The sequence below is a fragment of the Diabrotica virgifera genome, chromosome 5 (genome assembly GCF_917563875.1).
Source record: "Diabrotica virgifera virgifera chromosome 5, PGI_DIABVI_V3a".
NCBI classification, from domain to species: Eukaryota; Metazoa; Arthropoda; class Insecta; order Coleoptera; family Chrysomelidae; genus Diabrotica; species Diabrotica virgifera.
This window is the reverse complement of record NC_065447.1, coordinates 234,619,255-235,772,687: the sequence shown is the minus strand read 5'-3', so window position 1 is coordinate 235,772,687 and position 1,153,433 is coordinate 234,619,255. Positions and strand designations below refer to the sequence as shown.

At 32.6% G+C, this 1,153,433-nt stretch overlaps 3 protein-coding genes across 12 annotated transcripts in view; 2 read left to right on the top strand and 1 right to left on the bottom strand.

The window, feature by feature from the left end:
• Positions 1-225,446, top strand: part of LOC114331755 (probable multidrug resistance-associated protein lethal(2)03659) — a 243,736-nt gene extending 18,290 nt beyond the window's left edge. For 2 of the 3 annotated variants that reach the window (XM_028281392.2, XM_028281390.2), the window contains exons 2-14: positions 54,394-54,494; positions 57,398-57,613; positions 111,708-112,138; positions 141,665-141,821; positions 148,045-148,514; positions 165,023-165,456; positions 174,602-174,900; positions 177,017-177,332; positions 205,897-206,047; positions 214,229-214,459; positions 215,921-216,079; positions 221,345-221,600; positions 224,953-225,446. In XM_028281392.2, coding sequence (XP_028137193.2) covers positions 54,412-54,494; positions 57,398-57,613; positions 111,708-112,138; positions 141,665-141,821; positions 148,045-148,514; positions 165,023-165,456; positions 174,602-174,900; positions 177,017-177,332; positions 205,897-206,047; positions 214,229-214,459; positions 215,921-216,079; positions 221,345-221,600; positions 224,953-225,421 — 3,672 coding nt within the window. In that variant the 5' untranslated portion in view covers positions 54,394-54,411 and the 3' untranslated portion in view covers positions 225,422-225,446. Of the gene's footprint in view, positions 1-11,802; positions 11,948-54,393; positions 54,495-57,397; positions 57,614-111,707; positions 112,139-141,664; positions 141,822-148,044; positions 148,515-165,022; positions 165,457-174,601; positions 174,901-177,016; positions 177,333-205,896; positions 206,048-214,228; positions 214,460-215,920; positions 216,080-221,344; positions 221,601-224,952 lie in introns of those variants that run through there. The other variant, XM_028281391.2, reaches the window with a different exon arrangement.
• Positions 225,447-237,406: 11,960 nt separating this feature from the next.
• On the bottom strand, positions 237,407-424,661 carry LOC114331757 (ceramide synthase 5-like). 3 transcript variants are annotated; one of them, XM_050650882.1, is made up of 7 exons: positions 424,443-424,661; positions 330,986-331,093; positions 330,516-330,630; positions 299,647-299,834; positions 286,059-286,299; positions 275,638-275,756; positions 237,407-237,648 (listed from the first exon to the last, which is right to left on the bottom strand). In XM_050650882.1, the coding sequence occupies exons 2-7, from the start codon at positions 331,078-331,080 to the stop codon at positions 237,465-237,467; spliced, it is 942 nt and encodes a 313-aa protein (XP_050506839.1). In that variant the 5' UTR covers positions 331,081-331,093; positions 424,443-424,661; the 3' UTR covers positions 237,407-237,464. The 3 variants fall into 3 exon arrangements, with proteins under 3 accessions (XP_050506839.1, XP_050506840.1, XP_050506841.1); XM_050650883.1 differs by lacking the exon at positions 424,443-424,661 and adding an exon at positions 374,606-374,739; XM_050650884.1 differs by having other exon boundaries at positions 237,455-237,648; positions 275,642-275,756.
• Positions 424,662-531,633: 106,972 nt separating this feature from the next.
• On the top strand, positions 531,634-1,148,450 carry LOC114337069 (neuroligin-1-like). 6 transcript variants are annotated; one of them, XM_050650872.1, is made up of 14 exons: positions 531,634-531,821; positions 810,289-810,591; positions 943,449-943,666; positions 1,055,627-1,055,782; positions 1,067,990-1,068,178; positions 1,102,388-1,102,594; positions 1,111,188-1,111,515; positions 1,123,952-1,124,090; positions 1,124,783-1,124,934; positions 1,129,064-1,129,188; positions 1,137,357-1,137,506; positions 1,141,069-1,141,193; positions 1,142,995-1,143,238; positions 1,147,826-1,148,450. In XM_050650872.1, exons 2-14 carry the CDS (start codon positions 810,341-810,343, stop codon positions 1,148,221-1,148,223), a joined length of 2,682 nt encoding a protein of 893 aa, XP_050506829.1. In that variant the 5' UTR covers positions 531,634-531,821; positions 810,289-810,340; the 3' UTR covers positions 1,148,224-1,148,450. The 6 variants fall into 6 exon arrangements, with proteins under 6 accessions (XP_050506829.1, XP_050506831.1, XP_050506833.1 ...); XM_050650874.1 differs by lacking the exon at positions 531,634-531,821 and adding an exon at positions 533,618-533,682; XM_050650876.1 differs by lacking the exon at positions 531,634-531,821 and adding an exon at positions 535,493-535,542.
• The last annotated feature ends 4,983 nt before the right edge of the window (positions 1,148,451-1,153,433 follow it).

The window sequence follows — 1,153,433 nt, the reverse complement described above, 5'->3', positions numbered from 1 at the left end:
GAATCTTAATTTTTCACTTTTTGAATTTCATAATAATCATTTTTGATCAAGTTATGAAGCCTTGAAAATGGCCATTTTCGCATTTTTCAAATTTTTAATCGCATATAACTCGACAACAGTCAATTTTAGAGAAAAATGACTATAGACCTTTTTTGCTCAGAATGACCCAAATCATCTAAAAAAAAAATTTGGAAATAAAAAAATTATTTTTGTGGATTTGTTTAAAAAAAATTGTTTAAAAAATTTTTCGACCACGGCACCGCCCGGCACCCTGTGGATGTGTTATAAGCACCTCTTTTTGAGTAAGTCTGTGCAAAAAAATCGAATCGGAATAATTGCGCTAGCGGGGGCGACGATACTGCCCGGTCTATATCTAAATACAAAGAATCGCACAAGGATTATTTGAATCACACAAGGTAGTGTGATAGGACCAGTGCTCTATATATGATGAATTAGATCATAAAACAGCACAGTTCGTCTAATATACTTTCCGTTGCACGTCATTATCTACGTCAGAGATCTAAGTTGACATAGTTGCCAAAGTATAAAAAAATCCTGAATCTATTTTAAATCAAAGAGATCACATAATAATTGCGAAGTGGATTATACAACAAAACAAATTAATGTTCAATGTAAATAAATAAAACCGTTAGAAATAAAAAACAAGAATTAAGTTATAATCTTACATTAAAGTAAATACTTAATAAAAACAATAAATGTAATAAAATAAATACTTATAGTAAAGAATAAAAACAAATCTGAAATGTCAATATCGCAACTGTCAAATAAATGTTACCAATTTATGCCAAAATGTCACCTTCGTTCGATTACAGTTACAGTGTGTTCCGAACAAATGTGCTTCATAAAAACGTTTTATAATCCATTTATACAAATTAAATGAAACATATTGTTGTGTATTTCTTTAAGTTAACATTAATAAAAATATTCAAATATTATTTCTACGTGTATATAATAAAATATGTCTAGTGGCTGTAATGCCAGTATACTCGGCAAAGTGATTCTAAAAAAGAACATACCTACCGCCTAAATATTTCGTGTTGGTATCATGTGACTTCACGGGCTATGACGCAAATGACGTGCAACGGTAAGTATATTAGACGGAGTATAGCTATCTTTGCTGATAATAGCACCGTGTTGGCAGCAGGTGAAAATCGTGAAGAAGCAACAAGAAAACTAAAAATAGCTATCAATAATTTTAAATTCCAATATTAACGATGTGGTCAACATAAGTGATGTACTAGAGAAATCTATTTGAATCAATATTTATAATTATACTGAAAAATAATAATGCTCTGAAGCTGATAAAAATAGTGTTGTTAGTACATTTATCACGTTTATATTGTTACCATTGTCATGTAAATTTGTGGTTTATTTTCACTGTCAATATTTTTTTTTAATTTTTACCTTCTTAGTCAATTATTATGTAGCCGCAATGGTACTATGCAATGATTGAGGTTGGTTGTAAACTGGTTAATTATTGGTAATTTTTTTCACTTTTCATTGGTTGTAAGTAACAAAATTTATTATAACTTAATGTCAATACAGCGGTTTCGGCAGAGTGTCTTTCTTAAGTGTTGTATCTTACTATGTGTCTGAACTTTAAAGTCTTTAACCGACTAGGTTGAGGAGTGGGATGTTTGTCTTAAGTTGATTATTCAGAATTATATCTGTATTTTTTAATTTATTAATTTTCAAAGATTCTAAAAACGATAGCCTAAGGCCATTACTTTGAATATGAAGAATTTGAAACTGTTCATTGAAAGAATGATTATGATCTAAAAGGTGAGAGTCGTACGTATAATCTGTTTTCATAATATTGAAAACCCTTTTGTGTTCTGCTATCCGTTTGTCAAAGGTTCTGCCAGTTTGACCGATGTAAGTTTTTGTCAGTCACCGTCTGTTAGTTTGTTAACACCACACATAAAGTGCTGTTTTTTTCTGTCGTGGTGGGAAGACTAATTTCAGGGCTTTCTTATGCAGTTTTTGGTTTAAAATTTTGTTAATAATTGTTTGTGAGTTGTACATATTGTCTATTGTTATTTGCTTAATGATATTTTATCTTCTAGCTTCAATTCTATCTCGAAGTTGTTTTTCGACATGGGAATTTCTGTAAAGCTATCTAACATACGTGATGACGAGTTGTGTGTAGTTGTGCCAGTATGGGTAGGTTTATGAAATACGGAGAACACGTGTTTGTTTTGTAGTCTGGTGTTTCTTAACTCTAAAAAATTTTTATGGACGAATTCTCTTTTGTTTCTATTGTAAATTTGATATTACTGTGGAGTGGATTAATGTAAGCTAGTAATTTTTCAAGTTGCCTCTCAGTTCCTGTACCTAAAGCATACGATGTCAATTCACCAATATAAGAACTGCTTAAAGAATATGGGGTGATTTGAAATCGTCGTGTTTAGACTGTCCACAAAAATATCTGATAGCAATGGGCTTAGAAGATTGTCCATGATAAGTCATGCACTGTTGTTTGTGTAAAATTTCAAATGCAGATATTTGATCTGTAATATTATGGTTTAAATGGTTTTTACTAGAACAAACTTACCATGGGTAATTTTTAATATTTAATTTTAAGATACATACGTGATAATTTTTTTAAGAGAGAAAAAATTAGAAAAAATATGTAGAACGAAATTGTTTAAAATTTGCTGAAGGTTACCATGAGGCAACAATAAATAGCTTAAAATAAATTACCCGTGAATGGAACATCCTTTGAATTATTCAGACAGGTTTACGAATAGTTTTGTAAATCACCATACTCTTATTCATAAATTTATAAAACAGTTCTTTAACTTTTGGCAAATATTTAAAGTCGCATTTATTTTATTTGGCGAATGTTTAGATCTGGTTTTAATTTATTGTCCTCATTCTGTATACCGTAAAAACGTACAATTTAGACGGACATACATTCTAGAAATAAGCACATATAAATGATTTCCTTTCGGAATTAAGAAATTTTTATTATCTTAAAAAAACATGTTCATAAGAAATATTTAAATTCTGAGAGCAGGAGAGATTAAGTATATTAATTTTACTAGATTGCGCTCTGAATATAAAAAACGTTCATTAATTAACAAGTTGTTATATTGATTATGTGCAATGTTTCAGCTTTCTCTAGTTGTTGATAATAATGTCAATCAGTTATACAGTAACCGGCACGGTAGTAGACACACGGGAACATTGAGCTAATACAATCCTGCACCCTTCACTTGTTGCACTGTTTAATTTTATGACACTGTTTCTTACATAGAAGAAGTCCCTTGACGTAAAACAAGCAAGCAAGCAATAGTGATTTAACCCAGCCTAAGAAACTTGCTCACCCTTAGAGAATGACATTCGGGTGATACAATTCATTGGGACGAGGATAATTAACTCATGTAAGCAGGAATCATTCCACCCCGTTCCAATGCTCCAGACCACCCACTTCTCCCCTCGATAGCACTCTGATGTGCTATAGGGGCTCTCAATCAGCAAAGTGCTCATCATAGGGAGTCCTGGGTACACGGACTCCTACATGAAATTCTACCCAGATCAATGCAGGCCAGCGTGAGGCGCTCTATTCTCGCTATCTCTAGTGACTTATCTTCGATCTGTATTGATTCCTCGGGCGCTGAGTCCCCGCTCTGGGCTATGTCCAGTTCGGTGACTCGACGCTCGAGGAAATGGGCCCATCATGCCCGTTTTTTGGGTTTTGTTACTATTTTTTTATGGCGTGCGCCGATTGTTAATGTTTTATTGTTTTTGTTAGTGGCTGAAGCCGTTATTTTTTTTTAAATTTTGGAGATTTTTTTTTGAGGCATGTCTGAAACGGATAAAAATTAACATTAATTAATATAATGAGATGCCAAAGGTGAGAAAGTTGTCTTCTTTTGATTGAGCTAAGATTATCTAGCCGACGTAAAACAAGGATTAAGTTAGAGAATATTCAAGATGTCATTGAATAACCTAGAAATGTCCAGTGACATCTAGAACTTAATCCGGGAGTAGTCGCGCTCACTTCTGTAACGTGAATAGTCGCGTATTAGATTTCATCTTACAATACAAATTTAAATACGAATTTACATCAGATTTTTATTTTGTAGTATTTTTGTTTACTTGCTATGTTAGAATTATTATTTATAACAATTATTAAAGCTAATTAGCTCTCCCCAAAGCCATAAATTCGACAAAAAGAAGAAGAAAAAATACCTACCCATTACTACATATTTCCTGGAGGCACTTACGAATTTTTTTCAAAATTGCAAAATTTTTCATCAAGTTATCGCGAAAAAGGATAAAATGTGAGATTCTATCTAACGGCGCGACTACTCGCGGGTTAAGGTGTATTTGAAGTTTATAGTTGTCATTTTTGTCACGTGTTAAAGTTGAAATAGTTATAAAATACATAACATACATGACATGTCGGTCACATAACACGACAGACACATATGAAAAAGGGCCGGATTAGCCCATAAACCTAACAATTACATAGGTATCGTATATCTACTAGGAGGCGCTTACTGTATAATTTGGTGAATTCTAAACGTAAATATAACAGCTTAGCTCCAAATATTATGGTTTATGGTGCTCAACATTGTTCATTGAGCACTGATGTTACAAATTACAAGTTCGTTCAAATATTACGGATTTGGGAATCTATATTCACGTGGCGACTTTTCTTCTACTGTTTTTCGTTTAAAAATATTTACTTACCTTTTTGGCCGAAAGCCAATAAGTCTGAATTTTGGCATTTATGATGCCCACCTTGTATTATAAAATAGGCGTAAAAACTTGATTACGTTTAAACCAGAAACTACATTTAAATAAAGAAAAAAAGCATTAATTCAAAATGAAATCTTTTACCTTTTCATAATTACGGTATTTGAACGAGCAAATCATGTAGATTGATAGATTTGGGTTAATGCTGTAACCAAATCTAAAGTTAATAATCTAAGAGATAATTAATTTATCACAAGACTACACTTAATGAAGAAGGAGATGAAATCGTCTAGAAATTTAACAATTTCAATTCACGAAAATAAAAAAAAAAAAAATGTGTGTGTACTTTGTACGCACGTAAGAAGTTATACTTCTATTATATAGTGCGTAAATCGTTCAGCTGGACATAGGGAACATACATTGTATATATTTAGATACATAAATACATACATTGTATTATATTAAGATAATTGTGGCAACTTCGCTATCTCAATGACAATATAGTTGTTAGCATTAAGGGGCATTAACCACGGTTCTTAGACATTACTACGGTTGCCTAAATCGACTAACCAATGAACATTAAGGGTGAGATTACGTCACGAGAGTTTACTGTCATTTGAATCGTAATATGATTTTTTTCGAATCCTGAGAAAACCAAGTATTTTAGAAAAATTTAAACGCAGGATGCAAGATTACATTATTACCGAGGGCGGAAAGCCCCTTAGAATAAACAAGCAGATTCTATTGAATGAAATATTTGAAATTAAATATCACACTTCTCTTTTATTTTCAGCCCTGTAACTTATTAAAATAAACATTATAGAAGTTTTCAGGGACTTTCAGCCCTCGGTAATAATGTAGTCTTTCATTCTGAGTTTAAATTTTTCAAAAATATTTATTAGTTTTCTCAGGATTCGAAAAAAATGAATACAATTAAAACACATTGAGAATTTTGACATGCGTCAAAGTTTTGCATTAAATTAATGTAAAATTCTGAACTGTTGAATTCCAGCTTCCCTAATAATTATTTTACATCAAAAGACATTAGAAACTATTTGAAGAGGATTGAAATCTGTATTGGAAATAACTGTTAAAATTGATCTACGTAATTAAACATATTCCAAAATTTTGTAAAAATGTAATACCATTGTAATACATTTTAGTTTTCAGCCCAAACTTGGACCACACACAATGCAATAATGTTCACATTTTTGAACTGTCAATATTTTTATTTTATCATGTATTGTTTAAAAACAATACAGTTGATAAGATACCCTTAGTTGCGGAGAAAGGATTAATGATAAAGATTTTTTTATGCAGTCAATGGTGTGAGCACTGTCAGTTAAATAGTAACGTGTGGCCTTACTTTTACACGCATACCTATTGTGGCAAATGTATCATCATATTTTTCAAAATTTTGGAATGCATTTAAATCGTAGAACAATTTTAACTTTTGATTTTAATACAGATTTTCATTCTCTACAAGTATTCTCTCATGACTTTTGATGTAGAATAATTAGGGAAGCAGGAATTCAACAATTCAGAACTTTACATTGAGTTTTCTATGGCCCTTTTTACGATTCGCCACCCGGTATAAGATAAAATGTGTACTATTTGTCTTATTATTTCATAATAACACAAATAATACACATATATACACAATAACACACATTCAATGATCGAAAATAATTTAAAAATATGGGAATGTAAACTCTTGTGACGTAAAGTCAAAAATATAAGTCTCCCCACCACTGTCGGACAAGACAACCGTAATAAAGTCTAATAACCGTGGGCATTAACATCAAAATTGACAATTAATTTTGGGTGACACAAATAAACGTCAAAACATGACATTGTAGTAGAACTATTTTTGACCTAATGGGAAAACTGTGTCTGTTTAATTTGGAAATTAATTTTTAAATAAAAGATATTTTAAAAATTAAAGTAAAATTATTAATTGATCAGTCATAATCCTTGTTTTTGATTTATTTATGGACTGCCTTGCATTCAAAATCACTCATTCTATTCGTTGTAACAGCTCTATTGTACCAGAAACTCGTACTCGAACAGAAGTTTCAACTAACATAGGTTAGCGCAGTTGCCACAATGATCTCTATGTATATTCCCTATGTCCAGCAGAACGATTTACGTACTGTATGATTTAAACGAAATTAATATACTTTTTATTTATATTTTGTTTAAATATTAAACTAATTTATACTTACTACTTCTCAAACATTTTTATTAGAACAGTGCCAAAAATTAAAATAATAAAAGAATAAAACACACACAAACACATTAAACAAGCCACAGATGATGTCTGAACATTAATTGTCGAAAATTTTTTAACTAAATACGTATTTTCTGAAAATACAATTATATAATAAATATACTTACAATCATAAAATGTATTAAAAAAAAACAAAAAAGAAAGTTTCTATTGGGACTCGAACCAGCGCTAATAAGCGCGGTTGGTATTGGAATTCATTCGCCTTCAACGCTTAGCCACGGACACTATGTGTCATTATTTACGAAGATCGACTAACTAAACGGATTAAACTTGTGCTATTTTGATATTTTGAAAATTGATCAAATTATTTTAATTTTGAATTGAAATGATTTTGAATTGAAAAATACAACAAAACATATAGGTCTGGATCCCGCGTATGAAAAAAAGTTGATTAATAGCAAGCTGAAAATTTGGTAATAGCTTAAGGGTGTCTAGTCGGACAAACTTTGATATATGGGAATACTGGAACAGGGGAAGTTTTAATTGTGGAACAGGTTAAAAATTTGGAACGGTCAGACCACGAAAACGGCACATGTATTTTGTCCGACAGAACAGACTTAAACTCTCCGAACAGAGATTAAACTCTCATGCAAAAATCAGACTGCTATTTATCACCAAATGGGCGTTTTAATGAGTGGAACATGTAGAATATGTCAAATGACAGGAATTATGACAGGTGATAAATAGCAGTCTGATTTTTGCATGAGAGTTTAATCTCTGTTCGGAGAGTTTAAGTCTGTTCTGTCGGACAAAATAAATGTGCCGTTTTCGTGGTCTGACCGTTCCAAAATTTTAACCTGTTCCACAATTAAAACTGCCCCTGTTCCAGTGTTCCCAGATATCAAAGTTTATCCGACTAGACACCCTTAAGCTATTAACAAATTTTCAGCTTGCTATTAATCAACTTTTTTTCATACGCGGGATCCAGACCTAATAGAGTAAGAAAACAATATTTTAGGTGAATATTGATAGAAATTTTGATGGTAATCAAATTATATAAATAAAAGTATTACATACTATGTATTTTGGCAGATCAAATAGGTAGGTTTATACCCATGATACATTAACAATTATTACGTACATGTTGCTTTTAAAAACTATTTAAAAGTCACTACAGTATTATAAACTTTTTTTGTTTCTGTCCTCACAACAATAAAACTAATATATTATACATTTGTTTACCTTTACCTCCAAACCACAGCTGTCCTACAGCTGCCATATCGGATAATTTTTGACATGTCATTTGAACATCCAATCAGAACAAAGTTATAATGCGCATGCGCCGGGCTTATAGGTTTTAACATATAAAAATTCACCCTCTATCGCCGGTAAAGAAGTATAACTTCAAAAACTATTAAAAATAGAATACATTACTCTTAGACCTGGATCCCGCGTACAAAAAAAAGTTGATTAATAGCAAGCTGAAAATTTGTTAATAGCCTAACGGTGCCTAGTCGGACAAACTTTGATGTATGGGAACACTGGAACAGGGGAAGTTTTAATTGTGGAACAGGTTAAAAATTTGGAACGTCAGACTACGAAAACGTTCCATGTATTTTGTCGGACAGAACTTCCAATTGATTTGTTACCATTTCATTAAACTCTCATGCAAAAATCAGACTGATGTTTATCACCAACAGGGCATTTTAATAAGTGGAACACGAAGAACATGTCAAGTAACAAGAATCATGTTGGTTAGTAATAGCAGTCTGATTTTTGCATGATAGTTTAATGAAAGGGTAACAAATTAATTGGATGTTCTGTCCGACAAAATACATGGGACGTTTTCGTAATCTGAAGTTCCAAACTTTTAAACTTTTCCACAATTAAAACTTCACCTGTTCCAGTGTTCCCGTACATCAAAGTTTGTCCGACTAGACACCGTTAAGCTATTAACAAATTTTCAGCTTGCTATTAATCACCTTTTTTTTACGCGGGATCCAGGTCTATCTACATACAATCTAAATATCCACCGTAGGAAAATAACAATTTAAATATCACTTGCTTTTTGTCACCTGTATTCCTTTTAAACTCCATTACCTAAGGTGTCTTTTTGAACATACAGTACTCTCCAAAACTGACCCATCTGGAAGATATTTTTCTTCTGAACTGTTGACTGGATTTCCATTTTTTAAAACGTAGATACAGTGGAACCTCGATTATCCGTCTCTCTGTTAACCGTCACCTCTGTTAACCGTCAGGGTCCATACATACGTTATATTGACTACATAAGTAAAAATTTAGTCATCAATTCATTTTGTTTGAGCATTGCGATAAGCCAAACGAAATTTGTTGAAATGTACACGTGCAGTTATGCCACCATCGCATTTTTTATGTAAATCATTTTTGTTCTTATTCAGGGCTCTGGATTAAATTTCAATTTAAGTAGGTAAGGAGTAGGAATTGCAAGCCAAAAATAAAAACGCGCGGTACAATAATTATTAGATTTGATAATTTTACGTCGATTAAGAAATTCAGCCGTTGCAAAATGTAAAGTCAATAAAACAAACAAAGATTTCGGAAAATTTTAAATCAAATTGATTCGACTGTACTAACATAAATCCCTCTTATATTGACAAATAAAACATACAAATACAATTTGCGAGTTATATGTACTATTAATTTTCTTTTTTTTTTAATGTTCTGTTAACCGTCTTTTCGATTATCCGTCATACCCTTGGTCCGTTGCCCTGACGGATAATCGAGGTTCCACTGTATATGTTTTCTGACTATCCGTCGCTGTGAAATCAAACCAGCATAAATGCAAAAGAGACATTTTTCACCAGAGCGTTCCAAAGATTTTGCAATTAATTTTTTATCGTTTACTATCTTTTAGTTCAACTAGGGTTACTTAACTACGATTTGCTTGGATAAAATTATGAAAAGTCTTGCTTGTTGAAGTATAGTTAGCAAATAACTAGGTTATTTACGAAATTCAGAGAAATATGCAGATATGCCTCTATGACTTTAAAATGTGATTACTGCTTCCACTTAAGCCGCAGTGACACATGATTATCTGCCAATAATTCAGATCTAGGATGCGAGTTAACTCAGTTTTACACAAATATTTGTGTTAATGTCTTGGTGAGATCCGAAATTTGTTTTAAGTATTTTTCGTTCAAAATGTCCGAGCTTTTCTTAGTTTGTTTTGGTCATGGTCACGTTTCGCATCCATATGACCAATACAGGTCTAACGATGGATTTAGTAGATTTTGATCTTGGAACTTCTTGTAGGATTTTTTGATTTTATAAGCTTATCCAGTGCGAATAGACAGCGATTTGCCGCTTGGATTCTGTCTTTTATTTCTTCAGTAACATCGTTGTCAGCTGTGATTACGCCCCCAGATACTTAAGACGTAGTACTCTTTCAAACGTAAAATGTATGGCTGTTGCAATCACCTGAGAAAAAGTTATATGCCTGGACTATTATGGAGTCATTAACTTTAAATTAACAATTAAAATCTCACGGAAAAAGCGAATTATATATTTTAAAGTAGGTACCTTAAGTAAACAATTGTTACTAATAGCTGAGTAACCTTGAATTGTTTTATCAATTTCGTAATAACATTTTATTACAATAAGTCACCAACTTTTAAAAATCATCCACAAGAGAAAACGATCTTATAATAATAGTATTTAATTATGTGTTGAATCTAACCAAATAAAGTTCAGACAATGACGTGCTTAACTTGCCCCTTTAATGATAGGTAAAAAAGATAAATAATATAATAATGACACACCTCGTAGATAATGTAATTACAATATAAGTTAATAATTGTTTAACAGGTTTATGAAATGACCTTGACCGTTACCGGAAAGGTCACAATTTTGAACACAAATGAAAAGGTCTAGTCTTACAGATGATTATATGTAATCCCTATACATTTTTGTCATTTTAATCTAAGATATTATTATAATAAAAAAAATAACCTATCTAGTAATAATTACTTCGTTGTAAAACGAAAACAAGAGCCGTCTTATTTATGTCTAACTTCAGAGAGCGCCAAAAGAACTCTGACCAGTTTCCATCCTTGTTAGGATTTCCTCAGAGAGCGCATATTTAATGGGGGCTCCCATTTAAGATTTTAAAGTAACGGAGGTGGGGGGTCGTGTTTGATACCATTCGATAGATTTTTCAAAAATATTTAATAAGCGTAATATCGCGGGATTCGTATTTAAAATATTAAATTTACCCCCCCCCCCTATCCGTGGGAACTCGTGTTTGATATCATTCGATAGATTTTTGAAAAATATTGAGTACGTATTTTTTAGTTTTTCGATCTGTCTTTCATTTCGCGAAATATTCGCTTTTATCTTGTGAAACTTTGGGACTCGTCCATTTCCTTACGCCCCGCTCAAATCGTCAGATTTTTGAAATATACACTGTTTTGCATGTACTTAACTTACCTTATCTTAATCTGACGATTTCGAGTTTTTTTCGGCCTCCCCTTAACGAACTCCCCTGCATTAAGAGCCAATATACATATTGTAGAGGTACATTTTCAGGGTACAAGGTTTCTCGCCATGTAATAATCTCTCGAGTAACTGCAGAAATCCCCGCTTGGGCTCCCGTACAATTATGTTTTTTTATTTATTTGAAGTCATAAAAATATTTTATTCTTATTGAAAATTTAGTCATGAAACCAAATCAATCTAAATAAGTATTAACATTAAATGAATTATTATTTTTACCTATATTTTATGAGCTCATGATTACAATACAGAATTCCTTACATGCATTTCTTATCTAACTAACAACAAGGTAGTTTGGGTGCTACATACTAGTACAGTATTGTTTAGTAGCCGACATAATGAAAACAACTAATAATGATTCACTTGTATCTAATGTTTGTGAATAACATAGATTCCAAACTGAATGGTATAAATTTTTTTGGGTTTGTGTTGTAAGCGTTATCCTTTAAGTGAAAGGTAAGACAAATACATTTATTAATTTGATAAAAAAAATAAAAAAAAGAATTACTGCTTATTTTTTTTGAAAAAAACCGAAAAATTACTATACTAAATTCACAAGCAAGATGCAGTAGAAATAAACAAACCAAGACAATGTAAATGCTACTAAGAGCACTTTCGAATCATAGTTTACAATATATAAACTTTGTAAATCATGATTTGGGAAGTACAATGTGTATACATTGTAAATTATTATTTGGGAGTGCTCCTAGTAGCATTTAACGTGTCTTGGTTTGTTTATTTCTACTGCATCTTGATTTTAAATTTAGTATAGGTGCTATATTTTGACTGGAATATCTGGAATAAGTCAGTAGAAAAGGTGTAGTATCTCTAGGATATCGAAATTTTTATGCGTCATTGATTTTTTACACATAGACAAAATAAGCGAGTATTTCATTAATTTCAATGTTGTTAAAAAACTACACATTTTAGATGAAAATGTTCAATAAGCGCCTTGCTTGAGAATAAGTAAATGCTCTTTAACATGAGGTTTTTTAAATATCAAACAAATGTTTATAAAAAGCTATTTCAAATTAAACTTAAAAGTAAGCATTTTTTCAATTGTTTATAATTATTAAAATAAACAACAAAAATATTTAAAACAGATTTCACAATGTGAGTTTTTATGTATATGTAGTAACTACGAGCAAATTCACTCTTAACAATCGGTTTTGGAAAATTGGGAAGATCAATGGTTTAGAGGCATATCAAAATTGCATCAAATACAACCAATGATTCGACCACCGCAACTCTCCATACAGAAAAGAAGAGACAAAGCCATAATCAGACGAATAAGAATAGGTCATACCCGTCTGACGCATGGTTACCTCATGAGTTCTGGAAATCCACCAGTCTGCGAATACTGCAACAACACACGGCTTTCCATACAGCCTATAGTCTAAGATACAATATGAGATCAATTTGCTCCGATCTGTTTATAGTGCAGTAACTGAAGGTGGATATGAGCTGTTACCTCCGATTTCGTTGAACCTCCATCAATTTGCATGAAAATTGGTGAGTGGTTAGAGGATATCTCAAGGAACAAAGGTGACACTCCTTCTCGGGGGTGAAAATTATTTTATTGAAAATAACCCCATAATTCGATAGAGGGACAAATTTTAATTAAAATTTGTTATATAAAGTTATTAATATAAAACAAAACTTTTTGAGTTATTAAAGATCAAAGATTTTAATTTTTCTTGAGAAAAATGCATGTTTTGTATCGATTTTTCATCAATAACTCAAAAACTATAAGTTTTTGCAAAAAAATTATTATTGCCAAAATTGAAGCTAATAAAAATGAAATAAACCCCTTAGTAGAAAACCTTTTACTGTTAAATAAAAGTGAGTTATAGGTAATTGAATGTATATTTTTTCGGCGAGTAAAAATTTTTAAGTATTCAAGCTTACATAACGCGAAAATGATGCATTTTATAACATAAACTTATTAAAAATTTGTTAAAGTAAACTTGTAAAATATCTATCAAATGAGCCCTTGAACATGATAGCATTAGAAGTTACGCCCCAAAATTTTTTCAAAATTTATCTTTTAAAAATGTTTCCAAAAAATGTTATTTTTTTTAAATAGCTCCGTTTATTTCTACGATATCAGGCTCATCTAAAACCATTGAAAAGTTAATTACAATGGCTATTTAACCACGTTAAATTTAATCTTTTAAACCCCTTACTTAAAAAAAATGATTAAATAGCCTGGTTGCAGGGTTCTCACAGCAAAATTTAAGATTTAAACATTTCTATCTCGGTTATTTTTCACCCTATAGAAATAGTAAAACAGGCAAAAATATTTGACACTGAAAAAACTAAAATGTGGATATTTATACTTTTGTACGTATATTGAGAATTTTTGGAGTTTATTGAGTTGGAGTTGTAGTCTGGGCTGATTATCGGAGAATAGGCAATTTTTGGGAAAAGTTATTTACCAGCAATTTTATTGCTGGAATCGAATCTTATGATGGTATATATTAATAATATAGGTATGCAAAGTCCGCAGATAGTGTGCTACTTTTTTTATAAACAAAATGGCGCCCTAAAATCGTGTTTTTTTCAATTTTTGCTCTATAACTCCAAAGATTTTAATTTTACACGAAAAACACTCAAATAAAAATTCACCGCAATTAAATTCTGCATAGAGACGTGTCTCTCCTGATTCACTTCGACCAAAACTTTCCCCGGAAAAAGCGGGTTTTTCCAACAAAATCTTTAATTTTCAACTAAAATTTTAGATAAGTAATTGTTAATCAATAATTAAATAACTTGGTAATGTAAAAGCCCTTTTTGTATAGATTATAATTCCAGAAGCCGATAGAAATTGAATGAACCGTTTAGCAACAATTGAATTGTTAATTAAAAATTTACGGTCGCTATAATAACGACAATAATTATGGTGCATAAGAATAACTATGATTTTTTCATAAAAAGGTAATATACCTATCTAATGTACTTTACAGAATTAAAATTGGACTATTTAAGCGGCCTCAGGAGTATTTTAAAATTATAAAGAATTTTTTGGCTTATAAGCACATAGAATATATCGGGAAATATTAAACTAAATTTAATTCTGAAAAAGGTATTCGAAAAACAGCGGCAGGCCGCTTCTTTTAAAAGAAAAAATGTTTAATTATGATGAGTAGTTCCTGAGATACAACCAGTCAAAGTTGACCGGAACTTACGACAAAGATATAAACAATAGGATGATAATTTTCAAACCATCACCTTTTTATTTTTGTCCTCTTTCTCCACACCAATTTTCATAGTCTTAAAATACTCATAACATACATTATTATAATAAAAACTATCGATAATACGTGTGAAAATTGCCAAAAATAGCAAAATTTCAATCAAAAATTAGGTTGGAGAAAACACTCAAAGTTCAAAATCGGTATACGTTAAAAAAATGCATTTTCTCGGCTTCCCATGAAGCAATTTCCTTCATTCTTTTTTTGTTCCCAAGTAACTCGAGTAGAGCCATCGAACTAACGCATTATTAAATGTCAAACTTGCTTTTGTTTTGTTATAATAAATTTATTTATTTATTCTAACACAAAATTTTTATTTGTTTAAATAAAAATTGTTTAAATAATTGTACAGCTTTCAAATGAGAATATTTATGTTTTTAACTTTAAAAGGTACACTTGTAGTAAGTTTATCTAAAAAAAGCCTACAACTGGAAAAAGTATGTAGTTTTCTGTTCTTATAAATAAATTAATCTATTATAACAAAACAAAAGCAAGTTTGACATTTAATAATGCGTTAGTTCGATGGCTCTACTCGAGTTATTAGGGAACAAAAAAAGAATGAAGGAAATTGCTCCATGGGAAGCCGAGAAAATGCATTTTTTTAACGTATACTGATTTTGAACTTTGAGGGTTACGTTTTCTCCAACCTAATTTTTGATTGGAATTTTGCTATTTTTGGCAATTTTCACACGTATTATCGATAGTTTTTATTGTAATAATATATGTTATAAGTATTTTAAAGATATGAAAATTGGTACGGAGAAAGAGGACAAAAATAAAAAGATGATGGCTTAAAATTATGATCCTATTTTTTATATCTTTGCCGTAAATTCCGGTCAACTTTGACCGGTTGTATCTCAGGAACCACTCATCATAATTAAACGTTTTTTACTTTTAAAAGAAGCATCCTGCAGCTGATTTTCGAATGCCGTTTTTATAATTTAATTTAGTTTAATGTTTCCCGAGATATTCTATTTGATTTAAGCCAAAAAATTGTTTATAATTTTAAAATATTCCTGAGGCCGCTTAAATATACCAATTTTAATTCTGTAAAGTACATTAGATAGATATAGTGCATTTTTATGAAAAAATCACAGTTATTCTTATGCACCTTAATTATTGTCGTTATTATAGCGACCGTAAATTTTTAATTTACAATTCAATTGTTGCTAAACGGTTCATTCAATTTCCATCGGCTTCTGGAATTATAATCTATACGGAAATAGCTTTTATATTACCAAGTTATTTAATTATTGATTAACAATTACTTATCTAAAATTTTAGTTAAAAATTAAAGATTTTGTTGGAAAAACCCGCTTTTTCCGGGAAAATTTTTCGTGGAAATGAATCGGGAAAAACACATCTCTATCCAGAATTTAATTGCGGTGAATTTTTATTTGGGTGTTTTTGGTGTAAAATTAAAATCTTTGGATTTATAGAGCAAAAATTGAAAAAACACGATTTTCGCGCGCCATTTTGTTTATAAAAAAAGTAGCACACTATCTGCGGACTTTGCATACCTATATTATTAATACATACAATAATAAGATTTGATTCCAGCAATAAAATTACTGGTAAATAACTTTTCCTTGTATTTTGCTAATTAGCCCAGAGTATTGGATTATCAAAAGAATATGCAAATGACGATAATTTTAAAAATTATAATTTTTTTAAATTATATATTTTTTTCAAAAATATGCATTCTAAACAGGTCAAAATTATTGTATATTGTAAATTATTATAAATAAGTTTTTGTAAGGATTACTATAAATAAATTTTTGTGGAAATGGCGTATGTTTTCTCTTTCACTTTTTCCTAAAAAATTCGAAAGGGTTCTCTTATTTTCATCATAACTTGCTTAATTTTGACGCTATTAACTTGTTCTGAAGCTCATTTGATAGGTATTTCGAAGTATTTTGACCAGTGCTTAGCAGGTATATTTTATACATTGCATCGTTTTTCCGTTATTTAAGCTTGAATACTTAGATTTTAGTACTAATCGAAAAAAAATATACATTCAATTGGCAATAACTCACGTTGAATTAACATTAGTTTAGTTCTTTAAGTGAGGTGTGTATTCAGTTTTTTATTTTCTTCAATTTCAGTTATTATAACTTTTTTGTAAAAGCTTAGGTATAATTTTTGAGTTATACATGAAAAATCGCTTTAAAATATGCATTTTTTTTTTGAAAAAATTAAATTTTTTGTCTTTAATAATTCAAAAAGTGTTGATTTATTTTAATATCTTTATATAACAAATTTTGCTTATAATGTGCCCCTCTATGGATTTAAGGTATTATTTTTAATAAAATAATTTTCACCTACAAGGAGGGGTGGCATCCACCCCAGGGTAAAAGCGCAAGTTGGCATCATGTCACCTTTGTCCCTTGAGGTATCCTCTAGTTACTCACCAATTTTCATGAAAATCGATTTAGGTTCAACGAAATCGGAGGTGAAAACCTTCAGTGACTGCGCTATTAATGGATAAAAATGATTGGATATATGTAATTTAGCATGTTAACAATTACCAAAAACAAGAGTTGCCCGATCTAATCTTGTTCTAACTATAATTAATGAATAATTAAAAAATGACATTTTTTTATAGATTTAAAAAAAAATTTCGACCCGGGCAGATATTATTTTAGATTTTTTAGGCCATTCTAAACAAAAAAGGTATTCAGTAATTTTTCTCTAAAGTTGATCGTTTTCTAGTTATAAACAATTTAAAACTGAAAAAAGAACGAACGATGACGATTTTCAAGGTTCAAAAACATAAGTATAAAATATCATTTTTGAAATAACGAAGTACCTAAATTCAAGCTCGAAGCTTATTCCATCAGTTCTTCATAAGCCTTTTGGACTTATTTCATTTTGAAACATTGTTTTTTAGTTGTTAATGCCCGTCTCCCCATAAGAAACATTCCTCATTAACAATTAAAAAAATATGTTTTAAAATAAAACATGGCTAAAATTCTTATCGAGACCTGATAGAAAAACTTGAATTGATGTACTTAATGATTACAAAAATGATATTTTTTTACTTATGTTTTTGATCCTTGAAAATTGTCATCTTTCGTTCTTTTTTCAGTTTTAAATTGTTTATAACTCAAAAAAGATCAACTTTAGAGAAAAAAAAAACAAAATACCTTTTTTGTTTAGAATGATCCAAAAAATCTGAAATAATATCTGACCTGGTCGAAAATTTTATTTTAAAATTAATAAAAAAAATGTCATTTTTTAATTATTAATTAATTATAGTTACAACAAGATTAGATCGGGCAAACTTTATTTTTTGTAATTGTTAACATGCTAAATTACATATCCAATAATTTTTATCCATTAAACAGATCGGTGCTAATCGACCTTATATCGAATCCTCTACTACTACTTGACTGCAGTAATATCAGCTCCACCCGACGACGGCATTTAGTGGTACTCATAGAGATATAGTCAGTTTTAGTTCACCTGGTTCAATGAACTCTTTGATTCATTTTTTAAGAGACTCTAACTTGTATAATCTGATATAAAATATTGATAAATTTTGTAAATGTACCAAAGCCTGTAATTTAATCAATAAATATTGTAAATACCATTTTTTGTTCACGTGTGAATGACCATTAGTTGTCAAGACACGTAAATTTAAATAGTAGTTTTAAGTTCGAGTAGTTTTTAAATAATTGTATTTGTTGATCGTATTTAAGAAAAAAGAGGTAATTTTCAGAATTTCAAAACGGAGCGCGCTTGAAAAACTACAATACCTCGGGTTCTACGTAATGAATAGCCTTTTTTCTATTTAGAGTAGCTTGTCTAATGCCTAAATAATAGGTTATAATACACTTTCACCCCTATAAAACTACCACCAACTCTAAAAAAATTTTGACCGTTTTTTAAACCATTTTTTCTAAATTCATTTTATCGGTGGATTTAACAACCCTTGGAATATTAATCCTTTTTTTTTTAAATTTAAAAATGAATTATTATATATTAATAAATTTGAATCGTTAAAAATAATTTTAAAAATTATACAGGGTGGCTAAAGTATATCACAATAGATATTTTTCAATGTTTTTGGTCAAATTCATCCCAGCGGTCAAAGTAACCCCATTTTACGGTACCCTGTATAATATAACAAACCTTTATATTTTTGTGACGGAGCAGTTAACAGGATTTCGAATATAAAATAAAATATAGAGTGTTCCATTTAAAAAAACATAAGTTAGGTCTGCCACTGTGTTATCGAACACCCTGTAACATTCTAACTAATTTTGTAATGTGAAGCTCAAAGTTGGCTACAATTTTTGTTATTAACTTTTATTGCTATCTATTACTACAGCGGATCTATTGAGCTTTACCCTACTAATCAATCACCCTGTAGAGTCAAATTGACAAAAAACGTTGAACATTTTTTTGCAGAATTTTTACATTTATATTGTATTTTTTTATTTTAATTTTTTTTACATACGTGTGTATATATTTATTTATTTATAAATTAGAATATATTATAATTTAAATAACTTATATTAGATTAAACTTAATTTACATAATTGAGCTTTCAAAACACTTTTTTCCGGCACAATTTTTGTTGTTTTACATTACTTCCTATACATATTTTCTACAGGCCTATAAAACACACTAAAAACTCAATTTAAGCAAAGCGATACGATATTCTGATATTTTTATGTTTCTGTTCCATAGAAATATGATTATATTTTTTCATCTTTGAAGTAATCTATAAAAAGACACTCCTTTTTTGACATAAAACACGTCAAAGAGATAAAATGGAAACGTCTCTGCGTGTTTCTTTTAAGTAGACTAATTCTTTTTGATGAAAAAAGGTAATTATCCTGTTTATATATGAGGAAACTTTGGAAAATAAGCAAGATCATATTTTTTATATCTTGTACTTTGATGTTTATAAATGCATACCGTTTATATTAAATGGTTCGTCAAAACAAAAGGGATTTTTCTAGTTTAAAATGAAACATTATCTATCAAGAACTTTTGATTATTTTAAATTAAGTGGATGCTAAAGAAATGCCTTTTTATACGCTTCTTCAAATAAAACTCATCTTTGGTAAGGTTAGCCTTGGAAACAATTGTTTCACAATCACACAACTGACATTTTGCAATGTTAGTTATGTTTGTAATTTCCACATTGATCAGTTCCTATAATTTGTAGATATACTAGTAAAGTCGGGTTAGACGAATAACAGGCCTAACTTTGCATTAGGAGCTGCCCCAAATTGTATTTTTCTAATATTTAGAGGGGTCAATATTAGTGTAAAGGACATCGCACACATCTTATGGAAAATATAATGTCACTCAAATTCAATAAAATTTATACGAATAGATTCGTTTTAAATTAACGGTCAAATCTTATCATTGCGCCAACTCTTAATTATGATTAATTACGGCGCAAATTGCAATTAAAGTTTATCGAAATCAAATTTTTTAGTCAGTAAAAGTGTCAGTTACAATCACTATTGCTCTGGGTGCTATTCAAAAGAGCTTAAACCCCGCTGGGCCTAAGCGGATTAGTGAAACTAATCCGCTGATTTATGGAGTACCGACAATTTGGGTATTATAAAATATTTTTTCTCTCTCTAACTTATGTACGTATCCATTTGATTTCAGATTTATTTATATCAATTTCTGCTCTTATTATTGAAAATATGGAGTTGGCGCAATGATAAGATTTGACCGTTAATTTAAAACGAATCTATTCGTATAAATTTTATTGAATTTGAGTGACATTTTATTTTCCATAAGATGTGTGCGATGTCCACCGCACCGCATCGCATAAGAATGTCGATTAAATTCCACCGTTGCGTTAGTCGCCATATTGATTTTAAACGAGAACCGTTTTTGCTCAATAGCTTCGCCATCTTCAACTTTTCGACAAAAAGTATATCAACCAAAAGTGTTGAAAATGTGATTTTCTATCATTTTTATTGTTACAAATTTTTCGTGCCGTCGATATTTTCCGAGTTATGGCGGTGTCGTATTAGCTGAGTTAGAATAGAAGGAATTAAATGAATAAAATATTTTTAAGGACAAGTGTAGGTACCTAATTGTTATTAAAAAGTAATTACGGATGTAGACGAAAAGGAGAATCCTCAAATAATTTTAAATCCTTTTAGAAATAATCCCCATACAATTTAAGAAAAACCAATTTACGATTTTGAATAAATCTGTGGTTTTCCTTAACAGTATAATATTCAATATTTATTGAAAAATCAATAAATTTTAGTTTTATTCAAGTTTCCCGACTGCATAGAATAGAATCAATTGAAAGTATTTTTATCTTTACAACCAGGTCGACTGCTGAAATTGCTAATAAAATTTTAAGAGGACCAAAACTGATTTTTCTTTTAATTATAATGGAAAATCATAAAACTAGATTGTGTAACTTCTCAGAATTTACGTCCGATAAACTTATTTTCCTACTGTAAGCAGTTTCCTACTTTTAGTCTTCAAAAATTTGAAGACACTTGAATAAAATGTACTTGATTTTAATATTATAATACGTCGAAATGTGGCCAAAATGTGGTTTTATTTCGAATATGAAGAATTTGAAACTTTTCATTGAAAGAATGATTATAATCTAGAAGGTCAAGTGCGTATATAAAATCTGTTTTTCTATTATTGGAAGCCCTTGTGTGTTCTGCTATACATTTGTTAAAGGTGCCAGTTTGACCCATACGAGGATTGGGGCAGTCGCCACATATAAGTTCCCGTCTGTGTAAGTGGTCTTTCTTTTCACTCCTGTTGTTATAATATACAGGGTGAGTTTTTAGTGCGGGTTCGGTCGATAATTCCATTATGGTATAGAATATCGAAAAAAGTTATTTAGAAAAAATGTAGGTAATGATATTCTCTAGGCTTGGAAAATATGTACATTTCTACAGGGTGATTAGTAACTGCGTGGTATATCAAACATATAATTTTTTAAATAGAACACCCTATATATTTTTTGATATTTATGTTCCTCTCATAATTCCTGTTCGTAAAATATAGGGTTTTGCATTACTATACAGAGTATTTAACAATGTTATGACCATTTTTATTTCGAAATCCCTATGAGATTAACACCATGTATATAAAGAAATAATTCATGAACAATAATTTGTTTTCAATAATAAGATAAACAATGTACTGTAGTTTGTAAATTAAGTTTAATTGAAATCATTGACGAATATTTGTATACAGGATGAACTACAAAACCAAATTACGATTTTCTAATTTTTTTTAAATGGATCACCCTATATTTTATTTTTTAGACATATTGTATTTATGATATTCTTTCATTTTTATATAGCATTCCCTATATCTAAACTCATCACTTTCCGAGATATTTTCAGTTATTTTCAAATTTCGGGAACACATTCAATTTATCTTCTAGAAATAAGTTATTATTAAGTGAAACATAAAAAAATTATTTTTATTCAATACATAACTAACAAAAAATATAAACCATAACAATGTGCAACGAATATATCCATATTTCCATAATGTCCAAGAATCGTAAAATTCCAACAACAAAAAAGTTGTCTTGTATATAATAATATAACAAGATTATTTTTATTTAATAAATAACTCACATAAAACGTAATTCAAAACAATATACAACTGATGTAACAGTTTTTAGATTGTTATATAAACAGTATTCTGAGCCAAGAAATTTTTAGTAAAACATTCAATTTTATAAGCACTTAAACTACAAAACAAAATTACGATTTTCTCATTTTTTTAAATAGATATTATTATTTATTTTTTGGGAATGTTGTATTTATGATACTCTCTAATTTTTATAGAGCATCTTCTATAACTAAACTTCTTAGATTCTGAGATATTTTTAGTTTTCTTCATTTGTCGGAAATACATTAAATTTTTATAAGTAAAAATAACAACAAATTAGTATTGTGTAATAATAGGTATAACAAATATTTGCATTCAATAAATAGCTAACAAAATATATTATAAACCATAACAATATTTAGTGAATGTACCAGTTAATGTGATGTTAAAAATATAAGTCTAAAGTAAATGTAGAAAATGTTCACCTTCAACGTCTATGCAATTTTGTAACCGATTTTCAAACGACCGAGCCATATTTCTTAACATTTTTGTTAGTTCATATTATTAAAACCTTCTCGTATTCTATCAGCTTCTATTTTTCATATCATCGGGCGTTGTTGCATGCTTCTGATATACACATTTTTTTCACATGAAAAAATCAATTTTGGAAGAACTGGAGCACCGTCGGTCGTGTAAAAACCTTAATCGTAAAAAAAATGTGCGCCAATCAAATAATCGCCAAAATAGCACCTTAAATATTTATAGATCACCTAGTTTGACTATGAGTGTTAACAAATTAGAGATTTCTTGATGCATATTAATGAAAATTAGTATGAAAATTATAGTACTAATAACTGCGCGTCACAATCTGCAATTAGGGACGTGTTACTAAAACTTTTTGGCTTAGAATACTGTTGATATAACAATCTAAAAACTGTTACATCAGTTGTATATTGTCTTGATTTATGTTTTGTGTGAGTTGTTTATGAAATAAAAATAACCTTGTTATATTATTATACACAAGATAAATATTTTTGTCGGAATTTTACGATTATTGTATATTAGGGAAATTATGATAATTCCTTAATATCACATTTATTGATACATTCGTTGCATATTGTTATCGTTTATATTTTTTGTTAGTTACTTATTGAACAAAAATATTTTTTTTTATGTTTCACTCAATACTAACTTATTTCTAGAAGAAAAATTGAATGTGTTCCCGAAATTTAAAGAAAACTGAAAATATCTCGGAAAGTGATGAGTTTAGATATAGGGAATGCTATATAAAAATGAAAGAATAAGTACACTATGTCTAAAAAATGAAATATAGGGTGATCCATTTAAAAAAATTGAGAAAATCGTAATTTGGTTTTGTAGTTCACCCTGTATACAAATATTCGTCAATGATTTCAATTAAACTTAATTTACAAACTACAGTACCTACATTGTTTATCTTATTATAGGAAACAAATTATTGTTCATGAATTAGTTCTTTATATACATGGTGTTAATCTCATAGGGATTTCGAAATAAAAATGGTCATAACTTGTTAAATACTCTGTATAGTAATGCAAAATCCTATATTTTATGAACATGGATTATGAGAGGAATATAAATATCAAAAACTATATGGGGTATTCCATTTAAAAAATTATATATTTGATATACCACGCAGTTACTGATCACCCTGTAGAAATGAACATATTTTCCAAGCCTGGAGAATATCATTGTCTACATTTTTTCTAAATAACTTTTTTCGATATTCTATACCATAATGGAATTATCGACCGATCCCGCACTAAAAATTCACCCTGTATGTGCGTTTGTTGTTATTTTTTCTGATAGCTGATGTTATTCCTTTCTTTTTTATGTATAGATTTCTTGCCTCTACATGTAATCTAGCAGAAGGTAGTGAGATTTTTCCCTGGTGGGGGAAAGACTAATTTCAGGGCATTTTTCTGCAGTATTTGGTTTAAATCTTTGTCTATTGTTTGTTCGCTGTATCGGTTGTTTCTGCTGTTTGTGTAATGATATTCAATTGATTAACTATTTTGAATGGGAAATAAGCCACAATTAAATTAAAAAAATAATTCTAGTAACGTTTCGACGACCAAATCGGGTGTCGTCAAAAAAATTTTCTAATAATTTATTTAATCTGACTCATTTATATGGGCGATTCAGACATATATACCTATGTCTGATTATTTAATCTGATTAATATATAAAGTAGAAGACTTTCAAATGATATTACCAATATTTTTGAGTTGCGTTCCTGGGACGACTTTACTGAAAGATAGTATATTCGGTTACATGAAATAAGCCCCAACCCAAGAGTACCCGCCACAAAAAAATCATTGTATGTGATCTCTCTTTAACCCGGCACCTGCCACGTGGGGTGCTACCAGCACCCCATAACACATTTTCATCAAATATTTGGTATTTCAAATTTGTTGACCGTCCTGTGCGTCATAGTAGCTTTCAATAATATTATATAGCATAGATCTGTTTGTGTTTGAAGTGGTTATTTAGTGTCATTCTGAAATTGTAGCTCTAAATTCGAATTGGGGTGTCATCATCTGGCAGTAAATTTTTTTTATGTTTTTGATAAACAGGTCAGATTTACATTTTTTTATTGTAATAACTGATCTAAATTATTAATATATTCTCTATACTCAATAAATTTTAATTTTCTTAGATATTTTACATCACTTCATTTATTATGGGTTGGTACTTGCTAATTTGCTTATAACACCTTTTTAATTTTATTTTTTAACTTTTATAATATATTAGTAGCTAATAAGTTAATAAAATATGTTTTTTTTAAATTCTTGTGTAACTCAACACATTATTTTGTTTATAAACAAGTAGATCACAGAAAACTTTTAAGGGGTGCTGTGAGCACCCCACGTGGCAGTTGATGCCTTGCAAAGCCACGTGGCAGGTGCCGGGTTAAAAAGACAACCAAAATTATTTTTTCGATTTAATTGTGGCTTATTTCCCATTCAAAATAGTTAGCTAATTATAAAAACGCCACAAGGAAATAGCTTCAGAACAACATTAAGAGGAAACAGTAGCTATCAACAGGTAGCAAAAACGCGTTCCAAGATTGTGGCTGTAATTTTGAATATTTTTTCGAGATATTTGGCACACGTATTCGTAATATAATAAAGAATGGCGGTACAGAGCCCAATTTGAAAAATATATTAATATGTGGAAATTACTCTGTAATTAAATACAATATTAAAAAAACGAGCCTGTACCGCCATTAAGAAGAACAAAAAAATTACTAAAATTTTTTATTTCATTAGTAGTTCCAAAATAACACAAAATCTAGGCATCGGATAAAAAAGTTTATTTGAAGAAAGTGTATTTTTTTGTTCTTCTTAATGGCGGTACAAGCTCGTTTTTTTAATATTGTATTTAATTACAGAGTAATTTCCACATATTATTATATTTTTCAAATTGGGCTCTGTACCGCCATTCTTTATTATATTACGAATATGTGTGCCAAATATCTCGAAACAATATTCAAAATTACAGCCGCCATCTTGGAACGCGTTTTCGCTACCTGTTGATCGCTACTGTTTCCTCTTAAGAAACCGACATTCAATTATATCGCGAAGTTATTTTTTAAATGAGTTTTTAGTTTTACAAAGGAACCTGTATTTTTTTATTTATTTTTGTTAACCTATCTGACGTGCTGGAGAGATCAATTAAAAAATGGAGATATCAATGGAGACAAGACCTGACACATCTAAAACGAGATGACTACTAGAAATAACAGAGATGAAAATACTCCGACGAATATCAGGGAAAAGTCTGTTGGATAGGGAGAGAAGCGAAAACATAAGAAGATCATGCAATATAGAAGACATAAATGGATGGGTGACAAAACGGAAACAGGAGCGCAACGAACACATTAGTAGAATGGCAGATGATAGGATAGTACGAATAGCACGAGATAAGTCACCAAATGGACGAAGAAGTATTGGCAGACCAAGCAAAAGATGGTGCGATATCTCAAACAATTTAGGAGGCTAATATTGAAGAAGAAACATGGTTTAAATCCTACATACAAGAAGGTAGAAAAAGAAGAAGAAGAAGAAGAGATATCAATGATGGGAATAAGCTCAAGAAATAGAATAAGAAACGAGGAAGTTCGTATACGAATCGTAGTGGAAGATATTATCGAACGTATTACAATGCAAAAATGGAGATGAACATGACCTGTTGCAAGAGTGAAAGGTGGACAAAAATTGCTTGAATGGAGACCACAGGTAGACAAACAAAGCCAGAGAAGACCCTAACGGGATGTACCTACTGATGAGCTCAAAATAATTGTGACCAATTATTGGATAGCAGAGGCGCAGAACAGAATATCTGGAAAATATGATGGAAATATCTGGAGGAGGCCTACATTCATCAATGTATAAACCAGGGCTGATTGATGATGATGTAACATGCTATGGTTGGCTCCCAATTGAGGCGCTCAGAGCAACAGTGGCCTAACCCACAACCCAAAATTTTACCAAAACGCTTTTACTACATTAAACTTATACTTTATTTAAGTATTTTCAGATGAAAAGTGGCTCAAGCCAACAATGCAACATCTGAAATATACAATTTTAGAAGTTTGACATTTAAAAACTCAAACTTCTTGAATTCAAACCACAAAACTGTCAAAACTTTTGTTATATAATTATTTACTGCTCACATGTCATCACCATGACAACGCGAAAGCTAAGGATATTTGATTATATAAAAGTGTGCCACAAAAGAGTGCGAACAGTGCGAAAAAGTAAATACAGCGGAACCTCGATAAGTCGGATTAATCGGGTCCGCAGCCCATCCGGGTTATCGAAAATCCGGTTTAGCTGGAGAATATGGTAAAAATTAATAAAATAGATATAAATATTAAACAAATACACATTATAATTGCAAAAACATGAAATACATATGAACAGTAGGTTATATCTAAATTAAGTACAGTTGTATATAGTATTGTTTATTTCTTGTTATAAAACTAAGTCAAAGTGAAAAAATGTTTGTTTTGTCTGATGAAAATCGGTCCGGGTTAGCCGGATTTTCGGGTTCTCGGAGGCCGACTTATCGGGGTTCCACTGTCCTACCATTTAAAATACATTGTTACTTCACGTACACTTTAAACCCTTTACGTGCTGCTGTGTATACTGACAGTTTTCTCAAACTAAAAACTTATACATAATAGATAGAGTAGATAAACCAAGTTTTTTGGAATTTTTTTATTTGTAAGTTTATTTTTCTTTAATTTATTATAATAAATTATTAGAAATGATGAAAACAATTCTGTTTTGTATAACTTTCACATGGAAACTATTCTAGATTTAAATGAGGATTACGACTATAATATGTAGTTTTGGCAGTGTACTTAATTCAATAGTTACGGCACAACCTTTCTTTTTAGACACTTATTCGTCGTTTTAAGGTCAAGGTCAGACGCCCGACAAACAATTTTGTGCCATTTGTGTCTAGTTTATGTAGGGGGGAATAGTGTGACACTATAAAGCCGGCACTCGAAGCATTATACAAGGTTTACCTTTGTAGATCTTGGATATAGTTTTAATTATAAAGGATTATGTATACTCGTATTGTATGAGAGGTATTTATATTAAACCTCTTAAACTCATAATTAGGGAGCGGATTTTATGCTAAATGCATATTGCATGCATATTTCGCATATTTGAGAACTTTACTAAATTTTGCATATTTTTAAAGAAACAAGCATATTTTGTGCCTATTTAAAAACCTTTTAGTCAAAAAAAAATTAAATTTTTTAATTCAACAAAACATATTTCCCCGCACAGACTGTCCTATCTATTAATTCGAGAACTACCTGAAGAGAGACGGCTCATTCACTGCATTTTAATTGTATAGAAAATACCCGATCTTTACACAAAGTACTTATAGTGCTTATAGTACGCCTTTATGAAATGATTGTATTATAATGATGAAGGATGGTTTACCGGGAAATCCGAATTTTATTTACTTTTATTATATTTAGTACAATTTGTATCCCAATTTAATAGCTATAATTCTGGCGATTTTTTAAATCCCCTATTGTTAAGAGAATTTACACCTTTAACCATAGTTTTACGATTTTCTAACGGAAATTGAAATATTCATGCTTTAGATCAGATCCGGTCTTCAAACGGCTTTAAAATTTGGAGGACATAACATACGAAATTTTTAATGGAAATTTTGAAATTGATTTTGGTGCAGAATTTTTCGGCTTTAACAAGTTATTTTAAATACGCCCCAATTACTTCTGTTGATGTTAAAAGGAGTTTTTCTAGTTATAAAAACATTTTATCTGATCAAAGAAAATGTTTCCTCGTAAAAAATTTGGAAAAACACATTGTAGTGAATTATAATCGAATATAACAATAGTGATATTAGTCCTGTCGCCAGGGGGGTACAACGGCCTCCTGTATTCAGATGGACTTACCCAAGTTTTTTTTATGTATTTTGACTTGTAGAACACGAATTTTTTGGGTAACAGTTGATCCGGATGTCGATAAGATTGTTATAAACCAAGAAGTTGAGGAATCACATAACAGCGATTTCTCGCAAAACAAAACATTTTTTTGTATTTTTTGGGCCATTCTAACCAAAAAATGTTCCTACAATTTTTTTCGTAGGATGCATAGTTTTCGAGATAAACGGGGTTGAACTTTAAAAAAATCGAAAAATTGCAATTTTTGAACCCGAATAACTTTTGATTAAAAAATAAAATAGCAATTCTGCTTACCGCATTTGAAAGTTCAAGTCAAATTATATCGGTTTTAATTATTTGTATTGCTAAAAATTTATTATTTTATTGTTAAAACAAAGCTATAAACACCTAGTGCTTGAGTGATGTTTTCAATGATTTCTCATTTAAAATCAAACGAGTAGGTAGAGGTGATAAGAGTGCAAGGGGGGCTATTTCTACGTAGCATGCATTAAAACGCATGTATTAGGCACGGGAAACACTATGTGTTTATAGCTTTTTTTAGCAATCAAAAAATAAATTTTTAGCAATGCAAATATTCAAAACAGATATAATTTGACTCAAACTTTTAAAGCTGGTAAGCAGAATTGCTATTTTATTTTTTATTCAAAGGTTATTCGGGTTCAAAAATTGCAATTTTTCGATTTTTTGAAAGTTCAGCCGCGTTTATCTCGAAAACTATGCATCCTACGAAAAAACTTGTAGGAACATTTTTTGGTTAGAATGACCCAAAAAATACAAAAAAATGTTTTGTTTTGCGAGAAATCGCTGTCATGTAATTCCTCAACTTCTTTGTTTATAACAATCTTATCGACATCCGGATCAACCGTTACCCAAAAAAAAAAGAATGTGTGTGTACTTTGTACGCACGTAAGAAGTTATACTTCTATTATATGATTATATGATTATAAACGAAATTAATATACTTTTTATTTATATTTTATTTAAATATTAAATTAATTTATACTTACTACTTCTCAAACATTTTTATTAAAACAGTGCCAAAAAACACATTAAAAATGCCACAAATGATTTCTGAACATTAATTGTCGGAAAATTTTTTAACTAAATACGTATTTTCTGAAAATAAAATTATATAATAAATATACTTGCAATCATAAAATGTATAAAAAAAAAATAAAAAAATAAAAGTTTCTATTGGGATTCGAACCAACTTACCACGCGGCTGGTATTTGCGTTGTATTGGGATTCACCCGCATTAAAACTTCGCCACAGAGACAGCTTGTCATTATGTGCGAAGATCGTCTAACTAAACAGATTAACCTTTTGACATTTTTAACTTATGTAAATCAAATTATTTTGATTTTGAATTGAAATGATTTAGAATTGAAAAAATACAACAAAACATAGAGTAAGAAGACAATATATTAGGTGAATATTGATAGAAATTTTGATGGTAATCAAATTATGTAAATAAAAGTATTACATACTACTTATGTATTTTGGTAGGTTCAAGGTAGGTATCGGAGCCCGTATAACGACTAATAAATTTCGCAATCACTTGCGTCGTGCAAAGTGGCTATGTTCAAATATCATAACAAAATTTGATCAACTATTTATAAAACACTTACCAGTGAAAGATTCTTTAGCTTTGAATAAGCGAGATCTGCGGCACTCATACTAGGCACAGTTTGATGAGCTTTCACATTGGCATGCAACAATCATCTCTTCTATGTAAATAAGTTCAAAAATATAATATGAAAACTATTTAAAAAGGCAGTATAACCATTATCTAACTTTTTGTTTGTTGTTTCTCTTCCTACAAATTTTAAAACGCAACAAGCATACATTATAACCAAACCATGCACAGTCCCACAGCTGTGCCACAGCTGCCATATTGGATAATTTTTGTCATGTCATTTGAACATCCAATCAGAACAAAGTTATAATGCGCATGCGCCCGGTCGCTAGGTTTTCCCATATAAAATTTCACCGTCATTACGCCCGTAAAGTAGTATAACTTCAAAAATTCATATTCTACGGGCCAAAATACATAAAAAAAAACTTGGGTAAGTCCATCTGAATTAAGAAGGCCGTTGTACCCCCCCCTGGCGACAGGACTATATTGTTGTTTCATTTTAAATAGGTAACTATTGGTATCAGTTTTTGTAAAAAATGTAAATAAATTGCATATTATATAAAAAAAATAAGAAAATTTGTGGTTTCTAGATATGCGCATTTTGCGCATATTTCGTAATGTTTTACTGTATATATATGCGCATATTTCATCAAAATTTATCGCATATAAATCCGCTCTCTACTCATAATAGTCCTCAGTACATCGTCCTTTTTGGAAGATGATTACAAATGTATTAAAAATGGTTTAAGCTGCTTCGTTTGAGCGGGTCTACCACTTTCTGAAAAATTTCAGAGTGCAGGAAGGACGCATTTCCGCGTCTCGCGTCGTTAACATTTATTTACGTTGTCGGAATAAGGAAATGACGCTGTAAAGGGCCTAGCCGGGTAAGATGGTGAAAAGTGCCCCCAGCTCGATTTAAATTCCATATAGGCCACTTTTTAGCACATATGGAGGAACTCACTTTCTGAAATTTTTAGCCCCCTAGGTGGTCACGTGACCCCCCTAGAGCCTAATTAGGCATTTTATGTTTTTATTTTTTATCTCAGCCGCATCAAGAGCTAGCCAAAAACTTTATTTAAAAAAGTTGTAAGTTTCAAAAAGATCTATATGAAATTTTTTTTTTATTTTTTGGCGGGAAATTCGAATTTTTAGAACAATTTTAAACTTTTAAATAACTCTGAAAAAAAAACTAAGACACTCGTTTTTACGAAAATCAATTAATGTGTATTTTTGCACAATCTTTCACGCTGAATTTTTTCAGATTTTTAAAATTGGTGAAACGTACCTTTAAAAATAAAAAACCGCGTTTTTTCGGTTTTTTTTTTCGTTTTTTTGATACAATTTTATACATATTTTTCAAAAAAGGTAACACTGTCACTAGAATAGGTAAAAACTGAAAAATAATTGGGGTTTGCTTATTAAAAATTTTTTGTAACGCCATCGATTTTTAAGATACAGGGTGTTGAAGAAAACAAAATTTTACACATTTTTTACGATTTTGCTCAAACTACTGGCAACATTGTAATAAAACTTGGCGGGATTTAAGAGGTAGTTATTGTGCATGTTTTGACATACAATTAAGGATTTGATATTCATCATTGGCGCGCATAGTGGTAATGGTCTGAACTTTTTAAAGAATAAAGATAGTACGCCACTGACATATTTCAAATTAACAATGGTTTTTGAATTTCTCGTTCAATTTGTGACAAAAATGTATCGTCTTATTTTTTCATCCGACGCGCCATTTTTATTCAAAAAATAAAAGATCTTAACCCTTACAAAGTATTCGAACTTCTAGTACTTTCTACATCTACATAATAAACTCGTACATCCATTATCATATTATCAAAATTAATTCGAATACTTTGGAAGCGTTAAGATATTTTATTTTTTGCAGCAAAACGGCGCGTCGTATGAAAAAATGAGAAGATAGATTTTTTATTGAAAATTAAACGAGGAATTCAAAAATGATTGTTAATTTGAAATATGTCAGTGGCATACTATCTTTTTTTCTTTGAAAATTTCAGACCATTACCCCTATGCGCGCCAATGATGAATATCAAATCCTTAGTTGTATGTCAAAACATGCACAATAACTACCTCTTAAAACCCGCCAAATTTTATTACAATGTTGCCAGTAATTTCGGCAAAATCGTAAAAAATATGTAAAATTTTGTTTTCTTCAACGCCCTGTATCTTGAAAATGGATATCGTTACAAAAAATTTTTATTAAGCAAACCCCAATTATTTTTCAGTTTTTTACCTATTCTAGTGACGTGTTAAATTTTTTGAAAAATATGTATAAAATTGTATCAAAAAACTAAAAAAAAAACCGAAAAAATGCGGTTTTTTTATTTTTAAAGGTACGTTTCACCAATTTTAAAAATCTGAAAAAATTTAGGGTGAAAGATTGTTCAAAAATACACATTATAATTAATTTTCGTGAAAACGAGTGTCTTAGTTTTTTTTCAGAGGTATTTAAATATTTAAAATTGTTCTAAAAATTCTAATTTCCCGCCAAAAAAATAAAAAAAGTTTTTTTCATCTAGATCTTTTTTAAACTTACAACTTTTTTAAATAAAGTTTTTGGCTAGCTCTTGATGCGGCTGAGATAAAAAATAAAAACATAAAAAGCCTAATTAGGCTCTAGGGGGGTCACGTGACCACCTAGGGGGCTAAAAATTTCAGAAAGTGAGTTCCTCTATATGTGCTAAAAAGTGGCCTATATGGAATTTAAATTGGGTTGGGGGCACTTTTCGCCATCTTACCCGGCTAGGCCCTTTGTCGGACAAGAGCCGGCCGTTCATTTTTAGTCTGGGCAGATTATCGGAGAATAAGCCATTTTTGGGAAAAGCTATTTACCATCAATTTTATTGCTGGAATCGAATCGTATGATTCTATATATTAATAATATAGGTATGCAAAGTCCGCAGATAGTGTGCTACTTTTTTTATAAACAAAATGGCGCCCGAAAATCGTGTTTTTTTTTCAATTTTTGCTCTATTACTCCAAAGATTTTAGCTTTACACCAAAAACACTCAAATAAAAATTCACCGTAATTAAATTCTGTATAGAGACCTGTATTTCCCGATTTACTTCTACGAAAATTTTCCACGGGAAATGCGGGTTTTTCCAACAAAATCTTTAATTTTCAACTAGGATTTTAGATAAGTAATTGTTAATCAATAATTAAATAACTTGGTAATATAAAAGCTATTTTCGTATAGATTATAATTCCAGAAGCCGATGGAAATTAAATGAATCAATTGAATTGTTAATTAAAAATTTACGGTCGCTATAATAACCACAATAATGTTGTTCTGAAGGTATTTTCTTGTGGCATTTTTATAATAAATTACTTTTAATGGCAAATAAGACACAATTTTACCAAAAAAATGATTTTATTAACGTTTCGAAGCCCAAATCGGGTTTCGTTGTCAAAATACAAAATACTACTAAAATAAACAAAGAATGTTGTTGCTAAGTAAAAAAAAAAGAATGTGTGTGTACTTTTGTACGCACGTAAGAAGTTATACTTCTACTACATATTATGTGATTTTTAAGACAATACCAAAAATTTTAAAAAATTAAAGAATAAAACGCACACAAACACATTGAAAAATGCCACAAAGAAAAAATTATTTCTGAACGATAATAATTGTTGGCAAAAATTTTAAATACGCATTCTCTGAAAAAAAAAATTATATAACAAATATACTTACAATCATGAAATGGAAAAAAAAAATAAAAAAATAAAAACTTGCATCGGGAATCGAACCCGTGAACTTCAGGACGCTTTGATTCGTAATCGAAGCCTAGACTCACTCGTCCAATCCCACATTATTTCTCATGTGAAAAAATAGGGTAACTGAACGTTTTACTGTTTGACAGTTGTTTTAAATGTATATGTAATTAAATTATGTAGGTAGTTTAAATCTTGTGGAAGAAAATATTAAATAACAAAACAGTAAGAAAACAATATATTAGATGAAAATTGGTAGAACTTTTGTTGGTAATCAAATTAAGTATGTAAATCAAAGCATTACATGCCTACTAGATAAATAAATCTACGCCAAAATATCATAATTTAAAAATAAAAATCGGACCTAATTTGAAATTCCCCATTCTTGAGAAAATAAATGTATGTATTCCAACCTAATCCAAATGTTTAATTACAATATGATTATAATAAAAACTAATTACCAAATTAGAATGAGTTTTCCTTGTCCAAAATAGTCCAAAAGTCCAAAAATATAGGTATATGAAAACTATTTAAAAAGGCAGTATAACTATTAACTAACTTTGTTTCTTTTCACACAAATTTCAAAACGCAACAACCATAAATAATCAAACTACACTAGGTTCGCTTTCAAGATGCAGTAGAAAATAAACAAACAAAGACACGTTAAATGCTACTAGGAGCACTTCCGAATCATAATTTACAATGTATAAACTTTGGAAATCATGATTTGGAATGTACAATGTATATACATTATAAATTATGATCCGGTTGTGCTCCTAGTGGCATTTAACGTGTCTTGGTTTGTTTATTTCTATTTCTACTGCATCTTGAAAGCGAACCTAGTGTACAGCTGTGCCACAGCCGCCATTTGGAATAATTTTTGACATGTCATTTGAACATCCAATCAGAACAAAGTTATAATGCGCATGCGCCGGGCTGATAGGTTTTAACATATAAAAATTCACCCTCTATCGCCGGTATAGAAGTATAACTTCAAAAATTTCTAATAATTTATTTAATCTGACTCATTTATATTGGCAATTCAGACGTTTATTATACATTTTAAAGTAGAAGACTTTAAAATGATATCGCCAACATTTATGAGTTGCGTTCCTGGGACGACTTTACTAAAAGATAGTTCATTCGATTACATGAAATCAATCCCAACTCAAGAATATCCGTCACAAAAAAATCATAGATCTGTCTTTAAAAAGATCTTTTAAAGACAGATCACATGCTATGATTTTTTTGTGACGGATATTCTTGAGTTGGGATTGATTTCATGTAATCAAATGAACTATCTTTTAGTAAAGTCGTCCCAGGAACACAACTCATAAATATTGGCGATATCATTTTAAAGCCTTCTACTTTAAAATGTATAATATACGTCTGAATTGTCAATATAAATGAGTCAGATTAAATAAATTATTAGAAAAATTTTTTTACTTAGCAACAACATTTTTGTTTATTTAAGTAGTATTTTGTATTTTGACAACGAAACCTGATTTTAGCTTCGAAACGTTAATAAAATCATTTTTTTTAGTAAAATTGTGGCTTATTTCCCATTAAAAGTAATTTAACCACAATAATAATGATAGATACATAAGAATAACTATGATTTTTGTATAAAAAGACACTGTACCTATCTAATGTACTTTACAGAATTGAAATTGGACTATGTAAGGGGCCTCAAGAATATTTAAAATTATAAACAATTTTTTGGCTTATAAACAAATAGAATAGCTCGGGAACTTTTAAATTAAATTAAATCAAGAAAACGGTATTGGAGAAAAAGCGGCAGGACGCTTCTTTTAAAAGAAAAAACGTTTAATTTTGATAAGTGGTTCCTGAGATACAACCGGCAAAGTTGACCTGCATTTACGGCAAAGATATAAACAACAGGATCATCATTTTTGAACCATCACCTTTATATTTCGGTCCTCTTTCTCCACACCAATTTTCATATCTTTAGAATACTCATAACATATATTATTATAATAAAAACTATCGATATTACGAGTGAAAATTGTCAAAAATAGCAAAATTCCAATCAAAAATTAGGTTGGACAAAAATGTATTCTCAAAGTTCAAAATCGGTATACGTTGAAAAAATGCATTTTCTCGGCTTCCCATGGAGCAATTTTCTTCATTATTTTTTTGTTCCAAGTAACTCGAGTAAAGCCATCTAACTAACGCATTATGAAATGTCAAACTTGGTTTAAGCTGCGTAAACCAATTATAATTTCTATGTATATATACGTTATCTTCATTTTTAATTTTTGAAGATCCTAATAAGATTTTATCAAATAATTATTATAATTAAATCATCATACTGTACCTCGTTTCATTCTATTTACTTTGTCTTCTATTTTTTGTACTAAATGAGAAAACAAAAACATTAAAAACCAATATTTCAGAGATATAACTAAAAAGTAAGTTGATATTATTTATGAATACTATTTTTACAAACATTATCTTTCATGCATCTGCATCGAGATATACAGATAATCTCCGCTTTTTTACATCTGCATAAGTTCTTAGAGCAATTTTTACAGTTACACACATGGTGGAACTAAATCTGTTCTTTTAGGCAGTAAAACTAAAAGTTTCTGGGGCTTCAGAGTCTAATTATCTATATGATATCCATATAAAGTGAATCAAGTTCTTTTGCAACATCATCAAGGCACGTCAATTGTGTGTATGCCGCCACAACATAAATGCTCGTTTTATATGCAATGATGATGCTGTAAAAGAACTCGATTCATTTTTATATGGATATCACATATTGGCTCATTTGCATGCGTAAAAGCCGAGTTACGATCAATAAAGCGTCGAAAAATACTTACATACTTGAATCTGAGCCGATTTTGCGCCTCATAGTGCGCCATTAAAATATCGATATCTTGACCAAAAATAAACTTACGAACATTTTAAAAAGCTCAAAATGTTCCTTGTGATTTCTTCTATCATTATTGTTAATTAAAGTATAAATGTTTACAGCTCAACTTTACTTGAAACCCTTATAAACAAATTAATGTACAATTTTTTTAAGAAAATTATAAGTTCAAACGAGTATAACTTTAAATCAAATGAAGATAAAGTAATTTAACAAACTTTGTTTGGAAGCCTATAAATAAAGATTTAAAATGAGACCTTCTAGGGCTCATATGCCTGCGTAGAAACTGAGTTACGATGGATAAAGCTTCGAAAAATACTTATTTTGCAATTTGCAATTTGGATTGTGCTCTAATTTTACAATATATTGAGTTCTAACTATTGGATTTAAGTTTAGTAAAGGTTTTGTTCTTCGTTTTTTATTAACGAACAAATTTCATTTGAAATATTCTTTTTATCTCTTTTAGTTTATGAGCCAGAGGCCTTATAAACAATTTATAAACAATTAAATTGTTTATAACAATTTTTTGACCACTCGGATCGAAATCCACCCTCAAAATTCGTAATCAGCAGCCAAAAATCCATAAGAAACCGTTGAGTTTGTCCATCAGAATTAAAAAGGACACGGTGGTGACCCCTCTGGCGCCTAGACTATTATAGATATAGTTTGGCTCCAGTTTATTCGCCGTAGAATAGACAAATTCCAGAAAAGAAACCAAAAAAACGTCAACATATTATATTCTCAATCTCTTAGTCATTAGAATGTCTCACAGACATTTGTTTAATAAAAAAAACTTTAATATTGCTGTAAATAAATTCAAAACAGTTACGTATCTGCTTTAACAGTTTTCCGCTATTTCCGTTTTATCTCATATTTGTAAACATTAAACATGGTTCAAGATACAAAGGTTTTTATACTTATAAGTGTGAGTTTATATTGGAAATTACAGAAACAAGTAAATATGTACAAATACCAGATAAATTTAGTCCTATCGATTACCCACGTTTTTAAATAATGGATAAAACTCATTGTTATCTGTTATTGCTTATTATAAGAAAGACATTATAATTATGCGTTTTTATTCATTAATATGGCTATAAATATTACGAAATATAAATACAAAGTAATTTTAAAAACAATGTAGAATCTCGATGCTAACAAACAGGTACTGTTCTAAATATGTATTTAAGTAGTTTGTTATAATTTATAGTGCTTATTTACTATAAAAAGTGGTGGTGAAATGTCATATATGAGTGGCGACTATTATTACGGATTAATTTTATAGTTCAGAGAAATAAGGAAAAAAATATCCTGTTGGTGACACAACCCCCTCCAGGCCAAATAGTCCTGTCGCCAAGGGGGGTACAACGGCCTCCTGTATTCAGATGGACTTACCCAAGTTTTTTTTATGTATTTTGACCCGTAGAACACGAATTTTTTGGGTAACAGTTGATCCGGATGTCGATAAGATTGTTATAAACAAAGAAGTTGAGGAATTACGTAACAGCGATTTCCCGCAAAACAAAACATTTTTTTGTATTTTTTGGGCCATTCTAACCAAAAAATATTCCTACAAATTTTTTCGTAGGATGCATAGTTTTTGAGATAAACGCGGTTGAACTTTTAAAAAATCGAAAAATTGCAATTTTTGAACCCGAATAACTTTTGATTAAAAAAGAAAATTGCAATTCGGCTTACCGCATTTGAAAGTTTAAGTCAAATTATATCGGTTTTGAATATTTGCATTGCTAAAAATTTATTTTTTTATTGTTAAAAAAAAGCTATAAACACATAGTGTTTCCCGTGCCTATTACATGCGTTTTAATGCATGCTACATAGAAATAGCCTAGCTTGCACTTGTACCTACTCTACCTACTCGTTCAATTTTAAATGAGAAATCATTGAAAACATCACCCAAGCACTAGGTGTTTATAGCTTTTTTTAACAATAAAATAATAAATTTTAAGCAATGCAAATAATTAAAACCGATATAATTTGACTTGAACTTTCAAATGCGGTAAGCAGAATTGCTATTTTCTTTTTTAATCAAAAGTTATTCGGGTTCAAAAATTGCAATTTTTCGATTTTTTAAAAGTTCCACCGCATTTATCTCGAAAACTATGCATCCTACAAAAAAATTTGTAGGAACATTTTTTGGTTAGAATGGCCCAAAAAAATACAAAAAAATGTTTTGTTTTGCGAGAAATCGCTGTTATGTAATTCCTCAACTTCTTTGTTTATAACAATCTTATCGACATCCGGATCAACTGTTACCCAAAAAATTCGTTTTCTACAGGTCAAAATACATAAAAAAAGAATGTGTGTGTACTTTTTACACACGTAAGAAGTTATACTTCTATTATACGATTTCTTAAAAATAAATATACTTTAAACAGTTTGTTTTAATTTTTTTTAAACACCAAACTAATTTTGTGCTTACCGCTTTCAAAAAGATAAAAAAAAGTATAGGATTGCTCCGGATTCGAACTCAAGACCTCTCGATCTCTGGCCGAATGCTATACCAAATACGCTACGAGGACTGTCTGTATCGGTTTGGACGTACCTAATGACAATTCACGGTAACACACAGACAAGGTGAAGTATAATAAATATACAATAAAATGTTTTAATAATACTCATCTTACTCCTGAGGAAGACAAATCCAAAGACACAAAAATTATAATAAATATATTTACTAAAAACACTAATATAATTTTTCACAACTTTTCTTGCACTGATATATTTATACATAACACGAAAGATTTAACAACTAAACGCCATAATGTATGTGTGCGCATGCGCGCAGTATTATGAAATTTTACTCTCAGTCGCGCCTAAAGAAGTATAACTTCAAAAATTTGGGTAAGTCCATCTGAATACAGGAGTCCGTTGTACCCCCCCTGGCGACAGGACTAAAAACCAAATTTTTTGAGTAGTATGGACATCTATATTAATAACCTATAATATGTTTTCTGCAGCCGATTTTGATGATATACATAGTTATAAACAAATGAAGATAAAAAAACGGTAAATTTTCGCTTTTTTCGTCTATAACCAAAAGTTAAGTATTTTAAACAAATTTGAGAGTGAGAAACTCATAAATCGTATAAAAAACTTCAATATGGCGTTCGCTGAATATGTGTATCCTCATTGGTTGCTCAGAAAATTGCAAAATAAATCATAAATTTTGAGTTTTTATAAATATTCATAACTTATGTAAAAATTAACGTTCTTATTACACGGAATACTAATTTTTTGGCGCTTAAATCATACTCTAAATTTTAAAGCAATCGGTCAAATAGTTTAAAAGTTATTTAATTTATTTTTCGCAAATTAATTTTTTTGCAACACTATAAGTCAGAAAATGATGAAGTTACACTAATACTTTTAATAGTTTGTGGAAGAAGGAGATTTATACTATTAATTTAATTAAAAAAATGACAAAAAATAGTTCTAAATACTGCAAAATTATTTTGCAAAAGCATGTGAATTAAAAAAGGGAGGGCTAACTTCGTCCCTAATTGTCCTAGGACAATTGTTTTTTTTTTCTAAAGGTGTATAAAAATTCAGTCTTTCCAAATATGAAAAAATTATTTTTCTACGGGTAACGGTTAAAAAGTTATTCTAAGTGTTTTTGAGTAAGCAAAAAATCGACGTGTTTTGCAAAATAATTTTACACTGTTTAAAATTACTTTTTGTAATTTTTTTAAATTAAGTCAATAGTATAAATGTTCTTCTTCCATAAACTGTCAGAAGTCGTACTGTAACCTCATAATTTTCTGACTTATAGTATTGCAAAAAAATGAATTTGGGATAAACAAATTAAATAACTTTTAAATTACTTGACCAATTGCTTTAAAATTTAAAATATAGTTTAAGCCCCAGAAGTCTCAGCAATTCGTGTAATAAGAAGGTTCTAAGTTCATTTTTACATAAGTTATGAATATTTATAAAAACTGAAAATTTATGATTTATTTTGCAATTTTCTAAGCAACCAATAAGGATAGACATATTCAGCGAACGCCATATTAAAATTTTTTAGACGATTTATGAGTTTATTACTCTAAAATTTGTTTAAAATGCTTAACTTTTTAGTTATAGACGAAAAAAGCAAAAATTTACCGTTTCTTGATCTTCATTTGTTTATAACTATGTATATCATCAAAATCGGCTGCAGGAAACATAAAGGTTATTGATATAGATGTCCATAATACACAAAAAATTTGGTTTCGGCCTGGTGGGTGATGTGTCACGAGAAAAATCTTATTTCTCTGGACTATTAGAGAAGATCTGAAAAACCGTTACAAGGTACATACAAACTAGTCTTGTGAGTTCATAGCCATGATATTAGCCTTTATGGCACCTTGTCCTCAATATTTGCCCTTGTGTTTACAATTTGCAGAATACCTACTATCAGTAATTTGTCAGAAGTTAGGAATCAGTAATTAATGAAAATATTTTAAAACTATTTTCTTGAAGACCGTTTTAATCTGTTTTATAGCAGATGATATACATTGTGTTATCGCCCAACTAAGTACTACATACTTTGTAAATCATATTTATGTAGGTACAGGATGTTTCATTAATTATTGTCCATATAGTAACTGGAGAAACCTTAGCACAAAATACGAAGATTTAATGCAAAACACTTAAATAAAATGTGGTTCCATACTGAGTTACAGGGTGTTTTATCTAAAAATTTAAAAAATATTTTTGCTCAGCATTTTAAAACTATTCGACGTATCCTTTTACCGTACAAGCTACTAATTTGTGTTAAACAACCGTTTTTGGATATTACCAGAGGCGTATGACGGGGGAAAGTGAATGGTTGACCCTTTCCAAATTCTACGCCACTGATTAAATTGCTGTTTTAGTTCAATTTTTGGATTCTCCAATACTTTCTATGAAAATAATATACTCTTCATTCATAACGATAAAGTCATTAGTTTTCGAGATCTTTGAAGTTAAAAATGAAACGACTCTTCAATGAATGTCTCTTCAATGAAGAGTATATTATTTACATAAAAAGTATTGCAAAATCAAAAAAATTACACTAAAATAGCAATTTCGTCAGTGGCGTAGAATTTGGGAAGGATCAACCAGCCACTATCCCCTGTCGTTCGCCTCTGGTAGTAGCTAGAAACGTTTATTTATCTTAATTTAGTGAGGTGTACAGTACCTACACTTTCTGCCAAGTATGATAAGGATACGCCAAATGGTTTTAAAGTACTGGGTACAAATAGTTTTTAAATTTTAATCATATGAATCATATTATCATAAATGAATCCAAATAACTGTGCCGTTTCACATTTAACTTCAAATATCTCTTCAATGAAGAGTATATTATTTACGTGGAAAGTATCGGAGAATCTAAAAATGGCACTAAAATAGTTATTCCTGCAGTGGCGTAGAATTTGAGAAGGGTCAACCATTCACCATCCCCTGTCGTACGCATCTGGTAGTAGCTATAAACGTTTGTTGTTTCTCATTCTTTAGAAGGGTGTCTAGTAGTTGCACTTTCCGCCAAGTAGGAAAAGTATACGTCGAATATTTTTTAAATTTTTAGATAAAACACCCTGTAACTCAGTAAGGAACCACATTTTATTTGAGTGTTTTAGGTTAAATCTTCGTATTTTGTGCTAAGGTTTCTGCAGTTACTAGATGGATAATTATTAATGAAATATATAATAAATAATTGTCCTCTTTTCGTATCTGATTTCATTGAAGAATGTTTTTTAGCCATGAAACCTATTTTTATTCTACACATCTTCTTCTACATGTATTCTTTATCGATTTCCCTGCAGCATATTTTCGGGATAAGATATTTTCCGGACTTTAACAGTCTTTAGAATTATTTATCTTTGTAGACTCTCTTTAGTAGGTATTCCCTCGTTAATTTTCCTTGTTGTAGATATCACAATAAGGAAAATTGTAGATATTTTTCTTATCCATTTTTCTTTAGCCAATTTTATCTTTCCTCATCTTCAAATGTCTATATTATTTTGTTTCACTTTTATCTTTATCTTTGGTCATCCATTTAGTTTTCTTTATTTCGTTACTTCTATAATCGTTGTTTGTACGTATTTCGTTAACTTTCTTTCTGAATTAATCCCATAGTTTCTATGGATTTTCTATTTCTTCTCTGATATTCTTTATAATCGTGTTAAATTCTTGTTTAATGTTATTATCATCATGCATAATGTATTGAAATATCAATAAATAGTATGTTAAAAAGGAACATAAGGTGATCTCACATTGTGCACATTGCACTGTGTGTCATAAAAGAGTTAATATATTGACAAATAGTAGTTATTTAGCAATATAGTGGCTATTACTCACACCTCCTTAAAATTAATTGACTCGAAAATATGAGAATTTTAAACATCATGGTACCAACATCGACTTAAAACATATCTAATTCTTCGAATGCCAATATGACTATGATATTTATTGTTACAATTTTTGTTCTATTTTAAGGTTTTAGTGTTATTTATGACGTTAACTGCTGTTATATCGTCGTCGTTTAAAAATGCTCTTGCTCTTCTGGCTATTTATTCGTGGAATATGATGACTACATTCTCGTTTTCTCTTTATTCACCACCTTATAATATCCTATCTTTTACAGAAATCTTTTTGGTTATTGGGTATTTGTCTCTTAAGCACTGTATATTGATCAAAGTTCTATAAGACATTGGCTTGCATGGTAGAGACGTTCGCGTAATTGCAAATTTGTATTGGAATCAAACAACATCAGTTTTAGTGGACGGTTTGGAATCACAGGATTGTAATATTAAAAGAAGTGTGGCTGGGATGGCTCCTGTCCCTCTGCTTTTCAACGTTTAAAAAGAAAGTATTTTCAGAAATTATTTTTTCTGAAAAACAAGAAGAAATAATAATTGTGAACGGTGAAGTCATCAGTAGTTTGCGATATGCGGACAATACAGTACTTTCAGCTTCTACTCAAGAAGATTTGCAAACATTTCTTGGAATTGTTGTTGAGAGCTGTAAGGAGGCAGGTCTTAATCTGAACATATGGAAAACCAAAATACTCGTAATAACTAAACAACAGAATATAAAGCCGTCTATATTATGTCAATACTACCAAAATTGAGCAAGTTGATCAAATTGTTTACCTTGGATATCAGTTAAAAACTACAGAATTATAAGCCTTATGAGCCATTTACTTAAACCATTTCTAAAGGTCATTCACAAACGAATATATACAAAGTGCGAGGAACAACTAACAAGAACACAATTCGGATTTCGTGATGTTCTGGGAACACGGAAGGTTTTTTTTTGCTGTGCAAGTGCTATTTCAGAGATGACACTTTGCTATTCAAGAAACATAGACTTACTTACAAACATTTAATTTACTTCGCCGACCGGTTTCGATCTCTAAAATATACAGATCATCTTCAGGTCGGCGTCATAAGTGATTAAATGATGCCGTTGCAAGGGATGCTTTGTCAGTTCATCGATAACATTTTTAAAACGTCCAGATTATGTTAATAGGATAGCTAGGTGAGGGACTGGGTAAACGGACATGCTTTTTAGGTCAAAACACAGTGAATTGGAATGGATTCTGAAGGCAGATGTGTGATGTGTCCCTCACCTAGCTATCCTATTAGCATAATCTGGACGTTTTAAACATGTTATCGATGAACTTACAAAGCACCCCTTGTAACGGCATCATTTAATCACTTGTGACGCCGACCTGAAGATGATCTGTATATTGTAGAGATCGAAACCGGTCGTCGAAGTAAATTAAATGTTTGTGAGTAAGTCTGTGTTTCTTTACTTCATTTTAATTAGGTATTATCTCTTTATGCTTGTGTCAGAGACACAGTTTTTATATGCATTTACGAAACAGAAAACTATACTTGAAAATATATAGTTTTGGTGGAAAAGGCAAACTATTTAATAACAAAACCGTAAAATACCTAAAAGGCAATTTTGAATAGTTCAAAGTTGAAAAGAGCGACAAATCTTGCAGTGTAGCTTCAAACGATTTTGTTCACGTTTATCCAATACTAACCATGCATGTTTTCTGCATACCCGATTATGTGACCCTGATACAAATGCTCAGCGAAAAATCTATTTTTGTGCAATATATTTTCAAATAGTTTTTGACAGTATATCCAGGGCAGTCGAGAAATTATGGGGGCTGAAATTGTGATAAATGCATAGTGCGAGAACAGCAGCAAGGCGAAAAGGATTGAAATTGAATACAAAGGGGCTTTAATCTCAGGATGGTCAAGTTGAATTCTAATGCAGGGAAGGACATATACTTTATTCATTAAAAATAATACCAAAAATTATTTTTAATTAACATAATATATTACATGTTACAGTGCAGAAACATGACAGTAAATTAAAAACGACTAATGCTATTAAAAATCGATTAATATTGTATATGAATCCGAACACGTATATCGTCTTCTTCTTCTTATTCTTGACTGGCGTTACAACTCAGAGTGGATCATGGCCGCATCCACTATTTCCCTCCATTTTCTACGATCTTGTGCTTCCACTTCCCATTGTTGTACCTCAATCCTAGATAAATCGGCTTCAACATCATCCTTTCATCTTTTTCTGGAACGACCTATTGATTTTCCACCGCCTGGTCTCTCAAAAACACACTGTCTTTAAAACTCTGTTATCCTCTGATCTTATCACATGACCTGCCCACCTTATCCGGTTAGGTTTTACATGTCTGACGATGTTTTCAGTAAGATACAGAGTCACCAGTTCAACATTGAGGCGCCCTTTCCACGTTTCTGTCAATTCATCCCTTTGAGAGCCATATCATTCTGAGAACTTTCCATTCAAATACTACTAGCTTATTTATTTCCCGCTGATGTAGAGTATGTTCTTTATTTAGATTGTCTTTTTAGCATTTTTGATTCTAATAATAATGATAATAATGCTCTATTCCCCGCAGCTATCCTTGCTGAGACCTGTTTTCCTATGTGGTTGTCACTTGTGATTACCGTCTCCAGATATTTAAATTCGTTTACTACTTCGAAGTTGTGGTCATTAATAGTTATGTTCTGCCTAACTTTTGGTCTTGGATTTTTGATTACTAGTATTTATTAGATACGTATTCTCTTCATTTACTTGAAGACCCAGACTACCTGTTTCCTCCTCAAGTGGCGAAAACATCTCCATTACGTCTCTTTCATAATGAGCGACTGCATCTAGATAAGTGTTTTTCAATCTGTGGGTCGCGACCCCCAGGGGGTCGCGAAGCCTTGCTCGGGGGGTCGCCGACTGAAAGAAAAAGTTGAAGTTCTTAAAACACAATTTTAGTGGGAATGATGTGCTTGTTTGTTTTTCAAAAAATTTTTCCAATTATGGTACTATTTTTGAAGGTTTATTTCTCTTTTTAGTTTTAATGTCTACCAATTGACAATTTTTATTACCTTCTTGAGCACGTTATTTATATCAGAAGGTACTACCTTAGAGCCTGTCGATGAAGAAAACTGTGTCCACGATATGTTTGGCATTATCGATTTTCTTTTGCAATGAGTCCGCTATTTTTGCCATTCATAGCTTCAACGCCATCGCTACAAATAGCGATATATTTTTCCCTATCAATATTGTAGTTGCAAGTGCTTTCTAAAAACATATCGTACAAACACTGGCGAGTAGTGTTTGCAGCAAGTGCTTTGCAAAATAAGATTTTTTCCACGATATTTTCATCTGCTTCAAAGCGCACAAATACTGCAAACTGTACACAGTCGGAAACACCTGTAGATTCGTCAAACTGCAAAGCAAAATGTTGGCTGTTCTGTAATTTCTGGCCCTCGTGAAAATAAAAGATCAATGTATCAAAATACGAAAAAATTATTACCTAACGTATGTAGTTTTTAATTAAATTATTTCTTTGGCTTTCTATGACACCAGGGGGTCGCCAGAATATTTCAACCTGTAAAGGGGTCGCAAAATCAAAAAGATTGAAAAACACTGATCTAGATCATTATCAAAGGCCCAATGGAATAGCAACGGGTTGAAAGACGTATTCCCACTTCTAACTTTGGAAATCTATAAAAAAGTTTTTATCTAATATTTGTCGAATCGTAAATATTTGATCTATTGTTGACCTTCCAGCAAGAAAGCCGCATCGGTAGTCGCCTAGAACAGGGCTTCTCAAACTGTGCGTCGCGACTCCCTGGGGCGTCGCGACTTTGTTCCAGGGGAGTCGCTTGTCAGCGCGGATTTTTATTCGATATTTTAAACTGATATGACTGAAAATAATATTAACTGCGATAACTGTGTACTCTGTGTAGGCGTGCGTACGAATGGTGCCCGAGCGATGCCTGGACAGTATGGAGGACTACAAGCTCTCATCAAACCAAGGCTCCAAGTGTAAAATGGACACATTTGTCATACATAAAGAGGCCTTAGCAGCAAAGAAATTACACCTGAATTAAGTGTTGTGATGGATAGCATTATTAAAGTGGTGAACTACACACGACCCGTGAAATCAAGACTTTTCAAGAACTTTGTGAAGAAATGCCTTTAATTTATTAATACAACTCTCGTTGGCTGTCCAAAGGCAACGTACTCGCACATGTACACGAATTAGGAAATGAATTTTACACGTATCTACATACAGAATCGCATAATATTGCACAAAACTTTATTAATTCAGAGTTTATAATAAAATTAGCATACCTCTGGACATATCCTGCAATTGGCATATAAAATTACTGGGTTTCAGAAGAAGTTGCTCTTATGGAAGAGAAAATTAGAATATCAAGAAATTGACTGTTTCCCTGCTTTACACGGTATTCTACACGAAAAATCGATAGAAATCCTCGATCCCTCTTTAAAAAATATGTTTACGCAACACATGTCATCATTGAGCAAACACTTTGAGAAATATTTTCCCGAAGATCTGGAGCAATATGACTGAGTCAGAAACCCTTTCCAGTCATCAACACAATCGACACTTTCAACAGAGGAAGAAGAACAACTGACATTGAAAATTGACTGAAATTGTCCTGTGATTCTAGCCTAAAGCTTTTGGAGCTCAGTTCCTCATGAATATCATGCCATCAGTACTTCTGCATTAAAAATTTTATTACCATTTGCGAATTGCGACTTGCGACGTACCTGTGCGAAACGGGCTTTTCTGCAGTTGCAGTAGTAATTAAAAACAAGTAAAGGTCAAACATAAACGTAGAAAAAGAAATGAGAGTGGCAATTTCCAAACTGAAGCCCCGGTTTCATAAGCTGTGCTCAAAAAAGCAAGCACATCCCACATCTCTCATATTAACCAGGCAGTTACATAAATAAATATCCCTTTTTATCTTTGTGCCTATGATATAATAAATTTCTAACTCTTAATTTCTTATAAAAATTTGTTAATTTCTAATAAAATTTATAAATGTTCAAATAGTGTTTTTCTTATAACTATAACCTGTTACTAGGCTAGTACTAAAATTTGTAAGTATTATTGGGGGTTGGGTTGAGGGGCGTCGCAAAAAAATAGCAAAGTCTCAAGGGCGTCACAGTACGAATAAGTTTGGGAAGCCCTGGCCTAGAATATATTTCGAATACGGAGTAAGCGTCTATCTATAGTTGATAGAACTCTATATTATGTGCTAATATGCGATATTCCCATACCGTTTCCAAATTGTTTTTTATTTTCTTTCTTATATATGGGCATCATAACTCTTCCATTTCATTCCTTATACATTTTGTGTTGTTGCCAAACTGTCAGAATAATGTCAAAATACAGCTTTTGATGTAACACGTTTCCCCCTTTTTTACCAATTCTTCATTTATATCATCATTTCCTGGACCTTTGTGATCTTTAACAGATGCTATTGCATTCTTTACTTCTTGAATTGTTGGTGCTGGTATTTTCACATCTTCCTAATGAAATATAATACCTGCTTCAGCCATCTCACCTTCAATATTTAGTAAATTATAGTAATCAAAAAGAGGAGATATAAATATCCATGCATTTATGCATGGCATTCGATACGGTCTATTGAACGAACTATGGGTAATTTGGAGGTAGATGATACATTTTAACCGATACGTTATGGACTCATATTTGAAAGTAGCCGCCCAGTACCCTTCCGCGCCAGCCGCCACTGGTCAAGAGCACAAAATCCTTTTCTTTTCAGCTTTGTGAAGAGATCGTCAATCGCTATCGATCACAATAAATGTGATATTACTCCTCTTTTGTAGGATACATACTATTTTCATAAATAAGGTCGAATTTTGGGTAAAAGTTTGACACCTTGGCAAATTTCTATCATTCTATAATATAATAGTCCTTAAAATGTTGACATTTATTGTAAATAAATACATATTTTAGCCAAATCATTTTTACTAAAATAATAGTACCGGGTCCCGTGTACCAAAAAAAGTTTATTAATGGCAAGCTGAACATTTGTCCATAGATTAACGGTGCCGAGTCGGACAAACTTTGAGGCATGGGAACACTGGAACAGGGCAAGCTTTAGTAATTGTGGAACGTGATAAACGTGTCATCCTGACAAGTTTATGATTGTGAAAACTAGCAGGTTGTTTTTAAGTTTATTCAATAGCCAACATTATATGAAAAAATGTTTGTCCGACAAAAATGATTGGCCATTTTAACAAGTACGACACGTAGAACATGTCAAATGACAGGGATTATGTTCGTGATAACTAGCAGTCTGGTTTTTGCATGCGAGTTTAATGAAAGTTAGAGAGTTTTAATATTAATCAAATTTATTAAAATAAATAAAAAAATTTATGAATTTACTTTAATAAAGAGTTATTAAAATTTATTAATCAAAAATTTCCTCTGAAAACTTTTAAATTCCAAATTTTCTGGAAAATCCTCCAATCTAATCTGCATATATCGCTGTCAACATTATGAATTTCAATAAACTTAAGAATTTTATATATTAATTTTAATTATTTATAACAAAAATAGTTATTTTAAGTTTAAAGACAATAATAATATTGTTTTTAAATAATATTTTTTGATTTAAAATTCAATCATTTAAAATTTTCCGACATGGATAAACCCGTTATTGAAGTTTCAAAATTATTTCTTTAAATTTTCAGACTACAAAATCTTATCATTATTTTTTTCATAAGGAGTAGTTCACTTAATTAAATGGCGTTTTTGTCGGAAAGATATTTTGTTAAACAGAACTTCCAATTGATTTGTTACCCTTTCATTAAACTCTCATGCAAAAATCAGACTGATAGTTATCACCAAGATAATTCTTGATATTTGACATGTTCTACGTGTCCAACTTGTGAAAATGCTCAATATTATTGTCGGACAAATATTTTTTCGTATATTATATTTGGATATTGACTAAAACAAAAAACAACCTGCTAGTTTTTACGAGCATAAACTTGTCAGGATGACACGTTTATCACGTTCCACAATTATTAAAGCTTCCCCTGTTCCAGTGTTCCCATACTTTAGAGTTTTTTGTCCAACTCGACGCCGTTAAAGTCTGTTTTAGACTATAACATAAAATGATATAAGAAAATGGTATAACAAAAACTTACATGAAATGATTGTGTACAATATTAATACAAGAAGTTTTGTGTATTACATTGTCACATTTTGGTATCAAAATATGTTATGTGATTCTGCGCATTACATCCTAAAAAAGTACTTTTTTATATTTTTGTGGGTACATGTACTGTTAACTTCAATTTTCTTCTTCTTATTTTCTTTTAAGAATATTTTAACCTCATTTTCTCAACATTTAACTAGTTAGTTTTATCTTTGATATTTTATATTATAAAGAAAACCACTGCGCATCCGCTAGGAAAAATATTCCAATTCGGATTTTTTACACAATCTTACTCAAAAAGGACTCCTTTTAACAAATTTCCATGTTGCCAGGACCAAAAGGTGGTCAAAAATTTTTTAAACGTTTTTTTTTGTTTTTTTTTCTAAAATTATTTTTTTGCATGGAAAAAAGTTTTTTTAGGTTTTTTGGATCATTCCAAACAGAAAAGGTCTTTAGTGACTTTTCTATAAAAATTATAGTTTTTGACATACATATAAGCGATTAAAAATTGAAAAATTGCGAAATCGGCCATTTTTAACCCTCAAAAACTATGTGAAAAACTGAAAATTTGAATGTTGCCAAGGTAGGTAGATATTCTTTAAACATCGATTGATGAAATCCCGAAGAGTTTTTTGCAATACAATATTCAAAACTCCTTTGTTTTTTAATTGCTAATCAAGCGTGCGCGACACTATTTTCCACCGACCGACAGTATGGTACAAATGAAAGAATAAATTCGGTATTTCGTAAACCGGCGACTTTAAGGAAAAATCCCGAAATAGGTCGATTTTTATTTTTAAGTTATGATATTGTGGCATATATTATGGTATACTAGTGACGTCATCCGTCTGGGCGTGATGACGTAATCGATGACTTTTTAAATGAGAATAGGGGTCGTGTGGTAGCTCATTTGAAAGGTTCTTCAATTCTCTATTCAGTAATGTAAACATTTACATAATTATTTATACAGGGTGTCTATCTACTTCTTTTTTGTCAAATAATTTAATTTAATAAAAAATTTTTGGACGCCCTGTATAAATAATTATGTAAATGTTTATATTACTGAATAGAGAATTGAAGAACCTTTCAAATGAGCTAGCACACGACCCCTATTCTTATTTAAAACAATCATCGATTACGTCATCACGTCCAGATGGATGACGTCACTAGTATACCATATATGCCACAATATCATAACTTAAAAATAAAAATCGACCTGTTTCGGGATTTTTCCTTAAAGTCGCCGGTTTAAGAAATACCGAATTTATTCCTTTCATTTGCACTATACTGTCGGTCGGTGGAAAATAGTGTCGCGCACGCTTGATTAGCAATTAAAACACAAAGGAGTTTTGAATATTGTATTGCAAAAAACTCTTCGGGATTTCATCAATCGATGTTTAAAGAATATCTACCTACCTTGGCAACATTCAAATTTTCAGTTTTTCACATAGTTTTTGAGGGTTAAAAATGGCCGATTTCGCAATTTTTCAATTTTTAATCGCTTATATGTCAAAAACTATCAAAAGTCACTAAAGACCTTTTCTGTTTGGAATGATTCAAAAAACCTAAAAAAACTTTTTTCCATGCAAAAAAAATAATTTTAGGAAAAAAACAAAAAAAAACTTTTAAAAAATTTTTGACTACCTTTTGGTCCTGGCAACATGCAAATTTGTTAAAAGGAGTCCTTTTTGAGTAAAATTGTGCAAAAAATCCGAATCAGAATATTTTTCATAGCGGATGCGCAGTGGCTTTCTGGACTAATTATTATCAGCTGCTTTCATTGCAACATTTCTTGAAAGAAAATTAACCTTAAAAGAACCAATGTGACAGTATAACGAAAATAACCTAACTGCGCATGCCTGTGTACTAAAAATTGTTATCAAATAGGACATGTTCTAATTTGTATAACATTTTCTGTTAACAGATTTTGTTTCCTGTTTTACATTGTGACAAAACTTAGTATACCATTTTCTTATATCATTTTATGTTATAGTCTAAAACAGACTTTAGATATGAACAAATTTTCAGCTTGCTATGCATAACCTTTTTTGGTACGTGGGACTTTGGACTATAACCTGCGTTTTAATAAAAGTGTAAATTAATATCTCTATTTGCCATTGACGTGTTGTCAAGGTGTACAAACCACGTAGATCAAAATTATACATATATATTGGAAATCGGTAATTGCAATTTGAATATCTTTTGAAGGTTATACCTTTATATTTTATACTCGTGTTTTTAATATACTGACGAACAGACAGGAAATCGCAACAGGAAATAACAATATATTAAAATCGTCGCGTTTTTAATACATATAGTAATTTTTTTGAGATGAGTTTTCTAATAAGTTGTAATAAAATAATCTAGGGATATTGAAATTATGATGATGGAAATTTTTAATAAAGCTATTGTGCCCATTGAATAACAAAATAAATATAAAATTGGCAGGAAAGCTGATTATAAAAATCAAATTAAGAAATTAAAATAAGTACGTCAACTCAAAATGGAAATGTAATAATAAACACTTTGAGTAATCAAAATGAAAACTTATATGTATAGAGCTATTAAAAAACCGTAATTTTTTTGGGCCTTAGAGTAAGTGTCAATGAATAAATTACCGCATGACTAAGATATAACAACATAAAAGCCTCATAAATATTAAAAGCTTATATCAAATTCTCATTTTTTTAGACGGAAATTTTATTGCTGACTAGTATTTAAATTTACTAAATAACCAAATTATTCCTGCACTTTAACAGAATGGCCAGTTACCAGGAAGTTTTTGGTTTCCACAAGATGGAGCGTCTCCTCCCCACTATGATCGACGGGTTAGGGATTTTTCCAATTTTTTTTAGAGGTGAATTTTCCAAATCGATAGATTGGACCTAGAGGATTCATAAAGTGGCCCGCTCGTTCTCCGGAGCTCAACCCGTTAGATTTTTTTTCTTTGGGGTTATCTAAAATAACGTGCTTACTTTGTGCTGCCAACATGCTTGCAGGATTTGAGACAAAGAATAATTTTGAGGAATGTGGAATGAGGAATGTGAACTAATATATGAAGAAATATTGCAAAGAGTGACTCGCAAATTTATTTATAGGCTTGCACGTTGTTAGGAGGTGAAGGGCAGAAATTTTTAACATTTGAAATGATTTTTTTTATTTCTATTATCATTGGTCTAACGTAAATAAATTAACCTATTTTTAACTGTACAGAGAATTATTTCTTGTTTTAACAGTTTTTTACTCCAAACTTGGTATGTATGAATTAAAAATAACAACTTCTTTTAAAATCTGCAAAAATATACAGGGTGTTCCATTTAAAGTAAATAAATTAAGTGTATTTCCGGTGAAACCGGAAGTAATATGAATATGGAGTAGTAAGAAAAAATATGGCATCAGATGCATTTTGCGTCACTCTACTTGCATGCGAAGTTTCATAAATATTGTTCTTTTCATTTCAAAGATATTTGCTTGGTTCCATATTTTATCCCAACTCTGTATATTGCTCCACGTTGTCTATGATATTATGATTTTCTTAGCTTATTTTTCTTGTTTCATGGTAGGCTTATTATTCCTGTTTTGTTATAGTTCATTTTTAGGTCTATTGTTCCCTATACTTTGTAGCAATAATTTATTTGTTATGTAGTTAGTAAAATGCAGAAGAAATTTAGTTTTTAAGATTACCAAAAAATTATATATCTTTTACGAACAGTATCTAATAATAACTTTTTAATAATTACATTATTTTTATTTCAGATTTAATGGCTACCAGTCATGGTAAATAAGATTATGGAAAAACCAAAGGAGAAATTCAATCCTTTATCAAAAGTTAATATATTTTCATATTTGACATTTGGGTAAGTAAAAAACTAGATACTACTTAAATTAAAAATTAAAAGTAAATATTGCATATTTGACAACCAACATTATCAAAGCTTGTGTTTTGGCGATTTACTATCTGGATTCTTGTAAAATAGCCACTACCTGGTGCTATTTCTCTAGCTTCATCTAGTTAATTTTATAATCCGCTGTAAAACGCTATTATTTCTTCTTCTGTTGTTTCTTGCATTGGGCCGTATATTTTTACTATTGTTTTATTAATTGTATTCTCATAGTAATTATTCTTGAATTAACTAAATACAGTTACTCAAGATAATTTTTCTTTTATGTTTTCTGTTGTTATTATCTCTACTCATTTTTTGCTCTATTTATCGATTTTGCTTCTGAATAGTATAAAATATGTTTATTTGTTCTTTGCCAGCTTCGTTTTCCCTTCTTCGTTTGATTTATACCAAATACTGTCTTATTTTCCTACATTGACTTTGTCAGTTCAGTCTCTCCTATTACTTCTTTTATTATTAAATTGACTGCATTTTTATTAGTGATATGAAAAGTCTACGAAGATGAAGGGACACAACTCTATTTTCCTGTCATTATACTTGGGACTCATAGTATACCCTTATTCCTCAGTGTACATGTTGAACATGTTGATAAGTTTAGACCTAACTTTGCAAATTTTTTAACATTGTATCTTATATGGTTTAGTTAAATTATTTGTCTGCTTTTTGTGCAATAACAGCATAACTAAATCACAAATTAGTCCATTCGTTCACGGTTTTTGCTCTAAATTTTAAAGAACCGCTTGGATTGACATGAAATTTGGCATACGTATAGCTTACATGTCAAAGAAAATAAGGGATATTGTGCCGATGTGTGCTTTTGCCTTGGGGGTGAATTTCACCCCCTCATGGGGGTGAAAAAATATATGTCCAAAGTAAGTCCGGAAATGGGTAAACTGACTAATTTTAAGTAACTTTTGTTCTATAGAGCTTTTTCGCCAAGTCAACACTTTTCGAGTTATTTGCGAGTGAATATGTTCATTTTTCAACAAAATAACCACATTTTTAGACGGTTTTTCGCAAATAACTCAAAAAGTAAGTATTTTGTCGAAAAAAACGTTCTTAGCAAAAATATAGCTTATAAAAAAGTAAAAAAAATGGTGTGGCGTTAGGTCTCTGGATCTCGTAGAACCAGAGTTATAGCCAATGAAAAATAGATTCATATTCACCTAATTTCAAATAGAATATTTTGACGTGAAATATCCAAAAAATTAAGCACTTTTTGGGGAAAACCCATTAAAACTTTTTTAAAGTGTTTAAAAAAATCTTTATTTCTGTTTTTACAAAAAGTTTATAGCATTAAATTTAAGCTAGTTACGCTCAAAATTAAGTTGGCTCCTTTTGTTTTTGCAAAAAAAAATCGGGAAGACCACCCCCTAATTAGCAACTTAAATGAAAAAAATCGTTACAGCTCCACAAATTATTTTACTTATGTTGTATTTATATGATCTATAAGTTTTATCTTTTCAAAGTGCTTACTTTTGAAAAAATTTGGTTTAAAAGTAAAATTTTTAAAAATTTAAATTTTGAAAAATATGCTTTTTTTCAAAATAATTTAAAAATTGTTAGAGATACCAAAAATCTCGAAAAACAAAAAAAGTCAGATTTGCTATTCCGAATATCATGTATTTTTTTGTTTTTCTGTTAGACAAAAATTGATTAAGATTTAGTGTTTCTAAATTTGCATACATTCGTGATCAATGACTCGTTCAACCCCTTTTAACTACAGCCCTTTCAATAATGAGGACTTTAAACCGATGAAACTTACAGATTATATAAACAATATATACAGGAGTCAAGAAACTTGTGAAGTCGTAACAATTAAGTTCATTTAAGATACAAATTAGGGGGTGATTTTCTCGATTTTTTTACCAAAACCAAAAGGGACTAACTTTATTTTGAGCGTAACTTGTTTAATTTTGATGCTAGAAATTTTTTTTATAAAACAAAAATGAAGCTTTTTTTAAACATTTTAAAAAAGTTGTAATGAGTTTTCCCCGAAATGTGCTTTATTTTTGGTTATTTCACGTTAAAACATACCATTTGAAATTTGACAAATATGAACCTATCTTTCATTAGCTATAACTCTGCTTCTGCTAGGTGTAGAGACGTGATATATACACCATTTTTTAAAATTTTTTACAGGCTATATTTTTGCTAAGAATGTTTTTTCGACAAAATACTTACTATATGAGTTATTTGCGAAAAACTGTCTTAAAGCGTGGTTATTTTGTTGAAAAAATGAACATATTCACTGCCAAATAACTCGAAAAGTATTGACTTAGTGAAAAAACTCTATAGAACAAAAGTTACTTAAAATTAGCCAGTTTATCCATTTCCTGATATTCTTTGGACGAATATTTTTTCACCCCCAAGAAGGGGCGAAAACCACCCCCAGGGCAGAAGCACATATCGGCACAATATCACTTTTTTTCTTTGACTTATTAGCTATGTGTATGCCAAATTTCATGTCAATCCAAGCGGTTCTTTAAAATTTAGAGATTTTGCAATATTTTACCGTTAAAGAACGGACTAAATAGAGTAAATTATTTAGCAAATATATTCAGATTAGGTAAACATTTTATATAATATTATACAATATAGCAATCAATATAATATTCATCATTGTGTAATCGAAAAAGAAAAAAAAACGAATAAACTGTACCTACACCATACCACAAATATTTTTGATGTTTTTCATCGAGTGCATAATTCAGTTTATCTGATTTACCACACAACATTTAATTTTGCAATAAATGAATAATCATCTTTTTATGGCCGAATGGCCCATTAAAACATACAAGCCGCAGAACAGTTACACGAATACTAAATTTGTTTGAAACAGTGTGTTTGTTTTGCAGATATGTTTTGGAGCTAATAAAAAAAGGTTGGAAACATGATTTGAACGAGAGTGATTTATATGGATTACCAAAAAAATGTAAATCAAAATTTAACGGAGAGCGAGCAGTGAAGCAGTGGAATAAAAATCCGTCGTTATTTAAACTATTGTTGAGCAAATTCGGATTAGCCTACCTGTTATTTTGTTTAGCTCATGTAACATGGGTCGAAATCCGCAGGTAAGTAGAGAGCTACAAAAACAGATTTGTATATGTATTTATATATATTTTAATTAAAATAAAATGCACTTTATACACAAATAATTCAAACAAAAAAGGTTTTTAAAATATATGGTAGATATTGTTCTGAAACTATTTCCTTGTGGCATTTTTATGATTAATTGTTTAGTGGGAAATAAGCCAGAATTAAATTGAAAAAATAATTATCCTTTATCGTTTATAAATAAGGAATTGTCAATGGTAGGGGAGCCCAAGCGGGGATTTTTGCAGTTACACGAGCGCGTCAGATTAGCATATGGGAGAAACCTGGTACCCTGCAGATGAACCTCTACCATATATTGGCTCTTAACACAGGGGAGTTCGTTAAGGGGGGCCCGAAAAAAAAATCTATCCTTAAAAATACTCGAAATTGTCAGATTAAGATAAGGTAAGTTAAGTACATGCAAAAGAGTGTATATTTCAAAAATCTGACGATTTGATCCTGGCGTAAGGAAATGGGTGAGTCCCAAAGTTTCACAAGAAAAAAGCGAGTATTTAGCGAAATGAATGACAGATCGAAAAACTAAAAAATATGTGCCCAATATTTTTTAAAAATCTATCGAATGATACCAAACACGTCTTCCCGCGGAGAGGGGTGGGGGGTAAATTTAATATTTTAAATACGAATCCCGCGATATTTCGCGAAATGAACATCAGATCGAAAAACTGTAAAATACACTTATTCAATATTTTTGAAAAATCTATCGAATGGTACCAAACACGACCCCCCATGGATGTGGGGTGGGGGGTTACTTTAAAATCTTAAATAGGAGCCCTCATTTTTTTTGCAGATTTGGATTCCTTACGTAAAAATAAGTAACTTTTATTCGAAACATTTTTTTGAATTATGGACAGATGGCGTTATAATCGGAAAAAACGATTGTTGGAAATGGAAAATTAAATTAAAAAATGGCAAGCGCCCACTAAAATGGAAAATTTTACTTAACTTTTTTTGGTTTTAGGACCTACTCTTCACAACCCAATAGGTCCCCAAAGCGCTCGAGTGACTGCACATTTAGCATACTTTGCTCCCCTACCACAAGATTCGATCGAATGGAACAGAACAACTTAGAACGGGATCCTACAACATTCACAAGAAATAATACGAGGAAAATATCAATAACATAAATATATAAAAGGACTATCCGAGAAACTTAAAACAATAGGAAATAAATTCATCATTTCAACAACATTCAAAACAACAAACACATTGAGATCTATTTTATCTAAAACTAATCCTAACAATGAACAAGAAAAAACAAAGAATTGCATTTATAAAATACCTTGTGAATACGAACAAATTTATTTAGGTGAAACATCAAGACCATTAAACGTTAGAATAAGTGAACATCAGTCTTATATTAAAAATAGAGAATTTGATAGATCTCAAATATGTCAACATGCATGGGATAATGAACATAGAGTTCAGTGGAGAGATTCAAGTATAGTCCTGAAAGAATCAGGTAGTAAAAAGAGAAAAATCAAAGAAGCGGCTCTAATTATGCTAAATGAAACCAATTGTGTCGCAAATTCCTTGGTAGAATTTAGTAGGATGTGGTTACCAATACTGAAAGAGGAAGTCAATAGAAAGAAAATACCACGATTAGTAAGTCAATAACATATCGAGTTAGTACAAATTTTATATTTAAGTCTTACTTATTGTATATCTATGTATTATTAATATTATTTATAATTTAAACATATTAAAGTCAGAATTTGGTATTAGTATTTTGAAAGTAAATTAAATGTAAGACCAAATACTTACGATGTCGGGATAGTATCACGAGGTTTTTTCCTGGTTTTCCCTCGTGATTTACTATGGAATCACTAACGCGAGAATTTTACTGTCATCGTTGCATTTGTTTGTATTTTTAAAGACAAATCACATGCTATGATTTTTTGTGACGGATATTCATGAGTTAAGATTGATTTCATGTAATCGAATGAACTATCTTTTAGTAAAGTCGTCCCAGGAACGCAACTCATAAATATTGGCGATATCATTTTAAAGTCTTCTACTTTAAAATGTATAATATGAATTCTGAATTGACAATATAGATGAGTCAGATTAAATAAATTATTAGAAGAATTTTTTTACTTACCAACAACATTTTTGTTTATTTTAGTAGTATTTTGTATTTTGACAACGAAACCCGATTTGGACTTCGAAACGTTAATAAAATTATTTTTTCAGTTTAATTGTGGCTTATTTCCCACTAAATAGGTAGACAAATTACCTTTTTAAAACAAAACGAAATCCAAAAGCCGGAATTCTAAAGATTTCTTACGTTAGAAAACAAATTCTGGTTACAGCCTAAATCCGAACTTTTTATACCTTGTAATGCAAACGGACCGTAAATGAATAGACGTGGGGTATCTACAATTTGCATTCCAGGGCACGTCAATTTATCTAGGCCAAACTCCTTGGATCAGAGTACTCAATTTGTGAGTAAACTAAGGTAAAGGAAGACTGTTTAAGATGTAGTTTTGATACAGATACCACCATTCACTTATGTATATTTAATCCTCTTTGACTCCTTAGTGCTCTCTGAATAAAAGCTAAATCTCTCTGTCATGTTACTACGTTACTCTACTTCTTTGATGTTTTATGCAAACTAAAGTTGTCATATTTGTTGTGCAGGTCTTCTCTTTCCTTACGTATTTCTGGAAGATATCCTTCCTTTGCCTTTTATTTTCATTTGATTAGACTTTGTAACTTGATGTTTAGAATTTTCTTCTTTCATTTATCATCTACAACATTGCATGTCTCTTTCAGCCTTGTTTCTTGTATCTTGTTTCTGCAACATTCAATCTAAAAGCTCACGGTGTATAGTATTTTGAAGTATTTGCAATAATTACAAACACCTTTTATCAGCACGACTGACGTAGATTGTATACATAGCGCAGCCTAAGGCAAACAAAAAATCAAATAGATTACATCTATATAGGTTCATGATAAAAATTCTCGGCCATCAACTGTATAACATACCTGGGCGCATATTATGGAAGTGATCATCAACCCCTAGTATTAAATAATCATATTTATCTACCATCGTCGATCGAAAAGTTTAGACATTGAGCAATTCGAATTATATTATATTAAATTTGAATTAAACATTTGGTCCCTCGGGATAGGAGGATGAGGATTAGAAAGATTTTACGCAATTAAAAGTAAGGTGCGGTCAATCATAAGAAAAAAATAAGAGATTGGAGGCGGACGGATACAAGAAAGCAAAAATAGTATTTCCTTAAGTAAAAATACCCATAGGTCTGGATCCCGCGTATGAAAAAAAAGTTGATTAATAGCAAGTTGAAAATTTGTTAATATCTTAAGGGTGTCTAGTCGGATAAACTTTGATATATGGGAACACTGAAACAGGGGCAGTTTTAATTCTGGAACAGGTTAAAAATTTGGAACGGTCACACCACGAAAACGGCACATTTATTTTGTCCGACAGAACAGACTTAATCTCTTTGAACAGAGATTAAACTCTCATGCAAAAATCAGACTGCTATTTATCACCTGTCATAATTTCTGTCATTTGACATATTCTACATGTTCCACTCATTAAAACGCCCATTTGGTGATAAATAGCACTCTGATTTTTGTATGAGAGTTTAATCACTGTTCGAAGAGTTTAAGTCTGTTCTGTCGGACAAAATAAATGTGCCGTTTAGGTGGTGTGACCGTTCCAAATTTTTAACCTGCTCCACAATTAAAACTGCCCCTGTTCCAGTGTTCCCATATATCAAAGTTTATCCTACTAGACACCCTTAAGCTATTAACAAATTTTCAGCTTGCTATTAATCAACTTTTTTTTCATACGCGGGATCCAGACCTACCATCTTTGAGGGTGAATATTAATCATGGGCAATGTTCTGTTTTTTGTTCAAACGTTTGACACATGAGAAAAAAGTTGGAAACATAATTTGAACGAGAGTGATTTATATGGATTACCAAAAAATATAAATCAAAATTTAACGGAAAGCGAGCAGTGAAGCAGTGGAATAAAAATCCGTCGTTATTTAAACTATTGTTGAGTAAATTCGGATTGGGTTACCTACTTGTTATTTTGTTTAGCTCATGTATTGTTGTTGTTTGTTTGGGTTTATATGACTGCGGACACTAAATCCATTCGCCAATTTTACTATTTTTTATTTTATTAGTCATTTTTTCGTATCTTATCCTAAAACTAATACTAATATAATAAACAATTCTACTAATAAATAATTATTTTTGTATTTTTTTTTTAATAATTTTTTATATATATATATATATATATATATATTTTTATTAATTTTTTTCCAAATGATGTTCTCAGAGTTCCACAGCAAAAACTGCAACATTCTTCTTTAGCCCTCTACTTCATTCGAAAGCTATTTTACTATGGACTGTCCAAGTTCGTCATTCATTTTTATCTACATATTTTTTTTTATATTTTTTAATTATTATATTTTTTTTCTATTTTTTTATATATCTTTTTTATATTTTTTCTTTCTTTTTTTTTATTATTATTTTTTTTTTTATTTTTTTATTTTTTTTTTATTTTTATTTTATTATTTTTTTTATATTTCTTTTCTTTTTTTTTTCTTTTCTTTTTCTTTTAACATATAACAATTTACAAGAAATACTTACTCTATATTTTACAATTACAATTTAAGCTTAATATCTAAAATATGTTTATACAATAGTCGGTATACCAACTCTTTCTAATGTTAATAAATAATTTAAATTAATGGGATGGTGGACATCAGTCAAAGAATACAGTGAATTTAAAAACATATTAACTTTATTAGAGATAAGAGAACAGGTCAAAATTTTGTGTTGTAGATTGCCCAACTGTCCACAAATACATTGTGGACTATCAGCTATATTAATTTTAAATAAATATGATGGAGTAAGACAGTGGTCAAATCTCATTCTGCATATGGTTCTTATCATATCTTTTGTCGACTCCATTTTAGAAAACCAAGGTTTATCCGTTATATAGTTTCTGATTGATCTGTAGTGGTTTCCTGTATTTACGTTTTCATCAATATACCTTTCTTTCCATTCTTTCTTAATCTCTTTGAATAAATTTGATTCAATATCTTTTGGCGTACAAAGATAATGGGTTAATACTCCTTGTGTCACGCGATGTAACATGGATCGAAATCCGCAGGTAAGTAGAGAGCTACAAAAACAGATTTGTATATTATGTATTAATATATTTTAATTAAAATAAAATGGACTTTATAGAGAAGTAGTCCGTTGTTTAACGGTAAAATATTGCAAAACCTTTAAATTTTAAAGAACCGCTTGGATTGACATGAAATTTAGCATACACATAGCTAACAAGTAAAAGAAAAAAAGTGATATTGTGCCGATATGTGCTTTTGCCCTGGGGGTGGTTTTCACCCCCTCTTGGGGGTGAAAAACTATTCGTCCAAAGAAAGTCAGGAAATGGATAAACTGGCTAATTCTAAGTATTTTTTGTTCTATAGAGTTTTTTCACTAAGTCAATACTTTTCGAGTTATTTGGCAATGAATATGTTCATTTTTTCAACAAAATAACCACGCTTTTAGACGGTTTTTCGCAAATAACTCAAATAGTAAGTATTTTGTCGAAAAAAAATTCAAAGCAAAAAGAAAGCCTGCAAAAATTTAAAAAAAAATGGTGTATATATTACGTCTCTACACCTAGTAGAGGCAGAGTTATAGCTAATGAAAAATAGGTTCATATTAGTCAAATTCCAAATGGAATACTTTAACGTGAAATAACCAAAAATGAAGCACATTTCGGGGAAAACTCATTACAACTTATTTAAAGTGTTTAAAAAAAGCTTCATTTTTGTTTTATAAAAAAAATTTCTAGCATCAAAATTAAACAAGTTACGCTCAAAATAATGTTAGTCCCTTATGGTTTTGGTAAAAAAATCAAGAAAATCACCCCCTAATTAGTATCTTAAATGAACTTAATCGTTACGACTTCACAAGTTTCTTGACTCATGTATATATTGTTTATATGATCTGTAAGTTTCATTGGTTCAAAGTCCTTATTATTGAAAGGGCTGTAGTTAAAATGGGTTGAACGAGTCACTGATCACGAATGTATGCAAATTTAGGAACACCAAATCTTAATCAATTTTTGTCTAACAGAAAAACAAAAAAATACATGATATTCATAAAAGCAAATCTGACTTTTTTTGTTTTTCGAGATTTTTGGTATCTCTAACAATTTTTAAGTTATTTTGAAAAAAAGCATATTTTTCAAAAATTAAATTTTTAAAAATTTTACTTTGAAACCAATTTTTTTCAAAAATAAGTACTTTGAATCGATGAAACTTATAGACAAGGCGAAAACGGCGGGTTCGTTGAGAAAAATATTCTCATGAGATTTTTTTTGCATAATTACATTCGTGAGGCATCCCAGAATAAGGTTCAAGAAGTCGCCCACGTGAAAAGTGGGCCAAATTTTTTTTAACAATTTTTTTTTAATCAAGTTGCAAGAATCAATATTTTCTCCCGGACAATTTTTTTGCAGATTTCTTGGACTATTCTGGATAAAAAAGGTCTCTTATAATTTTTCTTTAAAGTTGACTGTTTTCGAGTTATAAGCAATTTAAAATTGAAAAAAACGAAAAATGGCGATTTTCAAGGCTTACTAACTCGGTTAAAAGTTTTTATTATGAAAGTCAGAAAGTGACTAAATCAAAGTTTAATGCCCCCCTACAAGATCCCGAAGAAACTTTTGTCATTATTTTATTACTAAGCTGTTATTTTTAAGTAATAATATTGAGCGCCATTTTAGGTAATGTGAGTGCAAGTAAGATGCACAATTGGACTGCTGGAGTGGCATCTCTCTCGCACTCAGCATTTACGGGTTGCTACCACGTGCATGGCGCTCAATATTATTACTTAAAAATAACAGCTTAGTAATAAAATAATGACAAAAATTTCTTCGGGATCTTGTAGGGAGGGCATTAAACTTTGATTTAGTCACTTTCTGACTTTCATAATAATAACCTTTAACCGAGTTATTAAGCCTTGAAAATCGCCATTTTTCGTTTTTTTCAATATTAAATTGCTTATAACTCGAAAACGATCAACTTTAAAGAAACATTATAAGAGACCTTTTTTATCCAGAATAGTCCAAAAAATTTACAAAAAAATTGTCCGGAAGAAAATATTGATTTTTGCAACTTGATTAAAAAAGTGTTAAAAAAAATTTGGCCCACTTTTCACGTGGGCGACTTCTTGAACCCTGAATCCCATGAGAATATTTTTCCCAACGAACCCGCCGTTTTCGCCTTGTCTATTACAGATCATATAAACACAACATAAGTAAAATAATTTGTGGAGCGGTAACGATTAATTTAATTTAAGTTGCTAATTAGGGGGTGGTCTTCCCGATTTTTTTTTGCAAAAACAAAAGGGACCAACTTTATTTTGAGCGTAACTTGCTTAAGTTTAATGCTAGAAACTTTTTGTAAAAACAGAAATAAAGAGTTTTTTTAAACTCTTTAAAAAAGTTGTAATAAATTTTCCCCAAAAAGTGCTAAATTTTTTGGATATTTCACGTCGAAATATTCTATTTGAAATTTGGTGAATATGAATCTATTTTTCATTGGCTATAACTCTGGTTCTACGAGATCCAGAGACCTAACGCGTAAACAATTTTTTTTTACTTTTTTATAGGCTATATTTTTGCTAAGAACGTTTTTTTCGACAAAATACTTACTTTTTGAGTTATTTGCGAAAAACCGTCTAAAAATGTGGTTATTTTGTTGAAAAAATGAACATATTCACTTGCAAATAACTCGAAAAGTGTTGACTTGGCGAAAAAGCTCTATAGAACAAAAGTTACTTATAATTAGTCAGTTTACCCATTTCCGGACTTATTTTGGTCATATATTTTTTCACCCCCAAGAGGGAGTGAAAGTCACCCCCAGGGCAAAAGCACACATCGGCACAATATCACTTTTTTTCTTTGGCATGTAAGCTATACGTATGACAAATTTCATGTCAATCCAAGCGGTTCTTTAAAATTTAGAGCAAAAACCGTGAAATAATGGACTAAAATAATTCAAACAAAAAAAGTTCTTCAACATACATGGTAAAATACTTTTTAAAATTTATGAATGAACCATATCACAATTAATCTGAAGCGTTTTATCTCTCTGATATACTAGGGCGGTCCAACTTCTTTCACCCGTCTGAAAAATGCGTTTCCTCGAGGTCTGGATCTCCTTATTCGTCATTAAATTTCTACCAAGCGAGTGACTTTGTTAAATTTGGAATCAAAAAGAACTTGCACAGGGCCAAATCTGGAGCACACGATGGACGGGATAGCAGTTCGTAGGCCAGTTCGACCAATTTGGCCATGCCGATGGCGTAGGTATGAGCCTGTGTATTGTTATGGTGGAAAAGTATCTTTTTCTTCGCCATCTGTGATAGTTTCGTCCCAGAAAGTTAATATAAATCATACGTTGAATCACACTTCACAAAACGGTGGCCTTCACCTTTTCGACCGATAGGACAATGTTTGCCTTCTTTGGAAGGTATTTACGGGCTGACGTCAATTGTTTCGTTTTCCTTGGTCTCTGGTGTATACCAGTGCATCAATGTTTCGTCAACGGTTATGAAATCTATCTAATCAGCCCTAAACATCCATCCTTGGATATAGGCCTCCTCTTCCTTCTTCCATGCCTTCCTATTTTGGGCAATTTGCATCCATTTTGACCCAGTGTGTTTCTTCAGGTCATCTGACCATCGCATCTGTGGCTTTCCCCTTTTTAGTTTGTGGTTCCACGGTCTCCAATGTATAATCATCTTAGTCCACCTTTCATCCTTCTGCCGTAGGGTGTGTCCGGCGAACTTCCATTTAAGCTTTGCTACTTGGGTAGAGACATCTTTCACTTTTGTTTTGTTACGGATCCATTCGTTTCTTTTCCTGTCTGATAGTTTAATGTTCAGCATTTGTCTTTCCATAGCTCTTTCTGTCTTTGCTATTTTTTCCATATTCTCTTTTGTAAACGTCCATGTTTGAGAGCCATATATTAAAACACGGAGTATACATTGATTGAAGACTCTTGTTTTTAGATGTTGAGGGTATTTTCTGTTCTTTAGAATATAAGACTGTTTTCCGAATGATGCCCAGGCCAATCTAATTCTTCTCTTTATTTCTTCGGTCTGATTTTCTTTATTTAATCTAGTGATTTGTCCTAGACATATATACCCTTTTACTTGTTCTATTCTTGTTTGTGCCACTGTAATTACTAGTTCTTCTTTTTGATTGGTCATGGTTTTTGTTTTACTGTAATTCATCTTCAGTCCTATCTTTGTCGATTCTCTATCTAGTTCTTCTATCATTCTTTGTAATTCTTCACTTCTTTCTGCAATTAATACAATATCATCGGCATATCGTAATTGATTCAGATATTGCCCGTTTATGTTTATACCCAAGCCATCCCAGTGCAGTTGTTTGAACACATCTTCTAGCGCTTGGTTGAATAGCTTGGGCGAGATGGTATCTCCTTGTCTTACTCCTCGGTTTATGTTAATAGGCTCCGTTTGTTTCATTACCTTAAGAGGAAACAGTAGCGATCAACAGGTAGCAAAAACGCGTTCCAAGATTGAGGCTGTAATTTTAAATATTTTTTCGAGATATTTGGCACACGTATTTGTAATTGTATAATAAAGAATGGCGACCCAATTTGAAAAATATATTAATATGTAGAAAATACTCTGTAATTAAATACAATATTAAAAAATCGAGCCTGTACCGCCATTTAGTCCTGTCGCCAGGGGGGTACAACGGCCTCCTGTATTCAGATGGACTTACCCAAGATTTTTTTATGTATTTTGACCTGTAGAACACGAATTTTTTGGGTAACAGTTGATCCGGATGTCGATAAGATTGTTATAAACCAAGAAGTTGAGGAATCACATAACAGCGATTTCTTGCAAAAGAAAACATTTTTTTGTATTTTTTGGGCCTTTCTAACCAAAAAATGTTCCTACAAATTTTTTCGTAGGATGCATAGTTTTCGAGATAAACGCGGTTGAACTTTCAAAAAATCGAAAAATTGCAATTTTTGAACCCGAATAACTTTTGATTAAAAAATAAAATAGCAATTCTGCTTACCGCATTTGCAAGTTCAAGTCAAATTATATCGGTTTTAATTATTTGTATTGCTAAAAATTTATTATTTTATTGTTAAAACAAAGCTATAAACACCTAGTGCTTAAGTGATGTTTTCAATGATTTCTCATTTAAAATCGAATGAGTAGGTAGAGGAGGTAAAAGTGCAAGCGGCGCTATTTCTACGTAGCATGCCTTAAAACGCATGTATTAGGCACGGGAAACACTATGTGTTTATAGCTTTTTTTAACAATCAAAAAATAAATTTTTAGCAATGCAAATACTCAAAACAGATAAAATTTTACTTAAACTTTTAAAGGCGGTAAGCAGAATTGCTATTTTATTTTTTAATCAAAAGTTATTCGGGTTTATCTCGAAAACTATGCATCCCAAGAAAAAATTTGTAGGAACATTTTTTGGTTAGAATGGCCCAAAAAATACAAAAAAATGTTTTGTTTTGCGAGAAATCGCTGTTATGTGATTCCTCAACTTCTTGGTTTATAACAATCTTATCGACATCCGGATCAACTGTTACCCAAAAAATTCGTGTTCTACAGGCCAAAATACATAAAAAAAACTTGGGTAAGTCCATCTGAATACAGGAGGCCGTTGTACCCCCCTTGGCGACAGGACTAATTAAGAAGAACAAAAAAATACACTTTCTTCAAATAAACTTTTTTATCCGATGCCTAGATTTTGTGTCATTTTGGAACTACAGTAGAGCGTCGATAATCCGAACCCTGGTAATCCGAACGTTCGCTAATCCGATCGCAAAAAAAATTATAAAATTAAAAAATATGACCGAATTCTTGGATTTAATATGACAATATGGGCAAAATATGACCGCGGATTTTTGTTTTGTTTATGCAGAAATGCATACAATTATTTGTTTATTATGTAGGTGTTTTATTCCTTATAACTAAAACGTATGTACATATGTACTATGTTTATGAGCTTTGTATGTATTTTGAACATATGTTCGATAATCCGAACTACCCCTGTACCAATTAGTTCGGATTATCGACGCTCTACTGTACTAAAATTTTTTATTTCATTAGTAGTTTCAAAATGACACAAAATCTAGGCATCGGATAAAAAGTTTATTTGAAGAAAGTGTATTTTTTTGTTCTTCTTAATGGCGGTACAGGCTCGTTTTTTTAATATTGTATTTAATTACAGAGAATTTCCACATATTAATATATTTTTCTAATTGGGCTCTGTACCGCCATTCTCTATTATATTACGAATACGTGTGCCAAATATCTCGCAAACATATTCAAAATTACAGCCGCAATCTTGGAACGCGTTTTCGCTACCTGTTGATCGCTACTGTTTCCCCTTAATAGTTGTTGTTGCCTTATTATATATATATATTTGTAATTAAGTCGGTATATCTGTAGTCTATTCTGCTGTTTTGTAGGGAATTCTTTACTGCCCAGTGTTCCACACTATCCAATGCTTTTTCGAAGTCAATAAATGCCATGTATAGCGGGGTATGATATTCGTTAGCTTTTTAGATTAATATCTTCATCGTTAAAAGGTGGTCACTTGTACTGAAATTCTTTCTAAATCCGGCTTGTTCTCTTGCCTGGTATCCATCTAATTATCCATTTGGTTATGAAATAATATAGAAAATTCTTTGGATCAAGCTTAAACATACTCAAATACAATTCCGAAGTGGTCTACTAATAGATGCGCTTGTTGTCAATGCTGTCTTTAGTTGGCAGATGCGGAACCCATGGCACCGACAGCTTTCTCGTATTCAAAATTTCACGCAGATTATGACTCATGCGATATTTTGAAATGCTTACTGCCTCAGTTATCTCGCGCATCTTCAGTCGGCGGTCTTCCAATACAAGATCATGGATAATTTTTATTCTATCCTCCATGGTAGTCTTTTTCGGACCACCTAGCCATGACTTATAAAAGACGGTCTACCCTCTATCAAAGACGAGAAGAGTCACCGTTCACAGCATTTGTACACAGTTTTTTTATTTCGCTGCGCGATTCCCCTTTCAAAAACAATATTTGAATCGCCGACCGATATTGCTGTTTTTTTTTATTTTCTTAAAATCCTCAAAAATGTCCACTTCTAATCGCGGTGAAAACAAACTACTAGTCCTATTCCGCTGAGATTTTGACACAGACCATCACGATAATGTACTATATCATAGTAGATTTCTTTTACGATAGTGGCGCCTTTGTGCAGAGAGACTAAGTACTTATCGAACCACCCACGTAAAAACTTACTGAGGCATAAATTGATATAAGCCATTTATCCCAGCCTGGAAAAAATATAGTAATCATCATCATTCTCTTTGCCTTATCCCTATGCGGGGTCGGCTTTTCTAATTGCATTTCTCCACACAATCCTATCTTGGGTCATATCAATGTTAATCCCCTTTACCAACATGTCCTGCCTTATCGTCTCCCCCAGGTCTTCTTTGGTCTTCCTCTCCTACTCCTTCCAGAAATCTGCACTTCAGCTATTCTTCGTATTGGGTGATTAACGTCTCGACGTTGAACATGACCAAACCATCTTAACCTATGCTCTCTCATTTTGGCATCAATTGGTGCCACACCTAGACTTCCCCTAATATACTCATTTCTAATTTTATTCTTCTTTGTCACTCCACTCATCCATCTAAGCATTCTCATTGCCGCCACATGCATTCGTTGTTCCTCTTTCTTTTTCACTGCCCAACATTCAGTTCCGTGCATCATAGCCGGTCTTATGGCTGTTTTATAGAATTTTCCCTTCAGCTTCATTGGAATTTTTCTGTCACACAACACACCACTTGCTTCTTTCCACTTCATCCATCCAGCCCTAATTCTACTGCATGCATCTCCATCTATTTCTCCATTACTCTGTAATACCGATCCTAGGTACTTAAAACTATTACTTTTCACAATCATTTCACCATCCAAAGATACCATTTTATTTGTAGTAACTCCATCTTTAAATGAACATTCCAAATACTCTGTTTTTTTCCTACTAAGTTTTAAACCTTTTTCCTCCAGAGCTTGTCTCCACTGTTCCAGTTTTTGTTCTAAGTCTCTTTCACTATTTCCTAATAATACTACATCATCAGCATACATTATGCACCATGGAATACTACCCTATAGTTTCGCTGTTATCTGGTCCAAAACTAATGAGAATAAATAAGGACTAAGCACCGAGCCTTGGTGCAATCCTACTTTCACCTGAAATTTATCAGTCTCTCCCACACCTGTTCTAACACTAGTCGTTACTCCCTCATACATATCTTTCACAATCTTTACATATTCGCCAGGGACTCCTTTCTTATTGAGTGCCCACCACAGAATCTCTCGAGGAACTCTATCATACGCTTTCTCAAGATCAATGAATAGGTACCATATGAGCGTTGCTCTCTTTATTCCTGTATTTTTCCATCAGTTTTCCAAGCTGTCTGTCAAATTCTTCATTTAATAAACTGTCAAAATACTTTCTCCATCTCTTTTTGACATCCTTTTCGTGAATTAGTATTTTATTATTTTCATCTAGGATACATCCAATCTGATTAAAATCTCTTGCTTTGTTTGCTCTCTGTTTGGCTATTTTATATATCTTTGCTTCGCCTTCCCTGCTATTAAGTTTATCGTATAGGTTGGAATACGCTTCTGCTTTAGCTTTTGCTACTGCTACTTTCGCTTCCTTTTTGGCGACCATATAGTTTTGAAGATCTATGTCCGATCTGGTTTCTTGCCACTTTTTATATAATTTTCTCTTCTCTTTTATTTTTCCTTGTACTTCATTTGACCACCACCAAGTCTCTTTATCCTCAAACTTCTTTCCTGACGTTTTCCCAAGTATTTCAATAGCCGTCTCTCTAATAATATTGGCCATTTTTCTCCAAATTGTGTTAGGGCTTCCTTTTATGTTCCAACATATATTTTCTACTATTCTTTCCCTGAATAGACCTTCCTTCTCATCATTTAACTTCCACCACTTGATTTTTTGTGGTCGTCTCCGATATTTTTGTTTAGTTTCGCTTTTTTACTTCGATGTCCAGAACAAGCAGCTTACGTTGTTGGCTTACTGTCTCACTAACTATTACCTTGCAGTCCTTGCATTCACGGAAAAAATATAGTAAATGACAAAAAAAATAACATCAATCCGATTATTTTGAGTTATATCATCATCGTCATTAACAGCTATTCCATCTACTGTCTCTAGTAGAAGTAGAAGTACTGTAGATCAGGTCACCACACTATGAGAAATATAGGCTGAAAGCAACGAACACAATTAAGACACGACTGTTCTTTTCATTTATTTTAAACAAGCTTTCGATCGAGTTAAAGCATTGCAAGATATGGATGTTTGTCCAAAGCTTATTAGAATGATACAATTATCTCTCCAAAGGACAGTGGATAAAGTCAAGGTAAACAGTAGTATAACAGAAAGCTTTGAGGTCAAAGAAGAAGTGCAGCAGGGTCATCCATTGTCACCTATAATGTTTAGTATAATATTAGAAAAGGTTATAAAGGAAGCAAACATTAATATAACTGGTTTGATCTATCACAAAAAACATCAGTGCTTAGCATTCGAGGACGATTTGGTTATCTTGTCTAGGAGCAAAATAGAACTGACGGAAACCGTTATGAAACTCAAAGAGAGGGCAGCAACCAAAGGATTGTGTCTTGTGTCTGAATGCATGCCAAAGATATTTTCCATTTTTTTATAATTTCTACAATTTCACGATCTCTATTCATACACCTTTAAACTTCTTTATTTCTAAATATGTTCAGTCCATGGAACCTTTAGAATGCGGCAGAATATCCACATCTTAAAGTATTCCAGGCGTCGTCGTAACGAGCTAATTGTCAGTATCCAGGCTTCCATGTCATGTAGTAGGCAGTCTTTCATGTGCAACCCAACAAAGAGTTATTCTCTTTTGCAATCCCAGCAGATTCATTTTCATTGATAATTTTGACCATATGTCCACGGTATACAGGGTGGGGCATTAGTGTGACAAAGTCCAATTACTCGTTTGTCATGAGAGATACAAAAAAAGTTATTTAGGTAGAAGTTGGAGCACGGATAGGACCATAAACTAAAAATATTTTCAGATATACAGGGTTACCCGTATTGACAGGGTGCCACAAAAATATGTTTTTTTAAATGGAATACCCTGTATATTTTTACATTTTTGGATTCTCCTCGATGTCTTCTTTCTCAAAATATAGGGTTTTATAATATTATACGAGCTAGTTTAAAAGATAATTACGTTGTTAATTTCGTAGCAATATTCACACCCTGTAGAATTGTAGTGATTTGACATCAAAGTTTCTATTTATGGTCAAACGATTTTTAATATAGTCTAATATTGTTCAACATTAATAGTATAGCGAAAAGTTTAATATTAATATACAGGGTTGGTCAAAACTCGGAATGAGTATTTTCTGAGTTTTCTTAAATGGAATACTCTGTATTTTAGTATTCTAATGAAAATATATTTCGCGGTACTTTTTTGATCCTTAATTTATTAATATTGGATGAGATATCCAAATACCTACGTAGTTAGATTGTTGGTGCGTAAAATATGCATAAAAACATACAAGATTTTTCCTAGTTCGCTATGACAATAAATTTGCTAAAACATTTGAGATTATACTATTTTTATAGTTCCAGTTGCTCTATTACCATTACTAATATTCATTTTTTTTTAATAAGTAACTGATGAGTAATTGATTAAAATGGTTTTTGTGCTAGGAGAGTATACCAAAAATGTGCTACTAGCAATAAGAATTTTTCATCAACAATTCCCTGATAAACGAAAACCAAGAAGGGAAACTTTTGAAAGTATACTAAATCGGTTTTAACGGACTGGATATTTAAATTACCAGAAACCTGATCGAATAAAAACTATTGTAAATGAGTAAAATGAATTAAATGTAATCGTTAGTGTAACTGATGATCTGCATATGAGGAAGAACGTTCTTATAATCTAACTATCTAGACCTAGACTGTTGAAATCGTTTTAGTGTACTTTCAAAAGTTTCTCTTCTTGGTTTTCGTCTATTAGGGAATTGCTGATGAAAAATTCTTATTGCTAGAAGCACATTTTTGTTATACTCTCCTAGCATAAAAACCATTTTGATCAGTTACTCATCAGTATAAAAAAATTCATATTAGTAATGGTAACAAAGCAACTGGAACTATAAAGATAGTATAATGTCAAATGTTTTAGCAAGTTTATTGTCATAGCCAACTAGGAAGAATCTTGTATCTTTTTGTTAATATTTTACACACCAACAATCTTAACTACGTATGTATTTGTATATCTCATCCAAAATTGATTAATTAAGGATCAGTCTAGATTAATATCTACTTTTTTTCGAAAAATTATTTTTGATTGGATATTTACACAGCCACCTAATAAAATTTCACGTAATTTTTGTTGCAATTAATGTTTGGATTAAAGAATCACAAATAACTCAAAAATTAAAGCACTTAGGTATAGGGAATGCTTAAGAAATAAAAAAGTACCATGAAATAGCATTTCCTTAGAATACTAAAATATAGGGTGTTCCATTTAAGAAAACTCAGAAAATACTCATTCCGAGTTTTGACCAACCCTGTATATTAATATTAATCTTTTCGCTATATTATTAATGTTTAACAATAGTAGACTATATTAAAAATCGTTTGATCATAAATAGAAACTTTGATGTCAAATCAGCACAATTCTACAGGGTGTGAATATTGCTACGAAATTAACAATAAAACGTAATTATCTTTTAAACTACCTCGTATAATATTACAAAACCCTATATTTTGAGAAAGAAAACGTCGAGGAGAATCCAAAAATGTAAAAATATACATGGTGTTCCGTTTAAAAAAACATAAGTTTGTGTCACCCTGTCAATATGGGTGACCCTGTATATCTAAAAGTGTTTTTAAATTATGGTCCTATCCGTGTTCCAACTTTTATATACAAAACTTTTTTTCGTATCTCTTACGACAAACGATTAATTGGACTTTGTCAGACTAATGCCCCACCCTGTATGTAAATCTAACAACTTCAAACTCAACATCTTCGTTCAAAAAATTGCTCGTTTATTTTGGATTTATCTGAATTATTATTGTTGTATAAATATAAAAATGGCCTCTCTGGAAAATACCTTGAACGGGTTTCATACTAACTACATGTTTCAATGCAGTTTTAGGATCGAATATAGTACAAGAATTTTCTACAAATGTTTGTACAATTATTCAAGGATCATCATCATCAGTAGCTCGACAACCCTTTTTGGGTCCTGGTTTGTTTTAGGATTTTCCGCCATTCTGTTCTGTTCCTTGCTTTGTTTTTCCAGTTGGTAATCTTTATTCAAGGACATTCTCATATATAATACATACAATATATTCCTAGTACGATCAATACTATGTTTCATTATTTAATTCTGTTTGGAAAACGATAATATTAACATATAATTAAAGAAATAATGGCATAAACAAAACACGTTTGAAATCATTATATTACTAATTATAATAGCAAATAATTACTCAAAATAAACTCAATAAATATGTTCCGATAACCTGATTGATTGAAAACAATTGCAAATAACGTTTTCAATTATTTTACTAATGTAATATACAGGGTGATTGATTAGTGGGATAAAGCGCAATAGATCCGGTATAGTAATAGCTAGCAATAAAAGTTAATAACAAAAATTTTAGCCACCTTTCAGCTTCATATTACAAAATTAGTTAGAATGTTACAGGGTGTTCGATAACACAGTGGCAGACCAAACTTATGTTTTTTTAAATGGAACGCCCTATATTTTATTTTAAATTTGAAATCCTGTTAACTTCTCCATTACAAAAATATAGAGGTTTGTTATGTTATATAGGGTATTTACAAAGTTATAACCAATTTTGTGTGAAAATCGTAACAAGTTAAACTTCCTGTATAAATAAAAATACGCACAACAGCAATGGTTTATTAATGCAATATTTTTTTATTTATTGTCAACATTTTCAAGAATTATTGATATTGCTAATATTCTTTATATCAAATACAGGGTGAGTCAAAACGCAAGTACATCATTTTCTCGGTAATGTTAAATGGAACACCCTGTAGTTTATATCATTATTGAAAAGTAACATTACCGTACTTTAAGTTTTATATAACATTTCCTGTGTCCAAATTTATTAGTTTTCGAGATATTTTAATTTTTCAGTGCAAATTATTTTAATTGTCTAAATTTATCTAAATTTTAAGTAAGCCATGACTGAATTCACAATAGGGCTTTTCATTCACAGTCATTTGTTTCGAGCTTCTGTCACATGTCGTATAATCTGTATATATTAATATTATTCACAGATTATACAACATATGACAGAAGCTCGAAACAAATGACAATCGATGAAAAGCCCTATTGACGATTACTGATTACACTGGGGAACACATTTTTTGTTGAGTTAGATCTGACACTTGTTTTTCACTAATTTTTGGCGTCTGAATCTGAGAATGACCTCAGATTTTCTCTATCACGTCAACTTTTTAAACTACAGGATATCCTCAAAAATCATGCATATAAAGGAACGTAAAATAAAAATCAGTTTACAATACAGTTTACAAATCATTTAATTTAAGTTAAATCGAGTTCATACAAATAAAATTGTTTAATAATGAACATTACTTACAAATTAAGAAAAAATTTGCGTTTAAGGCTTTTTCTTGAGTGTTCAGTTTGTGTACATTCGCGCTTGATGCTCCAAAAATAGTCAGCCATCAAATGTGCATCCCATCTACCTTGGTACCGTGCTTTCATGATGCAACAGAACCAAATAAATTTCCATTATGGAGAACATATTTCAAGCTCCACTTTGAGCTATCTATAAACAGTCTCGAATCAGATGCGTTATACATAGTTTGAAATTCCCAATTCTTTCATTAAACCACTTACATTATGGCAAAACACAAATCCACCTTCACTTTGAAAATAGTGCAGAAATGCCCTTTCTCGTGTTCGAAAATAGGATACCTTGGCTCCCTTTTCAAGCAAGTTTTTCTCATTGAGTCGTGATGCTAAGAGCTCTGAAGCTTTTTTGGATAGTCCCAAATCTAGCACCAAATCATTTAGCTCTTGTTGTTCGAATCCCTTACGTACGGAGTTATCTTCAATTTCGAAATCTTCATCGTTGGAGTCGCTGTCAACTGCACCATATCCGTATTCCTCTTCTTCCAAAGAGGGAAATTCATTGAAAACTGGCACGGGGTTTTCGGCTGAATACGGCACTGGGCGTGTAGCTGACAGTAAACTAGGATACTCTATTTTACATTTGTTTTTCTTGTTTATATCCTGATGTTTTCACTATACAAAAGTAACAATTACTTGAATGATCTTTGGGTTCACGCCAAATCATAGGTATACCAAATGGAAGTTTAGCACGTTCTCCCTTGGTCCACATCCGTAAACCCGGAAATGCACTTTATGAGGTGCCCATACTTTATCTTGATCACCAAGTTTCACTTTAAAATAGGCAAAATATGCTTGTCTGACAAATGTACTAATGTTTGTCCTTTGACTGGGAATGTAAAACTGCCACATATATAACAAAACGAATCGGGGCTGTTTTCGAACTTACGACATATAGGAGCAGAGGTAACCATGAGGAAACGTTTCAGTTCAAACACACTAAGCAGTTCTATACACTTCAGTAACAAAATACTAAATACTACTAACCGAAACACAACGGTTCACCACAATATAACAGACATAACTGAATTTAACAGGCAAGTCTAGACAAATTGCAGTTATCAGAGCGACATTACTCCCACCAGGCGCCCCACCCCCATAGAAAAAGAACGTGACGTGATGGAAGAAAACTAAAAACAGTTTTGAAATCAGCATGCCTAATTCTATAGAAAACAGCTAAAAAATCTAACTCAACAGAAATTAAGTTTCAAATTGTTCCCCAGTGTTATCAATCCGGTAATCAATGTAACAATGTAGCAAATAAAGAAATAAAAATAATTTATTAGTAATACATTTTACAAAAAAAGCACAACCACAACATACAACATTTTTGAAACAATTAAAAACTACTTTTTTATGTAAATTAACAAATAAAGAAAGAAAATTAGTAATAAATTTTACAAAAAACACACAAACACAAAATACAACATTTTGTGAAATCAACTAAACACTACTTTTGTATGTAAATGTAACAATGTAACAAATAAAGAACGAAAAATAATTTATCAGTAATACATTTTGCAAAAAGACATGTTTAAAAAAATTAGAAGCTACTTTTAATAAAATATTTTTAATATTTAATTACATAAGGTGTTCAAAATTACCTCCTAACACATTTATGCACGCCTATAAACGATCATTGAATGAGCTACTTACTCTTCGAAGCATATGTAAATTAACGCATCGAAATACACTTTGCATTCTATTTTTTATCTCATCACTTGTTGTTCGAGGAATTTTATAACATCATTAACGTAACCCCAAAAAAATCAGTCCAGTTTATTAAATTCTGTTGATCTGGGTGGCCCGCCACGCTATTGGTCCATGGAAAAATGAAAATATCTCGAAAACTAATAAATTTAGACATAGGGAATGTTACCTAAAAATTAAAGTACGGTAATATTACTTTTCAATTGTAATATAAAATTACTGAGAAAATAATGTACTTGCGTTTTGACTCACCCTGCATTTGATATAAAGAAAATTAGCAATATCAATGTTTCTTAAAAATTCTGACAGTAGGAAAAACAATACGGCATTAATAAACCATTGCTGTTTTGCTTATTTTTATTTATAAAGGGAGTTAAACTTGTTATGATTTTCATATAAAACTGGTTATAGCTTTGTAAATACCCTATATAACATAACAAATCTTTATATTTTTGTGATGGAAAAGTTAATAGGATTTCGAATATAAAATAAAATATAGGGTGTTCCATTTAAAAAAACATAAGTTTAGTCTGCCACTATGTTATCGAACACCCTGTAACATTGTAACTAATTTTGTAATATGAAGCTCAAAGGTGGCTAAAATTTTTTGTTATTAACTTTTATTGCTATCTATTACTATAGCGGATCTATTGAGCTTTATCCCACTAATCAATCACCCTGTAGTGGTTCCTAAACCCTTTTTTCAGTGCGTCATTAATTTTGACGTCGTATAAGATTTTAAGAGTGTCGCAAATCATTACATGACGTTTTATAGGGGAGTGCAATTAGAACGAAAACATGCATCGGAAAAATTCAAACAAGCTTATATTTTTCTAAAACATTTTTTGTTTTGTTAGTTTAAATACATGTTAAAGTAAAAAGTTCTACTCGCAGATTTGGCTGCTAATTGTTTATTAATTGTTTAAACAATAACAATAATTGTTTTGTATAAATAATTTTATAAATATCGTTGAATTCATCATTTTACTTTGATCAAATATGTTTCTATTTTGTTTTTGATTATGCTGAATCCGAATATGGCATTGAAATTTAAAAATTCTTATACAAAAGCTCTTACACAGTATGTCTGCGTAGCTTGGCACCACATGGGAAAATCTTTTATTATCAATTGTACGAAAAAAAGGGATTCTTCATAAAATGCTCTGAATAGTCAAAAATCTAAAACTCAACCATCATATATCAAATTTTATCAATTTTATACGAGTTATGTTAAAAATATAAATTTCGTTCAAGAGTAAAGTACCTCTTTATATTTCAGAATATCAAAAAATGCTATTATGAAAAGTTGTTTAAAATTAAGAACTAAGTTTTAATGTACAATTGCATCATTCTAATCGAAAAAAATTTTTTTTTTCATTTTTTTCTCAAATTACTAATATGTACCCATCATCATTTTATTACAATTATGATAACTATTTTATTATCAATTTTACGAAAAAAAGTTATTCTTCATAAAATGCTTTACCTAGTCTAAAATCTAAGATACAACCATCAGATATCAAACTTTTTTAATTTTATACGAGATATGTAAAAAATGTGAATTTTTCTTATGAGTTAAGTGCCTTCATTATTCACAATATTTTAATTAAAAGGATGTAATTAAACACTAAAACATATTTTTTAATTCCAAACTACTTTTCTTTATAACAATTTTCGATATTGTGAAATATAAAGGTACTTTACTCTTGAGTGAAATTCATATTTTTTGACATACCTCGTATAACATTAATAAAATTTGATATTTAATGGTTGCATCTTAGATGATATACGATACAGAGTATTTTATAAGGAATAACTTTTTTTCGTAAAACTGATAACAAAAAAGTTATCAAGAGGTACCAAGTTACGCAGACATACTGTGTATAAGAGCTAAAAAAAATTTGTTGAACATTTATTATTGTTGAAGCTTATTATTAAATTTAATTTAGGTAAGTTTTACAGAAAAAGTTTTAATCACTTTGTATAAACATTTTTTAGCTGGTAATTTTCGGTTTTTTTTATTACGTTTTTGTTATCTTTCTTATTTTTCTCAAAAAAAAAAATAGTTTATTTCATTTCTAAAGTAAAATAATTCAGTGAATTTTAAAGACTACATCCTAAGCTTTAAAAAAGCACTTACAAAACTGTACTAAATCTTTTCAAACTTGAGTAATACCGTCTTAAATTGGTGGTAATCCTGTAAAACCACGAAGTTTTCAAAAATTACATATTTTGAGACATCGTATCATTTGAATTAAATTTTTGAGATTTTTTGTAAATGAAGCAAGTGACAGTCACTCGCTGCCATACTTTCACCATGTGAACAAGTCCAACATAGCTCAGATGTTACCTGGGGCGTATTAATGAAATATTTTAAACATCCATGCTTAAGATAGCATTTTTAACCGATGTTTCCTTGACGGATTACTTGTAAAGGGCTTTGATCCACATATTTTTGTAAAACTATATCTTGGTGGTTAGCATGTAAACTTCACGTAAGCACTGATGATGATTGGTCAACCAATCGAAAACTAGTTCTGTGATGTAGCCCTTTTTAGGGATTTTAAATATATACCTTTTATGAATAATTTTATTGTTTTTTTATTTTTATTTAAGAGTCTTTGTAGATCTGTAATATTTTCTGCTGTTAGTATTATATCATCGGCATATTTTTTCTAATTTCACATATGGGTAGGCTATTTATTTTTATGCCTGCTATACTTCATCTTTTAATGCTTTTTTGAATATTTCCTCTCAGTATTATACAACGAAGACTGACCGAAGCTACCACGAATATCATAGGACATTATATCAATGCGGATTTGTTAAGGGAAAATACATACGGTTAAACAAATTATGGAAAAAGCTCATGGATATAAAATAGAAATTGAACTGCTTTTCATAGATTTTCAGCAAGCATTTGATACAATAAAAAGATCAAAATTAATGGTAGCTCTGAAGGAAATGGGAATACAAAATAAATTAAGAAGATTAATACAATGGCAATGAGTAGAACTGTAGTTAGTATAAAAACTCAAGTAGGCAGAAGAATTTGTCATCAATAAAGGCGTGAGACAAGGAGATTCATTATCAGAAACTCTGTTTAATCTTGCCCTAGAATACATCGTCAGGAAGATCAACAAAGGCACCCTCCGAACGAGAGAAGGACAAATAATAGCATACGCTGATGATATTGTGCTAATAACAAAAAATAGAAAAACAATGGAACGAATGTTAAAGGAAATGGTAACAGAAGGAAAAGTAATGGGATTAAAAATAAACCAAGAAAAAACCAAAATAATGAGATTTGACAAAAACTTTGAAAAGAGAAAGGTTAAAGTAGGAGAATACACTTTTGAAGAAGTCGAAAAATTTAAATATTTAGGAATATTAATAACAAATAATGGAGAAAGAGAAACCGAAATCAAAGAAAGGATTATTACAGCAAAAAAAGAGCTTCCATGCAAATAAAAAATTACTTAAAAATAAGTTATTGAGTAAGAAACCAAAAATGAAAGTATACAAAACAATAATTCGACCAACGATAATGTATGCTGCCGAAACTCTTAACATGACAAAAAAACAAGAGGAAAACCTTAGAGCACAAGAAAGAAAAATACTAAGAGCAATACTAGGACCAATAAAAATAAGTGAAAATGAATTTAGAAAAAGAACGAACCTTGAGCTACTGGATGAAATTAAGGAGGATATAGTGTGTAAAATAAAACAGCACAGAGGAAAATGGCTAGGACACATATGGAGATCCGGTTCAACTACGACGATATTCTCAATATTGGAATGGACACCAGCTGGCAAAAGAAGACGTGGAAGACCAAGATCTACATGGTTACAAGAAATAGTAAGTGATCTCAACAAGGTGGGAATACGACATTGGAAAGAAGAAAACCAGAGACAGGAAAGAGTGGAGAAAAATTACCGAGAAAATTAAATAACGAACATGAGGACTGATCTACCTCAAACCATAGATCTAGAGAGCCTAAGCGGCGTAACCCCGAAAGGGGTGTTTAGCCACTATATATATATGCATTAAACATTGATGGCGACAAGACTCGGCCCTGTCTAAACGTACTAGGTTAAACGTATAATGTAATTTATGTTAATTATAAACTTGATTTGGTTACGCCAATATTTAATACTTTTTTGTATACCTGCTATGTCCTAATAATAATACACTTAAATACCTTGGTATAATATTTCTAATCGAGTTTAAATAACCATATGCACATTTCCGCGTTTAAGTCATGATAATGAGGTTTGCATAATGCTCATATAGATCTGCAATTATTATTAAATTGCAACTTGAAATTGTGAAATTCCATAGCTACTTAGTTACGTGAATTTTTATTGGATTTAACGCATACAGTAGCTATTACTTCTACACAAAAATTACAGAAAATTAGCCATCATTAAATAATTTCTGTAAAAAAACTTGTATCGAAAAACTTAAGGGGACGGGTACATAATTTCGGCTGCAATGCTATTCAAATGGGGATTCATTTGTTTCGAATCCTGAGAAAACTAATAAATATTTTTGAAAAATTTAAACGCAGAATGAAAGATTACGTTATTAGCGAGGGCCAAAAGTAACTGAGAACTTCTATAATGTTTATTTTAATAAGTTACAGGGGTGAAAAACTAAGAGAAAATTTAGTGTGATTTTTAATTTCAAACATCTCATTCAAAATAAACTTTATATTAATTCTAAGAAACTTTCGGCCCTCGGTAATAATTTAGTCTTTCATTCTGCGTTTAAATTTTTCAAAAATATTTATTGGTTTTTTCAGGATTCGAAAAAAATGAACACAATGTCCGTGGTGATATTTTCCAAATCTATCTTTGTCTTACAACGCACTCAGTCGAATAGAATATTGTCAGCATATTGTCAGACAGTGACAGTCAGTGACAATGTTAAATAATTGACATGGGATCGGGGATATTTTGAGTTGTTGATTAAATAATATTGACATATTATAGTGCATTTGATAAATAATTGATTTAAGACGTGAACTTAATAAACAAGTTATTTATTGTATATTATTTGTGGAATCCAAGTATTTTGTTGTTAAAGATGTTCAAAATTGTAAGCGTTCCATAGTAACAATATATTATTAAAAAATCACTTTAACACTTTTCCTCTTTTCTCGATTGAGTATTAGTTTTTGTTGTACATACAGTCGGAAAAACGAAAGAATACCCATGAACGATCACATCAATCACTTATTTTGTATTTGCTGTCTTTTTCTATACCAAACGTTTGTTATTTGTAGAAAAAGACAGAAAATACAAAATAAGTGATTGATGTGATCATTCACGGGTATTCTTTTATTTTTCCGACTGTATAAATTATTACAATCACTGAATACATAGTTATTGAAAAGATTATCACATTTATTAGGTAACTGAATTAATAATTTGCAATTATACAAATGACAGTTATCCAAGAACATTCAAAAGCCATCTCTTTAAGTCAATGATGACATTTTCAAGTAGAATGACATTCTAGTAATGTTTACATATCCATACCAGTGTGAATTTTACTACACGTAATTTGCCGTGTAAAGACAGACAAAGTAGGGATAGCCGTAAAATGTTTGCGAATTATGTACCGACGGCCTTAAAAAAAACGTAAATTATAAAATCAGATATTATGATATATTAGATATGATGAATGAAATAAAACAGAGAAGGAAAGAAAAAAATAAAAAAGAAAAAAGAAAAAAAGAAAGAAAGAAATAAAGAATGAAAGAAAAAAGAAAGAAAGAAAGAAAGAAAGAAAGAAAGAAAGAAAGAAAGAAAGAAAGAAAGAAAAAATATAGAAAAAAAAGTATCACTAACTTACATGTACATACTCACTGAAAATAAAGATTTGGAAACCAAAACAGAGTTCTACGAAAAGATAAACACCATAATAGGGAATATAATAGAAATACACTATAAAAATAATCATTTGGGACACGAATGCCACAGTCAGAAACGATGAAATATGTAGAAGAATAACAGGGAAAAGGTTAACCGAATTTGGTACAGAGAATAAAATGAGAATAGCTAGTACAAGTTTTTGAAAGTAACCAATCAGATAGATCATATCCTAATAGAAAGCAAACATGATAATATGAGAATAGTTGATTGCAGGAGTTACACTATCAATAAACCAAACAAAAACGAAAAATATGGAAATCATAGCGGACATAACAAATAATAGCAAATAAGGAGAATATTCGGAGAAGACGAACAAATAAATAAATAATGAGAATGTATGTAAAACCAATAATTACTGCAAAAATACGAGCCCAAAGGGCTAGATACCTCTATCATATTATACGAATGCCGGAGAACTAAAATGTTAAAACAATCCCTAAAGGGGAGATATGGGGATAAAAAGAACAGGAGGTTCAAATAATAAGCAGTTCGAAAGAGTAAAGACTTATTAAAAATAGGTGTTAGAGATTGAAAAAAAAAAGCAGGGGACCTAAAAAAAAAGAGGGAAATAACCAATCGATTTATAAATGCGTTGGTTCCAGGTTGGTTCCAGGTTGTTACCAGGTTAATGTATAGCTTCTCTTCTATGTAGTCTATTATATTTGAGTACACTTCCATTTTTTTCTTAATATCTATGTTATTTATTTTATCTCTTCGTCTTCCTATGTAACTTCTCCTTAGTAATTCCATCTCTGTTGCTCTTATTTTGTTTTTGGTTTTCTTATTTATTACCCCATTTCACACCCATGTCAGGATACTTCTTGTCATGGTGTTAGGATTCTTTTGGTATTTATACTGATGTTCTTTATTTTGCATTTTGACAACGACACCCGACTTGGGCGTCGAAACGTTAATAAAATCAATTTTTTGGTAAAATTGTGGCTTGTAATTGATTATAAAAATGCCACAAGAAAATAGCTTCAGAACAACACTGATGTTCTTATCTCACAGTACCGGGTTCAATTTTTCTCTTGTTTGTCCTAGTCTATTTGTTATATCTTCTTCAGTTGTTCCTTTTTGTTTGATATTAAAATAAAACCTAAATACTTGTAGTTGTCTGTTCCTTTGATTTGTTTACCTTCGTCTATTTCCAGGTGTTTTATTTCTGTATTCGCTGTTGTTAGGTATTCAGTTTTATTTAGGTTTATTTCCATTCTATTCCTTGTATTCCAGTCTTCTAATCATATAAGTGAGGTCATCTTCGTCTTGTGCGATAACTAAAGCTCGGATTTATAGGCAACAAAAATTGAAGAAAAAGGCGCCTATATAGGCAAAGATTTTTATTAAAAAAGGCAGGAATATTAACATTTAGGCAAAATATAGGCAATAAAGGAATATAACTTATTATTTATTGTACAAAGTGAATTAACGTAATATTAACTTAAGGCAGGTATATTTACACATTAGTATAAATAAACTAATAACTAAATAACTGTTAATTAATAATTAAACATTGTAACCGCTTAAAATTTTATCATTAATAGAAACAACTAAATATTTTTCAATATTTTCGGTCTTAAAACTATGTCTTCGATCACTTAAAATTAATTTGTACATTGAAAACGAACATTCGACATCGACAGATGTAATTGGAGCATATTTCAGAGCGGATAATAAATCTGGCATAATTTGTAATTCCCCGGAAAATGTCCCATTCACAACTTTAGCAACATTTTATTAGATAAAAACGAAAAACCTTCATTCTTGTCGAAAATATATTTCATTTTTTTTTAAATTAATTGACCGTTACTTCCAGGTGCCGATTTAATTTTCGTCTTTAAATTATCTATTAATTTTACTGACTCACATAAATTTATCTTTTGTTTTTCTAATAAGGTAATTGTGGTAACTATTAATTTATAATTGTCATTGATATAAGCGAGTTCCTGTTTCAATTTGGGATTTTTAATATTTTTTTTTGCTTCTCGAATGGCTTCGGAAATATCATCGTCAAATTCTTACATAACTAATTCTATTTCATTGCAGTGTTCAAAGTAAAAAAAACTGCTTCGAGCCAGGTTCCCCACCTTGTAATTACTGGTTTAGGTGGCAAAGGGACACCGGGAAGTCTTTCTCTATATATTTGCACCCTCAACGGAGCCTTTACAAAAACTTTTTTCATAAAATTTATAAAATTATTTACCAACGGAAACAGATTTCTTATTTCTTCAGCAATTCTATTTACCCCGTGGACTACACAAGTGCAATGAATTAAATTAGGATAAAAAATCTTTTAATTAACAGCAGCTTTTAACATATATGCCGCAGCCTCTGAAAGCATTAAAAGATGTTTGTTAAACTATCTTGTATAAATCGACTTATTGTGAAATTGTTTATTTTTTCCAATTCTTTAACGGCAACTAAATAAGGTTTTCTCGCAAATTTTTCGTTCAAAATTCCAATCATTAAATTAGCTATATACCTGCCGCATACATCTGTCGTTTCATCCACGATAATATACAAAAAATTGCCCTCTAACTCCCGCTTAATTTTTGAAATACATTCCACATAACATTTTTCCACAGTATGTTTTCTTAATGTACTCTCGTCCGGTAAGGATTTATTAAGATATTTTTCGAAAAAGCAACTAGGGTTATTAGCTTTATATAGAGGAATGTTGGATGCAATTATCATCTGGCATAAATCAAATTTTAATGCGTCTTCTTCCTTTTTTTTGAACTGCTTAAACTATCCCGCATAGATATTTGGGCTAACTTAGAGGAATTTAATTTTTCCAAATTACGTTTATGAAGTGGGGTTCCACAATGCTGGTCAATAAAGTACTTTTTTCTACTTGAAATCTGATAATTAAAAAAAAAATTAGAATTCTAAAACCGCTTTAGAATTTAGTTATGTTGTGGGACGAGAAAAAAGAGAAAAAATAAAACTTACCGATTTGCCGCATGGTTTACAAAATGCTCCATCTCCTTCTAGAGAAAGTTCCAAATAAGGTGCGATCCATAGCCTTAATTTAGATGTCATCTTTTCACACAAATATCTAAAACGTTTTAAAACTGTTCTTTGCTTTTCGGTATACGCAACAACACTAAACTAGGATATAGCAATTTGTGACTAAACTCTCATACAGTAACCGACTGTACAACTGATAATAAACTAATAAAGCTTAGAGATTTCCAAATAGTTAACCCTCAAGTCTCGATCAGGTACATTTTCCTAGAAATTGTTATATAAACAAACCATTGATATTTTATTATTGACCCAAAATTTTATTATAGAATGGTTTAGTAATAGAATAATATCATGGGTAGTACCATGAAATTTTAAAAAAGGCGGAAAAAAGACAAATAGGCGGAATTTACAAAAAAAGTCAAAAAGTGCAAAAAACAATTATAATAGACAAAATAGGCAAAAAAAGGCATTTTGCCTATAATCCGAGCTTTAGCGATAACTATTTGTAGTAGTCGGTAAAACTTGTATATAGGTATTCGTTTCTTACTGGTATGCCCATTCCTTCGCACTTTCTTTTCATGGTTTTAGGATTTTTCCAGGTATTTTAAACAGGGTAGGGGATGTGAAGAAGCCCTGTAGCCCCCTTTTTTAATTCACATGTTCTTGCAAAATAATTTTGCAATATTTAGAATTATTTTTTGCCATTTTCTTTTAATTAAGTTAATAGTGTAAATCTTCTTCTTTCATAAACTATCCAAAGTATTATTGTTACTTCATCATTTTCTGACATATAGTATTGCAAAAAAAATTAATTTGGGATAAACGAATTAAATAACTTTTAAACTATTTGAACAATTGATGTGACATTTAGGGTATAATTTAAGCACTAGAAGTCTCACCATTTCGTGTAAAAAGAAGGTTCTAAGTTAATTTTTGCATAAGTTATGAATATTTATAAAAACTCAAAATTTATGATTTATTTTGCAATTTTCTAAGCAACCAATAAGGACAGACATATTTTGCGAACGCCATATTGAAGTTTTTTATACGATTTATAAGTTTCTTATCCTCAAATTTGTTAAAAATGCTTATCTTTTTGGTAATAGAAAAATCGAGAATTGACCGCTTTTTTTATCCTTATTTGTTTATAACTATGTATATCATCAACATCGGCTACAGGAAACATATAGGTTATTATTATAGATATCCATACTACTCAAAAAATTTGGTTTTGGCGTGGAGGGGGTTGTGTCACCAACAGGATATTTTTTTCCTTATTTCTCTGAACTATTAGTAGAGTCGGCACTATACTGCATTCCACGGTCAGCTTTCAGTACAGACTCTTATGAAGAACAGTGTTGCCATACTGGTAAGAACAGTGTTGCCAAGAGATATTAATATTTATATTAAATAAATTTTAAAGTATTTTTATACCTCACTTGGTCTATTAAATTTGTCAGAATGTATGAGAAATCTTGTAAGCTGTCAAAGCAAAGGTAGTTTAGCTCGGTGGTAGCGCGTTCGACCGGAGATCGAGAGGTCGCCGATTCGAATCCGTGTGCTATCTAACTTTTTTTTTATTTTTAGTATTGTTTTAATAAAAATTTTTGGAAAGTAGTAAGTAAAAATTAGTTTAATCTTTAAATACAAATAACCTGTTGAAAGTATATTTATTTCGTTGAAATCATATAATAGAAGTGTAACTTCTTACGTGCGTACAAAGTACACGTGTTAAAAAGTACATTTTTAAGGCACTCATGTGATTCGCTTCGCTCATTCGGCAAACTTTCACATGCGTGCCTTAAAATTGTACTTCTAACACTTACGCTCGGTTCCATATAATCAGTTAAAGTGGACATTACATTTTAAGTTGGTACCTTTATCAATGCAATTCTTATGGGTAAATGTCAACGTTAAAGTGAACTTTAGTTAATGGTCACTTTAAGTTGATTATGAAACTGGGCGTTATATCATAAATAACTATTAAATATAATATTAATCACAGGCTAATTATAATTAATATTCAAATGATATATCTTTAATATCGTAGTATATATATATATTAGAACAAAGAAATATAAGAGAAGAAATGATACAAGAATACCAAATAGAAGAAGAAAGAGAAATAGAGGAATTCACAGAAGAAGTATATGAAAGTATGAGAGAAATGAAAAGAAAGAAGGCACCTGGATCGGATAATATTCATGTTGAAATACTTCAAGCATTGTCGGAACAAATAATTCCAGTACTAACATCATTATATAATGATTGTCTTAGACAAAGAAGGTTTCCCAATAATTTTAAACAAGCAGAAGTTATAATAATACATTACCGAAATAATATAGACCGGTATGTTTATTGAATACAATGGGAAAATTATAAGAAAAATTACTATGTAAAAAATTAAATCAAATAAAAACAGAAATTGGACTACATCCTGGTCAGTATGGTTTTAGGAAAGGTAGACCAACAGAAGATGCAATAAATAAAGTATTTGAAATAGTAAATGAAAGCACAAAAAAGTATGTTTTAATGATCTTTATAGACGTGTCTGGGGCTTTTGACAATCTTTGGTGGCCGTCATTTTTCGAAAGACTTCGAAGAATGAGATATCCAAAGAATCTGTACGGAAGTCTCAGAAACTACTGTCAAGACCGATATGCAAGCCTAAGCTGTCCAACAGGAAAAAAGACAAAACATATCACAAAAGGATGTCCACAAGGATCAGTATGTGGACCTATGTTCTGGGATGTAATGCTAGAGGAACTGTTGGAACAATTGACTATAGATCCTGAAGTGCTTGGAAGCATAGCATATGCAGATGATTTGTTGTTGATCATAGATGCAAACTCAAGAAGAGAATTAGAAAATAAATCAAATGAAGTATTAATAAGAGTAAATGATTGGATGAATAAAGTAAAATTAACAATATCAGATTCAAAAACAACATATTATAGTTTAATGAAAGGAAATTTAGAAAGAGATCCAATTATAAAAATTAGAGGGAAAACAATAAAAAGAAAAATGGAAACAAGATATTTAGGTATTATAATAGACGAACAAAAATTATTTACAAAACACCTGAGTTGTGTCTGTGAAAAGGCAACAAAGATCATGCATAGCATTGCTAGTCTAGCACAGAAGGAATATAGAATTTCGTTCCGACAGATGAGAATATACCTAAGTACAATACTTGCATCAATTGTAGGGTACGGTTCAAGTGTATGGGCACATAGATTAATAAATAAAAAAAATGCAGTAAAATTAAATAGAGAGCTCAGAGAGGATTTCTTGTAAGAATGACGGGAGCATTTGGAACAACTGCAACACAGGCACTCACAGTTTTAACTGGAGTAATGCCAATGCATTTAGAAACACAAAAAAGAGCATGTAATCATTGGCTAAAAAAAGAAAAATATGAAAAAAAATACAATTAATAGGATTAGATATAAGAAATAAAAGAGAATTAAAAGAAATAATAAATAGAAAAAAAAAACAAAATGAATGGGAAAATTCAACAAAATCTAGACGTTTATACAATTTTATACCAATATTAGAAAACATTCCAAATTATTTTAATCCAAAACAAGGATTAGTACACTTTTTAACAGGACATGGACCGTACCCAACATATTTGGAAAGATTTAACTTAAAAGATGATGCATATTGTGAATGTGGAGAACTAGGTACACCAGAACATATTGTGAAAATACTATAGAAAATGAAGAATATAGAGAAATGAGAAGAAGATTAGAAAGAATTGAAATAAAAGATATATTACAAAATGAAGAATATTTTGGAATATTAAACAATCTAACATAAATAATATCTAAAAAACAACAAGAAATCTATAATAATAGAAGAAGACAACAAATAATCCAACCCTGATGAAGTTGAGTAAGATAAAGTTAAAATAAATAAAATAAAATATATATTCAAAAATAGATATTTACAATTATAATAATAATAATTCAATATAAAATAAATAAATAAAAATAATAATTCAATAAATAATTCATTAAATTAAAAAAAAAAGACTTCCAACTCTCTTCTGAAAATAGAGGGACTGTCTTTATAACTTAGAAGGGAGTTGATAGTACCAAAAATATTTTAACAAATGTATATTGTTTATTTAAATTTGTTAAATGTAATTACTAGATTATGGCAAATTAATTAATAAATTGTAAAAATAGATTAAGTTGTTTAGTAAAAAATGTAAAAATATAAAAAAATGTCTGTAATCCCATCAGGAAAAACGACCTGGATTAGTCACTAGAGGCCAGGTCATATGTATAAACAATAAATAAATAATAAAAAAGTATATATATATCATAGTACCTATCTATGAATTATTTAAAAATAATAAAACCCACAGATTTTCAAATCAAGATGTTTTGGACTTCTTGAATATTCTAATTAGACGAACTTTAAGTTCGTCTGCTTAAAACCGGCAACACTGAGCTGCAAGGTTCCATAAGTTTTATATTGGGATATGCTGACCACACTGCAAAATGACTGCGGAACGCAGAATGGAAGAAGAATAGGAATATAATTAATAGTAAAATTATATAATTTATTGATCGTATCACGCTTTTCGTTAACTTGTTTGAAAATAAATTCCATCATAAGACTTAATTAAAAGCTATAATATCTTGGTGATCTTTTACAACCCTATACGTATAAACTTTAAAAATAATTACAGAATCCTTAAGCGTAAACGTAAACTGATTCTGTAGAACGTTTAACTCTGTCGTAATTCAATTTTCAATTACTTCCTGGTGGAACTTTATTGTGAGATTTAGTTACTTGATTCCTTTGTAATTAAATTGTTGAACATCTCCTTTGTTTTTATAAATCTCAAGCTGCTATCCTGCTTATTTGGAAGCTCTCCAGTGCGATAAGGCCTTCTGCCAAATTTCCTGCACGTTTTATACAATTTTTACTCGCTTTGCATATATGAAGAGAAATGGCCGAAATAATTTTTAGAGTGAAGAGTTCATGTCCTCTTAGTTGCTCTATAAACTTTACAGTTTTTACTATATCCTACTTTATTTTTGTTGGTAAATATTTCAGAAAAGTTTAAAAGTACCTAGGTTATAAATATAATAATAGTAGGGGAAGAAAGTATGCTAAAAATGCAGTGATTCGAGCGCTTTGGAGACCTATTGGGTTGTGAAGAGTAGGTTCTAAAACCAAAAAAGGTTAAGTAAAGTTTTCCATTTTAGTGGGGACTTTCCATTTTTAATTTAATTTTCCATTTCCAACAATCGTTTTTTCCGATTGGAGCGCCATCTATCCATAATTCGAAAAAATGTTTCAAATAAAAGTTACTTATTTTTTCGTAGGGAATCCGAATCTGCAATAAAAAAATGGGGGCTCCTATTTAAAATTTTAAAGTAACCCCCCCCCCCACATCCGTGGGGTCGTGTTTGGTGCCATTCGATAGATTTTTCAAACATATTGAATAAGTGTATCATTCAGTTTTTCGATCTGATGTTCATTTCGCGAAATATTCGCGGGATTCGTATTTAAAATTTTAAATTTACCCCCCACCCCTCTCCGTGGACTGTAGTGTTTGGTATCATTGGATAGATTTTTGACAAATATTCGCTTTTTTCTTGTGACACTTTGTGACTCACCCATTTCCTTACGCCCCGCCCAAATCGTCAGATTTTTGAAATATACACTGATTTGCATGTACTTAACTTACCTTATCTTAATCTGACGTTTTCGAGTTTTTCTAAGGATAGATTTTGTTTCGGCCCCCCCTTAACGAGCTCCCCTGTGTTTAGAGCCAATATATGGTAGAGGTACATCTACAGGGTACCAGGGTTCTCCCCATATGATAATCTGACGCGCTCGAGTTACTGCAAAAATCTCCGCTTGGGCTCCCCTACCATAACGTTTTAACAAATAAAGGATGGAGAGATTCGCTACAAAATATAATATATTTTAGGAGTGATAACTATTTCATTTTGTTATTTACTGGTATATCCTATTCCACGAATATGCGACCCTCTTGGATTATCTCGACAACAAATATTTTGCTGTGCAAAATATGAAAAACGAAAGTAAATTGAAAATTACATTGTTGTTTATTGGAATGATTGTTAGAGCCATTTACTTTCGTATTTCTTATGTTGTACACTAAAATAATCGTTGTCGCGATAATCCAAGAGAGTCGTATATTCGTGGAATGACCCATAGATATTTATTGAACATTGTTTTAAAAAAATTATACCCTATCATTAGTAAACAATAATTCGGGCTTTTAGGATTAATAATACACACACATGCAAGAAAAATATAGTCATTTTAGACACCAGGGTGCATTTAGGTCCATAGGCAAACATACTACTATTAGCTATTCGTGCTGTAGATTTGGTAAACTCTATTGGTAACTCAGGTTTGTTCTTTCTGATAGTTCCTATTACAACCAAGTTGATAGCTTTCTATATATCGTCGGCTTACTGCCAAAACCAACCAACTCCACTTTTCAAAGTTTTGAGAAATCCACCTTTAAAACTTTAATTTAAAATGAAAAATCGTCTGAATTTAAAAAATAATTTAAGAACTGAAAAATATGTTGCATTTATTATTCAAAAATATATTTAATTTTTTAAATTCAGACGATTTTTCATTTTAAATTAAAGTTTAAAAGGTAGACTTCCCAAAATTTAAAAAGTGGAGTTAAAGGCATGCTAAGCTAAGATGAATTTTTCAGACGGTTTGCATGATAAACTCCGGCCAGGTACAGTAGCCCCTTCTTCTTTACGTGCCATCTCCGCGACGAAGGTTGGCAATCATCGTTGCCATTCTCACTTTTGACACTACAGTCCGAAAGATTTCAGTTGAGCTGCATCCAAACCATTCTCTGAGATTTCTCAGCCAGGACATTTTTCTCCTACCTATGCTGCGCCTTCCTTGAATCTTTCCCTGCATAATTAATTTTAGGAGTTCATATATGACGTGTTATATGACCAAATATTGAAGTTTTCTTATTTTGGTGGAATCCAGTATCTCCCTCCTGTTCTGTAATCTCCTTAGTACTTCCTCATTGGTTAATCTGTCTGTCCAGGAGATACTCAGTATTCTTCGATACGTCCACATCTCAAAAGCTTCCAATCTATTGAGGCAATGTTTATTGAGAGTCCATGTCTCCACACCATACAAAAGAACAGAAAATACATAACATTTTAGTACTCGCTTTCTAAGATTTAGGCTGAGGTCTCTATTACATAATAGTTGTTTCATATTAGTGAATGCACGTCTTTTTCTATTCTAATTCGGATTTCTTTGGTATAATCGTTTGTTTCACTAATGTTTGTCGCTAAATATTTATAATTCTGAACTCGTTCTATCGTATTTTTCTTTGACATAACCATGAATTTCGTTTTCTGTATGTTTAGTGACAGAACAAATTCTTCACTCGTTGCAACAACCTTATCTAAAATTATTTGTAGATCTGTAATAGTTTCGGCTATTAGTATTGTGTCATCGGCGCATCTAATTTCACATATGGGTAGGCTATTTACTCACAGTAGGCCCAGTAGTGCACAAATCTCAATCACATTTGAAGGTGCAGCATCCCATGGTCGGGAAAAATTGTGACGAACAGACGAGACATATTGATTTATTGTATATTGAAAAATCAAATTAATCATACCATCAAGAAAATATTCCCATATTTTTTAAATTCCTTTCAAAGGCATTGTAATTCGTTTCTGAGAAAGAAATGTTTATAATATTATAATATGCACTATAAAGTCTTAAGAATTGATGAACGTTTTTTTTTCAGTATATTATCTCATTCTTTTCAATAATCGATAATCTATTGTTCTCTGGAATATAGTCTTCATCCTTATAAGAAATATCTTGTTCAGATTAACTTCCCTCCAGATCTACTCTCCTTATGCTCTGAGTCTTCAGCATCAGATTCTCCATAGGCAGCTTCGTCACTGTCTGTCTTCACCTCTTGCATCAAGTTTTTTAACCTCTCCTCCTGTTTTTGGTAATAACTTATGTCTGTAACGAGTAACGAGTAGTGACTCTGGTATCACAGACCGTCTACTGTCACGAAACTTTTTAATTGTTCAAATATAGACATACACTTTTCACACTAACGCACAACGTTCCCTTAAAATAATTGGGAAGATACTGTGCTCCTAAGTTTCTTAGCTTCCCCATTTTCGCCAAAATCGATATTATTTTGATTTTCCAATACAATTAGTAGATCAAGTTACATGATAGCCCAGTCGGGATACCATTTGACCTTGCATTAGGAGCTGCCCCAAATTTTATTTTTCTAATCTTTAGAGGGGGTCAATAGTAGTGTAAATTTAAAATCTCGACTGAATTTGACCGTTGCGTTAGTGATTTTAAACGAGAACCGTTTTTGCTCAATATCTCCGCCATTTTCAACTTTTCGACAAAAAATTTACAAACTAAAATTGTTGAAAATGCGATTTTCTAAAATTTCGTTTATTATAATTTTTTTCGTGCCGTCCATATTTTCCGTGTTATGGGGAAAAACAATGTCAGTTAAAGCACCATTATTGATTTATTGAATTATCTCGTTTATTATTACTTTTACTGCAAATTTTAACCTATACGAAAATGAAGATAATTAAATTTTGTACAATTTTGATCTTTCATTTTTTTGATAAAATCAATATTTAAGGTAGTACGTATGCGCTAAAGGCGCGAGCGTAAGACCCGATTGATTTAAAGCAATGGCTTTTGTTCAATATCTTCCCCATTTTCAACTTTTCGACAAAAAGTGTAAGGACTGAAATTGTTGCAATTACGATTTACTACAATTTTTCGAGATTATAGTGGCGGGTCTAAGAGGGGGAGGGAATGGGAAAATTCCCCCCAACGGGGTCCAAAATTAAAAAAAAAAATGTTGAAATATTAAAATATGTTAGCTGACATGAAACTTAATTATCGACAGACAAATTCAAGCAATAAAACCCGCTAGTTAATAAAATTAAGTGAACTTAATGTATATGAGTTATTATTTATGTCTTTTATGTACTTAGTTTGGTTGGTGTTTCATTGGAAGTTTCAAAAGTTGCATAAAATATAATTCTCTTTTATTTTTGTTTATGTACAATTATGTCGTAAAGTTAATAATAAATGAGACAATTCAATAATTATGCTTCCCATCCGCTTTCACTATTTTCCTCCTTAACTCGGAGAATATTGATCGCATAAAAAATTGTGGAAAGAAAATTGTAGGAAATTGCGTTTCCAACAGTTTTAGTTCATACCGTTTTTGTCGAAAACTTGAAAATGGCGGAGATATTAAGCAACAACGGTTCTCCTTTAAAATCAATATAGCCTAATGCAACCGCGGAATTCAGCCGAGATTTTAAATTTACACTACTATTGATCTCCCCTAAAGGATAGAATTATAAAATTTGGGGCAGCTCGGAAAAAAGATTCAATTCAGTAATTATGCTCCCCCCAACACTTTTTATCATTTTCCCACTTAACTCGGAAAGTATCAACCGCATGAAAAAAATTGTTAAAAAGAATTTGTAGGAAATCATATTTGGAACAATTTAAGTTGAAAATGGCGTAGATATTGAACAAAAACAATTGCTACAAAATCAATCGGGTCTTACGCTCGCGCCATTATCGCATACATACTACCTTAAATATTAACTTTAGCAAAAAAATTAAATAAACTAAAATTGTGTAGAATTCAATTCTCTCTATTTTTGTATAGGAACATTTTTGTCGTAAAACTAACAATAAACGAGATAATTCAATAATTATGCTCTATTTATATATAACTGTCATTATTTTCCGATATAACTCGGAAAATATCGATGGCACGAAAAAATTGTAAAAATTGAAATGATATAAAATTACATTTTCAACAATTTTGGTTGTTATACTTTCTGTCGAAAAGTTGAAAATGGCGGAGATATTGAGCAAAAACGGTTCTCGTTTAAAATCAAGATGGCGGCTAACGCAATGGCGGAATTCAGACGATATTTTAAATTTACACTACTATTGACCCCCCTCTAAAATTAAAAAAAAATAAAATTTGGGGCAGCTCCTAATGCAAGGTTAGGCCTGTTATTCGTCTAACCCGACTGGACTATGAGTCACCCTCTCCAATTTGTTGTCGATCTATAGCGAAAACTAATTATTTTACAAAAAAAGTTAAAAACTTAAATCAAAAATCGTTCTCTACAAGTCCTACCTTCGAAAGTATTCAACTCGTAAGAGAATGGAGTGTTTCTTAGCTTTAAGAACGTGCTATATGCTCATCTACTGCGTTATACCAGAAAATATACTTATTCTAAGCCACCATAATGACGCCATTAACTTTCCACTAACATTTTTAAAATCACAGTTCAATTTTTGTTGATACTCTTCCCATTCCAACGCTCTTTGTAAACTCAGATTTCTGCAATCGTTAAAATGTCTTTCTTAAAATAAACCCTGATTATTTTTAGTTTTGTACTCGTTTTCGTTGTCGGTTGCAAGCCACATATTTAGCCTTATTTGAGTTAACAGTAATTCTTTTTGCTTTTCCGATGTGCGAATTCGATTTAGCCAACCTCCACGTTGTCAGACTAAATTACTGTATCAGCATATCTGATTACGTCAAGTAACTTGCCATTTATTTTGATGCTGCTACTCTAGATTTCCTCCGGAGTTTTAAATATTTGATTCGGATATACACTGAGAGAGCTAGCGACGGAGCGGATATATTGTCGGAGTTCTTAAAATGTTCACGAAATATTTTTGAAACAACAAGTTCATTATTCTCTAAATATGTAGCATTGTATTTTTCTTGAATTTAAATTTAAGTTAGGGATTTACACTGACGCATTATTCCTTGATTAATTTTTATATCGTTAATTTGCACTTGTGCATAATATGACGCCCGATAACTGCTTAAGCACTACAAGCCCTCTTTTTCGAACGTTCATATCTAATACTCTTTGAAAAATAATTAATCTACATAAAGCTATACATAGTCAAACACCCACGATTTGAGTTCAGTTCATAATTTACTGCCACGATGTCTGCTGACGTGAATTTATAGTTGTAATCGAGAACTCCTGTTTAAAGCGGTAAATTCATTACGTAAAATAGAAAATATAGAAAGATTTTCTTATCTTCTCAGGGTCCTCCACTGGACTAGCATTCAGTGGCGAATATTGTCGGAGTTTTAAAATATAGGAAATATTTTTTAAATAAAATATTCTTTATTTTCTAAATGTAGAATAAAAAAAGAGGGTGGATTCGGCCAATTCTTTAAAACTAGATGCAAAGTTTCTGTTATATATACACCAAATTATACTGTTTTCTATACTTTTATAATAGTATTTCCAAATATACTCAACCAAACTTACATGGAATCACTATGTATTTGAAACGTGCAGTTTTTAGAAGCTATAGGTCTAAGTATTTTAGTTGAAACGATAAGAAGAGTTATCGTGCCCAAGGAATATATAGCAGAAGAAAGGTATGGAATCCAAAATTAACTAAGTATCACAATACTGATCTCGTAGATTGGTGTCTTCAACACCAAATCTGGAACATTGAAAATTGGAAAAGTGTGCTATTTTCAAACGAAAGTAGGATGTAAAATCAGATGATTAACGAATTTGTGTACTTAGAGGACCAGGAAGACAAGCAAGAACGGAAAGTGACAGATTTGGTCACAAATATAAAAGAGGGAGGGTCATGTCCTGGGGAGGAATTATCATCGGTAAAAAAATCCCTTAATTTTCATACAACCAACTTTAATAGCTCGCAGGTATATTGATTTGGTTCTATAACCTGTAGTTAGGCTCCGGAGAGGTACAATGAAAGAAAATTAAATTTAGCTTTAGGTAATTCGTTTAAAATACTAAAAAATATCATAATATGGTTCCACATACATTTGTTTGAGTGTATTGCTTTATATGGGATTAAACAACAATTTATTGTAAATTACCTCCTCCATGAGACTTTTTTTATTCAGTTATTGATATCCTTTAATTTCCTCTTCTTGACCTTTTTTTGTTTAACTTAAGATTATTATATCTATACCTAGTCGTTATTATTACACAAATCCAGTATGTTGGGAGGGAAATGATAGGTCTGGATATGGACGGAGAGTAGGACAATGATTTCCACTGTATAGTATTAGAAGATACACCAAGGCTCCCGTAGATAAGAAACATACCCTGAAATACATCTGCCATCTATCGGTAGCTTCTTCTTCTACGGCACTACAGCCCAAATTGAGCCTTGGCCTCCTTTATTTTTTGCCTCCACTCTTGCTTGTCTGTGGCTGCTCTTCTCCATACACGGACTCCTAATAGGGCTTGTACGTCGCTATTTACTGTGTCTTCCCAGCGCTTTCTTGGCTTTCCCTGCATTCTAGCATTCAGTGCTCTATTTGGTACCCTATCCTCTCCCATTCTTATCACATGCCCGGCCCATTGCAATCTTTTTATTCTAACGAAGTCTGACAGGGGTGCTTCCTTATAAAGTTCGTTGTTGTACCGACTTCTGAAGATTCCGTTTTCTCTCACAGGTCCTAGTATTCTCCTCAGTACTTTCCTTTCGTATGTATCGAGTTTGTTTTTGGATGTTTCTTTCAGGACCCAGCCTTCACTGCCATATCATGTTATTGGTCGAATTAAAGTTTTATAGATTCTCATCTTTGTATTTCGGTGGACACTTTTAGACCGGAATATATGGGAGAGGGCAAAATAAGCTCTGTTTGCCTGCGTTATTCTCTTCCGTATTTCTCCATCTTCTGATCCGTCGGCATATATTTCTACCCCAGGTATGTAAACTTTCCAACCGTTCATTATTTTTGTTTTTTCTGTGTTAATTTCCAGACCTAGCATTTTTGTTTGTGTTTTTAGCTCTGCGTATGTTTCCTGTGCTCCTGTTGATGTTCTACTCATAATATTAATTGTTTTGGCCTCATTAAATTTATTTCATTCGAAGTACCTGGCCTATTTTCTTGCCCAGATATTGTACTAAATTTTTTGTTTTCTCTTTAATTACCTTTCGTTAGTACTAACTAGTCGTGGTCGTCAGTAAGTAAGAACAAATTGAATTGTTAAGTCGTTTCCTGTAGTTATCAAGTGTCGCCAAAAAACGCCGGTTTCAGTTATAGTAAAAAATAAATTAACCCTTTCTCCCTCCTTCCTTCACCTTACTAATAACTGAAGACTTCTCGACCTACCAGTTAAAATAAGGTAAGAATTTTTTTTGTTATTATTTCCATACAGTCCGCTTTAAATTCGATTGCGTAATAGACCAGCATAGCCCAATCGCCACCCCATAAGTTTGGCCTTCTAGCCGGATCGTCTTGAATCAATTTCGTTGTTGCTTTGCCGGTTCAAGATCTGATCTATCGTATTTTTCGCATTGGATAAATTTATTTAAAATTATAATTGTAATCGGTATATAGTATATTTGTCGTGTTAAAATCTAATTAAATCGTAGTGTACCCTTTTTTTGTCGTGTATCGAAAAACCTTGTTCTTCGGTCGACTATAGTTGGAACATTGAATTCGTGTTTTTGCTTCTGAACCCATCGCTTAGTGAAATCGATTTTGATTAAGTAAATATATTTGATTTGGATATTTTGCAAACCTAAAAATAATTTGTTTGGATTTAGTTTAATAAAATTTTAGTAATTGTTGAAAAAATATATACACCTAACTACTATTCTTGACATATTTTGGGTTTTGTTCCATTTTATTTCTTCATCATTGATAATTTTTTGAAAGAATTTCAATATTTATTATTAAACATGCCTAAAAGTCAAAACGAACTAAAATTGGAGCGATTATGCTCTAAACGTGAAACTATCTTTCGTAGGGCTCAATTATGTTACGATGCCGGGTCGGCCTTAGAAAAAGATCCAGAAAATGCCTCAAAAATGCGTAACTTTGCAGTTAGATATAGTACTTTCGAAAAAACTCTATCAGAATATGAGGAAATTGTTCAAGATATCGTTATATTAAAACAAGAGATGGAGCCAGATGCTGGCGTTGCATACCATACGCATTTAGATGCATTTTATGATCTCTACTCCAATATTGAATATTTAGCTTCATTATTAATAAATAAACCTGCTGTTTTGAGTAATAATCCCAATAGTACTAATAATTCTACTATTAAAATGCCCAAATTTGAATTAGTTAAGTTTGATGGTGAAGATATATCTCTGTGGCCTGTTTTCTATGAAAATTTCAAACAATTTGTTCATAACAAAATAGAATATCCCAAGTCCGATAAGCTACAGTATTTGTTGAGTTGTATTTCCGGGAAAGCCTTGAAAAGCTGTAGCTCAATAGAACCCATTCCTAATAATTATGACATTATTTGGAATATGCTTGTTGAAAGATATAATGATAAAAAATATTTGTTTAATCTCTATATGGATCGAATTGTTAATTTTCGCGGTTTGCAATCTAATAATCCATCATATTTGGAAATATTTTTGGAAAAGTTTGATACTAATGTTTCTGCACTAAAACGATTATATCTCGATAATTTAGATGATCATATTTTAACTTATTTAGCTATGTTAAAATTACCACAAGATACCATAGATTCATTTGATTTAATAAGAAATAATAATGATTTACCCGCTTATGATGATTTATTGAAATTTTTACGCCAACGTAGTAAATCTCTTATTAAAAATGATAGATCAAGGAATTCCAAAAATAATTTTTCGTTTCAAAAACCGAACAAATCGTTTCATTTGCAAGAACAGAATACGTATTCCTCCATAGATTGTGTTGTTTGTAAAAAAGGCCCACATTTAATTAAAGACTGTAAGCACTTTTTAGGGCTACCATTTGAATCCAGATTTAAATTAGTGAAGGAAAATAATTTATGTTTAAATTGTTTTTCTTCAAAGCATCGAGTATCCAATTGTCCGTCAAAATTTTCTTGTGTTGTGTGCAAAGCTAGGCACCATTCCAAGTTGCATAAGCCAAATACTACTCGGCCTAATGAGAATGTTCCATTTCCCTCCACTAGTACTGAGCCTACCTCTGGTTCTTCTGATAATCCTTCTAGTTTACATGTCCGCCATTCTAAAAATATCCCAAATGAATCAGAATCGAGTTCTGTTAGTCTGTTTGGGACAATAATGGTTAAAGTTGTTGATAAATGGGGTAGTGCTCACAAGGTTAGATTTTTGTTAGATAGTGGTTCTTCTGCTAATTTTCTTACTTTTGATTGTTCCCGAAAATTAGGCCTAAGTTATTCGAAATTAAATTTGACAGTTTCTGGTATAGGAGGATCAACCACCCCGATAGTAGGTAAAACCAACATTGTTATCTTTTCCCATTTTGATAAAAAAATACAATATCCTATAGAAGTGTTGCTTATAGACACAATCTCTAATAAGTTGCCAGATCAACCAGTTGACAAAGACTGTATTAACAGTATAGAACACTTGAAATTAGCTGACCCGAATTTCTTTTTTCCTGGCAAGATAGATGGTATTTTAGGCTTATCTGTCTTTTCAAATATCATTGGTTGTAATAGAGTGTCATGCGAAGATTCTCTATCAGCTATTGAGACTAGTTTAGGTTATGTAGTCATGGGCTCAGCTGCACCAAATTTTGAAAAAATCCACACATATTTGTCTTTCGTCTGTAACCCTTTGTTGAATTTAGATTCCTTGGTCGAAAGAATGTATGAATTAGAGGATTTGCCCACTGTTACTAATAGTTCATCAGAAGATGAAATTTGTGAAAATTTATTTTTAGAAAATGTATGTAGAGATGCAGATGGTAGATACACAGTTTCATTGCCGTTCCAAAATGATCCTAATGTACTGGGTGATTCTTTTGTTCTTGCTAAAAATAGATTGTTGTCCTTAGAAAATCGCCTAGCACCAAACCCAGAACTTAGAAAACTTTACTGTGATATCTTTCAAGACTATTTAGACCAAAAGCACATGAGTTTAGTTCCCATTCAAACCATTGATTCGTTGTCGTATTATATTCCCCATCATTGTGTTTTTAAATCAGATAGCCCTTCCACTCCTTGTAGAATAGTCTTTGATGCCTCTATGAAAACTAGTAAAGGACCGTCATTAAATGAAATTCTTTATAAAGGTCCAAAATTACAAAATAATCCTACCACAATATTGTTGAATTTTCGTCTTTTTCCAATCGCAATTGTCGCTGATTTGAAACAAATGTATAGGCAGGTTAAAGTGGTTGAATCTCATTGTTCGTTTCAAAGAGTTTTGTGGAGATTTGATACCAATGATCCTATTTCTATTTTCCAATTAAATACTTTAACTTTTGGAGTAAAAGCCTCACCATATCTTAGTCTCAGGGTAATAAAACAATTATGTAATGACGAATCTAAAAGTTTTCCTGATGCTATCATCCCAATTTTAAGAGATATGTATGTAGACGATTTTATTAGCAGTTTTCCAAATGTTTCTGAAGCTATAGTTACACACACTCAGTTAGTGAATTTGTTTCAAAAAGGTGGTTTTAAATTAACCAAATGGATGTCGAACTCGAACGATCTACTATCGACAATCCCCGAACCCCTTCAATTGGTCAAAACCAAACAATTTGATAAGTCAGTCTCCAAAGTGTTAGGATTGCAATGGGAAGAAAAATGTGACAATTTTAGTTTTGGGTTAGAAATACCCTCATCGACCCGTTGTACAAAAAGAAACATGCTCTCACTTGTTGCTCGTATGTTTGATCCCTTGGGATTCCTATCTCCTATAACCCTCTTGCTTAAAATTTGGATAAAGAAACTTTGGACTCTAAAGGTAGATTGGGATAGTACCGTACCAAAAGAAATCGAAATAGCATGGGAAAAGTTTCAAAATGAATTTCATGTCCTATACAAAATACAAATTCCACGCCATATAGCAGTTACACCTAATTCGTCGTTGTCTTTTGTAGGATTTTCAGACGCGAGTGCTGCTGGATATGCAGCCATTGTTTATTCCAGGGTTGTTAATTGTACAGGTCAAGTTAAAGTTACTTTACTGTACTCTCAATCTAAAGTATCTCCAATGTCTAAAATAACTCTTCCTCGATTAGAGCTTTGTGGAGCGCTTCTTCTCTCAAAGCTTCTTTCACATGCTATTGAAACTTATTCTCCTAGACATAATATTGATAAAATTTTTGCCTTAAGTGATTCCATGATTGTATTAAATTGGATAAAGTCCTCAGAGAAAAATCTCAAAATATTTGTTCAAAATAGAGTTGTTACAATTCATAAGATGGTTCCGTCAGAGTATTGGTTTTTTGTTCCTGGAAAGGAAAATGTTGTTGATTGCGCCTCTCGAGGTTTGTTTCCTTCTTCGTTAGTCAACCATTCCACATGGTTTACTGGTCCAAATTGGTTACTGTTGGAGCCAGAATATTGGCCTATTCAGTCTGTCAACGGACAGGAAATTATGATTTGTGATTCTGAATATAGATCACAAACCTTCTTTGGTAATGTCACTCGTGTAATTTCTCCGCTGTATACTCTTATTGAATATTTTTCCAGTTGGTCGAAACTTTTAAATTCCACAGTATACGTATTGAGATTTCTTAGAAAATTGTCTTTAAATAAACGGATATCTCTATTTGATTTAAAAATTGCAGAAATTGAATTAATTCGAGCTGTCCAGCAAAAGCATTTTTCTGAAGAATATAAAGCCCTTTCTCAAAATCTCGTTGTAAAATCTTCCATACGTCGTTTGAATCCATTTATTGAAAATGGAATAATTAGAGTAGGTGGACGTTTGTCCAACTCCCAATGTAGTTTTGAACAAAAACATCCGATTTTGTTGCCCAAAGCCGATCCTTTAACCATTTTGTTAATAGATTATTTCCATAAATTGCATTTACATGCTGGAGCGTATTTGTTGCAAAATCTTCTGAGAACTAATTATTGGATACTATCTAGTCGTCAGGCCATCAGAAATAGAATTTGGAGATGTAATCGTTGTTTTCGTCTTAATCCTAAACCTACCTATCCTATGATGGCTGACTTACCCGCCGTAAGAGTCAATCAGGCAAAAGCCTTTTTACACACTGGTGTAGATTATACTGGTGCGTTTTCCATTACTATAGGAAAATATCGTGGCGTAAAAACTCAAAAGGCTTACGTATGTTTGTTTGTTTGTCTAAGTACGAAAACCATACATCTTGAATTAGCCTCCTCGCTCTCTACAGATTGTTTCTTAGCCACTTTCAAAAGATTTTTATCTCGTCGTGGAACGACGTTTCAAAAGGTTTTATATTCAGATAATGGCACAAATTTTGTGGGTGCCAAGAGAGTCCTCGATGAAATATATCAATTAACTACTTCAAAAACTTATAAAGATGCATTCCAACAGGAACTTAATAATACCAAAATTTCTTGGAAAATGAACGTACCTTATGGCAGTCACTTCGGTGGTATTTGGGAAAGCAATATAAAAAGTGTAAAACTTCATTTAAATAGAGTTGTGGGGAATCAAATCCTTACTTACGAAGAATTTTTAACTGTTCTGACACAAATCGAGTGTCTTTTGAATTCGCGTCCTCTTTGTGTTCAAAGTAACGACCCTGAAAATCCAGTCGCGCTGACTCCATCGCATTTTTTATGTACAGAACCTTTAGTGTCATTACCCTCGATGGATATTGATCTTGATAAAAATATGAGTACTTTGAAAAAATATAAATTATTAGATTGCATTGTTCAACATTATTGGAAAAGATGGCATTCAGAATATTTGTCTTCTATGCAGTCTCGTTTAAAATGGAACACTAACTCGAACCCTCCCAAAGAGGGAATGGTAGTTATAATAAAAAATGAAACTATCCCACCTTTACAGTGGCCTCTGGCAGTCATAGAGACTTTGTATCCTGGAAAAGATGGGATTGTTCGAATCGTAAAAGTGCGAACCAAGCACGGTAGTTACATGCGCCCAGTCGTTAAACTGTGTCCTCTACCCAGTCAATAAACTGGAGAGGATTTTTTTATTTTATTTGATAGTTAAAATTTTAGTTTAGGGTGATGGGTTCATGTGCAGACTTAGCATATTAAAATTAAATTAGTTTTCGTTGATTTTTCGTTTATTTTAAAAATAAACTCGGGGGGGCAGGATGTTTTGGCCTCATTAAATTTATTTCATTCGAAGTACCTGGCCTATTTTCTTGCCCAGATATTGTACTAAATTTTTTGTTTTCTCTTTAATTACCTTTCGTTAGTACTAACTAGTCGTGGTCGTCAGTAAGTAAGAACAAATTGAATTGTTAAGTCGTTTCCTGTAGTTATCAAGTGTCGCCAAAAAACGCCGGTTTCAGTTATAGTAAAAAATAAATTAACCCTTTCTCCCTCCTTCCTTCACCTTACTAATAACTGAAGACTTCTCGACCTACCAGTTAAAATAAGGTAAGAATTTTTTTTGTTATTATTTCCATACAGTCCGCTTTAAATTCGATTGCGTAATAGACCAGCATAGCCCAATCGCCACCCCATTAATATCATCGGCATGAGCGGCCAGTTGTACCGTTCGGTTAGTCAGTAGGTTTCCTCGTCCAGTTTGCATTTGCCTAACCGCATACTCCAGTGCCAGGTTAAACAATGTTGGGGCCAGCCCACCTCCCTGTTTTAGTCCCGGCGAAATTTTGAAAAATCTCTCCGGTGGTTTTGTCAACCCCCTTTCTTCGGAGGGAAATGGTTCCTGCTTGTTAATCAAAAACATTTTCATATGCAATCTAGGGTCGTTATCATTACATCAATCCAACATATTGGGAGGGAAATGACAGGTCTGGATATGGACTGAGTGTAGGACAATGATTTTTCCTGTATAGTATTAGGAGATACACCAAGACTCCCGTAAATAATAGGCATCCCTGAAGTACATCTGTCATCTATCGGTATCGTAGACGAGTATCGTGATGGGTAGTTTTTTCATGACAACAGACTCAGTAAAACACAGGTTAAAATAAAATAAATGTATTGAGAATATTTATATACAGTTTAAAATTAAAATAACAAAATAAAATACCATTCTATCTTTGCCCCGTTCCAAACGTCTGCAAAAGAAAAAGAAAATTGTATTTACTACTGTTAAAGGACAATACAATTAATGTAATCCAAGAAGCAATTACGCACAAACTCACACCTTACACTTCATTTCAGTGTAAGCACAAACACTCCCCACAATCAAAATATTAATAACTATACAGACACCCATACAACTCCGAATTGGAGATGACGGTAACCGTTCACTCCACGGCTACACGGATCCTATTCAATTACGAGCGGCGCATCTTTTCACTACAGAGTTCCACCACTCAGCTTGGCCTACCTGTTTACTAAACTGGTTAATCAGGGAGTCTAGAAGTTGATCGCCGCAAGACTGATTGTTCCAGGGTTGCCAGATGAAATTTCAGAATATCCCTAGACGGGAGCTTCAATTTCCCCTAGAAATCCCTAAATCGTATTAATTTGACCTAAAAAAGAAGAAATTGACAGATGATAGCTGTCAATTTAATTTATAACCTATAAAACACTATGTTTAATCCACTTTAATCATTGATTAGGTAATGTTTTAATGTTTACTTAGGAATATTTATGTCAGGGAACAATAAATAATGACAATAATAATAATATTTGAACAAAAAGATATTAAATAGCAACAAAAAATGGCGCCAGCACAGTTTAATAAATCCCTAGATTCCAAAAAAAATCCCTCCAGAGCTCCAAAAGCTTCAAAAAATCCCTAGATTCGGGGAAAATCCCTAGACATGGTAACCCTGGATTGTTCCTCTGTTCTCTCCTTAAATCTCGACTGCCCTACTTGGATACCTCGGAGTAGAAGTGGACATGAGTGGGATTGCGCTGGTATCGAAGAGCGTGCGGTTGTCTGCTGTTGATTTTATTAATGCCAGTAGGCTATTGATTATGTTCAAAATAAGAGAGCTAAAAGGAACTACAACGTTAACGGGATTTTATTGTCTCATATGGTCAATGGACCTCTAAATTAGAAAAAACCGCTGAGTGCCGCCATTTTAAAGGGGTGCGTTTTTTTAGAAATAAACGGGGTGAACTAGTCCCTAGGCACAGGGTGAATTAGGGTGAGTTCTATTCACTTTTAGTACAAACACGTCTACAGGAAAATTGTTCCAGGTTAAATTTATCATCGAAATATCACATTTTAACGTCAAAAATATTTTTTTTACAAAAATATATTCAAAAGAAAAGCAAGAAAAAACACGAAAGAAAGTAATATTGTTTATTGCCCCATAACTTTTTTCCATATTGATATATGTATAGGCACTGCTTCAGCGAAAATAACTTTCATCCTTCCTATTTAAATTGAAGTTTGGTAAAATTCTCTAAGATTTATCATTTCCGAAATAGGATTTTTCAGAGTTCGCCGCTCACAGCATTTTTGGGCAATTTTCCCCATTATTTCGCAAACATTGTTCTGTAACTTTTTTTCTACGCATTTCTAGGTATATGCAATGGTACATAATTTAGTAGAAATAGAAGTCAATTACTTTTAAAATGGTCTACTGTATAAGGTTATACGGCTCTTTTTTAGAAAGTTATGCTTTTTCAAAATTTCATACTTTTAATGATTTTTGATATTTTTAATGATTATTTTTTTAAATTTCTTATTATGACTTTTATTCTTGTACATTTAGGTATATACATTGTTGAATAAAAAAAATCTTATTTTCTTTACTTTAAAATGGTGTATTGCAAAAGGACTATTTTTAAACAAGATATCTGTAGGATATTCAAGGGTATCCGTAATTAGAGAAAAATTTTAATTGTTTTTATTTTTTTCAATTAGAATAATATGATTACACATTATAACATAATTTTTAATTATAAACCACTTTTCTTAATAACACTTTTCGATATTATGAAATATAAAGATACTTTACTCTTAAACGAAATCCATATTTTTTAACATACCTCGTACACTATTGATAAAATTTTATATCTAATGATTGCATCTTAGATATTAGACTACGCAGAGCATTTTATAAAGAATAATTTTTTTTTCATAAAGTTTATATATAAATATATAATAATAAAAAAGTTTTCCACATGGTTCCAACTTAGTGGGACCTATTGCATGTGTATATGTCACATTTTGAAAAAGCATATCTTGTTTAAAAATAGTCCCAGAATTTTTTTACGATACACCATTTTAAAGTAAAGAAAATAAGCTTTGTTTTTGTTTTAGAAAATGTATATTTGTATAAACATCGAGAAAAGGAGTACGACCGTTAATCCAATATAAATTAAGGATCACTCGAAGAGTGGTGGGTTTTTCGGTCAATAGGTGGAGAAATAAGACAAAGAAGGTGGCTACTTCATCTATTTATTCGAAGACGTTTCGCTCTCTAATCAAAGAGCATGATCGGTTCATCTAAAAAGAATAATATGAAAAACCAAACATCCAAAGAGAAGTTAATACAACAGTGTTACCTCAAAAAGACATGTAGCAGTCAAAGGTATAAAATTGTAAAAAAAGCTTGAAACAATGAACCATTGAATCGTTAGGTTGTAGAAACAATCAATAAAAAGTACAGTTTACAGTTTAACAAAGACTTTGAACAGCAAAAGCAGCATGTGGTTATCATACATGTGATTAAAAAAAATATGTAAAAAACTTGTATTCGCCGAGAAACTAAGTAAGATCACAAGATCAACCTTCCAACAAAAGCATATTAATTTAGTTTGATTTTGACTTTAGGTAACATTATTAAAATGATTATAGAAGTTAATAGTAGTAAAATTTATAAAAAAGGTATTAAAAGTTACCACAAAAGCTTCTACACTATTCAAAACCACTCGGCAAAATGGGCATTTCTAAAGACAACGAACCATCCCGTAAAAGACAGTAACCTTGAAGTCAAAACTGACACAACAAGGCGAAATACTAACCGCTAATGCATTTGAGCGGTAAATTTGAAGATGTAATATAATATGGTAAGAAAAACTTGTTGTTTGTACGAAACATTATAAAGAAAGCAACAAATGGTTAGTAAACACCATTTAACTTTCAAGGAATGGTTCGAGGAAAAAACAAACTAGTGAGGACGATCTTTCCATATTACCATACAAGTGACTTGGCTTTAGCTGGCTAGCCAGCCAAAAACAAGTATAAATTTAATTTAACTTCCACAGTCCAAGGTTCATAATATTATAGAACTGAGTAAGTAATGAGAATTAATGAATCCAATTAATTTAAAATTTCATTAAACTATTTTATCAAAAATTTATTTCCAGCAATAAATATTTAGTTAATAATAGTTATGGTTAAAGTAAAAAATTTTTTAAATTGAATTTATTTAAGTGAAAATGTATACAGAAACACACCATAGGAGACAATATTACAGTAAACTGACAATGACTAATTCTGCAATATTAATGCATGATAAATTTGGCTCAGGTTACTAATGTCCATTCTTTTATTCGGGGCATTGGGGTGCTTCTTTGTCTTATTTCTCCACCTATTGACCGAAAAACCCACCACTCTTCGAGTGATCCTTAATTTATTTTGTATAGACATATATATACAATAAAAAAAGTTATAATGAGAAATTTAAAAATAATCGTTAAATACTTATATCAAAAATCATTAAAAGTATAAAATTTTGAACAACCATATCTTGCTTAAAAATAGTCATACAGCCTTTTACAATAGACCGTTTTAAAGGTAATTGACTTTTCTTCCTACTAAATGTAACATTGTATATACCTAAAGCTACGTAGAAAAAAGTCACAGAACAATGTTTGAGAAGTTACAAGGAAAATGGGCCAAAATCGCTGTGAGTGGCGAAATTTGAAAAATTATATTTTGGAAACTATAAATCATAGAGACTACTACTAAACGTCATTTTAAAGACTAAGGATGGAAGTTATTTTTTATATGAATCAATGCCTATACCTCTATCCCCGTGGAAAAAAGTTATGGGCCAAGAAACAAAATTGCTATCTTTTGTGTTTTTTTCTTGTTTTTCTTTTGAATATATTTTTGTAAAAAATATTTTTGACTACAAAATGTGATGTTTTGATAGTTAATTTAACCTGGAACAATTTTCCTGTAGATGTGTTTGTACCAAAAGTGCATAGAACTCCCTAATTCGTCCTGTGCCTAAGGACTAATTCACCCCTTTCTCAAAAACGCATCCCTTCAAATGGTAGCACTCCGCGGGTTTTTCATACTAAGAGGTCCATTGACTATATGAAACAATAAAACCCCGTTAACGTTGTAGTTCCTTTCTAAAATACCTAATCAATAGCCTACAGGCTGAAGGCATATTATTACAACCTGTCGAACTCAAATACTGGTCAAATTCAAACTGGTATATTCCTGCATTATCTTAGTGAATATTTGCCGAGATTTTTCTGTAAAAACATCAGTGATGTTGGACTACAGGGGTACCGGATTAAACAGGGGCTGCATTATCGGAGATCCATTGCATATACATTGAAAAAATATTAAAAGTCGTATTAATTAATCTCTTAATACTACATATATTATCTTATTATAATTCTCCATATGTATTTAAATTTACTTTTCTCTTATTATTGTTTTTCTTTTAGTATAGTACGACCGTATGGAATGAGCAAATTAATTGCATATTTCGACAAAAAACAGCAGACAATATCAGAAACACAGGCATTCTACTGCGCGAGTTTAGTAATATTTATCAAATTCTTCTCGGTATTTTACACCGCTAACATCAACGTATTCGAACTGAAATATTTATTAAGACTCAAGACATCACTGCAATCCCTCCTGTATGAAAAGTTGCTGAAGCTTTCCTCCAACTCGATCTTAGAGACCAGCTCTGGAAATCTAATAACAGTCATGACAAAAGATATCTACAGTATTGAGACGAATCTTTGGGTGTTTAAAGAATTTGTAATATTTTTCGTACAGACGACGACCGTGTTCTATTTATTATATAGCAGGATTGGGGTAACTGCATTCGTGGCCGTTGGAATGTTTGCCGTAGCTCTTCCCGTACAAGGTAAGAAATTATTTTATTTCTTTATTTAAGCTTATAAATATACCACATGTACCAAAAATACCGATAAATATAGAAACCTTGATCCAATAAGTAGAACCGGATTTATTGCAAACTTAGTGCAAACACATTGCAAAATTATAGGCGAGGAAATAAAGCCATTGCACCTCTAACTTTTTTAAAGTAAGACAGATCGTTATGCAACCTTATGTATTCGATTCAGGAGAGCTACTAGAATGGGTACGCCAGAACATCTAATCTATCTATTACAACAACTTTAAGTAAATTACACCGCTAATGTAAGAGTTAATAATGTGGTTTCGAAAAACTTCAAATTAAAATCTGGAGTGCCGTAGAGATGTATAATATAGGGATGGCGGTTTTTGACAAAACACCGGTTTTCGGTTATACTGGTTTTTTTTGCTTACGGTTTAACCTGGCGGTTATAACCGGCCAAAAAACCGGTTTTTGGAAAAACCGGTTTTAGGTTTTTTAATCCAATAGCTTACAAAGTTACATTTACAATACACTTTAGTTTGCGATACTCCATTCGACTCGATATCAATATGATCAAAATTAGTACTATCGAAAGAACATGTATTACTTTTAACACGTTTGTATATTTGTAGAATAGGTACATTTTAACTCATTTAATACTTCCTGTATGAGTGTATTGTTTTGAAAACGTAGCGAAATTCTTGGAGATTCGTATTCGTAATCAGTAATTAAATATTCATAGTCAGAGCATTATTTTTGGTAATCAGAAAAAGTCATTCACCCACTTTCAATGTCAAGAGTTAAGTGTGAAAAATAGATGATGTTTGCGTCTAATTCAACCAGATCACTTCTTATGTAAATATTATGATTACAAATACCTTTTCAAGGAAATATTATAATAAAACAATAATTGTTTCTGGCTGATGTGAGATTGCACTTTCAGTTTGCTTCTGTATTTTATAAAATAAAATAAAATTTGAATTATGGTTTTGTTTGGAATAATTACTTTTTTTTATTTATTTTTTTTATTAACATCCAAGTTTTTTTACAATCTGTTTTACAATGAAAACAATAAGTAAAATTGTTTGTCTTTACAATGGCAGAGAGATGTAAGGTCCAGTGACCAAAGCATCACGACACACACATTACCTTGTTTACCGGTGAGATGCGCACATACCCTGATACGCGAGCACGAAAACTAAAACTAAAACTGGCACAGAACACAATGGCTGGACGCTGTTGAAGGCGTAGCTTCGTCTGCTGTAGGCTCTGTCAGGATCGGTTAGGTAGGTCCAAGGGATCATATCGCTTCAATCTCTTCGCTTGTTGCTTGTTGAGAAGATTGTCTGCCAGGGTGTTTGGATGTACCCGCAACCTATTTTGATATTGTTCAGAAGATTTTTTGCACTCTTGGAGACTGATAGTACCTGAAGATCTCTATGTATTGCGTCATTATGGATGTACCAAGGAGCATTAGCGATTGTTCTTAGAGTTTTGGATTGAAATCTTTGCATTTTCATAATATTAGATTTGCTAGCTGATCCCCAGAGCTGCGAACCATATGTCCAAATGGGTTTTATTATTGTTTTGTGTATAAGCAGCTTGTTATCGATCGATAGGTGAGAGTTTTTTCCCAACATCCAGTAAAGTTTTCTGTATACAATTCCCAGTTGAAGTCTTTAAGTCTGCGAATGTTGCAAGTGTTAGGTCGTTGCTTGTTGGCAAGTCAGCCGTATATATTAGGTATAGGATCGGTCCGAGCACACTACCCTGAGGTACAACAGATAGGATGGGGTAGAGTTTTGTATAGGCTTCACTATATTTTACCAGATATCTCCTTTCTGTAAGGTATGATTGAAGCAGTTTGAAGTAAGTGTAAGTTACTTGAGAATAATAATTATAATTGGGATCCACAATAATACCTAATCTAATCCTAATCACCGTAAAAACCTAATAACCGGTTTTTACTTTAAAAAGAAAAAAACGGTTATAACCGGGACAAAAAACAACCGGTAAAACCGGTTATTGCGAAGTAAAAAAACCGGTTTTAGGTTTAAACCGGTAGGTTTTTCCCATCCCTAGTATAATATCCCCCATTCTATTCAATATATATAGTGAACACATTATGAGTCAAGTTTTTGAGGAATGGCAAGGTGGAGTAACGATAGGAGGAAGAAAAATAAAAAAACCTACGTTATGGTGATGACACTGTTATATTGGCGTCTTCACCAGAAGAACTGGAAGAAATTATGAATAGGCTAAGAACGGTGAGTACAAAATATGGTTTGAAAATAAATATACAGAAAACCAAAGTAATGATCATCGATAGAATCAGAAACAACCATCCGGAGATAAGAGACGTGGCAGGTTACGAAGTGGTCAGACAATTTAATTACTTAGGCTCCGTCATTACTAACAGTGAAGGATGCGAAGACGAAATCCGTAGGCGCATCATAATGGCCAGATCGGCAACAGGCAAACTCACAAAAATATGGAGAATACTGACATTACAAAAAACACAAAATTACGCCTTGTTCGAGCGTTAATATTTCCTATCACCACCTATGCTTCAGATACTTGGACTATCAAAAAAGCAGATTCAAAACGTATAATGGCATTTAAAATGTGGGTCTACCGGAGATTGTTGCGCATACCATGGACCGTACATCGCACAAATAATTCAATATTAGCCGAACTTAACATAAAAACTAGACTCAGCACAACTATCAACCAAAATATACTGAGATATTTAAGACATATAACTAGAAGAAAAATTAGGGACATGACTGGTTACTCTCCAAGAAGCAATTGGACGTAATATTACGACGTCTTAACGTTGGATTAAATGCCCCAACGTTAATACGCGACGTTGCGACGACGGTCAGAAAACCGCTATTTGCACCTAAGTGGGGAATAGAAATACGGATTGCCTCGACGTCCCCCTCTCGACTTCTCAGCTCGAGATATTTTATCGTCAAATTACGTTAGTTTTTCGGACTTTCGTCTTGTAAAGTAATAGTATAAAATTCTCTACCACAGAAGTACGGACGACACACTTCATTTTTACCAAATAGGTTAATAACGTTGGAGGATATTAAATCATCAGAAACTAAGATGCATGACGGCCTGTTGATACTTATTTAAGTAGGTTCCTACTCTATTCAGAATATAACCTAAGTGACTTGTATAATTATTTTATTAATCATCTGCCTCATTGCATAATGCGGTCGAAAATTTACAAACGCAAGGAAGTGTACTGTTAAACTAGGTATAAAAATTGCTAAAAACTGAAAGCGCCTCAGAAATTTACAGGTTAAATCGAACAAAACGGTAAAAATAGAAATAACCATCGTAATTAAAAAAACATATTATTATGTCCAGACTCATACAAAATTATCCTTGACTTATATATAAACAAAATTCGTTAATTAAAATCAAATATTCATTAAAATCTAGCAAAAAATTTGGCAAACATTATGTTTCAAAAAATGGCTGAACCATGGCGATCTTTCATTAATGGCGGATTTGACTCGCGACCTAAATTGCACTACATTTTAACTGATTTGGACAAGGACACCCCCTGCCGACCTTTAGTATAACCTATTTTTACCTTGCACACCTCGAATTTACCTATTGGTATACCTAATACGTCCTAAAGTAAGCGCAAACAACCTAATGTCTAAAAGCTTTTGATTTATTTTTTCCATGCATTTCCCCTTCATTTTGAGACATTGTTTTTCTCAAAGAACAACTTTATATTTTTTTAACTATATAGGTTTTTCATTCAATAAATTGTTATTGTTAATATACTGTTTATAGAAAAACTAGAAAAACCAAGTGTAAAAAAGTAAGGTTATGTTATGCAATGTAATATCTGTTATACTATAGTCATATAAGTCTAGATGAGTCAAGTCAGATAGGCCCTAATCAGCAAATTGTTATGTCGTTTTGTAGTTGGAAACTAAACAACCAATTGTCGAAAATTTACTTTACGACGTTGGATAGTCGTCGACGTTTTTTAGTAAATTACAGGTATCTTATAAAAAAGCTTTGACGTCAGGTTAACGTATACAACTTTACTTAAGTACTACGTTGTTATTACCTACGTTGTATTGTCGTTCTCACCTTGCCGCAAGTACACGCAGCAATCTACCATATACCTACTAAGAAAGCACCCTACGTCTCCTGAACGTTGGGTTCCATACTAATAAATACTCTGTAATCCCCGACGTTGAGCAGTCGTTAAATGTCTTCCAGTAAATTACATTGTAGTATAGAGGTTATACCCGACGTCAGCTTAACGTTAAACCTTAACCTAATAATTAACGTTGGTATTCTCAACGTTGGATTGTCGTTGTCCTCTTCCCGAAAAATACGTCTACCATACTCGATAAAACACCAACGTCCCTGAACGTTGGCATCTATCCTAAAAAATACGTTGTAATTCCCGACGTTGAGTAGGTAGTCGTTGATGTATGCCACTTAATTGCACTTATACTACAGATAGGTTAAGACCGACGTCAGCTTAACGTCAAACCTTATCCTAATAATTGACGTCGTTATTCCCGATGTCGGTTGGTCATCAGATTATATTACTTATTAGCAGCAACGTTGGTCCATAGGAAAAACAGACGTTGTCCTTGGTTAAGGCTTATTGTGAACCAATTTTGTCCTTAAATTTAACGTCCCATTAGGACAAAATTGGTTGCAGGTGGTAAAATTGCTACTTGGGTCGTTCTCCGAAGCAAAACAACACGCACAGGAGAGAGAGGATTGGATAGAAATAGTCAAACGACTTACATGACGCCACTACATCCTTACGAAGGAGAACAGATAGAGGAGGAGATCGATTCTGGAGAGCTTCAGGAAAGATGTTGACCTATTTGCATGAACGACAAATTAAAATTGCATTGTTGTAGGCGGAAAATGCATTTTCCAAAGTGCATATCAACGTGTTTAAAAAATAAAAATTCACAATTCGAAATAATTATGAAAATAAGTTCAATTTTTATATTCGAGGGTTTTTGAGGTCGCTGAACAGGAATATCATGTCGGCGAAGCTGGTGCCCAGTATCTACGTCGTCTCCTGGAGTTTAAGGGCCAAACCAGACGGGCCATTCTGCAGCGCTACTCTGTGGATCCACAGAGTGGTTGAAACAGGCGGTTTTCTAGCGCCAGCTACTGCGTTGCGAAGTGGATCGTTTGGAAGGGTGCGGCGTTTAATGTAATGGGTGAGAAAAAACATTAAGTTTGTTCAAATGATTAATAACTTGCCGGCTAATATTTTTTTAAAAAAGTGTATACATCAAAATCAGTGTTTGTAATGTCCATGGTTTTAAATATTTTATAAAATTTCCAAGCTTTTGAAAAAATACCAATAAATTTTAACTATTTATAATGGGAAATAAGCCACAATATTATTAAAAAATGATTTTTATTAACGTTTCGACTCCCAAATCGGGTGCCGTTGTCAAAATACAAAATACTACTAACAGCAAAAAAATGTTGTTGCTTAGTAAAAAAAAATTCTTCTAATAATTTATTTAATTTGACTCATTTATATCGGCAATTCAGATACATATGATACATTTTAAAGTAGAAGACTTTAAAATGATATTGCCAATATTTATGAGTTGCGTTCCTGGGACGACTTTACTGAAAGATAGTTCATTCGATTAATTTAAATCAACCCCAACTCAAGAATATCCGTCACAAAAAAAATCATAGCATGTGATCTGTCTTTAAAAAGACAACCACATGCAACGGTGATATTAAAATTCTCGCGTTAGAGATCTCATAGTAAATCACGAGGGAAAACCAGGAAAACCTCGTGATACTATCCCGACATCGTAAGTATTTGGTCTTACATTTAAATTACTCTCAAAATTAATACCAAATTCTGACTTTACTATAATTTTTGTTTAAATTAAAAATAATATCAATAATACATGGATATATAAGTAATACTAAAATATAAAATATGTACTAACTCGACTATTGACTTACTAATTGTGGTATTTTCTTTCTATTGACTTCCTCTTTCAATATGGGTATCCACATCCTACTGCATTCCACCGAGGAATTTGCGACACAATTGGTTTCGTTTAGCATAATTAGAGCCGCTTCTTTGATTTTTCTCTTTTTACTATCTGTTTCTTTCAGGACTATACTTGAATCTCTCCACTGAACTCTATGTTCATTATCCCATGCGTGTTGATATATTTGAGATCTATCAAACTCTCTATTTTTAATATAAGATTGATGTTCACTTATTCTAACGTTTAATGGTCTTGATGTTTCACCTATATAAAACTCTTCGCATTCACAAGGTATTTTATAAATGCAATTCTTTGTCCTTTCTTGTTCATTGTTTGGTTGAGTCTTAGATAGAATAGATCTCAATGTGTTGTTTGTTTTGAATGTTGTTGAAATGTTGAATTTATTTCCTATTGTTTTAAGTTTCTCGGATAGTCCTTTTATGTATGGTATTGATATTTTCCTCGTATTGTTTCTTGTGAATGTTGTAGGATCCCGTTCTATGTTGTTCTGTTCCATTCGATCCAATCTTGACAATTCCTTATTTATAAACGATAAAGGATAATCATTTTTTAATAAAACAGATGTTAAGAATTGTTTTTCTTCTAAAAATGAATTTTCTTTAGAACAAGTAATTTTGGCTCTATCATATAAGGATTTTATGATTCCCATTTTAACGTTGATGTTGTGATTTGATTTGTAACTGAGATATCTGTTGGTATGTGTTGGTTTTCTATACACTTGAGTCTCATATCCAGTATCCTTCTTTGAGACTAAAACATCGAGGAAAGGCAGGGTGTTATTATATTCCTTTTCCATTGTAAATTTTATTGTCTCTTCTTGATCGTTTATAATATTCAGGAATGTATCCAACAATTCTGATCTATGAGGCCATATTGAAAACACATCATCTACATATCTCCACCATACAGTGGGTTTTCAATTTTGTTTAGAAATGATATTAGTTTCGAAATCCTCCATAAATATATTAGCCAATAATGGAGATAAAGAGGAGACCATTGCTAGACCAAAATTTTGTTTATAAAATTCATTATTTAGTTGAAAATAGGTATTATTAGTAATAATGTCAATAACTCCATTAGAGCTGATACATTTAGTTTTGTCCTATTTGTCAATGTATCATCATTATCTAATTTAGTTTTGATTATGTTTAATCTAACAATAAAAAACTGAAAACGTTTGTTTTCTATACTTCCACAAAATTTATTATATCTAAGTGACTACAGCTGTTTCGGCGGAGTGCCTTTCTCAAGTAATATAGTTTACAATGTGTTTGCCTTTTTAATCTTCAACTGAAGAGGTTGAGGAGTGGGGAGCTGTTTGTCTCGAGTTGGTCATTCAGAATTATATCTGTATTTTTCAGTTTATTAATTTCCATAGATTCTAAAAAAAAATAACTTAAGGCCTTTATTTTGAATATGTAGAATTTTAAACTCTTCATTGAAAGAATGATTATGATCTAGAAGGTGAAGTGCGTATGTAGAAGTGTCTGTTTTTCTATTGTTGAATGCCCTTTTGTGTTCTGCTATCCGTTTGTCAAAAGTTCTGCCAGTTTGACCGATGTACGTTTTCGGACAGTCACCACAAGTTAGTTTGTACACACCACTCTGTAGTTGCTTTCTCTTTCGGCTTTTATTGTTCTTAATATATTTGCTTAAGTTGTTGTTAGTTCTGAAAGCTGGTGTTATTCCTTTCTTTTTTATGTATCTGGCTATTGTTGTTGTTATCTTGCCAGTATACGTGAGAGAGCAGAAGGTACTGGGTTCTTTCTGTGGTGGTGGATACACTAATTTCAGGGCTTTCTTATGGAGTTTTTGGTTTAAAATTTTGTTAACTGTTTGTTCGTTATAGCCGTTGTTTACTGCTATTTGTTAAACCAAATTTTTTAACCAAAATTTTTAACAAAATTTTAAACCAAAAACTCCATAAGAAAGCCCTGAAATTAGTGTATCCACCACCACAGAAAGAACCCAGTACCTTCTGCTCTCTCACATATACTGGCAAGATAACAACAACAATAGCCAGATACATAAAAAAGAAAGGAATAACACCAGCTTTCAGAACTAACAACAACTTAAGCAAATATATTAAGAACAATAAAAGCCGAAAGAGAAAGCAACTACAGAGTGGTGTGTACAAACTAACTTGTGGTGACTGTCCGAAAACGTACATCGGTCAAACTGGCAGAACTTTTGACAAACGGATAGCAGAACACAAAAGGGCATTCAACAATAGAAAAACAGACACTTCTACATACGCACTTCACCTTCTAGATCATAATCATTCTTTCAATGAAGAGTTTAAAATTCTACATATTCAAAATAAAGGCCTTAAGCTATCTTTTTTAGAATCTATGGAAATTAATAAACTGAAAAATACAGATATAATTCTGAATGACCAACTCGAGACAAACAGCTCCCCACTCCTCAACCCCTTCAGTTGAAGATTAAAAAGGCAAACACATTGTAAACTATATTACTTGAGAAAGGCACTCCGCCGAAACAGCTGTAGTCACTTAGATATAATAAATTTTGTGGAAGTATAGAAAACAAACGTTTTCAGTTTTTTATTGTTAGATAAAATGAACTTCCATCAAGTAACGGTCGAATCCATCAATCGATTATGTTTAAAGTTTTATCTAATGGCACATTTGTAAATAAACTGTTTATGTCAAAACTTACTAAAATATTATTTGGATTAAACTCAATAGTTGATAATTTGTTTAAAAAATGTTTTGTATTTTTTATAAATGTGTCATCATTATTAGCAAATGGTTTTATAATGTTTAATAAAAATTTTGATAGTTCACTACAAGGAGAACTGATGGTACTACAAATGGGTCTAAGTGGTATGTTCGCTTTATGAATTTTCGGCACTCCATAAAAATGTGGTGACTTACTGTAATGAGGTGTCATTAATTTTCTTTGATAGTATGTTAGATCATTTTTAAATTTGAATAAAGTTCTATAGATTTTGTTTTCCAGTGTTTTCGTTGGATCCTTCGTTAATTTGGTATAGGGTCCATTTGTAATTAGATCTGTAATTTTGTCCTCATATTGTATTTTATCCATTATTACAGTTGCATTTCCTTTATCCGCTGGTAGGATCGTTATGGAGTCATCATTTTTTAAAGTTTTTAAAGCTTTCATTTAATCTTTACTGATGTTCTGTTCAATTTTATTTGTCTTTTCCAATTCAAGTTTACATAGTACCCTATACTGTTCTTTTTCATGAGTTGGTAAACACTGGAATATTTTTTCCACTGAACTAATTATGTCTAATTTTGGAATAGATGGATGAGTAACAGCATAGTTTAAACCCTTTGACAATACCAAATTTTCCGTTGCATTTAACTGTCTATTTGATAGATTGACAACTGTCGCTAATATGTCATTATTTCTATTTAGGTTATCAAAAGTATGTATACTATTTTGTTCTAAAAGAAGATTAAATTTATTTAAACGTATATTTCAACAGCTATATCACAGAAAGACGCACATAAAATATCAATCAGTACATCTGGTATCCTTGATAACCTGACAACTGAGTGAAAGTGAAAAACATGTTAGCTTGCAACCCCCTTTTAACTGATATCTTATCGTTTTGTTTTCAACAAAAAACAATAAAACCTTTTTTGACCTAAAATGGGACCCCACTATTTAACATAAATAAACAAACAAGATTGTAAGTATTTGTTTTGTTCAGTTCAAATGCAACCAATGTATAATAAAAATGTAAATATAAATAGAGAAAACATTGCTTGGGGGATCTATTCTTTTTGATACGGTTATCTTCATTAAAATCGGAAACAAATATTTCAAAGATGGCAGTCCACGCTTTTCCTTTTAATGCCCTATAAATAAGCCCTCGGGTTATTGTATCACATATATCCGGTCTGTTTTGCACTTCAATCAAAAGCCGTTCCGAATCGAAATTCATTTTAGGTGCTCACCCTATAAACTCTCGTAAACATCTGCGGCAGCTACAAAAGTGGTCCGTCTGAATGGGTTTTGCCACTAGTGGACGCCACTAGCAGTGAGGCTCGGCGACTGTGGCTGGTCACAGTCGCTCGTCTGGGGTGCGACGTCCACTTCACATAAGAACCCACGGTAAATCATCGGAAGCTGCTTTGTGGATCCACAGAGTAGCGCTGCAGAATGGCCCGTCTGGTTTGGGCCTTATGGAAACTAGTTATGAAAATAGTTGAAATTTATTATATCGGGGATTTTGAAGTCGCCGAACCCAAATATTGCATCGAAGGTGCTGTACGAGGTACGTGGTACCCGGTATCTACGTCATATCCTGGAGTTTTTTGAAAATTCGCTATGAAAATAGTTGAAATTTTTATATTGTGGTCGGACCTCGGAGGTAAACTACACTGTGTCGACATGGTGTTATTTTGAACAAGTTCCTTTAATCCACTTATTATATTAGTTGGATTATATAGTCCTGTCGCCAGGGGGGGTACAACGGCCTCCTGTATTCAGATGGACTTACCTAAGTTTTTTTTATGTATTTTGACCTGTAGAACACGAATTTTTTGGGTAACAGTTGATCCGGATGTCGATAAGATTGTTATAAACCAAGAAGTTGAGGAATCACATAACAGCGATTTCTTGCAAAAGAAAACATTTTTTTGTATTTTTTGGGCCATTCTAACCAAAAAATGTTCCTACAAATTTTTTCGTAGGATACATAGTTTTCGAGATAAACGCGGTTGAACTTACAAAAAATCGAAAAATTGCAATTTTTGAACCCGAATAACTTTTGACTAAAAAATAAAATAGCAATTCTGCTTACCGCATTTGAAAGTTCAAGTCAAATTATATCGGTTTTAATTATTTGTATTGCTAAAAATTTATTATTTTATTGTTAAAACAAAGCTATAAACACCTAGTGCTTGAGTGATGTTTTCAATGATTTCTCATTTAAAATCGAATGAGTAGGTAGAGGAGGTAAAAGTGCAAGCGGGGCTATTTCTACTCAGCATGCATTAAAACGCATGTATTAAGCACGGGAAACACTATGTGTTTATAGCTTTTTTTAACAATCAAAAAATAAATTTTTAGCAATGCAAATATTCAAAACAGATAAAATTTGACTTAAACTTTTATTACGGGCGGTAAGCAGAATTGTTATTTTATTTTTTATTCAAAGGTTATTCGTGTTCAAATATTGCAATTTTTCGATTTTTTGAAAGTTCAACCGCGTTTATCTCGAAAACTATGCATCCTACGAAAAAACTTGTAGGAACATTTTTTGGTTAGAATGACCCAAAAAATACAAAAAATTGTTTTGTTTTGCGAGAAATCGCTGTTATGTAATTCCTCAACTTCTTTGTTTATAACAATCTTATCGACATCCGGATCAACTGTTACCCAATAAATTCGTGTTCTGCGGGCCAAAATACATAAAAAAAACTTGGGTAAGTCCATCTGAATTAAGAAGGCCGTTGTACCCCCCCTGGCGACAGGACTAATACTTATAATCCACTTATTTTATTATTATGGTCATACTGTTTTTCAACCAATTATGGGATATATCAGATTTTTATTAACCTTTCCGGAACCGTGCTATAAAATCTTACGCTGCAGGCCGTGCGGGGCAACTATGGTCCTCACTAAAATACTTTAATAATTCATTTAAATTTTACATTATTGTTTGGAAAGTTGTATAATAAAGTACTAGTAACTGAAACAATTTGTTTTATTATTAAAAAGATTTACATATTTTTATTTTTAGGCATAAAAATGTTTTACTTTCTTCTCGATGTATGGTGCAAATGGGATTTCTTCATGTACTGCATGATATTTTAGTCTTTCTATCACGTGTCTTGGCTCTGCATCTTCGACTTGTATATTGTTGAATGTCTCTGGCAGGGGTTTCTGGCACTGTGTGCCCCGAGGAGTTAATTTCAATTTTAGTATAAAATTTAAATTATATTTTATAATTTTTGTAAAAAAAAGATTTAGTAATATATTTTCTAAGATTACCGGGAGGGATAAAAAAGAATAAAAATATTTTGAAGAGTTATAAAGACAAAACCGCATCTGGGGTACCTAAGATGCCCCGCAGGGCTACGGAATGGTTAACATCCTAAGTCAGCGGTTTCCAAGCTTTTTTAGCTTGAGTTAACAATTTAATAATTATTGTAACATACTTGTACCCGTAATAAATAATAAATAAAATAAAAAATAATGAAAGCAAGGAAGAAAGAAAAAAGAAATGTACTAACCAAAGAATATCCCAAAATATTCTAAAAAACTCCAAAAAAATAATATAAACCAACTGCTTTGATCCTCCTTAACTATAATATTTTTATTCAACCTGTTGACGTCGTTTATGAGATTAAATGATGTGTTTATTTGCCTGTATATAAAGATATCCTTGACTGTGACATCAATTATATTTCCGAGTTGAAATAAAAAGGAATTTTCTTCTTTTCAAAGCAATACATTTCCAAGTTGGAATTTTATAGCAAGTTTCACGAATAAAAATATAAGACAAACACGTCTGATGCTTAAAAATACATCATATCTGTTATATTTAAGGAGTCGTCGGCGCCCCAGTATATGTGTAGAAAACAACAGATAAAAAGAGAGAGAGAGAAGGATGTTTAAAGTTATAAAACTTTATATAAAAGGCAACTGTTTTCAGCGGTTGACTTTGTTTTACTTCAAACCATTACTTAATTAATTGAAGTTTAAGTTTAAACTTCAAAATCATTTCTTAATTTTAAAAATGATGTACGAGCCCTAATTACTATTAAATAATAATATAATATATTTTAGGGGCAAATTTTGGAATAAATTAATTTTTTCGACAATGGGCGATTTTGGAGAGAAATTCTGAAACAGTATTTTTATTTTTAAATTATGACTTTTTGGCATTATGTATATCATATTATACAGGGTGAGTCATGAGGAACTGTACATACTCCTACCTCGTATAGAGGCTCCTATGGGGAATAAGAAATGACCATTAAAAAGTTTCTGCTCCCATTGTTTAATAATGTACAGGGCGAGTTTGACATTTTGACAGAAATTTGTATTCGTCATCATTTTTGAACGGTCAGATCGATGTGTCCCTTATTTTGGTCAATCGTTACACTGTTATCACCTAATCAACTGATTTATTAGAACTAAAAAAAAATCAGGTCCGGCTTTAAAAAAAAAATTAGTTCGTTTGGGTTTTAAAAAAAATTTCACCCTGTATACGCTTTTTGAAAACTCTAATATGAATTTTACAAATTAGACAAATAGGCAATTAAAATGGCATATTTATCTTTTTCTCCACACGATTACTTAATTTTTTAATAAAAAATGAAAATTGTCAAAATCGGAATTTTAACCTAAAAATGAAAAAAAAAAAATGATATCACGGTTTAACTCGCTGCAACTCTGTTCTATTTTAAAATTTTTTGTCTGAAATTTTTACAGCTCATATCTCTTACCATTGTGAAGACTATGAAAATTGTTGTAGAATTTCAGTCTTATTCTCTTAAAAGTTATGAATTTAAAAAAAAATAAAAGGTGCAGATTCGTGAATTGCAAAGTTAAATCGCAAAAATTAAGTAAAAAAATTTAAAATTTATCTATTTGATCACGTCTATGTTAAACTATAGAGTCCAAAGAGAAGTGTTATGGGGAGTTTTAGATCTAGACCTGTTATAGAAAAAAAAATGGTGATACTTTTATTTTTAAGAAAAACGTTGTTTAATTTTTTTTTATTTTTATGGTAAAATTGAGATTTTGACAAATTTGATTTTTTAATATAAAATTAAGTAATCGTCTGGGGAAAAAATAAATAAGCCAATTTAATTGCCTATTTGTCTAATTTGTAAAATTCATATTAGAGTTTTCAAAAAGCGTATCCAGGGTGAAATTTTTTCTAAGACCCAAACGAAATAATTTTTTAAATTCGGACCTGATTTTTTTCTAGTTTGAATAAATTAGTTGATTGGGTAGTAAAATAAATTAAATATTTGTTTAAAAAAATTAATTTTTGTAATAAAAGTTGATTGTTTTAAATCTATGGTTCATTTTACCAAACTTTTAATTCATAGTCAAAATTAATTTCTTTATAGAAAATAAAGTAATCGTGTGGGAAAAAAAATAAATATGCCAATTTAATTGCCTATTTGTCTAATTTGTAAAATTTATATTAGAGTTTTCGAAGAGCGTATACAGGGTGAAATTTTTTCTAATACCCAAACGAACTAATTTTTTAAAGCCGGCCCTGATTTTTTCTAGTTTGAATAAATCAGTTGATTAGGTGGTAATAGTGTAACGACTGACCAAAATAAGAGACACATCGATCTGACCGTTAAAAAATTATGACAAATAAAAATTTCTGTCAAAATGCGAAACTCGCCCTGTATATTATTAAACAATTGGAGCAGACACTTTTTAACGGCCATTTGTTTTTCCCCATAGAGGCCTCTATACGAGGTAGGAGTATGTACGTACAGTTCCTCATGACTTACCTCATGACATCCATTCTAAGCAAAAAATATTTTATACATATTTTTGATAAAATTGATAGTTTTCGATTTATTCCCTATCGAAAGTATTGGTTTTATATCGAAAAAATCATTGTTTTTAATAAGTTTTCTGCTAATAACTCCAAAAGTTTTCTTTTTATCAAAACAACTTACCTAAACAAAAATGTAACCTTTCGAAAAAATAAACAAAACCGTTTTTGACCGTTAACCGTAAAATTCTCTTTAAGATCAATAGTAATCGAGCTATACTTTATTATAATATGTATGTTGGCTATTCTTCGTCAAATGCTAAATATTGTAGTTTTAAAGTCAAAAGACGGGAAAGCTATGCATTTTTCGAGAACAACTTGTTTAAACTAATTTAAAGTACTTAAAAATAACTATCTCCAGAAATAAGAAAGGTTCCCAAGTCAAAAATGAAGTGACTTATAATGAGAAGAATATCAGTTCCTATTTTTTTCAGCGAAAAAGTGATCGTAAGCAACCCCCTACTCACCACCCTAATTAAAATTAGTCATTGACCCTATTTGGTCTTTTTCATTTATGTATTGTTAAGAGGTTCTAGAAGTTTTATTGGCTTATAATTATTAGTTTAAAAAAAATGGATTTAAAACTTAATAACGAATTTTTCTAGTTTGGAAAACAATGGTTTTTCTTCAGAATAGCAAGATTACCATCAGAGATACGGAAAAATGTTTAAATATGAAATTGTAGCTTGTTTAATTTTCAAGAACCTGGTTTGCAAAAATTTTTTTGCTACGACAAAAATTATTCAGTGAGCTATTGACAATAATTAAAACTTGTTAAAACATGCAAAAACCATCTTTACCAACCCTTTCAAAGTCACCTCTTTTTGTGAGTGAGGATTTTAAGGAGATTTAGTATTAATAGGCTTATAAATCTTGTAAAAACCTACAAAACTCTTTTTTACCAAACTTTCTAAGATAAAAAATAAAAAAATTATGGTTAAAAAATCAATATATTTGTTCGAAAAAAAAAGGAGAAATCAAATTGGAAGCATAATAATATAAGTTATTTTTTATAAAGCTGTATTTTTAGTCATTTGCCTTATTTATTTTTATTTATTTATGTAATATTAATAGATTTTAGAAGTTTGACTGGCTTAGAATGATTAGTTTTAAAAAAAACTGGGGTTAAAAGAGAATAACGAATTTTTGAAGTTTGGTAAAATATTATGCCATTTTTTTTTCAGAATAGAAAGATTAACATCAGAGATACGAAAAAATGTTTCAATATAAAACTATAGTTTATTTAATTCCTAAGAACATGGTTTGAAAAAATTTTTTCTACGGCGAAAATTGAGTGAATCATAAATGAGTATATATCGAAAAACATTAATTTTTTCTATATAAAACTAACACTTTCGATAGCGAATAAATCGAAAACTATTAATTTTATCAAAAAAATGTATAGAACCTTTTTTGCTTAGAATGAATGTTTTTATCAACTTTCTTGGTCAAAATATAATAAAAAATTTCCACCCCCAGAATGGGGTGGCAACCACCCCCATGGTAAACGCGCCTTTCAGAATCACATAGATTTTGATCCTTGGACTATCCACTACTTATCCTTAATTTTTCAAGCAAATCGTTCCATTCTGTAAAAATTGCGCGGTGAAAAGGTTCGGTTCCTGGCCTATTAATAGCGCCGTAATGGCTTGTTTTGTAATAATGTGTAATAGGTTTTATTGCAAACAAATATCTACGACATTCCGGGTTATCTTCCTCTCTGACGAAATGCCCCTCATGATGCTCTTTGAGGGAATGTACCTATACTTGGGCAATATTTAATAAATTACAGTGCTCGATATCTGCCTTTTATTTCTCTAAAATTATACTAAAATCACAATAAACATGCACTACGAGGAGCACTTTCGAATCATGATTTACAATGTATAAACTTTGTAAATCATGATTTGGGAGTGCTCCTTGTAACATTCAATGTGTTTTAGTTTATTTATATCTAGTGCAGCTTTATTGTGATTTTAGTATAGAAAATTGACATTTACAAATCAATATTTTAAAGCTTTAAACGTATTTTATCAAATAATTATCTTAAAGTCCGTACAAACTGCTTTACTTTTTACTGATAGACCATGATACTACGACAACCAGAGATAAAGCCACTTCGAGAACAACTTTTAACCGGTGCGCGCATGACGTCAGCGCCCGACAAACTTGTACGGAGACTTATGGGAAAGCATAGAATTTTTATACGGTTTTATACATTCTTGTGTTATTAAATACCTGAAATTGCCGTTCGTCTGTTCTGTTACACTGTTTAATTTATACTTTGATGAATTATTATAATCATACCAGTAAAATAATACAATATATTATCTAGGTACTTTACTAAAAAACGTAATAGTTTTTTTCACTGCAAAAATTTAAGAGGTTTCTTGACATGCAGAAAACTTTAAATAAACCGCGTCAAATAAAAGATGGTTTATTAACAAATAATAAAAAAACTAAAGTTTCAAAAAAGTATTAAAATTGCAAAAACAAAATTAAGTAGATATATTTAGATGGATTTAAAGAGGTGGCCGTTTAGCCTATTCCACTGCTGCCTTTTCAAATATATTGTGGTCCTCTAATTCTAGATTACATTCTTTAGTCTGGCCCTTTTTAAAAGGTATAATCAATAAGCCCCAATTCTCACCGCACATTCTTCTATATTTTCCCAAGGACGTAGTAGCTTTCTGTGTGGTTTTCAGGATTTGAGTATTCCATTTCAGCCTATGATCAGTATAAACCCCACGGTATTTTGTTTTTTTGGCAAATGAAATCTCTGTTCCTCCCAGCACCGGTAGTTTTAAGCCTTCTAGTGCTGTCCCTTGGGTGCAGTTGGCGATTTGTTTTCTGAGCATTAACTATCAGTCTCTCTTATTTACACCGGTCGTCAACTATATTTGGGGCTGCTTACGTTCTTCCAGACACCAGCTGAACAAACCTGCCCCTGATGAAGATTGATATATCGTCAGTGTATCCTAGACAAGAAAGTCTTCTGTGGAGAGATTTGTGATATCATCTACCAAGGTTGCTCAAAGTAGAGGTGACAGAACTCCTCCCTGTGGACAGCCTCCACCTACTCTTGCTTTGATGGTTGCTTTAACTAGAGTTGATATTACTATCCTATTCTCCAGGTATAACCAATGCATATTACCGCAGGGATTGTTTATCGACTATCTATGTAGTCTAGATCCGCTAAGTTTAGTTTCAACAGGGCCACCACGAGAAGGGTGAAATCAAAGATTACACACCCCCAACCAATGGTTTAAGGAGGTGCAAAGTCCTAAGGCTATCCAAGCAAAACTCATCCCCTGAGATTAGTTCTTTTCCCGCTCAGCTTTACGCCGACTAGAAAAAGAGCACATCCCTCGGCCCAAAAAAATCAAAACAAAAAAACAACAAAAAAACAGAACAAAAACAATATTACATTTGATTCATTTTACTTAACGATTTTTGCAATTTTTTTATGTATTTTAGACTTTTCTTTCAACTTTTGGTCCAAACTCGCATTCGAAAATACATCCGACATCTAAAAAATTAATTTTTTTTACATCACCAGATATTTTAACATTAACTGATCTTTCCAATAAAGATTTTTGATAATATTTGATGCCAACTTTAATAGTGTCCCCATTGAATTGGCAAAAAATATTTTCTAGTTCACGACATTTCGTAAGTAATATTTCTGAAGGCTTCACCAAACCCCCTTCTGAGAGATGATTTACCCACGAGGAAGAAGTGTTACTATTTGTAGAACTGCTCAAACTCTCTTTATTTCGTAGCTTGAAAGCTATGAAATCAGCTAAATGTTCTAGTCCATCATGATACAACTCTTCCATTTCAAAATCTGTTTGATGGTTTTCATTTTCTGAAGTTACTGGAAAATTTAATTGACTAAAGAGTGGTTCTTTTATCCTCACTGAATCTACTACGTCATTGTTGTAACAATCAAGATTCAAAGAGCTTCCTGCTTTCATGTTTTGTAGCGACATGTTTGTTGTTTTCGGTAGGTTACTTACATTAGCTGAGAGTGAAATAACTTCATCGTTCCGACCCATAATAAAATTACGAAGACGGTATTTAAATTGCAAAGGAGACGGATGATCATGTAAACCTCCAGTCGCACGTATTACTGAGAATAATCCGTCTAAGCAATTTTGATTTAAATTATATATGTTGTTATATAATTGATGTTGAAATCTTTTTTTAAATCTAGAAAAAGTAGTTGCAAAGATTTAATACTAACAATAATAGGTTTGTTCTAGCATCAGTTTCAAACGGTTTGAAACCATCAGCGAATACTGGACCAGCGCGAGTAGAGAGGATAGCACTGGTGACTGTATTATGTTCTCTCACTGACCAACTGTTTGCTGACGGTTTCTGACTAGTTTGACTGTTTGCTAGAACAAACCTAATACCATGCTGAAAGGGCAGTAATGACTATTTCTAATTATATTTAAGAATTTTATCCCGAAAATATAGCTTTATGCTTTCCGAAAACTGCATAAAAATAACAAACCCAAGTTAAAAATCGAACATTTGTCCTGGCGTTTGTCGGTCAGTGACGTAGGCGTAAAAGAGAGAGAGACATGCTTATTCATGCGCGTGGCTTTATCTCTGGTTGTCGTAGTATCATGCTGATAGACGAAGGTTCTTAACCCTCGTAAGGCGGTGCTTAGATACTTACGTAAACAACGGTGCGGGGTGCATTTGCGCCCCATCTGTATATCCATTTTTTTATATGTGAACGTGTCGGGAAATGAATTTGAAAAATAATTAGGACTTATTTATTATACAGAGTGAGTTTTATGTATGGAAACACTCAATTATCTCGAAAAATTCACGAATTTTATGGATTTTGGTAGATAGGGGTTTTCTAATGCGGACATTATTATGGTGCTAATTACATTGTTGTCATATTTTTCATTTTTCTGAAAATCTGATAAACTTTCTTATTTTAAATGGAATACCCTGTATATTTTTTGTGTTTTGAAGTCTTTAAGAAATACTGATTATTTTTCATGTTATATTCCCTATAGCTAAATGCCATAATTTCAGAATTATTGCTACATTTATATAAAAAAAAATTTAAACAAATTATAAAAACCATTTTTTTGGCCCGGGTAAACACTATTTTAGGTTGCTTGGATTATTGGGAACAAGAAAGATCTGTAATTTTCCTCTAAAATTAATCGTTTTCGAGTTATAAACAATTTAAAACTGAAAAGAAAAACGAATAATGACCTGATTTTCAGGGTTCAAGAACACAAATTAACAATATTATTTTTGAAACAGCGAAGTACGAAGTACCCGAATTCAAGCTCAAGCCTTATTTTTATTTTATCAGCTACTGATAAGTAATTTGAGATTGTTTCATTTTAAAACATTGATTTTTAGTTGTTAATACAACCCGATGGCCCGTCCACTTATAATATGCACTTCATTAAAAACTAAAAAGCAATATTTTAGAATAAAATGAGCCAAGAAATCTTAGCTATTAGAAAAAATGTTGTACTTGTATTTAGGTACTTTGTAATTTCAAAAATTATATTTTTTACTTGTGTTTTCGAACCTTGAAAATCGTCATTATTCGATTTTTTTTTTCAGTTTTAAATTGTTTATTACTCGAAAACGATTAACTTTACAGAAACATTACAAAAGATCTTTTTTGTTGCCAATGATCCAAAGAACCTAAAATAATGTCTACCCGGGCCGAAAAAATTGATTTTTATAATTTGTTTAAATTTTCTTTTAATAAATATCTCCGAAATTATGGCATTTAGGTATAGGGAATGTAACATGAAAAATAATTAATGTTTCTTAAGGACTTCAAAACGCAAAAAATATATAGGGTATTTCATTTGAAATAAGAAAGTTCATTAGATTTCCAGAAAAACGGAAGGTCTGACAACAATTTAATTAGAACTATAATATCGACTGCATTAGAAAACCCCTACTTACCAAAATCTATAAAAATTGTGAAAACTGTTTTCGAGATAATTGTGTGTTTCCATACATAAAACTCACTCTGTAGTACGAAACATAATTTTACAAAAAAAGTACTCATTTCTTCTTAAAAAAAACTATTATTGTCGCACGACAAACACATGGATTTTTTCCCAGAATGAGCAACACAAAGTTTTTACGCACAATACTAGGAACAATGCCGGGACTTTCGGTCTTTTTTCTCAGACATAAGTAACACCGACCTTGCCCCGTAGCTCTGTTAGCTCCAGGTGGAACATCAGGAACGTCCAACTCAGGATACGAAATTTGCATCATTTGCACCCAAAAGTATTTTTTTCCAAAAACCACGTAAACGCAAAGAATTTTAAATGCTGTAATGGGTGGAATACGTTCAGAATTGAATTTAATAGGAATAAAAAAATGGACAAAAATAAAAAAAATTTATTAAAAAAGATAGGTGAAAAAAACGAGGTCTGGGGTGCAGCTGCACCCCGCACCGCCTTACGAGGGTTAAAATGATGCAGTTTTACCTTAAATCCTCTGTACTTGCAGCCCCTTTTCTGCCTTTTTCTTCCCTTTTTCTGGCACAGTTTTTATGGATGTTTCTCGAAAACTTCCAATTTCCATTTATTTAAGATTTTTTAGCGCATAAACTTCAGTGACATACAGGGTGTAACAAAAATCCAGGTCATAAATTCAATCACATTTTCTGGGATAGAAAATAGATCGATTAAACCTAACTTACCTTAGTACAAATGTACACATAAAAAAAATTACAACCCTTTTAAGTTTAAAAATGAAAACCGATTTTTTCCATTTATCGAAAACTCTTAGAGATTTTTTTATTGAAAATGAACGTGTGGTATTCTTATGGTAGAAGCCTTAAAAAAATAACAGTGAAATTTGTACACCCCATAAATATTTTATGATGTTTTGTTCCACACCCCGCAAACTTCTGTGTGTCATTATTGTGGTACCATTAGTTAAACACAATGTTTTTAAAACTTTCTTGCCTCTTAGTATTTTTTCTATAAGCCAGTTTTTATCGAGATGCGGCTTCTTTTTTAATATGTTTACATAAAATTTTTTTGGATGTTTTGTTTATTTAAACCCCCCAAATGTTTATGTACGTTTCAATTAAACTATTATTACGGTACCGTTAGTTAAACACAGTATTTATAAAACTTTTTTGTCTCTTGGTTCAAAATACATATATCGAAAAAGGTATATTATAAATAAATCATATTGTTACCAGGTCTCTATACTCGTACTTGCATATATACAATAATATGTGGTGGACTTGAAAAATATTCAAAATATCTCTATAAAAACTGGCTTTTCGAAAAAGTAATAAGAGGCAAAAAATTTTAAAAACATTGTGTTTAACTAATGGTGTTACAAAAAAGGGGGAGGGTTTAAGGGAACAAAACCCCCATAAAATTTTTATGAGGTGCACAAATTTCACCGTTATTTTTTAAAAATATTCCTGCCATAAGAAAGCCACATGTCCTTTTTCAATAAAAAATCTCTAATAGTTTTCGATATATTCGACAAAATCGATTTTCATTTTGTAACTTCAAACGGCTGTAACTTTTTATGTGTACATTTGTACTAAGGTAAGTTAGGTTCCAGTTAGGTTCCATCGAACTATTTTTGGTCCCAGAATATACACCCTGTATAATATTGTGAAAAATGCATTTATAACTTTAAAAGCAAAAAAAAAACACTTTTATTATAAATCACAATATAATACAGGAATTAAAACACAAAAATATTGCACAAGATTAGTTATTACCTATTTATTTTTAAAGCTGTATCACTTCAAAGTTAGGTATATATTTTTAAGAGCTAAGGTACACATTTTCTTCAATCAAGCACATCTATGTAACCATCTGTAGTAAGATCTTCGTCACGCTCTTCATGACACTCTTTCGGTTCTAAATATGACCCACTTGAATTCGTTCTTCTATCTTCAACCACCATATAATCATTTTCAGGCAATACTTCTTTCTCTCTGATAACCACAGCATAATCATAATGTAGGTTAGGCACTAGAGGTACGCAATAACTGTTTTCTTCACATAAAGCGTCCGCTTTGGATGAGTCTCTGAAGTGTATATGGGAGGCCAACCAGTCAGTATAAGTTGATTTTATTTTGGAAAACGTAGTGGAGGGTTCCCCAGAAACTGTTCTTTTCTTACAAAAGTATATTAGTACACAAATTACAAATATCAAAAACACTACCAATGATATTAATATGACTAGTATCACTTTATTGCTTTCGCAGTTACATTTTGTGTTGTCTTCTACAGGAACATCTTGATTTGGAACTGTAGTGATCATTTGAGATGAAGATACTTCTGGAATTATAAGTCGAGAAAATAAACAATTAGCCGGTGCATCCGTTTCTTCTTTTTCTTTTTGGACATAGAAGGCTGTTTGGTCAGTTTTGTACAGACCGTTTCCAAATTCGTTTAAAATTTTTAGGTTGTAAGTATGATTGCAGGCACTAAATCGGATATTCGTAGCCTTTTGTTGGCTATCTAAAGTTTCATTGACCAAACCGTGATAAAACTGATAAAACGGAAATATTAAAAGATCCGCATGATTAGGAAACCATACTGTAAAATGTTTAGAATCGGAGTAGTAATAGCTTTTAGCTGTATTAACAGTTGTTGTACTGAAGCCGTGGGTCAAATATATATTGTTATCAAAATCTACTTCTGCCAATGACAAGGTATAATTCCCAAAAATGTTTTCTAATCCTCTAATTATAACTTTGTTGTTTCCATATATTTTTGTACTCCCACCATTTATCGATATATTGCAATCTCCAAGACGTCGTCGTTTAACCAAAATCGACTTGTCATCACCACACTTCACACTATCTACTTTACAGAATACGCATTCCTCATTTTGGGCGGTTTTATAGAATTGGTAAACTTCAGTGTATCGATAAGAGTAGAGCACACTATATGGCTGCAAGCTTTCACTGTACACTAATAACACTAACATCAGTTGCATGCAAATTAAAACTACTAAACTGCAATTTTTAGAAAACATAATAAGAATAGATCATTTGACTATTGCAAACAAACTGACTTTATATTGCATCGTTTATTTATGCATTTATACAAAGACAGATAAATAATAATTAGTTAGGTAGTGACCACAGGTAGTGACTATTCTTTTATCATTTCCATTTTTATTTTATCATATCCGTTTCTGTACTCTAGGCGATAGCGGGAAGTTAATAGTAAGGTATTTTATTAGACCAGGGCATTTAGCACAAATTTCTCCCCTTCAATGATCGTATCATGATGAATCAGCTGCAAAATAAACTATTGAATATTAATATAATATAAGTCTATGCACCAACAGCTGACAAACCAGATGAAGAAATTGAGCAATTATACAGCCAAATTAAACAAATTCTCCGGAGCGCAAAAAAACATGAAGCTACAATTATTATGGGAGACTGGAGACTTCAACTTAGAAGTTGGTGCTGAAATCACACAAGATATAACCGGAAAGTATGGACTTGGAGAAAGGAACGAAAGAGGGCAAAGACTAATACAGTTCTGCCAAGAAGAGAAATGCATTATAGCATACTTTGTTTCAGCAACCTAAAAGACGACTATATACCTGGAAATCTCCAGCTGATCAAGAGGGAAAGATAGTCAGAAATCAAATTGACTACATTGGCATTAACCTTCCGATGACCAACATTTTTTTGTTACACGGATGACCAAGGGGGGAAAATGACCCCAGGTCAAAATTGTCAAAAATGACAATTAACAAAAAATGAAGTTTTTTTTTCTTTGTGTCATTCAGCCAGTCACAACATGAGTATTAGTGTCATGTGTAGTGTGTATGTTGAGTAAGTGTCTTGTTACTTTGCAAAGTCGACGTCATTAGCGTAAAACTACTTGGAATTACACGTAATAGACGGTATTTTACTAAACATCAACTTCAGAATATATTTTTTATTCGTAAAATATAGAGAATTTTTTTATTTCAACATAGGAGGATATCTAGAATGATATTAAAGTCAAATAAAAAAAATGAGTTAAAAGTTGAAAATACTTTTGAAGTTATTAAAGAAAAACATACGCTGCGGTCAAAATTTTCCCCGCTTGGTCATCCGAAGGTTAATAGAAGGTTTAGAAACAGTATTAGATCTGTAAAAACATACCCAAGTGCAGACGCACCAACTAACCATAATCTGCTCTGTGCTGGATTCAAACTAAAACTAAAAAGAATAAAAGCCCACACAACGCAGAATAAACCTTATACTCGACTCCTAAGAAATGCCGTAATAGCAGATGAGTCCGGAAATAAGATAAATCGTGAGATTAAAAAAAGTTAGAAAGATCTGAAAAAGAAAATATCGGTCAAAATCTAGATATCATGAATTTCGCCATGGTCACCATAGCAAACGAAGTTTTGAAACCAGAAAAAGACCCAATAAAAAAAAAGGATTGGATGACCGATAAAATACTAGACCTTATTCAGCAAAGAAGAAATTGGAAAAACAAAGACCAGATTCGGTATAGAGAGATATATCGACAAATAAAATACGATGTTAAGCGAGCAAAAGAGGACTGGATGGAACAAAGATGCCGTGAAATGGAAGAACTACAAAGAAAACACGAGTTTAATATACATAAAAAGCTTAAAGAAATTACCTACACTCAGAAAAAAAGAACTCCTCACTTCAGGAGAAACTCCAAAGGTAAAATAATTCTCGACTTGGATGAAAAAAAGGAAGAATGGACTAACTATATAAAAGAGCTCTTCCTGGATAGAAGGCCACCACTTAACATCACAAAGTACATATACGAATACTGGTCCTAGTATTTTAAAAGCGGAAGTAGAGAAAGCCATCAAACAGAACAAAAATGGGAAATCTCCAGGCCCTGACAAATACCGTCAGACTGGCTCAAACTTCTGGATGACGACAATGTCTCACAACTAATAAACATTTATAACCATATATATGAGACTGGAATGATGCTACGGATATGGTTAGATTCTACATTTATTCCACTCCCAAAAAAGCCTAATACATCATCATGTAAAGACTTTAGACTAATTAGTCTCATGAGCCACTCTCTCAAGCTACTTCTTAAGATAATTCTTAATGGAATCAAGCAGAAATGTGAAGAGATAATGGGAAACAAACAATTCGGTTTCAGAGAAGGATTGGGAACAAGGGAAGCTTTGTTCTCAATGTTAACATTACTTCAACGATTATGGGAAGTACAGAAACCAATTTACGTCTGCTTTATAGATTTTGAGAAGGCGTGTGATAGAGTTCAACATGATAGGTTGTTTAAATATCTAGAAATGATTGGAAAAGATGATAAAGATCTGAGACTTTTACAACATCTATATTGGAATCAAGAAGCTTATATTCTGGTAGACGGCAAAGAAACAGACAAAATTTGCATTCAAAGAGGTGTCAGACAGGGTTATGTGTTATCCCCAACTTTGTTTAACGTATACTCAGAAATCATTTTTAATGAAGCCTTGGAAGGACAATGTGGAGTTCGAATCGGGGGAGAAACTATTAACAACATCAGATATGCAGACGACACCGCGATCATCGCTGAAAATATCGAAGATTTTCATTTCCTTATAGATCGAGTCACTAAAGAATGCTCCAATAACGGACTTAACATAAATGCAACAAAGACAAAATTACTTGTGGTTAGTAAACAAGACGTCGGCCCTATGCAACTAATTGTCAGTGATGAACCAATAACAAAAGTTAACTATTTTAAATACCTAGTATGTTGGATAAACGAGACACTAAATCCGGATGAAGAAATTAAAACTCGTATAGAAACTGCAAGAGGAGCATTTATGTAACTTAGATCTCTTCTGAGCAACTCTCAGCTGAACTTACAACTAAGAATCAAGTTCCTAAAATGTTATGTGTATCCTGTATTACTATATGGATGTGAAACCTGGATCATGAAGTTTAACATGATGAACAAATTAGAAGCCTTTAAGATATGGTCGTATCGTAGAATGCTCAGAATATCTTGGGTTCAACGCATTTCAAACAGAGAAGTCTTAAACAGAGTAGGTCAAGGCGAAGGTGATTTAACCAAGATGATAAAAAAGAGAAAACTTGAATATCTGGGGCATATAATGAGAGGTGGCAGATACAGGATGCTGCAGTTAATATTCAATGGAAATATCGACGGAAAAAGAGGAATTGGTCGAAACAAATATTCGTGGCTCCGAAACCTTCGTCAATGGACTGGCTTATCAGCAGATCAATTGTTACCTGCCGCACAAAGTTGAGAACGATATCGGCAACTTGTAATGGAAGCTACCCACGCCTAAAAATTTGGGCACGGTACTTAAAGAAGAAGAAGATTTGGCACAAAAATAAATCGATTTTTAAATACAGCACCCAGAAGCTTACAATTCTTTGTATTATGTTCAGGATGATGTTAAGAAAAAAGTCTAATATAGAAAAATGGGTGCAAATGCAGTTGCATTTTGAAGTCTATCCAAAAGTGCATAAACATGTCAAAATAAGTGTATTAAGGGCCATATTTTGTTACTCGGCGGTTTTTGGGGCCGCTGAATACGCATACGCGATCAGAACCGACCATCACTGGAGCACCTGGTGCCCGGGTTCGCTGCTAAGGCACGTTTTATGGAGTTTCGAGGGTATTCTTCACTAAATTGATGCAAAGAGATTACTCTGGGGGTATTTTGGGGTTGCTGATCAAGAATATGACATCGGAGCCGACTCCCCGGTGCAATCTGGGCAGTGACTTTGGGGACCAGGTAGTCTTTAGGTCAGTTGTGCAGAAATATTCGTATTCAACGACCCCAAAAAGCTTCGAAACTTTCAAAACTCCAGAATTTGATTTATATTAGCAGTGACGATAACACCAGGTGCTCCTGGGGTCGGTTCTGATAGTGAAAACGTCTTATGTAACCCTAAAAAACCCTCCAAAAAAATCTGTTTGTGCCAAAATCACCCGACACTCCAGAAGATGACGTGACCTTAGACACCAGGTGCTCCAGGTGTCGTTTTGATGGAATATTCATTTTCAGCAACTCCAAAACCCACCGAGAAATCTGTTTGCAATACATAATTTAATACCGAAAACTCTCGAAACTCAAAAAGATGACGTGCCTTAGTAATGCTACTGGATGCCAGGTGCTCCAGGGGTCGGTGCTGATCGCGCAGTCGTGTTCAGCTACCCCAAAAACCCGCGAGTAACAAAATCTGGGCCTTAGTATGCTTATTTTGACATATTTATGTACTTTTGGGTACATTTTATGCACTTTAAAATGCAACTATGCAATTCCACCCACTTTTCTATATTAGATTCTTTTACTGATATCATCCTGAACATAATGCAATACGTTGCAAGTCTCCAAGTTGCTGTGTTTAAAAATGGATTTTTTTTTAGCTTATGCCTCGACAACAAATGGCCATTGGTATGGTAGGTACGGTGAATTTTTGCAGTCAGGTACCTAGTGTCATGTGCAGTGTGTGTGTTGAGTAAGTGTCTTGTTACTTTGCAAAGTCGACGTCATTGTCTTTGCAAAGAGACGCTAATTGTATCCGAACGTCTGCGGTCCCTCCGGTTAGTACCGATCCCACAAGGACAGAAACTATTTTCATTTATTAATTTATAATAAACGAAAAATTTCTGACCCTGGTGAGATTCGAACTCACGACTATTCGGACCTTTCGATCCAAAGGTAGGCGCTTTTACCACTGAGTCACAAAGGGGGTTAAAAATGGAGTTATTCCGGTTTTTTGATGCTAAATGCTATGGTCTATATGGCTAATATCAATTTCTAGCTTTTTAGTCTATTTACTCACGGTTTTTACTGTGGATTTTAAAGAACAGCTCGAATTGACCTGAAATTTGGCATACACATAGATAACATGTCAAAGAAAAAAGTGGAAGTGTGTCTATGTGTGCTTTTGCCCTGGGGTGAGTTTTACCCCTTCTCGGGGGTGACCGTCTGATGGAAGCTATCGGAGCAGTGACAACGCAGGCAATATAACAAATAGATAAAATCGCTAAGCCACAAAACACTGTAAAACTTAATACAATAATTAATTTAAAAATTTATTACTGATAATATTAATAAATTAGGTACACCTACGATGGCAAAAGTGAACACCGTCAGAAAGTTGAAATTCATATCGTGTGTTGTAAAATTGTGCCGAGCACTTAGGGTATTAGTTTTCTTTAAGGTTTATTTCCACTCCATTCTTTGTATATTCATATTCCAGTTTTCTCATCAGCAGGATAAAAGGATGGCTCGAACGAGCGGAGATGAAAACCATTCGAAAAATCGATGGTAAGACTCTATAAGACAAAGCTAGAAGTACAGATATACGACGGAGTTACAAGGTGGACAACATTAACAACTGGTTGAGCAACTGAAGAATATAATGGAATGACCACAAGCCGAATGACAACAAATAGAGTAGTAAGGTCAGCGAGAGACGGTTTCCCAATAGGAAGACGATCGGTGGAAAACCACGAAAACGATGGAATGACAACTTACTTAAGGCACATTGAAAAAGAAGACAGAGACATGTCTATAAAAAAAGAAGAAGAAGAAGAAGTTTTCTCATCAGTTTTCTTATCAAGCTGAATTAATCTTCGTTTTGTGCGCTCATCATTTAATCGTCAAAAATTTACGGTATATAGATATTCGTTTCTTACTAATAGTACCTATACCTATTCCTTCGCACTTTCTTTACCATGGTTTCAGATTTTTTCAGAAATATTTTGAACAGGGTAGGGTATGTGGGGCCGTCACATAGCAGTTCCTTTGTCTTCTTAAATTTACTGCATATTCGATTGTCCGTTTTGATGGCTACGTCAAAGAATATAAAAATAGGAGTTTACTGGTCATAGCTGATAAGCTAAACGATATACATAAATATCTTTTAATTTTTATCTTTTTCTATTTTAGGATTTCTCTGTAAATTAGTAACAAAGCTGCGGCTAACAGTAGGAAAGCACTCTGATGAAAGGCTACAGATAACGCAGGAAGCACTTACAGCAATTCGTGTCATCAAAATGTATACTTGGGAAAGGTTTTTTATTGGAAAAATATCTAAAGAAAGAAGGTAAATTATATTATTGGAAAATATAGATTTGTTAAAATATGTAATTTAGTAGGGGCAAATTTATGGAATAAATTAATGTTTCGGGAATGGGCGACTTTGGAGACAATTACCCAAACAGGTCGATTTTTTGGCATACCTATATGTATAATATACTAGTGACGTCATCTATCTGGGCATGATGACGTAATCGACGGTCGCGTGATAGCTCATTTGAAAGGTTATTCAATTATCAAAAAATCATAATTTGAAAACAAAAATCGACTTGTTTCGGAATTTATCTCCAAAATCGCCTATTTTCTTTTTCTTCTTCTTCTTCTTCTTGTTCGCGCGACTAGGATTACTCCTGTTTGTCTGCCTCTTATTCTGTTTCAGTTGTTGTTGATTGTACATTGTCTTTCCACCTTTTCGGCGGCCTTCCAACGGGTCTTCTGCTATACGGCTTGTTGTTTTTACAGATGTTCGCTAATCTATCTGGTTCCATTCGGTTTACATGTTCGTTCCAGTTTTTATTTCTTGTTTTTATCCACCTGTTAATATTTTGAATTTTGCATCGTTCTTATATACTTCTGTTGCTTTGTCTGTCTCTTAATGATACGCCCGCTATTATCTTAATACTGTCATTTCTATATTGTTGATTTGTTGTTTCGTCTTTCTTGTATCGGTCCTTGTCTCCGCTGCATATGTTAGGATAGGTCTTACTGTTGTTTTGGATACTTTTATTTTGCTTTCCGTGGTCAGATATTTGTTTCTCCACATGGTTTCTCGGAGGCAACCACTTACTCCTGCCGCTTCTGTTGCTTGTGTTGTGGTCTCTGTTCTTATATTCCTATCACTAGTGATCTCTACTCCTAGGTAATTAAATTTCATTACTTGCTCTACAATTTTGCCGTATATTTCTAACTTGCATCTACGCGGCTCTTTACTTATCACTATACATTTAGTTTTTTCTACTGATATTCTCATATTAAGTTTATTTGCTGTGATATTGAAGGTGTGGAGCTGCCTTTGAAGGTCATCCTCGTTATCAGCAATTAGTACTGCATCATCGGCATAGCATAGTATCGTGATTTTATGCGCTCCCATGTGGTACCTATGTCGTTTTCTTACTTCGTGAATTATTTGATTCATCACCATATTGAATAACAATGGCCTGACCGAGTCTCCTTGGCGGATTCCTCATTTCAGTTCTATGCGTTCTGTTTCTCCTGTTGACATTATAACTCTTGTCTTGTTGTTCTTGTTAATTTCATTAATTAGCCTTATTATCTGGTGCTCTATTTTTCAGCTTGTAATAAATATAAGATATCATTTCGCCTCACCCTATCAAAAGCACTTTTTAAATCTACAAAGCACATGTATGCTGGATTTCCATATTCAATAGACTTTTCTACTATTTGCCTGATAATAAAAATTGCATCTATTGTGCTGCGGTTCTTCCGGAAGCCTTGTTGTTCATCTGCCATGTTCGATTTTTCCTCGATTTTATCTTTTATGACTGCCGTCAACAATTTTAATGTGCTGTTCATCAGACTAATGCCTCTATAATTTTCAGGATTTTTCGAGTATCCCTGTTTGAGTATCGGTAGCAGGAGGCTTTCTTTGCATTCCGCTGGTACTACTCCGATATTTATTATATCCACAAATAATTTTAGGAGCCATTTGAGCAGTGTTCCTCCTCCATATTTTAGCAGTTCATTATTTATCTTATCAGAACCAGGTGCTTTTCTATTTTTTAATTTTTTTATTCGTCTTTGTAGCTCTTCTTCTAATATTAGTACTCTATCATGGGTTTCATTAATGTTTATTTCTCTGTTCTCTTCTTCTCCTTCTCCATATAATTTCGTGAAATGCCTAGTTCATTGTGTCTCCGTAATGGTATCTATCCGTACAAATTCATTAATTTCTGTTATTTGACTCCTTATCATCTTCCACACCTTTTTCTGGGATCCATAGAGGTCGTATTCCATATCTTTGGTAAATTTCTCCCATGTTATGTATTTCTTGGTTTACTCTATTCCTGGTTGTCACGTAGTCGTCTCGTGCCTCTGGTGTCTTCACTCTTTTGTATGTTAGGAAAGATTGTTTCTTTTGATTTACTAGTGATTTCACCCTTTCGTCGTACCATGGAGTTTTGTATTTCCGTTTATTTCTGTTGACTTTTCTTTTACCTAAAGCTTCTTCTGCTGCTTGTAGAACACTTTTTCTAATAATTTTCCAGGTTTCTTCTATATCCTTTTTAGTCTCTAGGTTCTATTTTCGAAAACATTAATTTATTCCATAATTTTGCCCCTCTCTATATTATATTGTTATAATGCTATTTTCTTTTGAAAGTTAATGGGAATGAACCACAATAATTTTAGTTAAAAATATATATCTATTTAAAATAAAATTATTTTAAACTGAAATTGTTGCAAAGAGTTTTTTGGATTTTTTTCAAATAATCTGAAAATAAAAATAAAAACAGATTAATCTGGTTGGCGCAAAATCTTTGTATAATGCTATTTAAATGCATCATTTTTTTCGGATCTTAAGATAAATATTTTTGAAAAATTTAAATGCCGAATGAAACCGAGTGCTGAAAGTCGCTTAGGATAAACAAAAAGTTTCTTTTGAATTAAATATTTAAAACTAAAAATCACACTAATTTTTGTCTTTTTTTTTCACCCCTGGAACTTATTAAAATACACATTATAGAAGTTTTCAGGGGCTTTCGGCACTCGGCAATAATGTAATCTTTCACTCTGCGTTTAAATTTAAAAAAATACTTATTAGTTTTCTCAGGATTCGAAAAACATGAATCCAGTTAAATAGCATTGGACCAAGATTTTGCGCCTATTACCTTAAACTTATATTTTATTAAATATTACACCGAGCTATCTAAAAAAGTTATATCATTTATATTACAAAGTCTAGGGGAGAGTGGTACATAGTCGTCCAATTTTTTATATTATTCTGTCTAAAAAGGTAATATTCCAACATACATTAGTCAAAATAAGAAGTATTTCTTTGTTGATAATTGACATTCCTTATGAAAACACTTTGGTTACCTGATAATTAGAATATAAATATTATGATTATAAATATTGGATTATCTCTCTTCTTGCAGTATATCTAATTGGTATGTCCTCTTCAAATTATACTGCAAGCAATTTCTCTTAGAGGAAAATGCAATTCTACGAAGATCATCGTAAAATAAATTTCCCTATGCCTCTGAAAAAGAGTACGACGTGCTGGAAGAAATCTGGCAACACTGCCTTTCACATCAACTCTGTGTCATCGCCTCGCTGCATTGCTCAGTGTTGGCCAAGCAGCCTTCGAAGATGGAGATCCAAATTCATGTTGTGATATCTTTTTTAAATGCAAAAAGGATTTCACTTATTGACATTCATCGTCAGTTAATGGAAGTTTATAGATAAAAGTGTATAGCTGTTCAACTTATTCGCAACGAACGGAAATTCACGATGAAGATGGGAGTGGAAGACCTTAAGATTCATCGTGAATTTACGTTCCTCCTTCACTGAATTCGCTACATTCTTGGCGAGCATGTTGAAACAGATATTTAGAATTAAAATTAAACTCTAATTATCAAATTTTTAAATTTAAAAATAATCAATCAATTAAACAATAATTTGTTTAAAAATATGATCTTTTTTCAATTGTTTTTTGTGTTGCATATGTATTGGGTATGGGACTTGTGATGGTGTGTTCTGCATTCGGATATTGTAGGTATTTTCTTTCCAAAAACAAAGAACTCAAAAAGTGAAAAAGAAAAAGAGGAAAGTCAAAGAAGTAGCCCTTATCCTACTCAACGAAGAAACATGTGTAGCAAATCCATTAGCAGAATGCAGCAGGCTTTGGATACCAATATACTCCGGTCAACTTAAATATCCGAGGTTGCAAAAATTACCATCAAGCTGAAAATTGGCACAATTGTTCAAAATACCATCATAAATGAAATCTAAAAAGTCCTCATAAATCCGAGCCGAGCTAAAAAATTTACGCGGGGTCAAAAGGGGGTTACCAAATATGGTTTTTAGCGATTTTCAGCGAAACGGTAAGTTTTATCGTAAAATTAGTTCTAACAAAAAATGTAGATTAGATAATTATCTATAAAAAATGTCTTATTACTTTTTTTTCCTACGAGCCACCGTTTTTGTGATACAACGATTCAAAAAGTTGTAATCGTCATAATATGCGCACACGTTTCCACACCACCTTTGACGTAGTGTACTTAACACGTTTTTTTACCGTGGTTTCCTGAGTAGGCCTATTCGTCGGATCTGTTATGATTCTGTTTAATTTGAAGCTATTGAATAATTGATATTGGCAAGGGTTAAAAATAAAATGTTATAAAAAGCGGTATAAATTAAAAAAAGGAAAATTATCCAGCTGGTTCATAATTTTCTAATACTTCTGCTTTCTCTTCTCCTTGTTCTTCTTCTTCCTCACCTTCTAGTTCTTCTTCTCCTTCTTTTTGTTCGTCTTCGTCTTGTTTATCCTGGGTGCAAGTAAATTGCCCCAATAATGGCACATCGCATGGCTCCTCGATAGAATCAAATGAATCCTCAATTGTTGGTGATCCAACATTGGAGCACGACCGGTTTTGACAGTTAGTGCATGCTACCGAACAAAACATTCCAACTTTTTTTCAACCACATTTCGCGCTATATCCCTTTTTACAGTTGCAAAAAATTGTGTTCAGAAGTTTTTCCGGCCCAGGTGGGAGTAAAGTTTGAATTGGTTCTAATGAACTGTCGAAAAATTTCCATCCTCAGTCTCTTAGATCTAGCTGATAACCAAGCCACACTTGAACTTGGTAATATACCCGAAAAAGATGTTGATGGGCAGCCGTTGAGGTTGGAGGAAGACAAGATAATTGCACTTGTTTTTTATTTCGAGTATTTTTAAAGAAACATGCATATCGAAACTTATCTAAGCACGTAGTTTTTTTAGGCGCTCCATACATAGAGAGAAGAAAGCTAATTCCGTTGGAAATAACTTCTTGTGGAGTATAATTAGTTTTTTTTAAACTTCAGCACATTCAAGTAATATAGGTTTAGCATGTATTTTCACTCCGGAGTAGTACTCAAGACTAATTAATACCTCGAGGGTGTCATCTACCTGAAGGATTTCGCCACCCAGGGAGATAAAGGTGTAATTTGCATGATAGTATCTCAACAAACTAAATTTGCATAAAGTATATTGTATATTGAAATGTTTATTAGTACTTAGCAGTAAACATCTTGCCTAGAAAGTTGGCTTTCATGATTATGTTCAAACCCTTCTGAGAAAAGAATAGGTAGGGTGATTAGATTAGCCGAATTGAATTAGACACATAAGTAAGAAGAATTATTATAAGTTATTACTTTGTCATATCAATTTCCTATGTTTGTTGGGAATAAGCTGTAAAACTAAAATAATAATTCTTATTATTTTCGGGTACCATTCACCAATATTTTTTTGTTGGCACTGTAATATATGTATAATACAACTTATAGATTGCATCCCTCGGTAGACCGCAAGCTGTATAGTAGCAACATTATCAAATTTATAATATCTTATATTATTATGTGTATTATTAAGTTGACGATAGAATATTATGTTTACTTTTATTACAGCTTCAGTGATCTATATACTTGGTTCACTAATACATATTATGACGATTAGAACTCTTTCAACTCTTTGAATCGTTGTATCTTAAAAACGGTGGCTCTTACGAAAAAATGATCAAGATATTTTTTATAGATAATTGTCTAATCTACATTTGTTGTCACAACAAATTTTATGATAAAACTTACCGTTTCGCTGAAAATCGCTAAAAACCATATTTGGTGACCTTTGACGCAGCGTAAATTTTTTAGCTCGGCTCGGATTTATGAGGACTTTTTAGATTTTATTTATGATGGTATTTTGAACAATCCTGCCAATTTTCAGGTTGATGGTACTTATTGTAACCTCAGTCCTATTTTTGAGTCTAACTAAACCGGTCTAATACTAGAAGAAGAACAAGAAAATACCTACAATATCCGAATAAAGAAAACACCATCAAAAGTTCCATACCAAAATGTTCCATATATAAAACTCACAATTTTCCTCTTCAGAAAGTATACAGGCGGAAATTTCAAATAAAGGCCCGCTATGTACCCGAGGCACTGCGTACCACTATCCCCTACTCTGATTAGATTTTTTTATGGCTCAATATAGCGTTTACTACATTTTTTAGCAAAGAATTGTCAGCCCTTCTAAAGATGTTTTTTGTTCACTTCCTTATCGTCATCATCGGAATTTTTTTGTCAGGAATAGTTTTTCTGGCTTTGATTCTGACTTACACTGCGCTAGGTTACGATACCAACACCGAGTTGATCTTCTACATAGATTCCCTCTTCGGAGAACTCACATTGGCCATGGGGATAATGATCCCCATAAACATGAGTAGAACAGCAGAGTTGATTGCATCTTTGAAACGCATCAACAAAGTCTTCCAATGCCAAGAAATTTCGAAAATAGAAAAGATTTACAAGGATGCTTTGATTGATATTAACAATGTTTCGGTAGAAATCAAAAATCAGAAGGTTCTTGATGATGTTTCTCTAAAAATCTCGAAACCTGGACTGCACGTGATCACAGGAGTTGTTGGGTCAGGAAAGAGTTCGATATTTAAAGTTATCATTGGACTCCACAATTTGTCAGAAGGTAAGTTATTAGAAATATTTCTAACAAGTTATATTTGTGTGTTGTATCGAAAAATTTAGTATAATAGTCCATTTACTCCCGGTTTACGTTCAGAAATTTAAACAACCGATTGGATTAACATGAAAGGGCCTAGCCGGGTAAGATGATGAAAAGTGCCCCCAACTCGATTCGAATTCCATATATTTCACCGTTTAGCATATATATAGTGAAATTAACTTTTTGAAATTTTTAGCCCCCTAGGTGCTCATGTGACCCACCTAGAGCCTAATTAGAGTTTTTATGTTTTTATTTTTTATCTCAGCTGCATCGAGAACTAGCGAAAAACTTTAAATAAAAAAGTTGTAAGCTTTAAAAGTTCTCTCCGAAAATTTTTTTTTTTAATTTTTGGCGGGAAATTTAAATTTTAGAACGGTTTCAAAATTTTAAATGAGTATAAAAAAATAACTAAGACATTCGTTTTCACGAAAAAACTTTATAACGTGTATTTTTGCATAATATTTCATTCTGAATTTTTTCAAATTTTTAAAATTGGTTAAACGTACCTTTAAAAATAAAAAACCGCATTTTTTCGGTTTTTTTTTTTGGTTTTTTGATACAATTTTATACATATTTTTCAAAAAAGGTAACACCGTCACTGGAGTAGGTAAAAGACTGAAAAATAATTAGGGTTTGCTTAATAACAATTTTTTGTAACTCCATCCATTTTCAAGATAGAGGGCGTTGAAGAAAACAAAATTTTACACATTTTTTACGATTTAGCCGGAACTACTGGCAACATTGTAATAAAATTTGGCGAGTTTTAGAGATAGTTGTTGTGCATTTTTTGACATACAATTAAGAATTTTATATTTATCATTGGCGCGCATAGGGGTAATGGTCTGAACTTTTTAAAGAAAAAAGATAGTACGCCACTGACATATTTCAAATTAACAATCGTTTTTGAATTCCTCGTTCAATTTGTGACAAAAAATCTATCTTCCTATTTTTTCACACGAGGCGCCGTTTTGCTGCAAAAAATAAAATATCTTAACGCTTCCAAAGTATTCGAATTAGTTTTTATAATAGTTCAGAGAAATAAGGAAAAAAAATATCGTGTTGGCGACACATCCCCCTCCAGGCTGAAACCAAATTTTTCGAGTAATATGGTCATCTAGAATAATAACCTATATGTTTCCTGCAGCCGATTTTGATGACATACATAGTTATAAACAAATGAAGATCAAAAACGGTAAATTTTCGCTTTTTTCGTCTCTTACTAAAAAATTGGGCATTTTAAACAAATTTGAGAGTAATAAGCTCATAAACCGTATAAAAAACTTCAATATGGCGTTCGCTGAATATGTCTATCCTTATTGGTTACTTAGAAAATTGCCAAATAAATCATAAATTTTGAGTTTTTATAAATATTCATAACTTATGTAAAAATTGACTTAGAACCTTCTTATTACATGGAATGCTGAGACTTATGGTGCTTGAATTACACCCTAAATTCCAAAGCAATTGGTCAAATAGTTTAAAAGTTATTTAATTTGTTTATCCAAAATTAATTTTTTTTGCGACACTGTAAGTCAGAAAATGATGAAGTTACAGTAATATTTTGGATAGTTTATGAAAGAAGAAAATTTATAGTATTAATTTAATTTAAAAAAAATGACAAAAAATAATTATAGATATTGCAAAATAATTTTACAAAAACATGTGAATTAAAAATTGGGGGGGCTAACTTTGTCCCTAAATGTCCTAGAACAGTTGTTTTTCTTTCTAAATGAGTATAAAAATTCAGTCTTTCTAAATATGAAAAAATAATTTTTCTACGGGTAACGGTTAAAAAGTTATTCTAATTGTTGATAAGTAAGCAAAAAATGGACATGTTTTTGCAAAATAATTTTACACTGTTTAAAATTATTTTTTGTCATTTATTTTTAATTAAGGTAATAGTATAAATGTTCTTCTTTCATAAACTGTCCGAAGTATTATTGTAACCTCATAATTTTCTGACTTATAGTGTTGCAAAAAAAATGAATTTGGGAAAAATAAATTAAATAACTTTTAAACTATTTGACCAATTGCTTTAAAATTTAAAATCTAATTTAAGTACAAGAAGTCTCGGCACTCCGCGTAATAAGAAGATTCTAAGTTAATTTTTAGCTAAGTTACGAATATTTATAAAAACTTATTATTTATGATTTATTTTGCAATTTTCTAAGCAACCAATAAGGTTGGACATATTCAGCGAATGCCATATTGAAGTTTTTTATACGATTTATGAGTTTCTTACTCTCAAATTTGTTTAAAGTGCTTAACTTTTTGGTAATAGACGAAAAAAGCGATAATTTACCGTTTTTCGATCTTCATTTGTTTATAACTATGTATATCATCAAAATCGGCTGCAGGAAACATATAGGTTAATAATACAGATGTCCATACTACTCAAAAAATTTGGTTTCCGCCTGGAGGGGGATGTGTCACGAGAAAAACCTTATTTCTCTGGACTATAATGGATGTACAAGTTTATGTAGATGTAGAAACGACTAATATAATAGTAATAGTATTTTATTTCATAGAAGTTCGAATACTTTGTAACGGTTAAGATGTTTTATTTTTTGAATAAAAATGGCGCTTCGTATGAAAAAATAGGAAGATAGATTTTTGGTCACAAATTGAACGATTAATTCAAAAACGATTGTTAACTTGAAATATGTCAGTGGCGTACTATCTTTTTTCTTTAAAAAGTTCAGACCATTACCCCTATGCTCGCCAATGATAAATATAAAATTCTTAATTTTGTATGTCAAAAAATGCACAACAACTACCTCTTAAAACTCGCCAAATTGTATTACAATGTTGCCAGTAGTTTCGGCAAAATCGTAAAAAATGTGTAAAATTTAGTTTTCTTCAACGCGTATCTTGAAAATGCATGGCGTTACAAAAAATTTTTATTCAACAAACCCCAATTATTTTTCAGTTTTTTACATACTCCAGTGACGGTGTTACCTTTTTTGAAAAATATGTATAAATTTGTATCAAAACACGAAAAAAAAAACCGAAAAAATGCGGTTTTTTATTTTTAAAGGTACGTTTCACCAATTCTAAAAATTTGAAAAAACTCAGGGTGAAACATTATGCAAAAATACATGTTATATATTTTTTTCGTGAAATCGAATTTCTTAGTTATTTTTTTATACCCATTTAAAATTTTGAAATCGTTCTAAAATTTAAATTTCCCGCCAAAAATTAAAAACAAAATTTTTTTCAAACATAACTTTTTAAAGCTTACAACTTTTTTATTTAAAGTTTTTCGCTAGTTCTCGATGAGGCTGAGATAAAAAGAAAACATAAAACCCCTAATTAGGCTCTAGGTGGGTCACATGACCACCTAGGGGGCTAAACATTTCAGAAAGTTAGTTTCACTATATATGCTAAACGGTGACATATATGGAATTCGAATCGAGTTGGGGGCACTTTTCATCATCTTACCCGGCTAGGCCCTTTGGTGCACATATAACTAACATGTCAAAGAACAAGAAATGATATTGTGTCGATGTGTGCTTTTGCCTTGGGGGTGAGTCTCACCTCTTCTCGGTGTATTAAGGTTGTGTTAAGAATGCAATAACATAAAGTGACATTGCCAAGTCAGGTTTGTTGTGATAAAAATGTGTATATAAGCAAATCTTCCGTAATATAGAATAATTATAATAATTATTGTTTATTAACATAAAGACGATTGCGACATAATGTTGGAATAGGTCGCGATACTATTGTTGATGTTTATACTCGCAGTTCGAGTACCAGTAAATAAAGTATTATGTAGTTAAATTGAAATCTTATTTATGATACATTTAATTATTAAGGAATAAACGTGCCTGATCCCAACCAACAATTTTACCAGGGGGTAGGATCGCCATGTAACGGATTTTGGGATTGATCCCAACCAACAACCTATTGTCCCTTACGTCTTGGGTTGAAATATTTAACGTTAAAATATCCTCGGAAATCGATAGATAGTTAAATTTGAAGCAAAAAATATTTTATAGATTTTTCGGATTGTTGGTGTTTACTGAGTTATTCACGATCGAAATTGATTTAGTCCTGTCGCCAGGGGGGTACAACGGCCTCCTTAATTTGGTTGCCACTCACCATTCACCCAAGTTTTTGAAGTTATACTTCTTTACGCGCATATGAGGGTGAATTTTAATAGGATTAAAACCTTTGATTTCGGCGCAGTCGCATTACAACTTTTTTCTGATTGGATGTTCAAATGACATGACAAAAATTATCCAATATGGCAGCTGTATCACAGCTGTGGGACTGTGGTTTGGTTATGTATGGTGTATGGTTGTTGCGTTTTAAAATTTGTAGGAAGAGAAACAACAAACAAAAAGTTAGTTAATGGTTATACTGCCTTTTTAAATAGTTTTCATATTATATTTTTGGACTTATTAACATAGAAGAGATGATTGTTGCATGTCAATGTGAAAGCCCATCAAACTGTGAGTAGTATGAGTGCCGCAAAATTACTGATAAAAAACCTATTAGCTCGAAGGCGTAGAAAACTGTGGATAACAACAATACACTGGTAAGTGTTTTAAAAATAGTAGATCAAATTTTGTTATGATATTGTCGAATTGTGAAACGTCAAAATATTTATATTTCATTTATTAACATTAATACTAATTATACAACTTGCGCAATTTGAAAAATGTGGTTTAAAAGGCTTTTATTATAATTTTGTGTCTTTGGATTTGTCTTCCTTGGGCGTAAAATAATAAAACATTTATTTTTATATTTCACTTGTCACCGTGGTGTGTAAATATGTATATCTGACACGTTAATAGTATGTGCCTTGATGGTTTTGTTGGTAGAGCATTGAACAAGAGATTGAGAATTCGCGAGGTTGCGGGTTCAATTCCCGGACGATTCATACTTTTTTCGTTTTTCTTTTTAATATCTGGTATTGTTAAGTTTTGGTTAAATTTTGGTAATTATTGTTAATTTTTTGTATTGTAACTGTTAAGTAGGTATATTTATTTCGTTGAAATTATATTATAATAAAAGTATAACTTTTTACGTGCGTACAAAGTACACACACATTCTTTTTTTTTTATGTATTTTGTCCCGTAGAACACGAATTTTTTTTTTGTAACAGTTGATCCGGATGTCGATACGATTGTTATAAAAAAAGAACTTGAGGGATTACATAACAGCGATTTCTGGCGAAACAAAACATTTCTTTGTATTTTTTGGGTGATTCTCAGCAAAAAATGTTATACAAGTTTTTTTCGTAGTATGCATAGTTTTCGAGATAAACGCGGTTGAACTTTAAAAAAATCCAAAAAGTGCAATTTTTGAACCCGAATAATTTTGATTAAAAAATAAAATAGCAATTCTATTAGTTTTGATTATTTGCATTGCTAAATATTAATTTTTGTTATTGTTAAACAAAGCTATAAACACATAGTGTTTCCCGTGCCCAATGCATGCATTTTAACGTACATACATAATCTACGTATAAAATGCCTATGCGCGCCTACTCGTTCGACTTCAAATGAGAAACGCATTGAAAACATCATTCAATCACTAAGTATGTGTTTATAGCTTTGTTTAATAATAAAAAAATTAATTTTTAGCAATGAAAATAGTCAAAACCGATAGAATTTGACTTGAACTTTCAATAGTTATTCGGTTTAAAAATTGCAATTTTTCGATTTTTTGAAAGTTTAACCGCGTTTATGTCGAAAACTATGCATCCTACGAAAAAACTTGTAAAATCATTTTTTGCTTATAATGACCTATAAAATACAAAAACATGTTTTGTTTTGCGAAAAATCGCTGTTATGTGATTCCTCAAGTTCTTTGTTTATATCAATCTTATCGACATCCGGATCAACTGTTACCCAAAAAATTCGTATTCTACGGGTCAAAATACATAAAAAAACTTACGTAAGTCCATCTGAATTAAGGAGGCCGTTGTACCCTCACTGGCGACAGGACTAATTATTTCCCACATAAAAAATTACATACTTTTAAGTGGATTTTCAAATCTAAACCAGTAAAAATAAATAAAATAAAATAATAACCGAAATAACCTAAAAAATAAATCTAAACCAGTGCATTTTTACGAAAAAGCCTTTTTTCGATATATGATCCATTGTGACTTTAAGGAGTAGGCGCAAAATGTTGGTCAAATGCTATTTAAGTGCATTCATTTTTTTTTTCTAACCCTGAGAAAACTAATAAATAGTTTTAAAAAATTTTAACGCAAATGAAAGATTAGATTATTACCGAGGGCCGAAAGAACCTTAGAATAAACAAAAAGTTTCTTTTGAATGAAGTATTTGAAATTCAAAATCACAACTAAATTTTCTCTTTTTTTAACCCCTGTAACGGTGTCAATTTAGTATCCGACTAAACGGGTCGTCACATTTTGTTAGTTATATACTTTGGATTCAAAATACTCGCATATTTGTTAGTATCCGACCAGTCTCTTGTCGACGCGATTCTTGTTTCAGAGTTTTTAACTCTCGTATATTTAGTATAGATATTGTGTGTCTGCATAACTTATAATTTAAAAGCTACATGTTTCGCAAACACTAATATGATTAATAAAGTTTATTAATACTAAAGAAATTATCTTTGGTTCATGTGTCATCAGTGGCATTTAACTCTAACAGTTCTTTAGTGTGGTGGTCGCGGGCTAGTGTAAATTGGACATTAAAACGGCGGTTTAAATGTAAGAATTTTAAGCTAAAACTTTAACCAGATCTTAGTTATAGTAACAAAGTTAGTCATTAAATTACATATTTGCTAATTCTTGTGTTCGCATTTTCCACATGAGTGGCTGGTCCTTCGAATTGTAATTTATTACATGGCTTATTACGATCTAAATCGTAGTAAGATTGCGATCCTAATTTGTTGTTGATCTTTCTACATTTTTTTTAACAAATCTTTCGTTTATTTCTACCATTTTTGATGGTAGCCGTAGAACTTGATTTAGAACTCTTTTTTTCTGCAAGTATCTTCTGCCAAAATTCACTCTGTATACCTATACATATTCAAATTGTTTCAGACAGTACAATATTCTGCGACACAATAATCACGATAATATGATAATTATTTGGTTAATCACAGTACATCCATACTTAAATGGACGACATGAACTCTATTCAAATACGCACAGAAACATTTTCCATTATGTAGGTTTTGACCATTAACACACCGACCCAAAAGCTTCCAAAGCTTCCCCTATTAGATTTTAATTCTATAATAGACCGTTAATGATAAATTAAGTCGGCTTGTACTGTTTACATGTAACATGTAAAACGTACTTTTAACACCACGTCAACAATTTCACTTCCAACCAAAAATTAACGTAATTAAAATTTATGGTGGTAATACAAAATAAACGAAATAATTGATGTACGAATTAGTTATATATGAAGCAATTATAAGGTTGCTTGAAATAATAACTATCTAAAGGGTGATTCATTTAGAGGTATTTTTTTTGGTGAGGATTTGTTGGGAGGTCGTGCATGAATGGTATCACCTAAATCTGCTTTCTTATTTAGTATTGTTTGACATTTCATCCTAGAAAGACTTAACTCGGCACAACGTCTAGAAATTATTTAGCTGTGTTACGAAAATAGGCGTTCAATGAGGAATGTGTTTCGTGCGCTTACAGCAAAAAAAATGTTTTCCGATGAGGCCCGTTTTTGGCTCAATGAGGACGTGAATAAACCAAATGCCCGTATTTGCGTTGATGAGCAACCCAAAGAGCTTCAAGAGTTGCCAATACATTCAGAAAAAACTCTCTCTCTCTCTCTCTCTCTCTCTCTCTCTCGGTCTACCTTTTCTTCTTTTTTGTGATGGCTTTCGTGATAGTACTATTTTCGCATTCTGTCCTTTACAATTTTTTCAGTGTGTCGTATAAATTTCGTATTCTCTGTGCTTTGATTGCCTTCGTTATTTTGGGTTCATTATATACATGATTATTATCGTAATTCTTCAAGTTCATTATTATTTTTCTTTGCGTCTTTATCACCCATATTTATAAAAGGACTCTTTATGATTATTTCATTCGCAGGCATATACAGTTGTAGTCCTGATAATTGTTCTGTATATTCTAATTTTTGTTTTTCTCGAGATATTTGCATTTCGCTAATAATCTCAATGCTTCATACTTTCTATTTCCTTTTGCTATACTTGCCTTCACATCCTCTTCCTCTTTTTATCTAATTTTACACCCAGGTAAGTAAACTCTGAAACCCTTTTGTATATGCATGTATTTTGTCCTTCATCTCCAATTTTAAAGCTTCTTTATTTTTTTTATATGTTTCTCTTCTCACGTATTTTCTTTTCCTTATTTATTTCAAGGAACAAGCCTAACTTTTGCCCTCTTTATTATATTATTGATTAATTTTTATAGTTTATTCTTAGTCGTCGTTAATATTGTTAGATCTTCTGAAAATAATTGATAACCATTTTTAAAGGATGTTTCTTGCATACCAGTTTTTCTTTTTCTGATTATTCTTTCCAGTATCATATTGAAAACAGTCGTGAGTTTCCTTGTCGTAATCCTTCTTCTGTTTCAAAATGGATTAATTTATAACCCTTCCATGCTATTTTGTTTGTTATTTAATGTTGTCGTGTGTTGCTAGAGTACCAGTATTTAATGCTTCTTGTCATGTATCCAAAGATGCTGCGCAACTGTAACAGTTACGTTCAATATAATAATTATTGTCTTAGTAAATTTTGCATATTCCCCAAATATGTAGGTATAATGGGATTGAATTCACAATGGTAAGGGGACAATCTTAACATATTATGTATGTCCAAAACTATGTATAATAATTTGGTTTTATTGCACATTTAGCTAAATCCATGTTTTGTCAAAATAAACAAGTGAAGCATGTTACTTTTTAAAATTATTGGTTTTTTAATATCTAGATTCTTTTGTGAAAGTCTCTAGCCTTTTACCAAGATTTTTTGTTTTTCATTGTAAACCTAAACTCAATCTGTTTGAAGACTCTCCAGAAAATTCCTGGAAATTTCGAATGTGTTTCTGTCTCTTAATTTTTTTAACACCTTCTTTATAAAAACATGTTCTTTATTTTCAGGTATTTTATATATAATATCCCAAATTTTAAACTTATAACCCTCAGGAAGATCTTTAGTTTTAGAGTGTAGTCTAGGTTTATATTGTGCGACCTCTACTTTACAATTTACACTTTTCCTTTTTGGAAACTGACTTGAGTTTTGTCTCACTAATACACAATTCACCATATACACGTTTATGTATGTATTGAACTGTTTGAACATGACGTCCATTGTCTTTTTAAGCAGTTAGATAATATTTTATTGCATTTTGTCACTTGATTATGTCTAATACAGGTCTTTCGATGCCAATAATCGCCAATTAAATCAATACTGTAGTTTCTTTTAAAGCCGTATCTACGTAGAATTGTTACATTGTTTACCAATAGTCATTCTACCAATATTCATTTAATTTGCAATTATAATTGACCATCTTTGCAATTATTTTCTCTCTCAATAAGCCATAAATCTGTTGAGAAACAATGGCAATCAAACGTAATAATTTTAAAAAAATGTTAATGACCATATCCGTTAATCATCTTGTGATCATTGTGTTTACAGAATTCCTGCATACACATTATAGGACTACAATGTACTTATTATGCTAAAGTGGATTGTCGTTGTATATCTGTTATGTAATATATTCAGGGATAAAAAAGATGAATTTGATACACTACACAAAGTTAATATTCTTGAGATAACTGAGTTTTTCTTGTTTTTTTTTTCAAGAAATGTGTAAAATATTCAGATTGCCGACACGACAAATTTTAGATTACTTTTTGTATTATTCAAGCGTATACAGGGTGTCTCAATAACGTTGGCTTTAGGCAATGCGTTGGGACGTACCACAGGTAAAGTAAGTTTACAAATACGACTACTAGGGACGTAGTAGACAGTGAGAGCAATATAATTGAATCATAATTATTTAATAATTAACCCTGCTGTCCCGTTCGAGTCAACTATACTACACAAATGTACTGTTCGGGTCAATATGACCCAACTATGGTTTACGCTCCTTAATCGAAATAAAATAAGCTAATGGTGATAAATAAAACTTTATTAACAATAAATTATGGTTAAAAATGAATAACCATTTTCAATTTCGTTGCAAAACGAAAATACAGCCGAACCATATTCTAGTCCAATCAGAGAGTGCATCAAGCACCTCTACCGGTTTCGAAACTTATTAGTCTCTCATCAGGAGGCACATATGCTGCTCTCCCTGATCCAACCAAAACAAACCCCAGCGTGCAGTCCCGGATTGCAACGAACGAAATGGCATAGATGCCCTAGCGGCAACTGCTATGCTAACAAAAAGACTAAGTTTTCACTCTAATGGCATATAAAACAACATAATGCTATCCTACATCCCACCAGAATGAAAACAATGGGAACCTTCTCTGGTTACACCTCCGAGGCTTCTACAATTTGCAAGCCATACGGATGCTGAGACTAAGGAAGATGAGGGAATTCTACAATTTACAATTCACGTCCCATCTGCTCAGCGCGGTAAAGTTCCAACGAGAATGGTTCCCTTTGTACTCTAATCAGAGTAAATGTAAATCAAAAATGAATAACCATTTTCAATTTCGTTGCAAAACGAAAATACAGCCGAACCATATTCAAGTCCAATCAGAGAGTGCATCAAGCACCTCTACCGGTTTCGAAACTTATTAGTCTCTCATCAGGAGGCACATATGCTGCTCTCCCTGAACCAACCAAAACAAACCCCAGCATGCAGTCCCGGATTGCAACGAACGAAATGGCATAGATGCCCTAGCGGCAACTGCTAACAAAAAGACTAAGTTTTCACTCTAATGGCATATAAAACAACATAATGCTATCCTACATCCCACCAGAATGAAAACAATGGGAACCTTCTCTGGTTACACCTCCGAGGCTTCTACAATTTGCAAGCCATACGGATGCTGAGACTAAAGAAGATGAGGGAATTCTACAATTTACAATTCACGTCCCATCTGCTCAGCGCGGTAAAGTTCCAACGAGAATGGTTCCCTTTGTACTCTAATCAGAGTAAATGTAAATCAAAAATGAATAACCATTTTCAATTTCGTTGCAAAACGAAAATACAGCCGAACCATATTCAAGTCCAATCAGAGAGTGCATCAAGCACCTCTACCGGTTTCGAAACTTATTAGTCTCTCATGATGTCTAGTCATGATGAGAGACTAATAAGTTTCGAAACCGGTAGAGGTGCTTGATGCACTCTCTGATTGAACTAGAATATGGTTCGGCTGTATTTTCGTTTTGCAACGAAATTGAAAATGGTTATTCATTTTTGATTTACATTTACTCTGATTAGAGTACAAAGGGAACCATTCTCGTTGGAACTTTACCGAGCTGAGCAGATGGGACGTGAATTGTAAATTGTAGAATTCCCTCATCTTCCTTAGTCTCAGCATCCGTATGGCTTGCAAATTGTAGAAGCCTCGGAGGTGTAACCAGAGAAGGTTCCCATTGTTTTCATTATGGTGGGATGTAGGATAGCATTATGTTGTTTTATATGCCATTAGAGTGAAAACTTAGTCTTTTTTTTTTAAATCATGGTTAATTAAACGAAAAACTTATTAACAAAAATAAAAGGTATTTTTTTCTTTCAAGAAAGCCTAGTAACAAATATCTACAAAAATTTAAGTCAGTTTACAACTGGGACAGTAATAAAAAGAACGGATTTTACAAATATGTTTATGATATACACAACATAATTATTCTTGTTATCGTTTTTAGGGCAAGTTTACTGCGTGCTCGTTTAGCAGGCGGAGTTAGATTGTCAATAGGCGGTTCACTAGCATTTCCATCTTATCTACTTGTTTCTGCTCGTGTCCTTTTTACCAGTTCGTGAGAGCCTTTAGTTATTGGTATATTTTTTATGGAAATGATGACTGGGTTTATTAGTTTTTTCCTCAATTCCTCAAGAAAAATTCGCCGTTTTCCAGTTTATTGGTATTTCATTGGATATTTACTGATGCCCATAACACGAACGCGTTGTAGGCAGAAATGCCCAGCAGATTATAAAAAACAATCATTGGCAAGCGAACTAACTCTTCTCACATGTACCTATACGTATCAACAAGCTAATCTAGACATCTAGAATATCCACTGCTCCCTTATTGGAATTGTAATCTAAAATAACACTGGAGAACAATTTGAGACTTAATTTCTGTTGAGTTAGATTTCTTAGCTGTTTTCTATAGAATTAGGTATGCTGGTTTCAAAACTGTTTTTAGTTTTCTTCTATCACGTCAGGTTCGTTTTCTATGTGGGTGGGAGGAATGACGCGCTGATAACTGCAACTGGTCTAGACATGCCTGTTTCGGTTCAGTTAGGTCTGTTATACTCAGTTAATATTGTGGTAAAACGTTGTGTGTCGGTTAGCAGTATTTAGTATTTTGTTGCTGAAGTGTATAGAACTACTTAGTGTGTTTGAACTAAATCGTTTAATTATGGCTACATCTGCTCCTACACGTCGTAAGTGCGAAAACAGGCCCCATTCGTTTTGTTATATACAGGGTGTCCCGGAAAATAGTGCGTTCCTTTAAGGTATAGAGAGAATACACAATTTGTAACAAAAAAGTCCTATACCATTTTTTTCTAAAGTTAACCGTTTCAAAACAAAAGTTAACATTGTTTTCCATATACCTGTATTTTAATGTTTGGAAATTTTAATAAACTGGCAACAGCGTACGCACTACGGCATAATAACATAATAAAAACTCGTTTGTGATTGTGATTAACAGTATTTAAAATAATCCAACCTAATAGTAGGTAATACTTATGTATTTACTATTTGTTTACTAAAATTATTTTCTTTTGAAATGTATTGAAATACCTATTGCATAATTTTAAACGAATTACACATCTTTTAACATAAAAACACATCTTTTAACTAAACTAGTATTATGTTTTTAGTAAGGTTTAAATGGGTTGAATGCTGAGTATTGCTGAGGGCTTTAACTGAATTACATAGTTTTAATAGTTTACAGTGGAACTTCAATACACCAGATAATGTCTCAGTAATTTGTTTACATGTGAACTGAAATAACTAAGTTGTACTTACTTGAAAATAATTAATATACCGAATAGATGTTTCAAGTAACCTTTCACAAACACCATTCATAGGTAATAACATAATAGGTAATACACTCACTATTCGAAAACATTTTCGGCATTGACACTAAACAGGATTCTTTAAAACTATCTGTTTACTATCATCTTCTATCTATTTACATGGGACTGTCTATGCTTAAATTTGCGTACCGCACATAGTTGTCAGATTTAAATTTGGATACCAAAATACATTTTAATTTTTTGGTCAAACGGTTGCAGTTAGAAAAAAATGTTATAAGAGTTTTTTGTTCTACATGGCCTTCTACCTATACCTTTAAGGAACGCACTATTTTCCGGGACACCCTGTATGTGGCAGTTTTACCATTCCCAGTCAAAGGACAAACATCAGTACATTTGTCAGACAAGCATATTTTGCCTATTTCAAACTGAAACCTGGTGCTCAAGATAAAGCATCGGAACCTCATAAGTGAGCTAGGGGCACTCAATGGGCACCTCAGTTTAAAAAGTTGACGTGATAGACAAAATGTGAGGTTATTCTCAGATTCAGACGCCAAAAATTAGTGAAAAACAAGTGTCAGATCTAACTCAACAAAAAGTGTGTTCCCCAGTGTAATTTGGGGCTTTTTCATTTGATGAAAGTCATGCATGATGCATCGATTCATGATGCAAAGTACTCATAAGAACAACATTTTTATTATTTTTAGGTACACATATTGTCAACAACAGTGGCATCTTGCGTGAAGCAAAAAAGACGAGCTATGAACTTCTTTATTCGCGATTTTTGCTGAAAGCTCCGGTTTATTTTACTTATAGTCCCCGGCATTATATTTACTTTGTCTTCGAAGAAATTGTCCTAAATTTTACGATGTAAAAAAGTTATTACGCGTAATATTGTGGCCTTCCAAATCACTACTCAATAGATCTGCAATTTTAGAGCATAAGAAGTTTTACTATTCATAATTACATAAAACCCAAACTATTGTGCCATATTTCGCTGGCTTGCTTGGAATGTACCATTTGAAGGGAGAGCGGCATCTAAAGGTAACTAGTTGCTTATCGACGGTAACATTTTCGTCAGGGTTAAAAAATTTTGGTACATTTTCTACCTATGTTTCCTAAATTTCACGTATTGCAGCAAGTTTATCAAAACGTCTCCTATCCTGTCTAGTAGTTTTGTTATCAAAACGTATTACTTGTAAACTTTTTGTAAATATATCAAGCGACATTGTTTATTGAAATATACTACGACTCGTTTCTTCATTCCACAAACTTTTATTTGATTCACCATGGGACTTATGAAAGACCAATGTATGCTTGGAAACTAACTTTATTCATGTCTTTCCAGTTGGTACCAAAGACATGCTGTCCATCCGTGTTGGTCATATTTATAATTTGGTTTGCAACATCGCCCAGATATACCTACTACAGTTTATTTTACAAGTTCTAGCTTGCAGAAACCTGTTTTTATTTACAGCCGTACCCGGCTGGCAATCCCACAGGTACTGCCAATATAGAATACTGTCAACTAAACACACATACACAGATATTTTTTAACGGTTCAAATACGTGGGTCATATTGACCCGAACGTACCCTAGGTAACAATTTCATTTTTATCAAAAAAATCAGGAAGTTGATTGTTTACCACATATGCAATTGAAAGACCTCATATTAGGTAATAAACTCAAGAAACACCAAATCGTTTCGCCGCGTAATAATTTGTAAAATAAGAAATAAATTATTTTTTGGGTCAAATAGACCCTAACAGGAGAGCGGGGTTAAAATACTCCAGGATGTCATGCTTTTTCATTCCTGTCATTTATAACAATATGATGTGCTGCTGAATTTTGTCAAATGTACATTGCTCTAAATTATGAAATTGTCATCTGAGATATCAGCTTTTCTTAATTTTCATATACATAATATATAGGCCAGGTCAACTGATCTTAGAGGCCCAAGGCTTCCATAGCTTTCCTATGTTTCTTTTTCTCTGTCCTAAGTTTTTCCAATCTTCTATTCTTCATTTTTAGTTTCTTCGGGAATGTCCTACTTACCCTTTTTTTTAGCCAGTTCCAGTGTTCATAAATTCTTGGAGAATTCATTCCGTTAATCTAGCTACGTGACGCAGTCATAGTAATCTTTCAATTTTAGCAAGTATGCCAGCTCTTAACCGTGTTTTTTTTTAGTAATTTATCTGCCCTAAGCGTTTTTTCTTTACATTTTGAACTATTTCTATAGTCCCTATGTTATATATTCAATAAACTTACTTGAATGATTGTTATTTTACCTCTTTACTATATTTTTGTTTCTTCTACATTGTAAAAATTTGGTCTATTTGTAATACAAGGAAGACGAAAAGCCCCAGATACAAAGTTTACTACATTTAAACAATTCAAATAATTGAAATAAAAATAATAAACACTATTTTAAATCCACGAATTTTCGTTAAGAAACTGCTTTCTGGCTGCATCCCGTATCTCAACTCCAGCTTTTACATTATATAAGCACAAGAGACGACGAATATAGAAGAAAGCAAATAAAGGAGACTAGCCACGTATTTACCTTCTTTTCGTCTAGAAAAAGGACCGAAAGACAGTTTCAGGTACTCAAATCTGAGTAAATATGAAAAAGATAAAGGCAGGTTTTGTTTTTATTTGATTCAGAGTTGGACCACCATCTCCATATAGCTATTTCTGCATCTATGCGTCATCAGTGGAGCTATGAAGTCACCACTCTAAACCAAATATTAGCACCCTGCCTATTTAAGGGAAAACACCGCGATGCAATGATTCCACCTTTTGAGAGGCAAAACAGCGACATCGCTCGTAATACGAGGAAGACGAAAAGCCCTAGATACAAAGTTTACTACATTTAAAGAGATACCTTGATACAAAGTTTACTACATTTTATCTAGCGCTTTTCGTTGTGTTTTGCGTCTCAAAAGGTGGAATCATTGCATCGCGATGTTTTCCTTTAAATAGGTAGGGTGTTGATATTTGGTTTAGAGTTGTGACTGCATAGCTCCACTGATGACGCATAGATGCAGAGATAGCTATATTATGGAGATGGTGGTCCAAGTCTGAATCAAATAAAAACAAAATAAATATTCACCCAGATTATTTTTAACTTCGGTTTTGTTTTGTTCCTTATCGATATGGCCTAAACTTGTAAAAAAAGTACTTTAATTTTGAGCGAAATTCATATTATTTGACATATCTCGTATAAGATTGTTAAAATTTGACATCTACGGTTCCAACTGACGCAGACAGTTTTTTCTGTACTTCTTCTGATTAAACATTTTTTGTAATAAATTTTCTTTTATTTTTTCTAGGATACTGCAAATTAGGCGGTACCATATCGTTTGCAGCTCAAGAACCATGGCTATTTCCATCATCGATTAAAAACAACATTCTTTTCGGTGAAAAATATGACAAAGCTCGTTACGAAGAAGTTCTCAAAATTTGCGGTTTAGATTACGATCTAGCATTTATGCAAAACGGAGACGAGACTATTGTAGCTGAAGCTGGACTTAATCTTAGTAAAGGACAACAAGCTAGAGTTAATTTGGCCAGGTGTATATATAAAGACAGTGACATTTATTTGCTGGACGATCCGCTTACAGCTCTAGATGCCAACGTCCAAGATGTGATATTTGAACAATGTATTCTTAAATTCTTAAAAGAGAAGATTTGTATTTTGATTTCTCAGAATCCAAAACATATCGAAAACGCTGAGAATATTTTTACTCTAAGTCATGGAAAGCTGGTAAGAACTAATTGTAATAGTTATTTATGTATCAAGGAATTAGGTAGATGTTTATTAGTAAAGTCGTGTTAGGATATACACATCTATTAATCCCCATGGTACATGCAAACTTTTATGTCATAGTAGTTTTTATCGTATTCACAATTTAAATATTTTCAAAAATTCAGAAAATTTTGCATAGTAGAGTAGGCAATATCATCGTTAAGATAATGATGTCAAACATAAATGAACATCTGCTGCTGTCAAACCTAAACAATGAAAATGCAGGAAAGTTTTAAAATTCCCGACCAAATCGCAAATAGCGGAAAAACAACTACCAAACTGCTACCAAAGAAGTCGGGAGAAACATACGACAGAGAATACGACAAATTACTAAACTGGATGGCAGAAAACAGTACCTATTGAACATATTAATGAAACTGTGCTGCTTGGATACTTTGGCGATCTCTCTGAAACGTTTTCTCCGAGTTCCTTATGCCCGGCGCAAATTGAACCTAAGCGAGACACAACCTGCGCCGGCGGGACGGGTGACCCGTGCAGTTATTTTTCTAGCACACCGCATATTAAACCCAACCCGACCCAACCGTTGGCTGTCGCTGTGACGCATAGAGACGGGCAAAATCAGTGCGGAGCTGTAACGGTTACTTTTGATATCGGTTCTTAGTGGTACTGAGTACAAATACTGATTACAAAATACTGTATCTGATCCTTGTGCCTTGTACTGAATTGAGTAGGCAACTTTAAATCGGTATTTCCATACTTGTAACTCGTAACGTTTTAAAAATATCTTACACGTCCCTTAGTAGTCGTAGCGGTATGACATTCGAAAATATTGAATTTGATCATAAGCGGGTGCATAAAAGATATCTTACACTGAGTATTTTATTTCTGCGCATAATACCTACGTAATATGTAAAATATTCTCAGAGCTATTTAATAATCCCTCCGCTACTGATTGGTCATAAAAAATAACACTATCCGCATATTTCTTTTTTAAATTTTAAACAAAAATGTAATATGCCGACAAGTTGAATTTGAGGGTAATACGATATTTTTATCGATCACGGTTTTAAGTATTTAACATGAATCATTTTTTATCTCATTTTTCTAATAATGCGTTATTGTAAAGGCATAACTTTGATTATTAATTTCGTATCGCCGCTTATTTAGTCTACCAAAAGTTATCAGAATTTAATGACAAAGACAAAGTAGTTTTCACTCGGGGTTTTGACTATGCTAATATTTTTATTTATCACAATAAATTGTACTTAGGTACCATCCGCATTCATTTCATATACATCCATCTCGCAAACAAAAACAAGTAGAAATAAACAACTGGCAGTGGGTCACGCATCCCACGACCCAAGAAAACTGTACGCCGATGACAAACGTTCCCAAGCGAGACCTGCGAACGCATGCACTGATGGTAGGATGGGTTTAATTTTCGGTCTCTCGCTTATAAGCGTGCTTCACAAAACTGTCCACGCAGTTCGCCGGTGCAGGTTGTGTCTCGCTTATGATCAATTTGCGCCGGGGCTTATGGTCGAAATATTCAATGGTAAAGAAGACTTTAACGTTGAATAAGAATATTTACATATTTACCCATGAGGTACCGAATGAGACATTTTGAATCAACACAGTTACATAATATTTAGAGGATGTCACCAGCAAGAACTGGTGATTATACTAATAGGTCTGGATCCCGCGTATGAAAAAAAAGTTGATTAAAAACGAACTGAAAATTTGTTAATAGCTTAAGGGTGTCTAGTCGGACAAACTTTGATATATGGGAACACTGGAACAGAGGAAGTTTTAATTGTGGAACAGGTTAAAAATTTGGAACGGTCAGACCACGAAAACGGCACATGTATTTTGTCCAACAGAACAGACTTAAACTCTTCGAACAGAGATTAAACTCTCATGCAAAAATCAGACTGCTATTAATCACCAAATGGGCGTTTTAATGAGGGAACATGTAGAATATGTCAAATGACAGGAATTATGACAGGTGATAAATAGCAGTCTGAATTTTGCATGAGAGTTTAATCTCTGTTCGGAGAGTTTAAGTTGTTCTGTCGGACAAAATAAATGTGCCGTTTTCGTGGTGTGACCCTTCCAAATTTTTTAACCTGTTCCACAATTAAAACTGCCCCTGTTCCAATGTTCCCATATATCAAAGTTTATCCGTCTAGACACCCTTAAGCTATTAGCAAATTATCAGCTTGCTATTAATCAATTTTTTTTCATACGCGGGATCCAGAGCTATAATTACTCACGTAGTAGATAGAAAATCAGTTTTTGTGTTAAGGGGAACAGAGCAAAATTCAAAATTTTGACGCATGTAAAATCTTTAATGTATTCTTTTTTTTCGAATCTTGAGAAAAATAATAAATATTTTAAAAAAATTTAAACTCAGAATGAAAGATTACATTATTACCCAGAGAGGAACGTCCCTGAAAACTTCTATAATGTTTATTTTAATAAGTTACAGCTTATACAGTTATATAGTTACAGACTTTCAGCCCTCGATAGTAAAGTAGTCTTTCATTCTGCGTTTAAATTTTTCAAATATACATATTAGTTTTCTAAGAACTCGAAAAAAAAATTAATACATTTAAAACACATTGAAAATTTTGACATACGTTAAAATTTTGGATTTTGCTCCGTTCCCCTTACAGGAATCTGAGGCGAAAACTAACAAAAGGCGCGTTTTTTCTATTACTGACGATGAATAGTTTGAAGCTAATAAGATATTACTTTGCGGCCACGTGTTTGTTCAGAAAAAAATATTTTTTCTGATCTATAGACAATGTCACTGTACTGTACAACCAGATGGAAAAATACATTACGAAAAATCTCCTTTATCATTGCAAAATATCTCGGTTTGAGTGGTCCTGACAAGCATACAGGTCACTGTGTGCATATAACATCGGTAATGGTAACTCTTCTGGCAGACACTGGAGCAAGTAAGACAACGTTGAAGCGGCATGGTGAATGGAAGAGTACGTCAGTTGCTGGATCTTCTTCTGTGAGTACCGTGCGCAAATTTTAGGCGTGGGTAGATTCCATGACAATTTGCCGATATCGTTGTCGATCTTGCGCGGCATGTAATTGTTTATCTGCTGATAAACCAGTCCATTCACAAAGCTTTCGGAGCCATGAAGATTCTTTCCTACCAATTCCTGTTTTTCCTTCGATCTGATAGAGTTGATGGATAGAGGGAAGCATATCTTAAAAAAATGAGGTTTCGGAGATACTGGCAGCCATACCTTCTAGATCTGGCTTTTTATACTATCACTAGGGGTTCGCCCGTTATTAGGATATCTCTCCAAATCTCCTCTCGTCTTTCTGAATCAGCTTATATTTCGTTGTTATCCTTTGCTGCCAATATTTTTTTATTGTTTCTAAATTCGGGACACCTCTTTAATACTTGTATGAACTCTGTCATTATGCTCTACTTCCAGTTGTCCTATTTTCCTGCGTTTTTTCTCTAGTCATATTTTCTTTGATAGATTAATTTGTTGTCGTTTGTTTCTTTTCTTTTGTTTGTGTATATTTCCTGTTATGTTTTTTTATTTTACTTTATTTTATATTTTTCCACGAATTTTATGAGTTTGGTCAAAATTAATGTCACAAATAGGGTCAGCTTTGGACAAGAGTCCAAAACAGCAAAATGGAGGTCAACAAGGTATTTTCCCGCTGTTTCCTTATTGACAGCAGCAATGGGATATTTCGATGGTATCTAGACTAATCTAGAGAATTCTATATTTTAAATACTTCTAATTTTTCGTCAAGGATTTTTGTATATGGAATATATCTTACGGAACAACTGTAATTATGCTCGTTATTGCTAACACTCAGTTCCTGGTCTTAAACTTTCAGACAGTCAAAAATTGTCAAATTAATTTAGGGATTGTCAAAGGTATTTTATAAATGCAGTTCCTTCATCTTGTTTGTACACTTTTAGGTTTGATTATGTGTAGGATGTTTTACATATCGTTCTAATATTGTATTTATTTTCTATTCTGTTTAGTATTTTTCATAAGCCTATTGTTTTTTGTATAGTATTTTCATATCATTTTCGGTATATTTTTGAGGATCCCTTTTAATATTGTTTTATTTCATTTCTTGTATCTTTTAATATCCTTGTACACTTCCCGTCATATAAAACTGGTACACTCTTTTTTCCAATGTAAACCTGTGTTCAGACTTTACACAATGGTTCGTGAATCAATTGGTTGTTGCCATCACAGATAACTGAATTGCACTAAATCTAAATAAAAAAAAAAACGTTTAAAAATGTATAGTGTTTAGATACGTATTATATTTTGTGTTATATTATACGTATTAGTACTATATTTTGTCATTAGCAACAAAAAAACCGTATCTAATAAATTTAATAACCAGAGAGAGGGTTGAGTTAATGTCCAAAATGTTTGAAGGCTCTTTAAACAACTCAATACAGTTTTAGACCAGGGCGCATCTGTAAAAATATTAGTACATTTGGACGTTGAGAGGTGACTCAAATTTTTTTGCAGAAATTGCTTGAAAATAAATCAAATAATAATATTTGAGTTATCCTCCCTCTCAAAAAGGTCCGGAACATTGTTTAAATAATAAAAATGTCAAAAAATTAAGGAAAATTTCGATTTTTTTCTTGGTTTTTTTATTATAACTTTAAAAGTATTCATTTCCGAGAAAAGTTGTACTCACATAAAAGTTGCGTAATTAAATTTCCTATAATACAGAATTGGTTAAAAATTTAAGAAATAGTCACCCTTGTTGCAAAATAGCAATAATTGTGAAAAAAACATACCAAAACAAGGATTCGCATTTTACGTTTTTCAACCATTTATGCTACACTTAAGACCTTCATATTTCACCCTGAAAAATTTTATGATACAGTAAAACAATACTGTAAATTTAATTAAGATCGGTTCAATAGATTTTGCAAAATAAATTTTGCAATCCAGCTTTCGTAAAAAAAATTCATTTTTTCAAAATGTTACAGGACTGAAAATAAAGCAGATAGCAAGTTGAAGATTTTTTTGCATATAGAAGTGTACTGTACCTTTCATTTGCAATTTTGTAAAATTAAAATAGTTTAACACCACGGCCTCAGGAATTTTTTTAAATAAACATTAATTATTGGTGCTACGCGCAGTACAGCGGATAGGTTGCTCTGATTGGGCATTCTAATGACCTTTGATAATGATTGATCCATTTTAATTTTTATGACATTTCGATATAAATAAATAAATTTGTTTATTGCAAAATAAAAACACATACTCTATCCTTTGAAATAACACTTTTATTAGCAAAAACTTTCGTTGTTCATATATTTTAACTTAAATAATAAAAGTTTATTATTTTTAAACATTATGCAATTGTTTAAACAATATTTCACAAACAATAATAAAATTAGTTTGATTTTTGTGGAATTAAAAAATTAAAATACAACAAAATATAGAGTAAGAAAATAATATATTAGATAAAGATTGGAAGAAATTTTGGTGGAAATCAACCTGTGTGAATCGAACACCGCTGTCCTGCGCGTAGCACCAAAAATTATTGTTTATTTCAAAAATTTTCTGACGCCGTGGTAATTAATCGATTTTAATTTTGAAAATTGCAAATGAAAGGTACAGTACACTTCTATAAGCAAAAAAAATTCAACTTGCTATCTGCTTTATTTTCAGTCCTGTAACATTTTGAAAAAATGATTTTTTTTTTGCGAAAGCTGTATTGCAAAATTTATTTTGCAAAATCTATTGAACCGATCTTAATGAAATTTACAGTATTGTTTTACTGTATCATAAAGTTTTTCTGGGTAAAATATGAAGGTCCAAGTGTAGCATAAATGGTTTAAAAACTTAAAATGCGAATACTTGTTTTTGTATGGTTTTTTCGCAATTATTGCTATTTTGCAACTAGGGTAACTATTTTTTAAATTTTTAACCAAGTCTATATTGTAGTAAATTAAATTACGCAACTTTTATGTCAGTACAGCTTTTCTCGGAAATGAATACTTTTAAAGTTCTAATCAAAAACCGAAGAAAATAATCGAATTTTTCCTTCAATTCTTGACATTTTGATTATTTAAACAATGTTCCGGACCTTTTTGAGAGGGAGGATAACTCAAATATTATTATTTGATTTATTTTAAGCAATTTCTGCAAAAAAATTTGAGTCACCTCTCAACGTCAATCTCAAAACAGATCCGCCCTGGACTATTTTGCGCTACACTTCACGAGAAACCAATTACACCTCTCGATTTGAAATTAAACATAATAATTGAAAGTCGTGTCCAGATTTATTATCTATCGTTGTTTTTGAATTGAAATATTTTCATGAATTATAATAATAATTATAAAACACGAATCAATGTATGGGGGTATACTACTTAATTGAGATGATGGAAATTACAAAATTATTGGGAGAATTTTTTAGGATGCATGTTTAAATAAATCGACTGATTGATCGAGAATGGGAGAATGTTCGATATTGTTTTAGTTTTTAGTATACATAGTAATAGTCCAGGAACCGAAGCTTTTCACCTTGCAATTTTTACAGAATGGATTGATTTGTTTGAAAATTTGAGAATAAGTAGTAGATAGTCCAAGGATCAAAATCTATATGATGCCGAAAGGCGCTTTTACCATGGGGGTGGTTGCCACCCCATTTCGGGGGTGGAAATTTTTTATTATCTTTTGACTGCAAAAGTTGGTAAAAACATTCATTCTAAGCAAAAAACATTCCATACATTTTTTTGATAAAATTAATAGTTTTCGATTTATTCGCTATCGAAAGTGTTATTTTTTGTATCGAAAAAATCAATGTTTTTAATTATTGTTCTGCTAATAACTCCACAAGTTTTCGTTTTATCAAAGCAACTTTACTTAACAAAAATGTGCCTTTTGAAAAGATAAACAAAACCGTTTTTCTTAATTTTCTTTAAGACCAATAGTAATCTAGCTATACTGTATTATATATTAGCTCTTCTTCGTCAAATGCTAAAAATTGTAGTTTCAAAGTCAAAAGACGGGAAAACTATGCATTTTTCGAGGATAACTTGTTGAAACTAATTTAAAGTATTTAAAAATATCTATATGCAGAAATAAAACAAAGGTCTCTAGCTCAAAAATTAAGTGACTCACAATGAAAAGAATGTCAGGCCCTATTTTTTTCATTGAAAAAGTGATCGGAAGGAACCCCCTAATCACCACCCTAATTAAAATTCGTCTTTGACCTTATTTGATGTTCTTTATTTATGTATTAGTAATAGGCTCTAGAAGTTTGACTGGCTTACAATAATTAGTTTTTAAATAAATGGAGTCAAAAGAGAATAACGAATTTTTGAAGTTTGGAAAAAAAATGGCCGTTTCTTCAGAATAGAAAGATTAGAATCAGAGATACAAAAAAATGTTTAATATGAAATTGTACCTTATTAAATTTCCAAGAACCCGATTTGCAAAAATTTTATTTACAGTAAAAATTAAGTGAGCTATTGACAATTAAAACTTGTAATAACATGCAAAAACCACCTTTACCAACCCTTTCAAAGTCACCTAATTTTGCGACTGAGAATTTTAAAAAGATTTATTATCAATAGACATAAAGACCTCGCAAAAACCTACAAAATTCTTTTTTACCAAACTTTTTAAGATAAAAAAGAAAAAAGTTACGGTTAAAAAATCAATGTATTTTTTTGAAAAAAAAAAAGGAGAAATCCAATTGTAAGCATAATAATGTCAGTTAGCGGTGTGCTTAGTCATTGGCCTTATTTATTTTTCTTTGTTTATGTATTATTAATAGATCCTAGAAGTTTGACTGTCTTAGAATGATTATTTTTTTAAAAAACTGGAGTTAAAATAGAATATCGAATTTGTGTAGTTTGGTAAAAAATGCCATTTTCTTCAGAATAGAAAAATTAGCATCAGAGATACGAAAAAATGTTTAGGTATGAAATTGTTGGTTATTTAATTTGCAAGAAGATGGTTTAAATTTTTTTTTCTACGGCAAAAATTAAGTGAATCGCAAGTGAGCTTTTATCGAAAAACATTGATTTTTTCGATATAAAACTGACACTTTCGATAGCGAATAAATCGAAAACTATTAATTTTATCAAAAAAATGTATAGAACATTTTTTGCTTAGAATGAATGTTTTTATCAACTTTTACTGTCAAAATATGATATAAAATTTCCACCCCCGAGATGGGGTGGCAACCAGCCCCATGGTAAAAGCGCTTTTTGGCATCATATAGATTATGATCCTTGGATTATCCACTTCTTATTCTCAAATTTTCAAGCAAATCGATCCATTCTGTAAAAATTGCGAGGTTTTGTCCTATATTAAGCTTCATTACTTGGACTATAAAAACTTGTGGTCTGTCGCATAGCCTTGCTTTTAGCTGGTTTGATGTAATATTTTCGTTGAGCTGGCAACGTTGCCCTAGAAATTAAAATGTCACATGTGACAAGATCAACTTACACAACTTGAAAAACACGATTTTCGGTTCTAAGAGTTGTATTCTTTTTCTCATGAGCATCTTTCAGTTCGTCACAGTTTTTCGATTTCTTTCTAACGCATTAAATTGTATGTGACAGAAGAAAATGCACGTCTGTGATTAGAGATATTTATAACATTTATTCTAGTTGTCGACAGATGGCCTATAATCGAAAAAAAAAATATTTACGAATTATATAATATATGTACGAATATAATCTGTACAATTTATAAGACTATACAAATCAAAGAAAATACCGTTTTATAAATGCAATAAACACAATTGATTTGTTTTTATGCCAAATTGCAAATAAAATGTGACAACTGTCAGATTTAACTAAAATGTCATGTTAGAATAAATTTTATAAATGTGTATCATCACGGACTTACCTTTTTTTCTATCATTTGTGACGCACTGAAAAATGCCCATGAAAAGGACTTTACCAGTTTTTATGATGCGAAGTGTACCTATATAATTGGGAAGTACCTATAATAATTTTTTATTAGAACATGCTGGAGAAACTTAGATTTTGTTATATCATGACTTCATAATCCTATTTATTTTAATATTTATATTACAATTCGTTATTTCAAACACGAATAAAAAAATTCGATAGATAACACGACATAATTTTTAGGTAGGTGACACTAACATAATTCCGGCTCCCACCCCAGACATCGGTGAGGAACAAAAAGAACCCGTTCAGGTGTCTGAAGCTAAGAAACAATCAGAGGCCGCTAAATCTAGTCACGAAGACGATCAATATACAAATGACGATTTATTCGCCGAGAAAAATAACACGGGAAAGGTTGGGGCGGATGTATATAAGTCTTACATGAGATTCGGAGGAGGAATTTGCTTTGTCGTGTTCATAATTTTACTGTATACTGGCTCCCAAGTAGCTCATTTTACTTCAGAGAAATTAAAGGCAAAGTGGTGAGTTTAAGAAATGACCTACAAAACTATAATAATTATTAATTAATATTTTCTAAAATAGTCCATTTACGCACGGTTTTTGCTCCGAATTTAAAAGAACTGATTGGATTGGCATACAATGGGGCATGCCATAGCTAACATGTCAAAGAAAAAAAGTGATCATGTGCCGATGTGTGCTTTTGCCCTGGGAGCGAGTATCACCACTTCTCGGGGATAAAAAAACAATCGTTCAAAATAAGTCCTTAAGTGGATAAACTTTCTAAAAGTCTAAGCAAGCGAAAGTTTTAGTTTAATAAAATTAAAATAATATTACAAATAAAACTTTATTGGGACCAAGTTTTCTAGTAACACCTTCGAAAACTTTCTAAAATTTGCAAACCAACGAATGCTGGAGCAAAGAAGGCTGAGAGAGATCTAAAAGTTGCATCTCACTTCTCGCCTGCCCAGCGCGGTAAAATTCCAACGAAAAATGGTCCCCCCTACTCAGTTAGGAGTAAAACTGAAAAATAATAAATAAATAAATATTTCGTTGCAAAAAGAAACAAAAGTCGTCTCGAACGGTTACTTAGAATTAGTCAGTTTATCAACTTGCGGACTTATTTTGAACGTATATTTTTTACCACCGAGGAGGGGTGGTACTCACCCAGGACAAAATTACACATCGGCACAATATCACTTTTTTCTTTGACATGTTAGCTATGTGTATACAAAATTGCATGTCAGTCCAAGCGGCTCTTTAAAATTCGGAGGTTTTGCAATATTTTACCGTGTGTGAATGGACTAAAAAGCAAACCATCTATCAATGAGATATATAATAATAATAAAACTAGTGTGATGAAAATTGGTAATAATTTCACAAATATAATTTAATATTTAAGAATTATAAATTTTTTCTTCAAACGTCAAATAATGATGACATTACTTATCTAACTTGATCCTGTCAAAGTTTGATGTCTCCGCCGGCAGCAGTTTTTTTTCCCATTTCTTTACGGCGGAGGGAAAAATGTTGTCATGGCAACAATATGAAACATGTCACAAAGCAACAATAAAAATGTCATTAACAACAATTAAACATCATTTTTATTTATAGTAATATTAAAAGTACAATTAGTTAATGAGGCATTTTCAAAATTGAAACCGTGCAAAAATGTTCCCGACTCTTGATGCGCATTGGTAATTGTTGATGATACTGATGGTCGAGCACAACTTTCAGCAATCATTCCCGATGTTGGCGAATCATGAGGGTTTATCCCACCGACGACTTAATTATTTTAATTTCTAACATCTAGACGACTTTGATAGTTGTCACAGTTAATTTCGAGTAAAAATAGCGTATGAATTGTACTATTTATGCTTGAAAATTGTTACGTTTGAAGAAAAAATAGTATACTTTATTCGGCAAAGAAGCGACTTTTCTTGACTTGCCCTCTATTACGCGCCTCACTTCGTTCGGCGCGTAATATCGGGGGCGTCAAGAAAAGTCATGCTTCTCCGCCTCATAAAGTAATATACTATTATTAGATATCAAAGTATTATTTTTTTTCTACGTAAAGTTTTTTTATTATATTACGCAAATTATTTTACTAGAACAATTTTTATTTTTTATATTTTCATTTGTATTTTTCACATGGACTTGTGTTTATTTATTCGTTTTAGTAATTTTATAAAATATGCGGTATAAAAAGAATATAAAAAATTCACTAGATTGGTTCATGCAGTAAAATATTAAAAAACATTCACGTTTTACTCGATTACGTTTATTGGAATATTTTTTACACCCTAGCTTAATAACAAAAATACAATATTGGAATATACGGGGTATTCTATAACTAATTAATTGTTTGCAATTCATGTCACCTTGATGCGATTATATTCGTCATTTTACATAAGCATATAAACCATTTTTTTTTGTATAATTTGAACCCATTTTTAGAGTAATACTTTTAATTCCATAATTTCTCCATTATAAATTTATCTCCCGTCAAGATCTTATTGCAGTAATTGCCAATTAAGCTGCTTTATTTTTAAAAACGGAATTCTTTTTTAACTTTACTTAACTTATAAATTGGTTAATTAGTGAACTTTAACGTCTGTAAGGATATTTTTATTATTTTAGGGTTGACGTACAAGCTAACGATGGCAGCACAATGCTCCCCATTCTTGGAGGACCCTACAAAAAGCAAGATCTTCTGTTATTCACCACGTTTACCACTGTATTTTCTTCTCTGTACAATTTAGTGACTCTATACTCGTTGTTAAGATTTTGCAGGAATGCCTCCTACAATGTACATAAACTGATGGTTTCTCGAATCACAACAGCAGTAATGACATTTTTTGATACAAATTATTTAGGCAATGTGGTCAATAGGTTTTCGTATGACTTGAATATTTTAGACGAGAGGTTACCTATGATGTTTCTTCATCTATTTAGGGTAAGTTTTTTACTTTTATGTACTTCATGCATGTAATATTAATTTACAGATATATGATTACACATACATATGCAAATATTTTAAACTTACTTTTGTTTTTATCCATTTGTCATCATTGAGAAGATGGTGAAAACGTTGAATTAACGTTGAAACCTCTGTCCTTCCGTTATTACAGAAGATAAAGAAAAAAAGGTGTCAAATAAGTGTATTTAATAGGACAAGCCACTAAGGGTAAATGACTTCAGTTGGGACTTGCGGCTCCAGAGTTACAACAATATGGAAGTGGAAGTGACATATATTTCTAATATTCAAATATCGACTTCCTGTAACGTTGTAACGGGTCTCTTTCAGGACGGCAGACTCAGTAAACACAGGTTAAAAACAAAGTAAATATTTTTAAGATATTTATATACAGTTCAAAATAAATAAAATAAAATATAATTCTACCTTCTGCAAAGGAAAAATAACATTATACCTAATACTGTAATCAAAACATAATAGTAATATTAAAACGATGCAATACACAACACAATATATACAATAACAATCTCGCTACATGGAATAAACCTTTCTACACAATCAGACTCGGAGACATCGTATTTTAATTCAATGCGATACCATTGAACAGCGACAAACAGTCATCCTTCCATCGTTACTACCGCTCAATGCGGTAACGGTTCCGATAAAACGCCACGTCAATAGTGACGCGCCTACCTAGGCAGAGTATCACCTCAACCCGGTGCATCTCTGCCATTGAGCAATTCAACACGTTAGGAACAACTGATATTATGGTTCTCATCCTCGTCTTAAATACGTTTCGTCTAGTGGGGTATGAAAAAGGGATGAAGAAGTATGAAGAACACGGATACTCCTTCAATCGTCTACGGTCGACTGGCCCCGATCGCCAGCTGTAGCATCATATTATTACAACGTTGAGTGAAAACGTAGGAATTAGAAGTCGAATTACGCATGCCGTATCCATTTTAGTTATACGAGCTACACCGAGCACGGAGCGCCCTCATATGGATACCTACCTTTATACCAGTACTTACATACGGAGCGGAAACTGCAACTCTCAAAAACATCAGCGGAGAAATTGAGAAGAACACGACGTAAAATGGAGAGATCAATACTTGGAATGAGCTTAATAAAGGGACTAAGAAACGAGGAAGTTTATAGACGAACCCGAGTGGAAGATACTATCAAACATATTCCAAGGCAAAAATATACTTGCAAGAATGAAAGACGACAGGTAGGCAAAAAAATTGTTTGAGTGGAGATCACCGTAACGAATGAGAGACCGTATAGGTGTTTCTGAATATCTTTAGAAATAAAGAACCTGTTGTGTTTTTGAAGTTATACTTCCTTAGGCGCGATTGGAAGTAAATTTTTATTATTCTGCGCGCATGCGCACACAAACAGTATGGAGTTCGTTGCTAAATGTTTTAAGTTATGTATGTATTAATCCAAAAAAGGTGTGGAAAGAATATATTAGTATTTTTAGTAAATATATTTATTATAATTTTTGTATCTTTGGATTTGTCTACCTCGGGAATAAGATAATAAGTAATATTTAAAGTATTTTTATATTTCACTTGGTCTATTTGACACTATGTCTGAGAAATCTTGTAGTCCGCACCCTCACAAACAAAAGGAGTATAGCTCAGTGGTAGAGCGTTCGACTGGAGATCAAGCGGTCCCCGGTTCTAATCCGGGTGTTTTCTATTTTTTTAATTTTTGGTATTGTTTTAATAAAATTTTTTGGAAAGTACTAAATAAAAATTAGTTTAATCTTTAAATACAATATAAATAAACTGTTCGAAAGTATATTTATTTCGTTGAAATCATATAATAGAAGTATAAATTCTTTTACGTACGTACAAAGTACACACACATTCTTTTTTTATTAATCCTTTAAGTTAAGTAAAGTATATCAAATTATGTCCACTGCTATTTTAATACTGTTCTCCGTTTTTATTCACTACTTTTGAAATAGGCATATTGTCACCATTTATTCTTCTTCTTACCATGCCCTTTCCTTAACGAAGGTTGACTACTACAATTGCAAACTCTTCTGTCTTCATCTGTTTTTATTAAGTGTCCAAAATTTAGCCATGTCCACTGTCGGATGTTTCTTAGCCACGATAGTCTTTTCCTTCCCAGTATTCTCTTTTCCTCGGCCTTTTCTTTCAGTATAAGTTGAGTATATTGGTACTTATTTTTTCTCGGTGTGTATGTATCATATTTTTCCAACTTTCACTGTGTTAAAAAGTTTTCTTTTCTTGCCTATTTGTCATATATTTTTACAATTTTATGGACAAAGCTTACATACAGTCAAAAGAAAACATAATATCAATAACAAATAACAACTACAATTTACTAAAATTAGATAAATCGTCAATATATGTACAGTATAATATAGGATATAAAAGCCAAGACAAAATCAATTTATTGCAAAATTTATATAAATTACAAATTGAACATACTTACAAAAAATAAAATAAAATACATAAGGAACTGACAAGTTTATGCTACTGCCTATGAAACCCAATTTTCTTAGTTATTCATTAAGAAATTCTTCTATTGAATAGTATGGTCTTTTAGAGAGATAGGCTTGTGTCATTTTACGGAACTTTGGGAAAGATGTTGCAGATTTAAGTTGTAACGGGAGATGGTTGTACATACAGTTTATTTGCGGAATATAATATAGATTTCTTTACTAACTCAGAGGATGGAATCGGTAAATAAATGTCAAAGATTGAATTTCTGGTGGAGTAAAGATGTTTGGGCCTTGCTGGAAAGACATGAAGATGTTTACGAATTAAACAAACCGTTTCTAGAATATATCAAGATGGAAGTGTTAAAATTCCGTGACCACTGAAGTAACTTCTGCAATGTGTAGATCTTCTGAGGCCAAACAGATATCTTATTGCTCTTTTTTGGAATTTAAAAATAACATCAAATAGAGCAGCTGTACTAGAACTCCAAAAAGGAAGACCATATTGAAGATGAGACTCGAACAACGAAAAATATGTTATTTTAGAAGATGCTTAAGTTCCCTTGAGACAGATCTTATTGCATAGCAAGCTGAGGCGAGTTTCTTACTTAACAAATCGATATGAAGGGACTATTTGAGGTTGCTGTCTAAAAGAATACCAAGAAATTTTACAGAATCAACGGTACTGATCTGGCTGTTATTAAGAGGCAAAGGTTGAAGAGCTCCTTTCTAGGATAATGCTAATGTTTTATTTACGTTAAAAGAGAGTAAATTAGAGTCAGACCAGGTCTTTATCGTCAGTAGATCCGAAGTTATAGTTTCATGAAGAGATGCAATAGTTGAGTTGCTCCAAGTGATACTGGTATCATCAGCAAAAAGAAAAATTTTCCCCTCGATTTTTAAATTAGTGATGTCATTTATAAAGATAAGGAACAGAAGAGGACCCAATACTGAACCTCGTGGTACTCCACATACAATGTTTTTGAGACTAGAGTCAGTATCATTTGCTCTAACTAGTCCTACCTAAACGTCGGGTTTTTGAGGAGGGTTTGCTGAAGATGTTAAACTTCGTATACACTGCTTCATGATCAGATAGTCCCGCATTAATAACTGTAAAGCAGACATCAAGGGGTGAGAAATCGGAGAAAATATAATCGATTATGGTAGATGTAGTTTTTGTAATCCTTGGAGGAGAGTTAACGTGCATTGAGAGACCATACGATTCAAATATGTTGGCCAGGGACACTTGGGTAGCACAAGCAGCAGCATAATTAATGTTAAAATCACCGCATAGAATATTTCTGCTTTTACGAGGCAGGTCATCTAACAAATTTAGCAGGTCCTGAAAAAATAGTTCCACGGTAGAGTCAGGTGATCTATAAATGCAAATAATGTAAAGATTAAGATTTTTATTATAAACTAAGGAAAACTCAAAGAAGGATTCACTTAACAAAAAGTCATATGTTGTTACCACAGAAAAATCATTATTTCTAGAGAGAATTAGGGTGCCTCCATGAGCCGAACTTGGACGGGATCTTCATTTGTAAGCGATATCCATGAAATTTTGAAGACTCTCCACGTTTTATTACATGTGCTTTTATCTGTTTTAAAATCAAGTATTTTGAATCCATAAGCACAATGTCCAGAACAGCAAATACGAAATTGTAAAATATAATTATTAATCCAAAATTAGATTTATTTGATAAAATGAATGTTGACAGATATATTTATAAAATTAATATAAAATGAGAGTTAACCGCAATTGGTAATTATTGTGGTTAGTTTTTATTTAATATTCATAGTTAGGGTTAAACTCATTATAGATTAATTACAAAATCATATATATTTCTGGTGAAATTTAAACAAATTAAATGCAGAATTTTCGAAAATTAGTCAAAATAATTAAAGTATGCTAAAAATTCAATCACACATGCATTCATACAAGGCATATACAAAGGGTTTGCATGGACCCATCCAGCGCCAGCGGAGGTTACACGACATAAAAAATATAATTTTAGTTATTTTTTACATTTTTTGAAACTATAAATAACTTGCTGGGTGGGTTGACAGATAAGGGATATGACCAATCGACAGAGCTTTTCATATAGGGCTTTTCATCGATTGTCATTTGTTTCGAGCTTCTGTCATGTGTCACATAATATTAATATATCTACGCCATACGTCTTGGATTTGTATTATTGTATATACCAATAACGTATGACGTAGATATATTAATATTATGTGACACATGACAGAAGCTCGAAACAAATGACTGTGAATGAAAAGCCCTATTGGCATAATTTGTAAGCTGTCACAGTAAGAGCTTTTCATATTGGCATAATTTGTAAGCTGGATAAAGCACATTACCATTCTTATTATACAAAATACCATGTTGCAAAAAAAACTCATAACCTTTGCTTGCTATATGTCACTAAACCACTAAGTATATTCCATAGAAATTTCAGACCGAATTATGGGGGTATTATCTTAAAAACACTATACTTATGCAAAAAAGCAGAATATGTAGCAAATTTTTAACTTTTCAACTTTATAGAAATTAATTAGGCTTGATATTGGGCAAATTCTGGTTTTTCAACCTTTGTTTACATCATGACAGTCGTGATGTCACACTTCGACTGTCAGCCTTAAAGTCTCTTCGCATTTTTTTATATTTAAACTGTATTCATGTCTTATATCAGACATTTTCTACCATATAGAGTATTTATGGCAAATTTCTATTAATGTATTTATACACGAGTGAAGCATGAAATCATTGCTTATAGTCCTTGGGCCCACATATAAAATTATTATTTATGACCACACCGTCGAAACGTTTTGAATTTGATATTTGGGTGGAGTCGGACAAATTTGGAGCTTGGCGCATTATGGTAGTGGGGCGTTTGCCTGTCAAGCTTGTCACGAATTTGTCAATTTTATGCAAGAAAAAAATTTATAACCACATTGGTCATTTTTCATATAAACAGCGAAAACAAATTTGTCGGACAATAATATTGGGCCAAATCACGCGTGGGACACGCTAAATATGTGAAATTTATGAAAATAATAAATTTATTACCACATGGCTAATTTTAACAGAATCTACCATACATTTTTTTACAATAATGTGGTAACCTTGTGGGACAATTTTCACGGGGCATATGCGCAGTCGATATCAATTTCCTGGAATTTTTTCATTTAGTACCACAGATGTCATTTTTATTTTGTACTGTTTTTTTACATGTGTAATGCATATTGGATCACTTTTCGGACAAAAATAATGGGTCCAAAATTTTCAAAAAATTTTCCAAAATTTTCCCTCTTGTCGGAATTTTTTTTGAAAATTCGAGAAAAGAAATTACAGAACGATGTTTTTATTGTTCAAGGAGTATGTACACAAATTTTCAGATCAAAATTTTTCCAAAATTTTCCCACTTATCGGAAAATTTTTTAGAAAATTTTGGGTACAACCCTACGTCACTCCCTTTTAAATGTTGTACTTAGTGTGTGTACCAATTTTAAGCTAAATCGATTCAAAAGTACTCGAGAAAAACTGTTTTAAATTTTTTTTTGATAATGCCTCCTCTTAAGGGCGTCGATAACTAAAAAGAATTAAGTTTTCTGTTCGTTTGTCCCAATATTTTTGTCAGACAATTACATTTTTTGTTAAGAATATAATTACTTGTAACCTACTACTTTTGTCGGAAAAATGGTTGTGAAGATATGGGATGCAGGGATATAGTTTAAAAATTGTGGTTTACTAATAAAAATTAAATTTTTTGTCCGACTGTCGATTTGCCCCAATATTTTCGTCGGACACTTAGATTTTTTTATTTAGAATATAATTACTTTTAACCTTCTATTTTTGTGGAAAAATGGTTGTAAATAAAAAATTCCAGGAAATTGACATCTTCGGCGCATCCGACTGCGCATAAGCCCCGTGAAAATTGTCCGACAAGGTTACCACATTATTGTAAAAATGTTTTATGGTAGATTCTGTTAAAATTAGCCATGTGGTAATAAATTTATTATTTTCATAAATCTGACATATTTAGCGTGTCCGACGCGTCATATGGCCCAATAATTTTGCCCCACAAATTTGGTTTCGCTGTTTATATGATAAAAACCATTGATTAAAATAAAATGACCAATGTGGTTATAAATTTTTTCTTGGATACAATTGACAACTTTGTGACAGCTTGACAGACAAACGCCCCACTACCATAATGCGTCAAGCTCCAAATTTTTCCGACTCCACCCAAATAACAAGTACAAAAAGTTTCGACGGTGTGGTCATAAATAATAATTTTATATGTGGGCCCAAGGACTATTAGAGAATTTTTTTCTGGAAAGTTCTGGTAAATCAGTGTTTGAGTAGGAGTTAGGGAGGCCAAACACAAAACAAAAGGCAAAAATCCAAGATGTAAAAATACCTCCGAAGAATAAAAGGAGTCACACGAATGAACGAGATAAGGAATACCGTGATTAGAGATAACTCAGAATTAAAGTCCACTCATAAATTCTTAGAAATAAGATACCTAAGTTGGTGGGGACATCTACAGAGAATGAACGACTCCAGGCAAATAAAACAGGTATCGAAAACGAAAATAGAAAAAAAAATTAAAGAAAAACCAGGGCAGCCATGGGACAGAAGAGTGAAAAAGTATTTCAAGCAACAGGATCGACATGAGTGCAGACCCTATAAATACCTTCTTCTTCTTTAAGTGCCATCTCCGCGTCAGAGGTCGGCCATCATCACAGATATTCGGATTTTAGAGACGGCTACTCTGAAATATTCATTTGATATTTAAGATTTCCAGTCCTTTATTCATCTTTCTCAGAACCTCTTTGTTTGTGACGTGTTCTGTCCACGATATTTTCATAATTCTTTTATATACCCACAGCTCGAACGATTCTAGTTTTTCATTGATGCAGCATTCAAGGTCCAAGCTTCCATTCCATAAAACAAAGTCGAGAAAACGTAGCACATTGCCAACCTAATTAGTCCAGAAAGCCACTGCGCATCCGCTAGGAAAATATTCCGATTCGGATTTTTTGCACAATCTTACTCAAAATGGACCCCTTTTAACAAATTTGCATGTTGCCAAGACCAAAAGTGGGTCAAACATTTTTTAACCCGGCATTGGTCGCTAGGTAGATTGTTACGCGAGTGGTCGCGCGTGAGATTTTCTCTTACATATCCAAATTTTGCCTTTTTTACAAAATAAAATTTTTAAAACAGCTTTTGAACTTTTTTTTATTAACTAATAATAAGAAAACAATAATATAACATAATATAGATAATAATATAATAAAATAAAAAGAAATAATCGGAATTAAACCAATATTAATCAATCTCCGTATCTTGATGATTTACGGCACAGCACACAAATATAACAAGAATGCTCTGGAAAAATTGATTGATGACAATAATTACAATTTTTTTACATTATTTCAGGTTTTAAGTGCCAAAATAAAATTAATTATTATGTACAGTTCGTAACGCGGGTGGTCGCTTGATGAGAGAATGTCTCACTTGAAGCGCGCTGACTCAACAATTGGGTGATATTAGGTCAACTGAGTCACTATCTAAGCGGACGAGTCTATTAGATTGTCGAGGGAGGATAGTTAGGAGACTAGAAGGAACTACAGAGCGTATAATTTCCCAGAAAAACAATTCTGTGCAATTTTCTGAAACCGTGAGAGAAAATCTCATATAGCGACCACTGGCGGGTTAAACGTTTTTTTTTTGTTTTTTCCTAAAATTATTTTTTTTGCATGGAACAAAGTTTTTTTTTTGATCATTCCAAACAGAAAAGGTCTTTAGTGACATTTCTCTAAAGTTAATAGTTTTTGACATATTATAAGCGATTAAAAATTGAAAAATTGCGAAATCGGCCATTTTTAACCCTCAAAAACTATGTGAAAAACTGAAAATTTAAATGATGCCAGGGTAGGTTTATATTCTTTAAACATCTATTGATGAAACCCCGAAGAGTTTTTTGCAATACAATATTCAAAACTCCGTTGTTTTTTAATTGCTAATCAAGCGTGCGCGACACTATTTTCCACGACAGTATGGCGCAAATGAAAGGAATAAATTCGGTATTTTGTAAACCGGCGACATTAAGGAAAAATTGCGAAACAGGTCGATTTTTATTTTTAATTTATGATATTGTGGCATATATCGTATACTAGTGACGTAATCCGTCTGGGCGTGATGACGTAATCGATGACTTTTTTAAATGAGAATAGGGGTCACGTGCTAGCTCATTTGAAAGGTTTTTCAATTCTCTATTCAGTAATATAAACATTTATATAATTATTTATACAGGGTGTCCTTCTGCTTCCTTCTTTTTTTGTCAAATAATTAAATTTAATAAAAATTTTTGACCCACTTTTGGTTTGCAAACAACATGCAAACATACAAATTTGTTAAAAGGGGTCCTTTTTGAGTAAGATTGTGCAAAAAATCCGAATCGGAATATTTTTCCTAGCGGATGCGCAGTGGCTTTCTGGACAAAATTCTAAGCTGCAACTTCAAATCTCTTGTGCAGAGCACATTTCCCATTTTGTTAAAATTTGCTCTAGCCTTTTCTATTCTGATTTTGATTTCCTGTACGTATACTGTTTAATCTCCTGCGGAGTTGATCATTGTTCCAGGGTGTGCATATTGGTCGACTTGTTCCATATTGGATCCGTTTAAGAAGATATTCTCTTTATTTCGTTGAGTTTTCGATATTCTCATAAACTTTGTCTTCTTGACTTTCATTGTTAGACCGTATTCTTGTCCTAATTCCGCTTTTCTGTTCACCACCCTCTGAAGATACCCAATATTTTCAGCTAAGATGACAGTGTCATCTGAATATCTAATATTGTAAATGGAAACTCCATTCACCTTTATTCCAGCTGTTTCAGCCTCAAGTGCTGTTTTCAAGATTTCTTCTGAGTAGGCAATAACCCTCGTAAGGCGCTGCTTAGATTCTTACGTAAACAACGGTGCATTTGTACCCCATTCGTATATCCATTTTTTTTATATGTGAACATCGGAGAGATTGATTTGAAATATATTCAGGACTTGCTTATTATACTATGAAACATAATTTTAAAAACAAAGCACTCATTTCTTCTTAAAAAAAATATTATCCTTGCAAGACAAACACATGAAATTTTTCAGAGAATGCGCAACAAAAAGTTTTTACACAGTATACAGTTATGCCGGGACTTTTGGTTTTATTTTTCTGACATAAGTAACACTGACTTTGTCCCGTAGCTCTATTAGCTCCAGGTGGAACATCAGAAACGTCTAATTCAGGATATGAAATTTTTATCATTTGCACCTTACAGTCATTTTTTCAAAAAAAGCACGTAAACGCAAAGAATTTTAAATGCTGTAATGGGTGGAATGCGCTTAGAAATGAATTTAATGCGAATAAAAAAATGAACAAAAATCAAAAAAAATTATTAAAAAAGATAGGTGAGAAAAACGAGCTCTGGGGTGAGCTGCACCCCGCAACCCTTTACGAGGGTTAAAAGGAACTGGCGACAACATGCATCCCTATCTAACTCCACATACATACATACATAATCGGTTGCCTCTTTTACCATATTAGGTGTCGAGGATTCCTCCTTTATATAATACTTTCTGCAAATTTACGCCACTTCTTCCTATCTGCTGCTAAAACTTTTGCTTCTTGCCACGATGTTCCTCTTTTCTTGAGTATTTCGTTTACACTAGTGTTCCAGCTTTTCCTTGGTCTGCCCCTCCTGCTTTTACCCACGGCTTTGGCCTCCCATGTCATTTTCACTTGTCTCTCACCACTCATTCTTATCATGTGTCCAGCCCATTTTAACTTCTTTTCTTCAACTTTTTCGTTGAGCGATTTTACCTGTAATTCATGTCTTATATCTTCGTTTCTTCTTTTGTCTAATCTTCTTGCTCCCACCACTTTTCTTAAGTATCTCATTTCTGTAGCTTGTAATCATTTTCTTTGTCTGTCATTAAGTACCCAGTTTTCTGCCCCATATATTGTAATTGGCATATATACAGTTTTATATACTGTCATTTTGGTTTTCCTCGATATTTCTTTTTTGTTTAGGAAATTTTTATACAGTGAATAATAAGTTCTCGTAGCCAATTTTATTCTGTTTCCAATTTCATCTTCTTGTGTACCTTTGTTGTTTAACATTATTCCCAAATACTTAAAGAGGTCTACTTGCTCGATTTTTTGCCCTTCGATTTCAATATTTACAGTTGCTTCTTTGTTGGCTATTGTCATTACTTTAGTTTTCTCCATAGTTATTATTAAGTTGTAGTTTTTTAGTTCTTCAGCCCAGATTCTAATGTTATCTGCGAGAGCCTTTTCAGTTCTTGCAACTAATACAATGTCATCAGCAAATGCACAGGCTTCAATTTTTATTTGTTGCAAATTTCTATACCCTATAGCGCATTTTTTAGTTTTTTTTCCAACACTTTTTAATAACTTCATCCATAACGGAAATAAATAACAGTGGGCTCAACACTCCACCTTGTCTAACCCCGTCGTTATTAGAAAATTCGCCGGAGATTAAGTTACTTGTCCTGACCTGGTTTTTTGTGTTGACATACAAACTCTTTATTACACTTACAAGTTCTTCATCTACTTCCTTGTTTTTCAGGCTTTGCCATATTCCTTCTCTATTGACCATGTCAAAAGCCTTTTTCATATCTAAAAACGCCAGGTACAGTGTATCGTTTTTTAACAGTGTTTTTTCAGTAATTTGCTGTAGTGTGAATATATGATCTTGTACGCTGTGTGATGGTCTAAATCCACTTTGTATATCCGCCAGTCGAGGCTCAACATCTCACTCCACATTTAATTTCAATTTCCTCTGACAGCTGATCGTTAACACGTAATCTTGCTCGTTGCTTATAGTATAAATTCGATATAATCCTGAGGTCATTGTAGTCTAATAAATATCTACGTAGAGGTAATTTCTAAATGACTAGTTATCAAGTTCACATATGTATTATAAGTCATAAAAAAGTGTTATACAGTATAAGAATTCTATCTATCTCTATCTAATCAGTCTTAAACGCCCATTCCTGTGCAGAGGTTTCCCCTGTTAATCTCCATTGGTCTCTATTCTAGGCGATCTGCATCCAGTGCTTTCCTGCCGTTCTCTTAAGGTCGTCCGTCTATCTCATCTGTGGTCTTCGTGGTATAAGACCCAAACCAGACGGGCCACTCTGCAGCGCTACTCTGTGGATCCACAAAGCAGCTTCCGATGATTTACCGTGGATTCTTATGTGAAGTGGACGTCGTACCCCAGACGAGCGACTGTGGCTAGCCACAGTCGACGAGCCTCACTGCTAGTGGCGTCCACTAGTGGCAAACGCCATTTAGACGGACCACTTTTGTAGCTGAAGCAGATGTTTACGAGAATTTATAGGGTGAGCACCTAAAACGGATTTCGATTCGGAACGGTTTTTGATTGAAATGAAAAACAGACCGGATATATGTGATACAAGTACCGAAGGAAACCCGAGGGCATATTTATAGGGCATTAAAAGGAAAAGCGTGGGACGTCATCTTTGAATTATTTGTTTCTGATTTTAAAGAAGGTAGCCCTATCGAAAAGAATAAATCCCGTTAAGAAATGTTTCTCTATTTATTTTTACATTTTATTACACATTGGATGCATTTGAACTGAACAAAACAAATACTTACAATCTTGTTTGTTTATTTATGTTAAATAGTTGTTGAAAACAAAACGATAAGATATCAGTTAAAAGGGGGTTGCAAGCTAACATGTTTTTCACTTTCACTCAGTTGTCAGATTGTATCAAAATATTTTACACCTGTAGGATACCAGATGTACTGGTTGATTTTTATGTGCTTCTTTCAGTGATATAGCTGTTTTTGTCTCGTTCTCCTCAATTCCATTAATGAAGTTTATTGGTATTTTTTTAAAAGCGTTGAAATTTTATAAAATATTTAAAACTATGGACATTACAAACAATGATTTTGACGAACACACCTTTTTAAAAAAATATTAGCCGGCAAGTTTTTAATCATTTGATTAAACTTACTGTTTTTTCTCACCCATTACATTAAACGCCGCACCCTTCCAAGCGATCCATTTCGCAGCGTAGTCGTCTGGTTTGGCCCTAAGAATTAATAAACTTAATTAATGATTGTGCAAGCAAACTATTTTTTGCATGTTTTACATATATTTGTTGCATATTTTAAGTATTATTTAAATTTTCTTAGGGTCATATTTTTGCCTTATACAGGGTGTAACAAAAATACAGGTCATAAATTTAATCCCGTATTCTTGGACCTAAAATAGTTCGATTGAACATAACTTACCTTAGTATAAATGTGCACGGAAAAAAAGTTACAGCCCTTTGAAATTACAAAATGAAAATCGATTTTTTCCAATATATCGAAAACTATTTTGTATTAAAAATGGACATATGGTATTGTTATGGCGGTAGTATTTTAAGAAAAAATTATAATGAAATTTGGACACCCCATAAAAATTTTATGGGGGTTTGGTTTCTTTAAACCCCCCCAAACTTTTGTGTACGTTTCAGTTTAATTATTATTGTAGCGCCATTAGTTAAACACAAGTTTTTAAAAACTTTTTTGTCTCTTAATACTTTTTCCAAAAGTCAGTTCTTATCGAGATATTTGAATATTTGTCAAATCCACCACATATTTGTATATGGTAAAGAACGATTATGGAGACTTGGTAATAATATGAAAATTTATTTATGATTTACATTTTTAGGTATATTTTGAACCATATTAAAAAAGAAGCTACATCTCGATAAAAGATGCTTTATCAAAAAAATACAAAGAGGCAAAAAATTTTACAAACACTGTGTTTAACTAATGGTACCGCAGTAATAGTTTAATTGGAACGTACACAAACATTTGGGGGGTTTAAAGGAACAAAACCCTCATAAAATTTTTATGTAAACATATTAAAAAAGAAGCCGCAACTCGATAAAAACTGCCTTATCGAAAAAATACTAAGAGGCAAAAAAGTTTTAAAAATATTTAATTTAACTAATGGCACCAGAATAATAATTTATTTGAAACGGACACCAAAGTTTGGGGGGTTTAAGGGAACAGAACCCCCATAAAATTTTTAGGAGGTGCACAAATTTCACTATAATTTTTCTTTAAGATGTTCTTGCCATAAGAATACCACATGTCCATTTTCAACAAAAAATCTCTAATAGTTTTCGATATATTCGAAAAAATCGATTTTCATTTTGTAACTTCAAAGGGCTGTAACTTTTTTTGTGTGCATATTTGTACTAAGGTAAGTTAGGTTCATTCGAACTATTTTTGGTCCCAGAATATGTGGTTTAATTTATGACCTGTATTTTTGTTACACCTTGTATATTTAAGAACTTTAGTCAAAACTCATAACTTTTTGTTATGTCAGAGAGACAGATTTTGAACATTAGTTACTAAAAATTAGAAGAAATATTTACTATGCCAGAATAAAAACGAAATAAAATAAAAATATAAAATAGAAACAAGAAACAAAAAAGAAATCCCGGAAACAAATTATCTCAGTACCTTGTTTTTGCTACAATATTTTTACTTACTAATCCGATAGACAACTAAACCAATTAGAAACTGAAGTAAGCTGAATTTTTCGAAGCACTGGATAAATCTTAAAATCTGTCGGGTGTAAAAAGAAAATTCCTGGAGCTACTTACCTTTAATGAGATTTTTTAATTGCTCTTACTACCGTTAGAATTACTTCTACGTCGTAACGGTTGTTTCTGATTTCAGGAAGTAGAGTATAAGAAGTACTAACGTTTTCAAGTGGGACGCGAAAGGGAATTTAGTTCGTCCTAATTCATAACGGATAATGGCCAAAAACAATGGCTTTTCTAAGCTAACGAATATAAGCATAAATGTATTATTTACACTATACTTAACATATGTTAATACCAAAATGTACCTCTGGAGAATATGGTGATTTGATTCAAAAATATTTAATTAGATCAACAAATTATTGCCAAAGGTTTTTTGAAAACCTGCGAAAACTATAGTCCGGTTCCCATCGCTTAAATATTTTTTTATTTAGCTTAAAGCAGTGATACTCAACCTGCGGCCCGCGGGCCGCATGCGGCCCTCTAGCGAGTTTTATGCTGCCCGAAGCCTAACTAAAGGGCCCTGTAAATGATCAAATTATTAGTCCAAATTTCACGTGTTTTTCAAATTATTTAATAGCGTGCCAATGTGTCTGAGGCGTGTTTGTGCGTGAGGCACACAATGTAATGACTTTAATTTTGAAACTATATTGAAATTTTTAAAAACTCTGATATTAAAATGCAGGCATTATTAACTTTTAATAATAAATTAATAAAGTTAATGCACAAATACTCATTTTAAAAATAATCAATACTTATTTACTACAATGGAACGGACCATTTAGTAATTACAAGAAAAATCTAGGTCTGGATTAAAAAAAAACAAAGTAATTGTAACCTTGAAGCAACACTCTGTCTATTAGTCTAAGTAATGAGGCTTACAATAGTACAAAACCCCGAAATTTTTACAGAACGGATCGATTTGCTTGAAAATTTAAGAATAAGTATTGGATAGTCCAAGGATCAAAATCTATATGATGCCGAAAGGCGATTTCACCATGGGGGTGGTTGCCACCCCATCTCGGGGGAGTAAATTTTTTATTATATTTTGACCGAAAAAGTTTTCGATTTATTCGCTATCGAAAGTGTTAGTTTTTATCGAAAAAATCAATGTTTTTAATAAGTTTTCTGCTAATAACTCCCAAAGTTTTCGTTTTATCAAAACAGCTTCACTTAATAAAAATGTACATTTTGAAAAAATAAACAAAACCAGTTTTTTTTTTAATTTTCTTTAAGACCAATAGTAATCGAGCTATAATTTGTTATATTATGTTAGCTCTTCTTCGTCAAATATTAAATATTGTAGTTTCAAAGTCAAAAGACGGGAAAACTATGCATTTTTGGAGGATAACTTGTTGAAACTAATTTAGAGTATTTAAAAATATCTACCTCCAGAAATAAAAAAAGTATCTAGCTCAAAAATTAAGTGACTTATAATGAAAAGAATGTCAGTCCCTATTTTTTCAACGAAAAGTGATCGGGAGCAACTCCTAATCACCATCCTAATTAAAATTAGTCATTGACCTTATTTCGTCTTTTTTATTTATGTATTATTAATAGGTGCTAGAAGTTTGACCGGCTTAGAGTGATTAGTTTAAAAAAAAATGAGTTAAAACCAAGTAACGAATTTTGGTAATTTGAATAGAAAGTTTTGGAATAGAAAGATTAGCGTCAGCGATACAAAAAAAATGTTTAAATACAAGTTTGTAGCTTATTTAATTTCCACGAAAATGGTTTGCAACAAATTTTCTAGGCCAAAAATTGAGTGAGCTATTGACAATTAAAACTTGCAACAACATGCAAAAACCACCTTTACTAACCCTTTCAAAGTCACCTGTTTTTGCGACTGAGGATTTTAAAATAATTTAATATTAATAGGCTTATAGATCTTGTACCTACAAACCTACAAAAATTTTTTTACCAAACTTTCTAAGAAAAAAAATAAAAAAGTTACGTTTAAAAAATCAATATATTTTTTTGAAAAAAAAAGGAGAAATTAAATTAGAAGCATAATAATGTAAGTTAGCGGTGTTTTTAGTCATTGGCCTTCTTCATTCTTCTTTATTTATGTATTATTAATAGATTCTAGAAGTTTGACTGGCTTAGAATTATTAGTTTTTGAAAAACTGGAGTTAATACGAATAACGAATTTTTGTAGTTTGGTAAAAAATGCCATTTTCTTCAGAATAGAAAGATTAGCATTAGAGATACAAAAAAATCTTTAAATATGAAATTGTAGGTTATTTCATTCCCAAGATATTGGTTTAAAAAAAATTTTTCTACGGCATAAATTGAGTGAATCGTAAATGAGTATATCGAAAAACATTGATTTTTTCGATATAAAACTAACACTTTCGATAGCGAATAAATCAAAAACTGTTAATTTTAGCAAAAAAATGTATAGAACATTTTGCCGTCAAAATATAATAAAAAGTTTCCACCCACTTGATGGGGTGGCAGCCACCCCCATGGTAAAAGCTCCTTTCAGCATCATATAGGTTTTGATCCCTGAACTATCTACTGCTTATTCTCAAATTTTCAAGCAAATCGATCCATTCTGTAAAAATTGCGAGGTGAAACGCTTAGGTTCCTGGACTATATTGAAATTTTCAAAATTCGTTTGCATATTTGAAAAGAACATAAAAAAATGAGTTCGCTTAAATTTTGGGCGCATAAAATTAAATGACTTTAATTTTGAAATTAAATAAGTATATATTTTGAAATTTTTAAGAAATCTGAGATTAAAACCAGGCTTTAAAGCACTTTAAATAATAAAATAAATTATTAAATAATCAATAATTATTCACTACATTGGATTCTAATCCCTCATTCCACCACTACACCATTCCACCATTCTAATTATCCACATTCTAATCACAAGAAGAACCCAAATGCAGATTAACAAAAAAATTTAAAATAATTGTGACCCTGTATATTGAAATTTTCAAATTCATTTTGCACATTTGAAAAGAGCACAAAAAACTAAGTTTATCTACTCTACTTATGTCATAATATGTATAAGTTTTTAGTTTGTGAAAACTGTCATTATAGATAGAAGTGCGTGGAAGATTTAAAGTGTGAGTGAAGTAACAATGTATTTTAAATGGGATTTACTTTTTCGCACTGTTTTTGGCACACTTTCATATATTCAAATATCCTTAACTTTCGCGTTGTCATGGTGATAACATGTGAGCAATAAATTACAACAAAAGTTTTGACAGTTTTGTGGTTTGAAAGAAGTTAGAATTTTTAAATGTCAAAGTTCTAAAAATTGTAGAATAGAAATGAATTCCAGTGACGAAGAGTTACAGTTATTTTATTTATCGTAGATAAAATATTGTATGAAACTCTGCGTGAAGTACTTTTTGCGACTTACGCGATGTATAGCACTCGCCCCGCTATCGCTCGTGCTCTAAACATCGCGTGCGTTCGCAAAAACTGTACTTCACAAACTATTTCATAAATAACTATTAATTGTTCGCTTCAATTGTTTGCATAGACAATTTAATGACATAATTTTGAAATTATATCGAAAGTTTTGTTGAACTTCTTAAAATTTCGACATTCTAAAAATTTCGACATGGTTTCAAAATCAAAGTCATTGTCTGCGCAAAAAATGGAAGCAAACCATTAACTTAGTTTTTTGTGCTCTTTTCAAATGTGCAAACGGGTTTTGTACAGAGTGTAGTTTTTGTTGTGATTAGTAAGTGGGTCATTTCAATGTAGTAAATAAGTATTGATTATTTTTAAAATGAATATTTATTTATTAACTTTAATACTTTATTATTTATTAAGTTAACAAACCCTGCTTTTTAAACTCAAAGTTCTTAAAAATAAAAAGCCGTTAAATTTTCTGCTCAAACAATTGAAGCGAAGCATTAAACAAAGTTTTTGTGCTCTTTTCAAATATGCAAACAGATTTGGAAAATTTCAATATAGTCCATTCTTTAACGGTAAAATATTGCAAAACCTCTAAATTTTAAAGAACCGCTTGGATTGACATGAAATTTGGCATACACACAGCTAATAAGTCAAAGAAAAAAAGTGATATTGTGCCGATATGTGCTTTTGCCCTGGGGGTGGTTTTCACCCCCCCCCCCTTCGGGGTTAAAAAATATTCGTCCAAAGAAAGTCAGGAAATGGGTAAACTGGCTAATTTTAAGTAACTTTTGTTCTATAGAGTTTTTTCACTAAGTCAATACTTTTCGAGTTATTTGGCAGTGAATATGTTCATTTTTCCAACAAAATAACCACGCTTTTAGACGGTTTTTCGCAAATAACTCAAATAGTAAGTATTTTGTCGAAAAAGCATTCTTAGCAAAAATATAGCCTATAAAAAATTCAAAAAAATGGTGTATATATCACGTCTTTTTATTTAGTAGAAGCAGAGTTATAGCTAATGAAAAATAGGTTCATATTCGTCAAATTCCAAATGGAATACTTTAACGTGAAATAACCAAAAATGAAGCACATTTCAAGGAAAACTCATTACAACTTATTTAAAGTGTTTAAAAAAAGCTTCATTTTTGGTTTACAAAAAAAATTTCTAGCATCAAAATTAAACAAGTTACGCTTAAAATAAAGTTAGTCCCATTTGGTTTTGGTAAAAATATCGAAAAAATCACCCCCTAATTAGTATCTTAAATGAACTTAATCGTAACGACTTCACAAGTTTCTTGACTCGTGTATATATTGTTTATATAATCTGTAAGTTTCATCGGTTCAAAGTCCTTATTATTGAAAGGGCTGTAGTTAAAAGGGGTTGAACGAGTCACTGATCACGAATGTATGCAAATTTAGAAACACCAAATCTTGATCAATTTTAGTCTAATATGAAAACAAAAAAATACATGATATTCAGAAAAGCAAACCTGACTTTTTTTGTTTTCGAGATTTTTGGTATCTCTAACAATTTTTAAGTTATGTTGAAAAAAAGCATATTTTTCAAAATTTAAATTTTTAAAAATTTTACTTTGAAACCAAATTTTTTCAAAAATAAGTACTTTGACTCGATGAAACTTACAAATCATATAAACACAATATAAGTAAAATAATTTGTGGATTGGCAACGATTAATTTCATTTAAGTTGCTAATTAGGGGGTGGTCTTCCCGATTTTTTTTTTTTTGCAAAAACAAAAGGAACCAACTTTTTTTTGAGCGTAACTTGCTTAAATTTAATGCTAGAAAGTTTTTGTAAAAACAGAAATAAAGCTTTTCTTAAACACTTTAAAAAAGTTATAATGGGTTTTCCCCAAAAAGTGCTTAATTTTTTGGATATTTCACGTCGAAATATTCTATTTGAAATTTGGTGAATATGAATCTATTTTTCATTGGCTATAACTCTGGTTCTACGAGATCCAGAGACCTAACGCGTACACTATTTTTTTTTTTAAAATGAATAACCATTTTCAATTTCGTTGCAAAACGAAAATACAGCCGAACCATATTCTAGTCCAATCAGAGAGTGCTGCAAGCACCTCTACCGGTTTCGAAACTTATTAGTCTCTCATCAGGAGGCACATATGCTGCTCTCCCCGATCCAACCAAAACAAACCCCAGCGTGCAGTCCCGGATCGCAACGAACGAAATGGCATAGATGCCCTAGCGGCAACTGCTATTTTTTGCCATTTTTTTTTTACTTTTTTATAGGCTATATTTTTGCTAAGAACGTTTTTTTCGACAAAATACTTACTTTTTGAGTTATTTGCGAAAAACCGTCTAAAAATGTGGTTATTTTGTTGAAAATGAACATATTCACTCGCAAATAACTCGAAAAGTGTTGACTTGGCGAAAAAGCTCTATAGAGCAAAAGTTACTTAAAATTAGTCAATTTACCCATTTCTGGACTTGTTTTGGACATATATTTTTTCACCCCCAAGAGGGGGTGAAAGTCACCCCCAGGGCAAAAGCACACATCGGCACAATATCACTTTTTTCTTTGACATGTAAGCTATGCGTATGTCAAATTTCATGTCATTCCAAGCGGTTCTTTAAAATTTAGAGCAAAAACCGTGAAAGAATGGACTAATATACACGGTGTTGTTTCAAGGTCAAAATGACTTTATATATTTTTTTAGTCTGGACCTGGATTTTTCTTGTGATTAGTAGTTGGGCGGTTTGGATTCTAAATGAGGAATATGTGTACCAATAATAAAAAAATGTACAAGGTGGTTCTAAAGTTATGGGTGTAGCAAGAAATCGACAAAATCGATAAAACACCCTGTAACTCGGTCAAAAAATCGGTGGGGAAATAAATATAGTATATCTAGAACCGTCTCAGTGACCTCTATTCACCATTCAAGTATTTCTGTTTCCCAATGAAACACCCTGTATACTATTTCACCTATACTGCGGAACGCAAGCTGGGGCAATAGCTACTATTTGACCCAGGAAAAAAAAGGTTGAGTATCGCTGGCTTAAATGAATCGACAACTAAGGCCATTGGCATTTAAATTAATTACTGTTAACATATGAAAACAGAGAAATCTCCAATTGTATTTTTAGGTTAATTATATTAAATTATACATAAATTCTTCTTCTTCATGTGCCTCATTATTTAAGGACATTGGCGCATTTACATTGGCCCATTTTATTCCGACTGTCTTCAGCGGTCCTGAAGAGTTCTTTTGTTGTTTTGTCATTTGCAGGATATGCGTTGTCTTCCTGGTCCTTTTTTCCTTTCACTTTGTCTTTTATATCGAATCGCATTAACTCATATATTTCATTTCTTAGTATGTAATCAAAGTAACTAATTTTTCTTTCCTTCATATTGTTGAGTATTCCCTTTTCTGTTTTAATTTTTCTTAATGTTTCCGTGCTTTTTACGTGTTATATTTTCCACATTCTTCTATAACACCACATATCAGAGCTTTTTTCAGTTGCTTCTGTAATTGTCTAGGCTTCAACTTTGTAACAAAGTGTAGAGAATATTATTTAGCATCCAAATACCTTAGATGTATTTGTATCTGGGTAGGTACAGTCGGAAAAATGAAAGAATACCCATGAACGATCACATCAATCACTTATTTTGTATTTGCTGTCTTTTTATATAAATAACAAACGTTTGTTATAGAAAAAGACAGCAAATACCAAATAAGTGATTGGTGTGATCGTTCATGGGTATTCCTTCATTTTTCCGAGTGTATTTTCTCTAAAGATTTCCCTTTAACGTAGATTGTTTCATCTTTAATCTTGTTTTTTAAATTGAAAGAAAAAAATGTTTTTTTTTTTTAAAAATTTTTGTTCTTCAAAAAAGAAGACTTTTAAAATATGATGCTTCATCAATTTTTAATCAGTTGAATTTTGTAGGTATTGGGATGAACTCAGACATATTATTTCACCATAAATTTCATTAAATAATCTACTGGTATATTAATGTGATCCTCTGATAGTAGTCTTAAGATTTTTCTAGATATTTCATCCGATTCCATGGCTTTATATTTTTTTATACGTTTTACTGCTTCTTCAATTTGCTCTTGGGTAATTACTGGTCCATTTCTACCACTTAGTAGAAAGGTATTTATTGTCTCCATTCTTTCGTAGTTTTCAAACAACTCTTTTATTATATTTTTTCTATCTACTTATTTTCTCTGCACTTTCAATTATTACTTTGTTCTTTTTGTCCATTATCTTTCCAATATCTCTTTTATTTGTATATGCCAGCCCTTTCTTAGTTTTCCTGTATATATTAAGGCTTTCATGTTGTTCTTTAATCTTTCTATTTCTGCACATTTTTTGGACAGCCACAATTCCTCCGGTTCTTTGATTTTTTGTTTGGTTGTTTTATTTATTTTTTTTAATTGTTTTCGTCTTTATTGTTGTATCTACTCCTTTTCCATATCAAATTATTTATCCGACTTTATTTCTTGTGTTATCCATTGTTTGCTTTTAGGAGATGTATCGACCTCCAGTTATTTTTGTACAAATAATGTTCCTCAAAGTCTCCTCTAACTATCACCATTTTTCTGTAGCGTTAGCTTGTCACTCTCTGTCTACTTTCGGGACTTCCTTGTGTATCAGAATCTGTTCTTTGATCTGTGTTTTTTATTATATTTATATAAATATACGTATATATTAAATTATCAGTGTGTAAGAAAAATTTTAACACCCCGTATCTTGGAAAGGAAGTATTTGCAGACATACATTTATAAAGCAAACTGTCAATATTTTGCCATGCCTAATTACCCTCTAAAGTTTGTAGCACTTAATTACACTTATAACACCCTGAATATTATTCAAATGACCTAATAACCGATAATCGATACTTTAAAGCCGTGTAACTCAGAAACAATTGATTTTTGGATATAATGGAAACTTTTGATCATCATGACCAAAGCTACCCATATGCAACATTTCAACTAATTTAACTAAGACCACTTTTGATTAAGAAAAATGATTATGTAGTTAAAAATAGAAAAAAATCCCAAACACAGCGGTTTATCATATATACCATATACATCAAAAAATCCCAAACACATATACCATAATAGACCAGGGCGGACCTGTGAAAAAAGGTCTATTTTTGGATGTGCGAGGTGGCATTCGGATTTTTGCAGGTAAAGTTAGGTAACAACTTCAACAATAATAATTGACTTATTATAGCTCCTTCTCAAAAATGCACAGAACATTAATAAAAAAATGACAGTATTTAAAAATTTCGAAAAACATCGATTTTTTTTTCTATTGTCTTTGCTTATAACTTTAAAACGATTCATTTTGGAACAAAGTCTTGGGGAAATAAAATAAAGATTTGTATGACAAACGACTGGTTAAAAATGTCTTAAATTATTACCCTTTCTGCAAAATAGCAATAAATACAAAATAAGGGGGCAAAATAAGCCTGCTTTTATTTAATGTTTTTCAAGCACGTTGGTTGCGCTTAGAACTTTCCTAATTCGCTTAGAAAATTGTTACAACATACGTAAATCGTTCACCAAATTTCATTAAAATCGACCCGACAGATTTTGCAGAATAATTTTGCAATCTAAATTTTTTTAAAAAAGTTCAAATTTTTTAAAAACTTTCTGAAGAAAAAGTAGACCTTCTAGAAGTTTGCTAATTTTTTTTGCATATAAAGAAAATTTTCTACCTATCTAATACACGTTACAGAATTAAAATCGGATTATTTAAGCGGCCTCAGCACTGTTTTAAAGTTATAAAAATTTTTTTGGCTTATAAACAAATACAGTGAGAACGTTTGAGTCGGCATAAATTCATTTTCTAGAGAATAGTCATCTCTGGAGATAAATCCCGAAATAGGTCGATTTTAATTTTTAAATTCTAATTTTTTGGTATATATGTCATACTGACGTTTGAGTTGATATATGACGTTTGAGTTGGAATAAATTCATTTTGTTGAGAATGGGAGACTCTGGAGATAAATCCCGAAACAGATCGATTTTTATTTTTAAATTATAATTTTTTGGTATAAATATCATACTAGTGACGTCATCCATCTGGGTGTGATGACGTAATCGATGATTTTTTTAAATGAGAATAGGTGCCGTGTGATAGCTAAATCGAAAGGCTATTCAATTTTGTATTCACTAATATAAGCATTAACATAACTATTTATACAGGGTTTGAATTAAAAAAAAATTGAAATAAATTAGTTCCAATATTTAGATTACGTCATCACACCCAGATGGATGACGCCACTAGTATGATATTTATACCAAAAAATTATAATTTAAAAATAAAAATCGATCTGTTTCGGGATTTACCTCCAGAGTCTCCCATTCTGAACAAAATGAATTTATTCCAACTCAAACGTCCTCACTGTATTTTTGTTTATAATCCAAAATATTGTTTATAACTTTAAAACAGTGCTAATGCCGCTTAAATATTCACATTTTAATTCCGTAAAGTGTATTAGATAGGTAGAGAACCTCTTTATATGTAAAAAAAATTAGCAAACTTCTAAATGGTCTACTTTTGGTTCACAAAGTTTAAAAAAAAATTGAACTTTAAAAAAAAATTAGATTGCAAAATTATTATGCAAAATCTATTAGGTCGATTTTAATGGAATTTAGTGGACGGTTTAAGTATGCTGTAAGAATTTTCTAAGTTAATTATGAAGGTTCTAAGTGCAACTAAAGTGGTTAAAAAACATTGAATATAAACAGACTTTTTTGCCCCCTTATTTTCTATTTATTGCTATTTTGCAGAAAGGGTAATAATTTAAGACATTTTAAAGCAGTTCTATATTATCTATACAAAATTCAATTATCTTTATTTTCTTTCCCTACGAGTTTGTTCCAAAATGAATCGTTTTAAAGTTTACCTATGCAATGAAAGTAGAAAAAAGATATTTTTCGAAATTTTTTAATATTTAAATTTTTTTTATTAATGTTCCGGGCATATTTGAGAATGAGTATAAGTCAATTATAATTATTGAAGTTGTCACATAACTTTAACTTTAAAATCAGAATGCCATCTCTCACATCCGCCTCAAAACAGATTGGTCCTGGTCTATAAAAACATATTTTCAGAACCATAAGACCACAAAAAAAGGTTCTAGTTCTTACTCTGAAAATAAGTGTTCTAATGTAATAATTTTGTTTTGTTAGTAGTTATAATATAAGTGGGTAAGTTAGGTAAGTTGGTTTAAGTGGGTAAGTTAGTAGGATTAAGTTGTATGTGTTCTTTGACCATATCCATGTACAAAGTCTGTTTTGCTTTAGTTGATGTTTATTCAAAATATCTTATTGTACGCTAGAATATAGAATAACAATAGCGTTAGAATCTTAGTTGAATTACTTACTCCAAGTTTGCAGTAATTAGTCTCTCGGTTTCTTGGTAATAATTTAATTAATCATGTTAATAAATTAGTTCTACACAGTTTCTGCATATGTAGTTTGCTAAAAAGGTATATGAATTTGGCAATTCGTATTAATAATGGGAAAAATAATCCAATATAGGTAATTGTCAAAATTCAACATCGTCTTAAAATTTTGTAAAACATAGTAATTTCGTCTTAAATATTAATGGTCTAAGAGCTGTGAGACATTTTTGAGTAGGTATTTTAGGCAACCTGAAAATTTTTCAGGTGACTCTTCCACGATAGCCTAATACAAAAATGCCGGTCTGCTGGAGGGTAGCGGTTATTTTCCCCAAAAATCCCCCCAAAGTTAAAAAAGGGTAAAAATTGTTATTACAAAAAATATCATTGATGTGACTTTAAATTAATTTAAATATTCAAATATAAAGAAAATAAACAGGCGAGGCGATTTGAGGGTGATTTTAACTCTGCAAGATACTTGCATGGGCGCCCCAGGATTATTTTCAGGGGATGCATCTGAACTTCGGAAGATTTCATCTGAATCTCTACATACTATTAACTAGTATAAAATATAGCTGTACATGCATAGCTATGTACATTCCTTTCGGAGAGGGAGGTGCAATTGTTATTTTGACAGGGTATTTTTTAATATTAAAAATAAATATTCTAAAAAAGACAGTTTTTTTGGTGAAATTTTCCAACTGCCAGGTGATCAAACAAATTACGCGTGCATATAAATGAAAAGCGCTATAGGTAAGCAGCAGTGTGAGAAAGAGGGTATAGCTATAGCTGTTTGCTTCCTCTGTTGTAGCTGATCGAGTCCGTTTGCTCGAGAAAAATCACGTGACCTGGCGTTACCCACGTTGTTGTGCCTCGAAACGTTAGGGTAATTATTATATATTATAGTTTTTTAAGGAACTTTTTCTTAATTAACCCGGCACCTGCCACGTGGGGTGCTACCAGCACCCCATAACACATTTCCATCAAATATTTGGTATTTCAAATTTGTTAACCGTCCTGTGCGTCATAGTAGCTTTCAATAATGTTATGTAGCATAGATATGTTTGTGTTTGAAGTGGTTATTTAGTGTCATTCTGAAATTGTAGCTCTAAATTCGAATTGGGGTGTCATCATCTGGCAGTAAAATTTTTTTATGTTTTTGATAAACAGGTCAGATTTACATTTTTTTATTGTAATAACTTATCTAAATTATTAATATATTCTCTATACTCAATAAATTTTAATTTTCTTAGATATTTTACATCACTTCATTTATTATGGGTTGGTACTTGCTAATTTGCTTATAACACCTTTTTAATTTTATATTTTAACTTTTATAATATATTAGTAGCTAATAAGTTAATAAAACATGTTTTTTTTTATATTCTTGTGTAACTCAACACATTATTTTGTTTATAAACAAGTAGATCACAGAAAATTTTTAAGGGGTGCTGTGAGCACCCCACGTGGCAGTTGATGCCTTGTAAAGCCACGTGGCAGGTGCCGGGTTAAAGGAAAATAAAGCATACTATAGAATATAATTTGCAAATATGACAGAAAAAGACAAATTTATTATTATAAATATATAGGTAGAAAAGTATAAAACTAAACTAAATTAATTATGTGTCCGAATCTTGTATTTCGTCTTCAAACTCCTCATCTGAGCTTAAATATTCATTCTCTTCTTCTTCGTCAGACTTCCCTCGAGACTCAGATTCCTCTTCTACATGATCTGTAAATAGTTGTAATATGTAGGTATTTAGAATTAATTAAAAATTAATTAGTGAATAATTAATTGAGTCGCTACGTATTCTCTGTCCTTTTATACGGAGTCGAAAATAAATACAGGATGATATATATGAAATAGGATGAAATCAATACAGGAGTTTATACAATCACGGGCGCATCTTAAGAAAGGCTTGCCATTGTTGAGATGTGGTGTTATCGAAAAATGTAAAAAATATCATGGACACAACACGTAACAAACACGGAAACATCAAGAAAGATGAAAAAGGCAAACAAAATGTGATTGGTTATATAAGGAAAAGTATTAAGTACTGGTTATATAAGTAAGAATACGTAGTAACTCAATTAATTAATCACTAATTAATTTTTAATTAATTCGAAATACATACTATACCTATTTACAGATCAGGTAGAAGAGGAAACTTAGTCTCGAGGGGAGTCTGACGAAGAAAAAGAGAATGAATATTTAAGCTCAGATGAGGAGTTTGAAGAAGAAGTACAAGATTCGGACACATAATTAATTTAGTTTATAGTTTTATACTTTTCTACCTATATATTTATAATAATAAATTTGTCTTTTTCTATCATATTTGCAAAATATATTGTATAGTACCTATTATTTTCCTTCAATTAAGAAAAAGTTACTTAAAAGACTATAATATATAATAATTACTCTAACGTTTCGAGGCACAACATGGGTATTGCTATGTCACGTGATTTTTCTCGAGCGAACGGACTCGCTCAGCTACAACAGAGGACGCAAACAGCTATCGGTATACGCTCTTTCTCACACTGCTGCTTACCTATGGCGCATTTCATTTATATGCACGCGTAATTTGTTGGATCACATGGCAGTTGGAAAATTACACCAAAAAAAACCTGTCTTTTTTAGAATATTTATTTTTAAGATTAAAAAATACCCTGTCAAGATAACAATTACACCTCCCTGTCCGGAAGGAATGTACATAGCTATGCATGTACACCTATATTTTATACTCTTTAATAGTATGTAAAGATTCAGATAAAATCTTCTGAAGTTCAGATGCACCCCTGAAAATAATCCTGAGGCGCCCATGCAAGTATCTTGCAGAGTTAAAATCGCCCTCAAATCGCCTCGCCTGTTTATTTTCTTTATATTTGAATATTTAAATTTACTTTAAAGTCACGTCAATGATATTTTTTGTAATAACATTTTTTACCCTTTTTTTAAATTTTGGGGGAGAATTTTGGGGAAAATAACCGCTACTCTCCAGCCAGACCAGCATTTTTGTATTAGACTATCATGGAAGAGTCACCTGAGAAATTTTTAGGTTGCCCTGGTAGTAGGCAGAAACATTTATTTATCATAGTTTCTTAGGGTGTACAGTACCTATATTTTCTGCAAAGTATGATAAGGATACGTGAAATAATTTTAAATTAATGGGTAAAAATAGTTATTAAATGTTTAAATAAAACAGCCTGTAACTCAGTAACGAGCCACATTTTATTTAAGTGAATTGGGTTAAATCTTAATATTTTGAGGTCTAGAATCTATAACTCAGAGATTGGACATTCTTAATGAATCACCCTGTATATACAGTTAATGATTTTGGTATAACGCTCATCAACAAATTTATATTGAGTCAAATGCCTTCTCGTAATTTACCATAGCTATCCAGAGTGTAATACTGTATTCTTTTTTGTATGTTACTAATATATACAATTACCAACTACAGTTAAATACAGACTTATAAATATAGATGAAATCTTTTGCATAATAAAACTTAAACCAGATTAGAATAAAAAATCTTAATACCATACATCCTTTAAATGAATAAACTAAAAAAGCTTTTGTATAAATTTACATATAATCTTGTTTTTTAACTCTGTGTTCTTTTTCAGGCCGCATTTTACTGCTTAGGTATCCTGGTACTCATAGCAACAGTTAATTGGGTATTCCTCTTCCCTTCAATAATTTTTATCAGCCTCGTTGTGACGTTAAGAATTCTATATATCAACACGGGTCGTAATTTAAAAAGACTAGAAGCTGCAAGTAAGCATAATAAGCAGACTCTGGATTTTTAAGGGAATGCGGCAGGGTAGAACTCACACAAAATGGCCTATTGCTCTCGAGTAGGTCAATATTAGTAAATGGTTATTGAAAATTTTAGTTCACATTGTAACGGGTATATAATATGTATTTTTGGACAACAGACTCAGCAAAACAAAGGTTCAATTAAAATGAATACATATATTCTTCTTCTTTCGACACAAAGCAAAAAGCAAAAATATTAAAATCAAACAATATCTTTATAGACCAGGGCGCATCTGTAAAAATATTAGTACATTTGGACGTTGAGAGGTGACTCAAATTTTTTTGCAGAAATTGCTTGAAAATAAATTAAATAATAATATTTGAGTTATCCTCCCTCTCAAAAAGGTCCGGAACATTGTTTAAATAATCTAAATGTCAAAAAATTAAGGAAAAATTCGATTTTTTTCTTGGTTTTTTGATTATAACTTTAAAAGTATTCATTTCCGAGAAAAGTTGTACTAAGATAAAAGTTGCGTAATTAAATTTCCTATAATATAGAATTGGTTAAAAATTTAAGAAATAGTCACCCTTGTTGGAAAATAGCAAAAATTTTGAAAAAAACATACAAAAACAAGTATTCGCATTTTACGTTTTTCAACCGTGTATGCTACACTTAGGACCTTCATATTTCACCCTGAAAAATTTTATGATACAGTAAAACAATGTTGTAAATATCATTAAGATCGGTTTGATAGATTTTGCAAAATAAATTTTGCAATCCAGCTTTCGTAAAAGAAATTCATTTTTTCAAAATGTTACAGGACTGAAAATAAAGCAGATAGCAAGTTGAATTTTTTTTTGCATATAGAAGTGTACTGTACCTGTCATTTGCAATTTCGCAAAATTAAAATCGCTTAACAACACGGGGTCAGGAATTTTTTTAAATAAACATTAATTATTGGTGCTACGCGCAGGACAGCGGATAGGTTGCTCTGATTGGGCATTCCAATGACCTTTGATAATATTTGATAAATTTTAATTTTTATGACATTTCGATATAAATAAATAAATTTGTTTATTGCAAAATAAAAACACATACTCTATCCTTTGAAATAACACTTTTATTAGCAAAAACTTTCTTTGTTCATATATTTTAATTTAAATAATAAAAGTTTATTATTTTTAAACATATGCAATGGTTTAAACAATATTTCACAAACAATAATAAAATTAGTTTGATTTTTGTGGAATTAAAAAATTAAAATACAACAAAATATAGAGTAAGAAAATAATATACCTATTAGATAAAGATTGGAAGAAATTTTGGTGGAAATCAACCTGTGTGAATCGAACACCGCTGTCCTGCGCGTAGCACCAAAAATTATTGTTTATTTAAAAAATTGTCTGACGCCGTGGTAATTAATCGATTTTAATTTTGATAATTGCAAATGAAAGGTACAGTACACTTCTATAAGCAAAAAAAAATCAACTTCCTATTTGCTTTATTTTCAGTCCTGTAACATTTTGAATAAATGAATTTTTTTTGCGAAAGCTGTATTGCAAAATTTATTTTGCAAAATCTATTAAACCGATCTTAATGAAATTTACAGTGTTATTTTACTGTATCATAAAGTTTTTCTGGGTGAAATATGAAGGTCCTAAGTATAGCATAAATGGTTGAAAAACGTAAAATGCAAATACTTGTTTTTGTATGGTTATTTCGCAATTATTGCTATTTTGCAACTAGGGTGACTATTTTTGAAATTTTTAACCAATTTTATATTGTAGTAAATTGAATTACGCAACTTTTATGTCAGTACAACTTTTCTCGGAAATGAATACTGTTAAAGTTATAATCAAAAAACGAAGAAAAAAATCGAATTTTTCGTTCAATTCTTGACATTTTGATTATTTAAACAATGTTCCGGACCTTTTTGAGAGGGAGGATAACTCAAATATTATTATTTGATTTATTTTCAAGCAATTTCTGCAAAAAAATTTGAGTCACCTCTCAACGTCCATCTCAAAACAGATCCGCCCTGGACTATTACTCAAATCTGAGTAAAGATAGAAAAGTAAAAGATGGTTTTGATTGTTTTCGATTCAGGGGTATGCACAATCTCTGGACAGCTATTTCCACCATTGCAGGCTTCCTCAACAGTGCTAGCGTGCACACCTCTAAATCGAAAAACAGATCGACCATAATATATATTTATGGGGAATTTCAAAAATCATTGAAATTCCCATTGACACGCGATCCAGCGACATCTCTTAAACAAATTGAAAAGTCTCAGATACAGAATTCACCATTATAATAAAATTAGAATGGTAAATAGTTATTTAAATCTGAAACTTTTCTTGTTGAAACTTATTTCTGGTAGACGCTGGTCTTTCTGGTCTTTCCTAGATGAATGATGACGGAATGTGATTGCATATAGTGGAGTCTTTTTGTTTTATATATTCGTCGTCTGCGGTCTTATAAATTGTAATAGTCGCAGATTAGGAATGTACCAGTAAGAACTTTCAACAAGAAAAGTTTCATGGGGCTAGTAGACGTTGGGCCAATCAGTTAAGCCAAGGAGTTGGGCCAACGTGTACAGGACCACTTGGCATGAGTTTGCGATTGGCGGTCAGCGTTGGTCTACAAACCGAATTTTGTCGGTATTTGGTGCACAAATCAAAGGATTTTTGGGACTTGCGCGATCTGCCAAACAGCTGTTTGGTTATGAACACGTTGTTGTCGTTCAGTTTAAAATATTTGTTTTCTCTTCTCACAATACTGATACTGTTTATAAGTATTAATTTTTAATTTTAAGGTTGTGTTTTAATATGAATACTTTTTTCGGTATAAAAGCACCGTCGTTTGCGCCATTGTTTTTAATCACTCTTGTTTGGTACACTTTTCTATAAGCATTGAACGCGTTGTACAAATTAATTGCGGCGGCTGCTACAGTCTCCACATCCATATCCATAATCAGAGTTTGTTTTTAGTTTATCCACCAAGAAAGGTTAATGCAGACTGATAACTCCACCAACGTGTAATCACCATGTATTCATTGTTCTTACTTGGCCCAACTTATTGGCCCAACTCATTGGCCAACTAGTTGGCCCAACGTGTACTGGAGCCATCTCAGATTTAAATAACTATTTACCATTTTAATTTTATTATAATGGTGAATTCTGCATCTGAGACTCTTCAATTTGTTAAGAGATGTCGCTGGATCGCGTCCCAATGAGAATTTCGATGATCTTTGACATTTCCCTTATAGTCTAGGCGCCAAATAGAGGTCACCGTGTCATTTTCAATTCTGATGGACAAACTCAACGGTTTCTTATGGATTTTTGGCTGCTGATTACGAATTTCGAGGGGGGATTTCGATCCGAGTGGTCAAAAAATTGTTATAAACAATTTAATTGTTTATAAATTGTTTATTAGGCTCTGGCTCATAAACTAAAAGAGATAAAAAAAATGTTTCAAATAAAATTTGTTCCCGAATAAAAAACGAGGAAACAACCGTTTACTAAACTTAAATCCGACAATTAGAACTCCAGATATTGTAAAATTAGTGCACAATGCAAATTGCAAATTGCAAAATAAGTATTTTTCGAAGCTTTACCGATCGTAACTCGGCTTCTGCTCATGCAAATGAGCCTTATGAGGTGTGCTTTTAAAGCTAATTAAGAGGCTTCCAAACAAAGTTTGTTAAATTATTTGATCTTCATTTGTTTTAAAGTTATACCCGTTTGAAGTTATAATTTTCTTAAAAAAATTGTATATTAATTTGTTTATAAAGGTTTCAAGTAAACTTGAGCTATAAAAATTTACACTTTAATTAACAATAATGATAAAACAACTCAAAAGGAACAATTTGAGCTTACGAAAATGTTCGTAAGTTTATTTTTGGCTAAGATGTCGAAATTTTAATGGCGCGCTATGAGGCGCAAGATTGGCTCACAGTCAAGTAAAAGTATGTATTCTTCAACGCTTTATCGATCGTAACTCGGCTTCTACGCATGAAAATGAGCCAATATATGATATCTATATAAAAATGGATCGAGTTCTTTTGCAGCATCATCATTGCATATAAAACGAGCATTTATGATGTGGCGGCATACACACAATTGACGGGACTTGATGATGCTGCAAAAGAACTAGATCCACTTTATATGGATATCATATAGATAATTAGACTGTGAAGCCTCAAAAAGTTTTAGTTTTACTGCCTACAAGAACAGACTTGTACTACCATGTAACTGTTAAAATTTCGCTAAGAACTTATGCAGATGTAAAAAAGCTGATATTTCCTGTATATCTCTATGCAGATTTGCAGATGCATGAAAAAAATGTTTGTAAAAATAGTATTAATAAATAATATCAACTATCTTTTTAGTTATACTTCTGAAATATTAGTTTTTAATGTTTTTTTCTCATTTAATGCAAAAAATAGAAGACAGTGTAAATAGAATGAAAGGTGATACGAGGTACAGTATGATGATTTAATTATAAGAATTATATGATAAAATTTTATTAGGATCTTCAAAAATGAAAAATGAAGATAACGTATGTATACATAGAAATTATAATTTGCATCGAGAAGTTAGCGCGTGAACCTTTACGCGGTGAGCCGATCTTGCGCCTCATAGCGCGCGCCATTAAAATATCGACATCTTGGCCAAAAATAAACTTATGAACATTTTCATAACCTCAAATTGTTCTTTTTGAGTTTTTCTATCATTATTGTTCATTAAAGTATAAATGTTTATAGCTCAAATTTGCTTGAAACCCTTATAAACAAATGAATGTACAATATTTTTAAAAAAATTGTAATTTCAAACGGGTATAACTTTAAAACAAATGAAGATCAAGTAATTTAACAAACTTTGTTTGGAAGCCTGTTAATTAAGCTTTAAAACGACACCTTCTAACACTTATTTTCATGCGTAGAAGCCGAGTTACGATCGATAAAGCTTCGAAAAATACTTATTTTGCAATTTGCAATTTGCATTGTGCACTAATTTTAAAATATCTTGAGTTATAATTGTTAGATTTAAGTTTAGTAAACGGTTTTTTCTTGGTTTTTTATTAAGGAACAAATTTTATTTAAAACATTTTTTTTATCTCTTTTAGTTTATGAGCCAGAGCCTTATAAACAATTTATAAACAATTAAATTGTTTATAACAATTTTTTGACCACTCGCATTGAAATCCCCCCTCAAAATTCGTAATCAGCAGTCAAAAATCCATAAGAAACCGTTTAGTTTGTCCATCAGAATTGAATATGACACGGTGACCCCTCTGGCGCCTAGACTATTGACCCTTATCCGGGCAACACATTTTACTTACGTAACCGGGCAACTCGGGTTCGTTGGGCCCACCACTGTTCGGTGAATGTACTAATCATATTTACCCCTATATTTCTAATACTATTTTTTCATCTTTTACTAAAGTTAAATTTAAATTGTCTAGATTAATAAAATGTGCTACTACAGTATGCGGTCTACCTTGAGGGTGCGATCTACCTGAAGGATTTGCCATATTTTCATACCACACTTATCTGGCTTTGAAGGCATATACTGCTTGAAACGACACCTACCTCGATACGTAACAAGTTTCTCATCTACCATTATGCTTTTTCCTGGTAAATAATATTTCTGAAAGATTTGTTTGACTTGATTCCACACATCGGGTATTGCTGCTAATTTGTCGTTCCTTCTTCGTTCATACCTCGTGTCCTTATCGTCAAATCGAACAAATCTTAGCAAATTTTTGAATCCATGGTAGCTTTAAATATAGTAGGTCCATAAGACTTACTTTAAAGAATATCTACATTATGGATGTTGACATTTCTGATACGTTTAGAAGCCCAAAAAAAACAGCGTACAACTATTTTTAAACGATTTTCTTTAGTTCAATAGTTTGCTTCAAATCTTTAGATGTTAATTTGACATTTGCCTGCCTTTTCTTCAATGCAAATGAATGAAAATTTGCAGACATATATATTCGCGGGAACAATACACGAGTAGTCAATAAATTTTTTTTATGTTTATTAATTGTTTAAATAAAAAAAACGAATTTAATGGAAAATGCTTAAATTCTCTTGTTTTTTGGAATGTAGAAACTTAAAACTTTAACAGATTTTAGCTAATGATATGAACTATACATAATTTCACTTTTTACGTTAATTGTTTACGTTATGCTTCATAAATAAACAGTGAAGTTTCAAATTTTGAACGCTCATATATTTGCTTATATAAAAATCGGCGCTTATTCGTGTCAAATTTCAATACGATACAAAACAAAATTTCAACCAAAACTCGAATTAAAAAAATTCGTATTTTTATCGTAGTCTTAGAAAAACCACCGGTAGAGACGTTTTGTGCTACAATTAACATTAGAATTCATTTTGGTGTGTTAATTAATTAAACGCTTTTCTTTAGTTCAATCGTTTGGCTCAAATTTTTGGACGTTAATTTGACTGCCTTTTCTTCAATTCAAATGACTAAAAATTTGCGCAGACATTATTCACTCGCGGGAACAATGCACGAATAGTCAATAAAAAAATTTTTATGTTTATTAATTGTTTAAATAAAAAAAGATTTTAACGGAAATGCTTAAATTCTCTTGTTTTTTACAATGAAGAAACTTGAACCTTTTACAGATTGTAGCTAATTATATGAACTATAAAAAATTTCACTTTTTACGTTGATTGTTTACGTTATGCTTCATAAATAAACAATAAAGTTTCAAATTGTTTGCCGATTCCGACTACTTTTCATGTTTGTATATCATATCGCACCTTGAAAACCATATGGCAATATCTGCAATTTTTTCATGAAATGACCTTTGAATGTAGTCTAATAAGAAAAAAAATCAATTTTTTAATGCTATATAGCAGCGTCTGCAAAAAATTTTAAGTTCGGCACCAGAAAGATACATCCCTATGGCTTTTGTCAAAAATCGGTTCTTCTTTTTATACCATCAGGCATTATCTGCAGTAGTTGATGCTCTACGGTTCTAAAATTGGAAAAAAAAAACCCAGATCTATATGGCAATATGTGCAAAATGTGACCCACGCTCGTAAAATGAAAGCAAGATCTACTAAGGAAACATCCTTTGAATGCAACAAAACAGAGTGCTGCATAGAGATTTGATTGCAACACTGGAAATAAGCGACAAGACTATAACAAATTGATATACAACGTCGTACTGCAGATCCCAAAAGAAAAGCGAATTATAACCGACAGACATTATATAAGCGACAGATTATAATATGCAAGACTTTGATTAAGTGTTAACACTAAAAATTTGTAATAAATAAGTACAATCAATAAAAAAACTGTTATTTTATATGAATTTTTACTGTATCAGGTGTATCATGTGCGAAAATTGATATATTTTTTAATACCATATGGCCGTATGTGCTAAAATACCTATTTCCTGGGGGAAATTTTACGTACTTCTTAATTCATATAAAAATATGTAAAATTAAAGACAATTGTGCCAAATAACAGGTTTGCAGCTTAATTTTTGGAATTACAGTAAATAAAATTAACTTTACAAAAACTTAAAATGCTCATAACTCAATATTATGATTTTTGCAGTTACTGCCATATGGTTTTCAAGGTGCGATATATGTTTTATACATATTTTAATAAACATGACGATATATTTTAATGTTTTAAAAGTGTAAGACTAATAAGTAAAAAATAAAAAAAAAGAAATTTTTTTTAAGAAACGCTTTTTTTAGTTACGGGTGACTAAAATTAAAAATATTATAAAAAAAATCAACTAAAAAGCAAAAAAAAAAAAATTGAAAAAATCTAACACATTCATTAAAGAAAAACGTGGGGAGAAAACCGTTTATTCGATGAAAACGCGCCACCCTTTTCTTTGACAAATTTGTTAAATTTTTAAATTTTTTTTATTTTTTGCTTTTTAGTTGATTTTTTATAATATTTTTAATTTTAGTTACTCGTAACTAAAGAAAAGTGTTTCTTAAATTTTTTTTTTCATATTTTTTTATTAAAATTATGCTCGAAAGCACGTTTATCCGTCAATAAAACATGCGATTTTTGATCTGCCTTTCCTTCATGTAATAAAAACTGGGAGCCCTGCCCTGCCGCATCTATAAAAATGCTAAAATTCCGGAGTCTGGTAATAATTTTCGATGGCGACATTAATTAATAAGACGATTTTAGCGAGAAGCCCTTTGGTGGGCCACATTAATGCAACGCTCGATGGTTTGTCAACTATCCGAGCATTCGATGCTGAAAAAAGGCTGACAAATGAATTCTATCGACATCAGGATTTGTATTCGTCGGCAGTTTTCACTATGAGATTGAGCCATACTGCTTTGATATTTTATATGGGAGCACTCAGTGCTACGTTTTCCACCATCATTATGGCGAAATTCCTGTTTTTCCCAGACGGTAAGTGACTTCCAGCCTTCTAAAACAAGGTTTCTGTTTCTCTATTAAGGAAATAATTGGAATCGATTTTTTGTTTAAACGTAACAGATTTTTCAGGATAAAGTAGGCTGACTTTCAATTTTGTTTTTCTCCTACAATCTTTCTGTAAATACTGAAAGAGAAACCAATCAATGGTGATAAGTTTCAACGTATTTCAGCTATTTTCGATTACATGTTTTGATGGAAAAACGGAATTTTTTATCAAAGATATTTTATATTGGTATTATTTTGTAAACATAAAGCTTGCAGATAATATTTTCATCCGTAACATACCAAAAAATGGAAAAATAGTGCCGTAGTATGAGACAATAATTATAATAAGAGACCTGGATCCCGCGTTCCAAAATCAAAGTTGATTAATAGCAAGCTGAAAATTTGTTAATAGATTAAAGGTGTCTAGTCGGACAAACTTTGATGTATGGGAACACTGAAACAGAAGTTTAAATTGTGGAACGTGATTTTAACCGTGGAACGTGTCATCCTGACAAGTTTATGATTATGAAAACTATCAGGTTGTTTTTAAGTTTATTCAATAGCAAACTGTATATCATATATGAAAAAATATTTGCCCAACAAATACGTTGGACATTTTAATAAGTCCGACACGTAGAACATGTCAAGTGACAAGAATTATGGTTTTGGTAAATAGCAGTCCGATTTGTGCATGAGAGTTTAATGAAAGGGTAACATATCAATGGACCGTGATAGTGTGACGTCAAAACGTCAAAAAGGTTTCCAAACAAAGCAACTGTCAATTGATTATACGCGTGATTTGTGCAATCATTTTTAATTTTATTTTGTTTTAACAATCATCTGCACATTTTTTCTAAAGACACAATCCTTGTTAGTCATATCAATCATATTGCTTTTAATTTTATAAATCTCCTTACACAAAATCAAGGATTTACACTAGATAGTACTTACTGCGTTTCTTCAGGTTTTTAGCCAGTCTTAATTGGAAATATGGTGGGAAATATACTATGAGCATTGATTACAATCACGGGTACCCAACACATTACCATTTTGTAAAAATTAAACATCCTACAAGCAAATAAAAAGGAAAACAAACACCATGTCTGAATTTTTGCTTTATTTGGAAAACTTTTCAGAGTAGCCAACATTGATTTGACGTCACGACTATTACGGTCCATTGGAAGTTCTGTTACACCAAATACATGGTACGTTTTCGTAGTCTGACGTTCAAAACCTCTAACCTGTTCCACAATTAAAACTTCCCCTGTTCCAGTGTTCCCGTACATCAAAGTTTGTCCGACTAGACACCGTTAAGCTATTAACAAATTTTCAGCTTGCTATTAATAAACTTTTTTTTGGCACGCGGGATCCAGGCCTAATATGTAAATGTTTTTAAACGGTTCAGTAATCAGAAATAATAAATTACTAAAATATTACCTAAATTTACAGATACTTCCGCTGGAAACGTAGGGCTTGCGCTTACAAATATAATAAGACTCTCAGATATGATTTTATGGGGTATCAACGAGTGGATAGAAATAGAAACTAATATGACGTCAGTGGAACGTTGTTTGGAGTACACAAAAGTGAAACAAGAAGATGACTCAGGTAAACAAACGAAGACATTATTTGAATAATGCCTTTACTTTCCTTTCAGGTATTTCCTTTCCTAAAGGTATTTCAGATTTCGTTTCTTAATAAAACTTAGTAAATATAGTCCTTCCTAATGCAGAAAGAGGTGTATGCATAGTGTTTATAACGCTTTAATATTCTTTGATTATTTGTGTAGTTGCTACAATTTTGTGAATGTTTTCTTGTCCTGTATTTGTTTATTTTTTGCTTTATTTCTTTTATTTTTAACCAACATTTCTTTATAATTTGTCGAATCTTCTGTCATTCTTAGTTCTTAAAATATTTGATTTTTGTTCTCCAGTAACATTGTTGCAACGGTTCTACATATCGGTAGCTTCCACTGTTTTTTTTATCGAAAATGTCAAAAAAAAGTTATAGTCACTAAGATGTCCAAGGACCCTAATAACACCAAACATTCCATGTATGTTCCCAGAATGTACACAGAGGACATTGAAAAAATTCATGGAATGTCCTCAAAAGCACAAGAACGTCCCCTAAATGTCCCAGAAAAGTCCTGTGTCAGCATTTTAAATATTCCTTGAATGTCTTGTTGAAACATTCCGTGAATGTCTACGAATGTTCTTTTTACATTCACAGTAGATTTTCTAGACATTCCCTGGATATAGTCGCTGATGTGATATAATACCTCCGATTTGTTTTTTCATGAGTTTTGTAAGAGAGATTAAAACCTTTTTTTACAGTCACCTCCTGTTTTCATATGATACTTTTTGACAGGTTTTGTAGTAAATTCAACTATCTATTTACTACAAAACATGTCAAAATTTACATGTGAAAACAGGAGATGACCCTAAAAATGGTTTTTCTTCTCCTACAAAATTCATGAAAAAGCAGATAGGAGGTATTGTCACATCACCGACGATATACCAGAAGTATATGTGGCCATACCAGATAATATATCCTTGATAAATATTAACATTTTTATTGCACAAAATCTTGTCATATATTTTTTTCCATAATCATCACTACGATGATGATTTATTGTATTGAATTGTACATTAAAATTAGAATCTGGCCATCACTGACCAATGAGCAATTTTAATTTAACCAAATTACTACTGTTCCTTAAAATGAAGAGCTTACACCATAGCGTCTCTTATCTAATTTAACAAGATCATGCACTATTTTAACATACACAGACACACAAGCACTATGCTCTGCTTTTTACTATCACCTATCACTCAAACTAGTTCAAAAGGCTTTGTCCTCTTTAATCTTCTAGTTTGCCCAGTAGTATCAAGGAGCTGGATTTCCTCAATATTCTCGTACTTGTGAAGTTGTTGCTCGTGACTTCCTGCCATCTTCTTGATGATTATACCCAGGTTCCATTTCTATGTCCTTATGGAGGTCACTGTTTGTCACATACCAAGCAGCATCTACAATATTTCTCAGTATTTTGTTATGGATTCTTTATATAATTTTTATATTACTTGGTCTAGTAAGTACACCCCAATAGTGGGCATCCATAAGTCTATTCAGGTCTTAATATTTGTTTATAAATTACCTAATAACTTGTTGTGCATCGACAATGTGGAATTTATTCCAACTAGCCAATACACTTTTTACATAATATACCTTTCTTTTGCCTTTCATAGCCAGAAGGCTATACGTTTCCTTCCTGGTTTTTGTGTAGACCACTTTCAGCCTATTCTAAAAAAAAAAAATTAAAATGAATGGTAATTTTTCTATTCTTTACAATTAAAAATCAAAAGAAGTAGGTACTATTTACATGTAATAATATGCATACATAATTCGTTTTATAAAGAATAAAGAAAATTGAAAACGGATTTTATAATACTTACATAATTGTTTAAACAAAAGAGATCCAGCCAGAGCAAAACGTGGCCAAACTAACATACAGAACAGCTAAAAAAGCCACTAATTCTAATTTCCATTTTCCATCCAATCATAAATTTTTAGGTTATCATGAAATGTGAAAATGTGATGACCACGCGGCACGCGACCCTACTTACATAGACACCCAAATTTGAAAATGAACGCAAATTGAATAGTAAATGGCCTCACTTAAAATATAGGATATTGGTAGTATGTTCATAGAATGTCTTGTGGTAACATTCCACCAATAATTGAATTAGATGTTCACCGAATGTTCCTTGAACGTCCAGGACATTCAAACATTAATAGAACTTTGATAGTACATTCCTGGAATGTTTTGTGTTGTTAGGGGAACGTTGGGATTCATTAGCGTTATTAAGAACTTGTCCAATACCTTTGTGAACAATCATGTGCTGATGGTATATTAGTGTAAGAAAGTCAGACAATAAGTTTTGCGATGACCTAGACTATTCTTCTTCTTGTTGTAACACCACAATACGAGGTGGGTTTTGGCTGACTGCACAAGTTGCTTCCATCTCGAATGGTCGTCCATGCTGTTTGGGTCATTGGATAGCCCCATTGTTCTTAAATCTGACCATATGTTATCTCTCCATCGCATTCGTGGACGTCCTAAGGGCCTTCTTCCTGTCGGGGCTTCCTTCCAGATTAGCTTCGCAAGGCGGTTATTAGAGAGTCTATGGATATAACCTGCCCATCTTAGACTTGGCGATTTAATCTCGTGGATTACGTCGCTAGCCCTGTTCTTCAGCATTTTCTCTCATTCGGCCTTGGTAAGTGTTCGACCTACATTATTACCCTGCATAATAATAGCAACTTGGTATAGTTTGCTACTGTTTTTGTAACTCTTTGGATTCAACAAATTCGCAGCATACACCGGCATCGTCTGTAAGTGTCCATAATTTTAATATATTGAAGAAATAGCATCTGACCATACGGGGTCTACCCCAAAATCCCCGACAGCCACAATCCCGACGGCCAAAATCCCGACACGCCAGAATCCCGAGAAGCCAAAATCCCGACAGGCCAGAATCACGAGGGGTTTGATAAGTTTCTTTTTAACACATAATTACATTTATTTGTTGTTTTTTGTTTATGGCCACCTGTTTTTTATTTTTTGTTACTAAACAAAAATATTTTGTATTAAAATATTAAACAAAAGTCGGAATTTTTACTTATGCGAGGATTGTTGCATGTCGGGGTTTTGGCCTGTCGGGATTCTGGCGTGTCTGGATTCTGGCGTGTCGGTGCTTTGGCCGTCGGGATTCTGGCTTGTCGGGATTTTGGCCGTCGGGATTTTGGCTGTCGGGATTTTGGCTGTCGGAATTTTTGGGCGGCACCGGACCATACGAGTCTTCAAATGAGGATCCTATTGTGGCAACAGAGTACAATATTCATTTTTTATATACTTTTTAATTGGGACTTTATCTGTCGTATGCCATCTAGCTTTCATTAAATGTACCGTACACTGCCTCTGATTCTGACCTGATTCCTCTTTTGATTTTTATACATTTTATATCTTTGTGTAGTTTTTCGGTTATGCTTAAATTCTTGTATTATATTCGCGATCAATTCAGAGTACTGATAATCTATACGACTTTCCTTGGACGCTCTAATTACACTATTCATTTCTATCGTATCGCATCGAATACTTGAAAGTCTATGAAAGCCAGGATCAATGGTCGGTTGTATCAGATGGATTTTTCTATAATCTCTTTTATGCAGTGGAGAAAGTGCATCTCTTTTATTGCGAGTGCCGCAGTTTATCCTAAACCCTGTCTGTTCCTTAGGTTTGTAAAAATCTAACTTTGTTTCAGTCTAAATGTTTGTTATTATTCTAACGAGTAACTTATAGAGTTGGTTTAACAGGGTCGATATCTAGAGATCTATTGGATTGCCCTTTTTATGTAATAAAATGGTAAGTGTCCTGTGCCATCTTCTAGATGTGTCACTTTGGTGGAGACATAATAGACGGAGAGGCAGCGCCGAAAAATGTCTCTGAATTTACTAAAGCTAGTTTTTTCACAGTTGATTACCGTGATTGTGTAGAGAAACATACTGCGATCGGTCAAGCGAAACGTAGAACAGGTGGTTCTGACAGCTTGTCAAAGTTGCTTACCTGTGGAGGTAATTAAATTCATTTACTAAGGCTGAAAATCAGTACACACATTCTAAATTAAATATAAATAAAAGTTCTTATAGTCGATCAGCTGTATGACGGGACAGAGCCGGTCGGTCGGCCCCAATGAATGTACAGGGTTATTCACTATGTTTTGACCCCCTTGTTAACTGCTTTATTTACAGAATTAGAAAAAAATGTAAACTACAAAAGTTATTCGACTTTATAATTATGATTTTTTTGACATATATCGTACTAGTGACGTCGTCTATACCGTACTAGTGACACCCTGTATAAACAATCATGTTAATATTTATATTACTGAATAGGTAATTGAATAACCTTTCAAATTAACTAGCACGCGACCCCTATTCTCATTTAAAAAATAGTCGATTACGTCATCACGCCCAAATGGATGACGTCACTAGTACGATATATATGTCAAAAAATCATAATTTAAAAATTGAATAAGTTTTGTATATTACATTTTTTTCTAGTTCTGTAAATAAAACAGTATAGAGGGGGGTCAAGATATAGTGAATAACACTGTACATTCATTGGGGCCGACTGACCGGCGCTGTCCCGTCATACAGCTGACCGACTATAATAACTTTTATTTATATTCGATTTAGAATGCGTGTACTGATTTTCAGCCTTAGTAAATGGATTTAATTACCTCCGCAGGTAAGCAACTTTGACAAGCTGTCAGTACCACCTGTTCTATTGCGGCTATAACGATCTTCTTCTCCCGAAGCTTAATTTCTTTTTGTTGCCTTCAATGCGTTCTTTATTTCATCTGTTGATGTATCAGGCATCAATCCCTATCCTTGTTTACTAATCTCTTATCTGATTAGTCTAACTTGTATGCTCTTTGCTCGTCATAGTTTTGTTGACCTAGGTTCTATATTGTTCTGTATAGAAATCTTCCAACAACCTTTAGCAATTGATGTCTTGTTGATAATATTTCCATCGTTATCTTTTATTCTTTCTTTTTGCCATTTGTTAATTTTCTCTTCTCATTTTTTACGTTAGATATTATGGTAACGTGCAGAGTGCTACCTGCTATATAAAAATATAATTCCCAAAAAACTATTTTTTTTTTTGTTTTTCTTTGCGTTTTTTCTTTTTGGCTAATTATTGTAGGGTTTTTTAAGCCACAGATATTTTTATTATCTGCCCATAATGTATTTGTAACTTTATTATCCATTAAACTGTACTAATTTGGTATTCCTTTTACATTATTGTTATAGGCAAAACACCAAAGGACTGGCCAACAGAAGGTGGAGTCATTTACAAGCAAGTTGAATTAAAATACGGTGATAACAAGATTCCAGTCTTGAAAAATATTAATTTTACAATAAAACCCAAACACAACATTGGTATTGTAGGAAGAACTGGGGCAGGAAAATCTTCAATTATTTCAACGTTGTTTAGGCTATATGAATACGGAGGAAATATTGAAATTGATGGCGTGGATATCAAAACTATATCCTTGAGTTGCTTGAGGTAAGTTTTCCTTTTAGTAAAATTTTATATTTTGTACCTAGACCAGGGCGGATCTGTGAAAAAACGTCTATTTTTGGATGCGCGAGGTGGCACTCGGATTTTTGCAGATAAAGTTAGGTAACAACTTCAACAATAATAATTGAATTATGCTCCTTCTCAAATATGCCCGGAACATTAATAAAAAAATTAAAATATTTAAACATTTCGAAAAACATCGATTTTTTTCTACTTTCTTGCTTATAACTTTAAAACGATTCATTTTGGAACAAAGTGGTAGAAAAATAAAATAAAAATAATTAAATTTTGTATTATAAACGACTGGTTAAAATGTCCTTAATTATTATCCTTTCTGCAAAATAGCAATAAATACAAAACAAGGGAGCAAAACACTTTAGTTGCACTAGAACTTTATTAATTCGCTTAGAAAATCCTTACAACATACTTAAATCGTTCACCAAATTTCATTAAAATCGACCTCATAGATTTTGCAGAATAATTAGTCAATCTAAATTTTTCTTTAAACTTCCTGAAGAAAAAGTAGACAATTTAGAAATTTGCTAATTTTTTTACATACAAAGAGGTTCTCTACCTATCTAGAACACTTTACAGAATTGAAATCGGATTATTTAGGCGGCCTCAGCACTGTTTTAAAGTTATAAACAATTTTTTGGCTTATAAACAAATACAGTGAGGACGTTTGAGTTGGCATAAATTCATATTCTCCGAGAATATTCGTCCCTGGAGATAAATCCCGAAACAGGTCGATTTTTATTTTTAAATTCTAATTTTTTGGTATATATATCATACTAGTGACGTCATCCATCTGGGCGTGATGACGTAATCGATGATTTTTTTAAATGAGAGTAGGTGCCGTGTGATAGCTCAATCGAAAGGCTATTCAATTTTGTATTCACTAATATAAACATTAACATAATTATTTATACAGGGTATACATTAAACAAAATTTTTTGAATTAAATTAATTCCAATATTTATATTACGTCATTACACCCAGATGGATGACGTCACTAGTATATTTACTCCAAAAAATTATAATTTAAAAATAAAAATCGATCTGTTTCGGGATTTATCTCCAGAGTAGCCCATTCTCAAGAAAATTAATTTATTCCAACTTAAACGTCTTCGCTATATTTGTTTATAAGCCAAAACATTGTTTATAAATTTAAAACAGTGCTGAGGCCGTCTAAATAATCCGATTTTAATTCTGTAAAGTGTATTAGATAGGTCTAGATAGATAATAGTCTACTTTTTGTTCAGAAAGATTTTAAAAAATTTGAACTTTTAAAAAAAAAATTAGGTTGCAAAATTATTATTCAAAATCTTTTAAGTCGATTTTAATGAAATTTGGTGGAGGGTTTAAGTACGTTGTAAGAATTCTTTAAGCAAATTATGAAGATTCTAAGTGCAACCAAAGTGGTTGAAAAACATTGAATAGAAATAGTGTTTTGTGACCCCTTATTTTCTATTTATTGCTATTTTACAGAAACGGTAATAATTTAAGGCATTTTAAACCAGTCGTATATTATACAAGATTTAATTATCTTTATTTTCTTTCCCTACGACTTTGTTCCGAAATTGATCGTTTTAAAGTTATAAGCAATGAAAATAGAAAAAAATGAATATTTTTCGAAATTTTTAAATATTTAATTTTTTTTATTAATGTTCCGGGCATATTTGAGAAGGAGCATGTGTCAATTATAATTATTGAAGTTGTCACCTAACTTTATCTGCAAAAATCCGAATGCCACCTCTCACATCCACCTCAAAACAGATCCGCCCTGGTCTAACCGACATTATATTATATGCCCCTTGACCTGATATAATATACTCCTCGAAAGGGTCAAAAATTGCCTTTTTTGCCCTACGTTTGAAGAGCAATATCTCCGAGAACAATGGGACAAAAATCTGGGCCGGAGATGTGATAAGAATGGGAGAGAATAGGCTACCAAAAAGAGCGCTCAACGCTAGAATGCAGGGAATGAGACCTGTTGGAAAGCCAAGAAAGCGCTGGGAAGACACAATAAACAGCGACGCACAAGCCCTTTTTGGAGTCCATGTATGGAGAAAAGCAGCCACAGGCAGATAAGGGTAGAGGCAAAAAATTAAGGATGCCAAGACCGCAAAAGATATGTTTTATTTTAAAGTTTAAGAAGAACGAAAAGAAAACTTACAAAATTTTATGATTTTGTAATTTAACTAAGCAAGGTAAAATATGTACCAGCACATGAAAGGGTTTCAAAATACCTATCAAACCAGCATTTGGCAACTAAAATTCATCTTTATGTATGTCATAGTTAATTCGAAGTTACCGCAGTTTAAAAAATAGACAGTTTTCAAAAATAATTTTTTGTCATTTGTAAACTGATACTACTTTGGCCTGACAATATTAAATTGCTAAAAATTTAGGTGGAGGTAGTTTTATAAGTATACATAAATTTCTAGTCATTGCATTTCTTGGCTCGAGTTATTTGCATCATAAGTACCTAAGCCAACCTACGTTGTAGTTAATGATTTGTCTCATCTATTTGATTACTCTCCAGTATTCGAACTCAACGAAATATTAAAATAGATAACAAGACCTAGCAAGCCCTTAGGCGGTGGAGAACCAAAGTTGTGACAGTTTAAATTTTATTTTTAAACTGACGTATCAAATTAGCGCATTAGTTATTTAACCCTCCGAAGGTGACCTTATGTAGTGACGCATGGTTTGTCACTTTATATTGTAAGCAGAAACAGAGTTCACTTATCTGATACATCAGGCTAAAGTTAAAATTAAAACAGCCCTAAAATTGACTCTCAACCACTTAAAGGCATCTTAAACTCTTAAAACTTAGGTTTTGTTCTCTATTTTAATAATTAGTTGAGTTCTAATATTTGAGAATAATCCAACAGATGAGAGAAATCATTAAAGACAACGTGAGTTGGCTTACTTACGAAGCAAAGAGCTCAATTATTAGGTGGAAAAAAATAATTAAGGGCCCAGGCCAAGAAATATAATTAGTAATATAAATTGTTGCATACACCCGGTAGAACGACCTTCACCTAAATTTTTAGGCAAATTGAAATTGTCAGGCAAAAGTACTATCAGTTTAGGACTAAGAAAAGTGTGATTTTTGAAAAACTGGCTATTTTTTAAACAACTGTATCCTCGAATAGATGGTAGTATCTTTATTTAAGTGTTTAGGTTTTTATATAAAATGTTCTAGACCAGAATATACAATATACACACCCTGTAATAGATTTAAATTTACTTTTCTACTACCCAAGTGCATAATTTTTCTTGTACACTTTTGGAACTCTGTCAGACATCTCTAAAAGCTCATTTGTTTCAGGAAAAACATCGCCATAATACCGCAAGACCCTATATTATTCAGTGGCACACTTCGAGAAAACATAGATCCCTATAAAGAACACGCAGACGATAAGATTTGGTCTCTGCTTAACCAACTCTCGATTGAAAACATACAAACTTTGGACTCTACTGTTGCCAACTTTAGTGCAGGACAAAAACAGCTAATCTGCATGGCCAGAGCGGCTTTGAATAACTGCAGGATTATAGTCTTGGACGAGATTACCGCGAACATGGACACGGAAAATGATAACTTGATACATTCGTTGGTCGAGAAAATATTCAAGAATTGTACTATCTTGACGATTGCTCATAGGTTAAACTTCATTCTGAGCTGTGATATGGTAATTGTGATGGAAAATGGACAAATTGTTGAGTTCGATGAGCCGAAGACGCTATTAGAAAATGAAAAATCCTTATTTGCAAAAATTTGTGATAAAGCCAGTTCCTAATAAATATGATATTTTTATTACAAAATTATTTTATTTGTCTAAAATCCACAAACAAAATATGCAGAGGAACTTTAAATTCATGATAAGTTGTCTGTATCCCCTTTAAATAAAAGATTTGTTCTATAGTAGATCTGTCCTTTCTAAATCCGTCCTGATACTCGTGTAGGGTTCTTTTCGTATAGAAATTTAGTCTATTTCTCAATATTCTGGCCAAGATTTTCTATACAGTATCTAGTAAGGCTATTTATACCTCTATAGTTGCCACAATTCCGTTTGTCTCCTAGGCCTGGATCCCGCGTACCAAAAAAACTTGATTAATAGCAAGCTGAACATTTTTAAATAGCTTAACGATATCTAGTCGGACAAACTTTGATGTGCAGGAACACTGGAACACTGGAACAGGGGAAGTTTTAGTTGTGTAACAGTATAAAAATATGGAACGTCAGATTACGAAAACGTATTTTGTATTGTGTGTATTGTGTCGGACAAAACATCCAACTCATTTTTTACCCTTTCATTAAACTGTCATGCAAAAATCAGACTAATATTACTAACCACCACGATTCCGGTCATTTGACATGTTCTTCGTGTTCCACTCATTAAAATGCCCAGTTGGTGATAACACTACTCTGATTTTTGCGCGAGAGTTTAATGAAATGGTAACAAATTAATTGAAAGTTCTGTCCAACAAAATATATGGAACGTTTTCGTAGCCTGATGTTCCAAATTTTTAACCTGTTCCACAATTAAAACTTCCCTTGTTCCAGTGTTCGCATACATCAAAGTTTGTCCGACTAGACACCGTTAAGCTATTAACAAATTTTCTTACTTACTTACCTACTTAGTCCTAAGCCTTTCTACCTTTAGGTGTAAGGATGGTGGAGTTGAGTTTGGCATTATAGTCTCCATGCTCTCCGATCTTGCGTTAGCTTTCTTTCATTTTTTAATGTCAATGCCTTCTTCTCGACTACTTTCCTGATTTCATCTACCCACATAACTCTTGGTCTTCCTCTTTTGTTTTTCCCCTGCACTCTCGTTTCGAACACTAGTTTTGTTAGGCTCTCGTTCGACATTCTACACACGTGCCCGAACCATCTAAGTTGTCCCTCCATTATGTTTTCATTGATTGGTTCTAGTTTTAGGTTTTGTCTAATTGTTTCGTTTCGTATTTTGTCCTCTTTCTGTTTGCCATTTTCCTGAGGAACCTCATTTCCATAGAATTGACTGTGGATTTTTGTCTCCTCGTCAATGTCCATGTCTCGCTGCTATACATGATTGTTGGTCTAACTACTGATTTAACGACTGCCGTTTTTACTTTCTCCGGTATAATAAGCTTCCTGTTCGTCCCATTCTCTCGTTTATTTCCATGTCTTGTTTACCATTTGATTCGATTATTACTCCTAGGTACTTAAAATATTCCACTTGCTCTAGTTGTTTCCCGTCTAATTCTATTGCGTGTGTCTTCCTCGTATTTGAAATTATCATTGTTTTTGTTTTCTCTGTATTAATTTTCATATCTATGTTTGATAGTTCTTCTTCTAGGATTTCAAGATTGTTCTGTAAGTCTTCTCTGTTTTCTGCTATCAATACTATGCCGTCTGCAAATAGTAGCTCCGATAGTTCAGTCCGTTTCATTTGCCAGTATTCTAATGTTAGTTTTCTCATTCTTCTCTTGGCTTTCTTTATCGCTTCATCCAGTACCACTGAGAAGAGCAGTGGACTCAGCACGCATCCCTGTTTGACGCCTTGACTTGTAGTAAATTTTATGGATTCCTCGTTATTGGTTCTTACTGTATTTGGATTATTTTTGTACATATCCTTTATTACTTCTATTATGTGTCTGTCGACTCCCCTTTCTTTTAGTGTCTTCCATACATCCTTTCTTCGGATTATGTCAAAAGCCTTTTCCAGCTCAATGAAGCACATATGTATCTCTCAATTCTTTTTGAAAACCTTCTCACTTACCTGCCTTAATGTGAATATTAGGTCTTGCTTGCTTCTATCCTTCCTGAATCCACACTGTGTGTCTTCCATAGTTGTTTCTATTTGGGTTTTTATTCTTGTCTCTATTATTCTTGCGAATAAATTCCCAGGGATACTTGATATGGTGATACCTCGGTAATTATTACAGTTTCTCTTGCTATTAATCAACTTTTTTTGGTTCGCGGGATCCAGGTCTATTCTTTATGCAGCGGGAATATGCGAACTTCATACCAACCAGTTGCCGGTATCAGCAACTGGACCCCCTTTTACAATTCCCAGTTGTATTAAAGTGGTAAGGGACCGTTTTCTCTACGTACGAGTAATCATGCGTATTTGCAACAAACTAATACCTGGACTTTAAAGACTGTCTTTAAAGATTCCTTCCACCATAATTCGAACAACCGTCCAGTCTAATTGGTGGCACTTAGCTTTGGTAGTTGGACTCTAACAAGTGCTCCCTCGTTTGAAGTAATGCGTTCCATCATACATCTTGGTAGGTAGATTGGTCATGGACAGTGTATTTTGTTGCGAGCTGGCAGTTAGCATTGAAGTTCCGCCATTCGACCAAACTTCTTTCACCATGTCTTGCTTTACCGGTACCTCCGTAAGCCCCCATAAATTCCTCAAACGTGAGGTCAGGTACATCTTGAACTTGGTTTACTTCCACTTCTTTGTCTACGTCGTGGTCTCCCTCGAATGACATCAATCGGTTATGGTGTACTATCATCGGCTTCCCCCTAAGAATCATGGTTATTCGGTAGATAACGTTGTTATTTTCTTCATAACAATGTTCAATCCTTCCCAAAACTACTGCAAATTGGAGAACAACTCTTTCGATTCCGTGAATACGGTTAATTTTGGCTTTAGAGGCAAAAGCTAGTTAAAATTAGTCACAAATTTAAGAGCGAAACTGCTACTCTTGTGTGTAAATTATTACTTCTTCTTTTTTCTCGTGGAACTTTTTTTATATGGAATAAATAGAAGCAGATAAGTATGGTATATATTATTTACTGACAAATAAAACCCTCGATTTGTATCTGTATAAGGGTTTAAGAATTTTTTAAAACGTTTTTATATACTTGGCTTGGTCGGTGTCACGGACTCCGCAAATTTTGTAATCCATTTTAAAAATAGTTCTAGGCTACGTAGGTATCTGAAATTTTCAGAATAGCTTTGAACTAGCTAACAATGCAATAATTAATTGCTATTATACAGGGCGACTGATTAGTAGGGTAAAGCTCCGTAGATCTGTTATAGTAATGGATAGCGATAAAAGTTAATAACAAAAATTGTAGCCAACTTTGAGCTTCACATTACAAAATTAGTTAGAATTTTACACGGTGTTCGATAACATAGTGGAAGATCAAATTTATGTTTTTTTAAATGGAACACCCTATATTTTATTTTATATTCGAAATCTTCTTAACTTTTCCATTACAAAAATATAAAGGTTTGGTATTATATACAGGATATTTACAAAGTTATAACCAATTTTATATGAAAATCGTAACAAGTTCAACTCCCTGTATAAATAAAAATAAGCACAACGGCAATAGTTTATTGATGCCATATTTTTTTAATTATTGTCAAAATTTTCATAAATTATTGATATTCCTGATTTTCTTTATATTGAATACAGGGTGAGTCAAAACGCAAGTACATTATTTTCTCAGTAATTTTAAATGAAACACCCTGTACTTTATATCGTTATCGAAAAGTACTATTACCGTACTTTAGTTTATATATAACATTCCCTATGTCTAAATGTATTAGTTTTTGAGATATTTTCATTTCTCAGAGCAAATTATTGATTACGGGTCTAAATCTTTCCAAATTTTAGGTAAGCCATGACTGAATTGTCTAAAACTGTAAAAACTCTAATCAAAGTTGGCTACAATTTTTGTTATTAACTTTTATTGCTATCTATTACTATAACGGATCTACGGAGCTTTTCCCCACTAATCAATCACCCTGAATGGATAAATCGATTTTTTTTTTATTTCAAGCTATTTCAAAAATGTGACTAATGCAATGATATTTTAAAATAAGTTAATAAATCGATATCTACAAATTGATGGTGGGTCAGTGGCATTAGACTGCCGACCGAGAGTTCCCTAGTTATAATATACTTAAAATTCGTATTTTATAAGTTAATTATTATATAAATATTATATATACCATTTTAAACAACCGTGGTATTATAAAAAGTACTTTTTATACTAGTAGTCCATTCTTTCACAGTTTTTGCTCTAAATTTTAAAGAACCGCTTGGATTGACATGAAATTTGGAATACGTATAGCTTACATGTCAAAGAAAAAAAGTGATATTGTGCCGATGTGTGCTTTTGCTCTGGGGTGACTTTCACCCCCTATTGGCGGTGAAAAAATATATGTCCAAAATAAGTCAGGAAATGGGTAAACTGACTAATTTTAAGTAACTTTTGTTCTATAGAGCTTTTTCGCCAAGTCAACACTTTTTGAGTTATTTGCGAGTAAATATGTTCATTTTTCAACAAAATAACCACATTTTTAGACGGTTTTTTGCAAACAACTCAAAAAGTAAGTATTTTGTCGAAAGAAACGTTCTTAGCAAAAATATAGCATATAAAAAAGTAAAAAAATGGTGTTCGCGTTAGGTCTCTGGATCTCGTAGAACCAGAGTTATAGCCAATGAAAAATAGATTCATATTCACAAAATTTCAAATAGAATATTTCGACGTGAAATATCCAAAAAATTAAGCACTTTTTGGGGAAAACCCATTATAATTTTTTTAAAGTGTTTAAAGAAAGCTTTGTTTCTGTATTTGCAAAAAGTTTCTAGCATGAAATTTAAGCAAGTTACGCTCAAAATAAAGTTGGTCCCTTTTGTTTTTGCAGAAAAAATCGGGAAGACCACTCCCTAATTAGCATCTTAAATGAAATTAATCGTTACCGCTCCACAAATTATTTTACTTATGTTGTGTTTACATGATCTGTAAGTTTCATCGATTCAAAGTGCTTATTTTTGAAAAAATTTGGTTTCAAAGTAAAATTTTTAAAAATTTAAATTTTGAAAAATATGCTTTTTTCAAAATAACTTAAAAATTGTTAGACATACCAAAAGTCTCGAAAAACAAAAAAAGTCAGATTTGCTTTTCTGAATATCATGTATTTTTTTGTTTTTCTGTTAGACAAAAATTTATTAAGATTTGGTGTTTCCACCTCCTTGACTCGTTCAACCCCTTTTAACTACAGCCCTTTCAATAATAAGGACTTTGAACCGATGAAACTTACAGATCATATAAACAATATATACACGAGTCAAGAAACTTGTGAAGTCGTAACGATTAAGTTTATTTAAGATACTAATTAGGGGGTGATTTTCTCGATTTTTTTACCAAAACCAAAAGGGACTAACTTTATTTTGAGCGTAACTTGTTTAATTTTGATGCTAGAAATTTTTTTTATAAAACAAAAATGAAGCTTTTTTTAAACATTTTAAATAAGTTGTAATGAATTTTCCCCGAAATTTGCTTCATTTTTGGTTATTTCACGTTAAGTGTTCCATTTGGAATTTGACGAATATGAACCTATTTTTCATTAGCTACAACTCTGCTTCTACTAGGTGTAGAGACGTGATATATACACCATTTTTTAATTTTTTTACAGGCTATATTTTTGCTAAGAACATTTTTTCGACAAAATTCTTACTATTTGAGTTATTTGCGAAAAACCGTCTAAAAGCGTGGTTATTTTATTGAAAAAATTAACATATTCACTGCCAAATAACTCGAAAAGTATTGACTTAGTGAAAAAACTCTATAGAACAAAAGTTACTTAAAATTAGTCAGTTTATCCATTTCCTGACTTTCTTTGGACGAATATTTTTTCACCACCAAAAGGGGGTGAAAACCACCCCCAGGGCAAAAGCACATATCGGCACAATATCACTTTTTTTCTTTGACTTGTTAGCTATGTGTATGTCAAATTTCATGTCAATCCAAGCGGTTCTTTAAAATTTAGAGGTTTTGCAATATTTTACCGTTAAAGAACGGAAGTGTAATTTTTGGAATTATAATTTTAACAGTTAATACACCAACTAAAATTTCATATTTTATTTTTTCGAAACATGTTGTGTCCTATATAATATAGCAACACCGTGTTATTATAAAAAGTACTTTTTTATTATAGTGTAATTTTTGGAATTTTAAGCATTTTATATCGTCAAATTATTTTCTCTCCTATAAATAATAAAAACGTTTTATTATAAAAAAAGTTCTTTTTTATAAAAGTGTAATTATTTCAATTTAATTAACGACAAAAATCTTGGAAGTAGCTTATTTGTAAAAAATGGCAACCTTGCAACGCAACCGTCATTTTTGGATAAATTAAGAGTTGAAACAAGGACGTCATCTATCGCTGACTTTATTTAAGATAATATATGTAAATGGTGCTTTAGGAAATTGGATTCTCAAATAATGTCGAGGCAAGAAGGAGACGAAATTGGGGACAATTTTGTTTACACATTATTTGCTGACGATCAGCAACTTATACCCTCCTTTACGGGGAAGGTCAGGCTAATTGATAAAGGGAGCAACGAAAATTCTGGAATTTGGAGGATGTAAATACTAGTTTTATTTGTGCAGTTCGAATCCAATACCGGGCTTTTCGATAATAAAATGCATAAAGTATGGGTTTGGGATTCGATTTCTAAAGGAAATTCTTTCTTTATTCAGATCGTGCCTGGAAAATTAAGAGAAAATTAAAACAGAAGACTTTCCTAGTCAATTTAAAAACTAAGCGCAGTAACTTTATACATAGGAAATATGGTAAGGTTGCGGATTTTTTATTATTATTATCTCCTACACTTACTAAATTTCAGTACGACATGCAGTGCATGTAAACAGCGATTTTAGTTGTTAAAGGTGTTCAAATAGTCTAAGAGCTAGAGCCGAAAAATCATCGTCATAAGTAATATGGAGTTTGGCATGTGAAATGTGTCTACTGTATATTAATAATTATTTTGACCCCTTTCAGGCTGACACCTCAGTGGATACAGGAAGTAGGGGAGAGTCGGACAAAACCGGGTAGGTTGATAAAACCGGGTACACCTTAATTCCTCTAACTGTCTTCTGCTATATATTAGACAATGTTAAAATTAGTGTCCCTTTACCACCTACAGTCGTGTATATTCATTTCTACCTCATTTGAGTAATCTATTCCGGAGCAGTAAGATCTCACCTGTTTTTTGATGCAGGAAACTCGATTTTTAAGGTAAGTTTATAGCTGTTTTCTCCTCTAATGAATAACTAATGGCCATTTCAAAATTTAACACATGTAACCTAGTATATTTCCTTTAATTTGGCCAAAAATTTTGAAGATTATTTCATAACTTAAAAATCTAAATAACATTTAATGTCTTGTTTACGAGTTTGACAAAACCGGGTAGTCCGAAAATCGACAAAACCGGGTACCCAATTTTATCAGACCTGTTGTTACTTCCAGTTTCTGCAGTGGTTTTTTTTGCTTTTAGTTAACTACAACATTTGGCTTCTTCTGTTGAAGAAACTAATAAGAAAGCTAGTAGGAAAAATTAAAAAAAATCTCCAGTCGTAAAAAAAATAAAACTAAATGAACTGGACAAAAAAAAAAAAAGAAAAAACGTGGTAAAAAGGGCTGCACCAAAAACAAAATTTTGGAGAGTTTGGAGGAAGAAGATAATAATGACGATGCGTTTCTATATTACAATTAACTATTTTCAAATTATAATGCGAAGGAAAGCTGGATAAAATGTGTGTCTTGCACCAAATGGGCTTATAACGCCTGTAGTGTCTATGATGATGTAGATGAAGTTTTTATTTGTGACTTCTGTTCATAGATTTTCGATTTTTGTTCACATACTTTTAATAAATATTTTATTTTCTGCCCATTAGTCTTTTTACATGGTAATTAAATTACTACCCGGTTTTATCATACCGGTTGGACAAAACCGGGTATTTTGCAATATTTTCATAAAAATAAAAAAAATTAAAAACCTAAGAATATTTTTAAAAATTGACATTGGCATATCAAACTTAAGTCATTTGAGAATATTTCAATCTGCAGCAAAAATTTGCTACTCTCACATAGCAAAAGATACAGACGGTTTTTGGAGTGGTACCCGGTTCTGTCCAACTCTCCCCTACATAGCAATAAGGGATGAAAGGGGAAAGTTAGTGTAGTCTTTAAAGGTTTTCACCTCCTATTTTGTTAAACCTCCATCGATTTGCATGAAAATTGGTGACTAGTTAGAACATACCTCAGGAAATAAAAATGATTTGGTGCCAACTTGCACTTTTACCCTGGGGGTGGATACCACCCCTTCTCGGGGGTGAAAACGATTTTATTATAAATAACCCCACAAATCGATAGAGGGACAAATTATAAGTAAAATTTGTTTTATCATGTTATTAAAATAAATAAATACTTTTTAAATTATTAAAGATCAAAGATTTGTCTGTTTAAGAGCACATGCGTGAAGTTACGGATGATAAAAAGAACATATTAATTAATTGTTTGTTACTAAAATCTTATTTTTATATTTTTTAGATATTATAAATTTAGCAGAAGTGTATTCGGATATGTCAAATGTACCCATTATTGGACACCCCCAGTTTCTGGACATATTCAGTTTATAATAATAAATATTATTAATATAATAATTAAATATCGACATAATATAAAAATAATATTTTACTAACATACAATTAATTAATATGTTCTTTTTATCATCCGTAACTTCACGCATATGCTCTTAAACAGACAAATCTTTGATCTTTAATAACTCAAAAAGTCTTGATTTATATTGATTATAACATGATATAACAAATTTTACTTAAAATTTGTCCCTCTATCGATTTGTAGGGTAATTTTTAATAAAATAGTTTTCACCCGAGGGAAGGGGTGGTATTCACCACCAGGGTAAAAGTGCAAGTGGCACCAAATCAGTTTTGTTTCTTGAGATATGCTCTAACTAGTCACCAATTTTCATGCAAATCGATGGAGGTTTAACAAAATAGGAGGTGAAAACCTTTAATGACTGCACTAACTTTCCCCTTTCATCCCTTATTGCTACTTCCTGTATCCACTGAGGTGTCAGCCTGAAAGGGGTCATAATTGTCAATATACAATGGACACATTTCACAGAAAAAACTCCATATTACTTATGACGATGCTTTTTCGGCTCTATCTCTCCGTCTAAAAGTTTATCTACTCGTTCAATAGTAGCAGTATATTATTAATAAAAATTACTTTATCACTTTTTCTCTTTCCTCGATTATTAGTTTTATAATATATTTACTTATTATAATATATAAATTATTGTAATTACTGAATACATAGATGCTGAAAAATAGTTCATTATTTAAATTAATGAATAATTTACGCGGTTATATAAGTAACTGTTATCCAAAAATATTCAAAGCCTGAATCAAATAGTCATCTCGTTCGTTGCTGACGATGACATCGCTGGCAATTAATGTTTACATCTAATGCAGAGCTTATGCGAATAAACTTTAGAGAGATCTGCAATCTGCCTAGTAGGCAATATGCGTTTTTTTTACAATAAAATTGATCACATGACAATGTACAGTATCGTCCCAATGAATATTCTCTTTTAAAGTGATCTAAACCTAAGTTAAACATTGTATGAATTTATAAACATTTGCCTTAAAATCTAAACTAAAATCTATGTATGTGATGTAGATAGATCGAATTACAGTAGACTTTGTAGCCTACGGACTACATTGTCATCGCGCACGTTTAGTTGGGCGGCTAACCGCTTTGGGTGCACTGACACTATTTCACTATAGTTGACACTAAAACAATATATATAGCTTCTTTAATGGATTCTAAAGTGATATCATCCTTAATGACTTCGTTATTATTGACGTTGTAGGAAGCTCGCATTTTACAAGATGGATGTGGTTCCAGTTCCATCTCAGGGTGGCAATTCGGGAAATTACATCAGTAACTCCTGTTCTTCGTCTTAAGTCTTTATTTCTAACTCGGTCACGAAGCGATATACTCAGCATTGACCTTTCCATTTTCCTCTGAGCTATTTGCAGCATTTTAGAAGTTGTAGCTGTCAATGTCAAAGTTTCGGCACCATAAGTCATCACAGGCAACACACATTGGTGAAAGGTTTTACGTTTTAAAGAAATTGGTATATCACTTTTAAAGATGTCTTTGAGTTTTCCATAGGCTGCCCATGCTAGGTTTATTCTTCTTCGTAGTTCGCATGTTTGATTGTCTCTTTTGACCTTTATTTCGTGTCCAAGGTAAATGTATTTTTCCACTAGCTCTACTTCGTTGTCTCCAATATTGATATTTCCGCTAGGTACTAGGTTTGTCATGAATTTTGTTTTGGAGATGTTTATTTTAAGACCTATACTGGCACACACTAACTGAATAGTCCTGTCGCCGGGGGGGTACAACGGCCTCCTTAATTCAGATGGACTTACCCAAGTTTTTTTTATATATTTTGACCCGCAGAATACGAATTTTTTGGGTAACAGTTGATCCGGATGTCGATAAGATTGTTATAGATTATAGACAAAGAACTTGAGGAATTACATAACAGCGATTTCTCGCAAAACAAAATATCTTTTTGTATTTTTTGGGTCATTTTAAGCAAAAAATATTCCTACAAGTTTTTTCGTAGAATGCATAGTTTTCGAGATAACCGGGGTTGAACTTTCAAAAAATCGAAAAATTGTAATTTTTGAACCCTAATAACTTTTGATTAAAATATAAAGTAGCAATTCTGCTTACCGCATTTGAAAGATTAAGTCAAATTATATCGGTTTTGATTATTTGCATTGCTAAAAATTTATTATTTTATTGTTAAGCAAAGCTATAAACACCTAGTATGTGAGTGATGTTTTCTATGATTTCTCATTTAAAATCGAACGAGTAGGTAGAGTAGCTACAAGTGCAAGCGAGGCAATTTCTACGTAGCATGCGTTAAAACGTATGTATTAGGCACGGGAGACACTATGTGTTTATAGATTAGTTTAACAATAAAAAAATTAATTTTTAGCAATGCAAATAATCAAAACCGATATAATTTGACTTAAACTTTCAAATGCGGTAAGCAGAATTGCTACTTTATTTTTTAATCAAAAGTTATTCGGGTTCATAAATTGCAATTTTAACCGCGGTTACCTCGAAAACTATGCATTCTACGAAAAAACTTGTAGGAATATTTTTTGCTCAAAATGAACCAAAAAATACAAAAAGATGTTTTGTTTTGCGAGAAATCGCTGTTATGTAATTCCTCAAGTTCTTTGTCTATAACAATCTTATCGACATCCGGATCAACTGTTACCCAAAAAATTCGTATTCTACGAGTCAAAATATATAAAAAAAACTTGGGTAAGTCCATCTGAATTAAGAAGGCCGTTGTACCCCCCCTGGCGACAGGACTAGAAGTTCATGTAGCATTGAAAATATCTCCTTGAGATTGTCAGAGAATAAAACTATGTGGTCTGCGAATTTCAAATTTGTTAATCTTCTACCGTCAATATTCAGGCCTCGCTCTTCCAAGTTAAGTTTTTTACAAGCATATTATAGTACTGCGGTAAGCAGTTTAGGCGATAAGGTATCGCCCTGTCGGACTCCTGGACTCCTCTGCCGATTGGGATATGGTCCGTGTTTTTATGTAGTTTCACCGACATAGTTGCGTTTTTGTATGTATTGTAAATTAACCTTGTGTATCGGTAGTCAATGCGGCATGCTTTTAGTGCTTCCAGAATTTTGTCAAATTCTACTATGTGAAAGGCTTTATGGAAATCTACAATAGCCAAAAGGAGTGGTCGATTGTATTTGATAGTCTTTTCTTATACCGTTTTAATGCTCTAGAATCCAGCCCACTACAAGAAATTAAATTTTCCTTGTTTATATATTAGGAGCTATCTGAATCCGGGATAGGGAGAATGATAAACTTTTCAAAAGGATAAAATAAAAAAGATTTTTATTTGTATTTTTTTATTAAAACGTACAGTATACACTACCAATATTATTCTACAATACTAAATAATATTCAGCTATCGCCTTCAGAGTCTGACCGCGAATCCTCTAGCTCACCTTTATTCAATGCTTTACACAGGGCCCTAAAGATCATCACTGACCAGAAAATGTTTAATATCGACAATGAAAGTAATAAACTATTCAGTATATAGTAGGCCAAGGATCTCGATAATAGCTTTGGGACGTCAAATAGTGTGCTAAAACAAAATAAAATAAAAAGGATAAAAGTTTATGATGGAATAACCTTTGAAACAAACGAACATTAACGGAAATTAAACGTTAATGAATTAATTAAGGTTTTTGGGGAAGGCTGTAATTAATCATTTATAAAAACAGGCGCCATATGTATACAGAAGTAACTTTATGCTTCTATTTAAAACATAAAGACACCATTTTATAATAAAATATACCTGTATCAAACGTTTGGTTGTATAATGGCGATAAAAAAGTATCCAGGAAAAGAACGCATGACAATTTTTTTATTTATTATGGAACACTGCACCTAATACTATGGCTAACCAGAATTTTGTATCTAACCTAATCTGCTATTTTACTATCCTAAGTATTCCCAATGATTCATCTTAGAATCTAATCATTATTGTTATATATCACTATATCTGTATTTTGCAAAGTAGAATAGGCAAAATGCAACGTCTATAGACGTTAGGTCACATTATATCAATCGAAATTAGACGTCTATAGACGTTATGTCCGTCAACGTGTTAAATTGACATTTACGCCTCGTTGCACCAACAGATCTTAAGCTTAATGTCTTAGCGCCGGACTCCACTTGCGATTTGTAGTCGCACGATTGTTTTGTCGCGAAGATTGAACACATTGTTGCAAATACAAGTCAATCCATGATTATTTAGTCGCAAATGGACTGACTTGTATTTGAAACAATGTGTTCAATCTTGACGACAAAACAATCGCGCGACTACAAATCGCAAGTGGAGTCCGGCGCTTAAGCTCAGCTTACAAAACACACGCGTTGCACAACCGAGCCTTAGATCAATTTTCAGCTTGGCACAACGGATTGCCACGTGGATTGCATCTTAAGCTTCGTCTCAGTTAAGACGTGTTTAGATAAGACTCGAAAATTATGGTGCAACGTAAGTGAGACTTAAAACGGCTATATCTACAGGGTGATTGATTAGTGGGGTAACTCAATAGATCCTCTATAGTAATAGATAGCAATAAAATATTAATAACAAAAATTTTAGCCACCTTTGAGCTTCACATTACAAAATCAGTTAGAATGTTACAGGGTGTTCGATAACACAGTGGCAGACCAAACTTATGTTTTTTTAAATGGAACACCCCATATTTTATTTTAAATTCGAAATTCTGTTAACTTCTCCAACACAAAATTATAAAGGTTTGATATGTTATACAGGGTATTTACAAAGTTATAACCAATTTTATATGAAAATCGTAACAAGTTCAACTCCCTGTGTAAATAAAAATAAGCAAAACAGCAATGGTTTATTAATGCCATATTTTTTGACGTATTGTCAAAATTTTCAAGAATGATCGATATTGCTAATTTTCTTTATATCAAATGCAGGGTGAGTCAAAACGCAAGTACATTATTTTCTCAGTAATTTTAAAGCCTCGTTTTGTATATTATATCACGATTGAAAAGTACCATAACCGTACTTTAATTTTTAGATAACATTCCCTATGTCTAAATTTATGAATTTTTGAGATATTTTCATTTTTCAATGGACCAGTAGCGTGGCCACCCAAATCACCAGAATTTAATAAACTGGACTGATTTTTTTGGGGTTACGTTAATAATGGAAAATTTATAAAATACCTCCAACACCAAGGGATGAGGTGAAAAATAGAATTTTGATGTGTTAATATAGAAATGCTTCGAAGAGTAAGTAGCTCATTCAATGATCGTTTTTAGGCGTGCATAAATGTGTTAGGAGGTAATTTTGAACACCTTATGTAATTAAATAATAAAAATATTTTATTAAAAGTGGCTTCTAATTTTTTTAAACATGTATTTTTGCAAAATGTACTACTGATAAATTATTTTTCATTCTTTATTTGTTACATTGTTTTATTTACATAAAAAAGTAGTGTTTAATTGTCTTCACAAAATGTTGTATTTTGTGTTTGTGTCTTTTTCGTAAAATTTATTACTAATTTGTTTTCTTTATTTGTTACATTTACATAAAACAATAGTTTTTAATTGTTTCAAAAATGTTGCATGTTGTGTTTGTGTTTTTTTTTTGTAAAATGTATTGCTAATAAATTATTTTTATTTCTTTATTTGCTACATTGTTATATTCATTTCCGGATTGATAAGCAGTAATCGTCAATTGTCAATTCAGTCATGGCTTACTTAAAATTTAGGTAAATTTAGATATCTAAAATAATTTGCTCTGAAAAATAAAAATATCTCGAAAACTAATAAATTTGGTCATAGGGAATGTTATATAAAAAGTAAAGTACGGTAGTGTTACTTTCAATAATGATATAAAATACAGGGTGTTCCATTTAACATTACTGAGAAAATAATGTACTTGCGTTTTGACTCACCCTGTATTTGATATAAAGAAAATTAGCAATGTCAATAATTCTTGAAAATTTTGACAATAAATAAAAAAATATGGTATTAATAAACCGTTGCTGTTGTGCTTATTTTTATTTATACAGAGAGTTGAACTTGTTACGATTTTCATAAAAAATTGGTTATAACTTTGTAAATACCCTGTATAACATAAGAAACATTTATATTTTTGTGATAAAGACTTTAACAGGATTTCTTTTAACAGGAAGACTTAAAAAAAACATAAGTTTGGTCTGCCACTATGTTATTTATTTATTTATTTATTTATTATTCAAACAAACTATTAGTTTTTTTACATGAATAAATATTACTTATATGCATAGTTTCAAAGTACAGAGTATATATTCATCAGTAATTAATTAAAGAAAAGTAAACATCAATGAAAATTACATAGGACCTGAAAAAGGTCCTATGTAGCAAAGATTTAACATTAGCTCTTAAAGTACGCCTAACAAAATGTTACGTCTACAGTGTTCTATACTATGGAGTGGAATCATGGACGTTAAATGTAGAGACAATGAGACGACTTAACGCCTTTGAAATGTGGACCTATAGAAAAATTATGAGGGTTTCCTGGGTAGATAGAGTTACAAACAATGAAGTACTGAGAAGAATAGGTAAAGAAAAGGAAGTTGAACTTACAATTAAAGAAAAGAAGCTACAGTATCTCGGACATGTGATGCGGGGCGAGAAGTATGGTATCCTACGACTCATAATGCAGGGAAAGATAGATGGCAGAAGAAGCATCGGAAGAAGACGAATTTCATGGTTGAAGAACCTGAGAGAGTGGTTTGGATGCAGCTCGAAACAACTATTTAGAGCTACTGCCTCAAAAATTAAAATAGCTATGATGATTGCCAACCTCCGTAGCGGAGATGGCATCTGAAGAAGAAGAAACATCAATAAAAAAAAATAACAAATATATAGCTATTATGAAGAACTGTAGAGTATGAACACCATCAACGGTAGTGAAAGCTGTAAATTTATTAGATGGACAAATTAATAATTCCAGTTACTATTTTCGATCGAAACTTAGCAGGAGAATCAGCCAAATTTAAATTGAATAATTCATTAAAGTGGTTTGCCAACGGGAACATGGTTACAAGAGGTGATCTATTGGTCGAAAAAACTTGAGGTATGTGAAACATAGGGCTAGAGCGCATTCTTCTGGCTGGTACGTTAAATTTAACCAATTCAAGCAATTCGGTAGAATTAATTTTGTTATTAATGATCTTGTATAAAAAAAGTCAATACAGAGATTTGCCTCCTATTCTCTAGCGATAAAATTTTAAATTCTTTTCTTAGGCTGGATGTTCTAACAGTATGATAATCAGGATACCTACGGAATTTTCTTAAATAAAGGGACCTCAAAAATTTATTTTGTATTTTTTCTAACCGCTCTAAATTAGTTTGATACTCTGTGTACCACACTTGTAACCCAAATTCTAATTTGCTCCTTACTAGAGAATAATATAGTCTAAGAGCTAGTGAACCTTTTGACTAACGGTCGTCCTGTAAGGCTAGAAATTTGTAGAGTGATAATTCATAGCACACCAAAGCTAAAAACCATGACCTGGCAGGCCTCAGCGGTGCACGTGTATCTACCAGGTGAATCGAAAAGTGCAAATTTAGGGGGTAAAATAAACTTTCTCCTGTAAGGTTTAAATTTAAGTATGTGTTTGAGTAAGTCATTTAAAAGAAATGTGTAAAATGACAGGCGATTCTGAAGAGCATAAGACCTTGCCAGGCGAGGGGAAAGATTAGGGGTTTTTCCTAAATTTATTTTTTTTGCATCGAACAAATTTTTTTTAAGTTTTTTGAATCATTCCAAACAGAAAAGGTCTTTGGTGATTTTTCTCTTAAGTTAATAGCTTTTGTTATATAAGCGATTGAAAATTTTGAAAATTGCGAAATCGACCATTTTTAACCCCAAATCGGATATTTATCTAAAAATCTCAAAGTTGCCAAGGTAGGTACATATTCTTTAAACATTGATTGATGAAATCCCAAAGAGTTTTTTGCAATACAATATCGGAAACCCCTTTGTTTTTTAATTGCTAATCAAGCGGACGCTTCACTGTAGTATAAGTGAGGACGTTTGAGTTGGCATAAATTCATTATCTCGAGAATTGGAAAATTTCAAGAGCAATCTTCAGACAGGTCGATTTTTATTTTTAAATTAGAACTTTTTGGCATATATATAATACTAGTGACGTCATCCATCTGAGCGTGATGACGTAATCGATGATTTTTTTAAATGAGAGTAGGGGTTGTGTGATAGCTCATTTGAAAGGTTATTTAATTCTCTATTCACTAATATAAACAATAACATAATTATTTATACAGGGTGTACAAAAATTTTTTTTTATTAAATTAACTTTGATTAAATTTGACAAATAGAAGAAAAATTTTTTTTGTACACCCTGTATAAATAATTATGTTAATGTTTATATTACTGAATAGAGAATTAAATAACCTTTCGAATGAGCTATCACACAACCCCTACTCTTATTTAAAAAAATAATCGATTACGTCATCACGCCCAGATGGATGACGTCACTAGTATTATATATATACCAAAAAGTCCTAATTCAAAAATAAAAATCGACCTGTCTGAGGATTTCTCTTCAAATTTGCCCATTCTCGAGATAATGAATTTATGCAAGCTCAAACGTCCTCAATTATACTACAGTGTAGCGCCCGCTTGATTAGCAATTAAAAAAACAAAGCGGTTTTCGATATTTTATTGAAAAAACTCTTCGGGATTTCATCAATCAATGTTTAAGGAATATCTGCGTACCTTGCCAATATTGAAATTTTTAGATAAATGTCCGATTTGGGTTAAAAATGGCCGATTTCGCAATTTTCAAAATTTTCAATCGCTTATATTAACAAAAACTATTAACTTAAGAGAAAAATAACTAAGGACCTTTTCTGTTTGGAATGATTCAAAAAGCCTAAAAAAAATTTGTTCGATGCAAAAAGAATAATTTTAGGAAAAACCCCTAATCTTTCCCCTCGCCTGGCAAGGTCTTATGCTCTTCAGAATCGCCTGTCATTGTACACATTTCTTCTAAATGACTTACTCAAACACATACTTAAATTTAAACCTTACAGGAGAAAGTTTATTTTACCCCCTAAATTTGCACTTTTCGATTCACCTGGTAGATACACGTGCACCACTGAGGCCTGCCAGGTCATGGTTTTTAGCTTTGGTGTGCTATGAATTATCACTCTACAAATTTTTAGCCTTACAGGACGACCGTTAGTCAAAAGGTTCACTAGCTCTTAGACTAATATAATATTTTGAGCGTATTTATGTTAGTAAAGTTATTTGACTGTCTTATTATATAACCCAATGTTCTATTTGCAGATTTTGCGATATTTTTAATGTGGTTACTAAATGATAACATGCTATCGTACGTTATCCCTAAATCTGTTTTTTCTGAGTCCCGCTGTAGACTTTGTTCATTCATTAGGTAATCGAATAAGAACGGATTTTTTAAACGCGTTATTGACAATACAGAACATTTATTTATATTAAAATGCAATTTATTTTGACAACTCCATTCATACACCTTGTTATCGAACAACCTGTAACATTCTAACTAATTTTGTAATATGAACCTCAAAATTGGCTACAATTTTTGTAATTAACTTTTATTGGTATCTATTACTATAGCCGTTCTATTGAGCTTTACCCCACTAATCAATCACCCTATATAAGCTGAGTTGGGCAAAGCCGGGGCTAAGATTTTGTTGGTGCAACCAGACATTACCTATAGACCTGTAAAAATATTAGTACATTTGGACGTTGAGAGGTGAGTTTGCAGAAAGTGCTTGAAAATAACTCAAATAATAATATTTGAGTTATCCTTCCTCTCAAAAAAGTCCGGAACATTGTCTAAATAATCAAAATATCAAAAAATGAAGGAAAAATTCGATTTTTTTCTTCGTTCTTTGATTATACAGAGTGTCCCAAAAGTAGTGGAACGGTCGAATATTTCGCGAACTAAACATCGGATCGAAAAACTGAAAAATACGTGTTCAATCATTTTCAAAAATTTATCCAATGACATTAAACACCAACCCCCACTACACCCCCTGGAAGTGGGGTGGAGGGTAACTTTAAAATCTCAAATGGAAACCCCTAGTTTTTCTTACAGATTTGGATTCGGTACGTAAAAGTAAAAAACTTTTATTCAAGACATTTTTTCGAACTGTGGATAGATGGCGCTATAATTGAGAAAAACTATTTATCCTGATACCATAGGTAAATTATAGAAACGGTCTAATATTTCGAGAAATACACTTCCAAATGAAAAACCAAAAAAAAGGTTTTTAATACTTTTCGAAAATCTATTGAATAACACTAAACATGACCCTCCAACCCACCCCCTGGATTTGGGGTGGGGGATAACTTTAAAATCTTAAATAGCAACCCCCACTTTTTATTACAGATTCGGATTCGTCATGAAAAACTAAGTAACATTTATTCGAAACACTTTTTAGAATTGTTGATAGATGGCGCTTTAATTGGAAAAATACGATTTATTAGCGCCATCTATCAGCAATTTTAAAAAATGTTTCGAATAAATGTTGCTTAATTTTTCATGACGAATTCGAATCTGCAATAAAAAGTGAGGGTTGCTATTTAAGATTTTAAATTTACCCCCACCCCGTCTCCAGGGGGTGGGTTGGAGGGTCATTTTTGGTGTTAATCGATAGGTTTTCGAAAAATATTAAAAACCTGTTTTTTGGTTTCTCATTTGGAAGTGTATTTCTCGAAATATTAGACCGTTTCTATAATTTACCTATGGTATCAGGATAAATCGTTTTCCCCAATTATAGCGCCATCTATCCACAGTTCGAAAAAATTTCTTGAATAAAAGTTACTTACTTTTAGGTAACGAAATCAAATCTGCAAGAAAAACTAGGGGTTTCCATTTGAAAAAGAAAAATAAAATAATCGTTTTCGTTTTGATTCAATTCGAGTCTCTTGCCATCCTCTGACACATTGTTTCTGGGTCTCTACCCTTTGTCGAAGAGGCTATTGCAAGTAGACTGAATTGAATCAACTCGAGACGAAGAAGAACTGCATCTATTAAAATATCTGCAGTATATTGTGGTTAGACTGTCCTCTAACGGGGAATGACAAAATAAATAAAATAAATTTCGACCAAGAGTCAGGATTCCGTTAACCGAGATACCATAGTATCAAGCGGCGCCGCTAGGAGGAGCTTCTCCAACAATGCGTCTCAGAATACCTTAAGAACACTTGGTCATTTTGTACTCTAAACCGAGTAAAGTATGAAAGATTTGCATTTGAGAGCAATTGAGAGCATTTGAGAGCATTTGAGAGCATTTGAGAGCATTTGAGAGCATTTGAGATTTTAAAGTTACCCCCCACCCCACCTCCAGGGGGTGTAGTGGGGGTTGGTGTTTGATGTCATTGGATAGATTTTTGAAAAGGATTGAACACGTATTTCTCAGTTTTTCGATCCGATGTTTAGTTCGCGAAATATTCGACCGTTCCACTACTTTTGGGACACCCTATATATAGCTTTAAAAGTATTCATTTCCGAGAAAATTTGTACTAACATAAAAGTTGCGCAAGTAAATTTCCTACAATAGAGAATTAGTTAAATATTTATAAAATAGTCACCCTTGTTGGAAAATAGCAATAATTGCGAAAAAAATATACAAAAACAAGTATTCGCATTTTACGTTTTTCAACCATTTTTGCTAAACTTAGAAATTGCTTGAAAATAACTCAAATAATAATATTTGTGTTATCCTTCCTCTCAAAGAGGTCCGGAACATTGTTTAAATAATCAAATCAAAAAATGAAGGAAAAATTCGATTTTTTTCTTCGTTTTTTGATTACCTATATCTTTAAAAGTATTCATTTCCTAGAAAAGTTGTACTAACATACAAGTTGCGCAAGTAAATTTCCTACAATATAGAATTAGTTAAATATTTAAAAAATAGTCACCCTTATTGGAAAATAGCAATAATTGCGAAAAATCCATACAAAAACCAGTATTCGAATTTTACGTTTTTCAACCATTTTTGCTAAACTTAGAACCTTCATATTTCACCCAGAAAAACTTTATGATATAGTAAAACAATACTGTAAATTTTATTAAGATCGATTTAATAGATTTTGCAAAATAAATTTTGCAATCCAGCTTTCGCAAAAAAAATTCATTGTTTCAAAATATTACAGGACTGAAAATAAAGCAGATAGCAAGTTCAAATTTTTTTGCTTATAGAAGTTTACTGTACCTTTCATTTGCAATTTGCAAAACTAAAATCAATTAACTACCACGGCGTCAGAAATTTTTTTAAATAAGCATTTATTATTGGTGCTACGCGCAGGACAGCGGATATTTTGCTCTGATTGGGCATTCCAATGACTTTTGATAATGATTGATACATTTTAATTTTTATTAAATTTCGATATAAATAGATAAATTTGTTTATTGCAAAATAAAAACACATACTCTATCCTTTAAAATAACAATTTTTTTAGCAAAAACTTTCTTTGTTCATATATTTTAACTTAGAGAATAAAAGTTTATTATTTTTAAACATATGCAATTGTTTAAACAATATTTCACAAACAATAATAAAATTAGTTTGATTTTTGTGGAATTAAAATATTAAAATACAACAAAACATAGAGTAAGAAAATAATATATTAGATAAAGATTGGAAGAAGTTTTGGTGGAAATCAACTTGTGTGAATCGAACACCGCTGTCCAGCGCGTAGCACCAAAAATTAATGTTTATTTAAAAAATTTCCTGACACCGTGGTAATTAATCGACTCTAATTTTTCAAATTGAAAATGAAAGGTACAGTACACTTCTATAAGCAAAAAAAAAAAATTCAACTTGCTATCTGCTTTGTTTTCAGTCCTGAAACACTTTAAAAAAATGAATTTTTTTGCGAAAGCTGGATTGCAAAATTTATTTTGCAAAATAAATTAAACCGATCTTGACGAAACTTACAGTGTTGTTTTACTATATCATAAATTTTTTCTGGGTAAAATATAAAGGTCCTAAGTGTAGCATAAATGGTTGAAAAACGTAAAAGGCGAATACTTGTTTTTGTATGGTTTTTTCGCAATTATTGCTATTTTGCAACAAGGCGACTATTTTTTTGTTAATTTTTAACCAATTCCATATTGTAGGAAATTTAAGTACGCAACTTTTATGTCAGTACAACTTTTCTCAGAAATGAACAGTTTTAAAATTATAATCAAAAAACCAATAAAAAAATCGAATTTTTCCTTCATATTTTGACATTTTGATTATTTAAATAATGTTCCTGACCATTTTGAGTGGGAGGATAACTCAAATATTATTATCTGAGTTATTTTCAAGCAATTTCTGCAAAAAAAAATTATTTGAGTCACCTCTCAACGTCCATCTCAAAACAGATGCGCCTTGGACTACTATACATTTATCACTACCATGCAAGTTCAAAAAGTTTGTTGCGTTTGTGCCTGCTGACTAGGTCTTTATTATCTGGCATTTCTAACACTTCACGGTTTGTATGATTGTATAATCGGTTTTTGTGACCCTTGGCAATCTTGTTTACTTCTTCTTTAATTGTTGCCATACGGAGGTCTCGATGTAGGTCTTTGTTGCGAATATACCACAGAGTCTATTCCTAAGCACACCAACGAAACATGAAACGAAAAACATGAAACATGAAACGTAAAACACGTTTCATGAAAATTAAACACGGCTAAACAAATCTTGAAGTTCGCCTACCAATGAAACGAGTGTGATTCATGCTCATAACAAATTTTTATTTTCGGACAGTTTCATAAATGGCCGGACGTCTATTTGTTTAGCAGTGTTTATTTCCATGAAACGTGATTTACGTTTCATGTTTCTTTGATGTATCCTTAGTATCCGGTTTTGGAATTTTTTAAGGCAAGCATAGTTATTCTCAATAAGTCATTCGTCTAACAACTTTTGGATTATAATAACATCTCACTATTTTGTACAATAATCTTTTTTGGAAACAATTTCCGGAGTGGAAACAGTAACGTCAAATAACAATTATAGAATGTAATTTTCATTACAATTAATTGTATACATGTAAACATAATTTTAAATAATTGATGGATTCGACCGTTACTTGATGGAAGTTCATTTTATCTAAAAATAAAACACTGAAAACGTTTGTTTTCTATACTTTCACAAAATTTATTACAACTATTTGACTATAGCTGTTTCGGCAGAGTGCCTTTCTCAAGTGATTTAGTTTACTATGTGTTTGCCTTTTTAAATTCTTTAACTGAAGACGTTGAGGAGTGGAGAACTGTTTGTCTCGAGTTGGTCATTCAGAATTATATCTGTATTTTTTAATTTATTAATTTCCATAGGTTCTAATAAAGATAGCTTAAGGCCTTTATTTTGAATGTGCAGAATTTAAAACTGTTCATTAAAAGAATGATCATGATCTAGAAGGTGAAGTGCGTATGTAGAAGTGTCTGTTTTTCTATTGTTGAAAGCCCTTTTGTGTTCTGCTATCCGTTTGTCAAAGGTTCTGGCAGTTTGACCGATGTATGACCTGACCACACAATAAGGCCTGTAGTTTCTTTTTATACAGCTCCGTCACATAAACTTTCAAAAAAACTGTCAGATATTATCACAGAATACACTAAATTTTCACCTAAATTCACCGTAAAAAATACACTAGAACTAGTTAATAAAATACAAAATTTTCAATTGCCCAACAACTCGAGACTAATTCCATTTGACATAAAAATTTTTTTCGTAGTATTCCTCTTAAAGAAACTTTTGTTTTAGTTAAAAATCTTTTAGACATTAAGAGTACAAATCCGATCATTGCATCTGAAACTTTACACCCTCTTGAAATTTGCATAAATCAAGACTATTTCAAATTCAATAATCAAATATACACAAACAACCGTGCAGGACTTATTATGGGTAATCAGCTAAGCCCATTGCTATCAGATATATTTATGAACCAGCTTGAAACAACAATTTCTAAACATCCCGTATTTAAACAGGTCTTATATTGGTGGAGATACGTGGATGATATACTAGTATGCTTTACAGGAACTAACAGGCAACTTGACCAATTTCTATCATACATTTATTCACTTCATAGTAATATTGAGTTTACAATACAAACAGAACAGAATAAGTCCATAAACTTTCTAGATTTAACAATTACCAGACTACACAACAAACATGATTCGTATCTCCGTATATCATAAACCTACCCATACTAACACAACTATACACAATTCATCATACCATCCTACACAACACAAACTAGCAGCCTACTATAGCATGATACATACACTGACAGAAATTCCCATGTCAAAAAATAACTTCGAGATAGAACTGAACATCATTAAACAAATAACAGTAAACAATGGCTATAACGAACAAACAATTAACAAAATTTTAAACCAAAAACTCCATAAGAAAGCCCTGATATTAGTCTATCCACCACCACAGAAAGAACCCATTATCTTCTGCTCTATCACATACTGGCAAGATAACAACAAAAATAGACAGATACATAAATAAGAAAGAAATAACACCAGATTTCAGAACTAACAACAACTTAAGCAAATACATTAAGAACAATAAGAGCCGAAAGAGAAAACAACTACAGAGTGGTGTTTACAAACTAACTTGTAGTGACTGTTCGAAAACTTTCATCGGTCAAACTGGCAGAACCTTTGACAAACGGATAGCAGAACACAAAAGGGCTTTCAATAATAGAAAAACAGACACTTCTACATACGCACTTCACCTTCTAGATCATAATCATTCTTTTAATGAACAGTTTCAAATTCTGCATAGTCAAAATAAAGGCCTTAAGCTATTTTTATTAGAATCTATGGAAATTAATAAATTGAAAAATACAGATATAATTCTGAATGACCAACTCGAGACAAACAGCTCCCCACTCCTCAAGACTTTAAAAAGGCAAACACATAGTAAACTAAATCACTTGAAAAAGGCACTCTGCCGAAACCGCTGTAGTCACATAGTTGTAATAAATTTTGTGGAAGTATAGAAAACAAACGTTTTCAGGGTTTTATTGTTAGATAATTTTAAATATTCAGTTTTAAATACCTTTGGAAATTCTTTAAATTCAATGTCCCTTAGTAACATGTTGATTTTTGCATGATTCTAATTACATATACAGGGTGTCCCGAAAAGATTGGTCATAAATTATACCACACATTCTGGGGTCAAAAATAGTTCGATTGAACCTAACTTACCTTAGTATAAATGTGCTCATAAAAAAAGTTACAGCCCTTTGAAGTTACAAAATGAAAATCGATTTTATTCAATATATCGAAAACTATTAGAGATTTTTTATTGAAAATGGACATGGGGCATTTTTATGGTAGGAACATCTTAAAACAACTTTATAGTGAAATTTGTCCACCCCATATAGATTTTATGGGGGTTTTGTTCCCTTAAACCCCCCAAACTTTTGTGTACGTTCCAATTAATTCATTATTGCGGTACCATTAGTTAAACACAACGTTTCTAAAACTTTTTTGTCCCTTGGTATTTTTTAGATAAGCCAGTTTTTATCGGGATGCGGCTTCTTTTTTAATATGTTTACATAAAAAATTTATGAGGGTTTTGTTCTTTAAACCGCCCAAATGTTTGTGTACGTTCCAATTAAACTATTATTATGGTACCATTAGGTAAACACAGTGTTTTTAAAACTTTTTTGCCTCTTAATCTTTTTTTGATAAGTTACCTTTTATCAAGATGTGGCTTCTTTTTCAAAATATACCTAATAATGTAAATTATAAATAAATTTTCAGATATTAACAGATCTCTATAATCGTACTTACCATATACAAAAATATGTGGTGGATTCGAAAAATATTCAAAATATCTCGATAAACACTGGCTTATCGAAAAAGTACTAAGAGGCAAAAAAGTTTTAAAAATATTTTGTTTACCTAATAGTGCAACAGTAATAATTTAATGGGAACGTACACAAAAGTTTGGGGGGTTTAAGGGAACAAAACCCCCATAAAATTTTCATGGGGTGCACAAATTTCATTTTAATTTTTTTTAAGGTGTTACTACTATAAGAATGCCACATGTCCATTTAAAATAAAAAATATCTAAGAGCTTTCGATATATGAAAAAAAAATCGATTTCCAGTTTGTAACTTCAGAGGGCTGTAACTTCTTTTGTGTGCACTATTGTATATAGGTAAGTGAGGTTCAATCAACCTATTTTTGACCCCAGAATCTGTGGTATAATTTATGACCAATCTTTTCGGGACACCCTGTATATTTCATATTTAAAGAGGTCAATATAACATTCCAGGATCCCTTTAGAATTTGAACTTGACCTGTTTTAATCGCTCCATTATTATATAGCACTGTGTAAATTTGCATTTGTCCTTAGTCAAGTATTTTAAACCCTCATTTTCCTCTTCAAAGTAATTTATCAATAAATTTTCAAGTTTTCCTTTGTTGATTTCAAGAAGTTTTAGCATATATTATTTTATACAGTTGTTGTCTTATTTAATGGATTTAAGCTAGATCTGTAGGTACACAAATAATACTGTAATTTAATCAAATTCATTAGGGAATTTCACAACTCCTAGAGGCGTTTACTGCGAATCACGGTGTGGTGTAATAATATACGAATAATTAAAATAAAACTTCCTGTCGTCCTGAGAGTAGTTAGGTATACGACATTTCTACTCAGTTAAATAACTTATCCCTATTTAATAGTTTAATATACATTCAAAATTTACTTGACATTAGTACTTGAAATTAATTTAAATTAACTTATAGCACAATAGAAAAAAAACTGTTCAAATATTATCAATTTAAGGATAGAAGTACCAGTAGCAGGACCGTCCTTGTGATGACCCAGAATACAAAAAAGTACTAATATGAGTCAATGCCTTCTTCAGAATAATCCTCCATTATCCCTTGTCTCTAGCAGTCTCTTTAGTCTAGTCGCAACATAGGGGATCCCGTGGGCACTTTTAGCTCGCCGCGATTTGATGGTGGTATTATACGTTTTTTGGGTCGCTGAATCCAATGGAAGTGGTCTGGAAGCCCAAATGTGGTGCGTTTAATTGTTATTAACAAATTATGGTAAAATTAGGTGTTTTTCAGAAATTATTAGAAGCCCTGTAAATAAATTGATAGTGTTAAGGTCTTCTCTGGTGTATTTTTGGTCGCTGAATCGAATGTTCTTATTTTGTTCTTATTTTGTTAATAACAAAATAATTGTTTATTTGCCGAAAAGCTCGAAATGCGCTATCTACAGCAAGTTTGTAGTTTTTTCATAGTATTTTTATACGATAAATCTATTGCCGCTAGTCGTGATAGCTTAAACCACGTTCCAATTTTGTTATTAATAAATTATTGCAAAAATAACGGTTTATAGTACGCTCACTCACGGTTTTTGCTCTAAATTTTAAAGAACCACTTGGATTGACATTAAATTTGGCGCATACGTAGATAACATGTCAAACAAAACAAGTGATATTGTGCCGATGTCTGCTTTAACCCATGGAGGTGAGTTTCACCCTTTTTCGGGGGTGAGAAAAAAACCTTTAAAATAATTCCGGAAGTGGATACACTGATTAATTCTTAGCAACTTTTGTTCTATATAGTTTTTTCACTAAGTCAATACTTTTCGAGTTATTTGGTTTTTTTGTTGAGGAATATATTCACTCGCAAATAACTCGAAAAGTATTGACTTAGTAAAAAACTGTATAGAACAAAAGTTGCTTAGTTTATCAAATTCTGAACTTTTAAGGTTTCTTTTTCATCCCCGAAACGGGGTGAAACTCACCCTCAGGGCAAAAGTACGCATCGGCAAAATATCACTTGTTTTTTTGACATGTTAGCTACGTTCATGACAAATTTCATGTCATTCCAAGTGGTTTTTTAAAATTTAGAGCAAAAACCTTGAGTAAACGTACTATAAACCGTTATATAATTTATTAATAACAAAGTCGGAACGTGGTTTAAGCTATCACAACTTACAACAATTAAACGCAACACACTTGGGATTCCATACCACTTCCATTGGATTCAGCGACCCAAAAAACCTATAATACCACCATCAAATCGCTGCGAGCTAAAAGTGTCTACGGGACCCCCTATGTTGCGACTAGACTACTTCTTCGGATTCTCCGCTCGAAACGTTTTAGCAGTTCGTAGTCCTTCTGTGTAAGTGCTTTCTGCTTTACATTAGCACTAGCCTTATTATTATTTTACAGACAGTCACTTTAATTTTTTTGGATAGTTTTGAGGCTACATGTATTCTCAAGCCACAGTAACACTTATTGGAAAGCACTATTCTCCTTTCAGTTTCTTTGCTGACGTTGTTCTGTTTAATCAACAGCGAGCGTAGGTATTCGAAGGTGTCCACACCTTCCGGTTCTAAATCGTCAATTATTATTCTTCTCGGTGTCTAGTTGCTTATGTGGTACAACGAAGGTATTTGGTCTTTTGCACATTTTTTTATTTAGTTCCATTCTCTAGCTATGATGTCGATTACATCTGAATATCCAACAACTTATACATATTTGTTAAACATAACGTTATTTGTGTTTATATGGGACTCTCGAATTACCTTTCGAGGTTAAATAAAAAGACACGATAGATTATCACCCTATCTTAGTCCATTTTTGCAAGTGAGCTTACCATACCCTACGAATTATAGTTGGAGACTTCAACTAACACAACTACCTATGTCATTCCGCGAGACTAACTTTAGGTCAGAAAATAATTTCTCCTATTTGTGTAGGAGTCATTATTCCATTTCAAATCACTCAATTTTGGAGCAAAAAAAATTTTGGACCTCCGATTTGTCTGAAAATTGGTATATAGCTTCTGCGGGACGTAAAAATAAGATATTTAAGGTCAAAAAATCTTCTTCTTTTTTCTCAAAATGTTATTTTATGCGATTTTACAGTGATTTGGTGTTTATTTATACAAATTTGCATTTTCTATCGTAAAGTATCAATGGAAAACATAATATTTTAATAGAAGGGAATATTTTGATCAAATTTAATAGTGTAGAAAGCTTTAAAATACCGTTTTTTACATTTTTCTCCATTCCCAAAATACATCATAATCGATTTGGCTGAAAATTTTCCCACAGATAGACAAAACATAGGACAAAGTGGTGAGAAGGATTTGAATTATATTACAATACTAAAAAAGTTACATGCAATATTATAGTCAAAAATATAGGCGTCTACTCTAAGTACAATTAACTCGAAAATATCGACCTCACGACAAAAATTGTTAAAAAGAAATTGTAATAATTATAAATACGATTTATTTGGAACAATTTCAGTTCCTACCATTTTTGTCGAAAAGTTAAAAATGCCGGAGATATTGAGCAAAACAGGTTCTCCTTTAAAATCAAGATGGCGGCTAACGTAACGGAGGAATTCATTCGTGATTTTAAATTTAGGCTACTATTGACTCCTCTAAAGATCAGAAAAATAAAATTTTGGGCAGCTCGGCATTCAATTTCAAATGCTATCCCGACTGGACTAATATATACTTTTGAGTCTGATATTACTGCATGTAACTTTTTTGGTATTGTAATATAATTTAAATCCTTCTAACCACTTAAAGTCCTATCTTTTGGCTATCTGTGGGCAAATTTTCAGCCAAATCGATAATGATGTATTTTGGGAATGGAGGAAAATGTAAAAAACGGTATTTTATCGTTTTTTACACTATAAAATTTGATAAAAAACTTGTTTTGATTCAAAATAACTTATTATAATGCCATATAATGACATTTTTGAGTCCTTTCTATTAAAATATTATGTTTTTCATTGATACTTTACGACAGAAAATGCAAATTTGTTTAAATAAACACCAAATCACTGTAAAATCGCATAAAATAACATTTTGAGAAAAAAAGAAGAAGAAGATTTTTTGACCTTAAATATCTTATTTTTACGTCCCGCAGAAGCTATATACCAATTTTCAGACAAATCGGAGATCCAAAATTTTTTGCCTGAGTGATTTGACATGGAATGTACCGTAGACATGCCTCTCCCTGTTTATCAATATGCCTCCAGTAAGTTGTCAGTTCATCGTTATCTTGGCCTTCCAAATGATCAACTTTCTATTGGAGACCCGTGTCTCGCCGTCCTTACTAATCTATTTGTTGTTATTCTGCTTATATGATCATTCCATGAGGTATTCCCATCTCATCTCACTATAATCTTTTAGTCCTTTATGACACCCCAGGTACATTTTAAAAACCCCCCAGGTCGGCTCGAAGATTAACAGGTAGGCATTTCAGGTAGATTAACAGGTAGGGAAAATTTCTTCCCTCAATATTGTACAGAAATTTTGGGTTCTTTGCGAATTTAACGACGTTCTACCCCTTCGTTGCGTGGTATGCCTCTCAGAGGAAAGGGGGAAACTTATATGCAAGAGAAAGTTGGTAACAATGCATTTATAGCAGAATACTCAAATCATATGGTTCAGTATTGAATACTTTATAAAAATAAATTATAATAAATTACGGAAATTACGGAATACATTACGGAATTAATTATAATAAATAAATTAAAAATAAATGGTACGGTAAACAATCCTCATTTTTTAATATGTTAATCCTTACACAAAAACCTTTAATTTAAGCACAAATAATTAAAAATCGTATATTTGGGTCAAAAGTTATTAACTTTTTAAGAATTCCCATAAGAGCCCATGTTAAAACTTAACTTTGACCCTTAATAGTAATTAAACGGCACGGTAAAACAATTTTTAAAAAATCAAGTCTTAGTTTTTTGAAGTAAACTATAACATACTAAAATTTCATGCAAATCCTTAATTCTTTATCGAAGGTGTAGAACGTCGTTAAGAAATAGTTCCTCTTGGTTGGATATGTTGGCCGTGGAATCGATTTCGGTACTGATACATAGGATAAAGCTTGGTTAGATGTATGAGATATATTGACTGTTAGCACCATGATTTTATTAATACAAAAGTTAATGAATACAACAATAATATGTTATCGCAACTTGAATATGTTAAAATATTATCACATTATGATAATTTTTAATATTAGTTTTTATTTTTATTGGGTTATGTATAATTATATATCTGTTTAATAAAGTTATTCTATAAATGTATTTTTTTTTTCATCGAGATATAAAATTATTTGATAGTAACAATTAATATCCCATGAGCCGAGCTGGTATACATATTTTATATCTGGCAGTTTTAATCTTTGCGCCGACTTGGGACATTTTTAAAAGACGTACCTGTTTCTTGAGCCGAAATAGGCACTGCCCCATTCCATTCTACTTTCATATTTCTTACCCAGTCCTTGATGCCATCCGCTATGCATTTCTGTCTTATATTTGTACTTCTAGCTCTTTCCTATATCAATTTATCTTAGGGTCTTTATCTCTGCTCTTTGTCCTTTTTATTCTGTCTGTGCCAGCTTGTATTTCTGCCGCGGATATCATTATTGATGATGACTTTTTGTAAATCCTGCCTTTTGTTTCTTTCTAGATATTTTTATTTTTTCTTCATATTATTTTATTCGTGTATCCTGCGGCATTGTTTGCTCTATTTATTTGAGCTTCCACTTCTGTTTTGAGCTTTGATTAGTTGGATAGTGTAATATTTAAACTAAATCACTTGTTCTGTTATTTGAATCTCCAGCTTCAATTAACATATTAGTAGATTTGCTGTTAAAACCATGCATGTTGTCTTTTTTTGGGGAAATTACCTTGTTTAATTTTCTGGTAGTTATAGTAAAGTGGCGAGCCTACCTAGTAAATCATCTTCATTCTGAGGGTGTAGTATTGCGTCGTAGGTATGCATAGCAGATTATTTTAAGTTGTTTTTTTCTAAGTTGGTATCAGCTCAGGCTGTAGTCCTCACTGACTACATTAAATTTTTCCATTTCCTGTTGCAATTCATTGATTTCTAAGTTGGTATCAGCTCAGGCTGTAGTCCTCACTGACTACATTAAATTTTTCCATTTCCTGTTGCAATTCATTGATTACTGAAAATGTCTTATATTATGTTGTTCGTTAGCTCAGCGTTTATTTTTATGCCCTCTATTGAATTTTCTATACATTGTTTAAATATTTATATATATATATAAATTTGGGTTCAAAACGTCCTCCGACGTTGTCCGATGCCTTATTGCCAATATCTTCTATCATTGCAGTTTTCATCTTCTAATCCTCGTACACTCATTGATCGTCTTACTCCTTGTATAAATGTCGTTCTTGGCCTTCCTCTTTTCCTGTTTTCTGTAGGTATCTATTTCATAATTTTCTTTGACAGTCTTTCCTCCCCCATTCTCTGAACATGTCCGTACCACGTTAATTGTTTCTATTCAATGCATTCTACAACCGTTTTCTGTAAATTCATTCTTTGTTTTACTTCCTCATTTCTAACCCGGTCCAATCTCGATGTTCTACTTGCCCTTCTTAGGGCGTCCATCTCAGTAGCTTCTATTTTTCTTTTTGGTTTTCCTTTTTTCTCCATGTTTCGGATCCGTATACCAATGTGCTCTTAATCATGGTGTTGTATATTCTCATTTTTCTTTGTTTCCCTATCTCGGTACTCCACAAAACTCCGTTCAATGATTTAATTATCGTTCTTGCTTTATTTATTCTGCTCGTAATTTCTGCATCGTCAGTACCTTCCTTGTTGAAATTAATTCCCAAATACTTATATTTATCACAGCTAGTTATTTTCTGATTATTGTCCAATATAATATCAGTTGAATACTCACCTAGACATAGATATTGTGTTTTTTCTACATTCATCTGCAGTCCCCATTTTTCGTATTCTTCCTTAAATTTGCGAGTCATATACTCCAAATCTTCTTTATCGTTTGCACATATTTTTAAATCTGTTATTTTTTTTCCAATTTTACTGCAGATTTTATGTCACTGTATAAATTTTGGACAGCTTTTATGAGAGTAAAGTTAATGTTAAAGTTTTGTAGCACTTCCCATAGTTTCGGTATCGGTATATTGTCATATGCTTTTTACAAATCTATAAAAACTAGGTGTATTGGCCTATTCCGTTCTAATTTTTTTCGATGATTTGTTTTAACCAAAAAAACATTATCCGTACAGGACCTTCCAGCTCTAAACCCGCATTGTTCTTCTTCTTCGTATCCTGAGTATTCTTGTTCAATCAGTTCTCTTAAAATTTTTGAAATTATATATTCTGCTTATTGTATTTGTTTAAATATTTCCTCGGGGTAAATATTAAGGAGGAGTGGAGATTTGCCTATTTTTGATCTTGCTGTTTGACCCCAATATAGCTTGGCCGTAATAGGAATATCATTGTCGACAATACCTGTCTTGCTAAGAATATCTGATATTTCAAACAAATGTTCTAACCACTGTACATTAATACCAACCTTTCATTACAAACATGAAAATAAGTAGAATTATAACAATATCTGTAACTAATATATTTAAATATCTTTCCCTTTCGTATAACGATGCAACCTATTCAATCATAGATAACATTATCGCTACATTATAAAAACACATCATTCAATCTGTACAAGAAACATTATTTACTTAACAAGACACAGATTATCTTTATCCGATATTGCTGAAAAAGTTTTTACAAAAACTTTTACCCCTCTTTATCGAGCAAAGCAAAGAAAAAAACAAAAATATTTACCAAACCTTAAGGAGAAGCATAATAATATTATTCGTTCTCTAGAGTCAATTAAAGTCAAAATAGGGAACAGATTGCTGGCATTGATACTAAATTATACTGAAATACGAACGTCAATTTCCTGAAAACACGATATACTTTCAACATCTTATATGCTTACTACCAATATATTTTACATACAGTCGGAAAAATGAAAGAATACCCATGAACGAACATATAAAACACACTGTATTTTCCTGTCACCGTGTCACTAAAAAAATTGGCCAGCTCAAGTACATGTAATAATTATTGTTACATGTACTTGCACTGGACAATTTTCTTTGTGACACGGTGACAGGAAAATACAGCGTGCTTTATATGTTCGTTCATGGGTATTCTTTCATTTTTCCGACTGTACATTGATCTAACTCACATACTCAACTGCGTTGGATATTATACCCACAATTCAAAATTAAATAATAGCATCACCAGATTTGGAAAGAAGCTACACCTGAATAATATATATTCAGCGAAAGAGATAGATGAACCCGTAAAATTTTTAAATTATAAAATTTAATACTATAAATTTTGTTTCTCCACCATGCAGAAAGTTTTATTCCGTAACATATGCATTGAATGGTTCTTTTCATTGTTATAAACCGATTCTTAACGAACAACAGTGGTGTGCATTTGAAATTAAACGGAATAAAGAAAACAAACAATTTTCGGTTAGCTACTTTTTTATGCTTCTCATATTTCTCTGACCACCAATCTCTCATTGATTTAGGAAGTAGCTACTAGGTATGACAATAAATGTCTACTGTTTACACCAGTGCAGAATCACTACAAATAATAAAATGGTACATACATTCGAGCCCCATAAAATCAGAAAAATGGCAGAAGTAGTCCGAAGAAATGTATCAAGAAAGGGATATAGAAGAAGAAACAGAAACAATAATGAACTCAGAAAAAGGTGAAGAAGAAGAAATGACCTATACAGAAGTGAAAAATGAAACATGCAAACTAAAAAACGAGAAAACAGCTGGAGACGAGGGAATATGTGAAGATCTTATAAAATACGGAGTGGAGGCAGTATACGGAAAGATTTAGGAACTAATACAGAATATATTATGGAGTAAGGAAACAATGACCAAAGAATGGAAGAAAGGAATTGTAGTGACAATCCCAAAACAAGGAGACCACAGAGTATATAAAAACTACCGAGCAATTAATGAATGTAACATATTAAAGGAATGACTGCTATATAGTGCAGTCACTGAAGGTGGATATGAGCTATTACCTCCGATTTCGTTGAACCTCCATCGATTTGCATGAAAATTGGTGAGTGGTCAGAGGATATCTCAAGGAACAAAGGTGACATGCTGCCAACTTGCGCTTTTACCCTGGGGGTGGATGCCACCCCTTCTCTGGAGTGAAAATTATTTTATTGAAAATAACTCCATAATTCGATAGAGGGACAAATTTTAAGCAAAATTTGTTATATAAAGTTATTAAAATAAATCAAAACTTTTTGAGTTATTAAAGATCAAACATTTTAATTTTTCTTGAGAAAAATGCATGTTTTTAACCGATTTTTCATCAATAACTCAAAAACTATAAGTTTTTACAAAAAAGTTATTATTAACAAAACTGAAACTAATAAAAAACGAAATAAACCCCTTAGCAGAAAAACCTTTTACTTTTAACTAAAAGTGAGTTATAGGTAATTGAATGTATATTTTTTTCGGCGAGTAAAAAAATCTAAGTATTCCAGCTTAAATAACGGGAAAATGATGCATTTTATAACATAAACTTATTGAAAATGTGTTAAAGCACTTAAACATATCTATCAAATGAGCCCTTGAACATGTTAGCATTAAAATTTATGCCCCAAATATTTTTTAAAATTTATCCTTTAAAAATGTTTTCAAAAAATGTTATTATTTTTTAAACAACTCCGTTCATTTTTACGATATCAGGTTCATCTAAAAACCGTTGGAAATATAATTCCAATGGCTATTTAACCACGTTAAATTTAATCTTTTAGACCTCTTATTTTTTTAAATAAAAGGTTAAATGGCCCTGGTTGCACGGTTTTCACAGCAAAATTTAAGATTTAAACGTTTCTGTCTCGGTTATTTTTCACCCTATAGAAATAGTAAAACAGGTTAAATATTGATCTCTAAAAAAACTAAAATTTGGTTATTTATAATTTTTTACGTATATTAAGCATTTTTGAAGTTATTATCAAAAGAATATGAAAATAACGAAAATTTTAAAAATTATGATTTTTTTAAATCATACCTTTTTTCAAAAATATGCATTTTAAACCAGACAAAGCATTATAGAAAGCATGCCTTCTGCTAATATAAATAAGTTCTTTTAAGGATTACTATAAATTTTAATTTTTGTGGAAATTGCGTACGTCTATTTTTCACTTTTTCCTAAAAAATTAGAAGGAGTGCTCTTATTTTCATCATAACTTGCTTAATTTTGACGCTATTAACTAGTTCTAAAGCTCATTTGATAGGTATTCCAAAGTATTTTGACAAGTGTTTAGCAGGTATATTTTATACATTGCATCGTTTTTCCGTTATTTAAGCTTGAATACTTAGATTTGAGTACTCATCGAAAAAATATACATTTAATTGGCAATAACTCACTTTGAATTAACATTAGTTTAGTTCTTCAAGTGAGGTGTGTATTCAGTTTTATATAATCTTTAATTTCAGTAATTATAACTTTTTTGTAAAAGCTTATAGTTTTTGAGTTATACGTGTAAAACCGCTTTAAAACATGCATTTTTTTAAGAAAAAATAAAATCTTTGGTCTTTAATAACTCAAAAGTGTTGATTTATATCAATAACTTTATACACCTTTGTCCCTTGAGGTATCCTCTAGTTACTCACCAATTTTCATGAAAATCGATTGAGGTTCAACGAAATCGGAGGTGAAAACCTTCAGTGACTGCGCTAATAATTAGAAACCGACTAACAATATACACAGGACAAAGCATGGGACAAAACAAGCGATAGAGAAAACATACGACTACGACGGAAAATCAAGAGAACATAGTTAGAGCAATAAAAGCACAGATAATTACATGGTATGGACAGATAATGAGAAGAGAGAAGAACAATTCGTTAACAGGTACAACGGAATGGATACCACCAGATAAAAAATCCAGAGGCAGACCTAAACTGAGATGGAGACAACAGGTGGATGAAGACTTAAGAAGTAGATAGCTTCAGAACAATATTAAAAAACCGGTATGAGCCTAGCATGATTCAAAATTTTAGGAAATTGGCAACCTTGTATGAGAGACTGGCACATTGCCAAAATTCCATCAAGTTTTTAAGACGATGTAGAGATAACAACTTAATACCAAAGGCCTTTGGGTTACGTTTAGCAGTAGGTATTTAGATAGCGACCTCCGAAGTGGAAGTCGAATCGTCAATAAAATCATTTTTCAAGTTAAATTGTAGCTTATTTCCCAATTAGAGTAGTAAATTACACAAATCCCACAAAGAAACAGCTTCAGTACAATATTAAGAACCCGGATGGGCCTAGCATGATTCATAATCTTAGGAAATTGGAAACCTTGTATGATTGACTGGCACACTGCCAAAATTACATCAAATTTTTAAGACGATGTAGAGACAACAACCTAATACCAAAAGGCTTGAGGTTACGTTTAGCAGTAGGTATTTAGATAACGACCTTCGAAGTGGGAGTCGGAACATCAATAAAATCATTTTTCAAGTTAAATTGTAGCTTATTTCCCAATTAAAGTAGTAAATTACATAAATGCACACAGAAATAGCTTCACAAGAAACCCGTATTGGCCTAGCATGATACGAAATTTTAGGAAATTAAAAACCTTGAATGAGAGTGGCACACTGCCCAAATTCCATCAAATTTTTAAGACGATGTAGAAATAACAACTTAATACGAAAGTGTTTGAGGTTACGTTCATCAGTATTTATATAACGATCTCCGAAGTGAAAGTGAAACGTCAATACAATCATTTTTCAAGTTAAATTGTGGTTTATTTCCCAATTAGAATAGTAAACTAGATAGTAGGATGGTAATCTTTAAATCATTACCTTTCTCTTTCGCGATAAAAATTTTTATATCCTTAAGGCATTCATAACATATTAAAATTAATATGCTCACATTACCAACGTAGAGGTATTGCGCCGAATTGGAAAACAAAAAGAAATCTCTTTCACAATTAAGAAACGGAAACTTGAATACCTCGGTCATATTATGCGACATGATACATATCATATACTCCAACTGATAATACCGGGTAAAATAGAAAGCAAACGGGGACCCGGAAGAAGAAGTCACTCATGGCTTCAAAACTTACGCCAATGGTTTGGACTTACATCGATCGATTTATTCAGAAACGCCGCAAACAAAATTAAAATTGCTATGATGGTAGCCAAGGTCCGCAACGGACAAGACACATGCAGAAGAAGAAGATTAAAATTAATAAAAACTATTATACAGTCGAAGCCGTTATAGGAATAGTCTTCGTGCCAAATAAAAGTATTCCTATATCTGGGATAGGCTAATAACCGATCATTAACGGCTAGTAGAAACGTTTCGGGGCCTCAAATTTTTATTCCTTAAAGCGGGATATTCCTATAACCGGTATTCTAATAAGCGGGTTCGACTGTAATATATTAAAATGCCCGAAGGAATAGCTTAAAAATATATAAATATGTACTTTTTTATAAATAATAATCCCAATAAAAATATTATTAGGAACATTGAAAAGTGGACAAAGAAATGGCGAATAAAGATCAATGAATCAAAATCACAACATATCATATTTACAAAATGTCGTAAAATATCGCCTAATATAGAAATAAATAACAAAGCAATTCCACAAGCCGAAAGCGTTAAATACCTTGGTATGCACCTGGACAAAACTTTGACATGGAGAACACATATATGGAAAAAGCGCAAACAGTTAAATTTAAAATTTCGTAAACAGTATTGGATACTGGGCAGAACATCGAAGTTGTCAGTTGTCTATACGTAACAAACTGTTGGTATACAATACAATACTCAAACCGGTCTGGACCTATGGGATCCAGCTATGGGGTACAGCAGCAAAATCCAACATATCCATAATGGAAAGATTACAATCCAAAGTGTTACGCTCTATAACAGACGCCCCATGGTTCGTGTCAAACAAAGACATTTATTGTGATCTAGAAGTACCTACGATCAGTGAAGTGATAGTTCAGTGCAGTGTTCGGTACATAAAACGCCTAGAAAGCCATCCAAATGCCCTGGCAATAAACTTGCTTGATAATAGTCAACAAACTCACAGACTAAAACGTAAAAATCCACTGGACCTTATTTATAAATAAGTTTTATACCTCACCGTAATTGTGTTTATATTTTAGATATATGTATTGTTTGTAAAAGTGTAAAATGTATGTTTGTATGTAGCATATTATAGGAATGTCATGTTTGTTCCATACTAGAGGTCCAGTCATTGGACTGACCTCTCTAACGTCAATTTTTTTTAGTTCAAACCCCAAAGACGCTTATTGTTAGAATTTTTATAACTAACAGATTGCTGAATAAACATTAAAAAAAAATAAAATAAAAATAACTCTTCAATAAAAACAATAATTAAATAAAATAAAAATAGCTTTGTCGGTTTCGTTTTGACACTCATTTCAACAACAATTTTCTTATTAAAATAAAAATCTGCTGCATTAGTAGTCTCAAACGGAGGGAGCCTACACGGCAACATTTGGATACAAAACTTGTTTACGCTTATCGATGTGAAACTTTTTTGTTAGGTTAGGTCAAGATTGCTCTGAATTTTTTATTGTGCATTAACACAAAGACAATAGATCGGTACAGGCAAATAATATTATTTTAAGTTTCACCATTTAGAGTAATGTACGAATAAATCGAGCGTGGGTTATTATAGGTACAGGGTGGTGAATCGGAAAACGGGCCATAGGATACTCAATGTAAAATTCTAAACTGTTGAATTTCTGCTTCCCTAATTATGTTACATCAAAAGTCATGAGAAGTTATTTGTAGAGGATTGAAATCTGTATTAGAAACAGAAGTTACAATTGTTCTACGATTTAAACACATTCCAAAATTTTGAAAAATATAATGTATTTACCGCAGTAGGTATGTGTGGGCATGTTAGGCCACACGTTATTATTTAACTGACAGTGAGCACATTATTGACTGAAGAAGATATCTTTATTATTAATACTTCTCCTTAACTAAAGGTATCTTATCAACTTTATTGTGTTTTAAACAGTAATTGATAAAATAAATAAAAAAATTGACAGTTCAAATTGTTAATATAATAAATTTATTGTCAACAAATGCAACCTTATACACATTATGGTATTGCGTGTGGCCTAACTTTGGCGTATTACTCTGAAAAATGTATTATATTTTTACAAAATTTTGAATAATTATTGTTCGTAGAACAATATTAACAGTTGTTTTCAATACAGATTTCAATTCTCTACAAATAGTTTCTTATGACTTTTGATGTAAAATAATTAGGGAAGCAGGAATTCAACAGTTTAGAATTTTACATTGAGTTTCCTATGGCCCGCTTTCCAATTCACCACCCGGTATATTATTTGAATAATCGTGAAAATAACTTTGTAAAAGTGTAGAAATGACTGTTTTAATGTGTAATCTATTGTTTTGTGTGGAAGTTCTCTTCAGAAATGAATATTTTTGCTAGGTAAGTCTTATTTTTGTGTAATATGTTTATTACTTATACAGTATGTCCCTGTAAGTTGTATCCATATGGAAAACTTTTTTATTATTAATTTTACGAAAAAAAGTTATTCTTTATAAAAAGCTCTGCATGGTCCAAAACCTAAGATTTAATAATAAAATATCACATTTTTTGAATATTATACGAGGTATGTCAAAAAGTTTGAATTTCACTCAAGAGTAAAGTAGCTTTATTTTTCGTAATATTGGAAATTGCTATTATGAAAAGTTGTTTGGAATTAAAAACTATATTCTAATATGCAATTACATCCTTCTAACTGAAAAAGTTTTTTTTTGAGAAATTATGGATAACTATCATTATTTTTTCAGTTGTTTCAATTCTGATAACTCTTTTATTATTAATTTTACGAAAAAAAGTGATTCTTAATAAAAAGTTCTGGATAGTCTAAAACTGAAAATACAACCAGCTTATATTAAATTTTATCAATTTTATACGAGGTATGTCAAAAAAGATAAATTTAGATCAAAAGTAAAGTACCTTTATCGTTCAGAATATTTCAATTAGAAGGATGTAATTACATACTGAAACATAGAAACATAGTTTTTAATTCTAAATAACTTTTCATAATAACAATTTTCGATATTGTGAAAAATAAAGGTATTTTACTCTTGAGCGAAATTCATATTTTTTGACATACCTCGTATAAAATTGATAAAATTTGACAAAGGATGGTTGTATTTTAGGTTTTAGACCATGCAGAACTTTTTATTAAGAATCACTTTTTTTCGTAAAATTAATAATAAAAGAGTTATCTGAATTAAAATGACTGAAAATAATGATAGTTATCCATATTTTTCAAAAAAAAAAAAATTTCAATTAGAAGGATGTAATTGTATACTAGAATATAGTTTTTAATTCCAAACAACTTTTCATAATAGCAATTTTTAATATTGTGAAAAATAAAGCTACTTTACTCTTGAGTGAAATTCAAACTTTTTGACATACCTCGTATAATATTCAAAAAATTTGATATTTGATGGTTAAATCTTAGGTTTTGGACCATGCAGAGCTTTTTATAAAGAATAACTTTTTTTCGTAAAATTAATAATAAAAAAGTTTTCCATATGGATACAACTTACAGGGACATACTGTATGTAATATTATCTGGGTTACTAAAAGATTCTTAAGTATAAGCTTTTCAGGTAAAACCAGTGCCGGTGCTAGGGTGTACGGCGCCCGCCTGCAAAACTACCATAGCCGCCCTTCGGTCTCTTTTAAATTAGTATTTTTTATAAAACCAGCAGAAAAAAGCTCATTTGGCGCCCCCCAAACAAGGGCGCCCGCCTGCAGTGCATCCCGTGCAGGCCCGTTATCGCCGGCCCTGGGTAAAACTATCCACCTTAACACGTTGACGGACAGTGCGTCAAATGTATAAGCAATTGTTGTGACACTATATTATGTATTTTGCAAAGTAGAATAGGGAAAAATGCAACGTCTATGGACGTTGGGTCACATTACATCAATGGAAATTAGACATCTATATAGACGTTCTGTCCGTCAACGTGTTAAATAACTTTTGAACCTCTGATTTTTAGAAGAAACGCAAAAACACGTCAAATATTACTTAAAGGGGGATACATTATGCCATATTTAAGCTGGTCGGGAAGGCACCCTCTCATTCCCCGTATCATCACTTATTTTTTTTTTAATTACTTCCACCTTTTTTTATTTGTTATTTGGATTCTTCTCTTTGTACTGATTTCAAAAATGTATAATAGTTGATGCTTAAAGTGATTAGTTTATGAGAAAAATAAGTACAAAATCATAAAAACTGGATTGAATAGTAGTACATTGTGTACCTAGTAGGAAAAGCTTAACATTCCCGGACGATGTAAAAATTGCCGTCGAGGCGCAAGCCGAGCCAAGGCAATACTGAGTCCGGGAATGTGGCTTTTCCTACAGGGTATACACAGAAACTATTTTTCCGAAAATCGAACATTTAAATTATATTAGTGGAGTCACTGAAGGTTTTTACCTCCGATTTCGTTGAACCTCCATCGATTTTCATGAAAATTGGTGAGTAGTTAGAGTATACCTCAAGCAACAAAGGTGACATGATGCAAATTTGCGCTTTAACTTTGGGGTTGGAAGCCACCCCTTCTCGAGGGTGAAAATTATTTTATTAAAAATAATAGCACAAATCAATTTAAGGACAAATTCCAAGCAAAATTTGTTATATAAAGTTATTAATATAAATCAATGCTTTTTGAGTTATTGAGGATCAAAGATTTTATTTTTTCGTAAAAAATGCATGCTTTAAAGCTGTTTTTCACGTATAGCTCAAAAACTATAAGCTTTTAAAAAAGTTATTATTACCAAAATTGAAGATAATAAAAAACTGAATACAGTCCTCACTTAAAGAACTAAACTAATGTTAAGTCAAAGTGAGTCATGGGTAATAAAATGTAAATTTTTTTTCGGCGAGTGCTCAAATCTAAGTATTCAAGCTTAAATAACGGAAAAACGATGCAATTTATAAAATTAACCTGTTAAGCACTTGTCAAAGCACTTCGGATTACCTATCAATTGAGCTTCAGAAGAAGTTAATAGCATTAAAATTAAGCAAGTTATGATGAAAATAAGAGAACCCTTTCGAATGTTTTAGGAAAAAATGAAAAATAAAACATACGCCATTTCCACAAAAATTAAAATTTATAGTAATCCTTACAATAATTTCTTTATAATAGCATAAGTAATGATTTCAACAATTTTGACCGGTTTATATTGAAAATTTTTGAAAAAAAGTTATAAAATTTAAAATAATCTGAATTTTTAAAATGATCGTAATTTTCATTTTCTTTTGATAATAACTCGAAAAATACTCAATATACGTAAAAAATGATATATAACCAAATTTTAGTTTTTTCTATATCAAATATTTTGCCTTTTTTATTATTTCTGTAAAAAATAACCGAGATAAAAACGTTTAAAGCTTGTAACCGGGGCCATTTAACTTTTTATTTTTAAAAAAGTAAGGGGTTTAAAGGATTAAATTCAACGCCGTTTAATTGCCCTTGGAATTATGTTTCAAATGGTTTTTAGGTGAACGGAGCCTAAAAATGAACGGAGTTATTAAAAAAAACAATAACATTTTTTGGAAAACATTTTAAAAGATAAATTTTGAAAAATAAAAACTTATTTATGTGTACATTTGTAATAAAGTAAGTTAGGTTCAATCGAACTATTTTTGGTCCCAGAATATTTGATTTAATTTATGACCTTCCTGTTTGTTACACCCTGTACACATTAATAAAGCTGACGATATAAATCAGTAATGTATTTGTTTACAGTTAGGGTTTAAATATTAATTCAGATGACACATTTATACGACCATCAATTTATTAAATAATGTTATCTGTGTACCGACAATATTCCCTCATTTAGTATCCTCTGGTTAGAGTTGAATATCAATAATGCGCAGCCTTCTTAGCTCTCGAAGGGACACCGTAAATTGGGAATGTCTTCTACGAAATATTCCTCCAACTTCGGTAAATCCTCAAACCGTAATATTTCATAGTATGCTTGCTCATTTATAAAATAAGACATATTGCAGCAATACTTGGAAACGAGGACGTGCCATAATAAGGAGGCAGCTTGCCGCAAATACAAACAGGACCAGGTGTTAATAACGCAAATAATATTATAGTTTGTGATACTATTTACCCTTCCAAGGAAACTTATGGATATTCAATTATTTTTATATCACACAATGAATATTTGTGGTTTCTACATCAATGTAGAGTAATACATTATAATAAGTAATAATTTAGTAAGTAGTAAAGGGAATTAGTAAAAAATTCCCCACAAATCAGCAGAATAGGCTACATACCGGGTGCGCCAAACCTCTGATTTTCTTTGATTGCGGCTAAACTATGGGATATACGAAAAAATGTTTTTAACAAAACCAATGTTTATTAAAACCGTCTATAATTGAAAATTATTTTCGATTATACAGGATGAGACAGAACGACGGTATGAACCAAAGTTGTATTTTTTTAATGGAACACCCTATATATTAAATCATTTTTTAATATAGTTTTTAAAAACATTAAAAATTTGTATAAAGTCTTATAGGCCTAAAGTTAATAATTTTCGAAATATTTACATTTTTATTGAGAAAAATGGTAATATTTATAGGGCTGTGGATTATGTTTCGAAGGTAATACAGATTTAAATAGTAGGTCAAAGTTTTTATAATATAGTGTCATTTTTAAATAATTTAATATCTTTTACTTATAGCCATAAAATATACAGTGTGATCTTTATTTGCAAATTCAAAATTTTCTCATTTTTTAATGGAACACCCTGTATATTAGTATTGCATTTTGTAGTAAATATTACAACCTTTCTTTTGGTATGAGGTTGTATGTCCATAGCATGTTTGGTTTTGTAAATATTTAAAAAAGAACTATAGATTTTACGTTTCGCTAATATTTTATATCCGCGATAATTTTAATTAATTTTTTTTGCAAAAAAAAATTATAATCTGATTTTAGAAACATACACTAAAATATCAAAGATAAAAGTAAAAACGTAATTAAAGATTAAAATAAAACGTATTCAAGTTCAACTTGAATTTAATAACTGAATTGAATTTAATAACTTTAAAATTATGTGACAAACAATTTTTTACCATACTAATAAGTAATTAATATGGATAAATTAATTATTAAATTAAACAACCAATTTTAAAATCTATCCTGGAAATTTTTCTACCCTAGTACATTTATTGTACCCAATTTTGTTAGTTAAATAATTGTATTTACGAGTAAGATCAGTTAATAACTTTTTAATTTACCTACATCTTGAGAACGTATAAAGTAGGCTTTGAAACAAATAAACGTTATAGAAGTATATTATGAAGTAAGTAGTAGGTATCTATGTAGTCGTGTCACAAAAGCTGGTAATAATTTCTAATGGTTTCGACCAAAACAAATGTCATATCCATCAATTGTTCGGTTGCAAAATTAAAATTTAAGACATAAAAAATTGTTACAAAAATTTCAACTACAAAAGTATTACCAGCTTTTGTGACACCAGTTAATACTATTTATATTAATAAATAATTTGGCTGATACATTTAACATTCATTTTTTGTTTCAAAGCATACTTTATAATTATGTTCTGAAGATGTAAGTAAATTAAAAGTCTAACTGATCTTACTCGTAAATACAATATAACCAACAATTAATTTGGTACAGGAAAGTTGCTGTGGTAGAAAAATTACTAGGGTAGATATCAAATTTGGTTGTTTATTTAATTTAGTAACTAATTTATGCATTCATTAGTATGGTAGATTATTATTTGTAAAATAATTTTAAGTCATTAAATTCAATTGAATTGTACTAGTATACGATTTATTTTTATCTTTAATTATGTTTTTATTTTCATATTTGGTATTTTGATGTATGTTTCTAAAACCAGATTTTAATTATTTTTTTTGCAAAAAAATTTTTTAATAAAAAATTCGCAAAAACGTAAAATTTATAGTTTTTTTTTAATATCTACAAAACCAAACATGCTAGGTACATACAACCATATACCAAAAGAAAGGTTGGAATATTTACTACAAAAGGCAATACTACTATACAGGGTGTCTCATTTAAAAAAATGAGAACATTTTGTATTTGCAAATAGTGATTACACTGTATATTTTATGGCTATATGTCAAATATGTTAATTTATTTAAAAATAACAGTATACTAAAAAAACTTTGACATGTCATTTAAATTTTTATTACCTTGAAGGCTTAATTCACAGCCCTTTGAATATTACCATTTTTCTCAATAAAAGTGTAAATATTTCGAAAATTGTTAACTTTAGGCCTATAATACCTTATATGAATTCTTAAGATTTTAAAAAAATATGTTCAAAAATTATTTAATATATAAGGTGTTCCATTAAAAAAAAAAACAAAACTTTGGTTCGTACCGTCGTTCTGACTCACCGTGTATAATAGAAAATAATTTTAAATTATAGACAGCTTCGATATACCTTAATTTTGTTAAAAACATTTTTTTGTATATCCCACAATTTAGCCGTAATCAAAGAAAACCAGAAGTTTGACGCACCCTGTATATACGGATTTAATTGCAAATATATGTATAACAAGGCTTCTTCTCCTTCTTCTTATACTTGTTGTAGATCTGTCGATCTATTAATTCTGACGTTGAAGTATTTCTTGAAAAGCAGACTGCCAGCTATCTCTCCATCTTTTGGGGGGTCTCCCCGGTGGAAGCTTGCCAGCTGGTTTTCCTTCTAGCGCCATTTTTGGTGCTCTGTGCTCCTTCATTCTTTTTATATGACTGAACCATTCTCTTCGTCTTTGCCTACCCCATCTTACTACATCTTGCACGCCACATTGTTCCCTGATGATGTTGTTTCGTATTCTGTTCCTTCTTGTCTTCCCTGCAATTGCTCTTAGTGTCTTCATTTCGACTGTTCGTAGCATACTTTTGGTTTTATTGGTGTCTTCCCTTGATTCAATACCACTGGTCATAACAGGTCTGATTCAAGTTTTATAAATTCTAATTTTGCTCTCCATTCTCATTTATGGGTTATTCCAGACCACATCTCTCAAACATATCCGGACATGAGTGCGGCCTTGTTTATTTGTCCTCTTAGGTCTCTGGCTGCGTCATGATAACTTGATAAGATATTTGAACTGGTTTAGCTGTTCTATTCACGAACTTGCTACTAATTGGATCTTTCGCAATGGTAATGCATTTTTTTTTCTGAGTGGATACGTTTATGTTCAGTGGTCGACATGCTTAGTAGAATCGATAAAGTTATCTTTGTAGGTCATCACATATATTAAGGCAATAACAATTATTAAAATAATGAAACAAAGGGAGCCTATTAAAATGAAGTAGAGAGTCAAAGGTCACCAAATATGGTTTTTAGCGATTTTCAGCGAATCAATAAGTTTTATCATAAAATTAGTTCTAACAAACTATGTACATTAGATAATTTTCTATAAAAAATGTCTTATTACTTTTTTTCCTAAGAGCCACTGTTTTTGATATACAACGATTCAAAAAGTTGTAATCGTCATAATATGCGCACCACCTTTGAGGTAGTGTACTTAGCGCGTTTTTTAACGTGGTTTCCCCAGTAGGCCTATTCCACGGATCTGTTATGAATCTGTTTAATTTGAAGCTATTGAATAATAATTGATATTGGCAAAAATGATAAAAGTTATAAAAGCGGTATAAATTAAAAAAAAAGGAAATTTATGCAACTGGTTCATAATTTTCTTATATTTCTGCTTTATCTTCTCCTTGTTCTTCCTCTTCTTCTTCACTTTCTAGTTCTTCTCCTTATTTTTCTTCTCCTTCTTCTTCTCCTTCTTCTTGTTCTTCTTCTTCTTGTTTATCGTGGGTGCAAGTCAATTGCCCCAATAATGACACATCGCATGGCTCCTCGATAGATTCAAATGAATCCTCAATTGTTGGTGATTCAACATTGAAGCACGACCGGTTTTGACAATTAGTGCATGCTACCGAACAAAACAGTCAACTTTTTTGCAACCACGTTTAGCGCTACATCCCTTTATACAGTTGCAAAAAATTGTGTTCAGGACTTTTTCCGGCGCAGGTGCGAGTAAAGTTTGAATTGGTTCTAATGAACTGTCGACTAATTTCCATCCCCAGTCTTTTAGATCTAGCTGATAACCAAGCCACACTTGAACTTGGTAATATACCCGAAACAGATGTTGATGAGCAGCCGAGGTTGGAGGAAGCCAAGATAATTGCACTTGTTTTTTATTGAAGTTATACTTCTTTACGGGCGTAATGACGGTGAATTTTTATATGGTAAAACCTAGCGACCGGGCGCATGCGCATTATAACTTTGTTCTGATTGGATGTTCAAATGACATGACAAAAATTATCCAATATGGCAGCTGTGGCACAGCTGTGGGACTGTGGTTTGGTTATAATGTATGGTTGTTGCGTTTTAAAATTTGTGGGAAGAAAAAACAACAAACAAAAAGTTAGTTAATGGTAATACTGCCTTTTTAAATAGTTTTCATATTATATTTTTGGACTTATTTACATAGAAGAGATGATTGTTGCATGCCAATGTGAAAGCCCATCAAACTGTGACTAGTATGCGTGCCGCAGATCTCGCTTATTCAAAGCTAAAGAATCTTACACTGGTAAGTGTTTTATAAATAGTTGATCAAATTTTGTTATGATATTTGAACATAGCCACTTTGCACGATGCAAGTGATTGCGAAATTTATTAGTCGTTATACGGGCTCCGATACCTACCTATTTGAACCTACCAAAATACATAAGTAGTATGTAATACTTTTATTTACATAATTTGATTACCATCAAAATTTCTATCAATATTCACCTAATATATTGTTTTCTTACTCTATGTTTTGTTGTATTTTTTCAATTCTAGATCATTTCAATTCAAAATCAAAATAATTTGATTTACATAAGTTAAAAATGTCAAAAGTTTAATCCGTTTAGTTAGTCGATCTTCGCACATAATGACAAGCTGTCTCTGTGGCGAAGCTTTTAATGCGAGTGAACCCCAATACAACGCAAATACCAGCCGCGTGGTAAGTTGGTTCGAATCCCAATAGAAACTTTTATTTTTTTATTTTTTTTTATACATTTTATGATTGTAAGTATATTTATTATATAATTTTATTTTCAGAAAATACGTATTTAGTTAAAAAAATTTCCGACAATTAATGTTCAGAAATCATTTGTGGCATTTTTAATGTGTTTGTGTGTGTTTTATTCCTTTATTATTTTAATTTTTGGCACTGTTTTAATAAATCTGTTTAAGAAGTAGTAAGTATAAATTAGTTTAATATTTAAATAAAATATAAATAAAAAGTATATTAATTTCGTTTATAATCATATAATCATATAATAGAAGTATAACTTCTTACGTGCGTACAAAGTACACACACATTCTTGTTTCTAGTATTTTTAAAGAAACACGCATATCTAAACTTATCTAAGCACGTACTTTTTTTAGGCGCTCCATACATAGAGAAAAGGAAGCTAATTCCGTTGGAAATAACTTCTTGTGGAGTTGAATTAGTTTTTTTTAACTTTAGCACATTCAAGTAATATATATTTATAATACAACTTATACATTGCATCCCTCGGTAGACCGCAATCTGTATAGTAGAAACATTAGCATATTTATAATATCTTATATTATTATGTGTAATATAAGTTAAGTTGGCCGATAGAATATTATGTTTACTTGTATTACAGCTTCAGTGATGTATATACGTGGTGTACTAATACATATTATTACGATTAGAACCCTTTCAACTCTTTGAATCGTTGTATCTCAAAAACGGAGGCTCTTGCGAAAAAAGTATTAAAATATTTTTTATACATAATTATCTAATCTACATTTTTTGTTAGAACTAATTTTATGATAAAACTTACCGTTTCGCTGAAAATCGCTAAAAACCATTTGCGTGACCTTTGACCCCGCGTAAATTTTTTAGCCCGGGTCGGATTTATGAGGACTTTTTAGATTTCATTTATGATGGTATTTTGAGCAATCCTGCTAATTTTCAGCTTAATGGTGATTATTGCAACCTCACTCCTATTTTTGAGTCTAACTAGACCGGTCTAATTTGAAGGGATGAAAGCTGTTATTCGAGCTCGACAAGAAATACTCGAGTTTATTATCTAATTATCTATACCTATTTTAAAATAATTTTATCACTTCGATTTGAAAAATATCTTACTGCGGCATAAACAAAATTATAAATTTTTATTTGTTGTCAAATTAATCAATATTTTGGTACTTGTTTTTTATTGTATGGCTTATTATTCAACATGCCATAAAAATATTGGAATTTGAGCTTTTCTAATATTTTTTAATTTTGCTTAAAAATAAACTTTTCTTACTTTACTGTCTACAATTTACTTTAAAATAAAGTGTCCGATTAATTTTGTGCAGCAGTGTATAAGTGGATATGAAAAAATTATAAATCTCATATCAATCAACGATTAAAACTTCCACATGTTCTCATAGATCTTTTCCAAGTTTACTTCTTATTTTTTTTAATTTAATATTTACTTGTCTATTATTTCGTTATGACGAAAATACTTACTTACGTAGTATCCAAAAAGGAAAGACAACCAATCTCGAAGCAATCCATGCAACAGTAAACAGTCCAAAGCATATGTTACAGATATCCACCCGGTTTAAGTATTTAGCTATTTTGGCACTCTGAAAAGAAAAATAGGACACGTTATTGTAAGTTACACTTCGCTCACTTCGCAAAATAGCGAAAAATTTAGCAGAAAGTAAGTGGTAGCTTCTGGATGAAGTGGTGAGGCAATTCGTTTTAACTTGATGGAAAGACAATAGCTTTAGCCGAGACACTTTCAGTAGAACTTATGTTCAGGAAGTATTTCATTATTTGTTTCATATTAATAATGATTTTTATATTTTACAATTAAATTATCAATAACTAAAAAAAGACAGAAAAAGTAGAGAAATATTTATTTATTTATTTTATTAAAAATATAGTGTGTAGGGGAGCCCAAGCGGGGATTTTTTCAGTTACTCGAGCGCGTCAGATTTTCATATGCGGAGAAACCTGGTACCCTGCAGATGTACCTCTACCATATATTGGCTCTTAACACAGGGAAGTTCGTTAAGGGGGGCCCGAAAAAAAAATCCATCCTTAAAAATACTCGAAATTGTCAGATTAAGATAAGGTAAGTTCATTACATGCAAAAGAGTGTATATTTCAAAGACCTGACGATTTTAGCGGGACGTAAGGAAATGGGTGAGTCAAAAAGTTTCACAAAAAAAGCGAATATTTCGCGAAATGAACGTCAGATTGAAAAACTAAAAAAAACGTCTTCAATATTTTTCAAAAATCTATCGAAATGGTGCTAAACATGACCTTCCACTGAGAGGGGTGGGGGTAAATTTGAAATTTTAAATACAAACCCAGCGATATTTTGTAAAATGAACATCAGATCGAAAAACTGCAAAATACACCTTCAAAATGTTTTTGAAAAATCTATCGAATGGTATCAAACACGACCCACCACGGAGGCGGGGTGGGGGGTTACTTTAAAATCTTAACCTTTAACTACACGCGCTGGCGTATTTTGTACGCCAGATATAAGAATTCTACTGCAAATATATTTAAAAATTTAATTTTTGACCTTGTTTATCTCTCTAACCTATCACTCGAATGTGCTTTACAATTTGGTTTTAGCTTCATTATAATCGGCGTTCTGGGAAGATCGTAATTTACAGTTTATTATTTGTTGTTTCCGGTGGTGGACAATATACGCCACGATTATATTAATATAAGTAGTAATATAAGAACATATTTTAATTGTTTTTTAGTCATTATGGCACAAAATATATTTTTCTATATAGACAATACTTTTTCTCCTGTAAAAAATCACATTTCAAAAAATTTTTTATTCGTAATTTTGTTTATCATCATCCAGTTATTCCATGATTCTAGTTATAAATCCCAATTGGCTTACTGAGAAGGAGCTCCAAGTATTCACTGATGCCGAATAAGGTTTATAACAAACAACTATGTGTATTTTTTCAAAAAAAAAACAAATCCGCTGTTTTTAAGTGTATTTTCTTGTGGCGTATAAAGTACGCCACGCGTGTAGTTATGTTATAACTTGATGCGCGGGTAGGTAAAGGTTAAATGGGACCCCCAATTTTTTATTGCAGTTTTGGATTCTTTACGTAAAAATAGGCAACTTTTACTCGAGACATTTTTTTGGAACTATGGATAGATGGCGTTATAATCGGGAAAACGATTGTTGGAAATGGAAAATTAAATTAAAAAATGGAAAGCGCCCACTAAAATGGAAAATTTTACTTAATTGTTTTTGATTTTAGGACCCAATAATTACAACCCAATAGGTCCCCATAACGCTCGAGTGACTGCAAATTTAGCATACTTTGCTCCCCTACCATAATTAAGTCGGCACCATAATATGGGAAACTTTTATTTTCAGTTTCTTGAAAAAAAGTTATTCTTCACAAAAAGTTCTGCATTTTTGGTAACCCCAAATACAATCATCTATCTATCAGCGAGGTTCCTACAGCCTCTGCCGCTTCTCGCATTTCGACCGCCATCGTTTTCTGTCCATCCATTCGTCTTCTTTGATGGCTCTATCTTTCATGATGTGCCGTACATTTTCTTCTCAGGCAACTGAAGGTCTTCCCCTTCTTCTTCTTTGGTGTGGTATGTAATTTAAAGCTTTCTTTGGCCATCTATCTTCATTCATTCGTTTCACGTGACCATACCACACTAGTTGTCTAGTTTCAATTTTATCTACACTGGAATATACAGTATGTGTCCTCCTTCTAATATCTTCATTCCTGATGTGATCTTTTTTAGATATACCACACGCTCTCCTTAGATAATCCATTTCTACTACTTCTATTCTTTTCCTATCTTTTTTTGTCATCTGCCAAACTTCTGCCCCATAAGTCATAATAGGCTCTACCAAGGTACGATAGATTGTCAATTTCGTTTCTTGCCTTATATCTTTAGACCACAGTAGAGAGCTCAGAATGTTTACCGCTTTTTTGCCCTGCTGCGTTCTCTTTTCGATGTCTCTTTTGGTAGTGCCTTCTTTAGATATTATAGATCCGAGATATTTATATTCATTACATCTTTTCGTGGTTCTAATTTCTAACTCTGGATCTTCTTCATCATCCCCTATTTTAAGATACTCTGTCTTTGACACATTCATATTGAGGCCCCATTTTTCATATTTTTTCTTTAGTTTTCTAAACATGTAGTCCATGTCTTCCTCATCATTCGCTACGACTACCTGATCATCTGCAAAAAACAAAGTTGTTAGACATTTACCACAGCCTATGTCTATTCCCATTCCGGATACTTGTTTCCTCCACTGCTCTAGCGATGATTGAATATATATTTTAAATAAAGTCGGAGACAGACAACATCCTTGTTTAAGCCCCTTTGATATAGGGAATGATTCAGATATAAAGTTTCCTTCTTTAACGACACTTCTTGCATTTTTGTATATATTTGCGATAGCATCCACATACTCTCTACTGAGACCTACCTTCGTCAATGTTTGAAACAGTTTTTTCAAAGGTACCGTATCGTATGCCTTCTCCAAATCTACAAACAATAGGTGGGTAGATAGATTCCTTGCCTTCCGTTTTTCTATTACCTGCTGCAGAACGAATATATTATCAGTGCACAATCTTCCTGCACGAAATCCACTTTGTTCTTCCATGCCTTCGTATTCTGATTCTATTCTTTTCTTTATTATTCGACCGTACAACCTCCCTACTGAGCTGGTAACAGTTATTCCTCTATAATTAGAGCATATGCGTTTATCCCCTTTCTTGAATACTGAGCTGATGTATCCAACATTCCAATCATCAGGGATATTTTGTCCTTTTAAGCATTTATTAAATAGTTGAACCAACATCTCATGTAATATGTTTGGTCCGTACTTTACCAACTCAATTGGGATGTCTCCAGGTCCTGCTGCTTTACCGTTTTTAGATCTTTTGAGGGATTCGCTTAACTCTCCGGTTGTTATCTAAACTATTTGTGTATGTTCGGCTAATTCTTCCATTTCGATCTCTTGGAATTTACATCTATCTTCTGTCAGTAAAATCTCATAATGGTGTTTCCACTGTTTAAGATCTATTAACTTTATGTTAGATTTTTCCTTTCCTTCCCTCTGGAGAGACTTTATTACCTTCCACGCTTGCCCAACTCTTGTTCCACCCATATACCTATCTACTTCTGCGCATTTTCGTTCCCACATCTCATTTTTACTTTTCACTACTTCTCTTTTTACATCTCGATTTAATGCTGCATATCTCTTGTGATCTTCCTCCTTTCTTGTTGACATCCATTTCTGATAAGCAGTTTTCTTCTTGTTTACTAACGTTTGCATATTCTCCGACCACCATTCTGTATTTTTTATTTCATGTTTGTATTTATACCCCAAAGCTTCACTTGCAGCCTCATGAATGTATTTTTTAATTTGCTGTTATAATTCTTCCGCTTTTATATTTTCTCGTCCCACATTTTGTAATTTTGTGGCCAGTCGTAATTTATATAGAAATTTCGTTGAGTCTTCTTTCAAGATTTCTAGGTTATATTTATGAGATCTTACTTCTTGTCCCTTTTCTATATTCTGTACCTGAGTATTATTGTTTTTGCGATAATACGAAATACAATCGTTTTTGCGAAATACAATCATAAAATATTAAATTCTATCGGTTATATACGAAGTTTGTCAACAGATATGAACATAAAATTGATATTTTTTAAACATCGCGTATATGACTGAAAAATTGAGATTATTCAGATCAGATCTGAATCATATTATTGCATTATATGTTTTAAATCTAGGATCTGGGTAGCTGGCTGTATAAATCATCAATCACAAAAGTGTTATGAAAAATCCTTTGTAAAAGGTATATATATATATATATATATATATATATATATATATATATATATATATATATATTTTTAATTAAAATCCCTTTAAAGGCTATATCACAGACCGTTTTCGATTTAAAAAAATATCGTCAGTATTTAGTACTGGTTGAAGCTGAGCCACCAAAGAAATACCAGGGTATTAAACCTTTAAATTGTATAAAAATTTGTTATAATAGCATAGTTACTTAAAATTTCATAGGATGGATAATATTTATAAAGAATTATGTCCTTGAGCAAAGCATGACTCCCCGATCAGGTGGGTTTCTAAACGGTAGATATGTCTACATGAAGACTGTTAAATGGCTGATAGTAGAAATATATCTACATGACGATTGTTAAATGAGTTGCCAGCTAACAGTCTTCATGTAGAGAAATTTCTACCGTTTAGTAGCCCACGTGATGGGGGAGTTATGCTGTGCCTAAGGGCCTAATTCTTTATTAATATTATCCATCCTATGGAATTTTAAGCAACTATGCTATTATAACAAATTTTATAGCATTTAAAAGGTTCATACCCTAGTATTTCTTTGTTGGCTTAGCTTCAACCAGTTCTAAACACTGATGATGATGTTTCTAGAAATCGAAAACGGTCTATGATGTACCCCTTAAAAGGATTAAAAAAAATTATATCTTCTACAAAGGATTTTTCATTAAACTTTTGTGATTGATGATATATAGCCGGCTACAGTAAAACTTCTTTCTTTCTCTTATGGATTTTCTGGAAAGTTTAGTCAAAATTAAGGAGCAGACACTTGCATTAATCATAAAATTAAGCTTTTTCTTCAATTAAAGTTGTATGCAAGAGTAAGTTTATTTTAGCTATTAATTGGTAGGGGTAGGAAGCATGGTGACAATGGTTCTGTCAAAATATTCCCATCACAAGCTGAGTGAATGGACTATACCAAAAAGAACGTCAAAGTGGTAACCATAGTAATAATTATTCATCCATCTATGATCTATGAATCGACAGACACCTTCATTTTAAGGCCATCGGTACATAATTCGCAAATATTTTACGGGTATCCCTACTTTTTCTGTCTTTGCACGGCAAATTACGTGTAGTAAAATTCACACTGGTATGGATACGTAAATATTACTATAATGTCATTCTACTTGAAAATGTCATCAATAATTTAAAGAGATGGCTTTTTAAATGTTCTTGGATAACTGTTATTTTTAAAAAGAGCAAATTATTAATTCAGTTAATAAATGTGATAATTTTTTCACTAACTATGTATTCAGTGATTGTATTAATTTATATGTACAACAAAAACTAACACTCAATCGAGAAAAGAGGAAAAGTGTTAGTGATTTTTTAATAATATATTGTTACTATGGAACGCTTACAATTTTGAACATCTTTAACAACAAAATACTTGGATCACAGAATATATTATATATGATGTATTATCTGCTTGGATCTTCCACAAATAATACACAATAAATAACTTTTTATAAAGTTCACGTCTTAAGTCAATTATTTATCAAATACACTATATATCAATATTATTTAATCTACAACTCAAAATATCCCCGATGCCATGTCAAATATTTAAAATTGTCACTGATTGTCACTGTCTGACTGACAGTACGCTGACAATATTCTATTCGACTGTGCGTTGTATGACAAAGATAGATTTGGAAATATTACCACGGACATTGTGCTCATTTTTTTCGAATCCCGAAAAAACCAATAAATATTTTTGAAAAATTTAAACGCAGAATGAAAGACTATATTATTACCGAGGGCCGAAAGTCACTTAGAATAAATAAAAAGGTTATTTTGAATGAGATATTTTAAATTAACCCCTGTAACTTATTAAAATAAACATTATAGAAGTTCTCAGGGACTTTCGGCCCTCCAATAACGTAATCTTTCATTCTGCGTTTAAATTTTTCAAAAATACTTATTAGTTTTTTCAGGATTCGAAAAAAATGAATCCCCATTTGAATAGCATTGCAGCCGAAAATACGTACCCATCCTCTTAAGCATTATGGGGAAAAACATATAGACCTGGATCCCGCGTACCAAAAAAAGTTGATTAACCCTCGCAGGACCAACCTTTTAGTACAAACAGCGAGGACCAAAGAGGGTCAATAAATGTCCACACATAAATTAATCAAAAACGTGCTTCTTTATTTAAACCAATTTAAAAATATCACTTTTATATTATTCCTAGACGTTAATGCCACAGTTAAAATATACGAATTTATAATTTACCCGGAGTCTTCGGCTTCAGTGGAATTGGTATCATCGTAGGATGCAGAAACATTTTTGACTTCTTGGTGTGCTTACCGCATACATACCTGCATTTTGAACAAACTATGGTTATCTTTGCCCACTTATTGGCCTTTTTTCTTTTAGATTTTGCTAATTTGACACATGAATAATATCGTCTCTTTCCATTTTGGAATGGAAGATATTCAAGGGGATTATTTATAGTCCACTGTCAAGTTTTTATAAAAGTATGAGGAAATTAATTAAATTATAGAAATGCTAATTATGCCATCTAATAGGGCAGTAGTACGCCGACAAGTACTAATTATTTGAGATTTTTAGGAACAAAGGTATTCAGAAAATCGGATATAATGCAATGTTGTGGATACTTTTTAACCCTCCCTGGTCCTTCTAGGGTTAATAGCAAGCTGAAAATATGTTCATAGCTTAACGGTGTCTAGTCGGACAAACTTTGATGTATGGGAACACCGGAACAGGGAAAGCTACGGCCCCCCTTAAGGATAGCTATGACACGATTTTGATAGGCAACCCATGCTAGAAATATTTGTCTATGTATGAAATTTAATAAAAAAAAATGTTGCATCCGGCAAGCAGATGGGTACAGATCAACCTATATTCGGACCCCGTACTATTAGTTTGCTATTGAATAAACTTAAAAACAACCTGGACCTCGATTTTTGACCCTTTGCTTCGTTATCGATCATTCGCTATCTGTACACAAAACATATACGAAGCGAATACGTTCAATAACGAAGCGAAAGTCAAAAATCGAGGTCCTGCTAGTTTTCACAATCATAAAATTGCCAGGATGACACGTTCCACAATTAAAATCAAGTTCCTGTTCCAGTGTTCCCATACATCAAAGTTTGTCCGACTAGACACCGTTAAACTATTAACAAATTTTCAGCTTGCTATTAATCAACTTTTTTTTGGTACTCGGAATCAAGGTCAAATACAGTAAATTACGTAAATTTTGCGTAAAACCAATCTTGGTTTGAATGAAATATACGTAAGAGTATATTATAGTCTAGGCGCCAGAGCGGTCACCGTGTCCTTTTCAATTCTGATGGACAAACTCAACGGTTTCTTATGGATTTTTGGCTGCTGATTACGAATTTCAAGGGCGAATTTCGATCCGAGTGGTCAAAAAAATGTTTATAAACAATTTAATTGTTTATAAATTGTTTATAAGGCTCTGGCTCATAAACTAAAATAGACAAAAAAAATGTTTCAAATAAAATTTGTTCCTTACTAAAAAACGAAGAAGAAAACGTTTATTAGTCTCAAATCCGACAATTATAACTCAAGATATTGTAAAATTAGTGCACAATGCAAATTGAAAATTGCAAAATAAGTATTTTTTTGAAGTTCTATCAATCGTAACTCGGATTCTACGCAAAAAAATGAGCCTTAGAAGGTCTCATTTTAAAGCTTAATTAATAGGCTTCCAAACAAAGTTTGTTAAATTACTTTATCTTCATTTGTTTTAAAGTTATACCCGTTTGAAAGTATAATTTTCTTAAAAAAATTGTACATTAATGTTTATAAGGTTTTCAAGCAAATTTGAGCTATAAACATTTATACTTTAATTAACAATAATGATAAAAGAAATCAAAAGGAACATTTTGAGCTTACGAAAATTTAATGTTCTTCACTTTATTTTTGGCCAAGATATCGATATTTTAATAGCGCAAGCTCTGAGGCGCAAGATCGGCTCATAGCGTTAAGTTGTTCTATTGAGCTATTTCCTTGTGGCATTAATTATTCTAAATGGGAAATAAGCCACAATTTAACTAAAAAATGATTTTATTAACGTTTCCACGTCCAAATCAAACGTCGTTGTCAAAATACAAAATATTAATAAACTAAACAAAAATGCTGTTTCTTAGAAAAATATTATTTGCTAATATTAGCAAATTATTGCCAATAATTTAATTTAATCTGACTCAAAAGACTTTAAAATAATATTGCCAATATTTATGATTTCCGTTCCTGGGACGACTTTACTAAAAGATAGCTCATTAAATCTTTAAAAAAAAATTTGAGTTAGGGTTGGTTTCATGTAATCGAATGAACTATCTTTCAGTAATTTGGTCCCAGGAACGCCACTTATAAATGTTGGCAATATCATTTTAAACTACTTTAAAATGTATATGTCTGAATTCAGTCAGAATAAATTAAATTATTAGAAGAATTTTTTAATAAGCATCAACATTTTTGTTTAATTTATTAATATTTTTTATTTTGACAACGACGTCCGATTTGGGCGGCAAAACGTTAATAAAATAATTTTTTAGTTAAATTGTGGCTTATTTTCCATTTAGAATAATTAATGCCGCAACTAAATAACTTTACGCTGTCGATCTTGTGCCTCAGAGCTTGCGCTATCGATATCTTGGCCAAAAATAAAGTTACAAACATTTTCGTAGGCTCGAAATGTTTCTTTTGAGTTCTTCTATCATTATTGTTAATTAAAGTATAAATGTTTATAGCTCAAATTTGCTTGAAACCCTTATAAACAAATTAATGTACAATTTTTTTTAAGAAAATTAAAACTTCAAACGAGTATTACTTTAAAACAAATGAAGATAAAGTTATTTAATAAACTTTTTTTGGAAGCCCATTAATAGACCTTTAATGGCTCATTTGCATGCGTAAAAGTCGAGTTACGATCCATAAGCCTTGAAAAATACTTATTTTGCAATTTTCAATTTGCATTGTGCACTAATTTTACAATATCTTGAGTCCTAACTGTTGGATTTAAGTTTAGTAAATGTTTTTTTCTTCGTTTTTTATTAAGGATCAAATTTTATTTGAAACATTTTTGTTATATCTTTTAGTTTATGAGCCAGATCCTTATAAACAATTTATAAACAATTAAATTGTTTATACCAATTTTTTGACCACTTGGATCGAAATCCACCCTCGAAATTCGTAATCAGCAGCCAAAAATCCATAAGAAACCGTTGAGTTTGTCCATCAGAATTGAAAAGGACACGGTGACCTCTATTTGGCGCCTAGACTATTACTTCAATCTAACTTTTTTCTGGTATCTTTATTTTAAAATGTAACGTACGCAAAATGGATTTCCGTCTCGTGCTTCTTCAGGCTCTAAAACAAACCTGAATAATATATGTATGTATATACATGATTTGTTCACTCAAGACTTTCGAGGCTAAATAAAAGAAGGTCGCTGATTTTAAGGCTTATCTCCATGTTTAGATTTTTAGGGAGTTCGTTTTTGTTCCTTTGTGAGATGTGTTCAAATGTATATACGATATTTTTATTGGGTATATAGCGGTATAAAAGACGACTGTGATCAAATTTTTGCAGCTTTGCAGCGGTTAGTGCTTTTTGCGCCAAAAAGTTAGGGTTTTAGTGAAACATATTTTTTTCTTCTTTTCCCGTGTTCTATACTTTCTCACAACTGCATTTTTGCTATATAGATAATAAAAATATTTTTTCTACTTTACATAAAATAAATACTAAAAGCATAAAATAGTAATATGAAAAATAAAACATTGAAGATCAGTTGGTACTGACTTCTTTTTTATTTTTATCTTAAGCAGAAAAAAAAATTAGAGTGTTCTGAATGGCAGTGGTAATCAGTTTAAAATCCCATAGGTTTGTGTCATGAGAGTAATTTTGAAATCTCAAAATTGATCATTAAGCGGGGTGGAAATTTTTGACTAGTAACCGAAATGAGGACTTTTTACTGTATTTCTAACAAATTTTTACTTCAAAACAAACTCTTTTCATAAACACCTACACCTACATACATTCATCATTTACTTACCTCTAGAAAAATATCACTAACACTTAACACAACTAAAATAATAGTTCCAATCCTGAAAGCATTTAAGGTTAAGGAGATGTATATTAGTAGTATGGCAACACTGTGATGAACTAGATTCTCGTGGAAATCCTTTCGTCTTACACCAAGAACGATAGTGATCAACAGCGACCAATAGAAGGCCAGATTAACCACATAATATAGCCATATCTCGTTGGTAATGTCTTGTTGAGGAAAATCAGCCCTAAAAAGGTAAATTATTTATATACTTAATTGTTTATGACATCATTATAGGTTTTTATATAGTTGCTACAAAATCTATCACTAAAGGCGTCATAATACCAATTTCAATCGCAAAACAGCCAATTTGAATCAAAAAGCAAAATTGAAAATATTCAAATGTTAGACCGGAAATCGAATGGGAAAACCGTCATAAGAAAATCAAATCGGTATATAAGGAAAATATAAAAGAATTTTTATCAACTGCAAATAACTTAAAAATAAAGAAATCGAAGACAGAAGAGAATTAACAAAAGTAATACAAAAACTGAAACAACAAAGGAATCAGAACTAGGATCACAGCATGGGCTAGGTAGCATGGCAAGACAAGGAAGAGAAGAAGATAAATCTGATTACAGAAAAAATAGCAATATACACTAAGCATCAACATTAACGCACCACCTTAAAAATGGGACATTTTTGATGTATCGTATTTCCTATACCTGTTGTCCGATTTTAGTGATTTTTTTAGTATAGCTTTATTCTTCAAGAATATCGTTGTAATTGTTGCTAAATAGGTAAGTGTCATTGTATACCGGGTGTAACATTATAGTGTGTTTTTTCCTTAAAGTTCGGAACACCCTGTGGAATATTCTATTGTACATATATAAAATGTTAAAATTAAAACTCAACTGTAGCCTTAGGCTTTCTTAACATTCTGCTTTCTGATTCATTCGTTTATGTTGGATAATAAAAAAGTTAGGTACTTTCACAACTAGCAACGTTCTTCATCAATACATGGTGATTCTAAATAAATGCGACAAATTTTAAGGGGTAATTCTGCATGAAAAATAATAACCGTTTGATTTATAAACATATGTCCGCAAATGATACGTTTCCGAGATACGGGATGTTGAATTTTTTCTTACAAACTGACGATTTATTTACTGCTCTCAAACCGGTTGAGACATGCAAATGAAATTTGGTAGATTTTAAGATGTAGTTATTGCGCATTTTTTGGCAGTCAACTAAGAATTTTATATTCACTATTGGCGTGCATACGGGTAATATGACTAGGTAATATGACCTGTATTCACGCCAATGGTGAATATAAAATTCCTAATTGTATACCAAACAATGCGCAATAACTACCTCTTAAAACCTACCAAATTTCATTTGTATATCTCAACCAGTTTTAGAGCAGTAAATAAATCGTCAATTTGTAAAAAAATTAACATCATGTATCTCAGAAACGAAGCATTTGCGGACATATGGTTATAAATCAAACGGTCATTATTTTTCATGTAGAAGTACCCCTTAAAGTTTGTCGCACTTATTTAGAAACCCCCTGTATTGATAAAGAACGTTGCTAGTGGTTAAAGTACCTAACTTATTTATTATCCAACATAATCGAATGAATCAAAAAGCAAAATATTAAGAAATCCTAAGGCTACATTTGTATTTTAATTTCAATATTTTATATATGCTCGAATATTCCACAGGGTGTTTCGAACTTTGAGGAAAAAACACACTATAATATTAAACACACTACAATGACACTTACATGTTTAGCAACAATATTATTAGAACGATATTCTTGAAGAATTAAGCTACATATAACATACTAAAAAATACCTAAAATCGGACAACAGGTTTAGGAAACACGAAACATCAAACATGTCCCATTTTTAAGGTGGTGCGTTAATTTTGATGCTTAGTGTAGTTCCAAAAATTAGAAAGTGAAGAAATCCAAAGAAATCTCGAAAAACGTGGAAAACATTTCAAATAACAATAACCCATAAGGGGAAAGAAGTGTGCGGAATAAGAAAGTTTCACAAATATTTTAAGAGGACTTTGTTCAAGACTATTGTTGACCTTTACTGATCATCTAGATGCAGTCGTTCATTCTACAAGAGACGTGAGAGAGATTTTTTCACAACTCGAGGAGGAAACAGGTAGTCTGGATCTTCAAATAAAAGAAAAGAAGATAAAATACATGCTACAAACCAAAAATCCAAGACCAAGAGTTAGGCAGAACATACCTAAGTAAACTACAATGATCAATTGGTGACTTTTATGGTACTGAAGGTCATGTGGTAAGATCAGAGGAAGACAGAGTGGTAAAGAAAGTGCATTTTGAGAGACGAGATGGTAGAAGATCAGTAGGCCGCCCCAGAGAAAGATAAAAAGATGATATTAAAGCCAATTTGTCTAGAATTGAGATACAACAATGAGAAATGGAAGAGCAAGGTCGTGGAAGATGAAGTGCTATAACGGATGTGGTGAAGACCCCGAGTTTTAAAACAAGTCAGGAAGAAGAAGAAATATGAATCTTCTTCTTGATGTGCCTATCCGTGACGATTATTGGCGATCATCATGGCAATCTTCACCTTATCTGCAGCAACGCGGAAAAGCTGCACAGATGTTGTGTTGAACCAGGTTCTGAGGTTCTTTAACCAGGATGTTCTTCTTCTTCCTGGACCTCGCTTTCCAAATATTTTTCCTTACAGGACGGCTTGTAGAAGGGCATATCTGGATTCATTTCGCATATTGTGTCCAAAGTATTCCAACTTTCGAGATTTGATGGTGGTCATTAACTCTCGGTTCTTCCTCATTCTTCTAAGGACCTCCTCATTTGCGACCCGATCAGTCCATGGGATTTTAATAATTCTGCGATATAGCCACATCTCAAATGCTTCCAACTTTCGGCACATATCCTCGTTCAAGGTCCATGATTCAAAACCATAAAAGAGGACAGAGAAGACGTAACGTCTCAACATTCTTACTTTTATACCAAGAGAAAGGCTGTGGCTCTTGAAAAACGCGCCATTATGGCTAAAGATTGATCTAGCTTTTCAGATGCGCGCTCTTATCTCTTGGTTGTTGGTCCATTCTTCATTTATTATGGTGCCGAGTTAGTTGTAGTGCCTCACTCTTTCTACAGGGGTTTGGTTGATATAGAGTTGGCCCTCTGTTATCTTTTTCTTGCTGACGATCATAAGCTTAGTTTTCTTTACGTTTATATTGAGTCCACATTTTTTGACTATAATACGTGATTTTGTTCATGAGGACTTGTAGGTCTTCTAGGTTGTCCACAAATACTATGATGTCATCTGTATACCTGATGTTATTTAGCCGGTACCCGTTTAGTAGACTATCTTTTTCAGTTTTGTGCAAAACTTCGATAAATATTCTTTCAGAGTAAAGATTGAAAATAAGGGGGGACAAAATGCAGCCCTGCCTCACTCCACGCATGATTTTCACATATTCGGTGTGTCCATTGTCAATTCTGAGGTTTGCAGTCTGATTCGAGTAAAGGTTTCTAATTATTTTCAGATCTTGGTTGTTAATTCCAGCTTCTTTTAGTATTTGCATCATCTTGGCGTGTTGTACTCGATCAAACGCCTTCTCGTAATCAACCAGACATGCGTATATGTCGAAATTTACGTCACTGCATCTCTAGAATAAGACTTGTATTGAAAACAAAGCCTCTCTCGTACCAACAGCATTTATGAACCCGAACTGGTTGGGAGAAATTTGACTTTCACATAGCTTGTAAATTCTCGTATGGATTACCTTTAGAAACACTTTTAGGAGATGACTCATCAGGCTTATCGTACGGTAATCTTCGCATATTTTGGCTCCTGGTTTTTTTGGAAATGCAATAAACTCAGACTTCAGCCATTCTGTTGGTATTTCTCCAGAGTTGTATATGTTGTTGAATACCTTTGTGATTATTTCTATTGATTCGTTGTCCATCAGTTTAAGTAGTTGTGCTTGTACGATATCGGAACCTGCAGCTTTGCCATTATTTAGCTGTGTTATGGCAGAATAAACTTCCTGCTGTAATATTCTTGGCCCATCATTTACCTCTTCTTCTAACTCAAAGGTGTTATTTCTTTAGTCTTCAAATAGTTTTTCTAGATATTATTTCCACGTTCTAATTTGACTCTGTTTGTCTAAGATGATGTTTCCGTCAGAATCAGTTAGATTTCCTCTCTGTCTCCGTCGTAGTCCACCTGTGAGTTCTTTAACTTTCCTATATACATTGTGAGTATCTTACTTTGACTGTAGAGTCTCAATTTCTTGGCATCTCTCCACTGCTTCTTTTTCTTTCGCTTCTCTAATTTTCCTTCTTATTGATATATTGATTGTTTTATGTGTCGTGGTCATTTTTGGCATTTCTTCTTTCGTCCATTAGTTTCAGAATCTCATCTGTCATCCAAGATTTCTTCTTGGAATAAACAAGGAACATGAATAAACATGATTAATTAAAATAGGTCAGTCTTTAAGCAGTTATTTTTTTTTTGTTGAATAAAAAAGAATCTGCCTTTATATTATAGCACAGTTATCATTAGCAACTATTAACCCAAATTAAAATTCGTAATGTTCAAATAAGTGATTCGACTTGGAGCTGTCTGGTTAATCAGCATTTTATTAGAGATTTAGCTCTGCTCTCTTCGCTTTTCCATGATCCCTGGGGAAATATTTTTTTACTTTTTCCTTTTAAGTAACGATTGTATTAAACCTTCATGCTGAATTTTAAGTAGGGACGTGTTTAATAACTCAGATTTTTAATAATTCTATTTACAAGGGAGAGTTCGTCGAGGTGTACAGTATTAGCCGAAATGTTTGCACAATATCTAATGAAGTTTTAATTCGAGTTTAAAAAATTGGATTTTAGTACACTGTTAAATGAACAGTGTATAATAAAAGATACTGGAATAGTCAATTAACAATAAATATAAATAAACATAGTTTCAAAAGTTATGCTGTTCTGAAGCTATTTCCTTGTGGCATTTTTATAATGAACTATTTTAAATGGGAAATAAGCCACAATTTTACCAAAAAATTACAGATCTAATTACAAATGGACCTTATACCAAATTAACGAAGGATCCAACGAAGACACTGGAAAACAAAATCTATAGAACTCTATTCAAATTTAAAAATGATCTAACGTACTATCAAAGAAAATTAATGACACCTCATTACAGTAAGACACCACATTTTTATGGAGTACCGAAAATTCATAAAGCGAATATTCCACTTAGACCCATTTGTAGTACCATCAATGCTCCGTGTAGTGAACTTTAAAAAATTTTATTAAATATTATATAACCATTTGCAAATAATAATGACACATTTATAAAAAATACACAACATTTTTTAAACAAATTATCAAACATTGAATTTAATCCAAATAATGTTTTAGTAAGTTTTGACATAAACAGTTTATTTACAAATCGCACCTTGAAAATCATAGGGCAGTAACTGCAAAAATCATAATATCGAGTTATGGGCGTTTTAAGTTTTTGTTAAGTTAATTTTATTTCCTGTAGTTCCAAAAATTAAGCTACAAACCTGATATTTGGTACAATTGTCTTTAATTTTACATATTTTTATATGAATTAAGAAGTACATAAAATTTCCTCCGGGAAATAGGTATTTTAACACATACATATGGTTATTAAAAAATATATCAATTTTCGCAAATGACGCAGTAAAAATGCATATTAAATAACAGTTTTTTTATTTAAGATTGATGCAAGACTTTGATATTCAAAGTCTTGCATATTATAATCTATCTGTTCGGTTTCTATTGTTGCATTGGTCATGTGGAAATCTGCATAACACCTATGATAGTGCTCTTGAATAACATTAGCCTTACCATAGTGAGAATCTACATCTTGTTTTTTGAGATTGCATATTCCTGGTGGATGCTAATATGCTTTACTTTGTTCCATATTAGCCACATCCCTCGTTGTCTTTGCCTTGTATTAATGGTTCTGAACTCTATCGTTGAAGCTTGCCTTGACCTGAAACTTATTTTTAAATGTCTTCTCCACCTAGCTCATCTTATGTCATTCCAGACGACCTGATTTCCTTCTTCGTCAATGTTATAATTGTTCCCCATTTCCTTACATCGTTTTTTAAAGTCCAATATATCCGATGTACACCTTTCATTAATTTTATATAAGATTCACCTGGTTTTTCCGCTGTTTGAACTACTGTGAACCATTGCCCAGCCACGTAAATTGGTCATCTTTTAAAGCCTTTTTTTTTTGTTTCTCAATCAAAGAATGCACGTTATCTACCGTATTTTGGGAGTGACCCGTTATGAAAAATTTGTGGATAGTTTTAGGTATGTTCAATTTCTGGACTGCATACTGATAAAGATAGACGATATACTTGTTCTTATTTTGCCCACAGTAGTTATCTGAGTATACTGTTATTTCTTTTTCCCTGGCATGGTTCCTCAGAAATTGTAACAGGAGCGACGCTATTTCATTTGAATCACGATTAGCAATTCGCTCGAACCAAAGACAGAAGTGTCCTGCATTTGTGGTCAGGGAAAAAATTGTGAAATTAAATAATGTTGATAATCTCCTTTTGTAATAAAATAAAGAGACTTCGCCTGAAGGCGTCGGTAGTAATGATTGTAAATCAAAACAAGCAGTGATGCAAGAGTTGGATTTTGCAGATTTTAAGTCATTTATTTCTCTTTCCTATTGAATTCCACTTCCTGACGGTGAGTATTATAGGCTGTTTCTAATGTCGATTTATCTAATTAATTTCTGTAACTTTCTCACAGCAAGCAAAGGTATTTTTGGGCTTAAAGAAGTCTATATTAAATTCCGTGTGAAATGGTCATCATCGTAACGTAATTTCCGAACACCGAACCTTTTTCTTTGCAAAATTTTATATAATCGCGATGAATATCAACAAGAGTTTTGTCATCGCTGACGAATTACCTGGTAGTTTGTTTCCTTAGGTAGTGAGATTCCACTCTAGGAATGGACTCGATGTAAATCATTATGTTTTGTTTCACGACTTCGTTGATTCTTTTTCCATTCTTATGAGTTCCTCGCTTTCCTTTTGGGATAAACCCATCTGCAGTACGACATTATATATTAATTTGTTATATTCTTGTCGCTTATTTCCAGTTTTGCAATGAAATCTCTATGCACCACTCTATGTTTTGTTGCATGCAAAGGATTTTTCCTTATTACATCTTGCTTTTATTTTACGAGCGTGGGTCACATTTTGCACATATTGCCATATAGATCTGAGTTTTTGTTCCAATTTTAGAACCGTAGAGCATCAACTGCAGATAATGCCTGATGGTATAAAAATAAGGATCGATTTTTGAAAAAAGACATAGGGATGTATCTTTCTGGTGCCGAATTTAAATTTTTTTGAAGATGCTGCTATATAGCATTAAAAATAGATTTTTTTTTCTATTAGACTGCATACAAAGGTCATTTCATGAAAAAATTGCAGTTATTGCCATATGGTGTTCAAGGTGCGAAATGTGCCTTTAGATAAAACTTTAAACATAATCAAAACGAAATTAGAGAATGATAATACATTGACAACTAGGACAAGACTAAATGTAGCAGCTATAATTGAGTTATTGAGATTATGTACTAATAATACTTATTTTCAACTAAATAATGAATTCTATAAACAAAATTTTGATCTAGCAATGGGTTCTTCTTTATCTCCATTATTTTCTAATATATTTATGGAGGATTTCGAAACTAATATAATTTCTAAACCACAGTATGGTGAAGATATGTAGATAATGTATTTTCAATATGGTCTCATAGATCAGAATTGTTGGATACATTCCTAAATATTATAAACGATCAAGAAGAGACAATAAAATTTACAATGGAAAAGGAATGTAATAACACTCTACCTGTCCTCGATGTTTTAGTCTCAAAGAACGATACTGGATATGAGACTCAAGTGTATAGGAAACCAACACACACTAACAGATATCTCAATTACAAATCAAATCACAACATCAACGTTAAAAGGGGAATCATTAAATCCTTATATGATAGAGCCAAAAATTACTTGTTCTAACGAAAATTAATTTTTAGAAGAAAAACATTTGTTAACATCTGTTTTATTAAAAAATGATTATCCTTTATCGTTTATAAATAAGGAATTGTCAAGAATGGATCGAGTGGAACAGAACAACTTAGAGCGGGATCCTACAACATTCACAAGAAATAATACGAGGAAAATATCAATACCATATATAAAAGGACTATCCGAGAAACTTAAAACAATAGGAAATAAATTCAACATTTCAACAACATTCAAAACAAAAAACACATTGAGATCTATTCTATCTAAAACTAAACCTAACAATCAACAAGAAAGAAGAAAGAATTGTATTTATAAAATACCTTGTGAATGCGAAAAATTTTATTTAGGTGAAACATCAAGACCATTAGACGTTAGAATAAGTGAACATCAGTCTTATATTAAAAATAGAGAATTTGATAGATCTCAAATATGTCAACACGCATGGGATAATGAACATAGAGTTCAGTGGGGAGATTCAAGTATAGTCCTGAAAGAAACAGATAGTAAAAAGAGAAAAATCAAAGAAGCGGCTCTAATTATGCTAAATGAAAACAATTGTGTCGCAAATTCCTCGGTAGAATGCAGTAGGATGTGGTTACCCATACTAAAAGAGGAAGTCAATAAAAAGAAAATACCACGATAAGTAAGTCATTAACATATTTTAGTTTTATTTAAATAATATCTATGTATTATTAGCATTATTTTTAATTTAAAATAGCATACATACATTAAAGTCAGAATTTGCTATTAGTTTTGAGATTAAACTAAATGTAAGCCCAAATACTTACGATGTCCGGATAGTATCACGAAGTTTTTTCCTGGTTTTCCCTCGTGATTTACTATGGAATCTCTAGCGCGAGAATTTTACTGCCATCGTTGCATTTGTTGTCTTTTTAAAGACAGATCACATGCTATGATTTTTTGTGGCGGATATTCTTGAGTTGGGGTTGATTTCATGTAATCGAATGAACTATCTTTTAGTAAAGTCGTCCCAGGAACAACTCATAAATATTGGCAATATCATTTTAAAGTCTTCCACTTTAAAATGTATAATACATGCCTGAATTGCCGATATAAATGAGTCAGGTTAAATAAATTATTAGAAGAATTTTTTGCTAAGCAACAACATTTTGGTTTATTTAGTATTATTTTGTATTTTGACAACGACACCCGACTTGGGCGTCGAAACGTTAATAAATTCATTTTTTTTTTGGTAAAATTGTGGCTTATTTCCCATTTAAAATAATTAATTTCAAAAGTTATGCATCATCTAAAATTATGCTCATTTCCATCTTTGATTTCTTCATGAACAGATGAACGGATTCCGTTATTTTTTATTTATTTTATATTTTTCTTTGGTATTTACACACTTGGGAAAAGGATTACTAAAACATCTTTTTTTTACCTATTTATACCGGGTGGAAGAAAAGGAGATACGCTAGCTAGCGCATCTCCCGGTCGCAGCTCAACATGCTTTTCAAACTCCTGCTTTGCAAACAATTTTACGCATTGTAGCCTTAACCAATCTTATCAGTTTATCGGGGATATGGAATTCATCCATGGGTTCATACAATTTATTTGTTAGGACACTATGATAGGTCGATTTAAAATCTACGAACAGATGGTATTATATATGTTGATTTAGTGGTATTTTCCAGTATTTTCCTTAGCACAAAGACCTGATCTGTTGTTGATGGACCAGGCCTAAAACCATTTTGATATTCGCTCCTCTTAACATGCACTTAGGCGACCATATAAGATACTCGAAAATATTTTGTATGCTGTATTAACGAGGGTTATTCCCCTACAGTTTTTACATTCCAATTGATCACCGTTTTTGTGTAGCGGGCACACGATTCCAATACACCACTCTTCCGGGCTTCTTTTTGTTCCTTATTTCAGGGTCTCAGTATAGTATTATTTTATATATTTGATTAGACAGACTAGCACCTTCACATTTAATAAGTTTCGCGGATATACCATCACTTCCTGGAGATTTATTATTTTTTAGCTGTTTTATTGCATCCCGTACTTCTTGAATTGATGGAGGCTCTAATGGTGTATTGTATTGTTGCTTGCTCCTGGGTGTGGTTGATTTGGATCTTCTGCACCAAAATTTAAGACTGTATAATATACGTAGATAATAATTAAAAATAACTCATAATAATGTGTTGTCAATTTTTGTTTGCATATATCGCCGATCCTGAACAAGAATGACGCAACTGCAAATTTTGTCAGGTCCTGTTTATTGCGTAATAAATACTGTGCTACTAAAATACTGTGTACAGCGACAGAACTCTTACTATGTGCTGAGCCACTACAGGGTAGTTGCGTCGTTATTGGAATACGCACCATTTTAGACCTTATTTCAGATGAATAATGACGCAACTGTTAATAGCGTTGAAAATGGGGGAATGGATTAAGATAATGAAATTCGGACCAATAGGGATGAAAATAAAAGCCATCATTGTAAGAATAAACGCCATACCAATGCTGCGGCTGGTTACTCTTTATTTAACCACTATTTTAAACATTTAAAAATTTTTAGATGAAGAATGACGCAACTGTAAAGAGGGTTGAGAATGGGGTGATTAGATTAAAATAATGAAATTTTTTGGGGGAATGGATTAAGATAATGAAATTCGGACCAATAGAGATAAAAATAAAAACCATCATTGTAAGAATAAACGCTATCCCGATTCTTCTTCTTCTTCTTGCAGTACTGTCTCCTATCGGAGCTTGGCTACCATCACAGCAATCTTAACTTTGTTGGCTGCAGCTCTGAACAACTGTATTGAACTGCACACATACCACTCCCTTAAATTTCGCAACCAGGAAATCCTCCTACGTCTCACATTTATATTTCCCGAGATTTTTCCTTGGATTATAAGTCTTAGCAGAGAGTACTTTCTCCTCTCATTATGTGGCCTAGATATTCCAGTTTTTTCGTTTGTATGGTTTTTATGACTTCGCATTCCTTCCCCATCTTCAGCAAAACATCTTAAATTGTTACTCTTTCTGTCCATGGTATTTTCCACATTCTCCTGTAGCACCACATCTCGAATGTCTCAATGTTTTTGATGTTTATCTTTTTCAGTATCCAAGCTTCCATGCCGTACAGCAGAACGGAGAAAACATAGCACCTTAACATTCTCGTTCTTAGGTTTATATTTATGTCCCGCCTGCATAGGAACTTTTTCATTTTGAAAAACGATTGTCTCGCTATCTATATTCGCCTCTTGATTTCTCTTGTCCGGTCATTAGTATCAGTGATCCAAACCCCTAAATATTGTAGGGCGTAACTCTTTCAACTGGCTGATTATTTATGGTTAAATTCACACTGGTGTATAGCTTCTTTCTTAGTAGGCAGATGTCATTCGCAAATTCAAGATTTTCTATCTAGTTGCATAGAATGCTTATTCGATCGTCAGTTACTTTTGTCATTACCCAATCTATCATAGTAAGGAATAGTGTAGGGGATAGTAGGTACACAACAGTGGTGTCATGGCAAAATTAGCAGTGTGGGAACGCAGTGCCGGAACGCACTGCTAATTTTTGTTTACAAAACCCTAAATTCTCTATTATTTTTTTTCTTTTCTTAACCAGTGCGGGAACGGCGTTCCCACGCGTTCCCACACGATGACACCACTGGTACACAACCTACTCCACTTTGGGCCAATCTGTAGGTACCCTAGTTACACGGACAAGGGCCTTTTCAAAATCGATATAACTCATATTTATATCTATACTAAATTTAAAATCAAGATGCAGTAGAAATAAACAATCCAAGTCACGTTAAATGCTACTAGGAGCACTCCCGAATGATAACTTACGATCTAAAAACTTTGGAAATCATGATTTGGGATTTGCAATGTATATACATTGTAAATTATGATTTGGGAGAGCTCCTAGTAGCATTTAACGTGTCTTTGTTTGTTTATTTCTACTGAATCTTGATTTTAAATTTAGTATATATTCTATTCATTTGTTTATTTCAAGATAACTCTAAGGGTACAAATGTGGCCAATGGTGGAATGTTTGGCATGGAAGCATGCTTGGTTGCTTCACAGTTTTTTTATCTAGTTCTGGTTTCAATCTCCCTAATTACCCCAGGCTGTGGGTGAAAAAACGTGATATAATTCAGGAATTTTTGAAACCTATCAGGTGTTATAAAGGACGATGCCAGGAATAACTTCTACTAAAATGTAACCAAAAATATTGTGCGCTTTTTTTTTATTGCGATTTTCATTTGTTAAATTTGCAATTTTTAATGATTTTTATCTCGGCTTCAGTTGGTCGTGGAAATTTTTTATTTTTTTATAAATTTTCGTTTCATCTTCAGCAACAATAATTGTAAGTTAAAACTCATAGGATGAACAGGGCCGCTTCATCCCTAAATATTTATAACGAAATTTGCCCCCTTATTTTCAAACCCAAAAATTAGAGCTTTAAAAATGTTTTACGCATTTATTTATATCAGAATATGAAAACATAACTCTTTAGAAGGAGATTAGATGTTTCACCAACTCTCTACGATTTTTTTTCAAAAAGTTATAGCCTTCGACATTTGACCTCTTGGGATAAACAATTTATAATATCTAAGCAACAAATTCGTTAATCTGGCTTTACAATTTTTTTTATGTTTTGAATTGAAAGATCTTCATTTTAAAGCTTTAAAAAATAAAAAAAAATTATTTGTACAATAAATATTGCAATTGTAAAAAACGGCCATTTTGGACATTTCGCAGGCTCTTTTGCAATAACCAATTAACCAAATTAAACTTACCGTACCTCAAATTGTAGGTTTTTCAATTTACTACAACTTTCTGTTAAAAAGTTTTTCTCTAAAATCATTATCCTAAGCTGCAAAATTAAAAATCATTAAAAATTGCAAATTTAACAAATGAAAATCGCAATAAAAAAAGCGCACAATATTTTTGGTTACATTTTAATAGAAGTTATTCCTGGCATCGTCGTTTACAACACCTGATAGGTTTCAAAAATTCCTGAATTATATCCTGAAATCGACCTATTTTTCACCCACAGCCTGGGGTAAATATGATTTAGGTCAACACTTTGGATGTGGTGCTTAATAATGTTATTGCACGCCAATTATTGCATCTACTCAGGTCTCATTTTTTGGGTATTTTAATTAATTATCAATTCCTATATCCGCTCCTTTGGTAAATCTTCGTCAGTACATATTTTGTTCAAAAGTTTATCGTTTAACATTTCTATTGACTGCTCAGTATCTGCTTTTATTAGGTCAGTGGATATATTGTCGATTCCTGCGGCTTTTCCATTTTTTAGGAGTTTTAGTGTGTTTCCAATTCTTTTCTTTATAATTGTAATATAATAATATTGTAATTCCTTATAATAATATTGTAAGTATGTCTTATATTTTTTGTTAAGTTTGGTATTCCGAGTAAAAATTTCCCCTTTGGCTGAAAACGAAAACAAATAGCTCAATTAACTTTCTATTACTTACCAGCATTCACTGATATCCCAAAACCAGGACTTATCCCATAATATCTTCATGCCATGGATAACACAATAAGTATAAAATGTATGATTCCAACAGCTTTTACAAAATTTTTCCAACTTATTGGTCTTCAGTGATTTTTGTCTGTAGAAATTTTCAGAAGAAAAATCCAAATATTTACTGAGATTATAAACCTAAAAAATCAGATATGCGAGGATGAATATAAATATCGAAATGTCATCAAAATAATGCCATTGTAATTAGAATAAGTGTTAGAATAAGCCCAATTTTTTTGGGTGGTCTTTCATTCCCACATAAGGATTCATTATTTTGAATTATTCTGTAGAAACTATATACTATATCATAATAAACAAATTTCATGACATAATGGTAGGGAGCCCAAGCGGGGATTTTTGCAGTTACTCGAGCGCGTCAGATTATCATATGGCGAGAAACCTGGTACCCTGCCGATGTACCTCTACCATATATTGGCTCTTAACACAGGGAAGTTCGTTAAGGGAAGCTCGAAAAAAAACTCTATCCTTAAAAATACTCGAAATTGTCAGATTAAGGTAAGATAAGTACATACAAAAGAGTGTGTATTTCAAAAATCTGACGATTTGAGCGGGGCGTAAGGAGTCAAAAGGTGAGTCAAAAAGTTTCACAAAAAAAGCGAATATTTCGCGAAATAAACGTCAGATCGAAAAACAAAAAAATACGTCTTCAATATTTTTCCAAAATCTATCAAATGGGACTAACCATGACCCCACGGAGAAGGGTGGGGGTAAATTTAAAATTTAAAATTTTAAATACAAATCCCGCGATATTTCGCGAAATGAAAAACAGATCGAGAAACTGCAAAGTGCACTTTCAAAATGTTTTTGAAAAATATATCGAATGGTAACAAACACGACCCCCCACGGAGGTGAGGTGGGGGTTACTTTAAAATTTTAAATGGGAACCACAAATTTTTATTGCAGATTTGGATTGTTTACGTAAAAATAAGCAACTTTTATTCGAGACATTATTTCGAATTATGGATAGATGACACTATAATCGGAAAAAACGATTGTTGGAAATGGAAAATTAAATTAACAAATGGAAAGTCCCCACGCAGCATACTTTGCTCCCCTGCCATAACTTTCTAACCATCAAAACCGGAACTATTATTCGAACGCAATTTTTCAATACGAGTCGTTTGATTTATCATATATACTATTCCTTACATTATAATGTGGCACTTCCGGTTACAACTGTTTAACCGGAAGTGATATAAAAACCGAAAGAAAATATTTGTTCCCACTTTGCAAAAACGCGTCAAATAATATATCGCTTGCACTATTTCTGCGACGATAAAACAGTACTTCTGGTTGTAACTCTGAAACCGGAAGTCCGAGGTCAAATTTCTCATCTTTATGTTGTTCTGAAGCTATTTTTGTATATGTTACAGTTCAAGTTGATTATCCAGTTGGAGTTGACTCCAACTAGTTGGATAACGGCTGGTTTCAGTAAAAGTTGATTATAAATATAAAATGAAGATTTAAATTCAACATTTACTAGTAAAAGTAGACTCCAACTAGGAAAAGTATACTCTTCCCAATGCCATTTAGTAAAAGTTGATTCTGATTCACACAAACAGCCGATTCTAGAAATTAAATGTTACTGAATATGTTCAAATTAGTCTAGGCTGTATCGTCGCCCCCGTTAGGTAAATTACTCCGATTCGAATTTTTTGCACAAACTTACTAAAAAAGAGGTCCTTATAACAAATCTACTGGGTGCCAGGCAGTACCTTGATCGATAAATTGTTTAAACAATTTTTTTTAGACAAATTCACAAAAATAATTTTTTTACTTTGAGTAATTTTTTTTAGATCATTTGGGTTATTCTGAGCAAAAAAAGGTATTTTGTGATTTTTCTCTAAAATTGATTGTTGTCGAGTTATACGCGATTTAAAATTAAAAAATGCGAAAATAGCCATTTTCAAGGCTTAATAACTCAGTTAAAATCCATTATTATGAATGTCAGAAAGTGACCAAATCAAAGTTTATAGCCCCCTCTACAAGATCCAGCAGAAATTTTTTGTCACTATTTTATTACTAAGCTTTATCTATAATTATTAACAATGAGCGCTAAGTGTGTATTAGGCGGCCGTCAATGGTGAGTGCTAAAGAGATGCACCATTCTGGCTCCAATGGTGAATCTCACTCGCACTCACATTGACGGCCGCCTCAATACACGCTTAGCGCTCATTGTTGATAATTAAAAATAATATCTTATTAATGAAATAATGACAAAAATTTCTTCAGGATCTTATAGAGGTAGCTTTAATCTTTGATTTTTTTTTAGTTTCTGACTTCACTAAAATTATTCATTATTGTACTTATTTGACCTCATTTTCGGCAGTAAAGTAACACTTTGTTGTATTGAAAGAAGAATGTTACTTTACCTGCCGCGATTATTAATCAAATTAACCGAGATTGAATGTAAGTGGTCAATGGCAGCAATCGATTATTTATTTGAGTGAAATTAAAATTTATTTACTTTAATTATTAAAAATATTGAACAAAATTTATCTTATTATTAATCAAATTTATGTCAAAAAGTAAAATTCTGTAGTGTTTCGCAATTATATTCATACAAAATAGATTGTTACTTCAGACACAATTTAAACCCTTCATGTACTGCTATCTATATTTACAATTTTCACAAAATAAAACCTTTACATCAGCGGTTCTCAATCTTTTTGAGTCATGTACCATCTAAAGTTTCTTTTATTATATTTCTATATTTTTAGATTGTATAATCAAGACTAACTATGTACTACTATTTTAAGTTTTTGTGTGTTTTGTGTACCACCGCAAATAATGTTATGTACCACCGGTGGTACATGTACCACAGATTGAGAACCGCTGCTTTACATAATATGAGATAGAATAGATAAAAATTATTTTTGTGAATTTGGTTAACAAAAATTGGTTAAACAATTTTTCGACCGCGGTACCGCGTGACACCCTGTGTATTTGTTATAAGGATTGTTATACGGATGTATTTCTTTGAGTAAGTTTGTGCAAAAAATCGAATCAGAATAATTTACCTAAAGGGGGCGACGTTACAGACTATACTAATAAGTAGTTGAAACGGTCAAAACAAAGAAACGCACACTCATCAAAAATGCACTTGAGATTCTCGTATGATCAACATTTACTGAATCGATCCAGGAAGAGTCAACTCCAACTAGTAAAAGTTGATGTAAATTTTTAAAATCAACTTTTACTGCTCGTTTCAGTTGGAGTTGACTCCAACTAGTTGGAGTCAACTCTAACTGAGAATCAACTTGAACTGTAATATAATTGTGTCGCAAATTCCTCGGTAGAATGCAGTAGGATGTGGTTGCCTATACTGAAAGAGGAAGTCAATAGAAAGAAAATACCACGTCAATAACATATCGAGTTAGTACAAATTTTATATTTTAGTATTACTTATTGTACATCTATGTATTATTAATATTATTTAAAATTTAAACATATTAAAGTCAGAATTTGGTATTAGGTTTTTGAAGGTAAATTAAATGTAAGACCAAATACTTACGATGTCGGGATAGTATCACGAGGATTTTTCTTGGTTTTCCCTCGTGATTTACTATGGGATCTCTAACGCGAGAATTTTACTGACATCGTTGCATTTGGTTGTCTTTTTAAAGACAGATCACATGCTGTTTTTTTTTGTGACGGATATTCTTGAGTTGGGATTGATTTCATGTAACCGAATGAACTATCTTTTAGTAAAGTCGTCCCAGGAACGCAACTCATAAAATATTGGCGATATCATTTTAAAGTCTTCTACTTTAAAATGTATAATATACGTCTGAATTGCCAAGATAAATGAGTCAGATTAAATAAATTATTAGAAAAATTTTTTTACTTAGCAACAACATTTTTGTTTATTTTAGTAGAATTTTGTATTTTGACAACGAAACTCGATTTGGGCTTAGAAACGTTAAGAAAATCATTTTTTTGGTAAAATTATGGCTTATTCCCATTAAAAATAGTTGATTTCTCATCTTTAATACCATATTTGGGTTATAAGCTTTCATTCAGCACCTCATTTGTCATTCTGTCATTGTAAAATGGGTGAAAACAATATAATAATTTGTTTGTAAGTAGAAATTTAATAAAAGTATGTAAAATATATCAACCATGATTTTGTAATAATATGTTTTTATGTATTTATTGATTTATTTATTATATAATACTGTACTATATTATACACTGCATAAAAAGAAAATCCTTAAGGATGTGGAAACACCTATCAAATTTTTATCTAATAAACGAGGATGCTGCTTCACTTCCGTCATATGTCGTAGCTAAAGCCCTAAAGATATTTAAAAGAAATAAAGCTGTAGCGTAATAAATATTTTTCATCTAAAATATCGTCTCGACCCAGATAATAAAATAGAAAACAAAATGAATAAAACTTTTGGAAAAAAAAAAATGTTTTGGAACACAAAACTTTATAAAAGTAGCTATTTAAAAAATGGTCTCGATTAAGTGTAAAAATTACACAGGGATTTTACTGAATACAACTAACAAAATACGGACGAATATCTTAAAAAACTACATAGAAAATTACCCTAAAAACATCCATGTAACAGGTGGGATGAAAAGTTCGTAGGATGACACATAGTGATCAAGATCACTACTGGTGATCCACTACATCCATATGATTTTTAGTTAGTCTTAACCTTCAAAAGGCTTGTATAAATTTGACAGAGCTGTCGAACTATTAGTTTATGAGATATAACATTTTGAGTGAAACAACTTGTCGCAGGGCCGTCTTAAGCATACACGGCGCCGGGGTGCGAGACTCATCTTTGCGCCCCTTTTGTCAGAAGATTATAATATAGGTTATAGGTACGCAAAAATTAAAAATAATTATGTTTGCTTTCTTTATTTATGTTTAAAAAAAACATGGTTTGTGTATTCAAAAAAGATCAATCTTATAACACTATATCAAAGTCAACTTTTCTAGCTTTTAAGTTGGCAAAAGTTTTTATTACTTCGGTGATACTTTTTACTTGCTTTTCTACACTTATTAAAGCCAGGTTTGTTCATCTGCCTGTTTGTCTTGTTGAGCGCAGATAATGTTTGATTAATTTAAGTTTAGAAAAAGACCTTTCTCCTTCAGCTATTGCTACTGCAAATGTTAAATATATCCTTCGAAATATTTGGGAAAACGGAGAGTAAATTATTAGATTATTTAACTTAAAATATCGAGTGGAGTTGTGTCTTTATTTATAAAAAATATTGGTAACAATTATAACTCATGGAATAGATCTTCATCATCTACCTATGTCAGATCTCTTCCATGCGCTAGTTTTTTTTTTTGTAAATTAAACATTGCGTCTTTTTTAATAGAAAAAGACCTTTCTCCTTCAGCTACTGCTACTGCAAGTGTTAAATATATCCTTCGAAATATTTGGGAAAACGGAGAGTAAATTATTAGATTATTTAACTTAAAATATCGAGTGGAGTTGTGTCTTTATTTATAAAAAATATTGGTTACAATTCTAACTCATGGAATAGATCTTCATGATCTACCCATGTCAGATCTATTTCCATGTGCTAGTTTTTTTTTGTAAATTAAACATTGTGTCTTTTTTAAGTGTTCTTCGGAGTTTCTCCAACTCAATATATGTATTTTCCAAGAACGATAATTATGATAATGTTCCCTCAACATTTCAAATTTTTCACTTAATTTTGCAATGGCAATGTCCAATAAATAATAATATAAGTTAACTTTAAAATTTTGTTTTGGATCTAACAGAGGCTTGTCTGCAGCCTCTTATTTGAATGTGTTTTTCGGTGACGTGGACGAACAGTTTCAGAAAATTTAGTTTCGCAATCGAGTTCTTTAGCAATTGGTACTGAGTCAATTCATATCTGCTCAAACGCAGTGTCGGTGCGGTTGTTTGCTAAATCTTTACTAACTTGATCAAGCATCTTAACAGCTGCCAAAATAATAATATCCCGCTTTTGCAAAGTTTTATTGACAATATTGACCTTTTCTAAAATGTTTTACCAGTCACGACAGAGCAGATAAACTTAGTTCTTTAATTTTGTCATCAGTGAGCTTGCAATGTTCCTTGTGTCATTGTCGTACTTGTCAAAAATTCAATATAATGCATCGTAAATTTTGCCCATATTAAAACGAAGTATATTTTTAATGAGTCAATTCTACTCTCCCATCGCGTATTTAAAAGCGGTTTTAATGTAAAGGTGGGTATTTTCTTCATAATGACATTCCACCGTAATGTTGATGCGAAAAAAAAACATAAATTTCTCGAACAATTGAAAAAAATTTCTTATTTCCAATGAGCATTTAGCAGCTTCATTTAGCACTAAATTAAGACACAAATAACATAAAACGCACGAGGATTCATGTCTAAAATTTTTTTTGAAGGCCAACATTATTGCATCTCACTTGCCCCATTCACATACCCTTGGTCTCGTAAATCATCATAATCAATATTCCTTAATTTTAATAATTCTAATAAATAATTAGATAATCCTTGTCCGGTAGTATCAGTAAGCGGTAAAAAACCTAGAAAATTATCTTTAACTTCGGCAAGCTTTGTTGACGAATTGAGATAAACGAACCTAACAACAATAGTAAGTTGTTCCTTGTGTGAAATTCGACATTCAATATTGGTCAAAATTACGAGTCACCTTTTTGAAATTATTTTTGGAATAATCTAAATGGGTTTCATATTTCATTTGCATATCGTAGGTGTAGTAAGCATAATAGCCTTTGTAAAAAATACCGAAAGCGCACTTGTATATTTTTGTTATTTGTAGTTTTTTTTTAAAGAATTTTGAAAACCTTTAAAGAACAAAAAGCGTAAGTTTGAGCCTAGCAAATGTTCGGCTTGCGCCCCTTGAATTTGGCGCGCGTGTGCCTCGCACCCCTTGCACCCCCGGGTTGAGACGGCCCTTGTGTTAGTTAAAAAGGAATTTCGTGTCTTCATAAAGCATTGCTTTTTGGCGAAAAAAGATACTGTTAAACCCAAAGCTTGGCTTGATAAACATTATTCGGACTCTGCACCAGGAAAATCAACCGTTGAGGAATGGTTTGCTAAGTTTAAACGAGACGAAATGAGCACCGAGGACGATGCACCCAGTGGACGCCTAAAAGGGGCTGTTACCGACGAAAACATAAAAAAAGTCCACAAAATAATTTTGGATGACCGTAAAGTAAAGTTGTTCGAGATAGCTGAGACCCTAAAGATATCAAAGCAACTTGTTGGATATATTGTGCATGAATCTTTGTGTATGCGAAAGCATTGTGCAAAGTGGGTGCTACGAGAGCTTACAATTGATCAAAAACAACAACGAATTGATGATTCTGAGAAGTGATTGAAACTCTTCAATCGTAATAAAACCTAATTTTTGCGTCGATATATTACAATGGATAAAACATGGCTCCATCATTTCACGCCGGAGTCCAATCGACAGTCTGTCGGGTGGACTGCACGTGATAAACCGACTCCAAAGCGTGGAAAGACGCAACAGCCGGCTGGCAAGGTTGTGGAATCAGAATTTTGGGATGCACATGCGCATGGTATAATATTCATCGACTATCTTGAAAAGGAAAAACCATTAACAACGGCTATTGCATTGCGTTATTGGAGCGTTTGAAGAACGAAATCGCGTAAAAATTGCCCCATTTGAAGAAAAATAAAGTGCAATTTCATCAAAATAACGCACAATGTCAGAATTCAATGAAAACGATGACAAAATTTCATGACTTGGACTTCAAATTGCTTCAGCAGCCACCGTATTCACCAGATATGGCTACCAGTAACTACCATCTTTTCGCTAACCTTAAGGGAACTCTGGAAATAAATTTAGCGCCAATGAAGAGGTAATCGCCGAAATACTAATTGAGGCTAAAGACAAATTGTATTATAAAGTGGTATTGAAAAGTTGTATTGCTATAATCATTGTATCGCCCTAGTAAGTAACTACACTACGATGCAAAAAAATCGATCTACTAAAAACTCGGTCATATTTGAAGTTTCGAATTTCCTAAACCTGTTGTTCGATTTAAGTGATTTTCTACCACGTTATAGCCTTATTCATTGACAACATCGCTGTAATAATATTGTTGCTATACAGTCAAACTCTCATTGTATACCGAGTGTACGAATCAAACTGTGTCTTTTTCTCAAAGTTCGCATCACCTTGTGGAGTATTCTAGCACTTATAAAATACTGAAATTAAAACCAACTATAGTTAGGTACATCACCTTATAATAAAAAAGTTAGGTACTTTAATAACTGGCCATGTTCGTAATCAGTACAGGGTTTTTTGAAATAAGTGCGGCAAACTTTAAGGGGTAATTTTACACATGAAAATAATGACAGTTTGCTTAATATGTAATCATATATCCGCAAACGCTTCGTTTCCGAGATACGGGATGTTCAATATTCTTTTACAAACTGACGATTTATTTATTGTTTTAAAACCAGTTGAGATATGTAAATCAAATTTGGTGGGTTTTAAGACGTAGTTATTGCACATTTTTTGACATACAATTAAGAATTTTATATTCACCATTGGCGTGGGTACGGGTAATATTATCGGTCATAATACCCGTTTGCGCGCCAAAGGTGAATATAAACTTCTTAATTGTATGTCAAAAAATGTGCAATAAGTACGTCTTAAAACCCACCAAATTTGATTTGCATATCTCAACTGGTTTTAAAGCAATAAATAAATCGTCAGTTTGTAAAAAAATATTGAACATCCCGTATCTCGAAATCGAAGCGTTTGCGGACATTATGATTATAAAGCAAATTGTCATTATTTTCTCATGTAAAATTACCCCCTAAAGTTTGTCACACTTATTTAGAAACACCCTGTACTGATGACGAACATGGCCAGTTGTTAAAGTACCTAACTTTCTCATTAATCAACATAAGCGAATAAATCGAAAGACAAAATGTTAAGAAAACCTGGGGCTATAGGTAGGTTTTAATTTCAGTATTTTATAAATGCCAGAATATTCGACAGGGTGATGCGAACTTTGAGAAAAAGGCACAGTTTGATTCGTACACCCGGTATACAATGACAGTTTGACTGTCTAGCAACAATATTATTACAGCGACATTGTCAATGAATAAGGCTATAACGTGGTAAAAATATCACTTAAATCGAACAACAGGTTTAGGAAATTCGAAACTTCAAAAATGACCAAATTTTTAGTGGATCGATTTTTTTGCATCTGAGTGTATATTAAATAATAAAATAAAATTGCATCAAAAAAATTTCGCTCTATGTTAGCCTATGAACTTTTCAGCCCAACGGTTAAGTATTAGACCCCTTCCCACAATATATTAAGAATCGAAGTAGGAATCGATCATATATTTTTTATTTAACTCAAAGTGTACAGCAATATTTTGCTTTAGTTTTATTTGATACGTCGTACATTAAATTTAAATATACAATAAAATTAAATATAGTTTTCTTCAAAAACAGCTATTGGTCTGGATCCCGCGTATGAAAAAAAAGTTTATTAATAGCAAGCTGAAAATTTGTTAATAGCTTAAGGGTGTCTAGTCGGATAAACTTTGATATATGGGAATACTGAAACAGGGGCAGTTTTAGTTGTGGAACAGGTTAAAAATTTGGAACGGTCACACCACGAAAACGGCACATTTATTTTGTCCGACAGAATAGACTTAAACTCTCCTAACAGAGATTAAACTCTCATGCAAAAATCAGACTGCTATTTATCACCTGTCATAATTCCTGTCATTTGATATATATTCTACATGTTCCACTCATTAAAACGCCCATTTGGTGACAAATAGCAGTCTGATTTTTGCATGAGAGTTTAATCTCTGTTCGGAGAGTTTAGGTCTGTTCTGTCGGACAAAATAAATGTGCCGTTTTCGTGGTCTGACCGTTCCAAATTTTTAACCTGTTCCACAATTAAAACTGCCCCTGTTTCAGTGTTCCCATATATCAAAATTTATCTGACTAGACACCCTTAAGCTATTAACAAATTTTCAGCTTGCTATTAATCAACTTTTTTTTCATACGCGGGATCCAGACCTATTATGTAAACTAAGAATCTTTAAATAGTAATACCAAAATATCCAATCTACATCCTATACTGTAGCTAATTTGAACATCGGATGTGCAATGTATCTCATTCGCTCTCCAATTAGATACATGAAAACCATTATCACACAATTTCCTCGTTGAAATTGTTGGATAAAGGAAATTTGAATTTTAGAACTGGTAGATTTTATCAGATAAGGAATAACTAGACATGTTACAGTAAAACCTCTGTATATGTACCTAAATATGAAATTTTCTGTAGTAGTTATTAAGGTTTTTTCGGACCCTACAATATAATAATTTTAATAATAATTATTATAATGTTGTTCTGAAGCTATTTCCTTGTGGCATTTTTATAATCAACTATTTTTAATGGGAATAAGCCACAATTTTACCAAAAAATGATTTTATTAAGGTTTCGAAGCCCAAGTCGGGCTTCGTTTTCAAAATACAAAATACTACTAAAATAAACAAAAATGTTGTTGCTAAGTAAAAAAATTCTTCTAATAATTTATTTAATCTGACTAATTTATATTGGTAATTCAGACGTATATTATAAATTTTAAAGTAAAAGACTTTAAAATGATATCGCCAATATTTATGAGTTGCGTTCCTGGGACGACTTTACTAAAAGATAGTTCATTCGATTACATGAAATCAATCCCAACTCAAGAATATCCGTCACAAAAAAATCATAGCATGTGATCTGTCTTTAAAAAAGACAACCAAATGCAACGATGACAGTAAAATTCTCGCGTTAGAGATTCCATAGTAAATCACGAGGAAAAACCAGGAAAAATCTCGTGATATAATCCCGACATCGTAAATATTTGGTCTTACATTTAATTTACTTTCAAAAAACTAATACCAAATTCTGACTTTAATATGTTTAAATTATAAATAATTTTAATAATACATAGATATACAATAAGTAATACTAAAATATAAAATTTGTACTAACTCGATATATTATTGACTTACTAATCGTGGTATTTTCTTTCTATTGATTTCCTCTTTCAGAATGTGTAACCACATCCTACTGTGAATGCGAACAATTTTATTTATGTGAAACATCAAGACTATTAAACGTTAGAATAAGTGAACATCAGTCTTATATTAAAAATAGAGAATTTGATAGATCTCAAATATGTCAACACGCATGGGATAATGAACATAGAGTTCAGTGAAGAGATTCAAGTATAGTCCTGAAAGAATCAGATAGTAAAAAGAGAAAAATCAAAGAAGCGGCTCTAATTATGCTAAATTAAACCAATTGTGTCGCAAATTCCTCGGTAGAATGCAGTAGGATGAGGTTACCCATACAGAAAGAGGAAGTCAATAGAAAGAAAATTCCACGATTAGTAAGTCAATAACATATCGAGTTGGTACAAATTTTATATTTTAGTATTACTTATTATATATCTATGTATTATTAATATTATTTATAATTTAAACATATTAAAATCAGAATTTGGTATTAGTTTTTTGAAAGTAAATTAAATGTAAGACCAAATACTTACGATGTCGGGATAGTATCACGAGGTTTTTTCCTGGTTTTCCCTCGTGATTTACTATGGAATCTCTAGCGCGAGAATTTTACTGCCATCGTTGCATTTTGTTGTCTTTTTTAAAGACAGATCACATGCTATGATTTTTTTGTGACGGATATTCTTGAATTGGGATTGATTTCATGTAATAGAATGAACTATCTTTTAGTAAAGTCGTCCCAGGAACGCAACTCATAAATATTGGCGATATCATTTTAAAGTCTTCTACTTTAAAATGTATAATATACGTCTGAATTACCAATATAAATGAGTCAGATTAAATAAATTATTAGAAGAATTTTTTTACTTAGCAACAACATTTTTGTTTATTTTAGTAGTATTTTGTATTTTGACAACGAAACCTGATTTGGGCTTGGAAACGTTAATAAAATCATTTTTTGGTAAAATTGTGGCTTATTCCCATTAAAAATAATTAATTATTATAATTTTATTCTCCATTAAATTACTTATATGTATGATAGTTAGTTGTATGCTTTACATGGATATTGCTTATTTGGAGTGATGTAAATGTGTAGACAGGATTTGGTGGCCACACAGAATTTAAAAAAAATTAAAAATCGAAGAGAAATATTTTTTTAACTTCTGTCTGGAATGCAATATGCTTATAATAATCCTCCTCTTCCTCTATCTTTTAACCATCGTAAGAATTTTCTCCTTCGTCAAGATGTAGTGGCATCATGTAATTTGTTTGACTATTTCTGTCCAATTTACCTTTCTCATATGCGTGTTGTTTTGCTTCGAATAATGAGTAACCAGCCATGTTATTTATTTGGTCCGACCATCGTAATGGAGATCTTCCTCCGATTTATTGTCCGCTACCTTGCCGTCAACTATCATTCGTTCCATGCCTGCTCCTCTTCTAGTTATACGTCAAAAATATCTCAGTATATTTTGATTGATAGTTGTTGTGGTGAGTCTAGTTTTTATATTAAGTTCTTATCTCTCTCTCTCTCTCTCTCGTTCCATCACTTCTTGTGGAGTATTGGGCGCGTATGCGTTTCTTGGCCAAAAGTGTAAGATTACTGTCTGGCCGGGACAGCGCATCTTCTTTTGTATTTATTCTCTGGATAAATTGTGAACTAATTCCCTCCACTCTCTTCTATCTTTTGGTCTCTTTTTGACTTCGCCCCATCTTAGTCCAATTTTTTCGTGTTCTCTCGTTGTTGTTCTTTTCCAGCTGTTGTCTGGTCTGCCTCTCTTTCTTTTCCCCTCTGGTTGGTATTCAAGTGCTTGTCTTGCTATGCTGCTTTGGTCTTTCCTCAAAGTCTGGCCGATCCATTTCCTTAGTTTTCCTTGACTGTATATGTAGTAGATATGTTAGTTTGCTTCGTCCTTTCCCATAGTTCTGTATTAGTTATTTTGTTTAGCCAGTATATTTTCAGGATTTTTCTTAGAGATTTGTTTACAAATGTTTGTAGATTTTTAGTTGTATTTTCGTCCTGTTTCCATGTTTTTGCTCCATAAAGCAGTATACTTTTAATGCAACTATGAATGATATTAATTTTTGTTGTTTCCGATATTTCGTTTGTTTGCCAAATTCTATTTAAAGCGTTAAATGCATGTTGAGCCTTTGTTATTCTCGTCTGTATATCCTTTTTACGACTCTACGGCTCCTTTCCATGACATATCCCAGATATGTGAACTTGTCTACCTCTTCTACGTCTTTACCGTTTATCATTATTTTATTATTTGGATGGTTATTATTTTTTAGAAGCTTAGTTTTCGCTGTGTTTATTCGAAGTCCGATCGTGTCGGAGTACTGTGCCAATGTGTCAATTTTTGCTTGCATATTATTTCGGTGTTCAGTTATCAGGCAGATGTCATCTGCAAATTCGAAATCTTCTAACTGTTTGAATACGTGTTCAATATTTTTCAAAAATCTATCGAATGCTACCAAATACGACTTCCCACGGAGAGGGGTGGGGGTAAATTTAATATTTTAAATACGAATCTCGCGATATTTCGCGAAATGAACATCAGATCGGAAAACTGAAAAATACACTTATTCAATATTTTTGAAAAATCTATCCAATAGCACCAAACACAACCACCCATGGAGGTGGGGTGGGGGGTTACTTCAAATTTTTAAATGGGAGCCCCCATTTTTTAATGCAGATTTGGATTCCTTACGTAAAAATAAGTAACTTTTATTCGAGACTTTTTTCGAATTATGGATAGATGGCGCTATAGTCTAAAAAAACGATTGTTGGAAATGAAAAATTAAAAATTAAAAATTAAAACTAAAATGGAAAACTTTACTTAACTTTTTTTGGTTTTAGAATCGACTCTTCACAACCCAATGGGTCCCCATAACGCTCGAATTACTGCACATTTAGCATACTTTGCTCCCCTACCATTATATTTAAACACAACAATGTAAACATAATTGTATTATTTTTAAAGGGGTTTACCTACATATTCTAATTTTGATGGCTCAGCATATTATCATTCTGTTTCAGCACTGACGATGATCTTTTAAGATCAAAAACGTTCCGTGATTGTGTTGTAGCACTTTTAGAGACTTTTAATAAATATATACCTTTATGAAAAATATTACTAAATACATTTTTTATTGCAAATAATTGATATAAAGAAAATACGTTTGAAATTTTTTCGAATATATATTATTTAATAATCATTCTATTAAAATTATTTTACATTGTAAGTAAGTATGTCTCCATGTCTGTACTTTTTATATATTTCAAGCAATTAGAACAAGCACCGTGTTCTTTTTCTGTCTTTTTTTATAATTATTATTCTTAACCTTCAGGCGCTCAACGCAAAATTAAGACAGGACTAACTTGAAATAAGAACAATGGAGTGAGTAATTCATATTTTAAAAATGTACTTAATTAAATATTTTCATAAATGTCTTTATATAGCCTGGATTCTCCATTTCTTGCAAAATATACCGTAAGAATATAGAAAATAATTATAATAACAATTGGATTTAGTAGCGTAACCCCCAATATTTAAGAGTCAAGAAAAAATAAATAGTACATTTTTTTATATTCAGTCCTGTCGTTTACTGAAATAGACTAAGTGGTGGTCACTGCCAAAAACTTGCATCCGTCAAATTGACAGAACCTTTAACAAACGCATAGCAGAACACAGAAGGGCTATCAATAATATAAAAACAGATTCTAGATACGCACTTTACGTTTTAGATCATAATCATTCTTTTAATGACCAGTTTCAAATTCTCCGTATTGAAAACAAAGGCCTTAGCTACTTCTATTAGAATATAATGGTAGGGGAGCAAAGTATGCTAAATGTGCAGTCACCTCGAGCGTTATGGGGACCTATTGGGTTATGAAGAGTAAATACGTCTTCTTTTCCACACCGTGTTAATATTTTAATATTACCAAACATTATGTTATTAAATGACATTGAGTATTAAAAGCTCACTTTGTACTAACAGTCGAGGATTTTGGATCGCAATTTTTTCATCTAGCTTAGATTTACTTGAAATTTTCACAGAAGGTAGGGAATAGTCCAAGGATCATTTTCTATATCATGCCGCTGTACGCTAAAACATTGGTGGTGGTTGCCATCCCATCTCGGGGGTGGAAATTTTTTTATTAAATTTTAACCATGTAAATCGATGTAAAACGGAATTCAAAGAAAAAAACATTTTTTACATTTTTTTCGTAAAACTAATATTTTTTGAGTTAAGGCGGCTGCACAATTGACCGGGAACGGGAACGAGAACGGAAACGGGAACGAGAACGGAAACTGAAAGCATCAGCAGATTCACAATTAAATGGTAAACAGCTGTTTTGTGTCACTGTCACTTGTGCTATTAATTATTTTTCTTCTCAAAATAAATTTTGTGGAACTATCTTTTTCTAATTTTATTAAAAGAACATGTCTGTTAACTCTAAAAATATGGATTTATTTGATGACGAGCTTTTAATATTTTCGTTTTTTATGATCTTGGAACTAATTTACACAATATGTGTGCAATCGCAAAGGTTCGCCAGCATAAAGATAAAAAGCATATCATTCAAATATTTATATTATTATTGTATCTTATTACCATATAAGTACGTACTATGATCTACATCAATCATACGGATGAGGACATTTTTCCAATAAAGAAATCAATTGTTCGTCATTTATTTTAATGCAAAATGTATCAAAATTGTCACTAAGGCTTGGTCACACACTTCTAATAACAAATTTTTATTGGGCATTTGACAGTTTTTTTAATACTGCCTTCTGATTGGTTCCGGGAATACAACGGGAACGAGAAAGTTAAAACATGGTCAACTTTCCCGTTCCCGTTACCGGACTGCTTCTCGTTCTCAGTTATTGTGCATCTACAACATTAATTTACGTAGAGGTTAACTTTTTTCCCGTTCCCGTTTCCGTTCTCGTTCCCGTTCCCGGGCAATTGTGCAGCCGCCTTTATTCCTGTTAGAGTACACTGAATTGTGTGAACAAACCTTTAGAATGTTGTGTTGGTAACAGTTAATGACAAGTTCATGTTCTCTGTAAGAACTGTCATGTCAAATAATACATAAAATAATGTCAAAGAAAATGAGTAGCGTCCTTTTGTAATATTAAAATGTAACACGCCTAATATAAAAAATAAAATATATTTAACACATTTACCAAACATTAATTGTAGAACCTAACAATTCCCGGTTGAAAGTAACCGTTTTTCGACGAAAAAATCCACTTTTTTAGAGAGTTTTTTGAGAATAACTCGAAAAATATCCATTTAATCAAGAAAACTGTAGCTATCGTATTTTTGCCCTTCAGTAACACAAACCAAATTCTTCTTCTATAATATTTTTACAACCAACACAAACCGAGATAAGGCATGTTAAAAGTTAGATTTTTTCGTCAAATTTATAATTTGAAATATTCAAAGTCAAATAACGGGAAAACTTTGCATTTTTCTAGGAAAATTTAAATTATATTTTTTCAAGAATATAATTATACCTTTCAAACTAAAAAATCAAGAAGTTTCTATCATAAAAATTAAGTGACTTATGATGAAAAAAAGTTCGATACCTACTTTTCTTTATGACAAAATCAGTGAAAACAACCCCCTAACTACCCTCCTAATTAAAAATTGTGCTTAACCTTTCTGTAATTCCTTTTAAATCTGTAATAATAATACACACAAGAAGTTTGACCCATTTAAAAGGCCTTATTTTAGAAAAATTGGAGTTTCGAGAAAAATTGATTTTTTGCAATTTCGTATTTTTCACCATTTTTTTTCAAAATATATCCGAAAATACGAGAGAGATAAGAAAAAAATTATAAATTACTAAATTGTAGATTTTTCTAATAACTAAAATTTCCTTGTGCATTAATTTTCATTACAGTGAATAGTTAGCGAGATATAGCTGTTTAAAACCCCTATTTACGAGCAAACATCACCTTATCTAGCCCTTTAAACCCACCTCAATTAAAAACTAAGAGATCCTACGGAATTTAATTTACACAGTTTTATAGCTCTTCAAAAATTCTATAAAATCGTTTTTAAAAATACTTTGTATCTCCAAAAATAAAGAAGCTATGTGTATAAAACAAATTTTTTATTTTTCGAAAAATTCGAATAGTCCGCTTATAGAGCAAAATTGGAAAGAAATCCATTGTAAAAGGTATAAAAATTTTTTTATTAAAAATCCCTTAAAAGGGCTACATCACAACAAAACGTTTTCGATTTTTATAAAAAATCATCATCAGTGTTCGATAAACTGGATGCTAGCTGAGCCACAAAAGAAAAATATTTGGGTAAAAACCCTTTACATAAAATATAGATGCCTTAAAAGTGCATACTTCAGTAAAAAGGCCTGTGATGGTCACATGGCAAACAGGATAATGCCCTAAGGTAAGGTATACAGGTTTCCTTTTACCTTACAGGAAAAAAAGAAAACCTTTTTCTTTTCCTTGTGGATTTTGCTTATAGAGCGTTTTCAATGTATACAGTGAGCACGTAAAGGTTGGAATAAATTCATTTTCTCGAGAATGGACGATTTTGGAAAAAAATCCCGAAACAGGTCAATTTTTATATTTTAAATTGCGACTTTTTGACATATGTGTCATACTAGTGACGTCACCCATCTGGGCGTGATGACGTCATCTATAATTTTTTTAAATGAGAATAGGGGTCGTGTTATAGCTTATTTGAAAGGTAATTTTATTCTCTATCCAGTAATATAAACATTAATATAATTATTTATACAGCGTGTCCAAAAAAAATTATTTTAATTAAATTTATTGACATAAAAAGAAGAATGTGTGTAATTTATTTAACTCAAAATACATTTTACTGCTATCAGAAAACAGGAAATAAAGTTTATTTAACAAATAAATATCGTTTTAGCATTTTAGCCGCCCACTCACCTTCCTCTTTTTGAACATTTAATTTTTTTACATTTGAACATTTGATTTAAGGGAAAAGCAATGATTATTTTTCAAATAAACATTTTTTCTGTGTTCTAAGAACCTTAAAATGTATTTTGGACTAAATAAAAATTACATGCATTCTTCTTTTTATGTCAATAAAATTAATTTAAAACATTTTTTTTAGACACCCTGTGTAAATAGTTATGTAAATGTTTATATTACTGAATAGAGAATTAAATTACCTTTCAAATGAACTATCACACGACCCCTATTCCTATTTAAAAAAATCATCGATGACGTCATCACGCCCAGATGGGTGACGTCACTAGTATGACGTATATGCCAAAAAGTCGTAATTTAAAAATAAAAATTGACCTGTTCCGGGATTTTTTTCCCAAATCGTCCATTCTCGAGAAAATGAATTTATTCCAACCTTTACGTGCTCACTGTATAATACCACAGAACTAGTTCGTATACTAGAAGATGACTAAAATAGTTATTTATGAAACAGTTCGTGAACTATGCTTTTTGCGAACGCACGCGATGTTTAGAGCACGAGCGACAGCGGGGCGAGTGCTATACATCGCGTAAGTTTGCAAAAAGTACTTCACGCACAGTGTCATACAATATTTTATCTACGATAAATAAATAAAAAAAACTGTAACTCTTCGTCACTGGAATTCATTTCTATTCTACAATTTTTAGAACTTTGACATTTAAAAATTCCAACTTCTTTCAAACCACAAAATTGTCAAAACTTTTGTTGTAATTTATTGCTCACATGACATCACCATGACAACGCGAAAGTTAAGGATATTTGATTATATGAAAGTGTGCCAAAAACAGTGCGAAAAAGTAAATCCCATTTAAAATACATTGTTACTTCACGCACACTTTAAATCCTTCACGAATTGCTATCTATAATGACAGTTTTCACAAACGTAAAAACTTATACAGAATATGATATATTATTTTAACTATTTAGAATGGGAAATAAGCCACAATATTATTAAAAAATGATTTTTATTAACGTTTCGACGCCCAAATCGGGTGCCGTTGTCAAAATACAAAATACTATTGTTTAAAAATTTCTTCGCTTGATTAAAACGGCATAATATTTAGCCATCCTTTTAATTCTACCCCAAACGAGCAGATACCTACACCGAATAGTGATTCTAGGTCTGCTCACCGTGGCTGTTCCAACCGATTAGAAATACAGTCCGCTCTCAACCCCAAGAAATTAGAAGAGAACAGCCCGTTTCATGGTATATATTTCAATAGTATTTTGTATTTTGACAACGGCACCCGATTTGGGCGTCGAAACGTTAATAAAAATCATTTTTTAATAATATTGTGGCTTATTTCCCATTCTAAATAGTTAAAATTGTAAAAATGCCACAAGAAAATAGCTTCAGAACAACATTAATGATATATTATAGTAGATAAAACTATTTGTATTTGTATTTGTACTTTATTTGTAAATTCGTATTTTTCTGTAAATAGATGTTTTTGTAATTCTTTAATTATACTTTTTTTTCTGTATAGATCTATTAAATTATCTACTCATAACAATTGCAATGTTATTAAGGATGGTTTTAAGGGTTGAAATATGATACTATATCCTTTAGCATAAAACAATCATTATTTAACCCATCAAAACCAAATGTTACCCATATTAAAGTTTACAATGTTTGTATACCTATAATTTTTGACAATCAGGGGTAGTTTACACCCCTAAAAATAATCAACGTCCTTGAGCATGATATAGAATATGAAGTACAGGGTGAGATGATCCTAATCTCAAACTTTTATGTAAATCGATGCAAGCCGAAATTATTCTTTTAGGATAAGTCAATTTGTTATATATAGCTCCAACAAGGGTGGTTGTACGGGTTGAAATATTAGGATATTATATCTTAAAGCATAAAACAACCATTATGTAACAAATAAGAACCAAATGTTGACAATATTAAAGTTTAAAATGTTATTTTATAATTTTTTACAATTAGGGGTAGTTTTCACTCTTAAAAAACCAAAAGCGTACAACGGCTCGATATAGAAAATGAACTAGAAGGTGAAATGAGACTAATCCCAAATTTTTGTACAAATCGATGCTGGACGAAAAAATTGCGAGGTTTTGCCATTTTTTCAGTTTCATTTCCTCGACTATGAGTTCATAAAATAAATTGAGATGAACACTAAAAACATTTGCGATGGAGAAAAAACAAATTTCAGTTAAGCCGACGTCAGCATTTAACCGCCTCAAATTCATTACCGGACTACTATGCAAAAAACAGAGAAGAACTGGATAAGAGACGTAAGGGTGAAAAGGAGTTATGAAATTGGTAGTGACCACTATCTACTAGAAACCACATTCAAAAGCAAAAGAAAAGAAATAAAAAGAAATGAGAACATAAACAGAGAACACAAAGAAATAATAAAAATTTATAAACTAAGGGAAGAAACAACGAAAATAAGATACACAGAAGGGCTAGAGAAAGAAATAGACAATGAACATATAATAACAGAAACAATAGAAGAAGAATGGGGAAATTTAAAAATGCGATGATAAAAACAGCTAAATCAATATGTGGAACCACAAGAAATAACAACAGAGGGAAACGAACGTCTTGGTGGAACGATGAAGTGAAAAGAGAAATAAAAGAAAAGAAGAAATTATGGAAAGAATACATACAAGACAAAACACAACAAAAATATGAAAATTATAAGAGAAAAAGAACAAAAGTTAAAGAGATAGTTAGGAAAGAGAAAAAGAAAAGTTGGGAAAAATTCGGAGAAAAAATGAAGAAAACAGCACAGAAAACGTAAAATTATTTTATAGAACACTGAAAAACCTAAGAAGCAACAAAGAAACGAAACTGAAACAAATAATGAACAAGGAAGGAATAATAATAAATGACGATAAAACAATAATGGAAAGATGGAGAGAACATTTCCAGCTGTTACTGAATGGAAATCAAGTGAACACAATGGAGAAGGAAAGCCACATAAAGAGAGTATCCATAAGAAACACGGAAAATCCAGAAACTATAGAAAAAGAAGAACTAGAAGAAGCAATAAGAAAGATAAAGATTGGAAAAGCACCAGGAAGCGATGAAGTAGCACCAGAAATGATGAAATATATAGGAATAAAAGCAAAAGAAAAATTGTTATACATATATAACCTAATATGGAAGAGAAAAGTAATACCCAGAGAATGGACAAATGCAGTAATTATACCTATATACAAAAAAGGAAACACAAGAGACTGTAAGAACTATAGAGGTATATCACTACTATGTGTAGCAGCAAAAGTATACGAAACCATAATAGAAAGGAAAATCAGAAAAGAAATAGAACATAAATTAGAGGACGTACAAAGTGGATTCAGGAAAGGACACAACACACAAGACCATATATTTACCATGCAACAAGTAATAGAAAAAGCATTAAAGAAAAATAGAGAAATATACCTGAGCTTTATAGACATGGAAAAAGCCTTCGACTCAGTCAAAAGAAAAGATATATGGGAAAGCCTAAAGAAGAAGGAAGTAAGCGAAGAACTGATAGAAGCAACAAAGAGTATATACATGAAAACAACAAATACAGTAAGAATGTTAAATATACAGTCAGAACCATTTGAAACAACTCAAGGAGTTAGACAAGGGGGAAGTCTCAGCCCAGTGCTATTCATAAATGTAATAGATGAAATAGTGAAAGAATGTAAGAAAACTTTCAAGAAATACTGCATCGGTTGGAACAGAATGCAAATGATAAACGCTGAGATGTGTATATTTGCAGACGACATAGTATTAATTGCGGAAACAGCAGAAAAACTGAAATACAACTTAGAGAAATGGAACCTAGAAGCAAGCAAATACAACTTAAACGTAAACAAAGAGAAGACTCAGATAATGAAAATATCAAGGAAACAAGGGACGGAAGATCAAATAGAAATAATGATAGACCAACATCAATTAATACAGACAAATTCATACAAATACTTAGGAACAGTAATCAACAACAAAGGAGACATAGAGGACGATCTTAACAACAGAATGGAAAACACAGGAAAACTATTCCAATCACTAAATAGAGGATTCCTTAATAACAAAGAAATATCAACAAAGACCAAGATGACAATATACAAAACAATATATAGACCTACGGTGACATATGGAGCAGAAAATTGGATATTAAACAAAAGACACCAGAGCAGAATACAGGCAGCAGAGATGAGATACCTCAGAAGAACGATAGGAGTAAAAAGAACAGATAGAATCAGAAATGAAGAAATAAGAGAAAGACTCAAAATCAAGCCGATACTCGACTCAATCAAGAAGAAAAAATTGGCATGGTTCGGACATCTAACCCGGATGGACAATGATAGACAAGTGAAAAGAGTGTGGGAAGCCAAACCAATAGGTAAGAATAGAAGAGGAAGGCCCATCAAAGAATGGAACAGTGACATTTCGCAGATACTGCAGAGTAAGGGTAAGACTTGGCAGGAAGCAACACAGATGGCATCCAATAGGAAGGAATGGAGAAAGTTCGTTAAGAGCTAGGACAATTCAGAAGATTGTAAAATATTGTAATTTATTGAATTGTAATTTAATGAATTGTATTATAAATGGCCCTACACCGAAAGGTACAAATGGGTCTACTGATTAAGTAAAGTAAAGTAAAAGTTACTTCACGCACACTTTAAATCCTTCACATATTGCTATCTATAATGACAGTTTTCACAAACTAAAAACTTATACAGAATATGACATATTATAGTAGATAAAACTATTTGTATTTGTACATTATTATTTGTAAATTCGTATTTTTCTGTAAATAGATGTTTTTGTAATTCTTTAATTATACTTTTTTTTTTCTGTATAGATCTATTAAATTATCTACTCATAACAATTGCAATGTTATTAAGGGTGGTTTTAAGGGTTGAAATATGATACTATATCCTTTAGCATAAAACAATCATTATTTAACCCATCAAAACCAAATGTTACCCATATTAAAGTTTACAATGTTTGTATACCTATAATTTTTGACAATAAGGGGTAGTTTACAACCCTAAAAATAATCAACGTCCTTGAGCATGATATAGAATATGAAGTACAGGGTGAGATGATCCTAATCTTAAACTTTTATGTAAATCGATGCAAGCCGAAATTATTCTTTTAGGATAAGTCAATCTTTTATATATAGCTCCAAGAAGGGTGGTTGTACGGGTTGAAATATTAGGATATTATATCTTAAAGCACAAAACAATCATTATGTAACAAATAAGAACCAAATGTTGACAATCTTAAAGTTTAAAAAGTTATTTTATAATTTTTTACAATTAGGGGTAGTTTTCACTCTTAAAAAACCAAAAGCGTACAACGGCTTGATATAGAAAATGAACTAGAAGGTGAAATGAGACTAATCCCAAATTTTTGTACAAATCGATGCTGGACGAAAGAATTGCGAGGTTTTGCCATTTTTTCAGTTTCATTTCCTCGACTATGAGTTCATAAAATAAATTGAGATGAACACTAAAAACATTTGCGATGGAGAAAAAACAAATTTCAGTTAAGCCGACGTCAGCATTTAACCGCCTCAAATTCATTACCGGACTACTATTCATATTTCACTTTATAGCAAATCTAGCTATTAGGGTGGGTCGAAAAACAATAATGTTTCATTTTTTAATCGCTATACCGCGGAAAACTTGCCTTTGGGTTATAAAAGTAAAATGCAAAGTAAAATAAAGTTATATATTGAACCCCCAGCTAGCGCATCATACTTAAAGTTTAGTTTTTTTTCAGAAATCAAGACAGTTTTCAATTATTTTTACAATCTTTAGCTAATAATATTTGAACGTGCTATAGTGAAAACTGTTTAGTTAATAGCTTAAAAAATAGGAAATAAATTTGAAACAGACAATATCTTTTAATTTGCGGTAGCGCAAAATACTAAAAAATTATTAAAATTCACATATTATCACCTTAAAAGAAGGTGTGGTCTAGTATGTTGTGTTGGGTGTAAATAGCACAATCCATTTTTTGTTCTTTTACTTTACACCCCATTTAATTGGAATAGAATTATTATAGTGTGTTTAAAGTTATAAAGGATATAAATAAAACAACTTATAATTTTAATAACATGTTTAATTGAAACAAAAAAGAAACCAAATTGCAGCCAAACAATGTCAACAAATTAAATGAAATTTTGACTTTAGGAAGAGTCTTTTACTCATTATTTCTTAGTGGGTACGTTGAAGCTGCACTTGCTGTCAACCTTTGGCATCGAAGCTCTGGATGATACGACAGATCTTATGAAACCATCTCGTTCCTAATCACTAGGAGGACTAGTTAATCGCAATCTTTTGAGTAAAGATGAATAGTATCTTCTATAGATATAAGTTGTGCGATAAAGTCAGGCAACTGCCCTGTGAACTTATCTGTTCGAGAGCCGGGTCCATTTTCCCACTCTCGATGGTTGACTACAGCTAACAGAGTTTTGACGTCAGTCACCTTGACGTCAGTCGCCAGTGACTAACGTCATCGAGAGGATAGCCAGGTTGAAGTGGAGATGAGCAGGTCACATAGCCAGAATGACAGATGGGCGATGGACGAAGAGGTTATTGGAATGGAGGCCAAGAGAAGCGTCGGTCGACCGCCTACAAGATGGACTGACGACTTAAGAAAGGTAAATAAAAACTGGATGAGAGCGGCGCAGAATAGATTGGGTTAGAAACGAGGGGAGGAGGCCTATGTTCAGCAGTGGACTTTTGAGGCTGGATGATGAACAAAGTTTTGAGACTGTATGTAAATGTGGAAACGTCTTCAGTTGAACATAAATTGTTAGTATCCTTCATTTTTAAATCATGCATGCCTGTATGGTTCAAAATAAAGTACAGCAAATAAATAACAGATGGACCTGAACACGTTTTTGAGGCTATCAAATCAACCAGATTTCTACCAGAGAATTTGATTAAAGTAGTTGATCTTGTAATCGAAAGAAATGCATTTTTCTCACCCAGAAAATTTGCTACTGAGGATGATAGTGGATGAAGGGAAACACATAAGAGAATTAGGATTCCGAAGAATAATCAAAGCAAGGATGTTAGCTACAGAAACAGAAAGAATTAGGGTTTTTCGACCTCCAAAAATCACCTTTCATGCGACTGACTCTACTGAATTATTTGATTGGAACACCACTGAAATTACACCACCATCACTGTTACGGAGAGTCTCTGATGATGAAGTTTGGGTTAAAATCACTACTGGTGAAACACCCGAGGATTGGAACTTTGGAAAATTTTAAAGGTCATAGTCAAGCCGTGGAACGATGCGTCAAGTAAGTCACTGAAGCATCTAAAAAAGTCGTCGGTGCTAAGTAATGAGATGGTTTCATAAGATCTGCCGTAGCATCCAGAGCTTCGATGCCAAAGTTTGACAGCAAGCGCAGCTTCAACGTACCCACTCAGCAATAGTGAGTAAAAGACTCTTTCTAAAGTCAAAATTTCATTTAATTTGTTTACATTGTTTTTCTATAATTTGGTTTCTTTTTTTTTCAATTAAACATGTTATTAAAAGTATAAGTTGTTTTATTTATATCAATTATAACCTTAAACACACTATAATAATTATATTCCAATTAAATGGAGTGTAAAGTAAAAGAACAAAAAATGGATTGTGCTAATTACACCCAACACAACACACTAGACCACACCTTCTTTTAAGGTGCTAATATGTGAATTTTAACAATTTTTGAGTATTTTGCGCTACCGCAAATTAAAAGATATTGTCTGTTTCAAATTTATTTCTTATTTTTTAAACTATTAACTAAACAGTTTTCACTATAGCACGTTCAAATATTATTGGCTAAAGATTTTAAAAATAATAGAAAAATGTCTTGATTTCTGAAAAAAACTAAATTTTAAGTGTGATGCGCTAGCTGGGGGTTCAATATATAACTTTATTTGACTTTGCATTTTACTTATATACTCCAAAGGCAAGTTTTCCGCGGTATAGCGATTAAAAAATGAAACATTATTGTTTTTCGACCCACCCTACTAGCTATTTCATAAAATATTAATTCAGTTCTTTAAACAGAACTCGGCAAACTCAACCCTCAAACAAACCACCTTTTGTACCGAACGTAAAATTAAAATATATTTTAAGCAAATTTTTTTGCTCTTTTCGTTCCGCTGCCGGACTAGTGAATTTAAAGTTTGCTAGGATGAGCAACTATATTACACTCGGCCGGATTCGAGATCACTCAATATGCTTAAAAGTAATCCTTTTAGCACTTTCAGCATAATTATGCAACATCTCGCTTAAGTTCCTAACTAAAACTTGTTTAAGTTTGTCTCAAAGTAGAACCCTGAAATTTGAATTTTTAAAACATCGATTAAAAGAGAAATATTATAGTTTAAGAGCTAGTGAACCCTCTGACTAACGGTCGTCCTGTAAGGCTAGAAATTTTTATAGTGATAATTCCTAGTACACCAAGGCTAAAAACGATGACCTGGCAGGCATCAGCGGTGCACGTGTATCTACCAGATGAATCGAAAAGTGCAAATTTAGGGGGTAAAATAAACTTTCTCCTGTAAGGTTTCAATTTAAGTATGTATTTGAGTAAGTCATTAAGAAGAAATGTGTACAATGACAGGCGATTCTGAAGAGCATAAGACCTTGCCAGGCGAGGGGAAAGATTAGGGGTTTTTCCTAAAATTATTTTTTTTGCATCGAACAAATTTTTTTAAGTTTTTTGAATCATTCCAAACAGAAAAGGTCTTTAGTGATTTTTCTCTTAAGTTAACAGTTTTTGTTATATAAGCGATTGAAATTTTTGAAAATTGCGAAATCGCCAATTTTTAACCTTAAATCGGACATTTATCTAAAAATTTCAAAGTTGCAAAGGTAGGTAGATATTCTTTTAACATTTATTGATGAAATCCCAAAGAGTTTTTTGCAATACGATATCGGAAACCCCTTTGTTTTTTAATTGCTAATCAAGCGGGTGCGACACTGTAGTATAAGTGAGGACGTTTGAGTTGGCATAAATTCATTATCTCGAGAATCGTCAAATTTCAAGAAAAATTCTTAGACCGGTCGATTTTTATTTTTAAATTAGAACTTTTTGGCATATATATAATACTAGTGACGTCATCCATCTGAGCGTGATGACGTAATCGATGATTTTTTTAAATGAGAGTAGGTGTTGTGTGATAGCTCATTTGAAAGGTTATTTAATTCTCTATTCACTAATATAAACATTAATATAATTATTTATAGAGGGTGTACAAAAAAAAATTTTTATTAAATTAACTTTGATTAAATTTGACAAATAGAAGAAAAATTTTTTTGTACACCCTGTATTAATAATTATGTTAATGTTTATAGTACTGAATAGAGAATTAAATAACCTTTCAAATGAGCTATCACACAACCCCTACTCTTATTTAAAAAAATCATTGATTACGTCCTCAGGCCCAGATGGATGACGTCACTAGTATTATATATATGCCAAAAAGTCCTAATTCAAAAATAAAAATCGACTTGTCTGAGGATTTCTCTTGAAATTTTCCCATTCTCGAGATAATGAATTTATGCAAACTCAAACGTCCTCACTTAGACTACAGTGTCGCGCCCGCTTGATAAGCAATTAAAAAAACAAAGGGGTTTTCGATATTTTATTGCAAAAAACTCTTCGAGATTTCATGAATCAATGTTTAAAGAATATCTACGTACCTTGGCAACATTGAAATTTTTAGATAAATGTCCGATTTAGGGTTAAAAATGGCCGATTTCGCAATTTTCAAAATTTTCAATCGCTTATATAACAAAAACTATTAACTTAAGCAAAAAATCATTAAAGACCTTTTTTATATGGAATGATTCAAAAAACCTAAAAAAAAATGTTCGATGCAAAAAGAATAATTTTAGGAAAAACCCCTAATCTTTCCCCTCGCCTGGCAAGGTCTTATGCTCTTCAGAATCGCCTGTCATTGTACACATTTCTTCTAAATGACTTACTCAAACACATACTTAAATTTAAACCTTACAGGAGAAAGTTTATTTTACCCCCTAAATTTGCACTTTTCGATTCACCTGGTAGATACACGTGCACCGCTGATGCCTGCCAGGTCATGGTTTTTAGCTTTGGTGTGCTATGAATTATCACTAGACAAATTTCTAGCCTTACAGGACGACCGTTGGTCGGAGGGTTCACTAGCTCTTAGACTATTATGGAAAATATAAAGGAAATATTATTATATTATTACCTAGCATTTTCGAGCAGGGAAACATGTTGCCCTATAGGTATTTATTCTATTATATCTAACAACATCGACTTGTAGTCAACATATTCTATTATTATATAATATGTAAACCATATATTATGGGGTTACCACTTTAAATAGGGTGCTAGTTTAAAACTACTCTGAAGAATGTAAGTATTCCCACAGGTTTTTTCTTTCTAACAGTCACAATTTTAACTTTTTTGCTTTAAACTAACGTGGAAATACTTCATTCTAGGCACTGAAGATGTTCTGAATTAGAACGAAAACGTTTTGCAATCCATTTGGATGAGTTTTTAGATAGTTTTAATAAACAATTTTATACCAAAATACAATTTAAAGTTTTTACTTCTGTATGAGTTTTTTAAATGTTATGGACTCTATTTAAGGACTATGTATATAAATTACTATAAACGTTAGCAAACCAAAGATTTCTTACGTTTGAAATAAATTCATGGATTTGATAACGAACTGATTTCTATAGTCCAATTCAAACAATTTTGACCTGTACGTCATAGATTTAATGACACTCACCTACAAGAAAAAGTTAGTTTCCTTGGACATGTAATTTCATCCTCAGGAATTGCAGCAGATCAGGCAAAAATAAAAGCAGTATAGAAGTGGGCCACACCAAGAAATAAACACGATGCCCGAAGTGTCATTGGCCTTTGCAGTTCCTATCGTTATTTTGGAAAGATTGCCAAACCTCTCCGTAGTCTGACTGAGAGAAAGCTTTCATTTGACTGGACAACAGAGTGCCAACTTGCCTTCATCATACTCGAGCATACATTGAGTACGGCTCCAATCCTGGCATATCCGAAAGAGCAGGGTCTTTTCGTGCTTGATACAGATGCTTCTCAAAATGACATCGGGGTGGTGCTTTCCCAAGTGCAAGAGGGTGAGGAACACGTCATAGGACACTTCAGGAAAACTCTGGGAAAAGCAGAAAGAAACTTCTGTGTCACCAGAAAAGAGTTATTGGCAGTCGTCAAAGCAGAAGCATTCGTTCCTCTATGGCAAAAAATTCTTAATAAGAACCGACTATTCTGCCTTGCAATGGCTCCTCAATTTCAAGACACCTAAAGGCCAGATAGCTCGGTGCCTCAAGAAACTACAGGCCTATGATTTTGAAGTTCGCCACCTAGCGGGAAGAAGTCATGGGAATGCCGACGGTCTCTCGAGAAGACCATGCAAAGGGAGAAACTGCCGATTCTGCGAGCGCCAAGAAGAACGAGAGGGCCAGATTCTACAGTTGAAAACCATAGAGGATGGAAGTGACGAAGAAGTTCTAGAAAACCTTCAGGCTGAACAGAAGGAAGATACAGATCTAAAAAGAGTACAGGAGTGGCTGGACAACGGAGTTAGACCACAGTGGCAGGATATTGCAAAGTAAGGGCAAGCAGTGAAGCAGCGAATCCAGATGGAACAAGAACAGTGCCCCAAGTTATTCTCCCCCCAAAGTCATGTGTTAAGGACGTGCTTGGAGAACTCCACGATAATCGCTCCGGGGGGGGGGGGCATTTTGGAATCAATAGGACTCTGGCTAGAGTCCGTGAGAGGTATTATTGGGTTAAGTGGCAAGATGTGTAAGAATGGTGCAAACGATGTGACATGTGTGCATCCAAGAAGGGACCCAAAACAAGACTTAGGGGTAAAAGCCAACAATATATTCTGGAACTCCATGGGAAAGAGTTGCTATAGACACTCTGGGACCATTTCCCTTCCATCTCGCTTGTCTCTGGTCAACTGAGTAGGAAATGATAAGGTAGGTTTTATTTATCTTTATTATCTTTATTATATTATATCTTTATATTATTGTATTGAATTTATATTTATCTTGAGATAATTATTTATATTTAATTAATTTTCATTTGATTTGTTTATCTAAAGAGTTTTTCTTTGTGTTCCCTTTCAAATCTAAAAAACAAAGGGGCGCAATGTTGGCTTTATATTTCTCCATTATTTATTTTTTTGTCCATTATATCCTAGTTTAGCTCTAGTAGCTATTGTGCCTTTTTTTATTTTAGTCTATTATTTATCATGTATTTCCCAGCTAATAAGAAAATGTAAAGAACCACTCCCACATCTCTAACCGATTCTGAGCAACGGAGCCTTTGTTAATCCCATATGTGTTGACAACTTCTTCTTCTTCTTTCCTCTTAATTGCCACAAGTTATACACCCACGAGTCGGGTCTTACTCGAAAAAAAAAACTTTACTTTCGTTCCTGACATGCTGGAAGACGGACATCTTCGCTACAAGTTAGCAATCCTACTACCCTCCAATCAACATTTTATCCTGGTACCCTCACTTTATAGATCAAATGTTGATCTACAAATTAATGAAAAAAATTGTTAGGTTAATTCCTCTTCAAATTGCTTAAATGGAGTTTTTTCTACTTCCTGAAAAAAGTTGATTTGTGGGTTACAACCTTTTACCTTTCAACCATAGATATTATGATGCTTGCCTTGTTGAAATAAATAAGAAAAATAATATTTTAATTTATGTCTTAAATACTTACATGACTAGTTGACATCCAATCGGAGATGGTTGCTGTTTTTTTGGGATATATGTCTTTTTTTAAATCTATCGGTTGTTTTATGCCTAATTTAACACCAACTGGTTCATAACATAATCTAAAAAGTTAAACTCAAATAGAATATAATAAAAATTCAATATGTGTAGGTAACTACAGTGTTAAATTTGATATAAACAGACGAAACCGTGAAAAAACAGTCTTCAAAATTAACTACATATCAAAATTATTTACCTTTACCAAAGAAAAGAAAAAAGAGAAGAAAACAGTTTTTTTAGGAAAACGAAGTATTAATTCTAACACTGGTGCCACTGACAAAATTTACATACATACAAATTTGTAGACTACAGAAGATTCGTACCTGTGTCAACAACTGGTTTTTGTCGGTATTCTACTGTCTATTGTATTACACAATCAGAATCTTTTCTATGATTACCTAAATAAATCTTACTTACTTTTCAAGAAGACGTCTTAAGAGTAGCAAACTTATAGCCAGTGGAATAGGATAAAAGAAATTAAAGTTGAAACTAAAAATTTTTACCCTGTCCATTATGTTCAATTGTCTGAAACAAAAGTAAACTTTAAAAACTGCAATCGATTTTTACATAAAAACAAAAATATTTTATAGGTTAAAATGAATATAATATGAATATAATATGGTATAAAGTTTATATACAATGTATATAGGGTGAAGCAGATAACTGGCCTATTAGAAATATCTCGAGAACTAAAGACAACAGAATCATGAAAATTGGAATAGAGGGGTTTTGAAGGATGATCTATTAAATGAAAGTATTTTAATCTCTTTTCAACTTCCGTTTATACCGGAAGTTGCTTATAACTTCGTTTTTATTTAAATGAGACACCCTGTATATTTTTACATTTTTGGATTCTCCTCAATATCTTCATTCTTAAAATATGAGGTTTTGTAATATTATACAGGCTATTTTAAGAGATATTTACGTTTTTTTATTAATTCCGTAGCAACATTCACACCCTGTAGAATTGTAATAGTTTGACATCTAAAACTCTACTTACGTTCTAATGATTTTTAATATAGTCTACTATTGTTAATAATCATTAGTATAGATAATTTTGAAATTTTAGTATACAGTGTTGGTCGAAACTCGGAGTGAATATTTTCTGAGTTTTCTTAAATGGAACACCCTGTATTTTAGTATTGTAATGAAATGATATTTCATGGTACTTTTTTATTTTATAAGTATTCCCTATACCTAACTGCTTTAACCCTTTAACGCTCTCTGGTAGCTATATATACCATAAGCTATTACGGCTTAATTTGTCATCAGAGTTGCGGTGAAAACAATTTTTAGAGGCGAAGTCGATACACTGAATGCTTGCTGGTAGGTGTGAATATCGAAAACCTGTATGCGGCGTGGCAACCACGTGCTTTTCACAAAACTGGTATGATAAGCTACCAGTGCCCCTTTCTGCAACACTCTATGTAAAAAATCGTTCAATTTTATTTTTGTTTTTTGCACAAGTGTCATTTGCAATAAACTACTTGGACAAAAATTGAAGGTAAGTGTCAAGTGTACTTTTTTCATTATTTTTAACTAGCAGATAGTTCTTTAAAAGCACTGGCATAGTCATTGCAATAATAAATATGTTTTATGAGAATTGTAACCCCAAAATTCATTGTTTTTATTTATCCCGGCATACAAACAATTTTTATTTTTTCGTTTTGAAACTTATGCCTGTTATTAAACAATATTGTGGCAACTTTCTGTAAAAATCTAGTTGTTTGACATTAGCCATAGGAATAGTTATTTTCCTAACAAGTGCAGAAAGTCATTCTTTTCCGCACGCGACTGCAGTTTGCCGAACGACGCGAAGCGGGAGTTCGGCAAGCAGTCGAGTGCGGAAAAGAGACTTTCTGCAAGAGTTAGGAACAATATTTTTTCTAAGAGTCTTTAAAAAATTACCAAATCTTAATCAATTACTTTAATTAATATGAAAATACATACACAAATTAATTCTTTGACAAGGTTGTCAAAACCAAACTTTCAATATAATTAGTTAGCATGACGACGATCTTGGTTTCCATGACGATGATTCAAAATGACTGTTATTGTCTACCGATTTGACTTTCGAATATTATGTCAATATAATTTTATTTCATCGAATTGTCGCGTTAATTTCATTAAAACAGGAACACAATAAGATATATTTGAAATAAATTAGTAAATAATATCTTAATATTAGTTTATTGCATGTATTATAATTACTTTAAGGTCAAATTAACATATCTAAATTAACACGCGTGCGGAAAAGTAAAAACCGCGTGCGGAAAAGTAACACGCGTGCGGAAAAATGAAACTTTCTAAACTAAAATGCGTGCGCGAAAGTAGACATTTTTGCACGCTCGTAGAAAAAATTTTGTTAATCATTTTGAGGATTGTACCAAATAAGAGGTTATTTTTTCACATACTAAACCAAAAAATCTCGAGATCGTAGTTTACGCCCAATATAAAAATTTTTACGGATACATTAAAGAAAAGTTTAGTATTTATTTGCTAGACAAGGTTTTGTAAGACTTTAAATTATTTATTGGACCTATTAGTCATTGCAATTTTTCCAGTACATTATTTAGGTTTGGTTAGATTTTTCCAGTTTTTTTCCTATGTTTTTTTTTAAAGTCTAGAAACCGACCGCTTACAGAAGCTGAACTCCAGTATATAGTAGACCATCTAAGTGATGAAGAGTACTGTCTTTCCGAATTTGATGGCGATGAGGATGCAGACGACAATTTTCCTAAGGCAAGCTCAATTTCCAGAACTCTCCAGACTACTAGTATCGACAGCCATCCGACATGTTCCAGTACTTCAGTACAGCACTTGAAAAGGGTGCGCCAATGTACTCTTACAAGAAAGACAAATAATTCTAGCGGAAATGAAGATTTTGGTAATTCGGATCAAGATCCTCACTTTGATCCAGATTACGGATTTGGTTTCAAGCACAACAAGCTGGCTAGGTTATTTCCTAAAAACATTTTTTCTGATGAAGACGACGAAAAGGAACAACTGTTAACATTACCTCAAGCAACAAATTCTCTACCTTTTAGACGCAGCAATAGTAAACAGCTATATTTTATATAAGGAGACTCTGAAAAAAGAAACTCAAGTGCTAAGCCTATGACTGCATTACAGTTCCGCAGTGAACTAGCTGATCATTTGATTAGCACTTTTACTTTCAGAAAAAAGTCTGCACCACCATCAAACTCAACTTTGAATGCTGGTTCACACTTACCCACCAAAGGAACTTATAGGCGATGTGCCCTTTGTGCTTCATCTAAAAAGAAACAAACGCGCAGCAATTTGATTTGTCAAGTTTGTAACGTTACTCTATGAAAAGACTGTTTTGCACCCTACCATAGTAGATAGAAAGTTATTAGATAATAAATTTAAAATATTACTGTATTTAGTTTTTTTACATTTTCAAAATAAAGTATTTTTTTATAAATTTTTGTAATTGTTTTTACTGGTCGTTATATATACCATTGCCCTGTAAGTATTAGTTGTTTGTCAAAATGCACACTGGTAGCTATATCTACTACCCTTTCCAGCCCTTCTGGCACAGAAAAATTTTTTTTAAACATTTTTGAAGTTATACTTCTTTAGACACGAGGGTGAATTTTTACATTCCCTGGCGCATGCGCACACCGACAGTATGGTATTAGTCGCCACATCTTTTAAGTTAAGTAGCGCAAATAAGGTGTGCGTGAAAAGAATATATTATTAGTGTTTTTAGTAAATATATTTATTAAAATTTTTATGTCTGTGGATTTGCCTTCCTCCTAATAAGTATTATTGAAAATGTTCATTTTCAATTAATGTATCTGTCACCGTGATTGTAATTATGTCCTAGAAATGATCGACTGAATACAAAAGCGGTGGTAGCTGATCGGTAGAGCATTCGTCTAGGGATCGAGAGGTCCCCTGTTCGAATCCGGACAAAGTCATATCTTTTTTTTTTTAATTTTGGTATTCTTTTTGTTTTTTCCAAGATTAGTAATATTTAAATACAATACAAAAAAAAACTGTTTTAAAGTAGATGGGTATATTGATTTCGTTGAAATCATAATATGAAATTAGATTATATTATAATAGAAGTATAACTTCTTACGTGCGTACAAAGTACACACACATTCTTTTTTTTTGTCTTACTAACGATGCATAATGAACTACTTTTATTATTCAAAAGTATAGTTTTACAAAAACAATAGTTCTGCCTGTTAAAGGGTTAATTTGTGAGTTATTGGTGATCCAAACTAAACATTAATTGCAACAAAAAATATGTAAAATTTTATTAGGTTGGCCGTGAAAATATTCAATCACAATTAATTTTTCAAAAATAAATACATATTAATCCAGACTGATCCTTAAAATTAGTAATAATGGTTTAGCTATCAAAATACCTACGTACTTAAGATTGTTGGTGCGATTAACAATTAATCACAAATTAAAGCAGTTAGGTATAGAGAATGCTTAAGAAATAAAAAAGTACCATAAAATATCATTTCATTACAATACTAAAATACAAGGTGTTCCATTTAAGAAAACTCAGAAAATACTCATTCCGAGTTTCGACCAACCCGGTATACTAAAATTAAAAATTATCTATACTAATGATTCTTATAGGTCTGGATCCCGCGTATGAAAAAAAAGTTGATTAATAGCAAGCTGAAAATTTGTTAATAGCTTAAGGGTGTCTAGTCGGATAAACTTTGATATATGCGAACACTGGAACAGGGGCAGTTTTAACTGTGGAACAGGTTAAAAATTTGGAACGGTCACACTACGAGAACGGCACATTTATTTTGTCCGACAGAACAGACTTAAACTCTTCGAACAGAGATTAAACTCTCATGCAAAAATCATACTGCTATTTATCACCAACTGGGCGTTTTAATGGGTGGAACATGTAGAATATTTCAAATGACAGGAATAATGACAGGTGATAAATAGCAGTCTGATTTTTGCATGAGAGTTTAATCTCTGTTCGGAGAATTTAAGTCTGTTCTGTCGGAAATAATAAATGTGCCGTTTTCGTGGTGTGTCTGTTCCAAATTTTTAAGCTGTTCCACAGTTAAAACTGTCCCTGTTCCAGTGTTCGCATATATCAAAGTTTATCCGACTGGACACCCTTAAGCTATCAACAAACTTTCAGCTTGCTATTAATCAACTTTTTTTTCATACGCGGGATCCAGACCTATTAACAATAGTAGACTATATTAAAAATCATTTGAACGTAAGTAGAGTTTTAGATGTCAAACTACTACAATTCTACAGGGTGTAAATTTTGCTACGAAATTAATAAAAAAACGTAAATATCTTTTAAAATTCCCTGTAAAACATTACAAAACCTAATATTTTAAGAAAGAGGACATCGAAGAGAATCCAAAAATGTAAAAATATACAGGGTGTCCCATTTAAAAAAACGAAGTTATAAGCAACTTCCGGTATAACCGGAAGTAGCAAATAGATGAAAATATTTTCATTAAACAGATGACTCTTTAACCTTCCGATGACCAACCTTTTTTTGTTACACGGATAACCAAGGGGGGGGGGGGTTACACGGATAACTATAAAAATGTCAAAAATGACAATTAACAAAAAAATAAATTTTTTTTTTATTTTTTAATTTTTTTTTTGCATGGGCTTTATGTCATTCAGCCAGTCACAACATGAGTATTAGTGTCATGTGTAGTGTGTATGTTGAGTAAGTGTCTTGTTACTTTGCAAAGTCGACGTCATTAGCGTAAAACTACTTGTAATTACACATAATAGACGCTATTTTACTAAGCAATCAACTTGAGAATATATTTTTTATTCGTAAAATATAGGGAATTTTTTTTATTTCAAAATATGAGGATACCTAGAATGGTGTTAAAGTCAAATAAAAAAATAATGATTTAAAAATTAAAAACACTTTTGAATTTATTAAAGAAAAACATACGCTGGGGTCACAATTTCCCCCGCTTGGTCATCCGAAGGTTAAAACCCCTTAATTCAAATGTTCATGATTCTGTTGCCTTTAGTTCTCGAGATATTTCTAATAGTCCCTTTATTTGCCCCACCCTGTATACATTGTAAATTATGATTCGGGAGTGCTCCTCGTAATACTCAACGTGTCTTTATTTGTTTACTTCTAGTGCATCTTTATTATGATTGTAATATAGTTAACTATTATCTTAAAAATATGAAGAAATTTGCGGGGAATTAAAAATCAAATAAACCACAAATGCGTTCCCTTCATAATAAAATACTGTTGACATAAAAGTTCCTACGACATTTCTGTTTTCTTTTAACCGACGAAAGAAAACAGCAACAGATAAAAACAAAAAAAAACATATGACCATGTCATTTTGAAATAAAACTGGTAATGACAGGCAAACATTTTTCTTAAGCGTACCTAACCTATATTTTCACGGCGGCAAAGTTTTCCTGTGGAAATTTTATATGAAACAACTTTTGATTGAACCTTTTGTGTATCTTTTTAAAAAGTTTTTCTTCAAGCTGTGTGTATTTTTCACAATAAATTTCTTTATCGTACCCCTTATCGCTAATAATTTCCGTCGAGGGAAAATTTATGCGTAATAAGATTTTCTAATTTGCAATTCTTTCCTTATTTTGTTTCTCAATCACTTTTCTAACGGGGATGTATTTTTTTTTTAATATAGGATGCGTATTAGCATGTAAATAAGCTGATATAATACTGATTTTTTGAAGAAAAAAATATTGACAAAAATTTTAGATTAACCATCGTATTTGGAATATAGTATAGTATAGTTGATAAAAAAATATTGACAAAAATTTTAGATTAACCATCGTATTTGGAATATAGTATAGTATAGATCTTATGATGTAATCGTTTTTTTTAATGAGAATAGGGGTCGTGTGATAGCTCATGTGAAAGGTTATTTAATTCTCCATATAGTAATATAAACAATAACATAATTATTTATACAGGGTATTTGAAAAAAAATTGAATTAATTTAATTACACAAAACAAGGAAGTATGTTATTTAGTTAATTCAAAATGCATTTTACTGTTGTCACAAAACAGGAAAAAATATCGTGGGCGTACTGGGAAAATCCACTAACTCACAAAAGTAAAGTTTTGAGAAAAACGCATTTAAACATTATTATACCTTATGGCTTACCTCTTAAAACTCGGGTACACTGGCTGTTCAAGTTTTGGTATCTTGATATGATTTTGAATCAGGATGTTAACCACAGGTGGTGTGCACATACACGTACAAAAAATATTTAAAAAAACATTATTATATTCATAAAAACTTAGAAAATGATGGAGTTAGTTGATTTTCTTTGTCATTGAATGTACCGATTTAAGCACGGTGGATGACGAATTTGGAGATATAGAGTTTTTCCTGTTAACATATTGATGTTTGTGAATTTAATGCTATTAAAATGTCAAAATTAAAAATAATGGAGTTAGTGGATTTTCCCAGTACGCCCACGATATGTATTATACAAGTAAACATTGCTTTTCGCTTGAATTAAATGTTTAAACTGCCAAGAGACAGATGGGTGACAGCTTGAACATTGAATTTAAGCAAAAAGCAATGTTTATTTGTCAAATAAACATTTTTGTCTCTTTTTGACAGCATTAAAATGTATTTTGAATTTAGTATATAACATACATTCTTCTGATTGTGTCGATTAATTTAATTTAAAAAAAAATCTTGACACCGTGTATTAATAATTATGTTAATGTTTATATTGATTAATAAAGAATTAAATAACCTTTCAAACGAGATATCACACGACCCATATTCTCATTTAAAAAGATCATCGAATACGTCATCACGCCCAGATGGATGACATCACTAGTATGATATACAGGGAGCACGTAAAGGTTGGAATAAATTAATTTTTTCGTGAATGGGTGATTTAGGAAATAAATTCCGAAAGAAGTCGATTTTTATTTTTAAATTATAATTTTTTGGCATATATATCGTACTAGTGATGTCATCCATCTGGGCGTGATGACGTAATCGATGATTTTTTTAAATGAGAATATTGGTCGTGTGATAGCTCATTTAAAAGTTTATTCAATTCTCTATGCATTAATATAAACATTAACATAATTACTAATACATACTATATTTTGAATTAAATAAGTTAGAGACTTTATTCTTTTGTGTCAACTAAATTAATTAAAAAATTTTTTTTCCGACACCTTTTACAAATTATGTTACTGTTTATATTAGTATATAGAGAATTAAATAACCTTTCAAATGAGCTTCCACACGACCCCTATTCTCATTTGAAAGAATAGTCGATTACTTCATCACGCCAAGATGGATGCCGTCACTAGTATGATATATATGCCAAAAAGTAATAATTTATAAATAAAAATTGGCCTGTTTTGGGATTTATTTTCCAAATCGCACATTCCTGAAGAAATAAATTTAAACCAACCATTAATAAATTCCAACTTTTACTGCTTTACTACAAGTTTTAAAATATTTTATAATATACATATATCAATATCGTAAATATCGGACAACTGTAGTATTTTTCAGTAAATTTAATATTAGTAGGGTATAGTTAGACCCAAACCCAGACATCCAAAGTGAAAGTTATCCTCCAACACCAAATTGTTCTATATGGTCCAAATAATGTTCAGAAAAAAGTCACACCATTTTGAGGGTCGGGTTTGGGGGGGGGAGAGGGTGGAGAAATCTGCAAATTCGTAGTTTTTTACGTTTTTCGTCAATATTTCTAAAACTAAGCGGTTTAGCATGAACAATCTTCTATAGAAAATTGTTCTACATTAAATTTGAAATAAAAAAGGCCCTCTGCATAACCCTTCTAAAATGAACTGTTCCAAAGTTACGGAGGTAGTATAGTATAATTGGTCCAAAAAAATGCCTAACCCAGACATCCAAAGTAAAAGTTTTCCTTCAACACCAAATTGTTCTATATGGTCCACATATTGTTCAGTAAAAAGTTACACCGTTTTGAGCGTCCGGTTTGGGGGGGAGATGGGGGAGAAATCGGTAAATTAGTAGTTTTTTTAAGTTTTTCGTCAATATTTGTAAAACTATGCTTTATCGTAAGGAATGTTCTATAGAAAAATGTTATACATAAAATTTAAAACAAAAAAGATTCTACACATAATTGTTATAAAATCAACTGTTACAGAGTTACGGAGGGTGAAAAGTGGAGGTTTCCGATACTTTTTATATTAACCGATTTCTCCCACCTCTCCCCCCCAAACCCGACGCTCAAAATGATGTGACTTTTTTTTGAACATTATGTGGACCATATAGAACAATATGGTGTTGGAGGATAACTTTCACTTTGGATGTCTGGGTTTTTGGTATAGTTATATCATAAATATTGCCCAAAAAATACAAAAAGTATCGAAAACCTCGATATTTCACCCTCCGTAACTCTGGAACCGTTGCTTTTATAACAATTATGTATAGAACATTTTTTGTTTTAAATTTTATGTAGAATATTTTTTATATAACACTGTTTACGCTAAAGCATAGTTTTAAAAATATTGACGAAAAACTTAAAAAAACTCCCAAACCGGACGCTCAAAATGGTGTAACTTTTTACTGAACAATATGTGGACTATATAAAACATTTTGGAGTTGGAGGAAAACTTTTACTTTGGATGTTTGGGTTAGGTCTTTTTTTGGACCAGTTATACTATACTACCCCCGTAACTTTAGAACCATTCATTTTAGAAAGATTATGCATAGGGCCTTTTTTATTTCAAATTGAATGTAGAATAATTTTGTATAAAGGGTTGTCCATGCTAAACCGCATAGTTTTAGAAATATTGGCGAAAAACTTAAAAAACTACGAATTTACCGATTTCTCCCCCCTCTCCCCCCAAACCCGACGCTCAAAATGGTGTGACTTTTTTCTGGACATTGTGTAGACCATATAGAACAATTTGGTGTTGAAGGATAACTTTCACTTTGGAGGTCTGGGTTATGCCATCTTTTGGATCAAGTATGACGTCACTAGTATGATGTATATGCCAAAAAATCATAATTCAAAATAAAAATCGATCTCTTCTGGGATTTATTTCCCAAATCGGCCATTCACGAAAAAATTAATTTGTTCCAACATTTAGGTGCTCCCTGTACAAAGTTTTACTAGCTTATTTTATCCAAGTAGAGACTTTGCATAAAAATTAAACGGGTGGATAACGAAAAAAAACTAAATGTTAAAAATGTAAAAAACTTTAACAGAATGGCAGATAATACAATTTGTAACAATATGGACAGATAAACGATTTGCTGCTTTTTCGATGGTATGGTATACTGCTAGGATAGCAGTATCTAGTATGGCTCTAGTATTTTTCTAGTTCATTTATATCTTATATGTCCGACAGATATAGGACCGTAACTAGTGCGCTCCCTTGGGGGACTCCTGCTTTGATTTTTTTTAAATCTGTATACACGTCTTCTTGATTAATTCTGAAATATCTGTCAGATATGTCTTCTTCTTGATGTGCTTATCGGTGACGAATGTTGGAGATCATGATGGTAGTCCAAGTAATGAAGCTTAAAATAGGATAAAACCTCGCAATTTTTACGGAATTGATAGATTTGAAAAAATAAACATAACCGTTTTTTTTTATTTTCTTTAGGACCAATAGTAATCGAGCTATACTTTATTATATGTTAGCTCTTCTTCGTCAAATGCTAAATATTGTAGTTTCAAAGTGAAAAGACGGGAAAACTATGCATTTTTAGAGGATGATTTGTTGAAACTAATTTAAAGTATTTAAACATATCTATCCACATTTTTTTTTATTTATTAAACACCAATAAGATGCTTAAGGACATTACAATCTGATCAAATAATGTGATCAATGAGCAACTTATTTCTAACCTAAATTACTACTAAAAAACTTAAGACTAAGGACAAACTCGATAGTACCCCCTAGGTGCTGTTAATATATTGCACAAATTTTAACTTGTACTATCACTTGCACCGTGCACTATTTTTCACTTAACTAACTCGATGGGTTTCTTCCTCTTGAGTCTTCTAGCTAGATCCGTGTTGTCGAGGAGCTGGATGGCCTCAACATTGACGTGTTGAACAAGTCGTTGTTCGTGACTCTTGGCAAATTTTTCAATGGTCTTGTTAACAGTATCCATGTCTAGGTCCCTATGGAGATCACTGTTCCTATAGTACCATGGAGCGTTGACAATGCTCCTTAGCACTTTGTTTTGGAATCGTTGAATGATAATTAAATTTGTATTACTAGCGCAACCCCATAGTTGGATGCCATATGTGCATATAGGTTTTATAATCTGTTTATACAAAAGTATTTTATTGTAGATTGTAGTTTTATTGTAGGGCCTTCCAGCGTAGCCTAGCGTCTAGTGTAATACCCAAATACTTTGCGGTGTCGGCATATGGTATCTGAGTATTATTTAAGTTAACAGGAATGTATTGATTTTTCTTGTTTATAAAATTTATATGCACTGACTTCATTTCGTTTAATTTAATTCGCCAGCGTTTAGTCCACTCGTTAAATCTGTTAAGAGATATTTGTAATTTTCTTGCTGCTTCTTCATAGTTTTCACCTACGGCTAAGACGGCAGTGTCATCAGCAAAGGTAGCTATTGTATTATGTTGTACTTCAGGGATATCACTAGTGTATAATAGGTATAGGACCGGTCCTATCACACTACCTTGTTGTACCCCTGCATTGATTTCCTTTAGTTCCGAATAGGCTTCTTCTTGCTTAACCCTAAAAACTCTCTCTGATATATAAGATTCCAATAATTCTGTGTATTGTCTTGGCAAAATCCTGCTTAATTTGTACTTAAGTCCTTCGTGCCATACCTTATCAAAAGCTTGCGCCACGTCGAGGAAGACAGCGGAGCAAACTTTCTTTCCTTCTAGCGACCTCTCTATTATATCCGTTATTCTGGACTTGGTCGATAGTTGAATGACTTTCTCGAAACCCAAACTGGTGTGATGGAATTAGAGCCTCAGCATCTATAAGAGGTTTCAACCTTTTCAGCAAAAGCTTCTCGTACAGCTTTGAAATTACGGGTAGCAATGAAATCGGTCTGTACGATGATACTGTATTTGGTTGTTTTCCAGGTTTAAGGATCATTATGACCTCAGCCACTTTCCATATCTTGGGAATATATCTTAATCTGAACGAGGCATTTATGAGATATGTTAGTTTTACTATGGATTTTCTAGGAAGTTGTTTTAAGATTTCCCCAGTAATTAAGTCAAACCCAGGTGCTTTCCTGGGATTGATGTTTGATTTAATTTCGTCGGCCACTTCTTTTGGGATGACTAGTTTAATTTCACCTTCTTCCTGTGTGGCATTTTCCCATTGCAGTGTGTTATCACCTTCATTTGGCTGGAATGTTTCCTCGAGATATTCAGCAAATTTATTAGCCTTCTCTAAATTGCTTTTTGCCCAGCTTCCATCTGTATTTCTTAGTGGGGAATTTTGCATTATCGGTCGTTTTAACTTCTTAGTGGCTCTCCAGAGGGAATAATCAGTTGTGCTATCATTTGTCAATTCTCTTAGATAGTTACTAATTGATTCGTTTTTAATTTCTCTTTTAAGCTTTTGTGTAGCATTATTTAGTTTTGTTTTATCAGATGCAGCTCTAGAGCGTTGCCAGATCCTTCTGAGTTTTCTTTTCTCTTCGACTAGCTTTCTAATTTCTTTAGGGTAATTATTACCTTTAACTCTATGAATCAGTTCAGGTGAGTTATTCCAAGCGGCTTGTTGAACTTGTTTAACAAAACATTCCGTTTCTTCATCAAGTTCATCTCTAGTTATCTATACACATAAATAAAAAAAAAGTCTCTAGCTCAAAAAGTAAGTGACTTATAATGAAAAGAATGTCAGTCCATATTTTTTTCAGCGAAAAAGTGATCGGAATTAACCCCATAATCACCAGTCTAATTAAAATTATTCATTTAACTTATTCTGTCTTCTTTATTTATGTATTATTAATAGATTCTAGAAGTATGACCGGCTTAGAATGATTAGTTTTAAAAAGAATGGAGTTAAAAGCGAATAACGAATTTTTGTAGTTTGGTAAAAAATTCCATTTCCTTCCGAATAGAAAGATTAGCATCACAGACACGAAAAATTGTTTTAATATCAAATTGTAGTTTATTTAATTCCCAAGAACTTGGATTGCAAAAATTTTTTCTATGGCAAAAATTGAGTGAGATATTGATATTATAACTTGTAATAACATGCAAAAACGACCTTTACCAACCCTTTCAAAGTCACATGTTTTTGTGACTGAGTATATTAAATGGATTTAATATCAAGAGCCTTCCTTATAGATCTTGTAGGAACCTGCAAAATTATTTTTTACCAAAGTTTCTAAGATAAAAAATAAAAAAGTTACGGTTAAAAAATCAATATATTTTTTGAACAAAAAAAGTAGAAATCCAATTGGAAGCATAATAATGTAAGTTAGCGGTGTTTTTAGTCGTTGGCCTTATTCATTCTTCTTTTTTTATGTATTATTATCAGATCCTAGAAGTTTAACTAGCTTAGAATGATTAGTTTTTAAAAAACTGGAGTCAAAAGCGAATAACGAATTATAGCAGTTTGGTAAAAAATGCCATTTTCTTCAGAATAGAAAGATTAGCATCATAAATACAAAAAAATGTTTAAATATTAAATTTTAGGTTATTTAATTCCCAAGAACTTAAAAAATTTTTTTCAACGGTAAACATTGAGTGAATAGTAAATGAGTAAGTAATCGAAAAACGTTGAATTTTTCGATATAAAACTAACACTTTCGATAGCGAATAAATCGAAAACTCTTAGTTTTATCAAAAAAATGTATAAAATATTTTTTGCTTATGTTTTTATCACTTTTGCGGTCAAAATATAATAAAAAATTTCCACCCCCGAGATGGGTTGGCAAGCACCCCCATGGTAAAAGCGCCTTTCGGCATCATATAGATTTTGATCCTAGGACTATCCATTACTTATTCTCAAATTTTCAAGCAAATCGATCCATTTTGTAAAAATTGGGAGGTGAAAAGCTACGGTTCCTGGACTATGGCAATCTTTATCTTATCTGCAACAGCTCTGAAAAAGTTGCGCAAATGTCGTTTTGAACCTGGTTCTGAGATTCTGTTACCAGGACGTTCTTCTTCTTCCTGGACCTCGCTTTCCAAATATTTTTCCTTGCAGTATGGCTTGTACGGGAACATATTTGGATTCATTTCGCATAAAACATGGCACGAGGGATCCATGATGTGGTTAACTAAAGGAAATAGAAATATTCCAGATATGGATAGTATCCAAATGGGTTTTGTAAAGATCTGGAATCGAGTGAAGCCACCTGTTTTAATAATTGTGAAAAAGCAGGGCCCGGATTACGTACACTCGATACGCATCGTATCCGCCATGTTTTACTGTAGCGCCTTATGGGAAAACATGGCGGATACGATGCGTATCGAGTGTACGTAATCCGGGCCCAGATAGGTCTGGATCCCGCATAAGAAAAAAAAGTTTATTAATAGCAAGCTGAAAATTTGTTAATAGTTTAACGGTATCTAGTCGGACACACTTTGATATATGGGAACACTGGAACAGGGAAAGTTTTAATGGTGGAACAGGTTAAAAATTTGGAACGTCAGACTACGAAAACGTCAGATGTATTTTGTCGGACAGAACTTCCAATTGATTTGTTGCCCTTTAATTAAAATCTCATGCAAAAATCAGACTGGTGTGTATCACCAACTGGGCATTTTAATGAGTGGAACACGAAGAACATGTCAAATGACAGAAATCATGTTGGTTAGTAATAGCAGTCTGATTTTTGCATGAGAGTATAATGAAAGGGTAACAAATCAATTGGAATTCTGTCGGACAAAATATTACGTAGTCTGACGTTCCAAATTTTTAACCTGTTCCACAATTAAAATTTCCCCTGTTCCAGTGTTCCAATATATCAAAGTTTGTCCGACTAGACACCCTTAAGCTATGAACAAATTTTCAGCTTGCTATAATCAACTTTTTTTTGGTACGCGGGATCCAGACCTAAGAATTTTATGGTCATATAGATAAAATAGAAACACGGAAAAATGGGTCACGCACTACAACAAACACGACACTAAACAAACTTAAAATTTAAAAATTGCCAATTACACTATAACTGAAAATTTTTTGGGTCTTCTTCTTCTTCTTCTTCTTCGTCTACTAGGACTATGTACTATTTCTTCTGTAACAGTCTCTGCTGCGATCCGGCGCTCCAGCTCTCGTACCATCATTTTTTGGGTCTTCCTATGGGTCGCTTGATGTTGGGCTTCTGTGTCTTCGCCCATTTCGCCATACGTTCATGGTCCATCCGATCTACGTGGTCTCTCCACATGCGTCGTCGTGCTCTTGTCCATCTCATTACGTCTTGAACACCTAGCTTTCTCAATGTGTCTTCTGTTGTTCTCATTATTTGTTTGGTCTTTGTTATCTCGGCCCTTATCTCAGCTGCGTATGTCAGTACGAATCTAACAAATGTCTTATAAATGCGGACTTTGCTTTCGGTGCTCATATATTTATTCCGCTAGATTATATCCTTCAGGAAACCAGATATTCCCACTGCTTTCGTTGCCTGCTGTTTTGTTTCTTGCTACAGATGCCTGTTGCTAGATATTTCCACACCCAATTACCTACAATCTATTACCTGATCGATTATATGGTCGTCCACTACTGATTTACATCTAATAGGACTTATGTTTTTCTTTTAAAGGATAGTGAACACGTCCTTTAATCGTACTCTGTTAAATGCCTGGTTCAGACCTACAAAGCATGTGAACATGGGCTTGTCGAATTCTATTGATTTCTGAACTAATTGTCGCATGATGAAAATAACGTCTATTGTAGATCTGTTTGTGCGGAGACCCTGTTGTTCTTTCGTTGGATGTTCTTCCGTTTTTGTGTGTAATTAAGACAAAAGAAATTTTTCAACAAGACCAACACCACTTTTTTATGTAAAATTATTTGAATTCCGATATTTGTGTGTCCATTTTCCATAAAACACACATTTATATAATAATTATTTATTTAAGTTACCTGCTAGTGCAATATTTATACTCGTATAATTAACAGTAAAATTATTTTATGGTAAAACGGAAAAACAAATACAAATAGAGAATAATGGCCTCAATAATTGGGTTGAATATGCGTTGGTACCAATTAAGCTAAAACTAAAACTATTAATTAAATACGAGACTGTATAAAAAATGTTTGAAATAATTATTAATTAAATAGGCATCGAATGTATCATTATCGAAATCTAAGGGTTTATTATCCTAAACTAAACTTTACATAATTACAATAAATTATTATTTAAATTAAAAAAAGCTGATTGTATATACACTGCGCGTCAGAGAAAACGGGCACCCCAAAAATGGGTCATTTTTGATGTCTCGTATCTCCCAAACCTATTGTCCGATTAAGGTAATTTTTGAAGTTATACTTCTTTACCGGCGATAGAGGGTAAATTTTTATATGGGAAAACCTAGCGACCGGGCGCATGCGCATTATAACTTTGTTCTGATTGGATGTTCAAATGACAGGTCAAAAATTATTCAATATGGTGGCTGTGGCAAAGCTGTAGTTAGATTATTTATGGTTGTTGCGTTTTAAAATTTGTGTGAAAAGAAACAACAAACAAAAGTTAGTTAATAGTTATACTGCCTTTTTAAATAGTTTTCATATACCTATATTTTTGGACTTTTGGACTATTTTGGACAAGGAAAACTCATTCTAATTTGGTAAGTAGTTTTATATTATAATCATATTGTAATTATACATTTGGATTAGGTTGAAATACATACATTTATTTTCTCAAGAATGCGGATTTTAGAGAGAAATCTCAAATTAGGTTCGATTTTTATTTTTAAATTATGATTTTTTGGCGTAGATTTATTTATCTAGTAGGTATGTAATGCTTTGATTTACATACTTAATTTGATTACCAACAAAAGTTCTACCAATCTTCATCTAATATATTGTTTTCTTACTGTTTTGTTATATTTTTATATTTTCTTCCACAAAATTTAAACTACATAATTTTCAAAACAATTGTCAAACAGTAAAATGTTCAGTTACCGTATTCTTCCACATGATAAATAATGTGCGATTGGACGAGTGAGTCTACGCTTCGATTACGAGTCAAAGAGGCACGAAATTCAAGGGTTCAATTCCCGATGCAAGTTTTATTTTTTATTTTTTTATGCATATTATGATTGTAAGTATATTTGTTATATAATTTTTTTTTCAGCAAATGCGTATTTAAAATTTTTGCCTACAATTATTATCGTCCAGAAATCATTTTTTCTTTGTGGCATTTTTCAATGTGTTTGTGTGCGTTTTATTCTTTTATTTTTTTAAATTTTTGGTATAGTCTTAAAAATCACATAATATGTAGTAGAAGTATAACTTCTTACGTGCGTACAAAGTACACACACATTCTTGTTTTAATATGTTTTAGCTTTATTCTTTAAGGCTATGGGTACATAATTCGCAAATATTTTACGGCTATCCCTACTTTTTCTGTCTTTACACGGCAAATTACGTGTAGTAAAATTCTCACTGGTATGGAAACTGCAGATGTAAACATTAGGTTGACAGTGACATTGTCATTAGAAAGGTAGAGATGGCTATTTCGGTTTCGTTCAGATTTTGAATGTTCTTGGATAACCTTTACTTGTATAAATGATAGGATTATTTTTTCACTAATTATGTTTTCAGTGGTTACCATTATTTATATACTATACAAATAGTCGAAAAAAAAAGTTGTAAAGTTATTTTAATAATGTCCTGTTATCATGGAAAGCCTAGATAAGGTTTGAATATGTGAAGAACTGCGTTGTATAAATATAGTATTACTTAATTAATTTATAAAGACTTTATTTATTTCTTTATTTGCGCAAATTAAAATATGGGACGTTGTTACAAGAAATGTGTTACTGAAAAGCGAAGAAATAGACGGTTAGCTCAATTGAAATAAGTACTTTTTTACATAAATCAAATTAATTACTTTTGTATTTTTTAAATTAATTTTAAATTTATAGTGAAAATGTGATCTATAAAATCTATGGGTAAACCAATAATTTTCGCATTAAATTTTATTCTCGTTTAAACAAGTAAACTATATGTTGGATTGTTGGAAGTTAGGGATGGCGGTTTTTGAAAAAACACCGGTTTTCGGTTATACCGGTTTTTGCTTACGGTTTAACCCGGCGGTTATAACCGGCCAAAAAACCGGTTTTTGAAAAAACCGGTTTTAGGTTTTTTTAAACCAATAGGTTACAAAGTTACATTTACAATACACTTTAGTTTGCGTTAGTCCATTCGACTCGATATCAATATGATAAAAATAAGTACATACTATCGAAAGAACATGTATTACTTTTAACACGTTTGTATATTTGTAGAATAGGTACATTTTAACTCTTTTAATACTTCCTGTATGAGTGTATCGTTTTGAAAACGTATCGAAATTCTTGGAGATTCGTATTCGTAATCAGTAATTCGATATTCATTGTCAGAGCATTATTTTTGGTAATCAGAAAAAGTCATTCGCCCACTTTCAATGTCAAGAGTTAAGTGTGAAAAATAGATGATGTTTGCGTCTAATTCAACCAGATCACTTCCTATGTAAATATTATGATTACAAATACCTTTTCAAGGAAATATTATAATAAAACTTAATAATTGTTTCTGGCTAATGTGAGAGTGCACTTTCAGTTTGCTTCTGTATTTTATAAAATAAAATAAAATTTGAATTATGGTTTTGTTTGGAATAATAACTTGAGAATAATAATTATGATTGGGATCCAAAATAATACCTAACCTAATCCTAATCACCGTAAAAACCTAATAACCGGTTTTTACTTTAAAAATATAAAACCGGTTATAACCGGGACAAAAAACAACCGGTAAAACCGGTTATTGAGAAGTAAAAAAACCGGTTTTAGGTTTAAACCGGTAAGTCTTTCCCATCCCTAGTTGGAAGTTTTTGCCGATTGTAGATATGTTGGTGGTCATATCAAATGATCACATCAAATGATTTATTACTATGATCACTACAAAGCGTAGCGCCAGCCGTGTCTGCATTACACCAATCGTCAATCGTGATGGAATTAGTTTTCCATGTGCTTGTGATTTGTGAATGCACATTTTTACGTACCAAATTATTAGAATTGTACATTAGTAAAAATAAGTGACTCAGATCCGAAGCGACAAAAGAGTTACCCGAGAATAAAAATGAACAATTGTTATTTGTTAATCTTCTTCACAATTATTAAATTTTTTTTGATAAAAGAATGACTCCAAAAATTAAGAATCTTCTTCTTAGTTTGTAAATTTTTCTATGACACACATTCATAAATGCTGCCATATTGTAACAAAAAAATACCTACGCCGAAGACGTCTACCCACCAACTTCACTTAAACTGAAGCAAAATACTACTAAACAAGCACATACTTCAAAAGCGTAGTATATTCTTCTATGTAGGCTGGTAAATAGTAGCAAGTACTACGGAGAAAAGCAAATGCTTTTTAAGTGTAATGAAATCTTCAAAAATGTAGTACATACTTGAAGCATTAGCATTTACTACATTTTATGTAACCATGGGCACTTTAATTTATAGCTAAACTCGTACCTATTTACGGTTATCGGAACAAACTCTTATAAAATAATACTTTCATTTGAACTTTAATGACTTGAAATACTTGGATTTTCATACGATGATCGATTTCCACGGACATGGTGTCCATTTTTTTTTGAATTATGAAAAAACTAATAAATATTTTTAAAAAATTTAAACACAAAATGAAAGAGTAAATTATTATCGAGGGCCGAAAGTCCCTTATAATATATAAAAAGTCTCTTTCGAATGAGATATTTGAAATTAAAAATAACACTACATTTTCTCTTAGTTTTTCACCCCTGTAACTTATTAAACTAAACTTTATAGAAGTTCTCAGGGACTTTCGGTCCTCGCTAATAACGTAAAGTTTCATTCTGCGTTTAAATTTTTTCAAAAATACCTATTAGTTTTCTCAGGATTCGAAAAAAATGAATCCCCATTTGAATAGCATTGCAGCCGAAAATACGTACCGATCCTCTTAACAATATCGCTGTAATAATATTGTTGCTAAACAGGTAAATGTTCATTGTATACCGGGTGTACGAATCAAACTGTGTTTTTTTCGCAAAGTTCGCAACACTCTGTGGAATATTCTAGCTTTTATAAAATACTGAAATTAAAACCCAACTATACGCTGTGAGCTCGTACGTAGAGGGGATATTTATAAATTCGTGAGCGCCTGTAGTGACAAGTCTGTAAACGTTTACCGGAAATTTGACATAAATGTCAAAGTGATTAATTTAAAATTAAAATTAAAAACATTAATGTAGGTTTTCTTTAAAGACGATCGTAATAAAAGTTCGTTTGATGTTTAATAGTTTCAATTAATAAAATAGATGACTAAATTATTGTTACTATTAAATTATCGAAATGTAAAAGTGTAAAAGTGTACTTTGCGACCAAAATTCTACGTGTTCTTACTTTTACAAAAAGAAATGTATTTATCGATAATTTGCGTCTAATCAATATAATACCCGTCTTAGTATTATCCCTATGCGTCTTGTAATCAATAACACGTCTAATGTCGCTGAGATCTTAAAATCGACTGCATGTATTCGTTCCCACACAACCAAAATTCTCTTATTTACTGCTAATCTTCCCCTTTTCATGGTTTAATTCGCATTCGTGGGAATTAGCCTATTAGTAATAAAAATTGGGTCAAAGGGCTCTACTTTGTTATTTTTGTGTCTTAAAAATAAACACAAGCTGCTCACTAAACTACCCCTCGATTAGATACGCCCACCCATCTGTGCATTAGAGCCTCGCCGACAACCGCTCGTTTCGTGTTTGTAAAGAAATATTATATACAGGGTATCTTAAAAATTAAGATAAAATATTTACAATCCTACATTAATTATAAAAAATATTAGTTGATCAAAGCTGTGGTATATATTTTTACCTTAAATATACTAACGTTTTAAATACTGAATTTGCGTTTTTTGATGTTCTGTAATATGTAATTATAAATTAATCTTGGCGCCATCTACATGATAATTATTGTGAAAGTATCCGAAGTAAGAAATTAATATTTCATCAATAGAACGTCAAAATGATTAGCAAAATCTTAAAAAAATCTATAGATATATAGATTGGTATTTTCTCATTATATTCGTTGGTTCCCTGAAACATATGCAACCGACCATTCCCTATTGGCATTTCTTCCAATTCTACAGCTGCTACTCTATTAAAATATCATATTTTGATAAAAAAAATTTTAAAAATTTTCTATATAATTTTCAATAATATTCATTCATTATAACTTTGCTCAAATTAATATAATTATTATCAGTCCTATACAGTAGACAAACAGTCTATGACGTCACAGCATATGAGTAGAATTTTGCTTTTGTTTACGGTGCACTAATGAATATATTATTATAGCTTATTAACCTTTATTTACAATTTAGAATTCATATCAAACAAATTTAATAGTTGCATATTCACAATTGAATAATTAAGTTAAATATTAATGCACATTGTCAAAAAAATTTTTCGGTTGACATTTGAGAAATCCACCTATCTTCTTTGACATCTTGTCATGAATTTTCAGGCACCAATCTGTCTAATCAGTTGGTTGTTAACCTCTCACCTGATCACAACCTTGTGCTAATTCCGAGCAAGGATGACATACATCCACATGTGATACATTTTTAATCTTAAGACATCGACTTATTGTCGATTACTATACAGCTCATAATGTAGCAGTAATGTTATTTTGAGGTTTTACACCTATTCAAGTGGCTAGTTTCAATTACTTGTACACTGGACGTAAGTAACCACATTTTCTTTTTTTTAACTGTCAAAATTTCACCCTTTTGCATTTCTATCTAAGTGGTTCACTTATTTCCAGGTTTACACTGAGGATGGTCAGTTTGACCGAAAACGTTTTGTACAACCACTCCCTTGTGGATGAATTTAAAAAAAAAAAATTTTTAATAAATTTATAATATACCTATATACAACAGAAGTGTTTACTTCATTCTACGTTGTATTACATTTAATTAATTTTTAGCGTTGTAAATATTAAGCGATAACAATTAAATAATAAATTTAAAAATTACCGGTGAAAGTTGAATTAGTAACCGCTAGGAGCGACACCAGCGAAGCTCAAAGCGTATAGCTCAGTTTTTCTTAACATTTTGTTTTTTGATTCATTCGCTTATGTTGGATAATAAAAAAGTTAGGTACTTTAACAACTAGCAACGTTCTTCATCAATACAGGGTGGTTCTAAATAAGTGCGACAAACTTTAATGAGTAATTCTGCATGAAAAAATAATGACAGTTTGCTTTATAATCGTATTTCCGCAAATGCTTCGCTTCCGAGATACGTTGAATTTTTTCTTACAAAGTGACAATTTATTTTATTGCTTTTAAACCGGTTGAGATATGCAACTGAAATTTGGTGGATTTTAAGAGGTACTTATTTCACATTTTTTTATATACAAAGAAGAATTTTATATTTACCGTTGACGTACATACGGGTAATACGATCGGTCATACTACCCGTATGTGCGCCAATAGTGGATATAAAATTCTTAATTATTTGTCAAAAAATGCGCAATAACTACCTTTTAAAACCTACCAAATTTCATTTAGATATCCCAACAGGTCTTAGGGCAATAAATAAATCGTCAGTTTGTAAGATAAAGTTCAACATCCGGTATCTCGGAAAAGAAGCATTGGCGGACATACTACGATTATAAAGCAAACTGTCATTATTTTTTATTCCAAGGCTACCCCTTAAAGTTTGTCTCACTTATTTAGAAACACCCTGTACTGATGAAGAACATGGCTAGTTGTTAAAGTACCTAACTTTTGTATTATCCAACATAAGTCAATTAAGGCTATGGGTACATAATTGGCAAATATTTTACGTGTATCCCTAATTTTTCTGTCTTTACACGGCAAATTACGTTTAGTAAAATTCACACTGGTATGGATATGTAAACATTACTAGCATGTCATTCTACTTGAAAATGTCATCATTAATTTAAAGAGATGGCTTTTGAATGTTCTTGGATAACTGTTATTTTTATAATTGCAAATTATTAATTCAGTTAATAAATGTGATAATTTTTTCACTAACTATGTATTCAGTTATTGTAATGTACCTACAACATGTTATATGTACCTACAACAAAAACTAATACTCAATCAAGAAAAGAGGAAAAGTGTTAAAGTGATTTTTTAATAATATTTTGTTCTTATGGAACGCTTACAATTTTGAACATCTTTAACAACAAAATACTTGGATCACAGAATATATTATCGTGATGTATTCTCTGATTGGATCTTCCACAAATAATACACAATAAATAACTTTTTATTCAGTTCACGTCTTAAATCAATTATTTATCAAATACATTATATATCAATAATATTTAATCAATAACTCAAAATATTCCCGATGCAATGTCAAATATTTAAAATTGTCACTTATTGTCAGTGTCTGACTGACAATATATGCTGACAATATTATATTAGGCTGAGTGCGTTGTAAGACAAGATAGATTTGGAAAATATTACCACGGCATTGTGTTCATTTTTTTCGAATCCTGAAAAAACCAACAAATATTTTTGAAAAATTTAAAAGCAGAATGAAAGACTAAATTATTACCGAGGGCCGAAATTCCCTTAGAATAAATAAAAAGTTTATTTTGAATGAGATAATTGAAATTAAAAATCACACTGAATTTTCTCTTAGTTTTTCACCCCTGTAACTCATTAAAATAAACATTATAGAAGTTCTCAGGGACTTTCGGCCCTCGCTAATAACGTAATCTTTCATTCTGCGTTTAAATTTTTCAAAAATACTTATTAGTTTTCTCAGGATTCGAAAAAACTGAATCCCCATTTGAATAGCATTGTAGCTGAAAATACGTACCGATCCTCTTAAACCAAAAATAGAATTTTAACAAAAAGTGTGGCTATAGTTGGGCTTTAATTTCAGTATTTTATAAATGCTAGAATATTCCACAGAATGTTGCGAACTTTAAGAACACAACACAGTTTGATTAGTATACCCGGTATACAATGAAAATGTACCTGTTTAGCAACAATAAGTGATATTGCTAAAGAATAAGGCTATAACATATTAAAAAAATTACTGAAATCGGACAGGTTAGGAGATACGAGACATCAAAAATTACCCATTTTTGGGGTGCCCGTTTTCTCCAACGCGCAGTCTATAATATAGGGTATTTGTAAATAAGTATGAAAAACTTTAAAGATAATTTTATACATATAAAACAAATGATGACAGTGCTCGATAAACATATTTCCGCAAATGCTTCGTTTTCGAGATACGGGATGTTGAAGTTTCACTTATATATCTACTGGCGATTTGTTTGTTGTTCGAAAACCAGTTCAGATATATATAATATAATAAGCGAGTCTTCTTCAGCTGTCGCCGCTTCTCGCATCCTAATCTCCAGCGATTTCTGTCGAAGCAATCTTCAGTTTTTAAGTCTCTGGCGGTCATTGCATCTTCGACATCTTCTCTCCAGGATCGTCTTGGTCTACCTCGTTTTCTTCTTGTGGGTGGAGTCCATTTTTCTATTTTTTTCGGCCATCTATTTTCAGGCATTCTCTGAAGGTGTCCATACCAGTTAAGTCTTTTGGCTTCGATTGTGTCTATTATATCTAGATCGATTTCCATTTGTCTCCTAATATCTTCGTTTCTCACCCTATCAAGTCTAGTGAGTCGGCAACATCGTCTCTAATAGTTCATTTCCATCGCCTTGATTTTTGACTTGTTTCTTTGGTTGATTACCCAGAGTTCAGCGCCGTACAACCCAATACTTTCTATTATTTTTTTTATACATTCTTCTTTTATTTTCTTTTGTTATTTTATTACTCCACAATAGTCCATGTAGCTGTCTGGTGGCTGATCTTGCTTGGCCAATCCTGGAATGTATTTCGTCGTTACTCCCTGCTTTTGAAGATATCTGGTTCAGATATTAGTTCAGATATTTAAGTGAAATTCAGTGTATTTTAAGGAGTAATCATTGCACCTTATTTTAACATAAAATTAGGAATTTTTAATTCACCATTGGCGCGCATACTGGTAATGGTTTTAAATTAAAAAAAAAGTACGCCACTGAGATAATATTTCAAATTAAAAATTATTTTTGAATTCTTCGTTCAATTTAATGTTTCAGTAAAATATCTTAACGGTTACAAACTATTCGACATAAGTTTCTATATTATGTAATGTGAGCCTTCGAGACCACGCAAAAAACCAACAAATCATGCAAAGATCAAGAGTTCAAGAGGCCATCGAAAGAATCACGATGATTAAGGGAACTGGACAGGGCACTTAGAAAGAACACAAGATGGAAGGACAAGACGAATTATGGAATGGAGGACCAGAAACTGTAAAAGAAGCCGAAGACGACCACCGACTAGGTAGGAGTAAGCCCCGGCGCAAATTGATCCTAAGCGAGACATAACCTGCACCGGCGAACTGCGTGGACAGTTTTGTGAAGCACGCTTATAAGCGACAGACCGAAAATTGAACCCATCTTAACCCAGGCGTAAATTGATCCTAATCGAGACACAACCTGCACCGGCGAACTGCGTAGACACTTTTGCGCATCCTATTATCAGTGTATGCGTTCGCAGGTCTCGCTTGGGAACGTTTGTCATCGGCGTACAGTTTTCTTGGGCCGTGGAACGCGTGACTCACCGCCAGATGTTTATTTTTACTTGTTTTTTTTTGCGAGATGGACGTATCTGAAATGAATACGGATGGTACCTAAGTACAATTTATTATGATAAATAAAAATATTAGCAGTTAACACCCCGAGTGAAAACTGCGTTGTCTTGGTCATTAAATTCTGATAACTTTTGGCAGACTAAATAAGCGGCGATACGAAATTAATAATCAAAGTTATGCCTTTACAAAAACACATTATTAGAAAAATAAGGTGAAAAATTATTCATGTTACTTAAAACCGTGATCGATATAAATATCGTATTACCCTCAAATTCAACTTGTCGGCATATTACATTTTTGTTTCTTCTTCTTAACGTGCCCTATCAAGTCCCCTTGACGTTGGCGATTAACATGGCGAAACTGTCTCTGTCTCGAGCTATTCTAAATAGGTGTTCTGCTTTCTTTATTCCTGTCCACTCCCGGATATATCTTCAACCAAGAGGCCTGCTTTCTACCAATTCCTCTGCGTCCTTTGATTTTACCCATCATAATAAGTTGAAGAATATTATACCGGTCTCCCCTTACTACGTGTCCAAAATAGGCTATCTTTCTATATTTGATGTTATCAAGCAGCTCGCGGGTAGCATTTGCTCTCTTAAGGACTGCCACATTTGTCAGCATAGCCGTCTATGGTATTTTTAGAATACGTCTGTGCAGCCACATTTCAAAGGCCTCCAAACGGTTAATGGTGGATATTTTTAATGTCCATGCTTCGACACCATACAAGAGGACTGACCAAATGTAGCATTTAATCATGCGCTTTCGAAGTTGAAGTTGCAAGGTATCATTACAGAAGAATGACCTCATTTTTAAAAATGTCGTGCGGGCTATCTCGATTCTACATTTTATCTCTTTATCTGGATCTAGTTGTTCAGTAATATGGCAACCAAGATATTTAAAACTGGGTACTCTTTGAATCATATGACCATCAACATATAACCGTGAATCTTGATGGGCCAAACGGCTAAATACCATGTACTTTGTTTTTGAACAGTTTATATTTAGGCCAAACTCTGTTCCCACTCTGTCAATGGCATTTAAAAGGTGTTGTAATCCATTCATATCATCACTTAAAATAACTGTATCGTCTGCATATCTGATTGTATTTATCAGAATTCCATTAACCTTCACACCCCATTCCAAATTATGCAGCGCTTCCTTAAATATTCTATCTGAATACAAATTGAACAACAGTCACCTGTACAACCCTGTCTGACGCCTCTTTGTATTTTGCATATTTCTGTTGATTTTCCATTTATGCAAGCTGTCGCTGTTTGACGCCAGTATAATTTTTCTATGATTCGTACATCTTGACTATCAACTCCTTTATCCTTTAGTATTTTAATTAATTTGTGATGTTGTACTCGATCAAAGGCCTTCTCATAGTCAATAAATACAGCAAAGACGTCTTTCCTTTGATCTCGGCATTTCTGCAATAACACATTTAGTGCAAAGAGTGCGTCCCGGGTTCCCAGTCCATTTCTGAAGCCAAATTGTGTTTCATCCTGGTCTTCTTCACATTTATCTCTGATTCTACTGTGGATGATACGTAGAAAGATTTTCAAGGTGTGGCTCATAAGGCTTATCATTCTATAGTCTATAGTCGCTACAGTTTTTCGGACGTTGTTTTTTGTGTTTATGCTCAAAAATTAAAAACGAAATATGCAGATTATTTTTTTGTTATTTTTACGATCGATCAATAGCGGAGGGAGTATTAAATAATTCTGAGATTATTTTAAATATTATGTAGGTATTGTGTGAAGAAATAAAATACTAATGCCAATTTAACCAACGATACCTAAACAGTTGCCTTATTAAGTAATTCTTATTGATAGGAACTTCCTCAGTCAATACTTAAGAACAATAGCGTTTCACAACTAAAAGAACCTTAAAAGAACTGCTTATCTAGGAAATTCTTGCCTAGGTATTGATTCGAGTACGTTTGAACTATTTTTGATAAATAAAAAGAAGAATAAGATGACATTACCTTACTTTTCGATTATTTGTCATTATTGTTTATTTGCCAAGTTGGTTTCATTCAGTTTTGTACTGAATAAAACCAAATAAAAACAATTCTTATCGTATGGTGAAATACGTTTTAGAGTTAGGAAGTACCTAAACCCACTTACCTAGGTAATTCTTAAATATTTAGGTATCGTTGGTGAAATCGGGCATTAGTGTAAGATATCTTTTTATGCACCTGCTTATGATCAAATTCGATGTTTTCGAAAGTTATACCGCTAGTAAGGGACGTGTAAGGTATTTAAAACGTTACGAGTTACAAGTACGGAAATACCGATTTAAAGTTGCCTACTCAATTCAGTACAAGGATGAGATACATCAGTACTTTGTAATCAGTATTTGTACTCAGTACCAGTGAGAACCGGTATCAAAAGTAACCGTTACACGTCCGCACTGATTTTACCCGTCTCTATTTCCAACACCGACAGCCAACGCTTGGGTTAGGTTGTGTTCAATATGCGGTCCGGTAGAAAAATAAATGCACGGGTCACCCGTCCCGCCGACGCAGGTTGTATCTCGCTTAGGTTCAATTTGCGCCGGGCCTAAAAAGGAGTAGCGGGAAACTGGCTAAAAGCGGCCGTAGAGAATACTGGAAAGAACTGATAGAGGCCTTTGTCCAGCAGTCGCGATTGACTGATTGATGATTCTGATGATATATTATTTAGTATGCGTTAGCTACTTCTATGTAAAATTGTACTTAACTATTTCCATAACAAAATGAAATTATAAAGCCTGTAATTTAAAATCCAATTAAATATTAAAAATGTATTCCGTATATTTTAGCTTAAAAATATCATTACCATGGAAATTATGCAGATTGGTTTGAAGCTGTTACTTTAAAAGGTAATAATTTTATATACTGTGTTAAAATTGCAATTACTTTTCAATTAACTTAATTTTGACAGAACATGTACCGTTTTTATAGTAATAATTTGATTTTTAGAAAGTGCGAAATTGAATGTTGCCATTTTAATATTTGTTAAACCATATTAATATATATGTTACCGGCCAAACCCGATTTCAGCCAACTAGTATGGCCTAGGCCAAACTGGTTTGTCCTAGGCCAAACTAGTTTATGCTGATATCAATACACACACTTCAGGCCAAACTAGTTTTGCCTAGGTCAAATTAGTTTATCCTGATATAAAGACACACACTTCAAGCCAAACTAGTTTATCCTGAATTGTATGTTTTTATATCAGGATAAACTAGTTTGGCATAGTCTAAACCAATTTAATCTAGTCGAAAGTAATTAATTACAGATTTAGGTATTTAGGTAAATGACAAACCGAGATGGCACTTCTCTGAAAGATATAGAAATAAAAATAGTATGGGGAAAACAAGCCACAAAAGCACTCCATGGAGTTATATGGAAGAACACTCTAACTAAAGAAACCAAAAAAGGATTTTTCAGGGCATAGTGCTGAAAATTGCCCTACAAGAGCCGAAGAATGGCCAGTGATAACAATAATACGGAATAAAATACGAACAGTCGAATTGGATTTTATGAGAAGATGTCTACAAATTACCAGGTAGGATAAAATAAGACAGAGGAAATATGAAACAGAATAGAAGTAGAATGCCCAATTACAAAAAAGTTACGGTAGTAAAAGTAGAGCCCTGAAATGGTAGGGGCATGTACAAAGAATGACGGAGCACAGGTGGCGGAAAAGATTACAGGATTGGGACCCGCGGGGAGGAAGACGGAGAGGAAGACCTTGTGTAAGATGGAAAACTCACATAGGAAATGCTGTGATATATAGGGACCTCAGAGATAACGACTGGGAGAATAGAGTGCTATACAAGAAGAAAACGGCAAATTCATAATGGGAAAAAGCCAAGAAGGAGAGAGTAATTCAGCGAACTAGTACGGCTTATTAAAAATAATAAATTGAATAAAATACTTTGTTCTTTGAAAAAATATTCATTATTATTAAAATTATAATTATTCGTAAAAAACAAATAATAATATTGAGTTATATTCGCGGTCGGACAGACAGACAGTCTAGGTAAAATTTCTCACCTTTAGTACGAGTACCATCCTTGGATTATAAGCTTTCATTCGACACCTCATTTGTCATTCTACTTGGTATAATGACGGAGGAGTTGAGTTCACGGACAAACAGACAGACGGACAGACGGACGTGGATAATTCAACATTTTCACATTTTTTCAAAATTTGTGAAAACAATATATTAATTCGTACTCGATTTTATTTGTAAGTGTATCTTTTCTTTTAATTTTTGGAGAAAACCTCATCCTTTTATTTATTTTTTTTTTATTATTTTTGAAGTTATACTTCTTTACGGGCGTAATGACGGTGAATTTTTATATGGTAAAACCTAGCGACCGGGCGCATGCGCATTATAACTTTGTTCTGATTGGATGTTCAAATGACATGACAAAAATTATCCAATATGGCAGCTGTGGTACAGCTGTGGGACTGTGGTTTGGTTATAATGTATGGTTGTTGCGTTTTAAAATTTGTAGGAAGAGAAACAACAAACAAAAAGTTAGTTAATGGTTATACTGCCTTTTTAAATAGTTTTCATATTATATTTTTGGACTTATTTACATAGAAGAGATGATTGTTGCATGCCAATGTGAAAGCCCATCAAACTGTGACTAGTATGAGTGCCGCAGATCTCGCTTATTCAAAGCTAAAGAATCTTACACTGGTAAGTGTTTTATAAATAGTTGATCAAATTTTGTTATGATATTTGAACATAGCCACTTTGCACGATGCAAATGATTGCGAAATTTATTAGTCGTTATACGGGCTCCGATACCTACCTATTTGAACCTACCAAAATACATAAGTAGTATGTAATACTTTTATTTACATAATTTGATTACCATCAAAATTTCTATCAATATTCACCTAATATATTGTTTTCTTACTCTATGTTTTTTTGTATTTTTTCAATTCTAAATCATTTCAATTCAAAATCAAAATAATTTGATTTACATAAGTTAAAAATGTCAAAAGTTTAATCCGTTTAGTTAGTCGATCTTCGCACATAATGACAAACTGTCTCTGTGGCGAAGCTTTTAATGCGAGTGAACCCCAATACAACGCAAATACCAGCCGCGTGGTAAGTTGGTTCGAATCCCAATAGAAACTTTTATTTTTTATTTTTTTTATACATTTTATGATTGTAAGTATATTTATTATATAATTTTATTTTCAGAAAATACGTATTTAGTTAAAAAATTTTCCGACAATTAATGTTCAGAAATCATTTGTGGCATTTTTAATGTGTTTGTGTGTGTTTTATTATTTTATTATTTTAATTTTTGGCACTGTTTTAATAAAAATGTTTGAGAAGTAGTAAGTATAAATTAGTTTAATATTTAAATAAAATATAAATAAAAAAGTATATTAATTTCGTTTAAAATCATATAATCATATAATAGAAGTATAACTTCTTACGTGCGTACAAAGTACACAAACATTATTGTTTATATTGTTTAATTATACGAGAATATATTGATTTATATCATGTATCAATATCTTCATTTGATGTATCATAATATGATACAATATATCGATGTATAATTTTTTTGCCATCCCTGTTGGAACGTGATTTGGGAATTTCCCGCATGTAAAAGTCCTTACATGTTCGCTAAATTATTTTCGACTCTGCTAAATTGGTTTAGACTAGGCCGTACTAGTTTATTCTGAAGTGTGAGTCTTTATTATATCAGGATAAACTAGTTTGGCCTGAAGTGTGTGTATTTATATCAGGATAAACTAGTTTGGCCTAGGCCAAACTAGTTTGTCCTGAAATCGGGATTGCCGGTAACATATACATTTATACAGAAATAGCTGAATCTGCGAAGGTGACTAGGATAGCAAATCATGGGGAGAGGACTTCAGTTGAACGCATTGGTGCAAAGAGTAAACATCTATTTTAGAAGACATTATGTAATAAATCAGTGGTTTTCCGACAATGCCAGGTAAAATCTTCAAACAGTTGTTTAGTGTAATACATTTAATATATTTTTTTAATAAACATGAAAATTACAAGTGCCCTGAAAAATAAAAGTGTAGGTACCATCTCGTGAAATTATACACAATGTTTTAAAATTTACACCGGAGGACGTAGAAGGAAATTTTACCGTGAAGCAGGTAACACATAAAAAACCGAAAAACCTTTGAAACCCGATTGATCTGACAACGTCGAGCAACCAAAGTTTTCGGTCTGTCTGACCTTGGCGGTTTCAGATATTTCTGTCGTCTTGTAATTGAAAATTCTTTGATTAGTACAACCATAACAATAGATAAAAGAAAAGCCAAACAATAAGGAATGCCACGTAATCTTCCCCTTGTTGCCATATTCTAAATTTGAAAAAATATATAGGGAATAATCAGATTTTTTGACATAAGTACCATTTACTATTACAGCGAGCATTTCATTGGCTATACTTATATGACGTTATAGCGATACGCTTTAATTACTATTTTTGCTAAATTTTTAATAACTTCTCTCAAAACGAAATAACATTAGTCATTTAAATTTACATTTAATATACAAACCATGTGCTAACAAAGACCGTTGAGTTTAAGAAACGAAATGTATCCCTAAGCAGATTGTATAAAATTAATGTTTTTTTCAGGGAAACACTAATAGATTTCGAGGCCAGATTGCCACGCTCTTTATGCCAACTTCTTAAAATACAGAAAGGTTCCCATCTTTTAAAACGCAGATGTATGTAATTTATTGCCTTTCTAGCCATATTGTAAAACCGAAAGCATGATGGCATAATAGATTGTTGTGGTCTCGCATTATCGGCACAGCAGGCGAACGATTCAGACACACCACCCTTATGAGGCAATAAACGAAGCACGCTTGTTTACCCAAAATAAATAAATATATTACTGTTCGTTGTTACACTTTTTTTTAATTGATTCCATCAACACCCACCAACGGAATAACATCATTATATTTCGTGAGATTGTAAATGATAACTGACGTCTGTTATAAGATTGGAGGTTAAATATAATGCCAAATTATTGTTTTAAAATTATATTTTAGTTATCTAGTTTATATTTTAACGACAGTTTATTTTTAAACAACTTCACTTTCCCGTCCCTATTCATGATTGGTCGATTAGGTTTGTAATAGTTATTTTGTATGGTAGGTTTAGTTAGGTGTTAATTTTAAGAAATGTTGCTGGCTAACCGGGCACACATTTCAAAGGCCGTGCAAGAAGAAGAAAAAAATAAACAAACAAAAATTTTACATAGCCTATAGGCCAATATGACTTTGGCACTTATATTACAGATAATTATCTTTATTTTAAAAGACCAAAACACATAAAAGAGTGTAAAACGGTATATACAGAACAACTTGAATACCGTCATTCAATCGGATGTAATGGACCAGGAGATTGAAAAGTTGCATACAGTTTCACAATACATACGTGAGAAATTCCTCAAACCACCAAAAATAAAGAAGAAATCGTGGATGACAAATGAGATTTTAGATATGATGGAAGAGAGGTGAAAGTCCAAAGATCAGGACATGTCATTATACAAAAGAACAGATAAAGAGATCAAAAAAGCCATTAGAATAGCTAAGGATACACGATTAAGAGAACAGTGTGCGTAAATCCAGCAATTGCAACATAAACACGATTCATTAAATATGTACAAAAAAGTTAAAGAAGCTGCAGGCTTATACAAACCTAGAAGAGTTGGGTGTTTGGCAGATAACCAAGGCAAACCACTGTTAAATGTGGAAGAAAAACTAGACACGTGGAAGAAATATGTGGAAGTAACTTTTGCAGATGAAAGGCAGAATACCATTGAAGACACTGAATGCCAAACAGAACCCCTCATTACGATTGAAGGAAGAAGTCACGTCAGCTATTAAAACAACTAAAGATGGTAAAGCTGTAGGGCCTGACCAATTTTATGTAGAATTCCTAAAACTTATGGATGAACAATGAATAAAATGGATAACAACTGTATTCAGCAAAATATACGTAACTTGAAAAATACCCCAAAGCTGGTTAAAGTCGACCTTCGTAACTTTACCCAAAAAAGTAAATGTCAAAACATGTGAAGACTACAGAACAATTATTAGCCTAATGAGCCACTTACTCAAAACGTTTCCGAAAGTGATACACGGCAGAATATATAAAAAATGCGAAGAACTGATATCATGGACGCAGCATAGAGTCCAAGTGCTTATGCAAAGATGCAGGTATGTTGAGTGTGACGTGTATATTTGTTTTATCGACTACAAAAAAGCGTTTGATAGAGTAAAAAATGATAAACTCATAAACATCTTGAAAGGAGCGGGAGTAGATGATAGAGACTTGAGAATCATATATAATTTGTATTACAACCAAACTGCCAATATTAAAGTGGATGTCCAATTGAGAGAGGCAGTCTCCATAGATAGAGGAGTGAGGGAAGGATGCATCCTGTCCCCGGTGCTGTTTAATATATACTCTGAATGTATCTTCGAGCAAGCGCTGGGAGAACTACAGGATGGCGTATTAGTCAACGGAGTGCGTCTGAACAACATTAGATATGCCGACGACGCTGTAGTTTTTGCAGACAGTCTAGATGATTTGCAAAGAATAATGTCGCACATATCAGATATAAGTAGAGAATACGGACTTGATCTCAATACGAAAAAAATAAAGTACATGGTAGTCAGTAAGCGCGAAATATTAATGCGCAATAGCTGTGTATTAAATACACAGCTTTTGGTTAACCAACAACTAATCGACAGCTACACATACCTTGATACCAACATAAACAGCCAGTGGGACCACTCAAGTGAAATAAAATAACGCATAGGAAAAGCGAGATCAGCGTTCATAATGATGAAGTCTCTTTTCAGAAGCCACGATTTACCTCTTGCTACTAAAATCTCTATCATCAGATGCTATGTATTTTCTACGTTATTATGTGGAGTAGAGGCCTGGACACTTTCCGAGGCTTCTTTGAGAAAATTCGAGGCATTCGAGATGTGGTGTTACAGGCGCATTTTAAGAATTTCGTGTGACTAATGTTGAGGTTCTACGTAGAATAGGCAAGGAATGCCAGATTATTAACACAATCAAAGAGCGCAAACTAGAATATCTTGGCCATGTTATGAGGAATGAACAGAGATATGTCTTGTTGCAACTCATTCTTCAAGGCAAGGTATTTTGAAAGAGAGGACCAGGGAGAAGAAGAATATCTTGGCTTCAAAACCTGAGAATGTGGTTTAATACATCGACAACCGGACTATTCAGAATAGCAGCAAGCAAAGTTAGGATAGCCATGCTGATCGCCAACATCCTGAACGGAAAGGCACCTTAAGAATTATTTCACACTCTTAAAGAAAAAGAGAAGCAGTGTAGACGGATGTGGTAAATAAATATATGTTTTTTATTTGGCAACAGCGCTTTCCTGCTAATCTTAACGGTAGCGAAAAAACTAACATATGAGGAAAAATTTGTTGAATTTGTTTGTTTGCTGTCAAGTTTGTACCGGTGGGTTATGATGTCATTAAATCTATAACGTGCATGCCTAATTGTTTGACTTTTAGTTTATTACACAAGATAGACAAAATTACGTTATGTAAGAATGTGAACGAACACTACATTACACAGAGGAAAATTTGAAAATTTGAGCTAAGATACGAACAGTTAAAGAGAAATAATATGGCGATAAATGTTAAAACAAATATAAAGGTATAAAGTCATCGACGAAAATTGTAATTGACACACCTATGCCATGCAATATTTGGGGATGCCAATAATTTAATAGGTTAGTTCAGTGTTTCTCAACCTTGTACCATTTGCGACCCAATTTTCCATAATTATTTTCACCGCGCCCCCCTTGGTACAATAACAATCTATTTGTGCAATAATAATGTACCTTGAGTATTTTGACCAAAAACAGTATGATGTTTTCTGCACTGAAAACCAAAGCGTTTCGTATACTATTACCGTTTTCAACATCCTGCCTTTGCGAAACAGGATTTTCCGCGATAGCTGCTTTGAAGACCAAATATAGCTCACAGATAAATATAGAAAAAGAACGTATATTTCTTATATTTCACCCTGTTTCGATAAACTTTGCTCTGCAAAACAGGCCCAAGGAAGTCTATAATTTACATTAAACTTGTTGATAATTAATTTAGTATCTCTTTATAACTATAGCTCCTTATCAGTGTTCATGTGTATTTTATTCTTCATTTTGTCAGAATTTTGTTTTGATTTGATTTTAGTAAATTAGTTAATATTGTTGGCGTTTTTTCTTTGATATGCTCACGGCCCCCCATTACTAAAAGCGCGCCCCCCTAGGGGGGCGCGCCCCACAGGTTGAGAATCACTGGGTTAGTTACTCCTACACAAAAAATCCAAAACAAATATAAAAATAAGCTAACTTTAAAAAAATGTATACAATTATTGTCTGATATATTACTTATTATTAGGGAGCGGATTTATATGCGAGCAATTTTAATGAAATATGCGCATACATATGCAATAATAAAATTACGAAATATGCGCAAGATATGCACAATAATATCAAATAATGCGCATTTTGAGAAATCACATATTTATCTACAATAAAATAAATGTATCGATTTTCCACTTTATTCTTGATTTTTTTATGGCATCGTTGTAAATTTGAGGTACGTGATTTTTTCTCATTGTACATTCATCGGGAACACTTTTCTTGGAATACATTACCAAAAAAAATTTTAAAAATAGGATTTTCCAGTTTTTTAAAGAAAATTTGCACAAATCATCGCCTCGCATAAATCCGAATTAAATTTATACTATTCATTGAATGAAGTCATCAACGATTGTCTACTGTCAATGGGTAACTGATCAACTTTCGATTTGCACATCTTCTTGCATTTTGACTTATGTAGTTCTGTCCCGACATATCGTGTAACCGAAAATTTTCGCTGAGATGGTATCTATGACAATAACACATACTTTTTTAAACTGTTTAAACCTAAAATGTGGAAGAAGCAGCCAACTATTATTTATTAAAGAAAAAGAGAAAAAACGCAATCGTAAGCTCACCATTTTACTACATGCTTTGCAGAATAATTTTTCCGGGAATAAACCAGGCTAGAATTTTTCGGCATATTGCAATATTCACAAACAGAAGTACCCTTACACAAAAACTATACATTTGCATTGACCGCCTAAAGGTGACTAATTTTACTGATTTACGAGATCTGATTTACACCACTTAATAATAGGTTATTTAACATCCTACAATCATTTTATGACGGCGTACTATACGCACTTTTTGGGTAAAGATCGGGTGTTTTCTAAGAAAAACCGAAAAGGTAGCGAATGAGCCGACTTCAGGTAGTTCTCGAAACTATATGACAACATGTGCAGGGAAATATTTTGTGTCGAATTAAAAAATTTTAGAATTTTTTCGTTTGGACAAAAATGTTTTTAAATAGACACATAATATGCACGTTTCTTTAAAAATATGCAAAATTTGGTAAAGTTCTCAAATATGCGAAATATGTAAGCAATATGCATTTAGCATAAAATCCACTCCCTACTTATTATATAACTTTTTTCTACTCACCACTAGTTAGAAAAGTTTTCGTATGATAACATTTCCTAATGTCATGTCAATTAATTTTCTAAATATATACCTATATCTTCTTCATTTAAAGTGGATTTTAGTTCATAAACCTATTTTAATATTTGAATATTTTCTTGGTGTGGTACCTATTAAGTTGTTCTTCGCAGTGGACAATAAAGGTATACGTAAATAAAGTTTTCTGTTCAATTTATTTTTAACTTCAGTAATTTGTTTTAATAATTAAATATGTACATATTCGTAAATAATAATAGCCTTGATATTGCTAATTTTTTGATAATAATTATTAATTTGCTGGGGCGTCATGGCAAGGTAAGATATTTCTTTGTTTAATTAATTTTAAGTGTATTAATTTGTTTTAATATTTAAAAGGTAGAAATGTCAATGAATCCACTAAGTTGCTAAAAATATACTACGGGAAATAACAGAAAAAAAAAGCATGGCTGACGGAGAAATGTAAGGAGATTTTAAACATTACAACGCAAGCATGACGACTTTCATATGCACAAAAATATTTAAAAGCAAGATGCATACCAAATAACAGCTCTTACTGCTCAACTTAAGTTTTTCATATAGAAAATCATATATATGGTGTCCCAAAAGTAGCGGAACGGTCGAATATTTCGCGAAATAAACATAGGATCGGAAAACTGAAAAATACGTATTCAATAATTTTCAAAAATCTATCCAATGACACCAAACACCAACCCCCACTACACCCCCTGGAGGTGGGGTGGGGGGTAACTTTAAAATCTCAAATAGAAACCCCAGTTTTTCTTGCAGATTTGGATTCGTTACGTAAAAGTAAGCAACTTTTATTCAAGACATTTTTCGAACTGTGGATAGATGGCGCTATAATTGTAAAAAACGATTTATCCTGATACCATGGGTAAATTATAGAAACGGTCTAATATCTCGAGAAATACACTTCCAAATGAGAAACCAAAAAACGGGTTTTTAATATTTTTCCAAAACCTATTGATAAACACCAAACATGACCGTCCAACGCACCCCCTGGAGGTGGGGTGTTGGGTAACTTTAAAATCTTAAATAACAACCCCCACTTTTTATTGCAGATTCAAAATCGTCATGAAAAATTAAGCAACATTTATTCGAAACATTTTTTAAGATTGCCGGTAGATGGCGCTAATAAATCGTATTTTTCCAATTAAAGCGCCATCTATCAACAATTCTAAAAAATGTTTCGAATAAATGTTGCTTAATTTTTTATGACGAATCCGAATCTGCAATAAAAAGTGGGGGTTGCTGTTCAGGATTTTAAAGTTACCCTCCACCCCACCTCCAGGGGGTGGGTTAGGATAGTCCAAGTAATAAAGCTTAAAATAGGACAAAACCTCTCAATTTATACAGAATGGATCGATTTGCTTGAAAATTTGAGAATAAGTAGTAGATAGTCCAAGGATTAAAATCTATATAAGGCAGAAAGGCGCTTTTACCATGGGGGTGGTTGCCATCACATCTCGAGGGTGGAAATTTTTTATTTTATGTTGACCGCAAAAATTGATAAAAACAGTCATTCTAAGCAAAAAACGTTCTATACATTTTTTTGATAAAATTAATAGTTTTCGATTTATTCGCTATCGAAAATGTTGGTTTTATATCGAAAAAATCAATGTTTTTAATGAGTTTTCTGGTAAAAACTCAAAAAGTTTTCGTTTTGTCAAAACAACTTTGCTTAAAACAAATGTACCTTTTCAAAAAATAAACAAAACAGTTTTTTTTATTTTCTTTAAAACCAATAGTAATCGAGCTATACTTTATTATATGTTAGCTCTTCTTCGTCACAAGCTAAATATTGTAGTTTCAAACTCAAAAGACGGGAAAACTGTGCATTTTTCGAGGATAAATTGCTGAAAATAATTTAAAGTATTTAAAAATATATATCTACAGAAATATCAAAAAAGTCTCTAGCTCAAAAATTAAGTGACTTATTATGAAAAGAATGTCAGTCCCTATTTTTTTTAGCGAAAAAATTATGTGAAATTACCCCCTACTTACCACTCTAATTAAAGTTAGTCATTGACCTTATTTCGTCTTCTATATTTATGTATTATTAATAGGTTCTAGAGATTTGACCGGCTTAGAATGATTAGTTTTTAAAGAAATGGAGTTAAAAGCGAATAACGAATTTTTGTAGTTTTTTAAAAAATGCTCTTTTCTTCAGAACAGAAAGATTAGCATCAGAGATACGAAAAATAAGTTTATTTACTTCTCAAGAACGGGGTTAGCAAAAATTAAGTGAGCTATTGACAATTAAAACTCGTAATATCATGCAAAAACCACCTTTATCAACCCTTTTACAGTCACCTCTTTTTGCGACTGAGGATTTTAAAAGAATTTAATATTAACAGCCTTATAGATCTTGTAGAAACCTACAAAATTATTTTTTATCAAACTTTCTAGGATAAAAAGTAAAAAAGTTACGGTTAAAAAATCAATATATTTTTTTGAAAAAAAAAAGGAGAAATCCAATTGGAAGCATAATACTGTAAGTTAGCGGTGTTCTTACTCATTGGCCTTATTCATACTTCTTTATTTATGTATTATTAATAGATTCCAGAAGTTTGACTGGCTTAGAATGATTACCTTAACAAAACTGGAGTTAAAAGCGAATAACGAATTTTTATAGTGTGGTAAAAAATGCCATTTTCTTCAAAATAGAAAGATTAGCATCAGAGATACGAAAAAATTTTTAAATATGAAATTGTAGGTTATTTTGTTCCAAAGAACTTGGTTCGAAAAAAAATTTTTCTACGGCAAAAATTGAGTGACCGTAAATGAGTATAATATCGAAAAACATTGATTTTTCGATATAAAACTAACACCTTCGATAGCGAATAAATCGAAAAATATTAATCTTATAAAAAAATGTATGGAACATTTTTTTCTTAAAATGAATGTTTTTACCAACTTTTGCGGTCAAAATATAATAAAAAATTTCCACCCCCAAGATGTGGTGGCAACCAACCCCATGGTAAAAGCGCCTTTCGGCAATATATAGATTTTGATCCTTGGACTATCCACTACTTATTCTCAAATTTTCAAGCAAATCTATCCATTCTGTAAAAATTGCGAGGTAAAAAGCTTCGGTTCCTGGACTACTACGGAAAACCTACGATAGCGTTCCTCTGAAAAAGCTGTGGCACTCAATGGAAAGCAGGAATATTAATATAGAATCAATAAAAGCCGACAAAGTATTATACAATCAACTCATAACAAAAGTAAAAACAGGGACACAAGTAACAACAGGATTTGATCCGATGATGGGTGCTCGCGGTCGTTTGAGAAAATGGTTGCTATAGTCCAGAGTAATAAGAATTTTGTCGGGACACTACAAGATCCAGGTAGCTGACTACCTTTTTAGTTATTGTAGACTTATAGGAAGAAAACATATCTGGTTCCTGCCTAGAGTTCGCGTCCGTTTTTTAATTATTAACAATTTAGTGCAAAAATCGCGATTTATTTCCATTTTTTGCACTCCATTCAAAAGCTAAATAGTTGACATAAAATTACAAAATTCAGTTTTTTAGAACATTGAAAAACCTTCAAAATGCCGATTTTTCAAAAGTTAAAAAGTTAATTTGTTGCTACACAAACTTCAAAATAAGTGAAAATCGTTATTTGTCAATAACTTTTACTAAAACTACCTTAGAACTTTAGTGTTTCACCCAAAGTTGGATATTGGCGTACTTATAGACCAGGGCGCATCTGTAAAAATAGTAGTACATTTGGACGTTGAGAGGTGACACAAATTTTTTTGCAGAAATGGCTTGGAAATAAATCAAATAATAATATTTGAGTTATCCTCCCTCTCAAAAATGTCCGGAACATTGTTTAAATAATCAAAATGTCAAAAAATTAAGGAAAAATTCGATTTTTTTCTTCGTTTTTTGATTATAACTTTAAAAGTATTCATTTCGGAGAAAAGTTGTGCTGACATAAAAGTTGCGTAATTAAATTTCCTACAATACCGAATTGGTTAAAAATTTAAAAAATTGTCACCCTTGTTGCAAAATAGCAATAATTGCGGAAAGATCATACAAAAACAAGTATTTGCATTTTACGTTTTTCAACCATTTATGCTACATTTAGGACCTTCATATTTCACCCAGAAAAACTTTATGTTACAGTAAAACAATACAACAATACCGTAAATTTCATTAAGATCGGTTTAATAGATTTTGCAAAATAAATTTTGCAATCCAGCTTTCGCAAAAAAAATTCATTTTTTCAAAATGTTACAGGACTGAAAATAAAGCAGATAGCAAGTTGAAATTTTTTTTGCATATAGAAGTGTACTGTACCTTTCATTTGCAATTTTGCAAAATTAAAATTAATTAATACCACGGCGTCAGGAATGAATTTTTTTAAATAAACATTAATTATTAGTGCTACGCGCAGGACAGCGGATAGTTTGCTCTGATTGGGCATTCCAATGACCTTTGATAATGATTGATACATTTTAATTTTTATTACATTTTGATATAAATAAATAAATTTGTTTATTGCAAAATAAAAACACATACTTTGTCATTTGAAATAACACTTTTATTAGCAAAAACTTTCTTTGTTCATATATTTTAACTTAGAGAATAAAAGTTTATTATTTTTAAACAAATGCAATTGTTTAAACAATATTTCACAAACAATAATAAAATTAGTTTGGTTTTTGTGGAATTAAAATATTAAAATACAACAAAATATAGAGTAAGAAAATAATATATTAGATAAAGATTGAGAGAAATTTTGGTGGAAATCAACTTTTGTGAATCGAACACCGCTGCCCTGCGCGTAGCACCAAAAATTATTGTTTATTTAAAAAATTTCCTGACGCCGTGGTAATTAATCGATTTTAATTTTACAAATTGGAAATGAAAGGTACAGTATACTTCTATAAGCAAAAAAAATAATTCAACTTGCTATCTGCTTTAGTTTCAGTCCTGTAACGTTTTGAAAAAATGAATTTTTTTTGCGAAAGCTGGATTGCAAAATATATTTTGCAAAATCTATTGAATCCATCTTAATGAAATTTACAGTGTTGTTTTACTGTATAATAGAGTCTTTTTGGGTGAAATATGAAGGTCCTAATTGTAGCATAAATGGTTGAAAAACGTAAAATGCGAATACTTGTTTTGTATGGTTTTTTCGCAATTATTGCTATTTTGCAACTTGGATGACTATTTTTTAAATTTTTAACCAGTTCTATATTGTAAGAAATTTAATTACGCAACTTTTATGTCAGTACAACTTTTCTCGGAAATAAATACTTTTAAAGTTATAATCAAAAAACTAAGAAAAACATCGAATTTTTCCTTTATTTTTTTACATTTTGATTATTTAAACAATGTTCCGGACCTTTTTGAGAGGGAGGAGAACTCAAATATTATTATTTGATTTATTTTCAAGCAATTTCTGCAAAAAAATTTGGGTCACCTCTCAACGTCCATCTCAAAACAGTTGCGCCCTGGACTATTAATAAAACTTCAAAATTTGAGACCGGTTCATTAATTAGTTTAAGAATTATTCTATTTGTTTATCTGAGAGACCTTTATTTTGCAGTAAAATAAGACAGAAAATAATAAAGATAGGGCCATTCTGAGTATGCCAAATGAAAGTAGAAGAGTGATAGTATCAAAATGTATTAAAAAAAGTTAAAAAAATTAATATAATCAAAAATCTTAATGCCAATTTTTTGAAATTTTGTAGTTTATAAACATTTAGAATAACTTTAAAAATGTTGTCCGTAGAAGCAATATTTTTATATATTCGAAAAGATAGTATTTTAACACGAATTTTCAAATAAAACAATTTAGCCTGGGTTCATTTGGGACAAAGTTAGCCATATGTTTTTTTTTAATTCACAGCTAATTTGTTTATAATTACTAAGGAATCTCATTAATGCCATTTTAAAGAATGGGATTTGTATATTTTCTTAAAAAATTTGGCCAAACATTGTACCTTCACAGCACCCTCTGCGATTTTTCAAAAATATAGTTCAAACGATTACTAGGGGGAGAACCTACAAATCCACCGAGTTAAAATACTGGAAAAGCAATTTCAAACGAATATAATTTTCTGTAGCTCCGGATCAACTCAATAGATTTTGATCTTTCTTTTTTAATTTGTATGTAATTTCTACGTACATTACAAATATGCAATTTGTTTATAAATTTATTAACTAATAAACAGTCTAATTTGTTTAAACAGTTCTTAAAAAAATATTTTTTTTACAAAAATCTATTTTTTTCATTATTGATCATCGATGATGTCCGTCAACGTGTTAATTTTTAATGCAACCTTTCCTTTATTTTTATTTAGCTTAAATTCCTCGACAACTAAGGCCATTGGCGTGGTACAGTTTATTAAACAATTAGTTATAGTGTAATGGGTAATGTTTGTGTTGAGTAAATGTCTTGTTACTTAGTAAAGTCGACTTCATTGTCTTTACAAAGAGGCGCTAATTGTATCCGAACGTCTACGGTCCCTCAGGTGAGTACCGACCCCCCAAGAATAGAAATTATTTTTATTTATACTTACGAATTGAAATTGCAAATTTGAGATTTCTCACACTTTGTTTTTCACAATATTTGACAAACTATGTAAAGTTTAAATAAACTCACTCAGAAACTGATCACAATCAAACTTTCTAATGGCTGATATCCCATTCTACGTGCATTTCATATCAGATATATGTATATTTACTTTAAACAACTATTTTATGGTAGATAAACCATCATTAATAAATTATTGTAGAAACAACCATTTACTGGTAATTCATATCCATAATTTTTCTTAAGCATTGGCGTATCGAAAATAAGAAATATAAGGAAATTGATTCACAAAATAAAACAAATAACGAGAACAATACTAAATAAGACAAATAGGTACTAATAGTCCAAGTAATGAAGCTTAAAATAGGACAAAACCTCACAATTTTTACAGAATAGATCAATTTGCTTGAAAATTTGAGAATAAGTAGTTGATAGTCCAAGGATCAAAATCTGTATCATGCCAAAAGGCGCTTTTACCATGGGGGTGTTTGCCACCCCATCTCGGGTGTGGAAATTTTTAATATATTTTGATCGCAAGATTTGGTAAAAACATTCATTATAAACAAAAAACTTTCTATATATTTTTTTGATAAAATTAATAGTTTTCGATTTATTCGCTATCGAAAGTGTCAGTTTTATATCGAAAAAATTAATGTTTTTAATCAGTTTTCTGCTAATAACTTAAAAAGTTGTCATTTTACCAAAACAAATCTACTTAACAAAAATGTACCTTGATGAAAGAATAAACAAAACCGTTTTTTTATTTTCTTTAAGACCAATAGTAATCGAGCTATACCTACTTTATTATATGTTGGTTCCTCTTCGTCAAATACTAAATATTGTAATTTCAAAGTCAAAGGACGGTAAAACTATGCATTTTTCGAGGATAACTTATTGAAACTAATTTAAAGTATTTAAAAATATGTATCTCCAGAAATAAAAAAAAAACTCTAGCTAAAAAAATTTAGTGACTTAAATGAAAAGAATGCCAGTCCCTATTTTTTTTAAGCAAAAAAGTGATGGTAAACAACCCCCTAATCACCACCCTAATTAAAATTTGTCATTGACCTGATTTGGTTTTCTTGAATTATGTATTGTTAATAGGTTCTAGAAGTTTGATCGGCTTAGAATGATTAGTTTAAAAAAAATGGAGTTAAAAGCGAATAACGAGTTTTTGTAGTTTGGTAAAAAATGCCCTTTTCTTCAGAATAGAAAGATTAGCATCAGAGATACGAAAAAATATTTAAAAATTAAAATGGTAGCTTACTTAATTCCCAAGAAATTGGTTTTCAAAAATTTTTTTACTTCAATAATTGAGTGAGTTTTTGACAATTAAAATTTGTAAAATCATGCAAAAACCACCTTTACCAACCTTTTCAATGCCACCTCTTTTTGTGACTCAGAATTTTAAAAGGATTTAATATTAATACCCTTATAGATCTTCTAAAAACCTACAAAATTCTTTTTTAACGAACTTTCTAAGATGAAAAATAAAAAAGTTACGGTTAAAACAGTTATTTTCCTAACTAGTGCGGAAAGTGATACTTTCACGAACGAGACCGCTGTTGACCCGAACGACGCGATAGCGGAGTTCGGGCAAGCAGTCGAGTGCGGGGAAGACACTTTCCGCATGAGTTAGGAACAATATTTTTTCTAGGGCCGTACGTTTGGAAAAAGCCTCAAAAATATGAGCCATATCAATTTTTATTTAGAAGTGAAAATACACAAATTAATTCTTTGTCAAGAGTGTCAAAACCAAACTTTCAATATAATGGGTTACCACGACGACAATATTGGTTTCCATGACGACGATTTAAAACCATTGTAATTGTCTACTGATTTGACTTTTAAATATTATGTCAAAATAATTTTATTTCATCGAATTATTGCGTTAGTATCATTAAAACATGAACACAATAAGATACATTTAAAATAAATTAGTAAATAATATCTAAACATTAGTTTATTGCATGTATTATAGTATATTGTAATGCCATATTAGAAGGTATTCTACTTTTCATTTATTTACTTTTTTTTCATTTACTTTCACGCACGCCGTGCGGGAATGTGCAACTTTCGGAAACGAAATGCGTGCTAGAAGGTGGCTGTTTAAGCACGGCCGTAGGAAATAGTATATTGTGCAACAAGTGCAGAAAGATACTAATTTCTCACGAGTTTGAAAAGTTGCGGTACGAGCGCAAACGAGTCACACTATACTTTTCCTACAAGCACAGTTTTTCCTAAAAATTAAAATCACAATTTCCAAACGACGATTAATTATGATAGGTACCTATGTGATAAATTTTAAACTGTATTTAATTAATACCTACTAATCAATTTAAATTCCTTATACCTAAATAAATTGCACAGAAATCAGTTAAAAAATTAATGCACTGCCTTAATTTGTATAAATTTAAACAATTATTACACATTATTGACATTATATTTATGCAGTCACGGATTTACACAAAACCTACTTCATTCGACGTCTCTTGCACAGGTTGCTAAATCCTTATTGGTTATTTGATAATTATAAAATGTTTAATAAGAATAAAACTGTAAAATAAAACAGTTGTAACATCCATAGTTTAGTTTCTATGCTATAGTTAAATATAATAATTGTCTTATAGGTTATATATTTGTCTAATGTTTAACCACGGATGTAAACAGAATATAACGTTACTCAGAATGCGGTAGTCCACGGATGTAAACAGAATATAACGTTACTCAGAATGAGGTAGTCAACGGTGCAGAAAAGAACTTTTTCTACAACCACTATTCAAAGGGCACTTTTCTGCACGGTTTTATGTTAGCAAACTTGATATTTTCTCACAGTATAAGATATTTCACATTAGTGTGCAGAAAAGTGACGTTTCTGTGCCGCAAAGTGACGTTTCTGTGCCGCAAAGTGACGTTTCTGTGCCGCAAAGTTCTTTTCTGCACAGTTGACTACCTCATTCTGAGTAACGTTATATTCTGTTTACATCCGTGGACTACCGCATTCTGAGTAACGTTATATTCTGTTTACATCCGTGGTTAAACTTTAGACAAATATATAACCTATAAGACAATTATTATATTTAACTGTAGCATAGAAACTAAATTATGGATGTTACAACTGTTTTATTTTAAAATTTTATTCTTATTAAACATTTTATAATTATCAAATAACCAATAAGGATTTAGCAACCTGTGCACGAGACGTCGAATGAAGTAGGTTTTGTGTAAATCCGTGACTGCATAAATATAATGTCAATAATGTGTAGTAATTGTTTAAATTTAAACAAATTAAGGCACTGCATTAATTTTTTAACTGATTTCTGTGCAATTTATTTAGGTATAAGGAATTTAAATTGATTAGTAGGTATTAATTAAATACAGTTTAAAATTTATCACATAGGTACCTATTATAATTAATCGTCGTTTGGAAATTGTGATTTTTATTTTTAGGAAAAACTGTGCTTGTAGAAAAAGTATAGTGTGAAACACGTGCAGAAAGGTAATTTCTCACTCGTTTGAATTGCGGCACTCGCTTGCGCTCGTACCGCAACTTTTCAAACTCGTGAGAAATTAGTACCTTTCTGCACTTGTTGCACAATATACTATTGCGGCACAGAAACGTCACTTTGCGGCACAGAAACGTCACTTTTCTGCACACTAATGTCAAATATCTTATACTGTGAGAAAATATCAAGTTTGCTAACATAAAACCGTGCAGAAAAGTGCACTTTGAATAGTGGTTCTAGAAAAAATAAATATATTTTTTTGAAAATAAAACGAATGTTTGCAAATTGGTAAAAAATACAATTTTCTTCAGAATAAAAAGATTAGCATCAGATATACGAAAAAAAAAATATCAAATTGTAGGTAATTTATTTCCCAAGAATTTGGTTTGATAAAATTTTACAGCAAAAATTTAGTGAATCTTAAATGAGTATACCATCAAAAAACATTGATTTTTTAGATATAAAACCAACACTTTCTATAGCGAATTAATCAAAAACTATTAATTTTATCAAAAAAATGTATAGAACATTTTTTGCTTAGAATAAATGTTTTTATTAACTTTTGCGGTCAAAATATAATAAAAAATTTGCACCCTCGAGATGGGGTGGCAACTACTCCCATGGCAAAAGCGCCTGTCGGCATCATATAGATTTTGAGCCATGGATTATCCACTACTTATTCTTAAATTTTCAAGCAAATTGATCCATTCTGTAAAAATTGCGAGGTGAAAAGCTTTGGTTCCTGGAGTATAATAAAATCCACCGTTTGCCCTGTAATTTTTGAGACAAATTAAGAGAAGACTTTGGAAAAAAAATTTGTTTAATTTTAATCTTACATTATATTATTAATATTTACGGGTTGCACGACGAACGAAAATTTATCAAAAGCAGGAGACTAGAGAAAAAAAGGAAAAACACCAGTAGAAGACCGAACCTTCTTCTTCTGGTTTCTATTCGTTTCGGATCTTGGAAATCATACTAGCCCAGTCGGGATAGCATTTGACCTTGCATTAGGAGCTGCCCCAAATTTTATTTTTCTAATCTTTAAGGAGGGTCAATATTAGTATAAATTAATAATCTCGACTGAATTCCACCTTTGCGTTAGTCGCCATCTTGATTTTAAACGAGAACCGTTTCTGCTCAATATCTCCGCCATTTTCAATTTTTTGACAAAAAGTGTAGAAACTGAAATTGTTGAAAACGCGATTTTCTATAATTTCATTTATTATAATTTTTTTCGTGCGGTCGATATTTTCCGAGTTATGAGGGGAAAATAGTGACAGTTGTAGCATAATTATTGAATTATTGAATTATCTCGTTTATTATTAGTTGTACAACAAATATTTACGTATACAAAAATGAAAAGTATTAAAGTTTGTACAATTTTGATGCCGTTCATTTTTTTGATAAAATCAATATTTAAGGTAGTACGTATGTGGTAAAGGTGCGAGCGTAAGACCCGATTGATTTTGTAGCAATTGTTTTTGTTCAATATCTCCGCCATTTTCAACTTTTCGACAAAAAGTGTAAGAACTGAAATTGTTGCAATTACGATTTACTACAATTTTTCGAGAGGACCAGTGGCGGGTCTACAAGGGGGGAAATGGAAAAATTACCCCCAACAGGGTCCAAAATTAAAAAAAAATATTGGAACATCACGATATATTAGCTGACATAAAACTTAAAATATCGACAGACAAATTCAACCAATAAAACCCGCTAGTTAATAAAATTAAGTGAACTTAATGTATATAATGTCTTTTTATGTCTTTTATATACTTAGTTTGGTTGATGTTTCATTGGAAGTTTCAAAAATTGTATAAAATATAATTCTCTTTATTTTTGTTTATGTACAATTATGTCGTAAAGTTAATAATAAATAAGACAATTCAATAATTATGCTTCCCCTCCGCTTCCATTATTTTCCCCCTTAACTCGGAGAATATTGATCGTATAAAAAAATTGTGCCAAAAAAATTGTAGGAAATTGCATTTCCAACAATTTTCTTTTCCACCATTTATGTCGAAAAGTTGACAATGGCGGAGATATTAAGCAACAACAGTTCTCATTTAAAATCAATATGGCGGCTAATGCAACCGCGGAATTCAGTCGAGATTTTAAATTTACACTACTATTGATCTCTCCTAAAGGATATAATTATAAAATTTGGGGCAGCTCTGATACAAAATTCAATTCAATAATTATGCTCCCCCCACCACTTTTTACTATTTTCCCATGTAACTCGGAAAATATCAACCGCATGAAAAAAATTGTTAAAAAGAAATTATAGGAAATTATATTTTGAACAATTTTAGTTGAAAATAGCGTAGATATTGAACAAAAACAATTGCTATAAAATCAAGCCGGTCTTACGCTCGCGCCATTACCGCATCCGTACTACCTTAAATATTAATTTTAGCAAAAGAATGAAAGAGAACAAAATTGTGTAGAATTTAATTCTCTTTATTTTTGTACAGGTACATATTTGTTGTAAAACTAACAATAAACGAAATAATTCAATAATTATGCTCCAACTGTCACTATTTTCCCCTCATAACTCGGAAAATATCGACCGCACGAAAAAACTTATAATAAATGAAATTATAGAAAATCGTATTTTCAACAATTTCAGTTTCTACAATTTTTGTCAAAAAATTGAAAATGGCAGAGATATTGAGCAAAAACGGTTCTCGTTTAAAATCAAGATGGCGGCTAACGCAACAGTGGAATTCAGTCGAGATTTTAAATTTATACTAATATTGACCCTAATAAATAATAAATTAAGCTTTGTTGGTCTATCGGAAGTAAGATGGTTGGGCAATGGTGAACACCATACCCAAACAGGAGAACTTCTATTATATAGTGGTAAAGAAAATGGAAGTCACGAGAGCGGAGTGGGTCTTCTACTCAGTAAACAAGCCAAAAAAAGCCTCATTTCATGGAAACCCATTAATGACAGAATTATGACTGTCAGATTTTATACCAGATACCGTAAGATAACAGTTATTCAGTGCTATGCTCCTACGAACACATCTCTCCTCGAAGATAAAGACATTTTCTACGAACAACTAGAACAAACAACCCAACAAGTAAACAAAGGCGATATCCTAATAGTGATGGGCGATATGAACGCCAAAGTTGGAGAAGATAATATTAATTTAGAAACCGTAATGGGCAAACATGGCCTGGGAATGATGAATGAAAATGGAGAGCGCTTTACAAATTTTTGCTCCAATCACCGTTTAGTTATTGGTGGAACCATCTTCCCACATAAAAATATTCACAAGGTAACATGGACTGCCCCTGGTCATACCAGAGAAAACCAAATAGATCACATCGCCATATCAAAAAGATGGAGATCATCTCTTCTTGATGTACGAAATAAAAGAGGAGCAGACATCTCAAGTGACCACCATCTGTTAATTGGTACCATTAAAATCAAGATGGCAAAAAACAAAAACAAAATCACAAGAAACACCAACAGACCCACATATAACCTGAACAAATTAAAAACTCTTCCAGGAAAACACATGTTTAGGGAGGAGCTTAAAGTAAAAACAAGAGAACGTGAAGTAAATAGCTGGGAAGATTTGGCAAATGTTCTGACAGAAATAGCTGAAGACAAACTGGGTAAAAAAGAGAAATATAGAAAGGAATGGATATCAGATGAAACTTGGAATCTTATCGAGGAAAGAAAACAACGAAAAAAAGATATCTTGCAAGCAAGAACTATAGAAGGAAGAACGAACCGACAACAAGAATATGAAACACTAAATAAAGCAGTTAAAAGGAATGCAAGAAGAGACAAAAGAAGGTGGGCTGAAGAACTGGCAAAACAAGCAGAAACAGCTGCACAACACAACAGGACTAGAGAGCTGTACCAAATTACCAGACGATTAACAAAAAATGGGCCCAACTGTTCGAACATTGTAAGATCCAAGACAGGTGAATTACTTACTACAACGGATGATCAAGTAGAGAGATGGAAAGAGCACTTTCAGGAGATGCTAGGCACGCCCAGGGATAACGCGGATGAAATTGTCGAAAACCCGCAGAATGTAGACTTGCATATATCTTGCGAGTCCCCTTCCAAAATGGAGATAATAACAGCTATCAAATCTCTGAGAAATAACAGGTCCCCGGGAATCGATAACATTGCTGCCGAACTACTTAAAACTGACCCGCATCTAACCGCTGAACTTTTGCTCCCCATAATCCGGGAGGTGTGGGAAACAAACCGCATTCCAGCGGGCTGGAAAAAAGGTAATATTATTAAGCTTCCAAAAAAGGGCAACCTCACACTGTGCAAAAATTGGAGAGGAATAACCTTGCTTACCGTCATAAATAAAATTTTTACGATCATCATACATAAAAGATTAACAAACAAGGTTGAATTTCGAGCGAATCAAGCAGGTTTTAGACCAGAATCTTCCTGCATAGATCACATTAATACAGTGAGGGTAATAATGGAACAATCGGTTGAATGGAACACACCTCTATACATGGTCTTTGTCGATTTCGAACGTGCCTTTGACAGCCTGTCTCATGCTGCTATATGGAAAATTTTAGAGCTAAGAAACATTCCTCATAAAATAATTTCCATTATAAAGTCACTGTACACTGAGGCGACGTGCAGCGTGACACACAATGGGGTCAACAGTGACGAATTTGACGTACTTACTGGAGTCAGACAGGGATGTGTGCTTTCTCCGTTTCTGTTTAACATAGCTCTGGACTATGTTCTCTCCAAACTAGACTTCGACACAAAAGGGATACAATGGACGTTAACCACACGCCTAAGTGATCTGGAATACGCCGACGATATCTGCCTGTTAGGACAAAGGTTCCAGGATGTGGCCGACCAATTGGAAACACTATCCACTGAGGCCAATAAAATAGGTTTAAAAATCAATATTGGTAAAACCGAGTCGATGAGAATAAATGCAAGGAACAACACGCTATTTAATATCGACAACAAGCAGATTGAAAATGTGGAGAACTTCACGTACCTTGGAAGTGTCATAACAGAAAGCGGAGGTACAGAAGACGATATTCGTATGAGGATACGAAAAGCTCAACAAGCTTTCAGCATTCTTAACCCTGTTTGGAGGTCTGGAGAATATACTACAAGGACAAAGATCCGAATATTCCAGTCAAATGTTATGTCTGTTCTACTCTATGGATGTGAAACCTTGAAAGTGACAAAATACCTTACAGACAAATTGCAGGTCTTTGTTAACAAATGTCTACGAAGAATTGTTCGTATTTTCTGGCCAAACACCATCAGAAACGAAGATCTGCTACACCTGACCCAACAAAAGAGGGTAGAAAATGAAATAAAATACAGAAAGTGGGGGTGGATAGGTCACACACTCCGAAAAGATAGTTCCAGTATTGCAAAAAATGCCCTAGAGTGGAATCCCCAAGGAAAGAGAAAAAGAGGTCGCCCAGCACAAACTTGGAGAAGATCCATCATGGACGAGATAAGAAGTCAAGGAAAGTCTTGGAATGAGGTGAAGGCCCTAGCGCAAAATAGAACCCGATGGCGCGTTTTCACTGAAGCTCTATGCTCCACTTAGGAGTTCAAGAACATTGTATATATATATATATATATATATATATATATATATATATATTTATGCACAGATATCAAAGTGAGGTCCTGACATTACGCGCACTTAGTGAGGACCGGTAGAAAACGTAGACATAATCGTTTCAACTCTTCATAGTGACCTTGACAAGTAAATAGCAATTAAAAAATGACGAGTATACACAAAAAAAATTACGTATGTGTGCCCCGTATGGTTCAAGTATATTGCCACCCAAGTGAGGCCATTATACGCAGCTATTAAAGTGAGACTGTATATACTTTTTCGTTATGCGCACAAAATGAGGACAACTTTACGTGTATATTTCCTTACAGCTCATCAAGTGAGGACCATACAGTGTTGTCGATAAATATGAGATTAATCGTTTCTACTGCCTTTTTCTGTATAACACAGTAAGAATTATTATTGTTTCGATGTTTCAGTCACTTGTAGTTATAAGAAGGATGTGGACTCTTTGTTCTTGCTCGTACTGTTTGTTAATTTTATAACATTTTAGTACCTCAGCATTAAATCACGGTAGCCTTATCGGAGACTAGCGTTAATAAAGAAATAGTTTTATATTTTTTAATAATTTACGTTAAAGATGGATAGGAAAGCAAGAATTTTGAAAATAGCGTTAGTTGAGAACAATCATAATCAAAATGGAGGATACAGTGATAGTTCAGTTATGTGAAATTTATATTGAACTTATTTACGGTACATACATATCTGTCATTTGTCAACCCCCTCCCTTCCATTTCCCCCACCCCTTATTTTTAAATAGGGAAGAGGGGCGTGTGCTAGCTCATTTGAAAGGATATTCAATTCTCTATCCAGTATTATTAACATTGACATAATTATCTATACAGAGTGTATTTTAGTATAGGTACTGTTGCCCCTGTCGATTTTCATTTTGAAATGACAATTTTCCAACCTTAATTTTAGTATACAAGATGATTTACTTAATTTAATTAAACTTAATGTACCTTTTTTACTGACTTAATTTTACAGTTATTCCACTAGATGGCAAATACAGTGAATATGTGCATATGTTTTATTTCGAATAATCATTTTAAAATAGTTTTAGTTTTCTATTTTCTCTGAAAATTGTTGCAAGCTTCTTGTTCTTATACTTAAAATCATGTCACTACAAATTTATACGAGACTGCATATTAAGAGTATAGAAAGTATTATAATATATGACATACATGCTTTTTTCCATTTATTGAAGATATTTCACCTTATCCTGAAACAATGCAATGTGACCAAGTGTCCTCAACTAAAAAAATATATCCCACTATTTTGATATTAAATGTATAGTTTGTACTATAAACCGTATTGAAATAGATTGCAACATGTGTGTGTGGTTGGGATATTGACTGCGAAACCTAAGGCTTTATTCGCCTAATCATATTTACCTTTGATTCTTATAACAATAAATAAAATTGATTAACATTTTATATCAATATTATTAGTGTTTTTAAACAATATCAGTATGATCTATCAGTATGATAAAGTCAAGATAAACAATACTATAACAGAAAGCTTTGAGGTCAAACAAGGACTGCGACAGGGTGATCCATTATCGTCTATAATGTTTAGCATATTACTAGAAAAGGTTATACAGGAAGCAAACATTAATAGAACAGGTCTGATCTACCACAAAAAACATCAGTGCTTGGCATTCGCAGACGATTTGGTAATCTTGGCTAGGAGCAAAATAGAACTTATAGAAACACTCATGAAACTCGAGGAGAGGGCAGCAACCAAAGGATTGTATATAAATGAAGCAAAAACAAAGTATATGGAATGGACAAATAAGCAATTCGTTCGGGGGCAATACATAACAATGACAACAGCGAAGGGAACACAGTATAAATTCGAAGAAGTTGAGAGATCTGAGTACTTAGGAACTGTCTTCACAAGAGATCCTAACTGTGAAGAAAAAATACAAAAGAGAATTATGTCGGGCAACCGCGCTATATTTGCTTTTAATGGGTTGTTAAGAAGTAAACATATATCACGAAGAGCAAAACTAAGAACTTACAAGACCGTAATAAGGCCGATAGTAACGTATGCTTCTGAAACATGGGTCACAACAAAAAAACATCAAGAGTTGTTATTAGTTTGGGAGAGGAAAATACTGCGCAAAATCTTCGTTGGGAAAAACTTAAATGGACAATGGGTAAGAAGAACAAATCCTAACATACTAGCAGTAATTAAGGCGCAAAGACTTAGATGGTTGGGCCATGTGCAGAGGATGATTCCATCTAGAATTCCCAGAATGGTACTATCTAGTGCATTGGCAGGGAAAAGACGAAGAGGAAGACCGAGGTCACGATGGAGTAATGGAGTTAGAGAAGATATGAGAAGAATTAACTTAAGGAACTGGGAAACAAAAGCGACTGACAAAAGGGAGTGGAAAAGAATAGTACATCAAGCCATGGGCCTACTAGGCTCGTAGTGCTTACATATTATAATATCAGTTTTCTAATATTATCCAGTTCCATATCCAGTTCCGAATCCAGTGGTTATATTTCTTCCGTATTGTTTAGTTTCGCTTCCAGTGATTGTATTTTTTTTCTTGTTTTTTTTTTAAATATTTATTTATTATTTTATTACTATATTTTTTTATTGTGCTCATAATAGATTGCAACATTGTCTACAGACATGAATGCAGTAACAATAAATAAAAAAATCGGAGATCCACACCCCGGATTTGAAATCGAAACCTCTGCTTTACGAATCCGAGATCCGAGGTCTACCCACTAGGTCACTAGGCTATCGCTCTTAGACAATATTTTTTCCTGAAACGGGGAACTTTTAAAGCCGGGTCTAGACTATGTAACAAAACATGCTAATAACAAAGTTGTACAACAAATTTGTTGTACAACTTTGTTATGTAACTTGTTATAATATAGCATGAGTGTCCAGACTATATAACAAAAAACAAAACAACAACATGCGCATAAATTTTGCAGCATTTTAGATGGATAGCTGGTAGGTTAGGTAGTATATAAAATTGCGTCATATAAGTATGGAGGATCTCTTCATAGCAACAGCAGCTTGTGTAATATTATGGAGGCGACACCGGCGTGTTAAATTAATATTTTGGATGTGTCCTTCATTAGCAGCTCGAGCAAAATATAGGTAGTGGTACAGCTCTTTTAGCTGATCTGGAAAGAGATAACATAGACCCATCGACAGGAGACATTAAATGTGATGGCAGTTTTAAAAACTTCTTAAGAATAGAAAGTTCTGATTTTGAATTTCTTATAAATGAAATCGGCCATAAAATAGGCAGGAAAGACATTTCGAGATGCAATTCCAGTAAGAGAAGGATTAACAGTTATATTATTAGCAAAGTATATTTTTTAACCTTTTTACTCATTGTTTCAGAGAGGAAGTATAACATTTCTGTAAAATTTAATTCCTCAGTATTATCGTCTTCACCTGTTCATGATTGAGTGTCACTGTCTGTTTGAATTGGTGTAGCTGGAGAAGTAGCGGATGTAGGTGTAGTAGACGGAATAGAAAGGCTCAGATATATTGTATGATTGAGTGCCTGTTTGAGTAGCTGATGAAGCAGTCTGCATCTGTGTAGCGAATGAAGTGAATGTTACAGGTTTTATGTCTGAACACTCTGCTCTGTAGAGAATAGTATTTATGTCAAATTTAGAGTTGATTTGCACCGATTTGCTGTTAAGGTTCCGCGTACTGCTTTTCTTTTGTTGGCTTGAGTTATAGGCGTACGTGCATTAGTTTTAACTACAGTTTCTGTATCTATTTTCACTTCTATTTCAGTCTATTCATCGTGTTTTTTATTTGTTTTTTAAATCAATAAATGTAGCTCATCCCATAGCAGTCCCATAATACTCGTTACTTACGAAATAGCTCAATTAAATGAGTAGTCAGTTCTTTCGACAATTTCATCGCGTAAATAACCCTACGTGAACAGAGCAAAGAAAAATCTAGCACAATCACTCCAGAATGAACAAGGCGATATGACTCCAACGGTTGCTGCTCGCGTAGGTACTATGCCAGAGACATGTTTCAATAACATGTTTTTAGGTGTAGATCAGTCGCGGTGCGGTTTTATAACTTTCTTTGATGTTTACCGACATCTGTTGGATAACATAAAACATGCTATATAACCAGAAAAATGTTATACAACACTGTGTTTTAAAACTTGTTTATTTAAAATTTTGTAACAAGTTACAAAACTTTGTTATTTAACATGTTTTGTTACATAGTCTGGACCCGGCTTAACGGTAACTTCTTATAGGTAATACACTACAATTTCTGAATATTTTTTCTGAAATCTATCGAATGGTACCAAACACGACCCCCACGGAGGTGGGGGGGGGGTTACTTTAAAATCTTAAATAGGAACTCCTTTTTTTATTTCAGATTTGGATTCTTTGCGTAAAAATAAGGAACTTTTATTCGAAACGTTTTTTCTAATTACGGATAGGTGGCGCTATAATCGGAGAAAACGGGTGTCGGAAATGGAAAATTAAATTAAAATATGGAAAGTCCCCACTAGAATGGAAAATTTTACTTAACTTTTTTGGTTTTAGAACCTAATAATCACAACCCAATAGGTCCTCAAAGCGCTCGAGTGACTGCACATTTAGCATACTTTGCTCCCCTACTATATATGTATTATAAATAATATGCGAAGTAATTATTAACCCAAACAACCATAATTCAACTTTTATTTACTAATAAAGAACTGGACGAAAGTGTCACATCAGCTTTTATGAAACACATGAATATTTCCATAAAAAGGTAAGTGATCTGCTTGAAATCGATATTCCCAAAATCATCTAAAAATTGTTTATACTTGAGTACTTTGAGACTTGTATGAAATGTGAATACCGAAATACGATTAGGAATCTCCATTATGTAATTTTTAAATAATACATAATTCTTAGGAAATGAAAGGTATTATACAAACGTGTTAAAAAATACTACCTACTGAAATTTTTTGATGGCAATAAATGATAAATTGGTTTATCGAATTTATTTTTAAGGTGATACAGTAGCGATCAACAGGTAGCCAAAACGCGTTCCAAGATTGAGGCTGTAATTTTGAATATTTTTTCGAGATATTTGGCACACGTATTTGTAATATAATAAAGAATGGCGGTACAGAGCCCAATTTGAAAAATATATTAATATGTGGAAATTACTCTGTAAATAAATACAATATTAAAAAAACGAGTCTGTACCGCCATTAAGAAGAACAAAAAAATACACTTTCTTCAAATAAACTTTTTTATCAGATGCCTAGATTTTGTGTCATTTTGGAACTACTAATGAAATAAAAAATTTTAGTAGTTCCAAAATGACACAAAATCTAGGCATCGGATAAAAAAGTTTATTTGAAGAAAATGTATTTTTTTGTTCTTCTTAGTGGCGGTACAGGCTCGTTTTTTTAATATTGTATTTAATTACAGAGTAATTTCCACATATTAATATATTTTTTAAATTGGGCTCTGTACCGCCATTCTTTATTATATTACGAATACGTGTGCCACATATCTCGAAAAAATATTCAAAATTACAGCCGCAATGTTGGAACGCGTTTTCGCTACCTGTTGATCGCTACTGTTTCCTCTTAAGTAAAATATGTCATTTGGATATTTTTTTAAACTCGATAGATCCTAGGGACATGTCGGTAGATCGGTAGGATAATCACTTTTGGGAGTTTTGGGAATATCCCAATTGACAACGCAATATACACCGGCGCCGTCTACAACGAGCGACGAATCAGAGATGCCAGATTGGGGTACTTTCGCCCATTTTTAGGGTAATTTGAAAGCACATGGGAAAATTTTTATAGGTTGAATTGGTTGGGGAATTTTTCGGGAGGAAAATTGAGCAAACTGAATTGCAATATAAATGTATGTAACATATAACATTATATTAACATTATAACCTATCGAGTATTTGCTTCTGATTAAAAAAACCGAAAAATGGTTTTTGGAACAACCGCTTTTTTTGACCAGTTATAACCGTCAGGTTAAACCGTAAGTAAAAAACCGGTATAACCGAAAACCGGTTTTTTGTTCAACAACCGCCATCCCTACCTTGGTTGTTACAAATACAGTTCGCTGGAATAAGTTTTACCCCCCTTATTAACTTATTTATTTTTAGGACATAAGAAAAACGCTCGGATAGGTCGATTTTTAAAATAATCATAGTATATTATAGCGTCAATGTTTCGAACTTTACGCGATCCCTCTTCTTCAGGTGACAGGCACAACTTTGATTTTTTTAAATAGGAAAGTAAGTACATCATGTGACACCTCATTTAAAGGCTTTTTTCTACAACCGTGTTAAAAATGCAATTTTTAGAACTCCATACGTGCGTTAAAAATGCTACTTTAAGGCAGGGCCGGTTTTAGGGTTCTGAGCGCCCCTGGCAAAATAAAATTTGGCGCCCCTTCATATAAGAATATACAAATTTACTGCAAATATAAAAAAATAGGAAAAAATCAAAATTTTACCATAAAGAACTATGTAAAAATATATTTATTTAAAAAATAGTGGTTTTAGGTTTCTGAGCGCCCCTGGCAAAATAAAATTTGGGGCCCCTTCATATAAGAATATACAAATTTACTGCAAATATAAAAAAATAGGAAAAAAATCAAAATTTTACCATAAAGAACTATGTAAAAATATATTTATTTAAAAAATAGTAGGATAGTTATTACTTATAACTTATCCAACATAGGGCATAGCATAGCGAGCACATTTTAAGTTCAAGCGACGAAGAAGCGAGGTAAAAGATAAATGCACATTATCAACAACCAGTAAAAAATGTGTATAAATAACTATTTAGATGGAAAATAAGCCACAATTAAATTGAAAAAAATAATTTTATTATCGTTTCGACGCCCAAATCGGGTGTCGTTGTCAAAATACAAAATACTACTAAATTAAACAAAAATGTTGTTGCTTAGCAAAAAATTCGTCTAATAATTTATTTAATCTGACTCATTTATATCATTTAATGTGTATAAGTCTTCTACAAGACCAAAAAACATGTTGATTGTGCGCAAGATATAGCTGCATCCCCAATAACTAAATTGAGGGAGTGGCATCCACTTAGCATAAAATAGCATGCGGATATTCTTTGCAAACGCGAGCTTGTATATCTTTATTTTTTCTCTTCCTTTTAGAGCCGTTGTGATATCCTTGGCCTTACAATCATCTATGCAAATTCAAATAAAATCATTCATTATTTTTTTTTATTATCTCATGAGCTTTTTATTATCTCTATGACTCGATACCTATAGAACCAAGCTATGGTTTTAGGTATCGAGTTACTAGGACAAACAATATGCTGCATATTAAAATTAAACCCGGTACTGTGGGATAAGAACATCAGTATAAAAACAAAAAGAAGAATATAATATAACACCATGACAAAAAGTATTCTGAATAATGGGTGTGAAAATTGAATAAAAAATACGAAAACCAAATGCAAAATAAGAGCAACAGAGATCGAATACCTAAGTAGAAGCTGTAGAACGGATAGAATAAATAACATAGAGATTAAGAAAATAATGGTAATGAATTCAAGGGATAATAGACAACATAGGACAAAAGAGATTAACCTGGTACGGATATGGCAGAAGAGCAGACCAAAATCGTTGATAAACAGAATAACAGATTGGAGCCCGATAGGAAGAAGGAAGAGAGACAGACCCCGAAAATCTTTTAGAGATAAAATGGACGAAGCAATATTAGAAAAGAAACCTGCAGGACTGGAAAAACAGAAAGAACTAAAAATAACGGTCAAGTGAAATAATACAGGAAAAACTATGGAAATCCAGGGTGGTCAAGAAAAAACAGGATGTTTCTAAATAAATGCGACAAACTTTAACAGTTAATTCTATATGAAAAAATAATGACAGTTTGCTCTATAAGCGTATGTCAGCAAATACTTCGTTTCCGAGATATGGGGTTTTGACATTTTTCTTACAAACTGACGATTTCTTTATTGTTCTAAAACCGGTTCAGATATGCAAATGAAATTTGATGTGTTTTAAGATGTAATTATTGCGCATTTTTTGACATAAAATTAATAATTTTATATCTACTGTTGAAATGGTGTGAATTTTTTTAAACAAAAACATAGTATGCCACTGAGATATTTCAAATAACAAATCATTTTTGAATTACTCGTTCAATTTATGATATATACAAAAATCTATTATTCCTTTTTTTCATACGTCGTTCGTGCCGTTTTTATGCAAAAAGTGAAACATCTTAACGCGTACAAAGTATTCGAAATAAATTTCTATATATGTATTCATATTATGAAAAAGAACTTGTCAATTCTAATTCATATAGATATACCTGGTTTGTTTTTTTTTTATTTCAAATTACACACCCACGGACACACGACAATGTTGATAAAGCAAAGTTTACAGAACAGGAAGACAAAACTATTTAACCATTGAGGCTATAATGACAAGCAGCAGTATAATAATATCACTGACTATTCATAAATTTGTTGATACTTCGTAAATCTGATCTTCGTGTATTTTAATTATGTATGTATAACATTGTAATACCATAAAAGTGATAGGTATTACCTGACAAATGACCTTTAAAAGCCATAACAATTTTTAGGTTGCATTATTTTTATTAGAGAATTTTTGTGAGCTAGAAATAGTTTTCTTATTGTTACAATTATTTAATATTAATTGTCTTAGGAGTAATATTAGCCCAAAGATAATCTATAAAGTCCAAAAAAATAGTGAATGTAAAAAATATTATATTTTTTTTTGTTTAGCTAATGCCTCGGCAACTAATGGCCATTGGCATGGTAGGTACGGTAATTTTGAACAGTTAGGTACCTAGTTTCATGTGTAAGTAGTGTGTGTGTTGAGTAAGTGGCTTGTTACTTTGCAATGTCGACGTCATTGTCTTTGCAAAGAGACGCTAATTGTATCCGAACGTCTGCGGTCCCTCCGGTGAGAACCGATCCCACGAGGACAGAAACTATTCATTTATTAATTTATAATAAATGAAAAATTTCCGACCCTGGTGAGATTCGAACCCACAACCTTTCGGATTTTTTCGATCCAAAGACAGGCGCTCTTACCACTGAGCCACGGATAGGGGCAAATATTATATTTATATATCAGCGGCTCTCAAAATTTGGCGCCCCCAAATTCTGGCGCCCCGGGCGGTCGCCCGGCTCGCCCGCCCCTTTATCCGGCGCTGCTTTAAGGCACTAGTGCTTTAAAATTTTTATGGCACTGCAATTCGTATTGATCGTATAGGCAATTTTGATGTAATATCAAAAAAATATAAAAATGGAATGTCAGTCAAGTTCAAGTAAAAGTTTTTGTAGATATTGTCCTGTAATTACGTTTGTAGAAAAAATATTGCATGATATGCGTGTTAAAAAGTGCATTTTTAAGGCACTCATGTGAATTGCAGAACTCGCTGTCGCTCATTCTGCAAACTTTCACATGCGTGCCTTAAACGTGTACTTTTAACACTTATATCATAAATAACTATTGAAATACTGATTACAAAAATTTATAGTATTTTAAGCCTTTCTGAGAGCATATGCGCAAAAATTTCGCTCGAATTATTTTTAAATGCGTTCATTTTTTTCGAATACTGAGAAAACCTTAAGTATTTTTAAAACATTTAAACGCAGAAAGAAATATTACTCTATTATCCATGGTCGAAAGTCCTTGAGAACTTCTATAATATTTATTTTAATAAGTCACTGGAGTGAAAAAAAATAGTCTGATTTTTAATTTTAAATATATATTACAAAAGAAACTTTGTGTTCATTATAAGGGACTTTCTGCCCTCGGGAATAATGTAGTCTTCTATTTTGCGTTTAAATTTTTTAAAAATACCTATTAGTTATCTCAGGATTCGAAAAAAATTAATGCGTTTAAAAAGAACTCGACCGAAATTTTGCGCCTACGCTCTCAAAAAGGATTAAAGTATTAAACATTTTTGTACTGTTTGAATTTATGCGACGATTGACGATCCACTGTTTTAAAGATTGGTTGAACAGATGTTGCCAGTTGTATGGTCCTCACTATGTGTATCGTAAGTTATTCAACAGGGCATAGAATATACATGGTTAGAAAATATACGCCAAAGTCAGCGCCTCTATGCGGAAAATCTCTGAACTAAAAATTGATGTGGACCATACAAAGTGAGGTCCCACTTTTTTTTTGTAAAAAAACAGTGTTTGCTATCAGTACATGTCTACGAAAAAGTCTTACATTGATTGACTAAGTGAGGTCCGTATACTGGACCTCACTTTGTACAGGACCTCACTTCAACCGCAGTTTCTTTTGATATGTGGCTCACTTCATACGCTGGGAGTAAATATATATATATATATATATATATATATATATATATATATATATATATATATATATATATATATATATATATATATATATATATATATATATATATATAATATTGACCCTCCCTAAAGATTAGAAAATAAAATTTGGGGCAGCTCCTAATGCAAGGTTAGGCCTGTTATTCGTCTAACCCGACTTGACTATACTGGCAATCATAACCTTGCTCGCTGCGGCTCGAAACGGTTCCGTTGAGGTTTTCTTAAAACATGTTCTCAAATTCCTCATCCATGATATTCTCCTTCTATTCTTCTTCTCCTTCTAGAGCACCGAATACCGAACGAATTCCTAAAGTACGGTGTACCAGATCTAACCACACAATTATTAAAACTAATTAAAAAAAAATAATAGTAGAACAAAATTTAGATGTTACGTCTTAAGTGTCCTCTTCCACGGTGTAGAAATCTGGAGTCTGACAGAAGATGCCATAAAACGATTGGAGGCATTTGAAATGTGCTACCAACGTATGTTGAGGGTCTCACAGATCCACCTCAAAACTAACAAAACTATTCTCCAGAGGCTAAGAAAAGACAAATAAATTATTAACGCCGTAAAGAACAGAAAATTGGCTTATTTCGACTAAAGTACGCGTAATAATAAATATCGACTTCTACAATTGATTTTACAAGGCAAGATTAAGGGCAAGAGAGGCCCTCGACGTAGACGTATACAGGGTGAGGCAGATAAAGGGCCTATTAGAAATATCTCGAGAACTCAAGGTAAGAAAATTATGAAAATCGGAATACAGGGGTTTTGAGGTGTGAACTATTTAATGAAAATATTTTGGTCTCTTTGCTACTTCCGGTTATACCGGAAGCTGGTTGTAACTTCGTTTTTTTAAATGGGACACCCTGTATATTTTTACATTTTCGGATTCTACTTGATTTCTTCTTTCTTAAAATATAAGTTTTTGTAATAATATATAGGGTAGGTTAAAAGATAATTACGTTTTTTTATTAATTTCCTAGCAAAATTCACACCCTGTAGAATTGTAGTAGTTTGACATAATAAACTCTGTTTCTGTTCAAATGATTTTTAATATAGTCTACTATGTTAAGAATTATTGGTACAGTTAATTTTTTTCTTTTTTTGTATACAGGGTTGGTCGAAACTCAGAATGAGTATTTTCTGAGTTTTCTTAAATGGAACACCCTGTATTTTAGTATTGTAATAAAATGTTATTTTAGGATACTTTTTAATTTCTTAAGCAATCCCTATACCTAACTGCTTCAATTTGTGAGTTATTGGTGATTCAAGCCAAACATTAATTGCAACACAAAATACCTGAAATTTTATTAGGTTGGCCGTAAACATATTCAATCACAACTAATTTTTCGGAAATAAATATATACTAATCGAGACTGATACTTAAAATTGCCAATAATGGTTGAGCTATCAAAATATCTACGTAGTTAAGATTGTTGGTGCGATTAACAATTAAGCACAAATTAAAGCAGTGGGGTATAGGGAATGCTTAAGAAATTGAAAAGTACCATAAAATACCATTTTATTACAATACTAAAATATAGTGTGTCCCATTTAAGAAAACTCAGAAAATACACATTCCGAGTTTCGACCCACCCTGTATACTAAAATTCAAAATTTAGCTATACTAATAATTGGTAACAATTAATAGTAGACCATATTAAAAATCATTTGAACATATAAAGGGATTTTGATGTAAAACTACTACAATTCTACAGGGTGTGAGTTTTGCTACGAAATTAATAAAAAAAACGTAATTATCTTTTAATCTATCCTGTTTAATATTACAAAACCTTATATTTTAAGAAAGAATAAATCGAGGAGAATCCAAAAACGTAAAAATATACAGGGTGTCCCATTTAAAAAAACGAAGTTACAATAAACTTCCGGTATAACCGGAAGTAGCAAAGAGACCAAAATATTTTCATTAAATAGTTCACACCTCAAAACCCCTATATTCCAATTTTCATAATTTTCTTTACTTTAGTCCTCGAGATATTTCTAATAGGCCCTTTATCTGCCTCACTCTATATATACTGGCTGGGCAATCTTAGGAAGTGGACTGGTCTAACGTCAAAACTGATCTAATTCGAGCTGGTGTGAATAGAACAAGATGGGTTAATATGGTTCCCAACATCTCTAGAATCTAGGCTCCTTAAGACGAGGAACAAAACTGAATACCAGAAAAATAGAAATCAAGCAAATATCTCTCTTTAAAAAGGGAGACAAATCAGATTCGGAGAACTGCAGAGGAATTAACTCATTAAACACAATACTAAAATCAACAACCAAAGTGAAATTAAAAACCACCACAAAACGTCCCGTCAAATCCCGTCAAAATAGCCCGGTCAAAAATGCCCCGTCAAAATAGCCCGGACACAAAACAGCCTTGACAAAATAGCCCGCAAACAAAATAGCCCCGACAAAATAGATCGCACACAAAATAGCCCCGGTCAAAACCGCCCCCCGGCTAAAATAGCCCCGGCTAAAACAACTCCAATAAAAAGTTTTACCTTTTAACGGAATACCATTTATTTTAAATTACTATTCTAATTGGGAAATAAGCCACCATTTACTTAAAAAAATTATTTTATTAACGTTTCGACTTCCACTTCGGACGTCGTTGTCAAAATACAAAATATTACTAAATTAAACAAAAATGTTGTTGCTCAGTAAAAAATTTCTTCTAATAATTTAATTTAATCTGACTCATTCATATCAGCAATTCAGACGTACAGTATGGTGCAAATGGAAGGAGGTAAATTCGTTATTTCGTAAACCCGCGACGTTAAGGAAAAATCCTGAAATAGATCGATTTTTATTTTTAAGCTCATTTGAAAGGTTATTTAATTCTCTATTTAGTAATATAAACAATTACATAATTATTTATACAAGGTGTCCAAAAACTTTTTTTAATTTAAATTATTTGACAAAAAGGAAGAACGTATTTAATTTATTTAATTTAAAATGCATTTTAATGTTGCCCGAAAACAGAAAAAAATTTTATATCATAAATAAACATTGATTTTCGCTTAAATTAAATGTTCAAAATTCCAAGAGGCAGGGGAGACAGGACTCGAGTTCTCTGAAAAGACCATTATTATTTAATGTGGTTAAGATAAACATCTGAATTAATAGAGGATAATTACCATTTCCGAAAACATGTATTTTTAAGGAATTATTTCAAGATGAATTCTGAAGGGAGCTTTTTTGTCGGGGCTATTTTGTCGGGGCTATTTTGTCTGCAGGCTATTTTTTCGGAGCTATTTTGTGTGCGGGATATTATGTCGGGGCTATTTTATCGGAGCTTTTTCGACGGGGCTATTTTGACGGGGTACCACTCAACGACATTATAACACTAGCACAAGAACAACAAATTTTAAGATTGGGAAGGTCATGCACCGACACCCGACACTATATTTATAATGAGGTTCAAGGGGAATCATTAGAATACAGTAAACCGGCATATTTATGTTTCGTGGTTGTCAAGAAGGCATTTGACAAGGTCAAATTAAAGGATATTATCCACTTACTGTACGCAAGATAGAAACCTCTAGGAATAGTCAAAATGATCAACAATATCTACCAGAACAACAAAATATTGTAAAAGTAAAAGTAGAACTAATAGACTAAATTAAAACTGGCAATGTGATAAGGCAGAGGTATTCTCTGAGCTATCTATTGTTCAACCTAATTACGGATGAAATAAGTAAAAAGTAGGAACTAAAAAAGAATACCAAATGGGAGAAACACACGTTAAAATAATCTACTATTCAGACGATGCAATGCTAATCTCTCAAAGTGAAGATGATTTAGAATATATGCTGCACCAATTTAATATAACGCCAGAAAAACATAATTTCCCTATAGGAAAGAAGGAACATAATCCTACTTTCCTGAAGGTTAAAAATCAATAAAAGAGAAAAAGGATTACAACTGTCATAAATTTTAGATAGGTTAAAGTTTTCTACCAAACATAAGATTGGAAAATGAAAATAAATTTCATATTATTGATACCCCAACACTTTTATTATTGACTGCTAAGTAATCATCGAAATATTGTTTATCATAAAATAATAGTTTCAGTTTAACTTAAAACTAGAAAATTGGTATAGCATATATCAAATCAAATGTAATTATATATAATTTTGCAGAAAATGATTGGAAGAAAATGGCAAATAAGTATGATTTGCAAGTCGTTTTGAGTTTCTGACAGAGACAAAATATTCCTTTTAATGACACGTAAACGGATATTACATAGGTCGTAATAACGATAATGATAACTATAATAATACTGTGAGCTGTAAAAACTTTCTTATTAAATGTAACTTAAAAAACAGTCTATTAGTAATTTTTATGTATCTAATGTTTAATTTAAAACTACTATTTTGAGTTTAAAATTTTTTTTAAATCTTGGGATGGTAATAGGTGATATCCCTGAAGATTGGTTAAAGTTCGAATTCATAACCCTACCAAAAAAACATCGTCCGAAAAACTGTAGCGATTATAGAATGATAAGCCTTATGAGCCACACTTTGAAAATCTTTCTACGTATAATCCACAGTATAATCAGAGATAAATGTGAAGAAGACCAGGATGAAACACAATTTGGCTTCAGAAATGGACTGGGAACCCGGGACGCACTCTTTGCACTAAATGTATTATTGCAGAAATGCCGACATCAAAGGAAAGACGTCTTTGCTGTATTTATTGACTATGAGAATGCCTTTGATCGAGTACAACATCACAAATTAATTAAAATATTAAAGGATAAAGGAGTTGATAGTCAAGATGTACGAATCATAGAAAAATTATACTGGAGTCAAACAGCGACAGCTTGCATAAATGGAAAATCAACAGAAATATGCAAAATACAAAGAGGTGTCAGACAGGGTTGTTTACTGTCCCCACTGTTATTCAATTTATATTGAGATAGCATATTTAAGGAAGCGCTGCATAATTTGGAATGGGGTGTGAAAGTTAAAGGAATTCTGATAAATACAATCAGATATGCAGACGATACAGCTATTTTAAGTGATGATATGAATGGATTATAACACCTTTTAAATGCCATTAATACAGTGGGAAGATAGTTTGGCCTAAACATAAACTGTTCAAAAACAATAAGTATACATGGTATTTAGCCGTTTGGCCCATCAAGATTCACGGTTATATTTTGATGGTCATATAATTCAAAGAGTACCCAGTTTTAAATATCTTGGTTGCCATATTACTTAACTAGATCCAGATAAAGAGATAAAATGTAGAATCGAGATAGCCCGCACATTTTTAAAAATGAGGTCATTCTTCTGTAATGATAACTTGCAACTTTAACTTCGAAAGCGCATGATTAAATGTTACATTGGTCAGTCCTCTTGTATGGTGTCGAAGCATGGACATTAAAAATATCTACCATTAATCGTTTGCAGGCCTTTGACATGTGGCTGCATAGACGTACACTGAAAATACCATGGACGGCTATGCTGACAAATGTGGCAGTTCTTAAGAGAGCAAATGCTGTCCGCGAGCTGCTTGATAACATCAAGTATAGAAAGATGGCCTATTTTGGACACGTAGTAAGGGGAGACTGGTATATGGTTCAACTTATTATGATGGGTAAAATCATGACAGAGCAGCACACATGACACAAATGTGACAATTTTAATGTAGGTACCGGGTGTCCCAATAAGAATGGCTCTCGGCCATATCTCAGGAACCGTTTATAGTACAGCATTGGGAAAAAAATGTTATAACAAAAGTTACCTCCAGAAAAGCCTGGAAATTATTTTCATATTTGTAAGTCCACCGCTAGAGGGCGTAATTGAATGTCAAAAATTTAAAAATCAAAATTTTACAAAATTTACATAATGAAAAGGCACTGAAAATCCAATCATCGCATTCTTCGCAAAATTCTGCGAATATTTGATTTAACAAGTGAAACTCTACCTTTGCAAATAAGAGGTGGGGGTGAGTGGGAACCTTGTTATGAAAAATGGCTGTAAGTCCGGTTCTGCTTAATCGATTTTTGCAAACTTGGTCTCGTTGAAAACAGATCTTTTTCGTTAATGTAAGAGTTATAATTACAAAACAGCCTAATAAGTAATAATCCAGCTAGGGGGCGCTATTTTATGTTTTTCAGAAATCTAGTTTTCTTTGGAAAATATTAAATACAAATATGCACTTTTAACCCTGTATTATAAATTATTATACCTTTTTTTATCTCGAGATATCTTAAGAAACGTGTTAATTTTTAAACATAACTGATGATGTCTCCTGTAAACGAAGTTACGGAAATCAAAGTGGAAACAAGTAGTGTGCTGTGAAAAAAAAAATAAAAGCGTGACACTTGCGGAATGCCGACAGAAGTGAATACTTATTATAGATTCGATTATATTCGTTTAATTTAATTAGATTCCATTCGATTATATTTAATTTTATTTAATATATATTATATCTTTAATTTAATATAAATATATAATATATACCTAATTTAATACATAATATTATATACTAGTGATTTGACCCGTTAAGATTAGGATTAATAGGATATAACGATATATAAAGCTTTAAATTATTATTTTTCTTAATAATGTAACCGATAATTTTTAATTTAAAAATTTAATTACTGATAAAGTATAGTAAATACTTCGTGTAAATTTTAATCGTAAATAATCCATGGAAGAGTTTATTTACTATTAGATACTCTCATTAAAGGGGAGGCCGTTATAAAAAAGTGACTTTTTAAAATTTGTTGATTACATTATTCCTTTCAACCTACTTATCCTCAAATTGTATTTTTAAACATCCTATTTATTTTATATAATAATAAATAAATTCACTATCAAATTTGAAGTAACACTTCTTTTGAAAGTTTGTTAATTCTAAAATTAATGGGTAAAATCACTAGTACAGTTTGTCAAACTTAGCAAAAAGTTTAAAAATTTCGGCTATTGCAAGATTTTCAAACTCTTTTCTACGTTTTACAAACCATATATATTATGTATTAAATTGGGTATATTTTAAATTTATTAAATTATTAGCATAATTCTAATAAATAAAATTAAATCCAATTAAATGGAATCGAATTGAATCGAACCGAATATAATTGAATATATAAGAAATATTCACTTCTGTCGCCACTCCGTAAGTGTCTCGCTCTAATTTGTTTCCATAGCACACTACCTGTTTTCATTTTGATTTCCTTAACTTCGTTTACCCGTGACATTATCAGTTTGTTTACAATTTATACGTTTCTTAAGATATCTCGAGATAGAAAAAAGGTATCGACATGCGGTTTTCGATATTCTGTTGATAATTTCGTCTAATTTTGTAATACAGGGTTAAAAGTGCATACATGTATTTAATATTTTCCAAAGAAAACTAGATTTCTGAAAAACATAAAATAGCGCCCCCTAGCTGGCATATTACTTACTAGGCTGTTTCGTAATTATAACTCTTACATTAACGAAAAAGATCTGTTTTCAACGAGACCAAGTTTGCAAAAATCGATAAAGCAGAACCGGACTTACAGCCATTTTTCATAACAAGGTTCCCACTCACCCCCACCTCTTATTTGCAAAGGTGCAGTTACACTTGTGAAATCAAATATTCGCAGAATTTTGCGAAGAATACGATGATCGGATTTTCAGTGCCCTTTCATTATGTAAATTTTGTAAAATTTTGATTTTTAAATTTTTGATATTCAATTACGCCCTATAGCGGTAGACTTGCAAATATGAAAATAATTTCCAGGCTTTTCTCGAGGCAACTTTTGTTATAAATTTTTTTTCCCAAAGCTGTACTATAAACGGTTCCTGAGATATGGCCGAGAGCCTTTCTTATTGGGACACCCGGTACAAATTAAATTGTCCTCAGGAGAAACTAAAACCCAAATAATAGCCGAAAGAGACGAACATCATAGCATGAGAAAAGCAAGCAAGAGCAGAAAAGTCAAGACAAGACAATTGCTAAAGAAAATCAATCGAAAGGAGTTTATGCCTTTGAGTTGCAAAAGTGCCTGCCTACCCCTTACCTTACAACCTCAGTTTCTTTACAAAGGAGGCAGCTGTGGAGCTTTAACCTCACGGTGCATGACATGGTAACAGACAATCAGACAAAGCAACTTGCTATTTGTGGGATGAAACCATATCTGACAGGGGAGCCAATGAAATCGCCTCATGCCTTAATCATTTTTTAACACACTTGCTTTATGAAAAATGGAAGTAAAATTTTATTCCGATACGTGTGGTGGTCAGAATAAAAATAATGTCGTGGTATTAATGTTTCTTAATTTTGTTAATCAAAAAGCAAACCTGAAGATCAACCACAAATTTTTGATTAGTGGTGATACGCATATGGAGTGTGATACTGACCACTCCGTTATTGAAAGAGCAAGAAAAAAAAACCAATTTAAATAAATCATCTTGACGACTGGGTACAGGTAATCAGAATTCCTAAACATAAAATTCACTTTGAAATTGTGATGATGTTGAAAGATAACTTCTTCGATTTCAATTCACTTGTGATCATGGCAAGAGGTTTCTGTGGAAACCAGTCCAATGGCTTCAATATGTTAAAAGCGGCACCCAAATTTCATTTAAATGCTCATTAAAACAAGATCTTTTTAAAACAATAAATTTTTGCACATAGAAGACGTCCAACTATATTATTTTGTTTAACTAACATTAACATGGAATCAGTGCCGATAGCCACAGACAAGAAAAAAGACTTATTGTCTTTATTGCCTTTAATAGATCCTTCAATGCATTTTATCAAAATCTAAAAACGAAAAAGGATGTCGCCAATGATCCTGAGCTAGGGGAATTGGATCCTGACCAAGATAAACCACCTAATTCAGAATAAATGTTTTTTAAACTACATATACCTAAAACTGTTTTTGTTAAATTTTAAATAAAGAAATATTATATTTTAAGTCATCACACCGAAAAATAAAATACATAGATGGACTTATTTTCATTAACATATTGAGGTGAATAACTGGGTAAGTCGACGGTGAATAAATGATTAAGTCTCATATTTTATTAACCTAATCACTTAGCAGTTACAGAATGAGACTAATAATATGTTTGTATTCTATCTTAATTTTATGCAAAGTTTTAGCATTCTATCATATAAAATCGATTTATGACATGTTGTCAAAACTTGTAAGTCGTCTCATGAAAACTATGCAAAATTGACTTAACCACTTATTCACTGGAGTAACAGATACTTATATCAATACCTATACATAAAAGATAGATAAAAGAACTGCATCTATAAAATGCCCTGTAATTGCAACAATTTTTAGGCAGGAGAAGCAGTAAGACTACTTAATGTCAGTATAAATGAACATGAAATATACATAAAAAACAGAGACGTCACAGAGAAATCACATATGTATAAGCAAACATGATTGAAGCAATGAACACAGAGTAGATGGTAAGATGCGTTATTTATATTTTTTAAGCTTGTTATATTTTTGTTTGCTAGTTACTGATTCTACTGAGTTTTATTTTGCCACTCTCGTTTATGGCTATGCGTCATATTTCTTAAGACTTTTGTCTTTTATTCGTCCCTAGTGTCTAGGAATAGTTAACATTACACTTGAGCTTCTATCAAAATGTAGGGGTAGCTTGTGCTATAGTCCATTGGATGTAGTCTTACTATATTCGGTGCTTAAAATATAATATCAGAGACTTTTTGACAGGTAAAAAGTCTATAACTTTTCTTGTTATTAAAACAGAAAAAGTTTTCAAGTCTTACATGATAGTTGTAGGTAGTTGAATGTTCATGTCACCTAATAATTTAGCGATTAAAATATTTTTCAGCTATAAGCCTTAAGCTAGATTTGTAGGCAATTATTGTATGGTGTCATTTTATATTTAAGTGAATAATGCATGTCAATATTGTTAAATAGTCCATGTAGTGAGAATGCTTCCTTTTGAAAAAATGTCTGATTCGCTTTCTTTGTAGATTCCTATTCAAAAATGTCCCCTTCAAACAAATCTGAAGGGTGCTAAACGAAAATTTTTAGACAGAAACAATTTTTTTAAACCAATACAAAATATTGTGTTTTTTTGCTCTGGAAAATATTTTTTTTAGGTTTCATTCTAAACAAGAAAAGTGTCTTGTGATTTTTCTCAAAAATTGATAGTTTTCGAGTTATAGGCGATTTAAAATCTAAAAAATTACGAAAATACGCATTTTCGAGGCTTAAAAACTCATAATATTTAAAAAAAAAATAGTATTTTTGAGGTTGCCAAGTACTTCAGTTGTAGTTTAAACATTCATTTTCAAGTTTGTGAAGAGTGATCGGGCCTAACTTCAATTTACACCGTTGTTTTTTTTTAATTTAATTGTTAAATATATACATACGATTTTCTTGCCGGTGCGGCCCGCTCTATTTCAACAATCTCCTATTTTTCTCCGAAAATTATTTTTTATAGATTCTTTGGGATATTCTAAATAAAATAAATTTCTTGTCATTTTTCTCAAAAGTTAATAGTTTTAAAGTTATAAGCGATTTAAAATCGAAAAAATGCGAAAATACACATTTTCGGATTTTAAATAACTTATAACTTTAAACTTATTAACTTTTGAGAAAAATGACAAGAAACTTATTTTATTTAGAATGGCCCAACGAATCCATCAAAAACATTTTTCGGCGAAAAATAGGAGATTGTCGAAATAGAACGCGCCGCACCGGTAAAAAAATCGGATGGACACGCATATTTAACAATTAACTAAAAACGGTGTAAATTAAAGATAAATGCGATTGCTCTTCAGAATCTTGAAAATGAATGTTTAAACTATAATTTAAGTACTTGGTAACCTCAAAAGTACTATTTTAAATATGAGTTTTTGAGCATCGAAAATGCGTATTTTCGCATTTTTAGATATTAAATCGCCTATAACTCGAAAACTATCAATTTTTGAGAAAAATCACAAGTTACCTTTCTTGTTTAGAATTACCAAAGAAACCTAAAAAATATGCTCCAGAGCAAAAAAAGGTGACCTTTGTATTTGTTTAAAAAATTGTTTAAACAATTTCTGCCCAAAAATTCCGCCGGGCACCCTTCAGATTTGTTTTAAGGGGACATTTTTGAATAGGAATCCACAAAGAAACCGAATCAGAAATTTTTTCAGACGGGAGCGATCTCACCACATGGACTAAAATACATGTACATATAAACAATAACGTCTAGATATTTTTTAATGTTGTTCTGAAGCTATTTTCTTGTGGCATTTTTACAATTTTAACTATTTAGAATGGGAAATAAGCCACAATATTATTAAAAAATGATTTTTATTAACGTTTCGACGCCCAAATCGGGTGCCGTTGTCAAAATACAAAATACTATTGATTTGGGCGTCGAAACGTTAATAAAAATCATTTTTTAATAATATTGTGGCTTATTTCCCATTCTAAATAGTTAAAATAGATATTTTTTGTTCAAAATATTCCCATACCACTTAATACTGTCTTGACATTATCGCATTATAAAGAAATTAGAGAAATATCTAAACTGTGCTATAGTAAATTAGAGATATTAGAGATGATAACGTATTTCGTAATAAATAAGATAATAGATCTATTTTCTCTTTTATGTATGTCATAATGACGGTAAAATTTTCCGACTGGAAACAAAGAAAAAGCAGTATGTTTAGTGGCGTATTAAAATATAGTTCATGAAACCGTAAGATATTATTCTTCTTTTAGTGCCGACTCCAATAATGGAGGTTGGCTATAATAACCATTGCAAATTAGTCTCTACCTTCTGCTTTTCTGAAAAGCGTCTGTGTGCTTAACCCGGTCCCGTCGCGAATGTTTTTCAGCCAGGATATTTGTCGTCTACCAGAACCACTTTTAACTTCGATTTTACCCTTCATAATCAGCTTTAACACTGGATATCAGCGGAAACACTGGATATCAGATGAAATCTTTCAAATCATTGAGAATAGAAGAAATCTTTGTCAAAGTGGTGTGCATAGTGAAAGGGAAGAAGCTAGTTTAAGAAACCTCAATAAAGAAATAAAACAAAGATGCAAGGCAGATAAAAAACTGTACTATCAAAGTATATGCAAAGAAATTGAGAGACATGATCAGAATAATCAGCCGAGAGATATATTTAGAAAAATACGCTACTTAACAAGAGACTTCAAAGCCAGAACTTGGGCCATTGAAGACAACACTGGACCTCTGAGAACAAACAGAGAAGATATAGCACAGACATGGCCATCGTATTGCAGGGACCTATATAAAATGATCAACGCCAAGAACCTGTTAACCAGATCTCTGACGAGGTAGAAGAAGAACCTGACATACTTGAAAATGAAATAAGACTCGCGATCATTAAGCTCAAATATAATAAGTCACCAGGTCCAGATGTCATAACAGCAGAAATGCTCAAAGCCACAGCAGAAACTGGCGTAAAATTACTTCGTCTACCCTGTAACCAAATATGGCATTCTAAACAATGGCCTGAAGACTGGACAAAATCTACAATAACAACAATTCATAAAAAAGGCAGCTTCCATATATGCGACAATTATAGAACAATTTCTCTTATACCACATGCCAGTGAAATAATGCTACACATAATCCATGAGATACTAAAAGCATTCCCTCAAAGAGAAATTCCACAAGAGCAAACTGGATTTACCGAAGGTAGAGGTACTCGAGAACACCTGTTGAATATAAGACAAATAATCGAAAAATCTAGGGAACTCAATATTCCACTGTACATATATGCTTTATAGATTATCGTAAGGCGTTCGACAGGGTCAAGTGGAGACACTTATGGCGAATACTAAAAGAAGTAGGTGTACCTCAACACCTTATTTCGCTTATAACTGAACTATACGAACACACTACTGGATCAGTTAAAGTTCTTGACACACTTTCAAACGAATTTCATCCAGAACGGGGTGTCAGACAGGGATGTATGCTGTCTCCGCAGTTATTCAATATAAATGGAGAGCATATTATGAGAAGAGCACTTGAAGGATGGGAAAAAGGCATCTCAGTAAATGGTCATAAAATAAACAACCTACGTTTCGCAGATGACACAGCCCTTCTTGCAAATAATCAAGCAGAGCTGATTGATCTTATACGACTGGTTGAAAACGAAAGTCAAATATTTGGTCTGCAATTAAACATATCAAAGACAAAGATCATGATAGTGGATAGACTACATAACAATCATCCACACATAACCACAATTGATCGGTTTGAAGTTGTGAGCCCATACTTATATCTGGGATCATTAATCACAAACATAGGATCACTACAATAAGAAATAAAACGTAGATGTGATCTAGCAAAAGTTGCCACAGCAAAAATGAGCACAATATGGAAGGACTGTCAAATTTCAAGAGCGTTAAAGATGAGATTGATCAATTGCTTAATATTCCCAATACTGACCTATGGATGTGAATCTTGGACCCTGAGAAATTCGAAAAGAAGGAAGATAGACGCCACTGAAATGTTCTCTTGGAGACGAATGCTACGAATTCCTTGAACCGACCATAGAACCAATAATTCAATAATTTTAAGAGAGTTTAAAGTTAGCCAACGACTCTCCAGTAAATTCCATCTCCAACAATTAAAATATTTTGGACATGTTATGAGAGCAAATACAGAAAACATGGAAAGACTCATTATACTCATTATACTGCAATAGGCAATATGCCTTTTGCATTTCAACGAGTTGCCGTTCCGGCATTTATTTCAAACCCTGTAAGTGTTGATTGTGAATTATCAGACATTAATCGCAATCTTTTGAGTAAAGATCAACAGTATCTTCTAGACATAAGTTGTTCGATAAAGTCAGGCATCTGCCCTGTGAATTTAACTGTTCGAGAACCGGGTCCACTTTCCCACTATCGATGGTTGACTACTGCTAACAGAGTTTTGAGAATGTATGTAAGTGTGGAAACGCCTTCAGTTGAACATAAATTGTTAGTATCCTTCATTCAATCATACATGCCTGCATGGTTTAAAATAAAGGACAGCAAATACATAACAGATGGACCTGAACACGTTTTTGAGGCTATCAAATCAACCAGATTTCTACTAGAGAATTTGATTAAAGTTGTTGTTCCTGTAATCGAAAGAAATGCATTTTTTCCCACCTAGAAAATTTGCTACTGAGGATGATAGTGGATGAAAGGAAGCACATAAGAGAATTAGGATTCAGAAGAAAAACCAAAGCAAGAATGTTAGCTACAAAAACAGAAACAATTACGGTTTTTCGACCTCCAAAATTCAACTTTCATGCGACTGACTATACTGAATTAATTGATTGGAACACCACTGAAATTACACCACCAGCACTGTTACGGAGAATCTCTGATTATAAAGATTGGGCTAAAATCACTGCTGGTGAAACACCCGAGGATTGTAACTTTGGAAAATTTCCATGTCATACTCAAGCCGTGGAACGCTGCGTCAAGTTAGTGACTGAAGCATCTAAAAAAGTCGTCGGTGCTAAGGAACGAGATGGTTTCATAAGATCTGCCGTAGCATCCAGAGCTTCGATGCTAAAGTTTAACAGCAAGCGCAGCTTCAACGTATCCACTCAGAAATAGTGAGTAAAAGACGCTTTCTAAATTCAAAATTTCATTTAATTTATTGACATTGTTTGGCTACAATGTGGTTTCCTTTTGGTTCAATTAAACATGTTATTAAAATTATAAGTTGTTTTATTTATATCCTTTATAACTTTAAACACACTATAGTAATTATATTCCAAGTAAATGGAGTGTTAGGTAAAAGAACAAAAAATGTATTGTACTATTAACACCCAACAAAACATACTAGATCACACCTTCTTTTAAGGTGCTAATATGTGAATTTTTCCAATTTTTGAGTATTTTGCGCTACCGCAAATTAAAAGATATTCTCTGTTTCAAGTTTATTTCCTATATTTTAAACTATTAACTAAACAGTTTTCACTATAGCACGTTCAGATATTATTGGCTAAAGATTGTAAAAATAATTGAAAAAGGTCTTGATTTCTGAAAAAATCTAAATTTTAAGTATGATGCGCTAGCTGGGGTTCAATATATAACTTTATTCTACTTTGCATTTTACTTATATACCCCAAAAGCAAGTTTTCCGCTGTATAGCGATTAAAAAATTAAACATTATATTTTTTTCGACCCACCCTAGTCTGCAGGTCTTTCTCACTTTCAGCTATAACAACTGTATCGTCGGCATAACGGATGTTATTTATATTTTCACCATTTATCTTGATTCCGTTTGTGCATTCCACCCATTACAACATTAAAACTCATTTCGTTTACGTTTCCATAATATGTTAAAACTTGTCTTCAAGTGTGCTCTCCAGAGAATTATGTTACAATTTTACGTATTTTTTGTTTGAAATAGTAGGGTCAACTTGGTAATACAATTCGCAAGGTTTTACTAGAGTTGGTGCGGCTTCTTGTGTAGCAGGAGTTATCACACTCAGAAGCCTTTGTTAGCAACTGTCTCATGGGCTATTGATTATGTATTATAGAAAGGGACTACAACGTTAACGGAGTTTTATTGTTTAATATAGTCAATTGACTTCTAGATATGAAAAAAATCCGCGGAGTGCTACCATTTAAAGGGGTGCGTTTTTGAGAAAGGGGTGAATTAGTCCCTAGGCACAGGGCGAACTAGGGTGAGTTCTATGCACTTTTGGTACAAACACGTGTACGTGAAAATTGTTTCAGGTTAAATTTACTATTGAAATATCACATTTCAAAGTGAAAAAAATTTTTTTTGCAAAAATATATTCAAAAGAAAAGCAAGAAAACAACACGAAAAATAGCAATTTTTAGCAATAGGTATATAGGCATTGCTTCACAGAAAAAAAACTTCCATCCTTCTTCTCTAAAATGGTGTTTTCTAGATGTCCCTATAATTTACAGTTTCCAAAATATGATTTTTCAAACTTCGCTACTCACAGCGAATTTGACCCATTTTCCTTGTTACTTCGCAAACATTGTTCTGTAACTTTTTTCTACGCAGCTTTAGATGTATGCAATGGTACATTGTTTAGGAAGGAAACTCAATTATCTTTAAAATGGTCTATTGTAGAAGGCTGTGTGACTATTTTTAAGCAAGATATGGTTTTTGAAAATTGTATACTTTTATTGATTTTTGATATATTTTTCGATTATTTTTAAGTTTCCCATTATAACTTTTTTATTGTATATTTAGGTATATACATTGTTCAATAAAAAAAGAAAGCCTATTTTGTTTACTTTAAAATGGTGTATTGTAAAAAATTCTGGGACTATTTTTAAACAAGATATGCGTTTTCAAAATGTGAAATATACACATGCCACAGGTTCCACTAAGCTGGAACCATATGGAAACTTTTTTATTATTAACTTTGTGAAAAAAATATCCTTTATAAAATGCTCTGCACAATCTAAAGCCTGAGATACAATAATCAGATATAAAATTGTATCAATAGTGTACGAGGTACCTATATTTAAAAATATGAATTTTGCTCAAGGGTGAAGTACTTTTATATTTCACAATATCGAAAAGTGTTATTAAGAAAAGTTATTTGGAATTAAAAATTATGTTATAATATGCAACTATGTTCGTCTAATTGAAAAAAATTTAAAATTTTAAAATTTTTCTCAAGTTACGGATACCCTTGGATATTCTACGGATATCTTGTTTAAAAGTAGTCCTAAAATTTTTTGCAATACACCATTTTAAAGTAAAGAAAATAAGCTTTTTTTATTGCACAATCTATATACCTAAATGTACAAGAAAAAAGTCATAATAAGAAATTTAAACAATAATCATAAAAAATATCAAAAATCATTAAAAGTATAAAGTCTTAAAAAAGCATAACTTGCTTAAAAATAATCGCACAACCTTATACAACAAACCATTTTAAAGTCAATTGACTTATATTTCTACTAAATTTACCATTACATATTATACAGGACAATGTTTGCGAAATAATGGGTAAAATGGCCCTAAAAATGCTGTGAGCGGCGAAATTTGAAAAATCCTATTTCGGAAAATATAAATCCTAGTGACTTCTACCAAACGTCATTTTAAAGAGAAAGTACTGAAGTTATTTTTTGCTGAAGCAATACCTATACCTATATCACTGAGACAAAAAGTTATGGGGCAAAAAACAAAATTGCTTTTTTTCGTGTTTTTTTTGTTGTTCTTTTAAATATATTTTTGTAAAAAAAAATATTTTTGACTCTAAAATGTGAAATTTGGATAGTAAAGTTTAACCTGGAACAATTTTCCTGTAAACGTGTTTGTACCAAAAGTGCATAGAACTCACCCTAATTCACCCTGCGCCTAGGGACTAATTCGTCCCTTTCTCAAAAACGCACCTATTTAAATTGTGGCACTTTGCGTTTTTTTTTTAATTTAGAGGTCCATATGAGACAATAAAATCCAGTTAACGTTGTAGTTCCTTTTAGCTCTCTTATTTTGAACATAATCAATAGCCTATCAATCGAATCTGCGAATACATTTGTAAGAATTGTTTGTTTTCGTGAATTCAGTTTATACTTCAGTTTCTTCCCAAGTCCTGTTGAGTGTAGTAATTTGTTTTGTGCAAGTGACACTTCGAATTTTTTATTGATATGCGTTGGCTTATTCATCTAGTTTTCACGATTCTCGATTTTGTACCGAAGAAGAACAAAGATTTTCCATGGACAACGATGATCCGGTATTTGACCAAAAAGTGAAAAATCAAGAAAGTATTTTGCAGTAAATGAAATTTTATTCTGAAAAACTTAATAAATTGAAAATGTTATAAATAACTGTCCAATACAGACATTTTAAATGCACAGCGACAATGTGACCATATAATAGCGATTATTCACATAACCGAGAGGGCATACGAAATCGCTCAAATAAAACGGCCGTTCGAAATGTGCACCTTTTAATATACACGATAAAACTCCAATAATGCAGCTATTTTGACGATTCCAAATTTACAATCAAATAAAAACGCGCCCCTATAACTCATAATAATCCCGAATCGAACCGGCAACATTTCAAACTGCCTCATCGTACAACACTCGAATAAGGCCTCTCAAAAATATGTCGGAAAAATAACTAATAAACTGAATTTCATTATACGACAATCCGTATTTTTTACGAGCCTGTCCCGGAAAAAACAACACTGAAAAAATTGAATCGCTCTTCATACAGAATCAGTCCATTTTTTGATTTATTCCGTCAACATGCATATTTCCGCAACGGCCACAAACGCTTACTAATGAATATTTGCTCTTTTTAGTGCTAGGCTGGGAAAAACAAAAGATTTTCTATTTTCTTGCTGGTAGTTGGCATTGCAACAACGAGAATCATTATTATGGAGCTCGCGATGTTGCAATTATGAATATACAGGGTGTCCCGAAAAGATTGGTCATAAATTATACCACAGATTCTGGGGTCAAAAATAGGTTGATTGAACCTCACTTACCTATATACAATAGTGCACACAAAAAAAGTTACAGCCCTTTGAAGTTACAAAATGAAGATCGATTTTTTTTCATATATCGAAAACTCTTAGAGATTTTTTATTGAAAATAAACATGTGGCATTCTTATGGCAGTAACATCTTTAAAAAAAATTTAAGTGAAATTTGTGCACCCCATAAAAATTTTATGGGGGTTTTGTTCCTTTAAACCCCCCAAACTTTTGTGTACGTTCCAATTAAATTATTATTGTGGCACCATTAGTTAAACACAATATTTTTAAAACTTTTTTGTCTCTTAGCACTTTTTCGATAAGCCAGTGCTTATCGACATATTTTGAATATTTGTCGAATCCACCACATATTTGTATATGGTTAAGTACGATTATGGAGACCTGTTAATAATCTGAAAATTTATTTATAATTTACATTTTTAGGCATATTTTGAAAAAGAAGCCACATCTCGATAAAAGGTGAGTTGTCAAAAAAAGACTAAGAGGCAAAAAAGTTTTAAAAACACTGTGTTTAACTAATGGTACCACAATAATAGTTTAATTGGAACGCACACAAACATTTGGGGGGTTTAAAGGAACAAAATCCCCATAAAATTTTTATGTAAATATATTAAAAAAGAAGCCGCATCTCGATAAAAACTGGCTTATCGAAAAAATAGTAGGAGGCAAGAAAGTTTAAGAAACGTTGTGTTTAACTAACGGTACCACAATAATGAATTAATTGGAACGTACACAAAAGTTTGGGGGGGTTTAAGGGAACAAAACCCCCATAAAATTTTTATGGGGTGGACAAACTTCACTATAATTTTGTTTTATGATGTTCCTACCATATGAATGATACATGTCCATTGTCAATAAAAAATCTCTAATAGTTTTCGATATATTGAAAAAAATCTATTTTGATTTTGTAACTTCAAAGGGCTGTAACTTTTTTTATGAGCACATTTGTACAAAGGTAAGTTAGGTTCAATCGAACTATTTTTGATCCCAGAATGTGTGGTATAATTTATGACCAATCTTTTCGGGACACCCTGTATAACTCCTACAAAATTCATAGATTACATTGATCACTATCATTCATTTTGTTTTTATCCCTACACGGGGTCAATTTTTCTAATTACATTTCTACATAAATTTCCAGTTTGGGCATACCAATCATAATCGCAATTATCCATTGGAGTTTTACTTCAGAGTAAGGTAAAGACGACGAAACTTAACAAATAAGAAATATTCTTATATACCTGCCGTCTCTAATTTCTATAAATTCCTCCCTATCCTGTGCTTTTCTCATTAGCGTATGCAGGTCTAGTCCTACCCAATTCTTGATGTTACACACCCAGGTTATTTGTCGTCTGCCAGGACCACATTTTCCTTCTATTTTTCTATTTTTCTTTCCATTATTAATCAAATAAAGTTATATCTGTCTCGTATCTGACGATACACTAATAGCCAGGGAGGTAGTGTCAAATTTGACCGGAGCATTTTAGCATGGCTGGTTTCTTATTATTTAGGTAGGTGCTCCAAAGCTTATTAACAAATGATGTGTCAGCTGGCCCAAAACCGGGGATTTTAGTCAAATAAAGGTAAAACATAAAAGTTGATGGACCAACGCTACAGCTTAAATGTCAAATAATTATATACCTTACTCAGAACATTTAATGGACTTGCTTACTTGGCGCCTACCTTTCACTCAGGAGATCGGGGTTCAAATCCTGCCGCGGAAAATTCTTTTTGTTTTTTAAAATGACATTTTATTTTGAAAAATATTTATTTTTCTAATACCACGTTTTTATTATTTATACGAGACAATATAAAAAAATCTGTATGTCTTTTATAGAATCGCAAATTATGCATTTTTGGTCATATTATGATTGATCTTAATAAGCAAATGTGTTGTACATGAACCCCTGAAGGTTCCTGAGTTGGTAAGACCAACAATCTAAGTGAAAAGGGAGATATTATTTGTTATTTTTTTGGACAAACTGTTTTTTCTTAATTTTATATGTTGTAGAACCGAAAGATACAACCCTAAATTTTCACTTTTCTATCACCAACCCCCATGTTTTAATAGCAATCTAAATATTTCCCTATTCTCTATAATATATATAAAATATAATATACAAAAAACAGTTTGTCTAAAAAGATAAAAAATGTCAGGAGGGGGTGGGGTGGGGAGGCCAACCCCCGTTTTCACTTAGATTGGTCGTACTAACTCAGGAAGCTTCAGGGGTTCATGTACAGTAATTTTGCTTATTAAGGTGAATCATAATATTTATGATCAAATGTATATATTATGCTATTTCATAAGTTCTATGCATAATTCTATAAAAGACATACACATTTTTTATATTGTCTCGTATAAATAATAAAAACGTGGTATTATAAAAATAAATATTTTTCAAAATAAAATGTCAATTTAAAAAACAAAAAGAATTTTCCGCGCCAGGATTTGAACCCCGATCTCCTGAGTGAAAGGTAGGCGCCAAGTAAGCAAGTCCATTAAATGTTCTGAGTAATGTATATAAATATTCGACATTTAAGCTGTAGAGTTGGTCCATCAACTTTCATGTTTACCTTTTCTTGACTAAAATCCCCGGTTTTGGGCCAGCTGACACATCATTTGTTAATAAGCTTTGGAGCACCTACCTAAATAATAAGAAACCAGCCATGCTAAAATGCTCCGGTCAAATTTGACACTACCTCCCTGGCTATAATTCTTCCAGAAAATTTACAAGAATCCTAGACATTAGTTAATCTAGTCGGTGAAGCAAGTTATCGTAAAGGCCTTAAAATCAACATTTCAAAGACAAAGTAGATGGTAGTTGGAAATGTTAATATAGATCAAGGTCTGTTTTCTCTTAATGGAGAGGATATATAACGTGTAAACCATTTTAAATACCTTGTCAACTGTTTAAATGTTAATTGCGATTTTGATGAAGAGATAATAACCAAGATCTCGAAATACCGGTAAGGTTTTTTGTCACGACCTGTAAACCAGTTTTATGTAACAGAAACCTATCGATGCATATTCGGAAGAAGGTTCTGAAATGTCTTGTGTAATTTATCCTATTATATGGTTATGAGTAGGGAGCGGATTTTATGCTAAATGCATATTGCATGCATATTTCGCATATTTGAGAACTTTACTAAATTTTGCATATTTTTAAAGAAACATGCATATTTTGTGCCTATTTAAAAACATTTACGTCCAAAAAAATTTAAATTTTTAATTCCACACAAAATATTTCCCCGCACAGGCTGTTCTATCAATTCGAGAACAAGTAAAATGATGAAGGATGGTTTACCGGGAAATCCGAATTTTATTTACTTTTAATATATTTAGTACAATTTGCATCCCAATTTAGTAGGTGCCTATAATTCTGGTGATTATTTTAAATCCCCTATTGTTAAGAGAATTTACACCTTTAACCGTAGTTTTACGATTTTCTAACGGAAATTGACATATTCATGCTTTAGATCAGATCCCGTCTTTAACTGGCTTTAAAACTTTATGGACATATGCGAAATTTTTAATGGAAATTTTGAAATTGATTTTGGTGCAGAATTTTCGGCTTTAACAAGTTATTTTAAATCTCTCTCTTCAATCCTCACTCCCCGGAGGGAGTGTAGTGGTCGACGTGATGTCGTGTATTGTCTGTCTCCAAAGATCTCTGTCTCTGGTCATTTCTTTTAACTCATGCACAAGTCTTTTACATATTCCTGTAATCTGATCAAACCATCTTGTTGGGGATCTTCCTCGTGATCTTCGGCCTTCCACCTTTCCTTGTATAATGAGTCTTTCCATGTTTTCTCTGTTGGCTCTCATAACATGTACAAAGTATTTTAATTGTTGGAGATGGACTTTACTGGAGAGCCGTTGGCTAACTTTTAGCTCTCTTAAAATCGAATTATTTGTTCTATGGTCGGTCCAAGGAATTCGTAGCATTCGTCTCTAACAGAACATTTCAGTTGCGTCTATCTGTCTTCTTTCCGAATTTCTCAGGGTCCAAGATTCACATCCGTAAGTCAGTATTGGGAATATTAAGCAGTTAATCAACCTCATCTTTAACGCTCTTGAAATTTGACAGTCCTTCCATATTGTGGTCATTTTTGCTGTGGCGACTTTTGCTAGATCACATCTACGTTTTATTTCTTCCTGTAGTGACCCTGTGTTTGTGATTAATGATCCCAGATATAAGTATAGCTCACAACCTCAAACCGATGAATTGTGGTTATATGTGGATGATTGTTATGTAGTCTATCCACTATCATGATCTTTGTCTTTATTATGTTTAATTGCAGACCAAATATTTGACTTTCGTTTTCAACCAGTCGTATTAGATCAATCAGCTCTGCTTGACTATTTGCAAGAAGGGCTGTGTCATCTGCGAAACGTAGGTTGTTTATTTTATGACCATTAATTGAGATGCCTTTTTCCCATCCTTCAAGTGCTCTTCTCATAATATGCTCTCCATATATGTTGAATAATTGTGGAGAGAGTATACATCCCTGTCTGACACCCCGTTCTGGATGAAATTCGTTTGAAAATGTGTCAAACACTTTAACTGATCCAGTAGTGTGTTCGTTCAGTTATAAGCGAAATAAGGTGTTGGGGTACGCCCACTTCTTTTAGAATTTGCCATAAGTGTCTCCACTTGACCCTGTCGAACGCCTTACGATAATCTAAAAAGCATATGTACAGTGTAATATTGAATTCCCTAGATTTTTCGATTATCTGTCTTATATTTAACAGGTGTTTTCTAGTACCTCTACCTTTGGTAGAGGTACTAGAGATACTATTTTAAATACGCCCCAATTATTTCTGTTGATGTTGAAAGGAGTTTTTCAAGTTATAAACATATTTTATTTGATCAAAGAAAATGTTTCCTCGAAAAAAACTTGGAAAAACACATTGTAGTGAATTATAATCGAAGATATATATAATGACATTGTTATTTTATTTTAAATAGGTAACTATTGGTACCAGTTTTTGTAAAAAATGTGAATAAATTGCATATATTTATAAAAAATAATGATTTTATTTGAAAGATAATAAATAAGAACTCCACTGCCCCTATAAAAGAACCCCCTAGAATAGAATAGAACAGAAAATATGTGGTTTCTCGAAATGCGCATTTTTTGAATTTTTGTGCATATCTTGCGCATATTTCGTAATTTTTTACTGCATATATATGCGCATATTTCATAAAAATTTATCGCATATAAATCCGCTCCCTAGTTATGAGACATTTACGTTAAAAATCACAATGTTAAAAAAATTAGAAGCATTCGAATTGTGGTGCGATTGACGAATCCTAAAGACATCATGGGTTTCGCACACTCCCAATGAAGATGTTCTTCAAATGATGAATTCAGATCATCTGCTCAGAAGCAGTGGCGTCAATCCGAAAAAACCCAAACGTACCTGAATCTTACACAATAAATGGGAACATTTTAGAACAGGTAAATATATTTAAGTATCTGGGATGTTGGATCGATAGCAGCCTAAATCCTGATCTAGAAATAAGATCGAAAATAGAACAGGTCAGAAAATCTTTCGAAAAAATTAAAAACTGCTTTGTGATTATCGAATACACCTCGAAATTCGACTACGTTTTTCAAAATGTCGGCTGGTCGGCTCTTCTCTATGCAGTTGAGACATGGATCCTTAAAACATCAACCGTAAATAAATTGAGTCCTTTGAAATGTAGATTTAGCGGACAAAATTTCAAAATACATGAACATTGCATATCTCAAACGAACAAGTCATCATCAGCCTCTCTCAATCCACTGCTGGATATATGCCTCCCCTGTTTGTCCCCAAAGTGTTCTATCTTGTGCTTTCTGCATCCAGTTTTTTGTTGTCTTTCGTAAGTCGTCTTGCCATCGTGTTGGCGACCTTCCTCTGCTACGTGTATCGGCTCTTGGTCTCCAGTCAACTAGTTTGCGAGTTCGTCTTCCGGCAACGTGTCCAGCCCATTTAAACTTTAAGTTACAGCTTCTTTCAATGACGTCTATGACTTTGGTCTTAGCTCGTAGATCTTCGTTTCTAATCCTGTCTCGCAGAGTGGCCCCTATCGTTGATCGCTCCATTCTGCTCTAAGAAGAACGAACAAGTGCTGTATAGAATAGGCAAGGAAAGACAACTTTTGAACGCAGTGAAAGTTAGAAAAACGTATCTTGGCCACATACTGGGAAATAATAAGTTCCAATATGATCAACTAATAGTGAAAAGAAAGATCGAGGGAAAGAGAGGACTAGGTAGGAAAATACTATCGTGACTCAGAAACATCTGACAATGGGCAGGGCTAAATTTTGAACAGCTATTGAGAACAGCTGAAGACAGATAAAAAAATTGGAATTGTAGTAGCCAACCTTGATTGAGACGAGGACACTTTAAGAGAAGAAGAAGCTCAGAAGCATCGAAAAGAAGAGAAAAACAGAATACTTCGGCCACATTATTACAGGACCTGACTACTAGCTACTTCGTTTTAAACTACAAGGAAAAGTGGACGGAAAGAGATGTATTGGTCGAAAGAAACTTTCGTGACCCTGTAATATTCTAGACAATGGTGTGGTTCCACAGCAGAAGTATTATTTCTCACAGGAGCAGAATTTATTTCGGCTGCGACTTCCTTCAAGGTTGGTCATTTAAGGCCTCTCAAAAATATGTCGGGAAAATAACTAATAAACTGAATTTCATTATACGACAATCCGTATTTTTTACGAGCCCGTCCCGGAAAAAACAACACTGAAAAATTGAATCGCTCTTCATACAGAATCAGTCCATTTTTTTTATTTATTCCGTCAACATGCATATTTCCGCAACGGCCACAAACGCTTACTAATGAATATTTACTCTTTTAGTGCTAGGCTGGGAAAAACAAAAGATTTTCTTACGAGGAAAACGAAAAGCCCTAGATACAAAGTTTACTACTTTTTAAACAATTAGAATAATTGAAATAAAAATATAATAAACAATATTTTAAATCCAAGACTTTTCGTTAATAAACTGCTTTCTGGCTGCATCCCATATCTCCGGATTTTACAATATATAATCACATAGAGACGACGAAATAGGAGAAAGCAAATAGAGGACACTTAGGCCACGCATTTACCTCCTCTTCGTCTAGGAAAAGGACCGAAAGACAGTTTCTAAATACTCACAAATTGAGTAAAAATGAAAAAGATAAAAAAGGGTTCAAGGCAGGTTTTGTTTATATTCGATTCAGAGTTGGACTACCATCTCCATATAGTAACTATTTCAGCATCCTTATGCATCATCAGTGAAGATTATGCAGTCACAACTCTGAAGGGAATACAAACATTCTGCCTCTTTTAAAGCAAACCATCGCGATGCGATGAACCCGCCTTTTGAGACGCAATACAGCGACATCTCTCGTATTACGAGGAAAACGAAAAGCCCTAGATACAAAGTTTACTACTTTTTAAACAATTAGAATAATTGAAATAAAAATATAATAAACAATATTTTAAATCCAAGACTTTTCGTTAATAAGCTGCTTTCTGGCTGCATCCCATATCTCCGGATTTTACAATATATAATCACATAGAGACGACGAAATAGGAGAAAGCAAATAGAGGACACTTAGGCCACGCATTTACCTTCTCTTCGTCTAGGAAAAGGACCGAAAGACAGTTTCTAAATACTCACAAATTGAGTAAAAATGAAAAAGATAAAAAAGGGTTCAAGGCAGGTTTTGTTTATATTCGATTCAGAGTTGGACTACCATCTCCATATAGTAACTATTTCAGCATCCTTATGCATCATCAGTGAAGATTATGCAGTCACAACTCAGTAAAAAGATTTTCTATTTTCTTGCCGTTAGTTGGCATTGCGACAATGAGAACCATTTATATGGAGCTCGCGATGATGCAACTATGAATATATAAGTAGTAAGAAATTCATAGATTATTGATCACTATCATTCATTTTGTTTTGATCCCTATACGGGGTCCACTTGTCCAATTACATTTATACATTTCTTGGATAGATTAATATAAATCAAGGTTTGCTCGTAATGGAGAGGAGGAAGAACATGTAAACCGTTTAAGTACCTTGTTGTATATAATAGTGCACCCAAAATGAATTAATTGGAACGTACACAAAAGTTTGGGGGTGTTTAAGGGAACAAAACCCCCATAAAATATTTATGGGGTGGACAAACTTCACTATAATTTTGTTTTAAGATGTTTCTGCCATAATAATGATACATGTCCATTTTTAATAAAAAATCTCTAAGAGTTTTCGATATATGACAAAAAATCGATTTTCATTTTGTAACTTCAAAGGGCTGTAACTTTTTTTATGAGCACATTTGTACTAATGTAAGCTAGGTTCAATCGAACTATTTTTGACCGAGAATGTGTGGTATAATTTTTGACCAATCTTTTCGGGACACCCTGTATAATTGTGAGACATAGACGTTAAAAACCACAATGCTAAACATATTAGAATCATTTAGAATCATTAGAATCTGGGTTTCTCACTCTTCCAATGAAGATATTTTTAAAATGATGAACTTAGAACATTTGCACATAAACGTAATAAAGAGGAGAAAAACGGAATACTTCGGCCATATAATTAGAGGACATCTTTCTTTCTTCAATCCTGACCCCCCCCCCCGTGCGTTTTTGAGAAAGGGGTGAGTTAGTCCCTAGGCACAGGGTGAGTTGTATGCACTTTTGGTATAAAGACGTCTAAAGCAAAATTGTTCCAGGTTAAATTTACCATCTTAAAGTAAAAAATATTTTTTTTACAAAAATATATTCAAAAGAAAAGCAAGGAAAAAGCACGCAAGAAAGCAATTTTGTTTTTTGCCCCATCACTTTTTTCCACAGGGATATAGGCATAGGTATTGCTTCAGCGACTAAATAACTTTCATCATTTTTCTCCAAAATGACGTTTGGTAGAAGTCTCTAGGATTTATAATTCCGAAATAGGATTTTTCAACATCACAACATTTTTGAGCCATTTTCCCCATTATTTCGCAAACATTGTTCTGTAACTTTTTTCTACGCATTTCTAGGTATACGCAATGGTACATTTAGAACAAAGAGAAGTCAATTACCTTTAAAATGGTCTACTGTACAATCTTGTACGACTATTTTTAAGCAAGTTATGCTTTTTCAAGGTTTTATACTTTTAATGATCTTTGATATTTTTTGTGATTATTTTCTAACTTTCTCATTATGACTTTTTTTCTTGTTTTTTAGGTATATACATTGTAGAATAAAAAAAGCTTACTTTCTTTACTTTAAAATGGTGTATTGCAAAAAAAATATAGGACTATTTTTAAACAAGATATCCGTAGGATATTCAAGGGTATTCGTAATTTGAGAAAAATTAGAATTTTTTTAATTAGAAGAATATAATTACATATTATTACATAATTTTTAATTCCAAAAAACTTTTCTTAATAACACTTTTCTATATTGTGAGATATAAAGGTACTTTACTCTTGAGCGAAATTCATATTTTTTAACATACCACGTACACTATTAATAAAATTTTACATCTGATGATTGCATCTTAGGTTTTAGACTATGCAGAGCATTTTATAAAGAATAATTTTTTTCACAAAGTTAATAATAAAAAAGTTTTCCATATGGTTCCAACCTAGTGGGAACTATTGCATGTGTATATGTCACATTTTGAAAAAGCATATCTTATTTATAAATAGTCTTAAAATTTTTTATAATACACCATTTTAAAATAAAGAAAATAAACTTTATTTTTTTGCACAATGTATATACCCTCAATATACAATAAAAAAGTTATAATCAGAAATTTTAAAATAATCGTAAAATATATCAAAAATTATTAAAAGTATAAAAGTTTGAAAAACCATATCTTGTTCAAAAATAGTCATACAGCCTTCAGCAATAGATCATTTTAAAGATAATTGTCTGTTCTTATTAATTATTAAATGTAACATTGCATATACCTAAAGCTGCTTAGAAAAAAATTAGAGAACCATGTTTTCGAAGTAACAAGGGAAATGGCCCAAAGTCGCTGTGAGTGGCGAAATTTCAAAAATCATATTTTGGAAACTGTAAATCATAGGGACTTCTGCTAAACGCAATTTTATAGAGGAAGTATGGTAGTTTTTTTTCTGTGAAGCAATGCCTATACGTTTATGCCCGTGAAAAAAATTTATGGGGCATAAAACAAAATTGATATCTTTCGTGTTTTTTCTTGCTTTTCTTTTGAATATATTTTTGTAATAAAAAATATTTTTGACTTTAAGATGCGATATTTCGATAGTAAATTTATCCTGGAACAATTTTCCTGTAGACGTGTTTGAACCAAAAGTGCATAGTCATAGAACTCAAACTAATTCGCCCTGTGCCTAGGTACTAATTCACCCTTTTCTCAAAAACGCACCCCTTTAAATGGTAGCACTCCAAGGTTTTTTCACATTTAGAGGTCTATTGACTATATGAAACAATAAAACCCCTTTACGGTTGTAGTTCCTTTCTAAAATGCATAATCAATAGCCTACTATGTTACTTTGTATTTACTTGGTTTACATGCAAGACGTTTATGAACCCTTAAGTACCTACTAACACCCCGCCTCTCAAACAGCATCGCTTGTCGAAAGTGGGATATTTCCCTTCCTAGAAAATTTTGAAGATCACCCGTTTATGACTTTTCAAGTTGGTTTGTTCTTTAATAGTATTGAATTCGGCAATTTGCGGCAGGTTGTTATTCGAAAGATATTTAGGCTCAAAATGTGATTTCCGTCTAATAGACGCGGTGTTAGTGTTTGTGCCCAGTTCGTCATTAGGCAGGCCGCACATCAAAGAAACATGAAACGTAAATTACGTTTCATGGAAATAAACCACTGCTAAACAAATATACGTCCGGCTATTTATGAGACTCTCCGAAAATAAAAATGTGTCATGAGCATGAATCACACTCGTTTCATTGGTAGGCGGACTTTGAGATTTGTTTAGCAGTATTTTAGTTTCATGAAACATGTTTTTCGGTTCATGTTTCATGTTTTTCGTTTCATATGGTGTGCGGCTTGGCTTACACATAATGTGCCCCAGTTCGTCAAAAAATATCAAATAAGGGAATAAAGACCCTGAGGAACCTCTTTTGAAATGGTTTGATGAGGTAGAAGACGACATAAGCAAAGTGGAATCAATTTGAGATAAAAATATTGCCACTGACTACCATTGCTACACTGTACGAATTATATTACCTGTCAGTTTTTTTTGTTTTAACATTTTTTAAAAACCTTTTTATTTTCATTTTTCTTACTCCTTGTTTAACTCGATTATAAATTTTTATTAAGACTCTTTAATTTGTTTAATTTTGTTTAACTCGATTATAAATTTTTATTAAGACCCTTTAATTTGTTTAATTTTTATCACACTTTTTTTTCAGGAGTAAATAGGTACACAAACAATCCTCCCATTCTTGTTATAATGTTTTTTATCTTCATAAATACAGAAAAACTAGATTAATTACTGTATTTTTTAGATAATCAATACTTTCAGTAAGTCATCGAGATATTTTTTTGCAATAAAATATTTAACAAAAACAAAAATTACCACTAAAAGGTTAAAGCCGTCTGTCAGACGGTTAGTTAGTGTTTACGTCATTGATTTAAGATGTTAGTACTTAAGGGTTAATTTAAAAATTTAATTTTTCATTCTTTTGAAAATTGGTTGATCTTAAAATTTTTAAAAATTGAGTGGAGTGGGCACTTGATTGGATCTCCGTCGCATGACGGCAGGTAAAATCACTAGTATATAATAAAAAATTATATTTTACTAATTATTGGATATTTAAAATATTGTGGTTACTTACCAAGCAAAAGCTGAAAGCCCTAAGTCAACGAACGATACAGAACCTTTTCACAACAACAGTTCACAACAAAAAGAGCGAAATTATTTAATAAATTAACAACCGACGGTCCTTTATTCTTTGATCTATGTGGAAGATAAATTTTATTACACAAAATCTAATTTTTATCTAACCCTTCTGTATGTCAAGTTTAAATTGCATTTTGCAAGTTTACGTGATGAGTGTTTTGTTGATCTAATTTTTTAATAAACCTACCTACAGAATCTGGTCACGTTTGGGTGAAATCAAGACTAATACGCCTTAGGCCAGTCGTTTAGGATAAAATCCTGGCCACATAAATGTTTTTTTATTGAAACTTGTAAATATACATACGATATTTGCTTTGTATAAGAATTTAGGTCTTTGAACATGTTTAAAACTCTTTAGTTATCTGTAATATGACGGTCTAAACTATATGACACGAAAATTAATCAAAGAGTGTGACATATGGGGTCTAGAAGTGAATAAAATGAAAACCGAAGATGTTCATTGGAGGAGAATAAAAAGATCTCATATTAAACGACATGACCAAAATGAAGCACTGCTACTACAAATATCTAAATATAAGTATTTCGAACGATGAAACACTAGATAAAGCCATAAGAGAAAGAAATACGCCAGGAAAAAAAGCCATCACAATGTTAAACAGCATTTTATAGGACCAATCCATCAGCAAAGAAAACGAAAAGAGGATATATGAGACTATAGTGAAAAGTATCACTGTATATAGCTGTGAGGTATGGCCACTGAAAGAAAGGACACTAACAAGGATGAGAGCAATGGAAATCGATTTTTTGAGAAGAGCTCTAGGAAGATCTAGAGCAGAAAGTAATACCAACGAACGCATTAGAGAAATAATGGGAATCAAACAAACAATCACCAATGACTTATCGACACAACAACTTATTTGGTTCGGGCATATACAAAGAATGGATGAACAACGAATACCACAGGAAATGTTAAAATGACAACCAGAAGGAAAGGGAAAAGGAGGTAGATCGAGAAAAAGTTGGAGCGAAGGAATATACAAAAGTTGAGAGAAAGAAACATAGAAGAGGATCTAGGTAAGGAAAGAGCTGACTAAGTGACGATTAGAAGTCGGAAGGCCGCGGAGAACGTTATAAATTGATATGTAGTGGTAATATGGCAGTAGGTACTTAAATCAAAATAAAAATCAACTACTAAACTACACTAAGCATCAAAATTAACGCACCACCTTAAAAAAGGGACATTTTTGATATCCCGTTTTTCCTAAACGTGTTGTCCGATTTGAGTGATTTTTTAGTATATTATAGTTTTACTCTTCAAGAATATTGATGTAATAATATTATTGCTAAGGAGGTAAATTTCATTGTATACCGGGTGTAACAATGATAGTGTGTTTTTTCCTCAAAATTTGGAACACCCTGTAGAATATTCTAGCGTATATAAAATATTGAAATTAAAACTCAACTATAGCCTTAGGCTTTCTTTAATATTTTTTTAAGTATCCGCTTATATTGGATAATAAATTAGTTAGGTACTTTAACAACTAGCAATTTCAACATCAATACAGGATGTTTCTAAATAAGTGCGACAAACTTTAAGGGATAATTCTGCATGAAAAAATAATAACCGTTTGCTTTATAAATATACGTCCGCAAATGCTCTCTTTCCGAGATACGTGATGTTGATTTTTTTCTGACAAACTGACGATTTATTTATTGTTCTAAAACTTGTTGAGATATGCAAATGAAATTTAGTAAGTTATAAGAGGTAGTTATTCCGCATTTTTTGACAAACAATTAAGAATTGTATATTCACCATTGGCGCGCATACCGGTATAAACATTTTAGATACATCCCGTATGCACGCCAGTGGTGAATATAAAATTCTTAATTGTATGTCAAAAATGCCCAATAACTACCTCTTAAAACCTACCAAATTTCATTTGCATATCTCAACCGGTTTTAGAGCAATAAATAAATCGTCAGTCTGTAAGAAAAAATTAAACATCCCATATCTCGGAAACGAAGCATTTGTGGACATATGTTTATAAAGCAAACGGTCATTATGTTTTCATGCAGAATTACCCCTTAAAGTTTGTCGCACTTATTTAGAAACATCCTTTTTTTTTTTTTTTTTTCGAGGTGGGAATCTTCTTAAGACCGTCTGGGAAGGTGTCTCAGGTGTGTCGGATTCGGCCCGCCCTCTCTGTATCACGAGCCGCCTACCGACTAAACCCACCTCCTCTTTCTCCAGCCGACGGGTCTGGAACCGCTCTTAGCGAGCATATCTGACACGTCGACCTTACTCATAGCTCCCCTCCGGCACTTCTAGCGTGCATTCCATGGATTGGTTGGCCGCTCGGCCGCCCCCCGCGCACGCTTCGCACCAGACAGGCCGGTGAAGCGACCGCCTAGCTCAACCCGTGCGCGGGTAGGTCGACCGGGGTGTCCCCAGCCCAGGATGGAACGAACCAGAGAATGTCAGTTGGCAGTTACGAGCAACTCCAGTCATTCATACTTTCATCTATCCACGCTGTCTCATCCACCCATTCATACTTTCTTTCATTTAACCCCAAACATTCCTTACTTTCATCTATGCACACTTACTCGTCCACCCATTGATTCTGACATTTAGATGGGACAGTCTGTGTAGGTTGGATGTAAAAGGTCCTTCCCCACTGACTGTCCCAAAACGATACAAAACATGGTATAACATACAAAGAAAGAACTAGAGTAAAAGGAGATGAAAAGAAAAAGTGGAGATAGAATTAGAGAAGAGAGAAGAAAGAGAAAAGAAGAATAGGAAAGAAGCAAAAGAGAAAAGAAAAATTAAAGGTAGAGAACATAAACAGGAAATAGAAAGATAAAATTGATCAAAAGACGATTACTTGTATAGATAAAATTAAGTAAATAAATAAATAAACTACAATAAAATAAATAAATAAATAAATAAAACCATGTAAGAATAAAAATAGACAGTCAGTGTGGTTTGGATGTAAAGGGTCCTCCCCCTCTGACTGCCCGCCACGACACAAACACATTTTTTAAATAAATAAATATAGTGGTCATCCCGTCTGCAGACGCCTCTCCTTCTCTTCCTTGTGTTTCATTGTCTTGGTGACAAAAGCAATGACCAGGTCGAAGTCTCTCTTGCTATTAATGGCTTTGTCCATTAGCTCGTGTGGCTCACCTAGAGGGGATCCCAGACCCAGCTGCAGCTCGGCACGCCCCGCATGGTACGCGGGGCACACGAACACGACATGCCGCGCGTCATCAACCACCCCACACTCGGGACACAGATCGTCAGCGGTCTTCCCTATACGGTGGGTATATTTTCTGAACGATCCATGCCCCGTCAAAAACTGTGTGAAGTAGTAGTTGACGCGCCGATGCCGACACCCGCACCACCTCACCACATCCGGGATCAAGGATCTCGTCCAGACCGCCTTCTCGACTTCGGCGGCCAATTCCCTCTGCCACAACTCTATACTTCTCTTTCTTTCTAATGGTCCTGAACCTATTGCCCCGTTGCCCCGTTGGTACATTCGGACTCTCTCTCCAGCCAGGATGTGCACCGGTACAGAACCAGCCACCACCTGTAACGCAATGGTTGATACGGTTCTGTACGCACTGCACACCCTGATCAGAGGTTTCCTTTGTGCCCTGAGAAGCATGTCTTTATATTTTTTCATCCGGAGGACCTCGTACCATACCGGGGCCCCGTATAATACTATCGATAGAATGGATTGTAACATAACTGTTCTTTTCTGTGATCCTGGGCCCCCTATGTTTGGCATTAACTTGTTTAGTACCGAGGTCCTTTTTTCAGCCTTTCGACATTCTTCCTGAACGTGTTGTCCGAATGCTAGTCTATCGTCTAAAGTGATGCCTAAGTATTTCACGGTCTTTTGGGGTCTTATTTCGGAGCCATTGTACTCGAATATTATGTTGTTTCTGTATCTCGGTCCCCTCAAGATTATCGCTTCAGTTTTCTCTACTGCAAGTTTTAAATCGTTTTCTTCTATCCATTCCGCGGTTCTCTTTAGTGCTTGGTTTACTTTTTCTATTATGCCCCAATCGCCTTCGACTAGTAAGGCCAGATCGTCCGCGTATGCAATCGCTTTTACTCCTCTCTCTTTGTTTATTTCTAGTACCCCGTTATATAATATATTCCATAGTGAGGGTCCCAGGACTGACCCCTGGGGTACTCCCGCGGTCATTTTCATCTTCTTTTTCTTTGATATGCATACGGTTCTTTCAGATAGGTAGTCCTTTATTATGTTGGACAAATATTCCGGAGCTCCACATTCGACTATTCTGTCTACAATGAGGCCCCAGTTTGCTGAGTTAAAAGCGTTTTTTATGTCCAACAGAACAAGGACTACCCACCTTTTCTTGCTTGCCTTTGCCGAGTCCTTTATCCAGGTTGCGGCATCTACTGTCGATCTGCCTTTCCGGAATCCGTACTGTTGATTAGATAACGCTCTCTTATCTTCCAACATGACTTCCAGTCTCTTCTTGATAAGTCTTTCGTAGAACTTACCAAGGCAGTCCAGGAGGCATATTTGCCGATAAGAGGGCTTCCCAGGCTTCAGGAGTAGAACTAAGTTCGCTTCCTTTAAGTCCCTGGGAAACTCTTGCTTCTGCAGTAGGTCATTACATATTCTTCTGATCAAACCTGGTTTCTCTGTTGCTATTATCTTGATTGCCTCTGGAGGCAACCCGTCGGGGTTTAGAAACATCCTGTATTGATGAATAACATTGCTAGTTGTTAAAGTACCTAACTTTTTTATTATCCAACATAAGTGAATGAATCAAAAAGCAAAATGTTGAAAAATCCTAAGGCTACAGTTGAGTTTTAATTTCAATATTTTATAAACGCTAGAATCACAGGGTGTTCCAAACTTTGAGGAAAAACAGACTATCATTTTTACACCCGGTATACAATGACACTTACCACTTTAGCAATATTATTATTAAATCGATATTGTTGAAGAAGAAAGCTATAATATACTATAACAATCACTCAAATCGGACAACAGGTTTAAGAAATACGAGATATCAAATATGTCCCATTTTTAAGGTGGTGCGTTAATTTTGATGCTTGGTGTATAAGCAAATATACAAATGTATTATAAAAAATGAGAAAATTCCCCAACATTTGAGAAAAACACTGTTCGATCAATGTGTATTTCCAGCGATAACACACGAAGCCTAAATCTGAATACTAACAAAATAAATACATAGTAAACAAAATAAAAGTTGCATAAATATCATTGGAAAGAAAAATGGTAACAGTTACTCTAAAAGAGAGATAAGTGGTCAACTTACAAAATCATAAAATGCATTCCTTGGGATGGAAAAATTGGATGTCACAACGAGATGCCACAATGTCCTAAAAGATATAGGCGGTAAAACGGGAAAAAATGTGAAAAAAAAGATTTTTTATCAAAATTAATATTTTTTTATCATTTACACTTAAGCAGTTTTCCATCCAACCCACAAAGGGAAATAAAGAGGCGCACCATAATTGCAAATATTATATGATCATAGTCTCAAATAACCGCTTAAACCTTAAGGAAAAAACAATATAACAACTACTGTTTAAATGTGTGCAAAAGAGTGATCACAAATGGGATAATTTCAAAAAATAGTCAATTTAGAAAACATTTTTAGTCAAATACTGGCCTAAGTTTCAAATATAAATTCGATTAGTTCCTTAATGACATACTAATTAACAAAAAATTCGAACTATGAAGTTATTCCTTAAGGCTATGGGTACATAATTCGCAAAATATTTTACGGCTATCCCTACCTTTTCTGTCTTTACATGGCAAATTACATATAGTAAAATTCACACTGGTATGGATATGTACATATTACTAGAATGTCATTCTACTTGACAATGTTATAACTAGCTTAATGAGATGGCTTTTGAATGCTCTTGGATAACGGTTATTTTTTTTATAATTGCAAATTATTAATTCAGTTAATAAATGTGATAATTTTTTCACTAGCTATGTATTCAGTGATTGTAATAATTTATATATGTACCTACAACAAAAACTAATACTCAATCGAGAAAAGAGTAAAAGTGTTAAAGTGATTTTTTAATAATATATTGTTACTATGGAACGCTTACAATTTTGAACATCTTTAACAACAAAATACTTGTATCACAGAATATATCTTGATGTATTCTCTGCTTCTATCTTCCATAAATAATACACAATAAATAACTTTTTATAAAGTTCACCTCTTAAATCAATTATTTATCAAATACACTATATATCAATATTATTTAATCAACAACTACAAATATTCCCGATTCATGTCGTTGTTTGTTTGGGTTTATATGACTGCGGACACTAAATCCATTCGCCAATTTTACTATTTTTTATTTTATTAGTCATTTTTTCGTATCTTATCCTAAAACTAATACTAATATAACAAACAATTCTACTAATAAATAATTATTTTTGTATTTTTTTTAATAATTTTTTATATATATATATATTTTTATTAATTTTTTTCCAAATGATGTTCTCAGAGTTCCACAGCAAAAACTGCAACATTCTTCTTTAGCCCTCTACTTCATTCGAAAGCTATTTTACTATGGACTGTCCAAGTTCGTCATTCATTTTTATCTACATATTTTTTTTTATATATTTTTTTAATTATTATATTTTTTTTTCTATTTTTTTTTATATATCTTTTTTATATTTTTATTTTATTATTTTTTTTTATATTTCTTTTCTTTTTTTTTCTTTTCTTTTTCTTTTAACATATAACAATTTACAAGAAATACTTACTCTATATTTTACAATTACAATTTAAGCTTAATATCTAAAATATGTTTATACAATAGTCGGTATACCAACTCATTATTTTCTAATGTTAATAAATAATTTAAATTAATGGGATGGTGGACATCAGTCAAAGAATACAGTGAATTTAAAAACATATTAACTTTATTAGAGATAAGAGAACAGGTCAAAATTTTGTGTTGTAGATTGCCCAACTGTCCACAAATACATTGTGGACTATCAGCTATATTAATTTTAAATAAATATGATGGAGTAAGACAGTGGTCAAATCTCATTCTGCATATGGTTCTTATCATATCTTTTGTCGACTCCATTTTAGAAAACCAAGGTTTATCCGTTATATAGTTTCTGATTGATCTGTAGTGGTTTCCTGTATTTACGTTTTCATCAATATACCTTTCTTTCCATTCTTTCTTAATCTCTTTGAATAAATTTGATTCAATATCTTTTGGCGTACAAAGATAATGGGTTAATACTCCTTGTGTCACCGCGTTTTTAGCCAATTCATCTACCATTTCATTTCCAGTTATTCCACAGTGGCTTTTAACCCATGCCAACTTAACAGACTTTCCTTGTTGCTGAAGTTCTTTAATTTTATTTATGATATATAATTCAATGTAGTTCACTTTTGATTTAGGATTTATAGCACTAATTTTACTAAGAGAACTTTTACTGTCACTAAAAATTATAAACTTTGAATGATTTATATTAGATAAATATTTTAGTGCTTCCATTATCGCTATTAATTCAGCTGTGTATATACTCATAATAGAATTTAGTTTAAACATTTTACTAATTTTATTACTGCTATCCCAATAGGCACATCCCACACCTTCAATATTTTTTGATGCATCTGTATATAGCATACAATAATCTTTGAACATTTGTGAACTGTCGGAGATAAACACTAATTTTCTTAAAGATATAGGCAACTTGCTATAGTCCCTTAAAAAGTATACCTGAACTTGTTCCATACTATTAAAGTCAATATTATAATTTGGGTTTATGTCATATTTATAAAGTTGTTTATCATATATTGTCATTTTTGAATATAAATCTACCATATTTAGAGTTTTCTTTTTTATCCAATATTTTTCTGTCAAGTCTGCTAAAAACAGTTGATGTATTTTGGAAATTAAACTTGCCTTTTTTTCATACAATCTAACTAAAAGGTTGATGCCAAGTTTTTTTCGTCTTATATCCATCGGCATTTCACAGCATTCAACTTGTAGATTATTTATCGGTGTACTTCTTAGGGCTCCTATACACAATCTAAGGGATTTATTAATGATTTTGTCTATTTTATTTAAATGACACTGTGATGCGTCACTGTATAATATTGATCCGTAGTCGAATATAGCTCTTATATTATTTTTAAATAACAACAAAGAAATATTTGGATCTGCTCCCCAACGTAAGTGTGATACGAATCGAAGAAGGTTTATTCCTTTTTCTGTTTTTTTAACTATATTGTCTATATGTTCTTTCCAGAGAAGCTGTCTATCCAGAGTAATACCCAAATATTTAACATAACTTTGTACAGGATAGGATATATTGTTTATTAAGATGTGATTGGGTATTTCTTTTCGTTTTCTTGTAAAAATACATAATTTGGTTTTGGAATCAGATATATTTAGTCCATGTAATTCACTCCATATTTTAATATGTTTGTCTCCTTCTTCAATGGATTTGACTGCATTTTCTATTTTAATGTTTTCTTGATAAATAACTATATCATCTGCAAATTGTAAAATTTTTGTTGAGTTTAAATTTTTTTCTATATCAGAAGTGTAAATTAAATATAACAAAGGGCTTAATATTCCTCCTTGAGGTAAACCACCCATCGCTACTCTTGGACCAAATGTGTTATTATTTACCGATATATAAATTTTTCTACAGTCATACAATTTTATTATTTTTTGACAGAAGCATTCTGGCAGACCTATTTGTATCATTTTGTTATATAGTATATTTAAATTAACGTTGTCGTATGCTGCTTCAACATCTAATAAAAGAGCGATTACTGAAGAATTTTTCGTAAACGCTAAATTTATATCTGTTACCAAATGACTCACAGCTTCCACAGTAGAATGATTTTTTCGAAATCCAAATTGTGTTTGTGATAAATTATTGTTTTTTTCTAGCCAACTTTCGAGCCTAAGCCGATTCATGTCAAATAATTATTTAAAATTGTCACTGATTGTCAGTGTCTGACTGACAATATTCTATTCGACTAAGTGCGTTGTATGACAAAGATAGATTTGGAAAATATTACCACGGACATTTTGTTAATTTTTTTCGAATTCTGAAAAAACCAATAAATATTTTTGAAAAATCTAAACGCAGAATGAAAGACTAAATTATTACCGAGGGCCGAAAGTCTCTTAGAATAAATATAAAGTTTATTTTGAATGAGATATTTGAAATTAAAAATAACACTAAATTTTCTCTAACTTTTTTACCCCTGTAACTTATTAAAATTAACATTATAGAAGTTCTCAGGGACTTTCGGCCCTCGCTAATATCGTAATCTTTCATTTTGCGTTTAAATTTTTAAAAAATACTTATTAGTTTTCTCAGGATTCGAAAAAAATGAATCCCCATTTGAATAGCATTGCAGCCGAAAAATCGTACAGATCCTCTTAAGCAAATTGGAATTTTTGTTACAAATGTCAGGAAGGCAAAAAATATATTAACAAGACAACATAATCCAGTGGTCAGGGACAAAAATGCCACTGAAAATCTGAAAATGATGCAAACAAGCTGAATTGAGCTGAATTATTTTTGAAAATGTAAAAAATGTGATTTTGGGACCCCAAAAAAGATTCAAAAAAGTTTGCCATTCCTACAGAGCTCCATTGATTTACCGAGAATATGTACGTAATCTGTAGAAACATAGATGATAGTTTTAAACAAAAATAGTTATTATCACTTGAAGAATCAGAAGCTCTAACCTAATATATAACTGTCAGGAATAATGGGATTTTAAGTCTATCTGTCATTTAAGCTCAACAAGTCTTATTTCAGGAAAAAATTAAACCAGAAAAAACTAGTTTGGAAATGGCCCTTGCACAAGTCACAGTTGGTCAGTAATTACCGATTATTCTCAAGAATGTTGTACTTTTGACAATTCATGCTGACTTTATAGGTTAAATATTATAGATATAAAAACTCATAATTCGAAATTCAAACTTTGCTAAGTGCCATTATCAACATAACCTCTCAACTGCTCTCATCGCATTTGCTCCAGAGACATGTTAAAGATAGACCGGGCTAATCATATGTCACTCAATGCATCGAGGTGTAACGCCGACATAGGATTGAGTGGTGTAGCCATCTTTGTCTGTCACATGCGCGGGATTGTTTGGTTAAAAGAGATAGCCCAGACAACCAAATAACGTTTACAAAACGTTGAAAAAACGTCATAATTATCACCAAGCGACGTCATTTTATCACGTTTTTTCGACGTCGAAAATTACGTGAATATGTCCCACCATAATTTACGTCATTTTTATCACGTTTTAAATACGTGATATGAAAAACGTAGTTACATACACAACATTACATACATTACGTGCACAATAATTGAATGGGTACGCCACATGGTTTGTTTTTGAGAAGTCAAAGAAAAAGTTGTACATTGTGATAATACTAAGTTTATACATTTTAAAGGTGAGTAATACAGTTTGTATGTTTTATTTAAAAACTGTATTACTAACCCTTAAAATGTATAAACTCACCATTATCACAATATTAAAACTTTTTTTTGACTTCTCAAAAACAAACCATGTGGCGCTTACAACGTTATTCGGCAGACCCATTCAATTATTCCTATGGGCATTGTTGGTATTGCAATTTTTCCATTTAAGTAAAACCAAATGGAAGGCTGGTTAAAATGCATAGAATTACAATATCCTCAATGCAACATAAATATAGTCCGTCCGCTATAACTTTTCCCATGCGGTACGATTCATTTTCAATCAAATTAAGTCAAAATATAAATTGAAACGAACGTCGATGTGTATATACATTTTGTATACTGTATACTATATACTACACACATCGGCGTACGTTTCACTTTCTGTTTTGACTTAATTTGATTGAAAATGATTCATACCGCATGGGAAAAGTTATAGCGGATGGACTATAATATATAACATAGGTACATAGAATTTTCACTTTTTCTCACATACATAGAATTTTCAGTATCTACTGTGTCAAAAGTGAAACAATATATAAACTAATAAATCATTTATTAACAAATTAATCATTTAAGTCACAATTTAATAACAAATTTAAGTTTAAACCCTTTAAGTAATATAATATATATAATTATTATAATTATACCACACACTTTAAAGGTACGATTCCGACAACGACTGCAGACGGCAGTTACAGTTGTCACCATGACTGTCGTCATTATTTTGCACTATTAATTTGCATAATTATTAGCAACTGACGTTCTGCCGGACAGCAGTTGCAGTCAGATGTCGGAATCAGTCTCACACAGATCCATAGTGCAAAGTAGTAACGTCCATAACGCCAAAAACTGCAACTGACGTTTGCAGTTGCCGTCTGCAGTCGTTGTCGGAATCGTGCCTTTACTTAGAAATGAATACATACAAATAAGACCCAGTATATTAAATTTCAATGAAAACTATCTGTTTATATTTATAAATTTTAAGGAAGACGATTGAATGATAAAAAAATAGGACAAAACTATAATAGTCTGTGTTCTGACATATATTTTCATACTCTTATAATCCTCAAATTGATTTCAAATAATTATTACAAATTTTTGCATACAAAAAGATCTACAGACACCTTAAAAATATATTTTTTGATTAAGGGACTCTAATGACCAAATTAAAATGATAAAAACAATTTACACGTGATATCTGATAATACACATTTAAAAGACTAATAGGGCTTTTCATCGACTGTCATTTGTTTCGAGCTTCTGTCATGTGTCACATAATATTAATATATCTACGCCATACGTCTTTGGTTTGTATCATTGGTACCTACATATCAATAACGTATAACGTAGATATATATTAATATTATGTGACACATGACAGAAGCTCGAAACAAGTGATTGGTGGGCTAACTGTACTGTAAAATCCAATTCTGATGACTGAATTTTACCTATATGGATCTAAATCTCCAATTATTTTCAGTTTCAATGAATATCTAATTCAATAAAATAAATAAGGTTATTGCTTGCAAAATTCATCATTATTGATAAATATCAGAGAAAAAATAATAGTAAATAAAAATTGTTTCGCCTACCATTCTCCAACATCTGCGGAGTTTCCAATAATAATTTCCTTAAACTTTGCATTGTGGTAAATTTATAAAATTCACAAATGACAAACAAAAGTTTTAAGAAATACACAAAAAAACAGCCAACAAAATCTAAATGAATCCAAAATAGGCAAAGTACGACAAGACAAACAATGAAATGAAACGACGATACAAACATAACCTTTGTTTTGTAACTTTTGACTTTTAAGCTCCTCCCAATTTCGTGACGTCAGACTTAGGCTGTCTGAAATGAAAACGTCTTTTAAACGTATTTTAACGTCATTAATCTTACGTATTTAAAATCACCTACAAAAGACGTCCATATGACGTAATGTTCAACCACGTGTATATATTCCACCAAAAACTGACTTTTCCTCGACGTTTTTGACGTCACTTGGTTGCCTGGGAAATAGACCACCGATCGACTGTTTCCATGCTGTTTCCGCGTTACGCCTTTTTGGTGAGTATGCCTTGTCTTCGCTTAATATGAGAATGATTTGCTCACTTGCTAAGACCGGCCACTCACTATGAGGTACAACTGACAGGTACACCTGAACAGGTAGACCTGTCCGGAATTTTTTGTGATATATGGTAGATATACAGCCAGCTACTGGAAAACTGTTTCCTTGTGGATTTGTACCTGATAGTGTGTGGCCGAAATGAATAGCCTTTCAGGCGTCCTGAAGCCTACCGAAGACCTGATGAAAATTCTATCAGTTCTACTGAACAGGCGAGTACTCCTGATGTGTGTGTGGCCTCTGTGGCGGTTTTATCAGGTATACCTGAACAGGTCGCAGTTTTTAACAATCCTTTGTTGTGAACTGTTTAAATTATTAAATGAAGTAAAAGACAGACGTACTCACAATCATTTAATTACTAATGACGACCGGTTTCGATCTCTACAATATTCAGATCATCTCCAGGTCAGCGTTACAAGTGAGTAAATGCTACAATTAAAGAACACCCAGAGTTAAAACAATGTTTGGTTCTACTAAAAAATGCTAATAAGAAAGCAAAAATTTTGAAAAGTATGTAAATATGAAATTTTAGAACAACAAACAAATACATATGCAAGCACAAGCACACCCATAAACAAAACAAGTACATACTCATAAGCCTGCAAACACATGTAAATATATGAGGTTTATGACTATGTATTGAAATTTGATCTACTTACATGCCGTTGCAAGGGATGATTTTTAAAGTCATCAGTAACATGATTTCAAGTTCAAATTATGCTAGCAGGATAATAAGGACAATAAGGACTGGTTGGGTGGACACTGCTGCTGATGTTAACACATAATATAATATAAACGGGCTAGTTGTTGAGGGTGGAGAGATAATGTTAAACAAAAGAAAAAAGAAAGACAGCCAACAGTTTTGTAAGATATTTTGTTTGTAAGTTAGAATAAGAGACTATGTTAATTTTGAAATTTTAAAGTGTAACGGAATTAGGTTATATTTTTTGAAGATGCGCACGCAGACAGTAATAGTTCGTTGCTAATCTTTCCAGATAGGTATGTATGTATCTGTATCAGCGCAAATAAGTCATTAAAAGAATATATTAGTGTTTTTAGTAAATGTATTAGTTATTATAATTTTTGGATTTGTCTTTCTCTGTAGAAAGATAATAAAATATGTAGGTATAACATTTTTTTATGTCTATTTGTCACCGTGTTGTGTAATTATATCCGAAACTTACGTGTCATTTAAAGAAGCTCGGTGGCGTAGTTGGTAGAGCGTTGGATCACTGATTGGATGGTCGCACCGGTCGCGGGTTACAATCCTGGAAGATTCATATATTTTTTTAATTATTGGTTGTTTTCATAAAAAATTTAAGTTGTAGATAAGAAAGTTAGTTTAATATTTAAATAAAATAGAAATAACCTGTTAAGTATATTCACTTCTTTAAAATTATATAATAGAAGAATAACTTCTTACGTACGTACAAAGTACACACACATTCTTTTTATTTTAATTTATTAAACGAAGAGAACTATTAATTTTATTGTGTTATTAGTTGTGAGAAAGACAACGTTTGGATAGAACTGCTAATAAATGCAGATGAAGTGGTATTAACTCTGGTTATGCACTAGTAACCTCATTGTAAAGGTCATTTCTCCTAGACGTTTTGAGCTGCGAGCAAAGGTATTTTGTACAAACAAAATATCTTACAAAGAACTGTTGGCTGCCTTTCTTTTTTCTTTTGTTTAACATTATCTCTCCACCCTCAAGAACTAGCCTGTTTATATTATATTATGTGCTAACCTACTCACCAGTGTCCACCTAACCAATCCTTATTGTCCTTTTTATCTTGCTAGCATAATTTGGACTTGTAATCATGTTACTGATGACTTTACAAATCATCCCTTAAAACGGCATGTAAGTACATCAAATTTCAATACATAGTCATAAACCTCATATATATATATATATATATATATATATATATATATATATATATATACATATGTGTTTGCAGGCTTATGAGTACAGTGGAACCCCGAAAGTCGGCCCCCGGTAACCCGGAAGTCTTGCTAACCCGGACCGATTTTCATTACATTTTGATTTTCAGTACATTTGTATTTCGACGACACCCGATTTGGGCGTCGAAACGTTAATAAAATTATTTTTCAATAGTATTCCTTTACATATTTATTTCAAACTGTCTTAGCATTATTTAAAAAAGACTAAAAGACAATTAAAAAAATTATTTTTCAAACAATGGTCTTTCGTTTTCACTATTCTTAAATAACACAACATCGTTCCGATTGTGGTGACTGTATTGTGTCTAGTACAGTCTTGTATTGTTAGCTTCCGTTTGCTTACGTTTGTGTTTGCGTGTTTTTAGTAATTTAGATGTGTAATTACTGTGCATATTTATATATATTTCATGTTATTTCAATTCTAACGGAGTTTATCTGTAAGTACACCGTATTTTATTAATTTTTACCATATTCTCCGTCTAACCCAAATTTTCGATAACCCGGATCGGCCGCGGTCCCGATTAATCCGAGTTATCGAGGTTCCATTGTACTTGTTTTGCTTATGGGTGTGCATGCATATGTATTTGTTTGTTGTTCTAAAATTTCATATTTACATACTTTTCAAAATTTTGGCTTTCTTATTAGCATCCTTTAGTATAACCAGGCATTGTTCTAACTCTGAATTTTCTTTAATTTTAGCATTTAATCACTTGTAACGTTGACCTGAAGATGATGTGAATATTGTAGAGATCGAAACCGGTAGTCATTAGTAAGTAAATGATTGTCAGTACGTCTGTTTTTTACTTCATTTAAAATTAACTCACATAATATATGCAACCCATTCAACATTTAAATTATTTGTTTAAAGATTTAAATAAAATGTAATGAGTATCACAATTAGGACAAGAGAGATGCTGCATATAAAAAAATATTTAATAAATTGAAAGAAATAGAGCCTCAAGCAAACAAATTTTTTGTAGTTTGAGACCTTTTTGTGTAGGGATATAGCTGCTCTCATTTGTGTATCTTTCTTCTTAATCAATGGAGATATAAATGATAGTAACTCGTTATTAAGCGGATGCATCCATGCACATAAAATTGTTATACCTAGTCAGATTGTTCATATCTTAATCCATTACGGAGATTGATATGGCTAATTTATTTCTTCTCTGCAACCATTCTTTCAGCATTTTTAAATTTTTTCCGTCTGTTTTTACGTTTGGTAAAAATTACAAAAATTATGGAGACAAAGAGCTCATCATCTTCTGAAGAATCCATCCGTGAGCTTGAATTATCCATGAACTTGAAATATTTATATTTAATGACATAGATATCCATCGGGTATTGGGACCGTGCAAGTTCGGCAAAGCGACACCTATTTCTACGCTCTGCAACTTTATTCGCACTTTTAATTATATTTGCCAATTATATTAGTCCTGGTTACTTGATAATTGTCAAGTCCATATTCCAAAAAAATAATAAGAAGAAAAAATAAGATTCAGGTTATGTTATTAAAACGTAAACAATTGTATGTAATAAATAAAATTAGTTATTAAAATGCAGTACTGCAAGTAAAATACAATTAACTAAATTTACCTTTATATTATAATTGCATAACATATCGATATTGTGGAGCAACATATAATTTTTCTTCTTCAATGACAGTAGATATGAAATGTACGTCAATTTGACAATTTCAATTGACAATATGAATTATTTAAGAAAGTTGCAATATTTCTTCGCTATTCGCGCACGATCGTTTCTCAATTCCCTTCCAAGTACTAACTTGCACACCGCGAATACCTGAAGAGTGTGTGTGCTCCCGGTATGAACAGGTACACCGGACTACCTCTCCAGTAGTGTTCAGGTGTATCCGATAGTGAATGATCGGTCTAATAAACTTTAATTTTCCTTATTACTTTGTAACTGAATAAAACATTTAACTTTTTTTTAAGAAACGCAGATTGGTTGGTGGCTCCTAATGTAGAGAATTAAATCATTCGTACTCTAATAAATTTATTTTAGATCCTCTTGAATTAGCTCTAAATGCTGACATTTAAAAGAGCTTGGCGCTGCAAGTATATTTGAAATAAATGTATTGAATTTAATGAATTTTAATTAAATGTCCGCAAAACTGCATTAAAAAACGATTACAAATCCACTCCACAGAAAATCATTTTATTCCAATTAGAAAAACGGTTTTTCCATTAGATGAAAATTACCTGTTCCGGTATAGCAAATTTACTATCAATGTCTGTATGATAACGAAGTATTTTTTAGCTTAATGGGAATTTGATTTGGATTAAAAAACTTAACGTGCGAAATGTTTAATAATGATTTTTAAATATGGGTTGTTAGTCAAAGCGTCAATGGCTTCATTTCTAAAAAACGAGACAAATAAGTTAGACAAGGCGAAAACGGCGGGTTCAGTGGAAAAAATATTCCCATGAGATTTTTTTGCATAATCACATTTGTAATATACCCCAGAATAAGGTTCAAGAAGTCGCCCACGAGAAAAGTGGTCCAAATTTTTTTTTAACAGTTTTTTATAATCAAATTGCAAAAATTATTATTTTTGGTCTGGACAATTTTTTTTAGGTTTTTTAGACCATTCTGGACAAAAAAGGTCTCTTGCAATTTTTCTCTAAAGTTGGTGGTTTTCGAGGTATAATCAATTTAAAATTTGAAAAACGCAAAAATGGCCATTTTTAAGACTTAATAACTCGGTTAAAAATTATTACTATGAAAGTCAGAAAGTGACTAAATCAAAGTTTAAAGCCCCCCTACATGATCCTGAAGAAATTTGTGTCATTAATTTATTACTAAGCTGTTATTTTTAATTATTAACAATAAGCCGTAAGAGCGTATTGATGCGGCTGTAAATGTGAGTGCGAGTAAGATGCCCCATTGGACTGTCGAAATGGCATCTCTCTCGCACTCACCATAGACGGCCGCCTAATACGTGCTGGCGCTCAATATTATTACTTAAAAATAACAGCTTAGTAATAAAATTATGACAAAAATGTCTTCGGGATCTTGTAGGGGGGGCCTTAAGCTTTGATTTAGTCACTTTCTGACTTTCATAATAATAACGTTAACCAATTTATTAAGCCTTGAAAATCGCCGTTTTTCGTTTTTTTTTTCAATTTTAAATTGTTTATTACTCGAAAACGATCAACATTGAGAAAAATTACAAGAGACCTTTTTTGTCCAGAATGGTCCAAAAAACCTAACAAAAATTTTTACGGGCCAAAAATACTGATTTTCACAATTTGATTTAAAAAATTGTTAAAAAAATTGGACCACTTTTCACGTGGGCGACTTCTTTAACCTTATTCTGGGATGTCTCAGGAATTGATTATGCAAAAAATCTCATGGGAATAATTTTTCTAACGAACCCTCCGTTTTTGCCTTGTCTAAGTTGAATTTTTCCGAGAATGTCAAGTTTAGGACCCCAAAAAGTTGTAAAAAAGTTTGCCACTCCTACTACAAATGTAGCTGAGATAATTTTGAACAAAAATCTATTTTAGCACTTTTTGTGTAAAATGAACCGTTCTCTCAGAAATAACGCTTGAAGCGACAGGCGATTTTGAATGTCAGTTATGCGGGCAAAATCAATTTTTTATTTTTGTATCAACTCCATGGTAGAATTTCAAAATGAACAAAAGTGAAAATGCTTTTTAACTGCGAAGAGAGCAGCGTTCGTATGCAATTTTTGTATTTTGCCGCAAATAAAATCAGTTTCTATAAATAAGTTAATTAATTAAACCTTGCGGGAGTTTATGGAACCTTGCGGGAGTTTATGGAAGGAGTTAGAAGATCAATGAGCAAAAGAGGACTAAGAAAAGAAGATTGTAATAGTAGGACGCGGTGGAAATTGGGCATCGGACAACGTCGCAGGATGTTCTAACCCAATCTATATACATATTATATAATTTTGGGTTTTCAGAATTCTGGTCCTTTGTTATTGTTGTCCAATTGTAACAAAATTAAGAAAACTTCTGTTGGAGTGAAAGTAAAAAGAAAGATATACTCCAACAGAAGTAAGGAAAAAAAAAGAAAAGACTAGGTAACTAAATAGTTGTGGCTGAAAAGAAGAGAATGTGGGGTGTGTAAAGAAAAGGGTGAAGTGGCTTCTACGTTGAGAAGCCGCAATAGGAAAAATACTACTAAAGTGCAGTAGTACTGAAGAAAGGGGAATTAAAAGGGATAGAAGTAGAAGTATGAAGAGACAGAGGCAAACTGAATAGAGTTGGCTAGCAAGAGATACAAGAGAACAACTTGACACTCAAGGATGGATACGGCTCGTTTGCATGCCTGTCGAAGAACAGTAGCTCTATATAGATTGTAATGATGACTAAAAGGTGAAATAATAAAATAAGAATAATGTACTGAAAATGAGTGAATATGAATAATTGCTAAAGACGAACAAAATAAATAAAACTAACTAATCATGGGCGCCATGAAAATGATCTTCGATCATTTTCCCAGGTATCTTACACTGCTGTCAAATATTAAATATATTAAATCTGTAATAATGAATATAAAGGAGTAATAAAATAATTGATATACAAAATAAATTAATATTTATTAAAAATAACTACTAGATCTTTGACAATCTCTGAGTTACACAAAGTGCATATCATGTGACTCTAAAATGACAGAAGTTATACAGAAGCTATATCTGAGATAACAACAATAATGTTACCTGTTACAAAATTACAGGTATAAGTACCTCTCACTAACATATAGGGTACAACTCACATGAGTCTTCTACCAAATGGTTATAGTACGCCTGCTACGTACAACTAAATGAAACTGACAAAGATGAAAATACTACAAATAAATAGGCCCAAGCCTCACTAAGAGAAAATACCATAATGAATAAATAAAGTTAAATATACAAATGAATAAAGTGATAGTAATGAAGTCATTAATACCGAAACGATGACCTAAATTAACCGAGAAAATGCAATGAACTAAAGTAACGACGAATTAACCGAAAAGGAGCTGGAATGCTCCCAAAATGCTTGTTCCCAAAAAGATGTATTCCCTGGCGACTTATGGTTGGAGATTGGCCTCACGGTGTTTCGGGGTATTTTAAGTTCTTACATGGGTGGCTACAAAAAACATAACTCCCGGTTATTTCAATTTCCCAAGTATACAATAAATCAAGGAAAAGGAAGAAAAACTAGGAAAGTGTTTTTTTTGAATAGAAAGTAATGAAAAAAAACTCATTAGTTAGGCACAAGAAATTACTGAATACTTAACCTTGACAACTTTATGTGAGAATTTCTAATTACAGCCACGTGGATTTGGAATAAATATGATTTCTTTAAAGTAATTATTATAGGGTACTTATAAATGATATTGGAAGTTACTTTAGTATAACCAAAAAAAAATTAAAACTATTAGAATTTTCTCTGGATGAATATTATCTATAGATATGGAAATAATTAAAAGATATTACTTATAGATAGTAGAATAATTAAAAGAACAATTCCCTGATTAAATTTACACATCACACACATCAGAAAGAATATATATTTTGTCACCTGGAACAAGAGTGACAACAGGTGGTTATAAAAACTATTTATAAAAAACAGATATTGCTATTTACCGTGTGATACGATGATGTTGTGCAGAAATCCCATTGGATTAATTACTTATTCCGTCCCCAAATAAGTTTTTGGTGATCCAAACTCCAGAATTCACATATTGGAGGTCTAACCTCTAAATTTGACCTACTATTTGCACACGCCACCCATCCATGCTCGTTGAATCCCCAACCACCAGTGCCACGTGCAACGGAACTTCTCTCTCCCCTTCCAAGAGGAGCATCTCAAACGACCACAGAACATGAATTAAATGTCACGGAACGATTCGACAATTGTTCCGTCGGCCCCGACGTGTGACGTCACGTAAGAAGTCCTTTACGAGAAATTAAAGAATTTAAATGAGAGACCGAGGGAAAATAATTATAAAAATAATTAAAGAGCTAATTTTTAGAGCAAATAAGAAAAGAGCACGTAACGTGACCGTTACACAATCTTCTCCGTTCTTCTCGCATGCCGTTCAAAGTATTTTGATGTAGTTTTCTTATGCTTTCACTTTATCTTGGACCGATTCTAGCAGTTTGCCATCCGTGTTTAGCATCGTATGTAATGGACGTTACTCTTGTTAGTCGATGTGAGCTTTTTTTCCTTTCTATGTAAATTTAACCTTTTTCGAGCGGCATAATTTTACACCGTTATCAGATGTCATAGGTACAATTGTACCTGTTATATATTTTCTTAAAATTTCGTTAATCTAAAGGGAAATATATGTTAATTTTAATAAAACATTATTTATTACTAGCATAACTTTTAAAAAATTGTTGAATATTGCAATAAATAAATAATAATATTCGTTAATTTGTTCTTGTACGGATTTACAAACAAAGATTAGAAGCCGCTATAACGTGACCGCTCTTATCTATAGTAAATTGTTGAAATTACTACAACAATAAACTTGAAAATAGTGGTCGTAAACAAGTTCTAGGAAGTGTAGAATTGTATTGTATTTCAATTGGAAGCATAGATCTCATCCCCATTTAATTGTTTGGTGTTTATCAATACGTAAATACCTAAAAAGTATCATGAATAGTGATTATACGTACATCTAGTATACCGAAATGGCTACAAATTAGGTGCACATAGAAATAACAAAGAAAACTTGTGCGAGGTGAGGATGATAGAGTATCTGCCAATGATACGTGCAGACAACGAAAATATCCGCGAACAACGCAAAAAAAAAACGATAAAGCTGCACTCATACGAGATATCTAGACAGTGCTGAATAAAAGTTTGCAACAAGGCTCCAGACCATCCAAATGCATAACCACCGACTAACAATTGTGTCCATTTAGAGGCCTTACAAATTTTACACAATACCTTCCAAACTCGCTAAATACGGGATCCAAGTATTTTTGGCTTGTGATACATCAAAGCTCACACATGATCATCTTTATATTGAAAAAACAGCATATGGTTCCCGACAAGTTAACGTTGGCGTACAAACAGTTTTAGATCTGATCACGTGTATAAAAGTTACAAACAGAATGTTACCACAAATAACTTTGTTACCAGTATTAAATTTGCTAAATTCTTGAATTTATGACACATGACGTTAGTAGGGCTAGTAGGCACAGTTAGAAGAAATAAGAGATTTCTACGTACAAATATGCAAACAAACAAGGAAAGAGCTAGTTTTTCCACAAATTTTGCATTCAATCAAGTTGCTACTGTATGTTCTTAGTGCCAAAGAAAAACAATGCGGTAGTGTTACTGTCGCCAATGCATGTGATAAGAAAAGTAGAAGACAGTGAAATATCGGAGCCGGAAATAATTCAGTATTACAATAAAACCAAAGCAGGATTGATAACATGGATATTATGCTGGGTAAGTATTTGACCAAATACTCACCCAGCATTTTATGTCGAACATTGCGTTGGCCCTCTGCCTTTTTTTATAATATGATTGACGTCACTGGCTTAGCATGCTACATTATACATCGAAAGTATAATCCATTAAAAAAAACAAAGGACAAACCCAGGAAATTTTTGAAGGATCATTCTAAAGATATTAAGTTACCTTCATTTCAATCTCAAAGTAAAAACCGGATGATTATGAGGAGTCATTTTCTTCGTTGTGCTGTAGAAATGTTCATTTGTCGAAACAGAGTATGTATTTGCTGTAGATACTTCTTCTTAAGTATCTCACAGCATTCTTGGATCCACTCCAGTAACCGAAAGTTGTCATATTTGTCGAAACGAAAGGAAAAACAGCGTAAAACGAGAAATACTTGTGTAGTATGTTTTCTATCTGTGTGTGACGAACATTCTTTGTCTAAAACGATATGTGTGTGTTGCGAGAATCCACACTAACATTCATTTTTGTATTTTGATTCAAATAAGCTGTCATTTAAATACAAAATGTACTGTTTTTTAAATGGAGGTAGGAACTATTTAAGCCTCCTTCTGGGAATTGAATAAATATTTATTTGTTATATTCGGCTCACATAATCTACTGGATAAATGTAGAGGTGTCACAAAAGTTCAAGTCTCTACATCTTTGAAAAAAAAAGTTATCAAAATTTGAAAACTCAAAAGTTACAATTGTGCCTATGCCGCCCGACGAAGGTTAAAAAATCGTGCTATTGTTTCAGTTCTTCTGTTTCGACGCATTTTGTTTCCAACTATTTCTATTTTGTCTCGATTATTTTCTTCGAATTATTCTATTTAGTCTTTTGTATTCGGTATTATTGCCTTCGTTTGCTTTGGAATTTCTTCGTTTGCCCATTAATTGTAAATCTCTTCTGTTATCGATTCCTGTTCGTTATTTCTGGCCGTTGCTTTTAGGTTGAAAAAAATTTTTTGTTGTAGAAATGAAACTCTCAAATGTTTTTAATTTGTTGTTATTAATTTAGAATGATAATTATAGATTTCAATCAAGAGTAGTTTACTCAGGTATCAAATTTTCAGAACATATCGTTATACATTGAAATAAATCGAAACGTGTTTTATTCAAATTTTAAACGCATTTTTAACTCTGTTTATTTGTTTAATACCTTCGGTATGCTTGAATGCTTGAAATTAACAATAGAAGCCCTGCAACACATTTAAATCAATATTTCGTTTTCACACTAATCGTGTGGTTAAGTTACAATTTTATTGAAAAATAAACCATTTTCCATGATGTCCAATGCGGTTTTTTGTTCGCAAATATTTGCCTCAGGCTTCGATAATAAAAACGGACAGGCTTCAAAATAGTTACATAAAAATTATCAAACCAATTTAAGCAAGTCAAAAACCTCTTGTTTGTTCAAAAAAATATTCCCATGAGTTTTTTTACACAATCACTTTCATGGGATACTCCCAGAATAAGGTTCAAGAGGTCGCTCATGAGAAAAGTGGTCCTAATTTATTTAAACAATTAAAAAAAAATGTAAAAATCAATTTTTGCTCCGGACAAATGAAAGCGAAGGAAATAACATCGATACGAGATTTTTAGCAGAAACTACAAAAAGACCGAAATGTGGTTCAAACACTAGATTCATTACTTTGATCACCTAAAATTAGCTTATGAAAAAAATTATAGTCTATAAGTGGGTTTTAGAACCACTTTTGACGTACGCATCGGAATGTTGGCAAAATACGATGAAAGAGAAGGAGAAAACGGGAAGTGATAGAAATGGACTATTTAAGAAGACGTGTCAGATTTGAAGAAATGAAGAGATATGAAGAACAGGAAAGATTTAATACCGTAGATATAATAAAATCCAAACAACTTTTATGGCATGGGCATGTAATCAGAATAAGGGGTATTCCCATTTCGGCTCACTATAATCCTTTAGTCCTTTATGATACCCCAGGTACATTTTAAAAACCCCCAGGTCGGCTCGAATATTAACAGGTAGGTATTAGTACCCATTATAAGGTAGAATAATAATTTTATCTTGAAATTATCTTCTTCTTCTTGACTGGCTTTACAACTCGGGGTGAGTCTTCGCCGCATCCACTATGGCCCTCCATCGTCTGCGATCTTGCGCTTCGATTTGCCATTGTTGTACCCCAATCCTAGATAGATCGGTTTCAACATCATCCTTCCATCTTCTTCTGGGACGGCCCACTGATCTTCTACCGTCTGGTCTCTCGAAGAACACTGTCTTTAGCACTCTGTCTTCCTCTGATCTTACTACATGACCTGCCCATCTTATCCGATTAGCTTTTATATGTCTGACGATGTTTTCAGTACCATATAGAGTCACCAATTCAGCATTGCGGCGCCTTCTCCACTCTCCTGTCAATTCATCTCTTTGAGGACGAAATATCATTCTGAGGACTTTCCTTTCAAATATCAGCAATTTATTTATTTCTCGCTGATGTAGAGTCCATTTTTCACTCCCATATGTAACAACTGGGCGAATAATTGACATGTACAGTCTTAATTTAGATTGCCTTTTCAGCAGCTTAGATCTTAATAATGATGATAGGGAGTATAATGCTCTATTTCCCGCAGCTATTCTTGCTGAGACCTCTTTTTCTATGTGATTGTCCTTTGTGATTACTGCTCCCAGATATTTAAACTCTTTTACTACTTCAAAGTTGTGGTCATTAATAGTTACGTTCTGCCTAACTCTTGGTCTTGGATTTTTGGTCACCAGCATATATTTCGTCTTCTCTTCATTTATTCGAAGCCCCAGGTTACCTGTTTCCTCCTCGAGCTGTGAAAACACCTCTCTTACGTCTCTTGTAGAATGAGCGACTGCATCTAGATCATCGGCAAAGGCCAACAATAGTTTTGATCCTCGATTTGCGAATCTCCCTGTTAGTTCAGACGATATTTTACTTATTGCGTATTCTAAAGCCAAATTGAATAGCAATGGTGATAAAGGGTCTCCTTGTCTAAGCCCTGATGTTATACTAAATGGCATCGATGTTCTGTTTCCTATCTTTACCTGTGCATATGAGTCTGCCACGCACATTTGAGCGAGCTGCACTAATTTTCTTGGTATTCCCATTTCTAGCATTGCTAGCCATAGTCTGCATCTTTTTATCGAGTCATATGCTTGAAATTATAGATTAGGGAAAATTTCTTACTAACATAAGGCCTATTCGGAAATCGCAGGAAATCGATAACGTCCAATTTTGTAATGCGCAGGCGTTCTCCCTCTGGGTACGTTCGGGGTATACAGCACGAATAAGCCTATAAAAAAAGATCCTACCCTCAATACCCCTTCTTTCAATATTGTACAGAAATTTTGGTTTTTTTGCGAGTTTAAGAAACAGTTTCTCTTGGTTGGATATGCTGGCCGTGGAATCGATTTCGCTACTGATACATAGGATTAAGCTTGGTTAGATGTTTGAGACATATTGACTGTTTGTGTATCTGCTACGCCACTGGTCATGTAGTCAAAAGCAGTTACGTTTTTATCCTAAAATTTTACCAAAGTTAACTTCTATTTATTATGGTAAAGGTTCAGCTTTTCGTCCATTTTAAAATAAAAACAGATTGCCGATTGTTATGGCTAGAGCTCGGGAAATATGCACTTAAAAAACCCTAAAATATGCATGCAAATATGCACAAAAAACAGTTGAAATATGCACTTAAATATGCTTTTATGCATTTAATACATATAAATAAACAACACGGTAATCCTTGATTTTGAAGATATTTAATTATTTATTTGATGCCAATCGACTGTCGAGGTATTTAAGCTAAATAAAAAAAATATTTATACATATTTCTATAACCTACATCATTATGTTCATTTATTCTTTACATTTATCATCATTCTTTATTATTTATTATTACAATTATTATAACTGTACATTATTAAACGTTTTTCTAAATTTTCAACAGAAAACCAGCCGTAGGTATATCTGATTGTAATTGTTTAAGCATACACGGAAAAACTTCTTTCTACTTCACATGAAGTTAAAGAAGCAAACTTAAAATATTGTTTAATTGAGGGTTCTACCTATAAAATTAAATTATCTTCACATTTCTCCATCTTAATAATATATTTTTTAATTATTTTGTGATATTCCTCATTTTTCTTTAACGCCGTGCAGAATTTTTGATACACTTTGTTGGTTTCATCAAGGTGTTTAATTATTTCATTTAATGAATTGATAATTTCAATACTTTGGTCTAAAGAAATGTTTCGCTTTTCTAATTTAGTAATTGGCTAAGCAATATTTACAAAATTGGTTTGGATATGTGTCAAATTACTTTTTAATAACGTTTTTTTTAAACATCCCCACATATTTTATAGCACCTGAGTTACGTCTACATCGAAACTACAAATGACGTCTCTAATTCCCTCAAAATATCGGTTATAAAATTTACAGAATTTAACCATGTTCTCCATCTAGTTATCACAGGTTCAGGTGGTAAAGGCACATTAGGTAAACGATTTTTATACACCTATAATCCCAGAAGGGGTTTTAAAAATATGTTTTTATTTTTGATAGAAGGGTATTGACCATTGGAAATTCCATCCTTACAGTTTGTAGCCTCCTGCTACTCTATTTGTAGCAGAAGCGTGCTCTAGACAAGTAACAAATTTGAAAAAATATTTTTAAATGTTGTCCGTTTTTGGTCATATGGCGCAGCATCACTTAACAATAACAAAATGTTTTCATTAACAAAATGTGACTGCATATTGAAGAGTCACCGTTGTCTTCTTTATTCGTCGCCTTATAAATTGTAAAAGGCAGATATTAAGGATATTACCAGAAAGTGGTTCAACGAGAATTTTCAGATTTATTGTTTAGATCTGAGACTTCTCATTTCCCTTTAAAATGCATCTATCCAAAAAAATGCAAAAATGTCTAAAAATATGCAATTTTAATAAATGCATATGCACTTACCCAATTTATCCAAAATATGCAAATATGCACTTAATATGCATTTTGCATATTTCCCGAGCTCTAGTTATGGCAATCTTGTTTAAATTTTTCTTCTGTGTTTTTAACAGTTGAAACAAAAAATAAACCTTGACTAATATTGAGTAATTTATACATACATCTATTTCTAATTGAATGTACACTAATGTCACAGTGTTTGCACTATGTTCTACAAAGCACGACAAAATACAGAATGATGTTACTCGCTCGACACCTCGTAGTGGAATCAATTTATCTTTCAATTAACTATTATTCAGTATTCAGACAAAATAGAGTATAATGATATCTTAGAGTCCATAAATGAAATATTTAGGTAAAGACGAAAATTGTTATTAGTGTATGATCATCGGCTCGCATGAACCGAGCTGGTATGTTTTATATCGGGCAGTTTTAATCTTTCCGCTGACTTGGGACATTTTTAAAAGACGTACCTGATTCTTGGGCCGAAGGCACTGCCCGAGAATAAAAGATTAACGATGACACAAACAAGCCTTAAACTTTTTTTCATGGAATTTAAGAAGGAGAAGAAACCCAGCATTAGAATGAAGAGAAGGATTCAGAGGAATAAGGAGAGAAAAAGCCATAGACGTTGAGGAATGGATCAAGAGAAAAAGTTGGAGATTGAAATGTGGGATGCGATAAAAGTTCTAGGACCCACGTGTATACCCGTTTTAAGTCTTTTTAGAGGACTAGTTTTCACACAGTACAATTAATTTTAGTCGACCTAATATTTGACTACTTTGAGTAAAAATTATTTTTAAAATAAAGTATAGAAACTTCTATTATTTACGAAATGAAACAAGCAATATAAATTTGCTATTTAATTTGACACAATTTGGGATAAAATAAGATATTATACAGAGAGAGTCTGTAAAGTGGAATAAATTCAATATCTCAAATACTAATTGTTTTTTTGGAAAATGCTCAGACCCGTCGATTAGTATTTCAAATTGTCCTTTTGACATTCAATAATAATGTATACAGGGTGTCCCAATTTAGAGATATGACTTCATCGTCGATTTTCTTAAATGGCAACACTGTCATTTTGATAGCTAATTTGATAGGGTTTGTAAAGTTATACATAACTGCAAAATATCAAATTTTTATTCTCTACCATTTACAAGATAATAGAAAATAACAAAGTTATATCTGTAATTTGGAATATATTCAATAATTAAAATACTAACTGTTTTTTTGAAAAATGCTCAGACCCGTCGATTAGTATATCAAATTGTCATTTTTGACATATAATAATAATGTATACAGGGTGTCCCAATTTAGAGATATGACGTCATCGTTGATTTTCTTAAATGGCAACACTATCATTTTGATAGCTATTTTGATAGCGTGTGTAAAGTTATACACATCTGAAAAATTTCAAAATTTTATTCCCTACCATTTACAAGATAATAAAAAATAACAAAGTTATGAAGAACAAGAAGTAATCACATAATAATTGAATTTATTTATTTCAATTAAGCAAATGCTCATAACGTTGCCCATTGACAATTTGACAATAATTGAGGGCAACATTATGAGTTTTTGCTTAATTTATTGAAATAATTAAATTCAATTATTAGTTGATTACTTCTTTTTCATAACTTTGTTATTTTTTATTATCATCTAAATGGTAGAGAATACAAATTTGAAATTTTGCAGTTGTGTATAACTTTACAAACCCTATCAAATTAGCTATCAAAATGACAGTGTTGCCATTTAAGAAAATCGACGATGACGTCATATCTCTAAATTGGGACACCCTGTATACATTATTATTTAATGTCAAAAAGGAGAATTTGAAATACTAATCGACGGGTCTGAGCATTTTTCAAAAAAACAATTAGTATTTGAGATATTGAATTTATTCCACTTTACAGACTCTCTCTGTATAAAGAAGTTGCAATTGTTCCTCGGGTATTAATGTAGTCGTCCCAACAACACCTGCTCGAATATTGCCTTATTTGAATACGTTTTACCCAATTTATTCGTTTTTAATACTAAATTCAAGTAAACTGTGTTTTTGTTTCATTAGTATAAAAATGTATAAAATATGCATTATGCAAAGTACAAAAAGGGCTAATGATTTAATTTGATGTTTCCATTTCTTAAGCGTAAATAAGTTAAGGTAGAACATTAAATGACTTACTGTTGATTTACAAAAATAAAAAGTATGCCCACGCACTTTTATTTTTATGTTTGCAAACTCCGGAAATATTGAGAGGTATGTACTTAAAATTTTCAGATGTTCAATATCAGACCGGTTTCTTGCATAAGAAAAACTTAGACAAACATTTAAATGTAACAAAACAAAAAAAAAATAAATGTGTGCTTGAGTTTATGTGCATTGTGTAAAAGATGCGGCAGTTTAAATTGGACAAACAAAACGAAACTTGAAGGAATATAAAAAGAAAATTATATGTTGTTTATATTTTCCTACTTGGCATTTGTGATTGTGTTCAGAGAATGTAAAGATGTAAGACATTGCTTTAATTTTTAAAGCACCTTTGACAATTATTTGGAATCTGATACAGAGACATGCGACGATATGGAGGACATTTTAGAAGCAAGGAAAAAAATGCAAAATTATGTAGGTAAAAACGAACCGATATTAAATTAAAATATACAGGGTGTCCCAAAAAGATTGGTCATAAACTATACCAAACATTTTGAGGTCAAAAATAGTTCGATTGAACCTAACTTACCTTAGTACAAATTTGCTCATAAAAAAAGTTACAGCCCTTTGAAGTTACAAAATGAAAATCGATTTTTTTCAATATATCGAAAACTATTAGAGATTTTTTATTGAAAATGGGCATGTATCATTTTTACAGTAGGATAATCTTAAAACAAAATTATAATGAAGTAGCTCCACCCCATAAAAAATTTATGGGGATTTTGTTCCCTTAAACCCCCCCGAACTTTTGTGTACGTTCCAATTAATTAATTATTGTGGTACCATTAGTTAAACACAACGTTTTTAAAACTTTTTTGATTCTTAGTATTTTTTCGATAAGCCATTTTTTATCGAGATGCGGCTTCTTTTTCAATATATTTACGTAAAAATTTTATGGGGGTTTTGTTCCTTTAAACCCCCCAAATATTTGTGTACGTTCCAATTAAACTATTATTGTGGTACCATTAGTTAAACACAGTGTTTTTAAAACTTTTGCCTCTTAGTCTTTTTTTCATAAGTCACCTTTTATTGAGATATAACTTCTTTTTCAAAATATACCTAAAAATGTAAATTATAAATAAATTTTCAGATTATTAACAGGTCTCTATAATCGTACTTAACCATATACCATATACAAATATGTAGTGGATTCGACAAATATTCAAAATATCTCGATAAACACTGGCTTATCGAAAAAGTACTAAGAGGCAAAAAAGTTTTAGAAATATTGTGTTTAACTAATGGTGCCACAATAATAATTTAATTGGAACGTACACAAAAGTTTGGGGGGGTTTAAAGGAACAAAACCCCCATAAAATTTTTATGGGGTGCACAAATTTCACTTTAATTTTTTTTAAGATGTTGCTGCCATAAAAATGCCACATGTCCATTTTCAAGAAAAAATCTTTGAGAGTTTTCGATATATGAAAAAAAATCGATTTTCATTTTGTAACTTTAAAGGGCTGTAACTTTTTTTGTGTGCACTATTGGATATAGGTAAGTGAGGTTCAATCGACCTATTTTTGACCCCAGAATCTGTGGTATAATTTATGACCAATCTTTTCGGGACACCCTGTATATACCCCACAAATTATATAATTTCAGATGATAGAGTACGACAATACTTCGCAGAAGTTTTTTTTGATCATTTCAGAGTATCCTAGAAGCGTATTGGGAATGACAAGAACAAACATTTTGGCAGCGAATAAAGCTGATTTTGTAGAACAAATTACATTAAAGCAAAATACTGACGGACTAAGAAAACTAAACTAAACATATTTATAAAAATAATTAGACCAATAAGATGCAGAAACAATGACAATGAATAAAAAATATGACGAAGACTTACACAGAGTGGAAAGAAAGATCATGAAAACCATACTGGGACCAACAAAAAGAGATCAAAATGAATATACAGGGTGTTTGGTAAAGAATACAAAAGTTGATAATACCCGAAATACAGGGTGTCAAAGTTAAACTTTTATTTTATGTATTTTTGGATATTTCCTGACAGGTATGGGACAACAACACGAAATTTGGTAAGTGTTGCTGGTATGGTACAATATACTAAATTATGTTAAACAAACGTTTCTGGCTGCCACCAGAGACGTACGACGGGGGAAATTGAATGGTTGACCCTTCCCAAATTCTACGCCACTGGCGGAATTGGTATTTTAGTACAATTTTTTGATTCTCCAATATCTTCTATGTAAAAAACATACTCCTCATTCGTAACGATAAAGCCATTAGTTTACGAGATATTTGAAGCTAAAAACGAAGGAGCATAATAAATTAATCAAAATAAGTGTGCCTTTTCATTTTTAACTTAAAATATCTCGAAAACTAATGACTTTATCGTTACGAATGAAGAGTATATTATTTGCACATAAAGTATTGGAGAATCTAAAAATTATGCTAAAATAGCACTTTCATCAGTGGTGTAGAATTTGGGAGGGGCCAACCATTCACTTTCCCCTATCGTACGCCGCTGGTAGTAGCCAGAAACGATTATTTAACATAATTTAGTAGGGTGGACAGTGCCTACACTTTTTGCCAAGTATCACACGGATATGTCAAATTATTTTAAAGTATTCTTTTTTTTTTAATAATTTATTCTTTATTTGACATGTTCTTATAGTACTTGGCAGAAAGTTTAGGTACTGTACACTAGGGTGGAACGAAAGGATAGAAAAAAAAATTTTTCTTTAATAGAACTTTCTAATAGCACTCAAAAGTTGCCTTATCATGTTTACAAAAAAACTACAAAATATTTTTGTTCTATATTTACATCTTGAGGCGCCGCAAGGGCTTTGAAAAGATAGGTTTTTAATAAAAAAATACAGAAAATTTCAAATATTTTATATATTTAACCTGGTGCCGTAGCTAACATTTCTTAGTCAAATATTCTTTATAATAACAGTTAACATTGCTATCATTGCTATATGTACAAATTGCTATAAGATTTATTTAGTTATAATATTCATCTTGATATTTAATTACAATGGTTTTTTGTCTCAAACTTGGACATAATCTTTTGGGATGCAATCTTTGCTCTAACAAAGCCATTTTTGCTTCAAGACCACAGACACTAAGAGATGACTCAGTCACGAGTTTCATGACTCTTTTCACTGACTTTGTATGACAGGGAAAACACGGAAAATCCACACACTGTACCTGACAACTAGGGTCTCTTGCTTCACTTACTTATATACTTTTTAATATCTCGTCAGTTATATGTTTTGTCATAGGATACTCAGTAATTTATTCTTCCGTTCAGTTAATTTTATCTATATCAGTGTAGTCATTGGCATTAAAGTTAAGCTTCGGGAAAACAAACTTCCTTACACCATGTATGAGTTCCGATCTTGCCTTCAAAAGTCGCCGCAGACCTAGCTCCCTTATGTGTTATTTTCTCTTGTCACATTACATGGCACATTTTCTGGGTGGAAATAACCATTCCTTTGAATAGTTACTGGATAAATTATTTGGCGATGATCCTCACAAAGATAACGTGAAAATTTGATGAGTCTCCATAGATGTTTTGATCCATTTACATAAAATGGTTTCAGCTTGATATGAAACCAGACTGGGGCATACACCTTCGTCACATACATAGTTACAGTTTTCAGATTATTTAAAGGATTCTCTGTTGCAACATATAACAGAAGAAGGCAGTGGCGGTTCGTACCACTTTAAGAAGGTAGTGCCAGAACTCGGGCAGCCGCCAAAATTTTTAGTGACGGATTCACGATATTTTTAAAAAAAGGTATACTGACAACAAAAACTAAAAAAAATATGCGCGGATACTTTTATTTTATGTAGCTTAAGTTTATTGATCTGAGGTGCCAAGCAATTTTCCAACGTTGATCAAAACAGTTCCGTAAATTAATTAATAATAAAAACCTCTTAACCTACCACCAGCATTTACTGCTGATAATGCTTGAAAATTGTTATTACGATTTAGTCTCTATTTACCAATTTATAAAAATAATACTATTCCATTATTCACACACATGCACAAATTTTTGTAATGTCACTTTTAAAGTTTACGATATATGAAGTTCATTCTTCTATTTTTTGGTTGCAGAGTTTTCAATGACTTTATAATTAAAATTATCAATACAATTTACAAAATGGTTTTCTGCAGATAGCATACCTAAAGCACTATGTTTTAACATCGAAAAACAGCGTTCTGCTTCAGATGTTGATATAGGAATGGTAACTAAAATACTTAACAGTTTAATAGTTTCTTCAAATGTGCTTTTTAAACCTTCCCTCTACAATAAAACCGATAGCCAAACAGCCCCAGAGGTGGTAGGTACTTAATTCGTCTCGCTAATACAGTACCTACTTCTAATTCAGTTTTAAACCGAATTTTGCTTAAAAATTAAAATTGTCTCCATGTTTCATTAAGAAATGATTGGGAGAACTGATGCTTCTAAGCAGAAAACTTCTCCGACATAAATAAATTAGAAGCAACTAAATGTCCGGAGAAGGCAGACCTTTGAAAGGTCTGGTACTTTGAATAATATGAACCTTTAAGTCGTTGTCTAATTCGGCGCTAAAATTGACCAGCACCTTAAATTATGCCTCTATTTTCTGAATTTTCTTTCCGTCGTGACCTCTTAAAGCTAACTCGAAAGCTCCACAACACCTTATATCATTTGTAGTTTTTCTTCTAGCGAAAAACCACCAAAAAATTTTTTTAAGATGCTAATCTTCATTGTCAATTAATAAATTAAACTTAAGAAATAATCAAAATATTATCAAAATACCCACGATCATGATGCACTAAAAGTTTAGTTATAAATACAAAAACTTTTTAACAGAAAATATACATAATAAAAGCTACAAACCGGCACGTAAAGAAACTCAAAATAAATAGACCTGGCATCATACCCTCGTGCCTGGCACAGAGATTCTAATTTTAATGTATACTCATAGTCCAATATGGCTCTTTCTCTGTCACTTACATAGAATGCTCGTAAAATCATTCTCTCTTTAGTCGTGCCAGTACTGACTTCGGCACGAAGGAGATTCTCCTGTCGAATACTCTCCGCTGTCGGCAGGGATTGTATTACGCCCATAGTTGCCATATTTTATATAATTTATGAAGATCAAAAGAAATACACACAAAGAAATTAACAGGAATTAAAAAGTTTTGAAGATAAAAAATATTTTTCTGCATAGTTAGCAAGGTAGTGCCATTGCTCTATGGCACTACCTCACGGGCCGCCACTGGAAGAAGGCGATTGACCAACGTAAACCATCGTGAATGATCTAATTTCCCATGGGATTTTAAAGAAAGATCAGAAGGACATACACCACGGGAGATTGCTTTGCACATTTCAAGTAAATATTTTTGATCTGTGCTTAGATCGTCCTTAATCTCTAGAATAGGGAGGTTGTTTTGTATGGGAACGAAATTAACTACATGAAGCTGGTTAAAGATTTAAGTTCTTTGCCTAAAAGCCCTCCAAATTCAGTAGAGCCTTTAGTTTTTCTATCCAATGTGCAAAACAAATAATGCAAAGGCAATTATTAATTGGTATAGAACAAACAAATCAGCCACTTCAGCGGCTTATTTAGGTTTTTTTTTCTATAAAAGCAATTACACCATTGTTAATACCGGTGTTAGTGGCAGTTCCATGAAATCAGACAGCTGATATATTGGAAATGTTCAAAGGATTGTCCTCTTGAAAATGCTCCATTATCTTTTATAGCTTCACCTGTTCCGGAAGAAGAAGTTATATAACCTAGCAAGGTTGATCTAGGTTCCTCTACTATTGAAATGTGCTCTTCTACTATAGTCAGAAAATTAAATTGTAATATTTCTTTAAATGTGGAATTCAAGTTCAAATTTTGCCAGTTTTAGTAAAAATAAACATTAGATTGTTGTAAGCTAAAACTAAAATTATCTTGAAATAGTAGTTTTAGAGTGTGTATTTATCGTTTAAAATAAGAATTAAGACATTACAGCAGTTATTTTTTACCAAACCAAAATCATCAAAATTCGCAAAATTTAACTAAAAATTCTAACTTTTAACCCTTTTGCGGCACCTCTAAAAATATTTTGTTTGGAAAAATATTTTATTTGTGGCTTAACAATGGCTATAGACAACTTTCTATCACTATTACACATTAAAATTATGAAATCATTATTTTCGTTCCACCCTACTGTACACCCTACTAAATTATGTTAAACAATCGTTTGTGGTTAATTCAGAGGCGTACGACAGGGGAAAGTGAATGGTTGACCCTTCCCAAAATTCTACGCCACTGATGAAACCGCTATTTTAGCATAGTTTTTAGATTCTCCAATACTTTATATATTTCGAGATATTTGAAGTTAAAAATGAAAAGGCACATTTATTTTTATTAGCCTTCCGCCGGTAACGTGAATTCTTGTAACATAGTTGGTAACGTCGGTCTACGACACCGACTTTTTTAATAATGAATATCTTAGGTTGTGATTTTGTGTTAATATTTTGATGTGACTAAATGATTAATATAACTATATTTAAATAACAATATAGTAAGAAATGATCAATATTTATTTATATTCGGGAAAAAAAAGCACATTAAAAAAAGTGGCTTCTTTTAGATACTAACATAATTGACAAATAATTTACAAAAACATGTTAAGTTTTTGAATACAAAATATCAACAAACATATCTACAAGGGTTAAAATGTCACAAAAAAAATAAAATTATTCAACAAATGTCCAACACAAACTGAAATTATTGTCCGTTTGTTTCCTCACTTTTTTATACACTCCACTGCACCGCACTGTACGGTTCTGGTTCGGAATTAGCAACAATTTCGTCAAAAAGTTGTTGCAACCTGATTTGTTCTCTTTCATAATCAATATTCATATACAACTCCTAAAATTAACATCTATTATTTAAACTGACTATGGACCAAAAACGACAAAAACCCACCGTTAAGTATAACATAAATGGTAACCTCGGTCTCTCACACCGTCAGGTCAAATAACATATGAACTATCCACACTTGGCCACAGATTTTTCAAGACTAAATAGTGTGATGAGAATTTGAAAGCTACCTGGCCGCGGGGACAAAAAGGAATGCGCATTCGAGTTTTACCGCGAAAAATCCGCTACGTTGGTCTCAGGGACCGTACGTTACCACTCGAAGGTTAATGTATTATGCTCCTTCGTTTTTAGCTTCAGATATCTAGAAAACTGATGGCTTTATCGTTACGAATGAGAAGTATGTTTTTTACATATAAAATATTGGAGAATAAAAAAATAGCACTAAAATAGCAATTCCGCCAGTGGCGTAGAATTTGGGAAGGGTTAACCATTCATGTTCCCCGCCTCTGGTGGTAGCCAGAAACGTTTGTTTAACATAATTTAGTAGATTGTACAGTACCAGTACCACTTACCAAATTTCGTGTTGTTATCCCATGCCCGTCAGGAAATATTCAAAAATAAATAAAATAAAAGTTTAACTTTGACACCCTGAATATCGGTTATTATCAACTTTTGTACTAAGGTAAGTTAGCTTAAATCGACCTATTTTAACCTCAAGAATCTAAGGTTAAGCTATGGCCCATTCTTTACCAAACACCCTGTATAAGTAAAACAAATGTATGTTACCGGCAATGTGTACAATTCAGGCATTGTATGGAATACCTAGGCATTGTATACATTGCCGAGTGAATCCAGGCAAAGTATGAAATAAACTCATTTCTTAACAATTGTACAAACTTTGCCTAGGCATTGTGTATAATGCCTAGGCATTATATAGAATGTCGAAAGTTTTGCAGGCAAAGTATAAAATGAACAACATTGTTAAAAATTGTTTATTGCAAATAACAAACATGAAATGTATTAAACATAGGATCTGAAAATCCTCATATTTTACTAGAGTAAAATTTAAAAGTGAAATATTAATTTAAGAAATTACTTGTTACAGCAGGAAAGAGAACTATGGCACTTCGAGTTGCATTTTCGATTGTTTGGTTTGACACATTGTTTGACACAAGCACATTGTTTGGTTTGACATTTAGTTTTGCAAGTGCATCTCACAAATCCTTGGTCGCTTCCTGTTGACTGAGCTGTTGCAACGGTACGAAGTCCTGTTTCTTGATCATGCACGTCTTCTACTCGAACTAGGTTTTTTTGCAAACTGTAAACTGTGACCTTGCGTACAATTGTTTCAAAACTCCGTTGGCGGTCCCTAATTTGTAAAACCCATCTTCTGTCGTATCCATGACCACTGCCAGAATATTTCTCAAGTCACCTTTTCCTTTGTCAACGTCAGGAATTGGAACACGAACAGTGACTCCTTTGGTGACGGGGGGAAACTTTTTATCGGAATTAGCTTTCATTTTCTTAGCTTGTTTTTCAAGACAAGCTTTTGACCTCTTCCTCTCTTTATCAATATTTTCCGAATTAAAACAAGGGACACACAACAGGGTTTTTTCAGTATCATCACACCCCTGAATTGAATGGCCACATGAAATATGTATGTCCGCTAAACATTTTGTGCAGTTTTGTTTCTCATTAGTTTGCTGCAAACAAACGCTACACATTTGTAGAAGGCTAGAACTGACCGAGACATCAACGGTTGCCTCATTAACTTCTGAAGTGTTATGATCGGTTTGGAGTGGAGGTTCTAGACTTGAAATTTTTTTTTTGTTTCTGTTGTGTGCATGTTATTAACCACTCTTTCCAAATCTTCTTCGCTATTAATGGAAACCAAAATGTCTCGAGGCAGAGAAGATGTTGTAAGACCGACCTTTACTTTACAGCCGAAGAGAGTCTCATAGGGCGTTCTTTTGATTCCTGGATGTAAAGCTCTATTTTTCATAAGTTGCACAAATCTGAATCCCTCACTCCAACGGTCAGTTTTTTCATCTTGCATCCAAGTCGAAATCATGTTTTCAATATCTTGGTTTGCACGTTCTACACTACCCTGACTTTGAGAATGACGTGGTTTGCCATGAACGATTTTTAACGTAGGCCAATAATCTTTTAAATTGTAAACTATTTTGTTTGCAAACTCCCTTCCATTGTCTGACTGCAATATACTTGGTGCTCCAATGAGAGTAAAAATATCAACTAGGTGATATGCTACTTCCTCAGCGGTTTTAGTTTTGAGAGGCTTAAGAATCACAAATTTTGTCAAATGATCCTGATAGACCATTATGAACTTAAACTCCCTGTCGGGCTGTGACTGGAAATCAATCAAATCTACTTGACAACGAGAATTAAATTCTGATGAAATCAGGGGCTTTACTACCACTCCTCTTTTCGAACCCTTTTGTTTCTTCTGACATGGCTCACACAAACTAATATATAGCTCAACATCATGACGTGTAACATTTTTGTAGTTAATATCTAGCTCTTTTAACATTCGATCTCTTCCACCATGACCAATAGCTACATGAGCTTCATGGACAACAGTAAATAAATCTGAATCGTGGACATAAAATTTTACAACACTGTCTCCTTGTTTTAATGGGTGTATTAGTTTTTGCACATTTTCTACGATCATTACATCATACCTGTTGAGTAGCCAGTAGTGACGAGGTTCCTTTCTGGGCTTGGCCTTGGCATCTTCGACCTCCAACACCAGCTTCTTATAGTCGTCTTCAGTCAAAAAAACACTATTTTTAGCACTTGCATTCCGAATTTTTACAAGTTCGGCACTAAAACGAAGTTTCATTAGCGATAAACGATCACTAGAACTACTGATACTAGTGTTCACTTGTGACATTTTCAAGCAACAATACAGTGGCACGACAGAACAGAACTGAAGCGTAGGCCTAGCACAATACTTCGGCGTGACGGAACAGAACTGAGAGCAGCGTTATAGCGGGGATGGGCAGGGGGAGTAGGTGAGGCAAGCACGTTGTAACTCGAAAACAATGGAACAGACAGATTTTTAACTCTGCCTGAACTCCAGCAGGCATTCTATAGAATGCCTAGGCAAAGTATGAAATGTTTAAAATTTCACACTTTGCCTGCTTACTTTTGGCAATGTATAGAATGCCTAGGTATTCTATACAATGCCTGATTTTACACTTTGCCGGTAACATGTACAAAGAATGACCAAAATAAAGCAAAATAGAATTAGATGGCTAGGTCGCATCTGGTCAGCAGGAGATGAAGTGATGACAGGTGGAATATGCAAAGATAGGATGGAATCAAAAACGAAGAAAGAAAAGGCTAAGACCAAGAACTGGCCATAAAAAGTTAAAAAAAGACTTATCAAACGCAAAAGTAAGAGAATTACAGGGAATCATGAGACAGAAAAGGTTAAAGAGATATCGTTAAGAAGATTTCATGAGAAAAGTGACAAGACAAAATATAGAAACATCGTTAAGAAGATATTTCAAGAACGAAGATCTATAAAACTTATGAGAACTCTGTAGTACCCCGAAAAGGTAAGGTAATGTTCGGTAAATCATCTGCACAACCTGGGAATTGTTGTTGTTGTTTATTTGGGTTTATATGACTGCGGACACTAAATCCATTCGCCAAACCTGGAAATTAAAAGATTATTAAATATTTCACGAATCGATTAAATTTATAGAAATATTCTTATACCTACACTCTTCTCATATAAGTATATATTATAATTAAATTATTGATAAAAATCTTTAGGAAATTGATAAAATTTGGTTATTATCAAGAAACCACTACGTACCGAGATGCCACCGCATTTCCCTTTAAAAGGAAATTTAAAATTCTATATGACGTAGTTATTGGCCGGAATATGAGTTTGCAGTATTTTCTGGTTATTTAGATTCGTTGGATGCATGCGAGATTTGAATTGAGTGGATATGAGGCTCTCAAAAAATCACACGGTGGAATTAAAGCAGATTGAGATGAAAAAAATTATGACGTGAAATTACAAAATTGATGGGAATTTATTAAGAGGCTTGTTAAAATAAAAAAATTCAAGCAGAGGCATAAAGAGATAACAAGTATTAAAAATTGTTTTTCAGTATAAAATTGTATCATGTGTGTTCATTTTGTGCTTTTGAAACAATAAACCAAGAGCAAATAAATATAAAATTCCCACAGAATACATTTTCATGAGAAAAAATTTACCAAATATGAATTAACATGAAGAAGAATTTGAAAACAATTTCTGTGAATTTGATTTTTGAGCTGTTTTATAAGTATTGAGACATGCTGTTTTCAAAACTCTAATTAGCTTTCTCTAACATCATCATACAACCTCTTCGGTCCCCTGCTGGACATAGGTTTCTCTCATTTTTCGACACTCTCTGCGGTTCTGTGCTTCTTGTTGCCATTTCTTGGATATTCGTTTAATGTCGTCCGTCCAGCGTGTGGGTGGTAGTCCTCTGCTGCGTTTGTCTTCTTTTGGGCGCCAGTCAATTAGTTTTCTGGCCCATCTTGAGTCTTTTAGTCTCGCTATGTGACATGCCCAATTCCATATCAACTCGGCTCTACGTTGTTCTTTTCCTTAGGTTTTGATTCCTTATTTGGTCTTTTTTTTTGTCACGCCGAGAATGGATCTTTCCATGCGCCTTTATGCCACTCGCATTTTTATTGCTGTTGTTTTTGTGAGAGTGAGAGTTTCTGCTCCATACACTCAACGAAAAAGGTACGTAATATTAATAAAAATGTTAATTCAGACAACAAAAGCAATACTTAAAATTTGTCCAATTCTTGGTTTTATTGAAACAACAAAGCGATGTTCATTAATTCATTATTTTCGTTAGTTTATCCAATGTATTACGTTTATTGAATGGAAGAACATGCATTTATTAATATTACGAACACTTTTCACTGAGCCAGCGAACACTATTCATTGAAAAAACAACGTCGTTAATTGACCGACGAAGACTATTCGTTGTCTTAACAGTGTTATTTCTCCTAACGTATTTCGTTTATTTCTACAGTTACTTCCGTTTATTCTTTTAATTAATTCCGTTCATTGTATTGATAATTACTGAATGCATTAGCTCAATGTATGGTATTAATTAATTAATAATAATTTTGCAAATCCCCCTTTTTTATCCTAAACCTAATGGACTTTACACTGTGTGATTTCTCATATGATTATAAGATCGATGTTTCGAAATTTACGCGATCCCTCTTCAGGCGACAGCCACAACTTGGGTTTTTTTAAATGGGAAAGTACATCATGTAAAACTAATAAGTATTCTTGAAAAATTTAAGCGCAGAATAAAAGATTACATTATTACCGAAGGCTGAAAATCCCTTAAAATAAACTGAAATTATCTATATATCTATCTAATCAGCCCTAAACATCCATCCTTGGATATAGGCCTCCTCTTCCTTCTTCCATGCCTCTCTATCCTGGGCAATTTGCAAACTGAAATTATAGAATTTATAATTATAATTTATATTTAAACATATTTGAAATTAAAAATCATACTAAATTTTCTCTTTTTCACCCCTGTGACTTATTAAAATAATTATTATAGAACTTCTCAGGGACTTCAGACCCTTGATAATACTGTAATATTTTATTCTGCTTTTAAATTTTTCAAAAATACTAATTAGTTTTCTCAAGATTCGAAAAAAATGAAAACAATAATAGACACACGAAAACTTCTTTCCAGTACGGACTACACTTGGAAACGAAATGAAATTATTCGGCACTTCGGCAGAGGTAACAGCATTGTTTAACAAAGGACGATAAGGAAAAGCCGTTACATTTCAAATGGTCAAGCAAAACATTTATTGTTTCAACAACTTCGTTTATTGTTACCATGAACGCATTGATTGTGGTTATTAAACGCAGCAGTAGATTGATTAATACATTCGTTGTCACAACAATCAGTTTATATCTACGGAATAATCAAATATTACTCCATATTAACAACATTTGTACATTGTTTTATTGAAATCTGTACGTTGTCACGATAAACCAAGGTAACTGCTTATAATCAACAAAATCAAGGAAGTGCTTTGCTGCCAGAATTACCATTATTTATTAAATATACGAAACTAACTTATTGTCTGAATAAATTGAGTGTTATTGATTAATGTACTCTTTCTAGTTATTTTTACAATTATTATTTAATCATTGTGACAATAACCAAATACATTGATCAATGTCTAAAAGTTCGTTGAAACAAAAAATTAAATTGTTGTTACAACTAAATACTATTCAATAATCACTGTTAATCAATAATACGAACTAAATTTTTTTGAGTGTATGTCATAATAGGAAGAACGCATTGGTTAAAAATATCTTTCATTTCATAGCTATCGGGATGTTGCTCTTAAAGATAGTGAACCATACGCCGCCCAAGAATTGTTATTCGTCGTTGAAATTCGCAGATCGATTATCCTTACTTATTCTGATTTCGTTACCGAGATATAAATAGGTATGTACTTTTCTATCAATTCTACCACTTGATTTTGGTTGGTTGTGTGTTCGCTGGGAACTAAATTGGTGATAAGTTTGGTCTTACTAATGTTCATTTTTAGACCTATTGTTGAAAATAATACGTTGATATGAACGTTTTCTAAATTCTTGTAGCATTTCGTCGGCAAACAAAACGCATATGATTGAGCATTTCTCCATCTATTATTATTGCTCTATTTTCCCACTTTAGCATTTTAAAGGCGTATTTAAGGACCGTTATAAATAATTTAAGTGAGACGGTGTCGCCCTGTCTCACACCTCGTTTGATATGAGTTTCTCTGGTAGTATCATGTAAATTTACACGCATTGTGGCGTTTTGGTACAATGTTTGTACTAACTTTGTAAACCGGTAGTTTATTCAACTATTGTTCAGAGCAGTTATAATGCTGTCTAATTCCAAAGTGTCAAAGGCTTTGTGAAACTCTACGAAGATAAGTACCAATGATCTATTATATTCTATCGATTTTTCTATTAAGGTTTTTACTGTTTGTAGGTGATTGTTTGTTCCGAATTTTGAGCGGAAGCCAGCTTGTTTTCGGGGCTGGTAGAAATTCACCTTTTTTTCTAGTCTTGTCGTAATTATTCGGGTAAACATTTTATAGATGTGATTCAATAAGCTGATTGATGTATAGTTTTCTAGGTGTGCCTTGTCTCCTTTCTTGTGTAGTAAAACTGGTACTGCATTGTTCCATGTTTCCGGTATGCAACAATCTGTTAGACAAAGGTTAAACAAAATTTTTATTTGGTTGAGAAGGGCACGCTCACCCATCTTTAAAGCGTCTATTACGACTCCATCTTCTCCTGGTGCTTTGTTGTTTTTCATATTTTTCATTGCGTCCTGGATTTCGCTTAGTGTGATCCCTGGCATGAGCTCTGAACCCCAGTTGATAATTTTGCGTGATGCGGCGGCTTCCAAGTTCGTTTGGTCTTTTCTTTGACTTGTTTATAGTTCTTGATAGAAGTCTTCAACTATGTGTAGTCTCTAACATGTCAAGCTTTTTTCTAACTCATCAGCCTGGATCGTAGGAACCACTATGACTCTCCTATTGGCTGACACTCTTGGCTTTTTCGGTAGATGGGATTTAGTATGATTTAGTATGAGATTTAAGGCTATTCAAAAAAGCTTCAGAGGTCTTAGCATCAAGACTGCGTGATAGAAAATTGCTCGAAACGGGAGCTAAGTTAACCTATTTTTCGATCAAGGGAAACTATGTTTCTGCAATACTTTCTAAGTGATGGTGGATTTGTGGATTGCCATAATGCATGTACCTACATGGTTTAATAGGAGAATTAGGAATTTGCCTATAATGTAGCCTATATTTAATAATGGATGAAGGTATAAGTAGTGAATGAATGAATGAATTTATTTGACTACATTACACAATTACAAGGTTTGTAGCAAGTCAGACTTCAAAGATTTAAAATAAACAAGTAAAAACCTATCTATACATAAAATTAGAATATACCTAAAATACACAAAAAATACCTAAAATATACAAATAATAATTTCACACATAAGTATATCACAAAAATTTCACTTTCAAATAGTATAAAAATTATGTAAGTACCGTATCAGATCAGTAATAAAAGATATTAGATGAGTACTTTCCATGAACTTCAATGAAACTTGAAATATTCCACTGAATAAAAACAGTTCTTATTCAGTATTCTTTTCACGGTTTTTTTAAAAGCATTTAGACTTAAATTTTTTATATAACCTGGCAACACGTTGTAAAGCTTGTAATCTAAAGAATTTCTTTTGGACTTAGTTAGACGGTAACGATTAATTCTGATATTATCTGCCTGTCTGGTGTTGTAATTATGAATATCATGTTGTTTCACAAGAGATACAGATCTCCTGTGTATTTCAACAACAACACTAAAAATATACGGTAAAGGTAATATACTAAGTTTAAAAAACAAGGGGCGACAATGCTCCAAATAGCTCACGCCAGATATAATTCGTATTGCTCTTTTTTGTAGACGGAAAATCACCAAGGAGTCAGATGAATCACCCCAAAGAACAGTTGCATAGCTAATATGCGAATGAAATAGTGCATAATAAGTTGTTTTTAATGTATTTATAGTAGTAACTTTCCTTAATTGTCTTAAGAAAAACAAAGTAGAACTTAGTTTATTTCTTAAGTTAATTATATGAGGCCTCCAAGTCAAGTTACTATCCACTGTTATCCCAAGCAACTTTACGTTATCCAAGTTTGAGGTATCTGTCATACCTTTAAAACATAAATGTTGGGATTTGCCCTTATTAAGCTGAAGTTTATTCGCTAAAAACCAATTTTGTGCCTTATTTTCGACAAAATTTGAAATGTATGATCCTGTCCCACTTTCCTTAGCTGGATAAATAAAAGTAGTATCATCTGCGAAGGAAACTGTTTCCACAGGATGCATATAGTTACTTAGATCGTTAGTATATATTATAAATAATAGTGGCCCCAAGACAGAGCCTTGGGGAACGCCATAATTGATAGGTTTGAAATTAGAAATAGAATTATGTATACTTACAGCTTGAGAACGGTTTGACAAATACGATGTTATAAGCTTCGGGGCGATTCCCCTGACCCCATAGTAACCCAGTTTCTCCAAAGGTATATCATGCGAGACACAGTCAAATGCCTTAGAAAGGTCACAGAGAGTAATACCGGTTTGTATACCATCCTCAAGATTCGACACTATGTCAGTGACCACATTCATAACAGCATTTGGCGTGGAACGTTTTTGTCGAAATCCATATTGAGTCCCACTAAAGAAGTTTTTTGACTCAAAATATTGATACAAACGCTTTTTAATTAATTTTTCAATGATTTTTCCAAAAATAGACACAATTGAAATTGGACGATAGTTATCTACAATATTTTTGTCACCTTTTTTAAATAAAGGAACTACTTTGCTAGGTATGTTTAAAGCAGTCAGGAAAAACACCTGAATTAAAAATAGAATTTACAAGGTTTGTAATTGGAACTATAATGAAGTCACTAGTCTCTTTTATTACTTTGCTATTTAACTCATTAATATCTAAACATTTAGAATTTTTTAAACAAATTAATTGTGTCAGATACCTCTTCTGGCAAAACCGGATAAAGATAAAAAAAATCACTGGGATTCGGGAAATTTCTAAAATTTAACAAATCTTTGTTGCACACAAATGGCAGAGACTTAATTATATCAATTGCAATATTAACGAAAAAATCATTGAAAGCATCAGGAGATAGTTCAATAGGAGGTGGACCATTAACAGATTTATTCCTATCGAAATTGATTATTTTCCAGCAAGCTTTTGACTTATTATCAGACGAAGTTATAAATTTATCATATGCTGCTTTCTTTGCATTCTTTAATTGATTTTTGTATATTTTTTGAGTTGGGTGAAAACTTTAAAATCACAGATTTTTCTACTTACATCTGCCCTAATCTTAGCAGCAGTTAGTGAGTTTTCCATTAATCTCAGATCATCATTATACCAAACAACTGGAGAATTTTTGTTTTTGGAAATATACTTTTTGAATGGACAATAATCACATATTAAATGTTGATATTTAGTGATAAGAAAATTGAAACAGTAGTCTATGTCATGATCCGACTTAATTGAATTAAAAATAGACCAATCAATAAGACTTAAACAGTTTTTAATTTTTAATATTGAGTTATCTGTAAAAACCCTCCTGAACGATGCATGTGAAGATATTTCCATAGTTTTAAAAATTGATATAAACTGACCACGATGATCTGAGATGCCTGGTTCAAGTATACCAGTAACAATCGATGAGTCATCGAAGTTTGTAATTATGTTATCCAAGCACGAGGCAGAAGTAGCAGTAACTCTCGTGTAATCATCAATTTTTATGAAAAGTTCAAAAGTCAACAAAATGTATTTTAATTCATCTAGATGACTATGATTAATTTTAAAATCAATGTTAAAATCCCTAATATTACTATATTTTTTTCTGGAGTGAATATTGTGGATAGCATATTTTCAAAATTTTTAAGAAATACTTTTACATCACCCTTACCGGACCTATAAACTGTCACAACAATAAGATGCAGCTTACAAATCTCGATCGCACAAAACTCGCTTGACTGCTCTATATTAAAATCTTCTAGAGCTATTACACGAAAATTTACATGTTTTTTAGTAAAAATTACAACACCACCGTGAATTTTGTCGTTTCTAGAAAAGGAAGCTGCATTTATATAGCTATCAAAATTAATGGTTCTTAGGTTAATGTCAGTTTGCCAGTGTTCAGACACACAAAAAATATCAAAACTTTTTTCCCTGAGAAACACCTCAACCATTTCAATCTTGTTAGGTAAACATTGAGCATTAATATGGAAAATACTCACCTCATTCGTACATTTTATAATGTTTTGTACTGCTTTATTATAAATGCATAAGATTTTTTTGTGTTTCCACCTTCCAATTGCTGTGCACATCATCTAGACTATATCCATTTTTTATAGTTTTATGATTTTTAAAACTAATTTTACTAGCCTAACCGTTACCTGATCGTTATGGTAGAATAAAATTAAACGCCGATTACAAGAGAGTGCAAAACGGTCGATATAAGAAAATAATTAGCTATACATCTCCATTAAGAAAGTGTTAGAGCGCAAACCGGCCGATTTCAGGTAAGGGCGCAAAACGGTCGAGCGCATACCGGCCGACACCCTAAGAGGGACTTAGAGTGCCATGGAGAAAACCATGCTAGGCATCACAAGGACATACTAAATCATACCATCAGACAAAGAACAAAAATCAAAGGCATAGTAGAACATGTAGCAAAAAGGAAATGGAGATGGACAGGTCATGTGGCAAGAACACCGAACGACAGGTGGACTAGAAGATTATTGGAATGGCGACCGCGGGAGGACAAACGAAACAGAGGTCGGCCACCAACGTGCTGGAGAGACGACGTACAGAAAACTGCCGGAAACTTGATGATGGTAGCTTAAGACAGGGAGACATAGAGAAACTTAGAGGAGGCCTATGTTCACCAGGGGACGACAACGTCTGGATGATGATGATGCTCTTTACTCCGTCTTTACCAGCAAGTTTTGTCTAATGAGCTAATAATAACGAAACAAGGGTCACATACATATTTCGTAACTTTGTAATTTGGCTGAAGGCATAATGTTTTAATCATATCGATACATCAGTATCAGAGTGCACCATCTCAAAAAAAAATAGTTCTTCACAAATCAACTTTAACTTATTTTTTCCGAGAGCAAATATTTTTAATCTGTTGTAAATAGTCCATTTTTTTTTTTTCAAATAGAACAATATTTTGGAATTAGATGTTTATTTTATGGTTCTTTTAGATGATAATTTTTAATTATTTTTTTTAAGATTTAAGATTTTTTTTGAGTTGCTGCTTTAGGAAACGGTCAACACGTGATTTTTTTAATAGTTAGTGCGTTTGGTATAGGGTATTTGTATGAAAATCAAATAAAATTTATGGTATGGAAATTATAATAAAATCAAAATTATTCCGAATCGTCACTTTCTTTAGCATCGGCAGCTGTGGCAGAGGTTGGTAAGTTCTGGAAAAACTCACAGTAAATTCTGGGTATTGCACCTGAGGAGCGGAGCGACAATAAATCACGTTTTTAAGTTCTGGAACACCAGGAGGTTTATTAGAGAGGATGAGAGATGATTCTTCATAAGCCACTCTTGTTCTATTTTGTTGAATATTTATGACATTATATTTTTTGTCAAAATAAGATTTCTTATACATTATTTTGTATGGCTGGTCTTTCTAAAATCTTACAATTTGCATTTGGCTCCATTTTACTGTGTATCCGGCTTCATTTACATTAAAATTTTTCCCCATTTTTTGTAAATGTTTTACTTCATACACTTCGGCTATTGTTTCTGTAGTGTACGGCCGTCCAGTTTCCTTAGCCAAGCTAATTATCGGTACCAGTTGCGATGGAATATAGAGCGGGTTTCCCTTCAGGTATCTTTTTTTTTTCTTTTTTCTATGAGGGCATCACCCTCATTTTGAGTATGCCCAACTACTAAGAATTTGTGGGTTATGCTTTTTATTGGTAGATTTTGATAGCAATATAAAAACAAGCTAGCAATGAACTTATTTTTGTTTTGGCTCGGGCAATTATCAGAGTAAAATATTATGTGCTCATATTGAGCTGCGTGATTCTTTAGATACTACCAAAGACACGTACCTATTTCACTCACACCTCTGCTTGCGATACCTTCGTGCCACAAAAAACTATAGCCATGTTTATGGGAAATATCAAAAATAGTGAAGTTGTAACATGATAGGCGCCTCATATAAAAAAATCACTCCGATTTCCTGTTGGTAGTGACAATACAGCTTGGAGATTGAAGCAACAAACTACAGTATTTCCATCTTCCTTTGAATTATTGATATCAAACTCCTTCCCTAACAGACTCTGATTTTTTTCTGTAATATGTGCATCATAATTAAGTTGTTGTTATACTTTTTCATCTGCTGTTGGATTTTGAAATGAGTTGCAGAAACAACACTGGTCATTTTTTGGCTGAAAAAAGGAAATATTAAATTCAGTGTTGAAAATTATGGTGTAGTAATGGAGTTTTACGGGAATTTTCTGTTCTTCTCTAGATTTTTCTTGATACATTCTGTACATAGTAGCTAAATTTAGAGATCCGTCTAGGTACTATTTGTTTGTCCTTGCTCTGCAATAATGAGAGTCAATTAGTGGAAAAGATTTGATGTGGCACCTCACGAATTCTTTTTCATCATCTAGCACCCTTGGTCGCCCTGCCATTTTCTTTTCCTCCGCGATTGTCGTTCTGTACAAACCCTAACTCTGTTTTTTTCATTGCGGTAATTATTATCCTATTTGAAATTTGTTCATAAAGAAAACCCTACATAGGTACTCTAATTTTTTCATTTTTCACCTCAAAGTAATAAGCTCTATTTTCAGTTCTATGACTCCCTTCTTTCTTATATTGATATGTTGGCTTAACCGGCATTACACTTTTCAACTATAAAATCTCGCTGCCTATTTACATCACGAAGTCCCCAGTAGTTTTTTAACAGTTCTTCTGTTTCTGTATCACTAATTTTTTCTGAATATTTTATTTTGCAACGGTCAGTGCAAGCAGCTTTCACAGACCGTGCAGAGGTTTCGTTGCCTGCGGAATTTGTATAAGATTGTCGTCTGTTGCGTTCAAATTTTCTCTCGTTTGTTTCCACTTTGTAGGATTACGAACTCTCTTCCTTGACCGCACAACAATTGGTTCATTCTCACTCAGTGGCGGCTCGTATAACTTAAGGAAGGTAGTGCCAGAATCCGGGCAGCTGCCTAAATTTTTTGTGGCGGTTTTACGACATGGTCAAAAAGGATATAAAATATAAATAGAGTATCACGATAAGCTGAATTTAATTGGGTTTTTATATTTAACTTACCAAGCATTGAAAAGCTAAAAACGTTATTCATGTGCACTTTAGATTTTTCATGGGATTTCAATTTCTCCCATATATGTACAAGATCATCGGTGCCTTTGTTTGACCAAGTCTCGTCACCTCCAAACAAAACGCATACAAAACAGAAGAGTTTATTAGTTTGTTCGCAACCACACAACCAGCTATTTTTATCATAAATAATTTTATTAAACTTACGACAGCGAAGTTTTTGTCCATTTCCACTTTGTTTTTCAATTTTTAAATCGGGTAAAGGCCGACCGAGTTCTTTAATTTGTAGTTTTTTTTTCTAACGAAAAACCACCAAAAGAGTTTTTTAATATACTAATTTGATTCATTGTCAATAAATAAATTAAACGTAGAAAATAATCAAAATATTATTTTTATACCTACGACACCCACGATCACAACGCACTAACTAATAATTACAAATTAAAAAATATAGTAGAAGTAGAGTATAAACACAAATATACAATACAGTAGTAGACAATAAACACAATAGCGTCAAGCGAACGCGTAAAGAAACTAGAAATATGTAGATCTAAAACATTGTATCTTAAGATCCACTAACTTCCTTTTCGAGATTTCGAGCCTGGCACGGAGACTCCAATTTAAACGTATGTTAAAAGTGCAATACCGCTCTCTCTCTCTGTCACTTACACAGGATGCTCATACAATCTTTCTCTTTTCTCACGAGCCACTATGCCGTTCGGCACTGGGATTTTTATGATTTTCATCCTTTATCTGGTCAGCTGTGGGTGGCCAGAGTCGGTAGATTTGCATTGCGCTACACAGTTGCCAGATTTGATATAATTTATAAAAATAAAGAGAAATATTCACACAAAAATAAACAGGCATTAAAATGTTTTTAAGATAAAAAATATGTTTCTGCATAGTTAGCAAGGTAGTGCCATGGCTCTATGGCACTACCTCACGGGCCGCCACTGTTCTCACTCACAACTTGCACTTGAGCAGGCAATATTTCCGCTGGGGAAGGAGTAGCCGATATGACATCAGGTGAAGTGATTAGTCTTTTATCTTCAGAGCATTGTTCTGGAGTTCCGGAATGTAAACTTTCCCTGAACCAGAAGAAAAGTCAGAATTTTCAGAGTCTGAATTTTGTTGCACCTCATTTGACTCCTGTAAAAGAAAATGATAAGATTAGACAGTCCACGTAAAAATCTGTTTCTTATAGTTATAGTTATCAGACGCATCACCCATAAGAACGCGAGATCCCTCGGTGTACGAATGCGAATGTGCACCATTTATAGGGACAGGTGGCCAGCAACGATGCCCATCGGATACGATTAAAATGACTGATGCGGTCATAGGTTGAGCTGCCACAAAACAAACTTTCAATTCTAATTTTTATTAAAATCGCTTGAAAAAGTTGATCAACTAATATCACCTTCGTGAGAACTGGTGTTACCTGTCTAATGAAAAGTTGTGTAACCACAAATATATAGAAATAATTGCATGGTATAGTATTTTTACTACAAAAGCGATATTACGTAGGTCAAAATTTTTGACGTAAGAGAACTGTCAAAACATTAGAATGTGACTTTTCATTAATGCCATGTTTATAATAAACATAGCAATAATGAAAAGTCACATTCTAATGTTTTGACAGTTTTCTTACGTCAAAAATTTTGACTTACGTAATATCGCTTTTGTAGTAAAAATACTATAGATACTTACAGCATCATAACTACGTCCACCACGTTCTTCCATACATCCATTTGTAACTTTTAACATATACATTTTTCTGTTGATCCCTAACTTTTTCCATGGCTGAATATTCATTATGACGTTACTATTTTAGTTTTCGGCGCACTTTATAAAGTTAAATTTCAATTGTTTTTCACGTAAAGTATATTTATAATCATACACAATATAAAATAACTTCCAAAAGAGCCACCCAACACGAACACCTTAAACACAGAGAATACTCGCACACGAATGACAATGAAGATGCAGATTTTGCAGGTATTGACCGTTTCATACCGCACCATTATCAGTTAGCAGCTGAAAACAGTTCTACCGATCAAATTTCATTATGCACTATTTCACATGATGCGGTATGAAACTACCACGGTGTTAACAAAATATTCGATTGCGTATGTTGACAAGTCAAAATTTTTTTATGGTGTTGGATTTTTTAAATGGTGCAATTTGAAACTGATAAATAAACATATTTTAACCATTTCCTCATACTTATCTCAATATTGAAAAATTTTGAGTTGGTCCACTCTGATACTGATGTATCGATATGCCTAACTTTATTCGTGTCTAATAATTGTTCTTGCTGATTATGCTGTTTGGTTTCTAGTTTTAAATTTGTGAATTTTTTTCGTTTTTTTAAGCTTTGTTATAATCTAAATCCTTGTAATGAGAAACAACACTGTTGCATTATATCTGTTTACAGAGCGAAAGTAACAAGCAAAACCAACACTTCGCGCTTTGTACTCCCGCAACAACCTGCAAATAAAGATATTTCGCCGAAATTAAAAACCCACCTCAGGGTAAAATTACCATAATCATAAATTTTCTTTTTCGCCACACATGTTGTGAAACTAGTGTGACAGGAGGAGAACAAGAAGAGTAAGTATCACGTTGTAGCCTCTTTAATGGTGATTTACCGAATTTGCGAAAGCGCGGAATAAAAGCATTAAATATTTAGACTGGGAAAGCAGACTACGGTTGAAAAATTAAGCGAAAGTAAACAGTGCAGCCACTGAACGCACGCTCTTGAATAAAATTTTAAATTTTTCATCAATGTGCCGGCATTTATATACCAATTAGTTTTCGGTTTCGATTTTGATTTGCTTAAAAACGGAAAAATATAGATTTAATTTATGCACGTACGAACAAGGATGAAATTTAGCAATTTCATTCTTTTAGCCACTCTCGTTTCCCATCTAACGAGGATATAAATTTAGTCACTTTTTCAAGTTTTCAATCAAAAAACGATTTTGTTATACTGGCTGTAAGTAACTAAGCGCTATATACTTTAGAGAAAGATACCACATAAAAAAATGTTGACAGATTTTCATATGAACGTATATTCGTAAATTCTTCGGTTCTTTGGCAGTAGGTACATAAAGGTAGCGGTTGGGATGTACATAAAGGTAGCGAATCACTTCTCGCAAATATTATGGAAAGCACAATGGGAATTTGCCGCTTTTTTGCCGTTAATTAGTTGTGAAAAAAATTAATGTTGCCGCTTTTTATTTTTCTTAATATTCGATGTTTCCCTAACTTCATATGAAGTTAGCGAATCACAACAGCAAAAAATGTTTTAAATTCAAATCGAGTTGGTGCTGAATTTGCCGTTTTTTTTTGCCGCTCATTAGTTGTGAAAAAATTAATTTTGCCGCTCTTTTATTTTTTATAATATTCGATGTTTCGCTAACTTCATATGAAGTTAGCGAATCACAACAGCACAAACTAATTCAAATTCAAATCGAGTTGGGACTGAATTTGCCGCTTTTTTGCCGTTAATTAGTTGTGAAAAAATTCATTGTGCCGCTCTTTTATTTTTCTTAATATTCGATGTTTCGCTAACTTCATATGAAGTTAGCGAATCACAACAGCAAAAAATGTTTCAAATTCAAATCGAGTTGGTGCTGAATTTGCCGCTTTTTTGCCGTTAATTAATTGTGAAAAAATTAATTTTGCCGTTCTTTTATTTTTTTTTAATATTCGATGTTTCGCTAACTTCATATGAAGTTAGCGAATCACAACAGCAAAAACTGTTTCAAATTCAAATTGAGTTGGTGCTGAATTTGCCGTTTTTTGCCGCTCATTAGTTGTGAAAAAATTAATTTTGCCGCTCTTTTTTTTATAATATTCGATGTTTCGCTAACTTCATATGAAGTTAGCGAATTACAACAGCAAAAACTGTTTCAAATTTAAATCGAGTTGGTGCTGAATTTGCCGCTTTTTTGCCGCTCACTAGTTGTGAAAAAATTAATTTTGCCGCTCTTTTATTTTTTACAATATTCGATGTTTCGCTAACTTTATATGAAGTTAGCGAATCACAACAGCAAAAACTGTTTCAAATTCAAATCGAGTTGGTGCTGAATTTGCCGGTTTTTTGCCGCTCATTAGTTGTGAAAAAATTAATTTTGCCGCTCTTTTATTTTTCTTAAAATTCGATGTTTCGCTAACTTCATATGAAGATAGCGAATCACAACAGCAAAAAATGTTTTAAATTCAAATCGAGTTGGTGCTGAATTTGCAGCTTTTTTGCCGTTAATTAGTTTTGAAAAAATTAATTTTAAAACAATGACGATGACTAAAAAAGATGAAGAAAACTTAAGAATAGTGGAGAGAAAGATCATGAGAACCATACTGGGACCAATCAGAACAGAGCAAAATGAATATAGAAGCCGAATAAATGCAGAGATTAAGAAAGTACTAAAAGAAGTTATCGTGACCAAAATAAAGCAATGCAGAGTTAGATAGTTAGGTCACATCTGGCGGGCAGGAGATGAAGCAGTTATATATACTATGATAGAATGAAATCCAGTAGGAAGAAAAAAAAGAGGAAGACCAAGATCAAAATGGTAGCAAGAAGTTGAAGAAGACTTCATATGAAGATAGCGAAACATCGCATATCAAAAAAAATAAAAGAGCGGCAAAATTAATTTTTTCACAACTAATTAACGGAAAAAAAGCGGCAAATTCAGCACCAACTCGATTTGAAGTTAAAACGTTTTTTGCTGTTGTGATTCGCTAACTTCATATGAAGTTAGCGAAACATCGAATATTAAAAAAAATAAAAGAGCGGCAAAATTAATTTTTCCACAACTAATGAGCGGCAAAGAAGCGGCAAATTCAGCACCAACTCGATTTGAATTTGAAACATTTTTTGTTGTTGTGATTCGCTAACTTCATATGAAGTTAGCGAAACATCGAATATTATAAAAAATAAAAGAACGGCAAAATTAATTTTTTCACAACTAATTAACGGCAAAAAGCGGCAAATTCAGCACCAACTCGATTTGAATTTGAAACAGTTTTTGCTGTTGTGATTCGCTAAATTCATATGAAGTTAGCGAAACATCGAATATTATAAAAAATAAAAGAACGGCAAAATTAATTTTTTCACAACTAATTAACGGCAAAAAAGCGGCAAATTCAGCACCAACTCGATTTGAATTTGAAACATTTTTTGCTGTTGTGATTCGCTAACTTCATATGAAGTTAGCGAAATATCGAATATTAAGAAAAATAAAAGAGCGGCAAAATTAATTTTTTCACAACTAATTAACGGCAAAAAAGCGGCAAATTCCCATTGTGCTTGCCATAATATTTGCGAGAAGTGATTCGCTAACTTTATGTACAATGTACATGTTGTTGGGTGATAGTAAGCAGTGAATGAAATAGTTCGAGGTAATCAATATTTAGATTTAACTAAATATTTAACCTGGGAAAGTTGACTACGTTTGAATTTTTTTTCTTATTAACTCCTAGAGAGATCTGCAATGTGCCTATTAGGCAATAAGTGTTTTTTCTGACAATGAAGCTGATGACATGTAAAGTATCTAAACCTAAGTTAACACATTGCGTACCACGTCGCTCATATATGAGATACACAAATATTTTGCCAGGGCCAACGTCGCTCATTTTTGATATACACGTGTGACTAACTTTCATGACCGTGGATATCAATGGCCCCTGAGAGTAGTACCTCGATTAAAGCGTGGCAAGCAATGTGTTAAATTAAAGCGTTGCACGCAATGTGTTGAACATTGTTGGTACGAATTTATAAACATTTATAAACCTAAACTAAATTCTGTGTGATGTAGCTGTAGCTAGTTCGGATGGCAGTAGAAGTTTTAACCTACGGATTTCATTGGCATCGCTCACGTTTAGTTGGGCGGCTAACCGACTTGGGTGCACTGATAATATTTCACTATTGTTGACACTAAAACGATGTATGGCATCTTTGATGGATTCTAAAGAGATAGGTATCAAGGTGAATGATTTCGTTATTGACGTACTACGGGACATCAACAATAGTTCGCAGTACTTTATTTTGGAACCTCTGCAAGATGGATATGTTGGAGTTGGTAGCAGTTTCCCACAGCAGGATACCGTAGGTGAACACAGGTTTTATGATTGTTTTGTATAATAATATTTTATTGTTTATTGTGAGTTTTGATCTGCGACCGATGAGCCAATACATGTTTCTTAATTTGAGGCCAAATTGCTTGCGCAGATTGTGGAAGTTGACAATCAATACATTGAACAGATTGGCACGTTTCTTAGCGGAGGGAAACGTCACGTGTGTTGATTTCAATATATTTGCTTTAATCCGCCATCTTTATAGCTAGTTTTGGACCTTGTTTAGACTTGTTTGCAGGTTACTAGAGGCTGATGTTGGATCAGTATGAGGCTCCAAAATGGCTATATAATCAGAAAATGTCACAACAGTGGTAAGTCCTGTTTATGGCACGTCTGCAGTATAGGTTGAAAAATTAAACGAAAATAAACAGTGTAGCAACTGAACGTAACGAATAAACGCAAACTCTTGAATAAAATTCTAAATTGCTCATCAATGGGCCGGCATTTATATACCAATTAATTTTCGTTTTCGACTTTGATTTGCTTAAAAACGGAAAAATATACCTTTAATTTATTCACGTACGAACAAGAATATAATTTTAGCGATTTCATTCTTTTATCGGCTCTCATTTGTCATCTAACGTCGTATTTTTAGTATTTTTTGACGTTTCCAATGAAAATGTTATACAGGCTGTTTTTATTTTTTTGGTGACTCCCGATTTTTTTTGCGTTTCCAATGTAAAAACAATTTTATTATACAGGCTGTTAGTAAATAAGCGCGATAAATTTTAGAGAAACATTATGCATGAAAAAAGTATTGACAGAGTGTTATATGAACTTATAACCGCAAACTCTTCACTTCTTTGGCAGTAGGTAGTATTGTTTTGGTGATACTAAGCAGTCAAGGAAGTAGTGCTAGGAGAAAACATAGTTTGAAGCTGTTTCAGATTGCTAAAAAAGCATATAATATGATCCTAAGAAAAAGAAAAGAAGAAAAATAAGAATTGGAAAATCGATATAATCCTAAAATTTTTATGATACAGTCGAACCCGCTTATTGGAATAGCCTTCGTGCCAAGCAAAAACATTCCTATAACCGGCATATTCTAATAACCGATCATTGATGGCTGGTAGAAATAAGTGTACCTACTGAATATACCTACATAATAATAGTACATACTATGTATGTACCTACATTTACATTATATTTATATGGTTTTTGGCCCTTTTATGTCAATGATACAGCAGTGTAACTTATTTTATTAAAAAACCAAATTACATTTTCTGTGCATAAATCCATTAATAAACAAGAAATGTGTGCAATATGTAGACATGTATATATTATCTTATTTAAAATGCATACGCCAAAATTACTTCTCATTTTTTTTTGAAAAATCTTTAAGTTATACAAATTAGAAAAAATTACATTGAATTGGCCCTGCAGAAATCTTCTTATAATATTACAAACGGTTAGGACTTGCCATATTCGATGGAATATCCACAATATCGAAAAAATCTTCATCTTTTGTCTGATCTTTCCCTTTAATATTGAGTTGGGTGGTTTAATTGTCTTGTTCTAAATCTTCAGTATCTTCGAAAACCGATAAATTATCGCTAAAAGAAACAACTCTTAACCCGCCAGCTGCCACGTGGGGTGCTACTAGCACCCCATAACACATTTTTATCAAATATTTGGTATTTCAAGTTTGGCAACCGAGCTGTGCGTCATAGTAGCTTTCTATAATATTATATAGCATAGATGTGTTAGTGTTTGAAGTGGTTATTTAGTGTCATTCTGAACTTATAGCTCTAAAGTCGAATTGTTGTGTCATTATCTGGCACTTTAAGTTTTAAATTTTTTTTTGTATTTTTGATAAACAGGTCAAATTTACATTTTTTATTAAAATAACTGATTTAAATTATTAATATAGACTCTACACTCACTAAATCTTAATTTTTTTAGATATTTTACTTGACTTCATTTATTATGGCTTGGTACTTGCTAATTTGCTTATAACACCTTTTTCATTTCATTTTTTAACTTTTATAACATATTAGTGGCTAATAAGTTAATAAAACATGTTTTTTATATTCTTTTGTTACCCGACACATTAGTTTATTTTTTAAACAAGTAGATCACAGAAAATTTTTAAGGGGTGCTTTGAGCACTCCACGTGGCAGTTGGCGCCTTGCAAAGCCACGTGGCAGGTGGCGGGTTAAAAATATTCGTCCTTTATTTTGTCGAATTCTGTGTTTTGATGAATTGGCAGGCAAAAAACGGATTGTTAAAATATTCAAACTTATGTCGGGTTTATGGACAGGGCGGTTATCAATAACTAAGAGAACATTTATATTCTTGTCTGCCATTGTATTGTCGAAGTCAATAAGCCATTAACCAATAAAATTTATAATTGCAACGTGGTGGGTCGCAATAGAAATTTTTACAAGTTTTGTGCGACAAGTAAAAGTAGGTATTTTATGGCCTGTTGTATTTTGTAAAAGGGTCCAACTGGTACGTAATAAAGTATTTATTATTTGAAAAATAAATATAATAAACAAGACATAATTTTAATTTTTTTGGAAAATATGAATAAAAAGTTGTCCCTCCACTTGAATAATATTCGATTAAGCGGTATTAATTCATTAAAACGTATTGGTATAAGCGGATAAATTTATTAAGGAGTAAATGAAAACGTTTTGGGACCTCAAATTTCTATTCCTTAAACCGTGATATTCCTATAACCGGTACTCTAATAAGCGGATTCGACTGTAATATAAAAGATATATTTTATTTTTACATTTCTCTCCATTTTATATATGAAATGCATACATGTGAAAAATTACATTTTTGAAGTTTCAACCTGGATGAACAAAAATCAAACAATTTCAACTTTAAAAAAGTTCAGTAGATGATTTAAATATAAGTGAAACGCGAGACGATACCCCTACAATATAGGGCAGAAGTAATTATTTCCTTTTGTAAAATAGAAGCATTTGTGGGCTCAACACAAGTTTTAATACGCTCATTTCATATTCCAAGTGGAACTCTAAAATAATACGACCGTAGGTATATCACTTCTTTGAACACCTATGCATACTTCCGACCAAAATTCATTTTCATCAAAAAATGCAACTTTCTAATAAGTGTTGACTTAATCAAAAAATGTCTAGTGAATGTTAAATTATGTCAAACGATAAAAAAATATAAGCAATAGTTTGAAACTGTTTTAGACTGCTAAAAACCTGTCGCTCGCTGTTTGAAATAGTGGCACAATTCAAAAATCACTTGTTTTGGACTGGAAATATGTGTAAATGTTAATATACATATTACTTTCAGCATCAATACCAACACAATTCATAATTCAATATTAGGCCGTAAGATGTATTAGCAATGAAAACTTTAAACTTATTTAACTCAAAACCAGGGCCGGATTTAAGGGGTGGCAGGCTGGGCAGCTGCCCGAGGCCCTCACATTTCGAGGGCCCCCACAAAGTCCCAAACATAAGAGGTTCATTTAAACAGATATTGGCAGGAGATACAGGAACTCGACAATGCATGACATAAGTATAAAATGAAGGAGCGTAGGAGTGATAATATAATACATTGTTCATGGTTATGTTTTTCACCTTCCCCCGGGTGAGTGTATTGCTTCGTTTGTAAATTCTTATCTAGTGTTCGTACACATTTTAGCCACAGAGGATTTTGTGATTGGAAACATGCAGATAGTAGATTGGAAACATGCAGATTTAGCATTTCGCAGCGAAAATGAGTTGTCGAATTCATCACAAAATGAAAATTATTTGGGAATACTCCTGTTATTAGCTGAATATGATTAATTTTTGAAGCACCATATTAATAAATATTCAAATCCTGGAAGCGGACATGTCAACTATCTTTCATCAACTATATGTGACGAAATTGTACATCCGATGGGTCAAAATGTATTAAATGAAATAGTTTCAAGGATTAAGAAGCCAAAGTATTATTCAGTTCATATCAATCAATTAACAATCAATTTCTTAGAATAATTTCTTAGAATTTATTGTATTTTTCACTTCCTCTACATATAGATACAACTTAACAGAATGTTTAAAAACTGCGTCTTTAAGCGACAGCAACGCAGACCGTGGCAAAAATATTATTGTTTCTAAAAGAGCAAATACTACTAGATGGTCATGGAGGTAATCCCGCAAAAGGACTAGTTAAAGGTTATAATCAGATTAAAGGAGCATTATCCAAAATTTCGGAAGACTATGAGTAACAATTTAAAACTCGTAGCATTGCAAATGGTTTGTACCTATAATCGAATGTGTTTACTGAAAACAGAGAGGATATTAGGGAGGACAAGCAGCACAAGTCGTATTCTTCAAGATCCAAATATTGACCTTAATTCAGGACTGGCAGCACTTAGACCACTTACATAAATTATACAGTCAAGACGTGACAATTTCGAAAGATATGGGATGAGAACATCAGAGAAGTTTAAAACTCAAAATTTCAGTCACTTCATTGCCTCTTTAAGTCATAGGTTTTCTGCATATGGATCCATTCATTCCAATTTTTGATTTTTACATCATTTGGGAAAATTCGAAAATTTAACTCTCAATGAAATTGAAGCTCACTCACCAACATTATCATCAATTTACAGAACATTTATAGCAATGATCTAGATGAAAACTTATGTGTCCATCTGGTACAGTTTGTAAGACTCTTCAATTCATTTAAAGAGGGAATCAGCTCATCAAATATAAGCAAAGAACTTCAAATGTATCAACTGCTAACAGGTTACAGCTCTTGTAATTTTTATTATTTAAAATTATATTTATAAAAGTAGATCATCATTTTTTTAATGGTAGGAGGTAGGGCCCCCACACCAATTTTGCCCAGGGGCCCCCATTGCCTTAAATCCGGCTCTGCTCAAAACATTATTATTTGAGTTGTGCCGCTATTGCAGCCCATGAGCGCTATGATCTTAAGAATAAGAAAAAAAAAGAAGAAGATTTAGATCAATATAATTCTAAAATCTAAAATTACTATGACAATATACAAAAATATTTTATATACCTATGAATATCAATATGTACATATTTTTGTTAAATATTACTGTATACATATGAAAAATTACATTTGAAGTTTCAATCTGGACGAACAAAACTCAACAATTTCAACTTTAAAAAAAGTTCAGTAGAAGATTAAATATAAATGAAACGCGAGACCATATCCCTACAATGTAGGGCAGAAGTAATTATTTCCTTTTGTAAAATAGAAGCATTTGTGGGCTCAACACAAGTTTTAATACGCTCATTTCATATTCCAAGTGGAACTCTAAAATCATACGACCGTATATCACTTCTTTGAACACCTATGCATACTTCCGGCCAAAACTCATTTTCATCAAAAAATGCAACTTTCTAATAAGTGTTGACTTAGCATTTCCAAGTGGTAATGGTTTCATCTAATATTAATGGTGTTTGAATTGAAAAGGGCTTTTTAAATATTCTTTACAAAAGAAGTTGATTGGATTTTTAAGTACCGTGCTTACGATGTGTTTTCTAAATGCGTAGTTTACATTCCCTTTCGGGACATATTTGCCCGGTATTTTATAGAAACCAACAGAAAGGCTTATTTATTTTAGAAAACGGTACAATATTTTTTTGGGGTAGAGTGAAACACGTACTGATATGACATAAATAACGAAAAATTCGCAGCTGTCAATATGAAAATTTGTAATTGTAGAATTAATAATAACACTGCCTATTAATAAAATTATTAATAATGATAAAATTATTTTTAATAATTTTATTATTAATAATTTCGTTATAATAAAATTATTATAACGAAACGTTAATAAAATTATTTTTCCAATTTATTTGTGGCTTATTTCCCATCTAAAGAGTTAATCATAAAAATGCCACAAGGAAATAGCTTCAGAACAACACTACCTATAGGGCTTACAATACCGGGATTCCGGGATCCCGAATACCGGGATCCCGGACGATATTTTCCGGTATTCGATACCGGTATTTATAATAAAAATACCGGTATTTCGGTATTAGCTTAATTTATAAAAATGGAATTGATGCACAATAAACTTTCTTCTAAGATATTTTTTGCTATTACAAGAAATTATTTTTGAAGATAAACTACCAATATCAAATATCATTGTAAAAAATATTTATTAAACACATTCATTACACATACAAGTCAAGTATATCGCTTTCTAAAAGCGCGAATGTCGTTAATTTAAGGCGAACGGTGATACATATTATCAGCTTCTACAACCAAATTATTAAATCTCGTGTATACAAATATATAAAATGAGTTCAAAAATTCTTAAATATTTAAAATTAGACTACTTTATTTTATAAATAAGCCGAAAGATTTATTAATCAGAATTGTTTTTACATTTTCAGATCTATTTTTCATTTTTTTTTTTGTGTATTGTGGTATATAAATTAGGCTCACTTATTTTCTGAATTATTAATAATAATTGAAAATATATAGCGGTCTAAATACAGAGTAATCCATATAAAATATTTGTTACAGTAAGTTAATCTTTGTATTACTATATTTTAAAGTTAAATGAATTTACAAATAGCAAATTTCATGAGTAAAAGTACTATCCTATTAAGTATATGCAAAATTTATCCTAGAACCAAATACATAGTTTTTCTATTTGCACATTTTTTGTATCTATCTATTCCTACTCTCTAGGAATGTTATAAACAACATCTACTCATTTCAAAACAAAATTTAATAGGTTTCACATACAGTGATCAGCGTGCTAATAACCGGCAAAACAACGCAAAAGATGGAAACATTAAATTGTGAGATAAAGAGAAATAAAACTAGTAGAGTTGTTAAATTTAGCGATAGTAACATATAAATTGACATTATATTGATTTTTTCCCACCTTTAGACGTATCAGAGGAGTATGTCAACTAAAATTGTCACTGTGACAGTGGCATTTCTCAAATTCGTGCGATATGTCTAAAGGTGGGAAACAATCAATATATGTAATGTCAATCTATAAGTTACTATCGCTAAATTTAACACCTCCACTAGGTTCATACCTTTTATCTCACAACTTAATATGTTTTTCACTTTTTGCGTTTTTGTCGGTTATTAGCAAGCTCATCACTGTATTATTTAATAACAAGTCGATATAACAACTGAGGATAGTATAAATATAACGCGTATATTTTTTATTCATAATACCGGTTTTAATACCGGGATCCCGGTATTTGAAATTTTAAATACCAAATACCGGTATTGAGATTTTGGCTCGGTATTGTAAGCCCTAACTACCTATTAAAACTACTCTGCCAACTTACTCACCCGTGAGTAAAAAGTAGATACTCTTTTACGTTTCTAGTATAAGGTAGATCTACTTCAGGGTGGCGACCCTGCCACGTGAGCCATAATTATATCCCAATCTACTTGAACCTTAAAGAAATTCTGTTCTAGATCATTCTCTCACCTAATTACCAAAGTTTCCCTTCTTATATTGTTTCCATCTGTTATTGGGCAGCAGCAACATAACAACATAATTACCAAGAAAGGGCGTCAGGGAAATGATTCTGGATTGGTCTATTACTGAAACCTAGACGTTTTAATAGCATTTAAACTGCGACGGAGAAAGCAACGGAAAACTACTCCATTACTATTCCCCCGTATAATCATCATGACAATTGAAATATAAGATAAGGCTCTCAATCGCCAGCAGACTTTTGATAGTCAAAGAGTGCTAACCAGGCTACGTTTAGGACCATCAAGATCAACATATGAACATATACTTTTACCTTTTCACAAACAGTGACCCTCCCCGCATCAAGCATACCTATTTATGTTACAGGGTGTAACAAAAATGCATGTCATAAATTAAATCACATATTCTGGGACTAAAAATAGATAGATTTAACCTAACTTACGTTAGTACAAATGTGCACTTAAAAAAAGTTACAGCCCTTTAAAGTTACAAAATGAAAATCGATTTATTTCCATATATGGAAAGCCCTTAGAGATTTTTTATTGAAAATGGACAAGTGGCATTTTTATGACAGGAAAATCTTAAAAAAGGATTATAGGGAAATTTGTGCACCCAATGAAAATTTTATGAAGGTTGTGTTCCCTTAATTCCCACAAAAACTTTTGCGTACGTTTCAATTAAATTATTATTGTGGTACCATTAGCTAAACACAATATTTTTAAAACTTTTTGCCTGTTAGTATTTTTTCGATAATCTAATTTTTATCGAGATGCGCCTTCTTTTTTAATATGTTTACATAAAAATTTTATGGGAGTTTTGTTCCTTTAAACCCCCTAAATATTTGTATACATTCCAACTAAACTATTATTGGGGTACCATTAGTTAAACACAGTGTTTTTAAAACTTTTTTGCCTCAGGTCTATATAGGACCAGGTCTCTATATAGTCATACGTAACCATATACAAAAATGTGGTGGATTTGACAAATATTCAAAATATCTCGATAAAAACTGGCTTTACGAAAAAGTACTAGGAAGCAAAAAAGTTTTAAAAACATTGTGTTTAACTAATGGTATCACAATATTAATTTAATTGGAGGTTTGGGGGGGTTTGAGGGAACAAAACCCCCATAAAATTTTTATGGGTGTACAAATTTCACTATATCTTTTTTAAGATTTTCCAGCCATAAGAATACTACATGTTCATTTTAAATAAAAAATATTTAATAGTTTTCGATATATTGTAAAAAACCGATTTTCATTTTGTATCTTCAAAGGGCTATAACCTTTTTTATGTGCATATTTGTACTAAGGTAAGTTAGATTCAATCGAACTATTTTTGGTTTCAGAATATGTGGTACAATTTATGACCTGTATTTTTGTTACACCCTGTATATTAATATCTATACTGACAACATTATCAACAACAGCTCCAGTATTGCCTACCCAGCAACTCATCCGAGATGATGAGTGATATTATATATGTCCGATAGAGAATCTAATGGCACGTACTCATTACGTTGGTGCTTCGTGTTCCATATAACTGCTCCACATAGTGGATACGTTGGTGCTCCCGGAGCGGCGCTCACCTCGGCGATCCAATCGGAGGCGGGTTATATGGAGAGAAGCGCATGCCGTATTCATTGGAGCAGTTACACGGAGCACGGAGCACCAGCGTATTCTTATAGACCAGAGCATTTAGCACAAAATAAATCTATTGTTAAATCCAGCACCTAGAGACTTGCAACTGTTTGCATTGTGTTCAGGATGATGGCAGGAAAACAGTCTACTACAGAAAAATGAGTAAAAATGCATAGTTGCATTTTAAAGAGCATGAAATGCATCCAAAAGTGCATAAACATGCCAACTTAAGTGTGCTAAGGATAAGATTGTGTTACTCGGTGTTTTTGGGGTTGCTGAAGACAAATACGCCATAACCAAGCTAACAGTGTTCGTATATATAACGTCAAACAAACGTCAACATTTTGGGAGAAGTTACGACAAAAGTTACATCAAATTTTACCTAAAATATACGTAAAAAAGTCACAGCGATGTTACGTAACAATTTTACGTTATTTCTACGTAACCTTTTTAACGTCACAAAAACGTCACTTTTTAGGAGAATTTTCGGTATAAATGATATTTATAAATAGGAGTTAAAATTATTGTGTAAATAAAACCACATACATGATGCTGACACATTTATTAAATATTTGAAATAAACATTTATTATACAGTATGTCCCTGTAAGTTGTATCCATATGGAAAACTTTTTTATTATTAATTTTACGAAAAAAAGTTATTCTTTATAAAAAGCTCTGCATGGCCCAGAACCTAAGATTTAACCATCAAATATCAAATTTCTAGAATATTATACGAGGTATGTCAAAAAGTTTGAATTTCACTCAAGAGTAAAGTAGTTTTATTTTGCGTAATATTGGAAATTGCTATTATAAAAAGTTGTTTGGAATTAAAAACTATATTCTAATATGCAATTACATCATTCTAATTGAAAAAAAAATTTTTGAGAAATTATGGATAACTATCATTATTTTTTCAGTTATTTCAATTCTGATAACTCTTTTATTATTAATTTTACGAAAAAAAGTGATTCTTAATAAAAAGTTCTGGATGGTCTAAAACTTAAAATACAACCATCTTATATCAAATTTTATCAATTATATACGAGATATGTCAACAAAGATAAATTTAGATCAAAAGTAAAGTACCTTTATAGTTCAGAATATTTCAATTAGAAGAATGTAATTACATACCGAAACATAGTTTTTAATTTTAAATAACTTTTCATAATAACAATTTTCGATATTGTGAAAAATAAACGTATTTTACTCTTGAGGAAATTCATATTTTTTGACATACCTCGTATAAAATTGATAAAATTTGACAAAAGATGGTTGTATTTTAGATTTTAGACCATGCAGAACTTTTTATTAAGAATCACTTTTTTCGTAAAATTAATAATAAAAGAGTTATCAGAATTAAAATAACTGAAAATAATGTTAGTTGTCCATAATTTTTCAAAAAAAAAAAATTTTCAATTAGAAGGATGTAATTGCATACCAGAATACAGTTTTTAATTCCAAACAACTTTTTATAATAGCAATTTTCAATATTGTGAAAAATAAGGCTACTTTACTCTTAAGTGAAATTCAAACTTTTTGACATACCTCGTATAATATTCAAAAAATTTGATATTTGATGGTTAAATCTTAGGTTTTGGACCATGCAGAGCTTTTTATAAAGAATAACTTTTTTTCGTAAAATTAATAATAAAAAAGTTTTCCATATGGATACAACTTACAGGGACATACTGTATATTTGACTTTTATGTGAGAGAAAGAGACAAAATTATTAATAGCTACTTTATATTACAATACATAAACATACCCGTGAAGTAATCTTCATTCGTAAACTGCACACTTTCATATAAGGACTAGGCTGCTTCCCCATTTTTAGAAGATATTTCCATACATTTCGTTTTTCAACTAAACTGTCATTAATAGAATTCTATTTTGTTTATCCTATTTAGGGAAAGAATGAAACGATAAATTACTATTAGGTACGCTTTATCCAAGAATCACATTGAGGCACACAACAATAATAATTCGACTTTTTTTACATAACTCCATACTCCATAAAAACAAACACGATTTTAATCACGGAAATGTAAGGTTAAGTATTAATGAAAGGTTCAAAATAAATACGCGATGGCGCTGCAATCTAAAACGAGATCTTATACGTGTCTATACCTACCAAAAATCCACGTGTTATAGACGAATAAATTCATACGCGTTAAAACCTACCAAAGAGCCACGTTTGAGAAACGAATAAATTCATACGTATAATATACGTATTAAAATTTCGTATCAGTAACGTCATTTTTTGATGGATGTTACGTAACAATACAAAAAACCTAAATTTAACGTTAATGTAACGTTATCTTGCTAGCTGGGAAGAACCGACCATCGCAGCACCTGGTGCCCAGGTTCTCTGATGAGGCACGTCACCTGAAGTCTCGAGAGTTTTCGGCACTAAATTGATTACTCGGAGATTTTTGGGGTTGTTGAATAAGAATACGCCATCAGAACCGTCTACCCGGTGCACCTGGTGCCCAAAACCCCTCCACACTCCAGATGTTAATAAGCCTTAGCAATGACCTTGGGCAACAGGTAGTCCGGGGTTGGTTATGGTGGCGTATTCATGCGCAGTAACCCCAAAAACCTCTCATCAATTTAGTGCCGAAATTACTCGAAACTCCAGAAATGACGTGACCCTAGGTACCAGGTCCTCCGGGTGGCATCTAAACATTCCGTATATGTATTTGGACCATAGGAGTTTTCTATTGGTTCGTTACAGCACGCGGTAATATTTTAACAAATAGGCGGCGAGGTCCCAAACGCATATACGGAATGTTAGTCGATCCCAAATTCATATACGGAATGTTAAATATCGTACACCGAAAAGGATAAGTTTTTTTAGAGTCTTTTAAAAGGAGATTGATTTTAAAATACTTGTTACTGTATTATTTCTGTAAATATATTTTGTTTTATTTCCTATTGCATTGTGTTATTTCTCTTTAATTATTTAATAATACAAAAAAACGAATAAAGTCCTTTATAAAAGGTATTTATTTAAAATCCCTAAAAAGGGCTACATCACAGAACTAGTTTTCGATTGGTTGACCTTGACCAATCATTATCAGTGCCTTCCTAAAATGAATATAACCTGATACAATGATGCAAAGGTTTTAAAATTTTGACTACGGTTAAAAAAAGTTGTAGGTTATACTCACGTGACCTTACCATGCTAACCATCAAAATATACCTAATATTACAAATTTTATTTACATATATTACATAATTACAAATATTTTGGTGGTTAGCATGTAAGATCACGTGAGTATAACCTACAACTTTTTTTAACCGTAATCAAAATTTTAAAACCTTTGCACGATTTTATAAGATTATATTCATCTGAATATAATCACACACACTTATAACACAGCTAAAACAGGTCTAAACATACTTAACAACACGTGCAAGTCATTAAAAATTCTGAGAAAGCGAAACCTTAGTCAAATAAAGAAATATGTCTCTCAAATCTATACCATCCCATTTATGAATTTCGCACCAAATAGGTACCTAATCATTGTTTTATTTTTCTTTAATAATACATTAATAAAAAAGGTATTCTAAAATCAGTCTCCTTTAACTGATTAATAAAAAGTCCCATTTTTTGGTCTACGAATAACTAACATTCCGCATATGAATTTCGCACCAAATAACATTCGAAATACTATAATTGTTTTATTTTTATTTAATAATACAATAACAAGTATTTTAAAATCAATCTCCTTTTAAAAGACTCTAAAAAACCTATCTTTATCGGCGTACAATATTTAACATTCCGTATATGAATTTGGGACCGACTAACATTCCGTATATGCAACTGGAACTTCGCCGCCTATTGGTTAAAATATTACCGCGTGCTGCAACGAACCAATAGAAAACTCCTATGGTCCAAATACATATACGGAATGTTTAGATGCCTCCGGGTATCGGTTCTGATCGCGTATTCGTTTTAAGCAACACCAAAAACTGCCCGAGTAATCAATTTGCATCAATTTAATGCCGAAAACCACCAAAACCCCAGAAGATGACGTGCCTTAGCAGTGACACTGGGCACCATGTGCTCCAGGAATCGATTCTGATGGCGTTTTCGTGTTCAGCGACTCCAAAAGCCTCCAAGTAATCTATTTGCATCAATTTAGTGCCGATAATTGTCGAACCTCCAGAACCCTCCTGGGCACCAGGTGCTCCAGTGGTTTTTTCTGATGGCGTATTCGTCTTCAGCAATCCCAAAAACCCCCGAGTAACAAATTCTGAACCTTATTACATTTTTTTATGATTATGCAATTTGGATCCATTTTATGTATTTTAAAATTCAACTATGCATTTCTACCCATTTTTCTTAGTAGACTTTTTTTCTGGTATCATCCTGAACATAATGCAAAAAGTTGCAAGTCTCTAGGTGCCGTATTTAAAAATCTATTTATTTCGGTGTTTTTAGTGCTAAATTCCCTGGTCTATTAAATCTATACATTATTACAATGTATCATATGTAACATATCTTATGCAGTCAATAACCTATGGTTGATGCGACATTCTTCTTTAAATAAAAATAACTATATCTTTATCTTAATTTTACGTAATTTTTACATAATATACATGTTATACATTTTTACACTATATTTTACTAAAGTAAATCTTCTTTTTCTTCCTTCTTGTATGTAAGCTTTAAAGCCTGTTTCTTCTTCAATATTAGCCTCCTAAATTGTTTAAGTTATCGCACCATCTTTTTATTGGTCTGCCAATACTTTTTCGTCCATTTGGTGACTTATTTCGTACTATTCGTACTATCCTATACTCTGCCATTCTACTAATATGTTCGTTCCACTTCTGTTTCCGATTTGTCACCCATCCATTTACAGTCGAACCCGCTTATTGGAATAGCCTTCGTGCCAAGCAAAAATATTCTTATAACCGGGATATTCTAATAACCGATCATTGGTGGCTAGCCGTAATAAGTGTAGCGAATATACGTAATAATAGTACATACTATGTTAATATGTATATGTATATGATTTTAGGTCTTTTTATGTCAATAATACAATGGCGTAACGTATTTATTAAAAAACTAAATCACATTATTATATTATGTTGATGCATACAGTAATTAATATGAAATGTATGCAATATATAGATTATGTAAATATTTTCGTATTAAAATACATAATATACTTAATAAGAAAATTACTTATTTAGTCTTGAAAAATAATAGGTAATTGTAGCTTGTTTTCTTGTTACATAAAATACTAGTCACTTTTGTTGCTCTGAATTATAAAAATTAGAAAAATTTACAATGGTTTGGCCACCCCGAAAACGTTTTATAATTTTACAAGGTATTAGGATGGGCGAACTGTTTCTTAAAAATTGTATTACAGTCAACTGGGTGGCAATATCTAGACAAAGGAAATTATTTTACGACTGAATTTTTCGGTAAACGATTGAATTGGTACTCATAACAACGCAATAAAATATTTACTACCTATCTGACAAACCCAAATAATATAAAGAAAACAGCACTATTATACAGGCCTTCGAAAGCCCTTGGCGAGAAATTATAGTACAAGACATAATTTAAATTTTTAGGAATTTCGAAATTATAGGTAAAAATTTATTCGTTGACCTGAAATATTATTCTAATAAACGGTATTGTCTTATGAATACGTATGCCAATAAACGGATAAATTTATTAAGGAGTAAATGGAAACGTTTCTGGACCTCGAATTTATATTCCATAAACCGGGATATTCCTATAACCGGTACTCTAATAATCGGGTTCGACTGTATGTCTTCTACATTGCATGATCTTTTTATGTTTTCGCTTCTCTCTCTATCGAACAGACTTTTCCCTGATATTCGTCGGAGTATTTTCATATCTGTTGTTTCTAGTAGTCGTCTCGTTTTAGATGTGTCAGGTCTCCGCCGTGTATGTCGATAGAGGTCTAATTGCTGCTTTATAGATTATTGCTTTTGTGTCTTGTCTTAGGTGTTTGTTCTTCCAGATTGTGTCATTAAGAGATCCCGCCGCTCTACTTGCCTTTTAACCTTTGTTCTCGTACTTCCTCTTCAACATCTCCGTAACTGGTTATATCTATCTCTTCCCAGATATGTAAACCTTGCTTCCTTCTTTATTATTTACCAATCAATTTTGACTTTACATCGTAGTGGGTACTTTTCTGCTGATATTATCATATTGTATTTCTTGGCTGTTATATTGAAGATATGTGTTAGTTAATCTTTGGAGGCCGTCTTCTGTCTCGGCGATTATTACGCATGCGGCGTCGTCTGCATAACATAATATTTAGATTTCTTTGTTCCCCATTCTGTAACCATGACCTTTAGGTACTGCTTCTATTATTTCGTCCATTATTATATTAAATAGCAGTGGGCTTAACGGGTGACCTTGTCTGACTCTGCTTTGTACTGGTGTAAACTGCGTTAGTTGTCCATTTATCTTTGCCTGTATTCGATTATGAAAGTAGATGTTTTCGATGGTTTGTACAAAATTGATTGGTATGTTTCTTCTATACAGTAAAAGTAAGACGTCCTCGACTTGGATGCGATCGAAAGCCTTTGTCAGGTCTATAAAACACATATGCCAGTCTATTGTACTCAATGGCCTTTTATGTGATTTGTCTCAGTACAAATACGGCGTCTACGCATGCTCTTTCGGATCTGAACCATTGTTGTTCATCTGATAAAGGTGTTAGTTTATTGATTTTGCTGGTTAGAACTTTTGTGGTGAGCTTAAGTGCGGTGTTCAGTAGATTTATACCTCTATAATTGTTGGGGTCTTCTTTGTTACCTTTCTTGAACATTGGTATCATTATGCTGTTTCTCGTACTAAAGTAAATGAACTCGAAATTTACGTATTTTAACTTTATATTTAAAATACTGAAGTATAACCAACACAAATGTATACAAACTGAAATGCACTCAATTTTTCAAACAATTTTAGAAACGCCTGTATCCACGATACAACCAAATAAAAAATGATAATTGGTTTTGCTGATATACAAACATCGAAAAATATTTGATCCGGTTAAAAAACGTTATTTTCGTAAAAACGCTGTAAAAAACCCAGAATTCACAACATATTTTGTTTATTCTTTCACATAGAGGCGAGTATAAATAAATAAAAAAATTTAAAATTTAAAATGGCAAAAACTCATTCACATAACTCTTCGTGTTCTTTTTAAATGTTATGCGTTTAGTCACACTATTATTTGTTACTTATTTTTTTATTTTGTCTGATTATAGATCGCCGGTCCGGAACCAGAATGACGCAACTACAAAAAGCCAAATTTTTCAGAAGAGCAAAAATAACAAGGGCGGATCCAGGGAGGGGGCCATGGCCCCCTTCGGGAATTTAAAAAATATAAATTTAAATATTTGCCGTTCAAATGCTTTTAGTTTCACACATGTATATGTACATGTACATGTACAAAATAGGAGATAAATATGTTGTCTGGACTAGAATTGAACAAAATCAGTAACGAAAGCTTCAAGAATGACAGGATGTTTTGCAAATCAAAATGTTGATAATTTTACAAAGTGCCGATTTTTAGAACGACCTTGGCAGCCATCAAAATCGTATCAATTTCCATATTCTGTATACACATAGAAAAGAAATGAAGCATTACTTGGGTCTCCAGCACTTAGAACAAAGGAGTTTATTGGTACTTTCGCACAGTCAAAAGAGATTGTTTATCAAGATTGCGTTTTCTTTTTCTAACAAAAATCATGGTCAAAATAAAGGGATGACAGCTCAAAGTCTTGTCACGAAACCTTTAACGTGTTTAGCCAAATTCATCGTCAAAGACGGAGCCATACCAACCCATGAAAAAACATCATACCACAAGGAGTGCGTTCAGGTTGGGCTGGATTTTCTATAAAGTTATCGCAACCTGCAAAAGTCAGTCATTAACCAGATATACTCTTAGAGGTCTAAATAGGTACAAGAAAATAGAGAAAGACTACGACTAATAGTAGAGACTATAGTGTTCTTAAGTCGACAAAATACTCCTCTAAGAGGCTATCGTGATGATAGCCTTCTGCTTCTGGACGAAGATGCTGGACCTAACAATGAGGGGAATTGTTAAGGTTTAAAATCGCATCAGGAGATAAGACTCAAACAACACCTATCCACCGCATCTTCCCGAGCAACATACATTAGTAGCACCAGTCAAAATCAATGATAACATTTAACATGTTGTGGTGAAGAAATAATTGAACAAATAATGAATCAGGTTCAAAGTGCAAATTATTACTCTGTCATGTTTGACGAAATGACCGATGGATCCCACGTGGAACAGCTTTCTCTAAATGTGAGATACATACACAATAATAACAACATTCGTGAAAACTTTGTCAAGTTCATTGACGCTTATGAGAACATAAAAATAATTAGTGAAAATCAGAAAGAGGGGAAGAACAAGGCCTGACAGGTAAAGCACTGGAAAAATAGTATTAAACTTGTTGAAAGAACTGCACATAGATCCGAAGAAATGTGTCCTGACTTTAATAATACTTTAATACCTATAAGTTTGGAATGTTTTTATGGCACTCAAAAGTCTATGAAAAGTGCCTTAAAACTCACTATTATAACCATCATTTTTTAAAATTTTCCCCAGACCCTCCGGTACCACTCTCAAAAAAAATTTCAAGACAATTGTTTGGAGGAGGAGCGGAGCGACGACTCCAATTATTGTCTGAGATCGGTTACCCTTAACGTTCGACATGCTTATAACGTTTTTTGCACGATTGATACCATTATAAATTATAAAATTAAACATTTTCGTCATATTGACTAGTTTCATTCATTTTATCAAGATAGATACTTTGGTTGTTAGGTAGTAACTAGGGTGCATAACAACAATAGAGAATTGAGTTTTTATTTAGTTGTCAATAATTTTAAGCACAATTTTGATTATTATAAATTAAAATATGAGCGAAAGTGAATTTGAAGAAATTGAACGGGCTTGGGAAGAAGGGTGTTCCGCAATTATTCCCGAAAAATCCAAAATCCGTTATCAAAATACTTACCAAAGTTTTAAAAAATGGTGCGAAGGCAAGAATTTAAGAATCGAAGAAAAGATTCTATTGGCATATTTCGTTCATCGACAGTGGCAGAAAGCTATGTAGAAGATTCTCTTCAAAATAAAATAGATTTTGCCGAAAAAATATTATGCAATACTAGTAATACTACTAATGTATGCGATTCTGCAGGAGTTTCTGTTAGAAGTGAAACCACAGCCCAAACAAGTGGGATTTCATTAAATAATTTAACAAATTGTACCGTAAGTTTTAATATTAATAAATAATTCGTTAGTTTTCTTTATCCTTTCAAAAAATAAATTACAATTAAGGGATTTTTTAACTCGACGGTAAGTGAATTACTTACCGTCCAGTTGGAGTACTTACCGTCGAGTTGGATTACTTACCGTCGAGTTGCTAGTAAATGTCACCTACTGACGTAAAATATGTCACGGTAAACAGTCAAAAATGATCAATCGTGCAAAAAATGCTTTTTAATTATTTAAAATAGGGATTAAATGAGGAGTAATCTCCAGAAGCATCGGTAGGGCGTTTAATTTTACAATGATGGCTTATATTTTTATAACTATTGGTTCGAATTTTATTATCTTAATTTAATCCCGCCATTTTCAACCCTATCTACAGCTGCGTTAATATTCATCTAAAAAAATTTTTAATATTTAAAATAGTGATTAACTTAAGCTAACCCTCCTGGAACATCAGTTTGACGTTTATTCTTACAACGATGGCTTCTAGTTTCATCCCTATTGGTTCGAATTTCATTATCTTAACTTAATCCCCCATTTTCAACCTTATCTACAGTTGCGTCATTCTTAATCTTAAAATTTTTTCTTTACAAAGAAACGATTTTTAAATATTTAGTATGCCGTTTATTCTTGCAGCGATGGCTTTTATGTTCATCCCTATTGGTCCGTATTTCATTATCTTAATTTCATCCCCCATTTTCAATCCTATTTACAGTTGCGTCATTATTGATCTGAAACAAGGTCTAAAATGGTGCGTATTTCAATAACGACGCAACTTCCTTGAAGTGGTTCAGCACTTAATGACAGTTTTGTCGCTTTTGTACCTATCATATGTATACAGTATTTTAGAAGTTAATTAAGCAATAACTAATCATTGACAACATTTGCAGTTACGTCATTATTGTTCCGGACCGGCAATATTATTATTATAATTCAGGACCTGAGAATGGAGATTTTGTAAAAACCAAATTTAAAATTGTGCAAGTGAATACATAGATTAAAATTGGTTCTTGTGTTTCTCGGGAGAGCTTGTAACTCCTAGGGGTGCGTCCAAAAGTACGGATAAGGGAATGCCTCTTTAGTTCATACCAAACCTTTCTTTCAGCCAACGTCAACGATAACATGTCAAAATATACTAACCAAGAATGTCAATTTTAATTTTTCCCCTTGGCATTGTGAAAGTACACAACTGTGTGCAACTGTCCGTCAAATAATACATAATTTTCTCCTTTTCTAGGAGGTCTATGTATGTATATTAATCACTATAGAGAGAATTTGACAGACAATGATGCACTGCAAGAAGCATTTGTTATGAAATTTACCAGCCTAGACTGATGCATATATGGAAAAGAAAATACCACCAACTCAGCTTTATTAATCAGGACTGATGATGTTCTTAAGCTTCAAGGGAAACAAATTGTCTACGATCTGGTGTCGGACCCCTGCGCCAGGCCGCCTTTTTGCCGTCTTTTTCCACATCTTTCTAGTCCGAGATAGTAGAAATAGTCGATGTAGTAATTTTCAAAAGTGGTGTGTAAAACAGACTGTCAGGAACAAATTTTATTATACAGAAATGACGAAAAAACAATGTGATGAATTTCAAGCAAATATCAGATATAATATGAACAGTCGGGTTAAAAGGGAATCAACGAATAACCAGTAGTCTAAACGAAGAACCAGACCATTAGACTCAAAAGAAAAATGTATTAAACACAAGGAATGAAACTTAATCAAAACCAATAGAACAAGCAAAACAAAAGAATGGTACGATATGGAATGCCATAAAGTAGTTGAAGAAACTAGAAAAATAAGAAGAGAAAATTTAACAAATTAAAGTGACAGTAGCAGGCTAGAATTGAAAAGAACTATGAAGAACACACACAAAAACAAAAAAATTAAATACAACGAATACAAAAATAGAGAAATAAAAGCATAAGAAAAATTCCAAAAAAAATAATAAGATCCCGTTACCAGGAATGAAGGGAAAACTAAAGGAACTGATGAGAAATCGGCAAACTTACTTTACATAACAGTTAAACAAAACCTAAAATCAAAATAAAACAAAATACCTACCTAATATGATCAAGAAAAAAAAAACAGTTAATGTGACAAAATTAAATATTGGCGAGTATGAGTTTGAATAGGTAAAACATTTTCTATTGGGGTCTCAGTTAACGAAACTAATGATAGAAACATAGTGATCAATGCAAGGAACCTGACAGGAAAAAAGAAGAAAAAAGAACCTACTGGAAATACAACAACTTCCTCAAAGATAAGAAGTTTACTCGGAATACTACACTAAAAATTTCCATAGCAATAATTAAACCAGTAATCACATAATGATGCTGAAGTAATAATGTGCTTGACATAGAAAGATGAAGACAGATTGAGGATCCTAGAGAGAAAAATAATTCGGAGAATAACAGGCCGACTAAACTTAGGTAATAATGAGTTTAGCAAACTGATGAACTACGAAGTACGAGAACATTTTGCAAAAGAAGATGTCGTCAGATCTATCAAGTTAGAGAGACGGATGGATGGGAAAGTATTGAATTCGCGACCGTCATCGCTACGGGGAGATATTAGTAATTTATATACTATAGGTTGAATTGCGCATAAGTTCGACCGAAGTTATAATGGTTGGAGGAAGGATAGAATGTGTACCCGTAGGCGATTGCGAAGCAAGCGCCTGAAGTACACTTTTAGGCCCAGCGCAAATTGAACCTAAGCCAGACACAACCTGGCACCGGCGAGTTGCGTAGAGAGTTCTGCGGATCCTAATATCACTGAATACAGTGCCAGGTCTACACATGCGAACGATTGTCATCGAAACACAGTTTTCTGGTGTTGTGGGACGCGTGACTCAATTCTCAGATGTGGTTTTGGTTTCGAGATGGACGTAGAGAAGCTAATAGAACTCGTTCGGAATTATCCCTTTGTATATGATACCAGTCACAAGGATTACATGAGGACGAAACTTAAAGACGAAGTATGGGAGAAAATCGGAAATGAACTTAATACGAATGGTAAGTACAATTTACTGTGATAAATAAATATTAGTACAATATAATCAAAATCCAACACCGCTTTGTCATTAAAATTCTAATAACTTTATTAGGTACCTAGTCGTAGACAAAATAAACGGCGATAACAGATATGCCTTTACAAGAATACATTATTAGAAAAAAAAAAGGTTACTTAAAACGAATAGGCCCGGATCCCGCGTAACAAAAAAAGTTGATTAATAGCAAGATGAAAATGTGATAATAGCGTAACGATGCCTAGTCGGACAAACTTTAATGTATGGGAACACTGGAACAGGGGTAGATTTAATTGTGGAACAGATTAAAGATTTGGAACGTCAGACTACAAAAACTTCCCATGTATTTTATCGGACAGAACTTCCAATTGATTTCTTACCCTTTCATTAAACTCTCATGCTAAAATTAGACTGCTATTTATCACCTGTCATAATTCCTGTCATTTGACATGTTCTCTTGTCGGATTTATTAAAATGCCCAGTTGGTGATAAATACCAGTCTGATTTTTGCATGAGAGTTTAATGAAAGGGTAACACATCAACTGGAAGTTCTGTCCGACAAAATACATGGGAAGTTTTCGTAGTATGACGTTCCAAATTTTTAACATGTTCCACAATTAAAACTTCCCCTGTTTCAGTTTCAGTGTTCCCGTACATGAAAGTTTGTCTGACGAGACACCGTTAAGCTATTAACAAATTTTCAGCTTGCTATTAATAAACTTTTTGTTGGTACGCGGGATCCAGATCTAGAAATACAATGTCACAAATGATGGCGTAATCCCTTTTCTATAGGTATAAAAATTTTGTAAATATCATTCATTTCTTAAATCTACACAACATTATCATTAAGAATGATTCATTATTAAAAACCGTTAAGCATATCTGTGAATATCGCATTACCCTTAAATAAAATGTGTCATCATACCGGGCTTGTTTATGCTTAAAAACAAAATATGTAGACGAGATATAAATATATGGAATAGGTAAGCAGTTTTTGCAACGACAATCCAATCAAAATCAGTGTTGTTTATAATAATAGTATCGGTATCGGCTGATAAAATAGTTAGTTTTTAGCAAAGTTCGCACCTTTTTGGACACTGAGGTACATAAAAGCAAATTTGTTAATTGTTGAGAAAACGTAGGCATTTAAAGTTTTAAAAGGTACTTAAAGCCAAAAATAAGACGCAAATTACAAGAGGAAGTAGAAATCTATTGTCCACAGTCCTAGTTATTAGGATTTTAGGATTAGAATTTTTCTTAAACAACACCTCAAAGCCGCGTGCCTGAAAGGGAAGGAAATTAGCAAATATCTCATTGTATGGTTTCTCAAAAAATTAGAAAATAACTATTTCATTGTTCCCCGAAAAATTCCATAATTTTACCATTGCATACTAATGATGTGTCACGCATAACTGACAATCTGACATTCTTTGATATACACAGGTACCATTTGCCATTTAATTGCTCAGAGAGTGTTCTATTCATTACGTCTTCGAAATAGAGATTAAACAGGGTTGGTGACAGTATACACCCTTGTCTCACACCTCGCTTTATTTCAATTTCTTCAGTGGTATTATTCTCTACTCTCACTACTGCTTTCTGATTATTATACATATTTGCTATTAGTCGGATATCTCGTTTATCTAAATTCTTTTCTGCCAGGAGTCTGATTAGATGATCATGCCGCACTTTATCAAAGGCCTTGTTATAATCTATGAAACACATCAGATTCAGATACATCAGTATTTTGTAATCAGTATTTGTACTCAGCATCTACCACTGAGACCCGGTATCAAAAGTAACCGTTACACGTCCGCACTGATTTTGCCCGTCCCTCTATTCGTTGCAGAAACAGCCAACGGTTGGGTTTTGTTGTGAACAATATGCGGTGCGCTAGAAAAATAACTACACAGGTCACCCGTCCCGCCGGTGCCAGGTTGTGGTCGCTTAGGTTCAATAGGCGCCGGGGCTTAGGCCCGGCGCAAATTGAACCTAAGCGAGACACAACCTGCGCCGGCGGGACGGGTGACCCGTGCATTTATTTTTCTAGCGTGCTTCATATTGAACACAACCCAATCCAACCGCTGGCTATGGACGTGACGAATAGAGACGGGCAAAATTAGTGCGGACATGTAACGGTTTAACGGTTACTCTTGATACGGAGTACAAATACTGCTTACCAAATACTGATGTATCTGATCCTCGTACTGCATTGAGTAGACAACTTAAAATCGGTATTTCCGTACTTGTAACTAGTAACGTTTTAAAAATATCTTACACGTCCCTAGTAGTCGTAGTGGTATGACTTTCGAAAACATCGAATTTTATCATAAGCGGGTGCATAAAAAGATATCTTACACTGAATATTTTATTTCTGCACATAATACCTATATATTTAAAATAATCTCTCCCCTACTGCTCGGTCATAACCCATATTCCTCAAATTACTGCTCGGATCACAATCATTTACATTTACTGCAGGATCGCAATCATTTACATTTACTGCAGGTCATAGTTCATAATCCCTCTGTTACTGATTGGTCATAAAAAATAAAACTATCTGCATATTTCGTTTTCAATTTTTAAGCATAAACAAAACAGTAATATGCCGACAAGTTAAATTTGAGGGTAATACAATATTTTTATCGACAACGGTTTTAAGTAACATGAATCTTTTTCATCTTATTTTTCTAATAATGTGTTTTTGTAAAGGCATAACTTTGATTATTAATTTCGTGTCGCCGCTTATTTAGTCTACCAAAAGTTATCAGAATTTAATGACAAAGACAACGCAGTTTTCACTCGGGGTGTTGACTATGCTAATATTTTTATTTATCATAATAAATTGTACTTAGGTACCATCCGTATTCATTTCGGATACGTCCATCTCGAAAACAAAAACAAGTAAAAATAAACATCTGGCGGTGAGTCACGCGTCCCACGAAAACTGTACGCCGATGACAAATGTTCCCAAGCGAGCCCTGCGATTGCATGCACTAATAATAGGATGCGCAAAACTCTCTACGCAGTTTACCGGTGCAGGTTGTGTCTCGCTTAGGATCAATTTGCGCCGGGGCTAAGCCCCGGCACATTGAACTTAAGCGAGTCACAACCTGCGCCGGCCGGACGGGTGACCTGTGCAGTTATTTTTGTAGCGTGCCGCATATTTAACACAAGCCAACCCGACCGTCGGCTGTCGCCGTAACGAATAGAGATGGGCAAAATAAGTGCGGACGTGTAACGGTTACTATTGATACCGATGGTACTCAGTACAAATACTGATTACAAAATACTGATGTATCTGATCCTTGTACTGAATTGAGTTGGCAACTAAAAAACGGTAGTTCCGTACTTGTAACTAGTAACGTTTTAAAAATATCTTACACGTCTCTAATAGTCGTAGCGGTATGACTTTCGAAAACATCGAATTTGATCATAAGCGGGTGCATAAAAAGATATCTTACACTGAGTATTTTATTTCTACATACCTTTATAATAACAAGCATAAGTTAAACACTGCATTGATTGTGATTGCAAAAACGGTTCGTATGTTCGCAAAATCAGTGCGGAAATGTAACGGTTACTTTTTATACCGGTTCTAAGTTGTACTGATTACAAAATACTGATGTATCTGATCCTTGTATTTACTGAATTGAGTAGGCAACTTAAAATCGGTAATTCCGTAATTGTAACTAGTAACATTTTAAAAATATCTTACACGTCCCTAGTATCGTAGCGGTATGACTTTAGAAAACGTCAAATTTGATCATAAGCAGGTGCATAAAAAGATATTATACACTGAGTATTTTATTTCTACATACCTTTATAATCGCATAAGTTAAACACTGCAATAATTGTGATTGAAAAAACGGTTCGCATGTTTTAAATAGGATTTTTGCTGATTATGTATTTTGCTAAAATATTAAATAACACAAAAAATACAATTCACAACCATCATTTAATTTTTAACGATAAACAAAAGTCTAATATGATGATAAGTTTGAAATTGATCGACTTTGTCGATAACAGTGTCATTAACAGATATTTTTAAACACCATAAATCATTTTCCAATGATTGTGTGGATTTAAGAAATACATACTAAACAATGTTTTTACCTGTATAAAGGAGATTATAATTATGACACATTATGGTACTCCTTATTTTTCAAATAATATGCTCTTGTAAACGCATAACTTTGATTTATTGGCTAAACCTACATTAGATACGTCACAAGAAATTAAAAATAATTAACATGTAATAAATTCACTGTTCTAATCAGATATATTATATTCCCTACTATTGCAATGAAATATTAAAACGAATAAACGAAAACTTGTTGAGTACTACAATTTGTTGTATTGCTACAACAAAGCAATAAAATGTTATTCATAAAGATAGTGTAAAATATATCGCCGCTTATCTGGTCCGCTGGTATTAAATTTATCAGCATTTAATTGCAAAGCGGTCTCTTAGCTAGAGAAAATACTTGTAATTACCATCCGTATTCATTTCAGATACTTCCATCTCGCAAACAAACACACGTAAAAATTAACATCTGGCGCTGAGTCACCCGTCCCAGGCCCAAGAAAACTGTACGTCGACGACAAACCTTCCCAAGCTCGACCTGCGAACGCATGAACTGATAGTAGGATGCGCAGAACGCTCTACGCAGTCCGCCGACGCAGGTTGTGCCTGGCTTAGGTTCAATTTGCGCCGGGGCTTAATCATACTTTCATGAGCATACTTCCAATCACTATGTAACACGTTGTAGTTTCGGAGCACATGGTTTATGATAGATGGTTATTTTTTATAAAGTTTAATTCATAATTTGACAATTTGTTAGTATTTAAAGTGTATTAAAAATATTACAATTAATTAATAATAATGGATTCAAATAGTCCGAGTGATGAATTTGAAATACAAAGGTAAATATTATTGAAGTGAAAACTTGTTTAGCGACGTTGTGCACTTTTGGATGGAGAAAAAGCATTTAATTCTCGACAGTGATGACTTCGCCGAAAAAAAATTCTGTACGTACGTATATATACTCGAATCGAATATAATCGAATCTACAAGAAGATTTCACTTCTATCGACACTGCTACGAATGCAACATTAATTTTTTTAATCAAAAGTATACTGCAATATTTTATTAATATTATTATTTAAAGCTTTCAGTATTATGCCAAAAAATTATTGTACAATAAAGTGTTATTAATACTGACCATTTCAGAGTCACTAAAAGCATTTTTCCATAAGTTTATAACTTTTTTAACTCTTTCCGTCACGACAAATCCCAAAATAATATGCTTTTGTACTTTTTATACGGTTTCTGTAGCCAATAACGATAAATCGACTATCGGTCGCAGTTTATATTATGTAATCTCCAGTATATCGGATAACCTATAAAATTAATTACGAGAGATACGGGACTTTATTGAGTAAGAACATGTGGCAAAAGTTTTCGAGTGACTTTCATGTTACTGGAAAAACCTGAAGATCGATTAACTCCTGTTTGACCTATTAAACTTACATATACGTCTGCATCTTGTCTCTTTCGACTTTTTTGTGACCATCGAAATTTATTAGATAATATAGAAGAAAAATAAAAGGAATTTATTCTTTGTCATAAAAATGGGAAGGTTGGTTCCTTTTGTTGCAAATTTATTAAGATGTTTAAGTTGAGAAATAAAGTTATAGCTAATAGCAAAAAACTTTTATTTATTAAAACAAGTTATGTAATTAAAATAGTGTACAAATATGTTTAAGATACATACAAAATCGAAAATTTTATTTTAATAATATATTTTTTAGCAATGAGAAGGTGCTTTCTTTATCACAAAAGGAATCTGCAAACAGACGCCGGAGGTAAAAATTTCCGACAGTGCTGGGGTCCTACATCTACCATAATCCAAAACTACATCTACCATAATCGATTATATTGTCTCAAATTTCTCACCCCTTGATGTCTGCTCTACAGTTATTAATGCGGGACTATCTGATCATGAAGCAATGTATACGAAGTTTAACATCTTCAGCAAACCCTCCTCAAAAACCCGACGTTTGGGTAGGATTTTTTCCGCCCAGAATTTTCGAAAATTCCAAAATTTATGCTTAACTTCTGAGTGGCACTTTCCTTTTATAGACGTGGACTATAATTTCAGTATTTTTCTAGATAAGCTTCTCCACATCTTCAATAAGGCATTTCCTTTAATTCCTATTAAGCCAAAACATCGGAAATGCAATAAGATCTGTCTCAAGGGAACTAAATTTAGCATCTTCTAAAATATTATATTTTTCGTTTTTCGAGTCTCATCTTCGATATGGTCTTCCTTTTTGGGGTTCTAGTACAGCTGCCCAATTTGATGTTATTTTTAAATTGCAAGAAAGAGCAATAAGATATCTGTTTGGCCTCGGAAGATCTACACATTGCAGAAGTTACTTCAGAGATTACGGAATTTTAACACTTCCGTCTTTATATATTCTAGAAACGGTGTGCTTAATTCGTAAACACCTCCATGTCTTTCCCATCCACTGAGTTAGTAAAGAAATCTATACTATATTCCGCAAAAAAACTTTACAACCATCTCCCTTTACAACTTAAATCTCTGTAACATCTTGCTCAAAGTTCCGTAAAATGACAAAAGTATATCTATCTAAAAGACCATACTGTTCAATAGAAGAATTTCTTAATGAATAACTAAGAAAATTGGGTTTCATACGCAGTAGCTTAAACTTGTCAGTGCCTAATGTTGTATTTTATTTATTTATTTATTTGTTGTAAGTATATTCAATTTTCAATTTATATGTATCAATTTTGCAATAAATTGTTTTTTTCTTTGCTTTTATATCTTATACACTGTATATTGACGATTTATCTAATTTTAGAAAATTGTAGTTTTTATTATTTGTTTTGATATTATTTTTCTTTTGACTGTATGTAAGCTTTGTCCATAAAACTGTAAAAATTTTCAGTGGCAATAAAGCATATTCCTAAAACTTCTTCAGAGTCACATCGACCAGCTTGGCCCTAAGTCGGACCTCCCAGCCCTTCGTAACTCCGATGTGGTCGTGATCAGCTAAACCCCACCCCTTTCATACTAGGACATCAGGATGGACTCATCCGGTAGAGTATAACTTCTCCCCGATGTCCTTCTTTTGGCCGTTTCTCAGTCGCTCGCTATCACACACCAGCTTCCATCTCTCGTACTCCTCCGACCACCACGTTCGCCTCTGCCCTCTGCCTAACTAGATTTCTCCTTGGCTATCTTTCCTACACGCTCATACATACCTCCGGACCGTCGTTATTTCAGTCTCGTCGCGGGCCTACCATGAATTAAAAGCCAGAGCTGCGATAAGCTCTCTCCTGTAGTCTTTGTCATTGTCTGTCCGTCTGGACCTCGGTCGACACTCACCATATTCCACTTGCCCTGTCGCTCTCTCAGGCCTGCCGCCCTTTCGACTTCTCTCATTCTCTTACTGATGCTTCCCTTTACCGCTATGCTGTCAACCCACCTTCTTCCTACCTCTGCGGGCCCAGTTCTGCCTCCTCGATACCTGCTGGAACTGCATATAACTCCCGCTCTTCCTTCTCTTTTATCGACTACACCTTTCTAATATACTATATTTTGTTCCACCATCGCTCATCTATCACTATCTCCTCTACCATCTCCCTGGCCGACTCAAACACTCTCTCGAACTTATTTCTTTCTCTTGCCCATCTGACACACTCGAAAAAGTTATATGACACATTTTCCGGAAGCTCCATAATACAGACAATCGTCCGAATTGGCCTCTATGAATCTGTGTCCTATGAACACCTATGTCAAATAGTAGTCTAAGCGCATAATATGTCCGCAGTCCAGCCAGCTTCGTAGATTCGGTATCAGTGACTTCGTCCACTATGCCAAATCCTCCATTGCATCCCACTCGTCCTGCTCTCTCTCTCTGTTTCACCAACACAGATGTGTAAGAGGGCACTGCAGGTGATCACCCACAGGGCAGAAGCAGACGCAGTCCTGTAAGTACTTGTTACCCGTGACTAGTTTTGTCCGCGCGTACCAAGAGCCTCTTGAACGACTGTATTTTCACAGCCTCACTCCAGACTGGTGTCGCGTAGAGGATCATAGATTGAAAAATAGGGTGGAACGAAAAAAATGTTTTTATAATTTTAATGTTGTTCTGAAGCTATTTCCTTGTGGCATTTTTATAATTAAGTATTTTCTATGGGAAATAAGCCACAATTTTACTAAAAAATGAATTTACTAACGTTTCGAAGCCCAAATCGGGTTTCGTTGTCAAAATACAAAATACTATTAAAATAAATAAAAATATTGTTGCTAAGTAAAAAAAATATTCTTCTAATAATTTATTTAATCTGACTCATTCATATTGGCAATTCAGACGTATATTATACGTTTTAAAGTAGAAGACTTTAAAATGATATCGCCAATATTTATGAGTTGCGTTCCTGGGACGACTTTACCAAATTATTTTTTTTTTACTTAATGACAACATTTTTGTTTATTTTAATAGTATTTTGTATTTTGACAACGAAACCCGATTTGGGCTTCGAAACGTTAATAAATTCATTTTTTAGTAAAATTGTGGCTTATTTCCCATAGAAAATACTTAATTATAATTTTAATGTGTAATAGTAATAGAAAGTTGCCTATAGTAATTGTTAAGCCACAAATAAAATATTTTTCCTAACAAAATATTTTTAGAGGTGCCGGAAAAGGGTTGAAAGTTAGAATTTTTTCCTATTTTAAATGATAAATACACACTCTAAAACAACTCTTTCAAGATAATTTTAGTTTTAACTTACACTGAAAAAAAAGTACGTAAATATAATGAAAAAAACATTGATTCAAAAACGGGGAGCATTAATTTTCGTCAAAAGATCAGTATCATTGGTCCAATGTAAGTAGATACATTAACTAATGCTCAAAAACATTAATTTTTATGAATTAGAACGTTCATTCAATGTACTATCTAATTAAGAATCAATGTATCGGTACATTGAATCAATGTATCGGTACATTAAATCAATGGATCGGTACATTCAATCAATGTATCGGTACATTAATTCTTAACTAGAAAGTACATTGAATGGACGTACTAATTCATAGAAGTTAATGTTTTCGAGCATTAGTAGTTAATGTATCTACTTACATTGGACCAACGATACTGATCTTTGGACGAAAATTAGTGCTCCCCGTTTTTGAATCAATATTTTTTTCATTTTATTTACGTATTTTTTGGTTCAGTGAATGTCATCTTCATGTATATTTGTATACAACATACAAATAGTTAATAAGTAAACAAAATGACGACTTAATATCTACATAAATATTACAAAAAATATAGGTTGAAGCAACGATTTTTTGCCGTTTCTCAAACTAATGTTAAGTATTTATAAGTTTAAAGAAAAAAAAAAACATTATATTTTTGATTAACACAAACAGCTTTTTATAATGTAATTTGGAAGAAAACTAAATAACTAAATATAACAGAAATTGATTATTCTTATAACATATATAAAAATATATATAATATATTTATATTATATAAAAAAATGTATACCTGATATCGTGAAAACAAATACATCTACGATAACATCTCCATAAATACAACATCTCTCTGGGATTAATTATCACCACCCATACAAAAAACAAATGGTTGAATGGCATTTTTCTTTGATTTCAAAAATCGAATATGATCTTCGACTTCTTGCTGGGTATTCCCGATGTAAGAATGATTACTGGAAATCTCTGATGGTATATTTTATTATATATTTGGTTGTCCATTAAGATCTTTTTTTAAACATTTTAATAGTTCGTACAAAATATCGATGTAGAACCCAAAGAAGAACTGCATGTTAGCCATCTACAATTTATATTAATAAATAATTATTATAAAAAAATAAGTCTAAATAGTGAACATAGTTGTATTTTTGGGTATCATTTTTTCTTATAGAAATATTTTGATTTATTAATTTTATTTTAATTAATTTATTTTTACTTTGATATATACTACCGACTGCAAGAGTTAATCATATTTTTCAATTATTTACGGTTTAATCACCTAAAAATTTAATTTACTAATCTTTTATAAGATTATACCATTTAGAAATATTTTCAAATAGTTCCTATTTTCTTTTACCTATGTGTCGAATTAGCTTTTGAAAAAATTTACAGAGAACAAAAATTAATTAATACTAGATATGCAGGATTGAATAATGAAATATCCTTGATATGACTTTCACACCAAAGAAAGGAGATAATTCTTCCGAAATTGCTGTCCCATCCATCAATAAGTCCATTTCCATTTCCAAATGCCACTCCAAAGTCCATATCAATCTGCAAAAGTGGAAATAGAAGTACAGTGGAACCTCGATAACTCAGATTAATCGGGACCGCGGCCGATCCGGGTTAGCCGGAGAGCACGGTAAAAATTAATAAAATACGGTTTACTTATAGATAAAGTCCGTTATAATTAAAATAACATGAAATATATATGCACAGTACACATCTAACTTACCTATAGTTGTATAGAGTATAGTATAGATAGAGTATTGTTCATTTCTAGGTAAAAAAACTCAGTCAGTTTCGGTTGTGCCAAACGGAATGATGTTATGTTATTTAAGAACACTGGCTCTTTCATTGTTTAAAAGACCATTGTAAGAATTTTTTAAAAGACAGTTGGAAATAAATAAAAGAATAACAGGTGCCTGTTGTTTGCGATAGCCCCAGATAATGAACGTCGCGTCGCTCTGCCGCCGCAGCCGTGTACCATGAGTCATTTTTACTATCGTATAGTTCAAGTTACACAAATACACATTATCTATCAAATATTATATTCTGGTCAAAGCGAAGTTTTATCAATGAAACTCGATATTTTTAAGACATTCTAGAAGAGGCTACAGATAAAATGTTTTAACATAATACATACATTTTTATTATTGAAATGTTTGTTGACTTCCGGGTTATCGAGGGCCGACTTATCAAGGTTCCACTGTACAACTTTTTTTTATAGAAATCCAACAAAATCATTTAAAAATATATGTAAATACATACCTTAGAAAAATCAACCAAATCACTAGTGCCAAACGCCGCTCCTCAGAGTCTGCAGGGTGACTGTCTGCTAGGAGACTGCAACTGTTTTCACGTGATTTTTTTACACCAATAAAAACGCTTATAGAGTTTTAAGAAATGTATCGGTTTATGTAACGAAACACTCAAGGTAGAAGGGCCATATCTCAACTAAATAGTATTATTTGGGATCAACATATATCCAAAAAAAATAAACATCGAATATACAACACTATTATAAAGAGCATAGTAATGTATGGAAGTGACGTGGGGCAGTTAAAGACAACTACTGAAAGAACACTACAAGCCACGGAGATGGACTACTGGAGACGTGCCGCAGGAAAATCAAAACTCGAAAGAATTAATAACGAACGTATACGAGAGATTATGGGAGTCACACATACGATTGTCGAAGATATAAGAGTACAACAACTAAAGTGGTATGGACATGTGCAGAGAATGCCAGAACACCGTCTGCCAAAACAGATTCTAGAGTGGTCACCACATGGAAAGAGAAAAAGAGGCCGACCCAGAAAGAGCTGGAGAGAAGGAATACACAGAGAGATCCGAGAGAGAGGTTTAGACGAAGACCTTTGGGAAGATAGAGATGCATGGAGATTGGGCATCGGAAGACGTCGGAGGACGTTTTAAACCGATTATGTATATATGTATATCGGTTTATGTACAAGATAATTGCTACAATGTATTGATCATTGATTCAGGTATATTACATTAATACAATGATTGCGTTACATCAAAACAATGTATCGAGTTATTAATTAAAGTCGAAAATGTTAATTTAATGTTACGAAAACATTAATTCAATAAACGAGTTCGTAATTTAAAGAACACTGTACATTAGTGCAATGTTTTATATTCATTAATTTAACCGCATAATCCTGATGTATAGTTTCATATATACAATGAACAAATTATTAGTATTATGAAAAAAGTCATTGGATAGATAAAACGATTCATTGGATTAATGATTCTATTTATTATTTTTTAATGAATAGAATTACATTATAATAATGAATGTGGTCATTACTTAATGACTAGGTGTTCATAGTATTAACGAAATTTTCATTGAATCAATGTAAAAAGTCAATGATTGGCGTTCATTGGTACTATGTACAATATTTTTTTCAGTGTACAACAATCAAATCTTTCTTTTTACTAAAACTGGCAAAGTTTGAACTTGAACTCCACATTTAAGAAATGTTGAATAGTAAAAATTTATTTCATTCCTTAATATAACTTAATATTCTAACAGTAGAAGAGCACATTTTAATAGTAGAGGAACCTGTATTAACCTTCCTACGGCATATAACTCCTGCTTCCGGAACAGGCGAAGCTATAAAATATAGGGTAATGGAGCATTTTCAAGGTGACAATCCATTGAACATTTCCAATATAACAGCTGCCGGATGTGATGGAACTGCCACTAACACCGGTGTTAAGAATGGTGTAATAGCTTTGATAGAAAAAAAACCTAAATACGCCGCTGAAGTGGCTGATTTGTTTGTCCTATACCAATGAATTGCTTTTGCGTCATTTGTTTTGCATATTGGATGGAAAAACTAAAGGCCCTAATGAATTTGTTGGGCATTTAGGGAAACAACTTGAAATCTGTAACCAGCTTCCTGTGGTTAATTTCGCTCCCATACAAAACAACCTCCCTATTCTAGATATTAAGGATGATCTAATCACAGATCAAAAATATTTACTAGAAATAATAAGTAATCTCCAGTGGTGTATGTCGTTCTGATCTTTCTTTAACCTTCCGATGACCAAACTTTTTTGTTACACGGATGACCAAGGGGGGGAATGACCCCAGGTCAAAAATGTCAAAAATGACAATTAACAAAAAAATGAAGTTTTTTAATTTTTTTGCATGGACTTTATGTCCTTCAGCCACTCACAACATGAGTATTAGTGTCATATGTAGTGTGTATGTTGAGTAAGTGTCTTGTCACTTTGCAAAGTAGACGTCATTAGCGTAGAACTACTTGTAATTACACATAATAGACGGTATTTTACTAAACATCAACTTCAGAATATATTTTTTATTCGTAAAATATAGGAAATTTTTTTTATTTCAAAATATGAGGATATCTAGAATGATATTAAAGTCAAATAAAAAAATAATGAGTTAAAAATTGAAAAAACATACTTTTAAATTTATTAAAGAAAAACATACGCTGCGTTCACAATTTCCCCCGCTTGGTCATCCGAAGGTCAAAAACTCATGGGAAATTAAATCATTCACGATGGCTTACGTTGGCCAATCGCCTTCTTCGGATATATCTTGCAACAGAGAATCCTTCAAATAATCTGAAAACTTTAACTATGTATTTGATAAAGGTGTATGTCATAGTCTGGTTTCATATTAAACTGAAACCATTTTGTGTAAATGGATCAAAACATCTATGGAGACTCATCAAATTTTAGCGTTATCTTTTTTTGTAAGGAACATCTCCAAATAATTGATCCAGTAATTCAAAGGAATGGTTACTTCTCTCACCCAGAAAGTGTCCGTTATGTGACAAGAAAACACAAAAGAGCTAGGTCTGGATTTAACTGGAATTAACTGGAGGGAAAAAGAAATTACTGACCCTCCTATGACAAAACATATAACTGACGATGACTTAAAAAGGTATATAAGTGCAACAAGAGACCCTAGTTGTCAGGTGCAGTGTGTGGATTTTCCGTGTTTTCCCTGTCATACACAGCCAGTGAAAAGAGTAATAAAGCTCGTGACTGAGTCATCTCTTAGTGTCTGTGATCTTGAATGAAAAATTGCTTTGTTAGAACAAAGATTGCTTCCCAAAAGATGATATCCAAGTTTGAGATAAAAAAACAATTTGTTTAAGTATCAAGATGAATATTGTAACTAAAGAAATCTTATAGAAATGTGTACAAATAACAATGATAGCAATGGTAACTGTTATTAGAAACAATATTTGACTAAGAAATGTTAGCTATGGCACCAGGTTAAATATATAAAATATTTGAAACTTTCTGTATTTTTTGTTAAAAACCTGTCCTTTCAAAGCTCTTGCGGATCTCAAGATGTAAGCCTAGAACAAAACTATTTTGTAGTTTTATTGTAGACATAATAAAGAAACTTTCGAGTGCTATTAAAAAGTTATTTGAAAAAAATTTTTTTCCTATCCTTTCGTTCCACCCTATTGAACAACACCGTGTAGAACCCTCCTCCCTTATTGAGTAAGAACATGTGGTAAAAGTATTCGAGTGATTTTCATGTTACTAAAAAAATCAGAAGATCGTTTTAACCTGTTTAAACTCTAATAAATCTTTTTAAAAAGGAATTTTCGGTATTCTCAGATTTGAATGGCACAGTCAGTAGGATGGCCAAACGGATTTAAAGAATGTAAATTATGGTTCGTTTCAACGATTTCTTAACTCGGATGTGTTATATTCTTGTAGATTAATTGAGTAGCCGTGCATAATAGGAGTCGTGTTAAGTATAGACTTTTAAAATTTTGCAGCTGCAAAAACTGCCAATTATTCTTGAAACAAAAAAATTAAAGTATTTAAATATATTAAAAAGTAAGGATACGCTGCGAGTACCAAAGAAGACCGCCGAAAAGAATTAAGTAAACAGAAAACTTTTAATACAATTTGTGAATTTATGTAAAAGAAAGTAACGATTGAAAGTTTGAAAAACCGACTGTTACAAGATGTTCCCCAAAACTTTGTTTTCACGTCATTGACCAGATGTATAACCATAATTATACGGTTCTGATCTTACGTCGCTATTTAATCTTTCAAAGAACAGAGGGTGTAGAAAAATTGAAAACTGATGAAAATGTGTTTTTTATTACTCTTGTGGCAGAAAAGTGACAGTAACCAAAATTTGGGCTTTTTAAGGAAACTAAAAATAAGCTCGTGTAAGGGAAAAAATATGGCTTTGAGCTTTTTAGAATACAAATGTGTGAAACAAACGATATATACAGGGTGGGGCATTTGTGCGAGGAAAAAAAATTAAAGTAAAGGTTGCAGCATAGATAGGACCATACTATGAAAATATTTGTATGTATGTATGTATGTATACATGACATGTATGCATGTATGTATACATTGTATAGTGTTAATCTCTGATTCTCATCTCTCTGACTTTTCCATCACTACATCTCTCCATTTCTTTCTATTCTTTTTGTCCTTAGGTACTCTGCAACCAATATTCTTGACTTGTCTATTACCTTGCATTCTTTCTAGAGGTCCGAGTCTGTGTGTTTCACTACTTTTGTTATTGGAGGGTTAGTATACAATTGGTACATTCTACATTAGTTCGTCTTCTCCATTCTCCCTCTATTACTTTTCCACCAAATATTCTGTGAAATATATTTCTTTCCCATGCTTTGAATCTATTCTGAATGGTTTTGTTGGCCATGTTGACCATATAGCCAAAGCCAATGGCCATATTGACATGTTGGAACAAACTTATCTTTTTAATGTAATTCCCTCTATGTTTTTGATATTTTTGGACTCTTATCTATATTCTAGCTTATGCAATATAGGTACGGCTTTGTAATGTTGTATCAGGTACTTTAGAAGGTAATAGCGAAATATTTAATTTTTTAATACAGGATTGGTCAAAACTTGGAATCAGTTTTCTTAAATGAATCACCCTTTCTTTTAGTACTGTAATGAAATATTATTTTAGTGTGCTTTTTATTTTTTTAACATTCCCTTTACCTAATTGCTTTAATTTGTGAGTTATTGGTGACTCTGAGCCAAAAATTAATTGCAACAACTAGTACGTAAAATTTTCATTTTATAGGTTGGCAACGAAAATATTGAATCAAAAATAATTCTTGGCAAAGAATAAATACATAATAATCAAGATGGATTCTTAACTTTTAATATTGGATAAGATATCAAAATACCTAAGTAGTTAAGATTGTTATTACGTAATATTTTTCGAATTTGGTAATCTTTGGAAGTATACTATTAACAATATCGTGTTATATAAATATGTTTGGCATTGTTTGGTAATGGAGTAATGGAGAAATAGATGGAGGTGCATGTAGTAGAATTAGGGCTCGATGGATGAAGTGGAAAGGAGCGAGTGGTGTTCTGTGTGACAGGAGAATTCCAATGAAATTGAAGGAAAAATTCTATAAAACAGCCATAAGGCCGGCTATTATGTACAGAACTGAATGTTGGGCAGTGAAAAAGAAAGAGGAACAACGAATATATGTGGCGGAAATGAGAATGCTTAGATGGATGAGTGGAGTGACAAAAAAGGATAAAATTAAAAATGAGTATATTAGGGGAAGTCTAGGTGTGGCACCAATTGATGCCAAAATGAGAGAGCATAGGTTGAGATGGTTTGGTCATGTTCAACGTCGAGACGTTAATCACCTAATACGAAGAATTGCTGAAGTGCAGATTCTTGGAAGGAGTAGGAGAGGAAGACCAAAGAAGACGTGGGGAGAGACGATTAGTCAGGACATGTTGGTAAAGGGGATTAATATTGATATGACCCAAGATAGAATTGTGTGGAGAAATGCAATTAGGGAAGCCGATCCCGCATAGGGATAAGGCAAAGAGAATGATGATGATATGTTTGGCATTGTTTGTGAACAGAATTTCTATGATTAATTGGAAACTAAATATAGTGTGGTTAGTTTCACGGTTCACTACATTATATGGTCAGGTATTTATTACTATATTGTGTCTCATTATGCTTTGCCGAAAACTTATCTTTGCATTCGGTTTTTGTGATTGCTAAAGCAAACATATTTATTGAATTAATATTTTAATAAAAACATAATATGCATAGAAGAAAATTAAAATTTAAAATTTGCTGTCTTTACAATTTTTGTAAATGTATAAATTTAATTATTAATATTTAAATAAATATCATCATTTAAAATTGTTCCAGTAATTTGGGTTAATCTTCTTCAAAGTCTACCTTCTGTCACAAGTTAGATATCATCCGGGATATTATTGTTTTTTCCACTGCTGTTTTATATACCATTCCACAAAGTGCATTGGGTTATATGTAGGTAAGTATTGAAGTTTGCTTATTTACTCCTTCCTATTCTCTTCTTGTTCTTTGGTCCTTGTAGTAGTACCTACGTGGTGACCTTCTAGATATTGTTAGATTGCTGTTTTCATCGGCTACGATCCTATTCTAGATGGACGACTTCATGTAAGTTTCCAACTTCAGTCTTTATCGTGTCTGCCATGTGATCGTGTTGGAAATACATATTCCTCGTAGTTTTCCTCCTTCTACTGCCATTGTTCCACAGTCTTCGTTCTTGTGGCCCTGTGGTCAATATAATTTAGATATGATCGGTTTGCTTCTTTTAAGAAGATGTTTTTTATATGGAGCTCTTCCAGAATTAACAGGTTGGTTCTGTGTTTTGTCCAGGACACTCGTAAAATTCTTCTGTAGAACAACATTTCGAAGACTTCGATCTTACTTTTATCAACTTTTTTGTTGAAAATATGGGAAAAATAAGGGTCCTAACTAACCTGAGCTTAGTATTCATTGTTATATATATATATATATTGTTTAAATACTGGCATATGTTTAAAAATATTAATCTTTTATTCGACAAGTTAAAATATATGAACAAAGAAAGTTTTTGCTAAAAAAATATTATTTCAAAGGACAGAGTATGTGTTGTTATTTTCCAATAAAGAAATTTATTTATTTATATCGAAATGTACTAAAAATTAAAATTTATCAATCATTATCAAAGGTCATTGGAATGACCAATCAGAGCAAACCTATCTGCTGCCCTGCGCGTAGCACCAAAAATTAAGGTTTATTTAAAAAAATTCCTGACGCCGTGTTGGTTAACCGATTTTAATTTTGCAAATCACAAATGAAAAGTACAGTACTCTTCTATGTGGGAAAAAACTTTCAACTTCCTGTCTACTTTATTTTCAGTCCTGCAACATTTAGAAAAAAATGCGTTTTTTGCGAAAGCTGGATTGCAAAATTTATTTTGCAAAATCTATTAAACCGATCTTAATGACATTTACAGTATTGTTTTAGTATGTCATATAGTATTTCTGGGTGATACAGAAAGGTCCTAGGTGTAACATAAATGGTTGAAAAACGTAAAATGCGAATATTTGTTTTTTTTATGGTTTTTTTTCGCAACTATTGCTATTTTACAACGAGGGTGAAAATTTTTAAAATTTTTTAACTAATCCTATATTGTAGGAAATTTAATTACTTACGCAACTTTTATGTCAGTGCAACTTTTTTGGAAATGAATACTTTTAAAGTTATAATCAAAAAACGAAGAAAAAAATCGAATTTTCCTTCATTTTTTGATATTTTGATTATTTAAACAATGTTCCGGACCTTTTTGAGTGGGAGGAGAACTCAAATATTATTATATAAGTTGTTTTCAAGAAATTTCTGCAAAAAAATATGAGTCACCTCTCAACATCAAAATGTACTAATATTTTTACTGATGCACCTGGTCTATATACCTATACATAATTATTCCACAAAATAATCAATAATTTATTTTTACTACAAACAAATTTTTAGTGATACCTATCAGATCAGGTCTCTAACCTTGTTTTAGTTGCTTTATCTACGCTAAAAAATAACTTTATCCTTTGTTTTAGTTAATTCCGGATGTAGAGTGAGGATTAATACTTTTGTTATCCTTATTAAAACACCAACACACTGTACTTATAAAATACTGTGGACAGAGTAAGCTTACACCAAATCGTCTGCCTTGAAATATTACATAAATTTTGCGAAGATTAGAAAATAGTGGTTACTTTATTATTGTTAGAACCGATTAAAATTAGCCGTTTAAAACGTAAATTATGTTTGCTATAGCAATTTACCGGAAGTGGGTCATTTTTTTGCGTACCGTACTGCGACGAGATATAAATTTAAGCCAAGTTACAGTTGTACACCGACATCATCCCACAAATTTAAATCTAGATGTAAACTGCTCGTCAATAGTTAGGGATATTAGCACAAAATGCTTAAAAAACAAACAAATAATAAAAATCCTTTATTATAAAATAAATTAAGGTAACTCCATCTCTTTTGTAGCAAGAATCTTTTTCTTCTTCTTCTTCTTCAGTCTGTTTGCATCCACGCCTGGACAAAGACCTCCCCATGACTTCTCCACTCTTCTCTGTTTTGTGCTATTTGGTGCTAGTTTCTTCCCATTTTTGCTTTAATGTCGTCTAGCCATCCTTTTGTGGTCTACCGACTGTGCTGGCGTGTTCTCTAGTGTACAATGTTTCTCGTTGACCTTTCGATGTTTTGTCGTGCCACGTGTCCTCCCAGTTCCATTTCATTTGTGCAATTCCTCCGATTACATCTTTCATCTTCGTCCTTCTTCGCACTTTCTTATTTCGTATATCTTCCCTCAGAGATACTCCTACCATAGATCGTTCGACCGCCCTCTGTGACGTTCTCAGTCTATTGGCTGATAACTCTGTAAGTATCATGGTCTCCATTCCATATGTCATAACTGGTAGAACACAACTGTTGAATACACTATTCCTTAGATTTATTAGTATCTTTTTGTTCTTCAACATATCAATGATCTTTCTACTATGCACAAGCCATTCGGTTTCTTCTCGTTATCTTTGCCGTTTGGTCCTCTTTGCCTAGTTTTGTTACATAAAATAAAGATCGCGAGATGATACTGAATAAATAAAATCAATATTAATATATTCGACAATATATAATACAAAATTCAGTTAATCTCTCTATCTCATCTCAGGGATTTATTATGGGTTAGTAGAAGGTGACCCGGTTATTTCTGAGCATTAAAACAACCTATAACTACAAATATTCATTAAACGTAAGTGAAAAACATAAAATGAAACAAAATAGGGGGAATTGTATCAGAATATTAGGTACTATTAACTATAAAATATAAGGTACTGTTGAGATTTAGAAGACTTAGAAGATTTTAGGGGATTTAGAAGAAGGACTTAGGTCTGAACAAAGTAGTAGATATAGACACAGTATAGGATAGATGGTATATATAAGAATAGAGGTTATGTTGCCATTGGTACCGACTTATCTCTGTTCTTGCTTACGGTTTCGGGGTGGGTGTTCCAGTTGCGATGACTCTGGTTAAATTAACTAGGTCCTAGATATTAGTTGGTGGTATTGGGTGTTAGGACAGCCACGAGTCCCAAGTTGTGTCCTCAGGAAATTGGCCTACGAAGGAGAGAAAATACACTGTCAGTACGGACTATACGAGACAGTAGAAACACTAGAGGCTATAAGCCTAGTAATAGCTTTAGAGCTATTACCTGTGGTGGTATGTGGCCAACAGATACGGGTTGTTACCAGGACCTTACCTTACTCGATTGATGAAAGACAGCCTAGGAAAGACACAGGGCATTAGTCCAAGCCTGCCGCAACGACCAAAACTATTGATTATAGTATAAACTTCTAAAATACTCACGTGTCCCAAGCTAAGGTTATGTCACAGTAACTAATTAAAACTTTTCATCAGCTTACAAAATATTACTGGCTTTAAATCCGTTACTGGCATAAGCGCTTCAAATAACGATGAGTTTTCATAAACTCAGCTGAATTATCGCTGATGAATCGGATTTGCAAAGTTCTCCACTTTACAATGGCCGATGTCGTCAAGCGCCAATCAAAGAGACCGGATATCAACCGCCTTTCCTTAATATCATTCGAGTCCATGACTCAAAACGAACATCTGCGCACGGAACCACGGTTGATTTAGTTATGTGACAAGAACCTATACAAGGGTTGTGAGTCAGAAAAAGATAGCGGTACACACATTTCTACGTTCTCAGACATTCCTAAAACATCTCAACAGACCCATTTCGCGAACGAACCAACTATTTTATAGGAACTACCATAGGCGTAACCAGGGGGTTCTTAAGTTTTTAAATATCTCTCAATTAAATATATATAAAAGAATTGTGAAGGTTTAAAGAAAACCGTAACAGTTTGATTGTGTGACCTACGTATATGATATACTCCTCGACACTTTCGATCTCACTTCCATCTAAGTCGATTGAGGTATCTTGATTTTTCAACACTTTTGTTTTATTTAAGTTCATTTTTAAACCGACTTTTCAGATTATTATTTAAGCTCCTTTAGCATATAGATTAAAAAGATTCTGTATTGTTGCTTATGAGTACTATGTCATCGGCCATTCTTAGATAACTTAAAAATCTGCCATCAATTTTAATTTCACGTTTTTCCCAATTTAATTTCTTGAAAGAATCTTCTAATGCAAATAATTTTGGAGAGATCGTGTCTCCCTGTCGAACTCCTCTCTCAGTTCTTATTTTGCTTGTTGTTAGACCTTCTGATATATTTATTTGCATAGTTACATTGTCGAATATGTATTTGAGGAATATTTTATATCTATAATCAATCCTTGCGTTATCCATTCCTTGTAATACGCCCCAGAGTACTATGGAATCGAATGCCTTTTAATCCCGCTTATTGAACAGGCTGGTAACCATTGAATCTATTTGATAGTCTGTAATTATTTTGATAGATAAGCATTTTGTACGGATGTACTAATAGGCTTATTGCTCTGTAATTTTCGAGTTTTTGTTTGTCTCCTTTCTTGTGTAATAAAAGCATCTGCGCATTTTTCCAAGAAGTTGGAGTGGCACTTCCTTATAGACACTTTTGTTCATTAAGGTATTAACTACTTCCAAAATTATTTGACCATCAGCTGTAATTATCTCCAGGAGTTTTTCTATTTTCATCTGTTTTAAGGCAATTAGAACTTCCTAGTTAGTAACTGGTAGTGTTTCACATCCTACATTTAGTATTCTTCGTTCCACATCCTAGGTTTCAGGTTTTGCTAAACTGATCAAAATGTAGGTATTCTTTTTCTTATGAGCAGCTTTCAGTGCGTCACAATTTTTCGATTTCTTTCTAAATTAAATTGTATGTGACAGAAAAAAAGGCACGTCTGTGATTAGAGACATTTGTAACATTTATTCTAGTTGTCGATAGATGGCGCTATAATCGAAAAAAAAATTATTTATGAATTATATGTATAATATATCTACGAATATAATCTGTACAATTTATTAGACTATGTAACGCGGTCGTCCCGTTGCCGCTCCAGGTAACTAAATCAGTCAAAGAAAAAAGTTCGTTTTTTAAGACATTTTTATTTGGAATCAAGACATACAAAAGATAAGATAATTAGCCTTAATTACTCGTTAATTTCGTTAATAAAATATATTTATATTCTACGCATCGAGCTTTCTGTTGATGTGACGATATTGACCTGAATTTCCTCAAGCTGGCTGTATACCATTAATTACAAGAATTTGAAGAAGAATCTTCTACATAAAAGGTATATTTATTAAAAAAAACCTAAAAAAGGGCTACAAATACAACAGAACGTTTTCTGAGCATCATCAGTGTTCTTGCAAGCTTTACATGCTAAGCCACTAAAAATACATTAGTTAAAACCGTTTAAATGTCGACTACATATCTTCCATTAGAATGTTAAATGTTAAAACCAAATGATAGATGAAATCTCTAGGAATCTACCCTAAGGCAATATATTATGACCTTCCACGAAGCAAGTGAGTTTGAGCAAAATTCTATTTAACGTTTTTAACCGATGTATTTTTGGTGGATTGGCATGTAAAGCTTGCAAGAACACTGATGATGCTTTCTTTAGAGCAAAAACATTATGTTGTACTTGTAGCCCTTTTTTAGGGTTTTTTAAATAAATATACCTTTTATGCACAAGGCTTTTAATTCAAACTTTTTAAAACCAATATCCTTAACTTTTGACGAGCAGTTTATTAAAAATAAACTCGGATAAATTAAAAATAAAAGCTTCGTATCATTTAAATGCTTAAAATTGTAGATTATTGTACAATTTCCATATTTGTTGTCACGATTAATCCATATTTCAAATAAACAATCCATTCTGATATTGATGCTGTCGTTTATTTATATAGGATAAAGCGGGTAAAAAAACATCAGCACTAACTCTGATTGCGCCAATTCGGTAGGATATATAATATGTAGGGTGAGGCAAATAAAGGGCCTATTAGAAATATCTCGAGTACTGAAGGCAACAGAATCATGAAAATTGGAATAAAGGGGTTTTGAAGGATGATCTATTAAATGAAAATATTTTCATCTCTTTGCAACTTCCGGTTATACCGGAAGTTGCTTATAACTTCGTTTTTTTAAATTGGACACCCTGTATATTTTTACATTTTTGGATTCTCTTCGATGTCTTTTTTCTTAAAATATTAGGTTTTGTAATATTATACAGGGTATTTTAAAAGATAATTACGTTTTTTTATTAATTTCGTAGCAAAATTAACACCCTGTAGAATTGTAGTAGTTTGGCATCTAAAACTCTACTTACGTTTAAATGATTTTTAATATACTCTACTATTGTTAAGAATCATTAGTATAGCTAAATTTTTAATTTTAGTATACAGGGTTGGTCGAAACCATTTTGCTTTAAAACCAAATTTTTTCAAAAATAAGCACTTTGAATCGATGAAATTTCCAGATAATATAAACACAATATATATAAAGTAACTTGTGAAGCGGTAATCTTCCTGATTTTTTTTTGCCAAAACAAAAGGAACTAACTTTATTTTGAGCGTAACTTGCTTACATTTGATGCTAGAAACTTTTTTTTATAAAAACAGAAATAAGGATTTTTTTAAACACTTAAATAAGTTGTAATGTGTTTTCCCCGAGAATGCTTCATTATTTGGATATTTCACATTGAATTATTCTGTTTGGAATTTTTCGAATATGAACCTATCCTTCATTAGCTATAACTCTGCTTTTGCTAGGTACAGAGACCTAATATATGCACCGTTTTTTTCACTTTTTGATAGGCTATAATTTTGCTAAGAATATTTTTTCGACAAAATGCTTACGTTTTGAGTTATTTGCGAAAAACCGTCTAAAACATGGTTATTTTGTTGAAAACTGAACATATTCACTTGCAAATAACTCGAAAAGTATTTATTTGGTGAAAAAACTCTATAGAGTCAGTTTATCCATTTCGGGACTTATCTTGGACATATATTTTTTCACCCCGAGATAGGGTGAAACTCACCCCCAGGGTAAAAGCACTCATCGGCAACATATGTCTTTTTTTCTTTGGCATGTTAGCTATGCGTATGCCAAATTTCATGCCAATCCAAGCGGTTCTTTAAAATTTACAGCAAAAACCGTGGAAGAATGTACTATATTGTACACTGTATTCAACAAGTTTATTATAATGCCTAAGATTTCATCATTTATTCTTTTTAAGCTTTCTACAACATATCCCTGGATACACAAATGACTCATTTGAGATGTTATGTTTTCTTTATATTATTGTCCGGAGCGGAGGCGTGGACGCTTACAGACGGATTGAAAAACTTGAAGCATTTAAAACGTGGCTTTATAGAAGAGTGCTGAGAATATCATGGACAGCAAGGATCACGAACAAGGAAGTTCTACGAAGAATGAAGAAGGAACCGGGGATTGTGTTTACCATCAAACGCATAAAATTGCAGTATCTTCGACACGTTATGAGAAATTAGCACCGTTACTCCCTGTTGCAGATCATATTGCAACGTAAAATCAAAGGTAAGCGAGGATCCGATAAAAAGAGAATATCATGGCTGCGTAATTTGAGAAAATCGTTTAAGAAAACCTCAACAAAACTGTTTCGAGCCGTAGTGAGCAAGGTTGTGATTTTTGTAATTGCCGATATTTTTTCAACCTCCAAAACAGATAGGAACCAGAAGAAGAAGACTTGGATTTGCTCTGGACCTAGTTCTTTAACATTTTTGCTGTTTTTTAATGTCATGATTGAAAACCTCAAACAATTTTGCCAACCACACAAATGCTGTGGCTTATAAGATCTAGGCCAACTATGTCAATTTTTCAAGAAATCTACGTTATTCAATGTTTTTACAACATTTGTGTGGAGTGGAAATCGAAACATTTACATTAGATAATTAAAAATGTAATTTCCATTGCACCAATAATTGTGGTTCAATCATATACAGAGTTGGGATAAAGTATGGAACCAAGCAATTATCTTTGAAACGAAAAGAACAATATTTATGAAACTTTGCATGCATGTTTTTTTTACTACTGCACTTCCGGTTTCACCGGAAATACCCTTAACTTATTTACTTTAAATGGGACACCCTGTATATTTTTGCAGATTTTAAAAGAACTTGTTATTTTTAATTCATACATACCAAGCTTGGAAGAAAAAATATTAAAACAAGAAATAAATCTCTTTACAGTTAAAATAATAGGTTAATTTATTTACGTTAGACCAATAATATTAAAAATAAACAAAATAATTTCAAATGTTGAAAATGTTTACTGTTCACCTACTGACAACGTGCAAGCCTATAAATAAATCCGTGAGTCACTTTTTGCAAGACTTCTCCATGTATTAGTTCACAGTCATCAATTATTCTTTGGCTCAAATCCTGCAAGCATCTTGGTCGCCTAAAGTAAACACGTGATTTTAGATAACCCCAAAGAAAAAAAATCTAACGGGTTGAGGTCCGGAGAACGAGCGGGCCACTCTATGAATCCTCTACGTCCAATCAATCGATTTGGAAAATTCACTTCCAAAAAATGAAAATTCACCATAACCGATTATCATTAATATTTCAGTACGATTTTTGTCACTTAAATGAACCATTTTTAATACAACTTATTTCTGTCAATTAGTTCAGTAACAGTTTTACTTACTATACTAAATTCAAATAAATCATACAGTGCATGTAAACAACAATTTTAGTCTACAGTACAGATGGTACTTGCTTTTCTACCAAATTTGGTATGTTTGAATTAAAAATAACAAGTTCTTTTAAAATCCGCAAAAATATACAGGGTGTCCCATTTAAATTAAATAAGTTAAGGGTATTTCCGGTGAAACCGGAAGTGGAGTAGTAACAAAAATATGGCAACAGATGCCTTTTACGTCACTGTACTTGCGTGCAAAGTTTCATAAGTATTGTTCTTTTCGTTTCAAAGATACTTGCTTGGTTTCATACTTTATCCCAACCCAGTATACATAATAGCTTAATAAAATAAAAAAAAATCAAAATGTAATTCCGTACCTACAAGTTGAAATAAATTTTATATCAGAGTTTATGTGAACACAAAAGATATTTTCAAAAAAGTATACAAATCATATGAGGGGATCATTGTTTAAATAATTAAAAGGAGGTCATTTTTGCACAATATTTACTGCTTTAACTGTTGAGGTAATTTCCATTTTAATGGAGGTCTTTAGGATTTTTTTCTAGAAAGCTGAAGGATAAATCTTTCACCAAAGACTTACTAAATTAAATTTTACCCTGTATTTATTTAAATAGTTATATATAAAATTTAAAAATCAAATTTGCAAAAAAATATTATTTGCGTTTTAAATATGCCCTATAAATTTTACCAGTATTAGGCAAAAACACATTTTTTGTTAAAAAATATTAAATAATTTATGAGATATTTAATTTATTTATTAAATGTTGCCATATTTTCAATTGCATACACGCGGTTGTTACCAAAAAAATATTAATCTGAGTAAAACCTCATTACTTTTATTATTATGTATGTTTTCGACAAATTTATTGTTATGATCTGCTTTCTTATTACTTTGATATTAATTATTATTCACTTGATCAATTATTTAATTAACGCAAATCATACATAAAAATTAAGAAAGAATCTCAGGGTGGCCTTTTATAATATAAAAAAATGTCTAAATTATCTTATGTTATACTTATCTTCTCTCGTGGTTTCAGTATCTCTTAGTTGATCCTTATCGGGATAAAATAGGAAAAGGAAATAAATAGAGAAATCATAAATAAAAACATACACTTACCTTTATTATCAAAAGCAATTTTCTGTAAATTTATCAATTAAATTCTGTGGGCATAACTGTCCAAAACAAACTTTTACAATATAAATTAATCTAATTCAAACCAATATTTATCGCTTTGTTCTTGATACCATTAATAAACCCAGCTAAACAAACAAATTTGGTATTCGCAAAATTACTTATATTTCCTATTAAATTTTTGAAATGTTGGAATCTTAAATTCATATGCTTTTACGTAAAAAAATTAACTTCTGATTATAAAAAAAATCTATCACATAGGTTATTGACTGACCTTTTTGATTCACACACAATGATGTCTCCTCTTGACCCAAACAGCTCCTCCTTGTTGATTATGTTAGGCTACCAATCAAAGCCCTCTCCGTTCTCAGCAAACAATCCAGCAGGATACCAGCAACTATTTCTCCAAAACACAAGCCAGACTTCCTTTGACCAGGACTCGTTCAATAAACTCCAAATCTCTCTCATCTCTTTCTCTCAACAATAATATCCTGAGACCCAAGTATCTTTTTTACTTGGTGTCACAAATAATTTTATTAACGATAATTCTTGTAACTTACTCTCTTGGACTTTACAGAATCAAAGAGGTATTTCTTCTCGATTTGATTTGTCTCTCGTTCCACTTTTCAGCTACTCTCACTTATCAAACACAACCACTAGTACTTGCTTCTGAACTACTCACGAAAACTTTTGACTGCTCCTCTCGGCTGCCGGTAACACAATACCATGATCTTTTTTTTCCAAACTGTCTCAACATTCCAAACAAAACTTTCCCCATTCCAAATTTACAAGCCAATCAGAAACATTTCTCTCTCCCCATTCTTTTTTTCATTCGAAAACCCACTCATACTTTAAAAATTATTCCTACTATCATACTAATTACTTTCGGGAAATTCTACAAAATTTACTCGAGGTTAAACAAAAGGATTAAAAATTCCAAACTTTCTTTACCTTAATTTTCTAAGAACTAATTACCTATGGCTTCTATCTTTCCCGTAATAAACAATCGGTTTAAAATACTAATCCTAAATAACTTTCACTTCACTTTTATTTACAAAAATGTTTTTTAATAATCTGCATGGAAAAATTCATTAAGGAGAAACCATTTTGCGTTGAAAGCTAACTTCTAATAAATATTTACAAATCAATATACAGGGTGTATCAAATTTATGTGCCCGCGTTATATTAAAAAAATTAAAATTTTTATTCTATCTTTGATTGATAAATTGAAACACAATAGAATTGATAAATTTAAATTTCAATTTAACTCCCCTCTAAAATGGCATTTGAAAATTGTTCTAATTTGTTTATAATTTGTTTTTTTAATAACGTCGCGGGGATTAAACATTTTGAAATGCCGTTCCAATAATCGAGTTCCTGGGAATTTTTCACTAATTAAAAAATTTTTTTGTCGTTTTTTCTTCTTCTTTTTTTCCTTATAGTAAAAGATATAATTTTGCTTATAGAGGGGGTTTCATTAAGAATTTCCAATCTCTGAGTTGTCGATTCTAGACCTCAAAATGTTAAGATTTAACTAAAATCACTTAAATAAAATATGGCTCCTTATTGAGTTACAAGGTGTTTTATTTAAAAATTTAAAAATTATTTGTGCTCATTATTTTAAAACTATTCGACGTATCCTTTTCATACTTGGTAGAAGGTGTAGGTACTATACTATACACCCTGCATAAATTTTTAAATATTTTTTAACAAATGTTTTTTTGCTTAATACTGGTAATATAGCGCAACTTCTCCTATTAAACAAAACAATTTATAATGCTTATTTAAAACGCAAAAAATATTTTTTTGCAAATTTAATTTAGTTAGTCTTAAGTGAAAGACTTGTCCTTCAGCTTTGTAGAAAACTACTCTAAAGACCTTCGTTAAAATGTAAATTATCTCAGCAGTTAAAAAAGTAAATATTGTGCAAAAATTATCCCTTTTTAATTATTTAAACAATGATTCCCTTATATGATTTGGATACTTTCTTGAAAATATCTTTTGTACTCACCTAAATTTTGATATAAAATTTGTTCCAACCTGTACTAATTTACATTTTGATTTACATGTAGTGTAATCATAATTTACTAGACTATAATAAAATACTTAAATTACATATGCCACAAGAAAAACAGTTTCTGAAACTTGTCCATAGTAAAAAAGTTGTTAGTTTGAAGAAATTCAAAGGTTTACTTTTCTACAATTTTTTGTGATACCAAAAATCTTTTTTGTGCTTTTTATAAGTTTTCTAAACACTCTGTATATGACTATATGCCGCATAAATCCTCCGTATAGAGCGATTAGTCCCAAACCGGAAGCGCAGCGGAATAATTTGCCCCACACCACCCTACATGTGTAGTGCTATGATCAAGAGCGGATCCCCATACAAAAAGTGAATACCAACTCTTGAAGGAATCTTGAAAAAAAATGAATATATTCACTGGATCTAAAGCTCTAAATATTATCGATTGAAGCTGTGCGCAAGTCTAAGGATGAGACAGGACGTTGGTTCACGTCCACAGCATCCTGGCATCCTGGACCAGCCCGGGAGACGCGATGCGGCAGTCAGACGTGAGAAACTTGCCTGACGCGTCCTCTACTCCGGTTGTATACGTACGCTTACCTGTCAGGTGTTAACATACTTTTTGGACGGTGTGACATGACGCAAGGTCTGGCGCTCTCGCTTAAGGACGAATTTTGTGGTTAACGGGCTCTCTCGAAAAATCGGGTAAGTGCAATTTTGGCTCAATTCGACGAAGATCATTAAGTTTTATGACACTGCACGAGACCTTTGCAAATTTGCACTTTATAGCGGGGACTTGCGACTTTCTGGTTAGAGATTTTTTTAAATTTACAAAAAACGTAAAGCGACATTTTTTTTATAGAAAAAAATTGAAAAACAAGATTGGTACACTCATTATTATTCAAAAACAAAAAGTTTGAAAAAATACTTCGGTTTTTTTTGCATTTTTGGATTAGATTTACATATCTTTTACTGTTGCTCAAAGAAAAATTAGAGAAGTTTGACATTTATATTTCGATTGACCATTAAATTTTTTTGGTAAATATGAAATTGATGGTTTAAGTTTGTAAATACAGAATTTGAATTGATAGATTTTGTTACTGTTAAAAATTGTTCGTTTTCATTACATTAGGTCGAATCCTGTTTCGAGGAATCCTGATTTGAGGCTTTTTAAAAATCTCTTTGATTAATAGCCTTGTTTGTATTTAATTGGGGTTCGATATGTTAAAGTTCTTGCAACTTTTGGCTATTCTTTCTGTAAACAGGGATGCTGGGACTCTGTGTATGTAGCCGAACCATCCAATTGATTATGTGTTTATATGATTACCACTTACGTGATCCGTTTTTGTTATTAGTTTTTTTTTTCGGAAATATTGTTCTTTTTCGAATAAAATTTTTATAGTTGGTTTAAATTTTCACAATATTTTTTATTAACTGAACTGACAACACCTGTTTTAGTGACAAGACAACGTACTTACATAATTTAGGAAAGGTTTCGTTAAACATTTTGACACACGTTTGACACATGGTTTCGTTTTTCTTCTTCTTCTTCCCGTGCCTTCTCCACCGTGGATGTTGACAGTCATTGATACCTTTTATGTTTAAAGTCGCTGCCCAAAACAATTAAAGTGAATTGCATCCGAACTATAATCTAAGATTTCTCAACAAGAACATTTTTATGCGTTAGATTCCGCGTTTTCCTTGAATCTTGCCCTGCATTATTAACTGTAGGATGCTATATTTCTCACGATGCGCGATGGGTTACATTTCCCAAATATTGAAGTTTCCTCACTTTGACGGTAGACACTATTGCATTGGTTTTGATTAACATATTCGTACATACATAATCCTTCCTCTATCTTTTGATGTATTTTCTCCATTATTTGCTGTTCTTCACCATTTGTATTGCTTCTTGCCAAGATCTACCTTTATTTTGTAATGTCTCTTTTATGTCGCTGTTCCACTCTTGCATTCGTTTGCTTCTTCTGTTTTCCCCTTAGCTATTCACACTCTTTTCACTTGCCTTTTGCAGTACTGTCCATTCGTGTTGTATGCTCGAACCATGCTAATTTTTTCTTCTATATTTTTCTATATTGTCTCTAGTAATGGTGTAATTTTAAGTTTGCTTATCATTTCTTCATTTATGAGTCTGTCTGTCCGTCTTGCCCCTATCGTTCTTCTGAGGTATTTCATTACTGCTGTTTTTATGCTACTTTGGTTTCTTCTGTTAATGATCCATTTTCTGCCCCGTATGCAACGCTAACCTATATACCTATTGTTTGACCTATTTGTCACCTTCGTTTTTCTTGACGTATCTTTGTTGTTTATGAATCCTCTATTAAAGCCTGAAATTGTTTTCCTATATTCTCTAGTCTGCTGTTGAGACGTCCTCGATACTTTCCCTATTTATTGCTGTTTCCAGGTATATGTATTTATGTTGTTTTGCTTTATTTTCTGTTGTTATTTCACCACCTGTATACTTTTTGGACGGTGTGTCATGGCGCAAGGTCTGGCGCTCTCGCTTAAGGACGAATTTTGTGGTTAACGGGCTCTCTCGAAAAATCGGGTAAGTGCAATTTTGGCTCAATTCGACGAAGATCGTTAAGTTTTATGACATTGCACGAGACCTTTGCGCAAATTTGCACTTTATAGCGGAAACTTGCGACTTTCTGGTTAGAGATTTTTTTAAATTTACAAAAACCTAAAGCGACATTTTCTTTAATAGAAAAAATTCAAAAACTAGATAGGTAATCTCATTATTATTCAAAAACAAAAAGTTTAAAAAAAAAACTTTGGTTTTTTGCATTTTTGGATTAAAAAAAAATTTACATATTTTTTACTGCTGCTCAAAGAAAAATAAGAGAATTTTGACATTTATATTTTGATTGACCATTAAATTTTTTTGGTAAATATGAAATTGATGGTTTACGTTAGTAAATACAGAATATGAATTGATAGATTTTGTTACTGTTAAAAATTGTTCGTTTTCATTGCATTAGATTGAATCCTGTTTCGAGGATTACTGATTTGAGGCTTTTTAGAAATCTCTGTACTTAATAGCCTTGTTTGTATTTAATTGGAGTTCGATATGTTGAAGTTCTTGCAACTTTTGGCTGTTCTTTCTGTAAACAGGGTTGATGGGACTCTGTGCGCATTCTGTGTATGTAGCCGAACCATCCAATTGATTATGTGTTTATATGATTATCACTTACGTGATCAGTTTTGGTTATTAGCAAATATTGTTATTTTTCGAATAAAATTTTATAGTTTTAGTTTAAATTTTTACAATACTTTTATTAATTGAACTGACAACACCTGTTTTAGTGACAAGACAACGTACTTACATAATTTAGGAAAGGTTTTGACACATGGTTTCGTTTTTCTTCTTCTTTTTCCCTTGCGTTCTTTACAATGGACGTTGACAGTCATAATTGACATCTTTATCTTTAAAGTCGCTGCCCAAAATAATTGGAGTGAATTGATTCCGAACTATTATCAGAGATTCCTCAACCAGGATTCAATCCTCAATCTGCGTTCGATTCTACGTTTTCCTTAACTCTTGCCCTGCATTATCAACTGTAGGATGCTATACTTTTTACGATAGGTTACATTTCCCAAATATTGAAGTTTTCTCACATTGACAATAGACAATATTGCATTGTTTTTGATAGTTTAACATGTTGATATATACATAACATAGTCGTTCCACGAGCTTTTGATGCATTTTCTCCATTCTTTCCTGTTCTTCGCTTTTTGTATTGCTTCTTGCCAAGATCTGCCCTTATTTTGTAATATCTGTTTTATGTCGCTGTTTCAGTCTTGCATTGTTCTGCTTCTTCTGGTTTTCCCTTTTGGTTTAGCTTCTCACACTCTTTTTACTTGCGATTTACAGTACTGTCCATTCGTGTTGTATGATCGAACCATACTAATTTTTTCTTCTGTATTCTGTTAAGTAATGGTGAAATTTTAAGTTTGCTTCTTATTTCTTCATTTATGAGTCTGTCTCTCCGTCTTGTCCCTATCGTTCTTCTGAGTTATTTCATTACTACTGGTTTTATACTACTTTGGTTCCTTATGTTTGTGATCTATTTTTCTGCTCCGTGTGTCAACGCTAACCTATATATTGTAATATAGGCTAACCTATATTGCCACCTTCATTTTCCTTGATATATCTTTGTTGTTTTTGAATCCTCTATTTAGAGCCTGGAATAGTTTTGCTATATTCTCTAGTCTGCTGTTGAGGCGCCTCCGATACTTTCCCTGTTTATTGCTGTTTCCAGGTACATATTTGTATATGTTGTTTTGCTTTATTTTCTGCTGATTTTTCACCACCTCTATACCTTTTGGACGGTATGACATGACGCAAGGTCTGGCGATCTCGCTTAAGGACGAATTTTGTGGTTAACGGGCTCTCTCGAAAAATCGGGTAAGTGCAATTTTGGCTCAATTCGACGAAGATCATTAAGTTTTATGACACTACACGAGACCTTTGCAAATTTGCACTTTATAGCGGGGACTTGCGACTTTCTGGTTAGAGATTTTTTTAAATTTACAAAAAATGTAAAGCAGAATTTTTTTTGAATAGAAATAAATTGAAAAACAGGATAGGTACACTCATTATTATTCAAAAACAAAAAGTTTGAAAAAATACTTCGGTTTTTTTTGCATTTTTGGATTAGATTTACATATTTTTTACTGCTGCTCAAAGAAAAATTAGAGAATTTTGACATTTATATTTCGATTGACCATTAAATTTTTTTGGTAAATATGAAATTGATGGTTTAAGTTTGTAAACACAGAATTTGAATTGATAAATTTTGTTACTGTTAAAAATTTTTCGTTTTCATTACGTTAGATTGAATCCTGTTTCGAGGATTCCTGATTTGAGGCTTTTTAAAAATCTCTGTGATTAATAGCCTTGTTTGTATTTAATTGTGGTTCGATATGTTAAAGTTCTTGCAACTTTTGGCTATTCTTTCTGTAAACAGGGATGCTGGGACTCTGTGCGCATTCTGTGTATGTAGCCGAACCATCCAATTGATTATGTGTTTATATGATTACCACTTACGTGATCCGTTTTTGTCATTAGTTTTTTTTTCGGAAATATTGTTCTTTTTCGAATAAAATTTTTATACTTGGTTTAAATTTTCACAATATTTTTTATTAACTGAGCTGACAACACCTGTTTTAGTGACAAGACAACGTACTTACATAATTTAGCAAAGGTTTCGTTACACATTTTGACACAGGTTTGACACATGGTTTCGTTTTTCTTCTTCTTCTTCCCGTGCCTTCTCCACCGTGGATGTTGACAGTCATTGATACCTTTTATGTTTAAAATCGCTGCCCAAAACAATTAAAGTGAATTGCATCCGAACTATAATCTAAGATTTCTCAAACAGAACATTTTTATGTGTTAGATTCCGCGTTTTCCTTGAATCTTGCCCTGCATTATCAACTGTAGGATGCTATATTTCTCACGATGCGCGATGGGCAACATTTCCCAAATATTGAAGTTTTCTCACTTTGACGGTAGACACTATTGCATTGGTTTTGATTAACATGTTCGTACATACATAATCCTTCCTCTATCTTTTGATGTATTTTCTCCATTATTTGCTGTTCTTCACCATTTGTATTGCTTCTTGCCAAGATCTACCTTTATTTTGTAATATCTCTTTTATGTCGCTGTTCTACTCTTGCATTCGTTTGCTTTTTCTGTTTTCCCCTTAGCTATTCACACTCTTTTCACTTGCCTTTTGCAGTACTGTCCATTCGTGTTGTATGCTCGAACCATGCTAATTTTTTCTTCTATATTTTTCCATATTGTCTCTAGTAATGGTGTAATTTTAAGTTTGCTTATCATTTCTTCATTTATGAGTCTGTCTGTCCGTCTTGCCCCTATCGTTCTTCTTAGGTATTTCATTACTGCTGTTTTATACTACTTTAGTTTCTTCTGTTTATGATCCATTTTTCTGCCCTGTATGTCAACTCTAACCTATATACCTATTGTTTGACCTATTTGTCACCTTCGTTTTTCTTGACATATCTTTGTTGTTTATGAATCCTCTATTGGAGCCTGAAATTGTTTTCCTATATTCTCTAGTCTGCTGTTGAGACGTCCTCGATACTTTCCCTGTTTATTGCGATTTCCAGGTATTTGTATATATGTTGTTTTGCTTTATTTTCTGTTGTTATTTCACCACCTGTATACTTTTTGGACGGTGTGTCATGACGCAAGGTCTGGCGCTCTCGCTTAAGGACGAATTTTGTGGTTAACGGGCTCTCTCGAAAAATCGGGTAAGTGCAATTTTGGCTCAATTCGACGAAGATCGTTAAGTTTTATGACATTGCACGAGACCTTTGCGCAAATTTGCACTTTAGAGCGAAGACTTGCGACTTTCTGGTTAGAGATTTTTTTAAATTTACAAAAAACCTAAAGCGACATTTTTTTTAATAAAAAAAAATTCAAAAACTAGATAGGTACTCTCATTATTATTCGAAAACAAAAAGTTTGAAAAAAAAAACTTTGGTTTTTTGCTTTTTTGGATTAAAAAAACATTTACATATTTTTTACTGCTGCTCAAAGATAAATAAGAGAATTTTGACATTTTTTTTTGATTGACTATTAAATTTTTTTGGTAAATATGAAATTGATGGTTTAAGTTAGTAAATACAGAATATGAACTGATAGATTTTGTTACTGTTAAAAATTGTTCGTTTTCATTGTATTAGATTGAATCCTGTTTCGAGGACTCCTGATTTGAGGCTTTTTAGAAATCTCTGTACTTAATAGCCTTGTTTGTATTTAATTGGAGTTCGATATGTTGAAGTTCTTGCAACTTTTGGCTGTTCTTTCTGTAAACAGGGTTGGTGGAACTCTGTGCGCATTCTGTGTATGTAGCCGAACCATCCAATTGATTATGTGTTTATATGATTACCACTTACGTGATCCGTTTTTGTTATTAGCAGATATTGTTATTTTTCGAATAAAATTTTTATAGTTGGTTTAACTTTTCACAATATTTTTTATTAACTGAACTGACAACACTTGTTTTAGTGGCAAGACAAGGTACTTACATAATTTAGGAAAGGTTTTGACACATGGTTTCGTTTTTCTTCTTTTTCTTCCCTTGCGTTCTTTACAATGGACGTTGACAGTCATAATTGACATCTTTATCTTTACAGTCGCTGCTCAAAACAATTGGAGTAAATTGATTCTGAACTATTATCCGAGATTCCTCAACCAGGATTCAATCCTGAATCTGCGTTTTCCTTGACTCTTGCCCTGAATTATCCACTGTAGGATGCTATACTTTTCATGACAGGTTACATTTCCCAAATATTGAAGTTTTCTCGCATTGATGGTACACAATATTGCATTGTTTTTAATAGTTTAACATGTTCATACATACATAACATAGTCGTTCCACGAGCTTTTGATGCATTTTCTCCATTATTTTCTGTTCTTCGCCTTTTGTATTGCTTCTTGCCAAGGTCTGCCCTTATTTTGTAATACCTCTTTTATGTCGATGTTCCAGTCTTGCATTGGTCTGCTTCTTCTGTTTTTCCATTTTGGTCTAGCTTCTTACACTCTTGTTACTTGCGTTTTACAGTACTGTCCATTCGTGTTTTATAATCGAACCATACTAATTTTTTCTTCAATATTGTGTCAAGTAATGGTGTAATTTTAAGTTTGCTTCTCATTTCTTCATTTATGGGTCTGTCTGTCCATCTTGTCCCGATCGTTCTTCTGAGGTATTTCATTACTGCTTTTTTTTATACTACTTTGGTTTCTTCTGTTTATGATCCATTTTTTATGCCCCGTATGTCAACGGTAACCTATATAATTATTGTTTGACCTATTGTCACCTTCGTTTTCCTTGATACTTCTTTGTTGTTTCAGAATCCTATACCTAGAGCCTGAAATATTTTTCCTACATTATCTAGTCTGTTATTGAGAGGTGGTCGATGCTTTCCTTGTTTATTGCTGTTTCCAGTCATTGGTATATATTTGTTTGCTTTATTTTTTGCTGATCTATCACCACCTCTATACTTTTGGACAGTGTGACTTGGCGCAAGATCTGGCGCTCTCGCTTAATGACGAATTTTGTGGTTAACGGGCTCTCTCGAAAAATCGGGTAAATGCAATTTTGGCTCAATTTGAGGAAGATCATTAAGTTGTGTAACACTGCACGAGACCTTTGCAATTTAGAACTTTACAGCGGGGACTTACGACTTTCTGGTTAGAGTTTTTAAATTTACAAAAAATATAAGGCGACATTTTATTTTTGAAAAACAAAATACTAAGCATAGTATTTAAAAACAATGAATTTTTAAATGAAAAACTTGTTTGAATTTTTGGAACAATTATTGTAAAATTTACACATTTTTTACTGCTGTTCCAAGAAAAATAAGAGAGTTTTGACATTTATTGGCAATTAAATTTTTCTGGTAAATATGAAATTGATGGTTCAAGTTTAAAATACATACATAATTTGAAGTTATAGATTTTTTTAATTTTAAAAATTGTATGCTTTCATTATAATAGATTGAATTCTGTTTTGAAGGTACTTGATTTGTCGCTTTTTATAAGCCTCTGTCTTTAATACTCTTGTTTGTATTTGATTAAGCTTTGTGGAAGTTCTTGCAACTTTTGGCTGTTCTCTCTGTAAACAGGGTTGATGGGACTCTGTGCGCATTCTGTGTATGTAGCCGAACCATCCAATTGATTATGTGTTTATATGACTACCACTTACGTAATCCTTTTTTATATTAGCAAATATTGTTATTTTTAGAATAAAATTTTTATAGTTGGTTTAACTTTTCACAATATTTTCTATTAGCTGAACCGACAACACCTGTTTTAGTGGCAAGACAACGTACCTACATAATTTAGGAAAGGTTTTGACACATGGTTTCGTTTTTCTTCTTCTTCTTCCCTTGCGTTCTTTACAATGAACGTTGACAGTCATTCTTGACATCTTTATCTTTAAAGTCACTGCTCAAAACAATTGAAGTGAATTGCATCCGAACTATTATCTGAGATTTCTAATCCAGAACATTTCTCTTCGTTAGATTCCGCGGTTTCCTTGAATCTTGCCCTGCATTATTAACTGTAGGATGCTGTATTTCTCACGATGGGTTACATTTCTCAAATACTGATGTTTCCTCACTTTGATGATAGACATTATTGCATTGGTTTTGATAGTTTAACATGTTCATACATACATAATCCTTCCTCTAGCTTTTGATGCATTTTCTCCATTATTTTCTCTTCTTCACCATCTGTATTGCTTCTTGCCAAGATCTACCTTTATTTTGTAATAAGTATTTTATCTCGCTATTCCACTCTTGCATTCGTTTGCTTCTTATGTTTTCCCCTTAGCTTCTCACACTCTTTTCACTTGTCTTTTAGAGTACTACTGTCCATTCGTGTTATATAATTAAACCATGCTAATTTTTTCTTCTCTATTGTTTCAAGTAATGATGTAATTTTAAGTTTGCTTGTCATTTCTTCATTTATGAGTCTGTCCGTCTTGCCCCTATCGTTCTTCTGAGGTATTTCATTACTGCTGTTTTTATACTACTTTGGTTTCTTCTGTTTATGATCCATTTTTCTGCCCCATATGTCAACGCTAACCTATATAATTATTGTTTGACCTATTGTCACCTTATTTCCAAGCGCGGCTCCTCCTTAGGGTCAATTGGTCAATGACCCCCCTAAAATAATCTCATAAAAATACCAATTTTATTAAAAATATCTTTTATCTAAAACTTCACTCTGAAATATAAAATTTCCTCTCTCAGCACTCTGCATTGGCAAAACAAATATAATAGATATAATAACGTCGCGCCTCGCGCTATACACAAGCCCGTGGCTGGGCCGTATTTTAAATTGTCTATATACAGTTCTTATGGCTTATGGACAAATGCATGTAAAATAGAAAAGAGACGGCAGATAGCAATTTCGTGGGCGAGAGTGGGAGTGACCTTTCCGTCGTATACCTCTAGTAGAGTCGACGGCCTCACGTTTAGTTAGTTACCGTCTGCTGACCGCACTTCACGGCAGGTCTATATCGATCGCGGCGTATTTGCGTAATTTATTTTGTTTTGTTGGATTTTTTTGTGATTGTAACAAAAACAAGATGAGTGTTGTTGACGAAATAATTGCCTTAAAATCTGCTGGAACACTAAATTATGAACGGCGGCTTGAGAAAAAAGAAAGTGGTCGACCAAAACCAAACATGAATTTAAAACAAACAACAAAGGATAGGGGTAAGGACATTCAAAGATATTTTAAAGAATCAATGTACAATTTGTGTGATTGGATTTGTGGCTGCAGTGTGAGAAATGCATTTTTTTGCTATCCGTGTTTACTGTTTTCGAATGACGCTGTATGGGCGAAAAATGGAGTAACTGACATTAAGCATTTAAAAGTGAAAATTACAAAACATGCCTCTTCAACTACTCATATAAATTCATCAATGAGTTACGCAAGTTTAGGACGTGTTAACATAAGACAGCAACTTGATAGTGTATATCGTAAATCTGTGCATGACTTTAATGAATTGGTATCTAAAAATAGGTATATTTTAAACAAACTAATCGACTGTGTAAAATTTTGTGGAGTTTTCGAAATTGCATTGCGCGGTCATGACGAAAGTGACAGCTCCAATAATCGTGGAATTTTTCTGGGCCTTATCGATTTTGTTTCTGAACTGGATTTAATGTTTAAAGAACACATTGAAAAAAGTACAGTATTTAAAGGAACATCGAAAACAATTCAGAACGATATTTTAGAATCAATGTTAGCCATTGTGCATACTCATATCATGAAGGAGATTGGCCAGACAAATTTTGTGGCCATTCAAGTAGATGAGACCACAGACAGCTCCAATAAAACGCAGATGATTATCATATTGCGATATGTATTAACTGGTATTGTACATGAAAGATTTTGGAAATTTGTTAACCCCCTAGGTACTACAGCACAACATTTAACTAATGTAATATTGGAAGAACTTCAATTATTAAAAATTAATGAAGCACCTGAAAAATTGATTGCCCAAAGTTACGATGGTGCATCAGTCATGAGCGGTAAACTGGGAGGAGTACAAACAAAAATTAAAGAAATATACCCAAATGCACACTTCATTCACTGCTATGCCCATCAATTTAATCTTATCCTCCAAAAAGCGGCGAGTCAACACAAACCGATAAAAATATTTTTTGCAAATTTACACGGATTTTCGTCCTTTTTCGGCCGATCTCCAAAACGTACGATGGTTCTGGATAGAGTGGTTAAAGTAAGGCTACCTAAAGCTGCGCCTACTCGATGGGCTTTCAATACAAAATGTGTTGAAATTGTATACACTTATAAAGATGATTTAAAATCTTGCTTAGAGGAAATTATTGATGAGGAGCAAGATGGTAACAATATAAATCAAGCAACTGGTTTAAAAAGACATTTGGAAGATGAGCATTTTTTATTTTGGTTAAATTTTTTCCATAAAATAATGCCCCATGTTGATATATTGTTTAAACAATTGCAAATGCGAGACATTGATGTTATATCTGTCAAAAATTGTATCCTGTCTTTTAACAACAATATCCAAATAATTAGAAATACTATTTTGGAATCAGAAGTACCAAGCACATCAACAGCAAAAAAAAGAAAAACTACTGCAGAGGATCCAAAGCGACGAACTGCACTTGAAATTTGTGATATTATTATATCTGAAATAAATCACAGGTTTAGTTTCAATGATCATCTCATGATTTCACAGTTATTCTACATAGAGAAATTTGAAGCATACACTACCAACTTTCCGCAAAATATTTTAAAAATGGTGACGGCTAATTATCCCACAGTGAATATTTCCAAACTAAAATCGGAACTTGAAGTCTTATATTGTCGTGAGGATTTTCGCAATAGTGCTGGTGCAGTAGCCATACTTCAGCTTTTTATTAACATGAATTTGTCTGAAACATTTTCTGAAGCAGTGAAGTTATTAAATATTTTGTGCACACTCCCTATGACAACCGTGGAAAGTGAGAGATGTTTTTCTACTTTAAAAAGAGTAAAAACATTCCTGCGTAATACGATGGGACAACCTAGACTTAGTGCCTTGTCTATGCTGAGCATCGAGAAAACGCTTGTCAAGAGCATTCCAAATTTCAATGAGAAGGTCATAGACTATTTTGCAGAACTAAAGGATAGAAGAATTGACTTAAAATATAAAAATATTTAAAGTAAGTTTCGTTTTAATAAATTTACAATTTATTATACTATAAATATTCCTATCTATATATCAGTCAATAACCTGTTCATACCATTTTTCCTATATTTTTTAAAAGATTTACTCTAAAAAAAGACAAATTTAATTTTCGGAAAACTAGGGTAAATAGTATTGAGTTTTATCTAAGTCTGTATTTTTTATCTAAAATATAAATGCTAAAAGATCTTTTAAATACTTTAAAAAATCAACAGTTTGAAGTTTTCAAACCAAAATGACCCCCCTGAAGATTGACCCACGAGCCGCCGCTGCTTATTTCGTTTTCCTTGACATATTTTTGTTGTTTATACATCCTCTATTTAGAGCCTGGAATAGTTTTGCTATATTTTCTAGTCTGCTGTTGAGACGTTTTCGATACTTTCCCTGTTTATTGCTGTTTCCAGGTATTTGTATATGTTGTTTTGCTTTATTTTCTGTTGATATTTCACCACCTGTATACTTTTTGGACGGTGTGTCATGACGCAAGGTCTGACGCTCTCGCTTAAGGACGAATTTTGTGGTTAACGGGCTCTCTCGAAAAATCGGGTAAGTGCAATTTTGGCTCAATTCGACGAAGATTATTAAGTTTTATGACGCTGCACGAGACCTTTGCAAATTTGCTCTTCATAGCGGGGACTTGGGACTTTCTGCTAAAAGATTTTTTTAAATTTACAAAAAACCTAAAGCGACTTTTTTTTGAATAGAAGAAAATTGAAAAACAAGATAGGTACACTCGTTATTATTCGAAAACAAAAAGTTTGAAAGAAAAACTTCGGTTTTTTCATTTTTGGATTAAAAAAAAGATTTACATATTTTTTACTGCTGCTCAAAGAAAAATAAGAGAATTTTGACATTTATATTTTGATTGATCATTAAATTATTTTGGTAAATATGAAATTGATGGTTTAAATTTGTGAATAGAGAATTTGAATTGATAGATTTTGTTATTGTTAAAAATTCTTCGTTTTTATTACATTAGATTGAATCCTGTTTCGAGGATTAGTGATTTGAGGCTTTTTAGAAATCTGTCATTAATTGCCTTGTTTGTATTTAATTGGGGTTCGATATGTTGAAGTTCTTGCAAATTTTGGCTGTTCTTTTTGTAAACAGGGTTGATGGGACACTGTGCGCATTCCGTGTATGTATCCGAACCATCCAATTGATTATGTGTTTATATGATTACCACTTACGTGATCCGTTTTTGTTATTAGCAAATATTGTTCTTTTTCGAATAAAATTTTTATAGTTGGTTTAAATTTTCACCATAGATTTCATTAACTGAACTGGCAGCACCTGTTTTAGTGATAAGACAACGTACTTACATAATTGACCATTCCAAATCACGTGATATAATATGGCCGGCAGTGGGCAAAAATTTAGTAATATATGGTTTACATCAGTTTTTGTAAAGAATATCCTGTTTGGTTTTGTTTTTTATTGTTAATTGTGCACCGAAATTGTGATAGCAAGTAAATATAAACTAGTTTATCGCCTACAGAACTGAATTATCCCATAGTAGCTATTGACACAAACTGGTAACTAATATGGGATAATTCAGTTCTGTAGGCGATAAACCACTTCATATTTAATTTGTTATCACAATTTCGCAGATTTCCCTACACAATTAACATAAAAAAAAAACAACCAAACAGGATTTTCTTTACAAATTAATGTCGATGTAAGGTTAGATTTTGCCCACACCCGGCCATGTTTGACGTTTCATTGGAATGCCTAATTTAGAAAAGGTTTTGACACATGGTTTCGTTTTTCTTCTTCTTCCCGTACGTCCTTTACAATGGACGTTGGCAGTCATTATTGACATCTGTATCTTTAAAGTCGCTGCCCAAAACAATTGGAGTGAATTGATTCCGAACTATTATCTGAGATTTCTCAACAAGGATTCAATCCTCAATCTGCGTTCCATTCTGCGTTTTCCTTGACACTTGCCCTGCATTATCAACTGTATGATGGTGTACTCTTAACGATAGGTTACATTTCCCAAATATTGAAGTTTTCTCACGTTGGCGGTAGACAATATTGCATTGTTTTTGATAGTTTAACATGTTTATACATACATACATAGGTACATAGTCGTTCTTCGAGCTTTTGATGCATGTTCTCCATTCTTTTCGGTTCTTCACCTTTTGTATTGCTTCGTGCCAAGATCTGCCTTTATTTTGTAATATCTCTTTTATGTCGCTGTTCCAGTCTTGCATTGGTCTGCTTCTTCTATTCTTCCCTTTTGGTTTAGCTTCACACACTCTTTTTACTTGCGTTTTACAGTACTATCCATTCTTGTTGTATAATCGAACCATGCTAATTTTTTCTTCTATATTATCTCAAGTAATGGTGTAATTTTAAGTTTGCTTCTCATTTCTTAATTTATGAGTCTGTCTGTTCGTCTTGTCCCTATCGTTCTTCTGAGGTATTTCATTACTGCTGCTTTTATACTACTCTGGTTTCTTCTCTTTATGATCCTGTTTTCTGCTCCGTAAGTCAACGCTAGATATTGTTTGACCTATTGCCACCTTCGTTTTCCTTGATATTTGTTTGTTCTTTATGAATCCCCTACTATACTTAGAGCCTGGAATAGTTTTCCTATATTTTTTAGTCTGTTGTTGGGACGTCCTCGATATTTTCCTTGTTTATTTCTGTTTCTAGACATTTGTATATATCTTTGTTTGCTTTATTTTTTGCTGATCTATCACCACCTCTCTACCTTTGGACGGTGTAACATGACTTAAGAGCTGACGCTCTCGCTTAACACCGAATTTTGTGGTTAACGGGCTTTCTCGAAAAATCGAGTAAGTGCAATTTTGGCTTCAATTCGGCCAAGATCATTAAGTTTTATGACACTGCACGAGACATTTGCAAATTTTTACTTTACAGCGGGGACTTGCGACTTTCTGGTTAGACAATTTTTAAAATTTACAAAAAATATAAGGCAACATTTTTTTTGAGAAACAAAATACTATGCTTATAGTGTTCAAAAACAAAAAGTTGTAAATGAAAAATTTTTTGCATTTTTGGAAGAATTATTATAGTTATTAAGGTACCAAGAGTATTATAAGGATAATAACCCTTGAGTTCAATGGTGTATATACCGCTGGCCTTTGGCCAGAGGAATATACGTTGACCGAAAGCTATTACCTATAATACCCGTGGTGCCTTCAACGTTTAATGTCCGACTAAATTATTCTTTATATGCAAAAAATTTAAATGAATTTTGAATTAATTACTTTTCAAATAAGTACATTTACCAGCAATAGTCGTAACGTAATTGTGGTAGGTATAGTCGGTTCGCTAAACTCACAACTGGCAAATGATTTTAGTATGTAATTTTTTTATTTTTGGTCAATTTTGCCAAAATTGGCAAAAATTACTAACTATTTAGTAATTATTTAGGTTGTTATTTGTCAACTTGACAGTATTTAACTAGTTATTTGAATTTATTGCCCTAGGGCATTATTTTTCAAAATAACAACCCTTGGGCATTATATCATACTTAACTGACTTCGAAATGATGTAATTATTTGTTAAATAATATACCAGTCGAACATTACATCAGATTTGTGCATTTTTTAATGCCACTCAAAGTAAAAAGAAAGAATTTTGATATTTATGGGACGATGGACAATTAAATTTTTTTGGTAAATATGAAATTGATGGTTCAAGTTTGTAAATACAGGATTTGAATTGATAGATTTTGTTAATGTTAAAAATCGTTCGTTTTCATTGTTTTAGATTGAATCCTATATCAAGGATTTCCGATTTGACGCTTTTTATAAATCTCTGTGTTGAATAATTTGGTTAGTATCAGATTGAGTTTCGATTTGTTGAAGTTATTACAACGTTTTTCTGTTCTTACTGTGATTAGAGATGTTGGTGCACATTCTGTCTCTGTAGCCGAACCATCCAATTGATTATGTGTTTATATGATTATTACTAAGGTGATTTATTGTTATTAGCGAATATTTTTCTTTTACGAAAAAAATGTTCACAGTTGGATTTAAATTTTCATAATATTTATTAACTAAACTGACAACACCTGTTTTGGTGACAAGGCAACGTACTTACATAATTGGGGAAAAATGACACATGGTTTCGTTTTTCTTCTTCTTCTTTACGTGCTTTCTCCACCATCTTCTTCTTCTTAAATTTCCGCTCCTATCGGAGATTGGAAATCATCCTGGCAATTAAAATTTTGTTGGTTACGCGCCGGAATAGTTCAATTGAGCTGCATCCAAACCATTCACGGAGATTGCGTAGCCACGAGATTTTACGTCTTCCTACGCTTCTTCTGCTTTGGATTTTGCCCTGCATTTTATTCCTTAATAGTTCGTATTTTTCACCTCTCATGATGTGCCCCAAGTATTCCAACTTCCTGATTTTTATGGAATTTAAAACTTCGCATTTTTTTCCTAGTTGTTCGAGCACTTGTCCGTTTGTTTTACGATCTGTCCATGATATTTTCAGAATACGCCTATAACAGCACATTTCGAATGCTTCCAGATTTTTAATGTCGGATTGTTTTAGTGTCCATGCCTCAACCCCATACAAAAGGGTGAAGAAAATATAACAACGAAGCATTCTTATCCGGAGTGTTATATTGATATTGCGATTACAGAAAAGTTTCCTCATTCTGTTAAAAATGGATCGTGCAATTTCAACGCGGCATCTTATTTCTTTTGTCTGATCAGTATTTTCTGTGATCCATGCTCCAAGGTATTTGTACGAAGATATTTGCTCAATTTCTGTATTATCCAGTACTAGTCTAACTCTGATGTTTTGTGCTTTTATAAATACCATGAACTTGGCTTTCTTCAAATTTATTTTTAGTCCATAATCGTTGCAATGTATATTTAGTTGTTGAGCGAGGTGTTGCAATTCTTTCAGTGTTCCCGCTAGAAGTACGGTATCGTCAGCATATCTTACATTATTAAGTGGCTCACCGTTTATTATTAGGCCCTCATTGACTTCGGCCAACGCTAACTCTGAGATGGCTTAGAGCTTCTCCACCATAGAGGTTGGCAATCATAACTGCTATCCTTATCTTTGAGGTGGAAGCGTGAAACAACTGTATTGAACTGCATCCGAATCATTATCTGAGATTTCTCAACAAGAAAATTTGTTTCCGTCTTATGCTGCGTGTACCTTGAATCTTGCCTTGCATTGTCAACTCTAGGATGTTGTTTATTTCACCGTGGGTTATATTTCCCAAATATTAAAGTTTCCTTACTTTGACGGTATCCAATCTTTCATTGTCTTTGGTGGTTTCACTCCTTCTTTTCCTTTAATTTTCGTCTTCAAATCGGAGGTTGGATATCATGATCATGGATTTATGCTATGTCGTTTGTTGTGTTATCTGATCATTTTGATCATCCTGGTGATTTAGCTTGGTAGGTTCATCTCCTTCATTAGTTCGTACATGTATTGTCTGTTTATTTTTTTGTAGGTCTGTTTAAAGTCTACTTATAGGTCGCATTCTGCTGTTTTTTTTGTAGCATATTTTCTAGATTTCTTTTAGCCGAAATATTTGGTCTGTCGTCGACCTATTGTTTCCAGATCCTGCCTGATATTCTCTCCCAATATATCTTCCTTATATTGATTTGTCTTTTTTGTTAACATTTGTATCAAGGTTTGATAATCTGTTCTTAACAATATGATGCATCTATAGTTTTCACATCTCATTTTGTCACCTTCTTTGTGTATTGGGCATATCCTTGCTATGGCTCCCTCTCTATGGATAGAACCATTGTATTGCATATTGCATAGCATCCGAACCTTTATCTGAGATTTCTCAACTAGGAAATTTTTCTTCGTCCTTTTCTGCGTTTAGGATAAACGTTTCCATTCCAAACCATCTCGAGGTTAAAAAAGGCTGTCCACAATATGTCTCCAACGAATTCTGCAATTCTTCGGTCACATGGTTCACAGAGGTGACGATAGTTTGGAGAGAGTAATTGTTTCTGGAAACGTTCCGGGCAGAAGATCAAGAGGACGATCACCAACTAGATGGTCCGACCAAATTAAGAATTCAACTGGAAACTCATTCTGCGAAGCTCTTAGAGCAGCTGAAGGTAGAGACTAATGGAAAAAAATTGTTAAGAATATTGGAAGAAATCACGATCCTAAGTAATGGGGAAACGACAAGAGAGAGAGAGAGAGAGAGAGAAAGAGAGAGAGAGAGAGAGAGAGAGAGAGATGCTGCGTTTACTTTGAACCTTGCCTTACATTATGAACTGTAATACCATGGTTATATTTCCCAAATATTGAGTTCTCACTTTTATATTGGGTGCTCACTTTGACTGTATGCAATCTGTCATTGTCTTTGGTGGTTTCATGTGTTCATACATACATGCATAATCGTTCCTCTTCTTCTGTTAGGTGTCGAGTAAGGTGCTTTTTGCTTTTGATGACTTTTCTCTATTATTTTCTCTTCTTCGCCATTTGTATTGCTTCTTGCCAATATTTGCCCTTATTTTTTAATATCTCGGCTATGTCGCTGTTCCATTCTTTTATTGGTATGCTTCTTCTGATTTTCCCAGTTGGTGTAGCTTCCCACACTCTTTTCACTTACATGTTACTATCCATTCATGTATATCATTAAATCATGATAAATTTTTTCTTCGATATTGTGTCAAGTAGTGGTTTAGTTTTAAATTTGCTTTTTATTTCTTCATTTTTGAGTTTGTTTGTCTGTTTTGCCCCTACCTTTCTTCTGAGTTATTTCATATCTACTGCTTTTATCTTACTCTGGTGTCTTCTGTTTAAGATCCAGTTTTCTGCTCCGTATGTCAACTTTACTCTATATATTATTTGATATATATGTTACCTTTGTTTTCGTTTATTTTTTTTTATTTTTGACAAATCCTCTATTGGTACATTTTTTCACGGTTTTTGCTGTAAATGTTAAAGAACCGCTTGGATTGACATGAAATTTGACATACGCATAGCTAACATGTCAAAGAAAAAAGTGATATGGTGCCGATGTGTGAATTTTGCCCTGGTGGTGACTTCTACCGCATCTCGGGGGTGAAAAAATATATGTCCAAGATAAGTCCCGAAATGGATAAACTGACTAATTTTAAACAACTTTTGTTCTATAGAGTTTTTTCACCAAATCAATACTTTTCTAGTTATTTGCCAGTGAATATGTTCATTTTCCAACAAAATAACCACGTTTTTAGATGGTTTTTCGCAGATAACTCAAAACGTAAGCATTTTGTCAAAAAAATATTCTTAGAAAAACTATAGCCTATAAAAAAGTGAAAAAAACGGTGTATATAGTAGGTTATAGCTAATTAAAAATAGGTTCATATTCGAAAAGTTCCAAATAGAATAATTCAATGTGAAATATCCAAATAATGAAGCATTTAAGGGGAAAACACATTTCAACTTTTTTAAAGTATCAATGGGAAAATCCCAATAGTTGGCTGTATACCATAGTTTAAAAAACCAACACAGAAGTAAAAACTTCGAGATGTATTCTGGTATAAAATCGTTTATTTAAAACTATAAAATGTCATCGATTGCAGAACCTTTTCGTTCTAAACAGAACATCTTCAGTGCATCCTGCCGAGTATTTTGAAACTAGCACACTGTAAATAGTGTTAACATCATCATATATGGTTTACATAATGTAATATGTTAAAATGTTATGACTACAAGTCGATGTTAATGGATAAAGTGGAACACATGCTAAAAGGGTGCCATGGTTCCCTGCTCGAAGATACTAGGTACTTGCCAATTCAATGGGCACAGACCAACTGTTGCCATTGGATTGGCAAGTACCTAGTATCTTCGAGCAGGGAACCATGGCACCCTTTTAGCATGTGTTCCATTTTATCCATTAACATCGACTTGTAGTCATAACATTTTAACATATTACATTATGTAAACCATATATGATTATGTTAACACTATTTACAGTGTGCTAGTTTCAAAATACTCGGCAGGATGCACTGAAGATGTTCTGTTTAGAACGAAAACGTTCTGCAATCGATGACATTTTATAGTTTTAAATAAACGATTTTATACCAGAATACATCTCGAAGATTTTACTTCTGTATTGGTTTTTTTAAAGTGTTTAAAAAAAATATTTATTTCTGTTTTTATAAAAAAAATTTCTAGCATAAAATGTAAGCAAGTTACGCTCAAAATAAAGTTGGTCCCTTTTGTTTTGGCAAAAAAAATCAGGAAGATCACCCCCAATTAGCAACTTAAATGAAATTAATCGTTACCGCTTCACAAGTTACTTTACTTATGTTGTGTTTATATGATTTGTAAGTTTCATCGATTCAAAGTGCTTATTTTTGAAAAAATTTAGTTTTAAAATAAAATTCTTAAAAATTTTAATTTTGAAAAAATGCTTATTTTCAAAATAACTTCAAAATGATTAGAGATACCAAAAATCTTAAACAAAAAAAAAGTCGGCTTTACTTTTCTGAATACTTTGTATTTTTTTGTTTTTCTGTAAGACAAAAATTGGTTAGGATTCAGTGTTTCTAAATTTGCACACACTCGTGATAAGTGACTCGTTCAAGCCCTTTTAACTACAGCTCTTTCAAAAATAAGGACTTTGAATCGATGAAACTTACAGATAATATGATCAATACATACGCGAGTCAAAAACTTGTAAAGTGGTAACAATTAAGTTCATTTGAAATGCTAATTAGGGGGTGATTTTCCCGATTTATTACCAAAAAAAGGGACCAACTTTATTTTGAGCGTAACTTGTTTACTTTTGATGCTAAAATTTTTTTTTTAAAACAAAAATAAGCATTTTTTAAACACTTTAAAAAAGTTTAAATGAGTTATCCCGAAAAAAGTGCTTCGTTTTTTGGTTATGGCACATTAAAATATTCGATTTGGAATTTGACGAATATGAACCTATTTTTCATTACCTATAACTCTGCTTCTACTAGATATAGTCACCTAATATATACACCATGTTTTTCACTTTTTTCGTGCTATATTTTTGATAAGAATTTTTTTTTGGCCAAAGGTATAAGGTTTATATTTTGAGTTTATTTGCGAAAAACCGTCTGAAAACGTGGTTATTTTGTAGAAAAATTAACATATTCACTCGCAAATAACTCGAAAAGTATTAACTTGGTGAAAAAACTTTATAGAACAAAAGTTTCTTAGAATCAGTCATTTTATCCATTTCCTGGCTTATTTGGAACATATATTTTTACCCCCAAAAGGGGGTGAAACTCACCCCCAGGGCAAAAGCAACATCGGCACAATATCGCTTTTTTTTTCGGAATGGGACGTTTCATCGCCGCCGGTTCATCGCCGCCGTTTCGATGCCGCCGGTTCATCGCCAGTCCATTTCATCGCCGTCATATCTCGCATTTCCTAGAATTCCTAATTAATACTAAAAATAAATAATAATTGTAACTATCGAAAATTCGGAAATATAACAGATAGCGATTAATTGACTGGCGATGAATCGGCCGGCATCGGCATCGAACTGGCGGCATCGAAACGGCGGCGATGAAACGTCCTAGACCCCTTTTTCTATGACTTGTTAGCTATGTGTATGCCAAATTTCAAATCCAAGGGGTTCTTTAAAATTTAGAGGTTTTGCAATATTTTACCTTTAAAGAACGTACTATATTTAGAGTCTGGAATAGTTTTACTGTGCTCTCTAGTCTGTTGTTCAGATCGTCCTCAATGCCTCCTCTGTTATTTATTAGATACTGCTCCGAGGTATTTGTATATTATGTTTGTTTGCTTTATTTTTTGTTGATATATGGCCAGTCCGATTAGGTCATTAGTGTCTTTTTCCTTGTTATTTTCATTATCACCATCTTCTCTTTATGTAGTATTTTGCTTCTGAGCTTCATGTTTATAAATTTTGTTTAAGTGTGCCCACTGTTTCAGCGAATAATATCTACTATACCTTCTGCAAATAAGCATATATGCTCTGCATATATCATTTGCATTCTATCCCATCATATATATTATTGTATGACTTTTTTCCTTATAACGTGTAATTTTATCGAAAATCGTGACAAACCGTGTTGTACCCTTAAAAACTAACCCCGTGTTCACTTCTTAGATACATATTGTATTTTCTTTTAGAAAATATAATATCAATATAATTGTACAATTTAAATTAATAGGTTGCATAAATACCACTTATTTAGAAATACGTTTCTCCTTTATTGGATTGGATTCCGTCCGTTTTGGCTTTCCATTTATATAAATCACTTCCCTTTAAACCGTTTAATCTCTGGGCATGATTTTTCCAGTTTGATTAAAGTCGTTAAGGATTTCTCTTTTGTCCTTTTGTCGCTGGTGTTTCAGTTGGATTCTCAGACTGTTAAAACCATCGAATCATTTATTATATAATCAATATATAAACAGAAAGTTATAAATACGCAGCTAAGACAATGTGCCTCACAGAAAAAGATCAAAAAAAAAATAAAGAATATTCGAAAGGAAAATCCTCAGGCCCTCAGATCCTATCGGCCCGATAAAAACGGGAAACGAAGAAATGAGAAAAAGAATCAAACATGACCTAAGAGACATACTTAACGAAGAAGACATAGTTAGATTTTTTTATTCAAGCGCACAGACTGAGATGGTTGAGACACATAGAGAGACCAAAAAACGACCTACTAATTAAGAAGATCACCAGATGGAAGACAGAAACTTAAAGACCAAGGGGAAGACCCAAAAGAGATAAGAGGACCAAGCCATGAAAGATATCAGAATCCTGAAAATAAGAAACTGGAGGGAACTATACACAAATCGAAATGACTTGAAAAATTGTAACGAAAGCCAAGTCATACAACAAACTTTGACAACACATAAGAAGAATGCAGAATAATTCACCGCAATAAGCGAATCAGAGAGCTCTAAATAAAAGCGGTAAAAGTTCCGTCCGGAAAGAAAGGCCTTGATGATGATGAAATATTAAGGAAATCTGCAATCAACATTATGTGTTAATTGTACGGCCTAACGTTTTCGTGAATGTGTATTTACTTCTTCAGGGGTGAAATATAGAGAATATCTTAAGTATTATGTATATGTTTACCCAAATAAAATATTGTACGGCCTAACGTTTTCGTGAATGCTTATTTACTTCTTCAGGGCTGAAATATAGAAAATAGCTTAAGTATTATGTATATATTTTGGAGGAAAGGCAGGCCAAGGAAAAGATGGAAGGACAGTGTGTATGAAGACTTGAAGAAAAGTAACATTGAGAGATGGAAAGAACTAGCATTGGACAGAAGGAGATGGAGAGAGGTGGTGAAGGAGTGTATAAAAAAACTGAAGTGTAATTAAATAAAATTAATATGTTTTAGAAGTTATGTAAGTTATATTAAGTTATTTAGTATATTATTTATGTAATCAGAAATGTAAACATTTTAGCCCTAGGGCTACAAGGCCTGTTGCGCTTAATAAATAAATAATATTATGTATATACCCAAATAAAATCTGCTTCCTGTCCTAATGATCGGAATGAGTCTAGTTATTTCGTTTTTGATTGTTTGTAAAAAGAGTTTTTGGTAGATATCTGTTTCAATCCCAGTAATACATTATTTGATGAGTATGTTATGATAATGCACTTAATCGTTCTACTCTTTTTAAAGTAGATTAGGGCTCCAAAAATAACTATGGCCTCACCTATATTATGTATGTTACGGTTAAAACCCGAATTTACTAGGAAAAACTAGTTTTAACTATGCGCCTTAGACAATACTAGTTTTAACTAGTCAAAACTAAATTTGACTGCTAAATTCAGTTAAAACCAATAATCCTGAATACATTTCATTTATAATAGTTTATAAATAAACTTACGTGCATAGAAATCAGCCCACTTAAAAATTTGGTCATTTTTGATGTCTCGTATCTCCTAAACCTTTTTGGCCGATTCAAGTGATTTTTTTAATATGTTATAGCATGATTCTTTAACAATATCGCTGTAATAATATTGTTGCTAAACAGGTAAATTTTTATTTTATACCGGGTGTACGAATCAAACTGTGTTTTTTTCTCAAAGTTCGCATCGCCCTGTGGAATATTCTAGTATTTATAAAATACTGAAATTAAAACCCAACTACAGCTTCAGGTTTTCTTAATATTCTGTTTTTTGATTCATTCGTTTATGTTGGATAATAAAAAAGTTAAGTACTTTAACAACTAAACATGTTCTTCATCAATACACGGTATTTCTAAATAAGTGCGACAAACTTTAAGGGGTAATTCTGCATGAAAAAATAATGGCAGTTTGCTTTATAAACGTATGTTTGCAAATTTTTCGTCTTCGAGATACGGGTTGTTGAATTTTTCTTACAAACTGACGATTTATTTACTGCTCTAAAACCAGTTAAGATATGCAAATGAAATTTGGTAGGTTTTAAGAGATAGTTGTTGCCGATTTTATGAAGAGATAATATGATCGGTGACATTACCCGTATGCGCGCTAATGGTGAATATAAAATTCTTAATTTTATGTCCAAAAATCGGCAATAACTCTCTCTTAAAACCTACCAAATTTCATTTGCATATCTTAACTGGTTTTAGAGCAGTAAATAAATCGTCAGTTTGTAAGAAAAAATTCAACATCCCGTATCTCGGAAACGAAACATTTTCAAATATTAGTATATTAAGTATGGAGAACGGTAAGGATTTTATACCGATCGAAGACAATTGTTTGGAGGAGGAGCGGAGCGACGACTCCAATTATTGTCTGAGATCGGTTACCCTAACGTTCGACATGCTTATAACGTTTTTTGCACGATTGATACCATTATAAATTATAAAATTAAACACTTTCGTCATATTGACTAGTTTCATTCATTTTATCAAGGTAGATACTTTGGTTGTTAGGTAGTAACTAGGATGCATAACAACAATGGAGAATTGAGTTTTTATTTAGTTGTCAATAATTTTATGTACAATTTTGATTATTATAAATTAAAATTAAGAGATTTTTTAACTCGACGGTAAGTGAATTACTTACCGTCGAGTTGGAGTACTTACCGTCGAGTTGGATTACTTACCGTCGAGTTGCTAGTAAATGTCACCTACTGACGTAAAATCTGTCACGGTAAACAGTCAAAAATGATCAATCGTGCAAAAACGTTTATAAAGCAAACTGTCATTATTTTTTCATGCAGAATTGCCCCTTAAAGTTTGTCGCACTTATTTAGAAACACCGTGTATTGATGAAGAACATGTCTAGTTGTTAAAGTAACTAACTTTTTTATTATCCAATATAAACGAATAAATCAAAAAACAAAATATTAAGAAAACCTGAAGTTGTAGTTAGGTTTTAATTTCAGTTCCACATGGGGATGCGAACTTTGAGAAAAATACATAGTTTGATTCGTACACCCGGTATACAATAAAAATTTACCTGTTTAGCAACAATATTATTACAGCGATATTGTAAAAAATCAGGCTATAAAATATTAAAAAAATCACCTAAACCCTGCCAAAGGTTTAGGAAATACTAAACATCAAATATGACCAAATTTTTAAGTGGCCGATTTCTATGCACGTAAATTTAGTTCAAATTAGGTTTTACTGGAATTACTAGCGAATACCAGTTAAAATCGTTTCGAGAAGAGACAAATAATACGATTTGACTTGTTCGGGATAGGGTTAGTGACGAAGGCGGCTGGTTGGTAACAAACTAGTGTGTGCAAATGTTGATTTTTTCGCATCGTTTTTATTGGTTATACTTAGGCTTACCATAATTACGAAGAGCCAAACCGGGACGCAGAAGATGAAGAGGCTCATTTTCGTTTTGCTTTTCGTTTAGTTTGTGTAAAAAATGTGAATATATTTTTTATGAGAAAAAGAGATAAAGTACAATACAAACAACACTAAAAATTTGACCAGTTATATTATTTATTTATTTATTTTTATAAAATTATATTTGCCATAAAATTCAGTACATGACATGTTCAAGTTGAGTTTGCACGTAAACAAGGCATATTCTTCCTCCCGATCGTCAGACCACATTTTTTTCATCTGTGAAAAAATTCTCTCCAGTGGCGCTGAAGTACCGGGTAGACACATAGCAAACTCCATAATTTTTTTAATTCAGCACCTCAATACGCTACTTGTGAAAATGGGTGAATAGCTGGACCCATTTCTCGGAATAACTAGTTTCATTAGAATTTTGGAAGAAGCCTTTTACCACAGTATAAAGAGGGGCAGTAGAACCACTCTCCGAAAAATTGGAAGTAAAATCTGTAGTCGCGCATGGCGACCGCGCAATGTTCTTAGTCGCTTTTGCCCCACTCTCACATTGCTAGTCGCATAGAAACGTACGGGTTTTAACAGGGAAAACCCGCATCCACCACTGGTGAATTATCAAGTGCGTACTGCCGGTATTACTTCTTGAGATCAAAGTGCCGACAGAGAAGTGGTTTTACTGTCCCTTTTTATACTGTTCCTTTTACCATTAACACCTCATCAAATAACTCATCAATCTTTATTTGGGTTTTCGATTGAGGTTTTTGCATTTTATTTATATTTTTTGCTGCTTTTTCGATGTCACTCCAGTTAAGCTCATTTTTTCAAGCAGAACTACTCAAAATCTTCGGCTCCGCCGAAGATCTTTTCCCACAATTCTAAATAAGAAATGCAGCGCTCAAAGAAAGCGTGAACGTCACTAATGAAGTTTTCGACATTTATCAACATTTATCGACATTTCAACATTATCATTCAATTTATTTAAGAGTTTTAAAAAAATTTGTTTTTCATCCTGTTTTGAAGATTGTTTTTTAACTTTTGTGAACTCCATACCTACATCTGTCACAGTTGAGTTAGTCTTTTCCATAGACTAAACGGTTTTGTTGAATACATTTAACTGTCCGAGCACAAACCAAAAGTAAAGTGCTCCCAGTTCTGTTGTGAAGAAATTTAGCAATGCGAGAGGGTAGTTTACTTGAGCAAGAAAATAAGATTTCAAGCATTAGTGTAGCGGCAATATCCTTTCCACAGCTGGTAATAAAGACAGCAATCTTGTATTTCCATGTTTCACTAATTTTTTGAACTCGATGACAGCTGTCTCACAAAACTCTTTTAAGTTTGTAATGCGTACTATACGGTATATATACAAAAATATTTGTATATTTTTACAATGATTGCTTGTATTTCGACAGGAAGACCATTAACTGCATGTTGAATTATTTTGTGAACGATGTGTGCGCTGGAACAAATGCCTTTTATGGTAACGCCGATAACTTCCTTCAACCTGGAATGGACGTTGTTGGTGTCTCGCCAGTTTTCCCTCCGAAATTCGTATTACAGTTATCACCACAGAAAGCTGCCATCTTGTTTTCTATTTAGTGTTTTTTTATTATCGACATTATGTGATTTGCCAAGATTTGAGACGTTTCTCCGGCGACAAATTAAAAATCGAGTAACTTGACAGACAGATATTCTGTCTCAGGTACCAAGTACCTAACAACTTTTGGTGCCTGTAAATTGAACATCATGTATGTTTGATGTATCTGTTGAAATGCCCGAAAATTTGCATTCTTTTAGCTCGTTGTGTAGTTCATCTCTTGCCATCGGTGCAAGGTGCAATCACTCCCGTGATGATCGCTTAGCACTTGGTGCGTGTAGACCCCAATTTGGGCTCAAACAGCTTCGATATTTATTTTGAGGAGCAATCAGATGTTTTAAATTTATGTATTATTGTGGATTGCTATATGGAATGCAAAAGTAGCTTCTTTAGCAGCAATGGAAAGTTCATTTTCTACGGGTTCAGCATTTTTGAAAAACGATGTTATGGTAGATGAGCTTGTAATGGTACTTGCGCTGGACTTGTGTTTTGAGCACTTTGGACGATCCTTGATCAATGGCTTGGGTGTCGGTGTTGTTCAAGTTTGACCGGGACACTAATGCAAACCGGCCGGGACGCCGGGACAGGGATCTCAAACCGGGACCGTCCCGGTCAAACCGGGACGTATGGTAAGCCTAGTTATACTTAGTTATTACACTACTGTGTATTATTCACCGTGAGTGGTAATATCGAAGATCAGGTTGAGAGTAGAGATAAAAGAACGTGGAAATATCGTTTTTTGGAAAATATTTCACAATATGTTGCAAACAAAAGCACGTATAATAAATTAATAGCCGAAGTACAAGATGCGGAATAATTGTCTGCCAAGAAAACTCCAAAACGATTTAGAATTATTGAAGTTGGCGAAATAATATTCTAGAACTGGACCCATCAAATATTAATGTATGGTATGTTAAACAGTAAATGGTTAAGTTCAATTAGTTACCACTATAAACAGCCCGGATTAACCGATAATAGTATAAAAGGCCCGGTTTCAGGTAAAATTTATTTTAAGGCTTTATTATGGGAGTACAATCAAGTCAGTGTTAATTGCAAAAGACCAACTCTGTCTACCTCGGTGGCTTATCGCTCCGGGTGGGTCTTAACAATGGGCCAGGTCAGATAAATTTAATAATATTTACGACCGCACTAATTGAACTCAAACCATTTACTGTTGAACAAACCGTACCTGCTGAAGACATTTTTGACATAATTGAAGCAGCCCACGTTGCTGTGGGTCATTCGAGGTTGAGATAGGTTGAAGACTGAAACCGCCAGAAAATACGCAAATATGATAATTAGTATGTTCAATAATTTTATATCAATGTATAAAACCTGCTAACGTAAGAAGAGTAAAGCGAAGAATGTTCTTGAGTCGAAACGTATATTGCATTCACAAATGAATAGTCGCTGTTAGGTAGATTTGATCGATATGCAATCACAAGAGGATCACGGCTATAAGTTTAATATGGTTTATCAAGACCATTTAACAAAATTTGTTTTATTGAGACCATTACAAAGTAAGAGAGCGGCAGAAATTACTTATCAATAATTGATATTAACGGATATATTCTTGAGTTTTGGCGCACCACGCATTTTACATTCCAATAATGGCCGTGAGTTCGTTAATGCAGTTAAAAATGAGGTAATGTCATACTGGCCTGAGGCAAAATTAGTTCATGGAAAACCAAGGCACAGCAAGAGTCAAGGTTCAGTCGAGCGAGCTAACCAAGTCGAGAAAATGTTAGCAGCTTGGATGCAAAACAATAGCACAACAACGTGGTCAAAAGGACTGGCATTTTTTACGTTTATGATCTTATCAAGTAAGTAACGTTTACACGTATCCAGTAACTGGCGCCAGTCTCACTGGAATGCCAGTGGCATGAAAAATAGAGCACCTTTCTATTCGAGACAGCGCTGGTAGAGAGCGCTGGACTGGAACAAAAAAGCGTTTACATGATGCCACTACCATGCCAGCACTGTCGTTCCAGTGTGACTGGCGCCAGTTACTGGATACATGTAAACGCGCCATTATTTTACGTTTTTGAAAAATCATTTGCAAACAACCTCGGTAGCAAATTATTTACTGATTTTTATTTGAATCTGGAAATTACTGGAAAGTTTAGTAAAAACTAGTTTTGACTGAATTATGTTTAGTGTCACCTAGAATTAACTGAAAATATTTGATAGTTCTAGTTTTCACCAGTTAAAATTAGAGTTGTCTAAAGCCCATAGTTAAAACTAGCTTTTCCTAGTAAACTCGTGTTTTAACTGAAATCGGGTTTTTACGGTAACAAGTACAGTGCAGTTTGTAGGTATCAATATGCTAGAAGAATTTTTAATACAGTAGTATGCAGATATGTGAGCATTAGGAGTTTTAGATGCGTTTGTAAAGAGTTGCAAAAAGTTGGATAGTGGGTAAGAATTTCCATGAATAGATGTTTAATTATTGTAGAATTTGTAGTTGATTTGGGATAGATACTTTGAAAGTGTTAAGTCCACAAACCATACATACTTTAGACCTTTCACGTAAATGGTCTAGGTCAAAACAGCCAATTAGTTACCATTCCAATCCAGAGATGTCGCATTCAGTCAATTTTCTTGTCACATTTAACAATTGACAGTTGACAATTAAATTAATGGGTTATTTTTGTAATATTTACTTATTACTTTACAATTTGTCGTTTAATTATTATAGCGGTGTAATTCAGCGACAAAAACCAATATACTTATCTTTGACGATATAAACATAAAACATAACATTAATAAAGAATTTAACAATAGAATAAAAAACATCGGAGAACAACTAGAAAATCCAGAAGAACTATGGAGTGAATTTAAAAATCGAGTTAACGAAATCTCCACAAACAATGATTATAGAAAAAACTTAATTAAGAAAAATAAATGGATGGCAGACGACTGATCAAATCTAATGAAACAGAATATAGACACCTGCAGAGAATAATAAAAAAGGAGATCAAATTAGCCAAAGAAAAATGGATGAGAGAAAGGTGCGACGAAATGGAGGATGTTATATCTAGACACGACCTATTTAACCCATTTAGCGCCAAAGGTGCGAAAACGCACCATTTTTTTGTAGAATTTATTTTTGGCAATTCGTTAATTTTTTTTAAATCTTTGTATTTTTTAAGCAACCAGAAGATATAAGTGTAACTAAATTTAATTTTGTTTAATTTCCAAACTGATGCTTTCATCACAAAAATATTTTCTAAATGTCCGACATTTTCAATCCTTCGACGCAACTTTATTTTTACTGTAGTAATTTTATCGGCATAACACTTTTGTGGTCAAATAAATTAAAACATTATTTTTTTAACCTATTTGTACACCAATTGTTATAAAAATACAAAAAAAAATAATTTCTGAGTCATCAAATCTCGTGTTTAAAAATAATGGTTCGATAACGAACCATTGGCGGAAGTCGACATATAATCCTGTCTGATCAGGAATAAGTTCAAGGTGATGCACAGGCAGTAATTTGTTGGGATATTTCTTTATTATGTGTAAAAACACGTATCCACTATGCTTTCACTCCGAGCTCCTGCAACTGCTCCACATAGTGGACACGTTTGGCGCTCCCGGGCTGTGCAATTTTGCGCACTCTGCCTCGGCGCTCCAATCTGGGGCGGTTTATATGTAAGGGAGCGCATACCGTATCGATTGGAGCAGTTGCAGGGAGCGCGGAGCGCAAGAAGTTCGTGAACATAGTGGATAGTTGGCGCTCTCGGACGATGCAACAGTGTGCGCTCCGCCTCAACGGTCCAATAGGTGGCGGTTTATATGTAGAGGAGCGCATGCATGTAGATGGGAGCAGTTGCAGGGAGCGCGGAGCGCAAGAGGTTTGTAAACATAGTGAATGGTAGACACTCCCGGACCGTGCAACAGTGCGCGCTCCGTCTCGGCGTTCCAATTGGTGTCGGTTTATATGTAGAGGAACGCATACCGTATCGATTGGAGCAGTTGCAGGGAGCGCGGAGTGCAAGAGGTTCGTGAACATAGTGGATGGTTGGCGCTCCCGGACCGTGCAACAGTGCGCCAAAGACCGTGCGGCAGTGCCTCGGTGGTCCAATATTACAAACATAGTGGATACGTACCTTTAGAAAGACGGGTATTCTGGTATTCAGTTTTGTTATAATCTAGGGTGGGGGAGGGGGGGCTCCATAAGGGAGGATGTGTAGTGTTGTAGACAGTAGACAATATGTCGATTCGTCGAATTTATGCAACTGGCACAGTGCAAGATACAGGATTGGAAAGTGTAAACTTCAAATATATAAAATAATTTCTAAAAAGGATAGAGGGCCGTTCGACTTCATTTTTGACAAAGAAGCTGAAGAAGGTGTAGGCAATGTTCTAACCATATTATTTTTGTTTATGAAAACTTCCAGGTCCATTTACACTCTAAATGTTTTGAGACTTTTCACAACAAATAAAATTGTGTATTTCAATTTTTATATCTCATTTCCGCCAAAGGTTCGAAAACGAACCATTTTGTTGTTGTGACACCTGCCATTATCAAAGTGTAAAAAAATTTTTTTACGAATGTTTAAGTTTATTTTACTCTAGTTAATCAAATATATTACATATTATTGCAGTATTTCTTTGCTTGGCGGTTAATGGGTTAATGTGCACAAAAAACTAAAAGAAATAAGTAACATATTTAAGAAACGAGTTCCCCCTGTGCTCGTTAGCAATAATAACAAAATTATTGTAAATGAGCACGAAATAAGAAAAGAATGGCAACTGTATATATCAGAGTTGTTTGAAGATCACAGGAATAATATTGCCGCATTCTACCAAAACTGTACTGACGCCCAGAAATTATGAAATGAGAAGTAGAACACGCTATAAATAGTGCTAAAATTAGAAAAGCTTGTGGTCCAGATGATACACCAACTGAGTTGCTGAAACTAATAGAGGACGATAACATAAAAGTAGTAGTAAGACTTTTTAATTCAATATATAACACCGGAGTGATTCCCACAGATTGGCTCAAATCCATCTTTGTCGCAATACCTAAAAAACACATTGCGAGAAAATGCTCAGAATATCGATTAATTAGCATAATGAGCCACACTCTTAAGATTTTCCTAAGAATACTTCACAACAGAATTAGACGCAAATGCGAAGAAGATCTCGAAGATACCCAATTTGGTTTTAGAAATGCTATGGTTACCAGAGAGGCACTTTTTGCGTTTAACATCCTATTACAAAAATGCCGTGATCAAAGAAAAGATGTATTTGCATGTTTCGTGGACTTCGAAAAGGCATTCGATAAATAAAATTAACATGAAGTAAAACTCCCTAGTGTAGTTGGTATATTTAATAAAAATTCAAAAACTTTTAAAAATCCAAACGGATTACGTTCAAAACGTTTTCGGACTTATCAGTCCATCATCAGTTAACCTAAAAGTAAGTAATCTCACTTAGTAAAATTGAAAAAGGGTGAAATTTTGAATGTTAAAAATTGAAAAGTGTGGTTACGATTACTTACTCTCTGTCCTTGCTAAATAGCCACAATGCCAAACACTGGTCAAGATGTATGTTCTAACTACATGGTGAAATTTGTTAAACAATTTGGCTTACATTGGATCCCAACGGATTAGTACTAGGTACATGATGCTCTACTCCATTAATTAAGAGATTTTTTATTATGAATAGGTCTACATTGAACTATGTTTAGTCTGTCAATGATTTAGAAGGAAGTTGAAATACTTCAAATGTCAGTAACATTGACATCCAGGAAAGGGAATTTTTAAGGTATTAACCAAGGTCAAGATTCAATGTGGTTACGGAAATTTAAGTTTAAGACTGTGTTGGAATTTTAATTTTTGATATTAGAATTTAAAACTATTTTTTAAAAATATTACAACCATTACTATAAACTTGACTATAAAACTAAATTTGATTGAAATTATTGTCATAATATGGTAATGAAAACAAAATGTAAGATTGAATTATTGGTTAATGAAAGTTAAAAATTTTTTGGGCCTAAAATAGCCTTTGGGGTGAAAGTTAAAACATTGAAGTGATACAGAAGTTGTTTAGTGTGTATAGAAATGTAAATTTGTTAACTGTAATGTTGATTGTATAAGTCTAGTATGATATTGATTCTGTATGAAATTAACTATTTAAAAAAATTGGTGAGAATTGAGGTAACCGATATAAGATTGTTAGGCGAAAAATATAAATAATTGACGGAATGTGAAAATGTGTTAGTTATAGTCAAAAATATAGGAAATATTATAACATTATGCATAGAAAAGAAAATGGAATTATTTGAATTGTTAAATTAAAACGAAGTTGATAAAATATGTAAATGAACAAAAGATTCAAAAGAAGTGTGTCAGCCGGATGCACAAGACTGTATTTGGCAAACTGTATTTGGAAAATAATTAAAAGTTAAAAATAGTAAAATAAGAATAAAGTTGTAAAGTTAGATATTAGAGTGGCTAGAAAGTTAAATTCAGCAGATTAAAATTTTGAATTTTTAAGAAAAAATTAAAATGAAAAATAAAAAGGAAAAGAAAAATAAAAATACAAAGGAAAGAGGACCTGTATGAAAAAGAAGAATTAAATGAATAGCGAAGTAAAACATTTTGGAAAAGACCAACGAACGAAGTAAAGACCCAAGCGGCGAATAGACAAATAGATAAGGTCAATGATTTATGAAGGGAAAAGTAGGGTGAGAAAATGGCAAAGGGTGAATTAGTTGTGTTGATGTTACTGGGGGTTGTAGAGTATATGATTAGTATGAAAGGAGATTTTGGAAATAGCGGGAAGTGAAGTATGAAAAAGAAGGTTAAGTTAAAGGTTTTATGGGTGAGGTCAGGAAAGTTGCTAAGTGTGAAGGATAAATTGAAAAAACAAGGAATTTAGGAAAAAAGTTGACGGTGAATGGGAGTAAAATTGCGATTAAGGGAGGTTTGTCTATTCACACAATTGGGACTGGACCTCAAGTCTCGGATAATCTCCAAATCCTCATACAAGTCCAATCGGAGTGTGTTTTTCTGCTGTATATTGTGCACCAACTGGACACCCTCAGGAATCTTAAGTTCATGTCTATTGACTTTAAGGTGATGTGAGAAAGAGGAAGTAGTATCTCTCTTACTATGTTCTAGGGATCTGGTGGCAAGAGATCTACAAGTTCTACCGATGTAGGTAGCATCACAATCTGAGCAAGAGAGTTTATACACCACTACGGTTCATGTAGTGGATTGGATCTGTATTAAATAGTGTGTTGTTACTGCCTTCTGGTTCTAATTAATTAAAAAGACTAAACACGTCTTACTATACATTATATTTTATTCACTGGTATCCAATATCTAAACAATAACATTAATGATTCATAGCGCCTCGCCTTACTACATCCTAACTTCTAATAATTATTTGTATATCTATATCCATACTGATTGCTCAGCGTGTTTTTATACATATCTGAACCATAACAAATATAGTTCAAGTTCACTCGTAATAAACATGTGATACAAACTATAAGCTATTGTTTTTATGTATGTTCAATACCCTAAAAGTTAATAACATCATATTTAAATTATGATTTATACAGAGGGTTCATAATATACAACAGATCCTTAGTATTGGTCAAACTCTTGTTAAGGGTGTTATTAACTTTAAAAGAAATTTTTATATTATCACAGGAGTTGGTAATAATGTATTTAACTCTTTCAGATAGATTAGGGTTATGAAAAGGCAATGAAGCATAAATCGGAGTTGTTGTAGATGAAGTAGAAGAAAAAGCTGACTGTTGAAGTAATCTGAGCTCTCTTTTATGTTGGAGTTTATTGATGATATCAGGGTCATAACCATTGTTTATAGCAATCTGTTTAATGATGTTTAATTCTTTGTTAAATTCTGTAGATGAAAGAGGAATAGAATTTAATCTGTGGATAAAACTACAGCATACAGATAAAAAGTACAGCATGTAAAATTAATGCAAATACTGAAAAATATCGGAATAGGTGACAAAAATATTCGTGTCATTAAAAATTTGTACTGGAATCAAACTGCTACGGTTAAAATTGGAGATAACTACACCGATAAAATCTCCATACAACGAGAAGTCAGACAAGGTTGCATTTTGTCACCAACATTGTTTAATGTTTACTGGGACCAGTTATTTAAAAAGGCACTTAAGAGACAGCCATATGGAATAAAAATCAACGGAGAATTACTTAATGTGATAAGATATGCAGACGATACAGTAATTCTGTCAGATAATATTGAAGGTGTCCAAATTCTGCTTGATCGTATTCACGAGGTAGGAGAGGAAATGGGCATTAAAATAAACTCAAACAAAACCAAATTTTTACTGTTTAGTCGTGACCCACATCCCGATACAAAGCTTCAATTAAACGGAGTCCAAGTTGAGAAAGTTCACAAAATGACATATTACTTGGGAACTGTGATAACGGACCAACTAGATCCAGACATAGAAATAAAACGTAGAATAGCAATAACTAAAATTACTTTTATGAAAATGAAGTCATTTCTTTGCAATAATCATCTCATTTTAGAGATGATTAATGACAAATAATGGTAAAGTGCTATGTTTGGTTTGTACTTTTGTATAGTGCAGAAGTGTGGACGTTAAAAGTATCGATCATGAACAGAATTGAAGCATTGAAAATGTGGATTCATAGTCCAGGGAAGATACCCTGGACAGCAAGAAAAACTAATGAAGAAGTACTAAGGAAGGTCAACAAAGATAGAGAACTGCTAAAGACTGTTAAACATCGAAAAATGTCTTATCTGGGACATATAGTGAGGGGAAATCGATATAAAATATTACAACTGATCCTTAAAGGCAAAATAGAGGGCCGTAGAGATGTAGGAAGAAAACAAGTTTCTTGATTAAAAAACATTCGTCAATAGATTCAGATATCAAATGCAGGACAATTATTCCATATTGCAGAAGATCGAGAAGCCTTTGCAATGGTGATCGCCAACGTCAAATAATTCTGATATGGCACGTGAAGAAGAAGAAGTGGTGTTACGTTTTTAATCAGAGTTAGTCACAATTTTAATCAATTTTACAAGACCTACAAAGATTACTGCACGAATTCAAAATTAACCCAAACGAAATGAATATGAAAATATCATCCCAAAAAACAAAAATCTTAGTAATATCCAAAGAACCAATAAGATGCAAATTGGAGTAAGACCATCAAATTATACAATAAGTAATGACTTTCAAGTACCTGGGAATTAATCTATCAACCAACAACAATATCGAACAAGAGGTAAAAAACCAAATAATTAAAACCATTAGAACGGTTTACTGTAAAGAGACCGAAATCATTAGACCGAAAGCAGTAGACCGAACTCATTAGACCGAAAAGCACTTTACCGAAACCTCACTAGATCGAACAGCAGAAGACCGAAAAGCAGTTCCTTTTACTTGTCGCAGTAAAAGAAATAATACTAATGTAATTACAACTAAATGTTATTTGGATGGTTATTATAAACAGTTAAAATGGTGCTAACGTCACTCTACTCTTAATTTATTTTTACCTTCACTAATTTGTTTAACGGATGAGAATTTTTTTATATCAGACTGTACAGAGTAACAATTTACACAGTCCATAAATATGTATATAAAATAATACAAAAAAATACAATAAACAAAAAGACATATATACAAAATCTTAGCAAAATTTACTGCAATTTTTTTTTTAATTTATGTACCATTTCGATTTAATGCTGTTCGGTCTAGTGAGGTTCCGGTAAAGTGCTTTTCGGTCTAATGAGTTCGGTCTACTGCTTTCGGTCTAATGATTTCGGTCTAATTGTCGTGTACCCAGTAGAACGGCCGGATGCCTAAACCACACAATTTGGAAAAACAAACACCTAAGTTTGGAAACAAAGGCCCGAATATATAAGTCAGTTATTAGACCAGTTATGACTTACACGGCCGAAACAAGACCAGATACAAGCAAAGAACGCAGACATCTGGAGACCAACGAAATGAAGATCTTAAGAAGGATTTCTGGAAAAGGACTACAGGATAGGGTAAGAAGTGAGACAATCAGACCCATATGTGGGATAGACAATATAAATACCTGGGTAAAGAACAGAAAAGAAGAGTGGAATGAACACATAAGTAGGATGTCTGAATCAAGGATGGTAAGAATAGCCAGTGACAAGTCACCGTTCGGCAGAAGAAGTATAGGACGCTAAAGGAAAAGATGGAATGACAACTTAGGGGAAGAATGAAAGGCACCGTTGAAGAACAGGCAGTACTGCCTATATAAAAGAAGAAGAAGAAGAAGAAGAAGAAGAAGAAGAAGAAGAAGAAGAGGAAGAAAAGTCTCTTAATTTCATTTTAATTTTAACTTTTCAACCCCTTTTATCCAATTATAATAGTCTATGTTTCCGCATCAACAGTGATCAAATAACGAAGCTCTGGTAGATAGCAGGTGTATTTTTAAAGACGACGTATATTGTATATTGTCTTATTAAAATTCAACAGGAAGTTTTGTTGTTTAGGAGATATTGTATAAATAGACAATGCAACGCCTACGTAAGTCTTTAATACGTAAAAACAAGACCTAAATAGCATCTATCGACAATAACAACATATGCTTTTATAAATAAACTTGGCCTTAGGAAACTTTTAATCGGACTTTTCATTCCAAAGGGAAATAAATGAGGTGTTAAACGCTGATAAAATACAAGACAAAGAAAATTAAATTAGACTATTTAATTTGGGACTGGTCTTGACAATACACTGCTGTGTGATAGAATAAATGAGAGGTTAGATAAAAAGAGAGAACAAGAAATACTTTCTGCTGTGTTTCCAAAACAAATTAAGCCAACGTGTTTATTAAATTTGCTGTTGTCCACATTATTGTCTTTTATTTAAAGCCATTTCACATTTTATTTTCAAGTATTCCGTAATTCAGTCACTATTAACAAATTCTACGGAATTAATTCCAGGGAGAAATTAGACCAAATACAGGACGATAGTAAATTAATGCGATAAACTTTAGAAGTTGATTCTGCACTAAAAAATAATGACAGTTTGCTGGATAAAAAATGTATGTCTGCAAATACAGTGGAACCCCGACAAGTCGACCCCGATAACCCGTAAGTCCAGCTAAGCCGAACCGATTTTAATCAGACAAACATTTAAACAATAAAAATGTATGTAATATAATATGTATTTGAGTGATCATGTGTATGTGTGTAATTTGAATAATTTGAAAGTACTTACTTACTTACTTAGTCCTAAGCCTTTCTACCTTTAGGTGTAAGGCTGGTGGAGTTGAGTTTGGCATTGTAGTCTCCATGCTTTCCGATCTTGCGCTAGGTTTCTTGCACTTTCCAATGTCAATCCCTTCTTCTCGACTTCTTTCCTGATTTCATCTACCCACATAACTCTTGGTCTCCCTCTTTTGTTTTTCCCCTGCACTCTCGTTTCGAACACTCGTTTTGTTAGCCTCTCGTTCGACATTCTACACACGTGCCCGAACCATCTAAGTTGTCCTTCTACTATTTTTTCATTGATTGGTTCTAGTTTTAGGTTTTGTCTAATTGTTTCGTTTCGTATTTTGTCTGTCCTTTTTCTGTTTGCTATTTTCCTCAGGAACCTCATTTCCATAGCATTGACTCTGGATTTTTGTCTCCCCGTCAATGTCCATGTCTCGCTGCTATACATGATTGTTGGTCTAACTACTGATTTAACGACTGCCGTTTTTACTTTTTCCGGTATCCCTTTTTTCCCAAAAAATGTTGTTTTCATAGTGTTAAATAAGCTTCCTGTTCGTCCCATTCTCTCGTTTATTTCCATGTCTTGTTTACCATTTGATTCGATTATTACTCCTAGGTATTTAAAATATTCCACTTGCTCTAGTTGTTTCCCGTCTAATTCTATTGCGTGTGTCTTCCTCGTATTTGAAATTATCATTGTTTTTGTTTTCTCTGTATTAATTTTCATATTTATGTTTGATAGTTCTTCTTCTAGGATTTCAAGATTGTTCTGTAAGTCTTCTCTGTTTTCTGCTATCAATACCATGTCGTCTGCAAATAGTAGCTCCGATAGTTGAGTCTGTTTCATTTGCCAGTATCCTAATGTTAGTTTTCTCATTCTTCTCTTGGCTTTCTTTATCGCTTCATCCAGTACCACTGAGAATAGCAGTGGACTCAGCACGCATCCCTGTTTGACGCCTTGACTTGTAGAAAATTCTCTGGATTCCTCGTTATTGGTTCTTACTGTATTTGTATTATTTTTGTACATATCCTTTATTACTTCTATTATGTGTCTGTCGACTCCCCTTTCTGTTAGTGTCTTCCAAACGTCCTTTCTTCGGATTCTGTCAAACGCCTTTTCCAGGTCAATGAAGCACATATGTATCTCTCTATTTTTCTTGATTACCTTCTCACTTACTTGTCTTAATGTGAATATTAGGTCTTGCGTGCTTCTGTCCTTCCTGAATCCACACTGTGTGTCTTCCATAGTTGTTTCTATTTGTGTTTTTATTCTTGTCTCTAGTATTCTTGCTAATACCTTCCCAGGGATACTTGATATGGTGATACCTCGGTAATTATTACAGTTTCTCTTGTCTCCCTTTTTGTGTATTGGTAATATAATGTCTTTCTTCCAGTCCTTTGGTAATTCTGCTCTATTTATGATATCATTCATTAGTTCTTTCATGCTATCCATTCCCTCTATCCATTTGAAAGTAAATAGTAGTAAAATTTGAAAGTAAAAAGGTGACGATAGTAAAAATGACTCATGGCACACGGCGGCAGAGCAATGTTCATTTTCTCGGATTATCGGAAACAACAGGCACCTCTATTCCTTTATTTATTTCAAACTGTCTTAGCATTGTTTAAAAAAGACTAAAATACTATTTAAAAAATTCTTTTTTAAACAATGATAGTAGTATCCACTGTTCGTAAATAACATAACATCGTTCCGCATTGTGTGTAGTACCGAGTTTTTTACCAAGAAATGAACAATACTCTATACTCTATACAACTATACATAATTTAGATTTGTACTGTGCATATATATTTCATGTTATTTCAATTATAACGGATTTTATCTGTAAGTATACCGTATTTTATTAATTTTTACCATATTCTCCAGCTAACCCGGATTTTCGATAACCCGGATCGGCCGCGGTCCCGATTAATCCGAGTTATCGGGGTTCCACTGTACTTAGTTTACATGCCAGACATTTATTATTTTGTTTTGTGTATTTTGTATTATTATTTATTATTTAGCGTTTGTGGTTTTACTACCCTTCGCTTTACCAGTAGTCTAAAATTCGTCAAAAATTAGATTCATATAAAAATGCATATACGGTAAAAAAACTGTTTGAGACATATTAAGGCGAATAATTTAACATATAAGCATTTTTCTACGGCCGTGTTAAAGAACCACTTTCGCACGCACGAAAGTAATAATATGGCATTATAATATATTATAATAATACATGCAATAAACTAATATTTAGATATCATTTACTAATTTATTTAAAATTTATCTTATTGTGTTCATGTTTTAATGAAACTAGCGAGATAAATCGATGAAAGAAAATTATTTTGACACAATATTTAAAAGTCAAGTCACATTAAAAATTAAAGGAATTAATCCATGAAGAAGAAAACCATGGAATACAAGAATATTTAGAAAATTTAACACCAACTGAAGCTACAGATTATTCACTCTGGAAAGCCACGAAAAAGCTCAAACGGCCCCAACAGCATAACCCACCAATCAAAGATGAGGCAAACACCTGGGCTAGGAACGACAAAGAAAAAGCTGATCTTTTTGGCAAGCACCTTCAAAAAGTATTTACGCCATACCCTTCTACAGTATCTACAGAGGAAGAAACAGAACTAACCAGATTCCTAACAGCACCGTTTCAAATGGATCTGCCCCACACGAAATTTACAGTCAACCAAGTAAAACAAACAATAATAGATGAAATCAACATCAAAAAAGCCCCTGGATTTGACCTAATCTCTGGCAAGATTCTAAAAGAAGTCTCGGATAAGTGCATAAAACTAATCACCTTTATATTTAATGCAATTCTGCGCCTAAAGTACTTCCCTAGTTCATGGAAAGTGGCACAAATCCTAATGATCCTTAAACTAGGAAAAAGACCGGAAAATGCATCTTCATACCGGCCTATAAGCCTTTTGCCTATGATTAGCAAAGTCTTTGAAAAAATGTACGTAAAAAGGTTGAAAACGATAATAGACGAAAATAAAATAATTCCAGAACACCAATTCGGTTTCCGAGACAAACACGGAACCATAGAACAAGTGCATAGACTAGTCAACCAAATAAACAAGGATTTTAACTCCAAAAGATACTGTTCTGCTGCTTTCCTTGACATATCTCAGGCTTTTGACAAGGTATGGCACATAGGGCTACAAATAAAATTAAAGAAGCTCCTACCCTATCCTCACTTCCAGCTTTTAAAATCCTACATAGAAAATAGACACTTCCTTGTGAAGCACGGTACCGAGCACACCAAGATATATCCCATTCACTCAGGCATCCCACAAGGCAGCGTTCTCGGCCCAATTCTGTATCTTTTATACACAGCGGACATTCCAACATCTAGTACAACTACAGTTGCAACGTATGCAGACGACACTGCTATCCTGGCATCCCACACAGATCCAACAACAGCATCAAGGAATCTTCAATCAAACCTAAATAGAATTCAGCAATGGATGAAAGTATGGCGCATCAAATCTAATGGAACTAAATCATTACATGTAACATTCACGCTACGCAGAGAAACATGCTCCCCTGTATATATTGATAATTGTCTAATTCCTCAATCCGAGGACGCCAAATATCTTGGCATGCACTTGGACCGCCGCCTTACTTGGAAAAAACATATGTTTACAAAACGAAAACAGCTTGGACTTAAATTGAGAAATATGTATTGGCTCATTGGACGCAATTCCAAACTATCTCTGGATAACAAAATTTTACTCTACAAGTCCATCCTCAAGCCCATATGGACTTATGGGATTCAGCTATGGGGCACTGCTAGCGTCTCCAATACAAACATCTTACAGAGATTTCAAAACAAGGTGCTGCGTTCCATAGTCAATGCGCCATACTATGTATCCAACGAGGTGATTCAACACGACATCCCCCTAGAATCCGTGAAAGAAGCCATACAACGTTTTAGTGTTAAATACTTTGAACGAGTGTTAGTGCATCCTAATGCGTTTGCCAGACAATTAAATGTGCGGGACGTCTTTGAAGTGCGTAGACTAAAACGGCAACTGCCGTCCGACTTAACCAACTGAACGTAATCAAAAGTGTATTCAGACTGATAAAATTTTAGTTTTAGAATTGTAAAGAGGTTACTCACTGGAGTAACTCTCTACATGTCTATATTTTTTACCATAATAAATGCTTAAGGCCCAATGGGCAGATTGTTGTACTCAATGGAGTTAATAAAAAAAAAATATTTAAAAGTCAAATCAGTAGACAATTACAGGTTTTGAATCATCGTCATGGAAACCAATATAGTCGTCGTGGTAACCCATTATATTGAAAGTTTGGTTTTGACAACCTTGTCAAAGAATTAATTTGTGTATTTTCACTTCTAAATATAAATTGATATAACTCTATTTTTTGTGGCTTTTTTCCAAACGTACGGCCCTAGAAAAAATATTGTTTCTAACACATGCGGAAAGTGTCTTTCCCGCACTCGACTGCTTGCCCGAACTCCGCTATCGCGTCGTTCAGGTCAACGGCAGTCTCGTCCGTGGAAGTACCACTTTCCGCACTAGTTAGGAAAATAACTATTCTAATAGCATAAAAATTCCAACATTAGTTGTAATTTGATATTTTTAAATTAAATGTACAATCTAGTAATAATTTGACATTAACTAATTTAAAAAAATACAACCAGAGTCACACTATCAGAGTTTGTACAATATTTTTCCCCACTGGACCAAAAAAATTCTTTTATATTTTCTGATAAAATGATATTAAGCTATCATGGAGCTGAAGTACTTACATGAATGTACCTATATCTAGTTGGTCAGGTAAAGAATTTTTCACCTGATAGTGAAAATGAAAATTTATCTTTTTAAAACAGTTTTTCAACATAATTTACTGTATCTAATATTAATATATTAAGTATCAATAAATTCACAATTTACTGTAGTATTAATATATTCAGTACAATAGAAGCATGATCGATAAATCCGGATGGAAGTCCTTCGCATGGATAATCTTTAATATCAGTGGTAATCAATTTCGGCCATAAATACCTTGTATATCTATAGAGCCTCCTGTCAACAATAACTTCCAACTTTATATGGCATCCCTAATACGTGTACAAACATAATAGGCCAGTAAAGAAAAAAGGAGTGTGTGCACTTTGTACGCACGTAAGAAGTTATACTTCTATTATTATGATTTCAACGAAATTAATATACTTAACAGGTTAATTGTATTTTATTTAAATATTAAACTAACTTTCTTACCTACCACTTTTAAAAAGTTTTTATTAAAACGATACCAAAAATAAAAAAAAACAATATGAATCGTCCGGGATTCGAACCCGGAACCTCTCGATCTCCGATCACACCCTCAATCACTGAGCTATATTACCTTCGCTTTGAGAGGTTACAAGATTTCTCATACATACTGACAAATTTAATAGACCAAAATTGAAGTATACAAAAATACTTTAAATATACTTACTATTATTATAAAATATCTTATTCCCGAGGAAGACAAATCCAAAGACACAAAAATTATAATAAATAATACATTTACTAAAAACACTACTATATCCTTTTAATGACTTATTTGCGCTGACAGCGCTGATACATACATATCTTGAAAGATTAGCAACGAACTACATACTGCCTGTGTGCGCATGCGCCCGGCATTATAAAATTTCACTCTCGATCTTAAAGAAGTATAACTTCAAAAAACAGCTGAAAAAGTCTTATACAGGTTTTTGAAGGTTCTAAAATGTACAATAAGGGATAGCTGATGACACATCTGCTGATTTTGTTTTTTTTTAATAATCCTAAAGAGTGTAGAAATTATTTTTATCTTTAACATATTTCTTATACATTTTAGTGAAAAATGGTTCAAAAAAGATGTAGACCTTAAAAAGTTCTTTACTTCATTAATTTAAATATTTAAATATTTTATACGAAATAATAATTGTGTCTTTTCTATGGATCGGCTAGTTTGTACATTTTAAAACGACTAGAGGTGACACAAAACGCTGCTTTAAGACTGTGTTTGGGGGTTATGTGCTCTACCCCTAATGAACCTTTGCGGGCGGAAGCTTTGGAACGTCCTTTAGATCTCCGAAGACAAATGTTAGCGGAAAAGTTTGTTCTAAAATCATATATAAAAGACCCGAATTTGATCCATAAAATTTCTATGTTAAACACTTTCGATCTAACAATAAAGTATTGGTCAAAAGCCGTCTCCCACTTTATGCACAGCTTTTCGAAATACTTATAATATTAGAAACATTATTAAAAATCCACCGAATAGGCTGTGCTTTTTATATACCAGCACTTCATGTTGAAAAAAAAATTCAAACTTAATCCCATGACATCAATATTCTCCGCTGAAACTATAGCTATTATAAAAGCATGCCAATACGCTGACAACCGTGATATCAAAAAAATAAACATACTGTCTGACTCTTTATCAGTCCTAAAAAGATTCTCTAGCCAACTAGATGCAAATTCTGTAAGCAGTAATCCATTTATAGTAGACTTAAACATACTAATATCTGACCTAACGAGCAGACAACTCAAAATAATTTTTACTTGGGTTAAAGCGCACATTGGTCTCCAAAATAACGAAAAAGTAGATGAGTTAGCGAAAGACGGTAGTCCAAACGGAGAGGAAATTTCAAATGATATTGGGCTACAAGAATGCATTTCGATAAGTAAATATAATTTAAAGAATAGTTGGAAATTAAGATGGAAAAAATATTGCGTAAACTACCCGACAAGTTACACACTTTTAAGATTTGTCGAGATATGATATAGTTACCATAAGCCGATTTGGACATGCCTGTTTCCCGTCTCACTTGTTCAAGATTGGTCTAATAGAGTCTGATTTATGTGAAATATGTAATATACCAAGCGATTTAAATCACATTTAACATACATAGAAATAAACTATACATTCAGCTGATGCAAGAAGACCTTTCCCTCGTTACAATGTCATGAATTTACTGGCTTTAAATAAAATTTCAATCTTTAATATTCTTTTAGGTTTTCTCAAGTCGTGTAAATTAAAACTTTAGATTAGAATTAGCTTTGAATAACCTTTGTTTTTCTCCTGGTTGTTATAATATCCCTTGCCTCCGTGGTCTAACTATTCTGTGGTTAGTCACCCTGATCGATCCCTGGGTGTGAAAAGTGTTTTTCCATTTCCCATCCTTGCTCGTTTTGGTTTAGTCATAATCTCGCTGCTTGTTAGGATTAGATAGTTTTTATTTTAGGATTTGGTGCTGGCTAAATTGGCATAGCTCCCAAGGGCCAAAAAAAAATAATAATTGTAAAATTCAATAAGTTTTGTATGAAAAAATTAATTAATTTATTTTTCCAAATATTTTCTAATTTTTTCGGGAGGTTTAAGAAACCTCGTTCTTATTGTTTTCTAGAGCTAACCCAGTTTAAAAAAAATGAAGGTCCTGTGTGCCATAGAAGGCGTCTCTTTGCAGATTTTTTCAGAAGCACTTCAGTTTGAAGGTTAAAAAAATGGAGTTTGGAAAGTTCTCCACTCCTATTTATACCTTGGCATATACAGTAGACCTATACAAATTTATTACCCATTCTTTGTCAAACCAAAACCTTTCTCAGATTCTCTCTGTTTTCGGCAGCTGTATTCATAGATTACATTCTATACCTCCCTTATTAATTGAATTCAACAAAGGCCTGAACATTACCAAACAAATTGTAGTCAACAATAGCCATGACCTAAACATCATACAAAAACTTCAACACCAAAGAGAGCTTAGATTATTTCAACAGTCAGCCTTTCCTTCAGCTTCTAATGGCTCTCTCTTTAATGCTTTTGTGCCGTTTTATTAACCAAAATTATCTAAAAAAGTGAAAACGGTCATCACCGGTTTTTGTGACATCAAAAATTTCATTTAAAGTTTATAATACCCTCAATACGAGCCTAATTAGTACCATACGACTCCAATCCATTATATGAACCTAGTGGTGTATCCAAACATTCTTGTTCAGATTGCGATGCCATCTATATTGGTAGAACTTACAGAATCTTTATCCACCAGATTCTCAAAATGCTGTAAGGTACTACTTATGTTCACGTGGCTTCACTGAAGAGGTCTGGAGGGACCGAAACGTACCTATGGGGATGGTGGATCATCTCTGAACCTAAATGAAACATAAGCTGTCTTTAATTTTTCATTTTACTCATATTTTGAATACACGGAATCAAATTTCGTTGGAATTTTTCCTAGATGGATAGGCGGAATGTGGCTGCATATTGTAGAGTCCCTTTCCTCTTCGTTAGTCGTCGCATTCTTGCCTTATAAATAATTGTAAAAGACAGAGAGGCAGAGATTAATAATGTTAACAGAAAGTGGTAACATCCTCGATACTTTTCAGATTTATTGATTACATCTGAGACTATTTGCCCAAAAACTTTAAAATTTATAATCTCAAATCAGATTAGAGTAGCTGTGCAATTTACTGTCGATTTGTTTAGTTTTCCCATTTTTAATAATCAACCTCACGCTTTATTAAAAACGTAATGAATTGACTTCAAACAATTGAAACCTCCATACTCTGGGTATTGGGATATTGAAGAGGAAGAACTGACGAAATAAGGGAAAAATTGAAAGAGAAGTGATTTAAGATACTAATCAAGAGTGGCTTAGCTCAGAAGAACAAATCAAATGGGCAGAGAGACAGTAAGTGTCAAGTGAGTATTCGGGGTAGCTTCAATACACTGAATATTGGCTTTGATATATAAAAACAGAGGATACGGGATAATGAAATGATAGAAACAAGGAAGAAAATGAGACCTGTCAATACAAAAATTAAAGGCAATTAGATAAAAACGATGGAAATAGAATGATATGAAAAGTACGACAAGTAGAGAAGAAGAAGGGCGCCAACTCGAGACAGCTTGAGATTTTGAAGTAACGTACGACAAGAAATAAATGACACTTGATACGTAATGTATATATGGTGAACCAATACATAGCGTTGTAATAAAAATTAATACTCGTTTTTCACCTTAATGTAAAGTCATAAAGCTGCACGAAAAAAATAACATGAACTGCCCCATTTTTCTTCTTTTTAAATTCATCAACAAAAAGGCGCTGACTTTTATTACCGCAACTAAACCACGATCATGAAAAATATCTGCAACCAGGCTAAAGGATGTGAAATAATGCAGCCTAGTGTGACATACCTACATCATTCATCATCATTATTCATTACCATCCCTAGAGTTTATAGCTAACGCCATGACGTTCAAAATCCTATTGTTGAGTAAAGTGGATTACTCCTCTGTCATTTATAGCTTGCTGTGGGTCTTTGCTGATGTCGTGACTCTTTTCCATTTCTTCCTGTCCTTACACTAAACTTTCTAGTCTTGAGTAGTCTTTAACATTGATTGCTTTATATCTTTTTCTGCATCATCCGGCTATCTTCTTCTAGGCCTTTCTCTACACCTGGTCCATAATGGTGTCCAGTTAGTTATCCTTATCCACATAGCTGAGTGTGGGCGTCTCTATACAGAGAGGGGCTAAATTATGGAATAAATTAATTTTATCTAAAATGGACCACTTTGGAGAAAAATCGCGAAACAGGTCGATTTTTATTTTTAAATTACAATTTTTTTGCATATATTTCATACTAGTGACGTCATCCATCTGGGCGTGATGACGTAATCAATGATTTTTTTAAATGGGAATAGGGGTCGTGTGGCACCTCATTTGAAACGGTGTTCAATTCTCTATTCAGTAATATAAATAATAATATCATTATTTATAGAGGGTGACCAAAAAAATAATTTTTTAATTAAATTAATTGACGCAAAAAGAAGAATGTATGTAATTTATTTAACTAAAAATACATTTTATTGCTGTCAGTAAATAGAAAAAAATGCTTATTTCACAAATAAACATTTCTTTTCGCTTAAATTAAATCACAAACAGCCTCCCACCTACCACTTGGCAGTTTGAACATTTAATTTAAGCGAAAAGCAATGTTTATTTGCCAAATAAACATTATTTCCTATTTTCTGAAAGTGATAGAATGTATTTTGAGTTAAATAAATTGCATACATTCTTCTTTTTTCGTCAATTAATTTAATTCAAAAATTTATTTTTTGGCCACCCTGTATAAATCATGATATTAATGTTTATATTATTGAATAGAGAATTGAACACCCTTTCAAATGAGGTGCCACACGGCACCTATTCTCATTTAAAAAAATCATCGATTACGTCATCACGCCCAGATGAATGACGTCACTAGTATGAAATATATGCCAAAAAATTGTAATTTAAAAATCAAAATCGACCTGTTTCGGGATTTTTCTCCAAAGTCGTCCATTTTAGAGGAAATTACTTTATTCCATAATTTAGCCCTTCTCTGTATATGCCCCATCCATTCTAAGAGGAGATATTTTATATATCTGACTATATTTTCTCTCTATAATTCTTTTTCAATTTCGGAATTTGTTTTCATTCTTATTTCTCCGTCTATTTTCACATTGGGGTCCAGTATCGTTCTCATTATTTTTCATTCAAATTTCAGTAGGCTATCTTCCCCTTTCTTGTTAATTGTCGTTGTTTCCGTTTCATATTATGTCTGTAACAACAGACCCTATTAAGGTCCTATATATGTTAATCTTTGTTCTCTTTCTTTGTAACTTCCTGAAAATAGCAAGACCAGGACATTAAGCAACACCGCACTGCTGGGAGAAACCAAGGGAGGAATTCCTCGAACATCCCTTAGGATATTCAAAAGAAATACGTCCTCCGTTCCATCTATCAGAACATTGCTCTGCCCGACTGCTAATCCGTGGGATTATTCCATGTTCATTCTTCCTTCACACCCATCCCAGAAAGGTACAGGAAATAAAAAGTCTACCAAATTATGCTAAATACACTACATTTATTAAAATAAAAAAAAAATAACAAAAATCATTATATTATTAGGTACAGGCAATAAAACTAATTTTCTTAAACTCTTAGAGACCTTGCTGGTTACCGGTATAAAAATTATTAAGATAAAAAAGTATTCAGCTTTAAATCCTCCTGTCACACAGTTCTCAAGGGAGGTCCCCAAGCTCTGCAGAACTTGTTGCTGCTGCTAGTTATGGGAAGTCTAGGGCTACTTTGTATAACTCATTCTTCTGATGCATCAGGATATTGTGGGCGGTTGCGAGCCAGTTCTGCTCTCCAAGGTAGTGTGGGCTACAGTTTTCTTTCCCAGGTAGTATTTGACTATAACTTTCTTCCCGAGGTAGAGGCTAGAAAAATTCATACAAAGATCAGTTTTCTCCCAAAAAAAAGCCCGATCAGAAATAAAACTGATTATCCAAAGAAAAACGGTCTCAACAAAATCGCTAGTCACAGCGTGGCATTATAAAAATAAATAGAAACAAAAAGAATTCTATCAATAAAATATTATAACTATATACAAGAAATAAAGTACCTAATATATTTTATACCAAAGAAAAAGCAATAAAATTAGAAAAGTTTTTAAGCTTTATTTCAAGGAAGAAAGTAGGTATCTACCGTGCAAAAGAAATCAGTAAAAAAACAGGCTTAAACTAGATAATCAAACTTACCCGTATGTTTAACAGCCTAAACACAAACACAATAATTTATGCCGATATTATTGTTCATTTACGTGGTAATTGAAAAAGACCGTGTACAAATTTGTACCTGCTTAAATAACTTAGAATAATTGAACAAATTAATTTGACGATAGTAGGGCCGCTTGTAGAAATATGTAGTACAGCTTGGTGTAGGGTTCAATCGGTTGATTAAAACGTTACAACTTAGAGTCTTGCTTCTTAGCAGATTTCTATTCATTCCATATCTTTTTTTGTCTTTCAAATTCTTTCATCTGTTCTGTATTTTGCGGTTTTCTCTATTGTTACTCCCAAGTAGATAAAGGTGGATACCGTTTCAAATTTATGGTTCTTTGTTATTATATATTTCTGAGTTGTTGTGTCATCCTTCCTTATCGGTATGTATTTTGCTTTGTGCTGCTTTATCTCTAGCTCTACTCTCCTACATGCTATTACTTTAGGTTGATCTGTGATAATGTTGTTGTTTGCACAGTTTGTCCTCCTTATTATTGCTTCCAATATCAGTTTAAAACAGAGCTGGGACTATCTATGGAATTTTATAATAAAGAAAAAAGTTGTTATTGCTAAGGATATTATACATTTTAAGAGAGTCAAACTGCATTCAACCTCGTGATGGGTTTTCGGAGTAGAGCAGCTGTAAAATATACGCTCATTTATTTAATTTTCCCATTTGTTAATCAACCTCATGATTCATTAACACGTAATGTATATGGTGAACCAATATATATGGAGTAATAATAAAAATTAATACTCGTTTTTCACGTTTAGGTGAAGTCATAAAGCTACACGAGAAAAATAACTTGAAGTGACCCATTTTCCTTCTTTTTAAATTCATTTTTATTACCGTAACTAAACTACGGTCATGAAAAACATCTGCTGCCAGGCTAAAGGATGTGGAATATACAGCCTAGTGTGACATACATCATTCATCATCATTCTTCTTTTGGCATCATAACCCTGGATGGGTCTTTATATGTCTGGCTATGTCCTTCCATTAAGATCTCTCTTGCACCCTTCTCATCCATTGTCTTCTATTTAAGGTTTTCAAGTCGTCTTCTACGTCATCCAACCATCTCGTCCTGGGCCTTCCTTTTTTTTGCCTTCCTACTGGCTTCCACTGTAATATCTTCTTTGTTGTTTTCGTATCTTCTTGTCGCTGAACATGCCCCTAGCCATGAGAGTCTTTGACTTTTTACAAATCTTATAATATCGTACCCTTAATTCAGTTCATTAACCTCGTCGTTTCTCCTGATTCTCCATGTGCCGGCATCCTCTTGTACAGGGCCATATACTTTTCTCAGTATCTTTCTCCCGAATGTCCTGAGTTGGGCTTCATCTTTTTCGTCATAACCCAGGTTTCACAATCATAGGTTACTACGGGTCTAATCAAGGTTCTGTAGTTAATTCATTATTATTATTCATTACAATCCCTAGAGTTTATAGCTAAGGCCATGACCTTCAACATCCCATTCTTGAGTGAAGTAGACTACTCCTCTGTCATTTATAGCTTGCTGTGGGTATTTGCTGATGCCATGATCCTTTTCAATTTCATCTCTGCCTGTCCTTGTACTAAACTTTCTAGTCTTTAATAGTCTTTAACATTGATTGCTTTTATATCTTTTTCTACATTATCCGGCCATCTTCTTCTAGTCCTTCCTATATACCTGGTCCATAATGGGGTCCAGTTAGTTATCCTTCTCAACATATCTGAGTGTAGGCGTCTCTATATATGTCCCATCCATTCTAAGCGAAGGTATTTTATGTATCTGACTATATTTTTTCTACTCTCCTACATGCTATTACTTGAGGTTGATCTGTGATAATGTTTTTGTTTGCAAAGTTTATTCTCCTTATTATTGTTTCCAATATCAGTTTAAAACAGAACTGGGACTATCTTAGGAATTTTATTAGTAACGATAGAAGATTTTATTGTTATTAGGAAGAATATTATGCATTTTAAAAAGTCAAACTGCATTCAACCTCGTGATGGGTTCTCGGATTAGGGTAGCTGTAAAATATACGCTCATTTGTTTAATTTTCCCATTTTTTAATCAACCTCAAGCTTCACTAAAAACGTAATCTATATGGTCAACCAATATATGGAGTAATAATACAAATTAATACTCGTTTTTCACGTTTATGTGAAGTCATAAACTGCACGAGAAAAATAATCTGAACTGACCCATTTCCTTCTTTTTAAATTCATCAACAAAAAGGCGCTGACTGTTATTACCGTAACTAAACTACGGTCATGAAAAACATCTGCTGCCAGGCTAAAGGATGTGGAATATGCAGCCTAGTGTGACATACATACGGAAATACAAATGCTACCTCCTAATGTTATTCTCAAGCAAGCTTTGTCGTAAACTATGATTTGTGGGACGATTTGCAGGATGTAAATACCCACTTTAAAGAAATTTATTTTAGAATTATTACTACTGTAGTGGATAAACATGATTTAAGTTTACAACTTAGAGTAATCATAAAGATTGTACGTGATGGCTAAAATGGGACCTAATTAATTTAACGAAAAATAAACTATTTTTTACTGAAGAAACAGTTTAACCCACGCAGGACCAAGCTTTTAGTAGAAACAGCTAGGACCAAGGAGGGTCAATAAAAAATGTCCACATATAAATTAATCAAAAAGGTGCTTCTTTATTTAAACTAATTTAAAAATAACACTTTTATATTATTCCTAGACGTTAATGGAACTGTTCTTCTTCTTCTTCTTTTGCCCTTTAATTCGTCCTATTTTGAACATAGGCTTCCCCCAGTTTCCTCCATTCGCTTCTGTTTAGTGCTTTCTGTTTCCAGTGCGTTCCTTCTATCTTTTTAATGTCTTCTCCCCATCTCATCTGGGGTCGTCCTCTTGCTCTCTTTCCTGTCCATGGTCTCCATTATTGTATCGTGCTATTCCACCTATTGTCCGTTTGTCTAGCGTTATGACCTGCGAAGCTCCATTTTAGCCTGGCTATATGTTGGCCTGCGTCTTTGACCTTTGTTCTATTTCTGACCCAGTTGTTTTGCTTTTTGTCTGTCAATTTTACTCCTAACATTGCTCCCTCCATGGCTCTTTGTGTCTTCATTATTTTTGGAATAGTTAAAAGATACGAATTGTTAATTTACCCGGAGTCTTCGGCTTCAGTGGAATTGGCATCATCGTAGGATACAGAAACATTTTTGACTTCTTGCTGTATTTACAGCATACATACTTGCATTTTGAACAAACTGCTGTTTTTTTTGGCCCACTTATTAGCCTTATGTCTTTTAGATTTTGCTAATTTGACACATGAATGATATCGTTCCTTTCCATTTTGGGATGGTGTTGAAGGTATTCAAGGGGGTTATTTATAGTCCACTGTCAAGTTTTTACAAAAGTATGAGGAAATTAATTATAGAAATTCTAATTATGCCATCTAATAGGGCAGTAGTACGGCGACAACTACTAATTGTTTGAGACTTTTAGGAGCAAAGGTATTTAGAAAATCGGATGTAATGCAATGTTTCTGATACTTTTTAACCCTCCTTGGTTTTCTAGGGTTAAAAGACCTGCATTTCTCATTTTTAAGTGTCGGTGAGGAAAAATTTATACAGTTTCTCAGAAAAAGATACCACCATTTGGAGGTCACTGAAAAACAATGCACTATGAGAATTTGATGTAAACTCGTAGCACTTCTACGAGTATATAGTCAAGACGAAATATGTCAAAAAGTAGACCGAAATGGACATTTTCCATAGGAGTCTATTTTTTGCTGTAATCACTTTAAGATGTACCTTGAATCAATTATCACGCTATGTATCAGTCGCAAACCTTGTACTTCATTTTTTGCTTAACAAAATCTGAAAAAAAAATAAAAATTTCTGGGAAATAACTCGAGAGATATTAGTCCTGAAAAAAAATGATTGAAAATAAAAGTTTAGAGTTTTGTCCTTTCTACTTTCTTCTGTATTCGTCATCTCCGTACTTATAAAGCCGGAGATTCAGGATGTAACCAGAAAGCAGTTTCTTCCGACGAGAAGTCTTGGATTTAAAATATTGTTTATTTCAATTATTTAAATTGTTTTATTACAGTTAACTTTGCATCTGGGTATTTTCGTCGTCTTCCTGGTTTTACTAGAGATGTAGCTGTTTTGCGTCTCAAAGGTGGAATTACTACATCGCAGTGATTTCTCTTAAAAAGGCAGGATTGTTGATTTTTGTTTCAGAGTTGGGACTGCATAGCTACACTGATGAAGCGTAAGATGCAGAAATAGCTATCTGTAGATGGTGGTTCAACTCTGAATCAAATTAAAACAAAACTGACTTTCCCCCTTAAAAGTTTAGACTTTCAATTGACTAGGTATTAACTGAAAATTTAATTTTTATTATCACAAAATAAATATAGTTTATCATTTATATTTTTTCAATCCCTTAAGCATAACTTACAGTCTTCATAGTTTTTTTAGAAAAACTTTATAATACGACTGATACGTGTGCTAAATTGGGTTAGGATCAAATTAATAGTTTTGGAAAAATAATTTTTCAATCCAGGGTACGAAAAAAATTGTAAAGTACCCCGCACAAACCTTATGGAAATTAGGTCCCAGTGGATTTATTTATTTATTTATTTATTCACGGGCAACCCCTATTCAGATATAAATGTTACAGTGTTCTAAATTATATTTTCACATAATTATAATGTATATAACAGTATGTAGTGTATATAACATAATTATACAATTATATACCATTAATGTTAACCAATTATATAACATAAATTATCATAATATTATCATAATATTATCATAAATTATCATAATTTAGTTCATACTTTGGTAAAATACCCTTTGAAGCATTGGGATGAAAAGTTCTCATGGGCACAACTCGATCGTATGGAGGATTTTCAAGATATGGAGGCACAAACTCGGAAAATTACAAAAATTACTGGGTATTCCAATTCCCTGAGTTACTGGGTATCTGGCAACATGTAGAAGTTTAGATCAAAGAAAAGTAATAGTCGCCTAGGATTTTTTCCTGGCTATCCAATGGAGACCTTTACCTTGACCTCCAAAGGACGTCATCTTCTAGAGTTTCGAGGGTTTTCGGCATTAAATTGATATAAACAGATTACTGATCGGTTCTTGGGATCGCTAAACACGAATATGCCATCAGAATTGACCTCCGGAGCACGTGGTGGTCAGGGCCACTGCAAGGGACGTCATCTTCTAGAGTTTAGATGGTTTTCGGCATTTAATTAAGGCAAATGAATTACTGGAGAATTTTTTGAGGTCGCTAAATACGAATATGTCACTTGAACATTAATACAAAAGGATTAGTTATAGGTTTTTGGAGTTGTTGAACACGAATACGTGATCACATTGTACCGTAGGCACAATGTGATTTATGGGCCAGATCTGATAGTGTATGCAGGTTCAGCAGCCACAAAAACCTAAGAGAAATCCATTTGATACCTCCATTTAATTCCTTCGAAACTCCAGAATATAACCTGTCTTAGGCACCTGGTACTCCATTGTCTGTTCTGATGGGGTATTCTTGTTCAGCAACTAAAAAAACCTATGCGTAATCCGTTTGCACCAATGTAGTATCGAAGACCTTCGAAACTCAAGGGGCTCCTTTCATTGACCTTGGTTCTGGTGGCATACTCGTGTTAAGCCTTAAAAAAACCCTTCAGTAATTCATTTGCATCAATTAAATGCCGAAAACCATTGAAACTGTAGAAGATGATGTCCCTTGCAGTGGCTCTGGCCACCACGTCCTCCGGAAGTCAATTCTGATTGCATATTCGTGTTTAGCGATCCTAAAAACCGATGAGTAATCTGTTTATATCAATTTAATGCCGAAAACCCTCGAAACTCTAGAAGATGACGTCCGTTGAAGGTCAAGGTCAAAGTAAAGGTCGCCATTGGATAGCTAGGAAAAAATTCTAGACTACTAGTACTTTCATTTAATCCAAACTTCTACATCTTGCCAGATAACCAGTAACTCAGGGAATTGGAATACCCGGTAAATCTTATAATTTTCCGAGTTTGTGCCTCTATATCTTGAAAATCCTCCATAAGATTGAAATGTGCGCATGAGAACTTTTTATCAGGATGCTTCAAAGGTTATTTTCCCAAAGTATGAACTAAATCCACTGGGACCTAATCTCCATAAGGTTTGTGCGGGTTACTTTGTAAAATTTTGCCGGTTCAAAATAAGCTCTTTAAATACTCAAAAAATTTTACATAAATGTAGGTACAAACATAAAGAAAGGCTGCTTTCAAACTATGAAAAATTAAAATCGGTCAACTAGGTAGGAGACCATAGGGAATTTTGTAACAAATTAAAATTTTGGTGGAGGAGCCGGAGGAAAAAGTGAATCGGCGAGCTCAAAATCATAAAACGCTACAAAAATTGCATTTTCTCAGCTTTCCTTCATCCGATGTTGATATTTTATTTAAATCGATGTCTCGGATGACAAGGATTTCCAATAAAATATTTTCAGACACCTATTTTAATTGCAAAACGGAAATTTGCAATAAACAATTTTATGCTATTAAATAATCTCATTTTATTTCTATGCAGTTTTTGTTTCTGTACTCGCAAATTCCATAATAAAGTGTGCATTTTTACTATGGAATACAACTCTTTTTTGTTTTGTTTTTATAAATTATAAAAAAACTCTAAAATACGTAGATTTTTATATATCGCACCCCAATTTCAATATTGGCATAACACTTAAAAAATGAGAAATCCGTTTTTCGTCCTAACACGCTCCTTTAGGGGTGGCCTTTATAGCGGAATGTCATATAATTTAGTCCATCTGATTTTTGTAGATCTTAAGAAGGCCTATGACTCGATACCTAGAACCAAGCTATGGAAAGCAATGGAAGACATCGAAATTTCACGAATATTAATAAAAGCAGCAAAAGCACTCTACGAGAATAGCAAAGTAGCTATCAAAAAGGGCAATAGAAAATTCAGTCCACTTAAGTCGACAAAGGGACTGCTACAGGGCTGCTACACATCTCCTACCCTGTTCAAAATAATCCTGAAAGAAAACCTGAAATCATAAAAAAGAAAATACGAAGGAGTTGTCTTACCAGTAAGAAACGGATATCTACTTTACTTTTGAATACCGGTTTTGCTGACGACCAAATGGTAATCACATAAAACTAAGATGGCCTCAGCTTTATGATGAGAAAATCGAACAGGAATATACAAACAATGGAATGGGAATAAGCCTAAAGAAAACTGAATACCTAACAATGGAGAATATACAGAGTCGGTATTTTGTTATCGATGGTATGCGCATTTAATAAGAGCAACAAAGAGACATGTATTTATTATACATTTAAAACGGGTTAGAACATGTGGGACGGTCGAACGTGGCGGAAATGGGAAGGGTCACCAAAAAATTTCGGGTCGTAGGTAATGGCTTTGTCAGACAGTGTTGCCAAAGTTGGAAATTATCAAAAGAAAATATTAAAATAGAAAAAAATAATATATTTAACTTTTTGTAAACAGATATAATAAACAAATTATTTAAAAGAAAAAAACTTAAATAAAAAAATATTGTTTTCGCCAATTTTAAAAATGTGAAAACGTTGAATTATATTTCAACGTTTATTTTTTTATTAATTTTTTCTTTTAAATAATTTGGTTAGTACCTACACTATTTGTTAACAAAAATTAATATAATATGTTTTCTACTTTAATTATGCAAGTTTTTCTGTCCCAGAGACTTTGTAAACACAACTTTTCCGTCATAAGATCAGACAGAAGGACAAATGAGGTGTAAGAGTGAAAGCTCTTAACCCAAGGTTGTTATTAAAGTGAGAAACTTGATCGCACAAGTACTATTTTAAAGTCGCCGAAATAGTACAAGCGACATATTATTCGACGCGCCGTAGCAAGATGCTTCCGGTATTAGTCAAGTCCGACAAAAAAATAGAATGACAAATGATGTGTCGAATGAGAGCTTATAACCCAAAGATGGCATTAGAAGTAAGACATTTGACCTCGGACTTCCGTTTATAGAGTTACAACCGGGAGTACGGTTTTAATGACGCCGAATTAATACAAGCAATGTATTATTTAACACGCTTTAGCAAGACGAAAACAAATGTATTGTACTATTTCGGTGATTTTAAAACAGTACTTCCGGTTGCAACTGATACCATCTTTGGGTTATAAGATCTAATTTGATACCTTGTCTTCGTATTGCTAAAGCGCATCGAATAATATGTCGCTTGTACTATTTCGGCGGCTTTAAAACACTACTTCCAGTTTCAACTCTGCAACCGGAAGTGTGAAGTCCAATTTCTCAGCTTTAATACCATCCTCAATTCGACACCTCATACTTACTACGTACTACGTGGCGTTACAACCCTTCGTGGGTTTTAGCCCACTCGACAGCATGCCTTCACTCTTCTCTGTCTTAGACAATCTCTGTCCAGTTCTCCACGCCCGTAGCTTTCAGGTCTCCTGCTATATTATCTTGCTACCGGAGTTGAGTGTTTTAATAACGTAGGAGTTATATTCGAAAGACAGACGGAAGGACAGACTTGCACAAAGCCGGAAAAATATAATGGTTTTCGTCTTGCTAAAGCGCGTCCAATAATAAGTCGTTTATAATATCTATTGGGCGACTTTATAGGTTCCTATCGATAATTTTACATATCTACTAGTTTCATCTCTTTTTATTTCACAACGTATTATGCTTTCCATCTTTTGCGTTATTTTGCCGGTTCTTAATAGCGCACTCATTACTGTACCTATATTATTTTTTGTGAACAAATAAGTACATCTACTAAACAAATTATTTAAAAGAAAAATATAAGTAAAAAAATAAACGTTGAATTATAATTCAACGTTTTCACATTTTTTTAAAATGGATGAAAACAATATTTTGTTATTTTTAAATAATTTGTTTATTATATCTGTTTACAAAAAGTTAACTATATTATTTTTTCTACTTTAATATTTTCTTTTGATAATTTCCAAATTCGGCAACGCTGTCTGACAAAGCCATACCTACAACGCGAAATTTTTTGGTGGCTCTTCCTACTTCGGCTGCCCAATATCTTCTAACCCGTTTTAAATGTATAATAAATGCATGTCTCTTTGTTGCTCTTATTAAAAGTCCATACCATCGATAAGAAAATACCGACTCTGTAGAAATAAAACATTTGGAAATAGACGAAGGTAAACAAATCGAAGGAACAGACAAGTAAAAATATTTAGAATTCATAATATCAAACAAAGGAAAAACTGAAGAAAATGTACAAAATAGACTAGGACAAACAAAAGACTACATACGAAAATTGAACCCGCTACTGCGAGACAAGAACATCAGTACTTATATAAGGAAGAAGAAGAATATATAACACCATACCAAAGAGTATCCTGGTGTGAAATTTGGATAGTCAATAATAAAACCAAAAAAATAAGAACAGCAGAGATCGAATTCCTAAGAAGAAGCTGCAGAGTAACAAGAGCAGATAGAATTAAATAACATAGAGATTAAGAAAACAATAGGAATGAACTCAGATAAAACAGACTACATAAAACAGAAGTGATTAACCTGGTACGGACATGTCAGAAGAGCAGACAAAAAGGTTGTATAAACAGAATAACAGAGTGGATACCGATAGGAAGAAAGAAGAGAGGTATACCCTAAGATCTTCCAGAGATGAAGTGGATGAAGCAATGGAAAGGAGACATCTGCAGAAAGGCGACTGGCAAAACAGAAAGAACTGGAGAGAAACTGGTTACGTGAAAAAATACAGTGAAAACTGTGGAAATCCTTAACATACTTTTATAGATAGAAACTGTTTGTAATGTAGGTTTAGTTTTAGATATTATGTAAAAAGAAGACGAACATTCGGCTAACTTCACTTGTATCACGTCCATCTTGTATCAATTAAAACAGTAAACTAATTACAGTAATTGCTAGTTTTATTTAATATATTAAATTATAAAACAGAAAATACAGTCCAAAGTTGTTCGAAAAGCGCTCGCCTTTTATCGATTTTATCCAGTCAAGCTTTATTTTCTCGTATATAATTATATAAGTTATATAAAAATGCTTAAACGGGTATAACTTTTTAATTATATTCTCGTGTATGTTACTTTTATGAAACCCTAGCAGTATCCAATAATATTTTTTTATATTTCTCCGTTGCCTTCTAATGCCAACATCGAGTTTAAAAATAAACATTGTTAAGCTAACTTGAATTTTAAAACGTTTCAAATTTCCACCGTAAAGAGTAAGATCGGTATAGATTTAATCAAAAGCCTTTGTGCGATTCATTAAAACAAGGATTATAACATATATATCTGCGGGCGTATGTCTAGATGTTCCTCTTAATGAACAACGTTCTGTTGTAATTAATTGGGAAAAAGGCAGTCAAACCAGTTAGTTTATATGGAGGGAAATCGTGTATAACTTTTCTTTGAACGTTAATCATGTGTGTTTGTGCTGGTGTTTTATTCTGGTCCGCAATACTGTTTGAATATTAATTCAGTCAATTTGTAGGTACTCTACGAACCTCGTAGTGGAAAAGTTTCAGAGTAGTTCTGATTTTTTTCATTATACAGCGTGTCTACTTAAGTTGGAAACATATGGGAAACTTTTTTATTATTAATTTTACGAAAAAAAGTTATTCTTTATAAAAAGTTCTGCATGCCCCAAAACCTAAGATTCAATCATCAGATGTAAAATTTTCTCAATATTATACGAGGTATGTCAAAAAATATGAATTTCGGTCAAGGGTAAAGTACCTTTATTTCTCTCAATATCGAAAAATCTTAGGATAAAAAGTTGTTTGGAATTAAAAACTAAGATCAAATATGCAATTACAATTATTAACTCTTTTATTATCCATTTTACGAAAAAAAATTATTCTTCATAAAAAGCTCTGCATGGCCTAAAATTTAGGACACAATCATGATATATCAACTTTTATTAATTTTATACGAGGTGTGTCAAAAAATATGAAATTCACTCAAGATTATAGTATGTCCCTTTATATTTCACAATATTTTAATTAGAAAGATGTAATTGCATATTGAAACATAGTTTTTAATTCTAAACAACTTTTTTTAATAACCATTTTCAATATTGTGAAAAATAAAGGTACTTTACTCTTGAGTGAAATTCATATTTTTTGACATACCTCGTATAAAATTAATAAAGAGTGATATCTGATGGTTGCATCTTCGGTCTTAGGGCATACAGAGGTTTTTATAAAGAATACCTTTTTTTCGTAAAAGTAATAATAAAAAAGTTATCGTATGTGTAATAAATAAAAACGAAGTTCAGTATCAATAAATTTGAGAAAAATTTAGAAAATATGTTTTTCCAATTAGAAGCGTGTAATTGCATATTTGACCTTAGTTTCTATTTCCAAACAACTTTTCATAATAAGAATTTTCGATATTGAGAGAAATAAAGGTACTTTACTCTTGAACGAAGTTTATATTTTTTGACTTACCTCGTATAATATTGACAAAATTTGATATCTGATGATTGAGTCTTAGGTTTTAGAGCATGCAGAACTTTTTATAAAGAATAACTTTTTTTCGTAAAATGAATAACAAAAAGGTTTCCCATATGTTTCCAACTTAAGTAGACACGCTGTATATGTATTTTGGGCTGCTGAATCCGAATATGAGGTTTGCGGACAAAATTTCGTGACGGAACATTGAAAAAATCACGAAAAAAACAAAAAATTTCTGCTTTTTTCTGCTTTTCTGATTAAATCTCGAAAACTATTAACTTTTAGTAAATAGTCTGTTAACAGAAATGAAAGTACTTAAAATTCTCTACAAATATCACTATTTGCTTTTTTTTGAAACGCACCCTTCTATTCGGAGAGATAGAAGCGGATTTTGTGCGTGATAAGTAATATGGAAAAACTATACGGGGATGTGTTGAATTAGTTGTGTACATGACTTTCACCAACGGCCGGAAACCAGAGTGGATACCGACGGTAGTTATAAGGGGTCAAAGTCTCGTTTTTATTATTTTTTTTTGTGACGCTCATGATTGAGATACTGCACCAAAATTTGGGAATAAGTAGGTCATGACGTAACTAAGTAAAATATGGCAGACAAAGAAGTGGGGGTAGGGTGAATATAAAAAATATAAAGGGTTTTGTACGATGTTCGTGATTGAGATAGTGGACCAAAATTTGGGAATAAGTAGACCATGACATAAATAAGTACAATCCCCAAAGCTGGAAACCAAAGTGGGGGAGGAAGGTAGTTATAAGGGGTCAAACTCCCGTTTTTATTATTTTTCTTTGTGACGCTCATGATCGAGATAGTGCACCAAAATTTGGGAGTAAGTAGGTTATGAGGTAACTAAGTAAAATTTCCATTTGCGGAACGCTGCTTGGGGTACAAAGGGGTGGTAGGCAGGGGTGAGTTTCAAAATAGATGGGGGTTTTTTGCCGTTCGTGATTGAGATAGTGCTCCAAAATTTGGGAATAAGTAGACCATGACATAACTAAGTAATATCCCCAGAGGCGGAAACCAGAGTGGCGGACGAGGGTCGTTATAAGGGGTAAAACTCGCGGATTTTTTTTCCGAAAATATCCAGGGGCGAAAATATCCAGGGGCGGAACGCTGCTTGGGGTACAAAGGGGTGGTAGGCAGGGGTGAGTTTCAAAATATATGGGGGTTTTCTTGCCGTTCGTGATTGAGATAGTGCACCAAAATTTGGGTATATCACGAACTCTCATAAATCTCAATCACGAACGTCGCAAAAAACCCCTTATATTTTTTATATTAACCCCTACCCCCACCCCTTTGTCGGCCACGCAGCGTTGCGCCCCTAGAGATTTTACTTAGGTACCTCATGGCCTACTTATTCCCAAATTTTGGTGCACTATCTCGATCTTAAGCGTCATAAAAAAAAATAATAAAAACCGCGACTTTGACCCCTTATAACTACCCTCGGCCCCCACTCTGGTTTCCGGCCGTTGGTGAAAGTCATGTACACAACTAATTCAAAATATCCCCGTATAGTTTTTCCATATTACTTATCACGCACAAAATCCGCTCCCAGCTTTTAAACTATTCGGTAAAACGTGCAAGTTGAACATTGCCAATTTTTAACGGTCTCTGCAAAACCCCTCTCTCTCCTGTCGTTTCCCCATTACTGAGGATCGTGATTTCTTCCAATATTCCTAACAATGTTTCTTCATCGGTCTCTATCTTCAGCTGCTCTAAGAGTTTCGCAGCTGCAAAACCTACTTTATTTTTATTAGAATGCTGTTATTCTCCTAGTTTCCACTAGTGGAACTACTATCAAATTATTTGGTCAAATATCATTAGGCATGTAACTTGCTTCAAGGATTTAGTTTTCTTTACTCCCTTCAACAATGATGTAAATATTGTATCATAATCACTTGGAGGAGCGTTTATGAATGGCTGGTAAACAATAAATGTTACTTCATATGGTATGTCTCTTGTGACAGCTTCCATGAATCCACTCCATCCTAAGAGACCATAGAGCCACAGAAGATCAGGCAGAGATATAGTCACAGTTTAAGTTGGTGTGAACATTCCCTTCGGATCTGTTATCTTGATTTCTGACAAACCTTGAGGTTTTGTCATTTCAAAATGAATTAGTTGAACAGCTCCCTGACTTTCATAAACCTCAGGCGCGGGTTTCGCTTTTAACCGAGGAATGAATTGGCTAGGGGCTACTGCATGTCTTGGTGCAATACAAGAAATGCCACCCATGACGTGAAAAGTGTGGTATCCGTCGTTTTTTATGTACGTTAAAATCAGAGTTTTCTAACACCTGCTGTGTAAAGCACGGCTGGTCAATTTTCTGCGGATCGCCTACGATTGCTGACACTTCCAGAAGAACACCTTCTGTATAGGATGAGCAAAACCCCAAAGAGGAAACTGCATCAACCAATTTTATTGAGCCGTACTTTTTGTAGAGAAACACGGTTAACCCTACAATGACTGGTAAGACGAATGATCTGGGCCTTACTGCCGCTACAAGACTATGAGCAAGCTCGTTACTTTTCTTCTTCCAGTTATCATACTCTCCACGTTTTTTATAAAGTACCACTTTTCCCATAAATGTACGTAGTGTTTCAGGAATGAGTTCTTCATTTCCTTCTAAAAACTTATCCGGTGGGGGTATTAGTCTGTCTCATAAACCTGGATTCGGATATGCTCAACAATAATGGCAGCAGCCGTCTGAACAATCCGTAGTCTTTCCTCTTTTTCATATTTTAACGCTTGTTGGTAACAAGCGTCGTTCAAGATTTTATAACCTCTATCTTTGAAACAAACTACTGACTTCTTGTTTTGAGACATGGTAATAATTACATATATCGCTCTCGTGTTTTTTAAGTAGATGAGCTTTGACTGTCATTTTGTCATAATTTACCCTTAATTTGGTTGATCAACTCATCGAGCAAAAACTGGCACTCCCCATTCATATTTTCTAAATAATTGTAAACATCTTACATTGCTTTCAACATCATCGGCAAATGGACTCGAATTTTTTTTTGTAAGGGATTAAGCGATTGTACAGTTTTCTCATGCATAAACTATGATACCGGCAATCAGAGGCTACTAAGTCTTAGACGGGAAAAGGCGTTTAATTATGGCTTTTCCATACTCATCACTGTTCTTTTGCTTTTTTATAACAGTTTCTTTAAATGTTAAAACTCGCATTGGTTTTCTTTTCACTTTGCTGCCTTATAAACTTAGGTGTTATGACGAGACCACACAGAAAACATAGAGTTTTTAAATTATACGGTGGTTCAATAGAACGCCTTTGAACTTGCTCCTTATCGTCCTCAACTTTCTTCAAAAAAGCGGCAATCATTTTTACATCATTGTAGTTTTTACGATATTTTTCATAAATCTCAACTGCAGTTTTTTTACTAGTTTCACTAGAAGAAACTATGAGAAATTTATCAAATGACAGCATTATAATAAAAAATATAGTGGCTTTTCCATAGACCGTTAAAAATTGGCAATTTTCAACTTACACTTTAGACCGAACAGCTCGTCTGAAAAAAAAAGTAAATACTGACATTTGTAGAGAATTTTAAGTTCTTCAATTTCTATTAACAGACCCTTTACTAGAAGTTAATAGTTTTCGAGATTTAATCAAAATAGCGGGAAAAAGCAGAAGTTTTCCCGTTTTTTCGTGATTTTCTCAATGTTCCGTCACGAAATTTTGTCCGCAAACCTCATATTTGGATTCAGCAGCCCAAAATTCATAGAATAGATTCAAGAAATCAGAACTACCCCAAAACTTTCTTAGTCAAAACACAATTTTATTGAATTATATATCAATTATAGTAAAAACGTGTTGACTTTTTAGGTCTTATGTAAAGGTGCGCACTGACTAGAGGCTACAGCATTTTCTTTCGAACAAACCAAACGAACCGAACGAGAAAAGCGCGCCCAAACAAGTAAATGCTCAGGATATTTGAAGTGTTCGTTCTATTGTAGCTATTGCAGCTATTGTGGCACTTAACAAGATTTTTGGCATTTTAGCTTAAGTCATTATTTGGACATGTTCTAGTCACCTTCTGTCTTTGTGCTCTTACTACTAGTTATATTAGGCTCGTCATATAATTATTCTAATTCTTTTTGTGTTTTTCGTGTCCAATGAAAATTCTGTTGTAATGATTTGGGAAAAATTCAGACAAACCAGTTAGTTTATATGGAGAGAAATTGTGTATAACTTTTCTTTGAGCTTTAAGCATATGTATGTTTGTGCTGATGTTTTATTTCGGCCCGCAATACTATTTGAATATATATCGTTGTTATTGAGTATAAATATGGAACATGTGAACTATAGTAGGCATAAATACGCCCTATCTACCTATTTTGAAATTGACATCTTCAAGAAATATTTTAAGCATACTTTTATGGTACTGGCATGTAATGAGAATGAATTAAGCACGATGGCCAAAACAGGTATTCTGTTTATAGACCGGAGGATATTATACAGAAGTTCAGACACGATTTTCTAAGTCCTGCCTTTTGCAATACTGGAAGGGTAAACTATGTACTTACAATCTGTGGAAACATCCACAAATTTCCTGTGACATTTTCCTGTAAAAATTAGATTTTCCCAAAAAATAAAAATAGGGTTTTGCGATGAATTTCTAAGTCCTGCCATATCCGTAGATAGACAGGATACTATCGATTTTATGAAGAAATTTTTTTGGGCAGGAGGGTTGCAAACGGGGTAACGGGGTATATATGTATACAAACATGTAAGGAAAATAATGAAATTTTCATGATTTTCTAGGTCCTGCCAACTAAATAAACTAAACGTATTTATTTCAAAATGATCAAAAAAAATATTGGCATGACGTCTCCTAATGTTTAAGTATACTTGTCCCTTGGAAAATTCTGCGGAAAATGTTCACCCTGATTCCGTGATTTTCTTAGTCCTGCCTTTAAAAAGTTGTAATACTCAAATACAATCAATACCTTTTCGGTACGCGGCAGGAAGGTTAAACGTTTCTTGTAAGACGGCAGGAGTCCTAGATTTGTAAAAAAATTCGTGAAAAAGTCAACGATTTTCTGAGTCATGCCATTTTGCACATGTTTCAAGAATCTTAATATAAGTCTATTTACAAAGAGGCAGGATGGTTTTATGGTTATTTTGTATACAGGGTAGGGCATTAGTGTGACAAAGTCCAATTACTCGTTTGTCGTAAGATATACGAAAAAAGTTATTTAGGTAAAACATGGGTCACAGATAGGGTAGATTATGATTTAACAGTATTTTCTAATATACAGGGCTACCCGTTTTCAAAGGGTGACAAAAATTTATGTTTTTTAAATGGAATACCCTGTATATTTTTACATTTTTGGATTCTACTCGATGTTGTCTTTAATAAAATATAATGTTTTGAAATATTATACGAGGTAGTTTAAAATATAATTACGTTTTTTTGTTAATTTTGTAGGAACATTCACACCCTATACATATTGTTAGTGATTTGATATCCAAACTTCTATTAATTTATGTTTAAGCGATTTTTAATATACATAGTCTACTATTGTCAGTTATCAATAGTATACCAAAATGTTTAATTTTAGTATACGGGGTTGGTTGAAACTCGGAATGAGTATTTTCTGAGTTTTCTTAAATGGGACACCCTGTATTTTAGTATTATAATAAAATGATATTTTATGGTACCTTTTTATTTGTTAAGCATTTTCTATACCATATTTATATATTAGTGTCGGCAGTAAATTGATACAGACAGATTACTCAGGTGGTTTTTGGGGTTTCTGAACAAGAATGTCACATTAGAACAGATCTTTACCTAGTGCTCGGGCTGACTAATATACACGCCATATTCTTAAATTTCGAGGCTTTCAGACACTAAAGTGATGCAAGTAGATTACTCGAGGAGTTTTGTGGTTGCTGAACATGAATACCCCATCAGAATCGACCTCCAAAAACTCTCTAAATTCGAGATCAGTCACCCTGGGCACCAGGTGCTCCGAGGGTCGGTTGTAATGTCATATTCGTGTTCGGCCATCTCAAAAACCCCTGGAATAATCTGTTTTCTTTAATTTATTGCCGATATCCCACTAAACTCCAGATGACGTGCCTTAGCAGCAACTCTGGGCGCTAGGTGCATTTTTCTAAATTCTTTTAAACTCAAAAAACCAAAAAACGAAAAATTTTTCAAATCGATTTTTCTAGAACACTGCGTATTCTTCTGAGTTAAAGCAAAAGTACCTTTTAGTACAAAACCATCCCAGAATTTAATAATCCAGTGTCAGAAATGCTTAAAAGTTAGACAGAAAGTTATTCTAAAAATTGGTACTAAAAATTGACAATTGATAATTGACATTTGACAATTGACCTCTGGAAGATAAATAAGTGTACCAGTTTTCGTTTTTCCAAATAAAAGCGTTCTGCAGCTATTTTAAAAAACTAATTACAAGACTTCGATATGCTTCTTCTAGACGAAGCATATCGAAGTAGAGGTCGTCCGCCAACCAGATGGTCTGATCACATCAAACGGATCGACAGAAACTTGATGCAGACAGCACAGGACAGAAATGCATGGAGAAGACTGAGGGAGACCTTTATCCAGCATTGGATAGATCCGGGTTGAATTATGACGATGATGAATTACAAGACGCCATCTTTAAAGAGCTCTAGCTTTCCACGGAAGCATTTTTGAACTAGGTGAATTGAGTATTTTCTTAAAATTATCTGAGGAATCTCCGGTTTTCGTTTGTTATGAGAGCTTCTGGACACCCTGTATAATATAATGGGTAGGTAAATTCCCTACTAGAACCAATAAATTGTAAAAATTGTTTATTTGCTTTTATTGCGTTTACTTAGATAGAAATATGATCTAATCACTTAAAATAAAGATGTTACAGTTTGATATTAGATTTGAAAAGTGTGTAAAAATTCCGAGACATTATTCAGGAAAATAAAATTTAATAGGATACGATTGTTTTAATGATATACAAATTAATTTTTTGTATTATTCATCCTTGCGGTTATCCTGCTAAGTTGTAAACGGTTTTAGATTAGTGTTTTTTAAGCATACTCGGCATGGTATGACTCAGAAATTTGTGGTGATATGAATATGTTTGTATAACACCCTGAAATAATTTTACAGACAAACAATTTAATTTTTTTTTATACGAAATAACTATACAACCATCCTGCCTCTTTGAAAATAGATTTATATTAACCTTCTTGAGATATGTGCGAAATGGCGTGACTTAGAAAATCGTGTAATTTTCTACGAATTTCTTACAAATTTTTTAACTATATATAGTAAAAAAGGTGTAACTAAACATCCTGCCATTTTGAATAACGTCTACTGAAATTAATTATTTTATAACAAAATTTATTTTATGACTTAGAGAATCACGGAACCAGAGTGAAAATTTTATACAGAATTTTCCAAGAAACAAGTGCAGTTTAACATTAGGTGACGTCATGCCAACATTTTTTTGGTCATTTTGAAATAAATATGATTAATTTATTAAGTTGGCAGGACTTAGAAAATTATGAAAATTTCATTATTTTCATTACATGTTTGTATATCTCTATACTCCCTTAGTCCTTTTGCAACCGTCCTGCCCAAAAAATGTTCTTCATAAAATAGATAGTATCCTGTTATTCTATGGATATGGCAGGACTTAAAAATTCATCGCAACTCCCCATTTTTTTCCTCACAGAAAATCTAATTTTCACAGGAAAATGTCACAGGAAACTCGTGGATTTTTCCACAAATTGTAAGTACCTTCTCTAACCTTCCAGTATTGCAAAGGGCAGGACTTTGAAAATCGTGGTTGAGCTTCTGTTAATATCTCCCGGTTTATTACTCCAAGCAGCAGCGAGAAGCGGAAATATCTGACTTGACAATATTGAAAATGGATTATTTCTATCTATTGGAATTCCTTGTATAACAATGTTTGTTCTTCTTTTGTCGCTTACATGTTTTTGGATTCTTTCATTAGAACTCATGATTTCTTTCCGTAAAATATTAATTACTTTCACCATTATTTTATTGTAGTCTGGGCTGATTATCGGAGAATAGACCATTTTTGGGAAAAATTATTTACCAGCAATTTTATTGCTGGAATCGAATTATAAGATCCTATATATTAATAATATAGGTATGCAAAGTCCTCAGATAGTGTGCTACTTTTTCTATAAACAAAATGGCGCCCGAAAATCGTGTTTTTTTCAATTATTGCTCTATAACTCCGAAGATTTTAATTTTACAAAAAAACTCCCAAATAAAAATTCACCGTGATTAAATTCTGCATAGAGACTTGTTTTTTCCGATCTGCTCCGATGAAAATTTTCCTCGGAAAATCCGGGTTTTCCCAACAAAATCTTTAATTTTCAAATAAAGTTTTAGATAAGTAATTATCTACCAATATTTAAATAATTTGGTGACTTAAAAGCCTTCTTGGCTTATATTATAGTTCCAGAATATGATGCAAATTAAACGAATATTTTAGAAACAATTCAATTGTTAATTAATCATTTACGGTCGCAATAATAACCAAAATAATTATGATACACTGATCAAACTTTGAAATCTTATAAAGATGAGATGCCTATTTAACATTTTGTCGACAAAATATAAATTTTTAATTTTTTTGCATAATCTTTAAATGTTTAAAAAAAAATAGGTATAAACAAATTAACGTTTCTCAGAAAGTTTTTACTATATTGTAATTTTAAAAAATAGCTAAAATGCGCATTTCAAATATCTTGAAAATGAATGCTTTAAAACTTTTTTGCAACCATTTACAAAAAAGTTATGAAACAGCAAAATAAACATACGATTACTACGGTGTACAAAGTGAGTATAATGTACAAGCTAATTATTTACAAAAAAATATAGATTATCAATTTAATGGTTATATTTTAATTAAAGATTATAAATATATTTTTTTGTAATTTACACGCCCGAAAGTAGAATAATACAGCACTGTAGCTGAAATTTTCACTCGGAGCGACGACCGGCCGCGCGAGACGTACACTTTTATAAATAATATGTGCTGCGTGTCAGTCGCTTCGAGTGAACATTTTAGCTCCGACTCTGTATCAGGGCTACTTTTGCGCTAAAAATTACAAAAAAAGTATTTTTAATCTTTGATTAAAATATAACCATTGCACTAATTTTTGACATTCTTTGTGAGTAATTAGATTGTACCATTTACTCACTTTTAAGCTTTGAAACAATTAAAACAAATTATAAACAACGGAGATTTCGTATATTTATTTTCCTGTTTCATAACTTTTTTGCAAATGGTTGGAAAAAATTTTTAAAGCATTCATTTTCAAGACCTATGAAATACGCATTTTAAGTATTTTATAAAATTAGAATATAATAAACAATATCTGAGAAATGTTAATTTTTTATAACAATTTTTTTAAACATTGAAAGATTATTCAAAAAAATGAAAAATTTATATTTTGTCGACAAAATATTAAATAGGCATCACACCTTTATAATCTTTCTAAGTTTGATCAAGGTCTCATGATTATTTTGGTTGTTATTGCGACTGTAAATTTTTAATTAACAATTGAATTGTTGCTAAAATATTCGTGTCATTTTCTAAATTTTCACCTTCTGAATTTATAATCAATACCAAGAAAGCTTTTATTTCACCAAGCTATATAATTGTTGATAAATAATTATTGGCCTAAAAAATTTATTTGAAAATTCGAGATTTTGTTGGGAAAACCCACATTTTCCGAGGAAAATTTTCGTCGGAGCAAATCGGAAAAAACATGCTTCTATGTAGAATTAAATTGGGGTGAATTTTTATTTGAGTGTTTTTGGTATAAAGTTAAAATCTTCGGAGTTATAGAGCAATAATTGAAAAAAATACGATTTGTCGGCGCCATTTTGTTTATAAAAAAAAATAGCACACTATCTGCGGACTTTGCATACCTATATTAATAATATATAGGATCTTATAATTCGATTCCTGCAATAAAATTGCTGGTAAATAACCTTTCTTTGTACTTTACTAATTAGACCAGCGTATTATAACTATTTTTTTTTCAAAATTTAAAGACTATGCAAAAAAAAAGAAAAATTTATATTTTGTCGATAAAATATTAAATAAGCATCTCATCTTTATAATCTTTATAAGTTTGATCAATGTATGATGATTATTTTGGTTATTATTGCGATCGTAAATTGTTTATTAACAATTGAATTGTTGCTAAAATATTCGTTTAATTTTCACCGGCTTCTGGAATTACAATCTATACCAAGAAAGCTTTGATGTCACTAAGTTATTTAATTATTGATTAATAATTACCTACCTAAAACTTTATTTGAAAATTAGAGTTTTTGTTAGGAAAACCCGCATTTTCCGAGGAAAATTTTCGTCGGAGCAAATCGTGAAAAACATATCTCTATGCATAATTTAATTGCGGTGAATTTTGAATTTTTCCTTTGGGTATTTTTGTCATAAAGTTAAAATCTTCGGAGTTATAGAGAAATAATTGAAAAAAATACGATTTGTCGGCGCCATTTTGTTTATAAAAAAAGTAGCACACTATCTGCGGACTTTGCATAACTATATTATTAATATATAGGATCTTATAATTCGATTCCAGCAATAAAATTGCCGGTAAATAACTTTTCCATGAATTTTGCTAATTAGCCCAGAGTATTGGTACCTCTTATTCATTACACAAATAAATTTGGAAGATATTGCTGTTAGTAATACCGAAATGTTTTTATTTCGTATTATATTATTTACAACACACTTCACTTCATTTAAATCGCACAGAAAATATTTTCCTTTTTATTTATTAACAGCCCAAATTTTTTCCTTTCGTAATTAGTCAAGCTACTGTAAACTCAAAGTTATATTTGTCTTGAGTTTTGGTGTCAAATGTATTTTCCATTTTTAACGCTTCATTAAGCTCTACATTAAAGGAAGAAAGATAATATTTTTGTCATAGCTTTTGAGGCGTATTTATTTTGGTACATTTGTTTGAAATGTGGCTGAGATTTGTTTATATAAAAAAGAAAAAATTTCGTAATTTTTCAAATTTAACAAAAACACAACATTTAACAAAAAACATATAGATCTTTCGGTTGTGATTTTACAGATTGAGCCATGAAAAATGGGCCTTTTATAACTAATAATATTTTACCTAACAAAAAGAGGCCTATAATCGCTCGTTTCCGGAATATATCGCTCGATGGGGGTCGGCAATCATCATAGCTATTTTGACTTTAGATACAGCTGCTCTGAAAAGTTCAATTGATTTACATCCACACCATTCTCTCAGGTTGCACAGCTATGATGTTCTACATCTTCCTATGCTTCTTTTTTGTATAATAATTCATTCCTAGCAGAAGTTAACATAAAACCTAGACTCACCACGACTACCAACTAAAATATACTAGAAATATTTTGGACATATACCAAGAAAGAGAGAAGGCATGGAACGAATGATAGTTGAAGACATCTACTCTGGGCTAATTAGCAAAATACAAGGAAAAGTTATTTACCAGCAATTTTATTGCTGGAATCGAATCTTATTATTGTATGTATTAATAATATAGGTATGCAAAGTCCGCAGATAGTGTGCTACTTTTTTTATAAACAAAATGGCGCCCGAAAATCTTGTTTATTTCAATTTTTGCTCTATAACTCCAAAGATATTAACTTTACACCAAAAACACCCAAATAAAAATTGACCGCAATTAAATTCTGCACAGAGACTTATTTTTCCCGATTCAGTTCGACGAAAACTTTCCCCGGAAAAAGCGGGTTTTTCCAACAAAATCTTTAATTTTCAACTAAACTAAAATTTTAGATAAGTAATTGTTAATCAATATTTAAAAAACTTGGTACTGTAAAAGCCCTTTTCATATAGATTATAATTCCAGAAGCTCATGGAAATTGAATAAACAGTTTAGCAACAATTTAATTGTTAACTAAAAATTTACGGTCGCTATAATAACGACAATAATTATGATGCATAAGAATAACTATGATTTTTTAATAAAAAGACACTATACCTATCTAATGTACTTTACAGAATTGAAATTGGACTATTTCAGCGACCTCAGGAATATTTTAAAATTATAAACAATTTTTTGGCTTATAAACAAATAGAATATCTCGAGAAATATTAAACTAAATTAAATTGTGACAACGGTATTCGAAAGAAATTGGCAGGACGCTTCTTCTAAAAGAAAAAACGTTTAATTATGACGAGCAGTTCCTGAGATACAACCAGTCAAATTTGACCAGAATTTACGGCAAAGATATAAACAATAGGATCATAATTTTCAAACCATCACCTTTTTATTTTGTCCTCTTTCTCCAAACCAATTTTCATATCTTTAAAATACTCACAACATATATTATTATAATAAAAACTATCGATAATACGTGTGAAAATTGCCAAAAATAGCAAAATTCCAATCAAAAATTAGGTTGGAGCCAATGTAACCGTCAAAGTTCAAAATCGGTATACGTTAAAAAAATGCATTTTCTCGGCTTGCCATGGAGCAATTTCCTTCATTCTTTTTTTGATCCCTAATAACTCGCGTAGAGCCATTGAACTAACGCATTATTAAATGTCAAACTTGCTTTTGTTTTGTTATAATAGATTAATTTATTTATAAGAACAGAAAACTAATATTTTTTCTAGTTGTAGGCTTTTTTTAGATAAACTTACTACAAGTGTACCTTCTAAAGTTAAAAACATAAATATTCTCATTTGAAAGCTGTATAATCATTTAAACAATTTTTATTTAAACAAATTAACATTTTGTGTTATAATAAACAAATTAATTTATTATAACAAAAAAAAGCAAGTTTGACATTTAATAATGCATTGGTTCGATGGCTCTACTCGAATTACTTGGGAACAAAAAAAGAATGAAGGAAATTGCTCCATGAGAAGCCGAGAAAATGCATTTTTTTAACGTATACCGATTTTGAACTTTAAGAGTTACATTTTCTCCAACCTAATTTTTGATTGGAATTTTGCTATTTTTGGCAATTTTCACACGTATTATCGACAGTTTTTTTATAAACATATATGTTATGAGTATTTTAAGGATATGAAAATTGGCGTGGAGAAAGAGTACAAAAATAAAAAGGTGATGGTTTGAAAATTATGATCCTGTTTTTTATATCTTTGCCGTAAATTCCGGTCAACTTTGACCGATTGTATCTCAGGAAATACTCACCATAATTAAACGTTTTTTCTTTTAAAAGAAGCGTCCTGCCGCTGATTTTCGAATACCGTTTTTATAATTTAATTTAGCTTAATATTTTCCGAGATATTATATTTGTTTATAAGCCAAAAAATTGTTTATAATTTTAAAATATTCCTGAGGCCGCTTAAATAGTCCAATTTCAATTCTGTAAAGTACATTAGATAGGTATAGTATGTTTTTATGAAAAAATCATAGTTATTCTTATGCTTCGTAATTATTGTCGTTAATATAGCGACCGTAAATTTTTAATTAACAATTCAATTGTTGCTAAACTGTTTATTCAATTTCCATCGGCTTCTGGAATTGTAATCGATACGAAAGGGGCTTTTATATTACCAAGTTATTTAATTATTGATTAACAATTACTTATCTTTTTTTTTTGGACTGAGGGGAACGCTCATAGCAGACTAGGGAAGGTGTCCCTAGTACTGTTGGACTCGGTCAGGAGAGGAGAACACGCTAGGATACGCCAACCACGTATGATCAATGCATCCCGCGTGCACCCCATAGCCAGCCGCCTACCAACCAAAACCACCCCGTTTTCGACCCGGGATATCCCTGGACGGGCTCTGTAGAGAGCGATGCATAGGGATATCCCAAGCTGCCTGAAGATGAAGATGCCAGAAAAAATATTCATTGCCATACTCCCACCTAGAAGCGGTAGAAAATGGGGAAAAAGGTCTTGCCTACTCTGGTGAGTAGGCGATTGGGTTCATGTTTTCTCTTCCCCCTGCCTAGACGCGGTAGGGGAGAGGTGGTGTCTCTTCCTGCAGGTGACGGCCTTGCCTAAAAAAAAAAAGAAATGCCTACCAGTTGTGGCAGGGCTTCATTGGGAGCTCTATTATTGATTAACAATTACTTATCTAAAAGTTTAGTTGAAAATTAAAGATTTTGTTGGAAAAACCCGCTTTTTCCGGCGAAAGTTTTCATCGAAGTAAATCGGAAAAACACCTCTCTATGCAGAATTTAATTGCGATGAATTTTTATTTGAGTGTTTTTGGTTTAAAGTTAAAATCTTTGGAGTTATAGAGCAAAAATTGAAAAAAACACGATTTTCGGGCGCCATTTTGTTTATAAAAAAAGTAGCACACTATCTGCGGACTTTGCATACCTATATTATTAATACATACAATCATAAGATTCGATTCCAGCAACAAAATTGCTGGTAAATAACTTTTCCCAAAAATGGCCTATTCTCCTATAGGTAATCAGCCCAGACTAATCGTAGCGGGCAGAAAAATCAGACTAAGATCTCCAATATGATGGTGAGAACAAATAAAGGACATGACTTATGTCATGTAACTCATTTAACTCATTCTCCAAAGTAAAACATTAGTTACTTATTCTCCAAAGTGAAACAACACGCACAGAATAGAGATACCTAATTGGAATAACTGGACTGAAATTGTCAAACAAATTAGATGACGCTAATAACTATATCTTTACGAAGAAGAAAAGTTACAGGATGAGGATAATATCGTCGATACGAGCTTGTTAATACTGCCAGAACTAATATTTATGAAGTATAATATATTTCTGTCTATCTATATCGAACAGTATATTAAAACGTCAACGGCCTTTTGATAGGGATCTATGAAGGAGTATCACCGAGCCGCAAGCTATTATCCCTCTTCGTACTTCTTCTTCTTCTTCTACGGCACTACAGCCCAAATTGAGCCTTGGCCTCCTTTATTTTTTGCCTCCACTCTTGCTTGTCTGTGGCTGCTCTTCTCCATACAGGGACTCCTAAAAGGGCTTGTGCGTCGCTGTTTACTGTGTCTTTCCAGCGCTTTCTTGGCTTTCCAACCGGTCTCTTTCCCTGCATTCTAGCATTCAGGGCTCTTTTTGGTAACCTATCCTCTCCCATTTTTATCATATGTCCGGCCCATTGCAATCTTTGTATTCTAATGAAGTCTGACAGGGGTGATTCCTTATAAAGTTGATAAAGCTCGTTGTTGTATCGATTTATTTTTACGTTTTCCCTCACAGGTCCTAGTATTCTTTTCAGTACTTTTCTTTCGAATGTGTCGAGTTTGGTTTTGGATGTTTCTTTCTGGACGCATGCTTCATTGCCATAGTACGCTATTGAGCGAATTAAGGTTTTATAGATTCTCATCCTTGTACTTCGGTGGATATTTTTAGACTGAAACAATAATTATTACATGTATTTGCACTGGACAATTTTCTTTGTGACACGGTGACAGGAAAATACAGCGTGTTTTATATGTTCGTTCATGGGTATTCTTTCATTTTTCCTACTGCATGTGAGTTTAAACCGTGGCCCGGTGAACGAAAAAACAGAAAGGCTACGCAGCGCTGTAAAATTCTAGTATCAGTCTGAGGCTTAGACTGAGATACGCTGGTGTCTGATCAGCTTATGGGGGAGCAGTACGAAGAGGGGATGATATTAATATTATGAGTAGAACATCAACAGGAGCACAGGAAACATGCGCAGAGTTAAAAACGCAAACAAAAAGAGTAGGCCTGGAAATTAACACAGAAAATACAAAAATAATGATACAGACGAGAAGAAATATAGTCCCACAAAACATTAACCATGAATATTACATTGAAACGATTGGAAAGTTTACATACCTGGGAGTAGAACTATATGCCGACGGATCAGAAGACGGAGAAATACGGAAGAGAATAACGAAGGCAAACAGAGCTTATTTTGCCCTCTCCCATAATTTCAGTCTAAAAATATCCACCGAAGTACAAGGATGAGAATCTATAAAACCTTAATTCGCTCAATAGCGTACTATGGCAATGAAGCATGCGTCCAGAAAGAAACATCCAAAACCAAACTCGACACATTCGAAAGAAAAGTACTGAAAAGAATACTAGGACCTGTGAGGGAAAACGTAAAAATAAATCGATACAACAACGAGCTTTATCAACTTTATAAGGAATCACCCCTGTCAGACTTCATTAGAATACAAAGATTGCAATGGGCCGGACATATGATAAAAATGGGAGAGGATAGGTTACCAAAAAGAGCCCTGAATGCTAGAATGCAGGGAAAGAGACCGGTTGGAAAGACAAGAAAGCGCTGGAAAGACACAGTAAACAGCGACGCACAAGCCCTTTTAGGAGTCCCTGTATGGAGAAGAGCAGCCACAGACAAGCAAGAGTGGAGGCAAAAAATAAAGGAGGCCAAGGCTCAATTTGGGCTGTAGTGCCGTAGAAGAAGAAGAAGAAGTACGAAGAGGGATAATAGCTTGCGGCTCGGTGATACTCCTTCATAGATCCCTATCAAAAGGCCGTTGACGTTTTAATATACTGTTCGATATAGATAGACAGAAATATATTATACTTCATAAATATTAGTTCTGGCAGTATTAACAAGCTCGTATCGACGATATTATCCTCATCCTGTAACTTTTCTTCTTCGTAAAGATATAGTTATTAGCGTCATCTAATTTGTTTGACAATTTCAGTCCAGTTATTCCAATTAGGTATCTCTATTCTGTGCGTGTTGTTTCACTTTGGAGAATAAGTAACTAATGTTTTACTTTGGAGAATGAGTTAAATGAGTTACATGACATAAGTCATGTCCTTTATTTGTTCTCACCATCATATTGGAGATCTTAGTCTGATTTTTCTGCCCTCGCATTTCTGCCCTCGACTGTACCTCGCATTAAAGCGAAGTGAGGTTGACGTTTGTCCTGCTTGGCTATTTAACTGACTATAGTTCTGTCTCTGTTTAATAAATCCCCTAGTGGACGAAGGAAAGGCTTAATTTCGTTTTTTTTTTGAGGTTTTGTGAGTGGAAAGTGTAGTGTCATAATTGCGCAAAGGAACGGGCGGGCGAATCTTACAGAATACAAAATATTATTTCAACATTTTGGCGGCCTATCTCCTGACCTTAATCTAAAGATCGCAGCATCCCTCGACGTTTGTTTCTCGAATTTCACATGAAAACACGCAAAGCAAAGCAAGAGAACGTTAAGACGCTCAAGCAATATAATTAAAAGCGAAATTAAAAGAGGGACAATATATTTAGTTATAATTTGTTAGAGAAAAGCTGTTGATTCCGTAAATGGAAACACGATACAGAAATTCTTGCATTAATTTCAAATACTGAACGGATTGCTAGAAGTAATTAAAATTATTTACGCTATAGTTAAACAAATAGTCCTGAAATGCTCTTTTCATACAGTGTGTCCACGGAGGGGGTGCCCAAGAGGAAAAACTTTCTTATTTTTCGTTTTAGCGAAAAATGTCATTCTTGATAAAAATTTTTGCTTGTCCTAAAACCCCATTAAACGAAATAAAATTCAAGTTTTTCAAAACCTGCTTAATTTTGTAGCCAATAGAGGCTATTTGTAGAGAAAAGCTGTTGATTCCGTAAATGGAAACACGATACAGAAATTCTTGCATTAATTTCAAATACTGAACGGATTGCTAGAAGTAATTAAAATTATTTACGCTATAGTTAAACAAATAGTCCTGTAAATGCTCTTTTCATACAGTGTGTCCACGGAGGGGGTGCCCAAGAGGAAAAAGTTTCTTATTTTTTGTTTTAGCGAAAAATGTCATTCTTGATAAAAATGTTTGCTTGTCCTAAAACCCCATTGAACGAAATAAAATTCAAGTTTTTCAAAACCTGCTTAATTTTGTAGCCAATAGAGGCTATTTGTAGAGAAAAGCTGTTGATTCCGTAAATGGAAACACGATACAGAAATTCTTGCCTTAGTTTCAAATACTGAACGGATTGCTAGAAGTAATTAAAATTATTTACGCTATAGTTAAACAAATAGTCCTGAAATGCTCTTTTCGTACAATGTGTCCACGGAAGGTGTGCCCAAGAGGAAAAACTTTCTTATTTTTCGTTTTAGCGAAAAATGTCATTCCTGATAAAAATTTTTGCTTGTCCTAAAACCCCATTAAACGAAATAAAATTCAAGTTTTTCAAAACCTGCTTAATTTTGTAGCCAATAAAGGCTATTTGTAGAGAAAAGCTGTTGATTCCGTAAATGGAAACACGATACAGAAATTCTTGCCTTAATTTCAAATACTGAACGGATTGCTAGAAGTAATTAAAATTATTTACGCTATACTTAAACAAATAGTCCTGTAAATGCTCTTTTCATACAGTGTGCCCACGGAGGGGGTGCCCAAGAGGAAAAACTTTCTTATTTTTCGTTTTAGCGAAAAATGTCATTCTGGATAAAAATTTTTGCTTGTCCTAAAACCCCATTAAACGAAATAAAATTCAAGTTTTTCAAAACCTGCTTAATTTTGTAGCCAATAAAGGCTATTTTTAGAGAAAAGCTGTTGATTCCGTAAATGGAAACACGATACAGAAATTCTTGCCTTAATTTCAAATACTGAACGGATTGCTAGAAGTAATTAAAATTATTTACGCTATACTTAAACAAATAGTCCTGTAAATGCTCTTTTCATACAGTGTGCCCACGGAGGGGGTGCCCAAGAGGAAAAACTTTCTTATTTTTCGTTTTAGCGAAAAATGTCATTCTGGATAAAAATTTTTGCTTGTCCTAAAACCCCATTAAACGAAATAAAATTCAAGTTTTTCAAAACCTGCTTAATTTTGTAGCCAATAGAGGCTATTTGTAGAGAAAAGCTGTTGATTCCGTAAATGGAAACACGATACGGAAATTCTTGCCTTAGTTTCAAATACTGAACGGATTGCTAGAAGTAATTAAAATTATTTACGCTATACTTAAACAAATAGTCCTGTAAATGCTCTTTTCATACAGTGTGTCCACGGAGGGGGTGCCCAAGAGGAAAAACTTTCTTATTTTTTATTTTAGCGAAAAATGTCATTCTTGATAAAAATTTTTGCTTGTCCTAAAACCCCATTAAACGAAATAAAATTCAAGTTTTTCAAAACCTGCTTAATTTTGTAGCCAATTTTATGCAAATCCCTATAAATTTTTGCAGCAAGTTCGAAATCATAACAATAATCTAGTGTTGCTAAGCTACAATGTAGCTTAATAACTGTCAACTCTGATAAATAATTTGCGAATTGTCATTCTTTTTCGACAAGAAAATGTTAAGCATCCAATCATGACCCAATCATAAACTTTTTTTGAACACTTAACATTGTCGAAAAAAATGACAATTCACAAATTATTTATCGGAGTTGACAGTTACTAAGCTAGGTACATTGTAGCCATTGTAGCTTAGGCAACATTGTAGCTTAGCAACACTAGATTATCGTTACGATTTGGAACTTGGTGCAAAAATGTATAGGAAATTTACATAAAATAGGCTACAAAATTAAGCAGGTTTTGAAAAACTTTAATGAATTTAATTTCGTTTTATGGGGTTTTAGAATAAGCAAAACTTTTTATCAAGAATGACATTTTTCGCTAAAATTCAAAATAAAAAAGTTTTTCCTCTTGGGCACCTCATCCGTGGACACACTGTATAGCTGGAAAGTTAATAAAAGATTCTAATCTTATAAAAGCATAATGCGACAAGTCACGCAGTCTGTCCGGTACTTTTGTCGATATGTAAACATTGAATGACGTTAAATAAACGTCATTTTATTTTTTAAATGCCGGATAATAATTTTATTATTTATATTAATGTCCGAGTGGTATATTATTTGACAAATAATGACATCATTTCAAAGTCAGTTAAGTATGATATTATTTTAATGCTCTATATCCTTACCAGTGTATTGCTACAACATAATCAATTATTCAATTATCATTAAATATATTTTTTGCATTTTATTGCTCTAAATTTATTTTACCATGCAATAGCGTTAATTTCAATGCAATTAAAATTATATCAATAAAAATTTGGAGTATACAGTGTTTTTTCTGTTTCTGACTTAAACCTGCTCATATTTGAAGATAATTCATCAATTTAGAAGTTTAATAGCGAATAATACACAATAACGAATAACAATATAGTTATGGTCCTTTTTATAGGCAATTTTCAGTGCGTCACAAATGATAGGAAAAAAGGTAAGTCCGTGATAATACATATTTATAACATTTATTCTAATATGACATTTTAGTTAAATCTGACAGTTGTCACATTTTATTTGCAATTTGGCATAAAAACAAATCAATTGTGTTTATTGCATTTACAAAATGATATTTTCTTTGATTTGTATAGTCTTATAAATTGTACAGATTATATTATACGTAGATATATTATAATATAATTCGTAAATATTTTTTTTTCGATTATAGCGCCATCTATCGACAACTAGAATAAATGTTATAAATGTCTGTAATCGCGGACGTGTCATTTTTTCTGTCACATACAATTTAATGCGTTAGAAAGAAATCGTAAAACTGTGACGCACTGAAAGATGCCTATGAGAAAAAGAATACATTTATTTGCAAACACAATACAATACTTGCTTGCACATTAACCCCTTAATGTACAAGCTGTGTCTGATACGAGCGACCATTAAATTTTAATCTTTCAAAATTTTTCAAGCACTCGTGAAGTTAGTATTTGTATAAAAGCGTATAAATATCTAAATAGCGGTAAAATCTTTTCTACATTTTTTGTTCTTTTAATTTTACATCTATACCTTTTTTTATTGATAAGACTGTGTTGAACAGCGGTACATAAATACCTGTTTTTATTGCTCAGCCTGTGTTAAGGTATTGTAAAATGAGATTTATTTTTTAATAACTTGCAGTCGGAACCATTAACAATCGATACGAATTGAATTTTTTAGAATATTCAGTATTGAATTGAAGTAGTAGTTAATCGTGTTTTTTTATTCTTAGAACTATTTTATGCCTTATATACAGGGTGAGGCATTAGTGTTACAAAGTCCAATTACTGGTTTGTCGTAAGAGATACGAAAAAAGTTATTTACATCAAAGTTGGGGCACGCATGTGACCATAACTTAAAAATATTTTCAGATATACAGGGTCATCCGTATTGACAGGGTGACACAAATTTGTGTTTTTCTAAATGGAACACCCTATATATTATTACATTTTTGGATTCTCCTCGATGTCTTCTTTCTCAAAATATAGAGTTTTGTTATATTATGTGAGGCAGTTTAAAAGATAATTACGTTTTATTGCTAATTTCGTAGCAATATCCACACCCTGTAGAATTGTAGAAGTGTAGTTAAACATCAAAGAGTCTATTTATGGTCAAACGATTTTTAATAATATAGTCTACTATTGTTCAACATTAATAATATAGCGGAAAATTTAATATTAATATACAGGGTTGGTAATAAATACATAAAATATTCTACCTAGTTGGCTATGACAATAAATTTACTAAACATTTGACATTATACTATTTTTATAGTTCAAGTTGCTTTGTTACCATTACTAAAATAAATTTTTCTAATGATTAACTGATGAAAATGGTTTTTGTGCTAGGAGAGTATAACAAACATGTGCTACTAGCAATAAGAATTTTTCATCAGCAGTTCCCTGATAGACGAAAACCAAGAAGAGAAACTTTTGAAAGTACACTAAAACGATTTCAATATTCTAGGTCTAGATAGTTAGATTATAAGAACGTTCTTCCTAATACGCAGATCCTCAGTTACACTAAGGTTTACATTTAATTCATTTTATTCATTTAGAATAAGAAAGGTAAGGTAAGGTAAGAAAGGTAAAGTTTTCAATCCTTATAGCAACATTAATAATATTGAAAAATATTAAAAATATTACTAAAAGATTTTTAAATTGAGAGCTTATTGGTCCATTTCACTGGTGACACCTCCAAAGCTTCTACAATATGCAAGCCAAATGGATGCTGCAGTGAAGACAAAAGGGAAGGTATTCTACACTATGCAATTCACAACCCCCGTCTGCAGCTTGGTAAAGTTCAGTCAGTTCAGTAGTCACCTAATCCATACACGTCAGTTGCAATGTGGGGATAAGCTTTCATGGTTGGTCACTTCGAGTATGGAGCAGCAGGCCTACGCCTCTCCGAGGATGACTCCAACAAAAGTCGAAAATCGCCAATTCAGAGTGCTGGACTGCGCTCCGTATTCTAAGTGAAAAATAAGATTGTTTTGCCTTCGCATTGCAACTGAATAAAAATGGTATACATTTTTATTTATTTCATTTAGAATAGTTTTTATTCGATTAGGTTTCTCGTAATTTAAGTATCCAGTCCGCTAAAACCGTTTTAGTATACTTTCAAAAGTTTATCTTCTTGGTTTTCGTTAATCAGGGAATTGCTGATGAAAAATTCTTATTGCTAGTAGCACATTTTTGTTATACTGTCGTAGCACAAAAATAATTTTAATCTGTTATTCTTCAGTTACTGGAACTATAAAAATAGTATAATGTCATAGCCAACTAGGTAGAATCTTGTATGTTTTTATTCATTTTTTCATCACCAACAATCTTAACTACGTAGATATTTGGATATCTCATCAAATAATAATAAATTAAGGATCAGTCTAGATTAATATCTACTTTTTTTTTGAAAAATTATTTTTAATTAGATATTTGCACAGCTACCTAATAAAATTTCACGTAATTTTTGTTGCAATTAATATTTGGATTAAAGAATCACTAATAACTCAAAACTTAAAGCACTTAGGTATAGGGAATGTTTAAGAACTAAAAAAAAAGTACTATAAAATATCATTTCATTAGAATACTAAAATACAGGATGTTCTATTTAAGAAAACTCAGAAAATACTCACTCCGTATATTCGTATAATATTACAAAACCTTATATTTTGACAAAGAAAACATCGAGGAGAATTCAAAAATTTAAAATATACAAGGTATTCCATTTAAAAAAACAGAGGTTTGTGTCACCCTGGATGACCCTGTATATCTGAAAATATTTTCAAATTATGGCGCTATCCGTGCCCCAACTTTTATGGAAATAACTTTTTCGTATCTCTTACGACAAACGAGTAATTGGATTTTGTCACACTAATGCCCCACCCTGTATAGAGATTTTATATAGATTATTTGTATTTTTCAATTTAATTATACACAAATCCAACATTTTCACTTTAAAAAAATTCCATCATGTTTTGACCGAAACTTCAAAATTAATGTGTACATTAAGGGATACAAAAATGTTATTCTGACCAAACGCTTAGTTTAGCATAACCAGACCAAACACGTTTAGTCGGCGCTTAGTCTACTATTGCGAAACTAAGAATGGCCGTTATGGATATATAGTCTTGTTAGGCAAAACTTAAAACCCTTAATAGACAGAATGTCGCTTGGTTTAATTTTGTTTTTCTTAGTAACCCTTAACGTGACAATAACGGATTTTTTCCAAGATAGTTTTAGCTATGTGTCACCAGAATCCGCTGTTATCTCGATTTTTAAGAAATGGCGCTTGGTCGAGCTATGCATAACGGCGTCCAATTATGCTTTTCTTTTATACATTATCCCATACAGATTTATCTTCCTTTATTTTGAGTCGATTTTAAATCATTTCATTATAATTTTCAATCAGTGACTAACCCATACAACTTGTTTACAATCATATCTAAAACCTATACCAATAATGTTACGCCATGCTCACGTCTAATAAGAAAATACGAATCCCCGTGTCTTTGCACTTAGTATTCTGTATTTATACCCTTCAAACAGCAACAAAAACAGGTCTGGTTCAATTTCGTGTTTACATATTGTATTAACTTACTTGGTTAGGTTCATACGAGTTAAAACAATAATAATGTTATTCAAAATGAGGCGTAGAACATATTATTTCATATTAATAATACAGAGTGTCAAAATATCACTGCAGCATTGCTTATATGGATGGAATTTATTATCACGTAAAATTCTCATAAGGCATTTTTTTTAAATATCAACTTTCTTGGATACACGTCTAGTACTCAAGTATTATGGGATTTCGATTAGAATATAAATTATTATAGCTAATAGACGTTCCTTATGGACTTCAAGGCGTATAATTATATCTTAACATTATTAAAATCCCAAGGTAATATTCTTGCAGTTATCGCCATCTTAATGTATTATTTTATCTTGGGTGGATATAAAATTATGACATTACAGAGCTTTAACTCCGAAATTATGGCATAATATAAAGGGAACATTATATACAGAGTGTTAGTAAATAAGTATGAAAAATTTTAAGTGCCATTTCTACATGAAAAATAATGCCGATTTACTCTATAAACATATGTCCGCAAATGCTTCGTTTCCGTTGAAATTTTTATTTCAACCTGCCAATTTACTTATTGCTCTAAGACCAGTTGAGCTATGAAAATGAAATTTGGCGAGTTTTAGGAGGTAGTTATTGCGCATTTTTTGACATACAATTAGGAATTTTGTATTCATCATTGGCACGCATACGAGTATTAGTCTAAATTTTTTTAAAGAAAAAAATAGTACGCCACTGAGATATCTCAAATTAAAAATTATTTTTAAATTCCACGTTTAATTTTTGATAAAACCTTTCGTTCCTTTTTTTCATATGGTGCACCGTTTTTATGCAGAAAAATAAAACATCATGGCGCGTATTTTTCATTTCTTAAAATACGTTATCAAGAACTATCCAATATAATAATACTAAACTAGAACAATAACAAAAAATATTACTATGAATAATAAGATTTCAACTATTTATAGGTGCAAAGCAGCAAGAAATTTTTAAAATGATCTCCTTTACTAACAGAGGAATTTTATATTCATTATTGGCGCGCGTACGGGTAATGGTCTGAATTTTTTTAAAAAAAAAGTAGTATGCCACTGAGATATGTCAAACTAAAAATCATTTTTGAATTCCTCGTTCAATTTACGATAAAAAAATTTTCTTGTCTTTTTCTCATACGAGGCGCCGTTTTTAAACAAAAAAAAATAAAACATCTTAACGCTTACAAAGTATTTGAGGTAGTTTCCATATGCATAGAAACTTGGTTCAAATAATTTGTAAACGTTTAAGATGTTTTATTTTTTTTTTGTATAAAAACGGCGCCGCATATGAAAAAAAGGCAAGAAAGATTTTTTGTCGTAAATTGAACCAGAAATTGAAAAATAATTTTTTTCTATGGATGCTATACAATGTGCAACTTCTCTCACTACTTACATACATTCAAAACGAACAATTTCTCAGGGTGTGAGAAAAGTCGGCCATTGCAGTGAGCAATATTTTTTCTCACGGGTTCCATACGTAGAATCGCGGTTTCCATGGTAACATGCACAATACAAACACAAATATTTTTGTCAAATAAAATGTGTCAAATCAAAACTTACGAGGAATTACCTTTCAAAACTGTTCAAATATAACTGGTAACTATAATTTTGTATAAATAAAAGTATATAAATATTAAGAATATTAAATACCTACATATGTGTATAATTTGTATTTTATTTCAATTTTGGCATATAATCTACATAATAGCACCTAAATTATTTAATTTTGAAGCTTGAACTCTTGACAAAAACGCATCCATAGAAAAAGTACAGTGTACAACACGTGAGAAAACGACATATTTCTCCCTCGCTTGATTTGCTGCACTCGCCTCGTACCTCGGCTCCTGCCAACAGACTTCTGCGCTCGTGAGAAATATGTCTTTTTTCTCTCTTGTTGTACAATATACTATTTATTTGACATATCTCCGTGGCGTACTATTTTTCTCTTAAAAAAATTCGGACCATTATCCGTACGCGCCAATGATGAATATAAAATTCGTCTGTAACCTCTAAAGGAGGTCATTTTTAACAATTGATGTAGCTCTGCATCTAGTTTATATCTTTAATATTTAATCTTTAATCTAGTAATATTTTCTGTTATTGTTCCAGTTTAGTAATATTATATTGGATATTTCTTGATAATGTATTAAAAAATGAAAAATACGCGTCAAGATGTTTTATATTTCTGCATAAAAACGGTGCACTATATGAAAAAAAAGCAAGAAAGGTTTTCTATGATAAATTAGAGGTTGAATTTAAAAATAATTTTTAATTCGAAATATCTCAGTGGCTTACTATTTTTTTCTTTAAAAAAATTTAAAACCATTACCCGTAGGCGCGCCAATGATGAATACAAAATTCTTAATTGTATGTCAAAAAATTGCGTAATAACTACCTTCTAAGACGCACCAAATTTAATTTTCATAGCTCAACTCGTCTTAGAGTAATAAATAAATTTAGAGTTTGAAATAAAAATTTCAACACCCCTTATCTCGGAAACGAAGCGTTTGCGGACATATGTTTCATGTAGAATTATCCCTTAAAATTTTTCATACTTATTTATTAACACCCTATATAAAAAATAATCAATGTTCTTTAAGGATTTCAAAAAAGACAAATTATACATGATGATTTATTGAAACAAAAAACAATATAAAATGTGGCAACAATGTAAATATTACCATAAGATCGACCGTATTACAAAACCCTCAGAAACCACAATTTATATAAATCGTGCCAGCTATTTATGAGGCAATGAAGGCGTTCCATGCTTAAAACTCACTATGTTACACTGTTAATGTAATTGTGAAAGCTAGTGAGTATGGTCTTTCACTAAACACGAACAAAACAAAATTTATGCTTCCAACAGAATCTCTGTATACATACATAACTAGCCAATCGAGAGAGTGACAAAATACAATTACTCAAATACTCTTTTCAGCGAATATGTTAACAACTCTCAAGAAAGAAAGACCAGAAAAGGCACGGAGTATATTTATGGGAATGAAACATTCGGTACTGAAATTGTTTTCTTGTGGAATGTGTAAGTTAAATAGTATGTTTATATGGTATTAAGCCATAATTGATTGCAATGAAAATTAATTACACGTTATACTTAATTATTATTAGTCCAGGAACCGAAGCTTTGTACCTCGCTATTTTTACAGAATGGATCGATTTGCTTGAAAATTTGAGAATAAGTAGTGGATAGTCCAAGGATCAAAATTTATATAATGTCGAAAGGCGCTTTTACCATGGGGGTGGTTGCCCACCCCATTTCGTTGGTGGAAATTTTGTATTATATTTTGGTCGCAAAATTTGGTAGAAACTTTCATTCTAAGCAAAAAACATTCTATATATTGTTTTGATAAAATTAATAGTTTTCGATATATTCGGCTGCAACTTAGTCTATTTTATTTATCTCGTATATTCTTCTATTCTTATTGTATTATTATATTTATTCTATCTATTTAATGAGCATCTTTTCCTATCTTCATATTGCCTTTTCTAGTCATCATCCCTATTTATTTTGATCTACTGTCTTCGACAGATATGAAAATTGGCCATATCCATTCTTGAGTGTCAAGTTGTCGTTCACTTGCATATCTAGCTAGCCTAACTCCATTCAGTTTACATCTATCTATTCATACTTTTATTGTCAGTTCATCCTACTTTCTTCACTCCTTTCATCTTATCATTTTTCCCATACAAATACTACTGCCAAAGGAGTATTTTGTTACATGGAAAGTGTTACTTTTATATCGAAAAAATCAATGTTTTTAATTATTTTTCTGCTAATAACTTAAAAAGTTTTCGTTTTATCAAAAACAATTTTACTTAACAAAATGTACCTTTTGAAAAAATAAAACCGTTCTTCTTAATTTTCTTTAAGACCAATAGTAATCGAGCTATACTTTATTATATGTTAGCTCTTCTTCGTCAAATGCTAAATATTGTAGTTTCAAAGTCAAAAAACGGGAAACTATGCAGTTTTCGAGGACAACTTGCTAAAACTAATTTAAAGTATTTAAAAATATCTATCTCTAGAAATTAAACAAAGGTTTTTAGCTCATAAATTTAGTGACTTTTAATGAAAAGAATGTCAGTCCCTATTTTTTTCAGCGAAAAAGTGATCGAAAGCAACCGCCTAATCACCACCTTAATTAAAATTCGAAATTGACCTTATTTGGTCTTATTTATTTATGTATTATTAATATGCTCTAAAAGTTTGACCGGCTTACAATGATTAGTTTAAAAAAAAAAAAGGTGTTAAAAGCGAATAACGAATTATTGTAGTTTGGAAAAATGGTTTTTTCTTCAGAATAGAAATATTAGAATCAGAAATACAAAAAATCCTAGAAGTTTTACTGGCTTAGAATGAGCAGTTTTTAAAAAACTGGAGAGTTTAAAGCGAATAACGAATTTTTGTAGTTTGATAAAAAGCTATTTTCTTCAGAATAGAAAGATTAGCATCAGAGATACGAAAAAAGTTTAATAAGAAATTGTAAGCTATTTAATTTCCAAGAAGCTGGTTTGAAAAATTTTTTGCTATGGCAAAAATTGAGATTTTCAAAAAACGTTGATTTTCCGACAGAAAACTATCACTTTCGATAGCGAATAAATCGAAAACTATAAATTTTATCAAAAAAATGTATAGAACATTTTGTGCTTAGAATGAATGTTTTTATCAACTTTTACGGTCAAAATATAATAAAAAATTTCCACTCCCCGAGATGGGGGGCAACCACCCCCGTGGGTGAAAGCGCCTTTTAGCATCATATAGGTTTTGATCCTTGGACTATCCACTATTTATTATCAATTTTCCAAGCAAATCGATTCATTCTGTAAAAATTGCGAATTGAAAATCTTCGGTTCCTGAACTGGTAACCAACAGTTGTTAAGCGGTTATATATTTTCAAACTTACTAATGACTTACGTCTGTGCCTATCCGTGAGGAATTTTGGCGATCATCATATCAACCTTTATCTTATCTGCACCGGCACGGAAAACCTGCACCTCCTTTTGCTCATCTGCAAAAGGATATTCTTCTTCTTCCTGGACCTCGCTTTCCAAATATTTTTCCTTGCAGGATGGCTTGTAGGAGGGCATATCTGGATTCATTTCGCATTATGTGTGCAGTGTTCTAACTTTCGAGATTTGATGGTGGTCAATACCTCTCGGTTCTTCCTTATTCTTCTGAGGATGTCCTCATTTATAACCCGGTCAGTCCACGAATTTTAAAATTCTTCGATAATGCCACATACCAAATGTTTCCAATTTTCTGCACATATCTTCGTTCTAGGGCCAAGATTCAACGCCATAAAAAAGGGCACAGAAGACGTAGCATCGCAGAACTCTTACTTTTATGGCAAGAGAGAGGTTTTGGCTTTTAAAGAATGTCTCCATACGGTTGAAGGTGGATCTAGCTTTTCCAATGCGCCCTCTTATTTCTTGGATGTTGGTCCATTTTTCATTTATTAAGGTGCCGAGGAAATTGCAGTACGTGACTCTTTCTACAGGGGTTTAGTTGATGTAGAGTTGACCTTCTATTTTCTTTGTCTTGCTCATAATCATAATAGTAGAGGAGCAAAGTATGCTAAATTTGCAGTCACTCGAGCGTATTGGGCGTGGGGACCTATTGGGTTGTGAATATTAGGACCTAAAACCAAAAAAAGTTAAGTAAAATTTTCCATTTTAGTGGGGACTTTCCATTTTTTAATTTAATTTTCCATTTACAACAATGGTTTTTTCGATTATATCCATAATTCGAAAAAATATCTCCAATAAAAGTTGCTTATTTTTACGTACAGAATCCAAATCTGTAATAAAAATTTGGGAATCCCATTTAAGATTTCAAAGTAACCCCCCACCCCACCTCCGTCAGGGGTCGTGTTTGGTACTATTCTATAGATCTTTTAAAACCATTTTAAAAGTGTGTTTTGCAGTTTTTCGATCTAATGTTCATTTTGCGAAATATCGCGGGGTTTGTATTTAAAATTTTAAATTTGCCCCCACCCCTCTCCGTGAGGGGTAATGTTTAGTACCATTTGACAGATTTTTGGAAAATATTGAAGACGTATTTTTTAGTTTTTCGATCTGACGTTCATTTCGCGAAATATTCGCTTTTTTTGTGAAACTTTTTGACTCACCTATTTCCTTACGTCCTGCTCAAATCGTCAGATTTTTGAAATATACACTCTTTTGCATGTACTTAACTTACCTTATAGACGGACAGCTAGAGCCGAAAAATCATCGTCATAAGTAATATGGAGTTTTTCTTGTGAAATGTGTCCATTATATATTGACAATTATGACCCCTTTCAGGCTGACACCTCAGTGGATACAGGAAGTAGCAATAAGGGATGAAAGGGGAAAGTTAGTGCAGTCATTAAAGGTTTTCACCTCCTATTTTGTTAAACCTCCATCGATTTGCATGAAAATTGGTGACTAGTTAGAGCACACCTCAAGAAACAAAACTGATTTGGTGCCATTTGCACTTTTACCCTGGTGGTGAATACCACCCCTTCCCGCGGGTGAAAACTATTTTATTAAAAATAACCCCACAAATCGATAGAGGGACATATTTTAAGTAAAATTTGTTATATCATGTTATTAAAATAAATCAATACTTTTTGTGTAGTGGTGGTCCAACTCTGAATCAAATATAAACAAAACCTGCCTTGATCTTTTTCATTTTTACTTAGTTTGAGTATTTAGAAACTCTCTTTCGGTCCTTTTCCTTGACGAAGGGAAGGTAAATGCGTGGCCTAAGCGTCCTCTATTTGCTTTCTCCTACTTTCGTCGTCTCTTGTGATTATATATTGTAAAATCCGGAGATATGGGATGCAGCCAGAAAGCAGTTTATTAACGAAAAGTCTTGGATTTAAAATATTGTTTATTATATTTTTATTTCAATTATTCTAATTGTTTAAAAGATAGTAAACTTTGCATCTGGGGCTTTTCGTTGTTTTCCTCGTAATACGAGAGATGTCGCTGAATTGCGTCTCAGGGGTGGGTTCATTGCATTGCGATGGTTTGCCTTAAATTGGCAGAATTGTTTGTATTTCCTTCAGAGTTGAGACTTCTGAGCTTCACCGATGAGGCATAAGGATGCTGAAATAGCTATATGGAGATGGTGGTCCAACTCTGAATCAAATATAAACTAAACCTGCCTTGATCTTTTTTAACTTTTTGAGTTATTAAAGATCAAAAATTTGTCTATTTAAGAGCATATGCGTGAAGTTACGGATGATAAAAAGAACATGTTAATTAATTGTATGTTAGTAAAATATTATTTTTATATTATTTCGATATTTGATTGAATTTTTTTTTTTTTTTTTCGTTATAAACTGAATATGTCCAGAAACTGGGGGTGTCCAATAATGGGTACATTTGACATATTCGAATACACTTTTGCTAAATTTATAATATCGAAATAATATAAAAAATAATATTTTAGTAACATACAATTAATTAATATGTTTCTTTTATCGTCCGTAACTTCACGCATGTGCTCTTAAACAGACAAATCTTTGATCTTTAATAACTCAAAAAGTGTTGATTTATTTTAATAACATGATATAACAAATTTTACTTATAATTTGTCCCTCTATCAATTTGTGGGGTTATTTTTAATAAAATCGTTTTCACCCCCGAGAAGGGGTGGTATCCACCCCCAGGGTAAAAGTGCAAGTTGGCACCAAATCATTTTTATTTCCTGAGGTATGTTCTAACTAGTCACCCATTTTCATGCAAATCGATGGAGGTTTAACAAAATAGGAGGTGAAAACCTTTAAAAACTACACTAACTTTCCACTTCCATCCCTTATTGCTACTTCCTGTATTCACTGAGGTGTCAGCGTGAAAGGGGTCATAATTATCAATATACAACAGACACATTTCACATGCCAAACTCCATATTACTTATGACGATCATTTTTCGGCTCTGGCTCTTAGACTATTATCTTAATCTGACAATTTCGAGTATTTTTAAGGATAGATTTTTTTTCGGGCCACCCTTAACGAACTTCCCTGTGTTAAGAGACAATATATGGCAGAGGTACAGGGTACTGCAGGGTACCAGGTTTCTCCCCATATGATAATCTGACGCGCTCGAGTAACTCCAAAAATCCCCGCTTGGGCTCCCCTACCATAAGCTTTGTCCCATTTACGTTTATAATAATGTTGTATAAATGAATCAAATAATTTTAAAATTGTTATTTTTTAGATCTCTATATTGGAAATTATATTCAGTGGCCATATTTTGTTAGAAACTGTTTAAACAATTTTTCAATTAAATAAACTATGTTATTATTAATTGAAAATGAAGTTTTTTTGGAAAGCAAATCAAGTTGATGACAATTGAAAACATATTTAATTTGTGATTTTCAATTCACAAAGCATTCGCGTTTGGAATTTTATTTGCTCTGTGAGTTTTAGTACATTGTACTGACAAACAAAATAAAGCATTAAATGGGCACATTAAATATTTGATGTAGACTCATAAATCAATTCGTTTTTATACTTCAAACATATTTATTTCAATTTCACATATTTTTTTATTATGCAGGGTTAGCAAATATTTGTGAATACAGGAGACAGGAGATACCAAAAAAGTAATTTACAAAAATATAAGGCCAAAGCACGTAAGATTCACATTTTAAAATTAGTTACAAACATACGGGGTTTTCACTAACACTATACCGGATGAAATAATATACGTGCTTTTAAATGAAATACACTGCTTTTTTTAAATTTAAGATCCGCTTTACTTTCTCATTACAAGAATATAATGTTATTTTTAGTTATACAGGGTATTTAAAAAGTTATAACTATAGTTCGGATTTAAAAGTACAGTCGAGCCCGCTTATTGGAATAGCCTTCATGCCTAGCAAAATTATTCCTATAACCGAGATATTCTAATAACCGATCATGGGTGGCTAGTAGAATCGTTTGGGGACCTCAAATTTCTATTCCTTAAACCGGGATATACCTATAGCCGGTATTCTAATAAGCGGGTTCGACTGTATAAATAAACGCAAAAAAGCGCTTAAAAAGCATAACAATTTTACGAAAAAAAAAGCATTTAATTATACAAAAAAGCATAAAAATAAGCATATAAATTTTGGCAAACAGAAATAGATAACTGAAACAAAAATGCTTTAACCTAATTTTTATCGACTCACTTTAGATGAAGGAAAATATATCATTTTTGTTTAAAGCATGAAATAACTAATTATTCATTTAAATGTTCCATCGTAAAGTTTCGGCACCTCAAAACATTTTTGTATATCTAAAAGCTTCTTTTAACGTCCACACTAGTTATCGTTGCATACTTTGCCACTACTGCCGCATCCATATTTATATCTTCAACGTGTTCTGAATTTAAAACTGAAAATATTTTCTTCATCTTTTGAAATCCTTCGTTTTTTGTTAATACATCTTTGAATTTTGTTAATATTATCTGACCAATTTTTCCAGGGACACCTTCAATTTTTTTTTCAAAACAGTTTATTTTTTGGATCGACTCAACTAATGACATTTGCTGTTTCTCCAAATATTTTATTGTTTAACTCACAGAACAAAAGTTGCTTTTGATAAAAGCAAGCTTATTTTGTAATTATGTTTCACCTAAAATATCCTGACCATATTTTATCGATTTGCTAGCAGTCTCTTTAAGTTCCAATACGAAGCTTTTAAAATTTTTGAAATATTCGGCGTAGTATAAAGCTACATCTAACCATCTACCCCACCGAGTTAACATTGGTTCCTATGGTAATGTAGTGTTAGGGAATGTGTCTTTAAAAAGTTGCACCCTTTAAGGAGCTTTAATGAATTTTTTTCCATTTTTTATCAACTCATTAACAAGTGGAAATTGCAGCCGTATAGTCTCAGCAACGCGATTCAGGCCGTGTGCTACGTGCTAGACACGTAAAATGAATTAAATTTGGATAAAACACTTTAAGATTTTATGCTGTTTTGATCATATATGGTGCAGCGTCGAAAAGCAATAATACTATTTTGTTGGTGGGCACAGCCTCGGGAAGATAAAAATTTGTTGAACCTTCATTTCCGAATCTTGGAACTGTATTGTTATTTGTTGCTTCCAGTTCTCTTGAGCACACTAAATAACCCTTCGTGAAGATTTCTTCGTGAAGTACGGCTATGATTAAATTAGCGACGTATCTTCCACAAATAAATATACATAGTCTCGTCCACAGCGAACCAGGACTAATTGTTTCCCACTAGTGTTTTTATTTTTTTTTTGTAGTTTTATTGTAAATGCAATTAACATATTTTTTCGCAGAGTATTTTCATCCGACACATGTCTTCGATGGTAGGTACTTTTCCAAAAATGATTTAAAACTTTCATTTTGCAATTTATTTAATGGGAGATCAGAGTCCACAATTAGTCCAAGTTATAAAGCTTAAAATAGGACAAAACCTCGCAATTTTTACAGAATGGATCGATTTACATGAAAATTTGAGAATAACTAGTGGATAGTCCATGGATCAAAATCTATATGATGCCGAAAGGCGCTTTTACCATGGGGGTGGTTGCCACCCCATCTCAGGGGTGGAAATTTTTTATTATATTTTGACCGCAAAAGTTAGTAAAAACATTCATTCTAAGCAAAAAATGTTCTATACATTTTTTTAATAAAGTTAATAGTTTTCAATTTATTCGCTATCAAAAGTGTTGGTTTTATATCGAAAAAATCAATGTTTTTAACAAGTTTTCGGCTAATAACTCCAAAAGTTTTCGTTTTATTAAAACAACTTTACTTAACAAAAATGTACCTTTTGAAAAAATAAACAAAACTGTTTCTTTTAATTTTTTTAAGACCAATAGTAATCGAGCTATACACTATTAAACGTTAGCTCTTCTTCGTCAAATGCTAAATACTGTAGATTCAAAGTCAAAAGACGGGAAAACTATGCATTTTTCGAGGATAACTTGTTTAAACTAATTTAAAGCATTTTAAAATATCTATCTCCAGAAATAAAAACAAAGTCTCTAGCTCAAAAATTAAGTGACGTATATTGAAAAGAATGTTAGGCCTACTTTTTTCAGCGAAAAAGTGATCCGAAGCAACCTCCTAATCATCACCCGAATTAAAATTAGTCATTAACCTTATTTGGTCTTCTTTATTTTTATATTATTAATAGTTTCTAGAAGTTTGACCGGTTTAGAATAATTGGTTTTTAAAAAAATGGAGTTAGAAGCGAATAACGAATTTTTGTAGTTTGGAAAAAAATGGCTTTTTTTCAGAATAGAAAGATTAGCATCAGAGGTAAGAAAAAATGGTTAAATATGAAATTGTAGGTTATTTAATTCCCAAGAAAATAGTTTGCCAAAATTTTTACCACGACAAAAATTGAGTGAACTATTGATAATTAAATCTTGTAATTACATGCAAAAACCACCTTTACCAACCCTTTCAAAGTCACCTCTTTTTGGGACTGAGAATTTTAAAAAGAATTAATATTAATAGGCCTATAGACGTTATTAAAACCTACAACATTATTTTTCTACAAACTTTCTAAGATAAAAAATAGAAAAGTTACGGTTAAAAAATCAATATATTTTTTTGAAAAAAAAAAGAGAAATCCAATTGGAAGCATAATAATGTAAGTTGGCGGTGTTTTTGGTCATTGGCCTTCTTCATTCTTCTTTATTTAAGTATTATTAATAGATTCGCGAAGTTTGACTTGCTTAGAAAAATTAGTTTTAAAACAACTGAAGTTAAAAGCGAATAACGAATTTTTGTAGTTCGGTAAAAATGTCGATTTCTTCAGAATAGAAAGATTAGTATCAGAAATACGAAAAAATGCTTAAATATGAAATTGTAGGTTATTTAATTCCCAAGAACTTGGTTTGAAAAAATTTTTCTACGGCAAAAATTGAGTGAATCGTAAATTAGTATATTATTGAAAAACACTTATTTTTTCGATATAAAACTAACACTTTCGATAGCGAATAAATCGAAAACTATTCATTTTATCAAAAAAATTTATAAAACATTTTCTGCTTAGAATGAATGTTTTTATCAACTTTTGCGGTCAAAATATAATAAAAGTTTTCCACCCGTGAGATGGGGTGGCAACCACCCCCATGGTAAAAGCGCCTTTCAGCATCATATAGATTTTGATCCTTGGATCATCCACTACTTATTCTCAAATTTTCAAGCAAATCGATCCATTCTGTAAAAATTGCAGGGTGAAAACCTGCGGTTCCTGGACTAAATTGCACTACATAGATCAAATTTAAATTTCTGCTGTTCGCAAATGCAAAAAATGATAATAGTATATAAAAAAGCACCAAATAAGCACAAAAATTCAAAAAAGGCATAATAATTAAAAAAAGCAAAAAAGCATAAAAACTTGGTACTCAACACAGGTACTCAAAATGACTTAATTTTGCATATTTCGTTCATAATTAAATATTCCCGCTTTTATTATTTACCATAAGCATTTTGCTTAGAAATCCGGACTCTAGTTATAACCAAAGGGTACCCCCCGTTATGATAGACAAAATGCTGTCACCTGCGGAATTCGATTTTTTTATTTTTTTTTTACTTTCAGCGGAATTTTAATCCTCCACCCACCATTCCCCCCCACCTACACGAAAAAATGCTTTTTCCGCTTTTTTTTCGGTGGTCTGCAATAAATTTAAAAATTTCTATAAATTCACACGTATATTTGAGGCTTTTAAAAAATTTCCCTATTTTTTATCTATAGGTTGCGTGTACATAACCTAAAAATACATTTTTTTTTCGATCAAAACTCTTTTGGGCGTAGCTGTACGTCTAATTTTTTCTATTTTTTGTATTTTATCAAAAAATTAATTTATAATTTTTTCGTAAGTTAAAAATTCCGGAGAAACTGCTTTTTAGCGGTTTTTGGGAGATTTTCTTCATTTTATGGACTTCAAAATACATCAAATCTAGATTTTTTTATACAATTTGAAGTAAATGAGTCCCTCGGGATATTCATGGTTTTTAATTGTTTTAGAGAGTTTTTAAAAACATAGTTTTTGATGGTTTTAAGTGTTTTGCCCAATTTTTGAATGGTCTAACTTATTTACTTTAAATTGTATATATCCTCTAAATAACCTTGATTAGATCTATTTTGTTTCTAAAATGGAAAAAATCCACCAATAACTCCTAAAATGCCACTCTTTCGGGGTTTGAAGCTGGTGCACATTATGGAAACATCTGGAAAAAGTTTAAAATATATTTTGGAAAAAAATACACGAAACAAAAAAAGATTGAACTTGTAGCCATCTACAAAAAAAGTTGGACTGTTTTTCGAATAAAAAGACGCATTTTTAGGTTATGTACACTCAACCTAAGGCTCTATAAAAAATAGACAAATTTTGTAAAATCTTCAGCTATGCGTGTGAATTTTTTTAAATAATGAAAAAATTATTTCTGGGAGTGAGGGCAGTTTGCCCCCAGTTCCTTTAGATTATTTTTCCTCTTTAAATACTCTTTAAATACCCTGTATAATACAAAACAATTTAGTATTCTTATAACGAAGAAGTGAAACAGATGTTAAATTTGACATAAAATATAAGGTGTCTCATTAAAAACAATAAAATATCCTTAATGTAGTAGAGTTTAAAGGAAGACTCTGTACATTTTTATAATTAATTTTAAAATTTGAAGCTTATAACCATCTTTTACTTTTGTACCAACTTTTTTGGTATCTGCTCTAATACTAGGTATAGTATAGGCGATTAACTTTTTCACAAAAAAGTGAATCACTCTGTGTGCATGGTTAAATACATATTTTGATGTATATTACTGGTGAAATATTTTAACAGAAAATGTATTTTCCATCCAATTGGCTTCAGAGCCCGTCCATCTTGTAGAGTTTTAAATTTTCTAAACGAGTAATTGGATTTTGTAAGTCATTAGGTTTTTCTAAAGCAAAACAGAAAAATTATATTTGAAATCGTCATGTACCTTTGCGTGTATTGGTATACGATTTCACTAATTTTTAGTCATTTTTACTAAACTTTCGGTCAGAATTGTTTAAATGGAAATGACTTCAAAACCAGAGCTAATGATTCAAGCTCAACTTTTCAATACGCTTTTCTATCAATCGATAGATCACATTTACTCTTTCTGCGACTATAATATGGCACCTCTGGTTAGAACTTCTTAACCGGAAATGATATAAAAACCAAAAGTATAAATTTGTTCTCATCTTAGTAAGGCATGTCGATTAATATATCGCTTATATTATTTCGATGACTTTAAAACGGTACTTCCGGTTGTAACTCTAAAACCGGAAGTCCTTGGGTTATCATCCTTGGGTTATAAGCTTTCATTCGACACCTCATTTTTCATTCTATCCATATTAATAACGGAGGGATAATATTCGCGGACGGACGGACAGACAGACAGACAGTCAAGAAACCGGAAGTATATATTTGTTCTCGTCTTGCTAAGGCGCGTCGAATAATATATCTCTTGTACTGTTCCCGTGAGTTTAAAACAGTACTTCCGGTTGCAATTCTGAAAGCGGAAGTCCTAGGTCAAATTTCTCACCTTCAGTACCATACTTGGTTTATAAGCTTTCATTCAACACCTTATTTGATCTGGTATAATGACGGAGCAGTTGTGTTTACGGACGGACGGACGAACAGACGGACAGGCATAATTCAACGTTTTCAATTTTTTTCAAAATTGAGTGAAAACAATAATATATTTTTTTTATTATTTTTGATTTTGGACAAATTGCCTGATTTATCGCCTGCCTCCTATTATATCTCTTTCCGGGACTGCGTTGTCACGTGTTTATTTATCATCAAGTTTTTAGGCACTTTACCGCTCTGTGGTATAATTAAACGGCCCAAACCTCATAATTAAATTAAGGAAACTCCTTAAAGCTAATAAGGGAACGCAACCAAGTTAGACGCAACACCAATTATTAATGCAGCCGACTGTATCATAACGTAATGTGTTTTACTCTATAATATTGAAGCGTGCACTACTCTATTTTGTATCTAAATAATATATATATATATATATATATATATATATATATATATATATATATATATATATATATTATTATTTTATTTTTCAATAAATTGCTCAAAATATATGAAAATGTTAATGCTTACGTTAGAGTTTTAAGACATGTTAAATCATGTTAAAGAAAGGAAACAAGGAATACAAAATAAAATGGAAACAAGGAATAAGCTCATAGAAAGTAAAAGAAACATATGGAACAGAAAATGTAAAGAGTTTGACACCCACATAAGAGGAAGAAAGTGTAGCGATTGGAAATTCATAAACAGAGTGAAATCCAACGAGAAAACAAACAATTCCATACAATTAATGCAAAGTCAAGAATGGGTCCAGCATTACAAATCCCTAATAACAGAAATAAGACAGGAATACAAGTAGTAGGAGAAGAAGTTTTCATAAATAGATCAACAGGATGAAAAGGTAGCCACCAACAGTGGAAAAGGCAGTAAAACAACTTAAAACAGAAGATTCCATGGACCAGGAATGATCAATGCAGAGCTACTAAAATATGGTACAAACAAATTGTATGCATCTCTAGCACATAAATATATTTTTTACAAATTGCGTCAATGGCGAAGGTGTTCCTGAAGAATAACAAATCACTTATGTTACATCATCATTACAATAAGTAATAATTATAGAGGAATTTCCGTGACAGGAAGACAAGTAAGCAGGAAGGTTACTAAGAGATTTGAGATCGAACAAGGGTACAACAATTATTATGAAGAGGAAGAACAACACGGTTTCCGACCTGGCTGGTCCTGTACAGATAATGTGTTGTGTTTAAAACAAATAATTGAAAATAAAATAGAAAGAACTAGATCAATACATCTAATGTTCGTATATTTACGAAACGCCTACGACAATGTCCCGATAAGTAAACTATGGGAAGTACTCCAAAGCACCAATATCAATCACACACTTATCTTATAACTGTTGTTCAAAATACGTACAAGAATATGACATCTGCCATAAAGATGGGAAAGAAACTGTCAGAACCGTCAAGGTGAACAAAGGTTTACGCCAGGGTTGTTGAATTTTCCCAGCACCATTTAAAATATACAGGGTGTAACAAAAATGCAGGTCATAAATTGAATCACATATTCTGGGACCAAAAATAGTTCGATTGAAACCAACTTACCTTAGTACAAATGTGCACATAAAAAAAGTTATAGCCCTTTGAAGTTACAAAATGAAAATCGATTTTTTCCAATATATCGAAAACTGTTTGAGATTTTTTATTGAAAATGGACGTGCGGTATTCTTATGGTAGGGACATCTCAAAAAAATTATAACAATGAAATTTGTAAAACATTTATGGGGGTTTTGTTCCATTACACCCCCCCCCCCCAACTTTTGTGCACGTTCCAATTAAATTATTACTGCTCTACCATTAGTTAAACACACTGTTTTTAAAACTTTTTTGTCTCTTAGTATTTTTTCGATAAGCCAGTTTTTATCGAGATGCGGCTTCTTTTTAATATGTTTACATATAAATTTTATGGGGTTTTGTTCCTTTAAACGCCTCAAATTTTTTGTTAACGTTATAGACAAGGCGAAAACGACGGGTTTTTTGGAGAAAATACACCCATGAGATTGTTTTGCATAATCACATTCGTGAGACATTCCAGAATAAAATTCAAGAAGTCGCCCACGCGAAAAGTGGCCCAATTTTTTTATACAATTTTTTTTAGTCAAATTGCAAAAATCAATATTTTTGGCCTAGGCAATTTTTTTTAGGTTTTTTTGGACTATTCTGGATAAAAAAGTTTCTTATAATTTTTCTTCAAAGTTGATAGTTTTCGAGGTAAAAGCATTTTATATTTGAAAAGAAACGAAAAATGGCGATTTTCAAGGCTTAATAAATTACTATGAAAGTCAGAAAGTGACTAAATCAAAGTTTAAAGCCCCTCTTACAAGATCCTAAAGAAATTTTTGTCATTATTTGATTACTAAGCTGATATTTTTAAGTAAAAATAATGAGCGGCGTGCACGTATTAGGCAACCGTCCATGATGACTGCGAAAGAGATGCCATTCAGGCAGTCCAATGGGGCATCTCAGTCGCACTCACATTTACAGTCGCGTCAATACGATCTTACCGCTCATTATTAATAAATAAAAATAACAACTTAGTAATAAATACTTGCCACAAATTTTTTCAGGATCATGAAGGGGGGGGGGTTAAATTTGATTCAGTCACTTTCTGACTTTCATAATAATAATCTTTAACCGAGTTATTAAGTCTTAAAAATGGCCGTTTTCGCGTTTTTCAAATTTTAAATTTCTTATAACTCGAACACGGTCAACTTTAGAGAAAAATTACAAGAGACCTTTTCTGTCCACAATGGTCCGAAAAATCTGAAAGAAAATTGTCCGGGCCGAAAATATCGATTTTTGCAATTTGATTAAAAAAAATTGTTAAAAAAAATTGGACCACCTTTCGCGTGGGCGACTTCTTGAACCTTATTCTGGGGTGTCTCACGAATGTGATTATAGCCTAATAAAATAAAAAAAAATCAAAATGTAAATTCGTACAGGTTAAAACAAATTTTATATTAAAGTTTAGGTGGGTACAAAAGATATTTTCATGAAAGTATCCAAATCATACAAGGGGATCATTGTTTAAATAATTAAAAAGGGGTCATTTTTGCAAAAAAAAAAATACTTTTTTAACTGCTGAGGTAATTCACTTATTAATGAAGGTCTATGGGATTCTTTTCTGCAAAACTGAAGGGTAAATCTTTCACATAAGACTTACTATATTAAATTTGACCTCCTATTTATTTAAATAATTGTATATAAATCTTTAAAAACAAATTTGCAAAAAATTATTTTTAGCGTTTTAGATAAGCACTATAAAATATCTTGTTTTACAGATTAAGTTGTGCTATGTTACCAGTATTAAGCAGAAAAAAAAATTGGTCGGAATATATTTAATATTTTTTGAGATATTGAATTTGTTTTTAAATGTTAGTATACATTCAATTGCAAAAACGCGGTTGTTGCCAAAGAAATATTCACCTGCTTAAGATCTCATTATTTTTATTTTTATATATACCTTCGATAAATGTATTGATAAATTTAAATTTCAGTTAAACTCCCCCCTAAAATGGCATTTGAAAATTATTCAAATTTGTTTATAATTTGTTTTTTTAATAACGTCGCGGGGATTAAGTATTTTGAAATTCCGTTTCGATAATTGGGTTCCTGGGAATTTTTTACCAATTAACAAAATGTTTTTGTCGTTTTTTCTTCTTCTTTTTTTTTTTCGTTTAGTTATATTACTACGGGCCCTTTTAGGGCTAAATTTTATTAAGAATATCGAATATTTAAGTTGTAGATTGTAGACCTAAAAATATTAAGATTTAACTAAAATCTCTCAAATAAAATGTGGCTACTTACTGAGTTACAGGGTGTTTTATTTAAAAATTTAAAAATTATTGTTGCCAAGTACTTTAAAACTATTTGACGTATCCTTATCATACTTAGCAGAAAGTGTGGCTATTATACACCCTACTAAATTGTGATTAATAAACGTTTCTAGCTAGTTCCAGAGGCGTACGACAGGGGATAGTGAATGACTGACCCTTCCCAAATTCTACGCCACTGAGTGAATTACTATTTTAGCGAAATTTTTTGATTCTCCAATACTTTGTATGTAAGTAGCTTTATTGGTATCGATAAGGTCATCAGTTTGAGAGATATTGGAAGTTTAAACTGAATGAATGAATGAATCAAAATAACTATGCCGTTTCATTTTTAACGTCCAATATCTCGAAAACTAATGACTTAAGCGTTACCAGTAAAGAGTATATTATTTACTTAAAATAAAATTTCGCTAAAATAGTAATGACCTCAGTGGCGTAGAATTTGGGAAGGGTTAACCATTAACTATCCCATGTCATACGCCTCTGGTAGTAGCTAGAAACTTTTATTTATCACAATTTAGTAGACTGTATAGTACTCACACTTTCTGAAAAGTATGATAAGGATACGTCAAATAGTTTGAAAATACTTGGTAAAAATAATTTTTAAATTTTTAAATAAAACTTTTTAAACAAAAATTTTATGTATAATTATTTAACTCAGTAAGTAGTCACATTTTATTTAAGTGATTTTAGACCAATCTTAATATTTTTAGGTATAGAATCTACAACTTAGAGATTCGACATTTTTAATGAAACTTAACCCTAAAAGGGCCCAGAGTAATATAACTCCAAGAAAAAAAGAAGAAGAGGAAAAAAAGACAAAAATATTTGTTAATTAGTGAAAAATTACCAGGAACCCAATTATCGGAACGGCATTTCAAAATATTTAATACCCGTGACGTTATTAAAAAAACAAATTATAAACAAATTTGAATAATTTTCAAATGCCATTTTAAGGGGAAGTTTAATTAAAATTTGAATTTATCAATACATTCATAGAAAACATACATAAGAATAAAAATAATAAGATTTAATACAGGTGAATATTTCTTTGGCAACAACCGCGTTTTTGCGATTGAAAATAGAGTAACATTTGATAAACAAATTCCATATCTTAAAAAATATTAAATATTTTTGGACCAATTTTTTTTTAATTAATACTGATAACATAGCGCAGCTTCTCCTGTAAAATAAGATATTTTATAGTGCTTATTTTAAACGCTAAAAATATTTTTTTGCAAATTTGTTTTTAAAGTTTTATATATAATTATTTAAATAAATAGGGGGTCAAACTTAATTTAGTAAGTCTTATGTGACAGATTTACCCTTCAAATTTGCAGAAAATATTACTATAGACCTTCATTAGTAACTGAATGACCTCAGCAGTTAAAAAAGTAATTTTTTTGCAAAAATGACCCCTTTTTAATTATTTAAACAATGATCCCCTTGTATGATTTGGATACTTTTTTGAAAATATCTTTTGTACCCACCTAAACTTTGATATAAAATTTGTTTCAACCTGTACGAATTTACATTTTGATTTACATGTAGTGTAATTTTATTTTACTAGACTATTATGCAAAAAAATTTCATGGGAATATTTCTTCCAACGAACCCGCCGTTTTCGCTTTGTCTATTACAATTTAATTATTATTGTGGTAACATTAGTTAGACACAATGTTTTTAAAACTTATTTTCCTCTTAGTATTTTTTCGATAAACGATTTTTTATCGAGATATTAATATGTTTCAAAATATTCCTAGAAAATGTAAAATTCACAAAAATTTTCATATTATTACCAGGTCTCAATAATCTTGTTTACCATGTAAAAATTTGTGTTGGATTTTACAAATGTTTAAAATATATCGATAAAAACTAACATCGAAAAATTATAAAGAGACAATAAAGTTTTAAAAACATTTTGTTTAACTAATGATACCACAATAACAATCTAATTGGAACGTACACAAATATTTGGGGTGGTTTAAGGCAACAAAACCCCCATAAATTTTTTATGGAGTTCACAAATTTCACTTTTATTTACAATAAAACAATAGTTTTCAATATATTGGAAAAAATAGATTTTTATTTTGTAACTTCAAGGGGCTATAACTTTTTTATGTGCACATTTGTACTAAGGTAAGTTAGGTTCAATCGAACTATTTTTGGTTCCAGAACATGTGATTTAATTTATGACCTGTATTTTTGTTACACCCAGCAAAATCGCTGATGCAACGGAAAAGGAAATGCAACAGAATGGGTATACAAATTGATGAAGATACTTGTTTATATACCCTTCAGTTCGCAGACGACCAAGTGATTTGTGCAAAAATGATAAGGATGACTTGGAATATATGGCGCGCAAACGGAGGAATGTGAAAAATGGGGTCTAAACATGAATATTGACAAAACACAATATTTATGTATTGGTGAAGAAACAACCGATTTGAATATGGAGAATATTGAAACAATAAAAACATGCGGAAGTTATAATTACTGTTCAACAAAGAAGGAACAGATGATGATGGCATACAACCAGAATAAATAAAACCAGAAGAATAAATAAATCGTTAAATGGAGTATTGTGAAGTAAAGACATCGAAGAAACTATTTTTTCCTATGTCCTATGAAACTACGTTGTACTATTGTATTTCTTATTGTGTAAAGTAGAGTGGCCCATTAGCTGTTAAGTGTCTAACGATAATCCAAATGAGTGACAAATTCGTGAAATATACATACATACGTTTTGTACATAGTGCGACATTATAACCTAAATCTCCTTAAGAAACGATTTCTTGTGGTTTCTTACTCTATTAAGTTACTCTTACTAACTCTAAAATCCTATAAGATTTAATCTATTTTTAATGTCGTCTCACTTTCCAAATTCCCCAAAACATTCTTCGCAAAACACAAGTTAACAAAGTCGATAAAATATTTATTAAATGTAAATTGCAGGAGATATAAAGTTATCGTTGAAAATGTAGGCGTATGAAGGATTTCGTACTGTGCTGTGACACGGGAGTTAATGAGCTTTACCGGCTACAGTAATAATGCTGTTACTCAAGACAAATAGGCCAGTCAATGACAGTTTTGGAGTGCAGTTTTCCTCGTCATGACGGATTGAAAATTTGTATTCAGTTTCTACTTACCCTCAACTTTAAAGTTGGACTTGGTTGCTTTTAATTGGGGGGTGAAAGTCGCCCCTCCTTGGGGGTGAAAAAACATACGTTTAAAATAAGTCAGGAAATGGATATCTATCTATTTTCGGGTACAATTGTGTTACAATAATTATGCAATTGTTATCAGCATCTTTCCGTATTCCCGTCATCCTTTGCCAAACCAATCTATCCAAGGCATCGTCTCCTTGTACCGCTAGTTCGCGTCCGCAGGTAATACTGCGCGTGCACCCTGGGTAAACTAAAGAACTAGCATAAGAGGCGCCAGACAATCTTTCCAAAGATCTCCTGGCAGAAGTATATCGCAGTTTTTTTAGAATAATTAAAGATGGCACAATCAATGAATGGATTTTCACATACAAAAAAATTGGACCCAATGTAAGAATTTGCCAATTACATAATAGAAGGCATAAGTAGAGCAAAATGTCAAATTCCATACAGGCTATTAAAGGATAATGATGTTGATCTGGCCGCGATACAAGAAACACACAAAAAACAAATGTCAACTAAATTTTCGTTTATAAAAATTAATTATTATTTATAATGTATTGTTATGTTTATATTTGTATACAAAAACTGTGATATAGCCATACGTTAAATAAATAAATATTCGTCTCCTCGTAAATTGCGGTCATACACGGATCTTCTGACGCTCTCATTCCACGACCGTAGCGGTCTACCCCGCTCTCTTCTTACTGGTGGTCTCCACTGAAATATTTGTTTAGACCAACGTTCTTAAGGCATTCTTAATATGTGTCCAAACCATTTCAATAATCTCCTTTCTATTCTATCTATGGTCCTTTTCATGAGCATTTTTCAGTGCGTCACAAATGATAGAAAAAAGGTAAGTTCGTGATGATACACATTTCTGGACCTCGGAGGTATACTACACTATGTCGACATGGTGTTGTTTTGTTTTTATTCCTTTAACTCACTCAGCTCTCCAAGCTTTCTAGAGGTATAATAACACTTGGTACTAATGACCACGAAAACGAAATTACCAAAAAAATAGGACACTGTGTTCAAATAATTTGAGAGGTAAAAAGCGCCATGTAAACTTGGGTGTTTTTACCTCACAGTTATTAACTGCGTGCTGATGGCAAACAACACTATGTTGACTTAGTGCACTGAGAACCTAGCTGCAAACGGGTCATAAGTAACTGTTCTTCTTAACAGAAATAAATCTCTTTGTTTTTATCTATTCTTTTTTTATAAAGATAATAATAATAACGTTTATTTTTTCCATGAAAGTAGGTATACAATTAATAATAATACAATACTATACTTACATCACAATACAATAATTAATTTAATATTACATTTATTTAATTGCTCTGTACTTTGTTCAAGGTAAATAAACAATAGTGCCCATTAAAACAATGAAGTTGAGCATGGGCCAAATTTTTTTTTTACATTGTTCATTTATATTGAGTTATAGTTACATAGTTGCTGTTTTTATAAAAATTGTGGTTATTAATATATTGTACCTAATAAAAATCAACAAATATTGTGTACCTTCTCCTAAAAATTGGTGTTGTTTATGCATCACTTAAAATTATGCTAAATTTAAAAAAATTATAAAAGAAACAGAAATAACAACAAATATTATTAAATATTATTATTTTGTTGAGCCACAATTGTATGTCAGCAAAAAATTGATAACATTGTTTTTATTTCTGTTTTCTTTCAAGAGTCAATAAATACATATTGGTTCATTAATAATAATGCTCTATGTGTGATAAAATATAGACAATTAAATGGACAACCAAACAACATACCTTGTGTCTGGTACATACAAGAAAACCTATTTACTATTACAATGGTATTACCTCATAATAACCATTTTCTTTTAAATCTTTTATAGTGCGTCTAATATTTGACCAGAGACTGTATACTACGGAAAAAACAGAATCTGTTCAGATTGTTATTAGATGTTATACAGCTGATGTTAGCGTTTAGTGAAGCGTTTTAAAGAATTCCTCAACTCACTTTTATTTTTTTTATAATACAGCTTGATAATTTTACAACACGATATTTTTTGGCCAACTTTTGTGAATTTAAACCATACTTTTCACTTTGTCAGCTATTATATTTTTATTATGTTTCTTAGCGACAAAGATTTCCTATTTTACGACATATTATTATAGAGCTTTAAGAACTTTGTGCTCGCCGAAACCGACCATAATTATTGTGCAGGTTAATTTTAATCTCATTTTAGATAAATACGATAGGTAATAAAATAGTATTGGGTATTTCGCAATATTTCGTATTATCAACAAGTACCTATACTAAAATATTTTGGCCGATATTAACTGGTAAATTTCTATGAAATGGGTTTTAAAAATAATGAGATTATTTGGCAGCGTCCGTATTATACAGGGTGTGCCAAACCTCTGGTTTTCTTTGATTACGGCTAAACTATGGGATATACAAAAAAATGTTTTTAACAAAACTAATGTATAGCAAAACCGTCTATAATTTAAAATTATTTTCGATTATACAGGGTGAGTCAGAACGACGGTATGAACCAGTTTTATTTTTTTTAATGGAACACCCTATATATTAAATCATTTTTGAATATAGTTTTTAAAAATATGAAATATTTGTACAAGATCTTATAGGCCTAAAATTAATAATTTTCGAAATATTTACATTTTTATTGAGAAAAATGGTAATATTTATAGGGCTGTGGATTATGTTTCCAAGGTAATAAAAATTTAAGTAGTAGGTCAAAGTTTTTATAATATAGTGTCATTTTTGAATAATTTAATATCTTTTACTTACAGCCATAAAATATACAGTGTGATCACTATTTGCAAATTCAAAATTTTCTCATTTTTTTTTAAATGGAATACCCTGTATATTATTATTGCATTTTGTAGTAAATATTACAACCATTCTTTTGGTATAAGGTTGTATGTACATAACATGTTTGGTTTTGTAAATATTTAAAAAAGAACTACAGATTTTACGTTTCGCGGATATTTTATATCCGTGATAATTTTAATTAATTTTTTTGCAAAAAAAAATTATTATCTGATTTTAGAAACATACACTAAAATACCAAACATGAAAATAAAAACAAAATTAAAGATTAAAATAAAACGTATGCAAGTGCAACTTAATTGAATTTAATAACTTTAAAATTATGTTACAAACAATTTTTTTACATACTTATAAGTATTTAATATGGATAAATTAATTATTAAATTAAACAACCAATTTTAAAATGTACCCTAGAAATTTTTCTACCCTAGTAACTTTATTGTACCCAATTTTGTTAGTTAAATTGTATTTACGAGTAAGATCAGTTAATAACTTTTTAATTTACCTACATCTTGAGAACGTATAAAGTATGCTTTGAAACAAATGAATGTTATAGAAGAAAGTATATTACGAAGTAAATAGTATCTATGTACTCGTGTCACAAAAGCTGGTAATAATTTCGAATGGTTTCGCCTAAAACAAATGGCATATCCATCAATTGTTCGGTTGAAAAATTAAAATTTAAAATATAAAAAATTGTTACAAAAATTTCAACTAGAAAAGTATTACCAGTTTTTGTAACACCAGTTAATACTATATATATTAATAAATAATTTGCCTAATACATTTAACATTCATTTTTTCCAAGGCATATTTTCTAATTATGTTCTTCAGATGTAAGTAAATTTAAAAGGTAAATTAAAAGTTTAACTGATTTTACTCGTAAATACAATATACTTAACAATTAATTTGGCACAGGAAAGTTGCTGTGGTAGAAAAATTACTAGGGTAGATATCAAATTTGGTTGTTTATTTAATTTAGTATAATTTATGCATTCATTAGTACGGTAAAATATTTTTTGTAAAATAATTTTAAATTATTAAATTCAATTGAATTGTACTAGTATACGCTTTTATTTTAATCTTTAATTACGTTTTTATTGTCATATTTGATATTTTGATGTATGTTTCTAGAACCAGATTATAATTATTTTTTTTGCAAAAAAATTTTTTGATAAAAAATCCGCAAAAACGTAAAATCTATAGTTTTTTTTTTAATATCTACAAAACGAAACATGCTAGGTACATACAACCTTATACCAAAAGAAAGGTTGTAATATTTACTACAAAAGTCAATATTAATATACAGGGTCTCCGGTAAAAAAAATGAGAAAATTTTGTATTTGCAAATAGTGATCACACTGTATATTTTATGGCTATATGTCAAATATGTTAATTTATTTAAAAATAACAGTATACTAAAAAATCTTTGACATATCCTTTAAATATTTATTACCTTGAAAGCCTAATTCACAGCCCTTTGAATATTACCATTTTTCTCAATAAAAGTGTAAATATTTCGAAAATTGTTCACTTTAGGCCTATAATACCTTATATAAATTCTTAATATTTTAAAAAAATATATTCAAAGAAGATTTAATATACAAGGTGTTTCATTAAAAAAACAAAACTTTGGTTTGTAACGTCGTTCTGACTCACCCTGTATAATCGAAAATAATTTGAAATTATAGACGGCTTCGATATACATTAATTTTGTTAAAAACATTTTTTTGTATATCCCATAATTTAGCCCTAATCAAAGAAAACCAGAGGTTTGGCGCACCCTGTATAAATGGTCGTTAGTACAGGTTACCGATTTTGACAGATGGCCGTTAACACAGGTTTTACTGTAATAACATTTAACTAGAATAAAAATTTGTTTCATGAGAAGTACCTAGTTAATTTTTTTGGGCTTAAATATCTTTTTCTACAACCGTGTTAAAAATGCAATTTTTAGCACTCCATACGAGCGTTAAAAATGCTACTTTAAGGCACTAGTGCTTTAAAATATTTTTAAGGCACTGCAGTTCATATTGACCGTATAGACAATTTTGATGTAATGTCAAAAAAATATAAAAATGGAATGTCAGTCACGTTCAAGTAAAAGTTTTTGTAGATATTGTCCTGTAATTACGTTTGTAGAAAAAATATTATATGATATGCGTGTTAAAAGTACATTTTTAAGGCACTCATGTGAATTGCAGAACTCGCTATCGCTCATTCTGCAAACTTTCACATGCGTGCCTTAAACGTGTACTTTTAACACTTATATCATAAATAACTATTAAATTCATTAAATATTTTATAAGTATCGATCCAACTGATTAGAGGTAAACTGGACTATGTCACTGTAAATTATCATTAATTACAGTAATTGGGGCAAATTTTAACGTTGTATTAGTTGGATTGTACAAACTAGTTATATGTTATTATTAAAATACGATCACATTGTCTTTCAGACCGAAAGTAACCTAATTATGGGATATATAAAATTTGTAAAATATTCAAACTGCTCTACTGAAAAGTTGCTTAAAATGACATAGTGTAGTTTACCTCCGAGGTCCAGATTTATAACATTTATTCTTACATAACATTTTAGTTAAATCTGACAGTTGTCACATTTTATTTGCAATTTGGCATAAAAACAAATCAATTGTGTTTATTGCAATTATAAAATGGTATTTTCTTTAATTTGTATAGTCTTATAAATTGTAAAGATTATATTCTTAGATATATTATATAATTCGTAAATAATTTTTTTCGATTAGAGAGCCATCTATCGACAACTAGAATAAATGTTATAAATGTCTGTAATCACCGACGTGCCTTTTTTTCTGTCACATACAATTTAATGCGTTAGAAAGGAATCGAAAAACTGTGACGCACTGAAAGATGCTCATGAGAAAAACAATACTACCGTTTTCAGAGTTCATTCTTGTTGTTACTTCTTCGTTACTTTTCCTTTCCCGTCTTGAAATTCTTTCACTTCTTCTTATGTAGTCCATTTCTACGGCTAGTAGCCTTCTGTTCATATCTGCGTTGAGAGTCCATACTTCCGAGCCATAATACAATACCGACTCCACTATTGCTCTGCCCACCCTTTTCTTGTTTTTATTAGAAATTTCCTTATCCCACCAAAATGAATTCAAGCTTCCCACAATTTGCCTACCTTTCCGAATTCTCTGCTTTATCTCTGCTTCCCCCAATCCCTTCTTGTCAAACAATGCTCCCATATATTTAAATATTTCCACCTGATTAATGTTAACGTCATCATTGACAAGGACTTGTAACCGAGTCTCGCTGTTTACTACCAAATATGTACTATGTACTCTCTTTTTGTTAGACTCTCTTGCAGTCCCCACTTTTGGTACTCATGATACAACCTTTTTATCATAAATTCTAGATCGAAAACATCCTGAGCTATCACAACCTGATCTCATCTGCAAAACTAAGAGAGAAAAGGATGTTGTCATTGACTGGAATATCCATTCCGCCACATCCCTTTTTCCACCTTCTAAGGGCTGCTTCAACATACAAATTAAACAAAAGAGGAGACATACTACAACCCTGTCTAACGCCTTTTTTTACATTAATGGAGTGCGACAATATCCAATATCCAAATTGTAGTGTATTATTAATGTACATTTATATGATAATCTACAAAAGGTGGTTGTCAATATTCTTGTCTTTCAAGGCTTCCCACAGCTTTGTTTTAGAAACCTTGTCATGTGGATACTGGAAATGGATACAGTGACTTTATACAATGATAAATCAACTTTTGTTCTATAAAGTTTTTTATCTAGTTAAATCAATACTTTTCGAGTTATTTGCGAGTGAAAATATTTATTTTTCAAAAACAAAAATCATATTTTTAGACGATTTTTTGCAAGTAAGTCAAAAAATTAAGTATTTTATCAAAAAATAATTTTTAACAAAATATAGCTAATAGAAAATGTTTTAAAATGTTTATTTATGCAGTCAGTAAACCCAGAGGTAGCAGAGTTGTAGCTCATGAAAAGTATGTTTTTATTTGTCAAATTCCAAATCGAATATTTGGAAAAATTTAGGTTTTGCTGTTGCAAATATTTTAATTTTTTTTTGTTTTTCACTAAGACAAGTCATTTTTTTCGTATCTCTACTCACTTTCGAGTTACATGGAAAAAAAGACAGATTTTCCAGGAACATTTAAAAATTCGCTCTATATATAATTAGATCTTATTTTTTTTCAAAATCCATGAATTTTAAACCAGTCCAACTTTTAAACATAGAAATATTACTAGAGTAAAAGGTATTGTAGGAGGAAATCGATGTATTTAAATTATGGTGGATGCGACGTTAAATATATCTACTGCTAATTTTTCTTAAAATAAGTCATCGATCTCTTTTGTACCGTATCTTACTTAGTTTGAATGTAATCGACATTTAACAGTGCTCATTTTTACGGTTTTTTTAAGCACTACAAAAAGTATTCGTGGCACTATATTTGTAAAATCGTCATTTTTCTGTTACTTCAAGTTGAACAAAGAGTCTAGTGTGCACAAAAAAATCTCCTTCCACCAACTATAATATACCTCTTTGTATTGTAAGTAGGAAATTTATAAAAAACGAGTTGTTTGAAAAAACGAAGCTACAAGAATGTTTTTTAAAATTTTTTCCGTTAGATGCAGTTTTTAAATTTTTCGCAAAAAACCGTCCGAAAAGGTGTAATTTTTGAATAAAATAAGTCATCGATCTCTTTTGTACCGTATCTTACTTAGTTTGAATGTAATCGACATTTAACAGTGCTCATTTTTACGGTTTTTTTAAGCACTACAAAAAGTATTCGTGGCACTATATTTGTAAAATCGTCATTTTTCTGTTACTTCAAGTTGAACAAAGAGTCTAGTGTGCACAAAAAAATCTCCTTCCACCAACTATAATATACCTCTTTGTATTGTAAGTAGGAAATTTATAAAAAACGAGTTGTTTGAAAAAACGAAGCTACAAAAATGTTTTTTTTAATTTTTTCCGTTAGATGCAGTTTTTAAATTTTTCGCAAAAAACCGTCCGAAAAGGTGTAATTTTTGAATAAAAATGGAAAATTTTCAATCACGAATAACTCAAAAAGTATTTAATTTTCAAAAAAATTGTAGAACATTTTTAGAACAAAAGAAAATTTATATCCCCGAGTAAGGGTAAGATGGACCCCCAAGATAAAAGCGTGTAATGTTATAGGGTAGACTTTATTTCTTGAGCTATTCCCTACTTACTGTAAAAATATCAAGTAGATTGATCTATTTGGAAGAAACTCAGATACAAAGACCCTCATTGACGGCACTAAGAACAAAAGTCTCTTAGAATTAGTCAGTTTATCCATTTCCGGACTTGTTTTGAACTTATGATTTTTCTCTTTTTCTCCCCCGAGAAGTGGAGGCTGTCCTGGCGGAGCGTTTGCCGCCTTTTTGAGCTCTCTGATTCATGTTTTGCGGTGAATCAGTCTGATGTTGTTTTTTATTATTATAGCAGCGTTTTGTGTGACTTGGCCCTGTCTAAAATGTTCCACCATTCTTTTCGATCCTTACACCGGTCCTTACCCTGCTCCTTCCAATTGTAGATTTTTAGCTTATTTATGTCTCCTAAGACTTGATCTCTCCATCTTGTTTTGGGTCTTGCCTTTGGTCTCTTTTTTGCCGGTGTGCTGTTGATTAATTCTTCACTCTGGATAGCTTCTTTAATTTCTTCATTGGTTAACCTTCTAAATTTTTCTACACCTATCCTCACCGGTCCCACTCTTTGTCGAATTACCTTTTTCTCTAAGATTTCTAACTTGATTTCATCTTTTTGCGTTAAGCACCATCGTCTCATTGTCTCTGCACCATAGCTGATAACTGGCCTGATTGCGGTCTCCTAATCGGGGGTTGGATATCATCATCACTGTCTTTGCTCTATCTACCGCTGCTCTAAAGTGTTTTATAGAAATGCATTTAAACCAGTCCCTTAAATTCTTCAACCATGACACTCTCCTCCTTCCTATACTGCTTCTGCCTCTTATCTTTCCCTGTATTAGCATTTTATATCGCTGTCCTCTCATTACGTGGTCTAAATTTTATAAATAATAATTTACAAAAATAGTCCGTTCTTTAACGGTAAAATATTGCAAAACCTCTAAATTTTAAAGAACTGCTTGGATTGACATGAAATTTGGCATACACATAGCTAACAAGTCAAAGAAAAAAAGTGATATTGTGCCGATATGTGCTTTTGCCCTGGGGGTGGTTTTCACCCCCTCTTGGGGTGAAAAAATATTCGTCCAAAGAAAGTCAGGAAATCGATAAACTGGCTAATTTTAAGTAACTTTTGTTCTATAGAGTTTTTTCACTAAGTCAATACTTTTCGAGTTATTTGGCAGTGAATATGTTCATTTTTTCAACAAAATAACCACGCTTTTAGACGGTTTTTCGCAAATAACTCAAATAGTAAGTATTTTTTCGAAAAAACATTCTTAAAAAAAATAAAGCCTATAAAAAATTTAAAAAAATGGTGTATATATCACGTCGCTACACCTAGTAAAAGCAGTAAAAGAGTTATAGCTAATGAAAAATAGGTTCATATTCGTCAAATTCCAAATGGAATACTTTAACGTGAAATAACCAAAAATGAAGCACATTTCGGGGAAAACTCATTACAACTTATTTAAAGTGTTTAAAAAAGCTTCATTTTTGTTTTATAAAAAAATTCTAGCATCAAAATTAAACAAGTTACGCTCAAAATAAAGTTAGTCCCTTTTGGTTTTGGTAAAAAAATCGAGAAAATCACCCCCTAATTAGTATGTTAAATGAACTTAATCGTTACGACTTCACAAGTTTCTTGACTCGTGTATATATTGTTTATATGATCTGTAAGTTTCATCGGTTCAAAGTTCTTATTATTGAAAGGGCTGTAGTTAAAAGGGGTTGAACGAGTCACTGATCACGAATGTATGCAAATTTAGAAACACCAAATCTCAATCAATTTTTGTCTAACAGAAAAACAAAAAAATACATGATATTCAGAAAAGCAAATCTGACTTTTTTTTTTCGAGATTTTTAGTATCTCTAACAGTTTTTAAGTTATTTTGAAAAAAAGCATATTTTTCAAAATTAAAATTTTTAAAAATTTTACTTTGAAACCAAATTTTTTCAAAAATAAGCACTTTAAATCGATGAAACTTACAGATCATATAAACACAACATAAGTAAAATAATTTGTGGAGCGGTAACGATTAATTTCATTTAAGTTGCTAATTAGGGGGTGGTCTTCCCGACTTTTTTTTTGCAAAAACAAAAGGGACCAACTTTATTTTGAGCGTAACTTGCTTAAATTTAAAGCTAGAAACTTTTTGTAAAAACAGAAATAAAGCTTTTTTAAGCACTTTAAAAAAGTTATAATGCGTTTTTCCCAAAAAGTGCTTAATTTTTTGGATATTTTACGTCGAAATATTCTATTTGAAATTTGGTGAATATGAATCTATTTTTTAGTGGCTATAACTTTGGTTCTACGAGATCCAGAGACCTAACGCTTACACCTTTTTTTTACTTTTTTATAGGCTATATTTTTGCTAAGAACGTTTTTTTCGACAAAATACTTACTTTTTGAGTTATTTGCGAAAAACCGTCTAAAAATGTGGTTATTTTGTTGAAAAATGAACATATTCACTCGCAAATAACTCGAAAAGTGTTGACTTGGCGAAAAAGTTCTATAGAATAAAAGTTACTTAAAATTAGTCAGTTTACCCATTTCCGGACTTATTTTGGACATATATTTTTTCACCCCCAAGAGGGGGTGAAAGTCACCCCCAGGGCAAAAGCACACATCGGCACAATATCACTTTTTTTCTTTGACATGTAAGCTATACGTATGCCAAATTTCATGTCAATATAAGCGGTACTTTAAAATTTAGAGCAAAAACCGTGAAAGAATGGACTAAAATAATATTAGTCCAAGTAATGAAGCTTAAAATAGGACAAAACCTCGCAATTTTTACAGAATGGATCGATTTGCTTGAAAATTTGAGAATAAGTAGTGGATAGTCCAAGGATCAAAATCTATATGATGCCAAAAGCCGCTTTTACCATGGGGGTGGTTGCCACCCCATGTCGGGGGTGAAAATTTTTTATTATATTTTGACCGCAAGAGTTGGTAAACACATTCATTCTAAGCAAAAAGTGTTCTATACATTTTTTTGAGAAAATTAATAGTTTTCTATTTATTCGCTATCGAAAGTGTTAGTTTTGTATTAAAAAAATTAATGTTTTTAATCAGTTTTCTGCAAATAACTCAAAAAGTTTTTGTTTTATCAAAACAACTTTGCTTAACAAAAATGTACCTTTTGAAAAAATCAACAAAACCGATTTTTTAAATTTTCTTTAAGACCAATAGTAATCGAGCTATACTTTATTATATGTTAGGTCTTCTTCGGCAAATGCTAAATATTGTAGTTTCAAAGTCAAAAGACGGGAAAACTATGCATTTTTCGAGGATCACTTGTTTAAACTAATTTGAAGTATTAAAAAATATCTATCTTCAGAAATAAAAAAAGTCTTTGGCTCAAAAATTAGGTGGCCTATAATGAAAAGAATATCAGACCCTATATTTTTCAGCGAAAAAGTGATTGAAAGCAAACCCCTAATCACCACCCTGATTAAAATTAGTCATTGACCTTATTTCGTCTTCTTTACTTATGTATTATTAATAGGTTCTAGAAGTTTAACTGGCTTAGAATGATTAGTTTTTAAAAAAATGGAGTCAAAAAAAAATATCGAATTTTTGAAGTTTGGTAAAAAATTCCCTCTTCTTCAGAATAGAAAGATTATCATCAGAGATGCAAAAAAATATTTAAATATAAAATTGTAGCTAATTTAATTCCCAAGAACTTGTTTGCAAAAATTTTCTCTACGGTAAAAATTGAGTGAGTTATTGACAATTAAAACTTGTAATAACATGCAAAAATCAACTTTATCAACCCTTTCAAAGTCACCACTTTTTGCGACTGAGGATTTAAAAAGGATTTGGTATTAATAGTCTTATAGATCTTGTAAAAACCTACAAAATTATTTTTTAACAAACTTTCTAAGATAAAAATTAAAAAGGTTACGGTTAAAAAATCAATATATTTTTTTCAAAAAAAAAAAAAGAAATCCAATTGGAAGCATAATAATGTAAGCTTAGCTTTGCTTTTAGTCATTCGCCTTATTAATTCTTCTTTTTTTTATGTATTATTAATAGATTTTAAAAGTTTGGCTGGCTTAGAATGATTAGTTTTTAAAAAGCTAGAGTTAAAAGCGAATAACGACTTTTTGTAGTTTGGTAAAAAATGCAATTTTCTTCAAAATAGAAAGATTAGCATCAGATATACGAAAAAATGTTTTTATATGAATTTGTAGGTTATTTAATTCCCAAGAACTTGGTTTGAAAAAAATTTTTCTACGGCAAAAATTGAGTGAATTGTAAATGAGTATATATCGAAAAACATTGATTTTTTCTATATATAACTAACACTTTCGATAGCGAATAAATCGAAAATATTAATTTTATCAAAACAATGTATAGAACATTTTTTGCTTAGAATGAACGTTTTTATCAACTTTTGCAGTCAAAATATAATAAAAAATTTCCACCCCTAAGATGGGATGGCAACCGACCCCATGGTAAAAGCGCCTTTCGGCATCATATAGATTTTGATCCTTGAACTATCCACTACTTATTCTCAAATTTTCAAGCTAATCGATCCATTCTGTAAAAATTCCGAAGTGAAATGCTTCGGTTCCTGGACTATATGTTTTCCTTTTAAGAATTATTGGTAGTTTTACCGAAGTGGAGCGTAAGAGGAACCTAAACACAAATTTCCATGCAATTCGGTGGTGACACTGAAAATTACACGGTATCGCCATATTTCCTATTCATGTACTGACCTATTACCGGCTAGGGTAATAATGCTGTTACTCAAGATAAAACCCCTTTATAAATGGCGTCGACGAATTGTTACTTACAAAACAATTTTCTTTATCTTCTTAGGCTTAATAAAGAAAAGATCCGCTAATGCCGGCTACAATTAAATCCTTTTTTCTTCTTTATGCGAGCAAGGGTACTTTATAAAAGCCAATTCGGAAGTTTTTTAACCTCAAAGTGACAACTTCTTTGGGGTGTTACTTCGTTACTTGTAATGAAAATATGCCAGCTCTTTTATATTTAAAGCTTCTTTTCTTGTATGCTATAAATTTAATTAGATAGAAAAACGAATATGCTTTTTATCAACTAAATATTTAAGAAAAGTTTTGTATTAGCTGTCTTGTAAATAGTTTAAAAAAATAGAACACTATATAAAATATTTTTTTAATTCTATTAACCGCATTAACAACTGATAGACCAGGGAGGATTTGTGAAACAACGACTACATTTTTCGATGTCACAAGTAACATTCTGATTTTTTGCAGAAAAGGTTTTGGGATCACTTCTGATTATTTTAATTATTAATTCCTTGTCCATCAGATGCCCAATATGACAACAGTCCATCAAATTCCTTTATTTACAAAAAGTTAATCTACATAAATGGCTGAACTAACAATATAATTAAGCAGCTGAGCGGAATTTCCAAAATCAAAATATTCAACTACAGCCTTATTCTAGAAGCTTAAAGACCAAACACCCCTTTAAAATCGGAGTCATAGTCATTTATCAAGTTTGTTTTCTCGAATGTGATGGGCAGTACATAGGGCAAATATCGCGGTGGTTGAAACAAAGAATAACGCAGCACGAAAGTGCAAAACACATAAAAATTCTTGTGTAGCAGCACACTATTCTATTACAATAGGTCACGCAGTTAATTTATTACATATTAAAATCTTAGATACAGAAAATAATTATAAGAAAAGATCATTTCTCGAAATGTACCACATAAATAAAAATTAAAATAATTATAAAACAGATACCAGGAATTTGAGCGACATTTATTGCAATATTTGAAAATTCTAAAAATATTTAAATATTTAACGTTTGGTTCGTTAATGGAACTCGTTAGCCCTTACCACATATAGAAATAATATACCTCTCAGTCGTCGTCATCTGAAACGCTCGTGAAAACGATGTGTATTTCTAAACTAAACTGGTTTATGTTATAACAAGCTGCATTTCAGAAAAAAGCCATATTATTGTAATGTTATGTTTGTATTAAATTGTTAGTTAATTTTATAGTTCGTCCCTGATGAAGATGAAAAAATAATTATTCATTTAGTCCATGTGGCGAGACCGCTCCCGTCTGAAAAAAATTTCTGATTCGGTTTCTGTGTGGATTCCTATTCAAAAATGTCCCCTATAAACAAATCTGAAGGGTGCCGGGAGGAATTTTTGGGCAGACATTGTTTAAACAATTTTTTTAAACAAATACAAAAGATCATGTTTTTCTGCTCTGGAGCGTATATTTTTAGAGTTTTTGGAGCAGTCTAAATAAGACAGGTATTTTGTAATTTTTCTCAAAAATTGATAGTTTTGGAGTTATAGGCGATTTAAAATCTGAAAAATGCGAAAATACGCATTTTCTAGGCTTAAAAACTCATATTAAGATTAGTATTTTTAAGGTTGCCAGATACTTAGATTGAAGACTGAACATTCAGCTTCAAGATTCTGATCGCGAGTGATCGCGTCTAACTTTAATTTATATGCCGCAGATGCGGCGCGCTCCATTTCAAAAATCTCTTATTTTCATCCGAAACATATTTTTCTAGATTCTCTGTGATATTCTAAATAAAATAAGTTTCTAATCATTTTTCTCAAAAGTTAATAGTTTTTAAGTTATAAGCGATTTAAAATCCGAAGAATGACAAAAAAACGCAGTTTCGGATTTTAAATCACTTATAACTTTAAAACTATTAACTTTTGAGAAAATGTCAAGATACTTATTTTATTTAGAATGTCCCAAAGTATCTAGAAAAAATATTTTTCAAAGGAAAATAGGAGATTTTTTAAACGGGTCGCGCCGCACCGGCAAAAAAATCGGATAAACATGCATATATAACAATTAAAAAACAACGGTATAGATTAAAGTTAGACTCTTCAGAATCTTGAATATTTAGTCTTCAATTTAAGTATCTGGTAACTTCAAAAATACTAATTTGAATATAAGTTTTTAAGCCTCGAAAATGCGTATTTTCGCATTTTTCAGATTTTAAATCGCCTATAACTTGAAAACTATCAATTTCTGAGAAAATTTACAAGATACCTTTCTTGTTCGGAATGGCCCACAAAACTCAGAAATATATCTTTCGGAGCAAAAAAACGTGATCTTTTGTATTTGTTTAAAAAAATTGTTTAAACAATTTCTGCCCAAAAATTCCGCCCGGCACACATCAGATTTTTTTAAAGAGGACATTTTTGAATATAAATCCACACAGAAACCGAATCAGAAAGTTTTCCAGACGGGAGCGGTCTCACCACATGGACTAATTGAGATATCAAATTCAACAGAAATAAATGTAATTTCCGAATGCAATTTTTTTAGCTGATGCTAATATTGTAGCGATTTTCCTCCCGGTGTTAAATAGTTATAGCCTCTCTTTTTTTTCCAAAAAACTCTGCTTATTTTGTCTTTAATAAGTCCCCACTATTCCAGTTCCACAATAACTTTATATGTGTCATGTCGTTAAATTATGAAGTATTCAAGCATATTTGGTTTGTTTCCTTTTCTGTGAAAACCTATAGCCTATTGAAGGGTTACAGGTTTCAAAAATTTAACGCAACGCGTGTGTTTCCGGAACTTTTCAATATTTTGTGAAAATGCTGAAAAAAGGCGTTTTTTATTCACAGAGGATATATTTATTGTAACAATGCTGCAGATATTTGTCAATCCCTCGACCCTTTTTCTTCCAGTTCCAAGTTTAAATAGTCTATGAGTATGCATGACATAATATTAGAGATACACTTCTATGGACTATTCATGATATTTATCCCCATATTAATTTAATTTGAAGTGAAAAAGTATTACTTTTTTAAAGAGTTTCATCCAACAATTGAAATTGAAATAGAGCACACAACATCCGAAGATATATAAATCCTACGAGGAGTGCAACAGGGTTCCGTATGAACACCGCTATTATTTAATCTGTATTCAGAGTTTATATTCGGAGAAGGATTGGTCGAGTTCCAATATGGAATTCAAATTACCGAAACTAGCATAGACAACATCTATGCTGGCGCCATCTATGATGACGACAATAGCAAGCAACGCACAAGAACTACAAAATATGATAAATGCCGTTGTTCGTCATAGCGAAATGTTTGCTTTATACCTAAACGTCTCCAAAACTTAAATTTTGTGCTTATATATTGTAAAAGCCAGAGATGCTGGATGCAGCCAGAAAGCAGTTTATTAACGAAAAGTCTTGGTTTTAAAATATTGTTTATTATATTTTTATTTCAATTATTCTAATTGTTTAAAAAGTAGTAAACTTTGTATCTAGGGTTTTTCGTTGTTTTCCTTGTTTTGCGAGAGATGTCGCTAGATTGAGTCTCAAAAAGTGAAATCATTGTATCGCGATGTTTTCCTTTAAATAGGCAGGGTTGTTAATATTCGCTTCAGAATTGTGACTGCATAGCTTCACTGAAGATGCATGGGATGCTGAAATAGCTATATGGAGATGGTGGTCCAACTCTGAGTCGAATAAAAACAAAAACTGCCTTTATTATTTTTCATCATTACTCAGATTTGAGTATTTAGAAACTGTCTTTCGGTCCTTTTCCTAGACGGAGAGAAGGTAAATGCGTGGCCAAAGTGTCCTCTATTTGCCTATTTGCTTTCTCCTATTTTTGTCGTCTCTTGTGCTTATATATTGTAATAGACAGAGATACAGGATGCAGCCAGAAAGCAGTTTATTAACGAAAAGTCTTGGATTTAAAATATTGTTTATTATAATTTTATTTCAATTATTCTAATTGTTTAAAAAGTAGTAAACTTTGTATCTAGGGCTTTTCGTTGTTTTCCTCGTTTTGCGAGAGATGTCGCTAGATTGCGTCTCAAAAGGTGGAATCATTGTATCGCGATGGTTTTCCTTAAATAGGCAGGGTTGTTAATATTCGCTTCAGAGTTGTGACTGCATAGCTTCACTGAAGATGCATGGGATGCTGAAATAGCTATATGGAGATGGTGGTCCTACTCTGAGTCGAATAAAAACAAAAATTTGCCTTTATTATTATTTTTAAATTTTAGTATTTTCAAAGACAACAATCAATAAACATACATTTGTATGTCAGCGACAAATAAAAGAGCAGGTAACTTCCACAAAATATTTGGAAGAAAATGTCAATAGGCAGAGTAACGCAAAAAAATAAATCCTATCAAGAATCGAACAAGCGCGGAAGACACTCATGAATATGAAAACATTTTTTACAAGATCAGACCATAGACTGGAGCCCAGAATCCGGATGATTAGATGTTACGTTTTTCTGTTTTGCTGTATGGCTGTGAAAGTTGGACAATGGACTGTTAAACAGAAAACAGTTTATAATTATTTCCTGTGTTAAGAGATGAGAGATATGAATTACACCAAATCATATTGGTAGGTAAAGTACAGGGCCAATGATCAATAGAAAGAAGCCAGAACTCGTAGCTAAAAGATCTGAGGAGATAGTATGACAGCAGTTTCGAGGAAACTGTTTTAACAATGTTTTGTCAATCTATCTGTAGGGAATCACTGTCCTGAGATTGGCGACTAAATATCAGACATTTTTTCTTGAAAGTATTAATTATTCGATCCATTTCTCTTCCTGTCGTGATTACACAATTCAATAACTCTTGAAGACCCTGAAAACTATCGCATGGGGCATAGGATAATAGAATCGTTAGCGTATCTAAGAATATTAATTAGTTCACCATTGATTTTATTCCAAAGTTTTCGTCTTGCAAAAACCTGTTCGAAAATTAACTATATTCGAGTTGATATTAAATAAGAGCAGGAATAGAATGCATCCATATCTGACACGTCTTTAAATGTACCATTCGTCAGTTAATCTCCCCTCGACTCGTACGACTGCTTTCTGCTTCCAATATTAGCATGTAAAAAAAGTAAATGATTTTGACAATATTTAGTTTATCTGACATTAAAGTTCCATTTGTGAAGATCATATACTCTTATCGTCTAGACTGAAGAGTACCTACGCGTATATATTAAACAAAACGTGTTCTTGTACCTTCTCTGAGAGTATAAAAGACCGAATAGAAACCCATTAGGGTATTCTCTGAAATTTAAACGGAGAATAACCAACCAGGGATAGGTGGATTGAACGTATTCCGAAACCTTCCAAACCCCGTCGATTTGGAGAGCTGAGCGACATCGACGAATCCCGATCCTCTCAGCAGCTATGCGCGTTGAGCGTCATTACTTATTTCACCATCTGGCACACTGAGCCAGGTCTTGTCCTGTCTTTATACATTTATTTCACGTTGATAAATAAATGCGACTTCTAATTATATCGATCATCGGTTATTATTCACATATTTACGAGATTTACCAAAGTCATGTATGAAGGTTTATATTTAAATTACGAAATTAATTCTAGCTAATTATTTCTAAGTAATTAACTCTAATTATTTGTTCTTTTGTATGTTTGGTCTCAAAATAAATGCCTTATAAAAACCAATCTTGTCTCCGCGTGATCTTGTTACCCGCTATGATCACACATTTAAAAGGGATGTCTTTAAGGAAAAATTGAGGCAATCAGTGTAAAAGTGGTATAACCCACAACTCATAATTTTACCAAAAAGCTTTTATTGCATTAAAGTTATCCCTTATTTATGTAAGTATTTTCAGATGCAGAGTGTAGTGAGGAACCAGTGCTTAAGCCACTCTGCATCTGAGATTACTTAAATCAAAGGAAAACTTTAATATAATAAAGCGTTTTGGTAAAATTGTGGATTGTGGGTTACACCATTTTTGCACTGATAGCCTTAATTTATGTAAAACATAAACAAAAAGGTAAAATTCATTTTAAAGTTTCATAATATTAAAATTTCTGATTACTTTGTGTAAACCAATAGAAAACATGCCTTCTCAGTATCATTGGGGAATAGCAAAGACATGCCAATAATTTTTATTAACTCCTTTTCTACCTTTGTATCGTGTATATCTCTAATTCTTTTAGAATGTAGAACGAGAGTGTCTGCACGTGATTCAACTTTTAAGTTTGTGTCTGTATTTTCTTTTCTGTTCGATACTCGTTTCTCTAGAATGGACCATGAAGCGACGATGAGTAATACTATCGAACTGAAGTGCTATAAATCTAAATGAATCGACGTTACAATACTCTGGCGCTCACAAAATAAAACAACCTTTGCCAGCAATCGTAAAAGTGCAAAAGATTCCTTTTCGGTCAAAGGTGTTTTATGTCCCAGTGGGGAAAATCGTTATAATACGTAAGATGTGGCAACGTAAAACCAGAAACTTAGCTTTTAGTTTATATGTTTAATTTACATATTATACAGGGCTTTAGTAAATAGGTACGACAAACTTTAATGGGTACAGGGGTCAAGCCTAACATGAAAAAATAATGATAGTTTGCTCCATAAACATATGTCCACAAATGCTTCGTATCCGAGATACCGGGTGTTAAAATTTTTCTTACAAGCTGATGATTTATTTATTTCTCTAAAACCGGTTGAGGTACGCAAATGAAATTTGGTAGTTTTTAAGATGTAGTTGTTGCGTACTTTTTGACATACACGAACCATATTTATAGCACTGGGCACATCGTTATCCGGAACTCCGATAGACGTGTCGTCTTCTGTCATTGCTTTACAAGTACATTCGACCAAGGGCGGATCCAGGGAGGGGGCCATGGGGCCCCCTCCGAGAATTAAAAAAATATAAATTTAACTATTTGCAGTTCAAATGTTTTTAGTTTAAAACACATATATACAAAACAGGAATAAATATATTTTCTGGGCTAGAATTGAACAAAAGGAGTAAGGAAAGCTTTAAGAATGACATAGGATATTTTGTAAAACAAAATGTTGACAATTTTACAAATTTCCAATTGCTAGAACGACCTTGCCAGCCATCAAAATTGTATTAATTTCCAGACTTTTTACACACAAAGAATCAAAAATAAATGGAAGGATACTTGGGTCACCAGCACTTACAACAAAGGTGTTGGTTGGTACTTTCCCACAGTCAAAAGGGATTGTTTTACAAGTATGTATTGTCTGTTATTTTTCTAATGAAAAATATGGTCGCAATAAAGGGATAACAGCCCAAGGCCTTGTCACGAAACCTTTAACATCTTTCGCCAAACTCATGGGCAAAGATGGAGCCATAACAACCCATGAAAAACATCATACCACAAGGAGTGAGTTCAGGTTGGACTGGATTTTCTACAAAGTTATCGCAACCCACAAAATTCAGTTATTAACCAGATAGACTCTCGGAGTTCTAAACAGATACAAGAAAACACAGCAAGACTACGACCAATAGTAGAGTCCATAGTGTTCTTAGGTCGACAAAATATTCCTCTAAGAGGCCATCGTGATAATAGCCTCCGGCTTCTGGATGAAGATGATGGACCTAGCAATGTAGGAATTGTTAAGGTTTAAAATCACATCAGGAGATAAGACTCTTAAACAACACCTATCCACAGCATCTTCCCAAGCAACATACATTAGTAGCACTAGTCAAAATAAATTATTGATAACATGTTGTGGTAAAGAAATAAGTGAACAAATAAAGAATCAGCTTCAAAGTGCAAATTATTACTCTGTCATATTTGACGAAACGACCGACGTATCCCACGTGGAACAACTTTCTCTAAATTTGAAATACATACACAATTAAATACAACATTCGTGCAGACTTTGTCAAGTTCATTGACGCTTATGAGAACATAAAAATGGAAGAACAAGGCCTGACAGAAGAAGCATTGGTAAAATGGTATTAAACTTGTTGAAAGCACTACACTTATATTCGAAGAAATGTGTAGGAATCGGTGCAGACTTTAATAATACTTTAATAAAGATAAGTTTTGAGTGTCTTTATGGTACTCAAAAGTGTATGAAGAGTACCTTAAAATTCACCATTGTAACCCTAATTTATTATCACCAGACCCCCGGTAACCCCTTCCCAAAAAAAGTTCATGGCCCCTCCCGAAAATCGGTCCTGGATCCGCCCTTGCATTCGACTCTCATCAGAGAATAAAACTCTGCTCCATTGGCCAAGGACCCAATTGATGTGTTCTCGAGCAAACTCAAGGCGAGCTTCATTCTGATGTGCGTTCAAATTGGGCCGCAAATATGCCCGTTACAATGTTTGCTGCATTCCCTATACCATACAGAAGAAGATCAATTTTACATCACGTTGCTAATTTGTATAAAACAATTATTTTTGAAAGCTCTGTAATAGAGAATATTTTTGCATTAAGCCTAGTGCTCACTGGTAAATTTTTCGTACGTATTGAACTAATGATTCGTCGCAAGAATTTACGCCGCAAGAATTTGAGTCGCAAATTTTTACCAGTGAGGACGCGGTGCTCAAATCATTTTATCTTCGCTTGAAAACCGACAACCGAATTTTTGCGTCCGATTTATGCGACGAACACGTCCACATTGGTAGGTAAAATTTATCTCGATCACGCAAATATTTGCGACAAACAGCTGGTTCCACGGAAATTTTTACCAATGAGGACGCGGCATTAGTTGTTTTAATTCAAAGAACACAACATGAAATCACTAATGATAAACTATAATAATTCATCGAGTGTGTCGATTCTTTTGCTCTCATGTATTTCTTGAAGTACAGTCGAACCCGCTTATTAGAGTACCGCTTATAGGAATATCCCGGTTTAAGGAATAGAAATTTGAGGTCCCGAAACGTTTCCATTTACTCCTTAATAAATTTATCCGCTTATAAGATTTCGTTTTAATGAATTAATACCGCTTAATCGAATATTATTTAAGTAGACGAACAACTTTTTATTCATATTTTCCAAAAAAATTAAAATTATGTCTGGTTTATTATGTTTTTCAAATAATAAATACTTTATTACGCACCAGTGGGACCCTTTTACGAAATACAACAGGCCATAAAATACCTACTTTTTACTTGTCTAAAAATTTCTATTGCGACCCACCTCGTTGCAGTTATAAATTTTATTGGTTAATGGTTTATTGACTTCGACAATACAATCGCAGACAAGAATAGAAATGTTCTCTTAGTTATTGATAGCGATAACCGCCCTATCCATAAACCTGACATGAGCTTGAATATTTTAACAATCCGTTTTTTGCCTGCCAATTCATCAAAACACCCAATTCGATAAAATAAAGGAGGAATATTTTTAAGAGTTGATTCTTTTGACGATAATTTATCGGTTTTCGAAGACACTGAAGATTTAGAGCAAAACAATGAAACCCACACCCAACTCAATATTAGAGCGAAAGATGTAATTTGTTTTTTTAATAAAATAAGTTACACTGCTGTATCATTGCCTGTATATTTATATGCTAAAACCATATAAATATAATGTAAATGTAGCTACATACAGAGTATGTGCTATTATTATGTAGGTCTATTCAATAGGTACACTTATTTCTACCAGCTATCAATGATCGGATATTAGAATACCCCGGTTAAAGGAATATTTTTGCAGGGCATAAAGGCTATTCCAATAAGCGGGTTCGACTGGTCGAACCCGCTTATTAGAGTACCGCTTATAGGAATATCCCGGCTTAAGGAATAGAAATTTGAGGTCCCGAAACGTTTCCATTTACTCCTTAATAAATTTATCCGCTTATAGGAATACGTTTTAATGAATTAACACCGCTTAATCGAATATTATTCAAGTGGACGAACGACTTTTTATTCATATTTTCCAAAAAAAATAAAATTGTCTGGTTTATTATGTTTTTCAGATAATAAATACTTTATTACGCACCAGTGGGACTCTTTTACGAAATACAACAGGCCATTAAATACCTACTTTTTACTTGTCTAAAAATTTCTATTGCGACCCACCTCGTTGCAATTATAAATTTTATTGGTAAATGGTTTATTGACTTCGACAATACAATGGCAGACAAGAATAGAAATGTTCTCTTAGTTATTGATAACGATAACCGCCCTGTCCATAAACCTGACATGAGTTTAAATATTTTAACAATCCGTTTTTTGCCTGCCAATTCATCAAAACACCGAATTCGATAAAATAAAGGAGGAATATTTTTAAGAGTTAATTCTTTTGACGATAATTTATCGGTTTTCGAAGACACTAAAGATTTAGAGCAAAACAATGAAACCACCCAACTCAATATTAAAGCGAAAGATGTAATTTGTTTTTTTAATAAAATAAGTTACACTGCTGTATCATTGACATGAATGACCTAAAACCATATAAATATAATGTAAATGTAGCTACATACAGAGTATGTACTATTATTTATGTAGGTCTATTCAGTAGGTACACTTATTTCGACCAGCTATCAATGATCGGATATTAGAATATCCCGGTTATAGGAATATTTTTGCTTGGCACAAAGGCTATTCGAATAAGCGGGTTCGACTGTATATTGCAAAAAAACTTATTGTATCAGATTTTACTTTTTCAGAGTGATTTAGTGTTAAATTTAATGTGTGCGCAGCATATGGAACAAAAAAGCCCGAGGATTTTTTGTTCAAATTAAATTTTTCCCCTTCATGTTCACTCCGTTGTCGTATCCTTGACCACGCATATCGTCAATGGAAATATTCCATTTCTCTAATATTGCTGCTATTTTTTCTTATAAACCGCGGCCTGTTGAATCATCAATTTCCATAAATCCTAAGAAATTTTCTACTGGCATTTGGTGTACAGTCTAATATCATTGAATAATATTTATAGACCAGGACTAATTTGTAAAAAAACGTGTATTTTTGGATGTGAGAGGTGGCATTCGGATTTTTGCAGATAAAGTTAGGTGACACCTTCAGTAATAATAATTCACTTATGTTCTTTCTCAAATATGCCCGGAACATTAATAGAAAATTAGAATATTTAAAAATTTCGAAAAGCATCGATTTTTTCTGCTTTCTTTGCTAATAACTTTAAAACTGTTCGTTTTGGAACAATGTCGTAAAAAAATAAAATAAAGATAATTGAATTTTGTATGATATACGACTGGTCAAACATGTCTTAAGGTATTACCTTTTCTGCAATATAGCAATAAATACAAAAGAAGGGGGCAAAATACGCCTGTTGTTATTCAATGTTTCTTAACCACTTTTGGTGGCACTTAGAACCTTAGTAATATTCGCTTAAAAATTTTTTATAATTTACTTAAATGGTCTACCAAATTTCATTAAAATCGACCTAATAGATTTTGCATAATAAATTGGCAGTATAAATGTTTTTAAAAAAGTTTAAATTTTTTAAAATCTTTCTGAACAAAAAGTAGACCATTTAAAAGTTGGCTAATTTTTTTACATATAAAGAGGTGCTCTACCTCCCTAATACACTTTACAGAATTAAAATCGGATTATTTAAGGGGCCTCCGCAATGTTTTAAAATTATAAACAATTTTTTGGCTTATAATAAAAAAATTAATTTTTAGCAATGCAAATAATTAAAACCGGTATAATTTTACTAAAACTTTCAAATTCTGTCAGCAGAATTGCTATTTTATTTTTTAATCAAAAGTTATCCTCGTTCAAAAATTTCAATTTTTCGATTTTTTTAATGTTCCACCGCGTTTATCTCGAAAACTATGCATCCTACGAAAAAACTTGTAAGAACATTTTTTGCTTAGAATTGCCCAAGAAATACAAATAAATGTTTTTTTGCGAAAAATCGATGTTATGTAATTCCCCAAGTTCTTTGTTTATAACAATCTTATCGACATCCGGATCAACTGTTACCCAAAAAATTCGTGTTCTACGGGTAAAAATACATCAAAAAATTTGGGTAAGTCCATCTAAATAAAGGAGCCCGTAGCACCCCCTCCTGGACACAGCACTAATTTGTTTATAAGCCAAAAAATTGTTTATAATTTTAAAACATTGCTGAGGCTGCTCAAATAATCCGATTTCAATTCTGTAAAGTGCATTAGATAGGTGGATTGCTTGTTTATATTTAAAAAAATTGACAAATCTTTGTATGTTCCAGTTTTTGTTGTGTAAGATTTTAAAAAATTTTAATTTTTTAAAAAAAGTTTAGATTGCAAAATGATTATGCAAAATCTAGTAAGTCAATTTTAATGAAATTTGGTAGAGAATTTTAGCACATTACAAAAATTTTCTAAGCGAATTAGAACGGTTCCAAGTGTAACCTAAGTGATGGAAAAACATTGAATAATGACAGGCTTGTTTTGCCCCCTTATTTTATATTTATTGCTATTTTGCAGCAAAATTGTTAAATTAAGACATTTTTAACCAATCGTGTCTAATAGTAAATTTAATTATCTTTGTTTTATTCCTATACGACTTTGTTCTAAAATGAACCGTTTTAAAGTTATAAGCAAAGAAAGTAGAAAATGGGATCGGTACTCACCGGAGGGACCGCAGACGTTCGGATACAATTAGCGTCTCTTTGCAAAGACAATGACGTCGACTTTGCAAAGTAACAAGACACTTACTCAACACACACACACACACACTACACATTACACCTGACTTAGTGATAAGTTATACAATTACGTGACTAAAGGTTCTAGTTCTAAACCAAGGCCAGAATGAGAGAAAAAAAAAAAGTAGAAAAAAAACGAAATTTTTTTGAAATTTTTAAATATTTTATTTTTTTTATTAATGTTCCGGGCATATTTGAGAAGGAGCATAAGTCAATTATTATTAACGAAGTTATCACCTAACTTTATTCGCAAAAATCCGAATGCCACCTCTCACATCTACCTAAAAACAGATCCTTCCTCATCTATTACTTTCTTGAATAGATGAAAATGTTTAATTTTTTTGTGGCATTTCCTGATTGAAGTATGGTAAGACGGCTCGCTGCCTGCTTCTGCGCGGGTGGTTTTAAATTATAGTTTTATTTGCGATTGTAATGAGGGCTCTTAAAAACGAATTTTACAAACATGGAATTTCTAGCGGTAGCTGTAACTTTGATTGAAGATGAAAGAAGGGAAAGGGCGATGAGCAGTCCACCCAGCATGGATATTATAACTAGCTGGGTACTTCCTCACACAATCAATTTAATTTTCGTCATCCATTGTAGAATGTAACTTCTTCTTAACCCTTTCCCTGTCCTGTGCATTACATGTGATACACGGGGATTATTTTTGAAACGTCTGTGCATTATATGTGATGCTCAGGGAATAGTATATTTATAATGAAATATTTCTTCAAAACGCATGAGATATATTCATTCGGCACTGCTAATCGTGTCATTTAAAAGTATATTTACGACCAAGTATATGATATTGGCTGTACAGGTTAAGTTTGAGAGAGGAAACTCGATCTCCATATTACCTCATGAAAACAAAAGTATTTATAATTTGTGCTGCTATTTTATACTACTATTTAAAAGAAAGTAAAAAATGATTTCTAGATTATTTATTGGTTAAAAAAATGTATATAAATTCCAAATTTTGCGACACAAACAAAAATTAAATATATTTCTAAGACTAAAAAAAAAAGCAAAAATTCAAATTGTTTTTCGTGATTTTCATTGAAACATGGTAGGCAGAATGGTTTCTCGCAAATCCTACACTCCGTAGATACTTGTTTTGCTTCTTTCAGGGCTCTTTTATGATTGTGTTCTAGACTTATTTTTTTATAACATCCATTACACCGCCTCCGTTGAAGTTTGCCATTTTCTTTGCGTGCAATGTTTGTTAGTTCATGAACTTTTCGAATGGGCTTTTCTATTTTCTGCTTGGCATCGGTTCCAAGTAAAGATTCCGCCAAACATTTGGTAAATGGAGCTAGTGGCATCGGTTTATTACTATAAAATTTTTTATATAAAACCCAGCTATTAACAACTGCAATACTAATACATTCAAAAAGGACTTTCCTATACCATTTGACGCTTTTACGAGCAGGACTGTAGTAAGAAATCATTTGATCTGAAAAGTCTATACCACCTTTAATCCCATTATAGTCTAAAACTAAAACTAAAGTAGGTTTTCTAATTATTTCACTTTGCGATTTCTTCTCTCAGTTTCCTTCATGTCCATGTCCATGTTCCTCAGATCCATGGAAGGTTGAAACCATATAAATTGTTTTCTTATCTTGATACTTGAATAGTCGAATTCCGTTAGTATTAATTGCACCTATAATTTGTCCTTTGTTCAGTTTCTCTGTTTTGACGTCATTTGGGATACCACTTCGATTAACCCTCATTGTTCCACAGTATTCTGTATTTCTATTTTTTTAAAAAGTGGCTAATGAAATACTGCTGTACCAGTTGTGTGCTACAAGAGTGCGACCTTCGTCAAGTAATGGCTCAGATAAAGAAACAACAACAGATCCGGGGTGGTCTAATCCAGGTAATATTTTAGACGTACCCTGTCCGCAGTATATGGAGAAATTCCATATACATATATCCTGACATCTTGCATAATTTAAATAATTTTATTCCATATTTATGCGACTTGCCAGGATTATACTGCCGAAATAGTAGTCTTTCTCGTTGAGAAATCATAGTTTCATCGACACTTATTTCTTAACCGGGTATGGATCTCTTGAATTTTTAAAATAAGCAACTTGATGAAAGCATCTATTTTGTACAATCTATTGTTAGATTAAGCTATTAAATTATCACAAACGTGCCAGTTTTTCAGTATCAACGAGAATCTGTTGTAGCTCATTCCAATTTGGTGAAACATTGGATGGTAAAATAGACTGTCTCATCGCCAATAATCTTCTATGTTAGGGTATTGGATAAGTCCAGTTACAAGCAGAACACCTAATTTTTTTTATCTCGCATGATGTTACATCGACCTATTTTTTCATTCTAGAGGACCTTCTTAGTGTATGTGTTGCCATGTATTGCAGCGCATAACGATTTGTTTCAGTAACCATCAAATTGATCATTTCGTCATCAAAAATTTGTTGGAATATATCAATAGGATTTACTGCATTTCCATTTGCATCTGGAATTCTCTTTTGTAAACCGGAATTTCCAGTAAAATTTACTCTCAATCTCTCCTGAAAGTTTGAACTCCATTGAGGAATAGGTTGTGTTGGTGATGATGATAGACGTAATTGAATGTCTTCTTCGGAAGATGAACTTGTTGATGAAGAATCAATTAAACATTCAGAAGGCACATACTCGTCACTTTAATCACTAAAATTTTCTGGATTATGGCTTTCACTCTCTTCATCAGACTCGTAGCTTCTTTAGTTACTACTATGGTCATAAAAGTGTGCCGGATTCATTTTTATAAGCTAAAAATAGAATAAATTAATAACCTAATAAAAAAACAAGTACATACTAATTTTAAGTAACGTTAATCACATATGATACTCACATCGTATGAGAAAGAAACAATTAGAAAATTGCTTTGCGTATCACATATAATGCACGTGGTTTTTGTGCTTACTATCTCTCGTCTATTACTCACAATACTGCCACAGTTCAAAATTTCAACCGTCGGAGCCTGTATATCCCCACCGCGTTGAAGACGTACGAGCGCGCACACCAAAAATTGGTTAGACTGGCAATGGGTTGCAGCCTCTTCTGGTCCAGTCCTGAACATAGGCTTCCCTTTATGTTTTCCATTTTCGCCTGTTTTGTAGTTTCTGGTGCCAGTCTCTTCCTGCCTCTCTTTAATGTCGTCGATCCGTTTATTTGCGGTCTCGCTTATGACTCATTTGTGTGCTTTTGGTCGCCATTATATTATTCTCTTTGCCCACTTCTCTTCTCTTTCTTTTGCTGCATATCCTGCCCATTTCCATTTAGATTTCGCGATAGCTTCAATCTTTTACTTTGATTCTTCTTCTTAAATTCGTTTCTAATATATATATAATCCCTTAAGCTTACATTTCTCAAAGTTGTTGGAAATCTATTAAGAAATTGGTTAGTATCGTGGTCTCCATTCCATAGGTCATGACAGGAAGGATACATGACAATGTGTCAAAATTATTTCGTTATTTTTTGATATTCTATAGTTTTTTGTACTCTTTGAGACTTTTGGATATTCCAGAATGTAATTATAATGTAATACATAAAATAGTTCCCCGTGATAGCATTTTACGACCGTTGACAAGTAGTTTATCTTAGGACTGACTGGGGAGAGCACGAGACGGGTACGGGAAAAGAATCATCCAAGCCCGTCTTCGGTGTCATCCCGTCCCGTTGTACTATAAATTACCCAATGTCTTTCATATCGACAGCCGTTTCGTATACGGTTCTAACATACGCCAGCCTTAAGGCAATGGTCTGCAGTGCGACAAACAAATAAAAATCATTATAGGATAAATATTATAAGTGTTTTTATTGTTTTGAACATTTGTATTCAACTTTTCAACAGCTTTTATTACGACTTTCGAGAAATCATCACATATTTTATATTCCGTGTATTAAAATATTCTTTCTTTCTCTTTCTTTCTCCCCTTCCTTATACCCTTTCAGGTGTCGGATTTGGGTTTAATTTAGCTACATATTCACCCATCTCTTCCATTCTTTTCGGTCCTGTGCTATTAGTTTCATTTCTTCTAGCGTTTTCTGTTTGATTTTTCCTGCTTCTACTATTTGCTGTATCCATTTTTTCTTCGGCCTGCCTTTTTTCTTTTTTGTAATATTCCTTGTTTCGTGAATTTTCCTTGCTAGTCTACTAGGTTTCATTCTCATCAGATGTCCATACCAGTTTAATTGCCTCTTTATTATTTTATTCATTATTGGTTCCTGTTTAGTTATCCCTCTTATTGTCTCATTTCTTATTCTATCCCATTTGGTCTTTCCGGCTATAGCACGTAAATGTCTCATCTCAATTGCATTTATCCTACTATTATGCTTTTTCTGTAAAGTCCAATTTTCGCTTGTATACAGTATCGTCGGTATCACAATCGTATTATATATTTTAATTTTTGTTTCGTGGGACAATTCTTTTTTCCTCAGAATTGGCGTAGTATAAGAGCTGTGAGACATTTTTGAGTAGGTATTTTAGGCAACCTGAAAATTTGTCAGGGGATTCTTCCATGATAGCGGAATACCAAAATGCCGGTCTGGCTGGAGGGTAGCGGTTATTTTCCCCAAAAATCCCCCCCAAATTTAAAAAAGGGTACAAATTGTTATTAAAAAAAATATCATTGACGTGACTTTAAGTAAATTTAAATATTCAAATATAAAGGAAATAAACAGGCCAAGCGATTTGAGGGCGATTTTAACTCTGCAAGATACTTGCATGGGCGCCCCAGGATTATTTTCAGGGGGTGCATCTGAACTTCAGGAGATTTCATCTTAATATATACATACTGTTAACGAGTATAAAATATACAACTATGCATGCATAGCTATGTACATTCCTTCCCGACAGGGAGGTGCAATTGTCATTTTGACAGGGTATTTTTTAATATTAGAAATAAATATTCTAAAAAGACAGGATTTTTTTGGTGAAATCTTCCAACTACCAGCTGATCAAACAAATTACACGTGCATGTAAATGAAAAGCGTTATAAGTAAGCAGCAGTGTGAGAAAGATCATATACCGATAGCTGTTTGCGTTCTCTGTTGCAGCTGAGCGAGTCCGTTCGCTCGAGTAAAATAACGTGACCTGGCGATTGCCATGTTTTTGTGCCTCGAAAGGTTAGAATAATTATTATATATTATAGTTTTTTAAATAACTTTTTATTAATTTTGCAAATATAGTAGAAAAATACAAATTTATTAATATAAATATAGATAGGTACAGGTAGAAGAGTATAAACCTATAAACTAAATTAATTATGTGTCCGAATCTTGTATTTCTTCTTCAAACTACTCATCTGAGCTTAAATATTCATTCTCTTCTTCTTCGTCAGACTCCCCTCGAGACCCAGATTCCTCTTCTACATGATCTGTAAATAGTTGTAATATGTATTTAGAATTATTTAAAAATTAATTAGTGATATACCGAGTCGAAGCCTGGACAATCACGGGCGCATCTGAAAAAATCTTGCCATTGTTAAGATGTGGTGTTATCAAATATTGTAAATAATATAATGGACACAACACGTAACAAACACGGAAACATTAGGAAAGATGAAAAAGGCAAAAGAACTACTCAACACTATGAAGGAAAGAAAAATAAGCTACTTTGATCATATACTAAGAAATAAAAAACGTGATGTGATTGGTTATATAAGAAAAAATGCAAGAAAAAAGAGAACAGGGAAGACGATGCCTATCCTAGTTGAAAAATTTAAAGTAGTGGAGTGTAATCTAAATATAAAAAATAACAAACTCAGTATATCACGAGCTGAGTATATTCATGATATTTTTTACATTATTCGATAACACCACATCTCAACAATGGCAAGATTTTTCAGGTGCGCCCGTGATTGTCCAGGCTTCGACTCCGTTTAAAAGGACAGAGAATACGTAGCAACTCAATTAATTAGTCACTAATTAATTTCTAATTAATTCTAAATACATATTACAACTATTTACAGATCATGTAGAAGAGGAATCTGGGTCTCGAGGGGAGTCTGACGAAGAAGAAGATAATGAATATTTAAGCTCAGATGAGTAGTTTGAAGAAGAAATACAAGATTCTGACACATAATTAATTTAGTTTATAGGTTTATACTCTTCTACCTGTACCTATCTATATTTATATTAATAAATTTGTATTTTTCTACTATATTTGCAAAATTAATAAAAAGTTATTAAAAAAACTATAATATATAATAATTATTCTAACCTTTCGAGGCACAAAAACATGGGAATCGCCAGGTCACGTTATTTTTCTCGAGCGAACGGACTCGCTCATCTACAACAGAGAACGCAAACAGCTATCGGTATACGCTCTTTCTCACACTGCTGCTTACCTATAACGCTTTTCATTTACATGCACGTGTAATTTGTTTGATCAGCTCGCAGTTGAAAGATTTCACCAAAAAAATCCTGTCTTTTGTAGAATATTTATTTTTAATATTAAAAAATACCCTGTCAAAATGACAATTGCACCTCCCTGTCGGGAAGGAATGTACATAGCTATGCATGTATAGTTGTATATTTTATACTCGTTAACAGTATGTACATATTAAGATGAAATCTTCTAAAGTTCAGATGCACCCCCTGAAAATAATCCTGGGGCGCCCATGCAAGTATCTTGCAGAGTTAAAATCGCCCTCAAATCGCCTGGCCTGTTTATTTCCTTTATATTTGAATATTTAAATTTACTTAAAGTCACGTCAGTGATATTTTTTGTAATAACAATTTGTACCCTTTTTTTAACTTTGGGGGGGATTTTTGGGGAAAATAACCGCTACCATCCAGCCAGACCGGCATTTTTGTATTACGCTATCATGGAAGAGTCACCTCTAAAATTTTCAGGTTGCCTAAAATACCTACTCAAAAATGTCTCACAGCTCTTGGACCATACAGTTTATTTGATTTTTTAGTTCTGTTTGTTATTTCCAGGTCTATTTTCCCATCATTGGTAATAATACTTCCAAGATAATCATATGCTGTAACTATTTCCAGTTGAGTATTTTTGCATTTTATAATTACTTCATTTTCTTCCTTTTCGTCGATGACCATTATTTTACTTTTCTCGATGTTTATTTCCATTTTTAATTTCTCTATTTCTTCTGTCCATATATTTATGAGTTTTTGCATTTTTGTCACGGAATCTGCTATAAGGACTATGTCATCCGCATACAATAGGGCTTCTATTTTTATTGGCTGTAATCTTTGGTATCCTATTGTTGTCTGTATTTGGTTCGTTCTTTCTCCAGTATTTCTAGTCAATTCATTCATGACTATTATGAATAGTAGCGGACTAAGACTGTCTCCTTGCTTGATACCTCTTTCCCAATTGAATTCTTCAGACCTTTCTCCTGCTATCTGTACACGTCCTTTTACTACTCCGTATTCTTGACAATTTTCTGTGTATTAAAATATTCAGCCTTCAATAAATATTTGTTTGGCTGTACCCCTTCTGGGGCCTTTGCCAAAAGCTTCCCAAGGCGAACAAAACTTTTGTCTCTCCTGTCTCCATTTCTGTTTTGGTTAATTTATCCTTTACCTACTCTACTCGTAGACCAATATTCGAACTAAGTTATAAACACATTATTTAAAGACGTCACAAAGGAATGGGGAAAATACAAACTACAGGATAAAGAATATTTTTTACATATTAATGGAATTGAACGAGTTGAAGGAATTGAAGCTCCAGAAATCCATTCTCAATCAAAACCCGTCTAAAACTTTTCTAATCGTTCCCGAAAAATTTAGTGTTATCTCTTCTGTAATTCTATTTTTAATTTCTTGGATAATCTGTGGCCTATTTACATACAGTTTGCTTTTTAAATAATCCCATAAAAGATAATCTATAGGTGTCAACGTCGAGGATATTTCTGGCCATTCAATAGCTCTAACTAGGCCATTTCACACGGTTTTGACTATACAGTGAGCACGTAAAGGTTGGAATAAATTCATTTTCTCGAGAATGGACGATTTTGGAGAAAAATCCCGAAACAGGTAAATTCTTATTTTTAAATTGCGACTTTTTGACATATATATCATACTAGTGACGTCACCCATCTAGGCGTGATGACGTTATGGATGATTTTTTTAAACGGTAATAGGGGTCGTGTGATAGCTCATTTGAAAGGTAATTCTATTCTCTATTCAGTAATATAAACATTAACATAATTCTTTATACAGGGTGTCCAAAAAAAATTTTTTTTCAATTATATTTATTGACATAAAAAGAAGAATGCATGTAATTGATTTACTTCAAAATACATTTTACTGCTCTCATAAAATAGAAAAAAATGTTTATTTGAAGAATATTAATTGCTTTTCGCTTAAATTAAATGTTCAAACTGTTACGAGGCTGATGGGTGGCTGCTTTAATATTGAATTTAAGCAAAAAACAATATTTCTTTGTGAAATAAACATTATTTCCTGTTTTCTGATAGCAGTAAAATGTATTTTGAATTAAATAAATTACACAGATTCTTTTTTTTATGCCAATAAATTTAATTAAATTTTTTTTTTGATGCCATGTATAAATAATTATGTTAATTTTTATATTACTGAATACAGAATTTAATTACCTTTCAAATGAGCTATTACACAACCCTTATTCTCATTTAAAAGAAACCATAGATGAAGTCATCACGCCCAGATGGGTGACGTCACTAGTATGATATATATGCCAAAAAGTCGCAATTTAAAAATAAAAATTGACTTGTTTCGGGATTTTTTTCCAAAATCGTCCATTCTCGAGAAAATGAATTTATTCCAACCTTTACGTGCTCACTGTATACCTATCCCTAATCGGTATACACATATATACCTATACCTAGTGGGTTTTTACTCTATATGTATCGCTCTAGTATACTGCCCTGCATTAGTGACAAGAGCGTCAATTTACTGAGTGTAAAAACTCAGTGGTTTTGAGTTCAAATCAGATCGAGATCAGAGGTTCTTTAAAAAAAACTCTTCCATGTCGTTTAGATATAATAAGATATAATAAGACATAATAATGATTATGTGAGAAATGAAGCCTACTTTTTTATAAAACAGGTCAGTTAGTCTATACTCTATACATACACACACGACAATATAGACGATGTATAATAAAGTAATTGGCTGTACTGCTCAAAAAGAAATCCCTTCAGAATGCTATAAATATTTTTACTTTTTTAAGCAGTTGTATTAAACTTTTCAACAGCTTTTATTATAGTTTTCGAGAAATTCTCGACATTTTTTTGTATATTAAAATACTCAGCCTTCAATAAAAATATTTGTTTGGCTGCACCCCTTCTGGGCTTTTTGCCAACTCTCCAACTTGAACAAAACTTTTGTCTCTTGTGTCCCCATTTCGTTTTTGTTTATTTGCAGCATCCTTTACCTACCCTAGACCAATATTCGAACTAAGTTATAAACACATTACTCATAGACGTCACAAAGGAACGGCGAAAATATAAAGTACAGGATTAAGAATATATTTTACATATTAATACAATTGAAGGAGTTTACTGGAAAAGCATAGATAATGAACAAGTAGCGGAGCCCAAGATAAGCTCCAGAAATCCATTCTCAATCAAAACCCGTCTAAAAGTTTTCTAATCGTTCCCGAAAAATTTAGTGTTATCTCTTCTGTAATTCTATTTTTAATTTCTTGGATAATCTGTAGCCTATTTACATACAGTTTGCTTTTTAAATAATCCAATAAAAGATAATCTAGAGGTGTCAATCCGGGGATATTGCTGGCCATTCAATAGCTCTAACTAGGCCATTTCACATGGTTTTGACTATATACCTATCCCTAATCGGTATACACCTGTATACTTATATACCTATACTTAATGGGTTTTTACTCTATATGTATCGCTGTAGTATACTGCCCTGCATTAGTGACAAGAGCGTCAATTTACTGAGTGTAAAAACTCAGTGGTTCTGAGTTCGAATCAGATCGAGATGAGAGTTTTTATTAAAAAAAAACTCTTCTATGTCGTTTAGATATAATAAGATATAATAATGATTATTTGAGCAATGAAGCCTACTTTTTTATGAAACAGGTCAGTTAGTCTATACATACACACACTACCAAATAGACGATGTAAAATAAAGTAATTGGCTGTACTGCTCAAAAAAAGTAAAAATTACTTCAGAATAATAATAATAATAGGGTTTATTTGTAGCAATTAGTACATAATAATAAACCCAAGTTCTCACTGGAGTTGTTAGTTACATGGACTACAACTTGTGCGTGAGGGTTAAATTTTGATTATAAAACATTAATTTATCTTAAAGTGTACAAAAAGGTATTAAATAGTCTGTTTCGCTCATTTGTCTTCAAATTTGGACTCCTCTTCTCAGTCAGTTAACGTTAAATTTTGTGTATCGGATCTATGAAAATCTGTAATAAAATTCAACAAAAGATTGCGAAAAATTTCAGATGGGATTCTTCTGGCGGGACTTCGTTTTATATGAGAATTATCATGACTTTTAAGGTGTTTTATTCATTTTTACAGTAATTTTCTTAATTTAAACATTTATAAGTGACATTTGATATAAATCATTTTTGACAATTATGAATATATAATACAGTCGGAAAAATGAAAGAATACCCATGCGTCATCGATGATATGCATACGAATCAAATAAAAAATTTCTAGTCTAAACTAAGTTAATACTGAAAATAAACGGATGTGACTACTACCCCACCGTACGATTTTTCGCTACGTAAGAATGTGTCAAAAAATTTTTGTGATGTTATTCTTTTCCTGATAATATATATTTATTGGTGGTAAATGTTACTATTACTACCGTAATTAATTATTTGATATAGAATAGTAATACAAAAATAATGAGTAAGCAAATATAGTATTATGAATTTCTCCATATTAAAGTTGCCAGTGGACGTAGTAACAGGAATTTAAAAAATGTTTATTTTTGTCAGCTGCATTAAGTGATTAAAATGAAAGTAAACTTAATGAATTCAGATCATTAGGTATCCAGATCATTTTCCAGACAATATCTGCAAATAAATGTACATTCGTAAAAATATACTAATCTGTAATTTCATACACTATGATTGAAAAGTCAAAGTAATATGTACACGTTTGGCGAACTCATAGACAGAAGTTAACCATATTGACAGATGACTACTTACAAATTTTATTGACGTATTTTAATTAAATAAATACTAACCAAACCAAAAATACAATATACGCTCTGAGCTTCGCTGGTGTCGCTACTAGCGGATTACTAATGCAACTTTCACGGGTAATTTTTAAATTTATTATTTAATTGTTATCGCTTAATATTTACAACGCAAAAAAGTTATTAAATTGTAATCGATTTTTTTTAAATTTTGATAATCATTTCACATATATACATATATTTCAATACTTTCACAATTATCGTGTAGATGGCGCTTAGATTAATTTTTAATTACATATTACGAAATATTAAGAAAAATTTAAATTCAGTATTTAAAACGTAAGTACAGTTCGACTGTATATTTAAGGTAAAAATATACACCACAGCTTTGACCAACTAATATTATTTCCTATTAATGTTTTTAATTTCAATGTTTTAAATTAATCACTTTGACATTTATGTCAAATTTCCAGTAAAATCTTACAGACTACTGGCGTTCGCGAATTTTTAATTATCCCCTCTACCTACGAGCTCATAGCGTATAATATCAAAATAGTTCGTAAAAGAACTGAATTTATTCAAGTAAATACGACTGCTTATTAAAATTTATAAACTCTACCGAACCTAACCCAGTTTCACTGTCAAAGTGACAGAAATCGAATCAGTCAGATTATAGTTGACCAGCACGATTACTCGAATAGTAGTTTATACAATGATTATCTCTACTCATGCTGAACGTTTTTCTAAGAATGACATTAGAAGTACAGAAATAATCAAGTGTGAGTTTAAATTTTATACTAAATTAATACAGTGCGGTGGAATAAGTGTTGCCCCCCCTGTTAACTTGTTTATTTTAAGAATATAAGCAAAACGCTCGGACAGGTCGATTTTTAAACTAATCATAGTATATCATAGCATCAACGTTTCTAACTTTACGCGATCCCTCTTCAGGTGACAGGCATAACTTTGATTTTTTTTAAATGGTAAAGTACATCATGTGACACCTCATTTAACAGCTTTTATCTACGACTAATACATAATATATGTATTATACTTGTGGTGTTTGCAATATAATGCCATATAATAATCCCTTAGGGATTAATAATGCGGGATTAATAGCTATTAATCCCTCTGGCACAACAATCACAAAATTCACCACGGAAACAAAATAATCAACCTCAAAAAGTGTCACTGTCAAACGAATAGTATATTTGACAGTTTGTGTTGAGATGGACGAAAATGATGAATCTTTTAATTGTACACCACCAGAAATTGTAGAACTAGCTACAGCCAGTGTGCGTCTTGGAAGAGTGTTGCCATCGTATACGCTAAAAGCTGATTGGCTCCGCCATCTTTTGCTCAGATTTCCGGATTAATTTGGAAGGGGTAAACAGATGATCAGTTGTTTATTTTTCGTTTACTCTGGTTTAACCTCACTTAACTAGATAATCGAGAAATATTAAATTACTATTATTCAGGTTGAAAAATGCCTTCCTCTAAGGTAAAAGGTTACGAAGTCGATTGGGAAAAAATAATGTGAAAATGAATTCTTTCCCAAAAGAATCTGAACGACGGAAAGTGTGGATTAAAAATATAGGGTTAAAACAAGATCCAAACAAATATGCTGTGGTTTGTGAAGTAAGTTCTTCAAGTAAAATTAATTGAGTATTTGCATTTGATGCATTCTCTTTATAATATTTATATCATTAAACAATATTGTATTCAATTTTTGAATGTTTAGGAACACTACTTCTGACATGTGGAAAAAAGATGGCAGCAGAAAATTAAAATGCAATGCTGTACCAACAATATTTAGAGAAGAAAGCGAAAGTATTTAATTATTTATATTGGTTTTTTGTTTATTCACCAATTTAACACCTATAGATATTTGTATAACAAGAGAGCGAAGTGCACCTTTTCCTCCCAAGAATAAAGTTTACTAGTTTACTACAGTAATCATTCAAGGGAGGAAAAGGCACTTCTCCCATGTTATACATTTTTCCACCTCCCTCAAATAAGTCATTTTTTCATTTTTAAAATATTTATATAACTGTTGATTGAATACATGAATCATAATTGAATACAGGAATTTGTGTATTCAATCAACAATAGAACTAACAAAATTTATTAGAGAACTAAAACTAACAAGTAGGTACAGTATAACTATCAAATTATTAATGAAAAATTTTTAAATCAAAATAACAATTTACTGTTTTTACCATTTTGCAACATCTATAAATAAAATTTAAAATGTATGGACCTAATAGAAAATAGAGTAATAGTATAGGGTGTCAATAAGTTATTTCATCTATGCTATGACATAGTATGACGTCAACATCACTTTTACTTTTACTCCCTAGGGATTAAAAGTACTTTGTTTCCCTAGGGAGAAAAAAATATGACTATGCTCCCTACAATGAGGCCAGGAAATGTATACTTTGGATAGAGGTAGGTGGGAAAATCTGTTTTATTCAGTTATTGTGATTTGTTTCTTACAGACAATCGGTTTGTTCTAGCACGAGTTTCAAACGGTCTGAAACCATTAGCGAATAGTGGACCAGCGCGAGTAGAGAAGATAGCACTCGTAACTGTATTGTGTTCTCTCACTGACCAACTGTTTGCTGACTAGTTTGACTGTTTGCTAGAACAAACCTATTATTCAAACAAAATGTCCTCTACGTCAGACTGATCAAAATTTTAAAAATGTGTCATATCAATCAAATCAAAAAATTTCAAAAATTGTTCCAGTAACCATTTTTAGTGGAAATAATAACAGTACTTATATTGGATCAGAGAGCCACCCAATTCATTGTTAAAGTATGATAAACTAAAAGTTAAACAATTAGGCATGCACTTCATATTATATTTAATGAAATATAACCCACTGGTACTCGTACAAACTTGACGGCAAGCAAATTCAACAAATTTTTCCTCATTTATTAGTTTTTCACTACTGTTAAGTTTGGAAACAAGCGCTGTTGCCAAATAAAAACATATACAGTCGGAAAAATGAAAGAATACCCATGAACGATCACATCAATCACATATTTTGTATTTGCTGTTTTTTTTTTCATAAATAATAAATGAGAGAGATAGATTATTAATAATCTGAATAATATGTGATTGATGTGATCGTTCATGGGTATTCTTTCATTTTTTCGACGGTATGTATTTACTACAGCAACTACAGGTGACACTGTTTCTCTTTGTCTTTAACGAGTGTGAAACAAAGATAACTACAGTGGGAAAAATAAAGAATACCCATGAACGATCACTTATTTTGTGTTTCCTATCTTTTTCTATAACAAACGTTTATTATCTATAGAAAAAGACAACAAACATAAATTAAGTGATTGATGTGATCGTTCATGGGTATTCTTTCATTTTTCCAACTGTATCTGTAATATACGCTGAGCTCGTAGGTAGAGGGGATAATTAAAAAATCGCGAGAGCCAGTAGTGACAAGTCTGTAAACCTTTACTGGAAATTTGACATAAATGTCGAAGTGAATAATTTAAAATTGAAATTAAAAACATTAATTAGAAAAAATGTTAGTTGGTCAAAGCTGTGGTATATATTTTTATTTTAAGTATACTTACGGTTTAAATACTGAATTAAGTTTTTTTAATATTTTGTAATATCTAATTATAATTAGATATAAATCATCTAAGCGCCATCTACACGATAATTGTGAATGTATCTAAAGTAAGAAATTAATATTTCATTAAGAGAACTTTAAAACAGTTAGCAAAATTTTTAAAAAATCGATTACAATTTAATTACTTTTTTGCGTTGTAAATATTAAGCGATAAAATTAAATAATAAATTTAAAAATTACTGGTGAAAGTTGAATTAGTAATCCGCTAGGAGCGACACCAGCGAAGCTCAGAGCGTATAAGTGGATGCGTTTGGACGACCATAGCGGCTGACTGTCAGCAGAAATCGGCTGAGTGGTTGTATCCAGCTGTGATAGGGAAAGCTTAGTAAATCTCTCAGCGGCTGACTTCCAGCGGTGACGTCTGACAGCTACTGCTGGCTCAGCTGTCTAGCCGCTGTGGTCATCCGAACGCACCCAGTGTCAGTCATGTTTTCCTATAGTATAGAAGGCTTAGATAGAAGGTTATGTAAGATTTTTGTTTGTTTATTTTTTCTTCTTCTTTTGTGGCCTTTGGAAGCTGTGCCCATGTAGTCAGCAACATTTCTTAAAATTAATGCCTAACTAAACCTACCATACAAGAAAACCATTACGAACCTAAATGACCAATCAAGGATATGGAAAGGAAAGTAAAGTTATTTAAAAAATAAACTGTTGTTAAAATATAAACTAAATAAATAAAATATAAATTGAAAACAATAATTTGACATTATAAATGTAACCTCCAATATTATGACAGACGTCAGTTACCATGACATCATATATTATACTTGTCACTAATTCTAGCCAATGAATGCTTGCTGTAATAGGAATGGCATATCAAAAAAATCTGACTATTCTCTATATATTTTTTCAAATTTAGAATATGGCAACAAGGGGAAAGTTATGTGCATTCCTCATTGTTTAACTTTTCCTATATCTTTAGTATCAGGTCATCGTACAATACAAATACTTCCTGCAATGATTGGAAGTAATGCAGAACAAGAATTGAATTTGGAATCGCCGAGAAAAAGGATTGGTGTACAAAATAAGAAAGTATATAAAGGACAACAAACATCTTCCATAAGCGATCAAAATTGTATAACTGAAATTCAGGAAATAGATTCTGCTCCACCTTTAGGTATAAAAAATATTTTGACATTTTTTTTTATTTAATACACAATTTAATTTACCATCTGATCATGAAGCTATAAGTAAATGGTGTGAATGTTGAACACATGAGGGAGAAGCTGCCATGTGGCAACTCTCCTGTATAATATATTTTATATTAGTTCACATAAATAGTTAATTTATTAAGTCTGTTGGCCATGGTTTTTTCAGTCACCTTTCAAATCCAGGAGGGGTATTTAGCAGTCTTGATTCGTTACTTGAATGATCCGTTGTCCATCAAGGAAGTTTCTTGTGATTATTCTAATTTCTTCCTCTACCAAGGATGTGGCAGAGTCATCTTGTATAGGGTTTTGTTCAAGTGTAAACACTTTTTTGCGCCAGTCCAGAGCTGTCTGCCAGCGCTGTCTATAGAAAGGTGGTCTATTTTTCATGCCACTGGCATTCCAGTGAGACTGGCACCAGTTTCTGGATACATGTAAACGTTACTTTGTTTTATGTAAATATTATTTTCATTCTAGAATCAAAGGGAGACTTAACAGGTAAATGACGCTATCATTCTTTTTGTTCTAGAAAAACTGGAAATAGTATTTAAGGCAACGATTGTGAATGAGTGAGAAGTCTAATAAAGCCAAGACGAGATACTGTATTAGAGCATACGATTTGGAGGTATTTTGATTAGATAAATTTTGTAAAGTACAATATAAATTAGATTTGATAATGTGTAGTATTTCCTAATAAATTAAATACTATTAAGTGTTTATTGTTCTTGTAAGTTAGTGTGGTAAATAAATAATATGAAGTAAGTCTGTGTATTTAAATTAATATAAGTGTTCTTATTTAAAAATAAATAAAGTCAATTCAAAATAAATATTAATGCCTAAAAATCAAATTAGTAAAGTCGCTCACATGTCACTAGCAAAGAAACTTGTCAGCTTTTTTTTTCGGGTTGATTTGGACAGGTTAAGAATTTAAAGTGGTAACACTACATGTTAAATCAATCATTTTAAATTGTTTACAGTTTTACTTACAGTAGGAGATGTAACATACTTTTGTTTACCAGTATGCAAAAATTAAAAAATCTTTCATAGATATTGATTCACCACTCAAGAACTAACAAATTGTGAAGAGCACAAATATGCCTGTACTTGTTATCTGTCCAGGGCCGATATCAATTGATTGTCACAATATTGTATAGGTATAGAATAATTCATTTTATTACAATTAACAGTTTTTAGGTTTCCATACTTCTAAAGGAAAAACGGACCCTTATAGGCTCGCCTATATACTTATACTATGGCCAAAAAGCGGTAGTGAGAATAGAAGACATAACATCAGAAGAAATAGAAATGAAAAAAAAAGGTGTTCGACAAGGGTGTATACTTTCACCAATATTATTTAATATATAGGTACTCGGAAGACATATTAAGTAAGACAATGGATGAAATTAACATAGGCATTAGAATTAATGGCATGATCATAAATAACCTGAGATACGCTGATGATACAGTTCTTTTAGCCGAATCACATGAAAACCTACAGATACTGCTTACTTAATAAAGTGACCGCAGTAAGTGGAGAATATGGACTATCCCTTAACATAAGCTTTATTCCAGCAATGTTCCATTAATTTTATCTGTCTCTTCCACATTAACCACGAAAAGGTGTTGAAATTTCTGATACATTTCCAGTGGATACATTACCAGCTATTCGTGATGAATAATGAGTAATACAGACTTAAAAATTCATACAGACCTAGCAGTCATTACTTAGCTTTTGATTAAAATTGACAAATCTAAATGCACAAGTGGTCTATTACTTTTCTGTCCAAAAAACGTTTATATGTTTTTTGTCATTTTGAATTAAACACCTATAAGTTCTTTTATGCTTTATGTTTCTAGCTTGATTCTATTTTTGAAGTTATTAGGTGCGATTGGGAAAAATGTGAGTTTTTTATAAAACTAACAGTATGCACTATTGTGCACACAGACAATATAAAGTTAGTTGCTAAATCTTTCAAGTTACGTATCAGTGGAAATAAAGTGTGAACAAAATATATTGGTGTTTTTAGTAAATATATGTTTTATAATTTTTTAATTTGTGCTATTAATTCTTTTAATGAAATTTTTTGGAAAGTAGTAAGTATTAATATTTAATTTAATAATTAAATAAATTACAAATAAACTGTTTGTTTTGAATCTATTTATTTCCTTGAAATAGTTGAAATCATATATACAGTAGACGCTCTCTTAACTGACCATGACGGGAGCTGCCCATAGGTCGGATAATCAAAAACTTGGTTAAACCGAAAATCTTTAAAACCACCCTCAGAAAGACATTACATATGTAACTCTGTTAAAAATATATATATTTTATGATCTATAAACAAAAAAGTAGTATGAACATATAGTCTGTCCGCTATAACTTTTCCCATGGGTCACGATTCATTTTCAAACAAATTAAGTCAAAATATAAAGTGAAACGAATGTCGATGTGTATATACATATGTAATTAACAATATCACTCACAAGACAAATTATGAAACTTGTATGACGTCTAATCTAAAAATAGTATCATCCAAAAAGGTGTAGGGTGGGTCAGTTAAGAGGGCGTCTACTGTAAGTATAACTTACATACATAAAAGTACACACACTATTTTTTAATCCATGTTTAAACACTGGTTATGTCACTAGTATTAAAAGAGGCACCTAAACACATTTTGCAAATTATCACAAAAACTAATCTTGTAAGTAACAGACCAGTTTAGCTCCAGCATCCTCATCTGATCTTCCCTCTTTTCTACCAACAGTTTATGCCTGGGAGAATCCACCTGCAGAATAACTGATAAATGCTTATACTTTTCATTAACAATAACCATACTAACTCCTTCCACGCTATGTATTCTGCTTTACTATTTTGACCAGCTTCTTATCTTATTCCCAGTATCTTCCACACATCCGAACCTAAATGACTTAAACTCATACTCTCACCTTTTCTATAGAATTATCACAATACCGTTTTAGCTTTTTAAGAAGCAAATGATATTTTTACACAATCAGTGTGAAACCAATTATTACAAGCTCCACTGCAGCCCATCCATAACGAGACCAGAATTTTGTTTACAATGATTTGGTTCAGATTCATTTAGTTTCTGTTATGAATTAACGTCTTTTTTCTCCGAATCAATATTGCACTATCTATAGGCACTTCAGACTTTCTCAAAACAAGCAGTTCTAATAAAAGAACATAACATTAATTTAATCAAAATATAATTTTGCATTTTTTGCAATGTTTCTATATAACCTCAATCTTCTTTTTACAACTGACAGTTATGTAAAATTTATATTTTTGTGTGCGACTAAGGCAACCAGTGATCACTGAGGGCGGCCATATTTTGCTCTGGTTTCCGGGCTTGGCTACACTCTCCCTGGACGCACTCTGGCTACAGCAACAGCATCTACCTTAATACCTGAAACATCGAAATCCATTTATAATAAAACGTACGCAACCTTCAACGAATGGCGTGTTCGAAACAACGCAAAATCATTTTCCGAAAATGTTCTGCTGGCCTATTTCGCTGAATTAAGTGCAAAATATAAACCATCTTCATTATGGTCATTCTATTCAATGATTAAATCTATGTTGAGAATAAACCATGACGTTGATCTGGAAAAATACGGCAAACTAAGAGCGTTTCTAAAGAGAAAATCGGAAGGATTTCAAGCAAAAAAGTCTTCCACTTTAACCCCAGAGCAAATTAGGAAATTTATTGACAAAGCTCCTGATGAAATTTATCTTTTACATAAGGTAAATATACATATTTAATTTGATTTATTCAAAAACTCATATGCTTATTTGCTTCAGGTAATATTGATCATTGGAATTATGGGTGCATGCCGCTCAAACGAACTTTATCAAATGAATATACAAGACGTGAAGGATCTCCAAACAGATTTATTAATAACAATCCCCAAGTCTAAAACCAAAATTGTACGAAAATTTACCATAAACAGTACGTTTTACAATATTGTGAAGAAATACATCGATCTCCGTCCGTCACATGTGAAAATAAATTCATTCTTTCTAAATTATCAAAAATCTAAATGTACAATACAACGTATAGGAAAGAACAAATTTGCAGATATTGGTAGGCAGATTGCCAAATATTTAAACTTGCCAAATCCTCAAAGTTATACCGGCCATTGTTATCGCAGATCATCTGCCCCTCTGTATATTGATGGAGGAGGCGATTTAACTGGATTAAAGCGTCATGGGGGCTGGAAGTCAACACAGGTAGCTGAAGGATACATTGATCAGTCTATGAGAAACAAGGCAACTACAGCAGATACTATCGCTAAAGAGATAAACAGTAATGTACCATCTTCTTGTTCTACAGCAATCGAGATCCCAAATATTTGTATTAAAAACTCTACTAAAGTTAATGATGATTCTCAACCAATTCAGTTTATTAATTGTACTATTACTAATTTTAATGTTTTTAACAAATAAAGTTGTTCATTAAAAATCTTAAATTAATTAATTTGTCGTAGATAAAGTAGAGTATACTACTCGCAATAATGGCTCTCGTTCCCTCGGAATGTTACTCCCTCGCCGCTAACGCGGCTCGGTTCGTAAATATTCCTCGGGAATAATAGCCATCATTATTGACTCGTGGTATAATCTACTATTAAAATACTGATTTCAAAAATGTATAATACTTTAATCCTTTTTGAGATCGCAGGCCCAAAATTTCGGTCGAACTCTTTTTAAACGCATTTTTTTCGAATTCTGAGAAAACTAATGAGTATTTTTTAAAAATTTAAACGCAGAATGAAAGACTAGATTATTACCGAGGGCTGACAGTCCCTTAGAATAAACAAAAAGTTTCTTTTGAATGATATATTTGAAATTAAAAATCACACTAAATTTTCTCTTTTTTCCACCACTGTGACTTATTAAAATAAACATTATAGGAGTTCTCAGGGACTTTGGACCATCGAGAATACTGTAATATTTCATTCTGCGTTTAAATTTTTCAAAAATATTTATTAGTTTTTTCAGGATTCGAAAAAAATGATTGCATTTAGAAAGAATTCGACCGAAATTTTGCGCCTACGCTCTCAAACAGGATTAAACAATTATACATTTTTAAACTCAGTATTTTAAGAGCTTTTAAATGAGTTGTCACATGATGTACTTTCCTATTTAAAAAATCAAAGTTATGGCTGTCACCTGAAGAGGAATCGCGTAAAGTTCGAAACGTTGATGCTATAATATACTATGGTTAGTTTAAAAATCGACCTGTCCGAGCGTTTTGCTTATAGTCTTAAAATAAACAAGTTAACAGGGGGGGGGGCAACACTTATTCCACCGCACTACGTTGAACAATTGTATCGCCGTTTCACTCTGTCAATTATAAATATGTTACTGCGAATGTCTTGGATAACGTTTTTGCTTTGTAGACAACACTTAATAATCTATCTCTCTCGTTTGTTATTTATAGAAAAAGGCAGCAAATCCAAAATATGTGCTTGATATGATCGTTCATGGGTATTCTCTCATTTTTCCGACTATATGGTAGGGGAGCAAAGTATGCTAAATGTGCAGTCACTCCACCGTTATGGGGACCTATTGGGTTATGAAGAGTAGGTCCTAAAACCAAAAAAAGTTAAGTAAAGTTTTCCATTTTAGTGGGAGCTTGCCATTTTTTAATTTAATTTTCCATTTCCAACAATCGTTTTTTCCGATTATAACGCGATTTATGCATAATTCGAAAAAATGTTTCGAATGAAAGTTACATATTTTTTTGCGAGGAATCCAAATCTGCAATAAAAAATGGGGACTCCTATTTAAGATTTTAAAGTAATCCCCCACCCCACCTCCGTGGGGGGTCGTGTTGATGCCATTCGATAGATTTTTAAAAAATATTAAATAACTCTTTTCGTATTTAAAATATTAAATTTACCCCCCACCTCTCTCCGTGGGAAGTGGTGTTTGGCATCATTCGATAGATTTTTAAAAAATATTGAGCACACATTTTTTAGTTTTTCGATCTGTCATTCATTTCGCGAAATATTCGCTTTCTTCTTGTGATACTTTGGGACCCTCCCATTTCCTTACCCCCGGCTCAAATCGTCAGATTTTTGAAATATACACTCTTTTGCCTATACCTTACCTTATCTTAATCTGACAATTTCGAGTTTTGTTAAGGATAGATTTTTTTTCGAGCCCCCTTAAAACTCCCCTGTGTTAAGAGCCGATATATGGTAGAGGTACATGTGCAGGGTACCAGGTTTCTCCCCATATGATAACCTGACGCGCTCGAGTAACTGCAAAAATCCCCGCTTGGGCTCCCCTACCAATAAGAATGCTATAAATGTTTTTACTTTTTTAAGCAGTTGTATTAAACTATTCAACAGCTTGTATCATGTTTTTCGAGAAATTCTTGACAATTTTCTGTGTATTAAAATATTCAGCCTTCAATAAATATTTGTTTATCTGCATCCCTTCTGGGCCCTCTGCCAAATTCTAGCTCCCCAAGCCGAACAAAACTTTTGTCTCTCGTGCCCCCATTTCTTTTTTGTTTATGTGCATCCTTTACCTACCCTAGACCAATATTCGAACTAAGTTATAAACACATTATTCATCGACGTCATAAAGGAACGCCGAAAATATAAACTACAGGATTAAGAATCTATTTTGCATATTAATAGAATTGAAGGAGTTTACCGGAAAAGCATGGCTAATGCACAAGTAGCGGCGCCCGAGATAAGCTTCTTATTAAAATCAATTGTGCGAAAGTTCAAGATTTTGAATTGAATTTAATGAAATAGAATGCTTCATTAGTGAAGGAGTAAAATTAATCAGATTGAATTTGTAGGATTTAGTTGTTTTATTGCATTAACACAGTGAGGCTATTGTGAAAATCCTAATTTATTACCCCCGGAAAGGAATTGTTTAAATATCGAAAAATAACGAGGCGCTGTTTTTCCACTGGCATATCTGGGGGATGTCAATAGAAAATTCGTACCATCGAGTGAATAAATAAATTTTTACTGTAAATACTTATTTTATTGTGTACCACTTATGATATGCACAGTGTGTGAAGAAGAGGTTCAACGGATAGTTTTAGTTGGTGTGAAAACATAGAATTTTTTACAAGTAGTCAAAGTGTTAATCTTCGGTTAAAATAACATTGTTTATAAGTAGGAGTCAAAAATATAATATTACAAACCACAGTTATAGTTTAAAAAGTTATATCTGCTAGATGTATCTTACAATATAATCTCGTCTTTCGAAACCAATTAGCAGTTTGAAGATCACTTAACCTTCTTAACTATAACGAATAGAACAAGTTACAAGTGATATCGATTTTAGTATCTTAGCTAATCGTAGCTTTTAGTATATTATACGTGTACTACATGTATTTTCATTATACTGTAATTTACAATGGACCAATTATACAGTAATGCCTATTATTCTGTAACTCTCGTTCAGCTCCCATCTTTGTTTCTGCTAAGACTCATTTGCATAATTGCCTTTTTAAATATTTTGTGGCTGATTTTTGTTGGTCGAGTTATTTGCGAGTTTTGTCAGAGATTGACTTATCGATTCTTTATTTCCTTGTTTTATTTTTTTTAGAAAGTTCTCTCTTTGGAATAGCTTTTTGCTTTAATGTTTAACAAACAGCACGATGCACGCTAAAGTACATAAAATAATACATATGTTTCAAAAACTTAATACAAGAAAATATCTCATCTTTTATTTTATGTGCTTAGTATCTTAGAATCTGCACACTCCAGTATTAGAGAAACTACGCAATAATTTATTATATAGGGTGTCCCATACCATAAGTGGCGGAACGGTCGAATATATCGCGAAATGAACATCGAATAGAAAAACTGAAAAATATGTGTTCAATAATTTTCAAAAATCTATCCAATGACACAAAACACGACCCCCACTCAACCCCCTGGAGGTGGGGTTGGGAGTAAATTTAAAATCTTACACGGAAACCCCCAGTTTTTATTGCAGATTTGGATTCCGTACGTAAGATTAAGCAACTTTTATTAGAGACATTTCTTCGAATTGTGGATAAATGGCGCTATAATCGAAAAAAAAAACGATTTATTGTGATACCATGGGTAAATTATAGAAACGGTCTAATATCTTGAGGCTTCACTTCCAAATAAAAAACCAAAAAACACGTGTATAATATTTGTCAAAATCCTATCGAATGATACCAAAAACGACCCCCACTCCACGTCCTAGAAGTGGGTGGGGGTAACTCTAAAATCTTAAATAAGAACGCCTGTTTTTTATTGCAGTTTTAGATCCCTCGTGAAAGAATAAGTAACATTTATTCGAAACATTTTTTAGAGTTGTTGATAGATGGCGCTAATAAATCGTATTTTTTCGATTATAACGCCATCTATGAACAATTCTAAAAAATGTTTCGATTAAATGTTACTTATTTTTTCATGAGGAATCCAAATCTGTAATAAAAATGGGGTTAATATTTAAGATTTTAAATTTACCCTCTACCCCACCTCCACGGAGTGGGGTGGAGGCCATCTTTGGTGTTAGGGGTAGGTTTTTGAAAGATATTAAACAAATATTTTTTGGTTTTTCATTTGAAAGTGTATTTCATGAGATATTAGAACGTTTCTATAATTTACCTATGGTACCACGATAAATCGTTCTTTCCTATTACAGCGTCATCTATCCGCAATTTCTCATTTTGTCAGAGAGTTTAATGAAAGGGTAACAAATCAATTGGAAGTTCTGTCCGACAAAACACATGGAAAGTTTTCGTAGTGTAACTTTCGAAACCTGTAACCTGTTCCACAATTAAAACTTCCCCTATTCCAGTGTTACCGTCCATCAAAGTTTGTCCGACTAAACACCCTTAGGCTATTAACAAATTTTAAGCTTGCTGTTAATCAATGAGAATAAAAAAAAGAATTTTGTAATTGACTTTTTTAGACGCATAATTATTTCTCTAGCGGATTTAAACCCATAAAATAAAAAAAAAATATTTAAAATTGTATATATATTATTTATATATCTATAATAATTAACTTATAAAATATGACTTTTAGTTATACTAACTTTTAATCATTTATTAAAAAAATTAAAAAAAAGGTACGTAACAGGCCGGTTTCGAGCTCAGGACCTATCGATCTCCAGTCTACCACTCTGCCACTGAGCTACCACTTATCGAGTCGTTAACGCACTTTAGAATGATATTTAAATGTCATTGCATTAGTCACATTTTTAAAATAGTTTGAAATTAAAAAAAAAATCGATTTATCCATATATATCCATATATCCATATCTTAAATAGCATTTAAATATTGCATTGTTAGCTAGTTCTGAGTTCTTCTGAAAATTTTAGGTGCCTAGGAAGCATAGAACTATGTTTAAAATGGATTACAAAATTTGTGGAGATAATAACAAAGAACAAGCCAAGTATATAAAAATGTTTTAAAAATAGTAGTCAAATAAAAATGATAGGATCTGATCGCGCGTACGTGAAGTGTACAAACATAACCAACATTTCAGGACGTCAGTTGAGTAGTTACAATTTTTTTCAAAGCTAACATGACCAAAGATATGTTTCAATTGAACAAACTTCTACTTATATTTAAATAAAATTTAATGACATATTTTTTATTTTAATAAAAAGTCAACAACTCGTAAAAGAAATTGTTTTCATCAATTTGAACTCCTGCTCAAAATTTTAGTTATTTTGAAGATCGTTATCCTGCTGCTAATAGATATTATTATAATTGATTCAGTGAAAATGTATTGGGTGAGAAACAGGCGCGAAAGCCACTGAAACCAGCTGCAGCTGCTCGTTCAATCAATGTCCATAATGTTAGTTTCCCTTTGCGAACCACGTGGAAATGTTATTGTGCTGTGAATAAATTATTATCTATAATTCAAACACACCCTTCTAAAAGCTGATGGCAGTGGCACTAGCGAAGACGAAAAGGAATTTCTCGATGAAGATGAAAATTATTGTGATAAATGATGTGATAAATCATAAATGTGTCAAATAATGGTTAATGTGAAATTTCCCTTAAAATGTTCAAATTCTTGAATGTAAAAAAATAAAACGATCTATATTAATTAATATATTCTTTTATATGTATTTGTATCTGTTCTGGATACCAGATATTCCAGATGCCTTCACCTACGTCATAATCGTACCCAGAGTTTTCGAGTACTCTGTTGGCATCAATTTAGTATCGGAAAGCTCTAAATTGCAGAAGATGACCTGAATAGCAGTGACCATGGGCACTAGTTGCTCCGGGTGTCAGTTCTGATGGCGTATTCGTGTTCAGCTAACCCAAAAACTCACCAGTAACAAAATCAGGCTCTTAGTATACTGATTTTGACATGTGTTCATAAAATTAGATATGTTTTCTCCTTGTAGTGCATATCCGCTTCGGATGTTGACGACTATTATGGCAATCTGTACTTTGCACACTGCTGCTCTAAAAAGATTTGCAGTGGTTGTGTTGAACCACGCACGTAGATTTTTCAGCTAGGAAATCCTTCGCCTTCCTGGTCCTCGCTTTCCTTCTACTTTTCCCTGCAAGATTACTTGCAGCAGTCCATATCTTTCACTGTTCCTCATGATGTGACCGAGGTATTCTATTTTTATTGTGGTTAACAGCTCTGTTCCTTTTTGCATTCTCAAGAAAACTCCCTGATTAATAATGTGGTCGGTAAAAGATATCTTCAGCATTCGACAATATAGCCACATTTCGGAAGGGTTAATTTTCTTGCAGGTGGCATCGGTGAGAGTTAACGACTCAACTTCGTTCAACAGTATAGGAAAGATATAACATCGTAGTAATCTGATTTTTATGGGCATTGATAAATCATGACATTTGAAGAGCTGCCATTTTTTCAAAAGCAGATCTTGCTTTCTCTATCCTACATTTGATTTCTGTGGAAGGGTCCCAATTTTCATTGATGTTCGTATTACTCTTTTTATTTGTTGGTTGATTTTTCCCATTTTTCTATTGTAGCCTTTTTTCCTGATGTCCGTCACCCCGTCCGTCATAACATAATACAAAAAGTTGCAAGTCTATAGATGTTGTAATATGCACTGGTCTATTTATTTTATATTGTAAGTTTATTGCAAATTAATTTTTAAAAACTACTTTTTGAAATTCAAAGTTACAATTTACGTGTTTTCTTTCACTGTATTTCTATTATACAGTTAATTAACTATTTGTCATTCAATCTTCGGTCGACGATAAATTAGTTAGGTCTCTACTGCAAAGTTAAGTCATCAATTTTCGTTTGATATCGATTCTGTCCGATATCTTTGATCTAATCCATCTAGAGGGGATAGATTAGGAATCTGTCTTCCTGGTGTATATACCTATATGTATATCGAAGTTTTCGGATCATAAATAAATAGGTTAATAGCCAAAAAAATAGGGTAGGTGCTTAATCTATGCCTTAAATTTATTATTAATATTAATTTTGAATCTTAAAATTGTTAGTAATCATTAATCTTATTTAAGCTATAATGCAAACTTGCCGTATAAACTTTTTGGACTACTCTCTGCAAATCTTCAATATTTTTTATTCTCTATTCAATAACAAATTTTATTGTATGGCTTACTAAACTGTTTGATTTATGATATTTACATTATTTAAGCGTTGTTTATCTTAGGGATTTGAATGGCAACAGAAGTCCGCCAATCATCCGGTGTTTCTCATGTTTAATTAGACTGTATTAAAACATTTATTGAACACATATAATGTATATTGTGCAACATGTATATCAACTTTAATAGTTCAATAGGCATCTCGTCTGGACAAGGAGTTTTTCAATTTTTCATATTCTTGAGTGCATATGGTAACTCTCCATTTATTATCATTTGTCCGCTGTATGGTTCTTCTGGTATTGATGGACCGAGACTTTCATTTTAAAAGTGTATAAATATATTCTTTCCATGTTTGGATTTTTGTTTCGTTTTCTGCTACCTCTTGCTCTCAATTAGTTTATTTCCGTGACTTCGTCTGCAGCTTCCGGTGGTTTCTCTAATCTTCTCGTACATGTTAAACAAGTCATGTTGATCAATTCTTTTTGATTTTCTATTTCACAGCATTTCTCATTCTTTCCTTTGTTTCCCTTATTTTCATTTGTATTTCTCTGTGTATCTTGTATCTTACCAGGTATTTTTTCTTTTGCTATCCCTGTTTATTGAGTTCATCTTTACTTAGTTGTAATATAGTGTCTTTTACGTTCTTCCATTGGATGTCTGCATCCTGACCTTTTCTGTTATCAATTGTAGCTTGCAGTAGTTCTTGAATTATCCCTTTTTCAACGTTAAATTTTTTTTCCGTGTTTCTTATTTTGAAGAGATCAATGTTGTGTCTGTTTTGGACCTGTTTAGATTGTTTTATGTGTAACCTGAATTCAACAACAACTGGATTGTGATTAGAAGGTGCTCTCGTACGCACTTGAATACGTTTTGCGGACTTGATAGAATGTATGTATCTTCTACCTACAAAATATAGTCTATCTGGTTTCTTACGATTTTAGCTTCTGTATCCTGAAGCGATTTCCACGTATATATTGTTGTGATCTTATTTTTGAAATCTAATGATGTTCTCAGATGTAATTTATCTTAATTCATTAATCAATAATTATCTCATTAATCAAATAGATCAAATACCAATATAGTGTCAATCTCAGGGCTAAATTATAATATCAATTACTTACTTTCGTGGCTTCAAAGTATTTCTCAGTGGATTCCTAATCGGGATAGATAAAAGAGAGTAAAATAATACACACATACAGATTTCAATTAGAAATTATAAAAAAACGTTTATTTTATCTAAATGGCAATATCTGCTTAATATTTCTTATATCTGATATTTTTATCTTTATTTAATACAACAGTTACAAAAATGGGAATCTTATTTCTTTTTGTCTCCAAATTTATTTTATTTATAATGAACTATTATGATTTATCAGTAACAAATTGATTGAAGTTTGATGAAATTTTTATAGTGATTGTGTAGCTCAATTTTCAATGTGTTATTTAATACACAAACCATACATTCATGTCATAACAAAATAGACTGACCATTACTGATGATTTGACAATGTCTTCACACAAAACACGTTTCCTATTTGCTTGGGTTGCGATCCAGACTCGTCCCAGTCTTCCAGTAATGCCTTTGCTCCTTTGAAAACTAAGCCTCGTACAGCCCTCGTTCCTGCCTTCTCCTGATGCCGTGTTCTACCTTTTTCAAACACTTCCACTAAACCGAGATACTCTAGACTCAAGGAGTTATATACTATCTCGACTCGGTCTCTCACTCGTTCCACGATATCTTACTTTTTATTTTTTTAAAGACAAAACTAACCAACCTGGCGTTTCACTTTTTTGTCACTCTTCTCGAAGACTGGACTTCGCCTCTCGATCCTTCAAAACATTCTGACTCTCATTCCTCATTCATTCTCCTCCTTCCAAATACCCCTTCCAGCATTCCAAAATCACCCAATCCCAAGCAACTTTCAATTATCCGTATTTACCAACACAAACTTTCCTTTTTCTAAATATCTTAATGGATTTCAAGAAAAAATAATATTCCATATTTCAGTTTTACTTTCCACATTAACCCTCTTTACAAAATTAATAACCCACTATCTTATTTGCTAGAATATGAATTATCGGTGGTTATTCACATCTTTCCACGAACACTTTCTTTTTAACCATCACTCTAATTGTTTACTTGAGTCGTATTGTTCCTGGGGTTCGTAAACACTTCTCCGAAACACTTTCTTAAAAACTACCTATACGTAATTTGTTTTATACAGGGTGTTCCAAATTTACATGCCCGCGGTCGAGAAAAACGAAAACCTTTATTTTTATTTGAATTTTAAATATAACTATAGACTTTTATTTCTTATGTCAAATAGGAATATAACAATATATTTATCACCATTAAGCATCTATGTATCTATGTACTGTAAGAAGGGATAAGACAATGCACTAGAAACAAAACCCAACAAAGCCATAACACAAAGGCTATTGGACACGTTGAAGACATGAGTTCTTCTTCACGTGCCATATCAGAATTATCCGACGTTGGCGATCACCATTGCAAAAGCTTCCCGATCTTGTGCAATAAGGAATAATTGTCCTGCATTTGATATCTGAGTCCATTCACAAATGTTTCTCAACCAAGAAACTTGCTTTCTTCCTACACCTCTACGGCCCTCTATTTTGCCTTTTAGGATCAGTTGTATATTTCATATCAATTTCCCCTCACTGTATGTCCCAGATAAGACATTTTTCGGTGTTTAACAGTCTTTAGCAGTTCTTTGTCTTTGTTGACCCTCTTTAGTACTTTTTCATTTGTTTTTCTTGCTGTCCAAGGTATCTTCAGCATCCGTCTATGAATCAAAATTTCCGCTTCAATTCTGTTCATGATCGATATTTTAGCGTCCACACTTGTGCACCATACAACAATACCGATCAAACATAGCACTTAGCCTTTCTTTGTCTTAGTTCTAAACAGAAGAAGACCTGTGAAGATTATGAATACAGAGATGAATTTCGAGAAATATCAGATTACAGAAGATAAATAAGAAGAAAATAAAACGTAAAGGATATAAACGAGTTAAGACTTAACAGAAAAAAAGCAATAAGGTAACCACACAAGCAGAATAAAGTGGAAGAGACTAGAGTAATGAAGTAAAACTGCTTCTAGCAAAGAAGAAGAATATGATGAATACTTGGAACACCATGGCCAACAGAGTTTGGTCCGGAGGAAGGTACCTATGGGAATAGCGAAACTTTAAAATTGAACCAGATCCAAAAAGAGACACAGTTCAAACACAGCATTTTTTTAGAGAGTATTAAAGTCGCTCCGTATTATCATGCACGTAGCGTTTAGTTTCCGAAAAATATGATTTAATGGTTTTAAATATGAACAATTCACACTGTCTGGAACGTAACGCATCAGACACCTTTCAGTAAAATCATATTTTTCGGAGACTAAATGCTACGTGCTGGAAACGCTACGTGCATGATAATATGCAGGGACCTTTAGTATATTTCAAACAAAAATAAAAAACCGCTAAACGCCTTAAAAATGAGTGGCGCGTACAATATCCCAGCTACAAAAGATCTGATGTGTATTTTCATTTTGATGTAAAATAAATTTTAGTTTTATTTTAAAAGATTTTTCCATAACATTTGCTAAATTTGAAGTAAAACGCGCCACAAAAGAGTAACTATGATACAGTTTGAATTTTGAAACTCTTTTGTGGCGCGTTTACTTCAAATTTAGCAAATATTGTGGAAAAATCTTTTAAAATAAAAATAAAATTTTATTTTGCATCAAAGTGAAAATACATTTTTTGCACGATTGATCATTTTTGACTGTTTACCGTGACAGATTTTACGTCAGTAGGTGACATTTACTAGCAACTCGACAGTAAGTAATCCAACTCGACGGTAAGTACTCCAACTCGACGGTAAGTAATTCACTTACCGTCGAGTTAGAAAATATCTTAATTTTAATTTATTTTTTGAAAGAATAAAGAAAACTAACGAATTATCTATTAATATTAAAACTTATGGTACAATTTGTTAAGTTATAAAAATATAATTCTTCTCTTCTACAGGCACCAGATGTTCCCAATGTCATTGCGACCTACAAATTATGAAAAAATCTTCATTAAAGTATTTCTTTTACCTAAACTAGCTTATATTACCTTTAGTGGAGTCACTGAAGGTGGATATGAGCTATTACCTCCGATTTCGTTGAACCTCCATCGATTTTCATGAAAATTGGTGAGTAGTTAGAGAATACCTCAAGGAACAAAGGTGATATGATGCCAACTTGCGCTCTTATCCTGGGGGTGGATGCCACCCCTTCTCGGGGGTGAAAATTATTTTTATTAAAATAATACCATAAATCGATAGAGGGACAAATTATGAGTAAAATTTGTTATATAAAGTTATTAAAATAAATCAAAGCTTTTTGAGTTATTAAACATCAAAGATTTTAATTTTTCGTGAGAAAAATCCATGTTTTTAACCGATTTTTCATAAATAACTCAAAAACTGTAAGTATCTAGAAAAAAGTTATAATTACCAAAATTGAAGCTAATTAAAAATTAAATAAACGAGTTACTAAAAAACCATTTTAGTTTTAATTTAAAGTGAGTTATAGGTAATTAAATGTATATTTTTTCGGCGAATCCCCAAATCCAAATATTCAATCTGAAATAACGGGAAAATTATGCATTTTATAACATAAAGTATTAAACATTTGTCAAAGTACTTAAAAATATCTATCAAATGAGTTCCCGAACAAGTTGATAGCGTTAAAATTTTATGCACCAAAAATTTTTCAAAATTTATCTTTTAAAATTTTTTCCAAAAAATGGTGTTGTTTTTTTTAATACCTCCGTCAGTTTTTATGATATCAGGTTCGCCTAAAAACTATTAGAAAGCTAATTTTAAGGAATAATAAACCAATTCAAATTTATCTTTTTAACACTCGTACTTTTTTAAAAATAAAAGCTTAAATAGTCCCGATTACAAGGTTGTCGCAGCAAAATTTAAGATTTAAACGTTTCTATCTCGTTTATTTTTTACCCTAAGGAAATAGTAAAAGCGGCAGAGTATTTGGTACAGAAAAAACCAAAATTTGGTTGAATATCATTTTTTACGTATATTTAGTATTTTTGGAGTTATTTTCAAAAGAAAATGAAAATTACAATAATTTTAAAAATTCTGATTTTCTTAAATTATATATTTTTTTCAAAAATATGCATTTGAAACCGATCAAAATTATTGAAATCATTAGTTATGCTAATATAAAGAAATTATAGTGAGGGTTACTATAAATTTTAATTTTTGTGGAAATGGCGTATGTTTCATTTTTCACTTTTTCCTAAAAAATTCGATAGGGCTCTCTTATTTTCATCATAACTTGCTTAATTTTGATGCTATTAACTTCTCCTGGAGCTCATTTGATAGGTATTCCAAAGTAATTTGATAAGTGTATGACACGTACATTTTATAAAATGGATCGTTTTCCCGTTATTTAAGCTTGCATATTTAGATTTGAGTACTCGTCTAAAAAAATATACATTCAATAACCCCTAACTCACTTTCAAATAACATTAGTTTAGTATTTTAAGCTAGGAGTTTATTTCGTTTTTCATTAGCTTCAATTTTGGTAATTAGAACTTTTTTGGAAAAACTTATAGTTTTTGAGTTATTTATGAAAAATCGGTTAAAAACATGGATTTTTCTCACGACAAAAAAAATGTTTGATGTTTAATAACTCAAAAAGTTTTTATTTATTTTAATAACTTTATATAACAAATTTTGCTTAGAATTTGACACTCTATATATTTATGATATTATTTTTAATAATATAATTTGTACCCGCGAGAAGGGGTGGAATCGACCCCCAGGATAAAAGCGCAAGTTGGCGTTATGTCACCTTTGTTCCTTGAGGTATTCTCTAACTACTCACCAATTTTCATGAAAATCAATGGAGGTTCAACGAAATCGGAGGCGAAAACCTTCAGTGACTGCACTACTTGTGAACTAGAAATTCTTCATCCGGTGCTTCCATCAGAAATTTTTCAAATTGCTCCCGTGTAAAAATGCTCGCTTTCTTAGGCCTATAGCCAACATTTTTTCTCTTCAAATACGCGATCAAAGTTGAAAACTTTGCCATCATAAAGAAAAACGGTGGATTTAATCATTGAATATTCTGCCCAGAGGCTTCCAGGAGCTTTCAACTGCATATGTCTTTGAACGAAATATGCCAATAGAGTATTTTCTTCGATTCTTAAATTCTTGCCTTCGCCCCATTTTTTAAAACTTTGGTAGGTATTTTGATAACGGATTTTGGATTTTTCGGGAATAATTGCGAACACCCTTCTTCCCAAGCCCGTTCAATTTCTTCTAATTCACTTTCGCTCATATTTTAATTTATAATAATCAAAATTGACCCCCTCCGTGGCTCAGTGGTAAGAGCGCCTGCCTTTGGATCGAAAAAATCCGAAAGGTTGTGGGTTCGAATCTCACCAGGGTCAGAAATTTTTCATTTATTATAAATTAATAAATGAATGGTTTCTGTCCTTGTGGGATCGGTACTCACCGGAGGGACCGCAGACGTTTGGATACAATTAGCGTCTCTTTGCAAAGACAATGACGTCGACTTTGCAAAGTAACAAGACACTTACTCAACACACACACTACACATGACACTATTAGGTACCAAACTGTTCAAAATTACCGTACCTACCATGCCAATGGCCATTAGTTGTCGAGGCATTAGCTAAATAAATAAATACAATAATAATCAAAATTGTACTTAGAATTATTGACAACTAAATAAAAACTCAATTCTCCATTGTTGTTATGCACCCTAGTTACTACCTAACAACCAAAGTATCTATCTTGATAAAATGAATGAAACTAGTCAATATGACGAAAATGTTTCATTTTATAATTTATAATGGTATCAATCGTGCAAAAAACGTTATAAGCATGTCGAACGTTAAGGGTAACCGATCTCAGACAATAATTGGAGTCGTCGCACCGCTCCTCCTCCAATTGTCTTCGATCGGTATAAAACCCTTACCGTTCTCCATACTTAATATACTATTCGCGCCACGAAATATTCATATCAGATCTTTTGTAGCTGGAATACTGTATGCGCCACTCATTTTTACGGCGTTTAGAGGTTTTTTATTCTTGTATCAGGAGTTTTTTTTATAAATTACAAGTATGAAGTCGAATGCAATTTTTCTCGATTACACGTTAAGCTTTATAAATGGTCGCCTTTGTCACATTATCTCCCAAATGATCTAGTGTCCATCGAATGTACACTAGATTTTTTCTATTCGAAATAGATTGAAAAAAATTATTGGCATGGCCGGTTAATGAACTCGGATTGCCCGTTGCCAGGTCGCTACAACTACAGCATCGTATACACTACAGCGTATACACTACAACTACATAAACCATTTCAGGAATAATCGTTAATTTTATTATACTTTTGTAGCTTAATAACTTCTAAACAGCTTAATCGATTTTGATCACTAAACATGAGCTTGAAACGTATTGACAAGTAGTATCTGACTCATCTAATGTCAAGTATGATAACTGAAGCTATTACAGTAATTATTGAGCTTGAAAAACCGTTTTTCCCATAGGAAATAGATTTGATCATACTTATGAAGCCTATAACTTAAAAATTCGAATTTTCCTGGATATGAGGTATACACCGTCAGATTCACCTAGAGTCCTTCTACAAACGCTCAGTTATTGGCGCAATTCGTAGGTTGAAATTTTGAGTAATTGTCGAAAAACCAAAATTTTCAAAGTTTAGTTTTTCAATTTCTCAGCGATACTGAGCCGTGTGTATGTCTGATCCTGACGGCTTAAACACCATTTGAAAGTTTAACTCGACACTATTAATTTGGTGTATTTGCGGTTATCTCGTCTCTTCCTGAACTGAAGATATATACCCCCAAACAATAAGCCGTTTTGTACCTACCAAGTCCTATAACTGGCTTACGGGTGGTCAAAAGTCACAAACTACACCGGTTCTGATTCGGTCCTGGCTCCCTCTTCAAACACAGAAAAAAAATTCAGATCGATTTAACTTTTCCAGTCACATACATACATATCCACAAATATTTTCCCTTTTTTTAATAGAAATTGAGTCATACTTCTGGGCTCGGTAACTTTTGAATGGTATAACCGATTTTCAAAATTTGACATGCGTTGGAACGGTAATGATCAGTCTATTAGAAACCGTAAAGGTCGGACTTAAATTTTCGAAGTTTTGGGGACGAGAACGAAAAACAGGCCCTAAATAGGAAGAACCGTAAAATCCACAACCTTGGAGCAAATTGGATTGATATATCTTTATATGGGTGAGTGTTTTCCTGAACTTTAAGATGGGATGTGGTACAATTTTCAATTCCGTCAGATTTAGAAAATCGAAAATTTCGTGTACATATAGTGTCGCGTGTAGGGGGGTGTGGGTGTGCGCCACTGGCGAGAACTGCCGTTTTCTGGTAATAGAATTTGAAAATATATGAAAAACAAATATTTAACAAGAAAGGTTTATTGATTATTAAGCAGTTGCTGACCTCATGGGATGTCACGCCTAATATATCTTTGACGTTTCTTATATACTCGTTAGCCGCTTTTTTATGACAACCAACCCACAATAAAAACTTACGGCCGTCATTCCGTCTCATTAGCCGAAGGATCTAATAACAATTGTCGGAGGAGAAACGTGTCGCCGAAAAACATAGTATCGCACAATCTCATTCCGGAGGTACTAATATTTTTTCATACTATTCAGGAATTCCGGTGACGAAGGTTTATGGGCTTTCCCGCGAAAGCATGTCAAGTGTAAAATGGAAATTTCAGCAGGAACTGTAATAATAGTTTGTCCTGAAAGAGCAGTCCCAACGCCATTCAACGGCGCTCAAGGTCAAAGATAAAGTGAGTGAAATATGAGCTTATATGACGTGAGCCAAGACGGTGGAAAAAGTTGCAGGTTTGTAAAGCAATTTAAAATACGCAAACAAGAAGTAAACAGCTGGATGCGCGTATACAATAAAGCAAATCATTTCAAACTTTATAAAAATGCAAATTTTATTATCTACAATATACGTGACAAACATTTATTTTATAACTTTGGTATCTGAATTTCGACAGAATTTATCAAACAACCCACAAAAGTTTTTTCATTAGCACTCTACATTTGTTAAGCTTATTTATTTGGATATTACTAAATGTCTATAACTTATTCTTCTTTTTCTTCTCCTTTTTCCCTTTTATATGAGGCCTTAGGGCTTTTCTGGTTATAGACCAGGAAGGATCTGTTTTTAGGTGGATGTGAGAGGTGGCATTCGGATTTTTGCGGATAAAGTTAGGTGATAACTTCCTGAATAATAATTGACTTATGCTTTTTCTCAAATTTGCCCGGAACATTAATAAAAAAAATAAAATATTTAAAAATTTCAAAAAAGTTCGTTTTTTTTTCTACTTTCTTTGCATATAACTTTAAAACGATTCATTTTGGAACAAAGTCGTAAAGAAATAAAATAAAGATAATTAAATTTTATATCATCTACGATTGGTTAAAAATGTCTTAATTTGACACCCTTGCTGAAAAATAGCAATAAATATAAAATACGGGGGCAAAGCCTGTCCTTTTTCAATGTATTTCCATCACTTAGGTTACACTTGGAACCTTCCTAATTCGCTTAGAAAATTTTTGTAATGTGCTAAAACCGTCCACCAAATTTCACTAAAATTGACTTACTAGATTTTGCATAATAATTTTGCAATCTAAACTTTTTTAAAAAATTAAAATTTTTTAAAATCTTGCACAAAAAAAACTTGAACATACAAAGATTTGTAAATTTTTTTTGCATATAAAGAAGCATTCCGCCAATCTAATGCACTTTACAGAATTGAAATCGGATTATTTAAGCAGCCTCAGCAATGTTTTAAAGTTATAAACAATTTTTTGGCCTATAAACAAATTAGTGCTGTGTCCAAGAGGGGGTGCTACGGGCTCCTTTATTTAGATGGACTTACCCAAGTTTTTTTATGTATTTTGACCCGTAGAATACGAATTTTTTGGGTAACAGTTGATCCAGATGTCGATAAGATTGTTATAAACAAAGAACTTGAGGAATTACATAACATCGATTTTTCGCAAAATAAAACATTTTTTTGTATTTCTTGACTAATTCTAAGCAAAAAATGTTCTTACAAGTTTTTTCGTAGGATGCATAGTTTTCGAGATAAACGCGGTGGAACATTCAAAAAATCGAAAAATTGCAATTTTTGAACGAGAATAACTTTTGATTAAAAAATAAAATAGCAATTCTGCTGACAGCATTGGAAAGTTTAAGTCAAATTATACCGGTTTTAATTATTTGCATTGCTAAAATTAAATTTTTTGATTATTTAACAAAGCTATTTTTTTTAAGACAAAAAATTGTTTATAAATGTAAAACATTGCTGAGGCCCCTTAAATAATCCGATTTTAATTCTATAAAGTGTATTAGATAGGTAGAGCACCTCTTTATATCAAAAAATGCCAACCTCTAAATCGTCTACTTTTTTTTTCAAAAAGATTTTAAAAAACTTTAACTTTTTTAAAAACATTTAAATTGCAAATCTATTAGGTCGACTTTAATGAAATTTGGTAGACCATTTAAGTAAATTATAAGAATTTTCTAAGCGAATCACTAAGGTTCTAAGTGCCACCAAAGTGGTTAAGAAACATTGAATAACAACAGGCGTATTTTGCGCCCTTATTTTGTACTTATTGCTATATTGCAGAAAAGGTAATACCTTAAGACATTTTTGACCAGTCGTATGTTATACAAAATTCAATTATCATTATTTTATTTCTCTACGACTTTGTTCCAAAACGAACCGTTTTAAAGTTATAATCAAAGAAATCAGAAAAAAATCGATGTTTTTCGAAATTTTAAATATAATTTTTTTATTAATGTTCCGGACATATTTGAGAAGGACCATAAGTCAATTATTACAGAATGATGCTTAGAATAGCATGGACACATAGGAAAACGAACACGGAAGTATTGCGAGAAATGGGTAAAGAATGCGAAATAATAAACACAATAAAAATAAGAAAGTTACAATATCTGGGACACGTAATGAGGGGACCGCGATATGAAATGCTAAGACTGATAATACAGGGAAAGATAATAATAATTTAAGGGACTGGTTTCGATGCAGTTCTATAGAACTCTTTAGAGCAGCGGTGGATAGAGTAAAGATAGTGATGATGATATCCAACCTCCGATTAGGAGACGGCACTTGAAGGTGTCACCTAATTTTATCTGCAAAAATCCAAATGCCACCTCTCACATCCAAAAATACACGTTTTTTTACAGATTAGTCCTGGTCTATTATGGGATTTGTACGATATGTACAACTTGTACATATGTGAGAGTATGAATATACTTTCAGAGGGTGTGGACTGTAGTTAGGATTGTTAGGTTCAGGTGGAAATATAAAATATAGGGATTTATACAGACAATATTCATATGTATAATAAAGTCTTACCAAGTTGTGAAACCTTGTCCGGAACACTGAAGCCGGTCACATACGAGATGACTGTTTCCGTACTACGTGCCTCGCGTTTTGACTGTTGCGCAATCGTGTATGGCGTTACTCCCGAATTACTGTTCGTGCACGTATTGCTATTGTTCGTTTCAACCCAAAAGAAATGCTGGACCATCAAGCGATGAGCGGTACCGACTTGATACTTCGAAAGATCGTGGCGAAGAGATAAATTGCACCCTCGTTGCCAGTGGTACTTGTTAACCGTCGAACGGCCGATGTTAAAAAGAGGAAGATTTCTTCTGTCCCGAATCCAAAATTGTCTGTCTGTAGAGGTAAGGATAAAATTAGGAGGGGATGAAATGGTACTATTGAACAGGGCTGGCTTGAGATTTATTTAAATTAAGGGTTGTAATAAGAGATTTAATGCAGTAAAAAATATAAGAATATTTTTTGCATGTGAAAATTTAACAGGATTACGGCTCTAGTCGTATTTGTGAAGTTGAGTCCCAACTAATTCCTTAGATTTTAAAGATTCTTTCTAGTGGCCCGGTGTCTGTTGGTCTTTATATTTTATAGATGTATTATTTGGCTATTTGATATGTTTCTCCATCATTGCTCTCATTTCTGACGTTTTAAACACTCTTTGCGTTTCTTCTGTATAATATGTTCTCGCCACTATTGCATATATATTTATTAATTTTACTCTAAATTAGGTAAAAAAAGTATTAGAAAGTCTTAGATGGACGTATAATACACAAAATAAAAACATGTTGAACAGACAAAAACAACCGGGGGTGATTTGGAAGTGGTTAAAAGAGATCAAAAAAGGTTCTTCTTTTAATTTCATTGTTTGACATCGTTTCAAAAAATTTTAAAAACGAAAGTTGTAGACCATATAAACTTTTATTATAAAAATATTTTTTACATAACCGCAAAACTACCTTAGAAAAAGAAAAAAACTTTTGTAAATAAAAGCTATTCAATATTGATAAAAATAAGTGAAAATATACTTTATATTCTTATATGTAATCTTATCTAAACTTGCGTGCATATAAATCCGCAGACTTAAAATTTTGGTCATTTTTGATGTCTCGTATATCCTAAACCTGTTGGCCGATTAAGTGAATTTTTTAATATTTTATAGCCTGATTCTTTAACAATACCGCTGTAATAAGATTTTTACTAAACACTTCCATTTTCATTGTATACTGAGTCTACGAATCAAACTGTGCATTTTTCTCAAAGTTCGCATCACCCTGTGGAATATTCTAGCATTTATAGAATAATGAAATTTAAACCCAACTATAGCCTCAGATTTTTCTTAACATTCTGTTTTTTTTATTCATTCGCTTATGTTGCATAATAAAAAAGTTAGGTAATTTAACAACTAGACATGTTCTTCATCAATATAGGGTGTCTCTAAATAAGTGCGACAAACTTCAAGGGGTAATTCTGCATGAAAAAGTAATGATAGTTTGCTTTATACACGTATGTCCGCAAATGTTTAGTTTCCGAAATACGGGATGTTAATTTTTTTCTTACAAACTGAAGATTTATTTATTGCTCTAAAACCAGTTTAGGTATGCAAATTTGGTAGGATTTAAGAGATAGTTATTGCGGATTTTTTGACAAACAATTAAGAATTTAATATTCACCATTGGTGCGCATACAGGTAATATGACCGATCATTTGATCAGTATGTCAGAAAATGTGCAATAAGTACGTATTAAAACCCACCAAATTTCTTTTGCAAATCTCAACTGGTTTGAGAGCATTAAATAAATCGTCAGTTTGTAAGAAAAATTCAACATCCCGTATCTCGGAAACGAAACATTTGCGGACATACGTTAATAAAGCAAACTGTCATTATTTTTTATGCAGAATTACCCCTTAAAGTTTGTCGCATTTATTTAGAAACACCCTGTATTGATGAATAATATGTCTATTTGTTAAAGTACCTAACTGTTTAAAAAAAAAGAAAGACTCATATTATGTTTTATATACACTTATCATAAATTAATGAATGGAACAGAAAAGTATTTTAGAAGTTTTTCGTTCTTCAAAAGTTAAAAAAAATCAAAAGTTATCAAAAAAACTGTCGCGACTGTCTGTCGTCTCAACTCCATTCAGATTGACAAACAACATTTTTTAATGTGTTTGTGTGGAGTCTCTTATAGTTATTAAGGTACCTAGGGTATTTATTATAAGGATAATAATGCTTGTGGTCAATGGTGTATATTTTTGAGGACCTTTTGGCCCGAGGCATATACATTGACCGAAAGCGTTATTATCTATAATACTCGTGGTATCTTCAACGTTTAATGTCTGACTAAATTATTCTTTATATGCAAAAAATTTGAATGAATTTTGAATTAATTAGTTTTCAAGTAAGTAAATTTACCAGCAATAGTCGTAACGTAATTGTGGTAACCATAGTTTTATTTAGGTTGTTATTTGTCAACTTGACAGTATTTAACTAGTTATTTAAATTTAATGCCCTAGGGCGTTATTTTTCAAAATAACGGCCTAGGGCATTATATCATACTTAACTAACTTCGAAATCATGTCATTATTTGTCAAATAATATATATTTTTATATATTTTTCAAAATAACGGCCTAGTGCATTATATCATACTTAACTGACTTCGAAATCATGTCATTATTTGTCAAATAATATACCATCCTGACATTAATATGCTTTTTAAAACAAATTATATAATAAAAATATTGTTAATGACTTTATTTTGACCGAATGCAACCTATTATAGGTACACATTCTGCACTACCTGTAGCCTAACTTTTACAACAATACCCTGAAAAATGTATATTTTTGCAAATTTTGGGCAAATGGTTTAGTTAGTTTTTAACATTTCGTTTTCAACACTGATTTCAGTCCTCTGCAAATAGTATCTGATTACTTTTGATGTTAAATATATAATATTATTATATACATATATTTTATATATACACTTAATAAAACTTATATGGAATCACTCTTTATTTGAAATCTGGAGCTTTTGGAAGCTACAGGTGTAAAAAAATACAAGATCCTGTGTAAAAGGTATATTTAAAATACCCCAAAAAGGGTTACATCACAAAACAAAACGTTTTCGGATTAATAGGTAATCCATCATCAGTGTTAAGCCAATAGCATGCATGCGTGAGCCACAAGAAAAATCCTTGCATATCACATCCACGTGGGTTAGAGTCCTGTGTTGCCCTGGGTTATATCCAGGAATATTTGCAACATCCTTTTGTTTTATTAAAAATATGTAGTACCATTTAAGATCTTGTAACTTTTAAAGGGATCTTACCCATAACTTTTTGGTGGCTCACGCATGCATTCTATTGGCTTAACACTGATGATAGATTACCTATTAATCCGAAAACGTTTTGTTTTGTGATGTAACCCTTATTGGGGTCTTTTAAATATACCTTTTACAAAGGATCCTTAATTTTTTGTGATTTATGGTATACAGCCAGCTACAGGAATTTTATTTTCCTCGTGGATTTCTATAGGTGTAAGTATTTTAGTTGAACGGATAAAAAGAAGAGTTGCCGTACCCAAGGAGTATATAGCAGGAGAAAGTTACGGGATCCCGAGTTAACCAGGCAGCCCAAGATTGATCACGTACATTGGTGTCTTCAACACCAAGACAGGAACATTGGAAATTGGAAAAGTGTGCTATTTTAAACGAAAGTAGGATATGTAAAATCAGATAAATTAACGAATCCATGTCCTCAGAGGGCGAGAACACAAATAAAAATGGAAACTGCCAGATTTGTTCACAAATATAAAAGAAGAAGGGTCATGTTCTTTGGAGGAATTATGAGCGGTACAAAAAATCTTTTAATTTTCATCTAACCAACTTTAATAGCTCGCAGATATGTTGATTTGCTACTATAACCTGCATAGTTCAGAGAAATAAGGAAAAAAAATATCCTGTTGGTGACACAACCCCCTCCAGGCCGAAACCAAATTTTTTGAGTAGTATGGACATCTATAATAATAACCTATATGTTTCCTGCAGCCGATTTTGATGATATACTGTTATGATCTGCTTTCTATTACTTTTATATTAATTAGTATTTATTTGATTAATTATTTAATTGTCGCAAATCATACATAAAAAATATCTATCTAGTGGCTTCAGTATCTCTTAGTTGATCCTTATCGGGATAAAATAGGAAAAGGAAATAAATAGAAATACCATAAATAAACACATACAAATACCTTTATTATCAAAAGCAATGCTCTGTAAATTTATCAATTAAATCCTGTATAGTCCTCTCGCCAGGGGGGGTACAACGGCCTCCTTAATTTAGATGGACTTACCCAAGTTTTTTTTATATATTTTGACGCGTAGAATACGAATTTTTTGGGTAACAGTTGATCCGGATGTCGATAAGATTGTTATAGACAAAGAACTTGAGGAATTACATAACAGTGATTTCTCGCAAAACAAAACATATTTTTGTATTTTTTGGGTCATTTTAAGCAAAAAATATTCCTACAAGTTTTTTCGTAGAATGCATAGTTTTCGAGATAACCGCGGTTGAACTTACAAAAAATCGAAAAATTGCAATTTTTGAGCCCGAATAACTTTTGATTAAAAAATAAAGTAGCAATTCTGCTTACCGCATTTGAAAGTTTAAGTCAAATTATATCGGTTTTGATTATTTGCATTGCTAAAAATTAATTTTTTTATTGTTAAACTAATCTATAAACACATAGGTTTCCCGTGCCTAATACATGCGTTTTAACGCATGCTACGTAGAAACTGCCTCGCTTGCACTTGTAGCTACTCTACCTACTCGTTCGATTTTAAATGAGAAATCATAGAAAACATCACTCACATACTAGATGTTTACTACAGTTTACAGCTTTGTTTAACAATAAAATAATAAATTTTTAGCAATGCAAATAATCAAAACCGATATAATTTGACTTAAACTTTCAAATGCGGTAAGCAGAATTGCTACTTTATTTTTTAATCAAAAGTTATTCGGGTTTAAAATTTACAATTTTTCGATTTTTTGAAAGTTCAACCGCGGTTATCTCGAAAACTATGCATTCTACGAAAAAACTTGTAGGAATATTTTTTGCTTAAAATGACCCAAAAAATACAAAAAGATGTTTTGTTTTGCGAGAAATCGCTGTTATGTAATTCCTCAAGTTCTTTGTCTATAACAATCTTATCGACATCCGGATCAACTGTTACCCAAAAAATTCGTATTCTGCGGGTCAAAATATATAAAAAAAACTTAAGTAAGTCCATCTGAATTAAGGAGGCCGTTGTACTCCCCCTGGCGACAGGACTAGTAGACATAACTGTCCAAAAGAAACTTTTACCATATAAATTAAACTAATTCAAACAAATATTTATTGCTTTGTTCTTGATACCATTAATAAAAATGGCTAAACAAACAAATTTGGTATTCGTAAAATTACTTATACTTCCTATTAAGTTTTTTAAATGTTGGAATCTTAAATTCATATGCTTTTACGTAAAAAAAAATTAACTTCTGATTATAAAGAAAATCTATCACATAGGTTATTGACTGACTTTTTTTATTCACACACAATGATGTCTCCTCTTGACCCAAACAGCTCCTCCTTGTTGATTATGTTAGGCTACCAATCAAAGCCCTCTCCGTTCTCAGCAAACAATCCAGCAGGAGACCAGCAACTATTTCTCCAAAACACAAGCCAGGCCTCTTTTTGCCAGTACTCGTTCAATAAACTCCAAAACTCTCTCCTCTCTTTCTCTCAACAATAATCTCCTGAGACTCAAGTATATTTTTTACTTGGTGTCACAAATAATTTTAATAACGATAATTCTTGTAACTTACTCTCTTGGACCTTACAGAATCAAAGAGGTATTTCTTCTCGATTTGATTTGTCTCTCGTTCCACTTTTCAGCTACTCTCACTATCAAAACAACCACTAGTACTTGCTTCTGAACTACTCACGAAAATTTTGACTGCTCTTCTCGGATGCCGGTAGCATAATAATCTTTCTTTTCCAAACTGTCTCAACATTCAAAACCTCTCTTTCCCCCTTCCAAATTGCCAAGCCAATCAGAAACATTTCTCTTTTCCATTCGACAAACCCAGCCATTCTTTCAAACAATACGTCTAGTCAACTAATCACTTTTCGGAAATTATATAAATTTTTGTGTTTAAACAAACAAAGTTAAAATTCCAAATCTCTCTACCTATATTTTTCTAAAAACTAATAATTAAAATTACCTGTGGTTTTACCTTTTCCGTAATAACAAAACAATATTTTTAAATTATAATCCTAAATAAATGTTCCTTTCACTTTACTTATTTACAAATGTCTTTAATTCTCCATGGAAAAACTCATTAAGGAGAAACCTACTACGTGAAAGCTAACTTCTAATAAATATTTACAAATCAATATTCAGGGTGTATCAAATTTATATGCCCGCGTTATATTAAAAAAATTAAATTTTTATTCTATCTTTGATTGCCAAATTGATACACAATAATACATAGTTAAAAACAAATGAAGATCAAAAAACGGTAAATTTTCACTTTTTTCGTCTATTACCAAAAAGTTAAGCATTTTAAACAAATTTGAGAGTAAGAAACTTATAGATCGTATAAAAAAACCTCAATATTGCGTTCGCTGAATATGTTTATCATTATTTGTTGCTTAGGAAATTGCACAATAAATCATAAATTTTGAGTTTTTATAAATATTCATAACTTATGTAAACATCACCTTAGAACCTTCTTATTACACGGAATGCTGAGACTTCTGGTGCTTAAATCATACCCTAAATTTTAAAGCAATTGGTTAAACAGTTTAAAAGTTATTTAATTTGTTTATCCCAAATTAATGTTTTTGCAACACTATAAGTCAGAAAATGATGAAGTTACAGTAATACTTTAGACAGTTTATAAAAGAAGATTTACATTATTAATGTAATTAAAAAAATGACAAAAAATAATTTTAAATATTGCAAAATTATTTTGCAAAAACATGTGAATTAAAAAAACGGGGGGCTAACTTCGTCCCTAATTGTCCTAGGACAATTGTTTTTCTTTCTAAATTTGTATAGAAATTCAGTCTTTTTAAATATTATGAAAAAATAATCTTTCTACGGGTAACGGTTAAAAATTTATTCTAATAATTTATAAGAAAGTAAAAAATCGACATGATTTTGCAAAATAATTTTACGCTGTTTAAAATTACTTTTTGTCATTTTTTAATTAAGTTAATAGTATGAATGTTCTTCTTTCATAAACTGTCCGAAGTATTACTGTAACCTAATAATTTTCTGACTTATAGTGTTGCAAAAAAAATGAATTTGGGAAAAACAAATTAAATAACTTTTAAACTATTTGACCAATTGCATTAAGATTTAAAATATAATTTAAGCACACGAAGTCTCAGCATTCCGTGTAATAGGAAAGTTGTAACTTAATTTTTTACATAAGCTATAAACTTTTATAAAATCTCAAAATTTATGACTTATTTTGCAATTTTCTAAGCAACAAATAAGGACAGAGATATTCAGCGAATGCCATATTGAAATTTTTTAAATGATTTATGATTTTATTATTTTCAAATTTGTTTAGAATGCTTCACTTTTTAGTAATAGACAAAAAAAGCGATAATTTATCGTTTTTTTATCTTCATTTGTTTATAACTATTTATATCATCAAAATCGGCTGCAGGAAACATATATGTAGGTTATTAATATAGATGTCCATACCATACTACTCAAAAAATTTGGTTTCGACCTGAAGGGGGATGTGTCACGAGAAAAATCTTATTTCTCTGAACTAGTAGTTAGGCTCCGGAGAGGTGCAATGAAAGAAAATTAAATTTAGTTTTAATTTGCTTAGAATAATAAAAAATATCAGATGATTCCTTATAAGCTTGGTTGAGTGTACATATGTGTGTATTGTGTATGCATATATATTATAAACATTTAAAATAAATGGCAGAGTTCAGACTAAAATCCGAAACGCTAAAATAAAAAAATGATCTGAGTTATATCCTCTCTTGCTTGAAGTAGGTCGCAGTAAATAAAATAAACAACATAATCCTGAGCATTTTTCTGCATAACATAACATCAGCAGATATGCTCCAGTGATTTACTTCGTGATTTAGTATAAACCTCTTCCAATAAACGCGGAAAGTCAAGAGAGAAATCACGCAGCGTTTGTCACGGGAAAATGGAATATCGAAAAATATCAACAAATCCCAAATCCCAACGCTTAGTCCCTAGCGAAGACGATTATTTAAACATGAGCGAATTTTCCTGTCTGATCTTTAAAAGATCCAGTCTGGCCAAAAATAACACGGAAAAACGAAAATTAAAATATTCTCGAGGAAATGCGAAGCTGTGTTGTATTAAAAATAGTCAAAAAGTTTGGTAGAGTTGGGCGGAGAGATACAGTATGTGTATATCGTCGTTTGGCACCCCCAGGTTGTGGGGAGTTAGGGTGTGCTATGGGGAAGTTACGGGAGGTGACAGAATTTCAGTGCCGATTAAATTTATATCAGGATAATATACCTATATTTTTTGCATAATTTAATTTAAAGATACGTTACCATGAGGAATTAGAAATTAATTTTGGTGGTTTTTTAATTTTATTACAAATACCGATTTGGAGACACAAATTATTGCAAATTTAATAATTATTATTATATTCTTTTTCTTCTGGTGCCATACGCTACGCAGCGTGCATGCGGTTATGCTGGTTGGAGTATGAGCAAGGATACTCTATAATATGTAGTCTAAGCTACGATATAAGGTCGATTTGCACCGATCTGTTACCCGCGAGTAGTCGCGCGGTGAGATAGAATCTCAATATTTTTATCATTTTTCGCGATAACTTGATGAAAAATTTTGCAATTTTGAAAAAATTTCATAAATGCCTCGAGGAAGGGTGTAGTAATGCATAGGAATTTTTTTTTCTTCTTCGTCTTTTTGTGGAATTTATGGCTTTGGGGAGAGCCAATTAGCTTTAACCCGCGAGTAGTCCGAGAGTGCGAGAGTGTACAGTAAAATTTGTCAGTAACGGCCACTAAAAATGAAAGAACTATTGGCCAATATAGAAAGGTGGACGGTATTGCCAGTTTTTGTAGTCTACATATAATTGGTTTGGGAAATTTTTAAACTGGGCGTTAGGACAGGTGGTCGATGTTGGCAGGTGGCCGTTAACACAGGTTTTTTTTAATAAAATTGTTAGAAATATATATTTTCAATATAAAGAGTAGACAAAAATGGTACAAAATAAAAATTTGTTTTAAATTCGTATTTTGAGAATATCACACGCGACTATCGACCGACGTTACAGAAGTGAGCGCAACTACTCCCGGGTGGATAAAAATTAGTGGATATGTAATTTAGTATGTTAACAATTACAAAAAAGAAGGGTTGCCCGATTTAATCTTGTTCCAACTATAATTAATAATTAATTATTAAAAAATGACATTTTTTATAAATTTTAAAAACAATTTTCGACCCGGGCAGATAATTTCTCAGATTTTCTAGGTCATTCCAAACAAAAAAGGTCTTTTGTAATTTTTCTCTGAAGTTGATCGTTTCCTAGTTATAAAGAATTTAAAATTAAAAAACGAACTAAAGATGACGATTTTCAAGGCTCAAAAACATAAGTATAAAATGTCATTTTTGGAATTACGAAGTACCTAAATTCAAGTTCAAACCTTAATCTATCAGTTTTTGATAAGCCTTTTGGACTTATTTCATTCTGAAATATTGTTTTTCAGTTGTTAATGCCCATCTCCCCATAAGAAACCTTCCTCATTAACAATTAAAAAATAGGTTTTAGAATAAAACATGGCTAAAATTCTTATCGGGACCTGATAGAAATGGTTTGAACTTGAATTTATGTACTTGATGATTACAAAAATCATATTTATTACTTGTGTTTTTTAGCCTTGAAAATTGTCATCTTTCGTTCTTTTTTCAGTTTTTAATTGTTTATAACTCGAAAGCGATCAACTTTAGAGAAAAATTACAAAAAAACCTTTTTTGTTTAGAATGATCCAAGAAATCTGAAATAATATCTGATCGGGTCGAAAATTGTTTTTAAATCAATAAAAAAAATGTCATTGTTAATTATTAATTAAGTATAGTTGATTTGTAGGTTTATTTTGTTACAAATAAAATAATTTATTCTAAAAAAACTAAAGCATTTTTCTCGTTTGAAAACGAAATATTAGAATTGATGTACGAATTGAGCCCTTTCCAGATTTTTGCAAAAATATACATCTGCCAGAGTATTGTTGTACAAGTTAAACCACTCGTACTGCAGAATCTGTATAACGGGTTACATTCGTTAAAAAGAAAGTTATAATATTATGTATTAACAATAAATGAATTTCAATATTCTCATTTTATGAAAGCACATTACGAGACTCGAGAAAAACACATTAAAAATATTGTTTATCAATCTGGATGACAGTCGCGACAGTTTTTTTGATAACTTTCCAACCTTTTTAACTTTTGAAAATATACTTTTCTTTTCTGTTCATTCATTTATCATAAATGTATATAGTATATAAAATATGAGTCTTTTTAATTTTTTTATGTTTATTGCTAAACCAAACATAGCGTCTGCAGGTTTTTCTCATTTTATGCGATGGTGACTGTATTGTCAGCATATAACAAATAATAATTATAGTTTCACTAGTTAACTTAATTCCTTCTATGCAGCTTTAAAGCGCCGCTGTCTGTAACTCTTTGGTGTATATGAAATAAAAAATGGTGAAAGTATAGAGCCTGGTTCCACAAATCTAGGGTATAAAGGAATAAGACACTAACGACGAGGTTTAGCAGGGTAGAAAGTGGTAAAAAATACAGCAAAAGAGTTTTGAAGAGAATATTCTGTAAAAATAGAATGTAACATTTTTTAAATTTTGTTTAGTTTATACTACTTTGTTAAAATGATGAATTGAAATGAAATGGCTTTGCAGAAATTTAATACATAACATAATATCAAAATGTATAGTAAGCCCAGAAAAAAAGATAATAGAGCTGTAGTACAAAGAAATAGCAACATACAAACTAACGAAGAGAAAAATACAAGAAAAACACGAAACAAATGAAGAGTTCCAAAAATTAGAAAGTTAAGAAATTTTAAGAAATATTCAAATATTAAAAAAATAAATATAATAAATAAACTGGAAATAAAGGAAATAGAAAACTGACTGGAAGAAGTACAACCAAAAATGTGTAGAAAGTGTTTGTTACAAAGGATATATTATTACAAAGACAAATATAGCAAACAGAGTAGTCAACATGGCAAAAAGTTGGAGGTACCTTGATCGAAGACTATAAAATAAATAAAGGCAATAGAAGAAAAGAAATAAGACCAATAAAAAACTAAGAAATACTAAGGAAATATAAGCAAACAAAACATTTGTTATTCTACCAAAACTGTAGAATATTATACCATTATTAGACAGCACTTATATTTGTTTAAAAGACCATGTATTTTTACTCATATTCCTGGTCTATAAGTAAAATTATAATGCGAATTTGTAAAAATTTTCCTTCAGATTTTATTTAGCTTGTGGGTTTCTCAGCAAGATTGTATTTATCTAACACTGGTCAAAAATTTATTTTGCACTTCAAGTGGATCTGATAATTTAATTAAATAATATATTAATTTAATAACTTTGTGCGTCTGGTATTCAAAGTTTCAAGTAGGAGGTCTAAACAATTTTCGAATATTTGGCTAAAAACTTCACGGACGGAATCATGAACAATGGGTATTTATGTGGCAGACCTCGTTAGATTTATTTATAAAGCACCCCTATAGAACCTTTGTATCTGTTGAGTGTACGTTTATTTGAAAGGGAGAGGAAATATATACATAATTAGTCAACCAATTACGATTTTACCAAAATTTATATAAAAGGGGAATTTCAAAAGGTATCAAACGTAAAATCTAGCGATATATATACAGATGTAGTAAGTCTTCTTCTTTTTATCCTTTTTGCCCTCTAAGGAGTCGGATTTTAATTCCAGTTCTTCCTTCCTTCCTTCTACCCATTTTCTTCCGTGCATTTCTATTTTTGGCCATTGCTTCTAACTATTCCCTTTTAATATTTCCTTTATCTTTGCTGTTTCTTCGATCTGATCTATCCAGTTCCTTCTGGATCTTCCCGTTCTCTTTTACCTTCTATTTCCCAGTTATAATATTTACCTTTTATTTTTAATACTTAAATTACATACAATATCACTTATACCGTATTCCACGAACATACGCCTGTTTTGGATTACTTCGACAACGAATATTTTGCTGTGCAAAATAAGAAGAACGAAAGTAAATTGCAAATTACATTGTTGTTTATTGGAATAATTATTAGCGCCATTTACTTTCGTACTTCTTATGTTGCACAGTAAAATATTCGTTGTCGAAGTAATCCAAAACAGGCGTATGTTCGTGGAATGGCCCATAGAGGACACTATTTACGAAAAAATACAAGATCCTTTGCAAAAGGTATATTTAAAAGACCCCAATAAGGGTTACATTACAAAACAAAACGTTTTCGGATTAATAGGTAATCCATCATCAGTGTTAAGCCCTAAAATAGTAAGTATAACCTATTGTATCAATAACTTAGAATTGTACATTTATATACATATTAAACAAATTCTGATATCCTAGACCTATTTCGTAAAAGGCCTTTTTAATAATTCTAAGTCTATTACCACTTCTGTAAGATCCTAACGTGTTGCTGACTGCATAACTCCTAGTACCTATTTATCACTTGTCATGTTCATATATTTAATCATCCAATATTTCACAATTTTACATTTATGTTCGAATATTTCCAACACCAATATAATATGGATATTTGATAATTTTTTATTTTCAACATCAACATAAACTTTAAATTCGTTCGCTGAAGTAACAAAAGAGTTCATAACCTCGCATTGACAATCTGTCACTGTCATACTTCCAAAGTTCTTTCACCTTTCAGTTCAGTTGACACTCAATTTTCAATAGGTGAGGTTCATCCCTTGCATATCACATCCATGTGGGTTAGAGTCCTGTATTACCCTGGGTTATATCCAGGAATATTTGCAACATCTATCTGTTTTAATAAAAATATGTAGTATCATTTAATATCTTAAAACTTTTAAAGCAGAGGTTTTCAATCTGTGGTACATGTACCACTGGTGGTACATATCATTAGTGGCGGTGGTACACAAACACAGAAAAATTTAAAATAGTAGTACTTAGTAAGTATTGATAATACAATTTAAAAATATAGGTTACCAAAAATAATAAAAATAACTTTAGGTGGTACATCACTCAAAAAGGTTGAGAACCGCTGTTTTAAAGGGTTCTTACCCATAACTTTTTGGTGGCTCACGCATGCATGCTATTGTAAGTATGGCCTCTGTCAATTCTTAACCTTAGTCAACTTTTATAACATTGTCTATTATTAATTAGCTTATACTTACTATTTTAGGGCTTAACACTGATGATGGATTACCTATTAATCCGAAAACGTTTTGTTTTGTGATGTAACCCTTATTGGGGTCTTTTAAGTATACCTTTTACAAAGGATCTTGTATTTTTTGTGATTTATGGTAGGTATACAGCCAAATAGAGGAATTTTATTTTCCTCGTGGATTTTTACTATTTACGGTTCTTGAGTATCCAACTGCATCTGGGTAGGATAAGTGGCACGACAAAGCAACTAAAGATGGACGAGAAACATTGCTCATTGGAGACTAGTAGCAGAATACAACAAAAACGGTGGCTAGATGATATCAAAGCAAAAGTGGACAAAAACTGGCACCAAATAGCACAAAACAGAAAAGAGCGGAGATACACTGAGGAAACTTTTGTCAAGGAGTAGATGCAAAAGAGGTTAAGAAGAAGAAGGAGGAGGAGGAGAAGAAGAACAACAAGAAGATTAAATATCCAACTGAGTTTTCTGGGGCAAGTCATGTCCACGGTCTTGCTGTTGTTTCTTTATTGATTTCAGCACTTTGGTTCTCTTTTAATATTGCTCTGTTACTATTGGAATTGTTATACTGTCTTAATAAAATTATTTAACAGTTTGGCAATTACACCGTCGCGTTTTGGAGATTTATTATTTTTTATGATTATTATGCCAACGTCGTACTATAAAATTCTATAGAATCTACGACTTGGTTTCGAATAAGGAAGGTGTCTGATGGGCCTATGGAGGAGCGCTACGGCAAGGGATCTTGCTTCTTGGTGGTACTACTCCATAGATCCCTACCGGACAGGCTGATTTAGCCCTTTTAAAGCTGCTTCTACTTCGAATCCCTATATATTTGGTAGTACCTATGATTCCACGTTCTTTATTTTTTTCTCTGCTGTTGGTTTATCAAAGGATAACTTTGCGATCTGTAAAAGAATTTGTAAAATTCTTCAACTATCTTTGTTATTTCATATTTGTCCTTCTCTTCCTTGTCGTTGGTGTCTTTTATTTTGATAATCTTCTGAACTCCCAGAGTTGTTGCTAGATTGCTAGATATTTTAAGAGTGTAGGCGCAAAATTTTGGACCAATGCTTTTTAAACGCAACTAATGAATATTTTTGAAACATTTAAACGCAGAATGAAAGATTACATTATTGTCGAGGCCCGAAAGTCTCTTAGAATAAACAAATAGTTTCTTTTGAATAAGACATGTAAAATTAAAAATCACACTAAATTTTCTCTTCTTTTTCACCCCTGTAACTTACTAAAATAAACATTATAGAAGTTTTCATGAACTTTCGGCCCTCGGTAATAATGTAATCTTTCATTCTACTTTTAAATTTTTCACAAATACTCATTAGTATTCGCAGGATTCGAAAAAGATAAATGCATTTAAGAGGAAACAGTAGCGATCAACAGGTAGCGAAAACGCGTTCCAAGATTGCGGTTGTAATTTTGAATATTTTTTCGAGATATTTGGCACACGTATTCGTAATATAATAAAAAATGGCGGTACAATGGCGGTATGGAGCCCAATTAGAAAAATATATTAATATGTGTAAATTACTCTGTAATTAAGTACAATATTAAAAAAACGAGCCTGTAGCGCCATTAAGAAGAACAAAAAAATACACTTTCTTCAACTTTTTTATCCGATGCCTAGATTTTGTGTCATTTTGAAACTACTAAAATTTTTTATTTCATTAGTAGTTCCAAAATCACACAAAATCTAGGCATTGGATAAAAAAGTTTATTTGAAGAAAGTGTATTTTTTTGTTCTTCTTAATGGCGGTACAGGATCGTTTTTTTAATATTGTATTTAATTACAGAGTAATTTCCACATATTAATATATTTTTCAAATTGGGCTCTGTACCGCCATTCTTTATTATATTACGAATACGTGTGCCAAATATATCGAAAAAATATTCAAAATTACAGCCACAATCTTGGAATGCGTTTTAGCTACCTGTTGATCGCTACTGTATCACCTTAAGAAAAATTACCCAGAAATTTTGCGCCTACGCTCTTAAGATTCTGTTGTTTCCTCCTGGAAGTGCTCGTTCCAATTTTTGATGGCTCAGTTTAGTTCCTTTTCAATTGTTTCATTTATTTCTACGCAGAGCCGGATTTAAGGCAGTGTGGGTCCCTGGGCAGAATTGGTGTGGGGGCCCCTGGGCAGAATTGGTGTGGGGCCCTGCCTCCTACCATTAAACAAATTGTTGTTATGACTATGGTATGGTTAAAGTCCGGGTACTTTTCGAGATTTTTTAACTGAAAATTCCTTGATTATGTCGGGCATGTATAGTTGCTTTAAGGCATTGTGTTTAATGCTGCTTTAATGTTTAATGCTAATAAAGAGATGATTCAAACGCTCTTGGCCTATCATAGACCGAAGTCGATTTTTAATTAACTTCAATTTTTAGAATGATCTCTCTCCACTGCAGTTAGTTACCATCAGAACTAAATATAAACGAAGTGTCACTACGACGTTTGGAACCGCAGCATTCACATTTTTCTCTTTTAACCGTTGGTACATTTGAAGTTCTTACATAGAACTTATATTTGATGAGTCGATTTCCTCTTTAAATGAATTGAAAAATTCTACAAATTGTACTAGTTCGATACCTAGTTTTTTATCTAAATCATTGCTATAATTGTCGGTAAGCTTCAGTGAGTGAGCTTCAATTTCATTGGGAGTTAAATTTTCCAAATAATGTAAAAATCCAAAATTGGAATGAATGGATTCATATGCCGAAAGTCTATGACTTGAAGAGGAAATGAAGTGATCTAAAATAGCTATAAAATTTTGAGTCCTAAATTTCTCTGATGTTGTCATTTCAGTCTCTAAAATATTCCTTAAAAGAATATAAATTTTTTAATTGATTTAAGTGCCGCCACTCCTGAATTAAGGTCAATATTTCGATCTTGGTGAATACGACTTGTGCTGTTTGTCCTCTTTGAGATTTAATTCCAAAATATTGCAAATATCCCTGTTTTTCAGTAAACACACTCGATTATACAAACCATTTGTATCGCTACGAGTTTCAAATTGTTGCCCATCGTCTTTTGAAATTTTGGATAATACTCCTTTAATCTGATTATAACCTTTAACTAGTTCTTTTGCGGCATCACTTCTAGACGACCATCTAGTAGTATTTACTCTTTTTTAGGAACAATAATATTTCTGCCATGGTCGGCGTTTGCTCTCGCTTAAAGACGTTTTTAAACATTCGATTAACAAGTTGTATCTATATTATGTAGAGGAAGTGAAAAATACATAGGGTTCAGACAGTCCTTAAAAAAATCAAAGAATTCTATGGCAGCAGGACAACACTTAGCTGCAGCTTTAGCAACAAAATTTAGAGAGTGGGCGACACATGGAATCTACAACGCCAAGATAATATTGTGTTATCTAAATTTTAGCTGAACACCATTGTGCTTTCCACTCATAACTGACGCATTGTCGTAGGACTGTCCCCTACAGCTTTTCTTATCGATATCATCTTCTTGTAAGAATGTCTTAAATATATTATCTTCTGCTTTATGACCATAATTTGCCAAAAATACATTTTTAATAGGAGAGAAACCTTCCGTATAACGAAATATTACAGTTAATTGATTGACAAAAATTATTCTATGTGAATAATGTGCTGTTTTTTAAGTTTGGGGATTTGTGGGGGCCCCCAAAATGTGGGGGCACCGAGCAGCTGTCCAGCCTGCCCTCCCTTAAATCCGGCCCTGTTTCTACGTGTTCTTGAGGCTTACGTCTGTAATCTGCTAGTATTTGTCTTCTTTTCTTTATTATTTGCTATGGTTTCTTTAGAAAACAAAATTTCTTGTGGTATTTCGAAATTTTCTTCCAACGTGGAAAAATTTCTGGTTCAAAAAAAAGTCACATCTCTGAAACAAGTCATTAACGATATTACTTGTTTGAAATGTTTTTTGTTCCAGGAATTACATAATATTCCAGAAGTTTTTCAGTTTCTCATGTCTCCTGTATATAAAATAAACGAAAATGTTTTGGATACAAATTCACGATTAGGTTGATTTATATTACTTGAAAAAATCGTCTCATTTTTTATTATTGTATTCATGTTTTGAAAAAATCATTTCGAGCGAAACAAACCCATTTCTTTCATCTCCTTTGCTATTAAAAGATATAAATACCTGTCACTTAATATTTGCCAGAAATGAATCAAAATTGTCAGCGGAAAATATTAACAAAACCTTGCCGTTCATAAAAATCCCGGTAGGTTCAGTTACAAACATGAAACAGGTGATTGGTGCTGTCATAATCTTGATGGATGGGCTGAAATTAAACTCTCGAGGTTCCAGATACCATGACAGATTAGATCTCAAACATCATTATTTTTCAGAGATTGTTACGGCTATTTATAAATCCTCCAGATCTCGTTCAGACGAACAGCTAAAACAGATCTTGTGTTGGATATTTCACATATTTGTTTGCAAATAGACGTTAAACGAAAACAGATATTCAAGAACATGCGTATACAAGTCTTATTGAACTTGAAGGAGCAAACACGATCTGGGTCAAGTGGCGGGAAAGGGGGAGGAGGAGGCGTTCATTTCAGCAGGGTAATAGATAACCGCGATTTAGCTCGGGAGAAAATAATAGAAGAAGTTGCTCTTGCTTTGCTTGGCCCTCTAATGTGGTTAAATAACGACCAATTTATTAATTAAAAAGGGAGTAATGGTCATGTTGGTAAGTGCACTAATTTATCTTGCGGTTGATCAAAAAACTAAATAAAAAAGTAATTAAAATTTTAAATTAATATACCCTAAGGAACGAAACATTTAAAAACCGAAAAATTACTGGCCCCTATTTTTAAACTGGAATATCTGAGGGAAGTCAATATAAAAGGCGTACCATCTCATGAGAATCGAGATTTTTACTGCGTCATAGTTTTTTATTAACATTTAAGCAAAAATGGCCACTTTTTCCTTTATTTCAATATTTTGAAAAAACTAAGCATTTTTGATGAAAACTTTCAATAGAGGACTGTCTCGAAATTAAACTGAGATTTTGTAAATTAAAAAATGTTTTTCTACAACCGTGTTAAAAATGCTACTTTAAAGCACTAGTGCTTTAAAAATTTTAAGGCACTGTAGTTAAAAGTGAATTGTCAAATTGTGAAACGTCAAAATATTTATATTTCATTTATTAACATTAATATTAATAGCACAACTTGCGCAATTTAAAAAAGGTGGTTTAAAGGTTTTTTAAAATTTAATTTAAACTGTACTATTGCATTTTTAACACGTTTGTAGAAAAAAATTTGTTAGAATATACAACAATAAAAGTAAGATGTTATTCTACAGTTGTTATGATTTACTTATTGACAGTATAGGCAGTTTTGATATGTCAAGAAAAATATAAAAAGGGAATGTCAGTCAAGTTCAAGTAAAAGTTTTTGTAGATATTGTCCTGTAATTGAGAATGAATAAATTATAATTGTTGATATTATAAGACGTTTGTAGAAAAAATATTGTATGATATACGTGTTAAAAAGTACAATTCGCTTCGCTCATTCTGCAAACTTTCACATGCGTGCCTTAAATTTGTACTTTTAACACTTAAGCAAAAGTAACTATTATAAATAACTATGTATTATAATGAAAAAGTGATTACAAATTAGTAAGAAAGTGAGCATCATTTTAAACTATTTACAATTATTGAAATAAAAGATTCAATAAAAAAGAGAACATATTAGTAGAATGGCACAGGATAGGATTATACGAATAGCACGAGATAAATCACCAAATGGACGAAGAAGTATTGGCAGATCAAGAAAAAGATAGTGCGATAATTTAAACAATTTAGGAGGCTAATGTTGAAGAAGAAACAGGCTTTAGAGCCTACATACAAGAAGGAAGAAGAATAAGAAATAAAAGATAAAAATACTTAAAACACATTTCACAATATGAGTTTTTATATAGTTAGTACATTTGGAAAATATGGACCTGATCGGTCTAATAGTTTTTAAAAAATTAAAAATTTTTATTAGTTTATCTCATTTAAGAGGAAAAAAAGGTTAGTTTTAAATGACAGTACAGGTGCTTTGTCAATACAGGGTGTTTGGCAACGAATGGGCCATAGCTTAGCCTTAGATTCCTGCGCTAAAAATAGGTCGATTTAAGGTAACTTACTTTATGGTAGGGGAGCAAAGTATACTAGTCACTCGAGCACTTTGGGGACCTATTGGGTTGTGAATAGTGGGTCTTGAAACCTAAGAAAGTTAAATAAAGTTTTCCATTTTAGTGGGGACTTGTCCATTTAGTTTTCCATTTCCAATAATCGTTTTTTTAGATCATAGCGCCATCTATCCATAATTCGAAAAAATGTCTCAAATAAAAGTTACTTATTTTTACGTAAGGAATCCAAATCGACAATAAAAATGGGAGCTCCTATTTAATATTTTAAAGTAACCCCCACCCACCTCCGTGGGGGGTTGTGTTTGGTACCATTCGATAGATTTTTCAAAAATATTGAATAAGTGTATTTTTCAGTTTTTCGATCTGATGTTCATTTCGCTAAATATCGCGGGATTCGTATTTAAAATATAAAATTTACCCCCCACCCCTCTCCGTGGGAAGTCGTGTTTGGTATCATTGATAGATTTTTGAAAAATATTGAGTACGTATTTTTTAGTTTTTCGATCTATCATTCATTTCGCGGAATATTCGCTTTTATCTTGTGAAATTTTGGGACTCACCCATTTCCTTACGCCCCGCTCCAATCGTCAGATTTTTGAAATATACACTGGTATGCATGTACTTAACTTACCTTATCTTAATCTGACGATTTCGAGTTTTTCTAAGGATAGATTTTTTTTCGGCCCCTCCTTAACGAACTCCCCTGCATTAAGAGCCAATATATGGTAGAGGTTCATTTTCAGGGTACAAGGCTTCTCACCATGTAATAATCTGACGCGCTCGAGTAACTGCAAAAATCCCCGCTTGGGCTCTCCTACCATTAGTACGAAAGTTGATAATAACCGAAATCAAAGGTGTCAAATTTAAACTTTTATTTTATTTTTTCTTGAATATTTCCTGACAGGCATAGGATAACAACACGAAATTTGGTTAAGAACAGTTAAATTATCAGTAGTAATTGCACAAGAGCTCTAAAATTATCGAATTTTTCTTGAGTTACACTTTGACAGTTTTAATTTCACGACCCGAAGGGGAGTGAAATTATGTCAAAGTTTCACGAGGGCAAAAATAATTTTAGAGATCGAGTGCAATTTGTTGCGATTATTTCGTGAACAAAACGGTTCAAAACCAAAATTTTATTGTAATTTATTTATGAAGTACAAATTAGTACAATTAAACACACAGTTGTTATAAATATTTGACGGTTGAAAGTCATCACTTTTATAATTTTTAAAACATTAATTGTCATTAATGTCACTGAATGTATTTTTTCGTAGAAACGAAGGGCATCTGACGTAATATACTTGACGACGGGAAATTATCAAAAATTATCAGTTTAATTTTTATTTTATGTAGCTCTCTATTGGTCAGAATCTCCTATGAATGAAATAATCACTTTAATTTTTATTTCTGTAGTTTTCTATTGGTCAGAATCTCCTATGAATGAAATAATCATAGAAACGTGTAAATATATAAGCAGAGAAACCATATTCTATTTGACTCCAAAAGACTAAATTAATAGACCAGGGTAATAAGGCAAAAATATACCCTGTTCGTGACACTTCAACAGCCAGGGTATTGAAGCGTTTTTTCGACAGGTAATACCTATAAGAACAACAAATTATAACTATTTCCTGCGTAGGATTTGGTGGCCATTTTTATTTGTAAACAATTTAGTATCAAAAAACGGCCTTTTTTCCTTTTTTTTTTCAAATAAATGAAAACCAGTGAAAATTACGGTTTTTTAGTAAACACATCTTCGAGAACATGGAAAAAACTTTAAAACAGCGTATTACAAATTTTGATATACTTATTTATTGTTAATATAATTGCGAAAAAAAGGTCGAAATTGCAAAAAAAAATTATTTTGCAATAACTATTGTAAAAAGTAGTATACAGCTTTGAAGATTTTGTCAAATGGGGGTTCCTTGGTGCTTAATATGTGACAACAATTTCAAAGAGATTCATTTAATTGTTTAAATTTAGTCAAATTTTTTATCCCAGAGAGCTTTTTTGCAATAAGATAAGTAAGAAAAAAAATGATGTTAGAACCATTCTACAGGTGTCAAATGAAAGAGCATGAGCTAAATTTTCAAATTGGTTTAAAACAAGGGGAAAAGAAATGCATTTATTAGTAATAACTAATTATGCAAAAGCATCGTCATTTTTTCCTTATAAACTTCAAAGTTATAAATTTCAAAGCTGTATACTAATTTTTACAATAGTTATTGCGAAATTAATTTTGTTGCAATTTAGACCTTTTTTTGCAATTATATCAACAATAAATGAGTATATCAAACTTTGTAATACACAATTTTAAAGCTTTTTCCATGCTCTCGAAGATGTGTGTAATAAAAAAACCATAAGTTTCATTGTTTTCCATTTATTTGAAAAAAAAAAGAGAAAAAAAGGCCAATTTTGACACTAAATTGTTTATAAAATTTAATGGCCGCCAGATCCTATGCAGGAAATACATAGTTATAATTTGTTCTGATAGGTATTACCTGTCGAAAAAACGCTTCAGTACGCTGGCTATTGAAGTGTTATGGAAAAAACGTTATTGTCCTGGACTATAACAACAGCAGCATTAAGAAATGGTGAAATCATACATTTCCATAGAAATTTATTACTTAATTTTGTACCTTTTCTCTTTCCTCATCTCATTCGTAATTAATTATCATAGTTTTTAACAATATCGTAAATCTAACTTTACTAACACGTCCATAAGTACATCCGCAGATTCCTCTCTTCCCGAAGTTCAAAATTACTTTGTAGTTTCTAAGACATCCAGCCCACAAGCCTTCTCTGAAAACTCACCTGCTTGCACTAAACCGTACGTAGATGGAGTAATTACGGTTTTATTATCGCTTTTGCAAGTTAAGTGAAAATATGTCAATTTGAATGAGTTCAAGCGCAAAGGCTAGAGCGGGATAAGATGGTCAAAAATGCCCCCGCACCGATCAGCCCCGCTACTTATGTTTTCGATAAAGGATATAAAATTATGCCCTCGTGCAAATTTTTAGCTTCCCAAAGGTCATAGAACCTCTTAAATCGAGAAAAGAAGAATTTTTAGGTTTTATTTTTTTGTGAGCGCAATTTTAACTTAAAAAATCTGAAAAAATTCGAGATGATGTGTATTTTGAATACAAAATAGCCTGATTTTTTTCAGATTTTTGTAATAAACAATGAGCCCAGGATAAATTTTCGAAATTTTCAAAAAATTTTTAGGTTATGTAAATATTATTTGGCCAACTTTTAAATAGTATTTTTTCGTGCGTTTTTTGTCGTTCTTGTGAATGGCAGAGGCAGAATTTTTAATATCTGAGCGGAAAGAACGAAAAAATTGAAAAAACCGTTTTTGCTGTCTCGAGATGCATCTCGGGACAGCCAATTTTAGGATTTAGGATCCTGACTACAACAGCTTAAAACAACATAAAAGTGTGAATTTTGTCATAAAATTTGGTATAAGGGTCAATAATAATATTTGGAACAGCTTTTTCAAATAACTTTTTTCGATATCTCTAACGCGAAGCAAATCGAATCGCATATCGAAAATTCACCCTGTTCGTGGATTCGCAGTAAACCGCGTTTAAAATTTAAATTTCAGTTGACCATTTTAAAAATTGTGAACCATTAACTTGTATGACTGTGCCAAATTTCAAATCTGTATATATTTTGATTGCCGAAATATAGGGGTGTCTTCATCTTAAATGCGACACACTGTATATTATCAATTTGATAATTTATTGCAACTAATATAGACGTATTTTTTATACCTAGATTCAAAATATACATTTAAAATACTGACTAATTCACTAATTTTATCATAAAAAGTCAAATTGATTGCATTCAAGAATGAACCAATTAATGCGTATTAATATAATATTATTATAATAATTATAATATACAGAGTGAGTTTTATGTATAGAAACCCTCAATTATCTCGGAAACATCTTGCATAATTTTTATAGGTTTTTGGTGGGTAGGGCTTTTCTAATGCAGCCGATATTATAGTGATAATTACATTGTTGTCAGATTCCGTTTTTCTGGAAATCTAATGAATTTTCTTATTTTTTTTGCGTTTTGAAGTCCTTAAGAAATACTGATTATTTTTCATGTTATATTCTCTATACCTAAATGCCACAGTTTCGGAGTTATTGCTAAATGTATTTTAAAAAAAAATTAAACAAATTATAAATATCAATTTTTTCGGCCCGTGTAGTTACATTATTTGGATCATTGGGAAGAAAAAATGTCTTTTGTAATTTTTCTCTAAAGTTAATGGTTTTCGAGATCCAAATAATTTAATTGAAAAAAATCGAATAATGACGATTTTCAAGGTTCAAAAACACAAATAAAAAATATTATTTTTGAAACTGCTGAGTAGCCAAATTCAAGCTAAGTCCTTCTTCTAGGGGTTCGCTATAAAAAATTTTGGCCCGTTTTATTCTAAAACATTGCTATTTAATAATTGTTAGTGAAGCGCATATGAGAGGACAGGCGATCGGGCTACATTAACAACTAAAAAACAATATTTTAGAATGAAACAAGCTTAAATTACTTATTGGTAACTTATAGAATAGACTTGAATTTGTGTAGACAGTTTTAAAAATAATATTTTTGACTTGTGTTTTTGAACCTTGAAAATCGTCATTATTCGATTTTTTTTCAGTTTTAAATTGTTTATAACTCGAACTCTTTTAACTTTAGAGAAAAATTACAAAAGAACTTTTCTTGTTCCCAATAGTCCAAAGAACGTAAAATAATGTCTACCCGGGCCGAAAAAATTGATTTTTATAATTTGTTTAAATTTTTTTTTAATAAATCTGGCAATAACTCCGAAATTATGATTTTTAGGTATAGGGAATATAACATGAAAAATAATTAATATTTCTTAAGGACTAAAAAAAGCAAAAAATAGAAAGGGTATTCCAATTGAAGTAAAAAAATTAGATTTTTAGAAAAACGGAAGATCTGACAATAATGTAATTATCACTATAATATCGGCCGCATTGGAAAGCCCCTATCCAACAAAATTTATAAAAATTGTGCTAACCGTTTCCGAGATATTTGAGGGTTTCCGTACATAAACCTCACTCTGTATATTATATTATTACACAATAATTGGTTCAATACTTCAATGCAATCAATTTGAACTTTTTATGATAAAATTAGTGAATTAGTCAGTATTTTGAATGTATATTTTGAATCTAGGTGTAAAAAATACGACTATATCAGTTGCAATAAATTATCAAATTGATAATATACAGTGTATCGCATTTAAAATAAAGACACCCCTAATATTTCGGCTATCAAAATATATTCAGATTTGAAATTTGACACAGTCATACAGGTTGATGGTTCACAATTTTTAAAATAGTCAACTAAAATTTAAATTTTAAACGCGGTCTACTGCGAATCTACAAACAGAGTGAATTTTCGATATGCGATTCGATTTGCTTCGCGTTAGAGATAAAGAAAAAAAATTATTTGGAAAAGCTGTTCTAAATATTATTATAAGCCCACATACCAAATTTTATGACAAAATTCACACTTTTAGTGTTGTTTTAAGTTGTTGTAGTCAGGATCCTAAATCCTAAAATTGGCTGTCCCGAGATGCATCTCGAGGCAGCAAAAATCGGTTTTTTCAATTTTTTCGCTCTTTCCGCTCAGATATTAAAAATTCTGCGTCTGCCATTCAAAAGAAGGACAAAAGATACACAGAAATATACTATTTAAAAGTTGGCCAAATTATATTTACATAACCTAAAAATTTTTTGAAAATTTCGAAAATTTTTCCTGGGCTCATTTTTTATTACAAAAATCTGAAAAAAATCAGGTTGTTTTGTATTCAAAATATACATCATCTTGAATTTTTTCAGATTTTTTAATTTAAAATTGCGCTCACAAAAAAATAAAACCTAAAAATTCTTCTTTTCTCGATTTAAGGGGTTCTAGGACCTTCGGGAAGCTAAAAATTTGCATGAGGGCATAATTTTATATCCTTTATCGAAAAAATAAGTAGCGGGGCTGATCTGTACGGGGGCATTTTTGACCATCTTATCCCGCTATAGCCTTTGCCTTTATATTACTTCACTAGTTAATTAAAACACAAATTCTTGTTTAGAGATAGGTGAAGAAGAAGGAAAATACTCAAAGTGCCAAAACAATAACTAAGCTATAAAAATATGTTTGAGTACGACTTCAAAAAATTTATCAAAAAATGAAGGAGATTTAAACTACAGGGTGAGTCATGAGGAACTGTACATGCTCCTACCTCGTATAGAGGCTCCTATGGGAAATAACAAATGACCATTAAAAAGTGTCTGCTCCCCTTGTTTAATAATATACAGGGCGAGTTTCGTATTTTGACAGAAATTTATATTCGTCATAATTTTTGAACGGTCAGATCGATGTGTCTCTTATTTTGGTCAATCGTTACACTATTACCACCTAATCAAATGATTTATTCAAACTAGAAAAAAATCAGGTCCGGCTTTAAAAAATTAGTTCGTTGGGTCTTAGAAAAAAGTTCACCCTGTATACGCTTTTTGAAAACTCTAATATTAATTTTACAAATTAAACAAATAGGCAATTAAAACGGCATATTTATTTTTTTCCCCACACAATTACTTAATTTTTTATAAAAAAATCAAATTTGACTATGAATTAAAAGTTTGGTAAAGTAAACCATAGATTTAAAAAAATTAACTTTTATTACAAAAGTTAATTTTTTTTAACAAATATTTGATTTATGTTACCACCCAATCAACTGATTTATTCAAACTAGAAAAAAATCAGGTCCGGCTTTAAAAAATAAGTTCGTTTGGGTCATAGAAAAAATTTCACCCTGTATACGCTTGTTGAAAACTTTATTATGATTTTGACAAATAAGACAAATAGGCAATTAAAATGGCATATTTATTTTTTTCCCCACATGATTACTTAATTTTTTATAAAAAAATTAAATTTGACTATGAATAATAATTAAAAGTTTGGTAAAGTGAACTATAAGTTTAAAAAAATTTACTTTTATTACAAAAATTAATTTTTTTTTGACAAATATTTAATTTATGTTACCACCCAATCAACTGATTTATTCAAACTAAAAAAAAATCAGGCCCGGATTTAAAAAATTATTTCGTTTTGGCCTTGGAAAAAATTTCACCCTGTATACGCTTTTTAAAAACTCTAATATGAATTTTACAAATTAGACAAATAGGCAATTAAAATGGCATATTTATTTTTTCCCCACACGATTACTTAATTTGTTATTAAAAAATCAAATTCTTCAAAATCGGAATTTTAACCTAAAAATGAAAAAAAAGATGAAATCACGGTTTAACTCGCTACAACGTTCCGTTTAAAATTTTTTTTTTGAAATTTTTACAGCACGTATCTCTTATCATTGTGAAGACTATGACAATTTGTTGTAGACTTTCAGTCTTCTTCTCGTAAAATTTATGAATTTTTAAAAATAAAAGGTGCAGATTCGTGAATTGCAAAGTTAAATCGAAAAAATTAAGTGAAAACATTTAAAATTTATATATTTGACCACGTCTATGGTTAAACTATAGAGTCCAAAGAGAAGTGTTATGGGGAGTTTTAGATCTAGACGAGTTATAGAAAAAAAATGGTGAAACTTTTAATTTTAAGAAAAACGTTGTTTAATTTTTTTTTATTTTTATGGTAAAATTGTAATTTTGACAAACTTGATTTTTTAATAAAAAATTAAGTAATAGCGTGGGGAAAAAATAAATAAGCCATTTTAATTGCCTATTTGTCTAATTTGTAAAATTCATATTAGAGTTTTCAAAAAGCGTATACAGGGTGAAATTTTTTGTAAGACCCAAACAAACTAATTTTTTAAATCAAAACGGGAACTGGTGTATGTTTTCAAAAGACTGATAGTGTGTAAATAAATTTATTAAAATCAGCTAAGTACTTTCAGCATTTTTAATGCCATCATCAGAGCTATCGTCTTATAGGTGTAAATACCTCAAATGAAGAGAAAACTTCGAACAAACACATTCTATTGTTTAAAATCAACCCAGGGATCTAACCACTGGTCAGGATAAAAACCCTTGACGTCTAAAATATCACATTTAATATGTTTTTAAAAAATGGCTACCATTTTTACAATCAACAGCTGTTACTGACAATATTCAAAGACGACACAACATAAGATAAAATGAGCACATTAGGATCAGTCCCACTAGTACACTGCACTCAGCTTCACTGAGTGTGCTTGGCTCACACTGCAGTAGCTTAAGGCACCTTAAGGTGCTTTTAAATCAAAGTGAACACGAACGAAGGAACGAATTCGTAGGTGTTCGCTTGGTTATTCGTTCGGTACAAAGTAAGACCATTTACATTGTAACGAATGAACGCATTCGTTGATAATCCGTTTGCAATGTTAGATACAAATGAAGCTGTAATCATTAGCGCTGCTAATTTTATAGTTATTGCAGGATATGCTGAAAAAAAAAGAAAGAATTAAATGTCAAACATTTTTCCGGAGTTCCTTTGCGCTGGGGGTAAATTCCCCAGACCTCTCGGTAGGGGCCCCCCAGATCAAATTTTCCCCGGGCCCCCAACATCGTAGTTACGGCCCTGGAGATGGTCCATCTGAAGAAGTCCCAGCTTGATAGCTATCTCCTGATGAAGGATCTTTCCTACTGAGTCATGCCGTTCCTTGTATTCAGTTGACGCAAATACCTGACAGCCGCCTGTAAGGTGTTGGATGGTTTCTTGGGTTCGACATCCGACATCCATATCGGCATCTGTCGTTCTGGATCTGAGAGTCTTTGACGATATATTTCAGGTAATTTTTAGTTGGTATAACCTGATCCTGAATGGCCAATAATGAACCTTCTGTTTCAGGGAACATCTTTCATTATTATTATTAATATGATAAGAACGAAGGATGTTCCAGTAAATTCAAACATGGCAGACCAAGATGATGTGAACTGTGACTGTGGAAAAATACAGAATATGGAACATCAAAAATAGAACCGATGCCCCGATACTAGGTCGAAATTATATGAATGACATGTCCGGACACAAAAAAAAAGGAATTAAGTCAAACAGTTGAAAATAGCGAAGATATTGAGCAAAAACGGCTCCTCTTTAAATTAAAGATAACTGCTAACGCAGCGATGGGATTCAGTCGCAATTTTAAATTTACACTACTATTGACCACCCTTAAACGTTAGAACAATAAAATTGGGGTTAGCCCGCTATGCAAGGTCAAAGGACTTGTATACTGGAATGTTAGGTTTTCATGTTAAAATCGTTAGAGCAATTTCAGCCGAAAGATTAATATTTTTATGAATATAATAATATTTAAAATTTAAATGTGTTTTTTGATAATATATTTTAATGACATATTTTTTATTGCAGGTAAGTCTTCAAACGCTGGTCCAAATACAATTCTAAGTAAGATTTTAAAATTATTTACACATAAAAATAATAAAATAATTGTTAAATTAAAATTAAAGAAAAGATAACAGATTTCCCATTTTAGTATTCATTATTTCTTCTTCGTGGTGCTATCAACATTAATATCACAAGAGAGTGAGAATAAATTTACAATAATGCGACAATTTTTCGAAAACTTGTTGCCTGGCAACATTTGGAAACAAGTTTAAGAAAAAATGGGAGCATTATTTTGTTATTTATGCTTACTATCGCGTGATATTTGACAGATTATTTTTAATACTTATAAAATTTAAACTTTTTGTATAAAAACATTGAGTGATATTTGGTTTGCTTCAGAAGTCAAACGGCGTAAGTCACATTCTCCCTAAAAATGAGTTAGGAGACGTAACACAAATAAAATGGTCAAATGTTTCAGTTGTTCATACACATACGTCACTAATTTAGATTTTCTTTGATATATGGCGGTATATGATCCGCCTTCAAATTAATATTTTCGGAAGTTAGATTAAGGCTATGGGTACATAATTCGCAAATATTTTACGTGTATCCCTACTTTTTCTGTCTTTACACGGCAAATTACGTGTAGTAAAATTCACACTGGTATGGATATGTAAACATTACTAGAATGTCATTCTACTTGAAAATGTCATCATTAATTTAAAGAGATGGGTTTTGAATGTTCTTGGATAACTGTTATTTTTATAATTGCAAATTATTAATTCAGTTAATAAATGTGATAATTTTTTCACTAACTATGTATTCAGTGATTGTAATAATTTATTTGTACAACAAAAACTAATACTCAATCGAGAAAAGAGGGAAAGTGTTAAAGTGATTTTTTAATAATATATTGTTATGTAACGCTTACAATTTTGAACATCTTTAACAACAAAATACTTGGATCAAAGGATATATTATCCTGATGTATACTTTGCTTGGATCTTCCACAAATAATACACAATAAATAACTTTTTATTAAGTTCACGTCTTAAATCAATTATTTATCAAATACACTATATATCAATAATATTTAATCAATAACTCAAAATATTCCCGATGCAATGTCAAATATTTAAAATTGTCACTGATTGTCAGTGTCTGACTGACAATATATGCTGGCAATATTATATTCGGCTGAGTGCGTTGTAAGACAAAGAGAGATTTGGAAAATATTACCACGGCAGTGTGTTCATTTTTTCGAATCCTGAAAAAACCAATAAATATTTTTGAAAAATTTAAACGCAGAATGAAAGACTAAATTATTACCGAGGGCCGAAAGTCCCTTAGAATAAATAAAAAGTTTATTTTGAATGAGATATTTGAAATTAAACATCACACTAAATTTTCTCTTAGTTTTCACCCCTGTAACTTATTAAAATAAACAATATAGAAGTTCTCAGAGACTTTCGGCCCTCGCTAATAACGAAATCTTTCATTCTGCTTTTAAATTTTTCAAAAATACTTATTAGTTTTCTCAGGATTCGAAAAAAATGAATCCCCATTTGAATAGCATTGCAGCCGAAAATACGTACCGATCCTCTTAAGTAAGCGATTATGATATAATTAATAAATTAATTTTCTAATATTTTCAGAAGTCAGATTAAGTAAGTCATTATAAAAATTAAAGGCAAGTGAAGAAAATTATATTTTTAGGTTTGATCTAGAAAAGGCACTTCCTTTTCCAAAATTGAGTGTGTCAGTGGCTTATTACAAACTGAACATGTATGTTTACAACCTGGGAGTTCTTGTTTGATGCCAATAAGGGTTTTATGTACATGTGGAATGGAACTGAGGATTCTAGAGGGTCTCAGGAAATAGCAGCATGCCTTGTAAAGCACCTTAAGCAAAATGCTTCTAAACATAAACACATAATCATGTATTCCGATTGTTGTACAGGGCAGAATCGAAATACAAAATTATCCTTAGCTCTCCACAAACTTGTGCAAGACCCTGATATGAAACTTGATCATATTGATCACAAATTTCTTGTCTCAGGACACAACTATCTTCTAAATGATACTGATTTTGGTATGATTGAAAAAAAATCAAAAAAGGAAGAATTTATTTATGGACCAAGTGACTGGGTGAATATTGTAAAAAATTCTAAAAACCGACGTGCGTTTCTGGTCACTGAAATGAAGAGAGAAAAGTTTTTATCCACAAAAAAATTGGAGGATCGTATTACCAACAGAAAAATTTATATAAATGGTCAAAAAGTTGGTTACAAATAAAATGGTTACGGTTCAGCAAAAATAAACCAAACTCTATATTTTATAAACAAACATTGCAGGAATGAGTTAAATTCGATGAAATTGATATTTCAAAACCGGCATCAAAGGGAAGGCCTCAAATTTTGTCTAATATAGTTCAAGATCTTTTGTATTCTGAGCGTAGGCCAGTGAAGCAAATTAAAAAGAATCACATGTTTGATCTTTTGAAATTGATTCCACCACATTATCACCCATTCTACAGAAAGTTGCCGACAATAAATCAAACGAGAGCTGCCTCAGCTAGGGAAAACGATTCAGAATTATTATCAGATGGTGAAGAATACATCGATTAAATAATATGTACTCAGTTGTTGTTCTATTTCGTGTAGCTGTTTAAGTTAAGTCATAAGAATGTTTAATTCTTTTTTATTTTCGGTGGATATTTCACGTGTCAATATTTTTGGTGAAAAGTTGTTATTTTTCAAAAATAATGAAAGTTTTTCATTATTTGTATTTCTCATTGTTTGTATTTATAACTAGAGTGCTTATATTATCACAAATAAAGACGGTTTATTTATTTCTAATGAGTCCTTATTTTTCTGCAACTACACTCGCGATCATAAAATCCGGGTCACCTTAAAAATCACCGATATTTCATTTTTAACAAGCTTTATCGTAAATAACAATAACACAAATACAAACTAATACATGTTTCTGACAATTGTTGTCGGCTTAGCGATTTCCTTTGTAACAAAGAATTCCAAAATTTCCGATTTCGCGGAAAAGTGCAAACGTGTCAAAATGAACGGTATCTATAACTGTCAAACGCAGCGAACACCGTTTATTATTGCCATCTTAATTGTTCATTAGTGTCATTATTAGTGTTTATTATTGTTTACTTTTTGCCAAAAATGCCTTTGACTGTTGTTGAAACGGCACGAATTGTTGCGCTTGTGGAAGACGGTCACGCTCAACGGCAAGTCGCAAGAACTGTTGGTGTAAGCCTTTCTACGGTTCAACGAGTACTTCAACGATTTCAGGAGACGGGTTTGCTAACCAGACGGCTCTGGACCAAGAAGAAAGACCACGGCACTATGTTATGCATCGAAATCGTCTACAGGAAGTGCGAAATTGCAACGTTAGCGTTACAACAGTCAGGAGAAGACTTCGCCCTTCTGGACTATCTTCTCGGGTAATGGAGGATCGAGTTGCACGACTAGCTTTTGCTCGACAATAAGCGCATTGGGGAATTAACGATTGGAGCAAAGTGCTATTCTCAGATGAATCCCGTTTCTGCCTAACTGGATCCGATGGACGTGTAAGAGTTTGGAGGAGAACCGGCGAACGATTTTCACAAGCTTGCATTGCTCCAAGAATGCCATTTGGTGGTGGCTCGGTTATGGCTTGGGGAGGTGTGGCTTCCGACTTCCGCACAGAGTTACCTTTTGTCGAAAATGGGTCCTTAACTGCACGAAGGTACATTACGGAGATTCTGGAGGAGCATGTCATGCCCGCCATGGTGGGGCATGGAGAAGATGCCGTTTTTATGCAGGACAACGCGCGACCGCACATTGCCAGGATCAGTATGCAATACTTGGACGAGGTTGGAATTACGAGGTTACCCTGGCCAGCTAGGTCTCCGGACATAAATCCTATCGAACATATCTGGGACGATTTGAAAAAACGTATTCAAACCCATATACCTTCTCCTAACAATGCACAGGAGCTTAAGGATCTGTTAGTTAGAGAGTGGAATAACATACCACAACATCTAATCCGGAGTAAAATTGAGAGTATGCCCCGTCGTCTGCAAGAGGTTATTAGAGCACGAGGAGGCAACACACGATATTAGACATTGAAATTTCACTGATATTCTACCACGTTTCAACAAAAACAATAAAAAACCGTTTTTTTTTTTTCAAACAAACATTGATGACAAATAAAAAATACGTTAGCTTAGCCTAAAAAAATGTTATTACTGTACCAGAGTCAAAAATGTTCAAGAAACTTGAAATTTTCAGGGTGACCCGGATTTTATGATCGCGAGTGTATTTTCACAAACATCTTATTATCTCATTTTAAAGATTTACTGACTTACACCGATTGGATTCTGAGGCATCGATTTATCCCAAGTAATGTGACACACATTTTTCAACTTGTCAAAGTGAGCAGCACAGTTTAGCAAATATTCAGACGAAGATATCAATAAAATATCAGTTAAAACTGTTATTAAATACAGTTTTATTGTTGAAATACTCTTACAGAAGTACAATCGAGCGCTTAAAATTGCAGATTTGTGTTGTCCTCGTGATAATTTGACATTAGATGCAGAACTAAAACTTCACAGAATACACTTGACAGAATATGTCAAATGCCAGGAATGGTGACAAGTGATAAATAGCAGTATGATTTTTTCATGAGAGTTTAATCTCTGTTCGGAGAGTTTAAGTCTGTTCTGTCGGACAAAATAAATGTGCCGTTTTCGTGGTCTGACCGTTCCAAATTTTTAACCTGTTCCACAATTAAAACTGCCCCTGTTCCAGTGTTCCCATATATCAAAGTTTATCCTACTAGACACCCTTAAGCTATTAACAAATTTTCAGCTTGCTATTAATCAACTTTTTTTTCATACGCGGGATCCAGACCTAAATCTACCTTTCACGGTTTTTGCTTTAAATTTTAAAGAACTGCTTGGATTGACATGAAATTTGGCATACGCATAGCTAACATGTCAAAAAAAGTGATATGGTGCCGAGGTGTGCTTTTGCCCTAGGGGTGAGTTTCATCCCATCTTGGGGATGAAAAAATATATGTTCAAGTTAAGTCCCGAAATGGATAAACTGGCTAATTTTAAGCAACTTTTGTTCGATAGAGTTTTTTCACCAAATCAATACTTTTTGAGTTAATTGCAAGTGAATATGTTCATTTTTCAACAAAATAACCACGTTTTTAGATGGTTTTTCGCAAATAACTCAAAACGTAGGCATTTTGTCCAAAAAAATATTCTTATCAAAACTATAGCCTATAAAAAAGTGGAAAAAATGATGTTTAGTAGCACCCCGCAAATTCGAACCCCGCTAATCCGAACGTTCGGCAAATCCGAAACAACGGAAAGTGAAAAAAATTTAAAAATTTAAGACAAAAATTTAACAACATGTTTATTATACGAGTATATCCAGAAAATTCAATAATGTAGGTTTAGTAGGACTTTGACATTTAAAATTTCTTAAAAATAAATACCTACTTTATGCGTAGTGCTTATACAAGTTAAATATAAACTTCTTCGGTTTTCTCTTAGTCAACTTGAGTCCTAAAAATATTGTCCACACCCTTGCGAGAACGTTTTGCGACTCAAGATCAAAGACAATGTAAGCTTTGAATTCTTAGTTAGGCTAATATTAATATTTCAATCAACGGTTAGGCTAACTTTTGGATAATCCGAACTTTTCGGAATCCGAACAAGCTGTCCCCCCAATTAGTTCTGATTTTCGGGGTTCTACTGTATATATTAGGTCTCTATACCTAGCAAAAGCAGAGTTATAGCTAATGAAAAATAGGTTCATATTCGAAAAATTCCAAATAGAATAATTCAATGTGAATTATCCAAATAATGCAGCATTCTTGGAGAAAACACGTTAAAACTTTTTAAAGTGTTTAAAAAAGCTTTATTTCTATTTTTATAAAAAAAAATTTCTAGCATCAAATGTAACCAAGTTACGCTCAAAATAAAGTTGTTCCCTTTTGTTTTGGCAAAAAAAAATCAGGAAGATCACCCCCCAATTAGCAACTTAAATGAAATTAATCGTTACCGCTTCACAAGTTACTTTACTTATGTTGTGTTTATATTATCTGTAAGTTTCATCGATTCAAAGTGCTTATTTTTGAAAAAATTTAGTTTTAAAATAAAATTTTTAAAAATTCTAATTTTGAAAAAAATGATTTTTTTTCAAAATAACTTAAAAATTGTTAGAGATACCAAAAATCTTATAAATCTTATAAATCTTATAAAAACAATAAAAAAAGTCGGCTTTACTTTTCTGAATATTTTGTATTTTTTTGTTTTTCTGTAAGACAAAAATTGGTTAAGATTCGATGTTTCTAAATTTACATACACTCGTGATAAGTGACTCGTTCAAGCCCTTTTAACTACAGCTCTTTCAAAAATAAGGACTTTGAACCGATGAAACTTACAGACCTTTATGATCAATACATACGCGAGTGAAAACCTTGTGAAGTGGTAAAAATTCAGTTCATTTGAAATGCTATTAGGGGGTGATTTTTCCGATTTATTGCCAAAAAAGGGACCAACTTTATTTTGAGAGTAACTTGTTTACTTTTGATGCTAAAAAATTTTTTTAAAAAACAAAAATAAGCATTTTTAAACACTTTAAAAAAGTTCAAATAAGTTTTTCCCAAAAAGATTTGGAATTTGACGAATATGAACCTATTTTTCATTAGCTATAACTCTTGCTTCTACTAGGTATAGTGACCTAATATATACACCATGTTTTTCACTTTTTTACGTGCTATATTTTTGATAACAATTTTTTTTTTCGATCAAATACTTACTTTTTAAGTTATTTGCGAAAAACCGTCTGAAAACGTGGTTATTTTGTAAAAATAACTCGAAAAGTATTAACTTGGTGAAAAAACTTTATAGAACAAAAGTTGCTTAGAATTTGTCATTATATCCATTTCCCGATGTATTTGAAACATATATTTTTCGCCCTCAAAAGGGGGTGAAACTCACCCCTAGTGCAAAAGCACACATCGGCACAATATCACTTGTTTTGTTTTACATGTTAGCTACGTGTATGCCAAATTTGATGTCAATCCAAGCGGTTCTTTAAAATTTAGAGGTTTTACAATATTTTACCATTAAAGAACGTACTATAAAAATATTCCCGATTACAGTGGGAGAATATACTGTAATCTAAGTAGAAAATTCCCGCTATAATAATAATCTGATTGGACAGAATTAAATACGTGATGAAAAATCTTACTACACGATTGGAAACTAAGATCATTAAAAAATAATTAATAAAATTATTAAAATTGCGTCTGAAAAATATACTAAAAATGAACTCGTTATTATTTTTCATTTTATCCATTTTGTACTGAACGTAATTTTGCGTTTCCATCTTTTCGCGATAAAACTTCCTTGAATAAAGTAAAAACTTTGACAGCTCCAAGTACTGAATTTGAAGCTGTTTTCTTAAAGAAACAACTTCTCATCTTGTTAATGTTGTTTTGAGCAAATTCTAAGCTCCTTTGACCTGGTTTCTCTTATATTTAAATAAAATATTATCTGTAAATCCTTTTAGTACCTTGTACTCGGTAAAGTTGCTTTTATATTCTCGGTGATTGCAGATAACACCTTTCAATATTGTGTGGATTTCTTGTTTGAATTGTTTTTAATATTTATACAGCCGAGAATATTGAGGATATTTTTATATTTTATTTTGATTTAAACAGATAAAGTTTCTTATTTGAACAAAATCATTTGCGGGAGAACATAAAAACAGTAAGCTACAATAATTTACAGTTTGGTATTGGCTCCGTGCGTCTCCCCTCTATTTACAGAAATTTACAGTCACGTGACACGCTGTCAGTTTTGTAAGGACGTTTTAAGATTGAGTCTTATGGGATTATTTTGTTAAACTTGAATATTTTATTTTCTAGTGATAATAAACTAATACAAATTGTTAGAATTCATTAGTTATTCTTTTATAGTGTAATTTATAGTTCAACAAAAATATTTTTTGTTATTAATAAAGCTTTATTAACATAATCTGCGATAGTGAGGTTATATAGGACATACCGTATCCGTACTTTTTGGAGTCATTTCGGATTTATCAGAGCTAAAAAAGTGTACGTAATATGTACAAAACTTGTAAAAACGTAAATAATATCATTATATCATGTGTATATTGCCACATCCTTTGTATAGATAGAAAAATTTAACCTCACTTCATCCTTCTAACAGCGTTAATCAATTTTATTCTTTGATCTAAATTTTTTTGGGAACGAGGAAAATAAAAGTATTTCACATCACTGTTTCTCAATGTATTTTTACAGTGAACAACACAACAAATAGCGTGATATGGCATTTTTTTTAATTTCTCATTTAAACATACAATAAAGCCACCCTAAAGCGTCCTTACAAAGATTCAAGCAACCGCCACCATGAGCAGGTCGGTCGATTTTGCTTTGACACTTTGTTAACGCTCGGAACGAATACAGTGCTCTTATGTATGGATTTTATTTTTTTTATTAACACAAATATACTCGCATCAACCACTAAAGCATTGTTTTCATTAGTAGCATTAGCGGTCGAGTAATCTGGGCAAGTACTAACTATCCCTGCAGTTCTACCAATGAAACCGTAATTGATCGAGTAAAGAGTAGAGTAGGTAGAGTTAAATGGCTACTCTAGCAAGTAGACTAGTTCGGCTAAAACGAATGCTGTAAATAAAACCACCTTTTGAATGTTTGCTTCCCGGGATTTCCTGGGTACAAGTTTTCGGTGGGTAAAAACATATTTTGAATGTTTAAACTAGGGATTTCTTGGGAATTTACTCGGGAAAGTTACTCCGTAGTTTTTAACGGTAGGTTTAATGAAAGTAAAAATTATTTTATTACCTTTGTGGCGTAGCAACACTTTCATAAAATTCTTATAGAAATTTATCCAGTTACAGTATCTGGAATCCCATGATTGAGAATATCTGTGCTGTTTAATAGTTTCTGCTCCAACTCTATTTTCAGGTCTACAGGTCTGTACCTACCTTTAGTTTTGTTTTGTATTATTTATTTTTTATTTAAAATTTTTCTTATTCTTGATGTCTATGTCTTGGTCCTGAGAGCAGCTCAAACGTTATACGGGCTCTGATTGGGTAATTACAATTACCTGTCAACAATTGTTCAATATATCGGTTATGGGTAAACAAATGTTGTGTATATTAATTTTTGTTGTTGTGAGGACAGAGAAAAAAGCAAGTTTATAATTGTAGTGACTTTTTAAATAGTTTTTAAAAGCAACAGGTACGTAATTATTGTAAATGTTTCAGTATTGTAATAAAAAATTACATAGGTACTTACCTATTTGGAAAATGTATATACCTATCTAGTAGGTAATGCTTTGATTTACATAAATTGATCACCAACAAAATTTCTACCAATCTTCATCTAATATATTGTTTTTTACTTTATGTTTTGTTGTATTTTAATATTTTAATACCACAAAAGTCAAGCTAATTTGATTAAATTCAGAACGGTCAAACAGTAAAACATTCAGTTGGCCTATCTTCGGATATGACAGGTACTTGTAAGTGGCTAAATGAGTAGAGCCTTCGACTTCAAATCCTAAGCACCCGAATAAACGCGGCTTCGAATCCCAATGCAAGTTTTTATTTTTTTATTTTTTTATACATTTTATGATTGTAAGTATATTTGTTACATAATTTTTTTTCAGAAAATGCGTATTTAGTTCAAATTTTTGCCAACAATTATTGTTCAGAAATAATTTCTTTGTGGCATTTTTCAATGTGTTTGTGTGTGTTTTATTCTTTTATGTTTTTAATTTTTGGTATTGTTTTAATAGAATTTTTTAGAAAGTATTAAGTATTAAATTAGTTTAATATTTAAATAAAATATAAGTAAACTGTTAAAAGTACATATAAATTTCGTTGGAATCATATAATAGAAGTATAACTTCTTACGTGCGTACAAAGTACACACACAGTATATTTCCCTTAAAAAGATATTTAAATTTTTGATTGCAATGACGTTAAAAAACCAAATTCCAGCGAACTAAATTTTCTCCTTTAATTTATACATTGCGAAACACAATGCAGTACCAATATGCATTTAAAGTAGTTTTGTAAACGAGGATGGCACACTCTAGTATTCAAATACTTTGTGCACTCAGCATTAATAACGCAAAACAATGCAATCATTTGAGTGATGGACCGTTTTATGCATTTGGTATCGATTGGCGTTTTCGAAAAAATTAAATACTACCTTCTTGAATACCTGAACGAAAGGATTTACGTAAAAAAATAGGTCATCAAGCAATAAACGACATTACAAGATATACAGTATGTCCCTGTAAGTTGGACAGTTGGAAGTTACCTTTAGGTGTAAGGCTGTTGTTTGCCATTTTTAAACCTTTTTCCAATTTTTCGTTTTTTTCTTTTAGCTCCTTAATATATTACATCGTTTCCTTTTGGTCTTTCGGTATGGTTCTTATTTCTGCCATCATTTCATCATTTTTCCACATAACTTCCCGCATCATTTTTATCATCTCTTAATTTGTGTCGTTGCTTTTATTCGGTGTTCGTCTCGTCATGTTACTCTTTTCAAAATACAATTCATCTCCTTTATATTTTTTATTCTTAGATTCTTTGTCGCTACTATATTCGTTCCTTCTATTGGTTTCCTTTCGGATTGTTCCGCCACTGGCCATTTTAAATTAAATGTTAGATGTTATCCTCAGCACTAATATAAATATTATTACATACACTTTAAATTTTATTTTTATTTCGGCACAAGTACAATTTTTAACTTTAACGATTATCGATAACGATAAGTCTTTTAAAAACCGGTGTTTTTATTGTGATAGGTCTCGATTCCGAAATTACCTTATCGCCAACACACCGGCCGCACAACCTCTCGCTTCGCCTGCCAATCTCGAACCCTTCCGAAAAAAAGTTATTCTTCCTAAAAAGCTATGCATGGTCTAAAACCTAAGATTCAACCATCAGATATCAAATTTTATGAATATTATACGAGGTATGTCAAAAAATATGAATTTCACTCAAAAGTAAAGTAGCTTTATTTTTCACAATATTGAAAATTCTTATTATGGAACGTTGTTTGGAATTAAGAACTATATTCTAATATGCAATTTCATCCTTCTAATTGAAAAAAACAATTTGACAATTTTTCTTTAATAATTATTATGGATAACAAATATATTATTTTTAGTTATATCAATTATGTTAACTCTTTTATTATTAATTTTACGAAAAACAGTTGTTTTTTATAAAATGTTCTGCATGGTTTAGAACCTCAAATACAACCATCTTATATCAAATTTTATCAATTTTATACGAGGTATGTCAAAAAATATGAATTCGCTCAAGAGTACTTAAATAAAATACAGTTATTTTTCACAATATTGAAAATTGTGATTGTGTTAAGTTGTTAAGAACTAAAACCCATGTTCCAATATGTAATTACATCCTTCTTATTGAAATATTCTGTACTATAAAGGTACTTTAGTCTTGATCGAAATTCATCTTTTTTGACATACCTCGTATAAAATTCATCAAATTTGATATAAGAATGTTGTATTTAAGGTTTTAGACCATGCAGAACTTTTACAAAGAATAACTTTTTTTCGTAAAATTAATAATAAAAGAGTTATCATAATTGAAATAACTGAAAATAATGTTGGTTATCTATAACTAAAAAAAAATCATATATATACCTCGTATAATATTCATAAAATTTGATATCTGATGGTTGAATTTTAGGTTTCAGACCATGCAAAGCTTTTTATGAAGAATAACTTTTTTTCGTAAAATTATTAACCAAAGAGTTTTCCATATGGTTCCAACTTACAGGGACATACTCTATAAATAGAGCAAAAGGAGTAGTCGAACTCTGAAACAAATACTGGTGCGGTCCGATAAATACTAAGCCTTCAAAAGAAAAACAAAAATTTTGGAAAATTGGTGGTTTATTTCTTAGCTCGATATACTTGACCTTAACCCTGAAAAATACGTTTTCTCGAGGCCTGCAAAATATGTATTCTCCTTATTCGACTTAAATTTCTACCCAACGATTGACTTTTTCAAGTTTGGATACAAAAACAAGTCGTAAAAGTTTAAATTTGGAGAAAATGTTGGATGAGATAGCTGTTATTAGTAAAATCGACCAGTTTTTCCATGGCCATGGCGAAAGTGTGAGCAGGAGCGTTTCATAGTGGAAGAGTACTTTTTCTTCCTCAATTGGGGCTGTTTTTTTCTGAAATTTGGCGTCGAATCGTACTGAATCGTTCTGAAACCTTAGTATGTACTGTTATATTTCTATTTGATATAAAAATTAAAATTTGATAATTATAAACAAAATTCACTTTAATATAAAATATTTTCAATTTTCTCAACCACGGGCATATAAATTTAAAACAACCTGTATACAACAAATTGTTATATGTAATTTTAAGAAGTGATTAGAATAAGCGTACGAAACTCGGAACAATGTGCTTAGATAAACAAAGTGAATGACGCGTACCATTATCGTTCTTCTCGGAAGGTCGATCATTAGCCTATGCTAAATAAAACTCAGTGAAATAGATGATAGTTCATTATCGTTTTTCGCGGAAGGTTTCGATCATTAGCCTATGCTAAATAAGACTCATTTGAAAGAGAGAATAGGTCATTAAAATTTGTAAATAGTTAGAAAGTATTTTAGAATGGGAATTAAATATTTTCTTTTGAAATCCATTAAGCATATTTAGAAAGATTAAAAATTGGTTTTGAGGAATATTACGAATGAGAGTTGGTGGTGGAAGATTGATTTGTGAATCTGGAAGGGATATTTAGAAAGTAGGGGAATGGATGAGAAAGTGAGATCAGAATGTTTTGAGCTGTCGAGAAGTGAAGTCGAGTAGTAGACGGTAGTGTTCGAGGAGTGAGAAAGCCGGTGTAGTTCCGTGAGTGTGGAGTATCTATCGTGGAACGAGAAGTAGGCCAGGTCGAGAGTAAAAGAACCTCCTTGAGCCCAGAGTGTCCCGGTAGCTGATAGCAGTTTCGAAAAAGGTAGAACACAGCATCACGACAAAAGCAGGGACGAGAGCTATTCGAGCTAGTTTTTCAAAGGAGAACATCACTGGAAGCCAGGACGAGGTTTGATCGCAGCCAAGGATAGCAGGAAAGGGTTTTGTGTGAGGACATTTTCAGTTCACCAGGAAAAGGTCAGTCTCATTTGTTTGGACATGAATGTATGGGTTTTTCGTATTAAATTCCACATAAAAAATTGAATAACATAATCAATAATATCAGAAAAGCTTCATCAAACTTAAATAGAGTTGTTCCTAATAACTCCTAATAGTTAAATGTTAATAAAAACTTTCAATTGAAAACCAAAAGGAAATAAGATTCCCATTTGTAAATGTTATGTTTAAGAATAATAAGAAATAGCAAATATTAAGCATTGGTTGCCTTTTAAATAAAATAAAAAATATTTTGATTATAATTGTAACCCATATGTGTATTTTTTTTACTCTTTTCTTTTCTATCCCGATTAGGAACCATTAAGAAATATTTAGAAGCCACGGAAGTAAGTAATTAATTTATAATTCGCCCTGAGATTGAAAACATATTGATATGTGATCTGGTTAATTAATTGGATTAGTATTAATACATTGATTAAATTAAGTAACATATAAGAATATTATCTCATATCAATAATCAAGATCACATCAGTACATATGTGATTTTATATTATTGTTTGACCCACGATTAGTTTACCGTGATTATACGTTGCTATAAAATATTATTTTAGCAAATTAAAATAATATACGACGACACGATATTTTTCGATACGACTTTTCGATAGAACTCTTTATTGATTACTATACGTGTTTACAGATATAATTTTCGTTCGCTACTGAATACTACTAAAATTACAAAACGGCTCTCGACCAGAAATCCCTGGTGGTGGGGAAAACAAAAATGTCTATATCTGTCCTACAAAACTTCACTTTGGAAGAAACGTAATTACAAAACCGTTGAAAACCGTTTATCACTGTCCTTCTCAGAAGGGAAGAATTTGACTCGCCTAACTTTCCAAATACCTACTTTCTAAAGAGGATTATAATACAAATAAAAAATGTTACCCAGAAATAGAGGTAAGAATGAATGTATTTTAATATTTTAAGAGATTTCTGGAAAATAATTTACCCAAACTTTAAGAATGGTCTGATATGAATTTACATCGTAAAATAAACTCGAAAAAACTAAAATTTACTAAACTATAAGGAGACGAAACAATTATAAACAATATAAATGAAGGTCAGAATTTGGTATTAGTTTTGAGAGTCAATTAAAGTAAGACCTAATACTTACGATGTCGGGATAGTATCACGAGGTTTTTCCTGGTTTTCCCTCGTGATTTACTATGGAATCTCTAACGCGATAATTTTACTGTCACCGTTGCATGTGGTTGTCTTTTTAAAGACAGATCACAAGCTATTATTTTCTTTTGTGACGGATATTCTTGAGTTGGGGTTGATTTCATGTAATCGAATGAACTATCTTTCAGTAAAGTCGTCCCAGGAACGCAACTCATAAATATTGGCAATATCATTTTAAAATCTTCTACTTTAAAATGTATAATATATGTCTGAATTGCCGATATACATAAGTTAGATTAAATAAATTATTAGAAGAATTTTTTACTATGCAACAACGTCATCATTCTCTTTGCCTTATCCCTATGCGGGGTCGGCTTCCCTAATTGCATTTCTCCACACAATTCTATCTTGGGCCATATCAATGTTAATCCCCTTTACCAACATGTCCTGCCTTATCGTCTCCCCCCAGCTCTTCTTTGGTCTTCCTCTCCTACTCCTTCCAGAAATCTGCACTTCAGCTATTCTTCGTATTGGGTGGTTAACGTCTCGACGTTGAACATGACCAAACCATCTTAACCTATGCTCTCTCATTTTGGCATCAATTGGTGCCACACCTAGACTTCCCCTAATATACTCATTTCTAATTTTATCCTTCTTTGTCACTCCACTCATCCATCTAAGCATTCTCATTTCCGCCACATGCATTCGCTGTTCCTCTTTCTTTTTCACTGCCCAACATTCAGTTCCGTACATCATAGCTGGTCTTATGGCTGTTTTATAGAATTTTCCCTTCAGCTTCATTGGAATTTTTCTGTCACACAACACACCACTCGCTTCTTTCCACTTCATCCATCCAGCCCTAATTCTACTGCATGCATCTCCATCTATTTCTCCATTACTCTGTAATACCGATCCTAGGTACTTAAAACTATTGCTTTTTACAATCATTTCACCATCCAAAGATACCATTTTATTTGTAGTAGATCCATCTTTAAATGAACATTCCAAATACTCTGTTTTTGTCCTACTAAGTTTTAAACCTTTTTCCTCCAGAGCTTGTCTCCACTGTTCCAGTTTTTGTTCTAAGTCTCTTTCACTATTTCCTACTAACACGACATCATCAGCATACATTAAGCACCATGGAATGTTACCCTATATTTTCGCTGTTATCTGGTCCAAAACTAATGAGAACAAATACGGACTAAGCACAGACCCTTGATGCAATCCTACTTTCACATGAAATTTATCAGTCTGTCCCACACCTGTCCTAACACTAGTCGTTACTCCCTCATACATATCCCTCACAATCTTTACATATTCACCAGGGACTCCTTTCTTATTGAGTGCCCACCACAGAATCTCTCGAGGAACTCTATCATATGCTTTCTCAAGATCAATGAATACCATATGAGCGTTTGTTTCTTTACTCCTGTATTTTTCCATCAACTGCCTTATAATGAAAATTGGATCTGTTGTTGATCTACCCAGCATAAAGCCAAATTGATTCTCGGATATTTCGGTTTCTTCACGTATCCGTCTATCAATTACTCTTTCCCATATTTTCATGGTGTGGCTAAGCAGTTTTATAGCCCTGTAGTTTGTACATTGTTGTATATCTCCCTTGTTTTTGTAAACAGGTACCAGTATACTGCTTCTCCATTCGTCTGGCATTTGTCCAACTTCCATAATTCTATTAAATAGACCTGCTAGCCACCTTGTTCCTGTCTCTCCCAATGCTCTCCATACTTCCCCAGGAATATCATCTGGTCCTACCGCTTTTCCTTTCTTTATTTTTTGAAGCGCTTGAGCCACTTCCTCGTTGGTTATTTTGGTGACCATTGCTGCTACTGTCTCCGTTGACTCTACAGGCTGTCTGTCAAATTCTTCATTTAATAAGCTGTCAAAGTACTTTCTCCATCTATTTTTGACATCCCTTTCGTGAACTAGTATTTTATTATTTTCATCTCGGATACATCTAATCTGATTAAGCAATCTAATTTTTACTACTTTAATCTAATTTTTACTAAGCAACAACATTTTTGTTTAATATTAATATTTTTTGTATTTTGACAATGGCATCCGATTTGGACGTCGAAACATAATTTTTTAGTAAAATTGTGGCTTATTTCCATTTAAAAATAGTTAATTTCAGAAAGGCCACAAGAAAATAGCTTCAGAACAATATTATCTATTAATTATTACAGATTAAAAAAACATTTTTAACAAAAGTCTATATAGAATCTAGATATTACATTTGCTTGATGGTCGGCTATATTTTCACGAATAAATTACATTTTATTACTACCATTTTTTCTAGATTTTTTAATATACAAATCTGCTGTCTGCCATTTTAACATAAATTTCAATTTGAAATTCTAACAACATACGGGTAAAAATAACTATATTTGGTTTACTGCTGTAAAACGAATTGTTCAATTTCGCATGAAAAGATTCAAATGAGTTTTTTGTCCTACCCTCAAAATTCGTATTACATGCCCACATTATTGGAGGGAATTTAGCTTCACCGCTTATAATATAATCCGAAAATAAATAATCCGAAATGCTTTAGACTAATACTTCAAAGGGATTAAAACATTCAAGGATTCAAACTATACCAAAATACGTTTTCAAAAATTTACAAATTTTTGAAATTTCATCTGTATACTATGGAACAAGTTGTGGTAAAAAGTAAAAAGTAAAGTTCGTGTAACCTTCTGGCTAAGGTCTAGTGTTAGGGTTTTCAGGTGACGCCAGCGCCCCTAACATGACTTAACGACTACTAAGGTAGCCGGAATCGACGACTTTACGTGTCCTCCAAAGCACGGTGGCGGCTCAGTTAAATTAGAAATTGAAAAATTTGTCAGTGCCAGGATTCGAACCCGGCCTTCTAGATTGTTAAGCCAGTAACACAGCCACTTCGCTACGGCCGCCACACAAGTTGTGATAATATTATTATCCTTAGTATAATAATTACCCTTAATATAGCTAATTGATATAAAATGTTCTACGCCTAATTTTCAATAACCTTATTATCGTTGTTAACTTATTACCCATATCCAAAGCAACGGACCATAAGTAAACTTGCCATTGAACTGTGCGTGCTATTGCAATACTCGTAGTTTCTTGTGTACAAATACAGAATCAGGTCAAAGAGATTATTATTCATATTATTTTGTTAACAGGTCTTAAATAATATTGCTGGCAGTTATAGTTAGTCACCGTTGTGATATGTAAATGTAATGTTCATCATTTAATCTTCGCTTGTCCACTGCTGGACATATATCTCTTGCATCCAATTCCAATTCCTATGACAATGTTTTAGATCCAACTTCCAGTTCAACGTGTTGGTGGACGACCTCTGCTTTGGTAGGCATCATCTCTTGGTCTTCATTTCGGTATCCGCTTTGTCCATCCGTTATCTATCATTCGAGCTACGTGACCTGCCCATTTAATGGGCAAAGAAGCAGATTAAATAAAAACCATCTGCTTCATCAATAGGGTTTTTCATCGATTGTCATTTGTCTCGAGCTTCTGTCATAATATGATAATACAACATATTATGTTGTATAATCTGTGTATAATATTAATATACACGGGTTATACGACATACGACAGAAGTTCGAAACAAATGACTGTGAATGAAAAGCCCTATAAAAAGTCCTAGGGTTTGAGTTTTCCTGAACCATCCTTCACTTACATGAAATCGACAACCAGTCACACTTATAATAGGTCATATTTTTTTACGGCGTTGTGGATTGACAATTCAAAGTCAACACCCACCTTCGTAGGGTTCAAAATCAATCCGTTTTCTAGACATTTAATGGTGATTGTGATGATTGTGATTATCTGTCTACTCTTGCCAAACATTTAGCGTTACAACACTTCTACCTTGTGTCTGCTTTCTAAAATTTATAATTCTTGTATAGAAGTAACTTATTATTCTTCTCGCTTAAGATTATTTGATCACTCCATGATACAATTTTACTGCAAAGTAATCAACTTATAACTAATAATATTTTTTCTGGAAGGTATAGTCCTGTCGCCAGGGGGGATACAACGGCCTCTTTATTTCAGATGGACTTACCCAAGTTTTTTTTATATATTTTGACCCGTAGAATACGAATTTTTAGGGTAACAGTTGATCCGGATGTCGATAAGATTGTTATAGACAAAGAACTGGAGTAATTACATAACAGCGATTTTTCGCAAAACAAAACATCTTTTTGTATTTTTTGGGTCATTTTAGGCAAAAAAATATTCCTACAAGTTTTTTCGTAGAATGCATAGTTTTCGAGATAACCGCGGTTGAACTTTCAAAAAATCGAAAAATTGCAATTTTTGAACCTGAATAACTTTTGATTAAAAAAGAAAATAGCAATTCTGCTTACCGTATTTGAAAGTTTAAGTCAAATTATATTGGTTTTGATTATTTTCATTGCTAAAAATTAATTTTTTTATTGTTAAACAAAGCTATAAACACATAGAGTTTCCCGTGCCTAATACATGCGTTTTAACGCATGCTACGTAGAAATTGCCTCGCTTGCACTTGTAGCTACTCTACCTACTCGTTCGATTTTAAATGAGAAATCATTGAAAACATCACTCACGCACTGGGTGTTTATAGCTTTGTTTAACAATAAAATAATAAATGTTTAGCAATGCAAATAATCAAAACCGATATAATTTGACTTGAACTTTCAAATGCGGTAAGCAGAATTGCTACTTTATTATCAAAAGTTATTCGGGTTAAAAAATTGCAATTTTTTGATTTTTTGAAAGTTCAACCGCGGTTATCTCGAAAACTATGCGTCCTACGAAAAAACTTGTCAGAGCATTTTTTGCCTAGAATGACCCAAAAAATACAAAAAGATGTTTTGTTTTGCGAGAAATCACTGTTATGTAATTCCTCAAGTTCTTTGTCTATAACAATCTTATCGACATCCGGATCAACTGTTACCCAAAAAATTCGTATTCTGCGGGTCAAAATATATAAAAAAACTTGGGTAAGTCCATCTGAATTAAGGAGGCCGTTGTACCCCCCCTGGCGACAGGACTATTAGATATTTATTGCAATTGTAAATAGTCAACTAATCAAAAACTAAATTACCTATCTACCTGAATCTATATAATCCGTTAAATCTATACTCTTGCTCCTACACAAAACAAAAATAAATGTTTGACAGAAATCGGTCACGTCCCGCAAAACATTAGCTGATCAATATCCACAGCGTCTCATATTATATTATGTACTTGTAAAATATGACTTATTTTTCTTCTTCTTCTTCTTGTTAACGTGCCCTAACAAGTCCCTTTGACGTTGGCGATTAACATGACATCTAGTTGTCAATAGATGGCGCTATAATCGAAAAAAAAATATTTCCGAATTATATAATATATCTACGAATATAATCTGTTCAATTTATAAGACTATACAAATCAAAGAAAATACCATTTTATAAATGCAATAAACACAATTAAATATGCCAAATTGCAAATAAAATGTGACAACTGTCAGATTTAACTAAAATGTCATGTCACTAAAATTTATATTATAACGGACTTACCTTTTTTTCTATCATTTGTGACGCACTGAAAAATGCTCATGAAAAGAAACATAGAAGATAAATATCCCGGCTGAGAAACCTCAGATAATGGTTTGGTTGCAGGTCAACTGGACTCTTTCGCTGTAGTGTCAAAAGTTAGAATAGCAATGACGATTGCCAACCTTCGCCGCGAAGATGGCACGTAAAGAACAAGACTACTGACTAGCACCAGCTAAGCGAATGTAGCCCAAACACCAGTAATTCTAACCTAACAAATACCCCACGATTAAACCAGACAGCTTTTCTCTCTTTCGTTCTGGATGGTGCAATCTAAATAAAATATGAGTTAACTATTATGTAATTAAAGGCTGCAGAGGGCTCCTCAGACTCAAGATTCAGGCCGCTTATCCAAAATAGTTACCGCGAAAATCACATCAATATGAGCATCCACAGACTTCAAAGAGCTCTCCATTCCTCAACTTATTCAGTTAAAAACTACCCACCTCCAAACTCTACAAGTATATTCTCTAAACTAACATTGGTAAGTCTAGCAATCTACAATTCTTCATTTTTCTAGAACTTTTTTCTGGACATTTACATTTTTATTTTAAACCGACAAATATAAAAATTAAGTACTGTATTTAATATAAAATATTAGACTTACTCGTAATATATTTTTGGGTAGGAACGTTTATTTCATGTAGCAGTTCACGCACAAATCAAATTTGCCATAAATGTCTTAATATTTTGCTTCAAATAGCCTAGAAGTTAACAATAAATATGTGGCCACCTTAACACGCTCTGTAACTATATCACGATTCTCAGGTAAAAACGGAACAAGGGAACATCCATTTTGACCGGTAAAATAAAGCTTCGCAAGCCAGAGTAGCTAAAGTGGAAAGTTTTAATGGTCAAGACTGTAAATTATAGAGAACCATTTTAGCTTTTACAAAAATAAATGTCATAGGTACAAGTTGGATCAGTTTGAGCCCAGATAGGAAAACTAAAAATGAAATCATTTTCCTTATAACCAAATGCAGAGGGAATGTAATGGATGCCACAGTTCTGAACAAATTAAAATTCGGGAGTGAGCACAAAAGGAACAGTTAAAATAAATAAATAAATGATACGTGCAACAAAACCGAGAGAATGCGACAAACCAGAAAACGCTATCGAGGATGTAAGTATTGCTCTGAACCAGCCCTATTTGATATTCTATACAAAACATCACCATCTATGACTTTAACTTTGAGCGCGGCAGAGAATTTAAATATCTCGGAACAAAAATATCTGAAGGCAATGACGGATCACAAAAAGTAAACAATAGGTTACAAGCTGGCAACAGATGTCTTTATATTCCTCAAAACCTTATAAAATCGAAACAACTGACAAAACATACAAAGATACAACTATACACTGTACAAAACTGTACAACTCTATAATAGCATTGGTAAGTCTAGATACTCATTTACAATTCTTCATTTTTCTAGTTTTTCTGGTTAGTTTTTTATTTTAAACCCACAAATATGAATAAAAATTACTTTATCTCATATTTATTATCAAAGACTAACATTTTGTAACATATTTTTAGATAGGGACCTTTATCTCATGTAGTAGTTCATGCACAAATCAAATTTCTCATAAATGTCTTAATATTTTGTTTCAAATAGCCCAGAAGTTAACAATAAATATATGTGGCCACCTTAACACGCTTTGTAACTATATCACGATTCTCAGTTAAAAACGGAACAAGTGAACATCCATTTTGACCGGTAAAATAAAGCTTCGAAAGCCAGAGTAGCTAAAGTGAAAACTTTTAATGGTCAAGACTGTAAATTATAGAGAACCGTTTCGACCCAAAAACTCTAACTTGAAATGATGAAGCGCCCTTATCTTTCTGAATACTAGCAAATTTTGCAGTAGTTTTTAAATTAAAAAGCATAATTTCGTGACATAACTTGACCTCATGTTCAAACACAAAGTTAGTTAAATGTAGGTACATGTTTAACGATCTTTCATAAACCAATATAATTGCAAATTTCTATGTTCTTTCATAAAGTGCAATATATAAATTAAAATCTCGACGAAGGCTAAACTAATATTAGAGAGATTCTGGACGATTATTTAATTTGTAATTTGAAAACTATTTCGTGTCCGATTTATGGAAACGTCAAATATTACAATTGTGGTTTATTCCCATATAATAAAATATTTTGATAGAAAATGAAATAAAAATGTATATCTACCATTTTTATTCAGTTGCAATGCGAAGGCAAAGGTGTCTTATTTTTCACTTAGAACAGAGAGCGCAAGTCAGCACTATAAATCGACGATTTTCGACTCTATTTGGAGTCATCATCAGAGAGGCGTAGGCTTGCTACTCTCTGCCCCAAGTATAAATAAAAATAAAAATAAAATAAAAACTTTTATTGCCTTAATAAAATTTACATTGCATTCTAACTTAAGATATTTCATTTTCTTCTTCTTTCAAGTGTTCCGCTATGTGCACCACCTCCTCTGAACTGCATCCTTGGGACTTGGTTCTTCACTCGTTGTTTGTTTCCTGGACATCTTCTTCTGTACGTACTTTTTCTGGCTTCGTACCTACTTTCCTGACCGGTTTGCAACCACCTGGCTATCGTCTGATCATGTGGTCGATCAGACGGTGTTTTTCTCTTAATATCCTCTGGATCCTGTTATTCTCGAGGATATTCCTGATATTAATGAGTCTTCTTGTGGCCTGGTGGAAGAAGTAATGTGTCCTTTTCTGGCCACCTCCCTCAGTGGTGTATACTGGAGCCTTTCCAGGATGGTTGCATTTGTCACCCGGTCCTGCCATGCTGAGCCATCGATGATTCTGTAGCCTTTCGGTGCCTTCTTATCTTCTCCAGTTGGTGTTGGCTGTGGAACTCCATACTGGTACGGAGTATAGCATCATGGACCTCACGTATGCTTGGTACAGTTGAATCTTCTTCTTCTTTGACAATGGAGATGACCGGAAAATATAAGGCAGAATTAGTCTTTTTACCGTAGTGGCTTTTTCCTTGATGTTCTTTGTATGCAGAGTAAAGTTGAGTCTACTGTCCAGGTGAACCCCTAGGTACTTCACTGATGGCGTTGATTGGATGATGTTTCCTCTCATCGTAAGTTCAGTTGGAGGTGCCCCAAGTGACGAATCTCCGAGAGCTTATCCCCGCATTGCAACTGACGTTTATGGAGTAGGTGTCTAACGACGTCTGGTAACTGAAAGTCAAAGCTTTAAAGTTTTCAACCTAATAGAAATATTAAAAATATTCCTAATAGTTATTTATGATATAAGTGTTAGTTAAAAATACAATTTAAGGCACGCATCTGAAGGTTTTCAGAATGAGCGAAGCGAATTCTGCAATTCACATGAGTGCCTTAAAAATGTAATTTTAACACGTATATTATCAATATTTTTTCTACAAACGTCTTATATATCAACAATTATAATTTATTTATTCTCAATTACAGGACAATACCTACAAAAGCTTTTACTTGAACTTGACTGACATTCGATTTTTATATTTTTCTTGACATTATATCAAAACTGCCTATACTGTCAATACGTAAATCATAACAACTATAGAATAACATCTACTTTTATTGTTGTATATTCTAACAAATTTTAATAGTTTTTTTTTCTACAAACCTGTTAAAAATGCAATAATGCAGTTTAAATTAAATTTTAAAAAACCTTTTAATATTCATTTTCAAATTGCGCAAATTGTACTATTAATTAGTATTAATATTAATGTTAATAAATGAAATATAAATATTTTGACGTTTGCTTTTAAAATTTGACATTTCACTTCTAACTGCAGTGCCTTAAAAATTTTAAAGCACTCAGTGCTTTAAAGTAACATTTTTAACGATCCTATAGAGTGCTAAAAGTTGCATTTTTAACACGTTTGTAGAAAAAAGATAGTTAATTGAAAACTTATTGGTCCATTTTCCTGGTAACACCTCCATGGCTTCTAAAAATTGCAAGGCAGGTGGATGCTGAAGCGAAGAAGACAAGAAGGAATACAAAAAAGTTTTTCTTCGCTTCAGGCAGAGCAGCAGGGCAGAGAGCAGCAAGCCTACGCCTCTCTGATGATGACTCCAAATAGAGTCGAAAATCGTCGATTTAGAGTGCTGGTTTGCGCTCTCTGTTCTAAGTGAAAAATAAGACAGTTTTGCCTTCGCATTGCAACTGAATAAAAATGTTATACATTTTTATTTCATTTTATATTGGTTTTACTCCTTTGAATAACTAGGACCATTTTCCGTTGAAATTTACCAGCTGAATAGACGGGGTCGTGAATTGTAAGTTTTTTGAATTCCCTCTTGTTATCTTTGCTTCAGCATCCATTTGTCTTGCAATTTTTAGAAGCCATGGGTGTGTTACCATGAAAATGGTCCAAAAATTGTTCAATTAAATATCTTTTAGGAATATTTTTAATATTTTTCAATATTTTTAATATTTCTATTAGGTTTAAAATTTTAAAATTTTGACTTTTAGTTTGATAGAGTTTTTTAAACCAAATTACAATTTTTAAATAATCCACCCACTACACATTCTTTCATTAGTCCAATCAACAGCCATTTTCTCATGGAACTTTGAGAAACAAGGTCGATTTCCTTAAAAATTTGGATTTAGGTAGTATTTCTAACTTTTGTCAAAATCTACCCTACGCCGCAGCGGGCTTTTGCCCTGGAAGTGAAAACAACCCCATCTAGGGGATGGAAATTTTTTCAATCAAAATATCTATGGAAGTAGATAGATTGACCGATTCTGAGTAAATTTTGTTGCATAATTTTTTTGCAAAGTTGATACTTTCCCAGTTTTTGAAGATTGAAACTATGCATTTTTCATTGAAAAAACTCACGTTTTTTAACCGTTTTTAAGTAAAAAAAAAAGAGATTCGCGTCGGAAAGACCTATGTAAACCCAATGACGACTGAGTTTTGCTCTAAAGGATGGTTATTTTCGAAGAACCTCAAAATGGAGAACCTTCAATCTCAAATAATTCGAATTTAGGTAGTATTTCTAGCTTTTGTCAAAATCTCTCCTACGCCGAAGCGGTCTTTTGCCCTGGGGGTGAAAACAACCCCACCTAGGGGATGGAAATTTTTTCAATTAAAATATCTATGAAAGTAGATAGATTGACCAATTCTGAGTAAATTACTAGGAGCACTCCCAAATCATAATTTAAAATGTATATACATTGTAAATCCCAAATCATGATTTCCAAAGTTTATACATTGTAAATTATGATTCAGGAGTTCTCCTAGTAGCATTTAACGTGTCTTGGTTTGTTTATTTCTACTGCATCTTGATTGTAAATTTAGTATAGTTTTGTCAAAGACATGCTTTAGGAAAATTACACTTAATGGAAAATTATTTGTAAAGTACCGGGTGTCCACTTATATTTTCCCCCATTTTAGCTGCCTATAACCTCTAAACGGCTCAAGATAGAAATATGCGGTTTTCGCTGAAATGTTTTATTTTAGTAAAAGTTTTGTCTGAATGGACTGAATTTTTTATATCGCTTTCAAATACGAAAAGAAAAATGGCGGATTTTTGAAAAAAAAACGTTGTTGACTTTTTTTAATGGAACACCCAGTATATTTTTTTGTAAATTGAAAGAAAGGTCATTTACCTATCCAGCTATATAAAGTTTTTCAAAATCGGTTGTCAAATCACTGAGTAATTAATTTTTAAATGAGAGGTGCAACGTGGATATCACATACCTAAATAACATAATATTATGTGATTTCCACATTGCATCTCTCATTACAAAAATTAATTGCTCAGTCATTTGACCACCAATTTTAAAAAAGTTTATATCGTTGGATAGGGAAATGATCGGTTTTTCAAGTTTTTAGGTAAATAACCATTTTTATGTCGCTTTTAAATAAAAAATGGCGGATTTTTGGAAAAAATAACCCAGTATATTTTTTTGTAGCTTGAAAAAACGGTTATTTACCTATCCATCGATATTAAATTTTTTAAAATCGGTTGTCAAATGACTGAGCAAATAGTTTTTAAAATGAAAGATGCAATGTGGAAATCACATAACATAATATCATTTTGCTTAGTTATGTTATTTAGGTACGTGATATCCATGTTGCACCGCTCATTTTAAAAATTAATTACTCAGTGATTTGACAACCGATTTTGAAAAACTTTATATCGCTGGATAGGTGAATGACCTTTCTTTCAATTTACAAAAAAATATACTGGGTGTTCCATTAAAAAAAAAGTCAACAACGTTTTTTTCAAAAATCCGCCATTTTTATTTTCGTATTTGAAAGCGATATTAAAAATTCAGTCCATTCAGACAAAACTTTTACTAAAATAAAACATTTCAGCGAAAGCCGCATATTTCTATCTTAAGCCGTTCAGAAGTTATAGGCAGTTACAATGGGGGAAAATATAAGTGGACACCCGGTATTATATTTTAAATTACTTTATTAGGTTCCACAATTCCACATAATTTAATAGCACTTAAAGTCATTAAACTTTAGTTAATATTTTATAGTGGGCAATCTATTTTTACTTTTAAAAGCACTACATTCTTTCTCCTTGTATTGCAATACGTACACTCGTACACTGTACTTCTGAGATATATGTTCCTCGCTTCTCGATTACCAATGTGGGCTTTATTTGTTCGCAACTTTATTTTTCATTTTGCCCTACGGGCTCAGCGCTCCTTATATCAAGCGACTTCCATTTTTAACTCCAAAGTTAATGTACCGTTTCCGTTTCATAAATCATTACTGGCAATATATTTTAATTAAATACTTTTCGCTGTAAGTTAATCGGACATACTGCTCCTAAATGCATCTCTCAAAGTCGTATAAGTTCACCGAGAGCAAATAAATCTCTCTCAGTTTCGTCGGTCTCACGAAATTAGGTTGAAAATAGAGTCAATTTTATAAAATTACATTTTTTCACAGCTTCTGTGTCAAGTTTAATGATGCGCGCTAGCCCAAAATGCTCTCGAAGAAACTTTCTTTAGTTGAAGGGTACGTTTTTGAATTTATTTTTAAATTAACACATAATATATATGTGTGTGGCTTGAAATAAAAAGGTCAGATGCTCATATCTTTTACGGTTTGCAAAATAAAAAGAAGTAAATAAATACTTCAATTTACGTAAAAAGGACTTAGGTGGGACACATAAATCCCACCTTACTAAGAGACCCTTTCTTCTACTGTAATAAAAATGAAAGGTTTTAAACTATCGAACGTGGATGCATGTAATATGTGAACATTCAAACTCCATATTCACCAGATTGACCATAGATAGGTCGATGGTTCTTTTAAGCCTAAGAATAGTTGATGTTTTTTAATCTACATGTTTTACTGGCTTTAGGGACCTTTATCAGCTAAATAAAAAAGAAATAAATAAAGAAGGACAATAACAAATATTTAAAAATATATAAATTGTTATTCTTCGATATATTTATGTCCGTTTTTTCTTTACTTGTCTGTTAAGCAACTCAAAACAAATAAAAGCCAAGGTACACATGTATTATACCCAGAAATGTTAAAATTAATCAGCGAAGAAAATACCGAAATATGTGTCCTTTTATTTAATCACATTTATGATATAGGATAAATTCGCCAAGACTGGCTAGAGTGAGTCAATATTCATCCCACTACCAAAAAAGCCAAACCCACAACACTGCAATGAGTTCCGTCTGATAAGCCTTATGAGTCATGCAGTAAAAGTCCTATTAAAAGTCGTACATAATCGTATCTATAAAAAGTGCGAAACAATCATCGGCGACGGTTAGTTTGGATTCACAGCCCCGGCATGGGTATGAGAGAAGCCCTCTTAAGTTTACTAGCTCTCGCCCAAAAATGCTACGACCAACAGAAACATATATTTATATGATATTTATAAGATACGCCGATGATACGGTGTGAATTGCGGATTCCGACTTGGGTCTACAACGACTCATCGACAAGACCAACTCGACCTGTGAACAATTTGGTACGAAGAATCTCTCTCTCTCTCTCTCTCTCTCTCTCTCTCTCTCTCTCTCTCGTCGTTTCCCATTACTGATGATCGTGATTTCTTCCAATATTCTTAAAATTTTCCTTCCATTGGTTTTCATCTTCAGCTGCTCTAAGAGCTTGGCAGAATGATTTTCCAGCTGAATTCTTTATTTGGTCGGACCATCTAGTTGCCGATCGTCCTCTTGACCTTCTCCCCAGAACGTTTCCAGAAACAATTAATCTCTCCAAACTGTCGTTAGCTCTGCGGACCACGTGACCAAAGAATTGCAGTATTCGTTGCAGACATATTGTGGACAGCCTTTTTTTAATCTTGAGTTGGTTTAGAATGGAAACGTTTGTCCTATGAGCTGTCCAAGATATGCACAGCATTCGTTTCCAGCACCACATCCCAAACGCATCAATTCTTTGGCGCTCTCATGCGCGAAGAGTTCAAGTCTCTGCTCCGTATAGAAATATTGAGAATACAAGGGCATTCACCAGTCTCGTCTTGATATTTTGAGTGATAGATATGTCTTTCCAAACTTTAGTTAGGCGACTTATCGCATTTTTTGCCATACCAATACGTTTCTGAACTTCACAGTTACCATCTTTAGTTATACTAGACCCGAGAGAGACAAAGGTGTTTACTATCTGGTATTCTTGTAACATGTTAGTCAGTTGAATAGTGTCGAATCTGTCGACCACTATTATTTTTGTCTTAGGTTTATTGATTTTCAGACCAACTTTATTGCTTACGTACTCAACTCTTCGCAGGAGATCAAACATTTCTTGCTCATTTGCTGCTATAAGTATGGTGTCATCAGCAAATCCTAAATTGGAGATTTTTCTACCAACTACTGTTACTCCACCGGCCAATCTTTCTAAAAAAATGTAAAAAGTGTGAAGAATATAAACATTTAAAAAACCAAACTGATGTCAATCCGAAAAAACCAAAACGTATCTCAACTTTGCACAATAAATGGGCAAATTTTAGAACAGGAAAATGGATTTAAGTACCTGGGATGTTGGTTCGATAGCAGCTTAAATCCGGATTTTGAAATAAGATCTAGAATAGAACGGGCCAGAAAATCTTTCGAAAAAATCAGAAAACTGCTTAGTGATTCTTCAATAAAACTCGAAATTCGACTACGTTTATCAAAATGCTACGTCTGGTTGACTCTTCACTATGCAGTTGAGACATGTACTCTTAAAACATCAACTGTAAATAAATTGGAAGCATTTGGAATGTAGATCTACCGGAAAATCCTCAAAATTTTATGTACATCGCATACCTCAAACGAAGAAGTGCTGGATAGAATAGGCAAGGAAAGAGAACTTTTTAAAACGGTGAAAATTAGATAAATATCGTACCTAGACCTAAGAAGCAGTCTGTTCCTAAGTATCTTCCTAAGAAGAAAATTCCTAATTTTCTTTTTATCGACTACCTTTTATTCCAGACTATCTCATAAGACCTGTTATGCGCTTTATAAGATCTCCCTTATTATTATCGGATGCAAACTTTTGAATAACCTTTAAAGCAAATTTTGGAAACTTCATTTTGTAAACAAATAAATCCTTCTCAGTTTTATAGGGGAGTGCATATAGATTTTCACTTCGGAAAAAATCAAACAAAATAGAACTTTTTGTAATTTCATTAAGAAATGTTTAATAAACAACATATCAAAAAGTTCTACTCGAGAAGTGGGTGCTTCATTTTTTATTAAACAAATGAACTACGAAATTAGATGTTTTTTAAATAACTCCGAAAATATAAATCTTAGAAAAAAACTGACTTGACCATTGAAAAATTCAGAAAATTTTACAAAAAAAAACCTTATATAAAGAATTTTCTAAAATTAAATCTGTATCTTCTATAATTTTTTATTTATATCGCTAAAGTCACCCTTCTCACAAACATTGGCGTAAACTAACGTACGGCGAAGTGCACGGTTGAGTTATTTTAATTTAATTCTTTAACTAATTGATCAAATAAAATTTTACAAATTGAACATGAAAGAAGAATAATTAAGCTATCTTATGGTTATAATAAAAATAAATAAAATGTATGGGCATAAGTACGGTGTGGGCGCAAAATGAGCCTTACATGAATGTTGTTTAAAAATGATTTAAAAATGTGCAACTAATACAATTTCTCTTATAGAACTCTCAATTTTGCACAACTTACCTTTCAGGCATCTTACTAAATGATTATTTATTAAAAAAATCTCAAAAATTTAATTCAAATGAAAAAGAAAGAAAAAGACACAAATTGTAATTTTTGAAATCTTCGTAGTTTTATAGAATTACCACCAATTTAAGACGGTATTACTCAAGTTTGAACAGATCTATTACAGTTTTATAAGTGCTTTTTTAAAGCTTGCGATGTTATCTTTAAAATGCGCTGAATTATTTTACTTTAGAAATGAAATAAACTATTTATTTTTAAGAAAATTAAGAAAGATAACAAAAATGTAATACAAAAACCGAAAATTACCAGCTAAAAAAACGTTTACACAAAGTGATCAAAACTTTTTTCTGTAAAACTTACCCAAAATACATTTAATAATAAGCTTCAACAATAATAAATGTTCAGCAAAACAATTTTTTAGCTCTTATACAGTATGTCAGCGTAACTTGGAGCCTATTGATAAATTTTTTATTATCAGTTTTACGAAAAAAAAGTTATTCTTTATAAAATACTCTGCATCGTATATAATCTAAGATGCAATTATCAAATATCAAATTTAATTATTGTTATTTATTTATTTATTTATTTATTTATAAAAATCCAAACAGGTCCTAAAACCTTTTTACATGGACAGTTATAATCATAAACTTTATATAACAAATATAACTAATATATACAGTCATTAGCACAACTATTGATAGGCAGATATAGAAGACTTTAACACAAAAACAGCTAGACTAATGATATCTATTATCCATCTACTAGTTTAAAGTGCTCTTGCACTATACGTCTATAGCAACCAACTGACATTGTAAAATCAATGTTTTTTACTAAATTTATATTGTTCGCTAGTTTCAACATGGCCTCTAGAGGAGAGCAAACAGATGTTCTTATTTTTCCAAACAACAACTGATATCTCGTTGCTTTTCGAGGAACATTAAATGTTATCCGCATTCGTAAATCAATTGTACCTGAAATATTATTAATTATTTTATATAAAATCATTGCCATTACAAATTTGCGCCTACTAGTCAAAGACAAAACTTCAAATTCTTCCCTTAGCATGGTTGATCTTATGGTTCCATAATCAGGCCATCGATGATGTTTTTTGAAATACAAATAACGAAGAAACTTATTCTGAACTTTTTCTAGTGCCTCTAAATGTACTTGAGGTTGTTGTCCCCAAATAATGGAACCAAATTCCAATATTGGTCTAACTAAAGTATTATATAATAATTTTATACCCTTAATACTAGTAAAATCGCAAGTTTGTCGACATATAAAACCCAGCATACTGTTCGCTTGTTTTGCAGCTTTACCAATATGTGTAGCAAATGACAGTTGATTATTATAAATCAAACCCAAATCCTTGACCTCACTGGTCCTTTTTAAAACATTCAGTCCTATTAAATAATCAAATACTATTGGTTCTCTTTTACGGGTAATAGACATAACGTAGCACTTATTTATATTGAATTTGATCTTATTATTGGCACCCCATAATAAAATGTTATACGAGGTATGTCAAAAAATATGAATTTCACTCAAGAGTAAAGTACCTTTACATTTCACAATATCGAAAATTTTTATTAAGAAAAGTTGTTTGGAATTAAAAAATTTTAAAAATTTGTTTTAGTGTTCAATTACATCCTCCTAATTAAAATATTGTGAATAATAAAGGCATTTAACTCTTAAGAAAAATTCATGTTTTACATACCTCGTATAAAATTAAAAAAAGTTTGATATCCGATGATTGTATCTTAGATTTTAGACCGTGGAGAGCATTTTATGAAGAATAACTTTTTTTCGTAAAAGTGATAATAAAATGGTTATCATAATTGTAATAAAATGATGATGAGTATCCGTAATTTAAGAAAAAATTTAATTTTTTTTTCGATTAGAATGATGTAATTGTATATTTAGACATAATTTTTAATTTCAAACAACTTTTCATAATAGCATTTTTTGATATTCTGGAATATAAATGTACTTTACTCTTTAACGAAATTCATATTTTTGACATAACTCGTATAAAATTGATAAAATTTGATATCTGATGGTTGTGTTTTAGATTTTTGACTATCCAGAGCATTTTATTAGGAGTAAATTTTTTCGTAAAATTGATAATAAAAAAGATTTCCATGTGGTTGCTAGCTACGCAGACACTCTGTATAATAGCATCTGTATAAGAATTTTCAAATTGCAATGCCATATTCGGATTCAGCATAATCAAAAACAAATAGAAACATATTTGATCAAATTAAAATAATGAATTTATCAATATTAATAAAATTATTTATACAAAAAAATTGTTATTGTTTAAACAATTAATAAACAATTAGCGGTCAAATCTGCGAGTAGAACTTTTTACTTTAACATTTATATAAACTATCAAAAAAGTTTTAGAAAAATATAAGCTTGTTTGAATTTTTCCGAAACAATGCATATTTTCGTTCTAATTGCACTCCCCTATTAGTGGCTTTTGGGAACTTTTATAAACTAAACAAAAAAATGAATAAATAAAGAGAATAAAAAATATTTTGAAATATAAATTATTAATCTTCGATATCACTATACAATAGATACCACAAGATTGGCACATCAGTAACCCAATACCGATTTTTAAGAAAGGACAAAGAACATACCCGGACAACTACAGAGGAATAACTCTCTTAGATACGACAATGAAGTTATTCACAGGCATACTCAAGGATAAGTTGGAATCACAGATAAAGAACAGAGAAGAACAGTAAGGATTCAGAAAAGGCAGGTCGACAACGGACGCAACATTTGTCATGAAACAAGTGAAAGAGAAGTCGATAGAATATAACAAACCCGCATACATTTGCTTATTAGTCCTAACAAAAGCATTTCACAGAGTCAGACTTAGCGAAAATTCCACAAAAAAAAACAGAAAAGCATATTACAGAAAATGGAGCAAAAACGGATACCGGCAAAAATTGTGGAAGAAATTATACAGAAAAAAAACAGAAAAAACTTATTACAGAAAATGATGCAAAAAAGGATACCGGCAAAAATTGTGGAAGTCATAAAACAGATGAACAATAATAAAACGACAAAAGGTAAAACAAACGACACCACTAACATCCAAACACCAGGGTCAATCAGGGAGGGAGGGAGCCTCAGCCCATTCCTATTTAATATGCTGATTGATAAAATAATAGACGATGTGAAATCGCTACAACTAGGATACAGGCTCGGTCACAGTAGAATCAATATAGTGTCCCATGCGGATGATGCAGCCCTGATTGCAGAGGCTGATGATGACCTACAAAAACAACTTTATCGTTTCTACCAAGCATGTCAACGACTGAACATAAACATATCCACGCAGGAAAAAATGCATTACCATTGCGAAAGATCTAATTAGCTGCCAGTTCGTGGTAAAGGGGAAACCCATAGAACAGCTAAACCAGTTCAAATATAGAGGTGTAGATTTATCAAGTTATCATGACCCAGCCAGAGACCCCAGTTGTGCCCGGATGTTTGAGAGATGTGGTCTGGAATAGCCTATATATGAGAATGGACAGCAAAGTTAGAATTTATAAAACTTGCTGCATCAGACCTGTCATGGCTTATGGTATTGAATCAAGAGAAGACACCAATAAAACCAAAAGCATGCTACGAATAACCGAAATGAAGACACTAAGAGCAATTGCAGGGAAGAGAAGAAGGGATAGGATACGAAACAATATCATAAGGGAACAATGTGTCGGGCAAGATGTAGTAAGATGGGGTAGGCAAAGACGAAGAGAATGGTTCAGTCATGTAAAAAGAATGGAGGGCACAGGCTACCAAGAATTGCGCTAGAAGGAAAACCAGCTGACAAGTGTCCACCAGGTAGACCACCAAAATGATGAAGAGATAGATGGCAGTCTACTTCTTAAGAAATACTTCAACGTCGGATAAAAATATCGTATGGATTTTTTGCCGGGGAGATCCTTTCGGATTGTTCCGGCGCCACTTACATATTTAACCCTGTTTCAAGTAACTAGTGTCGATGTACACTAGCCCAGGGGGACCGACGGCTTAACGTGCTCTCCGACGCACGGAATTAACAGATCGACAGATCTACAACAAGTATAAGAAGAGGAGAATCTTCGATATACGTCCATTTTTCCTTGACTTGCCTGTGAAATTTCCTTTTTTTTTTTTTCTCTTATTAACGACTATCTCTTTATTCCAGACTAATCTCATAAGACCTGTTATGCGTTTTATAAGATCTCCCTTATTATCGGATGCAAACTTTTGAACGACCTTTAAAGCTAATTTTTGAAACTTCATTTTGTAAACAAATAAATCCCTCTCAGTTTTATTGGCTTTAGCGAAATTTTATCCGAGGTAATATTTTAAATTTAAATTACTTTTTTATTCTCTGTCAACTTTCGGATATTATTTTTCAGCCACATACTTTTGAATAATTTTCGCCTACATGCAATGGAAAATTGTAATTAATTTTCAAACTCTATTTTACTTTTGTTTATATTATGTGTACCGAACTATCGAGGGAGAAAAAAGTTGATTAGATTTTATTGTGAAATTTATATCTAAAAGATATTGTTTGGCACTTCAGCCATTTTAAATTTTATGCATATCAGTACATGACATCTACTTATGATTGGTCACTGTTAGTATAAATGTTGTTTGTAAAGATTATCTGATCTTATAAAAGCCTACTTAGACACGTCAAACGGAAACATTGTTTGGCCCAGATCATAACTCGATATATGTATACAGTCTTTTGAGTCTTTATTTACTTATCAGTGTCACACGTCTTTTCACGTTTGTAAAAATATTGACCATTGTTTCTTGTTATATACAAACTTACTTACCTCTACTATTGTTGTCCCTTCCTTTGAATAATTCTCGCGACTGTTGTATCGCAATCTATTCTTTTGTATCCTGGCCTCCCATATTTTCTTCATCAGTATGTTTTCTTTCATTGTGTTCATATGTCCCTACCAACTTAATTGTTCTTCAATATCCTCAAGTATTGATTTCGTCTTAATGTCTATCCGTATATGTGTGTTTCTTATTATGTTTCTCATTGGCATGCCTCTAACTCTTAGTAAACATTTCATCTCTAGGACTAGTATCTTACTCTTTAGTTTTCTTGTTAATATCCATGATTCGCAGCCATATAAGTATGAAAGCGTTGGTCTGGATAATATGGTGGTAAACACAGTTAATTTCGCCTTCCTTTAATTTCTTTTTTGTTGAAGAAGTTATTTTTTGCATGTAATACTTTTGATCTTTTAGTAATTATACTCTTTTCAATATCTTTGTTCTGCCTTTCATTATTTTCAAATGTAACGCCCAAGTACTGGAGTACCATTAATTTGTATATTTATTACGAGTTGTTCGTGCGAGATTACCTTATAAGGTGTCAATTTGAAAAGTTGCCACCCCCTATAATTTGGTCCCTATAGAAAATCTAAAATTATACAAAAACACGTCAAATTTATTGGTGAGGGGGACATTTTATAGACCAGTTTTCAACCAAATCACACTAACCTTCTAGCGTGGGCGGACACAACCCCTTAAAATCTTTAATGGAAAGGGGGGTTGAGCTCGATTGCCTTTTCAAGAATACCACATACATTATATTTCTCTTCAGTAATTTTGGAAAAATCAAGTGAAACCGTACAGATATTAAATATCGAGTTCAGAACTCCAAAAATATTTTTGGAGTATTGAACTCCAAATTGAATTTTTTTTGGGTGTTGAAGTATTTAGAGTGTTTTTTAAGTATTTTTGGAAAAATCAAGTAAAACCGTAAAGATATTAAGTATCGAGTTCAGAACTCCAAATTTTTTTAGAGTATTGAGTCCAAGATTTTTCCAAAAGTACAGAAAAGAAATATAAGGCATGTGGTATTTTTGAAAAGGTAATTTAATGACCTTCAAAATGAGGTATCACTCAACCCCCCTTCCCGTTAAATATTTTGGCGGTTGTGTCCGCCCCCGCTATAGGGTTAATGTAATTTAGTTGAACACTGCTCTACAAAATGTCCCCCTCACAAATAAATTTGACGTGTTTTTGCATATTTTTAGATTTTCTGTAGGGACTAAATTATAGGGGGTGACAACTTTTCAAATTGACACACTGTATATCTATCATTGTTTTATTTGTATTGATCTTCATACCATGTTTACACAATGTGTTAGTCCACGCCTGCAGGTTATTTTGTAAGTCTTCTTTTTTTCTGGCATAACAATTCTGAAATGCTCACACTTTCCAGATTTATGTATTCTATATGCAATTTCTTTAGTTTTGCTAGTACAATCCTTCATGATTTCATCCATAAAGATGTTGAAGAGGGTTGGGTTCATGAGACCTTCTTACCTTGTCCTTCAGTTGTACCGACCTCTGTTGATTTCATCTGTTGATGATTTCAACTAGATTTTCATCAACACCTCTTCTTATCAAGCTGTCCCACACAGTTTGTTGTGTGAGCCTATCGAATACTTTCTTTAAATCCATGAAAGCCTATCTGCTTTGTTTTTAGACTAACGTTTTTTTAATTATTAGTTTTACCGTGAAAGTATGGTCTTGCACTCCACGTCTCTTTCTAAAGCCACTTTGTGCTTCATTTAAAGTAGTTTCTGTAATGTTTCTGAGCTTTTGTTCTAATATTGTGTCATAGACCTTGAATGAAGGATATAACAGGATAATTCCTTGATAGTTGGTACAATTTTTGGGGTCTTCTTTCTTATATATCGGCAATATAACTCATATCTTCCAGTTCTTCGGTATTGTTTCTTGTTTGAATTCGGTATTGTTTATGCTTCTTTGAATATTTATGCTAATTGTTGTATACCTTTCATTCCCATGTATTTCAGCATTTCCGATATTATATGGTCGTATCCGGAAGACTTTCCGTTTTAAGTTTGCCTATTGCTTCTCTTATATCGATGTAATATATATCGAGATAACAATCGAATGTTTCGATTGTTATCTCGATGCTTGTCTCGATGCATTTCATAAACAAATAAATCCCTGAGACTAAGTTTTTCAACCTAATAAAAATATTTGTAAATTAAATATTTTTAAAAGATTTTTAATTGAAAAACTTATTGGCCCATTTTCCTGGTGACACCTCCAAGGCTTCTACAATATGCAAGTCAAATGGATGCTGCAGTGAAGACAAAAGGGAAGGAATTCTACACTATGCAATTCACAACCCCCGTCTGCAGCGTGGTGAAGTTCCAACGGAAAATGGACCTAGTTACTCTATAGGCGTAATACTAATATAAAAATAAAAATGTATACCATTTTTATTCAGTTGCAATGCGAAGCCAAAACTGTCTTAACTTTTTCTTAGATCAGAGAGTGCAGCCAGCACTCTTATCGACGGTTTCACCTCTTGTTAGAAGTTCATCAGAGACTGCATAGGCTGCTTTCTCTGGTCCAGGTAAAATTTTTCGACATATTAATCCCCCATTGCAACTGACGAGAAGGTAGTAGGTGCGTAGCGGCATCTGCTAAATAAAAGACGAAGTTTTTCAACCTAATTAAAATATTTGTAAATTAAATATTTTTAAAAGATTTTTAATTGAAAAACTTATTGGCCCATTTTCCTGGATAGCAAAAATAAGTTCGGCTAATGGATTAAGTCCACAGTCAGGAAATTCGATGACACACACACACACACATTTTCCTGGTGACACCTCCAAGGCTTCTACAATATGCAATGCAGCATCCATTTGGCTTGCATATTGTAGAAGCCTTGGAGGTGTCACCAGGAAAATGGGCCAATAAGTTTTTCAATTAAAAATCTTTTAAAAATATTTAATTTACAAATATTTTTATTAGGTTGAAAAACTTAGTCTTTTATTTAACAGATGCCGCTACACACCTACTACCTTCTCGTCAGTTGCAATGGGGGATTAATATGTCGAAAATTTTTACCTGGACCAGAAAAAGCAGCCTATGCAGTCTCTGATGAACCTCTAACAAGAGGTGAAATCGTCGATAAGAGTGCTGGCTGCACTCTCTGATCTAAGAAAAGTTAAGACAGTTGTGGCTTCGCATTGCAGCTGAATAAAAATGGTATACATTTTTATTTTTAAATAAATCCCTCTCAATTTATTGGCTTAAGCGAAATTTTATCCGAGGTAATCTTTTAAATTTAAATTTTTTTTTATTATCTGTCAACTTTCGGATATTATTTTTTAGCCACACACTTGTTTATCCTTTTCGCCTACATGCAATGGAACTGTAATTAATTTTCAAACTCTACATATTTTACCTTTGTGTATATTATGTATACCGAACCATCGAGAGAAAAAAATTGATTAGATTTTATTGTAAAATTTATATTTAAATGAAGCTGTTTGGTACTTCAGCCATTTCAAAAATAATAAATGTCAGTACATGACATATACGATTGGTCATTGTTAATATAAATGTTGTTTGTAAATATATTTTATTGAATAAACGTTGGACTTTTTGAAATTATCTGGTGAATTCAATAAATTCGTGAGCAGTGGAGTAGAATGCAGAATGGCAAATACGAAAGACATAGATGGTTGAAAATAAGAAAACACTTGGCTAGACTCACAGCGTGAGTCACAAACCGTGAAAACAGATAGAACAGGCGGACTTTAGAAAAGACTATGGACTATGGAACAAACGATCACCTACTGGTAATAAAAAATGTTATAGAAAAATGTACGGAATATAATAAACCACTAGCTTTAGTATTTGTGGACTATGAAAAGGCCTTTGACACCATAAATCAACCAAAAATACTCTCCATTGCTCTCTATACCACTTGTATTTTATTTGTTACGTTTTTGGTAGGGGTCAATATTTCTGATCTTTACGTTACAACTGGGAGGGCACATAAGATCTTCCTTCTCAGCACATGAGAATATTTGATCTGAAGACTTCTCTCAGTCTTCCGTAAGCTGCCCACATTAGTCCTAGTCTCCTGTGTACTGTGCTTTTTGATTCTTCTTCTTGTAGTATCTTCTCCTATCTTAGGTTGGCTGTCATCACAGCTATCCGTACCTTATTGGCGGCTGCTCTGAAAAGATCTACTGAGCTGAAAGTATATCACTCTCTTAAGTTTCTCAGCCTGGAAATTTTTCTTCTACCTGTGGATCTTTTACCCTTAATTTTACCCTGCATTACGAGCCTCAATATCTCATATTTCGCACCTCTGGTAGAGTGGCCCAAATATTCCAGCTTTCTTGTTTTGATGTACTTTATCACATGGCAATCCTTTAGTAGCCTTCGTAACACTTCTGCACTTGTAACTCGTTGGATCAAAGGTATTTTCAAAATCCTTCTATAGTTCCACATCTCAAATGCTTCCAACTTCTTTATATTGTCTACTTTTAGTGTCCAGCTTTCTATTCCATACAATAAAGTAAAGAACACGTAGTATCTTAAGGCTCCTTTCCTCAGCTCCAGAGGTAGCAGGTACAGGATGCTGCAGTTAATACTCAATGGAAAGATCGACGGAAAAAGAGGAATTGGTCGGAAGAAATATTCATGGCTCCGAAACCTTCGTCAATGGACTGGCTTATTAGCAGATCAATTGTTACATGCCGCACAAGATCGAGAACGATATCGGCAAATTGCTATGGAAGCTACCCACGCCTAAAAATTTGGGCACGGTACTTAAAGAAGAAGAAGAGGAAACTCGATTACCAACATTGTTTTCCTTTTTATAAATTCTTTTCTTGCAATTTCAATGCGTGTCCTGATTTCCCTACCTTCGCCATAGTTTCCATTTACCCAGGCTCCCAGATATTTGTAGTTATTTAGGCTTTCTACTTGCTTTCCTTTGATATCTAGCCTTCCTACTATATGTTGCTTAGAAATAATTATGAACTTAATCTTCTTAACGTTCATTTGTAGGCCATAGTTTATACTGGCTTGATGTAATTTATTTACTACTCCTTGCAGTGCTTCTAGATTGTCTGCAAAAATAGTGATGTCGTCTGCGAATCTTAAGTTGTTCAAGATTTTTCCGTTTATTGATATACCCTGCTCTTCCTCTGATATTGCTTCCTTAAAAATTGAATGCACAGATTGAATAACAATGGAGACAACACGCAACCCTGTCTAACACATCTTTTGATTTCTATGGTTTCCGTTTCGGCATTTTCGATTTTAACGTTTGCTTTTTGATCCCAGTACATATTGACAATAACTAGTATATTTCGACTGTCCACATTCTTTTCTTTTAAAAGTTCTACGAGTTTTTGATGTCGTACTCTATCAAAAGCCTTTTGATAATCTATAAAGCAGACATAGAGATCCTGGTTCATATGTAGTCGTCTTTGCGCGAGAACGTTAAAAGCGAACAGAGCCTCTCTCGTTTCTAGTCCTCCTCTGAATCCAAACTGCATGTACTGACTGTGGTAGTGTTACAAACGTGGACAACAACCAATACTGGGGTATTACTCCTGTTGTATATACCTACCTTGTTGAATAGATCTAAAAGTATATGCAGAGTTTCTTCGTCAATGCTTGTTGTTGTTTGACTGTCTCTTCCTAATTTAATCTCGTGCCCCAGTTCCTTATAGATAGATATTTGTTCAATTTGCGTGCCATTATAGTGGAGTCACTGAAGGTTTTCACCTCCGATTTCGTTGAACCTCCATCGATTTTCATGAAAATTGGTGAGTAGTTAGAAGATACTTCTAGGAACAAAGGTGACATGATGCCAACTTGCGTTTTTACCCTGGGGGTGGATGCCACCTCTTCTCGGGGGTGAAATTTTTTTATTAAAAATAATACCAGAAATCGATAGAGGGGCAACTTTTAAGCAAAATTTGTTATATAAAGTTATTAACATAAACCAATACTTTTTGAGTTATTAAATATCAAAGATTTTATTTTTTCGTAAAAAAAATGCATGTTTTAAAGCTGTTTTTCACGTATTACTCAAAAATTATAAGCTTTTGTAAAAAAGTTATTATTATCAAAATTAAAGATAATAAAAAATTTAATACACTCCCCACTTAAAGAACTAAACTGATGTTATTTCAAAGTGAGTTATGGGTAAATAAATGTATATTTTTTTCGACGAGTACTTAAATCTAAGTATTCAAGCTTACATAACGGGAAAACGATGCATTTGATAGAATATACTTGTTAAACACTTGTCAAAGTACTTCGGATTACCTATCAAATGAGCTCCAGTAGAAGTTAATAGCATCAAAATTAAGCAAATTATGATGAAAATAAGAGAACCCTTTTGATTTTTTTAGGAAAAAGTGAAAAATAAAACATACGCCATTTCCACAAAAATTAAAATTTGTAGTAATCCTCCCAAGAATTTCTTTAGGTTAATATATTTAATGATGTCAAAAATTTTGACCGGTTTAGAATGCATATTTTTGAAAAAAAAAATATAATTTAAAAAATCAGAATTTTTAAAATTATCGTACTTTTCATTTTCTTTTGATAATAACTCCAAAAATGCTCAATATATGTAAAAAATAATATATAACTAAATTTTAGTTTTTTCTGTTCCAAAAACTTTACCCATTTTACTATTTCCGTATAGTAAAAAATAACCGAGATAGAAACGTTTAAAATTTCAATTTTGCTGCGGGAACCATGTAACCGGGGCCATTTAACCTTTTATTTTTAAAAAAGTAAGAGGTTTAAAAGACTAAATTCGACGTTTTTTAATAGCTCTTTGAATCAACTTTTCACTAGTTTTTAGGTGAACCTGATATCTTAAAAATTAACGGAGTTATTTACAAAAAAACAATAACATTTTTTGGAAAAATTTTTAAAAGATAAATTTTAAAACATTTTTGTGAATAAATTTTAATGCTATCAACTTGTTCGAGGGCTTATTTGATAGATATTTCTATGAACTTTGACAAATGTTTAATAAGTTTAATAAGTTTAATTACCTAAACTCACTTTTAGTTAACATTAAAAGATTTTTCTAGTATAGAGTTTATTTAATTTTTTATTAGTTTCAATTTTGGTGATAGTAACGTTTTTGTAAAAACTTATAGTTTTTGAGTTATTTATGAAAAATCGGTTAAGAACATGCATTTTTCTCACGAAAAATTAAAATCTTTGATCTTTTGATAATTCAAAAAGTTTTGATTTATTTTAATAACTTTATATAACAAATTATACTTAGAATTTATCCCTCTATGGAATTATGGGGATATTTAAAAAAAAATCATTTTTACCCCCGAGAAGGGGTGGCATCCACCCCCAGGATAAAAGCGCAAGTTGGCACCATGTCACCTTTGTTTCTTGAGATTTACTCTAACGTCTCACCAATTTTCATGTAAATCGATGGAGGTTCAACGAAATCGGAGATAATAGCTCCTATCCACCTTCAGTGACTGTACTAAAATTGATATTATGTTATGTGATTTCCACATTGCATCTATCATTTTAAAAATTAATTGTTGTCAATTGACAACCGATTTTAAAAAACTTTATATCGCTGGATAGGTAAATGACCGTTCTTTCAATTTACAAATAAATATACTGGGTGTTTCAATAAAAAAAGTCAAAAACGTTTGTTTTTCAAAAATCCGCAATTTTTTATTTAAAAGCGATATAAAAAATTCAATCGATTTAAATAAAACTTTGCTAAAATAAAACATTTCAGTGAAAACCGCATATTTATATCTTGAGTTGTTTAGAAGTTATAGGTAGTTAATATTAGGGGAAATATAAGTGGACACCCGGTATAATATTTTATTAGTATTAATGCCAGGACTCATGGCGTAAAAGTAGCTTTTTATTCTAGCATAGCTCTGAAGATGGCTTTATAAGCCGAAAGCGCTCAGCTAGGAATTATTTACACACACTTACACACTTCAAAAGTACACTTATCCCTATTTACCTGTATTCATAAGTGTGTACAAAACTATTTCAGTCTTTACATTGGTAAAAATAAATACCAATAAGCTAATTTTTTTATTATTATTATTAGTATTAACAACTTTAATTTTCATTATGGATTTTAATCTGCTTATATTTACAAAAAAAACAATATATCAATATATGAATAATACAACAATAGTATAATTCCATATTTAATTAATAATATGTCGGCTTCAACGTAGTGATTGATGTATGACGAAATGAAATGATTCAATTCAGCCGCTAAACAATATTAATATTTCCAGTAAGTATGAACATACAAAAGTCTGTAATTAATATATTATGCCATTATTTGCATAATATATTATAGGTTTTGTTATCTCGAGTTTTGTCCTACAGCTAGTAAAATATTAAAATTATATTAAAATTTCGGACTGATTTTCATTAGTTGGGTATAACATTGTAACAACATAACAACCAATGTATAACAGTGGAGCAACTAGCTACATCACAGGATGCTAATTATTGAGGCTTCGACCAGCTCTGTTTCCAGATGTTAAACTGTATTTTCTGTAAAACTGGATCTTCTGCTTGTTCTTCCCTGATCTTAGTAGGCGTCCACTCGTCATTGACCACCGTTGTTCTTAGCACTGCTGCTTCCGTTGATTCTGTTTGTTGCACTGGGAATAATCCGCTGGGCATGGTCTTCTAGAAAGAGGATCAGCTTTCCTGTGGCTAACTCTGGTCCGATGCTCAATCTGGAAATCGTATTCTTGGAGTCGTTCAGTCCATCTTGCTATCTGACCTCCTGGATTCTTAAACTGCTTAAGGGCGGCATGGTCGGATCGGATCAAAACCTTCCTTCCATAGAGGTATTGATAGAAGTGTTCTACTGATTTCACGACTGCTACAAGTTCTCTTCTCGTAACGCAATAATTTTGCTCAGGTTTTGAAAGCACTTTGCTAAAATATCCATGGACTCATTCTTGTCATCCTTGAATCTGAGATAGCACTCCTCCAATTCCCGCATTATTTGCATCCGTATCTAAGATAAACTCTCCTTTCGGCAGTGGATACCCTGGTATTGGCGCTGTGATTAAATGCCTCTTCAAGGTTTGAAAGGCCGTTTGGCAGTCTCCATCCCAGCAATAATCTCTTGTTTCCTCTGTAAGTCGCGTTAATGGTCTAGCGATATCTTCAAACTTCTTAATGAACTTCCGATAGTAGGTACATAGCTCCATAAAAATACGAAGCAAGTTTTCAATCCTAATAGCAAATAATTAATATTGAAAAATATCAAAAATCACTAAAAGATTTTTAAATTGAAAACTTACTGGTACATCCCCATGTATACGCCTCCAAGACTTCTACAATTTGCAAGTCATATGGATGCTGCAGTAAAGACGATAGGGAAGGAATTCTAAACCTTGCAATTCAAATCCCCCGTCTGCAGCCGGCTAGGAACTGAAAGATGCACCATAGTTACTCTACTGAGTAATACGAAAATAAAATAATAAAAATGTATACCATTTTTATTCGGCTGCAATACGAAGGAAAAACAATCCTACTCTTTAATTAGAATAAGGAGTGCAGCCAGTCCCTTTAACTGCAGTTTTCTGCTCTTATTGGAGCGTCATCAGAAGGAACGTAGGCACTGTTCTCCTTATTGTAGCCGAATAAAAATGGTATACATTTTTATTATTTTATTTTCGTATTACTCAGTAGAGTAACTATGGTGCATCTTTCAGTTCCTAGCCGGCTGCAGACGGGGGATTTGAATTGCAAGGTTTAGAATTCCTTCCCTATCGTCTTTACTGCAGCATCCATATGACTTGCAAATTGTAGAAGTCTTGGAGGCGTATACATGGGGATGTACCAGTAAGTTTTCAATTTAAAAATCTTTTAGTGATTTTTGATATTTTTCAATATTAATTATTTGCTATTAGGATTGAAAACTTGCTTCGTATTTTTACGGCCAGATGGCGCTAGCCACCCATTACCATCACTTTGGCTGCAATATTTGGGAAAACCTTTTCGATGCGATTTGATTGGATTAAGGAGAACAGTGCCTACGTTCCTTCTGATGACGCTCCAATAAGAGCAGAAAACTGCAGTTAAAGGGACTGGCTGCACTCCTTATTCTAATTAAAGAGTAGGATTGTTTTTCCTTCGTATTGCAGCCGAATAAAAATGGTATACATTTTTATTATTTTATTTTCGTATTACTCAGTAGAGTAACTATGGTGCATCTTTCAGTTCCTAGCCGGCTGCAGACGGGGGATTTGAATTGCAAGGTTTAGAATTCCTTCCCTATCGTCTTTACTGCAGCATCCATATGACTTGCAAATTGTAGAAGTCTTGGAGGCGTATACATGGGGATGTACCAGTAAGTTTTCAATTTAAAAATCTTTTAGTGATTTTTGATATTTTTCAATATTAATTATTTGCTATTAGGATTGAAAACTTGCTTCGTATTTTTACGGCCAGATGGCGCTAGCCACCCATTACCATCACTTTGGCTGCAATATTTGGGAAAACCTTTTCGATGCGATTTGATTGGATTAAGGAGAACAGTGCCTACGTTCCTTCTGATGACGCTCCAATAAGAGCAGAAAACTGCAGTTAAAGGGACTGGCTGCACTCCTTATTCTAATTAAAGAGTAGGATTGTTTTTCCTTCGTATTGCAGCCGAATAAAAATGGTATACATTTTTATTATTTTAGCTCCATAAAACTTCTCACTTGATATTTTTCCGTCGGTTATAGTTTTTCCTTAATGGAATCGTTTTTTCTTTTATCCACAAGTCAGCAAACATGACAGTATGGTCGAACTTTTCTGCTCCAATTTCTAATTGTATCTGGATTTCTCCGTGGGTGTTGGCATTTTCACCTGTGATAGTCCGCAGTCGCAGCCTCGTTAATATGAGTTTGTTACGGCTGTTTATAACAGTCTATCGTATAATGGTACTGGTCGCTCCGGTATCCTCCAACAATGTATACTTTTTACCATACTTCACGACATTTCAAAGAAGCTATTAGTATGAGAGGGTCCTTGGAAAAGTTCCGGGTTGAGGCTGTCCCCTAAGACCGTCCCGTTCTAGCTTTACTGCTAGTAAATTTTTTGATTTGTGTTGTACCTAGGGTACTTACATGAACTTCTTACGTGTCCCCTTTTACCCCAATTTCAGCACTTTATGGTCTTCGTTTTCTTGTATGTAATGCTTTTCTTCATATTACCAAGCTGGACAAGTTTGTCTTCATCTTCTTTCTTTTTTACGGTCCCAATTTTACTCTACCCACCAGAGGCCTGCGTAGTTGATTCCTACTCGATCATTTCATGATCACGAAGACCATCAATATATGGATGGATGGATGGATAGATAAGCATACCGTAGTAAACTGGTAATATGTACCTCATATTCTTGAAGAGCTTCATCTCTCCTTTGCCTTCGATTTTTAAACTGCGACTGATAGATAGGCTCTAAGTATTCGTAGCCATATCACAGGTTTAGTCTGTTCTTAAACTGTACGAAATCATCTGCCTCCTCTACAGCTACGGTCTAAAGCAGATTTAAAGCATGTCCTCGAAGAGCAATAGTCAGTTTTACAGCCTTTTCTTTTTCAGACCATCCTGTCACTTATACAGCTGATTCGAATTGTTTCATATAATTGTTCCACGAAAATTTTCCTCGAAAATTGGGACTTTAATTTGAACAGTCATAACTACTGTTTCAAAGTAAATAAAAGTAATAAATGAATAACCATTTTCAATTTCGCTGCAACATGAAAATACAGCCGCATTATATTCTAGTTCAATCACAGAGTGCAGCAAGCACCTCTACCGGTTTCGAAACTTTTTAGTCTCTCATCAGGAGGAACATATGCTGCTCTCTCTGACCCAACCAGGACAAAACCCGGCGTGGAGTTACGGATTGCAACGAACGAAATGGCAGGGATGCCCTAGCGGCAACTGCTAGCAAAAAACTAAGTTTTCAATCTAATAGCACATAAAATAACATTAAAAATATTACTCTACATCCCACCAGATTGAAAACAATGGGAACGTTTTCTGATTACACCTCCAAGGCTTCTAAAATTTGCAAGCCATAACGGATGCTGAGACTAAAGAAGATGAGGGAGTTTTACAATTTATAATTCACGTCCCATCTGCTCAGCGCGGTAAAGTTCCAACGAGAATGGTTCCATTCGCACTCCAATCAGAGTAAACATGTAAATCAAAAACGAATAACATTTTTCAATTTCGTTGCAACACGATACTACAGCCGCATTAAAAGCCGAGTGCATACAGCCTACATGTTTACTCTGATTGGAGTACAAACGGAAACATTATCGTTGGAACTTTACCGCGCTGAGCAGATGGGACGTGAATTATAAATTGTAAAATTCCCTTATTTTTTTTATTCTCAGCATCCGTTATGGCTTGCAAATTTTAGAAGCCTCGGAGGTGTAACCAGAGAAGGTTTGTTTTCAATCCCATTGTTTTCAATCTGGTGGGATGTAGAGTATGTAATTTGAATTTGAAAACTTAGTCTTTTTAAATAAAAGTAGTTCCTTAATAAGAGACTACTCACACAGAATGCGAAACACCCTATAGAGCTTGTTTGTTACTTACAATCTAGAATAGTTGTAAATAAACAATGGTAAAGAAAGTACAACGCTAAATTACTCGGAGTTAAAATCGGAAACACGTAACACAGAGTTAATTAATATCGTTTTAATAAATGTAAATTTTTGGTTTTGTAATGTATCCCATCCTCAATTAAGCCAGCTAACGAGTTTCGTTGGGTTTCCGAAAACAACAAACCCATGCTGAACATTCAACATAGAAACCACCCGAGTTAATGGTGAATGGAAGTAAATAAAACCAAAACGCTCCCATGTCACCTATTCATTAAAACGTCCTGAATGGCCTTCAATCTATCTAAATAACGGAGAAATCCCTTGGGTAGGGCAGGCTGGATGCTTAGAACTCCATCTCGACAAAGTCTAACAAGAAAAAATAAATAACAAAATCGGAGAGAGGGAAAGAATTGAAAAAGTACAAAAAAAAAGATGTAATGGTTGTTTGGAAAAAGGGTCCGATAAAAGATATAACTGGGACAATATGTAATCGATTTCGTTTGATGGAACGTTATCCTTTGTTATTTAATTACGACAGTTTGGATAATAGCTAAAAAATATATATTTATTTTAGAAGTTTGGAAAAAGAAATAACATTTTATTTCGTAAAACGTCTCATCAATCTCGTAACTATTATTAGAAAATTTCTAATTAGAATAAATAGACCAGAATTAGAAAAAAATGCCATTTTGGTGAAAATCTTTGATACCTATATCTAACAACCAGTTTTGATACTACCTCTTACCTCTTAGTCTTAAACTAAAAAATCTGTAGATGTCTACCATTTTTACACTAGTTCTGTTTGGTTTCGTTTCTTGCATTATAAGTATAATATCCACTTTTTACTGCTTCATCACTGACACTATGTGTTTCAGGGCCTACGCTTCATAAGTACTTCTCATGTTCCAGGAACCTAACCGGATTGAGCAAGGATGACCTTTATTTTTCGTTACTTTCCCTACTTCACCCATTAATGATTCCTCGGTATCCTCATTTATTGCCATATTTCCATTATCCTTTGATTCATCCCTGCTGCTCAGCTCTAATTTGCTGGTGGGTCTAGCTTTCCATTTGTTCGGTTCCATCTGCTTACTCTGCCATCTATTGTGACCTTCTGAAACCCCTTGTTACTGTTTTACCTTCTCTTCGGGCCTCTTGTGCTTTTTCCTTTATCTGATCTTGCATTATTTTCTCAGTTATTGTCAAATAATCATATATGTAAGTTGTTTCTTCTTTATATTCTTTAGTTTTGTTGTATTACTCACTAGCTTCTCTTTTCTTTCTTGGTTTTCTAGATGAAGTAGACATGTTCTCTCTCCTATGATTAAGAGCTGATTTAATCCCTACTTGGTGAATGTCGACATACACCAATTTCTGACTTTCATACACACATATAGACCACACAACTAACATAACTATTCTCTTTATCATTCTCATGTACAGTGGAACCTCGATAACTCGGATTAATCGGGACCGCGGTCCATCCGGGTTATCGGAAATCCGGGTCAGCCGGAGAATATGGTAAAAATTAATAAAATAGGTATACTTACAGATAAACTCCGTTAGAATTGAAATAACATGAAATATATATAAAGATGCACAGTACCTACACATCTAAATTACTAAAAACACGCAAACACAAACGTAAGCAAATGGAAGCGAACAATATACAAGACTGTACTACACACAATACAGTCACAATCGATGTGATGTTATTTAAGAACAGTGAAAACTAAAGACCATTGTTTGAAATAGAATTGTTTAAATAGTCTTTTTAAACAATGCTATTTGAAATATATAAAGAAATACTACAGACAGGTGTCTGTTGTTTCTGCCGGCGCGGCGTGTGCCATGAGTCATTTTTACTATTGTGTAGTTCAAATTACACAAATACACATTATCTCTCAAATATTATATTACATACAGTTTTATTGCTGAAATGTTTATCTGATAATTAACTACGTATTTTGATAGGAAATAAGCCACAAATAAATTGAAAAATATTTTTATTAACATTTCGACGCCCAAATCGGGTGTCTTTGTCAAAATACAAAATACTGAAAATCAAAATGTTTATCTGATGAAAATCGGTCAGGGTTAGCCGGACTTCCGGGTTATCGGGGCCGACTTTTCGGGGTTCCACTGTATTTAAACATTGAAATAATACAAAAAATTATACAGGGTGTGCGGAAAAATGGGCCATAGCTTAACCTTAGATACATGAGCTTAAAATAGGTCGATGTAAGCTAACTTACATTAGTACGAAAGTTGATCATAACCGAAATACAGGGTGTCAAACTTAAACTTTTATTTTATTGATTCTTGAATATTTCCTGACAGGCATGGGATATCAACACGAAATTTGGTAAGCGGGGGTTTTTCGAGATGGGAAATCTAAATTCGCCACCAAAAATGATGTATTACCCAGGGGGCGCCACATACGTCTTTCGGCGCTCATTTAATACATTCAATTTTTTTTATCCCCAACTCTACGTAGTTTTTGAAAAATTTTATTCTCTTAATATTTTTACCTGAAGAAGGTATACTACATTCATCTCGCTAAATAACTATTTTCGAAATAAACGCATTTTAAATCTATGATACAACATAATTTTTTGCATAAAATTATTGTAGTTTGACTCGAAAAATAAACGTAAAACCATAATAATTGACCCAGTTCTCACAGAGATGTGGATCCAGCGTGTGAAAAAAAAGTTGATTAATAGCAAGCTGAAAATTTGTTAATAGCTTAAGGGTGTCTAGTCGGATAAACTTTAATATATGGGAACACTGAAACAGGGGAAGTTTTAATCGTGGAACAAGTTAAAAATTTGGAACAGTCAGACTACGAAAACGTCACATGTACTTTGTCCGACAGAATTTCCAATTGATTTGTTACCCTTTCATCAAACTCTCATGCAAAAATAAGACTGCTATTTATCACCTGTCATAATTCCGGTCATTTGACATATTCTACGTGTTCCACTTATTACAATTCCCATTTAGTGATAAATAAGAGCCTGATTTTTGCATGAGAGTTTAATGAAAGGGTAACAAATCAATTGGAAGTTCTGTCGGACAAAATACATGTGACGTTTTCGTGGTCTGACCGTTCCAAATTTTTAACCTGGTCCACAATTAATACTTCCCCTGTTCCAGTGTTCCTATATATCAAAGTTTGTCCGACTAGACACCCTTAAGTTATTAACAAATTTTCAGCTTGCTAATAATCAACTTTTTTTTCATACGCGGGATCCAGACCTAATATTTATGTCATTGCATCGCAAATTCCCTTTGAAGAAATTTGCGATACATTTTTGTAAATTTTTATGGTTTTAAGTTATTTTTCGGGTGTAATAATTACAAAGATATTATGCAAAAAATTATGTTGCCTCGCAGATTTGAAATGTGTTTATCTCGAAAACGGCTGAAATTAGCGAGATGAACGTAGTATACCTTTTTTAAGTAAAAATATTAAGAGAATAAAAGTTTTAATTCAAAAAGTATGTAGAGTGGGTAATAAAAAAAATTGAACCTAATAAATGAGCGCTGAAAGGGCGTATGTTCTCTCTTTGGGTAATACATCATTTTTGGTTGCGAATTTAGATTTCTCATCCCAAAAAACCCCTGCTTACCAAATTTTGTGTTATTACCCCATGAGTGTTAAGAAATATTCAAGAATAAATATTATAAAAGTTTACCTTTGACACCCTGTATTTCGGTTATTATCAACTTTTGTAATAAAGTAAGTTAGCTTAAATCGACCTATTTTAACCTCAGGAATATAAGGTTAAGCTATGGCCCATTTTGTACCAAACACCCTGTATACCTATACAAAATAAATTTTATCATTTTCAATGTTTAAAGATATTGCGCTAAAGCTTCTTGTAGGCTCGCTTTGTTAAACTGTTCCAATATTAATCATCTTAACAAGCGGCAAATTTAGATAGTCAACGTAGAGATCTTCCATGAAACTTTAACCCCTTTGCTGCACTAACCGTGAAACCTGTTTATTACTCTGGCCCAAAGGTATATAAAAAAGGTAATACGTCCAGTAATAAACATAATCTCGGTGCGCTCATAGCAGGATTTTCCCGTGTATCTATTTCTGGACGCAAACGACCCGCAGGATAATACCGACAAATTAAAATTATAAAGCTTCAACAGCATAAAACTAGCGGTAACTATGTAATGAAGGTTTTCGTTTAATTGTGAGCGGTTCAACTTTGGTTTGTTTTATCTTGTTGTGCAACGTGGCAGAACGTAGATATACGGATTGTCTAAATAGTTACCACGTTGTGTTATTGTTCGTAAAGCCAATAAAAAAGCTACATAACCTACATTGGTGTTTAATTCGGTCAACCCGGGCAGCAAATCGGTCATTATTACTGAGTTTTGGAAACGAAATAACATTTTTAGTATTATTTTTTTACATACATCAGCATAGGGATGGGAAAACCCACGGGTTATAACCTAAAACCGTTTTTTACTCTGCAATAATCGGTTTTTCCGGTTGTTCCGGTTGTTTTTTGTCCCGGTTATAATCAGTTTTTTCTTTTTAAAGTAATAACCGGTGAAAAACCGGAAAAGTGGAAAAAATACTAAATTCAGAGAAAAATTGGGAAAATTTTTTACCCCCCGCGCATAAATGAGAAACTTTAAGCTAACTGAAACCAATTTTACAACACTGATGACTGATTTCTATACTGATATGGACTGATATCGATTTGAATCTAGTATCGCAAACTAAAGTGCAATATAAATATGTATCCTATTGGGTATTGACTATGGCTAAAAAACCTAACACCGGTTTTTGGAATAACCGGTTTTTTGACCAGTTATAACCGCCAGGTTAAACCGTAGGTAAAAAAACTGGTATAAATGAAAACCGGTGTTTACTCAACAACCGCCATCCCTACATCAGCATCGTGGCATCTGCACTCCTAGCGAAGTGAGTGCCACCCTCTTTGGGCTCTTCCGATTCATCTGTTGCGGAGAACCAGTCCGCACTAACATTTTGGTTTTACAATTAGTTGTGTGACTAGGCGTTTTCAACAATATTTCTCCATTCGGTCCTTTTTTGCTTATGGTTATTCATTCTATTACTCCTATCTTCTTAAGGTCCTCAACTATCTGGTTCTGTCAACTAGTTTTGGGTCTTTCTCGTGGTCTGCCTGATACTGGTCTCCATTTGGTGATGTCTTTTGATAACTGCTTCTGGAATTCTCCTCTCTATTTGTGTCATCTCTCTGAGTCTCTGTGTCCTGAGGAATCTGACGATATCTTTTCCTTTCAAAGTTCTCTTACTTCGTAGTTCGTCAGTTTTCTAAATTTATTATTACCTAAGTTTAGTGGTACTACTATGCTCCGAATTATTTTTTTTTCATAGGATCCTCAATATTTCTTCCTCTTTCTGTGTCAGACACATTACTTCAGCACCATCTGTGATTACTGGTTTAATTGCGGCTCATCAATGATTCCTGTTATATCAATTGCATAATTACTGTACGGTCAACTTTTAATGCAGTGAGAAAACTTTTTATTGTAGGGGAGCAAAGTATGCTAAATTTGCAGTCACTCGAGCGTAATGGGAACCTATTGGGTTGTGATTATTAGGTCCTAAAACCAAAAAAAGTTAAGCAAAGTTTTCCATTTAAGTGAGGACTTTACATTTTTTAATTTAATTTTCCATTTCCAATAATCGTTTTTTCCGATTATATAGACCCATCTATCCATAATTCGAAAAAATGTCTTGAATAAAAGTTGCTTATTTTTACGTAAAGAATCCAAATCTTAAAAATTTGGGGGTCCCCTTTAAGATTTTTAAGTAACCCCCCTTTACCTCCCTGGGGGTTGTCTTTGGTACCATTTGATAGACGTTGTTCTCAAGCTATTTTCTTTATTCATTTGATAGATTTTTCAAAAACATTTTGAAAGTGTATTTTGCAGTTTTTCGATCGGATGTTCATTTTGCGAAATATCGCGGGGTTTGTATTTAAAATTTTAAATTTACCCCCACACCTCTCCGTGAAGGATCATGTTTAGTACCATTCGATAGATTTTTGAAAGATATTGAAGACGTATTTTTTAGTTTTTCGATCTGTCATTCATTTCGCGAAGTATTCGCTTTTTTCTTGTGAAACTTTGGGACTCACCCATTTCCTTACGCCCCGCTCAAATCGTCGGATTTTTTAACTATACACTCTTTTACATGTACTTAACTTACCTTATCTTAATCTGACAATTTTGAGTATTTTTAAGGATACATTTTTTTTTCGGGCCCCCTTAACGAACTTCCCTGTGTTAAGAGCCAATATATGGTAGAGGTACATATGCAGGGTACCAGGTTTCTCCCCATATGATAATCTGACGCTCTAGAGTAACTGCAAAAATTCGTCCAGGACGAAGAAGAACCTCATGGTTGAAGAACTTGCGAGATTTGTATGGTGTCGATACAACCATGCTATTTAGGGTGGCAGTGAATAAGATTAAGATAGCTATGATGGTAACCAACGTTCTGAAAGGACATGGTACATGAAAACGAAGAAATAACATTTCAAATGAAACACAATTACAAAGAAACAATAAAAAACTTAAACGTAATCTTCTGAAAAAGTTAACGAATTACTTATATTAAATGACAGAATTCGCTTAAAAAATTTTATTACAAAACTTTATTGTAATACGATTATGAAAGATGACTTGTAAAAACATTACTAACTTTTAACAAAATTAGGTATATGATATTATACAATGCAAATTTAATAAAAATGTTACAGTAAAGTTGGCATGCAATGAAAATTTAAAAATAATTAAGTTTACATCTTATAATATTAAAGTACAGTGGAACCCCGATAAGTAGGCCCCAGATAACCCGGAAGTCCGGCTAAGCCCGACCTATTTTCATCAGACAAACATTTCAACAGTAATAATGTATGTAATATTATATTTGAGAGATAATGGGTATTTGTGTAATTTGAACTATACGATAATAAAAATGACTCATGACACACGGCAGCAGAGCGACGTTCATTCGTCTCGGATTATCGGAAACAACAGGCACCTGTTATTCCTTTATTTATTTCAAACTGTCTTGGCATTGTTTAAAAAAGACTTAAAGACTATTAAAAAAGTTCTTTTTGAAACAATGGTCTTAGTCTCCACTGTTTTTAAATACCATAACAACGTTTTGATTGTGACCGTATTGTGAAATACAATCGTATTTTAATAATAACGGAGTTTATCTGTAAGTATACCGTATTTTATTATTTTTTACCATATTCTCCGATATAATGTTCATGATTCTGCTCCATAGTTAAGAGGAAACAGTAGCGATCAACAGGTAGCGAAAACGCGTTCCAAGTTTGCGGCTGTAATTTTGAATATGTTTTCGAGATATTTGGCACACGTATTCGTAATATAATAAAGAATGGCGGTACAGAGCCCAACTTTAAAAATATATTAATATGTGGAAATTACTCTGTAATTAAATACAATATTTAAAAAACGAGCCTGTACCGCCATTAAGAAGAACAAAAAAATACACTTTCTTCAAATAAACTTTTTTATCCGAAGCCTAGATTTTGTGTCATTTTGGAACTACTAAATTTTTTTATTTCATTAGCAGTTCCAAAATGACACAAAATCTAGGCATCGGATAAAAAAGTCTATTTGAAGAAAGTGTATTTTTTTGTTCTTCTTAATGGCGCTACAGGCTCTTTCTTTAATATTGTAATTAATTACAGAGTAATTTCCACATATTAATATATTTTTCAAATTGGGCTCTGTACCGACATTCTTTATTATATTACGAATACGTGTGCCAAATATCTCGTAAAAATATTCAAAATTACAGCCGCAATCTTGAAACGCATTTTGGCTACCTGTTGATCGCTACTGTATCACCTTAAGCACACTGTGTACATAGCATTTAATTAGTCTTAGTCTGATGGTAGGGGAGCAAAGTATGCTAAATGTGCAGTCACTCGAGCGCTTTGGAGACCTAGTGGGTTGTGAAGACTAGGTCCTAAAACCAAAAAAAGTTAAGTAACATTTTCCATTTTAGTGGGCGCTTGCCATTTTTTAATTTAATTTTCCATTTCCAACAATCGTTTTTTCCGATTGTAACGCCATCTATGCATAATTCGAAAAAATGTTTCCAATAAAAGTTACTTATTTTTTCGTGAGGAATCCAAATCTGCAATAAAAAATAGGGGCTCCTATTTAAGATTTTAAAGTAACCCCCCACCCCACCTCCATAGGGGGTCGTGTTTGATGTCATTCGATAGATTTTTTAAAAATATTAAATAAGTGTATTTTACAATTTTTCGATCTGATGTTCATTTCGCGAAATATCGCGGGATTCGTATTTAAAATATTAAATTTACCCCCCACCCCTCTCCGTGGGAAGTCGTGTTTGGTATCATTCGATAGATTTTTAAAAAATATTGAGCGCGCATTTTTTAGTTTTTCGATCTGTCATTCATTTCGCGAATTATTCGCTTTTTTCTTGTGAAACTTTGGGACTCACCCATTTCCTTACGCCCGGCTCAAATCGTTAGATTTTTGAAATATACACTCTTTTGCATGTACTTAACTTACCTTATCTTAATCTGACAATTTCGAGCTTTTTTAAGGATAGATTTTTTTTTCGGGCCCCCCTTAACGAACTCCCCTGTGTTAAGAGCCAATATATGGTAGAGGTACATCTGCAGGATACCAGTTTTCTCCATATGATAATCTGACGCGCTCGAGTAACTGCAAGAATCCCCGCTTGGGCTCCCCTTCCATGAGGGCCAACGTCAAATCTTTGCTGCATAAAATCTTTTTCATTTTCACGAAGTTGGCACGTGCTTTTTCATAATATAAATATAAACATTTCAAAAAAAAAACAAATATTAGGTGCATTAAAACAAAAGCGGGGAAAAATGAAAATGTAGAACATTTAGCTTTTATCATTTAGTTGATATATTACAATCGACAAATTACAAATTTATTGCCGCTTAATCAAATTTGAGCCTACAGTCACTTTTAGATGCATGAACGTATGCACATTCACAAAAGAGTTATTTAATGCACTAGTTGAATAAATAACTACTATTTCACATCCTATATTTCTATTGAATTGGTCTAGAGTTTAGTGCAGCAATGTATTATATTCTAGCGCTCATATATCATCGAATATATCGTTCTCCAACCGTTCTATTTTAAATTTACGACACAGTAGGCGCTGCCATACAAATTATTACTTATCGTTTGTAACTATTTTCGTGGAAAACATTTGAGAAAATATCGTAAGTAAATACCTTATATATCTACTAACAACAGTACGTTCGAGTGATATAAAATCAAAGTAAAAGAAACCACCCCTTTTAACACATTTAATATACAAATTCACAAGGAAAAAGGTTTTCTTGTAGCGGGTTGTATACTATATATTACAAAAAATAAGTAAAATGCTTTGTAAGAGGTATATTCACTAAAATTCACTAAAAAGGGCTACATCACAAACGCAGAAATAGTTTTCGATCTGATTACAGATCATCATCAGTGATGAAAAGATGCTGACCTGATAGCAACCAAAATGATACTATTTGACTAAAAATCCTTTAAATTTAATCAGTTATGGAAACGTTGACTATAATTATTAAAATAGACATGAATGTATTAGATATCACATGAATTAGGCCCCGGGTACCACCTGATACTCAATTGAGTTGAATTCGTTCTTCACGTGTTGAGCGGTCGTTGGCAACAGAGTTGCCAACTGAGTTGCCAAAGATCGTTCAACATGTGAGGAACGAACTCAACTCAATTGAGGGTGAGACGGTACCCGAGGCCTAATTCATGTGGTATCTGATAGATCTATGTTTATTTTAATAATTATAGTCAATGTTTCCATGACTAATTAATTTTAAAGCGTTTTTACTCAAATAACAGTACTTATGATGATCTGTAATCAGATCGAAAACTAGTTCTGCTTCTGTGATATAGCCCCTTTTATAAAGGATTTTACTTATTTTTTTACATTTAATATACTAAAACATTATTACTTCGACAGTCTTCTTTTTCTTCCTTTGTAAGCAATTTTGCTTGTTAATTTGTGGGTTGTGGCCTCGTGATGATTTGTCCCATACTATTCTTATTATGTCTATGGAGGATGGTCACACAAAATTGCAAAGCCGTCTTTCTCCACCAAAGTACTAAACCATAAGTAACTATAGGCGGGTTCTCACTTGTCAGTTTCACTGACTCAGTCTAACTGATTTAGTGATCCTGAACAAATAATGAACATGAGAACCCATGAGAGTTTTATTTTAAATGATCAGTACATTCATACTTTCAGTTAAAGTGAAAGTACAAGTGAAGTACATTCATACTTTTAGTGTTCTACTTTTTATCATTATTGACTGATCATGGTCGCATAATGAATAGAAACTGAAGCGCGAAAACATAAATTTTCGTGATTTGTTCAATGTGGCAAGTTTTTAGAGCAATTTTGGAGCAATTTTTTGGAGAATCTCTCGAAATTTGTCTTTGTTATTAAGTGGTTTTATATGAATCACAATCTTCCAAAGCTAATTCTTTCAATATAGGTACATAGTTTCACCAGAACCCCATATATTTCTGCGAAATATCCAGGACCTGACCCAACACCTACGATGTCTTCTTTTCTTTTGAATCACTGGAATATTCTGTAATTCATTTCTGTAACCATTTCTTCATATTCTGTAAACATACTTCGCGAACAGCTGATTTCAATTTTTTGAAGTTATACTTCTTTACGGGCGTAATGACGGTGAAATTTTATATGGGAAAACCTAGCGACCGGGCGCATGCGCATTATAACTTTGTTCTGATTGGATGTTCAAATGACATGACAAAAATTATCCAACATGGCAGCTGTGGCACAGTTGTGGGACTGTGCATGGTTTGGTTATAATGTATGCTTGTTGCGTTTTAAAATTTGTAGGAAGAGAAACAACAAACAAAAAGTTAGTTAATGGTTATACTGCCTTTTTAAATAGTTTTCATATTATATTTTTGGACTTATTTATATAGAAGAGATGATTGTTGCATGCCAATGTGAAAGCTCATCAAACTGTGCGTAGTATGAGTGCCGCAGATCTCGCTTATTCAAAGCTAAAGAATCTTTCACTGGTAAGTGTTTTATAAATAGTTGATCAAATTTTGTTATGATAGTTGAACATAGCCACTTTGCACGACGCAAGTGATTGCGAAATTTATTAGTCGTTATACGGGCTCCGATACCTACCTTGAACCTACCAAAATACATAAGTAGTATGTAATACTTTTATTTACATAATTTGATTACCATCAAAATTTCTATCAATATTCACCTAATATATTGTCTTCTTACTCTATGTTTTGTTGTATTTTTTCAATTCTAAATCATTTCAATTCAAAATCAAAATAATTTGATTTACATAAGTTAAAAATGTCAAAAGGTTAATCTTTTAGTTAGACGATCTTCGCACATAATGACAAGCTGTCTCTGTGGCGAAGTTTTAATGCGGGTGAATCCCAATACAACGCAAATACCAGCCGCATGGTAAGTTGGTTCGAATCCCAATAGAAACTTTTATTTTTTTATTTTTTTTTATACATTTTATGATTGTAAGTATATTTATTATATAATTTTATTTTCAGAAAATACGTATTTAGTTAAAAATTTTTCCGACAATTAATGTTCAGAAATCATTTGTGGCATTTTTAATGTGTTTTTTGGCACAGTTTTAATAAAAATGTTTGAGAAGTAGTAAGTATAAATTAATTTAATATTTAAATAAAATATAAATAAAAAGTATATTAATTTCGTTTATAATCATATAATCATATAATAGAAGTATAACTTCTTACGTGCGTACAAAGTACACACACATTCTTTTTTTTTAATATTTTAATTACTGATGTTTATAACCAACAGATTACCTTTAGTTTCAATCTCCAAATTTACCACACAACTCGTCTGTAGTTCCAGAAGAGTCGCGTAGTCCTACTGGCTATACTGTTAATATGAGTATTCCAATTGAGTTTCGAATCCAGGGTTACCCCTAGGTACTTAACCTCATTGGTTCTTTCCAGAAAAACTATTTCTTTTTTTATGATCCTCATATTACTTCTCAAGAATGGTAAATTGTATTTTTATATTCGTATCAATCATTGATTTTATTTGAACTTGTACAAAAACTACATTATTTTTAATACAGCATAGCCAATTCATAATTTAAAGTTAATTAGAGTTCCGGTTAAACTTTCAAACTTTTAAGTTTTCCACTGCAAATAGGAAACAACTTTTCTCATTAAGAATCTAATCGCTAACTCGTTAAGAATTACACAGTGGCTTTGAATCACGGTGAAAAACAAAATACAGCTCTTTTTTTCAGGTTGGTAAAAGTGTTGGTAAAAAACAACAAAAAGCTTTTCAACAAAGAATCCTGCTAGTTGAGCACAAAGTAAATTTAAAACGAGAATCGTATCGTTGAATCCATTTTGATCATTTTATTAATCTTCTTCTTCTTCTTCTTTTGGTTCACATTAATTTCGAATATTGGCGATCATTCTGGCGATAATTATTTTATTAACTGATGCTTTAAATAGATTAGTTGTTGTTGTATATCACTAAAGAAACTAAAGTAGAAGCGAGAATGAAGATCTTAAAGAATAGACGATCGCCAGGTACTGATGGAATACCGAACTAACTGCTGAAATACGGCGGTCAGAAACTCAATAATTGTCTCACAACATTGTTTAACAAAATCTTAGACAGAGCAGAATTACCGCAAGATTGGCACACCAGTATCACAATACCGATTTTTAAGAAAGGACAAAGATCACGCCCGGACAACTACAGAGGAATAACTCTCTTAAATACGACAATGAAGTTATTCACAGGCATACTCAAGGATAAATTGGAATCACAGATAAAGAACAGAGAAGAACAGCAAGGATTCAGGAAAGACAGGTCGACGACGGACGCAATATTTGTTATGAAACAAGTGAAAGAGAGGTCGATAGAATATAACAAACCTGCATATATTTGCTTCGTAGACCTAACTAAAGCATTTGGCAGAGTCAGACTTAGCGATATAATAAAGAAAATTAAGCAAAAAAGGATACCGGCAAACATTTTTGAAGTCATAAAACAAATGAACAATAACAACACGACAAAAATTAAAACAAACGACACCACTACGGCCAACATACCAACACCAGGAGGAATCGGGCAGAGAGACAGCCTCAGTCCATTTCTGTTCAATATGCTAATGGATGAAATAATAGAAGATGTGGAATCGCTACAACTAGGATACAGACTAGAACACAGTAGAATCAGTATAGTGTGCTATGCGGATGATGCAGCCCTGATTGCAGAGGACGAGGATGACCTACAAAGACAACCTTATCGATTATATCAAGCATGTTGATGACTAAACATGAACATATCCACGCAGAAAACACAATGCATTACAATTGCGAAAGACCCAATTAGATGCAAGCTAGTGGTAGAGGGAAAACCAATAGAACAGCTAAACCAGTTAAAATATCTAGGTGTAGAGTTATTAAGTTATCATGACCCAGCCAGAGACCTAAGAGAACAAATTAACAAGGCCGCTGTCTTGTCCGGATGTTTGAGAGATGTGGTCTGGAATAACCCATATATGAGAATGGACAGCAAAGTTAGAATTTATAAAACTTGCATCAGACCTGTTATGACTTATGGCATTGAATCAAGAGAAGACACCAATAATACCAAAAGCATGCTACGAACAGCCGAAATGAAGACACTAAGAGCAATAGCAGGGAAGACAGGAAGAGATAGAATACGAAACAACATCATCAGGGAACAATGTGGCGTGCAAGATGTAGTCAGATGGGGCAGGCAAAGATGAAGAGAATGGTTCAGTCATGTAAAAAGAATGGAGGAGCACAGACTACCAAGAATTGCTCTAGAAGGAAAACCAGCAGAAAAGTGTCTACCGGTGAGACCACCAAAATGATGGAGAGATAGCTGGCAGTCTACCTCCCAAGGAAACACTTCAACGTAGGAATCAACAGATCGACAGATCTACAACAAGTATAGGAAGAAGAAGTTGTTATTGTGGAGAACCATTTCCTCAGTAACCAAGATATTATTCTTCTCCCAATTCCTCGCTTTCCGAATATTTTGCATTGAAGGGTTGTTTTCAATAATCTCTATTTAGTGCCGTTTCTCATTATGCGTCCGAGATATTTTAACTTTCTCCTTTTAATCGTATAGATCACTTCTCTTTCTTTCCCCATTCTTCGTAGTACGGTCTCGTTGGTTATCTTATCCATCCATTATATCCTCAGGATTCGCTTGTATAGCCACATCTCGAGGGCTTCAAGTTTATTCTTCATCGCTTTAGTGAGTATCCAGGATTCAACTCCGTAGTATAATATTGAGAAGATATAACATCGCAGGAGCCTTACTTTTTTCTCCAGATTAAGTTTGTGGCTTTTAAAGAGAGGGCATGTTCTCTATTCTACATTTTGCTTCTTGTGAGTGATCTCATTGTTCCTATACTGTTATTCCAAGGTAGGTAAACTGTTTTACTCGCTCAACTGGTGTATTATTGATGAGCAGTTGGACATCTCTAATTTTTTACAGTTTTTGGTATGTTTACTTGTAGTCCAAATCTTTCACTTACTTCATTATTTACTTTGTTTATTAGTTGCTGTAAACTGTTTAACCCTGGAATGCTACCTGGGGTACACTTGTACCCCAACCGTATTTAATAGTTACACCAACTTGCAGGAGTGGGGGCTGCGGTCATGAGAACCACGGTAGTTTCATCTTTCGTGACGGCAGTTTAGATGTGATATTGATAACGCACTGTGCATTTTTAGTTCTTGAGATATTTGAGGTCCGGGGTATACGTGTACTCCAGTGTAGCAGAATAATATGAAGGGTACAGGGGAAAAACAAGGAATGTCACATTTTATACATATTGAGGTAAACACCAATAAACGTTTAATTCTTATGATATCTAAAAACTACTTAGGAGATTCTTAGCAGAATTCTAGCAATTATTAGTTTATAATCTTACTATAATAATATTCTATATTAACTTATTAATTTAATAATGCACCAAAAAACTGCTAACATTCCTTATTTTTGTCCAGTGACGTGCGGACAATCCTGGCCCTTCGCCTGGATACAAATGCTTAAAAAAATTATATAGACTGATCTTTCTGGTTATTGTTCTGAATCGATAGTCTAGTCGATAATACTCAGTTTTTGCTACCACATGGCGAGAAAAGCCAAAATTCATGAAAAAGTGACATTCCTGTTTTTCCCCTGTACTCTTCATATATTTTTTTGTTCTGACATTTTTTGCTAAACTATTGAAATTATTATCATTATAATCTCGTACATGTTAACCTTCGAAAGACCAAGGTGGGTAAATTTGGACCCCAGCGTATGTTTTTCTTTAATAAATTCAAAAGGATTTTCAATGTTTAACTTAGATATTATTTTTTATTTGACTTTAATATCATTCTAGATATCCTATTTTCAAATAAAAAAAATTTCTCTATATTTTACGAATAAAAAATATATTCTGAAGTTGATGTTTAGTAAAATAACGTCTAATATGTGTAATTCCAAGTAGTTTTACACTGCGCATTGTCAAAATCTATTTTTAGACTGTGGTGCCTGTTATGTACGAATCATGACATTCCTGTCTGCTATAGTTAGTCATTATTATTATTTCCTGGCGTATATTATTATAGTTTCTTAGTATTTTGTGTACATACATATAAGATATGGCCTGCAAATATCTTACTGAGGCTGAGTTACAGGAAATTGTTACTGCTAGCGATTTTTATGATGATATAGAAGATGAAATAGTATCTGAAAACGAGGATGTATTGTTAGATGAAGATTTAAATGCTGAAAACATTCATTCCAGGTCATTTTTGACCTGGGGTCATTTTTTACCCCCGTTGGTCATCCGTGTAACAAAACAAGGTTGGTCATCGGAAGGTAATGAATACATTCTATTTTTTTAGAATACGCAAGAAATGGCTTCTCGCAAAACATGTTTTGATCTGACAAATTCCGATGACATTGCTGAAATACATCGTATACTTTATGATTTTGATTCCGAAGGTTCTGTAGACGATACTGACGAAGTAGATATTATTTTACCAGATTTTAGGGAGGACTACGAGCAGGAAGAAATATCTAAATGTGTCTCTACAACAATTTCTGCGCAATCTCAAGATATTTTACAATTGGTTTCTAACAAATCGGAGGATGATTCGGAAGATGATATGCCGTTGGTACAGAGAGAGCTTGCAAACCAAAATAATGTCAAAATTTTGAAAGTTCCCACCTCACTAAAAGGTGAGAATCAATTCAAATGGTCTGGTATAAAAGGAAAATCAGTTCGTCGTAGACCTAAAAAAAATCTCGTTCCAGATTCACCTGTCAATAAAAACAAGTCAATGCAAATAAAATCAGGAATAAAAGCGTGGCAATTATGTTTCACTAAAGAAAATTTGAATCTAATCACCGAATATACCAACAAAGAAATAAAAATTCAAATATTAAAATATGGGAAAAAACTTGACAGTAGTAACACTGAGAATACAACAAGCAATGCTAATACACCTCTTACCTATATAAAAGACACCAACAGTGTAGAAATGCAGGCTTTGTTTGGCTTATTTTATTATGCTGGGGTAATGAAAATAAATGAAATATTCAGCAAAGAACTTTTTGATAAAAATACTGGCATATCAATATTTCGGGCGACAATGCCAGAAGCACGATTTCGATATTTAGCAAACTGCATTCAATTCGACGATAAAGACACCAGAGCTCAAAAAAAAAGAGACAGAAAAACTTGCGACATTCCGAGAAGTTTTTGAAAGATCCATAAATAAAATGAAAACCCTATATGTATGTGTATGAAAACCACATATGTATGTGCCTTCAATGTATACTACAATTGATGAACAGTTAGTTGATTTCCGCGGCCGATGTCCATTTAAAATGTACATACCTTCCAAACCCGACAAATATGGAATTAAACTTGTGATGTGCTGTGATACTAAACAGCTTTTGTACTTGACGCTGAGGTTTATGTAGGCAAAGGTTCCACACCACGTGATATTCCTGTAGCCCAGTATTATTGAGATAGACTTACCTCTTCGTTTCAAGGAACCAACAGGAATTTGACAAAGGACAACTGGTTCACATCTATAGATACGGCGAAATTCCTTTTAGACAAAAAGATTATCCTTGTTGGTACCATGAGACAAAACAAAAAAGAAATTGCTCAATTGTTTTTGAAGCTCAAGGACAGGCAAATAAATTCTGTCATGTTTTGTTATACTGAGCAACTTACACTCTTATCATATTGTTCACCAAAAACTAAAAAAAAAGTTTTTATAATGCTTTCAACAATGCATGAAAAGGGTGACGAACCAAATACCACTGACCTTCCTGATATCATTCGATTTTATAATTCCACTAAGGGAGGAGTGGACACCTTGGACCAACTATATCACACTTAATTTACAAATAGAAAGACGCGTCGTTGGCCATTATGCCTTTCTTACAATCTGCTCAACATTGTGGGATATAACTCGATGATCCTTTTACGTGTTTCCAATGCCCCAGAAAAGGAAATTCTTGTCAATAGAAGAGCTTATCTAAAAAAACTGGCACTTGATTTAGTGAAACTTCAAATGGAAAGTCGTTTGGAATGTTCGACTTTGAGGCGTGAACTTCGCGAAACTATTTGCAATGTACTAAAAATACCTAATCCAGTAGAAGTACCAACAAGACCGGTTGCTACCACAGGCAGATGTACATTTTGTCCCAGAAGCAAAGATCGGAAATCCAGAGTTACCTGTGCCCTATGCAAAAAATTCATTTGTTTGCAGCATCAAAAAAAATATGCCTAACTTGTGGATAATAATATAATAAAATATTTTTGTATACAAAATAGACTCTTAACATGTAATGTTACGATTGTTTTTGTCATACGTTTTTGCCATCCATCCAAATGCTTTTTGGTAGTCCACAAAGCATGTGTAGATATCGCATGTGATATCTCTGCATCTTTGGAATAATACCTGTATACTAAGCAGTGCATCTCTCGTACCTACGCCTTTCATGAATCCAAACTGGGTGTCTTGTATTCTCTCTACACATAACTTGTATATTCTGCGATGTACAATTTTAAGAAAAAGTTGTAATGCATCCCCCATTGGACTTATTAGCCTATATTCTCCTCACTTCTTCGCTCCCTGTTTCTTTGGTAATGTAATAAATTCTGAATCTAGCCAATAATTTTCAATATTGCCTATGTCATAGCTATTATTGAAGATTGTACATAGTATCTTTAAACATCCATTATCAAGAAGTTTAAGAAACTCAGACTGTACTTCGTCTGGTCCTGGAGCTCTCCCTTCTTTTAGTGATATTGTGGCTGCTCTTATTTCTGCCACTATAGGTATAGGTGGTCCTGTTCAATTGGTATTGGGAACTGATTCTACCTCTCCATTATCATTAACAAGTTTACTTACTCCTCTGTTTTTTCATTTGCCTATAATTACTCTTACCTTCTTATGGACGTTGAAATCGTCGTATTTAATTAGCAGAATTTCGATTTCTTGGCATTTTTTCTACAGTTCATTCTGTTTGGCTTCTCTAATCTTTCTCTGTATCTCTCATTGTAATGTTTCGTGCATGGAGTTATCCAGTTCTTGTTTTTCCTTCTTTCTTCCATTAGCTGCAGAATTTCTTTCACCATTCATGTCTAGTTCTTACCTTCACCGTTCTTCTTAAAATTGTTTTTAATGTTGTCTATCGTTTTATTATGACGTCACTAGTATGAAATATATGTCTAAAAGTCATAAGCAACTATAAGCCATTTTAGTATTATAAAAATGTTAATATACATAATTTACATACCTTCCATTTTCTACGGTAATCATAATATAAAAATGTCTTTTTTACGAACTTTTTAAAATGGTTAGTCGCTTCTTTCACTCCACTTTTAAGCTGACTTGAGGTTGACATTAACTTTAAAAAGACAAAAGTTTTTTGTTGGGACTTAAGTGTAATTTTCATGTTTCTTTCGGAATTAACTTTTTATTATCTCTACCTTACACCCCATTTTGCTAAAATTAGCTTAAAATAATAATATAGATACCACTTATTTTCATTAAAATTTTTGTAATATCTGACAAACATTTTTACTTTAACGAAAATGAAAAATTTAATTAGTGTATATATACGACTTTTGCAGACATTCTTTTCATTTTATGTGAAGTAATTAATAAATATTGTAAGAAGAGTTTTGCCGTCATGAAAATATGAGGCAAGACCCTTATGCTTTTCATATAAACTTTTTTAGTAATATTAGGTTATGTTAGGTTTAATATAAATGGGCGCTTAACCACTCTTTCACTAGACTTAAGAGATGTATTGTGGTTCATCCCTAGGATATAGTTATCCCTTTAGCTCAGTCTTTCTGCTTATTATAGATTTAGATGGCACTTATAATAAGTCGTAAGGCTCAAGTTTATATTGTTTAAATATATCAAGCCTTACCTTATCTAATACTGGACAGTTGCACAGAACGTGCAGTCTTTTGATTTTCAGACTGTCAATCAGAGACTGACAGTCAGATTTTCTTCGTGTTTCGCTTGAGAAGACAGTGTCCTGTTAGGATTTCTATTCACATCTAGTAGATCTTTGATTCGTCCCATCTCTTTGACTCGTTTGTTCGTTCAGTGGTTACGTTTCATCTGTTCCACCCAGTCCGATATTGTTCTTTTAGCTGTATTTCTTCCTATCCCAACCAAAGGTTCTAGGCCTATGAATGTTTCTGAAAACAGTTCCAAGCTAACTTGAAGTCAATCAAATTTTAAAATTAGTTATAGTGCCTTTAATTCGGCCTGGCTATCAGATATAATTTTTATGGATCTCTCTCTTAAGTTCCTGTGTGCCGGATGATGATGTGCAGGCATATCATGTATATAAATTTTCGTTTGAAAGAAAGTAGAAGGCTTTGCCATGCTATCCCTCCCCATACTCCATCTCCAACAACTTTGTATATTGTGTAATAAGATCAAATACAAATATCATCTATCTCTATACCTCGTTTTTATTATTTAATTAAGTTATATTGGCGAATTTTTTTTGTGTTTTCCTTTATTTTTTTTTATTTATTCCCTTAACTTTTAGATTTTTAGTCTACATTTATATGCAGAAAACACAAAACATCGCAGATATAACTTAATTAACCTATCAATTTTAAATGCCATTAGTGTCAAAATGATCTGAATGTCAATAGTGTCAAAATTTCATAAGTTAGTGGAGCAAGCAAGCAAGCAAGCAATTTGATTTAACCCGACCTGTGGGATTTGTTCACCCTCTCGAAGGAGTACATTCGGGTGTAACAAGTCATTGGGGCGAGGTGTTTTGACCCGAGTTATACAGGGATCACCCCACCTCGCTCCAATGCCCCAGGCCATCCCTTTCCCCCCCATAGCACGCTGATGCGCGATGGGGGCACAACTATCGTAGCCAAATGCTCTTCACAATGGAACCCTGGGTAATAAGATTCCACTGTGGTATCCTAATCGAATGCAAAAAAAACTAGGCCCAGCGTGATGCGCTCTATGCCTTTATCTTCTTAATAACTTATCCGCGGTACTAAAAATTGCTTGCTTGGGCCCCGAGTCATCGTGCCGAGCCCCACTGAGCCCTGTTGGGCCCTGCTGGGCCCCGCCCGATGACTCGATGCTCTAATTTTTTTGTGTTTTTGGTTTTTTTAATTTTTTTGGGGGCTTTCGCCATTTTTTTATTTTATATGAATTTTTTTGGGGGCTTAAGGCCCTTCTAATTTTCTAATATTTGCTTACCTTGGAGGTGGTCGTGGTACTTGGACTTCGTGGGTAACGCTATCTTCGGCACTTGTTTCGAGCTACGAACACACTACTATCACTTATCACTTTTAGTTTATCCTATAATTTGTTGTTTCGGGCGTCTGTGCTTCCATCGGTGGAACTCGTCGTATCTTAGCGTCTCTCGCAGTATGTAATTTGGGTGATGTTCTAATTCTGCGAATTTGACCCTTGCCTTGTCTGTCATGGTTTCTGTGACTCTCACCTGTTGGAGTTCTCTGAACAGGAATCTTTCAGCTACATATCTTGGGACTCTGACGGCCTCCCTCAAGCTGTTGTTATGGACTGCTTGGATCTTCTTCTTGTGTGTATTACATACGTGTCCCCATGCGAGAGACGCATAAGTTAATACCGGTAGGATTATACTATTTATCAATCTTAACCTTGTTTTGAGTGTTAGTTTACTTTTTCTGCCTGTGAGTCCTCTTAGATTCGCTCTTGCTATGTTGGCCTTCTGGACTGTGGCTTCTACGTGTTTTTGGAAGGTTAATCCTTTATCCATAATGACTCCTAGGTATTTGGCTTCGTTTTTCCACTCGATGGGCCTGTTCTGCACCCTCAATTGTTCCTCTGGCTGCTGTCTCCCTTTCTTGTATAGAACCGCTTGTGTTTTCTCTGAATTTATGGCTATCTTCCATTTGATACACCATGCTTCAATTTCTTCTAGTGCAGTTTGTAGGTTGGTCACTGCTATATCTGCGTTTCTATGCTTGGCCGCTATTGCTGTATCGTCGGCGTAGAGGCTCATGAGGGTACCTGGTGTTCTAGGTACATCTGCGGTGTATATCGTGTACAGCAGGGGTGACAAGACCGCTCCCTGTGGTACTCCAGCCTCCGGGATTCCGAGTTCGGACAGGACTTGTCCTATCCGAATCCTGAACCTCCGGCCGCCCAAGTACGACGAGATTAGCCTCGTCATCGCTCCGCTGTACCCGTAATCCCGCATTTTGAATAGGAGCCCCTTGTGCCAGACTCTGTCGAATGCCTTGCTTACATCCAGGAACGCTGCTCCAGTGTACTGCTTATCATTGAAACCGGCTGCTATGTACTCGGTTAGCCTGAGGACTTGTAGTTCGCTGGAGTGCTCTGCTCTAAATCCGAATTGAGCCTCTGGGATGATATTTAGTCGGGTTGTTTCCGCTTGCAGTCTGCTGAGGATGACTCTTTCCACTATCTTGCTGATCGCTGGAAGTAAGCTGATTGGCCTGTAGTTCTGTGGGAATGTGTGATTCTTGCCAGGTTTTGGAATCATGATTACACGGGCCTCTTTCCATCTGTTTGGGAATGTCTTGAATCTTAATATTGCGTTTATAATATTTGTGAAATACACTATAGCTTTTCTGGGCAAATATTTTAGGGCTCTGTTGGTTATTTCGTCGAGGCCAGGCGCTTTTCTCGGTGAACTATTTTTGATATGTTCATTGATTTCTTCCGGTGATGTTGGGGGGATGAAGTCCTCTGGGTCTTCTGGTCCTTCTTCTTGTTCTTCGACTTCTTCCAGGAAGTCGTCGTCTTCATCTTGGTGGAAGTTCAGTCTGCATTCATCTTCGAGTGTAGTCCTCATTGCCTCTGCTTTATCTTCTATGGTGTATACCATGCCGTATCTTCCATGTAGTGGGGGGATGGGTTTCCTGTCGCTTCTCAACATTTTCTGGAGCTTCCAGACATTTCTCATGTTTGAGTCTTGTTCTTCCATCTCTTGTACAAAGTTGTCCCATTTTTCGCTACGGTGGAGTTTTAGGGCCGTTTGGACCTCCCTATTTAAAATATTTGCCCAGGATTTATCTACTCTGTTTCTTGTTCTTTTTGCTGTTTTCTTTGCTCTATTTTTTTCCCTTATCAACTCTTGTGTTTCTTGTGGTATGTCTTTGAACCTTCCCATGAATATCTCGACATCTTCCTCTGTTGTGCTGTTTCTAATTGCCTCTTGGATGATATTTTCGAACTCTAGGACTTTTCCTTCTATTTCTTCTGGATTGTTTATTACTGGCACTATGTTTATTCCTTCACTTACTAACCTTTTGTAGTTAGTCCACTTTATTTTCTTTTTTGTTCTTTTTGGCGGGTTTGTCTCTTCCCATGTTCCGATTTCTAATAGGATGGGGTGGTGGTCAGTTGATCCTTCGTCCAGCGTGATTAATTCTGATTGCAGTCCTAGGTTTTTGGCTACAACTAAGTCGATGTGTGTCGGAAGTGCGTTTCCTGGGTAGTGGGTAGGTTCTTCTGGGCCCATTGCCATTGTGTCTTCGTTGTTTTCTATGTATCTGTTTAGTAGTCGTCCATTCCTGTTCGTAGCTCTGTCGTTCCAGTTGGGGGATCTTGCATTCAGGTCTCCTATTATGATCGATGGTTCGGCGATGTTTAGGAACGCATCTAGGTCATCGTCCATTAAAGGGTCTTGTGGTCTTACGTAGGCTGATGTAATCCTTATTGCGCCTTGCCTCATGTTAACTTCTATTGTTGTGGCTTCCATGTTGACCAGTGGTGGAGTAGTGTAACTGGTGTGTCTAATACCCTTCTTTACGAGGATGGCCGTTCCTCCTGATCTTCTAGTGAGGTCGTTCCTATATACGTCGTATCCAGGAAACTTTAGGTTGAAGTTGTTGGTCAGTTTTGTTTCCTGAATTGCTACGATGTCCATCTCGTATCTGTTGGCGAGTTCATCTAGTATGTTCTGATTTGTGGTTATGCCGCCCGGGTTCCAGGAGCCTATCCTCAAGTATCCCCTCTCTGCCATTAGTTCTGTGCCTGCCTGGTGCTGAGTATCACCTCTTGGACTACCTTAGTCACGATGTTTGTGACCATCCTGACTAGGTACTCTTCATCTGGGAGGGTTGGTCGGTTGGACGGTGTGTTGTTCTGCGCTGGTTGGTCTCCCTGCGTGGCTTGCGCGTAGGATACCCCGGTTGCCTGCTGTCTTCGGTTTGGTGGTGGTCGCTGTTGTGACCTCTGTGGTGGAGGCCTCCCCCAGGTTGGGCACCTAGGACATCCTCTGTAGTTGGCTGGGTGGCTTCCATTGCAGTTGGCACACGTTGCCTTGACTTCTCTGGCTCTCTGGCACTGCTTTGAGTGGTGTTCTTCGCCGCACTTCACACATCTCGGGTCCTTGTGACACGAGTTCTGGGCGTGATGGTACCCTTGGCAGTTGAAGCACTGCGTCGGTCCTGCTGCCTTGTGTAGGTCCTCTACCACAACTTTCATGTGGCACAGGTTCGTTACCCGCTTTGCTTTTTCCACGTCTTCCTGATCCAGTGTCATGACAAACATGGGTAGTGGCCTCCTTTTCCCTACTCTCGTAGACATGTTACGTGCTGTGTGGCAGGTTATTCCATATTGGTTTGCCATGTCTTCTTGGATTGCCTTCTCGGTGGTATTCGTGGGCAATCCTCGTAACACTAATTTTGGTTTCCTGTCTTCGTCGAGTGGAAAGGCTATCCATTGTAGCCTCTTTTTCTCTTTGGCGGCGTATGCTTCTGCATATTCCTCCACTATCCTTGTCATCTTTCTGTAGTCATCCGGGCTTTTAGCCTGGATGAGCGTCTCTCTGCCACTTCTGGAGATTTTGTTTGTGGTGATGATGCCTTTGCCCTGGGCTATGGTAAGAATAGCCCCTGTCTCGCTGACACTCTGTAACTTAATTACAGGCGGTTTTCTGTATGGTGTTACCTGGTTTTCAGGTAACACGGCTTCTTCGGCGTCTTCTTCGTTTTGGTTTGTTTCCATTGACACTGTATCAGTTTGACTGGAAGCGGCAAGCGCGTCCCTATCTGTGCTCGTGGATGGCACTGGTTCTTCGGGGAGGGGTAGCTGTACCTGGGGAGCTAGTTTCATGGCTTTTTCTTGGTTGGACGTCCATGTGGCGTCTTCCTCGTCGGTTAGTGTCACCAGGGGTGGAAACTCTTCCTTTCTCTTTTTCCTCTGTTGGGTGGACGCCTCCTTCGTCGAGGTGGTAGCCTTCTGGCTGGGTGGTCGAGTCTGCTCGGTGGTCATCTTTTTGGTGGCAGGCTGCTCTACTGGTGGTTTTTTGTCCGTCTTTTCGGGGTTTTTCTTCTCCGGTTTCTTTGCGAGTTGTTTCTGGAGAGCTATCAACTCGTCGAATCTGGCATCCATCTTTTCGCTCATTCGTCGAATCTCCGTATTCAGCTCTTTGATCTCTGCCTTCTGTTGTGCGATCACCTCTTCATATTTTTTGTTGTTTGCATCAACGTTTGCTGCAAATTCTTTCATCAGGGTTCTGAGTCGGTTGATTTCTTCGTTGGCCCTTGTCAGCTCGTCTTCGCTGGCGGCATCCTCTTCAACCCGCTGACGTTTGGTAGTGCCCCCGCCTTCGGCGCCTGGGACGTCTTCGTCCATGTCCTCGACTTCCTGGGTGGCCTCGATGTTCTGGGAATCCTCGACTTCCTGGGTGGCTTCGGTGACGTTCTCGGTGGTCTCGACGTTCTGCGTGGAGTCCTTGCCTTTTGACTTCTTTTTTCTTATTCTACGATTTTGGATCGTAAAACCGTCTTTTCCATCTTCCTGGTCGCTCGAGTGGTCATCACTGCTCTCTTCAGGGTGCTGTAACAGGAGGGACTCTTTAGAGTCTGCATATCTTGGCGGGGAAAGCGCCTTGGATCTGGGGGGTGACCGAGATCTGACTCGTGTCATCTTTGGTTGGGAGCGGTAACCTAACTTTTAGAAGAAGCCTTTTTTTCAGCCGATTGGCCCGACACCACATCGACTTCAGGGTTGGCTCCCTGCACAACAGCGCGGTAGTTCTCGTACCTAGACAGAACTAGGTACGGGATCCTCTTGATTTTCTCAACTCTCTGACCTTAGGGGCCGGGGCTGCAAGATGTATTCTAAATAACTACACCTTGCAGTGTCGAGGCACAGTGTTTTAAACTGTACCCATTCCTAACGGAGGCACAGAGAGTATCCCGTAGCGGGCTCACGTCGAGCCCGCTATTGCTTATTCTGCTTTCCAACCCTTGTTTGCAATGTCTCAGAAAATTCAATGAAATCAAACTTCCTGAGTTTCACCACATCCAAGAGGTTGGCTTTTGCCTCTGCTTCCACGTCTTCGCGTCTAGCGAGAGCGAGCGCTCTAGTGTTGCTGTGCTTACATTCACAGCCGTACTAAGAAGTACGTTACACCAAAGCACTTCCCTCTCCTCGACTTGTTGCGCTGCTACTGCTGCTCGTCCGCACTCTGCACGTCTTGTCTCTTCGGCGGCTACCGAGAGACTTCTTATGATGCATAAGTTAGTGGAGTACACGGTTATTAGACTTTATTACGGTTGTCTAGTCCGACGGTGGTGGGGAGACTTATATTTTTGACTTTACGTCACAAGAGTTTACATTCCCATATTTTTAAATTATTTTCGATCATTGAATATGTATTATTGTGTATATATGTGTATTATTTGTGTTATTATGAAATGGTAAAACAGATAGTACACATTTTATCTTATACCAGGTGGTGAATCGTAAAAACGGCCATAGGAAACTCAATGTAAAATTCTGAATTGTTGAATTCCTGCTTCCCTAATTATTCTACATCAAAAGTCATGAGAGAATACTTGTAGAGAATCAAAATCTATATTAAAATCAAAAGTTAAAATTGTTCTACGATTTAAATGCATTCCAAAATTTTGAAAAATATGATACATTTGCCACAATAGGTATGCGTGTAAAAGTAAGGCCACACGTTACTATTTAACTGACAGTGCTCACACCATTGACTGAATAAAAAAATCTTTATTATTAATCCTTTCTCCGCAACTGAGGGTATCTTATCAACTGTATTGTTTTTAAACAATAGATGATAAAATAAAAATATTGACAGTTCAAAAATGTGAACATTATTGCATTGTGTGTGGCCTAAGTTTGGGCTGAAAACTAAAATGTATTACATTTTTACAAAATTTTGGAATATGTTTAATTACGTAGACCAAGTTTAACAGTTATTTCCAATACAGATTTCAATCCTCTTCAAATAGTTTCTAATGTCTTTTGATGTAAAATAATTATTAGGGAAGCTGGAATTCAACAGTTCAGAATTTTACATTGAGTTAATGCAAAACTTTGACGCATGTCAAAATTCTCAATGTGTTTTAATTGTATTCATTTTTTCCGAATCCTGAGAAAACTAATAAATATTTTTGAAAATTTTAAACTCAGAATGAAAGACTGCACTATTACCGAGGGCTGAAAGTCTCTGAAAACTTCTATAATGTTTATTTTAATAAGTTTCAGGGCTGAAAATAAAAGAGAAGTGTGATATTTAATTTCAAATATTTCATTCAATTGAATCTGCTTGTTTATTCTAAGGGGCTTTCCGCCCTCGGTAATAATGTAATCTTCCATCCTGCGTTTAAATTTTTCTAAAATACTTGGTTTTCTCAGGATTCGAAAAAAATCATATTACGATTCAAATGACAGTAAACTCTCGTGACGTAATCTCACCCTTAATGTTCATTGGTTAGTCGATTTAGGCAACCGTAGTAATGTCTAAGAACCGTGAGTGGAGTAAACTTGCCTGCGGTTGAACCAATTTCCAACAAGCATTACTGCGCGTTAAATTTGAATTACTCCTACGAGTTTAAAAACACAGTATAGTTTAAAAACAGGGCCCAGAGGTGAGAGCACGCCAAATAGAATTCTAGAATTCTATTTTAGTGACGTCACGTTGCCTAGCAACCGTCGATTCTCCCATTGTGAAATTCGATTTTGTGACGTCAGCAAAATAGAATTCTATTTGGCGTGCTCTGGGCCCAGGGTTATAATAGATCACGGTTCTTAGACATTTACTACGGTTGCCTACTCTGACTGTGGTGGGGAGACTTAAATGTTTGACTTGCGTCACAAGAGTACACAAGCCCATTTTTAAATTTGTTGCGTTAATGATATTCGATCTTTGAATGTGTATTATTGTGTATGTATGTGTAATATTCGTGTTGTTATTTTTATCTTATAATATATTTAGTTTACTTTATGTATTTGTATTTGAAATTTTGGTGTTGTTTCCCGTAAAAACTTACTTCTATCTAGTTATACATCGTACCTATTCATCATCATCATCATCATCAACCCGTACGCGTCCACTGCTGGACATAGGTCTCCCTCAGCCCTTTCCATCTTTCTCTGTTTTGTGCGGCTTGCATCCAGTTGCCGACAATACGTTTCAGATCGTCAGCCCATCTGGTTGGTGGTCGTCCTCTGCTCCGTAGTGCTTCTTCTCGTGGCCTCCACTCGACAATACGTTTTGTCCATCGGTTGTCTGACAATCTGGCGATGTGTCCTACCCAATTCCACTTGAGCGACGCGATTCTGTCGACGGCGTCCGCTGTTTTTGTTCTACGACGTATTTCTTCGTTTGGGATTCGGTCCCTCAGGGAGACACCCAACATCTGGCGCTCCATAGCCCTTTGAGTTATGCGAATCTTGTTCACTACCTTTTTTGTGAGTGTTAATGTTTCCGCTTCATAAGTGAGTACAGGCAATACACACTGGTCAAAGATTTTCCTTTTCAGGCATATGGGTAAGTCCGATTTAAATACATAGCTCAGTTTACCAAACGCTGCCCAGACTAATCCTATGCGACGTGGGAGCTCGCACGTCTGGTTATCTCTTCCCAATCGAATTTCATGTCCCAAATACTTATAAGATGCAGTCTGCTCAATATTCATTCCATCAAGAACAATATTACGATTTAGCACCAGATTAGTCATTATTTGCGTCTTGTTGATGTTAATCTTTAGTCCGACCTCTAAGGAAGCGTGATATAACTTGTTCAACATTATTATAGCATCATCCATACGATCGGCTATAAGGACGATGTCATCTGCGAATCTCAAATGACTGAGCTTCTCTCCATTTATGTTGATACCATATTCGTTCAGATCTGCCTTTATAAAACTGTGTTCTAAAAGGGTTGTGAACAGCTTTGGTGAGATGGTGTCTCCTTGCCGTACTCCTCGCTGTATACAGAATTTATTTGTTTGTTGATCAGATAGTCTTACGCTAGCCGTTGCGTTGTGGTAGATATATTTTATCATGTTAGTATAGCGATAATCTATTCGGCATTCTGTCAATGCTTTTAACATTTTCTGCTGGTTTATGGTATCGAACGCTTTCTCGTAGTCCACGAATATCAGTGCCAATGGTTTGTTGTATTCCGCAGACTTCTCGATCAAATTTTTTATTACCAGTAAGTGGCCGTTAGTGCTGTATCCGGATCTGAAGCCAGCTTGTTCTCTAGGCTGATAGAAGTCTAACTTAGCCTCCAGTCTCTTTTTGATAATTTTTGTGAAAAGTTTATATATGTGTGATAGCAGACTGATAGGACGGTAGTTTTTTAGATCTGTTATGTCACCTTTCTTGTGCAATAAAACAATGACTGCATTGTTCCATTGAGAAGGCGTTTTTCCTTGGTAAATGCATTCGGTGAACAGTTTGGCCAAAACCTGGATAATTTTATTTCCACCTTGTTTGATTGCCTCGATCACTACTCCGTCATCGCCAGGGGATTTATTATTTTTCATTTCTGAAAGTGTCTTTTTAACTTCGTATGGTGTTACTTCTGGCATTAATTCTGATCCTTGGTTTGTGATTCTGTCCAAAATCGTACCTATTGTAGGAGCTTAAATAAGAATACCTATATATTTTTATAAGGTAGATTAAAACGTTAAAATATCATTATGTATTAACATAATAATAATGTTGTTGAAATTTTACAGTGTCAGATACAAGCTGTAGTGTGGTCAAATGTATTCCCTATTATTTACATTTTTACAATAAATTATACAAGCAATACTAATTCACATAATTCTAGCTGACCCCTAAGGACGGTATGCGTTCAAAAGTTAATCCAGTACTGATGGAAATTGTGTATAAGCGACAAATTTTCAGTGTAGAATGGAGATTGAAGTTCTATATTTCCGTAAATATTGCATTAACCGTTGGATAAACGTGAACAACCGGTGCTGATTAATTTTAATTATCAAAATATCAACAGTTTTTCATAATTAGGTATTATAATCCACTAAACATCTTTATCTCACAACTATCTTTACTATTTTCCATACATCAAAGACATAAAAATACCGATATTTATTTTAACATTGCAATTAAAATTACTGTACTCTCGTGACATCATCACGGGCTTAGTCGGAGTAGGCAACCGTAGTAAATATCTAAGAATCGTGGTTATAATAGATACCAAAAACAATCTATACTTTATTTCACGTTAAATACGGAACATTGCGCTTATGGAGATCAGTGTTGCCAAACCTCTCGGGAATGGGTGGCTACTCGACTGCCGATATACGACTCATTATAATGAGTACGGCACGACATCAGCGCGCTTCTATCGTCCATAAGAAATACATGGGGCTATTTCCGCAATGTTATATTCTTAACGTGAAACGCTGTATAGCAGAATTTTGACCTTTGTATTGTCTTAATAAAAGACGGTTCAAAAGTCGATACGTTTTATAATAGTCGTTTCCCTTTTTACGACTTTTGAGTATCCTCAATTTATATATTAAACTAACATCTTTTGTTCCAGATTGAAAATGAGGTAGATACGAAAATGTAGCCTAGATGTCGTTAGTCACGTCATGTGCATAATCGATACGCTTTCGTTGAGAAAAGTAAAATCAGTTACCGAAATCTTTTATGCAATGTGGATAATCATCATCATAGTCTTCGTCGAAGAATCCGAGAGTGTATCTTTTCTGGTGCACAAGTATAGCACGCGCATCGTTAAGACAAAGTACGGACCGTTGAGAGGCATCATCATTCATATGCATCCATCGGTGGAAGCGTTCCTGGGCGTCCCCTACGCTACGCCCCCTGTTGGCAGTTTAAGGTAGGATAATTTTCAATTGTTACGTACATATTGCCTGTATACTAAAACGTTTTTGACAATTATTCAATTTGTAACATTCGAACTAACACAGGTAGTTATGGGGTTAATGTGTTACGAACATCCAGTTTAACTTTGTGTCGTGATATTGCAAGGAGTTGCTCTTTTTCTTTTTTTTTTTTTGGTATCGTTCCATTTTTTCGTATGGTTTCTATTCTGATTTCAAGATGTGGTTTACACCAAGTTAATATCGTGGGAGAGGCTGTGTAACGATACAAAAATTCTTTACCACCTTTATAGTATGCCTAGTATTGGCAGATCTATCAAAATAAATCAGCTGAAGTGGCTAGGCCACTTAGAGAGAATGAATGAGGCGGAACCGTCGAAACACACTTACAACCAGAGACCGGATGGAGTAGGGAGAAGAGGGAGGCGGCCCAGAGCACGATTTAAAGACCAGGTGGAAGACGACTTGCGAATGTTAGGAGTGCAAAATTGAAAAACCAAGGCGAAGGATAGTAAGGACTGGAAGCTGGTTCTGGAACAGGCCAAAACCCACTATGGGTTGTAAAGCCAATGATGATAGTCTTCGTCGAAGAATCCGAGAGTGTATCTTTTCTGGTGCACAAGTACAGCACGCACATCTTTGACACAGTACGGACCGTTGAAAGGCATCATCATTCATATGCATCCGTCGGTGGAAGCGTTCCTGGGAGTCCCTTATGCTACGCCCCCTGTTAGCAGTTTAAGGTAGGATAGTTTTCCATGGCCATATACTGACTATATACAAAACGTTTTGACAATTATTTAGTGTTATTTCTTATATAAATAAATGGGAAAATCCCAGAGGTTGGCTGTATACTATAGTTTAAAAAAGCTTACATTCTAGTCCAGTGACAAGTCTTTAAGCTGCACTAAACGAACCACCTTTATTTTTAAGAAGACAACATGTCTTCTTAAGATACGCTGCTAAACTGTATACTAACATCCGCAATCCTATCTGCCTGCTCCCACACACAAATCACATCTCCCATGACTGTAAAAAAATCGAGATATTTATACTTGAAAGAACTTATAACGAGTTATGGATATACTACTCCATATATTATAGCTTACCCAAAGAATGACACAAATCCCACCCTCATTAATATCTTTTCTCAAGAAGTTCTAACAAAATATGACGACTATAATAGTATAAGAGCTGTGAGACATTTTTTAGTAGGTATTTTAGGCAACCTGAAAATTTTTCAGGTGACTCTTCTATGATAGCCTAATACAAAAATGCCGGTCTGGCTGGAGGGTAGCGGTTATTTTCCCCAAAAATCCCCCCTAAAGTTAAAAAAGGGTAAAAATTGTTATTACAAAAAATATCATTGACGTGACTTTAAAGTAAATTTAAATATTCAAATATAAAGAAAATAAACAGGCCAGGCGATTTGAGGGCGATTTTAACTCTGCGAGATACTTGCCTGGGCGCCCCAGGATTATTTTCAGGCGATGCATCTGAACTTCAGAAGATTTCATCTGAATCTGTACATACTATTAACGAGTATAAAATATACAACTATACATGCAAAGCTATGTACATTCCTTCCGGACAGGGAAGTACAATTATTATTTTGACAGGGTATTTTTTAATATTAAAAATAAATATTCTAAAAAGACAGGTTTTTTTTTGTGAAATTTTCCAACTGCCATGTGATCGAACAAATTACGCGTGCATATAAATGAAAAGCGCTATAGGTAAGCAGGAGTGTGAGAAAGAGCGTATACCGATAGCTGTTTGCTTCCTCTGTTGTACCTGAGCGAGTCCGTTCGCTCGAGAAAAATCACGTGACCTGGCGATCCCATGTTGTTGTGCCTCGAAACGTCAGAGTAATTATTATATATTATAGTTTTTAAGTAACTTTTTCTTAATTAAAGGAAAATAATACGTACTATACAATAGATTTTGCAAATATGATAAAAAAGACAGATTTATTATTATAAAGATATAGGTAGAAAAATATAAAAGTATAAACTAAATTAATTCTGTGTCCGAATCTTTTACTTTTTCTTCAAACTCCTCATCTGAGCTTAAATATTCACTCTCTTCTTCTTCGTCAGACTCCCCTCGAGACTCAGATTCCTCTTCTACATGATCTGTAAATAGTTGTAATACGTATTTAGAATTAATTAAAAATTAATGACTGATTAATTAATTGAGTTGCTACATATTCTTTGTCCTTTTATACGGAGTCGAAGCCTGGACAATCACGGGCGCATCTGAAGATAGACTTGCCATTGTTGAGATGTTTTATCGAATAATGTAAAAAATATCATTGACGCAACACGTAACAAACACGGAAACATTAAGTAAGATAAAAAAAAAGGCAAAACAAATACTCAACACTATGAAGGAAAGAAAAATTAGTTACTTTGGTCATATACTAAGAAATAAAAAACGTGATGTAATTTACAATATAAGGAAAAGTATTAAGTATTAGTTATATAAGTAAGAATACGTATCAACTCAATTAATTAATCACTAATTAATTTTTAATTAATTCTAAATACATATTTACAACTATTTACAGATCAGGTAGAAGAGGAATCTGAGTCTCGAGGGGAGTCTGACGAAGAAGAAGAGAATGAATATTTATTTCGGCTCATTTTTCTTTCCTTTATAGTGTTGAGAATTTCTTTTGCCTTTTTCATTTTTCTTAATGTTTCCGTGTTTGTTACGTGTTGTGTTCATATTTTTTACATTATTCAATAACAGCACATCTTAAAAATGGCAAGTCTTTCTTCAGATGCGCCCGTGATTGTCCACGCTTCGACTCCGTATAAAAGGACAGAGAATACGTAGTAATTGAATTAAATTATCGCTAATTAATTTTTAATTAATTCTAAATACATATTACAACTATTTACAGATCATGTAGAAGAGGAATCTGAGTCTCGATGGGAGTCTGACGAAGAAGAAGACAGTGAATATTTAAGCTCAGATGAGGAGTTTGAAGAAGAAGTACAAGATTCGGATTCAGAATTAATTTAGTTTATACTTTTATACTTTTCTACCTATATATTTATAATAATAAATCTGTCTTTTTCTATCATATTTGCAAAATCTATTGTATAGTACTTATTATTTTCCTTTAATTAAGAAAAATTTACTTAAAAAACTATAATATATAATAATTACTCTAACGTTTCGACGCACAACAACATGGGATCGCTAGGTCACGTGATTTTTCTCGAGCGAACGGACTCGCTCAGGTACAACAGAGGACGCAAACAGCTATCGGTATACGCTCTTTCTCACACTGCTGCTTACCTATAGCGCTTTTCATTTTTATGTACGCGTAATTTGTTTGATCACATGGCAGTTGGAAAATTTCACCAAAATAACCTGTCTTTTTTAGAATAATTATTTTTAATATTAAAAAATACCCTGTCAAAATAATAATTGTACTTCCCTGTCCGGAAGAAATGTACATAGCTTTGCATGTATAGTTGTATATTTTATACTCGTTAATAGTATGTACAGATTCAGATGAAATCTTCTGAAGTTCAGATGCATCCCCTGAAAATAATCCTGGGGCGCCCATGCAAGTATCTTGCAGAGTTAAAATCGCCCTCAAATCGCCTGGCCTGTTTATTTTCTTTATATTTGAATATTTAAATTTACTTTAAAGTCACGTCAATGATATTTTGTGTAATAGCAATTTTTACCTTTTTTTTAACTTTGGGGGGATTTTTGGGGAAAATAACCGCTACCCTCCAGCCAGACCGGCATTTTTGTATTAGGCTATCATGGAAGAGTCACCTGAAAAATTTTCAGGTTGCCTAAAATACCTACTCAAAAATGTCTCACAGCTCTTGGACCATAAAGATTTTCACTGACGCTTCAATAAACGAGACATGGCAGAAAAATTTTGTTTCGATCCAGAGAACCTACCACAGTTCGCTCTCATGATTTTAAAAGGATGAAATGCGTATAAGCGAATGTGGTATGAATGTGGAATGAGCTTTGGTCCAATATTTGGATATATTTTCCTCTTCCCATATCCTCTTGAGGGTCTAGGACATTTCGGCGTCGCCGTTTCGGCGTGGCCATTTCGGCGTGGCCGTTTGGGCGTAGAGCCGTTTCGGCGTAGGCCGTTTCGGCGTCGGCCATTTCGGCGTCAGAGATTTTATTTTAGTTGACTAAATACCTACATTGGAGTCTATTAGTAAGACATTAGATTATACCTACGTTACTTTTTTAGAAATTTAAGAGGCTCTTGATTTATATCTATACCACACTAAAAAAATATATTAAATGTTATTTTTTCCAACTTTTGTAAATGTAAGCTATTTAATTGCACATAATTAATTAAAAAATTAATATATTATATATATTATATATTATACAGTACAATTTTCAAAGGAGGAAGACCTAACCCTTCGGTCCAAACCTAACTTTCGGGTATTATTTTACATCTTCTAAAATTAAAATGTCGAAAATTGTTCTCCTGACTCTACATTTTTTGTTAAAGAAAATTTCAGACTATCATACATTAACAACTATTTTTTTTCTCTCTCACTTTGCCAAAGTATCTGTCGCCGAATCAGCCGGCGCCGAATCGGCGGGCGCCGAATCGGCGGGCGCCGAACCGGCAGGCGCCGAAACGCCGACGCCGAATCGCTGGCGCCGAATCGCCGGCGCCGAAACGGGCCATCCCCATGTAGGGTTATAAAAATATACATTCTGCAAATATTTTTGCTTAAAAAAGATATTTTAACAATATTAAAATTCTCCGTCTATATACCATATAATGTATGTCTAATTAAAGTTGAAAAATGTCAGTTATCATCTAATTAGCTCTGGGACAATTAAGAGAACAGCAATTATTATTAATATGCATTAATAAAAAATCCAATATAGGTATTTGCAGAATAAAATATAACAAAATGTTTATAAAAGAAATATATTTAGTTTATTTTTCTACTTGACCATTAATGTTAAAATTGTGTGACCAATGAACTCCAATGTATTTAAATAACTATATTAAAAGATTTTTTTCCAAAAAATTGCCTGACCAATAAACCTCAATGTAGATATTTAGTCAACTAAAATAAAATTTCTGACGCCGAAACGGCCTACGCCGAAACGGCCTACGCCGAAACGGCTCTACGCCCAAACGGCCACGCCGAATTGGCACGCCGAAACGGCGACGCCGAAACGTCCCATTCCGTCCTCTTGATAAGGCTATACCTCCTTTTTTGTAGTTCTTCCCCTCCATTATTTATCATTTCCGCAGCTATTTAATTTTCTCCCAGTCTTATGTTATTTTTGAGCCCATTAATTATAGTTCTATAGTACTTTAGACATACTTCTACATTATCCGTTATATTTTCTACATTATTGATTATCTCCACATCCTACCACCCTGATCCTCCACCCTTTTTCCTTATTCATTCATTTTCGGGCGGTTTGGGGTTGAGTCTCTTGGGTTATCAGTCTCATCAAGTGTTTTAGTCTTATTCTCGTTCGTACATAACAACAAAATTTCTTCAGCCAAACGAAATATATCATCACTCTCCAATTTTGTCAGGTTTATCTGTACTCAACAAATTAGATCAAATTATCAGTCGTCAAAACACTCACACATTAATCTTAGATTTTAACTATTTAGAATGGGAAATAAGCCACAATATTATTAAAAAATGATTTTTATTAACGTTTCGACGCCCAAATCGGGTGCCGTTGTCAAAATACAAAATACTATTAATATAAACAAAAATGTTGTTGCTTAGTAAAAAAATTCTTCTAATAATTTATTTAATTTGACTCATTTATATCGGCAATTCAGATACATATGATACATTTTAAAGTAGAAGACTTTAAAATGATATTGCCAATATTTATGAGTTGCGTTCCTGGGACGACTTTACTGAAAGATAGTTCATTCGATTACATGAAATCAACCCCAACTCAAGAATATCCGTCACAAAAAATCATAGCATGTGATCTGTCTTTAAAAAGACAACCACATGCAACGGTGACATTAAAATTCTCGCGTTAGAGATCTCATAGTAAATCACGAGGGAAAATTCAGTGGAGAGATTCAAGTATAGTCCTGAAAGAAACAGACAGTAAAAAGAGAAAAATCAAAGAAGCGGCTCTAATTATGCTAAACGAAACCAATTGTGTCGCAAATTCCTCGGTGGAATGCAGTAGGATGTGGATACCCATACTGAAAGAGGAAGTCAATAGAAAGAAAATACCACAATTAGTAAGTCAATAGTCGAGTTAGTACATATTTTATATTTTAGTATTACTTATATACCCATGTATTATTGATATTATTTATAATTTAAACAAAATTATAGTAAAGTCAGATTTTGGTATTAATTTTGAGAGTAAATTAAATGTAAGACCAAATACTTACGATGTCGGGATAGTATCACGAGGTTTTTCCTGGTTTTCCCTCGTGATTTACTATGAGATCTCTAACGCGAGAATTTTAATGTCACCGTTGCATGTGGTTGTCTTTTTAAAGACAGATCACATGCTATGATTTTTTGTGACGGATATTCTTGAGTTGGGGTTGATTTCATGTAATCGAATGAACTATCTTTCAGTAAAGTCGTCCCAGGAACGCAACTCATAAATATTGGCAATATCATTTTAAAGTCTTCTACTTTAAAATGTATCATATGTATCTGAATTGCCGATATAAATGAGTCAAATTAAATAAATTATTAGAAGAATTTTTTTACTAAGCAACAACATTTTTGTTTATATTAATAGTATTTTGTATTTTGACAACGGCACCCGATTTGGGCGTCGAAACGTTAATAAAAATCATTTTTTAATAATATTGTGGCTTATTTCCCATTCTAAATAGTTAAAATTGTAAAAATGCCACAAGAAAATAGCTTCAGAACAACATTAATCTTAGATGTTTTACACTGATATCTTAGATGTTTTACGTAAAAGGCCTTTTTAATAATTCTAATTAATTAAAGCTAATGTATTGCTGACTGCATAACTCCTAGTACCTATTTATCTTTTTGTCATGTTTATTGTTCATATATTATTTTTTAATCATCAAATATTTCACAATTTTCTACATTTAGGTTCGAATATTTCTAATACCAATATATGGATATTTAATAGTGTTTTATTTTTAAAATCAACATAAACTTTAAATTCGTTGGCTGAAGTAACAAAACAGTTCATAACGTCGCATTGACAGTCTGTCTCTGATATACTTCTAAAGTTCCTTTACCTTTAGTTCAGTTGACACTCAATTCTCAATATGTGAGGTTCATCCCTCTCATATCACATCCACGTGGGTTAGAGTCCTGTGTTGCCTGGGTAATATCCAGGAATATTTGCAACATTCATCGATTTTACCCATAACTTTTTGGTGGCTCACGCATGCGTGCTATTGTTAGTATGGCCTCTGTCAATTCTTAACCTTAGTCAACTTTTACAACATATCATTTTAGGGCTTAACACTGACGATGGATTACTTGTTAATCCGAAAACGTTTTGTTTTGTGATGTAATCCTTATTGGGGTCTTTTAAATATCCCTTTTACAAAGGATCCTGTATTTTTTGTGATTTATGGTATAAAGCCAGATACAAGAATTTTATTTTCCTCGTAGATTTTCATTTATTATACTTTTAATCTCTTCTTCCCTAGACAGTTCTATTATTATGTAATCATACTCTATACGGAAATTTTCATTCTCATCTGTATTTTGCTTATTCAGTAGATCAGTAAAATATCTTTTCCAACCGGGAGATATTAACAGAACTTCAACCACGATTTTCTAAGTCCTGCCCTTTGCAATACTGGAAGGTTAGAAAAGGTACTTACAATTTATGGAAAAATCCACGGGTTTCCTGTGACATTTTCCTGTGAAAATTAGATTTTCTATGAGGAAACAAATGGGGAGTTGCGATGAATTTCTGAGTCCTGCCATATCCATAGAATGACAGGATACTATCAATTTTATGAAGAAAATTTTTTCGACAGGAGGGTTGCAAAAGGACTAAGGGAGTATATGGATATACGAACATGTAATGAAAATAATGAAATTTTCATAATTTTCTGACTCCTGCCAACTTAATAAATTCAACATAATTATTTGAAAATTATCGAAAAAAATGTTGGCATGACGTCTCCTAATGTTTAACTGAACTTGTCTCATGGAAAATTCTGTGGAAAATTTTCACCCTGGTTCCGTGATTTTCTGAGTCATAAAATAAATTTTATTATAAAATAAATAATTTAAGTAGACATTATTCAAAATGGTAGGATGTTTAGTTACACCTTTTTTTGTTAAACATAGGTAAAAAATGTGTAAGGAAATTCGTGGAAAGTTACACGATTTTCTGAGTCATGCAAAATTATTGCAGGTTGTTATACAAACATATTCATATCACCACAATGGCCTGTCATGCCATGTCAGGTATGCTTAAAAACACTAATCTAAAACCGTTTACGACGTGGCAGGATAACCGCAAAGATATTTAATATAATACATAAAAATTAATTTTTATATCATTAAAAGAATCGTACGGTATTAAATATTATTTTCCTAAGTAATGTCTCGGATTTTTACACACCTTTGAAATCGAATACCAAACTGTAACATATTTATTTTAAGCGATTAGAGATTAGATCATATTTGTATCTAAGCAAACGTAATAAACGTAATAGGAAGAAAATTAATGATTTTACAATTAATTGGTTATAGTAGGGATTGTACCTATTATACAGGGTGTCCAGAAACACTTCTAACAATCGAAGTCCGGAGATTCCTCAGATAATGTTAAGAAAATTTGACTCAATTCACCTCGTCCGAAAATGCTTCCCAAGGAAGCTAGAGCTCTTTAAAGATGGCGTATTCTAATTAGATTTTTTTAATAGCTCCAGAACAGTTCTATTTAGAAAAACGAAAACTGGTACACCTATTTATTTTCCAGAGATAAATCGATTTCATCATTTGTCAATTTTTAGTACCGGTCATAGGCGTCCGTTTAGGGTAAGGAAATGGATATTTTAGCCCATAACTTTTCTGTGTCTAACTTTTAAGCATTTTTGACACTGGATTATTAAACTATGGGGTATTCTTGTACTAAAAGGTACTCTTGCTTTAAGTCGGTAGGATACGCCGTGTTCTAGAAAAATCGATTTGAAAAATTTTTCGGTTTTTGAATTTGAAAAAAAAAAAATTAAAAAAAACTATTTAGAAAAACCATTTAGAAAATCGAAAACTATTACGTTTATTTCTCTTCCAGAGATGAATATTTTATCAATTGTGAATTTCTAGTATCGGTCATAGGCGTCCGTCTTGGGTAGATCAACGAAATCTCATAACTTACTTTAATTTTTAAGCAGTTTTGACAGTAGAGTATTAAATTATGAGGCATTCTAGTATTAAAAGTTACTCTTGCTTTAAGTCGGTAAATACACCGTTTTTTTTCATTTTTTTCAAATTTTTCTTAAATTCAAAATACGAAAAATTTTGAAATTGTTTTTTCTAGAAAACGGTGCATCCTACCGACTTACAGCAAGAGTACCGTTTAGTACTAGAATACCTCACAATTTAATAATTTAGTGTGAAAAATGCTTAAAAGTTTAAGACAAAAAAGTTATCCGATAAAATAACCGTTGCCCTACCCAAAACGGACTCTTATGACCGGTACTAGAGATTTGCAGTTGATGGAATCGATTTATATCTTGAAGATAAAAAGACGGACCAGTTTTTGTCTATCGAAATGGAAGCGTTCTGGAGATAAAAAAAATCTAATTACAAGGCGCCATCTTCAAACAGCTCTAGCTCCCTTAGGAAACATTTTTGGATTATGTGAATTGTGTTAAATTGTTTTAAAATTATCTTAGGAATCGTAAAATTATATACAGGGTGTTCCATTAAAAAAACATAAGTTTGTGTCACCCTGTCAATACGGGTAACCCTGTATATTAGAAAATATTTTTAAATTATGATCCTCTCTTTGCTCCACGTTTTACCTAAATAAGTTTTTTTCGTATCTCTTGCGACCAACGAGTAATTGGACTTTGTCACACTAATGCCCCACCCTGTATACGAAATAACTATAAAACCATCCTGCCTCTTTGTAAATAGACTTATGTTAAGATCCTTGAAACATATGCAAAATGGCATGACTAAGAACATCGTGGAATTTTTCACGAATTTTCTTACAAATCTAGGACTCCTGCCGTCTTACAAGAACTGTTTAACCTTCCTGCCGAGTACCGAAAAAGTATTGATTGTATTTGAATATTATAACTTTTTACAGGCAGGACTCAGAAAATCACCGAATCAGGGTAAAAATTTTGCGCATAATTTTCCAAGGGACAAGTATACTTAAACAGTAGGAGACGTCATGCCAACATTTTTTTTTATCGTTTTGAAATAAATATGTTTAATTTATTTAGTTGGCAGGACCCAGAAAATCATGAAAATTTCGTTATTTTCCTTACACCTTGGTATACATTACATATATACTGCGTTAGTCCGTTTGCAACCCTCCTGCCCAAAAAATTTTCTTCATAAAATCCATAGTATCCTGTCATTCTACGGATATGGCAGGACTCAGAAATTCATCGCAAAACCCTATTTTTATTTTTTGGGAAAATCTAATTTTTACAGGAAAATGTCACAGGAAATTTGTGGATATTTCCACAAATTGTAAGTACCTCGTCTACCCTTCCACTATTGCAAAGGGCAGGACTTAGAAAATCGTGGCTGAACTTCTGTATAATATCTCCCGGTCTAATACCGATCACTGTTTCGCTTTCACTCGTGAGTGTTCCATCTTCTTTTTTCATGTATGAATTTTAATTCTGGTATCCCCTTTCATAATTTCTTGATAAAACAATGGAATTTCTTTTTTTCTGAAATTTTTCCTCTAGTTCTTGTATTATTTTGACACCACAGATTCTTTTTCGCAAAAATTGTGGGAGTGACTGCTGTGTTTAAAAAAATCGATTTAAAACTTGTTTTAAATTCCTAAAGTCCTTTCAGATATTCTTCCAGGAAATATTTACCTTCATGAAAATTAAAATTCGATCCAATTCATCTGATCAAAATAATCCTTTATTTTCCAAAATAATTCTTATCCAACAAGTTCCGGTTAATTGATTTGAATTTGAATTACTGGATGTAGATGTATAAGTTTGATTAAATGTGCTGAATGGTCTCAATTCTCGGATAATCTAAGCCAGTTATAGCTGCAGATTATACCGACTATGGGTATTACAAATAAACCCGAGAATTGAATAAACCAGTAAATTTAATCAGGTCATTTGAGGACGATGAGTTGTACACTTATTGAAATTAATTACTGATACGGGAATAACGTAATAAATATTAATGGTATATTACTGGTATACTAGCTTCAATTAAACAATTGACAGCTCTAATTTCGGATTGATTTAAATACCCCCTATTAATATTTAACGCCGATTATTCAGTGTTTAAGCGGAGGCATTAATGAGTAACAACAAGTTTGATCTATAACTCTGACAATGGAAAGGGTGGTTCATTTTTAAGAACCGATTTTAAAACTGCCAACTGTTGGAAAATTCCACAATTTCAACAGCGGCTTCGTTGGGATTGGAAGGGGGAAGGATATAAAAGCCAAACTTAATAATGCTCAAAGAATTGACGATAAAATTATAATAGCTCGAGAGTATGAAGATGCAAATAAACAGGTAAGAAAGAGCGCCAGAAGAGACAAAAAAAAGGATAGAGAAAATGACCCGGTTATCAGAAGAGGCAGCTGAAACAAACAATCTGAGAGAGCTATATAAAACCACTAAACGTCTTGCAAAAAAAACAGAGAAGAGCAAATACGAAGATGGCAAGAGTACTACAGAGAATTTGTGACAAAAGAAGAAAATGATACGTAAGTATTAACAACATGATAATGACGTAGAACCGAATGAAAACTATCTAAGGATAAATGAGGAGACACCTACAAAGAAAGAAATAACGGAAGCAATCTGAGAAACAATAAGGCAGCGGGAACTAACGATATCCCAATAGAATTGTGTAAAGCGAACACTGAAGAAATCGTAGAGCTAATAACACCATTATGCAGGTATTTGGACTGAAGATCACCTACCCCGAGAATGGAATAATGTGATTATAATGAAGCTCCTTAAAAAAGTGGTGTACAATTCAGCAAAAATTGGAGGAAAATAACGCCGTTATGTTCCATAAATAAAATATTAGTAAATAATAATAATATAACATCATTATACGTCAGAGAATCAACAACGTAATTGATAAAAGTCTCAGAAATGAAAAAGCTGTTTTCAAAAGGGGAAGATCCTGTATCGACCAAATTTTGACGGCAAGAATCATCGTAGGGGAAACCACAGAGATAACGCAGCATTGATGATGACTTTTATAGACTTTGCCAAAACCTTTGACAGTACAAAACATCGAGTCCTATGGAAAATCTTAAATCTAAATTGAATACTGCCTAAGGTTGTCAGAATAATCAAAATGATGTATCAACAAACAACATGTCAAGTATTACATAAAGGGCAAATGACAGATAAAATATAAATAGAAGTAGGATTAAAACAAGGTTGCATACTGTCACCAATGCTCTTTAATATATATGCTTTAATCACATATTGGGAAAATCAATAGAAACAAAAAATGGAAACCAGTAAATTTAATCAGGTCATTTGAGGACGGTGAGTTGTACACTTATTGAAATTAATTACTAATACAACAATAACGTAATAAATATTAATGGTATATTAGTGGTATACTAGCTACAATTAAACAATTGACACCACTAATTTAATATTGATTTAAATACCCCCTATTAATATTTAGCGCGGATTATTCAGTGTTTAAGCGGAGGAATTAATGATTAACAACAAAAGATAAAAAAGATCAAGGCAGGTTTTTTTTATATTTGATTTAGGGTTGGACCACCATCTCCATATAGCTATTTCAGCATCCTTATGCCTCATCGGTGAAGCTCAGAAGTCTCAACTCTGAAGGAAATACAAACAATTCTGCCAATTTAAGACAAACCATCGCAATGCAATGAACCCATCTCTGAGACGCAATTCAGCGACATCTCTCGTATTACGAGGAAAACAACGAAAAGCCCCAGATGCAAAGTTTACTACCTTTTAAACAATTAGAATAATTGAAATAAAAATATAATAAACAATATTTTAAATCCAAGACTTTTCGTTAATAAACTGCTTTCTGGCTGCATCCCATATCTCCGGATTTTACAATATATAATCACAAGAGACGACGAAAGTAGGAGAAAGCAAATAGAGGACGCTTAGGCCACGCATTTACCTTCCCTTCGTTAAGGAAAAGGACCGAAAGACAGTTTCTAAATACTCAAACTGAGTAAAAATGAAAAAGATAAAAAAGATCAAGGCAGGTTTTGTTTATATTTTATTCAGAGTTGGACCACCATCTCCATATAGCTATTGCATTGCGATGGTTTGCCTTAAATTGGCAGAATTGTTTGTATTTCCTTCAGAGTTGAGACTTCTGAGCTTCACCGATGAGGCATAAGGATGCTGAAATAGCTATATGGAGATGGTGGTCCAACTCTGAATCAAATATAAACAAAACCTGCCTTGATCTTTTTTATCTTTTTCAGTTTTACTCAGTTTGAGTATTTAGAAACTGTCTTTCGGTCCTTTTCCTTGACGAAGGGAAGGTAAATGCGTGGCCTAAGCGTCCTCTATTTGCTTTCTCCTACTTTCGTCGTCTCTTGTGATTATATATTGTAAAATCCGGAGATATGGGATGCAGCCAGAAAGCAGTTTATTAACGAAAAGTCTTGGATTTAAAATATTGTTTACTATATTTTTATTTCAATTATTCTAATTGTTTAAAAGGTGATTAACAACAAGTTTGATCTATAATTCTGACAAGAAAATTCCACAATTCCAACAACGTCGTTATTTTATTAATTTTTAGAACTATTTTAGGTGTTTTAGTGGAGAAAGACAGGTGAAAAACTTGGTATTTCACCATGGAAAAACCATGGTATTTCACCGCTTTAAGCGGAATACACACCGAAGCGATAACGGCACGATAGCGTTCACGATGGCGATCGCGATCCAACTCGTCTGAAGCAAACGACTAGACGAGTTGAATCGCGATCACCATCGTGAACGCGATCGCGTCGAGATCGCGTTGGTATGTTTTCCGCTTTACTCTGTCCAGGACAGATGTCTCCTAATTTACAACGCCTGCTCTTCGTAGATCTTCTTGGCTGCTTCCAGCCACTTTTTCGTCTGTAGACCCCTCCTTCTTCTTTCCTCAGCTCTTAAAAATATACTCTTCGTCCATCGGTCCATTGACATCCTTTCCATATGACCCAGAAAGCGAAGTCTTCTAGTGTTAACCATATGGCTAATTACTGACTTCCCAAACAGTTCTTAAACTTCTGCATTCGTCCGTCTTCTCCATTCGTCCTCTCCCACTTTCACACCACCGAAAATCTTCCTCAGCTTGCTCCGTTCTCATCTTTCCAATGAATTTTCTTTTGCCTTATTCAGAACCCAGCACTCACCACTATACAGTACTGTAGGTTGTATCACCGTACTTTATAATCGCAATGTTGCTGCTCTTGAGATAATACTACTTTTTAAATTTTTCTCAATGCTTCAACCGCTGGTCTTCCCTTCCCAATTCTTTTTTCAATTTTACAATTTATAATTCACGTCCCATCTGCTCAGCGCGGTAAAGTTCCAACGAGAATGGTTCCCTTCGTACTCCAATTAGAGTAAACATGTAAATCGAAAATAAATAACCATTTTCAATTTCGTTGCAACACGAAACTACAGCCGCATCATCATTCCAGTTCAATCAGAGAGTGCAGCAAGCACCTCTACCGGTTTCGAAACTTATTAGTCTCTCAGGAGGCACATATGCTGCTCTCTCTGACCCAACTAGGACATACCCCGGCGTGCAGTCACGGATTGACACGAACGAAATGGCAGGGATGCCCTAGCGGCAACTGCTATCAAAAAACTAAGTTTTCAATCTAATAGCACATAAAACAACATACAAACATGTTATTCTACATCCTGCCAGACTGAAAATCATTCTCGTTGGAACTTTACTGCGCTGAGCAGATGGAACGTGAACTATAAATTGTAAAATTCCCTCATCTTCCTTAGTCTCAGCATCCGTTATAGCTTGCAAATTGTAGAAGCCTCGGAGGCGTTACCAGAGAAGGTTCCCGTTGTTTTCAGTCTGGTAGGATGTAGAATAACATTTTTGGATGTTGTTTTATGTGCTATTAGATTGAAAACTTAGTTTTTTGATAGAAGTTGCCGCTAGGGCATCCCTGCCATCTCGTTCGTTGCAATCCGTGACTGCACGCCGGGGTTTGTCCTAGTTGGCTCAGAGAGAGCATATGTGCCTCCAGATGAGAGACTAATAAGTTTCGAAACCAAACGAGCTGCTTGCTGCACTCTCTGATTGAATGATGATGCGGCTGTAGTTTCGTGTTGCAACGAAATTGAAAATGGTTATTCATTTTTGAGAACGTTTCCGATCTAAAAAGATCATCATCAGTGCCTTAAATATATATAACCATTTTAATAAATGCAAACGTAAGGTTAAATTTTAGCTAAGGTTGAAAAAATTACCCAAGACAAAGAAGACCTGGAGTATATGGCTAGAAAACTAATGGAAGAGTACAAAAAATGGGGCCTCGAAGTAAATGTCCAAAAAACACAATATCTTTGCGCAGGAGGAGAAAATAATCCAGATGACCTCGACTTAGAAGATGAAACTATTAAGAAATGTGACCAATGTACATATTTGGGGGTAAAACTGACAAAGACAGGACGAAGTGATGAAGCCATAAAAGACAGAATAACCAAAGGAAAACAAGTTATAGGTGCGTTGAATTCAGTATTATGGCAAAAAAATATAAGACCGGAAACGAAAAAACGAATATATAATACCATATTAAAACCAGTAATCGTCTATGGCTCAGAAGTGTGGCAGTTATCACAAAAACTTAAAGGTAACCTATTGGCAGTTGAAATGGATTTTTGGAGGAGAGCAGCGGGAAAGTCTAGATTAGAACATGTGAAAAATGAGGACATCAGGAGCCAAATGAAAGTACAAAGATCAATTATAGAAGACATCGAAAAACAACAACTAATATGGTACGGACATGTTAGACGTATGGGGGAAGAAAGACTACCCAAAAAGATATTAGAATGGGTACCACCAGAGAAAAGAAAACGAGGACGACCACCAACAACATGGATCCAAGGAATCTCAAAAGCAATGTCAGCAAGAAATCTATCTGAAGAAGACTGGCAGAATAGACAGGCTTGGCGAACGGGAACCCAAAGGCGTATTACGCTGTGAACGGGATATATATATATATATATATATATATATATATATATATATATATATATATATATATATATATATATAACAAAGGAGCACTCGTAAGTGTAGGGTTTTATCGGTCAAGTGGGTGAAAAAAGAGACAAAGAATTCAGCTACTTCATCTATTTATTGAAGACGTTTCGTCTACTGCTCAGTAGACATCATCAGTTCATCTACAAAAAGAGTGTTATAAGAAACAACATCCAAAAGAGAGGTAAAAAAGCACTAGCGTTACCTTAAAAAGACATGTAGCAAAAGATAAGATGTACATAGTAAAAAAAACCTTATCCATGAACCAATGTAATGTATAAGTATGTAACATTTAAGTGTATAGTTAATATTTAAAAACTTTAGTACAGCCAAAGACAAGACCATGTGGTAACAGTCACATATAAAAAACAAGTGGAAAAAAGCTGGCTTGCTTTTTTTTTCCAAAGTCAAGAATGAACCAAGAAAAAACCAGATTCACACTTCCAAAAATTTAGTAGTGTTTAAGCATACTTCATTTTAACCTTAGGCAACATCATTAAATGAATATAGTGCTAATATGCAACTTCGAAAATTTAAAGTTGAATAGTTACCAGCAGGTCATCCTAGCCCAACGGACACACAAAAGAAAATGGAGTTTGAATTATCAGGTGTAAACTGACATCTCGCCAAGAGGCAGGCAACCTTTAAAAAATTTTATAACAAAGAGTGACTGACAACTGCAGCGCAGCGCGGTAAAATTTAAATTGATGTATTTAAAACAGTTATAAAAGTGTTTAAAAAGTGAAAGTAATATCAAGAAGTAATCAAGGGATGTACCTTATACCTCGTAGACAAGAATCACAGTTTATTTTAAACAAGTGAGGGCACTTCACACAATTATATGGAAAAGTGCCTACGTTAGTACTGGTCATCCAGTTACTAACGAATATATAAGATAGTACAATAGTATAACTCCCATATATCGCAGCTCAAAATGCAAGAAAAAATATGCAATAATTTAAGAAAATTTATAAATCAGTTTAGCAAATTGTAATTTATAATTAATATCAATAATGCAAAATTTTATCCTATGGAAAATTTTAAATTGTTCAATCTATTAAGTAACTGTTATTATCAAAAAAAAAAAAAGTGGGAAAAGCTTGAAAAAACCACCAAAAACTTTTTTACAATAAAATAATTTAAGTGTAATAACATCTACTGATTCCGCAAGATCAATATTAAAAGAAGTGGGAAAAGCCTGAAAACCACAAAAACTTTTTTACAATATAATAATTTGAGTGTAATAATACCAACTAATTCTGCAAAATCAATGCATGGTATATTTGACTCAAGTTACTGATGTCAGTTCTCTTGTTAAGTACATTAGAGGTTTTTAATATGAAACACATCTCTAAGAACTGTCTTTTCGACAGGTTGCGTTCATTGCAAAGGATCTTGGCTTCATCAAAGTCCACCTTATGTTTTGTATCTATTGCATGTTGGGCTAAGGCACAAGTTGGTTTTTTCAAATTGATATCACTACGGTGTGAAATTAAACGTGATTTTAAAGCTCGCTTTGTTTGCCCTACATAACATGCGTCACATTCAGCACAAGGTATGTGGTAGACCACATTAACCTGTTCCAAAGGGGACAAGGGTGTTTTAGTCTTAGAGAACAAATTTCTGACTGATCTTGCGTTCTTAATTGCAATCTTAACAGGAATATTATTATTTTTATATAGTTTAATAAGTTTATCAGTAACCTGAGGAAAATAAGGAAGTGAAGAAAACTGGGAAACAGGAGTCCCAAGATTAGTAGTAGGCAGAATTGTGATGTTAACAGTATTATTCGATATTGATCTAAGTTGGTCACCATTGGGTATGTCGTTCAGAGAAGAACCGTAACTTTGGGAAAAAAGAAATTTATTGATAAGGGATGAAGGGTAGGAATTATCTACCAATATACTTCTGAGTAACAGAAGGGATTCCCTTCGATTAACCGGATGTGTCAACCTATGTAGCCTGCAGCTTAAAGCTTTAATAAGATTTATTTTATATTTAAAAGGATGACAAGAATGGTAGTTGAGAAACCTATTAGAGGCCATTGGTTTCCTATACCAGCTTGTACAGAGTGTGTTATCTCCACTTCTAGTGACACGCATGTCCAAGAAGGGGATACTCTGGTTGTTGGGGTCCTCGAGTTCACATGTGAACTGCAAGTGAGGATCAAACCCATTGAAGATGGACAAGGTGGCCTGAGTCTTGTCTGGTGGTAAGGCTAGTAATAGGTCGTCCACATAACGTTTAACAAAAGGAACTTGAAAATCTAAATAACCCAGCCGGTCAGAAACTAAATCATCCAAAACATAATTCACTAGGATGGGTGAAATCGAGGAACCCATTGGTGTCCCAAAAATTTGTAAATAAAATTTGTCGTTGAAGACCAAAAAATTAGTGTCAAACACTAATTGGAGCAATTCTGCAAACACTTCCCAGGAAACTGGAGAATTAGGTTGGATAATATTCCAATGATTTCTTAGTGAAGTAAGGACACTAGCCAAGGGAAGGTTAGTAAAAAGTGAAACTACATCAAAACTCACCAAAATATAACCATGTGGTAGCTTCAAGTCATTAATAAATTCACTAAATTGAAAAGAGTCAACAATGTTGTAATCATTATTGTAATTATAAGATTTTGACAAGATATCAGTCAAAAATTTAGCAATATGTATATTAGGTGAATTAATTGAGGAAACAATAGGCCTCATGCTCAATGTGGGCTTGTGAATTTTGGGCAGACAATAAAATCTTGGAGCATAACCATCATAATTATGTAATGACTTAGCTAAAGTTTGATCTATGATCTTAATATTTTTTAAATGAGTAATGAATTTATTAATTTTGTTAGAAAATTTTGAACAGGGGTTTGAAGTAAGAGGTTGGTAATACCTAACGTCATCTAACAATGATTGACTGAGGCTGATGTATTGATCTTTATCCATAAGAACAGTGGCATTGCCTTTGTCACTGGTGAGAACGAGAAGATTAGGGTGGGTTTTTAAAAACGATACCGTTTCCCTATAAATCTTATCAATTTCAGAAATGGATTGCCTAGGGCGGTTGGTATAATTCAACAGAATGTTGTTAGAAGATGACCTTAGGGAAAGAAGATCAGCATTGTCTGCATGAGACAATATATTTTCCACATCTGCAAGGGTCCTACTGATTGAATAATCTTTGAAGGTAGGTTCCAGACCAAATTTAGGGCCCAAAGATAATAACTTTAGAATATTTTGAGGAACATCCACATTAGAAAGATTCTTTATCCAATTAGGATTAAATGGAATTTTGTGGAAGTCTGGTGTACCCAATTTATCAAGCTTACTCTGAAGATGTAAAATAGTTTTATTATAAACGAAATTAAATTTCTTGTGTAAAGAGGTCTCAAACCTATCTAACAAAGATGCAGGTAAAGTGTGATCTAAGAAATCAGTGACATTATTTATTTGACCAAAAATGAATTTAATATCTGAATGAACCTTCGATATATGGAAATTAAGTAATCGTGCCCTCACCTGTCTATTAAGAGCCTGGCTCCTGCGTTGGAGTGTGTGATCGTGGGTTCCTGTGGTAGTAGTAAGTATGTTAGAAGTGGTGTCTGTGATAAATCTAGGAATTTTCTTGGTTCTCCTGCACTCTAGAAGGAAAGTTCTTCTTGCTTCAGCTGTAGCTAGTTTTTCGGTCAGATTGGTCCATCTCTTAAGCTTTTTCACTGGTAGTTCCCCATGGATGCGCCTGGTATTAGCGTAAAAACCCTCTGTAACAGAAGACATCATAAAGGAGTACGACCGTCAATTCCAATATAACAAAGGAGCACTCGTAAGTGTAGGGTTTTATCGGTCAAGTGGGTGAAAAAAGAGACAAAGAATTCAGCTACTTCATCTATTTATTGAAGACGTTTCGTCTACTGCTCAGTAGACATCATCAGTTCATCTACAAAAAGAGTGTTATAAGAAACAACATCCAAAAGAGAGGTAAAAAAGCACTAGCGTTACCTTAAAAAGACATGTAGCAAAAGATAAGATGTACATAGTAAAAAAAACCTTATCCATGAACCAATGTAATGTATAAGTATGTAACATTTAAGTGTATAGTTAATATTTAAAAACTTTAGTACAGCCAAAGACAAGACCATGTGGTAACAGTCACATATAAAAAACAAGTGGAAAAAAGCTGGCTTGCTTTTTTTTTCCAAAGTCAAGAATGAACCAAGAAAAAACCAGATTCACACTTCCAAAAATTTAGTAGTGTTTAAGCATACTTCATTTTAACCTTAGGCAACATCATTAAATGAATATAGTGCTAATATGCAACTTCGAAAATTTAAAGTTGAATAGTTACCAGCAGGTCATCATATATATGAAAAAATTACAATGTGGAGAAGTTGAGAATTTGCAATCGGATAACAACATTAACTTTCAAGCAGATCCGCAAGAAATCCGGGAAGCTTCTAACGAGAGAGCATTTTGCTTTATATTGCAGTTTTTTCCACTTTTTTTTTTGTTATATTTTGTACTGTTTCTTTAAAACTCTGGGGCTTTTCATTTATATCATAGTTGGGTTCGAATTTTTCAAACTCTGTCTTAAGTTTCTAAAGCTTACTCCATATAAAAATATAACTTGACAATTACAAAAAAAAATGAAATATAATATAGTAGAATATTAATTACCAATAAAATAGCTAAATTTTTGGTTTAAGAGCGTAGCCACAAAATTTCGAACCAATGCACGTTCACTTTTTTCGAATGCTGAAAAAACTAATACATATTTTTGAAAAATTTAAACGCAGATTGAAATATTACATTATTACCACGGGCCGAAAGTCCTTTAGAATTAAACAAAAAGTTTCTTTTGAATGAGATGCAGTCGGAAAAATGAAAGAATACCCATGAACGAACATATAAAACACGCTGTATTTTCCTGTCACCGTGTCACAAAGAAAATTGTCCAGTGCAAGTACATGTAACAATAATTATTACATGTACTTGCGCTGGCCAATTTTTTGTGTGACAAGGTGACAGGAAAATACAGCGTGTTTTATATGTTCGTTCATGGGTATTCTTTCATTTTTTCTACTGTATTTGAAATTAAAAATCATATTCAATTTTCTCTTCTTTTTTTCACCCCTGTAACTTATTAAAATAAACATATATTAAAAGTTTTTATGGACTTTCGGCCCTCGGTAATAATGTAATATTTGATTCTGCATTTAAATTTTTCAAAAATACTTATTAGTCCTGTCGCCAGGACCTCGGCCTCCTTAATTCAAATGGACTTACCCAAGTTTTTTTATGTATTTGGACCCGTAGAACAGGAATTTTTTGGGTAATAGTTGATCCGGTTGTCGATAAGGTTGTTATAAACAAAGAACTTGAGGAATTACATAACAGCGATTTTTCTCAAAACAAAACATTTTTTTGTATTTTTTGGGTGATTCTCAGCAAAAAATGTTCCTAAAAGTTTTTTCGTAGGATGCATAGTTTTCGAGATAAACGCGGTTGAACTTTCAAAAAATCGAAAAAGTGCAATTTTTGAACCCGAATAACTTTTGATTTAAAAACAAAATAGCAATTCTGCTTACTGCATTTGAAAGTTCAAAGCAAATTCTATCAGTTTTAATTATTTGCATTGCTAAAAGTTAAGTTTTTATTTGTTAAACAAAGCCATAAACACATAGTGTTTCCCGTGCCCAATTCATGCGTTTTAATGTACGTAATATACGTAGAAATTTTCTGTATGCGAGCCTACTCGTTCGATTTAATGAGAAATGCATTGACAATATCATTCAATCACTATGTGTTGATAGCTTTATTTAACAATAAAAAAAATTAATTTTTAGCAATAAAAGTAATCAAAACCGATAGAATTTGACTTGAACTTTCAAATGCGGTTTGCTATTTTATTTTTCAATTAAAAGTTATTCTGGTTTAAAAATTGCAATTTTTCGATTTTTTGAAAGTTCAACCGCATTTATGTCGAAAACTATGCATCCTACGAAAAAACTTGTAAAAACATTTTTTGCTTAGAATGACCCAAGAAATACAAAAAAAAATGTTTTGTTTCGCGAAAAATCGCTGTTCTGTGATTCCTCAAGTTCTTTGTTTATAACAATCTTATCTACTTCCGGATCGACTGTTACCCAAAAAATTCGTGTTCTACGGGTCAAAATACATAAAAAAACTTGGGTAATTCCATCTGAATTAAGGAGGCCGTTGTACCCCCACTGGCTGCAGGACTATATTAGTTTTCTAAGGATTCGAAAGAAATTAATGCATTTAAAAAGCTTTGGCAGAAAATTTTACGACTACATTCTTTCACTGATCAGAATCTTATCTAAAACAATATATAAAATTTTAGTAGCTTTCAGTAAAATTTTATTCCGATCTAGATACGCGTCATTCTGAAATCTGATCCAATAATCCAGCATATAATTATTCTACTCTCCACTAAATCGTTGATCGATACAATTACATGTATCTCAATCCATTAGGTAATTGACTAGTTTGTAAATTATGTAGCATCTATATTATTAGCATATACAAGCATACACCAACTTAAACAAATACCATTTTAGTGTAATTTAGTAGCTTAGTAGGATTTACAGAAATGTCACTGTGTAATTGACTCATTAAAATATCTGTAAAATGCTACCAAATAAAGATTAATACATTTAAAATAGATATCTACACTAAAAATTTGAACTTAAATTTAATTTTCCATTTAAAATCAACGTTTCAGCAGGTAATTCTTGCCTCTGGCAATATTCCAAAATGTGTGTAATTTGTACACAAATTAAAAATGAAGAAAAGATATTATTGCAGCATATATAAAAACTTACCAGTACGTAAAACAACACCCTAACGTTGACGAACGGACACAAAGTAAAACATTTAAATTTGATAGCTCATTGCTTACTGGCATAATATATAATTATGTTTTTGCAGCCAATTATGTAGTGCTTACGCGCTTATTTCACTGCCAAAAAAGCCTATAACCAGTTAAATTCGTACATAAACGTGTGTGTGATGCATTGTGTATTAGGGAGACAAAACCCAAGTCAGTATATTTTATATAAGGAGACTCTGAAAAAAGAAACTCAAGTGCTAAGCCTATGACTGCATTACAGTTCCGCAGTGAACTAGCTGATAATTTGATTAGCACTTTTACTTTTAGAAAAAAGTCTGCACCACCATCAAACTCAACTTTGAATGCTGGTTCACACTTACTCACCAAAGGAACTTATAGGCGATGTGCCCTTTGTGCTTCATCTAAAAAGAAACAAACGCGCAGCAATTTGATTTGTTAAGTTTGTAACGTTGCTCTATGAAAAGACTGTTTTGCACCCTACCATAGTAGATAGAAAGTTATTAGATAATAAATTTAAAATATTACTGTATTTAGTTTTTTTACATTTTCAAAATAAAGTATTTTTTTTATAAATTTTTGTAATTGTTTTAAACAAGTTTTAAAGTATTAGTTGTTTGTCAAAATGCACACTGGTAGCTATATCTACCACCCTTTCCAGCCCTTCTGGCACAGAAAAAAATTTTTTAAACATTTTTTGTCTTACTAACGATGCATAATGAACTACTTTTACTATTCAAAAGTATAGTTTTACAAAAACAATAGTTCTGCCCCTTAAAGGGTTAAATATTATACTCTATTCATCTCTACAGCGAATCGAGTGGAACTTTGTGAATATTGAGAATCGCAAGTGAAATTTACTGTGAAAATGTGATAAGCGCAGTGTATAAATATCTTGATTTCTTTAAAACCAATTGATTGTGAAGGAAAGTCACATTCTCAAACAAACAAATCGATTCCTTGGGTTTCTCGACATCCTATTGTCATCAGAGAGACGCCTTTTCGCAAAAATCGATTAAGCATCCGGGTTGCAGCATCTACTTGTAATTTAAATAGTGTTTATGTATTTGTTTAGGATATTTTCAACATTTTGCTAGTGTCAACCGGTCTAGTAGGAACTGTAAAATCAAGGTAGTATATTATTATTGCGATTTCGAGGGAGTTGCCTATGTATAGATATCTACATATTCAGTGTAAACTGTACATGTATACGTTCCACTCTATTGTGATTAATTTACCAATTCTCGTTTCTTCTCTTTTACGCTAGTTCCAATTTGCATGTTATTTTTTCTTCTACTTCTTCTTCTGCTTCTGCTCTCCATACCCTTTCACGGTGTCGGAGTGTGACTCCGGTTTAACATCTATCCGTTTTGTGGACTCTTTTCTATTTTTTGCGAATTCGTTCATCTCGTTTAGGATGTTTCTTCTTTACCTTCCATATTCCTCTATTTGGTCTAGTCACTGCTTTTTTGGTCTGCCTCTTCTTCTTTTTGTTGACATTCTAATTTCCAATATTCCCTTTACCAGTCGAGTTTGATCCATTCTTTCCGCATGACCGAACCAACTCGTTTGTTTCTTTCTGATTTTTGCCATTTCTGATTCTTGGTCAGTAATATTTCCTATGTCTTTACTAGTCACCGCTTTCTTTCCCTGTTTGCTATTTTGGATTCCATTTTTTCGTAATTTGGTAACACTGAACCCTAAGTACCTAAGTATTCGAATGTGATTATCTTTTCTAGATCCGTTCCCTTGCACTTAATTGTTTGTCTTGTAAACTTATTTGTCACTAATTAACTATTATTACTTTTATTGTTTCTATATTTACCTACTTCAATATTAAATTTTCTATTTCCTCTGTTTCCATGCATTTTTTTAATTGGTCATAATAATCACACCGTTTGCATGGAGAAGATTCTAACCTTTTACCGGACGTAGGTTTCTGTACCCTAAAATTGCGTTATTATTGGCATCCTTTTCTCCTATTCTATTTACTATTTTGTTCATTACATTATGAATCATGAATCAGAGCGGACTTAGACTATTTCTCTGTTTTATCCCTTTCTTCATCTCAAAGTCCTCTGATTTTTCTTGATGTCTGTACTTTCTTGGTACTCTCTAAGTAACTCCAAATTTCCTCCCTGTTGTCCAGGACGAAAGCTTGTCTTAGATCTATAAAGGCTAGGAAAATTTCTTCGTTGTTTCAATATTGTTTCTATTCCTTCTCGCTAAGACAATGCTGTCACTTAATTGTCTTCCTGGTCTAAATGCTGCTTGTGTATCTTCTAGTGTCCCTCGACATAATTTCTCAATCTAGTATGGTATAGTTAGACCCAAACCCAGACATCCAAAGTGAAAGTTATCCTCCAACACCAAATTGTTCTATATGGTCCACATAATGTTCAGAAAAAAGTCACACCATTTTGAGCGTCGGGTTTGGGGGGGAGAGGGGGGAGAAATCTGCAAATTCCTAGTTTTTTACGTTTTTCGTCAATATTTCTAAAACTAAGCGGTTTAGCATGAACAACCTTCTACACAAAATTGTTCTACATTAAATTTGAAATAAAAAAGGCCCTATGCATAACCCTTCTAAAATGACCGGTTCCAAAGTTACGGAGGTAGTATGGTATAATTGGTCCAAAAAAAGGCCTAACCCAGACATCCAAAGTAAAAGTTTTCCTTCAACATCAAATTGTTCTATATGGTCCACATATTGTTCAGTAAAAAGTTACACCATTTTGAGCGTCCGGTTTGGGGGGGAGATGGGGGAGAAATCGGTAAATTAGTAGTTTTTTTTTTAGTTTTTCGTCAATATTTCTAAAACTATGCTTTAGCGTAAGGAATGTTCTATAGAAAAATATTCTCCATAAAATTTAAAACAAAAAAGGTTCTATACATAATTGTTATAAAATCAACGGTTCCAGAGTTACGGAGGGTGAAAAGTGGAGGTTTTCGATACTTTTATATTCACCGTTTTGTCCCCCCTCTCCCCCCCCCCAAACCCGACGCTCAAAATGGTGTGACTTTTTTCTGAACATTATGTGGACCATATAGAACAATTTGGTGTTGGAGGATAACTTTCACTTTGGATGTCTGGCTTTTTGGTATAGTTATATCATAAATATTGCCCAAAAAATATAAAAAGTATCTAAAACCTCGACTTTTCACCCTCCGTAACTCTCGAACCGTTGATTTTATAACAATTATGTATAGAACATTTTTTGTTTTAAATCTCATGTAGAACATTTTGTTATATAACATTGTTTACGCTAAAGCATAGTTTTAGAAATATTGATGAAAAACTTTAAAAAAACTACTAATTTAGCGGCTTCCCTCCCATCTCCCTCCCAAACCGGACGCTCAAAATGGTGTAACTTTTTACTGAACAATATGTGGACCATATAGAACATTTTGGTGTTGGAGGAAAACTTTTACTTTGGATGTTTGGGTTAGGCCTTTTTTTGGACCAGTTATACTATACTACCTCCGTAACTTTGGAACCATTCATTTTAGAAAGATTATGCATAGGGCCTTTTTTATTTCAAATTTAATGTAGAACAATTTTGTATAGAGGGTTGTTCATGTTAAACCGCATAGTTTTAGAAATATTGGCGACAAACTTAAAAAACTACGAATTTACCGATTTCTCCCTTCTCTCCCCCCCCAAACCCGACGCTCAAAATGGTGTGACTTTTTTCTGGACATTGTGTGGACCATATAGAACATTTTGGTGTTAAAGGATAACTTTCACTTTGGATGTCTGGGTTATGCCATCTTTTGGATCAACTATACTATACTAATCTGTTTATAATTTTTTTATAGCTTGGAGCATACTTGTGCGAGGAATATTGCTCTATAGCCAATATAACTATAATATTCCGCCTAGTGTGATCTACTTTTAAAAAATAATAGAAATTAATAAATTAATTTACCAAATTTCGCTCTATTTTTTCCTACATTTCCTCTCTGTGGACTAGGATAGCCACTTATTAGTTTAAGCCTTTTTGTGTTTATGTCCATTTAGTATACATAGTTGACAAAATAACATCAGTCAGTATAATGATTCAGTTGCAGTCCGACAGTCTACTGATTTCATGATTGAAGGAACTAGCTATAACCTATAACGTATACCTACTTATTTTATTATAAACACTTTTATGTGTGTGAGGACAGTTATATACTTCTTCTTCATACACCATGTTCTTTCAGAAGGTTGGTTACCATCATAGCTATCTTTACTTTATTCAATCTTCTTCTTCAGTGCCTTATCCGCTCCGGATGTTGGCGATCATCAAGGCTATCATTGTTTTGTTGACTGCTCTGCGAAACAGCTCCGCGGAGGTTATCCCAAACCATTATCGGAGGTTTTTCAACCACGAGATACGACGGCGTCCCGGTCCTCTCCTGCCAAATACTTTGCCCTGCATGACGAGTTGAAGAACTCGATATTTTTCTTCGTTCCGCATCACGTGGCCAAGGTACTCAAGCTTACGTTGTTTTACTAAATTAAGCACTTCTTTTCCTTTTGTCATGCGCTGTAGGGCCACAATGTTGGTGACATGGTCCACATAAGATATTTTTAGTATCCTCCTGTAGATCCACATCTCGAAGGCTTTAATCCGCTTTTCAGTGGCTTGCGTCAGTGTCCAGGCTTCAACTCCATATAGTAGCACTGGAAGAACGTAGCACCTCACTATCCGCATCTTGGTTCCCAAACTGAGATCACTGCAGCACAGCAAGGATCTCAGCTTGATAAATGTAGACCGTGCCATTTAGATTCTGGATCTAATCTCTTGAGCGTAGTCCCATTGTGAGTTGAGGGTAGTTCCGAGGTAAGTGAATCTGTCGACTCTCTGGATCTCTTCGCTATCTGCCATTAGTGCCCCGGGATCTAAATTTACACGGCTGACAATCATGAATTTAGTTTTCTTAATATTAAGGTTCAGTCCGTATGTTACGCTCACAGTTCTCACACGGTCTAGTAAGGCCTGTAGATCATTTAGGCTGGTTGCTAGTAATACAGTATCATCGGCGTAGCGGATATTATTGATGTATTCACCGTTCACTCGAATTCCCATCTCTAGGTTTGTGAGGGCTTCAGTAAAAATTTCCTCAGAGTATATATTGAAAAGAGTCGGCGAGAGCACACAGCCCTGCCTTACTCCTCGCATGATCTTTACTTGGTCGGTCAACTGGTCTTCGACCTTGACCGACCATCATTTTATTCAATTCCATCCTAAAAATAGCATGCTTGTGTCAATACCATACCAATCTCACAAGTTCATCAACCATGAATGTCCTTCCAGAAGTCCTTCGTCCTGAATTGTGTTTTTCTGTTATTGTCCCTTGCATAATAGGGTGGAGCGAAAACAAAGAAAAAAATTTTTTTTTACAAATTGATACGTCCTATATGCGGAAAAGTGGTTAGATATTATTGCAAAACGTTATTCAAAATTTGGGATTTATAGAACAATATCTTCCGGTGCCCCCAGAACTTTAAAAATTTACAAATTAAAAAAAATATAGAAAAAAACAAACTTTTCTATTTTATATTAATGTTGTTTTTGCCTGTTTACAACTCAGAACTTACTACAACATAGTTTATTTAATTATTTACTGTAAAGTTTGAAAAAAATCAGATTTTGTTTCAAACTTAGGTAATACTTGTCTTGACAAAACTCGATTTCTTATGATTCCATCTCTTGCTTCAGCTCCACAAACCAATAATGATGCTTTGTCTAGTTTGACACATCTTTCCACTGCTTGCGAATGACATGGAAATTTAGGAATTTCAAATTTATTTGAAGTCGTGTCATCAATCATTTTTCTAAGTTCATCTGTTGACAATTGTTTTGTTATTGGTGGTTCTGATATTACACTAGTTTGATAATTAATTAAGTCAAAATAGTCTTTGGCTCCAAAATTTATAGTTTGAATTTTAAACTTACGAATTTCCTTGGTTTCTTGCCCATTCTTAGACTTTAATATGCGCCTCAAACCTAGCTCTCGGATGTGGTCTCATTTATCACCCAACATGGCTACTAGAATATTCTTTGGATGTGCAAAATATCCATTACCTTGAATGACTTTGTTCACTATTTTCTTTAGTTTTAGTGATAAACATTGCGAGCATTGAATCATATTAAATAAATGAATTTGCCCATATTTAACTTCTGGCTTTACTATAAGTTGCCAAAATATTTAAATCGGTAGTCGGATTTAAAGTTCCTACATAAAGTCTGTTTGCTTTTGTAATCCATCTCGAATGTGCCATCTTTCCTAGTTGTCGATATTTTAAGCTGTCTGATACGGTAGCATTACTTACAGCTTTGCTTATTTCGTACAAATATTTTTGGTCTGTACTTAATGTATTAATATCTACATCAGGAAGTTCACTTTGAGTTTTTCGAAATTCAAAACAGGTAGGGTTTCACAAGTTTCTAAATGCTTTCTTATTTCACCCGAAAATCCGGTAGGTCCTGCGGTTTCTCCATCTAAATACTTCATCTAATGTCGTAATGGTAGCTCGTTTCCATGTAAAAGACAAACAGAACCACTGTAATGGTTTCTTAATTTGAAGTTCTAATTTGCGAATTGTACCATTGTGAACGCCTGTATTTACCGCTGTTCCATCGCATCCAATTGCAACCAAAGTAGCAAAGTCTCATGTAGATTTTAAAAAATTGAATAAATTGTCTGCAATATTTTTTGCTGAACCAGATTGTAAAGTAATATATCCAAAATACTCACGAGTTTGGTTCTGAACTTAACACAATATGTTCTTCGGTAATCAACTATTCTAAATGAGAAATAAGCCACAATTTAACTAAAAAAAATGATATTAATTTTAATTCATGAAAATTTTGCTGTCACTGTTGCATTTGGTTGTCTTTTTAAAGACAGATCACATGTTATGATTTTTTGCGACGGATATTCTTGAGTTGGTGTTGATTTCTTCATATAATCGAATGAACTATCAGTAAAGAGGAACGCAACTCATAAATATTGGCAATATAATTTTAAAGTCTTCTACTTTAAAATGTAAAATATATGTCTGAATTGCCGATATAAATAAGTCAGATTAAATAAATTATAACAGATTTTTTACTAAAAAAGAGAAAGCGTCTATTCACAAAATGTAGGTGGGGGCACCACTAAATAACATCCGATTGAGCAAAGATTTTAACACAAGTTAAGATTCAATCCTAGACCACTTTTCCGCATATAGGCAAGTTATTATTTGAAAATCGATTTTTTCGCTCCACCCTATTGCATAATATTTTGTAGTAACCTACATTTGGATCCTCTAATTACATGTCCGAAATACTCCAGCTTTCTCTTCTTGATGCTTTTTATAATCTCAGTAGTCTTGCTGAGACGTTCTAGTATTGTTGATCTTCGAATGTTTTCCACCTAAGAAACTTTTAAAATTCTTCTAGAGCACCATATCTCGAAAGCCTCAAGACGATTTAGATCAATTTCATTCACAGTCCAAGACTCGACACCATAAAATAAGACCGATAACAGGCAGCAGCAAAGTAGGCGGATCCTCAATACCAATTTCAGGTCTCTGGTTAATAATACATTATACATCTCTCTAAAAGCGGCTCTTCTTCTTAAAGTTCTATCTCCTGTCGGAGGTTGGATATCATATTGGCTATGGTCACTTTGTTGGTTGCTGCTCTGAACATTTGTAATGAATTACAGTTAAACCATTCTCTAAGATTCCTCAGCCAGGAGATGCGTCTTCGTCCTATGGTTCTTCTTTCTTGGATCCTTCCTTGCATAATAATTCTCAGCAACTCATATTTTTCTCCTCTGGTAATGTGACCCAAATATTCCAGTTTTCTTGTTTTTATACTGTTCATAAGTTATTTTTCTATATGTTACCTCTTCAATGTCCAAGTTTCTATTCCGTATAGCAATATAGAAAATACGTAACATCTTAAAGCCCTCAATCTGAGAGGCAACTGAAGGTCATTGTTTGTAAGCAGTGTCTTCATTTTTATAAATGCTTGCCTTGCAGTTTCAATTTGGACTTTAATTTCTTTGCTTTGGTCATTTTTGTCACCAACCAGGTTCCCAGATATTTGTATGTCTTTACTTTTTCTATTTTTTGGGTTTGCTCTATCATTAACCTTTCATTTCCATGTTGTGTTTTTGAGACAATCATAAATTTAGTTTTTTTCTTGTTTATTTTTAATCCATATCGAATGCAATAATCGTCAATTCTATCTAACAATTCTTGTAGCGATTCCAGGGTGTCAGAGACTATCAGACTATTAGAGATTCCATCACTTAGTTCCGCTATCGCTTTCTGAAATATGGCTTCACTGTACACATTAAACAGTATCGGCGACAGAACACAACCCTGTGTTCTATCGCTCATTATATCAACATTCACGGACTCTTGTTCTTCTATCTTTATATTGGCCTTTTGATTCCAATACAGATTGATGATAATTCGTAAATCTCGTCTGTCTATATCTCTGTTTTTCAATAATTCTATTAGTTAACTATTTAGATGGGAAATAAGCCACAATTAAATTGAAAAAAAATAAATTTATTAACGTTTCGACGCCCAAATCGGGTATAATATAATATGTCTGAATTGCCGATATAAATGAGTCAGATTAAATAAATTATTAGAAGAATTTTTTACTAAGCAACAACATTTTTCTTTAATTTAGTAGTATTTTGTATTTTGACAACAACGTCCGAGGTGGAAGTCGAAACGTTATTAAAATTATTTTTTTCAATTTAATTGTGGCTTACATATTTTCCATCTAAATTGTTAATTATAAAAATGCCACAAGGAAATAGCTTCAGAACAACAATTCTATCAGTTTTTCATGTCGAACTTTGTCGAACGCTTTTTCGAAGTCGATGATACAGGAATAAATATCCAGGTTCATATCTAAGCATCTTTGAGAGAGGACATTAAACACAAACAATGTCTCTCTTATTCCAAGTCCTTTGCGGAACCCAAATTGGGTATCTTCCATATCATCTTCTAGCTTTCTGTATACTCTTCCATGAATCACCTTTAGAAATATTTTAAGGGTAGGCTTATTAGTGATATAAAAGCGGCTCTGGCCTGCTCTATTCTGGATCTAATTTCAGTTCAGATGTTCAGATCCAGACTTACTTTCTTACAGTTCTCAACGACCCTATCAAGTAATGTTTGCAGATATTCTTTCTTGAGTAAAAGCTGGAGTACCTACTGTGTTGTCCGCATATCGCAAATTATTATTGACTTCACTCACCGTTTACAATTATTCCTTCTTGGTTTTCAGAAGTTATATACGGTGCAATATAAATTACATAATTAATGAATGTCTACTGTATTAAGTAAATTAAAACGTTTAATTTAGTCTTACTTTATTTAAACTGTGAACTATGTCAAATGGCCAATTTTTGAATAAAGAGAACGAGTAATTTTCCCGCTTTATTTGATTTTCTGGCTGTAACGTCTCTTAAATAAATATTCTTTTATATCAGCCCTATCCTTGTTAAGGTAAATAGTTAGTGAAATTACGAGTAATGGTTTAATTAGAAGCACAATGTTAGCGGGTGTGTATAACTGTTTAATTTTTGCTCTACTCTTACGTGCTGCCAATTATATATATGCAACTAATTTATATTTTGAGATGTACTGGATACTAACAGAAATTCTCTTCAAAATTCAAGTCTTGTTTTATTTTCTTCGTAATTAAAAGATATACAATAAAATAAATGTTGACAAAAAACTTGATGAATAACTAAACTAGATAAACTTCGTGTCTTCACAATAGGACAAACATGAAAAATTTCCTAAATAAGAAGAAAGACTTTAAAATTAAGTATATAAATCAGGGAAACAAAAATATTTAAGGACGAAGTAGTTTTCAATCCTAATAGTAAATTATTAATATTGAAAATATTAAAAATATTACTAAAAGATTTTTAAATTGAATACTTATTGGTACACTTTCCTGGTGACACCGCCAAGACTTCTACAATTTGCAAGTCAAATGGATGCTGCAGTGAAGACTAAGGGGAAGGAATTCTACACTATGCAATTCACATCCCCCGTCTGCAGCTGGTAAAGTTCCAACGGAAAAATGCACCTAGTTAATCTACGGAGTAATACGACTATAAAATAAAAATGTATACCATTTTTATTCAATTGCAATGCGAAGGCAAAACAATCATACTTTTCAATTAGAATACGGAGTGCAGTCCAGTCCCTTGAACCGCGATTTTCGGCTCTTATTGGAGCCTTCATCGGAAGGAACGTAGGCACTGTTCTCCATATTTTACCTGATTAGTATCGAGAGGTTTTCCCACCCATTGCAACTGAAGTGATGATAGTAGGTTGCTAGCGCCATCTGGCATTGAAAGACGAAGTAGTTTTCAATACTAATAGTAAATTATTAATATTGAAAATATTAAAAATATTACTAAAAGATTTTTAAATTGAAAACTTATTGGTACACTTTCCTGGTGACACCGCCAAGACTTCTACAATTTGCAAGTCAAATGGATGCTGCAGTGAAGACGAGAGGGAAGTAATTCAACACTATGCAATTCACATCCCCCGTCTGCAGCTGGTAAAGTTTCAACGGAAAAATGCACCTAGTTAATCTACGGAGTAATACGACTATAAAATAAAAATGTATACCATTTTTATTGAATTGCAATGCGAAGGCAAAACAATCTTACCTTTCAATTAGAATACGGAGTGCAGTCCAGTCCCTTGAACCGCGATTTTCGGCTCTTATTGGAGCCTTCATCGGAAGGAACGTAGGCACTGTTCTCCATATTTTAACTGATTAGTATCGAGAGGTTTTCCCACCCATTTCAACTGAAGTGATGATAGTAAGTTGCTAGCGCCATCTGGCATTGAAAGACGAAGTAGTTTTCAATCCTAATAGTAAATTATTAATATTGAAAATATTAAAAATATTACTAAAAGATTTTTAAATTGAAAACTTATTGGTACACTTTCCTGGTGACACCGCCAAGACTTCTACAATTTGCAAGTCAAATGGATGCTGCAGTGAAGACGAGAGGGAAGGAATTCTACACTATGCAATTCACATCCCCCGTCTGCAGCTGGTAAAGTTCCAACGGAAAAATGCACCTAGTTACTCTACGGAGTAATACGACTCGTCTTTCAATGCCAGATGGCGCTAGCCACCTACTATCATCACTTCAGTTGCAATGGGTGGGAAAACCTCTCGATACGAATCAGTTAAAATATGGAGAAGCCTACGTTCCTTCCGATGAAGGCTCCAATAAGAGCCGAAAATCGCGGCTCAAGGGACTGGACTGCACTCCGTATTCAAAATTGAAAAGTAAGATTGTTTTGCCTTCGCATTGCAACTGAATAAAAATGGTTTACATTTTTATTTTATAGTCGTATTACTCCGTAGAGTAACTAGGTGCATTTTTCCGTTGGAACTTTACCAGCTGCAGACGGGGGATGTGAATTGCATTGTGTAGAATTCCTTCCCTCTCGTCTTCACTGCAGCATCCATTTGACTTGCAAATTGTAGAAGTTTTGGCGGTGTCACCAGGAAAGTGTACCAATAAGTTTTCAATTTAAAAATCTTTTAGTAATATTTTTAATATTTTCAATATTAATAATTTACTATTAGGATTGAAAACTACTTCGTCTTTCAATGCGAGATGGCGCTAGCCACCTACTATCATCACTTCAGTTGCAGTGGGTGGAAAACCTCTCGATACGAATCAGTTAAAATATGGAGAATAGTGCCTACGTTCCTTCCGATGAAGGCTCCAATAAGAGCCGAAAATTGCGGTTCAAGGGACTGGACTGCACTCCGTATTCTAATTGAAAAGTAAGATTGTTTGCCCTCGCATTGCAACTGAATAAAAATGGTATACATTTTTAAAAATATTTAAATTTAGTTTTTACTTATTCGACACCAAAATGGCTGTTCGACTATGTAACTAGTCCTCCTTTGTCACTTTCCCTGGTTATAGCGAATAGTATCTGACACATTTAAAAGAGCGTTGACAATATGGAAATAGTTAACAGAATCTTCATACATAACTTGAATATGTAGATGACACACATGTCACGACGAATGATAAAATGAGGGAATGCGTAAGCTCTACATACCTCGAAACTGCCTCGAAACTATTTACGATAAACAAGCTGTATGCCATACGCAATACGCAATACACGCTGCCGGACGAAAACGAAACAGAGGCGTATAATGGGACCGTGCAAGTTCGGCAAAGCGACCTCTATTTCTACGCTCTGTACTTTTATTCGCACTTTTAATTATATTGGCCAATTATATTAGTCCTGGTTGTTGGATAATTGTCAAGGCCATAGTCCAAAAAAATAATGAGAAGAAAAAATAAGATGCAGGTTATGTTATGCAAACGTAAACAATTTGTATGTAGTAAATAAAATTAGTTAGTAAAATGGAGTACTGCAAGCAAAATACAATTAATTAAATTTACCTTTATATAATAATTGCATATCATATCAATATTGTGGAGCAATATATAATTTTTCTGCTTCAATGACAGAAGGTATGAAATATACGTCAATTTAACAATTTCAATTGACAATAATGACAATATGAATTATTTAAGATAGTTGCAATATTAGTCCTGTCGCCAGGGGGGGTACAACGGCCTCGTTAATTCAGATGGACTTACCCAAGTTTTTTTTATGTATTTTGACCCGTAGAACACGAATTTTTTGGGTAACAGTTGATCCGGATGTCGATAAGATTGTTATAGACCAAGAACTTGAGGAATCAAATAACAGCGATTTTTGGCAAAACAAAACAATATTTTGTATTTTTTGGGTCATTTTAAGCAAAAAATATTTCTACAAGTTTTTTAGTAGGATACACAGTTTTCGAGATAAACGCGGTTGAACTTTGAAAAAATCGAAAAACTGCAATTTTTAAACCCGAATAACTTTTGATTAAAAAATAAAATAGCAATTCTGCTTAGCGCCTTTGAAAGTTCAAGTCAAATTATGTCGGTTTTGATTATTTGCATTGCTAAAAATTTATTGTGTTATTGTTAAACAAAGCTACAAACAACTAGTGCGTGAGTGATGTTTCTATGATTTCTCATTTAAAATCGAACGAGTAGGTAGAATAGGTACTAGTGCAATCAAGACTATTTCTACGTTACATGCGTTAAAACGCATGTAAAAGCACGGGAAACCCTACGTGTTTATAGCTTTGTTAAACAATAAAAAAATAAATTTTTACCAATGCAAATAATCAAAACCGATATAATTTGACTTAAACTTTCAAATGCGGTAAGCAGACTTGCTATTTTATTTTTTAATCAAAAGTTATTCGGGTTCAAAAATTGCAATTTTTCGATTTTTTTAAAGTTCAACCGCGTTTATCTCGAAAACTGTGCATCCTACGAAAAAACTTGTAGAAATATTTTTTACTTAAAATGGCCCAAAAAATACAAAATATTGTTTTGTTTTGCCAAAAATCGCTGTTATTTGATTCCTCAAGTTCTTGGTCTATAACAATCTTATCGACATTCGGATCAACTGTTACCCAAAAAATTCGTGTTCTACGGGTCAAAATACATAAAAAAAACTTGAGTAAGTCCATCTGAATTAACGAGGCCGTTGTACCCCCCCTGGCGACAGGACTATATTTCTCCGCGACTCGCGCACGGTCGTTTCTCGTTTCCCTTCCAAGTACTTGCACACCGCGAGCCGGATGTCCAATTATATTTTCCCCCATTTTAACTGCCTATAACTTCTAACAGCTTACAGCTTATCGTCGAAGGCAAGATTGAAGGTAGAAGAGGTTTGGGCAGGAAGAAGAAATCCTGGCTGAGAAACTTGAGAGAATGGTTTCAAATACCAGAAGCTGCGAACATAATACATGCGGCACAAAACAGAGAAACCTATCGTTTGATGGTCGCCAACCTTCGGTAGAAGACGGCACATAAAGAAGAAAAGATAACTTCTAAACGGCTCAAGATAGAAATATGCGGTTTTCGCTGAAATGTTTTATTTTAGTAAAAGTTTTGTCTAAATGGATTGAGTTTTTATATCGCTTTTAATTACGAAAAAAATTGCGGATTTAAAAAAAACTTTGTGGACTTTTTTTAATGGAACACCCAGTATATTTTTTTGTAAATTGAAAGAAGGGTCATTTACCTATCCAGCAATATAAAGTTTTTAAAAATCGGTTGTCAAATGACTGAGTAATTAATTTTTAAAATGAGAGAACCCTCTCTGTGGCTCAGTGGTAAGAGCGCCTACATTTGGATCGAAAGATACGAATGGTCGTGAGTTCGAATCTCAACAGGGTCAGAAATTTTTCGTTTATTATAAATTAATAAATGAAAATAGTTTTTGTCCTTGTGGGATCGGTACTCACCGGAGGGACCTCAGACGTTCGTATACAATTAGCGTCTATTTGCAAAGACAATGACGTCGACCTTGCAAAGTAACAAGACACTTACTCAACACACACACTACATATAACACTAGGTACCTGACTGCAAAAATTCACCGTACCTACCATGCCAATGGCCATTAGTTGTCGAGGCATTAGCTAAATAAAAAAAATGAGAGATGCAACGTGGATATCACATAACTAAATATCATAGCTAAGTTTGTCTGCTATAACTTTTCCCATGCGTCACGACTCATTTTAAAACAAATTAAGTCAAAACATAAAGTGAAACGTACGCCGATGTGTGTAGTATATAGTATACAGTATACAAAATGTATATACACATCGACGTTCGTTTCACTTTATGTTTTGACTTAATTTGTTTGAAAATGAAACATGATGCATGCTAAAAGTTATAGCGGACGAACAAGCAAATTGATATTTACAAACAAACAAAAACTTTTACTAAAATAAAACATTTCAGCGAAAATCGCATATTTCTATCTTGAGTCGTTTAGAAGTTATAGGCAGTTAAAATGGGGGAAAATATAAGTGGACAACCGGTATATAAAATCAAAAAGCGATCTTACATTGTCTATAAGTAATAATGACATGTAATCTTTTGCATATTTCGTTTATTGTATATTTTTATCATCAATTTTATCAAAAACAGTTATAGTCCAGAAAGCCACTGCGCATCCGCTAGGAAAAATATTCTGATTCGGATTTTTTGCACAATCTTACTCAAAAAGGACTCCTTTTAACAAATTTGCATGTTGCCAGGACCAAAAGGTGGTCAAAAAATTTTTAAATGTTTTTTTTTGTTTTTTTCCTAAAATTATTTTTTTTGCATGGAAAAAAATTTTTTAGGTTTTTTGGATCATTCCAAACAGAAAAGGTATTTAGTGAATTTTCTCTAAAAATGATAGTTTTTCGCATATAAGCGATTAAAAATTGAAAAATTGCGAAATCGGCCATTTTTAACCCTCAAAAACTATGTGAAAAACTGAAAATTTGAATGTTGCCAAGGTAGCTAGATATTCTTTAAACATCTATTGATGAAATCCCGAAGAGTTTTTTGCAATACAATATTCAAAACTCCTTTGTTTTTTAATTGCTAATCAAGCGTGCGCGACACTATTTTCCACCGACAGTATGGTGCAAATGAAAGGAATAAATTCGTTATTTCGTAAACTGGCGACTTTAAGGAAAAATCCCGAAACAGGTCGATTTTTATTTTTAAGTTATGATATTGTGGCATATATGGTATACTAGTGACGTCATCCATCTAGACGTGATGACGTAATCGATGATTTTTTTAAACGAGAATAGGGGTCGTGTGCTAGCTCATTTGTGCAAAGTTTTTATTAAATTAAATTAGTTGACAAAAAAAGAAGTAGAAGGACACCCTGTGTAAATAAATATGTAAATATTTACATTACTGAATAAAGAATTGAAGAACCTTTCAAATGAGCTACCACACGACCCCTATTCTCATTTAAAAAAAATCATCGATTACGTCATCACGCCCAGACGGATGACGTCACTAGTATACCATATATGCCACAATATCATAACTTAAAAATAAAAATCGGCCTGTTTCGGGATTTTTCCTTAAAGTCGCCGGTTTACGAAATAACGAATTTATTCCTTTCATTTGCACTATACTGCCGGTGGAAAATAGTGTCGCGCACGCTTGATTAGCAATTAAAAAACAAAGGAGTTTTGAATATTGTATTGCAAAAAACTCTTCGGGATTTCATCAATCGATGTTTAAAGAATATCTGCCTACCTTGGCAACATTCAAATTTTCAGTTTTTCACAGAGTTTTTGAGGGTTAACAATGGCCGATTTCGCAATTTTTCAATTTTTAATCGCTTATGTCAAAAACTATCATTTTTAGAGAAAAGTCACTAAAGACCTTTTCTGTTTGGAATGATCCAAAAAACCTTAAAAAACTTTTTTCCATGCAAAAAAAATAATTTTAGGAAAAAAACAAAAAAAACGTTTAAAAAATTTTTGACCACCTTTTGGTCCTGGCAACATGCAAATTTGTTAAAAGGAGTCCTTTTTGAGTAAGATTGTGCAAAAAAATCAGAATCAGAATATTTTTCCTAGCGGATGCGCAGTGGCTTTCTGGACTATTATTAGTTAAAGATAAAAGATATTATTAGATACTTTTATAGAAGAGTGTCTCGAGAAAAGCGTTGCTTCCCTAGTCTACTACCCAATAAAATAAAATAAATGGCTTTCTTTCGACAAACTATTTTCAATAGACTCAGTCGCGATTTAGTGCGACAAAAGCTTTCTCGCCGTCATCGGAGATTACCCAATTTTTAATAGACAAGTTGCATTGTCGCGTTCTAATCTTTTAACGCAGATATCTTTTATTTATAAAGTAGTACCAGTAGTGTACTGGTGCGACACAATAATCAACCTTTATACTCTCCTTCCTCCTCTCCTGCTGAAAGTTCGATTTAAGAACTACTTTATAATATTATTCAACACAGCCAGTTAGGCGTCAAAGCTTTCCACTCTCCACAATTTATACTTTTCCGAGGTTTTCTCTCAATTCGAGCTGAAAACTCTCAGAAGTTGCCTAGCACGTAGGTTTACCATTTTATTTTGTTCGTTAGATCAAAATATTCTTATTCAAAAGGCAGTGATCGCCATGTAGGGTTGCAGGATCGCCATGTAGTGTTCGCCTTTCCAATTCAAACTCGACAAGACTTAAGTTCAGCATATTCACAAACAAAACACAGATTTGACTTTGATGAGCACAATCGCAGGGCTTTTAAAAATGTTGTTATAGTTCTTGATAATGTTCATTGATAAGGTTCATTTTCGTCCGTCCATCCCGTATATTGAGACAAAAATCTGCAAATATCAAGTCTCTAATCTAGTCCGTAAAATAATAAAAAAAGGTTTCTTTCAGAAAACTTTTAAATTTTTACTGTTTTATGGCTGTATCTTTTTATTTCTAGTAATTCGTTCGATAGGAAGAAAGCGACAAACCATTTTCAATAGACACAGGCGCGATTGAGTGCGACAAAAGCGTTCTCGCCTTCATCTGAGATTACCGGATGTTTAATAGACAAGTTGCATTGTCGCGCTTTAATACTATAACGCAAATTCCTTTTATCTGGGTGTTGCAGTCTACTGGTGCGACACAATAATCAACCTTTATACACTCTTCCTTCTTCTCCTGCCAAATTTCGGTTTAAAAACTAATTTATAAAATTATTCAACACAACCAGTTAGGCGTTAAAGCCTTTAATTCTACACAATTTATACTTTTCCGAGGTTTTCTCTCTTTTTTATTATTTGGCTTCGAAGTTCTGACTTCAATTCGAGCTGAAAACTCTCAGAAGTTGCCTAGCAGGCAGGTTTACCATTTTATTTTCTTCCTTAAATCAGAAGATTCTTATTCAAAAGGCAGTGATCGCCATGTAGGGTTGCAGGATCGCCATGTAGTGTTCGCCTTTCCAATTCAAACTCGACAGGACTTAAGTTCAGCATATTCACAAACAAAACATAGATATTACTTTGATGAGCACAATCGCTGGGCTTTTCAAAAATGTTGTTATAGTTCTTGATACTGCCTCTGGTTCATTTTCGTCCGTCCATCCTCTATATTGAGACAAAAATCTGCAAATATCGAGTCTCGAATCTAATCAATAAAATAATAAAAAATAGCTTGCTTTCAGAAAACTTTTAATTTTTTACTGGTTTATGGATGTATCTTTTTATTTCTAGTGATTCGTTTGATAGGAAGAAAGCGACAAACCGTTTTCAATAGACTCAGGCGCGATTTAGTGCGACAAAAGCGTTCTCGCCGTCATCTGAAATTACCGGTTTTTTAATAGACAAGTTGCATTGTCGCGTTTTAATACTTTAACGCAGATTCCCTTTATCTGGGTGTTGCAGTGTACTGGTGCGACACAATAATCAACTTTGTATACTCTCTTCCTCCTTTTCCTACCGAAAGTTCGGTTTAAAAACTAATTTATAAAATTATTCAACACAGCCAGTTAGGCGTCAAATCTTTCCACTCTCCACAATTTATACTTTTTCGAGGTTGTCTCTCTCTTTTTATTATTTAGCTCCGAAGTTCTGACTTCAATTCGAGCTGAAAACTCCCAGAAGTTGCCTAGCAGGCAGATTTACCATTATATTTTCTTCCTTAGATCCTAAGATTCTTGTTGAAAAGGCAGTGATCGCCATGTAGGGTTGCAGGATCGCCATGTAGTGTTCGCCTTTTCATTTCAAACTCGACAGGACTTAAGTTCAGCATATTCACAAACAAAACACTTACTTACTTTGATGAGCACAATCGCTGGGCTTTTATAAATGTTTTTATAGTTCTTGATAATGCCTCTGGTTCATTTTCGTCCGTTTATCCTGTACATTGAGAAAAAAATCTGCAAATATCGAGTCTCGAATCTAGTCAACAAAATAATAAAAAATGGCTTCCTTTCAGAAAACTTTTAGTTTTTAGCTGTTTTATGGATGTATCTTTTTATTTCTAGTGATTCGTTCGATAGGAAGAAGCGACTAACAGTTTTCGATAGACTCAGGCGCGATTGAATGTGACAAAAGCGTTCTCGCCGTCATCTGAGATTACCGGATTTTTAATAGACAAGTCGTATTGTCGCGTTTTAATACTTTAACGCAGATTCCTTTTATCTGGGTGTTGAAGTGTACTGGTGCGACACAATAATCAACTTTTTATACTCTCTTCCTCCTTTTCCTACCGAAAGTTCGGTTTAAAAACTAATTTATAAAATTATTCAACACAGCCAGTTAGGCGTCAAATCTTTCCACTCTCCACAATTTATACTTTTTCGAGGTTGTCTCTCTCTTTTTATTATTTAGCTCCGAAGTTCCGACTTCAATTCGAGCTGAAAACTCCCAGAAGTTGCCTAGCAGGCAGATTTACCATTTTATTTTCTTCCTTAGATCCTAAGATTCTTGTTCAAAAGGCAGTGATCGCCATGTAGGGTTGCAGGATCGCCATGTAGTGTTCGCCTTTTCATTTCAAACTCGACAGGACTTAAGTTCAGCATATTCACAAACAAAACACTTACTTACTTTGAAGAGCACAATCGCTGGGCTTTTAAAAATGTTGTTATAGTTCTTGATAATGCCTCTGGTTCATTTTCGTCCGTTTATCCTGTATATTGAGAAAAACTCTGCAAATATCGAGTCTCGTATCTAGTCAACAAAATAATAAAAAATGGCTTTTTTTCAGAAAACTTTTAGTTTTTAGCTGTTTTATGGATGTATCTTTTTATTTCTAGTGATTCGTTCGATAGGAAGAAGCGACTGCCAGTTTTCAATAGACTCAGGCGCGATTGAATGTGACAAAAGCGTTCTCGTCGTCATCTGAGATTACCGGATTTTTAATAGACAAGTTGCATTGTCGCGCTCTAATACTTTAACGCAGATTCCTTTTATCTGGGTGTTGCAGTGTACTGGTGCGACACAATAATCAACCTTTACACTCTCTTTCCTTCTCCTCCCGAAAGTTCGGTTTAAAAACTACTTTATAAAATTATTCAAGGCAGCCAGTTAGGCGTCAAAGCTTTCCACTCTCAACAATTTATACTTTTCCGAGGTTTCCTCTCTTTTTTTATTATTTAGCTCCGAAGCTCTGACTTCAATTCGAGCTGAAAACTCTCAGAAGTTGCCTAGCAGGCTGCTTTCATTTTTCTTATTACTTTTTTTTGGAGTAAATGTACTCAGTTAACAAGATGCTGTGATGGAATAATTTTAATGGGGCAATACCGCTGCACCGCTTATGCCGCTAGAGATAACGACCTTGCTGATTATTTTTTTATCGACTTTTTAAAACACCGCTTCTTATTATAATTCCTAAATAAGTTATTATCTATTTTTAAAAACGTTTTACTTAACTCTTTCTTTCATGGTTTTCTATTTTTTTATGAAAAAGTTCTGTACAGTTGACAATGATGTATATATACAGGGAAAAATAGTGTAAAAAATATTTATTCTACGTATGATGTCTTCTTCTTCTAAAGCCACTCCTGGATAATGGCATCCCATGGCTAATTCTGAAAACAATGTTTGTCTTTACATACAGGTATACACCACAGTTTGTGCTTTTAAAATGCTTAAATCCAGGGTACCCTGGACATTTGAATCGTTATCGAGGGTGGTCATGTACGAGCCAGTGAGCGAGTTGATTCGTCCTTATATTTGAAGGAGGCACGTAAACTAACAGTTGGACGTCGGTGCTTCTTGGCCTTAAGTCCTAATTCTATGTCATTAAAACTGGAATTCCCACAAATGAATGTTTGTAGGAAATCCTTTCTGTTCCAATACTCTTCTGTTAAGATTGGGTTATAAATGGTCTAGACCTCTAGAAGAGAACATCAGTAATATTGAAGTGGAAAATTGTCAAGGGTTCAAAGGAAATTTTTCACGGCCTATAAAAACTAAGAGAAGCAGAAAAATATTATATTCCAAAAAACCAATCTCCAACAAAAATTTAAGTTTCTCCATAACATCAAAATCCACTGTAACTTTAACATAAGGGTGATTAACAATTAATTTTTGCTAACTACTTAATACTAATGTATTTTGTGATTAAGAGACAATCTTCAATGGTCGCTTCATTCTGGTCTTTATTAAATATTTTGAATAGTATGATTTAATAGGTTTACCTTAAAATATCGATATTGATCTTAAATAAAAAGAAGGAAAGAAGTGTAATAATATGTATAATTTCTGTTTCATAATAAATAATTTTTATTAATAAATTTTCAATATCTACCAAAAATTAAAAACACAACTCATTCAAAATGCAGGAAGTATATAGAAAAAAACATTAAACCCGCAGTAAATCATCGAGAAATCTGATCCCATTCAAGTGTAAAATCCCGAGATTCTTTTATACCACTCCACGACAATTTTTCAAAACGCTTGGCATTTATTAATTATTAAGGAACTTGGTCTAAAAACTTTCTCTTTGATTTCACCATGTATCTGTGACAAAACAGCACAACTTTATGAAGTTCCCTCTCTCCAGTTGTCACTTGATTAATAGCTTTCCTTCCTATTTGTTATCACAATCGAAATATTGAATTACGTTTTGTTTACCATTCGCACCACATTACAACAGTTGCCGTTTATATTTCTTGTTGGGATGTTTGATTCTTTGTGGAAATGTTCCAATTTCGAAGGATATGAGGGTAGTTTATTTACTTTGAACAAATTATATCTCGATATCATCGATGATGGTTGAAGAGATGTTGAATATAAAGGAAATATGTTTCATTAAAGACTGATTTTGAGCAAAATGCGACAAACGTGGTAACAGTTGATTAATTTCAGTGATATTTATGAAATATGGTTCTTCATTTGTACTTGAAAAATTATTTGATATTTTTTTCTCCTATAGGTAACTTGCTGAAAAATGGACACTTGTCCAAATTTCAACACACATTACTTGTGAAATTTGAAACTATATAGGTAAATAAAATAAATAAATTGGTACGAAATTAACATTTTTTTTAATTATACATAAAAGAATATAAAAAAAGTGTGAAGAACACATGACAAACACACAATTCGGCTTCAGGGATGCATTGGGTACTCGAGAGGCACTTTTTGCAATATAAGTTCTCTTTCAAAGATGTAGAGACGTGAATTGTGACATATATGTGTGTTTTGTTGATTTGTGAATACTTATAAACGGATAATGATTGAATAACATAAGATACGCTGATGATACTGTCATTTTTGCAGACAGTCTTGAAGGTCTGCAGACACTTGTTTCTAGGGTGGCAGAAGTAAGTAGCAGGTTTGGGCTTGATTTTAACATCAAAAAAACCAAATACATGGTTATAAACAAAAATAGGATACCACCTGGTCAAATACTAATTAACCAACAACCAATAACACAAATCACCAACTTTTGTTTTATGGGTGCAAACTTAAATGAACAGTGGGACCAATCGACGAAAATTAAGATAAGGATCGAGAAGGCAAGATCAACTTTCGTCAAAATGAAAAAAATCTTTTTTCTATGGATGCTATACAATGTGCAACTTCTCTCACTACTTACATACATTCAAAACGAACAATTTCTCAGGGTGTGAGAAAAGTCGGTCATTGCAGTGAGAAATATTTTTTCTCACGGGTTCCATACGTAGAATCGCGGTTTCCATGGTAACATGCACAATACAAACACAAATAGATTTGTCAAATAAAATGTGTCAAATCAAAACTTACGAGGAATTCCCTTTCAAAACTGTTCAAATATAACTGGTAACTATAATTTTAAATAAATAAAAGTATATAAATATTAAGAATATTAAATAAATACATATGTATATAATATGTATTTTATTTCAATTTTGGCATATAATCTACATAACAGCACCTAAATTATTTAATTTTGACGATTGAACTCTTGACAAAAACGCATCCATAGAAAAAGTACAGTATACAACACGTGAGAAAACGACATATTTCTCCGTCGCTTGATTTGCGGCACTCGCCTCGTACCTCGGCTCGTGCCAACAAACTTCTGCGCTCGTGAGAAATATGTCTTTTTTCTCTCTTGTTGTACAATATACTATAACAGCCACGATATAAAATTAAAAATAAAAGTTCGTTTACTAAAATGCTACGTATTCTGCTACTATTCTCCGTTCTTTTATATGGCGTGGAGTCATGGACCTTAACTGAAGCACCACTGAAGAGACTCGAAGCATTTGAGATGTAGACGCATGTTGAGGATTTCCTGGATAGACAGAGTTACCAACGAAGAAGTTCTACATAGAATGGGTAAAGAGCGCGAACTAGTCGTAACCATAAAACGTCGCAAACTGGAATACCTGGGCCATATAATGCGCAAATAACAACGATATGACCTACTTCGGACCATACTTTAAGGTAAAGTGCATGGGAAAAGAGGTCCAGGACGAAGAAGAATATCCTGGCTGCATAACCTGCGAAAATGGTTTAACTTAACCACTACCGGACTTTTCAGGGCAGCAGTCAACAAAGTTAGAATAGCCATGTTATTGTCCAACATCCGTAACGGATAGGCACCATAACATTAACACCTGATAAGTTTTATTTTTGCTCTGTCTTGGCAACTCTAGGGCAGTACTTGAAGATGCTTTCAAACAATTGGATTGGGACGCCAAAGGAATAAATGTCGACGGTGAAAGGCTCTCCCACCTACGATTCGCAGACGACATAGTTCTTATAAAAGACAACTTAAAAGAGATTAGAACTATGCTTTCTGAGTTAGATGCCGCCTGTAAGAAAGTTGGTTTAAATATAAATTTTAGAAAGACACAATACATGACAAACCTAGTACCAAGCGAAAATCCAAAATTTGACGAGATAGCATTGGTCCATAAATATAAATACTTAGGGCATGAAATCCAAATTGTCAGGGTCAATCAAGCTGCCGAATTACAAAGAAGGATCACCTTATCATGGGCAGCATATGGAGCTCTTCAAGAGCAACATGCAAAATTATTTTAAAAAGAAGACGTTCGACCAATGTGTGCTTCCAGTCATGACCTACCGCGCCGAAATATTACCGTTAACTCAGGCCACAGCAGCCAAACTTAGAGTGGCCCAAAGAAAAATGGAATTGGACTGACTCTCAGAGAGAGGGGCAGAAACAAAGAAATCAGAAGAAAGGCGTCACAGATGTCATAGAGCGAGTAGCATGGCTGAAGTCGAATTGGGCTGGCTATGTAGCCAGAATGAAGGACAAGAGGTGGACCCAAAAAACTACAGTGTGGAGATCACGAGAAGATAGAAGAAGTAGAGATAGACCATCTCCACAATGGACAGACGATGTCAAATGATTGCTGGGAATTGGTTGCAGAAAGTCCAAGACCGACAAAAATGGAAGAAATTAGGGGAGGCCTATGTTCAACTGTGGATGCAGAAGGTTGGATAATGATAATGATGATGATGGCATAAAATAAGAATACATAGAAATAATAGAGAACGTTAAATGGAGTATTACGAACGAACATCTAATGTATTAACATAATTTAAAACATTTTCAGTGACATTCGGGAACTCATCAAAAACTCCATGGAACCGCCTTGGGGCCATTCTTCATTAATGTGACGGACAGTCTGTCATTACACACCGCAGTCACACTTAAGAGTAAGGGCTTTTTCCCGGTCGTAGAAGGTTTAATTGTCTGATGGTCTCACAGGTGGACCCTGCCTCGATGTATCATATCATAACAAGGGCTTTTTCCCATTTTATGTAGACCATCAGCACATCTACCGCTGTTTGTTCTTATTCTGTTCAGCGTTGTCCATGTATTGCGGGGAAGTTCAAAGCCTGCCGGTTTCTGATCGATACAGTCCATTTGATATACTTCTTGTGGTTAGTCGCTGGTCCATTGTCTTCTCCAAAGATGCTAGACTTAAATATTCCTGATATAACAAGGTGGCCTTTAACAATGGAGGATATCTTTAGCTCAGTCTATTCACTTCAATATCAAGCTTGTCATAGTGGATGGATAGTTCATGGTTAGCCTGGATCTTTCTATAATCTCTGAGAAGAGAATGACTTATTCGTAGTTTCGGCGGTGGAATGTGACTCAGAATGGGAAGCCAATAATTTGGTGCTAGTCTAATTGTACCTGAGATCATTCACATTATCTAGTTTAATTGGTTGTCAACAATCTTCGTGTGTTTGCTATTGAGTCATACCGGGGAAGCATATATATTCAGCTACCGAGTCTGTCGTGAAGTAGACTATTAATGAGTTTTTTTGACACAGAATGACGTGGAGTAGTTTGCAGATTAGTCCTTCTCTTTAGACTATATGATGGGTAGCAGCTGATAGGTCAATAATACCAACGAATGTTTTTAGACATATGATCTGATTTGTGTAACTACGGTTAGGTGGTTAGGTCTGAACGCTTCTTGCTCCATGGGTATCAATTCAAATATTTTTCTACTAATTCTGTTGTAGATTAAACGTTCCAGAAGTTTATAGACACAGCTCAGCAGTGCAATCGATCAGTTATTTTGACGATGAGCATTTGCTTTTTCTGATTTTAATATGGTTACAGTGAGTTTTATATCTATCTATCATTTCTTGGCATATTTGCCACAGTAAAGTTAAAATTCTGGATGAATTTTATCGAAACCAGATGTATTTCCAGACTTAATTTCTAATATTACTGAGATGATTTCTTCTGAAATAAACTCGTTAGCATATTCAGATGCAAACTTCAGTATTTTTAGTTCTTATTTTACGTTTGTGGTTTGGTTAGGGTCTCTAGGTGCTCTCGAGGTTGCTACAATTTGAGAGGTCCCTCTGTTGGAAACTATTGGTACTTTGTCTCTAGTTGGATATCTGCTCCAACCAGGTTTTCTAAGTAATGGCCATTATATTTTTGCTTGATTTTCTGAAACCTAGTTTTTCTACAGTCTTCATATATTTTTGTCATCAGAGTGCATTCAAACTGTGAAGTAGATCTTCCGGAATTTCTCGGTCTTGGCGTTCATTGTATTCTTGGTACAATTTTTCATATTTTTCATCCTATCCCGGGACATACTCCTCACGATATACTCTGGGTATATTGTTCTTCGTTGTAGTGATAATCGCGTCAACAAATCTTATGTAGGTTTCTAGTGTTGGAGTTATTCATCGCAGACATAATATGTGAAATCTCTGAATGAAAGTCTGCTTGTTTAAAGTTCCACCTAGGTCAAGAAAAATATGTTATTATTGGTATTTTGATGCCAATTTCTATTGCAACTGGTCTATGTTGGCTATGTGGGAAATCTGGGAGTACTGCTTGTGAAGCTGCCAAGGGTTGATTGTTTTCGTTTGTGAAGACAAAGAATAGGTCTAGATTGTATTCTTGCCTCTAGGCTGCAGATTAAAAAGTTTCCTGATCTTTAGTTTCAAAGGGTAAATAAGTGTCAACCTCTTCACTCCAGTTTAGCAAAGCCTCGCTCTTTTGATTACGTTTTCTATACTTCCAGAGTTCGTGTTGACTGTTCAAATCTTCAACATAAACTGAAGGAAGAAGTGTGAGTAAAGAACATGCGGAGGCCACAGGTAGGGATGGCGGTTTTTGACAAGAAACCGGTTTTCGGTTATACCGGTTTTTTTTGCTTACGGTTTAACTTGGCGGTTTTAACCGGCCAAAAAAAACCGGTTTTTAGAAAAACCAGTTTTCGGTTTTTTTAATCCAATAGGTTACAAAGTTACATTTAAAATTACAATTTTCTTCTCCTCCCAAAATCAAAAAATTCCCCAACCATTTCAACTTATAAAAAATTTCCCAGACTCTTTGAAATGGGATTTAAAAAAAAATAATATCAACATAAATATTTTACTTAAAAATAAATTGGATAATGCAATATATCTTTTATTTTTACTACCATCAAAAAAAATTTATCATGTATTACTTTTAACACGTTTGTATATATATTTCTAAAATAGGTACATTTTAACTCATTTAATACTTCCTGTATGGGTGTATCGTTTTGAAAACGTAGGGAAATTCTTGGAGATTCGTATCCGTAATCAGTAATACGATATGCATAGGCAGAGCATTATTTTTGGTAATCAGATAAAATCATTCACCGACTTTCAATGTCAAGAGTTAAGAGTTTAGTGTGAAAAATAGATGATGTTTGGCTTGCGTCTAATTCAAACAGACACTTCTTATGTAAATATTATGATTACAAATAGCTTTTCAAGGAAATATTAAATAAAACTTAATAACTGATTCTGCTGGCTGATGTGAGATTGCACTTTCAGTTTGCTTTTGTATTTATAAAATAAAATAAAATTTGAATTATGGTTTTGTTTGGAATAGTTACTTGAGAATAATAATTATGATTGGGATCCCAAATAATACCTAACCTAATCCTAATCACCGTAAAATCCTAATAACCGGTTTTTAATTTAAAAAGAAAAAACCGGTTATAACCGGGACAAAAAAAATAACCGGTAAAACCGGTTATTGCGAAGTAAAAAAACCGGTTTTATGTTTAAACCGCTAGGTTTTTCCCATCCCTAGCCACAGGGCTGCCGGAGTTTATAAATGTTTCTAACAAATATTTCGCCAATTTGTATGGTAACTGCATGAACTCTGACTTATATTAGCATATTACTGGTTTAGTATATTTAGTAAAATTTTAGTCTAACAAAAATAGTATTAAAACAGTAGTAAATGTAGTCACACTGTTAAATAAAACTTCGGAATTGCACTGAAGATCTGTAATAATCAATATTATTACCTACTTGCTAACAACATCTTATTTGTGTATCCAAAAACAAAACTAAAACTACTTCCTATCTTTATCGAGTCAGATAACGAATCATCCACACACAAGAGAGGTTGGCCTTGAAAACACATGATCGTCTGCGCACTCGGCGCTCCACGTTATCAGTAGAGCTCTAATACAGGGTGGACCGACACATTTGACTGCATAAAATAGAGTAAGAAGTGAGGAAATAGGAGCGAGACGTGCTATAGAAGAAATAAACAAGTGGACCAAAAGAAGAAAAATAGAATGGAATGAACACATAGAAAGAATTACAGAAAATAGAATAGTACGAATAGCAAGAGACAAATCGCCAAATGGAAGGGGATCATTGTGATGACTAGGGAGCGGATTTTATGCTAAATGCATATTGCATGCATATTTCGCATATTTGAGAACTTTACTAAATTTTGCATATTTTTAAAGAAACATGCATATTTTGTGCCTATTTAAAAACATTTAAGTCCAAAAAAATTTTTTAATTAGACACAGAATATTTCTGCACACAGGCTGTCCTATCTATTAATTCGAAAACTACCTGAAGAGAGACGGCTCATTCACTACCTTTTCATTTTTTCTTAGAAAATACCCGATCTTTACACAAAGTACTTATAGTGCTTATGGTACGCCGTAATAAAATGATTGTAGGATGTTAAAATGATGAAGGATGGTAATTCTGGTGATTCTTTTAAATCCCCTATTGTTAAGAGAATTTACACCTTTAACGATAGTTTTATGATTTTCTAACGGAAATTGAAATATTCATGGTTTAGATCAGATCCCGTCTTTAAACGGCTTTAAAACTTTGAAGGACATAATATACGAAATTTTTAATGGAAATTTTGAAATTAATTTTGGTGCAGAATTTTCGGCTTTAACAAGTTATTTTAAATACGCCCCATTACTTCTGTTGATGTTGAAAGGAGTTTTTCTAGTTATAAAAATATTTTATCTGATCAAAGAAAATGTTTCCTCGTAAAAAAATTGGAATAACGCATTGTAGTGAATTATAATCGAAGATATAATAGTGATGTTGTTGTTTTATTTTAAATAGGTAACTACTGGTATCAGTTTTTGTAAAAAATGTGAATAAATTGCATATATAAAAAATAATGACTATTTGAAAGATAATAAATAAAATTGCCGCCCCCTTTAAAAGAACCCACTAGAATAGAATAGAACAGAAAATTTGTGGTTTCTCGATATGCGTATTTTTTGAATTTTTGTGCATATCTTGCGCATATTTCGTAATTTTTTACTGCATATATATGCGTATATTTCATCAAAATTGATCGCATATAAATCCGCTCACTAGTGATGACCGAGGAAAAGATGGTCAGACAATGTAAATTAGGCTAAAAATCAAAGTAAAACAGGCATTGAGCCTATTTATAATGCAGGAAGAAAAAAAAAGAAGAAAGGAATAAAGAAACAATAAACAAACGAAACATTTTCAAATTAATTTTTCTAGAAAATGGTGCATCCTACCGTCTTAAAGCAAGAGTCCATTTAGTACTACTAAAACCTAACAATTTAATAATCCATTGTCAGAAATGCTTAGAAGTCAAAGACAAAAAAGTTATGCGATAAAATTACCGTTGCCCTACCCAAAAAGGGCGCCTATGACCGGTACTAGAAATTCGTAATTGATGGAATCGATTTATCTTTCGAAATTAAATAAGTGTACCAGTTTTCATTTAACAAATACAAATTTTGTTCATTTAAATCTTTTGGTGTATTTTTAAGATTTCTATCATATTTTTGCTTTATTAAGCATTGATTTTAGCTTTGTTTTATAAAAAATTTGTTTTGTCCTTGAATAAATTTTAATAAAAAAAATTTACAAATACTCGACGCCGTCACATGAACCTTTTCGTTTTTCGAATAAGTAGTCACGCTGGCAAAAAGGATATATTTTTTACAAGAGACATATTTTCTGCTGAGAAAAAGTCTCTAAGAGAAAATAAAAATTTAAAAGCAAATCACAATAATACCAAAAAAGAATTATATTAAATACGAGAAATATAATGCCGTAAAAATAAAACTCGGGGTTGAAAACGCAATAACCTGTCTAGATTTAGCAGCAACTTTTTACGAATAAAAACACACACCCATACAAATGTTTGTTCTTTTTAGGCGAGTTTTTTCCTTTTTACATTCTTCTCGTTCTTGTAAACAGCCAAATATTATATTTTTTTCAACCCTAGATTAAATTAAGGGTCTTATCAATCTCTTAGAGCAATCAATATCTTTGTAGTATAAATATTTGGTGGCCTCATTCCAAATTGAATTCCTGAAGGATCATAAACCCGAAGGTGATTAATTAAAAAAATGGATTAATTTCAATGACTCGTGTTATTAAAAACAGAAAAATTAATTGAGAGTAAAGTCTTTTATTAGAACTGTGAGATTAAACTTATAAATATACAGTGAGCACGTAAAGGTTGGAATAAATTCATCTTTCTATAAATGGGCGATTTTGGAAAAAAATCCCGAAACAGGTTAATTTTTATTTTCAAATTACGACTTTTTTGCATATATATCATACTAGTGACGTCACCCATCTAGGCGTGATGACGTCATCGATTTTTTTAATAAAAATAGGGGTCGAGTTATAGCTCATTTGAAAGGTAATTCAATTCTCTATTCAGTAATATAAACATTGACATAATTATTTATTGAGGGTGTCCAAAAAAAATTTTTATTTAAATCTATTGACATAAAAAGAAGAATGCGTGTACAGTTGAGTCCGCGAATCTTTACCCGTGCGTCATCATTTAAAGCATACGAAATAAGTCGATGATAAGTCGGAAATTTAAATTTACTAAACGCAACAGCAAGTCACTTACTGTCACTTACTGTTGCGTTTAGTAAAGTTCAATTTACGTCTTATCATCGACTTATTTCGTATGTTTTAAATGATGACGCACGGGTAAAGATTTGCGGACTCAACTGTAATTTATTTAATTCAAAATACATTTTACTGCTATCAGGAAACAGGAAAAAATGTTTATTTGACAAATAATATTGTTTTTTGCTTAAATTCAATATTAAAGCAGCCGCTCACCTGCGTCTTGACATTTAATTTAAGCGAAAAGCAATGAATATTTTTCAAATAAACGTTTTTTTTTATTTCTGAGAGCAGTTGAATGTATTTTGAATTAAATAAATTACATACATTCTTTTTTTATCAATAAATTTAATTCAAAAAAAAATTTTTTTGGCACCCTTTATAAATAAGTATGTTAATGTTTATCGGTGTCGGAAAGTTGGTCGAAAACACTTCGTCGACGGAAAATTGGTCGACAACATTTGGTCGACAAACAGTTGGTCGAATGCACAATTCATCGAATGGAAAATTCGTCGACGAACATTTGATCGAATGGATTTTTCGTCGACAAACTGTTATTTATCTTTAGGATAAAGGGATTATTAATGGTGACAAACGACGGGTTGTTGGTTTTTATTTTGTTAACTGGAATATTGTATTATACATTTTATTTTTTTTTTGGGGTTTTGTTAATTTTTTTCTAAACCTTAATTATTTTTACAAACGACGGGTTGTTGGTTTTTATTTTGTTAACTGGAATATTGTATTATACAACCCTTTTATTTTTTTTTTGGGATTTGCTAATTTTTTTCTAAATCTTAATTATTTTTAAATTTAATGAAACAATTGGCTGCGGTGGGAGAATAGACAGCAAATATAAACCGATATTTTAATTAGTGATATAGTACCGTTCTTCTTTTTGGTGTCGGCGTACTTGCGAACGGAGCATTTCCGGACAAGTCAAATTTGAGGGGCACTTGCGGACAAGACGAAATATGCGAGATGCTGAGGTAAATAAATTGTTAGGGAATTTCCGTACAATGTTTTCGACTGCAATAAACTTTCATTCTAAACGGGGCTTTCTTTATAAACATTAGAAAATTTAAAATGCAACATTTAAACGACTGAAAAATCATGTTTATACAAACAAAAATTCAAGACGATTCTTGTAAAAATGAGCCAATCATGATGCGCCAAAAGTGGAGGGTTTAAAAGTAAAGCAATTCTTATCATCTTGATTTTATTATCAAAAACTTAATTCACAACTACACATTATTTATAAAAGTCGCAATACCTCCTGTTCTAATCAACGGAAATTGATGTTAGTCCAGAAAGCCACTGCGCATCCGCTAGGAAAAATTTTCTAATTCGGATTTTTTGCACAGTCTTACTCAAAAAGGATTTCTTTTAACAAATTTGCATGTTGCCAGGACCAAAAGGTGGTCAAAAATTTTTTAAACGTTTTTTTTTTTTTTTTCCTAACATTATTTTTTTTGCATGGAAAAAGTTTTTTTTTGATTTTTTGGATCATTCTAAACAGAAAAGGTCTTTAGTGACTTTTCTCTAAAAATGATAGTTTTTGACATATCAGCGATTAAAAATTGAAAAATTGCGAAATCTGACATTTTTAACCTTTAAAAACTATGTGAAAACTGAAAATTTTAATGTTGCCAAGGTAGGTAGATATTCTTTAAACTTCGATTGATGAAATCCCGAAGAGTTTTTTGCAATACAGTATTCAAAACTCCTTTGTTTTTTAATTGTTAATCAAGCGTGCGCGACACTATTTTCCACCGACAGTATGGTGCAAATGAAAGGAATAAATTCGTTATTACGTAAACAGGCATCTTTAAGGAAAAATCACGAAACAGGTCGATTTTTATTTTTAAGTTATGATATTGTGGCACATATGGTATACTAGTGACGTCATTCATCTGGACGTGATGACGTAATCGATGATTTTTTTAAATAAGAATAGGGGTCGTGTGCTAGCTCATTTGAAAGGTTCTTCAATTCTCTATTCAGTAATATAAACATTTACATAATTATTTATACAGGGTGTCCAAAAAATGTTTTTTTAAATTAAATTATTTGACAAAAAAAGAAGTAGAAGGACACCCTGTATCAATAATTATGTAAATGTTTAAATTACTGAATAGAGAATTGAAGAACCTTTCAAATGAGCTACCACACGACCCCTATTCTTATTTAAAAAAATCATCTATTACGTCATCACGCCCAGACGGATGACGTCACTAGTATACCATATATGCCTCAATATCATAACTTAAAAATAAAAATCGACCTGTTTCGGAATTTTTCCTTAAAGTCGCCCGTTTACGAAATAACGAATTTATTCCTTTCATTTGCACCATACTGTCGGTGGAAAATAGTGTCGCGCACGCTTGATTAGCAATTAAAAAACAAAGGAGTTTTGAATATTGTATTGCAAAAAACTCTTCGGGATTTCATCAATTGCAGTTTAAAGAATATCTACCTACCTTGGCAACATTCAAATTTTCAGTTTTTCACATAGTTTTTGAGGGTTAAAAATGGCCGATTTCGCAATTTTTCAATTTTTAATCGCTTATATGTCAAAAACTATCATTTTTAGAGAAAAGTTACTAAAGACCTTTTCTGTTGGGAATGATCCAAAAAACCTAAAAAAACTTTTTTCCATGCAAAAAATATTATTTTAGGAAAAAAACAAAAAAAAACGTTTAAAAAATTTTTGACCACGTTTTGGTCCTGGCAACATGCAAATTTGTTAAAAGGAATCCTTTTTGAATAAGACTGTGCAAAAAATCCGAATTAGAATATTTTTCCTAGCGGATGCGCAGTGGCTTTCTGGACTATGTTCTTTTTGAAGTGAATACTTCTTATCGCTTGGTATGGAAATTGGTCGTCAAATACTAAATTCCTATTTGGCGTTATAAAAAATCATGACGCGAGTGGTAAGCGTGCAGTATACCGTAATATACATATTTATATTACACCGTAATATACACTTATTTGAACTTTCATAGTATGATCCCGAATTTTCTACTGTTTGACTGGTTTCAGGGTGATTTATTATAAAAACATGTGTGTCGTATCTACTATAATTTTTGAAGAAATTTTACAAATCACCTGTTGCAAATCTATATTTAGTTTTACCATAAAAGCATGTGTCGCACTTTATTTTTAAGAAAAATTTAATACATCACCCCTCTAGGGTTGAAACGACCTAATCCCAATTAATTATTTAAAATTCGGGATCTATAGTTGAAGTCACCCTGAAACCAGGCAAACAGTAGAAAATTCAGGATCAGGATTACTATGAAAGTTAAAATAGGTGTTATAGGTATATGTACGGTAGGTATACCGCAAGCTTACCACTCTCGTCACGACTTCTGAATGACGCCAAATACGAATTTAGTATTTGGCGTCAAATTTCCATACCAAGCGATTAGAAGTATTCACTTCAAAAAGAACATCAATTTTCGGTAGTAAGAACCGGAAGTATTGCACCTTTTATAAAAAATGTGTAGATACAATTTCTTTTTAACAATTTTTGTCGTGAGGTCGATATTTTCCGAGTTAATTGTACTTACAGTAGACGCCTATATTTTTGACTATGATATTGCATGTAACTTTTTTGGTATCGTAATATAATTCAAATCATTCTAACCACTCAAAGCCCTATGTTCTGGCTATCTGCGGGCAAATTTTCAGCCAAATCGATTATGACGTATTTTGGGAATGGAGTAAAATGTAAAAAACGGTATTTTAACGTTTTCTACACTATAAAATTTGATCAAAAGCTTGTTTTGAATCAAATTAACTTGTTATTATATCATATAATGACATTTTTGAGTCCCTTCTATAAAAATATTAATTTTTCCATTGATACTTTACGAGAGAAATGCAAATTTGTAATACCAAATCACTGTAAAATCGCTTAAAATAACATTTTGAGAAAAAAAAAAAGAAGGAGAAGATTTTTGACCTTAAATATATTTATTTTTACGTCCCGCAGAAGCTATACACCAAGTTTCAGAAAAATCGGAGATCCAAAAGTTTTTTTGATCAAAAATTGAGTAATTTAAAGTGGAATCACCCTAATACAATTCCAGTTAACAAAATAAAAACCAACAACCCGTCGTTTGTCACCATTAATCCCTTTATCCTAAAGATAAATAACAGTTTGTCGACGAAAAATCCATTCGATCAAATGTTCGTCGACGAATTTTCCATTCGATGAATTGCGCATTCGACCAACTGTTTGTCGACCAAATGTTGTCGACCAATTTTCCGTCGACGAAGTGTTCTCGACCAACTTTCCTAGACCCAATGTTTATATTACTGAATAGAGAATTGAATTACCTTTCAAATGAGCTATCACACGACACCTATTCCCATTTAAAAAAATCATCGAAGATGTCATCACGTCCAGATGGGTGACGTCACTAATATGATATATAGGTATGTCAAAAAGTCATAATTTAAAAATAAAAATTGACTTGTTTCGGGATTTTTTTCCAAAATCGCCAGTTCATGAAAAAATGAATTTATTCCAACCTTTACGTGCTCACTGTATATCTTAAAAGTGAACAAATTGAAAAAAAAAGCAAAAAGGAAAAAATGAAAATAATAATTAATGATAACCTGAAATATTCAAGGATGTAGAAGTAAGGATAAAGGGGTGATATAAAATAAGACAAATAATGAAAAGATAGCAGCTGGAATGGGAACTTTATTTACGAAATGGATAGAAACAATGCAATTATTGAAATGGAAAAAACACAATATACAATAATAGTGATTAATGTAAATGAAAGCACAGGACACATAAAAAAGATTGCACATAGGTCCTTTCAGAAAGAGTATATTTATTTATATGTAACGTTACTGGGGATACAGTGTCAGCACAAGTAACCAGAGCCTCTCCGTATGGGAATTCCTCCGTATGGACTGATAGATATAGCTATTGGTTATAGACTAAGCAACAACATGCATCATATCCTGGGCTATGCACATGACCTGACTATATTGGTACCATCAGAGATAGAATGCAACAGGTTCTGACTATAGTCAAAGAATGAACTTCAACTGTAAGGCTTAACATAAGCCCACAGAAGACCAAAATCATGAAACTTGTAAGAAGGGGGAATTTTGATGAATTAGGCCCCTTAATTCTCAATGACACACATCTCAATCTGTGAGTGAAGTAAAATATCTTCGAGGTTCACTTGGAATCATCGAATAGAACGGAAAACCAAGAGAGAAGTAACTAAGTCAGTGGTAACCAGACGCACTCATGACAAATGTGTCATGAAAAGCCAGATATGTTATTTTGGAATTATAACACGATGAGAAAACTAAAAATTACATATTTATCAGTAGTAGGTATGCTGGCTAATAGTGCATAAAAAAAATGTAATCCTCAAGGTTCAAAGGCTTGCCTAGTATTACGCCAGTAGATCAGGACATAATAACATCATAAACGAAATCAGGGACATCTACTGGATAATTATTTCTGACCATGTGGTCCCCGGATATAGTACCTTTCTATGCAGAGAGTAGTTTATGTAGCAACCTTTATAAGCCCTAAGGTGGCCTCTAGGTTAATGTGGGAATACCGGGAGGAACTTAATAGACTGGTGGAAAATAACATTGTCCCACTGGTAGGGGTTTTAGGTCACCAGGAAATATACGATAATGAATGAGGTGGTCAGAAGAGCCATCAGCCATAAAATACTTCGTTCCATTGCCGTAGGATTGTCAAAGAGCATCGTCTACGACCGAAAAGAGACTAAATTCGAAGGAACATAACTCTTATTGCTAAAAACAAGCAGTAATCAGCTCAACGTCGTAACAGACTTCCTTACTGAGCATGCGCTTATCATGGGATACGTGCAAACAATGGGATTCTACATTGGGAACATGCACTTGATCTGTATATGCAGGTAGGTATAGGGTAGGCCGAATACAGGATCTGTATATGCTATATCGCGTATGTACATAGATATAGAAGCGACATGGGTATCGTGAGTAAATGGTACAAGTTAACTGCCTGCAGTCCTCCTGGTTTATAACAGCTGGCTTCCATGGAAATAAAGGAACTGGCTAAGCTGATATGGAAGCAATAATGATATTAAAACAGCTTCCTCAAGAATCATTAGGACGAGAAGAGTACCTATTTGATGAACTTGAAGAATAATATATTAGCAAAATAATTTAAGCATGGAAACTATATAAAAAAACTAATCGATGGTAGTAGGAAAAGTATTATTCAAATATTGCCGAAATGCAAACTGTCATTCTGAAGTGCCTGAAATATGAAAAGCATATGCCTTTTTAGAATTATTTATTGAACTTTCTTTGTGACTTAACCTAAAGGTTTTGAAAACTGCTTTGTTTTATTAAAAACTAAAAAATAGAGTATAAAATGTATCGTAATATTTATTGGTGTAAAATATCAGCAATACATGCTAAAATTTAGTTAAAAAACGTGTAGCTCCTTCCTCAAGGCAGTTACTTGACACTTAACTCGTCGTGGCCGATAAATTTATGGCACTTTAGGTGTTTTATATGTTTCTGATTAACGTATTATTTTTTAGTTGTAAAAGACGAAAAATTTAATAAAATTTGTATGATACTGTAATCTTAAAGTCATGTAGGTCTGGATCCCGCGTATGAAAAAAAAGTTGATTAAGAGCAAGCTGAAAATTTGTTAATAGCTTAAGGGTGTCTAGTCGGGTAAACTTTGATATATGGGAATACTGGAACAGGGGCAGTTTTAATTGTGGAACAGGTTAAAAATTTGGAACGGCCAGACCACGAAAATGGAACATACAGACTTAAACTCTCCGAACAGAGATTAACTCTCATGCAAAAATCAGACTGCTATTTATCACCTGTCATAATTCCTGTCATTTGACATATTCTACATGTTCCACTCATTAAAACGCCCATTTTGTGATAAATAGCAGTCTGAGTTTTGCATGAGAGTTTAATCTCTGTTCGGAGAGTTTAAGTCTGTTCTGTTGGACAAAATACATGTGCCGTTTTCGTCGTCTGACCGTTCCAAATTTTTAACCTGTTCCACAATTAAAACTTCCCCTATTCCAGTGTTCGCATATATCAAAGTTTGTCCGACTAGACACCCTTAAGCTATTAACATATTTTCAGCTTGCTATTAATCAACTTTTTTTTCATACGCGGGATCCAGACCTAATGAGTTACATATTTAAAATTCGTTTTAATGGATGAATCTGCATAATATTCCCAATTTATCTCTAATAACAATTTTCTTATATTTTTACCTATCAGTAGTCTAGATTCAAAAACATTAAAATTAATCAAAAATAGCTTTCTGCATAATTTTCCCAATTTATCTCTAATAACAATGTTCTTTTATTTGTTACCTATCAGTCGTCTAGATTCAAAAACCCAGCCAAAATTAGCACTATTATAGTTAATTAAATTACCTAGCTAGATAGGTATTTCAGTTAGGTGGTACAAAAAAAAATAGAAAGTATTTTGTGTTACATGACTCAAAAACGTTGAGCACCACTAGTAACTGAGTGTATTTATAGAAAACCAAGGAAGAACCACTCATTAATTTTCTGACGAAAATGACGTTATAAGTTTGCTTATAATGTTATTCAAATAATAAAAATATTATTACATACCTGGTGGTGAATTGGAAAACGGGCCATAGGAAACTCAATGTAAAATTCTAAACTGTTGAATCCCTGCTTCCCTAATTATTTTACATCAATAGACATTAGATACTATTTGTAGAGGATTGAAATCTGCATTGAAAACAACTGTTAACATTGTTCTACGAATTAAACATATTCAAAAATTTTGTAAAATGTAATACATTTTTCAGTTTTTCAGCCCAAAATTAGGCCACACACAGTGCAATAATGTGTCACAATTAAGTTATTATTTTCACATTTTTGAACTGTCAATATTTTTATTTTATCATTTATTGTTTAAAAACAATACAGTTGATAATATACCGTAAGTTGCGAAGAAAGTATTAATAATAAAAATCTTTTATTCAGTCAATGGTGTGAGCACTGTCAGTTAAATAGTAACGTGTGGCCTAACTTTTACACACATACCACATACATACTGTGGCAAATGTATCATATTTTTCAAAATTTTGGAATGTATTTAAATCGTAGAACAATTTTAACTTTTGATTTTAATACAGACTTCAATTCTCTACAAATATTCTCTCATGACTTTTGATGTAAAATAATTAGGGAAGCAGGAATTCAACAGTTTAGAATTTTACATTGAGTTTCCTATGGCCCGTTTTATGAATCACCACCCGGTATACTTCCATAAGTAAATATTTAAAAAAATATTTGTCCTTCTAGGTGTTGCATTTTTTGGTCCATCAGTATAATGTTGGGTTGGTTGTATCGACTTCCACTTCGGTAATCGTTCTTAAAACACAAAGTTCAGAATAATAATATTCAGTTAGCTGCATTTTCTATACTAGAAACTGATAGATAACGATTTTCGATAAAAGTGTAGCCATTCTATATTGTATAATATATGTATTAGCAAATATAAACGATAATTTTAGGAGGATTTTTTTTTTGTATTATAACTCGATCTAAGCTGAAAGATACTCTTAATTATGCTGTTATACAAAAATTAAACAGCTACCGTTCATTATCTATTTTGCATGTTTCTAAACTGTTAACACAGATTCGATTATGTCAGTTAGGATAAAGCGACCATTTAATATCATCTTCAAGGGAATAATTCCGTGTCTCAAGTTACACACTATGCATACTTCACTTAAAGTTTGTAAAGTATATGTTGCCATTATGAACTAATTTTCACTGAAATTACGAAGATAACGGAGCATAAGCTAAAATGGGAAAGACAAATATAGCATAGTCAAAGGCAAGGTGGAATGTTGATTCTTGAGATCGGAAAGTTGGAAAGCGCTTAGAAATAAGGTCGCTTTTGAAATATATCATACGGTGCTATTAGTCATTTTGTAATATTAGGGGGAAATGTATGTACGTAATGTACATATGAGTACATACAAATTAAAAAAAAGAATGATCAAAATCCATCAACAAGTTCCGGAGATATTAAAAGCAGCATATGTTTGAAGAATCAGTTTTGTTTCGTAAGCACATGTAGTCCATAATTCCCTCTCCACCTTCTCCGAGCCATTTTCATTAGGACTTAATTTATAAAGCTTTACTGACTGCTCCATTGAAGATCAAAGTTTTTTCAAGCTCTAACGAATAATATATAAACCTTGAACTTCAAATGCCTCTAGTTATGCTGCCGTCCTAAGCAAGAAGGCAGTATCTCCAATTTTTACAATTTTCGAGTTTGCTCTTTTATATGGGTTATTATACAATTATTAATTTACCTAACAAAGTTAAAAAGCAGTAAACCTTCATTTCTGGGTCTGGTAGACTATTAAAATTGCAGTAACTCAACTTGTTGTTAGGCATTACTTAGTTAAAATGCAGTAAGTATCTTATACAAGCATAAAAAGCAGTATCTCCTACAGAAAAAAATGGAGATACTGCTTTTTAATCTAGCAACTGCTTGACTACTTTTACTACTTTTAAGCAAGTGTGTAATAGCATACCTTGTTTAAAAGCAGTAACCGCCATTTTCATTAATGCAGTAACCGCCAATTTATAAAAATATCTTATAAAAAATAAACTTATCCAAAGATATGAAGAAGAACTACAAAGCAGTTAAACAATTCTGAAATCCATAAATATTTTCATGGTGGCTCAGCCCCGTTTATTAAAATCTGTATTATCTCGAAACTTACATTTGTGGAGATACTGCCTTCTTTCTTAGGACGGCAGTATGTAGCTTGATTGTTATAAACAAAGTAGCTGTGAATTAAATAAAAAGTGGCGAACTTTGACCCTAATTCATCTAGGCAATTTTTTTTAAATACCTGTAAAAATACCAGCTTTTCAAATATCAAAGTGTATTTAGTCTACAGTCAATATTAATAAAGTTATTCAAATTATTTATATGCTAAAAATGACTAATTTAGTAAAATGTTTTTGTAATGGTAAAAATGACTTTTATTGTTTTTTTTTTTTAACTTTTTTGAAAATGTAAGTCTTATTCTATCAGGTGGCACCCGCAGAATCGCTGTACCATTATTATTTTCTGAGCAATAATATTGCAAAAAAAGATCTGAAAAAATAAAATTGAATAATATTTCAACTAATCGGCTAATCGTCTTGAAATTGTTTGCGCGTTATAATGACTACCTAACTAATTTTTTCTTGAACTAGCGTATTGGAGTATTATGAGTATTTTGTAGAGTATTTTTTTTTGTAGAGTATTAAAAGCAGTATGTCTTTGAATAATCAATTTAATTTTTTGAGTACACGGATTTTATACTTCCCTCTCCACCTGCTCCGAGACGATTTCGTTTCGACTTAATTTTTAAAACTTTAATGACCGCTCTGTTGAAGTTCAAAGTTTTCTGAAACTTTTACACGTAAACTACAAACCTTAAACTTACTTCAAAATAGCGCTAGCTAGGTTGTTTAGTTGTTATAAACAAAGTAGATGTAAATCAAATTGAAAAAAGAGGCTAACTTTGACCCTAATTAATCTAGGCGAAATATTTTTTTGACAATTCGTGAAAAAATACCAACTTTTCAAATATCAAAGTGGATTTAGTCTACAGTGAATGTTAACAAAATTATGCAAATTATTTATAAGCCAAAAACAACTCCAATTTAGCAAAATGTTTTTGCGATGGTAAAAATGACTTCTGTTGATTTTTTTAAATTTATTGAAAACGTAAGTCTTCTTCTTTCACGTGGTATCGACAAAATTGCTGTATCATTATTATTTTCTGAGTAATAACATTGCAAAAAAAGCTCTGAAAAAAAAACAAGTTGAATATGATTTAAACTAATTGACCAGTCATCTTGAAATTTTTTGCGCATTATAAGGACTACCTGACTAAATTTTTCTTGCAATATCAACGCCTTAGGTTCATTTTTGTAAAAATTATAACAAATGTTTGATTTTCTAAATTCTAGCCTTATTTTGCAATTTCTGAAGTAACAAATGATCGGACCAAATTGCTAAAACTTTCATTTAAAATTTTTGTCCATCTATTAAAAGATGAATACTATAAATATTATATTATTGAATTACCCTATTTTTACCTGTAGCGATTCAAACGAAAAAACTGCCATTTTTGACCCTTATTTGTTAATAATTATTACATGCCTGCCAACTGTGACCGGCATTTTTGTATATTTATGTATGTATAAGGTATATAGAGTCTATCAGTTTTGAAAAGGTACCACCTCAATAATTTGGTCCCTATATAAAATCTAAAAGGTATGCAAAAACACGTCAAATTTATTTGTGAGGGGGACATTTTGTAAACCAGTTTTTTACATTAATATCACAAGAGAGTGAGAATAAATTGACAATAATGCGACAATTTTTCGAAAACTTTCCTGGCAATAGACACGACAGCCCAGAGGGCTCAAGTGACTATTGCCGATTGGAAACAAATTTAAGAAAGAAAATTGGAGCATTACTTTCTTATTTGTTCTTACTATTGTGTGATATTCGACAGATTATTTTTTAATACTTATATATAAAATTCAAGTCTTTGTATAAAAACTTTCAGTGACATTGATTCCAATTAATCTGACACAACCCTCTAGCGGGGCGGAGACAACCCCAAAAATCTTTAATGGAAAGGGGTGCTGAGATATACCTCATTTTAAAAGGCGTTCAACTACCTTTTTAAAAATACCATTGACATTATAAACTTCGTGCATAGAAATCGGCCCACTTAAAAATTTGGTCATTTTTGATGTCTCATATTTCCTAAACTTGTTGGCCGATTTAACTGATTTTTTGAACATGTTATAGGTAATACCACTGTAATAATATTGTTGCTAAATAGGTAAATTTTCATCGTATACCGGGTGTACCAATCAAACTGTGTTTTTTTTTCTCAAAGTTCGCATCACCCTGTGGAATATTCCAGCATTTATAAAATACTGAAATTAAAACCCAACTATAGCCTTAGGTTTTCTGAACATTCTGTTTTTTGATTCATTCGTTTATTTTGGATAATAAAAAAGTTAGGTACTTTCACAACTAGACATGTTCTTCATCAATACACGGTGTTTCTAAATAAGTGCGACATACTTTAAGGGATTATTCTGCATGAAAAAATAATGACAGTTGGCTTTATAAACGTGTCCGTAAAATGTCCGCAAATGTTTTGTTTCCGAGGTACGGAATGTTGAATTTTTTCTTACAAACTGACGATTTATTTTACAGCTTCAAAACCGGGATATGCCAATGAAATTTGGTGGGTTTTAAGACGTAGTTATTGCACATTTTTGACATACAATTAAGAATTTAATATTCACCATTAGCGCGCATACGTGTAATATGACCGATCATATTAGACGTATGCACGCTAATGCTGAATATAAAATTCTTAATTGTATGCCAAAAAATCCGCAATAACTATCTCTCAAAACCTACCAAAATTCATTTGCATATTATCTCAACTGGTTTTAAAGCAATAAATAAATCTTCAGTTTGTAAGAAAAAATTCAACATCCCGTATCTCGGAAACGAAACATTTGCGGACATACGTTTATAAAGCCAACTGTCATTATTTTTTCATGCAGAATTACCCCTTAAAGTTTGTCGCACTTATTTAAAAACACCGTGTATTTATGAAGAACATGTCTAGTTGTTAAAGTACCTAACTTTTGTATTATCCAACATAAACGAATGAATCAAAAAACAGAATGTTAAGAAAACCTGAGGCTATAGTTGGATTTTAATTTCAGTATTTTATAAATGCTAGAATATTACACAGGGTGATGCGAACTTTGAGAAAAAACACAGTTTTATTGGTACACCCGGTATACAATGAAAATTTAGCTGTTTAGCAACAATATTATTACAGTGGTATTCCTAAAGAATTATGCTATAACATATTCAAAAAATCACTTAAATCAGCCAACAGGTTTAGGAAATATGAGACATCAAAAATGACCAAATTTTTAAGTGGGCCGATTTCTATGCACGTGAGTTTATTTTGCTTCACCACTTTTGTAAAGCTCAAGTAAAACCGTAAAGATGTTAAGTATCTAGTTCAGAACTCCAAAAAAATTTTTTAGTATTAAACTCCAAATTAGATTTTTTTTAATATTGGAGTGTTTTCAGTATTTTTTGGAGTACCTTTTTTTTGGAAAATCATGTAAAACCGTAAGGATATTCATTAATGAGTTGAGAACTCCAAATTTCTCTTGGCGTATTTAGTCCAAGATTTTTCCAAAAGTACTGAATAAAAATTTAATGTATGTGGTATTTTTGAAAAGGTAGTTGAACGATCTTTACAATACGGTATCACTTAACCCCCTTTTAATAAGAATTTTGGAGCTTGTGTCCGCCCCCGCTGGAGGATTGATGTAATTTAGTATAAAACTGATCTACAAAATGCACCTCACAAATAAATTTGACGTGTTTTTCTCTACTTTTAGATTTCCTTACGGACTAAATTATAGAGGGTGGTACTTGTTCAAACTGACACACTGTATAATAGTTTGTTAAAGTATATATGTTTCCATTATGAACTAATTTTCACTGAAATTGCGAAGATAACGGAGCATAAGCTAAAATGGGAAAGTCAAATATAGCATAGTCAAAGGGAAGGTGGAATGTTGATTCTTGAGATCGGAAAGTTCCGAAGCGCTTAGATAAGGTCGCTTTTGAAATATATTTCAGACAGTGCGATGGCGAAATTCAAATCTAATCGTTGTTGTTAGTCAATTAAAATTCGAAAACGGCCGTATATCAATTGGACCAGAGTCTCTTACCTCCTTCGATAAATACTTTCTATTTACATAGGCACACGAAAGTTTGTTTAGTAGGCAGACAGTAGAGAGTGCTTGTTGACGCATGAATACTCAGAGATTTTTATGCAGAGCTGTTCCACTAATGTTATCTTTCCTATGTTGAGAGTGCAAATATATAGAGTTAAGAAAAGAGCTAAGATTATAATAATAGTTTTCCTAGTATCTACATTCGAGTCTCCAGAATTTATATAGCATATAGAAATATGCGCAAATAATCGCAATGAGTAATCATGTAAAAAGAATATAACAGATTAAATAATAATCTGCTCCTGACCATAATACTATTTGTGAAGTATACCAGATATATTTTTTTAATATATACAGTGATGAGCGCGCTAATAACCGGCAAAATAGCTCAAAAGATGGAAAATGTATTAATTTGTGAGATAAAAAGAAATGCAACTAGTGGAGGTGGAATTTTATCGGTATTAACTTATAATTTACATTAACATTATGAATAGTTTCCACCTTTATACCTTGAAACATCAGCTAGTTAACTTCGGTCATAATTCTACGTATGACGTTCTTTCAAAGACTGACCTTCTTCTTCTTTTATTTATTGGCCTCTACCTGCATGGGTATTTGGCTAGTCCATCGTCTTGGAATAAAGGAAAAATCCCTTATTCACCTACAATTTAGAGTTGATATCGGACAAATACAACAAAGGTAAAAACTTTTCTCGTACAGGTATAACTGCCGACCATTACACAATCTACTTCTACTTCTTCTCATTATTTAGTTAATTGGCAATTTTGAATTGTCATGGGACAAATACAACAAAGGCAAAAACCTTTCTAGCTCAGGGACAACTGCCGATCATTACAAGATTTCCCTGGTGTAAGCTAGGCGAATTATTCCGAGGGATATAACCCAATAAAGGAAGAAGAAGAAGATCAGTACGTACAATATTGCGTAATGCGTCGGTTAGTTGAAGTCATGATACTATAAATAACGAGATAGTAACTTCCCGTAGCTCAAATACGTCCGAGTTCGCGCATGATGACGTAACTGGAGACCGGAAGTTGAATTTGAATTCTTGTTAAAATTAAATGGGATTTGTATGCATTCTGTGATGAAATTATTCAATTAGCAACATAACATTAAACTTCAATGTATTCGAAAAAAATTTAGTGTTGAGATTGCTGTAAAAATAACTGACATAAATAAAATATAAAATACACTAGCTTATAGTCCTGTCGCCAGGAGGGGTACAACGGCCTCCTGTATTCAGATGGACTTACCCAAGTTTTTTTTATGTATTTTGACCTGTAGAACACGAATTTTTTGGGTAACAGTTGATCCGGATGTCGATAAGATTGTTATAAACCAAGAAGTTGAGGAATCACATAACAGCGATTTCTCGCAAACAAAACATTTTTTTGTATTTTTTGGGCCATTCTAACCAAAAAATGTTCCTACAAATTTTTTCGTAAGATGCATAGTTTTCGAGAGAAACGCGGTTGAACTTTCAAAAAATCAAAAAATTGGAATTTTTGAACCCGAAAAACTTTTGTTTAAAAAATAAAATAGCAATTCTGCTTACCGCATTTGAAAGTTCAAGTCAAATTATATCGGTTTTAATTATTTGTATTGCTAAAAATGTATTATTTTATTGTTAAAACAAAGCTATAAACACCTAGTGCTTGAGTGATGTTTCAATGATTTCTCATTTAAAATCGAACGAGTACGTAGAGGAGGTAAAAGTGCAAGCGGGGCTATTTCTAAGTAGCATGCATTAAAACGCATGTATTAGGCACGGGAAACACTATGTGTTTATAGCTTTTTTTAACAATCAAAAAATAAATTTTTAGCAATGCAAATATTCAAAACAGATATAATTTGACTTAAACTTTTAAAGGCGGCAAGCAGAATTGCTATTTTATTTTTTATTCAAACGTTATTCGGGTTCAAAAATTGCAATTTTTCGATTTTTTGAAAGTTCAACCGCGTTTATCTCGAAAACTATGCATCCTACGAAAAAACTTGTAGGAACATTTTTTGGTTAGAATGACCCAAAAAATACAAAAAAATATTTTGTTTTGCGAGAAATCGCTGTTATGTAATTCCTCAATTTTTTTTTAACAATCTTATCGACATCCGGACCAACTGTTACCCAAAAAATTCGTGTTCTACGGGTCAAAATACATAAAAAAACTTGGGTAAGTCCATCTGAATTAAGAAGGCCGTTGTACCCCCCCTGGCGACAGGACTATTACAACCGCGAATAATTCAAACTGATCGAACTTGCCGGTCTAAAGTTACGTCACGACTTCAGGATGTGCAATATATTATCTTGTTATTTATAGTATCATGGTTGAAGTGAAGAACGCAGATGATTACAGACTGTTTATTTATACACCGTGGTGTTAACATTACAATAAACGTTAACCGTGGTGTTAACAATACAAAAGATTGTATTGTTATTTTACCCGGATTTGAATTATCTAGTCGTATGTAATTTTTGACATATTATTAAAATTATTTATTATTTTATCCACTTCATTTCCAATATTTTGCTTTCCTCATAACTACGTATGACGTTAACATCACATTAACATTTTTTTTTTTTTGATTTCGCATAAAGTAAAAATCAATTGAAGACGATAAAGCAAAATAAAAACAGTTTAATTAGTAGTAATTTTTTATTCTAAAATTAACTTAATTTCTACCATGCTTTTAGACGTCTCGCATTTACTCATGTTTATATTACTACAGAATTGTCGAAGGTTGTTTCAAATCCCACATTTGTGACTTTTTTGCAATAATTAAATATTAAAATTTGAAATTATTGAGTTAATTAACTCTAAATTGTAGAAGATTAAGGGATTTTTAGATAAGAAAATACCCATGCAGGTATAGGCCAATAAACCCAAGAAGAAGAAGATATACATAACCTGATAAAACTGAGTTTCAAGGAACCTTGAATTAGAATTATGACCGAAGGTAACTAGCTGACGTTTAAAGGTATAAAGGTGGAAACTATCCATAATGGTAATATAAATTATAAGTTAATACCGATAAAATCCCACCTCCAGTAGTTTCATTTCTTTTTATCTCACAACTTAATACATTTTCCATCTTTTGAGCTATTTTGCCGGTTATTAGCGCGCTCATCACTGTATAGCAAAACATTTGATTTTTAAAATAAAGAGTGATTTTTAGAGGTATTTTTTTGGTAGGGATTTGATAGGAGATCGTGCATGAATTGTATCACCTCACTTTGCGTTTTTATTCAGTCTTGTTTAACATTTCATCCTGGAAAGACTTATATCCCAGCACAGCGTCTAGAAATGATTCAGCTGTATTACGAAAATTGTCATGGCAGCTACCCACGCCTAAAATTTGGGCACGGTACTTAAAGAAGAAGATTACGAAAATAGGCGGTCTATGAGGAATGTGTTTCGTGCGCTTTATGGTCAACATAGTTGGCCTGCCGACCGCACAAGTCGCTATACCATCAGTAAGTTATAATATTTTAATTTTTGTATTAATGTTCCGGGCATATTTGAAAAGGAGCATAAGTCAATTATAATTTTCTCTCAAAAGATGGGTTCATTGCATCGCGATGGTTTGCCTTAAAAGAGGCAGAATGTTTATATTCCCTTCAGAGTTGTGACTGCATAAACTTCACTGATGATGCATAAGGATGCTGAAATAGTTGCTATATGGAGATGGTAGTCCAACTCTGAATCGAATATAAACAAAACCTGCCTTGAACCCTTTTTTATCTTTTTCATTTTACTCAGTTTTTGAGTATTTAGAAACTGTCTTTCGGTCCTTTTCCTAGACGAAGAGAAGGTAAATACGTGGCCTAAGTGTCCTCTATTTGCTTTCTCCTATTTTCGTCGTCTCTACGTGATTATATATTGTAAAATCCTGAGATATGGGATGCAGCCAGAAAGCAGTTTATTAACGAAGAGTCTTAGATTTAAAATATTGTTTATTATATTTTTATTTCAATTATTCTAATTGTTTAAAAAGTAGTAAACTTTGTATCTAGGGCTTTTCGTTGTTTTCCTCGTAATACGAGAGATGTCGCTAGATTGCGTCTCAAAAGGTGGGTTCATTGCATCGCGATGGTTTGCCTTAAAAGAGGCAGAATGTTTATATTTCCTTCAGTGTTGTGACTGCATAAACTTCACTGATGATGCATAAGGATGCTGAAATAGTTGCTATATGGAGATGGTAGTCCAACTCTGAATCGAATATAAACAAAACCTGCCTTGAACCCTTTTTTATCAATTATAATTATTGAAGTTGTCAGCTAACTTTATCTGCAAAAATCCGAAGGCTACCTCTCACATCCACCTCAAAACAGATCCGACCTGGTCTAAGAAGGAAGACTGGTACTGATAGAAGCTGACAAACACTACCATTCTTCTGTGAGACTGACTGATAGAAGAATGATAGGATTGCACGAGACAGATCAGAAAACGGCCAAAAGAGTATAGGAAGGCCAAGGAAGAGATGGAGTGACAACCTGGATATCTGATAAGGGCACATCCGAAGATGGAACAGGCGCGAACCTATTCCATAGAAGAAGCAGATCTCCTCTACTGCGTAGAAGAACATGTACTCCTTACAAGTACAAAGCGGAGATACAGAAGACGATATTAATAGGAGGATACGAAAAACTCAACAATCATTCAGCATGCTCAATCCTGTTTGGATGTCTCGCCAGTAAACTACAAAGAAAAAGATCCGAGCATTCCACTCAAATGTCATGTCTGTTTTACTCAACGGATGGAAACCTGGAATGTGACCACAATCCTTACAGACAAACTGCAGGTCTTTGTTATTAAATGCCTACGAAGAATTGTTCTTGTTCTTTACCAAAGGAGGCTAGCACAGAAGATACTGCTGAAACAAATAGACGACATCGAAGATATAAACGCGAGCTGGGAGAAAATTAAAAACAACATTGAAGAGGCAGCAACAGAAGCTCTAGGAAAACGCAAAGTCATACTGAACAAAAGAAACAACAACAATGCACCATGGCTCAGAAAAGAAATAAAAGATAAATGTAAAGAGAAGCGAGCGGCCTACATGAAGTATAAAACATCAAACACTCCAGAATCCAGAGACACCTATAGAAGAGTACGAAATGAAACAAAGCAATTGGTGAGAAGAGCAAAAAATTAACACTGGGAACAGTTTACAAAAAGGATGGAAAGCGACTTCTACGGAACCCAAAAACAAATACGGAGATTCATAAGAAACCAACGGAAATAAATGGCAGAATTGAAGGAATACAATAACATACCAGCAAAAAAATGGAAAAGATACTTGATGGAACTGTTTAAAGAAAAGAAAAATAATAATCAAAACAATAACCTACCTGAATTAAATCAGTTTTCAGGATAGCCGTAAATTCACTTAAAAATAGAAAGTCGCCAGGACCAAACGGAATAACCAACGAGCTTCTAAAATACGGAGGAGAAAGTATAACCCTAGAGATGACAAAACTTATACAAAAACTAATATTGCACTGCAAAATATCAGACACATGGGGAAACAGCATAATTATACCAATGTTCAAGAGAGGAGACAAAGAAGACCCCAACAATTATAAAGCTATAAATCTACTGAACACCGCACTTAAGCTAACCATAAAAGTCATAACCAACAAAATCAATAAACTATCAACTTTATCAGATGAACAACAAGGATTCAGATCCGGAAGATCCTGCGTAGACGCCGTATTTGTACTGAGACAAGTCACAGAATAGGCCATTGAGTACAATAAACCAGCATATCTATGTTTTATAGACCTGACAAAGGCTTTCAATCGCATCCAAGTCGAAGACGTGTTACATTTACTGTATAGAAGAAACATACCAATCAATATTATAAAAACCATCGAATACATCTATTTTCATAATCGAATAGAGGCAAAGATAAATGGAAAACTAACGCAGTTTATACCAGTACAAAGCGGAGTCAGACAAGGTTACTCATTAAGCCCACTGCTCTTTAATATAATAATGGACGAAATAATAGAAGCAGTACGTAAAGGTCATGGTAAGAGAATGGGGAACAAAGAAATCCAAATATTATGTTATGCAGACGACGCCGCAATAATCGCCGAGACAGAAGACGATCTCCAAAGATTAACACACATCTTCAATACAACAACCAAGAAATACAATATGATCATATCAGCAGAAAAAAACAAATATATGACAACATCTAAATACCCACTACGATGTAAAATCGAAATTGATGGGAAAATAATAAAGCAGGAAGCAAGGTTTAGATATCTGTGAATAGATATAACCAGTTACGGAGATGTTGAAGAGGAAGTACGACAACAAAGCTTAAAAGCAAGTAAAGCGGCGGGATCCCTTAATGACATAATCTGGAAGAACAAACACCTAGGACAAGATACAAAAGCAAGAATCTATAAAGCAGCAATTAGACCTATATTGACATACACGGCGGAGACAAGACCTGACACATCTAAAACGAGACGATTACTAGAAACAACAGATATGAAAATACTGCGCCGAATATCAGGGAAAAGTCTGTTGGATAGGAAGAGAAGCGAAAACATAAGAAGATCATGCAATATAGAAGACATAAATGGATGGGTGACAAAACGGAAACAGGAGTGGAACGAACACATTAGTAGAATGGCAGAGGATAGGATAGTACGAATAGGACGAGATAAGTCACCAAATGGACGAAGAAGTATTGGCAGACCAAAAAAAAGATGATGCGATAATTTAAATAATTTAGGAGGCTAATATTGAAGAAGAAACAGAAGAAGAAGAAGAAGAAGAAGAAGAAGAAGAAGAAAAAGAAGAAAAATTGTTCGTATTTTCTGGCCTAACATCATCAGAAACGAAGATCTATTACATCTCACCGAACAAAAGAGATTAGAAAATTAAATAAAGTCTAGAAAGTGAGGTTGGATCCGCCCAGCACAGACTTCGAGAAGATCCATCATATACGAGACAGAGGTCAAGGAAAGTCTTGGAATGAGGTAAAGGCCTTGGCGCAAAATAGAACTCGATGCCGCGTTTTCACTGAAACTTTATGCTCCACTTAGGAGCTCTTATATATTGTTATTTTAGATAAGAGACACTATTGGGAAAGCTCTTAATTTTAGGGAACAGTATAGGCTATTGATTATGTATTTTAGAAAGGAATTACGTTAACGAGGTTTTATTGTTTCATATAGTCAATGAACCTCAGAATATGAAAAACCCGCGGAGTATAGCGGTGAATTAGTTCCGAGGCACATGGCGAATTAGGGTGAGTTCTATGCACTTTTGGGTACACTATGGGTATAGATATTGCTTCATAGAAGAAAAACTTCCATCCTTTCTCTTTAAAATGACGTTTGATCACAGCGATTTTGACCCATTTTCCTTGTTACTTCGCAAACATTGTTCTGTAACTTTTTTCTACGCAACTTGTTTTTTGAAAATTGTATACTTTTAATGATTTTTGATATATTTTTCGATTAATTTTAAATTTCCCACTATAACTTTTTTTATTGTATATTTAGGTATATACATTGTACAATCAAAAAGAAAGCTTATTTTCTTTACTTTGGTGTATTGTGTAATATGGTGTATTGTAAAAAATTCTAGGACTATTTTCAAACAAGATATGCTTTTTCAAAATGTGACATATACACATGCAATAGGCCCCACTAAGTTGGAACCATATGGAAAACTTTTTGATTATTAACTTTATGACAAAAAATTCAGATGCAATCATCAGATATAAAATTTTATTAATAGCGTACGAGGCATGTCAAAAAATATGAATTTCGCTCAAGAGTAAAGTACCTTTATATTTCACAATATCGAAAAGTGTTATTAAGAAAAATGATTTGGAATTAAAAATTATGTCATAGTATGCAATTATATCCTTCTAATTGAAAAAGATTTTAAAAAAATTTAAATTTTTCTCAAATTTAGGATACTCTTGGATATTTTGTTTAAAAATACTCCTAGAATTTTTTACAATACACCATTTTAAAGTAACGAAAATAAGCTTTTTTATTGCACAATGTGCATACCTAAATGTACAAGAAAAAAGTCATAATGAGAGTTTTAAAAAATAATCATTAAAAATATCAAAAATCATTAAAAGTATAAAACCTTGAAAAAACATAATTTGCTTAAAAAGGGCCGTATAATTTTATAAAATAGACCATTTTAAAGTTAATTGACTTCTCTTTTTACAAAGTATACCATTGCATATACCTATAAATGCGTAGAAAAAAGTTACAGAACAATGTTTGCGAAATAATGGGGAAAATGGCCCATAAATGCTGTGAGCGGCGAAATTTAAAAAATAATATTTCGGAAAGTATAAATCCTAGAGACTTTTGCCAAACTTCAATTTAAAGAGGAAGGACGGAAGTTATTTTTCGCTGAAGCAATGCGTATAGCTATATCCCTGTGGAAAAAAGTTATTGGGCAAAAACAAAATTGCTTTCTTTCATGTTTTTTTCTTTTGTTTTGAATATATTTTTGTAAAAAAATATTCATGAATTTCGAAGGTCATACTTCGATAGTAAATTTAACCTGGAACAATTTTCCTGTAGACGTGTTTGTACCAAAAGTCCATAGAACTCACTCTAATTCAACCTGTGCCTATAGACTAATTCACCCCTTTCTCAAAAACGCACCCATTCGTGGTAGCACTCCGCGGTTTTTTTAAATTTAGAGATCCATTGGCCATATGAGACAATAAAATCCCGGTAACGTTGTAGTTCCTTTTAGCTCTCTTATTTTGAACATAATCAATAGCCTAGTACCTAGTGATTTAGGTCAAATTGAAATTGCTCATTGGTAATTTATGACCAGTTTGTAATTATTATAATATTCATCATTGTACTGATAATTATGAAAAAAAAAATAGGATTAGAGAAAAGAATATAATTACGAGAGCTCTGCCATGAAGATATAAAAGCAAAAACAATAATGATGGTTCTTTCCTTCTAATTGTCGTGTAACAAAGGTTCAAACGTCAGGAAAACGTATATAAAATTGTAATCGAAAAAACGTATCTCCGGACTAATTGGTGTACAATAATCAAGTTACGACCTTTTACAACATCATAAAGTCACATTAGGCCTGTCATCATAAATAAACCCCCACGGTGTATTTTACTCCACTTCCTTTATCAATCACAGAAGACAAATCCGTAGGGGCGAAAAAATTCATAATTATTTGCGTCGTTGGCGTGGCATGAAACGGAATCACCCACACTGAAGTATCGCAGAAAAAGCGAATGGGGGCGAGTCGGGTAATAGGGCATGCGAATCAACAATGCCCATCAATCATTATTAATATTTCCGAACCGTTTATCGACATTTCGACGTGCTACTGTCATTTGCATGCCGTCGATTTATAAGGGTAGATTTCTCACGGTACGAAGACTCTTGTGTTTATGGTTTTGCACGAACTTCCGATGCGGGGTAAATACAACGGTTCGAAGGAGGATTTCCGCCTTCCGGATCGATACTTTGACACAAAAACACATTTTGGTACGTGAGATAGCAGTAATTGCGTCAATTATACACGGTAGCAAGAAAGTATGGAAACACGTCAATATTTCGGAAACCGTTGGAACGATTTTTATAAATTTTGGTAGGAAACGGTTTTCTAATACGGCCGATATTATAGTAGTAATTACAGTGTTGTCAAATATTCCGTTTTTCTAAAAATCTAATGAACTTTCTTATTTCAAATAGAATACCCTATATATTATTTGCGTTTTGACATCCTTAAGAAATACTGATTATTTTTCATGTTATATTTCCTATACTTAAATGCCATAATTTCGGAGTTATGGCTACATTTATTAAAAAAAAAGAATGTGTGTGTACTTCTATCAGTTTATTTGTATTTTATTTAATTATTAAACTAATTTGATATTACCACTTTCAAAAAATTTTTAATAAAACAATATGAGAAGTTAAAAAAAGAGAAAAAAAGACTCGTCCGTGTCCGGATTTGAACCCGGGAGATCCGCGATGCGTAGTCGATTGCTCTACCAATAACCATCCGGGCTTTGTGTAAACGACTTCTCGGACATAATTACAAACCACGGTGACAAATAGATCAAGTGAAGTATAAAGATATAAAAATGTTTAATACTTATTATCTTACTCCCGAGGAAGACAAATCCAAAGACACAACAACACTTATAATAAATATATTTACTAAAAACACTAACATATTCTTTTCAAACCTTATTTGCGCTGACGCATATAAACTTGAATGATTTAGCAACTAACAACATACTGTCTGTGTGCGCATGCGCCCAGAATAATAAAAATTTAGTCTCAATCGCGCCTAAAGCAGTATAACTTCAAAAAAATTTTAAACAAATTATAAAAATCATATTTTTCGACCGCGATAGACATTATTTTAGGTTCTTTGGATCAGTGAGAACAAAAATAACAAAAGGTCTTTTGTAATTTTTCTTTAAAGTTAATCGTTTCCGAGTTATAAACAATGTAAAACTGAAAAAAATCAAAAATACAAAATTAGACTAGTAAGTTTTCAAGATTCAAAAACGCATAAAAAAATAATTTTTGAAATTGCGAAGTATGTACCTATATCAAGCTTAAACCTTCTTTTATCAGCTCTCTATAAGAATTTTTGGCACGTTTTATTCTAAAACATTGTTTTTTTTTTAATTGTTAATGAAGCACATATGCGAGGACGGGAGATCGGGCTGCATTAACAACTAAAAAATATTTTAAAATGAAATAAGCCCAAATTACTTATCGGTAACTGATAAAATAAGGTTTGAGCTTAAATTTAGGCTCTTCGTAGTTTCAAAAATAATATTTTTTACTTGTGTTTTTAAACCTAGAAAATCGTCATTTTTCGATTTTTTTCAGTTTTAAATTGTCTATAGCTCGGAAACGATTAAGTTTAGACAAAAATTACAAAAGGCCTTTTTTGTTTCCAATGATTCAAAGAACCTAAAATAATGTCTATCTCGGCCGAAAAATTTGATTTTTATAATTTGTTTAATTTTTTTTTTAACAAATGTAGCAATAACTCCGAAATTATGGCATTTATAACATGAAATGGATATATAATATAATAATAACATGTAACGTCGATAGTCGCGTGTGAGATTCTATCTCAAAATACGAATTTAAAACAAATTTTTATTTTGTACTATTTTTATCTACTTTTTATATTGAAAATATATATTTCTAACACTTTTATTTAAAAAAACCTGTGTTAACGGCACCTGCCAACATCGGCCACCTGTCCTAACGGCCAGTTTAAAAATTTCCCAAACCAATTATATGTACACTACAAAAACTGGCAATACTGTTCACCTTTCTATATCGGCCAATAGTTCTTTCAATTTTAGTGGCCGTCACTGACAAATTTTACTGTAAAGTAAAACCTGTGATAACGGACACCTGCCAACATCGGCCACCTGTCCTAACGGTCAGTTTAAAAATTTCCCAAACCAATTATATGTAGACTACAAAAACTGGCAATAGCGGCCACCTTTCTATATCGGCCAATAGTTCTTTCATTTTTAGTGGCCGTTACTGACAGGTTTTACTGTATTACGAAAAAGGATGAAATGTGAGATTCTATCTAACGGCGCGACTACTCGCGGGTTAAAGCTAATTGGCTCTCCCCAAAGCCATAAATTCCACAAAAAGAAGAAGAAGAAAAAAAATCCTACGCATTACTACACCCCTCCTCGAGGCACTTACGAAATTTTTTCAAAATTGCAAAATTGTTCATCAAGTTATTGCGAAAAAGGATAAAAATTGAGATTCTATCTCACCGCGCGACTACTCGCGGGTTAAGGACGTCAAAACGCAATAAATATACAGGATGTTCCATTTGAAATAAGAAAGTTCATTAGATTTCCAGAAAAATGAAAGATTCGACAACAATGTAATTACCACTATAATATCGGCCGTATTAGAAAACCTTTACCCACCAAAATCTATAAAAATCGTTACAGTGGTTTCCGACAAATTACCGTGTTTCCATACTTTCTCGCTACCCTGTACGTTATATTCTCGCTGTTTCGTAATATGTATATCGTATTTTTGGTATAATTTACTAGAGTGACAGTATTGCCAAAATCTATTATTTTTTCAGTTTCAAAACTATTTTGAAACAAAATTTTGAATAAAAAATTGAAAAAGACAGATAGGTTTTTGTGCAAAATTATGACAAATGAATGAATGGGAAAAGAAAAGTATTTTAAGGGGGAGAGGATTGAAAATTTTTTAATTTTCGATATTTTTATTATTTTTAATGAAAGTACATCACTCAAAATTTCAGATTGACCGGAGTCAAATTACCGGAATTACAGCATGTTTAACAGCTATTCCCTCCTCTTTTATAAATTACTCAGCTATTCAAGAACATAGTCCGGTGTGCATCACTTTACCATTTGACAGGCAAAACAGAAATAGAAAATAAAAGATTTCATAAATTTTAACGCGTTTTTCTCAAAATTGCTTTTTTCAAAAGCGGTGCACATTGTAACTCTAAAACTGCTTGACCGATGTCAAAATATTTTTTATGTTAATTTTTTGTTTAACAATAATAAATATGTTGATTTTTATCCAAAGAAGTTACTTTTTTACCTTTCCTTATTTTCTCACACTTGATTTTTATACAGTATGTCTCTGTAAGTTGTATCCATATGGAAAACTTTTTTATTAATAATTTTACGGAAAAAATTTATTCTTCATAAAAACCTCTGTATGGTCCAAACCTAAGATTTAACCATCAAATATCAAATTTTTTGAATATTATATGAGGTATGTCAAAAAGTTTGAATTTCACTCAAGAGTAGCTTTATTTTTCACAATATTGAAAATTGCTATTATGAAAAGTTGTTTGGAATTAAAAACTATATTCTAGTATGCAATTACATCCTTCTAATTAAAAAAAAATGAAAAGTTATGGATAACGTAACATTATTTTCAGTTATTTCAATTTGGATAACTCTTTTATTATTAATTTTACGAAAAAAAGTGATTCCTAATAAAATGTTCTGCATGCTCTGAAGCCTAAAATACAACCATCTTGTGTCACATTTTATCAATTTTATACGAGGTATGTCAAAAAATATGAATTTCGCTCAAGGGTAAAACACGTTTTTTTTTCACAATATCGAAAATTGTTATTATAAAAAGTTATTTAGAATTAAAAACTATGTTTCAGTATGTAATTACATCCTTCTAATTGAAATATTCTGAACTATACAAGTACTTTACTTTTGATCTAAATTTATTTTTTTGACATACCTCGTATAAAATTGATAAAATTTGATATAAGATTGTTTTATTTTAGGTTTTAGACCATTCAGAACTTTTTATTAAAAATTACGTTTTTTCGTAAAATTAATAATAAAAGAGTTATCAGAATTGAAATAACTGAAACTAATGTTAGTGATCTATAGTTTTTCAAAAAAAAATTTTTCAATTAGAAGTTTGTAATTGCATATCAGAATATAGTGTTTAATTCCAAACAACTTTTCGTAATAGCAATTTTCAATATTGTGAAAAATAAAGCTACTTTACTCTTGAGTGAAATTCAAACTTTTTGACATAACTCGTATAACATTCATAAAATTTGGTATCTGATGGTTGAATCTTGGGTTTTGGCAAAAAAAATAATTTAATTCATATATCCATGTTAGAAATTTTATTTAGAAAATTAGTTCATATTAAATGGTAAAAAAAATTATTCACTCAGGCAAAAAATTTTGGATCTCCGATTTGTCTGAAAATTGGTATATAGCTTCTGCGGGACGTAAAAATAAGATATTTAAGGTCAAAAAATCTTCTTCTTCTTTTTTTCTCAAAATGTTATTTTATGCGATTTTACAGTAATTTGGTGTTTATTTAAACACATTTGCATTTTGTCGTAAAGTATCAATGAAAAACATAATATTTTAATATAAAGGGCTCAAAAATGTCATTATATGGCATTATAACAAGTTATTTTGAATCAAAACAAGTTTTTGATCAAATTTTATAGTGTAAAAAACGTTAAAATACCGTTTTTTAAATTTTCCTCCATTCCCAAAATACGTCATCATCGATTTGGCTGAAAATTTGCCCACAGATAGCCAAAAGATAGGACTTTAAGTGGTTAGAAGGATTTGAATTATATTACAATACCAAAAAAGTTACATGCAGTAATATCAGACTCAAAAGTATATATTAGTCCAGTCGGGATAGCATTTGACCTTGAATGCCGAGCTGCCCAAAATTTTATTTTTCTGATCTTTAGGGGAGTCAATAGTAGCCTAAATTTAAAATCACAAATGAATTCCTCCGTTACGTTAGCCGCCATCTTGATTTTAAAGGAGAACCTGTCTTGCTCAATATCTCCGCCATTTTTAACTTTTCGACAAAAATGGTAGGAACTGAAATTGTTCCAAATAAATCGTATTTACAATTATTACAATTTCTTTTTAACAATTTTTGTTGTGAGGTCGATATTTTCGAGTTAATTGTACTTACAGTAGACGCCTATATTTTTGACTATAATATTGCATGTAACTTTTTTGGTATTGTAATATAATTCAAATCCTTCTCACCACTTAAAGTCCTATGTTTTATCTATCTGTGGGAAAATTTTCAGCCAAATCGATTATGATGTATTTTGAGAATGGAGAAAAATGTAAAAAACGGTATTTTAACGTTTTCTACACTATAAAATTTGATCAAAAGCTTGTTTTGAATCAAAGTAACTTGCTATAATGCCATAAATGACATTTTTGAGTCCCTTCTATTAAAATATTATGTTTTCCATTGATACTTTACGATAGAAAATGCAAATTTGTATAAATAAACACCAAATCACTGTAAAATCGCATAAAATAACATTTTGAGAAAAAAAGAAGAAGATTTTTTGACCTTAAATATCTTATTTTTACGTCCCCCAGAAGCTATATTACCAATTTTCAGACAAATCGGAGGTCCAAAATTTTTTTTGCTCCAAAATTGAGTGATTTGAAATGGAATGACCCAAATACTTTTGTTTAGTAACAAAAAATAAAAAACAGATGACCATAAACAAACAAAAACAAGAAATAAATGTAATTATATGTTAAAAAGAAACTTATCAAACCTGTCGGGATTCTGATCTGTCGGGATTTTGGCCTGTCGGGATTCTGGCGTGTCGGGATTTTGGCCGTCGAGATTGTGGCTGTCGGGATTTTGGCTGTCGGGATTTTGGGGTAGACCCCTTACAGGGACATACTGTATATGATACTCAGCTAACTGATTCAATAGTTTTTGTAAGCAGCCAGATCAATCGAAACGACCAAACATTCCGCCAGATACACACAAAGGCTCGCTATATGTATACAGCAGTACTTACTTTTCTTAAAGAAGTTCAGTTCTTGTGTTTATGGTTTTACACAAACTTCCGATGCGGTGTAAATACAACGGTTCGGAGGAGAATTTCCAACAGATTTTGACACAAAAAACACATTTTGATACGTGAGATAGCAGTAATTGCTTCAATTATATGTTATATTCTCGCTATTTCGTAATATATCGTATTTTTGGTATAATTTACAAAAGTGACAGTATTGCCAAAATCTATTATTTTTTCAGTTTCAAAACTATAAATTGAAAAAGACTGAAAATGTTTTTGTGCAAAATTATGAAAAATGAATGAATAAAAGAAGAAAAGTATTTTAGGTGGGAGAAGTTTGAAAATTTTGAAATTATTTTGAAAATTTTCGATGTTTTTATTATTTTAAACGAAAGTACATCACTAAAAATTTCAGATTGATCTGAGCCATATTACAGGAAATACAGCATGTTAAATATTCCTACATTCGGCTCGCTTTGCAGCAGTAGTGACAATAGAAATTTAACAGCTATTCCCCTTCTCTTTTGTAAATTACTCAGCTATTCAAGAACCCATTTCGGTGTGCATCACTTTACCATTTAACAGACAAAAAGAAATTGAAAATAAAGGTATTCACAAATTTAAACGCGTTTTTCTCAAAACTTCTTTTTTCAAAGGCACATTGTAACTCTAAAACTACTTAAGAGGAAACAGTAGCGATTAACAGGTAGTGAAAACGCGTTCCAAGATTGCAGCTGTAATTTTGAATATTTTTTCGATATATTTGGCACACATATCCATAATATAATAAAGAATGGCGGTACAGAGCCCAATTTGAAAAATATATTAATATGTGGAAATTACTCTGTAATTAAATACAATTTAAAAAAAAAACGAGCCTGTACCGCCATTAAGAAGAACGATAAAATACACTTTCTTCAAATAAACTTTTTTATCCGATGCCTAGATTTTGTGTCATTTTGGAACTACTAATGAAATAAAAAATTTTAGTAGTTCCAAAATGACACAAAATCTAGGCATCGGATAAAAAATTTTATTTGAAGAAAGTGTATTTTTTTGTTCTTCTTAATGGCGGTACAGGCTCGTTTTTTAATATTGTATTTAATTACAGAGTAATTTCCACATATTAATATATTTTTCAAATTGGCCTCTGTACCGCCATTCTTTATTATATTACGAATACGTGTGCCAAATGTCTCGAAAAAATATTCAAAATTATAGCCGCAATCTTGGAACGCGTTTTGGCTACCTGTTGATCGCTACTGTATCACCTTAACCGATTCACTTAAAATTTTGCAAAGCTTTTCATTAGACATTTTATGAGGTAACTCTGTCGAGATATTTTTTGATCTATATTAATTTTTTGTTTAACATGTTGATTTTCGCTCAAAGAAATTTTTTCTTTGACTCCTTATTTTCTCACGCTTAATTTTTATATATGATACTCAGGGAACTGATTCAATAATTTTTGTAAGCAACCTTACCAATCGGAAGGAAGGGCCAAATATTCCGCCAAATACACACAAAGGCTATATGTATACAGCAGTACTTACTTTTCTGAAAGAAGTTCAGTTCTTGTGTTTTTGGTTTTGCACGAACTTCCGATGCGGGTTAAATACAACGGTTTGGAGAAGGATTTCCGGATCGATACTTTGAATCAAAAAACACATTTTAGTACGTGAGATAGCAGTAATTGCGTCAATTATATAATATAATAGTGTCGCTATTTCGTAATATATCGTATTTTTGTGATATTTGCAAAAGTAACATATAACAATATTGCCAAAATTATTATTTTTTATTAGAAGTTATACAGCTGTGAACAATAAATATTATTTCAAACTATTTGTTTTAATATATACCAGAGGTATCAAATAATAGACAAGACGAATCCTCAAGCTAAATGATGCGTTTATATCTCATAATTCATCGCAGCATAGAAACTGTTCTACCTAGTAAAGACAGGAGACAAAACTTTATTAATACTACATCAATTAAATTTGAAAGCTAATTTAGCAAAAATTCATTATTTATAACTTAAGATACTGTCCTTCCTTCTTAACTTAACCTTCTCAACTTAAGGTTGCATTCCTTCCAAACTCTGTCACGTACATGTCACCCCACGTTGGGCGTCATTTGTATAACCAAACAACGCTGGGCTCACTTATTTTAGTTCTAGACTAGCTAATATATACCAGGGGTATCGTATAATAGACAAGACGGTTCCATAAGCTAATGGATGCGTTTTTATCTCATAATAGCTAGCAGCATAGAAACTGTTCTATCAGGTACAAGACAGGAGATAAAACTTTATTAATACTATATCAATTAAATTTGAAAACTAATTTAGCAAAAAGTCACTTATAACTTAAGATACAAACATTGCTTTCCTTTCAAACTCTGTCACCTACATGTCACCCCACGTTATGCGCGAACGCTAGAATTTTAGTCCCCGCCTCTTTCAACTAACTATTTATAGATGGTGCTACATAGTTGCATATTATTCTCGATCCGGTCGTCGAAGAGTAAGGTCACTGCTAGCACACCCCACTCTTACCGACGAACAGCGAGAAGCCTGAGAGCACCAAGTGCTGAAGAAGCTGCGCACGGTTAGCCCTAAGCGATTAGTTTGGACTCAGTGTGAAAAACCAACGACGCTTGGCCGTGTAAACCAAAAAGGTAGACGGATTGCGGGGTTTCAGAGGAATATTCTGGCCCTGGGCTCGAGCGAGTTCGCTCGCCCCGAACTCTACCTAGTGTTCACATACGGTTCCAAGAACAAGTGCGAGTAAGGGGGAAAAACTACCCGCGAAAAAGGCTTACAACGAGTGACCCACCAGCAGCAGGGTAAACTGCACCCATCAGGTAGATATAGTCACTGTCTAACGCCGGAAAAGCACGGAGGGGTGGACAAGCCACCTTTATCCCTGGGGTTTACCCCCCAGAACACCTTGAGGCTGAGGTGCCCTCCGATCGCTAGACTTGCATCCTCCCAATTGTCATGCCTTCATCAGTAAGGTCCGTCAGTTCCACCCGGTCGCTTCGTCCTCGGACGACGACCTCGACAAACGTTGCCACCAATACCACCAATACAGCCACCACTACAGCCAACCAGTTCGCTTCCTTGCAACAGGAAGGCACTGTACCACCACCCAGAGGCTACAACCGTGTCACGGCGGAGCTGGACCTCGAGACGCTTAGCGCGGAGATGCAAATCGTCCGCGATAAGTATCGCGAGGCCTACCTCCACGTCGAGCGGGACGACGCCTCCAACCCCCCTTCTGCAGCGATATGCACACGATTTTCCGCCTTTAACACCAGCACAGGCTGGTCCTCAGCGTCAGAGCACTCGGAATAGGCAGGGTGCTATACCAAAAATTCCCACCCAACCGTCTAAACAAGCACCCCAACAATCTCAACAACAACCCACGCAACAGCAGCCCTCTCAACAACAAGCATCCATCAGCGCTTCCAACAATCCTGAACCCAACGATTTCGTCTTCCAAAGAAGACAACTAAGACAAATGTCTTATGCCAATGCCGCAGCCAATCCACGCCCCAAAACTCAAGCCAGAAACCAAAATGTCAAAAACGCCATAAACGATCCTACTCTGTCCGAATATCTTATCAAAGATCTCCCAAAAGATCTGTGTAACAAACGCACCTTCTTTCGGCAAAGAAATGCCACCACTCTCTTAGCCAACAAAATCCATTCTTGTAAAGTACTCTCTCATGGCATTGCACACCTTCGACTTTTCAATCCGATAAATGCAGGGGAGATAGAAAAAGCTATCCACACAGCAACTGGCCAAACCATGGTTACGGTTCACAGCCGTAGCAGAAATGCAAATACTTCCACTAAAGAGCCCACATACCTCCTCTGCATTACTGGTATCGATGTGGATTATTCTGAGCAGGAGGTCACCGACGTGCTCACCGAACAACAATTCCCAGTCGAAAGACTGTGGAGAGTCAAAGCCTACAAAACAGGCAAAGACTCTAAGGTGATCAAGGTGGTGACCAAATCCTTGGAGAAATTCACATCTGCTTTGAGCCGAGGCATAACACTCGACGGCAAAATCTACAATGCCGAACTTCCACATGGCTCCGACCCTACAATCCCCACCCCAAAATACTGCAGCAAATGCTGCATTAACGGACACTCTATCGACGAATGCCCTCAAAAATCATTCGTCTGCCCCCACTGCGGCGGCAACCACAAATCCAGCGCCTGCACCAAACAGCAGGAAACCAAATGCCCGAATTGCGGCGGCGACCACCCCGCATACTCCAAAAAGTGTCCACAAAGACACACTATCCCCTCCGCCCAACACGAAATACAGCCACTAACGATCGAAAGATCATTCCCTCCATTCGAACTCCCAACGGAAACGAAAAACATCCTGTCAATTCAGACTGCTCTGCTACTGAACCTGTTGCCCGAACTTCGCGAACATATCGCTGCAATCACGGCTAATCTAATTAGCCAAGTCTACGACCACTCGACAGTGGTCCACGGGTACGGGAGCAATGTCACGGTGACATTCCGCTCCAACCACTAAAACCCTCCCTTTATGGATTTCACCCTAGGCACAGTCAACTGTCAGGGTCTCTCCAAAAAGAGACCCCTCATCAAGAATATCCTGTCGAAGCACAACATCCAGATCCTCGCACTCACAGATACTCTGTCGAAAAGCGATCCACACTTCGCAGGATATTCGATCATCCATCGAAGCCGCTGTCAGGTTTCACGTGGGAATGGTATTCTCGTGAAACACGGAATACCGCACACAACACACACATTCCCACAAAATTTTCGTCCACCTGATGTGGACTTCCTGGCAATTGACGTGCATATCTCCAATAACGAAACCCTCACGATAGTCTCTTACTACAAACACCCGGGTCAGCCACTCAGCAGGCACTTGCTTGAGTATTTTTCAACGCTTAGCAAGGCCGTGCTGATGGGTGACCTAAATTGTAGACACACTCAGTTTGGTGATCACCGTTTAAACCCAGAAGGCATCCGCCTCACGGATTATCTACTAGACCTTCCCATTTCAAGAATCACCAACACTGAATTCACGTTTTTGAACGCTAATGGGGCCTCTATTGTCGACCACATCCTAGTTACTAGTAACATTCTGGATCGGTTCGGGGATAGATGCCACATAGGCGATTCAATAACGTCAGACCACTTACCTCTTCTTGTCGACACCGACATACTATTTCCAAAACAACCAAACCCTCCAAGATCTATAAGAGACTATCGTCACGCTAACTGGACTGAATTCCAAAACTTCATCACACAAAATCTCCCTATGTTAGGCGAACTCGACACTGACGATAGTATCGACACCAGTGCAACCGAAATCGAGAACCTCATCACTGAGGCGATCACGCACGCAATTCCACTCAAACAAATAACCTATACATCACCGGCACTTCCACAATACATCATTGCCAAAATCCAACAAAAACGACGTCTTCTACGTCAATACAAGGCCAACAGAAACCCACTAATCAAAACAGAGTACAACCGGATCTGTGCCAGGATAAAGAGGGAGATATCTGTCCTAACGGCTCGCCTGTGGGAAGATACTACCTCAAAACTGGACTACAGAGACGGAAGTAAATTCTGGCAAAAATTCAAAGTCCTAACAAAACAAAAACTATCTCAACCATCCCATCTGTTGGTCAACAATCACATAGTCAATTCCCCAGAAGGGAAAGCCGAAGCATTCAGAAATTCGCTTCAAAACAATTTTCAAACTCCAGATAACCCGAACTTTGATCGCATATTTAAATTCAACACAGAATACATTGTAAATGTTACTCTCAACCACTACATTCCAGTCTATGATCCTATCATGGACCCCCTCACAAACAGGGAAACGGAGAGCTTTTGCCAAATCGGCAAAAACAGCGCTCCCGGACCTGATGGCATCAACCGAAGGTGCCTCAAAAAACTTCCAGAGAGTATCATTCCTCTTCTAACTAAAATATTCAATGCATGTCTCAAAAACAGCCACTTTCCTACTCCTTTGAAGGTGGCCAACACCATCATGCTTTTGAAAAAAGGCAAACCCCCAACCGACGTGGAATCCTATAGACCAATTTCATTAATCAATACTCTGGGTAAAGTTCTTGAGCTAATCCTAAAAGAGAGGCTGAATGACTTTCTCGAAAACCACAATATCATACCAAAATTCCAATACGAATTCCAGTCAGGTAGATCTACTAAACATGCATTAATAGATTTCACTACCAAAGTTACTCAAACCATCAACGATGGTTCATTCGCCATAGCCACATTTCTGGATGTGCAGAAGGCTTTCGACCAGGTCTGGCACGACGGGCTTGTTCGGAAACTTCTGGACATCGGGCTACCATTGCAATTTACCAAAATTGTACACTCCTACCTCCACAACCGTACTGTCAGAGTTAAAATAGGCGATCAAAAGTCCACCCCCTTCACTCCACAAGCTGGAGTTCCCCAGGGTTCAGTCCTAGCACCGCTGTTGTACATCATCTACAACAGCGACATCACTAACCAAAATATCCCAGGTACTCGGCTGTTTCTCTATGCAGACGACACGACTCTGCTCTCAACAACCTCTCGATACAACCCAAGACTCCTCTTCAGAAGAGCCCAGGCTCTGTTGGACGGCGTCGGCGAATGGTGTTGTAAGTGGAGAGTCACGCTGAACGCGAACAAAACAACAATTGTGTTTCGCGCCCCTTCTGTGTCAAATAGAATCATAGCCAATGAAGACGACCAATATCCACTGAGACTGTTGGGAGAAAGGCTTGTTGTTAGCCCGACTGCGAACTATTTGGGAGTACTGTTCACCAGGACTCTCAACTGGGACGCAGATCTAAAGGCAACTTTAGATAGGGTAAGGAACAGGGCCAGACTTCTCAACGCTCTCTCGGGAAAAATTGGCAAGACACACAAGAAGATTCTCATTCACACTTACAAGACCTTTATTCGACCCGTCATGGAGTACAAATCATGTATCTACTCTCTTTGTTCAAGACAAAAACAAGAGAGGTTGTTGAGAACAGAACGTAGAATCTTGCGTAGATGCAACTATGAGCACTGGCGATATCCCTCAAACGAAATCCATAACATCTCGAACACCCCCAAAATCACCGAGAGAATAAACTCTCTGAACAGGAACTTCACAATCAAAGTAATCAACGGCCCACCTTCCGACACACAAGAATCTCTCAAATGTTTCTGTTCATCTTCCGGCCACGTACTCCACCGAAAGCCCAAACACAAAAAGATTCATGTACCGTCCGCTCTAATGCAAACATGCATTGACGAACTCCCGGTGGAGTACGAAAACATCCTCGAGGCTACCCCGTTAGCCTACCGTACCCACCTCTAACATTTCCTCTTCCCTACCCCGAACAGGGAGAAGTTGGTTTTTTGCGGTTTCCCAACTTCATTGCACAATTATACCTGTTCGTCCCAAGAAAATAGCCGCAACTATTTTCTCCACTCGAACGCACACTGTCCACGCCGCGCTCAAAGCCACCTCCTGACCGCCGACGAGGGACGCAGGTTCGCCTGTCGTTGTACAATGGTTTCTAGGGAGACTGGTCGAGAGCAAAGCACGGACAGTACACGTAAATGTCTATGGAACCAACAACAATCCATCAAACTTTCTTCTCTGTTGACTTCTTAGCCTTCTGGACACCACCGTCCGGCATAACCTAGGATCCAAAAACACCAGGACACGGCGCTTGCCCCAGTGTGTTTTTCGGACTGTTTGCTTTTGCTGCCAACACTACACATTCACTACAAACCCTGAAGAGGACAAAATCCTAAACGGGGACAATCATTGATCGCATTTCCACATAGCAATTATCTATACACGCAAATCAAACAATGATAGTAGTAGTAGTAGTTGCATATTTGGTAATTATTTTAATAATTACACCGAACAGAAAAAATATTTGATTCCAGTTCACTGCTTCTACACAGGTGCTCTGATGAGGCTAAGTAAAAGCCCAAATACGTGTAGGCATATAGTAGATGCTCTGTTCTATAATCAAATCTGAATCGTCTTTACTTTCATAGTAATGATATCTCCCTTTATACTGCTACGGCACTGCTACGGTTGAACCGCTTATTATTACCACTGATTTTACCCAAGGTACTCATTTTATTCAGGTTAAATCGAACTTGAGCCTATAGGTATTTAAAAATATCTAGATGTTCTCGTTGGCGCCGGGATACGATCCCCGTCCATTTGCGTGGAAGTAAAAAAATGAAACATTTAAGTTAGATAATGCCACCGTAATTTGGTCACCTATTTAATCAAAATGCTATTGACCTCGTAGAACCCCTTCAATATCTGTGTCGAAAAGTGGGTGTTTATCCTAGAAGAAGTTTAGAAGTAGATATCATATGCAAGAAAGCATATTATGCTTGAACAATTACAAAACCAAGTGGATATCCCAATTAGGTATTCTAACGTGAACTATAAAAAACTTTTTCGAAAACTAAGAAAAATAACTTTAAATTATTCACCAAAAGAGAAAAAAAAAAGAAAAATTAATTATCGTAAGATGATATTGAAGACTTGTCCCAAGATGAAAGTCTAATTACTAAGAAGAACTGGATTAGAAAAATGAAATATTTTAACCAAGAGAGATTGTTCAAATATTTCTAGAATGAACATAAACAAAAGTTAAGGTTATTTCTTTGACAAATCTAAACAGTTTTATCAATATTTAAATTTAAAAATTTCAGCAATAAGGCAGTAAAATATGTCCTTCAGATTTTTTCGCATATTATCTCAGTATAATAATATCTAAATATAAAAATCTTTCATTCGTATGGACACTTTTCTAATTTAAAAAGAACTGTTACGAGGCATGCTTTTAAATATACAGAGGGACAAAATTATGGTATAAATTCATTTTTCGAGAACGGGAGATTTTGAAGAAAAGTCCTGAAACAGGTTAATTTTTATTTTTAAATGATGATTTTTGGCATAATATGTATCATACTAGTGACGTCATTCATCTGAGAGTGATGACGTTATCGTTTTTTTTTAATGAGAATAGGAGTTGTGTGATACTTCATTTGAAAGATTATTCAATTCTCTTTTCAGTAATATAAACATTACCATACTTATTTATACAGGGTGTCTAAAAAATAATTTTTGAATCCAATTAATTGACACAAAAAGAAGAATGTATGTAATTTATTTAATTCAAAATACATTTTACTGCTTTCAGAAGATATAGTCGGTTCGCTAAACTCAGATGCAACTGGCTAGATATTTTAGTCGATAATTTTTTTGTTTTTTGCCAATTTTGCAAAATTTGGCAAAATTACTAACTATTTAGGGATTATAAACTATTTCTTCTTCTTCTTCAAGTGCCGTCTCCTAATCGGAGGTTGGATATCATCATCACTATCTTTACTCTATCCACCGCTGCTCTAAAGAGTTCTATAGAACTGCATCTAAACCAGTCCCTTAAATTCTTTAACCATGACACTCTTCTTCTTCCTATACTCCTTCCGCCTCTTATCTTTCCCTGTATTATCAGTCTTAGCATTTCATATCGCGGTCCCCTCATTACGTGTCCCAGATATTGTAACTTTCTTATTTTTATTGTGTTTATTATTTCGCATTCTTTACCCATTTCTCGCAGTACTTCCGTGTTCGTTTTCCTCTGTGTCCATGCTATTCTAAGCATTCTTCTGTAACACCACATTTCAAATGACTGTAGCTTATTTATGTGTTCTTGCTTTAATGTCCAGCTTTCAAGTCCATATTGTAGTATCGAGAACACGTAGCATCTCAAAGCTCTTGCTCTCAGTTCTAAGCTAAGGTCTTTGTTGCAGAGAACTGTTTTCATTTTTACAAACGCATTTCTTGCTATTTCTATCCTGGTCCTTATTTCTGTTGTTTGATCATTTTTCTCTGAAATCCAGGTTCCTAGGTATTTGTATTTATCAACCCTTTCTATCGGTACATTTCCTAAATGTATGCTTGTTTGTATGTTTGTTTTCTTAGTTATTATCATGTATTTGGTCTTTTTTATATTCATTTTTAGTCCATATTATTTACAGAAATTGTTTGTTTTGTTCAGTAGTAGTTGGAGTCGTTCAGCAGAGCTTGCTATAATCACGGTGTCATCTGCATATCTTATGTTGTTAATAGATCTTCCGTTAATTATTATTCCTTCACTTTGAGATAGCAATGCTTCTTCAAAAATGGCTTCACTATATGCATTAAAGAGTAATGGAGACATAATACATCCCTGCCAAACTCCTCTCCTGATTTCAATTTCTGGACTGGGTTCATTATCTATTACAATTTGTGCTCTTTGATTCCAGTAAAGGTTTGTTATTATTCGTAAGTCCCTTTTGTCTATGTTTTTTGTCTTTAGAATTTGGACTAATAAACTATTTAGTTTATTTTATAGTTAAACTATTTAGTATTTAATAAACTATTTAGTAATTATTTTTTGCCAATTTTACTAAAATTGGGAAAATTACCGACTAAAATATCTAGAAAGTTGCGTCTGAGTTTAGCGAACAGACTATAGAATGTTTATTTGACAAATAAACATTGTTTTCGCTTAAGTTCAATGTTAAAGCTGCCAAGCACGTACCCTTTGGCCGTTTGAACATCTAATTTAAGCGAAAAGTATTGTTTATTTGTCATATTTAACGGGTGATCGAGTGAGCAAAAATTATTTTTTTGGCCACCCTATATAAATAATTATGTTAGTGTTTATTATATTGAATAGAGAATTGAATAACCTTTCAAATGAACTATCATACGACTCCTATTCTCATTAAAAGAAATTATCGATTACGTCATCACACTCAGATGGATGACGTCACTAGCATGATATGAATGGAAAAAAAATAAAAATCGACCTGTTTCATCTCCCATTCTCGAAAAAACGAATTTATTCCATAATTTTGGCCCTCACTATATAAAATTGTTACACTGCCTGAAAGACGGAATGCGGTTAACTGGCACTCTACAAAACACACTAAGGCCTCCTTATGTATCAATGGTTCCGTAACCGCGAAATCCAATTTAACCTTTGTAATTTGCTGACAATTTCTGTTGGTGCAGCATCCACCATCTCGTTTGTCAAACACTCTTACGCTAACCTCACGACCAAATGTGATTTTCGAGTGTTTTAAACAAACACCGCATTTCGGATTTTCGTATCCCGGATTTCTTAAGCTCTTTTAGAATAGAATGTCACGATAAAGACTTTGCGATATACTAGAATAGTTTTATAACGTTTTATATGGTTATAAAAACTCTCGGTAACTTAATTGATGACAAACAAGTTTGGTAATTATTGATGATGTTAATCATACTGATTCTAAACAAAAACATGTAGCAGCTGTTCTAGAGTTTTCTTCTTCTCCTTCTTCTTTTGATATATATACGCGTGTCAGTGTTAATCATAGTCATGACTGGCATGACTATGTCTGATTTTTTTTGATTTGCCTCCAGTAAATTGTAGTTCCATTATTTTTGTGGTCTTCCCACTGATCCTCTTCCTATTGGGGAACCGTCTCTCTCCGTCCTTACTCTATTTGTTGTCATTCGGCTTATGTTGTCATTTCATTCTACTCTTCTATTTCTGACCCAATTCTGCACCTTGCATCTTCGTCGTATATCTGTACTTCTAGATCTGTGTAGGGATGGAAAAAACCTACCGGTTATAACTTAAACCGGTTTTTTTACTCCACAATAATCAGTTTTTCCGATTTTTTTTTGTCCCGGTTATAACCGGTTTTTTCTTTAAAAAGAAACCTGGTTATAACCGGATAAGCAACCTCCAAAAAATATTGTACATGAATCTCAATAATACTGTTAGTCCAGGAACCGAAGCTTTTCACCTCGCAATTTTTACAGAATAGATCGATTTGCTTGAAAATTTGAGAATAAGTAGTGGATAGTCCAAGAATCAAAATCTATATGATGCCGAAAGTCGCTATTATCATGGGGGTGGTTGCCACCCCATCCCGGGGATGAAAATGTTTTATTATATTTTGACCGCAAAAGTGAATAAAAACATTCATTCTAAGCAAAAAATGCTCTGTACATTTTTTTGATAAAATTAATAGTTTTCGATTTATTCGCTATCGAAAGTGTTATATAGAATTTTTTTGTACAAGTTTTGTATAGAATTAATCAATGTTTTTCGATATGCTCATTTACGATTCACTCAATTTTTGCCATAGAAAAATTTTTTTCAAACCAGGTTCTTGGGAATTAAATAACCTACAATTTTGTATTGAAACATTTTTTCGTATCTCTAATGCTAATCTTTCTATTCTGAAGAAAATGGCATTTTTTACCAAACTACAAAAATTCGTTATTCGCTTATCTCCAGTTTTAAAAAAAATGATCATTCTAAGTGAGTTAAACTTCTAGAATCTATTAATAATACATAAATAAATGAGAATATATAAGGTCAATCACTAAAAACACAGCTAACTTACAATATTATGCCTCCAATTGGATTTCTCCTTTTTTTTTTCAAAAAATTTATTGATTTTTTAACCGTCACTTTTTTATTTTTTATCTTAGAAAGTTTGGTAAAAAATAATTTTGTAGGTTTTTACACGATCTATAAGCCTATTAATATTAAATCTTTTTAAAATCCTCAATCGCAAAAAGACGTGACTTTGAAAGGGTTGGTAAAGGTGGTTTTTGCATGTTATTACAAGTTTTAATTGTCAATAGCTCACTTAATTTTTGACCTAGAAAATTGTTTTGAAAAGCCATGTTCTTGTGCATTAAATAAGCTACAATTTCATATTTAAATATTTTTTCGTATCTCTGATGCTAAGATCTCTATTCTGAAGAAAAGGCCATTTTTTTCCAAAGTACAAAAATTCGTTATTTGCTTTTAACTCCATTTTTTTAAAAACTAATCATTCTAAGCCGGTCAAACTTCTATAACCTATTAATAATACATAAATAAAAAAGACCAAATAAGGTCAATGACTAATTTTAATTAGGGTGGTGATTAGGGGGTTGCCTGCAATCACTTTTTCGCTGAAAAAAATAGGGACTGACATTATTTTCATTATAAGTGACCTAATTTTTGAGCTATAGACATTTTTCTTATTTCTGGAGATAACTATTTTTAAGTACTTAAATTAGTTTGAACAAGTTGTCCTCAAAAAATGCATAGTTTTCCCGTCTTTTGACTGAAACTACAATATTTAGCATTTGACGAAGAAGAGCCAACATATAATGTATAGCTCGATTACTATTGGTCTTAAAGAAAATTTAAAAAAAGTTTTTGTTTATTTTTTCAAAAGGTATATTTTTGTTAAGTAAAGTTGTTTAGATAAAACGAAAACTCTTGGAATTATTAGCAGAAAACTTATTAAAAACATTGATTTTTTTCGATATAAAACTAACTTTTTCGATAGCGAATAAATCGAAAACAATCAATTTCATCAAAAAAATGTATAGAACGTTTTTTGCTTAGAATGAACGTTTTTACCAACTTTTGCGATTAAAACGTAATAAAAAATTTCCACCCCCGGGATGGGGTGGCAACCACCCCCATGGTAAAAGCGCCTTTCGGCATCATATAGATTTTAATTCTTGGACTATCCACTACTTATTCTCAAATTTTCAAGCAAATCGATACACTCTGTCAAAATTGCGAGGTTTTGTTCTATTTTAAGCTTCATTACTTGGACTATTAATCCACCCACATATATTTACACCGAAACATCTACAGCGTGTCTACTTAAGTTGGAAACATATGGGAAACTCTTTTATTATTAATTTTACGAAGAAAAGTTATTCTTTATAAAAAGTTCTGCATGCCCCAAAACCTAAGATTCAATCATCAGATATCAAATTTTTTAAGTATTATACGAGGTATGTCAAAAAATATAAACTTCGTTCAAGAGTAAAGTACCTTTATTTGTCTCAATATTGAAAATTCTTATTATGAAAAGTTGTTTGGAAATATAAACTAAGATCAAATATGCAATTACATGCTTCCAATTGAAAAAAAAATTTTTTCTCAAATTTATGGATACCCAACATCGTTTTTAATTATTACAAATAGGATAACTCGTTTATTATTCATTTTACGAAAAAAAGTTATTCTTCATAAAAATTTTTGCATGGTCTAAAATCTAAGACACAACCATGATATATCAACTTTTATTAATTTTATACGAGGTGTGTCAAAAAATATGAAATTCGCTCAAGATTATAGTACCTTTATATTTCACAATATTTCAATTAGAAGCATGTTATTGCATATTGAAACATAGTTTTTAATTCTAAACAACTTTTTTAATAACCGTTTTCAATATTGTGAAAAATAAAGGTACTTTACTTTTGAGTGAAATTCATATTTTTTGACATACCTCGTATAAAATTAATAAAATGTGATATCTGATGGTTGCATCTTCGGTCTTAGGACATACAGAGCTTTTTATAAAGAATACCTTTTTTTCGTAAAAGTAATAATAAAAGAGTTATCGTATGTGAAATAAATAAAAACGAAGTTAGTATCAATAAATTTGAGAAAAATTTGGAAAATATTTTTTTCCAATTAGAAGCATGTAATTGCATATTTGATCTTAGTTTATATTTCCAAACAACTTTTCATAATACGAATTTTCAATATTGAGACAAATAAAGGTACTTTACTCTTGAACGAAGTTTATATTTTTTGACATACCTCGTATAATACTTAAAAAATTTGATATCTGATGATTGAATCTTAGGTTTTAGAGCATGCAGAACTTTTTATAAAGAATAACTTTTTTTCGTAAAATGCATAACAAAAAAGTTTCCCATATGTTTCCAACTTAAGTAGACACGCTGTATAAGCTGATATAAAAACATCTATTAGCTAGACAGCTAGTACATAAATATAATTATTCATGTTTAGCCTTATGTTTAGCTGAACCTTTAGCTCAAACCTATGTTTAGTTGGACGATAAACACGGATCTAAGTAGAATAGATCGACTGTCTTTTCATCAGTGTGACAAAATTGTGGATTACTGTAAATATAGAGCACAAATCTCATGATAATTGGCAAGAAAAAGATAACAAAAGGTAAGATAACAAACCCCAGTATCTACAGCTACCTCGGCACCATAACGAATGAAGAATGAACCAACAGCCAGGATATCTCAAGAGCGCTCATCGGAAAAGCTAAATCTACCTTCAACTGGATGATGGCCTCCTTCAAGAGCCACAACCTCGCTCTTGGTATAAAAGTAAGAATGCGGTGATGCTGCGTCTTTTCTGACCTTTTTTGGAATTTAACCGTGGATTTTAAGCAAATAAGATTTATGCAGAATATTGGAAGTAGTGTTGCCCAAAATCGGTCTTGGTCTTGCAGTCTTGGTCTTTTTCTTGCGTTTTAGCAAGACCAAGACCAAGACCGCCTAATTTTAGCAAGACCAAGACCAAGACTTACCCTGCAAGACTTGAGCGAGAACAAGACTAAGCCTGCGAGACTCTTGCGTCCTTCAGTTAAAACTGAGGGTCGTTTTAGGGAGTATATAAGTACGGCTGTATTCTTAGATACTCTATGAGAAACAAAAAAAATTGTAATAAAATTTTTGAAAATTGGACTTATGCGTATTACAAACAATACCATAAACATACATAGCGAATCAAAATATCTATTCATTAAAAGAACACTAGACACATTTGACATGTACTCAGAGGTCATTATTATAATGTAAAAATAAAAATTTTTAGTACATTTTTTCTCAGCAGCCGACTTCTTTGCTCTGAAATTAATTGTCCTGGTTTTGAGAATAGTCGTCTTATATAACACAACATTCCTGCGTTGCGACGCCTACAGTAATGTCGAATATCGTATCCAAACTTTTTAAAAATATGTCACCTTAACACTTATAATATAAATTTACATAAATAATTTTTTTCATTATTAGTTTTCTAGAAATATAAACACCAGAAATCTTATCAGTATGCATTATTATAGTAAAACAATTATGTATTGTTTCTGCTGACTGTGTCCTGTGTTATGAGGTCACTCGGCTAAACAAAATTTGCCGAAACAGCGCGGCTATTATTTATAAGTATCATAACCAGACAAAAGTATAGAGATAATGCCGGATATCGTGTAAACATAATACCGAAATATTATTTTAACGATATACCTACACTTCTCCAAGAAATTAACGCACCACCTTAAAAACGGGTCATTTTTAATGTCTCAAATTTCCTAAACCTGTTGTCCAATTTAAGTGATTTTTTTTAATATTTCGTCTTATTCTTTATAAATATCGCAGTAATAATAGATATTGTTGCTAGACAGGTCAATTATTGTCAGTGTATACCGGGTGTACCAATCAAACTGTGTTTTTTCTCACTCTGTGGAATATTCTAGCATTATGCTAACTTATTATTCTATATTCTAGCATGCAATAGCATACTGAAATTAAAGCCCAACTATAGCCTCATATTTTCTTAACATTATGTTTTTTATTCATTCACTTATATTGGATAATAAAAAAGTTAGGTACTTTTTTAACTAGCCATGTTTTTCATCAATACCGAATGTGTTTAAATAAGTATGGCAAACTTTAATGAGTAATTCTGCATGAAAAAGTTTTGACAGTTTGCTTCATAAACGTTTACTTTATAAATGATTTGTTTACCAAATACGGGGGGGGGTTGAAATTTGTCTTACAAACTGACGATTTATTTATTGCTCTAAAACCGGTTGAGATATACAAATGAAATTTTGTGGGTTTTAAGAGGTAGTTTTAACTTTAGTTAGTTAGAACATAGGCAGGGATCACTTAGATCGTGGGTTCAAACCCCACCTGGTGTCAGTTGTTTAGATATTTATTAATTTGGCTAGTCTTTATTATGGCTATGATATTCAAGCTTACAATGTACCTCTCTGTTACGTTGTTCTGCAATAGATATGCAATAGGCTAATGGGCAACTGCGAGACTTGCAAGACTCTTGCTGCAAGACCAAGACCAAGACCAAGACCAGGTGTACTGGCGCAAGACCAAGACCAAGACTGTCTAGGTCTCGTCTTGGTCTTGCATTTGGGCAACACTAAATTGGAAGCATTTGAGATCTTGCTATATTGGGAAATAATTAAGATCTTGTGGACTAACGAATCAGAAATTAGGAGGTCCTTAGAAGAATGAAGAATATCCGAGACCACCATCAAATCTCGAAAGCTATAATATTTCGGACACATTATGAAAAATGAATCCAGATATGTCCTACTACAGGCCATCCTAAACCGTCAATATTTATATCAATTGATTATCTTGGTATCCATATATTCTTTCAATAATATCGATATCAATAATATTGATACCGATCGATTTGAATGGAGTATCGCAAACTAAAATGCAATGTAAATGTAAGATTGTAACTTAATGGGTAATAACTATTTATTAAAATACCGAACCCCGGTTTTTGGAATAACCGGTTTTTTTGACCGGTTATAACCGGCAGGTTAAACCGTAAGTAGAAAAAACCGGTATAACCGAAAACCGGTGTTGTGTCAAAAACCGCCATCCCTAGCTTTGTACCATAGTGTCTTACTATCGATTTTGCGAAGGGTTTCATCTCTACTGTTTCTAGCAATATTTTTGTTTTCTCTATGTCAGGTCGTGTTTCTGTCGCATATGTCATTATTGGTCTGCTGACGGTTTTGTAAATTATGCCTTTCATTTCTTTTCCAATATTTTTATTTGTCCATATTCTTTCATTCAAACAACCTTCCTGCACTGTTGTTTGTGTATATTTGATTATTGAATTCAAAATAGTCTTGATTTATGCAAATTTCAAGAAGGTGTAAAATTTTAGATGCGTGGATACGTGGATGATATACTAGTATGCTTTACAGGAACTAACAGGCAACTTGACCAATTTCTATCATACATTAATTCACTTCATAGTAATATTGAGTTTACAATAGAAACCGAACAGAATAAGTCCATAAACTTTCTAGATGTAACAATTACCAGACTACACAACAAACATGAGTTCTCCGTATATCATAAATCTACCCATACTGACACAGCTATACACAATTCATCATCCCATCCTACACAACACAAATTAGCAGCCTAACATAGCATGATACATAGACTGACAAAAATTCCCATGTCCAAAAATAAGTTCGAGATATAACTGAACGCCATTAAACAAATAACAGTAAACAATGGCTATATATAACGAACAAACAATTAACAAAATTTTAAACCAAAAACTGCATCAGAAAGCCCTGAAATTAGACTATCCACCACCACAGAAAGAACACAGTACTTTCTGCTCTATCACATATACTGGCAAGATAACAAAAAAATTAGCCAGATACATAAAAAAGAAAGGAATAACACCAGCTTTCAGAACTAACAACAACTTAAGCAAACATATTAAAAACAATAAAAGCCGAAAGAGAAAGCAACTACAGAGTGGTGTGTACAAACTAACTTGTGGTGACTGTCCGAAAACTTACATCGGTCAAACTGGCAGAACTTTTGACAAACGGATAGCAGAACACAAAAGGGCTTTCAACAATAGAAAAACAGACACTTCTACATACGCACTTCACCTTCTAGATCATAACCATTCTTTTAATGAACAGTTTCAAACTCTGCATATTCAAAATAAAGGTCTTAAGCTATCTTTATTAGAATTTATGGAAATTAATAAATTGAAAAATACAGATATAATTCTGAATGACCAACTCGAGGCAAACACCTGCCCACTCCTCAACCTCTTCAGTTAAAGGCTTTAAAAAGACAAACCCATAGTAATCTAAATCACTTGAGAAAGGCACTCTGCCGAAACAGCTGTAGTCACATAGTTGTAATAAATTTTGTGGAAGTATACTAAACCAACGTTTTCAGTGTTTTATTGTTAAGTAAAGAAGAGATAAAGAATAGACGAGGACAAACAAGAGACTGCATATAAAAATTGAACCCGGTACTGTGGGATAAGAACATCAGTATAAAAACAAAAAGAAGAATATATAACACAAAATTGGATAGTAAGTAAGAAATCCAAAAACAAAATAAGAGCAACAGAGATGGATTTGTTTATGGAGAAGCTGTAGAGTAACAAAAAGAGATAGAATAAATAATATAGAGATTAGGATGAGAATGAACTCAGATATAATGGACTACATAGAACAGAATAGATTAACCTGGTACGGACATTTCAGAATATCAGACAAAAAACGTTGAATAAACAGAATAACAGAGTGGAGCTCGATAAGAAGAAGAAGAGGGCAGACCCCGAAGAAGAATTCAAATATCGACTTCCGGTTCTACTTCCACTCACGTTGGATGAAAACCTAGGACTTACGAAGTCTAATTGCTTGTTGTCTCAGGATTCTTTGTATTTTTAATTAATAGATGTCTAAAATGATTAATTTAAGATCTGTCTTCCACAATTGACCATATTTACCTCCTTAGTTGTTTCTACCTTATCGAATTTTTTCATTTACTTTATTTAGTGTGAAAGCTATAAGCTTTATGTATTACAAAAGCAAATTTTATTTCTAGTCGACTGCCTTTGTGTTGTAATGAAATTAATGGTAGCCAACACCGCCTGAACAAAATTCAACAAGTCTTGAATCAGAGTTTGGAGAATATTCTAAACGTTTATTACTCAAGGGAAAATTTATCTTTGAATGAATCACTTTTGGTTTATTGTAGGCGTCGGCGCGGCGTCCCTCACTTAAAATTTATGCTTCGAAAAGCGTAATATTCTAATTAATTTACTCAAAATAAAAGTGACCAATTATAGCATTAATTAAAACCGACGCAGTAAATATTGCTTTAACAACGTGAAGTGTTTAACTTTGTTCACTTTTTATTTATTTTATATAAAATAATATACTTCGCTTGTATTGCTCTATGTAAGTAATGCTACTAAGTTAGAAATAAAATTTGTGTTGCCCAAAGAGCCGTGGAAAGTTCAATGTTAAGCATTTCTCGTAGGAATCGAATTACGAACAAAGAAATAAGACGAAGAATAGGAGTGACAGATGCCAGAGAAAGAATTATGACCCTAAGGTGGAACTGGGTCGGGCACATAGCTAGAATGTCGGATAACAGATGGACACAGCCAATAATACACTATCGAAGTAGAGGTCGTCCGCCAACAAGATGGTCTGATACATACAGCACAAAACAGAAATACATGGAAAATACTGAGGGAGACCTATATCTAGCAGTGGATATATCCGGATTGAATGATGATGATGATGATGATGATGATTTTGCTCTATTATTTATTGACCAGCAGTTTTCGTTTTGTTGTGAGTCTTGTATTTTTTTAAATATTAGTCATGTTTCTAATATAGTCCAACCCTAGGCGTCTTACAACCAGTAATGACCTGTTGGGTGCCAATGTGTAACGATAGAACAACTACAGATAGTTTAAGAGTTAATGTAGAAGAATTAAACTCCAACTAAGTATGGGAGCCTACGGTTTTAGCTTCGCCTAGCTGTCTCTCTGGTGTATAGTACCTGGCAAGTTATTTTAGAAAACCGTATCTTAATCCTATTACAAAGTCATTTGAAGAGTGGAGATATATAACGGGATAAGTGACAAAAATACACAATCTAGAAAAATGAGTTTTTTCCAGGAAACGGAACGCTATACTTGGCGTGGATCCTATCTGCTGAATTTATTTAGAACTGTTTCCAATGCAACTGCGACTTTGTCCATAACACAGGTTAACGGCATTGCTGCATAGACCATTATAATGTAAAAAACAGAAATATTGATTTTTTGTCACCTGGTCCGTTATATAATATTTATTTCAAGTACATAAAATAATACAATTTATGTACCTGAAATTATAGTTGTTGCAAAAGCTGTAACTTTGATTTTTGTTTCTTAGGAAAGACATTATTAAGAAATTAAAGAGGAATTAATCAATTTTCCAAAATGCGATTCAATGTTGGGGTAGCTAAATTATATTTTTAACTGAATTTCCTTAGACTTTCTAGATTTAGTACTTGGTAGATGGTATTTATTAAATTTTTAAAACTGTTTTTAAATAAGTATCGTCGGGTTGTAAGTAGAAAAAAATGCATTACCTAAGTAAAAATATGACATTACATTGAATTGAATTTAGCAGCTTAGTAAATTGAAAAAATAATAGGGGATTAGTGATTACAACAAAAAACACTTTTCAGATTGTAAAAAACGCAGAAAAGTATTTTAATATTTATTTAAAAGTAGCTTTAAAAATCTAATACATACTATCTAACAAGTACTAAATCTAGAAAGTCTAAGGAAATTCATTTAAAAATATAATTTAGCTACCCCAACATTGAATAGTATTTTGGAAAAATTCAATTATTATACCTATTTTCAAGTCCAACAATAGACGAACAAAAATTACCTCATAGAGACACATATCATTCAGGTAATGTGCAAAAAAACTATCGTTAGTAAAAATTGCTATCGATACTAGATAAAAATTACCTCTTGGTTAACGAGCAGAGAGAATTTCGGGAAAATCGAACTGCTATACTGTACTGATAATCTCACTGATTTAGAATCTTAAATTCTTCAATTTTCAGCGAACAAACTAGAAACGCTTGCAATGATCAATGATCATATTATAAAAGAATTGACACAGCATTGCGCTACGCTATTTTCAGATAACATGGAACATTAGAGGAAATATTAAATTAATTACAAATGTTCTTAAACAACGCAATTTTTAAGTGAAAGTCAAGTACATATTTTGTATAAGTAGGTATTTAATATGATATCAAGTAAATGTCATTAATATTATAATACCAACATTATAGAACATTATATATGATTCAATAGATAGAACAATTCTACCTAATATATTGGAAGAATTTGGCATACCATCAAAATTAATACGACTAGTGCAAATGACAATGACAGAAACAGAAGCACAAGTATGTATTCAAGGACAGATCACTGATGCGTTTACGATAACGCAAGGACTGAAACAAGGCGACGGACTGGCTCCAACGCTTTTTAATCTTGTTCTTGAATATGTAATTAGACGGTTGACGGTAAGCGGAAATAACATACTTACAAACAAATCTACCCAATTAGCAGCATACGCGGATGATATAAACATAATGAGCAGAACAATGAATGCAGCGGAAGAAACCTACGTTGAGTTGAAACAGAGTGCAGAAGCAGTAGGGCTAGCAATAAACACAAATAAAACAAAACTACTCATACAAACCAGATCAAATAGACCGGCGCAACAACACTTTATTGACGATATAGAACATGTGAATAGATTCACGTACCTAGGAATGGAACTGGTTGCAGGCAGTGAAGAAGAACCGGAAATAAATAGAAGGCTTGTGCTGGCAAATAAAGCATATTTCGCGGTGGGCCACATATTCAAATCGCGAGACGTACACCGGAAAACAAAACTCCGGGTATATAAAACAATAATCAGGCCCATAGTAAGTTATGGCTGCGAAACATGGGTGGTGACACAGAAATCTGCCAATGCATTAGATGTGTTTGAAAGAAAAGTATTACGTAGGATACTGGGCCCAATAAGGGAAAATAACAACTGGCGAATTAGGTATAATAGAGAAATATACGAGCAATATAGCGAACCAACTCTAGCACAACACACTAAACTGCAGAGATTACGGTGGGCAGGGCACGTGGTCCGCATGCATGAGAATAGAATCCCCAGAAAATTGCTGAATGCAAGAATGCAGGGAAGAAGACCGGTTGGAAGACCTAAAAAGAGATGGGAAGACGAAGTCGATGAGGATGCCAGGAACTTCCTGGGAACGCGTTCATGGAAAAGAACAGCGGTAAATCGAAATGATTGGAGAAGCTTATTGAAGGAGGCCAAGGCTCGATTTGGGCTGTAGTGCCATTGGATGGATGGAACATTATAGAACGCGTAATATGCAACGAATTCTAACCTAGAGTCTGAGATTTTGTTTGTTTAAAAGGTTTATGGGTTATGTAAAAGCAATATTTGGATGTTCACCCATTTTAAAATAATATGAAAACGTTGAATTATTCACATCTGTTTATCCCAGGGACTTGTAAACACAACTGTTATGTCATTATACCAGATACAAGACAAATGAAGTGTCGAATGAAAGCTTACAACCCAAGGATTGTACTAAAGGTCAGAAATTTGACCTCTGACTTCCGGTTTTATAATTGAAACTGAAAGTACTCTTTTACCTTGCCAAAATAGTCCAAGCGATATATTATTCGACGCATTTTAGCAAGACGAGCACAAAATATATACCTACTTCTGGTTTCATGCCTGTCTGTTCGCCCATCTTTATATCGTGAGATCTTGAGCAATAGCCGTCATTAAAGACACTCCAATTGACAAAACAAGATGTGTTTTCGAGGGGTCCGGATAAATAATCCCCGGACAAATAATCCCGGACAAAAAATCCCCACAGATTATCCCTGGACAAAAAATTCCTGGACAAATAATCCCTGGACAAATAATCCCCGGACAAATGATCCCCGGACAAAAAATCACCACAAAAAATTCCGGCCAAATAATCCCCACAAATCTTTTTGGACAAAAAATCCCCACAAAAAATTACGAACAAAAAATCCCCAAGAAATATTTGCTGCCGAATAGTTCTCTAAGTTTTCCCAAAATTTGACTAAATTTCGAATTCCATGCTAAAAACTTCAAATTTTACATGGCAAAAGAGTGTGAGTTTTTTCAAAAATCGTTCAAAAAGATATGGGGAACAGATGCTTAACTTTACTGAAGACCGTTCACATGCTAACGCGCGTTTTCGGTCATTAAAACGCGCGTTGGCATGTGAACGGTCTCAAGTAAAATGTATGTATGTAGTTGTAATCGCGCGTTATCAAAAAGTGCGATAAGCGCCTGTCATGAGAACGGGGCCTTAGGTCATTCCACTATCTCCCACGATTTTTAAAAAAACTCACACTCTTTTGACATGTAAAATTTGAAGTTCAGCATGGAATTGTAATTCGAAATTTGTTAAAATTTCAATCATTATTTTTCAATAATCAACCACAACAGAGTTATATCAATTTTTATTTACCAGTAAATACAACATACAACAATACGTACTTAATACACAAATGTATGCAAATTTAATCATTTGAAATAACAAGAATGTCTTTACTTATTGATTGGTAATATTAAATAATGTAAACTGATCCTTGAATTGTTCAATACGTTCTCTGAAGGTTGTCAAAACCAAATTTTCAATAAAATAAAATTGGTTTCCATGATGCCGATTCAAAACCAGTGTTATTAGGTTTGTTCTAGCAAACAGTCAAACTAGTCAGAAACCCTCAGCAAACAGTTGGTCAGTGAGAGAACATAATACAGTCACCAGTGCTATCCTCTCTACTCGCGCTGGTCCACTAGTAGTCCAGGGCGCATCTGTTTTGAGATGGACGTTGAGAGGTGACTCAAACTTTTTTGCAGAAATTACTTGAAAATAAATCAAATAATAATATTTGAGTTATCCTCCCTCTCAAAAAGGTCCGGAACATTGTTTAAATAATCAAAATGTCAAAAATTGAAGGAAAAATTCGATTTTTTCTTCGTTTTTTGATTATAACTTTAAAAGTATTCATTTCCGAGAAAAGTTGTACTGACATAAAAGTTGCGTAATTAAATTTCCTACAATATAGAATTGGCTAAAAATTTAAAAAATAGTTACCCTAGTTGCAAAATAGCAATAATTGCGAAAAAACCATACAAAAACAAGTATTAGCATTTTACGTTTTTCAACCATTTATGCTACATTTAGGACCTTCATATTTCATTCAGAAAAACTTTATGATACAGTAAAACAACACTGTAAATTTCATTAAGATCGGTTCAATAGATTTTGCAAAATAAATTGTGCAATCCAGCTTTCGCAAAAAAAATTCATTTTTTCTAAATGTTACAGGACTGAAAATAAAGCAGATAGCAAGTTGAATTTTTTTTTGCTTATAGAAGTGTACTGTACCTTTCATTTGCAATTTTCAAAATTAAAATCGATTAATTACCACGGCGTCAGAAATTTTTTTGAAATTAACAATAATTTTTGGTGCTACGCGCAGGACAGCGGTGTTCGATTCACACAAGTTGATTTCCAACAAAAATTTCTTCCAACATTTATCTAATATATTATTTTCTTACTCTATATTTTGTTGTATTTTAATATTTTAATTCCAGAAAAATCAAACTAATTTTATAACTGTTTGTGAAATATTGTTTAAACAATTGCATATGTTTAAAAATAATAAACTTTTATTATTTAAGTTAAAATATATGAACAAAGAAAGTTTTTGCTAATAAAAGCGTTATTTCAAAGGATAGAGTATGTGTTTTTATTTTGCAATAAACAAATTTATTTATATATATCTAAATGTAATAAAAATTAAAATGTATCAATCATTATCAAAGGTCATTGGAATGCCCAATTAGAGCAAACTATCCGCTGTCCTGCGCGTAGCACTAATAATTAATGTTTATTTAAAAAAATTCCTGACGCCGCGCGCCGTGGTGTTAATCGATTTTAATTTTGCAAAATTGCATATGAAAGGTACAGTACACTTCTATACGCAAAAAAATTTTCAACTTGCTATCTGCTTTATTTTCAGTCCTGTAACATTTTGAAAAAATGAATTTTTTTTACGAAAGCTGGATTGCAAAATTTATTTTGCAAAATCTATTGAACCGATCTTAATGAAATTTACAGTGTTGTTTTACTGTATCATAAAGTTTTTTAGGGTGAAATATGAAGGTCCTAAGTTTAGCATAAATGGTTAAAAAACGTAAAATGCGAATACTTGTTTTTGTATGTTTTTTTCACAATTATTGCTATTTTGCAACAAGAGTGACTATTTTTAAAATTTTTAGTCAATTCTATATTGTAGTAAAAATTACGCAACTTTTATGTCAGTACAACTTTTCTCGGAAATGAAAACTTTTAAAGTTATAATCAAAAAAGCAAGAAAAAATTCGAATTTTTCCTTAATTTTTTGACATTTTGATTATTTAAACAATGTTCCGGACCTTTTTGAGAGGGAGGATGAGTCAAATATTATTATTTGATTTATTTTCAAGCAATTTCTGCAAAAAAATTTGAGTCACCTCTCAACGTCCAAATGTACTATAGACCAGGGCGCATCTGTAAAAATATTAGTACATTTGGACGTTGAGAGGAGACTCAAATTTTTTTGCAGAAATTGCTTGAAAATAACTCATATAATAATGTTTGAGTTATCCTCCCTCTCAAAAAGGTCCGGAACATTGTTTAAATAATCAAAATGTCATAAAATTAAGGAAAAATTCGATTTTTTTCTTCGTTTTTTGATTATAACTTTAAAAGTATTCATTTTCGAGAAAAGTTGTACCGAGGTAAAAGTTGCGTAATTAAATTTCCTACAATATAGAATTGGTTAAAAATTTAAGAAACAGTCACCCTTGTTGAAAAATAGCAAAAATTGTGAAAAAAACATACAAAAACAAGTATTCGCATTTTACGTTTTTCAATCATTTATGCTAGACTTAGGACCTTCATATTTCACTCTGAAAAATTCTATGATACAGTAAAACAATATTGTAAATTTCATTAAGATCGGTTCGATAGATTTTGCAAAATAAATTTTGCAATCAAGCTTTCGTAAAAAAAATTCATTTTTTCAAAATGTTACAGGACTGAAAATAAAGCAGATAGCAAGTTGAAAATTTTTTTGCTTATAGAAGTGTACTGTACCTGTCATTTGCAATTTCGTAAAATTAAAATCGCTTAACACAACGGCGTCAGGAATTTTTTTAAATAAACATTAATTATTGGTGCTACGCGCAGGACAGCGGATAGGTTGCTCTGATTGGGCATTCCAATGACCTTTGATAATGATTGATAAATTTTAATTTTTATGACATTTCGATATAAATAAATAAATTTGTTTATTGCAAAATAAAAACACATACTCTATCCTTTGAAATAACACTTTTATTAGCAAAAACTTTCTTTGTTCATATATTTTAATTTAAATAATAAAAGTTTATTATTTTTAAACATATGCAATTGTTTAAACAATATTTCACAAACAATAATAAAATTAGTTTGATTTTTGTGGAATTAAAAAATTAAAATACAACAAAATAAAGAGTAAGAAAATAATATATTAGATAAAGATTGGAACAAATTTTGGTGGAAATCAACTTGTGTGAATCGAACACCGCTGTCCTGCGCGTAGCACCAAAAATTATTGTTTATTTCAAAAATTTTCTGACGCCGTGGTAATTAACCAATTTTAATTTTGATAATTGCAAATGAAAGGTACAGTACACTTCTATAAGCAAAAAAAAATTCAACTTCCTATCTGCTTTATTTTCAGTCCTGTAACATTTTGAATAAATGAATTTTTTTTGCGAAAGCTGTATTGCAAAATTTATTTTGCAAAATTTATTAAACCGATCTTAATGAAATTTACAGTATTGTTTTACTGTATCATAAAGTTTTTCTGCGTGAAATATGAAGGTCCTAAGTATAGCATAAATGGTTGAAAAACGTAAAATGCGAATACTTGTTTTTGTATGGTTTTTTCGCAATTATTGCTATTTTGCAACTAGGGTGATTATTTTTTAAATTTTTAACTAACTGTATATTGTAGTAAATTTAATTACGCAACTTTTATGTTAGTACAACTTTTCTCGAAAATGAATACTGTTAAAGTTATAATCAAAAAACGAAGAAAAAAATCGAATTTTTCCTTCAATTCTTGACATTTTGATTATTTAAACAATGTTCCGGACCTTTTTGAGAGGGAGGATAACTTAAATATTATTATTTGATTTATTTTTAAGCAATTTCTGCAAAAAAATTTGAGTCACCTCTCAACGTCTGACGCTTAAAACGTTTAAAACTGATGCTAGAACAAACTATTTACTGATTTGACTTTTGAATATTATGTCAAAATAATTATATTTCAACGAATTATGGCGTTAGTTTCATTAAAACATGAACACAATAAGAAAAATTTGAAATAAATTAGTAAATAAGATCTAAATATGTATTAGCTTATTGCATGTAGTATGTATAATATATTATAAAGCCATATTACAAGGTATTCTACTTTCCCGCACTAGTGCGGCAAAGTGCAAATTTCGGAAAGGAAATCCGTGCGGGAAAGTGACTGTTTTGGTCGTAGAAAAAATATGTTTTTTGTTGTAATTTTCAATTTAAGAATAAATATTGGCTTTGATTTGAAATTTATTCCTTAATTTCATCAACTGCGCTAACAATATTTTGGAAACTTTAAAATTTTCTGTGTGTTTATCATATAATTCCATAAAATTCCAAGTACAAGGCTCATAGTGCATTAATGTTCCAATGGTCGAGGAAATGAAGCTTAAAAAATGACAAAACCTCGCAATTTTTTCGTCCAGCATCGATTTGTACAAAAATTTGGGATTAGGCTCATTTCACCCTCTAGTTCATTTTCTATATTGAGCCGTTGTACGCTTTTGGTTTTTTAAGGGTGAAAACTACCCCTAATTGTAAAAAATTATAAAATAACATTTTAAACTTTAATATTGTCAAAATTTGTTTCTAATTAGTTACATAATAAGTGTTTTATGCTTTAAGATATACTATCATAATATTTCAACCCTTAAAACCACCCTTCTTGGAGCTATATATAAAAAATCACTTATCCTAAAAGAATAATTTCGGCTTGCATCGATTTACATAAAAATTTGGGATTAGGATCATCTCACCCTGTACTTCATATTCTATAACATGCTCAAGAGCGTCGATTATTTTTAGGGGTGTAAACTACCCTTATTGTCAAAAATTATATAAAACGTTGTAAACTTTAATATGAGTAAAATTTGGTTTTGATTGGCTAAAAATAATGATTGTTTTATACTTTAGGATATAATATCATCATATTTCAACCCTTAAAAACCACCCTTAAGAACATTACAATTTTTATAAGTAGATAATTTAATAGATCAATACAGAAAAAAAGTAGAATTAATGAATTACAAAAACATTTATTTACACAAAAATACGAATTTACAAATATGTAGATGTACAAATACAGATAGTTTTTAAGTCATCTTCCAGTATACGAACCAGTTCTGTGGTATTATACATGCATTGAAAATGTTCTATAAGCGGACTATTCGAATATTTCGGAAAAAAAAATAAATTTGTTTTATAAACATAGCTCCTTCATTTTGGGCGATAAAAGGTTTTTCGAAAACGATTTTGTAGGATTTTTGAAGAACTATAAGATTGTGTAAATTAAGTTCCGTTAGATCCCTTACTTTTTAATTGGGGCGGGTATAAAGGGTTCGAATAAGGCGGTGTTTGCTCGTAAGTAGAGGTTTTAAACAGCTATATATCGCTTAATATTACCTGTAATGAAAATATATGTCCAATATAATTTTAGTTATTAAAAAGTCTTTAATTTAGTAGTCCATCATTTTTTTCGTATCTCCAGCATTTTTGGAGATATTTTGAATTAAAAGGTGAAAAATACGAAATTGCAAAAAATCAATTTTTCTTTAAACTCCAATTTTTCTAAAATTAGGTCTTTTAAATAGGTCAAACTTCTTGGGTGTATTGACAATACAAATATACAAGGAATTACAGAAAGGTAAAGACCAGTTTTTAATTAGGAGGGTAGTTAGGGGGTTATTTTCACCGAATTTTTCGTAGAGAAATGCAGGCACCGACCTTTTTTTGATCATAAGTCGCTCTATTTTCATGTTAGAAATTGTTTATTATTATTATTTGAAAGACTTAATTGTATGCTTGAAAAAAGATCATTTAAGTTTTCTTCGAAAAATGCAAAGTTTTCCCGTTATTTGGCTTTGAATATTTCAAATTATGCATTTGACGAAAAAAGCTAACCTTTACCATGCCGTATCTCGGTTTTTATTGGTCCTAAAGATATTATAGAAAAAGAGTTTAGTTTGTGTTACTAAAAGGTACAATTTTGCTATCTGCAGTTTTTTTGATTAAATGCATATTTTTCGAGATATTCTCAAAAAACTCTCTAAAACAGTCGATTTTTTCGACGAAAAACTGTTACTTTCAAGCGCGAATAACTCGAAAAATATTAGTTTTACGAAGAAAATGTAAAAACATTTGTTTCTTAAAATTAGTTTTTACATCTATTTACATGGTTAAAGTGTAATGAAAAATTCCCACCCCCGAGATGGGGTGGCAACTACCCCCAAGGTTTTAGCGTACAGCGGCATGATATAGAAAATGATTCTTGGGCTATTCCCTACCTTCTGTGAAAATTTCAAGTAAATCCATGCTGGACGAAAAAATTGCGAGCCAAAATGCTTCATTTCCTCGACTACAAGTGCACTACAGATGTCGTACAAATGTTACAAAATCACACATTAGAATCATACTTATGACGTTATCTAACTTAAGGCGTTATCACAATTTACCATACTGCAGTGTAAAATAATATTAACATTTACAGTCCATCAAATAACGAAGTTATAACAGTTTAAAATTAGAAATTTTTTCCTGAACAATTTTCAGTCCTAGTTATATTAACACACCGCAAAAGAAAACAAAAATATGTTTTTATCAGAAAGAATTAAATTAATTCAACTTTTTCTGTACTTAATATTTTTGAGTATTTGTTTTGGTTTTTTGTCAATTTTTACATTTTTATTATATGTTATATAATATATTATATAATATATAATTATTAAAGATTTCCTGATGAAATCTCATGGATATCTCACCCCTTCGATCCTTAACAATACATTTTTAATGATGTTCTTCTAACTTCCTCCAAACTAATATTTCCATTTCCGGGTAACAATTTCGTTACTCTCGGTATCCTCTATGATGGTACTTTTATTTTATCGTGTAATTCGGTTCCCCGTTCAGCGTACGTGACCCAAATTTCTCACGCATACACTATTGCCGTAATGTTGGGACCGTAATTCTGTTATAAACCAGTAGTGTGTTTCATTATCATTCAGTGGCGGTTCCTTCAAGAGTACACATGTGCACGGGCACCCCCACAATTATTTTCATACAAATATTTATATCGAAAATTGATCATTCCATACATAAATACTTTCTTTCTTTCTTTCTTTCTTTCTTTCTTTCTTTCTTTCTTTCTTTCTTTCTTTCTTTCCTTCTTTCTCCCCTTCCTTGTATCCTATCAGGGTGTCGGATTTGGGATCGCTATTATAATTTACATTCACCCATCTCTTCCATTCTTTTCTGTTTTCTGCCATTATTTTTAATTCCTCGAGTGATTTTCCTTTGACTTTTCCCGCCTCTACTATTTGCTGTATCCATTTTTTTCGTGGTCAGCCTTTTTTCTTTTTACAATGTTCTTTGCTTCGTGAACTTTTCTCGTAATTCTGTTGGGTTGCATTCTCATCAAATGCCCATACCAATTTATTTGTTTTTTTTAGTTTATTCAGTATTGGTTCTTGGTTGACCATTCTTCTAATTGTCTCGTTACTTAATCTATCCCATTTTGTATTTCCAACTATCCTTCTTAAATGTCTCGTTTCCATTGCATTTATTCTGCTCTTATGTTTTTCCAGAATTGTCCAATTTTCAATTGCATAGAGCACAGTCGGTATAACTATTGTGTTATATATGTTTATTTTTGTCTCTCTTGCAAGTTCTCTTTTTCCCAGTATTGGGGCTAACTGGTTTGATTTCTTTGCTCTATTTGTTATTTCCTAGTCTATTTTTCCGGCGTTAGTAATAATACTTCCCAGGTATTCGTAAGTTGTAACGATTTCCAGTTCTGAGTTTTTGCATTTTATCATTATTTCATTATCTTCTTTGCCGTTGATTATCATTATCTTACTTTTTCCTCGTTTATTTCCATATTTAGCTCTTCTATTTCCTCTACCCATATATCCATTAGTTTCTGAATTTTGTTTTCGGAATCTGCTATTAGTACTATAAAATACATTAAACTGTAATACACACAACTCCCACAGAAATCTGGAAGCACGTTGCCACTAGCGCCTCTGTCGGCTTGAGTTGAACTACGTTTTGACAACGTAAAATTTGACGTAAACATTCAAATTTAATTTTATTACTTTTTGGATAACGAGCTAAATTTTCTAAATTGTGTTTGTACTTTTACACAAAAAATCTTATAATATAGGTTGTGTAAAATTGATTATCAGCAAATACCTAGGATGGCAACAAAATTAACTAATAATAAATATATTACTTTGCTCCCATTCACCCCGATGAGAGGGTGTCTAGCTGCAATTTCTTTTAACAACAAGGCTAATCCAAGACTGTATAGAAAATTTATTTTCTATTATTATGGTAGGGGAGCAAAGTATGCTAAATGTGCAGTCACTCGAGCGTTATGGGGACCTATTGGGTTGTAAAGAGTAGGTCCTAAAACCAAAAAAAGTTAAGTAAAGTTTTCCATTTTAGTAGGCGCTTGCCATTTTTTAATTTAATTTTCCATTTCCAAAGAGCCAATATATGGTAGAGGTACATCAGCAGGGTACCAGGTTTCTCCCATATGCTAATCTGACGCGCTCGAGTAACTGCAAAAATCCCCGCTTGGGCTCCCCTACCATTAGGGCTAAATATATTTTCTATTATTAGGGCTAAATACACCTGATAGTGTGAAATTTAGGTATAACTTGTAAATGGAGCTGCAGATAAAATTAATGATTATATTTAAAAGGTAATTTCAAAATTATACACAAGAGAGTATGGAAAACGTTAAATATAACGCTGTGTCTAGGTACACGCTAACGTGTACGCAAATAAAAAAGGTAGGTACACGCTTAAACGTCATCAAGTCAGTGACGTCATTATTTAGCGTGTACTATGACTGGGTTTTTTGGTACACGCTAATTTGAGCCGCGTGTATTCATATGCTGTGGTATTAAGTATCTGTAAGTATCGCGAGTGTTAGAGTGTGGTTAGAATTTGTCTAATCGCTTTATGTTTACAATTTAGTATTGATTTGTAAAGAGTTTCCTTATTTTTTACTTGTTTAGTGTTTTTTTTAAATTAACTATGGAGTGTGACAATTATTTAGTTCTTTTAATGAGTTTAACAACATTCTAAAACAGTATGAAAAAGATAAGAGACAAAAATGCGTGATTAGGTAGCAGAAGTAATAAGGGTAGCAGAAGCAATAAGATAAAATATACGGGGCGATTGATTAGTATGATAAAGCTCAGTAGATCCGCTATATATAGATAGCAATAAAAGTTAGTAACAAAAACTTAAGCAAACTTTGAGCTTCATGATAAACAATGGCTTCATATTACAAAATTACTAAAATTATTTAGAATTTTACAGGGCGTTCGATAATATAGTGGCAGGCCAAACTTATGTTTTTTAGATGGAACACCCTATATTTTATTTTATGTTCAAAATCTTCTTAAGGCCGCGTCCCACCATCAAATAATTTGATCAAACTGGTTTGAGCAAACTGAAAGTGACAGTTAGTGACGTCACATCCTGAGTGTTCATTGTGGATAATAATGAAAAATTTTAATTTTAAATAAAGTACAAAAAATTTAGACAACTCAATACAAAAAATTTGATCAAACTAGACTGATAGTGAGAGCACAGATTTTTAGAATTTCAAAAAAACTGCAATTGTGACGTCACATTGACGTACTTCCGGAGTTTGCTCAAACTGTTTGATCAAATTATTTGATGGTGAGACGCGGCCTTTAACTTCCATGTCACAAAAATATAAAGGTTTATTATGTTATACAGGGTATTTACAAAGTTATAACCAATTTTCTATGAAAATCGTAACAAGTTCAACTCCCGCCTGTATAAATAAAAATAATCACCACAGCAAAAATTAACACCAATGTAAACTGGTATAATTAATTTACGTATAAAAATTATTTTAGCAATATTTTGTATATATCATGTTAACTAATATTTATTTTGCTAACCTGAATATATACTTTTATATACATATTAAGTTTGCTTCCCTTCCCCTTCCCTTAATAAAAATATTTTCTATCAAACAAACAACAAAACATATCAAAATAGCGTGGACCAAAATATAAAGTCACTGCGCACGCTAAATAATGACGTCACCGGCTTGATGAAGTTTAATTCGCGTGTACCTAACTTTTTTATTTTCGTACACGTTAGCGTGTACCTAGACACAGCGTAAATATAAATTAAAATTAAGATGTTACTTACAAGAAACTCTCCAAAATTTATGTACAAATTGTCACAAAACTTTTATAGATAAATAGTTAATCTTTTAATAAAAGCGTATTATATGTAAATAAAATTAACGATAGTAAAAAGCAAACATTATGTAAATTAAAAAGTAACAATATTAAATTAAAGAAAAAAGCTCAAATAATCGTATAAAAATACCTTTCTTTTAAATGCATAGTTTGTGGTTATCAACGCAGACCACTAGATGGCGCTATATTGTTTGCTTCCCCAAAATTAATGGGAAATGTCAAGAGTTGTATTTGTATGTATTTTGGTACTATGTCGTCCGCATACATTAAGGACTCTATTGTTACCGGTTGTAATCTATGGTATCCTATTATTGTCTGTAGTTGGTTGGTTCTAATTCCATAAATACTAATATGTTTATCTAAATATCATCATCATCATCATGCAACCTCTTTCGTCCACTGCTGGACATAGGTCTCTCCCATTTTTGGCCATTCTCCACGGTTCTGTGCTTCTTGTTGCCATTGCTTGGACATTCGTTTAATGTCGTCCATCCAGCGTGTTGGTGGTCGTCCTCTACTGCGTTTGTCTTCTCTTGGGCGCCAGTCAATTAATTTTGTGGTCCATCTTGAGTCTTTTAGTTTCACTACGTGACCTGCCCAATTCCATTTCAGCTTGGCTATGCCTTCGACGACATCAGTAATACCTGTTTTTTTGGAACCAAATCAAAAGTCTGATTTTCTTTCTGGGTCCCGTTCATGTTTCATTCTCATTATTTCCTCATAGACATTTCATACCCATCCCCCTTCCCCCTCCCACAACACTATCATCTTCATCTTATGACGGTTTGGTTTTTAGACTCTTAGGGATTCGGGCAGCCTGCGGAGTCTTTAGGAATTATTCGCCTAAGTTTGAGCTTGTGCTATCTTAATGATACATCTCCTTAGATTATTTAAGACATTTTTCCACCTCAGTCGCCACCATTGTGACCTCTTTTTAAACTTACACAAATTCCAACAGCTACCAATAAGTTAAATAAATTCGATAACTTTAAATCAACACAAAATTGCTTTTTTAAATCTTAGGTGTTTTGACAATAAGATTTGATTACTGAGTTTAGTTTTCGAATACAAACATTTGTGTAATGTGGTTTGCCCAACCACCTCCACTGACAATATACGTGAATACATTTTTAACTACAACATCTAGTTTATTGTATTTTAAATGATTATTTTTCACAAAGGAGTGAGTGTTGTTACATCATTTCTTATTTTAACTAGCTGTACACCACAATCTTTAAATATGACAGGTTAATTTTTCAACTTTTCAAAACTAGTTCTCTTTAGGGATTTTAAATATATACCTTTTATAAAGGATTTTATTTTTACCTGTTATTTTCCTCAGGTCCTGGTTCCTTATTTTGTGTTTTTTGATACGCCGATAAATCTATCTTCCCATGCGCCTTTGTGCCACTCGCATTTTTAGTGCTATTTTTGTGAGTGTGAGAGTTTCTGCTCCGTATGTCATAATAGGAAAAATGCATTGGTCAAATGTCTTCCGTTTCATAGTTATCGGGATGTTGCTCTTAAAAATGTCTCTTAGTGAACCATACGCCGCGTAAGCATGTGTTGTTCATCGTTGAAATTCACAGGTCCGATTATCCTTGCTTATTCTGATTTCATGACCGAGATATATGTACTTTTCTGTCAATTCCACCAATTGATTTTGGATGGTTAGGTGTTCGCTGGGAACTAAATTTGTTATAAATTTGGTCTTACGGAGGTTCATTTTTAGACCTCTTGTTGAACATATGTTTTCCATTTCTTGTTGAATTTGTTGTACTTCGCTTAGATCTTCGGTGATAAGTACTATATCGTCGGTAAAACGCAGATGATTGAGCATTTCCCCATCTATTTATATTCCTCTATTTTCCCACTTTAGCATTTTAAAGGCATATTCGAGGACCGTTGTAAATAATTTAGGTGAGGGAGAGTCTGAAAGACAGACACTTTCAGACTCTTACAGACACCTCGCTTGATATATATTTATCTGGTGGTGTCATGTATCTGGTGGTATCTGGTACAATGTTTATAATAACTTTGTAAAGCGGTAGTCTATTCTGACTAGTGGTACTGTTGTTTAGAGCAGTTCTGGTTCCAGGTGTCGCAGGCTTTGTGAAAGTCTACGAAGATAAGTAGGTACCAGTGACCTGCTATATTCTATCAATTTTTCTATTAAGGTTTTTACTGCTTGTAGATGATCGTATGTTCCGAATTTTGAGCGGATGTCGGCTTGTTCTCGGGGCTGGTAGAAATCCAACTTTTTTCTAGTCTTGTTGTAATTAGAATTTGTTGTTAATGTGATTTTAACTAAGTTAATATTCAAAGAAATCATCTTGCTCGTGAAAGACAGCTACGAGCTATTGGTATGATACAGGGTGGTATGAAGATCCGTGACGTGGCAAAGCTGTGCATTCTACCGAAAGTACTACCTATAGGACGGTTATAACAGCGTTTTAAAGAAACATTGGCTCCACAGGAGCAACATAACCGGTACATGCCAGGTTTGATCGATTTCAGGCATCGCGGAATCCCAATGTTCCTGCTAGCACGCTACCAAGTGAGCTTCAAAACATTAGTGGTATTAATATCTCTGCCCAGGCTGTCAGAAATAGGTTGCATGAGGGTAATATTCACGCTAGACGTTCAATTAGAGTTCCAGTATCATCCCGTGGAAATTGCACAAGGAGATTAGAATGGACCGAAGAACATCAAAGGCAAGAACAAGAATGGGCATACATTGTTTTCACCCATGAATCCAGGTTTGGTTTACGATCCGATTTACGAAGATCTAAGGTGTGGCGAACACCTGGCAACGCATCTTGCTTAGAAACCGTTCAAGAAATTGACAGACATCAAGGTGGAATTTTTAAGGTTTGGGCTGGAGTTTCAATAGGTTTTCGAACTGATCTCGTTTATATTGGTGGATTTTTACCATTAAATGAATATCGAGGTCATATTCTTGAATTGTTCGTTCGTATGCTGAACGATTCTGAGAAAATTTTGTGCTGATGTCCGACAATGCACATCCGCATGTTGCAAGAATCGTGAGAATTTTTTTAGAGCAGAACTATATTCAGGTATTGCCCTGGCCTGTTCAAATCCCTGACTTAAATACCATTGAGCACGTTTTGAATATGCTAAAAAGGCCTATATAACAATAAGGTTTAGTGCTCCAGACAAGTTTAGAGCTGCTAAATTGTAAAACCCTCTGTATAGAACGAGCATAGTGACCTAAAAACAATGAAGGGCAACACGACCAACAGCACAAAACTTATAAAGACGATGCTTGACAATTGCTCACAGACGACGAGATGCGGTTCCGTTAATCTTCATTTCACCTTGAACTCCGTCTAATGCTAATGGTTCTCTGAATATAGATTCCGAATACAAATTAAATAATAGTGGTGATAAAATGCAATCTTGTCGCACTTTTCGCCGGATTCGCACATCTTTGGATGTCGTGTGCTCTATTTCAATTATTGTTGCCTTTTAAATAAGTATGGGGATCTATATAGGGACCTAAAAACAATGATAGGCAACACGACTAACAGCCCAAGATTTATAAAAGACGATGCAGGACAATTGCTTATAGACGACGAGGGGATAAGCCGTCAATGGAGAAAGCAACTCTTAAATATAGAAAAACCCACAACGACAGGGTAACAAAGACAGTACCAGTTAGCCGAACCTGAAATACCAGGGCCCACACTTGCTTAAGTAAAGTCCGCAATTTTGTCCCTAAAAAACCATAAAGCCGTAAGCCCAGACGGCATACAGGCAAAACTACTAAAAAAGGGGGAGAAAAGCTCCACCTGGAGTATATCATCTTATAAGAGAAGTCTAGGAAAGAGAAGACAAACAAATATATCGGAACTATAGAGGAATATCTTTAGTCAATACAACATACAAGATTATATCCATAATACTGTTTAGAAGACTAACTTTATATGCAGAGGAAATAATAGGCGACTACCAAAGCGGATTCAGACCGAGAAGGTCGACCATAGACCAGATCTTCGTCCTACGTCAGGTGTTGGGAAAATACTGGGAATTCAACCGCGATGTACACCAAATCTTCGTGGGCTTTAAACAAGCTTACGATTTTGTTGTAATTGGCAGCACCACGTCGGAGGAAAAGGCCCATTCTGGGAAAGGCCCGATGGTAAAAGGCCAGTTGAAGCAGCAATGAGAGGGAACTAGTAAACGCGGCCAAGACTCACATAGAGTTGTAGAGCCAAATGATGATGTATATAACGACCGGTTGTTATGTTATCCACCATTTATTAAATGGTGAATAACATAAAGTTATGAGATTGGTTAATTTGATTATTCTTTGATTACCTTGTCCCTAAACCATTTTGATGTGTGTATCTTAAATGTGTGCACCCTTAATACTATACACCAGACCCCGCCACTGTAAACCAGTAGTGTGTTTCATTATCATTTCTCGTTTACTGAATTTGGTTTTGCTCAAAGCGTACATACGTACTAGAGAATATTATTTGCTTTTCTAGTTGTGGTTGCTATCTCTATGTCTATCTTTCCCTGACGCTTTATTAATACGCTTCCGAAGCAAAGCGACAATAGGGTTTTCTTGGATATTGGCTCAATAAAGAATATTTTATTTCCATTCGGGTTTTTTGTAACGTAGCCGAGATAAGAATCAGTCGATATAAATAATCCAAGAAACGGTTGTGCCGGTTTTATTAAGTATGGTATGGAAATCTTGTTTATTTGCTTCCTGTAGTGTATTGATTAATAAATAAAAAGAAAAATAATGAACGTAAATTTAATAAAGTTTTGAGTCTCTTTGTGTTCCAACATTATTCAAAAAAAATTGTCAAATTCACTTGTCTTGTTGACTTGACTTGACAATTTATTTGTCGCGATGGGTACAGGTATATGTGTAAAGGCTCGTACGAGTGACTAAAACCCAGTGCCAGTACTGACTTTTAGTACTCTCCTTGTGTCAATTGGTGTTTTATATTCTAGTCGAGTACTCTCTATGAGTGTTCATGCCAGTCGAGTAAATAGAAAGCAATCCAATTTACTCAATTTACTGGAACGAGTAGGTTCCCCACCAATAGTTCTCCAACGTAATACTCGACCGTATGAAGCACTAGCACCGTAGAGACCGGTTACATGCTTATAGTAGCTGATACCAGTGATTAGTTAAGGTACTAAGAAGTCTCTGAAGGCACGTCTGAGTTGGAATAAATTCATTATCTCGAGAATGGGCGAATTGGAGGGAAATCCTGAGAAAGGTCGATTTTTATTTTTAAATTATGACTTTTTCCATATATATCATACTAGTGACGTCATCCATCTGGGCGTGATGACGCAATCGATGATTTCTTTAAAGAAGAGTACGGGTTGTTTGATAGCTCATTTGAAAGGTTATTTATTTCTCTATTCAGTAATATAAATATTAAAAAAAAATTATTAAATTAATTGACACAAAAAAAAGAATGTAAGCAATTAATTTAATTAAAAATATATTTTACTGCTGTCAAAAAAACAGATAATAATGTTTATTTCACAAATAAACATTGCTTTTCGCTTAAATTAAATGTTCAAACTGCTAAGAGACAGGTGAGTGGCAGTTTTAACATTGAATTTAAGCGAAAAACAATGTTTATTTGTCAAATAGACATTTCTTTCTGCACTTCACACATGAAATTCACATTTATTTTATAACAGCACTCAAATGTATTTTGAAATAATTAAATTACATACATTCTTCTTTTTGTCTCAATTAATTTAATTAAACAAAATGTTTTGGACACCCTGTATAAATATTTATATTAACGTTTATATTACTGAATAGAAAATTAAATAACCTTTCAAATGAGCTATCAAACGACCCCTACACTCATTTAAAAATCATCGATTACGTCATCACGCTCAAATGGATGACGTCACTATTATGACATATATGACAAAAGTCATAATTTAAAAATAAAATCGACCTGTCTCAATATTTCTCTCCAAATTCGCCCATTCTGGAGATAATGAATTATTTATTCCAACTCAAACGTCCTCACTGTATATACTGTATAATAAGCAATTATGGGAGTTTCAGTTTTTCACTTTTTAATTTTACTTAAAATAAACTTATGTATCTGATTAATTTTGCAGGGCAGTGTAGCTTAGATGTGAATATATACTCCTTGGGTTTCGAATTATGTGGGTTTGATTACAGTTACAAAATTAAAATATATTGCCAAGTCGCCACTGCGAAGGCCCGGATTAACCACGAAGTCGTAAGTCGTAATCTGTCTGGTACAGCTCCTCCTCACTTAGTCGTTAGGGGTCGATGTTAAACCGTAGGTCACGTATATCTGTATAGACTTAATGATATACATAGTAAATATATATCGCTCATTTACCAGAACAACGTGACATCACAAAAAGTACAATTTTACAGGAGAGCACTTTTTATGTTTTAAAAAATCATAAACTGGTAATGACTAAATTAATTTACTTAAAATTGTAATTGGAATATAGACTAACTATTAGCTTTGAATAAAATTAGTCATTTTACCTAGATTTTATCATTATACTCATAGAATTAAAACATGCAAAAAAATGAACATATATATCATATTCTTTCTGAAAATATAGAAAGAAAGTAGTGCAATAAATTAACTTGTAACATTGTAGAGGATAAAATTTTCTGGTTTTAGGTAATTTAAATACATAAAACACATGGTTCTTATTCATATGTTTATTGAAAGTTATAAAATATTTTAAAATAAATTGTGATAACGATCATTCATGAACACCAGAAGTAAAAAAATGCTGTAAATTAACAATTAAGTAGATAATAGTATTATGAGTATTAAGTAATTAATTCAACTTTCGGGATTGCTTTTATGAACTCTCGAACTCCATTCTTTATTTTTTCATTTAACTTCTATGATTTCCATGGCACAAACCTTCATGAAAGAAATAATAGGTTTGTTCTAGCAAACAGTCAAACTAGTCAGAAAGCGTCAGCAAACAGTTGGTCAGTGAGAGAACATAATAGTCACCAGTGCTATTCCCTCTACTCGCCCTGGTCGACTTTTCGCTGATGGTTTCAAACCGTTTGAAACTGATGCTAGAACAAACCTATTTATTATTTTTTTCTAAAGCTGTTTCGATTGAACAGTTGTTAATACTGAATGTGTCTTTAAAAAAGTTTTTGCATACCCTGGTTTTCATACCAGACACAGTTAAAAATAGGCATTATTATTTTTACGCTTTGGAACAACACATCCATGAGAGTCAACTTTGACATAACGATGTTTTGGGACAACTGTTTCGACGTTGTTCGCTAAGTATGGACAATAATAATTATTGTTTTTCAATATCCCCCAGAGCCCAGTATTGTGCTAAAAGTTGTTGCCGTTGACTCTTTGTGATTTACTTGACATTTAAACGTGCAGGTATCTTTGCATGGTGACTTTAAAGAGCGTTCCAGAAAAAGTTTACTGGATTTTGGAGATTGGTATGCTTTTCCACTATTTCTTAATATTTCCACAACATTTTTCTTCCATTCACTTTTCTGTTTTATTATCTTCTTCTCCTTTTTCGTTCCTGTTTCATCGATTCCTCTACATTAGTTGAATGTACATTTTTTAAGTCGTCCTGTAATATTTTATCTTGGTAAGTATCTTTGTCTGAAGTGTCAATAGTAATCGATATAGAAGGAGGAATTTCTGTGTACTTTGTCGAATATAGAATGTTGTCACAGCAGTTTTCAATATCATCATCAAAACGTTCAGTCTTACGTTCTGGCTCTTCTAGTTCATAATTGGGATCATTGACAGAATCATCACTATGTACAAAATAAAAAAAAATATGTAGACCAGTGAAAACAGTAACAAAAATCTACTTAATGCATATTGTTCTGCAATATAAAAAAATTAATAACAAACTATACTATATTCACACTCAAGATGCGCTAGAAATAAACAAACCAAGTCACGTTAACTGTTTCAAGAAGTACTTCTGAATCATGATTTACAATGTATATACATTGTAAATCTCAAATAATGATTTACAAAATTTATACATTGTAAATCATGATTCGGGACTTCGGGACTGCTCCTTGTACCAGTTAACGTGTCTTGGTTTGTTTATTTCTAGTAGGTACATCTTGATTGCGGTTGTTGTATAACTTTACTAATAAAGTACTTACCTTCGTGGAATAACGAGATATTCTTTGTAGAACTACTTAATGATCTACTTACCTAATGAATTGCTGCTACTTGTCGATTCGCAGCGGTAATGTTTTCTGGAATTAACGACATTAATTATTTACAAAATATTTATATCAATAGCAAATAATAAAATTCATAAAATTCTCATTTACCAAAAACATTATCAAAATCAGAATTATTGTTTAGTATTAACAACCTTATTATCTGACGATCCAGCAACAGCACTATTATATATTTTCTAATGCTAACTTGAATATTTTGTTAGTCCGCGATCCCATCTGCAAAAATAACGCTCATTGTGAATTTTTATTAGTATTAGTATAGTATAGTTGATCCAAAAGATGGCATAACCCAGACATCCAAAGTGAAAGTTATCCTTCAACACCAAATTGTTCTATATGGTCCACACAATGTCCAGAAAAAAGTCACACCATTTTGAGCGTCGGGTTTGGGGGGGAGAGGGGGGAGAAATCGGTAAATTCGTAGTTTTTTAAGTTTTTCGCCAATATTTCTAAAACTGTGCGGTTTAGCATGAACAACCTTCTATACAAAATTGTTTTACATTAAATTTGAAATAAAAAAGGCCCTATGCATAATCTTTCTAAAATAAATGGTTCCAAAGTTACGGAGGTAGTATAGTATACCTGGTCCAAAAAAAGGCCTAACCCAAACATCCAAAGTAAAAGTTTTCCTCCAACACCAAAATGTTCTATATGGTCCACATATTGTTCAGTAAAAAGTTACACCATTTTGAACGTCCGGTTTGGGAGGGAGATGGGAGAGAAGCCGGTAAATTAATAGTTTTTTTACGTTTTTCGTCAATATTTCTAAAACTATGCTTTAGCGTAAACATTGTTATATACAAAAATGTTCTACATGAAATTTAAAACAAAAAATGTTCTATACATAATTCTTATAAAATCAACGGTTCCAGAGTTACGGAGGGTGAAATTCGAGGTTTTCGATACTTTTTATATTTTTTGGGCAATATTTATGATATAACTATTACAAAAACCCAGACATCCAAAGTGAAAGTTATCCTCCAACACCAAATTGTGCTATATGGTCCACATAATGTTCAGAAAAAAGTCACACCATTTTGAGCGTCGGTTTTGGGGGGGAGAGGGGGGAGAAATCGGTACATATAAAAAGTATCGAAAACCTCCACTTTTCACCCTCCGTAACTCTGAAACCGTTGATTTTATAACAATTATGTATAGAACCTTTTTTGTTTGAAATTTTATGTGGAACATTTTTCTACAGAGCATTCGTTACGCTAAAGCATAGTTTTAGAAATATTGACGAAAAACTTAAAAAAACTACTAATTTACCGACTTCTCCCCCATCTCCCCCCCCACCCCAAACCGGACGCTCAAAATGGTGTAACGTTTTACTGAACAATATGTGGACCATATAGAACAATTTGGTGTTGAAGGAAAACTTTTACTTTGGATGTCTGGGTTAGGCCTTTTTTGGACCAATTATACTATACTACCTCCGTAACTTTGCACCCGTTCATTTTAGAAGGGTTATGCATAGGGCCTTTTTTATTTCAAATTTAATTTAGAACAATTTTGTGCAGAAGGTTGTTCATGCTAAACCGCTTAGTTTTAGAAATATTGACGAAAAACGTAAAAAATTACGAATTTGCAGATTTCTCTCCCCTCTCCCCCCCAAACCTGACGCTTAAAATGGTGTGACTTTTTTCTGAACATTATGTGGACCATATAGAATAATTTGATGTTGGAGGATAACTTTCACTTTGGATGTCTGGGTTTGGGTCTAACTATACCATACTATGTATAACGTGATATAATGACACAGCAGACTGTGAGATAATAAAATTTTTCTGGAAAAAGTGCACAACAACAAATAATCAAAACAAAAATATCCAGTTTATCATCAACACTGGTTCTTCTTATGATATTACCTATGAAAAAGAATATTTTTAAAACAATAACGTGATATCAATGATAAGACTACTTCACATGTTACTGAATTTTTTCTGGATTAACGAGTCAAATAACTTTGTTACATTTTAGAAATAAAATTAAACATTTGATTGTAGCTTACCTTTGCAATAACAGGGTGGTATAGTCGTGATGTCACGTTGTTTGTGAAAACAGAGAGCACTTTACCCTACGCCAAACAGATCACAACTAATATGTCACACTATCGAAAATAACGAGGTGTGCAAAAGAAACAACACTACAAGATGAGTTGTCACATCATTTCTGTCTCTGTCCCTCCAAAGCTCAGTTTACTTTAATGGTAAAGATACCACGTTTTTTCAGTATATAGAATGAAATACGGCGGATTTATTTAACGAATAATACAAAAATCAGATATTTTGAAATGTCACGTTGTTCTGGTAAATGAGCGATATGCGTATGAGTTTCCAACGCCCAAAATTGGATATGACACTTTAAAAAAGTGCTACGAGTACTAAAATTATACTGTTTATGATTCTAAGTCATATTGTTAAAATTTTCCATATCGTCAAAAATATTTTTTTTTTAATTTCGAATTTTTCAAAAACATGAACATCTCTATACGTTCTCGTATTGATTTCATAAGAGTCCTTGGCTTAGCAGAAGACATAAATTACAGCTTTGCATGCAATTGAATAATTGAATGTGTTTCTGGTCTTTCTATTTTGAATAGGTAGTATCTTTTGCTAGTAGTTGTTGTAAACTTAATTTAGGTTATATATATATAAGGGTCCCTACGACTGTCGTCGCCTTCCTACTTTCAGTCCTTTTTATCCTGCAATTATCAATCTCTCAGGCTTCGTGCACTTAATTCCTGATCTTCAGGATCTGCCTTTGATATCCACCTTGTGTCTCCTCTTCTCTCGTGTCCATACCAAATTAAACGTTTGTATTCAATGTAGCGTAGTATCTATTATTCTACTGCGATTTTTCTTTTTGCCTCCTCATTTATAATACAACCCAGCCTTGGTAATCTAGAGCTTTTTTTATAAACTTCACTTCGGTTGCTATAATTTTGGATAAGTTTTGTTTGTTTGTTATCCAATTCTCTGCTTCATAAGTCATTACATTACGTACCAAGGTGTTATATTGTATTATCTTTTTTGTATTTCTAATAATATGTCTATCCCATAGTACCATTTATTTTATACATGTTCTTGTATGTGCTAATCCGCTAGTTATATTTACCCTAGTGGTTCTCTTTCCTCAATGGTAACATCGTTCTCAAAGAAATATGGACCGAAAACGCCACCAGTCAAAAATTTACACCAATTGTCTTATCTTTCTAGTGATACATTGGATGCTCTTGGATCTCATCTAGAGCCTTATTAACCTCCACAGGTATTCCATCATATCCTACAACCCTACCATTCTTCATTCTATTTAAATGCTTGACAACCTCATCTCTTGTTATTCTCGGTATTAAATTTCCGGTTATAATATTACAGAACCCCGGAACAGACCATAGAACAATAATTCTAAACGTCGGCTCGGAAACTCTCACTAAAATAACTTCTTCGGAAATTAGACATGCCTTACAACAAATGAAAAATAAAAAAGCTCCTGGCGAGGATCGTATAACGTCTGATATGTTAAAAATGGGCGGCAACATCGTTATAGGGGTTGTGGAAGTCTTGCTGAATAAGTGTCTGACAGAAAAAAATAATACCCAGCCTGTGAGAAAACGCCGAAATAATACTTTTGCACAAGAAAGGAGACACTACTAATATTGAAAATAACAGACCTATATGTTTGTTGTCACACTTATACAAATTGCTAACAAGAATAATAACTAACCGCATAACACAAAAACTTGATTTATATCAACCAGTTAAACAGGCGCGATTTAGAAAATAGTTTGGTACTAACGATCACTTACAAACCAAACCATGGTAGAAAACACCACAGAATATAATGTACCTTTACATATGGCATTTATTGACTTTCACAAGGCGTTCGATAGTATTAAAACTTGGTCCTTTTTGTCAGCTCTGAGGGATGCTCGAATAGACTCACGGTACACTACACTCATTAAAAACATTTACGAACAGGCCACATTCCACATCAATATTAATGAAGAAGAAAAAACTGGAAAAATGCGCCTTGGCAAAGGTATTAGACAAGGTGATACTATTTGACCAAAGCTTTTTACCTTAGCATTGTAAAATGTATTTAAACAGCTCGACTGGGAGGAAAAAGGCCTAAACATTGATGGTGTACGTTTGAGTCATTTGAGGTTTGCGGACGACCTATTATTATTTAGTACATATATCAAGGAACTGGAGCAAATGCTGAAGGAGTTAAACCAGCAGTCAAGTAAAAGAGATCTCAAAATGAACCTTCAGAAAACAAAAATAATGAGTAATTTACAAACTAATCTTGTTATTGAAAACGTAAGTCTTGAAAATGTAGACCACTATATACATCTTGGACATACATTAAAATCCGCAAATAAAACCAAATAGCCGAAATAAAGAGACGCATACAATAATTGTCTTGGGTAGCTTTCGGCAAGTTAAGTTTTATCTTGAAGAATAAAAATATACCAATGTGTCTAAAACGTAGAGTTTATGACAAATGTATCTTGCCTGTAACTACATATGGACTGGAGACCATTACCTTTACAAAAAAAAACCTTACAGCAGCTCAGTACAACCCAAAGGGCGATGGAGAGGGTCATGCTAGGGATTAGTTTGAGAGACAAGATTCGAAATATCGACATTCGTGAAAGAACAAAGATTACTGATGTCGCAGAAGGAATAACAAGGCTCAAGTGGCAATGGGTCGAATATGTTGCCCGAGATAATCCCGAAAAATGGATACAGAGATTATCAAACTGGAGACCAAAAGATAACAGGCGAGCAGTAGGCTACAGAAGAGGTGGCAGATAATATCAAACAAGTCGCGGACAAGCAGTGGATGAGAATTGCCAAGAGCAGAAATCGATCAAAGCAAATGGAAGAGGCCTATGTCCAGCAGTGGACGAACACAGGCTGAAGAAAGAGAAGAAGAGGAATATTACAGGTGAAATAATGAGCATATTAATTTACATAGGCTAAATATAGACAAGAAAAAATGAATAATGTGCTTAGATATACTTATCTATTATTTTAAAGGTTGTAAAAATTAATTGTTTTTTTTTTATTTTAAACATTAAGAATACAATACACCTCATTCACAAAATTAATCACCATTTTTAGTTAACCTAACTTTCTTAAAATTTCTTGTAATCTAGATATCACCTGGTCAATCCTAGCTTTTTCTGATATGAAATGCTCACTTCTATGTTGTGGCTACACAGCACAGCACTGACTCTGCTTTTCACTGACTTCTGCTAACTACTACCAGTGGCGGCTTGTACCACTTTAAGAAGGTAGTGCCAAAACTCGGGCAGCCGCCAAAATTTTTAGTGACGGATTCACGATATTGTCAAAAAAAGGTATACTGACAACAAAAACTAAAAAAAAAAAATGCGCGGATACTTTTATCTTATGTATCTTAAGTTTATTGATCTGAGGTGCCAAGCAATTGTCCAACATTGATCAAAACCGTTCCGTAAATTAATTAATAATAAAAACCTCTTAACCTACTACCAGCATTTACTGCTGATAGTGATAGTGCTAGAAAATTGTTATTAGGAGTTAGTCTCTATTTACCAATTTATAAAAATAATACTTCATTATTCACACATATGTACAAATTTTTGTAATGTCACTTTTAAAGTTTATGATATATGCAGTTCATTCTTCTATTTTTGGTTGCAAAGTTTTCAATGACTTTATAATTAAAATTATCAATACAATTTACAAAATGCCTTTCTGCAGATAGCATACTTAAAGCACTATGTTTTAACATCGAAAAACAGCGTTCTGCTTCAGATGTTGATATAGGAATGGTAACTAAAATACTTAAAAGTTTAATAGTTTCTTCAAATGTGCTTTTTAAACCTTCCCTCTACAATAAAACCGATAGCGAAACAGCCCCAGAGTACTTAATTCTTTTCGCTAATACAGTACCTACTTCTAATTTAGTTTTAAACCGAGTTTTGCTTAAAAATTAAAATTGTCTCCATGTTTCATTAAGAAATGATTCGAAAAACTGATGCTTATACGCAGAAAACTTCTCCGACATAAATAAATTAGAAGCAACTAAATGTCCGGAGAAGGTAGACCTTTGAAAAATCTGGTACTTTGAATATTATGAACATTTAAGTCGTTGTCTAATTCGGCGCTAAAATTGACCAACTCCTTAAATATGCCTCTATTTTCTGAATTTTCTTTTCGTCGTGACCTCTTAAAGCTAACTCCAAAGTTCCACAACACCTTATAACATTTGTAGTTTTTTTTCCTAGCGAAAAACCACCAGAAAATTTTTTTAAGATACTAATCTTCATTGTCAATTAATAAATTAAACTTGAGAAATAATCAAAATATTATCAAAATACCCACGATTATGATGCACTAAAAGTTTAATTATAAATACAAAAACTTTTTAACAGAAAATATACATAATAGAAGCGACAAACCAGCACGTAAAGAAATTCAAAATAAATAGACCTGACATCATACCCTCGTGCCCGGCACAGAGATTCTCATTTTAAGGTATACTAATAGTCCAATATAGCTCTTTCTCTGTGACTTACATAGAATACTCGTAAAATCTTTCTCTCTTTAGTCGTGCCAGTACTGACTTCGGCACTAAGGAGATTCTCCTGTCGAATACGCTCCGCTGTCGGCAGGGATTGTATTACGCCCATAGTTGCCATATTTTATATAATTTATGAAGATCAAAAGAAATACACACAAAAAATTAACAGGAATTAAAAAGTTTTGAAGATAAAAAATATGTTTCTGCATAGTTAGCAAGGTAGTGCCATAGCTCTATGGCACTACCTCACGGGCCGCCACTGACTACTACTAAACGTCTGCTAACTTCTCACGTGCTTGTTGTGGCTACAATTCACAACACTAACAAAGCCTTGCACAACTTATCACATTACACAAGCTCGAACGGTTTATTCCTCTTGAGCCTTCGCATCTGGTGTTGGTCGAAAATAAGCTGAAGTACTTCATGGTTGGGATGCTTATGGAGCCTACAAAATAAATTTATACTTAATATTAAATGTTTACACGATGTCATAATAATTAACCTTATGACTTGGTACACAGCTTTTTTAAGTGACATGTACAAGAATTTGAAACACCTGTTGGTTTATTTACATTATGTTTTCTCTTTCAGGTACATGCCACCTGTGACCCCATCTATGTGGAAGTCGACCCGATTAGCAGATCGATTTAGCGCCGTATGTCCGCAACGTCTTCCCGATATCGGGAATCGATCTGAGGCACTGTTGGAATATCCAAAGAATCGTTTACTCTACTTAGAAAAAGTTTTACCACTCTTAGCTAATCAAAGTGAAGACTGCCTTTACCTCAACCTCTACGTGCCCAGAACCGGTAAGTTAACATTTTATAATATATACAATGTATAATGTTTGTGCTGATACCTACGGAATACCTATACTGTTGCTTGCATTTTTAAGTTCAAAAATATTAATTCTGAAAATAACATCTCATATACTTCCTCAAATAACTTCCGCATATAAATAATAATTATATACCGGGTGTCCATCTATATTTTCCCCCATTTTAACTGCCTATAACTTCTAAACGGCTCAAGATAGAATCATGCGGTTTTCGCTGAAATGTTTTATTTTACTAAAAGTTTTGTATGAATCGATTGAGTTTTTTATATCGCTTTCAATTACGAAAATAAAAATGGCGGATTTTTGAAAAAAACTTTATTGACTTTTTTTAATGGAACACCCAGTATATTTTTTTGTAAGTTGAAAGAACGATCATCCACCTATCCAGCGATATAAAGTTTTTTAAAATCGGTTGTCAAATCACTGAGTAATTAATTTTTAAAATGAGAGGTGCAGCGTGGATATCACATACCTAAATAACATGTAACTAAGCAAAATGATATTATGTTGTGATTTTCACATTGCATCTCTCATTTTAAAAATTAATTTCTCAGTCATTTGACAACCGATTTTAAAAAAAAATATATCGCTGGATAGGTAAATGATCATTTTTTCAAGTTACAAAAAAATATACTGGGTGTTTTAATAAAAAAAAGTCAACAACGTTTTTTTTTTGAAAAATCCGCCATTTTTTATTTAAAAGCGATATTAAAAATGGCCATCTACCTAAAAAATTTAAAAAACGATCATTTACCTATCTCGCGATATAAAAATTTTCAAAATCGGTTGTCAAATGACTGTGCAATTAATTTTTAAAATGAGAGATGCAATGTGGAAATCACATAACATAATATCAATTTGCTTAGTTAGAGAGTTGCACCTCTCATTTTAAAAATTAATTACTCAGTCATTTGACAACCGATTTTGACAAACTTTATATCGCTGGATAGATGAATGACCTTTCTTTCAATTTACAAAAAATATACTGGGTGTTTCATTAAAAAAAAAGTCAACAAAGTTTTTTTCAAAAATCCGCCATTTTTTTTTCGTATTTGAAAGCGATATAAAAAATTTAATCCATTCGGACAAAACTTTTACTGAAATAAAACATTTCAGCGAAAACCGCATATTTCTATCTTGAGCCGTTTAGAAGTTATAGGCAGTTAAAATGGGGGAAAATATAGATGGACACGCGGTATTTAGTATTTTGTACATTAGTACCAGTTCGTTGTTATAGTTGGTACCATTTATAACAAATTATCTGTTCAATTACCCAAGACGTTGTACTTTAGAACTTGAAGAACTGGTTATATCTAAGAAGTCCCATCTCTCTACTGCCTTCCTTCCTTCTAAAGTATTAGACGCTAATTAAAAAATGGCTAATTGGCTAGATCATATGTCCTTAGGTTTTATTTCTTAAAAATTCCTTTTAAATTTTTTGGCTTGCTTTTTAACTGTTATATTCTTCAGTTTATATTTTTCTTTTTAGCGCCTTTTCCTTCTTCGGTTGCTTTTTTTTGTAACATTACTTCTTTCATTTCCGTCTTTTATATTTTTTTTTCTTTTAGTTGTAATATGTTTTCCATTTTTCTGTTTTCCATTTTTTTCATCCCAATCCTTTCGATTGCAGTTTTTGACATTATGTCCTTAAAGTTTCTTCATATTTTCTCCACTTTTTGCTGATTTTGTGGCGCTGCTGTTCGGTTTATTTTCAGTCTTTCTGTCAACTCAATTCTTGTTTTTCTTGTTTAAGATCTTCGACATGGGTTGAGGTTATACCTACTAGTTAAAAAGTATTAAATGATATAATAAATTAAACAAAGAATATGTGTACTTTGTACGCACGTAAGGAGTTATACTTCTATTATATGATTTCAACGAAATCAATATGCTTTAAACAGTTTATTTGTATTTTATTTAAATATTAAACTAATTTTAATACATACTTACTACTTTCCAAAAATTTTGATTAAAACAATACCAAAAATTAAAAAAATAAAAGAATAAAACCCACACAAACACATTGAAAAATGCCACATAGAAATGATTTCTGAACAATAATTGTTGCCAAAAATTTTAACTAAATACGGATTTCCTGAAAAAAAAATTATATAATAATATACAATCATAAAATGTATAAAAAAATAAAAAAGCTTTGGGGATCGAACCCGCGTATTATAGGGCTGTTCGATTGGAACTCAAAGCGCTTTACCATTTATCCACCTAGACGTATCAGTCATGTGGGAAGATACACCAACTGAACGTCTACACCACAAACTTTTTGACAGTTGCTTATTACTTATATCAATTTAATCAATTTAGTTTGATTTTTGTGGAATTAAAATATTAAAATACCACAAAACATAGATTAAGAAAACAATATATTAGATGAAGATTGGTAGAAATTTTCTTCGTAATCAAATTATGTAAATTAAAGCATTACCTACTAATAGGTAAGTACATTATTTTTTACATTTTCCAAATAGCTATGTAGATAATTTTTAATTACAATACTGAAATATTTACAATTATGTACCTGTTGCTTTTAAAAACTATTTAAAATGTCACTACAATTATAAACTTGCTTTTGTTTCTGTCCTCACAACAATAAAATCTAATGTACACCACATTTGTTTACCCATAACCTCCATATTTAACAATTATTGACAGATCATTTTAACACCCAATCACAGCCCGTATAACGTTTGAGCTGCGCCCAGGACCAAGACTTTTGATGAATTCGCGCACATATACATTTACTCCCAAACGCGGCTATAGACTTCTTCTTCTTCTTCTTTTTATATAGACATTACTCTGTCTGTTTTTCAATGTGCCTCCAGTAAGTTGTCGTTCCATCTTTTTCCTGGTCTTCCCACTGATCGTCTTCCTATTGGGGAACCGTCTCTCGCCGTCCTTACTATTCCATTTGCTGTCATTCGGCTTATGTGGTCGTTCCATTCTACTCTTCTGCTTTTCACCCAGTTATTAATGTTGTCCACCTTGCATCTCCTTCGTACATCTGCACTTCTAGCACTATCCCACAGCGTGTTATCATCGATTTTTCGCATTGTTTTCATCTCTGCTGTTTCTAGCATTCTTTTTGTTCTTTCTGTATCAGGTCGTGTTTCTGCCGCGTATGTCATTATTGGTCTGATGACTGTTTCGTAAATTCTGCCTTTCACTTCTTTTCTGATGTTTTTATTTCTCTATATTGTTTCATTCAGGCAACCTGAGGCTCTGTTTGCTTTATTCACCTGATCTTCCACTTCTGTTTCGAGCTTTATGTAGCTGCATAGTGTGATTCCTAGATATTTAAACTCCATTATTTGACCCTCCAGCTCTAATTTACACCTTATTAGATCTGCTGTTATAACCATGCATTTAGTCTTTTTTGGGGAAATTAACATGTTAAATTTTCTAGCGGTTATATTAAATTCGTGCAGCAGACGTTGTAAATCATCTTCACTTTAGTATTGCGTCGTCTGCATAGCAGATTATTTTAAGTTGTTTTTCTCCCATCTGGTATCCTTTTTTGTTCTTACTTTTTTTATTATTTCGTCCATGATCAGGTTGAACAATAGAGGACTCAGGGAATCTCCCTGTCTTATCCCATTGCCAGCTTCAATTGGGTCAGTTAGTTCTTCATCTACTTTTACTTTTATTGTGTTGTTCTGGTAGATATTTTCGATCGTTTTAATTATTCCTGGAGGTACCTCTCCTGCGTACAATAAATGGATAACGTCCTTTAATTTGACCCTGTCAAATGCCTTCTTAAGGTCTACGAAACATAAGTATGACGGTTTGTTGTATTCTAACGATTTTTCTTGAATCTGCCTCATTATAAATATAGCGTGCGTCGGTGCATGATCTTTCCGACCTAAAACCTTGTTGTTCTTCTGCTAATGTTATAATTTTATTCAGTTTGTTTGTTATCACTGTGGTCGTTAATTTTAGTGTTGTGTTTAATAAATTAATTCCTCTGTAATTCTCCGGGTCCGATTTTTCTCCCTTTTTGAAGAGAGGTATTAGGATGCTTGATCTCCATTCTTGTGGTATTCTGTTTTGTTTTATTATTTTTTGGATTAGTTTTAATAATTGTTTGGTCAGGTCTTGTCCTCCATACTTTAGGAGTTCATTTGATATTCTGTCCTCTCCTGGTGATTTTCTATTTTTTAATTTCCTTGATGCTTCCGTTACCTCTGCTTCTTCAATATTTACTTCTTCGTTTGTTGTCACTTCAGGTGTTGGTGGTTCGTTATCGTTATCTTTAGCAAACAGAGATCGAAAATAGTCTGCCCAAGTTTCCTTCTGAATCTGTTTCGTTTTTATTAGTTCGTTCATCTCTTTTCTTTGTCCTCTGATAATTCTCCATATTTCCTTTTGTGTTCCGTAGAAGTCGTGTTTCATCTGTTTTGAGAAACTCTCCCAGTGTTCTCTTTTTATTTGTCTGGCTAAAGTGTTTGTTTCGTTTCTAATTCTTTTATAGTGGTTGTATGCCTGTTGTGTTTGTTGTGTTCTGTATTGTAAACAGGCTTTCTTCTTTTCTTCACATTTTATCTTTACTTCCTCTCGAAACCATGGGGTTTTCTTTTTTGATATATTGGTATTCGTTACTTTCCTCTCTCCAAGTGATTCTGTTGCTGCGTTAATTATGTTACTTTTGAGTTTTTCCCAGTTTTACTCGATGTTATCGTTTTCTAGTATTTCATTATCAGTAGTAATAACCCAAGGACATTGATAATTGTTCGAAAAAATTTTATAACAGATTTCGAAAGCTTGTTGCTTGGAAACAGACCGACGCCGTAGGCGGAGGTCTGTTGCCTGTAAGCAACAAGCTTGAGAAAGTTGTTAAAAAATTTTTGAGCATTTATCAATGTTCGAGGGTTATTCGGATAGAAAATTTTTTGCTGGTTATGAAAGAAAAATACAGAGCAGAAACAATTTATTTAAATGTGCAATTAACAAAGGAACAATTAGAAAAATTTAATGAAGATCCAGACATGTTAGTTTCTATAACTGATGAAGATGTATTTCCACTACGCATGCTGTTAATAATTTTATTATGATGTTCTTCGTCAATGTTCAAGTACGGTTTTATTGAGTTTTATTTTTGAATGGGTCAATAATAACTTTCATTTCCTTATAATACTTTTCTTGTAAAAGCTTACTTGTTAGGTTCCACATGGTTTTGACAGTAGCTTCTTTAAACTCTGTACCATCTTTTCTTCTCATGTTCACAGCCCAATCCTTTAAAATCGACGCCAATTCTTCCACCGTCCGATTTCCATCTAATTCATATTTTCTATCATTGCAAAAGTCCATAAACGCTTTCCATACAAATTTTTTACTGTAAACAGTATTCTTTGGTATATTTGATTCGATAATTTCATTAATATTCTCATCAGTATTACAACCAAATCGTGACATTTTGAAATATTGAATATTTGAAATGTCAAAATCGAAATGAAACGAAATGTAGGTATCCATAGCTACATGATTGAGTGAAAACAGCCCATGGGATCTGTTTTCAGTATAATGTTGGTTTTATTGGTTGTATTCAATCAGATGACCACAAATTAATTGATTTCATTGGATTTCTAATTGAGCAAAAAATTTTCAGCAATCTGAACTTCAAAAAGAATAGTACATTGTTTACCGGGTAGGAAAAGCTTAACATTCCTGGACGACTGTGAAGATTGCTAAGTCGAGGCGCAAGCCGAGACTTAGCAACACAGAGTCCAGGAATGTGGCTTTTCCTACGAGGTAAACATACTATTTTTCCGCAAATCGTTTAAAATTCGACAGATATTGATTGATTTAAAAAAAAACGCGATAATTTTATTCCCAAATAAATGGTGCTTTAAATTACTAATAAAATTACTTGGGTTACTATGGAAACGTATTGAGGTTGAATTGTCAAACTTGACGCTTATAAATTTAATTGCTGGTGTTCTCGAAAGTAAAATGATAGGTGATGATGAAATTTCCATTCCTGGGACTCCTCCAGAGCTGGTTGAGGCAGTGAATACTGCTTCATTAGAATTATTGCCAAAGAAATCAAGAGAAAAGTACGAAAATGCATACAGACGTTTTATGGATTATCGCATGAGTAAAAATACGAGTTCTTTCTCAGAAAATGTTGTAATGGCATACTTCCTAGACCTATGTTTAAAGATGAAATCTTCAACATTATGGGCCAATTATTCAATGCTGAAGTCAACCCTTGCACTTAAACACAATGTAGATATATCTACATACTCAAAACTTCGTTCTTTATTGAAACGGCAAGCTCAAGGTTATAGGGCAAAGAAATCTAAGATTTTAACGAAGGAAGAAATTGAAAAATTTATCCAGGAAGCTCCAGATAAAGAAAATTTAATGATTAAGGTAATTTACAAGGTTTTAATAGCGATGTGTTTTCTATCATTTATGTAGAACACTAACAACTGTACGGAAATATCATTTCCTTACAGTAAGGAAATGACATTTCCTTACAGTAAGGAAGTCCTGACTTTTTCTTCAAGAAATTTTGACAGGAATGTCAAAATTTCCTGGCGATTTGCGGAAAAAGTACATTTCCAAACATCTGTCATACTGATTTCTCAATTTATATTTCCGCTGTTACAAACTAATCAATATTAACAGTTGCAGTTTATTCCCACTCGAACTAATACTAATACTAACTCCATTTCTCTGTTTTACAGTTAACTTAATAATAATAAACTGACGTCTCTCTATATTCCATACTGTAACGATTTCAAATTAGTTTCTAATTTTCATAGGAAGCTTTAGTTTAACCATTAAAATTTTACATACATCCACATCATTTAACTCTCTACAAATTGCTCTCAACCTCAGATAATTAATTTTGACGATCTCATTTAACTCAGTCTGCGCAAATACAAACGTACCATGAATACAGTGGCTTCTTTCATTTATACCAACTATTTAAATATTTAACGTTTGGCTGTAAAATTAATTTGGGTGTGCTCAAATTATAACATCGGGGGTAATAATAATATTTATTCAGGAATCATAATGCTGCGGAACCGGGCTGTATCGTTAATTATTTTTGTGATAAATGAGTTCGTATTTTAAATTACACCCAGACAATACTACAGTGAAAAGAAGTTATGAAAAAGAACATCAAATATTGAAATCAGAAATTGAGGCAGAAATAAAAAATCATTAACTTTGGTTTCCATCTTGAATCCTTCAGCCCGGCGACGTGCCCTACCCAGCTCCATTTGAGCTTTGTGACACGTTTTATAACATCTGTGATACCGGCTTTTTGTCTGAGATCTTCATTTCTTATTTTATTCTGTATGGTAACGGGAGTATAAAGTTCATTTTCAGGCCTATTTTCCAGCAGATATCGTCTAACTCATTTAGTATTTCCTTTACTTCTCCTAGGTCATCAGTTATAAGGATTATTTCATCTGCAAAAAGATGATTTCACTTTTCTCTATCTATTGTGATCCCTTTATTGTCCCAGTTGAGTATCTTTAAGGCATATTCAAGAACAGTTATAAATAGTTTTGGCGAGAGTGTGCCGCCTTGTCTTACGCCGCGTTCTATGCTTATTTATTAGGTTTTATCATGTATCTTAACACTCATTGTTGCCTCTTTATAAATATTCTAGATGAGTGTACCATAACGATAGTCAATGCAGCATTCATTTAAAGCTTCTAAAATGCTATCCAGCTCTATCGTGTCAAAGGTTTTATGAAAATCCACGAATGCTAGGGCAAGGGGCTAATTATATAATATTCTAATGACTTTTCAATTAGACACTTTACTGACTGCAGATGGTCATTTGTTCCAAAGTTTTTGCGAAATCCAGCTTGTTCTTTTGGCTGGTAAAAATCTACTTTCTTTTTTACTCTTTATGTCACTACTTTTGTAAAGAGTTTGTGGTTTAGCAGGCTAATGGGTCTGTAATGTTTGAAGTCTATTTTATCTCCCTTCTTATGCAAAAGTATTGTTACTACGTTTTTCCATTTTGCAGGTATCGACTTTTGATGAAGGCATAAGTTGAAGAGATTTGTTTTACCTATAATAATGTGATTTCTGTTTTTAATGGCCTCTATTGCGACTCCATCTTCACCTGGTGCTTTTCCATTTTTCTCAGTGCTTGATGGATTTCGCTAGTGGTTATCTCTGATAGTATTTCGGAGCCTTGGTTTATTATTTTCTTTGAAACCGCTTCCCTCAGAATATTTTGATTTTGCCTTTGACTCCCATATAGTTCCAATTAAAATTCTTCTACAATATTTAGTAAATATTCTCTGTTTGATGTTATTTCGCCCTTTTCATTTTGAATTTATGTATTTCGCATTTTCCGTTGTTCAATTTCCTTCGTAAAACTTTCAAACTTTTGTTTTCGTCTATGGTTTTCTTAGTGCCTTGAGCTTTAAAATTCCTTAAGTATTTTCTGATTGCTTTTGACACTTTCTTTTTGATATCTGTTAATACGCGTGTTTCAGTATTTTAACTTCCTCTCATTTTGCTTCGAGTTTTGATTAGTTCTCTAATTTCTGGGCTTATTTTTTCATCTCTCTTCTATTTTGTATAGTTTTTTCGTTGACTTTTTTCAATGGCTCTAATGATGTTTTCATTTAAGGTATTTATACTTTCATCTGAAGTTATATTTCTTTCTAAAGCAGCGTTTATATGGTGTTGGTATTTATCACTATTTAATGGGGGAGTCCAGGTTTGCAAAGTTTTCTTTTATCAAACGATTTCGTTCCTTTTTGAGGTCTATTTTTACTATGCCTCTTACCATTCGATGGTCAGTTCCTGTAGTAATATATTATGTTCCAGACATGTTACCTTCATATTTTGTGACAGACCATATCTAATTAATTTTATAAAAAAAACTTACCAAAATCATCGTCACATACACTATACACTCGCGGTATTCACATAAGCAGGTTTTCATTTGCGGTGGTTGAACGCGGAAAAAAACCGGGATGTATTATTTTTCTGTTTTTGCAGATGCATGTGTACACGTCACTGTTTTCGCTTTACACTATTTAACAAAAATCAGAAAAGTTTGTTTACTACAAGACGGAATCAGAGCAATTCGCGGTATTTTAGCACGATTCACGGTACTAAGCGGTTATTATTAAGAGAGTAGAGAATGTGTTCTGTGACTGTCTTCCAGAGTCAAGAGATTTGCGTAATTCGACAATAGGCAGCAGAGAGAGATATTTGCACTGCTGTTTTCTGTGAAGAGAGAGATTCGCCGTACTTTTCGCGTGTTGACCAGTGGTTATTACTGAGAGATCTGTTGCCTTCGACGGCCAACAATCAAGAGAGGGAATTTCCTGTTGCAATGTCTAAACATGTCTGCCTTGTTGTGGGGATAAAACTAGGCACTAGAAACTATTATTCAGCATTAGCATATGAATCTTTTAAGCATAAGGTGAAAATTATCAAACAAATACATCGAAAAATATAAGATTATTTGTTGCATGTGAAAATTGAACACCATGAATACAGCATTTCTTTCATAGGAACTATTTAAATAATTCACGTTTGACTACAAAATTAATTTGGGTTTGTTCAAATTATAACATCGGAGGTAATATTTATTCAGAAATAATAACCAGGCTGCCGAACCGGGCTGTATCGTTAATTATTTTTGTGATAAATGAGTTCGTATTTTAAATTAATAACAATCGCAAAAAGTTTGTGAATTGGTGGACAAAACTCTATCTGATGTATAATGGTGTGTAATTACGTTTCATTCGTTATGGCTGTTCATCTGCTTTAGTTGACATTGTTTTTATCTATAAAATGTACATTTTAATGATTGTAAAGTACTAAATATAACTCATTTCGTGTGAAGTTGGAAATATACTGATATAGTGCGGCAGATTCGTGCAAATATTATATAGTCCAGAAAGCCACTGCGCATCCGCTAGGAAAAATATTCTAATTCGGATTTTTTGCACAATCTTACTCAAAAAGGACTCCTTTTAACAAATTTCCATGTTGCCAGGACCAAAAGGTGGTCAAAAATTTTTGAAAGTTTTTTTTTTGTTTTTTTCGTAAAACTATTTTTATTGCATGGAAAAAACTTTTTTTAGGTTTTTTGGATCATTCCAAACAGAAAAGGTCTTTAGTGACTTTTTTCTAAAAATGATAGTTTTTGACATATAAGCGATTAAAAATTGAAAAATTGCGAAATCGGCCATTTTTAACCCTCACAGACTATGTGAAAAACTGAAAATTTTAATGTTGCCAAGGTAGGTAGATATTCTTTAAACATCGATTGATGAAACCCCGAAGAGTTTTTTGCAATACAATATTCAAAACTCCTTTGTTTTTTAATTGCGAATCAAGCGTGCGCGACACTATTTTCCATCGACAGCATGGTGCAAATGAAAGGAATAAATTCGTTATTTCGAAAATCGGCGACTTTAAGGAAAAATCCCGAAACAGGTCGATTTTTATTTTTAAGTTATGATATTGTCGGTCTTGACGGTCCAGTTAGCTGGGGCTCAGTCGATCGACAAGTTTAGTGGATTTGCGATTTGCGGTCGCTGGTTCGAGCCTCAGCTAGGTCATGAAATTTATAAAAGGCCAACGCCGTAGTATAAAACTCAATAGAGTCTACGGCTTGGTCTGGAATAAACTGGCGTCTGATCGGCCTATGGAGGAGCGGTACGGGAAGGGATAAGGGCTTCCGGCTTGGTGATACTCCTCCATAGATCCCTACCGAAGGGCGTTGACGCCTAAGAACGGTGTATACATATGATATTGTGGCATATATGGTATACTAGTGAGGTCATCCGTCTGGGCGTGATGACGTAATCGATGATTTTTTTAAATGAGAATAGGGGTCGTGTGGTAGCTCGTTTGAAAGGTTCTTCAATGCTCTATCAAGTAATATAAACATTTACATAATTTTTTATACAGGGTGCCCTTCTACTTCTTTTTTTGTCAAATAATTTAATTTAATAAAAATTTTTTGGACACCCTGTATAAATAATTATGTAAATGTTTATATTACTGAATAGAGAATTAAAGAACCTTTCAAATGAGCTAGCACACGACCCCTATTCTCATTTAAAAAAATCAGCGATTACGTCATCACGTCCAGATGGATGACGTCACTAGTATACCATATATGCCACAATATCATAACTTAAAAATAAAAATTGACCTATTTCGGGATTTTTCCTTAAAGTCGCCGGTTTACGAAATAACGAATTTATTCCTTTCATTTGCACCATACTGTCGGTGGAAAATAGTGTCGTGCACGCTTGATTAGCAATTAAAAAACAAAGGAGTTTTAAATATTGTATTGCAAAGAACTCTTCGGAATTTCATCAATCGATGTTTAAAGAATATCTACCTACCTTGGCAACATTCAAATTTTCAGCTTTTCACATAGTTTTTGACGGATAAAAATGGCCGATTTCGCAATTTTTCAATTTTTAATCGCTTATATGTCAAAAACTGTCATTTTTAGAGAAAAGTCACTAAAGACCTTTTCTCTTTGGAATGATCCAAAAAACCTAAAAGAACTTTTTTCCGTGCAAAAAAAATAATTTTAGGAAAAAAACAAAAAAAAAAAACGTTTAAAAAATTTTTGACCACTTTTTGGTCCTGGCAACATGCAAATTTGTTAAAAGGAGTCCTTTTTGAGTAAGATTGTGCAAAGAATCCGAATTAGAATATTTTTCCTAGCGGATGCGCAGTGGCTTTCTGGACTAATAAGAATTGTGCATTAAACGATAGAAGCATATAATTTGGACCACATATACTACACATATAAAGGTTCAAATTTAGATATGAGGCCATCTCAGATTTTACCTTTTACAAAAATGGCGGGCATTCAAAATGGCGATGATACATATGTGACTAATAGCACGATAACTTTTAAACTAAAAGTCCGACTTCAACCAAATTTGGTATATGGGTTCATTTTTTGATGTATAAGATGAAGATCCTGAACCGAAAGAATCGGTTTACCAGAAGTTGCGTTGTTCCTTATTTTTATGTAAAAATATGTTGGTTTTTTTTTCAATTATTTCACCCTAAGTTTTAAGCTGAGCCTTGAAGAGAGAATAAATCTAAGTGTACCAATTCAAAACGCAGAGCAATTAGATAAAGAAGCAGAATTGTTGGTGAACAATATCCAGCAAGCAGCATGAGAAAACACTCCTACACTGAAACCTAGGCTAAAAGGAAACCATTATCCAAAGGAAATAAGGAACATGATAAATGAAAAAAGAAAACTGAGAAGAATTTGGCAACAAACAAGGTCTCCTCAAGATAAGACTAAACTAAATCGTGCAAGTCAATAACTCAAAAGAACTATCCTACAATTATAGAATGACTCAATTAATTCTTACTTACAGGAGCTAACAGATGACGGTAGTACAGATTATTCCTTATGGAAAGCTACTAAAAGACTGAAAAGACCTATTATGCACTCTCCTCCTATTAAACTAGAAAATGGTAACTGGGCCAGATATAGTGCACAAAAAGCAGAGCTATTTGCAAACATGTTGAAAATACATTCAAACCAAATGAACCTCAAGGGGATGAAGAAAGATGGGAGGAACATGTTCAATTAGACGAAGAAATTCGGCTAACTACACCAAAAGAAGTGCTTAAAGAAATAAGGGAAAATATTAATCCGAAGAAAGCTCCGGGCTATGATTTAATTACCGGTGAGCTGTTGAAAAATCTTCCCCGAAGAGCTATCGTAAAATTAACAAACCTCTTTAACGGTGCATTCAGATTAAAGTAGGTACCAATGATAATGAAGATGGCGGAAGTCATTATGATTCCTAAACCAGAAAAACCAGCACATGAGGTTTTGTCATACAGACCGATATCTCTGCTTCCTGTAATATCGAAGCTGTTTGAGAAACTGCTCCTCAAGAGAATAAAACCAATTATCGAAGCAAGAAATTTGATACCGACACATCAATTCGGATTTAGAAATAAGCATACAACAATTGACCAGGTGCACAGAATCACAAAAATTATTGAAAGATCCCTAGAAGAAAAAAATCTGTTCAACTGTATTTCTTGATGCTGCACAGGCTTTTGATAGAGTCTGGCATGAAGGTTTAACATACAAACTAAAATGTTTTTTACCTATACAGTACTCAAAACTTTTACAATCGTACATAAAAGAACGGCATTTTAGAATTAAGCAAGAAGACTGTTTTTCAGACTTAAAAGAAATTAGAGCAGGTGTTCCAGAAAGCAGTGTGTTGGGTCCGGTCCTATACCTACTATACACGTGTGATATACCTGCACTGGAAGACAGCACAGTTGCCACCTTTGCTGATGATACAGCTATTTAATCAGTAGGGACGACAAGTGAAGAGACGACCATCAAGGTCCAAATAGCAGTTAACCAAATCCATAAATGAACACAAAAATGGAGAATCAGACTGAATGAAGGTAAATCTGTCCATGTTAATTTCACCAACAAAAAATACAATATATACCAGTTATAATCAACAATATCCAAGTACCATATGCAGATACTGTTAAGTACGTTAAGAAAAAAAAGGGAAGAACTAAATATATGATATAAAAAAATGCATTGGCTAATTGGAAGAAACTCCACATTGTCGATGCATAATAAGTAACTAGTTAACAAACAAATATTGAGACCTATATGGACTTATGGATGCCCACTATGGGGGTGTACTAGACCAAGTAATATAACAGTAATACAAAGATTCCAGAACAAAATACTAAGAAATATTGTAGATGTTCCTTGGTATGTGACAAACAGTGATCTCCATAAGGACCTAGGAATGGAAACTGTGGATATAATCATCAAGAAGATGGCAGGAAGTTACGAGCAACGACTTCATATGCACGCGAATATTGAGGCAATCCAGCTCCTCGATACCACGGGGCAAATTAGAAAACTGAAGAGGACAAAGCCTTTTGAACTAGTTTAAGTGATAGGTGATAGTGAAAAGCAGAGCATAGTGCTTGTGCGCGTTAGTGTGTATGCTAGAATAGTGCACTATCTTGTTAGATTAGATAAGAGACGCTATGGGGTAAGCTCTTAATTTTAAGGAACAGTAGTAATTTAGTTTAAGTGATAGTGATTTAGAACTAAACTGCGCGTCATAGAAAACGGGCACCCTAAAAAATGGGTAATTTTTGAGGTTGCGTATTTCCTAAACCTGTTATCCGATTTAAGTGATTTTTTGAATATCTTATAGCCTTATTCTTTGTCAATATCCCTGTAATAATATTTTTGCTAAACAGGTGAATTTTCATTATATACCGGGTGTACGAATCAAACTGTGTTTTTTTCTCGAAAGTTCGCAACACTAGCTCTGTGGAATATCCTAGCATTTATCAAATACTGAAATTAAAACCCAACTATAGCCTCAGGTTTTCTCAACATTTTGTTTTTTTATTCATTCGCTTATGTTGGATAATACAAAACTTAGGTACTTTAACAATTAGCCATGTTCTTTTTCAGTACAGGGTGTTTCTAAAAAAGTGCGACAAACTTTAAGGGGTAATTCTGCATTAAAAAATAATGACAGTTTGCTTTATAATCGTATGTCCGCAAATGCTTCGTTTGCGAGATACGGGATGTTGAATTTTTTCTTACAAACTGACGATATATTTATTGCTATAAAACCGGTTGAGATATGCAAATGAAATTTGGTGGGTATTAAGACGTAGTTATTGCACATTTTTTGACATATATATATAGTGGCTAAAACACCCCCGTGGGGGTAGCGCCGCCTTCACAGGCTCTCTAGATCCATGTTTTCGAGGTGGATCAGTCCTCCATTCTTCTTTTCTTAGACTGCATTACATATCCGGTTCCAGCTCCTTCTGTCTCTTGCTCTTTCTTCTGCATTTCTAATTCCCATGTCCTCTAGATCTCGCTTCACCTCTTCCAGCCATTTGGACCTCGGTCTTCCTCTTCGTCTCCTACCGGCCGGAGACCACTTTGTTACTATGTTTACTATCGCCTCTTCTCCTGCTCTCCATACATGCCCAAGCCATCTCAATCTTTGTCTCTTTATTCTCCTGACTATATCTTGCCCCTTCAATTCCTCATTTATTTCATTATTTCTTCGACTCCTGTATTCACCTTCTGCTGTTTTTATTGGTCCTAATATTGCCCGAATTATTTTTCTCTCAGTTCTTCTCAAATTTTCTTCGTCTGTCTTGGTCATTGTCATCACTTCTGCTCCATACATTAATGTCGGTCTAATTAATGTTTCATAGAGCCTTAATTTTGTTGTTTTTGTTAATATCTTGCTTTTTATCATTTTTTTGTTGGCTTGGAATGCTCTATTTATTGCCAATGATTTCTCTTTTATTTCGTTTTCTCTTGTTACATCATTTGACAGCATGACTCCTAGATACTTATATTTACTTACTTCTTCAAATTTGTATCTTCCCACTTTGACCTCACTATTGGTAGGTTTTTTTCCTAATCTTAACATTTTTGTTTTGTTTTCGTTAATACTCAAACCCACTGTTTTTCCTTCTTGAATGAGTTCCTCTACCATTTGCGTTAATATATCTCTTCTCTTTGCCATTATCACGACGTCATCGGCATATGCTACAATTTGACCTCCTCTATTTCTGAGTGTTCCTTTGTTCATTTTTCTGGTAATATATTCTATTGCCATGTTGAATAATGTTGTGGACAAACTATCACCCTGCCTCACTCCTTTGTTTGTTTCGAACTCTTCTGTTTCCCCTATTTGCGTTTTCACACTCACTCTGGTATGACTCATCGTCATTTTTATAAGTTTTCTTAATTTAAGCGGTACCTGTAGCGTTTTTAGTATTTCCAATAGTTGCTTTCGTTTGATGGAATCAAAAGCTTGTCTAAAATCTACGAAAAGTATTTCTAAGTTTATGTTAGATTCGTTCGCCTTCTCCATTATTTGTTTTAGTATGTATATCGCATCTATTGTGGATTTTCCTTTCCTGAATCCACATTGATATTGCCCTATCTTATTGTCTGTTGCTTCCTGTAATCTTCTTTGTATTATGGTTGACAACACCTTATATACTGTACTCAGTAATGTTATTCCCCTGTAATTTTGACATTCTTGTTGGTTTCCTTTTTTATGTATCGTTATTATTTGCCCTGTTTGCCATTCTTTTGGCATTTTCTCTTCTTTCCAGATGTTTACTATCAGTTTGTGTATTTCCCTATGCAACGGTTCTCCTCCTAATTTTATGAGTTCGTTGTTTATGTTATCTTTCCCGGGTGCTCTTCCGTTTTTGTTATTTTTAATTATTTCGATTACTTCTTCGAGTGTTGGCTCATTCGTTCCATTATTTTCCCACTCTTCCTCCATTTCTGTAATCTCTTCTGTTTGATTTTCTGCCAATAACTCCTTGAAGTGTTCCATCCAGACTTCCATATATGGTTGATCTTGTGTTACTATTTGCCCTTGTTTATTTTTAACTCCACTAGTTCGCAACACTCTGTGGAATATCCTAGCATTTATCAAATACTGAAATTAAAACCCAACTATAGCCTCAGGTTTTCTCAACATTTTGTTTTTTTATTCATTCGCTTATGTTGGATAATACAAAACTTAGGTACTTTAACAATTAGCCATGTTCTTTTTCAGTACAGGGTGTTTCTAAAAAAGTGCGACAAACTTTAAGGGGTAATTCTGCATTAAAAAATAATGACAGTTTGCTTTATAATCGTATGTCCGCAAATGCTTCGTTTGCGAGATACGGGATGTTGAATTTTTTCTTACAAACTGACGATATATTTATTGCTTTAAAACCGGTTGAGATATGCAAATGAAATTTGGTGGGTATTAAGACGTAGTTATTGCACATTTTTTGACATACAATTAAGAATTTTATATTCACCATTGGCGTGTATACGGGTAATATGATCGGTCATATTACCCGTATGCACGCCAATAGTGAATATAAAATTCTTGATTGCAAGTCAAAAAATTCGCAATAACTATCTCTTAGAACCTACCAAATTTCATTTGAATTTCTCAACCGGTTTTAGGGCAATAAAATAAATCGTCAGTTTGTAAAAAAAAATTCAACATCCCGTATCTCGTAAACGAAGCATTTGTGGACATAAGTTTATAAAGCAAACGGTCATTATTTTTTCATGCAGAATTGCCCCTTCAAGTTTGTCGCACTTATTTACAAACAACCTATACTGATGAAGAACATGACTAGATGTTAAAGTACATAACTTTTGTATTATCCAAAGTAAGAGAATGAATCGGAAAACATAATGTTCAGAAAATCTGAGGCTATAGTCGGGATTTAATTTCAGTATTTTATAAAGGCTAGAATATTCCACAAGATGTTGCGAACTTTGAGAAAAAACACAGTTTGATTCGTACACCCTGTATACAATGAAAATTTACCTGTTTAGCAAAAATATTAATACAGGGATATTGACAAAGAATAATGCTATAACATATTCAAAAGATCACTTAAATCGGACAACAGGTTAAGGAGATACGCGACATCAAAAATGACCCATTTTTAGGGTGCCCGTTTTCTATGACGCGCAGTGTAGTTTAATTGATAGGTGATAGTGAAAAGCAGAGCATAGTGCTTGTGCGTTAGTGTGTATGCTAGAATAGTGCGCTATCTTGTTAGATTAGATAAGAGATGCTATGAGGTAAGCTCTTAATTATAAGGAACAGTAGTAATTAGGTTAAATTAAAATTGCTCATTGGTCAATTATGACCAGATTGTAATTGTAATAATCATCATCGTAGTGATGATTATTACAATTTCATATTTCTCTCCGTCCATTGTATCGGAGCTTGGCTCAAAGATTTCGTCGACCTAAGGATATAAATATTAAAATTATTTCTATGATCTTATGGACCTGGATCCATGGAACAGGGGAAGTTTTAATTGTAGAACAGTTTAAAAATTTGGAACGTCAGATTACGAAAACGTCCCATGTCTTTTGTCGGACAGAACATCCATTGGATTTGTTACCCTTTCATTAAACTTTCATGCAAAAATAAAACTGCTATTACTAACCAACATGATTCCTGTCATTTGACATGTTCTTCGTGTTCCACTCATTAAAATGCCCAGTTGGTGATAAACACCAGTCTGATTTTTGCACGAGAGTTTAATGAAATGAAACAAATCAATTGGATGTTCTGTCCGACAAAATACATGGGACGTTTTCGTAATCTGACGTTCCAAATTTTTAACCTGTTCCACAATTAAAACTTCCTCTTTTCCAGTGTTCCCATTCATCAAAGTTTGTCAGACTAGACACCGTTAAGCTATTAACAAATTTTCAACTTGCTGTTAATTAACTTTTTTTTGGTACGCGGGTGTAATGATATGATGCCAGAGCTGGCGATCGGGGCCGGTCGACCGTAGAAGATCGAAGGAGTATCCGTGTTGGCACATCCCCTCTACATACCCCGCTAGACGAAACCGAAGGAGAAGTGGCACGGAGAGCGCATTTAAGACGAGGAGGAGAATCATAGGATCAGTTATTATTAACGTATTTTAATTAGGAATAGCTCAATGGCAGATATGCACCGGGTTGAGGTGGTACTCTGCCTAGGTAGGCACCGCAGTGAGGGTAGGATCGATGGACGGGTGACTGTGTGTCGCTGATTAATATTATCGCATTGAATTGAAATTCGATGCCTCCAAGTCTGAATGTGTAGATAGGTTGATTTCATGTAGCGAGATAGTTATTGTATATATTGTGTTGTGTATTGTATCGGTTTAATATTGCTATTATGTTTTGAAGACAGTAATAAGTATAACGTTATTTTTCCTTTGTGGAAGATAGAATTATATTTTATTTTATTTATTTTGAACTGTATATAATTATCTTAAATATATTTACTTTGTTTTCAACCTGTGTTTTACTGAGTATGTCTTCCTGAAAGAGCTATCCGTTACGGGATCCAGATCTATTATTGTTCTTAACACTGCAGAAATGTTCATGAACTTATTAAAACTTGTCAAAGAAGTAAACTTCCAATTAAAAAAGGTTCGGTAACAAGGAAAAAGTAAACGAAGTTGAGAGTAAAAGAAATTCCGAGGATTCTTAATGAACTAATTATGAGATTGTGTGTTTGAAAAGTCGCAGTAATCCTAATAAAAATTTAAATGTAATTCTTGCGCTGGGTAAAATCTACATTTCAAATGCCATTGTTGTAATGTGTTTACAAGTAAACTTTGTTAATAACTAGTTTAAGTACAACAAACTCTTTAAAATGTAAATAGAAAAAGTTTGGAGTAGGTAAATTGGACTTGTATGTTTAGTATTTCAGGAAGGCACACTCATACACACACAAAGTAAGTATTATAAGTATTCACGCATCAACCTATGTTTAATCTCAAACATTTAATTTTTATATCCGATATTAAACAATATTTTTCTACAACCGTGTTAAAAATCCAATTTTTAGCATTCCATACGAGCGTTAAAAATGCTACTTTAAGGCACTAGTGCTTTAAAATATTTTTAAGGCAATGCAGTTCGTATTGACCGTATAGACAATTTTGATGTAATGTCAAAAAAATATAAAAATGGAATGTCAGTCACGTTCAAGTAAAAGTTTTTGTAGATATTGTCCTGTAATTACGTTTGTAGAAAAAATATTGTATGATATGCGTGTTAAAAAGTACATTTTTAAGGCACTCATGTGAATTGCAAAACTCGCTATCGCTCATTCTGCAAACTTTCACATGCGTGCCTTAAACGTGTACTTTTAACACTTATATCATAAATAACTATTTTATCACCGCCTATACCACACTAACGCAATTGTTATTATATTGCAAACATCTGCGAACTATCTAATTTAGTTTGATTATTACATTATTTTGCTTATAATTATTATTTATATATTCGAGGAAATGAAGCTGAAAAAATGGCAAAGCCTTGCAATTTTTTCGTCCAACATCGATTTGTACAAAAATTTGGGCTTAGGCTTATTACACCCTCTAGTTCGTTTTCTATATTGAGCAGTTGTATGCTTTTAGTTTTTTAAGGGTGAAAACTACCCCTAATTGTAAAAAATTAGAAAATAACATTTTAAACTTTAATATTGTCAACATTTGATTCTTATTAGTTACATAATGATTGTTTTATACTTTAAGTTATACTATCCAGATATTTCAACCCTTAAAACCACCCTTGTTGGAGCTATATATAAAAAATTTACTTATCCTAAAAGAATAATTTCGGCTTGCATCGATTTATATAAAAATCTGGGATTAGGATCATCTCACCCTGTACTTCATATTCTATATCATGCTTAAGGGCGTTGATTATTTTTAGAGGTGTAAACTACCCCTTATTGTCAAAAATTATATAAAAACATTGTAAACTTTAATATGGGTAAAATTTGGTTTTGATTGGTTAGATAATGATTGTTTTATACTTTAGGATATAATATCATAATATTTCAACCCTTAATAACATTACAGTTTTTATAAGTAGATATTTTAATAGATCTATACAGAAAAAAAAGTAGAATTAAAGAAATACAAAAACATTTATTTACACAAAAATACGAATTTACAAATATGTACAAATACAAATACAAATAGTTTTTTAGTCATCTTCTAGTATACGAACCGGTTCTGTGGTATTATACATACATTGAAAATTATCCATAAGAGGACTATCCGAATTTTTCGAAAAAAAAAATTTGTTTTATAACCATAGCTCCTTCATTTTTGGCGATAAAAAGTTTTTTCGAAAATAACTTTGTAGTATTTTTGAAGAGTTATAAGATTGTGTAAACTAAATTCCGTAAGATCCCTTAGTTTTTAATTAGGCTGGGTTTAAAGGGCTCGAATAAGGGGGTGTTTGCTACTAAATAGAGGTTTTAAATAGCTATATCTCGCTAACTGTTCACTGTAATGAAAATATATGCACAAATGACTTTTACTTATTAAAATAGCTACAATTTAGTACTCCATAATATTTTTCGTATCTCTAGTATTTTCGGAGATATTTTGAAGTAAAAGGTGAAAAATGGGAAATTCCAAAAAATTAATTTTTCTTTAAACTCCAATTTTTCTAAAATTAGGCCTTTTAAACAGGTTAAACTTCTTGGGTGTATTAATAATATAAATATAAAAGGAATTACAGAAAGATGAAGACCAATTTTTAATTAGGAGGGTAGTTAGAGGGTTGTTTTCACTGATTTTTTCATACAGAAAAGCTGGTACCGACCATTTTTTAATTATAAGTCGCTTAATTTTCAGACTAGAAACTTTTTGTTGTTATTTTTTGAAAGGGCTTAACTATATACTTGAAAAAAGATTATTTAAGTTTTCCTAGAAAAATCCCAAGTTTTTCCGTTATTTTACTTTGAATATTTCAGATTATGCATTTGACGAAAAAAGCTAACTTTAACATGCCGTATCTCGGTTTGTATTGGTCTTAATGATATTACAGATAAATAATTTGGTTTGTGTTACTAAAAGATACAATTTTGATATCTACAGTTTTTTTATTAAAGGCATATGTTTCGAGGTATTCTCAAAAAACCCTCTAAGAAAGTCGATTTTTTCATCGAAAAACTGTTACTTCCAAGCGCGAATAACTCGAAAAATATTAGTTTTACGAAGAAAATGTAAAAAACATTTTTTTCTTAGAATTACTTTTTACATCGACTAACATGGTTAAAATGTAATAAAAAATTCCCGCCCCCGAGATGGGGTGGCAACCACCCCCAAGGTTTTAGCGTACAGCGGCATGATATAGAAAATGATCCTTGGACTATTCCCTACCTTCTGTGCAAATTTCAAGTAAATCCATGCTGGACGAAAAAATTGCGAGCCAAAATGCTTCATTTCCTCGACTAATATTATTTTTTTGAGAAAAATTACAAGATACCTTTCTTGTGTAGAATGACCCACAAAACTTAAAAATATATATTCCGGAGCAAAACAACGTGATCTTTTGTATTTGTTTTAAAAAAATTGTTTAAACAATTTCTGCCCAAAAATTCCGCCCGGCACCCTTCAGATTTGTTTAAAGGGGAGATTTTTGAATAGGAATCCATAAAGAAACCGAATCAGAAATTTTCCCAGACGGGAGCAATCTGACCACATGGACTAATAATAATACAAACGCTAGTAATCATATAAGAGCAAAAGAATTTAATAAAGGAAGTGAAGAAAATTCGTGTATTAAAAGTGTGTAAATGTATTTTATTATCCTTAGCTAAGCGCTTTTGACAAAAATGTCATCTTCGGAGCTAATGGTCAAACAATAAAAAAGAAGTACCACTACTTAGCGTTCTGCGCATCGTGTTGAACATTGGATATTAGATGTGAAAATTGCATTACAATATTGTTTCAATTGTCTGTTTCAATGTGCAAACTATATTATAAATAAATTCATTTTCTTGTATTTATAATGTAGTTTGAACATTTAATCCAACCAGTGTTTGGCGTTGTGACTATTTTGCAAGGACACGGAGTAAGTAATGTTAATCACATTTTTCAATTTTTAACAGTTAAAATTTCACTCCTTTTTCAATTTTATTAAGTGGGTTTACTTGCTTTTAGGTTCACTGATGATGGACTGATAAGTCCGAAAACGTTCGTTCTGAACAATGAATGTAATTCGTTAGAATTATAATTCTTAATTAAATTTTATACAAACTACTAGGCCTGTCGCCAGTGGGGGTACAACGGCTCCCTTAATTCAGATGGACTTACCTGTTTTTTTTTTATGTATTTTGACCCGTAGAACACGAATTTTTTGGGTAACAGTCGATCCGGATGTCGATAAGATTATTATAAACAAAGAACTTGAGGAATCACATAACAGCGGTTTTTAGCAAAACAATAGTACATTGTTTACCGGGTAGGAAAAGCTTAACATTCCTGGACGACTGTGAAGATTGCTAAGTCGAGGCGCAAGCCGAGACTTAGCAACACAGAGTCCAGGAATGTGGCTTTTCCTACGAGGTAAACATACTATTTTTCCGCAAATCGTTTAAAATTCGACAGATATTGATTGATTTAAAAAAAAAACGCGATAATTTTATTCCCAAATAAATGGTGCTTTGAAATTCCTAATAAAATTACTTGGGTTACTATGGAAACGTATTGAGGTTGAATTGTCAAACTTGACGCTTATAAATTTAATTGCTGGTGTTCTCGAAAGTAAAATGATAAGTGATGATGAAATTTCCATTCCTGGGACTCCTCCAGAGCTGGTTGAGGCAGTGAATACTGCTTCATTAGAATTATTGCCAAAGAAATCAAGAGAAAAGTACGAAAATGCATACAGACGTTTTATGGATTATCGCATGAGTAAAAATACGAGTTCTTTCTCAGAAAATGTTGTAATGGCATACTTCCTAGACCTTTGTTTAAAGATGAAATCTTCAACATTATGGGCCAATTATTCAATGCTGAAGTCAACCCTTGCACTTAAACACAATGTAGATATATCTACATACTCAAAACTTCGTTCTTTATTGAAACGGCAAGCTCAAGGTTATAGGGCAAAGAAATCTAAGATTTTAACGAAGGAAGAAATTGAAAAATTTATCCAGGAAGCTCCAGATAAAGAAAATTTAATGATTAAGGTAATTTACAAGGTTTTAATTTCTATTTAGATTATAGCTTTATTTATTTTTTAGGTGGCTGTAATATTTGGTATTTCTGGGGCCTGTAGAATGGATGAGTTAGTTCGAATGACTGTACACGATATAGAAGACTTAGAATCTAAGCTTTTAATCAGCATACCTGATTCGAAAACCAACAAACCAAGATCATTTGTAATTAATCAGATCTACTTGAATGTTTATCGAAAGTATGTTTCGTTAAGACCAGAAAATATGAACAGTGACCGATTTTTCTTTAAATATCAAAGCGGAAAGGGTTGTAGACAAGTGGAAGGAATTCATCAATTTAGAAAAATGCCCAAAATAGTTGCTACTTATTTGAACTTGGTAAATCCGACAGAATATACTGGTCACTGCTTTCGTCGGTCTTCTGCAACAATATTGGTTGACTCTGGTGCCGACATAACTAGTTTAAAGAGGCATGGCGGATGGAAGTCATCAAACGTTGCTGAAGGATATATCGAAGAATCGCTTAACAATAAGGTTGAGGTGGCAAATAAAATTTTCACAGTACAAAATATTCAACAAAATGACCCTTCCACCCTGCATGTTGTCCAAAATGTTTCTCATAGTTCTAAGAGTGTTCCTCCAATGTTCAATAATTGTACTAACTGTCAAATTACTGTAAATATAACAAATTGATCTTAAAAATGTATTCAGCAATGACTTGATGTTTTCAAAATATAAATTAATTCCTTATAAGCAATGTGTTTTCTATCATTTATGTAGAACACTAACAACTGTACGGAAATATCATTTCCTTACAGTAAGGAAATGACATTTCCTTACAGTAAGGAAGTCCTGACTTTTTCTTCAAGAAATTTTGACAGGAATGTCAAAATTTCCTGGCGATTTGCGGAAAAACATTTTTTTGTATTTTTTGGGTCATTCTAAGCAAAAAATGTTTTTAAAAGTTTTTTCGTAGGATGCATAGTTTACGACATAAACGCGGTTGAACTTTCAAAAAATCGAAAAATTGCAATTTTTGAACTCGAATAACTTTTGATTGAAAAATAAAATAGCAATTCTGCTTACCGCATTTAAAAGTTCAAGTCAAATTCTACCTGTTTTGATTACTTTCATTGCTAAAAATAAATTTTTTATTGTTAAACAAAGCTATAAACACATAGTGATTGAATGATGTTTTCAATGCATTTCTCATTTGACATCGAACGAGTAGGCGCGCATACAGACAATTTCTACGTAGATTACGTACATTTAAATGCATGCATTGGGCAAGGGAAACACTATGTGTTTATGGCTTTGTTTAACAAATAAAAACTTAATTTTTAGCAATGAAAATAATCAAAACCGATATAATTTGACTTGAACTTTTAAATGCAGTAAGCAGAATTGCTATTTTATTTTTTAATCAAAAGTTATTCGGGTTCAAACTTTGCACTTTTTCAATATTTTGAAAGTTCAACCGCGTTTATCTCGAAAACTATGCATCCTACGAAAAAACTTGTAAGATCATTTTTTGCTGAGAATCGCCCAAAAAATACAAAAAAATGTTTTGTTTTGCGAAAAATCGCTGTTATGTAATTCCTCAAGTTCTTTGTTTATAACAACCTTATCGACATCCGGATCAACTATTACCCAAAAAATTCGTGTTCTACGGGTCAAAATACATAAAAAAAACTTGGGTAAGTCCATCTGAATTCAGGAGGCCGTTGTACCCCCCCTGACGAGAGGACTATACACCAGGGACTTCACGTTAAGTTATTTAACTAGATGGTATACAGCCAACTCTCGGGAACTATCCCGTTTTATTTAAAATTCAATAAATGTTGCGCTGTTAAATTAGTCCTGTCGCCAGGAGGGGTACGCCTCCTTTATTCAGATGGACTTAACCAAGTTTTTTTATGTATTTTGACCCGTATAACACGAACTTTTTGGGTAACAGTTGATACGAATGTCCATAAGATTGTTATAAACAAAGAACTCGAGGAATTACATAACAGCGATTTTTCGCAAAACAAAATATTTTCTTGTATTTCTTGGGTCATTCTAAGCAAACAATCTTCTTACAAGTTTTTTCGTAAGATGCATAGTTTTCGAGATAAACGCGGTTGAACTTTCAAAAAATCGAAAAATTGCACTATTTGATCCCGAATAACTTTTGATTAAAAAATAAAATAGCAATTCTGCTTACCGCATTTGAAAGTTCAAGTCAAATTATACCGGTCCTGATTATTTACATTGCTAGAAATTAATTTTTTTTATTGTCAAATAAAGCTATGAACAAATAGTGTTTCCCGTGCCCAATGCACGCGTTTTGTGCATGCTACGTAGAAATTGGTTGTTTGTAGGCGCGCCTACTCATTCGATGTAAATGAGAGATGCATTGAAAACATCACTCAAGCACGTGTTCATAGCTTCAATCATGTGTTTATAGCTTTGTTTAACAATAAAAAAATAATTTTTAGAAATGCAAATAATCAAAACCTATAGAATTTGACCTGAACTTTCAAATGCGGTAAGCAGAATTGCTATTTAATTTTTTAATCAAAAGTTATTCGAGTTTAAAAATTGCAGTTTTAACCACGTATATCTCGAAAACTATGTATTTTACGAAAAAACTTGTAAGAACATTTTTTACTTAGAAGGACCCAAAAAATACAAAAAATGTTTTGTTTTGCGAAAAATCGCTGTTATGTAATTCCTCAAGTTCTTTGTTTATAACAATCTTACCGACATACGGATCGACTGTTACCCAAAAAATTCGTGTTCAACTGGTCAAAATACATAAAAAACTTAGGTAAGTCCATCTGAATAAAAGAGGCCGTTATACCCCCCCGGCGACAGGACTAAATGTATATAAGGCAAATTATTCTACATTTTATTATCATACCGAACTACTGTATTTTCCATTTTCCTACACGCTAGAGGCTAGAGGCGCATCAATATTTTCTTCCCCCGACGACAGTTTTTATTACATCAAAGTAAAAACCAGATACCTCAACAAAAATATGCAACCGTTGCTGTATATTATCATGTATGGCTTTAAAGTTTGTTATTTACAAATAAAATCCTCTCTCTATAAAAGCTACATTTTTTGAAAAAGAACGAGTACGTAGTAACGTGTTTATGTTGTTGAAAAAGCTTAAGGCTTAAAAGGGCAAAAATTACATTATATCTTTTAGAAAACCCGATAGAAAAATCAAACATGGTATGCTAAAAAAAACAACTGTTGTTAAGCTTGAAATAGTAGCAAACTCGTTCAGAAACTGAGATAAAATATTTTAGAGAATAAGTAGAATGATTTTTAAAACTAAAACATGAAATTATGTTTCAGCAGATTTACTGCAAATTTTAAATGAATTTGTTTTTGAATTGTTGAATAAAAGTGTATACTTGTTGTTATCAGCATGTTTATGATGAAATATTGAACTAAAAATGTTCGTTTTAGGATTAATTTTGATTCTGACTACAATATTTAGAATTATTTCATCATTAGGAAACTAGATCTATGTATTACATGAAATATACCGGTTCGTATTAGTTCTTCTTCTTCTTCAGTTGCCATCTCCGCTACGGAGGTTGGCAATCATCATAGCTATTTTAATTTTTGAGGCAGTAGCTCTAAATAGTTGTTTCGAGCTGCATCCAAACCACTCTCTCAGGTTCTTCAACCATGAAATTCGTCTTCTTCCGATGCTTCTTCTGCCATCTATCTTTCCCTGCATTATGAGTCGTAGGATGCCATACTTCTCGCCCCGCATCACATGTCCGAGATACTGTAGCTTATTTTCTTTAATTGTAAGTTCAACTTCCTTTTCTTTACCTATTCTTCTCAGTACTTGATTGTTTGTAACTCTATCTACCCAGGAAACCCTCATAATTTTTCTATAGGTCCACATTTCAAAGGCGTTAAGTCGTCTCATTGTCTCTACATTTAACGTCCATGATTCCACTTCATAGTATAGAACACTGTAGACGTAACATTTTGTTAGGCGTATTAGTTAGTAATTGTTAATTTTATTTCAAAGATAAAGAAAAGATCACCAGTAACTAATAAACAAATATTGATCGGCTTCCCTAATTGCATTTCTCCACACAATTCTATCTTGGGTCATATCAATATTAATCCCCTTTACCAACATGTTCTGCCTAATCGTCTCCCCCCACGTCTTCTTTGGTCTTCCTCTCCTACTCCGTCCAGGAATCTGCGCTTGAGCAATTCTTCGTATTGGGTGATTAACGTTTCGACGTTGAACATGACCAAACCATCTCAACCTATGCTCTCCCATTTTGGCATCAATTGGTGCCACACCTAGGCTTCCCCTAATATACTCATTTTTAATTTTATCCTTTTTTGTCACTCCACTCATCCATCTAAGTATTCTAATTTCCGCCACATGCATTCGTTGTTCCTCTTTCTTTTTCACTGCCCAACATTCAGTTTCGTATATCATAGTCGGCCTTATGGCTGTTATATAGAATTTTCCCTTCAACTTCATTGGAATTTTCCTGTCACACAGCACACTGCTCGCTTCCTTCCACTTCGTCCATCCAGCCCCAATTCTGCTACATGCATCTCCATCTATTTCTCCATTACTCTGTAATACCGTCCCAGCTACTTTAAACTATTGCTTTTTACAATCAGTTCACCGTCCAAAAATACCATTTTATTTGTAGTAACTGCATCTTTAAATGAGCATTCCAAATACTCTGTCTTTGTCCTACTAAGTTTTAAAACTTTTTCCTCGAGAGCTTGTCTCCACTATTCCAGTTTTTGTTCTAAGTCTCTTTCACTATTTCCTACTAACACGATATCATCATACATTAAGCACCATATAATGTTACCCTGTAGTTTCGCTGTTATCTGGTGCAAAACTACTGAGAATAAATACGGACTAAGCACCGAGCCTTGGTGCAATCCTACTTTCACATGAAATTTATTAGTCTCTCCCACACCTGTCCTAACACTAGTAGTTACTCCCTCAAACATATCCCTCACAATCTTTACATATTCACCAGGGTCTCCTTTCTTATTGAGTGCCCACCACAGAATCTCTCGAGGAACTCTATCATATGCTTTCTCAAGATCAACGAATACCATATGAGCGTTTGTTTCTTTACTCCTGTATTTTTCCATCAACTGCCACATAATGAAAATTGCATCTGTTGTTGATCTGCCCTGCATAAAGCCAAATTGATTCTCGGATATTTCGGTCTCTTCACGTATCCGTCTAGCAATTACTCTTTCCCTCAATAAACAAATATTGATAACCTTGCTAAACTTCATTTTATTTAGGTCAGTTGGCCATTGAAATCCAATATGTGAAGTTTTCTCCAAAAAAATTCCAACCACATGGGAAGAGTCCTGTGTTGCCCTGGGCAATATTCAGGCATATCTTTAACATCAGATGATCTTTATATAAATATGTAAAACAACCATATCATTTACATTTAAAGGGTTTTTACCCAATACATTTTGGTGGCTCAGGCATGCAATTTTTGGTTTTTAAACACTGATGATGGATTCCTTAATCCGAAAACGTATTGTATTGTGACCCTTATTTTGGGGTATTTTAATATATACCTTTTACAAAAAACTTGGTATATTTCAATTTATTTCTTAAATATACAATTTTTAATTAATAAATTTTAAAAAACCATTTAATTATTTAATTAAAAGAGAAGACAAGATGGCAGCTTGATGTAAAGTTTTTATATGCTTTGAGTGTGAGTATGAAATTCATAAAAGCTCTGTGGCGTTGGGCTTCCTACCGCTCTGACCCAAATGGGGTTTAGATTAACATTTTCTCAAAAAAAGGCAGATACTACTTTTCACTTTACTACATACATACAAAACTTTTAACGTGTTTAAAATGAGGATAGGTCGTGGTTTGCGACCTCACATAACGACTGTCAGCAAAATGTTCTGAATTATAGTTGTCGATGGTAAATAAAACGCTTCTAAGGGCATGGGCGCAAAATGTAGATCCAATGTATTTTAAACGTATTCATTTTTTGAATCCTGAGAAAACTACTAAATATTTTTGAAAAATTTAAACGTAGAATGAAATATTACATTATTACCGAGGGTCGAACGTTCCTTAAAATTTTGTTTTGAATGAGATATTTTAAATTAAAAATCACACTAAATGTTCTCTATTTTTTCACCCCTGTAACTTAGTAACATATTAAAATAAACAGTATAGAAGTTTTCAGGGACTTTCGGCCCTCGGTAATAATGTAATTAATACCGGGTATCTTTCATTCTGCGTTTAAATTTTTCAAAAATACTTATTAGTTTTCTCAGGATTTGAAAAAAATTAATGCATTTAAAACACATTCCCTTAAATATTCGGTCTCCACGGTTTGTTGCAATAACACGTAATAACATACAGTCAAGCCCACTTATTAGAATACCGCAGTATTTTCCGCAGTTTATTTTCAGGGATAGGGGTAGTTTCCGCAGGGATGTTGCAATAACCATATATATTTATGAAAAACCCTATTGATGGAGCATATGCCCATATGGATCAAAAAGCAAAAAATTTTTTTTTCAACTCCCCATTTTATTTTATTTTTTGGCTACAGGGGTTGCACCAAGAAATCACTTTTGGTGTCCATGCATGGCTAAGAGGAACGTGCACAAATTGATATATATGTATTGAATGGGTTGCATATGTGAGTCCATATTAAATATAGTAATGAAACACAGACTTACTCACAATCATTTAATTATACTTTGACGACCGGTTTCGATCTCTACAATATACAGATCATCTTCAGGTCGGCGTTACAAGTAGTTAAATGATGCCGTTACAAGGATTGCGTTGCAACTTAGTTGTTGTCATATTAGTACGTCCAAATTATGCTAATTGGTTTGTTGGGATAGTGATAGGGTAAACAGACATGTTACGTAGGTTAAAACACAGTAAGATTTCGAATTTGGAATGGATCCTGAAGGAAGATGCGTATGTGAAACGGGTGATGTTTTGTTCGAATGGAGAAAGACAATGCTCCAGGAGTTGCGTATTAATTGTAGCAAAGTATGAAATGTTATTCTAGGATCTTGTACAAATGTGATGGTCTAAGCTCGTAGATGTTATACGATGCGGGCAGAGGTCAAAGCATAGGAAATGACAAATAGGAAATTGTTGTCATAAATTAATCTAATTTAAGATATGTTGTTCTCAGTAAATTAACTGAGGGATGTCATAAGTATAATAATATCATAATATTATGAAGTAGTAAGTGCCATACACTGTGAAACTATGAAGTGTATAGAAATATTTTATTTATTTATTTCTATACACTTCATAGTTTCACAGTGTATGGCACTTACTACTTCATAATATTATGATATTATTATACTTATGACATCCCTCAGTTAATTTACTGAGAACAACATATCTTAAATTAGATTAATTTATGACAACAATTTCCTATTTGTCATTTCCTATGCTTTGACCTCTGCCCGCATCGTATAACATCTACGAGCTTAGACCATCACATTTGTACAAGATCCTAGAATAACATTTCATACTTTGCTACAATTAATACGCAACTCCTGGAGCATTGTCTTTCTCCATTCGAACAAAACATCACCCGTTTCACATACGCATCTTCCTTCAGGATCCATTCCAAATTCGAAATCTTACTGTGTTTTAACCTACGTAACATGTCTGTTTACCCTATCACTATCCCAACAAACCAATTAGCATAATTTGGACGTACTAATATGACAACAACTAAGTTGCAACGCAATCCTTGTAACGGCATCATTTAACTACTTGTAACGCCGACCTGAAGATGATCTGTATATTGTAGAGATCGAAACCGGTCGTCAAAGTATAATTAAATGATTGTGAGTAAGTCTGTGTTTCATTACTATATTTGATATATATGTATGTATACACCGTTCTTAGGCGTCAACGCCCTTCGGTAGGGATCTATGGAGGAGTATCACCAAGCCGGAAGCCCTTATCCCTTCCCGTACCGCTCCTCCATAGGTCGATCAGACGCCAGTTTATTCCAGACCAAGCCGTAGACTCTATTGAGTTTTATACTACGGCGTTGGCCTTTTATAAATTTCATGACCTAGCTGAGGCTCGAACCAGCGACCGCAAATCGCAAATCCACTAAACTTGTCGATCGACTGAGCCCCAGCTAACTGGACCGTCAAGACCGACAATTGATATATATAAAGCATTTTAATAAAGGGCATGGTGTGTGAAGGATTCCAAGAAAATCACTTTCTTTATTAATTTTCCTTTTTTGGGGTGGTCCCGGGGAAAAAATTGGGGTGCATTATACAAATTTGTAAATAACACCAGTACATGGGTAATCGCTGAAAGTTTTTTTACTCTGGCATAGGCGGTTCAGATGGTATAAAAGGGGGTGTTTTAAAATGTAACACCCTGTAATTAAAAGATGCCAATTGCCCTTAAATAAAGCCTATACCAAAAAAGCCACTTATTTGTGATTCATTGCAGCAGGGTTTCTTCTTGATTTCCATTAAAATTAAGGAAATTTTTTGAAGTTATACTTCTTTACGGGCGTAATGACGGTGAAATTTTATATGGTAAAACCTAGCGACCGGGCGCATGCGCATTATAACTTTGTTCTGATTGGATGTTCAAATGACATGACAAAAATTATCCAATATGGCAGCTGTGGCACAGCTGTGGGACTGTGGTTTGGTTATAATGTATGCTTGTTGCGTTTTAAAATTTGTAGGAAGAGAAACAACAAACAAAAAGTTAGTTAATGGTTATACTGCCTTTTTAAATAGTTTTCATATTATATTTTTGGACTTATTTACATAGAAGAGATGATTGTTGCATGCCAATGTGAAAGCTCATCAAACTGTGACTAGTATGAGTGCCGCAGATCTCGCTTATTCAAAGCTAAAGAAACTTTCACTGGTAAGTGTTTTATAAATAGTTGATCAAATTTTGTTATGATATTTGAACATAGCTACTTTGCACGACGCAAGTGATTGCGAAATTTATTAGTCGTTATACGGGCTCCGATACCTACCTTGAACCTACCAAAATACATAAGTAGTATGTAATACTTTTATTTACATAATTTGATTACCATCAAAATGTCTATCAATATTCACCTAATATATTGTTTTCTTACTCTATGTTTTGTTGTATTTTTTCAATTCTAAATCATTTCAATTCAAAATCAAAATAATTTGATTTACGTAAGTTAAAAATGTCAAAAGGTTAATCTGTTTAGTTAGACGATCTTCGCACATAATGACAAGCTGTCTCTGTGGCGAAGTTTTAATGCGAGTGAATCCAAATTATACAACGCAAATACCAGCCGCGTGATAAGTTGGTTCGAATCCCAATAGAAATTTTATTTTTTATAGTTATACTTCTTTACCGGCGATAGAGGGTAAATTTTTATATGGGAAAACCTAGCGACCGGGCGCATGCGCATTATAACTTTGTTCTGATTGGATGTTCAAATGACATGTCAAAAATTATTCAATATGGTGGCTGTGGCACAGCTGTAGTTAGATTATTTATGGTTGTTGCGTTTTAAAATTTGTGTGAAAAGAAACAACAAACAAAAGTTAGTTAATAGTTATACTGCCTTTTTAAATAGTTTTCATATACCTATATTTTTGGACTTTTGGACTATTTTGGACAAGGAAAACTCATTCTAATTTGGTAAGTACCTAGTTTTTATTATAATCATATTGTAATTATACATTTGGATTAGGTTGAAATACATACATTTATTTTCTCAAGAATGCGGATTTTAGAGAGAAATCCCAAATTAGGTTCGATTTTTATTTTTAAATTATGATTTTTTGGCGTAGATTTATTTATCTAGTAGGTATGTAACGCTTTGATTTACATACTTAATTTGATTACCAACAAAAGTTCTACCAATCTTCATCTAATATATTGTTTTCTTACTGTTTTGTTATATTTTTATATTTTCTTCCACAAAATTTAAACTACATAATTTTCAAAACAATTGTCAAACAGTAAAACGTTCAGTTACCGTATTTTTCCACAGTATAAATAATGTGCGATTGGACGAGTGAGTCTACGCTTCGATTACGAGTCAAAGCGGCACGAAATTCAAGGGTTCAATTCCCGATGCAAGTCTTATTTTTTTATTTTTTTATGCATATTATGATTGTAAGTACATTTGTTATATAATTTTTTTTTCAGCAAATGCGTATTTAAAATTTTTGCCAACAATTATTATCGTCCAGAAATCATTTTTTCTTTGTGGCATTTTTCAATGTGTTTGTGTGCGTTTTATTCTTTTATTTTTTTAAATTTTTGGTATAGTCTTAAAAATCACATAATATGTAGTAGAAGTATAACTTCTTACGTGCGTACAAAGTACACACACATTCTTGTTTTCTACAACCGTGTTAAAAATGCAATTTTTAGCTCTCCATACGAGCGTTAAAAATGCTACTTTAAGGCACTAGTGCTTTAAATTTTTTATGGCACTGCAGTTCGTATTGACCGTATAGGCAATTTTGATGTAATGTCAAAAATATATAAAAGTGGAATGTCAGTCAAGTTCAAGTAAAAGTTTTTGTAGATATTGTCCTGTAATTACAGGACAATAGAAAAAATATTTTATGATATGCGTGTTAAATAGTACATTTTTAAGGCAATCATGTGAATTGCAGAATTCGCTTCGCTCATTCTGCAAACTTTCACATGCGTGCCTTAAACGTGTACTTTTAACACTTATATCATAAACAACTATTAAACATATTTTTTAAAAATTGTTGGGCGTTATATCGTTCTTAAGGGGATAGGTACTTATTTTCGGCTGCAATGGTATTTAAATGGGGATTAATTTTTTTCGAATCCTGAGAAAACAAATAAGTATTTTTTAAAAATTTAAACGCAGAATGAAAGATTACGTTCTTACCAACTTCTATAATGTTTATTTTAATAAGCTACAGTGGTGAAAAACTAAGAGAAAATGTAGTGTGATTTTTAATTTCAAATATCTCATTCAAAAGAAACTTTTTATTCATTCTAAGGGACTTTCGGCCCTCGGTAATAAAATCTGCTTTTATTCTGCGTTTAAATTTTTCAAGAATATTTATTAGTTTTCTCAGGATTCGAAAAAAATGATTACATTTAAAATACATTGAAAACTTTGACAGGCGTCAAAATGTTCCTTTCCTCTTAATAGACTTCGAAATAATGTCATTATTTGTCAAAATAGACCAGTCCGACAATAAAAAGTTTAAAAAAGGTCTGAAATTCTATTGCTCGGCATTTGTAGAGTTTTATTTAAGCATTAAAACTTATTAACGTGAGTTTTTTATTTTTCAAACAAACACTCCGAAACGTCCATAAGCGAAATATAAGCAATTTAAAAAAACGTTTAACGACCCTTTAAACCTGGAAAGCCGTTAAACGAAATGAAATAAAAATTAAAACGACGAAAATAATGACCGGAAAATATGATTTAATTAAAATGGAGGTGCGTGTTATATGTCGCCTGTGACATATGTTTTCACTGCTAAACTGCTAATTGTTATTGCCGGTTTACATTATGAAAATGAATAATCGGAATTTTGGGGTTACCCGAATGTAATTCAAGCGGCAGTATGCACGTAAGATCATCAAGGGCATAGTTTAGCTATTTCAAAATCTATATCTGCAGCAGACTCACAGTTTTAGCGGACCACATCGAACATTACAAAATATCTATTGAGCGTGCGAGATTATATAACGCATTCGGCAACTCTCGTTGGATACAAGTGTTCCAAGCCGTAATGGATGGTGATTTTAATTTTTTGGCAGCATTAATTAACTATTAAAATATTACAGCTGCTGGCAGATTAACGTTATGCACAAAATATTTTAGCGACTTTAACCAAACAAAAAAATAAATAATGTCAAGGATTGAATAAGCAATGAAATCATTAATGAGCATAAAGCCATTTTTACAAAAACAAGCCATAGTCTTAACCACAAACTTGTAGACTTGGTGCTACGTTTTTTGGTACTCTACGAATGCAAGATATGGACAATATACTCATAAACTGAAGACGAAAACTTGAAATTCCATGGTTATAAATAATCACCTATGACGAGGTTCTCCAGCATATGAATAAATAAAAGTACATAGGGTAATTTCGCCTGTTCGCGTCCATTTAGTGCAGTTGGTAAGTTTGAAGAAGAAAATAGAAATGTCCCAGCACTTATTTCAATGAAAGATTTATGTAATGTGTTCATTATATAGTCTATTTTAAGGTTAACTCTTAGTTTAGTTCAAAACATCTTGTGTTTTTCTTTTAAATAAACAAATTTCAGAATTAGGCGTTTCACCCACTTTGCGTCCACAAAATCCAAATTGCGTCCACTAGTAGACCATTTGGCGTCCACCAGGTTAGAATAGGAATGTAAGGCTAATATTTTTAAGATCGTGTAAAGAAAGACTGGATTTTAACAATTTCTTTATTTAAGAATATATAGTTATTTAAAAATCAAAATTATCATGTTTTTGGCTATATCATAGTCACAAAACAATACAATAATTTTGTCTAATCTTACCACCACAAGAAATGTTGAATCATATTAACTATGAGACAAGGTATGATTATTAAGGCCTTAGAATTTTAATCAATGACACAAGTCACATTAAAAAGACTTTGGCCTCTAAATAACTTAATCCTACAAATCGAGTGCATTTTAGATGATACCATCTAATACACTTCTTGTCACAGCCAATGTTTTTCTCATCGTCATCTTCTACATCTGAAATTAGTACATCGTCACATTCAGGACATTTTACTCATTCCACGACTGGTTAATTTTCTTTCTTAAATGCTATATCTACCATTTCCTGTGTGACTTCTTGAAGAGGATGTATCTTCTTTTTTCGTTTCGGAGCAGTTTTACGAACCATGTTAGAATCTTTTAAAGTTTTTTCTGTTCTTGTTTCTCTATTCCTTCTAACTTTCTTTTTTTGTATTGCTTCCTGCTTTTCGTTCTTGATCTTCTCTTTATCTTCATAATACTTTCTCCAAGCAGCAGAATATATGACTGCTGGAGTTCTTTGATTTTCTTTTCTTGCTTTGTTAGAAATTTCAGGCAACATCAGGTGGTTTTTAAATGGATCAGGGATTTTCTTTTGTTAATTCTCCAACACAGCTGAAGCTGGTCGTACTCGAGGAGACTTTTCTAAAAAGGTTGGTAGCGATGCAATTGATGCTGATAAGTCGAAGAAGTCGAAAGCGGTTCTGGCTTTTGTTCCTTAGTAAGAGTATCTAACAATTCCTGTTTTTTTAGCCATGCACCTTTTTTCATCTACTCCTAGCGCTGGCTCCGGTCCAGTTTCTTTACTCCATCTGGTCTGCGCCCACTGATTTTGTCCAATATTGTGGTCTTGGGAATAGCATATCCTTTTCATATTTGTCTTATCGATTTCTTCTTCTCTCGAATTTCATTTAACGCTTTTTTTAAATCTTCTTCTATGTATGTTCTCTTTTCCTTATTTTTCCTTGTCTCTGAAGAACTGATCTTAAACAGAACATTTGGAATCAAAAAAATTACTTACTTTATTCAAATCATTCATTTCAATCAACTATATAATACATTTTAAATTTCCAAAGAATTTAGTCGTATGTTGAAAAAAGGACGCAATTTGTTGTCTTGATATCCCTTGTAGGTATAGTTTGCGTCCATTGCGGACGCAAAGTGTAAGTTTTAGAAATTCGGTGTACTAATTCGCGTCCACCTTATTTTAACTGTTAACTATAAAAAATATAAGCAAATTCATAATTAATATTACTCCTTTTTTAATTATTAAAGTCTAAAAACAGCTATTTATCGTAAAATTCACATAAAAAAATAAAATACTTACCGTTAACCGTGCTGCTGCACACTATTTTTTTCTCAATATAAGGCACATCCGCACTTTCTTTTTGACAAGACAAAACTAAAAATTATTTTAAACAGGATTGGTTGGGCGTATGAAAGTTTTGTCTGTGTGTGCATGTGTCTTATATATTGAGGTATTAGCGGTAATAACTCTTCGTTTTATTGGCGCGTTAGTATACTTAAATGGACTCGCGTAAAATGGACGCGAATTGGGCGATGGACGCGAACAGGCGAAATGACCCTATATATTATAAAAAACATTACCTAAGACAGAAAAATACTCCTCCTGGGTAATGTATTAAGAAATAGGACAGATAATATGGGCTATTTAAACTCATAACACTGGTAAACACACAGTTTGCTGCCGCAAATTTTTTTACTGTTTCTAGGTAATTTGAGTCTGCTGAATCCAGAAATGCCAACAGATTTGCTCCATCAGATCGTTTTCAGAAAATACGACAGACCACATTTCTAACATACCTATAGGGTAATTTAACGCAGCACCATAGGCGCCCATACACACGGGCAGGGGGGGGCCGCGCCCCCCCTAGCTTTTCGGGAAAGAACAAAAATTAAATTTATATTACATAAACGTATTTTTGTCAAAAAATTATTGGATAATTTTAAGAGATAAATTGGAAACAACATATTTATTAATAAAAAAATTCACATATTGGGTAAAATCTGAGAAAATCTGTGTGTCTGTGTGTCTGCGACAGCGGTCTATATGGAATGTGCATAATACACATTTCGCACAGTGACGGTGTGCTATTAACGAAAACATTGAAAGAGATTAGAAACGTGGGAAGTGGAAACATAATATATACTGTGATCGACACCCAAAATTACAAATTAAATGAAACATTTATAATACTGCAAAGAAACTGATATCAGCAAGAAATCCGATATCTGACCGATAATCACTAATGAGCCATTTGTCTTTGAGAACTGGCACTATAAAGATAAAGTGTAAAATATGTGAAGTGATTATATTTGTTTTCTATATTAAGTTTTGTGTACACCGAATAGAACCATCTTCATAAGCAGAAATAAATTCATATTGAAAAATAATTTTTAAAATTTATTCAACATGTTTTAGTTTGCAAAAGTATTTTTTTATTAAGTAGATTATTTTTAAAGTGTACATAATCATGATGAACAGAACAAAATTTATTTAAATGAAAAACAGGTGATCTTTCATGACGAATAAGTGTTATATACAGGGTGTCCCAAAAGTAGCGGAAAGGTCGAATAATTCGCGAAATGAACATCGGATCTAAAAATTGAAAAATATGTGTTAAATATTTCTCAAAAATCTATGCGATGACACTAAACAAGTTCACCACTTCAACCCCTGTGTGTGGAGCGGGGAGTAAATTTAAAATCTTAAATGGAATCCCTAATTTTTGTTGCAGATTTGGATTTTCCTTGTAAAAATAAGCAAATTTTATTCTAGCCATTTTGCGAATTGTGGATAGATAGCGCTATAATCGTAAAAAACGATATATCGTGATACCATAGCAAAATTATAGAAACGGTCTAATATCTCGAGAAATATACTTCCAAATGAAAAACTAAAAAACACGTGTTTAATATTTTTCAAAAATCTATAGAATGACACCAAACAGGATTTTTCATTCCACACTCTGGAGGTGGGGTGAGAGTTAACTTTAAAATCTTAAATAGGAACCCCCGTTTTTGAAGTTATACTTCTTTACGGGCGTAATGACGGTGAATTTTTATATGGTAAAACCTAGCGACCGGGCGCATGCGCATTATAACTTTGTTCTGATTGGATGTTCAAATGACATGACAAAAATTATCCAATATGGCAGCTGTGGCACAGCTGTGGGACTGTGGTTTGGTTATAATGTATGGTTGTTGCGTTTTAAAATTTGTAGGAAGAGAAACAACAAACAAAAAGTTAGTTAATGGTTATACTGCCTTTTTAAATAGTTTTCATATTATATTTTTGGACTTATTTACATAGAAGAGATGATTGTTGCATGCCAATGTGAAAGCCCATCAAACTGTGACTAGTATGCGTGCCGCAGATCTCGCTTATTCAAAGCTAAAGAATCTTACACTGGTAAGTGTTTTATAAATAGTTGATCAAATTTTATTATGATATTTGAACATAGCCACTTTGCACGATGCAAGTGATTGCGAAATTTATTAGTCGTTATACGGGCTCCGATACCTACCTATTTGAACCTACCAAAATACATAAGTAGTATGTAATACTTTTATTTACATAATTTGATTACCATCAAAATTTCTATCAATATTCAGCTAATATATTGTTTTCTTACTCTATGTTTTGTTGTATTTTTTCAATTCTAGATCATTTCAATTCAAAATCAAAATAATTTGATTTACATAAGTTAAAAATGTCAAAAGTTTAATCCGTTTAGTTAGTCGATCTTCGCACATAATGACAAGCTGTCTCTGTGGCGAAGCTTTTAATGCGAGTGAACCCCAATACAACGCAAATACCAGCCGCGTGGTAAGTTGGTTCGAATCCCAATAGAAACTTTTATTTTTTTATTTTTCTTATACATTTTATGATTATAAGTATATTTATTATATAATTTTATTTTCAGAAAATACGTATTTAGTTAAAAAATTTTCCGACAATTAATGTTCAGAAATCATTTGTGGCATTTTTAATGTGTTTGTGTGTGTGTATTTTATTCCTTTATTATTTTAATTTTTGGCACTGTTTTAATAAATCTGTTTGAGAAGTAGTAAGTATAAATTAGTTTAATATTTAAATAAAATATAAATAAAAAGTTTATTAATTTCGTTTATAATCATATAATCATATAATAGAAGTATAACTTCTTACGTGCGTGCAAAGTACACACACATTCTTGTTTATTGCAGATTGAGTTTCCTCCTCAAAAAATAAGTAACATTTATTCGAAACTTTTTTTAGAATTGTTTAAGGATTGCGCTATAATCGGAAAATGCGATTTATTTGCGTTATCTATCAACGATTCTAAAAATGTTTGGAATATATGTGACTTATTTCTTATAAGGATTCTAAATCTGCAAAAATAAAGGGGGCTCCTTTTTAAGATTTTAAAGTAAAAACTTGGTTCGACACATACTCATGGTTAGTCTACTCGCCAAAGTTGAAGGCAGGGCTTTGCAAGCATTGTATTCTTTTCAAACGGGTTTTAAAGAGAGGCGCAAATTTTGCGGTACCCATGACATTTCCATTTAAAAACTTGGTCTAGTATTTAAATGTATGAATAATTTCTCACAACAGGGTTCAAACTAGGTTTTTTAGGTGGTCTAAACGACAGTAGACTCCCTCTATAATGAGAACTGAAATGGTGGACTAATTATCTCGTTATAAGCGGATCTCGTTGTATCAAACAACAATAATATTGAAATGTTTTGATGCCTCTTATGTAGTTTATTAGGTGTCGATGGTCAACCTGAACAGTGAACAATGAGACTTCGCCGTCATAAATTGTAAATTTCCTATAATATTCAATATCGGTCGATAAACAGGCAGAAGTTTATTACAGATGGCCGAGTTTATTACAGCACTGGCCTCGATAATAAGACAGATGTTGGGCATTTCTATGTACAGGCAGTTGGGGCATTTATTTATTTATGACCATTACAACGCTAAACACAGAGAAAGACACGTATTCTTCGATTTCAATTTTCCTCGTTGTAACCAAATATGCCTCGTTATAGAGCGTTATAGTTCAATGGGAATTTCATGGGACACCTAATGCACCTCGTTATAAGCGAAACCTCGTTATATCCGTGTTCGTTATAGAGAGAGTCTACTGTATATATTGTCATCCGAAATATACAAAATGTAATGTGTAACATCTTCACGTTTGGCCCCCCCTCTAAAAATTTTTATATGGGCGCCCTTGCGCAGCACTACCTACATAGTCTAGGGCGCATCTGTTTTGAGATGGACGTTGAGAGGTGACTCAAATTTTTTTGCAGAAATTGCTTGAAAATAAATCAAATATTAATATTTGAGTTATCCTCCCTCTCAAAAAGGTCCGGAACATTGTTTAAATAATCAAAATGTCAAAAATTGAAGGAAAAATTCGATTTTTTTCCTCGTTTTTTGATTATAACTTTAAAAGTATTCATTTCCGAGAAAAGTTGTACTGACATAAAAGTTGTGTAATTGAATTTACTCCAATATAGGATTGGTTAAAAATTTAAAAAATAGTCACCCTAGTGGCAAAATAGCAATAATTGCGAAAAAAACATACAAAGACAAGTATTCGCATTTTACATTTCTCAACCATTTATGCTACACTTAGGATCTTCATATTTCACCCAGAAAAACTTTATGATACAGTAAAACAACACATACTGTAAATTTCATTAAGATCGGTTTAATAGATTTTGCAAAATAAATTTTGCAATACAGCTTTCGCAAAAAAAATTCATTTTTTCAAAATGTTACAGGACTGAAAATAAAGCAGATAGCAAGTTGAATTTTTTTTGCTTATAAAAGTGTACTGTACCTTTCATTTGCCATTTTCAAAATTAAAATCGATTAATTACCACGGCGTCTAGTCCTGTCGCCAGGGGGGGTACAACGGCCTCGTTAATTCAGATGGACTTACCCAAATTTTTTTTATGTATTTTGACCCGTAGAACACGAATTTTTTGGGTAACAGTTGATCCGGATGTCGATAAGATTGTTATAGACCAAGAACTTGAGGAATCAAATAACAGCGATTTTTGGCAAAACAAAACAATATTTTGTATTTTTTGGGTCATTTTAAGCAAAAAATATTTCTACAAGTTTTTTAGTAGGATGCACAGTTTTCGAGATAAACGCGGTTGAACTTTCAAAAAATCGAAAAACTGCAATTTTTAAACCCGAATAACTTTTGATTAAAAAATAAAATAGCAATTCTGCTTAGCGCCTTTGAAAGTTCAAGTCAAATTATGTCGGTTTTGATTATTTGCATTGCTAAAAATTTATTGTGTTATTGCTAAACAAAGCTACAAACAACTAGTGCGTGAGTGATGTTTCTATGATTTCTCATTTAAAATCGAACGAGTAGGTAGAATAGGTACTAGTGCAATCAAGACTATTTCTACGTTACATGCGTTAAAACGCATGTAAAAGCACGGGAAACCCTACGTGTTTATAGCTTTGTTAAACAATAAAAAAATAAATTTTTACCAATGCAAATAATCAAAACCGATATAATTTGACTTAAACTTTCAAATGCGGTAAGCAGACTTGCTATTTTATTTTTTAATCAAAAGTTATTCGGGTTCAAAAATTGCAATTTTTCGATTTTTTTAAAGTTCAACCGCGTTTATCTCGAAAACTGTGCATCCTACGAAAAAACTTGTAGAAATATTTTTTACTTAAAATGGCCCAAAAAATACAAAATATTGTTTTGTTTTGCCAAAAATCGCTGTTATTTGATTCCTCAAGTTCTTGGTCTATAACAATCTTATCGACATCCGGATCAACTGTTACCCAAAAAATTCGTGTTCTACGGGTCAAAATACATAAAAAAAACTTGAGTAAGTCCATCTGAATTAACGAGGCCGTTGTACCCCCCCTGGCGACAGGACTAGTCAGCAAATTTTTGAAATAAACAATGATTTTTGGTGCTACGCGCAGGTCAGCGGTGTTCGATTCACACAGGTTGATTTCCACCAAAAGTTCTTTCAATCTTTATCTAATATATTATTTTCTTACTCTATATTTTGTTTGTATTTTAATATTTTAATTCCACAAACATCAAACTAATTTTATTATTGTTTGTGAAATATAATTGCATATGTTTAAAAATAATAAACTTTTATTACTTAAGTTAAAATATATGAACAAAGAAAGTTTTTGCTAATAAAAGTGTTATTTCAAAGGATAGAGCATGTGTTTTTATTTTGCAATAAACAAATTTATTTATTCATATCGAAATGTCATAAAAATTAAATGTATCAATCATTATCAAAGGTCATTGGAATGCCCAATCAGAGCAAACTATCCGCTGTCCTGCGCGTAGCACCAATAATTAATGTTTATTTAAAAAAATTCCTGACGCCGTGGTGTTAATCGATTTTAATTTTTCAAAATTGCAAATGAAAGGTACAGTACACTTCTATATGCAAAAAAATTTTCAACTTGCTATCTGCTTTATTTTTAGCCCTGTAGCATTTTGAAGAAATGAATTTTTTTACGAAAGCTGGATTGCAAAATTTATTTTGCAAAATCTGTTGAACCGATCTTAATGAAATTTACAGTATTGTTTTACTGTATCAAAAAGTTTTTCAGGGTGAAATATGAAGGTCCTAAGTGTAGCATAAATGGTTGAAAAACGTAAAATGCGAACACTTGTTTTTGTATGTTGATTTCACAATTATTGCTATTTTTCAACAAGGGTGACTATTTATTAAATTTTTAACCAATTCAATATTGTAGGAATTTTTTTTTTATTGAAATTAACGTGTCTCGACAGCTATGGCCATTGACACAGGTACAAAAGCGTTTTGAGTATTACAGTGTTGATATAAATACAGTAACTTACATCAGATAAATACAGTTATTTCGTAAAGATACAGTTGTTACAATATTATTTTTTTTTAACGAACAATGTTACGATATTTTTTTTATATACGATGATATATTTTGCAATCTTTTAAAAAGTCTATTAGGGCACTGTACACATTTGGCGAACTAAGTATTTGCTTGAGGTTACCGTTTATATTATGCGCTAGTCTATACGAGCTGTAATAACTACACTCAACAATTAAGTGTTCCACTGTAAGCCGGTGAGAGTTACAATGTTCACAAACAGGTGGATTTTCGGAAGTCATCAAGTATCCATGAGTGAGGCGGGTGTGTCCTATTCGGAGTCTTCGAATGATGAGTTTGTCCCTCCTGGTCATTGTAGGTATCTTAAACGAGTGGACAGTGGGTTGGATTATATGAAGTTTTGTGTTTTGGCCATTCCAATGAGTTTGCCAAGATTTAGTAGTGTTTTGTTTTATGGTTGCTGCTATATCTTGATGAAGTTGAATTTTTTCCAGGCATAAGTCATTACTACATGCTTTTCTTGCTGCGATATCTGCCGACTCATTTCCACTGATCCCCACATGTGAGGGGGTCCAAAGAATGGTTATTGATGTTCCTCTGCTATGGTGTTGGTGACAGATATGTTGAATTTTTTGAACTATCGGATTTAATGAGTATATATTGGCAATGGACTGAATTGAAGAAAGAGAATCAGTGCATATTGCTAGAGATTTCGTAACAGGAGAAATCCTTTCAATAGCTTTTAGGATTCCGTATAATTCTGCAGTGTGGTTACTACAAGTGGTCGGTAACCTGTATAGGGCTAAGGTTGTGTTTTCGGTACATACAGCACAGCCAGTATTCTTGTCGTCTTTTGAGGCGTCGGTATACAGAACTTGATTGTAGTGTTTGGTGTTTATTGCTTCTTGAAATAATTTTCTAAAAAGGTGGCTATGAGTTTCTTCTTTTTTGTGTCTGGTTAGGCTAGTGTTTAAATCAGGTAGCTTTTTGGTCCACGGAGGAATACTAGAGGTCCTGATGGGGGTGGTTATATTTAGGTCTATACTTGCTAACAATGGATTTGCTAATTGTGAAAAAGGGTAAACAGATCTTTCTCTGTTTTCAGCAACTTGATTGATGACTTTGATTACTGGGTTTTTTGGATTGGCGGAAACTCTAGTGAAATAAGAAGAAAGTAAAAGCTGACGTCGTATGAAAAGAGGAGGTTCCAACGCTTCAATGCACATGCTTTCGGCGGGGCTAGATCGAAATGCACCTAGACATATACGTAAAGAGGTCGTTTGTATTGAATTTAGAGATTTGAGATAAGTATTGCAAGCGGTCATGTAGAGTATGCACCCATAATCTAATCTAGAGCGAATAAGGGCTCTATAAATTCTCAATAAGATATTTTCGTCAGACCCCCATTGGTGGTGGGCTAGAGTTTTTAAAATGTTCATTCTGTTTAAACAGTTGTTTTTGGTGTTTTGAATGTGATGTCTCCATGTAAGTCGTGTGTCAAAAGTAACTCCTAATAGTTTGTGTTGGTCGACAAGTTTGAGTAGAACTCCGTTTAGATAAATAGCAGGGGGATGGGAACTGTATCTTCTACTAAATTTGATGACTCTAGATTTGGAAGGTGAAAATTTAAAACCAATTTCTGTTGACCACTTATAAATCCTATCTAATACGTTCTGAAGTAAAGAACATGTAGTTTCTGTGACTTTTCCTTGACAAAAAATAATAAGGTCGTCCGCATATATCACATATTTGACCGGGGGAGAAACGAAGGAGCCTATATCGTTTATACTGAGAAGAAACAAGATAGTACTTAGGACTGAGCCTTGTGGTACACCGTTTTGAGGAGTGTGTGATCCAGATGATTTTCCATTTGTGGCAACTTTAAAGGATCTGTTAGATATAAAGTTACATATGAATGATAAAATATTTCCGGAGAGGTTAAACTCTTGAAGTTTTTTAGTGATGGAAGCTGTGGGTACAGTATCGAAGGCGCTCTGTATATCCAAGGCTACAGCGACAACATCGCTTTTTTGTGTTATGGCTTGAGAAATTTCTTATTGAAGAAGAACCAAATTATCTATCGTGCTTCTATTAGCTCTAAAGCCTGACAGCAGAATCTAGAAGATTATGCCACTCCAGGTACCAAAGCAGACGTCTGTTTATCATTTTCTCTAATAGTTTACAGAGCGTACATGTTAAAGAGATAGGTCTGAAAGAGTTGGGAGAGTTAGATAAACAATCAGTTTTTTTAATGGGTATTATGATTGATTGTCGCCAAAGGTCAGGAAAAACTTGATTACACCATATCATATTGTAAAGTTCGAGTAGTTTAGAAAGCGTGGCCTGGTGGAGATTTTTTAGGAAAATTGACGGAATGTTATCAGGACCGGCTGCTGAATTTTTTGTAGAAGAGATGGCAATATTTAGTTCTTGTTCGGTAAATGGTAAATTGATTGGATTCGACTGATTTGAAGCGAGAAGTGTGTTATTGTCTGTGTATGAAATGGAAGAGTTGGATTTGGTTTTCTCATAGAAGTGTTGTGCAAGTATGCTAGCTATTTGCTGATCGTCTGTAACAACATTGCCTTCATGAGTTATTGCAGGTATTGAATATGCTGTATTTGCACCCTTCATCTGCCTGATTTTCGCCCATACTAGAGCGGGAGGAGAGTCTGTAGAAATAGAACTTACAAATTTAGCCCACGATGCTTTTTTGCTCTCTTTTAGGATTCGTTTTGATTTTGCGCGCATTTTTTTAAAGTGAATGAGATCTTCAATTCTTCGGGTTTTCCGATACTTATTTAGGGCCTTTTTGCATTCTTTGGTGGCTAATTTACAGGAGTCATTCCACCAGGGAACAGTTTTCCTTGAGGAATTTATGACATATTTACCAATGCATTGGTCTGCGGCAGCGATGAGGCAATCCGTAAATTGCATTACAGACTCATCAACATTGTTTGTAAAGGTAATTTGATCCGTTAAATCTCTGAGAGTTTCACTAAAAGAATCCCAGTTTGCATGAGGAATTTTCCATTTTTCACGAACATAGTTAGTTTTAGGTGAACTATTGGAAATGAGAATGGGAAAGTGATTACTACCATATAAATGTTGAAGAGTGTTCCAGTGGAGCAGAGGAGCGATTTTGGGATCACAAAAACTCAAGTCTATGGAGGAAAAAGTTCCGGATTGTATATGAAAATATGTAGAATTTCCCAAGTTTAAAAGGTTAATATTGGTGTTGTTTATTACTTGCTCGATAATTTTTCCTCGGCCGAATGTTCGTTCAGATCCCCACAGTGTGTTGTGGGCATTGAAATCGCCAACTAAGATGAACGGAACGGGAAGTTGTTGAATAAGATCGGATATATCGGAGCTCTGTAGGTTAAAGTAAGGAGGAATGTATATACTACAAATGGCTATTTTATTAGGACACCAGGCGGTTATTGCTATTGCCTCTAAATTAGTAGTTAAAGAGAGTTCTTGGTGATATATTTCTTTGGATATGAAGATGAAAGTTCCGCCACTCGCACGTAGATGAGTGGTTCTAATGTAGTTGTAACCAACAAAATTTTTTAAAGAAGGATTGTGAGCTGTGGTGAAATTGGTTTCCTGTAAACAAAGAAAGTCAGGAGAGTGATCAGATATAAGGGATTGCAGATGTTCGAGGCGAGGATAAAATCCATCGCAGTTCCATTGAATAATTGTGAACTTGTTAGTAAGAAGATTTTTGAGATGTCCTTGAGCTTTCAGATGCATCAGACGTGTATTCATCATCAGTTGTTATTTCCTGTGAGAGGTCAAGATTGGGTAATTTTATAGAATCATCCATTAATAGTTCGGTTTTGTCTTTGAATTTTGTTATTAGACGAGTTAGCCTATTTTTGATTGATTTCTCTTTAAGGTTGGGATAGATTTGGTATAATGTAGAGATAAGTGATTTGATGTCTGGTGTGAATTTTAATGCTTCTGCGTATGGATCACTACTTCCGTGACAGTTTTCAAGAAGAGCAATTATGTTATCGGCTGGGATTATGAATATTTGTGGACTTTTCGTATGAAGTTCATGTATGATTGTTTTTGTAATTTCGGATAGGGTTGAGTCAGAGCTTGACCGTTTAAGTTTTTTCTTGGTTTGAGGTTTGGAAAAGCCGTCGTGTGTACTAGTTTGTTCAGTGTGAGTAGCTTCTTTAGTTATGCTAGTTCTGTCGCTAGGAGAAGAAAGTTCTGAGTATGTGCGTTTATACTGTGTCTGTGTATCTGTCACATGTTGACTTGGTTGTTCTAATGAGGGGTTGTCATTTGAGGAGGTAAGTAATGTATTATCGACTGAAGGAGATATTTCTGTTGGTGTAAACGGTAGAGTGTTGGTTTCTGATCTTTTTTCAGTTGACGTGGATTCTGCTCTTAAAGGAGATGAAGGAATTATCTGACTGGGAGAAGTACTTTCTGGTGGATTTGTGCAATTTGAGGCAACGTGCCCTGATTTTTTACAGACAAAACATTCCATTCTGTCTGTAGAAAGGAAAATACGGTTTTCAGTATCTTCGAAAGGGATCAAAAGAGAGGTTTGAAGCTCAAAATTTTCAGAGGGGGAGAACACATAAACCTGTCTTTTAAAGCTAAGGATATGTGAGAATTCCTCCCCGGGGATGCCTGCCTTAAGAAAAGATATTGGAGAAGCTATTTTTAGACCTAGACTTTTAACTGCGGTTTCGATAATTTCGTGCGGTATAAACGGGGGGACATTGGATAATAAGATTATTTTTGTAGGAGAAACGAGTTTGCGTATGTTTAAAATTAAGGAGCCGATTTGTATGGTAGGATGAGATGTTACTAGTTCATCTACTAGAGTTTGATTAGATAAATATACACAGACCCTATTGTTGGAGATTCTGGAGGCGAAGCAGATGTTCCTGGGTTCGACAATATCACCAATTGCTTTCACATAATCAAGCAATTTGAGGCTGTCGTCGGCATGAAGTATGACTGCCTGCTCTTTTTTTGGATAGGTTGCCTTCGGTTTTGTTTTTGCTGCTGTTACGTATGACATTGGAGAAGTGTTGTTGTTTGGTGTTTTTTGGTTGTTGCTGGTTGTTGAATCTTGTTGTGGCATTGTTGTGGAAGGAACAGTTGGTTTATTGGTATTTCCCGTGCTGCTCATGTACACATAAGCTACACGTCAATTTTTGGTGTTAATTGACAATTTAATTTTGTATGAGACTCAATGCCTGGCCTATATGGCCGGCAAATTATTTGTATTAGCTGTTTGTATACAATAAAGTTTTTAAATCACTTACTGATAAAAAGTATTAATGGTTCTTATCGTATAAAAACCACATCGGGTACACTACACCACTTTTTACACGATATGTATCTATTCGATATATTCGGTATGCTACGCTGAGGTGTGAACACGTCGGCAGCTACCGTTGTACTCTCTGTAGGAAATTTAATTACGCAACTTTTATGTCAATACAACTTTTCTCGGAAATGAATAATTTTAAAGTTATAATCAAAAAACCAAGAAAAAAATCGAATCTTTCCTTAATTTTTTGACATTTTGATTATTTAAACAATGTTCCGGACCCTTTTGAGAGGGAGGATAACTCAAATATTATTATTTGATTTATTTTCAAGTAATTTCTGCAAAAAATGAGTCACCTCTCAACGTCCAAATGTACTAATATTTTTACAGATGCGCCCTGGTCTAACATTATATATGTGCTGCACAAATCTGTTATTCGGCGTCACCAAAAAACTTCCTTTTATAAGATTTTTTTTGTAAAGGCTTTAAAAGTACGGTACCTTTGAATACTCCAGCAATAATTTGCCATCACGTGAGTGTCCCATCTCTACTAATACCTCTTTTTCATGGTTTTGATATCTTGGTGGAAACGTTCCCTTGTTCCTCAGTAAGGTCACCAAGATTTTCTGGGAAACGGTCTAAGTGGCTGTAGAAGTAATGAATTTTAATACTCATATGACAACCGTGTTTGGTAATATTTTGAAGCATTTCTTCAACTATATCCCGGTAATTTTCCGATTTATTGTTTCCAAGAAAATTTCTCACAACTTTCACAAAATAGCACCATGCATTACATTCAATTTCAGTCATAGATTCTGTAAAATGCGAATCTTTTATAAGTTGTCGTATCTGAAGCCCATCAAATATTCCGGCTTTCAATTTTTCTTTACTAAGTGCAGGTAATTTGCTGGACAAGCATTCAAAACAAGGACGGTTCTGGTCTAAAGCCTTTACAAATTTAGTTTTACAAATCTGGTTTAAAGCCTTTACAAAATAAAGCCCTCTTTATCAATTGAACTTGAAGCTATCTTTACTAAACAAAACAATTTTGATGCAAGCATGAGTGCTAAAACTTATAACTTTAAAAAAGCCGACTATATGTCAATGTATATTGAATTCTTTTACACCGACTGGGCTTTTCTGGAAAATTTCAGCAACGTCAACCAAGCATTGCAAAATTTCTATGATAGGTTTTATGAAATCATTGATAGCCATGTGCCAGTTTATAAAAATTTTAAGCATAAATATCCTAGTTGGTATTCAAGTGAGGTCATAAAACTTATTAAGGAAAAAGCTAAATTACATAAAAAATTTAAAAAAAACCAAAAATAATGATTATTACGTACAGTTCAGTAGAGTTAGGCTACTAGTAAAACAAAAAATTAAGGAAGCATATTCACTTTATTTACAAACGGTGCAAATGAAACTAAAACATGAACCAAAATTTTTTTGGAAATTTGTAAATAATAAAAAGTCTTCTAGAATTCCTGGACAAATGGTTTATAATGATGAAATATTTAATACTCCTCAGACAATAGTAAATGCATTCAGAACATTTTTTGAAAGTGTGTATTCTCTACCTGAGATACATGAGGGAAATTTAGATTTCAATTTTGATCCCAATACATTTTTAGATATCAGTTGTGAACCTATTAGTGAACTTGAAATTTTAGCAGCTGGAAAAAAATTGAAGAATAAATTTACTTCAGGACCTGACAAAATACCTTCATTTCTATTGAAAGATTGCCTGCATGTACTAACTAGGCCACTTTGTACACTTTTCAACTTGATTCTAAAATCATCAGTTTTTCCAGATGTATGGAAAACAGCTAAAGTTTGTCCTATATACAAGTCCGAAAATCGTACTAACATCGCTAATTATAGACCAATATCCATTTTAAATAATTTTGCTAAAATCTTTGAGTCTGTTGTGTACTCCCGCATATATCTGTCAGCTAAAAATATAATATCTGTTCATCAACATGGATTTATGAACGCACGATCAACTGTCACCAACCTAACCGTGTTCAGTCAGTATCTATGTGAAAATTTAGACGATAGAGGACAAGTTGACGTGGTATACACGGATTTCTCGAAGGCTTTCGATAAAATTAACCATTCAATTCTACTTCAGAAACTTAAAATTCTGGGTATCAATAATACATATTATAATTTATTACAATCCTACTTAACACAACGTAAACAGTGTGTTTGTTATAATGGTTTTTGTTCGGACACTTATCTTGCTACAAGTGAGGTTCCCCAAGGATCTAATCTAGGACCATTGTTATTTATAATCTTTATAAATGATCTATGTAACGTACTTGAGGATAACAAATTAATGTTTGCAGACGATCTCAAGTTATATATGTCCATTTCCTGTTTAAATGACTGTATTAGGTTGCAGGGGCAAGTTAACTTGTTGCAGGAGTGGTGTCTGAATAATCACCTTTATTTAAATATTTCTAAATGTAAAATTTTAACATGTAGTCGTAAAAATAATCCAGTCGTGTATCGTTATACGATTGACGATACAGTACTGGAGAGAAGCAACACTGTTAAAGATTTGGGAATTTATTTTGATTCACAGCTTACTTTTAACGAACACATCAATGTAATTGTCAATGCTGCATATCGTACGTATGGATTTGTTACTCGTAATTGTAAAAGTTTTCATAACCTGTTTGTACTAACCTCACTATATTATAGTTTAATAAGACCGAAATTAGAATATGGATCAATTATTTGGAACCCAATATACATTCAATATGCATCCACTATTGAGAAAGTTCAAAAGAAATTTTTAAAACATTTAAGCTTTAAACTGACAGGAGTTTATCCTCCTAGAGGTTGTAATTACTTGAACTTACTCAATCAGTTTGACTTTGTCTCGTTAGAAAAGCGTAGAAATCAAGCTTCTGTCATATTTCTTCATAAATTATTAAACAATAAGGTAGATTGTGCTAAGTTACTTTCACAAATTAATATATGGGTTCCTAGATTAACATCCAGACAACAAAATAATATATTTTTATGTAACAGAGCACAAACTAATATTTTGTACAAATCACCATTAAATCTAATGTGCCGTAATGCTAATAAATTAGTAGGTGTTTGTGATATATTCACGTGCAGCGAATGTGAACTTAAAAATAAATCACGGGCACATATTTTGAATGTGTGAAAGTAAGTTATAAATTTATGTATTTTATTTTTTCTGTTTCTTTCTTTATTTTAGTATTCTTTTATTTTTCTTTACTTTAGTATCTTTATTCGTATGTGCTGTTATAAAAATCATTGTAAAATTTGCTCTGTAAATGGGAAACTGTTGGGCAATAAAGGCTATTATTATTATTATTATCAGATTTAGCCATACGGCTCACACTCCCTCTGAGGGGAAAATTGACTCATCCCAGATACCTACGGTATCAAAAGGATTGAGCTCTGGTGGGACTCTTTCCGTGTTATCGAGCCCTAGGTGACTTGGAATGCAGGTGTATCTCCCAAAAATTTTCTTACACTTCTGGCCGTCGCAAGTAGTACAGCTTTCTGCATGGTCTTATAAATATGTTCATTGAGACCCAGCTTTTTTATGCTTTCGAGGAGGGTCTTCGGAATGACTCCAGTAGTAGACATAACAATAGGTATCGTCTGGGTACTTTGCATTCTCCATTGTCTCCGTATTTGAATTTCCAGATCTCTATACTTGGCGATCTTTTCAGTAAATTTACTACGTAGATTATTGTTGTTAGGTATCGCCACATCAATTAGTGTTGTTTGTCTTGTTAATTTATTAACTAGTACGAGATCTGGTCTATTATGTGCCACTGTTTGGTCTGTGAGCACACTGCGGTCCCAGTATAGCTTGTAGTTGCCATCCTCAAGCATACTCTCAGGAACGTATTGATAATATGGGAGATGGTCCGTTTGGAGAAGTCCCAGCTTGTTAGCTATCTCTTGATGAAGGATTTTTCCCACTGCGTCATGCCGTTCCTTGTATTCAGTTGCAGCAAATGCCTGGCAGCCCCCTGTAATATGTTGGATGGTTTCTTGGGCTTGACATCCATATCGGCATCTGTCGTTTTGAACCTGAGGGTCTTTGACGATATATTTCAGGTAATTTCTGGTTGGTATAACCTGATCCTGAATGGCCAGTAATGAACCCTCCGTTTCAGGGAACATCTTTCCTGATGTCAACCAATAGTTCGACGCTGTATTGTCGACATAGTCTTGGCTAACCTCATTGGGATGTCGCCCGTGCAGAGGTTTACCCATCCAGGTGCGCAGTTTTTCGTCCTTAGTAAGGTGGTTTATGCGCATTTCTGGTTCCCTCAGTTTGATCGGTGTTGTGTCATCTACTGCGCAAATTGCGCGGTGTAGAGTAGATGTCTCAGCCTGCATCTGAAAATAAGTTCTTAAATTAGCAATCTGTTTATCTAATTGCTCACCTATATCCATAAGTCCTCTTCCTCCTAAATACCGGGGTAATGTCGTTCGTTCTACTGCACTTTTAGGGTGGTGTTTTTGTGCCTTTGTAAGGTGTGTTCGTACTTTTCTCTGAAGATTTTCTATATCCGTTTTTGTCCACTTAACAATACCAAATGAATAGCTAAGCGCGGAACAAGCGTAGGTGTTCAGTGCCTTAAACAAATTTTTACTGTTAAGCTGTGAACGAAGCAGTTGTTTTACCCTTCTTATAAACTCAGTTGTTATCTCAGTTTTCATTTGCTTATGGTCAATTTTCCGCGCCTGCTTTACACCAAGATATTTGTACATATCGTTATCGCCCATAGCCTCGATGTTCTGGCCATTTTGCATATCGAATCCACCGGGCTGTACCTTTCCTCTAACTATATTCAAAACACGGCACTTGTCTAGACCGAACTGCATACTAATATCATTAGAGAATGTTTCTACAGTTTTTAGCATCTCTTCTAGGTGTTCTCGAGTGGAAGCCATTAATTTCAAATCATCCATATACAACAGATGATTGAGCTTCGCTACTACAGTATTATTGCTTTTAATGCTAAAACCTGAGTCAGTGGAGTTTAATAGTTGGGAAAGGGGGTTCAGAGCTAAACAGAACCACAGTGGACTCAACGAGTCTCCTTGAAACAGGCCCCGGCTGATTGCGATATTTTCGGTTTCGATATTGTTTTCACCAGGTATTTGGAGGTGAATTTTAGTCTTCCAATCTCTCATTATATGCCTTAAAAAGGTCACTATGTTATCATCGACTTTGTATATTTTCAATATATCTATTAGCCATTCATGCGGTACTGAATCAAAGGCCTTTTTATTTTTATTATTATTATTATTATTATTATTAAATTGTTTTATCAGCTCTAGTTTAATATGTAACGGAGGTAATATTCTTATATATCTTCTCTTGGTCGGCCAATGATTCGTTAACTACGTTAGCTTCTACTTAAACTATTGTATCTGTAGAACACCATTTTCTGCTACTCCAGTGTTGGTCCTTAGCCCTGCTATCCCAAAGACACAGGAAAGAAGGATATTTTGTATAGCCACCTAGTTGTCCTAGAAGAAAGTTCACTATCTTAAAATGAACACAGATCACCCACTGTTGTTGGCCATACTTATGTTTTTAGCACCAGCGGTATTGTTTTATAGTCTTTCATTTTTGTAGAATGCCTAATTGGTATACTTCCATATTTATTCTTACTTATTTATCCTTAAGATATACTGATTATTTTTCATATGATATTCTCTATACCTAAATGCCACAATTTCGGAGTTATTGCTACATTTATTAAAAAAAAATTTTAAACAATTTAAAAAAAATCAATTTTTCGGTCCGGGTAGACATTATTTTAGGTTCATTGGATTATTGTGAACAGAAAAGGTCTTTTGTAATTTTCCTCTAAAGTTAATCGTTTCCGAGTTATAAATATTTTAAAACTGAAAAAAATAATGTTGTTCTGAAGCTATTTTCTTGTGGCATTTTTATAATCAAGTATATTCAAATGGGAAATAAGCCACAATTTTACCTAAAAATGATTTTATTAACGTTTCGACGCCCAAGTCGGGTGTCGTTGTCAAAATACAAAATAATACTAAATAAATAAATTCAACATATCAACATCATTCAAAACAACAAAAACATTGAGATCTATTCTATCTAAAACTAAACCTAACAGTGAACAAGAAAGAACAAAGAATTGTATTTATAAAATACCTTGTGAATGCGAATAATTTTATATAGGTGAAACGTCAAGACCATTAGACGTTAGAGTAAATGAACATCAGTCTTATATAAAAAATAGAGAATTTGATAGATCTCAAATATGTCAACACGCATGGGATAATGAACATAGAGTTCAGTGGAGAGATTCAAGTATAGTCCTAAAAGAAGCAGATAGTAAAAAGAGAAAAATCAAAGAAGCGGCTCTAATTATGCTAAATGAAACCAATTGTGTCGCAAATTCCTCGGTAGAATGCAGTAGGATGTGGTTACCCATATTAAAGGAGGAAGTCAATAGAAAGAAAATACCGCAATTAGTAAATCAGTAACATATCGAGTTAGTACATATTTAAAATTTAAAATATCAAGTCAGAATTTTGTATTAGTTTTGAGAGTAAACTAAATGTAAACCCAAATACTTACGATGTCGGGATAGTATCACGAGGTTTTTCCTGGTTTTCCCTCGTGATTTACTATGGAATCTCTAACGCGAGAATTTCAGTACCACCGTTGCATTTGGTTGTCTTTTTAAAGACAGATCACATGCTATGATTTTTTGTGGCGGATATTCTTGAGTTGGGATTGATTTCATGTAATCGAATGAACTATCTTTTAGTAAAGTCGTCCCAGGAACGCAACTCATCAATATTGGCAATATCATTTTAAAGTCGTCTACTTTAAAATGTATAATACGTGTCTGAATTGCCGATATAAATGAGTCAGATTAAATAAATTATTAGAAGAATTTTTTACTAAGCAACAACATTTTTATTTATTTAGTATTATTTTGTATTTTGACAACGACACCCGACTTGGGCGTCGAAACGTTAATAAAATCATTTTTAGGTAAAATTGTGGCTTATTTCCCATTTGAATATACTTGAAAAAAATAAAAAAATGACGATTTTCTAGGTTCAAAAACACAAGTAAAAAATATTATTTTTGAACCTAGGAAGTTCAAGCCTTATTTTATCAGTTACTGATAAGCAATTTGGTCTTCTTTCATTTTAGAATATTATTTTTTAAAACAAGGAAGACGACCAAAAGACCGAGACACAAAGTTTACTGTAATAAAACAATTCAAATAATTGAAATTAAACAATAAACAATATTTTAAATCCAACATTTTTCGTCGAAAGAAACTGCTTGCTGGTTACATCCTGAATCTCCGGCTTTAACAATTTATAAACACGGAGACGACGAATATAGAAGAAAGTAGAAACGACAACGGTCACGTATCTACTCGTTTTTGCTATCTACACCCTGTTTCATTTGAAATAAGAAAGTTCAGTAGATTTCCAGAAAAACGGACGATTTGACAACAATGTAATTACCACTTTAATATTGGCCGCATTAAAAGACTCTTACCCACCAAAATCTATAAATATCGTTCTAGCGGTTTCCGAGAAAATAACGTGTTGCCAGACTTATTCGCTACACTGTATGGTAGAGGTACATTTTCAGCGTACAAGGTTTCTCCCCATGTAATAATCTGAACCGCTCGAGTAACTGTAAAAATCCCCGTTTGGGCTCTCCTACACGTCACTATAAAAGCATCGCTTCAAAAAAAACATCTAATAGACTATTAAATTTATTTTTAACTAATGAAAAAAACTAAAGCACCAATAAACAAAATTTTATTTGGTATAAAAACAAAAATCGTAATCAATAAACGTCGATAGGTAGCTGTAAAAACATTCAAGCCATTCGTTAAATTCTCACCCAACTTTTGACGTCGGTAAATTCCCACTTTGCCTATAAATAAAAATTACAGCCCGTATTTTAGAAGTGCTTGTCGAAAATATTTGTGGTTTTATTTTTCTCCTCCTTTCGCACATTTAAAAACAAGAAGGGGCTAATTTGATTTCGAAACTTCTCAGTTTCTGATCTTTATGGTATTTCTGAGGAAACTTCCCTAATTGTTTTTCGTGCCAATGAAGTAGAGTAACAAACAACATAAGAAGCGGCAAAGGGGAAGAAGTAAGGCGGATGAATTTTTAATAATTTCCGTATTAGTCGAGGAAATGAAGCATTTTTGCTCGCAATTTTTTCGTCCAGCATGGATTTACTTGAAATTTTTGCAGAAGGTAGGGAATAGTCCAAGGATCATTTTCTATATGATGCCGCTGTACGCTAAAACAGCGGTTCTCAATCTGTGGTACATGTACCACTGGTGGTACATTACATTATTTGAGGTGGTACTCAAAACAGCCAAAATCAGCACCACTATTGGCACAATTATAGTTTATTAGATCACCTAGCTAGATAGATATTTTAGTTAGGTGGTACCAAAAATAATAAAAAGTACTTGGTGGTACCTGACTCAAAAAGATTGAGAACCGTTGCGCTAAAACCTTGGGGGTGGTTGCACCCCATCTCAGGGGCGGGAATTTTTTTACATTTTAACCATGCAAATCGATGTAAAACGTAATTCTAAGAAATAGTATATTAAGTATGGAGAACGGTAAGGGTTTTATACCGATCGAAGACAATTGTTTGGAGGAGGAGCGTAGCGACGACTCCAATTATTGTCTGAGATCGGTTACCCTTAACGTTCGACATGCTTATAACGTTTTTTGCACGATTGATACCATTATAAATTATAAAATTAAACATTTTCGTCATATTGACTAGTTTCATTCATTTTATCAAGATAGATACTTTGGTTGTTAGGTAGTAACTAGGGTGCATAACAACAATTACACCAGTTAATAGGGAAAAAAATCATCGATTTCACGTAAAAATGTTAAGCAGGGTTTTGAAGGTTTTAAGCGATAGATGAGGTATAAATGATGATAATTCCGTGAAGACGTACAGCTAATTTTTCTTCTTCTTTTTTTAAAACAGTTATAAAGAATGAAAAACTAAGTTTTTTTACTATAAAACGTTTCTTATCCATTTTAGAGAAAAATGTTTCAAATAAATATTGTAGACCTTAAAAAGTTCTTCAATTTGGTGTGACACATATTGCAATATATAAACAATTGACCGAGATAATTGTAAAAAACTCTCATTTTTGCACTAATTTTTAAATATTAATAACTGTATTTTTTGCACAACGATATTTAATTTAACTACTTTAAATTATGCCAATTAATGGGTTATTTTAGTGAGCTAAATTTCAACCAGATCGACCAAATAGTTTATAAGTTATTCAATTTGTTTATCCCAGACAGCAATTGTTTAAACAACTGTTCTTGCCCTAACAGTGACTCTAGAGATATTTTACAAATCGCAATCGATTATTTGAGACTTTAGCTTTAAGATGTATTGAAAATGTTTTAAGATTTTATCAAAATTGTTGTTAAAAAAACCGCCTGAAAAAGACCCTACTTTTTAGGTTATAAACAATTAGAATAACTTTGACAGTTTTTACGTTACACGCTCGTATGTAGGCTCACTGAAAAGCTGGTGAAAATATACACATTAAAATAATAAAGTGGATTTTATATGACTAATAGAAATCGAGTTAGAATTTTTTTTTCAATAAATCATATTTCCATTTTTTATAAACATTAAGAGCTGAAAATTGAATAAGTTGTTTAAGAAAGTCTATATTTTACGATCCAGTTTATAGATAGCATATGGAGTAAAAAAAATAAAAAGTCATGACTCATTAAACTGATGGTACTCGTGAAACACCGCCAACAAATGTGAAGGTGAGAATAGCTTCGTTTTATTTTTTAGAATGGAATCCCAATTTGAAACATGTTGAAAAAATTTGCAGTTTAATTGCTATTACTTGCTTTAATTTTACAATAATTTCTCGTAAGAATTACTTATATTTTACTAATTAAAGAATATTATTTATCTAAATATACAATAATAATTAGCTCAGGCCCAGAAAATAAATTGGTTGAAAACACGATCTTATCCATAAAACAAAAAATATTTTTAGCAGTTAGTAAAAATAAAAAGCAATTGATTCAACTTTTATGTGCAGAGCTCAACAAATCTGGGTACCGAACTAAAGTAGCAGATGAAGATGCAGACGTATTAATAGTACAGACAGCTCTTCACGAACATACATATGAAACTAACAAGACCATTGTAATAATTGGTAATGATACTGATATACTCATAATATTGACGCAACTCTCTGCTCCGGACAATAACATATATTTTGAAAAAAAAGGCGCAAAAGGAAAATCTATCTATTATAGTTGTAATAGTTTTAAACATTCTCATCTAAGAAAATACGTTGGGTTCTTATATATTTTTACTGAGTGTGATACAACTTCCTCTTTTTTAATCAAGGAAAAATCAAATTATTAACTGCATCGTCAGAAATTATAGATCTGATAAATATTTTTTATGACGAGAATGCTAACAAGGAGGACATCATGAAAAACGGATGTGATATCATTGTTGCTTTGTATTCTGCTGCAATTGATGTTACATTTAAAAAAAAATAATAACATATTGGCATTAAATTAGTTACGTTTTTTACAATTTATAAGAAATACAGGGAAAAAATCTTTTAAATTGGAAAATTTGCCCCCAACAGAAGGTGCAGGTTATCAGCATGTACTTCTCGTTTAACACTGGTTAGGTAAAAAACTGGATGCTACCCAGTATGGATGGAAAAAAACTGATACGGGTTTTGAACCTATTTACACCTTAGATTGTTTGATACCTAAAGAGATATTAAAACAAATTACATGTAAATGTTCAACGGGTTGCAAAAGTACAAGATGTGGCTGTAAAAAATATGGTATAAACTGTACGGATCTTTTTACAAACTGTGCAGTGGAAGAAGAGGAGAAAAAATGTTGTAATCGCGCTGCAGTGGTTCTTGACGATGTCGAGTCAGACTTTGTAGAGGATAAACTGTATCTTGCCGAGAAGCGATTTAGAAGTTATAGACGTTCACTAGAATAATCAAATTAAAATTCATAAACAATGTTTTACTTTTTTATTTTTATAATTAATTATATGAATTTATTAAAATATATATATTACTATCAAAACAAATATAGGAATTTTATTCTAATTATTGAACTTAACATACATCATTAAATAATAGTGCAAACATATTACATATTTATACTTATTAGATGCCTATCTAAACAAATATTAATAGCTTCATTAAATTAAATAACATTTCATAACAATTCAAAAACAAAATAAAACAAAAATTAGTTTTTTAAAAACTATTAAGGACTTTTAAATACTTTTTAATTATTTCAAATAAAAAAAAATAATGTATTGTACTAATTTATAATTATTTTATATTTATATAAAAAATATACTTTAATTAATAATTTAAATAATTTTTAAGGAATACTTGTAGAGTTCAATAACTTTTATAATAAAATTCAATTAATTGATTTTCACGGGATTTTCCAATTGTGCAAGGTGAAATTTACACAATTTTTAGTATTTTCTTGAGCTACTCCAGTTAAAAAATAAGGTTGTGCATGCTATGGAAGGTGATAATATATTGCAGTTTTTTCCCAAAAAAGGAAGCGAAGCTTGAACAATTCCCACCTTCACTTTCGTTGGAGGTATTTCACGAGTACCATCAGTTTAACAGGTCATAAGTTTTTATTATTTCACTGCATATGCAATCTATAAACTGGATCGTAAAATATAGATGTTTATAAACAATGCAAAATTTGATTTATAAAAAAAATACTAACTTGATTCCTATTTGTCATATAAAATTATTTTTTCTTCTTTAATATGTATTTTTTCACCAGCTTTTCAGTGAGCCTACATGCAAGCGTGTGACATAAAAACTGTCAAAGTTATTCAAATTGTTTATAACCTAGAAAGTAGGGTCTTTTTCAAACGAGTTTTTTAATAACAATTTTAATAAAATGTTAATTTTTTCTTAATGCATCTTAAAAGTAGACTCTCGGATAATTGATTGCGATTTGCTAAATATCTCTAGATTCACTGTTAGGGCAAGAACAGTTGTATAAACAATTGCTCTCTGGGATAAACAAATTGAATAACTTTGTCAATCTAGTTGAATAAACTATTTGGTCAATCTGGTTGAAATTTAGTGCACTTAAAGAAACCATTAAATGGCATAATTTAAAGTAGTTAAATTATATATCATTATGTAAAAAGTAAAGTTATTAATATTTAAAAATTAGTGCAAAAATGAGAGTTGTTTGCAATTATCTAGGTCAATTGTTTATGTATATTAATATGAGTACTATCAAATTCAAGAACTTTTTAAGATCTACGACACTTATTTAAAACATTTTTCTCTAAAATTTACAAGAAACGTTTTATAGTCAAAAAACTGAGTTTGTCATTCTTTGTACCTGTTTAAAAAAAAAAGAAGAAGAAAAATTAGCTGTACGTCTTCACGGAATTATCATTATTTATCTCTTATCTACCGTTTAGCACCTTCAAAACCCTGCTTAACATTTTTTCATGTTTTTTTCCCTATTAACTGGGGTAAATGGAGAATTGAGTTTTTATTTAGTTCTCAATAATTTTAAGTACAATTTTGATTATTATAAATTAAAATATGAGCGAAAGTGAATTTGAAGAAATTGAACGGGCTTGGGAAGAAGGGTGTTCCGCAATTATTCCCGAAAAATCCAAAATCCGTTATCAAAATACCTACCAAAGTTTTAAAAAATGGTGCAAAGGCAAGAATTTAAGAATCGAAGAAAAGACTCTATTGGCATATTTCGTTCAAAGACATATGCAGTTGAAAGCTCCTGGAAGCCTCTGGGCAGAATATTCAATGATTAAATCCACCGTTTTTCTTTATGATGGCATTGATATTTCCAAGTTTTCAACTTTGATCGCGTATTTGAAGAGAAAAAATGTTGGATACTACTAATGTATGTGATTCTGCAGGAGTTTCTGTTAGAAGTGAAACCACAGCCCAAACAAGTGGGATTTAATTAAATAATTTAACAAATTGTACCATAAGTTTCAATATTAATAAATAATTCGTTAGTTTTCTTTATTTTTTAAAAAAATAAATTAAAATTAAGAGATTTTTTAACTCGACGGTAAGTGAATTACTTACCGTCGAGTTGGAGTACTTACCGTCGAGTTGGATTACTTACCGTCGAGTTGCTAGTAAATGTCACCTACTGACGTAAAATCTGTCACGGTAAACAGTCAAAAATGATCAATAGTGCAAAAAAAAATGGTTTTTACATTTTCTTCGTAAAACTAATATTTTTCGAGTTATTCGCGCTTAAAATTAACAGTTTTTCGATGAAAAAATCGACTTTTTTAGAGGGTTTTTTGAGAATACCTCGAAAAATATGCATTTAATCAAAAAAACTGCAGATATCGAAATTGTATCTTTTAGTAACATAAACCAAATTCTTTTTCTGGAAGATCTTTAAGACCAATACAAACCGATATACGGCATGTTAAAAGTTAGCTTTTTTCGTCAAATGCATAATTTGAAATATTCAAAGTAAAATAACGGAAAACTTTGCATTTTTCGAGAAAAACTTAAATAACCAATTTTCAAGCATAGAGAGTTAGGTCTTTCGAAAAATAATAATAAAAAGTTTCTATCCTGAAAATTAAGCGACTTATGATCAAAAAAAGGTCGGTGCCTGCTTTCTCCATGAAAAAATTATTGAAAACAACCCCCTAACTACCCTCCTAATTTAAAATTGGTCTTCTTCTTTCTGCAACTCCTTTTATATTTGTATTATCAATACACCCAAAAAGTTTGATCTATTTAAAAAGCCTAATTTTAGAAAAATTGGAGTTTAAAGAAAAATTAATTTTATTTTTTTTTATTTTTTTATTTTAAATTAATTCCCATTTTCACCTTTTACTTCAAAATATCTCCGAAAATACTGGAGATACGAAAAAAATGATAGGTTACTAAATTGTAGCCTTTTTAATAACTAAAATTCCCTTTTGCCTAGATTTTCATTACAGTGAACAGTTAGCGAGATACAGTCGAACCCGCTTATTAGAATCCCTGTTATAGGAATATCCCGGTTTATGGAATATAAATTCAAGTTCCCGAAACATTTCCATTTACTCCTTAATAAATTTATCTGTTTATTGGAATAGGATCTAACTAGATAATACCGCTTATTAGCATATTTTGCAGGTCAAAGAATATTTTTTTTTTACAATTTACTAAAAATTTAAATTATGTTTGGTATTATGGTTTGTCGTCAACGGCCGGTAGTGCTTGATTAGATATTATTAGGGTAATAAATATTTATTACTTTGTTAGGAATACCAATTCGATCTTTAGCATAGCCGACAAATGCATGGGTCATAAAATAATTTTTATTTGTCTACACAAAGGCACTGTTGCCTGTTATAAAATTGTTAGAAGCAGTTTAGTTAGAATTCACTCAGAGAGTACCTACTTGTTTGCAAGATGGAATTATGGCTTTGTTAAATTCGAAAAGAAGAGAAAAGAACAAGAATGTAACAATCCATTTCTTGACGCCAATAAAACTTCTATTCAACCAATGAATTAAGGATGACCACACGGATTAACAACGAAAAAGCTATAATTACCAATAATTTCTCAAGAAAAAAAAAAGTAATTTTGTTATATAGGTATGCATTTTAATAAGAAAATATTTACATATCTACATATTGCATACATTTCATATTAATTATATAATGTATTCATTCACATACATGTAATGTAATTTGGTATTTAACACATACATAGATAAGTACTAGTTACACTACTGTATTATTGACGTAAAAAGACCTAAAACCATTTACATACACTGAATATGTAGGTACATATAATATGATATACATATTGGCATAGTATGTAATAAAACTACATATTGGTATAGTATGTAAAACTACACATTGGCACAGTATGTAAATAATATTATTACGTATATTCGGTAACACTTATTTCGACTAGCCACCAATGATCGGTTATTAGAATATCCCGGTTATAAGAATATTTTTGCCTTGCACAAAGGCTATTCCAATAAGCGGGTTCGACTGTATATCTGTTTAAAACCTCTATTTACGAGCAAACACCCCCTTATTCGAGCCCTTTAAACCCACCCTAATTAAAAACTCAGGGATCTTACGGAATTTAGTTTACACAGTCTTAAAGCTCTTCAAAAATCCTACAAAGTCATTTTTGAAAAAACTTTTTATCGCCAAAAAATGAAGGAGCTATGTTTATAAAACGAATTTTTTTTTCTAAAACTTCGGATAGCCCGCTTATGGATAATTTTCAATGTATGTATAATACCACAGAACCGATTCGTATACTGGAAGATGCTAAAAAACTATTTCTATTTGTATTTGTATACATTTGTTAATTCGTATTTTTGTGTAAGTAAATGTTTTTGTAATTCTTTAATTCTACTTTTTTTTCTGTATAGATCTATTAAAATATCTAATTATAAAAACTGTAATTAAGGGTGGTTTTTAAAGGTTGAAATATTATGATATTACATCCTGAAGTATATAACAATCATTATTTAACCAATCAAAACCAAATTTTACCCATATTAAAGTTTACAATGTTTTTATATAATTTTTGAAAATAAGGGGTAGTTTACACACCTAAAAATAATCAACGCCCATAAGGATGATATAGAATATGAAGTACAGGGTGAGATGATCCTAATCCCAAATTTTTATATAAATCGATGCAAGCCGAAATTTTCTTTTAGGATAAGTAAATTTTTTATATATAGCTAGTTTTAAGAGTTGAAATATTAGGATAGTATAGCTTAAAGCAGCGGTTCTCAATCTGTGGTACATGTACCACTGGTGGTACATTACATTATTTGAGGTGGTACTCAAAACAGCCAAAATCAGCACCACTATTGGCACAATTATAGTTAATTAGATCACCTAGCTAGATAGGTATTTTAGTTAGGTGGTACCAAAAATAATAAAAAGTACTTGGTGGTACCTGACTCAAAAAAATTGAGAACCGCTGGCTTAAAGCATAAAACAATCATTATGTAACTAATAAGAACCAAATGTTGACAATATTAAAGTTTAAAATGTTATTTTATAATTTTTTACAATTAGGGGTAGTTTTCGCCCTTAAAAAACCAAAAGCGTACAACGGCTCAATGTAGAAAATGAACTAGAGGGTGTAATGAGCCTAATCCCAAATTTTTGTACAAATCGATGTTGGACGAAAAAATTGCGAGGTTTTGCCATTTTCTCAGCTTCATTTCCTCGACTATACGGTTTAGAAAGGCATTTAGAAAGTTGTGCTCAGGTGTTATGTTGTATCGTATTGGGTTCTCCTTTGATGTATAATTCAGAAGTTTGGCAGGTATTTGCTATAAGCAGTTTTATAGACACGATTAGGGTTCTCGCTTAATGTTACGCATGATCATTATCAGACGATACTGTTCGTTTTGGGGAAAATTGGAATAGTTTCCACATGTTCGGAATTTCAGCGGTCAGAATATTAAAGTGGTTACATATCCACATTGTTGATATAATAGAAAGCAATTAAAACAGATACGCACTTATTAGGTCTTCACTATATTTACTATACAGTGTGAGTGTTTGATTTTGATGTTAGAATAAAACGCATTTTGTAGAAGCAATAGAAAATATAACTTGTTAATTATAACTACATATAGCGTATTTTAAGACTCTGTGCACAGGATATAAAAATAAAATCGTCTTCTTCTGGACTGCCTTTACAACTCTTTACAACATTTGAATTATGTATAGATGGCTGCATACATTCTGGCTAATTCTCTATTTGCATTATAAAAATCATTTTATACTCTACCTACATCTTACATAATCAAGGTAAATGTAATTATAGCCACAACTTTGTTGATGTTTATTACTGTTAATAAAAAATGTTTTAAAAATCTTTTATTACAATTAGTTGGCTGTAGTAATACAGGGAGGTAAGGGATCGGACTTAACAACAATACATCAATCGATCCAAAAGTCAACCTCACCTGCACGAGTGGTAGTCTAAAATTACCTGGTGCCTCCTGCTACATAACAGACGAGGCTCTGGCGACCGAGTATGAGCGGGATAACCATACAACAGTTACAGGGAGTCAAGGAAATGTGATCCCTACAACTCACCAACCCGCCTGGCCAGCGTGGTGTTTTATGGCTATTTTCCCCAAACTAGCAATGTCGAACTTACAACAAAGCGGAAATGGACCCCAGGTGGGTAGGAGAAATCCGGAGTCCCACATCGGGAAACCGATCAGCCTCATGGATTCTGGGGGAGGCAAAAGCTCGACAAGAACGAATCGGAGAAAACGGAAAAAGAAGGAATGCAACAGAATACATATAGCCACATATAATATCAGATCCATGGCTCAAGATGAAAAGTTGTACGAACTCGAAGAGGAATTAACTAAAATCAAATGGGACATTGTAGGATTGTCAGAGGTCAAAAGAAGAGGAGAAATGTGTATAGACCTAGAATCAGGAAATCGCCTCTATTACAAAGGAAAGGAGGACGAAACATATGGAGGAATAGGATTTCTGATCAAAGAGAAAATTAAACAAAACGTAATCGAGTATAAGAGCATATCAGATAGAGTAGGATATATCATACTAGAAATTAACAGGAAGACAAGAATGAAACTAATACAAGTATAATATGCTCCAACAACAACACATGATGAGGAAGAAATTGATAACTTTTATGATGACATCACCACAGCAATGGAAAACAAAAATATAAAAACAACAATCGTTATGGGAGATTTTAACGCAAAAATCGGAAAGAAAATGGAAGACTCAGAAAACAAAATAGGAAACTACGGACTTGGATCAAGGAATATTAGGGGCGAAAGACTACTAGAATATTTGGAACAACAAAACCTTCATGCAATAAATACATACTTTAATAAGAAGCCAAACCGAAAATGGACATGGGTCTCCCCAAATGGGGTGACAAAAAATGAAATAGACTACTTCCTCTGCCAAAATAAACAAATCTTCGAAGACGTAACTGCACTTAATAAATTCTCAACTGGCAGCGACCACCGCATACTACGATCCAAAATAGAAATAAGCAAACTAGCGACGCAGAAATCTAGAAGAAAACCAACGGCTATTGACCATAGCAGAATAAGACAAAACGCAGAAGAATATAGACAGACTTTAAGGGAAAACTATAATCAACAAGTAGCAAAGGAAGAGTCAGAAATTAATAAGATCAATGAAGAAATGAAAGAAAAACTCTTGGAAGCGGGAATGAAAACTGCCAAAAAACTAACAACAAAAGAAAATAGATTAAGTAGCGGGACAGTTAAATTAATGGAAAGTAGACGAAAACTAATAAGCGAAAACAAAAGAAACACAGTAGAATACGTAGAACTAAACAAACTTATTAGAAGAAAAACCAGAGAGGATCTAAGAAAACACACTGAAAATGAAATCGAGAAAGTAATTGAGAGAAATAAGGGCCTAAAATGCTTACGACCAAATTTAGGGAAACCACTACTCATTTCAATAAAGGATGAAACAGGACGGGAAGAGAGGAGAAAAGATAAGATATCAGAAGAAGTAGAAAGGTTTTATAAAGAACTATACACCTCAAAGAAAGACGCAAACTTCAACACTCAGGAATATATCAAGAAAACAATCACGAATGTAAACTCAGAAACACTACCAAAAATAGAAAATTATGAAATAGAAGCAGCACTATCACAATTAAAGAACAAAAAAGCACCAGGACCAGATGGAATACTTGCTGAAATGTTGAAAGAAGGGAAAGAAGAAATCTTACAAACATTAAGAAATCTGTTTAATCAGTGTCTACATAAAGGAGAAATACCCGACGAATGGAACGAAAGTCTTACAATCCTGCTATTTAAGAAAGGCGACAGAAAGGACATAAAAAATTACAGACCCATCTCACTGCTGTCGCAAACGTATAAACTATTCATGAGGATTATCAACAACAGACTAACACACAAATTGGACTCGTATCAACCCGTAGAGCAGGCAGGATTCCGAAAGGGATATAGCACCACTGACCATCTTCTAACAATTAGGACACTAATAGAAAAAGCTAACGAATACCATATAGATCTGCACTTAGCGTTCGTTGACTACGAAAAAGCATTTGACAGCGTGGAAATGTGGGCAATAGAAAAAGCTATAAACAACTGTCGAATAGATTCCAGATACAGAATGCTAATACATAATATATATATAAGAAAGCAACAATGACAGTACAATTGGAAGAAACCACAAAACCCATACCAATTAACAGAGGAGTGCGACAGGGAGATGTTATTTCTCCTAAACTATTTACATTAGCACTGGAAGATGTTTTCAAAACAATGGAATGGACAAACATGGGAATAAACATAAATGGAAAGAAACTAAACCACCTAAGATATGCAGACGATGTAGTAGTCATAGCATCAAGTTTTGAAGAACTACAAACCATGCTAACCGAACTAGCAAATGAATCCGAACAAATAGGTCTAAAAATGAATTTTGCCAAAACAAAAACAATGACAAACACACAAGACAATAGAAACGTAATACTAAACAACACCACAATAGAAGCGGTTAATGATTATATATATTTGGGACAGATTATAAAAATAAATAAGGAAAATCAAACAGCGGAGGTAAAAAGAAGGGTCAGATTAGCCTGGGCAGGATTTGGAAAATTAAAATGGGTCCTAAAGAATAAAAAAATACAACAATACTTAAAAACAAGAGTGTTTGACCAGTGCATACTCCCAATTCTCACATACGCATGCCAAACATAGACCTTGACCAAGGCAAACATGGATAAAATAATAAAGACACAAAGAGCCATGGAGAGAGCAATGTTAGGAGTAAAATTGACAGACAAAAAGCAAAACAACTGGGTCAGAAATAGAACAAAAGTCAAAGACGCAGGTCAACATATAACCAGGCTAAAATGGAGCTTCGCAGGTCATAACGCTAGACAAACGGACAATAGGTGAATAGCACGATACAACAATGGAGACCATGGACAGGAAAGAGAGCAAGAGGACGACCCCAGATGAGATGGGGAGACGACATTAAAAAGATAGGAGGAACGCACTGGAAACAGAAAGCACTAAACAGAAGCGAATGGATTAAACTGGGGGAAGCCTATGTTCAGAATTGGACGAATTAAAGGGCAAAAGAAGAAGAAGAAGAAGAAGTAATACAGGGTAACTTCTACGTCACGTTGTCGGTTTGATTTTTGACACCTTTCAGAAACATCACTCATTTTGCATTTAATTGCCATTAAGTCATTGGAATGTAAACAACCCAATTTGCATCCCACGTGTTGGGAAATTCAATACATTACCTAAGGGCATTATCCTGTTGCCATGTATCCATCATAGGGCATTTTATTTAAGTATGCACCTTTAATGCATCCATGTTATATTTAAAGGGTTTTTACCCGAATATTTTGTTTTGGTGGCTCAGCTAGCATCCAATCTTTAAGTATAACCAACTTGCTCTAACCTTAGTCAAAATATTTAAATATCAACTTTACATTCATTAAATCGGTTATACTTACTTTTAGATCTAACACTGATGATGATTTTTTTATAAAATCAAAAACGTTTTGTTGTGATGTAACCCTTTAAAGCGATTTTAATAAAATGTTATACCTTTTGCAAAGAATTTTTCCAATTTTTGTGATTGATGGTATACAGACAACTACAGGAAAAAAAATTTCTTTTCCTTGTGGATTTTATATTATTATCGGTTTACCACGTTCTCCGTCTTCCGATACCCATTCGCCATTCCTCTCTGTCCGCACATTAATCTAACTGCAGACCTCTTTCATCCATGGTTTTGTTTATTCCTTCCTGCCAACTTTTCCTTAGTCTACCCCTTCTTCTTCTACCTTGCGGTTTCCAGTTTTGTACTTAACTTGGGATTCTGTCCTCATGTATTCTTTGTACGTGACCAAACCACCTTAGTTGTATTTCGTTGATTTCGTCATTTATTGTATGTGTGACCTTCATTATTTCTCGTATCCGTTTATTTGTGACATGTTCTCTTTTTGATTTTCCTGCAGCTCTTCTTCAGAAATCCATTTCGGTGACACCTAATATTTGTTTTTATTTTTCCTTCATAGGCCATACTTCGCAGCTGTAGGTATGTTATGATGCTTTTCACTACGGCATTATAGATCTTTTTCTTGTTTTGATTGTTTATCTGCTTGTCCCAGAGTACTGAGTTTAGAAGCGCAATTGCTTTTCTGTCCTGAATATTTCCTTTTTTAATGGATCCGTCCAGTGTTTCATCATTCGTGATTTTCATACCCAGGTATTTATATTCGTTACTGATTGTTTGTCCTACGTCTAGTATCAAGTAGATGCAACATAAGAACTATGTTGGCCCAGTAAAAATGTTGGAAATATACAAGGAACTCAAAAAGTAAACAGTTGATATTGCAGCCTGCAAAAACTACATTGGCAAGGATATATTGATAAACAAGACTTTATAATGTTATGCTCAGGAAGAAAGGAGCAAGGCAAAAATGAGTGAGATTCATCATACTAGGACACCTAAAAAAGGAATATTAAGTACTAAAATATATATCTTATCGCAGGATTTATAGACATTTTCATAGACAAAGTTTATCATACGTTTAACGTATCTTATTTTTAGTATGATTTCTTTATTATTTATGGAAATTTTAACATAAAAGACGAAAACGAAAAATCAAAAAAATAAATAGTTAAAAATAAGCACGCGGAACATACAAACTATGTTGACTCCAGCAAAAATGTTATATGTCTTATACTCGCGAGAAATATTTGCTCTATGTATATGTATACGTGCAAAATTTATATTAAAACTAAATTGCGAAGCCTAACCCTCTAATCTGATGATCACAATCAACCTACAGCACAAGGGAAGCTGATAAGAATATGTAAACATTCCACAACTCTTTTTTAAAACAGCCCTGACTTTGCAGGTTCTGAATTTTACAACTCTTTACCAAATTAGAGTGGAAAAGAAAATAGCATTCATATATTCAAAACTAAATTAAAAATATATCTAGTTAAATTGTGCATTTAAAATACAGTGAGCGGCAAAATTATGAAATAAATTAATTTTTTCGAGAATTAGCGATTTTGAAGGTAAATCCATAAATAGGTCGATTAATATTTATAAATTATGATTTTCTGGCGTATATATTTCGTTTTTCTAAATAGAAGCGTTCTGGAGTTATTTAAGAAAAACTAATTACATGACGCCATCTTCAAAGAGCTCTAGCTCCCTTAGGAAGTATTTTCGAACTAGGTGAATTGGGTTAAATTATCTTAAAATTATCTAAAAAATCTCCTGTCTTCGTTTGTCGGTAGAGTTTCTGGACACCCTGTATAGGTATTAGGCCTGGATCTCGCGTACCAAAAAAAATGTATTAATGATAAGACGAATATTTGTTAGAAGCTTAACGGTGTGTAGTCGGACAAACTTTGATGTACAAGAACACTGGAACAGGGGAAGTTTTAATTGTGGAACAGGTTACAGGTTTCGAACGTCAGGCTACGAAAAGGTCCCATGTATTTTGTCGGACAGAACTTCCAATTGATTTGTTACCATTTCATTCAACTGTCATGCAAAAATCAGACTGCTATTTACCACTAATATAATTCCTGTCATTTGACATGTTCTACGTGTCGGACTTATTAAAATGCCCAGCCAACATGTTTGTGGGACAAACATTTTTTCATATATTATATTACATATTATAAAGTTTTCTGTTGAATAAATTTAAAAACAACCTGCTAGATTTCACAATCATAAACTTGTCAGGATGACACGTTCCACAATTAAAATGACGTTCCACAATTAAAACTTCCCCTGTTCCAGTGTTCCCATACACAGTGGCGGCTAGTCCTAAGGGGCCACCGAGCCATGGCACTGGCTCTGAAAAACATACTTATCGGAAAATATATTGATCAATAAAAATACATATTTTTACTAAGCTTTTTTTTAATATCAATGCATTATCTACATAAATTATTTTTTATCATTATGTAATTTAATCTCCACGAAAAAACATGTAATTCATGTGAGTTAACTCTGCCCGAGCGCGTATTTCCGTTTACGTGTCCATTTCAAGACATTGCGGTTTTGAAACGGACACTGAAACGGTGATACATATCTAGTTCCAAAAAGGTGTTGATTTGAAAGCCCCAACCCCCGAAATGTGCACGGGTTTGTACCGAAACATGTGGCGTTGGAATTTTACAAATAAGTGCATAGAACTAATAGGTCTATTATCATTTGCCGTCTAATTTGTCGCAACTAAAAACTCCATCGAATATTGTATCATTTATTTGTCAAAATAATAAGTATTATAAGATCTCGAAAAATTCGTGTATGTACAGCCTACATCGATCGCTCGACGCAAAGATAGAGGCTTACATTGTAGTGGAAGAATTCAATCAGGCAGACCTACAAAAGCAGAATCCCAAAAAAGGAAACATAATATTTCATTAAACATTAAAAACAATGAATCTGTTGCAAGAAATATTAATACTATTGTTATAATGTACGTTTGTAAAAAAAATACTTTCAAATAAATGTACCTATTTGTGTTTCATACTACATACTTCAAACATTTTTACACCATTAGGTATAACAAACCGACTCCTTACTACCAATACCTCCTATATACCAATTTTATGCAAAATGATATATTTACATAAAAAAATTATGATTTTTCCCTCGATATCTAGCCTTTCTATTGTATGTTGCTTAGAATTAATCATGAACTTGGTTTTCTTAACGTTCATTCGTAGTTCATATTTTATACTGACTTGATGTAACATATTTAGGTACTAATCGTTGCAGTGCATTTAAACTGTCTGCAAAAATAGCGGTGTCGTCTGCGAATCTTATGTTTTTCAAGATTTCTCCGTTTATTGATATACCCTGTTCTTTCTCTGATATTCCTTCATTAAAAATAGCTTTAAAAATAGCTAAATATATGTTTGCTGAACAATAATTGTTTAGCTGAAACTAAAATATGTTTTTAATATAACACTTTTAGTACCTACCTACCTATATTGTTGTGCATTACTACAAAATGTATACGTATGGTAATAGTTTATTTTGACAGGATATTTTGGCACTACTTTGAGTTTTTTGAACAATTATAAAGAAAAAAAGAAGGTAACTTTGGTAACAAGAACAAAATTGTTTTATTTCCACAGATCCAATGAATGATAATTTGTTATTCTGCAGATAGGTGCTATTTGTGATAAACAGTTCGAATAAAATACAATAATGTTACAACTTAACACGTATTTGTGATAATTTTACGCGCGAAGTTCTTTTACAAACCAGTGCGCATTTCAAAATTAAACGTCTTGAAATGGACACGTATTTGAAAGCAGATATGCTCCGCCGTTTACGTGCCGATTTCAAAACTACCCGGTCTTGAAATGAACACGGAAACGTAAATACGCTGCCTGAGCACCATTGGTTCCGTATGGCTCGAGATTTGACTTAAACAGTATTGGAAAAGGGAGACGCGGTCAGCGTACAACCAACGCCGGTGCTTATGAGATTCCGAGCCAGGCAAACTTTGGCTCGAGTGTGTTTTAGAATGTGATTTTGGTCTGTATTAGAATGGTTTTCGCTTGTGTAGGTATAACCAGAGAACAACGACCACATGTGGTCGTTGTTCTCTGGTATAACTTTTCAGGGATGATTTGAAATTTCAGTCAACGGTTTTAGTTACTTTGAAGTGTTCGATTACGAAATCGAAGTGTTGGCTCTGTTTAAATTTTACTGTTTAGTGAAGAAAAATGAACAAAATTAGCTGTTTGTTATAGGTTTGGATCCCGCGTATGAAAAAAAAAGTTGATTAATTGCAAGCTGAAAATTTGTTAATAGCTTAAGGGTGTCTAGTCGGACAAACTTTGATATATGGAAACACTGGAACAGGGAAAGTTTTAATTGTGGAACAGGTTAAAAATTTGGAAAAGTCAGACCACGAAAACGGCACGTGTATTTTGTCCGACAGAACAGACTTAAACTCTCCGAACAGAGATTAAACTCTCATGCAAAAATCAGACTGCTATTTATCACCAAATGGGCGTTTTAATGAGTGGAACATGTAGAATATGTCAAATGACAGGAATTATGACAGGTGATAAATAGCTGTCTGATTTTTGCATGAGAGTTTAATCTCTGTTCGGAGAGTTTAAGTCTGTTCTGTCGGACAAAATAAATGTGCCGTTTTCGTGGTCTGACCGTTCCAAATTTTTAACCTGTTCCACAATTAAAACTGCCCCTGTTACAGTGTTCCCACATATCAAAGTTTATCCGACTAGACACCCTTAAGCTATTAACAAATTTTTAGCTTGCCATTAATAAACTTTTTTGCACTTCCAGATTTAAATATATCAATTACGCAGAAAGCTTCAACATCTAGCTCTTTAAATTTTAAAGGCCGTTTAAGGAAGTTCAATAGAAATATATAGATATTCAAAAAATAGCTTAATTTGTGTATGTGATCAAAAAATGCTTTTTTCTGTTTCGTGTGTGTTTTGTTTGAGAGCAATTCTACATTGGCAAGACATGGCATTGATTTAGTGCATATTTACGAAAAAATAAAAACTCATTAAAATAGCAAGCAACAGTTTAAAAAGCATTTAGCAGTTAGCATTAAAAATACTAAAGTAGTACATTACCTATTTTTAATAGTTTGTTAGTCTTGTTCTTGTTGTTGGTTTGTTACGGCATAATATCGTTATTCTTTGCCTTATTTTCATAATTCTTTATCCATGCGATCATCTAATTATACATAAATGTTAATTTTAAAGATAGTGCGCCAAAAAGTGAAAAATCCTTTTTCATCCAGTACCCGGTGAATTTACTTATTAAGTTGTGTAAAGGGTAAATTTACCTACGGTAAATTTATCTATTTGTGCACCTCCTCTTTTAGTAGTCACGAGCTGCCACTGCCCATACATAAAAGTTTGTCCGACTAGATACCGTTAAGCTATTATCAAATTTTCAGCTTGTTATTAATCAACTTTTTTGGTACGCGGGATCCAGGCCTATATCATATTAGTGACGTCATCCATCTGGCAGTGATGACTTAATTGATGATTTTTTATTATTATAGATATTCAATTCTCTATTTAGTAATATAAACATTAATATAATTATTATCTGTACAGGGTGAAAAAAATAATAATTTTTGAATTAAATCAATTAACACAAGGAGTATGTATGTAACGACTTTAATTCAAAATACATTTCACTGCTGGCAGAAAAGAGGAAAAAATATTAAAATTGATAAATAAAAATTTATTTTTGCTTAAATTAAATGTTCAAACTGCCACCCAACTGCCTCGAGGCATAATTGAAACGAGGACGACAATATTCTTGAACATTTCGGATTATTATTTTTGGGAGGTGAATATTTTGGGAGTTATATTAGGAATTTCCAATCTAATTATATTTTTTAAATCTTGTTATTTTTGTGGTTGGAGATGATCCTCATTACTTTGTAAAATTAATTTATTTAAATGGAAACTAAATTAATATCTAATTTTGTCTAATCTAAAACACTTGAAAAGGTTTATAAATAAATGTTTAGTAGTGATGGTAAGTGATTTCACTAATGGAAATTTATTCACGGTGAATTAAAAATCACTGATAACGACCGTTTCTTAGTAACTTGAATAACGGTGACTGGTGACCAGATATCAGATATCAACTTCGCATTCACTGTCTAGCAAAACGTGTTTATATAATATAGAATAAATATAACATTCACGGCGAAAGTGACGTAACATCTGGTGACTATTACGAAACGTGCATTTAAAGAACGATGTAGTAAATACTTATAATAAATATTACGATATTCTCATTCTCGGTGATCGCGATTTAAAGAACAGCGATTATTAACATGGGGATTTACCAACACAGTGAATTTTAGAAAATGTGAAGTACGATGTGTTTTATGTTATTGTAGACGTATTGAATAATTTTTTCTTTCAAAAAACATTCTTAAAAATATATAAAAAAATTTACTCGATATTTTAGAGTTATGTTTAGTTTTATTTAAAGAGGAAGCGTTGTCAAGAAAATTTTGTATTGCTTTTTAAATGGATTACTTTATTGTTGATATTGTAAATTTATAGAATAAGTCAGATGGTTGACTTATTATTTATTTTGCTCAACAGGCCATGTAGGCCCTGGGCGTGAAAAACACAATTACATTTTTTTTACTATACATATCTAAAATATACAATATTAATTTGTCTATTTAAAAATACATCATATAAATATATGCATATATATAGCTCTCATTTTACAATTCATGGCACATTCTTCTGTTACAATTTCTCTTGCGCTCTTCTTACCACTCCTCTCCATTCTTTTCGGTCTAATACCTTGTTTCTCCAGTTATCTATTTTTAATTCTCGTAAATTTGCTTGGACGCTGTCAAACCATCTTTTACGGGGTCTTCCTTTCCTTCTTTTCCCTACTGGTTTCCTGTTCAATATCATCCTGGTCATTCTATGGTTTTCCAATCTTTGCACATGTCCCAGCCATCTTATTCTATGCGCCTTTATTATTGCGGTGATTTTTGGTTCCGTATACAGCTCTTCCAACTCTTTATTTGTCCTTCTTCTCCATCCCATTTGTGTATTTATGCCGCCGTAAATTGATCGGAGAATTTTCCTCTCCCATCTTTCTAATCTTTCTTCATCTGCCTTTCTTGAAACCCATAATTCAGCTCCATATACAACCGTAGCTCTAATCACTGTCTTGTAAATTCTTTCTTTTGTTTTTCTTGAAACAAACTTCGACTTCATTAAGAATCTCAGCATTCCGTATTTCTGGTTGCCTTTTGTAATTCTGGATTCTATTTCTTTATCTTCATGTCCATTTTCCTTTACTTTCACACCAAGGTAAGTAAACTCTTCCACTCTGTCAAAACTGTATACGTAATCTTTCTCCCCTTGTATTTTTATAAACTCTTCATTGTCTTGCTGTGTATCACCCATTATCATGTATTTAGTTTTCTTTTCATTTATCTTTAGACCAAACCTATTTGCTTCTTTTTCTATCTTTTTCGCAATTCTTTTCAATTCTTTCTTTGATTTTGCTAATATTGTTAGATGGACATGTCCTTCTCAACCAAATAAAAATTTTGTTTAACCTTTGTCTAACAGATTGTTGCATACCGGAAACATGGAACAATGCAGTAACAATTTTACTACACAAGAAAGGAGACAAGGCGCACCTAGAAAACTATAGACCAATCAGCTTATTGAACCACATCTATAAAATGTTTACCCGAATAATTACGACAAGACTAGAAAAAAAGTTAGATTTCTACCAACCCCGAGAACAAGCTGGATTCCGCTCAAAATTCGGAACGAACGATCACCTACAAACAGTAAAAACCTTAATAGAAAAGTCGATAGAATATAACAAACCACTGGTACTTATCTTCGTAGACTTTCACAAAGCCTTCGACACTGTGGAATTAGACAGCATTATAACTGCTCTGAACAATAGTAGAATAGATTACCGGTTTACAAAGTTAGTGCAAACATTATACCAAAACGCCACAATGCGTGTAAAACTACATGATACTACCAGAGAAATTCATATCAAGCGAGGTGTGAGACAGGGCGACACTCTCTCACCTAAATTATTTATAGCGGTCCTCGAATACGCCTTTAAAATGCTAAAGTGGGAAAATAGAGGAATAAAGATAGATGGAGAAATGCTCAATCATCTGCGTTTTGCCGACGATATAGTACTTATTACCGAAGATCTGGGTGAAGCACAACAAATGCTACTAGAATTAGAAAACGTGTCTTCAACAATAGGTCTAAAAATGAACATCAGTAAGACCAAATTTATGACAAATTTAGTTCCCAGCGAACACCTAACCATCCAAAATCAAGTGGTAGAATTGACAGAAAAGTACATATATCTCGGTCATGAAGTCAGAATAGGCAAGGACAATCAGACCTGCGAATTTCAACGACGAATAACACTTGCTTGGGCGGCGTATGGATCACTAAGAGACATCTTTAAGAGCAACATCCCGACAGCTATGAAACGGAAGACATTTGACCAATGCGTTCTTCCTATTATGACATACGGAGCAGAAACTCTCACGCTCACAAAAACAACAGCACTAAAAATGCGAGTGGCACAAAGGCGCATGGAAAGATCGATTCTCGGCGTGACAAAAAAAGACAAAATAAGGAACCAAGACTTAAGGAAAAGAACAGGTATCACTGATGTCGTTGAACGTATAGCCAAGCTGAAATGGAATTGGGCAGGTCACATAGCGCGACTGAAAGACTCACGATGGACCAGAAAACTAATTGACTGGCGCCCAAGAGAAGACAAACGCAGCAGAGGACGACCACCAACACGCTGGATGGACGACATTAAACGAATATCCAAGAAATGGCAACAAGAAGCACAGAACCGTGAAGAGTGGCGAAGAATGGGAGAGACCTATGTCCAGCAGTGGACAGAAGAGGTTGTATGATGATGATGATGATGTTAGATCATCCGCAAAAGCCATTCATTTATGTACGTTTTTAAATATGGTTTCTTCCATTTTTATGCTGCAATTCCTCATTATTACTTCAAGAACAAGATTGAACAACGTGGTTGACATCGGGTCAACCTGCCTGAGTCCTTGTTTGATTTCGAAGTCCTCTGAGATGTCTTTCCGCACTACTTCGCTTTTCGTTTTTGCCAACGTCATTTCAATCAAGCTAATCAATTTTTGGGGATTTGTAGTTGTTTCAGAGCACGGTACATTTCTTTTCTATTTATACGATCATATGCCTGTTTGAAATCTACGAACAGCGCATACAGGGTCGTTTCTTACTCATAGCAATTTGCTTTTAATTCTTTAGCGTGAAAATCTGGTCTTTTACCGAACGGTTGGATCGAAAGCCTGCCTTGTACTCTCCCACAGTATCCTCCATGTATTGGTTCAGTCTTCCACGTATGCATTGTGCTATTATCTTATACCCTGTCTCTAGGAGTGCTATTCCCCTATAATTTTCACATGTTTGTTTATCTCCTTTTTTATGTATGGGGCAGATTCTAGCCAGCATCCAGTCATTTGGCATTTTTTCCTCTTCCCATATCTTTTTCACCAGCCAATATAGTTGTTCGTACAGTTGTTCTCCTCCTGCCTTTAACATTTCAGCTGTTATTTCTGTCGCTCCTGGACTTTTGTTGTTTTTAAGTTGGCTGATTATATTCATTACCTCTTGTTTTGTTGGCGTCCCCACTATCGTATCGTTTTCTTCCATGTTCTGTGTTATGTCCATCTCGTCCTCTTCAACATTATTTAATAGCTCTTCAAAATAATTTTTCCATCTTTCTAGCACCTGCGCTGTTTCACTTATTAGTAATCCTTCTTCATTCTTAATATAGATGCTGCGGCTCTGATATCCTTTGTCCATTCTTTTAACCTCTTGGTAAAATGACCTTATTTCTTTAGTTTGAAATTTTTCTTCAATTTCCTTTAGCTTATCTTCTTTGGATATTCTCTTCTTTCTCCTATATTGTCTTTTCATTTCCCTTCTTGCGTCCCTATACACATTTCTGTTATTCTCATTTTCTTTTAATAGCATTATTTGTCTAGCTCTCCTAACTGCTTCAGCTGCTTTTTCACATTCTTCATCATACCAGTCATTTACTTTTCCTTTTCTCACTGTACTGTTTAGAACTGCCTCATTTGCCTTCAATACTGATGCTTTTACTTTCTCCCATCTTTCTTCGATTTCCATTTCTTGGTTGCCTTATTAGTTGCGGTAAATATATTCAATATCAGCAATATGTTTTATGCTATGACCTAATACAAAATAATCGCGATCGTGTTTAGTTTACAATTATTGTGACTACGTATTACTGTACATAAAAGAACGGCGATCGCGGTCACTGTTTAAAATCACTATTATCTAAAAATCACGGTCACTGAGCAAAGCGGTATTTAAAAATCACCAATTCACCATCACTACTTTTTCAAACATTTGACGTTAATTAAACTTTGTAAAATTTTAAAATATACAATAGGCATTTTATTGTAGCAAATATGTATATAAAGATAGCTTTGCAAGCCGAAAGCGCTAAGATAGAAATTTATAAATTTTACACATTTCAAAAATAGTTGTCTTTTCCCATTAATTTATTTGTCATAAATTTATACAAAAACATGTCAGACTTTAAAATTAATTTTAAATTAAAAAGGAGCAAAATACAAAAATAAAAAAATATGCTAATAAAAACCATGTATAACATAGAGAACAAATTCGAACATCATTTGTGAGCAATCACGGACAATTTCCGTGTCAGAAACAGCCAACTCAATATCCAATGATTACAGCATGATTAGACTACTTGTTTTACAATGGGAGAATTTCGTCGGAATTTGCTGAAAGAAGCGATTTTACCGAAAATCCACCAGTGAGAGATACTGGTAATCTCTGTGGGAACTTCACATTCTTTGAAACAGGTGAAATGTTTTATTTGTAATTAATCTTAAAATGTTGATTTACGTTGTAACATGGAGTGAAGAGATATTCACTTACTTACTTACTTTAATCAGTAGACCCATTTGTGCCTTTCGGTGTTGGGCCAAAAAATTTTCAAAGCATATAAAATACATTTTTTTATATATTTGTGCAAAAGGCCAAAAAAATGACGCACGAAAATGTATTACGATTTTTTTAATCAATAAACCCTCAGTATCTATAGGCTTAACTACATTTTATAATTTACCAGATCTACAGGTTGTAACAAAAAGACAGGTCATAAATTAAATCACATATTCTGGGACGCATTCTTTGCACTAAATGTGTTATTGCAGAAATGCCGAGATCAAAGGAAAGACGTCTTTGCTGTATTTATTGACTATGAGAAGGCCTTTGATCGAGTAAAACATCACAAATTAATTAAAATATTAAAGGATAAAGGAGTTGATAGTCAAGATGTACGAATCATAGAAAAATTATACTGGCGTCAAACAGCGACAGCTTGCATAAATGGAAAATCAACAGAAATATGCAAAATACAAAGAGGTGTCAGACAGGGTTGTATACTGTTCCCACTGTTGTTCAATTTGTATTCAGATAGAATATTTAAGGAAGCGCTGCATAATTTGGAATGGGGTGTGAAGGTTAATGGAATTCTGATAAATACAATCAGATATGCAGACGATATAGTTATTTTAAGTGATGATATGAATGGATTACAACACCTTTTAAATGCCATTGACACAGTGGGAAGAGAGTTGGCCTAAATATAAACTGTTCAAAAACAAAATACATGGTATTTAGCCGTTTGGCCCATCAAGATTCACGGTTATATGTTGTTGGTCATATAATTCAAAGAGTACCTAGTTTTAAATATATTGGTTGCCATATTACTCAACAACTAGATCCAGATAAAGAGATAAAATGAAGAATCGAGATAGCCTGCACGACATTTTTAAAAATGAGGTCATTCTTCTGTAATGATACCTTGCAACTTCAACTTCGAAAGCGCATGATTAAATGCTACATTTGGTCAGTCCTCTTGTATGGTGTCGAAGCATGGACATTAAAAATATCCACCATTAACCGTTTGGAGGCCTTTGAAATGTGGCTTCACAGACGTATTCTGAAAATACCATGGACGGCTATGCTGACAAATGTGGCAGTCCTTAAGAGAGCAAATGCTACCCGCGAGCTGCTTGATAACATCAAATATAGAAAGATGGCCTATTTTGGACACGTAGTAAGGGGAAACCGGGAATATTCTTCAACTTATTATTAATTTAGGAAAAAAATTATTTTAGGAAAAAAACCCTAGAACTTATATGTCAAATATTTATCTCCATGCGGCACATCTATATATTATGGAGTAGTGGGTAGTATACCTGGCTTTCACCCAGGAGGCTCGAGTTTGATTCTCGGCATCGGAAATCCTATTTGTTTTTAAAATTGACATTTTATTTGAAAAATAATAGTTTTTATAATACTTTTTTTAAATTGTATAAAAGTATAAATATAAAATATATTGTAGTATGTAGAAGTATATAAGTATAAAAGTATAGAAGTATGTAAGTATAAAAGTATATAATAATAAAAAGTGGTACAGTGGAACCTTGATAACTCGGATTAATCGGGACTGCGGCCGATCTGGGTTATCGAAAATCCGGGTTAGCCGGAGAATATGGTAAAAATTACTAAAATACGGTATACTTACAGATAAACTCCGTTAGAATTGATATAACATGAAATATATATAAATATGCACAGTATTAAATACCTACACATCTAAATTACTAAAAACACGCAAACACAAACGTGAGCAAACGGAAGCGAACAAAACAAGACTGTACTACACACAATACAGTCACCACAATCGGAGCGAAGCTATGTTATTTAAGAACAGTGAAAACTAAAGACCATTGTTTAAAAAATAATTTTTTAATAGTCTTTTAGTCTGTTTTAAACAATGCTATGACAGTTTTAAATAAATATGTAAAGGAATACTACACACAGGTGCAGGTTTTCTGCCGGCGTGTGCCATGAGTCATTTTTATTATCGTATAGTTCAAATTACACAAATACAAATTATCTCTCAAATACTATATTACATACATTTTTATTGTTGTAATGTTTATCTGATAATTAACTATTTTGATGGGAAATAACACACAATTAAATTGAAAAATAATTTTATTAACGTTTCGACACCCAAATGGGATGTCGTTGTCAAAATACAAATGTACTGAAAATCAAAATGTTTATCTGATGAAAATCGGTCCGGGTTAGCCGGACTTCCATGTTATCGGGGGCCGACTTATCGGGGTTCCACTGTATTATACAAAGTTTTTTTTATAAAAGTGGAATTATCTTTATGATTAATTTTCCTGGTCTTTTTCATTTTATGCCCCGGTTTTGGGCCAGCTGACAAATCATTTGTTAAAATGCTTTGGAACAACTGACTATATAAAAAAAAAACAGCAATGCCCAAATACTCCGGTCAAATTTGAAGCTACCTCTCGGACTATATTTTTTCGATAAGCCGGTTTTTATCGAGATGTGGCTTATTTTTTAATATGCTTTAAAATATACCTAAAAAATGTAAATTATAATTTACCTTTTTTCATATTATTAGCTGGTCTCTATAATCTTACTTAACCATATACAAAATATGTGGTAGATTTTACAAATGTCAAAATGTAAAAATGTCGAAATTGAAAAAATTGCAAAAGTGCCAACATTAAAGCAGAACTCCAAGTCAACATCGCTATATTTATCATAATACATATTAACATATAAATCATATATCTCGATGTTATCAATTTTAAAATTGTGGTAGTTTCATCTACTAAGCAGAACGCACTGAAGATGATCTGATCTAGATCGAAAACGTTTTGCAATCCACTTGGATGACTTTTTAATACTTTTTTTAATAAACTTTTTATACCATTATACAAACGAAGTTTTTACTTCTGTATGATATTTTAATAAGTCAAATAAACACTTTTTTTTCTATCATCGGTAAGATGTATTTTGTATTAAACAAATTCCATACATACTTCAAAAGTTAAATATTTTTGGCCACCCTGTACAAATAATTATATAATTGTTTATATAAGTGAATATAGAATTAAACAAAATATCAAATGAGCAAGCACATGACCCACATTATCGTTTAAAAAATCATCGATTACGTCATTAAGCCGAGATTGATAGTCACTAGTGATAATACTGTTATATTATGCCAAAAAATGATAATTTAAAAATAACAATCGACCTCAGATATATAGTTACAAAAGTGGGAACTACAAGCTACTCTTCTTAAGAATTCGAACTTGTCCGGATATATGACGCGCTAGGGCATAGAGCGAAACATGTAACATCCTATTAGTACCGATTCATATACAAAAGGTTTAATGAATTGTGCTCTTACACCATTTATTTGGTTTTTAATTCCATCAAAGCGTTGGCTAGGCTTATGCTGAAGTCCTTCATTCAGGCACATTTATACAGCACTAAAGATAGAAAACCGACTCGACTTGAGTTGTGTTTTCGTTCCTAGCCATCAGAGTAGATGACACTTTTATAGCTATTTGTCTGAAGTGTGAGGTTTGAAGATACATTCGTTGAACCATCTGCTTGTGAAGTCGTACCTGCCGGATATCTGAGGAGCTAGAGCATAGCGAAACATGTAATATCCTATTCGTGCCGATCCATATACAACGGGTTAAATGAATTAAATAAGATATAAAACATGTTCTTAGACAGATGTATCAATTTAACTTTGGCTAATAAACCAAGTTTTTTTATTGTTACAAACGCCATCTGTTTATTTCAAATCATAAACACTAAGCTTTTTTGTTGAACATAATTTTAACATTAAAAGTGATCGCCCAGTGGCTATAACTCTATTGGTTGATTATTTTTCTAACTGGATATACATTGGTATGACTTATATCTATTTACTTCACTACTTAATCTAAACTTATTCTAAACTTTTACTTGTTGTCTATTGTCTGTAGGGTAAATCCAGTGGACTACGAATATTTAGTCTGTTGTTTTGTACACTGTTGTCAATGAGACCGATTACAAAATCTGAGTGCACTTCAAGACGCTTTAGATATTTCTGCGCGATCACTTGTTTCACTGTAAGGATTTTTAAATCACTGTAAATGACCTGGTTTGAGATAAACCAAGGGGCAGTCGCTATAGTTCTTAATGTCTTTGACTGGAATCGTTCTAGGATCGCTATGTTGCTGTCAGATGCTGTACCCCAGAGTTGTATGCCGTATGTCCAAATAGGCTTTATGATGGAACGGTAGACCAGGAGTTTATTTTTTAATGATAGTGTTGAGTTACTTCCAAGTAGCCAGTAATGTTTTTAAGTACAATTCCTAATTGTTTACGTTTATTCCAGATATGTGTTTTCCAAGTTAGCCTTCTGTCTAGATGCAATCCCAAGTATTTGGCACTATCTTTTTTTTGGTATTAGGTGGTTGTTGTAATATATTGATGGTGTGTCATCTTGGCATTTTGTGAAAGTTACACTGGCTGATTTTTCGTCGTTTATTTTTATTCTCCATCTAAGCCCATCATCCTAAATCTCCATCAATAAACCAAGTGATTGATGCTATATAACAGAATCTAAGCCACGTATAAAAGAGACGCAAACGTTAAAACATTAAAGCAGAGCTTTAATAATTGATAAATTATTTCTAAAGTCTCTTCGCTCTATTTTAGTTTACTCAGCACTTTGAAACTGCACCAAAAATATTTCGAAACGCCTGCAACTGTTTTACATGTAGCTGAAGCTTGCGGCTAATAACATAATAAACGTTGTTTAAAGTAGGGATGGGAAAAACCTACCGGTTTAAACCTAAAACCGGTTTTTTTACTTCGCAATAACCGGTTTTACCGGTTGTTTTTTGTCCCGGTTATAACCGGTTTTTTCTTTTTAAAGTAAAAACCGGTTATTAGGTTTTTACGGTAATAGGGATTAGGTTAGGTATTATTTTGAATCCCAATCATAATTATTATTCTCAAGTAATTATTCAAAACAAAACCATAATTCAAATTTTATTTTATTTTATAAAATACAGAAGCAAACTGAAAGTGCAATCCCACATCAGCCAAAAACAATTATTAAGTTTTATTATAATATTTCCTTGAAAAGGTATTTGTAATCATAATATTTATATAAGAGGTGATCTGGTTGAATTAGACGCAAGCATCATATATTTTTCACACTTAACTCTTGACATTGAAAGTGGGTGAATGACTTTTTCTGATTACCAAAAATAATGCTCTGATTATGAATATCGAATTGCTGATTACGAATACTAATCTCCAAGAATTTCGCTACGTTTTCAAAACGATACACTCATACAGGAAGTATTAAATGAGTTAAAATGTGCCTATTCTACATATATACAAACGTGTTAAAAGTAATACATGTTCTTTCGATAGTACTAATTTTGATCATATTGATATCGAGTCGAATGGAGTATCGCAAACTAAAGTGTATTGTAAGTGTAACTTTGTAACCTATTGGATTAAAAAAAACGAAAACCGGTTTTTCTAAAAACTGGTTTTTTTGGCCGATTTTAACCGCCAGGTTAAACCGTAAGCAAAAAAAACCGGTATAACCGAAAACCGGTGTTTTGTCAAAAACCGCCATCCCTAGTTTAAAGTTATTCCACCTTGCAGCTTTAACAAAGTTTGCCACTGCACTTACACGTAGAATCGGAAATAATCGATAAGTCGCGTACATAGATATTTCGCCCGTCGGCAAATTCAAACAGATAACATTTGTATGTTATGAAATTCGAGTAAACCGATGTCCCTTTGTTAAGGCACATGCCGGTATTTTTACAACCGGGTTACTCATCGTAAATCAATCAGTTTAACACTTGAAAATGTATACTTGGGCATTACTACAGTTAAAATTGATATACGATTATATTTAGATGAAATATTAAGCAATAGAATTGAAACTTTTTTCTACTTTTAAGGACAAAAAAGCAAGTTCATTAGCGGAACGTGATTCAAAATAATTCTGCAGATTATAATTGAAGCAATATTTGATTAAAACATCTCATTTTTGGTGGTAAAAATATATTAAATACATGTATTAATTTGTCTGGACTAAAGGTGGTAAAAGATGGTCTGGAGTTATATTTTTGTTTGAATTTGCCGAACAGACGATAGATAGATGGTGTCAACACGTGATGTTAATATTTAATGTAGTTCACCAAGAACTCCAGATCTTGCACCAATTGATTTTTTGATTTTCTTTTTATGGGGTTACTTGAAGTCAAAAGTTTACATCGATCGACCACAAAATTTAGAAGATCTAAAAAATATAATTCGAATGGAAATTCGTAACATAACTATAGAAATTATAACGTTCAACAAGATTATCATCTTCAGTACAATTACTGCTAAGTGGCAGCTTGGAGGCAATTTAGATATTTAATAAAATATACGAAATGCAATGATGTACGAAATTTATAAGCACAGGATTCAATGAATGTGTCTTTAAACTTCTCACCTCAAGTGAATAGCTACAAAAGTACCATTTACTCTGCTTATGAAGTCGTATTTGGCAGGATATCTGACGAACGAAGGCATAGCGAACATGTAATATCCTATTGGTACCATTTCAAATGCTGAGAATGTAACGAATTACGAATCTTACGCCATTTATTTGGTTTATCTTAGATTTGCATCTAAGAATTTGCTAAGCTTATGCTGACTCCTTCATCGACGTACATTCATACAGCACAAAAGATAGAAAACCTACTAGAATCGATATGTGTTTTCGTTCCTAGCCATCAAAGTAGATGATACCTTTGTATCTAATTTTCTGAGGCATGAATTTTGAAGAAACGTCCGTTGAACCGTTCAGGTTCAACCTTGTCTGACGAGCTATGGCATAGCGAAACATATAATACCCTATTTGTACCTACCGATTGATATTCATTTTCTTAGACAGATATATCAAATTATACTTTAGCTAATAAAATAAACGAATAAAAAAGAATACTCTCAGACGTTTGAACATTAAGCAGAGCTTTAATAATTAATTGATAAATTAATTTAAAAGTCTGTTCGTGCTGTTTTATTTTACTCCGCACTTTGTAACTGCACCAAAAATATTTCGAAAAGCCCTGCAACTGTTTTACATGTAGCTGAAGCTTGCGGCTAATAACATAATAAACGTTGTTTTCAGTTATTCCACCTTGCAGCTTTAACAAAGTTTTCCAGTGCACTTTCACGTAGAATCGGAAATATTCGATGGGGTTATTGAATGGCCTCCTTTTTCACCCGATTTGAATCCTAAAGAATATTTTTTGATTGGGATATTTGAAAAGTAGAATTTATAAAACCAGTAAGTGGTGCACTGCTAAGCAAAGAATTATAGATGAATCCATATTAATTTCTACTGATTATAAAATACATTATCTTTGACCCGTGTATGAAGTTAAACTTTAGCTAATAAACCATGTGATTGATGCTATATAACAGAATCTACGCTACGTATAAATGATACGCAAACGTTAAAACATTAAAACGGAATTTTAACTAATTGATTAATTAATTCAAAAGTATCTTCGTTCTGTTTTAGTTTACTCAGCACTTTGGAACTGCACCAAAAATATTTCGAAACGCCTGCAACTGTTTTACATGTAGCTAAAGCTTGCGGCTAATATCATAATAAACGTTGTTTAAAGTTATTCCACCTTGCAGCTTTAACAAAGTTTGCCAGTGCACTTTCACGTAGAATCGGAAATAATCGATGGGGGTACGTGATGTTAATATTTAATGTAGATCGCCGACTAACTTCAATAATGAAATAGGAAATTGTTGCATCGAAGTTTCTGTAATAGGAAGAGTAGTATTAAAAAGTGAGTGCTTGAATTAATTTGTACATCGCTGTGCAAATAGTGGAAACGTTGGGAAATATTGAGGCTTTCGCAAGCTCAAATCTTGCATTATGCAAACAGATTGTCGAGATTATTATTTCGTATTGACGTTATTTTGTACCTACAATACAACCTATTTCCTAGAATATTTCAGAGTACTGATTATTTTATCTTAATCTGCTGTTCGCATTTTGCTCTTTAATGCCAATATGAAATAAGCTCAAAAGCAATAATATATGTATAAACTTTTTAATCTGACTATGATAGTTTTTGAAGTAAATCCTTCTTATAATTTGACATGATGTGCGACACATGTTTTCATGGTAAATTTAAGACCTATAGATTCCGATTGTTATAAATATTATTGACTTTGTTTCATGTGGTTTCATCCCTTTGGGATTCATTTTTTCAGTTTTCCCGAAACATATAGTGCGATACATTTCAGAAGTGAATACTTGTTATCGCTCCGTATGATGTTCCTATACGGGTCCGAAATCCTATTTAGCGTCATTCGAAAAATCGAATCGCATGCATTAGCATTCAGTTTAGATCTCCAATTTTTTATTGTTTGACTGGTTTTGGGTTATCTCAACCCTTTGGTTGTTGATTTATTTAGTTTTTCCCAAAAATGGTATGCGATTTATCTTTTTGTAGCAAAATTAAATACAGTGAAACTTGGGTATTACGGCCTCGGTAGTTACGTCATCTCGGTTCTAACGTCAATTTTTAATAGGTCCGGCCAAACACTATTCGATAACATTATTAAAAACCCGGTTTTATCGGCTAAAAATGAAGTAATCTCGTCTATAGCGTCATAAAATTGTACAGTAGGTTATCCTTTTTTTATTTCATGAAGAATGAAGTGCAATGCGTTTCCGACTTTGCGGCATTGTTCCTTCTAAGAATGTGAGACAGGCCAATAAAATTATCCCTTCTGTGTACAGTTACGTGACCTTGACAACTGTGTACAGTTCTTTGATTTCTCATTTTATCAGTGCCATCCTAACAGTCATATTTTCTGTTTCAGAACAGTCTGTTTAAGATGTTTTTGTTACCGTAAAATTGTGTTCGACTTGTTTTGTTTTTAGATTTTAATTTAGTACCTAATTAGCATTTCATTTTTTAAAATGACAAGTTGTAGTATCAAAAGGAAGTACTACATACATTCATTTTTCTCTACCTCCTTTATAACGTCACTCTGATATAGCGTCATTTTTTTACTGGACCCTTCAATGACGCTATTCGCGGTGTGCAAGTACTTGGAAGGGATACGTGAAACGATCGTGCGCGAATAGTGGAGAAATATTGCAACTTTCTTAAATAATTCATATTGTCAATTGAAATTGTCAAATTGACGTACATTTCATATCTACTGTCATTGAAGGAGAAAAATTATATGTTGCTCCACAATATTGATATGATATGCAATTATTATATAAAGGTCAATTTAATTAATTGTATTTTGCTTGCAGTACTGCATTTTAATAACCAATTTTATTTACTACATACAATTGTTTACGTTTTCATCACATAACCTGAATCTTATTTTTTCTTCTTATTATTTTTTTGGGCTATGACCTTGACAATTATCCAGCAACCAGGACTAAAGTAATTGGTCAATACAATTAAAAGTACGAATAAAAGTCCAGAGCGTAGAAATAGGTGTCGCTTTGCGCAACTTGCACGGTCCCAATAAACAAGTTCCACTGTATATATTCCAAATTTTCTATGACTGGGTAGATTTGGGGTGGTTTCATCCCTATATGTGGATTTGTTCAAGGTTTCCAAAAAATATAGTGCGACATATGTTTTTATCGTAAATCTAAGTAGGACCTATAGATCCCGATTTATATATTATTGACTTTGTTTAGTGTGGTTTCAACCCTTTGGGGTTGATTTGTTCAGTGTGTCCGAAAAATAGAGTGCGACACATTTTTGAAGTGGTCTATACTCCTTATCGCTCGGTATGATGTTTTACATGAGCCTGAAATCCTCTTTAGCATCATTCGAAAAATCGAGACGCGTGCAGTAACCTTGTGATATACAGAGATACACATAATATACTGATGTGATCTTGATTATTGATATGAGATAATATTCTTATATGTTACTTAATTTAATCAATGTATTAATACTAATCTAATTAATTAACCAGATCACATATCAATATGTTTTCAATCTCAGGGCGAATTATAAATTAATTACTTACTTCCGTGGCTTCTAAATATTTCTTAATGGTTCCTAATCGGGATAGAAAAGAAAAGAGTAAAAAAAAATACACATATGGGTTACAATTATAATCAAAATATTTTTTATTTTATTTAAAAGGCAATCAATGCTTAATATTTGCTATTTCTTATTATTCTTAAACATAACATTTACAAATGGGAATCTTATTTCCTTTTGGTTTTCAATTGAAAGTTTTTATTAACATTTAACTATTAGGAGTTATTAGGAACAACTCTATTTAAGTTTGATGAAGCTTTTCTGATATTATTGATTATGTTATTCAATTTTTTATGTGGAATTTAATACGAAAAACCCATACATTCATGTCCAAACAAATGAGACTGACCTTTTCCTGGTGAACTGAAAATGTCCTCACACAAGACCCTTTCCTGCTATCCTTGGCTGCGATCAAACCTCGTCCTGGCTTCCAGTGATGTTCTCCTTTGAAAAACTAGCTCGAATAGCTCTCGTTCCTGCTTTTGTCGTGATGCTGTGTTCTACCTTTTTCGAAACTGCTATCAGCTACCGGGACACTCTGGGCTCAAGGAGGTTCTTTTACTCTCGACCTGGCCTACTTCTCGTTCCACGATAGATACTCCACACTCACGGAACTACACCGGCTTTCTCACTCCTCGAACACTACCGTCTACTACTCGACTTCACTTCTCGACAGCTCAAAACTTTCTGATCTCACTTTGTCATCCATTCCCTACTTTCTAAATATCCCTTCCAGATTCACAAATCAATCTTCCACCACCAACTCTCATTCGCAGTCTTCCTCAAAACCAATTTTTAATCTTTCTAAATATGCTTAATGGATTTCAAAGAAAATATTTAATTCCCATTCTAAAATACTTTCTAACTATTTACAAATTTTAATGACCTATTCTCTCTTTCAAATGAGTCTTATTTAGCATAGGCTAATGATCGACCTTCCGAGAAGAACGATAATGGTACGCGTCATTCACTTTGTTTATCTAAGCACATTGTTCCGAGTTTCGTACGCTTATTCTAATCACTTCTTAAAATTAAATATAACAATTTGTTGTATACAGGTTGTTCTAAATTTATATGCCCGAGGTTGAGAAAATTAAAAATATTTTATATTAAAGTGAATTTTGTTTATAATTATCAAATTTTAATTTTTATATCAAATAGAAATATAACAAATCCCCGCCTTGTATTCGATAAAATTTATCTGCATTTTTAAATAAATTTTCTCGAGGCAAAACCAACTCCCTGTATATTTCCTTACTTTAATCTACGTCTTATATCCTAACTTACTATCTACTTCATGTAATTCTGTCTTTTATTCGTGATATTTGTATACATCGTGAATATTATAAATTCCTCGGATCTTTTCCGAGTTCCTGTGCCTCAACTCATAACTATTTATCCCATTTTCATTATTCACGATGTACGGGCCTTCGAAAACAGGCATCAACTTTGCGCAAATGCCGCCAGGAAGATTTGATACTCGTAATGCCCTCACGAGTACTTTTTCACCCTTTTGGAAAGTCACTGGTCTTCTTTTTCTATTTTGTTCCTGTCTTTGGATATATTTTTCGTTGCTTCGCCGTAATCTTCTCTGTACGGTTTCAATCACCTGTTGATATTCTTTTGGCTCTTGGTCTTCCCATGGCCTTATCGGCAGTACACCCTTCATGATGTATTCTGGGGTCTCCTTTGTTACTGTGCTCGGAATTGTATTTAGATACCTTTCTATTTCCGCCATTTTCCTGTCCCAGTGGCGATGTTGACCATCTGTTGCAATGCGAAGAAATTTCGTCACTTCCTGTATGAATCGTTCCGAAGGATTACTCTGTGGATGCCTGATGCTGACAAAATTTGTCTCTATTCCTCGTTCTCGAAGTTGTCCTTTGAAACGATCATTTCGGAAATACGTTGCATTGTCCAGTAGGATCTTTTTTGGTGTTCCTACTATGGCTATAAAATTGTCGATTTTTCTTAATATTTCCTCCCCCTTTGTGGTGCGGCAACTATATAATTTTACGTATTTTGAAAACACATCCACCATTACCAGAATATGTTTGTTCCTTTTAGTGGTCATAATTAGATCGCTTAACATATCTATTGCTACAATGTCTAGTTTGTTTCGGGCTTCAATATTTTTGGCAACATTTTCGTTTTTGAAATTCCGACTCTTATATTTTTGACATACATCGCACTTCTGGGTAATTTCCTTTGCAATGCGGTAATCCTGTCGGCTGATGTAATTTTCCCTAAAAACGAGCCAAACTTTTCTGCTACCGATATGCCCATTGTCCTCATGTAATTTCTTTATTATCTTTTCGGCCAATGTCTGTGTCACTAAATATAGTTCCTTTCCGTCTATTCTCTTAAAATATATGTCATTTTCTACTTCCGCTCTTCTTTTCTCTCTTTCCTCTAGGTCTTCTTGGTTTGTCCTTATCTCATTTAACGAATATATCCCTTCTTCTTGTATTAATCTATTTAGTCCCACCTGTAGAGTAATTGTTTCCTTTTTTCCCGTGTCCTCATCCCGTGTTAGAGCGTCGGCTATTATGTTGTCTTTTCCTTTTATATATCGGAACTCAAAATCATACTCCTGTAATAATAGAATGCCTCTATGTATTCTATTATTTACTAATCTATTCTTCATGATATGTACTAAAGCTGCATGGTCTGTTTCGATTGTGAATTTTGCTCCCAATAAGTAAAACCTCAATTTGTTTACGCAATATAGTACACTGGCAAACTCCAATTCTGTAACACTATATTTTCTCTCATGTGTTTTAGTCACTCGCGATATAAAACATATCGGCACTTCTTGGTCATTTTGTATTTGAGACAGAACTCCTGCAAATTTTTGTATGGACGCATCAGTTCGGAGTATAAAAGGTAAATTGTAAATGGGGTGGTATATTTTCATTCCTTTTGCGAATTCTCGTTTTAATGTTTCGAAAGCTTCCTCCTGTTCTTCTTTCCAATTCCATTTTATTCCTTTTTTAAGCAACTTTATCAGAGGGATTTCCTTTTGGCTCAAATCGGGAATCAGTTTTTTAAAATAATTAATCGTGCCAAGAAAACCTCTCAATGTTTTCAAATTCGTTGGTCTTGGGTATTCATCTATGAGCTTGACTCTGTCTTCGGATAATCTTACTGTTTTGGTGTCCAATTGAAAACCCAAATAAATGACTTCTTTTTGAAAAAATTGACATTTTTCAATGTTTAATTTCAATCCCGCTGTGTCCAATTCTTCCAGAATTATTTCTATGTGTTTCAGATGACTCTGAGTATCTTGTGAAAAAATTAATAAATCATCGATATAATGAACTATGAAATCTTCGTGGCGATTCAAAATGGTATGTAGAGCTCGGACGAGTGCAGCACAAGCACTCTGCAATCCAAACGGCACTACCTTAAACCGGTAGACAATACCATCAATAGAAAAAGCGGTGTAGTTTCTACACTTTTCAGCTAACGGTATCAACCAAAAACTGTGTTTTAAGTCAATTTTCGAAAATATGTGTGACCCGGTGATTCTTCCAAAAATGGCCTCGATGTTTAGAGGTGATTCATATTGTGATACAGTGTGCTGGTTGATATTCCTGGCATCTAAACATAATCTCAATTCTCCACTGCTTTTCTTTACTATCACAATCGGGTTAACATGCGGTGAATCACATCTTTCGATGATTTGATCTTCCATTTTATTTATTTCTTCTTTCACCTCTTGTCGATACTTGTATGGAATCGGGTAAGTCTTTGATCGAAAATTTCCCAAGTTTTTCACCTCAAATGAATGTTCGTACCTTTTAGCCACTCTGTTTTCCTCATTGATCAAATTTTCGTAGTTTCTTAACATCAACCGCAATTCTTTTTCTTTCCCTTCTCCACATATCAAATTTCTGTCTTTTGTCTCAGATTCTTCACACATGTTTACCGTGCATTCTGCATCCTCGTTTGCATATACCTCCTCTTCAAATACCACTGTTTCAATCATATTCTTTTCACTTTCATTTTTTAGCTTTATTTCTTCTTCTCCTGAGCCCGTCTCTTCTTTTGAGGAATCCCAGGTTTCCTTTGTTTCTGATACTCTCAAATTTTCTTCTTCTGGGCTCAACTCTTCTTTTGAGGAGCCACAGGTTTCATTTTCTTTTATCTTTTTCTGACCTTTTCTCCTTTTTCTTCTTTGTCCTTGCTTCGCTGCCAAATTCATTTCCACTGTTTGTTCTTTACCTGATTCGTCCGTATTTTGTTTCTCATGTTCCTTGTCCTGTTCTTTTTCTTTTTCTTCTGTTAGTTTCATCGTATTATTTTTAAAATCTATCACTACATGTTTTTCTGCCAATTCGTCCACTCCTACTATCATGTCATGTGACATGTTTGGCATTATTACACATTGTAGTGCATACATATTCTTGCCCAGTCGTACCATTACTCGTATGCCTTCATTTATAGTTGCCAATGTCCGTTTGTTTGCGCCCACTAAATTTACCCTAGGTATTTTATAAATTAAGTTTGTTAAGTTAACTTCTTCTATTAGTTTTCTGTTGACCAATGTTATTTCAGATCCAGTTTCTATCATAATTTTAATTGGTTTCTCGTTGATAAATCCATCCACAAATTTTAAATTAACTCCATTTTTCTTTTCGTTGTTTCCTGCCAATTTAATAAACTCCTTGGGGTGACAAAAGATTCCTGTTTGATTTTTGGTTTTTAGTGAGCGCCGTCGTGAAAAGACGCCGGTTGCTCATCGTTGTTTATATTTTCGTCATAATGTCTCTCTCCGTCATATTCATCTGTCTGGGTATTATTTACTTCTCTTCTATTTTCTCTTGGTCTGTCGGATCTGTTTCGGTTTTCTCGATATCCCTGTTCATTTTGTCTACCATTATTTCTGTTTTCTTGATTTGAGCGTGTGTTGTTTCTATTCTGGTATTCTCGATTTCTGTCCTCATTCCATTGCCTATTTCTTTGTTCATAATTTCCTCTTCCGTTGTCTCTATTTTCGTTTTCCCTTCTGGGATTAAAATCTCGTCTTGTATAGTCACTCCTATTTTGATTTCTACCTCTGTAATCTTGTGTTTCTCGGGGCCTGTAATCTTCTCGCGACCTTCTTGATTTTCTTTCTCTTAGACGTGATTCTCTTATTTGTAGGAATTGGCATAAACTATCTATGTCTTTGTAATTTTGCAATGTGATATGGTCTTCCAGCGTTTCCTCGAAATGTCTTGCAATCAGTTCGACTAATTGTTCCGATGAGTAATTATATTGTAAATGTTTTGCATTATTGTAAATTTGCAAAGCATATGTCCTTTCTGATACACCCATCCTATCATTGTATTTCCCATTTTGCAATTCCTTGTTAATTTCCAATTGTTGGACTTTTCCCCAGAAATAATTCAAAAATTTTTGTTCAAATTGTTGCCAATTGCCGAATTCTTCTTCTTTACTATCGAACCATAGGCTTGCTTCATATTTGAGATGGTTTCTGATAGTTTCTTTTGCTGTTTCGAAATTTCCGATGTGCTGTATTTTCTTTTTCAGGCTCTTTATGAACGGCACTGGGTGTAATCTTCTTACATCCCCGCCAAACCTTATCTTCACGTCATCTGTGCTATGTATAACCATTTCTCTTCTTTCTCCGACATTCTGTTGCGTCCTATTTTCGGTGACTTGTTTTTCTATTTCTGTGATTCTTTTTTCCACTTCTTCTCTGTCTACTTGGATAGCATTTTCCAACTTATTTTCCAAATTTTCTAGTTCCTTTTGCTGGCAATTCGTTATCTCCTTTATTTTGATTTTGATTTCTTTAATCTCTAACTCCTGTTTCTCGCTCTTTTCTGCAATCTCTTCTATTTTTTTAACCATTTCCTTCTTAATACTCTCTATATTTCTGTTGTTTTCTTCTATGGCTTGTTTTGTTTCCTCCTGATTTTCTTTCATTACTTGTTGTGTTTCTTCCATTTTCTTTGATGTTTCTTCCTGATTTTTATCCATTGTCCTTTTTGCTTCATCCATTGCTTGTTTTGTTTCTCTTTGATTGTCATCCAGTTTTTGTGACTGGAGTTGCATCAGTTGTAATAGTTTATCTATTCCTGATAATTCTTGCTGTTCTGATGCCATGATTGTCGTGTCTAAAATATCTTCTTGGTCTGAATGTTCTTTTTGTTTTTTGTTGTCCTTGCTTTGGCTTCTTGTCACAGACATTTGTTTTCAAGAAGTATTATCCCCGCCAAATATGAAATTTTACTAGTATGTTACCAATACGACTTTTTTTTACCCAAATATTATAAATTGTCAATAAATATATCAAATGTAAATATCGTAAAAATAAAATATTAAATCAGTTATGTAAAATTTGTACCTAAAGAGATCTAAATTTTTATGTTATCAAATGTAAGTATCTCACTTTTTACCACAGGCATATAAATTTTCAAATACCGGCTTTATTCTTTCTATCCTTCAAATTTGCCACTAGAAATACTTTACAATGCTTTCCACGTTGGACGACAGTTGATGTGATCTTGATTATTGATATGAGATAATATTCTTATATGTTACTTAATTTAATCAATGTATTAATACTAATCTAATTAATTAACCAGATCACATATCAATATGTTTTCAATCTCAGGGCGAATTATAAATTAATTACTTACTTCCGTGGCTTCTAAATATTTCTTAATGGTTCCTAATCGGGATAGAAAAGAAAAGAGTAAAAAAAATACACATATGGGTTACAATTATAATCAAAATATTTTTTATTTTATTTAAAAGGCAATCAATGCTTAATATTTGCTATTTCTTATTATTCTTAAACATAACATTTACAAATGGGAATCTTATTTTCTTTTGGTTTTCAATTGAAAGTTTTTATTAACATTTAACTATTAGGAGTTATTAGGAACAACTCTATTTAAGTTTGATGAAGCTTTTCTGATATTATTGATTATGTTATTCAATTTTTTATGTGGAATTTAATACGAAAAACCCATACATTCATGTCCAAACAAATGAGACTGACCTTTTCCTGGTGAACTGAAAATGTCCTCACACAAGACCCTTTCCTGCTATCCTTGGCTGCGATCAAACCTCGTCCTGGCTTCCAGTGATGTTCTCCTTTGAAAAACTAGCTCGAATAGCTCTCGTTCCTGCTTTTGTCGTGATGCTGTGTTCTACCTTTTTCGAAACTGCTATCAGCTACCGGGACACTCTGGGCTCAAGGAGGTTCTTTTACTCTCGACCTGGCCTACTTCTCGTTCCACGATAGATACTCCACACTCACGGAACTACACCGGCTTTCTCACTCCTCGAACACTACCGTCTACTACTCGACTTCACTTCTCGACAGCTCAAAACATTCTGATCTCACTTTGTCATCCATTCCCTACTTTCTAAATATCCCTTCCAGATTCACAAATCAATCTTCCACCACCAACTCTCATTCGTAATATTCCTCAAAACCAATTTTTAATCTTTCTAAATATGCTTAATGGATTTCAAAAGAAAATATTTAATTCCCATTCTAAAATACTTTCTAACTATTTACAAATTTTAATGACCTATTCTCTCTTTCAAATGAGTCTTATTTAGCATAGGCTAATGATCGAAACCTTCCGCGAAAAACGATAATGAACTATCATCTATTTCACTGAGTTTTATTTAGCATAGGCTAATGATCGACCTTCCGAGAAGAACGATAATGGTACGCGTCATTCACTTTGTTTATCTAAGCACATTGTTCCGAGTTTCGTACGCTTATTCTAATCACTTCTTAAAATTAAATATAACAATTTGTTGTATACAGGTTGTTCTAAATTTATATGCCCGAGGTTGAGAAAATTAAAAATATTTTATATTAAAGTGAATTTTGTGTATAATTATCAAATTTTAATTTTTATATCAAATAGAAATATAACAATACATACATACATATACCCATACCCCTATAATGATTTTTTATAATATATTTTTAAGACAACCTGGAAGGACTAGATCGATTTGACTAATTTTGATTATAATGTAGGTATTTAATTTGTATAAAATTATATAAATTAAAAAAAAATAAACAAAAGTAGATCAAATTGAATCGAATGGAATCGAATCGAATCAAATCGATTAGAATCGAATCGGAAATAATCGATGGGGTTACTTGATGTTAATATTTAATGTAGATCGCCGACTAACTCCAATAATGAAATAGGAAATTGTTGCATCGAAGTTTGTGTAATAGGAAGCCTGGTATTAAAAAGTGAGTGTTAGAGTTAATTTGTACATCGCTGTGCAAATAGTGGAAACGTTGGGAAATATTGAGGCTTTCGCAAGATCAAATCTTGAATTATGCAAACAGATTGTCGAGATTATTATTTCGTATTGACGTTATTTTGAACCTACAATACAACCTTTTCCTAGAGTATTTCAGAGTACTGATTATTTATCTTAATCTGCTGTTCGCATTATGCTTTTTAATGCTAATATGAAATAAACTCAAAAGCAATAATATATGTATAAAGTTTTTAATCTGACTATGATAGTTTAAGCGAATACTTCTTATAATTTGGTATGGTGTGCGACACATGTTTTCATGGTAAATTTAAGACCTATAGATTCCGATTGTTACAAATATTATTGACTTTTTTCCATGTGGTGTCAACCCTTTGCGAATCATTTTTTCAGTTTACCCGAAAAATTATAGTTCGGTACATTTCAGAAGTGAATACTTCTATGTAATTGGTATATTTATTAAAATTTAAAAAATCCCAATGGATTGAATACAGTATGTCCAATTCAGAACGTTTTCAGACCTATCGGTCCATCATCAATGAATTTGAATACTTGCTAAATAGCCCCAGAACCAAACAATGGTTGAATTTATAATTCGATTTGCATTATTTAAAAGTGATATTAAACAGGCTAAACGCCGATGTTACAAGATATAACCTCCGGGAACATGGTGAAACCCTACCAGGAAACTTAAGCAACCATCTTAGGCCAACGCTGACTACCAAGCCTTCATGTTAGAGTTTTTTAACTATATGGTATACAGCCAACCTAGGGAATTTCCCCTTTTAGTTTGAATACTTCTTATCGCTCCGTATAATGTTTCTATACGGGTCCGAATTCCTATTTAGCGTCATTCGAAAAATCGAAACGCATGCATTATCATTCAGTTTAGATCTCGAATTTTTTTATTGTTTGGCTGGTTTCGGGTTATCTCAACCCTTTGGTAGTTGATTTAACTAGTTTTTCCCAAAAATGGTATGCGATTTATCTTTTTATAATAAAATTAAATATATATTCCAAATTTTTTATGACTGGGTAGGTATGGGGTGGTTTCATCCCTATAAGTGGATTTGTTCAAGGTTTCCAAAAAATATAGTGCGACACATGTTTTTATCGTAAATCTTAGTAGGACCTATAGATCCCGATTTTTATATTATTGACTTTGTTCGGTGTGGTTTCAACCCATTGGGGTTGATTTGTTCAGTTTGTCCGAAAAATAGGGTGCGACACATTTTTGAAGTGGTCGATACTCCTTATCGCTCGTTATGATGTTTTACATGAGCCTGCAATCCTCTTTAGCATCATTCGAAAAATCGAGACTCGTGCAGTAACCTTGCGATATACAGAGATACACATAATATACTGTTATGATCTGCTTCTTATTAATTTTATATTAATTATTATTTATTTGATTAATTATTTAATTGTCGCAAATCATACATAAAAATGAATAAAATAATCTCAGGGTGCCTTTTTATAATATTAAAAAATGTCTCAATTATCTTACGTTATACTTATCTTCTCTCGTGGGTTCAGTATCTCTTAGTTGATCCTAATCGGGATAAAATAGGGAAAAGAAATAAAGCAAAACATAAAATAAACATACAGAATTGTCTTTTATTTATCAAAATCGATACTCTAAAAATCTATCAAATCTAAAACCTGTGGACACAGATGTCCGAATGAAATTTCTACCATTTAAATTTGTTCTAGTTAAAAAAAACAATTTATCGGTTTGTTCCCGATGACTTTGGTACAACAAAATAAACAAAACCAAATTATGTATTCGCAAGATTAGCTATACTCCCTATTTACTTTCTGAAATATTGGAATTTTAATTCCTACGCTTTTTACTCAAAATTTTAGTTTCCGAACATAAAAATATCTTTCACATAAGTTGACTGACCTTTTGCTTCACTCACTCTGATGTCTTCTCGTGACCCAAAAACAGCTCTCCCTCGTTGACTATGTTAAAAGCTACTCATCAAAGCCCTCTCCGTTCTCCAGCTTCAAAACTATCAACATACCAGCACCAATTCTCCAACAAGCCAGGCCTCTTTTGACCAGTACTCGATTCAAACAAAACTCCAAAAATTCTCTGCTCTCCTTCTCAAAATAATACAGAATCAAAGAGGTATTTCGTCTCAATTTGATCTGTCTCTCGTTCCACTTTTCAGCACTATTCTCCACTATCAAACAACCACTGGTACTTGCTAACTATCTATCCACGAAAACATCGAACTGCTCCACAGCGATGCCAATAACATAATGACTTCTTTTTCAAACTCACTCAAACATTCCAACCACTTTTCCCCTTCCAAATTGCCAAGAATCAGAAACATTTCTCTTTTCCATTCGATAAACAAACAGTCATTCTTTCAAAATTATTCCGACCATCCTAATTACTTTCGGGGAACTCTACAACATTTACTCGGGGTGAAACAAAGATATTAAAATTCCAAACTTTCTTTTAAACCATTTTTCTAGAAAATGATAATTACCTCTACCTGTGGATTTTATAGTTCCCGTAATAAACAATATTTTTCCATTTTAAACCTAAATACATCGTTCTCTTCACTTTAATTATTCACAAAAGTCTTTAATGGTTCATCGGAAAGCTCATAAAAAAAGAAATCCACTTACATCCAAACTAAATTCTAATAAATATTTACAGATCAATATACAGGGTATATCAAATTTATGTGCCCGCGTTATTTAAAAAAAATTTAATTTAATTTTTATTTTGCCTTTGATTGATAAAATTGAAAACACAATAATACATACATATACCCATACCCCTATAATGATTTTTTATAATATATTTTTATGACAACTTGGAAGGACTAGATCGATTTGACTAATTTTGATGAATCATTTGAATGAATCAAATCGATTAGAATCGAATCGGAAATAATCGATGGGGTTACTTGATGTTAGTATTTAATGTAGATCGCCGACTAACTCCAATAATGAAATAGGAAATTGTTGCATCGAAGTTTGTGTAATGGGAAGCGTGGTATTAAAAAGTGAGTGTTAGAGTTAATTTGTACATCGCTGTGCAAATAGTGGAAACGTTGGGAAATATTGAGGCTTTCGCAAGCTCAAATCTTGCATTATGTAAATAGATTGTCGAGATTATTTCGTATTGACGATATTTTGTACCCCTAAAACAACCTGTTTCCTGGAATATTTCAGAGTATTCATTATTTTATTTTAATCTGCTATTCGTATTCTGCTACTTAAAGCTAATAGGCTATTGATTATGTACTATATAAAGGAACTACAACGTTAACGGGGTTTTATTATTTCATATGGTCAATGAATCTCTATATATGAAAAAACCGCGGAGTGCTACCATTTAAAGGGGTGCGTTTTTGAGAAATGGGTGAATTAGTCCCTGGGCACAGGTTACATTAGGGTGAGTTCTATGCACTTTTGGTACAAACACTTCTACATAAAAATTGTTCCTGGTTAAATTTCCTATCTAAATATAACTTTTTAAAGTCAAAGATACTTTTTTTTACAAAAATATATTCAAAAGAAAAAGCACAAAGAAACCCAAAAGAAAGAAATTTTGTTTTCTGTCCCATAACTTTTGTCCACGGGGACATAGGTATAGACATTGCTTCACAGAAAAAAAACTTACATATTTTCTCTTTAAAACGATGTTTGGTAGAGGTCATTAGGATTTACAGTTTTCGAAATATGATTTTTCAAAGTTCGCCACTCACAGCAATTTTGGGCAATTTTCCTTGTTATTTCGCAAATATTGTTCTGTAACTTTTTTCTACGTAACTTTAGGTATATGCAATGGTACATGTAAGAGGAATAGAAATCAATTACCTTTAAAATGGTCTACTGTATAATGTTGTACGACTTCTTTTAAAGAGGTTATCTTTTTCAAGACTTTTAACGAGTTTTATATTTTTACGATTATTTTTTAAATTTCCCATTATAACTTTTTTTTCTATATGGTATATATTAAATAATAAAAAAGAAAGCTTATTCTGTTTACTTTAAAACGGTGTATTATAAAAAATTCTAGGCTTATTTTTGAATAAGATATGCTTTTTCAAATTGTAATAAGTACTTGCAACGATTTTTGATTTTAGGATTATTTTTTAAATTCCCCATTATAACTTTTTTATGTGATTGTGTGTTATGATTGAATCTTATTTTTTATAGGTAATACTTTTGATCCACTTGACTCGGCCGGGCAAACTTGAAAATATGGATTAATTCCAATATTTACTGTCAAAGCTCCTGCACCACAAGCTTTGCTTGAAAAAATAGCATGTAAATGTACCAAAGGATGTACAATAAACTGCGGTTGTAGGAAGATAGGAATTAGTTGTTCAATATTCTGCAAAGGGTGCATGTGCATGGGTACTAATTGTGGGAACTCTAAGATAACTGAGGTGTCAGAGGAAGATATTGAAGCTAATGCTAACGAAGAGATGGACTTTGATTTTGAAATTTTTTTAAATGTCAACGTTTAAATAATGTTAACTAAAGTGATGTTTTTTAAGACTAATGTTTTTGTAATTTTTTTAAAAGAAATATTTTAAATAATACAGGTAAAAAAATATCAAAGAATCACTCGGTTTCCATTAGGTATTTAAATATAAATGATACACCATTTTAAAGAACAGAAAGTAAGCCCTCTTTGTTGCGCAATATATAGATAGTATATTAATGTACAAGAAAAAAAGTTATAATGAGAAATTTCAAAAATAATCGTAAAAAATGTAAAAAATAATATTTTTTTATATTAGGTATTATATAATATATAATATATTATATAATAATTTTGTTTTATTTTTATATTATATTATAAAAATATCGTTAAAATATAAAACCTTGAAAAACCACAATCTCTTTAAAAAAAGTCGTACAACGTTATACAGTAGACCATTTTAAAGGTAATTGATTTCTATTCCTATTACGTGTACCATTGCATATACCTAAAGTTACGTAGAAAAAAGTTACAGAACAATATTTGCGAAATAAAAAGGAAAATTTCCCAAAATTGCTGTGAGTGGCGAACTTTGAAAAATCATATTTCGAAAACTGTAAATTCTAATGACCTCTACCAAACACCATTTTAAAGAGAAAATATGTAAGTTTTTTTTCTGTGAATCAATGTCTATACCTATATCCCCGTGGACAAAAGTTATGGGACAAAAAACAAAATTTCTTTCTTTTGGGTTTCTTTGTGCTTTTTCTTTTGAATATATTTTTGTAAAAAAAAAGTATCTTTGACTTTAAAAAGTTATATTTAGATAGGAAATTTAACCAGGAACAATTTTTATGTAGACGTATTTGTATCAAAAGTGCATAGAACTCACCCTAATGTAACCTGTGCCCAGCGACTAATTCACCCATTTCTCAAAAACGCACCCCTTTAAATGGTAGCACTCCGCGGTTTTTTCATATATAGATGTCCATTGACCATATCAAACAATAAAACCCCGTTAACGTTGTAGTTCCTTTTAGCTATCTTATTTTGAATATAATCAATAGCCTATAATATGAGAAAGGCTTAAATGCAATAATCTGTAAAGATGTTAATCTGACTATGATAGTTTTTAAAGTGAATACTTCTTATTGCTCGATATATTATGTTGTTCGGTAGCCCAAATCATACAGTATGTCCCTGTAAGTTGTATCCATATGGAATACTTTTTTATTATTAATTTTACGAAAAAAAGTGATTCCTAATCAAAAGTTCTGCATGGTCTAAAACCTAAAATACAACCATGTTATGTCAAATTTTATCAATTTTATACGAGGTATGTCAAAAAATATTAATTTCGCTCAAGAGTAAAATACGTTTATTTTTCACAATATCGAAAATTGTTATTAAAAAAGTTATTTGAAATTAAAAACTATGTTTTAGTATGTAATTACATCCTTCTGATTGAAATATTCTGAACTATAAAGGTAGTTTACTTTTGATCTAAATTTATCTTTTTTGACATAACTCGTACAAAATTGATAAAATTTGATATAAGATGGATGTATTTTAGGTTCTAGACCATCCAGAACTTTTTATTAAAAATCACTTTTTTTCGTAAAATTATTAATAAAAGAGTTATCTGAATTGAAATAACTGAAAATAATGTTAGTTATCCATAATTTTTCAAAAAAAAAAAAATTTTCAATTAGAATGATGTAATTGCATATTAGAATATAGTTTTTAATTCCAAACAACTTTTCATAATAGCAATTTTCAATATTGTGAAAAATAAAGCTACTTGAGTGAAATTCAAACTTTTTGACATACCTCGTATAACATTCATAAAAATTGATATATGATGGTTGAGTCTTGGGTTCTGGACCATGCAGAACTTTTTATAAAGAATAACTTTTTTTCGTAAAATTAATAATAAAAAAGTTTTCCATATGGATACAACTTACAGGGACATACTGTATAATGCATTCCAAGACTTTGACGTTTATGAAACCGCTGGGAGGGAAATTATCAAACATTGTGTTTGTTTATATTATTTGTACCACATTGTTTTTTAAGTTTTTACCGTTAACAGTTGTTTAGTTGTATTTTCTTAACATTTTGTTGTAGATTTTTTGTAGTTTTTAGTTGTAGAAGCACTTGAATGACTTTATTTAGTTTTAAGCAGTAAATAAGTAAACATGAGTGCATATAAAGTGGTTGGTAGACAATTAAAATGTTGCTAGTAGCTACAAGCTAGACATTGGCAAAATAAATAATATAGATCCACTTTCTCTCAAGGGGTCTGAGTTAACCTACGGTTTAGACAGTTTTTAAAGCATAAGTATCATGGCCATAGTTAATTATTTAGCATTTTTATAGGACGTTTTGTAGCATTTAACCATTATATTTGTCTCTCAGAAAATAACTTATTTAGTTGTTTTGTGTGTTTCTCTCTCAGATGATAAATTATTTAGTTGTTTTATGCTTAAAATGTAGCACTGATGGTAACCGATAAAACTGAACTTTATCGTGATTACTTCACATTCCACACTTAAGAACAAAACAGAAGTGAGGCATATATTTTTTTAATTAATTCTTCCAGTTAAAAGTGGTAAATTAATCCTTGTACAAAACAAAATGACAAAGAAACGCAACTAAAATGATCTAAAACATATTATTAAGAACTGATAGAATTACATTTATGTTTCCCTCCCGTTTACATGTTACATTTAGCCGTCATATTGATTTAATTTTGCGTATAGAGTCGTCATATTGGCGTATAGGGTACAAATTGTATACATTTTTTCTATGATCATTCACAACAAAAAATATATTCAGATTTATTAATTTTGTAACGCAAACAAATTAAGAAGTTTGTCAGTTTGACAGTTGGTTTTCATATTGAGAACTGTCAAAGCATATGTATTTGACTCGCCATTGGTCACAGCGCGTGTGCCACCTTCATCGCGAATGCCATATCGCGATTCTATTGGTTAAAAATCTGTATCGTAATGAAAATCTGTATCATCGTGGAGTTCTTTATGATACAGGTAGTGAAATCATAATTGATATATTGTTTTCACCCAATTTTAAATAATATGACAACTTTGAATTATGCACGTCTGTCTGTCCGTCCGTCTGTCTGTCCGTCTGTGAACACAACTCCTCCGTCATTATACCAGGTAGAATGACAAGTGAGGTGTCAAATAAAAGCTAATAATCCAAGGATGGTACTAAAGGTGAGAAATTTGACCTAGGCTGTCGGTCCGTCCGACTGCGAATATAACTCCTTCGTCATTATACCAGGTATAATGACAAATGAGGTGTCAACTGAAAGCTTATGATCCCAGGATGGTACTAAAGGTGAGAAATTTGCCTAGTCTGTCTGTCTGTCTATCCGTCTGTCCGTCCCACCGCGAATATAACTCCTCCGTCATTATACCAAGTAGAATGACAAATGAAAGCTAATAATCCAAGGATGGTACTAAAGGTGAGAAATTTGACCTAGGCTGTCTGTCTGTCCGACCGCGAATATAACTCTTTCGTCATTATACCAGGTAGAATGACAAGTGAGGTGTCAAATGAAAGCTAATAATCCAATGATGGTACTAAAGGTGAGAAATTTGACCTAGGCTGTCTGTCCGTCCGACCACAAATATAACTCCTTCGTCATTATACCAGATCTAATGACAAATGAGGTGTCAAATAAAAGCTTATGATCCCAGGATGGTACTAAAGGTGAGAAATTTGACCTAGGCTGTCTGTCTGTCTGTCCGTCTGTCCGTCCCACCGCGAATATAACTCCTCCGTCATTATACCAAGTAGAATGACAAATGAAAGCTAATCATCCAAGGATGGTACTAAAGGTGAGAAATTTGACCTAGGCTGTCTGTCTGTCCGACCGCGAATATAACTCTTTCGTCATTATACCAGGTAGAATGACAAGTGAGGTGTCAAATGAAAGCTAATAATCCAATGATGGTACTAAAGGTGAGAAATTTGACCTAGGCTGTCTGTCCGTCCGACCACAAATATAACTCCGTCATTATACCAGATCTAATGACAAATGAGGTGTCAAATAAAAGCTTATGATCCCAGGATGGTACTAAAGGTGAGAAATTTGACCTAGGCTGTCTGTCTGTCTGTCCGTCTGTCCGTCCCACCGCGAATATAACTCCTCCGTCATTATACCAAGTAGAATGACAAATGAAAGCTAATCATCCAAGGATGGTACTAAAGGTGAGAAATTTGACCTAGGCTGTCTGTCTGTCCGACCGCGAATATAACTCTTTCGTCATTATACCAGGTAGAATGACAAGTGAGGTGTCAAATAAAAGCTAATAATCCAATGATGGTACTAAAGGTGAGAAATTTGACCTAGGCTGTCTGTCCGTCCGACCACAAATATAACTCCTTCGTCATTATACCAGATCTAATGACAAATGAGGTGTCAAATAAAAGCTTATGATCCCAGGATGGTACTAAAGGTGAGAAATTTGACCTAGGCTGTCTATCCGTCTGTCCGTCCGACCGCGAATATAACTCATCCGTCATTATATCAAGTAGAATGACAAGTGAGGTGTCAAATGAAAGATAATAATCCAAGTATGGTACTTAAGGTGAGTAATTTGACCTAGGCTGTCTGTCCGTCTGTCCGTCCAATTGCGAATATAACTCCTCCGTCATTATACCAGGTATAATGACAAATGTGGTGTCAAATGAAAGCTTATGATCCCAGGATGGTACTAAAGGTAAGAAATTTGACCTAGGCTGTCTGTCCGTCTGTTCGCCCGACCGCCAATATAACTCCACCGTCATTATACCAGATAGAATGACAAATGAGGTGTCAAATGAAAGCTGATAACCCAAGGATGGTACTGAAGGTGAGAAATTTGACCTAGGATATCTGTCTGCATGTCCGTCTGTCCGTCCGAGCGCGAATATGACTCCTCCGTCACTATACCACGTAGAATGACAAATGAGATGTCGAATGAAAGGTTATAATCCAAGGATGGTACTAAAGGTGAGAGATTTGACCTAAGACTTCCGGTTTGAGAAAAGCAACCAGAAGTACTGTTTCAGTGTAACCGGAATTGTACAAGTGATATATTATTCGACGCGCCCGATTACTTTGGGTGAAAACCTAGGACTTACGAAGTCCAGTTACTTGTTATAGTATGGGATTAGAAAAAATATTTTACATTTTACTTTATTTTAATGAAAAACATTAGGTTTTTTTATATTAAATAGGTTTTTAGAATAAGTTTCTAAAGCTGCTCTTACATTATTAGGGATTAAGTGTCTGTGCCTTTCATGGATACTTGGAACTTTCTTTCTCTAGAATGTCAAGTGTGGCCTTGTCGAGGCGTCGTCAAAACAATTGTTTTTCTGAAAACCAAAACTATACATATTTAAATAAAGAATACAAGTTTTAACATACCCCATGGCCTTCTACATCACATGGCGATCTTGCATAAATTTTTTATAGGGTATCACGAAGTAAGTAGAAGAAGAAGGAGAACATAAGAAATAACGAGTTCGTGTCTTCAATTCCGTAGTGCATTGCAGTGTTTAAGGCAACAGTCTGCAAGCAGTGCGGAAGTGAGGCTTCGGCTTGTGTTACCACAACTAGAAGAATATACCTGCTTTAAAATGGAAATTCTAGATAAGACAATGTTAATAGGACTTTATTTTACATAAATTATATTTCTTTTCAATTTTTATTCTGTGTAATTTTATATATTATTATAAATAAATAATTTATTGTATTTATTAAATATTGTTATAAATCCAAATATTTCATTATGTACTTACAGGTTTGGTGACAGGACAAGAAATAAATAGTAGAGTATATTAAATAAGTTTTTAAGTTATTGCGTTCCCTTTGTCAAATATTTACCACCAAGAAAGCATGTTCGTCAAATTGGAAACAAGATTTTTACATAATATAGCTAAGTAGTTAATAATTGGAAGGGTACATAAATTGTTAATTAATGTTTTTTTATTTCAAATAAAAATTTTTTATTTCATTAGTAGTTCCAAAATGACACAAAATCTAGGCATCGGATAAAAAATTTATTTGAAGAAAGTGTATTTTTTTGTTCTTCTTAATGGCGGTACAGGCTCGTTTTTTTAATATTGTACTTAATTACAGAGTAATTTCCACATATTAATATATTTTTCAAATTGGGCTCTGTACCGCCGTTCTTTATTATATTATGAATACGTGTGCCAAATATCTCGAAAAAATATTCAAAATTACAGCCGCAATCTTGGAACGCGTTTTCGCTACCTGTTGATCGCTACTGTTTCCTCTTAATATGTTTATAAAAATTTTATCAAAGGTAATAGTGCAGTACAGTACACAGGTATGTGATTACGCGTATTAAAAGAGGAAATCAATATAATGAAAATACAGCAATTAGTAAGTGAACACATACGTTTAAATTTGGCGCTTGGTGTTATTTTTGAGAGTAAACTAATTCCTCATCCAAATACTTACCATATCAGGATATCATGAGGTTATCTTTCAGGTTTTCCCCTTATGATTACTAAGTCTTAATATACTATGAGATTACTGTAGTGATAAACTGACTGTCATCATTGCATGCGGTTGCCTTTTTAAAGGCAAATCATATGCTATAATTTTTCTAATCGGTATTTTTTAGTTGAAGTTGATTTCATGTAATCGATTGAAGTGTATTCCAATAAACTCGTCCGTGGAATGCAACTCATAAATAATATTGGAAATATAATCTTACAGTCAATATACTTTAAAATGTATAATATATGTCTGAATTGTCAATACGAATAAGCTAGATAAAATTAAATTATTAGAAGAATTTTTAACCAAGCAACAAAAACAAAATTTGTTTAACTTATTAATTAAAAACGGCAACAGGTGTATGTTTTCAAAATACTGACAGTGTGTAAAACATTTATTATCAGCTAAGTACTTTCAGCATATCAAAATGCCATCATCAGAGTGCCTATAAAAACACTAAGTTAAGAGACTTATTCATAAAAAATACAAAGATAGAAAAAACTTACGTCTTATAGGTATAAGTTTGTATTAAAAGTAAAGAGAAGAAAAATATCGATAAAAATTCAAAGTTCTTTAATAAAGTTTTACAGTTTTATTACCTTATGAATAGAAATACTGCTTACTTTTTCTTAAAGATACATATAGACACAACTATTTTTATAAAATTTGAATTTTTTCGTTTTAATTAAAAATCCAACTAACTAACGACAGTACTTAATTACTAAAGTTTTTCCCAAAAGTTTAATCTCAAGTTTTACTGACAAAACAACAAGGTGAAATAAATCGATACAAAAAATATAACGATGGATGTTTTACTTTAAAGTTTTCCATTTTAAAAGTAAAGTTTTTCAGTATTTTTATCAATATCAAGGAAACATTTTTTCTGCTTGAGTTCTAATTTTTGATCTTTTTGACCACTTCATAGCTAGATAATTCAGTGTAAGTTTTTTATGTATATTTTCTTGCAGTGGATGGTGTTTTCTGCCTTCTGTCCTATTTATACATGTTGTGCATCTTCAGAGTATATTTGACAGTTTGAGTGTAAAGACAGCAATTGTCCGCATTTGAACCCGGGACTTCTCGATCTGTAGTGGAATCAATGACCCACGACTCCACGACCTCACTGTTTATACGGTTTTTCGGACATTACGACAAATCACGGTAACAAATAGAAGAAGTAAAGTATAAATGTAAATACGTTTTAATAATACGTATTATCTTACTCCTGAGGAAGACAAATCCAAAGACACAAAAATTATAATAAATATATTTACTAAAAACACTAATATATTCTTTCCACACCTTTTTTGGACTCGTACATAACTTAAAAGATTTAGCAACGAACCCCATTCTGTCTGTGTGCGCATGCGCGCAGAATAATACAAATTCCCTCCCAATCGCACCTAAAGAAGTATAACTTCAAACATGACGTTTGTGTCTATTTTAGTAAAATTATACACAACTTATTATTTATCGATAAATGACAATACGATGTAGTAAAACAAATTTAATTTTTTCCAGTGACTGGCGGTGAAGAAACCAGTCTGTTGCCTTGTATAGTGTATGTCCACGGGGAAAGTTATGAATGGAGCAGTGGGAATTTATATGACGGAACCATTTTGGCGTCCACGGGACGCGTTATTGTAGTTACAATCAATTTTAGACTTGGTGTTTTAGGTGAGTCAAAGTTTTTCTTTATGTTATGTAAAAAGTAAAACAGAAATTTATAAAAATTATTTATTTAATATATGGCATTTCGATATAATTGTCTGGTGTTTCAAAGAGAAAATCTTAGGCAATGTTTTTGTATGATGGTTGATTACATAATATGGTGTATGTTTTGTGGTTTGATTTTGAACGGGTATAACTAGCATGATGGTCCAAAAAAATTATTTGGCGAATGTACCATTTAAATTTTGGTGGGGGCGTCTCACTTAAATTTTGGTGCGTGCGCTTACTTTAAATTTTGGTGGGAAAACCCCAAAAAATTATCTCCAGTTATTTTTTATAATATTAATAACTTTATTTTATTTGTTCGGATAAAAAAAATTGTAGAAGTGTCCACTTATAAGAAAAAAAATAATTTGGTTGAAATTAATTATATAAAAATGCTTTATAGGGCAGTAAATGAGGTTATTTGGATCCGAATTCCATCCTACTACATCGATTTACTTGATATTTTCATAACAAGTAGATAATAGGTCCAGAAACAAAGTCTACCCTATGTCGATGTTTGCTTTTATCTTGGGGGTGGTACCCACCCCTTCTCGGGGGTGTAAAATTTTTTTGTTAAAATAACCACGGAAGTGCCTAGAGAACCTAATTTTAAGCAAAAAATGTTCAATATTTTTTTTTTGAAAACTCAATAATTTTTGAGTTATTTGTGATTGAAAATTGGCCGTTTTCATTGCAAAATGACACCCTTTCGGGCGGTTTTTTGCGAATACCTTAAAATCTATGCATCTAACGAAAAAAAACTATACAAAACATGTTTGTAGCTTATAAAAAAACAAAGAGATTCGTTCCATCATATATCTCCTATTTATAATATAAAAAGAGATATGGGAGATGAGAAGAGTTTGCTTTTTTGGTGCATGCTGAAATCGCTGTATTCAACTTGAAATAAAAGAGAAACGGTCGATTTTAGTTGTATAATGCCACCAATTCCTTTTGTAGTGATTGAAAAAACCTTTAGAATGGGCAACATTAAATGTCGATTACATTCAAAGTAAGCGAGATATGCTGCAAAAAAAAATAGTGACTAATGGAATTTAAAAAATAAATGTGAAGTACATTTAACCCCTCATCCATCAAAATTTAAATGCATTGTTTTCCTTCTACAATACTTTTTATTATAATGTTATTACTATGTTCAAAAAGTTGGACGGGTTTAAAATGAATAGTTTTAAAAAAAAATAAGATCAAATTATAGAGCGCATTTTTAAATTATCTTCTTCCTTTTTCTTCATGTAACTCGAAAATGATAAGAGATACGAAAAAAGGGTACCACACAAAAATTAGGTAGGATTTTGTTGAATAAAAATTTTGTTTTTTGTTTCATTATTGTATCTCTTATCATTTTCAAGTTACATGTAGAAAAAGAAGATTTTTAAGGAAATGTAAAAATGCGCTCTATAAATTGATCTTATTTTTTGTTCAAAAACCATTCATTTTAAACCCGTCCAACTTTTTGAACCCATCCATAATACTATAATAAAAGGTATTGTAGAAGTAAAATGATTAAAAAGTAGCATTAAAATTCTGGTGGATGAGAGGTTAAATATACTTCTCATTTTCTCTTAAAATACATTAATCATTAATTTTTTGCAGCATATCTCGCTTAGTTTGAATGCAATATTCCTTTAATATTGCTCATTTTAAAGATCTTTTTAAGCACTACAAAAGATGTTGGTAACATTATACACCTAAAATCGACCGTTTGTCTGTTATTTCAAGTTGAATACAACGATTTGAGCATGCATCAAAAAAACAAACTGTTTTCATCTACCATATCTCTTTTTATATTATAACTAGAATATTTATGAAGGAACTATTCTCTTTGTTTTTTTATAAGCTACAAAAATGTTTTATATAGTTTTTTTAGTTAGATGCATAGTTTTTAAGATATTTGCAAAAAACCGTTCGAAAAGGTGTTATGTTTCAATGAAAATGGCCAATTTTCAACCACGAATAACTCAAAAAATATTGAGATTTCAAAAAAAAATTATAGAACAGTTTCTGCTTACAATTAAGTTCTCTAGTTACTTCCGTGGTTATTTTAACCAAGAAAATTTCTACCCCCGAGAAGGGGTGAGAACCACCCCCAAGATAAAAGCACGCATCGGCATAGGGTAGACTTTGAATTAGGAGATATGTAAAGGCTATTCCCAAAATTTCATTAAAATCCATGCAGTAGGATAGAATTCGGAGGTAATATTGTATTTTTGCTTCCATTGACTGGCGTATTAGAAAAGAATGAAAAGAACTTAGAAAAGAATCTCTTTTTCTTGCTTTTCTTTAATGTTATTCATATATGTGTTATTTATTTCTATTAATGAATGTGTTGACCACATAATATCGACACTATACTGTAGGAAGTTTATAAAACAGTAAAGTAAAAAGGAACAAGTTTATTTTAAAATACACATATACTCGTTTATATAAATAAATAAACAAAAAGTTTGCAGCCGCAAATGATTCTCATTCTACAACTTTAGATCAAAAGTATATTGTTTGGAAACAATTTTAACTGAAAGTTTGTAAGACCTTGCGAATAAAACTTGCGTTAATAGTGGAATGTAAATGCAAATCAGCGCTTAGATAACTCGAACTTACAAAACAATTCTAAAAGTTTCTCTTTTAGTTGGAAACAACGTTTCAAGAAGAAGATTAGTCATGTTATGTAGTGAACTATTTTAGGAAAAGAAAAATGAGGTGTATTACAATTATTAAATGGATATTTTAACATTGTTCTTAGTAATTTTGAGGGATTTTAATGACGATAGACTGCTAGATGTGCCTTTATAGTCGAAGCAATAAAGTATGAATCTTCGAAAAAAAAAGAATAAGACATATCTTGATAATTCTTTTTGCATTAGATTCGTGAATGCGCTAGGAAACTTTGTGAACCAGAACCATGATATAATATTGAATAACTGCATCCACAGACCCGCATCGTACGCAACGGATTTTAGTTTGCCTTGTACAGAAACTTATGTAACCGCGTCCATTGATCCGCATCGTACGGATCGCATTATCGACAATCATTGTAAGGCAAACTTAAATCCGTTGCGTACGAAGCGTACGATGCGTACGATGCGGGTCTGTGGACGCTTGGCTTTAAAGTGTATCTCAAACAGAGTTCAACTTTTTTGCTTGGGGGGTTTTTGGGGTCGCTGAAAACGAATATGACGTCAAAAGTGATCTCCGGAGTATCTGGTGCCCAGGTGTGTACTTCGTCTTGTAGAGTTTCCGGAAAATTCATTAAAAATTAGTCAAAAATCATTACTCGGGGGGTTTTTGGGGCCGCTGACGACGAATATGACATCGGAAGTAATTTCCAAACTACCTGGTGCACAGGGTACCTACTGTTTACCTCGTCTTGTGGAGTTTTCGGCAAAAAATGTATTAAAAAATTAGTCAAAAATAATTACTTGAGTGTTTATGGGGCCGCTAACGACGAATATGACATCGGAAACGATCTCCGGAATACCTGGTGCCCAGAATACCTGCTTCTTATGGAGTTTTTGGCAAATTCATTAAAAAATTGCCAAAAATCATTACTCCGGGTTTTTTGGGTCGCTGATGACGAATATGGCATCGGAAGTGCTCTACGCAGTACTTGGTACACAGGGTACCTACTGTTTACCTCGTTTTCTGGAGTTTTTGACAAATGCATTAAAAAATTAGTTAAAATTCATTAGTTAGAAGTTTTTGGGATCTCTGACGACGAATATGACATCGGAAGTAGGGATGGCGGTTGTTGACAAAACACCGGTTTTCGGTTATACCGCTTTTTTTACCTACCGTTTAACCTGGCGGTTATAACCGGTCAAAAAACCAGTTATCTCAAAAACCGGTTTTCGGTTTTTTTAGTCAATAGCCAATACCCAGTAGGTTACAATTACATTGCTCTTTACTTTGCGATACTACATTCGAATTGATATCAGTCATCAGTGTTGTCAAATCGGTTTCAGTCAGCTTAAACTTGATCGTTCATTATTTTTTCCACTTATCCGGTTTTTCACCGGTTATTACTTTAAAATGAAAAAGCGGTTATAACCGTAACAAAAAACAACCGGAAAACCGATTATTGCGGAGTAAAAAACCGGTTTTATGTTATAACCGGTAGGTTTTTCCCATCCCTAATCGAAAGTGATCTCTGGTGTACCTGGTGCCCAGGACACCTATTGGTTTTTTAATCAATTTGCCGAAAACTAGAGAAAACGAGGTAAACAGTAGGTATTCTGGGTACCAGGTACTCCGTAGATCACTTCCGATGTCATATTCGTCGTCAGCGACCCAAAAAACCCCCGAGTAATGATTTTTGGCTAACTTTTTAATGAATTTGCCGAAAACTCCATAAGAAGTAGGTACCCTGGGTACCACGTATTCCGGAGATCGCTTCCGATGTCATATTCGTCGTTAGCGGCCACAAAAATCCCCGAGTAATTATTTTTGAATAATTTTTTAATACATTTTTTGCCGAAACCTCCACAAGAGAGCTAAACAGTACGTACCCTGGGCACCAAGTAGGTACTCCGAAAATTACTTCCGATGTCATATTAGTCGTTAGCGGCCCCAAAAACCCCTTAGTAATGATTTTTGACTAATTTTTTAATGAATTTTAATGACGAGGTAAACAGTTGGTACCCTTGGCAACAGGTACTCCGGAGATCACTTTTGACGTCATATTCGTTTTCAGCGACGCCAAAAATCCCCTAGTATATAGAATAGAATAGAATAGAAATATGCTTTATTGTCATGAAAAATTGTACAATTTTATCGACAAAGCTTATAAAAAGTCAAGAAAACAAAACAATAACAATCCAATTTACTAAAATTATATAAATCGTCAATATATTTACAATAATAACAATAATAATGAAGTTAAACAGAAGTAATCAATTGCAAAATTTAAGTAAATTGCAAATGCATAGTCTACATAGTAATTAATAAGTTTAAAAGTTAAGCTACTGCATATGACACCCAAATATAGACAAAAAAAATTATAATAAAAATACTACTTGTGCAAAGGGTACTGTAATTTCTTAGTTATTTATTAAGAAAATCTTCTACTGAATAATATGGTCCTTCAGATAGGTAGGCTTTTGTCAGTTTACGGAATTTGGGGAAAGATGCTGCAGATTTAAGTTGTAGAGGGAGATGGTTGTAAAGTTTTTTTGCGGAATATAATATAGATTTCTTTACTAACTCAGAGGACGGGGTCGGCATATAAACGTCAAACGTAGAATTTCTCGTGAAGTAGTCATGATTAGGTCTTGGTGGAAAGACATGTAGATGTTTACGAATTAAACAAACAGTTTCTAAAATATACAAAGATGGAAGGGTTAAAATTCTGTGATCTTTGAAGTAACTTCTGCAATGTGTTGTTCTTCTGAGGCCAAACAGATATCTAATTGCTCTTTTTTGTAATTTGAAAATAACATCGAATTGGGCAGCTGTACCAGAACCCCAAAAGGGAAGACCATAACGAAGATGTGACTCGAACAAAGAAAAATATGTGATTTTGGAAGATACTAAATTGAGTTCATTCGAAACAGATCTTATAGCATAGCAAGCTGAGGATAGTTTCTTCCGTAACAAATCGATATGGAGGGACCATTTAAGGTTGCTGTCTAAAAAAATACCAAGAAATTTCACAGAATCAACGGTACTGATCTGGCTGTTATTAAGAGGTAAGGGTTGAAGGACTCCTTTATAAGACAATGCTACTGTTTTATCTACGTTAAACGAGAGTAGATTAGAGTCAGACCAGGTTTTTATTGTAAGTAGATCAGAAGTTATAGTAGCATGAAGAGTTGCAATATTTGAGTTGCTCCAAGTGATACTGGTATCATCAGCAAAAAGAAAGATTTTTCCATCGATTTTTAAACTAGTGATGTCATTAATAAAGACAAAGAAAAGTAGAGGTCCCAATACTGAACCTTGAGGTACCCCACATACAATGTTTTTGAGACTAGAGTCTGTACCATTTGCTCTAACCAGTTGTTTCCTATCATCCAAGTAAGATTGGAACCAATCTAAAGAAATACCACGAATTCCGTAGAAATTTAGTTTTCTTATCAAAATTTTATGATTTACACAATCAAAAGCTTTGGCGTAGTCACAAAAAACGGTGGCAGTGTGAAGATTATTGTTCAGTGCTTGATAAACCGCATGTAGTACAGAAAAAATGGCATCAGTGGTGCATTTATTATTTAAAAAGCCGAACTGATTTTGTGATAAAATGTTATTTTCAACTAGAAAGGACATAAGTCGGGCTTTTATGAGTCTCTCAATAATTTTGGAGAGTACCGGTAGTAGTGTAATAGGTCTATAATTGCAGGTATTAGATATTTCACCACCCTTATGAAGAGGAATAACGATGGCTGCCTTCAGGCACTCTGGAAATTTACCTTTCTCAAAGGAATCATTAATTAGTGAGATGAGGACTTCTAACACATTTTCTGGGAGATTAGAAAAAATTTTTATCGATAGACCATCAGTACTACAGGAGGATTTGCTTTTGATACTATTGATTGTTTGGATCAGTTCAGATTTATCGACTGGTTTTATAAAGAATGAATTCGAGACCTTTCTTGAATTAGGGAGATAAGCAATGGGATCTTGTTGTGGCAAAATAGTTGATGTAATATTTTTACTCACATTAACAAAGTATTCATTTAGATTTTCAGGGTCTGGAAGGGAAATTGTTTTAGCAGTGTGGGTTTTATTTCGAAGATCGTTTATTATGTACCAAGTTTCTTTTGCAACACTTTTTGAGCTTCCCAAACGGTTATGGTAGTAGTCTTTTTTAGCTGATTTTATAAGTTTAAGATAGGTTGCCCTGTACTTGGTGATATATTCAGTGATAGAAACGTTGGTAGTAAATTTCCCGATATAGAGAAGAGAACGCATATTCTTGGAAGATATTCGGATACCTTTAGTACTCCAGGGTTTGCGATGTTTTGGCTTAATTGCAATTAAAGGAAATACTTTATTGAAGATACAGACAAGCTTATCCAAAAAAGCACTGAAATTATTATCCACGTCCATAGCAGGAAAGCGCCACTCAGAGGTTAAGCATAAATTTTGGAAATTACGAAAGTTCCGGGTGGAAAAAATCCTGCCTAAACGTCGGGTTTTCGAGGAGGGTTTGCTCAAGATATTAAACTTCGTATAAACTGCTTCATGATCAGATAGTCCAGCATTAATAATTGTAGAGTGGACGTCAAGGGGTGAAAAATCTGAGACAGTATAATCAATTATGGTAGATGAAGTTTTTGTAATCCTTGTAGGAGAATCAACGTGCATTGTTAGACCATACGATTCAAATATGTTGACCAAGGATATTTGTGTAGCACTATCAGCAGCATAATCAATGTTAAAGTCCCCGCATAAAATTTTTCTACTTTTATGGGGCAGGTCATCTAACAAATTTAGCAGGTTCTGAAAAAATAGTTCCACGGAAGAGTTAGGTGATCTATAAATGCAAATAATATAAAGATTAAGATTCTTATTGTAAATTAACGAAAACTCAAAGAAGGCTTCACTTAGCAGAAAGTCATATTTTGTTACCGAAGAAAAATCATTGCTCGTAGATAGAATTAGGGTGCCTCCGTAAGCTGAGCTTGGACGATCATACCTAGCAATTGTGGTGTATTTTTCTACAAAAAAAGGCTCGTTGACTTCAAGCCAGTGCTCTGTAACCGCAACTACCGGGGGAAATCCTTACAATTCCCTTGGGGGGAAGTAACAAAATTGAACTCATTTCAGCCGATAATTGACAAGTTCTGAATTTTTTTTATTCTGTTTGAGATGTACTTTAAGAATGCATTTTTTGAAATTATACTTCTTTACCGGCGATAGAGGGTGATTTTTTTATATGTTAAAACCTATCAGCCCGGCGCATGCGCAATATAACTTTGTTCTGATTGGATGTTCAAATGACATGTCAAAAATTATCCGATATGGCAGCTGTGGTTTGGAGGTAAAGGTAAAGGTAAACAAATGTATAATATATTAGTTTTATTGTTGTGAGGACAGAAACAAAAAAGTTTATAATATTGTAGTGACTTTTAAATAGTTTTTAAAAGCAACAGGTACGTAATAATTGTTAATGTATCATGGGTATAAACCTACCTATTTGATCTGCCAAAATACATAGTATGTAATACTTTTATTTACATAATTTGATTACCATCAAAATTTCTATCAATATTCACCTAATATATTGTGTTTTTACTCTATGTTTTGTTGTATTTTTTCAATTCTAAATCATTTCAATTCAAAATTAAAATAATTTGATCAATTTTCAAAATATCAAAATATCACAAGTTTAATCCGTTTAGTTAGTCGATCTTCGTAAATAATGACACATAGTGTCCGTGGCTAAGCGGAGAAGGCGAATGAATTCCAATACCAACCGCTCTTATCAGCGCTGGTTCGAGTCCCAATAGAAACTTTCTTTTTTGTTTTTTTTTAATACATTTTATGATTGTAAGTATATTTATTATATAATTGTATTTTCAGAAAATACGTATTTAGTTAAAAAAAATTTCGACAATTAATGTTCAGACATCATTTGTGGCTTGTGTAATGTGTTTGTGTGTGTTTTATTCTTTTATTATTTTAATTTTTGGCACTGTTCTAATAAAAATGTTTGAGAAGTAGTAAGTATAAATTAGTTTAATATTTAAACAAAATATAAATAAAAAGTATATTAATTTCGTTTAAATCATATAATAGAAGTATAACTTCTTACTTGCGTACAAAGTACACACACATTCTTTTGTTTTTCAATATTATATCATGGCTCCGGTTCACAAAGTTCCCTGGCGCATTCACGAATCGAATGGAAAAGGAATTATTAAGATCCGTCTTGTCCTTTTTTTTTTGTCGGAGGTAAGGCCGATTTTAGTGCTTTATTGCTTCGTCTATTATTGAAAACTTTGTAAAACTAACTAAACGGTACTGCCAATATTTGTCTCAATCTGTGTATATTAAATTATAGTACGGGAGCCTGGGATGTTAAATTTACACTTACTAATAGACTAGGACATTTAGTACAAAATAAATCGATTTTTAAATACAGCACCTAGCCTAGAAACTTGCAACTTTTTGCATTATGTACAGGATGATGTCAGGAAAAAAGTCTACTATAGAAAAATGGATGAAAATGTATAGTTGCATTTTAAATTGCATAAAATTCATCCAAAAGTGCAAAAACATGTCAAATAAGTATATTAAGGGCCAGATTTTATTACTCGGGTTTTTGGGGTAGCTGATCACGAAAACGCCATCAGAACCGACCACCGGAGCACCTGATGCCTAGGTTCACTGCTACGGCACATCATCTGGAGTTTCGAGGGTTTTTTGCACTAAATTGATGCAAACAGATTGCTCGGGTGATTTCGGGGTTGCTGAACAAGAATATGGCATCAAAACCGACACCCGGTGCACCTGTTTCCCAAAAATTTTCCAAACTCCAGAAAATAACGCGTCTTAGCAGTGACCTTGGACACCAGGTGGTCCGGAGGTCAGTTCGTATGCACTCAGTGCCGAAAACCTTCGAAACTCCAGAATATGAAGTCCCTAGCAGTAATCGTACGTAGTCTTTGTTTGTCGGTTCTGATAGCGTAGTCGTGTTCAACAACCTCAAATCCCCCTCTGTAATCTCTTTGCATCAATTTATTGCCGAAACCACTCGAAACTCCAAAAGAAGACCCTTTACTCCAGGTGTCATTCCCTGGTGTCGTTCTGATGGCATATTCGTTTTCAACAACCACAAAATCCCCCGAGATACTAGTTTGCATCAATTTAATGCCGAAAACCCTCGAAAACACTGGGTACCAGATGTTCTAATGGCGTATACGTGTTCAGAGCCTTTAAAAATCTTTAAGTGATGTGCTTACAATTTAGTGCCGATAATCCTCAAACCTTAAGATGACGTGCCTTAGCAGCGATCTTGGGCATCAGGTGCTCCGGGAGTCGGTTTTGATGGCGTAGTCGTGTTTAGCGACCCCGAAAACCACCCTTCAACAAAAACAAAATCTGGCCCTTAACCTTTAACTACACGCGCTGGCGTACTTTGTACGCCATATATAAGAATTCTACTGCAAATATATTTAAAAATTTAATTTTTGACCTTGCTCATTTTTCTAACCTATCACTGGAATGTGCTTTACAATTTGGTTTTAGTTTCGTTATAATCGGCGTTCTGGGAAGATCGTAATTTACATTTTATTATTTGTTGTTTCCGGTGGTGGACAATATACGCCACGATTATATTAATGTAAGTAGTAATATAAGTACATATTTCAATTGTTTTTTAGTCATTATGGCACAAAATATATTTTTTCTACGAACGTGCAAAAATGTCTACTTTCGCGCACGCATTTTAGTTTAGAAAGTTTTACTTTTCCGCACGCGTGTTACTTTCCGCACGCGGTTTACTTTTCCGCACGCGGTTTTTACTTTTCCGCACGCGTATCCACCGTCATGGAAACCAAGATCGTCGTCATGCTAACTAATTATATTGAAAGATTGGTTTTGACATCATTGTCAAAGAATTAAGTCAACTTTTTAACAATTTTATTATTATCAAATACAAAATATGTAATTTTAATAATATCTATTTATTATTTACAATGTTTATATTGAACGTACAACTGAATCCTACGCTTTTTTCTTCAAATATGCTGTTAACTTAAAATAATCGCCTATATTGACATTTTTTTCAATTTTTAATACTGACTTGAGCATGGAATAGCGGGACCACAAAGTATTTGGTTTGCAGATTTTGGATAGACTAATAAAATAAGCCAAAAACACTTCTTCTTTTAAGCTATTTACACTTTTTTCTTTACACCAACTCATAAAAATATTGTATTCTTTCTTGTACCTGTTTGCTGATTTTTCCGGTAACAAATTAAGATAATTGACAACGTCGAGGATAGATGGAGGTAGTTCTTCGTCACTTGATGCCATCTATATCACTGAATTATTTTTTAATTCGTAAGTAAAGATAAATTTTAAAGTGCGTGACGTGCTTCTTGACAATAATTGCTTTGTTTGACATCGTTGCTATGCCTTTAAAATATTAAAACCTGTACATAACAGGTGTTTAGGCACCGCATTGAAATTAATTCGGTGTTATTAGATCGTCGTCATGCTAACCAATTATATAGAAAGTTTGGTTTTGACAACCTTGTCAAAGATTTAATTTGTGTATGTATTTTTATATTAAATCAATCAATTTGGTCATTTTTAAATGCTCGTAGAAAAAATATTGTTCCTAACTCTTGCAGAAAGTCTCTTTTCCGCACTCGACTGCTTGCCGAACTCCGCTTCGCTTCGTTCGGCAAACTGCAATCGCGTGCGGAAAAGTATGACTTTCTGCACTTGTTAGGAAAATAACTATTTCTTTATAAATAATACTTTTTCTCCTGTATAAAATCACATTTCAAAAAATTTTTTATCAGTAATTTTATTTATCATGGAATCCAGTTATTTCATGATTCCAGTTATAAATCCCAATTGGCTTACTGAGAAGGAACTCCAAGTATTCACTGATGCCGAATAAGGTTTATAACAAACAACTAAATGTATTTTTTCAAAAAAAAAAAATAAACAAATCCGCTGTTTTTAAGTGGCGTATAAAGTACGCCACGCGTGTAGTTATGTCATAACTTGATGCGCGGGCAGTTAAAGGTTAATATGCTCATTTTGACATGTTTATGCATTTTTTGATTCATTTTATGCACTTTAGAACGCAATTATCCATTTGTACCCATTTTATATAGTAGATTTTTTTTCCTGCCATCTTCCTGATGACAATTCAAAAAGTTGCAAGTCTCTAGGGGATGTATTTAAAAATCGGTTTTTCCTGTGTTTTTAGTGCTAAATACCCTGGTCTATAAAGCATCATGGGGACCCATTAGGTTGTGAAGATTAGGTCCTAAAATCAAAAATAATAAGTTTTCTATTTTAGTGGGGAGGTAAGCGGGTAGAGATTTTCAAAAATCATCATCTTTTCAAAACTCGTTCGTTTTTTCCAATTATAGCGCCATGTTTAAAGATATTTAAGATTTTAAAGATCGTTTTGAAAGGTTTTGAAAGATGTTTAAAAGATTTCCATTAATAAATTTTATTTGTCAACAGGTTTTTTGAAAACCGGCGCCAAGAATAGTGCACAAGGAAATTTTGGACTTATGGATTTGGTAGCGGGACTGCATTGGTTGAGAGAAAATCTTCCAGCCTTTGGGGGAGACCCCCAAAAAGTTACTCTAATGGGACATGGTACGGGGGCTGCACTAGTGAATTTTATTGCTATATCACCAGTAGCTAAAGGTGAGTTATAGAATTTGTAACTGTAAGAATAAGTATTTTTTTATCAAAAATACTAACATTAAATTTAAACAGAAAATACTCCAGGGATATAAGTATTTTTCAGGACTTCCGAATAGTCAGGTATTTGATGAGTTTTTTTGTTAATTCACAGGAAGGTTCAAAATTATGGAATAAATTCAATTTTTCAAGAATAGGTCACTTTGAAGAAAAATTCCGATACCAGTTGATTTTTATTTTTAAATTGTGACTTTTTGACATATAAGCCATAAATGTGACGTCATCCATGTAGGCGTGATGACGTAATCGCTGATTTTTTTTAATGGGAATGGGGGTCGTGTTGTATCTCATTTGAAAGGATATTCAATTCTTTATTCAGTAATATAAACAATAATATCATTATTTATACAGGGTGGCCAACAAATATTTTTTGAATTAGTTTAATTGACGCAAAGAGAAAAATTGTTGTAGTTTATTTAACTCAAAATACATTTTACTGCTGTCAGGCAATAGAAAAAAATGTTTATTTGACAAATAAACATTGCTTATCATTGTAAGGGTCAGGTGGGTGGCTATTTGACATTTAATTTAAGCGAAAGCAATGTGTATTTATTGAATAAATATTTTTCATATTTTCTGACAGCAGTAAAATACATTTTGAGTTAAATAAATTACGTACATTATTTTTTTTGCGCCAATTAATTTATTTTAAAAATTATTTTGTGACCCTGTATAAATAATGATGTTAATGTTTACATTACTGAATAGACAATTGAATAACCTTTCAAATGAGCTACCACACGACCCCTAATCCTATTTAAAAAAAAATCATCGATTACGTCGTCACGCCCAAATGGATGACGTCACTAATATGGCATATATGTCAAAAAATCATAATTTAAAATAAAACATCAAACCGACCTGTATCGGGATTTTTCTCAAAAGTGGGCTATTCCCGAAAAAATGAATTAATTCAATAATTTGGAATCTCTCTATACTCATGTAGATATTAATTACCAGAAAACGGCAGTTCTCGCCAGTGGAGCACATCCACACTTCCCTACACGCAACACTATATAAATATACACGAAATTTTCGATTTTCTAAATCTGACTGAATTGAAAATTAGGCCAACTCCCATCTCAATGTTTAGGAAAAGGCTCACCCATTCATATGTCAACCATCCATTTTGGTCCACGGGTGTGGATTTTACGGCCCTTCCTATTTAGGGTCTGTTTTTCGTTCTCGTCCCCAAAACTACCAAAAAACTTCGAAAATTTAACTCCGACCTTTGCGGCTTCTGATAGTACTGATCATTAACTTTCTAACGCATGTCTAATTTTGAAAATCGGTTATACCATTCAAAAGTTACCGAGCTCAGAAATATGACTCAATTTTTATTTAAAAAAGGGAAAATGTTTGTCGATATGTATGTTATATATGTATCTATGTATGTATGTGAAAAAGCTAAACCGATCTTAATTTTTTTTGTGTTTGAAGAGGGGGTCAGGGCCGATTCAGAACCGATGTAGTTTGTGACTTTTGATCACCCATAAGCCGGCTATAGGACTTGGTAGGTACAAAACGGCATATTTTTTGGGAGTATCTTCGGTTCAAGAAGAGACAGGAGAACCGCAGATACACCAAATCAATAGTATTGAGTTAAGCTTTCAAATGGTGTCTAAGCCGCCAGGATCAAATATACACATGGCGCAGTATAGCCGAGAAACTGAAAAAATAAATTTTGAAAATTTTGGTTTTTCGACAATTACTCAAAATTTCAACCTACGAATTGCGCCAATAACTGAGCGTTTGTAGAAGGACTCTAGGCGAATCTAACGGTGTATACCTCATGTCCGGTAAAATTCGAATTTTTAAGTTAAAGGCTTTTAAGTATGATCAAATCTATTTCTTATGGGAAAAACGGTTTTTTAAGCTCAATAATTCCTGTAATAGCTTCAGTTATCATACTTGACCTTAGATTTATCAGATACTACTTGTCAATACGTTTCAAACTCATGTTTAGTGATCAAAATCGGTTAAGCCGTTTAGAAGTTATTAAGCTACAAAAGTATAATCCAATTAACGATTATTCCCTAAATCGTTTATGTAGTTGTAGTGGTTACGACGCTAAATTTAATCTGGCAACGGGCAATTCGAGTTCATTTACCGGCCATTTCAATTTTTTTTTCAATCTATTTCGAATAGAAAAAGATCTAGTGTACATTCGATAGACACTAGATCATTTGGGAGATAATGCGACAAAGGCGACTATTTATAAAGCTTAACGTGTAATCGAGAAACATTGCATTTAACTTCGTACATTTAATTTACAAATAACTTTGAAAAACTCCTGATACAAGAATAAAAAACCGCTAAACGCCGTAAAAATGAGTGGCGCATACAATATTCCAGCTACAAAAGATCTGATATGAATATTACGTGGCGCGAAAATGTATTTTCATTTTGATTAAAAACAAAATTCTAGTTTTATTTTAAAAGATTTTTCCATAATATTGGCTAAATTTGAAGTAAAACGCGCCACCAAAGAGTAACTTTGATACAGTTTGAATTTTGAAACTCTTTTGTGGCGCGTTTACTTCAAATTTAGCAAACATTATGGAAAAGTCTTTTAAAATAAAACTAGAATTTTTTTGCATCAAAATTAAAATACATTTTCGCGCTACGTAATATTCATATCAGATCTTCTGTAGCTGGAATATTGTACGCGCCACTCATTTTTATGGCGTTTAGCGGTTTTTTATCCTTGTATGCTTATAGTACAAGAAAAGCGAACTTAATAATTATTAATAATTTTTTATTATTAATCTATTAATTCTTATTCTTAATTGTCCGTCCAGTTCGACCATTGTGCCATCTTGAATTCTAAATCATATTTCGCTATTTGTTTCCATTTCTCTGTCTTTTGCAACTCTTAAGTAATAATTTCGTTAGACTCCAACTTATTTTGTAATATGGTACACATATCTTGTTGGTGATCTTCCACGGGCTCTCGCTCCTTGCACCATCTTCTGCAACGTCAGCTTCTCCAGACCATCACAATGCACCACATGATCAAAGTAAACGCAGATTTTTTTCAGTAACAATACTTACTTACTTACTTTCCGTGTCCGGAACACCAACAACTTTAAATTCTGTACTTCCAATGGTTGGCCACATAGATGGCCCTGTCATTTGCTATAATTAAGTCTTCTTCTGTGCAGGTCTCTCTCATCTCTGTGCATGATAGTAGATGCCGGCTGGTCTGAACCGCGCCACAGTCGCAGGTATCGTCCTCCTGGTATCCCCATTTTTTCAGCTTACTAGCACAACGTGAAACGCCGGTTCTTAGTCTGTTTAGCGCTTTCCAAGTCGGATACGGTAAATTGTGTCCAGCAGCCATTTCCTTTGAGGGAGGAAAATGTGTCGCGGTAGCTAACGCTTGCCATAGGTGTATTCGGCGCATCTCTGGTGCTTCGGGGATGGATCTTGATGTCTTTAGGAAGCTTTTCCGAGATCTTAGTCAACTTGGCTGAGTTTTGTGGTCATATAAGGAGTGTCTTCGGTCCGTCTCCTGCTTTTTTCGTTCTACCTCTGACGTGACCTTCCTCCTGATAGGTGGTAGAGCAATCCCAGCTATGGGGTATACCTCTTTGATAGGGTGTCGGTTTCAGTCAACCCGATATTATACGAACCATTTCATTTAGAGAGCCAGATTTTGCCAAGGCTCACGCCTTTGCGTCAGCGGATTTTGCCCATACTGGTGCTAAGGAAGAAGTGCGGAGAATGAGTGGTTGTGCTTTTCATTTTGTATTAGTTAGCTTGCGGATGATATTATTTCTGGCACTTACTTTCATCTGACCATGCCATTCCACCTCCAGCGGCCTTCGGGCATGCTTGTTTTTAAGGTGGAAAGCACATACCTGGGTTTGTGTGGGATTGGGTTTCAGATGGTTTTTGTCGTAGTATAGAGCTAAGTCTCCCAGGGCATCTGTCAGTTTCACTTCGACTTCATTTAAGGTTCTTCCCTGAGCAGCCACAGCTGTATCATCAGCGTAAATAAATTGCCTTGTTTGTTGGTGTATGGGTTGGTCGTTGGTGTATATTTTGTATAGAATCGGCGCGAGGACACTTCCCTGTGGTGACCCATTTTTTTCGTTCATCCACCGACTGTTATTGGACTGGAGCGTTACGTAGAAGCGTCTATTCTGTAGGAGATATTTCACTAACCTTGTTAGTCGGAAATCCTTTATAGTTTCGTAGAGTTTTGCGAGTAGCCGTTGGTGGTTAACTGTGTCATAGGCGGCAGTTAGGTCTATGAACGCTACTCCTGTTATTTCTTTCCGTTCAAAACCATCTTTAATATGTTGGGTGAGATTTATATATTTTTATATATTTGATAAGAGGGCTACCACTCTAGCTTTCCTCCAGATTTTGGGGATTTGTAATGTACGGATGCAGCAATTCATCATTTTTACGAGCCACTCTACGGTTTTTAGTCCAAAGTTCTAGATTTAATCTGTTTGTCTGTCGTCCAGCCAAGCTACTTTAATATCTTTCATTTGGTGGATCGCGCCTCTCATCTCCTTTAGACAAAAAGAGGTACCTAGAACATCTCTTTCTTCGTCGATATTCCGTTGAGCTCTCACCTTGTTCTTTCTTGATGTCGTCTTGCCGTTCATTAGAAGACGATGGGCTATCTGATCGGGTGTGACTTCTGTCATGTTGACTGTCGGAGCAGCGGGATCGTTGCCAAGATTCCGAATCAGCTTCCAGGCATGTCTGCTGTTTTGTTTCATGTCCAGACTCGTAACCAGCTTGCACCACCTTTCCGTTCTGTTGGCGGATATCGCATGTAAAATTTCCTCCCCAGCCTGTATTGTTGCTTCCGAAAAAGGGTCTTTTTCATATAGCTGTTCAGTAACAATTATTCGCAGCCTTTTTGTAACGTGTAGCTATCTGTGAATCGACTCGTTGGTTCTTCTTAAGGTTCAGATATACACAACATTATTTGCCAGCAAAACATGTCGAACGCGTCTATAGTGTGTTCATCAACTTTCTTCAAAGCCCATCATTCAAACCCATATAAAAAATGGATAAGACTATTGTTTTGCATACGACTATGAATTTCCCTAGGGCTTAATAAAGAATCGAAAGAGATTTGATTATTAAAATGTCCAATTTGATTAAGTAATTACCTATGATTTCAGATTTTAATAACTAAAAACATTTATTACTTTTTGACTTTCTACTAACATTCCGAAAAGTATATTTTAATATGAGTAAAATTAAAGTTCAAGTTCACAAAACATCCCGTTAGTGAGATATCTTCTATATATACAGGGTGTAACAAAAATGCAGGTCATAAATTAAATCCCATATTCTGGGACCAAAAATAGTTCGATTGAACCTAACTTACTTTGGTACAAATAATGTGCACATAAAAAAATGAGCCCTTTGAAGTTCAAAATGAAAATCGATTTTTTCCAATATTAGAGATTCAAACTATTAGAGATTTTTTATTAAAAATGTACATGTGGTATTTTTATGGTAGGAACATCTCAAAAAAATAATAACAGTGTAATTTGTACACCCCATAAAATTAAATTATTACTAAGATACCATTAGTTAAATTTAAACATAATATTTTTTCCCTCGTAGTATTTTTTCAATAAGCCAGTTTTTATCGAGATGCGGCTTCTTTTTTAATATGTTTACATAAAAATTTTATGGGGGTTTTGTTCCCTTTGCGTCCCAAAATGTGCGCCCCAAATGTTTGTGTAGGTTTCAGTTAAATTATTATTGTGGTACCATTAATTAAACACAACGTTTTTAAAACTTTTTTGCCTCTTAGTATTTTTTCGATAAACGATTTTTTATCGAGATATTATTATGTTTCAAAATATACCTACAAAATGTTAATTTACAATAAATTTTCATATTATTACCAGGTCTCTATAATCTTACTTACCATGTAAAAATTTGTGTTAGATTTTAAACATGTTCAAAATAACTCGATAAAAACTGACTTATCGAAAAATTACAAAGAGACAAAAAAGTTTAAAAATAAATTTATTTAACTAATGGTACCACAATAATACTTTAATTGGAACGAACACAAATATTTGGGTGGGTTTAAGGGAACAAAACCCACATAAAATTTTTATAGGAGGCACAAATTTCACTTTTATTTTTGTTTAAAGATGTTCTTGCCATAAGAATGCCATATGTCTATTTCCAATACAAAATCTCTAATAGTTTTGAATATATTGGAAAAAATCGATTTTTATTTTGTAACTTCAAGGGACTATAACTTTTTTTATGTGCAGATTTGTACTAAGGAAAGTTAGGTTCAATCGAACTATTTTTGGTCCCAAAATATGTGGTTTAATTTATTACCCGAATTTTTGTTACACCCTCTATAGCCTTTGCCAAGTTTGTACAAACTCAGATTCTACTACTGCAAAACTTTTACAATAATTATCATATTTTTACTATTTACGCGAATATTTTTGATTGTGCAGATTATATTCTTATTAAAAATAGTTTCAAACTTAATTTTCTGTTTTCAGAATTTTCGTGACAATTTATCTTTTTGTCTGATTAAAAAGCTTGCTAATTATTAACCCACAGACCATCTTCCTATTTATAAGTCACTGAAAATTTGCTTCAATTTAATGAAAAAATTTCAATATATACTTTATGCTATAGCAAACTGTTTTATATATGTTTTTTGTGTTATATTTAAAATTTCCTTTCAATTTCCATAAACATTATACCAATGTTGCTGGCTTTATTTAGATTTACATATTTATAATAAAAGTTTCATATCGGCTCAATTGTATCGTTTACTGGATTATTCTTGTTGAGTTACATTTATTATAAACTACATTCATAAATAAATATTAATATAAATATTTTAATCGTTACTATTATGTCAGCAAAATTTCAATATTTAGTTGGCATGGCATGTGCAAGTTCTTGTTTTTTTAATGTTACATTTGTTTAATGCGATTTCCATAAAAAAAATTTATATTTTATTGTATACCTATAGGAGAAATTATTCCGCAATATCTAATATTTCAAGGAATATTATTTGGATAATAAATAAATATAAAAATAAAATAAATGAAATGATTCTGAAATAATCTGGACATAACTCATTAAATCAATTTATACGCGGAAAGCTTATTTGATTCAGCTTAGAAATTTTGAGATTTTTGTAGCTGATGCTGTCATAATCTTAACTTTTGTACTGGCAAGAGAATCGGTAAAAATCATCACGAACATTTGTCCTTAACAACAAGACTATTGCTTGATACGTTACATTGCATTTCTAAACTTGCTCGCCACTCGGTATTTTTTAATAATTTATTTACCAGTACAGATTTATTATTTTATGTACAGAAATGTGAATATCGAGCAACAGAAACCTTGGAAAGAAGATCATAGATATTTGATGTAAATTGAGAAATACTTTTTGTAAAATGGGGAGATAATAAATGTATTAGGTACTATAGAATCTAAGTTTGATAATATAGAACCTCTCACACAAGCTAGTAGATGGAATCACACGCTCAAAGGAAAACGTTTATTTCCTAACGGCAAGTAGAAGCCATGGATTAATACTACTGATTTGTTGGAAAATATTCCATTAAAATCAGAGCTAAGAATTTATATTGGTCAATATCCACACGATTGATTGATATAGCATTAGGAAATTCATAACTTGTCTAAAACCGAGTCAATACGTCAAATATAATTTTATTTTTTCGTCGAACTGTAGCAATTCCCTTCCTAAAATGAACTCTTGGTACAATAAGTACAGTAGGTAGATCGAGAAGATCGACATCTAAAGTATTTACGGACATCGATGGGAAAGAAAACACTTCGTGAAGAGCGGAGACGATGTCCAGAAGAAAATTGTACAGCCAAACTACGAAAAATACACTATAACATTGTGTAAAAATTGTTTTATACAATATCATATAACATAATATTATTTTTATTAGATACATAATCCACCAATCAGAAATGATAACTCCTGGGCCAGAAATGATAAAGAAATAGCTGAAGCTTTTAGCAAATATCTGAAAAAAGTCTTCATGCCCTTTCCTTCAGAATTATCTACTGAAGAAGAACACGAAATCACCGACTATCTAAATGTACCCTTCCAAATGGACCTGCCTCATAACAAGTTCACTATTAGAGAAGTCAAACAAACAATTCTGGAAGAAATTAACATAAAAAAAGCTCCTGGTTTCGATTTGGTATCTGGAAAAATTCTTCAAGAACTATCCGAAAAGTGCTGTAGACTTATTACTTACATTTTTAATTCTATACTACGACTAAATTATTTTCCTAGCATCTGGAAAATTGCCCAGATCGTTATGATAGCCAAGCCCGGAAAGAAAACAGAAGAGTTGTCTTCCTACAGACCGATAAGTCTACTGCCAATTCTTTCCAAGGTTTTTGAGAAGCTATATGTTAAAAGGCTAAAAACTATAATAGACGAAAAGAAGATAATTCCGGATCACCAATTCGGATTCCGCAATAAACACGGGACAGTAGAACAAGTTCATAGGGTGGTAAATCAAATCAATAAGGATCTGAATAGTAAAAGATATTGTTCAGCAGCTTTCCTCGATATATCTCAGGCTTTCGACAAGGTGTGGCATGAAGGATTGCAGGTTAAACTAAAGAAGCTACTGCCCCATCTCCACTTTCAACTTCTAAAATCATACCTGACAGATAGGCACTTCCAAATAAAACATGGAAGTGAATATACAGAGCTGCATCCAATAAATTCAGGAGTTCCACAAGGTAGCGTACTTGGACCGATTCTGTACCTATTGTATACTGCAGACGTGCCATCAACACGACTTACCACTGTTGCGACATTTGCCGATGATACAGCCATTTTGGCGTCCCACACTGACTCAACATCAGTCTCTAGGAACCTGCAAACTAGTCTAAACAAGATCCAAAACTGGCTAAAAAGATGGCGTATTAAAGCAAATGGATTGAAATCAACACATGTGACGTTTACCCTTCGCAGAGAAACGTGCCCACCTGTTCAATTTATTGATTGTCAACTTCCACAATCTGATAGCGCCAAATACCTCGGAATGCACCTGGATCGACGACTGACTTGGACAAAACACATATTCACTAAGCGCAAGCAACTTGGCCTCAAATTAAGAAACATGTATTGGCTCATCGGTCGCAGATCAAAACTCTCCATAGACAATAAAATATTATTATATAAGACAATCTTAAAACCTGTGTGGACCTACGGCATCCAGCTGTGGGGAACTGCTAGCAACTCCAACATATCCATCTTGCAGAGGTTCCAAAATAAAGTACTACGAAATATTGTTGATGCTCCCTACTACGTCAGTAACGAAATCATTCAGCATGATATCCCTTTAGAATCCATCAAAGATGCCATACATCGTTTTAGTGTCAACTATAGTGAAAAAGTGTCAGTGCACCCGAATCGGTTAGTGGCCCAACTAAACGTGCGCGATGCCAATGAAATCCGCAGGCTGAAACGTCTAATGCCATCCGATCTATCTATATCACACAGACTTTAGTTTAGTTTTTTTTTAAGGCAAATTATTGTAAATTCATACCAACAGTGTTTAACTTAGGTTTAGATATATTTAAAAGAGATTATTCATTGGAATAATACTCTACATGTCATCAGCTTCATTGTCAGAAAAAACGCTTATTGCCTAAAGGGCAGATTGCAGATCTCTCAAGGAGTTAATAAAAAAAAAAATTAGAGACAAATTCTTCTTCTTCGTGCTACTAGGATTACTCCTGTTTGTCTGCCTTTTATTATATTTCAGTTGTTGTTGACTGTACATTTGTCTTTCCACCTTTTCGGCGGTCTTCCAACGGGTTTTTGCTATACGGCTTGTTGTTGTTTTTACAGATGTTCTCTAATCTATCTGATTCCATTCGGTTTACATGTTCGTTCCAGTTTTTCTTTCTTGTTTTGATCCACCTATTAATATTTTGAATTTTGCATCGTTCTCGTATACTTCTGTTGCTTTGTCTGTCTTTTAATGATATGCTTGCTGTCGATCTTAATACTTTCATTTCGATATTATTGATTTGTTGTTTCGTCTTTCTAGTATCGGTTCTTTTCTTCGCTGCATAGGTTAGGATAGGTCTTACTGTTGTCTTGTATTAGATGCAAATAAAAATATTAATTCCTATAACTGTTTTAAGCGTAGGCGCCAAATTTCTGGCCAATGCTTTTTAAATGCATTAATTTTTTTTAAACCTAAGAAACGTAATAAATATTTTTGAAAAATTTAAACGCCGAATGAAAGATTACATTATTACTTAAAATCAAAAATCACACCCAATTTCCTCTTATTTTTCACCTCTGTAACTTATTAAAATAAACATTATAGAAGTTTTCAGGGACTTTCGCCCCTCGGTAATAAAGTAATCTTTCATTTTGCGTTTGTATTTTTCAAAAATACTTATTAATTTTATCAGGATTAGACAAAGATGAATGTGTTTAAAAAGCATTGGCCCGAAATTTTGCGCCTACCCTTTTTGCAATTATGATAACACTAACGCCCAGTGATATAATTATAGGAAGGGTCAAAAATGAAAAATGCAAAAATGTATAATTCATGAATATTTTCATATTTACCACAGTATTATTGAGATTCATGTACAATAATATTACGTAAGAGGCCGTTAACTTTGTGATTTGTATTTTTAGAATTTTCGAGACAATTTATCTTTGTGTCTTATTGAAGAAGTTGCGAATTTTTAATATCAACTGACATAATTCTAGTTTTAATAACTGGAAGCATTTACTTTTCTTTTTCTGTATTAGTGAACTGGAATAGCATATTTTTTACAAACATGTAAAATTAAAGTTGGAGTTCACAAAACGTCCCGTTAGCGGGATATCGTGTTTTTGCCAAGGTTGTACAAAAACCAGATTTTACTACTGCAAAGCTTTTACAATTATCATATTTATATTAAGTACGCGGGAATATTTTTGCTTCTACAAATTATATCTTTATTAAAAAAAGCTTTAAACTTAATATTCTTTTTTTAGAATTCTGAGAGAATTTATTTTTCTGCTTTCTTAGGAAAATTGTGATCTGTTAATGTCGACTGTAAGATTCTACAATAATTGAAAAAGCCCTGCTCTCCTTTAGAAATTATTCGTTATTCTTTCTGTCGTCTTCGTGCATTAAGAATCAAATTGATTTGAAAAAGAAATATTTTTTAGTTGGTTTCCATATACCAAAAATCAATACTTTAAAATGTTTATTTGCGAATATACGCAACTTTTACACTTATCGACATATCTCCACCAATAGTTATTGTCAAAAGAATTGGAGTAAAAATAGGCAACTCAGCTGACGATTTGGATTTTAAATTTACACAAAGTGTAGTAGGTGCAGCTGTGGTGCCCAGTCGGCGTTAACCTTCCTTATTTTCTATTGGGTGTTAGTTTGTTCATTTCTTTAGTTTCTAGGATTCACGAATTTATACTCAATTGTATGAATGACACAAAACCCTGGCTACCACGTTTCTTGAAAATCATCATTCAGATAGGCAACATCGGATAAACCAGCTGACCACCGAAAAAAATATCGATCAATTACTCTATTTTCTATAATATGTAAATAATTTAAAATACTAATTTTTAACAGAATGCGTCCAACCGTCTTCAAATGTATTCTTCTTCTTCTCTTCTTCTTTTTGTATAGACATGACTCTGTCTGTTTTTTCAATGTGCCTCTAGTAAGTTGTCGTTCCATCGTTTTCGTGGTCTTCCCACTGATCGTCTTCCTATTGAGGAACCGTCTCTCGCTGTCCTGACTACCCTATTTGTTGTCATTCGGCTTATGTGGTCATTCCATTCTAATCTGTTTCTTACCCAGTTATTAATGTTATCCACCTTGCATCTCCGTCGTATATCTGTACTTCTAGCTCTGTCCCATAGTCTTACCATCGATTTTTCGAAGGGTTTTCATCTCCGCTGTTTCGAGCAATATTTTTGTCCTCTCTGTCTCGGGTCGTGTTTCTACCGCGTATGTCATTATTGGTCTGATGACTGTTGTGTAAATTCTACCTTTCATTTCTTTTCCGATATTTTTATTTCTCCATATTGTGTAATACAGGCAACCTGCGGCTCCGTTTGCTCTATTCACTTGATCTTCCACTTCTGTTTCGAGCCTTCCGTAGCTAGATAGTGTGATGGCTAGGTATTTAAACTCCATCGCTTGTTCTATTATCTGACCTTCCAGCTCCAATTTACATCTTATTGGATCTGCTGTTATAACCATGCATTTTGTCTTTTTTGAGGAAATTAACATGTTAAATTTTCTGGCGATTATGTTAAATTGGTGCAGCATACGTTGTAAATCATCTTCACTTTGAGAGATTAGTATTGCATCGTCCGCATAGCAGATTATTTTAAGTTGTTTTTCTCCCATTTGGTATCCTTTTTTAGTTCTTACTTTTTTTATTATTTCGTCCATGATCAGGTTGAACAATAAAGGACTCAAAAAATTCCCCTGTCTTATCCTATTGCCGGCTTCAATTAGGTCAGTTAATTCATCTTTCACTTTTACTTTTATTTTGTTGTTCTGGTAGATGTTTTCAATCGTTTTAATTATTCCTAGAGGTATCTCTCTCGAGTATAACAAATGGATAACGTCCTTTAATGTGACCCTGTCAAATGCTTTCTTAAGGTCCACGAAACATAAATATGCCGGTTTGTTATATTCCAACGATTTCTCTTGAACTTGCCGCATTATAAATATAGCGTCCCGACCTAAAACCTTGTTGTTCTTCTGCTAATGTTATAGTTTCATTCAATCTGTTCGTTATCACTTTGGTTGTTATTTTAATGTTGTATTTAATAAGTTAGTTCCTCTGTAATTCTCCGTTTCCGATTTGTCTCCTTTTTTGAAGATCTCCATTCTTGTAAATGCTTGCGATCTCCATTCTTGTGGTATTTTGTTTTGTTCTATTATTTTTTGTATTAGTTTTAATAGTTATTTAGTTATAGATCTTGTCCTCCGTACTTTAGGAGTTCGTTCGATATTCTGTCTTCTCCTGGAGATTTTCTAGTTTTTAATTTTCTTAATGCTTCTTTTACTTCTTCCTCCTCGATGTTTATTTCTTCGTTTGTCGTAACTTCAGGTGTTGGTGGTTCATTTAGTAAATAGAGATCGAAAGTAGTCTGCCCATGTTTCCTTCTAAATGTGTTTCGCTTTTATTAATTCGTTCTTCTCCTTTCTTTGCCCTCTGATCATTATCCATACTTTTTTTTGTGTTCCGTAGAAGTCGTGTTCCATCTGTTTTGAGAAACTCTGCCAGTGCTCCCTTTATTCTTCTCTCACTAAAATATTCGTTTCGTTTCTGATTCACTTGTAGTGGTTGTATGCCTATATTCAAACTATTCCCATCGAAGAAACAGTTTTTATATCAAATCCGGGTTGCAGTGACAAAGTATTACCTCTCTGTAGTTGCATAGAATCCAAAAATTCCTTTTCCCCAAAAATTTTTTAAACAAAACTAAAGAGTTATGCTGCTTTAGTAGATCTGTTGGCAGGTTTCGACACAGTCTGACGAGAAGGAATGATTTATGAACTCTAACGCTATATTTCCTGCAAATTCACCGCCAGATTATTAGAAAATATCCTCACCGACAGAGTATTTCAAGTACAAACTATTTAAAAGACTAATTTTTAACAGAATAGGTTCAATAACAATCAAAGCTATTCCAATCAAATAAGCATGTTTTAGAGCAAATTGAAGAGTCGGAAGGAGTATAGGAAGAAGGAGAGTGTCATGGTTGAAGAATTTAAGGGACTGGTTTAAATACAGTTCTATAGAACTCTTCAGAGCAGCTGTAGATAGAGTGAAGATAGTGATGATGATATCCAACGATTTGGAGACGGTACTGAAAGAGGAAGAAGAGCAAATTGAGGTTGCACCAACCAGGTTTTATCTCTGTGTACTTACATAGAAGACGGATTTCAAAGAAAATTAAAGAGTTGTGCTGATTTCATAGATATGTCAGCAGCTTTTGGCACAGTCTGGCGAGAAGGAATGCTTTATAAACTTTAACGCAATATTCCTTGCTAATTCACCGCCAAGTTAATATACAATTGGCTCACCAACAGAGTATTTCAAGTAAATATCAGTTCAACAATAACCAGCGCCAGACAACTCAAAAATTGTCTACCACAAGGCTCGCTACTAGCACCACTATTTTTTAGCATTTACGTCGCAAACTTGTCGACAATATTAACAACAAAGTTTGGCTATGCGAACGACTGGGCTTTTTTAACACAAACAAAATCCCTAAAAAAAACTGAAAAGATCCTGACTGAAGACCGAGAACTTATGGGCAGTTACTTTCAAAAATGGAGATTTCGACCCAACGTCTCTAAAATCAAAGTTACCACCTAAACAATAATTTAGCTTAAAGAACACTTAACGCTCACTTTGATAATATACGACTGAACCACAATAAACATCCAAAATACCTAGTCGTGAGTTTGGACATAATGTTAAAGAGAACATTTTAAGTACAGTTTAAGACAAGTCACCACAACTAGTTCAGATAAATAAGGAAAAACACATCCGGTTGGTGAAACAACCCCCTCCAGGCCGAAACCAAATTGTTTGAGTAGTAATGGACATCTATAATAATAGCATATATTATGTTTGCTGCAGCCGATTTTGATGATATACATAGTTATAAAAAAATGAAGATCAAAAAACGGTAAATTTTCGCTTTTTTCGTCTATTACTAAAAAGTTAAGCACTTTTAAGAAATTTGAGAGTAAGAAACTTAAAACTCGTATAAAAAAACTTCATTATGGCGTTCGCTGAATGTCTATCCTTATTGGTTGCTTAGAAAATTGCAAAATAAATCATAAATTTTGAGTTTTTATAAATAGTCATAACTTATGCAAAAATTAACTTATAACCTTTTTATTAAACGGAATGCTGAGACGTCTGGTGCTTAAATCATACCGTAAATTTCAAAGCAATTGGTCAAAAAGTTTAAAAGTTATAAATAATCCCAAATTATTTGTTTTTGCAACCCTATAAGTCAGAAAATGATGAAGTTACAGTAATTCTTTGGATAGTTTATAAAAGAAGAAGATTTACACTTTTAATTTAATTTAAAAAAATGACGAAAAATAATTCTAAATAAGTATTACAAACTAAAAGGGGGGTTTGTCCCCATTCACCGTCAATTATTCTCATAATTCCTATTACTTTGCTATAACTTTCTCTTCTTCTATCCTATCCGCTATCTTTTCTAACCTATTCACCCCCTTTTCAACTATCTTCTTCGTTCGCTCACTGTTTCCAAACTCCTTTACAGACACTAATCATTACTAACCACATGAACCCTTCTTAATCAAAACCCAATTAATTCACCCTATCATCTTCTCACTGTTCTTTCATTTTATTTCTTCATTCAGTTCAACCCTCATACCCAATTTCTCTTTCATTCCTTCTCTTTCCCTCATTTCACCTAGGCTTTGACCCTACATCACTTAACTTTGTTTTTTTGTTTTTGACCTTTTCCAAATATATTTTACATCCACACCTAACATTTCATCACTTTATTTCAATCTCATATTTAAACTCAGTCATTATTGCAATTTAAATTATAACAATATTCACTCTCTTAATTTTGTTTTGCTAATTCTATTTTATTCACTACACCTGTTTTCTATATTAATTTAATCTTAATTTTATTTTGTATCAACTGGGCTCACCTATAAACCTAGAAAGAATTGTCACAAGAATTTTTTCAATTTTATAAAAAAATGTTTCATAATAATTGCTTTCCTTTAATCATACATTTCCTACTATCAGATTGACTATATCTTAACTCCAATTTATTTATTTTTAACTTTTTCACCTACATTCAAATAAAAATTTCCCTTCCACATATACAACCACCAATACAATATTAGTATACATTATGTTGCTGACATAGTAATTTCTTTGTATAATAATATCATAATTCAAAAAATTTAAAAAGAAATTTTCTTCTATCTCAGCACCTTCTTATTTATTTTTATTTCTATCATTACTACTAATCAGCTCATGTTTTCATCTGGATTAATTTGATCAGTTTAATTTTATTTTATATAGTCAATTTGTAGTTACAGTTAAAAATAATTTTTATTTTGTAAAACACAATTTTTTAAAACAATAGGTTTAAATAACAGACATTTTCAGATATTAAAATCTTTACCATATCATCGTTTTGGATCATGACTTTTGTTTTAAATGCTTTTGAAAATCGACTACCTTCTTCCTTAACTGTCAATCATCAAGCATTTCCTTAAAACCTTTGACACTTGGTAGTCATAGTTGACCTAAGATGGTTGATTGGGTCCTCGGGTAGAGTATCACCATATTCCCAGAGGTTATATCCATGAACATCGGCGTTTAGCCTTTACAATATTATTATAACACAATTTAGATTGATTTATAATCACAACCATTGTTTGGTTTCGGGGCTAATTTGCAAGTATTTTAAAATCACTGATGATGGACCGATAGGTTCGAAAACGTTCTGATGAACACATTTTATTCAATCCATTGGGATTTTTAAAAATTTTAGTAAATATACCTTTTACATAGAAGTGGTTTTACTTCATGTTCCAGTTTGTTTAAGCATTACAAAATTATTTTGCAAGAACAAGTGAATAAAAAAAAGGGGGGCTGACTTCGTCCCTAATTGTTCTAGCCAAATGTTTTTCTTTCTAAATGTGTATAAAAATTCAGTCTTTCTAAATATGAAAAAATAATTTTTCTACAGGTAATGGTTAAAAAGTTATTCTAATTGTTTATAAGTAAGCAAAAAATCGACATGTTTTTGCAAAATAATTTTACACTGTTTAAAATTACTTTTTGTCATTTTTTTTAATTAAGTTAATAGTATAAATGTTCTTCTTTCATAAACTGTCCGAAATATTACTGTAACCTCATAATTTTCTGACTTATAGTGTTACGAAAAAAAAATGAATTTGGGATAAACAAATTAAATAACTTTTAAACTATTTGACCGATTGCTTCAAAATTTAAAATATAATTTAAGCACAAGAAGTCTCAGCATTTCGTGTAATAAGAAGGTTCTAACTTAATTTTTACATAAGTTATGAACATTTATATAATCTCAAAATATATGACTTATTTTGCAAATTTCTAAGCAACAAATAAGGATAGATATATTCACCGAACGCCATATTGAAGTATTTTATATGATTTATGAGTTTCTTATTCTCAAATTTGTTTAGAATGCTTCACTTTTTAGTAATAGACGAAAAAAGCGAAAATTTGCCATTTTTTTATCTTCATTTGTTTATAACTATGTATATCATCAAAATCGGCTGCAGGAAACATATAGGTTATTAATATAGATGTCCATGCTACTCAAAAATTTGGTTTCGGCCTGGAGGGGGATGTGTCACGAGAAAAATCTTATTTCTCTGGACTACACACCATAGCCGACTCAATCTTCTATCCAGAGAATATTGAAAGACAATATAGCGCTGTCGAAGAATCATATAATATAGAACATGCGAGAAAAAAAAACAAAAAAAAACTTTTTTTGCAAAAATCAGATAATAGTCTCTCACATCAAAATGAAGTCGTTTTGTCACAGATACAAGTAATATTAAAGATACAATAATATATTATTAACAAAGTTAAAATAAAGTTCATATTTTGTGCGGGTATTTATTCAGTTATTGTACACTTCGCGTAAAAAAAAACTGGTACACTTTTTTTTCCCAATGTAAACCTGTGTTCAGACTGGACACAATGGCTCGTGAATCACGGCGTTGTTGCCAGCACAGGTAATGGAATTGCACTAAATCTAAATACAAAAATAACGTTCAAAAATCATGGTGGTGAATCGTAAAACGGGCCATAGGTAACTCAATAATTCTAAACTGTTAAATTCCTGCTTCCCTAATCCTTTTACAACAAAAATCATGAGAAGCTATTTGTATGGGATTAAAATCTGTATTAAAAACAAAAGCTAAAATTGTTCTAGGATTTAAACACATTCCAACATTTTGAAAAATACCTACATTTGCCACAGTAGGCATGTGTGTAAAAGTTAGGCCTACGTTATTATTTACCTTATTGTTCGCACACTATTGACTGAATAAAACATCTTTATTATTATTACTTTCTCCTCAACTGAGACTATCTTATCAATTTTATTATTTTTTTAAACAAGAAATGATAAAATAAAAATTTTGACAGTTCAAATTGTCAATATTTATAATAACTTCACTGTGACGGAACGCAACCGATACACATTATGGTAATGTGTGTGGCCTAACTTTGGCTTATTTCTGTGAAAAATTCTTATTATATTTCTCATGATTCGAAAAAAAAAATGAATACATTTAATAAAACACATTGAACATTTTGACAGGCGACATTTTCCACCTATGTGCTTAATATTTCAGCAGTTTAGAATTTTATTGTAATACATTATATTTAAGTTTCACAATTGTTCACTGTAAAAGTTATTCATTTTGTATAAATTTAAAATTTTTAATTTTTTAGTGTGTTTTATTTATTAGTATCCCACAACTTTACGAGAAACCCTTCACATTTCTCGATTTTAAATTAAACATAATAATTTAATGTCATGTCTAGAGTTATTATCTGTCATTCATGTCATATCTGTCATAAATTATAATAGAACACGAATTAATTTATGGGTACTTAACATAGAGGTATATATTAACATAGAGGGAGCCTACCTTCCGCGCTTCATGACGACAAGATCTCATGGACTGGTTTGCTGCATCTCTTTCTAACACATTGTATCGAAAATCTATTATGACATTCAGTGTGAACATAGGCACGGAAGAGGAGGACAACTATAGCAGCTTTACTACGAGTAAGAGTGAAACAGCACTAATCCAAATAAAAAGATGGTGTCGTCACTTCGCTCTGAATGACACTCTCTCTATGCTAATATATAACTCTATGGTACTTAATTGAGATGATGGAACATTACAAATTAATAAGAGGAAGAGGATTTAGGATGCATGTTTAAATAAATGTGACTGACTAATCGAGAATGCTCGATGTTGTTTTAATTTTTAGTAAACCTACTAAAAACTTGCGGTCTGCCGTACAGCTCTGCTTTTACCTGGTTTGATATAATATTTTAGTTGAACTGGCAACGTTGCCTAGAAATAAGAATGACATATGTGACAAGACCAATTTACACAACTAGAAAAACACGATTTTCGGTTATAAGACTTGTACCAGTTTTTTTTGACGCGAAGTGTACCTCTCTGCAATGTCGAGAGTCAAATATTAGAGTCGATCTCGTGAACGTTGGTATTTCTGAGGCCGAGGATTAGTTAAGGCTGTAGGTCGAGTTCGGGTCAGGCGATGCCTTCAGGGCGCTGATTGGCTATTAGCTGGGAGCGTCCGATAACGATATTATATCACATTATGTTACATCCTGTTTACTATTAATTCTGTTGTATTATTTATTGTTACAAGAAATTATTTATTATTACAAGAAGAATATTATGTATGTAATGTAAAGAGAAATCCCGACGTACAAAATCTGCTGTCGAGATTTTCTTTAATTTAAATTTGAATCTAGTAGCTGAGATACCAAGTTACAAGATAAAGTGAAGTGTCAATGACAAAATGTCATAAATAAACTTGCTTAAAATTAATGTCATGAATAATTAAGAATTTATTAACGTAGAAGAATGGTTAGCTTAAATTGTTGTTTCTTTGTATTTTTAGGTAATATAATTTTGAGTTTGTAAATATTGTAAAATTAAAAAACTTTGTATTTTCAAAGCAACATCAATTTAGTTTAAAGAATAAATATGAAAAAAAATTTTAAGAAACGCTTTTCTTTAGTTACGAGTGACTAAAATTAAAAATATTATATACAGCGTGTCTACTAGAGTTGGAAACATATGGGAAACTTTTTTATTATTAATTTTACGAAAAAAAGTTATTCTTTATAAAAAGTTCTGCATGCCCCAAAACCCAAGATTCAATTATCAGATATCAAATTTTCTCAATATTATACGAGGTATGTCAAAAAATATGAATTTCGGCTAAGGGTAAAGTACCTTTATTTCTCTCAATATCGAAAATTCTTATTATGAAAAGTTGTTTGGAAATAAAAACCAAGCTCAAATATGTAATTACATGCTTCTAATTGGAAAAAAATATTTTCCAAATTTTTCTCAAATTTATTGATACTAACTTCGTTTTTATTCATTACACATACGATAATTCTTTTATTATTACTTTTACGAAAAAAAGGTATTCTTTATAAAAATCTCTGTATGTCCTAAGACCGAAGATTCAACCAACAGATATGACATTTTATTAATTTTATACGAGTTATGTCAAAAAATATGAATTTCACTCAAGAGTAAAGTACCTTTATTTTTCACAATATTGAAAACGGTTATTAAAAAAGTTGTTTAGAATTAAAAACTATGTGTCAATATGCAATTACATCCTTCTAATTGAAATACTGTGAAATATAAAGGTGCTATAATATTGAGCGAATTTCATATTTTTTGACACACCTCGTATAAAATTAATATAAGTTGATATATCATGGTTGTGTCTTAGATTTTAGACCATGCAAAGTTTTTTATGAAGAATAACTTTTTTTCGTAAAATGAATAATAAACGAGTTATGATATTTGTAATAATTAAAAACGATGTTGGGTATCCATAAATTTGAGAAAAATATTTTTTTTTTCAATAAGAAGCATGTAATTGCATATTTCATCTTAGTTTTTAATTCCAAACAACTTTTTATCATAAGAATTTTCGATATTGAGAGAAATAAAGGTACTTTACCCTTAGCCGAAATTCATATTTTTTGACATACCTCGTATAATATTGAGAAAATTTGATATCTGATAATTAAATCTTAGGTTTTGGGGCATGCAGAAGTTTTTATAAAGAATAACTTTTTTTCGTAAAATTAATAATAAAAAAGTTTCCCATATGTTTCCAACTCAAGTAGACACGCTGTATAAAAAAATCAACTAAAAAGCAAAAAATAAAAAAAATTAAAAAAATCTAACACATTCGTTAAAGAAAAGCGTGTCGCGTCTTCATCGAATAAACGGTTTTCGCTCCACGCTTTTCTTTAACGAATGTGTTCAATTTTTTTTAAGTTTTTTATTTTTTTCTTTTTATTTGATTTTTTTATAATATTTTTAATTTTGGTCACTCGTAGCTAAAGAAGAGCGTTTCTTAAAAAAAATTTTTCATATTTTTTTTTTTTATTTTTTAGTTTTAAACTTTTCAAACATTAAAATATATCGTCATGTTTATTCAAATATGTATAAAACATGATGTACAAACATGAAAAGTAGTCGGAATCGGCAAACAATTTGAAACTTTATTGTTTATTTTATGAAGCATAGTGTAAACAACGTAAAAAGTAAAATTACGTATAGTTCATATAATTAGCTACAATCTGTAACAGTTTCAAGTTTCTTCATTGTAAAAAACAAGAGAAGTTAAGCATTTTCCGTTAAAATCGTATTTTTATTTAAACAATTAATAAACATAAAAAATTACTGACTATTCGTGTATTGTTCCCGGGAATGCATATGTCTGCAAATTTTTAGTCATTTGCATTGATGAAAAGACAGTCAAATTAACGTCCAATGGTTTGACCCAAACGATTGAACGAAAGAAAAGCGTTTAATTAATTAATACGCCAAAACGAATTCTAATGTTAATTGTAGCGCAAAATGTTTCTACCGGTTGTTTTTCTTAGACTACGGTAAAAACACGAATTTTTTGAATTCGAGATTTGGTTGAAGTTTTGTTTCGTATCGTATTGAAATTTGACACGAATAAGCGCCCATTTTTATACAAACAAATATATGAGCGTTCAAAATTTGAAACTTTATTGTTTATTTATGAAGCATAACGTAAACAATTAACGTAAAAAGTGAAATTAATAATACATAATATGTATTGTTCATATCATTAGCTATAATCCGTAAAAGTTTCAAGTTTCTACATTTTAAATAACAAGAAAATTTAAGCATTTTCCATTAAAATCGTTTCTTTTTATTTAAACAATTAATAAACACAAAAAAAAATTATTGACTATTCGTGTATTGTTCCCGCGAATGCATATGTCTGTAAATTTTCATTCATTTTTATTGAAGAAGAGGCAGTCAAATTAACGTCTAAAGATTTGACGCAAACTATTGAACTAAAGAAAAGCGTTTAATAAGTCAAATCCCAATTCCCACTGTATAGTGGTGTAAAAAGTAACATATTACATTTATTTAGTCTTCACATTTTTCAATCTAATATATTCTACCTACATTTTATAATATATACCTTGATAGCTTCCTTCCTCTTAAAGGTATGTCAATAATAGACCTGGATCCCGCGTAAGAAAAAAAAGTTGATTAATAGCAAGCTGAAAATTTGTTAATAGCTTAACGGTGTCTAGTCGGACAAACATTGATGCATGGGAATACTGGAACAGGGGAAGTTTTAACGGTGGACCATGATAAACGTGTCGTCCTGACAAGTTTATTATGGTGAAAAATAGCAAGTTGTTTTTAAGTTTATTCAATAGCCAACGTTATATAATATATGAAAAAATGTTTGTCCGACAAGAAGGTTGGGCATTTTAACGAGTCCGACACGTAGAACATGTCACATCACAGGAATTATGTTGGTGATGAATAGCAGTCTGATTTTTGCATGAGAGTTTAATGAAAGGTTAAAAAAGCAATTGGAAGTTCTGTCGGACAAAATTAATGGGAAATTGTCCTAGTCGGACATTCTAAACATGTAAGATATAGACAAAAATGTTGGTGATAAATAGCAAGCTAATTTTGATTTGTTTATGTAAAAATTATATTTTGTAACGCAAAAAGTTATATGTCGGACAAAAAGTTTGGGCAAATCGAAGGAAATAAATAAAAAACATTTTTTCAGAATGACTTAGTCACATATTGATAAAGCTATTTTAGCTGTATATTATTATTTATATTCACATATTTGCATGTGCATATATATACATGCACACTCCAAAAACAGTAAGGTAAGTATCAATGCATGTATTTATAGCAAAACAATTATTTTTTTGGGTGGAGTTTGTTCTAGATATTCTCAAAATGATAATAAAAAATGTCAAAGAACATGTGAAAGCAATCTCTTAGGATTTTCTAATTAGGCGCATCAGAAAGTACGGAAAATTTCCTCCAAAAAACGTTGTATACACTTTTTTCCATACTTAAATCTTAACCCTGTAAACGACATTGAAAAATGTGAAGAGTGTAAAACTCCGGTGCTTATAAGAATAGACGTAAATATGACACATTTTGCTTAGAAGTATGTATTATAATAGAAGGCTGCATTTGTCAGTGTGACACTTTGTGCTATACAAAGTAGTATTTGAAAGTACATGGTCTCTGAGTTTCTGTTTGCCACGTGTGTTGGAAATTAAAATTTATATTAACTATGGAGTGTTTTTGTGTCTATTTTTGAGTGTCAACAGTTTAAATTTTAAGTCGCCAAATCAAAAGTGAAACCATTCAACGGAACATTTTTGAGTAATTTTCGAACATTTTACAAAGTTCGTAAAATGCTTGGTCATCAATTCAATGAGGTTCAGTTGCCAGATAATTGTGAAAATTCTATTGAATATCATTCTTCGTGCTGTAATGCTTTGCTTGATTGAAAAAGGGTACCTAAATAAATTATTATTAAAATTGTATAACGTAATTTTTCTCAACTTTCTACAAATTAAATAATAATGTAATTAATATGTCACATGGCTAGAAATAATTTGCTGCCAAAATAAATCGATTAGTTTAAATTTGAAGTTACGATTGCAATTTATTATGAATTATTGTCAAAAGTGACAGTTTTCTTAAATGGAAATGTATTCATAGACATAAGGGTAGACAGGGAATACAGTGCAAAAAGTCGATAGGTGGTCTATCTATCTCTTTTAACCAAGCGATCCCGCGCATGTGGCAGACAAAGATAGCTAGACCACTCAATCCATAATATACTTTGCCTGATCTACTATAAATGTATTACAGTGAGGTGTCTAAATGATGTTGAGATAAATCGAAAGATATCGATTGTAATTGACTGCAGGTACTTTTGACATAGAATGATCACCCCTTATTGAAATTTCAAAAATTATTTTTTTAAATTGTCCGACTACAAAATCTACCCCTTATTTTTTTCCGACAACAGTCATTCTTGGTAAGGAATAATTTACTTAATTAAATTTCATCTTTGTCGGAAAGCTATTTATCACCAGCATTTTTGTGTATATGTTACCTGTTTAGAATGTCCGACTACGAAAACTTCCCATTAATTTTGTCGGACATAACTTCCAATTGCTTTTTTAAACTCTCATTTAAACTTTCATTAAACTCTCATCCAAAAATCAGACTGCTATTCATCACCAACATAATTCCGGTGATGTGACATGTTCTACGTGTCGGACTCGTTAAAATGCCCAACATTTTTGTCGGACAAACATTTTCTCATATATTACATAACGTTGGCTATCGAATAAACTTAAAAACAACTTGTTATTTTTCACAATCATAAACTTGTGAGGACGACACGTTTATCATGCTCCACAGTTAAAACTTCCCCTGTTCCAGTGTTCCCGTGCATCAAAGTTTGTCCGACTAGACACCGTTAAGCTATTAACAAATTTTCAGCTTGCTATTAATCAACTTTTTTTTCTTACGCGGGATCCAGGTCTATAAGGAAAAATATAATAGGGAGTTTTTGTGCACACAAATACGTAAACGTAACGCATCTTTTTGACATATACGCTTGCGCATTAATGGTTCAACTCCCGTATCTCGATGCGTATTACCTAAAGTAACGTTCTGATACGTACGTGAGAACGCATCCCTATCGAAACGAAAGTCACCGAATGCACTCGAGGATCTTGCCCGATTACCTACCAAATGAACATTTCATCAGCGTACTACCCGTTTATAAACATTTTAAGGTTAAATTGGTTATTGGTTTAGCCTATTTGAGTAAAATTATTCTGTGTTTGTAATTGGAAATTGGAAGTTCATAATATATTTAAAAATTTATTGTTTTAAGTTGTCTATTAATAAAGCAAAACAAACAAATCTTGTATTAATTTAAGAAATACAGTGATCCCCACAATTAATAACTAGATAAACAAATGACCTAATTTCAGTAAAATTTTCACTAGTAATACCACTAGAGGTCAAATTATTTCCGGAAATTTTTTTGAGATCATGAATATTTTGAAAATTTCCCGAGTCGCAGACGAGGGAAATTTTCTAAAAATGTTCATGATCAAAAAAAAATTTCCGGATATTAATTTGACTTCGCGTGGTATTCGGTAAGAAAATTCCACACCAAATTTGCATTTGAAAATCCAAAGCTGCATGAACAGATTAATAGCGCGCCATAGCTTTGTCAGCAATTATCTAGGCTTTCAAATTCGTAATTTCTACTCATTGTAGTTGCATGGGAATACCATTTCAAGATAGAAAATAGTATATTCTTCAATTTTACATAAGTTTTGAGTAACTACAAGTGATAGAAAATTATTTTTTGGCGTTTTATTTTAAATTATGTAAACAAATAAAAACCAGTCTGTCAAAAATGTTCTGTTATTGTAAACGTCAAAAAATTTCCACTATAATTCGCTGTTGGGTACCCCACGAGCAAAAAATTTCCGATAAAATACCTCCGTTGCCATGGTGATCTGTCAAAATAACGTATTTTGATTGGTTCAAAATTACAGGTGTGGAATTTTCAAATAAATATGACCAAACTATTTACATACTGGAATTCTGATGCAGGTACAATAATTTACAACTAAAAAGTAGGTATAAACAAAAATAAAAAAATTTTAACCTTAAGGAAAAATAATATTTTTATATTTAAATAGAAGCAATTAAAACCGTACAAGTTCATCATTCATTTATCTTTTTTTTTACATTTGTATATTAATTGTATATTGTGTGAACATTGTTTTATTTGTTTAATGTCAACGGAATTTAAAAATGACTTGACGATTTGCTTTACGTTACGTTAAGGCAGTTACAAAAACTACCTATTTTAACGTTCATCCTCTACGACACGTTAGTTGCTTTACGTATACGGAGATGCGTTACGTTACGTAGCAACAAAAACTCCCTATTATTGAACAAGATATCAGAATTAGGCACATTCATATTAGAACTAGACAGCCAATACAAATAGATAATAAAATTTTCTCTATTTCTCTTAAGTCCTGACCCCCAGAGGGAGTGTAGTTATCACCGTGATGTCGGGTATTGTCCGTTTTTAAAAGATGTCTGTCTCTGGTCAGTTCTTTTAACTCATGCCTAGGTCTTTTGCATACTCCTGAAATTTGGTCGATCCATCTTGTCGAAGATCGTCATTTGTTGACCTTAAGCTCATTTAAAATCGAAGTAGTTGTCCTGTTGTCGGTCCATGGAATTCATAACATTCTTCTTAAACAGAACATTTTAGTGTCATTTACATTTCATTAAAGTGGAGGATGAACTATCAAACCGTAACAAAACTCAATCAGGAGTCCCACAAGGTAGTATATTGGGTCCACTTCTTTATGTACTGTACACATCCGATTTACCAACCTCTCCACAAACCACCATTGGAACTTTCGCTGATGACACAGCAATATTTGCAACTGAAGAGGATCCAAGAACTGCAGTATTAAAACTTCAAGAACACCTAGACCAAATTGGATAGTGGTTAAAGAAATGGAAGATAAAAGCTAACGAAACTAAGTCAACACATATAACTTTCACACTAAGGAAAGACCAATGCCCAAATATTAGCCTTAATCAAGTCAACATACCACAACAGAACATCGTCAAATACCTGGGGCTTCATCTTGATTCTAAATTAAAATGGAAACAACACATTTTAAAGAAGAAGAAACAAATTGAGTTGAGAGTGAAAGAAATTAATTGGCTTATAGGTAGAAAATCTCGACTCTCAATTGAGAACAAACTGCTGATTTATAAAACAGTCATCAAACCTATATGGACGTACGGTATAGAACTATGGAGTTGTGCCAGCAAATCAAACACAAAAATTATCCAAAGAACTCAATCAAAAATTCTACGCACCATCGCAAATACCCCGTGGTACATTTCCAACCAAACCCTTCATACAGACCTACACATCCCGTTAGTCAGCACAGTAATTTAAGAAAGAGCCAACAGACATCACGAGAAAATGGAAGACCACCCCAACCAATTAATATTACCATTACTACAGCCACTAAACAACAGAAGATTGCGAAGATTATGGCCCATAGATCTTCGCTGAAACTTAGGTGAAACCGCTGGGTGATGTACCTCATAACGCCATTTTAGTGTACAATAATACATTGATATATGTTATTGTACTTGTTATCAAATTAGCTTATAGAATATGTAATTCTAATTGTTAATAAATGCTTACAAAAAAAAAAAAAAATTACATTTCTGCTTTGTGCTTTTCTTAGGGTCCAAGATTCACATCCGTATGTCAGTACTGGGAATATTCAGCAGTTGATCAACCTCATTTTTAGAGTTTGTGAAATGTGAGAGTCCTTCCATATTTTGGTCATCTTTCCTACGGCGACGTCTGCTGGACCACATCTATATTTTATTTCTTTATGTTGTGACCCTGTGTTTGTGATCAATGATCCTAGATATATCTAAGTATGAGCTCACAACCTCAAACCAATCAAACGTTGTTAATAAAATATTAGTAGAGCAAACAATATTAAGAGAAGTTAGACAGGAGTTTGTAGTGTCTCATATATTGTTTAATGGCGAAGCCATACTTCAAGAAGCTAGATTTTAGCTAACAGAGGGCATCATCATAAACGGAGAAGTTATCAATAACCTACGATATGCTGATGAGAAGTATAATTGCAGATAATTTAATATGATAGAACGTGTTAATCACACATGCAATATGAACGAAAATTAATTTAATAATAATTACAAAGTGTAAGATTAAGGATTCCTACACATTATGCACATTATAGAATGGCGTTGAATCATGGACGTTGACAAAATCAGAACTAGGTATATAAATAAGAATTACTCAAACAAAAGCTGATTCTGGTGTAGTCCTTAAGTGTTAAACTATAAACCGCATTACAAATAATAAATAACTGTTGCGAAGAACAAACACGGCATAGAAAATAATACAACAAGTAAAAAAGAGACATCTGGAGTAATCTGGTCATAGATTACGGGAAATACGACTAATAATAGAAGGAAATATAAAAAGCAAGCACAGTATTAGAAGAAGGATAATTACCTGGCTCAGAAATTTAAGAGTATCGTTTAATATGAGTCACTCAATTATTTTTAGTTTACTTTAGTATAGTTAAAGTTTAGAAGAGAAATAGTACGTTCTTTAACGGTAAAATATTGCAAAACCTCTAAATTTTAAAGAACCGCTTGGATTAACATGAACTTTGGCATACACATAGCTAATAAGTCAAAGAAAAAAAGTGATTTTGTGCCGATGTGTGCTTTTGCCCTGGGGGTGAGTTTCACCCCTTCTCGGGGGTGAAAAAATATATGTCCAAAATAAGTTCGGCATTCGATAAACTGACTAATTCTAAGCAACTTTTGTTCTATAGAGTTTTTTCACCAATACTTTTCGAGTTATTTGCGAGTGAATTTGTTCATTTTTAAACAAAATAACCACGTTTTTAGACGGTTTTTCGCAAATAACTCAAAAAGTAAGTATTTTGTCGAAAAAAATATTCTTAATAAAAATTAAGTTTATAAAAAAATGAAAAAATGGTGCATATAATAAGTCTGTAGACCCAGTACAAGCAAAGTTGTAGCTAATGAAAAGTAGGTTCTTATTCGTCAAATTCCAAATCGAATATTTCATCAAGAAATAACCAAAAAACGGAACACTTTTCGGGAACACTCATTTCAACTTTTTTAAAGTGTTTAAAGAAAGGTTTATTTTTGTTTTTTAAACAAACTTCTAACCTTAAAAGTAAGTGAGTTATGCTCAAAATATTGTTGGTACCTTTTATTTTTTGGTAAAAAGAATCCCTTAAAGCACCCCCTAATTAGCATATCAAATAAAATTAATCGTAACCGCTTCACAGGTTACTTTGCTTATTTATTCTTTATACGATCTGTAAGTCTCATCGGTTCAAAGTGCTAATTTTTGAAAAGGCTGTAATTAAAATGGCTTGAACGAGTCACTAGTCCTGAGTATATGCAAATTTTGAACAGCCATAGCATACAGCATACATAGCAATTTTGTCTAACAGGAAAACAAAAAGTCCAAAATATTCAGAAAAGCAAAACGTACATTTTATTACTTCTTGAGATTTTTGGTATTACTAATAATTTTTAAGTTATTTTGAAAAGAGCATTTTTTTCAAAATTAAAATTTTTATTTTAAAACCATTTTTTTTTTCAAAATAAGCACGTTGAATCGTTGAAACTTACAGACCATATAGATACAACATAAATAAAGCAACATATGAAGCGGTAAGGATTAATTCTATTTAAGTTTTTAAGTAGGGGGTGATTTTCCCGAATTTTTAATGCCAATTCAAAACGGACCCACTGTATTTTGAGCGCAACTTGCTCACATTTGATGCTAGCATATTTTTTTATAAAAATAGACATAAAGCTCTTTAAAAAAGTTGTAATGAGTTTTTTCCAAAAAGTTCTTAATTTTTTGGTTATTTCACGTTGAAATATATTTATTTAAAGTTTGGCGAATATGAACCTATTTTTCTTTAGCTATGACTCTGCTTCTACTAGGTCTGGGACTTCATGTATACACCATTTTTTTCACTTTTTTACAAGCTATACTTTTGCTAACAATAGTTTTTTCGATAAAACACTTACTTTTTGAATTATTTGCGAAAAATTGTCTAAAAACGTGTTTGTTTTGCTGAAAAATGAACATATTCACTCACAAATAACTCGAAAAGTATTGACTTAGTGAAAAAACTGTATAGAATAAAAGTTGCTTAGAATTAAGCATTTTATCGAATTTCGGACTTATTTTGAACGTATGTTTTTCACCCCCGAGAAGGGGTTAAAGTCACCCCCAGGTCAAAAGCACACATCGGCACAATATCACTTTTTTTTCTTTGACATGTTGGCTATGCGTATGCCGAAGTGTATGTCAATCCAAACGGTTCTTTAAAATTTACAGCAAAAACCGTCAAATAATGTACTAAAAGGCTTTATCCAAATTGTTTATTAAAGAGTTAGTATTTGTAAATTCAAAAACTCGATAACTGCCGATAAAATATAGGTCTTCAAAAGGTCTCATTTTATTTATTTTAACTTAAACTTCAAGAGAGTGTCAGAAAATCAAAATTTCAATTATACTTATCCCCATAATAGCTTTTAAAAATATGCTAATTTGTTTGTAAATTGATTTTTTAAACTTCGCAGGGAATAAAATAATTTGGAATGCTATTTTCGTGTTCGTGCTCCTGATAATTTTAATAAGTAATGATTTTGTTAGCGGCAGCAAAAAAAATTGATTGCTTAGTAGGGGAAACATGTCGAAAACTCAAAGGTTAAATTCAATTATTATGCGCCTATTTTTTCGATAATCAATGTTTTATTATTCTCATGTGTTAGTATTTATATGATTATTACCTCTTCTTCTTATTCTAAAAGGGAAAAATTTGAAAAAAACCATAGAATGACATTTTTCACAGTAATATTTACACTTTACACAGATAAGTTTATTAATCTTGCACTTGGGCCTTCTTTCTTTTGTCTACATACAAATATATTTTTTATCTTGTCGAGGAATTGACTGGCTTCGATATTCACATGTTAAAGAAGACGGTATTCATCTCGGCTGGAGAATTTGGCAATTATATGTTCTACTGTCTCCATTTTCAGATTTTGGTGGAAACAGCCCACATAACAATGATGTTCGCATCATGTTCAAAGCATATACTAGTATAGCAACATTCGACAGAGTATATTCTTTTTAGTACATATGCGTAGTAGAAACATACCATGTACCATAAAAAACTTTCTTCTGTTCTTTGCATATACTTTAAAGAATATTCTCGTACCGAATATACTGAGCACATTCGGGTACGTAGTATCTCATAATATTCGTAAAAGTATATTATTGGAATATACCTTCATCGAATATACTTTAAAAGTATGTGCTTAACACATACTTGTACGTATGAACTTTAAAACATCTTAAAAAGAATATGTATGTATAGGAAGAATAATGTTAGCCTTATAGATTACCAACTTATCATTTTTAGAATAATTCATAAAATTTATGTATGTATGATGCTGAATCCATTTCTTAAAATTGTTTTAATTGTAGGTATGGTAAAAAAGTTTAAAAATTAATTTGTATTAAAGAAAAAAAAATCGTTTTCATAATTGAAATGAATTTACTATTTTGATTTTACCATGAGTATTTTTACATCGTCGGAATTTATTAGATACATTCAATTGCTGTTTATAAAAGAATACACCATTACATATATAACACTGGTTTATAGCGTCATGCGCCTTCCGGTTCCTATTCTCCAGCCGCGTCAATCTGTCCAATCTCCTGGTCGGATATCTCTCTCAGACATGGCTTTCTGAATTCCACTTATCCAGGTTGTTTTCGGTCTGCCCCTTTTCCTTCTTTCCGGGGGTTGCCATTCCATTATTAGCTTTGAGAGTCGATGTTCCTCCATTCTTTGTACATGACCATACCAACAAAGTTGTTTTTATTTTTTTTTAACAATACACCATTACCAGATCGTAAAAGATCGGAATAATGCAAACGGAATCACTGAAATGACCCTTCTCATTCTACCTGCATAGGAATTAACAAAGGTTTTATTTTTTTCCCCATAATCATCACTACGATGATGATTATTACAATTACAATCTGGTCATACTTGACCAATGAGCAATTTTAATCTAACCTAAATTTTTACTGTTCCTTAAAATTAAGAGCTTACCCCATAGCGTCTCTTATCTAACCTAACAAGATAGTGCACTATTCTAGCATACACACTAACGCGCACAAGCACTATGCTCTGCTTTTCACTATCACCTATCACTTAAACTAGTTCATAAGGTTTTGTCCTCTTCAGTCTTCTAACTTGCCCAGTAGTATCGAGGAGCTGGATTGCCTCAATATTCTCGTGCATGTGAAGTCGTTGCTCGTGACTTCCTGCCATCTTCTTGATGATTATATCCACAGTTTCCATTCCTAGGTCCTTATGGATATCACTGTTTGTAACATACCAAGGAGCATCTACAATATTTCTTATTATTTTGTTCTGGAATCTTTGTATTACTGTTATATTACTTGGTCTAGTACACCCCCATACTGGGCATCCATAAGTCCATACAGGTCTCAATATTTGTTCGTAAATTAGTTACTTATTATGCATCGACAATGTGGAGTTTCTTCCAATTAGCCAATACATTTTTTTGTATCTTATATTTAGTTGTTCCCTTTTTTTCTTAACGTGCACCTTCCAGCGTTGTTTTGCATCTAATGTTATACCCAAATACTTAGCAGTATCTGCATATGGTACTTGGATATTGTTGATTATAACTGGTATATATTGTGTTTTTTTGTTGGTGAAATTAACGTGGACAAATTTAGCTTCATTTAGCCTGATTCTCCATTTTTGTGTCCACTTATAGATTTGGTTAACTGCTATTTGGACCTTGTTGGTCGCCTCTTCACTTGTCGTCCATACTGCTTGAATTTCTGTATCATCAGCAAAGGTGGCAACTGTGTTGTCTTCCAGTACAGGTATATCACACGTGTATAGTAGGTATAGGACCGGACCCAACACACTGCCTTGTGGAACACCTGCTCTGATTTCTTTTAAGTCTGAAAAACAGTCTTCTTGCTAAAACAAAGATTTTATGAAAATGAAAACGCAAACACAAACAGGCACAGGGCACAGTGCATTTGTATCCAATCTATAATTGATACTGTATTAGGAGGAAGACGAACGACAAAGTATACCAGGAACTAGGACCAGCAACATATATAATCCCTTTATTTTGTTTGTGGTGCTTGAAAATATTAAATTCATTTTGGTAACTCAATATTACTTAAATAGTAGGTAAGTACAAAATATATACATTTTAGTTATAGTTTAGTTGCACTAAATATTATATATTTATATATGTAAATAACTAAAATTTATATGTGCCTTCTTACTTTTTAGTAATATTGTAAAATGTACTAATTACATTCTCGTATGCAATTTAAATATGTAAATATGATAGTTGGTAGAACCAAGGATGAGATTAGGTGATGCTGAAAACATACTTCTGAGCAATATAGCACTTGTTTGGAATATTTTTAAAAGTATATTCTTCCGACATACTAAAAATATGTGCGGTAGTATATTCTAAGTATATGAATAGAAGGTTTATAGCAGTTCCTTGGAATATTTTAAAAAGTATGTTCTGGGTATATACTGAAAAGAAGTGTGGTAGTACATTCTAAGTATATACATAGAACGTCTAAGTTCTGTAATGTAGTATATACTCAGCATCTGCTCTGTACATTCGTAATGGTAATTACGCATATTCTCATCATATACTTTTTCTGAAAAGTATGTTCTATGAATCTACTGAGAAAATGAAATTGTTATGTGGGAGCTGTTTTTACGTACCAAAAAGCATCAACGCTACTCAATTTATTAAAAAATAATTTTAAAAAATACGTTCTAACTATTGAAAAAAATACTTACACAAATTTGGGGTCCATAATTTTCAAAGATTTGATGACACTAACAGAGAAACTGTATTTGTATACAGCCAAAGCAATAACTAAGCAATATCATTTTTATTCACCTAAATGATTGTCAATGAGGATTAGTGTTGAAGACGTATACAGTCGAACCCGCGTATTAGAATCACGGTTATAGGAATAGCCCGGTTTAAGGAATAGAAATTTGATGTCCCGAAACTATCGTTTCTACTATCCACCAGTGATCGGTTATTAAAATATCCCGGTTATAGGAATATTTTTCCTTCGTACGAAGACTATTCCAATAGGCGGGTTCGACTGAATTTAGAAATAAAAAACAATTAACTAAAAATATTTTTATACTTTCAGAGCTACTGCATCGTGTGATATTACTCAGCGGGTCAAGTCTGAGCCCTTGGGCGTTGCAGAAGGACCCTCTATGGGTAAAGAGGAGCGTCTCACTGCATACTAGGTGCTATGGAGATTTGTTGGAAGATGATCTCGCTCCTTGTCTGAGGCTACAACCGTTAAATCATTTGCTGGATATACGATTGGATATTCCCCGATTTTTACCAGGTAAGAAAAAAACTAATTTAGCGGCTTAACCAGTTAAAGTAAAGCCTATTTAATAAAGTTTTATAAAATACTACAGGGTTGCGAAAAAGTCTGGCAACACGTTATTTTCTCGGAAACCGCTAGAACGATTTTTATATATTTTGGTGAGTAAGGGTCTTTTAATGCATCCGATAATATAGTGGTAATTACATTGTTGTCAAATCTTTCGTTTTTCTGGAAATCTAATGAACTTTCCTATTTAAAATAGAACACCCTGTATATTTTTTAAGTTTGGAATCCTTAAGGGATATTGATTATTTTTCGTATGATATTCCCTATACCTAAGTGCCATAATTTCGGAGTTATTGCTACATTTATTAAAAAAAAAATTTTAACAATTTGTAAAAATCAATTTTTTCGGTCCGGGTAGATATTATTTTAGATTCTTTGGATCATTAAGAACAAAAAAGGTATTTTATAATAAAATGTTTCTCTTATGTTAATCATTTTCGAGTTATAAACAATTTAAAACTGACAAAAAAAACGAAAAATGACGATTTTTAAGGTCCAAAAACACAAGTAAAAAAAATCATTTTTGAAAATACAAACTACCTAAATTCAAGATCAAACCTTCTTCTATCAGATACCTATAAAAATTTTTGGCACGTTTTATTCTGAAATATCGTTTTTTTAATTTTTAATGAAGCGCATATGAGAGAACGGGCGATCGGGCATTAACAACTAAAAAATAATATTTTAAAATGAAACAAGACCAAATTACTTATCGGGAGCTGATAAAACAAGGGATGAACTTGAATTTAGACACTTCGTAGTTTCAAAAATAATATTTTTTACTTGTGTTTTGGAACCTAGAAAATCGTCATTTTTCGATTTTTTCAGTTTTAAATTGTTTGTAACTTGGAAACGATGAACTTTAGAGGAAAATTACGAAAGACCTTTTTTGTTCACAATGATCCAATGAACCTAAAATAATGTTGTTCTGAGGCTATTTTCTTGTGGCATTTTTGCAATTAACTAGTTTTGATGGGAAATAAGCCACAATTTTACTAAAAAAATTATTTAATTAACGTTTCGACGCCCAAATCGGGTGTCAAAATGTTAATAAATTTGTATTTTGACAGCGACATCCAATTTGGGCGTCGAAACGTTAATAAAATCATTTTTTTAGTAAAATTGTGACTTATTTCCCATCAAAACTAGTTAATTGCTAAAATAATGTGCACCCGGGCCGAAAAAATTAATTTTTATAAATTGTTTAAAATTTTTTTTTTAATAAATGTAGTAATAACTTTGGAAATATTATATGAAAAATAATCAGTATTCCTTAAGAATTCCAAAACACAAAAAATATACAGGGTGTTCCATTTAAAATAAGAAAGTTCATTAGATTTCCAAAAAAACGGAACACTTGACAACAATGTAATTACCATTATAATATCGGCCGCATTAAAAGACCCTCACCCACCAAAATCCATAAAAATCGTTCTAGCGGTTTCCGAGAAATTTACCGTGTTGCCAGACTTTTTCGCAACCCTGTATACAAAGTATAGGTCAGTATAGTTTTTAAAAAATGTGAAGACTGTTTCTTTTAGACAAATAATTACAGTTTTAGTTTAGAAATGCACTAAGCGAACTCTATGACGCATAGGGATAGGTCTTACTGCTGATCTCATCACTTTTGCAGCTGGGCTGAGCGAGCAGGCAAAACATTTCTGGTTCCTTTTCGTTCCCAAAAGCTCATTTGTAGTTTTTACAGATCTTGTTTGCATCTTCTACGTATTCTATTAAGTACTTATGAACTTTTAGACCTGTAGCCTTAGACATTAGCCTTTTAGACTATGAACCTCAAGACTAAGATTCACGAAATGCTATATATGGTCGGTGCTCCTATTTGGCATGGAAGGATGGACTTTGCAAATAAACCCAATGAAAAAGCTAGAGGCATCTGAGATGTGGATTTATCGACGAATCCTTAAAGTTCTCTGGACCGCACGAATAACAAATGAAAAAATCCTGAGCAGAATTGGTACATAACGACAGCTGCTATGCACAATTAAACAGAGAAAAATGGCATACCTGGGGCACGTAATTAGAAACGAAAGATACCAATTTCTGCAAACCCTAATTGAAGGAAAGATCGAAGGAAGAAGAGGAGTGGGCAGGAAGAAAATGTCATAGCTTCGTAATCTCAAACAATGGACAGGGCTAAGAAACATAGGAGACCAAATACACACTGCAAGGGATAGTGAAAAATGATCAAACGTGATCACGAACATCCATTAGTGGATTGCATAAGAAGAAGAAGAAAGAAACAACTTTAATAGTTGACTCATTAGTCTGATTGGTCTAAACTCATTACATCTTTATGCATTTCGGTTTTTAGGAATAGGGTCAAATGTAGATTTTAGTCAATCCTCAAGTACTTACTCAATGTTGTAAATGGTGTTAAATAGTTTGGCTATTCTTCGTCTATTTTCATGGAATCGTCTATTTCAGGAATTCTGGATAACTGTGGTACAACAATTTTATCATTTTTTATGTCCCTCAAAAGTTTCTCTATGTCTGAAGTCATTATACTTAGCCCCATTTCTGTTTGATGTTAGTTACGAAAAGGGAGACCTTTGTCGTCAAAAAGGCCAGAAATATAATTTGTCCATAGTTCCTGTATTTCTTGTATGTCTAGGAGTCTTATTATTATGCTTTACAAACGTTGTATGTGTTATGATTTAGGATTTTCTGTAAGTTCCTTACTCTTAACTTTTTTGTGGATAGTTTTATAATAATAGATCATGTTTTTGGTATAGTTCCTCTATTAGGCGAGCGGCACACTCCTAATTTGAAGCTTAGAAATCGAAAAAGCGACCATAATAGGGGAATGGCAAATTTTGGTCACTCGTTATATTTACGAAGTCGCTGAATCCGAAAATGAAGTTTATTTTTATCTACAATTGGTGGAACATGTTCAAAAATCAAATTGTATGCAAAAATGCGAAAAATCAATTTTTATGGTGTTTCATATTTACTTCACTGTATCTTTTATTGCGGTAAATATTTCCTTTTGAAAATTTTACTGTATCACCTTTTAAGTATTTAGATAACAACGAAGATTGTTCAAAATGTTTAGGCAAATTAAGTTAGAGTTAGAAGTTGTTAATTTTTAAACATTTTTTCGTCAGATTTCGTTAGTTTCATGTTTACTGAAAAAAGTTCAGTGACCAACTTTTTAGTTTATAATTTTAACCAACACAGAAATAAAATATAATTCACAAAGAAGATTTTTGGAAATATTTAAGTCAAAACATGTACCTAATAGGAAAAAAGTTATGTGACTTTATAAACGAGTGGCACTCTTATTTCCCTATTTCTTTCTATTTCTCTATATCTTATTTTCTAAAACGCTTATTTCTCGAGATACTGACCACGGTGTGGTGAATAGCTAATTTTGGCCTTATTTTATGTTTTTGATGGTGCTGAAAAGGAAAATGAGGTTTACTTTGAATTTTTGATGGGGAAACATTGTCAAAATCGCAATTTTCAGTTAAAAATAAAAAAAATGGAAATCACGTTTTTCTTAAAATTAAAATTGCGCCATTTTTTTTCTATAGAACATTTTATTCTTTGTACCGTATATTTTAACATAAGCTTGATTAAAAAGCTAAATTTCAAATTTTGTCACTCAACTCTTGCGATTAATCTTTGCAATTCAGGAATCTTCACCTTTTACTTTCAGCAATTCATAACTTTTATTACAATAAGACAGAAAGATTGAAACAGGTACCATTGTCTTTAGAAAGGTAAGAAATATATGCTATAAAAATTTCAGAAAAAATATTAAAATGGAACAGAGTTGTAGCGAGTTAAACGCAGAAAAATATGATTTCATTTTTTTTCTTTTTAGGGTAAAATGGCGATTTTGCCAATGTTCCTCCACGTAAAATTCAAAATAAACCTAATTTTCGTATTCAAGACCATCAAAAACATGCAGTATGATCAAAATTAGCCATTCACCACACCGTGATCATCACACCACACAGTATCTAGAGAAATAAACATTTTTTGGGGTGTGCCTCCCGTCTATAAAGTCACATAACTTTTTTCCTATTGCATATTTTGACTTAAAATTTTCCAGGAAACTTTTTCATGAATTATTTTTTATTGCTGTGTTGGTTAAAATTATAAACTAAACAGTTTGTCTCTCAACTTTTCTAAGTAAACATGAAACTAACGAAATCTGACGACAAAAATGTTTAAAAATTAACAACTCCTCTTTTAATGTGTTTAAACATTTCAGATAAAGTTCGTTGTTATCTAAATACTTTAAATATGACACAGTGAAATTTTCAAACGGAAATATTTACAGCGACCAAAGATACAGCGAGGTAAAATTGAAAAATCATCAAAATTGATTTTTCGCATTTTTGCATAAAATTTGATTTTTGAACATGTTTCACCAACTCTAAATAAAAATAAACTTGATATTCAGATTCAGTGACCTCGAAAATATAAATAATCACCAACATTGGTCATTCACCTTAAAGTTGATTTTCGTGGTCGGTATAACGTAATTTTAGGGGTTGCTGCCGCTCGCCTATATTTATTTGCTACTTTCCGACAAAAATTAAAATACCTTAATATTTTTTAAACTCTTCAAAATTCTGTAGCCCCTGAAATCTGACAACAATGGTATATGCCCTCCCCTCCTCGCCCTAGTTCACAGCTTGTCTGTGTTAACAAAAAGAACTTCTGCAGTTCCTAAACACAAACACAGGGCCGGCGATAACGGGCGATAACGATCCTGCAAAGGATGCACTGTAGACGGTCGTCTTTGTTTGGGGGCGCCAAGATGAGCTTTTTCTTTTTGTGTTTTACAAAATACTATTTTAAAAATACCGAAGGGCGTATATGCTAGTTTTTCAATCGGGCACCGTATACCCTAGCGCCGGGACTGCCTAAACATTTAATAAAACCAAATTGCGTATCGCCACTCATCCCTTCACACCTTCTAGTTATCCTGTCAAGCCTTAAATCTTTTGCCTGTTTGCTACGCTAGTATCTCTAAACTGTATAATTTTGACGTTAACTACAGCTAATCTTGATGTGAGGTGGATGTTAAAAAAACCGGGGATTGTCGAAAAAATAAATGAGTATGATTAAGCCAGAATGAATATAAGCACTGAAGTTGGTAGCATTATTAAGGGGAGAAAATTAAAATATTTCTCACATGTAAGAAATAAATAATATACAGTGCGCCCATAAAATAACGCATAAATTCATTATTAGCTAAATAAACAACATTATTAGAAATTCCCGACACAGGTCGATTTTCATTTTTAAATTACGATTTTTTTGCATATATATCATACTAGTGGCGTCATCCATCTGGGCGTGATGACGTAATAGATGATTTTTTTAAGTGAGCATAGGGGCCATGTGACAACTCATTTGAGAGGGTATCCAATTCTCTATTCAGTAATATAATCATAATAAATATTTATACAGTGTGTCCAAATATTTATGCAATTAAGTATTTATCCAAAAAAAAATTTTTAATTACATTAATTGGGACAAAAAGGAAGACAAAGAGAATGTATGTAATTTATTTAATCCAAAATATATTTTATTGTTTTTGCTATTGTTTTATTTTTCAAATAAAAAATATTTTTCTGTTTTCTGACAGTAGTAAAATGTATTTAGAATTAAATTAATTACATACATTCTTCTTTTTACGTTAATTAATTTAATAAAAAAATTGGACACCCTGTATACATATTTATGTTAATGTTTATATTACTTAATAGAGAATTGAATACCCTTTCAAATGAGATATCACATGACCCCTATTTTCATTTAAAAAATCATCGATTACGTAATCTCGCCCATATGGATGACGTCAGTAGTATGATATATGCCAAAAAATCGTAATTTAAAAATAAAAATCGACCTGTTTCGGAAATTTCTAATATTGTTTATTTAACTAATAATGGATGTTTGCGTTACTTTATGGACGCACTGTATACTGCAACGAATATGCGAAGAGAAAATTAAAGAAAACTCACGAGTCCGAAAAACATCGTAGCTAAAAAGTTTGACCCAATGATATGGTAGGTATTTTAATATTTTATATTTTGATTTAAAATTGTTCCATGTAGTTTGCTAATAAATTAAAAAATATATTTTTATTTTACACAAATAAAATAATAAATAATAACCACTAAATTTTATTAAATTTCAAAAATATCACTTATATAACTAGCCTGTCAATAAATATATAATTCATTACAGATTTAGTTACCTGGTCATGAAATATGGATACCAGCAAAAATATCAATAACATTTTTTTATATTAATTGAGTTGAAAGTATTACAAAACGATTATACAGTGAGCACATAAGGGTTGGAATAAATTCATTTTCTCGAGAATGGACGATTTTGGAAAAAATCCTGAAACAGGTCAATCGGTTTGGAATATATATTATACTAGTGACGTAACCCATCTGGGCGTGATGACGTCATCGATGATTTTTTTAAATGAAAATAGGGATCGTGTGGCAGCTCATTTGAAAGGTAATTCAATTCTCTTTTCAGTAATATAAACATTAACCTAATTATTTATAGAGGGTGTCAAAAAATTTTTTTTAATTAAATTTATTGACATAAAAAGAAGAATGTGTGTAATTTATTTAATTCAAAATACATTTTACTGCTATCAGAAAACAGGAAAAAATGTTTATTTTGCAAATAAATATTGTTTTTTGCTTAAATTCAATATTAAAGCAGCCTCCCACCAGCCTCGTGACAGTTTAAACATTTAATTTAAGCAAAAAGCCATGATTATTTTTCAAATAAACATTTTTTTCTGTTTTCTGAGAGCAGCAAAATGTATTTTGAATTAAATAAATTACGTACATTCTTCTTTATATGTCAATAAATTTAATAAAAAAAAAGAATGTGTATGTACTTTGTACGCACGTAAGAAGTTATACTTCTATTATATGATTTCAACGAAATTAATATACTTTAAACAGTTTATTTATATTTTATATTAATATTAAACTAATTTTAATACTTACTACTTCTCAAATTTTTTTATTAAAACAGTGCCAAAAATTAAAATAATAAAAGAATAAAACACACACAAACACATTAAAAAATGCCACAAATGATTTCTGAACAATGTAGGAAAAAATTTTTAACTAAATACGTATTTTCTGAGAAAAAAATTATATAATAAATAAATTTACAATCATAAAATTTATAAAAAAAATAAAAAATAAAAGTTTCCATTGGGGTTCGAACCTGCTTATCAGCGCAGTTAGTATTGAAATTCATTCACTTAAAGCTTTAGCCACGGAGACCATGTGTCATCATGTGCGAAGATCAACTAACTAAACGGATTAAACTTTTGACGGTTCTGAATTTAACCAAATTATTTTGATTTTGAATTGAAATTTGAAATTATTTAGAATTGAAAGAAATGTTAAAATACAACAAAACATAGAGTAAGAAAACAATATATTAGGTGAATATTGATAGAAATTTTGATGGTAATCAAATTATGTAAATCAAAGCATTACATACTATTTTGGTAATCGGTTCTTTTTAAATTTTGCAAATAGGTAGGTACCCATGAAATTTTTTATTAGGATACTGAAACATTTACATTTATTACGTACCTGTCGCTTTTAAAAACTACATATTTAAAAAGTCATCACAACAATAAAAACTAATATACACAACATTAATTTGTTTATCCAAAATCTCCATATTGAACAATTATTGACAGATGATTTTAACACCCAATCAGATCCCTTATAACGTTTATACCATACTGTCAGTGTGCGCATGCGCCCAGTCAAATTAAAAAATTACCCTCGTTCCTAAAGAAGTATAATTTCAAAAAGTTATTTTTTGGACACCCTGTATAAATAATTATGCTAATGTATATATTACTGAATAGAGAATTGAATAACCTTTCAAATGAGCTATCACATGATCCCTATTCTTATTTAAAAAATAATCAATGACGTCATCACGCCCAGATGGGTGACGTCACTGGTATGATATGCCAAAAAGTCGTAATTTAGAAATAAAAAACCTTTACGTGCTCACTGTATAAATACGAATTTGACTTTTTATATCGATAGTGTAAAATTCATTAGATATGTATATTGTTAACGGAAAGTTAGTAGAATATAATAATATACAGTTTTAACTTTTAGGAGAAAAGTCACAGTGTCACCTACATATAAGATCTAATCGTTGGGCTGAAAAGTTCGTAGGCTAACATAAAAATTTTTTTTTTTTTTTGATAAAATTTGATTTTAGTATTCAATATAGTTGCCTTCGAAGGCGATACAAGGCGATCTTATCGGTCATACAATTTTTCAATACCATTTTTATAATACAATTTGTCTTTAGCCTCAAAATAAGCCTCAGTTTCGGTGATTACCTCTTCATTGATGCTAAATTTCTTTCCAGCGAGCATTCTCTTAAGGTCAGAGAACAGGTGGTAGTCGTTGGGAACCACATCTGGTGAATACGGTGGCTGCGGAAGCAATTCGAAGCCCAATTTAATGTACTTTCTTGCTTTCAGGTTTTGCCCCCTTTGTCGACGGAACAGTTTTAATTAATCCTACTGCGGTACCGCCGAACATGGGAGCCCCCACAATCTCCACGTCACAAGGATTTGAACTAGCTGACTTTCCGGATAGAGCTCTTTTATTCGGTCTTACCTCTACCGAATCATATCTTGACCTCAACGCTCAAGATTTAGAATTCGGTTTCAACGAAACGAAGAGAGATAGAATACTAAGGACTTACGTTAGGAATGCCTATTATTATCACCTGAACGAAATTTTTTCAACTTTGAAAAACGAATATACGGATTGGGAGAAGCCGTCACAAAATCCACTGAGTGTCAGGTATGTTCAAATAAACAATAGTTTTGATTTTGTTTAAACATTTTTATATAATATACAGATTTGGAAAACGTTTACGATTATTATGGTAGGGGAGCCAAAGCGGGGATTTTTGCAGTTACTCGAGCGCGTCAGATTATTACATAGGGAGAAACCTTGTAGGTACCCTGAAGAATTAAACAGATTCGGAAAACGTTTACGATTATTATGGTAGGGGAGCCAAAGCGGGGATTTTTGCAGTTACTCGAGCGCGTCAGATTATTACATAGGGAGAAACCTTGTACCCTGAAGAATTAAACAGAACTGTTGTTGCTTACTAAAAAATTCTTCTAATAATTTATTTAATCTGACTCATTTATATCGGCAATTCAGACATATATTATACAGTTTAACGAAGAAGACTTTAAAATGATATTGCCAATATTTATGAGTTGCGTTCCTGGGACGACTTTACTGAAAGATAGCTCATTGATTACATGAAATCAATCCCAACTCAAGAATATCCGTCACAAAAAAATCATAGCGTATGATCTGTCTTTAAAAAGACAACCACATGCAACGGTGACAATAAAATTGTCGCGTTAGAGATTATTCCATAGTAAATCAGAATTTTACTGTCATCGTTGCATGTGGTTGTCTTTTTAAAGACAGATCACATGCTATGTTTTTTTTTTGTAATGTACATTCTTGAGTTGGGGTTGATTTCATGTAATCGAATGAACTATCTTTCAGTAAAGTCGTCCCAGGAATGCAACTCATAATATTGGCAATATCATTTTAAAGTCTTCTACTTTAAAATGTATAATACAGGGTGAGTCATGAGGAACTGTACATACTCCTACCTCGTATAGAGGCCCCTATGGGGAATAACAAATGACCATTAAAAAATGTCTGCTCCCATTGTTTAATAATATACAGGGCGAGTTTCGCATTTTGACAGAAATTTGTATTCGTCATAATTTTTGAACGGTCAGATCGATGTGTCTCTTATTTTGGTCAATCGTTACACTATTGCCACCTAATCAACTGATTTATTCAAACTAGAAAAAAATCAGGTCCGGCTTTAAAAAAATTAGTTCGTTTGGGTCTTAGAAAAAATTTCACCCTGTATAATCTTTTTGAAAGCTCTAATATGAATTTTACAAATTAGACAAATAGGCAATTAAAATAAAATATTTATTTTTTTCCGCACGCGATTGCTTAATTTTTTATAAAAAAATCAAATTTGATTATGAATTAAAAGTTTGGTAAAGTGAACCATAGATTTAACAAAATTAACTTTTATTAACAAAATTAATTTTTTTTGGACAAATATTTAATTTATGTTACCACCAATCAACTAATTTATTCAAACAAGAAAAAAATCAGGCCCGGATTTAAAAAATAAGTTCGTTTTGGTCTTAGAAAAAATTTCACCCTGTATACGCTTTTTGAAAACTCTAATATGATTTTTACAAATTAGACAAATGGGCAATTAAAATGGCATATTTATTTTTTCCCCACACGATTACTTAATTTTTTATAAAAAAAATCAAATTTGACTATGAATAATTAAAAGTTTGGTAAAGTGAACCATAGATTTAAAATAAATAACTTTTATTACAAAAATGAATTTTTTTTGAACAAATATTTAATTTACGTTATCACCCAATCAACTGATTTATTCAAACTAGAAAAAAATCAGGCCCGGATTTAAAAAATTAGTTTGTTTGGGTCTTAGAAAAAATTTCACCTTGTATACGTTTTTTGAAAACTCTAATATGAATTTTACAAATAAGACCAATAGGCAATTAAAATGGCATATTTATTTTTTCCCCACACGATTACTTTTTTTTTATTAAAAAATCAAATTTGACTATGCATAAAAAGTTTGGCAAAGTTTTTGCATAGATTTAAAAAAATTAATTTTTTTTACAAAAATTAATTTACAAAAACAACGTTTTTCTTAAAATTAAAAGTTTTACCATTTTTTTTCTATAACACGTCTAGATCTAAAACTTCCCATAACACTTCTTTTGGACTCTATAATTTAACATAGACGTGATCAAATTGATAAATTTTAAATTTTTCCACCTAATTTTTGCGATTTACAAGTTTGCAACTTTTACAAGAAGAAGACTGAAAGTCTACAACAATTTTCATAGTCTTCACAATGGTAAGAGGTATGTGCTGTAAAAATTTCAGAAAAAAAATATTAAAATGGAACAGAGTTGTAGTTCTTTTCTTTTTCATTTTTAGGTTAAAATTCCGATTTTGACAAATTTGATTTTTTAATAAAAAATGAAGTAATCGTGTGGGGAAAAAATAAATATGCCATATTAATTGCCTGTTTGTCTTATTTGTAAAATTCATATTAGAGTTTTCAAAAAGCGTATACAGGGTGAAATTTTTTCTAAGACCAAAACGAACTAATTTTTTAAATCCGGACCTGATTTTTCTCTAGTTTGAATAAATCAGTTGATTGGATGGTAATATAAGTTACTTATTTGTGCAAAAAAAATTAATTTTTGTAATAAAAGTTATTTTTTTTAAATCTATGGTTCACTTTACCAAACTTTTAATTATTCATAGTCAAATTTGATTTTTTTTATAAAAAATGAAGTAATCGTGTGGGGAAAAAATAAATATGCCATTTTAATTGCCTATTTGTCTAATTTGTAAAAATCATATTAGAGTTTTCAAAAAGCGTATACAGGGTGAAATTTTTTCTAAGACCAAAACGAACTTGTTTTTTAAATCCGGGCCTGATCTTTTTCTTGTTTGAATAAATCAGTTGATTGGTGGTAACATAAATTAAATATTTGTCCAAAAAAAATTAATTTTGTTAATAAAAGTTAATTTTGTTAAATCTATGGTTCACTTTTTTTTCAAAAATTTTTCGACATATTAGTCCCCATTGCAACTGACGTGAAGGTAGTAGGTGCGTAGCGGCATCTGCTAAATGAAAGACTAAGTTTTTCAACCTAATAAAAATATTTGTAAGATAAAATATTTTTAAAAGATTTTTAATTGAAAAACTTATTAGTCCATTTCCCTGGTGACACCTCCAAGGCTTCTACAATATGCAAGCCAAATGGATGCAGCAGTGAAGACGAAAGGGAAGGAATTCTACACTATGCAATTCACAACCCCCATCTGCAGCTTGGTAAAGTTCCAACGGAAAATGGACCTAGTTACTCTATAGGAGTAATACTAATATAAAAATAAAAATGTATACCATTTTTATTCATTCAGTTGCGGTGCGAAACCAAAACCGTCTTAATTTTTACTTAGATTAGAGAGTGCAGCGAGCACTCTTATCGACGATTAAACTTAGTCTTTCTCGTTAATAAAATCATTTTTTTAGTAAAATTGTGGCTTATTTCCCATTAAAAATAGTTAAGAATTTTCTCTGTCTCTAAATGTAAACATTTATAATCAATAAACACTATGACCAAAATAAAAAAAATTCACAAGAGAACTTTGTCAAACACAATTGCGCTAATAAATCGTGACCAATAAGTTTTATATAATAAATGTAAAGACTGAAAATTAGTTAATTTTCCATAGACTGAAAATTAGTTAATTTTAGTTAATTTTTATTAGAAAGTTAATTTTTTTTCCATAATTATTATTAAAAATACTCTCCATTGAAAATGAATTTTATTATACATACGCTGTATCGGGAATTTTATTTTTAGTAATGTTTTTAATCAAATAACACGTTATTTTGTTGATTAAAAGAGCTTTTTGGAGAGCATATCTGATCAATTAGAGGTGAAAACGTTTTTATTTTGTGTAATTGAAACCAGAAAGTATTTGCTGATGAATTATATTTGCACTACGTGTTTTAGTACGTTTTACTGACAAGCAAACACAATTCCACGATTTTAAAAGCATATACATACTAAATATTTATAAAAGACAAAGATAAATATGTTACTGTGATTGAAATATCAATTGTTTCATTTTTAAATTGAACGTTTTTATTGTTAACGTGCACACGTTAAGTGTTAAATAGCCCTCATTTTTGGTGACCGTACATTGAGTATATAGGAGGAGTGCTTAGTGAGTTTGATGTAGGTCAACTTACACAGAATAATTAAAAATAACTGAGACTATGGACTGATACTCCAAACTGTAGTACAGTTTCGAAAATGTAGAGACTAGATTGCAAGAAATGGTGATGACCATTATGTTATTCGTGGTGTTCGCATATCCAGATAAGCTTTCATATGGTGTCATTTTTCTGCCCTACAATGATCAGCCTCATGTTGCCAAAGTAGTAAAAGAAAATATACAACTAAAGAAGTGAATATTAGAACATCCACCCTGTAGTCTCTATTTCCCGCCTTGTGATTTTAATACCTTTTGGCCACTGAGAAAGATGCACAAAGGAAATCGTTTTCAGTCGGACGAAGGAGTGTAAAATGCAGTAAAAGAATTCTTCGAGCAACACTCACAAGAATTATTTAAGCGGGATATACATCGGTTGATGAAAGAATTGGATAAATGCTTTCATTTTAGTGCTAAGTGCATTGTAGTGCTAGTGCTAATATATTTACCAATATTTTTTCTGGACCAAGGCAAAGTTTCAGTTGAACAAGCCTCGTTTATATGACCAGAAGAAGTGGCGATCAGGATGTGGTAAACAGCAAGCAGAGTCAGGGCCTATTTTACCACTAGGCCCGTGAGGCATTTGATTCGGGCCCGCATTTTAATGGGACCCGGAAAGATCCTCAAAAAATTTTTTATTGCATTAACAAAAAAAATTTTTTTAATTTTTTCATTCCACGAACAGCAAATGATAAATAATAATAATAAGAGTAGATTGCCTTGCCGGCATCAATAGCAATAAACAAAATTTTTAAGACACCACTTCAAAGGATTAACAAGAGGTAGAATTAACAAGAGAATTAACAAATATACTACGCACATTTTATTTAAAAAATAAAATTTTTGTTTAAAATGCACTACATTTAATATTTAGTTTGATGCTGATTTCTGCAAGGTCTTGCTTGCTTGTATTAGTTTTCAGTCCTGTGCTTCTTAAGTTCAACTAATCTATTCATCTATCAACTATTTATTTAACTATTAATTAACAACCAATCTATTAATTTGTTTAAACATTTACATATCTTTCTTAACTAATCGTTTTGTTATTATCATAAGTTAAATACAAACATTTAAGTGTAGTGAAAAACGAAAAAAGCAAAAATTAAGAGAACAGGAACCACAGACACAAAAAATGCAATATTATCATTTTTTACACCCCACAACAGTGGGCAAAAAGGAAATTGGTCTCCCCATCCTGTTTCTGATCAATATGTGGTGACTAGTGGTGGTGATAATAGATTAGTGAAAATAAATTATGTGATGAAGGGTGAGTTGCAATTAAAGAAAATGATGACTCCACTGTTGATTTTCAAGCGACTTCACCTGTCACAAGTACATCTCCGTCATCTCCTATACATAAAAAACGACAATGTCAATAACTCTTTTCCTAGAGATATAGGAGATTAGCCAATTTCAACAATATTTTATAAATAATCGACGGAATCAAAATATTGATAAAATTAGTGAGTGTTTTACACAACTGGATGATAATAAAACCAGAAATTTGTAAAGTGCGATTTTTTATAAAACGAAAGCTAATGGGGATAAATTATTTGCGAGAAGTTACTGTAGGTACAGTTGTTCTAAATATAGCCGTGTTTATTGTTACGTTTACAAACTGTTAAAAAATATCAATAGGACAGTTTGTTGTTATTCAACATGAGCGATCTCCTGAACATATTTCATCAATTGGCACGTTATTCAAATTTTATTGTTATTTTATCTATAATATACCAAATGTGCTCTATACCTATTCAAATTTTACTCACGTTTAAAAATTTGTATTTAAACAATCAAACAATTTTCAATTGTTTAAATATAAATTTTATTTATTATTAATTAAAATTTAAATTTCTGGTGCAACTATATTGCTATTAATAAAACTAAATAATTAATACATTTAAAAAAAGTATTATTAAGGGCCGGTTGTTCGAACGCTAATCAACAATGATCACTATCAAATATTTAATTACTGTCAAAACTGTCAATGTCAACTTTGGTTGGGTTGCTAAAAACATAATTGATTACAATTCTGAGACTATAATCAATTAATATAACAATAATTATTAACATAATTGATAATAAATCTCATAATTTTAATTAATTATGTTTTCAGCAACCCAAACAAAGTTGACATTGACAGTTTGGTGACAGTAATTAAATATTTGATAATGATAATTGTTGATTAGCGTTCGAACAAACGGCCCTAATAAGAGTATTACTAAATTATATTTAGGGGCCTGAAAATTGTGTAGTGCCTCGGGCCCGATTTGAAGTAAAATAGACTCTGAGCAGAGTAGGTTGTGTAAAACCAAGGATTAGTAAGTAAGTCAGTAATCCTTGTTCCTTCCATTGATATTTAAAAAAAATTTCGTAAGCTCTTAAAAAGCTCATAAAATTCGATCAGAAACGATATCCATATCAGCGGTCACTATATTCTAGTATCAAAATCATCGTCATTCAAAACTGTGAATATTGTACATACGTATTAACTCAAACAGCAGTTTCCGTTGCAAATATACTCGCCTTCTGGCTCAAAATAATTCACCAACACATTACTTGCATGCATAATTTTTCCAATTTGCATAATTTAATCCTTAAATCCCCAAACTTGACGTAGTTTCATCTCCAGTGCATGAATATTAATTTCAGTGAATTATTCTTTTATAATAATCTGGTAAATGAAGTTAATACGCGAAAGTTTATTATTATATTTATGTTACATAAAAAATGATAAAGACTTAATAAAATTTTAGAAATTTGCTTTAAAATGGGGCTTAAGGCCATCGGTACATAATTCGCAAATATTTTACGGCTATCCCTACTTTTTCTGTCTTTACACGACAAATTACGTGTAGTAAAATTCACACTGGTATGGATTTGTAAACATTACTAGAATGTCATTCTAGTTGACAATGTCATCATTAACTTTAAAGAGATGGCTTTTGAATGTTCTTGGATAACTGTTATTTGTATAATTGCAAATTATTAATTCAGTTAATAAATGTGATAATTTTTTCACTAACTATGTATTCAGTGATTGTAATAATTTATATGTACAACAAAAACTAATACTCAATCGAGAAAAGAGGAAAAGTGTTAAAGTGATTTTTTAATAATATATTGTTACTATGGAACGCTTACAATTATTTTAAACATATTTAACAATAAAATACTTGAATCACAGAATATAATCCTGATGTATTCTCTGCTTGGATCTTCCATAAATAATAAACAATAAATAACTTTTTATTAAGTTCAAGTCTTAATAGTATGATACAATTGATCCAAAAGATAGCATAACCCAGACATTCAAAGTGAAAGTTATTCTCCAACACCAAATTGTTCTATATGGGCCACATAATGTTCAGAAAAAAGTCACACCATTTTGAGCGTCGGGTTTGGGGGGAGAGGGGGGATAAATCGGTAAATTCGTAGTTTTTTAAGTTTTTCGTCAATATTTCTGAAACTGTGCAGTTTAGCATGAACAACCTTATATAAAAAATGTTCTACATTAAATTTGAAATAAAAAAGGCCCTATGCATAATCCTTCTAAAATGAACGGTTCCAATGTTACGGAGGTAGTATAGTATAATTGGTCCAAAAAAAGGCCTAACCAAGACATCCAAAGTAAAAGTTTTCCTCCAACACCAAATTGTTCTATATGGTCCACATATTGTTCAGTAAAAAGTTACACCATTATGAGCGTCCGGTTTGGGGGGGAGATGGGGAGAAGTCGGTAAATTAGTAGTTTTTTTACGTTTTTCGTCAATATTTCTAAAACTATGCTTTAGCGTAAACAATGTTCTACACAAAATTTAAAATAAAAAAGGTCCTACATAATTGTTAAAAAATCAACGGTTCCAGAGTTACGGAGAGTGAAAAGTGGAGGTTTTCGATACCTTTTATATTTTTTGGGAAATTGATTATGATTTGGGTGATGAGGTTGACGTTTCTTCAAGGGCTTATCACTAACATACCATCGGCCACTGAAATAGCAAATTTTATTTACAAAACACAATCCTGTTAAGAAAATTTCTTTCATCAGTAATAATATTATAAATTGCCCAATAAATATAAAAAAAACCTTCGCTTTTCAACCTCCGTAACTCTGGAACCGTTGATTTTATAATAATTATGTATGGGATCTTTTTTGTTTTAAATTTTATGTAGATCATTTTTGTATAGAACATTGTTTACGCTAAAGAACAGCTTTAGAAATATTAACGAAATACGTAAAAAATCTACTAATTTACCGACTTCTCCCCCATCTCCCGTCCCCCCCAAACCGGACGCTCAAAATGGTGTAACTTTTTACTGAACAATATGTGGACCATATAGAATAATTTGGTGTGGGAGGAAAACTTTTACTTTGGATGTTTGGGTTAGGCCTTTTTTGGACCAATTATACTATACTACCTCCGTAACCTTGGAACCGTTCATTTTAGAAGGATTATGCATAGGGCCTTTTTTATTTTAAATTTAATGTAGAACATTTTTGTATAGAAGATTGTTCATGCTAAACCGCATGGTTATAGAAATATTGACGAAAAACTTAAAAAACTACGAATTTACCGATTTCTCCCCCCTCTCCCCCTCCAAACCCGACGCTCAAAATGGTGTGACTTGTTTCTCAACATTATGTGGACCATATAGAACAATTTGGTGTTGGGGGATAACTTTCACTTTGGATGTCTGGGTTTGGGTCTAGTTATACCATACTATAAATCAATTATTTATCAAATACATTATCAGTAGTAATTGCACGAGAGCTCTAAAATTATTGAATTTTTCCCGAGTGACACTTTGACAGTTTTAATTTCACGAGCCAAAGGCGAGTGAAATTATGTCAAAGTGTCACGAGGCCAAAAATTCTATATTAATTTTAGAGTTCGAGTGCAATTTGTTGCGATTATTTCATGAATAAAACTGTTCAAAACCAAAATTTTATTGTAATTTATTTATGTAAGTACAAATTAGTACAATTTAACACAAAGTTTTTATAAATATTTGACGATTGAAAGTTATCACTTTTATAATTTTTAAAACATTAATTGTCATTAATGTCACTGAATGTATTTTTTCGTAGCAACGAAGGGCATCTGACGTAATATGCTTGACGACGGGCAATTATCAAAAAAGTTATCAGTTTAATTTAGATTTCTGTAGCTTTCTATTGGTCAGAATCTCCTATGAATGAAATAATCAATATTATTTAATCAACAACTCAAAATATTCCCGATGCCATGTCAAATATTTAAAATATTTAAAACTGTCACTGTCTTGTCATCATATTCTATGTGACTCAGTGCGTTGTATGACAAAGATAGCGAATGTTCAATTTGGAAAATATCACCACAGACATGGTGTCCATTTTTTTCGAATCCCGGAAAAGCTGATGAATGTTTTTAAAAAAATTAAACGAAGAATGAAAGACTAAATTATTATCGAGGGCCGAAAGTCCCTTAAAATAAATAAAAAGTTTCTTTTGAATGAGATATTTGAAATTAAAAATCACACTACATTTTCTCTTAGTTTTTCACCCCTGTAACTTATTAAAATAAACATTATAGAAGTTTTCAGGGACTTTCGGCCCTCGGCAATAACGTAATCTTTCATTCTGCGTTTAAATTTTTCAAAAATACTTACTAGTTTTCTCAGGATTCGAAAAAAATGAATCCCCATTTGAATAGCATTGCAGCCGAAAATACGTACCCATCCCCTTAAGTGATATTATGTGAACCTATGTACCTACTGTGTGATATTTAAAATGCATCACCAAATAAAACATAATCACCTAAAATCAATTTTGAAGATATTGATAAAAAGATGACAAAATGAATGGTGTAAGAATTTAAAAAAAAATAAATTTTATTCTTTCTTCTTCTTCTTAACGTGCCCTATCAAGTCCCCTTGACGTTGGCGATTAACATGGCGAAACTGTCTCTGTCTCGAGCTATTCTAAATAGTTGTTCTGCTTTCTTTATTCCTGTCCACTCCCGGATATTCTTCAACCAAGAGGCTTGCTTTCTACCAATTCCTCTGCGTCCTTCGATTTTACCCATCGTAATAAGTTGAAGAATATTATACCGGTCTCCCCTTACTACGTGTTCAAAATAGGCCATCTTTCTATATTTGATGTTATTAAGCAGCTCGCGGGCAGCATTTGCTCTCTTAAGGACTGCCACATTTGCCAGCATAGCCGTCCATGGTATTTTCAGTGTACGTCTGTGCAGCCACATTTCAAAGGCCTCCTTACGATCATTGGTGGATATTTTTAATGTCCATTCTTCGACACCACACAAGAGGACTGACCAAATGTAACATTTAATCATGCGCTTTGGAAGTTGAAGTTGCAACTTATCATTACAGAAGAATGACCTCATTTTTAAAAATGTCGTGCAGGCTATCTCGATTCTACATTTTATCTCTTTATCTGGATCTAGTTGTTCAGTAATATGGCAACCAAGATATTTAAAAGTGGGTACTCTTTGAATTATGTCACCATCAACATATAACCGTGAATCTTGATGGGCCAAACGACTAAATACCATGTATTTTGTTTTTGAACAGTTTATGTTTAGGCCAAACTCTCTTCCCACTGTGTCAATAGCATTTAAAAGGTGTTGTAATCCATTCATATCATCACTTAAAATAACTGTATCGTCTGCATATCTGATTGTATTTATCAGAATTCCATTAACTTTCACACCCCATTCCAAATTATGCAGCGCTTCCTTAAATATTATATATGAATATAAATGAATAACAGTGGGGACAGTATACAACCCTGTCTGACACCTCTTTGTATTTTGCATATTTCTGTTGATTTTCCATTTATGCAAGCTGTCGCTATTTGACGCCAGTATAATTTTTCTATGATTCGTACATCTTGACTATCGACTCCTTTATCCTTTAATATTTTAATTAATTTGTAATGTTGTACTCGATCAAAGGCCTTCTCATAGTCAATAAATACAGCAAAAACGTCTTTCCTTTGACCTCGGCGTTTCTGCAATAATACATTTAGTCCAAAGGGTGCGTCTAGTGTTCCCAGTCCATTTCTGAAGCCAAATTGTGTTTCATCCTGATCTTCTTCACATTTATCTCTGATTCTACTGTGGATGATACGTAGAAAGATTTTCAAAGTGTGGCTCATAAGGCTTATCATTCTATAATCGCTACAGTTTTTCGGACGTTGTTTTTTGGTAGGGTTATGAATTCGGACTTTAACCAATCTTCAGGGATATTTTTTTTATTCTTTCTACTTATGTCAAAAATATTTTTATTGTGGCCACGATGAAAAGACGAACTTACTTAAGTCAGATAAGGAAGAGAGAAGGCAGAAGAGGACTATTATGGTGATGGTATATTATAATCAACGATTCGATAATCAACTATCGATAGTTGTATTGGCTACCATATTTATGTCTAACCATTATTATGTCTAACTCTGTCGCATATTTATAAAAGTTTTTGTGGTTCAATGCGACAGAAAACTAATATCGTTTTGAAAGATGAAGTTTTTCAATCCTAATAGCAAGATTAATAATATTACTACGGAGTGCAATCCAGCTCTCTGAATCGCGATTTTCGATTCTTATTGGAATCTCATCGGAGAGAGCGCAGACTTGTTCTCCATATCCTAACTGACCAGCACCGAGAGCTTTTCCCACACATTGCAACTCAAACAAATAGGGAGGGTGACTAGCGTCATCTGGCAAATAAAAGATGAAGTTTTCTTCCGTATTCTAATTGAAAAGTAAGATTGTTTTGCCTTCGCATTGCAACTGAATAAAAATGGTATACATTTTTATTTTATGGTCGTATTATTCCGTAGAGTAACTAGGTGCATTTTCCGTTAGAACTTTACCAAGCTGCAGACGGGGATGTGAATTGCATAGTGTAGAATTCCTTCCATTTGTCTTCACTGCAGCATCCATTTGGCTTGCAAATTGTAGAAGCCTTGGAGGTGTCACCAGGAAAGTGAACCAATAAGTTTTTCAATTTAAAAATCTTTTAGTAATATTTTTAATATTTTCAATATTATTAATGTTGCTATTAGGATTGAAAAACTTCATCTTTCATTTGCCAGATGACGCTAGTCACCTACCCTATTTCTTTCAGTTGCAATTTGTGGGAAAAGCTCTCGGTGCTGATCAGTTAGGATATGGAGAACAAGCCTGCGCTCTCTCCGATGAGATTCCAATAAGAATCGAAAATCGCGATTCAGAGAGCTGGATTGCACTCCGTATTCTAATTGAAAAGTAAGATTGTTTTGCCTTCGCATTGCAACTGAATAAAAATTGTATACATTTTTATTTTAATATCGTTTTGATTTTAGGGACGCTACCCTGGATGTTTTAAGTGATGGTCATACGGCGGCTCCTCTAATCAGGATAGGATATTTACATAGCTTGAAAGGAGGAACAACTTTTTTCTTCCATTTTCAGCATCACAATGGGGAGAGAGATGTTCCTATGGTAAGTGAAAATTAAATAATTAAATCTATTAACTTTATTAACATTGCCCATTTTAAGTATGAACACTTTCCATTTCATGTTAATATATGTGAAAATTATAAGAGAAATGTAGGTATAAGAGAGTAACAACTAGTGTTAGGAAAGGTGTGGGAGAGACTGATAAATTTCATGTGAAACTAGGATTATACCAGGGCTCGGTTCTTAGCCCTTATTTATTCTCATTAGTGTTTGATCAGATAGCACAGAAATTATAAGATACCTAGTATTCCCTGGTGGTCCCTAATGTATGCTGATGATGTCGTGAATCAAATTTAGAAAGAGTGGTGCCACCTTATGATGGTATGGTCATGTTAAACATCTAGACGTTAGTCATCTAATATGAAGAATTGTTGAATATCACTTTTCTGGAAGAAGTTCCTGGTCATTCATCATTACCAAACAGTTCCTTTACGTAATTCTTCTAATTCTTCTAATGTTTCTAATTTCAGAGTTTTATTCACTAGTATCCTTTCAGTTGTATGCATTAATCTCTTTGTCTTTTTTTTGCGAATGGTAGCTATTTTTCTAATTAGCTTTGATGTGCAAATTGAAGGTGTAATCCTTTTCTCTATTACCTACTACATAAATTACGGAATAAACGTAGCCAATCTGCTTAGCTAACGAGTAACATCATTTAATTTGTATTGTTACAGAGATTTGGGAGCGTAAGAGGAGATGACCTTCCCTTTGCTCTGGGCTTCCCCTTGACTGGTGCTGGGTTCTATTCTCCGTACAACTATACATTCAGTGATGCTGCCATATCAAAAGCCCTGATATACTATATTAGTAATTTCGTCAAAACTGGGTAAGTGATTTTTTATTTAATACTACTAGTCGAGGAAATGAAGCTGAAAAAATGGCAAAACCTCGCAATTTTTTCGTCCAGCATCGATTTGTACAAAAATTTGGGATTAGGCTCATTACACCCTCTAGTTCATTTTCTATATTGAGCCGTTGAACGCTTTTGGTTTTTTAAGGGTGAAAACTACCCCTAATTGTAAAAAATTATAAAATAACATTTTAAACTTTAATATTGTCAACATTTGTTTCCTATTAGTTACATAATGATTGTTTTATGCTTTAAGATATACTATCATAATATTTCAACCCTTAAAACCAACCTTGTTGGAGCTATATATAAAAAATTTACTTCTAAATTCTAAATACTAAAAGAATAATTTCGGCTTACATCGATTTACATAAAAATTTGGGATTAGGATCATCTCACTCTGTACTTTATATTCTATATCATGCTTAAGGGCGTTGATTATTTTTAGGGGTGTAAACTACCCCTTATTGTCAAAAATTATATAAAAACATTGTAAACTTTAATATGGGTAAAATTTGGTATTGATTGGTTAAATAACGATTGTTTTATACCTTAGGATATAATAGCATAATATTTCAACCGTTAAAAACCACCCTTAATAACATTACAGTTTTTATAAGTAGATATTTTAATAGATCTATACAGAAAAAAAAAGTAGAATTAAAGAATTACAAAAACATTTATTTGCACAAAAATACGAATTTACAAATATGTACAAATACAAATACAAATAATTTTTTAGTCATCTTCCAATATACGAACCGGTGCTGTGGTATTATACATAAAATATGTATATTGAAAATTATCCATAAGCGGACTATCCGAATTTTAAAAAAAAATTCGTTTTATAAACATAGCTCCTTCATTTTTGGCGATAAAAAGTTTTTTCAAAAATGAATTTGTAGGATTTTTGAAGGGTTGTAAGACTGTGAAAACTAAATACCGTAAGATCCCTTTTTTTAATTAGGGTGGGTCTAAAGGGATAAGGGGGTGTTTGCTCGTAAATAGATGTTTTAAACAGCTATACCTCGCTAACTGTTCACTCTAATAAAAATTTATGCATAAAGGAATTTTAGTTATTAAAACAGCTACAATTTAGTAGTTTATCATTTTTTTTTTCGTATCTTCAGTATTTTCTGAGATATGTTGAAGTAAATGGTGAAAAATGGGAAATTCCAAAAAATTAATTTTTCTTTAAACTCCAGTTTTTCTAAAATTAGGCCTTTAAATAGGTCAGACTTCTTGGCTGTATTGATAATCCAAATATAAAAGGCACTACAGAAAGCAGGTGAAGACCAATTTTTAATTAGGAAGGTAGTTAGGGGGTTCTTTTCACTGATTTTTTCATAGAGAAAAGTAGGTAGCGACCTTTTTTGATCATAAGTCGCTTAATTTTGAGGCTAGATACTTTTTATTATTTTTTTAATAGAAAAAGAATTTGGTTTATGTTACTAAAAGACACAATTTTCATATCTACAGTTTTTTATTAAATGCATATATTTCTAGGTATTCTCAAAAAACCCTCTAAAAAAGTCGATTTGTTCATCGAAAAACTGTTACTTTCAAGCGCGAATAACTTGAAAAATATTAGTTTTACGAAGAAAATGTAAAAACCATTTTTTTCTTAGAATCACTTTTTACATCGATTTACATAGTTAAAATGTAATAAAAATTCCCGCCCCCGAGATGGGGTGGCAACCACCCCCAAGGTTTTAGCGTACAGCGGCATGATATAGAAAATGATCCTTGGACTGTTCCCTACCTTCTATGAAAATTTCAAATAAATCCATGCTGGACGAAAAAATTGCAAGTCAAAATGCTTCATTGCCGATTACATTATTTGTTTATTTGCTAATACCAAACACACTAATTTTTTATTTAAAACATTAATTTTTCCCCTAATTTTGATTTAATATCAAAATAATTTTCCAATTCACCATAATTTTCAATTGAAAAATTGCACTTTAAAATATTTTTTGTTTTTTTAAAGTCAGTATCTTTTTTTTGCTGAAGTCTCTAATTTTTGATGGTGTAAAAAAATATGTATTAATGTGGCGAATTTCGTTTCAAATATTTCGTTTTTATTTATTAGGTTTTTAGGAAATATTATTGAACCTTCTTGAAATAATAATAGTCCAGGGCGCATCTGTTTTGAGATGGACGTTGAGAGGTGACTCATATTTTTTTGCAGAAATTGCTTGAAAATAACTCATATAATAATATTTGAGTTATCCTCCCTCTCAAAAAGGTCCGGAACATTGTTTAAATAATCAAAATGTCAAAAATTGAAGGAAAAATTCGATTTTTTTCTTCGTTTTTTGATTATAACTTTAAAAGTATTCACTTCCGAGAAAAGTTGTACTGACATAAAAGTTGCGTAATTAAATTTTTTACAATATAGAATTGGTTAAAAATTTAAAAAATAGTCACCCTAGTTACAAAATAGCAATAATTGCGAAAAAAAACCATACAAAAACAAGTATTTGCATTTTACGTTTTTCAACTATTTATGCTAGACTTAGGACCTTCATATTTCACCCAGAAAAACTTTATGATACAGTAAAACAACACTATAAATTTCATTAAGATCGGTTCAACAGATTTTGCAAAATAAATTTTTCAATCCAGCTTTCGCAAAAAAAATTAGTTTTTTCAAAATGTCACAGGACTGAAAATAAAGCAGATAGCAAGTTGAATTTTTTTTTGCTTATAGAAGTGTACTGTACCTTTCATTTGCAATTTTCAAAATTAAAATCGATTAATTTCCACGGCGTCACAAAATTTTTGAAATAAACAATAATTTTTGGTGCTACGCGCAGGACAGCGGTGTTCGATTCACACAAGTTGATTTCCAAAAAAATTTCTTCCAATCTTTATCTAATATATTATTTTCTTACTCTATATTTTGTTGTATTTTAATATTTTAATTCCACAAAAATCAAACTAATTTTATTATTGTTTGTGAAATATTGTTTAAACAATTGCATATGTTTAAAAATAATAAACTTTTATTATTTAAGTTAAAATATATTAACAAAGAAAGTTTTTGCTAATAAAAGTGTTATTTCAAAGGATAGAGTATGTGTTTTTATTTTGCAATAAACAATTTATTTATTTATATCGAAATGTAATAAAAATTAAAATGTATCAGTCATTATCAAAGGTCATTGGAATGCCCAATCAAAACAAACTATCCGCTGTCCTGCGCGTAGCACCAATAATTAATGTTTATTTAAAAAAATTCCTGACGCCGTGGTGTTAATCGATTTTTAATTTTGCAAAATTGCAAATGAAAGGTACAGCACACTTCTATACGCAAAAAAATTTTTCAACTTGCTATCTGCTTTATTTTTAGTCCTGTAACATTTTGAAAAAATGATTTTTTTTACGAAAGCTGGATTGCAAAATTTATTTTACAAAATCTATTGAACCGATCTTAATGAAATATACAGTATTGTTTTACTGTATCATACAGTTTGTCAGGGTGAAATATGAAGGTCCTAAGTGTAGCATAAATGGTTGAAAAACGTATAATGCGAATACTTGTTTTTGTATGTTTTTTCACAATTATTGCTATTTTGCAACAAGGGTGACTACTTTTTAAATTTTTAACCAATTCTATATTATAGGAAATTTAATTATGCAACTTTTATGTCAGTACAACTTTTCTCGAAAATGAATACTTTTAAAGGTATAATCAAAAAACCAAGAAAAAAATCGAATTTTTTCTTGATTTTTTGACATTTTGATTATTTAAACAATATTCCGGACCTTTTTGAGAGGAAGGATAACTCAGATATTATTATTTGATTTATTTTCAAGCAATTTCTGCAAAAAAATTTGAGTCACCTCTCAACGTCCAAATGTACTTATATTTTTACAGATGCGCCCTGGTCTATAAATCCATCTCTTATAGAAATGAGTAAATTATTTTAAGAAGCTACTTATGGAAATGTGACAAGTCATTTAGAAGTCAACCAACTAGTAAAAATAACTCTGGAAATAAAAATGCTTAAAAATTTATTATATTACTCCTTACTTGTATTGATTACACTTTTTTATTTTTTACACTACCAATAAAATCTTACGAACTTTTGTTTTCCAGAAACCCCAATGGAGAACTGCCAAACGTTTCAGTGAACCTTAATTCTTTAACTGAAAAACAACAAACTCCGAATTTTCCTTTTTGGGATACGTACGATACAATCAATCAGTTTTACTTGGAAATTGGTAAGAACTTTTAGCTTTAAATTGTAAGACTATAGATTTAAACTCCGTTTTCTTTTGTTATACAATGGAATATTTACGACTGACACAACACAACGTGCCAAATATAAGTTCAGAAACTGTGTGATTTGTTCTAGATTTATTATTATTTGTAGTGTTTTGGATGTTTAAAAAACTACACCAAAGTTACGACGTTTTGGAAATGCTTTGTGCCTTTTAGATTGGAATTATTTTTTGAAGTTATACTTCTTTATGCGCGATTGGGAAATAGTGGCGGCTGGTCAGGGTCGGCAGGGTCGGCAGTGCCGACCCACACATTTATGGACACATAGATTTTTCTAAATATATAAGTTAATCAGAGTTGATGATATTCGTTTCTGTGAAATAAAAAAATATCTGTGAGATAATACAGACTAAATTTTATTCATTGTTTTTTAAAGAATTCGATCGATCCGATACGTTAAGTGATCCCTGTACGCTGTGCGTAAGAGACTTTTCAAATTAATGATTCTAGCCAGCTATACACCCGACTGCGATTGTGTGAATTCAAGGCCCGCTTCGGCAAGCCGTACCCAGATTGATCATTTGCTTGTAATAAGACGCTATGGAATATTAGCCGATAGGCAACGAATTATACATTCCCCGTATTTTTTTAAATGACAAATACGGCAGCAAAAACAATCTGCCAAGCGCAGCGGCGATCTGCAAACGGCAACAAGACACGTACTTATATACCAGGGCGCATCTGTAAAAATATTAGTAACATTAATTTGGACGTTGAGAGGTGACTCATATTAGTTTGCAGAAATTGCTTGAAAATAACTCATATAATAATATTTGAGTTATCCTCCCACTCAAAAAGGGCCGGAACATTGTTTAAATAATCAAAATGTCAAAAAATGAAGGAAAAATTCGATTTTTTTCTTCATTCTTTGATTCTATCTTTAAAAGTATTCATTTTCGAGAAAAGTTGCACTGACATAAAAGTTGCGTAATTAAATTTCCTACAATATAGAATTAGCTAAAAATTTCAAAAATTTTCACCCTTGTTGCAAAATAGCAATAACTGCGAAAAAATCATAAAAAACAAGTATTCGCATTTTACGTTTTTCAAACGTTTATGCTACACTTAGGACCTTCATAATTTTACCCAGAAAAACTATATCATATTATAATAAAACAATACTGTGAATTTCATTAAGATCGGTTCAATAGATTTTGCAAGATAAATTTTGCAATCCAGCTTTCGCAAAAAAATTTATTTTTTCAAAATGTTCCAGAACTGAAAATAAAGCAGACAGCAAGTTGAATTTATTTTCACGTATAGAAGAATAATGTACCTTTCATCTATATGTAAAAAAATTCAACTTGCTGTCTGCTTTATCGTCAGTACTGCAACATTTTGAAAAAATTAATTTTTTTGCAAAAGCTGGATTGCAAAATTTATTTTGCAAAATGTATTGAATCGATCTTAATGAAATTTACAGTATTGTTTTATTGTATCATAAAGGTTTTCTGGTTAAAATATGAAGGTCTTAAGTATAGCATAAATGATTAAAAAACGTAAAATGCGAATACTTATTTTTTATGTTTTTTTCGCAATTATTGCTGTTTTGCAACAAGGATGACACTTTTTAAAATTTTTAACGAATCCGATATTGTAGGAAATTTAATTACCCAACTTTTATGTCAGTGTGACTTTTCTCAGAAGTGAATACTTTGAAAGTTAAAATCAAAAAACGAACAAAAAATAAAACAAAAAAGTTTTTCTTCATTTTTTGACATTTTGATTATTTAAACAATGTTCCAGACCTTTTTGAGTAGAAGGATAGCTCAATTATTATTTCCAAAGAATTTTCAAAATATCTATTAGACAAGTTCATTAAAAATTATCCATCATTCTTTAATCAAATAAAATAAGAAAATGGATTAACAGTTTTATATGCAGATCTAAATATTTTTGAAAGGTGGGATAAGTTACAAAATATGTTTAATTTTATATACTGCAATTCATAACAAACTGTTCACGAATTTATTAAATTATTGTTCTCAAATAATGTGGGCAAATTCTACCTCAAATGAACGGGATTTCTCTTGTCTCAAAAGAGTCAAAACGTATTGTCGAAACACCATGAAACAAGACAGAATGTCAAACTTGTCTCAAATGTCAATAGAAAAAAACTTTTAAAACCTCTCCAAAACAATAATAAATTTTACAATGACGTTATAATCCATTTTGCTACTTCGAAACAACATAGACTAGAGTTAATTTATAAATAAGTTTACAAAACAAAACATAAAAAAAGAAGGTGTGTGTACTTTGTACGCACGTAAGAAGTTATACTTCTATTATATGATTTAAACGAAATTAATATACTTTTTATTTATATTTTATTTAAATATTAAACTAATTTATACTTACTACTTCTCAAACATTTTTATTAAAACAGTGCCAAAAATTAAAATAATAAAAGAATAAAACACACACAAATACATTAAAAATGCCACAAATGATTTCTGAACATTAATTGTCGGAAAATTTTTTAACTAAATACGTATTTTCTGAAAATAAAATTATACAGGGTGTCCCAAAAGTAGTGGAACGGTCGAATATTTCGCGAACTAAACGTCGGATCGAAAAAATGAAAAATACGTGTTCAATCATTTTCAAAAATCTATCCAATGACACCAAACACCAACCCCCACTACACCCCCCGGAGGTGGGGTGGAGGGTAACTTTAAAATCGCAAATGGAAACCCCTAGTTTTTCTTGCAGATTTGGATTCGTTACGTAAAAGTAAGCAACTTGTATTCAAGACATTTTTTCGAACTGTGGATAGATGGCGCTATAATTGAGAAAAACCATTTATCCTGATACCATAGGTAAATTATAGAAACGGTCTAATATCTCGAGAAATACACTTCCAAATGAGAAACCAAAAAAAAAGTTTTTTAATACTTTTCGAAAACCTATCGCATAACACTAAATATGACACTCCAACCCACCCCTGGAGGTGGGGTGGGGAGTAACTTTAAAATCTTAAATAGCAACCCCCACTTTTTATTACAGATTAGGATTTGTCATGAAAAATTAAGCAACATTTATTCGAAACATTTTTTAGAATTGTTGAGAGATGGCGCTTTAATTGGAAAAATACGATTTATTAGCGCCATCTATCAGCAATTTTAAAAAATGTTTCGAATAAATGTTGCTTAATTTTTCATGGCGAATTCGAATCTGCAATAAAAAGTGGGGGTTGCTATTTAAGATTTTAAATTTACCCCCCACCCCGTCTCCAGGGGGTGGGTTGGAGGGTAATTTTTGGTGTTTGTCGATAGGTTTTCGAAAAATATTAAAAACCTGTCTTTTGGTTTCTCATTTGGAAGTGTATTTCTCGAGATATTATACCGTTTCTATAATTTCCTATGGTATCAGGATAAATCGTTTTTCCCAATTATAGCGCCATCTATTCACAGTTCGAAAAAATGTCTTGAATAAAAGTTGCTTACTTTTACGTAACGAATCCAAATCTGTAAGAAAAACTAGGGGTTTCCATTTGAGATTTTAAAGTTACCCCCACCCCACCTCCAGGGGGTGTAGTGGTGGTTGGTGTTTGGTTTCATTGGATAGATTTTTGAAAATGATTGAACACGTATTTTTCAATTTTTCGATCCGATGTTTAGTTCGCGAAATATTCGACCGTTCCACTACTTTTGGGACACCCTATATAATAAATATACTTACAATCATAAAATGTATAAAACAAAATAAAAAAATAAAAGTTTTTATTGGGATTCGAACCAGCTATCAACGCGGTTGGTATATTGGGGTTCATTCGCCTTAAACGCTTCGCGACGGAGGCAATGTGTCATTATGTGCGAATATCGACTAACTAAACGGAGTAAGCTTTTAACATTTTTGAATTAAATTAAATTATTTTGATTTTGAATTGAAATGATTTAGAATTGAAAAAATACAACAAAACAGAATAAGAAAACAATATATTAGGTGAACATTGATAGAAATTTTGATGGTGATCAAATTATGTAAATAAAAGTATTACATACTATGTATTTTGGTAGGTTCAAATAGGTAGATACCTATGATACATTTACAATTATTACGTACCTGTTGCATTTAAAAACTATTTAAATGTCACTACAATTATAAACTTTTTTGTTTCTGTCCTCACAACAATAAAACTAATATATTATACATTTGTTTGCCTTCATATTGTACAATTATTTATTATTGACAGATCATTTCAACACCCAATCAGAGCCCGTATAACGACTAATACCATACTGTCGGTGTGCGTATGCGCGCAGATCAATATAAATTCACCCTCAATCTCAATCGCGCCTAAAGCAGTATAACTTCAAAAATTAAAAAAAAACCAAAAATCTTCTATGAAATTGAAGCCTTTTAATTGGATGGCATACCTATCTAAGGAGACAAAACCTTGCCGACCCTGTTCCTAAAGCCACGAGCCGCCACTGTTGGGAAAATGTTTAGAGTGAATTTTTATAAAAGCGACAGTATGAAGTACGCGCACACCGACCATATAAAAATGACAGTCTGAAGTTAGTTGCTAAACCTTTTATAAATTACCTATCAGTGCAAATACTGGGTTGGGCTAAAGAATGGAACCAAGCAAATATCTTTGAAACGAAAAGAACAATCTTTTTGAAACTTTTCATGCAAGTACAGTGACGCAAAACGCATCTGTTGCTATACTTTTTGTTACTAGTTCACTTCCAGTTTCACCGGAAATACCCTTAACTTATTTATTTTAAATGGGACACCCTGTATGTTTTTGCAGATTTTGAAAATACTTATTATTTTTAATTCATACATACCAAATTTGGAAGAAAAAAATAGTTAAAAAGTGTCTGTAGATAATTTTTTGTATTAAAAATAAACGAGTACTACCATCCATACTATAGACTAAAACTATTGTTGTATTTATTTGAATTTAGCATAGTAGGTAACTGTCACTAAACTAATTGACAGAAGTAAGTTTTATTCAAAATGGTTCATTTAAGTGAAAGAGATCGGATTGAAATATTAATGATAATCGGTCATGGTGATCGTGTTAGAACTCATGACGAGGTGTGTAATATTTTTAATGAATTGCATCCTGAAAGAAATCCTATATCACGTTCAACGGTTACTAAAACATTGAAACTTTTTAATGCAGCTGGGATAGTCAAAAATTTGCCAAAAACTGGAAGACCACGGACTGCAACGAACGAAGTTATTAAACAAAATATTGCAATTGATTTAGAGGAATCACCTCAAACTTCCACAACAAATTTGGCACTAAACCATGGAATAAGTCAACCTTCTGTAAGGAGAATATTGAAAATGGAAAAATATCATCCGTATAAGATACAATTTAAGAATTGTCAGATGATGATTTTGACCGACGGCTAGAGTTTTGCGAACGAATGATGGACATTTGTAACAATGACGAACATTTTGCAAGTAATGTACTGTTTTCCGATGAGGCAACTTTTTGCTTAAATGGAACCGTTAACCGCCATAACTGTAGGTATTGGTCGAATGAGAATCCTCGTTGGATTATTGAAGCACATACCCAACATCCACAAAAGTTAAATGTTTGGATGGGAATTGTTCAAAATAGACTAATAGGCCCTTTTTTCATAGACGGAAATTTGAATGGTGACAAGTATTTAAATTTACTAAATAACCAAATTATTCCTGCACTTCAACAGAATGGCTAGTTACCACAAAATTTTTGGTCTCAACAAGATGGAGCTCCCCACTATGATCGACGGGTTAGGCTACGGCTCCACGGGCGGGAAATTGACGCTAGCAGTAGCAGTAAAATGAACTTAAGGTTCCGCAGAACGGAATGGGAATAGCCGAACTGAACCGACTACGCACAAGTCCTGTAGTCGGTACAGTTCGGCTATCCCTATTCCGTTCCGCGGAACCTTAAGTTCATTTTACTGCTACTGCTAGCGTCAATTTCCCGCCCGTGGAGCCGTAGCCTTAGGGATTTTTTGGATATGAATTTTCCAAATCAATGGATTGGACGTAGAGGATTCCTAGAGTGGCCAGCTCGTTCTCCTGACCTCAACCCGTTAGATTTTTTTCTTTGGGGTTATCTAAAATCACGGGTTTACGTTAATAGACCAACATGCTTGCAGGATTTGAGACAAAGAATAATTGATGAATGTGATCTAATACGTGGAGAAATTCTGGAAAGAGTGACTCAAGAATTTATTTATAGGCTTGGGCTTGCACGTTGTCAAGAGGTGAATGGCGGGCATTTTCAACATTTGAAATGATTTTTTTTTATTTTTATTATCATTGGTCTAACGTAAATAAATTAACCTATTTTTTAACTGTAAAGAGATTTATTTCCTGTTTTATTAGTTTTTTCTTCCAAACTTGGTATTTATGAATTACAAATAAAAAGTTCTTTTAAAATCTGCAAAAATATACAGGGTGTCCCATTTAAAGTAAATAAGTTAAGGGTATTTCCGGTGAAACCGGAAGTGAACTAGTAACAAAAAGTATAGCAACAGATGCGTTTTGCGTCACTGTACTTGCATGCAAAGTTTCAAAAATATTGTTCTTTTCGTTTCAAAGATATTTGCTTGGTTCCATTCTTTAGCCCAACTCTGTATAAGAATAGGGAATTTTTGACGAATAAAGTTTCCTTCTGGAAGGTGGAAATAAACAGTGTGAATAAATAAAAAAATATATATTTTTGTTTTTTTATTTCAATTATATACACGACGGTGATAGATATTATTTATATCTACCCATATCATGTTCTATGGGTCATTTAACGAAATACTCTTGGATTACCTCGACAACGAATATTTTACTGTGCAAAATATGAAGAACGAAAGTAAATTGAAAATTACATTGTTGTTTATTAGAATAATTATTAGAGCCATTTACTTTCGTACTTCTTATGTTGCACATTAAAATATTCGTTGTAGAGATAATCCAATATTCGTTGAATGACCCATAGTTCTAACCTTGTATCCCGACAACATAGAAACTATTTAAGTTTGATGAATAATGAAGATGCTGTTTATAACTTCTTTGGTTTGGTTTATATTTAATGTTATCCATATATCCATGTCCCTAAGTATTTGTAGCCATAGGCGTAACCAGGGGGGGTTTTGGGGGTATAACCCCCCATTGGGATGTACTTTGAGCTTTATACGCTTAACACCATATCTACCCCTCAGAGACCTTCCAGTAGTTGTAACCCCCACCCCCTTAGGATCATCCTGGTTACGCCTATGTTTGTAGCTATCCACACTTTCAATTCCAGTATTTTCAATAATCAATTAGATATTTGGATTTGCTGGTTTAGCAATGATGATGCATTAAGTTTTCTTTAAATTCATCTTCATTCATGGCAGCATTCGTTAACGGATTGCCTTAGGTTCTGTAAATTATTGTTGTTATCCCCCATTATTATAAGTTATTCAAAATTTCTCCATTGAGAGATACACCCTCTATCAAATCTGAGAGCACTTCTTTAAATACTGCTTCACCGTAGACATTGCAGAGTAGTGGGGACAGCACGGAATCCTGTGGAGCGCCTCTCTGTGTTTTGATATCTCGAGTGTTCTGGTTGTCTACTTTTATCTTGACAAGAGATTTATCACAAATAAGAAACATCGAAAAGGACCACAACAAATCAAATTGTAGATAATAAAATGTGAGGAAAGTTTATTCAGAGCAAAACTAGGAAAAAAAATAACTGGAACATGAATAGAAATCCTAATACAATTTGTAATATATACGCCAATCACCTCCACTACTATACATAGGCCTCTCTCAGTTTGTTCCAATGTTCTCTACACTTGCGTAGCTCGTAGCCAGATTCCTGTTATTTATTATTTTCATGTATCTGTTCATCTAGTCGGTGATCGTCCTCGTCTTATTTTATAGGTTCTATAGTCCACCTTCCATCTTGTGTTCTAGGGCAGGGCTAGGCTTTAGTTCCACTTAAGCGTGGTGATTCTTTTAATGACATTTAAACGCCTGATCTTTGCCTCATTTGTTGGTTTCTTATGTGGTTTCGAAGGCTCACTCCCAATTTCTATATTTTGTACAAAACAATTTGTATATTTGGATTATTAAATTATTATTATATTTTATATTGATATTATAGGTAATCACTTGGAAAAAAAGGATCACTATCGAGGACACAAAATGTCTCTGTGGTTAAATCTGATTCCTCAGCTGCACAGACCGGGAGATGGTGGGGATGTGTCGATGAGACATCATCAGTTTCAAGAGGAAGACGACCAATATTATGATGGTATATAACATTTTTCACGTAACAACCCACAATTGAACTCACACGATAAATTGCGACAATTAAGTATTTCTTCGTGTTTGATAAAATAATAATACGTTTTCAACAATTTCTTAAAAGTAAACTTAAATATTAGTCGTGCGTTTTCTCTGAAGCGATTATTGTAGCTAGTCAATACAGTAGATTGAATGTGTACGAATAAAGCCGCGTCTTAACTCTCTCTATCCTTCTTATTGCGAACAGTTTATTACAGCTAATTGGTTCAAATTTTAATAGTTTAAAGCCAAAAATCTACTACATGTTTCTTCTTCGATGACTTAATAATATGTATTAAAAACAAGCTACTTACTTGTAAATATACAGGATGGGGCATTAGTGTGACAAAGTCCAATTACTCGTTTGTCGTAAGAGATACGAAAAAAAGTCATTTAGGTAAAAGTTGGGGCACACATAGTACCATAATTTAAAAATATTTTCAAATATACAGGGTAGTCCGTATTGACAGGGTGACACAAACTTATGTTTTTTTTAATGGAACACCCTGTATATTTTTACATTTTTGGATTTTCCTCGATGTTTCCTTTTTTAAAATATATGGTTTTGTAATATTATAGGAGGTAGTTTAAAAGTTAATTACGTTTTTTTGTTAATTTCGTAGCAAAATCTACACCCTGTAGAATTTTAGTGATTTGACATCAAATTTTTATTTTATGTTCAAACGATTTTTAATATAGTCTACTACTGTTAATCATTAATAGTATAGCGAAATGTTTAATTTTAGTATACAGGGTGGGTCGAAACTCAGAATGAGTATTTTCTGAGTTTTCTTAAATGGAACACCCTGTATTTTAGTATTGTAATGAAATTATATTTTATGGTAATTTTTTATTTCTTAAGCATTCCCTACACCTAAGTGCTTTAATTTGTAAGTTATTCGTCATTCTTTAAGCAAACATTAATTGCAACAAAAATTAAGTAAAATTTCATTAGGTAGCCGTGAAAATATCCAATCAAAAGTAATTTTTCGAAAAAAAAAATACATAATAATCTAGCCTGATCCTTAATTTATTAATATTGGATGAGATATCCAAATACATTCGTAGTTAAGATGCTTAAGATATGAATCAAACATACAAAATTCTGCCTAGTTGGCTATGACACAAAATTTGCTTAAACATTTGACATTATACTATTTATATAGGTTCAGTTGATTTGATACCATTACTAATATTAATTTTTTTAATGAGGAACGGATTAAATGGCTTTGTGCTAGGAGAGTATAAGAAAAATGAGCTACTAGCAATAAAAATTTATCATCAGCAGTTCCCTGATAGACGACAACCAAAAAGAGAAACTTTTGAAAGTATACTAAAACGGTTTCAACAGACTAGATACTTAGATTGTAAGAACGATTGTACAAATATGCAGATCCTCAGTGACACTAAGGATTACATATAATTGCTGTTTTCTTCACTTACAATAGTTTTTATTCGAGCAGATTTATCATAATCTAAGTGATCAGTCCGTTGAAACCGTTCTAGTATATTTTTAAACGTTTCTCTTCTTAGTTGTCGTCTATCAGGGAATTTCTAATGAAAAATTCTTATTGCTAGTAGCACATTTTTGTTATATTCCACTAGCACCAAAATCTTATTAGTCAGTTTCTCATAAGAAAAATACATATTAGTAATGGTAACAAAGCAACTGGATCTATAAAAATAGTATAATGTCAAATTTTAAGGAAATTTAGTGTCATAGCCGACGAGGTAGAATATTGTATGTTTTTATTAATATTTTGCGCACCAACAAACTTAACGACGAATTTATTTGGATATTTCATCCAATAGTAATAAATTAAGGATCAGACTAGATTATGATGTATTTTCTTTTCCAAAAATTATTTCTGATTAAATATTTTCACAGCCACCTAATAAAATTTCACGTAATTTTTCTGACAATTAATGTTTGGCTTAAAGAATCACGAATAACTTACAAATTAAAGCACTTAGGTATAGGGAAAGCTTAAGAAATTAAAAAGTACCATAAAATATCATTTCATTACAATACTTAAATATAGGGTGTTCCATTTAAGAAAACTCAGAAAATACTCATTCCGAGTTTCGACCCACCCTGTATACTAAAATTAAACATTTCGCTAGACTGTTAATGTTCAACAATAGCAAACTATATAAAAAATCGTTTGAACATAAAATAAAAATTTAATGTCAAATCACTAAAATTCTACAGGGTGTAGATTTTGCTACGAAATTAACAAAAAAACGTAATTAACTTTGAAACTACCTCGTATAATATTACAAAACCATATATTCTAAGAAAGGAAACATCGAGGAGAATCCAAAAGTGTAAAAATATACAGGGTGTTCCATTGAAAAAAACATAAGTTTGTGTCACCCTGTCAATACGGACGACCCTGTATATTTTAAAATATTTTTAAATTATGGTACTATGTGTGCCCCAACTTTTACCTAAATAACTTTTTTTCGTATCTCTTACGACAAACGAGTAATTGGACTTTGTCACACTAATGCCCCACCCTGTATGTATGTAAAAATTTTTATTAAATTTCACTTGTAATTAATGGTATACAGCCAACTACAGGAAGTTCTTCCTTGTGGATTTATATGTAAAATTAATATCTACACAATAGGACAAACATGAACATTGTCCGAAAATGAGAGTAATGTCCTTTGTTAAACATAGGTTCTTGGATACAAATATAGGAACTCTTACCAGTAATTTAGGAATGTCTTAAACACTAATAGTTCAAAAAGCTGTACAAAGGTACCAATAATTTATTGAAGAGAGGAAATGCAAACAGATCAAACAAACTAGACCAAAAAGAGAAACAAAGTAAACATAAACAAAACCCTAGAGCTACAAATTTACATATGTACTTATTATTTACTATAAATCTCTCAAATGTATGTGTACACTATTATCCATCCAACTCATTATCACGTAGATTCTGACTATCACATGTGAAGATGTGGCAACCCTGAGGTCTAAGCTTCCAGGAAACGATGTGAACTTATAAACAAAAAAAAGAGCACTAAACTTATAATCTTATACAATATTTGACAGATTGGAGAGCAAGTGGAGTAAATGTACAGTGTACCTAGAGTAAAACCATTGACGAATTTTTGAGAACTGCCAGCAGAGATGTTACTGGGTCTGCATCTTAAATTGCTCTGATCTGAGGTTGGTTGCCTGGTGTTTGGAAAGTCTTTTTAAAATAACATATTTATGTCTTTTATGCACGGATCATGGGTGTCTTTTATGCACGGGTTTTATGCTACACTATGGTCATTTACATATTTACAATGTTGGCAGATTAGGTACTGTAAAAGCGGAGTTAAAGTTCTACTGGTAAATTAAAAAAAATAGTTTTATATTAGAATGGATTTTTTTCGAAGACTACTCTTTGTCTAACACCGCCAAATACTTAAATTTCATCTAAAAACAAGATGTTTTTGTAGGTAGTTTTTATAAACAGAATAATTATGTATGTCTTTTTTTGTAAAATTAACAACAAATATTTTTGTAGGCTATGTTCGACCTCAGATAAAAGAAAAACCAACCTACATCCATCTTTCTACGGCTTCCACTTCTATATCAACAGAGAGTACAAGTTCTACTCCAATACCACCAAAATCAGATACAGCCTTACAGGTGAGAGTAATTATTGTTGTACAAAGTAATAAAACCACAATAATTGCTCGTACGAGTAATTGTATGATTGTACGAGTATGGTTTAATACTTTATAAGAGTTATACGTTGTTGATCTAGTCCAGTCCAGGGGCGGCCCGTCGGGGTAGGCAAGGTAGGCGCCGCCTACCCTCTTCAAATGTAGTATAATATAAATTATTAATAAAAATTACTTATTTCAAAATTGTAATTTATAAATTTTGACACAATACCTACAATAAAAAAGCAAAAATTATCCAAATTATTTTTAAAAATATCCAAAAAATTTTCTCCGAAGTTATAATTATTGTACGCTCCTTGTAGTATCAGGAGAAGTGCATAAGATTCTATATTCTTCCTTGGTCAGGCACTCAGAAACGTAGCCTGAAATAGACCGACGCCAACACCGAATTGACGTGCGATCTCCCTCTGTTTACACGAACCAAAGGCCTGTAGGTCTGCTGGTAGCGGCCGTATTCCACGAATTTTGAAAGTGCGGATAGGCACAGACTCTTGTAGCCGAACCTACAAAATTTTATCAGTTGCTTCCCTTGTGTGTGTCGTGGAACTGTTTTAAATAATTGTTTTTTGATTTTGGCTGTTATTAGTAGGTTAAGTATTCAATAAAAATAGGTAGGACAATTTAAATTTGTTTATGAAAACTGAATAATAAACAGGTAAATTTGAGATCGGTCTATTGAAGGGCATTTTAATTTTATATTAATTTAGTAATAATTCACTAACGACAAATAAATCTGTGAATAGTTATTTGTCAGTCGTCCATAATATTTTTATTGTGTTTCAATACAATTTGGAAAATTTAAAGTTAAACTGACGAATTGTGTTATTAGATTATATAGATAATTAAAAATTTAAAGCGAGGTTAATAATTGTTAACTTATCAATTTATTCGAAGAGCAAATTATTATTTCATACATAAATAAAATAAGTAATATTTGACGTTGTTGAAACGTAGGTGTGTTAGTTTTATTGGTGGAATAACTTTAGTAATCGAATATGAATATTTTAAACGATGTAATATGCAGTTTGATCGTATAGTATATGTGTCGCCTACCCGCATACTGAGGTCACGAGCCGCCACTGGTCCAGTCGGGATGTCATTTTTGCATGGGGAGCTACTCCCAATCATGATACTATAAAAAATTACAAGATAATATATTGCACATCCTGAAGTCGTGGCGTAACTGGAGACCGGCAAGTTATGCATACAGATCCATACAAATCACATTTAACTTTAACAAGAATTCAAATTCAACTTCCGGTCTCCAGTTACGTCATCATGCGCGAACTCGGACGTATTTGAGCTACGGTAAGATACTATCACGTTATTTATAGTATCATGTTCCCAATATTAATACCCGACGGTGGGCGCCAATGTGTAACCATATAACTACCGTAGAAAGTTGGGGGCTAATGTGTAACAATAAAACTCCAACAAATATGGCAGCCAATTGTTTAATGCTTTGTCTAACTTTAATGCTAATGTCTAGCTCGGTCACTCGCAGGTATAATTACGTTCTTGGGTTTGAATACGGAGAACAGAATCAAATATTAAATATTTTGTTGATAGAAAAGTTGAGCGCAAACTATTTTTAGAAGAAAAATAGTAAAACAAAAAGTAAAACATAACAGTAAATAGTAAAACAGAAAAATAACAAGTGAATAAAATCAACAGAAATTTGAATAAAATAGTTATTTAAATAATAATAAAATTTAAAAAATGTAACATTTAAAACGTGCGATTTATGATTTTTTTTATTTTAGGCTACAACTACAGAATGCCCTCCAAATCAAACAATATTTCTTCCAAGTCAAACAAAAACTTCCAATAATCTCTTAAGAAAACTTGCTTCCAGTCATTATCAAAATTATACCACTGCCCTCACAATTACCATAGCGGTGGGCTGCTTCCTTCTGTTATTGAATGTTCTAATATTCGCCGGAATTTATCACCAGAGAGACAGAGAGAAGAATAAGAGGAAGAGGAAAGAAGCCCAGCATGAAACAGGTAATTCTCTATTTGCATAGTATATATTATTCGAGAAAATGGTAACTACATTGTACTGATCTTACTTTTGAAATCTAATGATGTTATCAGGTGTAATTTATCTTAATTAATTAATCAATAATTATCTCATCAATCAAACAGATCAAATACCAATATAGTGGTAAATTATAATATCAATTACTTACTTTCGTGGCTTCAAAGTATTTCTCAGTGGATTCCTAATCGGGATAGATAAAAGAGAGTAAAATAATACACACATACGGATTTCAATTAGAAATTATAAAAATCGTTTATTTTATCTAAATGGCAATAACTGCTTAATATTTCTTATATCTTATCTTTCTATCTTTATTTAATACAACAATTACAAAAATGGGAATCTTATTTCTTTATGTCTCCAAATTTATTTTATTTATAATGAACTATTATGATTTATCAGTAACAAATTGATCTAAGTTTGATGAAATTTTTTTTATTAGTGATTGTGTGGCTCAATTTTCAATGTGATATTTAATACACAAACCATACATTCATGTCATAACAAATTAGACTGACCTTTACTGATGATTTGACAATGTCTTCACACAAAACACGTTTCCTATTGGCTTGGGTTGCGATCCAACGACTCGTCCAAGTCTTCCAGTAATGCCTCGGCTCCTTTGAAAACTACGCCTCGTACAGCACTCGTTCCTGCCTTCTCCTGATGCCGTGTTCCACCTTTTTTAAACACTTCAACAAAACCGGGATACTATAGACTCCTGGAGTTATACACTATCTCCTCTCGGCCTATCACTCGTTCCACGATATCTTACTTTTTAATTTTCAAAAACAAAACTAACTAACCCGGCGTTTCACTTTTTTGTAGACTCTTCTCGAAGACTGGACTTCGCCTCTCGATCGCTCAAAAAACCCTTTGACTCTCATTGCTCATTCATTCTCCTCCTTCCAAATACCCCTTCCAGCATTCAAAAAATCAACCAATCCAAGGCAACTTTCAATTATCCGTATTTACCAACACAAACTTTCCTTTTTCTAAATATCTTAATGGATTTCAAGAAAAAATAATATTCCCCATTTCAATTTTACTTTCCACATTAATCCTCTTTACAAATTTAATAACCTATTATCTTATTTACTAGAATATGAGTTATCGGTGGTTATTGACAACCTTTCCACGAACACTTTCTTTTTAAACATCACTCTAATTGTTTACTTGAGTCGTATTGTTCCTGGGGTTCGTAAACACTTCTCCGAAACACTTTCTTAAAAACTACCTATACAAAATTTGTTTTTTACAGGGTGTTCCAAATTTACATGCCCGCGGTCCAGAAAAACGAAAACCTTTATTTTTATTTGAATCTTAAATATAACTATAGACTTTTGTTTCTTATGTCAAATAGGAATATAACAATATATTTCAAAGAGTAATTAAAATAATAATAATTCATCATCACGTAGCGCTACAACCCTGGGTAGGTCTTGGCTGACTATACAACTTACATTCTTTCATTTTATTCGGTCTCCCGTCCACCTAGGGTAAGATGAATGTTCCTTTTTCGGAGATCTACTTGGATGTTATCTCTCCATCGCATTATGGGACGTCCGAGTGGTCTTTTGCCTGTAGGAATCTCCTCCCATACCTTACAAGTCTGTCGTTGTGAAGTCTGTGCACGTGGCCTGCCCATCTTAGTCGCTGTGATTTAATTTCTTGGACAATATTGGTGTCATTGTAGAGTGCTTGTAATTCGATCTGGGTTCTGATCCTATACTTCTTCTTCTTTTTTTTATGTAGACATGACTCTGTTTGTTTTTCATTGTGGTCTTCCCACTGATCGTCTTCCTATTGGGGAACCGTCTCTATTTGTTGTCATTCGGCTTATGTGGCCATTTCATTCTACTCTTTTTTCACTAGTTTTCTACTGTTTTTCACCCAGTTATTAATGTTGTCCACCTTGCATCTCCATCGTATATCTGCACTTCTAGCTCTACCCCACAGTGTCTTGCCATCGATTTCTCGCAGTGTTTTCATCTCTACTGTTTCTAGCATTCTTTTTGTCCTTTCTGTATCAGGTGGTGTTTCTGCCGAGTATGTCATTATTGGTCTGATGACGGTTTTGTAAACTCTGCCTTTCACTTCTTTTCCGATGTTTTTATTTCTCCATATTATTTCATTCAGGCAACCTGCGTCTCTGTTTGCTTTATTCACCTGATCTTTCATTTCTGTTTCGAGCTTTGCATAGCTAGATAGTGTGATGCCTAGATATTTAAACTCCTTGACTTGTTCTATTATTTGACCCTCCAGCTCTAATTTACACCTTATTAGATCTGCTGTTATAACCATGCATTTAGTCTATTTTGGAGAAATTAACATGTTAAATTTTCTAGCGGTTATATTAAATTCGTGCAGCATACGTTGTAAATCATCTTCACTGATCCTATACTGGTTTGTGTTAATGTCGTGGTGAGGTCCGAAAATTTTTCTAAGTATTTTTCGTTCAAAACGTCTGAGCTTTTCTTCGTTTGATTTGGTCATGGTCCACGTTTCGCATCCATATTTTAGTACAGATTTGACGATGGATTTATATATTTTGATCTTGGAACTTCTTGTAAGATTTTTTGATTTTATAAGCTTATCCAGTGCGAATAGACAGCGATTTGCTGATTGGATCCTCTCTTTTATTTCTTTAGTAACATCGTTGTCAGCTGTGATTACGTCCCCCAGACACTTATACAAAAAGTTGTACTCTTTCGAAATTGAAGGTGTTGGCCGTCAAATTTTGCCCTATCCTGTCTCTTCGTGTCGTTCTATTTATACACATATATTTCGTCTTCTCTTTATTAATCCTCAGCCCTACTTCGCTGTTGCTCCTTCCACCTTGTTGAAAATGGCTTTTGTGGATAGGATGGAGTCTCCAACGAAATCGATGTCAGCTGCGTAAGCTAGTAATAACATGAGACCTTGAACCGATAGCATTTCTGTTTTTATTTCGGCCAACCTCATGGCGTTCTCTAATACAAGGTTAAAAAGTAGTGGAGATAACGCATCACCCTCTTGATTTCAAAGCTGTCAGACAGTTTATTATTTACAAATACTTTTGATATTTCACCCTCCATAAAGACTTTAGTCATCTGAATGAGTTTCTTTGGTATTGAGAACTCCGCCATGGCATTTCATATTTGGCTTCTTTCTACGTTATCATATGCTTGTCGAAAGTCTATGAAGAGATTGTGTATGGGTCTGTCATACTCATATCTCTTTTCTAGAAGCTATCTCAGCGTGGGAATAGTTGATCTACTTTGGATCTGTTTGCCCTAAAACCGGCTTGATATTCTTCCAGGACATTTTCAGCATAGGGGGTTACGGGGTTAGTCTACTAAGAATGATGTTTGAGAGGATTTTATATGCCGTGTTTAGGAGTGAAATTCCTCTATAATTCGCGCATTTTGTTTTGTCCCCTTTTTTGTGAATGGACACTACGATGGTTTCCTTCCATCTTGCTAGTATCCTTTCTTCTAACCATAGTTGTGTTATTAATTGGTGGATTTGGCGATGTAGTGCGTCTCCACCATATTTCAGAAGTTCAGAATTTCAGAAGTATAATAATCTCATAATAGTTATAATAGCTAGGGTGTGTATTTTTCTTTAAAATCGAAGTACTTTCATCTTTTCCAAAGTATTTACTTAGTCGTAAGTTTTTATAGTTTTAGGTGTAAGTCGGTTTGTGTTGAGCTCTGCATATTTATCTTCACGTTTTCCTGCCAAGTGTGATTTATACTTCTTTCCATATAAAACCCTTCTTTACAACTTCCTTCCTGATCACCCTCTACATATTCTAACTCTTGGTCTTCCTCTTCTGTTTTTTCCTTGCACTTTTGTTTCGAACAATATATTATCTTATAATGTATGCTATACTTTAATGCTATTTTATCTCTTTGTTATTATTTATTATCTCTTTACTTATTTGACACTTTGTGAATATGAGGTCTTGCTTGCTTCTTTCCTTTTTGAATCCACATTTACGTGCTTTCCAGTTTTGGATCTATTTAGCCCTTATTCTTTTACCTACTATTCTTGCGAATACTTTTCCTGATATACTTGATGGTTTTCCTGATATACTGGATATAATGTGGAACCGTAAAGATATTAAGTATCGAGATCAGAACTTCTAATATTTTTTTGGAGTATTTTGAGTATTTTTGGAAAAATTGTAAAGATATTAAGTATTGAGTTCAGAATTTCAAAAATTTTTTGGTGTATTAGTCCAAGATTTTTCCAAAAGTACTGAAAAGAAATATGATGTTTGTACTATTTTTGAAAAGGTAGTTGAACGACCTTTAAGATGAGGTATCATTCAACCCCCCTTCCCGTTAAAGATTTTGGGGGTTGTGTCCGCCGCCGCTAGAGGGTTGATGTAATTTAGTTGAAAACTGGTCTACAAAATGTCCCCCTCACAAATAAATTTGACCTGTTTTTGCATGTTTTTAAATTTTCTATAGAGACCAAATTTATAGAGGGCGGCATATTTTCAAATTGACACACTGTATAGTACTTTGTATCTTAAAACTACAACGCTGTTTTAATTGCAGGAAGTTGTAGCAGTTCCTCTGGCGAAGGCTATGACAAATCCTACGAAATCCAACACTCCGAAATGAAATGCAGCCGCCACAAATACGGATCCGACTACAGCTGTAATCAAAAAATGCACACCGATATCCAAATAACCGAACTACCCATACAAAACTTCAAATGTTCCCCTCCGCCGGCCAAACGAATCGAAAACATCCAGTCTAGTTTTCATCCCCCCGACGTGACCACCACCAGCCAGGACGTGCTGCTCGGCAGGAACGCGACGTCGTCGTCGCCGGTCGTCGAGGTGGTACCGCCAGCTAGTACAAATCAAATAGGAATACTCAGGCCTCAAGGTGGTCCCGTCACGCCGGGAACCATGAAGAAACGTGTTCAGATCCAAGAAATATCTGTATGATTATGTATGAATATATATGTACAATGGATCAGTACCTCTACGAGAATGTGCGAACTGTTAGGATTTGCTAATCTTTTTTGAGTTGATAAAACTTTAATGTAAAAAAATGGAATTTGAAATAAGGATATTGATATAAAATCTAGTTAGTATATAATTTGACATGTTTAGTTTGTAATAACTGGTAGAATTTTCAATGATGATGAAAAATAAACACATTTTTATATTGACATAGTATAATTTAATAACTGAAGCTTTCTTCTACCTAAAATTCTTCTTGTCTGGTACTAATTGGATTGAATCTCAAATAGCAAAGTAATAGTTTTAGCAAAAAAACCGTCTGTTGTAAACCGATTTACTGCAGCTAGTTAGCTTATTGTGTATCTTCCATTCGTTCACGATACCTATTCCCGGATTGGGCATTCTTGTACCAGGTTATACAGGTCTAGAGGATGGGTCATCATCATCAGTGACATCACAGCTCGTTATGAGACAAAGCCTTCTTGAGAACAACCCTCCATTCACCCTATGTCTGGCAACTCTTTTTCATGTTCTGACACCAGTAGATTTTGAATCATCCTCTAAGTTGTCTTGATACCGAAGTCTCGGTTTTCCTCTGGCTCGTTTTCCAACCTGCCTTCTTCGACTAATAACATTTCTGGCTATTGCAACTTCCTCTCGCCTGATTATACAGGGTGTTTCATTGGGATACGGAAATACTTTAATGGTGAATAGAGGTCACCGAACCCGTTCTAGGTATACTAAATTTTTTGTCCTATCGACTTTTATGTCCGAGTTACAGGGTGTTTTATCGATTTTGCTCATTTCTTTCCCAAGCCATAACTTTAGAATTACCCTGTATATTTTTTTAATATTCAGTACACATATGTCTCATTCAAAAGCCAAACGACCGACATACTAATCACAAGAAAAATCCAGGTCCGGATTAACAAAAAATTATAAAGTAATTGTTACCTTAAAACAACACCCTGTATATTGCATATTTGAAAAGAGCACAAAAAACTAAGTCTAATGGTTCGCTTCGATTTTTCGGCCAGACAATTTTTTGACTTTAATTTTGAAATTATATTGAATTTTTTAAGAACTCAACATTAAAAAGCAGGTATTATTAACTTTTAATTAAAAATTATTAAAGTTATTGAATAAATACTCATTTCAAAATGAATCAATACTTATCTACTACATTGGAAAGACCCAATTATTAATCACAAGAAAAATCCAGATCCGGATTAATAAAAATCATAAAGTAAATGTGTCCTTGAAACAACACCCTGTATATTGACATTTTCAAAATTTGTTTGCACATTTGTAAAGACCACAAAAATCCGAGTTTATCGGTTCACTTTGATTTTTTGTGGAAAAATTTAATACCTTAAATTTTGAAATTGAATATATTCAAATTTTTAAGAACCTTGAAATTAATAAGCACGTTTTTAAAGCACTTTTAATAATAAATCATTCAAGTTAATGAATAAATACTAATTTAAAAAATATTCAGTTAATATTTACTGCTTTTGAAGGACTCACTTACTAATCACAAGAAACATCCAGGTCCGTATTAACAACAATATACACATAATTGTGACCTTGAAAAACACCCTGTATATTGAAATTTTTAAAATACGTTTGCACACCTGAAGAGAGCACGAAAAACTAAGTTTAATGTCCCGCTTTAATTTTTTGTGCAAACAATTTAATGACATTACTTTTGAAATTATATCGAAATTTTTATTATGAGTTCCCAGAGTTCCTAAAAATTTCGACATAATTTCAAAATTCAATACATTAAATTGTCTGGCCAAAAAATTGAAGAGAACTTACAGGGTGTGGTTGCAAGGTTACAATTACTTTATATTGTTTTGTTAATCCGGACCTGGATTTTTGTTGTGATTTGTAAGTGGGTCGTACGAATGTCGTAAATAAGTATTGATTATTTTTAAAATGGGTATGTATTTAATAACTTTAATAATTTATTGCTAAATAAGTGCTTTAAAAATCTGCTTTTTAATTTCAGTGTTCTTAAAAGTATCATTAAACATATTAGAGCAAACCGATAAACTCATATTTTTGTGGTCTTTTCAAGTGTGCAAAATACAGGGTGTTGTTTCAAGATCACAATTTCTTTATATTTTTTTGTTAATCATCCAGACCTGGATTTTTCTTGTGATTAATAATTGGGTCGTTCCAATGTGGTAATAAATAAGTATTGATTAATTTTAAAATGAGTATTTATTCAATAGCTTTAATAATTTATAATTAAAAGTTAATAATACCTGCTTTTTAATGTCACGAGTTCTTGAAAAATTCAATATACCTACATAATTTCAAAATTAAAGTCATAAAATTGTCTGGCCGAAAAATTGAAGCAAACGATTAGACTTAGTTTTTTGTGCTCTTTTCAAATATGCAAACAGATTTTCAGAATTTCAATATACAGGGTGTTGTTTTAAGGTCACAATCACTTTATAATTTTTTGTTAATCCGGACCTGGATTTTTCTTGTGATTAGTATGTCGGTCGTTTAGGTTTTGGATGAGACACATGTGTACCAAATATCAAAAAAATATACAGGGTGGTTCTAAAGTTATGGCTTAGGAAAGAAATTGGCAAAATCGATAAAACACCCTGTAACTCGGTTATAAAGTCGGAAGGCCAAAAAATGTAGTATACCTAGAATCGCCTCGGTGACCTCTATTCACAATTAAAGTATTTCCGCTCCCAATGAACACCTATCCATCTAAGGCGTGCTACCTTATGGAATTTTACACCAGGTTTCCTGAAACTTCTACACTGCGCAAAGTTGTGCACAAGCCTTGCTATTTTCTTCCTCCATATATTCTTCTTACGATTTATCACTCAAAACTTTTAAGCAGTTTTTGATCCTTCTATGTAATTGACCACACTTCTCGACGGTCACTTCAATTTTTCTGGGTAGTATTAAGTCCATTTGCCTTCCCAAGCCATAGTAACATTTATTGACAAGCACTATTCTTTTTTTAGTTTTATTTCTTCGATGACGTAGTTATAGTCAACAGCTAACCTAGATATATGAAAGTGTCCGCACCTTCCAGTTCTAAATCGTCAATTATTATTTTTCTAGATATCCAGTTGCTTGCTCAAGTACAACACATATATTTGGTTTTTTGAGCATTTATATTTACATAGTTCTAGTCTCTGTGCAGATACCCTTAACGACCGCAATGCATCTGTTATAGAATCTGGATCTAGCTATGATGTCGATGTCATCTGTATATCCAACAAATGGGACTCCCGAGTTACCTTCTCTAAAGCAAGGTTGAATGACACGATAATCTATCGCCCTGTCTTAGTTCATTGTTGCAATGGAAGGGTTTTGAAAGGTCGTTCTGGATTCTGACCATGCTCGCTCCTCCTGTGATGTAAGTTTAATTCTTTGAATAGATGAGGCGGTATGCGGTATTTGGAATTCCCAAACCCAGGAGAAATATACATCTAGAGGTTGAGTACCATGTGTCTTGGAGTCACTCGGTAGTCTTCTAAAACTATTTGCCGCCTGTGATCTAATGACTCGCAATGCAAGATATGGTTGACAGTTTAAAGTCCTCTGCTACACAGCTTAAGTCTCCATGAAACGCTTCCATTATATGCAGGTATTCCTTGACGTCCAGTAAGGAAGTCTGTTGAGTCTGAGCTTGATTTGTGCTTGCTTTCCAATATATTCCACATCCTTATGCGTTGACTACTTTCCTCCGCCTTTGAAGCCGATTTCTCAACTCCACGGTAAAAAAAATGCCCTGCCACTCACCAACTCATCTGCACGAAGCCTTTTGTCAGTAAGTGAGAGATTGCTTATACCGACAATCACTCGGATGTAAGAACCTCATTTGTTATCTAGCAGGATGCACGGAATGATCAGGATCAAATCATCAAAAGAGGAAGTGAGGTTGGCATTTGTATAGGAGAGCCTATAACGTTGCGCATCACTATCCCTTGCATTTCAACACGCTACCAATGTAACTCAGATGTAGTATTAAGTCAGCGCGATCTATGTTTCTCTGTACATAACAGGATTCCTACTTTATAAGAACTTTCTTGTCAGTCAGGGTATTGTTCGATATATTATTTCACTATTTAGACTTAATGGAAGAAGAGTCATAGTATCAAACAAAGAAACATCTGAAAAAGATATAAAGAATAGACTAGGATAAACAAGGAACTGCATACGAAAATTGAACCCGGTAGGTACTGTGGGATAAGAATATCAGTATAAAAACAAAAAGAAGAATGACCATGACAAGAAGTATCCTGGTTGTGAAAATTGGATAATAAATAAGAAAACCAAAAACAAAATAAGAGCTACATAGATGGCATTCCTAAGGAGAAGCTGCAGAGTAACAAGACAGAATAATTAACAAATAGATTAAGAAAAGAACAGGAATGAACTCAGATACAATAGACTAGGTACATAGAACAGAAGAAACCTGATACGGACATGTCGGAAGAGCTGATAGAAAATGTTGGATAAACAGCATAACAAAGTGGATCGCAATAGGAAGAAGAAAGAGAGGCAGACCCCGAACAGCTTTCAGATATGAAGTCGATGAAGCAATGGAAAGAAGAAATCTGCAGTAAGAGGACTGGCAAAATAGAAAGAACTGGAGAGAACGGTTGAGTGAAGCAATACAATGAAAACTGTAGAAATCCTTAGTATATATGAAAGAAAAGTCAGCTATTTACATTTAACGTTAGGTAATGAAAAGTTTTTATATTTACCAATATCAGTAAAAGCTATACACTTAATACTTAAGGCAACGCAAGACAGAGAGAAGATTGCTACAATTAGCCAACTTTATTAATGAATCGGGCACGTGAAGGACAAGAAGAATAATTGTATTAACTGATAAGAAAAACCTACATGTAATATAATTGGTCAATATTCTCGTAAAAATCTCCTAAAGCCTCAAAACAATAAGTAGAAAAAGAATAATTATCATTATTTTTTAAATAACTACTATTATTACGGAATTTATTTATCTTCCTGTGATATCATTTGCAGTGTTCCTATTATTTCAATTAAAGATATATATTAAATATAAAAAAACATAATGAATAGAAGATTAGCGTGTATCGACATAAAATCAAAATACATAGAAGTACTGATCTGCTATAAATAATTTTGTTACTTAAGTGAAAAAGACATTTTAGTATATTCAT

Bases quoted from the DNA above. Each gene is read 5' to 3' on its own strand.
- LOC114337069 (XM_050650872.1), top strand. From the start codon at position 810,341: ATGTGCATAATCGATACGCTTTCGTTGAGAAAAGTAAAATCAGTTACC. The intron at 1,102,595-1,111,187 runs GTAAGAAAAAAA...TCTTGCTTTCAG, and splicing joins TATTCCCCGATTTTTACCAG to GTTTTGCCCCCTTTGTCGAC. The intron at 1,111,516-1,123,951 runs GTATGTTCAAAT...TTTTGATTTTAG, and splicing joins CAAAATCCACTGAGTGTCAG to GGACGCTACCCTGGATGTTT.
- LOC114331757 (XM_050650882.1), bottom strand. From the start codon at position 331,080: ATGGACAGGGTAAAAATTTTTAGTTTCAACTTTAATTTCTTTTATCCT. The intron at 275,757-286,058 runs GTAAGTAAATGA...TTTTCTTTTCAG, and splicing joins TTAGTGATATTTTTCTAGAG to AGTGCCAAAATAGCTAAATA. The intron at 237,649-275,637 runs GTAAGTATTTTC...ATTTTGTTTTAG, and splicing joins CCTTTTTGGATACTACGTAA to CACACTATTTGACGTCCCAA.